Source organism: Hippopotamus amphibius, chromosome X, assembly GCF_030028045.1.
Source record: "Hippopotamus amphibius kiboko isolate mHipAmp2 chromosome X, mHipAmp2.hap2, whole genome shotgun sequence".
In the NCBI taxonomy this organism is placed as follows: Eukaryota; Metazoa; Chordata; class Mammalia; order Artiodactyla; family Hippopotamidae; genus Hippopotamus; species Hippopotamus amphibius.
The window spans coordinates 62,830,812-63,984,244 of NC_080203.1; the positions used below are offsets into that span (position 1 = coordinate 62,830,812).

Genomic DNA, 1,153,433 nt, shown 5'->3' on the forward strand with positions numbered 1-1,153,433 from the left:
CCATCACCCTGATACCAAAACCAGGGAAGGATGTCACAAAAAAAGAAAATTACATGTCAATAACACTGATCAATATAAATGCAAAAATCCTCAACAAAATACTAGCTAACAGACTCCAACAGCACATTAAAAAAGATCATACACCATGATCAAGTGGGGTTTACCCCTGGAATTCAAGGATACTTTAATATATGCAAATCAAACAATGTGATACATCATATTAACAAATCGAAGGATAAAAACCATATGATCATCTCAGTAGATGCAGAAAAAGCTTTTAACAAAACTCATCAGCGATTTATGATAAAAACTCTCCAGAAAATGGGCATAGAAGGAAATTACTTCAGCATAATCAAAGCCATATAGCAGCACTAATCCAATGCACTGTGAGCAAGTTACCCGCCTCTCTCTGCCTTAGCTGCCACATCTGTACAATGGGAAAGAAAATAGAGCCTATTTCAGAGGTTCTTGTGAGAACTGAATAAATTTCTACTTGCGGAGCTCTCCAAAGAGTGCCTGGTGAGGAGTAAGCTCTAAATACATCTTAGCTATTGGGTTGGCCAAAGAGTTCATTCAGTTTTTTCCATAAGATGGCTCTAGTAACACTTAGTTGTCTTTAACTTCATTCGAAACAATTTTGTTAGATTGCATTGTGACAGCTGTCATATCAGCATGCATTAAAAAAAATTATCAGGGAGAAAAAGATGGCGGCGAAGTAGAGAGACGTGGAGTGCATCCCTCTCCACAGATGCATTGGGAATGCACGGAAGGACACAGTCATTCCCACAGAGAACCAGCTGAACACCAGCAGACGGCCTCGGACACCGGAAAGGGCTGCGGAGAACCTGACATAGCCGACTGAATATTCGTCTAATCCAATACTTGGACATTAGTCTGAGGCTTGGACAGTCTTCTATAAACACCTCTATCACCAGGACAAGCAACCCCAAAAGCTTGGACAACCATGAGGAAACAAAGAAACACCATGCAGGCAAAGGAGCAGGAAAAAAACCCACAAGACCAAATAAATGAGGAGGAAATAGGAAAAATGCCTGAAAAAGAATTTAGAGTAATGATAGTAAAAATGATACAAAATCTCGATAACAAATTAGAGAAAGTACAAGAAACAGTTCATAAGAACTCAGAAAAACAAACAGCAATGGATAACAAAATAACTGAAATTAAAAATACTCTAGATGCTCTAACCAGCAGAATGACTGAGGCAGAAGAACGAATAAGTGAGTTGGAAGATAGAATGGAAGAAATAAACGCCACAGAGCAGGAAAAAGATAAAAAAATAAAAAGACTAGAAGACAGCCTCAGAGACCTCAGTGATAACCTTAAACGTACCAACATTCGAATTATAGGCATCCCAGAAGAAGAAGAAAACAAGAAAGGGTCTGTGAAAATATTTGAAGAGGTTATAGTGGAAAACTTCCCCAACATGGGAAAGGAAATAATTCACCAAGTCCAAGAAGCACAGAGAGTCCCATACAGAATAAACCCAAGGAGAAATACACCAAGACACATATTAATCAAACTAACGACAATTCAACACAAAGAAAAAATATTAAAAGCAGCAAGAGAAAAGCAACAAACAACATATAAGGGAAAACCCATCAGGATAACAGCTGACCTTTCTACAGAAACTCTGCAGGCCAGAAGGGAATGGCAGGATATCCTGAAAGTCCTGAAAGAGAGAAACCTACAGCCAAGAATACTTTACCCAGCAAGAATCTCATTCAGATTTGAGGGAGAAATCAAAAGCTTTCCAGACAAGCAAAAGTTAAGAGAATTCAGCACCACCAAACCAGCCTTACAACAAGTGCTAAAGGAACTTCTCTAAGTAGGAAACACAAGAAAAGGAAAACACCTACAAATACAAACCCAAAACAATTAAGAAAATGGTAATTGGAACACACATGTCAATAATCACTTTAAATGTAAATGGATTAAATGCTCCAACCAAAAGACACAGACTGGCTGAATGGATACAAAAACAAGACCCTTCTATATGCTGCCTACAAGAAACCCACTTCAGACCAAGGGATACATATAGACTGAAAGTGAAGGGATGGAAAAAGATATTCCATGCAAATGGAAGTCAAAAGAAAGCTGGAGTAGCAATACTCATATCAGACAAATTAGATTTGAAAGTAAAGACTATTACAAGAGACAAGGAAGGGCACTACATAATGATCAAGGGATCCATCCAAGAAGAACATATCACAATGGTAAATATCTATGCCCCCAATATAGGAGCACCTCAATACATAAGGCAAATGCTAACAGCTATAAAAGGGGACATCGACAGTAACACAATTATAGTGGGAGACTTGAACACCCCACTTACATCAATGGACAGATCATCCAAACAGAAAATAAATAAAGACACACAAGCTTTAAATGACACATTAGACCATCTCGACTTAATTGATATTTATAGGACATTCCATCCAAAAACGACAGACTACACTTTCTTCTCAAGTGCACACGGAACATTTTCCAGGATAGATCACATCTTGGGTCACAAATCAAACCTCAGCAAATTCAAGAAAATTGAAATCATATCAAGCATCTTCTCAGACCACAACGCCATGAGACTAGATATCAATTACAGGAAAAAAACTGCAAAAAATACAAACACATGGAGGCTAAACAATTCACTATTAAACAACCAAGGAATCACTACAGAAATCAAAGAGGAAATCAAAAAGTATCTAGAAACAAATGACAACGAAAACACAACAACCCAAAACCTATGGGACGCAGCAAAAGCAGTTCTAAGAGGGAAGTTTATAGCAATACAGTCCTACCTTAAGAAACAAGAAAATGATCGAATAAACAACCTAACCTTACACCTCAAACAACTAGAGAAAGAAGAACAAAGAAACCCCAAAGTGAGCAGAAGGAAAGAAATCGTAAAGATCAGAGCAGAAATAAATGAAAAAGAAAGGAAAGAAACCATAAGAAAAATAAATAAAACTAAAAGCTGGTTCTTTGAGAAGATTAACAAAATTGATAAACCATTAGCCAGACTCATCAAGAAAAAAAGGGAGAAGATGCAAATCGACAGAATTAGAAATGAAAAAGGAGAAGTCACAACAGACACCTCAGAAATACAAAACATCATGAGAGACTACTACAAGCAACTATATGCCAATCAATTGGATAACCTGGAAGAAATGGATACATTCTTAGAAAAATACAATCTTCCAAGACTGAACCAGGAAGAAATAGAAACCATGAACAGACCAATCACAAGTACAGAAATTGAGGCAGTGATTAAAAATCTCCCAACACACAAAAGCCCAGGACCAGATGGATTCACAGGCGAATTCTATCAAACATTTCGAGAAGAGTTAACACCTATCCTTCTCAAACTCTTCCAAAATATTGCAGAAGGCGGAGCACTCCCAAACTCATTCTACGAGGCTACCATCACCCTGATACCAAAACCAGGCAAAGATGTCACAAAAAAAGAAAACTACAGACCAATATCACTGATGAATATAGATGCAAAAATCCTCAACAAAATACTAGCGAACAGACTGCAACAGCACATTAAAAAAATCATACACCACGATCAAGTGGGGTTTATCCCTGGGATGCAAGGATTCTTCAATATACGCAAATCAATCAACGTGATACATCATATCAACAAATTGAAGGATAAAAACCATACGATCATTTCAATAGATGCAGAAAAAGCTTTTGACAAAGTTCAACATCCATTTATGATAAAAGCTCTCCAGAAAATGGGCATAGAAGGAAATTACCTCAACATCATAAAAGCCATATATGACAAACCAAAAGCCAACATTGTTCTCAATGGAGAAAAACTGGAAGAATTCCCTCTAAGAACAGGAACAAGACAAGGGTGTCCACTCTCACCACTGTTATTCAACATAGTTTTGGAAGTATTAGCCACAGCAATCAGAGAAGAAAAAGAAATTAAAGGAATCCAAATTGGAAAAGAAGAAGTAAAATTGTCACTCTTTGCAGATGACATGATACTATATATAGAAAACCCTAAAGACTCTACCAGAAAACTGCTAGCACTCATTGATGAGTTTAGTAAAGTAGCAGGATACAAAATTAATGCACAGAAATCTCTTGCATTCCTATACACTAACAACGGAAGAGCAGAAAGAGAAATTAAGGAAACTCTCCCATTCACCATTGCAACAAAAAGAATAAAATACCTAGGAATAAACCTGCCTAAGGAGGCAAAAGATCTGTATGCAGAAAACTTTAAGACATTGATGAAAGAAATCAAAGATGACATAAACAGATGGAGGGACATACCATGTTCCTGGATTGGAAGAATCAACATCGTGAAAATGACTGTACTACCCAAAGCAATTTACAGATTTAATGCAATCCCGATCAGATTACCAATGGCATTTTTCACAGAACTAGAGCAAGAAATCTTACGATTTGTATGGAAACGCAAAAGACCCCGAATAGCCAAAGCAATCTTGAGAAGGAAAAATGGAGTTGGTGGAATCAGGCTTCCTGACTTCAAACTATACTACAAGGCCATAGTGATCAAGACAATATGGTACTGGCACAAAAATAGAAAGGAAGATCAATGGAACAGAATAGAGAACTCACAAGTAAGCCCAAACACATATGGGCACCTTATCTTTGACAAAGGAGGCACGAGTATACAATGGAAAAAAGACAGCCTCTTCAATAAGTGGTGCTGGGAAAATTGGACAGCAACATGTAAAAGAATGAAATTAGAACACTTCCTAACACCATACACAAAAATAAACTCCAAATGGATTAAAGACCTACATATAAGGCCAGACACTATCAAACTCCTAGAGGAAAACATAGGCAGAACACTCTTTGACATACATCAAAGCAAGATCCTTTTTGACCCACCTCCTAGAATCATGGAAATAAAATCAAGAATAAACGAATGGGACCTCATGAAACTTAAAAGCTTTTGCACAGCAAAAGAAACCATAAACAAGACTAAAAGGCAACCCTCAGAATGGGAAAAAATAGTTGCCTATGAAACAACGGACAAAGGATTAACCTCCAAAATATACAAGCAGCTCATGCAGCTTCATACCAAAAAAGCAAATAACCCAATCCACAAATGGGCAGAAGACCTAAATAGACATTTCTCCAAAGAAGACATACAGATGGCCAACAAACACATGAAAAGATGCTCAACATCACTCATCATCAGAGAAATGCAAGTCAAAGCCACAATGAGGTATCACCTCACACCAATCAGAATGGCCATCATCACAAAGTCTGGAAACAACAAATGTTGGAGAGGGTGTGGAGAAAAGGGAACTCTCCTGCACTGTTGGTGGGACTGTAAGTTGGTACAGCCACTATGGAAAACAATTTGGAGGTTCCTTAAAAAACTACAAATAGAACTACCATATGATCCAGTCATCCCACTCCTGGGCATATACCCAAAGAAAACCATAATCCCAAAAGAAACTTGTACCATCATGTTTATTGCAGCACTCTTTACAATAGCCAGGACATGGAAGCAACCTAAATGCCCATCAACAAATGAATGGATACAGAAGATGTGGCATATATATACAATGGAATATTACTCAGCTATAAAAAGGGATGAGATGGAGCTATATGTAATGAGGTGGATAGAACTACAATCTGTCATACAGAGTGAAGTAAGTCAGAAAGAGAAAGACAAATATTGTATGCTAACTCACATATACGGAATCTAAAAATGGTACTGATGAACTCAGTGACAAGAACAGGGAAGCAGATACAGGGAATGGACTGGAGAACTTGAGGTATGGGAGGGGGCGGGGGGTGAAGGGGAAACTGAGAAGAAGCGGGAGAGTAGTACAGACATATATATACTACCAACTGTAAAATAGTCAGTGGGAAGTTGTTGTATAACAAAGGGAGTCCAACTCGAGGATGGAAGATGCCTTAGAGGACTGGGGCAGGGAGGGTGGGGGGGAATCGAGGGGGGGGTGTCGGGGAAGGGAGGGAATGTGGGGATATGTGTATGAAAACAGTTGATTGAACCTGGTGTACCCCCCAAAAAAATAAAATAAAATAATAATAAAAAAAAAAAAAATTAAAAAAAAAAAAAAAAAAAAAAAAAAAAAAAAAAAAAGCCATATAGCAGAAACCGAGAGCGAACTTCATTCTAAATGGTAAAAAAAAAAATGAAAATGTATCCTCTAAGAACAGGAACAAGACAAGGGTGACCACTCTTACCACTATTATTCAACATGGATTTGGAAGTGTTAGCCACAGCAATCAGAGAAGAAAATGAAATAGATGGAATCCAAATTGGAAAAGAAGTAAAATTGTCACTCTTTGCAGATGACATGATTTTATGCATTGAAAACCTTAAAAATTCTACCAGAAAACTGCTAGCACTAATCGATGCATTTGGTAAAGTGGCAGGAAACAAATTGAATGCACAGAAATCTTTTGCATTCCTATACACTAACAATGAATAATCAGAAACAGAAATTAAGGAACTCTCCCATTTACCATTGCAACAAACAGAATAAAATACCTAGGAATAAACCTGCCTAAGGAGGCAAAAGACCTGTATGCAGAGAACTACAAGACGCTGATGAAAGAAATCAAAGAACATTCAAACAGATGGAGGGACATAATGTGTTCCTGGATTGGAAGAATCAACATTGTGAAAATGACTATACTACCTAAAGCAATTTACACATTCAACACAATCCCTATCAAATTACCAATGGCATTTTTCACATAACTAGAACAAGGTATTTTATGATTTGTATGTAAATGCAAAAGACCATGAATAACCAAAGCAATGTTGAGAAGGAAACATGGAGTTGGTGGAATTAGGCTCCCTGACTTCAAACTATACTACAAGGCTACAGTGATCAAGAGAGTATGTTACTGGCACAAAAACAGAAATATAGATCAATGGAACAGAACAGAGAGCCCAGAGAGAAACCCACACACATGTGAGCACCTTATCTTTGACAAAGGAGGCAAGAAAATACAATGGAAAAAAGACAGCCTCTTCAGTAAGTGGTGCTGGGAAAATTGGACAGCTACATGTAAAAAGAATGAAATGAGAACACTTCCTAACACCATACACAAAAATAAACTCAAAATGGATTAAAGACCTAAATCTCAGGCCATAGACTATAAAACTCTTAGAAGAAAACGTAGGCAGACCACTCTATAACATAATTGAAAGCAAGATACTTTTTGACCCACTTCCTAGAATAATGGAAATAAAATAAAAAATAAACAAATGGGAGCTAATAAAACTTGAAGGCTTTTGCACATCAAAAGAAACCATAAACAACACAAGAAGATAGCCCTCAGAATGGGTGAAAATATTTGCCAACAAAGCAACTGACAAAGGATTAATCTCTAAAATATGCAAGCAGCTCATGTACCTCAACATAAAAAAGCAAATAACCCAATCCCAAAATGGGTGGAAGGCCTAAATAGACATTTCTCCAAAGAAGACATGCAGATGGCTAACAAACACATGAAAAGATGCTCAGCATCACTAATCATTAAAGAAATGCAAGTCAAAGCCACAATTAAATATCACCTCACACTGGTCAGAATGGCCATCATCAAAAAAACTAGAAACAATAAATGCTGGGGAGAGTGCGGAGGTAAGGGAACCCTCCTGCACTGCTGGCGGGAATGTAAATTGGTACAGCCGCTATGGAAAACACTATGGAGGTTCCTTAAAAAACTAAAAATAGAACTACCATATGACCCAGCTATCTCACTATTGGGTATATACCCTGAGAAAACCATAATCCAAAAAGATACGTGTACCACAATGTTCATTGCAGCACTATTAACAATAGCCAGGAAATGGAAGCAATCTAAATGCCCATCAACAGAAGAATGGATAAAGAAGATGTGGCACATATATACAATAGAATATTACTCAGCCATAAGCAGAAATAAAATAGTTATTTGTAGTGAGTTGGATGTACCTAGAGGCTGTCATACAGAGCTAAGTAAGCCAGAAAAAAATACCATATGCTGACTCATATATATGGAATCTAAAATATGGTTCAGATGAACCCAGAGACAGGGCAATAATTAAGATGTATATGTATAGAACGGACTTGAGGACATGGGGCAGGGGATGGGAGGGGAGTGAAGGGGAACCCAGGACAAAGTGAGAGATTAGCATTGACATATATACACTACCAAATGTAAAATAGATATTTTGTGGCAAGCTGCTGCATAAGACAGGGAGATCAACTCGATGATGAGTGATGACTTAGAGGGCTGTGATGGGGAGACTGGCAGGGTGTTGCAGGAAGGAGGGGATATGGATATATATGTGTAGGTGTGGCTGATTCACTTTGTTGTGCAGTGGAGACTGGCAGAGAAGTGTGGAGCAACTATATTCCAATAAAGATCTTAAAAATTATATAGGAAAAATAAATGCTGGAGAGGCTGTGGAGAAAAGGGAACCCTCTTGCATTGTTTTGGGAATGTATAGTCATACAGCCGCTATGGAAAACATAATGGAGTTTCCTTAAAAAACTAAAAATAGAACTACCATATGACCCAGCAATCCCACTACTGGGCATATACCTGGAGATAACCATAATTCAAAAAGATACACATACCACAATATTCACTGCAGAATTATTTACAATAGCCAGGACATGAAAGCAACCTAAATGTCCGTCGACAGATGAATGGATAAAGAAGATGTGGCACATATATACAATAGAATATTACTCAGCCATGAAAAGAATGAAACTGAACTATTCGTACTGAGGTGGATGGACCTAGAGTCTGTCATACAGTGGGAAGTAAGCCAGAAAGAGAAAAACAAATACTGTATGCTAACACATATATAAGGAATCTAGAAAAATGGTACTGATGAACCTAGTGGCAGGATAGGTACAGAGATGCAGACATAGAGAACGGACTTCAGGACACCGGTGGGGAGAGGAAGCTGGGAGAGTAGCTTTGACATATATACACCACCAAATGTAAAATAGATGGCTATTGGGAAGCTACTACAGAGCACAGGGTGATCATCTTGATGCTTTGTGAAGACCTAAATGGGTGGGATAGGGAGGTTGGGAGGGAGGCTCACGAGGGAGGGGGTATGGGGATATGTGTATACATGTGGCTCTTTCACTCTGTTGTAGAGCAGAAACTGACACAATAATGTGAAGCAATTATACTCCAATAAAGATTAACAAAAAAAATCATAATTGGTAAAAGATTAACATCTATAACAGCACTGCTCAATAGAAATATAATGGAAGGTATGTATGAGTTTTATAATTTTTGGTAGTGATAATAGAAGAGGAAAGGCAAACAGGTAAAATTAGTTTTAATAAATGTTAATGATATGTAACGAATATAACAAAGTGTTTATCAGAAAATATTTTATACTGCTTCAGTTTTTTAATTTAATTAAAATTAAAATAAAAAATTCAAGTTCTTAGCAAAACAACACAAAACAAAACAAAACAAAAAACCACAAAGATACATGTACCACAATGTTCATTGCAGCATTATTTACAATAACCAGGATATGGAAACAACCTAAATGTCCATTGACAGATGAATGGATAAAGATATGGCACATATATACAATGGAATATTACTCAGCAATAAAAAGGAATGAAACTGAGTCATTTGTAGTGAGGTGGATAAACCTAGAGTCTGTCATACAGAGTGAATTAAGTCAGAAAGAGAACAAATACCGTATGCTAACACATATATATGGAATCTAAAAAAATGGTTGATGAACTCAGTGGTATAGGAAGAATAAAAGCACAGAGGTAGAGATCAGACTTGAGGACATGGGGAGGCAGGGAAGGAGAAGCTGGAACAAAGTGAAAGAGTAGAATTGACATTTATATACTACCAAATGTAAAATAGAGAGCTAGTGGGAAGCAACTGCCTAACGAGGGAGATCAACTCGATGATTGCTGATGACCTAGAGGGTGGGAGCAATGCTTGGGAGGGAGTCTCAAAAGGTAAGGGATATGGGGATATATGTATAAATACAGCTGATTTGCTTTGTTATACAGCAGAAACTGGCACAACAGTGTGTTATACTCCAATGAAGATCAAAAAAGAAAAAAAGAAAAGAAAAAGAAAATATAAATTAGGCTTTAGAACATGTGGAAGTAGGACATATATGGTATATATGTGATTGCTTTTTACCTCAAACAATCATTTCCCCAATATTTTATTGTTTAAAATAATGATTTTAGTAATCAAAATAGTATAGTATTGGCATAAAAAGAGACACATATATCAATGGAACAGAATAGAAAGCACAGAAATAAATACACACTCATATGGTCAATTAATTTATAACAAAGGAAATAGGAATGTACAATGAGGAAAGGATAGGTTCTTCAATAAGTGATGTTGGTAAAACTGAATAGCCACATACAAAGTGTGATACTGGACCACTGCTTTACACCACACACAAAACTCAAATCAAAATGGATTAGACTTGATTGTAAGACTTTAAATCATAAGATTCCTAGAAGAAAACATATAATGTAAGCTCCTTGACAGTGGTTTTGGCAACGATCTTTTGGATTTAGCACCAACAGCAAAAATAAACAAATGGGACTACATCAAGCTGAAAGCCTTCTTTATAGCAAAGAAAACCATCAGAAAAATGAAAAGCAACCTATGGAATGGGAGAAAATATTTGCAAATCACATATATGATAAGGGATTAATATTCAATATACATAAAGAACACATATCTCAGAAAATAAAAAAATAAAACAAAACAAATTATTTGATTAAAAAATGGTCAGAGGAACTGAATAGACAGTTTTCCAGGGAAGATATCTTAATGGCCAACATGTACATGAAAAGATGCTCAGCATTACTAATCATCAGGGAAATGCAAATCAAAACCACAGTGACATATCATCTCATAACTGTTGAGATAGCTATTATCAAAAATATAAGAAATAAGTGTTGGAGAGGATACGATAAGAAGCAAACACATGCATTGTTGGTGGGAATGTGTAATGGTGCAGCCACTATGGAAAGCAGTATAAAGTTTCCTCAAAAAATTAAAATTAGAACTACCATACGATACAGCAATTCCACTTCTGGGTGTTTATCTGAGGGAAACAAAAGCACTATCTTCAAAAGATATCTGTATCTCCATGTTCATTGCAGCATTATTTACAATACACAAGATGTGGAAACAACCTAAGTCTTCAGCAACGAATGAGTGAAAAAAGAAAATGTGACATATGTATATAATTTAGCCATAAAAAGAAGGAAAACCTGCCATTTGGATGGGCAACTTGGATGACCTTGACAGCATTACATTAAGTGATAAAAGTCAGAGAAAAACAAATATTGTATTATCTCACTTATATGTGGAATCTAGAAAACTTGAACTGATAGATACAGAGAATATATTGGTGGTTGACACAGGTGGGATATGGCAGGTAGATGAAATGTGGGTAGGTGGTCAAAATATGAAAACTTTCAGATATAAGATAAATAATTCCTGGGGATGCAATGTACAGCATGGTGACAATAAAAATAATTGTAGTTGTTGGGAAAATTTATTTATGTACTGCACCTTCTTCCCTGTCAAAGTCTAATTGTGTGGTATTACTGTTAGGCAAACCTTGATTTCTACCTGGAATGTGTTCAATAGTTTCATTGGTGACTAGGTTGTTCCAAATGAAAAATACATTTTCCCTATCAGTTTTGTCATTTACAATGTTTACCTTCTAAAACCAACAAAAATACAATTAAACCAATAGGATATCTGATCTGTAGATAGAAGTATAAGTCCTTTAAAACTCCCAATTACCTGTCAAATCTAGCAATTTTGTCTATGGGAAAAAAATCAGCCTCATTTTGAGTTCTGTATTAGACCTAAAGGATATAGCAACCAGTGTATCTTTAGCAGCAGGATATAGAGTTATTTATTTCCCAATTCAGGCTACTGAGTGATAGAAGCAATGAGTTTCATTGGACTGTGAATGTTTTAGAGGCCCTGACTTTGAGGTTAGCCTGGACATAGAAGTATAGATTGCATGGGATGGGCAAGGGTTCTGTGGGAGTTTGTCTTCTCAGGTAGTACAACAGTCTTCATCTAAAAGTAGCAAAAGCAATGAAACCTTGGATAGTAGGAAGGGAGATGAGGGAAAGCTGGAGCTGTTTTCATGCATCATTATGCTATTTAGAATTCAAGGATTGCTTGTATTAGTAAAGGTGAAAGAATTAGGTTAACTGAGTCTTTAGCTGAAATGTCTTATTTCAAATTAAACTCATTTTATGGCTTATGATTTTATTGATGTTTGTAGAAGCTTAAATCCAAATATTAAATGCTGCCAAGAACATTTTCTTCATATTGATTGACCCACAGGATACCTCACATTTTCATAGTTAACTAGGATTTTAAGCATCTGTGAAAATTGATAGTGAGGGTGTCATCCTTAATTACAACAAACACTGCTTACAAATTAGAAATATGTAGAGGAAAATATGGAAGTGTTATTTTATGGCTTGTAACTGTCTCTTTTCCTGTACCATCAATTCAATCCATCCATTCAATCCATCCTACACTACTCTCAGATTAATCTCTCAAATGGGTTCCTATTATATGCTTATTGCTACATATTCAAGGTGCTCTATAATTAAGTCCCATCTATCAAACCTTATCTCTCACTAAGGTTGGACAAGAATTCTGTGCTTCCTTTTAGTGGATTACTCACTGTTTCATGAACAGTACATGCCATGCCAATTTTTTACCCTCTGGCTTAGCAGGTGCTGATGTCTTATCTTTACCCCCTGCCCAACCCTATTTGTTCTTTAGTGGTCTATTCAAGCTTCATAATGACTGCCCATTATTCTTGCATATAACATGTTATTTCCCCTTTAGCCTTTGTACCATGAATATTGACATTTAATTATTTAGCATTTATAGTGATTTCTAATTATTTATAATGGAAACCCTGTTGCTTTACCTCTATTGGAAGTTTCATACTACATAAAAATTATTTTCAATGTTAGACATTGAATTGCACCTAAATACTTTCTTTTAATTTTCATTCTCCCCTTTGACTAATTAAGATAGATTTTTTTGGCATGTTCATGTTGCTTTGGAGTTTCAAAAATCTTCACATTCTGCTAATCTCAGATGTCATGGCATTCCGAGAGTCAAGTTCTAAAATAATTTTAAGCATAAATTTTACCCAACGTGTTTTGAGTTTAACTTGTTTTATTTAAAAAAGTCATCCAACAGTGCAGGAGAGTTAAGTTGGTACAGCCACTATGGAAAACAATTTGGAGGTTGCTTAAAAAACTACAAATAGAAATACCATATGATCCAGTAATCCCACTACTGGGCATATACCCAAAGAAAACCATAATCCCAAAAGAAACATGTACCATCATGTTTATTGCAGCACTATTTACAATAGCCAGGACATGGAAACAACCTAAATGCCCATCAACAAACGAATGGATACAGAAGATGTGGCATATATATACAATGGAATATTACTCAGCTATAAAAAGGGATGAGATGGAACTATATATAATGAGGTGGATAGACCTAGAGTTTGTCATACAGAGTGAAGTAAGTCAGAAAGAGAAAGACAAATATTGTATGCTAACTCACATATACGGAATCTAAAAATGGTACTGATGAACTCAGTGACAAGAACAAGGACACAGGTGCAGAGAATGGACTGGAGAACTCGAGGTTTGGGAGGGGGCAGGGGGTGAAGGGGAAGCTGAGACGAAGTGAGAGAGTAGCACAGACATATATATACTACCAACTGTAAAATAGATAGCCAGTGGGAAGTTGTTGTATAACAAAGGGAGTTCAACTCAAGGATGGAAGATGCCTTAGAGGACTGGGACGGGGAGGGTGGGGGGGGAGTCAAGGGAGGGAGGGAATACGGGGATATGTGTATAAAAACAGATGATTGAACTTGGTGTACCCCCCCAAAAATAAATTAATTAAAAAAATAAAATAAAATAAAATAGTCATCCAAAGAAGAATAAATATTCCCCCCATCATAATATAATGAGCTATCATGGCAAGACATGAGAAGTTCAATAGTTGAGTTTAACTGCATTTGTGCTTATTGTAGTGCATGTTGGTCAACACAGCTCTCTGATTAAAATAAGTGAGAGAAGTTGTCGTTAGATCTCTCCCAAAGATTTTAATAAATATGCATGATATCCCAGGCAGCCTTATCATTGCTAAATCAGTACCTTTGCCTTTCTGGAATTTCTGCCTCCTGTATTTCTAATGTATTAGGGCTTAAAACAGGGTCCCAAGTCTGCATTCCCAGTTCTACTATTATCTAGTTTAAAACTAGAAACTTTAGAGAAGTATTGTAATATACTTAGATAATGTATTAAAAGGGGAAATCTTACATGACTAGCAGAGTATGAGAAAGGGGATTTTTGTTTAAACCTTTAAAGAGCCGAGATTCAGAATTATCATCAACATTTAGGCATTTTATATTTGAAATGACTACCACCCTACCCAGTGATAGTCAACTACTTTTATACTTGACTATCTTTTTGTATCTCATAAAGTAGCTTCTTATAGACTTGAAGGGAGAGTTGAATCAGGTGAAAATTTTTAAATGTCCAAATTTTATTTTCATAATTCACTGACAAAGAAAAGAAGACATATTTTATGTGTATATACTGCATGTGTGCACACACACAGATGAATGTAAAGAGGAATGAAACTATGCTGATTCATTTTCCAATGCCTGTAATATCTGATGGATTTCTATGATTTTAAATAAGGAGTGACTAGTTATGTGTGTAATTGTGGCTGGTTTTCCTTCACCAAGTTCAAATTGAAGTCACAAAATTTTGATTCAATATCAGTTTTAACCTTTCTGATATCGAGACCTGTCTAACAAATAGTAGCTCTGTGGCATTATAGTTGTTCAAATAGTAGTCAGGCAATTGATGGCTTTGAGATGTCAGGCAATTGATGGCTTTGACATTTAAAGACCCTCCCATTCATTTCCTAATCTAAAGTTCTAAGCTCTTTTTTTCTTTTTTTTTTTTTTCTGGCCACACCCCACCGCATGTGGGATCTTAGTTCCAGGACCAGGGATGGAACCTGCGCCCCTTGCATTGGAAGCATGGAGTCTTAACCACTGGACCACCAGGGAAGTCCCTATAAGTTATTTCCACAGTACTATCCACAGAGACACTTTTCCCTGAGTAAGAAAGCACAATGTTGGTGTTTGTTGGTGGAGGGGACCTTCATGACCAAATCCTTTGGGGTTCATTTATACATGTATTAGTTGGGAAGAGTGAAAACAGTTGGATCCCCCAAAAGGTTAGGTGCTTTTAAGGGTATGGGAAGAAAGTCATTCTTATACTAGGATTGTATTTATACATGAAAATACTGTAAGTGTGTGGAGGTGAGAACAGTTGTGTTCCCCCACCATTACTCCACAAGCAGTGAACTTGAGGTCAGAGTCCCTTAAGTTTGTATGAGACTCATCCAGCTCCTCTAGTCTCAGGATGAATGTAATCTGTATGTTTTCCAAAGAGAGTGCAAGGGGAATGATGTTACACTGATCCTCCCAACCCAACCCTAGAAGAAGGTATATACCTGAGAAAGAATTGACATACAGTGAAACCACTACCCTGCAAGAAAGGAATTCCTATCCTATACCCAGCTTCTCTTATTAAGCTTCTTATGTTGTTGGAGGAGGAAGGAAGTGGTGAGGAGGAGACTGTGGAAGGGTGGTGAAGGGTTTGCTTTGGAATGGAAAGTAATCCTACCCCAGGGAACATGGTGGTGCAGTGTGGGTTTCACTCCTGGTTATTCCCTGGCTCTGTCTCTCCAGTTGGGCCAATTAAGTGGGCTCCAAATAACCAAGAGATTCTTATACTTGCTCCACTTCTCAATAAGTCCCAGTTATCTAAGCAACCCAGAGTCAAATCATCCCCATCAATGTTAAGCCAGTGTGGATAACTTCTAGCAGATGAGGCTAAACCACAGACAGTATTGAGCACCTGGACCCCTGAGAGTTGGGCAGATAGTGGCACAGACTTCCTCTGGTCATTGCATTAAGCTTTAAATAATGTGACTCTGAATATCATACAATTAACTATTTGGTACCCAGCTTATTGTGCTGTGGTGGGGACAGGGCATACTACCACAGCTCACCTTTTTAACCAACAAAAACCCTTAGGAATCTTTCTCCTCTAGAGCAGAGGAAGAACTTTAGCCTTTTCAGGACTCTTAAAGGTGAGGTGATGGTGAGAGGAAATATTTGTGGAAGAAAGCAATCTGGTTCCCAAAGTCAAGACCTATAGTCTTTGGCTGGCCAGCTAGAAGCATTGTGGGATACAACACACCTTTTATAAGAAAGGGTGAGGAGTGGAAGTGGCACTGTACAGGAAAAACTGCGGGTTCCTTGCTGAACTAGAATTTGAGCGAGCTCCAGGATAATAGTGGAAATGAACCAAGGAGAAGGTGGATAAACTGTAGGGCAGGGCTATGTTTTTGGCTTATCATTAGGCTCTTTTTTCATTTGCTTTTCTTTTTCATTAGCCTATAATGAACTATTTGGAGGTACTGGGAGACCTGAATTTTCTTTGGGTCTGAGTAGATATATCCCCTTCATATTTTTGTTCTCCACTGAAAATGGGAAAAACTCTTTTGAAATAATAGATATTCATAAAATATTTTCCAGTTCGATTCACATTTTTCCTGCTTCCCAGTACAACCCTTCCTTCTGGAAACAGATTTACTAAGCACACACAGCCAGGAAAAGGCATTGTGGTGTGTGATTCAATAAGAACAATCGGAGACAAGAATATTGGCCGGTATAAACAGGTGAAATACAATCAGATATATGTTGATATTTGTTTAGAAATAACCTAACCAGAGGAAGATTTGCAAACATCTTATTAGCTCCTATATTTTGATTTGCGCTATGACTCTACTTCAATAATTGCAGTTGGCAATTTGAAAATAAATACTCAGTGCAATTGACAAAGTCAAAATGTTTTTTATTTTACTGAAGTTTAGCAAGTACATTTTTAACAAAGAAGGTGTACTTTAACTTAATATATGGTAGAACAGAGAAACCATACATATGTTTCTAGTCTCTAACACACTACTGCATTTTTTTTTCCTTAAAAGACAAAAAGTGAAGCTGAAGTGAGCATAGAAAAGCATCAAGTATGGTCAAATTACTTTAGCCATTAGGATTTAGCTCATATTCTTAAACTGGTCAATCTAATGCAAAAACAAAGTTTACATCATTGCTTTTAAAATTTATACACATTCTTTTTTTAAATGTAATATAGATTGAATAACTGCTTCAGTAAACAAAGCTTTGCTGATAAACACAACTGAATTAACTCCATGTTGAACAGTTTCAGAGATAAACTGGAATCACAAGCATCTTCATTTATGTAAAGCCAGCGAGGACCTTTCAGGACGAATAAAACTGTTGTGCCATTGCTAAACAGTAATAGTTACCTCCTTAAAAAAAAAGAAAACAAGTTAGTTTTTCTGAGGAATAATTTTAATACGTGCTTTAAAATACTAAACTTCTATCTTTAGGAACTTAAATGATCTGATGTTACAGGCTTGATTTAATATTGGTAAAATTTTAAATTTCTTAGCATTTCTATACATTAATGTGTCAGTTTTCAAACTTCAAGTTGCATGCTACAAGCTTCTGTTCTTCTTTCCACAGCACTGAAGACATCAGACTGAGAAGACTCTTCATAAACTATGATGTCTATAGTTATCTACATTACTTTTCCTTTTGTACAGAATGCTATGCTTGAGATCCATATTGTTTACAGAAATAAGGAAAAAGGGATGTCTGGTTATGATCTAAGGTGATAACAGCTTTGATGAAACATTTTGTTTCCTCTGCCCAGGTTAACTGCTACCGTGTATATTGCATGAAGGGAGACAAGTTCTGATTATCATTTTAACCATAGTGTTTAGTCAAACTGATATCTATTTAAATATTGGTAATGAAAAGAATCCATACCATCCCAGAGTTAGAAAATATTTGATGATGTGGGTAAAAGCTATAGTTGGAAATAATTTTCAAAAACAATTCCTCCTCTTTTTGTCTAAACTTCCTCTTTTCCATAGCCATGGCTTATAGCCTCAGTCTCTATCAAGCTACCTCATAAAAATTGGCTTTTGGTAACAAAAGAAGAACAAGGAAAGAAAGTGTGGATGATCAGTACAAATCCAACATGCAGGCTTAAGAAACACTTAAAGTCTATGTTTGTATCATCTTCACATATAAAGGAGAATACATTATCATTGTTAGAGTGATATGCCTCATCTAAAATATTAATTCAGTCTAGTAAAAGCTTAGAATTATCAGGAGGAAATTGTACCCTTTAATGTATAAAATCTTTAAAATATTTTTTTATTTCTCTGTCAGAGGTATTGCGGCTAGTCAGTGGAGTTTTCTGGATAATACCTCAGAATCAAAAACAAAGACATGGTAAGGTAATAGAAGAATAAAAGAATGTGGTTCTATGTTAGACCACCTGAAGGGTCAGATTTCATTAGAGGGCCACTAGCCTTTTTGCCTAAGAGCCCATGGAATTCACCTGAACTTTTCCAGGGAAGAAGAAAACAAAGCTTGAATTTTCGGAAACTGTTTAGTAGTCTGTTATCGCAGAGAATTGGTCAGACTCCTTTATGGTGTCTGAGAATATTTATTCTGATAAAATTCACCAGATAGTTACTAATTTTCCAGTCTACCTCATCCTCTGTATACACAGCCTCAATGTAAAAGGAAAGCTCTTCAACATCAAACGGCAGATACTCATTTTACCAAAATTGAAATTTAGGCAATATAGTTAAAACTTAAATCATGCAATACAAATTGTGAACATTACAAATTTGAAAGCAATGGTAAAACAAAATAAAATCCTGTAAGAAAATAAAAGGTACAAAAACACAGTAACAAATGGGAAAAAGCAATCACCATCTGTCCTTTAGGAAAACGCAGTCTCTGAAAAATCTCCCTCCTTTATTATATTTAATTTTTGTCTTTATTAAAAAAGACAAACATATTTGCCCACACCCTTCATTAAATGTGCCAGTTTATAAAGCCTATCAGGAACTGTTTCCACAGCAGTTCAAAAATCCAAAGGAAAACTAGGCCAACAGAAGACAGTATTAATATGAATCAATGTTTCTACTTAGAATACAATAAATTGAGATTTCACAGTAATAAAACTTGTTTTTAATCCTAATTTAGGGGATAGTAGCAAAATAGATTCTTGTGTAGCATGCTGTACAATGTTGACACAGATTCTGTTACTCTTTTACATATGCCAATACTGTGATCATATGGAAGGAGCCAATATTGACGTGCTAACTGACACTGATGCTTGGAGCAATCTCAAATTTTGCCACACTTCAATTTCAAAATGCATTTCAGCTATAATATGAGTGATTTATCATTTAGTAGCAGCTGTCAAAGTAAACTCCTAGATAAAACAAAAACATCTGGAACCATAAACAGAGGAGAGCAGTAGCTGAATTTTAATCCAAACCCGGCAGGCTCACTTCATTAGGAACAGGAAGCAGCTAATTAGTAATTGAATGTTTCATGTTTTTAAGAGGGTTTGTACTTAAGCTCCAAACAGAGATGATCTAATATGCATTCTGGATGTAAACAAGATTAAAGATCAGGAAGAGCAATGAACAAAGCCTCTCCAGAGGAATGTTAGTGAGCTTGGGAACTTACAAGGAGTGACACACACTGACATTTCAGGAGAGCTGGCAGGGTTTATTGCTTTAAGATTTTTCAGATAAGTAAAAGGAGGAATTCAATACACGCAAATGTGACCATTTTAAAAATAAGAGAGAAGGCCCACAAAGTCCCTCGCTTAGCACAGCACTGCCTGACATGGACATCCCCTGGCACAGGAGGCTGATGTATCCTCCTCCATACAGGAGATGAAACTCTGCTGATCAGTTAAGTTATCTTTAAAGGGTCACACCTGGTTTTTCCAAACTCAAGTAAGTGTGAGACTTGCCTTCTGTGATATATATTTAAACCTTATGAAAAAGAAAAAGCTAAAATCAGGCATCATAAAGAAGGCAGGTATGTGGGAAAAGGCCAGAAGAAAATGCATGAAGATTCCTTACAGTTCAACTAAAGTCAATTAAACATATCTATTTGTAACAAGATATTAGTTTATTTTTAAGTAAATTAATTTGAAAATGCTGTTCAATTTCCCCTATAGTTCAATATACGCTGTTTGTGAAATGAGATATTTTTGGATGTTATTTTTAAAATCACACCTCTTCATTATTCAATTCAGATATTTAATGCTAATAAAGTTCTAAAAATTTTACTTGCCTCAGTCCTTCTCCACGACTTGTTTCTAATTTGGCACTATTTCACTGAATTAGGTTAAAGAAACATACCTACTCTACACAAATAGATCTTCTACAGTATGTAATAGAGAGCATCAGAAGCCTTAGAAAAAAATTCCTTCAGAGCACAGAATGCCTGGAATGTCACACTGATATGAATTAATGTGATATTTTAAAATGTGTAGGGAAGGTGGCCATTAAAATCTCAGTTGGACTTTAGCATAGCATGAGTGATAATTCTGTCACATCAGAATTTAGTTCTAGGGCAGATGTAAAAATAGCAGATTAGTTTTTGCTTGGTGTAAAAAGGGCACTTTAGGAGGAGAATTAATTTTTTTGATCACTAGACTACCATTTAGCACATTGGAATACTACTCTATTAGATTCTTAGGAGGCATGAAAATAATGATGATAAGTATTTGCCACCAACCTTTGGCCAGGTCTCCATCGAGTACACAGTTAAAAATATTTGAGGCCATTTCCTGGACAATTCAAGCCAAATGACCTATTTGGTTCTAATCACTGGGACATCTTTGGCATCTGGCCATGTCTAGACCAAAGGGTGAGCAGTGGAAAATATCCATGATGTGACTGACCCATCATATATGCCTTTCTCCTTCCTTATGTCTATAGATTTTTCAGTCTGTTTGCTTGTTGATAGCTTGATGAAGAGGAAACTGTATTGGAGATGGAAGGAGAGTAGAAAAAAATAAAAGAGATATTTTTAGTTGCTTAGGTATGTGTTTTTATAATTGCCTTCTTTACAGTTAAGGAATATGCTAGTAGGAAGGTATTAAATGACTTGCTCCACCATCAACAAATCAAAGGAAGAACTAGGTGTGGTAAAATCTACAAACTAGAGCTCTTTATATTCCCTTAGAGAACTCCACAGGCAACGTGTTTCTTTCAGAAAGGTAATCTCCAAAGCAATGCTAACAAATTTTGATCATTTGCACAAATGAATTACCTCCTCACATTAATTCCTGTTAAATCTCGGCTCAGCCAAATATACAGCTATGTCATAGTAATCATAGCTTAAAGAGGGTGTGTCTGCATTTTAACTTTTGTCACAACATTTAGAAATAGCATTTCTTTATGTCTTAAAAATTCTTCCACCTACTTACCCCACTAGGATGCTCTGTACTTTAATGTGATAATGTTTATGAAGCATGGAAGAAAGGGATTATAGAAGTGTAAAGTATCATGTTCAGTCATCATTATGATTATCCCCTAAACACTTGTGAAGCCCATTCTCTAACACATTTTTTCCTGTACGTGCAGGATTCTAATTATCAGTAATGAACAAACAGTAATTGATGGTTCCATATTTTAAGAATTTGAGTATGAATTTTAAAGAATTACAACACTAGAGAAGCAGGTAACTGCTACAGCACCCTATTCGTGCCTATGATCAGTTGGAGTTCCGGCATCAGTGTTCAGGCTGCACAGAAAAGACAATAAAACCTGGTCAAAATTTCATTCCAACAAAGAAAATCCAAAATCTACTCAATGAACTTCACTAAAAACCACAAACTGGCTTTAAAGTATTTTGCTGTGCTATATATGTTCAAGATCTGTGTGCAATAAATGTATTATTTTATTACACATATCCCTTAATCATATATTCATTGATGTGAGCCTCGTTCTATTAAAAACAAAATTATACAAAGGTGAGCAAAACTGTAGATTTATAGTAGTTTAAAGCTTAATCAAATTCTCTGGGTCTGATTTGACAATATAAAAATGGTGTAAATGATATTCCTTAACTCTAAAATATGCTTATGAGCTTCTTGTGCATGTTCTACTGCTTTACAACCTGCAGTGAAATGCATGACTAGCTTAATAAGCAGGGCATTTAAAAAGTTTTTTTTCCCTTCACAGTCTAAAACATGAGTAAAGTTCCACACCATTTTCTCTGAATCAAAATCTTTGTTAATAATTGCAATTTCCTTTCAGGATGAGATTTCCTTCCCTGACAGGACAGTTATTTAAAAGTAACTTCTCACTATTTATTTTTAAAAAAACTACCAAGAAACATGTCTATAGAGTTTTTGAAGGCTTAAATTTAAGTTTAGAAAAAAAATATTTTTTCTACCCAGGGCTCATATTTCCTTCCAAGTGTTGCCTCACCACTTATTCACTTATATAAACAAAGGGATTTCCTTAAGAACTACTAGGCCTCATCACAGGCATACTTTGAGCTATCAAACCTTTCTTTTGGTGGGTAGTTAACTTATTCTTGAACAAATGCCAATATTTTATAAATGATTTCTCCTGCTAAGTATTAAGTTGTATCTTTTATGTTTTCTTGAAGTTGCTTAATTAGTGATGTTTCTATTTTTTTTCTTTTTTTAAGAACTTTTATTGATACAATTAACATATAATAAGCTGCATATATTTAAAGTGTACAATTTGATATTTTTTTATTAGTAATGTATATATAATTTTCAAATGGGCATTATATTATCTGGCATGCAATAAGATCACATCTAAAAGATCATGTTTTCCTAACCTGAATAAGAGAGAGAAAAAAATGTGCTGGCTAATGCTCCACTTTAGTCTTAGGTTCAATCCAAATTAAATGTGCAATTATTCGTATGAACTCTATTTCAATTGTGAAACATGTTCAGAATGTGACATTCTCAAATCAAATAAGTAACAGTAGTGAGGTTAGTTAGGTGTCCTTTTAGATATTAGTACATTTATATAAATACAGTGCTTCTAATTTGAGAGTAGGTAAATAGTCTACCATGGCAAGATGGGGCAGATAAAAAAAGAGTATAGCATTTGATTCCTCTTTCTCTAGAGAAAAGCATTGTTTTAGAGTCATTTTTCAGAAGGGTCCAGTGCCTAATTTTATGATGTAGCACTTTTTCAAAAAAATAAAGAGGTTTAATGAAAATAATAACCACTTCACCTTATTAGCCCTAAAAAATTTCTGACATACTTTAATCAAAACAAAGACCAGTACAAGTGGTCTTTTCATTGCAAATGGTGTCATAATGGAGTATCAACCTCTCTCATTTGAATTTAACTCTGTTTTTGTTAATTAATTCTTTAATATACACTTTTTTCCTTTATTTAATCTCTAGTTCTTATAAGAAACACCCTCAAAAAGGATATGGATACCCTCCTATTCTCATATGGGGATAAAATATAAAAAATATATTTACCATAACTATATACTGAAAAATATATGTTTTAGAGATGGCTTTATATATCAATTATATGCTAAATATTTCACCCCTATTAAAATCTACATATACAAACACAAATGCTAACTTCACATGTATTTTATAGGGTATAGTAATAATAATATCTTGTAGTAGCACTTGTCAAAGAGTATGGATCTAACTTACTGATGAGGAGGATTAGGCAAATATTATTACTATTTTACTAAAATCAAGAGAGAGAGAAGTTGAATGACTTCTCAGAGTTAGTAACTGAGTTAGCCAGTTAGTAAGTGAGAAACCCTGACTACTAGACCAGTCTTCTTCCCACCACTTTATCGTGCCTACTACAGATCAGTTATAAAATGGCTATAAAGGTGCATGTTTTCAATACACAGACCTACAAATTCTGAGATACACTAAGAACTCTAGAAGTATTTGAACTTTACTTTCCAGCAGGGAAGAGAAAGAAAGAAGAGAAAGGAGAATAAATAAAAACTAGTATTCATGGAATGCTGTCTATGCCAGGAGCCATACTAAGCCATTCTAAGCACTTATGTCATATGTGGAATGCCATATTCTTTCACTACTTCATGTTGTAGATGATGCCATGGTAAAAAGAGGTAAGCTGCTTACATTTCTATGCCATTGCTGTAAAAAAGTCTATGGTTGTATCACCCACCTTCCATAAGTATATAAGTTACAAAATGTTTCATAAAGGTCAAATTTACTTGAGATTTTTATAGGATGCTTATTGGAAACATTTTAATGCAATATTTGTTTCTATTTTTTTAATTAATGAGTTGTACAAGTTCTTTATATGGTATGAACACAAATTTTTCATTGGCTGTATGTAATAAATTTTTTTCTCCCAGTCTTTGACTTGTCTTTTGATTTTCTTGACATATTTTGATGAACAGATTTTAAAATCTTTCATGAAATCCAATTAACAATTTTTCATGGTTAGTGCATTTTATGTCCGTTCTAAAAAAACTTTGCCTAACCCAAGTTTGTAAAGATATTCTCCTAAGTTTTCTTCTAGAAGCTTTATAGTTTTAGCTTTTTGGTTTGTTTGTTTTTAGGCTGGTTTTAGCTTTTGTGTGTGTGTGCAGCCACACCACGCAGCATGTGAGATCTTAGTGTCCCGATGACCAGAGATCAAACCAGCGGCCCCTGCAGTTGAAGCACTGAGTTTTAACCGCTGGACCGCCAGGGAAGTCCCTAATATAATATTTAAAAGTACAACTATGTTTCTCTTTTTATAACTTTTAACTACTCCTTTTGTATGCTGACATGTTAGAAAAACACTATAATTCCTCAATTCAAAGTAATCATAAAACGGAATCAAAATATGGAGAAAAATGAAAATGGGAGTAATGGGAAAACATTAAATGTTTATTTGAACAACGTTAAAACTGACCACATCCAATATTTCCCATAGAAGGTTGAAATGCAGTTACTAGGAGATGGTAAGATCTGAGTTGCAAGTTTTGCCTCACTCATTTTAAGTAGTTACTCACCAATGCTGAGATCAACATGACATTCATTTGTATTGTTTTAAAGAAAATAAGAGCACTTAAATTATGGGAGAACTGGGAAATAGAGAAGAAATGCTTATAAAAATGATGCTTTCTTAAAAGCTAATAGAAGAATTGGTGAAAGTGTTGTCCAAATAACCATTTGTATTACTGAGGTAAAGTAGATTCCAACTTAAGTATGTGGATTATTACTAGTGTTAATTTTGGAACATTAAACAAGTAAATCATAAACTTTGTGATTAACAGATTAAGGAACATCAAGGAGGTCTGGATAAAATTCTAAACAATGTTTTTCTTTAAATTCACTGTAATTTCCAAAATTGAATGTTACATGGCCATCAAAAATAAGAAAAATATTGTAAAGAGAGTGACAAATAAAACTTTATGCTAATGGCCTACAGAAAGGAATCCTAGCCTAAAATTAGATAACTGAAAATCTATTAAGGTCTAGTTCTGATAGGGTGATGTGAGTTTAGCCACAAATAGACAATTTCTTTCTATTACTACTTCACCTTCTCTACATAGTTTTAAATCGAAAAGAGAGATTGTGTAATTTTTGTATTACTCCAATCTCTGCAAAGTTTTAAGGCAGAACTGATTATTAAATTATAGTTGACTTTAGTGTATTTTGGTTAACTACAAACTAGAGAAGCCTTTCCCCACCCCAGCCCTGCTGCACTGTTTTGCATGGGAGAATATTAAAGCCTAGCTAAATATCCTAGCTAGCTTACTAACTATGAGAGATTTTTTTACAGATTTGGATTGATAGTGATATTATCCATCAATATGGATTGACAGCAAAAACATGGGTGAAGGAGTTAAGATTCCTGTGTTTTAGAACCCACCACCAATAGCAAGCAAATTAACTTTTCTTGGGTTATTTTCCTGCTTATAAAATGAGGGTTAATTATAGTTTTCTTAAATATCACACAGGAATAATCCTGCTAGAGGATGTGTATATTAAGAATGGCACAAAGACAAGTTTCTCTTTCTGATGGAATATGTTAGCAATGATAGAGCTAGCAATAAGCCTGGACTTGCAACATTTTGTGCAATGGAACAGGAAAACTTAGCCAAATCTAAAAAAAAAAAAATCAAAGCCTTCAAAGGGAAGGGAGACTGGGGGGGAACTGGGAAGGGAGACATCTTGAATGGATTTATTATTTAGGTGTCTGGCTCCAGCCAGGCCTGAATCTATCCTTTGAAGTGTCAGTTAAGTCATCCAATAAGGTACCATTTAAAAATAAGCCCCCCAAAAAAGAAAAAAGAAAAAAATGACACAAAGTTCACCATGTTATACAAATACTAGGTATTGTCTTTCTTTTTTTCACTGTTCCCATTTTAGAATAACAATTACTCATTCCAAGAGTGATAAGCATCTTGGCATAGAACCACCACACATTTATATGTCAGCAATATAATAATTCTGTTTTTAAAGTGATGTGACAACAGTGGCATATGATTACAGCCTTCTATAAAAGTGCTGTCTGTTTTCTTAATTAAAACAGAAATGTGAAAGCGAAAAATAAAACATATGGGCTTCCCTGGTGGCACAGTGGTTAAGAATCTGCCTGCTTACGCAGGGGACACAGGTTTGATCCCTGGGACGGGAAGATCCCACATGCTGTGGAGAAATTAAGCCTGTGAGCCACAAATACTGAGCCCACGCACCACAACTACTGAAGCCTGAGCCCCTAGAGCCCACCCTCCACAATAAGAGAAGCCACTGCAAAGAGAAACCCACCCACCTCAATGAAGAGTAGCCCCCACTCACCACAACTAGAGAAAGCCCATGCACAGCAACAAAGACCCAACACAGCCAAAAATGAATGAATGAATGAATAAATAAACCTTTAAAAAATAAAGAAATAAAGCTTAAACCTTTAATCCAAGAAAGACTTTCCTTGTGCATGTTCTTCAGGTGTATCTGGGTTGGTAAGTGGGATAGGGTGACTCTTAAGCTTAAAAAATTGTACTGCACACTGTTTAAAATAGCCAGGACATGGAAGCAACCTAAATGCCCATTAACAGATGAATGGATAAAGAAGATGTGGCACATATATACAATGGAATATTACTCAGCCATAAAAAAGAATTAAATTGAGTTATTGGTAGTGAGGTGGATGGATCTAGAGACTGTCATACAGAGCGAAGTAAGCCAGAATGAGAAAAACAAATACCATATGCTGACTCATATATATAAAATCTAAAAAAAAAAATGGTTCTGATGAACCCAATGACAGGGCAAGAATAAAGATGCAGATGTAGAGAACAGACTTGAGGACATGGGGTGGGGGGGTGAAAGGGAAGCTGGGACAAAGTGAGAGAGTAGCATTGACATATATACACTATCAAATGTAAAATAGATAGCTAGTGGGAAGTTGCCACATAACATAGGGAAATCAACTTGATGATGGGTGATGACTTAGAGGGCTGGGATAGGGAGGGTGGGAGGGAGTCACAGGAGGGAGGGCATATGGGGATATATGTATAAATATAGCTGATTCACTTTGGTCTACAGAAAAAAAGCTGGCACAACAGTATAAAGCAATTATCTTCCAATAAAGAGCTTAAAAAATAATTGTACTGCATATGTAAAGAAGATAGGACATAAAGTGACTAGTTAAACAGTTATACAAGTTGAGTTAAACAACCCTTCTTAGATTATAGTCAGAAAGACCTGTTAAATAATGAATTAGCCCTGTAGACTATAAAATGCTTAGTAGCAGAACAACCTATTGATATTTTGTCTTGCAAGTCTATCTTGCTATCCCTACAACTACAATTTCATCTATTATGTGAGTGAGATATAGCTGGAATTGTAAGTCTTAGATCTGTAGATGAGATTTTATGTTATCATCATAATTAGCATGACAGCCTTTTAGTCACTGCAAATATTCTTTTAACAATGCAGTAGTAAGTGGTGCAAGCCACTCCATGAAAACCAGGCCCTAAAGTATCAAGTAATATTTGTCATATCCTCCTAAGAAAGAAATAGAAGCATAATATGTGCTATAATCTGACAGCTATTTCACAGCAAAGAGGTATGATATGGGCTGGAAAGTGCATTCAGTTAAAATAAAGATCCTGTGGAGGATGAAGAAAATGAGAGGCAGATAGTTCCTGGGAAGGCCATCTTATGAATCTTACAGGGAAAAAAAATGTTGCTGCTTTAGAGAATGATGCTAGGATTTTTTTTTTTGTGGAGTGTGTGCTAGCCATTTCCCACTCTATGATGGCAGTTTTAATAAAGTTTCTCTGGGTGGTAAAAGTCTCCCGCTCTTAAAGGAAATATTTATGAGGAAAAAGGACCCACTTTCCACAATCCCTCTAATCTCTGACATGCTATGTATTTCTGCTTTATAAGAGAACATTTCTACTTAACAATGGGAATATTAGAGTGCCAATGTATATCTTCCAACACAGGACAAGACATCAAAGGCAAGGGAAATTAATGGTTATGATAGTAAGGCAGGGAATAATCTATAAAACCCCTAGAGAAAGATGTAGACCATACTCTGGTGGGAGTTAGTAGAAAAGCTTATAGGGAAATTCTATCTGGTCTCCTTTTACTTTTTCTTGTCATATCACATATGTGGCAAGAAATCACAAGTGATTTCTCTTTTCTAGTCCCCTTACTTGCTCCTACCATCACTTTCCTTGCTATTTTATCAAATTCTGCAATGACAATCTTAGCTCAAGGGTAATTGTTGTCAATAAGTATTGGTAAGGCATCTTAAGCTCTTTGGAAAAATGTTGTTTTAGGTTACCAAGAGAGCAGCAAAGGGAAAATAATGAGGTGTCAAAGGTCAAGGAAGGATAGACACTGTTCAAATTGATTTTGAAAGAATGGATAAGAATATAAATATTCATATACTTTCATGATATAAATATATTTAAAATTCTATATTATAAATACATGTATATTAAATTCCATTGTAAAATGTGTTCTTTTTACCATAGAGATGTTAAAATCGTGTCTGCTGCTTTTAGAGTCAAATAACACTTTAGTCACTTTGCTTTTAATTCTTCAGTGATATCTTCACCAAATGCTGCTTAGATGAGATCATGGATTTTACAATTAGAATGGTAAGTTTATACTCTTTGAATAAGCTCTGATATTTTTTCTGAGCAAAAATGGTTCAGAGAGAAAGAAAAGGTTTAGTAAGTTTATCTTTTATATCAAATTTTGGTTTACTTTTGACATGTAGGTTGGATTTATTATCTGCTTCTGGTGTATTAGTATCAAAAAGAAGGGAAAATTATTTGATTCTACCATATTTATGGAAAAATATCAGATGAAAAATAAATTCCAGTGTTAAACTTTTTTGTGTCATTGTCAAACATGTAGGCATAAAAGCAAATGTAAAAATTATTCAAAGAGTTTGCCATTCCTTTGCAAAAGCAGTTCCTAGTTTTTTTTGTTTTGTTTTGTTTTTTCCCCAAACAAATGCAGTGGCAGAAATGGGAGCAATGTGTCACTGTGCCCTTGTACTTTATGATGTTATCTCCTCTGAACTTTTTTTTTTTCAAAAATTATTTTATTTTGTTACTGGAAAGTCAGTTCATGAAGGCTGTTTTCTAAAAGTTAGGAGCTTCATATTCTGGATTTGTTTTATCTATTATTATTAAGATGATGATGTCAATTTCCAAAAATTTAAGAAACATGCACTGTACCAGTAGCCCCTAACAATGAAATACAGTCATACAAAAGTTAACTAAGGTATAAACATGCAAAAGGAGAGGTCTCCCTGCGATCATAAAATGATGTTATTTTCTGTTCAGCAGTTCATGTTACTGCTGTTCATGCTAATTAATTAAAGGAGCTGTTGCTGTAATGTGCAAACAGGGAATCTGAGAAACTGAGAGGGCTTTTAGGTCTCCAAGTGAAGTTAAGTCAATCTGGGCATGGGCAATCAAATGTAATGAAATCACTTGTCAGTGCTAAGCTTGCAAAAACTGTGAAGTTTGACTAGGGAGTAAAAGGATTATAATTAGATTTCCAATAGGATAATAACTAAATGGCAGAACGCAGTAAAGAGAAAATATTACTTTGTTAGCTAATGGTACTGCTGTTCAGTTTTAGTTTTTATCAGCGCACTTGTAGTTGTGCTAATTTCATTTGCTTTTATCAGCAAAAATGCACTACGCAAATGGTACTTGAATGTCATTTGCAAAAATCATTGATCTGGAGGTACACTTAATGACACCTGGTATGTTTATTTTATGGGAAATGGAGATTGGTTGATAAGATGGTTGATGTGCTGTCTTGCGCGCCCCCAACTGAATTATGAGAATCTGTATGGGAAGATATTAGTGTATATCCTTCACCTCCAGCGATAGTGGGCACTGCTATCAGAGTGGGTGTGCATTCATTTTTTGATCACCTTAAAATATACAGGAGGAGTTGCTATCATAGACTACTAAAATATAAGGGATACAGAAATCCTTTCATCAGAAGGTGGTCTATTCATGATACCTTGTCTATCGAACAACATTCAAAGCGTAAAAGACATAAAATAACTAAGCTGAAGAGATTTAGAATACATGTAAGAATCCTAGTACATGGGCAGTTTGTGGAAATTATCATAAAACTACATATGACTTTATTTTTAGTTTTTAATTTTTTTAAATTATTTATTTATTTGGCCATGCCATGTGGCATGTGGGATCTTTGTTCCCTGAGCAGGGATTGAACTCATGCCCCTTGCATTGGAGGTGTGGAGTCTTAACCACTAGACCAAGGAAGGCTCCTATATATGATTTTATTACTTCTAATGATGGCCAAGCAACATTCTTCTAAGTCCTCTTAAGGAAATGTCACAATGAGAATAACTGAATTTCAAAGAGAATGAAGATTTCTATCCAGCAGAGCTATTGACAATAGTAAAAGACTTCACTGATGCTGGAATTGTTTGTTGTGATGGAGATGAATTGTGGAAATGGTATTGGATTGGCATGCATGAACTGACCCCCACAAACAATGCTAGGAAATAATCTTCCAAGTTAAAAAATGGGTAATTGAGGGAAGTGAAAAAGATGAAAATGGTATCAAAACATGTCACAAAAGAAAAGAACAATAACACACAAGAACAAAATTACTAGGCAGAATGGAAAAATAGCGGTTAAGCTTGCATTTAATGTTTTCCAAGTACCATACATTTTCTCAAGTTCAAAGGTACATATAAAAGTAATCTTTCAATTCTGAACATCTTAAACAAAAAAGTAATATTATTGGGATTTTTTGGTAATTATTTGAATTGACTGATTTGATGAACTATATTTAAGATTAATTCTGATAATATTTTCAGGCACCTGTTCCCTGGCTAATAAAATAAATCAGTTTTTGCTTATAAAATAATTTATTTTAGAAATTAAATTGTGATTCTACTCTCATGAATACAAGGCATTTACTCTAGGTTTTCATAAATTGATGATAGGAACTTTATCATTTACTGTGCTTAAATGCTGTGCTGAGTGGTGAGAATGCATACCTTTTCATTTTTACCACATTTATTAAGGATACTATTTAGCATAGGGTAAAAGGCAGACATTCAATAAGAATTATTAACCCACCATATTTTACTATATATTGAAAATATTAATCCCAAATGCTAGACAATTTTATTTGTAGTTTGAAAATACATATAAATGTTAATCCCCTTGCTTTAAAATATGTTCCATCTGAAACCTTTTAGAGGTAGATCTAATACTCTCATGTTTAGCCAGCAAAAACTAGGAGAGCTTATTAAAAGTATGCTCACTGAAAACAAATATTAAATGTGTCCCCTCCTAATCACAAGTTATATGCAAAAGCCATTCTCTGCAAACTTCATTAAAACAAACAACTGAGCCAAATAGTGAATCTACATTTTCCTTATATCACCTAATTGACCTCCCACAAATAAGTAATTTGCTGTTTGTTGCATGGAAATGAAGTGACTTTAGGACAGTTCAAAATTTTATATTTATCTCAAAGTTAGGAAAGATATTACTACTGTGAACTAGAAGAATTTTACATATATATATATTAGACAAACAGCAATGAATTAGTATAGGATTAAAGGATAATAAAGGATAATTAAAGGATAATAAAGATACCACCCACTGATGGTTTACCTCCTATAGTTCCAAAGCTGACCTTACATCCTACTCAAAGAAGGGCCCAATCAAGCTCAATGCTCCTTAAAGACTAGGTCTATATTTGTGTATCACAGATTCAGAAGGGATAAAATGCTTCAGACTTGTTCTACCCTACTTTGGATCTGTGGTGGCAACCTTAACTAGTGGTAGGCCAGAACTAGTGAGGCTTTATTTATAAATTTCACTGTGGTGAAATGATTAGATAGAAACTGAGTCCCATCCAAACTGGCTTTGCTCAATCTCCCAATTCATCCCACCCGCCCTTTCTCCCCTTGGTAACCATAAATGTATTCTCTACCTCTGTGTCTCTATTCCTGCTTTGTAAATTGGAATTGACATATATACACTATTGATAATATGCATAAAATAGATAACTAATGAGAACCTACTTTATAGCACAGGGAACTCTACTCAGTGCTCTGTGCTGACCTAAATGGGAAGGAAATCCAAAAGAGGGGATATATGTATACATATAGCTGATTCACTTTGCTGTACAGTATAAGCTAACACAATATTGTAAAGCAACTATACTCCAATAAAAAAAAATACTATGAAAATACCTACTGTACAGCACAGGGAACACTACTGAATACTCTGTAATGACCTATATGGGAAAAGAATATAAAAAAGGGTGGATATATGTATATGTATAACTGATTCACTTTGCTGTATACCTGAAACTAACACAACATTGTAAATCAACTATATTCCAATAAAAATTAATTTAGAAAACAATTGGGGCATTTGCAGGTCTGGGTAGTTATGGACAATGTTGCTATAAACATTCATATATAGGATTTTGTGTGAACATAAGTTTTCAATTCTCTTGAGTAAATAAGTAACTAGGAACAGGATTGCTGCATCGTTTAAGTGTATATTTAATTTTGTAAGAAACTGCAAAGCTGTTTTCCAGAGCAGCCACATAATGTTGTATTCCCACCAACAATGTATGATAGTTTCTTGTTTCATATCCTTGTCAGCACTTATTGTCAATTTTTTATTTCCTTGTATTCCTAGTATTAGCCATACTAATAAGTATGTAATGGTATCTTATTGTGATTTTAATTTGCATTTCCCTAATGGCTAATGATGTTGACCATCTATTCCTGGGCTTACTTGTTATCTGTATATCTTCTCTGAGAAAGTATCCTTTCAAATTCTTTGCCCATTTTTTAAATTGGGCTTTGGCTTATTGTTGAATTTTGAGAGTTCTTTATAATTCTGTATACAAGTCCTTTGTCAGGAGATTTTAAAGTATTGTCCAGCAGTCTACAATTTGTATCTTAATTCTCTTAACAGTGTCTTTTGCAGAAAAATTATTTTGAAGTTTTGATGAAGTCCAATTTATAATTTTTTTATGGATTGTACTTTTGGTATTATAACTGAAAACAATTTGCCTAACTCAAGGTCACGGAGATTTCCTTCTGTTTTCTTCTAAATGTTTTACAGTTTGGAGGGTTTTGAGGTTGAGGTAGAGGTTTTTGGTGTTTTTGTTTTATTTTGTTTTGTTTTGTTTTTGCATTTGTATGTACAATTTCTTCCCTACCATTTGCTAAAAAGAGCCTCCTTTATCCATTAAATTGACTTTGTACTTTTGTCAGAAACAAACAAACAAACAAAGTGGCTTTGTTCACACAGACACAGCTTTTCATCAGGTAAGCAAAAGAGGGATAAGAAACAGCAAAAGCAAAAGCTTTATTGACTGAGCTAAACATGTATGCTTTCACACCTAGTAAAGTTAATGCATTAGTTAGGTCTATCCAGCTGCAGCAGAATCAGGCATTACCAGAAGATCCATGATCTCTGACACTGCTGGTTTTGCAAAGATGATGTGCAAAACTATAAGAGTGAGGATTTCTAAATTTTCTGAAGCTGCCACACAAAATGGTGACCCACAGATGAACCCACATGGATCTTTCAGTCACGTCCAGTTCTGTTGCTTTCATGTAGATCCAGTCATTACACTGTGGAAAGGCAGCAATTAAACATCTAGTAGGCAAACTTTCTATGGTTATCTTCCTTTTTGAAAGTTAGGAAATTGTTTTCTCATGGAGACGCCTTTTCTTTTTTATTAGAGTGGGGCATGAATGTGAAAATAAATGTAATCTGCATACAGAGGGCTAGAAAACTACATTAGAAAGACACTGAAAAACTCCAATGGTAAAATTCAATTTTTATTTTTAGTTGTGTTTGCACTCCAATGAGACTCTATATTGATTTCTTTTGCCTATTTTCTTACCAGTAAATACTTCTTAAAATATTTTAAAGGATCTAAACAGTTATGGGAATCCTGCAAATTATGTATTACAAGTCCTGCTCTTATTTTCATCACAGTTTCTAAAAGTATCTATAATTAGCATCAGAACTTAAATATTGATAAAAAATGTTGCCTACTTTGCAAATATTAGCAGGTTATGATTTTTTTACCTGTGTATTTTACAAACAGTAGTGAGATTTAAAAAGCATATTATTGTACACTTCTGAAAGGTAAATTATACTCACATTTTGCATTTTTAGAATATGCCTAACATATAAATGTACATTTTAACAGATAAACATATGAGAAATTTGCTCACATTATATATGTAAAATTATTAGTCCCTAAATACATAGTCTCAATAAATACTGCAGACTTTTTCCTCTATCATGAAGTAAGAAAAGTTAAACTTATTTATTTATTTTACTTATATGAAAAGTATCAACATAGCAGCTTATCCCCTTCCCACCCCCAGGGGTCACATATTAAGTAGTTATAGAAAGAAATACTCTGTTTACTGTACCTTGCATAGCAGTACTATCATGAGGAGTTCCATTGCTTTCTATTTCAATATCTGGAATCCCACTATCTGAAAGAAGTGACATTCAACATGAAGGTACAATTCTGTTTTCTCCTGATTCCATTTAAAGTGAAAACTTTCAGTCAGTGCTTTGGTCCAATAGATAACATGAGACTTTGGGTGGCATTTTGTTTTTGTTTTTTTGTATGTCTATATGTTTTTAATGATAAGAAGGAGGATTATAAACCATAGCTAAATTCTACATTTGGGCATATATTTCCAGATATATAGTAAATATTTATTTATTTTATTCTCTAGAGATTAATCTCAGGAAAATAATCTGTCCATAAAAACCCCTTCAGACTATCAGGTAACATGCCCTGACTGTGGAATAAGAAAAAAGTGAATATAATTGCACAGTAGAAATGCCCCATTTTTATGGTATATTTTCCATTTGTAAAATGTAATAGATGATGAGAATATCTCTATGCTAAACGTGTGTGAACACCAAAACACAGGCTATGATTTGCGGTCTTTATTTAGTACTGGCCCTAGGGGCCAAGAGATACATGGTTTCAAAAAAAGTTATGAAAAAGAAACAAAGAGTTGGATTTTTTATTTTCAATTTTAAATATGAAATGTGATTATCTAAAAGTTACATGAAACACAGCTTAATATGGCCATCTCTCTCTCTCTCTCTCTCTCTCTCTCTATATATATATATATATATATATATATACACATTTGCTCAGACACCCTTGGGTAACGTGATAACAAACACCCATGTATCCAATGCCATCAAAGATGTGAGAAAGAAATAATTTGAATACAAGTTACCCATCATGCTGTAGAAACAGCTGCTTTTCCTTCATAACAGAGAACACTGGGAGCTACAGTGGAATTTACATATGGGTGGATTTCAAAAACTTAAAAAAAAAAGTCAAACCTCTTCAGAATTACATGTTTAGAGCCTCAAATAATGAGTGCACAGAATGTTTTTCCCATTGCTGGCTCTCACTGTCTAAGATGTTCCACAGTATGAGATACTGATGTAATATTATTTACCTTCTCTCTTCTGTGTCTCAGTGAGGCATGTCTGTCATGAGCTAATAATCTCACTCTGTAATTCTATCTATTGTGAGGACAGTGATCCAAGACAGTTACAGTAAAAAGGGAACTGAACTTTTGGAAAGGTAAAAATACAATTGAACACTTGTACAAAAATTTCTATTCATTCTTATTATAGCACACTTGAAGCAACCCCATTTTAGTTCATGTGTGTGTCACATTAGGTATGGAGTATGTGTACATGTGTGTATAAAATTCTTAGGTTCATCCCTGTTATGCACACATATCAGTTAAATATACCAGCTGTTAATGTACTATGAAACAAGAACTTGAATATCCTATGAAATGAAATTATGTTGTGGGGTTTCATAATTTAAAGCAGAATCAGAAAAGTTTGGAATTAAGAGATCTCATGACAGAAGCACCTCTTCTTACAGGAGCTCCAGGAATTTACTTAGAAACTTCTTTTCCAACAAGGCACTCTTTAAGCCCTCATCACTGATGCAATCTGCATTAAAGAAACCAGCATTCTAAAGTTCATTAAAATAAAGTACACCAAACATCAGCATATTTTAACATGAATGGACCTAAAACACTTACAGTTTAAGTGCATGGAAATTATTAATATCACTTCTTCTGCAAAAGTCAGCAGGATTTCCTGTTATTCCTAAACTATTTATATCTCCCAGAATAGGGATTATTTTGACAGATTTAATTAATGAACTAAAGCACTTGGCTTCAAATTGATTTTTTAATTACTGTATTCCTGGACTAAGTCTCTCCCTCCCCCTTCCTCTCCCCTCCTCCTCCCTCTCCCTCTCTCTGCTTTGTGTACCTTGAGTGTGAAGGTCCACTTCAGACATTACCTTTCAACATCCTCATTCCACTGTCACTAGTAGTGGCTTGCTTAAGTGCTTGTTCCACTTGCTCCCTGCGCTTTGATTCAAATTCCAAAGCTTCTTGTAGTTTTCTCTTTGCTTTTTTCTCCTTCTTCAGGCGCTTTTGCATGGTAGCTAAAATGTGGAAAGGGAAATACTTTGCAAAGCTTGCTCACTGAAATCAGGTTGTCAATTTTGATGAATTATAAACCATAGATATGGATTCAGAGAGAGATATAAATGTATGAGTCAACATATGATTAGCTTTTTTTTAAATTCCAATTATCATTAGACCCAACCAAAGAGTATTCATACAACCAAATTATTTTTGCTTTCACATCTCCAGTAAGTATGCTCTATAATACACATGCATTTGTATAGTGATGATGGTAGCAGTAGAAAATTGTCTTCTACTTTGACTACATGAATTTATTGACAGCATGAAATATTTTATAAATCTTTTAAGAAAATATTCTTATTATTCATCAGGTTATTCCTATACATATTTCAAAATACAAAAAGAAATCTGAAAATATTTATTGAGTTTCAAAACATGGTATATCTTTTAAAACTTACAATGTCATGGGTCTGTTTCTCTGAGATGTTACCAGCTTTAAGGGCAAATATCTATCTCTTTAAATATATGCACATATCATCAGACTCTGTCTCTCTCCATACATTTATATTTGAATCTATCTATACATTTTAAAGGGAGTAAATTTCAGCAATGATTATATTAAGCAATCTGTAAAAGCACAACAGCATTTCTTTCACAAACAGAAAAAGCAATGAAGAGTTAAAAACTATTATAACTCAACTCTCAAGGCCTTATGGCTTAATTAGAAACTTTGCCCTAATGTATGATTGCTACTATACTCTGAAACCTTGAAATCTGTGATAATTTCTCAAATAGAATTACTGGGCTCCAGCAATATATTGGTTCATAGCAGGGTTCTAAGCAGACCAATCTTCATATTCTTCCTAAATCAGTTTTAAAAAATTAAGATATTGATTCTCTGGCAATAGGAAAATATTCAAGGAACATTAAGTTAAATTATAAATTATATGACATTTTAAAAATCTTAAAAATTATTCATATACAATTAAAATATTTTGATTGCACTAAACTGAATATGATGCTAATTTGAGCTTCAATTATATCTATCTCACAGTTCAATGTCTTCATATAAATGACCTTCAGCAACTTGAAGAGAGACAGTTATCTAAATTTATGTTCATTTAAGACAAAAATTCAGAGGACTAACGTAATAACAAGATGGAAATCTTGGAATAAAGACAGTGAGAATGTATGGTTTCTGTTATTTTTGACAAAAGACTATTAAATAAGGTTGAGCATAAAAAGATTTTATTATTCTAATTATGCTTAATTATCATCATTCAAATAAAGCATTTAGTAAATTGTTTAAATGAAAAACATAGATTTAGGGACTTCCCTGGTGGCACAGTGGTTAAGAATCCGCCCCAATGCAGGGGACATGGGTTCAAGCCCCGGTCTGGGAAGATCCCACATGCTGCAGAGCAACTAAACCTGCATGCCACAACTACTGAGGCCACGTGCTGCAACTACTGAAGGCCATGTGCCTACAGTTGTTCTCCACAAGCTAAGCCACTGCACTGAGAAGCCCATGCATCACAACAAAGAGTAGCCCCCACTCGCCACAACTAGAGAAAGCCTGCATGCAGCAATGAAGACCCAATGCAGCCAAAAAAACAAAAACACATAGATTTATTCAAATTAATGTATAACTTCATGTCCTTGATAAGACAAAATTTTGCTTCTAGTAAAATTATTTATTCAAAAATGTTCCATATGTTGATTCCCTTGAAATTTATGATTTCCTATATTATGAACAATGCCACAGCATATTACATTTAAAATTATATAAAAATAATTTTAATTTATTTAGGACCTACCATGTACTGAACATTTTTCTGGGACTATATCTCATTTAAACCTTACAACAACTCAGCAAGGAAGATATCATTATCTCCATTTTATAGATGGGGAAACTGAGTCCTTGAGAGGTCAAGAAATTTATTCAAAATCCCAGAACTAGTAGTTCTCATAGCCTGAGGGCCAAAGATCACATAGGTAGCTGTTTCAAAGCCTGGGGACCATATAATTGGTCAAGGCCCAAGACAGATGACCTTCAAGCTCTCTTGTAGCTCTATCATTCCTTGATTCTAAGTGTCTAATCTGCAAAGAATATTATTACATATGTTTAATTCAAGTAACACATTCTTGCTAACAACAAAATGGTGGTTAGATAGAATATTTGTGTGAAAGATTGTTTTCTTTTAAAAAGAAGGCATGCATCAGGATTCTTACTATATATAAATGTTTTATATATATAGTTTACTATATATATAGTTTTACATATGTTCTTTATATATGTATATATGTTGCTACTATTTTTTTTATAAACTTGGGAAGACATTACTTTTTAACCATAATACCAATTTTCTCCCTTTTTTTCAATGATATGACTTTAGATAAAGAGTTCACCCTTTGTCATAAAAAGTAGGATTACTGGGTATAAGATATTTAGGCAACTAGAAAGGAAATTAAATAATCATCCAGTCAACTATTGCAATAGATGATGATGTTGGGAATCATAGAGATGAAGCAGATAGTTTCTTTAAATCAATGAGGATACCAGAGTAGTTTATTTTCATTATGTTAGTTATAAGATGTAAAATGTTAAAAACAGTGCTTAGCACATAGGAGACAGTTGATAAGCATTAGCTAATAGTAGTCTCAGCAGTGATGGTAGTAGTAGTAGCGACAGTAATGATAGCCATAGTAATGATGATAGAATATTAGTTTATTAAATACAAATGCTTCATAGTAAATCTGATAATACATACAATATTACTTCTACCATGTCTAGGAATTTTCAAAAGACAATAGATATGATATCCATTATAAAGACAGACCTGAATAGTCTACAAAGAAGTTAGTAAACAGAAATCATTATGAGTAGATCCCTAAAAGAAGCCAATTTTACTATATGTAGTAGATTTTCATAAGTCAATTTGTGAATGTCATTATATTTAACATATTTTGTACTTTAGGATAAATAATCTCCCTATTAAAGAAATGTGTTTTTATAACTTCTAATCATAATAATATATATTGCAAATATCAGAAATAAACTAATTTCTCCAAACTTTAAAAAGACAATTTAGTCTTTGTTTAGTAGTATTTAAAGACTTTGGCGAGATAAGAAGAGATTTAACTCTTTTTAAATGCAAAGACTGAATTTCCATTTTGAACTGAACTAATAATTCCTAGGCCCTAAGGAAAATATACAGTAAAATTTCAATTTCTTGATGCAAATTTCAGAAATTAATATGCTATTTTGGAGTAGTATAAAGTTAGTGGATGTCATTCAACTAGAGAGGCATTATCTGGGTTGTGAATTTTCTCTCCCTTTTTTGGCTCTCCTTCCCACTCTTTAACTCTTTTACTTAACTTTTGCTTTGTGATCATTCTATAGAGGAGTAAGCAAAGAAGGGAAAGAAGGTGAAAGGCACAATAATCACTTTTGCTGCTGCTTTGTATTTTATGATAAATATTAGGAATAGGTGGAAATTATTTGTTAAAGTTTTGAATTTTCTCTGGTTTTGGTATGAAGTAGTCTCATCATCCATGTCTGTAGATTATCAAATGCCTACCCATTATTGGAAAGTTATTTCTATTTCTGAACAATATTTCTCCATTCTCTCCATTCGTCTCCATCCCTACTTATGCTACCCTATTTCAGTCCTCATCACCACTGCCTAGATGAGGGCAATCTCCTTTTACATAGTTTCCTTGTTTGTAGTCATACTCCAAGTACCCTCTAATCTATTCCCAACACCAGAGTGGTCTATCTGATTGAAATCAGGCCAGATCATTCCCCTGCTTATCTTTTAATACTTCTTAAAACCTACAGGACAAAGTCTAAGCTAACCTTTTACATGATTAAAAATGGCCTTTAAAATTTAGCCTCTATTTTCTTTCTGCATCATCTCCCAAAATTCACTTCATAAAACTCAAAGCCATAGTAATAATAAACTGTATAGTTGCCCATGTTTAAGGCTTCTTGCCTCCACACCTATACTCATTGGTCTAGAATAACCAAATCATTCAGGTCATGCCTTTCTTGGCTTACTGATTCTTCAAGACTCAGGTTCAAGTGTCGGCATCAGAAAGCCTTCCTCAACCATCAACTCCCCAAACCACCAAGCTGAACTAACTACCCCCTGGCTATATAATCATATATAGTGTACATCATTGCTCTTGCTACTTTGTCTTAAAATTAGCTGGTTGGTTGTGCTAGTTCTCTGAAATGTAAATCTTTCAAGGACGGAGACTGAGTTTTATTTACCTTCTAACCCCAGAATCTAACATTCTTCTTGGCAGAGTAAGCATTTCATACATAAGTAACTATTAGAATATATATATACATATATATATACATATACACACACATATATATATGAGTATTTTATGAAACTGTTAGAGAACTAAGAATATTCATGTTTCCAAATCTGAAGCGTAGACCTCATTCATTATATTTAATTAAAGAGAAATAGTGTAAACGTATTACCTTGTGGACTGCACACAGTATTTGATTCTTAGCTTGTCATTTGTTTTTCATCTATTCCAGGCTATCCCTGAGAATATTTCTATTACTGTTGAAAATATCTCCAGCACAATATTAAGTTATTCACTTATATTGAACTTGTTAAACTTACTTCTGCTTTGAAGCTCAACTGCGAGTTGTCTTTCAAGGTTTTCTCTAATTTCTCTCTCTCTATAGAGCTCCATTCGCAGTTCCTTTTTTTCTTGTTGAATCTGCTTCTCTTGGATGCGGGCATTATCCAAAGCCACTTTCAGTAGACCCTGTCAAAGTACAGCAAAGGACATGCAGTTCATCTTATCTGTTTTAATTTCTCAAATATGAAATGATTTCTGTAGGTGCTAATGTCTTGTATTACATTTATTTTGTTTATAGAAATATTGTTGACCTGAATGTTGGTCAACAGAGTCTCCACAGAGGACAGACTATCAGCAAAAATGAATGGTCCAGGGAATCCAGGAGGCAATGTTTGCCCAGGAGTCAGTTGGATCTTGTCCAAGGGTGACTTCATCATTGGAATTTGAATGGGTACTTCTTCTGTAAAAAACAAAATTAATATCAGAAGGTTCATAAACTAACATCTCAAAATTTTCACTATGTTTCCTTCACCTCTAATGTCATCTATAAAGATTTTGTTTCTCAAGCTAAATGAATGAAAACTCATAATTGGAAGTCATACCTATTTCCCAGCTGCCTCTAATTCCTCAAACAAAAATATTTCAGTAAATAATCAGTGAAAATGAACCAACATTTACTGCTAATTGACATAAAATTTGGAGAGACAAATTTAAGACATACTTATTAATATCTATATATTAAATAATCAAACCACTTCCTAATAAAGCATAAATTGCTTTTTATTTTTTCTTTATATCTATCTATCTAATCCATCTCCATATTTTAACACCATTATTGAAGCATAATTTACATATAAAATTCATCTATTTTAATTGTATACATAAATGATTTTTAGTAAATTCACAGAATTGTACAACCATTACCAAAAATCTATTTTAGAATACCTCAGTGGCCCCCCAAATATCCCTGATGCCCATTTGCAATTAATCTCCTTTCCCACTCCCAGCTCCTGCAACCACTAATGTACTTTCTGTCTTTACAGGATTGCCTTTTCTGGATATTTACTTAAATAGAATCATATTGTAAGTGGTCTTTTGTGTCTGTCTTCTTTCACTTAGCACAATGTTTTTGAGGTTCATCCATGTTGTGGCACGTATCAGTGTTGTTTTTCCTTTTTATTGCTGAAAGTTTTCTATTGCATGTATATATGACTTACTGTTTAATCACTCACTAGTTTGGCATCTGGATTGTTTCAAGTGTTACCATTTTTAAAAAAATTATTGGAATATAATTGCTTTACACTCTTGTACCAGTTTTTGAGGTACACCAAAGTCAATCAGCTGTCTTTATACACATATCCCCATATTCCCTCCTTCCCTCGAAGCCCCCCCACCCTCCCTGTCCCAGGCCTCTAAGGCATCATCCATTATCTAGTTGATCTCCCTTTGTTATACAACAACTTCCCACTGGCTATCTATTTTACAGTTGGTAGTATATATATGTCTATGCTACTCTCTCACTTCGTCCCAGCTTCCCCTTCACCCCCTGCCTCCCCCAACCTCGTGTCCTCCAGTCCATTCTCTGCATCTGCATCCTTATTCTTGTCTTCTCATTGGGTTCATCAGTATCATTTTTTTTTTTTTTAGATTCCATATATATGAGTTAACATACAATATTTGTCTTTCTCTTTCTGGCTTACTTCACTCTGTATGACAGACTCTAGGTCTATCCACCTCATTACATATAGCTCCATCTCATTCATTTTTATAGCTGAGTAATATTCCATTGTATATATATGCCACATCTTTATCCATTCATGTTTTGATGGGCATTTAGGTTGCTTACATGTCCTGGCTATTGTAAATAGTGCTGCAATAAACATTAAGGCACATGTTTCTTTTGGGATTATGGTTTTCTCTGGGTATATGCCCAGTAGTGGGATTACTGGATCTTATGGTAGTTCTATTTTTAGTTTTTTAAGGAATCTCCAAACTGTTTTCCATAGTGGCTGTACCAACTTACAGTCCCACCAACAGTGCAGGAGAGTTCCCTTTTCTCCACACCCTCTCCAACATTTGTTGTTTCTAGATTTTTTGATGATGGCCATTCTGGCCGGTATGGGGTGATACCTCATTGTGGCTTTGACTTGCATTTCTCTGATGATTAGTGATGTTGAGCATCTTTTCATGTGTTTGCTGGCCATCTGTATGTCTTCTTTGGAGAAATGTCTATTTAAGTCTTCCACCCATTTGTGGATTGGGTTATTTGCTTTTTTGGTATTAAGCTGCATGAGCTGCTTGTATATTCTGGAGATTAATCCTTTGTCCTTTGTTTCGTTGGCAACTATTTTTTTCCCATTCTGAGGGTTGCCTTCTTGTCTTGTTTAAGGTCTCCTTCGCTGTGCAAAAACTTCTAAGTTTCATGAGGTCCCATTTGTTTATTCTTGATTTTATTTCCATGATTCTAGGAGGCGGGTCAAAAAGGATCTTGCTTTGATGTATGTCATAGAGTGGTCTGCCTATGTTTTCCTCTAGGAGTTTTATAGTGTCTGGCCTTACATTTAGGTCTTTAACCCATTTGGAGTTTATTTTTGTGTATGGTGTAAGGAAGTGTTCTAATTTCATTCTTTTACATGTAGCTGTCCAATTTTCCCAGCATCACTTATTGAAGAGGCTGTCTTTTTTCCATTGTATATTCGTGCCTCCTTTGTCAAAGATAAGGTGCCCATATGTGCTTGGGCTTACCTCTGAGTTCTCTATTCTGTTCCATTACCTTTTATTTTGAAGAGTATTTCTTATGAAAAAAAAATCACCTATCATGTAAAACTACCAAGTGTATATTTTCTCCCCTTATATTTTTATATAAACTTATCCCACACACTCATTACTTTAATGAGATTCCCTCTTAGCTTCTTAGGAAGATACACCAATAGAATTTTGTCTAATAAGATATTTCAGATTTGTTTTGCACAGATACATCTAATTACAAAAGGAATCTCCTCTTACTTGGAGAAACTATCTACTTGGCTATCTACCTGAATTATGGTTGAAAATCTTTTATGTGAGATGTATGAATTAGATAGCAAAGTTTCCTCTGCAATTAGGAATTGAGGCTTTTGACATATGTAAAAATAAACTGCTTCAGAGGTAATCTTGGAATGTAGCCAAACAAACCCTGGCATTCTTAAATGGCTTCAATAACAATGCACAATGAGTTGAATTGCAGCATCTCAAACAAAATACTCTATTCACTATTAACTAAGCACAAGCAAAATTTGAAAATATGCATCTCTCTGGTCATAAAAATGTTCAGTGACCCCACATATTTTGAGACTCAGTCAAGAAAAAAACTAGGCTTGAATCTAGACCTAACCAATTCTCACATGGTTCGAAAACAAAAATCTAGCTATTGGTTCTGGCCCTTGTAGGGATAGGAATATGGATTTGTCATACAGTTAGATTTCATTTTTCAATTGCAAGCAGGCTATATATTTAGTGTTCAGAGCCTTGAACCCCATTGATTTCACAGTCATACGGTTTGCTGTGGGATTTCTTGTCTGGGAAGCTGTGGCATACAATTGCGGGAGTTTCTGTGGGATTACTTAATGGGATAGCACTATCTCTGAATAAAATACTCTTGATATAGATAACCTTTAAAATTTCTAATTTTCTAAAGTGTATAGGGATAAAAATTCTAACGATTATTTTAGAGAATCAACAGTTTCATATTATTCGAATCCAAAATGTTATACAGTATTTATCAGTCTTAAAGAATTCAATAGTATGTATAAAATAGCCTGTTAATTTTCTTTTAGCACCGGAAACTATAATGAACGTATTCATAGGAACTGTTTTTTTAGTAAAACTTAAAAATAATATTTTGATCATAAATGCCTGATGCATGTGTTTTATACAACTCGCTTGTAAAATTAACCCTAACCTCTTACAGAACGTTTTCCTTCCTTCCTTCCTTGTCAGAGTTTTGGAAGAGGTAAAGTATTCCAGAGGGAGCACAAGTTCTGTGATCTATTGCAACTACAAGATTTGAGCATTGGAAAATATCTCATTAAAAATCTAAATTCTAAAATATGTCAGGCAGCAGCTCTAATGTCTCTAAGGTATATTTCTCAACAGCTAACGAAGCAATATTATGCTTGATTTGTGTTGCTTAAGTCTGTATTTAGTTAGTATTTTGTCTTCTGCACATGACTGCATTAAGTGGATAGAAAGAATGACTTCATAATGATCTATCAATATTAATAATCATTGGGGCGGTTCAACATCTTTACACTGATGTTTATAAATCTTAAAGGTGAATTGATGTAGCCTGGAAGATCTATTTTTACAAAATGAACCACTACAAAGTTAGAACATTGACTTCCTGCTGATTCCAAGATAATATAACGTTCCTCCTGAATAAATATTTTGTATCAGGGGAGACTTCTTAAAATTACGGATGCTTTGTCATGTATCACTCTACACACACATGTAACCTCAGTGGTAAGAATCTGAGGGGTATTCTACAAACAAAATACCTGAAAAGGAAATAAATACATTACACATATGCATAAAACAAAATTAGAACTACATTAAAATCACCAGAAGTCTTCTATTTGGAGATGAATGAAATGCCATTAAACTGGCTGAAAGGAAAATTACTATTGACTATGAAGACAGGTTGTATGGTCTATGGTTTGTAGTGTTGCTGTACAGTAGATTGAAGTTTCAAAATAGTATTACTCTTCTTTAAAGAGATAGACACAGCTGAATTAGGTGCTGCTTGCTGCAGTGAGGATCAAATGCAAAAAGAATCATATTTCATCAGACCTAGTCAACACCAGGAAAATAAATAGAAATATAAGAGGTATGCAGGCAATGATTCATTTTGATAATCTAGCCCAGGAGAGACACATAGAGACAGCACACAGATCTAAGCTTCTACCAAAAGACAAATAGGACACAGAGGGTAGGGATTGGGATGACAGTGTAGCAGAGGTCACATCGATTTTCAGCAGCAGTTTTCACACAGATGAGATAACCCTGGACTCTATTTGGCCCATTGTTCATATCCTACCTGTCCGACAAGCAATAAATTTCCTAGTCCTAGAAAAGAGCAGTAAAGAAGAAGGATTCTACTTATGACTTCTTATGATTAAGTTTCTATGCAAGCAATACATGCTTTTCCAGAGCAAGGTCACATTGCATGTTAAGGTCCGTAATAGCCAAAAACTAGTCCAAGTGTATTATGTTTTGGTGTACATGAGTGGAAACTGTCAAACCATTCATCATTTTGTTTTTCTGATTTAAATCACATACTACAAAAATGAATGATAAATGCATTAGAAATCTATTTCAATCTTCTAATAGGTCTTCACATTTGAATGGCACCTACATTTTCCTCAGAGTTTGAATAGGTGCACTATTATTTAGGAATTTATTAGGTAGGATTGGGAAATCCTAATTGGCAATGAAATTAAATATGGGCAAGTACTAGAAATATAGATTTTCAGTGAAATAAGAGCATTTCTTTGTAATCTAGGGAGAAAGGATTTTGATTGAGTATTTTGATTTAAAATGCTAGTGTTCAAATGTATATATTAAAACCTTTATCAATACATATGATGCAGTGGTATAAACTAAAAGATAAAGATAGGACAACTGCTATCTAGCTGAGGATATGAGCAACCCCTTATTTATTGAGGCAAATTGGAGACTGCTTTTATTGAACACATTCATTAAACCTGCCATACTTTGTAACAGCACTTGAAAATCTAACAAGCTCTTAATTTTAAGTTTTTACTTAGGGCCCAGATCAATAGATGTAAAAGTAGACAAGAAGTTTGTAGAAAAAAAGATAAACATATGGTAAATGCTCAGTATGAAAAAGTCCTCCTAAAAATTAAAGTCAAGGATGCTGGAGACTTTCTATATGACTCTAGTGCTTGTTTTCCCATCTTTTCATGGGGTTAAGTGTTTCCTCTTTCCTCTGGGCTTTGAGGATTGTGATATAGGAATAGAAATTGAACACAGTTGACTCACTCAGCAGTGGAAAGATGCAGCCACCTACCAGGTCATCAGTTTTCATTCTTTAACAAATAAATTATATTTCATCATTTGAATTGAGAGCTTTCCCCTAAATAGAGCTGGCCCAGGGGACTCTCTTTTGTTGGTGTCATTAGTATTACAGTGGGAGCAAGCAAGACACCTGCTTCCCTGCTGCAAAATGAGAAACAATAACAGCAACAAAATGACCAACTGCTGCGAAATGATCTGACCTGCATGAACATGAGGAAGTGTTCATGGTCTGAGCTGAACAATGATTCAAGTGTTGCCATCATCAAATTTGGGAAAGAAACACTTGATTCCCAAACTGTTACATTTCTTTAGGAAAACAAAAAAATAAACTAAATAATGCTGATAAATGAAAACAGAAAGCTAGTAGCAAAGGAGTGAAGGGTCACCAGCTTGAGAAAGTGAGACAGAAAACTTTTAAAACCAATTATGGGGGGCTTCCTTGGTGGCATAGTGGTTGGGAATCCACCTGCCAATGCAGGAGACATGGGTTGGAGCCCAGGTCCAAGAAGATCCCACATGCAGTGGAGTAACAAGGCCCGTGCACCACAACTACTGATGAGCCCATATGCCACAACTACTGAAGCCTTCACGCCTAGAGCCTATGCTCTGCAACAAGAGAAGCCACTGCAATGAGGAACACTCATATCACAATGAGGAGTAGCCTCTGCTCGCCACAACTAGAGAAAGCCCGTGGGCAGCAACAAAGAGCCAATGCAGCCAAAAATAAATAAATAAATAAGTAAATAAATAAATAATAAAATAAATCTTAAAAATAATTAATAAAACCAATTATGGCTCTGTTTTGCTCTTGATCCTTAGATTAGTAATTTGACAAAGCAGACTCCTTTATAAACTATGAATTAGAAATAATCTTTCAGATAAAATAGTATGCTGATAACAAATATTATATCTAGTGAAAGGTTCGGAGGAAGTATGATACTCAGTCCCTGTCATTAAGAAGCTGACACATTATTTTGGAAAAAAGTCAATAAGTTACAGAAGTGTACAGTTATGTGTGGAATCATGTGGTATAGATAGTTAAGTGCCTCTAGGAGTTCAAAGAAGGAGAGATCACTGTGGTCTGGAGTAAGCACTCAAATTAATCTACTGACTCTCTAGTTGAAAAGTATTCCCAGTGTCCTTAGAATAAAATCCCATGGAACTTCCCTAGGATATTAGGTGTGCCAGCAAGAAAAGTTTCCTTGTCCAAATTAGTGTTGAAAAAACTGGATTAAACAGTGTTAAACAGTTTTCCTTAAAGCAGTGGTCACCAGATGCCCAGTGAAATTTGAATTTCAAATAAACAGCAAATAATTTTTTTAGTATAAGTATGCCAAAACATTCTATGGGACATCTTTATGCTAAGAAATGATTTGTTTATCTGAAATTAAATTTCACTGGGCATACTGTTTTCTTTATTTGCTGAATCTATTAAAGCAGAACATCTCAGAGCCTTTAAAATGCTACTTCTAAACATTAACATATATTACATGTTAAATTAGATAGCTGAGAGCATAGTGGCAAAGAGTAAAAGGTGCTGGAGCCTGATTGCCTATGTTTCCAACCCTGCTCTATGATTTGCTAGCCCTTGGAAAAGTTCCTTAATCTTTTTGTGCCTCAATTTACTCATCTGTAAAGTTAGGATAATAATAATATCTATCTTATAGGGTTGTTATAAATATTAATAAGCTAACATTTGTAAAGTTACTCAAAGTAAATGCAATGTAGAGGTTTGTTAAATAAATTGTTAATTGAAAATTCCCAGGAGTGCAAGAGAATACAGAAACTTATTTGACCAACTAAGCACCCACTAACACCTCATGAAGACATGATGGAAAGATCTTCTTCTAGGTTATAATTGGATGAGCCTGGTTTCACTTTAAATTAGACCAATGTTACTTTCTCAGTTATCAAAGGTCTGAGGAGACTTCCTAAGTCAAGGCCAGTGGTTCTCAACTGGGGGCAATTTTGCTGCCCAGAGGATATTTGGCAGTGGCTGGAGACATTTTTGACTGTCAAAACTGAGGAGGTAGGGGTGTGTGCTACTGACATCTAATGGTAGAGGCCAGGGATACCCCACCCTCTGCCTCTATCCCCATCAAAGAATTATCTGGCCCAGATGTCAATACTGGTTGAGAACCGCTGTTTCAAAATTATAGGGGAAAATGAATGAACAGTTAACTAGATCTCCCTTTCTGTACTAAACTTCTTCTAGAGAGTTTAATATGCTTAATAAGACAATAAGGTCAAATCAATGATTTAGAACTAACAGTACTTTACAAGGTATGTTTTAGAGTTCTTATGCATTTAATTTTAGGTTCTTGACTTCAGTTCTTTGATCAAATGCCACCTTATTAGTGAAACTTATACCAAACATCCTATTTAACAATGCAGCCTGCACCCCTGTTTCCATACCCTTAACATTCTTTTTATTCCCATAAAATTTATCACCATTTAATATACAATATAACTTATTTTTTTTTACAATATAACTTATTTATTCAATATTTTTGTTACATGTTTCATTTTACTGCAATATACTCTCCATGAGAGTGGGGACCTTTTCCTGTTTTTTTATTTTTCCCATTGCTGTCTCCTCAGCATTTAGAATAGTAACTATCTGGTCTACAACAATTGTAATGATTTTGGATACTGATAATCTCAAAGTGTGCGGTAAGATTTCTGAGATATTGATTCCATTTTTTCTATCTATTCAAAAAGGTAAGATTACATATACACAAATATAGAATTTTAAGTTTTTTTACAAGTATGTAGTGAGAAGAAGGAAGAAAGAGGGGATCGAGGTAAAACATTCCTTGTCAACTCTCAGCCTTTCCAATAAAATAAATTATTACTATAGTCTACAGATATTGTGATAAACTAAAATTTTTAAAAATACTTGATATAGTTATCAAAGTATGCTTACTGCATATTTATTGAACCTGCCTGCATATCATAGTCCTTTGAGGACTGTAAACAGTAAAAGTATAAATCTTTCTGACCCATACACATACCTTCCTATCATCTTTGAGGTGATGTATTATTGCATCAAAGATAAAGCAAACTTGACTGATTATTTTAAAGTACATCTGTATTTTCTAGAACTTAGAAATAGAAAAAGGCTAAGGACTTGGAATAGAAAGAAATTTCATAAAGAGACTAGAACTTGATATAAAAACTGCAAGATAGAAGTCCAATGGGACAGAGTAACTGCTTGTGCTAAACCTGACCTGTACTAACACAGGGAGATCAACTGGATGCTTCATGTGATAACCTAGAAGGGTGGAGTGGGGAGGGTTGGAGGGAGGCTCGGGAGGGAGGCTCAAGAGGGAGGCTCAAGAGGGGGAGGATATGGGAATATATGTATAAATGTGGCTGATTCGCTTTGTTGTACAGCAGAAACTGGCACAACAGTGTAGAGCTATTATACTCCAATAAATATTGAAAAAATTTTTTTTAAAATAAGTTAAATTAATTAAGAAAAAAAAACTGCAGGACAAACAACAATATCTAATATAAACAATCAAACAGCACCAGAAGCATGTACAAGTCCCTCCTCCAGAAAAGAAGCTTGGCTACCTCTGTGAAAAAGGCTGCAGAGGGGAAAACACTAAATGAGGGGGAAGTTAATATGTAAGAGTTTGCATTACAAATTGGCAACAGGGGGCAGGCGTGGGCATAGAGGTAAAGTGGGAAGCTGATGTTTTAAAGAGAGGTGTTTAGGAAAAATGCAGGAGAGGGCACACATTTCCATTAATCAGCTGACCATTCCAGGTTAAAATGTTTTGTTGCCCTGGTTTATCTGTAAAATTGCCTCAGGGTTCTAATATAACCACTCTTTTACCCTTACTAGGGCTTCAGTCATCTAGCTGACTACAGAGGCTGTAAAGCAGATTTTTCATTTTGCTTCCCTGTAGAGGAATGTGCAGTCCTTTCCATCAACCAGGCAAGAAAACTCTCTTCTTAATCAGGAAGAGAAATTTACTGCTCCCACCTGGCAGTTCAGTTGCAAACTTTAAAATCACTGCCTTTTTTTTTTTTTTTTGGACTTAGTTAACATATCTGAGTAGAGTGGATCAGTGGAAGGTAAAAGGGAACAAGTTATTAATCCAGTACTTTTAACATCAGCGGTTCTTAAACTTTATATGGATCAGAATATCCTGAAGGTCTTTAAAAAATTGTTCCCAACTCCCAAGTTTTCTGATTCAGTAGCTCTAGGGTAGAGCCAGGCAACTGGAATTCCTAAGTGCCCAGTTGATATTTCATGTTCCTGGTGTGGGGACCACAATTTGAGTAACCACTGAGCTATATAAAAGTAAATTTTGCTACATTTAAGGATAATTAACATTGCTTTCTATTACAGTACCTTGTTTTAAAATAGTTGTCTTTGCCATTTTAAGAAACTTCAAAATGATAACTAATTTTAAGTATGTGTTTTCACAGCTCCAAGAAATACATAAAATTAGAGACATTAACTAGCCTGTTCTACAGACCTAGAGATTCTGAAAACCACTTTACATTGCACTGAAAAAAAAGTATAATGGAACCTATTTGTAACACAGAATCAGGAAACAAAACAGTGAAAAAAAAAAAAGTGAGTCTATACCGGTAAAAGCAAAATACTTTTCCGAGAATGAATTTATCATAAGCAACTGTTCAGTAAGAAAAACATCAGTTCTATGGATTAATCCTTGGATACTATTTCCCTGTGTCCATGTAAAAGGGAAAGTGGGTATTTTGGTAGGATTAACATTAAAAATTAAAGATGATTTAAAATCAGAATAACACTGTCATGGAGAACTTGGCAAAAACAGTCTATATAACAGTTTATAATTTGTCACCTCCTCTAAACTCTGTAATGAGGAATATGTAGATAATTATACAGGTTTGACATTTATATTGAATGTTCACTAATAACTCTGCAATTTTACCTGCTTATAGTCTGTGAATATTTATATTTTTGATGTTACCACAGTACCAATGATATAAAATTGAGAGCATTCTTTTATTCATTATGTCTTGCTTCTCTTTTCTCTTCTCACTGTCTCTGTCTCTGTCTCTCTCAGACACACAAACATGCTTGCACACATACTGGTGTGAATATATACTGATTTTTCTGTTTAAGCTAAGAAATAAAAAATTGAGGTACTGAGGCACCATATTTTTATAATAGAAAAAATTAAGGGCTTTTCTAATAGTTGTCTTGAAATCATAATCACAACACCTGCAAACCTAGCTAGTTCAAAATGATGCCAATCATTTAATTACTTTACAAACTCAATTTTCTTTAAAATAAATGTTAATTATTAGAGAAAAGCACTGCAATTTCAGTTTTCCTTTTCTGTTTAATGTCAGCATTAAGACCATCAAAACTGTTGCTTCTCCTTTGGAAATCTCTGAAGTTTTATCAAAGAAGCAGGTATCTATTAATAATGCTTAATTCAACAACCTTCACCAAATGCACAACCCTATTTTTAGATACTGTCTATTGCCATGAGAGCTTATACCATCTGGTGAGCAAGTTTTTTTTTGGTAAAATGATAATACTAATATAATAATTCATAAGATATAGTCAAGGGACCAGGGAGGGGTAAACATCATCACTAGAACAAATTAGCGTGCCATTTTCTTTCGTGTTTTAACATCGCCTCTTCCTCATCTACATTTCTAGTTAGGTTGTGGGGCTTGTTTCAATTTTACTCTCTTCTATTTCAAAATTCACATCTAACTTAGTGACTTTTATCAGAAACACTTACTGAGTACTCAGTTTTTCCAGGTAGGGTGGCGTAAATTAAAATGAGTTAGACTTGTAAATTGAAGAGTGTGATAGTGATTTCCTCTAATAATTATATTAGAAACCTCAATCAATTGGAAAGTTTTCACAAATGTATCATTCACAGTAACTTCAATAGTTATCCAAAGGTTAATCACCAGATACCCCCACTTTCTTATTTTAGCTAATTTTTCCCCAAAAAAGTATGATTCCTCTGTTCTACTTAGAGTGCAATGAACATGACTGAATCTTTGTGTCTTGGAATGTTACATCTCTAAACTTCAATGTCCCTATTTGTATAATAGGAAGAACTGCCTCAGAGTGTTTGTGGGAGGTCTTAATGATAAAACGAACATGGAAGCACCTAGCACTGTACTTAGCATATAGCAGGCCCTTAGTAAAAATTGACTAAATCTGAAACTATGCTAGCCTTCTAGATATGAAATGTTTAAGAAAAATGATTGAACTGAATGTACTCTGAGTCCAAGACTTGCCTATGAAATTTCTTTTTTTTTAATTTCTTATGGTAAATTGATTGAAGAGTTTAGTTAATGTAGCAATGTTAATTAAGGTTTTGTAGCATTGTATTTTGTTTTCCTAATAACCATACAAAAAGCAAACTTGCAATGTTGTTACTAAAATCTCTCAGATTAGTTCGGAGGTAGTTGGAAGACTTCAGGCTCACATTATTTGAGTCACATTTTTTCCCTTAAATTTGATTGAAGCTACATTTTTAGCTTCAACCATGGAGAATGACAAGTTTAAAATAAGTGAGCTTTCTACAAAAAACAAAACAAAACAAAACAAAACAAAACAAAACAAAACAAAACAAAATGAAAAAAACCAAAAACCAAAAAGCAGGAAAAAATCTATCTTAAATTTTCCTGGCAAATTCAGCCTTTTTTTTTTTAACATTAAAATTCCTTCACCCACTATTTGTTACAAATATTTATGGATCATTACGGAATGGCAGATGTTGAAGCAGAGACATGGCAGATATTTTTCATGTTTGCTAATAACCCTGGTACTTAAGGATTTTTTTCAACTTCTATCATAAGAGCTTTAGTTTGAACAAAGAATCCAAAATGTTTACTGAATATAATATTTAGAATTAGTATAAGATTATGTCTGTGCTGAAACTGCGTCTATGCAGACAAAACAGAGTTTGATGTTTTCAATAGCCTGCATATATATATATGTATATATATATACATAAAATATATATTCAAAGTGTGAAACATAAAGAGAAAAGTTGTTTGAGTGATCTAAATTACCATAATACTACACAAACTGTTCAGAACTGCCCAGGTAATTTCTCAGCTCTCAAATTCCAGTGACAGTTTAGGTTCCTCTGTTTTTCTCCTTTTTCTTTCCTTATCTGATCCCAACCTTACACATACTCATAATCAATGATATTTCTTTTGGGGAAAAATTATATTTTTAAGATTTACTTTGCACAAAGCCCAACAAATATTAACAGTTAATATTAAATGCAGTTCTGTAGCATTTTCTATTTCTATGAATGTTTAAATATTATGAACTCAGCCAGAAGAATCATGTAGTGAGAATAAATGGAAATATAAAAAGAAATTAAGAACTAATATCTAATATCTTTCATTATTAATATCTTATAATCAGACTTGGATATATCACCCAAGCTTTGTGTACTAGAGTCCAATTCTATGAAATTGTTTTATCTTTATGATTCTTTTATTTGGATAAAGTGCTTTAAAGAGAAACATTATAGGGACTTCCCTGGTGGTGTAGTGGTTAAGAATCCACCTGCCAATGCAGGGGACACGGGTTTGATCCCTGGTTCAGGAAGATCCCACATGCCGCAGAGCAACTAAGCCCATGTGCCACAACTACTGAGCCTGTGCCTTGAGCAAATGCTCCACAAGAGAAGCCACTGCACTGAGAAGCCCACACACTGCAACAAAGAGTAGCCCCCACTCTCCACAACTAGAGAAAGCCGACACACAGCAACAAAGATCCAATGCAGCCTAAATAAATAAATAAATAGCAACATTATAACATTCAATTCCAAGGAAAGTATATTCAATTTAGTACCATATATTTTTAGCCATTTCTGCATTTGACCTATACCTGTCTTCATATTTGCTTTGGATGACTTTAAGGAACATGGCTCCATCTCCTGAGCCATGTTATCCAGTTCCCTCTGAGATTGTCATTTTCCTAGTCTGAACTTATCCCTAGGGTAAATCACATTGCTCATTGCCTCTGTGTCCACTCTCACCTCCCAGCCATTATTCAGGTTCCCACTTGGCATTTTTCTAGTGTGACAATACCATATTTTCATACAATGTTGAAATTACTTTCTACTCTTAGTTACTGACAATGGAGCCCATCCTACCTTCAGTTAAAACACCCATATTAACAGATAGTGAAATATGCTATAGTTAGCCTATGATTCTCAAGCAAAATCTGTATTACAGTTTCTTGGGAGAATGTGCTAATAGCCCAAGTAACCATCTAATCTAACTTAGTACTGTCTCTGAGAAAAATCTGAGGTTTTAAGAAAAACTTTCAGAGGGTAAAGGCAACACAATATACTATTCAAGTTTGGACATTAATGTATATTTATCACTTACAATGTCCCATGAGATATTTTCTTAACTGGATACTTATAATATGTGTTACCTATTGCTAGAAAGTGGGCTCTATGGTTAGCAAAACTCTATTAACACAACCTCATAGCTTTTTAAATTTTGTCAGCCCTTCCAACCATTTAAAGTATATAAAGGCTGCATTTTCAGGTCCCAGATAATATTTATTATTTATTTTCCAATGAAATAAAACATCTTATAAAGGACAATTCTACTATTATGTCTTTCCCTGCTTAGACTTCTTAAATAGGAGTGTGAGTCAAAAATTATCCGCACTCTGGCTGTAGAATTTATTTTAATTAACTTTTAGAAAAGACAAATACATCATTTTTTTTTGACATAATCTCCTTGCTTTTCAGTACACTTTGTCCGTCTGTCAACAAGTTTTCATATTCCCTCATTAAAAAATGTTTTAGTCTGATCTGCAAGCCACGAATGCACTGCTGTCTTCACATCTTCATCAGAATTGAATCTTCGTCCTCGTAGGGCTGCTTTCAGGGGACCAAACAGGTGAAAGTCTGATGAGCTGAAGCCTAAACTTCGGATTAAACACAGAAGACTGCTATCCAAGGGCGTTGTGATCTTGCACACTTCTGCCCACTCTGTCAACATTCTGCAAAAACTTTGCTTTGAGGTGTTAAAGCATCCTCCCTATAGTCCTGATCTTGTTCCACCAGACTGTCATCTGTTTGGTCCCCCTGAAAGCAGACCTACAAGGATGAAGATTCACTTCTGATGAAGTGAAGACAGCAGTGCATTCGTGGCTTGCAGCTCAGCCTAAAACATTTTTTTAATGAGGGAATATGAAAGCTTGTTGACAGACAGACAAAGTGTATTGAAAAGCAAGCAGATTATGTCAAAAAATGATGTATTTGTCTTTTCTGAAAATTAATTAAAATAAATTCTACAGCCAGAGTGTGGATAATTTTTGACTTACCCTCATATCATACCCCATGCCATCCACTGAAGCCAAAATGTATAGACACACAGTAGTACTATTTCCACAGATGTAAAATACCTCTAATAAAATAGAGATATAAAACAGGAACAAATTACTCAGGTCCACTATAATAAAAGACTGACCTTAAAACTATATTACACTAATGATACTGGTATTCCCATTGGTATGTTGTATACACCCTTTCAAAGCTGTATACACTGTTCAAATGACATGGTCTTTTTGTAATACTGTTTGTGTCCAAGAAGATACAACACTTATAGAAATGTATCTAGGGAGCTATAAAACTGGTAGAAAACATATTTCTCCAAGATATTTTAGTACTCTGAAAAATTCTATCACAGGGAAAAATGTTTTGCTGTAAATATCTTAAACGTCTTATAAAGGCAATGGCTTCCCGCAGCACTTGTTTAAATAATTTTAAGAGCTAGAATAGAGTAGCTCTTCTTATATAGCACAGCACAAACTCTTTTTAATTTCCTTGATTGTTCATAGGCCATGTCCATTAATTTAGAAAGATTTTAAGTGAAATGCAATCTATAGGCTAGTATGATAATGAATAATCTGCCAATTTGCAATATTACAACATTTACCAAAACAAAGCCACAAAATGCATTTTCCTTCAGCATAGCTTCTACTCTTCCTGCACAAGGTATTGTTTGATGATTATAATTTAGCAAGGAAAAATGACATTTTACATACTCAATGTGCTGTATATTTATGTAAGTTTGAAATGAGTCAAGGTAGGGAAAAATGACCTATTCATTCCTCATGGTAGTAGAGTTTAATTTAGAAGAAAAGACAGTCAAATCCTAAATTCAGGATTTTTGGAATTGAATTTTGGAATATATGTTTTTGTTTTTATTCTTTTTCAATTTTTTAGAAAATCTTATAAATTATTTAAAAATTAAGTTCTTTACTGTTATATGTTGCCTCTGTTCAGGCCTCATAAATTTCATTTCTGTATTTGTCAACAGGAAGTGTATGTGTGTGTGCATATGTATGTGGGTATTCTCCCCTACCATTCAAGATAAGTAAAAGGAGGGGGAGGAGATCAAAAATGGCGCAGTAAGAGGATGTCTTCCCCCAATGAACACATCACAAATACATCTACAAGTGGAACACTTCTCACTGAAAACTAACTTGAAACTGAGAGAAAGACTCCTATACAAGCAAGGCTGAAAGAAAGATACACACATAATAAGGTAGGAAGGGAAGAGAAGTGATCAGGTTGGAACCTGTGCCCCAGGGAGGGGATTCAGAGGGAAAGGGAGATTACACAAGTGGATATCCTCCCTGCGGAGTAAGCAGTTCCAGCCACATATTGGGCATCCCAGTCCTGGGGTCTGACACAAGAAAGACGAGCCCCCTTGGTTGGTCGGAGGGCCAGTCTAGGTGGTACTAACAGGAGGGCTGTGGAAAGCTTGAACTCTGCCTTTTAGGGGCACATACACACACATGCTTGCTCCCAAAGCAGGGCAGAGAGGGCAGACTAAAACTGCACAGGTGGCTGACTGGTTTCCTGTGACCACACCAGCATAATCCCTAGCCCAAGCCAAGAGAAAGCTCTAGCCCTGCTTACTTCATGCTACAGCTCCACAGTGGAGCAACGGGTGCCTGACCAAAGCTCAGCTGTGAGACCCAGAAGTGGTTAAGACCCACATTAGTGTCTGAGCAGGGTGAGAGCAGCCATTATTGGCACTTACAGAGGGAGTACATCAGAAGCAGCCCTAACATCTGTTTGTGTCTGAACTTCCACAGCCTGATCCCTGACACATGCTGAGAGCCCACACAGACCCTACCTGCCCTGCAGTGCAGTTTCACACCAGAGCAGAGGCAGCAGAGGCCAAGGGGAGAGGTTGGTTGTGAAAGACAAAGGAGGTTCAGACCCAAAAAGGCATCTAGTGTGGCGGGGCAGCCATTCCTCATGCTTACACAGGCAGTGCATCAGAAATAGCCCTGACCTCTGTCTGCAGCTTGACTGCTATAGGCCAAGCACCATGAGATGCCAAGAACCCCTATGAACCTCTCTTGCTTCAGCACTGCTCCTCTCAGGAGCAAGCGTGCCAGGGCTGGGAAAGGAGAGAGTACACACTTGAGAGGATAAGAGTCAGCTCAGACCTGAACCTCAGGGCTTCTGATCTAGCAACTTGAAACCTGACCCTGCATCTTATAGGGCAGTGACAATCACTTAGTAGAGGCAAAACCCTAGCTCACACCTGGCTCTGGCCCTAGTGACTCCATCTCCAACTTCACCTTCTACCAAGGTAATAGCTTCCAGGACGCCCTGGGGAAAGACATGATTTATGTTCATGTCATATCTAGCCCTCCCAACAAAATCACTGGGCACAAGCAGAGAGTATAAGAACACCCTTTCAAGACCTCATCAGGTATCTGTTTTATTTAATTTCATAGAGACAGAGAAAGTTAAGCAAAATGAGATGATAGAGGAATAGGTTTCAACTGAAAGAGCAAGAAATAACCCTGTAAACAAATAATGGAACAGAAATAAATAATTTACTATGTAAATAATCCAAGGCACTAGTAATAAGAACGCTAACTGAATAAGGGAAAAGAATAAGTGAACACAGTAGGAATTTTAATAAGGAACTAGAAAATACAAAAAAAAAGTCAGAATTGAAAAATACAATAACTAAAATGAAAAACACACTAGAAGGGATTAATAGCAGACTAGGTGATAGACAAGAACACATAAGTGATCTGGAAGACAGAATAATGGAAATCATCCAAATGGAACAGAAAAAAGGAAAAAAAGTTAAAGTGAGAACAGTATAAGAAATCTTGGAATAACATCAAGCATATCAACATTCTGCTTTCCCAGAAGGAGAAGAAGAGAGAGAAAGGCATTGAAAATATATTTGATAAAATTATGGCTGAAAATTTCCCATACCTGAAGAAGGAAAGAGATATCCAGCTACAGGAAGCATAGGAATTCCCAAACAAGATGAACGCAAACAGACCCATGTCACAATTAAATAGCAAAAATGGAAAAGAGAGAATTCTAAAAGCAGAAAGAGAAACAGAAGCTGTCATATGCAAAGTAATTCCCACAAGACCTTCAGCTGATTTTCCTGCAGAAACTTTGCAGGCCAGAAGCAAGTGGCATGATATATTTAAAGTGCTAAAAGGGAAAACCCTGCAACCTAGAATACTCTACTCAGAAAGATTTTCATTTAGGATAGAAGGAGAGATAAAGAAATTATCAGACAAGCAAAAACTAAAAGAGATCATCAATGCTAAACCTACCATAAAAGAAATGTTAAAGGGTCTTCCCTAAAGAAAAAAAGAAAAGGCTATAACAGAAAGTAAAAATCCATAAGAAAGTACAATCCCACTATAAAAAGGCAAATATATGGTAAAGGCTGAGGATCAACCATTTAAATAAACTAATGTGAAAATTAAAAGACAAAATATTGTAAAATTAACTATGACTACAATAATCAGTAAAAGGATAAACATCATGTAAAACATGACATCAAAACACAAAATGTGGGGGAGAAGGATAAAAAACATTGATCTTTTCGAGTGTGTTTGAACTTAAAGGATTATCTGTTTAAAACAAGTAAATACAGTTATAGATCAACATATATGAACCCCATGGTACTCACAAACATATACACAAAAGCTAGAGGAACACAAGGATACCACTAAAGAAAAGCATCAAAACACAAGGGAAGAAACAAATAGAAAAGAACAGAAAACTAGAAAAACAATGGGAAAACAAGTAATAAAATGGCAATAAGTACATACCTATCAATAATTACTTTAAATATCAACAGAATAAATCAAAAGATATAGTATGGCTGATTGGATAAATGAGAGACCGATCTCTATGCTGCTTAAAAGAGACTCACTTCAGAGCTAAAGACACACACATTGAAAGTGATGAGATGAAAAAAGATATTTCGTGCAAGCAGAAAAGACAAGAAAGTGGGGATAATGATACTCAGAAAAAAAACTTTAAAACAAAGTCTATAATAAAAGACAATGAATATTATATAATGATAAAGGGATCAATACAAGAAGAGGATATTATACCCATTAATATATATGCACCCAATACAGGACCACCTAGATATACAAGGCAAATACTAATAGACATAGAGGGAAAAATTGACAATAAAACAACAATAGTAGGGGATTTTAACACTTAACCTACATCAATGGACAGATCATCCAGACAGAAAATCAGTAAGGCAACAGTCTTAAAAGATACAACAGACCAGTTGGACTTAATGTATATCTACAGGACATTACATACAAAAACAGCAGAATACACATTCTTTTCAAGTGCACAAGGAACATTCTCCAGGGTAGACTACATGCTAGGCCATGAAACAAGTCTCAACAAATTTAAGAATTAGAAACTATATCAAGCATTTTTCTGACCACAACAGCCTAAAACTAGAAATCAATTACAGAAAGAAAAACGGGAGAATCACAAACACACGGTGACTAAAGAACATGCTACTTAAAAATACACTGGTTCAATTAAGAAATCAAAGAGGAAATCAGAAAATACTTCAAGAATGAAATGGAAATGAATACACAACTTTTAAAAATCTATGGGATGCATCAAAAGCAGTTCTAAGAGGGAAGATTATAGCAATACAGACTTCCTTAAGAAACAAGAAAAGTCTCAAATTAACAACCTAACCTATCATCTAAAGGAATTAGAAAAATAACAAAGTCCAAAGTCAGCAGAAGGAATGAAATAGTAAAAATTGGAAAGGAAATAAATAAAATAATAAAGACAGGAGAGGAAATAAATAAAAGAAAATAAATAAAAGAATAGATAAAAAATAATAGAAAAGATCAATGAAGCCAAGAGCTTGTGTGTTTTTTTAAGATAAACAAAATTGATAAACTTTTAGCCAAGCTCTTCAAGAGAAAACAGAGAAAGGACCCAAGCAATCAAAATAAGAAATGAAAGAAAAGTAAAAACTGATAACACAGAGATATCAAAAAATCATAACAAAATACTGTGAACACTTATACATGTATATGCCAAGAAATTGGACAACACATAAGAGATGGAAAAATTTCTAGAACATAAAACCTAAAAAGACTGAATCAGGAAGAAAAGGACAATTTGAACAGACCTATCACTAGTAGAGAAATTGAATTTATTAGATAAAAAAAAACAAACCAATAACCTCCTAGCAAACAAAAATCCAGGGACAGATGGCTTCATTGGGGAATTCTACCAAGTATATAAAGAAAATGTAATACCTATACTTCTCAAACTACTCTAAAATATTGAAGAGAATGGAGCACATCTAAATTCAATCTATGAGGCAACCATTACCCTTATACCAAAACCAGACAAAGACACTATGGAAAAAGAACATTACATTCTGAAATATTTGGTGAATATAGATGCAAAAATCCTTAACAAAATATTAGCAAACTAAATCCAACAATATATAAAAAGGGTCATAAACCATGATCAAATGGGATTTATTCCAGGGATGCAAGAGTGATTCAATACTTGAAAATCTATCAATGTAATATACTGCATTAACAAAATGTGGTATAAAAATTACATGATCACCTCAAAAGATGCAGAAAAAGCATTCAACAAAATTCAGCATCCATTCATGATAAAAATTCTCATCAAGGTTTGTATAGAGGGAATATAGCTAAACATAATAAAGCCCACTTATCACAAATCCACAGTTAACATCATACTCAGCTGTGAAAATTTGACATCCTTTCCTCTAAAATCAAGAACAAGTCAGAGAAGGCACTCTCTCCACTTCTATTTAACACAGTATTGGATATCCTAGACACAACAGTCAGACAAGGAAAATAAATAAAGGCATCCAAATTGGTAAGAAGAAGGATGAAAACTGGGACTATGTAAAACTGGAGGGAAGTAGTAAAAGAGTCACTATTTGCAGATGATATGATACTACATAAAGAAAATTCTAAAGTATCCACAAAGAAAGTGCTGAAACTAATAAATGTTAGTAAAGTTTCAGAATACAAGATTAACATCTGTTGCTTTTCTATACGCTAATAAAATGCTACCAGAAAGAGAAAGCAAGAATACAATACCATTTAAAATTGCACCAAAAAAATAAAATACCTAGGAATAAACTTCACCAATGTGATGAAAGACCTATACTCTGAAAACTATAAAACAATGATAAAGGAATTTGATAATGATACAAAGAAATGGAAAGATAGCCCATGAACTTGGATTACAAGTATTAATACTGTTAAAATGTACATGCTACTCAAAGCAATCTACAGATTTAATGCAATTCCTATCAAAATAATCATGAACTTTTTCACAGAAGTGAACAAATAATCCTAAAATTTATATGGCACAACAAAAAGCACTGAATATCAAAAGAAATCTTAAGGAAAAAAGAAGAAAGCTGGAGGTATTAGGGTCCCTGAATTCAGACAATTCTACAAAGCTACAGTAATTAAAACAGCCTGGTACTGGCAGAAAAACAGACACACAGATCAATGGAAGAGAACTGAGAGCTCAGACATAAACCCACACACTTACTGTCAATTAATCAATGACAAAGTATACAAGAATGTACAATAAAGAAAAGGATGTCTCTTCAATAAGTAGTGCTTGGAAAACTGGATAGCTACATGCAAAAGAATGAGAATAGAAAATTTCCTCATTCCATATACAAAAATAAACTCAAAATGGATTAGACACCTAAGGGTAAGACCTAAAACACTAAAGTTCCTAGAAGGCAGTACAGGCAGAACACTCTCTGACATAAATCATAGAAATATTTTTTTTGGATTTGTCTCCTAAGACAAACGAAATAAATGCATTTAAGTTCAAACACATTCTAAAAGAGCAATATTTTTTATTCCCCTTCCCACATTCTGTGTTTTTGATGTCATATTTTACATCTTCATATTTATACCTTCACTGTTTACAATATAGTTGTGTTTATAATTTTGTGTTTATTAATCTACATACTGGGCTATTTAAGTGGGTGATCTTCAATCCTTACTTTATATTTGTCTTTTCTAGTGGGATGTTCCTTTACTATAGATTCTTACCTCATTTCCCTTTAGAGACAACCCTTCAATATTTCTTTTAGGGTAGGTTTAGTATTGAACTCTTAGCTTTTGCTTGTCTGGGAAGTTCTTTATCTCCCCTTTCATTTTTTTCTAATTGAAGTATAGTTGATTTACAATATTGTGTTAGTTTAAGCTGTATAGCAAAGTGATTCAGTTATACATATATATATGTATATATCTATATATACTTTTTAAAAATTATTTTCCATTATAGGTTATTACAAGATATTGAATATAGTTCCCTGTGCTATACAGTAAATCCTTGTTGTTTATCTTCCTTCTATCTTAAATGATAATTTTTCTGGACAGACCATCCTAGGTTGCAGGAGTTTCGCAGTCAGCACTCTGAATATGTCATGCCACTCCCTTCTGGCCTGCAAAGTTCCTGTAAAGGAAATCAGCTGATAGACTTATGTAGATTCTTTTGTAAATAACTCCATTTTTCTCTTGCTGCCTTTAGAATTCTCTACCTTTAACTTCTGCCATTTAATTATGATATGTCTTGTTGTGAGTCTGTTTGAGTTCATCTTGGATGGGTCCCTCAGCTTTTGTACCTGGATATTGTTTCATTCTTCAGGCTTGAGAATTTTTTAGCCACAATTTCATCAAATACATTTTCTACCCTTGTCTCTTTCCTTTCTCATTCTGGGACCTATAATTTGAATGTTGGTATGAATAATGTTATCTTAGACTGTTTTCACTTTTTAAATTAGTTTTTCTATTTACTGTTTTAATTGGTTGATTTTCATTACTCTATATTCTAGATCACATATGCATTCTTCTGTATCACTTATCTGCTATTCAATCTTTCTAGTGTGTTTTTTATTTTACTATTGAATTCTTCATTCATAACTGGATTTTTTAAATATTTCCTCGTTCCTTGTTTAAATGATGAGCATTTAGATCCATTATTTTCTCTAATTCAGTTAACATTTATATTACCAATATTTTGAATTATTTATCTGGTAAATTGTTTATTTCTTTTTCATTATTTATTTTTTAGGTGTTTTCTATTGATCTTACAATTGAGAGTAGTTCCTCTGGCTTTCTTGTTTAACTTTCTCTGCCTCTGTGAATTTGGGTGAAATAATTATCTATTGCAGTCTTGAATGGGTGTTCTTTTGTGCTAGCATCCCTATGCAGACTATGTGTGCCCAGCAATTATGATGGGAGGGCTGGATTTGATGTGGACTCCAGTCACATATTTCCTCAGGATGTGATGGCAGTTATCACCCTGATAAAGGGTGGGGCTGGAGACAGAGCAGCTAGATCCAGAGATCCAGCAATTCCACTCCTGGGCATACATCCAAGGAAAATGAAAACACTAATTTGAAGATACATTCACTCCAATCTTCATAGCAGAATTTTCTACAAAGCCAAGATATGGAAGCAACCTAAGTGTTCATCAGCAGATGAGTGGATAAAGAAGATGTGGTATATATACACAATGGAATATTACTCAGCCCTAAACAAAAGAATGAAATTTTGCCCTTTGCAACAATGTGGATGGACCTAGTGGGTGTTATGCTTACTGAAATACGTCAGACAGAGAAAATCAAATGATCTATGATAACACATATGTGGAATCTAAAAAATAATACAAATGAATGTATATAGCAAAACAGAGATGCACAGATATAGTAAACAAACCAGTGGTTATCAGTGGAGGGAGGGAAGGGGGAGGGGTACATTAGGGGCATGGGATTAAGAGATACAAACTACTCTGTATAAAATAAGTCAGCAGAACCTGGAGACAACATGGCAGAGTAGAAGGACGTGAGCTCACCCCTTCTTATGGAAATACCAAGATCACAAATAACTGCCAAACAACCACTGAGAAAAAATATGCTGGAACCTACCAAAAAAAGATACCCTACATTCAAAGACAAAGAAGAAGCCACAATGAGATGGTAGGAGGGACACAATCATGATAAAATCAAATCCCACATGTGCCTGGTGGGTGAACCACAAACTGGAAAACAATTATACCACGGAAGTTCTCCAACAGGAGTGAAAGTTCTGAGCCCCACATAAGTCTCCCAGCTTGGGAGTCTGGCAACAAGAGGAGGAGCCCCCAGAGAATTTGGCTGTGAAGGCCAGTGGGGTTTATCACAGGAATTCCAAAGGACTGGGGGAAATGGAAACTCCACTCTTGGAGGAAACACACAAGGTCTTGTGAGCACCAGGATCCTGGGAAAAAAAGCAGTGACCTCATAAAAGTCTAGGCCTGACTTATCTGCTAGTATTGGAGGGTCTCCTGTGGATGTGGGAGGGGGGCAACTGTGGCTCACGTTGGGGATAAGGACACTAGCAGCAGCACTTCTGGTGAGGATTCATTGACATGTGTCCTCTTGGAGGCTGCCATTTTCTCACCAAGACCTGGCCCCAACCAAAACCCTGTAGGCTACAGTGCTGGGATGCCTTAGTTCAAACAACCAATAGGGTACGAACAGAGCCCCAAACATCAACAGACAGGCTGTTTAAAGTCGACCTGATTAAACAGCTGCCTAATAAACACATCCCTTGATGTGGCCCTGCCCATCAGATAGACAAGACCCAGCTCCATCCACCAGTGAGCAGGGTCCAGTCCCTCCCATCATGAAGCCTGCACAAGTCTCTGAGACAGCCTCATCCACCAGGAGGCAGAGAGCAGAAGCAAGAGCTACAACCATGCAGCCTAACCAGAATCATAGAAAGTTAGACAAGATGAAATGGCAGAGGAATAAATCCAAGATGAAGGAACAAGATGAAACCCCAGAAGAACAACTAAATGAAGTGGAGATGTGCAATTTACCTGGAAAAGAATTCAGAGTAATGATAGTAAAGATGATCCAAGATTTCAGAAAAAGAATGGTGGCACAGAGGGAGAAGACACAAGAAATGTTTAACAAAGACCTAGAAGAACTAAAGAACAAACAGACATGAACAATACAATAACTGAAATGAAAAATACGTTAGACGGAAAGGGACTTCCAAGGTGGTGCAGTGGCTAAGAATCCACCTGCCAATGCAGGGGACATGGGTTCAAGCCATTTTCCTGGAAGATCCCACATGTTGCAGAGCAACTAAGCCTGTGCACCAAAACTATTGAGCCTGTGCTCTAGAGCCCATGAGTCACAACTATTGAGCTCGTGTGCCACAACTACTGAAGCCCACATGCCTACAGCCCGTGCTCTGCAACAAAAGAAGCCACTGCAATGAGGAGCCTGCCCACCACAATGACGAGTAGCCCCTGCTTGTAGCAACTAGATAAAGCCTGTGCACAGCAATGAAGACCCAATACAGCCAATAAAAAAATAAAATTTAATTAATTAATTAAAATACATTAGAAAGAGTCAATAGTAGAATAACTGAGGCAGAAGAAAGAATAAGTCAGCTGGGAGACAAAATGGTGGAAATCACTGCCATGGAACAGAATAAAGAAAAAAGAATGAAAAGAAATGAGGACAGTCTAAGAGACTTCTGGGACAACAGTAATCAAACCAACATTTGCATTATAGTTGTACCAGGAGGAAAAGAGAAAGATGAAAAACCTGAGAAAGTATTTGAAGAGATAATAGTTGAAAATTTCACTAACATGGGAAAGGAAACAGTGACCCAAGTCCAGGACATGGAGAGAGTGCCAGGCAAGATAAAACCAAGGAAGAATATGCCAAGACACATAGTAATGAAATTGACAAAAATTAAAGATAAAGAAAAAATATTGAAAGCAACAAGGGAATAACAACAAATAATGTAAAAAAGAACTCTAATAATGTCATCAGCTGATTTCTCAGCAGAAACTCTGCAAGCCAGAAGGAAGTGGCACAATATATTTAAAAGGATGAAAGGGAAACAGCTACAACCTATCCAGCAAGGCTCTCATTCAAATTCCACAGAGAAATGAAAAGCTTCACAGACAAGCGAATCTCTTCTAAGAGAATTCACACCACCAGAACAGCTTTGCAACAAATTCTAAAGGAACTTCTCTAGGCAGAAAAGAAAAAGCCACAATTAAAAACAAGAAAATTATAAATGTAAAAGCTCACCAGTAAAGGCAAACATACAGTAAAGGTAGGAATTCACCTGTACACAAATATGATATCAAAACTAGCATTGGAGGGGGAAAAAGATGGCGGCGAAGTAGAGGGATGTGGAATGCATCCCTCTCCACAGATGCATTGGGAATGCACCGAAGGACGCAATAATTCCCACAGAGAACCAGCTGAACACCAGGAGACGGCCTCGGACACCAGAAAGGACCACAAGGAACCCGACATAACCAGTAGGGAGGCATCTATGAGGGTTCAAAGAGGGTGAAGCGGCAGAGCTGTGGCAGACGGGAGGGAGTGAGAAACATACAGAGGGTCCGCAGCGCAACTTAGCGTTCCCGGACCGACACGTCGATCCACAGCTAAACAGAGGGTTCGGGAGCGGGAGCGTGGGAACCGGAGAGCTGGTTCAGGGTGAGAAACATTGTTGCCAGTAAGGTGACGGACCGAGCGGACAGGAGGGAGGAGGTCAGCGGCGAGCAGTGCCTGCCCATGAGAGCTGCCCAGCCATGATGGCGGCTGGAGGCTGCAGGCTCATGGGTGGAGGGGAGGAGCCGTGGGCATAGCCTCTCTCTCTCTTTTGGCGCCTCTGCAACAGGCAGTGGAGAGATGCCCTGTGGGCCACCTAAGGCGCTCAGGGATAACAAGGACCCTCAGGCACTAGGGCGGGGCTAGATTAAAACCCCTTGGAATGCCAGCAGCAGGTAGGCTGCTGAGAAAACAACAACAACAACAACAACAACAACAAAACCCCGAGAGAGGCCCAACTCTAAGACTTTCTGTTTACGCCTGAGCCACCGGCTTCCCTCTGCAACAGGCACCTCCAAGCCCGACTGAAACAACAGTGTGCCACTGCTCACTCACTCCCAGGAGAAGGAGCCACTATTGTACTCTCTCCCTCCCCACACACCGATGCTTACAGACGAACAAAAAAGGAAGCTCTGCTGGTCACAGAATAATGCAAAAAAACCCAAGGCGAGGAGAAGGACACTTACAGCTGAGACTCTAAGGAAAAAGAAATATTAGTATCAATTCCTATTGAACTGGTCCATTCTGGGATCAGTTCTGGATTTTTTTTTATCTTTTTCTCTCTCTTTTTTTTTTTCTTTATTAAATACGATCTTAGCCCTAAGGGATCTACAAGTTTTATAACATAATTTTTTAATGATTTTTTTATTCTTTTTTTTTTGTCTTTTTATATAATTCTATATCTAGCTAAGTTTTTGGTAGTATGGACAATATATCTCTTATACTTTCCTTTCATCCCTATCTTTTATACATTTCTATTCCTTTCTTTTTATTCGCATATTTCTAATCATACTACACTATTCTGTTCCCCTTTCTTCCAGCCATTTTAAGCTTATTTTATCTTAACATACTTATAAGCAACACTATCGATCTGCTCAGACTCCTTGCTCTATTCTCCAGATGATGCACCACCTTGGTATTTAATACTAGGTTTTTGTATTTATCTTAGATCTTAGTACAACTGTCTAATTTCATTCTGAGAATCTCCATTCTGTCTGGTGGTACTCTAGCTTTTTTCTATATTTGATCCTAGCTTACAAAATCTCCCTGGATGAATGTTTGTATGTGTAAGGTGTTATTTATTTGTTTGCTTTTGCTTTTGTCTCTGATTTGTTCTGTTTCAGTTGTCAATTTCTCTTGGGTTTCTCTTTGAATATCTGATAGTACACTGGGGTTCTGTCAGGTCTTTCTAGAGCCTTATGTCCTAATGGATTCAGTAATTGTGTGTCTTATACATGTATGTGTTTCCTAGACTTAATATCTGTTTAATCCAATACTTGGACATTAGTCTGAAGCTTGGACAGTCTTCTATAAACATCTCTATCGCCAGGACAAGCAACCCCAAAAGTTTGGACAACCATGAGGAAACAAAGAAACAATATGCAGGCAAAGGAGCAGGAAAAAACCCCACAAGACCAAATAAATGAGGAGGAAATAGGAAAAATGCCTGAAAAAGAATGTAGAGTAATGATAGTAAAAATGATACAAAATCTCAATAACAAAATAGAGAAAGTACAAGAAACAGTTCATAAGAACTCAGAAAAACAAACAGCCATGGATAACAAAATAACTGAAATTAAAAATACTCTAGATGCTATAACCAGCAGAATGACTGAGGCAGAAGAACGAATAAGTGAGCTGGAAGATAGAATGGGGGAAATAAATGCCACAGAGCAGGAAAAAGAAAAAAGAATAAAAAGAATAGAAGACAGTCTCAGAGACGTCAGTGATAACATTAAGCGTACCAACATTCGAATTATAGGCATCCCAGAAGAAGAAAACAAGAAAGGGTCTGAGAAAATATTTGAAGAGGTTATAGTGGAAAACTTCCCCAACATGGGAAAGGAAATAATTCACCAAGTCCAAGAAGCACAGAGAGTCCCATACAGAATAAACCCAAGGAGAAATACACCAAGTCACATATTAATCAAACTAATGACAATTAAACACAAAGAAAAAATATTAAAAACAGCAAGAGAAAAGCGACAAGCAACATATAAGGGAAAACCCATAAGGATAACAGGTGACCTTTCTACAGAAACTCTGCAGGCCAGAAGGGAATGGCAGGATATACTGAAAGTCCTGAAAGAGAGAAACCTACAGCCAAGAATACTCTACCCAGCAAGAATCTCATTCAGATTTGAGGGAGAAATCAAAAGCTTTCCAGACAAGCAAAAGTTAAGAGAATTCAGCACCACCAAACCAGCCTTACAACAAGTGCTAAAGGAACTTCTCTAAGTAGGAAACACAAGAAAAGGAAAACACCTACAAATACAAACCCAAAACAATTAAGAAAATGGCAATTGGAACACACATGTCAATAATCACTTTAAATGTAAATGGATGAAATGCTCCAACCAAAAGACACAGCCTGGCTGAATGGATACAAAAACAAGACCCTTCTATATGCTGCCTACAAGAAACCCACTTCAGACCAAGGGATACATATAGAATGAAAGGAAAGGGATGGAAAAAGGTATTCCATGCAAATGGAAGTCCAAAGAAAGCTGGAGTAGCAATACTCATATCAGACAAATTAGACTGGAAAGTAAAGACTATTAAAAGAGACAAGGAAGGACACTCCATAATGATCAAGGGATCCATTCAAGAAGAACATATCACAATGGTAAATATCTATGCCCCCAATATAGGAGCACCTCAATACATAAGGCAAATTCTAACAGCCATAAAAGGGGACATTGACAGTAACACAATAATAGTGGGTGACTTGAACACCCCACTTACATCAATGGACAGATCATTCAAACGGAAAATAAATAAAGACACACAAGCTTTAAATGACACATTAGACCATCTCGACTTAATTGATATTTATAGGACATTCCATCCAAAAACGACAGAATACACCTTCTTCTCAAGTGCACACGGAACATTTTCCAGGATAGATCACATCTCGGGTCACATATCAAACCTGAACAAATTCAAGAAAATTGAAATCATATCAAGCATCTTCTCAGACCACAACGCCGTGAGACTAGATATCAATTACAGGAAAAAAAACGGCAAAAAATACAAACACATGGAGGCTAAATAATTCACTCTTAAACAACCAAGAAATCACTACAGAAATCAAAGAGGAAATCAAAAAATATCTAGAAACAAACGACAATGAAAACACAACAACCCAAAATCTATGGGACGCAGCAAAAGCAGTTCTAAGAGGGAAGATTATAGCAATACAGACCTACCTTAAGAAACAAGAAAATTATCGAATAAACAACCTAACCATACACCTAAAACAATTAGAAACAGAAGAACAAAGAAACCCCAAAGTGAGCAGAAGGAAAGAAATTATAAAGATCAGAGCAGAAATAAATGAAAAAGAAAGGAAGGAAACCATAGCAAAAATAAATAAAACTAAAAGCTGGTTCTTTGAGAAGATAAACAAAATTGATAAACCATTAGCCAGACTCATCAAGAAAAAAAGGGAGAAGATCCAAATCAACAGAATTAGAAATGAAAAAGGAGAAGTCACAACGGACACCTCAGAAATACAAAACATCATGAGAGACTACTACAAGCAACTATATGCCAATCAATTGGATAACCTGGAAGAAATGGATAAATTCTTAGAAAAATACAATCTTCCAAGACTGAACCAGGAAGAAATAGAAACCATGAACAGACCAATCACAAGTACGGAAATTGAGGCAGTGATTAAAAATCTCCCAACACACAAAAGCCCAGGACCAGATGGGTTCACGGGCGAATTCTATCAAACATTTTGAGAAGAGTTAACACCTATCCTTCTCAAACTCTTCCAAAATATTGCAGAAGGCAGAACACTCCCAAACTCATTCTACGAGGCTACCATCACCCTGATACCAAAACCAGGCAAAGATGTCACAAAAAAAGAAAACTACAGACCAATATCACTGATGAATATAGATGCAAAAATCCTCAACAAACTACTAGCTAACAAACTCCAACAGCACATTAAAAAAATCATACACCATGATCAAGTGGGGTTTATCCCTGGGATGCAAGGATTCTTCAATATACGCAAATCAATCAACATGATACATCACATCAACAAAATGAAGGATAAAAACCATATGATCATCTCAATAGATGCAGAAAATACTTTTGACAAAGTTCAACATCCATTTATGATAAAAGCTCTCCAGAAAATGGGCATAGAAGGAAATTACCTCAACATAATAAAAGCCATATATGAAAAACCAAAAGCCAACATCATTCTCAATGGGGAAAAACTGGAAGAATTCCCTCTAAGAACAGGAACAAGACAAGGGTGTCCACTCTCACCACTATTATTCAACATAGTTTTGGAAGTTTTAGCCACAGCAATCAGAGAAGAAAAAGAAATAAAAGGAATCCAAATTGGAAAAGAAGAAGTAAAATTGTCACTCTTTGCAGATGACATGATATTATATATAGAAAACCCTAAAGACTCTACCAGAAAACTGCTAGCACTAATAAATGAGTTTAGTAAAGTAGCAGGATACAAAATGAATGCCCAGAAATCTCTTGCATTCCTATACACTAACAACAGAAGAGCAGAAAGAGAAATTATGGAAACTCTCCCATTCACCATTGCAACAAAAAGAATAAAATACCTAGGAATAAACCTGCCTAAGGAGGCAAAAGATCTGTATGCAGAAAACTTTAAGACATTGATGAAAGAAATCAAAGACGACACAAACAGATGGAGGGACATACCATGTTCCTAGATTGGAAGAATCAACATCGTGAAAATGATTGTACTACCCAAAGCAATTTACAGATTCAATGCAATCCCGATCAAATTACCAATGGCATTTTTCACAGAACTAGAGCAAGAAATCTTACAATTTGTATGGAAATGCAAAAGACCCCGAATAGCCAAAGCAATCTTGAGAAGGAAAAATGGAGTTGGTGGAATCAGGCTTCCTGACTTCAAGCTATACTACAAGGCCATAGTGATCAAGACAGTATGGTACTGGTACAAAAACAGAAAGGAAGATCAATGGAATAGAATAGAGAACTCAGAAGTAAGCCCAAACACATATGGGCACCTTATCTTTGACAAAGGAGGCACGAATATACAATGGAAAAAAGACAGCCTCTTCAATAAGTGGTGCTGGGGAAATTGGACAGCAACGTGTAAAAGAATGAAATTAGAACACTTCCTAACACCATACACAAAAATAAACTCCAAATGGATTAATGACCTACATGTAAGGCCAGACACTATAAAACTCCTAGAGGAAAACATAGGCAGAGCACTCTATGACATTCATCAAAGCAAGATCCTTTTTGACCCACCTCCTAGAATCATGGAAATAAAATCAAGAAGAAACAAATGGGACTTCATGAAACTTAAAAGCTTTTGCACTGCGAAAGAAACCATAAACAAGACTAAAAGGCAACCCTCAGAATGGGAAAAAATAATTGCCTACGAAATAATGGACAAAGGATTATCCTCTAAAACATACAAGCAGCTCATGCAGCTTAATACCAAAAAAGCAAATAACCCAATCCACAAATGGACGGGAGACCTAAATAGACATTTTTCCAAAGAAGACATACAGATGGCCAACAAACACATGAAAAGATGCTCAACATCACTCATCATCAGGGAAATGCAAGTCAAAACCACAATGAGGTATCACCCCACACCGGCCAGAATGGCCATCATCAAAAAATCTAGAAACAACAAATGTTGGAGAGGGTGTGGAGAAAAGGGAACTCTCCTGCACTGTTGGTGGGAATGTAAGTTGGTAGAGCCAGTATGGAAAACAATTTGGAGGTTCCTTAAAAAACTACAAATAGAACTACCATATGATCCAGTAATCCCACTCCTGGGCATATACCCAAAGAAAACCATAATCCCAAAAGAAACTTGTACCATAATGTTTATTGCAGCACTATTTACAATAGCCAGGACATGGAAGCAACCTAAATGCCCATCAACAAATGAATGGATAAAGAAGATGTGGCATATATATACAATGGAATATTACTCAGCTATAAAAAGGGATGAGATGGAGCTATATGTAATGAGGTGGATAGAACTACAGTCTGTCATACAGAGTGAAGTAATTCAGAAAGAGAAGGACAAATATTGTATGGTAACTCACATATACGGAATCTAAAAATGGTACTGATGAACTCAGTGACAAGATCAAGGACGCAGATGCAGAGAATGGACTGGAGAACTCGAGATTTGGTAGGGTGCGGGGGGTGAAGGGGAAGCTGAGACGAAGCGAGAGAGTATCACAGACATATACATACTACCAACTGTAAAATAGATAGTCAGTGGGAAGTTGTTGTATAACAAAGGAAGTCCAACTCGAGGATCGAAGATGCCTTAGAGGATTGGGGCGGGGTGGTTGGGGGGACTCAGGGTGGGGGAGTTAAGGAAGGGAGGAAATACGGGGTTATGCGTATAAAAACAGATGATTGAACTTGGTGTACCCCCCAAATAATAATAAATAAATAAACAAATAAACAAATAAATAAATAAATAAATTAGCATTTTTGAGAATAGGAGAGCACAAATGCAAACTTGAAAATGCATTTGAATAACCACATGCACGTCAGCTAGAAATCCAATGTGCTATCCATTCTTCCACAGAGCCAACTTGAAAATGCGTTGGAATTTAAAATGTCAGCAACTTAAATCAGCTTTGTTTATATATGGACTGCTATATCAAATCCTCATGGTAACTGCAAACTGAAAATCTAAAATAGATATACACACAAAGCAGAAAAAGGAATCCAAACAGACCCTGATGTTAGTCATCAAAGCACAAGAGAAGAGAGCAAAAGTGGAAGGAAAAAAAAAAAACACCTACAAAAACAAATCCAAAACAACAGAATGGCAATAACAACATACATATCAATAATTACCTTAATAGCAAATGAATTAAATGCTCCAATCAAAAGACACAGACTGGCTGAATGGATATAAAAGAAGACCTGTATATATGCTATCTAAGGGACACCCACTTCAGATCTAGGGACACATACATAATGAAAGTGAGGGGTTTAAAAAAAGATATTTCATGCAAATGGAAATCATAAGAAAGCTGGAGTAGCAATACTCAAATGAGACAAAATAGACTTTAAAGTAAAGACTGTTACAATAGACAAAAAAGGACACTACATAATGATTGAGGGATCAATCCAAGAAGAAGATATAACAATTGTAAATATACATGCTCTCCACATAGAAGCACCTCAATGTATATGGCAAATACTAACAGCCTTAAAGGAGAAATCAACAGTAACAAAATAATAGTGGGGGACTTTAACACCCTAGTTTCATCAATGATCATCCAGAAAGAAGATCAATAAGGAAACACAGGCCTTAAATGACACATTAGACCAGATAGACTTTATTGATATTTATAGAGCGTTCCAACCAAAAGCAGAAAAATACACATTCTTCTCAAACGCATATGGAACATTCTCCAGGAAAGATCACATGCTGGGCCACAAAGCAAGTTTCAGTAAATTTAAGAAAATGGAAATCCTATCCAGCATCTTTTTCAACCACAATGCTGTGAGATTAAAAATCAATTACAAGATAAAAACTAAAAAACACAAACAAGTGAAGGCTACAAAAATATGCTACTAAATTACCAATGGCTCACTGAAGAAATCAAAGAGGAAATCAAAAAAATCTAGAGAAAAATGAAAAGAATATCATGACAATCCCAAACCTATGGGATGCAGAAAAAGCAGATCTAAAAAGGAAGTTTATAGCAACACAATCTTAACTCAGGAAACAAGAAAAATTGCAAACAAACAATTTAACCTTACACCTAAAGCAACTAGAGAAAGAAGAACAAACAAAACACAAATAAGGTAGAAGGTGAGAAATCATATAGATCAGAGCAGAAATAAATGAAATAGATACAAAGAAAATAATTAAAAAGATCAATGAAATTAAAAGCAGTTTCTTTGAAAAGTTAAACAAAATTCATGAGCCTTTAGACAGACACATCAAGAAAAAAAGAAGCCTCAAATAAATTAAATAAGAAAGGAAAAAGGAGAAGTTACAATGGAAACCACAGAAATACACAGGATCATGAGAGACTACAACAAATAACAATATGCCAATAAAATGGACAACTTAGAAGAAATGGACATATTCTTAGAAAGGTACAATCTTCCAAGACAGATCCAGGAAGAAATAGAAAATATGAACTGGCCAATCACAAGTAATAAAATTGAAACAGTGATTAAAAATCTTCCAAAAAGAAATCCGCAGTGGAGAATGCCTACCACAGAAAGCTGGGTGGCCATGGCAATGGCTCAATACTGCTGAGTCACAAGCAGTGGGGAGGAGCCGCGGGTGTAGCCTTTCTCTTGGCACCTGTGAGGGAAAAAGAAAGGACCCCTCTGGGCCTGGCTAATGCAGTCAGGGATAACAAAGACCCCTGAGGGGGGCTGGCCTATAGTGCCTGCAGCCAAGAGCCAAAAGTCTGCAGAGTGGCCCAGGTCTGGAGACATTCTGTTTACACCTGAGCCACTGAAGTCCCTCTGCAACAGGCATCACCACGGCTGGCTGAGCCACTGTGACCCAGGCAGGGTGCCCAGGCAGAGTCATAGTGGGGGGAGGAGTCGAGGTTGTAGTCACTTTTTCAGCCTGAGACACTGTTGTCCCTCTGCAACAGGCACTGCGTGAGCCACCCGAGCCGCTGCGACCCAGGCAGGGTGCCACTGCTCACTCACTCCCAGGGTAAGGAGCCACTACTGTACCTTCTCTCTCCTCACACACTGGAGCTTACAGACGAAAAATAAATGAAGCTCTGCTGGTCAGAGACTAACACAAAAAGCCACAGGTAGGTAGAAGGACACTTACAGCTGAGATTCCAAGGAAACAGAAATATTATTATTAATTCTATTGATTTCTATTGATCTGATCCATTCTTGGGTCAGTTCTAGCTTTTTTTTAAATTAATTATGATCTTAGTCTAAGGGATCTACACATTTTATAACATTTTTTAATTCTATTTTTTATTCTATTTTTATTTTTAGCCTTTTTATATATTTCTATTTCTAGCTAAGTTTTTTGTAGTGCTGACTGTATCTCTGCTACATTCTTTTTATTTCTATCTTTTACACGTTTCTATTTTTTTCTTTTTCTTTTCATATTTCCAGTCACACTATACTCTTCTGTTGCCCTGTCTTCTATCCTTTTTTAGTTTCTTTTATCATAATACACTTATAATCAATATTATCACTTGGCTCTGTTTCTTTGCTTTATTCTCCAGATGACACACTGCTTTGGTTTTCATTATTAGGTTTGGTCTTTACCCTAGTTCTGATTATAATTGTCTGATTTTGTTTTAGGAATCTTCAGTCTGTCTGATTGTACTCCTGTTCTTTATTATATTTGATCCTAGCTTTCAAAATTTCCCTGGATATGTGTTTGTGTGGGTGTGTTTTTTTTTTTTAAATTAATTACAAACTTAGTCCTAAGGGATCAACATGTATTATAACATTTTTTACTCTTTTCTTCTATTTTTTCTTCTATTTTTATATTTAGACTTTTTACATATTTCTATTTCTAGCTAAGTTTTTGTAGTGCTAACTTTATCTCTCCTACCTTCTTTCCTTCTCTATCTTTTATACATTTCTATTGTTTTCTCTCTTTTCTTTTTCTTTTCATATTTTCAGTCACACTGCACTCTTCTGTTGCCCTGTCCTCTATCCATTTTTATTTTATTTTATCATAATATACTTATAAGCAATATTATCGGTCTGCTATGTTTCCTTGCTTTATTCTCCGGATGACACACTGCTTTGGTTTTTATTATTAGGTTTTGTCTTTATCTTATTTATAAGTATAAGTATCTGATTTCATTCTGAGAATCTTCAGTCTGTCTGGTGGTACTCTTGCTCTTTATTATATTTGATCCTAGCTTTCAAAATCTCCCTGGATTGGTGTCTCTGTGTGTGGTGTTTGTTTGTTTGTTTGTTTGTTTTGGTTTGGTTTGGTTTTGAATTTCTGTTGGTTTTCTCTTTGATTGCCTGAATGCATACTGGGGTTCTTCTGTCAGGTCTTTCTAGTGCCTTATTTTCTATGGGATACTGTATTTCTCTGTCTTACACATGTATGTGTTTCCTTGATTTAGTATTTGTTTGACTCAACACTCTGCCATTAGTCTGGGGCTTGGGCAGTCTTCTTTAAACCCCTTTATTGTTGGGACAAGCAACCTCTGAAGTCTGGATTACTCCATCAGAAGTCAAGTAGGAGGCTCTGGTGAGGGAGCACTGAATCCAGGATGCTAGACTACTAGGGAGTCCTCAGACACAGGGAAGATTAACTTCAGAGAACTCTCACAGAGCTCTGTATTAGAGTCTAAGACATGGCTTCATCTGACTGTCTGCAACTGCCAGTGCTGGATACTCCACACCAAACTACAAATAAGACAGAAAGACAAACGCACCCATCAGCACACAGACTACCAAAAGCCATATTAACCTCACAGATACCCTAAAACACACCAACTGACATGGGCCTCCTCATCAGAGAAAAAAGACACAGAGCCACACACTGGAAAGCAAACACCAGACAGCCCCACCAGGAAGCCTACTCAAGACACTGGACAAACCCCATCCCAGGAAGCAGAGGGCAGAAACAAGAGGAATTACTACTAGGCAGCATAGGGGAAGCAGACAGCAAATCCTATAAAGTAGACAAAATGAGAAAACAAAGAAACACCACACAGGCAAAGGAGCAGGAAAAAACCCCACAAGACCAAATAAATAAAGAGGAAATAGGAAAATTGCCAGAAAAAGAATTCAGAGTAATGAATAATAAAGATGATCCAAAATCTCAACAACAAAATAGAGAAAATACAAGAAACAGTTTATAAGGACTCAGAAGAACTAAGAGCAAACAAACTGTAATGCACACACACAAAAAAGATATTAAAAATACTATAGATGTTATAAACAGCAGAATAACTGAGGCAGAAGAACGAATGAGTGAGTTGGAAGATAGAATAGGGGAAATAACAGCAACAGAGTAGAAAAGAGAAGAAAGAATAAAAAGAATGGAAGACAGTCTCAGAAACCTTGGTGACATTAAGTGTACCAAGTTTCAAATCATAGGAAACCCAGAAGAAAAAGAAAAAAAAGAAAGGGTCTGAGAAAACATCTCAAGAGATTATAGTGGAAAACTTCCCCAACATGGGAAAGGAAATAATTAATGAACTCCAAGAAGCTAAGAGAGTTCCATACAGAATAAACCCAAGGAGAAATACACCAAGGCACATATTAATCAAACTAATGACAATTAAACACAAACAAAAACTATTAAAAGCAGCAAGAGAAAGGCAACAAATAACTTATAAGGGAAAACCAATAAAGATAACAGCTGACCTTTCTATAGAAACTCTGCAGGCCAGAAGGGAATGGCAGGATATACTAAAAGTCCTGAAAGAGAAAAACCTACAGCCAAGAATACTCTACCCAGCAAGAATCTCATTCAGATTTGAGGGAGAAATCAAAAGCTTGACACACAAGCAAAAGATAAGAGAATTCAGCACCACCAAGCCAGCCTTACAACAAGTGCTAAAGGAACTTTGCTAAGTAGGAAACACAAGAGAAGGAAAAAACCTGCATAAATAAACCCAAAACCATTAAGAAAATGGTTATAGGAACACACATGTCAATAATCACCTTAAATGTAAATGGATGAAATGCTCCAACCAAAAGACACAGACTGGCTGAATGGATACAAAAACAAGACCCTTTTATATGCTGCCTACAAGAAACCCACTTCAGAACCAAGGGACACATATAGACTGAAAGGAAAGGGATGGAAAAAGATATTCCATGCAAATGGAAGTCCAAAGAAAGCTGGAGTAGCAATACTCATATCAGACAAATTAGACTTGAAAGTAAAGACAATTAAAAGAGACAAGGAAGGATACTACATAATGATCAAGGGATTAGTCTGAGAGGAACATATAACAATTGTAAATATGCACACAAAGTGGGAGCACCTCAATACATAAGGCAAATTCTAACAGCCATAAAAGGGGACATCGACAGTAACACAACAATAGTATAACACCCCACTTACATCAATGGACAGATCATCCAAACAGAAAATAAATAAGGACACACAAGCCTTAAATGACACATTAGACCATCTCAACTTAATGGATATTTACAGGACCTTCCATCCAAAAACTACAGAATACACTTTCTTCTGGAGTGTACATGGGACATTTTCCAGGGTAGATCACATCTTGGGTCACAAATCAAACCTGAGCAAATTCAAGAAAATTGAAATCATATCAGTCAACTTCTCTGACCACAAGGCCATGAGACTAGATATCAATTACAGAAAAAAAATGAAAAAAGACAAGTACATGTAGGATAAATGATACACTATTAGGCAATCAAGAAATCACTAAAGAAATCAAAGAGGAAATAAAAAAAATCTAGAAACTAATAATGAAAACACAATAACCCAAAACCTATGGGATGCAGCAAAAGCAGCTGTAAGAGGGAAGTTTATAGCAATACAGTCCTACCTCAAGAAACGAGGAAAATATCGAATAAACAATCTCATCTTACACCTAAAATAATTAGAGAAGAACAACAACAACAAAAAAAAAGCCAAAGTGAGCAGAAGGATAGAAATCATAAAGATCAGATCAGAAATAAATGAAAAAGAAATGAAGGAAACAATAGCAAAGATAAATGAAACTAAAAGCCGGTTCTTTGAGAAGATAAACAAAATTGATAAACTATTAGCCAGCCTCATCAGGAAAAAAAGGGAGAAGATGCAAATCAACAGAATCAGAAATGAAAAAGAAGTAACAAGTGACACCGCAGAAATACAAAAGATCATGAGCAACTACTACAAGCAACTATATGCCAAAAAATTGGATTACCTGGAAGAAATGGATAAATTCTTAGAAAAGTACAATCTTCCAAGACTGAACCAGGAAGAAATAGAAACCATGAACAGACCAATCACAAGTATGAAAATTGAGGCAGTGATTAACAATCTCCCAACAAACAAAAGCCCAGGGCCAGAGGGCTTCACAGGCGAATTCTATCAAACATTTAGAGAAGAGCTAACACCTATCCTTTGCAAACTCTTCCAAAATATAGCAGAAGGAGGAACACTCCCAAACTCATTCTACGAGGCCACCATCACCCTGATACCAAAACCAGGCAAAGATTTCACAAGAAAAGAAAATTACAGGCCAATATCACTAATGTGTATAGATGCAAAAGTCCTCAACAAAATACTAGCTAACAGAATCCAACAGCACATTAAAAAGATCACAGACCATGATCAAGTGGGGTTGATCCCTGATATGCAAGGATTTTTCAATATACGCAAATCAATCAATGTGATACATCATACCCAAAAACTGAAGGATAATAACCATATGATAATCTCATTAGATGCAGAAAAAGCTTTTGACAAAATTCAACATCCATTTATGATAAAAACTCTCCAGAAAATGGATATAGAAGGAAATTACATCAACATATTAAAAGCCATATATGAGAAACTGAAAGGGAACATCATTCTAAATGGTGAAAAACTGAAAGCATTCCCTCTAAGAACAGGAACAACAGAAGTGTGCCCACCCTCACCATTATTATTCAACATAGTTTTGGAAGTTTTAGCCACAGCAGTCAGAGAAGAAAATGAAATAAAAGCAATCCAAATTGGAAAAGAAGAAGTAAAATTGTCACTCTTTGTAGATGACATGATATTATACATAGAATACCCTAAAGATTCTAGCAGAAAAATGCTAGCACTAATCAATGAATTTAGTAAAATAGCAGGATAAAAAATGAATGTGCAGAAATCTCTTGCATTCCTGTACACTAACAATGAAAAAGCAGAAAGGAAAATTATGGAAACCCTCTCTTTTACCATTGCTACAAAAAGAATAAAATACCTAGGAATAAACCTACTTAGGGAGGCAAAAACCTGTACTCAGAAAAGTATAACATACTGATGAAAGAAATAAAAGATGACACAAACAGATGGAGGGACATACCATGTTCTTGGATTGGAAGAATCAATATTGTGAAAATGACTATACTACCCAAAGCAATTTAGAGATTCAATGCAATCCCTATCAAATTAGCAATGCATTTTCACAGAATTAGAACAAAAAATTTTACAATTTTTATGGAAATGCAAAAGACCCGAAATAGCCAAAGCAATCTTAAGAAGGAAAAATGGAGCTGGAGAATCAGGTTCCCTGAGTTCAGACTATACTACAAAGCTACTGTCATCAAGACAGTATGATACTGGCACAGAAACAGAAATGTAGATCAATGGAACAGGATAGAAAGCCCAGAGATAAATCCATGCACCTATGGTCACATAATCTATGACAAACATATACCATGTTCTTGGATGGAAAGATTAAATATTGTCAAAATGACTACACTACCCAGGGCAATGTACAGATTCTAATTGTGGTACAGGTAAAGAAATGAAATTAGAACATTGTTCAACATCACACACAAAAATTAGCTCAAAATGGCTTAAGGACTTAAATGTAGGAGTGGATATTATAAAACTATTAAAGGAAGACATAGGCAGAACACTCTTTGACAGAAATCACAGCAATATATTTTTTTTATCCATCTTCTGCAACAATGGAAATAAAAACAATAATAAACAAATGGGACCTATCTAAATTCAAAAGCTTTTGCACATCAAAGGTAATCATAAACACAAGAAAAAGACAGCACAAAGAATGGGAGAAAATATTTGGAAACGATGCAACCAGAAATGGATTAATTTCCAAAATTTACAAACAGCTCATGTGGCTCAATATCAAAAAAACAAACAGATCAAAAAATAGGCAGGAGATCTAAATAGAAATTTCTAAAAAGAAGATTTACCTATGGCCAATATGCACATGAAAAGATGCTCAGCATCACTAATTATTACAGAACTGCAAATCAAAAATGTAATGAGATATCACCTCACATCAGTCAGAATGACCATCATCAAAAAGTCTACAAATAATAAATGCTAGAGAGGTTGTAGAGAAAAGGGATCCCCTACACACTCTTGGTAGGAATGAAAATTGGTATAGCCACTATCAAAAACATTATGGAGGTTCCTTAAGAAACTAAAAGTAGAGCTACCATATGATCCAGTAATCCCACTCCTGATCATATATTTGGAGAAAAAATAGTTCAAAAGGATACATGCACCCCAATGTTCATTGCAATGCTGTTTGCAATAACCAAGACAAGAAAGAAACCTAAATTTCCATCGACAGATGAATGGATAAAGAAGATATGGAACATATATTCAATGGAATATTACTCAGCCATTAAAAGAATGAAATAATGCCATTTGCAGCAACATGGATGGACCTGGAGATTATTTCACTAAGTGAAATAAGTCAGACAGAGAAAGACAAATATCATATAATATCACTTATATGTGGAATCTTAAAAAAAATGATACAAATGAACTTATTTACAGAACAGGAACAGACTCACAGACTTAGTGAATGAGCTTATGGTTACCAGAGGAAATGTTGGTGGGGGAGGGATATATTGGGAGTTTGGGATTGATATGTTCACATTGCTATATTTAAAACAGGTAACCAACAAGGACCCACTATATACCACAGGGAACTCTGCTCAATAGTCTTTAATAACCTCAATGGGAAAAGAATTTGAAAAAGAATAGATACACGTATATGTAAAACTGAATCACTCTGCTGTTCACCTGAAATTAACACAGCATTGTTAATCAACTATACTATAATATAAAATAAAAATTTTTTAAATTAATAAATAAATAAAATAAAACAAATGTATGTAAAACTTTTTTTAAAAATAAAGGAGAAAGTAGAGGACCCAGGGGAGCACAGAAGACAGAGAAACCCTTCATATTTTAATGGAAGAAAATGAAGTAGCATAGTCTTGGGATAGAGGGAAGATGGCCCAGTAGGTCAAAGGCCAACCTCAAGTTCCGTGGGCCAACCCAGGTTATTTGAAATGATGCCAGTCTTCAGAGCAGTATGTCAGTCCTCTGAAGGAGGAACTGAACCTCAACAAAAAAGTAGGTGCCAGTCATACCAATTTGACCTGTAAACCTTTGTGAAATGAGGGCAGAATCAGACAGATTAGGAAAATAACAGATTATTTAAAAATTGGTTTTATTAAGCATTTACCATCTTCATTATTAAAATTACTGACAAATTATACACAGTCTTCTTCGATTTGTGAGTAAATTATGATACAAACTAGTGAAACCATTAAAATTATGATACATTGATTGATTTTGAACAATATACATAAGCCTCTGGACTCATTTGGTGAGGCCAGCCTAAGTTTGATATTTAAATCAGGCAATGGCACCATGAGAAAGAAAAATTATAAAGTCAAGTCAATTTTGAATATAAATGTGAAAATTCTAATTAAATACTGGCAAATAAAAAAACACATAATGACTAAGTTGGGTTGATCTCAAGATTTCAGTGATGGCTTAACATTAACAGAAAGTCATATAGTCATCTCACTCAGTTCTGGAAGGACAACAAATAAAATTCAACACGCATTCATGACCAAAACTCTTAGTAAACTAGGAATAGAAGGGAATATCTATATCCTAGCAAAGATTACCAAAAATCTACAACAAACATCATGCATATTGGGGAAATATTACAAGCATTTCTTTTAGAGTCAGGAACAAAACAAGGGTGCCTGCTTTTACTACATCTATTCTATGTTTATTGAAAGTCCAATCCAGCACAATAAGAAATTAAAGATATAAGGACTGAAAAGAAAGAAAGATGCTGTAACAATAAGATTGTTTTCACAGAAAATTCAAGAAACTCTTCAAGACAAACTGTGGAATATTAGAGGAGAATTTGTCAATATTGCTGGATAAAATATTGATGTAATAAAATTGGATTCAAATACACAATTAGAAATTAGAACATGAAATGAAACACAACAGCAACAAAAGTTACAAGTTTTCTATTAATAAATCTAACAAAAGATGGGTAACTCCTTTATCAATAATTACATAAAACTGTAGAAAAATATAAAATAAAACCTACATAAATGGAGAGCTACATTACTTTAATAAATATTATCAAAAATAAAAGATAGGTAATAAGGATATATTGTACAGCACATTAGGAAATATAGCCATTGTTTTGTAATAAGTTTAAATGGAATATAATCTATAAAAATGTCAAATCACAGAAAAGATAAAGTAAAAGGGCTCTTTCCACATCTTTGTTTTGTCCCAAAGAGTTTATTTTCTTTTACGCATTTCAGTAATCACTTTTTTATTAATTAGCTTCTTTCCTCAAAATTTACTAGTGGTTCCCAATTGTTTTTCCAAAATAATATATTATCATGAAATGTAAAACCTTCACCAACTACTTCTTATCCAACTGTCTTTTTTTTTTTATCAATTTTATGTCTGCCAAAACATTGAAATCTCTTAAACATGTCATAAGTATTAATTGTTCTTTCCTCACTCTTAAAGTTGTCCACACCATTGAAGAAAGAAAAAGCATAGTTCCATTTTTAGTTTTATTTGAAAGAGAAAGAATTAATAAGTATCTAATCTGTGTTTTTAGCAATGACTTTTAGCCCCAATCATGTGCTTTCCAATTCCTACTGGACACTTTCACTGGAATATTTAATTATTACATGAAAATATTAAGAAAGCAAACCTATCACTTTATTAAGGCCAATTAGCATCTAACCACGGGCCTTAACCAAATATGACTTCATATCATGATTCTTATTTTGTCATTTTCATTCTGTCATTTTTACCGTCTCAAACCAAGGCTTGAATCCTAATTGTTTTGACTCTCTCTTTTACCTCTCTCATATCTAATCTTTCTAAACAGGTCCTCTTAGTACTATTAAAATATCTCCTGTTCCAACCACTTCGCACTTGGATAGTTTAAACAGTTTCCTTAAATGGAGTCCATAGTTTTGGTCTTTCCCTACCCTATTCCATTTTGGACACTATCACCATATTAAATTCCCCCAAATCAATTTAATTCCCTGTAAACAAACCAATAGGCCCTCGAGAATTTCACTTTACCTCACCTTTTGTGCTTCATCCACAAATATTTCCCTACAAAATTCTAAGCTGCAATCAAAATGTTTGTCTCCCTGTTATGTACTACTCACAAAGCTTTCTAATTTCTGTAATTTTTCTTCAACACACGACTTACCCCATCCACTCCATATTTCTAAATGTCATCTATCTCTAAGATCTTAAATTAATGTTCTCCATTAAAGCTTTTCCTGACTATCTTAGCCCACAATAGCCTTCCAGTTCTCAGAGATAATTTTCTGAAACACACATATAGAAACTTGTGCTATCTACTAATATATATCTCCCATAAAGCTATTCATAGCTTTCATCTGTAATTAAATATTCATGTTATTACCTTAAATCACTATTCAGACATTAAGTTACTTGAGCAGAAGGACTATTGCCTACTTAGTTTTCTCTTTTTCCTCTGCAGAGGCTACTATTTTGCCATACACACAATTGACATTCACTGCATATTCACAGTTTTATTTCTAAATTACATAGGACTTGAAACAATAAGAACATTTTAAAAAGAACACATATCAAGACTTAGAACACAGAAGCAATAAAGGTAAATAGATCTCTAGACTCTGAAGCCTTAGAAACCTCCTATGATCCCAATTTAAGGAAAGAACACTCAATAGGACAGCACTTATTTTGTGGTTGGAGTGGGATTGTTAGAAATCGTAGACATGTCTAGCAGTGAGAAAATCACTAAAGAGAATAGGATTTTCAGGTACTGATTCACTACTGAACAAATTCCAATTTCCTAAATCCAAAATGAATAAGTTTTTAGAAGTTGAAAAGAAAATGTATGATTTTCACAGCATTACGTGAGAACATTTCTTTAACCAATATTCTATGCTTGGTGGGAACTAGATTCTGGTTCTCTGACAGTGATTACATAAGTGTTTTTTATCCTTAATAACAACATATGATTTATAATCTAAACTAGAGTTTTCCTCAATTCAACTTTTAATATTTTCAAAAAAGTGAATTTTAAGTTTGTAGATTTTAAGTTCTTATGTACTTGTTCTTTATTATGTGGAACAAAATATAATTTAATCTTGCATATGACATTTTCTAAGGAGACTAACCATAGTGGTATACAATTTGAGCTGTTTCTACACATGGAACTATTTTAATCCTTTTTGCTGAACCAAGTTGGTATAAAACATTTAGTAAATTGAGATAAAAAGAAACCATATTAATTATCCTACAGAGTTGACATGTTTCCAGATTGAATTGATTGCTCAATTCAATTTTAATAACCAGACTCTGTGTGAGCATATGCATATGTGATTGAGTCAAGTGCATATAAAACTTGAAGTCATCTTCATTTTTACCAGGAAATATAGTACACGTATGAAATATTTTTTTCTATGCAAAAAAGAAAACTTTCTGTAGCACTGATGCATTACTCTAAATTGAATTACAACTGGGAAATTCAATTGCTGTTTTCCTTTGGTTGATTCCAACCCTCCACTTTTGTCAAATTGTATGTCAGTTGGGAAATAGGTGACATCTATTTCTAGTACCTTTAGAAAAAGGTAGCTTTATAAATCGCTTTGGCATTGTATTTCATATGCAGAAATGAAAGTTAATTCTATGCTGCAGTATCTCCATGTACAAACAAGACATTTACACATAAATACATAGTATTTAACTGCCTTTTGTCTCTTATCTCCCTACAGTGTTGCAAATATAGCAGTATCTTAAACCTTATTTAAATTAATTTAGAAGAACCAGGATAGATAAGTGTGGCATTCTGTTATTTAGGGTTTAATACATATGACTGTTTTTTACACCTTTTGAATAAACACAGTATTTTAACTTTGTAATTGAAGATAATTAAAAGGCAGAGATATGTTTTCCAAATTTTATGTAGCATTTGAAATAGGCTTCATCTATTGGTTTTGCAATTAAAAGAATTATTGACACCAGAGATAACCTTTTGGGTTTTAATGATTTTCAAGAGGTTGTTACAACCTAAAAGTTAGGGGAAATGTACCTCTGTTAGCCATGTAAACAAAACACAATCCAAATAGTTGATTACCCCTTTAAAATCTAACCTACTATTAAATACCTGAAGCTAGAAAGCCATGCAAAAATATCCATCAGAGTCAAGGGTGATTTTCTCCTTACATGGGGATGATAAAATTACCTCTTGAGAGTCACTGTCATTTTCCATTATTGAAACCACAGAGAAGACTCTTAAATCTAACCATTTGCAATAACAATAACAACTTTGCTTTTCTTTCATGAATCATTAATCATGGTTACACACAGTTTTACATGCATGGTAAAAATTATCTAGAGTTATGTAGGTTGAGAATAAAGATTTGGCCTAGGGGAAAAAACTTAAATATAAATCCTCAAATGTGGATACATGAAATTTTTTCAAAAATACATATTGAAATTCTCACAAGTTGGAAAGCTAGCCCCACATGAAAGAACAAATCAGTAAGGGAAAAGTATAATTAGATGAACCTTTGGAGTAGAAACAGCCTATGTTGAAAAGTGAATACCTCCAACATATTATTAGAACCTGGTTCAACTTTAACTAAGTATGTGTTTTATCAAGATGCCAAAAAAAAGGAGAAACTTAACAGTGAATCTCTAGTGACTTAAAGGTGCCTTCTGTGTAATGTAAATACAAATGTTTTCTTTTACTGTCTGATTGTGTCTGAGCTATTATTCTCCTCACCTCTGTAATTCGAGCATTGGGAAGAGAAGAATCTTCAATAAGTAACAGTAAGGGAAAGGGGAAATCCTCATTGCTTGAAGTGTGGGCATTATCAATTAAAATAAAAAAACATCATAGAGAAAATGAAAATTGGAAAGTGGAATAATTATAAATTTTGTGTATCACTGTAGTTAAAAAATTTTGACAAGGCATACAGCATGTAAAACCAAGTTGAATTTCATCGAGTGGGGTCTCAAATATATTCCATCATAGCTATGTGCTTGAGAACAAAAATAGGATTTGTTATGTGTCACATTCTAGCCATGTATCTATGTTTTTGTAAAATAAACTCTAATTCCTTGTCTAGCCTTGACACAGTAAAATGAATCTTTTAATTTTCACTCAAAGGTGTCAAAACACAAAATAATTTGTTTTCCATTTAAGCCTCTAGAGAGTTTCTTTGTTGGCACTAGATTTTGTTGGCATCATTTGAAGATTTATTTTGAGCCCGTCATTAAAGGCAATGCTGATGAAAGAAAATTATTTATTGAGGAAAATATTGTTTACTTCATTAGTCTTAAATTTGTTTACAGCTCCTGTTCATTACATGAAAAAAGTTTCCCAACCCAATAATCACAATGCTGTGTTGCAACTGGCACAAGAAATACTAACAGAAAAATATTACTTCAAGTATTTATAAGTGGTTTGTAAACAATTAACCAGGACTACTGTGAACATTTGAGATGTTTTTTTTTTCTTTTTCTTTTATCACAAAATCAGTAGGAATTTTCATCAGACTAATTTGGGCATGCTCTTTCCATCTACATCCTCATCCATCACTTAGAGCAATTAGTTTGGCTTCCTCCTTATCATGATGATAACCATGACACCAGCATTGACTGCTCATGACTTGGTCCCTGCAGATTGCAGATGTATCAGCTGTGATATAATCATTACCAAGCACTCACAACCCTAATGGGCAGAAGCTTGCTCTTTAGGTCCATTTGTGCATGTGCATTTCTACTCTTCTACTTACTGTTCCTGGAACCTCTGATTCTGCTCTCTGTGCTCCAAAGGAAAGTGGGCCAAGATACATATTGTGAGGAAAGAGAGCCAAGATGCATAATGTGTTTATTTCAATTCTGTCACCCCACTTCCAAGTGGTTTTTTACCTGCCTTTCTTCCTTTCTGCTGCCTCTCTCCAACTCTTCTCCAAAGTCTGTGACCAATGTATATGTGATGGAGTGGTGTTAGGGAGTAGTTAATGGTCTGTATTTGGGATTAAGGAAAGAAGGAGGGAAGTTCCAATTTCTTTTCTCCCTGGTTCCTCCTGTATATTCCTAAAAAGATTTGCTTCTTATGATGTAACTGTCAAATTCTGAGATAGAAATAACTGAATCTTGTACCTAGCCATCTTTGGGACCTAGTTATCTTAGTTTATCTTTTTCTTGAAACTTATGAGAAGATCCTTTAAATTGTAATTTGGAGAAGCATATATGGCATATACGTAACATATATAGAGAAATGCTTTTGGAATTCTCAAGTTTTCAAACTCTAGCTCTCTGCAATTTTACCTCTTGTCTCCTTGCCTTCAAATTATGAATTGTGCTTCTAAAATTTTCTCATCTTAAAAAGAAACTTTTCTTGACCATACCCTCAACTATCACACCATTTTTCTTCTTACCTTTTGTAGCAAAAATCATTGAAAGATTTGTTTGCCATTTCTGATTTTCTTGTGAACTTACTTCAATTAAGAATTTGCACCCACCTGTCCACAGACCCTACTCTTATAAATGTGGTGAATTATTTACATGGTCATATGCAAAGATCAATTATTAGCCCTAATCTTACTTACTTTACTGTGCCTTTTGAATTTCCTTCAAAAGTTCCTCTTCACCTCCAAGACCTATTTTGGATGCCTGAGGGCTCAGTCCTTATACCTCTACTCTTTTCTCTTTAATCACTCCTTTTGTTGATCTCATTCAATATCATGGCATTAAACACCATCTACGAGCTATTATTCTCAATTTTACATCTCCGGCCTGTATCTTTCTCTTAAATTTTAGACTGTATTACTCAACATTTTCATTGGTTGTCTAATAAGTAATTTAAAATTTGCATGACCAAAACAAAGCTCCTTATTGCCTCTATTTAAATGTTCCTTCTAGAGACATTCCATGTCAAGTAATAGCAATGCCATTCTTCCAGATGCTCAGGATAAACAACTTTGGCCTCAAAATTGATTCTCTTTTTTCTCTCACACAATATAACAACTCTTCCAATAAACACTTTGGTCTCTATTTCAAAACATATCCAGAATCAGACCACTTCTGACCACTTCCATTGCTACCCGCTGCCCAAGACTTTATAGTCTCACATCACATCACTGCAGTTTCATTCTGACTATTCTTGCTGCTTCAGCCCTTCTTAACCAGTATTCAGAGTGATCCTTAAAAACATAAGTAAAGTTGTATCTTTTCTCTGTTCAGAACACTCCAATGCCTTCCAATCTCAGAGGAAAAGCTAAAATCCTTAAAAGAGCCTAAAAGGTCTTTTGTGATCTGTCTCCCTTTACCTCTCTGCTTGTATCTCCTACTACACTCCCACTTATTCACTCTGCTTCAGCCATACTCCATCAACAGAACCCTTAGATTTTCTGTTCTCTCTGGCTAGAATGATCTTCCTTCAGACATCAGTATCAGTATGGCTAGCTCCCTCACCTGCTCTTTATTCAAATGTTATCTTTTGTGAGATCTTTTATAGCCACCTTATTTAAAATGGAATGACTTTCACCTCTGCCAACAGAGTCCATCCCTCTTTTCTAGTTAATTCTTTCCATAGCACTTATCACCATGTAACATTCAATAGATAGATGATAGTTATATAAACATGGATATGCATATATACATATAGTGTTATATATATATATATATACTTACCATATTACCTATCTCCTCCAACTAAATATAATTTCCTTAGGAGTACATATTTGTGGCTCCTTTATTTAATTCTGTATATGTAGCACCTAGAATACTGACTAGCACATAGTAGGCATTCAATAATTGTTAGTTAATTTAATGAAAGAAAAATGAAAACACTATTATGGCTCTTCAGTTTGGGCATCATGAATGTTATTCATTTTTATACAATATTATTCATTTAATAATTCACATATTAGGAGGTAATTTTCTAAAGTCCTAAACCAGTAGTTAGGTCTTTCATCATTACTGAGCATTGCATGCCTTTGACTTGTTTCCTTAGCTAAGCTATAAATTTGTTTGCAGTAAACACTATTGCTTTCACTTTTTTGCATTATATTTTTAATGTCTTTGTATAGCATGCTTAATGACTATTTGATGATGTATATAAGTTAAAGGTGACTCAAAGTGACAAGTTTGCCTGATTTTTACTTCTCTTTTAAAAAGCTTTAATTAAAGATGAAATTTCTATATGTTACCTGAGGCATCCTTATAGATATTGTCTATTTATATTCATATTAAACATAGGCTGTATTGTCATTAGGGTTGCAGAGTAGAGTTTGGCCACTCAAAGGAATGTGGAAAAGGCTGATAGCAGAAAGTGAGTTTGACAAGCTATTTATTCCAGAAATGAAGGCTGATTTTTTTTCTAAGTAAACCATTTAAATGTCATTTTTATTCAGAGAGAGACAAAAAATATCACTGGGGATTGTAAAAACTATCTAAAAGACAAACAAATACTGTGAATATGTATGCACTTTTTAAGCAAATATATAACATATTTTTCTTGTATTTCATCAAAACACCGATATTTAAGGAAATAAGATGTATTCTGAAATAGAAAACAGAAACAAGAGAGTCCTTTAATGTCAGGAAGAGTGTCTTTCAGTAAATTTTCAAAACTTAGTAATGCTTCCTCCCAGCCACCAGTGAGAACCCTCTCTTCTAGGACTCTATTAATCTGCAGGGACAGGTATGAAGGTGTACACAAGAGCTCTAGTCCAAATTATTCTCTTTCAAAACAGGATAAACTCTAAGAAAATATACCTGTCCAAGGTAAACCAGAGATTTCCCATTTATCCACCATTCTCAGTTATCTTAAAGTATGTGCGGTTTTGGTGTTTTCGTGAAAGTAGTGCATGATCTCCATTAGATCCTGTCCCATGCCTAGGCCAGACAGTCTAGACAGAAACATGCTATAGTCATTATGTATGCAGGTTCTGGAGTCATATGGTCTGGATTCAAATTAAGTTTCCATGACTTACTGAGTGACCTTGAGAAAATTTCTTCCACCTAAGCCTCAGTTTTATCATCTGTGGAATAGGGATCAAAATAGTACCTAACATATAAGGTCAATTTGAAGTTTAAATGCATTAATACTTGTAAAGGCCCTAGAGCCATGCCTGGCCTGAAGTAAGATCTTATTAGGTTTTGACTGCTATTAATGTTATTTCAAAAATATTTTGAATGGGATAATGTGTAACAAGAATAAAGTCTAAATGTGAATTCAACATTTCCTTGGTATCAAGCAGCACTGTGCTTTAGACGTTTTCTTCTGCCACTAGTTTTCTACTGTCCTGCTCTGTTAATAACAATATGGACTGAACATATTATCATCCTCTGTGCATTTATTCATGTCATCTGGAACACTTCATATCTTCAATCTACTTAATCAAAACATACTCTTCATTACATAGTTAAATCGAGTCCCACCCCCTCCATAAAGCCTTTCATGACTACCTGCACTCACAGCATCAATTGCCTATACTAGTCAATAGCAAAGTGATCCTTTCCTGCTTTGTTGCATTCCCTTTTCTGATGCCTTTGTTGTTCTTAAATATACTTTTAAGGTCTTTATAGGGAGAGGTCTTTATTAAATCTCTTTACATTCCTATAGCACCTAGAACATTGCTTTGCGGACATTATACATTCAAAATGATTATTTGTTGATTATGTTTTACTCTATTCTATTTTGTGCAAGGTAATAATAAGATTGATTTCTCTAAATTTCATATACAAAAAGAAACCTGTCTCGTGAGTTTATACTCATCACACACACACAAATGCATTGTCACTTGTGTGCATATAAGCATGCACGCACACAATTATAAACAGGGCCATGAATAGTCACTTTTCTCAATGAACTGCCATGAAATAGAACTCAGCTAATGCCTCCCACTTACCATTTCCACGGAAATCACAGTTTGCAGGTTGTTAGTGGGAAAGTACTATGTAAAGAACTCGAGCCACTGTGTTCAGAAACGCCATTGATTGTCTTTATTACTTGTATAATTAACCCTCCAAAATATAATAACAAGTAATATGCTCATTGCCCTTGGCAGCACCATTAAATTGGGCAGTGAACTACTTCAAATAGCTGTGAGTGTTAAACATTAGTTCAGCCTTAAGTAGGTTGATTTTAACAGCCAAATGTGCACTGCAGTCTATCTGAACATTAAAAGCACCTTTCAAACTTAATTTTACAGAAGTGTTAATGATCAGAACAAACTATTGAAGGCAGAAAAGTAATTATTTCAACAGATGAAAGAAAACAGTAAATGAAGCCTCATGTTTTGAAAGGGTGGCAGTAACTTATACCTTTTTAAGGAAATGTCCTAAGCTCAAAATACCATGGAGATATTTAAACTGCTGTTTACGTAGGAACTTTTTTCATTTGCAAATACAATTCTGGGGGAAAAAAATTAACAGCTTTTGTAAACTTGAGTGAAACACCAAAGGAATATTTGTTTTCAAAGCAGAACTTAATTAGGTTTTAAATGCCTAATTTAGAAAATTTCTACTATTTTCTACAATGGTGAGAAATAGGAATAAATTACAAAGAGATAAAATGGGCATAATAAGAAAAAGAAAAGAAAACAGTGAGATGTAAGTCTAATGAGTTCCATTGCCTCTTTCCAATGCCACCAATGGATGATTCTGAGAATGTACTGAAATATTAAACAAAGAGCATAAATGTTGAAAAATATCACGGACTTTGAATTGTTCTCCTTATTGCTATGTTGATATTTACAAATGGATATTTCAAGTTGTAAATTTAAATTTTTAAATGTCAAAATAATCAAATCATGATATTGAAAAATACTTTGAAAAAATGAATGATTATCTGCTAATGAAATGTACTGGGCTAAAATCAGATTTGTGGTAAACCAAGCCTAAAGCATATGTGTTATATATAAGCAAAATAATTTCAGCACTTCATTCTATCAGAAATTTTTCCTTCAGGAACAATGTAATTTTGTTGCTCTAAAACCAATACCTAAATTTTACTCTGAAAATTCCACCCAGAAAATGCAAGGAATAAAAACTAAGCTAATTATCTAGGTATTATTGAAACCTAGGCATTCATATTTCTAGCCAAGATTTATGATTCCTTATTAAACACTAGGAGAAACTCTTTCAGGTCCAAGTTAAAATAAAAACTAGCATCCTTTTCAGAGCATTAAATGGGTTGAAGTGGTTTAAAAAGCAAAAAATATGCTGAGCTGCTTACCTACGTAAATTGCTCCTCTGTATTAGAAAGAATCATTACCGCAGTTAGAAATACTTTGAGGTTGGATTTGCAAAGGAAATTTTAGTTTTCTCAGTTAGATTTTAAGCTCTTGGCAAGTAGGAGTTAGACTTGTGTAGTTCTTGTACTTCCGCAAAACACCTGATAGAGTTCTAAATGTGTGTGGGCTTATAATTTCCTTAAAACAACAATAATACAAATATAACTGTCATATAGGAGGGAAAATATGTCCTTAGGAATTCTATAAATGTCTTTTACTGATGATGATGTGACTCCATTAAGGCAATGGAACCCTGGATTTCACTTCACATTGTGTGTTAGGGAAGCCATTTCAGAACACTAATTCTTTGCAATGGGAGTAGAAGTATAGGGTATATTTCTGGCAATTAAAATGGGAATAATAACTCTGACAGTGTCTTTTTCCTTTATTTCACTCACCCTATTCAAATACGGTGCTCTATCACCACTACTGTCAGATGAAGGAAAAAACAAAATACCCACGCTTTATTTTTATAATGATTTCATAATCTCTATTTCCTCACAATTTTTCCAGCTATATATAAAGAAGATGAGTGGGCACTTTGCACTCTACTTGCAAAGCATGAATAATTCTGTAAGGTTAAAATTATGACCAACAAAAAGCACTATAGTAACAGTAATAGTTATACAAGTGCCAAGTACTATGTTAAGCTTTATACTCATTGTCTTTATACTCATTATCTCACTTAATCCTAATAACAACAGCATAAGATTTGTACTATGAATAATAGCACCCCATTATCTAGCTGTGGAAACAGGCTTTGAGAGGTTAAAGATGCTCGCCCAAATCATACAGCAAAGCTCAGAAGTGAACTCAGTTCTGTCTGACTCCAAATTCTGAAATCTTAACAACTATCTCTTGACTACACAGCATAATGCCTGGCTTGTGATACACTGTACTAGTGTATTGACGTTTCACAAACCCGAAAAGTCATATTCTGAAAAAGAGTACATGTTAGGATGATAAGGCTTTGAGTTTTGAGTTTTCCTTACAGCAAAGATTCTCAGTCATGTTTGCTAATACAGACATGCCTAAACTATGTGTTTCAGTAGGCAAGTAAGATTCAAGAAGCCAAGATATAAAATCTATCAGGTTTAGCTCTATCTAGCAACATACACATTTATTTAAAAACAATGTAAAATGAAGTCTTCCACAAAAGAAGCAGTGTCATGAGAAAACTTGGGTTTCAAGTTTTGTAAACGTTGCATTTTCAATATTATGGTGTCAGTCTTCATTCACTCTTGACAATTATGTCAATCAAATAACAATCTAGTTTTATAAAACTTTAAACAAAGATCAAAGCAATGATACTGCTGAGTTAACATTATCTTCCCACTTAAACACTTTCATACTATAGCATCAATATTAATGTCAAGCTATTCTTTCAAAGCAAACAAAATGGTACAAACTTTAGTATCTCTCTTGCACATGGAAACCATAATTTCTAGATCTACTTCAAATATTTGTGAAACAGTGGCTTGAATCTATATTTTTAAGGAATTGTAGTTTAGAAAGTCTTAGTGTTATCTTTAAATATTTTGTATATTTTGTTTAGCAGTAAAGAGATAATGCAGTTAAATATGGAATATCATAATTTTCTTTCTCACTTTAGATTAATCACAAATGAAAAGCATCAAAAGCAATTAATAAGCAAATAAGAAAACCAAAGCAGTACAAATGCAACCTTAGCAGCCTCATCATCAAGTTGACTTGTAAGTAACTAGCATTTGGTGCATACCATTGGAAGTATGATACTGCATTAGGCACCAACATGTCAACTGAAAATAACATTGTATTCCACAAGGAATGCTTTATATCTTAGTTGCTCTTATAATTAGGGCCCCATAACATTCCAGAACTAAAATAATATTAAATTGATTCTTTGGCTATGATTACTATATCTAAGACATGTTATTTTCCCCTGAAAAATAAGCTATTTGACCACATTTGAGAGTTTGACTTCATCACCTGACCAGCTAGTGATAGAAACTGTCAGGAGAGATAACTCTCCAGCTATCTCTGAGTAAAGGAATTGATGGACTTAAAAATGTATCATTTATCCTTGGGTACCATTTGGTGATGAGATTTGGTCAAGGGAAAGGCAGAATTTTTTTTATGTTTGCAGTTAACTGGGGAAAATGAGCTAATCTGATGTGGGGAAACCAGAGGATATTCAAGTGAATTGCTTACAACTACCTCAAGTCTAAAGCAGCCAAGAGTTCTTCATGATTCTTCAAAAGATGTTTCTGAAGCCAGGAGGCTAACATTTGAGAATCTTCGACAATGTGAATTTATGATTCTTCTTTTTCAAAATTGATTTTTACTGGAGTATAGATGCTTTACAATGTTGTGTTAGCTTTTACTGCACAGAAAAATGAATCAGCCATACATATACATATATCCCCTCTCTTTTGGATTTCCCTCCAATTTAGGTCACCACAGTGCATTAAGTAGAGTTCCCTGTGCTATACACTATGCTCTCATCAGTTGTCTATTTTATACATAGTATCAATAGTATATATGTGTCAATCCCAATCTCCCAATTCCTCACACTCCACCCCTCTCCCCCTTGGTATCCATACATTTGTTCTCTACATCTGTGTCTCTATTTCTGCTTTGCAAATAAGGTCATCTATACCATTTTTCTAGATTCCACATATATGCATTAATATATGATATTTGTTTTTCTATTTCTGACTTCATTCTGTATGATACTCTCTAGGTCCACCCACGTCTCTACAAATGACCTAATTTGGTTTCTTTTTGTGGCCGAGCAATATTCCATTGTACATATATACCACATCTTCTTTATCCATTCATCTGTCGATGGGCCCATTTTTTGATTGGGTATGTTTGTTTTTGATATTGAGCAGCTCATGCAGCTCAATATCAAAAAAAAAAAAAGCAACAAACAAACAAAAAAAACAACCAATCAAGAAATGGGTGGAAGATCTAAATAGGCATTTCCCCAAAGAAGACATACAAATGGCCAACAAACACATGAAAAGATGCTCAACATCACTAATCATCAGAGAAATGCAAATCAAAACTACACTGAGGTATCACCTCACACTGGTCAGAATGGCCATCATCAAAAAATCTACAAACAATAAATGCTAGAGAGGGTGTAGAGAAAAGGGAACCCTCTTGCACTGTTCGTGGGAATGTAAATTGATACAGCCACTATGGAAAACAGTATGGAGGTTCCTTAAAAAACTAAGAATAGAACTACCATATGACCTAACAACCGCACTACTGGGCATATGCCCACAGAAAACCATAATTCAAAAAGATACATGCACCCCAATGTTCATAGCAGCACTATTTACTATAGCCAGGACATGAAAGAAACCTAAATGTCTATCAACAGAAGAATGGATAAACATGATTCTTCTTTGGATGCCACAGTTTTCTTAAAGCCAAGAATTACTGACCACAACAATTTTGCTGTGGAAATATAGTCATTCACATGAATATTGGGCATATTGGTGCTTTAATAAAACAATGAGTGAGTGGCTCATATACAGTCACTGATGGGTATGTGTTTGTGTGTGTACATGTGCTTTAAAATTAATGGTGACTTCACTGAGCATTTCCCATATAAAATGAGGGCAGAGTAAAGGGTCATTGTAAATTACAGTATTCTACCACTGGTACACCAGAGGACTCTCACAGAGCTTCTGGTATCATTTTGGGTGTCAAAATCAATAACAGCATCCTGTCATTAAAATAATAAATGTGACCCTTAAGGTGAAATAACTTTACCTCAACTTACTGTGATACTGCCAAGTATATGAGAATGTCTATGTCTTTGATTCCTATATGACTATACAACTATATGCTTACATGATTGTAGATATAGGCTCCTAAAATTGTAAAAAATCATAAAGTCATATTATAACACCCCAAGTCACATCAAATGAGTAGTAATACACATATTTTGGCATTTTTCTAAAAATTAGTTGTAATATATGCAAGATATTTTTAAGATATATAGATTTATCATTTAAGTTCATTTCATCATAAGTCTACTGAACCCTCTTCAAGATCAATTATTTTCAAATAATTGCAAGCAAACTCTTTCTAGATTCTACTGAAGTTTTCTTCCACATAGAAAGAGACAATTAGAAAACACAACTGACTGTTTTCAGTGTTTTACCTAGAATGAATTTGAAAAACTTGCAGCCTTAAAAAGGAAATGTAAATGTATTTACTTTCAGAAGCAGACACTACTAATGATGAAGCTCTGCCAAATGCACAATCTTTCTCTTTATTTTTTATATTGAAAATTTACTGGTCTTCAAAAAAATCCATTAATCACTTTAGAAATATCAAATGTGATGAGAGAATCCATGTTTAAGTTTGGCTTAAAGCTGTGAATGATTTGTGCCTTAGAAATACTATTCCATATACTACCATGCAGGGAAAATATTTGTTGTGATATATTATAGCAATAATAGAGCCAATTCTTAATTATCCATACAAAGGGAAGATGCCAAAGAAAGGAAAATCTAATACAGGGGATAATTCAAAGCAGCAAATTCATTTGATTGTGAAATACGTTATATAATTATAAGATAATTTTCTTTTCTAATCGCTTTGCTTAAACTATAGCATGTTCTCAAATTTCAATTTTCTGAGCAAAAGCAGACTTAATTTTCCCCTATTCTAATCCGTCCTGCAAATGACCAATAGATTTACCTTTCAAAAATGGCATTTTGATCACAATACTCTAAGACCTGTAAAATCAAATAGTAACACTTTACCCTGAAACTCCTGATGCTCTATAGCTGGATCCCACTGACCCTTCCTGCCATTTCATCTAGAAGTCGCTAATGGATGAACCCTTTTTAACAAGAAAAAACAGCAGGCTCAGTGTCAGAAGATATTTTATGAAGGTGGTCAGTCAATGTGTTATAGGGCAAAGAACATGCCCACCTGTGTTCACATTTTGGTGTAATGCTTACTAGCTGTTTCAAAGTGGCCAAACTGCCTACTCTTTCTGTTCCCCAATTGTCTCACCATGTACTTTGAGCAGATCCCATATATTAAGCATTGTGTGTATATTTGTTGATTGCTTAATTTGTTAAATGTAGACAAATATAGCTTAGGCCACCTGAGTTAACCTGAGATATAAATTTGCCAAAGAGAATTCACAGAGTGGCAAATAATAGAAAGGGTCAAATTAAGAGTTGGCATCAGTTATAATTCAGTTAATAGTAACTAGAGGAGAAATCGCTAAGAGCCTGTACTCTAATTATTTATGCACATAGATTCTGAGAGTACCCATTCACCCACATTTCTGGCAGGTGCCCTTCTTCCTTGATGCTTTCTAGAGAAAAATGCAAATATCATTTGAATACTTAAGGCACATTTCTTTCTTTGTGATATTTTGTTTAAACTAGGGAGGAAGGAGAGAAATATATGTTTAAATAATGTTACAATTAAAATACAAATTAGGAGCATCATAGAAGATAAATAATGCTTCAGGTGTTCTAGCCAATGAATTTAATCCCATTCAAATCTTAGGCAACCCAAAAGTAGATAAAGCACAGGGATTTGGTGGTATTAATTATCTTACAATAGTGAAATTCTATGGTCAATTAAATCTTTACTGTTAAATTAATTATTAAAGACAAATGTTCACTGCAGTGATTCACTGGATATAGATCATGTCTACACAAGATTAAACAACTGGTTTTTGGGATACTGGTGATCTGTTTCAGGAAAAGTTGTTTTTGTTACTTTACAGAATGGGAAAGGAGAGAGTTTAAATGTATCACTACAATAAATCAAACCATATTGATTAGCTGCAAGTGAGAGATCGGTCTGTCCATCAGCTATCAATTTGTTTCAACTGTAGGTATTAAGGATATAAGCAAGACTTGGTTGAGTACTACTGGGAGGAAGAACAAATCCGTGGACTCAAGCTGATTATCAGGATTTCAGTTAGGTAAAGGTGGAATATGAGGCTTTTCCAAATTTCATCAATAACATGAACAAAATAGCAATTTATAAAGTATACAGGTAGAAATGCGTGGTGCACATTCAGCAAACAATTGTTTAATCTAATTTGGTGCAGAAGGAGACAATAAAGCTAGAGATAAAATTTGAAGATGTGGTAAATGCAGTGGTGTATTGGAACTGGTTCACGCTAGTTTTCCAGAGGTGACTATTAGCATTTCTTTTCATGTCTGCATTCAGTGCCATCATGTTGTTAGCTTGAAACTGGCCACAGCAGAATTTACACCACAGAATTTGGTAAAGGCTCCAAATAAGCACTGTTTGTTATTTATTTATTGAGAACCAGCTGACAAATCCTTTTTAGGACACTACTGTGTTTAAGAATTTGAATGCCAGGGTCAGGAAAATATTTATCTTAGGAAACAAGTGTGAGGCATTGGATAATTTTAGCAGATGAGTGATATAATTTGTGAGTCACTTCCCTAGAGCTGGAAGTTAAAGCCACAGACATGGACAGGATTTTTAAGAGAGAAAGTATTTAGAGAAAGAAGAGTTTTGAGGAAAGAATGTTATAGAACATCTAAACTTGGAGGAGGGAAAGAAGCTGACCAATGAAATACAGAAAAAAAAGGAGCCAGAAAGGAAAGAATATAAGGATAAAGCCATGTCATAGAAGAAAGAAGTCAGTTTCAAGAATGAAGTGCTGCTGGTAAAAGATATTAGCTTCCAAATTTCAGATTTATAAAAGGCCCTGAAGGGGAAAATAAGCAAAATGATATGCTTTGGGTCATGTACACTACTAGGTTTCTGTACATTTAGGACATAGCACATAGTTCTACAATTATTTTACATATTGAGAAACAAAAGATCAAGTGTAAAATGGGTTTCCTAGAATGTGATTAAGGTCTATAATAATCTCATTTTAAATACCAATTCATATATAAAAGAAAAGGAAGAAGAGAGTAAGAAATTAATGATTCAGAGCCACCATGCTAAACATCATACATCAAAAGCAGTGCTGCTGCGGTTTTACCTTAGCATAATTTTTACTATCACATGCTCTACAACTGACAAAAAGTCCTCACCCAACCTTTTTAAAGACCTATAATTGGTATCTAATGTGTGTATAGTGCAAAGTACTTTCATAAACATCATTTCATATCAACTTTCTAACAACACAGTGAAGTATTACTCCTGTTTCACCAGTGAGGTAACCAAGGTTGAGAAATATTAAGTGATGTATCCAATGTCACACTTTAGACAAATGAAGAGTGTGGGACGAGAACCCAGGTCTTCTGATTCGAAGTCCAGAATTATGTTTCCTACAGTATGCCGTTTCACATCTTCCCCTTGTCTTAGTACTTATCAAATTGCAGAACCAAACTCCTTAATCGAATTAACACCTAAACTTAATGATTTGGTACACGGTCTTGGGTATGAAACCTAGTTCTTCTTGCGTGTTACTTTGGGCAAGAAACTTTACTTCTCTGGGCCTCAGTTTTCTCATATGTAAATGAGAAATTTAATGTGAAGATTTAATGGGACAATCCATGCAAAGCACTTGTAACAACACATGGCACATAAGTTCTTAATAAATGCTAGATACATTAGTGTCCCCCCTTATCTATGGGTGATACATTTTAAGACCCCCCAGCAGATTCCTGAAACCACAGATAGTACCAAACCCCATATATTTTTTTTCCTATACATACATACCTATGATGAACCTTAACTTATAAATTAGGCACAGTAATAGATTAACAACAATAAATAATAATAAAATAGAATTATTATAATAATATACTGTAATAAAAGTTATGTGAATATGGTCTTTCTTTCTCAAAATATCTTATTGTACTATACTCACACTTCTTGTGATGATGTGAGATGATAAAATGCATATGTAATAAGATGAAATGAGGTGAATGACATAGGCATTGTGTATTAGGCTACTAATGACCTTCTTATGAGAGGTCAGGGGGATCATCTGCTTCAGCTGATCTTGGATCATCCAGCCATAATTATGTAGATGGTTGGAATTAGGAACAGAAGATGTTGATGGTTGGGGATCCCAGATGGGATGGCATAAGATTTCATCATGACACTCAGAATGGTGTGCAATTTAAAATTTATGAATTGTTTGTTTCTGGGATTTTCCATTTAATATTTTCAGACTGTGGTTGACTTGGGTAACTGAAACCATGGAAAATAAAACAGCAGATAAAGGGGAATTACTGTACTTACGTTACTGCATTGTGGAAAGCAAAAGCTACTAGCTGATATTCAACAGTTAAATGTGTTTCAATGTGGGGCTGAGATCTTTCTGGATTGATGGCCCTCTGATAAATAAGTGCTTGAATTTATTAAACTGTTCCATGTAAGGTGGAACTGTAAGTTTAATGGATAAATCAGTGATGTCTGCTCATCATATTATATATTGCCTTTAACTAAATGTAAATAGCCCCTTCCTATAAAGTACCATCATCTAAAAAGTAGTATTTACAAGTTTTTGAAACAGCTATAACAGAGGTCACGACAGTCCAAATTACATTCAGAAACAACAATAACAAGGAATAAAGTTTCAAACAAAATAAGGAGTTTTTTGGTGAACATCAATAATTTAGAATGCTTTAAAATCTGTTTCACAGATGTAAGCAGAGTTTTTTTTTTATATACACATAACACATTTTCAATAAATTGAATATAACCATTATAAGAAACAAAAAAAGATAGTCTTTTAAAATTATTTTTAGCAAAGCTGTTTCCATAGCAAACATTATTATTTATCAGTTTTGAAATCAGACCAAATGCTAGCAGTGGAAATGCACAAATCTTGGCACACAGTATAAAGAATGGCAATCTCTTCCCTTTTCAAAAGCAGTTTTGCATCAAATTTACACATTTATTAAGCTCTTATCTCAAAGCTCAAGCACTGTTAACATATTTTTCCAAAATCATTTTACGCTATTTCTGATAATTTCCTCATAGTTGATTTTCTAAAACAAACAAACAGGAAACATTAATTGCTTCAAGATACTGTTACCTGTTATCTCTTACTTATACATATAACAACTAAAAAAATGAACTCAAGAGATTGAAAAAAACAATAGCTACTTCACTTTTTTCATTTTCTCTTCCTTTATTTTGTCATTACCCTCACATTGTGGTATCTTTTGTGTTTTCCAGTCTAATGTTAGGGCATGGTTATTCATTTTTACCGTATCTTCAGAACTAAGAATCTTTTTTTCTCTCTTTGTGATAGGCAGAATAATGACCTTACTCCAAAGATGCCCAGATCCTAATTCTTAAGACCTGTGAATATGTTACCTTACAAGGCACAAGGGACTTTGTAGATGTGATAAAGCTTAAGAACATGAGATCAGGAGATTATTTTGGGTTATTAGGATGGGCCTAGTGTAATTGTATGAGTCATTAAACAGGAAGGGAGAAAAGTGGGTCAGAGAGATACAAAGTGAGAAGATCTAAACCCACCATTGTTGGCTTTGAAGATGGAGGAAGCGGGATGTGAACTAAGGAATGTAGATGGCCTCCAGAGACTGGGAACAGCCTTCAAGTGATAGCCAGTGAGAACACAGGGACCTTAGTCCTACAACCACAAGGAACTGAATTCTGCCAACAATCTAAAGGACTAGGATATAGATTCTTCCCTAGAGCCTCCAGAAAAGAAAATCCACTGCCAACACCTTAATTTTAGTCTAGTAAGACCCATACCAAACTTCCCTGACCTACTGAAATATAAGATAATAAATTTGTATTGTTTTAAGCCACTAAGTTTGATGTAATATGTTATGGTAGCAATGGAAAACTAATACTCTTCATAATAAATTATTTTATACAGAAGTTTCTACAGATTTTAATTTTTCTTGAATAGATGAATAAAGATAAATAAAACTTGGACTTTATAAGGATCATCTCTCTGTTATCTGTGACTATAAAAAAATGCAGCCATTCTAATTTAAGTGCTTCACTGAGAAAAATAAAACAGAAAATTATCTGAGTTAGATCAATTAAAATATATAAAGCAACAGATATTTCAAATCAAGTAGGAATATGTTGGGGAAGCTACTAGAGTAGTCTTGTTCAGGCCTCAGAAATAGAAGCAGGGCTCCCACCAACCTGTGACCTTGCCTGAACTGCGCACGTGCTTACACACCTAACAACTGCTGCTAGCAAGGCAAGCAGCACTTATGATAAGAAAGGGAGTGGGTCTTGGAATTTCTTGAACCCTAGGGACCTGGCCAGTGCCCCGGGGTCTGGAGAATCTTGTGACTCACATGGTGAAACCAACAATATTGTTAATGTAAATCCAGAACTATATTTTTGCATGCAAACTGATGCTATCAGTTTGCCACCTGGAATTATAAGCAGAAGCCCCCAGAACTCCAATCTGAAGTCTCACCTGTGGAGTGGATGCACCTCCCAGGACCCTTCCCAATTGGGACCCCAGAATGCTCTTCCAGGGACTTCCCAGCGCTGCTTGGATCTGGATGTAGGTATTTCCCCAATGCGGTGATGTATGAACCTTTCTCTGTCTTTACTATTCTTTCTTAGCTAATTATTCTCTTAATTAGTATACTGTGGTCTTTGTTAATTTAATAAATTCTCTCTAAATTCTTGTTCGAGTGTAGAGTGGTTATTTTGCCAGTGACTCCTACGAACCTTGGAACCGAAAGTAAGGCTTTCGGCAAAACAGAATCTAATCCATAGGCCTAAATGTAAAGAATTTCCTTCTTTTCTGAAATTCAAATTCATATTACATATCTGCAAAGAGAATCTTAAATGAGTATTTTGAAACAGAAACAGCTACACTAGCAAGACACTGGGGATATTTAATTGTGCTGATATAAGGCACGTGAAAGATGGAAAGGAGACCTTAATAGATATGAATCTGTTTCTATTGGTTTCTTTAGGGCTCAAAAATTTGATTTTAGTTGTTTATTTTACTAATAATTATGGAAAAATCCTAATAATAATTATGGAAAAATTCTATTTTTGACACCTCATTTTTAAAACAAACAGTAAACAAGACTACATATAAATAATTCTGAATTGACAATGTAAAAAATAGTCTCATAGTCATCAATACAACTGATTTTCAGACCAACACTGAGAGGCCACATATAATTCCATCTTGCAGATAAAGAAAATAAGGCTTAGAAAGATTAATCTGTCTAATTTGTTATTGATTAATTACTTAACTAATTCATTTATATTATCAAAGATCAATTATGTGCTAGATATATTAGCTAGTATGTTGGAAAACTGTGACAATGGACTTAGAGCTTTTAATTCCAAATATGCTTCACACTCTACTAGTTTGCTTGTGATAATATTTTTTAAGTGGGAGGTTGACATCCTAAAAAAGACTGTGCCTTCCTTACTCTGAATTAGCAACATGCAGACAGATCTCTACTCTTTCTACTCATTATAGAGAATAAAAAATACTCAATTTTCACAATTTTCTGGGAGCTGGCTTCCTAATTCCAGGGATTAGCAAAGCACCTTACCAATGGAAGACCCTCAAAGAAAATATATGAAAGGGTGGGAAATAAACTCACCTTTCTCTCATTTCCACATCCACTGAGTAATACAAGATTTATGAGAATTTTTTTTAAAAAAACGCTATTTGAGAAAAACTGCTTGTAGATTATAATTTAGAAATGCAAGGTATTTTAGTTCATATTTTTCCACTGATCTAAGTAATGGCTTTCAGGTTACAGTTGTTTGAGGGAGTTTTTGCAGTGGGTTCATAAGGTGACAAAATCACTTCTCCCTTTTGATCCATTTGCAGTGAGCTGATGGTTTGAATCCATGATAGTTTGAATGTTTTGTTTGTTCAGCTATTTTTACCTTTAACAAGTATTTTTTAAAAACCTTTAACAATAATTTTTAAAATTTCCCTTCCATCTGAATTCCTTTTAATTTGTGATACCTGGGGCATTATGACAAGTATGTCAAAAGATTAACAGCAACTTGCATTTATCTTTAAATATATAGTCCCTTTCTTTCGCTTGGAAGGCAGGATATTAGATATATGGATATAGATATACACAAAATGATATCAAGCTTAATACAGATTTATAATATGTATCTATCAAAATGCATCTATATAAACATTCTTTTCTCATAACTTCCTATATCTTCAAATAGAGTAGCTTAATGAAGCCCATGTTTAACTTGTTCATCTCTGTATTAACTTTTATTAAACTATCAATTGCTTTCCATGAGAAGAAATGCACTCTGTCAAACAGGAAATTGGTGCTAAAATCCTGTATGGACTAAAACATCAAGAGAAGTAAACAAATTAGATAGTGGTTTCAAAGTAGCATGCTGGGTACAAATTTGATCAAAGGAGTATGTTAGAGATTAAATAGTTGAAATACTAATTGGCACTTTAGCTTTTCTCTTCAGTGGCTCTCAATTGCTACATCTTTTTTCAGAACAGTAAAGCTTAGCTTTTCATATACTTTTTCATTTTGTCTCCCTCTCTGTGTTGTCTATTTTGTAAAGATTTCAACACATAAATCCAAGAGGACAGATGTTTAATATGTATTCTGTATTCACAGCAGTGAACCATTAGCCATGTCAAGGTTAGTAAATTCAACAAGATAAAAGTCCTAAATGTAGAGGATAATTAATGCACTGATGTAAAAACATTGTATTCTCACTTAATATAGCCTAATCCAGCTAAGCCATTAAGAAAGTATGGGATTTCTTTTCTACCCAGGATTTGGGTTATACAAACATTTACTGGACACAATTTCATTAGCTAGATGATTTGACATAAGAATTTTTCACAATGGCTTCTAACCCTCAAGTGAGAAAAAAAATGTTTCTCCATTTTTTTTTATAAAAAAAATCACTCTTGAAATCTGTTACCCTCACGCCATTATCCACTCTCTCCTTCCCATGACTGCTTAACTCTATGAAAGGGAGCTTACACATGCTGTTTCCAATTGCAGACAACATAGTTATTTAATTACATTAATTCTGGTTCCAGAGACAAGTCCTGGAAAATTTCTTAGCCATTTTCTCTTTGAATATTTCCTTTCTTCTGTGTTCTCTATTTCCATCTGGTGAGAATCCACCTAAATAGGTGCTAGAATTTCATGCCTAACCCTCATTTCTCTTAAACTCTCATATTTTCCATCTCCTTATCTATCTAGATAATTTCTTCAAATATGTCACCCAGTCCACTATATCTCTCTTTAGTTTTGTCAATCTGTTGTTCAACCTATTCATCTAGCTTTTAATTTTAAATATTATATTTATTTCTAACAATTCTATTTTGTACTTAAAATATGTTGGGCAGTTTCTTGCTTATTAAATTAATCTCATTTTTAATTTCTTTAGGCAGTTCATATAAAGTATAAAATGACTATCTGAGTTCCTTAGGGGTCTAAATCTATGGGGTTTTTTGTTTGTTTGTTTCTGTGATCTCTCTTATGGTGGCTGATTCATTGGATGTTTAAAGAGTTTTTTCTTTTTCTGGTGAGATCATATTTGGTTAAATTCAATTGTGAGAATCCCAAGGACCTAAAATGGAGATGCTTTACTTTAGTGAAAAAAACTGTATTGGTTTATGCTAGGAGCCAAGAAGTGCTACTGACACAAGGATCCTAGCTTAATGCAGGAGTCTCAAGTTCACCATCCTCACCTTGCTTTTAGCTCAAAGCTTTGTCTCTTGATCTCACCATATGAATATTTATCTCTATGGCAACCAAGCTTTCTTATTAATTTATTACTTACTGTGTACAGCTGCCTTCTTGAACTCTTGGTTTTCAATTCTGTGCATACATTCTTTTCTTATTAACTTTCTTCATTTTTCCCTCCCCTTCCTCCATCCTCCTCTTTCACTTCCTGTCTGTCTCCTCTTTCTTTTTTTGGTTCACTGGGATTCACCTCTTGTGAATTCAACAATGCCTTAAAATATACGTTCCTTTAATGAGGATCTAATTGTAGCAGGAGAGTCTTTCAGTGTATCTAATTTGACGTATTGTTGAAAGCAGAATTCTCAACATATGTTTACAATGAATGAATAAATGTGTCACTGTGTGTTTGAGCTCACTGTACATTAAAACACACATGCAAAATATTATTTTAGAAGACAATTACCAGAACGCTGGAGAAACAGTTTTAAATACTCTAAAATAAACACTATTAAATATATATATTAGAAATAGTCATGTAAATGTATAGCCTCTTATGCAAAACTCACAGAAAACAATCTCTATTTAAAGACTATATCACTTAATTTATTTCAATAGAATTACAGCCTTATTTGTGAGCTGCTTGAGGACAAGAACAAGATCCTGTCATCATTACATTCCAAACATCTGAAATAATGTGGGGCACAGTAAACACTATTTACAAAAATAATTGAAATCATATTAAGGACCCAAATTATGACTTTGAGAAAATTGTACATGTGTAAACTCTTTTTGTTATTCTATCACTGTCACACCAAATGCTAATTAGATTTTTATAGCATTCCCTACTATACTACTTTAACAAGATCAGTTCTGATCTATTGTAATCATGGAAATCAGCAAGACTTCTCTGTTTATGGAAATCTACACAGTAAATAAATAAGTTTAACTATACTTTCATTCATAATATATATATTTTTAACTTATTTATTACTTTTGGGGGGTACACCAAGTTCAATCATCTGTTTTTATACACATATCCCCATATTTCCTCCCTCCCTCAGGTCCCCCCCACCCTCCCCATCCCAGTCCTCTAAGGCATCTTCCATCCTCGAGTTGGACTCCCTTTGTTATACAACAACTTCCCACTGGCTATCTATTTTACAGTTGGTACTATATACATGTCTGTGCTACTCTCTCGCTTCATCTCAGCTTCCCCTTCACCCCCCGCTCCCCCAAACCTCGAGTTCTCCAGTCCATTCTCTGTATCTGCTTCCTTGTTCTTGTCACTGAGTTCATCAGAACCATTTTTAGATTCCGTATAAGTGAGTTAGCATACAATATTTGTCTTTCTCTTTCTGACTTACTTCACTCTGTATGACAGACTCTAGGTCTATCCACCTCATTACATATAGCTCCATCTCATCCCTTTTTATAGCTGAGTAATATTCCATTGTATATATATGCCACATCTTCTTTATCCATTCATTTGTTGATGGGCATTTCAGTTGCTTCCATGTCCTGGCTATTGTAAATAGTGCTGCAATAAACATGATGGTACATGTTTCTTTTGGGATTACGGTTTTCTTTGGGTATATGCCCAGAAGTGGGATTACTGGATCATATGGTAGTTCTATTTGTAGTTTTTTAAGGAACCTCCAAATTGTTTTCCATAGTGGCTGTATCAACTTACATTCCCACCAACAGTGGAGGAGAGTTTATACTTTCATTCATAATATTTTAAATACTTTTTTTAGTCTTACCTGGGGATTTGTATAACACAGTTATCCAAACAAGTACATCCAGAATAAATAATTTAAAATCTTGACAAAATTATTTATTATTAGAAGATTAAAACTAAAAATTTAAGGTTTGAGTCTTAAAAATACAAATGATCATTCTCTGCTTATACTAATTAATATGTGATGCTAGTATCTCAACAAATAAATTCTAAAGGACCAGAATAACTACATTAGAATAAATAGAAATACATTGCTATGACTTTGATTTGTCACTGGAATTATAAATAAATTGCTTTATATCAGAATATATCACTTTCCCAAATACCAATAACAGATTGTATCCTTGCATAACAAATATTGCTAGATTGATGGATAACTATAGAATCTTGGAAAAAGAAAAGAGATTAAGTGTACTTTAAAAGTGCTGTTTTATAATAGAGAAGAATCAAGTAAACCAATCTATTTTTTATATTCACATTCAAATGACTATATATTCAATTAACTTAAAGCTGAATATAGCCTGTGTAATCTAATAACACTACTCTAAAAATATCACAGAAAGTTTATTAGTCCAGAGCTTTATTCATATGACTATGAGACTATTAATGTAGAACTAGTAATAACAAATAAGTTTATCTTATTTCAGTTATCACATTTTAATTCAATACAATCTCAAATACTGCTTTTAGAATTTAGCTCCATTTAAAAGGCGACTATGTGCACAAACACACACACACACATGCCACACACACACACACCACGGCTCATTCATTATTTAAGAAAGGCTCTTGGTTAAAAATAACAGAAATACATTCTGGTTATATCCAGTTTGTTTTATGTATTATTACTGGCTTTTAAGCTGATGGTCTAAATAAGGAAATTGAGAACTATAACAAATCTCTAGATCAGGTGCAAATAATTTTTAAAAAGTGAAATCCAGTCATAATGATCAAAACAGGTCAGACAGTGTTAAAAGTGTTGTAGTTTATCTTGACAGATTTTGATAAGAAGGAGAAAAAAAAAGAACCAGAAGGGAGTTTCTAAAAGATATAAACTACTAGCTTGATCTGTCTGGTTTGAGATTTGTCAAATTATTCCCAGAACTGCTCTTATAGCAACCACATCCTATAATCAGCATCAGACTTTGTTCTAACATTATTTTCAGGCATGGGAAATAGAAATTGAGATAAATCTAGCTTAAGTTATTTCAAAACTCTTTGTCATTTTAATCTGGAATGTTAAATTATCATTATTAATTAACAGGCCTTATTTGTCATGATCTTACAAAATGGAAAAAAGAATGGCTGATCTTTAATCTGGAGATATATTTATAACAGAAATATATATATATATATATATATATATATACACATACCAGCAAAAACATCATTGAGGACAGATATAAAATCATACCTTGAACTACTTACCTTTAAAAATAGCATGAAAAAAGTCTGGCTCACAGATTATGACTGATCCAAACTAGTAATACGCTGAACAATGTGCAGGTGTTACAAAATAATATTGCCTTCTAAAATCTTTGAATTTAATGTATATCAGTTTCTCAGCTCATTGTTTGTGCTTTGTTCACCTCGTCTGGATGTTTTCAGTTTAATTGTTAGAAAACTTCTGGAGAATTAATCCCCATATCACATTTGCCTATTGCTGTTTCAGGTACTGTACACCTGTTTTATCTATACTTTCATCACTATAAAAAATTAGTTCTTTTGTCAAAGGAGTACCTCAAATTGTACTTTTGAAATTCAGTAACACATAAAAATAATTATACATCACAACCAAGAAGACTTTATCCAAGGAACAAAAGTTCAGTTCAACATAAAAAAAAGAAAAAAAACACAGTGAAAATATCTCTTTTTGCGATGACATGATGTGACATGTAGGAAAGCCCAAAAACTCCACAAAAAGCCTATTAGAACTAATAAACAAATTCATTAAAGTTGCAGGATTCAGAATCAACATACCAAAATCAGTTGTGTTTTTATACACTAGTAAAGAACAATCAGAAAGAGAAATTAAGAAAACAATCCAAAGTACAACTGCATCAAAAAGAATAAAATTCTTAGGAATAAATTTAACCAAGGAGGTGAAAGACATGTACACTGAAAACTACAAAATACTGAAGAAAGAAGTTAAAGACACAAATAAATGGAAAAAATCTCATGTTCAGTAATCAGAAGACTTGATATTGATAAAGTGTCCATACTACGCAAAGTGATCTAGAAATTCCATGCAATTCCTATCAAAAATCTAACAGTATTTTTATAGAAATAGGAAAAAACAATTCTAAAATCATACAGAAACACAAATGATCCCACACAGCAAAAACAATATTAAGAAAGAAGAACAAAGATAGAGGCATCACACTTCCTGACTTAAAATTAACCCTAACCCCAACCCTAACACTAACCCCATCCCAAAGCTGTAGTAATCAGTAGTATGGTACTAGCATAAAAATAAAATGGTACTAGACATATAGGCCAATGGAACTACACATATATGGTAAACTGATCTTTGACAAAGGTGTCAGGAATATACAATGGGCAATGAATAGTCTCTTCAACAAAAATGATGCTGGGAAAACTGGATATCTACATGAAAATTAAATCCTTATCTTACCCCATACACAAAAAATCAACTCAAAATGGATTAAAGACCTGAGATTGTAAACCTCCTAAATGAAAACATAGGGGGAACTCTTCATGACATTGGTCTAGGCAACATTTACTTGGATATGCCACCAAAAGCACAATCAACAAAAGCAAAAAAGATAAGTAGTTATGTATCAAACTAAAAAGCTTCTATAGAGCAAAGGAAAAATCAACATAGTAAAAAGGCAACCTACAGAAGTGAAGAAAATATTTGCAAACTATATATGTGGTTAAGGTGTTAACATACAGAATATAGAAGGAATTCCTACAACTCCATTAAAAAAAAGAGAGAGAGAAACAAATAACCAGATTTTTTAAAATTGCAAAAGTACTTACACATTTCCCAAAAGGAGACGTACTAATGGCCAAGAAATATACGAAAATATTGTCATCACTAATCATCAGGGAAATTCAAATCAAAACCAAAATGAGATATAACTTTAAACCTGTTAAGATAGTTATTTTCAAAAGATAACGAATGCTTGTGAGGATATGGAGAAATTGAAACATATATGCTCTTGAGTGGGAATGTAAAATGCTGCAGCTACTATGAAAAATAGCATGGAGGGTCCTAAAAAATTAAAAAAAAAAAAAAAACTACCATGCGATGGATTCTGGGTACATATCCAGAAGAATTAAAATCAGGAACTTGAAGAGATATCTGCACTCCCAAATTCATTGTAGCATTATTCACAACAGCCAAGGTATTGAAACAACATAAACCCCCATCAACGGATGAATGGATAAAGAAAATGTGGTATGTACACATAATGGATGATTATTCAGTGCTAAATAAGAAAACCCTGTCACATGCAGCAACATGGATGAAACTGGAGGACATCATGCTAAGTGAAGTAAGTCAGTCACAGAAAGATTTCACAATATGAGGTATCTAAAATAGTTAAGCTTATAGAAACACAGAGGAGAATGGTAGTTTGTCAGGAGCTAGAAGGAGGGGAGTAGGAAGTTGCTGTTCAATGGGCACAACGTTTCAGTTATGCAAGATGAATAAGTTCCAAATATATGCTGTACAACATTGTCCCTACAATAAAATTAATGTATTGTACACTTAAAATTTTGTTAAGTGGATAGATCTCAAGTTAAATGTTCTTACCACAATAAAACAATAATAATTATTATCATAAATGAATTTTTCTTTAAAAATTAAAAAAATCAATGCAATGCATTTCATTAATAGAGTAAAGAACAAAAGCCACATGATCATCTCAATTGAAGCAGAAAAAATATGACAATATCTAATACATTTTCATGGTAGAAACATGCAATGAACTAGACGTAGAAAGAAATATCCCCAATCTGATAAAAGGCATATGAAAAACTCATTGACAACATTATACTTAATGATGAAAGACTTAACATCTTCCCCCTACAACTGGAAAAAAAGACAAGGATTTTTCCCACTCTTACCACTTCTATTCAACATTGTACTGGACGTTCTATCCAAGGGAATTAGGTAAGAAAAGGAAAAGGCATATAGATTTGAAAGATGAAATAAAACTATATTTTCAGATGACATGATTTTATATATAGAAAACCTTAAAGAATATATAGAAAAACTATACCCCTAATAGTCAAGTTCAACAAGGTTGATGAATACAAATTAAATATAGCAAAATAAAATGTATTTCTACACAGTAGCACTGAACAATTCAAAATTGAAATTAAGAAAACAATTTCATTTACAATTGAATGTAAAGCATTAAAAATAAAATATGAATGAATTTAGCAAAAGAAGTTCAAAATTATGCCGTGGAGCAACTAAGCCTGTCCACAACTACTGGTCCTGTGCTCTGGAGCCTGCGAGCCACAACTACTGTGCCTGTGTGCCACAACTACTGAAGCCCACGCACCTTAAGCCCATGCTCCATAACAAGAGAAGCCACTACAATGAGAAGCCTGTACAGCACAGCGAAGAATAGCCCCCACTTGCCACAACTAGAGGAAGCCCATGCACAGCAATTAAGACCCAAAATAAATAAATAGAATAAATAAATTAAAAAAAAACTTCCTTAAAAAAATCAAGACAAACAAAAAACTCTGCTCTGAAAACTATAAAACATTATTGAAGAAATTAAACAGAACCTAAACTAAATGGAAACACATCCCACATTTATGGATAAAAATATTTAATAGTGTTATGATGGCAATACACCCCAAGTTGATCCACACATTCAGCATACTTCCTATAGAAATTCCTGTTGGCTTTTTTTTTTTTAGCTCTTTATTGGAATATAATTGCTCTACACTCTTGTACCAGATTTTCAGGTACACCAAAGTGAATCAGCTGTATTTATACATATATCTCCATATCCCCTCCCTCGCATGACTCTCTCCCACCCTCCCTGTCCTGGCCCTCTAAGGCATTACCCATCATCGAATTGATCTCCCTTTGTTATACAGCAACTTTCCACTAGCTATCTATTTAGAAATTGTTCATGAAGTTCTTATGAAAATATAAGGAACCCATGATTTTCAAAATAATCTTGAAAAAATAAAAAACAAAATGGGAGGACTCATATTCCTAAATTTCAAAACTTACTATAAGGTTACAGTAATCAAGATGTAATACAGGCATAATGATAGACATATTGATCATGAAATAGAATTGAGAGTCCAGAAATAAATCTTACACCTAAAGAAATTAGAGAAAGAAGAGCAAACAAAACCCAAAGTTAGTAGAAGGAGAGAAATCATAAAGATCAGAGCAGAAATAAATGAAATAGAAACAAAGAAAACAATAGCAAAAATTAATAAAACGAAAAGCTGGTTCTTTGAGAAGATAAATAAAATTGATAAACCTCTAGCAAGACACCTCAAGAAAAAGAGGGAGAGGACTCAAATCAGTAAAATTAGAAATGACACAGGTGAAGTAACAACGGACACAGCAGAAATAAAAAGCACCATAAGAGACTACTACAAGCAACTATATGCCAATAAAATGGACAACCTGGATGAAAGGACACATTCTTAGAGAGGTATAAACATCCAAGACTGAATCAGGAGGAAACAGAAAATATGAACAGACCAATCACAAGCAATGAAATTGAAACTGTGATGAAAAATCTTCCAACAAACAAAAGTCCAGGACCAGATGGATTCACAGGTGAATTCTTTTAAACATTTAGAGAAGAGCTAACACCCATTCTTCTCAAACTCTTCCAAAAAAATGTAGAGGAAGGAACACTCCCAAACTCATTTTATGAGGCCACCATCACCCTGAAACCAAAAGCAGACAAAGATACTACAAAATAAGAAAATTACAGGCCAATATCACTAATGAAGTTAGATGCAAAAATCCTCAACAAAACACTAGCAAATGGGATCCTACAACACATTAAAAGGATCATGCACCATGATCAAGTGGTGTTTTTCCCTGCAATGCAAGGATTCTTCAATATACCCAAATCAATCAACGTGACACACCATATTAACAAACTGAAGGAAAAAAACACATGATCATCTCAATTGATGCAGAAAAAGCTTTTGACAAAATTCAACACCCATTTATGATAAAAATGTTTCAGAAGGTGGGCATAGAGAGAACCTACCTCAACATAATAAAGGCCATGTACGACAAACCCACAGCAAACATCATTCTCACTGGTGAAAAACGGAAAGCATTCCACCTAAGATCAGGAACAAGACTAGGATGTTCACCCTCGCCACTCCTATTCAACATAGTTTTGGAAGTCCTTGCCACAGAAGTCAGAGAATAAAAAGAAATTAAAGGAATCCAAATTGGAAAAGAAGAAGCAAAACTGTCAGCGTTCACAGATCACATGATACCATACATAAAAAATCCTAAAGATGCCACCAGAAAACTGCTTGAGCTAATGAGTGAATTCGGTAAAGTTGCAGGATACAAAATTAAGCCACAGAAATCTCTTGCATTTCTACACACTGACAATGAAAGATCAGAATGAGAAATTAAGTAAACAATCCCCATCACCAGTGCAACGAAAAGAATAAAATATCTAGGAATAAACCTAACTAAGGAGGTAAAAAACCTGTACTCAGAAAACTATAAGACACTAATGAAAGAAATCAAAGATGACCGAAACAGATGGAGAGATATACCATGTTCTTGGATTGGAAGAATCAACATTGTGAAAATGAGTATACTACTGAAAGCAATTTACAGATTCAATGCAATTCCTATCAAATTACCAATAGCATCTTTCACAGAACTAGAACAAGAAATTTTACGATTTGTATGGAAATGCAAAAGACCCCATATAGCTAAAGCAATCTTGAGAAGGAAAGACGGAGTTGGTGGAATCAGGCTTCCTGACTTCAAACTATACTACAAAGCTACAGTGATCAAGACAGTATGGCACTGGCACACACACACACACACACACACACACAAAAAAATATATATATAGATAGATATATAGATAGATAGATCAATGGAACAGGATAGAAAGTGCAGAGATAAATTATGGTTAACTAATCTATGACAGAGGAGCCAAGGATATACAAGGGAGAAAAGGCAACCTCTTCAATAAGTGGTGCTGGGAGAACTGGACAGCTACATGTAAAGGAATGAAATTAGAACACTCCCTAACACTATACACAAAAATAAACTCAAAATGGGTTAAAGACCTAAATGTAAGGCCAGACACTATAAAACTCCTAGAGGAAAACATAGGAAGAACACTCTTTGTCATAAATAACAGCAAGATCTTTTTTGATCCACCCCCTAGAGTACTGGAAATAAAAACAAAAATAAACAAGTGGTACCTAATGAAACTTCAAAACTTCTGCACATCAAAGGAAAGTATAAGCAAGATGAAAAGGCAACCCTCAGAATAGGAGAAACTATTTGCAAACGAATCACCAGACAAAGGATTAATCTCCAAAATATATAAACAGTTCATCCAGCTCAATATCAAAAAAAGAAAAAAACAACAGTCCAATCAAAAAAATGGGTAGATGACCTAAATAGGCATTTCTCCAAAGAAGACATACGGATGACCAAGAGGCACATGAAAAAATGCTCAACATCACTAAGTATTAGGGAAGTGCAAATCAAAACTACAATGAGGTATCACCTCACACTGGTGAGAGTGGGCATCATCAGAAAATCTACAAACAGTAAATGCTGGAGAGGGTGTGGAGAAAAGGGAACTCTCTTGCACTGCTGGTGGGAATGTAAATTGATAGAGCCACTATGGAGAACAGTATTGAGGTTCCTTCAAAAACTAAAAGTAGAACTACCATATGACCCAGCAATCCCACTCCTGCGCATATACCCAGAGAACACCATAATTCAAAAAGACACATGCACTCCAATGTTCACTGCAGCACTATTTACAATAGCCAGGACACGGAAGCAACTTAAATGTCCATCAACAGATGAATGGATAAAAAAGATGTGGTACGTATATACAATGGAATATTACTCAGTTTTAAAAGGAATGAACCTGGGACATTTGTAGAGACATGGATGGACCTAGAGACTGTCATACAGAGTGAAGTGAGTCAGAAAGAGAAAAGAAAATATCGTATATTAACACATATATGTGGAATATAGAAAAATGGTACAAATCAACCAGTTTGCAAGGCGGAAATAGAGACACAGATGTAGAGAACAAACATATGGACAGCATGTGGGGAAAGCGGAGAGGGTTTGGGAGGAATGAATTGGGAGATTGGGATTGCCATATATATATTACTAATAAGAAAAAAATAACAAATTGTATACTTTAAATATATGCAGTTTATTGAATGTCAACTGTATCTCAATAAAAGTTCTTAAAAATACACAGTGAGAAAATTTCAATAGAAAAAAAAACTCAATGGACAGCCTCAACAGATAGAATGTAGAAGGCAGAGGAAAAAAATCTGCAAACTTAAAAATACAAAAATAGAAATTTCTTAATCTGAGCAAGAGGGAGAAAATACACTTTGGAAAAAAAAAAGAGAGAGAAACAGCTATAGAGGTATGTGGAATTATGGCAGAAGATCCAACATTTGTGTCACTGGAGTCCCAGAAAGAGAGGAGAATGAAGGCAGGACTAAAAACTCAAAGAAATAAGATCATAAAACTTCCCAAATTTGTCAAAAGAGATGCTCTTACAGATTCAAGAAGATGAACAAATCCCAAACAGGATATAAACAGGATATATCCAGAGAAATCTTCACCAAGATATATCACAGACAAACTTTTAAAACCAAAGGCAAAGAAAAAAATCTCAAAAGTAGTCAGACATTACATATCAGAGGAAAAGTAGTTCAAACAGCAGTGGATTTCTCATTGCAAAGCATGGCAGCCAGAAGGAAATAGGACAACATTTTTTAAGTGTTGAATAAATAATCATCAACCTAGAATTATGTATGTGGTGAAAATATCCTTCAGGAATGAAGGGGAAATGAAATTCTCAGATGAAGGAAAACTAAGAGAATTTGTTGCCAGCCAACTTATTTTAAAAGAATGGCTAAAGAAAATTATCTAAACAGAAAGGAAGTAAGAGAAAGAAAATTTGAACATCAAGAAGAAATAAGAACAACAGAAAGAGCAAAATATAAGTAAATACTTAGGAAACACTTTGAACTGAATGAAAATAAAAATACAACATATCAAAATTAGTAGAACTTGGCTAAACTAGTACTGAGAGGAATTTTATAACATTAAATGCTTATATTAGAAAAGATAAAAGCAATAAAATAAAGTATCTAAGCTCCCACTTTAAGAAACTAGGAAAAGGAAAAGCAAAGTATAAACAAACCAATCAGAAAAAGGTACTAATAAAGGTAAGAGCAGAAATAAATGAAATTGTAAGCAAAGGAACAACACAGAAAATCAAAGAAACAAAAGCTGATATTTTGAAAAAATCAATACAATTTGAAAACCTGAAGGTGGAATGACAAATGCAAAACAGAAGACACAAATTACCATTACCAGTTTTCCACAGATTTCAAAAGGATAAAAAGGAATACTACAAGCAATACTATGCACATAAATTCAATAAGTTAGATTAAATGGATCAACTCTTTAAAAACAGACTACCAAAACTTGCCTAATAGAGAAAAAAAGTCTGAGTATCTTAATAGCTGTTAAGGAAATTGAATCCAGACTTTTTAAATATCCCAAAAATGAAATTTTTGCACTCAAATGGTTTCATTGAATAATTCTAACCAAGCATTTTAAAAAGAATTGACATTGATTCTATATAATTTCTTCCAAGAAATAGAAGAAAACATTCCCAACTCATTTTAAGAGACAAGTGTTACTCTGACACTAAATGCAAAGCCATTGTCAAAAACAGACTGCAGGCCAATCCCTCCTGAATACAGATGCAAAATTTCAAACAAAATGTTAGCTAACTAATTTCAACAATGTATAAAAACAATTATGCACCATAAGCAAGTGTGATTTATTCCACTTGCAAGGCTGGTTTAACATTCAAAAATCAATCAATGTATTTCACCATATTAACAAGCTAAAAATTAAAAAAAACATACTATCCTATAAGCATATGCAGAAAATAAACGCATTTGACAAAATATAACACCTATTCATGAAACAAACTCAGCCAGTTAACAACAGAACTAAATGACCTCAACTAGATAAAGAGTATCTACAAGGAAATCTACAGACAATATCATACATAATTTTGAAAAACTGAATATTTTCCTGCTAAAATCAGAAAGAAGTGAAGGATGTCCACATTCTTCACTATTATTCAATGTAGTCCTAAAAGTCCCAGCCAAGAGAATAAGGCAAGAAAAAGAAATAAAATCCCCATAAATCAAAAAGGCAGAATTAAGTTGTTTTTATTTACAGATGCAATGGCCTGAATGCATATATAAAATTCTAAGGATTAAAACCAACCAGAAAACTTGCAGAGCTAATAAGTGAGGTTAAGTAAGATGGCAGAAACTAACTGCTGAACAATCATCGACAGAAAGACACTGGAACTCACCAAAAAAGAAACCCTATATCCAGAGACAAAGGAGAAGCCCCAATGAGACAGTAGGAGGGGTGCAATCACTTTAAAATCAAATCCCATAAATGCTGGGTGGGTGACTCACAAACTGGAGAACGGTTATACCGCAGAAGTCCACCCACTAAAGTGAGGGTTCTGAGCCCCATGTCAGGCTTCCCAACCTGGGAGTCTAGGAAAGGGAGGAGGAATCCCCAGAGAATCAGACTTTGAAGGCCAGTGGCATTTGATTGCAGGACCTCCACAGGACTGGGGGAAACAGAGACTCCACTCTTGGAGGGCACACAAAAAATAGTGTGCTCACCAGGACCCAAGGGGAAGGAGCAGTGACCTCATAGGAGGCAGAACCAGACCTACCTGCTGGTGTTGGAGGGTTGCCTGCAGAGGTGGGGGGGCAGCTGTGGCTCACCATGGGGACAGGGACACTGGTGGCAGGAGTTCTGGGGAGTGCTCATTGACCTGAGCCCTCCCAGAGTCCACCATTAGCCCTAACAAAGAGCCTGTAAGCTCCAGTGCTGGGTAGCCTCAGGCCAAACAACCAAGAGGATGGGAACACAGCCCCACCATTGGAAGACAAGCAGATTAAAGGTTTACTGAGCTCAGCCCACCAAACTGGATTAAAGTCTTACTTAGCTCTGCCCACCCAGCCCTACCCAGCATCAGTCCCTCCCATCAGGAAGCACGCAGGAGCCTCCTAAGGAGATAGGCACCTTTCCAGAAAAATAATTCAGAATAATGATGGTGAAGATGATCCAGGACTTTGAAAAAAGATTGGATGCAATGATCAAAAACTTTACCAAAGACCTAGAAGAATTAAAGAGCAAACAAACAGAGATATGCAACACAATAACTGAAATGAAAATACACTAGAAGGAACCAATAAGCAGATTAACTGAGGCAGAAGGGTGAATAAGTGACCTGGAAGACAGAATGGTGATAATCACTGATGTGGAAAAGAATCAAGAAAAAAGAATGAAAAGAACTGAAGACAGCCTAAGAGACCTCTGGGACAATGTTAAATGCACCAACATTCGCATTCTGGGGGTCCCAGAAGGAGAAGAGAGAGAGAAAGGACCCGAGAAAATATTGGAAGAGATTATAGCTGAAAACTTCCCTAACATGGGAAAGGAAATAGACACCCAAGTCCAGGAAGCACTGAGAGTCCCAAGCAGGATAAACCCAAGGAGAAACACACCAAGACATATAGTAGTCAAACTGACAAAAATTAAAGACAGAGAAAAGTTATTAAAAGCAACAAGGGAAAAACGACAAATAACATACAAGGGAACTCCCGTCAGGTTAACAGCTGATTTCTCAGCAGAAAATCTGCAAGCCAGAAAGGAGTGGTGTGATATATTTAAAGTGATAAAAGGGAAAAAACTACAACCAAGAATACGCTACCCAGCAAGGATTTCATTAAGATTCATCGGGGAAATCAAAAGCTTTACAGACAAGCAACAGCTAAGAGAATTCAGCACCACCAAACCAGCCCTACAACAAATGCTAAAGGAATTTCTCTAAGTGGGAAACATAAGAGAAGAAAAGGAACTCCAAAAACAAAATCAAAACAGTTAAGAAAATGGTAATAGGAACATACATATCGATAATTACCTTGAATGTAAATGGACTAAATGTCAAAAAGAAAAATACAAGAGAAAAGAAAAAAAGAAACAAAAAAAAAAAAGAAAAAAAAGTAAGATGGCAGGATGCCAAGACCAACATATCAAAATCAAAAGGATTTCTATATACTAAGAAAGCCATAGTGTGAAAACTGAATTTGAGAATACAAAGCATTTATAGTTATTCAAACCATTTATAATTGTACAAACTATGAAATATTTAGGTATAAATTTAATAAATCTTGTACAGAACTTGTATGGCAAAAGCTAAATTTGCTAATGAAAGAAAGAAAACCTAAAGAAATAGAAAGACATATTGTACTCATGTATTGGAAGACACAAAATTGTAAAGATGTCATTTGCCCCAAATTAATCTGTAGTTTTAATGTAATTCCTATCAAAACCACAGCAAGGATTTTTATAGACATATGCTATCTTTTATAAAATATATAGAAAAGTCATAGTCTCTAGAATAGCCATGAAAATCTTGAAAAAGAAAGGAATAAAGCAGGAGTAATTCTGTCAGATATTAAAACTTACTATGGGGCTTCAATAATCAAGACTGTGGTACTGGTAGAAGGATAGATATATAGACAAATAAACCTGAATAAAAAATATTCCTGAATAAGTACAGATTACTGATTTTGGACAGAAGTACAAAAGCAATTCTTTGGAGGAAGAATAGCCTTTTCAACAAATGGTGATGGAGCAGAAAAAAAAATAACCTTGACTTGAGATCACGATCATAAACAAAAAAGGTTAAACTATAAAACATAGAGAAGAAAACACAGGAAAAAATATTTAGGACCTAAGGCTAGGTGAAGAGATTTTAGACTTGACAGGAAAAGCACCATAAAAGAATAAATTACACATTGAACTTCATCAAAATTAAAAACTTTTGCTCTGCATATGACCCTTTTAACAAGTTATATAAATAAGCTATAGAGTGGGGAAAATATTTGCAAACTACATATTTGACAAAGGGCTTGTATGTAGAATATATAGAGAATTCTCAAAATTCAACAAAATAAAAACAAACTAATTGGGAAATGGGGAAAAGACATGAAGAGAGACATTTCATCAAATGTGATATACAACCAAGAGGTTCAATATCACTAGCCATTAAAGAAATGAAAATTAAAACTGCAATGAGATATCACTACATGCACCTACGAGAAGAGCTAACAAAAAAAAAGACAACACAAAATGCTGGTGAAGATGTGGAGAACCCGGACCACTCATACATTGTTGGTGTGAATATAAAAATAATCCAGTCACTCTGGGAGATAGTTTGACAGTTTGTTATAAAACTATACATAACGTACCACAAGAGTCAGCTCTTAAGGATTTGTCCCAGAAAAATGAAAAGTTATAGCTACATAAATACCTGTACATAAATATTCCTAGAAGCTTTATTAATAATAGACAAAATACTGGAAACAATGAGATGTCATACAATGGATAAATGGTTACACAAACTCTGGTACATGCATACCATGCAATACTACTCAGTAATAAAAAAGAAGGAAAAACTATTGATACATGCAACAAGCTGAACGAATATCAAGGGAATTTTCTAAGTGAAAAAAAAATGTCAATCTCAAAAAGTCACAAATTGTATGATTCCATTTTTAGAACATTCTTAGGATGATGGAATTATAAAGATGGAAAGCAGTGGTTTTCAGGGGTTAGGGATCATGGAGTGGGGAGGGAGACAATAAAAGAATAGCAGGAGAGATACCCCTGTGGTGATAGAATAGTCCTATGTCTTGATTGTGGTGGTTGTTATACAAAACTACATGTGATAAAATTCCATAAAAGCAGACATACACCACCAATGAATTCATGTAAAACTGATGAAATTTGAAGTCTGTGGACATACCAATGTAAAACTTCTGATTTTCATATCGGGTTACAGTTATATAAGATTTTGCCATTGGGAGAAACTGGTTGAAAGGTACGCAAGATCTTTACTTATTTTTTTTTGCAACTTAATTTGAGTTTATAATTGTTTCTAAATAAAAAGTTTTAAGAATGAAGGTAACTCAAAGACAATTTCCAGTTATATTCCTTCTTTCTCTCATTTCTATTTGGAATCACTGAAGAGCATAAAATGCACAAAATCATATCTTTCACTTTCATTTATGTATTTTAAGGTCATCATAAAGTTTATTTCTAATGATGTTTATATTTTAGTTGATCCAATACATTAGTCTCTTTTATTCAAAAAATTTAATATTCACCAGATATAGTTTCCATTTTAACCAGAGTCATAATCATTTCCAAACACCTTCCAAAAAAGATTTAGTGTAGTATCTGAGATTGTCTCAGGAATAGATTAAGAGAGAAAAGCGTCTGACTGAATAGAAAATATTTACAATTACTATAGTGTCAATATATAGCCCAAGCCCTCCTCCAAACTGAAATTAGCCTATTTGTATAAAGATAAATGATAGTACCTTTATTCTAGATGAGATTTATATTTAGATTCTTATGATCAAAGGATGATAAAACTATTAGCTTTTCATCTATAGCCTGTGGGCTGATTTAAAATGCAATGTTTCAGTGGACTCAAATCTTGGGCTAGATGATAAATTTATTGTTTCAATGTTTATACAGCATTCTAAATTTGATCATCAGTACTTTTTGTACATATAAAGTTTTCAGTAGATACATTCAATACAAAATGCAAAATATCAAAAGGCCCTATTCCTGACAGCAGTTTAGGAGACTAGCGGCTGCCAAGGGAAGAGGGTCTTGCATTGGGCCTTTGCTTCCACATGGGTAAAATAGAGTGGATAGTCCCAAAGGCTCTATTCTAAAGAATCCCAGAACTGATTGCTAAAACCTAGGTAACACAATGTCATAACATGCTATTGATTTGGTCAGTTTTGTTTGATTAAGTCTGTGGACAAATAAAATCAAAAGCTTTATTTGATTGACCAGTCAGTTTAATCAAAATACTTGAGTCAAAACTAAAATAGCAATTTTAGTAAGTCATGTTGGACAGAGTCTAAATGGGAGTCACTGCCAGGAAAGCCCAGATCATATAGACTTTGAAATATCTGCCTATGAAAATTCAAGGCAAAATACAAATTATCATTTGAGATATGTATCACACTAACTGTCATCCAATTTTACAAGGTAGAGTAAGAGGTGGGCTACATGAAGCATACTCTAATGGCGTGTCTTCATTTTCTGAAAATTTCCACATAACAGTAAAGCTGGCATTTTATAATTTCCAGAGCTATAAATCATTTTAAAAATCATGATATTACTCAAAACAGATGTGAAAACATATGTTTACCACAGTTGTATAAACTGCCTACTTGTCAAACTTAATAAATGTTGAGACTTCTACTGTAACTGCATTCCCTTTTAAGAATTAAAATCTATTTAAGGAAAATATATTTTATCTTTTTTCTTCAGATCTTTATTGGAGTAAAATTGCTTTACAATGTTGTGCCAGTTTCTGCTATACAACAAAGTGAATCAGATGTATTTATACATATATCCCCGTATCCTCTCCCTCTTGAGCCTCCCATCCCTCTAGGTCATCACCCATCATTGAGCTGATCTCCCTGTGTTCTGCAGCAGCTGCCCACTAGCTATCTATTTCACATTTGGTAGTGTATATATGTCAGTGCTACTCTCTCACTTCATCCCAGCTTCCCCTCTACCCGCTACCCCTGTGTCCTCAAGTCTGTTCTCTATATCTGCATCTTTATTCTTGCCCTGCCACTGGGTTCATCAGTACCATTTTTTTAGATTCCATATATATGCATCAGCACAAATGTAACTGGTAAAACTGGACAGAGAAAATCTCATTTAAAAGAAAATTTTCCACTATATTCAGAGAAGTATGGTTTAATATGCCACTCCTGTCTATTAATGTCCTCATCAGGCTGTGTGACCAACCTATTTGAAATGAGTATAACTGTGTCATTCCACAGCAAGAGATTCAGAAATGCCAATGCATACCACTGTGTATTTTATGAAAATCAGTTACTGTACATCTGTACTAGCACTCCAGCTGATTTTTCATAAGACACAGCAGTGTGTACGTGAGCACTGCAGCACATAGGCCAGTCCTAAATGCCATTTTGACTTATGGGGTTTGCAGTTCTGAAGGAATCATATGTATCATGTACAGCTTGAGATTTTCCTAGAAAAGCTGCTTTACTACCAACCTGTCCTTCAAATAGTCATGACTTGCTGGGAAAGAGGTTTCTGGAAAAAAACTCTTGCTGAGTTGTGAATGAAGTTTCATTTTTAACTACAATTTCATTACCTGTGTAAGAGTTTGGGTAGTTTAATATACTGAACCTGTCTTCTTCCATTCTGACGACTTTTCTGAAATCAAGCATTTACATTTGGGGGCCGCAGAGGGTATAGTCTTTCAGTGTTTGGATAAGAAAAGACAAAACATGTGGCAAGGAAACCAACCATGGATCAATGAAATTAAAATTATACACTATTCCAAATTCTAACTAAAATGCTCGTTTAGGTAATTAGAAAGCAAGTTCAGTCTAAAGAAGAAAAAAAAAAGTTCTCCATTAACTCTTCAGCTCATGGAGTTTTTTTCCTGCATATTATGAGCATCTTTAGTAAAGAAAGAAAAATGCACCCTATAGTGAAGAACAATCAGACCATCTGATGATCTGATAAATTACATGTTAGCTTACGTCCTTTAGCTTAGAGTTACTAACTCATGGTGACAGTCATAATGCATAGCCTATAACATACGCTGATATATTTTCCTTTACTCTTACATTTACAGCCTTTTTAAAAAAGTTGTACTCTATTTTCATACCAAGGAAGCATGACTTTGAAATTCTTACTCTCCCTACCTTCTTTAAACAGATATCCTAAGAAAAAATTGGATACTGTGCAGAAATGATACATTTGTCAGTTAATTACAAGCCAGACTGACATTATATCTATCAACATTATAGGTAAATAACTGATTGGAGTAGCTTGCTGAACTTTCATTTGAAATGTCCAAATTAGCATATACTTTTAAAATCACTTTTGAGTGTTGAAGGGAACATCTCTCCTCTATGACAGCAATTCAAGTTTTTCAAACATAACCATCAAATGGTGATTAATTTAAATATAGACAACAAAGTGCATACATAATAAAAAGAGAATCAGATGTCTCTGATCAGGCATAGTAAAAGGGCTTAGGGTAAAGTTTCTAACCAGAGGCACAGAGAAACTTTGCGCTAGTATTTATAACATCAAATAAACAAACTTTAGGTAAATACTTTTTACTACTAAAAGAATGTATCCAAAGCCAGTATGGATCTCTTCTGACTTAGGGAAATGTGGATGCAATATACAGCAATGGGATGTTAATTGAGTTAGTATCTGATCTTTATATGTACATCAAATAAACAAAATAAATTTACCTTTATTTTCCCTTTGAAATTTTTTGATTGTTGGTCCATTATCCTGATCAACAAGTTCCTCTCTATTGTTGGGCATCATAACTATAAATAAGAGATATAACTGAATAATTGTCTTGCAAAACACCCAAAAGAAAAGCAGAAAAGCATTACATAAATAGCTATTTTACTCCAATAACAACTAACATGAATTTTATACATTTCTATTTCTGAATAAGTGAAAAGATTTTTGTTGGTCTGATGATCATACAATTTAAAAATCAATAAGCTATTTAATTATATGAATTTTGAAGTATAATGAATACATACTACATATATAATTTCCAACATATTTTCTTTAAACCATTTAAAATATTTCCTCTTTTAAAATGCATGTTCAAATTAGCTATTTACCTCCATAATTATTTCCCAAAATGCTTCTGAAAAAAATTTTGCACTTAATCTCACGAGTTTAAATAATTATGAATTTAATTTACTTTAGAGTTTTTGCAAATATATAGCAAAATTAATAGATAAAATATAATTTTCTGGTAATTGTAAGTGCTTCTTCATAAAACATTTATATTGAAAGAGGAAAATCATGTTAATTTCAGTTGATCATTTAATTCTCTTTATATTTTATTAAAACATAATATAGCACTGTCAATAAAACACTATATAGCACTTTAAACCAAAAATCATCAAACCTTTTTATTCATTTAGAGACAATCTCATTATCACACTTGGACAATTGTAGAATGTGCATAGAGAGTATAATTACTGGAAGTGGAATTAGAAATGTTTTATGTTGTCAAGATTCTTTTTTAGAATATTATATTGCTTTGGATATATTTTATCTCTAAGTATAAGACATCTCTTACAATATGTCTATCACAGAATACACGTATTTCCCTATGTGTTCTGCTTTTAGCTAGCCCTCAATAAATAATTCTCTCTCCTTTTCCTTTCTACCCCTCTCCCTCATCAATACAAATATTATCCTAATAGAAGAATGTATGTTTCTTGATTCCTTTATGGTCATCTGGCTATATCCACAGGTCTTGCTCAGACTCCCTTGAATCAGTTGCACACAATATTGTAACAAGCAGGTTAGTCTGTATCCACAGAACAGAGTAAAGCTAGAAAACCTCTGTCACCTCTTCAGGAATTAAATTTACTCCCTTATGCCCATTAGCCACAGGTTCTGATTCAGTGGTTCTTAACTCTGGCTGCACATTAGAATGTCCTGAGGAAATACTGAAAAGCAAAACAGAACCCTGCTGCTAGGCTCTATTCCAGACCAGGTAAATGAGAACCTGATCGTGTGGCCTCAGCATCCAGATTTGTAAATGCTCCATTGGTGATTATAGTGGGGAGCCAGATTTGAGACCCACTTAGCTCACAATGAAGCTAAATAGCTATGAAGAATATATAATATTGACAAGCTAAGTGAGACTTGGATGAATTTCCACAAGAGAGAGATCATCTTTATCCTTCCCCAGCACAAATCCAGAACCCCACACATTCGCTAATCCTTCAAATTCCTTTCCTCCCCCATAAAAACATTATTTTGGAGAGGCATGAAGTAATTACTCTTATGAAATGTAAAAATTTAGCGTTTACATTAAAAATGTCCCTATAGTAAGACTAAAAGAAGAGAAGATATTATTTTCCCTAAAGGAAATGGATACTTAGGAAACGGGATTGTGCGGATACAAAAGATTCACAAGGATTTTACCTAGCTCACTTGGTTCAGGTTCATACTTCTTACATACTAAATGAGAATTTGTTATAGCTGAATGCACTGGGTAATGTCTGTATACCTGAGTAGTATCAGATGGTAGGAGATAAGCAATCAAGGTAAAGCCATGCAGAGAAAAATAGTGCTTATCCCTCGCATTTCCTTAGCGCTTTAAATTTCTGAAGTGTTTTTTCCAAATATTATTTCATTTGACCTCACAAAACTCCAGTGCAATAGGCAGAGCAGTAATTATATCCATATGTTAGGTAAAGATGCTCATGGTGGTTAAGTGACATACCCAAGATCTCATAGCTAGTTAGTGCCAGACTGGCTAGATTCAAGTCTCCAGTATGCCAGAGCACTGACAATAACATTATAGTATTTCTGGAATAGTGTCTGTGGTGTAAGACTTCTGAAACAATAAAAAGGAACTTAAGAAATATCATGTTAAAAGTTGTGATCTAAATTGCTGAGATTATTGCAAATCATATTTTGATTCACTTTTTAATCACTCTTACAAGATCAACTGTCCAAAGGATATTTTACCTTCCATTATTCAAAAGGTGCTGTGCATAGCAAGTGGTTTGTATCACACAAGCTGCTAAATACCAGCATATTGAATTAACATATACTCTATAAAACTCCCATCAAATTGTTCCCATGAGATCCAGTGATACAGTAAATGAAGGCCCTTCCAGAGAAGAAACTTCTAACACCTTTTTTTTGTTGTTCATGTTATTGCTTCAGATATAAAAAAAATCACTACTTTTCAAAAAGCATCAGTTTCCCCCACTTTTTGTCTCCCCTCTCTACTGCCTAATGAAAAATTTCCTGAAAGATTATCTTTCAATTCCTTGCTTCAGGTGAAATACTCACCCATTCTCTCTGAATGGTGATCCATTTGAGAGGGAGAGCTGGACACGCTGCTGCTGGGGTGGGAGGAGGTCTGGCTCCCAGGGCGATGACTCTCTTCCAGAGAGGGAGCAGGAGAAGGACTCTCTGGGACTCGTTCCTTACGCAAAAAGAAACACAAAAGGAAATGTCATCTTGCACCAAGTTTTTCACATTTGTGGAATGAAATGTGTTGAAATGTTGTGTTGAAATGTTGACCTCTCATCCTGAAAGTGCGTACATCCACAATACCTGCTCTGAAACACATATCTTTAGACAAAACCATATATTTTGTTCTTGGGAAATTAGAGGGATATTTTGAGGGTTAAATAAGAGAAGAAGGTGAAAAGGCTCAGTGCTATGCCAGATACATGGTAGAGCTCAAGAAAGGTTAGTTTCCATTTCTTTTCCTATGAAATTCACCAAGGATTATGAAGTGAAGCAATTACTGTTAGTGAAGGTTTGTTATTATAAGCTTCTACGTTGATATAATTTTCAGGCCATAACCTGGAGGGTGAGCCTACTGTCTAAGAAGATCTTCCACAGGTAAATACCTAGAACCCTGGAATAAAACTCACAAATAGTGGCACCTAGTACATGTTGTGTCTTTGTACTGACAAAAAATTATGGCAATAATATACTTGTAATCGTTCAAACCTTAGGAATTCATGCTGAATTTTGCCAACAAAATGGTTTGATACTTACAAGATACGATGGGTTTTTGAAACTAACACTAAGCCCTATCAATATCAGTTCATTAGTATTGTTTAGATTTTTATAGTTTTAAATTATGAATGTGAATAAAAATAAAATATTGTTTACATATCTCAACAGTAACTGTTACAGGTTCTCAGAACTTTTGTGATAATGAATACCATTAAAAAAACTCTGAAGTTATTCACTGTGTTTATGCATCACAAACTGATGAAAAAATTTGACAAGGATTTAGTTAATTTGATCAATTAAAAAAACACATTGCAGTATTTATCCATATATGCAATAAATGTGACTTGAGTGATAGGTATGCCGGGACAGAGAATGTTGTTCTATAAAATATTTAATTCATCCATAATACATTTCTTAAATTAAATGTTCTGTCTAATTATGTGTAATTACAACATCAGTATTCTAATTATCATAACATTAAAAATTAGTTTGCCAAATATGTGCTTATACATTTTCATATTGATTTTGCATGGGACGCCCAAAACTGATAAATTACTTAAAGAGAAACTGTTCATGTAATGTAAAATTAATATTATGAGAGTTAAAGGCTATTATTTCATTAGTAGAAGTTAACATTTTGCAATGTCTATCATTGAGGGAGATAGAATAATGCCCCCCCCCTCCGCCCTGCACTCCACCAAAGATGTTGAGTCCATGTGCTAAGAGCTACAGTCTGTGAATATGTTATCTTACATGGCAAAATGGACTTTTCAGATATGACTGAGAACCTTGAGACAGAGCTACTGCACTGGATTATCCTGGGGGCAGAAAGGAAAGTCAGAGGAAGATATGATTATGGAAGACTGGTCAGAGAGATAAGCTGGAAAAGGCAAGGAAACTGATTCTTTCTGGGGAGCTTACAGAAAGAACTGCAGTCCTGCCAGCACCTTGATTTTAGTTCAGTGATACCCATATCAGAGATCTGACCTACAGAACTGTAAGATAATAAATTTGCATTGTTTTAAGCTACTAAATTTGTCATAATTTGTTACAGAAGCAATAAATAACTAATACAGTCATCAATGTAGTATGTTCATTTTTAAATGGTGTTTTATAAATATTATTTAGCATTTAGTTAACATTTGATAATTTTAATAAAATGAATACTAGTCTCTGAATATATTAGCTGCAGTATTATATAGTTATTAAATACCAATAACTGTTAATATATACTATACCATAAAGGCTCTATAACTTTTGTCATGCCTCAAAGACAATATTTTAAGACAGAGAAATATACATTTCATTTATACTTAGTATACAGTTAAATATACAGTTGCAATACTATGTACACAGGGCCAGATCAAAAGATATATATAAGTAAAGCAGAAGAAGAGAATCATTTTTTCCAAATAATTATATTTGGAAAAAAAGAAGACATACGGATGGCCAAGAGGCACATGAAAAAATGCTCAACATCACTAATTATTAGAGAAATGCAAATCAAAACTACAATGAGGTATCACTTCACACTGGTGAGAGTGGGCATCATCAGAAAATCTACAAACAGTAAATGCTGGAGAGGGTGTGGAGAAAAGGGAACACTCTTGCACTGTTGGTGGGAATGTAAACTGATAGAGCCACTATGGAGAACAGTATGGAGGTTCCTTGCAAAACTAAAAATAGAGTTACCATATGACCCAGCAATCCCACTCCTGCGCATATACCCAGAGAACACCATAATTCAAAAAGACACATGCACTCCAATGTTCACTGCAGCACTATTTACAATAGCCAGGACATGGAAGCAATCTAAATGTCCATCAGCAGATGAATGGATAAAAAAGATGTGGTACATATATACAATGGAATATTACTCAGCTGTAAAAAGGAATGAACCTGGGACATTTGTAGAGACATGGATGGACCTAGAGACTGTCATACAGAGTGAAGTGAGTCAGAAAGAGAAAAGCAAATATCATATATTAACACATATATGTGGAATATAGAAAAATGGTACAAATCAACCAGTTTGCAAGGCAGAAATAGAGACCCAGATGTAGAGAACAAATATATGGACATCAAGTGTGGAAAGTGGGGAGGGTTGTGGGGGAATGAAATGGGAGATTGGGTTTGCCATATATACATTACTAATAAGAAAAAAATAACCAATTGTACACTCTAAATATATACAGTTTATTGTATGTTAAAAAAAAGACATATATAAGTGAAGCAGAAGAAGAGATTCATTTTTTTCCAAATAATTATATTTGTATTTTGGAGGGATGGTATGGGGATGAATAGCAAATTATATAAAGCCTTTATACCACATCCTTTTATTTTCTGAATAGACTAGTAGTTCACCAGTTATGAAATTCAACCTAAAATGTAGTGATTAAAACTATAATCCCTAAATAGCATGTGTATACACACAGACAAATGTGCACACACACACAATGGAAGGAATTTCATATATGAAGTTAAAATTATGTTTTTGCTTTCCACTGCTGTGTAGTCTCAATGACTATGCTAATATATGTGCATAAAGTATAGAACATTCAGTTTTTGAATTCTAACATAGGTGAAAAATATGTAATTTAATGAACTATGTTTATCTCTAATGGACCTGTAAGTGAATAGATAGGGACAAAGTACAGCAGTTACTGAGAAAAAATAGAACTGAACAAACAAAATCACTGTGTAGTGGCAAACAGGAATCATACACAGCAATATATGCTGTCATAATAAAAATGGAAAATTTGGGGGTGATTCATAAAGTTGATAGTTTGGAAAAGCAAGAGAATTCTAAGTGAAAGTAATACTTGATCTTGCCCACTCTGTTTAAAAAATGAAAGCTCATTCTGAATTTTTTAAAAAATTGGAAGAACAGCTACACAAATAGAAAATGCTATAAGTAATTAGAAAAAATACCATGCTATAAAGAGGAATCCTCCAAAATGTTTAAAATGTGCATATGACCAAATCACATGAACTCAAATAATTTATTTTTAGACTCCTTCTTTGACATTTTTAATAGCACATTGGGTGGAAAAATAAACTGACTTTGAAAACATGATTTAGAGCTATAGTAACATTTTGCATAAAGTCATATAAAGCCTTAAGATTTTGTAGCCTGCACTTTTCAAAGTCAATCAAGGTTCAATTCATTGTTATTGTTTCCTAAAGCATCACAGACGCCAGACTTTTTTCACCCTGTAAGCAACATTAGATGAAACCAGTGCCTTGTACTGATTAAGAATTAGGTGGGTTTAAAAAAAAATCTCTGTGGAACTGGGAATATTTAATTTCTCCTAAAATAATGGATAGTTCTATAAACAATTTCTACTTTGCAAGTAAACAGATCCATTTTTCAGCCTTGTAATCAGTATGCATCTTTTTAGCTACTTAACTGCAATGTGCTTTGGTTCATTAGGTGACTACTGTTGTGTCTCAGCCTAGTTAAATTTTCACAGCAAGTTAATCTGTTTTATTACAAATGAGAACACAAGTGATAATGTCTTCACCATTTGCCAAATACAGGGTTAACAGTATTTGCAACAAATCAATAAGGGCATTTAGAAAGGAAAATTGCAAATCTAAAGCCCCAATCATTTTACTCATTGATGACAATTTTATTTGGCATTTATGACTTTTACAACCCTGTTACTCTTCATGTATTTCATTCGTGCCCTATCAAAAACAGCTGTAGCTCTTCTGAAACACTGCAGTTTTCTCCAGATTCAAAATAGCAGAGGAGGGAGATTTCCAAACCTGATACATACTTACCCAATCAAATCTCCACTTTCCCCTGCGATTAGTAAAATTATCTGCAATAATAACTCAAATTCTAGCATATACTTATATAGTTCAAGGCTTATGCCTAAGAAGAAAGAGACACTATAGAAAAAGTTTTTAATTAGTACATATTATTCCCTTTTCTATCATGTTGTTTCTGTTTTGGGGGGTACATATGGTTAAAGGAGATGCTCATCATATAAAGTCCTTTGAGAGTATATTTAAACTTTAATAAAGAGCAGGGTCAAAGCTGAGAAAAATCAATTTTATGCAAGGTTTAATAGTCAATTTGGTATAGAATTTAGTTTATTTGCACGAAGGTATCAACTCTGCCCATTTTCATGGAGATCCTTTATTTCATCTCAATGTATTTCTTTACATCTTTGGAAATATGGTAATATGTAGAACTTAGGTACTAATATGTTCATATTAAACATTTGTTTATATGTATGTATTCATGTGTGTAGTTGTCTTTTAAGAACACCTATCTCAATGTTAAATTGTACCTTGGATGTTTTATTATATTGATTCTTCTCAAGCATTCAGTGGGGTTATGTAATATGCAATTTGTCTTTTTATTTTTATTTAATTGGAATTCAACTCTCACTGTAATTACTCTTCCAAATGTTAATCTATTAATGAGTTCCTAAAGGCTTTAATGACATTTCGCTGCTGAAGAGTGGCTTTTGAAAATTTATCTGAATGCTAGATATTTTATTCATGCATTTGTCTTGATATTTCATATTTAATTGATGCATTCCTTCTGTACTGTCACCAGAGTTCTGCAGATACAGAACAGATTGTAATTTGACAGACTTAAATAATAAAACCAGGAACAAGAAAATAAGAAGTTTGTTCATTGTTGTTGCTAACTTGGCTTACCACTAGTCCTGAGGAAGAATTTGATGCTCAAATTTGTTATCTTTGAATACTATTGGATACATGACACTTTATGAATTTTATGAATCAGTTTAAGAATTAGTATGTGTTCCACAATCATCAATTTACAATTGTATTTAAGTTAACACAGATGCATATGGCAGAGTTTTCATGAATTTAGAAAAACCAGGCAGATAGGGGGTACAACTGGAACATGGAACCACGAGAGAGTTCAAAGTCATAAGTATGCTCTATCTGTGACCTATGTGATGGTTGGACAAAGGACCCTCTCACCTCTTCAGTGTGATCAGCTTGTTCTGGAAGAGGCTGACACCTTAAGGGAATCAGCCATAATATCTGCTCATAGCATGTAAATGCCCTCAAGTGGGAGAATGGATAGTTCAGTAGGAATACGTATGGCTTGCAAATTACATTGTAGGCTTGGACCTCTGCCACCCAGCCAAATAGACACACACACACACACACACACACCCCTTCCCTCAATTCTCACTCAATGCATCTTCATCTCATGTTCTGAAAGACAGTAGTAGCTTTGTCTTTCCACAGAGCATTTAGAATAAGACTCAACTAGTGACTTTTTCAGTAAATTTGAATTATCACAAAAAACCCTCTCTGTGTTGACTAATTTTAATACCAGATGTTCACATGCTAATGCCATTGCCTTGTGACCATTTCCAATCAATTCATTAATTGCCAGCTGGTCAGCCAAACAAAAAAACACAGCTAATCAGATGGTACTGGTAAACAGCCAAATAACAGCTTCCTACTTAAATTTCTCAAATTTGTTATCAGAGAAAACTACGGCACACTGATATGACAAAGTTTCCCACAAATACAGAAAGACTGTATTATAAAATATTTAAATGTAGGAAAATATGTTTTAATATCAGTCAGGTTTTTCACCTATCCTGCTCTCAGAATTTTGCCACATTGAGTAATATAATCAAAAGATGAAAAACCTTGAAAGCCTAATGATCTTAATGCAATTTCCAATTTATGCTATAGCTATATTAGTAATTATCTACAAATGCTAATAGCTGAGCCAACGGTAAAGGGATCTAGCCAGACCTAAAGACTATGTGTCTGTCATAACAATATCCCTAAACTAGTTCCTGCCCAAAAACCAGAAACAAACAACAACAACAAAGCCAAAACAAATGAACGACAAAAAAAAAATTTGTTCACAACTTACAATGTCTTTTCCAGTTTTGGAACTAACGTCTGTATCACTAATGATCATTTATATTGAAAACACTCCCCAAAGTTTAATATCCAATGAATCATTAGTTTTCATTCATTCATGCAACAAACATTTATTGAGTGTCTAATGTATCCATTGAGGATGAAAGAAAGGCCTGTGGGTGCCTTCATAGGGTGTGTAGATGCTCACAGATCAGACTAAAGACTAAGGAATCCACACATAAACATTCAAAGATAATTTAAAATAAAATACAAATCAGATCAATTTTGATATTAGAATGTGTACCTTTCTTCAGTCCCCACCAGATCCCTAACCTTTCTTTTGTGGTGTTGAGATCAAAGAGGTCATTACATGAGAACGGATGCTCTCTACAGGGAGGGTCCAATACCTGTATATGGATCTAATGGTGGGGAACCCTTGGTCCTGGTACTGATAAGAAGTTGCACAGACAAATGTATATAGGGAAAGCTACTCCTTTCTCGGGTTAGCTCTCTGCCATGATTTTGGTTTCTACTTATTACTATTTCTACATGGATTCTTGAGTATAAAACATAATAAAAGAAATCACTGGCTAATATGTGTGTGTGTGTGTGTGTGTGTGTGTGTGTGTGTGTGTGTATGTGTGTATGTATACTGAGTGTTGACTAGATGCCAGACAGTGCCTAAGTGGGTTAACAAGTTTGTCTCATTTAAGTCTCACGTTAACACTATGAGGTAGGTACAATTATTATCCCCATTTCATTGGGAAATAAGGAAAACTGAGATACGGTCGGGTTAATTAATTTCCTAAAGTCACATAAAAAGAAATGGTGAAACCAGAATTCAAATACAGGCAAACAATCTGACTTCAGAGCTTGTGCTCTTACCCATCATGCCATACTGCCTCCAATGGAATCCTCTTCTTAATGCATCTTACTTAGCTGACAAACTATGACGGCTCTAGCCAGAAACAGTATATAATTCTATAAATTATTTTGGGGATGGGGCATTGCATTTTGTGTTTTCAATAAAGCAATGTAACATGATCCTTTGCACATATTACACCTTTGCTAAATCAGTGAATTCTATGTTCCTGCTCTCTGCTTTCTAATAGAAAATGATGACAATAATAATGGGGTAAGCCAATATTCAGCAATAACTACCCTTTCTGGACAAATTCAAGGCTAGCTGCAATACACTTGCTGATTTTCCAATCTGTATTATCCTTTTTTCCCAAAGATTACTAGTGATTCTGAACTTTTCAACCATGCTATCTAATGCTTTAGAACAGTGCTGTCCAATAAAATTTTCTGCAATGATACAAATGTTCTCTACCTGTACTAATATAGTAGTCAAGTAACATATGACTATTAATAAGTTGAAATGTGATTAGCTGCACTGAGGAACTGAAGTTTTCATTTTATTTAATTTAAATTGAAATAGCCACATGTGGCCAGTGGCTACTATATTGAATAGTGTTGCTATAGTAGGTATGTGCTATGCATCTGACTAAGATTCTTTGTTAATTGTTTACCACCATGGAGATGAGGAAATTTAGTAAACCATAAGCAAATATATAGTTTCTTAACATTCTAAGCTTTTAAAGTCACATCACCTCTCAGAGCTCTGAAAAGCTATGGTTTTCTCTCCTACCTGTGAAAAGGAAATTAAAAAGACAAAGCCAGATCTAGTGTCCCTTGTGTTAGCTTTCACTGTTTAAGGGCATTTTGCAGGAGTCAACACCTTTAATCACCAAACTTTTTTCACACTGGGGTAGAAATATTTACATGCTGGTAGAAGAAAAAGGCACAGATGCAATTATGCTCTTTCCAATTTGACTTTATTCTTTGTTAAGGTGGTATAATTTCAGTTGGCAAAGAAACTAATTACTCGTTCATTTTATAGAGATTTCTCAAACTTTGAGCTACATGTTATGTTTTTCTGAAGAAACAGAAAATAATAGGTAAACTGCTTTGAAAAGATTTTGTTTCGCTTAATGGATATGGGAGAATATTGGCATAGAGAGTTTGATTTGATAAACATTTAACATTTCATGTAATGCTTTTAAAGGAGAGCGTTGTCTTACTCAAACTAGAGCTAATTGTTAACTACACAGTAATTCTGTGAGACAGGTGTTAAGCTGTTGTTAACATGAAATCAGCCATGGTGGGAATATTTACACCACAGAAATTGGCAAGGACTTCCCTGATGGTGCAGTGGTTAAGAATCCACCTGCCAATGCAGGGGACACAGGTTCAATACCTGGTCCAGGAAGATTCCACATGCTGCAGAGCACCTAAGCCCGTGCGGCACAACTACTAAGCCTGTGCTCTAGAGCTCGTGAGCCACAACTATTGAGAACACGTGACACAACTACTGAAGCCCATGTGCCTAGAGCCTGTGCTCCACAACAGGAGAAGTCACCACACTGAGAAGCCCATGCACTGCAATGAAGAGTAGACCTGCTCGCTGCAACTAGAGAAAGCCCACATGCAACAACAAAGACACCATACAGCCAATAAATAAATAAATTAATTAATTATAAAAAAGAAACACATCTTTAAACAAGACATATAAGCTTAAAAGTAAAAAGGTAAAAAAAAAGAAATTGGCAAATGTTAAAAATCAGAGGTTTTATTTTGTTTTTGTTTTTGGAGAACTAGTTTACAGGCACATCACCAGATGTTTGACCAAATATAAACTCTAAAACACTGAACTTTTAAGTCTATTATAGTAATCTGAAGGTTTTTTATTTCATTTTAATGTTCAACATTATTGGACTAGGCATTAATAAGAATATGAAAAAGTACACTGTGTTGCATTCATTTGAGTCTATGAGCATTCAAACAAACACAAGTACACTGTCACATTATTAAAACAACATATTATGTAAATATGCAATCACAGTTGGATGCATTCCACACTGGTCCTTTTAAAGAACCTGAAAAATTAAACACAAACATGGCACACTGACAATCATCTACTAGTAAACTTTCAAGCACAGAGAATGTAGGAAAACTTAAATCATACATAGTTACCATTTTTGTTATGACTCAGGAATCCTGGTCTTATAGAATATAAAACAAAATCAGCAGAAGCATGTTTTCAAAATAGTACATACTACTTCATTTTATCTATTTAAATTTTTAATCAAGAATTCTGGGGACTTCCTAGGTGGCACAGTGTTTAAGAATCCACCTGCCAGGGATCTGAAGATGGCAGCAAAGTAGAAGGACATGGAATGCATCCGTCTCCACAGATGCATCAGGAGTACATCAAAAGATGCAATAATCCCTACAGAAAACCAACTGAATACCAGGAGAAGACCTCGGACCCCAGAAAGGCCTGCAAAGATCCCAACATAACCAGGTAGGACAGAGGGGGGAAAAAAAAGGAGAAAGAGGAGGAGAAGAAAAGAAAGGGACGTGTCCTAAACCCTGGGCGGGGGGGGGGGGGGTTTAAAACAGAGGAGAGATTGTTGAATTTGGGGAAACCTCCCTTATCTGATGGGGAAACCCCCTCTCCAATGGGGAATTTAATTGGGTCAGAAGGGAGGCATTTGGGACTGTCCAAAGAGGGTGAAGCAGCGGATCTGTGGCAGATGAGAAAGGGTGAGAAACACACAGAGGGTCCATACCATGGCTCTGTGTGTCCCAGACTGAGACGTGGGTTCGCAACTGTACAGGGGGTCTGGAAGCTGGAACGTGAGAACCGGAGAACTGATTCAGGGTGAGAAACACTGTTGGCTGTGGGGAGATGGACTGAGGGGACAGGAGGGAAGAAAATTGCAGTGGAAAATGCCTACTGCAGGAAGCTGGGCGGCCATGGTGGTGGTGTGCTACTGCTGATTCACAAGCAGAGGGGAGCTGCAACGGTGGTAGCCTCTCTCTTGGTGCCTGCAATGAAAAAGGGAGGCCCCCCTCTGGGCCTGGCTGCTGCAGTAGACAAGGGACAGAAAAAGGACCCTGATGGGGCTGGCCTGCTGTGCCTGCAGCCGAAAGCCAGAAGTCTACAGAGTGGCCCAGCACTGGAGGCAATCTGCTTACACCTGAGCCCGCCAGCTTCCCTCAGTGATAGGCACTGCTACCAATGTCAGGGCTTCCACAACCCAGGCAGTGTGCTACTGCTCACTCACAACCAGGGGAAGGAGCCACTATTGTTCCTTTTCTCTCCCCACACACCAGCGCCTACAGATGAACAATAGAGGAAACACTGCTGGTCACAAAGTGATACAAAAAACCGCTGATGGCGTCCCATCAGGCGCTCTCCACCGGGCACCAGTAAAGAACCACACTAAGGCCAGATTTCCTACATCCGTGTCGCTGGCATCCCTGAGCATTTGGTGTCACCCCTGGGGCTCCTGCGATCCAAGCAGGTCACTACTGTTGAGTAACACGCAGGGAGAACGGAGAGGAGCCACTATCAAAGCCTCTCTCTCCCCACACACCTGCATCTGCAGATGAACAATAAAGGAAACCCTCACAGAGGCAGACCCAAAGAGCTCCAAGGCAGCCTCAGGACCAGACTTTGACAGTTAGACTACATGCAGAAATAAGGACAAAACAAAAGCTGAACACCAGGGGCAAGGGAACTAAGGAAGAGGTTCTAAAATCTTTCCATCAGATATACACACTGCAGACTAAATCCCCGTGATCAGCTAGGTAGACCCTATGTCTTTGGAATATCTGAGTCAACAATGAATGTTCCCACAAATGAAAAAGGTCTAACGCTGGCAGCTGTGTACTGTGGGAGCAGCACACACAAGAACTGGGCCAGATCAGAGCCTAAGTGGACCCAATTTGACCCACAGCAGGTCCAGAGTCCAACCCAAAAGCAGAAGAGGAACTCTTGGGGAGGTGAAGGTGGCTTGAGGCCCAAGCCAGGTACAAGGACACTTACAGTTGAGTCCTCAAGGGAACAGAATTATTATTATTAATTCTATTGATTTGATCCATTCTGTGGTCAGTTCTAGCTTTTTTTTTTTTTTTTTTAATAATTACAGTCTTAGTCCTAAGGGATCTTCACATTATATAACATGTTTTTAATTCTATTTTTTACTTCCATTTTGATTTTTACTCTCTTTATTTCTATTTCTAGCTAGCTTTTCTGTAGTTATGAGTTTATCTCCCCTATCTTCTTTTACTCTTTATCTTTTATACCTTTCTATTTTTTTTTCTTTTTTTTTTATATTTCCAGTCATACTACACTCTTCCATTAGTCTGTGTTCTATCCCATTTTAGTTTATTTCATCTTATTATACTTTTAATCAATATTATTGTTCTGCTCTGTTTCCTTGCGTTATTCCTCAGATGACACAACACTTTGGTTTTTGTTATTAGGTTTTCTCTTTATCTTAGTTTTAATTATAATTGTTTGATTTCATTTTGGGGATCTTCTGTTTGTCTCATTGCTCTCTTGCTCTTTGTTATATTTGATCCTTGTTTTCACAATTTCCCTGGTTTTGTGTTTTTTGTCTTTTTGATTTTGTTTTTTTTTTTTTCTCTTTTTTTTGGTTTGGAATTTTTGTCAGTTTTCTCTTTGATTATCTGACTGCATTCTGGGATTCTTCTGTCAGGTTATTCCAGTGCTCTATGTTCTCTAGAGTTCAGTTTTTGTGTTTCTTATGTGTGTATGTGTTTTCTTAATTTAGTATTTGTTTGACTAAACCTTTTGTAATTAGGCTGGCACTTAGATAGTCTTTTTTAACCCCCTTTATTGCTGGGACAAGTGACCTCTGGAGTCTGGATTCCTCAACCAGAAGTCAAGTTGGAGGCTCTGGGGGAGGGGGGGGAGCACTGAATCTAGGACGCTAGACCACTAGAGAGTCCTCAGCCACAGGGAATATTAACTGCAGAGAATTCTCATGGAGGCCTCTATCAGAATCTAAGACCCTGATTCACCCAATTGCCTGCAACTGCCAGTGCTGGATACCTCACACCAAACTACAAACAAGACAGGAACACAAACCCACCCATCAACACACAGACTACATAAGGCCATACTAATCTCACGGATATCCTAAAACACACCACCTGACACAGCCCTGTTCATAAGAGGGAAAAGGCTCAGATCCACACACCAGAAAGTAGGCACCAGACCCTCCCACCAGGAAGCTTACTCAAGACACTGGACTAACCCCACCAGAGGCAGAGAGCAGAAACAAGAGGAATTACTACTAGGCAGCATAGGGAAAGGAAACAGCAAATACTAAAATTAGACAAAATGAAAAAACAAAGAAACATCTTTCAGGCAAAGGAGCAAGATAAAAACCCACAAGATCAAATAAATGAAGAAACTGGCAAATTGCCTGAAGAAGAATCCAGAGTAAGGATAGTAAAAATGATCCAAAATCTTGAAAACAAAATAGAGAAAACACAAGAAACATTTAATAAGGACCTAGAAGAACTAAAGAGCAAACAAACAGCAATGAACAACACAATAACTGAAATTAAAAATACTCCAGATAGTATAAACAGCAGAATAACTGAGGCAGAAGAATGAGAAAGTGAGTTGGAAGATAGAATGGGGGAAATAACTGCCACAGAGCAGGAAAAAGAAAAAAGAATTAAAAGAATGGAAGACAGCCTCAGAGACCTTGGTGACAACATTAAGCACACAAACATTCAAATCACAGTCATCCCAGAAGAAGAAGAAACAAAGAAAGGGTCTGAGAAAATATTTGAGGAGATAATAGTGGAAAATGTCCCCAACATGGGAAAGGAAATAATTAATCAACTCCAAGAAGTGCAGAAAGTCCCATACAGAAGAAACCCAAGGAGAAACACACCAAGGCACATATAAATCAAATTAATGAAAATTAAACACAAAGAAAAAGTATTAAAAGCAGCAAGAGAAAAGCCACAAATAACATATAAGGGAAAATCCATAAGGATAGCAGCTGATCTTTCTGTAAAAACTCCGCAGGCCAGAAGGGAGTGGCAGGATATATTTAAAGTCTTGAAAGAGAAAAACCTACAGCCAAGAATAATCTACCCAACAAGAATCTCATTCAGATGGAATGGAGTAAACAAAAGCTATACAGACAAGCAAAAGTTAAGAGAATTCAGCACCACCAAACCATCCTTAAAACAATTTCTAAAGGAACTTCTCTACGCAGAAGACACAAGAGAAGGAAAAGGCCGACAAAAAAAAAACAAAACAAAACAAAACAATTAAGAAAATGATAATAGGATCATACATATCAGTAATTACCTCAAATGTAAATGGATTAAATGCTCCAACCAAAAGACACAGACAGGCTGAATGGATACAAAAACAAGACCCTTATATATGCTGTCTACAAGCAACCAATTTCAGACATAGGGACACATACAGACTGAAAGTAAAGGGATATAAAAAGATATTCCATGCAAATGGAAGTCAAAAGAAAGCTGAAGAAGCAATACTTATATCAGACAAATTAGACTTTAAGGATATTACAAGAGACAAAGAAGGACACTACATAATGATCAAAGTATCAATCCAAGAAGAAGATACAACAATTGTCAATATCTGTGCACCCAACATAGGAGCACCCCAATACATAAGGAAAATGCTGACAGCCATAAAAGGCAAAATCAACAGGAACACAATAATAGTGGGAGACTTTAACACCCCACTGACACCAATGGGCAGATCATCCAAACTGAAAATAAATAAGGAAACACAAGCTCTAAATGAGACATTAGACCACCTCAACTTAAAAGATATTTATAGGAAATTCTATCCAAAAACTACAGAATACACTTCCTTCTCAAGTGCATATGGAATATTCTCCAGCATAGATCACATCTTGGGTCACAAATCAAACCTCAGTAAATTCTAGAAAAGTGAAATCATATCAAGAATCTTCTCGGACCACACAGCCATGAGACTAGATATCAATTACAGGAAAAAAAATGTAAAAAATACAAACACGTGAAAGCTAAGCAATACGTTATTAAACAACCAAGAATCACTGAAGAAATCAAAGAAGAAATCAAAAAACACCTAGAAAGAAATGACAATAAAATTACAAAAACCCAAAACCAATGCGATGCAGCAAAGGCAGTTCTAAGAGGGAATTTTATAGAAATACAGTCCTACCTCAAGAAATAAGAAAAATCTCGAATAAACAACCTAACCTTACACCTAAAACAATTAGAGAAAGAAGAAACAAAAAAACCACAGAGTGAGTAGAAGCATAGAAATCATAAAGATCAGAACAGGAATAAATGAAAAAGAAATGAAAGAAACAATAGCTAAGATCAATAAAATTAAAAGATGGTTCCTTTAGAAGATAAAATTGATAAACCACTAGCCAGACTTATCAAAAAAAAAAAAAAAAGGGAGAAGACGCAAATCAACAGAATTAGAAATCAAAAGGGAGAAGCAACAACTGACACTTTAGAAATACAAAAGATCATGAGAGACTACTTCAAGCAACAATATGCAAATAAATTGGATAACCTGGAAGAAATGAATAAATTCTTAGAAAAGGACAGTCTTCCAAGACTGAATCAGGAAGAAATAGAAAATATGAATAGACCAATCATAAGCACTGAAATTGAGACTGTGATTAAAAATATCCCAACAAACAAAAGCCCAGGTCCACATGCATTCACAGGTGAATTTTTGCAAACATTTAGAGAAGAGCTAACACCTATCCTTCTCAAACTCTTCCAAAATAGAGCAGAAGGCGGAACACTCCCAAACTCATTCTACGAGGCCACCATTACCCTGATACCAAAACTAGGCAAAGATGTCACACAAAAAAGAAAATTACACGCCAATATCAATGATGAATATAGATGCAAAAATCCTCAACAAAATACTCACAAACAGAAGCCAACAGCACATTAAAAAGATCATACACCATGATCACATATGGTTTATCCCTGGAATGCAAGGATTCTTCAATATACACAAATCAAACAATGTGAAACATCATATTAATAAAATTTAAGGATAAAAAACACATGATCATCTCAATAGATGCAGGAAAAGCTTTTGACAAAATTCAACATCCATTTATGATAAAAAAAAAATCTCTCCAGAAAATGGGCATAGAAGGAAATTACCTCAACATGATAAAAGCCATATATGACAAAGCAACAGCCAACATCATTCTCAACGGTGAAAAATTGAAAGCATAGCCCTGAAGAACAACAAGACAAGGGTGCCCACTCTCACTATTATTATTCAACATAGATTTAGAAGTTTTAGCCACAACAATCAGAGAAGAATATGAAATAAAAGGAATGTAAATTGGAAAAGTAGAAGTAAAATTGTCACTCTTTGCAGATGACATGTTTTTATACATAGAAAATCCTAAAGATTCTACCAGAAACCTGCTAGCACAAATTGATAAATTTACTAAAGTAGCAGGATACGAAATTAATGCTGAGAAATCTCTCGCATTCCTATACACTAACAATGAAAGAGCAGAAAGAGAAATCCAGAAAACACTCTCATTTACCATTGCAACAAAAAGAATAAAATACTTAGGAATAAACCTTGCTGAGGAGGCAAAAGTCCTGTATGCAGAAAACTTTAAGACACTGATGAAAGAAATCAAAGACGACACAAACAGATGGAGGGACATACCATGCTCTTGGATTGGAAGAATCAACATTGTGAAAATGACATCCTACCCAAAGCAATTTACAGATTCAATGCAATGCCTATTAAATTACCAATGGCATTTTTCACAGAGGTAGAACAAGAAATTTTACAATTTGTATGGAAACACAAAAGACCCTGAATAGCCAAAGCAACCTTGAGAAGGAAAGATGAAACTGGAGGAATCAGACTTCCTGACTTCAAACTCTCCTACAAGGCTACAGTGATCAAGACAGTATGGTACTGGCACAAAAACAGAAATAGAGATCAATGGAACACAATAGAGAGCCCAGAGATAAACCCACACACATATGGGCACCTTAACTTTGACAACAGAGCCAAGAATATACAATGGAAAAAAGACAGCTTCTTTAATAAGTGATGCTGGGAAAATTGGACAGCTACATGTAAAAGAATGCAATTAGAATATTTCATAAAACCATACACAAAAATAAACTCAACATGGATTAAACACCTAAATGTAAGGCCAGACACTATAAAACTCTTAGAGGAAAACAGGCAGAAAACTACATGACATGAACCAAAGCAAGATCCTTTTTGACCCACCTACTAAAATAATGGAACTAAAATCAAGAATAAATAAATGGGACCTAATGAAACTTAAAAGCATTTGCACAGTAAAAGAAACCTTAAACAAGACAAGAAGGCAACCCTCAGAATGGGAGAAAATACTTGCCAATGAAGCAATGGACAAAGGATTAATCTGCAAAATATACAAGCAGCTCATGAAGCTTAATACCAAAAAAGCAAATAACCCAATCCACAAATGGGCAGAAGACCTAAATAGACATTTCTCCAAAGAAGACATGCGGATGGCTAATAAACACATGAAAAGAGGCTCAACATCACTAATCATTAGAGAAATGCAAGTCAAAGCCACAATGAGGTATCATCTCACACCAGTCAGAATGGCCATCATCAAAAAATCTAGAAACAATAAATGCTGGAGAGGGTGCAGAGGAAAGGGAACCCTCCTGCACTGTTGGTGGGAATGTAAGTCGGTACAGCCACTATGGAAAACCATTTGGAGGTTCCTTAGAAAGCTAAAAATGGAACTACTATATGACCTAACAATTCCACTACTGGGCATACACCAAGAGAAAACCATAATCCAAAAAGAAACATGTACCATAATGTTCATTGCAGCACTATTTACAATAGCCAGGACATGGAAGCAACCTAAATGCCCATCAACAGATGAATGGATAAAGAAGATATGGCACATATATACAATGGACTGTTACTCAGCCATAAAAGGAATGAAATTGAGTTAATTGTAGTGAGGTGGATGGACCTAGAGACTGTCATACAGAGTGAGAGTAAGCCAGAAAGAGAAAAACAAATAGTGTATGTTAACTCGTATATATGGAATCTAAAAAAATGGTGCTAATGAATCCAGTGACAGGGCAAGAATAAAGATGCAGATGTAGAGAACAGACTTGAGGACAAGGGGTGGGGGGGGCAAAGTGGAAGCTGGGACAAAGTGAGAGAGTAACATTGACATATATACACTTCCAAATATAAAACAGAGAGTGGGAAATTGCTGCATAACATAGAGAGATAAACTCTATGATAGGTGATGACTTAGAGAGCTGGGATAGGGCAGGTGGGAGGGAGTTGTGGGAGGATGGAGATGTGGGGATATATGTATAAATACAGCTGATTCACTTTGGTGTGCCTCAAAAACTGCCACAACAGTGTAAAGCAATTATATTCCAATAAAGAGCTTAAAAAAAAAAAAAGAATCCACCTGCCAATGCAGGGGACAAGGGTTCGATCCCTGATCCAGGAAGATCCCACATGCCATGGAGCAACTAAGCGCATGAACCACAGCTATTGAGCCTGCACTCTAGAGCCCGTGAGACATACCTGTTGAGCCCATGTGCCACAACTACTGAAGCCCATGCTCCTAGAGGCCTTGCTTCACAACAAGCCAAGCCACTACAATGAGGAGCCCACGCACCACAATGAAGAGTAGCCCCCACTCGCTGCAACTAGAGAAAGCCCATGTGCAGCAATGAAGACCCAATGCAGCCAATTAATTAATTAATTAATTAAAAAGCAAAGAATTCTGTTTATTGTTTGTCTCTCCCTATTAAGTTATAAGCCTTAAAATCCACCTCATGCATAAGAGGGACTCAATCAATGGAGAACAGAAAATATGGATGGTTTTAAACCATATATCAGGGGCTTCTTCTGATTCAATTAGCTAACAATATGCTTGCTAACAAATGCCAAGTCGGCTAACCTGAATTAAGATGAAGAGTTAACATGACTTATAGATTAGCCTAACCAGTTTTTTGATGTAGTTTCAATAAGAAAAAATGGAAACATAGAAACAAAATGTAAAGAATGTGAGAGATCTATTTTGCAGAAAGAAATAGTGAAGCACAGGAACATTAAAATATTTCCTCCTAGGCACTTTGCTCAGAGATGCTAAGTGTGGACTTGCCTGGTGGTACAGTGGTTAAGAATCTGCCTGGCAATGCAGGGGACACAGGTTTGAACCCTGCTCCAGATAGCTCCCACATGTCACGGAGCAACTAACCCCGTGTGCCACAACTATTGAACCTGTGCTTTAGAGCCCATAAGCTACAATTATTGAGCCCATGAGCTGCAACTACTGAAGCCCATGTGCCTAGAGCCTGTGCCCTGCAACAAGAGAAGCCATGGCAGTGAGAAGCCTGCACACCGCAATGAAGAGCAGTCCCCAATCACCACAACAAAAGAAAGCCCACACACAGCAAAAAAAGGACCCAACACAGCCATTATTAAAAAAAAAAAAAAGAATCCACCTGCCAATGCAGGGGACATGGATTTGATCCCTGGTCTGAGAAGATCCCACATACTGCAGAGCAAATAAGCCCATGTGCCACAACTACTGAGACTGTGTTCTAGAGCCTGTGAGCCACAACTACTGAGAACCCACGCCACATCTACTGAAGCCCACATGCCTAGAGCCCATGCTCCTCAACAAGAGAAGCCCACACAGCACAACAAGGAGTATCCCCCACTCACCACAACTAGAGAAGGGCCGTGTGCAGCAACAAAGTCTCAATGCAGCTAATAAAAATAAATAAATAAATAAATGAATAATAAATAAATAAGTGCTTTCAACACCCATTTATAATTAAAACTCTCCATTATTTACAATAGCCAGACATAGAAGCAACCTAAATGTCCATAAACAGATGAATGGATAAAGAAGATGTGGCACATATATACAATAGAACATTACTCAGCCATAAAAAGGAACAAAATTGAGCTATTTGTAGTGATGTAGATGGACTTAGAGTCTGTCATACAGAGTGCAGTAAATCAGAAAGAGAAAAACAAATACCGTATACTAATTCACATATATGGAATCTAAAAAAATGGTACTGATGAACCTGGTGGCAGGGCATGAATAGGGAATGGACTTGAGGACATGGTGGGGTGGAGGGGAAGCTGGAACATAGTGAGAGAGTAACAATGACATATACACACTACCAAATGTAAAATAGACAGCTAGTGGGAAGCTGCTACAGATCACAGGGAGATCAGCTTGACTCTTTATGAAGACCTAAAGAGTGGGATATGGAGGGTGGGAGGGAGGCTGACAAGGGAGGGGATATGGGGATATATGTATACGTATAGCTGATTCACTTTGTTATACAGCAGAAACTAACACAATACTGTAAAGCAGTTATACTCCAATAAAGAAAAAAACAAAACAAAACAACTCTCCACAAAGTGGGCACAGAAGAAACATACCTCAACATGATAAAGTCTATATATGACAAACCTACAGCTAAAGTCATACTCAACAGTGAAAAGCTGAAAGCATTTCCTCTAAGATCAGGAACAACATAAGGATGTCCACTCTCACCACTTTTATTTAACATAGTTTTAGAAGTCCTAGCTACAGCAATCAGAGAAGAAAAAGAAATAAAAGGAATCCAAATTAGAAAAGAAGAAGCAAAACTGTCACTGTTTGCAGATGACATGATACTATGCATAGAAAATATTATAAATGTTACCAAAAAACTACTAGAGCTCATCAATGAATTTGGTAAAGTAGCAGGATACAAAACTAATACACAGAACTCTGTTGCATTTCTACACATTAACAACAAAAGATCAGAAAGAGAAATTAAAGGAACAGTCCCATTTACCACCATATCAACAAGAATAAAATAACTAGGAATAAACCTACCTAAGGAGACAAAAGACCTGTACTCGGAAAACTAAGATGTTGATGAAAGAAACTGAAGACAACACAAACAGGTGGAAAGTATACCATGTTCTTGGATTGGAAGAATGGATAGTATGAAAATGACTATACTACTCAAAGCAATCTACAGATTCAATGCAATCCCTATCAAAATACCAATGACATTTTTCACAGAACTAGAACAAAAAATCTTAAAATTTGTATGGAGACACTAAAGGCCCAAAATAGCTGAAGCCATCTTGAGAAAGAAAACCAGAGCTGGGGAAATCAGGCTCCTTGTCTTCAGACTATACTACAAAGCTACAGTCATCAAAACAGTATGGTACTGGCATAGAAACAGAAATATAGATAAATGGAACAGGATAGAAAGCCAAGAAATGAACCCACTCACTTATGGCCAATTAATCTATGACAAAGAAGGCAAGACTATGCAATGGGGGAAAAACAGTCTCTTCAATAAAGAGTGCTGGGAAAACTGGACAGCTAGATGTAAAAAAATGAAATTGTAACACTCTTTAACACAGCACACAAAAATAAACTCAAAATCGATTAAAGACCTAAATGTAAGACTGTAAAACTCTTTGGGGAAAATATAGGCAGAACACTCTCTGACATAAATTGCAGCAATATATTTTTTGGTCCATCCCCCAGAGTAATGGAAATAAAAACAAAAATAAACAAAAGGACCTAATTAAACTCAAATGCTTTTGCACAGCAAAGGGCACCATCAGCAAAACAAAAAGACAACCACAGAATGAGAGAAAATATTTGCAAATAATGCGACTGACACAGGATTAGTCTCCAAAATTTACAAACAGCACATGTGGCTCAATACCATAAAAACAAACAACCAAATCAAAAAATGTGCAGAAGACTTAGACATTTCTCCAAAGAATACATACAGATGTCCAAAAGGCACATGAAAAGATGTTCAACATTGCTAATTATTAGAGAAATGCAAATCAAAACTACAGTAAGATATCACCTCACACCAGTCAGAATGGCTATCATCAAAAAATCTACAAACAATGAATGCTGGAGAGGGTGTGGAGAAGAGGGAAATCTCCTGCACTGTTGGTGGGAATGTAAATTGGTACAGCCACTATGGAGAATAGTATGGAGGTTTTTTAAAAAACTAAAATAGAACTACCATATGATTCACTTTTGGGCATATATCTGGAAAAAAACTTGGTTCAAAAGTATACATGCATGCCAATGTTCATTGCAGCACTGTTCACAATAGCCAAGACATGGAAGCAACCTACATGTCCAACCACAGATGAATGGATAAAGAAGATGTGGTGTGTGTGTGTGTGTGTGTGTATATATATATATATATATATATATATATATATATATATATGAATGATGGAATACTACTCAGCCATACAAAATAATGAAGTAATGCCATTTGCAGCAACATGCATGTACCTGGAGATTATCATACTAAATGATGTAAGTCAGACAGAGAAAGACAAATATCATATGATATCACTTATATGCAGAATCTTAAAAAAAATGATACAAATGAACTTATACAGAAACAGAAACAGACTCAATCTTAGAGAATGAACTTATGGTTACCAGGGGGCAGGGTGGGGGGGGATGGGACAGACTGGGAGTTTGGAACACACATGTACATACTGCTATACTTAAAACAGATAACCAACTACCTATGGTATAGTACAGGGAACTTTGCTCAATATTCTGCAATAACCTAAATGGGAAAAGATTTTGTAAAAGAATAAAACAAAATAAAACCCTTTAACAATAAAAATGTCAAAATATGTGAAATAAAAATTAGAAATGCTAAGTTCTGACAATTAAATACAGTTTATACAGCAAGTCATTCGCTAACTTGATAGTCTCTATTTCTCATATATTCAAGGCACATACTGCAAGTCCAGCTTCCAAAGGAAATTGTGACCACAGTTTAATAAGCATCAGTGACAATGCACAGGCATCAGCTTAACACAAACTATGCTAAAGGAGAGTAGCAGGTGTTTAGAAGGATTCTGAAAACTTGTTTTAATATTACAGCATTTTTTTAGTTCAGGGATTTTAAAACTGATATGAAAATGGGAAAAGTTTTGCTTGAAATTTTAAAAAATCATAGGGAAGCAATAAGAATAATTTAAACATCAATAAGTTTGGTAACTCTTTTTGTAAATATTGATAAATTTTAATACAACTAAACACACATTTTGGACTTTTTTGTAATGTGTTATAATCTCTTACTATGTATATCAAGTTTCTGATATATATATTTTTTTCTGCAGATGTTTTAAGTCACTTGAAAGTAGGGATATAATGGAAACACTAGCCAACTTTTAACTATAGAGATGCTATCCTAGATGATTCTATAATTACATTAGATTGTCTATGCTATGGACTGAATGTCTGTCTCCCCAAAATTCATGTGTTGAAACTCTAATCCTAAATGTGGTGGTATTTGGAGATGGGGCTTCTGCGAGGTACTAGGTCATGAGGGGGGAAATTTCATGTTGGGATTAGTACCCTTATAAGAAGAGACACAGAAGAGCTAGCTTCCTATCTTTCTTTTCACCAGGTGAGGACACAGAAGACTGTCTGCAAACCAGAAAGAGAACTCTTGCCAGGAACATACTTGCCAGGCATTTTGATCTTAGATTTCCCAGCCTCTAGAACTGTGAGAAATTTCCTGTAAGCCATCCAGTCTATGGTATTTTGTTACAGCAGACCACCAGAGCTCAGACAATATAATACACAGCAAGAAGGGTTTTGTGATGCAAGCCACTGTGCCTTTCCTTAATTCATAGTGGATTTGTCAGAAAAAAAATCAAATTCTATAATTGTCATTTATTTCTAAATATTAAATGTTAAATTTTTCTGATCGTTCATATTTTGGAAGACAGTTTACCTCTAAATGGTAAAAATCATGTAAAAAATCAATGCAAATATTTTGTGGGTAATTACAATAAGTAATACAAATTTAAATATCTATTTTTTAATGACAATATGCTAGGATAAAAATAAAAAATCAATGCAAATATTTTGTGGGTAATTACAATAAGTAATACAAATTTAAATATCTATTTTTTTAATGACAATATGCTAGGATAAAAATAATCTGTAAATGTAAATAGAGAAAATACATCTTTGTTTGAATAGTCCCCATATCCCACAAGTAGTATTATATGATAAACTCTCAATTCACAGGTTTCCCCACTGCATGTGATATTCAATAGATTGAACTTTGAAAGTATGCTTCACCAAGAAGCACATTGAAAACAAATTTCTGTTGAAATATAGATCAACAGAGGTGTGAAATTTCTGTCCATATAATTGGGTACCATAGAGCTAGTATCATATTGATTATTGTTCTTGAAAGAAGGGGTGAGGTTTTAACATATGAACACCTAATTTGTCAATTAAGTAAAAGATTTTTGTTATGGTAGTTTCTGTAAATTATTATTTTAAAACTAATAATGTTACTATTATACAGTAGCACCTTTGTGAAAATAAACAAGCAAAACTTGGCAACTATATTAAAAGCTTCTATGAATTCACTGAAACATCTCTTTGTAAAATTTTTTTTCTTTATTTCCTTCTCATCCTTTGATGGAAATCTACTTCAATAGATTTGTAGAGAAATTTTATCAAAAGGAATTCAAAATAAATATTTTGTTTTCAACTAACTTTAGTCAAAATAACTATATGAAAAGAGATGCAATTTTCTTCAGTGTGAAATGGTTTCTGCATATTTGGCAGAACTTAAATAACCATGTGATCTAATGTCAACTTTTACAAAACAGCATCCAATTGTGTTTGTGAAGGTTCTGACTTTTTCTTGAAAACAGGTTGCATAGAAAGAGAGAAATCAGCAATAAACAAAAATATAGCTATACTGCTTTTATACATTAACAATATTTGGATTATTAAAGGAGAAGATAATTATCCTTTCCATTTCAATCATTATCTCCACCAATAACCAAATACTAGTCATGAACCCTACCCCCAAGTGCCTCTTTGATCCAAATTCATCACAAAGTTATCCAAAGCCCCAAACATTCAACCAAAATGTAGCGGATTCTGTCTGAGTAATGGTCATTAAGAAACTAAACAAAGGTACTTTTGAAAGGCCATAAACATGACTCTATTGAGAGTATTTTTTCATCATTTCAAAGTAAGTGTGACAATTCCATTACTCTAAATCATGTTTTGTTTCAAAATAGAGTTTTCCTGTTTTGTGTGGGGTCACATTTACTTAGTAGCCATCCAGTTTCAAAATCATAGGAAACTTATTCCATCTTTTAAATAATGTTCCTGAGTGTTTTTTTCTCTCAAAGACAACTCTGATTCCTGGTTTACAAATTCCTGGTTTATCAAATATTCAAACAGAGCTCTGATTAGCTGATATAGACTAATTCACTAAGGACCACAATATTTACAGGAAGAACACTGCTACTTGGCCATGGAAATATATACAGAGCATAATAAAATTGTATCAGTTTTTCTTTTCCTTTTCTACAAAGGTTATGTTTTAAATTTTCTTCATTGTTTTAGAAGTCTCCCAAACTGGAAGCTGATTTAAAATGGAACAAAAATGTCTAGAATCTCACATCTCTTCTGCCTTCACTTCTTTCACTCCCATGTGCATCTATTACAATCATATCAATATTGCAATCTCAAATCTATCAACTGTAATGTCATTTGTGATTCCTGCTCCCTCTTTCTCCAATCTAGGTTTGATCTCTCCCCCCTCTAAATTCATGTAATACTTGGTGATGCTCTATGCTATCCATCACAGTCTGTGTTGTTATGCAAGTTAAATGGGTACTTGTTGTTTGTCTCAATTTAGGTTGTGAGTCCTGGAAGTCAGGAACTATGTTCTATTTATTTCCCATATTGCCCTATGCCATGTACGTATATCAGGAGTATAATATTTGTTGAATAAGTGGAGGAACAAAGCAACAAATCAAGAGTTGCCCTAATTATACTCTTTTGAGCCTATATACCCTTATATTATCTCCTCAAGAAAAGGAAAAATATATTAAAAAGCTTAGTTCATGTGACACTTGGAGGGCAGAGAGACCATGTGCCAAACTAATAGGAAACATAAGGAGGATTATAAAATATTATTTGTGTTACATTACCCAATGGTCCTGAAATTTTGAAAAAATTTATTCTAGAATATGATGATAATGCTGTAAGTTATTGTAAATATTTGTTTAATGTTTCACAGTTTTAAACTATATTTTACTCACATTATCTCCAATCAATGAAATAAGTGAGATAGATTATTACTATGACCTTTATTTTACAGTTGAGGAAACAAGTTCAGGATGGTTAATTGTCATATCCAAGGTCATTCACTTATTAAGTGGCAGAATCAGAATTGAAACTCAGGTCTTTCTGACTATAAGTCTTGTATGGTATATACTATTCCACAACCGCCTCACAAACACCAAAAAGATGCAGTGTTTACTTTGTTTCACCCCAGCAATGGGAATGGATTTTGCACATTCTTCTACTCTGTCATTAGCTGGGCACGCCTCCCACAGACTGTGCTCATGAATGCAAGACGGGAAGCTAGAATTAAAGGTCATATCTGTGGTCACTGAATGAAAACAAACAACAACATAACAAAAAAACAAAAACAAAAAACACCTTACCAGGCCTAGTCAGAAATCAAACTCACCAATTCTTTACGCTAAGCAACTGAGTCAATGAGCTGTGTGTTTATACTGAAGGTCTAGTGGTATTGCTATTATTTTATCAAAATTTACATGTAATTAACACCTTTGTTCTCTTCTAAATCATGATTCTTACCTTTATAACTGAGGCCCCAGCTCTGGAGAGTGGACTGTGAATCTGGGCTGCAGCAGCCATGTTGGCAATAGTATTGAGATGGTTCATCTGATTCATTGCCATGGCAACTGATGCAGGAGGTAAGCTGACTGGAAGTAGGGGATGAGGCATCATCATAAATGGCAGATCCAGTCCTAAAAGAGACAGTGCATGTTAAATTTTTACATTAGTTACATTATTTGGACAAAGGGAAATCACATGAAAATTGATGTTATGAAATACTAAAAATAAATCTAAATTCACTCATTGAATTTTTTAAATGAAGTTTTATTGTATCCTAATATCTTTGAACAATTAATAGTACCTATGGGATTTAACAGTGTTTTATAAATTAAAAATATTCCTGTATCCACAGACTTTTATTTAACAATATTCCTTGTTCTTGCTCTTACTCTCAAAATATTTATAAGGTTCAAACATTTTTACTCATAAATACAAACAAAGATCTTTAAGCTGATCATTTTGTTTAACAAAAAGAAGTAACTTTATTTTTAAACATTATAATGTATTGATGTGTTGATAGTTTCTAGCTTAACTCTTTCTTTAGGAGACATAATAGTAGTGCTGGTACGATAAGACGTAGATTCTCTCTGTTTCAGAATTATTGAAGAAAATAACACTTGGAATATGTCCTACTCTTTTAGTTACAAATCTCTAAAATGAATTCTTATAGCTCTAGTTTCAAACCTTTGTCCATAAGGAATAACTCCCCTATCAAAATATCAACCTGTTTTCCAGTTTAATAACAAATACCAACATCTTCGAGTAGCATCAAGAATTCTTTGTTTTCTTATGCAATGTGAAGTATTTTTCACATATTTTGAATTCCTTAAAGAATATCTTTCAAGCACTATCCACATTACACTTGTGGTAGCCACAGATATGTCATCACGAAAATGGTAACAAATTAAAATAGTTGTCTACTTATCCCTTGTAAGGTTGGGATTTGTGAGGAAACACCTTTGAGCAGAGGCTAGGGAAAGTTAGCCTAATATTATGGATGTTAACATGACTGCAATAAGTAAACCATAGCACTTTATAATGTATTTTAAACTATTGTCTTAACAGTAATCTTGCCTTCTTTTGGACATGTGCCCAGAAACTAGCAATCTTTAATAGATGTTCTAAAACATGCTTGCCTATGATTTTCCTCAATTATTACAGACTATTAAAATTCTACTATGGGCAATGTTTATGTTCGTCTTACACACAATTAACAACTCAATAACATCCCTTTTTCCTCTTTGCCATCCCCTCTTTTTTCTTGCTTCCCATATCACAACAGCAAGTGTACAACAATGAATCTATAGGAAATATATTCAGAGGCCCCTTAAATCTCACTCCTCAAAACAACAGTAACAGTAATACAAACACTCAAAACACATATTTTTAGGACAAAAAGGGGGCTAGAGAAAGAAACATTGTGAATTGATTTGAGGTCCATCTCCTGGGTTCAACAATAATGGCTGAATTAAAGTCATTAACAAAAAAATTTCAAAGGCAGCACAATAAAACCTCACATTCATTTGGTTTCCAAGTCATGTTTTCCTCTGTAATATCTTGCATTCTACAGTCAGGCATCAATTCCACCATGCCTAGATGGTAACCTGTCTTCCAGTTTGGTTTTCTTATACTGTTTTTTTTTTTTTTTTTTTTTTTTTTTTTTTTTTGCGCACATGGGCTTAGTGGCATGTGGGATCTTCCTGGAGCAGGGATCGAACCCATGTCCTCTGCATTGGCAGGCGGACTCCCAACCACTGCGCCACCTAGGAAGCCCTCTTATACTGTTTAATTGACCTTTCCACTCAAATTTTAAGACTTTCAGCAGCTACTCGCTGTCTCCAGAATAAAATATAAGCTCTTTGGTTTTATGTGAAATTACCTTTCTAGCTTTGATTTCTCACTATATTCCTCTATGTATGCTCTACTCTAGCCCCTCTGGATTAGTTGTAGCTCTCTACAATTTTAACTCAACTTAGCCTTCACTTTTGTTGATGCCTCTCTCTGGAATCTACCACTCTAACCCATTTATTTAGGTATGGTAAAAGTCCTTCTTTTTTTTTAAATGAGTGGACTATTTTTAGAGCCGTTTTAGGTATACAGAAAAAAAATGAGCAGAAATTACAGAGAATTTCCATATACTTCCTCTCCACCAGCAGTTTCCTCTGTAATTAACATCATGGATTAGTGAGGTACACTTGCTATAATGGATGAATAAATATTGATATATTATTATAACTACTGTGCATAATGTTCAATACGGTTCATTCTTTGTGTTTCAAATTCTAAGGCTTTTCACAAATGCACAGTATCATGTATCTACCATTACAGTATCAAACAGAATAGTTTAACTGCCTTAAAAATCCCCTCTGCTCCATCTATTCACCCCTCCTCTTACACTTGGCTTTTAATATCTCTACAGATTTGCCTTTCCTTGAATGCCATATGAGTGGAATCATACAGTATTTAGTTTTTTCAGACTGGCTTTGTTTCACTTAGCAATATGTGCTAGTCTTTTCTAGGCATCATAGCTCATTTGTTTTTATTGCTAACTATTGTTCCATGGCATGGATGTAACACAGTTTGCTTACTCATTCAGCTATTGAAGGCCACCGTGGTTGCTTCCAACTTTTAGCAATTATGAATAAAGTTGATATAAAAATTGGTATGTAGATATTTGTGTGGACATACATTTTCAATTCATTTGGATAACAAGGAAGACTATGTTTAGCTTTGTGAGAAATGGCCAAATGCTTTCCAATATGTGCCATATTGCATTCCCACCAGCAATAAATGAGAGTTCCTGTTGCTCCACATCCACACCAGCAATTAATTTTGATGGAGTTTTGGATCATAGCCATTCCAATAGGTGTGCAGGGGTATTTCATTTTGTTTTAATCTGAAATTCTCTAATGGCATATGATGTTGAGTATATTTTCATATGATTATTTGTCATCTGTATATCTTATTTGGTGAGGTGTTTGTTCAGGTCTTTGACTCATTTTTAATTGGGTTATTTCTTTTGTTTAAGTTGAAGTATAATTGACATATTAGTTTCAGATGTACACTTAGCGATTCAATATTTTTATAGATTACATGCCAAAGTTATTATAAAATATTGACTCTGTTCCCTGTGCTGTTCATTACATCCTTAAGACTTATTTATTTTATAACTTGTAGTTTGTGCCTCTAAATCCCTTTCACCTATTTTATCCTTCCCCCCACACCTGCCCCTTGTGGTAACCACAAGTTTGTTCTCTGAATCTGTGAGTCTGTATCTGTTCTGTAATATTTGTTAATTTGATTTGTTTTTAGATTGCACATATAAGTGAAAACATACAGTATTTGTCTTTCTCTGTCTGACATTTCTCTAAGCATAATACCCTCGAGGTCCATCCACATTGTTGCAAATGGCAAGATTTCATTCTTTATTATTGCTGAGTAATATTCCACCCCTTCTTTAACCATTCATCTGTTGTAGGCACTTAGGTGGCTTCCATTATCTTGGCTACTATAAATAATGCTGCTATGAACAGTTAGGTGCATATTTTTTTTCAAATTAGTACTTTTGTTTTCTTCAGATAAATACCCAAGAGTGGAATTGCTGTATGGTATGGTAGTTCTATTTTCAATTTTTTGAGGAATGTCCATATCATCTTCCATAGTGTCTGCACCAATTTACATTCCACCAACAGTACATGAGGGTTCCTTTTCTTCAAATCTTTGCCAATATTTATTTCTTATCTTTTTGATAATATTCATGCTCACAGGCATGAGGTGATATCTCATTTTAGTTTTGGTTTGCATTTCCCTAATGATCAGTGATGTTGAGCATCTTTTCATGTGACTGTTGGCCACCTGCATATCTTCTTTGGAAAAATGTCTACTCAGGTCCACTGCCCATTTTTTAATCAGGTGATTTTCTGATGTTGAGTTGTAAGAGTCCTTTGTATGTTTTAGATATTAACACCTTATCAGATACATCTTTTGCAAATATCTTTGCCCTTTCAGTAGGCAGCCTTTTCTTTTATTAATAATTTCCTTCACTGTGCAAAAGCTTTCTAGTTTTAGGTAGTCACGATTGATTATTTTTGCTTTTGTTTCCCTTGCCTGAGGACACATATCCAAAAAATATTGCTAAGATTGATGTCAAAGAATTTACCACCTATGTTTTGTTTTAAGAGTTTTATGTTTCAGGTTTTTCATTCAAGTCTTTAACCTGTTTTGGGTTTATTTTTGTGTATTGTGTAAGAAAATCATCCAGTTTGATTCTTTCACATATAGCTGTCCAGTTTCCCAACACCATTTACTGACAAGGCTGTCTTTGCCCCATTGTAAACTTTGCATTCTTTGCCAGAGCTTTATTGACCATGTAAGTCTGGGATCATTTCTGGTTTCCCTATACTCTTTCATTGATCTATGTGTTTGTTCTTGTACCATACTGTTTGGATTACTGTAGCTTTGAAGTACAGCTTGAAATCAGGGAGAGAGACACCTCTAGCTTTGTTTTTTTTTGTTTGTTTGTTTTTTTTTTTCTCAAGATTGTTTTGGGGTCTTTTGTGTCTCCATACAAATTTTAGAATTATTTGTTCTAGTTCTGTGAAAAATGTCATGGGTATTTTGACAGATTCTGAATTTAATCTGTAGGTTGCCTTGGGTAGTATGGTCATTTTAACAATATTAATTCTTCCAATCCATGAGCATAGTGTTTCTTTCAATTGATTGTGTCATCTTCAATTTCCTTCATCAATGTCTTACAGTTTTCTAAGTACAAATCTTTTAATTTCTTGGTTTGGTTTATTCTTAGGTATTTCATTCTTTTTCATGCAATTGCAAATGAAATTATTTTCTTAACTTCTCTTTTTGATAGTTCATTGTTAGTATATATAAATGCAACAGATTTCTGTATATTAATTTTGTATTCTACAACTTTACTGATTTTACCTTTTAGTTCTAATAGTTTTTGGTGGTATCTTTAGAGTTACTATATATATAGGATCACATCATTTACAAACAGTGACAGTTTTTTCTTCCCTTCCAATTTGGGTTTCTTTTTTATTTCTTCTTATCTGAGCGCTATGGATAGAACAATCTTGAATAAAAGTGGCAATTCTTGTCTTGTTCCTGACCTTAGATGAAGTGTTTTGAGCTTTTCACCCCTGAGTAGTATGTTGGATGTAGGTCTGTAATATATGGCCTTTATTATATTTAGATATCATCCTTCTATATCAACATTATTAAGAGTTTTTAATCATAGATTTATGTTGGATTTTGTCAAAAGCTTTTTCTGCATCTATTGAGATGATTTTTATCTTTTGTTTTGTTAAAATAGTGTACTATGTTGAGTGAGTTGCAGATATTGAACCATCCTTGCATCCCTGGAACAAATTCCACTTGATCATGGTATATGATCTTTTTTTAAATAATTAATTAATTTATTTATTTTATTGGCTGTGTTGGGTCTTTTTTGCTGTGCATGGGCTTTCTTTAGCTGTGGTGAGTGGGGGCTACTCTTCATTGTGGTGTGCGGGGCACCTCATTGCTGTGGCTTCTCTTGTTGCAGGGCACAGGCTCTAGGCACATGGATTTCAGTAGTTGCGGCACATGGGCTCAATAGTTGTGGCTCATGGGCTCTAAAGCACAGGCTCAATAGTTATGGTGCATGCACTTAGTTGCTTGCGGCATGTGGGATCTTCCTGGAGCAGGGCTTGAACCCATATCCCCTGCATTGGCAGGCGGATTCTTAACCACTGCGCCACCTAGGAAGCCCTGGTATATGATCTTTTTAATGTATTGATGATTCAATTTGCTAATATTTTGTTGAGAATTTTTGCATCTATGTTCATCAGTGATAATGGCCTCTAATGTTATTTTTTGCAGTGTCTTTGTCTGGTTGTGGTAGAAGTGTGATGTTGGCTTCATGGAATGAGTTTGGAAGCATTCCTTACTCTTCAATATTTTTGAATAGTTTAAGATAGGCATTAACTCTTCTTTAAATGTTTGGTAGGATTCACCTGTGAAGCCACCCAGTACTAGATTTTTATTTGTTGGTAGTTTTTTCTATTATTGATTCAATTTCCTTACTGGTCTGGTCATATTTTCTATTACTTTCAGATTCAATCCTGGGAAATTGTACATTTCTAGGAATATTTTCCATTTCTTTTAGGTTGTCCCTTTTATTGGCATATAATTGTTTGAGGTAATCTCTTAGGATCCTTTGTATTTCTGTGGTATTGGCTTAAGTTCTCATTTTTCATTGTTGATTTTATTTAATTGGGTCCTCTCTCTTTTTTTCTTCATGGGTCTGCCTAAAGGTTTATCAATGTTGTTTATCTTTTCATAGAACCAACTCTTAGTTTCCTTGATCTTTACTATTTTTTGTCTCTATATGATTTATTTCTGCTCTTATCTTTATTATTTCTTTCTTTCTACTAACTTTGGGTTTTGTTTGTTTGTTTTTTCTAGTTCCTTTATGTGTAAGGTTACGATTTTCTTCTTTCCAGGAATGGGCTTATAGCACTATAAACATCCTTCTTAGGAATTGTTTTTGTTGTTTCCCATAGATTTTGAATCATTGTGTTTTCATTTCCATTTGTCTCCAGGTATTTTTAATATCCTCTTGATTTCTTAGTGACCCATTGATTGTTCAGTAGCATATTGTGTAGCCTCCACATGTTTGTGTTTTTGCAGTTCATTTTCTTATGGCTGATTTCTAGTCTCCTAGTGTTGTGGTCGGAAAAGATGCTTGATATGATTTCAACCTTCCTAAATTTATCGAGACTTGTTTCTGGCCCAGCATGTGATCTATCTGGGAAAATGTTCCATGTGCACTTGAAAAGAATGTGTATTCTGCTGCGTTTGGATGGCATGTTCTATGTATGTATCTACCAATTTCATCTGATCTAATGTGTCACTTAACGACGTTTCCTTATTGATTTTGTCTAAGTGATAGATTCACTGATGTAAATGGGGTGCAAAAGTCACCTACTATTATTGTGTTACTGTCAATTTCTCCCTTTATGTTTGATAGTATTTGCTTTATGTATTTGGGTCCTCTTATGTTGGGTTCATATATATTTACAATTGTTATATCTACTTGGATTGATCCTTTCATTTTATGTAATATCCTTCTTTCTCTGTTACAGTCTTTGTTTTAAAGTTTGTGTTGTCTAATATAAGTATTGCTACCCCAGCTTTCTTCATTTCCATTTGCATGAAGTACCTTTCCCCATCCTCTCAGTTTCAGTCTGTGTGTGACTTTAGATCTGAGGTGAGTCTCTTGTAGACAGCATATATATGGGTCTTATTTTTTTTTTAATTTTTTTTGGGGGTACACCAGGTTCAATCATCTGTTTTTATACACATATCCCCGTATTCCCTCCCTTCCTTGACTCCCCCCCCTCAAGTCCCCCCCACCCTCCCTGCCCCAGTCCTCTAAGGCATCTTCCATCTGCCAGTTGGACTCCCTTTGTTATACAACAACTTCCCACTGACTATTTTACAGTTGGTAGTATATATATGTCTGTGCTACTCTCTCGCTTCATCCCAGTTTCCTCTTCACCCCCCGCCCCCCCCCCATACCTCGAGTTCTCCAGTCCATTCTCTGTATCTGCATCCTTATTCTTGTCACTGAGTTCATCAGTACCATTTTTAGATTCCATATATGTGAGTTAGCATACAATATTTGTCCTTCTCTTTCTGACTTACTTCACTCTGTATGACAGATTGTAGTTCTATCCACCTCATGACATATAGCTCCATCTCATCCCTTTTTATAACTGAGTAATATTCCATTGTATATATATGCCACATCTTCTTTATCCATTCATTTGTTGATGGGCATTTAGGTTGCTTCCATGTCCTGGCTATTGTAAATAGTGCTGCAATAAACATGATGGTACAAGTTTCTTTTGGGATTATGGTTTTCTTTGGGTATATGCCCAGGAGTGGGATTACTGGATCATATGGTAGTTCTATTTGTAGTTTTTTAAGGAACCTCCAAATTGTTTTCCATAGTGGCTGTACCAACTTACAGTCCCACCAACAGTGCAGGAGAGTTCCCTTTTCTCCACACCCTCTCCAACATTTGTGGTTTCCAGACTTTGTGATGATGGCCATTCTGATCGGTGTGAGGTGATACCTCATTGTGGCTTTCACCTGCATTTCTCTGATGATGAGTGATGTTGAGCATCTTTTCATGTGTGTGTTGGCCATCGGGATGTCTTCTTTGGAGAAATGTCTATTTAGGTCTTCTGCCCATTTGTGGATTGGGTTATTTGCTTTCTTGGTATGAAGCTTCATGAGCTGCTTGTATATTTTGGAGGTTAATCCTTTGTCCGTTGTTTCATAGGCAATTATTTTTTCCCATTCTGAGGGTTGCCTTTTAGTCTTGTTTATGGTTTCTTTCGCTGTGCAAAAGCTTTTAAGTTTCATGAGGTCCCATTCGTTTATTCTTGATTTTATTTCTCTGATTCTAGTAGGTGGGTCAAAAAGGATGTTGCTTTGTTGAATGTCATAGAGTGTTCTGCCTATGTTTTCCTCTAGGAGTTTTATAGTGTCTGGCCTTACATGTAGGTCTTTTATCCATTTGGAGTTTATTTTTGTGTATGGTGTTAGGAAGTGTTCTCATTTCATTCTTTTACATGTTGCTGTCCAATTTTCCCAGCACCACTTATTGAAGAGGCTGTCTTTTTTCCATTGTATACTCGTGCCTCCTTTGTCAAAGATAAGGTACCCATATGTGTCTGGGCTTACTTCTGAGTTCTCTATTCTATTCCATTGATCGTCTTTTCTATATTTGTGCCAGTACCATACTGTCTTGATCACTATGGCCTTGTAGTATAGTTTGAAGTCAGGAAGCCTGATTCCACCAACTCCATTTTTCCTTCTCAAGATTGCTTTGGCTATTCGGGGTCTTTTGCATTTCCATACAAATCGTAAGATTTCTTGCTCTAGTTCTGTGAAAAATGCCATTGGTAATTTGATCGGGATGGCATTGAATCTGTAAATTGCTTTGGGTAGTACAGTCATTTTCACGATGTTGATTCTTCCAATCCAGGAACATGGTATGTCCCTCCATCTGTTTGTGTCGTTTTTGATTTCTTTCATCAATGTCTTAAAGTTTTCTGCATACAGATCTTTTGCCTCCTTAGGCAGGTTTATTCCTAGGTATTCTATTCTTTTCGTTGCAATGGTGAATGGGAGAGTTTCCTTAATTTCTCTTTCTGCTCTTCCGTTGTTAGTGTATAGGAATGCAAGAGATTTCTGTGCATTAATTTTGTATCCTGCTACTTTACTAAACTCATCAATTAGTGCTAGCAGTTTTCTGGTAGAGTCTTTAGGGTTTTCTATATATAATACCATGTCATCTGCAAAGAGTGACAATTTGACTTCTTCTTTTCCAATTTGGATTCCTTTTATTTCTTTTTCTTCTCTGATTGCTGTGGCTAAAACTTCCAAAAATATGTTGAATAATAGTGGTGAGAGTGGGCACCCTTGTCTTGTTCCTGTTCTTAGAGGGAATTCTTCCAGTTTTTCCCCATTGAGAACGATGTTGGCTTTTGGTTTTTCATATATGGCTTTTATTATGTTGAGGTAATTTCCTTCTATGCCCATTTTCTGGAGAGCTTTTATCATAAATGGATGTTGAACTTTGTCAAAAGCTTTTTCTGCATCTATTGAGATGATCATATGGTTTTTATCCTTCAAGTTGTTGATATGATGTATCACGTTGATTGATTTGCGTATATTGAAGAATCCTTGCATCCCAGGGATAAACCCCACTTGATCATGGTGTATGATTTTTTTAATGTGCTGTTGGAGTCTGTTAGCTAGTATTTTGTTGAGGATTTTTGCATCTATATTCATCAGTGATATTGGTCTGTAGTTTTCTTTTTTTGTGACATCTTTGCCTGGTTTTGGTATCAGGGTGATGGTGGCCTCATAGAATGAGTTTGGGAGTGTTCCGCATTCTGCAATATTTTGGAAGAGTTTGAGAAGGATAGGTGTTAACTCTTCTCGAAATGTTTGATAGAATTCTCCCGTGAATCCATCTCGTCCTGGGCTTTTGTGTGTTGGGAGATTTTTAATCACTGCCTCAATTTCCGTACTTGTGATTGGTCTGTTCATGGTTTCTATTTCTTCCTGGTTCAGTCTTGGAAGATTGTATTTTTCTAAGAATGTATCCATTTCTTCCAGGTTATCCAATTGATTTGCATATAGTTGCTTGTAGTAGTCTCTCATGATGTTTTGTATTTCTGAGGTGTCCGTTGTTACTTCTCCTTTTTCATTTCTAATTCTGTTGATGTGCATCTTCTCCCTTTTTTTCTTGATGAGTCTGGCTAATGGTTTATCAATTTTGTTAATCTTCTCAAAGAACCAGCTTTTAGTTTTATTTATTTTTCTTATGATTTCTTTCCTTTCTTTTTCATTTATTTCTGCTCTGATCTTTATGATTTCTTTCCTTCTGCTCACTTTGGGGTTTCTTTGTTCTTCTTTCTCTAGTTGTTTTAAGTGTAAGGTTCGGTTGTTTATTTGATCATTTTCTTGTTTCTTAAGGTAGGACTGTATTGCTATAAACTTCCCTCTTAGTACTGCTTTTGCTGCATCCCATAGGTTTTGGGTTGTTGTGTTTTCGTTGTCATTTGTTTCTAGATATTTTTTGATTTCCTCTTTGATTTCTGTAGTGATTCCTTGGCTGTTTAAGAGTGAATTGTTTAGCCTCCATGTGTTTGTATTTTTTGCAGTTTTCTTCCTGTAATTGATATCTAGTCTCATGGCGTTGTGGTCTGAGAAGATGCTTGATATGATTTCAATTTTCTTGAATTTGCTGAGGTTTGATTTGTGACCCAAGATGTGATCTATCCTGGAAAATATTCCATGTGCACTTGAGAAGAAAGTGTATTCTGTCGTTTTTGGATGGAATGTCCTATAAATATCAATTAAGTCAAGATGGTCTAATGTGTCATTTAAAGCTTGTGTGTCTTTATTTATTTTATGTTTGGATGATCTGTCCATTGATGTAAGTGAAGTGTTCAAGTCTCCCACTATTATTGTGTTACTGTCGATGTCCCCTTTTATGGCTGTTAGCATTTGCCTTATGTATTGAGGGGCTCCTATATTGGGGGCATAGATGTTTACCATTGTGATATGTTCTTCTTGAATGGATCCCTTGATCATTATGGAGTATCCTTCCTTGTCTCTTTTATTCGTCTTTACTTTCAAGTCTAATTTGTCTGATATGAGTATTGCTACTCCAGCTTTCTTTGGACTTCCATTTGCATGGAATATCTTTTTCCATCCCTTTCCTTTCAGTCTATATGTATCCCTTGGTCTGAAGTGGGTTTCTTGTAGGCAGCATATAGAAGGGTCTTGTTTTTGTATCCATTCAGCCAGGCTGTGTCTTTTGGTTGGAGCATTTCATCCATTTACATTTAAAGTGATTATTGACATGTGTGTTCCAATTACCATTTTCTTAATTGTTTTGGGTTTGTATTTGTAGGTGTTTTCCTTTTCTTGTGTTTCCTACTTAGAGAAGTTCCTTTAGCACTTGTTGTAAGGCTGGTTTGGTGGTGCTGAATTCTCTTCACTTTTGCTTGTCTGGAAAGCTTTTGATTTCTCCCTCAAATCTGAATGAGATTCTTGCTGGGTAGAGTATTCTTGGCTGTAGGTTTCTCTCTTTCATGACTTTCAGTATATCCTGCCATTCCCTTCTGGCCTGCAGAGTTTCTGTAGAAAGGTCAGCTGTTATCCTTATGGGTTTTCCCTTATATGTTATTTGTTGCTTTTCTCTTGCTGCTTTTAATAATTTTTCTTTGTGTTTAATTGTTGTTAGTTTGATTAATAAGTGCCTTGGTGTATTTCTCCTATGGGTCTTATTTTTAATCCATATAACCATACCTATTTCTCTTGATTGGAATATTTAGTCCATTTACATTTAAAGTAATTATTGATAGATATGTACTCATTGTCATTTTGTTTTCTGATTGTTTTTGAAGTTCTCTTTTGTTCCTTTCTTATCTTTTGCTCTCTTCCCTTGTGATTTGATGACTATCTTTAATGTTATGTTTGAATACTTTCTCCTTTTTTGTGTGTATCTATTATAGGTTTTTGGTTTGTGTTTACCATGTGGTTCATATAATAAGTTGATGATCTCTTAAGTTCAAACAGACTCTAACAACCCTCCATTTTATTCCCCATCCCTCACATGTAATGTTTTTGATGTCAGATTTTACATTGTTTTATTTTGTGTATCCCTTAACTACTTATTGTGGGTAGAGATGATTTTACTACTTTTATCTTTTAACCTTCCCACAAAATTTTAAATGGTTGATCTACTACCTTTTCTGTATGTTTTCATTTGCCAATGAAACATTTCTTTCATAATTTTTATATTTCTAGCTGCGAACTTTTCCACTTAAAGAAGTCCTTTCAACATTTCTTGTAAAGCAGTTTTAGTGGTGCTGAACTCTTTAGTTTTTTCTTGTCTGTAAAACTTTCTCTCCTTCAAATATGAATGACAGCCTTGCCACATTGTTTATTCTTGGTTGTAGGTTTTTGCTGTTCATCATTTTCATCATGTTGGTCTCTCTTGCCTGCAAAGTTTCTGTTGGTAAGTGTCTGATCATCTTATGGGAGTTCCCTTCAAAGTAACTATTTGCATTTATATTACTGTTTTTAAGATTTCCTCTTTATTTTTTGTCATTTTAATTATAATTTGTCTTGGTGTGGATCTGTTTGGTTTCATCTTTTTTGGGACTGTTTGTGCTTCCCGGACCTGGACATCCATTTCCTTTCCCAGGGCAGGGAAATTTTCAGCTATAATTTCTTCAAATAAGCTCTCTGCCTAGTCTTTTCCTTCTGCCCCACCCCCAGCATGTTAATGTTAGGATGCTTGATGTTGTCCCAGATGTCTCCTAAACTGTTCTCATTTTTTACAATTCTTTTCTTTTTTTCTGTTCAGCTTGAGGGATTTCCACTACTCTGTTTTTGATTTTGCCAATACATTCCTCTGTATCATCTATTATTTATCCCTTCTAGTGAATTTCTTATATTTAGGTTGTTCTATTCTTCACTTCTGTTTAGTTCTTCTTTATATTTTCTAACTATTTTTAAGCTTCTCACTGTGTTCATCCAGTCTTCTCCTGACTTCATTGAGCATCTTTATGATCATTAAATTGAACTATTTATTGGGTAGATTGCTTATCTCCACTTTGCTAAGTTCTTCTGTGGTTTTGTCTTGTTCCTTTGTTTGGAACACATTCCTCTGTCTCCTTGCTTTGCCTAATTGTGTATGTATATTTCTATGTGTGAAGTAGGTTGCTTACATTTCCAGATTTTGGAAAATTGGCCTTGCATAGGAGACCATGGGGCACAGCAGCACAAACCTTCTGGTCAGCATAACTATATGCTCTAGGAGTGCCTTCTGTGTGGACTGTATGAGCCCTTCTGTTGTGATGGGTTCAACAACTATGGGCACACTGGTAAGTGGGGTTATTCCTCAGCCCATTTGGCTGCCAGGTCTTTCCTCATGCAATGGCTTCAGGCCCACTGATGGGTAGGGCTGTGTATTGTCTGGGCTGGCTGCACTGCTCAGGCAGTCCCATGGTTTGTGCCACTGATGTGGGGGTGGTTGTCAGCATGACTGGCTGCCAGTTTCTTATTTACTTTGACTATCTCCATTTTCTTTTTTTGGCTGTTGTTGCTTTTGTTTGTTTGTTTTTTACTTGATACATGGTTATATAAGAAGTATGTTGTTTAAATGCCAGCAAAATCATCAATGTCCCAGGTCACTAATATTCATCGGGCAGTCTATGTCTTTAATTTGTGTGTTTAAACTAATCATATTTAAAGTGATTATGATAGTTGGATAGTAGCTATCATATTTATTAGTGTTTTCTACTCATCTTTGTTTTTTTTCCTTTTTTTTAAATCATGTCTTCCACTATTTTGTTGCTTTCTTTCTTGTTAACTTACCATTTTATATGATTCATTTTTCTCTCCTCTTTTATCATGTTAATTGTACCTTTTTTTTAATTTAAGTGCTTTCCATGGAGTTTGTAATATGCATTTTACAACTTATTTAACTGCTTTCAAATAACACTAAACCACTTCATGGGTAATGAAAGTACCTTACAGCAGAGAATATCCAATTCCTCCCTGCTGTCCTTTATAACACCACTGTCATTTATATAACTTATCCATAAAGTGTAATCACCCAATATATCATTATTATTATTTAGAACAGTTTATTTGTTAGATTAAGAATATATATATAATTTACCTTAATTTATTCCTAACTATTCCTAACCTATTTCTATTCTCTAACTTTCTTTTTGTAGCTCCAAGTTTCTGACTGTACCATTTTCCTTCTCTCTAAAGACTTTCTTTTAACACTTTTTACAGGGTGGATTTGGTGGTATGGTAACAAATTCCTTTAACTTTTGTTTCTCTGAAGAAGTCTTTATTTCCTCACTTTTAAAGAAATATTTCACTGGATACAAAATTCTAGGTTGGTGGGGTTTTTCTTTCATCACCAAATATTTCTTCTTTTTTTTGTTCCTGTATGCATAAGGATATTTTTTTCCCTCTTTCTTCCTTCAAGATTTTTTCTTTTTTATTTTCCATTTTGACTATAATATGCATAGCTGTAGATTTCCTAATACTTATCTTTCTTAGTGTTTATTGAGCTTTCTGGATCTGTAGTTTGGAGTCTCTCATTAATTTGGGAAAGTTTTCAGTCATTGTTACTTCAAATATTTCTTCTGTTCCTTTCCCTCAAACTTATCCTTCTAGTATCTCCATTACATGTGTGCTACACCTTTGGTAATTGCCACACAGTTCTTGGATATTCTGTTCTTTTTTTCCCCCATTCATTTTTGCTTTGCTTTTTCAGTTTGGAAAGTTTCTATTGACATATCTCCAAGCTTCCTAATCCTTGCCTTGACTCTGGCCAGTCTACTGATAAGCCTATCTAAGGCATTTTTCATTTTGTTGGAGTGCTTTTCATTTTCAGTATTTGCTTTTGATGCATATATTTTCCTTTTCTCTGCTTAAAATTTCCATGAATACTTTTGTTTTCACTTTTCCCATTTTCTTAGTATATTAATGATAGTTATTTAAAATTCCCAGTCTGATAATTCTAAAATATCTGCTATATCTAATTCCAGTTCTGTCACTTGCTTTATCTCTTCATACTGTGTTTTTTGCCTTTTTTCACGACTTGCAATTTTTTTTGTTTAAAGCTAGAAATTGTGTATTGGGTAAAGGGAAATGATGTAAACAGACCTTTAGTGGAAAGTTTTATGTTATTGGCAAGGAGTTAGACTGTTTACTGTTTGCTATAGCTGTCCTATTATCAACTGTATTTTCCTATCTCCTCTGTTGTCTTTGATTCTTTCCTAGAGGCTTTCTGAGGCTTTCTGTCTTTCAGTTGTAACTCCTTGTTATTATGCAGAACCCTGTTGTGGTGGTAGTAAAATGTGTAGGGAGAAGAAGTGGTGTAGAATCCTATGATTATATCTCAGTCTCCTAGTAAGACTGTCCCTGGTTGGTTACTTTTGCAAGTGCTTTTCAGCTTTTTTTCCCTCTTAGATGAGACAGTAAGGCTAGAGTGGACTAGAGTAATTCTCTTTCCCCACATGAAAAATTAAAGGGGCTAGAGTTTGATATCTCTATTCCCTCTCATCAATGTCTACAGAGTACTGGAGTTTAGTGTATCCCTTCCCTTAGGTCAGGCTGTGGTAAAACCAAGTAGTTTAAGCTCTGATAAAATAGTTTCCTTTGAGGGTGGGCCTCTGGTAAGGAGAACAGAACATTCTGGACATATTTTGAAATGATTATTTTTCCTCTCCCTCTTCTAGAAGAATAAGGACAACTTTCTCAAGTCTTCATCCTGAGAACCTCATGGGGCTTCTGGAAGTAAAACTCATGAAACTGTGGGGACCCCTAAGAGTGTGCCCCCAGAAGTTTTTGTCTCTCAAGCTAGATCCACACTGAATCTTCAGAAATAACTCAGTCACCCTTTAAATGTTTCTATCAGGCTCCAGCTCTGGCTTCTGCTCCCTATACGCTGTGATTCTTTGTATCTGCCAATCTATCCAGTTTGGGGGATAGCTGTGCCCTGTGTACTCAATCTCTGATAGATTTAAAAGAGTTGTTGATTTTCAGATCGTTTCACCTTTTTCTTGTTGTGAGGACAAGAATGACAACTCATAAGATTTTTACGTGTCAGATCAGAAACCAGAAGTCCTCTAGGTTCCCCTTCTTTATGACATAAGCCTACTTTAATGAGTTGTTTTTTACTTCTCATAACATAATATTTACAACTTTTCTGACATTCATTTATTTGCCTTTGCTTAACATTACATTTTTTGTGAAACATTTCACCCTTTCAACTATAATTTCCTTAAAGGCTGACACCATATCTTATTTTATATGCTTAATAACTGATGAATTTCATTAAGATGTAGGGCACTGTTAAAATATCTCAGAAATTCCTCTGTTGTCTTAATCCTAGTGAGGGAATGAAAGTCTCAGAGAAAGGAATAATGGAACTCTTCTCCCAGGTTTCCTGTCTGTAAGAAAAGTAAGATTTTAGCTAAGTAATGTATATAAGGCCTGCTTTCCTACAGAAAGATTTCTGAGTCTTTGAAGTTCCTAAAAGCATTATCTAAAACTGAATTTGTATAATTCACCTGTATTTGATTACTACTGAGTAATAAGTACTTACTATATGCAAGTCACTGATAATAGTTTTTCCTTTATTATTTTTAGCCCTCACAATAACCTTAATGATTGGGTATGTTTTATTCCTACTTTGTAGTTGTGGAAACTGAGACTTGGAAAAATTGTCTAACTTCTCCAAAGCCATACAGTGATACAGAATTCAAAAGATGTGGAATTCAAACCCAAGTTTATGTGACTATAGCCAGAATTCTTAACTACTCTATTACATAGCCTCCTAAGAACCTCTACTCTGCTACACAGCCACTCAATTTATCTCTACTCTAAAAACCTCACACTTTCAAATGCATCCCTCTTTATCCACCCTCCTAACTTCAAATTGTTAAATCTTATCAAAGATAAATAAACTATCCCTGGTATCACAAGTTATCCAGTGGGTCTTGGGTGGTATTTTTCTCACACATCAAGTTTCAAGAGGGCAGTATACGTACTATTGCTCAGCAGGTGGTTCTGCTGCAGAGGGTTGAGGGTAGGAGCACCCCCAAGGCCTGGTTGGCCAGCCCGGGCTGCATGAGCAACTCCATGTTGGGGTCCAGGGGCAGCAAGAGGAGACTGCATCTTATCCTTATCCCAGGAAGATTCACTTCCACCTGAAAAACATTCATATAAACAGATTGCAATTTAACAACTTCCTATGAGAAGGATTTTTAAACCCCCTTTTTAGGGTTGTAATTATTAATATTACTCCATAGAAAATTCTTATTAAACATAAGTAACTCATTTTTATAATGGTTTCAAAAGCTTTCAATAGCCCTGGATTTAACGTGACTCTGGGAAGACTAAACAACTGCCACTAATAATATAGGCTCACAACTTACAGGTAGTCTAAACAAATCTGGAAGCACAATGAATAACTTTTGAAAACATTTATATGGTCAAGGCCATTAACTGGAACTACTGCCTCTCTTCCAACCCTCTAACATACATGTGCTATATCTTAATGAAGAACTGTTGCTATTCACTCAGAAAGAACACATTTATGATGACATGCAAAAACATATGGTAAGAAACACAATGATCAGTTATTTTGTTTTCAGATCCAGCACTCAAAAAGCTAATCTCTTCATACACAGCAGGTTTTTATACAAAATAAGCTGGATAAAACATAAAAGCACAGCTCTCAATTTGAAATTGTGTTTCACTTTGAATATCCATGCTAGAGAGTGAAGTAAAGTATGCAGAATTGCAGACTACTATATTATCATAATAACCTACAGTGGCATAGCTATTTCATTTGGCACTTGGCATATTGTGGGGCAGAACCATTGCTTAAGAGCATATAGGAGGAATGGAAAGATGGCAGTGGAGTAGAAGGACATGGAGTGTGTCTCTCTCTATGGATGCATCAGGAATACATCAATAGATGCAATAATTCTCACAGAAAACTAACAACACTAGCAGAAGACCTTAGATACCGGAAATGACTATTAAGATCCCTGCACAACCAGGTAGGACAAAAAAAGGGGGGGGAGAAGGAGAGGAAACAAAACAGGACCTGCACCGTGGGGCAGGGAAGCTGAAGCAGAGGAGAGATTCCTGAATTGGGGGAAACACCCCTTATTGAATGGAGACACCTCCTTTACGACAAGGAATTTGATTGGGAAAGAAGGGAGGCATTTGGGGCTGTCCAAAGAGGATGAAGTGGCCAATCTGTGGCAGAAAGGAAAGAGTGAGAAACACACAGACAGTCCATACTTGCATGACCTGGACTGAAATGTGTGTTAACAGGAGTGCAGGGGGTCTGGGAGCTGGAGCATGGGGACTGGAGAACAGGCCCAGAGTGAGAACCACTATTGGCTACAGGGAGATGGACTGAGGGGATGGGAGGGAGGAAATCCACAGCAGGGAATGCCTAGAGGGGAAGATTGGCCTGCCATGGAAGCAGGATGCTACTTCTGAGTCACATGCAGGGGCAGGAGCCACTATTGTACCCTCTCTCTTGGGGCCCATGATAAACAATAAAGAAAGCCTCTTCTAGGCCTGGCTGTTGAGCATCAGGTGACAAGTAATAGAAAAAGCCCCCTCAAGGGCTGGTGCTAGTGTGCCTGCTGCTGAGGGCCAAAATAAGACTGGCCAGGGTGGGCTATCACTAGGGCCATTCATCTTACACCTATGCCCACCAGCTTCCCTGTGAAATTGACACCACCACTGCCACAACTGGAGCTTCTGCAATCCAAGCAGGGTGCCACTGCTGACTCACATGCGGGGGCAGGAGCCACAATTGTACCCTCTGTCTCTCCACACACTGGCATCTGTGGATAAACAATAAAGGAAGCCCTCACTGAGGCAGACCCAAGAGCTCCAAGGCAAAAGGCAGCCTCAGGACCAGACTCTTATGGTTGGATCACACACAGAGGTGGGGACAAAACCAAAGCTGAACACCAGGGACAGGGGGACTAAGGAAGAGGACCAAAAATATTTTCATCAGCTGTACAAGCTACAGATTAAATCCCTGTGGTCACTAGGTACACCCTGTGTCTTTGGAATATCTGAGTAGACAATGAATGTTCCCACAAATAAAAAAGTTCTAGCTCTGGCAGCTGTGGACTTTGGGAGTAAGAACATGCAGGAATTTGGCCAGATCAGAGCCTAAGTGGACCCCACAGGGCCCACAGCAGATCCAGTGTCCAACCCAGAGGCAGAGGAGGAACTCTTGGGTAGGTAGAGGTAGCTTGTGGCTGAAGGCACATAAGGAATAAGGACACTTACAGCTGAGACCACAAGGAAACAGAATTATTATTATTAATTCTATTGTTTTCATTCATTCTTTTGCTGGTTCCAGCTTTTTTAAAAATTACTATTTTACACTTATGGGATATTCATGTTTTATAATATATTTTATTCTATTTTTTACTTTTATTTTTATTTTTATTATTTTCTATATTTCTATTTCTAGTTGGCTTTTCTGTTGTGCTGAGTTCTTTTCCCCTATCTGTTTTCTTATTTCTCTTTAATACATTTTTATTTTATTGTTTTTCTTTTTCTTTTTATATTTCCATTTAAACATTGCTTTTCTGTTGTTCTGGGTTTTATCCCATTTTATTTTCTTTTATTATTTTATTTTATTTATTTTATTTTATCTTATTTTAGTTTTAATCATTATTATCAGTATGTTCTGTTTCCTTGCTTTATCCTTGAGTTAACAAACTGCTTCGGTTTTTGTTTTCAGGTTTTATTTTATCTTAGTTCTAAATCTAATTGTTAGATTTTGTTTTGGGGAATTTCAGTCTATCTGGTTGTTCTTGTGCTCTTTGTAATATTTTGTCATTGTTCCAATTTGGTCCTTGTTATATTTGGTCCTTGTTTTCACCGTCTGGGGTTTTGTTTGTCATTTTTTTATTCTTTTCTTTTCTTTCTTTCTTTTTTCCTTTTCTTTTCTCTTCCTTTTTAAATTTTTAAAATATATTTCCATTTCTACATTGCTCTTTTGTTCTGCCTACTTTCCCCTTTATCACGCCCTTTTTTATCATTCTTGTCAGTTTATTTTGTTTCTTTGCATCAGTCTTTAGCTGGCACTCTGCTCTGGTTTTGTTTTCTTGGTTTTGAGGTTTTGTTGGTTTTCTCTTTAATTGTCTGATTGCATTCTAGGGTTCTTTTGTCTGGTTGTTTTAGTATTTTATATTTTATTGGGTTCTGTTTTTGTTTCTCTTGTGTGTGTATGTTTCCTTGTTTCAGTATTTGTTTGTTTGATTTAACTTTTCACCGTAACTCTGGGGCTTGGTTAGTCTTTTTTTTAATCCCCTTTATTGCTGGGACAAGCAACCTGCAGGGTCTTGATTCCTCAACCAGAAGTTGGGCCTGAGGCTCTGGGGTGGGAGCACCAAGTCCAGGATGTTGGACCACTAGAGAATCCCAAGCAACAGGAAATATTAATCTCAGAGAGCTCTCATGGAGGCCTCTTTCAAAGTCTAAGACACAGCTCCGCCCAACTTCCTGCAACTGCCAGTGCAGGATACCTCACATCAAACTACAAACAAGACAGGAACACAAACCTACCCATCAGCACACAGACTACATAAAATCATACTAAGCCCACAGATACCCCAAAACACACCACCTGACATGGCCATGCTCATCAGAGGCAACATACTCAGATCCACCCACCAGAATGCAGGCACCAGTCTGTCCCATCAGGAAGCCTACTCAAGACACTGGACCAACCCCACCACAGGGGGGCAGAGAATAGAAGCAAAAGGAAATATGACTAGGCAGCCTAGGGAAAAGAGACCTCAAATACTGTAAATTAGACAAAATTATAAAACAGAGAAATATCTTTCCAGCAAACGAGCAAGATAAAAACCCACAAGACCAAATAAATGAAGAAGAAATAGGCAAATTGCCTGAAAAAGAAATCAGACTAATGATAATAAAGATGATCCAAAATCTCGAAAAAAAAAATAGAAAAAAACACAAGAAACATTTAACGAGGACCTAGAAGAACTAAACTCCAAACAGAAACAAATGACACAATAACTGAAATTATAAATACTCTGGATGGAATGAACAGCAGAATAACTAAGGCAGAAGAATGAGTAAGACAGCTGGAAGATAGAATGGTGGAAATAACTGCCACAGAACAGAATAAAGAAAAAAGAATAAAAAGAATGGAAGACAGTCTCAGAGACATTGGGGACAACATTAAGTGCACCAACATTTGAAGCATAGGCGTGCAGAGGAAGAAGAAAAAAAAAAAAGAAAGGCTCTGAGAAAATATCTGAAGAGATTATAATTGAAAACTTCTCTAACATGGGAAAGGAAATAATCAAGTCCAAGGAGCACAGAGTTCCATACAGAATATACCCAAGGAGAAACAGACTGAGACACACATTAATCAAACTACCAAAAATTAAACAGAAAGAAAAAAATTTTTAAAGCAGCAAAAGAACAAGAATAAATAACATATAAAGAAACCCACATAAGATTAACAGCTAATCTTTCTGCAGAAACTTTGCAGGCCAGAAGGGAGTGGCAGGATATACTACAAGTGATGGAAGGGAAAAACCTATAGCCAACAATACTCTACCCAGTAAGATTCACATTCAGATTCAATGGAGAAATCAAAAGCTTTACAGCAAAGCTCAGAGAATTCAGCACCACCAAACCAGCTTTACAATAATTGCTAAAGGACTTCTTTACATAGAAAACACAAGAGAAGGAAAAGACCTACAAAAACAAACCTAAAACAATTAAGAAAATAGTAATAGGAACATACATATCAATAATTACCTTAAATATAATTGGATTAAATGCTCCAACCCAAAGTCACAGACTGCCTGAATGGATACAAAAACAAGACCCTTATATATACTGTCTACAAAAATCCCACTTCAGACCTAGGGACACATACAGACTGAAAGTGGGGATGGAAAAAGATATTCCATGCAAATGGAAGTCAAAAGAAAGCTGCAGTAGCAACACTCACATCAGACAAATTAGACTTTAAAGACGATTAAAAGAGACAAGGAAGGACACTACATAATGATCAAGGGCTTAATCCAAGAAGAAGATATAACATTTGTAAATATCTATGCACCCAACATAGGAGCACCTCAATACATAAGGCAAATGCTAACAGCCATAAAAGGGGACATTGACAGTAACACAATAATAGTAGGAGACTTTAACACCCCACTTACACCAATGGACAGATCATCCAAACACAAAGTATACAAGGAAACACAAGCATTAAATGACACATTATACCACCTCAACTTAGTGGATATTTATAGGACATTCCATCCAAAACCTGCAGAATACACTTTCTTCTCAAGTGCACACAGAAAATTCTCCAGGATAGATCACATCTTGGGTCACAAATTAAGCCTCAGTAAATTTAAGAAAGTTGAAATCATATCAAGCAACTTTTCCGACCACAAGGCCATGAGACTAGATAAGTAACAGGGAAAAAACTGTAAAAAACACAAACACATGGAGGCTAAACAGTATGCCATTGAACAACCAAAAGATCACTGAGGAAATCAAAGAGGAAATAAAAAAAATACCTAGAAACAAATGACAATGAAAACACAAAGGCCCAAAACCTATGGGATGTAGCAAAAGCAGTTCTAAGAGGGAAGTTCATAGCAATACAATCCTACCTCAAGAAACAAGAAAAATTTTAAATAAACAACCTAACCTGACATGTAAAGCAACCTGAGAAAGAAGAAAAAAAAAAAAACACACAAAGTAAGCAGAAGGAAAGAAACCATAAAGATCAGATCAAAAATAAATGAAAAAGAAATGAAGGAAACGATAGCAAAGAAAATAAAACTAAAAGCTGGTTCTTTGAGGAAATAAACAAAACTGATAAACCATTATGCAAATTCATAATGAAAAGAACAGACACAAATCAACAGAATTAGAAAGGAAAAAGGAGAAGTAACAACTGACACCGCAGAAATACAAAACGTCATGAGAGACTACTACAATCGACTATATACCAATAAATTGGATAACCTGGAAGAAATGGATAAATTCTCATAAAAGTACAACCTTCCAAGGCTGAACCAGGAAGAAAGAGAAAAGATGAAGAGACCAATCACAAACACTGAAATTGAGACTGTGATTAAAAATCTTCCAAAATACAAAAGTCCATGACCAGATAGCTTCACAGACAAATTCTTTCAAACATTTAGAGAAGAGCTAACACCTATCCTTCTCAAACACTTCCAAAATATAGCAGAGGGAGGAAAACTGCCAAATTCATTCCACGAGGCCACCATCACCATGATACCAAAACCAAAGATATCACAAAAAAGAGAAAATTACAGGCCAATATCACTGATGAATATAGAGGCAAAAATTCTCAGCAAAATAATAGCAAACAGAATCCAATAGCATATTTAAAAAATCATACAGCATGATCAAGTGGGGTTTATCCCTGGAAAGTAAGGATTCTTCAATATACACAAATCAATCAATGTCATATACCATGTTAACAAATTGAAGGATAAAAAATATGATAATCTCAATAGTTGCAGAAAAAGCTTTTGACAAAATTCAACATCCATTTATGATAAAAACTCTCCACAAAGTACACATAGAAGGAAATTACCTCAACATAATTAAAGCTATACACAGCAATCCAACAGCCAATATAATTCTTAATGGTGAAAAGCTGAAAGCATTCCCTCTAAGAACAGAAACAAGACAAGGGTGCCCATTCTCACCACTATTGTTCAACATAGTTTTGGAAGTTTTAGCCACAGAAAGCAGAAAAGAAAAATAAATAGAAGGAATCCCAATTGGAAAAGAAGTAAAACTGTCAGTATTTGTAGATGACATGATACTATACATAGAAAACCCTAAATATGCTATCAGAAAACTGCTAGCACTAATCGATGAATTTTGTAAAGTAACAGGATACAAAATTAATGCTCAGAAATCTCTTGCATTCCTACACACTACAATGAAAAACCAGAAACCATAATTAAGGAAACACTCCTATTTATCATTGCAACAAAAAGAATAAAATGCCTAGGAATAAACTTACCTGAGGAGGCAGAAGACCTGTATGCAGAATACTATAAGACACTGATGAAAGAAATCAAAGATGATACAAATAGATGGAGACATATACCATGTTCTCGGATTGGAAGAATCAACATTCTGAAAATGACTATACTACCCAAAACAATCTACACAGTCAATGCAATCCCTATCAAATGACCAATGGCATTTTTCACAGAACTAGAACAAGAAACTTTGCAATTTGTATGGCAACGCAGAAGACCCTGAATAGCCAAAGCAATCTTGTGAAGGAAAGACAATGGCTGGAGGAATCAGGCTCCCTGATTTCAAAGTATACTACAAGGCTACAGTGATCAAGACAGTATGGTACTGGCACTAAAACAGAAATAGAGATGAATGGAACAAGATAGAGAGCCCAGAAATAAGCCCATGCACATATGGTCACCTTATCTTTGACAAAGGAGGCAAGAATATACAATGGAATAAACATTATGGTACAAGTTTCTTTTGGGATTATGGTTTTCTTTGGGAATATGCCCAGTAGTGGGATTACTGGATCATATGGTAGTTCTATTTGTAGTTTTTTAAGGAACCTCCAAATTGTTTTCCATAGTGGCTGTACCAACTTACAGTCCCACCAACAGTGCAGGAGAGTTCCTTTTTCTCCACACCCTCTCCAAGAGGTGGATAGAACTACAATCTGTCATACAGAGTGAAGTAAGTCAGAAAGAGAAGGACAAATATTGTATGCTAACTCACATATATGGACCCTAAAAATGGTACTGATGAACTCAGTGACAAGAACAAGGACGCAGATACAGAGAATGGACTGGAGAACTCGAGGTATGGGAGGGGGCGGGCGGTGAAGGGGAAACTGAGACGAAGCGAGAGAGTAGCACAGACATATATATACTACCAACTGTAAAATAGATAGTCAGTGGGAAGTTGTTGTATAACAAAGGGAGTCCAACTCGAGGATGGAAGATGCCTTAGAGGACTGGGGCGGGGAGGGTGGGGGGGACTCGAGGGGGGGGAGTCAAGGAAGGGAGGGAATATGGGGATATGTGTATAAAAACAGATGATTGAACTTGGTGTACCCCCCAAAAAATAAAAAAATAAAAAAATAAAAAAGAATATACAATGGAGAAAAGAAAGCTGCTTCAATAAGTGGTGCTGGGAAAATTGCACAGCTACATGTAAAAGAATGAAATTAGAACATTCCCTAAGACCATACACAAAAATAAACTCAAAATGGATTAAAGAGCTAAATGTAAGGCCAGATGCTAAAAACTCTTAGAGGAAAACTTAGGCAGAACACTCTATGACATAAATCAAAGCAATATCCTTTTGTCCCACCTCCTAGAATAATGGAAATAAAATCAAAAATAAACAAATGGGACCTAATGAAACTTAAAAGCTTTTGCATAGCAAGAGAAACTGTAAACAAGAGAAGAAGAAAACCCTCAGAATGGGAGAAAATATTTAGCAACAAAGCACCTGGCAAAGAATTAATCTCCAAAATATACAACAGCTCATGCAGCAGTTGTCAAAAAAACAAACAACCCAATCAAAAAATGGATGGAAGACCTAAATAGACATTTCTCCAAAGAAGACATACAGATGGCTAATAAACACATGAAAAGATGCTCAGCATCACTAATCATTAGAGAAATGCAAGTCAAAGCCACAATGAGGTATCACCTCACACCAGTCAGAACTGCCATCATCAAAAAATCTAGAAACAATAAATGTTGGAGAGTGTGTGGAGAAAAGGGAACCCTCCTGCACTGTTGGTGGGAATGTAAAATGGTACAGCCACTACAGAAAACAGTATGGAGTTTCCTTAAAAAACTAAAAATAGAACTACCATATGACCCAACAATCCCACTACGGGGCATTTACCCTGAGAAAACCATCATTCAAAAAATACATGTACCACAATGTTCATTGCATCACTATTTACAATAGCCAGGACATGGAAGCAACCTAAACCCCCATCAACAGATGAAAGGATAAAGAAGATGTAGCACATATATACAATGAATTATTACTCTGCCATAAAAAGAATGAAGTTTAGTTATTTGTAGTGAGGTGGATGGTCCTAGAGTGTGTCATACAGAATGAAGTTAGCTAGAAAGAGAAAAACAAATACCATATGGTAATGCATATATAATGGAATCTAAAATAATGGTACATATGAACCTAGTGACAGGGCAAGCATAAAGATGCAGATGTAGAGAACAAACATGTGGACATGGGGTAGGATGTGGGGAAGCTGGGACGAAGTGAAAGAGTAGCACTGACATACATAGGCTACCAAATGTAAAATAGATAGCTAGTGGGAAGCTGCTGCATAACACAGGGAGATCAACTCGGTGATGTGTGATGAACTAGAGGGATGGGATAAGGAGTGTGGGAGGGAGGCTTAAGAATGAGCGGTTATGAGGATATATGTATAAATATAGTTGATTCATTTTGTTGTACAGCAGAAACTGGCACAACATTGTAAATCAATTATACTTCAATAAAGTTCTGGGGAAAAAAAGCATAGAGGAAACAACCGCAAAATTATTTCCATGGCATCCTTTTAAGAATACTTTAAACAGAGCGGTAGGGGTTGAATTCCAGTCACTGCAGTAGCAGACAGTCTGGTCCTAGAAAACAAAATGGTTGTGTGGCAACCCCATCTATTCACTTGATGTGTTTCATTAATTCAGAAATCAGTGGTTCTGCTCCTATTCCCATGCTGGGATTGTGACATTAGCGATCTCCACCTGGCTGACTCTAACCCATCTGTTGCCCCAAACCACTGACCCTGTTTTGTGGAGAGATTTAGGCCTGGGAATCTTGGGTACTCTGTAAAATATGTGCACTTACTGAGTTAAGAAAAAAGTAGAAAGAAACCAAGGTGGTCATATTCTTAACATTCACCATTTTAATATTTTTTCACTTCTTTGAGTTCCCGCCCAGGCTTTGTTAATATGGATACTCATTTGTATATTATAAACATCTCTGCCATGTTGCTTCAGGTATCAAATTTACAAAGTGTAATGGCTACATAGTAGTCTCTTGAGTTAATTTACTATAATTTATTAAATACTGGACTTTGTTTCAAATGTGTCAGTATATAAATTTTAATAACAGCATTAATTTGAATATTTCCTTAGACTCAATCAATTCCCAGGAGTGGGATTTCTGGGTCAAAGAGGTTTTTTTATTATAAAATAAAATGATTACTTAGTTTATACTTTTGCTTTCAAGTACCGCATTTGCAAAATCAGCTTTTAGAGTTTTAAACTTTTTAGGGAAATATTTTCAAGGCAAAATGGTGTTCTCCCTGAAGATTTAAAATGTATTTAAGCAAACTGCTGGAATCTCTGAGAGGTTTTTTGTTTGTTTGTTTGCTTTTGTTTTATTTTGTATTTTTTTAACGTTTTTACCCATTCATCTACTCTTATCCCAGTTCTGGGCACAAATCCCCTCTGCAGGACTCTTTCAAGTCCTCTTGTGGCCAGAGTCAATTTCTAATCCCAAAGTGGGAGTCTTGGACAATCTCCAACTAGACAAGTTCCAGACAAGGAAACAACAGATTCTCCATCAGCATATATAAAGTCTGAGGGGTACCTGGCCATGCTTATAAAGACAAAGCTTTTCCAATCAAAAGAGGAAGAAATAAGTAGCTAATTGTTCGGTTTCTGCTTTAAGTCATTCAATTGACATGCATGGAAGCTTAAAAGGTAGGAAATTTCATTGATTTTGATAGGTTGGCTTAATGGACCAGAAATCATTCCCTTGATCATGTTGAAGTTTTGTGCATTTATTGAAAATATGCAACACCCTTATGATTACAACAATTGTTCTCTCTTTTCTTCCAGATGTTTGCTGTTGTATAGTCACTGCCTAAGAGCAGGGAAGTATTTTCTGGTTGGTGCGTTGACATAATTTAGCATACACAAATTTGAAATTCCAATTAAAATCAATATGACATTGTTATGCTGTAATGAACAGGAATGGCAGAAGGGGACAGGGGAGTATCTTAATAAATGATGAAAGTAACCACATTGCAACACTGAGAATTCTTTATAGTAACATCGGGCCAATAAACATGATTAATACCAGAAAATGCAAAATTTTGAAAGATCAATTGCTGAGCAAAAACGAAACCACTTCATCATTTTTAGCATTATGTCCAGGATATGAATTATTTCACCATTACAGAACTGTAATTTGTAAAACGATGAGCAACACATTGACAAAGAAAGATACATTTGGAAGATACTAAATTATACCATTGATATTAACATGGTATTGCACCATCATAGCAGGAACAGCGTACAGCAACACTAGGGCTGAGAATATGTCAATATTTATTTTATAAATTAAAAGTCATTTAATCAATTTTCAATAACAAATGGTACATTAGGTATTAGTCTGAAGTTTTATATATTACATATTCCAAATAACTTGAATATAAATGATTTTTAAACTGCATTAAAGGATTCCAGATGTTTTTGTGTCTGCTTTGGTGAGAGCTTTAGGTGAACTTTTCCCAAGCGTTCTCATCTTTTTAACTACTGTGCTAAATGATACAAGGAGGCTGGTTATCAGCTGTGCCCATCTTCACCAAGTATAATAAATGAAATTATCCTGCACTCTCAAGGCAACTACATATGAAGTGAGTGACAGAGGAGTATGGTACATCCTTTATATTTGCATAAGAAACTATGGACACATTTCTGTCTTTTGACCTAAAATACTTACCACTTTACAGCCTAAAGAAATTGACTTATGACTCAGTATGGAGGCTTTGGTAGCCCCAAACTTTACATTTCCCTATGCCCTGATGCCAATCTGCATTAACATCCACTACACTTAAAGCTAACAAATTGTTTTTACCAACCGAATCTAGAGTCAACCTTTTTCTACCACTATGTGAAGGGCTTGGGTACTCACCTTCATTTTTCTATCTATCCTCTATACCTATCTATCTATCTATCTATCTATCTATCTATATCTATCTATCTATCATCTCTATATGTATTAGTTTGCTAGGGGTGCCACAACAAAATACCATATACCATAGACAGTGTTTGTGTCCTCCAAAATTCATATGTTAAATCCATATTCCCAATGTTATGGTATTTGAAGATGGGGCCTTTGGGGGTGATGAGGTAAGGGACAAGTGTCTTTATAAAAGAGACTCCAAAGAAAGAACTCCTGAGCCCCTTTATACCATGTGAAGACACGGAAAGAATATGGTTGTCTGTGAACCTGGAAGTGGGTCCTCACCAGATACTAAATCAACCATCATCTTGATCTTGGTCTTCCAGCTTCTAGAACTGTGAAAAATAAATTCCTGTTGTTTACAAGCCATCCACTCTATGGCATTTCTGTTATAGCCAACCAAATGGACTAAGATATCATAGAGTGGGTAGATTAAACAACAAAATTAATTTTCTCACAGTTATGGAGGCTAGAAGTCCAAGATCAAGGTGTTAGCAGATTTGCTTTCTCCTGAGGCCTCTCTTCTTGGGTTGCAGATAGCTACCTTCTCCCTGTGTCCTTTCATGGTCTTTCTTCTATGTACATGCATCCTTGATGTCTCTTTGTGTGTTCAAATGTCACCTTCTTATAAGGAAACCAGTCATATTGGATTAGAAGCTACTCTAAGGGCTTCATTTTAACTTAATCACCCCTTAAAGATTCTATGTCCAAATATGGTCACATTCTGAGGTACTGGGGGGGCCTTCAACCTATGAATTTTGGGGGCACACAATTCTGCCCATAACCCTAGATCATGTACCCTTTATTGAATCAGATAATACTAGGTTTATGAGGGAATCCTTCTAGTAAAGAGAAGAAAAACTGGATAGCATTTCAACAAGGCATGTCTAAGAAACCAAATAGGCAGTAGGTTAGGGCAAACAGAGAAGGCTCATCAAAGCCTTCATCTTTACTTCAAGGAACTTCATATTAAGTATAAACCTAACCCAACACAGTCCTATGTAGAGAAAGAAAATATACAAAACACAGCATATCCTCAAGAATTGAATAAATGATTTCAGCTTTTCCATATCATCTACTTATCACTATTTTAGCTCAATGATTAGAAAAACTAAAACTATGAAATAAGCAGTATAGGGACTGTTAGTTACTACATTAATACTATAGTTAACAAATTAATATGATCCCAATCTTTTCAATGAGAAAGACAGAACTACATTTTTATGAGCCTCCACCTAGTAGAAACATATTCTTAATTAGAATCAGTGTAAGAATAATTAAGTAATGAACTATAAGGAAATATAAATTTGACAAAGCATTTGACAAATTTTTGTTGCCTTAATTAAAAACTCTTAACTTGCATTTTTTTTCTTTAAAACCCATTGCAAAATGTTAGGATTCCCAGAGGATTGTTTATTTTTGCTGCTTTATCTTTGTGGGAAAAGTAGCCAGAAGGAAGAGACTTATGAATCATGGGCACTTTGCAATAGACACATAGAATTTCAGAGATGGATAGGATCTTTATATACATTTACTTAAAAATAATAATTTTGAAAAGCAGGAACATGAGTAGGACCCAAGGCAGTGTTTTAATTCACCAAAATTTTGCCTAAGTAGTATTCTCCCAACCCCCATTCTTCTGACACATCTAATAACAGAATGCTTACTGTGGTCAGGTTCATGAAAAGTAATGGAAAATAGCATATGTTTCAAACAAATTATCATAGGCCTACAAGCCAAAACACTCAATTTATTTCAAATGGGTATAAAAGAAATCCAACAGTAAGGCTCTAAATACCAATACCAAACATACTTAACCTTAACACTCTCATTTTACCACACTACTGGTCTTCACTTTCTTAATGTGTTTTACTTTTAAGAATGAGGGAAAGGAGCTAATAAAACATTGACAGAAATCACAGTGAAGGGTATCAGGATAATTTAGTAATCAGTGATCATCATCCACCTTTAGGGGTGAGTAATCCTTTATAAATGTATAAACTACTACTTCTGTGGGTTTGAGTTTTTAAGAATGCTAGGTTTAAGTGAGTCACCTACAAGAATTTCATATTAAAAAAAGGATCTCTGTCTTCTGACTAAAGTGAATGTGTCTTTTGAAGTTTAAGAAGAATAATATAGTAGGAGTTGCTAATATAAATTGGAAAGCAAAAATGTAAAAGCTACTTATTATGAGAAAATATAAATTAATTATGAAATTTAACAGTATGGTCTTGGATATGAAAAAAATGTAAACATTTATAACAAGCTATCCTTTCTTTCAGCCTTTTGTAGATACAAAACATGTAATTCAGATTATTTGAAATATGGGCCTAAATTGATCATGTTTCCGGTAATCTTATATACATAAGGCACAAAGCAAGCAGCCAAATAAGAAGCAAAATCTATGTAGCATATGGCCTAAGTCAAGCTTGTTTTCTCATTCATGAATATTTTGTTTAGCTGGAGTCCTAGCTGAATGCGCATTGCCTGATGAATCTAAATAGCATGTAGCCTTTAGTAGTTCAAAAAAAGTCATAATTAATCCAGTAAATTGGGAATGATCTAAAAAATATGGAGCTTTCCCTGAGGAGTAAGGGGTTTTTACCCAACATCAGCACCACAAATATTGAGATTTACACTGAAGAGATGAGCCCCCAAAATGTCTTGCTTTGAAAACCAACAAAGTTTACATGTAGGAACAAAAGAGCTGTAGGGAACTGAGATTCTACTTTTAAAGCACTCAGTCAGACTCACTCACCCCAGGACCCAGCACAAAAGCAGCAGTTTGAATAGTGCCTACACTATATATGAAGGAGATTCATTTGCTAATCTTAAAGCAACTGGTGAAAGGGTATGGGTCGGGTGGGACTCTCTCCAGGGACATAGGCACTAGAAGGTGACATTTTTGCACTCTATGTCTACCTGGCTAGCACTGACACTAGTGGGCACCATTTTTGTACTGTTCTTCTACCATGGTAGCAAAAACTGGAATGCACAGTCACAGAACTCTTCCACTGTCCCACTAAAGCCAGGGGGCATGCCCTGCCCCTGTGCTCTCCGACTTGCTAATTAAAATCTGTGGGTGTACCCCAGCCCTGCACTCTCCCTCTGCCTTGGTAAAGCCAACAGGTACACAGAAGCCACACAGGGGACTCCCCTTGTTTCCCTGGCTCTTTTGGCCAGGGGAACTTGTGTTGCTGAGCTACACATGACTGAAACAATTGGAGAGACAGTTCTTGGTGGGCTACCATCTACAGGACACTTCACAGCAGACTGACACACATCCCCAGTTTTCCTGTGAAAAAGACCTATTTACTTGTCCTTGAGTTTCAGCCTGAAACTGAAGGCTTCAGGTTTGACACATTTCTAGGGGCTATGGAGGGGTTCTCAGGAAACATAGGCTAGGGAATGCCATCTTTTCATTTTTCCTTGGCCTCATTATAGCTTGGTAGCTCCCAGAAAGGAGCTTATACACTCATGTGGAGCCCCAGTTTTTGAAATTGTCACCCAGGAGACATCTGCAGATAACCTAGTCAGGAGGCAAGTAGCATTTAAAACTGGGTTCCACAGGACTGTACATATTTGCATATTTTAAAAGCTGCAGCCTAAGAATCTGACTTCCACTCAGTCTGATACTAGATGCTGACTGACATTCCTCCCTTTGGAATACTGGCAGATACTGGCACACATTCAATAACAGACCTATTAAGAATAAATCAAGCTGCTTAGACAATCACAAAATTTCAGTAAATAACCAAGACCTAAAGCAAAGTTGAACATTAAGGTTCATATCCTACACAAGGTCACTCCTTCAACACTGAGAGAGGTAGCTATTTCACCTAATATATAGAAACAAACACAGAGAGTCAAGCAAAATGAGGGAACAGAGGAATATGCTACAAATAAAAGAAAAAGATAAAACATCAGGAAAAAAACTTAATGAAACAGCAATAATTTACCTGATAAAGAATTCAAAGTAATGATCATAAAGATGCTCACCAAACTCAGGAGATGAATGGGGGAACACAGTGAGAACTTCAACAAAGAGACAGTAAATATAAGAAAGCACAAAACAGAAGTCACAGAGCTAAAGAACACAATAAACTGAAAAACACAGTAGAGTGGTTCCACAGCAGATTAGATGAAGTAGAAGAAATAATCATTGATCTGGAAGACAGGGCAGTGGAACTCACCTAAACAGAACAGCAAAAAGAAAATTTGACAATTTTAGCTAGGCTCACTATTTAATAAAGAGTGAGAACTCAAATAAAATCAGAAATTAAAGAAAATTTCCAATTGACACCAAAGAAATCTGAAGCACCATAAGAGACTACTATGAACAATGATATGCCAACAAATTGGACAAGCTAAATAAATTAATAAATTCCTAGAAACATACAATCATCTAAGACTGAATCATGAAAAAGTAGAAAATCTGAATAGACTGATTACTAGTAGGGAAGTTGAATCAGTAACCAAAAATCTTTCAACAAACAAAAGTCCAGGACCACATGAATTCTACTAAATGTCCAGAGATTTAATACCTTTCTCAGACTCTTCTAAAATACTGGAGGAGGAAATGCTTCCAATTCATTTTACAAGGCCAATATTACCCTGATACCAAAACCAGACAAGGACAACACACACACACACACACACACACACACACACACACAGAGCTACAAGCCAATATTGATGATAAGCATAGATGCAAAAATCCTCAACAAAATATTAACAAACCTAATTCAAGAATACATTAAAAGATCATACAACACAAGCAAGTGGGTTTTTTCACAGAGATGCAAGTGTGGTTCAATATCCACAAATCAGTCAATGTGATATACTACATTAACAAATGGAAGAATAAAAATCATATGATCATCTCAATAGATGCAGAAAAAGCATGTGACAAAATTCAACACCATTTTATGATTAAAAACTCTTAACCAAGTGGGTATAGTGGGAATGTACTTCAACATAATAAAGGCCATATGTGTCCAGCCCACAGCTAACATCATACTCAATGTTGAAAAGCTGAGAGCTTTTTCCCTAAGATCACAAGACACTTCTATTAGACATAGTAGTAGAAGTCTTAGCCAAAGCAATTAAGCAAGAGAAAGCAATAAAAGATATCCAAATTAGAAAGAACAAAGTGAAATTATCAATGGGTGCAGATGACATGGTTGTATATATAGAAAATCCTAAAGACTGTACAGAAAAACTGTTGGAATTAATAAAAGAATCCAGTAAAGTTGCAGAATACAAAATCAGTATACAAAAATTGATTTTTTTCCATTTCTATAAACTAACAATTAACTATGAGAAAGAGAAAATAAGAAAACAACTCCATTTACGAGTGCATGGAAAAGAAAAATATACTTAGAAGTAAATTTGACCAAGGAGGTGAAAGACCTATATGCTGAAAACTATGATGCACTGATGAAAGAAATTGAAGGAGACAAAAATAAATGGAAAGATATTCCATGCTCATGGATTGGAAGATTTCACACTGTTAAAATATCCATATTGGGGCTTCCCTGGTGACACAGTGGTTAAGAATCCACCTGCCAATGCAGGGGACACAGGTTCGAGCCCTGGTCCAGGAAGATCCTACATACACAATGGGGAAAGGACAGTCTCTTCAATAAATAGTGCTGGGAAAACTAGATGGCCACATTCAAAAGAGTTAAACTAGACTACTATCTTACAGCTTACACAAAAATTAACTCAAGATGGATTAAAGACATGAATGTGAGACCTGAAACAATAAAATTCCTAGGAGGAAACATGGGCAGTAACACTTTGACATTTGTCTTGGAGATGATTTTTTGTCTCTGACTCCAAAAGCAAAGGCAACAAAAGCAAAAATAAACAAATGGGACTTTATCAAACTAAAAAGCTTCTGCACAGAAAACAAAACATCAAAAAATAAAAATAAAAAAGCAACTTACTGAATGGGAAAAAATTGCAAATCATATATCTAATTGTTTAATATCCAAAATATACAAAGAATACATAAAACTCAAATCTCAAAGAATCAAAAAACTGGTTTAAAAAATGGCCAGAGGACCTGAATAGACTGTTTTCCAAAGAAGATATACAGATGGTGAATAGGAACATGAAAAGATGCTTGACTTCACTATTTATCAGGGAAATGAAAATCACAACCACAACGTGCTATCACCTCACACCTGTCAGAAAATCTGTTCTCAAAAAGACATCAGATAACAAGTGTTGGCAAGGATGTGGAGAAAAAGCAACTGTTGTGCACTGTTGGTAGGAAGGTAAATTGGTGCAGCCAGTATGGATAAGAGTATGGAGGTTCCTCAAAAAATTAAAAATAGAACTACCATATGATTCAGCAATTCCACTTCTGGATATTTATCTGAAGAAAACAAAAACATGAATTTGAAAAGATATATGCACTCTTTTGTTCACTGCAGCATTATTTACAATAGTCAAGATATGTAAACAACCTTAGTGTCCATTGATAGATTAATGGATAAAGAAGACTGATATACATATACAATGGAATATTAGCCAGAAAAAAGAATGAAATCTTGCCATCCTTGACAACATGGATGGATCTAGAGGGTATTATGTCACACAGAAAGAGATAGATACCATAATAATTTCACTTATGTATGGAATTAAAAAAACAAAACAAAAACAACAAAACAAAATAAAGCAAAAGTCATATATACAGAGAACAGATTGGTGGTTGCCAGAGAGGATGGGGGTTGGGGGGCAGGCAAAATGGGTAAAGGGGTTCAAGAGATGCAAACTTCCACTAATAGAATAAATATGTCACGGGGATATAATGTACAGCATGATGAGTATAGTTAATAATATTTTATTGCATATTTGAAAGTTGCTAAGACAGTAAAAGTTCTCATCACAAAGAAATTTTTTAACTTTGAATGGTGATGGATGGTAATTAAACTTATTGTGCTGATCATTTTGCAGTGTATACAAATTAAAAATCGTTATGCTTTACACCTGAAACGAATATAATGTTACACATCAATTATTCCTCAATTTTTAAAAAGTACCAATATATGAATGGAAAGCTAAGAGTATGTGTGCAGATGTGCTATAATCTACATATTGTTATTATGCTTTTATTTGGTTTTCATATATGCATTCACAAAAGTGAACATTTAGCAATTTTCTAGATTGGTCCAGATTGGTAATGTAAAATATGTACTGTCTCTGGAATTTCAACTGATATTTATAGAAAATAGATAACAAGTATCCATTCAAAAATGTTGAAGAGGCCTCTAAACCAGTCTGTCTTCTATGTGATTTGAAATGTTGCCTATAGAAAGTCCTAGCCACATCCTAGGGCTAGGAGTTTCAAGTTTCCTCAGAGGTAAAAATGGCAGTTCATTGATGGGTCTCTAGGGCTGCACTCTCCAATACAGTAGCCACTCTTCACACGTGGCTATTTGAATTTGAATTTTAATAAATTAAAATGTAATAAAACTAAATTTTCAACTCTTCAGTTGCACTAGTCACATTTCAAGTGTTCAAAAGCTACATATGGCTAGTGACTACCATATTGGGAGGTGCAGATATTGATCATTTCCTTCACTGTAGAAAGTTATATTATATAGTGCTATTCTAGAGTATAAGGAGTCAGCAGTTTGTGTAAAACAACTCAATACACAGAGGTATCTACAGCATCTTCAGTTCACCATATCCAATACTAAATTGACCCTTATTCAATGAAAAAGATCTTGTCCCTTTACTCTATATCTGGTAGTTGCATAACTTAATTGTTTTAACTAGAATGTTTTGAGTTCCAAATACATGTCAGGTGCCTGCTAAAGTGGCCAAGTCTCTGGAATTGCCCTTGCATTTATTTCCTTTCCATTCCCACTGCCACCACCTTCACTTGGACCCTCATTACTCTCTCACTTATCTCAGGAGTCTCTTAATTGACTTCCTTATATGAAGATCCTCTTGGATCTTCTTCTCCAAATGACCCTTGTCACTGCTGCCAAAATAAGCTGTCAAAAATCAAAATAAAGAAGGTGGAATTTCAGAATGGATTATTAGAAAAGTAGGAGGAAAACTGAGCAGAGCAGTATCCAGAAAGCAAGAAAGGAATATCTTGGTTCCGTGACCAGCAAGTTTATAAAATGAACACTAGTATAAACAGCCAATATGGACAGGCATGCTCTATAACTGTTCTATCAATGTATCAGCATCACTCTAATTAGTAAAATAAAACAGCTTTACATTTTTATCATTATTATCATCTTTCTAAAGGATATAAAGTCAAGTCCAAAAGTTTATATCTGGATTTAATGGCAAACTATTGCTTGAAAGTATACTTAATAATTAAAAATTAAGTATTCACCTCAGGCTTACCCAAATAAATTGCATCTGACTCATAAATATTTCTAAGAATTAGGTTGACATATATCACTAAGTAAATGTAAAACTCAAGCAAAGTCCCGGTACATTTGTTTCTAAATTAAAGTGCTACAAGATGTACATATTCCCTGTGTGCCACTTTAGAGCACAGTGGCTAAAACCTGAACATCACATTATTAAGTTTCAAAGATTAGTTCAGATATACTGGGAATTAAATCACATGTAATGAAAGCACAGTGCTCGCCTATACAACCTGCTGAGTATGATGACAGGGTCAGAGAAACTCTTGCAAACTGTTAGTCTGTATAACTTGAAAAAGACTCTGGTTAAAAGGAATTTTGCTGAAGACAGGAAGAAAATGGGGTTTTATCTGCTATTATTTTGTAATTCCAAATGATAAACTTATCTTAATTATTGATACTCTCTTGTGCACTCCACAGATTTTTTAATTGTCCTTGTACTCATCCTGGTATAACCTTGTATTTCCTGGAGCCAAATTTAAAAAATCTTTAGATTTCATATAAACTGTGTGCTATGGCTAGTACAGAACATTTTTGTATGTGATGTGACAGTTTTTTGAAATTTGGATCCATTTCTTGCTAGCATAAGTAGTACAAGTCAAAAGATTCTCAAAAACTAATAAAATTTCAAGCCAATGACAGTACTTTCTTATCTGAACCTGAGTTTTCTCTGTCACCCTTAACAGCATGTGGTCTGTCTAAATGACAGCCATATTATCAACTCACTCTGCAAGAAATAATCATCTAATACCAATATCTATCTTTTCCCTTTTTCTATCATACTTCTGAAATACTGAATATCTACTGCTGAGAATAAACGCTAAGAATTTATTTTAAATATATGGCTCTTAGAATTCATAAGTTGTGACATAATATTTGTGAAATATATTTTAAATCGGAGGTCCCTAAAGTGAGGTATGCATACCCTAGGAAATACAAACGATGAAGATAAAGCAAAATATCCAACTTTTATTTTCTATTTTAACTAAAAAGGAAGTACAACATTATGTTTCACTAATATTTAAGATATAAATTATCACCTATGCCCTCACCAGTCAAGTACTAGAGGTATCTCAAAGGAAAAGTGGGAGTTTGAAGCAGAGCAAGTGGTTGACGATTTGCAACTCCAGTCTTACACTCACTCTTACCTCATTGTGATGTGATCTACATATTCCCAGTTGAGTGGATTAATTAGCTACCTTATTTATTTTTAACTAAACTATCTCTTACTTAATGGACAACACAAGCACAGATTGAAGATAATGGAAGCACAGGAGAAAAACAATAAAATCGCAGAGCTGGTACTTCTCCTTTTGGTAGGAACTCTTTGTAACCTTCATTAAGAGTAAAACATTGTCAGTGTCATCAGATAGGACATATTAGTTGTATTGTTCTTATTGCTATTAATAAATTTTTTGTTTTTGTATCATTGATAAATAAAATGCATTGGTTGAAATCTTGTTTTTTAATCTTAGTCTAAACTTTTAATTTCTACCTTGTGTACATTCGTAAGTACATGTATAAAGCTTATAATTCAACCTATGTATACTAAAAGAGCATGCTCATTATTTATCTGATGAGGTACATGAACAAAAGATTTCAGAAAACTGGAACTTGAAAAAAATTAAAAAGGAAGCACAAACTTAAATTTCTTTTCACAATCTATCAGAAATCCTCTCAAAATATGCATTCAATATGTTCAATTTTTACAACTCTCATTTTTCATTTTCTTACACACTAGAACTATGATCTACAAACCTGCCATTTACGTAATTTAAGTACTGCTTCTATTACACTGTTAATTTAACCAAATAAGCCATACTTTTGAAGCTAATGAGTTAGACCTAAAAGTGAAAGACAAGACTGGCCACATGGAATGAGGCAGAAGAATTCACCTTTTTTGATTTTTAGCCCCGCCCAATGGTGATATACATAGTTATCATATGTATATGTATGGGTAATATGTATGATACATGCATATTAATACTATCCCTAGAAATAATACTACTTTCCTGCAGAGTAATCCTTACAAGTATCAAAAATTATTTGGGGGAACCATAAAGTGTTCTCTAGATAATAGAATTAATTTTGCCCAGGAAACTGAAATGAAGCCATAATGATCTTTTGGAGCAAGTGAGGAGAGTCAATTATTACTCATACAAAACTTTTCCTGTTGGTATTTTTATGCCTTGGAGTGGTGAGGTTAGAGTGATCTTTCTTGACCGGCAGTTGCCAACTGGCGGAGGTCTAAGGAAAATAGTGGCAGATAGAGACAGATGCAAAATAGAGAAGGAAGGACTGTATCCTCCTAAAATTAGAAAAGCATAGTAGAAAGAGCATCAGACAGAACTATGGCTGAATCCTGGCTCCTCTAATTAATAGCTATGGGTTTTGATATCTAATATAGAGATAATAATATCTACCCACCTTATGGTTGTTGTAAGGATTAAATGAGATAGAACATGTAAAACAGCACACTATCTGGACATAATAAGCATGAAATAAGTGTAAGCAATTATCATTTAAATTATTTTAGAATATAAAAGACAAAGTAAAATGTTTTTAGTTATTCACATCAAGTTGTCTATAAGGTAAATGTCTTTTTAACAATACTACCAACATGATGAAGAGTACCAGTGACCCCAAAGATTAAATAAATAATCCACAAAGGTAAAATTTCATTATTTTTGCAGGTAGCACATTTATTTGCATGGCCATATGTATTTTAACATATTGTCCTTAAAACGATTTGTATAATCAGGTATGTTAAAGCACTGAAAATCAAAATCTCCAGATATGACTTTACTGGGCTACTTCCAAAACATATCAAGTGGTTCAGTGGTTGTAATTACCACCAAGCCTTGCCAAGGAATTGAAATTTGCCCATTAATTCAGCAATTCCCAATCTGTCCATCAGTCAGTCATACTTAAAAAATATGTCTGTCACCATGTAGGTAAAGGAACCTATTGATAATTATACAATAAAATACCTTTGAATATTTAAATGCATACTCCAAACTTTTTCTTAAAAAACATCCCATTAGCAAAATCAAACTTTATCTCAGAAGCACATACAAAAAGAGATACTGAAAATCGTGGGCATTTTAGAAAGTTATTCACAAAACAACTTAGTGTGTTGAGGTTGACTGAGATCTAAACAACTACATATATTCTCTGCTCTTGGGAAAGCAGACTGTTTGTTTGTTTTCTCTCTCTCTGTACAGAGGAGACTGAGTTTGGCTGGCAGACAATGGGTATTAATCTTAGGATTTCCTGAAGGAAGAACCATAAGAAAGAGCAACATATTTAATAAGCACTAAAGATGAAATCAGCACTAAAATGAGAAGAATGTTGGTAGAAAAATGGATTATAACCTTTTAAATTTTTTTCATGTCACTCTAAAATGAATGCAAAATATAATAGATAAGAGAGGAAAGAAGCAGACAAATGATGTAAAAGCACAAGATCCAGAGGAAAGGAGAATTTCACATGGAAAAAAATCACCATTTCACTTTACTAAAGACAAAATCTACACTAGAGAAATAAGATAACACTTTTAGGGCTTTTAGCTAAAGACCAAAATTCACAGAAAGCTATAAAACTGGGCAAAATAGAATAAATTGAAATACAATGCAGAGCCAAGTATAACAGTACAAAGGGAAAACATATTTTGTTAAGTAGAGGCATTAGAGTGAATACACAAAAATCTATTTTAGATGGAAAAAAGAGATGATAGAAGAACACAGCTTTTTAAAAGGGAAAAGGAAAAGAAAGGAGAAGGAAATAGAGTAGGAAAAGGGAAATGAATAATTATAGAATCAAAGTAACCATAACAATACATAACAATTATGGATTGGACAGGAACTATTTACTAGGTCTGGGTTCTTAATGACTATGGATATATGGAATAAATCTTTCACTTTTATTATAAGGGGATTGTGAGTTACTGCTGATGGTATCAAAAAAGTTCATAAATAGACTTTATAACTATGTTAGAAATTAAAACTACAATTAATAGTTATGAGCCACTACTTAGAAAAAATTTCAATATATATCTAACATCTGTGGGAGTCACATTTATTGAACACTTACTATGTGCCACAAACTATTCATCTAGTCCTCAGGACAATCCTATAGAGTAGTACTATAATTAGTCACATTTTATAGAAAAAACTTGGGCTCAAAAAGATTTAGTAATTTTCCCAACCTTACGTAGCCAGTGAGGAATTGAACCAAAATGTGCTCCAGAATGCACACACTAAAGTACTATCATCAACTGTTGTTTATACAAGGCATATTGATATAAATACTTTTAACTGAAGCTTTGTTTGTGCATGTACACCCTTTTTCAACTCCGAGAAACAAAATGAGGTACTTGGCGAAGAGAACTGAGAAAGTGGGAGTTTTAATCACAGGCTTACTCATATGTGGAATCTAATTTAAAAATGAAATAAATGAACTTATTTACAAAACAGAAACAGACTCACAGATTTCGAAAACAAACTTATGGTTACCAAAAAGAAAACTTGGGCGAGGGAGGAATAAATTGGGAGTTTGGGATTAACATATACCCACTACTATATATAAAATAGATAACAAACAAGGACCTACTGTATAGCATAGGGAACTCTAGTTGATATTCCATAATAACCTATATGGGAAAAGAATCTGAAAAATAATGAATATATATAATATATATATATATATAACTGAATCACTATGCTGTACACCTGAAACTAACACAACACTGTAAATCAACTATACACCAATAAAATTTTTCCAAAATAAAAACGACAGGCTTACTAGACTAGGCCGAGATCTGTAGTGAGTCATGAAGTGGGAAGGCCTTTAAAGAAAACCTCTCAGTTCCAGGTAGGCAGGAAAGCTACTTTTGTATTCAGGTCCCTCTTTTAAAAGCAAGTCTTAAAAAGTATAAATCATATGGGCTAACTCTGGGTAGTGTTTTCTCTGTCTGCAAAGCATCAAGAGGAAAAAGGCCAACTTGATGCCTGAAGAGAAAAAAGAGTGGAAAAATAATGGCATTTCTTGGAAGTCAATCCCTGAAAAGAGGACAGAACATATAAAGGCCTAAGGCCAGAACTGGAAAAAAAAAATTCAAGTGGAAAAGGCAGTATTACTGCATCCTATATGATTGTCAACACTTGTTTAATTTTCAGAAAAAGATGCTAAGAGCCATGGGTTTAAAGTGATGAAAATATACCTAATTCAAAATACAATAAAAATGCTATAAGTAGGAAGAACTTTCTAGATAGTTTTTTTTAACTTCAATTCCCAACCTTTATTTAACCAGCAGGAATTATTTTTCAAGTAATGCACTAGACAGATATTAGAAATAAGACTCTCTGTTTTCCAGATGGAAAAAAAGAGAACACATTGTTTTAGTAGTTGCATTCTTTTGATATTATATGCTAACCAAATCATAAAGAAACAAATTCAAAAAAATCATATCAACCATGACAGAATGAAGTCAGACATACATATGGATTTATGTTTGAAATGTATTGTCTCAACTCCCTGTGAACTGAGTCCTAGATAAAGACATGTCCTGTTTTAAAACCAAGGGAAACAAGTCATTATAGATTAAATAAGTAAAATAAATTTACTGGCTATAAAGCCACTAAATTTTCTTAAAGAAAATAATGAGTGTAGTTAAGATATGCACTACATTTTCAAGTGATCAAGGAGAAGCACTACTGATTTGCTCTCCAAATGGCCATTCACTGTACCATGGGCAAGATAGTAAAAAAAAAAAGTATCTGATAGTTTATTCTGATTCCAGATTGTTCCTTTGAATACATTTTTCAAAGAAGGAAATAAAATACTGCATAAAATATTTAATATGTTTAGTTTAACTGTAATTGTTTACTACGCATACACATATGCACGTGTAACAGGCAGATGTTTCAAAAATACGACTATATATTTTACACTAATGGCTGGATGATTCTTAGTTAACTTCAATAAGTTAGTTACTTAGAAGCAGTACAATAATTTGAAAAGTTTTAGAATCTTTTAGTTATGTTTCAATGTTCATTTTCAAAATTCATCAAGATTTGGAGGAGTGAAATTGATCTCAAAATAAAAATAATACAATTTAGTATGTTTGGAATTTTTCAATTAAAAATTGAGTATTTTACCATCATTAAATTCTTTGACTTGATTTCATATACATATGGCATGCTCAGGAAAGACAGAGTAGAATTTAAACAAATGGCTCTATTTTGGCTAAATATGTATTTTAACTCTTGTGAATTACTAATGGACCACATATTCTTTCACATACAAGCCCTGATTCAGTTGCATAATGTAATTTAATATGAGATTCTCTATTTATTGTTCACAGGCTACTAAATCCCAATACATAACCACTATTAAGCCCAGACTCATCCCTGTAAGGAAGAATGGTTAAATATGCACCAGCACACTGCACAGGTTCAGCTTATTAGGGCTGGTAATGCAGCAAAGGTAGCAAAGACTTATAGTCAAAAAATATATGGTGCTTTTGGCCAATTTACAGACTTTTGTTTCCAAGGCTGACTATCTGGTGTGATGAATACATTTGCAAAAAAACAGTACATCACCTATGCCTGGCACTGAAAGCAAAGTCTGTATGTTAAATTTTAAAACTAACTTTTTGAAGTTTTATAAAATAATAGTAGCTTCAAACTTATTGACATTATAAAACTATAGGCATCTTAAAAGTTTGAATTTGTCTACAGTTTTTTGCATCAAGTTTTCAACAGCAGTAATATATGTTTTTCCCAGGTTATAGGACAGAAAATAGCACAGATAGGACCTCAGTGGGATAAGCTTTTGATAGATCTGGGTGAGGGGAGGCAATTCAGCCTTGCATATTCACACAAATTTCCTTAACTTTCCCAACTTAACATTGCACAATACAAAGTAGCATTGGAAAATGGGTTTCAAATTAAGGATCCACAAGAGAAAGTTTTTTAAAAAGGTTAGAAATTATTATTTCTCAAGCTTGATGGGAAATGACTCAATTCATATCTGTTTACTTCATGGAATCTAGATAGTTCAGACACATTTTATAAAGTAGTCTTGCAAAATTTAAATTATTGTAGAAACTCAGATGAGAAGGAAAATTTCTGGGGTGTAACTTGCATAGGACTGTGTAAGAGATAGAGGATGATGTAAGATTGCTTCCCAGGAGTAGCCTAAGAAGAGAAAAGGACATGGAGATACGGAACCTGAGATGCCAAGGGAGCAGGCAGCTCCACATATTTGTCCTTATTCACTCTTCTCTGTCACGGACCAAAGGAACCTAATTTGCAGTCATTCAGATGAATTCAGCATCTAGTATGCAGGTGACAAAGATGAAAGAGATCCTTACTACTTAAGCAGGACAGAAAAGTTCAAAGATAAATTCACTAGCTCTTGTACATGTCTTTGACTTGATAATAAAATACATTAAGGTGGTCCATTTTACTATTTTACATTTTATTTTAAAGGTTGCTCTTATTTATTTCTAGTACACCTATGTAATAATGTCTATAGATTATATGCACCTGAAAGTTAAATTTATAAAATGTACTTGCTATGTAATTACCACTGCAAATCAACAGATTTCTTGATCAAGTGAAGTTATTTAGATTTCTGCTACTGATATTTTGTAAATAATATGAAAAACAAATTCTTATTCTGTCTCATTTTTATCAAGTAAAAAATTTAAATGTTTCCAAACATTGTTTTCTCACTAATATGTTTTCTTTTTGATGTTACGTTTGTTTTCCAATTTTGAAGCATATTTTCAGTTTGGCAACAGACACAATAGATATTTCACATTCTGTTATTTGATTGGAAAGAAAAATAAGTAATATTTTGTCTTTGAATACAGAGTGTGTGTACCTTGCTTCAAATGAAAATAAGCCACTTATTATCATAAAATATCATGGCCTGAAAAGATTTCATGGCTATAGTGCTCAGTGGGAATATAAGTTCTAAAAATGTATTAATCTTCTGAAATGTGAACACCTGCACCTTTGTTTTTCTCCTTAAAATATGGGTTACATTTTTACCTTGTACCACCGTGATTATCTTTTAAAAAATATCAACAGCTTGCCTCTTCATACCAATGCCCAGTTACAAATTCCAAATGTTTTGTCACATTTCTTCTGAGCAATGCCATCTGCAAGAGGTGGCATTTCGTGGCTGTTTACCCTGACTCCCTCCAAGAATTCATCTGCCACTAACTAATGCTGCCTGAATAGGGGGGATTAAGACTCTGATGCAACAGAGACTATTGATAATATGGTGTAATTGGGAAAAAATGAAGATAAATGAGGTTGAGGATGGAGAGGCAATTAGTTGAGCCGCTTGTACAGCTGTGTTCTCGGCCTAGCTCCCCTGGCCTTTTCTTCAGTGAGGTATGTGCAAATTAACCATAATGACAAATACATACTCCCCAAAGCTCTCAGACTTTGTAAAACTTGAGAATTTACTTTCCACTTCGGATAACTGAGTTGGTTGTTTGGTAAAGTTGTTTTAAATGGTCTCCTAATGTCCTTATCACACAGGACTACTGCACCTGCTATACTTCAGGAATAATGCCCCCCATACACACTCTGCATGTTTTGCTTTAAGTTGATGTCAAGCTATTATTTACAACCTGAGTACACTGAAGACCCAAAACCTATTTTACCTTAATTGTGGTCCATTGTTTAGGACAGATTGGCAATGTTTTCATTTTTACATGATTAGACGCCAAGGGAACTCTTTAGTCAATGAAAAGAAGCTTCTCTTTTAATTTTAGGAAAATAGTCTGCAAATAGCATTCTTTTTGATAGTTTTCAATTAAATGGCAGGGCTAGCTTTTCAAAGAAGCTCTAAGGGATCTTTAGAGATTGGCAAAACCAATAGTTTCAAGGATAAAATTTACATATTCATATTGAAATTTATTGTCATTATTATGCTTCCTAAACGAAAATGGCAACTCAGTAAAAATTCATCCATTAATATATTTAGGAACTAATTAACCTAATTATAAGATCCCTTTTACTAACCTCAGAAATAGTTATGCAGGGTATTTAGTTAAGGATACTATCATAGGAACTAAATATTTTGAGGTCCAGTGTTTCTATTGGTAGCTTTTCCTCTATTTTGTCTTTGAAATTATTCTTTTTATTCTTGTGTTAAATGAGAATAATATCACTGTTTCCCTCTCTGTTGTTACTCCTTGTGAGAAAACAACAAATCTACACTAATAAATTTAGAATTTGTAACTGTACTAATGAAGTGTGGAGTGATGGATGTCTTTCCCCTTTCTATGAAAAGAAATGTATGAAGATATACTCTTTTTTTTTTTGCAGTTACAAAGTTTAATTTTAATTGTCTGATAACAAGTGTGCCTTTTATTAATGATTTAAAAAAAATATTAAGCTATAGAATTCTGTTATTTACAAAAGGATATGGAAATCTTATTTATCATCTTTCCCTGGTACAAATTAGAAATTAAAAATAGTTTAAATATACTCAAACTGAGTTGCTACAGCCAAGTACCTATAAAGTGAAAATTTTGTGTATGAATTTAGGAATTACCTTTAAAAAATGGGGATGGAACTTATTTGCCTGTCTTTAAAGTTTCCTGTTTGCTTCTGATCAGGTATGCAATAATTCTGGCCCAAAAGTATGCTTTATAAACGATAAGTGGTCACATTTCTGTGGAAAACCATCTTGCTTTGTCAGTGTTCTTACATAGGAGGCAAGTAATTTTCCAGTTATAGCTACATAGTCTCATAATTAAGGATTCAGAGTCAGTATACATCATCCAAAGATTTTTTTCCTTTCTTTGTATCCCTGGATAATTTTCAACAAATTTACTCCTGACTTTTCAATTCATAAGGAATAAAACTGAGGCAAGTTCTGTATATGCGTGTGTATCTTAGTATTTTTATTTTGATATTTGTTAAATAGTTTGTATTTTATGTTAATGGGCTGTCTGAACTTATCCACACAGTAACCGTTCTATAGGTGAAACTGACTAACTATTAAAATTGTATACAAGGAAATTTGGGGTGTTGCAGTACTTCGTTGCAAATAACTTGCCATCTGGTGTTGGGTCAGAAAATGCTATTCCATTAGTGCTGAGAAAACAGGCAAACATGAAGCAATTCCTGAGAGTATCTACCAGTCATCTTGCAACGTGCTTTCCTCTCTTCAGTCTGAAGACCCAGATTCTACTTATCCCACAGACTGCAGGTTCTGGCATATCTGAACATTGCCAAGCCCTATGACATTCTTTAGAGCTTGAGGATTCTGGACCAGGTAGTTCAGACAGGACACGGAAGACCTGTTTGATGGGCTCTGCAACTAAACAGCCAACTACTTTCTTTTCATCAGAAATAAAGAGAAAAGTTTTGGTTTTGTTTGGATATCTGGAAACAACTTGCTGGAAGCCTAATTCATTATCTACAAGTTCTTGGACATCTTCAACCTTTCTGATAGCATAACTCGGATCACGTGACAGGACTAACAATTTTCCCATCCCAAAATTCTGCTACGACATGTTCTTTTTTCCAGCCTGCATATTTGATTCCTTCCAGAAATCTGTGGTGATGCTGAACATGCTGCAGTTCATCCTCAGCGTTGGAAGCAGTGTAGATCATGCCACAGGACTTACACATGGTGGCTCCAAAATGTTTCTGACCTGCGTCAATGATGAGCTGGTCTTTTGTCTCTTTATTTGTATCTCTGGCATTAGTACTTTTCTGTTTCAAGAAGTTAGTAGATGTGACGGATCCCACAGGAGACTGTTCTTCAACTAGAGATCTTTTAGTATTGACTGAAGACACAGTGAAGATGGGATAGACATGGGACTCAGGAGAAACTCCCTTGTTCTCACTGAAAGACTCCTCTGAAGGAAAACTCTTTTCATTGGTTTTACATTCCCTTGAAGAAATGATTCTATCTGATGCAATCTTTATTAATTTCTCTTCATTTTTACTTCTTTCACTGAGCAGCTCAACATTCAGTTCTTTTTCTACTAACAAACACTTTGGCACTTGCCTTGTCTCAAAACTTCTTTCATTGACAGTCTCTACATCAGGTTCTTCAATAACTTCTGATTTATCCTTTCGGGTGCATCCCAGTAATGGCTTATCTTCCAGGGACAATTTTCTCAGAGAGGGTTTTTTCATACTAACAAAAAAAGCTGCTCCTCCTTGGAGGGTAACTTGTGGTTTGACTTTTTGGCTTAGAACTCGAGGAGCATTCAGATTATTTTCAGCTGAGTAACAATTATTCTCTTTCTCCACAACTGGCTTATAGGCCACTCAATTTTGCTTGGAATTTTTAGAATTCTTTGACACAGGCTTGATGCACTTTTATCCTGGTTGACATTTAGCAGTTAAACTCTTCTGTGGTTTTTGTTCATTTTCTTGGAGCAGACTGGTTTCCCCTGCATTTTTTCTGTCACACTGGGATACGATTTATCTTCATTATTAGTTTTTAGACAAATGGATCTACTCTCTTTTATCAGTTTTATCTCCAGTGGATTGAGGTACCACTTATCTTTGTTGTAAAAGGAAACAGTAGACACAGCAGATTTAAATGGTGAACCTTGATTTGCAGATGTCAATCTATTTTTAGACATTTTGAGTGGACTTGAAATGAAATGGCCTTGAGAGCAATGACTCTTTTCTTCATTTTTATCACTGTTTTGCAAAATGTGCTTTTTATTAGGTGATGGAAATATATTTTCCATAAAGTCTGAAATTAATTTCTTTGATGGAATTTCTGATAATAGGTTATCACAGTTCAAAGAATGCTGCTTCCTTTTCCTTGGAGTTAAAGTTGACATCTTCTTAATTGAACTCCTGCCCCTCAGACCTGCGACCTCCCCACAACCAAGTCAGTCTAAAGATATACTCTTTTCCAATGTTTTATTTATTTTACTTACATAAGAAACTAACCTAAAATTATTAATTTAAAACAAACATAGTAATTACAAATGCTTATTAACTGAGAACAACATGTCCAGTAGGATCTCTTTATGATTATATCCTTATTTCTTGAATATCGCCAAATTAACCTTTTATTAATTTTTATCTGAATTTTCCAATATGGTAACCATAAGCCAAATGTTGCTATCTAACTTATTCAAATAAAATAATTAGTAATTCAACGCCTCAATCACACTAACTACATTTCAAGTGCTATGGAGTCACATGTGGTTAGTGTGGACAATATGTAAAAACATTTCCATCATCACAAAAATTTCTATTGTCAGTTCTGGCCTATATTTCAGATTTACTACTTCTTTATTAATACAAATTGGTGAGATTGAACTTTAGGCAAAACTATGAATTTCAGAAAAGATAAATCAAATACTGTCTTCAATTTACAAAAGGATTCAGAATTCCTTTAATTTCCTCAGTAGGAGGACAAGAAGCTCCAATTTAAATAGACTCAGTTGATAAACAATTAGAAACACCTTATGATATGTTTACAAAGCACCATTATCTTTTTAAGACTGGAAAACTTTAGCAAGACTATTTAACTAAATCAGTGCCATCTTACCCACGATGCCCCTTAAATGAATCCAGTATCCAACATATGGAATGTGACAATGACAAGGCATCAGAAAGAAGTCTTAAGTTATCAATTCTATAAGAAGATGGCTGTGATATCAAGAATAATGTGCTATGATTTCTAGGAATAGTTTTGGAAATTAATACCTTGCTTCACTGTTCTGAGAATATACACACATTCTTGAACTTATCACATCAATTCACTAGTTCACCACACTATTTTAATGTGTGCAGCAATATAATTATAAAGAAAATCAGAGTACATTAATATTTTCATCAGAAATTATTTTTATTGAGATATTTTATACGAATTTACTGAACATTTTAAAGTCGACTACTTTCCAATGGGACTGATGCTGTGTTTATAATATAGAGACATACACAATATATGCAACTTTAATTTGTAAGCAGTTTTTCTGTAAATATGTCCTTATATAATTCTTATATTTTTAATTTACAGATATTCCTAATTTGAGAACTATAATACCTAGTTTTATTGTTAAATATTTCAATATCAATTATTGTGATTTCAGTTATCATTGCATGGATAGTAGATTCATAGAATATTAGTATTTTTCCAACCTCCAAATGATGATAATATTCTCACTTAAAAACTAGACATCCTCATTCTACCTTCTATGGATTTCAGTTTTCCTTTATATAAAACAATGGAGTTGAGCTGGATGATCTCAAAGAAGCATTCCAGCTCTGGCATTCTATGATTCTGTAAGTTGTTCCTATAAATAAATATTTCCGTTAAAATAAGCAGTATAACAAAGCAATGAGAAGCTAAACACAAAATATTGGAAAGTGCTTACTGTTGGTGGGAGGTTTAAGGATGTGAAAAGAGATGGGCACATAAATAAATGCAAGTTTTGGATGTTTTAGTTGTTCAGTTGCTTGGTGAGTTCATTGATATTTACATTATTATACTTTATAATTTACATATATGTTACATATTTGTTTCCTGTATTTCAAGTGTTTTTTTAAAAATAATAAAGGGAAAAATACACACAGTGGCCTCTGGCTACTTCATTTGGTTCTAAGACTCAAATTACTTAACATTAGGATGTGCTACATGGACTTTAGAGCAAGACTTCTTTTAACCAAATACTGATGAGAGAGAAGTAGATGTGTCCACATTTGACAGAGTGAACAAAACTAGCTTAAAATACCTGTCATTTTCTTATGAAATAGAAATACTAGAAATACTGTATTTTTTTATCAATTATCAGATAAGACAAGCCAAAATGCAGAAGAGTAACTGATTTTTAATTTGTGAAATGTCATTCCTAAGCCAGAGAAGATAAACACTGAAAACCCAGAAGATTTCTATCCATGAAAATGTTACTTAACCTTAATAAGTACAACATCTTAATAAGTGGGTTCTGATTTATATCAACCATGATTCTATTCTGCATTTTGGGCGATTCACCTGTAAAAGATCAAAACCAACTGTATGCATACACCAATAAAAATCAATTCAAGATAAAACAAGCTTGACATGGGGGCCACAGCCCTCTTTGCTGGTGGAACACATGAACATTTATGGTTTCTAAATTTACAATTACATATTTCCTCAGCCCTGTGGCTATAAAGTCCAATGAATTGTGACTTCCAAAATTGTCAAATATGAGATTGCACCTGGGTAGAGGCAAGTCGTTTCTCTTTTGAGAGTCTGTGAATATGACTTCTAAATAAGAGTAATAAAGGATGTCCTCTGAATGCTCATGTAAAAATGAACCAGTGATGAATTTTGGCTCTGAGAGAGCAAAGAGCAGAGGGTTGCAATAAGTCTTCACAGTTCTGGGGAATTACATAGGGAACAAAATTATCCAAATAGTCTTCGATCACAGTTTTGGTGTAAAGCTTAATGAGCTAAAACTAGTCAAGTTGCTATTACTAAACTAATGCCTTTAAAATTTAGTTAATAAATTAATGCTAGTACAACGCATGGATTTTAACAATCTAATGTGGAATATAGCTGATCCTAATTTAATTTGAAGGTATTACATATATACATTTAGGATCACTGATGACTGTAGTGTTAGAAAACAATGGTTTTTTGGGGTTTTTTTGCTTTATTTTGTCCATTTTCTACTCATATAGTAGATATGACATACAGGGTTTTTTGACACCGTGCAAATGAAATTAAATTGTTATGCCACCAAAACAAAGGAAACAATTCAATCAAGTGAATACACATTAAGAATTTGGATTGTGAGGCCGTTACTATTGTCTTTAGTATATCTTATTGAAAATACCCTATCCCCATTGATTTGTCACCAGTAATTCTATCTGCACCAAATAGCTAGGTAGCACTAACACCTCAGAAAAGACAACTGAGTCACAATAAGGGGTAAATTAAAATATGCTGGCTAGATTGGTAACTACAGCATTGTCCATACCCTATTCCTTCATGTTAAACATAAGAAGAGAAATAACAAATTTTAATTTGTACTTACGGTAACAGTATATTTCAGCTAGAAGGAACTTTTAAAATAATCATTGTTTTTAATCATTACTTGTTTATTTTTTTTCTTCAGATCTTCATTGGAGTATAATTGCTTTACAATGTTGTGCCAGTTTCCATTGTACAACAAAGTGAATCAGCTGTATTTATACATATAACCCCATATCCCCCTCCCTTGAGCCTCCCTTGCACCCTCCCTATTCCACCCCTCTAGGTCATCACCAAGCATCAAGTTGATCTCCTTGCACTATGCAGCAGCTTCCTACTAGCTATCTATTTTACATTTGGTAGTATATATATGTCAATGCTACTCTCTCACTTCATCCCAGCTTCCCCTTCATTGTCCCTGTGCCCTCAAATCCATTCTCTACATCTGCCTCTTTATTCTCACCCTGCCACTGGGTTCATCAGTACCGTTTTTTTAGATTCCATATATATGCATGAGCATACGGTATTTGTTTTTCTGTTTCTGACTTACTTCACTCTGTATGACAGACTCTAGGTCCATCCACCTCACTGCAAATAACTTGATTTCATTCCTTTTTATGGCTGAGTAATAGTCCATTGTCTATATGTATCATATCTTCTTTATCCATTCATCTGTTGATGGGCATTTAGGTTGCTTCCATGTCCAAGTTATTCTAAATAGTCCTGCAATGAACAATGTGATGCATGTATCTTTTTGAATTATGGTTTTCTTAGGGTATATTCCCAGGAGTGGGATTACTGGATCATATGGTAGTTCTATTGTTAGTTTTTTAAGGAACCTCCATACTGTTCTCCATAGTGGCTGTATCAATGTACATTCCTACAAACAGTGCAGGAAAGTTCCCTTTTCTCCACACCTTCTCCAACATTAATTGTTTCTAGATTTTTTGATGATGGCCATTCTGACCCATGTGAGGTGATACCCCATTGTGGTTTTGATTTGCATTTCTCTAATGACTAGTGATATTGAGCATCATTTCGTGTGTTTGTTGGCCATCTGTATGTTTTCTTTGGAGAAATGTCTATTTAGGTCTTCCACCTATTTTTGGATTGGGTTTTTTTTTGATATTGAGCTGCACCACCAAACTAGCCTTACAACCATTGCTAAATAAACTTCTCTAGGCAGGAAACACAAGAGAAGGAAAAGACCTACAAAAACAAACCCAAAACAATTAAGGAAATGGTAATAGCATACATGTCAATAATTACCTTAAATGTAAATGGATTAAATACTCCAACCAAAAGACACAGACTGGCTGAATGGATACAAAAACAAGACCCATATGTATGCTGTCCACAAGAGACCCACTTCAGATCTAGGGAAACATACAGACTGAAAGGGAGGGGATGGAAAAAGATATTCCGTGCAAATGAAAATCAAAAGAAAGCTGGCATAGCAGTACTCATATCAGATAAAATAGATTTAAAATAAAAATGGGCAGGTGGAACATATCCACCTGAGATGTGACTATGCCATTGTACTCTGGAAAAGAGTTTGAAAGGTACCAAAGATGGTATTTGAAAGCTGGTGGCTTCAGGGCTCAGCTGTAACACCACTGTAAATTACACCGTGATGAACATTCATGTCCATAAAACTTTATATTCTAAAATATACATCTATATATATATATGTACAAAAGTGGATCTGCACTAGGATGCAGGGTCAGGATAGGGATTGAGCTTAGGTTGGGAACTAGAGTAGACTTCACAGGGCATATGAAGGTGGTACCTCTCCTTTAGCAGAAAAATGATCTCCATTCTTAAAATAAGTAAATAATTACTCCTCACATATGTTTGACAATTAGAATCTATAAAGTATATTTCACATCCATAATTCCCTTTCATTTTCACAACATGAACTCATGACACAATGGATATAAAATGGCTTTGGAATAAAAAGTTTTGTATAACCTATATAACTACAAAGCATTATTGCAGTTATACAGAAAAGTTTGCTATCCACTTTTCCTCCCACATATATTTCCCAGAATTACCTTAAAAATTAAGAAAAAGATAGTCATGAGGACTAATTCATTCAAATGAACTATCTGTATACACTCTACAAGTTTATGAAATAGTCATCACACATACTGGGAGTTTGCAATAAAAATACTTAGCATTTGCAAAGTACTTTTAGCTTTTGAAAGCACTTTCAAAGCCATTATTTCATTTTATCTTCACAACAGTTCTACCAGCATCTCTAGGGAACAGATTCTTATTTTCCTTAACATCAATGTCACAGAGTAGGCAATCAATCAATGTTTATTAAATGAGTACATGAATGAAAGGAAAGAAGAATAGACAGATTGTGTGAAAATAAATAAAAGAAAACTCATTTAAAATGGAATCAGGAAGCCCTGAAGGGGGAGCTTTCAGGCACCACCACTCAGACCCCACCAGGAGGAAAGAAGTTCTCCTTGCCCAGCAACAGCACAGACAATTAGAAGCCATCACCACCCTCATAAATAGCCACTCCCAACTTACTCTTTTCCTTTATAAAAGCAAGTCCTCTTCCTCTGTTCTTTGGACTTGTCTATGGTTCACTATAGTTTGTCCAAAACTGCAATCCTCTGCTATTCCTGAATAAAGTCATTTTGCTGGTAAAGAACTGGCTCTTTTGTTTTTAAGGTCAACAGTTATGTGGATGTGTAAATGAATAAAAAAAAGCAGTTTGTTATTAATTTTTATGGTATTTCTTGGCAATGTATCTATAATCTGTCTCTCCAAGTCTATATATTTCATGATGTCTTAGATGGTTAAGTATACAACCTTGTGCCTTATTCTTCTTTAGTATTACAGTTTGAGGGCTATTTCCTTTCTGACTTATATTGCATTCCTATCTTTAGGAATATCCTAATTCAGTATACTTTGTATAACTGAGTTCAACTCAGACATGAAATTCTCTGAGTGCTTCCATAAAGGGGTGAAAAATGTAGATATGCCTACACTTGCTTTTATTTTCTTTTTCTTTGCTTATTTTACTGACCATTCTAATCCAGTATGCCTGGACTTTATTTTATTTGAGCCTCTTTTATGTTCAAGATCATGCCTTTTCACAGATTTCCAATGACTCCATTTCAACCATCACTTGAATTTTGCTTTTGGGATAACTAGGCTCCACTGTTTTGGTTGTTCCAATTCTGCCTAGCTTTATATCTATCGGCCAACACCCACCACCGCCCTCTTTCATTTACTCTGACACATGCTATCAAAACTATCAGCAACAGATCAAAATATATTAAAATCTAGTGCTGTCAGTGGTTTGAATTTTTTCCAGATTCTCTCTGATCATCTTTTTATGTTACCTTCCATGCCTAATACCTAAATTTTCCTGTACTAATGCTCCCATCACTAAGACAAGCTTATCTTTCAAATTGGAAGTGATTCAAAATACTCCATTGATAACTACTCGATGGCTGACTTTGTTTGCAGTAGTAAATCACAGCAACAAATTAAACATTTTCCTTTGAAGTTCCCAAGTTGAAACTTATTACATAATTGTTCATTATAACTATCTTACCTTTAGGTACACTTTTCTGTAGGCTGTTTAGAAAGCACAACAATGTTAGTCATAAAATTTCCACTTACGTATTTATTTTGGACTTTGTGTGGAAATACAATTTTTTGTTTTTATTGACAAAAGTATCTTTGTCAATAATGAAGACAGAGATAGAATGGCAATACAGTGTAATAATCCATAGGACTCCAGTGTAATGTATAGAATGAGATGCATACTACATAATCAGCATTTGGTAAACATTTATTGAGTACCTAATATGTGCTAGAAGCATCTGTTAAAGTTGATATAATTGATCTATCCTTTATCCATTTATCATACCAACTTTATATTAAGATATTATTCTATGCAAATAAACATAAACATGAAAATTACACAATTACCATATTGCTGCATAAGTGTAAAGAGTTCTCTAGTATTTCATAATAAAGCAGCTAGAATCCCTACAGTTAATTTGTACTTTTGAACTCAAGCGGGTCATTTTATTAGCCCTTGTAGCTAACTGATTACATATACAAATAACAAAGAAATTGATTTTTTAAATTAGAAAAAGAAAATCTAATGAAAACCTCCAATACAGATATGTTGGTGTTTGCAATAAACTGCAACAGGAGAGGTAAAGTGCACATGACTTGTTTTTAATCTTAAAAAACAAGGATTTCATAATTGTTACTTTGTCATTTATATGATCTTTGATTCCTTTTGCAGGGAAAGGGTAGGGAATCCATTAGTGGGCCCATTTTCATGAAAAAAAAAAAAACGCTAGTTATCATAACAAATAAAATATTCTGTTCACCACCAGCGAATTGAAATCCACTCTGTTGCTTTGAAATGTGAGCAGAGTTATGAATCCACAGTTTGGGGATATTTTCATTCTAATTACATTGTATTCTTATCCATTATGAAGTCACCAAAATCTAGTAACCTGTGTATTGATGGAACCAAATGTGTTCTCAATTTAATTTCTTCACAGTGAGTTATTTTGCCATGGAAGAATGTTGGCCTTGGAATTAAAAGTAATGTATTTGACCATATACTATCTGTCTGAACTTAGCCAACTCTTTGAGCCTTTTGTGGCTTTGGTTTCTTCAACTACCAAAAGGGGATAATCATAATACCTGCTGTGCTTACTTTATAGGAGTTTTGTGATAACCAAAGGAAATAAACAGATGTGAAAATTGATTTGTAAAATATATTGCTAAACAAATTTGAGACTCTGAGGAAATGATCCACAATATTTTTTCACTTTTGCCAAGTCTTATATCTACTAAGAAGAGTCCAACACATGAATTTGAAAGCAAAGGAATGCAGCAACACCTCAACTGATGAACATATACTATGAAGTACATGCTAATCAACATCTCCACGAAAGTGTCTAAGCATTCTTACTATTATAAATGGCAATAACACGTGTTTGAAGAGAAGATGAAACATATCCATAACACAACTAATTTCTTTGTAAGTATTTCTGTGGTTCCTGTAGTTCATTAGCATTAAATGTAAAAACATCTAATATCTACAAACATTACTAAATCTTCAGTGACCAGAACGATTTGTGATGGTAGCATTTACTGACAATGAAGAACATGATGTACAGAACAGCTGTTGCTTTCAATCTGCCCACTCTTCAAATTCTTTGTTTAAATGTAAAATTTGTTCTTTAAAAGATGATATTAACTATTTTGTATAATCACCCTAACATATAATACATGCTTCAATAATATGATCTCTGTCACTTAACTAAACTTCTCTATCTAGTCTTTGCAAAAACATTCAAAGATCATTATCAGGAACAAAACAACAAATCTAAAACTCTTGTTTCCTAAAATTAAAAACAAGGTATGTGCCCTCTCCCTCCCTCACTGCAATATATTGAAAATAACACTAAAATATTTGCATTGGAAGTTCTTAGTAGATCTTATCTTCCTCTTTTTTTAAAATCAATTTCTTTGTTCCTTGCACATATCTCCTGTCAATAAAATGAAAAATGATATAGATTTAGGAGAATAGTGGTCTCAGTGTAGCATCTCTCATATTATTATTCCAGTATCATCTGTTACAAAGTAAGACCAATTCCCACATCTAATTACAAACAGGATTTCAGAGTCATTAAACAAAATACATTTCCATTAGTGTTGCTGTAAGAAGATAGGGGGAGAAATGAAGATTAGTTCATGCTGCACCTCTGTTTTTTAAGTTTTGAAGATTTAGACCTCTGTACTCAGAGACCATAAATTTGTAGAAGATCAGCAAGGTGACAGACATGTAAAATGCTTCATTCTCAATAGTTTAACTGTGCTACTTGCATTTCTATCATTAGTTTTTTGTTGCATTGCATTTAGTTCTTGTAATAAATATACGAAGAAACTGAAAGATTCCTTCCTTATTACTTGGCAGGTGCCCGGAGGTATTTCCTTGTGCTCTACAAAGACATATTACTTCCACTCCAAAGTAAATTTGGTACAACAAAGCTTACATGTGAAAATAGATTACTTGCAAGCAGGTAATTTTGATTCAATGAGACAAAATTATTTTTTCTGCTATTAAAACACAGTGCCAGTTCTTAGAATGCAAGGAAGGTTACAGACTAGATAAATCAAGTAAAGTAGATCATGCAATATGCCTAAATGGCTGAAATACAAACCAAAAGGTATATATTTTCTTTCAATGAGTGCCTGCAGTTCCCATTAACGTTATACATCCAGGGAAGACTATACCCTGAAGCACTGCTGAATAACTGAAATACATAATCTATTGCACTTTATTTAGTTACAATGTTTCTCACAGAAAGTCTGTTCAGGTAGTTCAAAGAGAGCTTTAAAGTGCTGTTATTCATAGTATGTTAAGCCATACAGCTCACAGAAATCAGAAGTGTTCTAAACTGAAGGAGGTAAATATAATTGACTTGGTCCTACAAGCAGAGGGGATAGAAGGCTTCTCACTTGAGTTCTAACTCTTTCAAGAACAATGACAAACCCAGTTCTTCTTCCAGCATATGTTACACTAATACTTTTACCCTTTTATTGTGAGGACAGAGGGATTTGGGCCAGGGCCACTTTCTTTATCATGTACAGTTGAGAAGCATTACATAGCAAGTCAGTGTTATCTAATATGTATGAAGAAGATATACTCTTGTTACACTAAAATTCTAGAAAGTAACAGAAGGTTCACAATAAAACCATATCTGCATTATTAGTTTTCTAAAATCTATGTATAGGTAGTCTCTGAACCAAACAGCCACACTTACCTATGTATAGAACACTTCTCTTGCCCTCTTCTGAAATTAGAGTGCCAGAAATAACCACTCACCCTGTGCACAAAGGTAGAACTACCACAGCTGGAATTGTGCTTAAATGTCATCTAGTTCCACTTCCTCTTTTTACGCATAGAAAAGCAGAGTCAGATACAGGAAGAGAAATGCTTAAGGTCTCACAGCTACTTCTTGGCAGAATTGCTTCTAGAACCCAGATCTCCTAACATTTAATAATCTGCTAGCTTCATCTGCAACTTTCCAACTTAACTTCAAATGCACCCTCTTATTTTTCCTCATTTCCAAAACATCCTGGCAGTTCTTGTTTCTTGCTTGAGGGCAGGGCTTCAGTTTGATCAGATATAATCCAGTTATCTTCAATCAACACAACTATTTCATAAAGTGCAATATGTACCAAATATAAATAACTGTAACAGATAATGATACCATTCAAAGTGGGAAATAATCAGAAATAATCAGGAAGACTTCACCTAGGAGGAACAGCTCTCTCACCTTCTTCTCTTTTCTCCTTCTTTCTTTCACACACACCTCCAGAAACATTACTGCAGGATATGAAATGCTCTTATTAATGTAGATGTCTGTTATTTCCAAAGGTAAACACAGCTCAGAAGGAGGGTAAACAAGGTTGGTGAAGAGGAAAAGGAGAAGATAGAGTTGGAAAACATCAACAAGAGACAAAGAAGCTAGATAAAGTGGTAATTTAGACCTCAGGCCATTCCACAGGTAGACTGAAAATATTAATTTAGCTCCCTGAGAATTTAACTCATTGTGATTCTGTCAGTAGAAACAGCAGGTAATGGTAATGATGACGAGTCTTCTGCAAATGAGAAGTATATGTTGATGCTTGTCCCAAAAGTGTCTTTGTAACACAAAACCCACAAGAACTTTTGAAAAGAAAGTTTAACTATCTATATGCCAAAGTATGCACATCTCTTCCTATAGAAAGCCTAAAGATCCAGAAAACAAGGAAAAACATGCATTCTATAAATTACTTGTATTCATTATTTCCAATGGTAATAACATCAAAGTTTATAATTTTCTACCAAATTAAGGTGCAGTTTTAAATTGGACCTCATTAGCAATTTAACTTCTACAGCCTATCTGGACACTTTTCCAAAATATAGATGACACAGAAAATCTTATTTTCCAACTTTATGCCATTACTCCTGTTTAGATAGTTATGTGATTTTTTCTTCATTGATTTTTTTTCTTCACTGACTATAAATTATCAGCTAATTGAAGATTTTTACTAAGTGTTGTCTGGCACAGAGACAAATTAAATACATAAGTGCACAGCAACTTACAGAGAAAAGTCTGGATGTAAAAGTAGCATAGAAAGCCAACCAGGCTCACTAGGCTGAAAATATAAAATCTTGTCTCTATTACCATTAACTTTCTCCTATTATTAAACTCTGTAACCTTAAAGAAGGCATTGGATTTGTTTGTGCCTTTCTTTTATACAATAACAGGAAGAGTACTGGCTTCTTACTTGCCTCACAGGAATAATACAAGGACATGAGGAGATCAAGAGCCATAGTTTTGCAATATAGTACTAGAGAGATGGCACCTTTATGTATTTAATAGAATTATTTTAAATGCTGATATGTATAGTATCTATATTTTCATTTTTATATTAGTAGAGGATTAAACTTTCCATGTTTATAAATGTTATGCTAGAGTGGTTAAAGCACTAAAACAAAATGTTTCCTCCTGTTTTGTTGAATGGCAAATGGTTAAAAAAATACTTTGTCCATGGGGTAAATGTGTAAAAATAATACCTACCTTAACAACCCTAAAACACTCCTGGGAAACATGCACAGCACTCATAAAGATGAAAAACAGTCTTTCTTTGGTCTTGTCATCTTCACTCTAACACTAAAATAACAGCCTAGACAGTTTGCTTTTTTAGAATAAAAGATCTACCTCTTTTGCCTTTTGAAGCACTTGAAAATTTAAAAGAGAAAAACTCAAAAATGCTGACCGCATAATAGCTGACTATTCATGGTGGGTGTAGACATGAAAGGTTACAATATGGATCTGTGCCTACGCGTTTCTTTTCAACTTGAGCAGCATCCTCCTGCTTTTGCTAACTCGGCAATCATACAGCTGACAGATTCCTGGGTTTTCTAAATAATGCATGGGCTTTTCTTTTAACATGTCAGTGCAAAAGTATCAATTCTGCCCCAGTGCCGTTGGTGATGCTCATTTGACTTGACAGCATTCCATTAAACCAATGAGTTTTTCCCCTCCTGATGGTTCCTTAAATATTCCTCTGAGTAATGTATTTGTGGTTTTTTAAAAACAGATTGTGAAGGATGTTTGCATTTATGAGAAAACTCAATGGTGGGTAGATTTGGAAAAAAGGTACAACAACAATAAAACTTTATAACAGGACACTTCTCCCCGTTCTCTGGATTCCTCAAATGTCAGCCCTCCTACCCTCTCCAAAAAAGATCCACATTCAAAACATTTGAATTTCATAAGGAAATACCATTGAAATATTTAGTATTGCTTAATATCTCTCCTGACAATACAAAAATATTTATTAAATCATGCATGTTAACTTCAGAGCCTACACACTCAGTCCTTTATGGGATCAGGTTTGGTCTCCAGTACAATGTATCAATGCTCCATTGATTATGTCCCAGAAGGATAAAGCAATCTAAAAGCCAGAAATTTTGCTAGGAAGAGCATTTATGCTCTATTTCTATAATGAGGTATATATTTTTAGCAGAAGCTGCTGTCCCATAAAATGCAAACCTTGAGCATCTGGAGAAAAAAAACTTTTGCCTCTTGGTTAAAAATTATTGAGATGCAAATAAGTCCTGGAGGTTTCTAGAGGTTGCTTCGCACATTTCTGCAAGCCATTTAAGAGAAATATTAGGATCTTATAATGATCACCTAGTGGATATATTTGTAACTATTCACAACCCAGCTAGAGAGGCTTGACAATGTGATTCATACAGAAAAAGACACGTGGTCTGGGAGTGCATTAGGTAAAGTAGACACGGACTCAAATTTGGACATGGAGAATAATCCTTGTGAAGTGACTTTCATTTTTTGGCAAGAAAGAGAAGTTAGGAATTCTCAAGTTTACAAATTTTAAAATTTAGATATACCTTTCCTTAGGAAATATTGTGGGTTCAGAAAAGAATGAGGTGAAGTGTGAAAGTGCCAGACTAAGTGTTTGGGGCCCAACCTTCAGTTCTCTTTTTTGGTTGCACACAATCTCTATCTGTTAGGCTTTGCCCAGGAAACTCTCTCCTCTCATCAGCACTAACTCTCAAACTTTCATTCACACTAAGATGTAAATAACTGATAAGTGTGAAAATTATAATACCCTAGAGACCTTTGAAATGCACTTTATACTTTGCATTAGACGGGTACTAGGAGCATTGACAATGGCACAAACACTGATGCGATTTCCCAGAGTCCATGAAATCATCTGACTTACAGATCAGGCCAGCTCTGATGAAGTGTCTTATATTACCTGATTAATTGAATCAAATTTTGCTAAAGAAAACATGCTTTATGAGAATCCATGCCTAATCAACTTCTCTGTGAGTCAGAAACCAAAACTCTCACACATAAGTGAAATAAATATTTCCTACAGTAAGTGCCTACATTAAGTTTCTACATTGAGTTTCTACCCTAAGAGCCAATGATCTTAACTGAGATTTCTGGAAAGTTTCTCCAAATATATTCTTCTTTTATTCCTGAAGATCTACTCATTTTCATTGTGTGTACTCAGATTTGTGTTTTGTTTGGTTTTTCCTTAATTTTCTAAGTTACTGCTTAATTATTTGTTAATAGAATTTAAGCAGAAATATATTGAGAGTATTTAAATAATTATCTTATGTATAAGCCTTATCCTTTTATCATTAGGTGATACATGTGCTTACATACAGATAAAAAATATGTGTGTGATTTTTGGTGTGACAATTCCCTTGAAAGGGCTCTTATTTAACTGTTTTAAGGTTTAAGATTCAGGCCTAACTCTCCATGGTAAGCTGGGAGAGAAAGAAAAAGTCCTAAGAGGACGTAATAACTCCCTTGAGGACATACCTGAATCCATAAACAATGTATCTTAAGACATTTGAAGTAGTAACAAACTTCCCAGTATATGAATTCCTCTCACCTTGTTCATGCTATTTCAGTATGAAAGTCTTGCACAACCCTCCCTGCTCCCCACCCCAACCCAGAGTCAAATAGGCATGGCTTTATCCCTAGTAGTAATACTCTTCTCACTCTTTTGACTAACCTTTTTCCCTCTGAACAATCTTACCTCCACCTGTGACCAGCAGCCAAAGGTTAGAATGCTAGTCTAAGTTTAGGAGGATTTTATAATGAAAACACTGGTTTTGATGATAATACTGCTATTATGACCCTTTGTGGTATGATTTATTTCTCTGTTGTATATTTATATACTATAAACTTTAGAAAAGTCAGAGGCCAGTCCTCTCTCCCTACATCAACCAAACTATATTTCACTTCTTAAATTCTCTTTAAAGTCACAACCTTTGCTCTTCTTAACATTCATGGGGGCACTGGAGTTCCTGCTACTCTGAAGGATCAACTTCCCTTTAAAAAGGGGAATTTTAATGTTGGAATGTCATGAAATTTACACAACAAAGACCACAGAGTGAAGAATATCCAGCAAATGTGTGATGTATTAAAATGTAATTTTTGAAACCAATCTGTGGATATACAAACCACAAATTTACTTTCAGAATGTAAGATGTTGCAGCCATTTTGGTAAACACTTTGGGTTTGCTTCAAAATGTTAAACATAAAGTTATCATTCGACCCAGCAGTTCCACTTATAGGTATATATGGAAGAGAAATGAAAACATATGTCCACCTAAAATCTTGCATGTGAACATTGATAGCAGCATTATTTACAATAGGCAAAAAGTGGAAACAACTTAAATGTTCATCAACACATGAACTGCTAAAGAAAATGTAGACTATTCATATGATGGGATATTATTCAGGCATTAAAAGGAATGAAGCACTGATAAATGCTAAAGTATGGACGAACCTTAAAAGCGTATATCAAGTTAAAGAAACCAGACCTAAGATATCACATATTGCATGATTCCATTTATATGAAATATCTAAAATGGGCAAATCCATAGAGACAATATAATGCATTAGTATATTAGTGGTTGCCAGGGGCTGGGGAGTGGGAGAAGCAGGGGTGACCCTTAATAGGTGTGGGATTTCTTTCAGGGGTGATAAAAATTTCTAGAATTAGATAATGGTGATAGTTGTGCAAATCTAAACTTATTACAACAGCTGAATTGGTAGACCTCGAAAAAGATGGAGAAGTAGGACGTGGAGATCACCTTCCTCCCCACAAATACATCAAAAATACATCAACTTGGGGAGTGGCTCCTGGAGAACACCTTCCAAATGTCAGCAGGAAACCTCAGATCACCAAAAAGGCAAGAGAATTTCCACATAATTGGGTAGTGCAAAGGAATGCAGGGAAAAAGAGAGACAAAGAATTCTAAGGAGACCAGCCCCTCTGGGAGGGACCTATGAGAGGGGGTAAGGCTCCCACACATTGTGGAGCCCACTCACTGGTGGGGAAGGACAGGGAGAGACTTGGAGCCCCCAGAAGAGAAAGCAATAGACAGGTCAGCCGAGGGTAGAGTGGAGAGATCCCTGCAAGGAGCAGCCAGGCAGCACTCCCCAGCCAGCAAAGCTAATCTGCTCACCTGCAGTGGTGGTGGGGGCTGGGCACCGAGGCTTGGGCTTCAGAGAACAGCCACCAGGGAGAGAGCTGGGACTGGCTACATGAGAACAGCCTGGGGGGCAGGTATGCCAGCAAGACAAGAGGCAGTTTGGGGAAAATTGTGGGACGGATGGAGAGGCAGGGGACTTTTGTTTCAGAGTGCTTGGGAGGAACATCCCTCTCCCCAAACTCACAGCCTGCAAAGCTGCACAACCCACGGCTCCTGGACTGAAAAAGTCCACCCACCAGGTCCTGTGCCCACGCCGGCCTGCACACTGCTCCACTCCCTTCCTCCACCATGGGCCGTGAGCAGACACGCTGCCTGCCCACCTGCTGCTGCTAAGGGTCCTGTGTGTAAGACAAGTTATTGGCCACACCCTCCTGGCAGCAGGGGAAGCCCACCAATACCAAGGGTCCTATGATCAGGACCAACTTCCCTGGGAGAATGCATAGCACGCCTCAGGCTCACACTGATGTCTGCTGCTGCAAGTACACCTGAAGAATTCAGTTAGACTGCCATGTTCCTCATTACCCCCCAACTTGAAGTTGTAAGTGAGGCCCAATCACCCACTTTTGCCCCTTCTTGCCTGTGCAGGGAACCGACTCCTGAAAGCAATCCACATGCAAAGTAGGGACCAAAACAAAAGCTGATCCCTGAGGACTGCAGGACCAAAGAAGAGAAAGAGAAATAGCCACAGGAGGAGCACATTTAATGCCCACAATAGGCTTGATATAACCTACATGTGTGGATTACCTGAATAGACGAGCGTTTCTACAATAGAAACCGTAGACATAGGGGACAACTGGGGACTGTGGGGATATACACAGGACTAATACCAGACCACAGTCTGAGCTCTCCACAGTCCTCTCCACAGCAGCTGCAGAGCCCTACCTAGAAGTATTGGAGGACTTCTTGGTATGTTTGTCTTGTTTCTGGTTTTAGGTATCTGCTGGTAAATTTTTTACTGTATATATTTGCATGTGGATTTGCTTGTAATTGTTATGAGTAACCTCTTCTTTCTTTTCTTTGCTCTCTCTTTTTCGCTTCTCTTTGGTTTCTTTTCCTCTTCTCTTTTTATAAGTGCAAGTGTACACATCTTCTTGTGTGATCTTGACTGATTAGAGTTGCTCTTACCACCAGTCTTGGGGATCTGTCGGGCCTTTCCCCTTCTTCCCTTTTTTCTTCCATTTTTTCTTTGCTCTCCTTCTACCTCCTTTTTCTCAGTGCCGTGCAGCTTCCAAGGTCTTGGTGCCCTGGCCAGGGGTAAAACCTGGACCTCTGAGACAGCAGAGAAGAGTGCAGGACACTGGACCACCAGAGAACTCCTGAACCCATGGAATATTAATCAGCAAGTCCTCCCCCAGAGTTCCCATTCTCAACACCAAGCTCCAAATCCAACCAAAGGCCAGCAAGCTTCAGTGCTTGACATCTCAAGCCAAACAGCACAGAGATAACAGGAATTTCTACTAGGCAGCATAGCGAAAGGACACAGCAAATGCTATAAATTATACAAAATGAGAAAACAAAGAAACACCTTGCAGGCAAAGGAGCAAGATAAAAACCCACAAGACCAAATAAATGAAGAAATTGGCAAATTGCCTGAAAAAGAATTCAGAGTAATGATAGTAAAGATGGTACAAAATCTCAAGAACAAAATAGAGAAAATAAAAGAAAATTTGAGAAGGACCTAGGAGAACAAAACAGTAAACAAACAGTAATGAACAACACAATAAATGAAATTAAAAATACTCTAGATGGTATAAAAGAGCAGAATAACTGAGGCAGAAGAACAAGTAAGTGAGTTAGAAGACAAAATGGTGGAAATAACTGCCACAGAGCAGGAAAAAGAAAAAAAGAATAAAAAGAATGGAAGACAGTCTCAGCGACCTCAGAGACAATATTAAGCGTACCAACATTCTAATCATCAGCATCCCAGAAGAAGAAGAAAAAAAGAAAGGGTCTGAGAAAATATTTGAGGAGATTATGGTGGTAAATTTCCCCCACATGGAAAAGGAAATAGTAAACCAAGTCGAAGAAGTGCAGAGAGTCCCATATAGAAGAAACCCAAGAAGAAACACACCGAGGCACATGTTAATCAAACTAACAAACATTAAGCACACAAAAAAAATATTAAGCAAGAGAAAAGCAACAAATAACATATAAGGGAAAATGCATAAGGATAACAGCTGATCTCTCTGCAGAAACTCTGCAGGCCAGAAGGGAGTGGCAGGAGATAATTAAAGTCTCAAAAGAGAAAAACCTACAGCCAAGAACACTCTACCCAGCAAGAATCTCGTTCAGATTCAATGGAGCAATCAAAAGCTTTACACACAAGCAAAAGTTATGAGAATTCAGCAGCACCAAACCAGCCTTACAACAGCTGCTAAAGGAACTCCTTGAGGCACTAAACACAAGAAGAAGAAAAGAATTACAGAAACACAGCCAAAACAGTTAAGAAAATGGTAATAGGAAAACACATCAATAATTACCTTAAATGTAAATGGATTAAATGCTCCAACCAAAAGACACAGACTGGCTGAATGGATACAAAAACAAGACCTTTACATAAGCTGTCTATAAGAAACGGACTTCAGACCGAGGAACATATACAGACTGAAAGTAAGGGGATGGAAAAAGATATTCCATGCAAATGGAAGGCAAAAGAAAGCTGGAGTAGCAACATTCATATCAGATAAATTAGACTTTAAAGTAAAGACAATCACAAGAGACAAGGAAGGACACAACATAATAATCAAGGTATCAACCCAAGAAGAAGATATAACAATTGTTAATATCTATGCACCCAAAGTGGGAGCACCTCAGTACATAAGGCAAATGCTAACAGCCATAAAAGGGGAAATCGACAGTAACACAATAATAGTAGGAGACTTTAAAATCCCAATTACACCAATGGACAGATCATCCAAACACAAAATAAATAAGTAAACACAAGCTCTAATTGAGACATCAGACCATTTTGACTTTAGATTTATAGGACATTCTATCGAAAAACTACAGAATACACTTTCTTCTCAAGTGCACACAGAACATTCTCCAGGATAGACCTAATCTTGAGTCACAAATCAAGCCTCAGTAAATTCAAGAAAATTGAAATCATATCAAGCATCTTCTCTGACCACAACTCCATGATACTAGGTATCAATTACAGGAAAACAATTGTAAAAAATAAAAAAATATGGAGGATAAACAATATGCTATTAAACAACCAAGAAGTCACTGAAGAAATCAAAGAGGAAATCAAAAAATTCCTAGAAACAAATGACAATGAAAACACAATGAACCAAAACCTATGGGAAGCAGCAAAAGCAGTTCTAAGAGGGAAGTTTACAGCAATACAATCCTACATCAAGAAGCAAGAAAAATGTTGAATACTCAACCGAACCTTACACCTAAAAAATGAGAGAAAGAACAGAAAAACACCAAAGTGAGCAGAAGGAAAGAAATCATAAAGATCAGATCAGAAATAAATAAAAAAGAAATGAAAGAAACAATAGCAAAATTAATAAAACTAAAAGCTGGTTCTTTGAGAAGATAAACAAAATTGATAAACCATTACCCAGACTCATCAGGAAAAAAGGGAGAAGACGCAAATCAACAGAATTAGAAATGAAAAGGAGAAGTAACAACTGACACCGCAGAAATACAAAAGACCGTGAAAGACTACTACAAGCAACTATATGCCAATAAATTGGATACTCTGGAAGAAATGCATACATTCTTAGAAATATACAATCTTCCAAGACTGAACCAGGAAGAAATAGAAAATATGAACAGATCAATCACAAGCACTGAAGGTGAGACTGTGATTAAAAATCTCCCAACAAACAAAAGCCCAGGGCCAGATGACTTCACAGGCAAATGCTATCAAAGATTTAGAGAAGAGCTAATGCCTATCCTTCTCAAACTCTTCCAAAATACAGCAGAAGGAGGAACACTCCCAAACTCATTCCACAAGGCCACAATCACCCTGACAGCAAAACCAGAAAAAGATGTCACAGAAAAAGAAAATTACAGGCCAATATCACTGATGAATATAGATGCAAAAATCCTCAACCAAATACTAGCCAACAGAATCCAACAGCACATTAAAAAGATCATACACCATGATCAAGTGGGGTTTATCCCTGGAAGGCAATATGAAACATCATATTAACAAATTGAAGGAAAAAACCATGTGATCCTCCCAATAGATGCAGAAAAATCCCCTGACAAAGTTCAACATCCACTGATGATAAAAACTCTCTAGAAAGCAGACAAAGAAGGAAGTTACCGAAACATAATAAAAGCCACATATGACAAACCAAGAGCCAGCATCATTCTCAATGGTGAAAAACTGAAAGCATTCCCTCTAAGGACAGGAATGAGACAAGGGTGCCCACTCTCACCACTATTATTTAACATAGTTTTGGAAGTTTTTGCCACAGCTATCAGAGAAGAAAATGAAATAAAAGGAATCAAAGTTGGAAAAGAAGTAAAATTTTTGCTGTTTGCAGATGACATGATATTATACATAGAACACCCTAAAGAAGCTGCCAGAAAACTGTTAGCACTAATGGATGAATTTAGTAATGTAGCAGGATACAAAATTAATGCTCAGAAATCTCTTGCATTCCAATACGCTAACAACAAAAGAGCAGAAAGAGAAATTAAGGAAACACTCCCATTTACCATTGCAATAAAAAGAATAAAATACCTAGGAATAAACCTGCCTAAGGAGGCAAAAGACCTGTAAGCAGAAAACTATAAGACACTGATGAAAGAAATCAAAGACGATACAAACAGATGGAGGGACATGCCATGTTCTTGGATTGGAAGAATCAACATTGTGAAAATAACTATACTACCCAAAGCAATTTACTGATTCAACGCAATCACTGTCAAATTACCAATGGCATTTTGCACAGAACTAAAGGAAGAAATTTTACAATTTGTATGGAAACACAAAAGACCACGAATACCCAAAGCAATCTTGAGAAGGAAAGACGGAACTGGAGGAACCAGGCTCCCTGACTTCAAACTATACTACAAGGCTACAGGAATCAAGACAGTCGGGTACTGGCACAAAAACAGAGATATAGATCAATGGATCACAATAGAGAGCCCAGAGATAAACCCATGCACTTATGGGCACCTTATCTTTGATAAAGGAGGCAAGAATATACAATGGAAAAAGAGACAGCCTTTTCAACAAGTGGTGTTGGGAGAAATGGACAGCAACATGTAAAAATGAAATTAGAACACTTCCTAACACCCTACACAAAAATAAACTCAAAATGGATTAAAGACCTAAATGTAAGGATGGACACTCTAAAACTCTTGGAGGAAAATATAGGCAGAACACTCTATGACATAAAACAAACAAAGATTGTTTTTGACCCTCCACCTGGAATAATGGAAATAAAATTTTTAAAAAATGGGACCTAATGAAACTTGAAACCTTTTACACAGCAAAAGAAACCATAAACATGACAAGAAGACACCCCTCAGAATGGGAGAAAATACTTACCAACAAAGCAACTGACGAAGGATTAATCTCCAAAATATACAACCTGCTCATGCAGCTTATTACCAAAATAAACAAATAACACAATCCACAAATTGGCGGAAGACCCAAATAGATATTTCTCCAAAGAAGACACGCAGATGACTAAGAAACACATGAAAAGATGCTCAACATCACTAATCATTAGAGAAATGCAAGTCAAAGCCACAATGACGTATCACCTCACACCAGTCAGAACTGCCATCATCAAAAACTCTAGAAACAATAAATGCTGGAGAGGGTGTGGAGAAAAGGGAACTCTCCTGCACTGTTGGTGGGACTGTAATTTGGTACAGCCACTATGGAAAACAATTTGGAGGTTCCTTAAAAAACTAAAAATAGAACTACCATATGACCCAGCAATCCCACTACTGGGTATATACCCTGAGAAAACCATAATCCAAAAAGAAACATGTACCATAATGTTCACTGAAGCACTATTTACAATAGCCAGGACATGGAAGCAACCTAAATGCCCATCAACAGATGAATGGATCAAGAAGATGTGGCACATATATATAATGGAATATTACTCAGCCATAAAAAGGAATGACTGATGGCCAACAAACACATGAAAAGATGCCCAACATCACTCATCATCAGAGAAATGCAAGTCAAAGCCACAATGAGGTATCACCTCACACCCATCAGAATGGCCATCATCACAAAGTCTGGAAACAACAAATGTTGGAGAGGGTGTGGAGAAAAGGGAACTCTCCTGCACTGTTGGTGGGACTGTAATTTGGTACAGCCACTATGGAAAACAATTTGGAGGTTCCTTAAAAAACTACAAATAGAACTACCATATGATCCAGTAATCCCACTCCGGGGCATATACCCAAAGAAAACCATAATCCCAAAAGAAACTTGTACCATAATGTTTATTACAGCACTGTTTCCAATAGCCAGGACATGGAAGCAACCGAAATGCCCATCAACAAATGAATGGATAAAGAAGATGTGGCATATATATACAATGGAATATTACTCAGCTATAAAAAGGGATGAGATGGAGCTATGTGTCATGAGGTGGATAGAACTACAATCTGTCATACAGAGTGAAGTAAGTCAGAAAGAGAAGGACAAATATTGTATGCTAACTCACATATACGGAATCTAAAAATGGTACTGATGAACTCAGTGACAAGAGCAAGGACGCAGATACAGAGAATGGACTGGAGAACTCGAGGTATGGGAGGGGGCGGGGGGTGAAGGGGAAACTGAGACGAAGCGAGAGAGTAGCACAGACATGTATATACTACCAACTGTAAAATAGATAGTCAGTGGGAAGTTGTTGCATAACAAAGGGAGTCCAACTCGAGGATGGAAGATGCCTTAGAGGACTGGGGCGGGGAGGGTGGGGGGGACTCGAGTGGGGGGAGTCAAGGAAGGGAGGGAATACGGGGATATGTGTATAAAAACAGATGACTGAACTTGGTGTACCCCCCCAAAAAAAAAACTGGAAAAAAAAAAAAGGAATCACTATAATTTATTTGTAGTGAGGTGGATGGACCTAGAGACTGTCATACAGAGCTAAGTAAGCCAGAAAGACAAAAACAAATACCATATGCTAACTCATATATATGGAATCTAAAATAATGGTACTAATGAACTCAGAGACGGGGCAAGAATAAAGATGCAGATGTAGAGAACGGACTTGAGGGTACAGGGTGGGGCAGGGCAAAGGGGAAGCTGGGACAAAGTGAGACAGTAGCATCGACATATATACACTACCAAATGTAAAATAGATAGCTAGCGGGAAGCTGCTGCATAACACCGGAAGATCAACTCAATTATGGGTGATGACTTAGATAGCCAGGATAGGGATGGTGGGAGAGAGTCATGGGAAGAAGAGGATATGGGGATATATGTATAAATACAGCTGATTCACATTGGTGTATCTCAAAAATGGGCACAACTGTGGAAAGCAATTATATTCCAATAAAGAGCTTTAAAAAATAAAAAAAAATTAAAACAACTCTATTGTACACTTTAAAAGGATGAATTTTGTGGCTTATGAATTATACTCTAATAAAACTCATTAAAATCACTTTGTGACAACATGGATGGATCTTCATTGCATTATACTAAGTGAAATAAGTCAGACAGAGGAAAGCAATTACTCTGTGATCTCACTTATATATGGAAGAACAGCAGAAAAGCTCATAGATACAGAGAACAGATTGGTAGTTGCCAAAGGCAGGGTGGGGGAATGGGCAAATTGCGTGAAGGGAATTATTACATCCACATGATTTTTGTTATAAAAAAATAACTAAAATCATGGGGATGTAATGTACAGCATCGTGACTATAGTTAATACTATACTGAATATTGGAAAGTTGCCAAAGAGTATTTAAAGTTCTCACCACAAAAAAAATTTTGTACCTATGTATGGTGACAGATGTTAACTAGATTTATGATGGTGATCATTTTACAATATATACAAATATCAAATCATTATGTTTTACACCTGAAAGTAATATAACGTTATATGTCAATTATATCTCAATTTAGCAAAGGTTAAATAATTCTGTTTTCTAGTTTCAAAGTGCAGAAAAGAGTGTTTGTGCTTGATAGGCTAACATTAATTTGAGTCACAAAATGACAGAAGTTTTCTGAACAATTGCTTTCAAAATTGTTCCTTTATGGTAAAAGCTGCTTTTACAAGAAAAAAAATTCACTTTGGATGCTAGAAAACTTTAAAACTTTCCAAAAGAGACACAAGTATTTACTGAACTTAGATTCAATGCATGCATTTAGGTTCATTGCATACACTGGTCGTATTCATACTGCAGAACTGATGATAACCAAGTACTACAGAACTATAAAGGATAGAGATTAGGAAAAAAAAATAGTGATTATTTCCAAGTCCCTTACACTAATGTGTTCACTAAATGTGAATATTCATTAAATGTGGGAGAATATTTAACATGCCCAGTTCTATGTAAAGCTTTATATTAAGCTGTCATTTATAAAAGAAATAGGAACAATAATGACAGGGTATAATAACTATTATTTTAATTTTTTAGTTACACATATACTCTTAAGAGGTAGATATATGCTGTAAATCAGCTTTTGAAATCTGGCACAGTAATAAGCAAATAACTATAGAATTTTTTGTCAAGTTCCAATTAATTCACAAATGACCGTATTTAAAATGATAAAATGTAGAAACACTCAGCTATTGTAAACTCTATTTATGAACATAATCTCTCAAGTAACATATGAAACAAATTATTTACAATAACTTCTCCAAGGGTTTTAGAGAAAAGAATTAAAATTCTATTTTGGGGGGTCCAGTTTAAGAACTATCACTTACAGTTTCCTTTTCTGTTATTTTTCACCTGTTTGCATTTAATCTGTAAAGAAAACATGTGTGTTCTAGATGATACTGAAAATCAGTTTGCAAATACCTTGAAGAGAAAAGTATTCTGGCAATACCCAGCATAGCTTCCTAAAGATCAAGTCTTGTCAGAGGAATCTAATCTCGTTCTGTAACAGAATGACAGCTTGAGAGATAGAGGGGAAGCAATAGATATAATTTATTTTGACTTTATCAAGGTTTTTGAGACCAGTCTAAACAATTGGCTCATCAATAAACTGTGAAAATCCAAGCAGGTCATGCACCTACAGAGAGTTCTCAGGGAGCAGGACAGGGACACTCTAAGAGTGGTCACCTGTAGATCAATGTCAGTCCAGGCTTATGATACAAAATATCTCCCAGATTTCCCAAGGGCAGGCAAATATTTGTATTAGTGCCCTGAACATGGACATAGACATAATTTTGATCAGGTGACACTAGCCCAAAACTTCTGAAGGTGAGTTCAGAATCTGAAGTGACATCGCTAAATGAAGATTCAGTAAGAAATGAATGATATGGAATGGTAGAGCACTGGATTCAGGAGAGCAACTGTTAAGTAAAAACAATACAAACAGATTATGGGGACAAGCAGATGATGTTTGAGAATCATAGAAATGAAGATTAGAATTCAAAGGCAATAACAATTATTTAAACTCCTTCTTTGTATCTAAGGCACAAAGAGAGGGAGGGACTCGTTCAAAATCACAGGACAAGACTGTACCAGAGCTAGGTATTTAGTATTAATGCACAAAAAACACAGAAATGCTTAAGGAGTATATAACATGTAGGAACCAAGACAGTAGACCCAACACTTGTTAGATGCTTCCTCAAAAGTAGATTTCTGCCCTTTGTTCTAATGATATTCTATTTGGGAGCAGAAGAAAAGTGGAGGAGTAAGAAAAAAACCGAATGATTATAGGTTGGCAAATAAGATCTATAAGGAAATATATCACATCATTTCAAATTGTTCACTGTAAAGAAGATGAAATGGTTAGGCTTAACTTGGAGGTATATTTATAAAAAACTGCCTTAGTAACACTGACAAAACAAGTTCTTAATCCACTACCTCAGTTATTAAGAGTAAGACAGGATAATTCTCAGTCATGAGAGCTGCCTATTCCTGGAATAAGTTTTTAGAGGGGTCTTTAAAAATACAATGAGTTTTCCTTGTTTACATCCTTTTTGAGGGGCCGCAGCCATGGAAGAAAGATGGATAGAATGCTAAAAGTTTACAATTCTATGAGAAAAGCCATCTAAAAACAGTTCTTAGTGTCAGGATCTAATGAAAACAAGCATACCTCACTTGATTATCTAGAAACATCTTGTTCCATATCCAATGAGGTGTTAAGATAACATAAAGAAAGAAGGTAACCTTGGGATTTTCGAATTCTACTTTGCAAGTTAATCAACCACATATACTTTGATTCTTTCCACTATAAACTATATTTTCTGAAAGGTAAAATACTTAACATATGCTCAGAAGCTAAACCAACACAAAAGTTAGAACAAACAGGGACTCAGAGGACAAAGATTTACATGACTATCTTCTTGAATTCTCTGGAGGAATTCACTGTGCACAGTTCTTCCTGAAATAAGCAATGCAGTTTAAAAATACTCCATTTATTTCTACAAGTAAATGGGCAACCCTTGAAATCTTTGTTATAATAAAAAAAAGGACCTGCTGCTGTATAACTATATTTCTGATTTGACAGTTACAATTATAATCATTCAGGCATCTATTTCCCACAAACTCTTCACAGCCATAACCTTTAGTGATTAATTATAAAGCTCCAGGAGCAATAGTATACAGACTAATTTCCTAAAACAATAAAAGACAGAATTTCTCATTTGGAGCTAAATGAAACACGAACAGGTTGTTATTCATGCTGAAATCTTGATGCAGAGTCATGGTGCAGCCATTATAGAAGCTATTAAACAAAACCTCGAATCAAAGAAACTATAGGTCTTCAAAGGAGAAAATGCTGTTCTTGCCTAAGGATCCTCTAACTTCTATGTTTGCTTTTCCTTTTAAAGTCTAATGTTATGAACTATATTTTCATCTTTTCTTGCCTCTACTTTTACAGAATCATCCAAGAATATCAATTTTAACCAAACAGAAGGTGATATAAGAATTCACAGAAGGAAAATTCCTATTTTTTCACATTCAAACATCTCAGCTAAATGCAGGCTTCCTGTCCTGCTTACTCCAGGATATGTCAATAGATTTGGAAATTACCTTGGGTCATGGAGCATGTGCTCTGTGACTACCTTTGTTGATTTTCTGAAGAACAAAGTAGGCAATGGTTGATCCCATACCCTGAAAAAATGTTACATTCTGCATGTTTTCCTGTTATGTATGGAAAAACTGATGTTTCAGTCCTTATTTTGATAAAATCTATCACAAACATATAAAAGTTAAATGACAAGAGTCAAGCATGTAATGGGTGTTGGAGTAAGAAGTTATGAGAAATGTGCCGAGAAACTAAAATATAATTATTTTTAAATGATGAAATTGTAAACATATAAACACCAATACAAAATCTTTAATTGAATATTTGATATATTTTACAGTTTTAGCTTCTGGGGATTTAGCAACTATTAACAATGATGAAACTGAATAGCAATCCTACCACAATATAATACTTAAGATAGAGCATGTTCCTTCTGAAATGAAAAAAATCCTCCTCCTTTTTTGAGTTTTCTGGTTATATCGATCATTGTGAAAATGGCTTATAGGAGCTAAACATCTTCCTCTAAGGTAAAATGCTCACATGGCCACAGGTAAATGGGATTAAGAGAGATTACTCATTTTTATGTACAGTTTTGCCTTATAAAAACAAGTGTTGCACATTAGGGATCTGAGAGCTGAGATATGTCATTGAGATATATATTTTTTAAATGGTAGAAAATTCTAAATCATTTTTCATCATTTGGAATATTTGTGGGTTTAGCATATTTTAAGGCTTAATTAATTGGACTGAGTTTCAGAACTATAAACATTTCTTTCCTATACCACATTTAATTTAGGTGAAAGAAGATAATATCAAGAAAGAAAACCTATCAGAGATATAGTCAAAATACTAATGCCCACAGTAGATCTAGTAGTCAGGTCAAGTCTGACTTTAGGGCTGACTATGTAAACAGAATTTTGGTCAGTCTAAATTAGGAACAGTCTCCTTTATCAGCTGCATCACTGTCTCCAGGCTTCTTGATTGATTAAGACTCAATATAAAGGAAAGAAATTTCATTATATTCCTTAGACTATACTGGAAAATCAGTTCAAATGTTATAGCAGAAAGACCACTGCCAGCTCTTTCATTACCTATCTGTATGACCACAAATAAGCCAGTTTCTCATCCTACAAGCATCACCTTTAGTATGAGGGGATTGTACTTTATTTCAAGTTACTTAGATCTCTAAAATTTAATTTTAGAAATACTTGCCAGTAAGAATGTAAACCACAGGTGCTTTATAGTTAACCTAAGAATGCAATTAATCAAAATGTTCTAGTTATCAAACATAATATTTCATCAAGCAAATAGTCAACTCTTACCCAACTCCTAGAGACAAGCTGAGGGCTCTGAGAACTGCCATTTGAAAATGACTGCCCTGGGGAATCACTCGTACAGTCTCCTTAAGACATAATTTAAGGTTATCCATCTTCTTCATTTTCACTTTGACATCCTTCAAAGACTAGTTCAAATGTCACATCTTAAGCTTGAATTCCTTCCTGATTCTCTCATTCAGAAGAATTTTCCTCTTTCTCTATATTCTCACAGTACTTTGTTCCTCTCATTGCTTTTATCACATTTCTTCTGAGAGTATGGTCATTTATACATTGATTTATTGTAATGTTTCTTCTCCTAGATCATAAGCACTTGAAAGCCAGTAATTTTTGCTTTTTTTACTCTCAGTGTCAATGCATTGCTTTATTTATTTGTTAGAATATTGTACATTGTGTATGAAAACTGCATTTAGTTAAATAACCCATTCAAGAATTACTATAATTCCTTATGGAGTGGCAACTAATGGTTACTAGGTACACAGCTTATTTCATGCACATACTGGACATTTAGGGATGTCTATCATTTGCTAGTTACTTCAACCATACCACTGGAATTCATAATCACATTAGATCATAATTTAATGCTCAGACTCTGGGTCACCATATAAATCATATAAACCATTCAATATGTTTTTCCTCATATGATACCTAAATTTGATTGAATATTATTACTGCATTGACTGATTTTCCTCTGCCTGATTGGATCTAGTACCTATCTTGTAAATAGAGCCTTTGTGATTCTCCAAATAGCTTTCCTTTGGTTTGAATATATGATTTCCCACTAATGTTTGAACCATAGCATTCAGAAAGACCATATCCATTAACAGTAATCAGACTTAAATGTTGTTAACTGATATCTTCCTTGTCACTATCTACCTGTTTCTTTGCTTTCTTGGAAGACACTAAAATAAATCAAAGGTTATAACCATGGAAATTTTTTAAAAAGAGAAATCAAGCCCAGTCTTTGATCTCACATAAGTTAAAGAATATGTTTAAAACCTGTAATAGGATACCCAAAGGGCCTCAAAGATATACTAGTACACAGATTATCATTTTCATATCTAACATTCTTGATATGAATTTCCGTTTGTAAATGATCACTTTGAAACTGTAGCTTATTATTTTCCAGTGAACACAGATTTCTTTTATCCAAACTTTTTTCCATTTAATGAACTATGATTTACAAATAAAAATTGTATATATTTAAGATATACACTTGATGATTTGATATACACATACAATGGGAAATAATCACTATAATCAAGTAAATTAAAAAATCCATCACCTTGTACAGTTAGATTTTATTTATTTTTTCTTTTTTTTGTGATAACTGAGAAAATTTAAGTATACAATTTAGAATTGTTAACTGTAGTCACATAGGTGTACATTAGATCTCCAAATTTTTTTCATCTTGCAAAACTGAAAGTTTGTACACCTTGAGCAAGATCTCCCCATTTCCACTCCCTTCAAACCCTGGTAACCACCACTCTACTCTCTTCTTCTATGAGTTAGACTACTTTAGAAACCAACATATGAATGAGTTCATGCAGTATTTGTCTTTCTACATCTGGCTTCTTACACTTATATCTTACAGGTTCATCCATGTTTTAGCAAATGGAGGGATTTAGGGTTTTTCTTAAAGGCTGAATAATATTGCATTTTATAAAGATAAAAATTCTTTATTCATCTTTGGAAAGGCATTTTAATTGTTTTCATATCTTGGTTATTGCAAATAATGCTGCAATGAATATGGGAGTGCAGATATCATTTTGAGATCCTGATCCCATTGCCTTTAAAAATATATCCAGAAATGGGATTTCTAGATGATAAACTAGTTCTATATTTAATATTTTGAAAAACCTCCATACTATTTTCTATGTTTGTGCCAATTTACATTCCCTTCAGCAGTGTACAGGGTTCTCTTCTTTCCACATTTTTGCCAATACAAATTATTTTTTTGTCTTTGTTAGTAGTAATTCTAACAGGTGAGAGGTAATATTTCATGGTTTTGATTTGCATTTCCATAATGATTACTGAAATAGAGTACAATGTTTAATACCTGTTGGTCATTTGTATTTCTTCATTAGAGAAGTAGCCATACAGATCCACTGACCATTTTTAACTAGATTATTGGGAGAGGGGGGCAGTTATGGCTATTGAATTGTTTGAGTTCCTTATATATTTTGGATTTCAGCCCCCTCAACAGATATATAGTTTGAAAATACTTTCTTCTACTTCATAGACTAGCTTTTCACTCTGTTGTTTGCTTCCTTTGCTATGTAGAAGATTTTAGGTTTATGAAATCCCACTTGTCTATTTTTGCTTTTATTGCTTATGTTCTTGGTGTCATACTCAAAAAAATCATTGCCCAGATAAACATCAAGAAGCTCTTTTTCCTATGTTTTCTTCTAGTAGTTTAACTTTTAAAGGTCTTACATTTCAGCATTTATCCATCTGAAGTTGATTTTTGTATATGGTGCAAGATAAGGATTCACTTTTTTTTTTAATATTTATTTATTGGCTGTGTTGGGTCTTCATTGCTGTGCATGGGCTTTTCTCTAGTTGTGGTGAGCAGAGGCTACTCTTCCTTGTGGTGTGCAGACTATTGTGGTGGCTTCTCTTGTTGCAGAACATGGGCTCTAGGCACACAGACTTCAGTAGTTGTGGCACAGGGGCTCAATAGTTGTGGCCTGCAGGCTCTAAAGCAAAAGCTCAGTAGCTGTGGCACATGGGCTTAGTTGCTCTGTGGCATGTGGGATCTTCCAGGACCAGGGATTGAACCCATGTCCCCTGCATTGGCAGGCAGATTCTTAACCACTGCACCACCAGGGAAGCCCAGGATTCAGTTTTATTCATTTCATGTGGATGTCTTCTCCCAACACCACTTATTAAAGACATTATTCTTTCCCCATTATGTGCTCTTGGCATCTGTTTCAAAGATCAGTTGACTATAAATGCATGGATTTATTTCTGGGCTTTCCATTCTATTTTTTGGTATATGTGTGTGTTTTATGCCATTACCATACTGTTTTGATAATTATAACTTTGCAGTATATTTTGAAATCAGGCAGTGTGGTGCCTCCAGATTTCTTCTTCTTTCTGAAGAATGCTTTGGCTATTCAGGGTATTTTGTGGTCCCATAAAAATTTTAGGATTGTTTGTTCTATTTCTATGAAAAATGACATTGGAATTTTGATAAGGATTGCAATCAAGTTTGTTGATCACATTGATTAGTATGGACATTTAAACACTACTAATTCTTCTAATCCATGAACGTGAGGTATTTTCCCACCTACCTGTGTCTTTAACTTCCTACACTATTTTGTAATTTTCAGTGTACAAGTCTTTTACCCTATTCAATAAGTTTATTCCTAATTATTTATTTATTTTTTTGGCTCTGCCTCAAGGCCTAAGGGACCAGGGATCAAACCCATGCCGCCTGCAGTGGAAAGCTCAGAGTCTTAACCACTGGACTTCCAGGGAAGTCCCTATTTTTTTGGTTGCTTTGTAAATACGATTGTTTAATTTATTTTTGGATATTTTATTGTGTGTGTATAGAAACACAACTAATTTTTGTATATCAATTTTTCCTTTTTATATTGAAGTATAGTTGATTTACAATCTTATATTGGTTTCAGACATAAAGCATAATGATTCAATATTTTTATATATTATATCCCACTGAAAGTAATTATAAAATACTGAACCATATTCCCTGTGCTGTACATTACACCATTGTATCTTATCTATTTTATATATAGTAGTTTGTATCTCTAAATCCCATACCCCTATCTTGCCCCTCTCCCCTTCCCATTCCCCACTTGTACGCACTAGTTTGTTCCCTATATCTGTGTTTCCTTTTTTAAAAAAATTATTTATTTACTTATTTATTAACTTTATTGGCTGTGTTGGGTCTTTTTTTTTTTTTTTGCTGTGCGTGGGCTTTTCTTTTTTAGTTGCGATGAGTGGGGGCTACTCTTCATTGTGGTGCGTGGGCTCCTCATTGCCATGGCATCTCTTGTTGTGGAGCATGGGCTCTAGGCACATAGGCTTCAATAGTTGCAGCACATGGGCACAATAGTTGTGGCCCACAGGCTCTAAAGCGCAGGCTCAATAGTTGTGGCACACGGGCTTAGCTGCTCCGTGGCATGTGGGATCTTCCTGGAGCAGAGATCAATCCTGTGTCCCCTGCATTGGCAGGCGGATTCTTAACCACTGCACCACCTAGGAAGCCCTGTGAGTTTCCTTTTTTGTTATATTCACTAGCTTTCTGTATTTTTTAGATTCCACATGTAAGTGATGTCATATAGTATTTGTCTTTCTCTGACATTTCACTAAGCATAATATTTTCTAGGTCCAAGCATGTTGTTGCATATGACAGAATTTCATTCTTTTTATATAAAGGCTGAGTAATATTCCTTATATATACTTTCCACATCTTCTTTATCCATTCATCTGTTGATGGACACTTAGATTGCTTCCATATATTGGTTATTGTAAATGATGCTGCTATGAACATTGGGGTGCATGTATCTTTTTGAATGACTGCTTTTATCTTCAGATATATACCCAGGAGTGGAATTGCTGGATCATATTGTAGTTTTATCTTTAGTTTACTCACAATTTACATTGCCAACAACAGCATTCAAGGGTCCCATTTTCTCTGCATCCCCACCAACAATTGTTACTTGTGATCTTTTTCATGATAGCCATTCTAAAAAGATGTGAGGTAATATCTCACTGTAGTTTTGATTTGCATTTCTCTGACAATTAGTGATGCTGAGCATCTTTTAATGTGCTTGATGGCCATCTGCATGTCTTCTTTGGAAAAATATCCATTCATGTCTTCTGCCCAGTTTTTGATTGGGTTGGTTGTTGTTGTTGTTGACTTATATGAGCTGTTTATAAATACTGAATATTAATCCCTAATTGACCATAATATTTGCAAATATTTTCTCCCATTCAGTAGGTTCTCTTTTCATTTTACCAATGGTTTCCTTTGCAGTGCAAAAGTTTTTAAGTTTGATTAGGTCACATTTGTTTATTTTTGCTTTTATTTCTTTTGCCTTAGGAAACAAATTCAAAGTAACATTGTTATAATTTATATCAAAGAGTGTTTTGACTATGTTCTTTTCTAGGAGTTCTATGGTTTCAGGTCTTACATGTAAGTCTTTAATCAATTGGGGTTTATTTTTGTATATAGTATGAGGAAATGTTCTAATTTCACACTTACATGTAGCTGTCCAGTTTTCTCAGCACCATTTACTAAAGAGATATTCTTTTCTCCATTGTATATTCTTGCCTCCTCTGTCCTAGATTAATTGGCCATAAGTGTGCAGGTTTATTTCTGAGCTCTCTATTCTATCCCATTGATCTATGTGTCTGCTTTTTGTGCCAGAACCATGCTGTTTGGATTACTGTAGCTGTGTAGTGTTGTCTGAAGTCAGAGAACATGATACCTCCAGCTTTGTTTTTTTCAAGATTGACTTGGCAACTGGAGTCTTTTGTGGTTCCATATAAATTTTAAGATTATTTGTTTTAGTTCTGTGAAAAACGTCATGGGTATTTTGATAGGGATTGCATTAAAACTGTAGATTGCTTATATAGTATGGGCATTTTAACAATATTAATTCCACTAATCCAAGAGAAAGAGATATCTTTCCATTTCTTTGTAGCATTTTCAAATATTTCTTCATCAATGTTCAATAGTTTTCACTTCTTTGATCAAGTATATTCCTGGGTATTTAATTGTTTTTTGATGCAATTTTAAACCAGATTGTTTTATTGCTTTCTCTTCCTGTTAGTTCATTATTGGTGCATAGAAAAGCAAGAATTTTCTGTATATTAATTATGTATTCTGCAACTTTAATGAATTCAGTTATTAGTTCTACTAGTTTTTTGTCATAGGCTTTAGAGTATTCTGTGTAAGGTATCATGTCATCTGCAAAGAGTGACAGTTTTACATCTATCCTTCTAATTTGGATGCCTTTTATTTCTTTTTCTTGCCTGATTGCTGTGGCTAGGAATCATACTACTATGTTAAGATAGTGGTCATCCTTCTATTTCTCCTGATTTTAGAGGGAAAACTTTCAGCTTTTCACAATTAGAAAGGATGTTAGCTATGAGTTTTCCATTGTTGGCCTTTAATATGTTGAGATATGTCCCCTCTATACAAAGTTTATTGAGAGTTTTAATCATGAATGGTAGTTGAATATTGTCACATGCTTTTCTGCACTTAGTGAGATGATCATCCGACTTTTAGCCTTAGTTTTGTTAATGTGGAGTATTCCATTGATTGATTTGTGGATGTTGTACCATGCCTTCATCCCTGGAATAAATCCCATTTGATCACGGTGTATGATCCTTTTAATTCATGGTGGAATTCAGTTTACTAGTATATTGTTAAAGGTTTTTGCATCTACATTTGTCTGAAATATTGGTCTGTAATTGTTTCTCTCTCTCTGTAGTGTCTTTTTTTTTCTGGCTTAGTATCAGGGTAATGGTGGTCTCATAGAATGAATTTGGGAGTGTCCCCTTCTCTTCAATTTGGTGGAATAGTTTGAGGATAGGTATTAACCCTTCTTTATATGCTCTATAGAATCTCCCTGTGAATCTGTCCAGTCTTGGACTTTTGTTTGTCAGAAGATTTTTGACTATGGATTCAATTTCAATATTAGTAACTGTCTGTTTATATTTTCAATTTCTTCCTGATTCAGGCTTGGAAGTATGTATGATTCTAGGAATTTCTTGTTTCTTCTAGGTTGTCCAGTTTACTGACATGTAATTTCTCACAGTATTGCCTTCTGATTGTCTGTAGCTCTGTACTATTTCTTCTCCTTCATTTCCTATTTTGTTTATTAGTGTTCTCAATTTTTTTTCTTAGTGAGTCTAAATGCTTATCAATTTTATCATTTCAAAAAACTTCCTCTTTTCTTTTGTTTTCTTGGTCTCATTTATTTGCTCTGTGATTTTTATTATTTCCTTCCTCTGTTGATTTTGGACTTTGTTTTTCTTTTTCTAATTCCTTTAGGTGGTAGGTTAGCTTGGCTTTTTGAGATTTTTGTTTCTTTATGTAGGCCTATATTGCTATAAACTTCCCGCTTAGAACTGCTTCTGCTACACCCCATAGATTTTGGAAATGTATGCTTTCATTTTCATTTGTCTCAAGGTATATTCTGATTTCCTCTTTGATTTCTTCATTGGTACATTGGTGTTTTAGTAGCATGTTGTTTAGACTTCACTTGTTTGTGTTTCTCCAATTTTTCTCCCTCTAATTGACTTATATTTCATACTGTTGTTTTCAGAAAAGATGCTTGATATAGTTTCTATCCTCTTACATTTGTTGAGACTTGTTTTGTGACCTAGCATGTGATCTCTTCTGGAGAATGTTTCATGTGCTCTTTAAAAGAATATGTATACTGCTGGTTTTGGACTGAATGTCCTGAAGAAATCTATTGAGTCCAAATAGTTAAATGTTTCCTTTAAGGTCACTGTTGACTTACTGATTTTCTGTTTGAATGATCTGTCCATTGATACCAGTCGGGTGTTAAAATTCCCAACTATTATTGTATTATTGCCAATTTCTCCCTTTATTTCTGTTAGTATTTCCTTTGAATATTGGTGCTCCTATATTAGGTGCATATATGTTTATGAATGTTATATCCTCTTCTTGTATTGATACATGTATCATCACCAATGCAATTCTTTGTCTTTTCTTATAGGCTATGTTTTAAAGTGTACTTTGTCTGATATGTGTATTGCTACCCCCACTTTCTTTTCATTTCCATTTGCATGGAATACCTTTTTCCACCCCTTCGCTTTCAGTCCGTACATGTCTTTACCTCTGAAGTGTGTCTCTTTTAGGCAGCATATAGATGGATCTTGTTTTTTTATCCAGTCAACCACCCTATGTTTTTTGATTGAAGTAATTAGTCCACTGACATATAAAGTCACTATTGATAGGCATGTAGTTATTGCCATTTTTTTTTAACTTGTTTTCATTTTTGTAGTTCTCTGTTCTGTTCTTCTTCTTTTAATCTCTTCCTTTGTGGTTTGGTAATTTTCTTTAGTGTGATGCCTGTGTTCCTTTCTCTCTAGTTTTTGTGTATCTGTTGTAGGGTTTTGATTTGTGGTTACCACAGAGTTTATATACATTGACCTCTAACTGTATTTACTTGTTTAATCTGATATTTCTGTTCAAACACATTCTAAAAGAGCTATATTTTTTACTCCTCCTTTCACTTTTTGTGTTTTTGATCTCATATTTTACATATTCATACCTATCCCTTAACTGTTTATTGTAATTATAATCGATTTCACAATTTTTGCCTTTTAAACTTTGCACTAGCTTATCTAAATTGATTCACAGCCTTCACTATACATTTGCCTTAACCTGTGGGATTTTTCCTTTCCTATAATTTCTTATTTCATCTTGCAGCCTTTACTTTTTCTCTTAAAGAAGACCCTTTAACACTTCTTGTAAGGTTGCTTTAGTATTGATTAGCTCTTTTAGTTTCTGGTTGTTGGATAAGTTCCCTATGTTTCCTTAAGGTATGAATGATAACTTTCATGGATAGAGTGTCCTAGGTTGAAAGCTTTTCCTTTTCAGCAACTTAACTATATCATGCCACTCCCTTTCGGCTTGCAAAGTTTCTGCTGAAAAATCAGTTTATAGCCTTATAGCAGTTCCCTTGTATGTGACTGTTTTTCTCTTGCTGCATTTAATATTCTCTCTTTAACTTCTACCATTTTAATTTTGATATGTCTTAGTGTGAGTCTCTTTGGGGTCATCTTCTTTGAGAACTCTGTGCTTCCTATAGCTGGATATCTGTTTTCTTCTTCAGATGTGGGAAATTTTCAGCCATAATTTAATCAAATATACTTCCAACCCCTTTCTCTCTCTCTTTTCCTTCTGGAACCTCTATAATGTGAATATTAGAACTCTTGATATTGTCCCAAATGTCCCTTAAATTATCCTTATATTTTAAAATTTGTTTTTTTGGCTTTTCGTTTTGCTCTTCTTATTGGCTGATTTCTATTATTCTATCTTCCAGATCACTTGTGTCTTCTTCTGTACTACCTAATCTGCTATTAATTCCTTCTAGTGTATTTTTTATTTCAGTTATTGTATTCTTCAGCTCTGATTGGTTATTTTTTATATTTTCTAATTTGTTAAAATTCTCACTGTGTTCATCTATTCTTTTCTCATGTTCAGTTAGTATTCTTATTACTATTGCTTTGAACTATTTATCAGGTAAATTATCTCTGTTTTATTGGAGTTTTTCAATTTTTTTTCTTTTTCTTTCATTTGAAACATATTCCTATGTCTTATTTTGTTTAACTTTCTGTGTCTCTATGAAATTATGTGAAACAGTTCCCTATCCTGATCTTGAAGGAATGTCCTTGTGTGGTAGCACCCCTATGCAGCCTGTGTGTGCCCTGTGGCTTTGGTCAGAGAGTTGGATCTGAAGTGAGCACAAGCCATGTCTTTCCCTTGGATGTCCAGCCACCATCGTGGTTGGTAGGACTGGATTTAGAGAGGTTAGAGCCAGAGCAAAGTGCAAGCCAGGGCTTCTCCTAGGCTCAGTGGCCATTACCACCTTAAGGGCTGGGGCTAGGGCAGGGCTCAAGGGGCTTGTAGCATGAACCCCAAGGATTTTTTTTTTCCTCCAGGTTTTGATGTTAGTCTCTTTCTAAACTGGGGTCATGACTGGGACCTGAGGGCTTGGCACTGCACTTCTGTGGTGGCTTAACTTTTCCCCACCATGTGCACCTTAGTTAGAGACTGGGTTGGAACCAGAGGTTTTGGTGCCACACTACTGAGATGGTTTCACTCCACTGGAAATGGCAGTCTCCATCCTGGAGCCAATTTTATTCCCCACAAAAGGGGTAAGGACACAGGTGCTAGCAATGGCTGCCTCCATCCTTGTCAGAGACAGGGCCAGGGTCCAAGCCAGCTTGATGCCCTCAAAGTGTGCACTCTCTCATTGGCAATGGCAAGAGAGACTGAAGCAAGAGCGTGGTGCAGGCTGGGGGCATACGGGGGTTATCCTGGCAAGCTAACCAGAGCCCCAAGCACTTTTCAATCTGTTGTCATCACACTGTGACCAGGAGTAAGCAAGTCTGTGCATAGGCTCTTCAAGGACAGAGACTTGGTTTCTTACAGCTCTCCAGTAAGCCTCACTGGTTTTCAAACAAGCTAAGGGAGCTCATCTTCCCTGTGTCAGACCCCATGGCTCAGGTGCCTAATATGTGGCTCATACCCCTCACTCCCCAGAGAGGATCCCAAAGACCATGATATCCTTCTTCTCTTCTGGGTTCCCAGCCAGGGAGGTGGAACTGAACCAGATCACTTCTTCTCCCTTCCTACCAGACTCTGCATGAATCTTTCTTTATAGCCTTATTAGTAGAAAAGCCATTCTAACAGTCTCCAGGTCATATTCAGAAAGAGCCGTTACACAAGTAGTTGTATTTTGGATGTGCTTGGGAGGGGAATTGATCTCAGTGTCCTCCTACTCTGCCATCTTAACATACTGTATATTGATTTTGTATACTGAAATTTTACGGAATTCATTTTTTAGTTCTAATAGTTTTTCTGTCATTGTTGAGTTTTCTACATATATGATAATGTCATTTGCAAACAGAAATAACTTTACTTCTTCTTTTCAGATTTGGATGCATTTTATTCTTTTTCCTAACCTAATTGCTCTGGCTAGGACTTCCAGTACTATGTTGAGCATAAATGTTCAGAGTGGGCAACCTCGTTTTGTACCAGAGCATAGAGGGAAAGTTTTATGTTTTTCTCCATTGATTATGATGTTAGCTGTGGGATTTTCATATATAGTCTTTATGTTGTGAGTTTTCTTTTACACTTTTTTTGTTGAGTTTTAATCATAAATGAATGTTGAGCTTTGTCGAATGTTTTTTCTGTGTCTATTAAGATAATTAATCATGTAGTTTTATTCTTTAATTTTTTTATCACATTGATTATTTGCATATGTTAAACCAACATTGCATCACAGGGATAAATCCCTCTTGGTCATGGTGTGTAATCCTTCCAATGTGCTGTTAAAATTGGTTTGCCGGTATTTTACTGAGAATTTATGCATCTATACTCATCAGGAATGTTGGCCTTTATTTTCTTTGTAACATCTTTACATGGAACTTTTATCAGTGTAATGCTGGGCTTGTAAAATGAGTTTGGGAGTATATCCCCCTGTTCAATTTTTGGAAGCGTGTGAAAAAAGACTGGCATTAGTTCTTTAAATGTTGGTAAAATTCACCAGAGAAATAATCTGGAGCTGGGTTGCTATTGTTTTTTGTTGTTGTTGCTGTTGTTGTTTTTTTGGGAGGTTTTTGATTACTGATTCAAATTCCTAACTAGTAATTGATTTATGCATGCTTTCTATTTCCTCTTGATTGAGTTTTGGTAGCTTGTATATTTTAGGAATTTTTCAATTTCCTCTAGGTTATCCAGTTTGGTGGTGTATAATTGTGCTTATGAGTCCTGTGTGATCCTTTATATTTCTGAGGTACCATTGAAATGCCAGCTCTTTTATTACTGATTTTATTTACCTAAGTCTTCTCTCTTTCGTCTTTAGTCTAATTAAGGTTTTGTTGATTTTATCTTTTCAAAAAAAACATTAGTTGTATTGATTTTTTTCTATTGCTTTTTAATTCTCCACTTGATTTATTATTTATTTGGTACTTTTAATTTTTTTATTTATTTATTTTTTCCTTACTTCTGCTAACTTTTTGGCTTGGTTTGTTCTTTTCTAGTTCCTTGAGGGGTAAAATTAGATTCTTTGTTTATTTTTTTTAATTAATTAATTTATTTATTTATTTATTTATTTAATTGGCTGTGTTGGGTCTTCGTTGCTGTACATGGGCTTTCTCTAGTTGCGGTGAGCGGGGGCTACTCTTTGTTGTGGTGCGTGGGCTTCTCATTGCCATGGCCTCTCATTGCAGAGCATGGGCTCTAGGCATGTGGGCTTCAGTAGTTGCAGCACATGGGCTCAATAGTTGTGGCTCATGGGCTCTAGAGCACAGGCACAATAGTTGTGGCGCATGGGTTTAGTTGCTCCGTGGCATGTGGTATCTTCCTGGGGCAGGGCTTGAACCTGTGTCCTCTGCATTGGCCGGTAGATTCTTACCCACTGCACCACCTAGGAAGTCCTTAGATTCTTTATTTGATAGTTTTCTTCCTTTTAATGTATTTTTTAAAATGTAACCTTCCTTCTTAGTACTACTTTTGCTGCATCTGATAGTTTTGTTATGTTTTATTTTCATTTTTATTTGTCCCCAGATATTTTTTAAACTTTCTTTTGATTTCCTCTTTGATTCAATGGTATTGTTTATTTTCCACATATTTATAAATTCTCCCATTTTCTTGCTGTTACTGATTTCTAGTTTCATTCCATTGTGGACAGAAAAGATACGTGGTATAATTTTTTTTTGTATTTTTTTATTTTTTGGGGGGTACACCAAGTACAATCATCTGTTTTTATACACATATCCCCATATTCCCTCCCTTCCTTGACTCCCTCCCCCCTTGAGTTCCCCCCACCCTCCCCAACCCAGTCCTCTAAGGCATCTTCCATCCTCGAGTTGGACTCCCTTTGTTATACAACAACTTCCCACTGACTATCTATTTTACAGTTGGTAGTATATATATGTCTGTGCTACTCTCTCGCTTCGTCTCAGCTTCCCCTTCACCCCCCGCCCCCTCCCAAACCTCGAGTTCTCCAGTCCCTTCTCTGTATCTGCGTCCTTGTTCTTGTCACTGAGATCATCAGTACCATTTTGAGATTCCGTATATGTGAGTTAGCATACAATATTTGTCCTTCTCTTTCTGACTTACTTCACTCTGTATGACAGATTGTAGTTCTATCCACCTCATGACATATAGCTCCATCTCATCCCTTTTTATAGCTGAGTAATATTCCATTGTATATATATATGCCACATCTTCTGTATTCATTCATTTGTTGATGGGCATTTCGGTTGCTTTCATATCCTGGCTATTGTAAATAGTGCTGCAATAAACATTATGGTACACGTTTCTTTTGGGATTATGGTTTTCTTTGGGTATATGCCCAGTAGTGGGATTACTGGATCTTATGGTAGTTCTATTTGTAGTTTTTTAAGGAACCTCCAAATTGTTTTCCATAGTGGCTGTACCAAATTACAGTCCCACCAACAGTGCAGGAGAGTTCCCTTTTCTCCACACCCTCTCCAATATTTGTTGTTTCCAGATTTTGTGATGATGGCCATTCTGATCGGTGTGAGGTGATACCTCATTGTGGCTTTGACTTGCATTTCTCTGATGATGAGTGATGTTGAGCATCTTTTCATGTGTTTGTTGGCCATCTGGATGTCTTCTTTGGAGAAATGTCTATTTAGGTCTTCTGCCCATTTGTGGATTGGGTTATTTGCTTTTTTGGTATTAAGCTGCATGAGCTGCTTGTATATTTTGGAGGTTAATCCTTCGTCAGTTGCTTTGTTGGTAAGTATTTTCTCCCATTCTGAGGGTTGCCTTTTAGTCTTGTTTATGGTTTCTTTCGCTGTGCAAAAGCTTTTAAGTTTCATGAGGTCCCATTTGTTTATTCTTGATTTTATTTCCATGATTCTAGGAGGTGGGTCAAAAAGAATCTTGCTTTGATGGATGTCATAGAGTGTTCTGCCTATGTTTTCCTCTAGGAGTTTTATAGTGTCTAGCCTTACATGTAGGTCTTTAATCCATTTGGAGTTTATTTTTGTGTATGGTGTTAGGAAATGTTCTAATTTCATTCTTTTACATGTTGCTGTCCAATTTTCCCAGCACCACTTATTGAAGAGGCTGTCTTTTTTCCATTGTATACTCGTGCCTCCTTTGTCAAAGATAAGGTGCCCATATGTGTTTGGGCTTACTTCTGAGTTCTCTATTCTATTCCGATACTTGGTATAATTTTCATCTTTGGAAATTTGTCAAGACTTGGTTTGTGACCTAACATGGGATCTTTCCAGGAAAATGTTCTATGTGTGCTTGAAAAGAATGTGTATTCTTTTGCTGTTAGATAGAAAGTTTTTTAAGTTTCTGTTATGTCCATTTCATTTATAGTGTTGTTCAAGTGAGATTTTTCTTTGTTGCTTTTCTGTCTGGATGGCCTATCCATTAATGTAAGTGAGATATTGAATTCTCCTACTATTTTTATATTTCTGTCAATTTCTGCTCCAGATCTGTCAATATTTGCTTTATACATTTAAGTGTTCTTTTATTGGGAACACATATATTTATAAATGTTATATCTTCCTACAGAATTGACCCTTTTATAATTATATAATGACCTTCTTGATTTATTTTGATAGTGAGTTATCTTTGATTCTTTTCTCTTTATCTTTTGTGTACCTATTACAGGTTTTTACTTTCAGTTTAACACAAGGCTTACCTAAAATATGTACTTAAAACCTTTAAGTTAATAACAACCTAACTTCCATTGCACATAAAAACTTTACACTTTTACTCTCCCACACACAATTTGTCTTACTGTAGTCAGTTTGCTTCACTTTATATTGTGTAGTGATTAACAAATTTTTATCTTTTAATGTTTATATTAGGGTTAAAAGTAATTTGTGCATCATGAATACAGTGTTACATTCATCTGTACTTGTCCATATACTTACATTTACCAGTGAGATTTATGCATTCATATTATTTGACACTGTTCTGCAGTGTGTTTTCAATTTTAAGAACTCATTTAAGCATTTATTTCAAGAAGGTTCAAATGATGAATTCCCTCAGTTTTTGTTTGACTAGGAAATACTTCATCTCCCCTTCATTTCTGAAAGAATTTTCCAGATAAACTATTCTTGGTTGATAGTTGATTTATTTTTTTATTATTGTTTTAATTTTTTTCTTTGAGTACAATTGATTTACAATGTTGTTGTGTTTCACATGTACAGCAAAGTGAATCAGGTACTTCTTTCAGTACTTTCAGTGTATCATCCCATTCTCTCCAGGCCTACAAAGTTTCTGCTGAGAAATCTGTCTTCAGCTTTATGATGGGTTCTTTATATATAACATATGACTTTTCCCTTGCTGCTTTCAAAATTCTGTATCCTTGACTTTTGACAATTTGATTAAAATGTGTCCAGTGTAATCTTCTCTGGATTTATCCTGTTTGGAAATTTTTGAGCTTCATTACCGTGGATTTTAATTTCCTTCCCTACTTTTGGGAAATTTTCAGCAATTATTTCCTTAAAAAAAGCTTTCTTTCCCTTTCTCTTTTCTCTTTCTGGGACTCCCACAATGCATATGCTGGTTCTTTTGCTAGTACCTCATAAATCCTGTAAGTGTTCTTTCCCTTATTTAATATTTTCCCAGTTTCTCCTCTGACTGAAATATTTCAAATGACCTATTTCTAATTTCAGAGATTCTTCCTTCTGACTTACTGAGTCTGTTATTGAAGCTCTCTATTGTATTTTTCATTATTGTCATTGTATTCTTCAGATCCAGAATTTCTGCTTGGTTTTTATAAGCTCTTTATCCGAATATAATTGCTTTACACTGTTGTGCCAGTTTTTGAGGTACACCAAAGTGAATCAGCTGTATTTATACATATAGCCCCATATCCTCCACAACTGCAACTCCCTCTCACCCTCCCTATCCCAGCCCTCTAAGTCATCACCCATCATCAAGTTGATCTCTCTATGTCATGCAGCAACTTCCCACTAGGTATTTATTTTACACTTGGTAGTATATATATGTCAATGCTTCTTTCTCACTTCAACCCAGCTTCCCTTTGCCCCCACACCCACCCAGTGTCCTCAAGTTCATTCTCTAGATCTGCATCTTTGTTCTTGCCCTGTCACTGGCTTCATCAGTACCATTTTTATAGATTCCATATATATGAGTAAATATATGGTATTTGTTTTTGTCTTTCTGGCTTACTTCACTCTGTATGACAAACTCTAGGTCCATCCACCTCATTACAAATAACTCAATTTCATTCTTCTTTATGGCTGAGTAATATTCCATTGTATATATGTGCCACATCTTCTTGATCCATTCATCTGTTGATGGGCATTTAGGTTGATTCCATGTCCTAACTATTGTAAATAGTGCTGCAATGAATATTGTGGTACATGTTTCTTTTTGGATTATGGTTTTCTCTGGATATATGCCCAGCAGTGGGATTGCTGGGTCATATGGCAGTTCTATTTTTAGTTTTTTAAGGAACCTCCATACTGTTTTCCATAGTGACTATACCAATTTACCTTCCCCCCAACAGTGCAGGAGGGTTCCCTTTTCTCTGCACACTCTCCAGCATTTAATGATCCTAGATTTTTTGATCATGGCTATTCTGACCACTGTGAGGTGATACCTCATTGTGGCTTTAACTTGCATTTCTCTAACAATTAGTGATGTTGAGCATCTTTTCATGTGTTTGTTGGCCATCTGAATGTCTTCTTTGGAGAAATGTCTATTTAGGTCTTCCACCCATTGTTGGATTGTGTTATAAGCTTTTTTGGTATTAAGCTGTATGAGCTGCTTGTATATTTTGGAGATTATCCTCTGTCAGTTGCTTCATTGGCAAGTATATTCTCCCATTCTGAGGGATGTCTTTTTGTCTTGTTTATGGTATCTTTTGCTGTGCAAAAGCTTTTAAGTTTCATTAGGTTCTATTTGTTTATTTTTCATTTTATTTCCATTATTCTAGGAGGTGGGTCAAAAAGGATCTTGCTTTGATGTATGTCATAGAGTGTTCTGCCTATATTTTCCTCTAAGAGTTTTATAGTGTCTGGCCATCCACTTAGGTCTTTAATCCATTTGGAGTTTATTTTTGTGTATGGTGTTAGGAAATGTTCTAATTTCATTCTTTTACATGTAGCTGTCCAACTTTCCCAGCACCACATATTGAAAAGGCTGTCTTTTCTCCATTGTATATTCTTGCCTACTTTGTCAAAGATAAGGTGCCCATATGTGTGTGGGTTTATCTCTGGGCTCACAATTGTGTTCCATTGATCTATATTTCTGTTTTTGTGCCAGTACCATATTGTCTTGATCCCTGTAGACTTGTAATATAGTTTGAAGTCAGGGAACCTGATTCCACCAACTCCGCCTTTCCGTCTCAAGATTGCTTTGGCTGTTTGGGGTCTTTTGCATTTACATACAAATCGTAAAATGTCTTCCTCTACTTCTGTGAAAAATGCCATTGAAAATTTGATAGGGATTGCATTGAATATGTAAATTGCTTTGGGTAGGATATTCATTTTCACAACGTTGATTCTTCCATTCCAAGAACATGATATGTTCCTCCAACTGCTTGTATCATCTTTGATTTCTTTCATCAGTGCATTACTTTTCTGCATACAGGTTTAGGCAGGTTTATTCCTAGGTATTTTATTCTTTTTTTGCAATGGTAAATGAGAGAGTTTCCTTAATTTCTCTTTCTGCTCTTTTTTTTTTTTTTTTTAAGTGAATAGGAATGCAAGAGATTTCTGTGCATTAATTTTATATCCTGCTACCTTACTAAATTCATCCATTAGTGCTACCAGTTTTCTGGTAGCTTCTTTAGGGCATTCTATGTACAATATCATGTCATCTGCAAAGAGCAGCAATTTTGCTTCTTCTTTTCCAATTTTGATTCTTTTTATTTCATTTTCTTCTCTGATCGCTGTGGCTAAAACTTCCAAAACTATGTTGAATGATAGTGGTGAAAGTGGGCACCCTTTTCTTGTTCCTGTCCTTAGAAGGAATCCTTTCAGTTTTTCACCATTGAGAATGATGTTGGCTCTTGGTTTGTCATATATGGCTTTTATTAAGTTGAGGTAACTTCCTTCTATGCCCACTTTCTGGAGAGTTTTTATCATAAATGGATGTTGAACTTTGTCAAAAGAGTTTTCTGCATCTATTGAGATGATTATATGGTTTTTATCCTTCAGCTTGTTAATATGATGTATCACGTTGATTGATTTGCGTATATTGAAAAATCCTTACATTCCAGGGATAAACTCCACTTGATCATGGTGTATGATCTTTTTAATGTGCTGTTGGAGTCTGTTGGCTAGTATTTGGTTGAGGATTTTTGCATCTATATTCATCAGTGATATTGGCCTGTAATTTTCTTTTTTTGTGACATCTTTTTCTGGTTTTGGTAACAGGGTGATGGTGGCCTCGTAGAATGAGTGTGGGAGTATTCCTCCTTCTGTGATATTTTGGAAGACTTTGAGAAGGATAGGTGGTAGCTCTTCTCTAAATGTTTGATAGAATTCACCTGTGAAGCCCTCTGGCCCTGGGCTTTTGTTTTTGGGGAGATTTTTAATCACAATCTCAATTTCAGTGCTTGTAAATTGGTCTGTTCATATTTTCTATTTCTTCCTGGTTCAGTCTTGGAAGATTGAACCCTTCTAAGAATTTATCCATTTCTTCCAGGTTACCCAATTCATTGGCATATAGTTGCTTGTAGTAGTCGCTCATGATATTTTGTATTTCTGTGGTGTCAGTTGTTACTTTTCCTCTTTCATTTCTAATTCTGTTGATTTGTGTCTTCTTTTTTTTCCTGATGAGTGTGGCTAATGGTTTATCAATTTTGTTTATCTTCTCAAAGAACCAGTTTTAGTCTTATTGATCTTTGCTATCGTTTCATTTCTTTTTCATGTATTTCTGATCTGATCTTTATGATTTCTTTCTCACTGCTCACTTTGGGGTTTCCTTGTTCTTCTTTCCCTAATTGTTTTAGGTGTAAGGTTAAGTTGTTTATTCAAGATTTTTCTTGTTTCTTGACTTAGGATTGTATTGCTATAAACTTCTCTCTTAGAAGTGCTTTTGCTGTGTCCAATAGGTTTTGGGTTGTAATGTTTTCATTTTCATTTGTTTCTAGGTATTTTTTTATTTCCTCTTTGATTTCTTCAGTGACTTCTTGGTTGTTTAATAACATACACTTTAGCTTCCATGTGTTTGTATTTTTTACAGTTTTTTTTCCTGTAATTGATATCTGATCTCATGGCATTTTGGTCTGAGAAGATGCTTCATATGATTTCAATTTTCTTGAATTTACCAAGGCATGATTTGTGACCCAAGATGTGATCTATGCTGGAGAATGTTCCATGTGCACTTGAGAAGAAAATGTATTCCGTAGATTTTGGATGGAATGTCCTATAAATATCAATTAAGTTGAGGTTGTCTAATATGTAGTTTAAACCTTGTGTGTCCTTATTTTTTTTCTGTTTGGATGATCTGTCCATTGATGTAAGTGGGGTGTTAAAATCTCCTACTATTAGTGTGTTACTGTCGATTTTCCCTTTTATGGCTGTTAGCATTTGCCTTATGTATTGAGGTGCTCCCATGTTGGGTGCATAGATATTTACAATTGTTGTATCTTCTTCTTGGATGGATCACTTGATCATTATGCAGTGTCCTTCCTTATCTCTTATAATAGTCTTTACTTTAAGGTCTCATTTGTCTGATATGAGTGTTGCTTCTCCAGCTTTCTTTTGCCTTCCATTTGCATGGAATTTCTTTTTCCATCCCCTTACTTTCAGTCCGTATGTGTCCCTAGGTCTGAAGTGAGATTCTTGTAGACAGCATACGTAAGGGTCTTTTTTTGTTTCCATTCAGCCAGTCTGTGTTTTTTGGTTGGAACATTTAATCTATTTACATTTAAGGTAGTTATTGACATGTATGTTCCTATTACCATTTTCTTAATTGTTTTGGGTTTGTTTTTGTTGCTCTTTTTCTTCTCTAGTCTCTTCTGCCTAGAGAATTTCCTTAAGCAATTGTTGTAAGGCTGGTTTTGTGGTGCTGAATTCTCTTAAATTTTGCTTCCTTGCAAAGTTTTGATTGCTCCATTGAATCTTAATGAGATTCTTGCTGGGTATTCTTGGGTGCATGTTTTTCTCTTTCAAGATTTTCAGTATATCCTGCCACTCCCTTCTGGCCTGCAGAATTTCTGCAGAAAATCAGCTGTTATCCTTATGGGTTTTCCCTTACATGTTATGTGTTGTTTTTCTCTTGCTGCTTTTAATGTCTTTTCTTTGTATTTAATTGTCATTAGTTTGATTAATATGCACCTCGGTGTACATATTAATGTCTCCTTGGGTTTATTCTATATGGGACTCTTTGCATTTCTTTGGCTTAATTTACTATTTCCTTTCCCATGCTGAGGAAGTTTTCCACTACAATCTCCTCACATATTTTCTCAGACCCTTTCTTTGTCTTTTCTTCTTCTGGAACCCATATAATTCAAATGTTGGTACATTTAATGTTGTCCCATAAATCTCTGAGGCTGTCCTCAATGCTTTTCATTCCTTTTTCTTCATTCTGCTCTGTGTGAGTTATTTCCACAATTCTATCTTCCAGGTAATTATCTGGTCTTCTGTCTCAGTTATTCTGCTCTGCATTCCTTCTAGAGTATTTTTAATTCAGTTATTGTGTTGTTCATCACTGTTTGTTTGCTCTTAGGTCTTCCAGCTCTTTTTTCAACATTTCTTTCAGTTGCTCCATCTGTGCCTCAATACACTTTCTGAAATCTTTTATCATCTTTACTATCATTATTCTGAATTCTTTTCATGTAGACTGGCTATCTCATTCTTCATTTGCCAGGTTTTGTGGAGTTTTACCTTGTTCCTTCACCAGCCGCATCTCTCTCTGTTTTCTCATTTTGTTCAACTTACTGTGTTTAGGGTCTTCTTTCCTTAGGCTGCAAAGTTGTAGTTCTTTTAACTCTCGTGTCTGTCCCCAGTGGGGAGTATGGTCCCGTGGGTTGTGTAGGCTTCTTGGTGGGGGGGACTGGTTCCTGTGTTCTTGTGTGTGGAGCTGGATCTTATCCTTCTGTTGTGCAGGGCCACGTCTGTTGTGTTTGGGTGTGTCTGTGGGCTTAGTATGATTGTAGGCTGTCTGTCTGCTAATGGGCAGGGTTATGTTCCTCTCTTGCTAGTTGTTTGGCTTGAGGTATCCAGCACTGGAGCTTGCTGGCCTTTGGCTGGATTTGGATCTTAGTGTTGAGAATGAAACCTCTGGTAGAGCACTTGCTTATTAATATTCCATGGGGTCTGGAGTCCTCTGGTGGTCCAACATCCTGGACTCAGCTCTGCTGCCTCAGAGGTCCAGGTCTGACCCCCGGCTGGGGCACCAAGCCCCTTGAAGCTGCACAGAATTGAGCAAAATGAGGTAGAAAGAGAGAAAAAAAAAAAAGGAAGAAAGGGAAAGGACAGACTAATCCCCAAGACAAGTGGGAAAAGCAACTCTAAACAGTCAAAATCACACAAGGAAATGTGTACACTTGCACAGAAAGTCCTCCCTTACTTCTAGGTAAGTCTCTGGGCCTGATGTGTGGAGGACTGTGGAGAGCTCAGATTGTAATCTGGTATTAGTCCTGCATGTATTTGCCCCCACGGACCACAGTTGCCCTCTAAGTCTACAGCTTCTATTGTAGAAACGCTCACCTATTCAGGTGATCCACAGATGCAGTCTATCAAGCCTACTGTGGGTATTAAATCTGCTCCACCTGCAGCTGTTTCGCTTTCTCTTCTTTGGTCCTATAGTCCTCAGGTATCAGTTTTGGTTTTGGTCCCTTCTTTGCATGTGGGCTCCTCTCAGGAGTTGGTTCCCTGCCCAGGCAAGAGGGAGTGAAACAGGGTGATTGGGGCTCACTTGCAAATTCTGGTGGGAGGAAGGCAGGGGTATGGCAGTCTAATTGAATTTTGCAGAATTTCTTGCAGCAGCAGATGTGAGCCTGAGGTGTGCCATGAGCTCCCCCAGAGAAGCTGGTCCTGAATGCAGGATCCTCAGTGCTGGCGGGCTGCACCTGCCACTGGGAGGATGTGGCCAATGGCCTGCCCTACATGCAGGGCCCTTGGCAGCGATGGCAACAGTGGCGGGCACAGTGGTGGTGACAGTCTCTGTGTTTTGATTTAGCAGCCGCGGGCCATGGGTGGTGGTAGCACAGGTGCCGCTCTGCAGCCTATGAGTTCATGGAGCTGCAAGCTCCTCTTGAGCACCCCAAAACAAAGGTCTCCTGCCTCTCAGTCAGGCCCAGGCTCTCCCCCAAACTCCCTCCCAGCTAGCTATGGTGCACCTTCCCCCCAGGCTGTTTTCTCACAGCCAGACGCAGTTCTCTCCCTCATGTCTGTTCTCCGAAGCCTAACCCTTGGTTTCCAGCCCCCACCGCCGCTAAAGGTGAGCAGACCAGAGATGGCTGGGGAGTGCTGCCTGAATCTTCAGTGTGGGAATCTTTCCCCTCTGCCTCACACCTGTTGTTGCTCTCTCCTCTGGGGGCTCCAAAGCTCCCCTTATCCATCACCGCCATTGATGAGGCTTCCCAGTGTGTAGAAGCTTTCCCCCCTTCACAGCTCCCTCCCAGAGGGGCACATCTCTTCGGGATTCCTTTATCTCTTTTTTATGCTTTTTCTTTTGTGTTACCCAGTTATGTGGGAATTTTCTTGCCTTTCTGGAGGTCTGAAGTCCCGTGCCAGCATTCGGAAGGTGTCCACTAGGAGCTTTTACACAAGTAGATGTTTTCTTGATGTATTTGTGGGGAGGAATGTGATCTCCATGTCTTACTCCTCCACCATTTTTTTCCCCTAATCCAAACTTCTTGTTTTGTTCATGTATTGTTTTCCTGATTTCAATGAGTTAATTGTCTTATATTGTAGTTCACTGAGCTTCTTGAAAACAATTATTTGGATTCCTTGTCAGGCAATTCATAGATCTCCATTTTTCTGGAGCCAGTTACTGGAAAATAGTTGTGTTCCTTTGGTGGTGGTATGTTTTCTTTATTTTTCATGTTCCATGTAGTCTTGCATTGCTGTCTGCACATTTGGGACAGCAACTACCTCTTTCAGACTTTATGGACTCTCACTTCAGTGGGGAAAAACCTTCACCTGCAAGTGGGTGCAAGAACTTCAGCTGGATGGGGCATGGCAGTTCTGGCTTTTTGGGGTTACAGTGGCAGCTCCACATCTGGGGACATGAAAGCCACAGTAGTGTTCACTTCATGCAGCTCCATCAGCTGAGATGACCATTGGCAAAGACTGAGGATTTCTGGCAAGTAAGGCTGTGGATGTCCTTGGTGGCAAAGGTTTCTGAGGTCCACCTGCTCTCCTTCTCCCCCACAGGGGGAAGTTATGGATGAGGGGATGTCTCTTGGTAACAGGATCTTGTGTGCAGGTGCACACATGACAATAGTGTTCATTTATGGGCTTTGAAAAACCTCAGGGATCTCTTCATTTACCTATGTGTTATTATTATTATCATCACTATTATTCTTTATCTGCTTACCTTCATTACATCACAATAAGGATAAATTGCATTCTCTGCACAGTCAAGCACAGTGACTACTCTAATTCCATTTCTATAATATCAAGTATAACATACATAGATGGAAACCTAATACTTTCTTTTTTCACAATTGTGGATACCTGGAGTTAAGCCAGATTATAGTTAACCAGGAAAATTAACTATTTACTAAGTTAGAAATTAGGTAACTAGTATATCTCTCAAAATGTTTTATGTTGTCTTGTTACAAAGAAACAACATAGAAGTTTTATAGAAACTTTCTCAGAAACTGTTGTACCTGAGAAAAAATTGTCGGAAATTATTCCTTGAGATTCTACTAATTTTTATTGGTACAAAAAATTATTTTTATTTACAAGCGGCTTCCTGTAAAATGTTGGTCACCTCTAAGACACTGAAAAATTTTAAAGCCAGTATCAGTTAAGAGAGGCATTAGGACTAGGAAATTGATCATAAGTTTTATCACTGTATCCTGATCATAAAAACATCTTTATTCCAGAGGTTAAATAAAATAAAATTCCTGTTACAAAACAACATTGAAGTAGAGGAAGAATGTGAAAAGAGTAAACACTTTGGACTCAAGCATATATGGGATTGAAACTTAGCTCTGCCACTTACTAGCTTTGTGATTATGGGCAAAGCTGAAACACTCTGTGCCTCTGCTTCTAAATCTGCAAAAATGGGAATACTGAAAATTCCCTTTAATCCAAAAATTTGGTAAGAAATAAATGAGTTAACATGAGAGATAGAAGATGAATAAGTTCTGGGGATCTAATGTACAACATCGTGGTTAGCATCCATTGGATACTTGAAAGTTGCTAAGAGACTCAATCTTGAAATTTATCACTACAGAAAAGAAATGATAATTATGACATAATAGAGGTGTTACATACCACTATTGTGATAATCATATTGTAATATATAAGTGTATCAAATCAACACTTTGTACACCTCAAACTTACACAATGCAAAACTGAGCATGTTTCCATTTATTCCCCACTGTGAGCACTGGTTGAAGATCAATTCTCACTCTATAATTCACCATGAACACTTCAATTTTAAATGAGTTTATCATACTGATTTGATTCAATAATTTCTCTAATTCCTCTTTCCTTTTCCCTCCAAAATAAAGTCCCACCATGCTTGAATTCTAGAAGCCTAAAAGAAGAGAGAAAAGGCTGCTACCTATTTGCCTATCACATTATATTGAATTTAACTGCAAAAGCAGATTGGAAGACTGTGGCTCCTAAGACCATCCTTGGTTGCCCCTTATTATTCCCCACTAAAATTACACTTTATTTATTTGTTTGTTTATTTATCTACCTATTTATTTATCCATTCACTTATATTGATAGTTATAGTCCCACCTACTTCCAAAAGAGGTCTCAGGGGTGATCTTATGATCAAAGTCAAGGTACAGTTATCATAGGGTAAAGTAGAAAAACCAATTACTAAGAAGGGAGGGGATATTCCACTTCACAGGCATCTTTCTCTTGTTTCCCTTTTTTCCATCTTTTTTTATTTGCTTTCTTCTTGTTCTACCTCTTTTCTTTAGCCCCTGACAATAATGCCTCTAGTCTCCCAGCACCCTCACTTATCTAAGGAGGTGGTATTCCAGCTTGAACGCAAAGGTGGATTCTCAGAACTGCATTTCAGTGGTAAATTATTTAGATAAAAATGATGTAAGGAGCCTGAGGTGAAACTGAAGGAGGCAACTTTTAGTAAGCAAAAGGTGCAATAGCTAGCCCTATAAAAATTAGAATTTAACCCCACCAAAACAAAACAATGGAGATAACTCAATGTTTCCTGAAATGGGATTCTGACCCATGATAGTCTTCTAATTTCAATGTACAAATTAAAGGTAGGGTTAAGCCTCCCTTTGTACTAACTGCTTATAATTAAAGTATACATATTATTATTTCTTCTCCCCTGAGCCTGCCTCTCTCCCATCCCAGAATAAATCAATGAGAGTCACCTGCCTTGGATTCGTGAAGAGACTCACCTGTATTAGAATTAAGATCATCAGGGTCTGATTCAGTCCCATTTTGGCTTCCATTTCCCTGAAGAGTGTTCATAGCCATAAGCTTCATCTTCTGTAGCTTCATCGCCTCAGCCATTGCTGCAGCTGTTATACCTAAAACCAGAACCATTCCTTTTAAAACAGGGACCATTTCTTAATGTAAATGAAAACTGCATGCATTTCTTTAACAGGCCTATGCTACATAGCACAAGCCAAAAGTAAACCCAAGCATTGCATAAGTTTGAGGTGTACAAAGTGTTGATTTGATACACTTATATATTACAATATGATTATCACAACAGTGGTACGTAACACCTCTATTATGTCATAATTATCATTTCTTTAATTGGGGTATAGTTGCTTTACAATGTTGTGCTAGCTTCTGCTGCACAGCGAAGTGAACCAGCCATATGTATACACATATCCCCTCCTTTTTGGATTTCCTTCCCATTTAGGTCACAACAGAGCACTGAGTAGACTTCTCTGTGCTATACAGCAGGTCCTCACTGGTTATCTATTTTATACATAGTAGTGTATATATGTCAACCCCAACCTCCCAATTCATCCCACCACTTTTACCGCCTGGTGTCCACAGGTTTGTTCTCTACATCTATGTCTCTAATTCTGCTTTGCAAATAAGTTCATCTGTACCATTTTTCTAGCTTCCACATATGTGTTAACATACGATATTTGTTTTTCTCTTTCTGGCTCACTTCACTCTGTATGACAGTCTCTAGGTCCATCCATGTCTCTGCAAATGACCCAATTTCATTCCTTTTTATGGCTAATATTCCATTGTATATATGTTCCATGTCTTCTTTATCCATTCATCTCTCAATGGACATTTAGGTTGCTTCCATGTTCTGGCTATTGTAAATAGTGATGCAGTGAACATTGGGGTACATGTTTTTTGAATTATGGTTTTCTCAGGGCATATGCCCAGTAGTGGGATTGCTGGGTCATATGTTAGTTTTATTTTTAGTTTATTAGGGAACTTCCACACTCTTGCAACAACCAATACATGCCTTCTTTTCTTTGATTTGCAGTTGCAGGGGAGAATGGGTTTCACTGAATTGTAAAATACTCTTTTAAATCTGCCAGATTTTTTTTTCTTTTTGGCCCATGGCACCAGTGCACCAGTAGATGGTTAGGGATTTTGATACTATCTAAAAATGATTTCGTTGAATTCACTAGACGTTTTGGAGAGCATTGGTGGACTATGGATTGATCTATTTTTAGTATCTATTTCCTGATATATTTCTATGGCTTTGCCTGACATAGACTTCCTAGGAGGAAGAATTTCAAACTTAAGCATTCATATTTTATCTTTGGGTTTTTTATTCCTACCTCTTTGTACCAGTATATAGAGTTTAAAAATTGCCTTATATTAAAGAAAAGAATGTAATTGTACTATAGGGGCTGGCACACATTCAGAGGTGGCCTGCCATGTTTTAATTTATTTGGTCCCTCAGTATATAAGAAGGAGGCCAGTAAAAGGGTATAAATACTATTTTAAGTGTTCTCTCCCCTTAACTCTTCTTTCTAGTGTAACTCTAACAAGGAAGATAGGCCATTCTTTAGCAGACGTGCCAACAAGGATATTCACTAGAAAATGGTTCCTTCTAGCATTTCAGAGTGCTTCCTTCGACAATGTTATTTTAGATGGATTTATGCATGGTGACTTCTGTTTAAAACAACTGTCCAGAGCTCTTAAACACACACCAGAGCACATTAGCAAGAGTTTTGAAATTTCTCAAACAATTTTCATATCACACTCTTTGTTTTCTCTGTGTTTTGAATTAGGAATTGGACCCATGTTTAATGCTTTTTTTTTCAAATTTTAAAAGTGTCCATTGTAAGATGAAGTTTTTACAGAATTTGAAAATTATTTTGTTAAAGGATATTATTCATCGAGAGATGAATGGATAAAGAAGACATGGAACATATATACAATGGAATATTAGCCATAAAAAGGAATGAAATTGGGTCATTTGCAGAGACATGGATGGACCTAGAGACTGTCATACAGAGTGAAGTGAGCCAGAAAGAGAAAAACAAATATCGTATGTTAACACATATGTGGAAGCTAGAAAAATGGTACAGATGAACTTATTTGCAAAGCAGAATTAGAGACATAGATGTAGAGAACAAACCTGTGGACACCAGGCGGTAAAAGTGGTGGGATGAATTGGGAGGTTGGGGTTGACATATATACACTACTATGTATAAAATAGATAACCAGTGAGGACCTGCTGTATAGCACAGAGAAGTCTACTCAGTGCTCTGTTGTGACCTAAATGGGAAGGAAATCCAAAAAGGAGGGGATATGTGTATACATATGGCTGGTTCACTTCGCTGTGCAGCAGAAGCTAGCACAACATTGTAAAGCAACTATAACCCAATTAAATATATATATGTGTGTGTGTGTATATATATATATATATATATAACCACTCCTATTAGAAAAATCTGATTCTACGGAACAGGGTGAATCCTTATCAAAGGTGTAAGGGAAAGTAAATATGGCCTAGAACATCTAACTGTCTATGTTTGGTGGAATCACTGAGGTTCTATTTTGCCACTCTGCAATTTTTACAATACATGGAAAGCACAAAATGAAGCAAACTTTTCACCACATTAGCTTGGCTAAGAATCATGGCCAAGAAAGGATCTGAAAGAAAATTGCTTTAATCTCTGAAATGATGGTATACAGTTGTGCATTTTCTAGATAGTCCCAGAGATTTTCTTGCCATATTTAGCATTACTGAATTCCAACCACTCAAACTGGCCTGTCCAAAATCCAAGGCAGAAAATATGATGGCAATGATTTTTGAAAAGGGATCCTGTCTAGGACTGCTAGGGCTGAGGGCCTCAAAACTAAAAATGTATCAAGAAAAGTTTCCAAAATTTATATCAGCTCCCCTGACTAGCAATTCAGAACTGGATCTTTTTTTTAAAAAATAAATTTATTTATTTATTGGCTGTGTTGGGTCTTCCTTCCTGTGCACAGGCTTTCTCTAATTGCGGTGAGTGGGGGGGGGGGTCTACTCCTCCTTGTGGTGGGGGGCTACTCTTCATTTTGGTGTGCAGGCTCCTCATTGTGGTCGCTTCTCTTGTTGCAGAGCACAAGCTCTAAGCGCACAGGCTTCAGTAGTTTCGGCACACAGGCTCAATAGTTGTGGCTCACGGGCTCTAGAGTGCAGGCTCAGTAGTTGTGGCACACAGGCTTAGTTTCTCCATGGCTTGTGGGATCTTCCCGGAGCAGGGATCAAACCCGTGTCCCCTGCATTGGCAGGCAGATTCTTAACCATTGCACCACCTAGGAAGTCCCTGAACTGGATCTTGATTATAATAATTATTGAATTACTGGTTGTTTCATTATTGGTAGTATAAGTAGTGGATTTTTGTGAACAATATATGGATTCTCACTCTGTGAAAAATAAAAGCTGACAAAATACAGACAAGAAATTCTAGGTAAAATGTGTGTTTAATACAAAGACACGAAGAATTAACGAGCAAGAGTCCCCTCATAATTTTAATTCATAAGAAAGATAAGTTCCAATATCTATGCATTCTTTCAAATAAATGCTATCTGTATAATAACATCGAAGAAAAAAAATCAGTGAACAAATTCAGAAAGTAATATTAAGGTGGTAAAGAATCATAGTATAATAGCACTACAAAAATATTTAGGAGCCATCTAGTTCAATCTCTTCATTTTGAAGCTGAGGAAACAATCTCACAGAATGTCATAAAAAGTTATTTAGGGGAAAATATGAAGCAAAACTCAAGTTTCCTGATGGGATCTAGATGTATTTGTTTAAGTACTGAAGTATTTCAAACATGAAGTAATGAAAATCTCTAAAGGGATGTGATCCTCTTGTCACATACAGTCTTTTATTATTGCTTATATTTTTAAATCTCCTTATATTTGATTTGAAGTTTAGAGGCCTAGCCTCTACCTCATGTTTTGTATTGCCTCATGGTCCATATTGCATTGACTTTAAACATGAAAACTTAAATCCTATTTGTTCAGTCTTCAGTACAGCATCTGAATATCTGTCTTCCGGGAAAACCACAATCAAACACATGGAAAGCAGTGGAAAAGATGTTATGGTTTATGTGATATTTCATTAGAAACTTATCCTTTTATTCGACTGTTCAGTTAAATTCTTAACCTCAGGATGTGGCTATGATGGATTTAAAGCAGCAAATTAGCTCCTGGCACTAACTTTCAGAATGCAGCCTTGGAATAGCACATAAAAGAAGCAAGCTGATTTAGGAGCTGCTGAGTTAAAATTTTACTTGGGGACCAGAATTCCAGCTCATGTTAGACAAGTAGAAAATGGTAATTTTAATGAGAATGAAACATGCCTTTAAAAATGAAAGTGCTAAAATTACAGGTAAATATCTACATAAACATCTAGAAGCATAAAAGTTGTCTTTTTCAGTGACTGGATTTGAAAATGGTAACTTTTACATTATGTTCAAATTACATATATTTAACTGATTGAAAATGATTTGGTAAGGCAGAGACTCAGTGTTACTTGGAAAATATTCACCTTCTGCATTTTCTAATACTTGCACATTTACTTCTGTAACCTTAGAACCTTTCATTCTTGTTCACCTATGTTTATAATTGGCTCATGTCTAGTCCCTAAAATTATTGACCAAGTCATAATGTACACCCTTTATGATCATTTCCATCCACTTCCTAATCTAAAATTCAACATAACAGTATGAAAGTGTCCAACATATCATAATTCCATGTGCATGCACATGTGCACACGTTTGTGTGTGTGTGATTATTATTGTTTGTAAGTATACAAGCTCCAACTTCAGACTTAGAGTGGTGAAAAAAGTTCTTAAAAGGCACACCTTCTCTTCAACAAAGGAGGCAACAATATACAAACATTTTTTGACGTTATCTTCAATAAGTAGTGCTGGGAAAACTGGACAGCTACTTGTAAAAGAATGAATTTAGAACATTTCCTAACACCATACACAAAAAATAAACTCAAGATGGATTTAAAGAATCAAATGTAAAGCCTGACACTATAAAATTCTTAGAGGAAAATATAGAACACTCTGTGACATAACTGACAGCAAGATCTTTCTTGGCCCACCTCCTAGAGTAAAAGAAATAAAAACAAAAATAAATAAATGGGACCTAATGAAACTTAAAAGCTTTTGCACAGCAAAGGAAACCATAAATATGATGGAAAAACAACCCTCAGAGTGGGAGAAAATATTTGCCAATGAAGCAAGTGACAAAGGATTAATCTCTAAAATATATAAGCAGCTCATGCAGCTCAACATCAAAAAAAGCAAACAACCTCATCCAAAAACAGGAGGAAGACCTAAACAGACATTTCTCCAAAGAAGACATACAGATGGCCAACAAACACATGAAAAGATGCTCAATCAACATCACTAATCATTAGAGAATTGCAAATCAAAACCACAATGAGGTATCACCTCACACCATTCAGAGTGGCCATCATAAATAAATCTAGGAACAATAAATGCTGAAGAGGGTGTGGAGAAAAGGGAACCCTCTTGCACTGTTGGTGGGAATGTAAGTTGGTACAGCCACTATGGAAAACAGTTTGGAGGTTCCTCAAAAAACTAAAAATGGACTATCCTATGACTCAGCAATCCCACTACTGGGCATATACCCAGAGAAAACCATAATCCAAAAATAAAACATGTACCATAATGTTCACTGCAGCATTATTTACAATAGCAAGGACATGGAAGCAACCTAAATGCCCATCAACAGATGAATGGATAAAGAAGATGTGGCACATATATACAATGGAATATTACTCAGCCATAAAACGGAAGGAAATGGAGCTATATGTAATGAGGTGGATAGACCTAGAGACTGTCACACAGAGTGAAGTAAGCCAGAAAGACAAAAACAAATACCATATGCTAACACATATGTATGAAATCTAAAAAAAAAAAATGGTACTGATGAACCCAGTGGCAGAGGAAGAATAAAGACACAGATGTAGAGAATGGACTTGAGGACACGGGAAGGGGGGATGGGGTGGGAAAGGGAAGCTGGGACGAAGTGAGAGAGTAGCATTCACACATATACACCACCAAATGTAAAATAGCTAGCTAGTGGGAAGCTGCGGCATAACACAAGGAGATCAACTCGATGATTGATGATGACTAGAGGGGTGAGATAGGGAGGGTGGAGGGAGTCATGGGAGGGAGGGGATATGGGGCTATATGTATAAATACAGTTGATTCACTTTGTTGTACAGCAGAAACTGGCACAGCAGTGTAAAGCAATTATACTCCAATAAAGAGCTTAAAAGACAAGTTTAAGCTGATCACAAAATTCAAAAAAAAAAAAGTCACAAGAACTTTAATGAATATCTAAACCAACACCTCCATTTTAGAAATGAAAAATTGAATCCTAGAGAGGAAAGTGAGGGAATTAATACAACACAGACAGTAAGGCTAGGATGAGAACTCATGTCTCCTGACATGTACCCTGAATGCTTTGTCCACTAAATCCCACCTTCTTAATCTTGATTTTAATTTCTTTAAAACTCTCTAAAATGGGTCTGAAGAGATGCATTATAAATCACTGACCAGGACAAGGGAGAAAGCATATCATATAACTTCTCAGTGCTTCAGATTACTAAATACACAAAATGAAGGAATTGGACTAAATGGTCTTTACAGTCCTTTAAGAAGCAATAATTCTGATTAGATTTACTTTGTATTGTATAGTTTTCTCATACGTCTGGTTTTGTATTGATAGTATCTCTGCATGCTCTAAAGAAAAATTTTTCTTGCACTCCTTTCTCACTAGTAAACAACATTAGGCTTATAACTTTATGTGATCTATAGTCCTCAAACTAGAAGTGCTGTGGGAAAAAAAATCCATGGTTTGTAGTAAAATTTACAAGGGGAAAATGTGAATTTAGATTTTCAACAATAATTGAACAAACATTAAGGCAATTTTATAGTTTCCTAATTGGCTATACTGTGTTCATCTCTTCATATTAGTTTGAAATCTTTTGTGTCAAAACTGTAAATAAGTAAATTAACTAAAAGAGAACTATGAGTAATCAAATCTTGAGGTTTACAGTTAATTAAATGAAATGGTGGGTCAGTTCACTGCAACATGGTTTTATATTTAAATAAATATTTCATTAATAATATCCCTCCAAAAATGAAAAGCAGTTTAGATCTCCCACATTATTTCACTCTACCAGTCAAGTACTGTGTGTTGGCTTGTTATTTGCATTCAAAGCTACTTTGGGTCAAGTATGATGCACTAAAACATGAATAATGAAACATCTGGTGGTATGAAATGTTAATGCATTATACTACATTTGAATCTAATGGAAACAGTTTTGAACTTCCCTATAAATCAACCGGGTAAATGTAAGTCTTTTCAGAGGTAGTATTCTGGTTCATTTTCAGGAGATGCTTATGCCCTGAACTCTGTTATTTGGAAAAACACTTGGACTCTAATAAAAGATTTAGAATGCAACTAAGGGGAAAGCCATACAGATGTAAGAATAGAAGAATGAAAGAATAGAGAAGCCACATGTAAGTAGTTAAAGACTACCCAAATGAAGAGCAAATATCACAGTGATACTTAGGAATCACTATTCAGGGATAGATACAAAATTAAAAACTATTCAGTTCAGCTCTATGGCTATGAGGGAAAGGTTGCCAAAACACAGGTATGGGAAGTTCTCAAAATAATAGGCAGCTGTATTTGGCTAGTCATTAGCAAAGCCATCAAACGATGTGGGTACTAGAAATCTGCTATATTGACATGAGTAGTTTGCACACTTTGTTGAACCACAGATAGATATGAAGAGAACACACACTCAATCTTTGCTAAAGTTCAATTTGTCCTACAAAAACAACAGATTGGAGAATGTACAATAAGGCAGTGAACCTGCCATTCAGAATAGAGCCAGAGACAGGAAAGTGACAATCAGTAAGTAAGTGCTGAGAGGGCAAGCAGCACAGCATAGTAGAGAGTGCAGCCAAACCAGGAAACCAGGAGAAGGCTGGCTGCTGCTCTGAGCAAACTGCTGTCCTATAGCCTGAAGTGCCTAACAAAATTCCAGGTTGCCAAGCAACTGCTTATTTTCCTGTAGACCCTTCCGAAAATGAATAAAAGGCATTTTTAAATGCCTTTGAAAGTCTAATAATATCTTCAAATGCTCCAATTACATCTAATGTTAAAAGATTAAAAGCAAGAAAGAAACACCATATTGAACCTACACCAACATCTTCCAAATTACTTTCCATTTGCCTGCTTGTTCTATAAAATGTTGAAAGAGAGTTGTTCTTAAAAAGGGGGGGTGGTGAGGAAAGTAAGGCAGTTCTACAACCAACTGAGACAACACTAGATTGAAAATAACAAACTTTATATAGCACTTATCATATGCCACACACTTATAAGTTCTTTACATATTTATTCATTTAATATTCACAAAAAACTTCAAAGGGAAGTACCATGACTATTTCCATTTTTCAGATAAGGAAACTGAATCACAGAAACTGAAAAACATGTGTAATGTCACATAATTAATAAACCTTGAAGCTGAGGTTTAAACTCAGGTACATTGGATCCAGGATTCTTTAATGCAGGCATTTTCAAAGCTTGTAATATGCTAATATTTACTGTGATTTTCCACAACATTACACTACATTTTCTAAAGTTTTTGAATAATGGAACTCATTTTCATGGAATACCTATTCAATAACATTGATATATATCAGGAATTTTCACAGTTTACATAAAATTAACTTCTATCTCACTGAGTAATCATCAGTTATACTTGTTTTGGGTGATATCTTTTTAAATTAGAAATGTTCCAGGTTTTTAAACATAATCACTGATGGTTACTAACTATGTTGTTGGTATCCCTCAATAGACCATTTCTTATTTATAAAAATTTGAGCTATGAAAATTCTTCTAATAGTATGTACAACTTCTTGTAGGTTATACACATCTCTAGGTACCTTATTTGAGCATTTTTATACAATATTATAGACATGTCAAGATAATTTCTAAGGCCTTGCAGACATGATCTCCCATTGGTCTGATTTTCAAACCAGCAATGGCACATCCAACAAATGCCATTGTAAGTCTAGGAGAGAGTGTGCATTAGATATAGATTAAAGGTGACAAAATACCTTAAATTAGGGCAAGAGTAGCTGTTCCCATAACTAGTTAGCCCAGGAAGGCAGAAACCTAGGAACAGTTGCAGCAGCCTCCTTCCAAAGCCCTTCCATCCTCAAGTGCAGGCTTTCTTCAAATAGATCATCCCACCAAATAAGAAACCTACCTACTAGTCTATGAAATATGGCCTCTCAGATACCTATCAACTTAAATAAGCCAGAGAAATAATTAAAAGCTGATAGAGTTCAACTCGAGGATGGAAGATGCCTTAGAGGACTGGGACGGGGAGGGTGGGGGGGGTCTCAAGGGAGGGTGGGGGGGGGAGTCGAGGGAGGGAGGGAATACGGGGATATGTGTATAAAAACAGATGATTGAACTTGGTGTACCCCCAAAAAATTAATAAATAAATAAATTTTAAAAAAAGCTAATAGTTCACATACCAAAATGAGTTTGAATACTGTTTCAGTAGTCAACTTATTTTATTTTTTTCTACTTAGTCTCAAAGATATTCTTGACATTTTAAAAAAATGTATTTGAGTATTAGCTTCAGTAGCTCAAATGCCAAAATTAGAACAAAACAGAGAAAATTATCATGGGCCCTGCACAAGGTTAAAATGCAAATTTGTGAAGTGTTTCATATTTTTGGTGATAGTTACACAACAATGTGAATGCATTGTACTAAATGCCACTGAATGGTATTGTTAAAGTTGTAAATTTTATACTATGTATATTTTATCAGAGCAAAAGAAAACATATCTGGTCAAGTTAGTGATCCCTTATAAATAAAAAACTGATAACAAGAATATAAAAGAAGAAAAAGATTATTAACTTCTGGCATACTACCAGATTTGTGTCTATTTTTCTCCCATAGTTGCTCAAAGAAAGTATTTAAGTTTCAGTTCAAGCATGTTAACCAAAATTAATTTCTATTTTGAAATGTGTTTGATTCTAATAGTGGTACCAACAAGAATACATATTATACAATAAAACATATAGCATCTGAAGTATAACTAATTTATATAAACAGACAGCCACAGAAAAGAGTCACATTCTTAAAAGAAAGCTGAAAAACAATAGTGATCCATTAGCTCAATTTGATTTTGATTTACAAATCAAGAATAGCAGTAATCAATCAAAGTGAAGCCTACATTTAGATGATTTGGTGTTACTCTGCAGCAGGTATCACCAATTAATAGAAATGGGAGAGATTAGCATTTACAGAATTAATCAGAGAGAAAGAAAAACAAACCTAGCCAAGTTCAAATTTATAACAAAAATCAAGTTTGACTTCAGCTAGATTCCAGATTGGAAAGGAAATTCAATTTACTAAATGTATTTTTGAAATATGCATTTTAGGTAATCAGAAGATGTTTAGAAAGATATACTTTAAGACTTCTCACTGAGGATATTGATATAAAGAAACTGATCAGTGATTTTTGTGGAATTTCATTTTCTCTACATGGTTTGTTCTGCTCACTGCAACTATAAGACTTGTATTCCTGCTGTTTTTTTGGAAAGCCAGTTTTGCCTGTGTGGAAACCAGCAACACATTTCAAAATTAGATAAATAAAATATATTCTGTTTAGAAGGCAAATTCAGGAAGAAAACTTCCTACCCATTTTCCTTTAGAAATAGAATAAATGGGAACTTAGCCTCAAATTAAAAATCTATTTTGGTCTAAAATTAAGTTGCAGTGCTAACTTCTCTGTAGCAGCTAATGAAAATTTAAATGTATTTTGTGTTCATTAAAAGTTATTAAACTGCCACCACAAGAATATTAAACACTGGTAACAACCCATCTTCCAGAAAGGTAATTGGCTTCCTGCAGATCACTGCCACTCATGGCTTGTAAGCAGTGGGTTTTCCCTTGTATATGCTATAAGTGCCAGAGAATCAACTGTGCAATAAATTCTCCACTCTTCTAGATAGTAGTTCTCACACACTGCCATGGTCTGTTGCCCAGAGAGCTACTACAATGATTCTTTGTTATTTGTATTCAACATTATGACATTTGGATCCTAAATATTTATATACTACTTAAATAAAAACCAAAAAAAAATAAAAAAATAAAACCAGCAAAACATCTAGAAACATTGATTGGTTATAAAAACAAAAACAAAAACCTGCATTTTAAGATAATCTGCATATTTATGATAATCAAGGTGTAACATATAACATCAGGAAAAGACTTAAGAAAATCACAAGGAGAGTGCTCTTCTGGCTTAAATTATGACGTAAAAAATATTGCATGAGGAATCAGAATGTCAGTATATTAAAACTGGATTTATCTATAAGAGCTAGTTATATGCCTATCTGAGCCACCTTACCCTCTCTCAAAATCAATATTCCTGTCTTAAAAATGAGGTTCATGTAAGCAGCCATGATCTACTTCAGTAGGTAAATGGATAAATAACATGTAGTACATCCAGGTAATGGAATATTATTTAGCACTAAAAACAAATGAGTTAGCAAGTCATGAAAAGACATGGAGGAACCTTAAATGCATATTACTAAGTGAAAGAAGCCAGTCTTAGAAGATGATACAGTATGATTGCAATTATATGACATTCTGAAAAAGGCAAATTACTGAAACAGTAAAAAGATCAGTGGTTGCCAGGGATGCAACAGGGGTAGGGAGTGGGGTCCTGGGACAAATAGGCAGAGCACAGCATTTTTAGGGCAGTGAAAATACTGCATAATATCATAATAATGCATATATGTCATTATACATTTGCCCAAACCCACAGAATGTACACCACCAAGAATGAACTCTAAGATAAACTATAGACTTTGGATTATAATGCTGTGTCAATGTAGGTGTATTTATTTATACTTAGTAAAAAATGTACCATTCTGTTGAGCGATATTGATAATAGGGGAGGCTATGCATTTGTGAATGTAGGTGGTATATAGGAACTCTCTATTCCTTCCTCTCAATTTTGTTGTAAATCTAAAACGGCTCTAAAAATAGTCTTTAAAAATATGAGGTTCAATCCCATGTTAACTTTCAATGAGTCGAGACAGTTGAAGATGGCAGAGTAGAAAGATGTGTGCTCACTCCCTCTGGCAAGAGCAGCGAAATTACAAATAACTGCTAAACAATCATAGGCAGAAAGACACTAGAACTCACCAAAAAAGACACCTGACATCCAGAGACAAGGGAGAAGCGGCAATGAAATGGTAGGAGGGGCACAATTGTGATAAAATCAAATCCCATAACCACAGGGTGGGCGACTCACAAACTGGAAAATCATTATACCGCAGAAGTACTCCCACTAACGTGATGGCTCTGAGCCCCATGTTAGGCATTCCAACCTGGGGGTCCAGCAAAGGGAGGAAGAATCCCCAGAGAATCAGACTTTGAAAGCAAGCAGGATTTGATTCCAGGACCTCCATAGGACTGGGGGAAACAGAGACTCTACTCTTGGAGGGCACACAAAAAGTACTGTGTGCAACAGGACCCAGGGGGCAGGAGCAGTGATGCCATAGGAGACTGAACCAGAACTACCTGCTAGTGTTGGAGGGGTGCCTGCAGAGATGGGGGGAAGCTGTGGCTCACTGTGGGGACAGCGATACTGGCAACAGGGGTTCTGGGAAGAGCTCATTGGTGTAAGCCCTTCTAGAATCCTCCATTAGCCCCACCAAAGAGCCTGTAAGCTCCAGTGTGGAGTCCCCTCAGGCCAAACAACCAACAGGGTGGGAAAGCAGCCCCACTCATTGGCAGACAAGGGATTAAAGTTTTACTGAGTTCTGACCACCAAAGGGGATTAAAGTTTTACTGAGCTCCACCCATCCAGTCCTACCTACTACCAGTCCCTCCCATCGGGAAGTAAGCACAAGGCTCTTAGATAGCTTACTCCACAAGAGGGCAGACAGCAGTATCAAGCAGTATCAGCAGTATTTCATTCTTTGGAACTGGAAATCACAGCCACAGATAGAAAAAATGAAAGAGCACAGGATATTGTACCAGATGAAGGGACAAGATAAAACCCCAGAAAAACAATTAAATGGCGATAGGCAACCATCCAGGAAAAGAATTCAGAATAATGATAGTGAAGATGATCCAGGACTTTGAAAAAAGACTGGATGCAAAAATCAAAAAATGCAAGAAAATTTTAACATATACCTAGAAGAATTAAAGAACAGAGATAAGCAATACAATAACTGAAATGAAAAATACACTAGAAGGAACCAATAGCAGATTAACTGAGGCAGAGTGGTGAATACGTGAGCTGGAAGACAAAATGGTGAAAATCACTGATGTAGAAAAGAATAAATAAAAAGAGTGAAAAGAACTGAAGACAGCCTAAGAGATCTCCGGGACAACGTTAAACGCCACAACATTCGCATAATAGGGGTCCCAGAAGGAGAAGAGAGACAGAAAGAACCTGAGAAAATATTGGAAGAGAATATAGTCAAAAACTTCACTAACATGGGAAAGAAATACCCACCCAAATCCAGGAAGCTCAGAGAGTTCCAGGCAGGATAAACCCAAGGAGTAACACACTAAGACATAGAGTAGTCAAAGTGACAAAATTTAAAGACAAAGAAAAATTATTAAGCAACAAGGGAAAAATGCCAAATAACATACAAGGGAACTCCCATAAGGTTAACAGCTGATTTCACAGCAGAAACTCTGGAAGCCAGAAGGGAGTGGCATGATATATTTAAAGTGATGAAAGGGAAGAACCTACAACCAAGAATATTGTACTCATTCAGATTCAAGGGAGAAATCAAAAGCTTTACAGACAAGAAACAACTAACAGAATTCAGCACCACCAAGCCAGCCCTACAACAAATGCTAAAGGAACATCTCTAAGTGAGAAACACAACAGAAGAAAAGGACCTACAAAAAGAAAAGCAGAACAATTAAGAAAATGGTAATAGGAACATACATATTGATAATTACCTTGAATGTAAATGGACTAAATGCTCCAACCAAAAGACACAAACTGGCTGATTGGATACAAAAACAAGACCCACATATATGCTGTCTACAAGAGACCCACTGCAGACCTAGGAACACATGCAAACCGAAAGTGAGGAGATGGAAAAACATATTCCATGCAAATGGGAATCAAAAGAAAGCTAGAGTAGTGATACTCATATCAGATGCAATAGATTTAAAATAAAAAATGTTGCAAGAGACAAGAAAGGACACTACATTATGATCAAGGGATCAACCAAAGAAGAGGAGATAACTATTTTAAATATATATGCACCCAATATAGGAGCACTACAATCCATAAGGCAAATGCTAACAACTATGAAAGAGGAAATCGACAGTAACACAATCACAGTGGGGGACTTTAACACCCCACTTACACCAATGGACAGATCATCCAGACAGAAAATTAATAAGGAAACACAAGCTTTAAATGACACAATAAACCAGCTAGATTTAATAGATATCTACAGGACATTACATCCAAAAACTGTAGGTTACATCTTCTCAAGTGCACATGGAACACTGTCCAGGATAGATCACGTTTTGGGTCACAAATCAAGTCTTGGTAAATTCAAGAAAATTGAAATCGTGCCAAGCATCTTTTCTGACCACAATGCTATGAGATTAGAAATCAATTTCAGGAAAAAAACTGTAAAAAAAAACAAACACATGGGGGCTAAAAGATACACTACTAAATAACCAAGAGATCACTGAAGAAATCAAAGAGGAAATCAAAAAATACCCAGAGACAAATGACAACAAAAACACAATGGTCCAAAACCTATGGGATGCAGCAAAAGCAGTTCTAAGAGGGAGGTTTATAGCAATACAATCCTAGCTCAAGAAACAAGAAAAATCCCAAATAAACAATCTAACCTTATACCTAAATAAACTACAGAAATAAGAGCAAATAAAACCCAAAGTTAGCAGAAGGAGAGACATCATAAAGATCAGAGCAGAAATAAATGAAATAGAAACAAAGAAAACAATAGCAAAAATCAATAAAATGAAAAGCTGGTTCTTTGAGAAGATAAATAAAATTGATAAACCTCTAGCAAGACTCATCCAGAAAAAGAGGGAGATGACTCAAATCAATAAAATTAGAAATGACACAGAAGAAGAAGCAAAGGACACAGCAGAAATAAAAAGCACCATCAGAGACTACTACAAGCAACTATATGCCAATAAAATGGACAACCTGGATGAAAAGGACAAATTCTTAGAAAGGTATAACCTTCCAAGACTGAATCAGGAAGAAACAGAAAATATGAACAGACCAATCACAAGTAATGAAATTGAAACTGTGATTAAAAATCTTCCAACAAACAAAAGTCCAGGACCAGATGGCTTCACAGGTGAATTCTTCCAAACATTTAGAGAAGAGCTAACACCCATCCTTCTCAAACTTTTCCAAAAAATTGCAGAGGAAGGAACACTCCCAAACTCATTTTATGAGGCCACCATCACCCTGATACCAAAACCAGACAAAGATACTACAAAAAGAAGAAAATTACAGACCAATATCACTGATGAAGTTAGATGCAAAAATCCTCAACAAAATTCTAGCAAACAAAATCCAACAGCACAGTAGAAATGATCACACACCATGATCAAGGGGGGTTTAATCCCTGGAATACAAGGATTCTTCATTATATGCAAATCAATCAATGTGATACACCATATTAACAAACTGAAGGATAAAAACCACATGATCATCTCAATAGATGCAGGAAAAGCTTTTGAAAAAATTCAACACCCATTTATGATAAAAACTCTCCAGAAGGTGGGCATAGAGGGAACCTACCTCAACATAATAAAAGCCATATATCACAAACCCACAGCAAACATCATTCTCAGTGGGCAAAAACTGAAAGCATTCCCTCTAAGATCAGGAACAAGACTAGGATATCCTCTCTCGCCACTACTATTCAACATACTTTTGGAAGTCCTTGCCACAGCAATCAGAGAAGAAAAAGAAATAAAAGGAATCCAAATTGGAAAAGAAGAACTAAAACTGTCACTGTTTGCAGATGACAAGGTACTATACATAGAAAATCCTGAAGATGCCACCAGTAAACTACTTGAGCTAATCAATGAATTTGGAAAAAGTTGCAGGATACAAAATTAATCCACAGAAATCTCTTGCATTCCTATACACTAGCAGTGAAAGATCAGAAAGTGCAATTAAGGAAACAATCCCATTCACCACTGCAACTAAAAGAAAAAATACCTAGGAATAAACGTGACTAAGTGGGTAGAAGACCTGTACTAAGAAAACTATAATACACTAATGAAAGAAATCAAAGACAACACAAACAGATGGAGAGGTATACCATGTCCTTGGATTGGAAGAATCAACATTGTGAAAATGACTATACTGCCCAAAGCAATCTACAGATTCAATGCAATCCCTATAAAATTACGAATGGCATTTTGTACAGAACTAGAACAAAATATCCTAAAATATGTATCGAGACACAAAAGACCCTGAAGAGCCAAAGCAATCTTGAGAGAAAAAAAAATGGAGTTGGAGGAAACAGACTCACTGACTTCAGACTATACTACAAAGCTACTGTAATCAAGGCAATATGGTACTGGCACAAACACAGAAATACAGATGAATGGAACAGGATAGAAAGCCCAGAGATAAACTATGGTCAACCAATCTATGGCAAAGGAGGCAGGGACAAACAATGGAGAAAAGACAAGTCTCTTCAATAAGTGGTGCTCAGAAAACTGGACAGTTACACGTAAAAGAATGAAATTAGAACACTCCCTAACACCATACACATAAATGAACTCAAAATGGATTAAAGACCTAAATGTAAGGCTAGACACTATAAAACTCCTAGAGGAAAACATAGGAAGAACACTCTATGGTATAAATCACAGCAAGATCTTTTTTGACCCACCTCCTAGAGTAATGGAAATAAAAACAAAAATAAACAAGTGAGACCTAATGAAACTTAAAAGCTAATGCACAGCAAAGGAAACTATAAGCAAGATGAGAAGACAACCCTCAGAATGGGAGAAAATATTTGCAAATGAATCAACAGACAAAGGATTAATCCCCAAAATATATGAAGAGTTCAGGCAGCTCAATATCAAAAAAACAAACAATCCAATCAAAAAATGGGCAAAAGAGTTAAATAGGCATTTCTCCAAAGAAGACATATGGATGCCCAACAGCCACGTGAAAAGCTGCTCAACATCACTAATTATTAGAGAAATGTAAATCAGAACTACCATGAGGTATCACCTCACACCGGTTAGAATAGGCATCATCAGAAACGCTACAAACAGTAAATGCTGGAGAGGGTGTGGAGAAAAGAGAACCCTCTTGCACTGTTCGTGGGAATGTAAATTGATACAGCCACTTTGGAAAACAGTATGGAGGTTCCTTGTAAAACTAAAAATAGAGTTACCATATCACCCATCAATTCCACTACTGGGCATATACCCAGAGAGCACCATAATTCAAAAAGATACATGCACCCCAATGTTCATTGCAGCACTGTTTACAATAGCCAGGACATGGAAGCAACCTAAATGTCCATCAACAAATGAATGGATAAAGAAGATGTGGCACATGTATACAATGGAATATTACTCAGCCATAAAAAGGAACAAAATTGGGACATTTGTAGAGACATGGATGGACCTAAAGGCTGTCCTACAGAGTGAAGTGAGTCAGAATGATACAAAGAAACATCGTATATGAACACATATATGCGGAACATGGAAAAATGGTACAAATCAACCAGTTTGCAAGGCAGAAATAGAGACACAGATGTAGAGAACAAACATACGGACACCAAGTGGGGAAACCAAGGGAGTTGGAGGGGAGGGGTTGGGGTGGGATGAATTGGGAGATTGGGATTGCGATATATACATTACTAATAAGAAAAATATATCAAATTGTACACTATGAATATATGCATTTTATTGTATATCAATTGTATCTCAATAAAAGTCTTTTTTAAATTAAAAAGTAAATCAATGGAACAGTATAGAGGATCCAAAAAAAAAAAAACTTTCAATGAGTCTACATGGAAGAATTACTTCCAAGATAACCATTTATTGACTTATATATTAATTTTATGTGTTAATCATGTCTACTGTATCTAGGCTATGTTCTCTTTACTTGAAGAAACTATGTATTATTATTTTTTTGTATTATTCTTAACTTTTTTGCATTCCTTGGTGCTTGACATAGCAGTGGGGTACTTGGTGGTGCCCAGTGTATGACTACAGATAACCAAATGGGTATTGTGAAGGGACACGGCTAGGAGGAAGAAAAAGTTCTACTTTATTTGCCCAACACTAATAACTGTGCATGATTCTCTAGTAGTGGGACTATTTTGCATTCTCTCCACAACCACGCTCTGCCTGACCTTCCTGCCAAGACATGACAACAAAGATGAGAATTAGGGATAGAGATGGTTCACTCAAACACTGAACCTACCAATAGTTCTGCGTTCGTTTTACTCCTTCACTGTCTGATGGTGCCATTCTTTATTATCAGCTTATGCTTATGTTTGCTGAAGCAGTATATGTCAAGCATCTGTTTTATAGAAAGCAAAGCAATGCGCTATATTAAACATAATTATGTGAAATTTTCTGCAATATAATTAGTCTTATTCACAATTTAAGGAGCCCATGAAGTTAACCATAGGTGTATTGATGTAAATGTATGAATAAATTTATGGTCACATCTCAGAGGCTTCTGTTTGTATAATATTTAAATAAATGTGAATGCTAATTCTTTTAAATCTGAAACTTTAAGGAGAGATATAGACAAAGGGAGAAAGTCTAAATTAGGCCCACTATAATAATAATAATATTCAATTGTATGTATGTGTTCCTACGTTTTGAAATATGTATATATTTATAACTATGTCTCTATTAGCTATCAGAATGTATAATTACTTGAAGCTACCTGAAACAACCAACAGCAACATGAACATTTGTTATATGAGTTACAAGGGAGGCTAAATCAGTACCATGAGAACCTGGCTCTTATTCTTGAATCTTCAAAGGACACAAGGTATCTGGCAAGATTATTTTTCAAAGCTTAAGTTACATTCCGTCATAAAATGCAGTTTGATAACGCAAGACTTTTGCCACTTTTTAAATATACCAGTCCATTATATTTTTAATAACTAAGTATAATAAAAATATTTTTGAATTCTTATTTCCATATTAAAACTACACTCTCTAAATTTCTAGGACCACAAAAAACCTGGTTCTCAGAGTGTTGACACAGCCAAGGATTCTTCTACATCACATGAAGTTTTACTTTAAATAGAGCCGCCTTTCTTCTGAGAACCGTATCACTGCTCAGCTGGGCAGGGTTTAGGGAATTATGAGGTATTGCCATCCAACAAAAATAATCCAATGGGCATGATTTTCCCCTAAAATTTCTATTGAGAATATTATCCTCAGTTAAAACACTAAGATGACACCTTTGAACTACAAGCATCCAGTATTTCATCATAGGCCAGTAGAATAGATAGTTACAAAGGAGAATGGAGAATTCTGACTCCTATCCATCCTAAACAAAAGCATCATTAACTGATTACACGAGTTAGTGCTTGGGTGACAGAAAAATAATTCAAAATTAAATAATTAGTCCAGATATTTAATTCTTTAATAGAGGCGATACACACACACACACACACACACACACACAAGCATGCACACACAATAAAAATGATTCTCCATGAAGCTGGGGGCTAATGAATGATTTATAAGGTGGCACATTCTTTCTGGTTTCCTGAATTCTGTCACAGTCCTATTAACAATAAATTCAGAAAGAGATACAAACCATTTTTTTCTACTTCAGTCAGAATTCCAAACATTTTGGTAATAATACGTCTGACCTCAAAACTGCTATAGCTAGAGATAAACACACACAGCTGGGAGATAGATGAGGACAGAGCGGTCCAGCAAAATGTTATGAACACTACACCATCTTCACGATGACATGAGGAACTCCATTTTTTGTGGCTTGTGAATGTCCATGGCTTTTGTTCCTGTGAGTAAGATACTATGTCCAGGACCAATAAATAAGAACAGAAACATCATTGCAGATTCCAGTTCTCCAAACTATGTTCTATTTATTCCCTTTCATTTCAATTTATTTATTCATTTTACTTTGTTATCCTCCTAGGTCTTTGATATTGTCGGAAGACTGTGTTTCCATTAAGACTGTAGTAATTTGTACAGATTGTCATAAATCATGGCTTTCTCTAGTTAAAGGTATCATTTCAACGTGATCTATACCACAATTCTTCTTGTTGTTGATCCTTACTAGTAATGAAGCCCCTTCAACTCTGTCAAATTAAACTTCTTTTTAACAAGTTATTACTCCCTACATTTTAGTAAGGACCAGAGCCTTTGTTTAGTTATATGTGCTGTTTTGTTTTTAACAATTGCCATGTTGACACATTAAAAACAAAGTTTCCTCTGGCCGGTTGCAATTGAATTGAGAGCATAGAAACGTCAAAAAATTCCACATGAAATAATCAGATTTTATGGATAAGTACATTTTACTTTTTAGTTTGAATTCCTGCTACCAGTAATTTCAAACACAGCAGCCTTTGGGTGAAGAGGAAGCTATGAGAAAGTGAGAGAGTAGTATTGACATATATACACTACCAAAAGTAAAATAGATAGCTAGTGGGAAGATGCTGCATAACACAGGGAGATCAACTTGATAATTAGTGATGACCTAGAGGGTTGGGATAGGGAGGGTGGGAGGGAGGCTCTAGAGGGAGGGGATGTGGGGATATGTGTATAAATAGAGCTGATTAACTTTGTGATACAGCAGAAACTGGCACAACAGTGTAAAGCAAGTATACTCCAATAAAGATCTGAAAAAAAACAAAAACAAACAAAAAAACAGCATTATTACCATCTCATACATTATGAATCTGAAAGGGGTATCTTGATTCTGTAGAATGAACTAAGAATTTCACAATCACTTTTTATAGGTCTACATTCCTTCTCAGCTAGACTACTTAGAGAACTTCCTAAGTAATCTCCCAGCCTCTAATTCTTCCCCCTTTCAGTACATCCCATACTCTCGTATTTCTCGGTAATGTTTTCTTAAATAGGATTGTTTTCACATTCCTCACCCAGATAAAAAGTATTTAGTGGTCCACTACTGCCTTTAGAATAAAGTCCAAAATTCAATCTGGTATTTACAACCTCCCAGAATCTGTTTCTGCCCATCTCTACAGGTAAAGCTCCACTTTTTTCCATCATATACCACATAGTCTAACCAGACTGTTGCCCATACAAACTCAGTACTAGCTGATCTTTACACCTTTGTAGATTGTCTCTTTTGTCTGAAATGATTTTATTCCTCTTGACAACTGCAGCCTAAACAGCCTTTAAGGTACAACTTAAATACGATCAACTCCAAAAAGCTTTAATTCCTACAATTGGAAATAATTCTCTTTTTGAACATTCCCACAGTACTTTACATAGACAATTTATATGAACAAATTTATCACTTTCTGCCTTATAATGATTATGTCTATAAGTAGGCCTCACTTCCCCACCTAAAATGAAGGTTGTGAAGGCTGCTGTATGGCACTATGTCTTACTCAGTTTTGTACTCATAGCAGGATATAGAATATTGCCTTGCAGTAGGCAATACTTCATAAATGTATGTCTAATGAATTTACCATTCTATATAAAAAGGTTTAGAAAAGGTATTATAAAGATCTTCAATACTCAGAATGTAGTCATACATATGGGTAAACAGTACTCACACACACATACATATGCTGACATCAAACACCACTTCTTTCTGTTTATTTCAACCAATCACCATGTGTTGTCATGTCTTTTTTGTCTTTTATATATTGTGAAAATTTCCTTATAGTTTACTTAATATATTAAGAAATAATGAAAAATATATAATCTTTCCTAGTGGTTTTAAGATATTTTTAAAACAAAGTTTTTACTTAAAAAAATCTATGGAGAAAAAGTGTTTTCCCCTGATTAGTCATGGAGTAGCTATGACTTGTGAGGAGAAAAGTACATTACAAATGAGCAGCTACCTGTTATCAAATTACAAGGCATTTTCATCAAAGAGCCTAAAAAGGCCACAGACTGACCAGTTAACATGTTTCCACTGACCTGGGGGGATATTTTTCCAGTTAATAGCTTCTGAAGAATGCTTCCTTTTGATTCTTGTCTCTGACACAAAAATGATTGTCCCATTTAACCAGTCTTCTATCACATATATCAGAGAATCCTATTTACTCACACACTACTGAAACATTAAAACACAATAGAGTGATTGTCTCTAGAAGAAAAATTTAAAGATTGACATTTTTTACCCCAAAAGGGGGTTGAGATCAAAAGCTAACTTTAATAGATGTTTGACTAAGGTCATACTCCCAGGAAATGGAACACTGAAGATGAAAGAAAAGAAATAAATTTGGCTTTTGATCTCAGCCAAATCCATTTGGCATTGTTTAGCTTTTATATAATACTTCAGTTTTAGGTGATATCATGACTGAAATGAATTGGCTTTCTTCTTGAGGCTTTAATAGCTCTGTATTACTTTGCCGCTTAGGAAAGTTTAGTAAAACAGATTCCTACTTTGTTAGCTGGTATTACAATAATAGTTGCAAACACGTTTTTTTCATCTGTAAGTGCCATATAATATGATATCCACGATCTATTTTCAAAAAATGTAAAAGGGAGCTCAAAACCCAAACTTTTCCTATGAAATGCTCTTCAAAGAAAAGCATCAATCAAACCACCACAAATCTGTAAATAACAAAGTGTCTTCTTAATTTTAAGTACACTTTGTACATTTTCCATGAACTAGAAGAGTTTTACTGTTACTTTGTAGCTCATCATTGGACCATGCTAAGGTAAAAGAAGGAAAAAAAGCTATTATTGAACACCCACTACTATATGTCAAGCACAACTTAGGAACATTATATACATTATCTTATTTAATCTTCAAAATAACTCTATAAAAGTGCAAGGATCATTATGCCAATAATACAAATGAGGAAAGTGAGAGTAGAAGAAACTGATTAGCTTTGTAAGATCATATAGTGAATAAGTAATAAGGCAGAGCTTTGAACGAAGCTTTATCTAACTCCAAAGTTCTATCATTTCCATGCTGCTCTTTAATTATTAAAATGCTAGAACAAAAAAAGAGTTATTTTTCTTAGTTCTGTGAATCAAGTGATTCTTAAAACTACACCAATAATTTGATAGACTTATATGTACAATATGGGCCATTATTTGAGATGTGGGGAAGAGTTATATTTATTTTATCAAGCACTTGTCTGGATAATTCACTTCTTCCCAAATTAACTTTTGTCAAAACTTATAGATTATCACCCTGAAAGTTTAGGATATTGTGTTTTATTTCTTGAATTATCCTAATAATTGTCTCAATGTGCCACTTCTCTTAGCACATGCAAGCTGTCTATAAGTATTTATATTTTGTAATGCCTCAAAAAAAAATTAAGAGATTTCTAGGTGACAGCTTCCATCATCTACCAAAAGACTCTACCGGGTGGATTTTTTAAAGAAAAGTATCACCACAAAGATCAGTGACTCTAGTGAGAAGTTTGAGTTTCTAAATTAATATTGAATAGATCAGCAAATGATTTTAGAAGGGAAAACAAAAGTCAAAGGAAACATCATATACAACAACTTCTTTTTAACGGGTCTTGAACTTTTCAACTTTATTAAAAGACAGATCCACAGTTCCTATGTCACACAAGCCTCTAAAAAGGTGGATGTCAGTCAAAAAGGCTGAAAACTGACAGCTGTACTGAAAACTGACAGCTACCCAGAACTGGAGGTCCCTACAAATATACTTGTCTTTGAAAAACATGGGGTAGATTAGGATATCCTCTTTCTCTCCTTTCTTTTATTTTCTTTGCTTGTCAAAAGATTATTCAGTGTCATTTCTTCCTCTGCTACACTCCTCCCACTCCTCAGTACTCTATCCTAGCACCTTCACAGTCCGTCTCAATCACAAACAGAAGGCACAGTGGAGAAAATAGCAAAAGAACTTTCTAACTGTTCTCTGAAACAAATCAAAATATAAACATCCTGAGGATAGAAAGCTCAGATTAAAATACTTTTGAGACTTAGATTTTACAATATGTTTGGCATTCTAGTTTCAAAAGAAAAACAAACCAATATATCAGGGGATCATTGAGGAATTTTTCCATTCTTCAAGGTAAAAAGCTCTAGTAGGGGGAAGCATGTAAAAGACAGAAAGCATATCATTAACATTTAGTGGCTATCTTCTCTGATACCTTTTTTTATGAGAATGATGGGGAGGAAGCTATAGAAGGCTGCTATCCATGTTGCCCATGGAAAAGGAAGAAATATTCTCTGTATTTCAAGACAATTAGCCAACTCTAATCCTGAAAATAACAGGGAACCAAGCACAAATGACAGTCTCAGAAGTTACTTGATTGATGAGAAGAGGCCATTCAATTTCATGTCCTTTGTCTATGTGCAACTTTAAAGGTAACTAGATTTTCCATTCTAAAAGTTATGACCATAAACAAACAGTTAACAGTTGACCTGGAGTGATTTTAACTTTAGTGCCAAAGGGTGGAGGTGGGGGAAGGGGAAATGAAATATTTCAATCGCTGAAGATCTAAATAAAGCAAAATTCAACCACTTTAATTCTCTAGATACTTGATTAAACGTTTGAAAAGTCATCCTTCAAACAATCGTGGTTATGTTTCCCTTATCAGAGTCAAAATTTGCAACCTAAAGCAGTCAGTGAATAAAAAAAATACATTTTACTTTTGTTGCAATTTTTCTCAATAAAAAAAACTAGTCATTAAAAAGCTCAGTAGCTATATATATCAAAGAATGAAATAAGTTCTAGTTTAAAATATTTCTTAATGTTAAAATTATGATAAAATTTGTGACTAGTAGAAGCCTTTTTATCTTTTTGACTGACATTTAATTGGAATATTTTATATTTCAGCTGCTAGAGCCTTAACAAATAGAACACTATTTCTCCTCACATCTACCTTCCAACTTCATTGCAATTTCTTTGTTTATAATGAGCTGGTATTGGAAGTATTTAATGCATACCTTCATTAGCAGAACTCTAAGCATTTTCAGTTTTTAAATGTGATTAAACCATTAGAATGATTGTAATGCAACATTTCATGGTACAATGACTAAGGCAAAATATTGTATTATCAGCCCAAGCACTACTGATACTGTATCTTTCTGTTCATTCAGCAATTCACTTGCATAGTTCCTGTGGTAAAAAAGATAAGTGGGTGTTATGCAGCATCTCAAATCCTGAGAACCATGGTTTATTTAACAGCAATGTCAGTCAGGATCTATGGCTTGTAGAAATCTCAAGAATTTATTATTAATGCCACAGAGAGCATAGAATGATTTTCAAAATAGTTTCTTCCTTTTAGGTAGATAATCTTGAGTTAAATAGGTTGATGTATTTCAAAGGTACTTAGGATACTATGTTAAATCCATTTTTTCCACATCTCTCTTGTCAATGTTGACTTCAGTAAAAAGAAATTCAGAATATTTGCCTGGGGATGCTTTTCTGGTTTTCAAGAATATTTGATTAACACATAGAAAATAAAATAAGACATAGCTCGATTGCCCAAGTCTAAACCATAGATATTCAACTACAACAGACAATGCTTTTTCAAAGTAAAATTTTTACATAGAATTATTTTATGCTTGTATGTGGTAGGGGTTCCTAAAAGATCTATTCAAACAGGTATTTGACTATTTCATCTTCTCTTCCTTTTTCTTCAAAAATATTTTAGAAATCCTGGCTATATTTGATGATCAAGTTTCTTTCCCAGCATTAACAAATAATGTTCCAGTTGGAGGAAATTCATTTTAGACTATCAAGTGTATTTTCATAGAAAAGTATAAATCAGTATGGATAGCTGGACTGTATGGGAGAGAACACATGACAAAGTATGAGATTTAAAAAGCTACAACTGAACCTAAGTCATCATGAGAGACAATTCTGTGTACATTAAAAAATGAGTAAATAGATGCTGTAAGTAAAAAACATGGCAGGCAAGCCAATTCTACTGTGAAATTCCATGTAGTTTATATAAATGAGCAAGTATATATTCTTCTTCATTCCCAAAAGTGCCAAAGCATTCAATTTTAAAAGATGTATTTATTTCCAAATAACTGAAGTATAGTTGAGAGTTAGATGAAACACAAGGCAGTTAGTTATAAGAAATCTAAAGTATAAAAAGATAAAACTACTTATGAAATCTCTGAACAAGAATATTGCCTTTTAACTTTGTATACTATCATCTACCTATGTATTTGTCTATTTAAAAGATCAATATTAATAATAGCTTACATCTATATATAGATTCATAGTTTACATAAAGCATATTCACATATATAATATTATTTAATCATCAGAAAATTTCTACAAAGTAGTCCAATTTAAGCTTAGCACATTTCAACAGGTATATATATTATGCACTGTATAAGACATATGTATCCATTTTATATCTTTACAATATCAAATATCATAGAGAAAAATATTCAAAAGAAAACGTAGAAAAGTTTTTGTAAAACAGTGATGCTTTCTTTCATTTTTCTTTTTTATTCATGATTAACAAAATATAGTAGCACATTTTGCACTGAACCACTGAACACCAAAATAATACTCATTGAGCTCATAAACTGTGTCTGGAAATATGATAGTTTTTTAAACATACACTGTCTCACTTCATTCTCCCAACAATTTCAAAGGAATTAAAAGTTGTCACATTTTGCAGACAGGGAAAGTGAAAGGAAGACAAGTTAAAATCTTGGACCATTCATATAACTAAATGATGCAGGAATCAGAATTCAATGCAAAAATTTTCATTATGATCTAATGTTTTAATACACAAAGTTATTTCAGGATGCACTGTTCAATACTGGACTTTTTAAGTCAAAAAATCCTTATTCTGTGTTGAGAAATAATGATTTTTATCATACTTATATTTGAGATTGTAAAAAGGGAACTTTTTCTAACAACATTTGGCTACTTTATATGTGCTTAACATGTAACATATGTGAGTTGACACAAATGTTACCAATATTTGTAGAAAATAAACTATTACCAATTTTTGTAGAAAATTCTTATGCTAAAACTTTAGGCAATTATATGGCTGCTGTGCCTCTATAAGGTCAATGTAGCATAGAAGAAAGGTTACAGACTATGGAGGTAAAGAGATTTACACACAAATACTGCTTTAGTTATTCTGTGGATGTAGGATCTTGTGCAAATTCTCAGTGTTCCCATTTATAAAATGAAGAAAATGATACTTTACAATTTGCGTGGTTGTTGTGAGGATTAAGGTGGATTATGAAAATAAAACATCTGCATACACTGGACAATTAATAAATATATATAAATGTATATACAGATTATAATTATTAGTAGTAGTAGTCTTTGAAATATGAAGTCTAGTTTCCACCACCAGAACATGGTGATCTGGAGATATGTAAATTCAGTTTCAAATCTAAGCTCTAACATTTTGCTTTGGTCAAGTCACTTTACCTGTCAGAACTCCAGTTTCTTCATGTGTAAACAAGAGCAACAATATCCATTCAGTGTTGTGAGTAATAAAATGAAGAGAGGATAGTTTGCCTTATAAAAGATTTGCATTTGCTAATTTTGTCCCAGAAAGAGATGAAGTATCACTTCAAAGGAGAAAAGAAATAAAAAGTTTAGTCAGTTGCTTTAAGAAACTCAAATCTATACTCAAATAGCAATAGCTCCAGGTGAAGAAACTCTCCTTCTCTGGTTTGCCTTAACGTCTTCTTCAGAAAGGACTAAAAGGAAAGGGTGACATCAGGCACTGATACAGCACTTCAGAAGCTTTCAAGGTGATCTAACCCTGTATGGACCTATTCATTGTGTTCCTCTTCCAAAGAAAGTTTTCCATGGAAAAAAATATAGAATTTTAATAGACATATTCAGGAAACTTTGCTAACCCTTGCCAAATGTTGGGTGAGAACTACATAAAAGTAATCTTGTAAACGTTCTTTTTCTGTTTTTAGATTTGAACATCCTAAACTGCTTCCTGAGATTAACCTCCTAGGTGCAATTTGCCTTAAATGAAGATGTGAATTAACCCACTTTGTTAATGAACAATGCTGACTGAGCTGTGTTCCCTCAAAAATTTGGGGGCAGCTGGATTTTTAGAAATTTCCTTTAACCACAATATGTTTCCACAACCCATTCTAAGCACTTTGCTATGACATAAATAGCAGTGGTCTGCTATCCACTGTCAAATTCAAAAGAATTAGAATGCCATTCAACTAAAAAATATGATGCGAAAGTAGCAGAAAGGATACTGAACACAGAATCAAGAGAATAATGTTAAACTCTGAGCTTCAATTTCCTCACCTATGGAACAGAGAATATCTTCCCTGCAGATTTATTATGAGGTATCAATGAGATAAGAGATATGACAAATACATTAAAGTATTATAGCCAAGATAGGTGTTTTTCTCAAGAATTTTCTGAATAGTCCTAATATCATATTTTTATTATTTTTTCTATTCTTTGAACATTTTAAGAATCGTTTTTCAAAAGTCTGAATAGAGTATTACAAATAAATTCTGTTTTGCAATAATAAGATTGCTAATTGTTAGAGGTAGAGTTCAAGATTCTTCAAACACTATCAAGTTCCAGCTAAGTTAATGAATCTTAACATGATTATTGTTCAATACTGATGAATATACACCTACCCATCTAAATCATATACCCATTTGGTCAAGGAGCCAGGAAAAAACAATAATCAATATCTTTTTCAACAGATCAAGTTTCTCACTTGAAAAAATAGATTTCTTTAAGAAAATTATATTACGATACTGTAGTTTGTCTTTGAGTAAAATGCTGAACTGTGTAATACAGTAGCTCATCTTTAATAATTGTATGGGTCTACAGTAATGTTTGTCAGAAGGGTCAACTTTAGTTTATACTGTAAAGTATATTCTGCACTTTTCCTTTATGAGTATATGTAAGGATTATGTAGAAATAGGCTGAATAATGTCTTATGAATTAGATCTTAGGTATGAAAATAGAAGGATCTGGCCCATCTACTGGAACAGACCATGTGACTGATTTATGCTATGGGTCCTGAATTATTGATACATATGCTTATGTATTATATTTTATAAGAGATATCAAAGGATCACACCATCTGGTAAGAAGGCATCAATCATAGTATCTTATTATCAGTAAATACTAGCATCCAGATAACAATAATTAAACCATTTTTCTTTTAATTATGAAGTTCTGCCAAGGTAGGCAAAACTAAATACTGGAGATAATTTATTTCATCTTCCCAAATCCAAGAGAGCATACTCTACTAGGAAGTTATTGCCCATGGATTATACCAAATAAGATAATATTTTATTCTGAAGTGAAGACATTACTAATATGTTTTATCAAAAGTAACATAATAATTTGAAAGGGAATTATATGTTTTATATATGTATGTATACACACACACACATATATACTGAAATAGAAAGGTGGCAGAAGCAGTAGACCAGTAGCCAGCACACAATAGATAAGAGATTCACAGATGGAGAAGAAAGAGAAAGGTGAGAAAGGAACACTTGCACTGACAAGAGGTGGGAAGTGGGAAAGACTCTTCCATCTAAGGGACAGAACATTTATTTAATCACAAATAAATTACAGGGTATTTAAAACTGAAAACTACTCAAAAGGACAAAGCTTATAATTTAGCTGATAAATGAACACAAAATATTTGTATTAAGAATTAAACAGCTTGCAAATTGGAAAGATTTATGTAACAAAATATATTCTACTACTTACTCATGTTAATATGAATTCAAATCCCAATACATAAACTAGATGTTTAGCTAGGAAAACAACATTGAAAAAAAATTAAGATCAGATATAAAGATAAATTTCCTGATGGTAAATATTGTGAACTTTAAAAAATGATTTGAAGTCCTAGAAAATTGAGTAAAATAATATCTATCTTTTAAAACTAGCTGATGTAGGGAGACGGTTCAAGATGACGGAGTAGAAGGATGTGTGCTAACTCCCTCTTGCAAGAGTACCAGAATTACAACTAACAGCTGATCAATCATCGACAGAAAGACACTAGAACTCATTAAAAAAAAGGCACCCCACATCCAGAGACAAAGTAGAAGCTTCAATGAGATGGTAGGAGGGGCACAATCGCGATAAAATCAAATGCCATAACTGCTGGGTGGACGACTCACAAACTGCAAAACAGTTATACGACAGAAGTCCACCCACTAAAGTGAGGGTTCTGAGCCCCACATCAGGCTTCCCAACCCATGGGTCCAGCAACGGGAGGAGGAATCCCCAGAGAAGCAGATTTTAAAGGTCAGCAGTGTTTGAATCCAGGACCTCCACAGGACTGGGGAAATAGAGACTCCACTCTTGGAGAGCACACAAAAATTAGTGTGTGCACGAGGACCCAGAGGGAAGCAGCAAAGACCACATAGGAGACTGAAGCAGAACTACCTGCTGGTGTTGGAGGGTTGCCTGCAGAGGTGGGGGGCAGCTGTGGCTCACCACAGGGAAAGGGACACTGGCAGCAGGGGTTTAGGGAAGGGCTTATTGGCATGAACTCTCCCAGAGTCTACATTAGCCCCACCAAGGAGCCTGTAAGCTCCAGTGCTGGGTTGCCTCAGGCCAAACAACCAACAAGATGGGAACACAACCCCATCCATTGGCAGACAAGCAGATTAAAGTTTTACTGAGCTCCGCCCACCAAAGTGGATTAAAGGGAAGAAAATAGACCTACAAAAACAAAAACATAACAATTAAGAAAATGGTAATAGGAACATACATACTGATAATTACCTTGAATGTAAATGGACTAAATGCTCCAACCAAAAGACACAAACTGGCTGATTGGATACAAAAACAAGACCCACATATATGCTGTCTACAAGAGACCCACTGCAGACCTAGGAACACATGCAAACTGAAAGTGAGGAGATGGAAAAACATATTCCATGCAAATGGGAATCAAAAGAAAGCTAGAGTAGTGATACTCATATCAGATGCAATAGATTTAAAATAAAAAATGTTGCAAGAGACAAGAAAGGACACTACATTATGATCAAGGGATCAACCAAAGAAGAGGAGATAACTATTTTAAATATATATGCACCCAATATAGGAGCACTACAATCCATAAGGCAAATGCTAACAACTATGAAAGAGGAAATCGACAGTAACACAATCACAGTGGGGGACTTTAACACCCCACTTACACCAATGGACAGATCATCCAGACAGAAAATTAATAAGGAAACACAAGCTTTAAATGACACAATAAACCAGCTAGATTTAATAGATATCTACAGGACATTACATCCAAAAACTGTAGGTTACATCTTCTCAAGTGCACATGGAACACTGTCCAGGATAGATCACGTTTTGGGTCACAAATCAAGTCTTGGTAAATTCAAGAAAATTGAAATCGTGCCAAGCATCTTTTCTGACCACAATGCTATGAGATTAGAAATCAATTTCAGGAAAAAAACTGTAAAAAAAAACAAACACATGGGGGCTAAAAGATACACTACTAAATAACCAAGAGATCACTGAAGAAATCAAAGAGGAAATCAAAAAATACCCAGAGACAAATGACAACAAAAACACAATGGTCCAAAACCTATGGGATGCAGCAAAAGCAGTTCTAAGAGGGAGGTTTATAGCAATACAATCCTAGCTCAAGAAACAAGAAAAATCCCAAATAAACAATCTAACCTTATACCTAAATAAACTACAGAAATAAGAGCAAATAAAACCCAAAGTTAGCAGAAGGAGAGACATCATAAAGATCAGAGCAGAAATAAATGAAATAGAAACAAAGAAAACAATAGCAAAAATCAATAAAATGAAAAGCTGGTTCTTTGAGAAGATAAATAAAATTGATAAACCTCTAGCAAGACTCATCCAGAAAAAGAGGGAGATGACTCAAATCAATAAAATTAGAAATGACACAGAAGAAGAAGCAAAGGACACAGCAGAAATAAAAAGCACCATCAGAGACTACTACAAGCAACTATATGCCAATAAAATGGACAACCTGGATGAAAAGGACAAATTCTTAGAAAGGTATAACCTTCCAAGACTGAATCAGGAAGAAACAGAAAATATGAACAGACCAATCACAAGTAATGAAATTGAAACTGTGATTAAAAATCTTCCAACAAACAAAAGTCCAGGACCAGATGGCTTCACAGGTGAATTCTTCCAAACATTTAGAGAAGAGCTAACACCCATCCTTCTCAAACTTTTCCAAAAAATTGCAGAGGAAGGAACACTCCCAAACTCATTTTATGAGGCCACCATCACCCTGATACCAAAACCAGACAAAGATACTACAAAAAGAAGAAAATTACAGACCAATATCACTGATGAAGTTAGATGCAAAAATCCTCAACAAAATTCTAGCAAACAAAATCCAACAGCACAGTAGAAATGATCACACACCATGATCAAGGGGGGTTTAATCCCTGGAATACAAGGATTCTTCATTATATGCAAATCAATCAATGTGATACACCATATTAACAAACTGAAGGATAAAAACCACATGATCATCTCAATAGATGCAGGAAAAGCTTTTGAAAAAATTCAACACCCATTTATGATAAAAACTCTCCAGAAGGTGGGCATAGAGGGAACCTACCTCAACATAATAAAAGCCATATATCACAAACCCACAGCAAACATCATTCTCAGTGGGCAAAAACTGAAAGCATTCCCTCTAAGATCAGGAACAAGACTAGGATACCCTCTCTCGCCACTACTATTCAACATACTTTTGGAAGTCCTTGCCACAGCAATCAGAGAAGAAAAAGAAATAAAAGGAATCCAAATTGGAAAAGAAGAACTAAAACTGTCACTGTTTGCAGATGACAAGGTACTATACATAGAAAATCCTGAAGATGCCACCAGTAAACTACTTGAGCTAATCAATGAATTTGGAAAAAGTTGCAGGATACAAAATTAATCCACAGAAATCTCTTGCATTCCTATACACTAGCAGTGAAAGATCAGAAAGTGCAATTAAGGAAACAATCCCATTCACCACTGCAACTAAAAGAAAAAATACCTAGGAATAAACGTGACTAAGTGGGTAGAAGACCTGTACTAAGAAAACTATAATACACTAATGAAAGAAATCAAAGACAACACAAACAGATGGAGATGTATACCATGTCCTTGGATTGGAAGAATCAACATTGTGAAAATGACTATACTGCCCAAAGCAACCCACAGATCAATACAATCCCTATCAAATTACCAATGGCAATTTTCACAAAACTAGAACAAATAAATCTTAAAATTTGTGTGGAGATACAAAAGACCCCTAATAGCCAAAGCAATCTTGAGGGAAAAAAATGGAGCTGGAGGAATCAGACTCCTTGACTTCAGGATATATGGTACTGGCATAAAAACAGAAATATAGAGCAATGGAATAGCATAGAAAGCCCAGAGATAAATTATGGTCAACTAATCTATGACAAAGGAGGCAAGGATATACAATGGAGAACAGGGAGCCTCTTCAATAAGTGGTTCTGGGAAACCTGGACAGCTACATGGAAAAGAATGAAATTAGAACACTCCCTAACATCATAAATTTAAAAAAAACTCAAAATGAATTAAAGATCTAAATGTAAGGCTGTACTATAAAAGGCTACACTATAAAACTCCTAGAGGAAAACATAGGAAGAACACTCTATGACATAAATCACAGCATGATCTTTTTTGACCCACCTCCTAGAGTAATGGAAATAAAAACAAAAATAAATAATTGGGATGTAATGAACCTTAAAAGCTTTTTCACAGCAAAAGAAACTACAAGTAAGATGAGAAGACAACCCTCAGAATGGGAGAAAATATTTGCAAATGAATCTACAGCAAAAGGATTAATCTCCAAAATATATAAACTGTTCATGCACCTCAATATCAAAAAACAAACAACCCAATCAAGAAATGGGCAGAAGACCTAAATAGGCATTTCTCTAAAGAAGACATACGGATGGCCAAGGGGCACATGAAAAGCTGCTCAACATCACGAATTATTAGATAAATGCAAATCAAAACTACAATGAGGTATCACCTCACACTGGTTAGAATGGGCATCATCAGAAAATCTACAAACAGTAAATGCTGGAGAGGGTGTGGAGAAAAGGGAACTCTCTTGCACTCTTGGTGGGAATGTAAATTGATACAGCCACTATGGAAAATAGTATGGAGTTTCCTTGAAAAACTAAAAATAGAGTTACCATATGACCCAGTAATCCCACTACTGGGCATATACCCAGCGAGTACCATGATTCAAAAAGACACATGCACACCAATGTTCATTGCAGCACTATTTACAATAGCCAGGACATGGAAGCAACCTAAATGTCCACCAACAGATGAATGGATAAAGAAGAAGTGGTACATATACACAATGGAATATTACTCAGCTGTAAAAAGGAACAAAATTTGGAAATTTGTAGAGACATGGATGGACCTAGAGACTGTCATACAGGGTGAAGTGAGTCAGTAAGAGAAAAACAAATATTGTATATAAACACATATATGTGGAATATAGAAAAATGGTACAAATCAACTGGTTTGCAAGGCAAAAATAGAGACTCAGATGTAGAGAACAATCATAAGGACACCAAGTGGGGAGCATGGGGGTGTTGGAGGGGAATGAATTGGGAGATTGGGATTGTCATATATACATTACTAATAAGAAAAGAAATATCAAATTGTATACTTCAAATATATGCAGTTTATTGTATATCAATTGTATCTCAATAAAAGCTCTTAAAGGAAAAAAATAGTATATGTGTATATATGTAGAAGTATATGTATGTTTTATGGATGTGTCTGATTTTTGGATATATACATAAATAAAGAAAAATCTTAAATATGATTTAAAAAAAACTAGCTGAGGTAACGTAAGCTCTGACATGGCTAGTAGAGAGTCTGGTAATACCACAGGGTCTCAACACTTTCTTTGCTGCCCTGTATTCTTCCTTAAGAGAAATTTCTTAAGTTGGACTATTTAAATATTATGTTAATTCTTTTGGATGCCTATGATCATTTAATTGTAGATTATTCACAGAAAGAGTCAAAGAACTTCTGAGAAGATTCCAGTAGATAATATTTACTGGGAAAATTTGGCCTTTTCCTATGAGGAAGAAATCTGTCATGTGATCACTAATCCAATAATTAGGACTTGGTACAGTAAACCACTAACATTTTCCCAGCAATAACAGATGGAATACTATAGAAGAAAAGCATTTGTCTGACAGTCAGTACGCATGAACATTACTCCTGGCTTTGCCACAGATTCCCTCTGTAAATTTGGGCAAGTCACAATTCCATGCATGTGCTTTGGTGTGCTGATCTGAAATATCAGAGGGTTGAATTAAAAGACTTCCAAGTTTATCTTCCAGTTCCAACACTTACCATGGAAACCAAGCTCTGTTATCACAAGTAGGTGACAAGCAAATTCTCTCAACTTCCAATTTTTTCCACACAAAAAGACAAAGCTTCTAATGCATCCTAGTTTGAAGGGAAAAACCAGAAGTAAGAATGAACCACAAGGGATTATAGCTGTATTTCTGGAGCTGACATGGATGGACTTGGCCATTAAAACCTTTAAAAGTACCTTGGTGGAAAATGGGAGTTATTGTGTGTTTTTTTAAAAGACGAATTAAAAATTAATATGGGATTTTATGTCAATTTAGTTTCCTTACTGCCATGGAAAAAAATTACAATGTAATTTAATATTCTTATTTATCTCAGCCACAAAGTTTCAGAAGTGAAATAATCTCTCAAAGACATATTTATTCTGTTCAATCTCACTTCCTGGGAATCAGGTAGATATATGGGGTAAGCAACTAACAATGTTATCAGATAGTATCACTGTCACATTTCATTAAACTTAAATACCCATATGCAACATTTCCTACTAGTTATTTTGGAAAACAGCTCAAAACTACCTACTCTTCCTTTCCTTGATGGCCTACTTTTGTCTTCCTTAATTGATTCAAGGACTCAAGCTGACATTTCTTGGAAAGAATAATATGTTAAAAATAAAAAGACTGGCAAAAACCAGCTCTTCACATAAGTTTGTGGTTTTAAAAGGCATTAACAATTTGGTTTCCACTATCAATGAACCCCATAAGACCACCAAATAACTAATGAACGGAACCAGTTTGAGAAGACAACAAACAGTTTTCACCAGCTCCTGAAGGAAAGAGTTCCTACAAAGGTTGTTAACTATTTGCTGAGGATCAGGGAAATGACTTAGTGGCCATCTACAGAGCAGCAGAATCACTGAGACCATGTGTAACATAGGTCAGAATTCAAGTATCCATGCAAATTCTATACACAGGGTTTAAATTTATGTCAATTTTGAACACAATTTGTATAAAATAACGTCTCCATAAACGTTATTTTTGTCAGTGCTCATATTACTACCTAATTGTCAAGGTAACAAAATACTTATAATGAATGTTTTTATTATCAGAAATGATTTATTATCAGAAACACTAACAGCTTTCAATATAAAGTACAAACTTCTCTGATTTTCAATGCTCTTCATCATTTCTTCCCATCAGACCTCTACAATTCTTAACCCACTGTCTAACTTCTTTAATAGACCAGGGTCATTCTTATATCTAAACTTCTGTTTTTTGTTTGTTGAACTATATAAATCTTACCCATAATTTAGTACCTGCTTCAGTCCCATCCACGAAGTTGTTCCCACAACTTTATCCTACCTACTTTTATGAACACCCAAAGAACATATTAACTAAAATAGCCCCAATTTTTGTCCTCGGCTAAGATTCAGGGAGAAAGACCTTGTATTATAAACCTTACTTTTCCACTATCTCCTTATTTCTCTTTGATTGGGTCTATGAATTTCTTTACGCCTCAGTTACCTCATCTGTTAGAAGAAGATTTTAGACCAGGTTCCAGGGTTAGCAATATATACGTCTTACTTTATTAAATAATGTATGTCACTGCTTAACTTTTCCATAATTTATATATATATATATATATATAAATAAGCATTCCTTTAATTATTTTCTGACCTTCAATATCCTACAAATATGTAATAACTACTTGATGAAAGAAATGAATATAACTAAAGTGCATTTTATATTGCTCATGTAAAAGAAATTTGAACAGACAGCACCTTAAAACAACACAAATTTATTATCTTGGTTTCTGTAGGTCAGAAATCTGACACAAGACTTACTGGACTAGAATAAGAATGTCAGAAGGTCTGGATTCCTTATTCAAGGTTCTAGGAAGAAATTCACTTTCAAGATCATTTAGGTTATTATCTGAATCAAATTTTTCCAGCTATAGGACTGAGTTCCCCATACTTTTGCCTGGCTATCAGTCAGTGGTTGCCCTTAGCTCCCAATGGCCTCTGTTCAGTCCCCACACGTGGCCTCCTATATCTCAAAACCAGCAACAGAGCTTCAATTCCTTCTCATCCTATATCTCTGCCTTCTCCTTCTATGTTATCTCTTTCACCTTCTTCTTTCTCTACATCCCTCTGACACTTCTGCCTTTATCATATGCTTTTAAGGACTCATGTGACTGCATTGAGCTCAACAAGATAATCCAGAATAATCTCCTTATTTTAAGGTCAGCTGATTAGTAACTTTCAAATACTTTCACAGCAAAACCTATATTGTTTGAAGAACCAGGAGACAGGAATCTTGGTGTAAAAGCTTAGGTGCAAAATTTCAAGAAATTAGCATATCAATTCCAGCAATACAAAATTAAAAAAAAGGATAATATATCATGACCAACCAGAGTGTATACAGGAAATGTAAGGTTGGATCAATTTTCCAAAGTCAATAAATGTAATTCACCATTTCAACAGATTAAAAACACAACAAAAACATATGATCATCTCAAAAGACATAGAAAAAGCATTTGTAAAAATTCAGCAGCTATTTGCTTTAAAAGAAAAAAGTCTTCAGTAAGTCAGAAATTTTAAAAATATACTAGCACCTAAAACCCAGATCTTGGTTTCTAAATACCATTCTCTAATAAGAGAAACCAGGGCTCTTGGAGAAATAGTTACATCTAGGACTGTAGCAGGAAATATACATGATTCCAGAGCATCTTGTAGCACCAAAAAGTAATAAAGTGCTTAGAAAAAAAATTACAAATTAAAAACCCAATCTTGAGGACATAGGCACAAATAAATGTTTCCAATGGCCAAAGCTATAAAAATTTGAGTAATGAAAGAAATAAAGCAGTAATGGATATATAACCCAAAATAAAATATTTAGTCATGACTCCATACTGATATAAATGATTACATAAACCATTAAATGAAGGAGAATAGACAAGTCTTCCATGTATATAAAGCCCAAATAATTTATGTAGTTAAAAGTAGTGGAGTTTAATTCCCCCCTCTTTAAGTATGACTGTGTATAGTTACTCCCTTACAGAGAATACAGTGTAGAAAGAGGGAATGAGAGAGTAACTTTACAGTGGAGAAACACAACAAATACTATACCTCATTCAGGTGATCAAGGTTAGCATCAACAGTGGTGTGATGTGATGAAAATGACACTTTACCTCTGTTGTTTTTGTTCTGAAAACCCACAACCTCAGTCAAATCATAAGATAAACATCAAACAAATACCAGGTGAGAGGTATTCTACAAAATATCTAACCACTACTCTTCAAAACTGTCAAGGTTATCAAAAACAAAGTCTAAAAAACTGTCACAGCAAAGAGGGCCTAAGGAGATGAGGTGACTAATGTAATGTGGGATTCTTGGAGGGATTATGGAACAGAAAAAGAACATTAAGTGAAACCTCAGAATATCTGAATAAAGTATGTACTTTAGTTAATAATAATGTATCAATATTGGTTCATTAATTGCAACAAATGTGCCATACTAATGTAAGATATTAAGGGGTAGCTGAGTGAGTGCATTAGTTTCCTAGGGCTGCCACAACAAAATACCACAGACCTGGTGGCTTAAATAACAGACATTTATTTTCTGGATGCTACAAGTCCAGGATTAAGATGTCAACAGGTTTGCTTTCTTCTGAAGTCTCTCTCCTGCCTTCTTGCTATGTCCTCAAATGGTCATTCAGTTGTGTGTACATATCCCTGGTGGCTCTTTGTTCAAATTTCCTGTTTTTATAAGGACATCAATCAGATGTTCTCAATTGGATGAGGTTCCACCCTAACAACCTCATTTTAACATAATAAATTCTTTATTAGCCCTATCTCCAAATACAGTCACATTTTAAAGTACTAATCAAATACAATTAATGTCCTTATAAAAAGGAGAAATTTGAACACAGAAACATAGACAGAGGGAAGACGTCAAGTGACAGAGAAGATGACCATTTACAAGCCAAGGAGAAAGGCATAGAACAGATTTTTTCCCTCACAGCCCTCAAAAAGAACAATCTCTGCCTACAACTTGATTTTTACTTCCAGCCTCCAGGGCTCTGAGACAATAAATTTCTGTTGTTTAAGCTACCTAGTCTGTAGTATTTTGTTATGGTAACCATAACAAATTAACACAGATTTTGGTACCAGGAAGTGGCACTCTGTTGTAATAAACATAAAAATGTGGAATCAGGTAATGAGTAGAGGCTGGGAGAATTTTTAGGTGCATGCTATAAAAAACCTAGATTTCCTTGAAGGAACTGTTGGTAGAAATAATGGATGTTAAAGGCAATTCTGGTGAGAGTTCAGAAAGAAAAGAGAACTGTAGAGAAAAGCTTCTGTCATCTTAGAGAATACATGTACTGTCATTAACAAAATGTTGCTAGAAATATAAATGTTAAGTGTGCTTCTGGTGAGATCTCAGATGAAAATGAGGAAGAAATGGGAAGAAAGGTGATCTTTGTTATAAAGTAGCATAGAAATTGTCTGAATTGTACTCTGCTGGCTGGAAAGTAGAACATGTAAGGAATTAACTTGGGTATTTAGCTGAGATTTCAAAACAGTATTGAAGGAGCAACCTAATTTCTGCTTGCAACTTACAGTAAAATGAGAGTGGAGGGGGGAGTTATTAAGAAAAAAGAAAAATTCTCAGCCTATCCAGATAATGTACTCCATAAACATGGCCGAGAGTGAGACTAGGAAACTAAGGAGTTATAGGCCTGTGACTCGTGGATCCAATTAACCATCTTAGCAGAAGCAAGAAATAGATATTTGGTTATTTGGAAAATATATGTGGAGGACCCTCTTGCTCAATGGCTTGGACTCCCATGAATTGCACAAGGGTCTAACAAAATTTTTGAGAATGTTATACCAGGATAAACATTGCCAGCCTGAATTAAAGTAAACAGAGATGGGACAAAATAAAGGAAGAATGACTTTAAGGACACAGTCAGAGGTGCAGAGCTTGGTGGGGCTATCATTGCCACTCCATGCCAAGAAGGTGTAGACTGGGTGGGACTGCTGTCCAGAGACAAGGGGTGGGATCACCAGCTGGTGGGCACAGAGGACAGAGCATAGAGCCAAAAAGAATTATTCTCAAGCCTTAAAATCTAATTGAATTTCCCCTGTTAGTTTTCTGACTTGTTTGGTACCTTCTGAGCCCTTTCTTCTTTGTGATACCTCCCGTCTGGAATGTCTATCCCATGTCTGTTTCACCATTGTATTTTGGAAGCAGATAATTTGTTGTCTTATTTCACAAGGTCAAAGTTGGAGAGACATTTTTCCTCAGGATAAATCAGTCCCAGAGTTTCACCCACAGCCAAATTAGATGAGGTTTAGATGAGATACTGGAATTAGAGGTGATGCTGAAATGGAATAAGACTTTTGGGGATGTTGAAATGGAGGTGAATGTGATTTTCATGTGAGAAACAAGAATACAGTGGAAGGGTCAGAAGGCAGAATGTAATGTGTTGAATTGTGTTCCCCCACCAAAATTCATATGTTGAAGTCCTAACCTCCAGTACTTTAAAATATGGCCTTGTTTGAAGGTGGAGTCTTTATAGAGGTGATTAAGTTTAAATGAGGTCAGTTACGGGAATTTCCTGGCAGTTCAGTAGTTAGGAATCCACACTTTCACTGCCAAGGGCACAGGTTCAATCCCTGGTCAGGGAACTAAGATCCCACAAGCCAAGGCAGCACAACCCTAAAAAAAAAGAAAAAAAAATGAAATGTGCTAACCCAATATGACTGATATTCCTATAAAAGGAGGAAATTTGAACACAGGGACATGCATAGAGGTAAGATGATGTGAAGGAACGTATAGAGAAGGCCATCTATAAGCCAAGAAGGCAGGTATAGAATAGATCATTCCCTCACAGCCTTCAAAAAGAACAAACTGTGCCGACACTTGGATTTTAGACTACCAACCTCTAGAACTGTGAAAAGATTAATTTCTGTTATTTAAGCCAACCAGTTTGTGGTAATTTGTTATAACAGCCCTAACAAACTAACATAATAAACCTATAGTAAAACCCCAAATTATAAAATATTTCAGAATAACACATAGGAGAAAAACTTGTGACCTTGGTTTATGCAAATATTTCTTAGATAAAATTAAAAAACATAAATCTGAAAAAATTATAGATTATGGGATCAAGATGGTGAAGTAAGAGGATATGGAGCTTACTTCCCCTCACAAATACATCAAAAATACATCTCCATGTGGAGGAATTCTCACTGGAAACTGACAGGAAGACTCCTGTGTGACCAACACTGTAAGAAAGATACACACTTAACTGGGTAGAATGGGAGGAAAAATGATTGGGTATGGACCAGCGCCCCTGGAAGGGGACTCAGAGGAAAAAGAAGATTATATGAGTGGACATCTGCCCTGGAGAGTTAGTAGTTGAAGTCACAGATTGCATACCCCAGTTCTATCCTATGTAAGGGAATAAAGCCCCTTTGGCAGTTTGGAGGAATGCTGGAACTATAGAAGGGCTACAGTGAGCCTGGACTCTACTCCTGAGGAGCACAAGCATGCAGGCTTTCCCCCAGGGCAAGATGGAGAGAGATTTGCTCTAGTGGTTACCAGATTTCCTGCAAACACCTCGCCATGCACCCCAGCCTGAGCTAAGTGAACACTCTGGCCCCACTCCATGACACAGCACAGCTCTGAATCTGGGGCAGCCATGACCAGTCAAAAGATTCAACCATGGACACAGAAGAGATGCAGTCACAAGGTGAAGCCTGGGTAGGGAGGCAGTGGTCATTGCTGGTGCTTACTCAAGCAATGCTTCAGAAACAGCCTAGATCTCTGATGGTAGCTGCACCATCACAGCCATCCCCCAGATACAAGCCAAAAGGCCATGTGGGCCCATCCTGACTTGTGGAGCAATTCTAAGGCAGGGCAGTGGCAGCAGAGGCTGGAAGCAGTGATTGGCTGCAAGGAACAAAGGAGACTTGCACCCTAGGCTTCGTCTAAGTGCAGCAAGGAAAACAATTGTGGGCACCTCCATAAACAGTGTATTGGATGTCAGTCAATGGCCAACATGAGCCAAAAGCTCACACGCGTCTCACTTGCTTCAGCACTCCTCTTTTCCAGGGCAAGGGTCTCAGTACAAAGAGAGGGAAAAACACACACTTAAATGTACAGAACCAGCTCAGGCCTGAAACTCAGGGTTTCTGCTCCAGCAATGGGGGAGCAGACCTCACCCCTGATAGGGCAGTGATGGCCAGTGACCAGAGGCAAAGTGCCACCTAAAAATTGGCACCAGCTCTAGCCACTCCTTTTCCAGCTCCACCCACTACCAAGGGGAGAGCTTCCAGCACACACTGAGGAAAGATGTGACTTGAGGCCACATCAAATCCAACTCTTTCACTAAAGGCATTGGGCACACACACTCTGTTTAGGGACACTCCCACATAAGGTTACTCCTTCAAGGCAGCAATAGGTAACTGTTTCATGCAAAATCATAGAGGGAGAGAAAGTTAACCAAAATGAAAAGGCACAGGAACTACTCTCAATTGAAAGAGCAATTGAGAAAAAGAAAAACATTTTAAAAAATAAATAATGAAACAGAAATAAAAAGTTGGACTTTTGTATTTATCTTTTAAATTTTATTTTTATTTTATTTTTATTATTTATTTATTTACATATTTATTATTTGGGGCTGCATTGGGTCTTTGTTGCTGCATGCAGGCTTTCTCTAGTGGTGGTGAGCAGGGGCTGCTCTTCATTGCGGTGCACAGGCTTCTCAGTGTGGTGGCTTCTCTTGTTGTGGAGCATGGGCTCTAGGTGCACAAGCTTCAGTAGTTGCAGTGCATGGGCTCAAGAGTTGTGGCTCAAGGGCTCTAGGGTACAGGCTCAGTAGATGTGGTGCACGGGCCTAGTTGTTCTGTGGCATGTGGGATCTTCCCCAACCAGGACTCAAAACCATGTTCCCTGCACTGAGGGATGAATTCCCAACCACTGTGCCACCAGGGAAGTCCTTTATTTATCTTTTGAGATAAGAACCATTTCTTCTCTGATAACTAGCTCATTTTTATCATTTATCAAAAACTAAAGGGTCGGGAATGCAAGTGTGATGGATTGAAAACTTCACTTTTTAAGGAAAAATAAAATTCATTTTCACAAATTTACAAGTGTTGCTAGTGCAGGATGTATTCTACTGTGCAATTAGACTGGGAATCAGCATTACTTCAGGAATGAGCATTACTTCAGAAATATGGTTCTGTGTATTTTCTTAATTCAAGCAACAATCTGTTTCAACCAAGTGATTCTAATTTGGAAATTAGAAGTCAACATAAACTATGTTGTGCACAAACCCCAAGGTGTCTCCTTTCATTCTAGCCCATTTTTGCAACAGGGAGGAAGAGTTTCTCTCTAAAGGACCACTAAAGAGAGGAGGGGAGTCAGTGAGACTTGGTGCTCTAGAAGCAGTGTTGAGCACACACAGCGATGGTTACAGCAGGTCCATAGGGTGGTAATACAAGAGGTAGGCTGTGCACTCAGCAGTGGGCTTCACCACCTGGTACTGGTTAATCACCTTGACCATTCAGTCATCTGATGCACGGTCAGCCTTTCAGACTGATCTGGAAGACATCCATGGTGTAGTGGCCACCAGTGGTGCTGCTGCCGTGGTGGTAGACCACTGCAAATAGCCTATAAGCTCTGTTTTAAAATGCTTATTTTTAACCCCTGGATAAAGCTATTATTTTCCAAGTCCACAGACTATTCAATTATTTTTGATAAGCTTCTGACATCTACCAATTTTCTCATAAACAAACCATTTCAGGTGCAACAAGAGAACAGGAGGGAGTTTTTCCAGAGTAATTCTTTAACTGATCTCAATCTCTTGTTTGGTTTTTATGGTATAACCCTGGACAGATTCTCTTGCCACCAGGCTTTCCAGTGCATCCTGGATGGTGAGTATCTTGTTGGACTGGATATCTAGCTGCAACATGAAGAATGGCTGCAGATTGGCAGACTCAAACTCTGCTGGTAAACCTGATGACCTGATGTGTCCACAAAAAATGCCAGCAATTAGGATATGAACAAAATCTGCCTGGTGAGTGACCGAAATGTTATTTCAGGGGCCCACTTGCTCCCATTCGTCCTCACTTTCTTTGCCTGGTTCTTCGTGCTCGCCTTCATTCACTGAGTGCCTTTGGCTCCATTGGAAATGGTAAGTTTTTCATTATTTGGTGAGAAAAGTTTCTTTAGGTTCAGCATTTCCTCGTAAAGTCCATTTAGCAGCCTAAGTACTCCTCAGCATCTTCTTGTTGAACTTTTTCAGACAGACTCAACTTGATAACTGTCTGGAGTCTATAAATACACGTGGGTTCAAAGGAAGTTCCAGGGCGGATATTCCTGATTTTACCCCCAAGAACTTGTCTGAGTTTTGGAGGTACAGGCATATTAGTAAACTCATTCATTAGCTGCACAAAGCTATGTATCATGGGTGTGGGCATACAAGGCCTTTGCATTTTTGAATGCAGATGAATAAACTTCATCGGAGGGCAAACAACAAATACCTGCAGTGTAGCATTAATGTAGCACCAGTTTCCTTTATCAATCAGCCCATGGGGTTGCAATGACACTGGTTTATGAATCAGGGTTATGTTCTCCAGTAACTCTGCAAACTTTATTGTTACCGGATCCTTTGAAATTGGAACCAGACCTTCCTTGACTTAAGCCTGCTTTTCAGAGACCTGGGGAGAAGCAGCAGGAGGGGAATACTTAGTTTTCATGGAAACCACAGGCAAGGAAGGGGAGGGTGAGGAGAGGGGAGAGAGGTAGTAGAAAGAGAGCTTAGAATCCTGAAAAAGACTAGCTCAGGACTTCACAGGCTGACTGGTGGGAGTGGTGCCTGCCACAGAGGCCTGGGCCTCTGCAGGAGGGGAGGAGGCACTCTTGGTTTTGGCAGGGTCTGTGTCCAAGCTTGCACAGTATACAACTCCATCCTGTTGACAGCGGTACCCTCACCCAAGGATTCAAGTATTTGTCCTTTATCAACTCCAAGGTTATCAGCAGTATCAGTCCCAACCTAAGGCTGAGCAACAGCTGTCCTCAACAGGGTGTCCCTGCCAGCCTCTGCAGGCAAGCAGGATTGTTCAAAGTCAGCCCTGCAGCAGCCCTCAGGCTGCTCTGCAGTCCTGGTCCCACTGACGAGGGCTCTGGAAAAGAACCACTAGGCACAGCATCACTGGTGAAGTCTGTGGTATCCTGGGGCTGCCACAAGTCCTGGTGTCCCCAACAGGGGCACATCACCTACCAGCTCTGCATCCTCTGCACCTACACTGTTCCGGACTGCTGGATTGGCATGTCCATTGGCCAGGGCTTCTGTGGAAGTACTACCCTCTACCCTCGTTGCCATCTCTCAAGTAGCTGTAATACTCAGGTGGACTTTCTTTTTCTTTTTACACTCCCTTTGTCCAAGACCACCCAAAATGCCATCGTGTCTAAAACTTCCACCTTCACATTAGAGCTGCCATCCAGAGCAAGGGCAGAGCCTGGATCCTGACAGTCAGTGGAGCTATAGTTCACTTCTTTATCTATGTCATCAGGGTTCTTTTTGGAAGTTGTGCAACTGAGGATGAATTCAGGGGCCTAAGGATTCAATGTGCTGGAAATACTGTAGTTGAGATTTCTTGGCAAAGTGTCATTGGGTTCAATTACTTCATTAACACCAAATTCAATTATCTGATACTCTTCTCCATTGGGTAGTTCTTTGGCAGCTTGTGCACCACACAGAACTGTTCCACTGCATAGAAGAAGTTCAACTGAAAAACGAGGAGTCACAAAGAACTGGTTGACTTCATCAGGGCTAAAATCTCCAAAAATATACTGCAGGTTGCAGAGGGCCATAGTGGCCCATTTCATTGAGCCTTGGTGCTCGACCGACTCCTCAAGCTGCTTCTCTTCTAAATCAACTTTGATTTGTATGTATTCTTACTAATTTTCCTTAGGTGTCATTACCAAAATTGTCATAGAATAAAAGAAACACATGCAATAAGAGGATATGGAATAAATGAAGAGGATGGAAAAACATTAAAGCAAGACAAGTGGAAACCAAGGATGTTCATAACAAGGACCTCCCTGGTGGTCCAGTGGTTAAGAATCCGCCTTTGAATGCAGTTGATGTGGGTTTGATCCCTGGTCAGGGAACTAAGCCCACATGCCACAACTGTGTGCCTCAACTACAGAGCCCACATGCCGCAACTATAGAGCCCGCATGCTGCAACTACTGAGCCTGCATGCTCCGGAGCCCAGGCACCACAATTAGAGAGGAGTTCATGCACTGCAACAAAGAGCTCGCATGTGGCAACAAAAGATACTGTGTGACGCAACTAAGACCTGACACAGCCAAAAACATAAATAAATAAAATATTAAAAAAAAACGATGTTCACAACAATAAGACAGTAGAGTTCTATAATTTTATAGACACAAAAGAACACAAGGCACATTTTACTTGACCCATTCATTTTGAAATAAGCACCAAATCTCTAGATGTTAACATTTCCCTTTTTCCAATGTGTCCTCTATGTTAAATACTTGTTCAAAAGACAAAAATATAATTCTGTTCTTGAGATTGAAAAACAACAATAACAAAACAACAGCAGCAGAAGCAGCACACTCTCCCAAGGAAATAAGCTCTTTTCCATTTGAAAGAGCTTAATATTATGATCCTCAATAATGAAAGGAATCTGCATTGTATATTGCAATAAATATAACAAATCTAAAATGAAGATCTTCAACTAGAAATCATGGGAACTGGACAATTTAATGTCTGCTCTTATTTTTTTTAATCAGGATTTTTATTTTAATTGAAAAAGGAAGTCTGTATGCCTGGGTTTCTATTGGCCTCAATCATAATTTCCAGCTGCATTTATTCGTAGATGACTACATATTGTCCCCTATTCCTATTATTTTCTTTTTTGGCCAATTTGAACAGAAGGAAAAGATGTCTGCTATCCTTTGACATACTATTCATTACAGTGAAAAGTAAATAAGAATTATTTCATCTTCAGAGTATTTCTCTATGACATTAAAATCTAAACAATATTAAACCTAATAAAGACCTGTAATAGAAGATATGCAGTAATAACACATTTTTGCTTTACTTTAATGCAGTAATAATGGTGTCAAGTTAAATAAAAATATTCACTAAAATAAACATATGAGTTACAAACTCAAGAGTTTGCAAACATTACTAGAAGCAAATGAAATAAATTTCAAGATCTCAAATTGTGAAGGAAAGGCTGTGAGTTTAATTGTACTTCATAGTAGTATGAATTTCCTCTTTTCCAATTTCCTCTTTCCCTTAGGACTACAAGGGGAAATCAGTAAATTAATGAGTGATACTAACCAAAGTTCATCAAAGCTCAGGCCCTTTGTTACATGTACAGCAAGGGCTACTAAAATCACACACCATAATTTACCTGTGTGATTAGTGGTACAGAAATGGTATTCCTTGGCATACAGGGACAGGCCAAATTGCATGCTGTAACAAAGTTGATGGTGCTTCTGGGTAAAAGAGGTAAACACATACCACCCTTTCTCTCACACACAACACAATGATACCTAGACAGAATGCACGATGCAGCTCTTTGAGAATTCTGAAAAGTATATCAGCAGGAGGACAGAGTAAGAACATCAGAATGCAAAGTACTAGTGATCTGGTAGTAGATTTGCACAATTTCCCTTCCAGCATTTTCTAGCTTGAATTCAACAGAGCCTGAAACATATAAATGAGCAATGGTACAGACAGAGAAGGCAATAGAAGTCCTTTACTTCTGGCTTAAAGAGCAGGAAAGGTAACTCCTACCACTCAGAGACTGTGGAAATCCTTTATTTTTTGCCTTTTTTTGTTTGTTTCTTTGTTTTCCTTTCTCTGATCCCTCATGTCCTAGATCTCAATCTGTAGTGTGGAAACGAGTACAAGAATTTCCCCTTCTGATCAGAGGAGATCTGGTACCAAGAAGGTGGGGCCAAACCCATTGATATTTTTATCTCTGACTCCCCACCACTTGGAAATGAACACAGGCACAGGAATGGAAGTGCACAATACAGTGGAGTAACTAAGTCTCAAATATCTGTCCAAAGGCCTGAAAAGAGGAGACCCAGAGAACTGGAAATCACAGAAGAAAACAGGAAGAGGGAAACACTTAAGACACTGAGCCTATAAAATAGTTTATGAAATCCTGGTATTAATTCTGAACTGTGTATGCATGGGGATCTGATCTTAATCTGCATACAAAAGACTCTGAGAAATAAACTAAATGAAACCACTACCAAGCACCAGAATGTCCTACATAATGCACACAAAGGATACATTTGAAAATCACTGCAAAGACTTTTAACAACAATTACACTGAAAGCACAACACACACAGTGTGGATGAGAAGTTGTGACTTAAACATAAAAAGGTCATTTCCTTGATAAACAAAATATCAACACTCTACATAGGCAAAATTCTGTGTAGGCTTTAAATAAGTCCTAAAATCTAATATAACATTCAAAATATACACAATACAATTCAAAGTTACTAGATACAAAAAGAACCAGGAAAGACTGAGCTTGCATTGGAAGAAATAATCAATAAAAGATGACTTCTAGAACAGTTATGTTAGGAGCTCTGCAGAATTGCTCCCAGGGGGAAACATAATTGGTAAGAATTATTTGAAATCAAAAATTTTAAGTATATAGAAATAGTCTCTATTAAATACAGCAAAAGAAACATTTACCCCCCCCCCAAAATATACTAAATCCCAATAAGAACATCAAGAGTTAGTGACACTTGAGCCAAGAAATTCTCTCTCCCTCCCCTTTGCTTCAATTCAGCAAGACAGGAGCTCTACTCTGAACAGTTGTGACCAAAAACACAGGGTCATCTCTTCCCCCAGGTCCCAGTTAACAGCTACAATATATCTGAGGATGAACAAGATATTTCTCATTCTCCCCAGTTCCATGTTGCAAAAGCTCTGTTACATTCTGAGTGTTCCAGAGCTCTCTTCTTCCACCTAGCCACAACTCACAAGGCAGAAGCTCTAACCGGTACAGGAGGACAAAAAGAGTAAGGCCCAGATCACTTTTGTCCAAGATCATTCAAAGGATGAAGGTTCCATCTTGGGAAAGGCAAGCCAAGAAGAGCAGGAGTTAACTGACATGTGAAGCAGAGGTGTCATTCAGAGAGAAGTGAGCCACCTCCCTGTCCCCAAATTCAGAACAATTGTGCAGTTTTTTACTGGAGAGACAGAGGTAGGCCATAATAATAGAAAACTAAGAAGCTCTTCCCAAGGGAACTGGCTTTATTTGGAAGAGTTTGGAAAGTTCACACTTAATGGTGCTGTTGAATATAATGGATATTTTTGACATGCAATAAACACGAGGCTAATAACTCCATGAGAACAACCAGCTAAACCACAGGTCAGATAGTTGACCAGAGAAAACCAGGGAAAGAGACAATTAAGAAGATCTCTCCTGGGGTGAGAACAAACCTCAAAGAACAGCCTATAAAAACAACACTTGCAAAGGGGCCAGAATATAATTGGATCAGACTATACGTAGTATTTATACCCCCAATGCATTGTCAAAAATAAGAGAAAAATCAGCTGGTTATGACTCAGGGCTAAGGGCTGGGTGTGATATCAACAGAGGCAAAGAGCTTGACAGAGCTATCAGAGAAAGTGGCAAAGAGAACCATGCTAAAACCTTGTCATCCCATAATGACTGTACTTATGCCAAAGGCTTTGAAGAGGGACAAAGCAGACATTTAAAAAATGTTACTAGTGATAAAGAGGGACATTTTATAATAATAATGGTCAATACATCACAAAGATATAATGATTATAAGTATATGTGCACCTACAAACAGAGCTCCAAAATGCATAATGCAGAGCCTGAAATAATAAATGTAAAAATAGATAATTCAAATCATATTTGGAGACTTAAGTAATCCACTTACAATGACAGATAGAACAACTAGGCAGAAGGTCAACAATGAAATACAAGGTTTGAACAATACCACAAAGCAGGTAGACCTAAATGACATCTATAGAATACTCTACCCAAAACCAGCAAAAAACATTCTCCTCAAGTACATAGAACATTCTCCAGGATAGACCATATGCTAGGCAATAAAACAAACATCAGCAAATTTAAAAGAATTGAAAACATGCAAGGTATATTCTCTGACCACAGTAGAATTAAATTAGAAATTAATAAAATGAAGAAGTTTGGGGAATTCACAAATAAGATGTAACTATAAAAACATGCTCCTAAATTACCAATGGTTGAAAGACAAGATCACAAGGGAAATTAGAAAGTAGTTTGAGATAAATGAAATGAAAAACTTATTGAATGTAGCTAAAAAAGTGCTTAAAGGGACATCTGTAGATGTAAATGACTTTATTAAATATGAAGGTGGAAATACATCCCACGTTCATGAATTAGAAGACTTAATATTGTTAAGATGGCAATACTCTCCAAAGTAATCTATAGATTCAATGCAACCCCCTAAAATATGCCAACAGCTCTTTTTATTTCTTTAGAAATGGAAAATACAATCCCAAAATTCATATGGAATTGAAAGGGCTCCGAATAGAAAAAACAATCTTGAAAAACAATAACAAAATTGAAAAACTCAAACTTCCCAATTTCAAACCTTACTACAACATTGTACTAATCATGACAGTGCAATACTTCCTTAAGGATAAATATCTAGATCAATGGAATAGAATCTGGAAATAACCCAAACATGTATGAGCACAAGGGTGAGGAGACCTTCAATGGGGAAAGAATAGTCTGTTCAACAAATGATGCTAGGACAACAAGAGCTAATTCTAAAACTTCTGGAAGAAATTATTAAGGTAAACCTCGATGAACTTTATTTGGTAATGGTTTCATAGATATGACACTGAAAGCACAAGGAACAAAAGGAAAAACTAGATAAACTGGAATTTATGAAATTAAACATTTTTGTGCATCAAACACTACCAAAATAGTGAAAAGACAACACACTGAACCGGAGAAAATATTTACAAATCATATATCTGATATGATTCTAGTATCCAGAATATGTAAAGAATTCTTACAACCAAAAAACAGACAAACAATTAAATAATGGGCAAAGGAGCTGAATAGACATTTCTCCAAATAAGATATACTAACAGCCAAAAAGGACATGAAAAGATGCTCAATGTCATTAGTCATTAATGAAATCCAACTCAAAATGACAAAGACATACCACTTCACACCCATGAGGATGACCATATGGAAAAAATATAAGTAAGTGTTGGCGAGGATGTGCAGAAATTCGAACGCATACACATTGCTGGTAGGATTGTAAGATGGTGAAATCACTGTGGAAAACAGTTTGGTGGTTCCTGGAAAAGGTAAACATAGAATTACCATATGAGCAAGGAATTCCACTCTTAGGTCTATACCATAATTGAAAACAGGTCTTAAAGCAAAAACTTGTATACTAATGTTAATAGCAGTACTACTTGCAATAGTCAAAAGATGGAAATAAGCCAAATGCACATCGACTGATAAATGGATGAACAAACTGTGGTGTATCTATAAAATGGAATATTATTCAGACATAGAAAATAATGAATATTGATACATACTACACCACAGCTGAATCTTGAAAACATCATGCTAGTGAAAGAAGCCAGATGCAAACAGCCACTTATTGTATGATTCTTTTCACATAAAATACCCAGAACAGGGGGCCAGGAAGATGGCAGAGGAGTAAGATGTGGAGATCACCTTCCTCCCCACAAATACATCAAAACTACATCTTCATGTGGAAAAGTTCCTACAAAACACCTTCTGAACACTGGCAGGGGACTTCAGACCTCCAAAAAGGCAAGAAAATCCCCACCTAAAAGGGGAAAAAAGATACACAGGAATCCCAAGGAGACGTTCCCCTCTGGGAGGGAGCTGTGAAGGGGGAAAACCTTCCACACACTAGGAAGCCCCCTCACTGGTGGGGACAGACGGGGGGCGCTTCAGAGCCCGCAGAGGAGAGAGCAACAATAGATGTGCAGAGGACAGAGCAGAAAGATTCCCGTGGAGGGTCCAAGAAGCACTCCCCCACCTGAGAGGCTAGTCTGCTCACCCAAAGCTACAGGTAGGGGCTGGTCACCAAGGCTTGGGCTTTGGAGAACAGACACCAGGGAGAGAACTGGGGCTGGCTGCATGAAGATGGCCTGGGGGGCAAGTGCATCACAGCTAGCTCGAAGGGAGTCTGGGGAAAGCTTGGGCCTGATGGAGAGACAAAAGACCTTTGTTTCAGGATGCTCCAGAGGAGCTTGCTGCTCCATGAACTCACAGGCTGCAGAATAGCACCTGTGTGAGCACCACTACAACCCACAGCTGCTAAATCAAAACACAGAGCCTGCCGCCATGGCCACCACGGGTCCTGTGTGTAAAGCAGATCATTGGCCACACACACCAGGCAGCAGGTGCAGACCTCCAATGCCAAAGGTGCTTCATTCAGAACCAACTTCCCTGGGAGAATGCAAGGCACACCTCAGGTTCACACCAACCTCTGCTGCTGCAAGCACTCCTGCAAATTTCAATTAGACTGCCCTATCCCTCCCTCCCCCAACCTGAATTTGCAAGTGAGCCCCAATCACCCTCTTTTGCCTCCTCTTGTCTGGGTGGGGAACAGACTCCTGAGAGCAGCCCACATGCAAAGAAGGGAACAAAACCAAAACTGATCCCTGGAGACTTCTGGAGGAAAGAAGAGAAAGGGAAACAGTCATAGGAGGAGCAGATTTAATACTCACAACAGGCTTGATAGACCCTGCATCAGTGGATCACCTGAATAGACGAGTGTTTCTGCAATGGAGGCTTAGGGGCAACTCTAAACAGTGGGGTCAAATATACGCAGAACTAATACCAGATCACAGTCTGAGCTCTCCACAGTCCTCCCCACAGCAGGTGCAGAGACCTACTTAGAAGTATTGGAGGACTTCCTGGTATGTTTGACTTGTTCCTGGTTTTATGTGTTTGTTAGTTCAATGTTTACTGTATGTATTTGTATATGGTTTGTTTATTGATTTGCTTACTCCCTTCTTTGTTTTCTCTCTTTCTCTTTTCTTTGTGTTCTCTTCTTCTTCCCTTTTCTTATCGTTTTGCAAGTGCAAGTGTGTACATCTCCTTGTGTAATTTTGACGGCTTAGTGTTGCTTTTACCACATGTCTTTGGGATTTGACTGTCCTTTCCCTATCTTCCTTTTTTTCTTTTTTGCTTTATTCCTTCCCTCTACTTCTACATCTTTTTCTCCATGCTGTGCAGCTTCCAGGGTCTTGGTGCCCCAGCCGGGGGATGGACCTGGACCTCTGAGGCAGTAGAGCTGAGTCCAGGATGCTGGACCACCAGAGAAATCCCAACCCTTTGGAATGATAATCAGCAAGTGCTCTCCCAGAGGTCTCATTCTCAACGCTAAGATCCAACTCCAACCAAAGGCCAGCAATCTCCACAGCTGGATACCGCAAGCCAAACAACTAGCAGGATAGGAACATAACCCCAGTAATTAGAAGATAGACTGCGTACAGTCATACTAAGCTCACAGACACACCCAAACACACCAACAGATGTGGCCTTGCACATCAGAAGGATAAGATCCAGCTCCACAAATAAGAACACAGGCACCAGTCTCCCCCACAAAGAAGCCTACACAACCCATGGGACTGACCTCCCTACTAGGGACAGACAACAGAGTTAAGAAGAACTATAACCCTGCAGCCTGAGGAAAGAAGACCCCAAACACAGTAACTTAAACAAAATGAGAAAACAGAGAAAAATGCAGCAGATGAAAGAACAAGGTAAAAACCCAGAAGAAGACAAGATAGGCAGTCTACCTGAAAAACAATTCAGAATAAAGATAGGAAATATGATCCAAGATTTCAGAAATAGTATAGAGGCACAGATGGAGCAAATGAAAGAAATGTTTAACAAGGAGCTAGAAGAACTGAAGAGCAAACAAACAGTGATGAACAACACAATAAGTTAACTTAAAATATTCTAGAATGAATGCAGAGCAGAATAACAGACAGAAGACCAGAAAAGTTACCTGGAAGATAGAATGGTGGAAATAACTGACACAGAACAGAATAAAAAAAAAAAAGAATGAAAAGAATTGAGGACAGTCTCAGAGACCTTGGGGACAACATTAAATGTACCAACATTTGGATTATAGGGTTCCCAAAAGAAGAAGAGTAAAAGAAAGGGTCTGAGAAAATATTTCAAGAGATTATACTGGAAAAGTTCACTAATATGGGAAAACAAATAGTCAATCAAGTCCAGGAAGCACAGAGAGTACCATATTGGATAAACCCAAGGAGAAACACACTGAGGCACATAATAATCAAACTATGAAAAATTAAATACAAAGAAAAATATTAAAAGTAGTAAGGGAAAAGCAACAAATAACATACAAAGGAACCCCCATAAGACTAACGGTTGATCATTCAGCAGAAACTCCATAGGCCAGAAGGGCATGGCAGGATATATTGAAAGTGAGGAAAGGGGAAAACCTGCAACCAAGGTTACTCTACCCCGCAAGGATTTCATTCAGATTTGAAGGAGAAATCAAAAGCTTTATGGACAAGCAAAATCTAAGAGGATTCAGCACCACCAGACCAGCTATACAACAAATGCTAAAGGAACTTCTCTAGGCAGGAAACACAAGACAATAAAAAGACTTACAAAACCAAACCCAAAACAATTCAGAAAATGGTAATAGGAACTTTGTATATCGATAATTACCTTAAATGTGAATGGATTAAATGCTCCAACCAAGAGACACAGACTGGCTAAATGGATACAAAAGAAGAACCTTATATGCTGTCTTCAAAAGACACACTTCAGACCTAGGGACCCATACAGACTGAGAGTGAGGGGATGGAAAAAGATATTCCATGCAAATGGAAATCAAAAGAAAGCTGGGGTAGCAATACTCATATCAGACAAAATAGACTTTAAAATAAAGACTATTATAAGAGACAAGGAAGGACACTACATAATGATAAAGAGCTTAATTCAAGAAGAAGATATAACAATTGTAAATATCTATGCACCCAATGTAAGAGCACCCCGATACATAAAGCAAATGCTAACAGCCATAAAAGGGGAAATTGATAGTAAAACAAGACTTTCACACCCCACTGACACCAACGGGCAGATCACCCAAACGTAAATTGAATAAAGAAACACAAGCTCTAAATGAGACATTAGACCATATGGATTTAATTGATATTTATAGGAATTTCCATCCAAAAACAACAGAATACACTTGCTTCTCAAGTGCACAGGGAACATTCTCCACGATAGATCACATCTTGGGTCACAAATCAAGCCTAAATAAATTAAGAAAATTCAAATAGTATCCAGTATCGTGACTGACCACAACACTATTAGAGAAGATATCAATTACAGGGGAAAAAAAAACTGTAAAAAATACAAACACTTGGAGGCTAAAAACCACCCCACTAAATAACCAAGAGATCACTGAAGAAATAAAAGAGGAAATTAAAAGAACCTAGAAACAAATGACAATGAAAATACAACGACTCAAAACCTATAGGATGCAGCAAAAGCAGTTCTAAGAGAGAAGTTCATTGCAACACAATCCTACCTCAAGATACAAGAGAAATCTCAAATAAACAACATAAAACTACATCTAAAGCAAATAGAAAAGCAAAAAAATCCAAAAGTTAGCAGAAGGAAAGAAATTATAAATATCAGATCAGAAATAAATGAAAAAGAAATTGAGGATATAATATCAAAGATCAATAAAACTAAAAGCTGGTTCTTTGAGAAGACAAACAAAATTGATAAACCATTAGCCAGACTCATCAGGCAAAAAGGAGGACGCCTCAAATCAACAGAATCAGAAGTGGAAAATGAGAAATAACAACGGACACTGCAGAAATACAAAGGATCATGAGAAACTACTACAAACAACTGTAAGCCAATGAGATGGACAACCTGGGAGAAATGGGCAAATTCTTATGAAAGTACAAACTTCCAAGACTGAACCAGGAAGAAATAGAAAATATGAACAGACCAATCACAAGCACTGAAATTGAAACTGTGATTAAAAACCTACCAACAAACAAAAGCCCAGGGCCAGGTGGCTTCACAGGTGAAGTCTACCAAACATTTAGAGAAGAGCCAACACCTATCCTTCTCAAACTCTTCCAAAATATAGCAGAGGGAGGAATACAGCCAAACTTATTCTGTGAGGCCACCATCAGCCTCATACCAAAACCAGACAAACATGTCACAAAAAAAGAAAATTACAGGCCAATATCACTGATGAACATAGATCCAAAAATTCTCAACAAAATACTAGCAAACAGACTCCAACAGCACATTAAAAGGATCATACACCATGATCAACTGTGGTTTATCCCTGGAGTGCAAGGATTCTTCAATATACACAAATCAATAAATGTGATACACCATATTAAAAAATTGAAGAACAAAAACCATATGATAATCTCAATAGATGCAGAAAAAGCTTTTGAGAAAATTCAAAACCCATTTATGATAAAAAAACTCTCCAGAAAGTGTGCATAGAGGGAACCAACCTCAGCATAATAAAGGTCATATATGACAAACCAACAGCCAACGTAATCCTCAATGGTGAAAAATTGAAAGCATTTCCCCTAAGATAAGGAACAAGACAAGGGTACCCACTATCACCACTATTATTCAACATAGTTTTGTAATTATTAGCCAGAACAATCAGGGAAGATAAAGAAATAAAAGGAATCCAAATTGGAAAAGAAGAAGTAAAAATATCACTGTTTGCAGATGACATGATACTATATATAGAAAACCCTAATGATGCCACCAGAAAATTCTTAAGAGTCACTCACAGAATTTGGTAAAGTTGCAAGATACAAAATTAATGCACAGAAACCTCTTGCATTCCTATACACCCATAATGAAAAATCAGAAACGGAAATTAAGGAAACACTCCCATTTACCATTGCAACAAAAAGAATAAAATACCTAGGAATAAGCCAGCTTAAGGAGGCAAAAGACCTATATATAGAAAAATATAAGACACTGATGAAAAAATCAAAGATGACACAAACAGATGGAGAGATATACCACGTTCTCAGATTGGAAGAATCAACATTGTGAAAATGATTATACTACCCAAAGAAATCTACAGACTCAGTGCAATTCCTATCAAATTACCAATCCATTTTTCACACAACTAGAAGAAAATATTCTACAATTTACATGGAAATGCAAAAAAACCCCAAATAGCCAAAGCAAACTTGTGAAGAAAAAACGGAGCTGGAGAAATGAGGCTCCCTGACTTCAGACTATACTACAAAGGTAATCAAGACACTATGGTACTGGCACAAAAACAGAAATATACATCAATGGAACAGGATAGAAAGTCCAGAGATAAACCCATGTACATATGGTCACCTTATCTTCGACAAAGGAGGCAAGAATATACAATGGAGAAAAGACATTCTCTTCAATAAGTGGTGCTGGTAAAACTGGACAGCTACTTGTAAAAGAATGAATTTAAAACACTGCCTAACACCATACACAAAAATAAATTCAAAATGCATCAAAGCCCTAAATGCAAGGCCTGATGCTAGAAAAGTCTTAGACGAAAACATAGACAGAATACTGTATGACATAAATGACAGCACAATCTTTCTTGACTCACCTCCTAGAGTAAAGGAAGTAAAACCAAAAATAAAAAAATGGGACATAATGAAATTTAAAAGCTTTTGCACAGCAAAGGAAACCACAAATATGACAAAAAGACAACCCTTGGAGTGGGAGAAAATACTTGCCAATGAAGCAACTGATAAAAGATAAATTTCCAAAATATTTAAGCAGCTCATGCAGCTCAATATCAAAAAAACAAACAAACAAACAACTCAATCCAAAAATGGGTGGAAGACCTAAACAGGCATTTCTACAAAGAAGACGTGAAAAGAAGCTCAGCATCACTAATCATTAGAGAAATGCAAATCAAAGCCACAATGAGGTATCACCTCACACCAGTCAGAATGGCCATCATCAAAACATATAGGAACATTAAATGCTGGAGAGGCTCTGGAGAAAAGGGAACCCTCCTGCACAGTTGGTTTCATGTAAATCAATACAGCCTCTATGGAAAACAGTATGGAGGTTCCTTAAAAAACTAGAAATAGAACTACCTTATGACCCAGCAATTCCACTACTAGGCATATACCCAGAGAAAACCACAATTCAAAAAGATACATGTACCACAATATTCATTGCAGCATTATTTGAAAGAGCCAAGATGTGGAAGCAACCTAAATGGCCCATCGACAAATGAATGGATAAAGAAGATGTGGCACATATATGCTATGGAATATTACACAGCAATAAAAAGGAATGAAACTGAGTTATTTGTAATGAAGTGGATGGAACTAGAGTCTGTCATACAGAGTGAAGTAAGTCAGAAAGAGTATAACAAATACCGTATGCTAACACATATATGGAATCTAAAAAAAACTGTATTGATGAACTCAGTGTTAGAGAAAGCATAAAAACACAGAGGTAGAGAACAGACTTGAGGACATGGGGAGGTGGGGAAGGAGAAGCTGGAACAAAGTGAAAGAGTACTATTGACATTTATATACTACCATATGTAAAATAGATAGCTAGTGGGAAACAGCTGCCTAACACAGGAAGATCAACTCGATGATTGCCGATGACCTAGAGCAGTGGGATAGGGAGGGTGGGAGGGATGCTCGGGAAGGAGGCTCAAGAGGGAGGAGACATGGGGATATGTATAAATACAGATGATTTGCTTTGTTGTACAGAGTTAACTGGCACAACAGTGTAAAGATATTATACTCCAATAAAGATCAGAAAAAAAAATAATGTTCACCACCATCACCAAAAAAAAAATACATATATATATATATATATATATATATATATGCAGAACAGGCAAATCCACAGGGAAAGAAAGCAGCATAGGGGTTGTGAGGGGCTGGGAGAGGCAGTATGAAAAGTGACTGAATGTGTGTGATGAAAAAATTCGGGAGCAATACAGTGATTGTACAATGCCGTGGCCATACTTAATGTTCCTGAATTGTACACTTTACAATGGTTAAAATGGTAATTTTTTCCCTTTTAAAAAATATTTTCATTTCCTTGTATCCCCCAAAAGCTTCAACTAAAATGTTCATTTTGTTAACCCAGTGTAGACCCAGCCCTACATCCACAAATTCACCAAATTAGAAAAGAATGGCTAGATTCCATGTTTCAGCATAAATACTGCAGTGGTATAAACCCAAGATTTTAGTAGACTTTTTCTCACCTTCATATGCTAATTTTCTAGCTCTATGTTCATGTTATTATGGTAAGCGTGCTGTTTATTGTAATCTTAACTTGTACTTAGCAGTAGGTATATATAAAGTATAAATTCAAATATAAATAGAAAAGTTAAATCTTTGTGGTAGAGAATAAAAGTGAATATGGACAGTTCCTCCTTCTACACTTTATGTTTTGTGTATTTTTCCACAAAAAAAAAGATCACAAAACAACAATCTAACTTCTATTTTATGAAACCAGAAGTAAAAAATAGAAAATTAAACTCAAAGAGAGTAGAAGAAAGAAAATGTTAAAATTTATAGGGAAAATAAATGAAATAGAGAATAGAAAAAAATAAATAAAATCAAGGAAACCAAAATTTGTTTCTTTGAAAGACCAACAAAATTGACAAACTGTTAGATAGACAGACAAAAAAGGAGAGAATATTCAATTGACAAATCATAAATAAAAAAGGAGACATTACTAAAGATCTTACAAAAATAAAAACGATTATAAGCCTAGCTGGAATGGACAAAATCCTATAAACAGAAACAGACTATCAAAATTTACTCAAGAAGAATTAGAAGATGTGAATAGATCTATCACAAGAAAAAAGATGAAATAAACTGCCCACAAACAAAAGCCCTAAACCCGATAGCTTCCATGGAAAATTCTACCAAGTTTTTAAAAAGGAATGAACACAAACCTTAACAAACCCTTTACAAAAATAGAAGAGGCAAGAAGAATTCCCAGCTCTTCATCTGAGGAAAATTTTATCCTGATTTAAATAAACTGAATGCCAAAATCAAAATTTCACAAGAAAAGAAAATTATAAAACAATTTGTCTTATGAATCTAGATGCAAAAATCCTCAATGAAATACTAGCAAACCGAATTCAGCAACATATAAAAAGCAGGATACACCACAGTCAATTGAGATTTATCTGAGGAATGCAAGAATGGCTTAACATAAAAAATCAATTAACATAATATACTATATCGATAAAGAGCCAAAACCACATTATCATGTCAACAGAAACAAGAAAAAAAAAAAGAAAGAAAGAAAAAACACAACACTCTTTCTTAGCAGAAAAGACTCCACAGCTGGGAAAAAAGGTAAGTTATCCTGATAAAGGGTATATACAAAATGTCACAGAACATCATAGTTCATGCTTTGCCCCTAAGATCATAAAAAATAATAGGTTGCCTGCTATTGCCACCTTTGTTCAAAAATGTACTGGAGGTTTGAGCTACAGGAATTTGTCACGTAAATAAAATAAAAAGCAATGAGATTGGAAAGGAAGGCATAAAACTATCTCTACTTCTGTATGACATGACATTGTATACAGAAAATCTTAAAGAATTCAATTTTAAGATTATTGAATTAATAAAGTAGACCAATAAGGTTGTAGACTGCAAAATCAATATATAAAATAATTGTATTTCTAAAAACACCTAAAAAGAACACAGTGAAATTGAAATGACTATTCATTTACAATAATATCAAAAGAAACAATATTTAGGAATAAATTTAGCAAAAGGAGTGAAAAATTAATACTCTTAAAACTAAAACACAACTCAATAATTGAGACAAATAGCGCAATTAAAAAATGGGCAAAGGATCTGAATCAACCCTTCTCTAGTGAATTATATACAAATGGCCAATAAACACATGAAAACATGGTTAATATCAGTATCCATCAGGGAACTGCAAGTTAAAACCACAATAAAATCCATTTTGAGTTTATTTTGTGTATGGTGTTAGGAAGTGTTCTAATTTCATTCTTTTACATGTTGCTATCCAATTATCCCAGCACCACTTATTGAAGAGGCTGTCTTTTTCCCATTGTATATTCATGCCTCCTTTCTCAAAGATAAGGTGCCCATATGTGTTTGGGCTTACTTCTGAGTTCTCTATTCTATTCCACTGATCTTCCTTTCTATTTTTGTGCCAGTACCATACTGTCTTGATCACTATGGCCTTGTAGTATAGTTTGAAGTCAGGAAGCCTGATTCCGCCAACTCCATTTTTCCTTCTCAAGATTGCTTTGGCTATTCGGGGTCTTTTGCATTTCCATACAAATCATAAGATTTCTTGCTCTAGTTCTGTGAAAAATGCCATTGGTAATTTGATTGGAATTGCATTGAATCTGTAAATTGCTTTGGGTAGTACAGACATTTTCACGATGTTGATTCTTCCAATCCAGGAACATGGTATGTCCCTCCATCTGTTTGTGTTGTCTTTGATTTCTTTCATAGATGTCTTAAGGTTTTCTGCATACAGATCTTTGGCCTCCTTAGGGAGGTTTATTCCTAGGTATTTTATTCTTTTGGTTGCCATGGTGAATGGGAGAGTTTCCTTAATTTCTCTGCTGCTCTTCCATTGTTAGTGTATAGGAATGCAAGAGATTTCTGGGCATTAATTTTGTATCCTGCTACTTTACTAAACTCATCAATTAGTGCTAGCAGTTTTCTGGTATAGTCTTTAGGGTTTTCTATATATAATATCATGTCATCTGCAAAGAGTGACAATTTTACTTCTTCTTTTCCAATTTGGATTCCTTTTATTTCTTTTTCTTCTCTGATTGCTGTGGCTAAGACTTCCAAAACTATGTTGAACAATAATGGTGAGAGTGGACACCCTTGTCTTGTTCCTGTTCTTAGAGGGAATGCTTTCATTTTTTCCCCATTGAGAACGATGTTGGCTTTTGGTTTCTCATATATGGCTTTTATTATGTTGAGGTAATTTCCTTCTATGACCATTTTCTGGAGAGCTTTTATCATAAATGGATGTTGAACTTTGTCAAAAGCTTTTTCTGCATCTATTGAGATGATCATATGGTTTTTATCCTTCAATTTGTTGATATGATGTATCACATTGATTGATTTGCGTATATTGAAGAATCCTTGCATCCCAGGGATAAACCCCACTTGATCATGGTGTATGATTTTTTTAATGTGCTGTTGGAGTCTGTTAGCTAGTAGTTTGTTGAGGATTTTTGCATCTATATTCATCAGTGATATTGGTCTGTAGTTTTCTTTTTTGGTGACATCTTTGCCTGGTTTTGGTATCAGGGTGATGGTGGCCTCGTAGAATGAGTTTGGGAGTGTTCTGCCTTCTGCGATATTTTGGAAGAGTTTGCGAAGGATAGGTGTTAGCTCTTCTCTAAATGTTTGATAGAATTTGCCTGTGAACACATCTGGTCCTGGGCTTTTGTGTATTGGGAGATTTTTAATCACTGCCTCAATTTCCATACTTGTCATTGGTCTGTTCATGTGGATTAAAGACCTACATGTAAGGCCAGGCACTATAAAACTCCTAGAGGAAAACATAGGCAGAACACTCTATGACATACATCAAAGCAACATCCTTTTTGACCCACCTCCTAGAATCATGGAAATAAAATCAAGAGTAAACAAATGGGATCTCATGAAATTTAAAAGCTTTTGCACAGCGAAACAAACCATAAACAAGACTAGAAGGCAGCCCTCAGAATGGGAAAAAATAGTTGCCTATGAAACAACGGACACAGGATTAACCTCCAAAATACACAAGCAGCTCATGCAGCTTAATACCAGAAAAGCAAATAACCCAATCCACAAATGGGCAGAAGACCTAAATAGACATTTCTCCAAAGAAGACATACAGATGGCCAACACACACAGGAAAAGATGCTCAACATCACTGATCATCAGAGAAATGCAAGTCAAAGCCACAATGAGGTATCACCTCACACCAATCAGAATGGCCATCATCACAAAATCTGGAAACAACAAATGTTGGAGAGGGTGTGGAGAAAAGGGAACTCTCCTGCACTGTTGTTGGGACTGTAAGTTGGTACAGCCACTATGGAAAACAATTTGGAGGTTCCTTAAAAAACTAAAAATAGAACTCCCACTACTGGGCATATACCCAAAGAAAACCATAATCCGAAAAGAAAAATGTACCATAATGTTTATTGCAGCACTATTTACAATAGCCAGGACATGGAAGCAACCAAAATGCCCATCAAGAAACGAATGGATAAAGAAGATGTGGCATATATATACAATGGAATATTACTCAGCTATAAAAAGGGATGAGATGGACCTATATATAATGAGGTGGATAGACCTAGAGTCTGTCATACAGAATGAAGCAAGTCAGAAAGAGAAAGACAAATATTGCATGCTAACTCACATATACAGAATCTAAAAATGGTACTGATGAACTCAGTGACAAGAACAAGGATGCAGGTGCAGAGAATGGACTGGAGAACTCGAGGTTTGGGGGGCACAGGGGGTGAAGGGGAAGCTGAGATGAAGTGACAGAATAGCACAGACTTATATATACTACCAACTGTAAAATAGATAGCCAGTGGGAAGTTGTTGTATAACAAAGGGTGTCCAACTCGAGGATGGAAGATGCCTTAGAGGACTGGGACAGGGAGGGTGGGGGGGACTTGAGGGAGGGTGTGGGGGAGTCAAGGGAGGGAGGGAATACGGGGATATGTGTATAAAAACAGATGATTGAACTTGGTGTACCCCCCTAAAATAATAAAAAAAAGAAAACAAATAAACAAACAAACAAAAAAAAACCCACAATAAAAGATGTTAGATATACAGACTCACAGCTTACTAAAACAGAAGCCTAGGAAAAGAATTTTACCATTAGAGCCAATACCAAGGTAGAAAACTTAAACTGTAATTGACAAATTGCCAAAGGCTCAAAGTAGACAAGCTTGAGAGTTAAAGATGCCAGAGAGGTCCAATGGTAGGGAGACCCCCACACTTTCAGGGATTTTACCTCCAGGAGACCTACCAAGTCCTCATAGTGAAGACCAGAGAAAAATCCGCTAGTACTTTTGGCAGGCAGAGGGGGAATGTAGCCATTTTTAAATATATGCAGAGAATTCTGTTCTAATAAAAAATGCCCTCGGGGAGATTATATTACTGGAGCCCAACTGACTAGAGTTTTACCAGAAACCAACTGATCTGGAGAAAGGAAATACGTAAATTCAGATATCCCTGAAAAGACTCCATGTCTAGACGATATTTTAGAAGTAGTCCCTAGGGAAACCCAAGGTCCACAGGGAGGCAAAACAGACACAATTTTAGCTCCTTACATCTACACCAATAGCAAACATTAAATACAGTCTAACAACCAGCCAGACAATAATAAAACCTCACACTAAAAGGCCTATTTATTTAAATTCCTTTATCCAGTACATCTTGTCCAGCTTGCAACAAAATATCACAAGGCATACTAAAAGACAAAGCAAAACAAAGTAAAAATACAGTTTAAAGAGACAAAGCAAACATCACAATCAGATTCAGATATGGCAGAGATTTAAGAATTAGACTGAGAATTTAAAAAACTATGATTCATATGCTAAGGATACTAACAGACAAAGTAGATAACAATTCAAGAAAAGGTGAAAGATGTAGGCAAAGAGTTGGGAACTCAAGAATTATGCAAAATGAAACACTAGAAATCTTTTAAAAACTGTAACAAAATGATGAATGCCTTTGATATGATCATCTATAGACTGGAGATGAACAAAGAAAGAATCGGTGAGCATGAAGAAAGGTCAGTATGAACTTTGCAAACTTAAAATCAAAGAGAAGAAAAGAATGAAGATGATGGAACAAAATATCAGAGAACTGTGGGAAAAGTACAAAAGTTGTAATATATGTTTCATGGAAATATCAGAAAGAGAAGAAAGAAAGAGAGAGAAGATATATTTGAAGTAATAATGAAATTATTATTGTAGACATCAAATTATACATGCAGGAACTCAGAAATCAAGAAGCACTATATACACTGACCCTTGAAGAACAAGCATTTGAACTGCACAGGTACTATATGTGGACATTTTTTTCAATAAATACTGCAGTACTACATGATCTGTTGTTGGTTGAATCCACAGATGTAGAACCAGGAATATAGAAAGCTGACAATAAAGTTTCAAGCAGATTTTCAACTGGGTGAGGAGGCCATACCCATAACCCCCACATTGTTCAAGGGTCAACTGTATGTATAGCTATAAGTAGGCATTTCTTATTCAAACTAGAGAAAATCAAAAACAAAGAGAAAATTATAAATGAAAGAAGAAGGGGGATAAAACCATACTTATAGAGGAACAAGGACAAGATTTATATTGTTTTTTCTTTCTTCAAAAACCAGCAAGCAAGAAGAGAGTGAAGTGAAATTTTTAAACTGTTGAAAGAAATTAAGAAAAAAAAACACCAATCAATAATTCTTTACTCCATGGCATTATCCTTCAAAAGTAAAGGAGAAATAAAGATTTGTTGGACAAACAAAAATTGAGGGATTTTTTACTAGTAGACTAGCCATGTAAAAATGTTAAAAGAAGTTCTTCAGGAAGAAGAAGAATGATATAGGTTAAAAATCTGGATCTATATAAAGAAAGGAGGAGTATTAGACAAGGAATAAATGAAGGTAAAATGAAATATTTCATTTTCTTCATTTTTTATTGCTTCAGCAGTTAACAGTAAGAGCAAAATAATAATAGCAATGATGCACTTGACAACATAACATAAGGATAAGCAAAAATGAATGATGGCAATATTGTAAGGGAAAGAAGAGAGGAATTGGGAATACTCTGTTATAAGGTAATTGCACTAGCTGAAAAATTTTGGACGTAGTATTATTTGAAAATAGACTTGGATTAGTCATAAATGTATATTGCAAGCTCTGGGGCAACCACAAAAATAGCAAAATAAGAATATAATTAGAATGCTAAAAAAGAAGATAAAATGGATTCATGCACAATGCTCAGTTAAAACCAGAGAGGCAGAAAAAGAGTGGGAATCAAAAGCAGAAACAAAAAACAAGGACAATGAATAGAAAAAAAGCTACAAATATGATAGATATTAATCCAACTGCATCAATAATCACTTTAAATGTCAATGGCCGAAATATTCCAATTAAAAGGCAGACACTATCAGAGTGTATTAAAAACACCTAATTATATGTTATTTATAAGAAATCAACTTTAAATACAAAGGGATAGATTTAAAATAAAGGGATGGGGAATAGAAGTGGATGAGGAGGAGAAAAGTTGGCGGCAAAGTAGAGAGACATGGAGTGCATCCCCCTCCACAGATGCATTGGGAATGCACAGAAGGATGCAGTAATTCCCACAGAGAACCAGCTGAACACCAGCAGACGGCCTCAGACACCAGAAAGGACCGTGGGGAGCCCGATATAGCCGGTAGGGAGGCATCTACGAAGGCTCAAAGAGGGTGAAGCGGCGGAGCTGTGGCAGACGGGAGGGAGTGAGAAACATACGGAGGGTCCGCAGCGCAGCTCACCGTTCCCAGACCGAGACATGGATCCGCGGCTGAACGGAGAGTCCAGGAGCGGGAGCGTGGGAACCGGAGAGCAGGTTCAGGGTGAGAAACATTGTTGCCGGTAGGGTGATGGACCGAAAGGACAGGAGGGAGGAGGTCCGTGGTGAGGAGTGCCCGTCCCTGAGAGCTGCCCAGCCATGATGGCGGCTGGAGGCTGCAGGTTCACGGGCATGGGGGAGGAGCTGCGCACGTAGCCTCTCTCTCTCTTTCGGGGCCTCTGCAACAGGCAGTGGAGAGATGCCCATGGGCCGCCTAAGGTACTCAGGGATAACAAGCACCCTCAGGCACTCGGGTGGGGCTAGATTAAAAAACTGAGAGGAAGCGAGAGAGTAGCACAGACATATGTATACTACCAACTATAAAATAGTCAGTGGGAAGTTGTTGTATAACAAAGGGAGTCCAACTCGAGGATGGAAGATGCCTTAGAGGACTGGGGCGGGGAGGGTGCGGGGGACTCGAGGGGGGGGTCAAGGAAGGGAGGGAATAAGGGGATATGTGTATAAAAACAGATGATTGAACCTGGTGTACCCCCCAAAAAATAATTAAAAAAAAAACCCCTTGGAACCCGGCAGCAGGGAGGTGGCCGAGAGAAAAAAAAAAAAAAAAAAAACAACAACAACAGCAACAACAACAAAAAAACCCAAGAGAGGCCCAACTCTAAGACTTTCTGTTAACGCCTGAGGCACCGGTGTCCCTCTGCAACAGGCACCTCCAAGCCTGACTGAAACAACAGTGCACCACTGCTCACTCACTCCCAGGAGAAGCAGCCACTATTGTACCCTCTCCCCTCCCACACACACACGCTTACAGATGAACAATAAAGGAACCTCTGCTGGTCACAGAATAACGCAAAAAAAACCCAAGGCAAGGAGAAGGACACTTACAGCTGAGACGCTAAGGAAACAGAAATAGCAGTATCAATACCTATTGAACTGGTCCATTCTGGGATCAGTTCTGGATTTTTTTTTCTTTTTCTTTTTCTCTCTCTCTTTTTTTTTTTTTTTCTTTATTAAACACGATCTTAGCCCTAAGGGATCTACAAGTTTTATAACATAATTTTTTAATGATATTTTTTATTCTTTTTTTTTCTTTTTTGCCTTTTTATATACTTCTATATCTAGCTCAGTTTTTGGTAGTATGGACAATATATCTCCAATACTTTCCTTTCATCCCTATCTTTTATACATTTCTATTCCTTTCTTTTTATTTGCATATTTCCAACCATATTATGCTCTTCTGTTCCCCTTTCTTCCAGCCATTTTAAGTTTATTTTATCGTAACATACTTATAAGCAATACTATGAATCTGCTCAGACTCTTTGCTCTATTCTCCAGATGACGCACTGCCTTGGTATTTAATATTAGGCTTTTGTCTTTATCTTAGTTCTTAGTACAGTTGTCTAATTACATTCTGAGAATCTCCATTCTCTCTGGTGGTACTCTGGCTCTTTTCTATATTTGATCCTAGCTTATAAAATCTCCCTGGATTAATGTTTGTATGTGTAAGGTATTATTTGTTTGTTTGTATGCTTTTGCTTTTGTCTCTGATTTGCTCTGTTTCAGTTGTCCATTTCTGTTGGGTTTCTCTTTGAATATCTGATAGCACACTGGGGTTCTGTCAGGTCTTTCTACACCCTTATGTTCTAACGGATTCAGTAATTGTGTGTCTTATACATGTATGTCTTTCCTAGACTTAATATTCATTTAATCCAATACTTGGACATTAGTCTAAGGCTTGGACAGTCTTCTATAAACATCTCTATCGCCAGGACAAGCAACCCCAAAAGTTTGGACAACCATGAGGAAACCAAGAAACACCATGCAGGCAAAGGAGCAGGAAAAAAACCCACAAGACCAAATAAATGAGGAGGAAATAGGAAAAATGCCTGAAAAAGAATTCAGAGTAATGATAGTAAAAATGATACAAAATCTCGATAACAAAATAGAGAAAATACAAGAAACAGTTCATAAGAACTCAGAAAAACAAACAGCAATGGATAACAAAATAACTGAAATTAAAAATACTGTAGATGCTATAACCAGCAAATGACTGAGGAGGAAGAACGAATAAGTGAGTTGGAAGATAGAATGGGGGAAATAAACACCACAGAGCAGGAAAAAGAAAAAAGAATAAAAAGAATAGAAGACAGTCTCAGAGACCTCAGTGATAACATTAAGCATACCAACATTCGAATCATAGGCATCCCAGAAGAAGAAGAAAACAAGAAAGGGTCTGAGAAAATATTTGAAGAGGTTATAGTGAAAAACTTCCCCAACATGGGAAAGGAAATAATTAACCAAGTCCAAGAAGCACAGAGAGTCCCATACAGAATAAACCCAAGGAGAAATACACCAAGGCACATATTAATCAAACTAACAACAATTAAACACAAAGAAAAATTATTAAAAGCAGCAAGAATACAAAAACAAGACCCTTCTATATGCTGCCTACAAGAAACCCACTTCAGACCAAGGGATACATATAGACTGAAAGGAAAGGGATGGAAAAAGATATTCCATGCAAATGGAAGTCCAAAGAAAGCTGGAGTAGCAATACTCATATCAGACAAATTAGACTTGAATGTAAAGACGAATAAAAGAGACAAGGAAGGACACTACATAATGATCAAGGGATCCATTCAAGAAGAACATATCACAATGGTAAATATCTATGCCCCCAATATAGGAGCACCTCAATACATAAGGCAAATGCAAACAGCTATAAAAGGGGACATCGACAGTAACACAATAATAGTGGGAGACTTGAACACTCCACTTACATCAATGGACAGATCATCCAAACAGAAAATAAATAAAGACACACAAGCTTTAAATGACACATTAGACCATCTCGACTTAGTGGATATTTATAGGACATTCCATCCAAAAACGACAGACTACACGTTCTTCTCAAGTGCACACGGAACATTTTCCAGGATAGATCACAACTTGGGTCACAAATCAAACCTCGGCAAATTCAAGAACATTGAAATCATATCAAGCATCTTCTCAGACCACAACGCCATGAGACTAGATATCAATTACAGGAAAAAAACTGCAAAAAATACAAACAGATGGAGGCTAAACAATTCACTCTTAAACAACCAAGGAATCACTAAAGAAATCAAAGAGGAAATCAAAAAATATCTAGAAACAAATGACAACGAAGACTCAACAACCCAAAACCTATGGGATGCAGCAAAAGCAGTTCTAAGAGGGAAGTTTATAGCAATACAGTCCTACCTTAAGAAACAAGAAAATGATCAAATAAACAACCTAACCTTACACCTAAAACAACTAGAGAAAGAAGAACAAAGAAACCTCAAAGTGAGCAGAAGGAAAGAAATCATAAAGATCAGAGCAGAAATAAATGAAAAAGAAAGGAAAGAAACCATAAGAAAAATAAATAAAACTAAAAGCTGGTTCTTTGAGAAGATTAACAAAATTGATAAACCATTAGCCAGACTCATCAAGAAAAATGGGAGAAGATGCACATCAACAGAATTAGAAATGAAAAAGGAGAAGTCACAACAGACACCTCAGAAATACAAAACATCATGAGAGACTACTACAAGCAACTATATGCAAATCAATTGGATAACCTGGAAGAAATGGATACATTCTTAGAAAAATACAATCTTCCAAGACTGAACCAGGAAGAAATAGAAACCATGAACAGACAAATCACAAGTACGGAAATTGAGGCAGTGATTAAAAATCTCCCAACACACAAAAGTGCAGGACCAGATGGGTTCACGGGCGAATTCTATCAAACATTTCGAGAAGAGTTAACACCTATCCTTCTCAAACTCTTCCAAAATATTGCAGAAGGCGGAACACTCCCAAACTCATTCTACGAGGCCACCATCACCCTGATACCAAAACCAGGCAAAGATGTCACAAAAAAAGAAAACTACAGACCAATATCACTGATGAATATAGATGCAAAAATCCTCAACAAAATACTAGCTAACAGACTCCAACAGCACATTAAAAAAATCATACACCATGATCAAGTGGGGTTTATCCCTGGGATGCAAGGATTCTTCAATATATGCAAATCAATCAACGTGATACATCATATAAACAAATTGAAGGATAAAAATCATACGATCATTTCAATAGATGCAGAAAAAGCTTTTGACAAAGTTCAACATCCATTTATGATAAAAGCTCTCCAGAAAATGGGCACAGAAGGAAATTACCTCAACATAATAAAAGCCATATATGAAAAACCAAAAGCCAACATCGTTCTCAATGGGGAAAAACTGGAAGAATTCCCTCTAAGAACAGGAACAAGACAAGGGTGTCCACTCTCACCACTATAATTCAACATAGTTTTGGAAGTTTTAGCCACAGCAATCAGAGAAGAAAAAGAAATAAAAGGAATCCAAATTGGAAAAGAAGAAGTCAAATTGTCACTCTTTGCAGATGACATGATATTATATATAGAAAACCTTAAAGACTCTACCAGAAAACTGCTAGCACTAATTGATGAGTTTAGTAAAGTAGCAGGATACAAAATTAATGCCCAGAAATCTCTTGCATTCCTATACACTAACAACGGAAGAGCAGAAAGAGAAATTAAGGAAACTCTCCCATTCACCATGGCAACCAAAAGAATAAAATACCTAGGAATAAACCTGCCTAAGGAGGCAAAAGATCTGTATGCAGAAAACTTTAAGACATTGATGAAAGAAATCAAAGACGACACAAACAGATGGAGGGACATATCATGTTCCTGGATTGGAAGAATCAACATCGTGAAAATGTCTGTACTACCCAAAGCAATTTACAGATTCAATGCAATCCTGATCAAATTACCAATGGCATTTTTCACAGACCTAGAGCAAGAAATCTTACGATTTGTATGGAAATGCAAAAGACCCCGAATAGCCAAAGCAATCTTGAGAAGGAAAAATGGAGTTGGCGGAATCAGGCTTCCTGACTTCAAACTATACTACAAGGCCATAGTGATCAAGACAGTATGGTACTGGCACAAAAATAGAAAGGAAGATCAGTGGAATAGAATAGAGAACTCAGAAGTAAGCCCAAACACATATGGGCACCTTATCTTTGACAAAGGAGGCACGAGTATACAATGGAAAAAAGACAGCCTCTTCAATAAGTGGTGCTGGGAAAATTGGACAGCAACATGTAAAAGAATGAAATTAGAACACTTCCTAACACCATACACAAAAATAAACTCCAAATGGATAAAAGACCTACATGTAAGGCCAGACACTATAAAACTCCTAGAGGAAAACATAGGCAGAACACTCTTTGACATCCATCAAAGCAACATCCTTTTTGACCCACCTCCTAGAATCATGGAAATAAAATCAAGAATAAACAAATGGGACCTCATGAAGCTTAAAAGCTTTTGCACAGTGAAAGAAACCATAAACAAGACTAGAAAGCAACCCTCAGAATGGGAAAAAATAATTGCCTATGAAACAACGGACAAAGGATTAACCTCCAAAATATACAAGCAGCTCATGAAGCTTAATACCAAAAAAGCAAATAACCCAATCCACAAATGGGCAGAAGACCTAAATAGACATTTCTCCAAAGACATACAGATGGCCAACAAACACATGAAAAGATGCTCAACATCACTCATCATCAGAGAAATGCAAGTCAAAGCCACAATGAGGTATCACCTCACACCAATCAGAATGGCCATCATCACAAAATCTGGAAACAACAAATGTTGGAGAGGGTGTGGAGAAAAGGGAACTCTCCTGCACTGTTGGTGGGACTGTTAGTTGGTACAGCCACTATGGAAAACAATTTGGAGGTTCCTTCAAAAACTACAAATAGAACTACCATATGATCCAGTCATCCCACTCCTGGGCATATACCCAAAGAAAACCATAATCCCAAAAGAAACTTGTACCATAATGTTTATTGCAGCACTATTTCCATTAGCCAGGACATGGAAGCAACCCAAATGCCCATCAACAAATGAATGGATACAGAAGATGTGGCATATATATACAATGGAATATTACTCAGCTATAAAAAGGGATGAGATGGAGCTATATGTCATGAGGTGGATAGAACTACAATCTGTCATGCAGAGTGAAGTATGTCAGAAAGAGAAGGACAAATATTGTATGCTAACTCACATATATGGAATCTAAAAATGGTACTGATGAACTCAGTGACAAGAACAAGGATGCAGATACAGAGAATGGACTGGAGAACTCGAGGTATGGGAGGGGGCGGCGGGTGAAGGGGAAACTGAGACGAAGCGAGAGAGTAGCACAGACATATATATAGTACCAACTGTAAAATAGATGTCAGTGGGAAGTTGTTGTATAACAAAGGGTGTCCAACTCGAGGATGGAAGATGCCTTAGAGGACTGTGGCGGGGAGGTTGGGGGGACTCGAAGGGGGGGAGTCAAGGAAGGGAGGGAATATGGGGATATGTGTATAAAAACAGATGATTGAACCTGGTGTACCCCCCCCCCAAAAAATTAAAAAAAAAAAATCTAAACATTAGCATACAACCAAGTAATCATGCTCTTGGTATTTACCCAAGTGAATAGAAAACTTATGTATGAAAAACATCTGTGTATGAATATTCATAGCAGCTCTATTCTTTATCACCAAAAATTGAAAGCAACCAAGATGTCCTTCAATAGGTTGCTGGATAAACTGTGGTACATCCATACACTGGAAGAGTACTTGGAGATAAAAAGGAATGAGTTGCCAGTCCACACAACAATATAGATGAATCTTAAATGCATATTGCTAACTGAAAGAATCTCGTCTGGAAAGGCTATATACTCTATGATTCCAATTCTGTGACATTCTTATAAAGGTAAAACAATGTAAATCTGAATTTAAAAATTTAAAAATGTGAATAAAGGATGGATTTTAATTATAATATGTCAATATTTGTTCAAAATGTGTGATAAATACACTGTAGTAATCTAAGGTGGCAGTAATAGGAAAAACTGGGTGTGAGCATAGGAAACATTTCCAACTCTGCATCTTTTCTATAAATCTGAAAATATTTTTTAAAATCTTTTATTTAAAATATCCGTAAAACATTATACCAAAAAGCACTACCATATTATTTTAAAATAGTATTTTAAAATTTTAAAAATTGAGAAACACAGCGGATTTAGTTTCTAAATAATAGAGAATTTTGCTGTAAAAAGTCTATAGAATTAATTATAAAAAGCTTATTTTCAAAAATTTTACAGACATCTACTTCATTCCTACTTCCTTCCACCTTGCCTAACTCCTTCTTTTCTACTCAACACACACACACAAACACTCAGAAACAAACACAAGTAAGCCTCAAAAATCTTTATAAAATAAAGATAATTGCAACTGCCACTCATGGTGTATTATTTCATCTAAATCAGATGTTGCATTCATTATAATACCTGACATATAGTAAAAAGTAAATATTTTTTGATATAACTAGTATAATAATTAAAGTAAATGATGTCTAGCATTTGATATGAGCCTCAAACTTGTTTTTGAAAAAGAATTTTAAAATGTTTTGAAATAAGACCTATCATGCAGATGAGGGAACAGAATGGCTAGATTAGAAATTATCAGTTGTTGTAAACATTTCCTAACCCAAAACTATTCTACATATTTTATGTTGTGTTCTATATTGTACATGAATTTAGGGACAAACCATTTATTTTAATATATGCCAATAAAAATGTATGCTGAAAAAAGGATCCCTTTGTAAATTTAGGGTAAAATATGTTAATGCATATCAGGCAAAATCAGATACTATTTTCTTATATCTAGCTTTATCATATCTCCTTTGTAATACATGTCCTTATCCCCTCAAAAATTATATCACTCTTTTCTTTAGCACAGTGCTTCGATCACAAAGGCATAAAATATATGTTGAATAAATGAACTAGTGGATGAATAAATGAATAATTATTGCCATAGTATTTATTTTGAACATTTGGTTTCAAAATGTTCACTGTGCAGCTTCATTGTGCATCTGCACATGTATATGTGCAACCAGTAGGTGGTTTTCAACACTAGTGTAGAGAGATTTTAATTGTTCCATCTATAGTTTATATAGCTCATTTTTCTGTGACCAGTACCACATATTTGCAAAATAGCTAGTTGAGGGGAGCCATGATTTATGACCATGGAACTGACTGCCCCAAACTTCTTACAACCTATACCTTATTTGTATAGTGCGAAACCTAGCTGAACTGAACAGCCATATCCTAATGTCAAAGTACACTGCAGCTTCTGTTTAATGTTGCAATTCAATCAATAATTACTTATTATGAACTTGCTTAAGTGAGCAGCCTTGTGTTTCTATTATGTCCTAATGTGTTTTTCTTTGATTACTTCAATAACTACCCACCCCCTCTTAGGCATAAGAGAGATTCAGGATTTAGTGAATTCTGCTCTGATGAAAAATTATGTTATACTGGAGTTCCTGGGAATTTAGGAAAAGCTTAAGAGCACCAAATAAAATTCACTTGCAAATGAAGTAGAGTTCTCTTCAAGGTTAAGTCTCCTGCTTAGGCCCCTTCTGTTAAATGGCATATACAATCCAACTAGAACTCTGGACTAATCACTTGCCAACTGTTATTGAAATCATATTCATTGTTTGTGTTTGTTAAGCAACATCCCCCAAATTGCAGCTGAACGTAATTAACAATTTGTTCTAATTCGCTTTAACTCAAAACCAAGCCAGATCAATTTTTTAGTCATTAAAATTTGTAAAGGGAAAATTACTCTCAAGTGCCAAATCTATTATAGAGTTTAAAGTTGGCATCAGTCTTAATAGTTTATTTTTTTAACTCACTAAAATGATGTTTATGATGGAAACAGTTCCTTACTAGCAAGTGCCCAATGTGGCACATCAGCAAATCAATGACACACATTCAGATAAAAAAGAAATTCCTTCCTTTTATTAAGCAAATATATTTGTCATCTATTTCTCATATTGATATAGCAATAACTGTAAAACATTAATCACCAAGTAATTGTTAGTACCAAAGTTTATGTCCTGTTTTTGTTTTACCATGAGTTTTTTTTAGCTTGAGATTTTATTGTTCTTCCGTTAGCTACTAACAAAGATATTTTAAATAAAGAAAGTATAATTAACTGAGTTTTCAAAAGGCTCTGGTCAGTCTCCCCTGCCTCCTTGATAATCTATCTTAATCACTACCTTACTTCCCTTGATATAGCAACATACAGGACCTCCTGGGAAATTGTGACATTTATTTTTAAATGAAAACAAGTCTAAAATTATGTTTGATAGCTTCATTAAGAGGAAATACTTCTCAGGTCCTGAAGAAGTGTAAGTAAAATGACCGGAAAAAGCAGTGTATTTGAATATCTGATCATAACCTTATCTTTTAAACTCTTACGCATTCAGGGCCTTCCACAATTAAATGAGCAAAATTTTTAAATTAAATAACTTTCCTGGCTGTATCCCACACAAAATCATTTACTTTCATAAAGTAACTATGGCATAGAAAAGTAAGCTATGATTTTCCCCCACTTTTGCAGACAACCAACAATTTGCACTAGATCATGCTCCCATGGATCTGTATTGTGTGTTCTGTCCTGTGAGGCTTTGATGTGCACATTTCATCAATACTTGATGTACTCCTCATAACAAAGAGTTTAGGTATCGGGGATCGAACCTGAAATCTTCTGACTTTCTCTACTGGAGCACTGCTTCAGGGTAAGAGAACACTAAAGTAGATTTCCCAACCTGATTGGATATACATATTTAATAAATACAGTTGACCCTTGAACAAAGTAGGGGTTAGGGGTATCCCCCAGCAGTTGAAAATCCATGCATAACTTTATAGTTGTTCCTCCCTATCTGTGGTTCCACATCAGGGATTCAACCAACCACAGATCGTGTAGTACTATAGTATTTATTGGAAAAAAACCCGCAAATAAGTGGATCTTGCAGTTCAAACCAGTGTTGTTCAAAGGTCAACTGTAATGCAAAACTTCTATATGTAAAACTACCTTCTTTTAATATTTAAAATACTTAATTTTAAAATGTGCAGTATGTGTGTGTATAGTTCTCAGTGCCTGCCCATGCATATATATAGAGAGAGATGGGCATGAAAAAAGACAGAAGGTACACAATGAAAATCTCAAAAATGACAGTATGTGTATATGTATGCTTGGACACATGCATTTTTTAATATAAGGGATATCTGTAGGTATGTCTTTCAATGTGTAATTATAAAGATCAATGGGTCAGGTAATAATGGTAATGACTCAGGTAGTCCTCACCAATTAAATGTTATCACATCAAGCAATATTGGTCCAAAATTTTTAATTGACTGTAAAAATTATGGCAAATGACAGAGATTGTTTGTGTAGCTACTAACGACGAACTGTTTTGGTACAGCTGCCTGAAAGCTGCTTTTGTTTCCCATGCTATGCAGCCCAGGACCCAGATACAGAAACCATCTTTAACTATCTTCTGTTTTTCTCCCCCTCCCTTTGTGATTACCCTTCCTTCCTTCCTTCCTTCCTTCCTTCCTTCCTTCCTTCCTTCCTTCCTTCCTTCCTTCCTTCCTTCCTTCCTCCCTCCCTCCCTCCCTCCCTCTCCATCTCTCCCTTCCTTCCTTCTTTCCTTCCTTCCTCCTTTTTTGGCTTCTTTCCTCATTCTAATTGAACATTTCTATGTGCTCGACACAAAAAATACAGAGATAAACTTCAAGGCCCCTAACTGCAGTAACCTAAGTCTAACAAGAGAAGAAGGAAAAGACGATTACCACACATATGAAGGGCTACACTTGCAGTATACACATGGTACTCGGGGGAGGACAAAGGAATAACACTTAAGACAGCTGGCAGTGGGGAAATGAAGAAGTGTGAGGGCAAAGGAAAAATCAAGTGAAATCACTAAAGTTTTCCCTGAAAAGGGAACATCCTGAAATGAGCACTAAAGAATTTATAATTGGCTATGTGAAGCTAAGGGCACAACATTCCAAACAAGAGATCAATAAATTTGTATAAAGGAAGTTTGAAGCAGTATGGCATGTTCAGGAGAATTACAGCCTGACATGTATAATTACAACCTGATATATATGAGATATATATATATATATATATATATATATATATGTATCAACTAAAGCAAAGAGCTATGATGAAGGAATGGTGGTGAAGGATGAGAATGAAGAATCATGCAGAAGTCAGACCAAGAAGAGCTTTACAATGACTGAAACTGACCTAAGAAAAAAGAGAAAATAGGAATAGCTCTAAATTAAATAAATTAAATCTGAGTTAAAACCATTCCAAAATAGCTTCACTGGTAAATCTGATTAAACATTTAAAAAGAAATAATGTAAAATGGAAACATAAATTGGTACAGCCACTATGGAGAACAGTATGGAAGTTCCTTAAAAAACTAAAAATAGAGCTACCATATGACCCTGCAAGCCCACTCCTGGGTATATACCTGGAGAAAAACATGGCCCCAAAGGATACATGCACCCCAATGTTCATTGTAGCACTGTTTACAATAGCCAAGACATGGAAGCAACCTAAATGTCCACTGACAGAGGAATTGATAAAGAAGATGTGGTGTATATATACAATGGAATATTACTCGGCCATTAAAAAGAATGAAATAATTCCATTTGCAGCAAGCTGGATGGACCTAGAGATTGTCATACTGAGTGAAGTAAGTCAGACAGAGAAAAAGAAATATTGTATGATATCACTTATATGTGAAATCTAAAAGAAATTATACAAATGAACTTATTTACAAAACAGAAACAGATTTACAGACTGAGAAAATGAACTTATGGTTATCGGGGAGGGGGAGAGGGGAGGGGTAGTTAGGGAGTCTGGGATTGACATGTACACACTGCTTTATTTAAAACAGATAACCAACAAGGACCTACTGTATAGCACAGAGAACTCTGCTCAATGTTATATGGCAACCTGGATAGGAGGGAAGTTTGGGGGAGAATGGATACCTGTGTATGCATGGCTAAGTCCCTTTGCTGTGCACCTGAAATTATCAGAACATTGTTAATCAGCCATACTCCAATATAAAATAAAAAGTTAAAAAAAAGGGCCTTACAATCTCTGAAACTCACCTAAGAAGAAAAACAGGAAGAGCTCTATATTAAATAAATTAAATCTGAATTAAAACCTTTCCAAAATCAAAATGCCTGCCTGAAATAGCTTCACTGGTGAATCTGATTAAACATTTAAAAAGAAATACTAACAATATAGTAGAGCAACTGGATCTCCCACACTGCTGGTAAGAATGCAAATTAGTTGAGCCACTTGAGCAATTTGGCAGTTTTCTTCTGAAGTTACATATGTTTACCACATGACCCAGCAATCTTACTCCTTGTTTTTCCTCAAGGGAAATGAAAACATATATCCAAAGACTTGTAGGTATAACACCATAAGATCATAGTAGCAAAAATGGTAGCAAACCAATCATCATCAACTAATGAATGGATAAACAAGTTTTGGTATGTCCATAAAAGAAAATTTAATGAATTACTGATGCAGCCAATGTCATACATAAATCTCAAAAGGACTATGCTGAGTGAATGAAGCTGAATGCAAAAGACTAAGTAGGGTATGCTTATAATGGGAAGCAAATCAGTGATTGTCTGGGGCTAAGATCAGGGGAGGGGACTGAACTGCAAAAGGGGTAGGAAATGTTTTAAATCTTTATTATGGTGATAATTAGTACACACAATTGCTAAACTCACCACATGGTATATATAAATTGGCAATATTTACTGTTTGTAAATTATACCCCAGTAAAGGGGAGTGGGGCTTCTATAGAGGTCAACTGAAATCCATTAAAGGGGCTTAAGTTGTTGCCTATGAAAACAGTGAAGGACATTTTTAGGGTATCAGCGGTTAGAACAGAGGGGAAGAAATAGATATGAGAGGGTTAAAAGAGAAAATCTATAGTATAAGTTGACTGTTCACTTGAGTAAGAAGTTAATGATGACTTCCAGATTTCTGGTTTGCCCAGGGTTATACAACTTCCTCTGAGAAAAAAAACCTCAGGGAGGAGGATAAAATATTGAAGGTGAAGACAATGAACTTGGTTTTGTTTATATTGGGTTTAAGTGGCATTTTGGAAACCTAGGTGCCCAGAAAGGGGGTGAACATATAGTCTGGAACTTAGGTGAGAGAGGTCTAAGATGGTATTCAGTCATTTCCTTTTACTTTTTTTGGAATGATGAATTTTCATTTTATTTTGGTTTGTTTTTGGTAGTGCAATTGACTGAAAACTTAAAGAGTAAGCATGATGACAGTACCTCCAATTATACTTTTGTTACAAACCATGGATGATTCCCTAATTTCAGAGCCTATTAGATCTGTACAATATTGAAGTGAGCTGCTAAGGAGTTTCCTAGGATAATTGTGGAGTTCATAAAGGATGAGAGATACCTGCCTTAGCATACTGTCATCATAAACCAAACCTAATCTACTGTGGAAAAAAATGTGCTTGGTGTAATAAATATCAACCAGGAACAAAAGAGTTTGCCTAGTCAAAGCTCTGAAGAACCAACTCATAGTACTATTTGGTAGTAATGCATCCAAAGACTGGGCTAAATGCTCTCTGTCACATTGGACTTAAAAACAAATGCATGTATTTAAAACCTTATGAGCATTAAATCTGTTCAGATATATAGGAGATTCTGTACTAAAGATATTCTGTACTAATACCACATCTGGAGAAAAGATCCAAAAGGTGAAACTGGGAGTGACCATGACTGACATAACTAACTTCTTCCCAAATCGGTTTCTCAATAACTTTGGATTTTTGATATTTCATTTATCTACTTATTTTCCTTCCCATATATCAACTTTCATTAATGACAAAACCATCATATTTGTCAAGTAGTATTCAAACAGTGTCTAGAGTATAGATCTACACAGCAGCTTTCAGTCAGGAATCTAGCATAAAGGTATCAAATATGCATGAAACATGAGTCACACACAAAATCTGACATTTCACACATTTTCATCCATATAAACTATGGAAAAGCTAGGAAGTTTTGATATTACTTTTTTAAAAACAGGTAATTCAAACATTCAGTATAACCTGCCACTCTAACGTTCCAATCCCTTGATTCATATGTAAACAAAAAATAAAGTTTCAATAACAAATGGAATTTTTAAAGACTCAACTACAAAGTCCAACCCTAAAGTTATAAAAGTAAATGTCATTATAACCTCTCCTACTTTAAACACAATGAACATTTCATACAGCTAGCCAGTTAACAATATTTATCAGGCATCTACAATATGCAAAGCACTTTATTTGCCAAGCTCTATGGGAAACATACAGAAATTTTTAAAACTGCACATAGGAATCATCAAGGATCTTATAAACAATGAAGAGAGGCAGCACACTCCACATACGTACAGATGAGGAACACACATATCCCTCTTTTCTATTGTCACTGCTGAGGTTCTAGCTCAGGCCTCATCTCCTCAAAATGGGATTATGGCAATCTGTAATTAGAGCCAAAGCTCTAGACACTCCTCCCACCTACCTCTCTGCTCAATATAATTACCTATAACTGCCAGATACATCTGCATAAAATTTCTATTCCAGCATCCTCTATTCAAAATAAATTCTTTGGCTTCCTATCAAGTTCAAACTTCACTTTGGAACAGTATACTTATTACAACCAGTCTTAATCTATCTTTCTAATCTCCCACTTCTCTCTGAAGTGCATTATTCATTCATTATTCATTCTTCAATATGCCTTGGCTTAAACCACATCTCTTTTTATTATGTCATAACTCTAAGATAGACTTGTTTGCTTTTTCCTTAATATCCTTCAAAACGTTGGAATGCAATATACCACAAAATATGCAAGCATAATGTCTGGCAGACAGTAGTCAGTCTATACATTTTTTTTCTTTTGTTTTTTTTGTTTGTTTTTTAAGCTCTTTATTGGAGTATAATTGCTTTACACTGTTGTGCCAGTTTCTGCTGTACAACAAAGTGAGTCAGCTATATTTATACATATATCCCCATATCCCCTCCCTCCCATGACTCCTTCCCACCCTCCCTATGCCACCCCTCTAAGTCCTCACCAGTCATTGAGTTGATCTCCCTGTGTTATGCAGCAGCTTCCCACTAGCTAGCTATTTCACATTTGGTAGTGTATATATGTCAATGCTACTCTCTCACTTCATCCTGGCTTCCCCTTCACCCCTCACCCTGTGTCCTCAAGTCCGTTCTCTACATTGCATCTTTATTCTTGCCCTGTCACTGGGTTCATCAGTACCATTATTTTAGATTCAATATATATGTTAGCATACAGTATTTGCTTTTCTTTTTCTGGCTTACTTCACTCTGTATAACAGACTCTAGGTTCATCCACCTCATTACAAGTAACTCAATTTCATTCCTTTTTATGGCTGAGTAATATTCCATTGTGTATATGTGCCACATCTTCTTTATCCATTCATCTGTTGATGGGCATTTAGGTTGCTTCCATGTCCTGGCTATTGTAAACAGTGCTGCAATGAACATTGTGGTACATGTTTCTTTTTGGATTATGGTTTTCTCAGGATATATCATTAGAGAAATGCAAAAGAAACCATAAACAAGACAAGAAGAAAACCCTCAGAATGGGAGAAAATATTTGCCAATGAAGCAACTGACAAAGGGTTAATCTCCAAAATATACAAGCAGCTCATGCAGCTTAATGCCAAAAAAACAAGTAAGCCAATCCAAAAATGGGTGGAAGACCTAAACAGACATTTCTTCAAAGAAGACATGCAGATGGCTAACAATCACATGAAAAGATACTCAACATCAATAATCATTAGAGAAATGCAAGTCAAAGCCACGAGGTATCACCTCACACAAGTCAGAATGGCCACCATTCAAAAATCTAGAAACAATAAATGTTGAAGAGGGTGCGGAGAAAAGGGAACCCTCCTGCACTGTTGATGGGAATGTAAATTGATACAGCCACTATGGAAAACAGTATGGAGGTTCCTTAAAAATCTAAAAATAGAACTAGCATATGACCCAGCAATCCGAGTCTACATAGTTTTGCTCAATGGAACTGAATCTGTACAAGTGTGGGAGAAGTATAATAAAGTGGAAGGAGCACTTGACTAGCATTCAGACAATCTGGGTTCTAATTCTAGTTTTGTCATTTCAGTTATCTGAGTCTTGGTTGCTTCATCTGTAAAATAAGAATAAGAATCTACTTCGACTACCTTACATTATATTGTGAGGATGAAATAAGAAATTGAATATGAAACTATTTTGAAACACATAAAGGTTTTATTATGACATTATGATGATGAAGATATTCATGTATATATAGAGAGTTGTCTATTTTTAAAATATCCCCCATTAAAGGCCACAGTAAATATGGTATGGGTATACACATAAACTCATAGCCCAGAAATAACTGTTTTCACCTACATCTACATGATGAATATGATTTAAGAAGCTCCTACACAATTGCTAACACTTTAATCTTCCAAGGCTTATTTTCTGCTTCTCAAAAGCACATACATCTAAATGGAACGACAAAAAGGTTCATTACAATATCACTGGAGTTTGTTTGACTTTTCTTTCTGATAGAGCTCCCCCCAAAATACATTATATCCCTAAGAAATGTGTTAAAAGTCTGGAACAAGGCTGCTCAAGTACATTCATGCTATGAACAAACGTTACAGCTAATACGGGGGAATAAAAAAAAAACACAACCCTCACTAACATCTAATGTTATGGGATAATAACGTACATTACTTATTTTTATAGTTGAGATTAATGTACTTTAAGAGATAAAAATGTACTTTTCAATGACTTCATTGTAGTTTGATGTCTATATTTTTACTGGTCCCATTTATCTATATATTATCTACATTAATGTATTCACTTAATAACAAATCAATTTTATAGAACCCCTAGTACCCACAGCCAACATATCATGAACATACAACATATAGCATGCAATGCTCAGTTGTTAGCTGAAAGTTATGAGTTTAACTAAAGAGTATTAATTTTAGCATTTAAAAGAATTAGACTATTTTGGCTGCAGAAGATCATCAATGGTTTTTTCACCAAAAAGGCTATTTCCAAAGAGAAAATAAGTTAGATTAAAGCTTTGAGAATATCGGTAATCATACAAACATACTTTTGTGGGATTTATCTCTTGTTGCACAGAAGGAATTGACATATTGATAATTTATTATCTTGGTTTCACTATTTAAAAATAAAGAATCTACATGCTTAGGGAAACATAGATTTTTCATTTTAGTTGGATAAAGGGGCAATTTGGAAGTTACTTGCATTTTCCATAGCTTCTCTAAGATTTGCCATTTTTGCCTACCATCTATTACACCTTTCCATAACGCATTCATTGAAAAAATATTCTTAGTACTTACTATGTGCTATGATTGGCCATATGATGAAATTTTTAAAAATGAATACAGTTTTGCCTGTGGCACCAAGATGCCCACAATCTAAATGGTTCTCAAAGTTTACTGTGCATCAGAATCACCTGAAGGGCTTATTAAAACACATTGAAAGACCCCACCCCTGGAGTTTCTGAAGCAGTAGTTCTCGGATGAAGCCTGAAAATTTGCATTTTTCACAAGCTCCCAGATGATGCAGATACTGCTGATCCAGGCACCACACTTTGTAAACTGTTAGTTTAGTGGTTGGAGGCAAACATCCTAACAGAAATTAAAGTCAATAAAATAAGTGAAATGATAGAAGAATCTAAAGTGCTGTAATAGAGTAGAAAAAAGGGGGTAATGAGACTTTGGGGAGTATCAAAATAAACTTCACAGAGGAGGTGGTAGATAAGCAAGGAAAGGGTTGATAAATCAGGAAAGAGAACTGCAGGCAGCAGAATTTATCTTCTTCATTCATCTTCCAAGTTGATAAGTAAGGTTTAAATGGTAGATTAAGGGCCAGAATGTGAAAGAATTTTTATGTCATGCTAGGGAATTTCAACTTCATCTTGTGGACAATAGGTAGCAATGAAAGTTTATACCCAAGGAGGTTACAAGATGAGATTTGTGCATGTGGCTACACAGAGGATGGGTCAGTGTTGGGGTTGGACAAAGTACATAAATTTATGCAATAGTCCAAGTAAAAAGAGATCAGAGTTGTACTAAGTCAGTGGCGTTAGGACTTGAAAGAATGGAATGAATTCATCACCTATTTTCCCTATGCTTCCCTATATGAAGCCAATAAAATGCTTTTCACATGCCACACCTGTTTCCTAGAACGAGCTGGAACAATTAAATGCAGTTTAACTCTAAACTGCAACCCCTGCTTGTGTGGCAATATACATGGTTGCTGCTGTTAGCAGATTTCATATTATGCCTTTAATTGTGGGCATTTAGCAGACAGCCTCTTATTGTTAAGATACTGCTGACTTTTATTGTCAATGTGGCCACAGGACAAAGCTAATAATTACCAGCACCAGAAGTAGCTTGTGGTTTCATATTACATTGAGGTAAATTACACTGGAATTAGAGTGGATTACTTTTATCAAATGGGGAATAAGCTGTTAATTAACTCCCCGCTGTAGCAATCTTTTTCTGAGCTTGCAACTGTTATTAGGTCTAGATTAAACTGTTGAATTAATTTCCCACTTACTCACTATTTCAAGAGTTTTTAATTTACCTGGCAGCAGTTTTAATGGGAAATTGTATTAGTGAGCATAAATTGTTTTGGGGAAGGGTAAACAGTTTGTGATAATGTTTATTAAGTCGTTTTGTTTGAGCAAAAATATAATTGCAGTTTTAATTAGTGCATGGTTGTTGGAGTATTGGGTTTGAGATTACATTATGGTTTTGTGAGAAAACAATCACTCAGGTAATCCTAGCATTTATAACTGACAGCAAATAGAAAAGCTATGTCAATATGACATTGACTTGGATTTTGTACCATAGTTCAGGAAAGAAAATGGGAAATTATCTAAGTGTTCTTCCTTCAATTATCTTAAGGTTTATTGGCTGCTCCTGAATATCACTGTTTGCTGTGACAGGTACATAAGAAGTAGACATGTAAAGAGTTAACAGAAAATTTTAAAACTAAGTGGTGCAGCTTCCTTTAAGGTAAAACAAACATGTGGATATCAGGAAATTTATTTAGATGATCAATATAATGTTTGTGCTTTGTTATTGGTTATAATGCTGGCAATACTATTTGTCTTATAACACCAACAATAATCATGCATTATGTTAGTGTGCTGTTTTACATAAGTGGACTAATGGATAAAGAACTTAGGTGGGAATTGAGAGATAATAGTGCATATTGAAAACTGAGGTCTAAAGAGAATAAAAAGATCTGTCCCAGGATATAGAGCTAGTGACTGAAATAAGACAAAACATGGGGCTGTTTGCATAACTACATATGGTCTCTCGGTCCAACATTTATTTTCCATTTCGTTCCCAAATTAAATACAGTTGGCATTCATTGTAAATAAACATCTCATTATATGTAGGATTTTATATCCCAAAGAAGTCTAAAATCTTTCTCTGACACTTTTAATATTATACCTTCAAATTAATATTATACTTGTTTTCAATGATATAATTGCCTGATTCATACACAATTGTTACTTTGTAGCCAAACTCTATAATAATCAGTAGGACTTCCAAGATGGCGATACACATTTAAATGGTCAAGGCCATAAAATTAATATTCTTTCTTTAACATTCATTTCTAATAAAAAATAATTGTGATATTTCTATATTGGTGCAGTAAGCATACATGAAATAATAAAATTTCCTTAAAATTAGGTCAGAAGCTTTGACTTCATAACACCCACCTACTATTTTGCAGAAATTTAATTGGCAGTCTCTGCTGAATACCCATGCTATGTATTATAAAATTCTATTTTATAAAAAAAGATAATTCCCCTACACAAGGCTAACAAGAAACAAGTAATTCCCTTACTCTTTTTTTTGAGAAACGCAGATCAATCTAAAACCTTGTGCAATGAAATATATTCATAAAGTCCAAATCCTCTGCATATGCTTGTCAAGTTAATATTTGGCTATTTATAATTCCTATCTCCAAATAATAAAAGAAATGTGAATACAATCATATTTTGTTATTGAATTCTTTTCACCTACTTACTTTCCAATAAGTGTTGGATTTTGAATAAGGAAATAAAAATGATAAAATTTCATTAGTGATACAGTACATTTACGACATCACCAACAAATCCTGTAGTCATTAGGAATAATAACTTACAAAAGAAGTGTCTGGAATACCATGTTCCCTTTTTTAACTGCATATTAATGCACTTTGTTCACACACAAACCACCTGGGTTACCATTCAAATTTAGGATAAATTTTAAAAAACCATTTTAATCTTCGGATTAAAATTATAAAACCATTTATTTTGATTTTTGTTTGAAACATATAATGTCATAAAGCAATGTTACTTCAATAAAAAATTTAATTAGGAAACCAAAGATTGGTGATATAAATAGATAGATAGATATATATATGTATCTCCACACCAAATTAATAAAATAGGCTTTCATGTTTTCCATTACTTTGGTGTGAATGTGTATGTACTTTATGTATATATAATTTTAAGTAATATTAAGTAGGTGGCTCAATGCTACATACTCAATGTTACTCTTTCTCTCCCCCTCCCCCCTCCCCCTCCTTCAGCCACATGAGGGTAGGAGAGAAGGCAGCTGCCTACAAGGTGGGAAGACAGCCCTCACCAAGAAAGGAATCTGCTGGCACCATGATCTTGCACCTCCCAGTCTTCAGAACTGTAAGAAATAAATATTTGTTGTTTAAGCCACCCAGTCTGTGGTATTTTTTATAGCCCAAACCGACTAAGACAATGACTGTTAATATAATTTTTAAATTAAAAAATTGCTTATTCTGACTATGCAGTAGGCAGCAATTTTCTTTTAGGCCATTAATTAGCATCCTCTCCCTTACAATTACCTGCTTCTATTGAGTGGCTTACTTGTGTGAAAAACAGCAGAGTTTTCCCTATTGTAAACTTCCATCACCCCCTTTCTCCAGTACTAGAGTTTGGCACTGTGTACCACATGAGTGATTGCAAACTCTAGCTTTCTAGGATTCTATAAGAGTTCTATTATCAAAATAAATAGGAGCTTCCTTAGCATAGAGAAATGATGCCTTTAAATTGGATGCCTTCCTTTTACTCATTTTCACTTAAGGTATTTTGGGAGCCTGTGGGTTGAAATAACTACTGCACAAATCATAGTTTCTGTATTGGCTGGGAAATTATGCTGGTCAAATTTAATTTAGACATTGTAGATGCTGGAATTAAAGTGTATATTAAGTTAGTAAACACATTGGGTTTAAAAACTGAAAATAAATGGTGCTTCACACAACATCAGCATTATTTTCCCTTGCACTGCATTAAATTTGGCAGGAATGAACATGTTAGCCACTGTCACCAGCTCTGAAAAGTTTACAATGCACTTTTTAAAATGCATACAAAACCATAAAAACATTCAATTGGAGTTTATTCAATTAATTTTAGTTTCTAATTTATAAAGTTTTTACTATTTAAGCAAAGGAAAATGAGAATTAAAATGTTTGAAGACATAATGTGCTGATACTCAGCACAATTTTATAGCCTTTTTAATACTAAAGTAATTTTAAAAATAATGGGCTCAAAATAGTAAAAAACCAAAACTAACACTTTTGCTAAATTGCACTTTTATTACATCATTTCAATTAGCATTTTTTCTTCTCAAAGATAAGAATTATGCTTTAATTTTTACCGGAGTAGATTATAGGATGATAGAAATAAGGCTTTTTCCAAATGGTGGCTGACTGCCCAACTGATAGCATACATAGCATGTATGGTTTCCAGAATGATTTGCTCTTGTAAATATTGAAAACATTAACTCCTGAGAGCATATGTGAGCTTCAAAATATATTTCTCACATATGGAAATGCGTATCTTTCTACAAAACTCATTTCCTTTACATTTAATATAGACAAACCCCAAAATTACAAATAATAAAATGTTTTCAGCATGAATGTGATTTTGGATAGCTTTGAAGTCATTAGAAGTATGCTTTGGAATTACTTAAGGTATTATGCTATAGCATGAGGAAACTGTTACATGGCAGGTGTGTAGAAGATTTATTCCGTATGTTATTAGCCATCTGGTTTACAAACAGAGGATGAATCATACGCTTTTGGTGGTAATGAAATATATTTCATAGGTCAGGAAAAAAATCATTCAGCTCATGAGTTAGTCTATGATAGCCACAAAATCAAAATATTTCCTTCATATTACAAGGAATCCATGTCTTAATTCTGTAATGTAGCATCATTCATATTAAAACATTGACAAAAGTAAAGAAAACCAAAGTATAGGAAGAACAGTACTGAATACAGTATTTTGCATCATTCAAAGCATTTTCAAACACAATTCATACATTCATTTGCACCTCATAATAACTTAAGAAATGAACAAGGCAAGCATGACCATGTACATCTTTCAGATGAGAAAAATATTCCTTGGAGAAGATAAATATGACTTACCAGAAATGACACTTAATTGGTTGTTAGCTAGGACCCAATCCAGTCTCATTCTATAGCATCATGCTGCCATAACAGAGTCAGAAGAAAAGAAATATCATGATATTCTCTAAGTAATAATAGAAGCTAGCATAACTACTTCCTCTTGTCCAGCTCTGCCCCAATTTATAATTTCTGAATAAAATAATGTGCCCTCATTTCTATCATAAAAGACATATTAATATAGGCTAATAATGCTCCTGTAAAAAAATCTGTTCAGAAGTAGAACTTTCCATTTGATATAGTATTTCATCTTGTATATGTGCATGGCAAAAATATTAATAATAAAATGTATTAACCAATTAAAATTCTGAGAGTGAAGCAGAAAATAGATTTCCAATTAAGAAGGTGTCTATACTTTGTATAATATATCATCATCATCATCATCATTATTATTATTATTTTATACAGACTGCCTCTGGGTGATACGATTACACCTTTCCACTTGATACTTATGAAAGCAATAACAAACCCAACTAAAGCATCAAAACAATTGTATTAACTTATTAGGGTTTATAAAACCTTTATGTAATAAATATATCAATCATCAAATGTTTTTAAATTAGTTTCATTAGGGAAATCAAATATTACCCCCCCCCACACACACACACACAAGAAACCTGTTTTAAGACACTTTGGCAAATAAAAAAATTTGTTCTGGTAGGCACTGAATGTGGTGCTATGACTTCAGTACTAAGATATGTGATGTTATTTTTTTCCTATTGTTATCCATAAACCATTTATATTCAGCAAATGCAGTTAAAGAGTGTTTTTTAAATGATGGCCAAGAAAGACTATTTGCCACCAGGAAGATCTAAGCAACATGGAAACAGGAATCAACAGTTCATCGCATTTCAACTTTACAATTGACTGTGTGAAATAAATCATAACCAATACATTTGCCTTCTAAACTTACCTACCTACTTACTAAACTTTTCTACCTATCTACTAAACATCTAAACTCACCTACTTATCTATCATTGCTATGTACATTTTTTCTTTCTTTGAAAAGAACTTCGTTCCCTAAATGTGTCTGTTGCTTGGATCTTGATTATATATCACACAGTGTGTCATCTAATATATATTTAGTTTTTAAAATGTACTACATAAGTAACAATAAATATTATGTTAGGAACATTTTTATTTTCTTATGGGACTTAATGCTGTCAAGCTGCTACTATACACTGAATATGGAAGCCAGGAAAGTCTATTATTCATTTTAAACTGGGGGGAGGGGGCATTAACAACCATTGGATTAGATTAGATTCCCATCATCTTTACATTCTGTGTGTAACAAATCCTGCTATAATTTTAATGAAGGCATTTTTCAACTAAATTATAGCACATTTACTTCATATGTAGCTACAGTTAAGCATACCATGTATTTGCATAGCATGAATTGTATTGTTACCTTTAAAATTTTTAAATGTTAAAAATTTCTGATTAAAGCAATTCAGACTTGCTTTGCATCTTAATCTTTCCTAAGAAGAGACCCATCTTTAGCTCCCTCATTAATTGTGCTGCCTGGGGTTTTTTGCAACAATGCCAGTGCCTAATACAGTGAATAGAAATATATCATTAAATACATTTTAACACTTCACATTATGATGATATAGAGAAAATTTGGAATACTTAAAGTACTACTTTACAGCTAGTTTAGCCATGGGAAGGGTGAGGCTCAACGGTGGGTACAACAATTTTTAGCTTTTTAAGACCCATTTTAACATTCCAGTTGTCTCCATATGAGTATCTGAAATGAGGTAGCCTGCTATGCATAATATGCCTCTTTATTTTCTTTCATTCAAGAAACTGTTACTTGAGAGGTATTGGCTATGGAAGTGCAAGGAACAATAAATAATGTTAGAATTCACTTCTACACACGTTAAACTTCAAAAGACACTAAGATCAATTTAGTCACATAAAATTAGTTTAATAAGTAAGATAACTATATCATTTATCTTTCAAATACAGGCACTTTTGAGAGTGATAAAAGACCAAAGCAGGCAGGGCATCAGACCAAGCACAGACCAAGAAAAACCCAGGAAAATCTATCACCCTAGTTTTAACACATAGATCTCCTTCTAAAATTAAATTGAAAGGGAATCAGGAAGCATGTGGAACCAGGCCTGCAAAGCTTCAAGTTTCCACAACCTAGAAAGAGCACACTCAGATCACATTTTCTACCAAGCACTTATCTAAGCCATTTCCAGAAGATAAGAAATGATAACAGATTGGATTTGAGTCATCAGGAGAAAAACAAATTTCATATATTGAGGTAAGAAGGAAATATCAACATGAAACAAGTTACTGATTCTTTGAAAAAATTAAATTGTTCTGCTACAGAAAGAATGTATTTAGAATTACCTATATAAGAGGCTTGACATCCAATATCATGCCTTCCTAATGTAACTAATAACAGGGAAAGGAAGTTTTAATATAGTTAGATACAAAGTATTGACAGAAACTCTCCTTGGTGACATTTAGCAACGCTAGTGATCCTCAAGGAACAGAGGCATCACTCTTATTACGCCTTGGTGTGAAGTTGTTTTTCAACTCAACTGATGATTTCTAATCAGTTTCCTAAGTTAGTTACTGAGTGATATTCAAGATCATGATGCACAAAGCTGTGAACATAACTCAGAATCAGCAATATTCTGTATGAGGTAAGTATGCTGTAACATTTCAATTATGCCTTTAAAATTCTAATATTTTTAAGCTGCTCCAAACTCCTGTAGCAATCAAAAATAATCTGTCATGGGACCAAAGGCTATGAACATCATGTCATAGCCACTCTGCTATTAGATTTACTGGAGGGTAAAGCATGTCATTTACGCATCAACTCACAGGAGAAAAAAGCATTCCCTATGAAGTTAATCTAATAACAGACTAGAAAGCAATGATTACTGTTTCATGTACACTAACTATTTGTAGCAATGGTTAGCCTAATTCTGCAGACTTCGCTTGTCAGAGCTTTGGGATTAACAAGTGTTCAGCTCAAAATCTATTGGGAAACATCAAGAAATGGCTTAATGAGGAGCAAATCTTTTATTTGTTGCCACTGAGAGGATGCTGAAACCATACTTCCACCTCCCCCTTCACTCCTTCACTTTTTAAAAGCTTGTTGTGAGAATCATATTTTCCATGTAAAACAAACCTCTGGGAATTAATTTTAGCAGATACGCAATAATAACTAGACCATTTTCCCACATAGTACTCAACAGTTTTCACGACAGTGATCTAAGTTTTAGTCAGTCTTTCAGTAGCAGAATCCAAACGCTTGATGAGGGTATTCACCAGTGACCTCCTTGTGGGGCATCTTCTTCTTATAACTCTGATAAAGTGAAAGCAGACAGCATTACCTACTACCTGCTTTTTACCAATAAAAATCTTTGGGTCCAGAATTTTTTTTTTTCCCTCCAGGAAGGTGAACATCATTGAGCTATCACAACCTGAGAATGGCTCAAGGACATAACAATATGGCCCCAATTTGAAGAAAAATAAAGGACTTCTTTTTTTTTTTTAGCCTTTACACTCAATGAGGGTTTTCATTGCTAAATTACACAGTGAAAAAATTAGCATTTATGCTACAGAACACTTCATTTCATCTATCTAATAGTTTAATCCCAGAAGCTTTTATTCTGCATTTAAGTTACAGAAACATATTTCTCCCACCTTGTCATAGAGGTGAGAAACCAAACATACTCATTTGAAATAAAACTTTTCCATAGATTACATTCAATTTTCTTTTACAAGATATTGCAAAATTCCAAATAATTAAAATCAAATCATTGAAAATAATCATCTCTGTATTGCCTTGTATGCTTTCAAGAGTCTTCATATGCTTCATTTAAGTTTTAAGAGATTCAAATATTTCAATATAATTTTCTTAGTATCACTAAGAAATTTACAACACTAAAGTTCGTATCTCACAAAGGTATACAATTTTGCATTCAAAGGTGACCTCCATGAGACTCCAAAGACTCCAATTTTCAATATGAAGATTATTGTAATTATTTTTATAAATCTGCATATTTATAAGCCAGGAAAATAAACCTTATTTTTGTTGATAAATAATAGTTTTCAAAGAAAGTGATGATTGAGGATTATTTACATTCTTAGTATAAATCTAGTCACTTATTAAACGTAAGTGCTGGTTGATTAATAAATATTTTTAATTAATGTATTAAAAGTTATTTATGGAAATTAAATTGAAAAGTGAATATTCAAATTAAACATATTAATATGTAAATACATTCTACCCCAATTAATTATTCTTAGGAATATACCAGTAATGTCAGATGTAGATTTAAAAAATATAAGTGGTAGACCTGACTACACTTATAGTGATTTTCTAGGTTAAAAAAGCCATCATAATCCCAAAATTGTTATGAAGAAAATAGTGTTTTGGGCTTACACCTGAAAGAATATAAAGGAGAAAAAAAGCTTTTTCTCCTGATTCATGATCTTTTTTACACATAAATATTTTTAATACATTCACTGTATCCCTAACAGAATTCAGTGAAAATTTCAAATAATTGTTAAATCAGGGCATGATGTAAGCAGTATTCATGCATTTTAAAATAAGATTTTAAATATTCCTCTTACATGTTACTACAATTATATAATACTATACTTCAAAATTGTGGATAATGCTATTAAACAAACCACCCCATCCAAAAATGGGCAGAAGAGCTAAACAGACATTTCTCCAAAGAAGACATACAGGTGGCCAACAAACACATGAAAAGATGCTCAACAGCACTAATCATTAGAGAAATGCAAATCAAAACCACAATGAGATATCACCTTACACCAGTCAGGATGGCCATCATCAAAAAAATCAAGGAACAATAAATGCTAGAGAGGCAGTGGAGAAAAGGGAACCCTCCTGCACTGTTGGTGGGACTGTAAAGTGATACAGCCACTATGGAAAATAGTATGGAGGTTCCTTAAAAAACTAAAAATAGAACTACCATATGACCCAGCAATCCCACTCCTGGGCATATACCAGGAGAAAACCATAATTCAAAAAGATACCTGTACCCCAATGTTCAATGCAGCATTATTTACAATATCCAGGACATGGAAGCAACCTAAATGTCCATCGACAGATAAATGAATAAAGAAGATGTGGCACATATATACAATGGAATATTATGCAGCCATAAAAAGGAATGAAATTGAGCTATTTGTAGTGAGGTGGATGGACCCAGAGTCTGTCATACAGAGTGAAGTAAGCCAGAAAGCGAAAATCAAATACCGTCTGCTAACTCATTTATATGGAATCCCAAAAAATGGTACTGATGAACTCAGTGGCAGGGGAAGAATAAAGACGCAGATGTAGAGAACAGACTTGAGGATACGGGGTGGGGGGAGGAGAAACTGGGACAAAGTGAGAGAGTAGCATTGACATACATACACTACCAAATGTAAAATAGATAGCTAGTGGGAAGCTGCTGCATAACACAGGGAGATCAACTCGATAACTGGTAATGCCCCAGAGGCGTGGGATAGGGAGGGTGGGAAGGAGGCTCAAGAGGGAGGGTATAGGGGGATATATGTATAAATACAGCTGACTCACTTTGTTGTACAGCAGAAACTGGCACAACAGTGTAAAGATATTATACTCCAATAAAGATTGAAAGAAAAAAAATGAACATGCCAAGACTATTTCTTAATACCTGCCTTACAGAAATGGAAAACATTTCTATCAGGGACAAAACATAAACTATGGCTTTAAACTGTGCTATCTCAAGGGGGAAATTAACATCATTATTATTATCAATACAAAAATATCGGGTTTAATTTAGATACACTGTTCTAATAGAAAAGGACTCATAACTGTATATCTCAAAATACACAAATGCCTCTTGAGATGTCAAACAAAATATGAAGAGCATGGGTTTTGGGTTCCCAGCTCTCAACCTGAAGAAATCCGTGTGTGTGACATCTGATATGTGACATCTAACATCCTACACTATAGCTCATCCACTTTTGCAAATACAATTGAATCTCATTAAACGAACTTAATGTAGGCAGAAAATTCTCAACAATTCAACTGCCATTTCCCAACAAAATGTTAAGGGACATTCTGTGGTAGGAGAACAAATCTTCAAATAGTCTACCATGTCACTAAGAAAATGCTCCCAATCTCAGAAATATATGCAATTATTGGCTATTCTTTAAAAGGTTGGTCTCAAGTTCAAGTTTTTGATTGCTACAAAATAGTACATTTTCCTATTATATGCAAGTAACAAGCAGAAGTGGACAGAAAACTGCATTATACAAAATTTTTATTACATATTTAAAGATGGTACATTTACTTTGTCCCATTCAAATGATAAATAGAAGTTGATATGCATATAAGGATTCTATTGTGCACTTTAATTTTTACACATATGCACAAATATAACAATGATTCTGTTAAGAGTTAAGTCTGATCCAGAAATTCAAACGTGGGTAAGGAACTGCATGGAGGTTTGCTTCAGAGATGGGAAGGAGGCACTGCCAAGTTTATTTAACCAAGAGTAAATTAACTCTCACTTAAGAATTTGCATTTAACCAAAAGTACGGCCCATTTTCTAAAGCTTAAGTGTCTGTACTTCTATTAAGAAAAATTTAGTAGGAGTAAAATTTCATTAAAGCTCAAATGATTTAATCTTTTCTTCCCCATTGTGTCTCATTTTAAATTCATAAGCATTGTTTGTACTTAATAACTTTATGAATCATAATAAATTTTGGATGTTTCCTAAATGGATTGTGACTCTAAAGTATTTCAGGACCAGTAGATGAGGAAGTTGCATATCGAAACCTATCTAAGCACACTGGCTGATTCACATTCACTAAATGGATTAGCTGAAATAAGCATAATAAATGACAGACAATAAAATAAAAAACAATTTCACACTAAGTGAAGGCTTGACTTATAGGAAGTGGCAGCTCTGGTGGCCCAAGGCATAGAATTAGTTTTGCCACTCGATAATTTGACTGATTCACTTGAGTGGTCAGAAGAGGACATTTTCTGCCTGATTTCAGTGTAATCAAGTCACCTGCTCAGTGATTGCTAGGGCCAAGTCAATTGCACTCCACTGAGCACTGAGTGTGTGCAGGGAGTAACAAAAACAGCTTTCTGCATATATGTGCAAAACCAGTGTGCGTTAATGACAGTGGGAATTAACTCTTCCTAATGCATTGTTGTGTTTTCCTGTCCATGTAATATGTAATGTGAAAAGGAGTATTCCTGTCCATGTAATATGTAATGTGAAAAGGAGTAAGCCACCTTACATCCTCAAGTTACCACCCATTCCAATCAGCCAGACACTACCATACAATGCTGTTTGCTTCCTTTACTAACAGATTTTAAAATACATATTTAAAATCAACCAGAAAAGGTACAAAGGAAAACATTGTGACACAATCTTTCCCTCAAAATTGAATCATGTCAATAATGTGTTTTACTGTGGGCAGCTGCGTGGTGTGTGGGGTAAATGTGGTAGTGGTGATGGTGGTGGTACTGGTGGCGGGGTGTGTGTGTGTATGCGCTACGGCACTTTAGGCTTCATTTCTTCTAAAAGCTGACTGAGGCAGCACAATCCCAACATAAAGCAATACATCAAATGACAAGGTTGAAATGATCACAGGAACATTTAAGAGAACAGCATCCATAACTTATAAATACAAACTCTGATTTATTAATGGTGACATTTGCAAAATGTATTTCCATTTATTACCAACACATAATAGACATTCCAACTGGCCAATGAAATTATAAATACTAACAAAACTCCCAGTGTTTAATTGCCATGCACTTATTAGGTGTTCAATAACATTTCATTGAACGCATATACATTTGCTTCAACAAGTTAACCTCTTTTTTTATGTAATGGAGATTCTCTCTGGCATGTCAAAAGGGCATCAGGCAAAACAATTAGATTGGGTCATTGGAGAATTTTACATTGCTTTCACTCCTCCACTAAAAACAGATGCCTCTAACCCACAGGCATGTGGCCCAAATTTCTGTATACTCTATAGGTCCAATGTCTAGATAAAAGGGCTTCAAGAGTGAGGTTGAGGTTGATAATACAAGGGCAAGGGAGGAGAGGGTCAAGTTCCACACTTCTAATATTAAGGAAAGTAAAAGAGGACACAGTTCAATTGGTTTACAATCTGCAAAAAAATAGATAAGTAGATATTGGCAAACAATAACCCAGCAGCATCTGCCCCTCCCCCCATTATCCACAGTTTGAAAAAGAGGTGTTGGAGAGGTTTCAGATGCAAGAGGATCAGCTCACCAAGCCAAACATTGAACATTGACCACCTTTGGCTGAATCCATCTGTTGGTGGAACTTTGAAAATAGTGCATTTGAAAGGCATACCCAATCTGCACGTGATTTATTCCCACATTAATTGAGCCATTCAAGGGAAAAACCTGCTAGAAAAATAATTGAAAAATAATGAATACTATTAAAGGCCATTTAAATCACTACTATTTTAGCCCGTGTTTTCTTATTCTGTGATATGATTCATCCACTTTTTTCCTTAAGAATAAAGTACACAACCTCACAAGCCATCTATATTGGTAAAATAAAAAGGTGATCTTGCCTAATATTAATAAGATAGTGTAGAAATATTCTTTCGGTATGCTAAGACATAAAATATATATCTTTCATTTCTTGAGTTTATTCTTTCCCTTCAGGGTTCACTTTTTAATCTGCTCATATTTCTCAGATACAAAAAATATCATGAAATATGATCTGTCCTTAGTAAATTTTTTTCCTAAAAAGTGTCTCATTTCTAATTTAAACTATAGGTATGAAAATAACAGTTACATTACATATTTAACTTGCTACATTAGACTAAGGGTTGGTAGAAAATTTTGATGTTTACAAAAAGGACCATAGGCTCTAAATCACTTTAAAACCTTTGCCCTTAGTTATGTTTTCAGACTGGAGGGATTATATTAAATGCTAGATTATCTGTGTTTTTGAGTGGAAGGGTGACTGAAATGCAAAGATAAATCTGATACCTTATTCTTGCTCCAGGGAATTTTGCTTTCTTTTTCTACCCTTACCTGTCTGGTGGAAAAGCAAACAAGCAGAGAAATAAACAAAAGGCAGGCAAATAAGAGGGAAGACAACATGACAGAGTGTCCTACATCTTTACATCACTATCTCTGCAGTCAAACAAACTGTTCAAAGTGAAATCATAGGATAATGATTATTCATCCCCTAACACACACATACACACACACACACACACACACACAAAAGCTCCTTTTTTCTCAAAAAAGCAAGAGTTAGGAGTACAAGCTCTCAAGTCAGGACTCCTGGGCTGAAATCTTATGGCCAACATTTATGACAGATTGTTTCCTGGGAAAATCATATCACCACCCCCCATATTAGTGGTATTATTTCTTTATCTATAATTTCATAATAACAACAGTACCTATCTCATTTGATTGTTGTGAAGATTAAGTGAGATGATGTGTGTATAGTACAGTATTGGGCAAAGTGTTCAATAACTGTTATTTATTATTTTTTCTCATAAATATAATCTTAAATAAATTTAGTATTATTGATCTCTTTGCCTGGCTTTTTAATAATAATTCTTGGACTAAAATCAGACATTTCCCTTTTTTTCTTTTACATATTAAGATATATAAACGTTAACCCAAGGAAGCCTGGGTTCTCTTTTATCAAGGACAAAGAGTTAATAGGTGACCAAGTTCAACTTCTTTTCTTGAGTTCAGCCTATTTAATCACGTATCTTTATATGCATATTTCAATTTAACAAACATATTCAGGAACTATTAAAGGCAATATACAATATTAGACACTGGTGGGGAAGCTGTATGGGAGGGAATAAAACAAACTCAGATACAAAGAGCCCATAAACTGGGGTGGGAAGAAAGCAACTGTTATTCAGTATAGATGTAAAGAAGCACTATCACAGATGCCAAAACTGTGTGGTTATCAGGTAACAATCATATATTCTCTTGCATTTTGCAAATTCAGTACAGTAGGAATGAGAACCTGATATGTCTTCAGTCAAAAATTGATCTTAAAGCAAGAAAGGAAGTCTGCTTTGCATACCAATGTGTTTATGATTTATAGGATTAACTAAACACTGTAATCATTATATTAGCACCTACATTTTTGCAATACATGGCTTTTTCACAGGTAAGCATTTGCTCATGAATATTTCAGTCCCTTGGCTTATCAGGACTAAAGAGTGAGGGATGATATTCATTATTGGATGAAAACTTTGTTTAATCCTAACACTCCTGGATGCCAACCAGGCATCCCATCAGCATTCATAAACATATGGGCCATTACTTCTCTAGCACAGTAATTTCCGTTAATTTATTGTATTTTAATGTAGTAAATACACACATATTTTTCACAGCCTGTCAGAATAGCAACAAATTATAACAATCATAACACTAAAAATTACAACATAAAGCAAATATTTATCTAATTTGGACTTTGTAATTTTGAAACTAAATGAATCAGCTCTATGCTATATAAAGCAATGAATGAATGAATGAATGAATGAATAAACAAACAAATAACTTATACCATTTTCCAACTGAGGAATAGCTACCAGTCCAGCAATTTAACTTCCAGATCAGCTGCCACAATTTGGGTATTCACCAAAAGATGTGACTCTACTGAATATGCCAGCAAAAGAGATCAAGACACATGTTATCACTCTTCATGCTTGACAAAAACTCTGCTGATTGGGCTACTTCTTATGCATACACGTGGTTACAAAAATGGATGTGAAGCTGGTAATGTTTCTCACACAGGTTAGGTGATACGTATTTTATTTCCCTCATGGTTGTAGCCTCTGTCCTCAGGGTTTTTCACATTCTACATCCTGCTTCTTAGTTTGTGATATTCCTGGAATTTTACTTCAGGTAGTAGTAGGCCCAGTATAGACTGCTGAATACTTACATGTGCCAACTACTCCTGATCTTCCTCAAATGTAGAAAAAGGAAAATTGAGAGGTATCCGGGGCCAGCTGGAAATTGGCAGGCAGTAACTACCCAGTAGTGAAAAAATGATGAAGCAAATATTGGGTTGGCCAAAAAGGTCATTCAAGTTTTTCCATAACATGTTACAGAAAACCCTAATGAACTTTTTGGCCAACCCAATACATTATCTAAAATGTCCAGACAAAAAAATCAAATAATGTTATGCTCAGACAGAGATTTTTTTTAAAGATGCATTGAGTTTATCACAGCTAAACATAACATTATTTTTTAACTTTTTTTAAGTGAGAAAAATGGGACTGCCTTATGACAATTTTACAATCATTCATGTTCTTAATAAATTACTTTTGCTGATTCTTAAACCTCCCAATTCAAGTTGTAAGTGGAAAGACCCCCTTTCAGATGGATCAACTGTAATATAGTATCTTTATGCCATGGATACATTATTTTAAGTCAGATTTCCCAAATAATAATAATGATAGTAATAGCTGACCATTATTGAATGCTTATTATGCCAGACACCACACTAAGTTTTTACATGCACAATGTCATTTAACTGTTACATAACACTTATTAGGCCAACACTATTGTTATCTTCTTTTTACAGGTGAGGAAAGTCAGGTACAGAAAAGAGAAATGGGCTCACAGTCATAGAGCTAGTTATATAACATCTTTGTGTGCCTCACATTTAAATGCACTCACTCAGTTCTCGACGTACCAGTTTTCATCTTTTTGCCAATGAGAGCACTAAATATGGACTCAGAAAAGTTATATTTCTATCCTGATTTTACTGCTATTAACTCTGCCTTCTTGAGCAAACCACATAATTTGTCTAGGCCTCAGTTTCATTTTCAGCAAAAATGTTAAGATAAATACTCCAATCTGTCTACCCTGAAGGATTTAATGTGGTAGTAGTCACCAAAAATCTTTTAAATTTCTAAGGTACTATGCATGCTTAAGAGAGTAATCAGCATCAACAACAAAATAAACAGTTTTAAGCTATTATAAAATGAAAGTGGGAAGCTGAAACACTCAAGGTCTTTATCTGGAGCTGTCTGCAAAAGGTCTCATGCCTATGGTGAACACTGATATCTTTCTTTCGGAAGGTATGTCATAACTCTCCATTTTTCACTCATTATACTTAGAAAAATGTGCCCACCACCCTTCTCCCTTCTCCCTTCTCCCTTGTCTCCCTATACATTCAAAAATTTCTATCACAAAATTATTTCTTTGGCCTAAACATTCTCAGTCTCTCTTTTATGGTGTCCTTTCTTTCATATGCCAAGAGACCTAAATAAAATTATCTCATAACTGCAAGTTTATTGAGACACTCTCTCAACTTGGAGGGTGAGCTATTTGAAGGCAGGTGTCATGTTATTTTAAACTTTGACTGCCCACTGACTAAATGCTAAATAAATGAGCTGAATGAATGAGACATTACACAGATAAAGTCACTACTTCCACCTCAAAGAATATAAAAATCTCTTTAAAAACAATGCTTTGTAAAAAGAGCTATGAATAACTTTCAAACTGTGTATTATTTGGCATATCACAACTGAGAAATTTATACATATTGGCTGTCCTTTCCATCTCTTTGCTTTAATTAAGAAAATCTGTATGTGACAGGAAAATTATAAACAAGTTCAATGTAGTCCGATAACTGGATTTCCTTTATATTAAGTTGAGGATCAGTGTAAATTTGACATGTTAAAAGTTTAAGATTAATTATTTTGTAAAAAGATGAACAATTTAAAATAACAAGTAGTTAATAAGTTGCCTGAAATAATATTAAAAGGTACAAAAATGGAGTAAGCAGAAAATGGGATGATTAAGGGAAAATTAGGAATACTGTACAATCATAAAGCCAAAAGCGTGTAAGATTTTCAAGAAGAAAGACACAGTCAAATACTGAAAATTCATAAAGGAAAATATACAATTAAAAAAGAGAAAGCATTTTAGTAAAATCATGGGGCTACACGAAATAGTTTTAGGTCATTCTTAGAGGAATCAACCATAGAAAGAAAGGGGAGTACTTCTGAGTCTGGAAAGAAGGATAAATGTAATCTAATGTATGATTTAGCCCAAGTTGAATATGATCTGGCCAGTAGGACTCGATTACAATATGTTGGGCATATACTTGTCAATGCACACATCTTTATTTTTGTTTGGTTAATATGAAAGAATGTTAATGAAAGAGAAGACACATTGTCCCTTTCAAACAATTTGTTACTTCCTTATCTATTTGTTTGTCATCTTACTATACTCAACACAGGTGAAAAAATTCAGAAATTCTTCAGTTTCCTATCCTGTTAATGGAAAGACTTCATACAACACATATTTTTTACCAGCTAGGCAAATACAAATTGCCAATTAACTTCTTCCCTCCCTTTCTATAACTTCATACAAAGGTAGCCATACTGTGGTGAAACTTCATTTGGGGTAATTTCCCTCCACCACTTTCGATTTGTACTTCCCTTCCAGATGCTGTCCTCAACTCCACTGTCCCCAATACTTCAGACAAAAGGCTGGGGCTGAGATGGGTTCAAGATGGCAGAGTAGAAGGACATGCGGTCATTCTCTCATGCGAAAGCACCAGAATCACAACTAACTGCTGAACAGTCATTGACAGGAAGACACTGGAACTCACCAAAAAAGACACCCCACATTCAGAGACAAGGTAGAAGCCAAAATGAGATGGTAGGAGGAGCACAATCACGTTAAAATCAAATCCTATAAATGCTGGGTGGGTGACTCACAAACTGGAAAACAGTTATACCACAGAAGTCCACCCACTAAAGTGACGGTTCTGAGCCCCACGTCAGGCTTCCCAACCTGGGGGTCCAGCAAAGGGAGGAAGAATCCCCAGAGAACCAGACTTTGAAAGACAGCAGGATTTGATTGCAGCACCGCCATAGGACTGGGGAAAACAGAGACTCCACACTTAGAGGGCATTAAAAAGTAGTGTATGCACCTGGAACCAAAGGGAAGAAGTGACCCCATAGGAGACTGAACCAGATCGACCTGCTGGTGTTGCAGGGTCACCTGCAGAGGCAGGGGGAGACTATGGATCAGTGCAGGGCTGCAGATGCTGCAGGCAGGGGTTCTCAGAAGTGCACATTGGTGTGAGACCTCCCCCGGGGTCTGCCATTAGCCCCAACAAAGAGCCTGTACTTTCCTGTGCTGTGTTGCCTCTGGCCAAACAACCAACAGGGTGGGAATGCAGCCCCACCCATCAGCAGAAAAGTGGGTTAAAGTTTTACTGAACTCTGCCCACCAGAGCAACACTCAGCTCTACCCACCACCAGTCCCTTCCATGAGGAAGCATGAAAAAGCCTCTTAGATAACTTCCTCCACATGAGGGCAGACAGCAATAACAGGAAGAACTATAATCCTGCAGCTGGTGGAACGAAAACCAGTCACAGAAAGACAGAGAAAATGAAAAGACAGAGGACTTTGTACCAGATGAAGGAACAAGATACAACCCCAGAAAAACAATTAAATGAAGTGGAGATAGGCAACATTCCAGAAAAAGAATTAAGAATAATAATAGTGAAGATGACCTAGGACTTCAAAAAAAGAATGGATGCAAATATCAAAAAGATGCAAGAAAAGTTTAACAAAGACCTAAAAGAATTAAAGAACAAACAGAGATAAGCAATACAATGACTGAAACAAAAAATACATGAGAAGGAACCAATAGCAGAATAACTGAGGCAGAAGAATGGAGAAGTGACTTGGAAGACAAAATGGTAAAAATCACTGCAGCGAAAGAGAAGAAAAAAAATGTAAAGAAATGAAGACAGCCTAAGAGACTTCTAGGACAGCATTAAATATGCCAACATTCACATTATAGGGGTCCCAGAAGGAGAAGAGAGAGAGAAAGGACCCAAGAAAGTATTTGAAGAGGTTATAGTTGAAAACTTCCCTAACATTGGAAAGGAAATAGCCACCCAAGTGCAGGAAGTGCAGAGAGTTCCAGGCAGGACAAACCAAAGGAGAAACGTACCAAAGACACATATAAATCAAATTTACAAAAATTAAAAACAAAGAAAAATTATTAAAAGCAACAAGGGAAAAATGACAAAAAACACACAGGGGAATTTCCATAAGGTTAACAGCTGATTTCACAGCAGAAAATCTGTAAGCCAGAAGGGAGTGACAGGATGTATTTAAAGTGATGAAAGGGAAGAACCTACAACCAAGAATACTCTACCCAGCAAGGATCTCATTCCAATTTGATGAAGAAATCAAAAGCTTTACAGACAAGCAACAGCTAAGAGAATTCAGCACCACCAAATCACCCCGACAACAAACTCTAAAGGAACTTCTCTAAGTGGGAAACATATGAGAAGAAAAGGACCTACAAAAACAAAAACAAAACAATTAAGAAAATGGTGATAGGAACATACATATTGATATGTATATATCAACATACATAATTACTTTGAATGTAAATGGACTAAATCCTCCAACCAAAAGACACAGACTGGCTTAATGGACACACACACACACACACACACACACACACACACACAAACCCATATATATGCTGTCAGCCAGAGACCCAGGTCAGACCTAGGGACACATACAGACTGAAAGTAAGGAGATGGAAAATAGATATTCCATGCAAAAGGAAAACAAAAGAAAGCTGGAGTAGCAATACTCATATCAGATAAAATAAACTTTAAAATAAAGAATGTTGCAAGAGAAAAGAAAGCACACTACATAATGATCATGGGATCAATCCAAGAAGAAGATATAACAATTAAAAATATATATGCACCCAATATAGGAGCACATTATTACATAAGGCAAATGCTAACTATAAAAGAGGAAATCAACAGTAACACAATAATAGTGGGGGACTTTAACACCCCATTTGCACCAACAGACAGACCATCCAGATAGAAAATTAATGAGGAAACGCAGCTCAAAAAGACACAATAGATCAGATAAATTTAATTTATATTTATAGGACATTCCATCTGAAAGCAGTAGATTACACTTACTTCTCAAGTGCACATGGAACATTCTCCAGGAAAGATCACATTTTGGGACACAAATCAAGCCTTGGTAAATTTAAGAACACTGAAATCTTACCAAGCATGTTTTCTGACCACAATGCAAAAAACCTTGAAGAAACACAAAAACATGGAGGCTAAACAATACACTACTAAATAACCAAGAGAACACTGAAGATATCAAAGAGGAAATCAAAAAATACCTAGAGACAAATGACAATGAAAACACAATGATCCAAAACTTGTGGGATGCAGCAAAAGCAGTTCTAAGAGGGAAGTTTACAGCAATGCAATCCCACTGCAAGAAACAAGAAAAATTCAAGTAAACAATCTAACCCTACACCTAAGTAAACTGGAGAAAGAAGAGCAAACAAAACCCATGTTAGTAGACGGAGAGAAATAATAAAGATCAGAGCAGAAATATATGCAATAGAAACAAAGAAACAATAGCAAAGATGAGTAAAACCAAAAATTGGTTCTTTGAGAAGATAAACAAAATTGATAAACCTTTAGCCAGACTCATCAAGAAAAAGGGGAGAGGACTCAAAACAATAAAATTAGAAATGAAACACAAGTTACAAGGGACACTGCAGACATACAAAGCATCATAAGAGACTACTATAAGCGACTATATGCCAATAAAATGGACGGCCTAGAAGAAATGGACAAATTCTTAAAAAGCTATAACCTTCCAAGACTGAATGAGGAAGAAATAGACAATATGAACAGACCAATCACAAGCAATGAAATTGAAACTGTGATTAAAAATCTTCCAACAACCAAAAGTCCAGTACCAGATGGATTCACAGGTGAATTCTCTCAAACATTTAGAGGAGAGCTAACACCCATCCTTCTCAAACTCTTCCAAAAAATTGCAGAGAAGGGAACACTCCCAAACTCATTCTATAAGGCCACCATCACCTTGATACCAAAATCAGACAAAGATTCTACAAATAAAAGAAAATTACAGACCAATATCACTGATTAATTTTTATGCAAAAATCCTCAACAAAACACTAGCATACAGAATCCAACAACACATTAAAAGGGTCATATACCATGATCAAGTGGGCTTTATCCCAGGGATGCAAGCATTCTTCACTATTCACAAGTCAATCAATGTGATACACCATTTTAACAAATTGAAGAATAAAAACCACATGATCATCTCAATAGATGCAGAAAATCTTTTGACAAAATTCAACACCCATTTATGATAAAAACTCTCCAGAATGTGGCCATAGAAGGAACCTACCTAACATAATAGAGGCCATATATGACAAACCCACAGCAAACATCATTCTCAATGGTGAAAAACTGAAAGCACTCCCTCTAAGATTGGGAACAAGACAAGGATGACCACCCTCGCCACTACTATTCAACATAGTTTTAGAAGTCCTTGCCACAGCAGTCAGAGAAGAAAAAGAAATAAAAGGAACCCAAATTGGAAAAGAAGAAGTAAAACTGTCACTATTTGCACATGACATGATATTATGCATAGAAATTCTTAAAGATGCCACCAAAAAATTACTTGAGATAATCAATGAATTTGGTAAGGTTGCAGGATACAAAATTAACACACAGAAATCTCTTGCATTTCTATGCAGTAACAATGAAAAATCAGAAAGAGAAATTAAGGAAACAATCCCATTCACCACTGCAACAAAAAGAATAAAATACCTAGGAATAAACCTAACCAAGGAAGTAACAGACCTGTACTCAGAAAACTATAAGACACTGATGAAAGAAATCAAAGATGACACAAACAAATCGAGAGATATACCATGTCCTTGGATTGGAAGAATCAACATTGTGAAAATGACTACACTACCCAAAGCAATCTACAGATTCAATGCAATCCCTATCAAATTACCAATGGCATTTTTTACAGAACTAGAACAAAAAATCCTAAAATATGTATGGAAACATAAAGACCCTGAATAGCCAAAGAAATCTTGAGAAAGAACTGGAGCTGGAGGAATCAGACTCCCAGACCTCAGACTATACTACAAAGCTACAGTAATCAAGCCAATATGGTACGGCACAAAAACAGAAATATAGATCAATGGAAAAGGATAGAAAGCCCAGAGGTAAATTATGGTCAACTAATCTATGACAAAGGAGGCAAGGGTATACAATGGAGAAAAGACAGCTTCTTCAGTAAGTGGTGCTGGGAAAACTGGACAGCTACATGTAAAAGAATGAAATTAGAACACTTCCTAACACTATACACAAAAATAAATTCAAAATGGATTAAAGACCTAAATGTAAGGCCAGACACTATAAAATTCTTAAAGGAAAACATAGGAAGAACCCTCTTTGACATTAATCACAGCAAGATGTTTTTTTACCAACCTCCTAGAGTAATGGAAGTAAAACAAAATAAACAAGTGGGACCGAATGAAACTTAAGTTTTTGCACGGCAAAGGAAACTATAAACAAGATGAAAAGACAACCCTCAGGATGGGAGAAAAATTTGCAAATGAATCAACAGACAAAGGATTAATCTCCAAAATATATAAACAGCCCATGATGCTCAATATGAAAAATACAAACAGCCCAGTCAAAAATTGGGCAGAAGATATAAATAGGCCTTTCTCCAAGAAGACATACAGAAGGCCAAGAGGCACGTGAAAAGCTGCTCAACATTACTAATTATTAGAGAATTGCAAATCAAAACTACAATGAGATATCACCTCAAATCGGTTAGAATGGGCATCATCAGAAAATCGACAAACAATAAATGCTGGGGAGTGTGTGGAGAAGAGGGAACCCCTTGGATTGTTGGTAGCAATATAAATTGATACCGCCACTATGGAGAACAGTAAAGAGGTTCCTTAAAAAACTAAAAATGGAATTACCATATGACCCAGCAATCCCACAATTGGGCACATACCCAGAGAAAACCATAATTCAAAAAGACACATGCACCCCAATGTTCACTGCTGCACTGTTTACAATAGCCAAGTCAAGGAAGCAACCTAAATGTCCATCGACAGATGAATGGATAAAGAAGATGTGGTACATATATACAATGGAATGTTACTCAGCCATTAAAAGGAACGAAATTGGGACATTTGTAGGGACATGGATGGTCCTAGAGACTGTCATACAGAGTGAAGTGAGTCAGAAAGAGAAAAACAAATATCTTTTATTAACGCATATATGCAGAATCTAGAAAAATGGTACAGATCAACCAGTTTGAAAGGCAGAAATAATGACCCAGATGTAGAGAACAAAAATATGGACCCCGAGGTGGGGAAACGGGGGGTGGGGGATGAATTGGGAGATTGGTATTGCCATATATACATTACTAATAAGAAAAAAAATATCAAATTATACACTTTAAATACATGCAATTTATTGTATGTCAATCATATCTCAATAAAAGTCCTTAAAAACAAAAACAAATGGATGGGGTTTCAAATTAATAAATTAAAAATAAAAAAGTAATCAGGCAACAGGGGAGCTCCTAGCAGATAAATCAATGTTCTAGATTCCTTTAACAGTCTCAAGTTGTCAGTTCATTTTTCTGGGTAGCAGAGCATGTGTAGTAATTCCTAAGGGTTCACAATGGTTGGCAGTGCCTTTTTGCAAGTAGTCAGATCAATGTAGATTGCATCATAGAAGTTCTTGCTTTGTACACATTTGATACACCAGAGATATTTGGTTTTATGTGGCATCCTTAATCCTGCCATTATGGAATATAAACATTAAAATGGCACACAATTAATGGCACCAAAGTGGTTGTAAGAGTCAAAAATATAATTGATGCTCAATAAGTATTCATTAAATACTTGTTGAAAGAGCTTGATACCCATAGTAAATTGACAGAAATGGTCACACTATTCAAGTAATTTTATTTTTATTTTAAAGAGAATAAAATCATTGTATACAATTAATATCTTGCTATGCTAATTCTGATATTCCTATGTCAAAAGAGATTCTGTTTTGACCATAATTGCCTTTGCTCACCTTCATAAGTAAAGCAGGCCAGAGGGAAGAGCATACACAAAGTCATGGATGTGTGGAAGAGCATGGGGTATCTGAAGAATAGAGAGAAGTTTAATGAGGTGATACAGTACATGGTGTCTGAGGAAAGAGTTGTGGGAGATGATGATTAAAATTTATGCTGAGGCAGGATCAGAAGGACTCTTTTTCCATGTTAAGGAACTTGAACTTTATTTTGCTGTCAATAAAAAGTCATAAAAGAGTTTCAAGTAAGGGATAAGAGAAAGTGTATTTTTGAAATATCAGAAGTGCTACAGGAGGGTTGATCTGTCGACTACAACTAGGATTAATGTTAAAGTACTGTTCTTTGGGGATTTTCAACAGGCATACAACTTTGGAAGCTATGCATTTTATGTTCAGTTAATTTTTATGTTTAATTTTTGGAAAACCACAATATATCAGTTACTGTTAGTTTTAAATTATTAAATAAAATAAAATGTAAAATAAATTTGAATATGTAACTTATTAAAGGAGTAGTCATTGCTGTTCAAATGAACAAAACTAATATTTAAGCAAACATATATTTTTAGTTGGAATTCCTCAAAAATACACAAAAGGACAAAAAGAACTTTATTTTACATACCTCTTTTAAACAACATTATTTCTTTAGAAATAAACAATGTAAGCAATGTCATGAGAAAACAGACCCTTCTTTTGTTCTGTGTCTTAACAGGACACCCAGGATGATTTGTGGGAAATTGTGATCATTTACTTCAACAATGTCATCTGTGGGGGGAAAATGGGCTTATCATGAACTTTCCTAAGATTTCTTAATCGTTCCCTATGACGCTGTTATCTGAGTAAGTTCTAACAGACCATTCACTGGACTAAAATTGAGACAAACAAACTTCTAAACCAGAAAATCAATACCTCTCCCTCCTTTTCAGCCTATAAAGTTTTCAGGTATTAACTCCTACATCCTCCTCCAATCTTCAAGATATTTATTTCATATCATGAAAATTAGTAAACAGGTCTTCAATCACTCAGTACATGTATTCAACGGACAAATATACTTAGACCATATTCTATTCTAAACTTTATCTATCTTGCAAAAAGGGTGAAATTGATTTTAACTTGCTTCATATGTAAGCCTCTCCATGCCCTTGGTCACTTTAGTTATCTTTCACAAAACACTCAACAGATATATAGGTCCTAAAATAGAATCAAATGTACAGATATCAACACAAAGTGTTTTTTAAGTAGTAGGCATAGAAGTTATGCTCAGAAAATATAAGGGTCCAATTTCATAAACCACATATCTTCACTAATATGCACACCAGAAAATGTCTGACTTCAAACTTTGGTTTTCCTTTGATAGTGTGATGGAATACCACACACTTCTCACAGTTTAAGAACAATGTTCTTTGCTATTTATTAATCCATTTAGCTAATTAGTTTAATTAAGCTTTTAATTCAATTCACATTTTCACAATGGGGTGTAATAACTTTAGAGCTTTTCCTGAAAAACTAGGCTTGGGTCTTTTAGCACTTGTGACCAAAGCATCTAAGCCCAAACTATGTGATCTGTACATAAAGCTGTTCACATAAATGAATTCAAAAAAATTATTTTTCTTCTTTAGCTTTGTGGGAAGTTGCTGTTTTTCCCCAGAAATATCTATTTCAGCTTTCAAGTGTGATCCCAATCAAAGAGCAAACTGTGTGAAATAACAAAGTCATAAAATGTATGATTTCAACTTTCAACTTGAAAATATTTGTCTATTTCTACCCAAGGATGACTCTAGGCAAACCATGAGGTAGAAAGAATTTCTTTGGGTTATCTTTCCAATCTCTCTAATATTGGCTTCTCTCCCCTGCCTTTTGTTCCTCTTCCCAATGTCAAGGTCCATGATGTTGCGCAGAAACAAACCACTTATCTCCCCAGAAGGATAGGACCTTCGCTCTGATCCTCAGTCTTCATTCCTCATTGACTATAATCCTGCACTTAGACAGAAATAGATACCCATTTATACTAAGGTCTCATGATTAAACAATATATGACTTACTTTAATTCAAGGATCAACCTTTAAACAGGACAGTATTTGGTGCAAAGACTTGAATTCAGGATTTAGGGATAGCTTGTCAAACAATGTATTTCTAAAACTGAGCACTCCAAGTGTGAGCAATGATATGAACACCTGAAACTTTTATACATTGCTGATTGGAATATCAATGGTACAACTCTGAAAAACAGTTTTAAAGCTACCTATAAACTTAAGCATACACCTACCATACAACCAAGTAATCCCAATATCATATTTATTCAAGATAAATGAAAATACATTTCCACAGAAAAATGTGTAAACTAAGGATTAAAGCAATATCATTCATAATAGCCAAAAACTTAGAAACTCAAATATCTACAAGAGGGAAATGTAGGAATAAATTGTGGTATATCCATACCATAAAATATTATTCAACAATAAAAATGACAGAACAATTAATGCAACAACTTGGAATCTGAATATAATTATGCTAAGTGAAAGAAATTAGACAAAAATAATGCATGTTTCAGGATTCCCTTCATATAAAATTTTAGAAAATATAAGCTATAGTGACAGAAAGCAGATTGGTGGCTGCCTGGGAGACAGACAGTGAAGTAGGGCTGGGGCAAGAGGAAAGTTAAGGGTATTGAATATGTTCACAGTCTTGATTGTGATGATGGTCCCCTGGGTATGAACATATGTCAAAATACCAAATTGTACATTTAGATGTACAGTTTATTCTGTGAAAGTTATGCCATCAAAAAAAGAAGCTTTTTAAAAAGAATGTATTTTTAGCAAGAAATTTTTTCAATCTTTTTCAAATAAAGCTACATAGGCAACAATCCTCAGTTGCATATGACCCTCTATCCACCAACTGATTATTGCCAATTACCTTTTTCATCCAATGTCCATCTATATGAAAAACTCCCCATCTTTTCTTATCCTGACTTCAATTTAATATTCATTGCTATCCTGTATGGTCCATTTTATTTATTTTTATTACAGTGATTTAACTTTACCTTCACATAGGTTACAAGGGGAAAAGGGTATTTTATATGGTTAAAAAGATAGTTCTTCTCTGTTGGTCTTTGGGTTACACAAGTAAAACTGTTGAAAAAGAAAATATCATTACTTTTGAGGATTCAGACAAAAGAGAGAACTGAGTCAGAGTTTAACTGGCCCTTTTTATGTTGTCATTTAAAGTCATAATTCTAACTTTTATTTCCAGTGTTCATGTAAGAAGAACATCATATGATTTTTTAACCCAGATTTATTTTACAGAAAGATTTTAAAAACTCCTCACCCGGCACATTCAGGTATACATTAAAAGGATTAAGTGAAAGCACTCAGAGACTAAAAGTATATATTAATAACATTTTTAAGTTCTATATTTGGGCACTGTCTACATTGACTCAGGCATGTGTACAAAAACACAGTAAAATTTTTTTTTGCATTTTGAGAACTCTCAGGATTTTGCCTATATGGAATATAAACAAAATGAGTTCAAAATATGATCCAGAGTTTATACATTTCAAAAAGGGGAACAAAGAAGTCACAAAACTTTTTCACCACCACCAATACCAAAGTAATCAATCCCTACCCCCAACTTTTGGTTGATAATAAAAGCAAGATATCTGGTGGTCTACAGAATTTTTTAAAGGTGGGAACCAGGTATCAGGTTACTTTCTGTTACTCATTTCCGGTCACGATATGAACGTGATGCCTATAGATGTTAAATTTTATTATCTTAACCTCTTTAATTGAAAACAATAGGAAATGTATTCAATATTTTGCTCTGTAGGGTTCCTCGAATGATTGATACTCAGTGTACATTTTAATAACTATACAAAATATTTTTGATTAACCTAACTACATGCTTTAGTAATGGGTTATTTCAATATAGCCATCCACTGCCTCCAAGAAAATAAAGTGGCGACAAAGTAGCTTATCATCTGTCAGGCATATTGTACAATGGAACATTTTACTGTGCCACTTAAATGTACTCTTTCTTCCCTGGGAAAAAACAAATCAGCATAAAGAGCAGATACTTAAAGAGTGACACATGTAGTAGGTGAAGAGCTGTGTATTTCATTTTATATACATTGCTTACGATGGGGAAGACTGGGTTGAGGGATGGGTCCTAAAGAGCCAAATGTTTCTTTCAATAATCCACTAGACTTGGCTTGTGACGATGTGATTTTTATGAGATTTCTCATTTGGGGATGGTTTCAGTATTGACCAGATGGAAAGCAGGGCAACACGCAATATATCATTTATCACAATGACAGTGTGTAGTTATCAGTGATCCTCTCAACACAGGGGGAAGCTAGAACTGTAAATGTGGAGAAGCCTTACAGCCAGACTAGTGGAGTTTGGCAACATTTCTATTTCTCATTAACTTAATCATATTAATTCATTAGCCAGATATATCAAAGTAATTCACTCAAGAATTGTCACAAGAAACAATTTATAACCATTACCTTTTTCTACAGGAAAAGTAAGTTGCAGTCATTCAAAAGATTCTTTCATACTTCTTGGAAAGAAAAATTATAGCCACATCTAACTACAATAGCTGTCTCACACTATAAATTTCTATAAAAATGACCCAAAAAGGGAAGAAAAAAATGAAAATTTTATTTTATTGAAGTTATACAATCACCAACAGTTAATCACTTGGATTAGTCCAAGAATCTCCTAATTCCAAAACATGAGACATCCTATCTCTCATCTTGAAGATTTATAGACTCAATTTTCAATGCCAAGTTTCTGCATGAAAGGTATAGTTCAGTGTATTTGTAAAATTATGGTATTAATGGTCAAGAGACCTGGGCTTTGAAATTCTGATTCCACCCCTTACTGTCTCTAAGATTTGGAGCAAGTCATTTAAATCCTTGAACATTAATTTTCTTCATCTGTTAATAAGAAATATTAATGTTAAGCTTACAGGATTGTGAGAGTATCAAATGAGAAAACATTTGAAAATGATTCCTTTAATTATTATTATATTAATTTCAGGTGTACAAAATTATAATTCAAGATCTGTATATACTAAAATGTGATCACCACAGCAAGTCTAGTTACCATCCATCACCACACAGTTGACCCACTTCACCCATTTTCCACACCCCCACCCCCTTTCCCCTCTGGAAACCATTAATCTGTTCTCTGTGCCTAAGGATTAATCTCCAAAATATACAAGCAGCTCATGCAGCTTAATACCAAAAAAACAAATAAGCCAATACAAAAATGGGCAAAAGACCTAAATAGACAGTTCTCCAAAGAAGACATGCAGATGCCTAACAAACACATGAAAAGATGCTCAACAGCACTAATCATTAGAGAAATGCAAGTCAAAGCCACAATGAGGTATCACCTCATACCAGTCAGAAAGGCCAACATCAAAAAATCTAGAAACAATAAATGTTGGAGAGGGTGTGGAGTCAAGGGAACCTTTCTGCACTGTTGGTGGGAATGTAAATTGGTACAGCCACTATGGAAAACAATTTGGAGGTTCCCTATAAAACTAAAAATAGAACTACCATATGACCCAACAATCCCACTACTGGGTATATACCCTGAGAAAACCATAATCCAAAAAGAAACATGTACCACAATATTCATTGCAGCACTATTTACAATAGCCAGGACATGGAAGCAACCTAAATGCCTATCAACAGATGAATGGATAAAGAAGAAATGGCACATATATACAATGGAATATTATGCAGCCATAAAAAGGAATGAAATTGAATTGTTTGTAATGAGGTGGATGGACCTAGAGTCTGTCATGCAGAATGAAGTGAGCCAGAAAGAGAAAGACAAATACCATATGCTAACTCACATATATGGAATCTAGAAAACTGGTACTGATGAACCCAGTGACAGGGCAAGAATAGAGATGCAGTTGTAGAGAACAGACTTGAGGGCAGGGAGTGGGGGGCAAAAGGGAAGCTGGGACGAAGTGAGAGAGTAGTATTGACATATATACACTAACAAATGTAAAACAGATAGCTAGTGGGAAACTGCTGCATAAAATGGGGAGATCAACTTGATGATGGGCGATGACTTGGAGGGATGGGATAGGGAGGGTGGGAGGGAATCACAGGAGGGAGGGGATATGGGGATATATGTATAAATACAGCTGATTCACTTTGTTGTACAGCAAAAACTGACACAACAGTGTGAAGCAATTATATTCCAATAAAGAGCTTTAAAGTGTGAAGAAAAAGAAATATGAGAATTATAAAAGGAGAAATCTCATGGGTAAAGGCAAATATATAATAAAGGTAGCAAATCAAGCATGTATAAAGCTAGTAGAAAGGTTAAAAGAGAAAACAAGTGAAATCATCTATATGCACAATAAATAGTTAAGGGATATAAAAAAGATGTAAAATATATCAAAAATTGTTAATATGGGGGGGTGGAGTAAAATTGCAAGGTTGTTAAAATGTGCTTAAACTTATGAAATCAGCAACTTAAATAGTCAGAGAGAGAGTGAGAGATTGCTGTATATATACCTCATAGTAACCAGAAACCTAAAATCTATAAGCGCACACACACACACACACACACACACCCTGAAAGAAAGAAATTCAAACACAACACTAAAGATAGTCATCAAATCACAAGGGAAGAGAGCAAAAGAAGAAGAAAGGAGCAAAAAAGAATTACAAAACAAACCAAAAACAATTAACAAAATGACTGTAAGTACATAGTTATCAATAATTACTTTAAATGTCAATGAACTAAATGCTCCAACCAAAAGATAGAATGGCTAAATGGATAGAAAAATAAGACCCATATATATGCTGCTTACAAGAGACTCACTTCAGATTTAAAGACACACACATGCTGAAAGTAATGGAATAGAAAAAGTTACTACAGCAAATAGGAATGAAAAGAAATCCAGGGTAGCAACACTCATATCCCTGAAAATAGACTTTAAAATAAAGACTGTAGCAAGAGACAAATATGGACGTTACATAATGATCAAGGCATTGATCCAAGAAGAAGGTATAACAATTGTAAGTATATATTCACCCAACAAAGGAGCACTTAAACACATGAAGCAAATATTAACAGACATAAAGGGAGAAGTTGACAATAAAACAATAATAGCAGGGGACTTTAACACCCCACTTATATCAATGGACACAGTATCCACAAAGAAAATCAATAAGGAAACACTGCCCTTAAAAGACACATTAAACCAGATGGACTTAAGAAATATATATAGACTGTTCTACCCCAAAGCAGCAGAATACACACTTGTTTTTCAAATACACAAGCAACAATTCTCCAGGATAGATCACATGCTAGGCCACAAAATATCTCATTAAATTAGAGAAAACTGAAATTATATCAAGTATCTTTTCTAACCATAACACTATAAGACTAGAAATCACCTCTGAGAAAAAAAGACAGCAAAAGACACAAACACGTGGAGGCCACACAATATGCTACTAAACAACCAAAAGATCACTGAAGAAATCAAAGAAGAAATCAAAAAACACCTGGAGACAAATGAAAATGATAACAAAACAATCTAAAAACTATGGAACACAGCAAAAGCAGATCTAAAAAGAATTGTATAGTGACACAAGCCTAACTCAGGAAACAAGAAAAATATCAAACTACCTAACCTTACACCTAAAGTAACAAGAAAAAGAAGAACAAACAAAACTCAAAGTTAAACAAAGGAAAGAAATCATAAAGATCACAGCAGAAATAAATGAAATAGAGACTAAAGAAATAGAAAAGAGCAATAAAACTAAGAGCGCAACTACAGAAAGCCCACTCGCAGCAATGCATCCAATAAATAAATAAATTTATTTTTTAAAAAAAGGAAAAGAGAGAGAGAGCTGAAATCAGTCTGTCATACAGAGTGAAGTAAGTCAGAAAGAGAAAAACAAATACAGTATGCTAACGCATATATATGGAATCTAAAAATATGGTACTGATGAGCCTACTGACTGCACTAATAAAGATGCAGACATAGAGAATGGACTTGAGGACAAGGGGGAAGGGAAGGCTGGGATGTAGTAAGAGAGTAGCATAGACATATATACACTACCAAATGTAAAATAGCTAATGGGAAGCTTCTGCATAGCACAGGGGAGATCAGCTTGGTGCTTTGTGATGACCTAGAGGGGTGGGAGGGGGAGGGTGGGAGGGAGACTCAAGAGTGAGGGGATGGGGGATATATGTATAAATACAGCTGATTCACTTTGTTCTACAGCAGAAACAAACACAACATTGTAAAGCAATTATACTGCAATAAAAATGTATTTAAAAAAAAGAAGTGAAAGAGGAAAAGACACAACTGACACCAGAGAAATACAAAGGATAATAGGAGATTACTACGGGGACTTTGCTAGTGGCACAGTTGTTAAGAATCTGCCTGCCAATGCAGGGGACATGGGTTTTTTCCCTGGTTCAGGAAGATCCCACATGCTGCAGAGCAACTAAGCCCGTGCACCACAACTACTGAGCCTGCGCTATAGGGCCCACAAGCCACAACTACTGAGCCCATGCACCACAAATACTGAAGCCTGTGCACCTAGAGCCCATGCTCCGCAATGAAGGAAGCCGCTGCAATGATAAGCCTGCTCACAGCAACTAAAGTAAGCCCACGTGCAGCAGCAAAGACCGAATGTGGCCATAAATAAATAAATAAATAAATAAATAAATAAATAAATACTTTTTTAAACATAAACTACTGAGACTGTGCTCTAGGGCCCATAAGCCACAACTCCTGAGCCCATGCACCACAAATAGTGATGCCCACACACCTAGAGCCCACGCTCCACAATGAGAGAAGCCACTGCAATGATAAGCCTGCCTGCAGAAACTAGAGTAAGCCCACGTGCAGCACCAAAGACCCAATGTAGCCAAAAATAAATAAAACAATAAACAGTTTTTTAAACATGAGAGTACTACAAACAATTCTACACAAATAAATGGACAACCTATAAGAAACGGACAAATTCCTAGAAATATACAGTCTGCCAAGACTGAACCATGAAAAAACAGAAAATACCAACAGACCAATTATCAGTAATAAAATAAAACTAACAAAATTCCAATACCAGATATCTTCATAGGTGAATTCTAACAAACATTTAAAGAGTTAACACCTATCTTTCTCAAACTATTCCAAAAGATTGCTGAGGAAGGAATGCTTCAAATCTCATTCTATGAGGCCAGCATCACATTGATACCAAAACTAGACAAAGATACCCAAAAAAAGAAAATTACAGGCCAATATCACTGATGACCATAAATGCAAAAATCCACAACAATATATTAGCCAACCAAATTAAACAATACAGTGAAAGGATTATATGCCATGATCAAGTGGGATTCATCTCAGGAATGCAAAGATGGATCAATATCTACAAATCAATCAATGAGATACCCCATATTAACAAATTGAAAAATAAAAATCATATAATCATCTCAGTAGATGCAGAAAAATTTTTGACAAAATTCAACATCCAAACAACAAGGTCCTACTGTATAGCACAAGCAACTATATACAGTACCCTGTGATAAACCATAATGGAAAAGAATATGAAAAAATATATATATGTAAATATATGTATAACTGACTCACTTTGCTGAACATTAGAAATACACAAAACATTGCAAATCAATTACACTTCAATAAAATAATTTTTTTAAAAAAACCAGCATCCATTTATGATGTGAACTCTCCACAAAGTGGGCATAGAGGCAATAAATCTTGATGTAATAAAGGCCTTATATGGCACACCCATAGCTAACATCATACTTAACAGTGAAAAGCTGAAAGTATTTCCTCTAAAATCAGGAACAGTACAAGGATGCCCACTCTCACCAATTTTATTCAACATAGTTTTTGAAGTTCTAGCCACAGCAATCACACAAGAAAAAGAAATAAAAAGAATCCAAATTGGAAAGGAAGAAATAAAGCTGTCACTGTTACTATGCAGATGGCATGATACTATATATAGAAAATCCTAAAGATACCACCAAAGAACTAGAATTCATCAATGAATTCAGTCAAGTTGCAATATACAAAATTAATATATAGAAATCATTTGCATTTCTAGACACTAACAATGAACTACCAGAAAAAAAATTAAGAAAACAATCCCATTTACAATCACCAAAAAGAATAACATATCACAGAATAAATTTAAGGAGGAAAATACCTACACAAAGAAAACTATAAGACACTGATGAAGAAAATTGAAGATGACACAAGCAGGTGAAAAGATACACCATGTTCATGGACTGGACGAATTAATACAGTTAAAATGATCATACTACCCAAGGCAACCTACAGATTCAGTGCAATCCCTATCAAAATACCAATGGCATTTTTCATAGAAGTATAATAAATAATTCTACATTTTGAGTTAGAATACAAATTCTAAAACTTGTGTGGAAGTCAAATGACCCCAAATAGCTAAACCAATATTGGGAAAAAAAGTACAAAACTGGAGATATCACATTCCTGATTTCAAACTATACTATGAAAGAAGAAAACTGGAGTAATCATGCTGCCTGACTTCAGGCTATACTGGAAAGCTACAGTAATCCAAACTGGATGGTACTGGCACAAACACAGATACATAGATCGATGGTACAGAATAGAGAGCCCAGAAATAAACCCACACACTTATGATCAACTAATCTACAACAGAGAAGGTAAGAATATACAATGGTGAAAAGACAATCTCTTCAATAAACAGTGTTGGGAAACTCAACAGTTACTTGCAAAAGAATCAAACTGGATTGTTATCATACAACATGCACACATATAAATTCAAAATGGATTGAAGACTTAAATGTAGGACCTGAAACTATAAAACTCCTAGAAGAAAACACAGGCAATAAGCTCTTTGACATCAGTTTTAATAATATATTTTTGTATATGTCTCCTCGGGCAAGGGAAACAAAAGCAAATATAAACACATGGGACTACATCGAAATAAAAAGCTTTTGTACAGTGAAGGGAACTATCAACAAAATGTAAAGACCACCTACTGAATGTGAGAACATATTTTCCAAAAGATATATCTGATAAGGGGTTAATATCCAAAATATATTAAAAAAAATCATACAGATGTATGCATTGGCCACTTTAGTTTCCTGTTCTGTGAATTAATGGACCATATTCACCACTGTTTTTTTTTAATTGTTTGCCCTTTTTCAAGTAGTTTTTTATATTAGATATAAATCTTTTATTATTTTTATACTAAATAACCTAATAGAATGTGTTGCCTGACTTTTTTATTTTTTAAAGTATCTTTACTACTCAAGGAAATGCTCTTTTCTTCTGGAGTTTATATTAGGAGATTTTTTTAAAACTGAGAATAGACCAAAAGACGCAATAATTCCCACAGAGAACCAACTGAACACCAGCAGACAGCCTCGGACACCAGAAAGGACAACAAGGAACCTGACATAGCTGGTAGGGAGGCATCTACAATGGCTAAAAGAGGGTGAAGCTGCAGAGCTGTGGCAGACGGGAGGCAGTGAGAAACACACGGTGGGTCCACACCGCAGCTCAGTGTTCCCGGACTGAGATTTTGATTCACAGTTGAACAGAGGGTCTGGGAGCGGGAGCGTGGGAACCAGAGAGCTGGTTCAGGGTGAGAAACATTGTTGCCAGTAAGGTGATGGACCGAGAGGGCAGGAGGGAAGAAGTCCACGGCGAGGAGTGCCTGCCCCTGAGAGCTGCCTGGCCATGATGGCAGCTGGATGCTGCAGGCTCACGGGCAGGGGGGAGGAGCCATGGGCATAGGCTCTCTCTCTCTCTTTCGGCCCCTGCAGTGGGCAGTGGAGAGCCACCCTGTGGGCCACCTAAGGCGCTCAGTGATAACAGGGACCCTCAGGGCCTCGGGCGGGGCTAGATTAAAATCCCTTGGAACTCTGGCAGCAGGGAGGCTGCCAAAAAAAAAAAAAAAGCCCTGGAAAGAGGCCCAACTCTGAAACTTTCTGATTACACCTGAGTCACTGGTGTTCCTCTGCAACAGGCACCTCCAACACTGACTGAAACAACAGTGCGCCACTGCTCACTCACTCCCAGGGGAAGGAGACACTATTGTACCTTCTCCCTCCCCACACACCACTGCTTACAGACCAGCTATAAAGGAAGCCCTCCTGGCCACAGAATAATGCAAAAATCCCAAGGCGAGGAGAAGGACACTTACAGCTGAGACTTTAAGGAAACAGAAATATTAGTATCAACCCTATTGAACAGGTCCATTCTAGGATCAGCTCTGGATTTTTTTCCCCTATATTAATTACCATGTTAGCCCTAAGGGATCTACAAGTTTTATAACATATATTTTTTAATTCTATTTTCTATTCTATTTTTATTTTTTTGCCTTTTTATATACTTCTATTTCTAGCTAAGTTTTTGGTAGTATGGACAATATATCTCTCATACCTTCCTTTCATCCCTGTCTTTTATACATTTCTATTCCTTTCTTTTTATCTGCATATTTCCAATCACACTATGCTCTTCTGTTCCCCTTTCTTGCAAACATTTTTAGCTTATTTTATCTTAACATACTTATAAGCAACACTATCAATCTGCTCAGACTACTTGCTCTATTCTCCAGATGACACACCACATTGGTATTTAATATTAGGTTTCTGTCTTTATCTTAGTTCTTAGTACAATTGTCTAATTTCATTCTGAGAATCTCCATTCTCTCTGGTGGTACTCTAGCTCTTTTTTATATGTAATCCTTGCTTACAAATCTCCCTGGATTAGTGTTTCCATGTGTAAGGTGTTATTTGTTTGTTTGTTTGTTTTTGCTTTTGTTTCTGATTTGTTCTGTTTTGGTTGTCAATTTCTGTTCGGTTTCTCTTTGAATATCTGATAGCATACTGGGGTTCTTCTGTCAGGTCTTTCCAGAGCCTTATGTCCTAATGAATTCAGTAATTGTGTGTCTTATACATGCATGTGTTTCCTAGACTTAGTATTTGTTTAACCCAACATTGGGACATTAGTCTGAGGTTTGGACAGTCTTCTATAAACACCTCTATCGCCAGGACAAGCAACCCCAAAAGTTTGGACAACCATGAGGAAACAAAGACACACCATGCAGGCAAAGGAGCAGGAAAAAAAACCCACAAGACTGAATAAATGAGGAGGAAATAGGAAAAATGCCTGAAAAAGAATTTAGAGTAATGATAGTAAAAATGATACAAAATCTCGATAACAAAATAGAGAAAGTACAAGAAACAGTTCATAAGAACTCAGAAAAACAAACAGCAATGGATAACAAAATAAGCAAAATTAAAAATACTCTAGATGCTATAACCAGAAGAATGACTGAGGCAGAAGAACGAATAAGTGAGTTGGAAGATAGAACGGAGAAAATAAACGCCACAGAGAAGGAAAAAGAAAAAAGAATAAAAAGAATAGAAGACAGTCTCAGAGACCTCAGTGATAACATTAAGCATACCAACATTAGAATTATAGGCATCCCAGAAGAAGAAGAAAACAAGAAAGGGTCTGAGAAAATATTTGAAGAGGTTATAGTGGAAAACTTCCCCAACATGGGAAAGGAAATAATTAACCAAGTCCAAGAAGCACAGAGAGTCCCATATGGAATAAACCCAAGGAGAAATACACCAAGGCACAAATTAATCAAACTAACAACAATTAAACACAAAGAAAAAAATTAAAAGCAGCAAGAGAAAAGCAACAAATAGCATATAAGGGAAAACCCATAAGGATAACAGCTGACCTTTCTATAGAATCTCTGCAGGCCAGAAGGGAATGGCAAGATATACTGAAAGTCCTGAAAGAGAGAAACCTACAGCCTAGAATACTCTACCCAGCAAGAATCTCATTCAGATTTGAGGGAGAAATCAAAAGCTTTCCAGACAAGCAAAAGTGAAGAGAATTCAGCACCACCAAACCAGCCTTACAACAAGTGCTAAAGGAACTTCTCTAAGTAGGAAACACAAGAAAAGGAAAACACCTACAAATACAAACCCAAAACAGTTAAGAAAATGGTAACTGAAAGTCACATCAATAATCACCTTAAATGTAAATGGATTAAATGCTCCAACCAAAAGACACAGACTGGCTGAATGGATACAAAAACAAGACCCTTCTGTATGCTGCCTACAAGAAACCCACTTCAGACCAAGGGATACATATAGACTGAAAGGAAAGGGATGGAAAAAGATATTCCATGCAAATGGAAGTCCAAAGAAAGCTGGAGTAGCAATACTCATATCAGACAAATTAGACTGGAAAGTAAAGACTATTAAAAGAGACAAGGAAGGACACTACATAATGATCAAGGGATCCATCCAAGAAGAACATATCACAATGGTAAATATTTATGCCCCCAATATAGGAGCACCTCAATACATAAGGCAAATGCTAACAGCCATAAAAGGGGATATCGACAGTAACACAATAATAATGGGAGACTTGAACACCCCACTTACATCAATGGACAGATCATCCAAACAGAAAATAAATAAAGACACACAAGCTTTAAATGACACATTAGACCATCTCAACTTAATTGATATTTATAGGACATTCCATCCAAAAATGACAGAATACACCTTCTTCTCAAGTGCACACGGAACATTTTCCAGGATAGATCACATCTTGGGTCACAAATCAAACCTCGGCAAATTCAAGAACATTGAAATCATATCGAGCATCTTCTCAGACCACAACGCCATGAGACTAGATATCAATTACAGGAAAAATACTGCAAAAAATACAAACACATGGAGGCTAAACAAGTCACTCTTAAACAACCAAGAAATCATTAAAGAAATCAAAGAGGAAATCAAAAAATATCTAGAAACAGACGACAATGAAAACACAACAAGCCAAAACCTATGGGATGCAGCAAAAGCAGTTCTAAGAGGGAAGTTTATAGCAATACAGTCCTATCTTAAGAAACAAGAAAAATACCGCATAAACAACCTAACCTTACACCTCAAACAATTAAAAAAAGAAGGACAAAGAAACCCCAAAGTGAGCAGAAGGAAAGAAATCATAGAGATCAGAGGAGAAATAAATGAAAAAGAAAGGAAGGAAGCAATAGCAAAAATAAATAAAACTAAAAGCTGGTTTTTTGAGAAGATTAACAAAATTGATAAACCATTAGCCAGACTCATCAAGAAAAAAAGATGCAAATCAACAGAATTAGAAATTAAAAAGGAGAGGTAACAATGGACACCTCAGAAGTACAAAAGATCATGAGCGACTACTACAAGCAACTATATGCCGATAAATTAGATAACCTGGAAGAAATGGATAAATACTTAGAAAAATACAATCTTCCAAGACTGAACCAGGAAGAAATAGAAACTATGAACAGACCAATCACAAGTATGGAAATTGAGGCAGTGATTAAATATCTCCCAACACACAAAAGCCCAAGGCCAGATGGATTCACAGGCGAATTCTATCAAACATTTAGAGAACAGCTAACACCTCAATTCATCCAAACTCATCCAAAATATTGCAGGAGGAGGAACACTCCCAAACTCATTCTACGAGGCCACCATCACCCTGATACCAAAACCAGGCAAAGATGTCACAAAAAAAGAAAATTACAGACCAATATCACTGATGAATATAGATGCAAAAATCCTCAACAAAATACTATGAAACAGATCCAACAGCACATTAAAAAGATCATACACCATGATCAAGTGGGGTTTATCCCTGGGATGCAAGGATTCTTCAATACATGCAAATCAATCAACGTGATACATCATATCAACAACTTGAAGGATAAAAACCATATAATCATTTCAATAGATGCAGAAAAAGCTTTTGACAAAGCTCAGTATCCACTTTTGATAAAAGCTCTCCAGAAAATGGGCATAGGAGGAAATTACCTCAACATAATAAAAGCCATATATGAGAAACCAAAAGCCAACATCGTTCTCAATGGGGAAAAACTGAAAGCATTCCCTCTAAGAACAGGAACAAGACAAGGGTGTCTACTCTCACCATTATTATTCAACATAGTTTTGGAAGCTTTAGCCACAGCAATCAGAGAAGAAAAAGAAATAAAAGGAATCCAAATTGGAAAAGAAGTAAAATTGTCACTCTTTGCAGATGACATGATATTATACATAGAAAACCCTAAAGACTATACCAGAAAACAGCTAGCACTAATTGATGAGTTTAGTTAAGTAGCAGGATACAAAATTAATGCACAGAAATCTCTTGCATTCCTATACACTAACAACAGAAGAGCAGAAAGAGAAATTAAGGAAACTCTCCCATTCACCATTGCAACAAAAAGAATAAAATACCTAGGAATAAACCTGCCTAAGGAGGCAAAAGATCTGTATGCAGAAAACTTTAAGACATTGATGAAAGAAATCAAAGACGACACAAACAGATGGAGGGACATACCATGTTCTTGGATTGGAAGAATCAACATCGTGAAAATGATTGTACTACCCAAAGCAATTTACAGATTCAATGCAATCCCGATCAAATTATCAATGGCATTTTTCACAGAACTAGAGCAAGAAATCTTACGATTTGTATGGAAATGCAAAAGACCCCGAATAGCCAAAGCCTTCTTGAGAAGGAAAAATGGAGTTGGTGGAATCAGGCTTCCTGACTTCAAACTATACTACAAGGCCATAGTGATCAAGACAGTATGGTACTGGCATAAAAATAGAAAGGAAGATCAATGGAACCGAATAGAGAACTCAGAAGTAAGCCCAAACACATATGGGCACCTTATCTTTGACAAAGGAGGCATGAATATACAATGGAAAAAAGACAGCCTCTTCAATAAGTGGTGCTGGGAAAGTTGGACAGCAACATGTAAAAGAATGAAATTAGAACACTTCCTAACACCATACACAAAAATAAACTCCAAATGGATTAAAGACCTACATGTAAGGCCAGACACTATAAAACTCCTAGAGGAACACATAGGCAGAACACTCTATGACATACATCAAAGCAACATCCTTTTTAACCCACCTCCTAGAATCATGGAAATAAAATCAAGAATAAACAAATGGGACCTCATGAAACTTAAAAGCTTTTGCACAGTGAAAGAAACCATAAACAAGATTAGAAGGCAACCCTCAGAATTGGAAAGAATAGTTGCCAATGAAGCAATAGACAAAGGATTAACCTCCAAAATATACAAGCAGCTCATGCAGCTTCATACCAAAAAAGCAAATAACCCAACCCACAAATGGGCAGAAGACCTAAATAGACATTTCTCCAAAGAAGACATACAGATGGCCAACAAACACATGAAAAGATGCTCAACATCACTAATCATCAGAGAAATGCAGGCGAAAGCCATAATGAGGTATCACCTCACACCAATCAGAATGGCCATCATCACAAAATCTGGAAACAACAAATGTTGGAGAGGGTGTGGAGAAAAAGGAACTCTCCTGCACTGTTGGTGGGAATGTAAGTTGGTACAGCCACTATGGAAAACAGTTTGGAGGTTCCTTAAAAAACTACAAATAGAACTATCATATGATCCAGTAATCCCACTACTGGGCATCTACCCAAAGAAAACCATAATCCGAAAAGAAACTTGTACCGTAATGTTTATTGCAGCACTATTTCCAATAGCCAGGACATGGAAGCAACCTAAATGCCCATCAACAAATGAATGCATAAAGAAGATGTGGCATATATATACAATGGAATATTACTCAGTTATAAAAAGGGATGAGATGGAGCTATATGTCATGAAGTGGATAGACCTAGAGTCTGTCATACAGAGTGAAGTAAGTCAGAATGAGAAAGACAAATATTGTATGCTACCTCACATATACAGAATCTAAAAATGGTACTGATGAACTCAGTGACAAGACAAGAACAAGGATGCAGATACAGAGAAGGTACTGGAGAACTCGAGGTTTGGGGGTGTGGGGGGTGAAGGGGAAGCTGAGATGAAGGGAGAGAGTAGCATGGACATCTATATACTACCAACTGTAAAATAGATAGCCAGTGGGAATTTGCTGTATAACAAAGGGAGTTCAACTCGAGGATGGATGATACCTTTGAGGACTGGGATGGGGAGTGTCAGGGGGAGTCGAGGGAGGGAGGGAATACAGGGATATGTGTATAAAAACAGATGATTGAACTTGGTGTACCCCCCAAAAATAATAAATAAATAAATAAAATTTAAAAAATAATAAATAAAAATAAAATAATAAAGCATCTTTACTTAAAAAAAATCATACAATTCAACATCAAAAGAACAAACAACCCAATTAAATCTGAGTACACATTTTTCAAAAGAAGACATACAGATTGCCAACAGGCACATGAAAAGATGCTCAACATCACTATTCATCAGGGAAACTAAAAACAAAATCACAATGAGGTATCACCTCACAGCTGTCAGGTTGGATATTATGAAAAATACAACAAATAATAAGTATTGGAAAGGATGTGGAGAATAGCGAACCCCTGTGCAATGTTGGTGGGTATGTAATTGGTGTAGCCATTATGGAAAATAGTATGAAGGTTCCTCAAAAAATAAAAATAAAACTACCACATGATCCAGCAGTTCCACTCCTGGATATTTATCCAAAAAAAACAAAACCACTAATTTGAAAAGATATACCCCTATTTCATTGCAGCCTTATTTACAATAGCCAAGATATGGAAGCAACCTAAGTTCCCATCAATAGATGAATGGATAATGAAGAAGTGGTATACATATAAAGTGGAATACTACTCAGCCATAAAAAAGAATAAAATCCCGCCATTTGCGACAACATGGATGGACCTTGAAAAGTGTTCTTTTTAAAACGTAAAATTTAGCTACAAACATACACATAGACATACATTAATGATGTGGCAGTGCTTAATAAAGCACTTTAAAGCTTATCATCATCATCACCATCACCATCATCCTATAAGGTCTGCTTAAATTCCCTCCACCTACACTGGAAATAAGCAATGGCTTTTGCTCTATGAGCCATCAATGTAATACAAAAATGATTGGCAGGAGTCTAAATATTGGGTGGAGTCATTTTTAGCTTAGGATAATTATAATATATATATAGAAAAAAAGCACTGACAGATGTTAAAATAGAAATCAGGGTTTTGGGGAAACCTAGATTTAGCTAATATAATGAATGGAGTTCCTATTATTAAACTGATGTAGTTAACCTTTTTGTTTAGTAGAGAAACCATAAGTGTATGTTAGTCTAAACTCTACTCTATATAAGAAAATATTAGTAATTCAATAAGGCCTTGAAAGAGATTTCCTACAAGGAAATGGTTATTCCTGGGCACACAAGAAATAAAGAAAATACAATGACATAAAAGCAGTTACCTTTTGTGTGACATGAAGCATGCTTTACAATATTACTCACTGAAAAAGTCAAAGATAGTTGCAGAAACAGAAATGTCTTAAGTCAACCATTAAAATGTTGTGTTCTTTCTAGATAGATCTCTTCTGTTTTACACTCCTAGAAGAAAAGCCTAGGACCACTCTGTCCTCCTTATGACCACTTCTCAGCATCCAAGCTAATTAAGAATATGAAATGCACCTTGAAAAAGGAAGAGTGCTGATTTCAATCATGGTATCTGGCTAACCGGAATTATACCATATCATAAAGCTGACATCTCACTGCAAAGACTTGGCAGGATTCTACTCATGGCTCTGCCAATTCTGAGTTGACTGTTTTAGCTACAATTTACAGGATTGGATATCCACAGGCTTAGTTTCCCAGGGACTTGGATGGCAGCTAAAACTCCTAAAAATATTTTGCCATAATAGAACTCGAAGAAAAAAATAAAAACAGCTGAAGAATCTGCTACCTTTTAAGGAATGAACACTACTGCAGGAATTTCATTTGAAGCACTTTATTACTTCCTTGTAAGCTGTCAGTTTAAATCTCTTTCAGGCCAAATTCCCCATCTGTCTGTTTGAAATGGTTCATAAGCTGAGGAAAGGGGAGTAGTCATCTTTGGGGAAAGTCAAAGATACACATGACTAATCCATCCTCTTAGTGTGATCCAGGGATATTAGCACTTGTCCAGATCTGCAGAGAAGGATGGGGATAAAAGTTCTTCTTTTTCCCTCTTAGAACCCAAAATATTTTACAGAAAATACTAGGTAACAGGATTATTATGTATTAATGACCTATCAGAGAATTAAGATACAGATTGTACAACAGAAACAGAGACAGAAACATGAGATGAGAATATCAGCAATGCAAAATACAATTAAATTTCATCATTTTGTAGAAACTCAGTAAAAGGCTGGATGGAATTGAGAAAAATCTGACTCACAAAATGAATTTTATTTTAATGTGTTGTAATGTTTTCTCATATTGTTTGGTGCAGAATAGGTGTTCAAGAAACATATGTTAAATGAAAATCATGAATTCATATATATCTTTATCTATAGATAGATATTAATCAATGATAGATACTATATCGCTTGGTCTATAGTTACATAGACATAATCTTTAAATGAATATTGTAAAACATTTTGATAATCATTTGGGAAAAAAAGGGTAATTATCAACCCATAACAGAGAACAGACCATTCTAAAAATATCATCTGAATTCTTCAAAAGTATATTTAAATAAAATTGATGACAGTTAAGTCTGTAGTGGATAGTAAGTATAATGTAAAATATGAAACTTGCTGATAACTAAATTGAGAATTGATTCTATCCCAATTATCTTTGTTAATGGAGGAGTGAAGTGGTGTGTCTAATGCAAAATAATGCATAATCCCAGAATTATTTCTATTTGACATACAGAGCATTTTTCTTCTTATGTGACTATAGGTGAGTAGGATATCCTTGGGCATGTGAAATAAATTAGTGTATTGTAAGAAGAGAAATTACTGTAGAGCTGTGCAGATTCCTCTTCCTTCCTCTGTTTAATGATTTTTCTGCTGTCTGCTGTTTAGACAGAAGTATTAATGCCTTTCCCTACTCAATCTCTTATCTATCAATATCTCTATCATCTCATTCTAGGCACAAGCAAAGGGTTATGAATTGAGGAGTCTTTTTTGTTTCCAATGATTCTCACTGTGGTAAATCGAAGTCGTAGGAGGGAAGGCCAAGGCTCTAATCCAAGGAAGGAGGCTCCATTATCTTGTAGGAGTTGAAGCATACATGACAGATAAATTAGGAGGGGATGAAAACCTCAAACTGGATCTTAACATATACTATAAGACATCATGTTGATGAGGAAAAAGTATGGGCCCTAGTCTTTAAAAGACCTGGGTTTGAAACCCAGATCTGCCAGTCAATTGTTTTGTAACTAATTAATTTAAACTCACTAAGCCATGTATTGTTTACTTGAAAAATGAATACATTACTCATAAGACTACTATAAGATTAAATGAAGTATATATAAAACACTTAGCACTCATGTCTGGTACATAACAGAAACAATATATATCACAGGTTTTTCTCAACAGATAAGGTACCAAAATTTACTCAAGAGTATGTTAGCCTCAAGGCAATTATAAAGTCCTTTTTTTCTTTCATCTACACAGGACACATCTTTCATCAGGACACAGATCTGATTATTTATATGGCACTGATTCTAGGCTCTGTCAGTGTATTTTAGAAGTCAAGAAATAGATTATCATTTATTGAGCACCAAGATAATACATGTCAGGTACTGTTGTCACCTCTATATTCATTTAAATGCACAGGGATGCTTTCTTCTTATATCAGAATTTGTTTATAAATATTTAAAGTCTAAAAAATAATTATCTAATACCCAAAGCCTGAGTCTCTTCCTAAATTATCTTTTAGCTAATGACATAATCCTCCAACTTATAACCCAGGCTAGACATGAATCATCCTAGATTTCATCCTCTCACTCTTGATTTTGATCAATTATCAAGTGTGATTAATTCTAATTATGAAGCAACTCTGAATCTCTTTCCCACTCTATTGAATTTTCCTCAATTCAGGTCATCAGAATTCTCCCTTCATTGCTACTTACCTTCAACAGCAATTGTTTTTAGAGCATTTACTCAGTTGCTTATCAGTGGTTCCTTTTACCTACAGCAGATTTTTTTTATTTAAACAAAATCCTATACGAAATAGAACATGTAAAATTCTGAGGCAGAAGTGGGGAACCTAGAAGTACTTTCCCAATTCCCTGTCAGCCAGTAAGGAAAGTCCTTGAAAGACACTTTAGAAAACCGCTGGTCTATAGGGAAAATCCTACACTGTTAAACATGGTAGCGTCACAAGCTGGCTTTTCCAACACTTTCTAGCTCTAACTGTATTGCCCATAAGTCTCCCATCTTAAATCTCTGCTGCAGTCTCTTCCACTTAATTGCTATTCCCCCTAGCATACTAGGCTCTTTCTCATCAGTGTATATCTGTCTACATTCATAGGATGATTTTCCTTTCATTCTCTATCTGCCAAATGCTCAAACTATAAGACAGCTCAAATCTCTATGAGCATTACCCAATCTAACAAACTGATTTAGTTGCTCCCATTCTGAGATATTATAGCACCTTGTATGCACTTGTATTATAGTCTCTATCATACTTTAATGAAATTGAAATTATTAGTTTACATGACCTTCTCCCTAATTCTACTGTGACAAGGACTACTACTCATATAATTTTGCATTACCTAGGACCTCATACCCAAAACGCATTAGGTGTTTTTTTAATTTTTTGTATCATTGAAGATATAAAGATCATATTGTCAATAAATACATTTCTACCACATAGTAGCTTTAATGATTTTTAAAGGTTCAGTTAGAGAAATAGCAATCTTATTTTTAAGTGTTTTATGTGCTTTTATGTTATTTTTTTTTAGAGAATCAAAAATGCTAATTTATGAGACTGGTATTTTTAGGGGAGTACTGTTTATCACAATGTTCAATGAAAAACACTGAATCACTACTTAAGACAATGACTACTTGCACTTTCTTCTTTTCTAATCATAAGGGGCTACCAGGGATAATGCATATTATTTCTACATTTTATCCTAGAGTAATAACATGGAAAATATACACAGATGCCCAGAACTTTTGAAAACAAAAGGAATATTATTGAGACATATCAATAATAAGGTATGCTACATCCCATAGGAGGCTTTGAGAAAATGCTAATTTGGCCAGTGCCCCCTCCCCATCTTTTCCCACAACACACAAAAACACACATACATACACACAATAAGGCCTTGAAAGAGATTTCCTACAAGGAAATGATCATTAATTTTTAAGTCATGTCCATTTGATTTAAGTCACTGTAGTAACAAAACTTTTTTCATGAATACTCAAAAAATTCAATAATGTAACCTCTAGTAGAGCTTGAAAAGCTCTGAAGGACAAGGCAGTTAGATCAATATTAGTTTATTTCAAATGCTGGGCAGTATGAAGAGACAAGGCTGATCATCAGATGGATTTTATTACCTGTTGGAGTGATAAGTCCTGGTGATAAGAGGCCTGGGACTGAATGGGGCAGAAGGCGAGCATTGTCTTGCAAAACTCCCAAAGAACGTTTAGGAGGCCTGCCAGGCCTTGAACTGTTGAAAAACAGACAAAGATCAGATTAAAATGTACTCTTTGGAAATACCATCACTTGCTACATTTGCCTAAAACTTGTTTAATTGCCAAGAATGATAGAATTTTATATTAAATACTATTTTCATTGATTACTGAAGGACAAATACTTTCCTTTCTACTAAACTTCCCAAAATAATTATGGTAAGCACTAAAACCATAAGAGATCAATTTCTAGTTTAGATTCTATTTACAAGCCAGCACTCTGCAATACAGCTTACCTGTTGTGAGAAACCCAAAGTTACCCCCTGGCTCTTAAAGCTACACTTGATCCCTAGTATTAATACATGCAGCTGAGATCTGAGATAGGGACTCCCAGAATTGATTGTACAGTATGAAGTATTTAAGTCCCTGCTCAGCATGCCAGAGGTGAGGGGTAAAAAGCTGATATGTAGAATAAGACCTGCTGGGAACCCACAAGAAGCAAAGAACACCTGCCCTCAGTAGGTTTTTTCCTACCTATTATTTAAACCAGGCTGTACAACCCGCAGTGCACTCTCTTGGAGTGGCTGTACTAAGGAAACTTGCCACCTTTGCAATCTAGGCTGTCTTGTCTCACAGATTGATTGGTGAGAAATATTTTCAACTGATGAGCTGACACTAAACTTAAAACATTAACCTAACCTATTCTATTTGCACATTCTTCAACCCAGTGTGAGCAGTTTGCAGTTGCAAATGTTAATCCATAAAATAATGAAATAGAAAGTCAGTATCAGGCTTCCATCTTGTACCCTAATATAGTCAGCGTACTGAATGTATCACTTGGAAGCTGTCACCACAATGAAGAGACTTATACGTCATTGAACATTGGGATCAAGTCATTCTCAAGTCATGCAATATATTTCAAATATTACTTTCTTAATGTTACCTAAAATATTGCTGTTGCTTCTTAGTAGAAATGCAGTTTACAAAGCTGAATAATAGGGATTTTGACAAAATACTGCAAAATACTATATTAAATAACCGAAGCTGCAAAAATTTATAAGGTTCAGATAGAGAACATTTCCAAAAATGACTTTTTGTTCACAAAGAAGTTTAAGTTAAACCTCACTTTATCAACTTGCAGTAACAAAGTGCTCCATCAATGTAAGACAAACCGCTTTTAAATGAAGACAATTTCTAGCAACCTTACACACTGGTACTATTACCCAGTTCATTTTTCATACACTGTGCTGGTGTTATTTTCTTTCATTGTACATCAATATTGTACATCAATCTAGCATGAAAGATTCTTTTTTCTCATTTAATGTTTCAATTTTATAAACTGAATCTCCTCTCCCTCTTTCTACTCAAGTTTGTGCTTTAATTTATTTTCTTTAATTCAGCGTTATCCTGTTTGTCCTTGTCCTGTATTATGACTTCCTAACTCTTTTAAGGAATAGTGAAAAGAAAAATAACCTATTTACTTCAAATACCATAAAGGGTCCCAAGATCACTGAACAATATTCATCAGGTTATATTCAGTCATTAGAAGAAGGCACATTGTTTTGTTGAATAATCTTCACCAAGTCTGTACTTTCTAAGTGCTTCTTTGTGTCTTTCTATTTGTCAGAATTCAAGCCTACCTAACTTTATTAAAACCTACCTGATAACTCTTTGCATTTTTCCAGCATAAAAATTTCAGTGCTGTCTATATGCTCACAATCACTTTCAGACAGGCTGTCTCCAGAAGAAAGCAGCCTGATGCTCCTTCTACTTCCCTGAGCCAGTTGTTGCCAGTATACTTTGGAAGCTGTAATGTTTGAATAGTTCTGTTCCAAATTTCTTGGTCAATCTCACGATCTGATGTAGCTCTTTTCCAATAAATTGACCCCGGCTTGGGAGGCATTCGATTACAGGCCTCTTAGTCTGACGATTCTACCTTAAAGTCCAAGATTTGAAAAATTTGGTCAAATTTCCCACCATCATATTGGGGGATTCACAACTAATGTCATAAATGGCTTGGTAGTATTTACTACAAATGCAAAAAGCCAAGAGGATTATATTCTCCACTCTAACATTATTTTCAGTTTATAATTGCACAATGTTGGTATGATTAATTGTGAGCCTCCTCAACTAAAATGTAAGGTCATGAAGGCAGCATGTATGTCTGTTTTTGTTTCACTGTCCCGGAGCAATTCCCATGGTGTCTAGCACACAGTAGGGGCTGATAAATGGTGAATTAAAATCAGTTAATGAATAATGATAGGAAACATTATTTTGCCATTGTTACAGTTTCCAAATATTCCTTAGACTGCTCTTTTTTTTTCATTTATTTCTTTTTGGCTGTGTTGTGTCTTTGTTGCTGAGCTTTCTCTAGTTGTGGCAAGCAGGGGTTACTCTTCATTGCAGTGTGCGGGCTTCTCGGTGCTGTGGGCTCTAAGCATGTGGGCTTCAGTAGTTGCAGAATGCGGGCTGAGTAGTTGTGGCACATGGGCTTAGTTGCTCCACAGCATGTGGGATCTTCCCAGACCAGGGATTGAACCCATGTCCCCTGCATTGGCTGGCAGATTCTTAACCACTGTGCCACCAGGGAAGTCCTGAGATTGCTCTATTATTGACCAAATGAATGGAAAGCCATCATTTAATCATCAGGCAATCACTTTTAAACTTTGGACTCCACAACAATTATAAGAGCTTCAAAAAATGATCCAATCCAGCTCAATTGAATCTGACTATTTACAAGGTTTAAAAGGGGTAGATTCTCCTGCCTTACCTCTGAAAGTTCCTACAAGCTTCAAGATCCATTCAAGGACTAAAGGTTCCTGGAGTTATACATATGCAATGATAGTATCACTTATTCAATCATCCAATAAATAAACATGCACTAAATGCCCATGCACTGTGTATCTCCATTGAAACTAGGTATCAGGGTTACAAAGGTTAAAAAGTAAGCTTGACAAGGGCAAGGGTTTCTGTCTGTTTGTTCACTGATATATTGTGAGAACCTAGAACACCTTCTGCCTTTGAAGAGCTTAAGGTCTAGTGAGAGAGATGTGTGTTTGACCTGTTATTTAAAATTTATTATTAACTCTTCAGTGAGTATGACTGCGCCATGCATCCTTCCAAACTTGTTTCAACTTATCAGTGAGCAAAATCATATTCAGCAGCCTTTGTTTATAGTCTTGGAAAGAAGACTTGGGTCCCTAGAGTAAATTAATTAGAATCAAGTTTTTGAAGGTCCTTTATAATCAATAGAGCTCCATACTAACATAAGATAGATTTATTCTTACTTTTAGACCAAATAGTCCTCAGTAGTAAGACATTCCTAGCATTAAAGTTCTTGCATTTCTTTTCAAAGAACACAAGCCTGACAACATGATGAAAGAGTATGGAGGACTCTGTAGAAAGTTGGGAAAGATCATTCTTGATAAATGATCTTGCCATACTTCTTATCTTTAAGAGCTTTATTAGCATCAGGCAGATATTTACATATTAATCAAGACAAATAAACATGTGGTGATTTAACTAGAAAACTTATTTGGATGACAATTTAATCAGCATAGGTTGAAAGGTCCATCATTGCAGCATCCTGTTTTCTGCTAAAATAGTGATTGCATTACTGATTTCTGTAATGCTTTATTTTACAGGGCACAAATAACGATGTAATTACTCTTTAATTGAATGATAATTGCTTGTTGGCCATTATTTGTTTTCAGTTTAATTACAAGGTTATTTGTACTCTGTAAAATAAAACAGACCCTTTCTTAAAGTTCCCACCCAAATGGCTCAGTGGATATAACCCAGGAACACCATAAACAAAAGTTTGGGTACAAGGCAAACAACCCCCCAAAATAGCAAAACTCTTATTAAATAGGTCAGCTAAATCTTTGCGAGCCTCAGCTTTATAAAATCAACATTAGGTGTAACATTTATAGGTGGTTTGGAGGGAAATTATACCAAAGAATCATGATTTTCTCTGGGTCCAGGTCATCCTATAACATAATTTATCCTGATATGTATTTTACCCTTCATTCTGTAAACTTCCCCAGAAGAAATGAAATAGTAACACAGCTTCCTGAGATTAAAGCAAAAAACAAATTGAAATATGTATCAACAGTATTTCATTTTTCTGCAGTTGAAGTGGATTGCCATCAGAGCATTACCTCAAAGTTTATAAACTTTGTAGAGTTCACAGGTCCCTAAGAAAGAAATTCAGTAGGTCTTCTGGTGTCAAAAAGACATGACACAATCTGTGAAATATCTATTCCAAATTGTAATAAAGTAGCTGATACTCTGGTCATTAACATTATGAAATTTCATTGTTGTAGTTATTTTTATCTTGTATCATCAGCCATTTGTACAGGAAGCAAAGAGTAAGCAATTGAGTAAGGTAAGTAATTTTATTTCAAAGAAAAAATCTTGTTAATAAATTAATTAGTGATGTCATGAGCCTTCGAGATATTTAATGTCAATCTTATGGTCAGCACATGATTTGTCGAGGAACCACAAGTCATGTTATCCTCTTCAATGAAAGTTTGGCTTACTACTCTTTAAAGAAACATTCATAACATTCTTGGACAAACTGAGGATACAGTGGCAGTTAAGTGTAGGATTAGTAGCAACTTGTAAAGACCGCTGCAATTGGATTCCCGAAGTGGGAGCTATTAGCCATGACCTGGGATTCACTTTTCAGAGCCATCACTGATATTTAAAATCCCTTGCAACAGTCCCTGAATGTGTCATTTTTTTCAATTACATTAGAAGCCAAGAAAACCAAGAATGGCATTAGCTTTGAAGGTGTTGTTTACCTGACTGTGAGGGTGTTTCTCTGACTTTTCAATGTGCTTTTTAATTTAAATAAGAATCCTTCTGTCAGAACAATAAGACTTTTAATTGCATCATGGATTAATAATAATCTCTTAGGTCTGACATTTATTACAACATTTCAAGGATGCCAATGGTAGTTAAACTCTACCTGACCTTTCAGTGTTTATGAAAAGAAACAAACTCTGACCTCACAGCAACCTAAATCCATCTTCTCTCAGTGTTGGCAAACTGATCACTTGTCTAACTATTACACTGGATTGTATTCTCAATCAGATCAAAGGCAGCAGCAACCAATTCAGCACCCGGGAAAAAGTCACCCATGCAAAATGGGCAATTAACATTAATCATATATGAAATTGTTCAAGCTGATAACTGGAACCTGGTCACTATGGTAACTCTCATAAAATGGTGCTTATGTTAAACTGGGCGTCAATCAGCTCTTGGTTTATGGGAACTTAAAGTGTGGCTCATCATGTCTCTAGGAGCTATCAACACAGGGAACAAAAAAACACACCAGAGGCAAGATCATTTATATTGTATTACCATATACTCCCTTTTTCAGTTTTTATAGGCATATCCAAAACTTAAGTTTGAATATATTAAAAGGATCAATACCAGCATTCCATTAGAGTTAGGGAAGTTAAGGAAATTATCTTTAACATAAGGGTGTTCAGGGGATGAGGGAAAACCTCCCTTGTTAGGGTCATGTATTAAAATATCAAGGATCACGCAGAATAATTCATGTTTAGCATTAATCTTATGATTGTAATTAATTGAATAATTTATAGTTATTTTAAATAGTGATGTTTAATTCCTTTTCTAATGCTGATTTTCTATTTTTCCTTCAATAAAAAAAGAAATCTGATGTAATAGACAATTTAAGCATTGACTACTCAATAGAAAGTATAAATGAGAAGCTATTTTATACTTCATTTACTTGACTCTGCTCCCTATTTAAATTAAATATGCTCTAGGCCTGGTGTTAACACCTTTAAACAAGTTTAATTTTTGTCATAAATTAACTGAATTCTAATAAATGTCTTAGTATAATTAACAAAGACTATATAACAGAAATGCTGGCCTATGACGAATTCCTAGCAGCCTCTTTTTGTTCTGCGTATGTAATTCCTATTAACATCAATAGAATCATTGCACCTTAGTAAATCTTAGCATAAATCAAATTAAATAAACATTTCCCCTTCTAAAGAGTATCATATCACTGTCAGACACAATGTTGTTAAAATACAGACATTCTTGAATTCAAAGAATATGTCACTGTTCAAAATTTGGATATTAAGAGAATGTAAGAAGTTAATGTTCACATTTGGATACATCCCACTGGCATCTCAAATTCAAAATATGCCTCCCCAAATCCCACTTTCCATACCTTACTTCTCTTGTTCTATCAGCAATATAGGCATGCTTTTGGTTGCCAAAACTAAAAACTTGTGGGTAATTTTGATTCTCCCTCTGCCTTTCCTTTCGTTTTCAGTCTCCACTATTTTTGTGTTGCAAATTTCCATTTCTATCCATTCCTATTTCTAACACCCTACTTCGGGCCCTCATCACTTCATGTCCAGGTTATGTTCAACAGGTGGTTTCATTACTCCAATCCATTCTACATAAACTGTGCTCTGAATTTTGGTGAAACATCCCTTTCATTATGTCATCTTTTGTTCTAGCACCCTCAATACTTCCTGACTGCAGACAAAATAAATTCTAAATGCCTTAGTCTGGCAATCTGCCCCAATATATCTTTCTTCCCTTTGCTCCAATTACTTCTTAAATGAATGTTCTACTCCAGCTGGAGGAGTAGATTCACTACCTGCTAAGCGTAGCATTTGACCCTAGAACACTTCCATTGTGAAATATCTTCAAAGTATTAGGGTTCCTGGGGACAAATTTTGTTAAGCTCTACTGCCTTGGGAAAGTTTCAGTATAACCCGCTGTAAATGCTGCTGTTTTTATGAAAGGCCACTGCCTTTTACTTTGTGTCATCATACAGGCTCTCTTTAATGATTATCACAAAGGGAACTTTGGTACAAGCATTCAGGCAGCATGTTACAACTAGCCAAAATATTATTTTTCATGTCTGGCAAATTAAGCCCCACTGGTAACTGTCAGTCTGTGCATAATTCCATGATGATCTCAAGAGTTAACATTTCATGTTTGAATGTATTCATAAACTGCAGGAGTATGGTGTTAATATCACAACTCTGAAGGAAGTTGAGTCATATTTTTAGGAAACTGATCACTATTAACCTGACTGCATTAGTCTCTATGGTTAGGAATACAGCCTGGAGGCACACATTCAATTGATAAATACAGAAGCCAGCTTCCTTGCTGATTTAAAATCTCTTAAAAATTTTGCTCTACATGGATAAATATTAGCAACCCATATTAAAATAAAACTACATCAAACAATCTTAGATATTCAGTGTGGTACAGGGAAAAGCACTAGGACTTAAACCTGAGTTCTAATCTCAGTTGTGGTCGGCAGAATTCCAAATTTCTCCTCCATCCCAAGATTTCCAGCCCTAATTGCTAAAACAGTGAATGTTAATGAGATATTGTTATATTACACGGCAAAGGGGATTTTCCAGATGTGATTAAGGTAACTAATCACATGACTCTGAGTTAATTGAAAAGGAAATTATCTAGGTGGATCCAATCTAATTATACAAACCCTTTAAAAACAGGGAGAAAATCAGAGAACACACCATTGCTGGTTTTAAAATGGAGAGCTCTGTGTGTCAAGGAATACAGGTATCGTCTACAAGCCAAGAGCAAGAGCAACCATGGACTGACAGCCAGCAAGTAAATAGGTACACATCTCACAACTGAAATGACCTAGATTCTGTCAACAGCAGTCAATGAGCTTGTGAGCAGATTCTACTGCAGAGCTTCCAGATAAGAGCCGACCCTGAACAGCACCTCAATTTCAGCCTTGTAAGACTGTGAATGCAGTCAAGCCCCCCCAGATTTCTGTCACACAGAACTGTGAGACAGTAAATGGCTGTTATTTTAAGTTGCTAAATTTGAGGCAATTGGTTGCACAACAGAAAACTAATATACCAGTTTTGCTATTATTGAGCTGTGTGACTACTTACTTGACTACTCCAAATGTGTTATCTCATTTTTTGATTATAGATATAAACTAAATAATCTATTAATCTGATCATTAGAACCATGTTACATTTCTGGTCAAAAGCAGGTAATTCATTAACTTCTAAGTATACATAATTTTCCACTTTCTCATATGTCTATTTTAGCTTATATTTTAAGTAAAGCTGCTGGATTGGTTCTATGGAAAATTACTCCAAAAAAGGGCAAAATGTGTGCATAATACCATAACATTATCCTCACTTGTGTGTAGATAATCAATATATGCGAACACCAGTTTGCAAAGCTAAAAGTGCTATATACCTTAAAAGGAAGGAAATTCTGATACATGTTGTAACATGGATGAACCTTGAGGACATTACACCAAGTGAAATACGGCAGTCACAAAAAGACAAATGTTATAAGATTCCAATTATATGAGGAACTGCTGGAAACGGAAAGCAGAAGTGTGTTTGCCAGGGGCTGGGAAGAGGGGGAAATGGGAGCTGTTGTTCAATGGACATAGAGTTTCAGTTTTGCAAGGTTAAAAACTTCTGGAGATTTGTTGCATAAAAATGTGATTATAGTTAACATTACTGAACTATACACTTAAAATGGTACAGAGGGTAAGTTATATATTTACATATATTTTACCAAAAAACTTTTAAGTAAATAAATTAATTAAATGGTTAAAGTGATACATTTTATGTTATATGTATTTTACACAATTTTTAAAGTGCTATATAAATGCAACAGTAATATTACTATGCTTGCAGTTATTGAGTTAAAATTTCCACTGAAATCATTTAGAAGGTCAAAAAAAGTCTATCCAGAGAGATATATCCTGCCATTTACATATTAGAAAAGCAGTTTTCTCATCTGAATGGTAGTACTGAAAGAATTACCAACTCTCCCAATCATCTCCTACTACATACTTAATTTATGTCCAGAGACATCCTTACTTGTAAGGCAAAATTCAAGAGCTCAACCTTTACAGTTTGATTTCACAACTCTAATTTTTTCTTAAGGTAACTGTAATACATGTAACACATGTTTATCACAGATTTCTTTCTCATTTTCCTTCCCCATTCCTTACTTTGACAGGAAAATATTTTTCAGATATTCCTCCCCTCAAAAAAACTTTGCCCCCCATCTCTTTCCTGCTCTGAAATAATAAAGAAAATTTTCATCAAAGACAGAATAGCTCATAGCAGTTGACTGGGAAATAGAGAACTAAATTCTAATTTTTCTTTGTTGCTGATTGTGGCATAATCGTGGATAAGTTGCTAAACTTTAGTAATCAGGCATGAAGATCTTCAAGGTGGCCATGGCAGTGACATGCATTTATAAGGTTCCCTGCCCTCCCTCACTTTCATTTTGAAGTCAGGTAAATTTGGGTAGATTCAAATATCACAAGTAAATCTTGACATAGTGTGGCCTAGATATAGATTAACACACTTTTCTAAACATCATTTTTCTTCCCAAATCATGGTTCCAGTGAGGCAGCACAATTCAATAGGCCAGCAAGGGACTGTGAACCCAGAAATGGAATTTATCTGTGGTTCAATTTGTGATCCTGAGAAACTCAACCTCTCTATGCTTCAGTTTGATCATCTGCTAAATGGATACCAAAATCATTTGATTCAAGGAATTATGAAGAATTGGAAACTCTCCTCTCTAAAACCCTCCACAATAAAATAATGTGCAAGAAAGGAAAAGAAACAGCTAATGTGTGTGCATCTTTGAGCAGAATTTTTTGATTTAGATTCTCACTTTATACAGTAGTGCTGTGGTACACCATACAATCACTTCGATAATGTTTTTATAGGGGTATCCCTGAAGCTGTTTTTTTTTTCTTTATTAGCTGTTCTAAGTCAAAAACACTATTACTTTCAGTATTAAATTCTCAAAATATCCTTTTACTTCATTGCCTTCAAGCAAACAAACTTAAATCCAACTGCTGGCAAAGATTATTTTCCTATTTCCTTCCAAGTTTCCCTCACCTGATGTGAATAAACTCTTCCTATAAAAGAGAACCTTTTCCGAAAAACATGGTATTTTCCCCCATACCTATAACTTATGTCTCTTCCTTAAATACAGAAAAATAAAATCAATGCAATTTGCATATTTTAATGTTCCCTCATAAGTACACTTGACTCTCACTAGAATGTTTTACCACTTTCTGAAGCAAAATGAAATTAACAGCACCAGTGGCTAATGTGGGTCTCCATTTCAGGTGAGAATTTCTTTGATAATACTGATGACAATTTGATGCTATAGCTCCTACTAGCAACAAGACAAGGCTGCAAAAAGGGCAATGTGATACAAGCCTTTAAAACTGACTTCTAACTAATGTGAGATAAACTTGAAACCAAACTTCACCAGCTTATCCATAAGTTAGCTTTACATTCAAATCCTATACAGGCCTCTAAGTGTAGGATATGCTGTTGCAGGCACATTCCTGGTGGTTAAACCCATAGCATGGTTTAAGGTTAGAAAGATGCCTGACACAGTTCAAAATGGAAAACTATTGTTTCACTGTGAGAAAATGAATATATACACAAACTATGTTTACTGTTTAACACTTGAAATGACAAAATTTATCCCAAAATATCGGGAGGGAAAAGGAGTAAGAAAAGATTAGAAACCCTTTCAAAGTGTACATGAGGAAACTATAAATGAGAAATGAGAGTATGTATTTATTCTGTGTGGTTTTGCTTTTGGTTTTTTTTTTTGTTTGTTTCATGCCATTATCTAGACCATTACTCTTATATCAATATTATTATAATTATTGTACTAGAAAATACTTTTTTTGACAGAATCTCACAATGTATGTATTCACTGTCTTTGGACTTTCTCTTTCAGGGGGTTCTTTATTTTTTTCTTTGAGAGAATGCTATTTTCTGGCACAGCAGACTAGACAATAATAAATATGCTGTTAAATAACATCCCCCTAATGGCAGGAGGATATAGATAGAAATAAACTTTTATAACCTAAAATAAGAAGTAGTTCAAAAAGAAGTGTTTCATCACTGATAATTTTTTCCAAGACAAATTCAACTAGCATACTTCTATTACATAATTGCTAACTATAATTTAAAGCGTGCTCTATGTAGTAAAAACCTGTTGATTATTTCTCCTTTTTGAGAAAAAAATAACATTTATCAAGGTCAAAACCACAGAAAATTTAAAATTCTTAAACACTTTTGACAAGTTAACCCCATCTGTGGAGTGTGCTGAGAGCAATGTAACATCTACCTCACAAAAAAGGTGGTGATGACCCTCACTCTAACCCTCCTTCTATGTTCAGAACAGCAAGGCATTTCCTTGCATTTCTTGTGTACAACGCTTTCATCCTTTCAGGCATTGTATGAATGTAAATTAAATTCATCTCAGCACCATGGTAAAGTTAGCAGCTTGTCCCACTTTGCTCGTTGTAAAAAAAAATTAGATGTAAATACAATATAGCTACTTGTCTAATTCTAAATTTCTTATTGATAGGGGCAATACCTTATTGAATATGTAGTGCTTGATTGTGCCTAACAAAATTCTTGGTACAAAGTAAACATTATCTAGGAGGGAAGGAAGGAAGGAAGGAAAGAGGGAAGGGGGGAAGGGAGGGAGGGAAAGAGAATTATTTTTCACGTTTTAACAGGATATTTTGTACTGTGCTATGGAAGCACTTTTGTGGGATTCCTTTGGAGCTTTGGAGGTAGCAATAAGAGCCACATATGTTGATTTTCTCCTGAACTCTCCCAGAGCTGGTTTAAAATACCAAAATTAACAGGTGGCAGGGTTACCAATTAGTGCAACAGAAGAGGATTACACTGAATATTTTCGCTATCTACACTTTTGAAAGAAAACTTTTTTGAAAGTTGGCAGGATATAAAAACGAAAAAGTATTTTCCGTTAGTTTCCTATTTAAATGAAAGGATTGGTTCTGCTTCAAATGCACTTGGTTAAAAAAGCCATCCACAAGTTTAGTTTGAGAACTGGGGAAGCAAGGTCACTGAGGTAACACAGTTTCTATTTAATTCTCAATTTACATTAAGCTACAGGAAAATTAAGCATTCCAAATAAACTTCAAAGTTACAGTGAGGAAGGAAGGGGTTTTGCATTTTCCTAAACCCTTGCTGAGAGGCTACTGTATCCTTTATCTTCCTGTCTTCCACAAAGTTAGTGGTTGTGTTTAACTATTAACCTTAAACTATTCATTTGCCCTTCAGATGTAACATATTATGAGATGCTTTTCAATGACTATTAGCCACTAAAGACTACAAACTCTCTGAGAGCTTCCTTTAAATGCTTGCATTTACAGGAGCATTTTGTAAACCCATCTTCACAACTGCACACATTATAATTTACACATTAACTACAACAGGGTTTCACCTTAGGCCAGTTGCCAAAAATAATCATTTTAAATCTTTTTATCCTTTTGTAAAAGGATAATTATAAATGTGAATGTAGCAGCAAAGGAAAGGTGTTAAGAAAGCATTTAGAATAACCGCATACATTTGACTACAGGAAGGCTGATGAAGAAGAGAATTAAGACAGAGAGGCAAACCAATTTTTGGTTGAGAGGTAGCGTCTCAAATGCAAGGCATGACATATTAAACTGAAGGTGTGATAGATCTGTCTAATTGTCCCAAGCACAGTCAGCCTGCCTTTTTGCTGGAAGGACAGGAAAACTCACAAACATTCTTCATTGGAATTTATTGGTAAAAAGCCAGCAATGAAATGTACATGCAAACGGTTACTTAATGCTTGTACTTTCCATGAGTTGGGGCTGTCCAACAACTTAGCAACTATATTTTCCTTGAAGATAAATAGTATGCTCATTTAATTTGCCTTTTGTTACAACCTGAATGCATATACTGCAGTCTAATCTTGGAGGTGCTTCCTCCGCACTACAGGTGTTTCCCTTTAGCTAATTAAACATTAACATTGTGCAATTGTCGGTGTTCTAAAATTGGTGGTTAATCATCTCTGACTAAGAGTACTACAAAAAGTCTAAGTTGTGATCCAGATAAATTGCAATGAATAAAACATGTTTCCGTCCTCTGAAACATTACACTGGAAGTTCATAGTTTATGTTTCAAGAATTCTACTTTAAATGGCATTGTTTTGTTACAGCTTCATTCCTTGAAGGAATGAATGGCAATATGGGATATGAATAAAGGATGTTCTTAGAGGAAGTATGTCGTATTATTTAGGACCTCACGTCAAAGGCAAAGACATGGGGATTTTGCTCAAATATTGCTACTTGTAGTGTTGGGAAATTCCTTTTCTTTTTTCTTTTTTTTTAATCAGGAAATGTCCTGATTAATGTTAAGGTTTACATCCTCCTATGAGCAAGCACCTATTACTCAAAGTAATATTTTTAATATATAGAGAAATAGTAATCCATTACCAAAGTGATGGATATTGGGTTTGAGACAGGCTGGGACCTGGGACCCTTTGCTGCAGTGCTACAATGCTTGCACCCAGACCTACTTCTCCTGGAACAACAAAATACAAAGAAACTATAAGGGACTAAAAATAACTGCATGCATGCCCAGTTGGGGCAAATTATGGACAGAAAGATACAACAGACCAAAAAACCCAACTGCCGCTTCTGAAGAGCCCAGAGCAAAAACTGGGTGTTGGGAGCAAAAGCGGGGTACTGCACATGCCCCCTGCACACAACAATACCTAAGGGGTGGGCAAACCACCTAAGCCACCCCTCAGGCCTGACCCTTGGACACACCCCTACCCTCAACCCATGTAAGGAACAAGCTCATCCTCTGACCCCTAGGGAGCAAGTGAGCAAGCAAGGGAACCTTTTACTTCTTCTTGCTCCCCTCCCACTGCAGCAGGGGCCCCAATAAAGCCTTGCCTGAAGTTCTTGTCTGGCCTCTGGTCAATTTCTATTGATTGGGAAAGGCCAAGAACTCTGGCCCCTATCAAGCTGAAAGAGAATACAGACAAAATCATGAAATTCAGAAGCTGAACGTATGTATCAGTGAGTGTGTATGTACATAAACTGAAACTCAGAACCCAAGTGAGAAAAAAAGACCCTGAATCAGATCCCCAGTCTCATTTGTGCTATGAAATCAGTGATGTGCTAGAACCAACTTTTACCAGCTTTCAAGCACCAATTATGCACATCAGCTCCTAACTTCACATTGAGGATCTCATCTTGGTAGCTGGAAACAGGCTGCGCTGAGAGTATTTACACCATGGAAATCAGCAAATACTACAAGTCAGGGCTCCACTCCCACCCTAACCCCCAGCCAGTTGTTAAACATTTACCAGCACATAAAAGTCTCAAAGGAAAGCATGGTGGTCATGTTTTCTAACTCAAATAATTCTCCATTTGACCTTGGCATTTTCCTATTTTATGTAAGTGAAGATAAAACTATCACATTTGCAATGAAAAATCATGAAGAAACACAACATAAAGTATCTGATTTTAGCAAACCTTAACTATGAGAAACATATCTATATACGAAAAGATATGGAAACCTAAACATTTAGCAGTCCTGGAAATGAGCATATTTAGAGGCATAAGAGCATTACAACAGATTTGAAACTGCCGTTATAATATCCACAATCTTGGGAGAGTCACTCCACCCCTTGGACACCATTCCTCTATATTTGTAAGCTGAAGATGTCAGCTTAAATGACTTCTTCTGTTCCCTCTATTTAATATTATAGGATCTTTGTGATAATACCAAGAAGCCTTCACTTGCCTCCATACAGGTCAATTTTTCCTGTATTTTTATGGGGGGCAATAACAGTCAGGATGGCTTATGGAGAATTCAATAGTAACTCCCACCCTTTGGAGTCTCAGGGTTTGTTTGTTTTTTTTAATTGAATCTTCCTACATTGTCAAGAATTCTTCTTTTATGTACAGTAACTATCCACAAAGGTAAATGGTTAGCATACTAAACCAAATGCATTCTGAGCAACAATGTCCTTACTTGCAGTTAAGATTAACTATTTCAAATCCAAAATTGTTTTTAAAATCTGAGTAGGATATTTCAAAAGAAATAAGCTGCCTATGTACACACTGGTAGTTAATGCACAATGTTGCTAGATTAAATTTTTGATATGATGCAAATGTTTAAAATGGTGATCATTTTTTAAAGCTCTCTAAGTATAATATATATATCAGCAAAGAAATACAAAGCAAGTAAGTTATCAGCCTTTAACCAGAAACAAATATTTATAAGTAATATATAAATCAAAATTGACTAGATTGAGAGTGACAAAGACAAGAATGAATTGATTTAATATTTCAGACTCTGAAATTATACACTTTTGAGAGAAATGCTATTCAACAGGCAGGCAAAAAAGTAAACATTCAAGTGCTAAAGAGAAAATATTGGCATATGAATAAATTGGTTTAGGCAATCTCCATATTTAGTGATAACTCATGATAATTTATGGCAAATCATAACTATAAAACAGGTATGATTCTTACCTAAATTAAAAATCAGTGGGAAGCTGATGCATAACACAGGGAGATCAACTCAATGATTGTGATGACTTCGAGGGGTGGGATGGGGGGAAGGAGTCACGGGAGGGAGGGGATATAGGGATGTATGTATAAATGCAGCTGATTCACTTTGTTGTACAGCAGAAAAAGGCATAACAGTGTGAAGCAATTATACTCCAATAAAGAGCTTAAAAAATAAAATTTTAAAAAAAGCAAGTAGATTTCATTATTTCTTTGGGTCTTCATCCTTTATGAATGCTCCCATATCATATAGAATTTGTGTTAAATAAACTTGTATGCTTTTCTCCCGTTAAAAAAAAAATCCAAAGTTAAAAAAAAAAGTCTAAGTTGACTGTTAAGTAACTGCCAGCTTCCTAGGCAGGGACAGTTCTGAGGAGTGATTCACAGTATGTATGTTCCCATGGTGCAAAGTACAGATGATGTGACATGCAGCAATTAAAAGCATCTACAAAACATTTAATGTTAATAACATGCTAATACCATGTCTATGCTAGGAACTTCACTATTGATGTTTCGGCAAATCATCTACCTGTAATACAAACTATATTTGCAATGTCATTGTTCAGCCATATGCTAAAATTATGGTCACTCACTTTTATTTGCCTGTTTAATAAGAATGGATTTTGGTATTGAAGAAATAGTTTATCATAGTTCTAGCTTTGATAAGCATTGCACTTCTTTCATTTAAACTGTACTTTTATTATGATAATAATTACAGTTAAAATATAGAAATTTACAAATCAAAATACACCTTATTTTATAATATTATGTAGCCCCATGTGGCTATTGAGCACTTGAAACATGGTGAGTGCAAATTGAGATGTTGTATAACTAAAATACACACTGGATTTTGAAATCTTGATATAAAAAATTAAAAATGCAAAATATATAATTAATATTTTTATATTATTACATGTTACAATGATATTACTTTGGATATATTGGGATCAATAAAACATACTAAAATTAACTACCTATTTCTTTTAACTTTTTAAACGTGGAAACTATAAAACTTAAAATTGCACATGGGGATCACATTTGTGGCTCACATCATATTTCTATTGGATATCACTGGACTAGAATATATATTTTCATCGGTAAATATTGGTGCATCAAATGATCTTCTTGTTTTTTAAACCTCATTTCACTGATATTAAAGACTCTGAAAAAGACAAGATGAAGCCAAGAGAGATAAAAGTATCACTTGGTGATTCAGAGGTAGAAAAGAAATATGGAGTGGTTTATTCCAGAAAAAATACAAGATTAAATATATTGATTGGAAGATGTTGAGGTTGGGAGTTAATTGCCCAGTCACAGCTTTGAAGTTACTTTACTGGTTCATTCCACTCATCTTCACTGTGACATTTCTTATATCCTAGTCAGATATGCTCATGTAACTCTCCAATTTAAAATTAATTGTTTTATTTCCCTAACTGTATTTCAAGTTCCTTGAGGATGCCTGCATCTTTATATTTACATGAAAACATTATTGATGCTAAAGAATATTGGGGTATTAGCAGTCACTCTCTATTTGTGAGTTTTAAAAGTTGACCCATAAAGGAAAATTTCTAATTTAGGATCAACTGTAAATCAAGAACAGTCCTTACAAACAAATAAATTTTTAAAATGTACCTCTTGATACCTTTCTTCAGTTGCTAAAGCCTTGTTCCATGTATGCAAAATGTCACAGCTACATCTTCCCGTAAGTTTGTTATACAATTTGCTCACTTGCAGCCATATGGATTTCACTGCCATTCAGAATTAGGCAGAGATAAGTGGTCATACTAGAGCAGGGCTAGCACCCTCTCCATTTAGGCCACACTAATGGGCTGAAAGCACCTTGTGGCCTTCTAAGTCAAAGGCATGAAACAGACCTCCAAGAATTATGACCAGAGTTTGACTTTGGGGCCTTGCTTTGGACAGATCATTTGTCAGAGAAATTAAGGTTGCTTCTGTCTTAGTCTCATTCTAAAGTCCAAGTGAAAAGATCTCTAGGAACTGATGAAACTGTCCAGCTCATACCCTTCACCTATCTATTGCATAACTATTATAAAGGCTGTTAGTTGTAGCCGTTGTGTGACAAAGAAAGACACACGTTTTAAATTCCTTTAATATCATGTAGACCAGGTTTGAGCCTATTGCCAGCTGTTCCTAGGCAACTGATTTGATACTAAGCAAGTCGTTTAACCTCTATGTGTCTCCAATTCTTAATCTGCAAATTAAAAGTATTAACACCTACCTCTCAGAGTTGTAGAAAAGATACACACATACACACACACACACACAGAAGCACATGTGAGAGACAAAGTATGCCTGCAGAGTGGTGCATGGTACATAGTCTTTAATAATTGTGCTTAATAATTTGACAGCTATTATTGGTAGTAGTGTTGTAATTAAAAATCTTAGAACTGTTAAAATGATATAGTTTAACTGGTATAACATTTTGCTTTCATTATAGTATAGTACATAATGAGCATCATATTTTGCTTTTCTCAAATTTCTTATCCATATTGTCTGAGTAAATCTCCTTAGAACTCCGTAAGCAGCCTGAAGTTTTAAACCACAAATGATAGCACAATGAAAAAAATACTACTCGTGGTTCATTTAGTGTTTATATTCACTTTTTTCCCTCTTTAGCAAACTTAAGACAGATGCAGGTATTTTTACTTGCCCAGTCCAGAAAATTGAGAAAAAGAGGAAGATTGTTTAAACTGGTTTTAGAGACAGTTGTGTTGTAGCTAAAAAACACTTGAATCCATCCATAGCTGCTTGGGTTTATAGTATGTACACATAACTGGAAACACAACTCAAGTTTCAGAATACTATGTTTGTTTTATTTGTTTCTTTGTATTTATTTACTTAAATAAAACACAAGGGCAAGAGGATTTACCATTAGAAAAGTAAAATTATGATATGGGTTGCATTTTATTTAAAAACATAGAGGATACTTAGATTTTTAAAGACATGTTGATACCGACCAGAGTTCTTGGCCTTCCCCAATCAATAGAAATTGACCCGAGGCCAGACAAGAACTTCAGGCAAGGCTTTATTGGGGCCCCTGCTGCAGTGGGAGGGGAACAAGAAGGTTCCCTTGCTTGCACACTGGCTGGGGGGGTGGGCAGCAAGCTTATTCCTTATATGGGGTAAGGGTAGGGGTGTGTCCAGGGGTCAGGCCTGAGGGGTGCCTTAGGTGGTTTGCTCACCTCTTAGGTGTTGTGTGCAGGGGGGCATGTGAAGTACCCCACTTTTTCTCCCAACACCCAGTTTTTGTTCTGGGCTCTTCAGAAGTGGCATTTGGGTTTTTTGGTCTTTTGTATCTTTCTGTCCATAATTTGCCCCAACTGGGCATGCTCGCAGTTAATTTTAGTCCCATATAGTTTCTTTGTATTTTGTTTCTCAAAGAGAGGTTTGTCCATGTGCAAGCATTGCAGCACTACAACAAAGGGTCCCAGGTCCCAGGTCCCAGCCTGTCTCAATGTATTCAATAGATATTTTACTGAAATGCAAAATGTAGATTATATGGCATTTAGTAAAACTCCCTCATCTTGGTGATTAAGAAATTGAAAGCTGAGAGAGGTGAGGTGATCAATTAAAGATCACCTAACAAGTAAGCTACAGAGTCAAAGCCAGTATATAATTCCATCGCTTCTAGCATTCTTTCAATTGCACCATACTGTCATGTTTATTTAATCTTCCTTAAACTTTGAGAGCATCCTTCTAACATTTATAAAGACAACATTTTCAAATTGTTTTTGCTGTTTTCATGGTCAAATACATTCTCAAAATATTTCCATAGGGTGATGGGTGGGAAGGAGAGAGACTCTCTTTGTGAAAATAAAGAGTGGAACCATTCTGAAAATGCTATGAAAACATTTGGCTGCCTTAACAGCCTTAAAGAAAACATTTATTTTGGCCACAGTGACTAAAACATTTGCTTCCTTTGGAAATGCTTGCTGCCAAAATAAAGGTTTGTTTCTTTTTTCATATAGAAGCAAATATTGTGTTAAATAAAATATTTTGTATTATTGTATAAATTATTTGAATGTTGACTATGGTCACTCTTAGTGACATCATTGTGCATAGAGGTTGTTTTGTAAAGAAATTAGGGATCCTTGTATTTCAAAAAAAGATTTAATATTCTGAAGTGGCAAATGTATTGCAACAAAATGCCTACATGAGTTATGAGAAATTCAGTCATCCTGTTAAGAAGTTTGTCCTGTACAATGGTTAAGTTCATTAAGTAAAACATCTGGAGTAAAAGGCATTGTATACATCAAATAGCCAGAAGACAGACTGGCTGACTAAACTTTTCACTTTTTAGGCTATAGTTGTATTTTCTTGTGGAATTATTCTATAGTCTAAGGATTTCTGTCTACTGAGTGCATAACACATATTAAGAAACTCAATTTGCTTCTACTTGGAATTTATTTCTGATATCTAGCCTGATTTTAACATATCTTATGTTACCATTTTGACTAATGGTCTTCAACTCCAGTCCTCCAAATCAAGTCACATACAACTATATTCATGAATCCATACACACATCAATTGAAAGGACCTGCTTACGTCTATAAGAGATGGGCTACAAATCTCTACCTAAAAAAAATCTGCCAGTATCAAGACTCTAATGCTTACAGCAAACCATTGCTCACTTAATTTATAGTTTCACAGGGAAAGCAGTTTTTCCCGAAGAAAATGAAAAAGGAAGACAATTTTTATCATAGAAAACAGTAACTGGTGATTCTCCATCTGAGAAACACATCAAAATTACCTATGAGGCTCTCAAAAATTACAGCTGCCTAGGCCTTACTCCAGACCTACTGAATTTCTTTTAAAGGTGAGTTTTAAACCACAGGAAATCATTATAGGACTTATCCAACACATAGCCACCTCAAACTTGGATAACTAGAAGGGACTGAAGCACCTGGGTTTGGTTTGATTCTACTAGAAATGAACAAACTTGACCTAGGTCAATCGCTAGTAACCAGCATTACATTTCTTGGCATTATTATTCATATATAGTCAGACTATCTGACATCCTATTTCTGTTTCTGAGAGCCATCTCCTGTATTATTTTCAGATTATGAGACCAATGATGGCGCATTGCTCTAAGATCCACAACTGCCCCCAGCACAGGGATCAGTAATGGAAGTTTACCCTTTCTGGCTCGCTATTGCATTCTACAAAATTAGCCTGGGCTTGGTTTGTTTTTAGAACGAGATACGATATTTTAAGGAGATGTCTGTACTTGTTATTTTTTTCTACTTAGGAAAAAGGAATACAAAACAATTTGTCTTCATTTTACAATGTACGTAATGTGAGTGTTCTGAAAATTAGAACAAATGGAGAGGAAATAAATTGCAAAATTAATAGGAGAGTACATGGATGCACTCTGCAACTATGTCCAAATTGTAGCAGGCAAAAAGAGTTTAAGGTTCCTTCTAAAGTATACGGTGACTTCCTAACTTTGATTACATAGCTTTTCCTTAAGTAAACATTAATGACAGAGAAAATATTCTTGTTGTCCAAAGAGGCTATTTTCTAGTAATTTTCTAGTCCATTTGTTTTAAGGCCTCATGCAAACTATACTAAGTAAACACTGTAAATAATTACAAAGAATACATTTAAAGAGACATTCTAATTTCATCAGCAGAAGAATTTTCTTCTATCAATAAGACAATATTTTTCCAATCTTATAGCACACAAAAGAGAATTTAACATCTAGGAATGTAATACACAAGGATACATTATTTCGGAAAAAATCAGTCAGAAATGTGATGGTGAAAGTAGTCTAGCCTAAAATGTAATTTATGAAGTGAGGTCATCTATAATCTTTATCATTCATATTGCCCAATATTGTTATTTGCTCATCATGATTCAGAGAGCATTCTTTCATAAATATGTATCTAGAGTCATATTAAACTTAAAAATGAGAACTTTGGAGTTTCTTAATGCAGCTACTCTGGGAAGGATTAAAATCTGTGTCATCAATCAATGATTCATGAGCATCTACTAGGGGCAAGGTCCAATGTCAGGTGATCTGAATGAGGGACAATAGAAAGTATAAGATGTGAATTTTGCCCTCAAGTACTTTGCAAATGTAGCATATGAATTCATGAAGGGATATCTAACAATATAGGGAAATATAACATTAGATCTAAATACAGGTCATTCTGTTCTGCACAGATTCAAAGCAAGATCTCAGTATCAAAATGGATGGGTGAAGTATCCTGCTAGATTTCTAGCTATACTCACTGGCCTTCTGGATATATGCTTGCATCATCAGGATGTAAGATAAGCAGGACATAGTTCATTAGTATACCTCCTCTGCAGTTTTGTGTAATAATACCATGTAATTTTTAGTGAGTACTTACTATGCATCAGGAATTCTTCTAAGTTCTTTATGTATGTCAAATCATTTAATACTCTTAACAACATAACAAAGTGTATACAATTATTGTCCTGCTCATTTTAAAGATCAAGAAACCGGCTCAAAGGATGTAAATGACTTTCCCAAGTCATACAGCTATTATGTTGGGAAACTGAGGCTAGAGCCCAGGCAATCTGAATCTTGGTCCTGCACACTGACTCGCCATACTATGCTAATCAAGAGTCAAAGAATCTAAAGAATCCTAAAAAGTTAAAGCTATAAGGAACCTTAGGGGACAGTGCAAATTCTTTCTCATACACATAAGGAAACTAAAGCTCAAAGAGGTGAAATGGCTTGCCTATCTATGATTACACAGTTAGTTAGAAAGAAACCATGATTGCAACCCATGTTTACTGATTTCTAGCCCATGGCTCTTTCCATAACAATCATTATAATCCCTTTAAGCATTTCTTCTTTGCTTCATTTTTCCATTCTGGACTATTAAAAATGATGCATGTCTATAATTATCTGAGTTGAATTTGACTGAATACAAGCAAAAGTAAACAGAAACACTGAGATATAAAGTGTCATATATAAAGTAAGAAAGAGAGATAGGTAGAGATATAGATAAGATAGATATATAGATATAACATACATAATAACTACCAAAACTCTGCTAGTAGATATTATTATCCTCAATTTACAGATTAGGAATCTGAGGCTCACAAAGATTAGATAACCAGCCTAATGTCACACAGCTAGTAAGTAAATTCAAAATCAGGTCTGTTTGAATTTAAACTCCTATGTCATTTGTACTCAGTAGTGGTTGCAATATAAAAATATTTTACAACTTTTACTCCATGGAGAAAAAACTCTGTGCTTTTCTTTTATAACAAGGATCATAATTTATTTTTCTAATTTGCATGTAGTTGATAAGAATGGCTTTAAGAGGTCATTTATAATTAGACATTTTATTGTTTTTAAAAATTAATTTTTACTAAAATGTATGTTATGATATGGCAGAGAAAACTTTAAACTCTCATTGAGTATTTTCTTTTTTTTTTTGCTGTGCGTGGGTTTTCTTTAGTTACGGTGAGTGGGGGCTACTCTTCGTTGTGGTGCACGGGCTTCTCATTGCCGTGGCTTCTCTTGCTGTGGAGCACAGGCTCTAGGCTTGTGGGCTTCAGTAGTTGCAGCACATGGGCTCAGTAGTTGTGGCGCACAGTCTTAGTTGCTCCGTGGCATGTGGGATCTTCCTGGAGCAGGGATCAAACCTGTGTCCCTGCATTGGCAGGCGGATTCTTAACCACTGTGCCACCTAGGAAGCCCGAGTATTTTCCATATAGAACTGTCATTTATAAAAAGGGTGAGCTTGAGAAATGAATGCAGGTAAACAGCTTTACATGCATGCTCTATGAAAGAGTTCTATTCTCTAGAAATTGAAATATCAAATTGAATAGATATTTAGTGAGACCCTAGCTAGTGCAAAGTGCTCTGCAAGATCTCCTCACCACATTAGGCCCACATGGCCAGTTTTGTGTGAGGCTTACAAATTTCATCATTGAGCCCACCACAGTTCCTGGCATAGTACCTTACACACAAATGCAGGTTGAGTTAGATTACAGAAAAAGTATACCCAATTCACAAAATCAAACAGGAAAGAGTATATAATAGGCTATTTCAAAGAGGTGAAATGACTACAGTCAGGGAAATTACATTTAAAGTAAGCCTAATTACAATGACCCCATAGTGGAGTAAAGTTTGTCTTCTTTGAGACCTGGAAAAACCTAAGTGTTTGTTTATGTTTAGCCAATTTCCATATTCTGACTGAAAATGCCCCAAACAGATGCATCCTGATTTCAGTCCTTTTTATTTCCTTTAAAAAATAAGAGTATGTGTTAAAATTAGGCATCTATAATTCTGGTCCCTGCAGAGGAGAAATTTGAGAATTTAGTCACACACTGCTCCTAGACAAGCTCGTCACTGTTCGTTCCCCAGATCTCAGTTAAGCAAGAGCTTTAATTCCATTGCATAACCCATTATTATGAGGTTTGTTACTTTTGTTGGATGATTAAAAGGAAGGAAAAGTACTGACAAATGAACACCTACTATGTGCTGAGCATTATGCTAAGGCTCACATCTACTTAATTTAATTATCTGAATAATTCCATAAGATGGGTACTTTTATCCATATTTTAAGATGAGAAGCTAACCCTCAGAAAGGCTAACTTGCTGAAGGCCAGCCAACAGGTCCAAACTGTAGCTCTCATCTGTCTGACTCTAAATCCACTATATCATATGCATGTATCTCTCAACCTAGCATAAGACAAATGACTCTTTCTTAATTTCTGATAAACAGAAAAGCACCTCCTCAGAGTGGAAGAAACAAACTCAACCATAATGGAACAGAACAATCAGGGGCCTGAAGCGGGGAGTTGTGCCTGGTCATCTCATCTCACTTGAGGCTTGAAACAGCTTGCATCTCCATGGTTTACCAAATGTGGATAAATGCAAAACAGATAAAGAGACCCAGTACTTCACACTAGGAGTAATTTTGAACTTACATGACAGAAACCAAATAAGTGGACTATAGGTTCCACACCTGTAAACCTGGTACAAACAAAAGAAATAAGGAAATGATTAAACAACAAAGACTATAACAGAGGAAAACTAAGAAAAAGTGGAGCTGGTTCAGAAGAAGGAGTCAGTGAAGATTTTATGGAGGAAAGGAGCCTTTAGCCAGATTTCAAGTTTGGATGGGACCTGGACAAGAAGATGATGCATGGTAGACCCAACCCCGACTATATCATGGAGATAAGAATGAAGCTGTCTTGGGACCAGAGAGGAGACAGGCCTTTAAGGCAAAAATGAGAGTATGATGGGAACAGTGAAAAAAATAATAACAATAAGTTGCATAGGGCTTACCAAGCACCAGGCACATTTCTAAGTGATTTATATTGTCACCTCATTCTGGCAGAAATTTTGAAACTTAGGCACAGTTAAATGATCTGCCCAAAGTCACACAACAGGTAGTGTCAGAGTTGGGATTTTGAACCTATGAAACATGATTCCAGAGTTTGTACAATTAACCACTACGATGATACATTAGAGGAAAAGCATATTCAAGCAAAGACATATAGGTACCATTTCCCTAGTCAAAAATTAAGCTTTTCAATGTAAATTAATAGAAAGCAAATATGTAGGAAAAATAGGTAAAAACTAGGCATAGCCCATAACTGGTCAAGTTTTATAAAATTTATTACTTATGGGCAATGTGATTCACTATAAACTATAAGTTGAAATATATGTTACTTTAATTAATTTTTATTGGAGTATAGTTGTTTTACAATGTTGTGTCAGTTTCTACTGTATAGCAAAATGAATCAGCTATACATATGCATATATCCCCTCATTTTTGGATTTCCTTCCCATTTAAGTCATCACAGTGCATTAAGTAGAGTTCCCTGTGCTACAGTTTAAAAGAATTAACAGCATTGAAAGTACAATTTAAGTGGATCTATTAAATTTATATCCTTTTCATAATCTGATCACATAAAAAGATTGTGGAAAATTTCAAAGATTTTTAATTAGCCTTTTTTATCTTAATCTGCATATTGCACAAAGTTTGAAATACTATTATCAAACAGAGGTTAAAACTATACACACACAGAGCTACATCTATACACACTACCTGCTTAAGAGCAAAGGTGGATAGTCAGATCTGTCTCCATTGACTCTTTATCTTAGGTATTTTTAAGATAATAACATGTAGGAAGTCATGTACCGTATTATTATCCCAACAATCTATACTAAGAAATGTCATCCACAATTACCATTGTTCAATTTGTCATACTAAAATATATGGTAGTATCTGAAATATGTTTAAGAATTACATAAAGTTTAAGACAATTTTCAACCCACATATATTTTTCTATATCTATCTCTCATATACGACAAACTGCAACCATTGTAATATAATGGCAGTGTTCTTATAATTAAAGACAAATGCCTTTCTTCTTTAAACACCTTGATTTTTCTATTAAACAAGACCACTTAGTTGAAAATGTGAATAATGTGTATAAAATTTTGATTTAAAACTTCCCCTACCTCTTTCTAAAGACAGCAGCCAAAAAACTGAGTAAGTCAGGGTGCCTTTGAAGATATTTAATTAAAATCTAATCCCACATTCTTAAAGGCTCACATAAATTAAGCTGTCATTCAGGAGATTTATGCATTCACATTTGCATATTACATACAATTCATCAATTACTCATGTTTGAAAGCAATGCTTTTCCCAGGGTGCTGAACTGCCAACAGTGCCAAGAGGCACTTGAAATCCACAAAACCATACCTACTGGTACCTTGGAGGAAGCCACTTCCATATGGTCCTTCGTTTGCACATCCACAGAGCTTCAAGCACACTTAGAAAACTATGACTATCGTTTGATGGATTCTATTCAACTAAATTTGACAGAGAGAAGAACATTTTACTTAATCTTGGTGCAATTGTATACTGGTGGCAATTCAACAATCCTTCTTCTACTCATGGCAAGTTTTAAGATTGCAGTAAAGATACAGAATCATGACTGATGATTCACTTTGGTGTACCTCAAAAACTGGCACAAGAGTGTAAAGCAATTATATTCCAATAAAGAGATGAAAAAAAAAAAAAGAATCATTGCTGAGCTTCTGCATCACCAGCCAAAACAGTTAAGCTAAAAATATTCTCTTCAAGTTGATAGAAGGCAACCATTTGTGTAGCGTGGCATATCTGAGTAAGGTAAAAAAAAAAGAAACAAATATATACCTGTGTGTGTGCATACATACATAACACACAGATACACAAACACACAGAGAGACATGAAGGTGAAAATATCAAAGTATGCAGTGGCTCATTCAGAACACTTGGAAAGCTTTAGATGTGGCAAAAATAAAATGTCCATAACTTTTCCAGACTGCATTTTTTCCTAAACATTATTGTTGGGATAAAATGGTAACTCTTTAATAGCACAATGTCTACAAGCAAATAGATACAAAGACACATTTTCCACATGAGCTATAAGCTGTTACAAGATACCTTTAACCTTTTATACATACTGAGAAAAGAGGTCACTCCAACAGTCCCAAAGGTAAAATGGTACACTTATAAGCCACCACATATAACAAAAAGACAGAACCCAAATGACATAATGAAGTAAGCTCCACAACTGCCACAATATTTTACATGAGTCTATTCCTTAAAAGTTAGTATAATTGTTTTAGAATTCCAAACAACTGCTTGCTTTAAAAAGTGAGGCCTGAACCAGGGACAATTCTCCTTTTCTATGTAATGCCTTCCCCTTTTTCTAAAATTTGTCACCAATTCCTTTATCATTTAGACATCCAGAAAACTCCCAAAACTTAGAGCAGCTGGTAAATGTAAAGGATCTTCTCTCCCCTTTATTTTATATAAGTTATAAACCTGTGTATTTGCATGCATGCATACTGCAGCTAATGTTCAACAAATGACTCATAAAAATTCAACTCTGTAAAGATGTTTTGAGTGCTCACTATGCACAAGGTACTGTGTTAGATATTGTGGGGAGTATAAAGATGCATTATACATGGTCAGAGCTCAAAATCTAATAAGAAAAATATACATGTACACTAATGACTAAAATGCTGACATAAACAATGCAATTTGAGCACAAAAAGAGAGAAATATTCATCCTGAGGGGACCAAAGTAGGTGGCATTTGATCTGGTCCTTAAAGATGAGTATGATAAATGTTAAGATTGTTTCATAAATGTACATGCCTGGTAGAGAGGCCATGCTAATCTTTCTCTATCATTCCAATTTTAGTATATGTTTTGCTAGAAAAAAACACATAATCAAAACTAGCTTCAGAATCTGGCTAGTATTCAAAGCACCGAAAGAACAATAAGAATAGATGAGATAAACATTGTATCTACTAGTTATATACTATTTCCCATGGTACATGCAGCTGGTTTAGTATAAACTGTGGTTTTACATATATCAAACATTGACCATTAGCCAGTCTTAAAGTCAGTTGCCATTGGGTATTTTGTTGCTGAACATTCGCTGGAATAGAGAGATAACAGTGGGTTTCTTCTACCAGAAAACAATATCTGCCTTTTTTTTCCTATCATCCTCGTCAATTTTTGAAATCATGATTTCCCCCTAACAAGGAATAGTAATAAGTGTGTATTACTTTTGTCATATAAATTTCATGTAAAACATTCCTATAAGAGGCAGTATGTTTACTATCTGGAATGGGAGTAAATAGTACTGTAGAATAGAAGATTGTATGTGTGTGTGTGTGTGTGTGTGTGTGTGTGTGTGTGTAATGTCACTCCCTCTAGCTATAATTTAACCGTGAGGAAAAGTATTTGTTTGGCTCTGAATAAAAAAAATTTTTTATGCATTATCAGGTTCAGTTAACAATGTTAGCAAAACAATTGATATGCAGTGTGTCTAATGCTCTAGCATTCAGTGTTAGCTTTTCCAAGCCTTCTTCAAATCCTCCACCTCTAAACCCTGTAAAACCTACATGGGTTTTAATTATGATCAAGAAGCTTGGACTTCCCTGGTTAAGAATCTGCCTGCCAATGCAAGGGACACAGGTTTGATCCCTAGGCAGGGAAGATCCCATATGCCGCAGAGCAACTAAGCCCGTGCACCACAACTATTGAGCGCATGCTCTAGAGCCCGTGAGTCACAACTATTGAGCCCACGTGCCACAACTACTGAAGCCCATGCACCTAGAGCCCGTGCTCCACAACAAGAGAAGCCACCGCACTGAGAAGCCCTCTTGCCACAACCAGAAAAAAGCCTGCATGCAGCAACAAAGACTCAACGCAGCCAAAAAATAAATTTATAAAAAATAAAGCTAACTGTCAGAAAAAATCTATATAGACAGATTTTTAGAATAATTATTCATTATAACAATTCAACTAATTAAATAATGTATTAATATGTTATTTTAAATAATTCAGTGTAGTGGGGACATGCACAACATAAGGTGATTATATCTAGACAGTCAGTGATCATTTACCATTATAATGTTTTTGCCTTTAAAGGACAGAAACAGGTCTTTACTTAAATCATAACTGCTATTTACAGCTGAAAGTTGTCTTATTACACTCTCTCTCCCTAAATGAAGAATAATGTATCATACCTGCCATCTGTCTCTCTTCAAGAAATATTTCTCCCTTCTTTCAGGAAAAAAAAAAAATCTTACACACTATACCCCTCACTACTTTATTTCTTCAGATGCATACAGCCCTAATACTGAATAATCCCTTATTGAATGATTAGAAAACAGTTCTTCTCTTCCTATGCTTACTGTGGTAAATTCCTAACTTCATAAAGGGAGGAAAATGCTTCATATGTGAAAAAGCAGAACAGAATTCAAACCAAAGGGAATTCAAGTTCTGTTAAGAAACAAAACTGCCATAAATCCAAATAACAAGGCTAACATTTTACCAGATACAGAACAATCCACCCAAAGTTACTCATTATTCTAAACATTAATTAAAACTAACTTGTGAATTAAAAGCTATTGTAAGCCAGAAATAAAGAGGAAAAAAATTCTCAAACAATCACTATAAATAAAATATTAAAGTGGCAAAACTCACAAGGTTTTCAGTGTTCTAAGTTTATTTTTAAATGTATTTTACGGATAGGTATAGTACAAAAATATTTTATGCTAAGACTGTGTAAACTGAATGAGAAATCTGCTCAGTTTAGAGGCTACTTTGACATACTGGTTTTGTTCTAGTTCAATAGTTACAGAAAATCTATAAATTCAATTCCAGTTCTGTGTCATTGGATCAAAAGAGTTTAGCTCATCTTGTGATTTAGTAAAAATAATAATGATAATAATTTGGAGGGTTGGATTCTACCAATTAGTAAGGCTTACTGCATTTTTAGATCATCATTTAGTTTAGTTCAAAACCTTATCTTAGATAATAGCAAAGAGCTAGACTAATGACTAAATTATAGCACTGTGCAAAAGTATATATTGTCTTTTGACATATCATGTGCATTTTAAGTTAAGCATAATATCTTTCCACATTGTATTAATTTTCATTTACTTCCTCTTTTCATTTTATATCTAACAAAACTGTCCTAAAATTAACTTATGCAACAAATATGCTTCATGATAGTTGTCTTCAAGAATCTGATGATGTTACTATATGGCATATGGCTGGCTGTGCAACTTCTGTGTTGGAAAAGGCATCACCTAACAAGAAAGATAAATCTCCTGTCCACTGCAAAACTCTATTATATGTTGTTTAGGCAAGAAAATCATTGAAAATGACAAGAGGTATGTCGATCAAAATATACATATTAAAAATCCTTATATACATAGATTCATAACCCATACTCTGCTAAAAGAACCACAACAAGCAGAGTATTTTCTAAATTATAACTTTAAGGAAGGTCATAATTCTTGCCCCAGGCACACCTAAATGTGAAACCTTCTTACTACTTTTTTTGCAATAGTCTCACCATAAGCACCCATCAATTTTGCTGTCCAGAATGTTGTTTCAATCAAAATAAGATTAACAGGGCCACAGCAGAATATCAATAAAATCTCTAACTTATTGAGAGCATCTGTCAGGATAGAAAGAGATAGAGTTTAGGTAGGAAACAGACACTTAAATTCCCATTCTCAAAGTTGGAGAATAAGGCAATTACAATTTCAATTCATTCAATTTGATATAGCAAATGCTTATTGAATTATTAATATTTACCACTGATTAGCACTCATTATAGATATAGTAGAATTTGGAAACTTTACACACAAATACAGGTGCATGCATAAAATATGTATATACATGTTTCTATACATTTCCACATCACCAGAGCCTAGTAGAATGCATGGCACATGATAAACACTTAATAAATGTTTATTGAATAGCTTAATGATTCGATCCACTTTAATTTTCCACAGGTAGCTCCCTAAAAATGTATTGTTACATCGCTTCTACCAACATTATCTTTGTAAGGCTTATTGCAGACTGGCGGTTAAAATGGAGGACATTAAATAGTCCTCCAGTCTTCTTCCAACCACTGGTCCTTATGGCTTTATCCTTACCCTCCCTTCCTAAGCCACACAGGCTAAGTAAAGAGTTAAGACTTTAATTTCCAACATATTAGACCATATCACATTAGAACTGTCTTTTGGGTTTTGTTGGATTTTGAATATGTCTCTAACATGCTGACAAGATACACTCCCTAAACTTATTTGGTGGGTGCATTAATTTCTAGGAGTAACAAGCCTGGAATCAGCATATATAGTATTATTTTACAGATGCCATACCCAGAAATGAGATGAGTTTATATCTTTAGCAAAAAGCTCAGAAAAGAATTGTGAATATGCCCACTAGCTTTCAACTGACATCAAAATAGAGTCTCTGTCACCTTAAAAGGAGTTAGAATTAAGTAAGCAAGTGAAGACATGCTCAGTTAAAAATGGAATAAGGACAAATGATAGGTGGCAAACCAATAAATATTAACAAGAAAATAATAAGATGAATAAAGTGGGCAATAGCTTACGAAGTTACAAATATAGCCAAATGAAGAGGAAAGTTCCAAAAATGATATCCAAGTATTTAGAACATTACTGTAGTCAGCAACACTCTAACACCAAAATGTAAACATGTGACTTTATATATTTCATGGTGTTCTGTTTATATTCTGTTTTATTATCCAAGCACAAATGAACTTGACTTATAACCATTGACACTTACTATATATTTCTAGGTTGAAAATACTATCCAAATAAGAGTGCATTAACCAAGGCTTGTTCTGGTAATTCTTTCACATCTTCCATTCTTAAGCAGAATTGGAACTTTCTAATCACTTCTGGTTGCTGATAACAAGAAACAGTAAGATATTACTTAGGAAAAAGAATTTAGCATCATTTCTTCTGGCACCATGATTTCACCCTTGGAACATGTTCTAAATTTACAAGGTTAGGTATTTGAAGCCGGTTACCCCAACATGTAAAAAGTAACATATGACAACAACTGCGGGAGCTTGAGGAAGCCTCACCAACCATATTCTGTCTATCACTGTAAAGTACCAACTCCACTTCTACCATTCAACAACTTATCCATGTAGCTTACTACTTTCATCTGCAATGTTAGATTTGCATTTACATTGTGCAGCCATGGGTAACCATATGGCACAGTCTTTAACCCCTCCAGCTTCCTTGCCCCAAACTGGCAAAATAAAAGGAGTTTCTCAAGGTCTTTATGGTTACCTTCAAAGGTCATAGTACAGGGATTCAGTAACATATAGGCAAAACAAATACATCATCCCATTTTTGTATTTACTATACAGAGAGCCCCAGCTGCAAAACTCTTCAGGTCATTCATTCTGAAAAAGCACTGAAAATGAATATATTAAAGCAATCATCCTATGTATTGAGATTAAAAGTAGGTAATACTTTCTGAAGTAACAAATCCCCTAAACCACCTTTTTAAAGCTTGTAAGAATCAAGTCATGGCACAGAAGACTTAAGACATCAATGTGATAGCCCACAATATTATGTACACATCTCTTCCAGGTTGTCAAAATTATGGCCAATTTCATTGGATCTGGCGCCCTTTACTTCAAAGAACCTACAGATATCTGTCATCATCTATGGTATCCGGATGTATATTCTGTGAGTCAAGAATGTCACAAATTCAAAGCAATAGTCTTGGGTGCTCCATGCATTTAAGCATGATCTGATGGACACAACAGGCTCCTTTCAAAACGGAGCTGCTGGGAACATGCAAGTAAGTATCCCTGATGGTATCAAAACAGAGGGTTTGCAAAGGAGGCAAATACAATTCACCTCTTTTTTGGACATGGGCATCCATGCAAATCTCTGTCCATACCTCTTTTTTGAAAGGATAGAAGAGTTCCAAATATACCAGAAATTCTCATTTGTGCATTTTGATTTACTTGAAATTATGACAGTATCAAATATTTTGCTATTTGTCTCAGTCTCTGAATTTAAAGCTGTACTATATTTCAAGTTTTATATTTTCACTAAAGTAAAGAATCAAATACTGTCATGGAAGATCACTGAGAAAAACTATCCATACTTTTTTCTGACAGAGGAAAGCAGCAATGTAAATTTATAAAAATTGTATAGTTTTGAATTATGACTTGTAGAAATTTAGGAGTCAAGAAAAAGCATAATACTGAGTTCAGCCCTGTTTTTTTCTTAAAAATATATATTTCTTTTCTTATTGAAACTTTGACTTTCAGTCATTCTTATTCATTGTAAGCCTTCCTATTCTTAGCAGCTAAAAGTTGTTCACCCTTCTAAGACCTTGCTACCTGCTATTTTCTACCTTTCTCTATACCTGTCTTAAGGCATTTACACTTCTTATCTTTTATTTAAGTAATCAATACAGAAATACATGAATTATTTTTCTTACTAGATTCATCAAGGGGCAAGTAGGAAAAATGTGTGCCTCCATATACTCCTATAATGTCCAGTACAGTTCTTTGAATATTATATACATGAAAACAAACTCATACACATGTAATAGGCTTAAAGCTAGTTAACATGTTTTTCAAAGTGTAATAATTAACAGAATTGTTCAGGTAATGGAATATTATAGTTAGTATTATGTCATAGAGTTTTGCTGAATCTGTTCAAAATGACTAAATTATGCTTAAAGTCATATACTTTAATATCTTTAGAAATATGTTAGAACAATTTCTTACTTTTGTAAATACAAGTTCATAAATAAAATGGGATCTTTTTCAGATGACCAGAGAGCTTGCTACAGCTTAGGGTCATCACTCTGAACAAAACTAACCATTGTGACATATTAGAAATTCAGAGAGCAAATAAAATTGAAATGAAATGTGTACTGATCCCAAGACACTTCTTGAATTACCTTATCTTGCCATATTCTCCTCAAAGTTAAGTACAACTCCCCAGAGAAATTTGTTTAATTGAGGGTTTAAAGCAGTTGTTTTTCATTTAATCATGGTTCTGCTGTAACATTACCAAGTATTTCCTACCAGCTCTACAGAATGAGCAAGACATCCACATGCCATTTAAAAATATATACTACACAAGTATATATGTATATATACTTATAAATGTGTAAATACATATATATGCAAAACCATATAATATAAATACACATATATACAAAATCACTCAAAAGCATTATGATAGGAAACAGCTTATAATGATGAATAGGCATTCTGCAATTCTTCATTGTATTGTGGACTTATGAATTTATTTGCAAAAAGGAGCAAAGAATGTATTAATTAGGTGAACAATACATGTACAATCCCCCTCCTGCAAAAATGCTCTCATTTCAATGGGAAAATCTCACGATGCCAACTGATTTTTAATTTCAGTTTTGTATTCTCTATTATTCATTTCCCATTCATCATTTACAATAATTTCACTCTATTCATTCTGCTTTTGCGTCAATATAATGCAAAATTATAACAACCAAAACATCACTCCCAAGGAAGGAATTTATTCTAAGGATAATATTTGTTTATGCAAAAATACATCTAAGAGAAATATAAAGAAACTATTCAAGTCAGAATGAGCTACTGAGGTACTCTTACATATTTATAGTTTAATCTGTTATTTTCCTTCTTTTATTCTCTATCTTATTACATTTGTTTTTATATCATAAATGTTTTCAATTAAATGGAAAATCAACAATGCTTTTTTTTCTACATGTATAGATGGGAACTCTTCAATGACATTTCTATGTGGATAGCCTCCCATAATTTGTTTGTAAAGGTTTTTGGTCAAGGTCCTGCTAATACTTTCCAAAATAATTATCTTTTTTGCTAAGAAGTTCTGAGTCTATATTATTTTTCCATACGTGATAGAGAAAACTTATCCAATGAATAAGAGACCAAAGCTTTGAAAGGGTAAGTGTCAAAAGCAAATTAGACCTCTGATGACATGAACTCCAAGGAAAATCAAATAACAATACTTCTTCTTTGAATTTGTAATTGCATACCAGAAAGTAAAGAATAAGATAAACATTTTTCTGTTTGTTTTTCACTTTCACAGAAACTCCATCCTTATATGCTTTTAGATGGCCACATTTTGCTGACATTTACAAACATTTCATGTTGATCTTACATGGGTCACATCAATCATCTATACAGTTTCAATGACACTTTGTTAAATAAACTGTCATGAAAGATTTATAGAGAATTTGATAAAAGTAAAGAAGATGTAGTTTAGCTTTTAAAGATTCATTACCCCTTTTCTGAGGGGTAATATCACTTTGAAAATATCACTAAGCTTTTCTAGCAGTAAGTAAAGAAAGAAAAAAAATCCCTTTCTCCCAAATAAAATCTCTTTTATTTTTATAACATTCTTCTTCTTGCAAACATTGGAGGTGGGAGTGGGAAAGAGAACCATCCCAATTCAATGCTCCCTAGATTTAATGCTTATGCATTGATCCCATTTTAAGAAACATTACATGTAAGTTAACAGCATTCAAATTTTATCCACTAAAGAAATATTAAATAAATATGAGTCTTTAATCCATTCATGCAAACAGGTGCTTCCATCAAACACCTGAATACTTGTATTCTGAATTGGATGGTATATGATGGCAAAAATGACACAAATTATTCCTCACGCATTATTGAGGCATTGAAGTGTAAAAGGCTACACTGGAATTCCCTAGGTTCTTTAGCATGAATAATTACAATATGAGACCACTTAATTTAATTGTAAGCTAGAAGCTAGCTGCCTTAGACACCTGGCTAGTTTTGTTGTTTGCTTTTCCATGAAATTAAAAATGAGTATTACTTTGACTTGGACTTGTAAAGTAAGTCTAAGTCTAGAGGCTGAGGCTCTAGCAGGCAAGCAATAATGAAGCCATGTTACAATTATATTTGCAATTATATATCTCATTGCAGTGGGAGAGTAGGCAATAAAGATTTTGTTAACATCATGCATCTCATTTTTTTTTCATTTTACATGTGAATTTGTTGAAAAGTACTAATTTAGATTATAACTCCAAATTGCAGCACTGTTCTAGACTCCCTTGTAAGTTTCCTTGCCTAATGATCTATTGACACTTTCTGAGATATTTCCTTTGCTATCAATCCTCAGGAAAAATTTAAAATCATTCGGATCACTGTTTTGTTGCCTGTAAAACAAGCATACACTGATAATGAATAATTTATAATCTAAAAATTTCTGAAATTTTATATGCTTATATTTAAGATAGTAAACTATACATGCTAGAGACCAAGAATATAAATGCTTAGTACAGTATTTTGCATAGTTAAATGCATGCTATTTATTCAGTATTAAGGTGTGTACTGGTTATGTTTCTAAAGATGAGATTTGACCTCTTGGGTAATCACATATGTGTTTTAGAAATAAGCTCTACTATAATAGAATTCAATTCTATAATTGATTAGAGTACACTAAGCATTCCAGAGAAAGCTTACATTTTAAACATAGCATTCATAATTCGTTTACACATAGCAGTTTGAAATTTAGTAATCTTATCATAATAAAATAATATTGTATATAGAGATATGTAAAAACCTTTTTCTATTTCAAAGGCTACATTTCTCCTCATACCATTTACTAAATTATTACACATTTTAGTATCAAAATATCTTTTTCTCAAGTTTCTTTCTTTAAGAAACCACTATGATTCTTAACACGTTTTACTCATGTGACAGTAGGCTGAGGTTTTGAGCTTTTGATTCTCTTTTATTTTTAAGTAACCAGCTCTTCATGTGTTATGTAAACAAGGGCGAAGTTTCTGAGTTGTTAAGATTGAAGCAGAAGCAAGCTTGATTTTCAAATTAAGTTTTGACTAGTAATTCAATTGTAGAAATACATTTTGAGAATCACTGGACAATTTTATAGCAGTTAAAGGGTAAGTAATAAGGACATTATTAATATAATATAAAGGCAGCTTCTTATTATAGTCCTGTATATAAAAAGACATTCACTCTCCTGTTTATGGCATTTTTATTTTTTCAAAAAAATTTTTGAGTAAAGGAACTTAACTTTGGGAATAGAAATAGCTAAATGCTCTACTTAATAACACCAGCTCTGTACACTTACTATCATGTCAGAGCTGTTTTCATTACAAAACTATTGCAATTCTAATCATTAGATGTGGTAAACTGAAATTCAGGAGACTCTTATTCCAAGCAAAACTAAACATTATCTAAGAAAGCAGAGACTACAAAGAATGAACCAGGACATTTTAGTTATCTTTAATACTTACAAGATAAGTTTGCAAAGTTAAAAGTCAATGAAATGTATTTGCATCCTACGTTAGTCTGTCACACAAGCTTAGAGATCAGTAAAACATTTTTGAATCCTTATGAATACAAACGAGCAGACATATAAAGCCTACAGCATGGTGTCAGGTACACACTGAGTGCTCAAGGTTGTTTTTAAATAACTGAAAGGACTCTCTCAGAAAGCATTTTAAAGAAACAGTTAAAATTCTTGCAAAAGTATAAGCTTTTCATAATTGTTTTGAGAAGCATCCAGATGCCTTCTAATGGTCTTTAAGAGTCTATACAGCTTCTATAAATATCTCTTCCAATCTACAACTTAAGCTTCTTATGGATATAAGTTTTACAGCATAAAATGTGTTATAAAACAACTGAAGAACAAAATAGCATGTTATTTTCATGCTTGAGGTAAAAAAATATTTATCTTTGGTATGTTTACACAATTTGAAACCAATTATTTGGGATTAAAACCATCCCTCATTTCTTTTATTTTAAAATAATTTAAGCCCTTATATAATAAATAATGTATCTGTATAGTAAATTTTGCCTCACATGCTTAACCCCTTTATCTTCAAAGAAATCTTTATAATTGTTTCCAATTATACTATGTCTGGCTCTTTCTGTTACAAATTCTTTGGTACAGACTTGAACATGAAACCAACTTCTACAACTCATCATCATAAATATCTTTTATTTACACAAACTAAATATTCATTGAGAACCAAAACACTGTATTATTTCATGACCACATCATCACTATCAGAAGTCCTAAGACAACCTACTATTAGTTCCCCCTCAGGAATAAAACTGTATTCTTTAGGTTGCATCAAAAAACAGGCCAAAACCAAGACAAGTGTATTCTGTTGCTATATTTCTTCAGTCCATTATCTCCTTCATTAATCACATTCTATCAGCCCCTGACACTGGGTGAGCAGCTTTATTTACAGATTGTGTGTTACCTTTCACATTACTAACAGGGTTTTAATCTAGTCCTGTTTAAAGACTTACAGTTCCTATCATGAATGTCAAATTGAAGAATCCTTTTTGACTTGGAGCTTTTTTCAATATTTAGCTTTTTAATGAAAACTTTATTATGTAAAATATGACACAAAAAAGCATAAAGTATAAGATATCTCTAAAAGTAAAATGAGATTGGATAGTTCAATTATAAGTTTAGAATCTGAGACAGTAAAAAGAGCAACATATAAGAAAAAGGGTCTAAAGCCAAAATTTCTCTCTCATGTAATTTGTCAATCAAATTTACCAGAACAATTTGGAATTGACTAAAATATAATTACTAAATGAAATGAGGTGTTTTATTTAAATTTGATGACTGTGTAGTTTCATATTGGTAAGTATTGTTGGGGACAATCCACTTTGGGGATCTGCCATCCTCCAAACAAACACCACTGAGTTATAAAACTTTCACCCTTCTCTCACCAGACTAAGCCTTAGAGTGCTAGCTTTAGAATCTTTGTACTTTCTGCTCTCTTTGCCTGAAATATTCTTACCCAATAGTTAGGTTGCTTGCCCACTCATTTTAATCAGGCTCAAATGCTACCTTATCAGAAAGCCTTCCCTAATCACCTAATTGAAAGCATATCCCAAAGACTTTTTCATTTTTCTCTGCCTTATTTTTCCTCAGAGTGCTTATCTCATAGACTTTTAATTTATTTGTTTACTTGTTTTTCATTTCTCTCCCTCAACTATAATGTAAATATAATTTTCTTTTGTTCATTATTACATTTCTGTGCCTAGAACAAAACCTAACATATGTGATCAATAGATATTTTTAACTAATAAATAAGTAAACTTGAATTTAGTAGATTTTCTTTAGGTACATGCTACACTTAAATTTACACAATAGTATAAGTTAAATTGATTGTGAGATTCTTACATGTGGGTGACCTTGCCCCTGAATGTCTAGGTGCTTTCAATCAGTCATAACTAAAAACAGTTAATCCTTTAACAGGCCATGCCTCACGAATCTTTCTCTAAGTCTGGCTGAGATAACAGGCCATGGAGTACTCTGGTCCCTACCATTTCTGTTACTTACAGAACTGCTATTTGTCCTCCTGACCCAGAATTCCTTGAGTACCACAGGCTGCTGAGATGACATCTTATTCCCTCCTCCTTTTTCCATAAGGTTAACGCTGCATTCTGAATAAATTATTGAAACTCTCGAGCTCTCATCCTCATATTCAATTCCATAGGTATAGGGAGGCAGAAGACAATGGTATTATAACTACATTTGACTACACATCATATTATACTCAAACTGAAGAAAACCAAAGATTAAGGAAAACATCTTGATATGTCAGATTGGGGGGAAAAAGTGCCTATAGTACAGCAAAGATAAGAGTTACATCTGACTTCTGCTCAGAAGCCATGCAAGCAAGCAGAGCGTGAAGTGAAATATTTGAAGTGTTGAAAGAAAAAAAACCCATCAGTATAGAATTCTGTATTCCCTGAAATTATCCTTCAAAAGTAAAGGAGAAATAGACTTTCTCAGACAAACAAAAACTGAGGGGATTTGCTGCCAGTAGACCTGGCTTGCAAAAAAAGTTAAAGTAGGTTATTCAGAAAGAAAGAAAATTATGTAGGTCAAAAACTCAGTATACATATAGAAAGGATAAGTAGAAAAAGAATAAATGAAAGTAATATAAAACCTTAACATTTATTATTCTTAATTTATCTAATAGGTAACAGTTTGTTTAAAATAATAACAATGTATTCAATGACTATAGCTTATATATAAGTGAAATGAATGACAGTAATAATACAAGGCACAGGAGGAAGGAATTAGGAATATTTTGCTATTATAAGGTAGTTGCCCTACCTAGGAAGTAGTACAATGTTATTTGAACGTAAAGTTGGGTTTGTTTAAAATGTATATTCCATTAAACTAGAACAACTGCTAAAAGATGTAAAAGAAATAAAGTATAATTTATTTGCAAAAAAGGAGAGAAAATTAAATGATATAAAATGCTGAATGTAAACCAGAGAAGGTAGAAGAAGGATGAAAGATAAAAACAGGAACAAATAACAAGGACAACAAACAGAAAACAGTTACAGATATGGCAGATATTAATCCAACTATATCAATAATTACTTTAAATGTCAATGGTCTAAAATATATCAAGTAAAAGAGATTGTCACAGTGAATCAAAGAACAAGACCCAACTATATGTTGTCTACAAGAAATGCACTTTAAATATAAAGATATATGTAGATTAAAAGTAAAAAGATAGAGAAAGATATACCATGCAAACACTAATCAAAAGAGAGGTGAAGTCACTGTATTAATCTCAGGCAGAAGAGATTCCAGAGCAAAGAAAATTACTAGTGATAAAGAGGGCCATTACAAGATGATAAAAGGGACAACTGTCCAAGAATACATAACAATCCTTAATGTGTATGCACCTAACCCTAACGACAGAGTATCAAAATATGTTTGGCAAAAACTGATAGAACTTCAAAAAGAAATAAATGAATACATTATTATAGTCATAGACCTTAACACCCTTTTATGAGAAATAGACAGATCCTGCAGGCAGAAAATCAGTAAGTACATAGTTCAACTCAGCAGAACCATCAATCAACTGGATATAATGAACATCTATAGAATATTTCATCCAACGACAGCAGAATATACATTCTTCTGAAGCTCACATGGAAGATTCACCAACATAGAACGCATCTGGAGCCATAATATATCAGCTCTCAGGCCATAATGGATTTAAAGTAGAAGTCAATAATAGAAAGACAGCTGGAAAATTCCAAATTACTTAGGGATTAAACAATAATCCAAATAAGGTGTGTTAAAGAAGAACTCTCCAGAGAAATATAAAAATACTTTAAACTAAATGGAAATGAAAATACAACTTAACAAAATTTGGGAGACACAGTAACTGCATTGTTCAGAGGGAAATTTAGAGCACTGAAAGCATGTACTTTTAAAAAGTAAAGATCTAAAAGCAAAGTTTCCACTTTATGGAACTAGAAAAAAGCAAATTAAAGCTAATGTAAGCAGAACATAAAAATAATAAGTTGAAAAAAAAGAAATTGAAGGAGATTTAATCAATAGAGAAAATCAACAAAATCAAAACTTGGTTAGTTGAAAAGTTCAGTAAAATCAATAAGCTTCTGACCAGGTGAACTAAGGGAAAAGAGAGAAGACACAAATTAACTAATATGAGAAATGAAAGAGGGGACATCACAACAGATGTCACAGACATTAAAAGTTTAATAAAAGGATAATAAAGGAATATTATGAACAACTCTATGCCTACAAATTTGATAACTTGTATGAAATAGACCAATTCATTAAAATACACAATCTGCAAATGTCTAACAAAAAGAAATAGATAATCTGAGTAAACCTACATCTATTAAAGAAAATGATCAAAAATTAAACTTGAAAAATAGAAAGCACCAGGCTGATATGGGTTCACTTTCTTTAAAGAAGAAATTATATAAATATTCCAGTATTTCTTTCAGAGGATAGAAGCAGGGGAAATAACTCCATAATTCACTCCAGGACACCAGCGTTACCCTAACATCACAACCAGGCAAAAACATTACAAAAAAAAAAAAAAAAGACTAAATCTCATAATCATAGATGCAAATATCCTCAACAGAATATTAGCATATCAAATCCAACAATGTATAAAAATAATTTTACACCAAGACCAACTGGGATTTATTCCAGTTATGCAAGGTTGGTTCAACTTTCAAAAATAAATTAATATGAAGTGGAGAAGGTGATCAAGATCACAGAGGAAGAGGACATGGAGATCATCTCCCCCCACAAACACTACAAAAATACATCTACTTGTGGAACAATTCTCTTGGAAAACTACCTGGAAACCAACAGAAGGACTCATGTACAACCAAGGTTTTAAGAAAGATATACACGTAATCGGGTAAGACTGGAAGAAAAGAGATAAGGTCAGGACCTATACCCCAGGAGAGAACTCAAAGAAAATGGAGATTGCACAGGTGGACACTCTGGAGAGTGAGTGGGTTGAGCCAAAGACTAGGCATCCCAGTCCTGGGGTCCTACATGTGAGAGACAAGCCCCTTTGGGTGATTGGAGAAATACTGGGACAGAGAAAAAGGCTGGAGAAGCACAGACTCCACTCATGAGGAGGGCACAGGTGCTGAGTTGCCCCCAGGCAGGGCAGAGAGAGGTCTGCCACAGCGGCTGCTGCCTCAGCTCACTCCCAGCCTGAGCTGAGTGAACACCTCAGCCCTGCTCACTCCATGCCACAAACAAAATGAAAAGAAAATGAAAGTTATCTATGAGATCTTTGGGATAACATTAAACATGCCAATATTCGCATTATAGGTGTCCCAGAAGGAGAAAAGAGAGGGAAGGGTAATGAAATGTATTTGAAGAAAATGTGGATGAAAACCTCTCAAACCTGAAGAAGGAAAAATATCCAGATACAGGAAGCACAGAGGGTCCCAAACAAGATGAACCAAAACAGACCCACAGGAAGATATATATTAATTGAAATGAAGTTAAAAATAAAGAGAGCATTCTAGAGGCAGCAAGAGAAAAACAAAGAGTCATGTCAAGGGAATCCCGATAAGGTTATCAGCTGATTTCTCTGCAGAAACTTTGCAGGTCAGATATAGTCCAAGTGCTAAAAAGGAAAAACCTGAAAACCAGGATATTCTACCCAGCAGAATTATCATTTAGAATAAAAGGAAAGAAAAAGAAATTTTCAGACAAGCAAAATTTAAAAGAACTCAGCAATACTAACCTACCCCAAAAGAAATGTTTAAGTGTCTTCTTTAAATGGAAAAAAAAAGTAAGAATCTGTATGAAAGAGTAAATCCCATTAGGAAAGGCAGATATGCAGTAAGGATTCAAGATTACTTAAATAAGCCATTATGTGGATTAAAAGACATAAACTATTGGAAAAGGCAGTGATAATTATAATAAACACTGAAGGGATAAGCATGAAAATGTAAAATATGACACCAAAACCACAAAATGTGGGAGAGAGGGAAAAAAACGTATATCTTTTAGAATGTGCTTGAACTTAAGTGACTATCAGTTTAACTCAAGCAGATATAATTATGAGTCAATATATGAAGGCCATGGTAACCACAAATCAAAAACCTACAATAGATACACAAAATTCAAAATGAAAGAAATCCAAGCATACTAGTAAGGAAAATCATCAAACCACAATGGGCAAAACAAAAAGAAAAAGAAATGGACACGGAAAGACTACAAAAACAAGTGGAATACAAGTCATAAAATGGCAATAAGTACATATCAATCAATAAGTAACTGCCAATGGACTAAATGCTCCAATCAAAAGATACAGGGTGGCTGATCGGATTTTTTAAAAAAGGCTCTTCAATATGCAGCCTGCAAGAGACTCACTTCAAGGCTAAAGAAACAGACTGAAAATGAGGAGATAGAAAAAAATATTTCATGCAAACAGAAATGACAAGAAAGTGGATATAACAATACTCATATCAGAAAAAATAGACTTCAAAATAAAGGCTATAACAAAAGACAAAGAAGGGCATATGTAACTATAAAAGGATCAATACAAGAAAAAATATTATGCTCATTAAAATGTACACACCCAATACAGGAGCACCTAAACATATAAAGCAAAAAACAACAGACAGAAAGGGAGAAATTAATAATAATACAAAAATAATAAAGGACTTTAACACCCCACTGACATCAATGGACAGATCATTGAGACAGAAAATCAATAAGGCAACAGTAGTCTTAAATGACACAATAGATCAGTTGGACTTAATAGATATTTACAGGATACTACACCCAAAACCAGCAGAATACACATTCTTTTCAAACACATATTCAGTGTTCTCCAGGATAAGCCACAAAACAAGCCTCAGACTGAAGAATGTCTTACTGAATGAATCATAAGAGAATGTTATAAACAGTTACATGCCAGCAAATTGGACAATGTAGAAGAAATGGACAAATTTCTAGAAACATATAGCCAGCCAAAACTGAATCAAGAAAAAACAGACAATTTGAACAGACCAATCACTAGAAGTGAAATTGAATTTTTAATTAAAAAACAAAACAAAACAAAAAACTCAGAGCAAACAAAAGTTCATGACTGGACAGCTTCACAGGGGAATTCTACCAAACACATAAAGAAGAACTAATATCTATTCTTCTCAGACTATTCCAAAAAACTGAAGAGGAGGGAACACTTTGAAATTAATTCTGTGAGGCCACCATTATCCTAATACCAAAACCAGACAAAGACACTACAAAAAAAGGAAATTACAAGCCAACATCTTTGATGAATATAGAGGCAAAAATCCACAAAAATGCTGAAAGCTTTTCCACTAAATTCAGGAGCAAGCAAAAGGGTGAGTACTCTTGTCACTTCTATTTAACATAGCATTGGAAATCCTAGCCACAGCAATCACATAAGAAAAAGGAATAAAAGGTATCCTAATTGCAAGGGAAGAAGTAAAACTGTCACCATTTGCAGATGACAACATAATTTATATAGAGAACCTTGAAGTCTCCACCCCAAAACTATGTGAATTAATAAATGAATTAAGGTTGCAGGATTCAAGATTAATATACAGAAATCCACTGCACTTCTATGCACCAATAATGAAATATCAGAAAAAGAATAGAAGAAAGAAAAAAAACCTGTTTAAAATCACATCAAAAAGAATAAGGTGGGGCTTCCTAGGTGACGCAGTGGATAAGAATCCATCTGCCAATGCAGGGGACAGGGGTTCGATCACTGCTCCAGGAAGGTCCCACATGCCATGGAGCAACTAAGCCAGTGCACCACAACTATTGAGCCTGTGTTTTAGAGCCCGTGAGCCACAACTATTGAGCCCATGTGCTGCAACTACTGAAGCCCGTGCACCTAGAGCCTGTGCTCCACAACAAGAGAAGCCACGGCAATGAGGAACCCGCACACCACAACGAAGAGTAGTCCCCACTCACCACAACTAAAAAGAAAGCCCGCACACAGCAAAAAAGACCCAACACAGTCAATAAAATAAATAAGTAAATAAATTTAAAAAAGAAAGAAAGAATAAGGTAACTAGGAATAAACTTAACCAAGGAGGTGAAAGACCTATACTCTGAAAACTAGAAAATAATGATGAAGGAAATTGAAGACAATACAAAGAAATGGAAAGCTATCTGGTGCTCTTGTATTGGAAAAATTAATATTGTTAAAATGGCCATATTACTGAAATAAATCTACAGATTTAATGCAATCCCTGTCAAAACACCCATGACATTTTCCACAGAGCTAGAACATATAAGGCTAAAATTCATATGGAACTACAAAAGACCCTGAGTTTCCAAAGGAATTTGAGAAAAAAGAACAAAGATGCAGGTATAACCCTTTCAGACTTCAGAGTATACTACAAAGCTAGAATAATCAAAACAGCATGGTACTGGCACAAAAACAGACACAGACCAATGGAATGGAATATAGAGTCCAGAAATATATCCACACATTTATGTTCAATTAATCTACAACAAAGGAGGCAAGAATATACAATGGAGGAAAAAACAATCTCTTCAAGAAGTGTTGCTTGGAAAAACTGGACAGTCACATGGAAAACAATGTAAAACTGGACTGTCACATATAAAACAATTAGAACATTCCCTCACACCATGTACAAAAACAAACACGAAATTGTTTAAAGACCTAAATTGAAAAGTGGAAGTCACAGAACTCCTAGAAGAGAACACAGGTTGAACACTCTTTGACATAAATTATAGCAATAGTTTTTGAATCAATTTCCTAAAGCAAAGGAAATAAAAGCAGAAATAAATAAATGGGACCTAATCAAATTTAAAAGCTTTTGAAAGGTAAAGGAAACTATTGACAAAAAGAAAACACAATCTACTGAATGGGAGAAAACATCACAAATGATGTGACTGACAAAGGGTTAATATCCAAACTATACAAACATCTCATACAACTCAACAGCAAAAAAAAAAAAAACAATCTAATCAAAAAATGGGGGACTTCCCTGGTAACACACTGGTTAAGAATCCGCCTGCCAATGTAGGAGACATGGGTTTGAGCCCTGGTTAGGGAAGATCCCACATGCCATGGAGCAACTAAGCCTGTGTGCCACAACTACTGAACCTGCGCTATAGAACACATGAACCACAACTACTGAGAAAGTGTGCCACAGCTACTGAAGCCTGCATGCCTAGAGCCCATGCTCCACAACAAGAGAAGCCACTGCAATGAGAAGCCTATGCACTGCAACAAAGACTAGACCCCGCTCGCTGCAACTAGAAAAAGCCTGTGAGCAGCAATGAAGACCCAACGCAGCCAAAATTAAATAATTTTTTTTAAAAAAATTGGCAGAAGACCTGAATTGACATTTTTCCAAAGAACACATACAGATGGTTAAAAGGCATAGCTCAACATCGCTAATTATTAAAGAAACGCAAATCAAGACAACAGTGAGATATCACATCACACCAGTCAGATGGCTACCATCAAAAAGTCTGCAAATAATTAATGTTGTCAAGGATGTGGAGAAAAGGGAACCCTTGTACACTGTTGGGGTAAATGTAAATTGGTGCAGCCAGTATGCAAAACAGTATGGAAGTCCATCAAAAAATGAAAAAATAGAGCTGCCATGTGATCCAGCAATTCCACTTCTGTGTATGGATCCAAAGAAAATGAAAACACTAATTTGAAAAGATAAATGCACCCCAATGTTCACAGCAGCACAACCTAAAATAACCAAGACATGTAAGCAACCCAAGTACCCACCAACAAATGACTGCACTAAGATGTGGTACATATATATATATATATAATGGAATATCACTCAGCCATAAAAAAAGAATAAAATAATGCCATTTGCTGCCACATGGATGGAACCAGAGTTTATCATACTAAGTGAAGTAAATCAGACAGAGAAATACAAATATCATATGATATCACTTATATGTGAAATCCAAAAATAATACAAATGAATGTATATACAAAACAGAATAGACTCACAGATACAGAAAACAAACTTGTAGTTACCAAAGGGGAGAAGGAGTGAGGAGAGACAAGATAGGGGTATGGGATAAATCAATAAGCAACAGGAGTATATTATATAGCACATGGCATTATAGCCATTACCTTATAAAAACTTCTAATGGAGCATAATCTCTAAATATACTGAATCACTATACTGTACACCTGAAACTGATATAATATTGTAAATCAACTATACTTCAGTTAAAAACATAAATAAAAGAAAATTAATTTACATACTCCATTGTATCACAGGCTAAAGAAAAAACTACATCTGTTCTATTCTTATCTCTGTTTTCCCTATTAAAAAAAACCCTCAGGGTGAGAAAAATGCACCTGGTCACAGTTCCACTTTGCCACAGGTATTTAGTCTTGAAAAAGATGAAAACAAAAGAGTTGACTGATTTTTGATGCTACTGAACAGTTCTGTTACATTCTTCAATTAAAATAGTAGTTGCTAAGAATAAAGATAGAGAGGTAGAAAACAGACTTGAGGATATGGGCTGGGGTGGGGGGTTGAAGGGGAAGCCGGGACAAAGTGAGAGAATAGCATCAACATATATACACTACCAAATGTAAAATAGATAGCTGGTGGGAAGCTGCGGCATAACACAGGGAGATCAACTCAATGACGGGTGATGACTTAGAGGGCTGGGATAGGGAAGAAGGGAAGGAGCCATGGGAGGGATGGGATATGGGGATATATGTATAAATATAGCTGATTCACTTTGTTGTTCAACAAAAACCGGCACAACAGTGTAAAGCAATTATATTCCAATAAAGTCCTTAAAAAAATAGCAGTTGCTAAAATTTCTTATGAGCATAACTTTTGAATTATTAATTGTACATCAAAAGAGATTCCAGTATTGCACAGCTCAGTGTGAAGTCTATAATTCAAAAGACTGCTCATATTTCAGAATACACTGTAAACTAATAAAGTTTGATTAATTAATGAACTATACATCTCCACCAGGACAATTACAGAAGATATGCATATAGAGGTATTCTGCAATCTGCTTTCTAGTATATGAGATACAGTTAAAATCAGGCAATCCTCTTAAAATTATCATAGAATAAAGATATTCATAAACATAAAATGTCACAAATTGAGTGGAAACAGATTTAACTTCCTTGGATCACTAATACCTTGTTAAAGAGTCATTATCCACTTAATGCTGTTTTGTACATTCAGAGTGTGTCATTTATTTGCACAAAGAATAGAACTGCTTTAAGAATGAACATACAATCTTCTCCTGCTATTTCTAGCTAGTTTTCTGGAAGTAGCCTATCCAAATTGCCATTCTACTACTGTAAACTCATTTGTGTAAACTGATAGAGGGTCCTAGACTTTTAAAAACAATACATTCAGGGGAAAAACATGGCTGCGCAATAGAAGGACATGGAGTGCATCTCTCTCCACAGATGCATCAGGAAAACATCAAAAGATGCAATAATTCCTATAGAACACCACTAGCAGAAGACCTTGTACACAAGAAAGGACTGCAAAGATCCTGACATAACTAGGGAAAATGACCTTTGGAGTCTCTATTCCTTGAACAGAAGTCAAGTTGGAGGCCCTGGGGAGGGAGCAGCAAATTGAGGATGCTAGACCACTACAAAGTCCACAGCCACAAGGAAGATTAACTTCAGTGAATTCCCATGGAATCTTCTATCAGAGTCTAAGAACTGGCTTCACCTGACAGCCTGCAACTGCCAGTGCTGGATACCTCCCACCAAACTACAAACAAGAAAGGAACACAAACCCACCCATCAGCACACAGACTACCTAAAGCCATATTAAGCTCACAGATACCCTAAAACAAACCACCTGATATGGCCCTGCTCATCAGAGGGAAAAGACTCAGCTCCACACACCAGAAAGCAGGCACCAAACCCTTCCATCAGGAAGCCTACTCAAGACACTGGACCAACCCCACCACAGGAGGCAGAGAACAGAAAGAAGAGGAATGACTACTAGGCAGCATAGAGAAAGGAGACAGCAAATACTATAAATTAGACAAAATGAGAAAAGAAACAAACACCTTGCAGGCAAAGGAGCAAGATAAAAACCAAGAAGACCAAACAGATGAAGAGGAAATAGGCAAATTGCATGAAAAAGAATTTAGAGTAATGATAGTGAAGATGATCCAAAATCTGAAAAAAAAAGTAAAAGAAACATTTAATAAGGACTTAGAAGAACTAAAGAGCATGCAAACAGTAATGAACAACACAAAAAGAGCAAAAAATAATACATAAGGGAAATCCCATAAGGATAACAACTGATCTTTCTGCAGAAACTCTGCAGGCCAGGAGAGGCAGCATATACTGAAAGTCTTGAAAGAGAAAAACCTACAGCTAAGAATACTCTACCCAGCAAGAATCTCATTCAGATTCGACAGAGAATCAAAAGCTTTACAGACAAGCAACAGCTAAGAGAATTCAGCACCACCAATCCAGCCTTACAACAACTGCTAAAGGAATTGCTCTAGGCAAGAAACACAAGAGATGGAAAAGACCTACAAAAACAAACTCAAAACAATTAAGAAAATGATAATAGGGACATACATGTCAATAATCACCTTAAATGTAAATGGATTAAATGCTCCAACCAACAGACAGAGACTGGCTGAATGGATAGAAAAACAAGACCCTTATATATGCTGTCTACAAGAAACCCACTTCAGACATAGGGACACATACAGATGGAAAGTAAGGGGAAGGAAAAAGATATTCCATGCAAATGGAAGTCAAAAGAAAGCTGCAGTAGCAATACTCATATCAGACAAATTAGACTTTATACTAAACACTATTACAAGAGACAAGGAAGGACACTACATGATGATCAAGGGATCAATCCAAGAAGAAGATATAACAATTGTAAATATCTATGCACCCAAAATAGGTGCACCTGAATACATAAGGCAAATGCTAACAGCCATAAAAGGGGAAATCGACAGTAACACACTAATAGTAGGAGACTTTAACACCCCACTTACATCAATGGGCAGATCATCCAAACAGAAAACAAGGAAAAACAGGTTTTAAGTAACATATTAGACCACCTTGACTTAATTCATGCTTATAAGATATTCCATCCAAAAACTACACAATACAGTTCCTTCTTAAGTGTATATAGAACATTCTCCAGGACAGATCACATCTTGGGTCACAACTCAAGCCATGGTGAGCTCAAAAAAACTGAAACTGCATCAGGCATCTTCTCTGACTACAATGCCATGAGACTAGATATCAATTACATGGAAAAGAATGTAAAAAATACAAACACATGGAGGCTTAACAATACTTACTAAACAGTCAAGAAATCACAGAAGGAAACAAAGAGGAGATCAAACAATACTTAGAAACAAATGACAATGAAAACACAATAACCCAAAACCTATGAGATTCAGCAAAAGCAGCTCTAAGAGGGTAGTTTATAGCAATACAATCCTACAGCAAGAAACAAGAAAAATCTCAAATAAATAACCTAACCTTATACCTAAAACAATTAGAGAAAGAACAAAAAATCCCCAAAGTGACAAGAAGGAAAAAAATCATAAAGATCATATCAGAAATACACGAAAAAGAAACGAAGGAAAGAATAACAAATACCAATAACACTAAAAGCTGGTTCTTTGAGAAGATAAACAAAATTGATAAACCATTAGCCAGAATCATCAAGTAAAAGAAGAGGGAAGACTGAAATCAACAGAATTAGAAATGAAAAAGGAGAAGTAACGACTGACACCACAGAAATACAAAAGATCATGAGGGACTACTACAAGCATATATATGCCAATAAGTTGGATAACCTGGAAGAAATGGATAAATTCTTAGAAAAGTACAACCTTCCAAGACTGAAAGAGGAAGTAATAGAAAATATGAACAGAACAATCACAAGCACTGAAATTGAGACTGTGATTAACAATTTCCCAACAAACAAAAGCCCAGGGCCAGATGGCTTCACAGGTGAATTCTATCAAACATTTAGAGAAGAGCTAACACCTATCCATCTCAAACTCTTCCAAAATAGAGCAGAAGGAAGAACACACCCACACTCACTGTACGAGGCTACCATCACCCTGATACCAAAACCAGGCAAAGATGTCACAAAAAAAGAAAATTGCAGGCCAATATCACTGATGAATATAGATGCAAAACTCCTCAACAAAATATTAGCTAACAGAATCCAACAGCACATTAAAAAGATCACATACCATGATCAAGTGGGGTTTATCCCTGGAATGCAAGGATTCTTCAATATACGCATATCAATCAATGTGATACATCATATTAAACACTTTAATGATAAAAATCATATGATCATTTCAACAGACACAGAAAAAGGTTTTGACAAAATTCAACACCCATTTTTGATGAAAACTCTCCAGAAAGTGTGCATAGAAGGAAATAACCTCAACATAATAAAAGCCATATATGACACACCAAGAGCCAACCTCATTCCAAATGGTTATAAACTGAAAGCATTTCCTCTAAGGACAGGAACAAGACAAAGGTGCCCACTCTCACCATTATTATTCAGCATAGTTTTGGAAGTTTTAGCCACAGCAATCAGAGAAGAAAACAAAATAAAAGGAATCCAAATTGGAAAAGAAGTAAAATTGTCACTCTTTGCAGATGCCATGATATTATACATAGAAAACCCTAAAGATTCTGCCAGAAAACTGCTAGCACTAATCGATGAATTTAGTAAAGTAGCAGGACACAAATTTAATGCACAGAAATCTCTTGCTTTCCTATACACTAAGAACAAAAGAACAGAAAGACAAATTAAGGAAACACTCCCATTTACCACTGCAGGAAAAGAATAAAATACCTGGGAATAAACCTGCCTAAGGAGGCAAAAGACCTGTATGCATAAAGCTAGAAGTCACTGATGAAAGAAATCAAAGACAATACAAACAGATGGAGGTCCATACCATGTTCTTGGATTGGAAGAATCAACATTGTGAAAATGACTATACTACCCAAAGCAATTTACAGATTCAATTCAATCCCTATCAAATTACCAATGGCATTTTTCACAGAACTAGAACAAGAAATCTTATGATTTGTATGGAAACTCAAAAGACCCCAAACAGCCAAAGCAATCTTGAGAAGGAAAGACGGAGTTGGTGGAATCAGGCTCCCTGACTTCAAAGTATACTACAAGGCTACAGTGAACAAGACAGTATGGTACTGGCACTAAAACAGAAATGTAGATCAAGGGAACAGAATAGAGAGCCCAGAACAAAGCCCACGCATGTATGGGCACCTAATCGTTGACAAAGGAGGCAAGAATATACAATGGAAAAAAGGCAGCCTCTTCAATAAGTGGTGCTGGGAAAATTGGACAGCTACATGTAAAATAATGAAATTAGAACACTTCCTAACACCATACACAAAAATAAACTCACAATGGATTAAAGACCTAAATGTAAGGCCAGACACTATAAAACTCCTAGAGGAAAACATAGGCAGAACACTTTGTGACATAAATCATAGCAAGATCCTTTTTGACCCACCTCCTAGAATAATGGAAAGAAAATAAAAAATAAACAAATGGGACCTAATGAAACAAAAGCTTTTGCATAGCAAAAGAAACCATAGACAAGACCAGAAGACAACCCTCAGAATGGGAGAAAATATTTGCCAACAAAGCAAGTGACAAAGGATTAATCTGCAAAAGACACAAGCAGCTCATGCAGCTTAATACCAAAAAAGCAAATAAACCAATCCAAAAATGGACAGAAGACTTAAACAGACATTTCTGCAAAGAAGACATGCAGATGGCCAACAAATACATGAAAAGATGCTCAACATTGCTAATCATTAGAGAAATGCAAGTCAAAGCCACAATGAGGTATCATCTCACAGAGGTCAAAGTGGCCATCCTCAAAAAACCTAGAAATATTAAATGCTGGAGAGGGTGTGGAGAAAAGCGAACCCTCCTGCACTGTTGGTGGGAATGTAAATTGGTAGACCCACTATGAAAAACAGTATGGAGTTTGCTTAAAAAACTAAAAGTAGAACTACCATGTGACCCAGCAATCCCACGCCTGGGCATATACCCTGAGAAAACTATAATCCAAACAGAAACATGTACCGTAATGTTCATTGCAGCACTATTTACAACAGCCAGGACATGGAAGCAATCTAAATGCCCATCAACAGATGAATGGATAAAGAAGATGTGGCACATATATACAATGGAATATTACTCAGCCATAAAAAGGAATGAAATTGAATTATTTGTGGTGAGGTGGCTGGACCTAGACTCTGTTATACAGAGTGAAGTAAGCCAGTAAAAGAAAAGCAAATACTGTATGCCTACTCATATATATGGAATCTAAGAAAATGGTACTGATAAATCCAGTGATAGGGCAAGAATTAAGATGCAAGTGTAGGTAATGGACTTGAGGACACAGGGTGGGGGGCAAAGGGGAAGCTGGGACAAAGTGAGACTGTAGCATCGACATATATACACTACCAAACGTAAAATAGATAGCTAGTGGGAACATGCTACATAACACAGGGAGATCAACTTGATGATGTGTGATGACTTAGAAGGCTAGGATAGGGAAGGTGGGAAGGAGTTGCAGGAGGGAGGGGATATGGGGATATATGTATAAATACAGCTGATTCACTTTGTTGTACAGCAAAAACTGGCACAACAGTGTAAAGCAATTATATTCTAATTAAGATCTTAAAAAATTAAAAAAAAATACATTCAACTTTCCATCTAAATCTGCTATTGTATTTTTCTTTTAGAATTAATCCAAAATAGTCCCTATTTGGGCATGCCAAATCAAAAAAGAAAAACAGTTGAGAAATATTTTCTGAAGTCACACCATATATTTTTGATAACTTAATATTAAATACATCATAATATTTGTTAGCTCCCTTTGCTCTGGTTCAAGTTAAATTTGTTTTCATATTTTAAGTTTCTGCTAATGTACAAACACAATTAAAAGTTTCAAATTGATATAAGCTTGGAAATACACAGGTTTTCAATATAAGCTGTTGACAATTTCTGTAACAACCTTATATTTAATCAAAAATGGTACTGAAGAACTCAGTGACGGGGCAAGAATAATGATGCAGATGTAGTGAACAGACTTGAGGATACTGGGGGGGGGGAGGGGAAGCCAGGATGAAGTGAGAGAATGGCATTGACATATATACACTACCAAATGTAAAATAGATAGCTAGTGGGAAGTTGCTGCACGAGAAAGGGAGATCAACTGGATAATGGGTGATGACCTAGAGGGCTGGGATAGGGAAGGTGGGAAAGAGTCTGGGGATGTAGGGGATATGGGGATATATAAAAAATACAGTTTTTTCACTTGATTGTACAGCAAAAACTGGCACAACAGTGTAAGGCAATTATATTCCAATTAAGAGCTTTAAGAAAATGTGAAAACCCTGATGCTAAAAGACTTTGAGAGATGTGGAAAGCAATCACCACAACAGAGGCTAGATTCAAGAAGTTAAATGTTTTTCAAAGATGTATACCAATCATCAGCTTATAAGTCACAACTGATTTATCCAAATGACATTCCTTTAATTTAGCCCTCACTGAGAAATGATATTTTTTCATTAAATTCCATTTTAGGAGATTGCAAGAAAATAAAAACGTGGTGAGGGGAAGAGATTTCCATGGATACACATGATGTAGGTAGCTCAGGAATTTCTGCAACTATACTTTAATCTTATCAAATTGCAAAGTGAGTTTGTATAATAAAATATGCTCCTTTACTTTTACTTGAATCACAGTTATATTAGTATATCATGATGGATAAATGAACCATCAAGATAAATGAAATTTTAATTCTGGGAAAGGTTGAAAAAATATTATACAGTAGCCAATCAGGATGTCATAAGTTAAGAAATTAGCTTAAGTTTTGGAAAGGCACCATTTTTAAAGTAGGTATAAAATTGCATGTACATGAGGAGGAAAAAAGGTGTAAAGTTGCTTTCATATACATGAAGGCACTAAAAGCTAACAAATCAAATTCTGCATGTTAAAAGGCAGATATTTTTTTCTCTCATATAGGTGTCTCTCATAAAATATTGACCAAAACACCAAATGAGTTAAGAATTATACCATGCATAGCACAGTTCCAATGAATTATAATGCTTTCCTTTGTGTCATGTCACTTGATGCTGCAGATTACCTTCCATGAGCACTGCATCATTCACAGGCCTGTTCTCACTTTGACCCAAGAATATATGAGAGATTTTTCTGCATTGCTTGGATCTTCTTTGTTAAATACAATAAACTCCTGATATTTTTCTTCATTTCTTGTTCTTCTTAGTGTAGTAAATACCTGAGAATCTTCCACCAAGGAAAAAGAAAATGGGTTAACTTCCTAGCCTAATTTTACAGAACAGCTTAATTATCGAGCTACATAATTCAAAAATAGACATAAAAATTGAAATTAAACCATGCATTTGTTACCACAATTGCAGCCTAAATGGCACCTTCAACCAAACCATCTATCATAGCTACCAATAACTTTAAAATGGAGTTTCATCTCCCTTTATATTCTCTACCCATGCTCTAGTGAAAGTTTTAAATGCCTGGCACACAATCCGGTATACAAAAGGTGAATGAAAAAAAGGAATAAGAAAAGGAATATTATAAACAGCCCCTAAATTATTCAGAATTACCTGTTCTTTTTCTTACCAGTGAACATTATTTTAGTTGCATATACCTAAGACTTATCCTGGGAAATCTGAAACACCCAGTAAATTTATCAAAGAAGTCATAATAATATTGTATTTGAGATTTATATGTTTAACCATGTGGACCTAATCAGACAAGCTTTTTCTAGATAACACAGGAAATAACAACCTATAATCTCATGGATGAGGGCTGAATTAATTCCTTCCCCCAATTTTATGTATCTATTTAACAAACACTTATATATACTCTTCCAGTGTACCAGGCATTGTCCTAAAGACATTACAAATAAAGACTCATTTAATTCTTAAAACAGCCTTATTATCATCATCATCATCATCTCTGTTTTAGAGATTTGGAAACTGAAAAAGACAGTTTAAGCAACTTGGACAGGATCCAGCACATAACTAGCAAATGCTGAATATAAGGTGAGAGTCTCCACAGTCTGGCTCCAGAGTCCATGTGTTCAACCACCACAATATGCTTCTTCTAAGTAAGATTTCACTGATTGCCTCCAATTCTCTGATAAGAGAATTGTATCTTGTAGTATTAATAGTTTTGCTTTCATAATGTTATTCAAAATCCACAAGCATAAGATTAGGACCAAGATGGTGGAGTAGGAGGATGTGTGCTCACTCCCTCTTGCAAGAACCCTGGAATTACAACTAACTGCTAAACAATCATCAACAGAAAGACACTGGAACTCACCAAAAAAAGGCACCCCACATCCAGAGACACAGGAGAAGCCACAATGAGACAGTAAGAGGAGCGCAATCATGTTAAAATCAAATCCCATAAATCCTCGGTGGGTGACTCACAAACTGGAAGACAGTTATACCACAGAAGTCCACCCACTAAAGTGACGGTTCTGAGCCCCACATCAGACCCCCAACCCGGGGGTCCAGCAACAGGAGAAGGAATCCCCAGAGAATCAGACTTTGAAAGCCAGCAGGATTTGATTACAGGACCTCCACAGGAGGGGGAAACAGAGACTCCACTCTTGGAGGGCACACAAAAAAGTATGCTCACCAGGACCCAGGGGGAAGGAGCAGTGACCACACAGGAGACTGAACCAGAGCTAGCTGCTGGTGTTGCAGCATTGCCTGCAGAGTTGGGGGTCAGTTGTGGCTCACCAAGGAGAGAGGGGCACTGGCAGCAGAGTTTCTGGGAAGTGCTCATTGGCATCAGCCCTCCCAGAGTCCGCCATTTGCACCACCAAATAGCCTGTGGGTTCCAGTGCTAGGTGGCCTCAGGCCAAACAACCACCAGGGTGGGAACAGAGCCCTACCCACTGGCAGACAAGCAGATTAAAGTTTTACTGAGCTCCACTCACCAAATCAGATTAAAGTCTTACTGAGCTCCGCCCACCCAGCCCTACCCACCATCAGACCCTCCCATCAGGAAACACCCATAAGCCTCCCAGAGAGCTTCCTCCACAAGAGGGCAGACAGCAGTATCAAGCAGTATCAGCAGTATTTCATCCTGTGCAACTGAAAACCACAGCCACAGAAAGATAGAGAAAATGAAAAAGCAGAGGACTTTGTACCAGATGAAGGGACAGGATAAAACCCCAGAAAAACAACTAAATGAAGAGGAGATAGGCACCCTTCCAGAAAAAGAATTCAGAATAATGATGGTGCAGATGATCCAGGACTTTGAAAAAAGACTGGATGCAAAGATCAAAAAGTTGCAAGAAAAGTTTACCAAAGGCCTAGAAGAATTAAAGAACAAACAAACAGAGATATGCAACACAGTAACTGAAATGAAAAATACACTAGAAGGAGCTAATAGCAGATTAAGTGAGGCAGAAGGGCGAATAAGTGACCTGGAAGACAGAATGGTGATAATCACTGATGCAGAAAAGAATAAAGAAAAAAGAATGAAAAGAACTGAAGACAGCCTCTGGGACAATGTTAAACGCACCAACATTTGCATTATAGGGGTCGCAGAAGGAGAAGAAAGAGAGAAAGGACCTGAGAAAATATTGGAAGAGATTATAGTTGAAAACTTCCCTAACACGGGAAAGGAAATAGCCACCCAAGTGCAGGAAGTGGAGAGAGTCCCAAGCAGGATAAACCCAAGGAGAAGCACGCCAAGACATATAGTAGTCAAATTGACAAAAATTAAAGACAGAGAAAAGTTATTAAAAGCAACAAGGGAAAAATGACAAATAACATACAAGGGAACTCCCATAAGTTTAACAGCTGATTTCTCAGCAGAAACTCTGCAAGCCAGAAGGGAGTGGCATGATATATTTAAAGTGATGAAAGGGAAGAAACTACAACCAAGAATACTCTACCCAGCAAGGATCTCATTCAGATTCGACAGAGAAATCAAAAGCTTTACAGACAAGCAACAGCTAAGAGAATTCAGCACCACCAAACCAGCCCTACAACACATGCTAAAGGAACTTCTCTAAGCAGGAAACATAAGAGAAGAAAAGGACCTACAAAAACAAAAACAAAACAATTAAGGAAATGGTAATAGGAACATACATATCGATAATTACCTAGAATGTAAATGGACTAAAGGCAGCAACCAAAAGACACGGACTGGCTGAATGGATACAAAAACAAGACCCATATATATGCTGTCTCCAAGAGACCCACTTCAGACCTAGGGACACATACAGACTGAAAGGGAGGGGATGGAAAAAGATATTCCATGCAAATGGAAATCAAAAGAGAGCTGGAGTAGCAATACTCATATCAGATAAAATAGACTTTAAAATAAAAAATGTTACAAGACACAAGAAAGGATGTTACATAAAGATCAAGGGATCAATCGAAGAAAAGGAGATAATTATAAATATATATGCACCCAATATAGGAGCACCTCAATACATAAGGCAAATGCTAGCAACAATGAAAGAGGAAATTGCCAGTAACACAATCATAGTGGGGGACTTTAACACCCCAATTACACCAATGGACAGATCATCCACATAGAAAATTAATAAGGAAACACAAGCTTTAAATGACACAATAAATCAGCTTGATTTAATAGATATCTATAGGACATTACATCCCAAAACAGCAGATTACACTTACTTCTCCAGTGCACATGGAACATTCTCCAGGATAGATCACATTTTGGGTCATAAATCAAGCCTTGGTAAATTCAAGAAAATTGAAGTCGTATCAAGCATCTTTTCCGACCAGAACACTATGAGATTAGAAATCAATTTCAGGAAAAAAAACTGTAAAAAACACAAACACATGGAGGCTAAACAATATGCTACTAAGTAACCAACAGATCCCTGAAGAAATCAAAGAGGAAATCAAAAAATACCTAAAGACAAATGACATTTAAAACACACCGATCCAAATCCTATGGGATGCAGCAAAGTCAGTTCTAAGAGGGAATTTTATAGCAATACAATCCTACCTCAAGAAACGAGAAAAATCCCAAATAAACAATCTATGCTTACACCTAAAGAAACTAGAGAAAGAAGAACAAAGAAATCCCAAAGTTAGTAGACAAACTGGGACATTTGTAGAGACATGGATGGACCTAGAGACTGTCATACAGAGTGAAGTGAGTCAGAAAGAGAAAAACAAATATCGTATATTAACACATATATGTGGACTATAGGAAAATGATACAAATCAACCGGTTTGCAAGGCAGAAATAGAGACACAGATGTAGAGAACAAACATATAGACACCAAGTGGGGAAGGCAGGGAGGGTTGGGGGGGAATGAATTGGGAGATTGTGATACCAAATTGTACACTCTAAATATATGCTGTTTTATTGTCTGTTAACTCTATCTCAATAAAAGTTCTTAAAAAAAGAAAAGAAAAAAGAAAATGCAGACACTGGAAAAAAAAATCCACAAGCACAACTTTTAATTAGGGTACAATGCTCATCTAGCCATGCAAGAGCAAAATTTGGTGAATCTAAAACTACTACTCCAGATGGAAGTAATCTCATAGATTAGGTTCTTCAGACATATTTATAGTAATAAATCCACAGAGTGGAGAAAAAGAGACCTGTCATACCAAATTCCATTCTATAAATGAGATGTATCATTTTGAGTCTCCAATTTACACTGTTACGTATAAGTTGTACCCAACAACTATAATGTCTGCTAAACAAGATATTTGCCTGGATTGTTCTAAGTGAAATAAACCAGGGAAAGAAAAATACTACATGATCTCACTTATGTGGAATCTAAAAACATCAAACTCATAGAAGCAAAGAGTGGAACGGTGGTTGCCAGCAGCAGAGGTATTGGAGAAATGGAGAAATGTTGGTCAAAGGGATGCAAACATTTAGTTATAAGATAAATAATTTCCAGGGGTATAATGTACAGCATAGTGATTATAGTTAGCAATATGGTATTATAATTTGAAAAATGCAATGAGAGTAAAAGCTTCAGTGTTCTCACCATAACAACAAGAATATGGTAATTATGTGAGGTGAAGGGTGTATTAACTAACCTTATTGTGGTGAACATTTCCCAATTCATATGAGTATCATTTCATTACATTGTATACCTTAAACTTACATTACGTGTCAATTATATCTCAGTAAAGCTTGAAAATATATATATTTGCCTGGGACATTTGAAACACTTGACTATTCTTCCAAGCTTCAAATGAATGGTATTTCTTCTTGCTCTGGTATTTCTAATTCTTCTTATCTTTCTCAATGTGCATTACAGGCTATAAAGGGAACTACATAACAGTTTTTACTAATGGCAGAAACCCTCTTTTGTCAGAGAGAATTACTGTCACTCAGTACCAGGGGAAACAGAACCCTGAGCTCATTTGGTTGTGTTTATTTAATATTATACTCAATCTGTTTAAAACTGTAGCAGTACAAAATGTCATGGTAAGATGTAAATACTTGCTGAATTCTTTTTTTGTACTTACAAACAAACCAAATGGAAAACAAATACCCAGTTTGTTTCCTGTCACTCAAACTTTTCCAAGATTTCGATAGTCTAAGTTATTTAACATTTCAGCTGACTTGGGATTTTGTGTACTTCTCTGACGAAGCATGTGTCAGTGGCAGCCAACAGTGTAACCTAGGCATGCTTGTCAATACAAATAAAACTAGCAGACAGATTTTTTTAAAATGAGTTTTCTCTGGACCTTAAAACTTCCTTTTTATTACAGACCTGACAATCCAGAAAGAAAAAATAATTTTTTCACTAAGACGAGAAAAACTCAAACTAAGTATAGAGAAGTCTTTGTTAATCCAAACCATTGTCCAAATATCATCTTAGAAAATTTATCACAAATAGAATGAGCAATGGTCCTTTACAAGCTCAACTTTTATGAGTTGTTTAAGGAAGAATGTAAAGTCAGGTGGATGACTAGTGCAAAATTCAAAACAGTCATTGTCTGCTTATGGTAAAATTATATACTAGTCTTGAGTAAATAATCAGAACTCTAAATTATAAGAGACTGTACAAATGACCACTGATATTATTCTCATTACACTGTTATTATGCTGTTTTATTATTATTGTTATGATTCTGTGGTGACATAATGGTGTCATAACAGGGCAGCTAAGTCACTCTGTGTATGATATTCAGATTCATGCATTTAAATGATTGTATCATTTCTATCACTACACTACTTGCACCAATCATCACATTCACACTCACTGTCTGATCTTTCATGTTCTCAGTTGAATACACATCTTCAAAAGTTCATATTATTCTTCCCTATAATCACTGACTATGTATTATGAAAAATTTTGTGGTAATTAAATCCATTTGAACATTACTTTCTAAATGAAACACCAGGTGTTTCATTTTTCTTTTTTGCCTATTTTCTTCAACTTGCTTTATTACTTTTTATAAATTTATTTATTTTATTTTTGGCTATGTTGGGTCTTTATGGCTCGGTACGAGCTTTCTCTAGTTGTGGTGAGTGGCGGTTACTCTTTGTTGTGGTGCACGAGCTTCTCATTGCAGTGGCTTCTCTTCTAGAGCACGGGCTCTAGGTGTGCAGGCTTCAGTATTTGTGGCACATGGGCTCAGAGCAGACTCTGTAGTTGTAGCGCATGGGCTTAGTTGCTCCGTAGCATGTGGGATCTTCCCCCACCAGGGCTTGAACCCGTGTCCCCTGCATTGGCAGGTGGATTCTTAAGCACTGCACCAGCAGGGAAGCCCCTCTTCAATTTGCTTTAAAAAATTATTCTGAGCATTACATAACCCATTACTTCATCCTTAAACAATTCAATAAAACCAATTTAGCTAAATAATAATGACCACAGTTTTCATGAGAACACAAAATTTATATAAGGGTGGCTACACACTTTTAACTTATAAGAACCATCATGAGAGGAATATAATTTTGCTTTCCACAGCTTCTGTTCTCTCCTTGGGGGAACTATGAACCCATAAAAATCACTGTTTATGATTGGATACCTGGATTATTCACTCTCAAGCTCAAAAAAGCAGAGGAAATTTATTCAATGAATAGACAAATTTAGACAACTTCAAGGCAGCAAACAATAGAGTTCAGTCACTCATAACAGAGTTAATGCTTATGCAGAAGGGGACATGCACAGAGGCTGGGACATTCAATATGACCACAAGCTAAGGCTTCTAGGTAGCAAAACTCAGGTCATATTTTATGACTTCAACATCACATAAGTGACTCTTAGCATGTCTCATCACTATTTGTTGGAACAGATGGATAGCTTTTGAGTTACATTACTATAGTATTAAAAATTAGAACTTAATCCTCCGAAACAACTGTAGGTTACATTTGAAATCAGTATTTATTTCAATACCCCAAGTGTTTTACTTTTCCCAAGTCAAAATAAAATTTTGCTTACTTGAATCTTAGTGGGCCCAATTTATATAAAGTGTGGAGGAACATGCAATGGGAAAAAGAAAAAATAATAGGGCCAAGTGAAAGTAAATTCACAGAGAAAGATTCTCCACTCTATACAGATTTGTCAGCATTTCAATTTTTGTGTTCATCATATAAGAATATAAATGTCTCCTCTGCATTTTCCCAAGTCCACAAAATTTCAAATTTTATAAAGGAAAATTCAGAAAATCTAAACTGGTCTTTATATATTCAACAACCTGTATATGCAATGCACCATAGCAGGTGCTAAGCATACAATAAAAAGCAAGATAGATCTGGCCCTGAATTAATGGAGTCTGTAGCTACATACTTGGCTCTTAAGTCTCTAACCTATCTTTCATTTGTATAAAAGATATTTTTTTAACCACTCAATATTACCTTAACATTATAAAATACATTAAAAATAACAAGTTTAGGGATCAGTTCCCATAGTATTGATACATGAATTTCTAGACAAGTTCAGGTTATGAAAGACTTTGATATCTTTTCCCCGAAAAAGTGAATAAGGATTTAGGAATACAAATTAAAGAATATACTATATATTTTTGTCTGGAATGAAAATGCTATATCAACTAAATTAGATGCCAAAAAAAGGTTTTAAAATAGCTAACAAGGACAGTGTTAACATAGCCTTTCACTCTAGGCCACTCATTTGACTGTTTTCCAGTTCTAATAAATAGACATTTTTAGTTGGCTGCAGAAATTGTATTTGCAGAATTAAAATAGCCCATGAACTCATAATATCATCAAGGGTAATTAGTTATTCATCTCAAGCAGGCCAAAAATCAAATAGCAATTAACAGTGGTAGCATTTGTAAAAATAAAGAACAAGCAAAACAGCACTTTAACAACTGAATTCTGTAACATTGTGAAAATATGCATTATAAATTATAAATTTAATAATCTCTATTTATGTTCATTCTTTTGTTTGAATTTTGTACTGACATTTCTTGAAGAATATATGTATGATATCAGTTTCAGCAGCTATTTTTTTCTTTTTTACCTTTAAGAACTTTATATTCATAGAATAGAAAATATACACTAAAAGGACAAAATTGAATCCAACCAAGTTAGGAAAATGTGGAAGCAGATCAGTGAATGAAATAATGTTTCAAATACAATCCTCAGACACTTGAAAGGAGTCAGTCATTATCATAAATATTTTTAAATTATTTATTTATTTATTTATTAAAGCTCTATTGGAATGTAAATGCTTTACACTTTTTTTAAAGCTCTTTATAAAGAATATAATTGCTTTACACTCTTGTGCCAGTTTTGAGGTACACCAAAGTGAATCGGCTGTATTTATACATATATGCCCATATCCCCTCCCTCCCATGGCTCCCTCCCACACTCCCTATCTCAGCCCTCTAAGACATCACCCATCATCGAGTTGATCTCCCTTTGTTATACAGCAACTTCACATTAGCTATTTTATATTTGGTAGTGTATATATGTCAATGCTACTCTCTTACTTCCTCTCAGCTTCCCCATTGCCCCCGACCCCGTGTTCTCAGTCCATTCTCTGCATTTGCATCTTTATTCTTGCTCTGTCACTGGGTTCATCAGTACCATTTTTTTAGATTCCATATATGTGAGTTAGCATACAGTATTTTCTTTTATCTTTCTGGCTTACGTCACTCTGTATGACAGTCTCTAGGTCTATCCACCTCAGTACAAATAACTCAATTTCATGCATTTTTATGGCTGAGTAATATTCCATTGTGTATATATGTGCTACATCTTCTTTATCCACTCATCTGTTGATGGGCATTTAGTTTGCTTCCATGTCCTCGCTATTGTAAATACTGCTGCAATGAATATCATCGTACATGTTTCTGTTTGGATTATGGTTTTCTCTGGGTATATGCCCAGGAGTGGGATTGAAGGATAATATGGTATCTCCATTTTTAGTTTTTTAAGGAACTTCCAAACTGTTTGCCATAGTGACTCTTCCAATTTACATACCCAATGACAGTGCAGGAGGGTTCCCTTTTCTCCACACCCTTTCCAGCAATTAATAATGCTAGATTTTTTGAAGATGGCCATTCTGACTGTTGTGAGGTGATACCTCATTGTGGCTTTGACTTGCATTTCTCTAATGATTAATGATGTTGAGCATCTTTTCATGTGTTTGTTGGCCATCTGCATGTCTTCTTTGCAGAAATATCTGTTTAAGTCTTCTGTCCATTTTTGGATTGGTTTATTTGCTTTTTTGGTATTAAGCTGCATGAGCTGCTTGTGTCTTTTGCAGATTAATCCTTTGTCATTTGCTTTGTTGGCAAATATTTTCTCCCATTCTGAGGGTTGTCTTCTGGTCTTGTTTATGGTTTCTTTCCTGTGCAAAACCCTTTGTTTCATTAGGTCCCATTTGTTTATTTTTTATTTTCTTTCCATTATTCTAGGAGGTGGGTCAAAAAGGATCATGCTTTGATTTATGTCATAGAGTGTTCTGCCTATGTTTTCTTCTAACAGTTTCATAGTGTCTGCCCGTACATTTAGGTCTTTAATCCACTGTGAGTTTATTTTTGTGTATGGTATTAGGAAGTGTTCTAATTTCATTCTTTTCCATGTAGCTGCCCAATTTTTCCAGCACCACTTATTGAAGAGGCTGCCTTTTTTCCATTGTATATTCTTGCCTCCTTTGTCAACGATTAGGTGCCCATACATGTGTGGGCTTTGTTCTGGGCTCTCTATTCTGTTCCCTTGATCTACATTTCTGTTTTAGTGCCAGTACCATACTGTCTTGTTCACTGTAGCCTTGTAGTATACTTTGAAGTCAGGGAGCCTGATTCCACCAACTCCGTCTTTCCTTCTCAAGATTGCTTTGGCTGTTTGGGGTCTTTTGAGTTTCCATACAAATCATAAGATTTCTTGTTCTAGTTCTGTGAAAAATGCCATTGGTAATTTGATAGGGATTGAATTGAATCTGTAAATTGCTTTGGGTAGTATAGTCATTTTCACAATGTTGATTCTTCCAATCCAAGAACATGGTATGGACCTCCATCTGTTTGTATTGTCTTTGATTTCTTTCATCAGTGACTTCTAGCTTTATGCATACAGGTCTTTTGCCTCCTTAGGCAGGTTTATTCCCAGGTATTTTATTCTTTTCCTGCAGTGGTAAATGGGAGTGTTTCCTTAATTTGTCTTTCTGTTCTTTTGTTCTTAGTGTATAGGAAAGCAAGAGATTTCTGTGCATTAAATTTGTGTCCTGCTACTTTACTAAATTCATCGATTAGTGCTAGCAGTTTTCTGGCAGAATCTTTAGGATTTTCCATGTATAATATCATGTCATCTGCAAAGAGTGACAATTTTACTTCTTTTCCAATTTGGATTCCTTTTATTTTGTTTTCTTCTCTGATTGCTGTGGCTAAAACTTCCAAAACTATGCTGAATAATAATGGTGAGAGTGGGCACCTTTGTCTTGTTCCTGTTCTTAGAGGGAATGCTTTCAGTTTATAACCATTTGGAATGAGGTTGGCTCTTGGTGTGTCATATATGGTTTATATTATGTTGAGGAATTTCCTTCTATGCACACTTTCTGGAGAGTTTTCATCAAAAATGGGTGTTGAATTTTGTCAAAACCTTTTTCTGCATCTATTGAGATGATCATAAGGTTTTTATCCTTCAATTTGTGAATATGATGTATCACATTGATTGATATGTGTATATTGAAGAATCCTTGCATTCCAGGGATAAACCCCACTTGATCATGGTATGTGATCTTTTTAATGTGCTGTTGGATTCTGTTAGCTAATATTTTGTTGAGGAGTTTTGCATCTATATTCATCAGTGATATTGGCCTGCAATTTTCTTTTTTTGTGACATCTTTGCCTGGTTTTGGTATCAGGGTGATGGTAGCCTCGTACAGTGAGGGTGGGTGTGTTCTTCCTTCTGCTCTATTTTGGAAGAGTTTGAGATGGATAGGTGTTAGCTCTTCTCTAAATGTTTGATAGAATTCACCTGTGAAGCCATCTGGCCCTGGGCTTTTGTTTGTTGGGAAATTGTTAATCACAGTCTCAATTTCAGTGCTTGTGATTGTTCTGTTCATATTTTCTATTACTTCCTCTTTCAGTCTTGGAAGGTTGTACTTTTCTAAGAATTTATCCATTTCTTCCAGGTTATCCAACTTATTGGCATATATATGCTTGTAGTAGTCCCTCATGATCTTTTGTATTTCTGTGGTGTCAGTCGTTACTTCTCCTTTTTCATTTCTAATTCTGTTGATTTCAGTCTTCCCTCTTCTTTTACTTGATGATTCTGGCTAATGGTTTATCAATTTTGTTTATCTTCTCAAAGAACCAGCTTTTAGTGTTATTGGTATTTGTTATTCTTTCCTTCGTTTCTTTTTCGTGTATTTCTGATATGATCTTTATGATTTTTTTCCTTCTTGTCACTTTGGGGATTTTTTGTTCTTTCTCTAATTGTTTTAGGTATAAGGTTAGGTTATTTATTTGAGATTTTTCTTGTTTCTTGCTGTAGGATTGTATTGCTATAAACTACCCTCTTAGAGCTGCTTTTGCTGAATCTCATAGGTTTTGGGTTGTTGTGTTTTCATTGTCATTTGTCTCTAGGTGTTTTTTGATTTCCTCTTTGATTTCTTCACCGATTTCTTCGTTGATTAATAATGTATTGTTTAGCCTCCATGTGTTTGCTTTTTTTTTTTTTACAGTTTTTTCATATAATTGATATCTAGTCTCATGGCATTGTAGTCAGAGAAGATGCCTGATGCAGTTTCAATTTTCTTGAATTTATCAAGGCTTGATTTGTGACCCAAGATGTGATCTATCCTGGAGAATGTTCCATATGCACTTGAGTAGAAAGCGTATTCTGTATTTTTTGGAATGAATGTCCTATAAATATCGATGAAGTTGAGATTGTCTAGTGTGTCAATTAAAGCCTGTGTTTCCTTTTTTATTTTCTGTTTGGATGATCTGTCTATTGGTGTAAGTGGGTTGTTAAAATCTCCTACTATCATTGGTTGCTGTCGATTTCCCCTTTTATGGCTGTTAGCATTTGCCTTATGTATTCAGGTGCACCTATTTTGGGTGCACAGATATTTACAATTGTTATATCTTCTTCTTGGATTGATCCCTTGATCATCATGTAGTGTCCTTCCTTGTCTCTTGTACTACTTGTTACTTTAAAGTCTAATTTGTCTGATATGAGTATTGCTACTGCAGCTTTCTTTTGACTTCCATTTGCATGGAATATCTTTTTCCTTCCCCTTACTTTCCGTCTGTATGTGTCCCTATGTCTGAAGTGGGTTTCTTGTAGACAGCATATATAAGGGTCTTGTTTTTCTATCCATTCAGCCAGTCTCTGTCTGTTGGTTGGAGCATTTAATCCATTTACATTTAAGGTGATTATTGACATGTATGTTCCTATTAGCATTTTCTTAATTGTTTTGGGTTTGTTTTTGTAGGTCTTTTCCATCTCTTGTGTTTCCTGCCTAGAGCAATTCCTTTAGCAGTTGTAAGGCTGGATTGGTGGTGCTGAATTCTCTTAAGTTTGCTTGTCTGTAAAGCTTTTGATTCTCTGTCGAATCTGAATGAGATTCTTGCTGGGTAGAGTATTCTTGGCTGTAGGTTTCTCTCTTTCAAGATTTTCAGTATAACCTGCCTCTCCCTTCTGGCCTGCAGAGTTTCTGCAGAAAGATCAGTTGTTATCCTTATGGGTATTCCCTTATATGTTATTTGTTGCTTTTCTCTTGCTGCTTTTAATAGTTTTTGTTTGTGTTTAATTTTCATTAGTTTGATTAATATGTGCCTAGGTGTATTTCTCCTTGGGTTTATTCTGTATGGGACTCTCTCTGCTTCTTGGACTTGATGAATCATTTCCTTTCCCATATTGGGGAGGTTTTCCACTGTAACCTCTTCAAATATTTTCTCAGACCCTTTCTTTTTTTCTTCTTCCTCTGGGATGCTTATGATTCGAAAGTTGGTGTGCTTAATGTTGTCACCAAGGTCTCTGAGACTGTCTGCCATTCTTTTCATTCTTTTTTCTTTTTCCTGCTCTGTGGCAGTTATTTCCGCCATTCTATCTTCCTACTCACTCGCTCTTCTGCCTCAGTTATTCTGCTGTTTAGACCATCTAGAGTATTTGTAATTTCAGTTATTTTGTTGTTCATTACTGTTTGTTTGCTCTTTAGTTCTTCCAGATCCTTATTAAATGTTTCTTGTGTTTTCGCTATTTTGTTTCTGAGACTTTGGATCATATTTATTATCATTACTCTGAATCCTTTTTCAGGCAATTTGCCTATTTCCTCTTCATCTGTTTGGTCTTGTGGGGTTTTATCTTGCTCCTTTGCCTGCAAGGTGTTTGTTTCTTTTCTCATTTTGTCTAATTTATAGTATTTGCTGTCTCCTTTCTCTATGCTGCCTAGTAGTCATTCCTCTTCTTTCTGTTCTCTGCCTCCTGTGGTGGGGTTCGTCCAGTGTCTTGAGTAGGCTTTCTGGTGGGAGGGTCTGGTCCCTGCTTCCTGGTGTGTGGAGCTGAGTTTTTTCCCTCTGATGAGCAGGGCCATGTCAGCTGGTTTGTTTTGGGGTATCTGTGAGCTTAATATGGCTTTAGGTAATCTGTGCTGATGGGCGAGTTTGTATTCTTGTCTTGTTTGCAGTTTGGTGTGAGGTATCCAGCATTGGCAGTTGCAGGCTGTCAGGTGAAGCCAGGTCTTAGACTCTGATAGAGGGCTCCATGGTAATTCTCTGCAGTTAATCTTCCCTGTGGTTGAGGACTCTCTAGTGGTCTAGTGTCCTGGATTTGCTGCTCCCTCCCCAGAGCCTCCAACTTGACCTCTTGGAGGCTTGTCTTGAGCAGCCATGAGATAAGTAAACCTCCACACGTGCCAGCCCCAATCTCCAAAGTTTATAGAGAGGCTTTAACAGGGTTCAGTCACATATAGCCATCCAAATGGTCCCAACTACTGTTGCGTCCTCCATAAATCTTTAAAATAATAGAGGCAAGGGACCTAAGAATTCATTTAGCCAGAGTTGCTCACACTTTTTGACCATGAACTTTTCCCCTTTGTGCTTCATCTAGTTTCACTTGCTCGTAGTAGCTATTTTTTAATCTTAAATTTTCTGCTTTCATTTGGGATTTTAGACAATATATCCACATTATATTTAAGCTACCATCTTATTAATTTCTAAACTGTATAATATGGAATCTAATGGTCCTATTTCTTCTCTCTTGCTTAATTTTTTTTGTATATTCTGATTTTAACAATCTCACTGTATTTTGTATAAATTTCATCACAGTTTTGAAATAAATATTCTTCTAACTTTTAAATAATGTAAAAACTTCTGTTTAGGTGCACTGGGATTTGAAGAACCCTCCAAATCCTTTTTATCACTCAACTTGAAAAGATTTCAAGGTCAGTTTCTGAAATTAAAGAAATTCTTATACGATATCAACCTTTTGCTTTGTAAAATAAACCTCCAACCATTGTCTTCTGGAAGTAGGACAAGGAAACAAATCCAAACATATATGTAAATTTTTCCCTTATATGATCAACTAGGTCATTTGATTCAGATTTCTCTAGCCTTGGTTGTTTTTATTTCCACTCTTTGAATCAAGTTAGTAAATATTGAGTGCTATTTGCTTCTTACAGATTATATATTTAACATTTTTCATTTATATTTGAAAGATTTACCATTGTTTCTTTACAACCATGGCTAGACGAACACTTCTTTTTATAAACAAAGTTTTCTTAGGGATCTAGAATCAGCTTCAGTTTCAGCAAAGAAGAACCTAAAGTTTAGAGAATTTCCAAATATCAAGCCACCCATACTCTAAACCTGTGGAAATATTTCCAAGAGACTGCAGAACAACTGACATTCCTAACATCTGTAGTCCCAGAGAGGACTTATTTTTTCTGCAGACAATCCATCTTATACTGAAACCAGATTTATTTCATAGAATTAAATCGCTGATAAGAAAATGTAGCAAAAATCTTTCCCTGGAATGGCAGAACTAATCTTCAACAATTTTCTATTGACCAGAATCTCAAATCCTAAATTTATAAAAGATTTTGCCCAATTTCCACTGTTATTTCTGGAAAAAATTATAATTTTTTTTGATCTCTCCCTCAAACATAAGACAATACTTTGTGAACCTATTAAGAGGCATGATCCATGTTCAATATACAACCAGCCCGTGACTTCATTCTACAGCACAGCGTGTTTTTAAAGATAAAGGGCAGACTCATTAAGGTAATACTAATTGTTCTTGTAAGTTATTAAATGTAACAAAGAGCTCCTATCATCTGGATTGAATTCTTTTGAATGATATAAGTGAAATCATCAGACAAAAGAAATAACAAATGAAAACTTACAAAAAGGAATGTACGCTAAGTATTTTAATGCTGCTCCTGCATTTTGGCTGATAGGCACTCTCTAAATGAAATCTATTTTAAAAAAGCAAATATATCGGCTCTTCTAGAGGGTCTAAATTGGATTTAATTTATTCTCATTAAATGTTTTTCTAGTTTCTTATTTGCATGTTTATGCTTATTTTTCATTTGTTTTTATCCTATTTTGTAAATAAAGGCAAATGGAAATATTCAAAATGCGTAAATACCTTGAGGAAATCCTGTATCTTGTCTCTTTGGGGTTAGACTGAAGAATGAGACTTAGAATGCTAGTTCTACAAGCCAGAATCGTGGTAAGCATAATGTATTGAAATATTTTAGTCATAATGACAAGAAATTATCCTCTCCCTGTGTGAAAGAGAAAGCTGGAGGCAGACAAGAAAATAAAGGCACAATTTATTTTAATTCTACAAATAAGCATCTAGAACAGGGGGGAAATTTGTAAAACTATAAATTTAGCAAAGTTTTTCAGAGTTAAGAACACATCACATTACAAAGTTATCTAATGAATCTGTTACAAAAAGCTTTTCTTTAGTAATTATAGCTTAAAAATAAACTGATGATGATTAAAAAAAATAGTTTGTAGAGAAACACCCTGGATGCCACAGCCAAATCAACCCTCAGAACTGGTAAAATTCATTCTTAAGCAAAGAGAGAAAGCAAGTCAGACTTTAAGGAAATAACTATAGCTACCAAAGGAGAAAGAGGGCGCACATGGAGTAGGGGGAGAAACCTGCTAGGTGCATATGCACGCATGCACACACACACACACGCCACGTATACACACACGTAAGTAATGTCACCCCCACCAACACATGGAAACTTAAGCAGTACCATCAACTTTAATACTCTGATAAGTACGCTTTTGACTAGCTAACTTTATACACACACCAAGTCCAAATAGGGCTAAAATATTTGCTATTTTAAAATCACAACATCATTACAAAATTTGTCCAATATATCCATCTCCTAAGCATGCAGTTTCAGTATTACAAGCATTCCTTTGTACCAATTTATTTTTTGATCCTACACCTGCTGATCCCAACTAGTATAATTTCCAACTTGTTCTTTCATCCTTTAGCACAACTAAGCATAGTTATTTGCTGCTGTCAGGAAAGCTGTCATCCTAGCCCATTATCTGGGTCATACCATACCTTAAACCTTACCTAACCCTAGCTTATCACCTTACTTAATCTGTGCTTCATAGTTCTTCACCAGGACTCTTTACACTAAGTAAAGCTGATCTTTTAACCTTATACTCCTAAATGTAACTTAGATTGAGTATGGCAAATTCCTTTCCTCTCCTTAAAGGGTTCCACCCAAACGGCATAAGAAAAGCTCCTGCTAGGATTGCAAAGATTGTCAAACCTTTTCATTGCTGTTCCTACTTATAACCCTTAAATATCCTTCCCCTTTTTGAAACTTTCTAGAATGATCAAAGAAGGGGAGATCATCTTCCTCTATCCAGATACAATCAACATATGGAACTCTTAAAATTAACTGTACCTCTTTCTACTTACAAAAAGAATTTATCTACTGCCTTCACACCAAAAATACATTTAGCCCTCCCATGTATATACTGTATACATTTTAACTATTTGCATATTTCCTCAATGTTTTCATCCTGCCATCTATCCTTTAGGTGTTGATGTACATCAGATTTGCTTTCAATTTTACAACCCTTCAGGAAGACATCACTATATCTAGATCATCTGTACAGTTTCTACCTAGCATGAACTGATGCTAAATATGTGCTTACTGGATGGTATTTAATATGATAAAAATGATGAATCTGATCATTATGCTTTTTTTTCCATTATACACCATTCTTAAGAGTATGAAGTTATTTCTGAAGGTTGCATGAACTCTTTGAGGACAGTAGGGCAGTATAATAAATAACAACTCAAGTGTAATAATGGTGGGCTGATGATTTGCAATTTAGCATTTGACTCATTATGAATACAGACTGGTTAGTTAGTTAGAACACTGGGTTTGGCCAAAGCAAAGGTTTTGATCCCTATGTGGACCAACAATTACTGACCGTTTCCTAAGTCAGCTTTTAGCAAAGGCATACCATTGAAAACGGGGGTGGCCTAGGTGAGATAGCATAGACTGAGTTAAAATAAAACAAAATAATTTTCTTAAAAAACATCAAAAGCAAGACTCAAAAGGGTGATTTTCATGTATGAGGGAAAATTACAGGGTAACCTTCCCCCTAAACATCACAAAAGATTCCAAGTACGGCAATGCTATTCTCACTGTCAACTTCCTCCAGAAGAGGAAGGAAAACTATAGCCAAAGAAGGCAGATAATGGAATCATAATATAAAACAAACCAAGGACAAATTAGTCTTTTAAAACTATTCTGTCAGTTGATTCAGGGAAAAGACAGAGATCAAACAGAAACTTGAATCTGCAACTTTTTTACCGGTATTTATTTGACTCATTTCACCATGTGTACTATAAATGTTAGTTCTTTTCTGTTCTGCACCAACTTAAGAAAAAGTCTCTTAATTGTAAGGATGTCATATCCTTAAATACCGACAAACAATGAACTATATTTACACAGTGAGAGTTTTTTGCTCCAATTTTCATTGCAGTTCCTACATGAACATTATTGGCATAAGTTTAAATTTTTCAGCTTTATTCTGGCCTGTTGCTTCAACCCTCCCCAGGGGGCTTCCCTCATTTCCCATTAAACTATGAAGCTATTTACATAGCTGTAATGTCAATGGTATAAGAATTTAAGTATTATAAATGTTATCCTATATGAGTAAGCAGGTCTTGTTTCCAGTAGAACCAGCTGGGATAAACAAAGTATTTCCATTTCCTCCATATGTCTAAGAATTTGTCCCCCTCTAGCTAAAAACTAAGTAGCATTGCAAAAATTGAATTATTTTTATAATAGAAGTTGATTTGACAAAGGAAGGTGATACCAATACATTCATACTATAAAAGGTTTTTTAATTAATTTAGAAATTAGTTATATGAATCAATAGTCTGTGAAAAAATTTCCATTAACTAAGCCTCTTTTCAAAATAATAAATTTCTGGGTTGAGAATTTGGATTTATCTTTAAAGAGATTAACAAGGCAAAGAAAATTCTTTTACCAGGTCTTCACTCAAAAACCTTTAACCTGTTTCTCTTTCTAGCCAAATAGAATTGTTCTGCATTTCTCAGACACACCCTATGCTTTCTAATCACTTCACTCTTGCTTGTGCAATTCCTTCCATTGGAATATCCTTAATTCTAATCTACACCCATTCAAATCAATTACCCTTCAAAGCACCGTTCAAATACTATGTTTTAAATCTTCCCTCAGCCATTAATAATTCTGGCCTCCTTAATCTGTCACTCTAAAGTGACTCTTTACTTAGCACCACCTAACTCTTTAGCACATGAGATAATGTGCTAAACCACTTACTAAATTATGAAGCATTATACAATTGTGAACTATTGTAAGCACTCTAAAAACACTTGCTGGGTACATGTATGAAAGCATCTGCTCATATTGATGAAATATTTCCTTAATCTTCAAACTCTGGAAGGATGTGCCATAAAGCTTACATTCATAATTTACAATTTACTTATACTGAAAATCAGAGTGCAAGTGTACATTATAAAGTATTGTGTGCTTTGGTGCAAGATAAATGGAGAGAAAAGGAAAAGTCTAGAGAAGAAACATACATTTTATGGTTGTATAAGTGGCTGAAAATTAGCTTCCACCATCAGTTCCTAAAAACTCCTACATAATATATAACTACTTATATTTTTTTTCTTTGTATGTTTCATTATGTAAAAAGTCATTACAAAATTTAAGGGCAGCATACAATATACTAAGCTTCCTTAAAACTATTCAAAGCGTTCTCGGTTAAAAAATAAAATACAATCAAAATTACTGAAATCTAGGAGACAGAATTCATAAATTCAAAACCTTTATTAATTTGTCTTAATGAAGCAAATAACTTTAAATGTTTATAATTTCTTGTGTTCTTTCAATTTTACATTAATGTAAATGAGGGATATTATTATTATTAACTTCTGACATTAAGCAATACAGTTTAGGTGCATGTGAATATGATTAAGGGTTAGACAGAGGGTAAATTTTCTGTAATGCAATTATAGAATAAAAATAAGCTGCTGGAAAAATGTGACAGGTTCTGTTTTTTGTTCATGTAAATGTGTTCTATTACAAAAAGAAAAATGCTTGGGCACAAATACATGTACAGTATTTGGGATTTTATTAGATAAGGCATAAACTCCATGGAATATTTTAAGGAAGCCCTCTCTAAAGATGTTAATTTATAATTCTTTAAGGAAAAGAAAGTGTGTATATCTGCGTCTGTCACAAAAATTTATTAACAGTTTGCCTCCTCATTTATGCATCACAAGACAATAAAGTCATCAGTGATGTTTATTTCTGGTCAAAAAAAATATCTTATTCAGAGACCGAGAGCATAATAAAATATAGACACACAGAAAGTGCAGTTGCTTATTTAACTGGCATATGGCACTTGCACCATGCATTTACTGGCACGGCTTACTATCACTGAGGTAAATATGATTGACTAGATGCCCTGCTTTATTCCTTAATTTTTTTTGTTCTCTATCAGAAACTGAAGCCAATAGGAAAACTGTACAACTAGGAACGTTCATTGCAGGTGAGACTGTCATTTGTTGAGCACTGATAAGTGTTAGATCTCAATCTCCACACAATGTCCCTTTGTGATAATATTTTCATTTTGCAGCTGAGAACACTGAGCTCACAGAATGTGAGAAATATGCACCAATTCACATTAGCTAGAAGAAATAGTACATGGATTTGAATCAAGTTTTCTCTGATGTCAAAACCTATGCCTTTTGTATTAGTCCATGCTACCTCCTTGAAGGTGGGTATCACCTGTATGATGTTATGGTTGCCTTGTCTCAGTCCAAGAATCAGGAGCTCACTTACAAAAGCAACTACTTAGTGGTCTTCCGTTCCACAAAATTTTCTGAGACCCACCTCCAACAGCTACACTTTCACGAAATCCCATTCAACATTGCACAAGCTAAACGTGAGAAAGTTGACTTTTAAACCATTAAGTATATCTAGAGTTCGGCATTCCCACCTTCCTGATGAACAGATATTTCTGCATCTTTTTGCTACTATTATACCAAGAAATGCAATTTAAAGGAACCCAAGTCTCTGTTAAGTAACATAAAACTCATTTATAATAAATAAGTACACACATACACACCTCAGACAGTCTTCCTTTTATATTTAAAAATGTCACATATAAACTGCAACAAGAAACACTATATATACTCCAATAAAGGCAATGAAAATAGTAAAACCAGAGGATAAGTGACTTGAATCCACTCAGTATGAGTCAGTTGTCTGTGCTGTACTCTTCCCACCCCACCCAGTCAATCTCTTCAGAACTTAAACCGACCATTTATTTCATCAAATAAGTACAATGTCACATTTACCTTCATACTCTGTGGAATCTCATTTCAGGGACAAAAAATGAGATTTCTGTGTATACAATGTTGTTAAATTCCTAAATCTATGTCCTTCAATATTCCATATTTTGCTTGACTTTTCTCTATTTCCCAGTTACGACTCTCATTTTGATCCACCAGCTTCTCAATAAGGACCAGCAAACATTGTTTGACTGCAAATCAGGAATATAAACAGAAAGGGGTTGAGAATCTTTAAAAGAGGAACAAAACTAATGAGCCCATTTTCTTTCTTCCCCTCAGAAACCTGATGGTTTATAGAGCCAGTGATATCTTCTTATATATACAAGATATTTTGGTAGAGTTTCTCAGCATATCAGTTGGATAACTCTCTCAGACATCCACTGACTAACAATTTCCTCCTTGTTAGAGAAAATATTGTAATTTCCCTCTTGCTGGAAATTCTGGACTTGAGCCAAGGTACAGTGGGAGCCACACATTTTCTCCAGACGAAATTTTGTGTTGAGTACAAATCACTCTAGTAACTTTTTATATTTTATAAATCTGAGGGAAATTGACATTTATTTTTCATAAATTTGAGGGAAATTGCCTTAAAAGTATTTTCATATGATGCAGAAAACTGAATGTCAGTACCAAGAATGGAAGAGAAAAGAGAGAGTGAATGAGGAAAAACTTTTAAGATAAAACCTCACCAAAATTACATCTCAATAAAAGTTCTTTAAAAAATCTGAACCAAACCAAACTCAAAAGCAAGATAACCTCTTGGACTAAAATAAAAAAATTCATGATAGCCTGTTGTCTAAAATTGAGATGTTAGAGAAATAGAATAAAAACATAGAGGTAAATCATAATTTCCTTTTTCTTACCACAAAAAAAATCAAAGAAAAAGATAATTTAGAATTAAGCAAAATGAGAACAAATGTTACTAATTTTCTAACAACAGGGCTGTGTTATCCAGTGATTGATACACACCACAGAGAGCAATGAGAAAACTACATGACCTTGAGTAAGCAATTCTAACCATGTTCTCCATAAATGGCCCTTGAGTAGGAAGAAGGAAGAAAGAAAGTAAGGAAAGAAAGAAAGAAAGAGAAAGAAAGAGAAGGAAAGAAAGAGAAAGAAGAAAGGAAGGAAGGAAGGAAGGAAGGAAGGAAGGAAGGAAGGAAGGAAGAAAGAAAGAAAGAAAGAAAGAAAGAAAGAAAGAAAGAAGAAAGAAAGAAAGAAAGAAAGAAAGAAAGAAAGAAAGAAAGAAAGAAAGAAAGAAAGAAAGAAAGAAGAAAAGAAAGCAAGCAGGCAGGCAGAGGGGAGGAGTGGGGGAGGGAGGGGAGGAGTGGGGGAGGGAGGGGAGGGGGAGGGAGGGGAGGAAGGAAAAAAGATTGATTTTCTTTCCTAGCTATGATAATCTCAATCTGCTTTAAATCTCATTTTTTCCCATCAACGCTGGTCTATTTAATAAGACACATGTCCTCAGCACATATTGGCAATAAATCTCAACAAGAAGAATATCATCTTCTTGTAGACCAACACTGGATACACTTGCCAAAGCCATATAGCTCATGAAACCATTCTCATGTCCTAAGTACAGTTTTGACAATAAACTGTATGATTAATGTGGATGGACAGATCCAGCAAGTGTGGGAGAAAGACGACTGGACTGTCAATGAAAGATTCCCAGAAGCAGGACACAACAAGGACATTGTGGAGGTAAGATAGGGAAGATGTGCTTCAATGAAAATATGGTAAATTAGGATATTCCTTGGGAAAGGAAAAGAAAAAAATAAGCACAATCAGGATCGGCATTCCATCTCCAAACATGTTTGATTTGGGATTTGAGGCAAAAAATTTCAAATTGACATTAGGAATTAATCTAATATCATGTGAATGATATCAGGTTAATGGCAGAAAACACATTGAGCAAAAAATTTTAAAAACTGAACTGTTGAAAAAGTGTCACTAGAAGACTGCTCTTCAAATTCCCAGACACAATAGGATGAAACAAATTTAGTTTCCTATGTTTATGCAGAGGCTTGTGTAATTCCCACTGTATCCACAGAGTAGAAGCCTATTAGAAAAGCAAGCAGTCAGTTCCAACTAGGAACAGCTGTTATTTTCCAATTAAAATTCACAAGACCAAAATATTAATTTATTACAAAACAATGTTTAATTTAGGCAGCCAGAGCAACATTTTCTAGCAAAGCATTATTCTTAAAAGAAAGCTGTCATGATTATTTGGCACAAGTAAGTCAATATGACAAAACAATTTATTGTTTGCTGTTGATATATAAACAACTTCATCTCATATTGAGAGATAGCTATTTAATATGAATCCAAGTTTAAAGGATTGTTCCTTAGTAAAAACTGAACATCATTGACAGCTTCCCAAATATTTCACTCAGTAAAGTATTGCTATTTTAGATAGTGGAAAGATTATCTTTTGCTATCAAAGAAGCAAGTTAATAAAGTGACAATAACGAAGTGATGTATCTGTCAAAGTTTATAGATAAGGATGTCAAGCTATAGGTTATCACCCTACAGCATTGACATTGTTCATATATCATAGCTCCCCAACACACTCTGTCAGCATTGTTTATTTTCAGTCAGAGGTGAAATAATGACCATGTACTAAGAATGCCTTTGGGGAACTGCTTTGTCTTATGTACTATTCACCTATTTACTTCAGAGCAAGTTTTCAGTTGCTTTTGTTTATTTTTTTGTTTGGACAGAAGGCATTTATCAATTTGAAACAAGCTTTAGGTCAGCTATGTGAAAAATATATTTTACTCCCTTTTTTATATTTGCTATATTATTCTTTGTATATCAGAATGAAGTGCCACTCTGCCCAGTTACTGCTCCAAGTGCTTCAGTAATCAATTGTCACTTAATTATGAATAGTTGTTTTTTAACACTTGCCTCACACACTGTATCTATGACGGACAATAGGCTATGTAATGGTCTGTAAAAATAACTAAAAATTATTCGACCTTGTATGAGTAACTTAACACACCATCAGCAAAGAAGAGTGACAGTTAGTTCTTGCTATTCAATAGATAACTAGCCAAATATTCCTCTCCCTTACTAATCTCAAAAATTAAACTACTCCCCTGGATTATCCTGGATGGAAAAAAGAGTTCGGCTCCTGAAGAACCTGGGGTAAAGACTTAACATACATGTATTTAATTTAATGTCACCTTCTACCCTAGTTCAACCACTATTTTAGTCAATTCATATTTATTTGATTATTAATTTACTTATTTTCTTCATTCAGTGAGCATTTATTAATGTGCACATTATTGCATCTAGATTATAGAAGCAAGTTTCTTGACATCTGTCTTGCAGAAGTTTACAGTGAAGTTAGGGGAACAAAACATACATGGTGCACGTGACTAAAAGCAATTCAAGAGCTGTCTTGTGTCTAGGTGCTAACAGGAATAGCTAGAAAGTACATATCTCAGGAGAGCTCCTCCCAGATATTTTTTTTCTACTCCACTTCAGTTCAACTCCTTCTTCTCAAATCCCAAGATCCTCACACAAATGCAGCTGGTTTACCTGTGAGGTGAGTATTAAAATTTCTAATTGAAGCAATCCTAGTAAAATGACCTAATATGCTATTTTTTGGTGTAAAAGACAACATTTATATATGAACAGTACTTTTAGAAAAGCAGTACTGTTATCTACTTTATCTGTGTTTGAGGTTCTTTTCCTAACTTTAAGGTAGAGAGAGGAATCCTGTCATGTGGTCTCATAGCACTTGAATCATACAACTAACATACAATTTAACACACTTACAAAAAAATGTTCCCCACACCTCCCATTCTCTTCCAGTTACCTGAACCCAACATTCACAATACATTGAGCTACTTGACAGTAGGAAGCAGATTACATTCATCTTTGTATCCCTTCTATCCAACACAATCTCTAGCATATAGTAGATGCTTATTAAATATTTGTCACAGATTGTCAAATCTGGTCATAGTGTATTCAAATGTTATTATAGGCCAGACTTTACAGTCTGTAAAGGATACAATTGAGAATCCATCACTATTTAATTGTATATAATCCCAATAGTATCATTTTCTTTTGAACTAGTAGCATCATGACATTGAATAGCACTCTAGTTATGCAGTGTGGTGAAAGGGTTATTGCACTTTCAGTCAAATGACATGTGTATAAGTTCCAAATTTGCCAGTTACTAATTACAGAACCCATAGTGTTTATTTCCCTAACTGAAAAAAAGAAGAAAAACAATTACTATTGCCTTCTTCAAATGAATGGCCTGAGAAACAAATGGGTTGGGAGTAGGAGAAAGCTTTGTAAAATAGAAAACACAAGTCAAAGAAGAAGTATGATTTTCAATTTCTCAAATAACTCTTCTGAAGAGCTGTTTCAATCTGCTACAAAATCTTCATCCACCCTTGAGATTGAATATTCTGCCTATCCTTTTCATGTGTAATACTCATGCTCTTAAACCTCTGGGCCTCAAAGCCCTAGAAAAAAATTGCCTCAACTGATTTATCCAAACTCGTCTCCCATAAATTGTAGCAATATTTTCTTAGGTCAGTCTCCCAAGGCACTAGAAATAAAAGCAAAAATAAATAAATGGAACTTAATCAAACATAAGTTTTTACACAGCAAAGGATACCACAAACAGAGCAAGCTGAAAAGAACCTTATGGACTGGAAGAAAATATTTGCAAACGATGTGACCAAAAAGGGTTTAATTTCCAAAATATACAAATAGCTCACGGAGCTCAATAACAAAAAATGAAATAACCCAATCAAAAAATTGGGTGATCTAAGTAGACGGTTCTCCAAAGAAGACATACAGATGGCCAATAGGCACATGAAAAGATGCTCAACATCACTAATTATCAGAGAAATGCAAATCAAAACTACAATGAGGTATCACCTCAGACCCATCAGAACGACCATTGCCAAAACACATACAAACAATAAATGCTGGAGAGGGTGTAGAGAAAGGGGAACGCTCCCACATAGTTGGTGGAAATGTAAATTGGTGCAGCCAATATGGAAAACAGTATGGAAGTTCCTTAACTAAAAACAGAGTTTCCATATTATCCAGCAATCCCACTCCTGGACATAAATCTGCAGAAAACTCTAATTTGAAAAGATATATGCACCCCAATGTTCATAGCAGCAGTATTTACAATAGCAAAGATAAGGAAGCAACTAAATGCCCATCAACAGATGAATGGATAAAGAAGGTGTGGCAAATATATACAATGGAATATTACTCAGCCATAAAAAGGAATGAAATAATGTCATTTGCAGCAACATGGATGAATCAAGAGATTATCATACTAAGTGAAGTAAGTCAGAAAAAGAAAGACAAACACAATATGCTATCACCTAAATGTTGAATCTAAAATATGAAACAAACTAATTTACAAAACAGAAACAGACACATATAGAAAACAAATTTATGGTTATCAAATGGGAAAAGGATAGGGAGGGATAAATTAGGAGTTTGGGGTTAGCAGATACAAACTACTATATATAAAATAGATAAATAAAAAGTTCTACTGTATAGCACAGGGAGTTGTACACAATGTCTTATAATAAACCATAATGGAAAAGAATATGAAAAAGAATATATATACATATATATGTATATATATATATATATAACTGAATCACTTTGCTATACACCAGAAATTAACACAACATTGTGAATCAACTATACATCAATAATTTTTTTTTTTAATCTTGTCTCCCTTCCTTCTCTGTATCGTTGAGTATGGTATACCTCCACTTACAAGCTCTTCCCCATCCATTAGCAATTGAATACAACTCAACATTCAATCAAAGTTCAATGCCATTCCTACATCCATGGAGTCACAAAGTATTCTAGGCCACAGTGATCTCTCCCTTTTCAAAACTTTTGTTGGTACTAATCGTATCAGGTTTGTAATCACAGACAATGGATTGAAATTTAAAGAGAAAAGCCATCCTTTGCAGATGGAGTACTGAAGGATAGGTACTTTACATGCATCATATATTCCCACAACAAAGCAATATCATAGAAAATACTATCCTTTTCCATAAATAAGAAAATTGAGGATCAACAAGATTATAAAACTAGGAAACAGTCACAAAGCAAGTGACAGAGCTGGGGATATAAATCCAGGTTTATCATGCTCATTCAATTTTGCTATGTTGTTTTCCCAACTAGATTTCCAAACTTCCAAGCTCTGTTTCCTACACCTAGCAGAGTACTATCAGTTCTCAACACTGTTGATAAATGAATAGATAAATGCACTGTTTTAGTTGATTATCACAATATCATATTAACTAAAACTTTTCAGACTATATCATGTTAGTTCAAGTTTCTGTGTTCAAGTAGCTTTACTCTACATGACCAAAGAAGAAGAATTAATCCGGTCTGACACATTTTAAAGTTTGTGTTTCATGAGTTGATTCACATGCATTTCCCCCCTCTACATTTTCCTTTCAGGTCTGTAAAATTCTCCAGATAGAAAGTTTTCATTTTTTAAAAATCTAGAGTAAGTATTGGATTGGCCAAAAAGTTCCCTTGGTTTTTAAATAAAAGACACATTTTTCATTTTCACCAAGAACTTTACTGAACAACGTATTCACCATTCTGTTCCACTACCTTCTGCCACTTTTCAGGCAATGTCATAATTCCAAAACTTTTTATCTTTTTGAATAAAGAACTGTTTCAGGTGCTTTTTACAGTCTACCAGGAAATTGAAATTTTTTCTATTAAGAGAATTTTGTAAAGACGAAAATAAATGGAAATTCAAAGGTGCAACATCTGGTGAATATAGCGGATGAATCAGAACTTCCCAGCCAAGCTGTAACAGTCTTTGCCTAGTCACCAAAGAAACATGTGGTCTTGCGTTATCCTGATGGAAGATTATGCGTTTTCTGTTGACTAACTCCGGATACTTTTCATCGAGTGCTGCTTTCAGTTGGTCTAATTGGGAGCAGTACTTGTTGGAATTAATCGTTTGGTTTTCCAGAAGGACTTCATAATAGAGGACTCCCTTCCAATCCCACCGTATACACAATATCACTTTCTTTGGATGAAGACTGGTCTTTGGTGTGGCTGGTGGTTCATTTCACTTGCCCCATGATCTCTTCCGTTCCACATTATTGTACAGTATCCACTTTTCATTGCCCAGCACAATTTGTTTCAAAAACAGAACGTTTTCATTACGTTTCAGTAGAGAATCGCATGTAGAAATATGGTCAAGAAGGTTTTTCTCACTTAACTTATGTGGAACCCAAACATCAAAGCGATTTACATAACCAAGCTGGTGCAAATGATTTTCAGTGTTTGATTTGGATATTTTTAGTATGTCAGCTATCTCCTGTGTGAGATAATACCGATTGTTCTCAATGAATGTCTCGATTTGATCGCTGTCAACTTCAATTGGTCTACTCGACCATGGAGCATCAACCAGGGACAAATCTCCAGCGTGAAACTTTGCAAACCACTTTTGACACATGTGATCAGTCACAGTACCTTCTCCATACACTGTACAAATCTTTTTCTGCGTTTCAGTTGTGTTTTTACCTTTCTTGAAATGATAACGCATAATATGCCGAAAATGTTGCTTTTTCTTCCATCTTCAATATTAAAATGGCTACACAAAAATGCACCAATTTTGATGTCTTTTTTAAAATGCACACTGATATGACAGCTGTCACATACAATCTAACAAAATTGTTTCAAATGAAGTTAAAGATAACTAAGTGCTACTAGAGCCATCTTACAGAAAAAACCAAATGAACCTTTTGACCAACCCAATAATTATAATTTAAAAAAAAAACTTGGATCTAAAACTATTTTTTAGAACATTAACCAGATATACATGCTGTTCTCCGCAGAAACTTTGAAAATAGGGATGTAGATCTGTTTTTGATATAAGAACATAAGTGAAAATCTGTAATATATTTTTCCTAGCATTGGACTCAAAGTCTATTACAGGGATTAGTCATTCTCTCATATATTCTGGACACATTTTAACATTTCTGAACATAAATTATGTCTATGCCTTAAATGAGGTCAACATAAACTAAAACCATGCCAGTTTCATTATCAACACCCCAACAGACTTTTTTTTTTTTTTTTTACTCCTTACAGCACTTTATTTTTTTTATTATTTTTTTGGGGGGGTACACCAGGTTCAATCATCTGTTTTTATACACATATCCCTGTAGTCCCTCCCTTCCTTGACTCCCCCCCTCTCGAGTCCCCCCCACCCTCCCCGCCCCAGTCCTCTAAGGCATCTTCCATCCTCGAGTTGGACTCCCCTTGTTATACAACAACTTCCCACTGACTATTTTACAGTTGGTAGTATATATATGTCTGTGCTACTCTCTCGCTTCGCCTAACAGACTTCTTAATTAAAGTTGCAATAGTGTCAATACCATATTTTAGTGTTATTTTTAGTAATGAGTCCTATGAGCATCTTTCTTTCCTATTATTTTCCCTTTCTATAAAAACTCAATGTTCTTTAGATAAAGCATTTTCCTATTTAAGAAGTAATAAACCTTACATATAACACATCTTATTACTTGTTTCAGACTCATATTGCCATGAGTAACAGAAAACATGTTTACATTTATTTTTAATCGCTTGAATAACTCATAGCAAAAGTACACTTTTTTTTTTATCAACCTTGAATTGTTCTATCCTCAAAGGTTGTTAAAATAGTGTTGAGTATAAAATGTTTCAGTATTTTCATTATGTCATTTAGTGTACTGGGTGAAAGAATTGCTTTCTTGGCTTTCTCTGTTTGTTTGCATGCCTTAATTCTGTCATAAGAGAATTATATTTTCTCTTTTTTTGCAATCTATATTACCAATACTTTTTTTTGGGGGGGGGTACACCAGGTTCAATCATCTGTTTTTATACACATATCCCCGTATTCCCTCCCTTCCTTGACTCCCCCCCCCCGAGTCCCCCCCACCCTCCCCACCCCAGTCCTCTAAGGCATCTTCCATCTTCGAGTTGGACTCCCTTTGTTATACAACTTCCCACTGACTATTTTACAGTTGGTAGTATATATATGTCTGTGCTACTCTCTCGCTTTGTCTCAGTTTCCCCTTCACCCCCCGCCCCCTCCCATACCTCGAAATACTACCAATACTTTTTTTAAAGCAAACTTGTTCTCTGAAGAATAAACCAAGGATATTATGATTCATCATTTTCTTTTTTTTTTCTTTTCTTTTTTTTTTTTTTTTTTGTCACCCTGCATGGCTTGTGGGATCTTAGTTACCTGACCAGGGATCGAACCCGGACCAGCAATGGAAGCACAGAGTCCTAACTACTAGACCACCAGGGAATTCCCTGATGCGTTATTTTAAAAGGTGACTATTTGTGAAGTTTTGTTTCCTATACAAAGAACTTCCTGAACATTGACCTTGCCCTTGTCCCCAGGAGCTTACAAATACAGTGAGGTAAGTATATGTATAACATCGAGACCTGTGCATTCCCACACTCTTTTTAAATCTTACTTATAGGACTTGCAGTGTAGTTGAGTATATAGGACCTACATAGACCACAGTTAAAGACATTATTACATGGTTAAAATATATGAGCCTACTCAAGTGTTGGCTGCTTACTCTCCCACAGCCCTCAACTACTGGGCCTGAGGTGAAGTAGGTGTTCTTTGCTCCTCATTATTGCTTCCAGATCATTTTCACTCTTTCCATAAAACATTCAGCTTTGAACCTCATGTTATCAAAGTATTCATTAAATAGTCCTCTTTTTAGACTCATCTACTGATTTACAGATCATTCTTTCTAATCTCTTAAAGATTTTAGATACCTGGATCATTCTCTGAGTGTATATATTCCTGTTATAATCCTTGGTTAAAAATATCCTAGTAGACAAGATCTTTCCACAGAAAATTTCTATTAAAACTTAAATAACAGCATGTCACTCCTCTTTTCAAAACCCTCCAATAGCTTCTCACTTCCTTAAAAGTAACAGCAAGACTCTACATGTTATGGTCCCTTGTCACCTCTTTCATCTATTCTCTTATAACTGGTTCCCTCATTCACTCTGCTCCAGCCACACTGCCCTTCTTGCTGTTCTTTGAAGAAATCAGTCAAAGCTCCTGGCTGAGGACATTTGCGCTTACTGTTCCTTGTGCTCGGAGGGTTCTTCCCCTAGATATCCACATGGCTGGTTCCCATACATCCTTCAGGTCTTTCCTCAAAAGTCACCTCAGTAAGGACTTTCCCGGTCGCCTTATCCAAAATTTCAATTCACCTCTTCCTCAAATTTCAAATCCCCCTTTCCATCTTTATTTTCCTCTTTAGTACTTATTACTATATAATATAATATAATATAATATAATATAATATAATATAATATCACATTTTACTAGTTTATCTTGTTTGTTGTCTGTTTCCACCCACTAGAACGTAAGTTCCTTGTGTGCAGGGATTTTTTTTCCTTTCTACTTTGTTCATGACTGTATGTCAAGTACCTAGAACAATACCTATAGTACATATAGGTACTCAATAAATATTTTTAATAAACTGAAATATATAATCAATAATGAGTGATGCACAACAAAGGATGTAAGACAATTTCAGAGAAGGGGGAATATACTTTTTGTACGTGGAGAAAGTGACATAATCTAAGCCTTAAAGAATGGGAGAGGCAGAGAATAAAAGTAATTACAATAGAAGGCAATTTTCCCTTTATAATTCAAGAAGTTGAATTTAACTATGCTTAAATATCACTCAAGTTGTTAAATAAAAGGCTGAATAATAGGATGTTTTCTGGTCTATAATGTGTTTATACATTTTTGAAATCACATCTATTTTTATTTAGCCCTTGTCTCCTACCTATTCTGAGGAAGTCAACCAAATATTGATAGATATTTATGGAATACTGCCTTATTAGTTTACCTCTTTCAGTTATCTTTTTACCAGCTAAATGTCACTGCTTGTTGATGCAAGTTCATGAATGGTGCAATAAATACTGATATTTTTACATGCTATTTTTCCCTATTTATGTAACATCCAAGTAACTCTACCCTTTCTCTTGTGTGAAGCAACTATCAACTTCTGAAAAATATTCATTTGCCTAGTAGCTAATCACATCAAGGAAACTATCCCAAATGTCAAAAATAACTTGATTAATGATGTACACCTTAAATAAGGCTACTGAATATTTAGAAAGGTTCTGTTTTTATAAGATTAGAGTGACATTGCTTGAAAGGAAATACTATACATATTAAAAAATTACATCTTCCAAATGGGGCTTCACCTAGTCCTTTGATGTTATGTGTTAGAGTTGGTCATTATAAATCAGAGCATGCTCATGTAACCTTTCAGTTAAGACTCATTTATTGTATTGTCCTGCTTACACATATAAACCAAAGGCAAAATATATCCCTAAGATGTGCACTTGAAGTCCCAATTGAATTCTATGGCAGCTGCACTCACATCTATAGTAAAAGAAGGTTGGTCCAATTAGGAATCATGCCCACGTATAATAAATAAATTAAAAATATAAAACACTTCCCTAAGCACAGAGAAGTTTATTGAATTACTGAATCAAAGTAAACTCTGTGCAAAAGACATGAAAGAACATCTCACACTGAAGTTCTTAAGTTATATAATGTAACTACAAAACTTTCCAGACATCCCTGGGCTGTAATTTCTGAACTTAGTTCTGAGCACTTACCAACATGATATTTTATATCTTAAATCTCAAGGGAAACCACGAGGGATGTGCATTCTTGGAAATTCATGGATGTTCGTTATTTCATTTTTAAAAAAGTCCATCTTTTATGCGATCTTTTAATACATCTGTTTCTTCAAAGGTTTGTCATTAAAAGCAAAAATATGCTTTCATAATTTATAAACAAAAGACCTTTCACTATTACATAATAACTTAAAAATATCTAATTTTTAAAAAAATACTAATTAGGTATGCTTTCCAATAATAATGAAACTTGACTAGCATCAATTAAATACATCTAAATTATTCAAATTGCTTAGTACTGATTCAGTTTAAAATGGTGTTCTGTATTATTTCATAAAACATAATTGATGCTTTTTGAAAACATTACGAGCATTAATACTGAATATAAATGAGAACACATTAATTCTAAGTCAACTATCAAACCCCAATGATTCCCCAAATATAATAATAACAATGACAACTAATTATCATAAACTAACACTTATTTAGCACTTTCTATATGTCAAGAAAAGATAAGTCACAGTCCTACCCTCAAGGAACTTACAATGTAAATACATGTGCAAATATAGGACTGGACAGTATGTGAGAAGTTAAAAAAAGTTGCTAAACTAAAATACTATAGGAGTTTAGAGGACGAAAGCAATCACCTTTCCTTTGAATCATCATAAAAGGCTTCATGGAAAAGTTAGTAGATGTACCAGAGGAAGTTTAATTTCAAAAGGCAAAGACCAAAGAAGGGAAGGACACTCACAGCAAAATAATAATAATAATAATAACATTTATTAAGTGTTAACTATATGTCTAGTACTGTGATAAGTGCTTTTTTTCATGTTAAACTGTTTTATAACATCTTAAATAACAACACAGTTGAATATAAGATCTATCTGTATTAACTCCTGTAATCCTTACAACCACCCAATTAGATACGTACTCATATATTCCCCATTTTATAGATAAAGAAACTGGGGTTAAATGATCACAGCGCTAGTAAGTACATTCAGACTGAAATATTTTTCCTGTTGCTTATAGACATCACTAAGTCATTACCCAACTCCTCAAAATTAAGCTTCCTTCTGAACTCCCTCATTTATGTCCCCATTCCCTCAGTCTACCTAGTTTGTAGAAATCATCTTTGACTCTTTTGTCACAATCCACATCAAATCATTTACCAATCTGAGGAAATTCTCCCTTTGCAGTCTCTCTGAAATTTACTTCTCCCTCTTCATCCCCACAGCCATTATAGATGGTCACCCAGGTCTTTACTGTCTTTGTTTAGCTCAGTATCCAAACCCCTAGCAATTGAAGTTATTTCTTTAACAGCATTTATTGTGTCTCAAACAACATGCTGAGCAATGGGGATACAAAGGTGAATACAACATGCTTCCTGCACTCAGAGTTTATTAAATAGGCATATACAGAAGAGCAAATAGGTTTTAGGAGGATGAAGAGCCGAAGTAATGGGAAGAAGGGGAACAGACGTGTGTTCCAGGTAGAGAGAAGAGCATTTATGAAAATCTGAAAGTGAGAGAGAAACTGGAATATCCAAGGGCACCAAAGCAGTTGAATTGATAGTAAGGGAGAAAGCTTGAGATGAGATTAAGAAGGTGGCAGGAGTTACATATAAGGTAGCATTTCTCATTTCTCCAGCTCAGCATGATTGATATCTTAAGCTGGATAATTCTTTGGTATTTCTGGAGCATCCCTGTGCACTACAGAATTTTAGCAGCATTCCTGGCTTCTCTCCCACTAGATGCCAGTAGCACCATCACTACCCTGTGTGACAACCAAAATTGTCTCCAAACATAGCCAAATACCTAGTGGGAGCAAAATCACCTCCAGTTGAGAACCACTGATATAAAGGCCTTGAAAGTCATGTTAAGATATTTGGACTTTATTCCTAAGATCAAGGGGAGTAGTGGTGTGCAGCAGTGTGGAGGATGGACTAATTTTCAAGATCAGTCAAGAATGGAGGTAGAGAAGCAAATAAGGTGACTATTCAATATCAAAGTGTTGTTCTTACTATTCCCCAGTGTTTATTTACTCCTTCAGTGTAAGTTGGACAGAGTTCTACAATGTTCTTATCATATGGCATGATTATGTTTATCTCTGTGTCTTTGTTCATTTGGGCTCTCAAAACCTACAGTAGTACTTTTCTGACAATTCAAATCTCCCAAATTCATTTAAGGTCTGAGTTGGAATATTCTTACCTCCTAACATTATTCTCTATGAAGCCATTTCAGACTTTTTCCATTATCACAAATAGCTTTACTTCTTATGCCTGTGATCTATATGTAATACAGCATTACACTTTCTTAATTTAGTACTTTGGGTTTATTTTTGGGTTGATTCATGCTTATAGTTAGTATCTTGGTCAAGTAAGTTATAAACTCCTAGAAAATAGACACAATGTGTTCTACATCTTATATGTATTCCAGATCACTGAGTAAAATCTTGGGCCGATACCAAGTGTCATTTTAAATTAAAAATCATGTTCTCTTGTGTGATTTCTCCACCATCTAGAAGATCTGCAATCAAAATTAACTTATTTTCTTATATAAACTGAGGCAAATCATTATGACATTGAATGGTAAACTCCATTTTCTTAACTATTAATTGGGAGCAAAATTACTAACTCTGAGAATAGTCAGAATTAATTAAGGATTTTATATCCCTTCCACAGCCTTGTAGGAAATGTATAAATAAAAGGTATTAATGAATAGGTACCAGAGATCCTACTTTATATAACTGGGTTATCTGATCCTCTGAATAAAATGAGTACTATGGATTTTTATCCTTAGAAAGGTTTAAATTAGATAAGAAGTGTTTAGAAAATTCCTTACATCCATATTTTTAAAGCCTCATGTATAAAAGCTAGATTAACTGTGATATGTGTGCTTATGTTATATTTCTGTCATTTAAAGTCAGTTTCAGTATTTTACATTCAATATCTCTGATTGTTGATGTTTCATCAACTCCTTATAAATCATAGACTGAATCCACTGAAAGGATCTCAAAATGATTATCTGATCCAGCCCTTTGTTTCAATCAAATAGGTGGCGGAAAAATCCAGGAAATTTTCTAGAGGTCCAAATATTGAATAATTTTATTTTTGATAAATTGACAATAAAACCAAGATAGAAGGTTCATTATATTTCCAATATTTTAAATCATTTACAGTAGAAAAACTGATAGATCCCCTCTAACTGATGTTAACATGTCTTTCCTCAGCCTACCAAACACATTAAAGTCAACCTAGAATATGCAATTATACACTTATTCCATATTTAGAAAGACCTCAACATTAAAATCAAATTAAAAAATCATCTTTCTTCTGAATTCAAAGCAAGTTCAATGCACACTGCACCCCCTTTCTCCTTCTCCTACCTCCCTATATAAGGATATTATCAGATACCATAACTTTAAACAACCTAACAGCTTGCACTCAAACTTGAGTGGCATTACAGATTTTCTTTGAAAGGTTAAATGACAGAAACAAATCTGTCCATTTTCAGCTACTGAACGTGCTTACTAATTTAACAGTTTTTTTTTTACTACAGACATTGCCAGCTTTCACTTTGTCAGATGATTTGAAAATCTCTACCATGCTTCCACCCTGCATTAAATAAGATCTAATGGATTAAGATAGGAGTAGACTTTCCTGTATGTCATGTTGGAAACTTTTCACAGGCACCAGCAAGCCCCTGATATAAAAGTAACCTAGGGGTGCCTATGATGAAAGACTGTTGCCATGGTGTCATCTCATAAATCATCAATTATTGTCTGTTATTAAAAATGTGACAACCACATACTGTCATAAAGGGATTTGCATTTTCATCTAGTTTTAAGGTTTTTTTCCAGACATCATTTGCTTTGTAAAAGAAATGTCATGACAACCATAAAACACTTAAGCTTGTTATGAAGTGTTCAAGCATTCATTCGGACTTTTGTCAGTTTGGCATTTTGGCATCCCAACCTCTTTTGCATTATTGAGTGGTTTATCTTTATAGTTCATAAATGTATTTTTAAACATTGGTATATAGTATAATAGGCTAAACCCAATGGAAGGAATGGAACTCTTTTGGTTGCTATGACAACCTAAACCAATCAATTTCCTGTCACTGTTTAAAAAGAGGCACTCTCCTGTGGCCGTAAATACTAATTACAAACTCAAGCCGTTTGCTAACATATTCAGTTTACAGATTAAAACAGTTCATGTCTAATTTATCATTTAACATGTCCTCCCATATTTGTAGCATGGTACAGAACAAATAATAACTTTACGTGTTTACAAAATTTTCAACTTAAGTTCACTAATTATTTTTGCAGTTCCTGGAATTTAGCTGTGCCACCAAAAAAATCAAAAAACTCAGTGAATTTTCAAAGTGCAAGGAAAGATTCCGAAATGTAATTTCTGGATTAAGGTTTAAATGTTCACTTAAAACTCCTTCCTGTAAATGCTTATTTTAAAAAAGATGGTTATATTTGCAAAAGTTTCAAGAGCACACATGACAGAATGTCTTGTCCCATAATCTATTCAATTAAATAAAGAACTAATAAATTTGGTTAAAATCTGCAATGAATAATTTAGTGAAGGTACCAGTTGATACTCTGAATGGGAAATCTATCTTTTGAAAGAAAGCAATAGATTCAGGGAAAAAATAATAAATCCATCAGGCATTGCAGTCATAGTATTGTTTAATCTAATATTAAGCCCTCCCTTCTCCACCCACACACATATTTTACACAAGCTTTAAATTAAAGTGTATACTTCATCTTTTGATGGGGAAGGGGGTGTGGGGGGTATTTCTAACTATTTCAGAATGTAGATAAGAACAATGCTACAAATTGTTAAACTATTTTTGGAGAATTTCCATGTTTGACCAACACTTGTGAAAAGGATAGGATACCATTATCCCAGATACAGGGTTTTTTTTTTTTTTTTAACGGAAGCTTTTTTATTTCCCAGCATTCAAGAATTACATGATGAGCAAAGCTTTGCTAGTATGTATCATTATGATTTAAATATTAAGAAGGGAAAGACCCCTGCATTGATCTTGCCTATTGTCTCAGTAACTCACCAACAAACCTAGAACTTGGTTAAACTACTTTTACAATTTACCAAGCTAAATATGTTCCTCCTAGACTTCAAAGAATCACCTAGCATTTCTAGGAAGGCTGACAATTTTTCAAAATCAAATATAATCAACATGCTCCAGTTGATTCCCTGAAAAGAGAAGCTGGAACCAAAAATGTTCTGAAAATACCTACAGAATATGCTGTTTTGTGGGGGATTAGGCAAAACAGATGATGTGAGGTCCCTGTTCCTGGGACACTACTGTTCTTACCAAAATATATTGCTTAACAGGGCCTGCCCTGCCACCCCCATCACAGTTCCACCCAATAACTCCTGTTAATCAACACAGATTACACATCCAAGGAAAGTAAAAATCCTTTAGTGTGTCTCCTGTGGTTGCACAAGAAGGAGTGACAAAGCACTACCAATTGCTTCTCAACCCAGCAGCTGCAGCCTCAACACTCTAGGGCTCAGAGGGCCTACTGACAGCCTGTGCTCCTCTTCTAGCACCAGCTCAGTGACTCTGCAGCAGTCATTTTACATTACCCCAGTGTCGAGGTGAAAGTTCCAGTGCCCTTATTACCAAAGGAAATCTGGTCAGCTTGAAGCAATGAAAACTAATCTGAATGTAGCCAGTCACTGGCTGGCAGCACATGCTCAGTAAAGCAAAGGCTGCAATCAAAAGTCGTTTCTTTTTTTTCCATACATATAGCCACTTCAACTGTGCCTGCATTCTATTATTTTTTTTATATAGAATCCTAATTTCAGAAACAACTTATAAAATGTCATAAACTGCTATCCAGTGCTAGGAAAGAAATAGAAAATAATGTGACAGTAATATTCAATTTGTCAATAAATATTTATTGGATATTGAAGACTAAATGTCAGGAAAATATGCTGGATACTGGAGATAACAGTGGTCAGCAAAACAAAGGCACAGTCCCCACCTTCACAGTGCTTATTAAATTTCCAAAGCATTTTAGCTTTTTCAAAAAATTCTTGCATATTTTGCTCAGTTTTGCTCTTCACAACAATCTTGTGAGAGACATACATAGGTCCATCTGATCAATAAGAAAACAAAGTCTTAGAGATGTTAAGTGATTTGCTTTCATCAGAGAGCTAGTTGTTAGCAGTGAGGGATTAAACACAACATTTCTGACTACAAACTGAGGGCTCTTACCACTACAGCAGTATTTTCCAAGACTGTATTTCATGGAATACTAGTTCTCTAAACAAAAAGGTTCTTTTAATCAAAAAAGACTGAGAAATCATGAATATTACATCTTATAGATTCATAGAGCAAATAAACAAGTTATAAACTCTGGTAACCAAACTTGTTTACTTTTATTTAACCCCATATTTCCCAAACTTATTCGACCCCAAACCCTGTCTGAGGAAAAAAAATGAATCCACAATGACTCAGGAACTGATGATAAATTTAGTATATTGGAAGCAGGGTCGGGGGATGTTTTGCAGAAAGGACATGTATGTTGGAGAGTTGCACAGTACATTTCTAAATCTATGCATGACCATGAATGTGTGTGACTATAGAAGACTATGATATCTAGAAGGTATGGTATCACTAGATACTGTGAAAGAAATAAGGAGATATACATAGTGAGACAATGAAGACTTATGTGCATTATCAGGATGATGGAAAATTTTAGGGTACCAACAAGAAAATGGAAGTGAGAGAGTTCCCCTGACCTGCTTTCTTAGCCACCTCCAATACTTGCTCAGGACTGAGATCAACTCTTACCTAACCAAACTTTCCCTTAATGAATGATTCTAGTACTAGAGCAGTAAAATATAAAAAATGAGTCTGGAGCATCTTGTAGTGCTAGAAAGTAAAGAAGTGCTCAAAAAAATCTACAATGATAGGGGCATGTAGAAGATACATGGTGGTCAACTGAAAGAGTGCCCAGTGTCCAAAGCTGGAAAAATTTAAGCAATAAAATAAATAGTGTAGTATTGGCTTATAACCCAAAATGTAAATTAAATACCTATGAAACCATAGTGAAAAAAATGAATGAATAAATATTAAGAGACAAATCTCCCTTGCAGAAGAATTCCAAAAAATTTCTGCAAATACTTTGCCCTTAAGAATGTGAAGCATAACTAACTCCCTACTCTAACTGTGGGCTGCACATAGTGACTTCCTTCCAAAAACTTCCAAAGAGTACAGTATAGACAGGGAAAAGGAAAAAAAAGTAACTTTACAGTGCAGAAACCTAACAAACGCTACAGGAACTAGGTGATCAAGTCAACCTCAACAATGATAAGTCATAATGATAGTATGTACCTTTGATATGATATGTTGAAAATGGCACATTACCTCTGTGGTCTTCCTTCCTAAAACCTAATTTAACAATGAGAAAAACACCAGACAAGCTTCCATTGAGGGACATTCTACAAATACCTGACCTGTACTCCTCAAAACTGTTAAGGTCATCCAAAACAAGTAAAGTCTGAGAAACTGTCGTAAGCCAAAAGGAATCTAAGGAGACATAATGACTAAATATAAGGTGGTATCCTATATCCTGGAATAGAAAAAGAACATTATGGAAAAATTAAAGAAGTCTGAATAAACTATAAACTTTAACAATAGTGTGTCAATATTGGTTCATTAATTATGACAACTGATTCATTAATTGCAAGATATTAACAAGAATAAGGAAACTGGGTACAGGGTTCATGGGAAGTCTCTGTACTACCTTCGCAATTTTTCTGTAAATCTAAAACTGTTCTAAACCAAAAACTTCATTAAAAGAAAAATACCATTGCTTCTAACTGTTTTGGGGCCAAGCCCAGCTTTACTAAAAACTGCTTTATCTCTACATGAATAGGAGTCTAACTTAGTCCTAGAAATCACAAGCAGTGCTTTTTGAAGAGGGAGAGCTAAACAAACACAAATTAAGGAAAGCACAATTTGTTTGTAATGCAACCAAAAAGGAAAATATGTATATACAATTTTTTTAATGGGCTGCCTCAAACAGATGTCCCAAATTCCTTCATATAATGTTCCGAATAGAGTGGGTGCTTTATTGCCAAAAGTAAACCATGATTAAAAAATAAAAACTACTAACTTCTCTATACTTAATATGGTAGATAAATCAATATGTGATTTAATGGGTATTTGTAAAACTCTTACAGCATAAAGAATATAAAATAGCTATTTTTGTTATTTAGGCTAATTTCAGTTTAAAGCAGCACAAGCATACAGCTCTGTTGACCAGCTGTATTGTAGAAATATACTAATTGGCTAGAATTAGCCATTTTAAATGAAAATATCCAACTCGTTTGATTTTCATCAAATAAAAATCAAAGAATAATTCTGTTTATATATTTAAATAAAAATATTGCCTATGGGGAGAATATTTGGTAATGATAAATCACTTTAAAATGCTTTAAACTCTTCTAATAGCAACAAATCAAAGCATGGCTGCTATTATTAACAGGCTTCAATATTTTGTATGTTTTAACATCTTTTATATATTTTTAAAAACATCTAGAACACTATATATCAGATGATCTATTACTTGGTATCATGAATAATGAGATATCACTTACATGAATCTATTGAATGAGCTACATATAATTTTTACATCTTAGTTTTCTAATGGAAAATTAATTTTTTACATTTTATGGCTGAATCATTTTGTACTTGCCCCCTTCTGAACATTATAATTAGGTAAAAAACAAAAATTCCCAATAATAATCCAAAGTAACAGCAGATCTTTGAAGTCCTAATATGCTGGGAGGAGGCGAACCCTTTGAGTAAGTGAATTCTTTGTATTGAAGACTCGGTGTTATCAAAAATAGAAAGCAGAACATGTCTTTAAGGCACTTCATATGTATCTGCAGGACTGTTGAGCACGTTGCCATGGAACATAATTCCTTCAAGGACTACAAACCAAAGAACAGCCATTTTGGCATAATAGTCCCATTTCTGAACGTTATTTTGTAGCATTCATCAAGATGTATTACAAACCCTACCAATTTAGGGACAATGCACTGCCTTTTCAAATGCATTCATACTGGGTCTTAGAATCAACTCCATTTTAGCAACTAATTAGTTACACTGACAAACTTTTAAGAATAGGGCTATACAATTTTAGAAAATGTCACCACTCTCTTTGTAAATTAATGATATGTTCCCCATTGCCCAATAATAGGTCGTTATCAAACTTTCCTCTTTATCCTGTCTCAGTCATTTAGTTAAATCTACCCTGCACCCTCCAGAGAAATTCATGGTCTGTCACCCTACTCACTGGTGTCTAGATTTATGGATATTTTAGCAGTCCCTTCATTTTCACATCACTAGGCAACTCTTCTAAGTTTAAAAGAAAGGACAGACTTCACCTGAACATTCAAACAAGTATCCTACTTACAAAAGTCTGTTTTCCTCCTATAATTCCACTTTCCTTTCCTTTATATTAAGGAGACACACAGCCTGAAACCTAATGTATTGCAGCTTCACATTACTAAATGTAACATGCAGAACATTACATTATTATGCTACACATAGCAAAGAAATTTTAGTATTCACAGGATTATGGTAATGAAGTCTTCCTTCACTTGGATGATGTGACACTTGCTTGACTATAATGTCACTCCACTTAAAGTCTGTGTAAACAACATTATCTTAGTCACTCTGCATTACATTTCCAACTGTGAGCAAATACAAGGTCAGAGTGGACAAGAATGTAGGTAATCCCAAGGAAACACCATGTAAATGACTTGCTCAATGTTCAAACTGGGTTTTAAATAATAGCAAAAAGGAATCTTTTAATATTGATATAGTATTATTATATAAGTGCCATCCATGGCAAAATACCTGAGTATTCTTGGAGACAGTGGTAAAGACAAAAGTGTCCGTGGTTTTGATGTTTTGTGGATAAAAGATAAATGCTGTTTGCCAAGAGTTTATTCAAGCTAACCAAAGTGTCTGCACTCAGTAAGGAGTAGTACATAGAACAACAGCAAACGATTTTGTAAACAAGGATCCATTAACAACTCAACTGCAAATAATAAATTTTAGAAATGCAGATGAAAATGCAAAACAGCAATGCTTATAGTTCCTCCTTTCCTGCTTTTTTAATAAATACTCAGAACCATGAGTTTTATTTTCTTAATGTAGAGTAGTAATTTCCCAACTTTGTGATTATATCCAAGAATTGCTCTCTTGAAAATGCTCTGACCTACAAAAACTAGCTGAAAGGCTTTGGAATATCTTGCATTTTGAGTGATTTATTTAGTGTTTATTGAAAAAGTTAGATAACATGATTAAATCTCCACACAGGATAAGTAAGATCAGGGCAAGAATAGTCTAGATTAACTTGGCACAAGTTCCTCCTCACTGAACTAGTGGAAGTAAGACAATAAGCAAAATAGTGGTGTTTAGAGTATGTTTAAACTGTAAAGCAAGGTGCCAATTAGCAAAAATAGCAATGAAAGTTCTTAAATATGGGCACCACAGTCAGTTCACAAATACTCCGAAGTGGGTAAAACACTCAAAGGCAACTTATGTGGGATTCTCTAGGCTTAGTGTCACATTCGGACAATGAGGGATACACATGCAAACTATATTAGTCTGGAGATCATCTGAAGAAAGTGTGTGAACCACAATTTTGTTGTAATATCTGATGCTGAAACTCTGTAGGAGGTCAATTCACTTCCTAGGAATGCCATAGTCAAACATTTTTTTCCCAGGACTATTCATAAAAAAAAAAAAGGCCCCTAAAAATGTCTTCATCACCAGAGATTAACTGATTTAGGTTCTGTTTGCCAGAGTCGCTACCTTCCATAAGTGGAAACTTCACTAAAAACATAACTATGTTCAATATCCTCACAGACAGAGTTTCCTTTTTAAAAGTCATTGAAAATAATAGGTATTCTGTGCTTGAGATAGGATATAAGTGTATGTGAATGTGTGAGTGATTGTGAGCGGGTTTGTGTGGTATATTTGCAGTTCTGGGAGTTTAAATAAATCTGTTTCAACTCTCTCCCTTTTATACTTTAATCTCTTACAATATTAGATAGTTAGGTTTCTGAGTGTTTTTCCGGTACACATAGAATCTAAGAAATGCTGAAAGCTCTTTTTTAAGCCTCAGGTTAAAGATCCAGATGTTTCTAGTGAATAGTCTCTCCAAACACAAAATTCAATTACTTACCCACCTCTTATCCAAAAAGAAATACAGAATATACAGAATAGTCAACCTGAGTCCTCCCTCTATATTAAGTAGCTATGTGCAGCACCATAAAAGCACTATTAGAATAAAATCTTAAGTGAGCTGAAAATACTGAATATTCTCTTCTCTGAATCTGAAATGTGCATAAAAAGAGCTTGAAAAGAAACATAAAGCCACAGCAAATAGTTGAATTTTCATTGTATTTTCAGCATTTGCAACGTGATGCTTCAGAGTGTGGAACATTAAAGATTAATTCAAGATGGTGTGTTGCCACTGTCTAGTCCTTATAATGCTGAGCTCCTGCTCCCATCTTCTATCCCACCCCCACCCCTAACTGTCCTTGAATTAAGAGAAACACAAAGATAAACAGCATAAACTCATGATCTTAACTAAGTGAGAGGGTGTTACAACAGTTTCACAAATTGATAAAATTCAATTTTGTCTTTATGTTTTATGCACAATAAGTAAATTACAGCTTCAAGGAAAGGGGGTGATATGTATCGTAGATCAAAGGTTATAGTATGTCTCTAAGAGATTGCTTAGTCCAACATTCTGATTTTACAGATGCAGCAACTGAGGTCCCAAGCCATGGAGTGATTTGCAGGTTTGTTTTAAAGCCATGAACTTCTGACTCACTTTCCAGAGCTCTTCCTGCTATACCGCACTATCTCATCAAATGAGGCTTTATGGGAAAGTGCTTTGTAACCTGGAAAATACTTTACCAATTTTACATAGTATTCTTATGCTTATCTGAATGGCATGTTTTTAAATAAAAAATCATGACACAAGTATATAGTATCAATAAACATTGTCATGTGCACTAAGTAATCAGAATCAATGTTTCATCTGTGGTGTATAATCATGAAAGAGAATCAATGAAAAAGAATTATTTTTTCTTCAATAAAATTTTTGTTAAAAATACCTACTACATTTGCAAGAATCTTGGGAAATGGGAGCTCTCATATAATCCTAGTGGGAGGGTAAATCAGAACAGCTTTAGAGAGCAATTTGGCAGTAACTATTAAGTTGAAGATGTGCATAGCCCACAACTCAGCAATTTCACTTCTGGCTTATACACCAGAGAAATTTTCCCACATGGGCACAAGAAAACACCATGCCCGTTAAAACAAAAATTTAGAAACAATCTAAATGTCCACCAAAACAGTAAAAAAATAATCAAATTGTGGTATACTCATAGAACCAAAGAGTATAGTGGACAATTTTTAAACAATGAACTATATCTACATGTATCATTGTAGATGAATCTCAAAAACATAATGTGAAAACAACAATTACAAAAGGATAGTATAATTCCAAACCATTTAGGTACATTTTAGAAACACAAAAGTCAATGCTGCATATTATTTATGTATAAATACAAACAAAATTTTAAAACATAGCAATGATACACACCAATTTTAAAATAGTGGTTACTTCTAATGAAGGGTGAAGTACAATAGAAAGAAGATTAGTGTTAGTCATGTCACTAATGCTTTCCAGATACATCTATAACTGTAATTTTTTCAATTGAGATCTGAATCAAATGTAGCAAAATATAGACCTGATTATTGGTCCATAGGTATCTCTCATTATCTCCTGCTCTTTCTATATGAACTATTTTATAATTAACATTGCTAACTTAACATACTATCAAAGTGATGTTACCAAAATTGATTTCATAATAGAAATGTCATTTTCAATAAGTCAGAAAAAGTGTGATATATGTATATATATATATATATATATATAATGACATTAGGTGTTTTGGTAATTAGTCTGATTCCAGCTGTCAGGTTATAAAATATATTGACCCAAAATATATGAGCTTTGAAATCAAACAGTCCTGATTCAAATGTTGGCTCTGGTATTTGTAAGCTGTTATGGCCTCAGATAAATCACTCAACCTTCTCTGTACCTCAGTGTCATCATCTGTAAAACAAGGATCACAATAATAGCACCTGCCTTACAGGGCTGTTATGATGATTAAATGAACTAATACATGGAAAATCATCAGGGACATCATTTGAAAAATGTTAGATATTATAAAAAGTACTAGTTCATCAAAATTTATCCTGAATAACCTTACTTATATGGTTAATGGTCAAATGCACCAAAAAAGTTACTTATTTCTTAGATACTCTATCTTCGAGGACTAACCAATGAACTAATAATCTCCACTTGTTGGAGTTTTTAGGGAACGGTTTTAATTACTTAGTACATTTAACATAGTTCATCCCTATCATACAACAGATTACTTGAGGTCAAAACTATCTGATGATCTAGAAAGGACAGCACTGTCCACCCAAGTTTTATTTAAGTAAAACATCAGCTATTTTGCACATTGTCATATGTGTTGACCAGTTGTCCAACAGTTTATCATCTTTCATATATGTTTGTGTTAAATCTGCAAGTAGAATAATACATCAACAAATGAGGGATGGGGTTTCTTAATTAATCTAGAATTTGAGATTGTGCATTCTTTTCTTTCTCTTTCTTTTTTACTTTTTCTTTAAGTCCTCTGATAAGTTTCTCATCAAAATTGACAATGTTAACATCCTAACAGGATTTGTGGTACAGATCATAGGGGTCATTAAAGCAGGCTTAACAGTGGAGTATTTTTCTTTTTTTTTTTTTTTTTTTTTTTTGGTTTTCTTTTTTTCCTAGAGAGATTGGAATTTAATTGTTTCCTTTTTAGACAAATATTCTTTTGGATTGCCAGTGATGAAAGGGGCATACAGATGTCAAAAGCATTGTAGCACAGTGGGATTATGTGCTAAGGTCCAGGGCAGGACAGACAAACAAGCAAAGTCTCAGATCAGTCAAACAGTTACCTCAATAAAATCTCAAATGACCAGCTTTTGTTTTATTTTCTCTTTGTCAATGCCTATCAAAAGTTCAAATGAAGTTTTGTTGTGTTAACTACTTATATTTCTTTTATTTCTTATTTTAACCATTTGTAAAAACAAAGGAATTTCACTAAATAAAATTGGGAATTTGTTTAAAGGCAAGCCAATTTAAAACAAAACAACACATGCTATATACATGGCTTTCTTCCTATTAAAGCACCATAAATTGGGCTTCAAATAGTAGCCTTAAGTTTGTTATATGACAGAGCCTATACTTAAATATTCTCTTTTGGACATAGAAGAAATTATCTTTCATACTACATTGCATTAATAAGTATGAAAATGAAAAATTCATAATTTTATCTTAGTTTTCAAACCACATTAAGGGAAAACTATCTTGGCTATTTCCATGTAGTAAGAAAAACATCATAAAGTGCATAACCACCATTTTGAGTATCAGGAGAATTACATAGAAGCACTCCATTTATATTTATTTATTTTACTTGACTTTTCCATCATCAAGATCTTTGGGTATATTTATAACATACTGTAATTCTCTAAATTGCAGAACCTAGAGGACTTGCAATTTAAAGCAGAGGTCGCAAACTGATAGCCCATGGGCTAGATCCAGACCACAAGCGGATTTTGCTTTGCCTTCATAGTGCTGGTTTGTTTTGTTTGTTTGCTTGCTTGTTTGTTTTGCTTTTTATTGAGTTAGTTACCAACATTTAAGAATTGGAGAATTTCATATAAAAATCTGGATTCCCAGCTTCTCTTAAAAAGTCAGACCTTAACAACAGTAGGCCTGCATTTCCACCTGGTAGCAATCAGTTGAGCTGAGTAATAGCTGCCACCTTTGGAAAGAAGATATGCTCTCTAAGTCACATAGTCCCCACCACTCCCTGTTGCTTATGGCCTTTCATTTACGCTACAACCCTTGCCTCAGTAGGCATTAGAGTTTGCGACTCTCTTGTTTCTCTGTAGTTGATGTGAGTGCCAGTACATATACTTTCAAAAACATTTCACAGATTTTCTCAGATTAAGTTAATATAAAATCTCATTACATATATATACACACACGTAATGTGTGTTCTGATTATCTAGAAATAAATCTATACAGCTATAAACTACTGTTATGCTTAATTAAAAGGAAAAAGTTGACATTAATTTGCATAGCATTTTACTAAAAAAAGTCAATTTCAATGCCTGAACTCAACTGCATTCGTATAAAATTAAAACACTTTCAATATTCGAAACCTAATCTCAAAACTCATCCACTTAAACTTTTTCAGTTAAAATTACTCATTAATGAAATCTAGTGGGTTCTAGTCTCCCCCAGCATTGAAATCACAGTTTAAAAATAGGTTTAGCACTTAAGGAGGCACATCCACTACGTCAGGTCACTTGGGTATTATTTAGTGTGCATGATATTTAAGAGTAATATTTAGTACAGAAAATGCCCCAGATATTAGAAACACCACCATGATGATTTTCATTTTCTATGTTGAAAACCCTGGATAAATCACATGGTGTTGTCTCCATCTCTCCAACAACCCTATGACATTTTTCTTGGAGAAAAATACAGATAAAACATGCATCATGAGCAGCTGTGGAGGAAGCGGGGAAAGTCACCAAAGGGTGATTTAACCTGAGAAGGGTATGTAGAAGAGAAAAGCGGGCACTATCGGCAGTCAATATCAAAATGTACTTTAGAATCATGGGTTGCTCTCCTTCTCCCTTGCATCTCTGAGTTAACTGCCCATTCTTTGTTCCCATTACAACCTAAAAGGTATGAAGCCTGGAGCAGTATGGTATCTCTGGTTGAATTTAACTGAAATTGTCACAGATATTTTAGGAAGTTTCAAGCATAAGTCTCAGAGTTCCAAATATTTTAAAAACATATTTTTAGAGGAAAAATAATTTCAAGTATTTTAAAACTAGCAGCATGCCTACAATATATATCTGTGCTTAATGCTTAGAAAGATTCCAGAAGATTAGAAGGCCTGGTTTTTGTTTTTTTTATTTTTTGCCATTATTGCTATAGCACACTTAATAGCCTGTTCTGCCCTGCAAAAGTGAATGTACCTTCCTAAGCATTTCAGAACCATGGGGCAGGTGAATTACTTTCCCATTATTTTACATAGGTGTCATGATTTTTATGTCAGTGACCCTCACTCAACCCCCATCAACTTTGCAGGCTTTCTCTGCTTCTGCTTGTAGCTGGAAGTCATGCAGTCCTGGGATCCATTCCCAGTTAATATATACTAACGATCACTAACTGACATTAGTGAAACCATGAAGACCCCAACTGACTAGAACCCTCAAATGGATATACAGGTTCTAATTAGCTATTTGGATTTCATTTTTCTTATTACTACTAAGGATTCAGCAAGATGCAATATTTGCTGCTGAAAATTTTAAATGGCTCTACTTTCCTACCTTAGTATGTATAGTACAGGGAACAAAATTATTGAAGTTGGGCTGAATCTGTACAGGCTCCAGGACATTCCCAGGAAGTTGATTTTTAAAAAATAAATACATAAATACCTGTTAACAGCTTGTTTTCTTGTCATTTGCCTCTTCCTTCTAAAAGGAGAGTATAGCAAAAAATAAATAAATAAAACTGGTTAATTGAGAGGTCTGGTTAGTTAGCTTCCAATTAATCAAGGCTTTATATTTCACAAAAAAAAATCTTCTTAAATTCTGCAGAACTTTTAGATAGGTTACACACAATGAAACACCAGCAGGGAAGAGCACAAGGAAGGTAGGAAAGCCTGAATTGCTATTAGACAGTGTTTTAAATATATGAATAATGTTATTACATTTCTGGTCTAATACCCATTGAGTAAAGAATAATGTGAAATGTCATGTGGTTTAGGGCTTTTCTATATATGAAGGCAAGGAAATATGATTATAAATTTCTATTGAAGAAAATGGCCTCGGGTCGTAACAATTCCAAAAAGAGATTCAGCAATATTGTGGTCTTTTCCCTTTCTCTCAAGAGCCTTCCTTCCCATCCTGTTGGGTATTCCAATACTTTTTAGGGAACAAAAATCCCTTCTAGCTTTCTTTCTCATTTTTACTTGGTCAACAGGATGATGAAAGTAAGCCAATATCAATGTTATGCCTTAATTTCCTAAACAGGGAGCCATTAATCACACAGCTCAATATATACTTATTTCTGAAGGAATACTGAACTATCTTACATCTTCCCCGAAAGGGTTACACACACACACACACACACTCAGATGCACACACATACACACATACACAGTCATACACACATTCGCACAAAATAAGTTAAACACATACAAAAGAGATCAATTAAAAAACACCTAATTATCTTAGTTGATAAAACAACCATTCTTTCCAGTAGTATAGTATTTCCCAGTGTTCCTAAATCCTTTAATAAAGAACAATGAAATTTAAAATGACGATTAAAAAAAAACTATAAGCAGTGTAATTTGGCTATTTTGAGCCTTATTGTACTTCTCAATAGTACAGAAATAGGAACCTCCCTCTAACGCCCACTACAAATATATATGGTTAGTTCATCACCCCTTCATAATCTCTTCTTCTAATAGCATTTTTGTTAAAAGACTCCTTTCAGGTCTTTTGTTTGTTTGCTTCTGAAAGGCAACTGCTTCCCTGCTTAAAGTTCTATGGAAAGATTTTTAAATAAATCACAGCTGCAAACATGTACCTGGGGTTGCTGGGGAAAGGATGTGGCAGTGAAGGAAGGTGAGCATTTTTTCACCTACTCTTGTGTTCTGTCACTTGATTGTCAGAACTATTTGATTTTGCTTTATAGTTCACTCACCCAACCTGTTTTGAAATTACATTTTCTTAAGGTAGAATATACTCATACATACCGAGTCAATGATAATGCATACTTCCTTAATTCAAGGGGCTTTATATTGGAGGATTTTTTTCCCCTTTTATCCGAGATCCTCTTTTTCTAACTATAAAACTTTCTGAACTCAACAGAACTTTTTTGACTGTCATCATATGTACATAATTATACTAAGTTAAAAAATAATTTAAATCTTCTATAGCCCCTAGCTTCATAGATTATTTAAGCGTAGATTCTGAAATTACCAAATCCTGAAACATTCTTGTTAGAATTATCCAATAAATATATAAACATCCGTGAGTTAACTGTCCTTTTGTTAAGGATTTTAGAATTTCTTAGAAAGTTAGGAGTCCTTTACTTTTGAAAAGTTCTCATTTGTTTTGTCAAATATGAGAATGTATTTTACAATACTGCCTAACACTAGCTAGAATTCTATGAACTTAGGGACCACAAGTTAAATACATATACTTTATTTTTGACAGTGAAAATAAAATGTGACTTCTGTATTTCTGAATTTGTTCAGAAACAGTATCATTTAATTAGAGTAGTAGCCATATATTTTAAATTCCAGGGACTTCCATAGTGGTCCAGTGGTAAAGAATCTGTCTTCCAATGCAGGGGATGCAGGTTCAATCCCTTGTCACAGAACTAAGATCCCACCTGCCACAGGGCAACTAAACCCAAGTGCCACAACTATTAAGCTCATGGGCCTCAACTAGAGAGCCTGCGTGCCACAACTAGACAGAGAAAACCTGCATGCCACAACTAGAGAGAAGCCGGCGCACCACAATGAAGAGCCCTCACACCACAACCAAAGATCCTGCATGCTGCAACTAAGACCAGACACAGACAAAAAATAAATACATACATACATACATACATACATATCAAAATATTTTAGAAAAATTAAAATTAAAATTCCAAAAGCTCAACAAAACATTTCATATGCTTTGATATATGTAAAATGATTGTACACCTTAAAAATACACAAATTTTATTTGTCAGTTACTTCAATAAAGCTGGAAAAATAAGTTTCTTATGCTTTTAAATGGGTGTCAGCTGTTAACCTGGCATATACGGCCATATATTGGGAACTACTAAATTAGGCTTTAGCTGTTCCTCATACAGACAAGATCTTTTAGTCATGTAATGTGTTTTCCTGGCCCAATACAATAAACAAAATGTTGATTTGGGAACAAATGTAATAAATAAACAGGACATATAAAAGTCAAGCAATACCCTGCCCCTACCCCCAACTTCATCTGTAGGGGATAAATGACCAGTAAATACGTGTTGGTAAAATTTTTTTGGTTTCTCTCTGGAGACATGATTAAATCATGTTAACTGTTCCATTTCCACTGTTGCAGCTTTTAGGGAGTTTCCCTCACTCTTAACTAATAACTTTATTCATTTTATATGTCAACTTTTGTTCCACAACAGCTTTTATAAACCTGTTTAATCTCTTTAGAGATCCTGGAAATTCTTTGACAAGAATGCATGTCAAAAGAAAAAGCAACTGAAAGTATCTTTCATTATGAAAGTATAAAAATGAAGGCCTGGTTATTTTTGGCTTATTTAAGTTTCCAGAGGGCATCCAAACAACCTCTTGATCACTTAAGTCTCTAAAGGCGTGATCTTCCAATTGAAGAACCTGAACAATAAAACTATTTTCTTCCTTTCTGAAGTTTATTTTTCCTAGAACTATCTGAGAATAAAAAAACTTTGGTCATATTAAATACATTTCTTGTGAAATACTTTGGTGCATGAGTTCGACTCCTTAAAAAAATCACTGTGATTTAAAGTCTGAGTCTAAAGGAAAAAAAGGGAAAATTAATATGGGATGAGTTGATAGTAAAGATAAATAAGCTTACAAAATTTTTAAACTTTTGTTTGTAAGAAGAGGGTTTCAACACACACATATTGTAAATATCAGTCACACAAATGAACTCTAATCATTGGATAACCTATCTGAAATTATTTTTATTTTTTCTATTTTTTAGCTCTTAATTGGAATATAATTGCTTTACACTGCTGTGCCAGTTTCTGCTGTACAACAAAGTGAATCAGCTGCATCCATACATCCACTCCCTCCTGTGACTCCTTCCCACCCTCCCCATCCCAGCCCTATAAGTCATCACCCATCATTGAGTTGATCTTCCTGTGTTATGCAGCAGCTTACCACTAGCTATCTATTTTACATTTGGTAGTGTATATATGTCGATGCTACTGTCTCACTTTGTCCCAGCTTCCCCTTTGCCCCCCACCCCGTGTCCTCAAGTCCGTTCTCTACATCTGCATCTTTATTCTTGCCCTGTCACTGGGTTCATCACTAATATTTTTTTTTTTAGATTCCATATATATGCATTAGCATACGGTATTTGTTTTTCTCTTTCTGGCTTATTTCACTCTGTATGACAGAGTCTAGGTCCGTCCACCTCACTACAAATAACTCAGTTTCATTCCTTTTTATAGCTGAGTAATATTCCTTTGTATATATGTGCCACAACTTCTTTATCCATTCATCTGTTGATGGGCATTTAGGTTGCTTCCATGTCTTGGCTGTTGTAAATAGTGCTGCAATGAACATTGTGGTACATGTTTCTTTTTGGATTATGGTTTTCTCAGGGTATATGCCCAGGAGTGGGATTCCTGGGTCATATGCTAGTTCCATTTTTAGTTTTTTGAGGAACCTCCAAACTGTTTTCCATAGTGGGTGTACCAATTTACATTCCCACCAATAGTGCAGGAGGGTTCCCTTTTCTCCACACCCTCTCCAACATTTATTGTTTCTAGATTTTTTGATGATGGCCATTCTGACTGGTGTGAGGTGATACCTCATTGTGGCTTTGACTTGCATTTCTCTAATGATTAGTGATGTTGAGCATAGTTTCATGTGTTTGTTAGCCATCTGCATCTCTTCTCTGGAGAAATGCCTATTTAGGTCTTCCACTCATTTTTAGATGGGGTTATTTGCTTTTTTGATATTGAGTTGCATGAGCTGCTTGTATATTTTGGAGATGAATCTTTTGCCAGTTGCTTCGTTGGCAAGTATTTTCTCCCATTCTGAGGGTTGCCTTCTTGTCTTGCTTATGATTGCTTTTGCTGTGCAAAAGCTTTGCAGTTTCATTAGGTCCCATTTGTTTATTTTTGATTTTATTGCCATTATTCTAGGAGGTAGGTCAAAAAGGATCTTACTTTGATTTATGCTATAGAGTGTTCTGCCTATGTTTTCCTCTAAGAGTTTTTTACTGTCTGGCCTTACATTTAGACTTTAATCCATTTTGAGTTTATTTTTGTGTATGGTGTTAGGAAGTGTTCTAATTTCATACTTTTACATGTAGCTGTCCAATTTTCCCAGCACCACTTATAGAGGAGGCTGTCTTTTTTCCATTGTATATTCTTGCCTCCTTTGTCAAACAAAAGTTGCCCATATGTGCATGGGTTTCTCTCTGGGTTCTCTATTGTGTTCCATTGATCTCTATTTCTGTTTTGGTGCCAGGACCATACTGTCTTGATCACTGTAGCCTTGTAGTATACTTTGAAGTCAGGAAGCCTGATTCCACCAACTCCGACTTTCCTTCTCAAGACTGTTTTAGCTATTTGGTGTCTTTTGTGTTTCCATACAAACTAAAATTTCTTGTTCTAGTTCTGTGAAAAATGCCATTAGTAATTTGATAGGGATTGCATTGAATCTGTAAATTGCTATGGGTAGTATAGTCATTTTCACAATGTTGATTCTTCCAGTGCAGGAACATGATAAGTCCCTCCATCTGTTTGTGTTGTCTTTGATTTCTTTCATCAGCGTCTTATAGTTTTCTGCATACAGATCTTTTGCCTCTTTAGGCAGGTTTATTCCTAGGTTTTTTGTGGGGTTTTTTTTTTTGCATTTTTTAAACACATAAACTGATAATGGCTCCTTCCGTTCTGCTCACGTAGCACTTTGTGCTTCCCTGTGTTATAGCACTCAGTCATGTGCATGTCTCTCTTACTAGTCTGTGATATTTTGAGAGCAACAAAACCTAACTACTTAACACCCCCTTGATAACAAATTCACCTCTAACATTCTAAAACATGATTAAAGTCTTTATGAAACATGTTTGATAAAAACTATTTGAGGTGATAGTATTTATTTCAAATGTAAATGTCAATATCAAGCTCATTTTTTGAGGTCTTATATCAAATCTTTGATGCAATGAAATATTGTTTTTTAATGGAAATTTAAAATTAATCTTTATTTCTTTATTATGTTGATTATTACCCAGATTTTGATGTATACTACTAGTCTTTATGAACATAGTTTGAATTTTTTACATTATCTGATTTTAATACTTTCCATCTTGTTGCAATGCCACGAATTATGAATTACAGAAAATTTCCTCCAACTTAAATTTCCTTCCCTATTATTGTTGTAGTCCTTCCACACCTTCCAAAGTTAGTTTTCTATTGCCTCAAAAGTGTTCTATAGGGACTTCCCCATTGGTCCAGCAGTAAAGAATCTGCCTTGCAATGCAGGAGATGTGGGTTTGATCCCTGGTTGGGGAAGTAAGATCCCACATGCTGCCTGGCAGCTAAACCTGCGTGCCACAACTACTGAGCTCACGTGCCTTAACTAGAGAGCCTGTATGCTGCAAACTACAGAGCCCATGCACTCAGGAACCCACACACCACAACTACAGAGCCCATGCACCCTGGAGCCTGCACACCACAACTAGAGAAGAGAAAACCTGCATGCCACAACTACAGAGAAGCCCACGTGCCACAATGGAAGATCCTGCATCCTGCAACTAAGACCCGACACAGCCAATAAATAAATAAGTATTCTGTATCATCTCACTCAGCGTTTTTAATATGTTTGCCTTTATCACTTGATCACAATAAAATAATTATTTCTCCTTGTTGAAATCAATATTCTCACACTGTATTATATTTTAGGTGTCAATTTTAGCATTTTAGCAAAATCAAACAGGCCCACCAATAAGTCTTCACACAAAACTTCCAATATATGGGTATCATCTAGGCAGCTTATTCAAATATAAATCTCTTAGCTAAATTCACATCAAGGGTTATGGTTAGCACTAAGTGAATACCTATGAAGGCTGTTAGCTATTTCACTACCTAATATTTTCTTTTGGCTATTCTCTTTAAGTGACTAAGTGGGGTTTATCTCTCCTTTTCAGAAGTTGTCTGTATTATTCCTTTGGTATATTTACCCATTTCACTTTATAAATTACTAGAGGTTACTCCCATAACTGTCTTCTCAAATAATGCATAATCATCTTCTTTATTCATACATAGCTATGTGTATACTCCATCTGTTAGAGGATATGCCCCCTTAAGTCTAAAACTTCACCAGCCATGCTTTTTTTTTTTTTCCTAAATGTTTATCAGCAATACTGTCACAGGGCTTTGGAGAAAACTTCCTATCACTTTGTCTCTCTCTCGATTCAAACAAAATTTTAAAAGAATGATAAAGAAGAACAATGAAAGAATGAATGAATGAATGAAATGAATTCTATTCTTCTGTTAGTTACATGGCTATGAATCATTACTAATAGAAATGATTCAATACTCCCTAGCGTGTGTCATGGGTCCCTTCCACCCATCACATCATGCTTCTCCTAGTGTCTTTATAGTCACCCCCTTGTTCAGGACTCCTTAATATTGCATTCCTTCTCTTCCACACTGTAGAATGTGTAGCAGTATCCACACTAAAAATCAAGAGATTTCAGACTGCTTCCTCATCTCTCCAGGGCAACTAGGTCTTCCCTTTTTTCCTTCTACCCATTGTAGTACTCCTACATGAGATCTTTAGTCTTTTACTCCATTTACTTGAAAGGCCCTTGGTCTCATAGTGATCACATTTTGAAGAAAGTCTTTGTATCTGTGAATGCTTCCCCCTAAAAATCATGTCAAGTGGCAATAAAAGACCATCCAGTTATTTCAGAAGGTGTACTCCTGGTAGGAAACAATACATTTTTTTGCCATGCTCACAGAGAGCATGTCCTTCTCACCTCACACTCACCATTTTCCCATTAAAAATCTACAGCAAACAAAAATTTTAAAAATCAATAGCAATGTCACAATATAAGCAGACAGGCCTTAAATTCTTCACATACAAATTACAGAGCATTTAGGAATGGGATAAAAACTCAAAGGTGTTCAAAGCCTTGACTTTCTTTTAAAAGCGTCATTTTCTTTAAAGGTTTTTAGTAGGAAAGAAACTAATGTCCTATTTTAATAATCCCTGAGTGCTAAAATCAAAACATAAAATAAAAATCATGTGCAACACAAGGATAAATGTTTTTTAATTGTAGGAGAAAAAATTCATTTGTCAATAACAATAGCATGCTAATCAAATAGCTTTTTATATCCTTTAAATAGTATTGTGGTTCAAACATTTCATCTGTTGAGCATAGTAGGTGTGTAGAATGTAAACCTACATATAAACATGTATGTGTTCCATCCATAGAAATGAAATCTTAATATAGACCACAGGATTTTTCTGAACTATTTTTCAGGGGAAAAGATAATTTTATAATTAACTGACATTAAAATTCCAATTTTAGTCTCTTGCTAAAAGGGAAAAATAAGACTAGTGAAAGCAATCATGTATATTTTCAATTAAGTAGAAGCAAGCTATCTTCATAGAAAACTTCTCAAAATCAGTTATAATATAGCTTTGACAACTGCTCAAATGTTAGGATTAAGTTGTGGTTAGGCAAGGCCCAATGTCACAACATAGGGAAATTTACCTCACCACCTTGTCACATGACAATACTAACAGGATCTTTTACATGATCAAAATGTTTTAATGCTAACCGTATCATATTTTAATGAAAACTTTTAAAGGATAAGCAGTTGTAAAAAGGACAATTATGAGACAGAAAATTTTCTTCAGAATCTATTTGAAACACCAAGAACACCTTAAAAAAGGAAAAATGATGCTCAAAGTCAATTACTTCTTCTCTAATTACTACCTTTTCAAAAAAAAACAAAAACAAAAACCTTAAGAAAATCTGATTCCAAATAGAGCAGTTAAATTTGACCTTGAAACCCTAGATTATTTGTTATACTTTAAAGTATAATCTAAATATATGTCTTATTAGAAAAATTCTATTAAGGAAATATTATGTTATTAAATAAGCATAAATTCCAAACAATCTGAATTTCCTGACAAATAGTTATTTTCTAGAACCAGTTTTCCTTTGGGTTGAAAATTGATCAGTGTCATATATTAGATTCTGGCCTTATTTTCCTATATTTGAACTAGCCACAAGTGCCAGAAAACTCAGAATTTAAGCACCAAATCTCATGCCATCTAACAAGGATTTTTGCTAAATACTGATAAACTGCTCCTAACTAAGCTAATACTATGATTTCTGGAATACAAGTATTATCACAATTAAATGTAAGCCTAACTAGATTATAGTACTGAAAAACATCTACTTAGCAACTGGCAAATCTACACTACTTTAGAGTCACTGTCTTTTCAAAGTTTAGTAAATTGGTAACATGTTGGAATTATAAGCACTTCTGTTTGCACAGGCTCTAGAAAAGGGAGAGATTAAGTATCTTAGAAAACATGAGAGTGTATATTTTCCTTTCACCTAAAACAATTATTAGAATGAAGTGGGGGAATGTCAAGGAATTAAGACTTTTCTTTCCTTTGCAAATGAATTCCCCCAAGTTATCCATATGTTTTAATGGTATATCTCTTATGAATATTTTTTTTCAAAACAACCAAGCTTTCTAAACTATTTTATTTAGTATAGCATCTTAAATTTGTTTGAATTTATTTTACAGATGTTGGTTAAATTCATCACCTTTACACTTTAGACTTTAGGTAATTTTTTGAAGTTTATTTTTTGACTATCTGCATTTTTCTGTCAATTCTGTGTGTGTGTATAAGTATACATATATACACACTTATGTATAATTTAATAACTTCCATTATTAAAATAAATGCCATAAAGATGCTCTCTTTCTTTGAATTTATACCTCAGAGTATAACTGAAATCATGGACTTTAAATTTTACATTCATCTTTGCCCTGGCCCATAATGACTATGTAAACTCTCAACACCCTATTATTTGAATATTTAAGTTTCTAGCATTGTTCTAAAGTATATAGCATTGCTCTAAAGACTAACACTCATTAAACACACAATAAATATTTGCTCAGTGAAAAGCAAGAATAATCCAAGGATTTTTCTGACATAATCTTGGTATGTTTTACTATAGATATAATTAGAGATTTACTAATATGGATCAAATCATTGTTTACTCTTTCATAATTATTACAATTGTAACCATTAAGGTAATATCTGGTAAGTTAATTTCCTTATTTCTGAATTTTTAAATGAGTGGTGGTCTCTACTATTTTTTAAATGCTTCAAAAGAAATCCTTTTGAATGTCGTATTTAACTCAATACTTAAAAGGAGAAAAACATAATTTATTCTGTGTTCTTTTCAACTTCATTTTCATGTCAAAATATTCTTCATTCTGTCATGATACAAGTTGAACACTATGTTTAGAATATTTTATAAAAATGAGCACTTTATTAAGTTTATCTTTTTGTAATAGTGCAAATATGTTTTATCTACTGAATAAAAAATTATAAAGTCTTAGTACACCAATTAAGTTCATTGTATCTTGACACCTTGCAAATAAGGCCATTCCTTAATTATGAAACAATTTTATTTTGTAGAGAGGAAAATTTAACAAAATGAATAATAATCTTACTATGATTATACACACTGAAACACCATTACATCTCTTAAAAGGGAGATCTTGTCATAAAATATGAAGAAAGCCACAGGAGTTCTCTTGAAACACTAGAATCGAATAATGAAATAAAAATTATTCAACAGAAAAAAATCATATATATATAAACTGAAAAACTTATCATTATTTCAATAACCATCATCCTTAGATATCCACCACACTTTTTAAAACTGTAATATTAAGTAATGTTCACAATTTGCCTCTGGTGACTTTAAACACTTCAATTAAAAATGGCAAAAAGATAGGCAGTAGGTCTACACACAAAATAATAAAATTATGTACAATATTACAAATTATATATTGTTGCTGAAAAATGCTTAAAACTCAGGTACACTTTAAAGGGTTTTTCAAATTTTAGCAAATTACCAGATGGGGCAGAAAAAAAGACAAGCTGTTCTTTCATTTCCAAAAGATTATTTCAGGTTTTATATGTGTTTTGACTTAATAATGTTGTTAATAATGGATTTTTCAGAATCATAAAAGTGTATACCATAACTCAAAATATGCTCATCAATAAAAAATGCACATTCTGGATCATCATTCAAAGATAAATATTAAGGTACCACTAAAATATTATTTAACTTGTAAGTTTTGTCTCAATGCCATTGGGGTAAAAGTGTTTTTTGAATAAGTTATTTATTGGTCATATATCTGTGTTCAAATTTTTTGTTTTGGAAATCATTTAGCATCGGCTTGTTAAAGTTTTTCATTACCAAAAAGATAAAAAGAGATTCAATCTCTTCTTAGGAAAGGATGGGAGGGAGATGCACTCAAATCAAAAAGGAATGTACACTAGCTGCAAGCCTTTGGAAGAATGACAATCACATAAAAAACACTGCTGAATTATTAAACAATAGGGTGAAATATGCATTTGTTGATACTATAAAATGTAAAGGTGTGCTGTTTCCTTAAACCTTTATAGGGTCCTCAAAAATGAAAAATGTGTTGATCTTATTTTCTTGGGGAAAAAATAGAAAAAGGTATTAGTAAGAAATGTCCATTCTAATCTATGCGCTTGAATGTGTTGTGTGTTTCACTCTATCTTCCATCTACCACTCCTCGGTGTTTTATATAAAGATGCCAACAGAAAGGAAGCTTGAAGTAGAGGGGGAAAGATCCTTGAGAAAGAGATCATTCTGCAGGGTGGTAGTGATCATGATATTGAAATATCTGATTCTACATTACTATCCTACAAATGCTTATAATGCCTAAAGGAATGGAAGACATATAGATATGTAACACATTGAATACCATTATACGGATGCTATATGAACAATGAATATTTAGTTAGAAGAAAACAATCTTAGAGAAACCACAAATCTAAAATGAACAGATGAATCAAGTGTGCAGGAGGAATCATTCTAGTCAGCTGAAATCAGAATTTAACACTTATTTACCTTACTTTTAGCTTTCTACGTGACCATACAAGTTTATAATTCCTTTCCCTGCCCTAACAATATTAGTAAATCTTGTGTTCTAGGATAATACAAGATGTTACAAATTATGGAGGGTGGATATTTTTAATGTATAATATTAAAATGTAGCTCAGCTCACAGGTGACATTTCCATATGAAACGTATTGCAATATATTTCATCTTAATTCTTCATTTGGCCTTAAATTTTATTTTTTGAGTTGATAATAGCATTTACGTTCAGCAACAGAACCAATGTAAATTAATCTTAATTGTAACAAAATTATCTGTGAGAACCTAAAGATATCCTTTTTAGTTAAACACACACAAGGCAAAACGTAATGGTCCTATGTATTCCTTTCTTTTGTGGCACATACTTGACCAACATATAACATCCATTAACATGTCTCACTTCCCCACTGGCTATTCAACCTGGCTCTGTGACACTAGCTCATCATTTTCAAATCTGATCTGAAAGTTTTAAAAATGGAAACTTCAATGATATTCTGCAGGCCTAGCTTCTTATACAAAGAGCTGAGGTTTCCCCCATTAATCAGATTGTTACTAGGATATGTCAACTATAGACTGGTTAAAACTGGCCTTCTATAGAAAGTGCATAAAATTTCTGTCTTAACAGCACGTTCATAGCATCCTTTCATCAGTCATTCACAAAACGGAGACTATATTTTTTTTCTTTTTTCAATCAAGAATAATCAAAGATGAGCTGAGAGGAAGGAAGCTCCTAAGAGGGGCTTTTTCCCTACTCATTTTTGCTACCATGCTACTGGGTATTCCTTCTGGCTGAGATTCTCATGATGCGTCTATTCCAGTGTTTGCAGGAAGCCAAACAATAAGAGGTTAAAAAGAAGAGGATTATCAGTTAGCAGCAGGGTCACAGGGGCCTTACCACAACTCCATAATTACTACCCAGATCTGGAGAGAGAGAGAGAGAGAGAGAGAGAGAGTGTGTGTGTGTGTGTGTGTGTGTGTGAGAGAGAGAGAGAGAGAGAGAAGGCTCAGGGGGATAATCTGGAAAACATACTTTTGTCTCAACTAAATCTACTCTGACTAGTACTCTAAACAAGTTTATTTAACCAGTGGAGAAAGTAATTGGAAGAAACACACAAATTCAGAGAGCCCTAGCCAGTAATGCAGATCTTCTAAAGTGAATTATTTCTATCTCTTACAATTTGGCTAAAAGATATAATTATTTCTTTAACATTATTATCATTATTACTGTTGTTATATTAATTTTGGGTGTACAGCATTATATTCAACATCTGCAAACACCACAGAGTGATCACAACAAGTCTAGTTACCATCCATTAACATAGAGTTGACCCCCTTCACCCACCCCCAAACTCCCTTCCCCTCTGGTAACCACTAATATGTTCTCTGTATTGATGTGTTTTCTTTTTTTGTTTGTTTTAATATTCCACAAATGAGTGAAATCGTATGTTGTCTTTCTTCATTTGACTTTTTCACTTAGCAAAATACCCTCAAGGTCCATCCATGTTGTCACAAATGACATGATTTCACTTTATGGTTGAGTAGTATTCCATTATATGGTTGTTTCCATATCTTGTCTATTGTAAATAATGCTGCCATGAATATTGGGGTCCATGTATCTTTTCAAAGTAGTGTTTTCATGTTCTCCAGATAAATATCCAGAAGTGGAATAGCTGTGTCACTTGGTACTTCTGATCTTAATTTTTTGGGGTATCTCTATACTGTTTTCCATAATGGCTGCAACAACTTGCAGTCCCAGCAACAGTGCACAAATGTTCCCTTTTCTCCACGTCTCCATCATTTGTCATTCCTTGTCTTTTTGATAATAGCCATTCTAACAGGTGTGAGGTGACATCTCATTGCGATTCTGATTTGCATTTTACTAATAGTGATGCCGAATATCTTTTCATATGCCTGTTCATATTCATATCATCTGTGTGTCTTCTTTGGAAAAGTGTCTATTGAGATAGTCCTTGCCCATTTTTTTAATTGGGTTGTTTCTTTGTTGCTGAGTTGTATGAGTTCTTTATAGGCTTTCAATATTAACCCCTTGGATGTATGATTTGCAAATATATTCTCCTATTCAGTAGACTGCATTTTCATTTTGATGATACTTTCCTTGGCTGTACAGAAGCTTTTTAGTTTGATGTAGTCCCATTTGTTTATTTTTGCTTTTGTTTACCTTGCCTTTGAAGTCAAATGCACAAAAATATCTTTAAGACTGAAGTCAATGTAGTTACCACTTATATTTTCTTCTAAGAACTTTACAGTTTCAGGTCTTATATTCAAGTCTTTAATCCATTTTGAGTTTAATTTTTGTGTGTGCTGTAAAAGGGTAGCTGTCCAGTTTTCCCAACACTGTTTAAGAGACTGTCCTTCCTCCATTATATGTTCTTTGCTCTTGTGTCATATATTAATTGTCCATATATGTGTGGGTTTATTTCTGGGCTCCCCATTGTGTTCCATTAATTTATCTATCATTTTTTGTGCCAGTGCCATGCTGTTTTCATTACTGTAGCTTTGTAATATAGTTTGAAATCAGGGAGTGTGATATATCCATCTTTGTTCTTCTTTCTCGAGATTGTTTTAGCTATTCAAGGTCTTCTGTGGTTCCAAAAAAATATGAGGATTATTTGTTCTAGTTCTGTGAGATATGCTGTTGACGTTTTGATAGAGATTGCATTATATCTGTAGATTGCTTTGTAGTATGGACATTTTAACAATATTAATTCTTCCAATCAATGAGCACAGAGTTTCTTTCCATTTTTTGTCTATTCTCTAATTCCTTCCATTAGTGTCATATAGTTTTCAGCATACAGGTCTTTCACTTCTTTGGTTAAACTTTTTCCTAAGTATTTTATTCTTTTTTGATGCAACTGCAAATGGGATTTTTTTTCTTAATTTCTCTGAGATTTTGTTATAAGTGTCTAGAAATGCCACAGGCTTCTGGGTATTGATTTTCTATTCTGAAAACTTACAAAATTCATTCATTAGTTCTACCAGGCTTTTGGTGGAGTCTTTAGTGTTTTCTATATATAGTATCATGTCATCTATAAGTAATGACAGTTTTACTTCTTGTTTTCTGATTTAAATGCTTTTTATTTATTTTTCTTGCTTAACTGCCATAGTTAGGACTTCTAATACTATGCTGAATAAAAGTGGCAAGGGTGGGTATCTTTGTCTTGCTGATCTTAGAGGAAAACCTTTTAGCTTTTTGCCATTGAGTATGATGTTAGCTGTGGGCTTGTCAGATAAGGCCTTTATTATTTTGAGGCATGTTGCCTCTATGACCACTTTGTGAAGAGTTCTTATCATAAATGGATATTGAATTTTGTCAAAAGCTTTTTCTGCATCTATTGAGATGATCATAAGATTTTTGTCCTTCATTTTGTTAATCACACTGATTGATTTGCAGATGTTGAACCATACTTGCATCCCTGGACTAAGTACCACTTCATCGTGGTGTATGATAATTTTAACGTATTTCTGGATTTGGTTTGTTAGTATCTTGCTGAGGGTTTTTGCATCTATGTTCATCAAGGATATTGGCCTGTAATTTTCTTTTTTGGTGATCTCCTCATCTGCTTTTGATATCAGGGTAATACTTCATAAAATGTGTTTGGAAGGTTTCTCTCCCCTTTAGTTTTTTGTAAGAGTTTGAGAAGGATAGGTATTAAATCTTCTTTGAATGTTTTGTAGAATTCACCAGTGAAGCTATTTGGTCTCTGGCTTTTGTTTGCTGGGAGCTTTTGACTACTGTTTTAATCTCATTATTAGTAATCAGTCTATTCAGATTTTATATTTCTTCATGAACAGTCAAAAGACTGTGTGTTTCCATAAATTTATTTCTTCTAGGTTGTCCACTTTGTTGGTAGAATTATTTCTATATAGAAATATTGGTGCTAAGCAAATATTAGACTACAATTGAGTTTATTCAAATTATAATCTGAAACAAGATTCTGCAGGGGAAAAACAGAAGCGTGAGGTGGGAGGGGAGGTGACAGGAAGGATGAGGAAAGATAAAATATGGTGTGAGGAGAAGGAGAGCAATCCATAAATCTAGCATCTTCACTGCCTGTAATTTCTGCCCCCCTAACACACACACACACAAACACAGACACCCCTTGTCTGCCCAGCAAACTCTGAATCATCCTTAAAAACTCCACTCATTTATCACCTTCTCTGTCTCTACAGGACTGACCTAAGCCCTTTGTTTTGGAATAAAGGGGAGAAGATTTCTATCAATACTTTTGCCTGATGGATATTCAGGTAAAGAAAAAACAAAGAAATACAAAAAAGAGGATTTTTATTGGCATCCTTTAATCCGTTTACTCCATTTTATCAAGTGTACATAGGTGTAGCAATTCAGTTTCTTCCTTTGGATTGAAAGTGGATGTAAGAATGAGTTTGAAAACACGGAGGTAATACCCAAGCATTCCTTATTAAGGCTACATGTTTGGAAAAGCCATGAAAAAGCTTAGTAAAAATGGTACTACTCTGTTCTAATTTATTTAAATATATGAAGAATGTCACATCATAGAATTTCACTCTAAGGATACAATACTTTTTTTGACCTGACCCTATAAGTTGTACTGGTTTCTATAAGGGGAACACTTACCTATATGTTTCCTTATAGAGAGCTCAGGTTGCTTCCATTGTCTAAAGCATGTGTGCCAGGCATTTTAAAGCCCCAAAAAGGCGGAAGTATTTTTGTGCCTATTTCCTAAAACTAAAACACAGAACCAAGTGCCAAACAATTAGTAATCCTGTTTGTACATAATAAAAACAATAAATGCAGTGCTTTAATAAATATTCATTAAATATAATATAGACAAGTTAAAATAACTAAGAATACACAGAGAAAGTCAACTCAGAGGGCCACTGTTCAGCTTAGCTTCCACAGTTCATTAGATCTTGGTTATGTTTCCAAAAGTGATTATGCTGCGTAAAAGAACTATGATGAGAAGATTCATGGAAAAACAAAGATAATTGTAAAAATTCAGCTTCCCATTCAAATTTAATACCTTAATCTGAATGAGATCAATTTGATGTGTAAGAATATTTAAGCAGTTATCTTGGAAAAGTCAATTTGCTCTTTTAAATTTTAAATATTAACAGGGGCCAGAGTCCAGAGCTGACTAGAATAGAGCTGTGTTTATAATGACAAAAATATTAAAGATGGGAATGCTTTTTTAAACAAAGTCCAAATTTTCAGGTTCACTGAAGCTAATATAAGTTATGCTCACCTTATTAAGAAAGCATTTCCTTTATTCCATCTTGAAGAAAACTGTTTTGTTAGATTTCACAAAAAGAAAATGTCACCTTCACCTCAAAAGTCTAAAATATACTACAATTTCCCTCCTATCAAATTTAGCAAATGTGAATTTTAGAGTAATGGTATAGGGCTGAGCAAATTATTCTGCAAAAAATAATTAAATGCACTGAGAATAGTATAGGGGTGGCATTAAAAACTGATATACATTTTTCACCCTATAGGACTGGTATATACTGGAAACAAAACATTTTATAAACAAGGTTTTCTCAAAACAGAAAACATTTTAAGCAATGCAAAAATCAATGGAATGTTTAGGCCTAGTCAGAGCCTTAAAGAAGAGTTCAAACTGAGGTTGTATGCATCTTCACATTTGAATTAAACTCTGGTGATGCCCTTCATAATAATGGTTTGATGTCTTTTGCTTATCACCCAATAAATGCGCTTCCAATACTAAAGGTTAAAACCTACACATCCTGAGTCAATAACACAAAGTATAGATATCTATCATGTTAACTAAAGAAAACTAAGAAACAGCATCACTCATAAGCCTAATGGCAAAGCATGTCAATTTTAGCAACATTCAAGATGATAAGGGTCTGAGTAGATTTGTTCCCAGATTCTGTCTGTACACGAGATAGCCTTCAACTAAGAAAAAGACAGATGGTGAAACGCTGACTTATAAACAGTACTTCCACATTAGAATCCATGAGCTTGATTGTCTGTAGAAAAATATCTGCATTCATTACAATGGGTGGTCTTATGAGTACATCTGCCTGAAGTGCTTTCCTGAATATATGTTTAAAAACTATCTGTGTATTCATAAAAATGAGATTTTAACAGGCTTAAGTATCAATCCCTAATACTTGGAAGCAAAAGGTGAGGGGAAAATAAGGTCTTAAACAGAAAGCTTAAGTTATAAATATTAAGGAAATTTTCCCCTTAACATAAACTGTTTGGCAGGGCAGGGGTTGGGGGGGGGGTGGCAGGAGGGGAATCATGCAGTAGTACTGTCCCAAAGCATTTGATTTGATACTGATTCATGGAATGAAACCTGTCTGTGTATTTCAGTCCAAAATGTTGATATCTCAGCTGCAACAGCAACATTCACGTTTCTTTGAAAGATGATGGTGAGTCTTTAATTATTAAAGGAATCGTATTTAACAGATGGTCAAAGAAAAGTACTTTTAAAAAGTTGCCCAGAGGGTTATATAAACGAACAAGCTAAAACAGCTGGCAGCTGGTGCATGAAATCAATAATGAGAAAATGAGTTCTACTGTATCTTTGTTTTCATTGTCTAGTTGAAGACAGAGAAGACAAGAGAAAAGAGCGAGAGGGAATCAACTTGTGAACTTCACAAAGGCGCTGAATGGATTATGTGTATCTAATTAGAAAAAGAGAAACCTCCTGGAGGGAGGCTGTAAAACTAAAGACATGGTGTGTGTGTGTGCTCTTGTGTGTATGTGTGTGCAAGTGTACCCATGTGCTGAGGAGACAGGAATACAGAGATGAAATTGTCCTTTCTGACTATTTCAGCTACAGTGGGTGATTCATTGCTTATTTTATGGCCTCGAAAAATCCAAATTGCACTTAACCAGAGGAAAATACTTCAAGAGACAGAATAAGCAATACTAACAGAATAATGATGATTTGAATATTGCTGGTTTTCCCTCACTTATTCTTTTCGGCAATTTCACTCGTTAGAACTTCTTAAATTAAAAAATTCCCACTGAGCATCATAGAATCCTTCTGAGACTGACTATTAACTACTCCTACCAGAAGAATCACTATCCAAGATTTTCTATTATTCTTTTCACACTGATAATTCTTCATTATTTAAGGGAAATTGCAAATGCAGCTGTGTGACTGAAATTACAAGCAAGTTCTCCCTGAAAACGTTATGTCTAAAGAGCACTTAGGACATGAATTTAAAATATGAAATAAAAGTATATTCATTTTTAAAACTGCAAATTATACTGAAAAACTACTGAAATAATTATTTGTTGAGGCCTAAAGTGTATCCTGAATTTTAAAATGAAAATCTATGTTCCCAGTGATTGTATGCAGTCAAATTTCTCCCATAATGCCTCAGGGCATAAAACTAACACCAAAAAGGAAAATTCAATAGGGAATCTAAATTTTAATTCACCTTTACCAAGGAAATGTGTTATTTGAATGGAGGAAAGGGAGAAATACTGTAAAAACTTTACAACTGATGTTTCAGTTATATAGACAGAAAATAAGAAACAGATTTGTAGTATAGAGATAGCACACCCTGTTCCAGCTCAAGTCAGCTGTTTTATTTTATTGGTTTATCTTAAGATGAAAGTGGTACATAATCCTCCAACCCATGCTGAACTGTTTCATTTCATAGGATTTTATCTTCAGAAGCCAATGATGTAAGCTCTTACATCATTTTTATGACATGTAATGGATAGTTTTCTATGAACACCAAGATGCTCAGCTTTTCCTGAAATATGGAAATGACATTTCCTGTGGGTATCAGGGGTAGGGCAATGCAATTAACATTAGATTATTTGGTTTTCACCAAGGAATGTTTGCCAAAGCAAATAAAACTCTGGTCTTCAGTCTGCATAGAAAGAGAGATGGGAACAGGATGAATTTATGCCCTGACTAGAGGTTAGGCAGATTATTGTGCACTGTGTACCAGTACTCGAGTAAAAGTGGTTTACATCACAGCAATTTTGACATATATTACATTAAAAGACATAGGAATGTCTTCTTTGATGTTCCTAGTACTTGAGTTTCGAGGTCATCATGATCTGGCTAACACTTTCTTTTAGAAAAATACAAAGTTTTTTCAACAGCTCAATTTACCTTCCATTATCCACATAGATTTTACATAAATAAAGCATAACTATCATTTTTAATTATTTTTCTGTTATCCAGGAATACTTTTTTCAATCATGCAATATGTGAAATGTAGATTGCCACCACTGAGGATTATTTTTCCTGTTCATTTATTTAGGAATCTTGAAGTAACCTTCTGAAATATTGTTTACAGCAAAATTGTAAACGAAAATGAACTAGAATAATAAAGATAAGGCTGCCTCATTTCGTAAAGGAAATGTCTGCATCCTTGAGTAAACAGGAGACTTGCATAAATCCAGCTTTGCCTTGTCTGGCAGCTGGTGTAACTTGAGGCCGCATGGTCCATTATATTTTCTAAGAAACTTGATTAATTTATTGAATAAAACTTGAATAATACTTTTACCTCTAGAAAGTGACAATGTTGATTCAAATAATTTTTATTCTTCTTTCTGTTACTTTCATGACTGTTTTCTCTTTCTTTTCCTCCCTTCATTTCTTCACTCCTTGCTTCTCCCTTCCTCTATCTTTTCTTTCCATTTTTTCTTTCCTCTTCCTTCATTTTTTTTTTCTGCAATGAATTTAAAAATACAATCTAATCCTTGTCAGGAAATCTATCTATAATTGAAAAGAGCTTGCATTCTTACTTTTCATCATTTCATGTGTGAAATAGTAAACTCACGAGGCTATTAAAATGTGGTTTATTGGCTATGGAAAAGAAGATGTGACACAACCTCAACACTTCCCATTTCCTGAGCCCATAAGGATAAAGAAACCACAGCTGAACTATCAACTTCATCAGGATAAGGAGGTTGATCCCCAGCAACCCTGATTGGTTAATTACAGTTAAATTTAGCTCTGAGTTGCCTCTTTCACAGAAAGAGGAGAGAAACTTTATAGGAATATAGAAAATGGCTTGAAAAGTTTAACAGTTTAAAATGAAAGGAAAAGTAGTATCATTGTAATACTGCTCATCCAAATAAGTCTCTGGAATTCTTGGTCATAATTACATTAGAGTATCCAAAGCATATCATCAGTAACATAAAATCCAGAAGACAAATAAAACTGCAAGTAATTTAAATGCAATAATCAATGAAGGTGGTTGAGTTTAACTAGGATTTATGGATCCAGAAATGAAAGCCTATGAAAGCAAGCTAACCAGAGAAGAAGCTAGTCAGATATGTGTGTGCTCTCTAGGAGCAATGAGACAAGGGGAAAGACATCTGTCAGAAAGCCCTAAATTTCAGGTACGAACCTTCGGACTTGTCACCACAGATACTTGAGCATAGAAACAATATGGAAGAAATGAAGTGTAGGCAAAAGTATCTTTCAATAGGATTAGAAAGGAAAAATGACTGTGGACAGAAGCAAGTATGACTAGAAGATGGTAAAAAAAAAAAGTTCCAGATGTGAAGTGATAACAACCTAAGTCAGTATGAAAAAATAAGAAAATGAAATTAAAAGATAATATTTTTCTAAAATACAATGCAGAAAAAAAAAGTTAGTAGGTCTTGTTGATATACTGCCTGAGACCAAACACAAAAGGTAAAGATATGGTTTCAAGCCTACAGAGCTAGAAAATTAATGATGTAGAGGAAATGGGCAAGGGACCAAAGAGGACCTCAAGTTTCAACATGATGTATATTTCTATATATATTCACACTCCCAGTTACTTTTTGATTGGGCCTATATCATTAAACCCTCGGTATTTGTGGCTTTTCTAGAATTCTAGAATTTTGAAAAGAGTAACCTAAGCTTCCACTATCTGTCCAGTATATAATAGATTGTAGAATATTTTAAGTTATATCTTCCAAGGGCATCAATATAATGAACACTATTTCACAAATAATTTCGCTCGCTACTTTTTGTGATGTACTTTCAATCTCCCGCTAAATCCTTAAAGACCTTACCCTTATTCTTTAATTCTTTAAGTACAAACTCTAGGGCTTCCCTGGTGGCACAGTGGTTAAGAATCCGCCTGCCAATGCAGGGGACATGGGTTCGAGCCCTGGTCTGGGAAGATCCCACATGCCGCGGAGCAACAAAGCCCAGGTGCCACAACTACTGAGCCCGTGCTCCAGAGCCCGCGAGCCACAATTGTTGAGCTCACGTGTCACAACTACTGAAGCCAGTGCACCTAGAGCCTGTGTTCTGCAACAAGAGAAGCCACAGAACTGAGAAGCCCACGTACTGCAACGAAGAGTAGCCCCGGCTCACCACAACTAGAGAAAGCCCGCACAGCAACGTAGACCCAACACAGCCAATAAATAAATAAATAAATAAATAAATTTATAAAACAAACTCTAATGCCTAAAATGCCAAGGATGTTATTATCACTTTAGTTGTTATTCTTGACCTTTACTACTTGGGCTACATTCTCTCTTTTCCTCTAGACAATAGGTGACTGCAGCAGAATTCTGCCTTTTAAAAAAATGGATACTTCTTCCATTGGATATGATTAGAAGCCCCTATGGTTGTAATTTACTAGGCTCTACATCACCCTACAGTTTTGGGCACAGATGATGCAAACTGGAATTGAGGCTATAAACATACTCAGATCAGCAACTGACAGGATTAAGTCTCTAATTTCCTGGTCAAGAATTGTTGTTAGAAACCTACTATCTGGGGACTTCCCTGGTGACTCAGTAGTTAAAAATGCACCTGTCAATGCAAGGGACACAGGTTCAAGCCCTGGTCTGGGAAGATCCCACAGGCCATGGAACAACTAAGCCTGTGGGCCACAACTACTGAGCCTGCGCTCTAGAGCTCATGCTCTGCAACAGGAGAAGCCACTGCACTGAGAAGCCCATGCACCGCAACAAAGAATAGCTACTGCTTGCCACAACTGGAGAAAGCCCGTGCACAGCAACGAAGACCCAATGCAGCCAATAAATTAATATTTTTTTAAAAAAAGAAAGAAACTTACTGCCTGAAGTACCAAAAAAGATGTCAAATAGTCCCTCCCTCCAACTGCTTTCGGTTAGTTACAAATAGCTCTCCTACAGAAGCAGACCCTTTTTCCATTCAGTAATGTATACTTGATTGATATTTATCTTCTTGGATAAAGAATAAGCCAGTACCCAAATCCCACAGTAGTCTAAGGCATCCTAGGAAAATGACTCAAGCTGAAAACAGCTGCCAGGTAAAAGGTAAAAAACAATATTTTTACTTATTTTTATTAACTGTGCAGGTGATAAAGTGATGAAAATATTTCAAATCTTTTTTAAAAAGATTTCAAAAAGGTTGAAAATTATTTAAAGATAATTTACAAAGTTTATTAATGCACTTTGTGTAGCCAACAATTCTTGACATCTTTTTCTGTGAAAACATTTTAATGGTTGCAGTATCAGGGTATTTCATTTCCTATTTTTTAGAGTTTCATTTAACCTCATGAAGGAAGGAAACACAGTACACATAGTGAATCTGCATCACATTAGCATTTTTTATAGAACCTTTCAGAAAGAAGTTTTTAAAAGTATTGCAGACCTTCAGACTATTTCCTTCCCTTTTCCTGATTTCTTGGCAAGTTTACACCAAACCTAAGAGGCACTGTGGTGCAGAAATAAAGAGCATGGAATTTGAAGCCAGGATTAGGAACTTCATTCAAAAAAATTCCACCACTTATTAGCTGTGTGACTTTGAACAAGTAATTCAACCTTCAGTTCGTCAGTTTGCTCATCTGTAAAATAGGAATAATGACAGCATTTATTTCATAGGGTCTTTGCCTATGTTCAATGAGTTCAAAATATATTAAGGTGTTTGTGTTAATGCCTGACAAATAGTAAGGGATATAAATGTCTACTATAATTAAGATTTAGAGCCCAGGTACTGTATTTGATGATTATTTTCACCCAGGCAGCCAATGATCAATGTTAAAGAATAAAGACCCAGTCTGATTTGTATAATACTTCATTTTAAGGTGAAAAACATACCATTAAAAATCACATGGCTATATATGAAAAAATATATATTATTCTGGTAAACCAAGTATCATTACCAAAAGAGTAAAGGGAATTTATTTTATTTGCTATATGGGGATAGAAAGTCTATAAAATCTACTGTACTAACTAAATTAAACTTCAAAACATAGAAATCTGGACTGGTGAGTTCCCTTGCTTGATTTCTTGTGAAACAATGTTATAAGGAATAAGTTCTTGTTCCACCAGGTTTTGCAGTCACTCTTTGATAGTACCAGATTTAAAGATATTTCCCATTTCATATTATGCCAGCTAATGAAATTCATATTTATAGCCATTTCAATTTAATGTTAAAAAATTATCAAAGACTAACATTTTGATCAAGATAAACCTTATAGAATTGTACATCTCATTATTTTTTCCCAAATATCTACCACTCTTTGATCAGTATCAAGAAAAACCTGATACATAAAGGAGTGTCAGGCTCCTTTGATTTAAGTCAATGAGGGCACTTTTTGCCTGTTTAGACTTGTCCACTAGTTACTAATTCTCATTGTTAGCGTTCAAACTCTCTTTACCACCCCCTTGCTTCCAGTTCAGACTAAATGACCACACTTGCTACTGTTAAGAGTGTGACAAGGTCAGCAAAGGTCATTCTTTCCTATAGACTCACTGGAGAATTCACACAAGGATGGAAGTAAGCCTCTACTGCATTTTCCCTCCAACAAAATGCAGGCTTTAGGTGACACAGCCTTTTGAAATTATCCAGCAAGCTCATCTTTTTTTTAAATGTGTGTGATTTTTAAATATGTAATTACTCCATCTTTTAAGTTTGCTTTCATTTGAAGATTCAGGAAATGAGATTAAATGGTCATTGCTAAACATAAAAACTTCAAAAATTGGAAACCAGAATATAAAAGTCTGAAAATATAAGAAGTCTACATCTGGAGGCATTAAATCATAAAGTGGTTTAGCTTTGGATTTTGAATATTCTAAATCACAAGATACTTTCCATATCTTTTCTTTTCTTTGCAGAAGAGTCAATATAATGTCAATTTATAAAGTACTAGTCAGAGCAACAAATCAATGAGAAATTAATAAGGATAAATTACTTAATGCTTGTTTAAAATGGTAGCATTAAGCAAAATATAACACATGCACAAACATACACATGCTTTTCTTACTCTCAATGTATTTTTCCTATAATATAACCTTATAAATTTGATGGATAAAACAAATAGATTATAGTATGTCGTACTGATGAAATTCTTTAGTCTGCCATTATGGAATTTTAGTCTTCTAATTTTAACCAAATGCAAAAGATAGAGAAATATTCAGAATTTAAATCTACCTTTTAGGGACCTTCCTGGTGGCGCAGTGGTTAAGAATCTGCCTGCCAATGCAGGGGACACAGGTTCAATCCCTGGTCTGGGACGATCCCACATGCCTCAGAGCAACTAAGCCTGTGCGGCATAACTACTGAGCCTGCACTCTAGAACCCACAAGCCACAGCTATTGAGCCCGTGTGCCACAACTACTGAAGCCCATGCACCTAGAAGCCATGCTCTGCAACAAGAGAAGCCACCACAATAAGAAGCCTGCACACTGCAATGAAGAGCAGCCCCCTCTCGCCGCAACTAGAGAAAGTCCACATACAGCAACAAAGACCCAATGCAGCCAATAAATAAATAAACTTATTAAAAAATAAAATAAAATAATAAATCTATCTTTTAAAAATTGTTCAGCTCAGCATAATTGTTACTATCATAGCTAATCCTCTGATAACAACAGTACGGCATTTTCTCAGTTCCCTGTATTTTAGACATGTTAGTGCTGTGTCTATCATAACATTTCTTTAAAGAACTCAAAATTATCTTAATATATTATCTCAATACACATATACAAAAATAGTAGCTGAAGGACTTCCCAGGTGGGGTAGTGGTTAAGAATCTGCCTGCCAATGCAGGGGACATGGGTTCGATCCCTGGTCTGGGAAGATTCCACATGCCAAGGAGCAACTAAGCCTGTGGGCCACAACTACTGAGCCTGCACCCTAGAGCCCAGGAGCCACAACTAATGATGAGCACATGCTCTGCAACTACTGAAGCCCGTGCGCCTAGAGTCCGTACTCCGCAGCGAGAGAAGCCACTGCAATGAGAAGCCCATGCACCACAACGAAGAGTAGCCCCTGCTCTCTGCAACTACAGAAAGCCCGTGTGCACCAAAGAAGACCCAACACAGCCAATAAATAAAAATTACTTAATTTAAAAAATAGTAGCTGAAGACATACTATAATCATTAATTTACAGATTGACTAACTCTCATTAAGAAGTTGAGTTCAACAGTAAAAGTGGAAGTGCAGTCAAAATTTTCCTCATTTTAATCGTTAGGGATTAAAATACTTATTGAAATCCACTGCTTAGTACTAGATCTGATCATACACAAATACAACTTATAGCTAGCAATGTGAGGCCATACCAACAATATGATCCTTAGATACAATTCAGTATGGTGGAAAATGGTATTTATTAACTGGACAGTACTGATCTTGAAGAATCAAGATGTTTTCAAAATAAAATCATTTCATTTATCACAAAAACAATGGTAAGAAATAAGTAGCACAGAGCACTAAGACATATATACCAATATGTCATAAAAAATTTACCCACCACTTGCATAGTTTTCTAGATAGTAACTCAGTGACTATAGAGCCATATGTTTAAAACACTTTATCACATTTTACAATGAAACTTTAATTACCATACTTTTCAGGCAAATGTAAGTTTTCATTTATGTTTAATTTTCAGGTTAACTGAGCATTATACAGAAAACTCCCAGTTGGTGAAAATTTTTTCAAACAGAGTCTTATAAGCTCAGAATGGGAATGTATTTCAATCCTTCATTTTTTTCCTCAGGAAAAAACTCTGCACATGTATGATCACTAACATAAGCACCTGCAGGTTTGAGAAGGGTTAGATCCTGGAATTGTGTCATGCCTCTACTTCTCTTCCTCCACACAACACCCATCACACCCACTGCACGTTGAAAGATTTGACACCTATATTAGTATATTTTAATATTAATCTATGATATTTTTAATTGTGAGAGAAAGTAGACATTTGATAGTAAAAAAAATCACATACAACCAAGTGCTGATAGTTTCCATAATAATTCCCTGATGTGCACATTTTCCTGCCAATTTACCTTTTTTGTAAAAGTAGAGGGCAGATAAAATCCCTTGTATGATAGCAATGTCAACCTGGAGGACAGGCACTATTCACTCACGATTAGACTGCAGACAGACTTGCTTCCGTTTTTTTTTCTTCAGGGATTTACATTGTAATTTAGAGTATTTAGTATTCTAAAGCTAGAGGTAATATCAAGGTTCTAGAAGAGGGGTCTTGTCTGGAATGTTATGCAAGTGGCCTTGCTGTTATTTTAAAGCCCTGTTGTCATCAAGCAGTAAAATTGACCACATTTGGTTAGTTTTTATTGATGAAGCCTACATTTACTGACACCAACAGCTTCACCTCTCGTAACTGTCCCAACAGTAGTAACTCGATAAACCTTTCATCCAATCATGTATGAAGCAAAAACTGTTCACTGTGACATGTGCAAACACCATGGTCAACTGACAAGCATTGGAAGTAGCTTTCCATGTTCAATTGCAAAGCTGCTTTTATTTTTTACAGTACAACCAGTTTGAATCATAATTCTGTGGTGAAAAATACACTCACCCATTCTCAGAGTAATGGTGAAATCATTGTTTTGTATGTAAAAATTCATGTATATGTACACAAAGTTCAAATGATCTCTGTACATTTTATTTTTTTTATTATTTTTTGGGGGTACACCAAGTTCAATTATCTGTTTTTATACACATATCCCCGTATTCCCTCCCTTCCTTGACTCCCCCCCTTCGAGTCCCCCCCAACCCTCCCCGCTCCAGTCCTCTAAGGCATCTTCCATCCTCGAGTTGGACTCCCTTTGTTATACAACAACTTCCCACTGACTATCTATTTTACAGTTGGTAGTATATATATGTCTGTGCTACTCTCTCACTTCGTCTCAGCTTCCCCTTCACCCCCCACCCCCTCCCATACCTCGAGTTCTCCAGTCCATTCTCTGTATCTGCATCCTTGTTCTTGTCACTGAGTTCATCAGTACCAGTTTTAGATTCCGTACATGTGAGTTAGCATACAATATTTGTCCTTCTCTTTCTGACTCACTTCACTCTGTATGACAGATTGTAGTTCTATCCACCTCATTACATATAGCTCCATCTCATCCCTTTTTATAGCTGAGTAATATTCCATTGTGTATATATGCCACATCTTCTTTATCCATTCATTTGTTGATGGGCATTTAGGTTGCTTCCATGTGCTGGCTATTGTAAATAGTGCTGCAATAAACATGATGGTACAAGTTTCTTTTGGGATTATGGTTTTCTTTGGGTATATGCCCAGGAGTGGGATTACTGGATCATATGGTAGTTCTATTTGTAGTTTTTGAAGGAACCTCCAAATTGTTTTCCATAGTGGCTGTACCAACTTACAGTCCCACCAACAATGCAGGAGAGTTCCCTTTTCTCCACACCCTCTCCAACATTTGTTGTTTCTAGATTTTGTGATGATGGCCATTCTGATGGGTGTGAGGTGATACCTCATTGTGGCTTTGACTTGCATTTCTCTGATGATTAGTGATGTTGAGCACCTTTTCCTGTGTGTGTTGGCCATCTGTATGTCTTCTTTGGAGAAATGTCTATTTAGGTCTTCTGCCCATTTGTGGATTGGGTTATTTGCTTTTTTGGTATTAAGCTTCATGACCTGCTTGTTGATCTCTGTACATTTTAAATCATGTTCTACATAGATGTTCAAGTCATGAAGTAGGGACTAAATCCACATGGCCAAGGTCTAAGCAATCTAAATGATTCATCTCAAGTCACTAAATTAATACTTCTGCCTCAAGGGAGTGATGCTTTCCATGTCTATATTTCTTAAGGTCCCATATATTTATTGTCAAAAGTATTGTAACAAGTCTGCTTACTTCACAAAAAACATGTAAACATATCTTCCATCGAGTCCCTCCCATCAGCAAGCACACGTGAGCCTCCTAGATAGCTTCCTCCACAAGAAGGAAGACAGCATATCAAGCAGTATCAGCAGTATTTCATCCTGTGCAACTGAAAACCACAGCCACAGAAAGATAGAGAAAATGAAAAAGCAGAGGACTTTGTACCAGATGAAGGGACAAGCTAAAACCCCAGAAAAACAACTAAATGAAGAGGAGATAGGCACCCTTCCAGAAAAAGAATTCAGAATAATGATGGTGAAGATGATCCAGGACTTTGAAAAAAGACTGGATGCAAAGATCAAAAAGCTGCAAGAAAAGTTTACCAAAGGCCTAGAAGAATTAAAGAACAAACAGAGATATGCAACACAATAATGGGAATGAAAAATACACTAGAAAGAACTAATAGCAGATTAACTGAGGCAGAAGGATGAATACATGACCTGGAAGACAGAATGGTGATAATCACTGATGCAGAAAAAAATAAAGAAAAAAGAATGAAAAGAACTGAAGACAGCTTAAGAGACCTCTGGGACAATGTTAAACGCACCAAAATTCACATTATAGGGGTCCCAGAAGGAGAAGAGAGAGAGAAAGGACCCAAGAAAATATTGGGAGAGATTATAGTTGAAAACTTCCCTAACATGGGAAAGGAAATAGCTACCCAAGTGCAGGAAGTGCAGAGTCCCAGGAAGGATAAACCCAAGGAGAAACATGCCAAGACATACAGTAGTCAAAGTGACAAAAATTAAAGACAGAGAAAAGTTATTAAAAGCAACAAGGGAAAAACGACAAATAACATACAAGGGAATTCCCATAAGTTTAACAGCTGATTTCTCAGCAGAAACTCTGCAAAGAAGGAAGTGGCATGATATATTTAAAGTGATGAAAGGGAAGCACCTGCAACCAAGAATACTCTACCCACCAAGGATCTCATTCAGATTCGACGGAGAAATCAAAAGCTTTACAGACAAGCAACAGCTAAGAGAATTCAGCACCACCAAAGCAACGCTACAACAAATGCCAAAGGAACTTCTCTAAGCGGGAAACGTAAGAGAAGAAAAGGACCTACAAAAACAAAAACGAAACAATTAAGAAAATGGTAATAGGAACATGCATATTGATAATTACCTTGACTGTAAATGGACTAAAGGCACCAACCAAAAGACATGGACTGGCTGAATGGATACAAAAACAAGACCCATATATATGTTGTCTCCAAGAGACCCACTTCAGACCTAGGGACACATACAGACTGAAAGGGAGGGGATGGAAAAAGATATTCCATGCAAATGGAAATCAAAAGAGAGCTGGAGTAGCAATACTCATATCAGATAAAATAGACTTTAAAATAAAAAATGTTACAAGAGACAAGAAAGGACATTACATAATGATCGAGGGATCAATCCAAGAAGAGGAGATAACAGTTATAAATATATATGCATCCAATATAGGAGCACCTCAATACATAAGGCAAATGCTAACAACTATGAAAGAGGAAATGCAAGGCAGAAATAGAGACACAGATGTAGAGAACAAACATATGCACACCAAGTGAAGAAAGCAGGGAGGGTTGGGGGGGAATGAATTGGGAGATTGGGATACCAAATTGTACACTCTAAATATATGCTGTTTATTGTCTGTTAACTGTATCTCAATAAAAGTTCTTTAAAAAAAGAAATATATTTTCCATCAACTGCCATCCAAGGAAGATCCAAATTAAATACCTTGATTATCTAAAATTCTATTAGCTGGAATAATTAACATCACTTATTTAATTATATACTATCATTAGGAGAAAATATTTTTACATTATTAACAAGTGATATTTAAAAATTATTAGTTTTATAAAGCATCACTGACTTACCAGCATATTGCAAGACAGTAAAAACCAAACTTCTATCTATCCACACTGCTGCACAAAATGGTGAGCAGAATGATGATTCTGAGGTCCTAAGAGTTTGGGTTTTTTTTTAAGATTCTTTTTTAAATTAATTAATTTTTAATTTATTGGCTGTTTTGGGTCTTCATTGCTGCATGCAGGCTTTCTCTAGTTGTGGCGAGCACAGGCTACTCTTCATTGCAGTGCACGGGCTTCTCATTGCTGTGGCTTCTCTTGTTGTGGAGCACAGGCTCTAGGTGCATGGGCTTCAGTAGTTGCAGCACACGGGCTCAGTAGTTGCAGCTCATGGGCTCTAGAGCTCAGACTCAGTAGTTGTGGCACATGGGCTTAGTTGCTCTGCAGCATGTAGGGTCTTCCCGGCCCAGGGATTGAACCCATGTCCCCTGCATTGGCAGGCAGATTCTTAACCACTGCGCCATCAGGGAAGCGCTGGTGATTAATCCTAAGAGTTTAATCACCCAAATAAAGTTATATTTATGTTCACTGTACTATGCTACATAAGGGAGGCAATAAAGTGGCCAATATTATTTAAAATTTTTTCAACAAGGGTTAGCAACAAAATATTTGATTAACTTCAATTAGCTGGAATCTCCTTACCTGATCTGTCCTATTAATCAAGATTTTTTATATAAATAAGTCCACACTCCACAAAAGAATTCTTATTTGGAACAAGATTTTGATGATGTAAAATCAGTTGTACACTCTGCTAAGCCAATTCCTGTGAGGGAAATAGCTATCTAGTTATATCAAATTTGTTCTTTCCTAAAACAAGGATGAATAACAAGTCTCCCACCTGAAGCAAATATTGTGCTTAATACAATGGCACGTGCCTGCTCAGGAAAGTTCCATTTTTCTTGCTCTTATCTGAGTCATCAATGACCACAATTCTAGTTGTTCTCTCACCAAGCATGTATATTTCTCTATTTTCCAAGAAAAATCACTTCCAATGAGTTTTCAAACGCTAGCCCAAAATAAAAGCATTTCCAGAGAGTTTCTGAACACCAGAATCCCACACCAACTACAATCCTATAAATATCTTCTAAACACTCAGAACAATGTCAACAGTGGTTTGCTATAAATGAGTCCTAGATAATTCTAATGGAGATCCAAATCCCACTGGCTGTTTATAGGCTAAAATGAAATGAAAGTCCCTTAACATGATCTAAAATAATGTTATACTTTTCTATTGTCCTTGAAGACAGCCTCCTCTTCCATTGTTTTTCTATAAACAGAATGCTCACACAGACTTACACAGCCCCCTTCTCAACCACAACCAAAATGCAGAGCTGACTAATACTCATATACAGCAAGGTCAGAATTTTTTAAGTAAGAAAAAAATTTCTTTGATTAATGCTGAGAGCTGTACCATGTTTAGACAGGGTCATGACCCCAGGCATCCATTTAATCAAATTTCTCTGCTGCCTGTCCCAGTGGAGCCATTGCAACAAGAAACTCTCTCAATGAAAAAGGGGGAGGGGGAGAAGGAGGGAAAAGCATACTTCACATTTCACATTGTTTACACGCTGTTAAGTAATTATTTCACTTGTCCACCCCCACTAGCTATCAACAGACAAGTCACCTCCTTGGAGACTCTGAAAAGCGTGTTCAGTTGTATATAGCTCACTTTGTTTTGTTTTTTCCCTTTATAGTGAAGCTAACTGCTTAAAGACATCTTTGTGGATACTAAAGTATACTTTGTCCATGCTAATGATCTAACTAATTACAAGGGTATTTATCATATAGATATTATCAGTTTCTCTTTATGAATACCACTGTTTCTCAACTACTGTAGAGTAATAATTTCTGAATAATTTCTCCACCCCCATCACATCACTTCAGTACTTCAAGATGAACACCCTTCCCCACCCACACATACACAATAAAACTGTTTTTCCAAGGAATTGTCATTGTTGGAGTGGCCAAAGAAGTTATTGTTTTTCAGGAGTTTTCAGTAACACTCTGATCTTTAACACAGCTCTTCTCCAGGGCCAAGAGAAGAAATGAGGCAGGCAGATAATAGAGAATTACAGTTTACCTTTACTTAATAGCTCTATCAGTCAGAGTATTGGAGATGGATAAAATGGTAATCTATCCACCCAACCCTTCCAAATTACTGTCTGAAAAAGCAAGAAAGGAAGTGGGGGCAAGAAAAAAATCTTTACATCTAATTGAAGTTCAAGAATTAAAGGCAAATGACTTGAAAGCTAAGTATAAGCAGAATCCTCCCAAATGCAAATGGAAACAGTCTACAAAACAGACTATTTTTAGAGACTGAAGAGAAAGCTGAAAAGTAGGAGTCTTGGGCCTCAAAATCAGAGGCAATCTTTCTTTCCGAATTTATATTTTTTCTGCAACTTCTGCTGAACTAAACATTTCACACCATTAGGTTCATATTGGCAGATAAAGAGAAAAAATTCAAAGATTTTTCTGATTAAAAAACAAAGCTGCAAGGAAATTAATAAATTTCTTATAATTCTTACCTGGAAATTCAATTTTAAGTGAGCACTTTTCCTTATTTCAACTCCAATATTCACTTTCTGGTTAATGGTCACCTATGAAAGTGAAATTCTTCAAGTGAATGATTCGCCCAATGAGATGCTCCTAATACCTTATTAGATTATTGATAATAATCTCACAACTACAGTACATGCTTCTCTCCCAAGAAGCTTAATACACAGGATATAACTAGACCAGGATTTCTACCCTTTCATTGTCCATTATCAAAGGAAAAGTGTACCCTTCTTCATCCATAGAGAGATGAAAACCACAAAGTTAACATAATGGGTGTGAATGAAATTGTTTTTGTGTTTTTATATGTAGCTATAGTAAACATTTCCAACGAGGAAGGGAAAAAAAAAGAAGAAAACCAGCTGAGAAATAAAGTTACCAAGGAGGAAGAAAAAAAAACACGTATTGTAAGAATGGGGAAAAGCAGTAAATTATAAGGAAGATTGGGAAATATACAAATGCAAAAAGGAAAGTAAAAAAATACTGAAATAAAAATTTAATGTGGTTTGAAAACAAAGATTTTTTTCTATTTATCCCTTAAAGTCCTGAAGATCAATGAAATAATAAAGGAAAACTGAGGAGAGTAAGCTTGATGTGCCAGAAAGTACGCTGGGCTGAGTCTCAATAACTAGGTTCCAATGGCTATTACTAAACATCTGAGTTACCAAAGGCAAGCCATTTCTTTTCTTTTTTTTTTAGATTTTTTTTCTTCATCTATAAAATGAGATATCAAACTAAATGATCTCTACTGTCCCTTCTGTTTCTTAATCGGTGAAAATTCTAAGCTAACTGAAACCACTAAAAAGCTTTAATATTTGCATTAGTGATTTTTTCCTATCTTTTCTCTGATATTCATGATAGCTTCATTTTGTAACGGGAACAGAGGACAAATAATCTATTCTTGACTTCACTACTATTTGATATTGGCATTTAGTAAAGAATACTGATTCACCAGGAATTATCAATCATTGGAAAACAAAGGAATTTCAATCTAACATCTATTTTTCTCTCAAAGCCTAGGGTATAAGACTGGTTTGAGAATGATACATGTTTCTTGGTAAAAAGGAAAGCCAGAGGTGGGGAAAACATAAGAATCTGCAAGTGATTAGAAAGAGGGTATGTATATTTAACATTTCCTTTCCTTTCAAGTTTCACCATCCATTTGAAAATGCCCAATATTTCATAGTGACAACTAAAGGAATATTGAGCAGATGTCCTGAGTGAAGGGAAAGTACAAATATTTCCAGGTCTCTTACCTAGGTTGTATCTAATGGCAGAGAGCCCTTATTTAAAAAAAAAAAAAACTGTTATTTTATCCCTCAAAGTGTTTACTTACTCAAGTTCAAACACGTATTTCATTTTCAACCACTTACACAGATTTGAGTGACTATGACGGTGCCTGGCACACAGCCAACTCTTGAAAAATATAAGATATATTGAAGACTGGATGGATGGATGGGTATATGGATAGATGGACAAACTGATCATTATTTCCTTCACTTGGCTTCTTCACTACTCACAAAAGATAGGGCCATTAAAATTGTTCTTAACACATCCAACCTGAAATTTACCTCTTTATTATCTAGAAAGTGAAGATCCCTAAAGAAAGAAAATTTAAACATGTAAATAAGGGCCAAAGATTGCACAACTCCAGGGTGTGCCATTCACATTGTATTTTGTGTAAATGGTAACCACTGGAGAAATTTAAGGAAGCAGCCTGACAAGCTGGGAAATTTAAATTCTTCAGAAATAGTCGTTCATATACAAGCATTCAGTACAAGTTTTACATGCATTATTTAATGAAGCTTTCCAACTCTGTCCAGCAGATATTAAAACACAAATTAAAAGTGAAAAAACTGAGGCTCAGTAAAACTAAGTAATTTACCCAAAATCACAGCTAGTGAGTGTCCAAGCAAGGATTAGACCCACATCTATCTACTCCAAAGCTTCCACTTTTCCACTATACTGTAATAGTCTCTCTATAAGGAAAAAAGTCTGTTCATCTTGTTTTAATTAAAGACTGTAGCTAAATACAACAACATTCTGTTTCTTTAAACCCCCATCAGTTCAAAATAATGACACTTCTTCTAAAGTGGGAAATGTTGTGTGGAAGATTTTACTTTGCTCCCAGTTACAAAGAACAAAATAGTAATGAGTAGTAATGGCTTCATTAAAATGGTACCAAGCTGATTGTATAATATCCTTACAATACCAATGGCAACAATGAAAATTAAATTAAATTTAAAAAAATAAACAGTTATGAAAAGATGATTTCATTAAAAATAGATTCAAAGTTGTTCATTTGACTAAAACTTAATTCAATACTCAATAAATGTTGAGTCCCCAATATTAAATCACAATTCAGTAAGAGCATTTGCAAGAACAATCAGATACTACATTACAGGTACATTTTGAGTCATCCAACTTGATTTAAAAACATGGCACTCAAATAAGCTAGTTAATACATCCTTCTCTCTCTCTCTCTCTCTCTCTTTCCACTTCACTCATTTCACTCATTCCTCTTGAACTTTTGGTGGAAGCTGTGAACTACTCAATTAAGTAGGAGCTCTCTGGCAAGTGCCTAGAGTGCAGATAGTTAGCGTATATTGACATGAAAGCCATATGCTTTAGATACCAGATATTCACATAGCAATAAAGACATTATATGACCCTTAAACATACCACCAATCTTCTACCACAATTCTTAAGTCAATATTGGATCACATTAAAAAATAATACACAAACATCAAGTTTCACACCTTAAATATATGCAATTCATATTTTTAAATTATACCTCAATAAAGCTTAAAAAAATAAAACAGAAAGAACATAGATATAAAATAATGGCTAAAAGACTCACATATTAAATCATTTAATTCTAACAATAAACCTAGGGGCCAGGTCTCTTATTACCACCAGTTTACAAATGAGGAAACTGAGATTTGAAAACATTAAATTCCCAAATATCACTGGTAGTAATGGTAGAGACTTCATTCAAATCTAGACAATGTTTTCTCCAGGGCCCATACTTACAGCTGTTCTGCTGTTTATAATTAAGGTATAAGGAAGGAAGTGTCAAGGGAGCACAACTTCCCCAGTGCCATTCTTTGTGTAGTTTCATCTACTTAAAATATGCTTCATTCCAAAGTATCTGCTTATTTGATAGGTGAAGGCTTCTGTATAATGCCATATTAAACTATAAATCAATGCTCTTAAACATTATAACTATCTCTTTTTTAAAGAAGCAAAAATACCACTTACATTTTAGCTTATTTAGAACTAGAACATCTACAAGCTTTTTAAATAGATGAAATTCATGGAAGATTCATCTATAAGTCAGATTCTTAAAGAAAAATGTATACAGTATATTAACATAATCATATACATGTGCCTATAGTTGTAGATAGATTGCTCTCTTTAAATGAATGAATAAGATGTGGATGGGATTTACAGAAGCATAAAATCTCAGGGTAGAAAAGAATATTAAAAGTCAGTGTATATGTATATTAAATCATCACATTATACACTTTAAAAATCACATTGTACAACTTAAATATATACAATTTTTGTCAATCATACTTCAATAAAGCTGAGGGGAAGTCATCCAGTCTATCCTACTGCCTAATTGGTACCTGAGTCCTCTCTTAATAAGCACCCCATCATATTGCCCTCCAAACCTCTGCCTGAAAATTTTCACTGACAGTGAATGCACCATATGCTTAAGTCAGCCTATTCCATCTTTGGACAGCTTGGACTAATAAGTTCTACTTCACATTTGAACCAAAATCTCTTTTCCTTTTAATTCACCCTCTATAGCCAACATAACAAATGTTAAGCATTGAAGCAGAAGTTCAGTTGCCAAGGCATTGATGACAAAAAATTTAGTCTGCTTTTGAAGTTCTCGTAATCCCAGATTAGAGACCCCTGAACTTGTCAATTTTGCAGGTGAGGAAACTTAGGACCACTGAATAATCTTGTGCAAGATCATAGGACTACCTAGTGTCAGTAAAAATAAAATTAGGATCCAGGTTTCTTGATTCTTACTCCAGACTTCTATATAGTATATTATAATATCCTTAGTGGCTTACGAACATGGACTCTGGAGACAGACTGCCTGAGTTTGACCCACCTTTCCAACATGCTAGTTGTATAACCTGAGGCAAGCTACATACCATCTCTGTGCCTCAGTTTCTTCACCTGCAAAATGTCAACAATAGCAGTACCCCCTCATACAATTTTGGGTGGATTATGTGTGTTTACATATGTGATGTTCTTAAAATAGTGCCAGAACATAGTAAACTTTATTCAGTAAATATTGGTCATTATTATTGTCATTAGTATTTTTTTAGCTCTTTATTGGAATATAATTGCTTTACATTTTTTTACCAGCTTTTGAGGTACACCAAAGTGAATCAGCTGTATTTATACATTATACCCCCATATCCCCTCCCTCCCATGACTCCCTCCCACCCTCCCTCTAAGGTGTCACTAGTTCTGGCCCTCTAAGGTGTCACTAGTATTTTGATTCTAGAGCATTCTTTCTCGCCATTGAGGAAAGAAAAACAATATAAGCTTCTTTGTTTATATACAGCTATTGTGCACTACTTTCAAATTTCTCTTAAAGAAATTAGATCTTTAACAGTTTATTAATCTTCTAGCCTGGGCAATGACTTGGGTAAACTTTCTGACTTTGGACACCGAAGAGGAAATCTTTTCTCCTGGCATACCCAGGAGTGTTTAAGCACACTCAAGAGAAGATATAAAGAAAAAACTGCACGAAAATATTTTTAAAAGGAACAACTCACCATTGTAAAAGGTCCCTGCCAATCCCAGGAGAAAGTTTGCAAAAGCATACAATTAATTCTCTGCAATTCAGGTCAATGGAAATAGCAGCCATCTAAACCCTTTTTCACAGGCTTTCCATGTGAATAAATGTCAACCACCAAGTGCAAACTCATGGCTAGATCACTCCATACATAAATCTATTATTAATCTACTCAGAGAAATTCATCATTTCTTAAATTAACTGGAAGATTTCACAGCAGAAAGAAATCAGATACTAAAGAGATCTATTTTCTAGAGCTATGCAAAGTTAGGAAATAAAAGATTTTGTCTACAACTATTTAGATTAATCTAAATACTAAAATTGTATCTCCGGCTATTTAGAAGTAATTAATGACATTATCATTCATTTTAACATTAAAAGTGGATCTACTTTATAAAACATTTGTGCAAAATGTTTGGAAAATACAATGTGTCCTTTCAGAGAGTAAGGAGAATTACAGAATAAAAGAAAAGAGAAAAATGTAAAGCCAGGTCCTTCTCCCTTCATTTATCTGAATGCATGAGGTAGAAAACATTTAAGCCAAAAAAAAGCTTAAGAAGCCAGAAAATAAAGCTTGGTGATGTAATAAGGATGTTAACTACATATTAACACTGGGTCAGGTAGTAATTACTAATTCTTCTTATTTATTTTAAGGCTTTGTAAAATAGCAGAGAAGAGAGAGATAGAAAGAAAATTAGTGGGATCAAAAATATGAATACACTAACCTCCCATAAGTATGGACATGGCTTTTGAAAATTTTCAGAGATTTTTCTTTGTCTATGCCATATTGGGAACAATTAACATAGTGCAGATATACTTATAAGATAAATATTCCGACCATGTAACAAAAATGCAGTTGACAACTTATATATTATGCAATTATGACTGTCATTTTATTACTGTTATTAATTTATTAGTATAATTGCAATTTTTTTCAATGTCATAATGTGATAATAAAGGACTTGTCATTACTAAGTTAACCTCCGAACATCTCTGACCTCAGGGGAGGTAGTTGCACGCTTTCAGTCCAAAATGAGCTGTCAGTTACCACAACGACATTTTGATGACTGCATTATCTTGTAATTAAATGTCTCAACAAACTTCTGCTTTTGATTGACAAGTAGTTAAGACTATCATTGACCACAGGGCAGTTTCTTTATATTTCGAGAATAATTTTCTATATATTTCAAGAATAATTTTTTATCACTGAAACAGTAAGACAAGGTTTTAAAATTAAATGTTTTCAATAATATATTTATTAATCTATATTTGGCTCTGGTAAAAACAAAGAAAATTATGCTGTTATGTTCATCTGTTGCCCAATCCATTGTATTACAGTGAAAACTTTAAGATATTTCTATAATGTTCTTTGTTAACATTATAGAACATATAGAATAAGCTCATTACACTTCTCTCCCATGTCCAGTTTTTCTATGAATGAAATAACTGAAAGCCACAGGTAATGGATGCTTGTATATATTTTATGATCGTTATTCTTCTTACCATTCTTGAGTCCAATGTGTTAGTTCAATATTCTAAGGGCAAGACAGATCACATATAACACAGTCATTGTATTCTTTCTCCTTTTTCCTGCTACTTTCCTTTAATATACGGACCACTAAAGAAATCCATCTCATATTACATTGCTCACAATACTGACATTAACGTTTGTACTGTTTCAGATTGAGAGAAAATTTTTCTTAGCTGAGGGTAAATATTTGTTCCATTTTAATAATTTTTAAATTGTAGGAAACTGAATGAGCAGGAAAGCCAGCAAAATAGAATTTTCATGTACCACCCCCTAAGATTACTATAAATTGTAAAATCAGATATTCAAGTATAAAGTCACTGAGAAGTTAAATTAAGATAAGCCTCTTGGATTTATTTTTTTTATTATACTAGTTTTAAAATGTTTTATTTTAAAGACTGGTATATTTATAAAGGAAACATTTAAAAAACAAAGATCTTTCATGGTTAAAATAAAAGTAACATAACCTGAGAAATTCTACCAGTAAAGTGAAATCCCATTAAAACCCAACATTATCAGCACTGAATTAGAGACACCCTTTTCTCAATCACCGTGGTGCAATTTTCTTTCACAAAGAAGTAAAGTGCAGTAGTTCCTTCAAGTTTCTTCACTAAGTGCTTTATCTTGGATGACTGTATACTAAAAAAATTCAGAATGAGAATCTCTAAAATAGGTTTTATTTTGTTACTTTTAGCAACCTGCAGACTTTATGGAAAGGCCACTTGCTTGCAAACACATATACCCTTCTCAAAATGCTGACAGATGGAAGAGGCCAAATGGGGAGAAATGCTACAAATGGCCCTGATTTTAAGCTGAGCTCTATGTGGATGCACATTACTTGGAAACATTTGCTTCTTCATTTTGATGAGCAATGACATCTTTTTAAAGTTATGGAATAACCTGATTTCTCAGAATATGAAACAGATTTGGGGTAGGTATTCACCTTTTTCCATTACTATAGGTGAAACCTAGCCTAAAGCAACCATTACAACTTCCGGTAGTCCTGACTATTCCTTAGGTAATCATATCTCAGCATATAAATTTTTGTAAGTTACAAAAATAAATTTTATGGCAAAATAATATTCAGCAAAGAAGCACCTACTTTGTGCTGAGCACTTTCACAGTCACTGAATAAATATAATCATTATATTCATACGTCACTGGAAATAAAAAAGCAGAAGTAGAATGAAAATCCTCATTTAGGGTAGGGGAGTGAGGTAAAGAGAGGTGAACAACTGCATGTAACATAGGAGTCATGATAAAACTGCTTATTTATTGCGGAAAGGTTGATCCAGAGTAACAATTATAAAATGCAACTGGCATTACCTAGTCTCCTTCAAAAAGAAAGATACTGTATATTCATGAAAAATGGTTGTGTAGCTTACAAAAGTAAAGTTTGAGGCTACTAAAATATGTGGGTGCAAAGTGGAAAATTGTTTTAAAAGAAACAAAGATGTTGACAGAGTAAAGAGGAACTTTTCCAAACTCAACATATCTCAGAATCTAAAGTTACAAATTAAGAAATAATGCAACTTGAAAATGGACTGAACTAAGAGAATACACTGACGATTACATTTCCTCTTGGCCAATGAAGAGGGTGGAGTGTCCTTATCTTTCAACAGCACAGTTACAGTCACAAAAAAATTTAAAATAAATTGTGTTTTTTCTCAAAATATTATGAAAATTAAGTAGATCTAGTTATATATTAAAGGTGCAGAAAGACAAAAACAAATATGAACTGGCCAAGCACCTCACAGCTAAAATAGCTTCTGCCATCATTTTACAAGTTGCACTTGAACTTTGAAACATTTTCTATGAAAATAATTCAGAAGCACTGGAACAACTGATCTAATTCAGCTTTTCCAAAATTGGAGAAAATCTTCTTTTCAATAGCATTTTGAACAGTGAATTAAAGACTTGTAGATGACTGTTACACGTGCAAAGGACTTAGCTTGTGGTTCTGTTGAGATAACAATACTCCATGTGGTTATACTGTCTTTCAGCTGAAAAATGCATAAAATGCATTCATAGTTTATTTTATTATAAAACTTCCTAAAGATGTTAACAAAACCACTTGGTCATTTGTATAAGAGGCCCCTGTAAGATAGCATCAGAGCAAACAAGAGAACTGAGAGTGTTTCTCTCAAGCCTCTCTTTTAAGTACAATATCCATATTAGTCAGCAGAAAAAATAGGGTTCAAAGGGGAAGCAAATAAAACATACCACATTTTGTTAGATTGTAAATCAGTCTCAAACAAAAATTCTAAGAAGAAGGAAACAGAAACTGGAAGTAAGCCAAAAAGGTCAAAACACTAGTAGAAATTATGGAATTATATCACTTCTGATGGCAGCCATTGTATGAGTCACTTACATCCAATGATACTGCAACACCCTACCACATTCAAACTTCTTTAGGTCTCAGAAGGAAAATCCATAGACACAACATGCTCAGAAACTATATTATATTCTTGTTAAAAATGAATACATATTATATGGAAATTGATTCATTTATACAAATGTGACTTCAGTACTAGGCAGACAACAATGAGTTTCATTATTGGCCAGTCCTGAGTCACCTGTGGAACTCTCTTGTAAAGTTTTACATCTCATTCTTAAGGTACTTATACATCCCAATTTGTCTGAAACACTCCTTCCTGGTTTATGTCCATTGAATGGATGTAATTATTAATGGTGCTCCCAGTTTTGCCCTCAAAAATTTTCCAGTAAGGAAGACAAATTATACGGCTTCTCTAATAATATCCCATTAACCATATATAAATAGGCAAAATTATCTACTAGAGGAAATATCTTTACTTTCTCTTTTATCCAGCTATTATTCTTCTGACAGCAGTATGAGTAGATCATGAAACATTTTCTGAGCCAATATAATATGGTGTGACCACTGAGTATTATCATTCACAATTCAGCTACCCCTAATTCCACACACTTAGCTCCTGATTCACTTGTGGTAGAGTAATTTAACTGTCTCATACATTCTGACTGACTTCCAATAAATTCTCCTTTTGTCATTACTCTTGTCAGAAAGAGATTTCATTCAGAAGGCTTCTGAAATGTTCTACGTAAAATGAAATCATATGATCACAGGACCACTTATTCCTAGTACAACTAACCTCCTATAATGGGGTTGCTGTATGCTTTAGTGTTCAGTCAGCTGCTCACAGACCAATACAACTGACAAATTAATTTTTTACACCAAAAAGCAGAAAGGTGCTTGCTATCACTGGGAAGAGATACAGGTTGTATCAAATCATACTGAGAGCCAGATGTGACCATGGACTGTAAACTTGGTCTCATTTGCCCCTTGGTCTTTGGAAAGAATGTTTCTAAGAAAGCTGAAGCTCTTTTATTTTCTTTAACCCTATGATATCTGAAAATTGAGCTACTTGTCACCCTATTATAAGGTTACCACGTTGACAACTTATATTGGTAGAACTGGAGAGTTTTCAATGCCTTAACTACTCAGATTATGATATGTTTCTGTACACAATTGTATATGTTTCTGTATATGACTCTGAAGCCAGAAAAAGTATGATTGTGAATGCGTGTATTATGGAATGTGTGTACATATGTGCTGCATCCCTGTTTCTGAGTTCACTGTCTTCCAACAAGATACTGCCAGTGACATCTATTATTTTATCTTCTGTGTTCAGTCTCTACCTATCCCCCACAACCTGAATTCTCAAGAATAATCCTGTATGATAAAATTACTAAACCCTGTAAAATGTAATAACACAAATATATGTGTAATCAATTTCACCAGATCCCTTTATAATCAACATGATAAATATTTGTAAATCTCAAAATCTCCATTTGAACTCAGGAGGGTTCCATTTTTATCCAGCTTATAGACAAATAAAAAGAAAGCACAATAACAAGGAGGGTCTAATAATAAAAAGTTTCATGATAAAAAAGTGAGATTATTCTTCTGATATAAATTTATGGAAGACACTGCCATTGATTCTTAGATTTTACAGGTAAATTTGAACATATGCTCTACTAATAGTAAAGATTAAATTTTACATATAATCGAGGTGATAAATTTGTCACAAATTATATCAATGTCATATTTCACATATGACTTTCACAAATAATTTTTGTTTAAAAAAGTTATCTTGGAATTAGCTCAAGATGGTAGAATAGAAGGACTTGCGCTTACCCCTTCATATGAGGACCGTGGAATCACAACTAACTGCTGAACACCCATTGACAAAAAGATTCTGGAACCTACCAAAAATGATACCCTACATCCAAAGACAAAGGAGAAGGCACAACGAGATGGTAGGAGTGGCACAATCGCAATAAAATCAAATCTCATACCCACCAGGTGGGCAACCCACAAACTGGAAAACAATTATACCACAGAAGTTATCCCACTGGGGTGAAATTTCTGAGCCCCACATCAGGCTTCCTAGCCTGGGGGTCTGGCAATGGGAGGAGGAGTCCCCAGAGAACCTGGCTTTGAAGGCCAGTGGAATTTTATTGCAGGACTTCCACAGGACTGGGGAAAAGAGAAACTCTACTCTTGGAGGGCACACACAAAGTCTTGTGTGCACCAGAAGCCGGGGAAAAAAGCAGTGACCCCATAAGAGACTGGGCCAGACCAATCTGCTAGTATTGGAGGGTTTCCTGCTGAGGCAGGAGGCAGCTGTGGCTCACGGCAGGAATAATGACACTGACAGCAGAAGTTCAGGGAAGTACTCATTGGTATAAGCCCTCCCAGAGGCCACCACTAGCCCCACCAAAGAACCGCTAGGCTCCAGTGCTTGGTTGCATCAGGCCAAACAACTAACAGGTAGGGAACACAGCCCCACCCTTCAGCAGACAATCAGATTAAAGTTTTATTGAGCACAGCACTGCCCACCAGAGGGATAAGAACCAGTTCTACCCAGCACCAGTCCCTCCCATCAGGAAGCTTGCACAAGCCTCTCAGATAGCCTCATCCACCAGAGGGAAGATAGAAGAAGGAAGAAGAACTATAATCCTGCAGCCTGCATAATGAAAACAACAATCACAGAAAGTTAGACAAAATGAAAAAGCAGAGGATTATGTCCTAGATGAAAGAACAAGATAAAACCCTAGAAAAACAATTAAGTGAAGTGGAGATAGGCAACCTTCAGTAAAAAGAATTCAGAATAATAATAGTGAAGATGATCCAGGATCTCAGAAAAAGAATGGAGGCAAAAATCAAGAAGATGCAAGATGTGTTTAACAAAAACCTAAAAGAACTAAAGAACAAACAGATGAAGAATACAATAACTTGAATGAAAAATACACTAGAAGGAATCAATGGCAGAATAACTGAGGCAGAAGAATGGATAAGTGACCTGGAAGACAGAAGAGTGGAAATCACTGCCATGAAACAGAATAAAGAAAAAAGAATAAAAAGAAATGAAGACAGTCTAAGATACTTCTGGGACATTAAACACACCAGCATTTGCATTTTATGGGTCTCAGAAGGAGAAGAGAGAGAGAAAGGACCTGAGAAAATATTTGAAGAGATAATAGCTGAAAGCTTCACAACATGAGAAAGGAAACAGTCACCCAAGTCCAGGAAAGGCAGAGAGTCCCAGGCAGGATAAACCCAAGGAGGAGCATGCCAAGACACACAGTAATCAAATCAATAAAAATTAAAGACAAAGAAAAAATATTAAAAGCAACAAGGGAAAAACGACAAATAACATTCAAGGGAACTCCCATAACATTATCAGCTGATTTCTCAGCAGAAACTCTTCAGGCCAGAAAGGAGGGATATGATACATTTAAAGTGATGAAAGGGATAATACTCTACCCAGAACACTCTACACAGCAAGGCTCTCATTCAGACTTGACAGAGAAATCAAAAGCTTTACAGACAAGTAAAAGCTAAGAGAATTCAGCACCACCAGGCAAACTTTGCAACAAATGCTAAAGGAACTCCTCCAGGTGGGAAAGAGACCAGCAACTTAAAACAACTTTGTACATATAAAGACTGCTATATCAAAACCTCATGCAGGCAGGAAACCCAAAAACTACAATGGAAACACACACAAAAAAGAAAAAGCAACCAAAACACAACACTAAAGATGCTCACAAACCACAAGAGAACAAAAGAGGAAGGGAAGAAAAACAACCTACAAAAACAAACCCAAAATAATTAAGAAAACGGTAATAGGAACATAGATATAAATAATTACCGTAACTGTAAATCAATTAAATGCACCAACCAAAAGACACAGACTGGCTGAATGGATACAAAAACAAGACCTGTATATATGCTGTCTACAAGAGACCCACTTCAGACCTAGGGACACATATGGACTAAAAGTGAGGGGACAGAAGAAGGTATTCCATGCAAATGGAAATCAAAAGAAACCAGGAGGAGCAACACTTATATCATACAAAATAGACTGTAAAATAAAGATTGTTATAAGAGACAAAGAAGGACACTACATAATTATCAGAGGATCAATCCAAGAAGGAGATATAACAACTGTAAATATATATGCACCAAACACAGAAGTACCTTAATATATAAAGCAAATACTGACAGCCATAAAGGGAGAAATCAACAGTAACACAATAATAGTGGGGAACTTTAATACCCCATTTTCCTCAATGGACAGGTCATTGAGACAGAAAATTAGCAAGGAAACACAGCCCTTAAATGACATATTAGACAGATGGACTTAATTGATGTTAATTGAGCATTCCATCCAAAAGCAGCAGAATACACATTCTTTTCCAGTGCACAGGGAACATTCTCCACCATTGACCACATGCTGGGCCACAAACTGAGCCTCAGTAAATTTAAGAAAATTGAAATTATATCAAGCATCTTTTTTTCTTTCATAATTGAGATTTTATTGGTTGTTTTGAGGATCAGTACACAGACATTTCAATTTTTACAAAATTCTTAACATATGTACCAAAAATCTAAAAAATCATTTAGTTGTGATTCTTTTCTGAACAGTTATTCCAGTGAATTTCCAGCTTAAAATTTGGAGGCAAATTTTCCTTAACAGGATATCAAGTACCAATATCTTCAAATATTGATATGCTGTTACATCTGAAGTCCCACTAATTCACAATTTAATATCATATACACTACATACTAAATTGTCAATCATTCACAGCACATTAACAAAGTTACCAGAAAAATTAGTCAGACTACCATGACCAAAGATGTTACAGAGTGCACAAAATCTGACCAGGAGAGCCAAGACCAAGGAGTGAGTGGTTTGCTTTAGGAAATAATTCTACCAAAAAAACATGGGGAGAAAAGGAATTTAAAGTATTCAAGACATTAAATGCACAACTGACTCCAAATTGCCATTTAGTATGTTTTGTATTATAGGATATAAAAGCTACCCCCATCTATGAAATGTTAAGATGACACCCAAGACAATCAAAGCCTCCCATATTCAATATCCCTCTATTTTCTGGTTGTACCAAAAAATAAACAACCAGCATATGATTTCACCTCTTAAGAAAAAGCATCTACACTTAAAAATGGGATGAGGTGGGATTCCCTTCTTTTCAAAAATGTTTCTAGAGCTACTAAAAAACTGGCATTTACAAAATAGTTGATAAAAATATTCCTCTGGATTGTACAAGAACGGAGACAGGGACCACTGATAGGACCGGGTGTGTGATATGAATCAGACTTGGCTTCTTTCTCTCCTGCTTCATCAGGGGCTGGGCTTTCCTCATTTTTAGTTTCTCCATTTTCTGCAGCTAAGTCTTCTTTAGTATCTTGGTTAGCCACTTAGGCCTGTTTTCCCTTTGCTCCCCTTTTCCTTTTGTTTGCACTTCTTTGTCTGAAGATTTATCCTTTCCTGCCACCTTTTTTGGCTTCATTTCCACTTTTGCGGGAGGTAGTTTAGCTGACAACCTCACCAATCTCCTCTTGGGCTCCTCCTTCACCATCCCCTCGGTGGAGCTGACCTTCCTCTTGGGCATCGTGGAGGCGGGGTGGGCACATACCGGGTGCCTGCAGGCCACAGTGTGGTGAGAGTCTTTGCAAAGCTGAGCTGCCTGGCCGCTGACACTCCTCCCCCTGCCCGAGCTGCTAGGACCTACAGCAGGGGCAGTGGCAGAACCCTCAAGCATCTTTTCTGACCACAATGCTATGAGATTAAAAATAAACTACAATAAAAAATCTGTAAAAAACACAAACACGTGGAGGCTAAACAATATGATACTAAACAATCAATGAATCAGTGAAGAAATCAAAGAGGAAATCAAAATATACCTGGAGACAAATGAATATGAAAGCACAATGATCCAAAACCTATGGGATGCAGTAAAAGCAGTTCTAAGAGGAAAGTTCATAGCAATACTCAGGAAACAAGTAAAATCTCAAATAAACAACCTAATCTTACACCTACAGCAACAAACAAAACCTAAAGTTGGTAGAAGGAAAGAAATCATAAAGATCAGAGCAGAAATAAATGAAATGGAGACAAAACAACAGCAAAGATCAATGAAACTAAAGATTGGTTCTTTGAAAAATTAAATAAAATTGATAAACCTTTAGCCAGACTCATCAAAAAAAAAAAGGGGGGGGTGGGGAGAACTCAAATCAAGAAAATTAGAAATGAAAAATGAGAAGTTACAACTGACACCACAGAAATACAAAAGATCATAAGAGACTATACAAGCAACTGTATGCCAATAAAAAGGGCAACCTGGAAGAAATGGACAAATTCTCAGAAAAGTACAATCTCCCAAGACTGGACCAGGAAGAAATAGAAAATATGAACAAACCAATCACAAGTACTGAAATTGAAACTGTGATTTAAAAACTCACAACAAAAAAAAAGTACAGAACCAGAGGGCTTCACAGGCAAGTTCTTAACACCAATGTTCTCAAACTGTTCCATAAAATTGCAGAGGAAGGAAAACTCCCAAACTCATTCTACAAGGCCACCATCACCTTGATACCAAAACTGGACAAAGATACCACAAAAATGAAAACCATAGGCCAATATCACTGATGGACATAGATGCAAAAATCCTCAACAAAATACTAGCAATCAGAATCCAACATATATTAAAAGGATCGTACACTGTGATCAAGTGGGATTTATCCCAGGGATACAAGGATTTTTCAGTATCTGCAAATCAATCACTGTGATACAGCACATAAATAAATTGAAGAATAAAATCATATAATCATCTCAATAGGTGCAGAAAAAGCTTTTTAAAAATTCAGTACCTATTTATGATAAAAACTCTCCAGAAAGTGGACATAGAGGGAATCTACCTCAACATAATAATGGCCATAGATGGCAAACCTACAGCTAACATTATATCCAATGGTGAAAAGCTGAAAGCTCTCACACTATCATGCCTCATAGTTTTGGAAGTCCTAGCTATGGCAATCAGAGAAGAAAAAGAAATAAATGGAATTCAAATTGGAAAAGAAGTTAAACTGTCACTGTTTGCAGATATGACACTATACATAGAAAATCCTAGAGATGCTACCAGAAAACTACTTGAGCTAATCAATGAATTTGGTAAAGTTGCAGGTTACAAAATTTATACACAGAAATCTGTTTCACTTCTATAACAATAAAAAATCAGAAAGAGAAATTTAAGAAGCAATCCCATTTACCAGCACATCAAGAAGAATAAAATACCTAGTAATAAATCTACCTAAGGAGACAAAAGACCTGTACTTGGAAAACTATAATATGCTGATGAAAGAAACCAAAAACAACACAAACAGATGGAGAGATATACCATGTTCTTGGATTGGAAGAATCAATATTGTTGAAATGACTATACTACCCAAGGCAATCTACAGATTCAATGCAATCCCTACCAAATTGCCAATGGCATTTTTCACAAAACTAGAACAAAGAAATCTTAAAATTTGTATGGAGACACAAAAGACCCAAATAACCAAAGCAATCTTGAGAAAGAAAAACAGAGCTGGAGGAATCAGGCTCCCTGACTTCAGACTGTACTACAAAGCTACAGCCATCAAAACAGCATGGTACTGGTGTGACAGTACCATATGGAACAGGATGGAAAGACCAGAAATAAACCCAGGCACTTATGGTCAATTAATCTATGACAAAAGAGGCAAGAAAATACCATGGTGGAAAGACAGTCTCTTCAACAAATGGTGCTGGTAAAACTGGACAGGTGTATGTAAAAGAAATGAAATTAAAACATTTTTTAACACCATACACAAAAAAAAGCTCAAAATGTATTAAAGACCTAAATGTGAGACCGGACACAATAAAATTCTTAGAGAAAAGCATAGGCAGAACACTCTCTGACATAAATCACAGTGATATCTTTTTTGATCTGTCTCCCAGAGTAATGGAAATGAAAACAAAAATAAACAAATGGGACCAAATTAAACTCAAAAGCTTCTGCACAGCAAAGGAAACTACAAACAAAATGAAAAGACAACCCTCAGAATGGGCGAAAATATTTTCAAATGATGTGACCTACAAGGGATTAGTCTCCAAAATTTACAAACAGTTCATGCAGCTTAATATCAACAAGACAAACAGCTCAATCAAAAAATGGGCATAAGACCTAAATAGACATTTCTCCAAAGAAGACATACAGATGGCCAAGAGGCACATGGAAAGATGTTTGACGTCCCTAATTATTAGAGAAATGCAAATACAAACTTCGATGAGATATCACCTCACACCAGTCAAAATAGCTATCATCAAAAAGCTACAAACAGTAAATGGTGGAGAGGGTGCAGAGAGAAGAGAACCCTCCTACACTCTTGGTGGTAATGTAAATTGGTACAGCCACTATGGAGAACAGTATGGAGGGTCCTTTAAAAACTAAAAATAGAGCTACCATATGATCCTGCAATCCCACTCCTGGGCATATATCCAGATAAAAACATGGTCTGAAAGGACACATACACCTCTCTGTTCATTGCAGCACTGTTTACAATAGCCAAGACATGGAAACAACCTAAATGTCCATCAACATATGAATGGATAAAGAAGCTGTGGTACATATATACCATGGAATATTACTCAGCTATTAAAATGAATGACATAATGCCATTTGCAGCAACATGGATGGACCTAGAGATTGTCATACTAAGTGAAGTAAGTTAGAGAGAAATATTGTATGATACTGCTTATATGTGGAATCTAAAAAGAAATGATACAAATGAACTTATTTACAAAACAGAAACAGACTCACAGACATAGAGAACAAACTTATGGTTACCAGAGGGGAAGGGTGGGGGGAAGGGATAGTTAGGGAGTTTGGGATTGACATGTACACACTGCTATATTTAAAATGGATAACCAACAAGGACCTAAGGTATAGCACAGGGAACTCTGCTCAGTATCATGTAACAACCTAAAAGTGAAAAGAATTTGAAAAAGAATAGATACATGTGTATGTATAACTAAATCACTTTGCTGTACACCTGAAACTATCACGACATTGTTAATCAACTATACGCCAATATAAAATAAAAAGTTGAGGTTATATTATTATTCCATCCAAGATTTTAATTAAATGATTCTAAATTAGTATCAAACTATAATTAAAATTAAATTAAACATGAAATCATTTTTTAAAGGACAATATCAAAATGGTGTTGTGGTATCAACTTTCTGTAATAGAAAGTTTACTTAACTACAAAGAAAGTTAAATTACACAATAAAGTTTGTGGTTTAAACCCTTTGTGGTATACTACTTCATTATATGTAAACCAGGAGGAAAAAAACTCACCAGCTGCAATGCATTCTTTTTTATTCTGCCTGTTTAGTTCTTTCAACCCTGACCTGCAGGGGTCACATTCTCTAAAACATGCCAGTAGAAAAGTGCAAAATCGGGTCTCATTTAGTTTTACTATGTCCTATTGTGCTGCCTTCAACATGCTGTGCTACATGATTACGTCAAGCCTCAAAACATTTTGTATTCATTAAAGATGATTTTTATACTATCCCCTTTTGTGATGCCCTTTATTGTTTTTATTAATTAATATTTCCCCAACACTCCCAGTCTTTTAAATACTGTATGCCGTCAGTATCTACATAATTTAAAATGTTAACATGATTTAGAGTTTAAAGTGTCAGCTCATTCTAAATCAATCCTAAGACAATGTTACAACTCATGTTTGTAAAAGAAATGGTGCCACTAAATCTTTTTTGGCCAGTATATTCAGCCTGAGTGGTCAGTTTTACAATCATTTCCATAAAGCTTTGGAATTGGGCCTGAACTGAAATTGTTTCCCATCTTGTCCAAAATTAAATCAGTCAAAAGATACAATACATCGGGCTGTTTCCCAATGCAATGTAGGTTTCCTCCATTTAGAAAAGTGCAGTGATTCATCAGTAATTTAACCTATAGACATTTGAAGGTTAGAGAGTACCTCTAAGGGGCTGTTGACCTTCAGCAACTGAAAGAACTGGAACTCCAGCCTCAGTCAATATATATTTATCTTTCTGTTGGGACTATTACAACTGTGCAAGTAATGCTGACCTTGAAACTTCTAGTGCAGGATGCACATGAATAATGTTCCCTAAAGGAAAAATATAAAAATACCAAAATAGAATACCTAGATCTAAAATGCACATTCTGTAAAGATCAAAAGAAAGTATTCTAAACATTAAAATCAACTGTTAAAGCAATAAGCATATTACTTTTATGACCTACTGGGTTTCTCTTAAATATGAATCTGGGTGTAATCCTATTAAACCAGAATCATAAAATTTGGAAATGCTAAATATTTCTGATTTTCCCAAAGGTTACTGATATCAAGAGCTTGGCTTGTTTTCAGGCAAACTAATCATATTTTATTTCCCACAATACCATAATACTATAGATCTCTCAAAAATCATATCCTGTATTGACTAACTTTATATCAAAAACATGCTCTTGTTTTTAATCTGAAGAAAAACTAAATGGTGATATGCTAAAACTCTTTTTAATAATTTTCTCTGTTATCTGATGAAATATTTGTTTTAAAGGTGACTTTTCCCCCTTATTAGCCACAGTCTGCATTCTCAGTAGGGACCAACAGAAATATGTGTATTCTTTCAGGACACTGACTAAAGCATCACTTAATATATAACAGTTTAAGTGTGGTAAATGGAGGCCAAAAAGAGTAAACTATAATTGACTGAGTAAATTAGAACTGAGTTGTAACTAACAACCAGTAAGTAATAGAAATCCTAGGAGAGTTGGCTGGGCACGCTATTCAAATAAAATAGGAGATTTCAGAAAGAAAAAAAAAAAGGAAATGCTCATTCTTTTATAAACAAATAGGAAATTAATGTATAGGGCTAATTGAAAGTAAAAGTGAAGTAATAAGACCTTTTGAAATATAAACATAGCTATATATTATTGGTAAGAACATATGATTTTTACTTCTACAATTCTGTTTTCCTAAAATACATATACAGATAACTGAGGCAGTATTAAAAGGTCTTTGAATGGTAACAGAGACATGAATGCATAGTTTTTTTTTAAACCTCTCTATTATCAAATAATTGGTTTGTCTGTTGATTGGCATGGGGTCATTTTCATATCCCCTCTTTGGATGTCATCTTTGTTACAGAGGAAGACAACCACTTGGAGGAGGGGAAAGCTCTTTTGTGGTTCTGTCAGCATTAAAAATCTTTAGTCCTCTCCCCCTCCAAAAATGATTGCAACAGATACACAAAACCAAGACAACCACAGACTTGCTGATATATTGATAAAAGCTACATTATCCCATTGAGATTCTGGCAATATTTACATTAGGGAAAGATTTTGTTTATTCAAACAAGATTTTCAACTAATCTTATGATATGGAATTATCAAGTTAATCTTTGCAGGGATTTTTCTCTGATGTACACCACCCCACCTGAGTTGATTGCTGAACTGATCCATACAATTCAACTTGAAGCAATCAAAACCTAGTTGCTCTTCAATGGTACTGGTTTATGACATTTTCACTCTGCATCAGAAATAACTAGAGATCTCTCCAACCCTTTAATTAGGTGTCCAATCTATCCCAATCCAAATTATCTTAGTAATGCTCACACAATGCTGTTTTCTTCATTTTTCTTAGGTTGTTGTTTTATCGCCATACTCTAGCTACTTTCAGAGAGTGATCTCTAAAATAAATTTAACTTATAATTTATTCTTAAGTTCTCTTTTAATCCAAGTTAAATTTTATCATCTTTTAATTTTTCCACATTTTACTCAAAATGCCCTCTTCCATTAAAATAATATATTAAACATCATAGGTATTATTTTAAGAAGGATAATTGAAAACACACCACGCCTTTTTATAAAACTATTTTAACAAGGGCATGATAAAATTTGAGGTAGACTATCTTAGCTCGTACATTAAAATCCATTGGTTCTGGGGAATATAATGGAAAGTGTAAAAATACCTTTATTCAAATAAAACTATATTTTAGAATGAACTTTTCTTACTGCTTATAACATTGTCAAATTCAATTGCACCCCCATACCTATATTCTTTACTATTCTCTGCCTAACCAACTCGCATCTCTCGCAGCTCAGCTTCTATACAATTCCCATCTTTAATAACAATTCCATTGAACAAACATATATTGAGGTTCTGTTATGAGCAAAATACCGTGATCAGCACTAGAGACAAACAAAATATTAGAAACACTGTGTTACAATATTCTACACACAGAAAAGGGAAAAATCAAACCTAACTGTGGGGACTCAAGTAAAGCATAGTATTTGAATTAGCTTTAAGATATTACAAGTAGACATTTGAGCAGGGGGTGGGGCAGGAAAAATTGAGGAGCTGAAAAGCATTAACAAAAAAGAACCGCATTAACATAGCTAGTCGAACAAGCTAATTTTTGAAGGGTCTTGATGAAACTATCTCTCTTCTGATCTCCTAGAGCACTTGTTCTCCATAGCATACAATTTTGCACTTCCTGCTATAGGGCTGTTGTGTACTTTAACTTTTTTGTGTATCTTGACTCCTACAGGAGACTATAAGCTGTATGAGTGCCCAAACATCTTATATTTCTTATAAATGTGTCCTACAATATCTATTATGAGTGGACACATAGTAGACAACTAAAAAATAATTGGTTTATTCATTTATTGATTCAAATTGAAGGTTTTTATAGACATTTGTCTAAATATTAATTTGATTTATTTTGATGCTTTTTTTTAAAAAAGAGATATCTCCCTCTTTGGGGGACCTATAAGCACCCAAAAAGGATATCTGTCTTCAGTCACATGTTAAAAGTGAAACAGATGAAATCTGCACAATGTCAAATCAAATGGAAAATTATACTTCAAATGCTGAGTCTACCCCGTCTTCCTATTATCCAAATATAATAATGCATTTGGCAAGAGTGATAATCAATGAGTTAGAGAAAAATTATTAAAATATGTGCAAGTGTAAAGAGTGAAAAGATTTTTATGTTCTTATGGTTTTGAAGCATCAGAATCAATGACTACTGAGGAATTAACCTTATAAGTTTATAGAATAATCTGACCTGAAACTAATCCAACCTCTAACTAATCATGTTTTGTAATCCAAATGACTTTTAGAGGTGCTGGCAAATTACATGTGATTCATAACTCTTTTATATAGAGTGAGCTATTCACAAATGTGTATATGGAGAAATTTAGTTAATAATCATTGTCTCGTTTTCCCTCCAACTTGCCTCCATTATCATAGGTCCCCTGCTATAGTCTCAAAAAGAAATCTATGTGCTGTTTCTTTTCTGTATTTAGTATCAGTGTAGAAACAATGGCTTTACTATTCAAAGTCATATTTTGTACTAAAGTCTAAGGAACAAAGTATTAGATTAAGAATCAGCAGATTTGGTTCCAATATCAGCCTTCAAAGCTCTACAAGTCATTAAACTTTGTTTTGACCAAAATACACCCATTTGAAAACATGAATTTCTACAATCTGCATGCATCCCCACCCCTAATCCAACTTTACCCAACTGAAGAATTTTCTGAATATAAATTAGAAAATAGATGTGAGAGTTCATTAATTTTTTAAGAAAAAATATAATTAAAAGACGAATTTCATCTTAGGTTGCTTTCCACTTATAAGAGTGGAGAATTGATACCTATTCAATTTTCTGAAAGCCTTACACTTAGAAACAATCATCCCATTAGCTTAAAAATTCAAACCTAATAGATAATAATAGTATGTATATAAAAACCAAACAGCAAAGCCTTAAAAGTCTGACAGTAATTTTTAACACAAAATGATAAATCTCAAAGAACCCCATTAGAGAGCAATGATTAAGTTCTACAATTTCAGCCCATTCTACTGTACCAGTTAAGCAGGTTGATGCCTAACATTTCATTTCTACATAAATTTTGTCCCATTGTAATATACTTTTAGGTTTAGTCCTGCCTTTGGTAAAAGAAGACATCAGGTTCTATGGATTGAGGATATTAAAAAAGATAATGCATCCAGTGAATTGTTGAGCTCTTTATATGGGGCAGAAAATTTTCTCCCAGCCCTTACAGGAGACCAGCATATTCTCTGAATTGTGAGATTTGATTATCTGCATTATCAGAGCTTACATTTTTTTAAATAGGTAGACTACTGTCTGAGTCACTAAAATACATGGTGGTGGACTGTCCCTTTATGTGGTAGGTAGGGTTTGGCTGCTAAAGGCTCAAACCAAATATGATGATAAGCCAAAGGACTTTCACCAACATTTACGTTTCTCCAAAGACAGCAGTAATAGAGAGCACAACACAAATCTCTAAGACAGCCTAACCACACCTTCAACTTCTCTCCTGGATAAAGCCTATGTATTAATTTTGAGGAATCATCATTGTTTTGTTTTGTAAACTTGTTCTAAAAAATTATCTCTACTATTACTGTATATTTGGCTCGGGTAGCTATGAGTAACAAGGTAACTTTGCACCTAGTAATAACAGTCACTAAGGGGTATTTCTTATCACTAGTATATTATTAGGTCCTCAATTAAGCTTGACTTTTTACTTGCCATATGAGATGGGTCAAATTGCTTAGTTTCTTTGTACCTCAGCTGAAAAACAGGGATAATAATAGTACCTAGCTCAAAGGTTGTTGTATTACATGAGTCAATACAGATAAATCACTTAGAAGAATTCCCAGCACATGGTAAGAATGCACTGTGTTAGCTCCTATTCACTATAATTACTTTTAATTTGTACACTAGCTTTTCTGAAGGAACTTAAGAAATTTGAGATTGTTATATTTCCATTACCAGAATAAAGCAATAAAATCTGTTATTACACTTTCACACATGATAAAATGAACTTAACCCAGCTCTTTTCACCCACAGAGCTGAAATCACTAATTTCCTTGAAAGAAAAAAAAAATTCCTTATGTTTCTAGTCATCTTTTTTCCCTGCCAATTGTTCTCCTCTACTACTGTTCCCCCCAATACATTTCTGCTGAAAAATCAGCTGATAATCTTATGAGAATTCCCTTGTATGTGATATGTCACTTTTCCCTTGTTGCTTTTAATATTTTTTCTTTGTCTTTAATTTTTGTCAATTTGATTGCTATGTGTCTTGGCGTGTTTCCGCCTTCAGCTTATCCTGCCTGGGACTCTTCAGTGCTTCCTGGACTTGGATGACTGTTTCCTTTCTCATGTTAGGGAAGCTTTCAGCTATTATCTCTTCAAATATTTTCTCAGGTCCTTTCTCTCTCTCTTCTCCTTCTGACTGACCTCAGATTTTTTGGTGTCAGAATTTAACTTGGCAGGCTGTGGTCTGTGACATTCATGTAATAAGCACTTGTTTTACCTATATTAGCCATGAAGACAATGTATGGTGAAATTTTAGGTCAATAATGAATCGAAATATAACATTTAGTGCCAAAAAATGGGGGAAGATGCTTAACATACTAAGCCAGGAATAGTTTTAAAACATTGACAATAAATATGAACAATCTCTATTTGGCACACTACTGTAATAATTTTCTCACAGTGCTAACAGTATAAGAATTGCAGAACATAATGGCTGAAAGTGATCTTAAAATCATCGATTCTGACCACATTTCACAAATGAGGTAACTGAGGCCTAAAATGACTAAATGAATACACTAAAGACACACAGGGAGAACTGATGTGAAAAACATACGAATTCATCTTTGAGAAGCCATTCAGTCATTAGTCTCCACTTCAGGTACTGATTTTCAAGAAACTAAAGATAATATTTTAAACAAATCAGTAACTTGAAATTTTCAGATTTCCAATTTCCCCATGTCAAACAGTCAGGACAGTCTTCAGATGCTTATTTATATTTAAATAAATAGACTCTTACCTTCACAGACCTTCATATGAACACACACATCAACAGTATAGGGAGTTCTAATGAATAAAGTTATGTTCACTTATCTCAATTTGTTTTCTAGAACTTAGTGGAATATTCCCTAAAATATAGATAGTGAATATTCAGTATATGTATACAGAAGGTTTCATCCACAGTAATGAGTGATACATTCCTTTCAAAATTTATAAATCGAAAGCAAGGCTAATCATTTGTGTAAACCTATGATCATTCACCAATATAAAAATAATCAAACACTTAAGTTGAATTGATTTAAATTTGGCTTTAAACATTTAGAAAATATAATTTAGAAAGTAGTCTAAGCTGCATCATGATTATTTCAAACTACTATCTAAATTATTTTTTTTATCCAAAGAAGATACTGAATACCAAAGACAAAAATGTTAGTTCAATATTCCATATTACATTTTGTAGAGATCATATTAGTAACTGATAGTTATATGGCACCGATTGAGGGTCTGGAAATTGTTTCATGCACTTTTACATGGATAATATATTCTCTATAACTCCATGATGTAGGAACCACATAACATGTTGAAAAAACTGAGAAACAGAGAAGTTAAGTAACATGCCCAAGCTCACATTGCAAGTTAGCAGCAAAGCCAGCACTCAAATCCAGGCAGTCTATTCCAGAATCTACTCTTTTAACTATTAAGCTATGGTGCCTCCAGATCATGCTGCAAATTTACATGAAATACACTGCATAAACCACTTCATGAAGCCATATAATATAGTAAAATTATATACTTTAATATTATTGTCATTACCTTTCTCTCTCTTTCAGAATTTCAGTGTTGTAGTGGCCTTCAAAATTATCTAACTCTAATCTCTTCCTATGCATGAGGAAACTAAGGTTCAGGGAGGTTCTGGAACTTGTTTAAAATCATTTCATTAACTATAGTTGAGTTGACCCTAGCACCCATCCTTGTTTCCTACAGAGTGAAGATAGATTGGATATGAAAGTAAAATCTAGTAGATTGATTCTGGAACAGTGCTTCTCAGTATGATCCCCAGACCAGTGGCATCAGTATCACCTGGGAACTTGTTAGAAATACAAATTCGTGGTCCCATGGGCCACCTACCAAATCAGAAAGAAGGGGTGGGCTTAGCAATCTGTGTTTTAACAAGACCTCCAGGGGTTTATGATCCATGACAGTTTGAAAACCATTGGCCTAGAGCCTGCTTTTCCTCTAAACTCAAGTCATAGCTTTGGACAACTTCATTTTGTTAGCTGAAACCCCATCAGTTTTACAGACAGAATAAGAAACTATCCTTTTCATATACTCCCACCCACACAAATTTTATTTTTACATATATAGACATACATTATACTATTTACATTATACACATAGATAACATGATCACATGTATAAATATAATTCTAATATTATCTACATAATATACATAAATAGGTATGATCGTGTTATTTATGTGTACTGTGTAGACAGTTCTGCCATACCCCACACATATTTCCATTCCAATCTACACGCTCACCTACCTTTAAAAGAAAATCTCCCCTCTACCAAAGTTTCCCTTAAGATAGTAAAATGCCTCCTCTTTCTCTCTGATCTCAGCATCTGTGGACCTCACTGTAGCTGGCACCACTTCTTTCATAAGATGCAAAGTTACCAGACTACCAACGACTCTAAGAAGTGTGCTAACTAAAGAAATAGAGATGCACAATTAATGTTTTGTTTATTCTCTGATTTTATACTGTGTACAAATGTGCTGATTCAACATTCAAAATACTGGTTTAAAGACAGGGCATGTCCATCAAATTACCTTCATTCAGCTAGTATTTCTTCAAAAAATGAGGCAGTAATGTTATTGGAATTCTGTTTCAAGGCTGAATTTCTTAAAAACTCTGATTACTAAAGACAAAAATTATATAATGTTTTCTATTTTTGATAATCTTCACGTCTTGTCTTCATTCTAGGCAACTTGGTCAGCAACTGAAAGGGGGGAAAAGTGGTAATAAGTCTTTTAAAATAAAGTGACACTAGTCTTTTAGAAAGCTAATACAATAGGCACTATTGGAGGTAAATATAAATGATCCCTTAAGAAGAGCCCTACCCTCTGGGAAGACTGAGAGAGTCTGTTTTACCACTCATCCTTCCCACAGTAGTGTTGCCTATGTGAGTTCATTTATAAAAGGAACTGCTTCTAGTGAAACATGGAAGTACAAGGAATTGTTAACACTCGCTCCCCATAATATGCACTGATCTCTGTACATTTCAATGTTGAGCTTATCAGGTCAAAATTTTTAAGATGGCTTTCAACCTAATGGCCATGGAGATTATCCACCCCTTCTCCACTCCTCATGTGCCTTTATGACTACAGATGCTAGTTATAGCCCTCTTGTTATCTTATCCCCAGGTTTGTACTTCAGCAAAAATCATGATAAAGGGTATTTCCCACAGAGAGCTGAGAACTTGGGAATTCTTTTTCTCCAGCCCGAAAGAAACCTTTACAGTGAGGCACAAATCTGTATAGCACAGTGCCATGAACTATAAAACAGGAGGCTAAAGTTCTGGTCCCAGTTTCAGACAAGTCACTGATCATTGAGTTAAAGGAAATAATCTATCAAGTATCTCTCATATCACAAATAAGGCAACAGAAGCTTAGAGAGGTTAGCTTATTCCAGTCACATGACCAATGTGCAGCGGAACTCACATCTAATGTCCAGCCCCCCAATCTTTTTATTAACATTAATGCCTCTCTTTCAAAAATACTATTTCTAATATTCCCATTTTTTATAAAAATAGAAACCTAGGGAAAGATTTTTACATTGTTACCTGCAGCAACTCATTGTTGGTTAAATTGCAAGAGAACAGTTTTGTAACATCTTCAGTTTTTAAAAGCTCTTGAGTTTGAACTAATTTAACCTGGATTGGAAAGAACTACTGGAGATAACAAGCCTTTAATACAGAGGACTTAATCTTGCAGTCTCTCAGATAAAATGCTGAATATCTTTGTCCTATCTAACAAAAATGAAGTTTGCAAATAAAGTGGAAGGTAAGCCAATTTAACCCACTTGAGAAAACAAGCTACTTAAGCACAGTCCCACAACAAATGTATATAAATATCTATTCATTAGAGCAGTCATTAGAATAGCTGACACAAAAGAGCAATTTAAGTTACTGAATGCATATAAAAAAATGTAGTTTTTGTTTCACCATTCTATGATGGGTTTTATTTTTGACTTTTTAGCATTGAAAAAGTATTGTAATAAATGAGCTTATATTCAGCGTCCATGCAAAATACTGTCATTTCAAATTTAATTTTTTAAACATATTTGACATTATACCAATACTTTTAGAGAACAATTTGTAATAAGACTTACTAATTTCTTTTTTTTTTTTTTTTTTTTTTTTTTTTTGGCCATGCTGAGCAGCTTGCGGGATCTTAGTTCCCCAACCAGGGATTGAACCGGGGCCATGGCAGTGAAAGTGCTAAGTCCTAACCACTGGACCACCAGGGAATTTCCAAGACTTACTAATTTTAAGCAGCTAACATTAAAATATTCAAGCTATTTTTTTCCTCAACAGAAATATAACTAACTTCTTGGTATTGTGTCTGTAAGGAGACTCATATCCAAAATTTCTTTGGAAAGATCAAATTTTTCATCAATGTCACAAAAGAATATGGTGAATCGAGCAGCAGTGTTTATATCTGTAATCTCATGTTGTGACAGATTTACATATGAATGCTTATTTCTGCTTGAAGTACATAATTTATTTCCCCCCCAGTTTTATTGAGGTATAATCGGTATACAAAAACTGCATATAATTAATGTATACAATTTGGTTTGGACATATGTATATACTCATGTTACCATTACCACAATCAAGGTAACAAACATATTCATCACCTCCAAAAGTTTGTGTCCCATTGTGGTTATTTTTTAATAATTGCAACTTTTAAGAATATCCTATAACTCAAACTTTTCATTAATTCAGAATGTCTTCTCTCAGATGCAAGTTAGTGCATCTGATTTTATCTTGTTTTTTCTACAAATTTGCTAGCTTTACTCAAATCTATGTGCATCTATCTAGCTGAATTCAGTTTTCAAGTTGCTTGCAATATCTAAATCGCATAAATAGTTTAAGCATATATTATACAAAAACTGCATTCAAAAAATTGTTTTGTTTCCATGTGACTGATTGCAAGAGAGAAGCTTCTTTAGCTGTTTAAAATATTATTCAACAACTTATGAATTCTTTATACAATTATTCTACGCTTGGCATGTAACAACCAATTGCCTCTCGAATTTTATATCCAAAAATCTGGAAGACGAAGTTTGAGGGCAATAAGGGAAGAGAATAAAGCTTCCTTTATCCTAACCAAAAGAGCTGTACCTAGTTGTTTTCCACATGCCTTGAAAGATCCCAGCCTGAGTTTCTACCTGATGTAAGCACATTTGATTTGTACTTAGTGAGTAGTCATGAGTAGTAAGCTCTTAAATTCACACAGAGAATGAACTGCAAAGACAATGGCATCCTATTGGCAGCCTGGAAGGAAACTAAACATTCTCATTCAATGACATTTCCAAAGTCACGACACCATTTTTAGTAGCTTGAATAATCACAAAAAAGGTTTCTCTTTTACTCAACTTAATTCTGACCTTTTGTCTTAAAAAAGAGAAACCTTAATATTTATTTAATAAAATGTGAGGAAAACATATCAAGTCCCTATGAATGATTTTCATGGTGTTAGTCTACTTGGTGGCTACAGTCTGAATACACAGACATGCTGCATTTAATCCAGTCTTCCCAAGAAGAAAATAATTAAGACAGAACACTGCTGCAATGCATATTCTTCTAACATCATTCTTTAAAGCTATTTTAGATAAGTGAGATAAAGCCTATCTTAAAAGCATTGGCTACTTAGGTGTTAAACATAAGCAGGAAATTCACTTTTCTAAATTGCCCCATTTGTTATATTTAATCCTCTTTCTGTAATCAGGAGCACTGAAGTTCACATTCATAGCTGCTTTTCTTTGACGCGGTTCTTTTATTACTGTCTCTTTTCCTTACATAATGTCCCACAGCAGCTGGCCTATTATTATGATGCTCTTTCTCCTGTCTTTCTCTTTAGTGGTTTTCGCTAACACAAATAATTAAAATGTACTTACCTTCGCTGCTTTGGCTGCAACTAAGGGTGCTTTGGGTGCATATCTCTGGCAGTGGGGTAATGGAGGGGAGTATTAATGTGGAGGGGAGCTGAGGTTGTTTGTTTCGTTTTATTTTATTTCTAAACAACAACATATTGATGTCTCAGATAATCAATCATTCCAATTTGTTCATCCCTACAAGCAATGGTTTTAATCTTCATTTACGACTTGCAAAGTTCGTTTTGTTAGGAGCATTGATAAAATACTCAATTACCATTTTTTTTACACTGTAGTTCAACTGCTGTGCTGATAAAAGGCTCCAGCTCAGAAGATAAACTGCAAATAATTCCTGAAAAACAAATGTCAAAGGCGGTATACAATGAATGGGATTTTTTGAGCAGATTATTCCCTCACCAAAGTGACAGGGTGGTTCAATATTTATTTTGTTGAGGGTGTCATTTAAATGTTGTTTGACACCTGCTCCCTATAGTCAGCTACTCATCACATTACAATTTCTAGGGATTTAAAAGTGAGATTTAACCCTATGTCTATTAAGGAAAAAAGAAACTCATCTATAAACCAAGATCAGACTACACTGCTGATAGTATGCAAACTATTTAAATAAATGGAAATGCAATTGATTCAGTTTTGTGGGGTTATATGTGAGAAGAATATTTAAGCCTTGGCACCCTTTCCTGCCCTTAGCATTCAAGTGTTTATTTTTGAGATCATATTTGAAATCTCACCAAGAATACCTGCCTGTTCATTCAATAAATTGCCTTTTTCTAGGCAATCTACTGTTAAAAATGACCACGTCACTCACCCTACTTCAATTTTCCTCCACATGCATGCTCTAGGCGGCATCGCGCACTGGCTGAGAAGACAGCTCACAGTGTAAAAGGTTATAATAAACCAAGTTTTCTTAATGGGAAGAGGCTTATTTTATTCTCCTCCATTTGCTCAAGTTGAAAAGTTCCTATTAAGTGCTCAGCAAATGGGAATAGTTATTTCCAGTATGGGCCCCAGAATGCAATATACTCTATTAAGAATTTTCCTCCCAGGAATTCTTCTCCACCCTCCACTTCCAGTCAATCACTTTTGACAATTTTAAATACAGCACTTTTTGCTGTAAATTTTATGTAGTCAGAAGACATTTTCAGATGAAATCAAGTCTTAATCCCTGCCTCACTCTTTGGAAAGTGGCATGGCAATAGAATACAGGAGTGAAGAAAGGAGATAAGAATGATTAGGGGAAGAGGAACCACGGAACTGGCTTGTGAAATTTTCTGTTTGCTTTACCCCAGTTGTTTTGATACCATGGGTTTATTTTCCACTACATCCCCTTGTATTAAGTCATTACATTACCCTAGGGACTGAACACATGTCACAGATTTGTATATTATCTCTATTGGAAACAGGTTTTCATCTCTTTTGAGTGAAATCATAAAAAACCACTGCATTCAAGAAAAGCACTGAGACACTACTGAGTGGAAAAGTATGAAAATTTACTTACTAGTCGTTTAACACTTTGGCCCTTAGAACTTTTCTGAAGTATATGGGAACTCCAAACTTGAGAAACAATTGGAATTGAACCAATAAAAGGCAATGCAGACAACTAAGTAAATCAGCTAAAATTACTGGAATCATCATAGACACTATTAGACTGAGCAACATTAAGTAAGAATGGAATCAATGTTGCCAAGAGTGAAGATTGAGCACCTGGGTTAGATCCTCCATTTTTACTTCCTGGGATATTTCAGGTAACTCTGCAAACACATAAACTCCTTCCCTTACTAGGAAACAGCATGATGTGAAATAAAAAGTAAGTCTTTGGAGCCCCCATTTGAATTCTAATCCTCATAAATTGGTCATTGGGCAAGCCACTTAATCTCTTAGAGGTTCAGATTTTTCATCTGCAAAACATAAGTAATAATACTTATTGAGGGGGTATTTGAGGATTAAATAAGCTCTTTTGAGTATGCAAAAGGACCTGGCATTTAAAAAAAAGATTAAATAAAAACATACTGCATACATTTATTTTATTAAATTAAATAAATGGTGCCTGGTTTTTGTTATTACTTCATGCCACTAGAATTTCACTTCAAAAATTCCAATTCTTGCTCTAAATGTTTACCCTAGTGGCTTGAAAAAGTACGTGCTTAATACAAAGATGTCCAAAGTAGTTTACCTATTGGGAGAACCTAGCTCAGTGACCTGTGAAAGCATTCCATAGTCCTTGCTGAGCATTAATGGGTTTTACATCTGTACCTTCACATAGGAGAGGATCTTTGAGAATATCAGGTTTGTAGGGCATGATCTCCTTCTTGAGAACAAAACAAGGGCAATCTCTCAACATTAAATTAAGGATTCTCCACAACAGTCCGGTTCCCATTTAAAAGGGACAAAATGAGGTCAGTTTGAAGACCACAAACTCTTCCAGGGGTATTACCATGACTATTAACTTCTGTCTGATTTAAACTGCTTTATCATAAGGTTTGATATTGCAAAAAGAGGTATATATACAGAAATTACCTATCTTAGATCTTTTTTTTTGAAATATGTTGAAAACTTTAAGTAGATCAATTTAAAGCTGACCCATGTTCACTACAAACTTGTTTTTTTTATTACATGACAACCTATTTCAATCCTTCAGATATATCAGTATTTCAAATACAAATAAGCAGAAAGAAAATCTCTTATTTACTGTAATCTATATTTTAGCATTGTATCAATATGACCCAGAATATCAAATAAAGGTACATGAATGGATAAGAAGAGAATTCTAAAAATATGGGGTACTTGTCATGAGGAAACAAGGTTAATTAACAGAAGCCAGTTAAAAAGAATTGTTTAAAACTTCTCAAAGTTTAACTTCTTTTATCCAGACTTAAAAATATATCATCTTCAACTTCAAGTCACTGCAATTTACCAAATGTTGCAGTGCTTACTAGTTGCAAGGCACTGTGCTAGCTGTTTAACTTCCCTCCTCCCCCACTCTTAGTGTTGTCAGACACGGTCCTTTTAAAAATTCATTATTGCTTTTCACTTGCCTCTCAGAGAGTATTAAAGATAATGAATCGTGTTTCCAAACATTTCTTATTTTCCTCTCAACTTCCTGTAGTTCAATACAGACATCATTACTTCTCTGCTAGTATAGTGATTCTGTTCGTCATGCCTGAAACAACTACAGCACAGAGATTAAATACAATCTATATCCACATAAATCATTGAATAAATGAATCATGAAATTAATATGTAAATTGTGTGTTTAACCTCTATTTATATAGCACTGTCTGTCACCATGCTGTAAATTTAAAACTAATTGCAAATTCACAACTCTGAAAAAAAGAACACCATGGTAAAAGCTTGACATATTTATTAACTAAATGTTGAACTACATTGAATAAGTAATTAACAGTCATGCCAGAACAGGGAGAGAACAATTATATTTAAGCACAGATGTCACGTGCATGAAATGGCTAAAACTATTTTAGGTTAAATTTTGATATTAGTCAAAGAATACTGCTATTTAATTTTTGACAGACAAATCTGTTCCCATTTTTTCATGATTCCATTAAGCATTTCATTTTTAAATGTTCATGTCACCATTACCCACAGAAATAAAAGTTCCCTTTAGTCTCCTTAAAGAAAAGAAAGATCCCCAAAATATTAGATGACAATAAACCCATTAAAAAATTAGCCAAAATCTCCTCCACTCAGTACACTAAAAGCATTGTATATTTGATGTATGGATAAACAACCTAAAATAAACAATTTGTACATATATATTAATGATGTACTGAATAACACTATTTAAATGTTTAATGAGTCTTGCCAGGACGAACAAGGGTTTGCTCTGAAAAATTATTTTGTTCTATAAATAACAAGTTACTCAAAGAATACAACTCTGAAGTTAAGCATGGCACATAAATATGTGCCCAGGAAAATGTATTAGACTAAGTATTCTTGTCCCTCCATGCATTTTTATCATTGATTTTAAGAACTCATTCTCACTACTGGCGGCTATACTTCTAACCTGATTTTCTCTTAAGAAGATACATTTTAAAAAAACACACATGCATAAACTATAGGATATGGTATTTAAAATATTTCTAATACATAATCTTGATTGTAATGAAAAATAATCACTTATTTCAACTGGTATTGCACACACACATTAGAGGCAAAATCTGATTAACCCCTGATTTTCTTATCTAAGCAAATCAAACTCACTGGTTACATTTACAAAGGGCAAAAGAGAACAAATTTTAAATTCAGCTAAAGAGGACTCCCTAGGTGGCTCAGTGGTTAAGAATCCGCCTGCCAATGCAGGGGACATGGGTTCGATCCCTGCTCCAGGAAGATCCCGCACATCACAACTATTAAACCTGCGCTCTAGGGCCCGTGAGCCACAACAATTGAGCCCACGTCCTGCAACTACTGAAGCCCACGTGCCTAGAGCCCTTGCTCCACAACAGAAGCCTCCGCAATGAGGAGCCTGTGCACCACAATGAAGAGTAGCCCCCGCTCACCGCAACTAGAGAAAGCCCATGCACAGCAATGAACACCGAACGCAGCCAATAAGTAAAAAAAAAATTTTTTTTAATTTGGCTAAAGAAAACTGTTTCTTATAGTTTTACACTTCAATAAACATGTGTTTTAAATTTCTTCATGTCTGGACCATTTAGAATGTGATCAAATACTCTCAAAAAAATGTAATGTGCAAAGCCAAGCTTAAAAAGTATGAACAACTTTCTGATTTAACAGAACTGTTCAAAAATGAGGCAATCAATACTCATAATTTCTACGTTGACACCTTATCTTGGGAAATTTTTTTTGTTCAATATGCAAGAAATGTCATAGGTACTCTACAACCCTCATGGATCATTTGTACTGAGCTATCCACATTCTCCTGCCTGACTGTCCTCATTACCACTGGCATGCATTTTTTTTTGCTTTTAAAAAAATACATGTTTTTATTTTGAAATAACTTTAGCTTTGCAGAAGAGTAAAGACAGTACAGAGAGTTCCCATATACCTTTTCCCTAGCTTCCCCTACTGTTAACATCTTCCATGACCATAATATATTTATGAAAACTAAGAAATTAACATTGTTACAATAGTATTAAACTATAGACTTTATTTGGATTCTTAACACAGTGGACTGGAATTAGCAGTACACTGCACATCTGTGAGATGGAATTTCTCTGCATTTAAGGCTGCCTGGCCCCTACCAGATCTGGACCCATATCTGTGGCATTTCTAAACCAAACTAAATAGAGCAAATTCCTCCATCCCAGGAATCCTGAACAAGGAGTGGGGAGGGAGAGAGGACCTTATCTAATCACATCAAACAGAGGCACAAAAGAAACCCACGATATTTTTATAAAGATAGCGTTCATTAGAATGAGTTAGATTGTAATAATTAGACATTTTTCCCTTTGCTTCTTATTTACTAAAAGCAAGAGATGGTCCAAAATACCTCAGTCCTTTTTAAGTATGATCTGTCCACTAGATCCCATGATAGAAAAAATTCAAAGGACAAAAGAAAGAAGGTTACTTCTTGGAGGAAATAGCTAGACACCTCAAAAGTGAGTTAAATGCAATAAGACATGTTAAGAGTTTAGCACAGTGCCTAGAACATAACTAAAACTCAATAAATGTTGGATATAATGACAAGAGTGATGATGATGATGATGACAGTATCTCCATTACTAGAATGTTAAAGATGACATATAAAGAGTCATTACATCATCAGTAAATAGCATGTTTCTCAAGATTATGAAAAACATTGCAAAATTATTAATGATATAAAGTTAAACGGGAAAAAAAGAATGGAGAAATGTGTATACCTTATAATCACAATTTTGTTTAAATAAATAGGTAGATGTATGCATAGATGAAAAGAGAGAAGATCATGCAATACCTCTGGATGGTGGAAATATAGGAGGTTCATATTTGCATTTACATAGATCCCCAAATGTTTTCTAATGTATTTCACTTTTATAATCAGACTATATATATATATATAGACTATATATATATATATAGTCTGAGATGATCTAATCTCTAAACACAAATAAAAATCCTTATATCTTATTTTAGCAGTTCTCAGAGTTTTTTGGTCTTAGGATCACTTTCCAGCTTATTAATTCATTTAAAATAATAATAAAACCAGTATATATTAACAAAAATAACAGGTTTTATGAAAAATTAACTATTTTACAAAACCACAAAAAAACATTTTTTAACATTTTGTGAGAAGAATGGCTTTGTTTTACATTTCTTGTAAATCTGGAAGACAGCCGGATTTTCTATCTACTTCTATGCTCTACCTGATGCACTATGTTGTTTTGGTTGAAACACAGGGAGAAAAATCTAGCCTTACACACCTGTGTAGTTAGAAAAGAAGGGGACCTTGTGGACCTCCTGGAAGTATCTTGGGGGCTCCCAGGTAAACCTTAAACCATATTTTGAGAACTGCATCCTTAATTCAGCATGTTATTTTCTAAGAATTTTTTTTCTATACTTTTAATATAATTCTCATCTTGGAGATCTGTGGTGTTGCTCTCTTCAGGAGGAAATTATGATCTATTATTTTGCTCGAATAGAGTAGGCTAGAGAACAACATGCTGCTCTTCAAGGAGTTATAATTTGGCATTTCACTGCTGACAAATATGATGATTAATTTGTATGTAGATCAGTTAGGATCTCCTCATGCTCTTCCTGTTTCTCTAAAAGAGGTACCCAAGTCTGCATCACAGGCTTTCTTTCTGCTTGTTTGTTTTCTCTTTTATTTTTTTTTAAGGAAAATCCCTATGTGAATCTAGCTTTCCCAGTGACAAATTGTATAAACCAAACAAGATTGTCCTGGATGGAAAGAAAAATGACTTGCTGCTCATTTCTAGCCCTGCTAATAATCCTCTCTGGGGTTTTAGGCAGGTCATTTAAAACCAACTTGTGGCTAAAATGATGATGATAAAGTTACCACCCTCCTCATATTACAAATTTAGTCTAGACACTTTGCTAGAAATTTTTGTTCTGTAAATTAGGTGTGTTTCCTTTCATTTTGCTTATTTAAAATGCCATCAGTTTTGGTAACTTAAGTGAAATATATATATATTTATATATACACATATATAAATACATATACATATCTTAGATGATATTATCATATTGATGACAGTAATATGAATTTCTTAAATAATAAGAAAAAAAAGGTTTTTGTTTCCACTTACCCATTTCTAGGAAAAGGCAAATGTTAGCTGCATAAGTTAATAAACTATTGGAGGGACCTCCTTGGTGGTGCAGTGGTTAAGAATCTGCCTGCCAATGCAGGGGACACAAGTTCAAGCACTGGTCCGGGAAGATCCCACTTGCCATGGAGCAACTAAGCCCGTGTACCACAACTACTAAAGCCCACACACCTACAGCCCATGCTCCACGACAAGAGAAGCCACCACACTGAGAAGCCCGCACACCACAACGAAGAGTAGTCCCCACTCGCCACACCTAGAGAAAGCCCATGTGCAGCAATGAAGACCCAACTCACCCAATAAATAAAATAAATTAATAAAAAAAACAAAGAGAAACCTCTTTAAAAATTAAACTATTGGAAAGAGACTAACATTTTCAATTATTTATTATGCACAAACACTATACTAGGTTCTTCTTATATGTCATCCTATAAATTTTCCCAGTAACTTATGAGATCAGCATTATTATTCCCAATTTACTGATGAGGAGACCTAAACGCAAGGTAGGTAATAAATAGCTTGCTTAAACTCGCAGGTTACTTATGTAGAATTGCAGTTACCCAGAAATCAAGACCTGGGCTCTGTATATTTTACTACATACTGTACCTTCTTCTAACTTAATATTATCCCAGCCCAATATGTCTTTCATGCTAAATCAAAAGTGTGAATTCTTTAAAATTTTTCTGTTTCTGACTTTTATAAATTAAGAACTAAGGCACATCAAGACAAGTAAAGCACTGTTATCATCATCTACCTATGCCGCATGCTAGGATGAGAAGGAACTGGTACAAGGGGGCATTTTCTTCACCTCATGCTGGAAGTTGGCACTACACTATCTTTCTGTCCCTCCTGGAGATTTATGTTAAAGAGATAAAACTTTCTCCCACTTTTTTGTTTTCATCTGTTTCCTGTCTCTGTCCGACATTTCATTCTGGAAAGGAGAAAGAGCTGCTCATCTCAGTGGCAGGAGAGAACAATCTTCGATTTATAACATGCTAGGAACCCATCACTGTGATAGAGCAATCTTTCCCCCAGACATCTCTCCATTACTGAAGCTGATGCCTCCCTGCCCTGATGCCACTTTGGTACCGATCTGTCAGTTCCAACAGCAGGGCTAATGGCACCACCTGTCCCTATGTGCATTTTTCATCTTTATCTCAGAAAAACTTCTTTTGTGAGTTCTTCTTTAAGCAAACTGAAAATGTATTTTCACAATTTTTGTTTTACAAACCTCCTTCTTCACATATATATTTGAATGACAGACCACATACTTAGCAGTGTATCTTAAATTGTACTTGTTTTCCTTCCTCCCTTTTTTAATGAATGCTTTAGTTCTTGTGAAATACAACAAAAAGTAAGTAGAAAAGCTTCATTTGCAGAGAACGAAATAGTGAATCAAGAAATGATTTAATTACCATTGGGAAGTCACTGGAAAAGATGCAAGGATTCTTTGTTAAAAGCCTCCTTGCTAGAGCTGAATTTTATTCTTAGCTATCATTTTTGAATTTGGCATATGATATAAATTAGTTACTGAAATAAGGTTTTTAATTGCTTTGCAAATAAAATATTTAAGAGCAAACATCAAAGAAGGGGAGAGAGCATCATATGAGAATCTCAAGTTTCTAAAAAGGTAATGAATAAAAGAAAGAAAAGATAAATAAATGCTCATTCATGTTTAGGCAGTCAGCAACAATTCTGAAGAATATATTTGCCTTACTCTGAAATAGACAGAATATTAAAGTTAAGGTGTTATACATATCTGTTTGTATGATCATCATCTATAATACATGCTCAAATTCATTTAAACATGTTAGAAAGTATTTTCCAATTGTCAGAAACTCCAATTTCCCCATGTTCTGAAATGTATATACTATATTCAAAGTAAAATATATTCCAGTTAAAGTTGATCACCTAACAAAAGTTTTAATGTCCCCCTTATACCCAGGGATTGTTCTTGCAGCTGATTCTTTTCAACTTAGTATTCCCTGGTTTATAATATTCATAGGCAGCATCTGAAAATCCAATCAATCATACAAAATATTTGTTAGGATTTAATATATTTCTCTGTAAATATGGGAAGCATACTGACAAGAGTGTGAAAGTACGGATAACAATGATCTGCAAATACCTGTCACCTCCTTACTGGAATCACCTCCCCAATACAGTAAACATGAAGAATCCAATCCAGTTTCTGGATGACTTGTATCGTATTTATGGATTTAGCCTTTCTTTACCTTTCCATCCATCCCAGAGCCTCCTGGCTTTCAAAATCCATCAGTTCTTAAACTAAAAACGAATGCAAATAGAGGATAAAGAAAAAAAAAATTGTTGATGGGTAGCAAGCACATTCTTCTGAGTTACATGTTTATACTAAGTTCCCTTAGAATTCTTAAACTGAAGCCATAAAAATCTATTATTTACCTCTCATGTCATTATTGGTTTAGAACTCTATTTTCCAGAGCTATTTAAGATGTTAAATTTGAATCTCACTACTCTTGTTTGACGGTTTGTTTTGTTTTTTAGAAATTCTTGGACTTGCATATCAACATCCAAAAAAGCAAAACATATTGATCATTTGAGCAACAAAAATTTAATAGAAGGGAATTTAGGAGTAGTCATATAAGAGGTGATAAAGTTGTCAGTGAATGAGAGATTTCAAACAGGCTAAAATACGTTTTCATTTAGTGAAACAGACAAAATTTGCTGCTTTTACATCTTTAATATTTTTATGAGACTGTGAAGACAGACCATCTCCAAGACTTATTTAAAGTATATATCTATTTTGAATAAACAACTATGCCTTACATAAATTCTTTTAATGATATATTTTTAACACTCAGAGCAAGTGTGCATACATTGTATAATTGGAAAGGTAATGCAAGCAAGCATTTGAACTCCTACAGGGAAAGTACTTTGTTGAAACTAACTGGAAACCTCACATTGCAGCTCCAGTAAGTTAATCACCTGATTTAAAGGTAGGCTGCCCTTTATTTTATCTTAGAGGTAAACTGACATCACGCAGTGAGGCTTTTAAAATGACACTGTTATGATCAATGCTGTAGCCTCGGGTGTTAATGCTTCATTTACCTTTAAAAGCAAATGTAATAACCCAGAAAGATCGATATTATAAGCTCTTTATTTGGTGTTAAATTACTGTGGATTCACTGAATTATTATATTGCAGAGGTTTTTCAGTGACATTAACTTAACCAAATAAATGTTATTCAGAATGGTATATCTAATTTTTCTACTCCTGGAACTTAGTGGTTACCTATAAAGGCAGTTTATAACAAGAATGTATGAAACTCAGATAACATTTTCAGAATTTATAATAACCTAAAATGAAGAAAATGAGAAAAGATGTAAAAAGATGAAATAGTACAGTCATAAAATATGTAGTTATTTATAATTGTTTTTATAACTCCAATTAATTGTATTATCCATATAACAATATGAACCTATTTCCCTAAAACAAAGCAATACTCCGAACTAGAAATATCCAAGTGATAGGCAAGTTTTTGATATTCCTCCTAAACTAGTATCAAAATAATAGACAATCAGTTCTCAAAAATACCCAGCCATTACACATACATGATCCTACTGATGACATTTTAATTAGCTTTTCTTTGGTAATCTTGAATTTTCACATTTACTTTAATTCTTTTGCCATGGATGAGAAGAACTGGTGGTGGAGAATTCATAGTGAGTTTTTTGTTCAGTGTTTCTTCAATGTAAGACAGTTACAGTATGTTTGATTATTGGTTTTAGCACATTATATCCTATACTATTTTTATAGTAATATTAATTTTGCTCTTATAGTCTTGCCTTAAATCCTTTATCAGACTGTCTCTTACTAATAGTGCAAAACTTTATTAAATAAAATTGTATAATATACATAACACAAGGTGCAAATGTATTTTTCTTTTTTATGTTCCATTATTTTACCAGTTACATATGTAGTGTGTACTCAACAGAAATAAAGTTTTCTTCTCTTCCTGTACTACATTTTAGTGCCAATCTCTACAACCTAGATTCGTAAAATCCTAATAACAGTGTACTATGTTTACAGAGTGCTTTAAATTTGCAAATCTTTATAATGTTTATGATGGATATATAAAATGGTAATAGTAAATATTTCTCCTTTTACAGATGAAGAAGCTAAGATCAAGAGAAGTTGTGACTTCTATAATGTTACACAGATAGCAATTAAGACTAGAAATTTTCTGCCAGCTATTCCAGTCTTCCTTCTGCTACTACCTCAACCTCAATCTAGTCAAATAACTGTCCTTGTTCCATCCATATGTTAGCTATAACTATATCTTTCCAAGATATTTATTCAGTATTAGAAGTAGTATTAGTAGTATTAGGATAATCAACTGACTCAGAGATTGATTATACAATAGAAAGGCTTCTATCCTCTTTTTAAATTCAGTGTAGACATGCAATAAACTCAGACTGATGTAACCAATGCTCTTGAGTGGCTTTGCAGTGTGACCTCTCTTAGGACCTAATAGCAGATTAAACCCTGACCTACAAATATTGCTCTGTGAATACAGACCACTCACTGAATTTCCCAAATAGTCAGATATTGACATACGGTAAAGTAAAAATGAAATTTTTCTAACCTATCAACACAAAAATTTTAATAAATATTAAAATACTAAATATAATGCTACAAAAATACTGCCAATTGCCTAATATTAGGGTGATGGGGTGGAAATGTAAATAATCTGGTGGTTTCAGACAGAAAAATCTAATGGATTCCATGACTCTGAAACCAATGCCACCTCAAAGTTAATTTGACCTGATTGAATATTATTGATATATTATAAATTAGCCTTCATAAACAATGATAAGGTATCTTTCAAACATCTCCTCTTTCTATGTTACAATTACAGATTTATTCTGATAAATTGAAAAAGATAATCAGAGGCTGTGGAGAACACATCTTTCTTGGAAGAAACCCTGAGAGATGACAACACCAAAGAAAATATTCTCTGCCTCTGTATAAATCCACTTCCTCTGAGTAGTGGGCAACCTATCATATGAAGATAATCTGTTTAAAGCAGATGAAAAATAATCTCTCTTAAAGAGGTAATGATCAGAAAATGATGATAGACAGAGTAATTATATCTTCACTGACATCTGGTCTTAAAAACCGTTTGGGAAAAAATGAAGAGCAAGAAATAAAATAATAATATTCTGATACAGCAGCCACAGTGATTAATGTATTCTCTTATTACATCCAATTGAGAAATATATGTAGTCTAAAGAACTTAAGTTTGAGAACCTCCAATTTTGACATTTCCTAAAATTTTTATAGACTTTCAAAATGCATAGACCACGTGCTGATCACCAAAAAAACATCAAAACTCTGGTATGGTGAGTATATGTTTTGAAATTCCAAACTGGGTTTAATCAGGTTAATCTTTCAAGACTTAAATATTTCATTTCCAGGACTCCACTAGCTTACAGGGCTACTTTCAAATGACAATTTAAACAGAATTAGTTTGGAAGTTACTTGCTTTAGTTGTAATTGGTGGGATGAAAAGACTGAAATAAAGTGAGTGACATTGAGCTTCTTTGTGCAGAAATGATGACACTGAGTAGAACACTGATTCTTCCCAGCCAGGGGACTCTGATGTCAATATCAGACTATCTCTTACACATCTTCACTGAATAAAATTTTCTATATTTAAAAATTCCTATGCAGACACATATTTTTCCCTTCTAATACTTTTAACAGACTTCATATACAGACACAAGAATGCTTAAAACAAAAATGATGGATTATACCAAGTGTTAATAATAAAGTGGAGAAACCGGAACTCTCATACTCTGCTTGATGATGGGAGTATAAAACTACTTGGAAGAATCTATAAAACCTAAAATAAGAGTATCTTATACTACATTATTATATATATACATATTCCTCATATGAGGAATGAGGGCATATGTCCACCAAAAGACATGAAGAAAAACACATGAATGAGCATAGAAACACTATTCATAATAGCTCCCCAAAATGGAAACAACCCAAAAGTCCCTCAACATTAGAATGACAAAATAAATTGTGATATATTCATATAGTGGAATATTACGCAGCAATAAAAAAGAACTATCACTACACATAAAAAGATGCATGTAGGGACTTCCCTGATGGCACAGTGGTTAAGAATCTGCCTGCCAATGCAGGGGACACAGGTTCAATCCCTGATCCAGAAATATCCAACATGCCACAGAGCAACTAAGCCCGTGTGCCACAATACTGAACCTACATACCACAACTACTGAAACCCATGTTCCCTAGAGGCCACATGCCACAACTACTAAGCCCATGTGCTGCAAGAACTGAAGCCCATGTGCCTAGAGCCCATGATGCACAACAAGAGAAGCCACTGCAAAGGGAAGCACACACACCACAATGAAGAGTAGGCCCTGCGTACCACAACTAGAGAAAGCCCACTCACAGCAACGAAGACCTAACGCAGCCAAAAATAAATAAATAAATAATAAATAAACCTTTAAAAAAAAACATGAATGTATTTCACAGACAAAAATGAATAAAAGAAGCCAGATACAAAAGGCTACATACATCACGATTCTATTTAGAGGAAGCTCAATAATAGGCAAACAGAAATGCAGATGGCCAACAGGCACAGGAAAAGATGCTCAACATCACTAATCATCAGAGAAATGCAAATCAAAACTACAATGAGATATCACCTCACATCTGTCACAATGGCCATTATGAAAAAGTCTACAAATAATAAATGCTGCAGAGGATGCGGAGAATATTGAACCATCGTCCACTGTTGCTGGGAATGGAAATTGGTGCAGTGACTGGGGAAAACAGTGGAGGTTTCTCCACTGTTTCTCAAAAAACTAAAAATAGAACTACCATATGACACACCAGTTTTGCTCCTGGGTATATCTGGAAACAAAAACACTAATTTAAGAAGGTGCATGCATCCCAGTGTTCATACCAGTATTATTTACAATAGCCAAGATATGGAAACAACCCAAGTGCCCATCAACAAATGAATGGATAAAGAACTTGTGGTATATATATATATATATATATATATATATATATATATATATGAATATTACTCAGCCGTAAAAAAGAATGGAGTTTTCCAATTTGCAACAACATGGATGGACTTGCAGGGCATTATGCTAAATGAAATGTCAGACAGTGAAAGATAAATACTGCATCATATCATTTATATGTGGAATCTAAAAAGTACAACGAATTACTGAATAATAACAAAAAAGAAGCAGAGTTAAAGATATAGTGAACAAACTAGTGGTTACCAGTGGGGAGAGGGAAAGAAGGAGGGGCAGAGAGAGAGGACTCAAATCAATAAAATTAGAAATGAAAAAGGAGAAGTTACAATGGACGCCACAGAAATAAAAAGCACCATCAGAGACTACTACAAGCAACCATATGCCAATAAAATGGACAACCTGGATGAAATGGACAGATTCTTAGAAAGGTATAAACTTCCAAGGCTGAAACAGGAAGAAATAGAAAATATCAATGGACCAATCATAAGTAATGAAATTGAAACTGTGATTAAAAATCTTCCAAAAAACAAATATCCGAGACCCGATGGATTCACAGGTGAATTTTATCAAACATTTAGAGAAGAGCTAACACCCATCCTTCTCAAGCTCTTCCAAAAATTTGCAGAGGAAGGAACACTCCCAAACCCATTTTATGAGGCCACCATCACCCTGATACCAAAACCAGACAAAGATACTACAAAAAAAAGTTACACACAGATATCACTGATGAATTTAGATGCAAAAATCCTTAACGAAATCCTAGCAAACAAAATCCAATAACACATAAGAAGGATCATATACCATGATCAAGTGGGGTTTATCCCTGGAATGCAAGGATTCTTCAATATACGCAAATCAGTCAATGTGATACACCATATTAACAAACTGAAGGATAAAAACCACATGATCATCTCAATAGATGCAGAAAAAGCTTTTGACAAAATTCAACACCCATTTATGATAAAAACTCTCCAGAAAGTGGGCATAGAGGGAAGCAACCTCAACATAGTAAAGGTCATATATGATAAACCCACAGCAAACATCATTCTCAATGGTGAAAAACTGAAAGCATTCCCTCTAAGATCAGGAACAAGACAAGGATGTCCACTATCACCACTGCTATTCAACATAGTTTTGGAAGTCCTTGCCACAGCAATCAGAGAAGAAAAAGAAATAAAAGGAATCCAAATTGGAAAAGAAGAAGTAAAACTGTCACTGTTTGTAAATGACATGATACTATACATAGAAAATCCTAAAGATGCCACCAGAAAACTACTTGAGCTAATCCATGAATTTGGTAAAGTTGCAGGATACAAATTTAACACACAGAAATCTCTTGCATTTCTATACACTAACAATGAAAGATCAGAAAGAGAAATTAAAGAAACAATCCCATTCACCATTGCAACAGAAAGATACCTAGGAATAAACCTAACTAAGGAGGTAAAAGGTCTGTACTCAGAAAACTATAACACTAATGAAAGAAATCAAAGATGACAGAAACAGATGGCGAGATACACCATGTTCTTGAATTGGAAGAATCAACATTGTGAAAATGACTACACTACCCAAAGCAATTTACAGATTCAATGCAATCCTGATCAAATTACCAATGGCATTTTTAACAGAACTAGAACAAGAAACTTTACCATTTGTATGGAAATTCCAAACACTCCGAATACCCATAGAAATCTTGAGAAGGAAAAATGGAGTTGGTAGAATCAGACTCTCTGACTTCAAACTATACCACAAGGCTACAGTGATCAAGATATTATGGTGCTGGCACAAAAATAGAAATATAGCTCAATGGAACAGGATAGAAAGCCCAGAGATAAACTATGGTCAACTAATCTATGACAAAGGAGGCAAGGATATACAATGGAGAAAAGACAGCCTCTTCAATGAGTGGAGCTGGGAATACTGGACAGCTCCATGTAAAAGAATGAAATTAGAACATTTCCTAACACCATACACAAAAATAAACTCAAAAAGGATTAATGACCTAAATATACGGCCAGACACTATAAAACTCCAAGAGGAAAACACAGGAAGAACACACTTTGACATAATTCACCACAAGATCTTTTTTTGTTCCACCCCATAGAGTAATGGAAATAAAAACAAAAATAAATAAGTGGGACCTAATGAAACTTAAAAGCTTCTGCACTACAAAGGAAACTACAAGCTAGACGAAAAGACAACCCTCAGAATGGGAGAAAATATTTGCAAACGAATCAACAGACAAAGGATTAATCTCCAATATAAAAACAGTTCATCCAGCTCAATATCAAAAGAACAAACAACCCAATCCAAAAGTGGGCAGAAGACCTAAATAGGCATTTCTCCAAAGAAGACATACAGATGGCCAAGAGGCACATGAAAAGCTGCTCAACATCACTAATTATTCGAGAAATGCAAATCGAAACCAAAATGAGGTATCATCTTACACTGGTTAGGATGAACATCATCAGAAACTCTACAAACAGTAAATGCTGGAGAGGGTGTGGAGAAAAGGGAATGCTCTTGCACTGTTGGTGGGAATGTAAACTGATACAGCCACTTGGAGAACAGTATGGAGGTTCCTTGAAAAACTAAAAATAGAGTTACCATATGACCCAGCAATCCCATTACTGGGCATATACCCAGAGAAAACCATAATTCAAAAAGACACAAGCACTCCAATGTTCATTGCAGCACTATTTACAATAGCCATGACATGGAAGCCACCTAAATGTCCATCAAAAGATGAATGGATAAAGAAGATGTGGTACATATACACAATGGAATATTACTCAGCTGTAAAAAATGAATGAAACTGGGACATCTGTAGAGACATGGATAGACTTAGAGACTGTCATATAGAGTGAAGTGAGTCAGAAAGAGAAAAACAAATATCGTATATCAACACATATATGCGGAATATAGAAAAATGGTACAAAGCAACCGGTTTGCAAGGCAGAAACAGAGACACAGATGTAGAGAACAAACATATGGACACCAAGTGGAGAAAGCGGGGGATTTTGTGGGCAACGAATTGGGAGATTGGAATTGCCATATATACATTACTAATAAGAAAAAAAATACCAAATTGTACACTCTAAATATATGCAGTTTATTGTATGTTAACTGTATCTCAATAAAAGTTCTTAAAAAAAAGTTAAAAAAAAGAAGTAGGGGCAATATAGGGGTAGGGAATGAAGAAAGACAAACTATTAGGTATAAAATAAGCTACAAGGATATATTATAATACACAGGGAATATAGCCAATATTCTATAATAACTATAAAGGAAGTATTACCTATAAAAAATAATAGGCAAACAAATATATGATGATAAATGTAAGAATACAGCTTAACCTTTGGCAGGGTGATAGAATTTGAAAAGGGCAAAAAAAGGGGGGGGCTTTTGGGGTGTTGCTGATGCTCTAATTCAGGGTGCTGGCTTCACAAACACAGCTGTGTTCCACTTGTGAAAATTAATCAAGCTGTATACTTATGATTTGTGCACGCCTCTGTAGGTATATTTCATTAAAGTGGAAAGAAAAGAAAATTAACAACCTAAAGTAAACAACTTAAATTAGTTACCTCAAAGTACACAGCAGTAACCATGACTGCTGTATCTCATCACTCTTAGCTATAATAATACTACCTTAACTATGACATAAACTGTGATGAATAAGATTTGGTATTGTGACCTTACTGTTTTCTCTATTAGCAGAGAAGTGGCTCACTGGCAACAAAAATTCAAATCCTAAAGATTCCTCTTTGTTTTCCTTTGATTTTTAGTACTTCTCACTTTCTAGCAGTTACCCCATTAATCCTCATAAGTATACACACACTAAAGCCATCCTGTTGTGGATGAATTATTTTATCATGATTTATCTTTGTTTAGTTTAAATAACAATGTTAATATTTTTTAAATGAAAACTCTCTTTTATTGAATTTTAAAATAAAATTCAGTTATCCCACGAATCAACTGAACTCAAGACAAAACTTTAAAAAATCTTATATTTTGATTAATTTCATGTTCTTGCATTATATACTGACAGGGACACACACTCATTATGCCATGCAAACTATTATTCTATCTGAACTGCTCTTTTATATAAATACAGATACAATCAGAGAAAAGCAATGGGCAATTTTATTAAAGTAAACACTATCCAAATGCTGAGTTTTCATTAAGTAAATACAGTACTGTTGTAGTAGCTTAATAAATGGGTGACTTTTGCTGGAATATTATATTTTTACCAACATATACATCATTTTCAAAGTTTAAGAATAGGTTTCATAACTATAAAAAGCTGCTAGTTTGGCATTTGGTTTTGTTGTTGTTGTTGTTTTGTTTTGCTTTTTTGCTATGAAGGACTTACTTCCTTGCAAGAATGTATCATGTGTGTCTAGTGCTACCAGATAGCCCATGAAAATATTTTAAGGTTTTTAAAGGAGGAAATAAAGCTATACTTAAAAGTTGGTCAGCATAGCAAAATATTAAATCAAGGCTAATGACCCCTCCTTTATTTTTAACCCAACCTGGATTGTCAGAAATACACTATGAATGCTTCCTATATCATCAGGAAAAACTTGATGATGTTTAGGAAGGGGAACCTACCAAAAGGCATCTAAAGATCATCACACAAAAATGAGGCCAATGAGGTAAAAAGAGTGATTGCGGATAAATCATTAGAATTAAGAAATATTTATTACTATGAATATGACACTGCAAAATGTGTCAAGTAAAACTATAACAGAACCTCACTTAGCCAAAAATATCCACGAATGAATTATTTTCATTTTGGAAATTCTGATTACCTCAGGATAAAGGAGAAAACTGCTTTTGTTTCAAAACTTGAACAACATTGATCAAAAATGATTAAAGATCTCACAAGATCACACGATCACAATTCTGCATGTCAATGACCACGTCAAATGTAGAAAAAAGAGAGGACAAAATATGTACTGCCAAAGGTTACTCCATCAAAGTCACCTGTTCTAGATTTTCAACAATAATATGATGCATATTTTTCCCTTTTTAAATAAGCTTCCTTTTTTTACAAACATTTTACATGCATTTATTTCTTCTAATGTTCACAGAAAACACTATGAAGTATGTATCATTATTTTTTTGAAAGTGTACAATTTGATATTTTTTTCTTATTAGTAATGTATATACGGCAATCCCAATCTCCCAATTCATCCTACCTCAACCCCCGACCCCCGCTTTCCCACCTTGGTGTCCATAAGCTTGTTCTCTACATCTGTGTCTCTATTTCTGCCTTACAAACTGGTTGATCTGTACTATTTTTCTATATTCCACATATATGCATTAACATACGATATTTGTTTTCCTCTTTCTGACTTACTTCACTCTGTATGACAGTCTCTAAGGCTATCCATGTCTCTACAAATGTCCCAATTTCGTTCAATTTTACAGCTGAGTAATATTCCATTGTATATATTTACCACATCTTCTTTATGCATTCAACTGTTGATGGACATTTCGGTGGCTCCCATGTCCTGGCTATTGTAAAGAGTGCTGCAATGAACATTGGGGTGCATGTGTCTTTTTGAATTATGGTGTTCTCTGGGTATATGCCGAGGAGTGGGATTGCTGGGTCATGTGGTAATTCTATTTTTAGTTTTGCAGGGAACCTCCATACTGTTCTGCATAGTGGCTGTATCAATTTTCATTCCCACCAACAGTGCAGGAGGGTTCCCTTTTCTCCACACCCTCCCCAGCATTTACCATTTCTAGATTTTTTGATGATGGCCATTCTGACCGGTGTAAGGTAATACCTCAATTTGGTTTTGATTTTCATTTCTCTGATGATTAGTGATGTTGAGCATCTTTTCATGTGTTTGCTGGCCATTTGTATATCTTCTTTGGAGAAATGTTTATTAGGTCTTCTGCCCACTTTTGGATTGCATTGTTTGTTTTTTTGATATTGAGCTTCATGAACTGTTTATGTATTTTGGAGATTAATCCTTTGTCCATTAACTCATTTGCAAATATTTTCTCCCATTCTGAGGCTTGGTTTTCAACTTGTTTATACTTTCCTTTGCTGAGCAAAATCTTTTAATTTTCATTAGGTCCCACTTATTTATTTTTGTTTTTATTTCCAATACTCAAGGAGTTGAGTCAAAAAAGATCTTGCTGTGATTTATGTCAAAGAGGGTTCTTCCTATGTTTCCCTCTAGGAGTTTTCTAGTGTCTGGCCTTACATTTAGGTCTTTAATCCATCTTGAGTTTACTTTTGTGTATGGTGCTAGGAAGTGTTCTAATTTCATTCTTTTACATGCAGCTGTCCAGATTTCCTAGCAACACTTATTGAAGAGGCTGTCTTTTCTCCATTGTATATCCTTGCCTCCTTTGTCATAGATTAGTTGATCACAGTTGATCTCTGGGCTTTCTATCCTGTTCCAATGATCTACATTTCTGTTTTTGTGCCATGCCATTTTGTCTTGTTAACTGTAGCTTTATAGTATACTCTGAAGTCAGGGAGTCTGATTCCTTCAGCTCCGTTTTTTTCCCTCAAGCTTGCTTTGGCTATTCGGGGTTTTTTGTGTTTCCATAAAAATTTTAGGATTTTTTGTTCTAGTTCTGCAAAAAATGCCATTGGTAATTTGATAGGGATTGCATTGAAGCTGTAGATTGCTTTGGGTAGTATAGATATTTTCACAATGTTGCTTCCTCCAATCCAATAACATGGTATATCTCTCCATCTGTTTGTGTCATCTTTGATTTCTTTCATTAGTGTTTTATAGTTTTCTGAGTACAGACCTTTTACTTCCTTAGTTAGGTTTATTCCTAGGTATTATATTCTTTTTGTTGCAGTGGTGAATGGGATTGTTTCCTTAATTTCTCTTCATGCTCTTTCATTATTAGTGTATAGGAATGCAAGAGATTTCTGTGTGTTAATTTTGTATCCTGCAACTTTACCAAATTCATGGATTAGCTCAAGTAGTTTTCTGGTGCCATCTTTGACAGTTTTACTTCTTTTCCAATTTGGATTCCTTTTATTTCTTTTTCTTCTCTGATTGCTGTGGCAAGGACTTCCAAAACTATGTTGAATAGTAGTGGCGAGAGTGGACATCCTTGTCTTGTTCCTGATCTTAGAGGGGATGCTTTCAGTTTTTCACCATTGAGAATGATGTTTGCTGTGGGTTTGTCATCTTTGGCCTTTATTATGCTGAGGTAGGTTCCCTCTATGCCCACTTTCTGGAGAGTTTTTGTCATAAATGAGTGTTGCATTTTGTGAGAAGCTTTTTCTACATCTACTGTGATGATCATATGGTTTTTATCCTTCAATTTGTTAATATAGTGTATCACATTGATCAGTTTGCATATATTGAAGAATCCTTGCTTCCCTGAGATAAATCCTACTTCATCATGATGTATGATCCTTTTAATGTGTTGTTGGATTCTATTTGCTAATATTTTCTTCAGGATTTTTGCCTCTAAATTTATCAGTAATATTGGTGTGTAATTTTCTTTTTTTCTAGTATCTTTGTCTGGTTTTGGTATCAGGGTGATGGTGGCCTCGTAGAATGAATTTGGGAGTGTTCCTTCCTCTGCAAATTTCTGGAAGAGTTTGAGAAGGATGGGTGTTAGCTCTTCTTTAAATGTTTGATAGAATTCACCTTTGAATCCCTCTGGTCCTGGACTTTTGTTTGTTGGAGATTGTTAATCACAGTTTCAATTTCGTTACTTGTGATTTGTCTGTTGATATTTTCTATTTCTTCCTGATTCAGCCTTGGAAAGTTATACCTTTCTAAGTATTTTTCCATTTCTTCCAGGTTGTCCATTTAATTGGCATATAGTTGCTTGTAGGAGTCTCTTATGATGCTTTTTATTTCTGCATTGTCCATTGTAACTTCTCCTTTTTCATTTCTAATTTTATTTGATTCCTCTCCTTTTTCTTGATGAGTCTAGCGAAAGGTTTATAAATTTTGTTTATCTTCTCAAAAAACCAGCTTTCAGTTTTATTGATCTTTGCTATTGTTTTCTTTTTTTCTATTCCATTTATTTCTGCTCTGATCATTATGATTTATTTCCTTCTACTAACTTTGGGTTTTGTTTGTTCTTCTTTCTCTAGTTTCTTTAAGATGTTAGGTTAGATTGTTTATTTGGGATATTTCTTGTTTCTTGAGGTAGGATTGTATTGCTATAAACTTCCCCCTTAGAACTGCTTTTGATGCAACCCATAGGTTTTGGATCATTGTGTTTTCATTATCATTTGTCCCTAGGTATTTTTTGATTTCCTCTTTGATTTCTTCAGTAATCTTTTGGTTATTTAGTAGCATATTGTTTATCCTCCATGTGTTTGTGTTTTTTACAGTTCTTTTTCCTCTAATTTTTTTCTAATATCATACTGTTGTGATCACAAATGATGCTTGATACGATTTCAATTTTCTTAAATTTACCAAGGCTTGATTTGTGATGCAAAATGTTAACTATCCTGGAGAATGTTCTCTGTGCACTTGAGAAGAAAGTGTAACCTGCTGCTTTTGGGTGGAATGCCCTATAAATATCAGTTAAATCTATCTGGTCTATTGTGTCATTTAAAGATTTTGTTTGATCTGTCCATTGGTGTAAGTGGAGTGTTAAAAGTCCCCCAGTATTATTGTGTTATTGTCAATTTCCTCTTTTATAGTTATTAGCATTTGCTTTATGTATTGAGGTATTCCTATATTGGGTGCATATGTATTTATACATGTTATATCCTCTTCTTGGATTGATCCCTTGATCATTATGTAGTGTCCTTTTTTGTCTCTTGCAACATTTTTTATTTTAAAGTCTATTTTATCTGCTCTGAGTATTGCTACTCCAGTTTTCTTTTGATTTCTGTTTGCATTGAATATCTTTTTCTACCCCCTCACTTTCAGTCTGTATGTGTCCCTAGGTCTAAACTGGATCTCTTATAGACAGCATATATATGGGTCTTGTTTATGCATCCATTCGACCAGTCTGTGTCTTTTGGATGGAGCATTAATTCATTTACATTCAAGGTAATTATCGATATGTATGTTCCTATTACCATGTTCTTAGTTGTTTTTGGTTTGTTTTGGTAGGTCCTTTTCTTCTCCTGTGTTTCTCACTTAGAGTAGTTCCTTTAGCATTTGTTGTAGGGCTGCTTTAGTGGTGCTGAATTCTCTTAGCTGTTGCTTATCTGTAAAGCTTTTGATTTCTCCATTGATTCTGAATGAGATCCTTGCTGGGCAGAGTATTCTTGGGTGTAGGTTCTTCCCTTTCATCACTTTAAATATATCATGCCACTCCCTTCTGGCTTGCAGAGTTTCTGCTGAAAGATCAGCTGCTAACCTCCCATAGGAGTTCCCTTGTATGTTATTTGTCATTTTTCCCTTGTTGCTTTTAATAACTTTTCCTTGTCTTTAATTTTTGTCAATTTGATTGCTATGTGTCTTGGCATTTTCTCCTTGGGTTTATCCTGCCTGGGACTCTTTGCACGTCCTGGACTTGGGTGGCTATTTCCTTTCCCAAGTTAGGGAAATTTTCAACTATAATCTCTCCAAATATTTTCTCAGGCCCTTTTTCTCTCTCTCTCTCTCTTTTCCTTCTGGGACCCCTATAATGTGAATGTTGGTGTGTTTAATGTTTTCCCAGAGGTCTCTTAGGCTGTCTTCAGTTCTTCTCATTCTTTTTTTCTTCATTCTTTTCTGTGTCAATGATTTTCACCATTCTGTCTTCCCAGACACTTATCCATTCTTCTGCCTCAGTTATTCTGCATTGGTTCCTTCTTGTGTATTTTTCATTTCAGTTATTGTATTCCTTCTTGTGTACTTTTCATTTCAGTTATTGTATTCTTATCTCTGTTTATTCTTTAATTTTTCTAGGCCTTTTTTAAACTTTTCTTGCATCTTTCTTTATATAAATTTGTTTATTTTATTTATTTATTGGCTGTGCTGGGTCTTCGTTGCTGCACACGGGCTTTCTCTAGTTGCTGCGAGTGGGGGCTACTCTTCATTGTGGTGCGCAGGCTCCTCATTGTAGTGGCTTCTCTTGTTGTGGAGCACGGGCCCTAGGCATGTGGGCTTCAATAGTTGTGACACATGGGCTCAGTAGTTGTGGCTCACGGGCTCTAGGGTGCAGGCTCAACAGTTGTGGCACACGGGCTTAGTTGCTCTGTGGCATGTGGAATCTTCCCAGGGCAGGGCTCAAACCCGTGTCCCTTGCATTGGCAGGCAGATTCTTTACCACTGTGCCACCTAGTAAGTCCTTCTTGCATCTCTTTGATCTTTGCATCCAGTCTTTTTTCAAAGTCCTGGATCATCTTCACTATCATTATTCTTAATTCTTTTTCTGGAAGGTTTCCTGTCTCCACTTCGTTTAGTTGTTTTTCTAAGGTTTTATCCTGTCCCTTCATCTGGTACAAAATCCTCTGCCTTTTCATTTTCTCTATTTTTCTGTGGCTGTGGTTTTCATTCCACAGGCTGCAGAAGTATAGTTCTTCTTGATACTGCCGTCTGCCCTCTGGTGGATGAGGCTTTAAATAGGCTTCCTTTTAATAGTGAATTATAGGGGAAATAATTATATGAGACATAAAATATATGTGCTTCTGTTAACAATTGTGTTTTCAACTTCATAGTTCTTTTACTTACTCCTACATTCATGTATTCATTCAGTAAGCATTTACTATGTGCCCACAAAGTATGAGACACTGTTTGCTGGTTGAGGATACAAACTCAAATAAGAGATGGTTCTTGTCCTGGAGATTATGTCCAGTGGGAAAGTCAAGTAAGTAAAAACTGCTATCAAACACCTTAATAAGTGCTTTATAAGACTATGGAGACACAGCAGAACAAGGTCGTGAGGAGAGGAGTGCTTGCTGTACTGCCGCCATTTCTTCAGCCTTCAGTTTCTGCACCTTTCGCAGCGCTATGTTGGCACAAAGCATCCAGAGGTTCACAACCTCTGTGGTCCGTAGGAGCCACTATGAGGAGGGTCCAGGGAAGAATTTACCATTTTTGGTGTAAAACAAGTGGCGGTTACTAGCTATGATGACTTTGTACCTTGGGTCTGGTTTTGCTGCACCTTTCTTTATAGTAAGACACCAACTGCTTAAAAAATAATCTGTGAAACAGATATGAAGAGGAGCATTTTAAAATGTGCAGTCTCTGAAAAAAGGAATCGAACTCTTGAATTCAGCATCCTAGATATGTTTGTAAATAAACTCATGGCATAAATCCTTAATGCCTCTTCTCTGAAATATGAAACATGATAATTGAGATGTGCTTTTTATTTGGGTAATACTGTGTTATTAGTTCCTTAATACGTAAATGATTTAGCTTATTTCTTGGTCTTAAATTCTGAATTTTATTTTTTGATTCCTGGGTCAGGAATTTGTCTATAATTCATTATAAAAGAGAAATGCAAACTTTGTCCTGTAACTTTTTTTTTAACTTAAAGGTAGAAAAAAGTTTTAGTGTTTTTTTTTACTTTAAAGGAATAAATTCATTTTTCGCCATGAGTGATAATTAGTTAATCATTAGGAAAACCAGTGGTGTTATACAGATTTAAGTTCAAGAGCTTCATTTTTTCCTCTAGACCTGTACCCTAACACTGAAATTTTTGCCTTGATAAAATGTGCTGCTGACCAATATTAGTCTTGTTTAGACTGAATGAAAGAATATTTGAAATGCAATGTAATAGCATGTGAGACAATATAAGAAATATTCCCATTTTATTCTGAGATGTCTCTGATCAGTAACTATCAGTGAATCAAAATTATGAGTATTGAAATGCTGCTTACCACTTAAAATGTAATGACTTAGTTCCTAGGGCTTTATATTAGGGCAAGGGGAAAGTAATTAGCTACTGAATATTTTAATCCCAGTTTGGTCACTAGAATACATATCTTTAGGCTCTTCAGTAACCACCTGGCAACTACTTAAATATGGATGCATTTTAGTCTAAGTGACTTCGTCCAACTATCCCATGTATTTGTATGTTGTTTTTGGATTATCCATTGATGGGTCAGATGTTATTCTGTTCTTGGAGAGTTTTTCTATATAACATTAATGATTTCTACCTTTGGGAATAGTAGAAGCAAGAGTAAGAGTTTAGGGTTCATAAAATGATTTTGAATTCTTGGTTCAAATCTTTGCTAAATTACAAATTTAGCCTTCTGGGTTTTCTTGGAGGAAATGTGAATAGAGTCTTCTTCCTATTTTGAGATTCGCTGAACTGTATAAAAACATTTTAAGTCCTGGCAAGTCCTAAATGAATGGTTTTATTTTCCTGATTTAAAATATGTCAAGAGCCAAAAGGAACCTAGTATTTTACAGTAAGGTGTAGGTAGAAAATGTCATTTATTAAATTTGTCTTTCTGAGTTGAATTAAAAAAAAAAGAATATGGACATTGTTATATCAGCAAAGAAGAGGCTCATCTAAATCTGACTGATCAGACGCACCCCAGAGAAGGTATGAACTACATGAACACATAACCTAGATGAAGATGGTATACAGAAGTAACTGCATGTCTAAAGAGGTGAAACAGCATGAAGTACATGTAGTTCAATATGGCTGCAGTAAAGGCTGGTGGCAAGAAATGGTGGAAAAGGAGACAAGACTGGAAGCTAAATCAAAGAGTTAAAACTTTATCCCAAAAGGTCAAAGTTAACAGTTATAATCATGTTGATGGTATGTATCCTTGATATATTGTGATGAAAATGGCACTTTACCTCGGTGCCCTTCCTCCCAATAACTCATAACCCAAGCTTATCATGAGAAAAACATCAGACAAATCTCATTAAGGACTTTCTAAAGATTATCTGACCAGTATTCCCCAAAACTGTCAAGGTCATCAAAAACAAGACAAGTCTGGGAAACTGTCACAAACAAGAGCCTCAGGAGACATGACAACTAAATGTAATATGGCATCCTGGATGGGATCACAGAACAGAAAAAAAAAGAACATTAAGTTAAAAACTAAGAGATCATGGATAAAGTATGGACTTTAGTTAGTAATGAGGTATAAATATTGGTTCATTATTTGTAACAAATATACGATACTAATGTACAACAGGGGAAATGAGGTACAGTTTATATGAGGTATAGGGTATATGATAACTCTCTGCACAATTTTCCAATTTTTTCTATAAATATAAAACTGTTCTAAAAATAAACTCTATTTTAAAAAGTGGGGTAGCCAAGGTAAAAATCTGGTAGAGCACTGTCTGTGTTCAGGAAATGTTGAGTACATCAGATTAATTTGTAGGCAGTGTTCATGTTGCAAAATAATAATAGCTGGAATCAGAGGAGCAAGTCTAATTTTGGTAAACCAGCTTGAAATTTCTCAAAACACATTAAATTATACTCAGTCTTTTTGACCAGATCACCACTCATTCTATACAGAAATGTCATTGTCCTCAGGCTTCAAATGATACAATTTGTACCATTTAAAAAACTCTTCCTCATCCAAAGTTTATGTCCTCTAAGTTAATCTCCCTGAAAAATACATTCCCAAGTGAGTCAAATGCAGAGAGATATTTATCTACTACCTTGAATTACAAACACCTACACTGAAAAACTGCTCACTATCCTTTTTCCTGTAAAAAATTTCCTCTACAAAGTCCTTCTCTAGCTTACCTTAAGTTCTCCCAGAGGCACAACACTCTGTCCTTTATTTCCTAGGTTTACCCTTACTACTATCTCTCACCCTAGAGCACATAGAATTTACTCTTGCCAGAACCTGGGCTTTCAAGTCCCAACCTGGAAACTTGTCTAAATGGATGGTTCAAAGTTGCATTCTTGGTACTTCCAAAAAGAGTTCAAAATTCCAACTCATTACACCAACTGGCTGGCGTAAGCAAATGAGTTGAGGCAGATTTGCCTTTAGCATCTTTCAAGATCAACATGATTTCTCCCAATTGCCCTGCCCTCTACTGGTTATCCAGGGCCAACATGCCCAGAGTTGCATACCACATCCAGGCCTACCCTGAAGAACCAAACAGCATTTCAACATAAGCATTAATGCCAAGAACTTGGGGTGTGGTGGTGGTGGGGGGCGGGGTACTTACATGACTAGTATTGAGAATTTCAGAAACCAAGCTAGTTCATAGGGGGTAAATATTTTTGGCAGAATGAGGTATTCTTTGAAGCCTGTCTCAGAGAGTATGGCTAAAATACAACAGTGATCATAAAAAAATGAAGTAATTATATATAATGGCTGGTAAGATAAAGAAAACCAAGCAAAGATGTCAAATAAACACACCAAAGGATATAAGGGGAAAGCTCTCTTTATAGAAGTAGGAAGCTAAGTCCTTGTAAACCAACATAGCACTTTTCTTATATCCAACTAATCTGTGGTATTAAAAAAATAAAGGCAAACACAGGTATCATAATGTTAAAAACATATTGAAGATAATCCTACTTCATTCATCAGTGAGATACATTTCACATGATTCAACTTGAACTTATAATATCAGTGTTGGGCACATAGTACATGCTCAATAAATGTAAATCATTATTTTAAATGTCAAATTATTTCATCTATTAAATTATTTCAGTACTACCACATATTTAAAACAATAGTGATCTCCACATTTGGAAAAATAGGCAGAATTTTTTTCTGTCAGGCTAAATGACTAACTAAATTTATCTCTATATCCAAATGACAAGTACAAAAATTGTCAGAAAAAAAGATCTTTTTATATTTTCATGACAAAATCTATATTCAGTTAACATTAAAAGTATATTTTAATGAGAAATTAGTGTAATTTCCCAATGACAAATTATATCGACACTATAATATATATTCCATTATTTGAAGTAAAAATAAGTAAATAGTTTTTCACATGCAACTTATGATGAATAAAGACATATTAGAAACAGTATGCATATACACAACTTCTTGACTTGGAATACTTGGCTTTTCTTTCCTTCTAAATCCAATTGTTAGAACACTAAAGAAAGGAAGAAAAATGAGAATCCCAAACAGACTTGTTATTTGTAAAGAAATTTGGAACTCTTTTTGCTAGCATTTTTTTTTTGGAAAAATTGCCTAAAAAAGCTGAGGCTTTAATCCCTCATCACTTCTATAACAGAAGGGTAGATCAGAGAGTACATTTTTCCCTTATCATACAACTCATCTCCTATGTTGACAAAAGAAATCCTCCTGTGAGTTTTTCTTAGACAAATGTGACCCCCAACCTGATATGACACTTCATTTTTTCAGCTGTGTAACAACACCATAAAACCAACTGCTTTTTAAGCTGCATTATACCAATTCATGAAACTTTGCATTGACAGCTGCAAGCTTTCAGACATTAAAAAGTCCAATTTTGTTCATTCCAAAATCCAAGTGACCTAGCTGATTAATTTTTTAATTGAATTATAATATATATACCTATCACTTGACTGTTTCATATATTCAAAATTATATTCATTTTTGTAGAGTTTTCAGGAAAATTTTTGAACAGTTCTGAAAGAAATATCAACTCTGACTTGGACAGTGCTTTGCCTCCTTATGTCCTTATTCAATCTGTGTATTTTTTTTAAATCAGTCATTAGTTCTTCCACTTCTAGTATGATGTTTCTCAAAGAGGGGGAAGAACTGCGCTTGCTCCTTTCTTCAACTATGAATATTTATCAGTTAAAACAATTTGGGGACTGGAGTCTTTGGCATCCTATTTTAGTACCTGCTAGCCTTAGAATTTTGCATCATAGCTCTGGATTTATAGCCCTCATTTACCCATCATGGTATTCAAAACACTGGCTTTAAATATCCGCCACATAGATATGAGTAACAAAAAGAGACAGAGTAGAGCTATTGTGCCTTCAAAGAAGAGCAATAAACCATTCTGCTTGCTCTCCTTCATGTTCTTTAATTCATTTCATTTCAACTACCCAGAACAATTTCACCAGCCATTAGCCTGGAATGAAACCTTTCAAAGGATGATTGTTGTTATCAAGATGGGTCCCAACATTCCTTCCCACTCCTTTTCATGAGTTTTGGGATAAACAGGCCACTTCGTAGCTCCAGACTTTTTTTTTTTCCAAAGAAGAAAACTTGTGAAGTAAAAGGTAGACAAATTTCAGATCCACATTCACAAACTTCAAAATAATAATCCATTGAGAAAAATTTTGTGTCACATTTTGTAAATCAAGACCACGTTTATGCAGAAAAGAAAAAAGAAATAACAGGGAAAATCTCTCTGGTAAATTCTAAAACTAGATAATTGCCAGTCTGAATCTGAAATAAAAACATCTCAAGCCACTAATTATCAGAGTCATGAAAAACAGCTAGTTAAAGAATTTTTTAAAAGAACACTAGCCTTCTCACATGGTAATAGAGGAGGGTGAATATTTTGCGGTAGTGAATTGAAACAAAATCACAATAAAATTATTTGTTGAAACTTATATCCAGGGGTGGGATGCATTGGGAGATTGGGATTGCCATATATACATTACTAATAAGAAAAAATATACATCAAGTTGTACACTTTAAGTATATGCAGTTTATTGTATGTCAATTATATCTCAATAGAGTCCTTAAAAAAAAAGCAAGCTTATATCCAGAATGATATACATGTAAGTTCACTACACTTGTGGATGCAGGTGATTAGCATATTTGGAAATACAAATTAGCTTTCCTTTTAGAGTGTTCAAAGATTTTCAAGAGAGTACATGCAAAATTCATAATTTTATTAGAGAAATATTAAGGCCAGAGCTCATTAGGAAGTGAAGAGCATCTCTGACTTTAACAGAAAATATCTCCATTCTCTGTCAGTACTGTCAGCCTTAACCAATCATTTAGAATCTCAATGAAGGCCCCTGCCACATGCAGGAATTAAACTTTCCAAGTATGGGGGGGTGGGGTGCGGAGCTGGGGGTTGTGTGAGAAAAAACAAAGTAGCTTTGTTGAGTAAAGCATATTATCTGTGATGTCAATAACAGGAGAACTCTTTAGATTTTCTTGAAGTCTATACATTTTCCTATTCTTAAATTGTATTAAATAGTTGCATATTAAATCATTATTTCAGGAGTATGATCAACAGAATGCTGAATTAGTTGAAAAGAAAATCCAGTTGTTCTTATCATTTGAGAAAACTCTTTCCTCTTACAAATGCAAATTATATATGTAATTTATTATAAATGTAAATTATTTTCTCTTATAAAGGCAAGTTTTGCCTCCCAATAAACTGTTAAGAAAATATCTAATTTTAGAAAAAGGCTTGTCATGTCATCTCACTTTTTAAGTTATTAACATTCATTTCAAATAGAAAAATAAGGATGGTTATTAACCTTATTCTGAAAGTTCTGGGTAACTTGGGTCATCTACTACTATTTGTTCAATTTAGTGTGGAAGGTGCTGGTTTATGATTAATAACTTACAGAATACACATCCATCAGTGTTCACCACTAGATAAGTGTGGAGTATGTTTCTCAGGAGATAGTTAGTGAGCACACCAGCAAATATACACATAAGAATCAGATACATTCCCATGGTACTTTTCAAGATTTCTGTTTTTTAAAACAGATGACCAAAACTTCACAAAAAAATTCACATATTCTTAAATAACTTCTTAAAGTTGAACTCATCTCTAGATAAATGTGCATACTTCAGCCCATTTTCAGTTCCTAAGTGAAAAAAAAAAACAATAAACTTAGAAACTCACACTATTTCTAAATGACAGTTTTCCATCTTACCGGAAAGGGCAACAACCAGATCAATAGCCCAAGACAAAACAGAAACCACATTCCAAGCATAGAGAACAGACTGATGGAGAAAGCTATGAAACTAGAATTTCAAAGAGAACCGTCTTTGATAAGTGATGACGTACCTTTCCATATTACTAAGACATACAAGCTACACAGCAAGACACCAAGGCCCTACTTCTCAAAAGATGGTCAGCAACTGGAAATGGAAACATCAGTCCAGCATTCAATGTGTTAAAATGCGTGCACAACAGAAGATAAATAACTACAACCCCAACAGTCAGATGAACAGCAAAAGGCTATTTCTCTTTAAAGCTCAGGTCTATCTTTCCCTTTGGCAGGGATACAAACTGTGATGTCCCTTTCTGTTAGGACCTTCCCTCAAAAACAGAAGTTGTCAGGATGATCTATGAGCTGATAGTAAGCTCCTCATTATACAAACATTTCCCAATTCTATTCTCCAGCATAAGAAAAAGGGTTTTGTTTTATCTAGCATCAAATAAATGAGGAGAGAAAAAAAAGGTGCTCTTTACTGTGCAGACACATAAAACTAATATACACTTACTTATATAATACACTTAAGTATGCAAGGTTAATTATCAGCATCAAAATTCAGAGTATCCTTGAGCTCAGGAAGGAGAATTCTTCATTGCTGGAATGCCATGCTAATGTAAGAGATTTAACAAAAAGGGTATCAGGCTAAAATTTTAAAAGGCATCAACAGAAGCCAAAATCTAGAGGTAATAAAGAAAACATCTTTTCGAGGTTTGATGTAAAAGGAAGCAAAGTTCTCTATTAAGGACATTACACCACATAAAAAATATGAAGTTCAAAAATGTGACTGGAGGAAAAAGATGGTGGCGAAGTAGAAAGACGTGGAGTGCATCTCTCTCCACAGATGCATCAGGAATACATCAAAAGATGCAATAATTCTCACAGAAAACCAACTGGACACTAGCAGAAGACCTTTTACACCAGAAAGGACTGCAAAGATCCCAATATAACTGGGTAGGATACAGGGGCAAAAAGAAAAAAAAGGAGAAATAGGAGGAGAAGAAAGGAAATGGATGGGTCCTACACCCTGGGGCAGGGGGAGCTCAAACAGAGGAGAGATGGCCGAATTTGGGGAAACACCTCTTATCCGATGAGGAAATCCCTGCTCCAATGGAGAATTTGATTGGGTCAGAAGGGAGGCATTTGAGACTGTCCAAAGAGGGTGAAGCGGCTGACCTGTGGCAGATGGGAAAGAGTGAGAAACACACAGAGGGTCCGTACCATGGCCCCGTGAGTCCCAGACTGAGATGTGGGTTCACAACTGTACAGGGGGTCCATGAGCTGGAACATGGGAACTGGAGAACTGGTTCAGGGTGAGAAAAGTTGTTGGCTGTGGGGAGATGGAAAGCAAAGCACCTTCTGGGCTTGGCTGTCCCAGTCGACAAGGGATGCAAAAAGTCCCCTGGGTGGAGGCGGGCAGAGGGGCTGGCCTCATGTGCCTGTGGCCGAGAGTCAGAAGAAGTCCACAGAGAAGGACATCTCTGGAGACATTCCTACTACACCCAAGCCCACCAGCTTCCCTCTGCAATTGGTACCGCCACTGCCACCAGGGCTCCCGTGACTCAGGCAGGGTACTACTGCTGGCTCACATGCAGAGGAAGCAGCCACTATTGTACCCTCTCTCTCTCCACACACCAGTACCTACAGATAAATAATAAAGGAAGCTCTGCTGGTTGCAGAGTAATACAAAAGCTCCCAAGGGCTGCCCCTCAGGTGCCTTGTGCTGGGCACCAGTAAAGAAACACACTAAGGTCAGATTTCCTATACCTGCAGCTGCCAGCATCCCTGCATATTCGACATCATCCCCAGGGCTCCTAAGATCCACGCAGGGCGTTACTGTTGAGTTACACGCAAGGAGAGGAGACACTATTAAAGCCACTCTCCCCACACACTTATGTCTGCAGATGAACAATAAAGGAAACCCTCCCTGATGCAGACACAAAGAGCTCCAAGGCAGCCTCAGGACCACACTCTGGTGGTTATTAGACCACATGCAGAAGTAGGGACAAAACCAAAGCCGAACACCAGGGACAGGGGGACTAAGGAAGAGGTTCTAAAATCTTTCCATCAGATATACACACTGCAGGCTAAATCCCCGTAATCAGCTAGGTAGACCCTATGTCTTTGGATATCTGAGTAGACAATGAATGTTCTCACAAATGAAAAAGGAGAAGATCTCACAGCTGTGGACTGTGGGAGCAAGCACACACAGCAACTGGGCCAGATCAAAGCCTAAGTGGACCCCATAGGACCTACATCAGGTCCAGAGTCCAACCCAGAGGCAGAAGAGGCCCTCTTGGGGAGGCAAAGGTGGCCTGAGGTTCAAGGCATGTACAAGGACATTTACAGTTGATACCCTAAGGAAATAGAGTTATTATTAATTCTATTGATCTGATCCATTCTGTGCTCAGTTGTACCTTTTTTTTTCTTTTTTTCTTTTTTTTTCATGATCTAAGTCCTAAGGGATCTTCATGTCTTTTAACATAATTTTTATTCTACTTTTTACTTTTATTTTTATTTTTATCCCTTTTATATACTTCTATTCCTAACTAGGATTTTTATAGTGCTGAGTTTTATCTCCACTATCTTCTTTTCCTCTTTATCTTTAATACATTTCTAATTTATTTTATTTTTTTCTGTTTCTTTTTATATTTCCAGTCATACTAAGCTCTTCTGTTGCTCTGTGTTCTATCCCTTCTATTTTATTTTATCTTATTATACTTTAAATCAATATTATTGGTCTGCTCTGCTTGCTTTATTCTTCAAATGACACACTGCTTTGGTTTTTGTTATTCAGTTTTGTCTTTATATTGGTTCTGATTATAATTGCTTGATTTCGTTTTGGGGATCTTCAGCCTATCTGGTTGTTCTCTTGCTCTTTGTTTTATTTGCTCCCTTTTTCTATTTGGTCCCTGTTATATTTGCTCCTCGTTTTCACATTTTCCCTGGGTTTTTTTTTGCTGTTGTTCTTGTTGCTGTCCCTTTGTTTTTGTTTTGATTTTTGGTTAGTTTTCTCTTTAATTGTCTGACTGCGTTCTGTGGTTTCTCTGTCAGGTTGTTCTACTGCTTCATGTTCTATATGGTTCTTTTTTTGTGTTTCTTGTGCATGTATGTGTTTCTTTGATTCAGTATTTGTTTGTTTGACTTAATCTATAACCATTACTCTGGGGCTTCGATAGTCTTTTTTTGTCCCCTGTATTGCCAGGACGAGCATCCTCTGGAGTCTGGATTCCTCGACCAGAAGTCAAATCAGAGGAACTGGGGAGGGAGCATTGAGTCCAGGATACTAGACACTAGAGAGTCCTCAGCCATAGGGAAAATTAACTGCAGAGAATTCTCACAGAGGACTCTATCAGAGTCTAAGACCTGGCTTTGCCCAACTGCCTGCAAATGCCAGTGCTGGATACCTCACACAAAACTACAAACAAGACAGGAACACAAACCCACCCATCAGCACACAGACTACCTAAAGCCATATTAAGCACACAGATACCCTAAAACACACCACAGCATATGGCACTGCTCATCAGAGGGAAAAGACTCAGATCCACACACCAGAAAGCAGGCACCAGAACCTCCCATCAGGAAGCCCACTCAAGACACTGGACTAACCCCACCACAGAAGGCAGAAAACAGAAACAAGAGGAATTACTACTAGGCAGCAGGGGGAAATGAGATAACAAATACAATAAATTAGACAAAATAAGAAAACAAAGAAACACCTTGCAGGCAAAGGAGCAAGATAAAAACCCACAAGACCAAATAAATGAAGAGGAAATAGGTGAATTACCTGAAAAAAGAATTCAGAGTAGTGATAGAAAAGATGATCCAAAATCTCAAAAACAAAGTAGAGAAAAAACAAGAAACATTTAATAAGGACCTAGAAGAAGTAAAGAGCAGACAAACAGTAATGAACAACACAATAAATGAAATTAAAAATACTCTAGATGGCATAAACAGCAGAGTAACTGAGGCAGAAGAACGTGTGAGTTGGAACATAGAATGGTGGAAATAACTGCCACAGAGCAGGAAAAAGAAAAAAGAATAAAAAGAATGGAAAATAGTCTCAAAAACCTCGGTGACAACATCAAGCATACCAATATTCAAATCACAGGCATCCCAGAAGAAGAAAAAAAGAAAGGGTCTGAGAAAATATTTGAAGATGTTATAGTGGAAAACTTCCCTAACATGGGAGAGGAAATAGTTAATCAAGTCCAAGAACTGCAGAGAATCCCATACAGAATAAAGCCAAGGAGAAAAACACCGAGGCACAAGTTAATCCAACTAACAAAAATTAAACACAAAGACAAAATATTAAAAGCAGCAAAAGAAAAGCAAAAATAATATAAGGGAAAACCCATAAGGATAACAGCTGATTTTTCTGCAGAAACTCTGCAGGCCAGAAGGCAGTGGCAGGATATACATAAAGTCTTGAAAGAGAAAAACCTACAACCAAGAATACTCTACCGAGCAAAAATCACATTCAGATTCAATGGAGAAACCAAAGCTTTACAGGCAAGCAAAAGTTAAGAGAATTCAACACCACCAAACCAGCCTTACAACAATTGCTAAAGGAACTGCTCTAGGCAAGAAACACAAGAGAAGGAAAAGACCTGCAAAAAGAAAATGAAAAAAATTAAGAAAATGGTAATAAGAACACACATGTCAATAATTACCTTAAATGTGAATGGATTAAATGCGCCAACCAAAAGACACACACTGGCTGAATGAATACAAAAAAAAGACCCTTCTATATGCTGTCTACAAGAAACCCACTTCAGACATAGGGACACATACAGACTGAAAGTAAGGGGAAAGAAAAAGATATTTCATGCAAATGGAAGTCAAAAGAAAACTGGAGTAGCAATACTCATATCAGACAAATTAGACTTTAAAGTAAAGACTACTACAAAGAAAAGGAAGGGCACTACACAATGATCAAGGGATCAATCCAAGAAGAACATATAACAATTGTAAATATCTATGCACGCAACAAAGGAGCACCTCAATACATTAGGCAAATGCTAACAGCTATAAAAGGGGACATCGACAGTAACACAATAATAGTAGGTGACTTTAACACCCTACTTACACCAACAGATAGATCATCCAAACAGAAAATAAATAAAGACACACAAGCTTTAAATGACACATTAGACCATCTCGACTTAAAATTGATATTTATAGGACATTCCATCCAAACACTACAGAATACACTTTCTTCTCAAGTGCACACGGAACACTCTCCAGGATAGATCACATCTTGGGTCACAAATCAAGCCTCAGTAAATTCAAGAAAATTGAAATCATATCAAGCATCTTCTCTGATCACAATGCCATGAGGCTAGATATCAATTACTGGAAAAAATCTGCAAAAAATATGAACACATGGAGGCTAAACAATAGGCTGGGAAACTACCAAGGAACAACTGAAGAAATCAAACAGGAAATCAAAAAATACCTAGAAACAAATGACAATGAAAACACAAATCCTATGGGATGCAGCAAAAGGAGTTCTAAAAGGGAAGTTTAAACCAATACAATCCTACCTCAAGAAACAAGAAAAATGTTGAACAAACACCCTAAACTTACACCTAAAACAATTAGAGAAAGAAAAGCAAAAAAATATCCCAAAGCGAACAGAAGGAAAGAAATCATAAAGATCAGATCAGAAATAAATGAAAAAGAAATGAAGGCAACAATAGCAAGGATCAATAAAACTAAAAGCTGGTTCCTTGAGAAGATAAAAAAAATTGATAAAACACTAACCAGAATCATCAGGTAAAAAAGGGAGGAGATGCAAATCAACAGAATTAGAAATGAAAAAGGAGACTTAAGAACTGACACCACAGAAATACAAATGATCATGAAAGACTACTACAAGAAACTATATCCCAATAAATTGGATAACCTGGAAGAAATGGATAAATTCTTAGAAAAGTACAATCTTCCAAGATTGAACCAGGAAGAAATAGAAATTATGAACAGATCAATCACAAGCATGGAAATTGAGACTGTGATTAAAAATATCCCAACAAAAAAAAAAAAAAAGCCAAGGACCAGATGGCTTCACAGGTGAATTCTATGAAATATTTAGAGAAGAGCTAACACCTATTCTTCTCAAACTTTTCCAAATTATAGCAGAAGGAGGAACACTCACAAACTCATTCTACGAGGACACCATCACCCTAATACCAAAACCAGAAAAAGATGTCACAAAAAAGGAAAATTACAGGCCAATATCATTGATGAACATAGATGCAAAAATTCTCAACAAAATACTAGCAAACAGCATCCAACAGCACATTAAAAAGATCATACACCATGATCAAGTGGGGTTTATCCCTGGAATGCAAGGAATCTTCAATATACACAAATCAATCAATGTGATACATCATATTAATAAACTGAAGGATTAGAAACCATGTGATAATCTCGATAGATGCAGAAAAAGCTTTTGACAAAATTCAACATCCATTTATGATAAAAACTCTCCAGAAAATGGGCATAGAAGGAAATTTCCTCAATATAATAAAAGCCATATATGACAAAGGAACAGCCAACATCATTCTAAATGGTGAAAAACTGAAAGCATTCCCTCTAAGAACAGGAACAAGACAAGGATGTCCACTCTCACCACTATTATTCAACATAGTTTTGGAAGTATTAGCCACAGCATTCAGAGAAGAAAAAGAAATAAAAGGAATTAAAATTGGAAAAGAAGAAGTAAAATTGTCACTCTTTGCAGATGACATGATATTATACATAGAAAACCCTAATGATGCTACCAGAAAAATGCTGTCACAAATCAATGAATTTAGTAAAGTAGCAGGATACAAAATTAATGCACAGAAATCTCTTGCATTCCTATACACTGACAACAAAAGAGCAGAAAGAGAAATTAAGGAAATAATCCCATATGACCTTGCAACAAACAGAATAAAATACCTAGGAATAAACCTGCCTAAGGAGGCAAAAGACCTCTATGCAGAAAACTATAAGATGCTGATGAAAGAAATCAAAGACAATATAAACAGATGGGGAGATATACCATGTTCTTGGATTGGAAGAATTAACATTGTGAAAATGACTATACTACCTAAAGCAATTTACAGATTCAATGCAATCCCTATCAAATTACCGATGGCATTTTTCACAAACTAGAACAAGAAATTTTATGATTTGTGTGGAAACGCGAAAGACCCTAAATAGCCAAAGCAATCTTGAGAAGGAAAGATGGAGCTGGCGGAATCAGGCTACCTGACTTCAAACTATACTATAAGGCCACAGTGATCAAGACAGTATGGTACTGGCAGAAAAACAGAAATATATACCAATGGAAAAGAATAGAGAGACCAGAGATAAACCCATGCACATATGGGCACCTTATCTTTGACAAAGGAGGCAACAATATACAATGGAAAAAAGCCTCTTCAATAAGTGGTGCTGGGAAAGTTGGACAGCTACATGTAAAAGAAAGAAATTAGAACACTTCTTAACACCATACACAAAAATAAACTCAAAACGGATTAAAGACCTAAATGTAAGGCCAGACACTATAAAACTCCTAGAGGAAAACATAGGCAGAACCCTCTATGAGATACATCAAAGCAAAATCCTTTTTGATCCACCTTCTAGAATAATGGCAATAAAATCAAAAATAAAACAAGTGAGACCTAATGAAACTTAAAAGCTTTTGCACAGCAAAAGAAACCATAAACCAGACAAGAAGACAACCCTCAGAATGGGAGAAAATATTTGCCAACAAAGCAAATGACAAAGGATTAATCTCCAAAATATACAAGTAGCTCATGCAGCTTAATACCAAAAAAGCAAAGAATCCAATCCAAAAATGGGCGGAAGACCTAAATAGACAGTTCTCCAAAGAAGACATGCAGATGACTAACAAATACATGAAAAGATGCTCGACACTGCTAATCATTAGAGAAATGCAAATTAATTCCACAATGATATATCACCTCACACATGGTCAGAATGGCCATCGGAAAAAAAAAAATCTAGAATCAACAAATGCTGGAGAAGGTGCGGAGAAAAGGCAACCCTCCTGCACTGTTGGTGGGAATGCAAGTTGGTACAGCCACTATGGAAAACAGTTTGGAGGTTCCTTCAAAAACTAAAAATGAAACTACCATATGACCCAGCAATCCCACTCCTGGGCATATAGCCAGAGAAAACCATAATCCAAACAGAAACATGTACCACAATGTTCACTGCAGCACTATTTACAATAGCCAGGACTTGGAAGCAACCTATAGGCCCATCAACAGATAAATGGATATAGAAGATGTGGCACATATAAACAATGGAACATGACTCAGCCATAGAAAGGAATGAAACTGAGTTATCCCTAGTGAGGTGGATTGACCTAGAGTCTGTCATACAGAGCGAAGTAAGCCAGAAAGAGAAAAACAAATACCTGTGCTAACTCATATATATGGAATCTAAAGAAACGGTACTGATAAACCCAGTGACAGGGTAAGAATAAAGATGTAGATGTTGAGAACGGACTTGAGGACACAGGGTGGGGGAATGATGAGGAAGCCTGGATGAAGTGAGAGAGTAGCATTGACATATATACACTACCAAATGTAAAACAGAAAACTAGTGGGAAGCTGCTGCATAACACAGGGAGTTCAACTCGACCATGGATGATGACTTATAGGGCTGGGATAGGGAAGGTGGGAAGGAGCCACGGGAGGGAGCGGATATGCAGATATATGTATAAAGACAGCTGCTTCACTCTGTTGTACAGCAAAAACTGGCACAATAGTGTAAAGCAATTATATTCCAATAAAGATCTTCAGTGTTTTTTTTTTTTAAAGTAATGTGATTATACTTTAGTCCCTACTATGGACAGGATAAATGGCTATAGAGCAAATGCCAGTGGCTGAATATAAATTACGTATTATTTATTAAGTTCTTACTGTTTACTAAACATTGAGTTATTAATTCATCCATGAATTATGATATAACCATTCAATAATGGTACAAACTTGTGTTCTTTTGGAATACTTCCCGTTTTGTAAGCAGGAGTTGTAGCTATTTGGTAGTACAATTTTTGAGGCTGGTTCACATTGCATCATAACACAAGTTTGTACCCTTTTTCCTAGACATTAAACTTTTCTGCCTACCCCCCACATATCCCTTTTTTATTGTACAATTTAAAGTATTTTCTTCTTTTTTTGGTTATTTTCAACTTTGGCCTAATAAAAAATTGGACTCCCTTCGCATAGGAATGTTGTAATTTCCCTTCTTCCTTTCATGTCACGTTCTCAGACTTTTCCCTCCCTTTCAATGCTCTCCTGGTTCATGGCCATTTTCCTTGATCCAACTCTCCTGGTTAAGTAGCGTGCTTTGTGTCCCACTCCCTAGTGCTGCATTCTCTTCCTTAGACTTCCTTTTAGCACCCTTGAGTAAAGTCATGAAATTAAGTCTGCCTTTCGGGACTCTTCAAATACCACTTTACTGTTAGCTTCTCCTTCTCAGTACCAGTTCCAGTATCTTTCTATTATCCCTGACTGCCTAAACCCTCCCATCCAATAACTAAACCCATTCCCCAGAACTCTCTTCAAGTAGTTGCCATACGATTGTTTTGTATCCAACTCCCAAAGGAATCTACTCAGTACCAACTGATACCTTCCTTGATCTTCTTCTTGCACTGTTGGCTCTTAGGTCATTTGTTCATGTGCTACTGTTAAGCTAGATACAGCCCATCCTGTACTTCTAGAATGGTATTCTGAATAGACCATGTGCAGATCCCTTTATGCATCACAGTTCATCATCTAGAACTGACCCAATACTCCAGCCTGTCACAATATGAAGCTATAATTTCTAGAGACCAAACTCATCTTGCTAATATTTGAGAGGATTGAGAGATTACTATTCTTATATGTTACTCCAATTAAATGCATTATTTTCATGTAAAGCAAACTATATCTTAGGAGGTTTACCTGATGTTATGGACTGAATTATTCACCCTAAAATTTGTATGTTGAAGCTCTAACCCCCAATGTGACTGTATTTGGATATAGGGCCTTTACAGAGGTAATTAAGGTTAAATGAGGTCATAAGGATGAACTTCCAATCCAATATGACTGGTGTCTATACAAAAAGAGGAAGAGACATCAGAGATTTCACTCTTAGCATTGTGCATACACAGAGGAAAAGCCATGAGATGACAGAGGGAGAAAGCAAACATCTGCAAGGGAAGAACAGAGAGGCCTCAAGAGAAACAAAACTTGCTGACACCTTAATCTTGAATGTCCAGCCTCCAGAACTGTGAGAAAATAAATTTCTGTTGTTTATGCCACCCAGTCTGTGGTATTTTTGTTATAGTAGCTTGGGTAGACAAATACATCTGATTTTATGGATCTAAGTATTGTTCCAGTTTGCTATTTATGTTAACAAATATTTGTTTAAAATGTGACTATAGGGCTTCCTAGGTGGCACAGTGGTTAAGAATCTGCCTACCAATGCATGGGACACAAGTTTGATCCCTGCACCAGGAAGATCCCACATGCTGTGGAGCAACTAAGCCAGTGCACCACAACTATTGAGCTTTAGAGCCCGTGTGCCACAACTATTGAGCCTGTTTACTGCAACTACTGAAGCCCACGCACCTAGAGCCCATGCTCTGAAACAAGAGAAGCCACGGCAATGAGGAGCTTGTGCACCACAACAAAGAGGAGCCCCTGCTCACCGCAACTAGAGAAAGCCTGCACAGCAGCAACGAAGACCCAACACAGAAAATAAATTTTTTTTTAAAATGTGAGTATAAATGCACCAACTATTTCATGGCAGGGATCATAAATTAAGTTTTCCCTCAAGGAAAAAGAACTAGAACTCACTACAGTATTATAGTCTCATTTAAATTTTTGTGTTAATGTAATATTCTGTGTTCTAACTTAGTCCACAAATTCCATTATATAAGATTTAATGTTGGGTTAAAACAGATAACCATTTTCCCTATTCATGTTTCAACTTACCAAATATTTTTATTTAAAAGTAGTTTGGGGACTTCCCTGGTGGTCCACTGGTAAAGAATCTGTCCTGCAATGCAGGGGACGCAGGTTGGATCCCTGGTGGGGCACCACAGATCCCACAAGCCAAGGGGCAACTAAGCCCACGTGCCACAACTACTGAGTCTGTGTGCCTCAACTAGAGAGCCCATGTGCCGTAAACTACAGAGCCCACGCACTCTGCAGCCCAAGCACCACAACTAGAGAAGAGAAAAACATGCATGCCACAACTAGAGAGAAGCCCATGCACTGCAGGGAAGACACCGCACACTGCAACAAAGATCCTGCATGCTGCAACGAGGATCCTGTGTGCCGCAGCTAGGACCTGACACAGCCAAAGAAAAATTTTTTTAATAAATAAACTAATTAAATAAATTAGAAGTGGTTTGGTTACAAACCCTTTTGCACTAAACAACATAATATAAGAAACGATTCCATGGAAAGTTTCTTAGGGATCATAAACCGTCTTCTCAGCAATTGTTACCAGGGAAATCTATTTCATATGAAGTGTCCCCCACCGAAAATATTGCATAAACCCAAGCATTACAATCTAAATGTATCAACTTACATTCTGAGTTTGTACAGATGTTACATTAGAAAAGTGACATTAAGTAGTTCATCATAGTGCCAGTTTTTACTAAAATATAGATTATACTTATAAAATAAATATTATATTTATTTATTTATATTTATTATATTTATATATTAAATAAATATATATTATATTTACTAAAATATAAAAATGGATCACATCTTATTTCTATCAATGTGTATTTGATGGACATTCAAACTATTTTTCCAAGTTCTTTCAGGATATCAAAGAAGAAATGAGAGCAGATCAATCCTCTGTGTATTTCTTTAAATATCCTTCTATCACATTTCTAGTAATTACAACCCAGAGATAAGAATTCAGGTTTTGTGGGAGTGGGGAAGTATTTCCTTTTAAACAGATTTTTTAAATAAAACTGAATTTTTAAGTTATATGGAATACAAATAATATAAAAATAATTGTCCTTACTCAAATTCCAGAATTTATACAATGTGCAGATCCTAATGGGAAATCACAAAAAGAGTCAAAGGGGAGAGATGGTACAAGCCCTCATGAACTTTAAAGTTTCACAAGTAAGTTGTGATCCAAAGAATTGTGCTTTATTCTTTTTTAGAATTCATGTAATTATATACTCCAGTTTTACCATCACCATCAAACTTTAACACAAAGTGTAATCAGAAAGTATTAACCATGCAATAAATGTGATAGTGCTGATAACCTTTACTTAAAAGTTAACCAAAAGAGCAGAATTTCACTCTCACTAAGAAAGTTTTCTGCTAGTGACCAATTTTAGAAAAGTCAAAAAATGGAAAATATTTTTCAACAATTGAGGAAAAATTAACAGTAATTTAACAGTTATTTTGAGGAAATCATTTAGATAATAATCATTAAAAAGACATATAAATCATTATTGTAAGATAAATATTAATAAACTTTTTTCTATAAAATCACCACAAATTAAATCTAATTTTGAAGATTGAAATTTTGAGGTGGAATAAATTCATATATTCTTCCTGGATTTTTTGATTTACACACTATCCTAGCTGTAATATATAGCATGGTATTCATGTCTTTTCCTCATATTAGCTGGACAGTCACCCAGAGCAAGAAGAGAGACAGAGACAGAAAGACAAAGAGATTGAGGAGATGTACCATTATATCCTGTATCTAAGCAAGCCTACCTGGAAGCCCAACATGTAATAGAACTACTCTAATAGTTTATAACCTTCAGACCCCATCCTGCTCCACAGCCCCAGAGGTGACTCTGCATGCTATTGGAATTCCAAGAACCACAGTTGGAAAAACACTGGATCTGTTCACCTTTGGATACGTAACCTGAGTTTTCATGACATTGTATTTGTTACCTGTATTCACTCTGTTTATAATTTCTAACCATTTTGCTTCTTTTGCTTTCTACATGATCTTTCCTTCTTCATCTACCTGATTTCTTCTACAATGTTATTAATATTAAATTATTTATTTCTTCTTCTAAACTACTGGTATTTCTTTTTAAAAAATCAGTTTTACATGTAGTAAGACTCAATATTTCTATCTTTGTGGTTTTGATATTATCTGCTATTCTCAAATCCAGGCCCATATTCTACTGCCAGATTTGATTATTGACTTAACTAATATTTTATCAGTTTTGCATGTGTGTTAGTATGTTCCCTGAAATACAAGTATACTATTCAAATACATTGTTCTTTTATTCGCTTAATACTTTTCACTATCTCAAGTTACCATTTTAAATATTTAGATGTGATAAATGACATTTTCTGTAGTTTTATTATTAATAATGAGTTTACAGCTTACATATTAATTCACTAAAGGGCATTTTTAAATTTCATGAATAGAAGTTCTGATGCATAATTGTTTTGTTATTAGATTAAGAGTAGAAGAGCAAAATGGAGCAGAGTGGTTTGCAAATAAGCCTATTGTTTTTTTCAAATAGGATGTGTATAATAGATGACATGGCATTTTAGTTACTGGGTTTATTTCATTCTTAAGTTTCCCATTCTTTATATTCCCTTTTATGCTTCTTTTATTATTGCATTATTCAAAGGTAAAATGTTGTATTTCAATACTATATTGAATAAAGAAGTCCCTGTATAGTTATTACAGCCTTGTTATTTTTCAATGCTTATAACTATTGCTATTCACTTTTGCTATCTCCCTCTCTTTTCAACTATATTAATTTTCCAAATCCCTCTTGAAAAGTCACTGGAGCAGTATTTGTTGAATTCAGCATTCAATCCAATCTCGCTATCATAAATAAAAACTACCAAACAGGTATCCAGAAAAACATTTATCTCCAAAAGTATGAATCTTCTGTTTACAATTATATTTCCTAAAGCCATGATATCTCCCTGATAATATTTGGTGGTCACAACCTGTTCATATATGTTCGATCAAATGTTGCATCAAATTTGAAATCAATGATATATTTAAAGGTGGATGCTATAATACACACAAAATCATCATATAGCTGGATTAGTTATTAATATATTTATCATTTTATAAGTATATACATATTTGCTCATTCAGGAAAGGAGGAAATAGTCATTGAATATAGTGAAAATTTTGTATTTATAGAATCTAGATCCACATAGTCATATCTGAGAACTGCTAACAAAGTTGCCAAGAGTACTGCTTTAATATTCAGATATGGCTCATTTACAATTGTCATAATAGAAACTTTTGAGTCTAACATATGTTAACCTGACTTATTTTTTGTAGAAATTTGGGTAATGATCTATCTTTACTCTTATCTAGTTACTTCAGACAGCAGAACTTCCCTCACCTGATCATTGAAGCTGTTAGAATGAAAACTCTGAAGGCCAGATAAGTTTTTATAGGCAGGAGGTAATCAATTAATGGAAAGGACTGAATACTTAGCTCAGGAGTTAAAATTTAACACTAAAGGAAATTTAAAAGTCATTAAAAAATTCACTAATGATTCTCAAGGAAAATAGCAGCATGCCATACAATTTTTAAAATCATTATTCTAGAAGCAGTATGAAGGATAAACCAGAAAAAGAAGAGACTGAAAAAGCCAGGAAGCTATGAGGGTCAGTGAAAAATTATCCGCACTCCGGTTATATCAAAACTTCTGTTGGTCGCAGTCTTATCATCACTTTCCGTTCAAGGTTACTGTCTCCCCAGTCACTGATGTGCAGGTGTGAACGTGTTACATCAGTTCATTTGTAACTGTGGGGAGAGCAAAAAAGGATGACCCACTTGTGATTTGCACAAAAGAAGAGCAGCGTGCAGTGATTCGTTTTTTGTGGTCTGAGGGTGTAGCTGGTGCCATTATTTATCAAAGACTTTGTGCGCAGCATGGAGAAAGTGTTTTGTCGCAAAGAAGTGTGTATGAATGGATAGCAAAGTTCACAGAAGGTCACACAAATGTTAGCCATCAAGAAGAAGCCAGATTCACTTCTGATGAAGAAGTGAAGACAGCAGTGCATTCATGGCTCACAGCTCAGCCTAAAACATTTTTTTAATGAGGGGATACAAAAGCTTGTTGACAGATGGACAAAGTGTATTGAAAAGTAAGGCGATTATGATGAAAAAGTATGTATTTGTCTTTTCTAAAAGTTAATTAAAATACATGCTACAGCCAGAGTGCGGATAATTTTTGACTCACCCTCTATTTCAACATTACACTTATTGTATGTTAGGGTTGGCTGGAAATGGAAATAAGGGAAGGAGAGGAAAAGGGGGGGTGGGAAATGGAATCAAAAGTCAGGAAAGTGTGAGTGAGAATCATAAGCTCGTCAAATGAAATCACAGAGGTGCTATATGCAACTATGAAAAACATATACAATTATTATATATACAATCAACATTAATATAGGAAATTATGAAGGCTGATTTAGAGATGAAAATTCTAACTTCAGTTTAGGATATGTGAAGTAGGACATAACAGAAAGCAGCCAGAATTGTAAGACAAAAAAGAGAAGCTGTTGTTTCTGGAGTTTGAGGATCATTTTTGAAGAGGTGACGAAATCACGAACTCTTCAAGGCAGTGCATATAGAGGTAGAAGAACAGAGAGCGTGAGACAGAATTTTGTTATTCATTAGGTATGGGGGTAGAGTGGGACCAGTAAATGATGAAGAGTGATCAAAGAGGCCAAAGAAAACCAGAAAATTATATTGGCACAGAAGGCACAGAAGAAAGAATTCCAATCTTTTCAAAGGCTGCAGAAAAAAACAAGTAAAATGAGACTTAGAAAAAGATTGTTTTCCAGTTTTTCACTAATATGTAGATTTTATGATGTTATAATCAAAGATAAATCATACTAAAGGACTGACATCACTGACTAAGAAAAATGAAATATATGATTAGAATATAATTCCAAAAACGGTGACTCAAAAATGTTATGAGCAGGAGCAGTATTAGTGGGAAATATTTATATCTAAATAACTAGTTTAGATACATAAATTCTGATGTGTTTATTAAATATCACATTGTAGACACAATTCATAGGCAAGTGCCTACTCCACCTTTATTCCTTTGTCTATCAGTAACCTATTAATTATATTCATTCCTTTACTGGATCAACTTTTCAAAAGTATTTAATTTTGGTTTCTCAGTCTCACCACAGTAAATGGAATTGATGGCATATATTTTTTTTTTTTTTTTTGGCTGCGTTGGTTCTCTAGTTGCAGCGAGCAGGGGCTACTCTTCACTGTACAACACGGGCTTCTCATTGCAGTGGCTTCTCTTCTTGCAGAGCATGGGCTCTAGGCTCATGGGCTTCAGTAGCTGCAGTACACAGGCTCAGTAGTTGTGTCACACGGATTTAGTTGCTCCATGGCATGTGGCATCTTCCCAGGCCAGAGATCGAACCTGTGTCCCCTGCACTAGCAGGCGGATTCTTAACCACTGTGCCACGAGGGAAGTCCCTATGGCATATACTTTATTTTTTTGGAGTTCAGCTGTGGAGACTAATAGGATGCTGTCAGGAGACTGCACTGAAGAGTTTAAAGAGCATGTGTAAGTTTAATTAGGTTCCATTTGTTTATATTTGTTTTTATCTCTTTTGCCTCAGGAAATAGATCCAAAAAAAATATTGCTACAATGCATGTCAAAGAGTGTTCTGCCTATATTCTCTGCTAGGAGTTTTATGGTTTTACATCTTACATTTAGTTCTTTAATCCATTTTGAGTTTCTTTTTGTATATGGTGTATGGAAATATTCTAATCTCATTCTTTTTTCCCAGCATCACTTATTGAAGAGACTGTCTTTTCTCCATTGTATATTCTTGCCTCCTTTATCATAGATTAATTGACCATAGGGGCATGAATTTATTTCTGGATTATCTATTTTGTTCCATTGATCTGTGTGTCTGGTTTTTGTGTGGGTGTGTGTGTGCCATGCTGTTTTGATTACTGTAGCTTTGTAGTATAATCTACTCCAATTTTTAAAAAATTCAAGTCAAGCAGGTTTGATAAATCCAAAAATCAGAGTTTCAGGAATACATACATTAAGTGTACACTATAATAACACAATTTGGGGTGCTATTTAAGTCATAGATCCATTCTAAAATATTCACATTTGTCTTTAAACATAAAATTCTCCCATCCAAAATATTCAGGATATTAATTAATGAAATCCACTATAAATAAAATAGTTTTGTTAGCTGTTGGTCTAAACATGCATACAAATGCAGACATACAAACCTCAGCTTATTTATATATGTAAAGCTTTTCAACATTCTAGATTGTATAATAACTTTTGCAGAAAACATTACAATCTTCACAAAGAAATTGCAGTGACACTTTTTGTTAGCTCTTCAGAAATAAAAGCAAAATAAGAATGAAATACAATAAGATATAAAGTCTGCAACAGAAAATTAGGTGACTAGCTCTCAACTGACTTGATCCTTGACTTACTCTCAAACAAACCAGTAGCAGGTTTATACACATAAATACCATTTGATGCAAGTCAGGTCTCCTCTAGGAATCTTTGAAGTCCAGATGTTTTCCTGCTTTAGTGACTTTTTAAATAGCTTGTAAACAATTAACTGTATCTATAAACTGGATGGGGTCAATGTTTCTTGCAAACAACTGCAACAACAGAAATCACTGTGTCTGCCACACAATCACTACAGAATCACTTCTGTAAACTGCTGGTTGAAATAAAGTAAAATAGGTATGTGATGCTTTGGAACTCATAGTTTTGAATGTATACTTTAGATGAAAACCTAAAGGTTCTGTGTTTTAATTTTTTTTAATATATAGAATTTCATACTCAACTTCACTTTACCAAGATAAAAGGCATACAAATAGCACAAGTATCAAAAAATGGTCATTTGGTTAACTTGAGGCAAATTCTGTAACTTCAAGGAGGGGAGTTAATACAGTGAATACAAATGATCGCTGTGGTTTTGACCTTCCTTTCTTTAATTTTAATATTTTGCATCATTCATAAAAACAAGAAACTGCTGGCCACCAAGAGAACTAGATCAGAGCCATAAACTCCCCTCTGACTCCCAATTCAAATCATACAAATTAGTTATCATTTAATGAAGCAGCTATGCTAGGTATCCCAGGGTTCCATCCAAATCTGCCTCAATAGTTTATACAAATGACAGAGGCACACTAGTAAATCCCAACATCTATTCACAGAATTAAGGCTTACTTAAAAGGAAAAATATAAATATATACTTGAGTAAAAATCAGCAGTAATTTATAAGCAGCAAATAATCAGAAGTGCAAACTTTTTATGTGTAGAAAAAAATGTAGCTTCCACCCCCAACAATGTTCTCAAACGATTTCACTGTGTTCTCAGCACAGATAAAATACTTTTTGTTTGATTATTTCTTTTAAAAGCTCCTTTTTTGGGATTCATCAGAAAAGAAAAGCCCCAAGGTCACCTGTCAATAACAGAACAAACCCTCACTAAATCACAGTGCTTCACAAATAAATTCCTCATCAGTAATTAAAACCAGGCCTCTCTGGCCCTGTGTTATCAGCTCATCAAATTCATTGCTCATCTAAAATAACAGATCCACATCTGCAGTCATTACAGCACGCCAGATAAATCAATCCTCTCAATGATGCTTTGAGCCATCTCTGCTCCCTTTTAACCAGCCTGATATTTATTTCCCCCTGACACTCCTGACATTCTATTTACTGTAGGCAAATGGAACTCATACGGCACCTTGTAATGGCTTTACCAAATCCCATTGTGGGGCATATCTTAGAAGACTGATGGTTGCAATAAACAAGGTTTTATGGTGTAAGTGTGAGCTTCCAACTTTTTTTCCCCTAGAATTTGACTTCTGCTGTGAAGGTTTATTACACTTGATTGCAGGTGGAAGACTAGTAGCCATTTACAGCTTTGTTAACTAAAAGTCAGCAAAAAACTTTTGAGCTGATGTCAGTATTTCTTGTCTTTCTTTTAAAATTTTTCTTTTAATTTAATTCTCTGTCAAAGAATCTTGAACAGAAGTTTGCGGAGCCAAAGTCCATAGACTAACAACAATAAAGCTATGACTAATTCATTCCTTTGCTTTGGGGGATTTTTTAAAAATTAAACTATCACAAGATTAAAAGTGGTTTTTAAATAATTTACTCTTAAAAGGGTATGATCACAGAAGAATTATACACATCCTAAATGCAAATATCCATGCATTTTAATACAAAGTAGCTTTTGTATTAAAATATATATTGTATGAACATGATATATTAGCAATTCAAGGAAAATATAGATATTAATCATGTTTTTGAACAAAACGGACATTTTTAGAGAGCCCCTTTTTTTAATTTTCACAAGTGAATCAATACTGTGAAGAAAAAAATAAAACTAGATATTGTAACTGCTGTGTACTCTAGTCAGCCAGATAAATCTGAGGTGGCTCTGCACAAACCATTCTTCACTGAGCTGCACTACCTTTCTGGGCAGCAATTATGCAGGGCTCAAAGAGACTCACATTAAATTAATGTCACAATGTTAGTGGAGCTCACTCTTGGCATATATTAAATTTAATTCTTTATGCCACAATAATATTTGAAAGAAACACTGTCAATTTCTTTTCTATTCCTTTCATTTCTTCATCGGCACAAAGCTAGAGCACATAGTAGGTTGTGAATGCTGAGATCACCTTGTGAACACTGATTTACAAAGACAGAATATAGTATTTTTGTTTAATGGTAATTCTATGTTTATCACTCTATTGTTCTGGTGTAGTGATTCGACTGGTCTCAGAGGCCAAAGTTTTAATGTACTGGATTTTGAAATAACCACCTAAAGTAAGGAGTTGAGCTGCCAGGCCATGATACACAAGTGGTAGAAGGCTCACCCCTCCCCAGTGACCTTCCTGTCAACCACACCAACCAGGGAAAGAAAAATACACATTCTAAGTTGGAACTTTTAGAAAGCCTGTGTTAACTGCAATGAAATGGAAATTACGCATGAGTTTTCTTAGGACTCCAAGAAGTACAAACAATAAGGATATTCTGAGCAAGATAAATCTGCCTACAACAGAGATAGAGTAAAGCACATAGAGCCCTCTGTTTGAAAAATAAAATATCTCATTTCTGCCTTCACTTAACACTGCACACAGCAACAACCTCAAAGTAAAGTCTAATTTTGGTTGATCCTCTAAATTAAGGAAATGTAATCCAACAAACTCAGCTTCAGAGTTTGTGTTTGTGTCTATGTTGGGCTAGAATAGGATCACCAAGTTCATCATTTCCCTTTACACACACAAAGGAAAGGTGTTATTTATTCAAGGGTTGATAGGGGACCTTTCATCTCAGACATTCTTCTACAATCTTGATTGCCTCATAAGGCTAATCAAAAGAAACAAACTCCCTTGCCTTTATGAACTGCTGTCTTACCTATAGCAGGATGACAGAAACTCATAGAAACTCAGAACTAAATGGGGTCTTAAATATTAGAGATGAGAAAACTGAGATGCAAAGCAGCTAAGCTAATGTGCCCAAGGTCACACAGCTAGATAATAGCTGAATGATGGAAACTAAGAGCCAGCACCTCAAGCCTCACTCCTGTGAAATAATAGACATGATCATTAATAACTTTAACTGTCATGCTTTGTTGGCCCTGTCAGCATCCTGCTTTCTTGCATGTACCTGAAGAACAGCAAGATTCAGCTGAAGAAACTTGTGATCTAAGCGTTCTAAAAGCAGAGACAGGGAAGTACCATTTTTGAACTTCCAGCACTTCCACAGTAGGTGTTCAATAAATATTTACATGAGTGAAATGAATAATATTTCAACTTAAGTCAGAAGAAAACAAGATCCTGCCATCAAGTCCATGAGTGGGAGGAGGGAATATAGGAGAAAGAGATATGAAAAATTCTTTAGCTACATACTAGAGATAAGGAGATTTTATCTCTGTAATTTATTTATACATGCTATGCTAAGACTGTCCACAAAGATGCCAGTCAGAATAAAGTGTGCTAATAATTGTTACGGTCCTTTATATTTGAGAATCTCGAAAAGGAAAGTTAAGCTTCATAACATCCTGTATGATGTAGTTAAATATTATTATCCACATTTTACAGAAGGTAAATTCAGGAACAAAAGGTGTGAAGTTGAATGTTCACAGTCAAATAGGAAGTTTATGACAGAATTGACAATGTAATCCATGAACCCTGATCTTCAATGCTTAACACAACCAATTGTACCATTTATAATGGCTGTGTGATGATAATAAAAAGCTACATTTTTTATAATGCTTTTCCTGCTAGGAGTTTAAAGTCCTCTACAAACGCACTGTCTGCCCAATAGTTTTGTAAATACCAATCTACAGATGGATAAAGAAAAGTAACCCCTGTCCCAAAACCCCACTGAGGTGCTCTAAATTTCAAAAAAGTTATTATTTGTGATCAGGAAACGGTGTTATATTCAGACTTTGTATTAAGAACTGTAATCTTTTCTAATGATAAACTATATGAATTTTGAATAGCAAAATATCATTACCACGCTGGAAAAGCACTGTGGAGGGCAGGCTGAAATGCTTAACCTACTAGCATGAGTTCTGCTTTTCTGTTTGCATTTTTTCATTAACCCATATCAAATATAGCAAGTTACAGGGTTCCTATCAAGTAATGAAAATGAAAATTATTCAAAGCTAAAATATAATAGAATAAAATAAAGCTGATATAAGTATTATGGTATGAGAAATGCTTAGGTCCAAATTTTAACCTCAAAGCTACTTATCCAATGACATAAATACGTATTTTTCTTCTTTTTTAGGGTATGTAAAGAGATCACTATGCACACGGTGTATTACAAATGTTTTAATTCAAAGCTTCAACTCTGATACCCATTACCTGGCTCTTTACTTAGCAAAACCAAATCATATTCTTTCTCAATGTTTTTACAGATCCACAAAAATATAGTTTTATTTTAAAATACAGAAGTTTGCTGTTGGTCTAAGCTTTTCAGATTCATTATGGTCTTCTATCAGAATCATAATTGGCAACAAAATCCTAAAAATTTATTTTTAATGGCAGCATATTTTAGCATAAGCCTAGTCAAATCTGCAGCCACATCACATTTGTTAATAAAAATTTGATAGCTTTTGCATGGACTACATCCACTAACAAGATCCTGGCACTAGTGCAAAGCAATATGATGCAAAATTACACAAAGACTGATTGGATTGTAGAATCTACAGAACCAGAATACAATGGATCTGTGTTCTAGGACATATGACAATGCCACCCAATCTACTTCTCCCCTTCTTGACAATAGAAGACAGAGTGTGGCCCTGAGCATAAAATAATAGATCCAGAACTGGGAACATGTATCTGACTAATCTTTACATTTGGCTAAATCATTTTACCTTACTTCTTTGATCCTTGATCACTTCATGATTAAAACATGGTTTGTAACATTGATTTTCCCACACCAAACCACTGAATCTTTTGGTGACACCTGAAAATGTATAACAAGGTCCACTGCAGACTGTGATACTCTCCAAAGTTTGAGAATCACTGGTTTATAATGTTATCAAGTGACATTATCAGTTTTAAAATGAAATATAATAAAGATTATAAGTGGCTTACCCAATATTGCACCTAGTTTTCCCTCCTAAAATATGGGAACAAACATTCCATATTATGAAAGAGAATTAACCTTTCAGGCCACTGAAGTCCATTTAGTGTGTGGCATTGCTCTAGTTTAGAAAACTGCCTTGGTAGGTAGGTCCAAGGACAGACTCTCTGGTAGTAAACTGTGAGAAAAATAAGACACTATATTCAGTGAGGCAAACAGGGTGGTAATTCTTACTTCCATTTTACAAATGAGTAAAGAAAACAAGACTAAGTGACTTTGCCGTGACTACATGTTTATAAGTTCTGGAACCATGACTTGAACTCAGGCCTTCTGACACTTGTCTAGCTTCTGGTGTCTTTCTATTATATCATGATACCTTCCTGGTAAGTGGAAGGCATTTTTTGTATTTTTATTTTTCAGAAGACATGCAAATCAGTCTACATTTTACAAATGCAATATGTACTTTACCAATAGTGTTCACTGAGACAGGCAATGCAAGAAGGGAAAGTACTAAACAGACTCAGACACAACCATCACCTGGTGCCAAATATTCTCAGTGAAGTGCGTTCTTCAGTATGTGCCAACAGAACACTAGCTAGGCGAGGATTTGAAAAACAAGTAAACCTAGTTTCACCCTTTTGGAACATGCCTCAGTGAAAATAACTTAAGAAAAAATTGAGTGTATATACCAAGGAGTGCAAATTCATATGTTATGCTGACTGAACAGAATGAAAAACTGGATGTGGTTCATCAGTGATAGATTCCTAGCAAGAGATTGGTCAGGATTTGGCTTCAACACACACAGGACAGATTGCACTAGTCCTTCTATCATTTATTAGCAGTAGAATCCAGGCAAGGTTTTTTCCCTCCCTATAAAATGAGGGAAAAGTCTGCTCTTTATAGAGTTTTATGAAGATTCAGTGAAAGGATAAATGTAAAAGCACTTTGTAAAGCATAAAAGCTATTGATTTGGAGTAGGCAGCAGGTAAGAGCTTACAACTCCATTACAAATTTTTGAAGATAAAGAACCAGATCTTAGCTATCCTTGAAATTTCCACAATGCTTTGTTCAGATGGAACATTATACATACAAGCTGGCATTTATTCATTCATGCTTTTTTTTTCAATTACTCAACAAACATATTTACTGAATTGAGTTGTTAATTGAATAAAATAAAATCCTCTACAAAAGGAAAACATATTTATTCCCCAGGGCTATCATTCCAGTACTTTTTAAAGCATTCTAAATGATTTTTTAAGTATCCAAGGGCTAGAATATACAGTTCTGTTTTTATAAGTAAAAGCATAAATCATTTATGGATTGCCTTCCTTATTAACAAGGAGGAAGAGAAAAATTATGTTATAATATATGTCATTATATACTTACACAAGAGCCATGTTTTTTTTTATCAAGGTCATCTATAGAGGACTTTCTTTCAAGTATAGTTGGCCCTCCCTATCCCCAGGTTCATGTCTGCAGATTCAACCAACAGAGGATTGAAAATATTTGAAAAATAATCCCAGAAAATTCCAAAAAGCAAAATTTGAATTTGCCACACTCTGACAACTATCTGCATGACATTTACACTGTATTATAGCTATTTACATAGCATTTACATTGTACTAGAGATTATTTAAAGCATGTGGAGGATGTGTGTAGGGTTAGATCCAAATACTACACTATTTTATATAAGGGACTTGAGCATCCTTGGATTTGGGTATCTGTGGATATCCCCCAAGGATACTGAGGGATAACTGTACTTCTCTTTTATATAAAACCCATCCCCTACTCCGGTCTCATTTCCCAAATCCAATCTGGTTTACAAATGTACAATTTTCAAGTGCTATGTGCTAAAAAAAAAATCACCTGAGGACCTTGATAAAAAAATATTCTTGGGTCTCACTGAGAAATTGGAATCAAAAACTAGGGAGGTTCCTGACACTAAGATTTACTAGCTGTCATCCTTAGAGAAGTTATTTTACTTTTTCACCTATCAGTGTTCTCAGCTACAATACAAATGTAATAATATATTGCCTCTCAACTTCAGAAGGCTTTTTTTAAGAATTACCTAGGGTAATTAAATTTTTTGCAAATGTAGTATTTTAATTAAGAATACTATAAATCTGTCTAGCAAGTTCTTTTATTGGGTACATTGAAAAGATAAACATTAACACAGCTCTGTTCACATGATAACAATTAGCAAATTTCTGAGTATCTCTACCTATCCTTACCTATCCTCAATAACAAGGAAGCCAATCTATAAATTCTTCATGCTTTCATTTGAAAAGCAACTTTTTTGCCTTTGGGGACCTTCATAATCATTAAATAGTGAATCTAATACTCTTAAAAGTTACTGGGATGGCACCTGTGGAAACAAGAAAACAAAGTCTCATCTTTATGATAGTTATTAATATCTTCTAGTGAAGAGCCTTAATCTACCCAATTAGACAACAAATTAATGACCCCTTACTATGTGCAAGGCACTATGCATGGTTCTGAGTCACAAGACCCAAAAAGGCTCTCTCCACTTTTTTATTCAGTCCATGAATTCTGTCGAATGTTACTTAAGAGATGGCTCTCAAACAAATCCATTATCCATTGCCACTGCCACTGCCAAGTCCTCAAAATCTCTTTCTCAGAGCACTACAGCTGTCTCCTAGATAATATCCCAGGCTCTCGTCTCCTTTTCTTCACTCCATTCTTTCTTCTTAGAATATTTTTCCAAGCTTTTAAAAACTTAACCTTAACCAACTTCTGTAGGACTTCTAGTCAATTCCTCATGCATCTACACTATACCTCAATAACACCAAATTACTCAGTGTCTCTAGAATATGCAAAGTACTTCCACACATCTCTACTTTCTCCAACCTCTTCTCTTTCCAATTCTGGCTGAAAAATAAAAATCCTTCCCATGTTTTAGGAATCAGTTCTAAAGCCATCTTTAAGAAACTATCTGGGGCTTCCTAGGTGGCGCAGTGGTTAAGAATCCACCTGCCAATGCAGGGGACAGGGGTTCGAGCCCTGGTCCGGGAAGATCCCACATGCCGCAGAGCAACTAAGCTCGTGTACCACAACTACAGAGCCTATGCTTTAGAACCCGTGAGCCACAACTATTGAGCCCACGTGCTGCAACTATTGAAGCCCACGCACCTAGAGCCTGTGCTCCGCAACAAGAGAAGCCACAGCAATGGGGAGCCTGCACACCACAACAAAGAGTAGCCCCCACTCGCCGCAACTAGAGAAAGCCCACGCAGCAGCAATGAAGACCCAACACAGCTAATAAATAAATAAATTTAAAAAAATAAAGAAACTATCTGAATCTCTCAAGTCAGGATCAGTAACTTTCCCACTTTCATATTTTTCACATGCCTCTATTGCATAGCACTGTAGCATTATATTTAGTTTAATACTTGTATTCTGCTCCCACTTAATCTCATCCTGTCTCCCTCCATAAAATAAAGCATATGCTCTTCCAGCATAGGGACTGTATTTTATTAATCTTTTTGTTCCAAGTAGCTAGAACAGAGCCTAGCACATAGCCAGTACCTAGTAAATGAAAATTAGGATAAGACAATATGATGCAGTTTCTGTCTTCAAATAACTTATAATTTAGTGAAGGGAGGGATAAAACAAACATAAAATGTATATTGATGCTTTGCAAACCTACATTCAGTTTTTACTCAATTTTTCCAATCATTCATAGAAGTAAGTAAGACTGTTATTATCCCTCTTTTACAAATAAACAGGGCTGAGGAAGAATACGTGACTTGTCCTATGTCACACAGTAGGTTAGAGAAGGACAAGGGTTCCTGTTTCTCCACATCCTCATCAACATTTGTTATTTCTTGTCCTTTTGATAACAGCAGGTGTGAAGTGATATCTCACTGTGACTTTGATTTGCATTTTGCTGATTATTAGTTATGTTGAGCACCTTTTCATGTACATATTGGCCATTTGTATGTCTTCTTTAGAAAAATGTCTATTCAGGTCCTTGTGCACCATTGGTGGGAATGTAAATTGGTGCAGCCACTCTGCAAAACAGTATGGAGGCTTCTCAAAAAATTAAAAATAGACCTACCATATGATCCAGCAATCCCACTTTTCAGTATGTATTTGAAGGAAATGAAATCCATAGCTGCCAGAGATACCTGCAATCCCATTTTCACTGCAGCATTATTCACAATTGCCAAGATATGGAACCAACCTAAGTGTCCACCAACAGATGAGTGGATGAAGAAGCTGTGATTATATTGAAACTGTGATTATATTGATACAAACACACACAAACACATGCACATACACACACACACACACACACACACAGAGGAATATTATTCAGCCTTAAAAAAGAAGGTAACCATATCATTTGTGACAACAAGGGGCTGAAACTGGAGGGCATTATGCTAAGTAAAATAAATCAGACAGAGAAAGATAAATGCTATCTGGTATCACTTATACATGGAATCAAAAAAAAGTTAACTATGAAAAGTCATGGATGTTAATTAACTTGATTGTAGCAATCATTTCACAATATACACATATATCAACTCATCATGTTGTACACTTTAAATATATACAATTTTATTTGTCAGTTATTTCTCAATAAAACTGAAAAAAATGGGAGAGGGACAAACCAGAACCTCAGTCACTTGACTTAGAGTAAGTACCCTACTAGTCTGAAAAAAGTAAATCATAGCAAGCACTTGCCCAAGTTGTATGAATTTGGACTGAATTTAATAGGGATTATGGTAGAATTACTCTCTCAATATACCCAAATAAAATATACTTTAATGTAGTAAAACTAAATACTACCGAATAATATATATATTATTTATTAACTCATCATTTTTCATTTTCATTCTATAAAATTTTTCATGTTAAATATTTAACAGTTGCTCCCTTGAAGAGTAGTTTAAGAAACCACAATAACAGAGTATTTAAGGATGAAAAACAAACTGAAATAAATAAGTACATAAAATGATATTTGTCAAATATTTCTACTTGGTTATATCTTGGAGGGAGACTACATTTTAATGAGTTTGTAAGTTTCTTCATGAAGACTATGCAGTGTTTTTCCCAAGATGCACTAAATTCCCCAACATAAGATGGGTTTCACTTTAACCAAGTTCTCCATGGCTTTGATATTTTCGCAGAAAACAACTCAATGCTAATTAGTCTCCCTCAGTCAAATTAGCTGAATTGGGGCAGTCTGGTTTCTTTCTATGTCACACAGAATTCTAAACAATTCCATCAATCTCAGTTTCAAGTGATATACATAAAGGTTACTAGTGGGGCAAGAAGATCACATCACAATGATGTGAACAGAAAAGTTGACTTATGAATAATTAGCAGAATTTACAGTATATTCCCTTCAACCTACGTTCACTTTAAAAAACAAAATGATATGAAGATCTTTGAAATACTAGGCCATATACAGGTCTCTAAAGAAAACAATAGAGTTATTCACAAATGGTAGATGGAACCTGCAGTTAGTTGTCTTGTAACTCACTGCACATACCTCTTAGTAAAAAAACTCTGTAAAGGAGTTCTTAGTAGCTAGACAAAATAATTGGTAAGGATGATTACTGTTCTTTTAAGATATTCACCTTGTTTATTTTGGTGAAGTTTGGTTTACTCCTTGAAAAAAGTCAAGAATTGGGCTGAGGTCATAAGAAGTTTATATTGAAATTCTTAAAATATATCTGTCTAAAACAGCTATTCTCCCTCGCTTGTTATATTGTTACAAACCACTTTAAATATGAGATAGCTTCTAGTTACATCCATAAAAAAGTAGATTCTACCTCCTTAAGCAAGTATGTTGTAAAGGAAGGGTTAACAAAATCCATGGCTTAAATAAGGGGAAAAATAATGTAACCCAATTTTGACCTGTGATATTTGAGCCCACAGAGCAAATGCTTTCCCCTGTAGAATAATAACTCCCTTGACATTGTTGTATTTTATTGAAGTATCGGTATCAGTACAACCTCTTTATCTTTAAGAAATGCAAAAGTAGCAACTGGCAACACTATCAATAAATGCAGGAAGTTTAATTTATTTCTCACATAGGAGGGTAATAGAAAAAAGAAGGCAGGCAAATTTTTGTTGTACTGAATAAAGGAAATTTACATGGGCTTAAGTCACAATCATTTAAAAATTTTAATTATAAATCACAATATTGTCTTTCCCTTATTCAACACATCATTACTTTGTGGAAATTGATGAGCAAATAGAATTTATTTTCCAATAATGTTCCATAGAATCACTGATTTTACACACAAAAGTCAGTGAAATAGAATCATTACACTGGAATGAACATTCACCAGAGGGCACTATACTGCATAAAAAAGATTAAGCCAAATTCTTGCAAACAGTGTATAGTTTAAATGTGTAAGGATAAGGAGGTTGTGACTCTCCACACCATCCCAAAATAAATGAAAAGCAGACTTTGGTTTTTTAAAGAACTGAAAACACCAAGATCCTTTTCTAAACTTCTACAGAATCTAAGGAGTCTATATTGCATGTTTTGACTATTATATTCTTTTGTTGCTTCATGTGTGCAGATACTATTTATCCAATGGGATTCCTTGAAGGTAGGAAAAAGGAACAGATCATCCACATCTTTGGAATCCACCATCTGTGTCCTAGTACTAAATCTATTAATGAACTCTACTTGTTAAACTTATTTTAGAAGTTTACATGGAGTTAACAAAGGTAAAAACTTTTAGCAACAATCCACCAAATCTCTATTTCATATCCCATAAAGGAAGACTGGATCTTTTTCAAATACTACTCATTAATTACCATTAACCTAGCATTCACTATGTGACAGGCCTTGTGCTAGGGTACATAACACACACAAACACACACACTTACTTTATACAAAATACTGAATTTTCACTATATCATGTGATCTGAGCAGTATTTCTCACTGGTAAAGTCAAGCTGGTTGCAAACAGACTGAATAGTAAAAACCAGAAGCAGCTATTTGCATCATTTAATTATTAATAAAATATTCATTATAATGTTTTGATTAAACTCAATACTTACTGAGCACCTATTTGTAAGGCACTGTTTTGTGGAAAAATCAAAACACACAAGGCTTGTTATGATTTCAAGGCGGTAACAACCTAGAAAGCAGCAATCAGATGCACAAAGTGCTCTTTTCTTTAGCTAGGGTTTTTTGGATTCTTTTTCAGACACAATTGTTTACTCCAACACTATTCATAATAGTGAGAATATGGAGTAATATTTTTGGCCATTGTTCTATGAAACCTGACTGTGTATAAATCTGAAACTGCATTCAAGAACACTCAACAGATACTACACACGTCTGGGACACTGACAAGAGGTAAGGCAAGTTAAGCACCTAGCAATGAGTGCCATGGTGAGTATGGGCCAACACTGCCTCACCTACAAAGCACAAGTCAGGTAATCAGTAGGCATTAGAAATTACAGTAAGAATAAAGAGGAACCAAAGTTGAGTAAGAGTAATTAAAAGAGATTGTTTTAAAACATTTTCAAAAGGGTAAGAGACATGTATTAGTATAAAGGAGTAGAGCGGGCTTTCCACAAATGAATGCATCTTGAGTAAGGGAAATTGAAGCACATTAAAATGTCTGCAGAAAAGCCTCCATGATGGAGAGTAATGAGTAATGAAATTGGTCAAATATGCAGAGGATGAAAAAGAGGAGTTAGTATAGGATTTATGGTAGCATGAAAAGAATGAAATGTAGAGATCTGCATAGGAGTCCAAAGAGGAGATGGTCTCAGAAATATTGAGAAGAAAGAATCAGCAGGATCTAGTAGTTTGAATGTGAAAAACAAAGGAAGTGAGGGATTTTTTTTTTTAATTATTATGAGATTGAAAGTCTAGGGGATTAGGTGACACTATTAACAGGACAGAAAAAGTAGAAAGAGTGATCATCTGACAATAGGAAAATTATAGATTTCATTTTTATGATGTTTCATTTCCAGAAGGACATTAAAATATGAATATAAAATATTTTTATTTTAATATATTGTGTATTTTTAATTCAGCTATAATCTACATAGTAACATTTTTATTTAGAATTTTGGTACCATGACCTAAGAAAAGTCTTACCTATATTCTTTTGGTTTAGTTACTTTACTTAATGACTAATACATCCTGCCTGAAGGCCTTCAGACTAAACTGAAAAACTCAGTACTTTATATAACTCATTCTGAGGCTATTATAGAGCTACACAAGTATTGTTATTTTAAACATGCCTATCTGTGGTGTGCTTTTGCCCATTATTTGAACCTATCAATATGATGGAGTCTTAATAAGCAATCAAATAAATTACATTTGTTCACTGACATGGTTTATGAAGGTGAATGCAATGAAAGCCCCCCCAAACACCCCAAGTTATCGTTCTTCCTATTTAATATAATTGGATTTTAATTCCAGTGATAAAAGTAGCAATGTAGATGGTCTATTGCTTTCAGACATTTTTGCCAGAGCTAAATGATAACAAAGTGAAAATATCTAATGACAACTAACTTCCTATACTTTCTAAATATTTGTGTGAATATGGAGACCTACAGTATTTTGCATAGAATTTAGCCACCTTAATCCTTAATCTGTCTGCGACAAATTCCAGCATTTTATTAAAATGTTGAAGATTTTCCAAATCTTTTCAACAGCTGTCCACTGATTAAAGATTCTCAAAGTCACTTCTAGTTAATCTTTTACTAGCTTTTCTGATGATATAGCCGACAAAAAATGTTTACTGTATACCATGTACTCAGTCATGTAATAAATGTGGGAAGAAACAACTGAGATTAAGGTATGTATTAGTTTCCTACTGCTGCTATAATAAATTATCACAAACTTGGTGATTTAAAACAGCACAAATGCATTTTCTTACAGTTCTGGATGGCAGAAGTCTAAATTCAAGGTATCAGCATGCCTGGTTCCTTCAGGGGAGAATCAATTTTCCTGCCTTTTTTGATCTCTAAAGGCTACCTGCTTTCTTTGGCTCATAGTTGCTTCCTCATAGCACTCCAAAGTCTTGCTTCCATCATCACATCTCCTACTGATACTCCTACCTAAGTTTTATAAGGACCCTTTTGATTATGTCAGGTCCACTCGGAAAATTCAGGATACTTTCCTTATTTTAGAGTCCTTCACCTTAATCACATCAACAAAACCCTTTTGCCATGTTAGGTAGTATTCACAGGTTCTGGGGATTAGGATGTGGAAATCTTTGGGGAGCCATTATTCAGCCAACTACAAGGTTTATATCAAAAAGATAGAAACTAATGTTAAATTCCTTATCTGGTAAGACTGGTGTTGTAGCTACAGATAAATACTCTACAGTAGGCACCATCAAAGAATATTTCTTTACCTGTAACCAGACTGAAAGTTGAGAGTAGAGGGCAACACAACTCTTCCTAACTACTGATTTGCTCTGAGTTTTAATCATTATCCTCTCTATCATCCCTTAGTTTTGTTTTGTTTTGTTTTAATTTATTGGCTGCATTTGGTCTTCATTGCTGTGCACGGGCTTTCTCTAGTTGTGGTGAGTGGGGGCTACTCTTAGTTGCAGTGCACAGGCTTCTCAATGCTGTGGCTTCCCTTGTTGTGGAGCACAGGCTCTAGGCACACGGGCTTCAGTAGTTGTGGCACACGAGCTCAATAGTTGTGGCTCGAAGGCTCTAGAGCACAGGCTGATTAGTTGTGGCACACGGGCTTAGTTGCTCCACAGCATGTGGAATCTTCCCGGACCAGGGATCAAACCCATGTCCCCTGCACTGGCAAGCAGATTCTTAACTACTGCACCACCAAGGAAGTTCTTCCCTTAGTTCTTGATTTACAGCATTTATACAGTGGAAGAGAGAAAATAAGGACCAGAGAAAAGAAAATGGACTTAACAATTCATGCTGATTACATTCTCAGCGGAAATTGGCTAGTCTGGAATTACTATTGAGTATCCCTTTCATCTTATCAATTGTACAGATAAAAATACCTAAAATGTTCCAGACCACATAAAATTTTATAAGCTCCCTTTCTTTGGGGTTAAACAGACTATCTAACCAATAAAACAACCTTCTTCCTTACTGATACAGCATTTCCTTATTAATAGTTGCCCGAAGACAGGTCAGGAGTTATCTGCAAACCATGTTAGAAGTATATGACAATAAATCAAACTTGGAAACCCATTATTATTTATTTTATCCCATCTCCTTGGTATATATTTCCTCTCTACTCTAACACTTCTGACATTCTGTGTCCTGGAGTTTCCTTCTTTCTCATAGTGGAATCTCAGACTTAGATACATACTGGCACCCTCCTGGTCTCCAGTTGGAATGGTTTTGTTAAGTGATTTCCCAAAAACCATCTAGGTCAAACCACAAGTTACCTTATTAGTTACTACATTCAGTAGGAAGTATATATCAACTAAAATATCTTGCAGTTTCTCCCTTATATGGTAAGATTTGAAACAGGGACCATTCCTAAACCTTTTTCTATACACTCTTATAGTAGTTTATGCCATGCCAAAAATTTACGAGAAATTTTCCTCTGATAGCATAAATTATAATCTCAAGATAGTTAACACCTCTGACCATGTTTTCACAATATCCAGTCAGACATCTCACTCTGTTATAATGAATACCTCTCATTAAACTTTACTGTCATCATATGTAACCATAATACTTTATTAATTACTGTTAATAAGCTATTCCAAGATCCCTAAGTAAATTGAGTTATATGGCTATGAAAATGATATCATAGAAAACACTGTCCAATGACTAGAGGACTCAAATCAAGCACATTGCCATTTTTTTCCACCACTGCCAGTTTGGCTTTGATAGGACACAATCCTTCTGAGACTTGGTGCCTCCAATCACAAAATGAGGTAGTACTAACTGAACAAAGTGTCATGAAAATGTATGTATGAAGAAGGAAGTCCATATATGCCCTGCAATTTAGATCATCGCTGTTCTTAGGAAAATGTTAATTGACTTATTCTATACCCCTGCCTGGGGTCTGGACCCCAGTTTGTATGGATTCTCACTACTTTCCCCAATATGCTTCCTTTGCAATGTTGAATGAAATGTGGTCTCTCGTTCTCCTTGAAATTGCAGTAAATTGCAAAATTAAATCCTGTGCAGCAGAGACGTAAGAGTTTTTCCAGTTTATAACTCCCTATAAACATCCTACTTAATATTCAACAGCCCGAATTATTTTTTAGAGTATTGTTACTGCCTGTCTTCAAAACATCATTTTATCATTTAGAGGCAATAGACAAGAGAAACAGAAAAATGGTAGGTTCAGTGACTCTATTTCCCCCTGAAATTTATTTTCCATTATTTGGAATGTTTACTGATAAGTTCAATGAATAAATGACATGTCAAAATAAACAGGTATTCATTATACAGATGACAATCTCTATACCATTTATATTCAGAGCTTGATGGGAATATATCTGAAGAAAACTAGCATTTGCCAATATTACTACCCCTCAAAAATGCACTAGTATATATCAATTATCAAGATGTGTTCTATATTCCAAGCAACCAAATTCAGATCATTTCAATTTTCTGTCCTTATTTCAAATATCCTTTCCTTGAGTCTAATCCAGTTGGTGCCTCAATTTACAGATGTTTAATTAACGTATTATTTAAGTTAGTACAGAATAGAATAATCTAAAAGAGCATAGGTTTGGTGTCAGAAAATTCCTGGCTCTGCATTGACTAGGTCTTTTGTAAATTTCCTTTAGCTTCAGGTTTCTCAACTGTACAAAAGAGACTAGCAATAGCAAACTCGTATGGTGATTGTGAGGATTAAACTGGGTAATGATTGGAAAGTCCTAAGCACTGCGTCTGCCTCACAGATGATGCTCAATAAATAGAAATTATTATTATACCTTCAAACCCTATAAAAAGATTGCATAGATGTGGAAAAAGATGGCGGCGAAGTAGAGGGACAAGGAATGCATCCCTCTCCACAGACGCATTGGGAATGCACCAAAAGATGCAATAATTCCCACAGAGAACCTACTGAACACCAGCAGACGACCTCGGAAACCAGAAAGGACCGCAAGGATCCCGACATAACCGGTAGGGAGGCATCTACGACAGCTCAAAGAGGGTGAAGCCGCGGAGCTGTGGCAGACAGGAGGGAGTGAGAAACATACGGAGGGTCCGCACCGCGCAGCTCAGCGTTCCCAGACCCAGACGTCGATTCACAGCTGAACAGAGGGTCCGGGAGTGGGAGCGTGGGAACAGGAGAGCTAGTTCAGGGTGAGAAAAATTGTTGCCAGTAAAGTGACAGACCAAGAGGACAGGAGGGAAGAGATCCACGGCGAGGAGTGCCTGCCCCTGAGAGCTGCCCGGCCATGATGGCAGCTGGATGCTGCAGGCTCACGGGCCGGGGGGAGGAGCAGCGAGCATATCCTCTCTCTCTCTTTCAGTGCCTGCAACAGGCAGTGGAGAGACTCCCTGTGGGTTAATTATGGTGCTCAGGGATAACAGGGACCCTCAGGCCCTCGGGCGGGGCTACATTAAAACCCCTTGGAACACGGGCAGCAGGGAGACTGCCGAAAAGAAAAAAAAAAAAAACCCAGAGAGAGGCGCAACTCTGAGACTTTCTGTTTACACCTGAGCCAACGGCGTCCCTCTGCAACAGGCACCTCCAAGCCCGACTGAAACAACAGTGTGCCACTGCTCACGCACTCCCAGGGGAAGGAGACACTATTGTACCTTCTCCCTCCCCACACACCGATGCTTACAGATGAACAATAAAGGAAACTCTGCTGGTCACAGAATAATGCAAAAAAAGCCAAGGTGAGTAGAAGGACACTTACAGCTGAGACTCTAAGGAAACAGAAATATTAGTATCAATCCTATTGAACAGGTCCATTCTGGGATCAGTTCTGGATTTTTTTTCCTTTATTAATTACCATCTTAGTCCAAAGGGATCTACAAGTTTTATAACATAATTTTTTTTATTCTATTTTCTATTCTATTTTTATTTTTTTGCCTTTTTATATACTTCTATTTCTAGCTAAGTTTTTGGTAGTATGGACAATATATCTCTCATACCTTCCTTTCATCCCTGTCTTTTATACATTTCTATTCCTTTCTTTGTATTTGCATATTTCCAATCACACTACGCTCTTCTGTTCCCCTTTCTTCCAGCCATTTTTAGTTTATTTTATCTTAACATACTTATAAGCAACACTATTGATCTGCTCAGACTACTTGCTCTATTCTCCAGATGACGCACTGCCTTGGTATTTAATATTAGGTTTTTGTCTTTATCTTAGTTCTTAGTACAATTGTCTAATTTCATTCTGAGAATCTCCATTCTGTCTGCTGGTACTCTAGCTCTTTTTATATTTGATCTTAGCTTACAAAATCTCCCTGGATTAGTGTTTCCATGTGTAAGGTGTTGTTTGTTTGTTTTTGCTTTTGTTTCTGATTTGCTCTGTTTCAGTTGTCAATTTCTGTTGGGTTTCTCTTTGAATATCTGATAGCATACTGGGGTTCTTCTGTCAGGTCTTTCCAGAGCCTTATGTCCTAATGGATTCAGTAATTGTGTGCCTTATACATGTATGTGTTTCCTGGACTTAGTATTTGTTTAACCCAACACTCGGACATTAGTCTGAGGCTTGGGCAGTCTTCTATAAACACCTCTACCACTGGGACAAGCAACCCCAAAAGTTTGGACAACCATGAGGAAACAAAGAAACACCACACAGGCAAAGGAGCAGGAAAAAAACCCACAAGACTGAATAAATGAGGAGGAAATAGGAAAAATGCCTGAAAAAGAATTCAGAGCAATGATAGTAAAAATGATACAAAATCTTGATTACAAAATAAAGTACAAGAAACAGTTCATAAGAACTCAGAAAAACAAACAGCAATGGATGACAAAATAACCGAAATTAAAAATACTCTAGATGCTATAACCAGCAGAATGACTGAGGCAGAAGAACGAATAAGTGAGTTGGAAGATCGAATGGGGGAAATAACTGCCACAGAGCAGGAAAAAGAAAAAAGAATAAAAAGAATAGAAGACAGTCTCAGAGACCTCAGTAATAACATTAAGCATACCAACATTCGAATTATAGGCATCCCAGAAGAAGAAGAAAACAAGAAAGGGTCTGAGAAAATATTTGAAGAGGTTATAGTGGAAAACTTCCCCAACATGGGAAAGGAAATAATTAAGTCCAAGAAGCACAGAGTCCCATACAGAATAAACCCAAGGAGAAATACACCAAGGCACATATTAATCAAACTAATGACAATTAAACACAAAGAAAAAATATTAAAAGCAGCAAGAGAAAAGACACAAATAACACATAAGGGAAAACCCATAAGGATAACAGCTGACCTTTCTACAGAAACTCTGCAGGCCAGAAGGGAATGGCAGGATATACTGAAAGTCCTGAAAGAGAGAAACCTACAGCCTAGACTACTCTATCCAGCAAGAATCTCATTCAGATTTGAGGGAGAAATCAAAAGCTTTCCAGACAAGCAAAAGTGAAGAGAATTCAGCACCACCAAACCAGCCTTACAAGTGCTAAAGGAACTTCTCTAAGTAGGAAATACAAGAAAAGGAAAACACCTACAAATACAAACCCAAAACAATTAAGAAAATGGTAATTGGAACACACATGTCAATAATCACCTTAAATGTAAATGGATTAAATGCTCCAACCAAAAGACACACACTGGCTGAATGGATACAAAAACAAGACCCTTCTATATGCTGCCTACAAGAAACCCACTTCAGACCAAGGGATACATATAGACTGAAAGGAAAGGGATGGAAAAAGATATTCCATGCAAATGAAAATCAAAAGAAAGCTGGAGTAGCAATACTCATATCAGACAAATTAGACTGGAAAGTAAAGACTATTACAAGAGAAAAGGAAGGACACTCCATAATGATCAAGGGATCCATCCAAGAAGAACATATCACAATGGTAAATATCTATGCCCCCAACATAGGAGCACCTCAATACATAAGGCAAATGCTAACAGCTATAAAAGGGGACATCGACAGTAACACAACAAGAGTGGGAGACTTGAACACCCCACTTACATCAATGGACAGATCATCCAAACAGAAAATAAATAAAGACACACAAGCTTTAAATGACACATTAGACCATCTCGACTTAATTGATATTTATAGGACATTCCATCCAAAAACGACAGAATACACCTTCTTCTCAAGTGCACACGGAACATTTTCCAGGATAGATCACATCTTGGGTCACAAATCAAACCTCGGCAAATTCAAGAAAATTGAAATCATATCAAGCATCTTCTCAGACCACAACGCCATGAGACTAGATATCAATTACAGGAAAAAAACTGCAAAAAATACAAACACATGCAGGCTAAACAATTCACTATTAAACAACCAAGAAATCATTAAAGAAATCAAACAGGAAATCAAAAAATATCTAGAAACAAACGACAATGAAAACACAACAACCCAAAACCTATGGGAAACAGCAAAAGCAGTTCTAAGAGGGAAGTTTATAGCAATACTGTCCTACCTTAAGAAACAAGAAAAGTATTGAATAAACAACCTAATCTTACACCTAAAACAATTAGAAAAAGAACAAAGAAACCCCAAAGTGAGAAGAAGGAAAAAAATCATAAAGATCAGAGCAGAAATAAATGAAAAAGAAAGGAAGACAGCAATAGCAAAAATTAATAAAACTAAAAGCTGGTTCTTTGAGAAGATTAACAAAATTGATAAACCATTAGCCAGACTCATCAAGAAAAAAAGGGAGAAGATGCAAATCAACAGAATTAGAAATAAAAAAGAACTAACAACAGACACCTCAGAAGTACAAAAGATCATGCGACTACTACCAGCAACTATATGCCAATCAATTGGATAACCTGGAAGAAATGGATACGTTCTTAGAAAAATACAATCTTCCAAGACTGAACCAGGAAGAAATAGAAACTATGAACAGACCAATCACGAGTATGGAAATTGAGGCAATGATTTAAAATCTCCCAACAAACAAAAGCCCAGGACCAGATGGATACATGGGCAAATTCTATCAAAAATTTAGAGAAGAGCTAACACCTATCCTTCTCAAAGTCTTCCAAAATACTGCAGAAGGTGGAACACTCCCAAACTCATTCTACAAGGCCACCCTCATCCTGATACCAAAACCAGGCAAAGATGTCACAAAAAAAGAAAATTACAGACCAATATCACTGATGAATATAGATGCAAAAATCCTCAACAAAATACTATGAAATAGACTCCAACAGTACATTAAAAAAATCATACACCATGATCAAGTGGGGTTTATCCCTGGGATGCAAGGATTCTTCAATAAACGCAAATCAATCAACGTGATACATCATGTCAACAACTTGAAGGATAAAAACCATATGATCATCTCAATAGATGCAGAAAAAGCTTTTGACAAAGTTCAACATCCATTTATGATAAAAGCTCTCCAGAAAATGGGCATATAAGGAAATTACCTCAACATAATAAAAGCTATATATGACAAACCAAAAGCCAACATCGTTCTCAATGGCAAAAAACTGAAAGAATTCCCTCTAAGAACAGGAACAGGACAAGGGTGTCCACTCTCACCATTATTATTCAACATAGTTTTGGAAGGTTTAGCCACAACAATCACAGAAGAAAATGAAATAAAAGGAATCCAATTTCAAAAAGAAGTAAAATTGTCACTCTTTGCAGATGACATGATATTATATATAGAAAACCCTAAAGACTCTACCAGAAAACTGCTAGCACTAATTGATGAGTTTAGTAAAGTAGCAGCATACAAAATTAATGCACAGGAATCTCTTGCATTCCTATACACTAACAATGGAAGAGCAGAAAGAGAAATTAAGGAAACTCTCCCATTCACCATTGCGACAAAAAGAATAAAATACCTAGGAATAAACCTGCCTAAGGAGGCAAAAGATCTGTATGCAGAAAACTTTAAGACATTGATGAAAGAAATCAAAGACGACACAAACAGATGGAGGGACATACCATGTTCCTGGATTGGAAGAATCAACATCATGAAAATGTCTGTACTACCCAAAGCAATTTACAGATTCAATGCAATCCTGATCAATTTACCAATGGCATTTTTCACAGAACTAGAACAAGAAATCTTACGATTTGTATGGAAACGCAAAAGACCCTGAATAGCCAAAGCAATCTTGAGAAGGAAAAATGGAATTGGTGGAATCAGGCTTCCTGACTTCAAACTATACTGCAAGGCCATAGTGATCAAGACAGTATGGTACTGGCACAAAAATAGAAAGGACGATCAATGCAATAGAATAGAGAACTCAGAAATAAGCCCAAACACACATGGGCACCTTATCTTTGACAAAGGAGGCAAGAATATACAATGGAAAAAAGACAGCCTCTTCAATAAGTGGTGCTGGGAAAACTGGACAGCTACATGGAAAAGAATGAAATTAGAACACTTCCTAACACCATACACAAAAGTAAACTCCAAATGGATTAAAGACCTACATGTAAGGCCAGACACTATAAAACTCCTAGAGGAAAAATGGGCAGAACACTCTATGACATGCATCAAAGCAAGATCCTTTTGGACCCACCTCCTAGAATCATGGAAATAAAATCAAGAATAAACAAATGGGACCTCATAAAACTTAAAAGCTCTTGCACAGCAAAAGAAACCATAAACAAGACTAGAAGGCAACCCTCAGAATGGGAAAAACTAATTGCCTATGAAACAATGGACAAAGGATTAACCTCCAAAATATACAAGCAGCTCATGCAGCTTAATATCAAAAAAGGAAATAACCCAATCCACAAATGGGTGGAAGACCTAAATAGACATTTCTCCAAAGAAGACCAACAGATGGCCAACACACACATGAAAAGATGCTCAACATCACTCATCATCAGAGAAATGCAGGTCAAAGCTACAATGAGGGATCACCTCACACTGATCAGAATGGCCATCATCACAAAATCTGGAAACCACAAATGTTGGAGAGGGTGTGGAGAAAAGGGAACTCTGCTGCACTGTTGGTGGGAATGTAAGTTGGTACAGCCACAATGGAAAACAATTTGGAGGTTCCTTCAAAAACCAAAAAATACAACTACCATATGATCCAGTAATCCCACTCCTGGGCATATACCCAAAGAAAACCATAATCCCAAAAGAAACATGTACCATCATGTTTATTGCAGCACTATTTCCAATAGCCAGGACATGGAAGCAACCTAAATGCCCATCAACAAATGAATGGATAAAGAAGATGTGGCATATATATACAATGGAATATTACTCAGCTATAAAAAGGGATGAGATGGAGCTATATGTCATGAGGTGGATAGACCTAGAGTCTGTCATACAGAGTGAAGTAAGTCAGAATGAGAAAGACAAATATTGTATGCTAACTCACATATACGGAATCTAAAAATGGTACTTATGAACTCAGTGGCAAGACAAGAACAAAGATGCAGATACAGAGAATGGACTGGAGAACTCAAGGTTTTGGGGGGTGGGGGTGAAGGGGAGGCTGAGACAAAGGGAGAGAGTAGCACAAACATCTATATACTACCAACTGTAAAATAGATAGCCAGTGGGAACTTGCTGTATAACAAAGGGAGTTCAACTCGAGGATGGATGATGTCTTAGAGGACTGGGCCGGGGAGGGTGGGGGGGAGTTGAGGAAGGGAGGGAATATGGGGATACGTGTATAAAAACAGATAATTGAACTTGGTGTGCCCCCCCAAAAATAATAAATAAATAAATAAAATTAAAAAAATATAAAAAGGAAAAAAAAAAGAAAAAAAAGATTGCATACTTATTTTCTTCTAGGAACTTTAATCTACAAATTTTCATTTAATTGTAGTGCAGCAGCCATGTCTGTTTGGGTACAGATACATGGTAATGAATGCCATTTAATAAATCAGGTTTTGAAACTAATGCTATGGGGCATTAGAAAGTTATTCAAAATTTATTTAATAACCTCTATATATAGAATATGTATGAAAGGCTATATAATGTTCTACGTTGAATAAATATCACTCTGAATGGTTTAATAGAACTGTGAAAATGAGTCAACTTCAAAAGCTCCTACAAAAAATACAGAAATTAATCACTACCACAAAACTGGTATCAACCAAGGGCAAGATTCTAGAGAACCAGGTATGCCAGAAGGTTAAGTATGCACTGGGTAAGGAATCAGGCCCTTTAGCAAACTAAAAGACATGTTCTTCCTCTGCCTCAGCGTCTTAAACTAATTACCTAGAAATTACAGCCTGGGGTTATAAGCCCTGTCCCATCTCATTAAGATTCCCTACCACTACACAGTATAAAGGATTGGAGAAAATAAATAGTCACATGAATGACAGGAACACTGAGAAAAACTACTGACAGTGCTACCCTATATTCTTAGGGAATATAGAAGGTTGTCTCTTACAGGTAGGGTTCACCAGAGGCATATATTCTTGGCCATCAGAAGATTTACTAAGGTTTGACATATATCAAGTCGCCATACATATATGGTCATCTCAGGTTTTCCAAAGATCACTCACCATTCCCAAACATTGAAGAGGAGGAGAAATAAAACAGTAGCATGTTAATCTTCCATATTTCCTTTTCCTCTGAGTTCTCTTGAGGCATATTATAAGCCCAACTGCTTGTAGTTTGGAATTTTAAGAAAGTGATCTCATAATTCTGGCTATAATGTAACAGTAGATGATAAACTTCTCTGAGTGTTTTTTCAATTCTCAGAGAAGATAAGCTTCCTGTAGAGGGTACCTAATCTCCCTTTGGTGGATAGCCAGCTTGTTTTATGCATCCCCTATTCTAGGCCTTAAATGAAGAAAAAATAGTGGAGTTTTAGATTCAAAGTCTTTTCCAACTTTCTTGATGATACTTGAAAAGCACTTAATTGCTCCAAACTATGTTTTAAAATCTGTTTCTCATAACCCTAGGATTCTATAAAGGTGTTTTATGAGCCCAGGAGATATGGGTAGCACTTGATGTTGTGAGTGAGTTTCTCAATCAACTAAAGCAGATCTCCTGTTAACCTTTCATGTAAAGAATTAAATCAAAAATCATAAAAATATTTATTTTAATAAAATAATAGCAATGAGTTTGACTATCACTGCTCTATCATCGCATACAAATAACATGCTACAGAAAACTTACTATAAGCCAGGGATTATAAAATCAATTATTACTATTCCCAGATATTCAAACCATTCTCCTCTGGCTCCTTTAAAACCAAAGGAATGTCTGTTAAACTTATTTAGATTCATTGGTAAACCACAGTGGTGACTAAGGATTAACTCAATCTCAAAAAAGAATCTATTAATAGGGACATTTTCAGTTCGTTGTTTTTTTATCATATGATACGGTAATACACCACTTTACAGGGGGGTGGGGGTGAGAAATGTAATAATCATGTTATTTTCCAAAAGGAAAAGCAAGAAAAAGATTCACGGGATGGCAAAGAAGTAAGTTATTAAGGATTCACTCTTTACTTCCATAAGCTAACTTAGCCCTTCTGAATTAAGTGCAGTCCTGGAGGCAGTGGTCTCTCCACTGCAGAAATCTAGATATAAACGGCTGTCCTCTACAGGAATGCATGTCAAATCTCCAGAACAAAGTTCAAAAATGTCAACCTTGAAAAGTCCAATAGGTTAGACTCATTGGCTTCAATTGTCCAAATAAATAGCTTAAACATTTTTCCTCAATAGAAGCAGATAATCTATAGTTTGATGCCTAATTTTAACAAGCAAAGATGTTAAATAAATGCCTATATCCAGTTGGCATCAATATCATAAAGACCTGCCACATGCCAATAAACAGCAGCTGCTGGTGATCAGTAGGTCTTCTCAGTGAACTGAACCAGCACATGCAGGAGGATAAGCTCAATGAGAAATATTAACAGAATGACAGCAATGGTTTCAAAAACTTGAGAAAATTTATTTGGTACAAATCTGGTACAAAAAAACAAAAAAATGTTCTATTTAGGATATATTGCTAAGATTTTGTTCTCAAATACGTTGGGAAATGGTTTACGTTATTTAAAGAAAATACCTTGAAGTTCACTGTAATAACCAGCACAGAATTCGAATCAATAAAAGACTATATTAAAAAGACATAAACATTACGATTTCTGACTCCCACAAATATACCTATAAGAAAGAATTTTCGGAGGCTCTAAACCACCCACAGTAATTTTATTCCTATGGTCTGATTTACTATGTTTTGTTTTACATTATTATAAGCACTATGTCAACGTATAAATTTTGACATGGTTGCTAAGGGAAAATAATAATATTATTTATTATTATAGTTATTAATTGTTAACATAATAATATTTATCATTGATAAAGAGACAATCTCCATATTGTATAGAATAATTATGGCCACAGCTAACAGGACGATTGTGCTAAAATCTCTTCACAATCAATGTCTGGAAGCAAAAGCACAAAACTGAGAAGGTAAGATCTTGTAAATACGTATCTGAAATGCTGCTTGGAATTTAAACCTAAGTTCCCTAATAGGAGGACTATATTTTTTCTGGCTTTGCATGTCCTGACCTTGTTTAATTTTTCAGGGAAAGGGGAACTGCTTTAGTTAAAGTACTAATCTGAAAACCTTGTGAATGTTCATAATCAATGTACAGTCCCATTCCTTGGCCGCAGATTATCCTCCATGGATTAAAAGAGCAAGCGAACGCCTTCATTGGGCGAGATAATAAAACTCCTAGATCTCTTGAGTTTTCAAGAACGCAGGAAACTTAACACTTGCCTTACTAAGAATTTGAAGTTAACCTCAGAAAGGATGTCATCAGAGATAAGGAACTATATTTCCCGCCAAAAGATGACACAAGTCGGGCCTATGGATAGTATGTATGAGCCTTCCCAGCTCTTTCTGTACCATATATGTAGATGCATCTAGTACACATTACTGTACCTTTAGTAGTTTCATTGTCAGCTCCCATTTTCTGCTTCCTGCATTCATCCCTCCCCTGATTCAAAACCATCCCTTTAACACATCATTCCTAATTAGATGATTAGTGCTTGGAAGGGCAGGAGATAAGCCATTTGCATAATTTAATCATAAAAAGAAGTTAAAGATACAGATTTTGCTGTTCGTTTGTACAATTATCTTCTTCAGCCTGGGGGGCTGAGATATTAATGTGATTAAACAGTATTTCTGCAAACAGGCAACTGTGTGTCCTCTATTAAAGCAAGGCTGGAGGCAAATGAAAAATTAATTTTAGAAGACAATCAATTTTATTCTACATGACTGTAATAAATAACAGCCCATCTGCAGACAACTCATTAAGCCTTGGGAGGGTACATGTGTCACAAACTCTAAATGAGACACAAGGCTGAATTTTCCACCAAAATAGAACTAGTAATAAATGGCCTACCAGCTGCCATATAAGCCTGGAAAGTCAACAGACAAGAATTTCCTAGAAAATTAAATGCATACAGTGTCACTCACAGTCACCCAGTTAATTTAGTACTAGTAGCAAAAATTTCTGAAAACTCATTCATTTTATTCTGAGATTTTCTCTTTCTTGTGTTCTGAATGTGTGTATATGTGTGTGCTCACACATATCACTGATACCACTTTCACTAATAAGATCTAACATTTACTGAGCTCTTACTATGTGCTAAGCACTTTACGTACATGATCTCAATCTTCTTAACCACCCCACAAGTTATGTGACTAATAGTATCCCCATTTTTAAATGAAAAAACTGAGGCTTAGATGGTCATACATCTAGAAAGTGTTAGAATACATGTGGCTATCTGCAACACTATAATAATTGCCTAGGCTTTCACTGTTCAAGAGGAGCTGTCAATCAGAATCAGAAAAATACACCCCTTAGGTATAACAATAAATTTCCTTAAAATTTGAACATTTCCCTAAGTAAATACATTTAATTATAATAAGTCATATTTACACTGTCAAAGCAACAAACTGAAAACATTTTGAGTACTTACATCCATATACTACATTAGGCACTATAAATGATAAAACGACACAGACTGTTCTTGAAGTTGAGGAATTTGGAAGCTAGTTTAGGGAGGGAGAAAACTACACAGCTTAAAACAATTTATAAAATGAGGAGGAGGAGGCAGAGAAGGGGAAGGGGAAGGAGAAGAAAGAGAAGAAAGGCTATCTGCAGATCAAAGTTCAGAGACGCAAGAGATTATTGCAGGTGATAAAAAGAAGTCCTAATAGAGGAGGCAGATCTTTAAAGATGGTTGTTTTCAACAAGACATTGAGCATTTCTATACTGCAATTCTTCCTGGAAAGGAATCTCAACCTTAACATTTTCTGATATCAGTTTTCTTAAGCAGTTTACATCTCTTCAGTTCACTTCCATTCAGTTTTAACAAACGTGCCAATGATTCATGCTTGAATAAAACACTCACTTGAAGTTCTAATCTCATCAAATTTGAAATATTGGGCAGGATGAGTAATCACTTGTTCCTTTACTTTGCTTTTGTGGACTAGATACTAAGGTCCTAGCGCCTAAAATAGTCTTTCCACAACACTTTGCACAGCCTATTCTGATTGAGATAACCCAGCGTCTGGTGTACGCACATGCCTCTTTTCAGTGCTATGCAAAGAAAGGAAACAAGATTTTTTTTAATCAACCCAACAGAGCTAAAATCAAATTTTCACAATGGAACTGCCTTTTTTCCCTAAACAAGAGTCTTAATAGCAGATGTTACTACATCTGGCTTCCTTTGCTCTTCTCCAGCTGCAGAAATTAAAACTCACTCAGAATCAATGACAGAATCTATTAGTTTGCAAATGCTGACCAAACCCTTCTTCCCAAGCACTCTATTAACATGCCAGGTGAATGGCCGGGCATGCCCCATCAGAGAAACTTCGTTTCCTAGGTAATTAGCAAGGAATTAAGATTAAGATCACCAACTTCTTAGCTTTGCTCTGCTATGATTTCACATGAGAACCTGATTTAAAGCTTAACTATTTCTTCATCATCAAACCTCCAAGGTCACAAAAATCCCAAGAATAGTCAAAGAGAAGTGAGGAGAAGTAGTGACTACAGCAGGAGCTGTATAAGTAGATTCCATGTGAGGTTAATAATGCATGAATCAGAACAGTAGATGTTAAATACATACATATATATATATATATATATATATATATAGAGAGAGAGAGAGAGAGAGAGAGAGAGAGACTGGGTTTCTACCACTTTGAATGCATTATGGACCATCTATAAGTAAAGAACCATGACTATTTCCCAGTTCTGGACCGTGCCAAGCAGCTTTGTAGTACTCTGTTTATAAAACACCAATGTGTTGAAATGAAAGTAGGAGGAGCTTAATGTACTCTTCATGAGTATATGATGTACTAATAAGATCAACAAACACACATCCTGGGACCATTAACGCTTCTGGTATAAAGTCAGTTCATAATAAAATGAAGCACATAATCTATTGTAAAATAATGTTACAGATGAAATAAACCAAACATTATTTCAATTATTTAGAAAATGTTATTTTTCACCATGTTCTTCAAGATGGCTTAACTGAAGCACAGCACACCCATGGTAAACAAGGAATTATTAAGTAAACGGGCATTTAATGTTGCCTGGCAATCATACTAAACTTTAAGTAGTTTAACTCTCCTACTCATATAGATGGCTATTTTACATCTTCTCTTTCTCCTCAAATCTCCAAAACTTCCTTTCCAATCCTTATTCTTAACTAATGACTTGTTTTTCACTTCGCTGAGAAAATTGAAACAATGAGAAGAGGACTTCCAATGGAGTCCCAATACCACAGCAACCAGAATCTCCACAATCTGTTAATAGAAATGCACTAACCTTGCTCCTACCTAAAGTCAATGCTTCTGCTTGTGCACTAGATCCTATCTGCTCTCTCCTATTCAAAAATATCATTTCAGCAATACTTCTCTTTCCTACAACATCATTTTTTAAAAATTTCTACTGGATTATTCCCAACAGTACATGCTATAACCTCTTAATCCATTCCCCTCTACTCTCAAGCTACTCCCTCCCACCTCCAGTTGTTTGCTCTCTTTGCAGCAAATCCCTGGAAAGAGTTGTCTGTACTCTGTTTCCAATTCATTTCCTCCTAATCTCTCTTAAACACATCACTCAGACTTTTTCATTTTTATTATTCTGCCAAAACTGCTCTCATAAAGCTCACCAGTGACTTCCATTGCCATATCCAATGGCCAACATTCAGTCCTTATGGTTTCTGGCTCATAAGCAGCCTTTGATATGGTTGATCACTGCCTCTTTTTTGATACATTTTCTGTGTTTAGCTTTCAGGACACCATTCTCTCTTGATTTTCCTCCCACCTCACTGCATGTTTCTTCTCAGGCTTTTGTTGATTCCTCCCCTTTCCCTAATTTATTTCTGTTGGTGAGACCCAGGACTTAGTCTTTGAAACTCTCCTTTTTTCTATTTACAGACACTCCTGTCCAAAATTTATATTTACTGTTCAGGGATTCCTTCCAAACACAAGACATACATACATCTTTGCTGAAAAGGCTAAAACATATCTAAAAACTAACACATATAAGGCTGAACTCCTGAACTTTCTCCCTAAACCTGCTCCACCTACAGCCTTCCCCTTCGCAAATGATGGAACATTCATGCTTCCAGTTACTCAGACCAAAATCATGGCATTTTCTGTGACTCTTTTCCTTCTCTTATACGCAGTATCTAGTCCATCAGAAAGGTCTGTTGGTTTTATATCTGACCAATTCTTACTATCTCTACTTTACCGCAACGGTCTAAGCCACCACCATCTCTCTCCTTGTTCACTGCAGTAGCATCCTAACTGCTTCTACTCTTGCCCCACTTGAAGCCTGTTCTCAACCTAGCAGCCAGAGTGATCCTTCAGAAACCTAGGTCAAATCATGTGATAGCCTTGCTCAAAGCTCTGCAGTGACTCCTCATTTCATTCAGAGTAAAAGTCCTCAAAATGTCCTAAAAGGCCCTATATAACCTCCCAACATTACCATTATGATCTTGTTCCTACTACTCTTTCCCTCACTCACTTCACTCCAGCCAAACTAGCCTTCTTACTATTCCTCAAACCAACTAGGCATGCTCCTGTTTTAGAGCTTTTGGTCAAACTCTTTTCTCAGTCTGAGACACTTTCCCCAGATTTGCCTAGGCTAACTCCTCTCTGTGAACAAAGCTCACATTCTCAATGAGGCCTATAGTACCCATTTTATTTAAAACTGCAACCAACTCTAATTCCGCCCCCCTTACCCTTACCTTGCTTTACTTGCTCTATATTTTCCATAGTACTTACCACCTTCTAACACACAGTATAACTGACTTCTTTATTATGCATATTGTTTATTGTCTTCCTCTATCCATACTACCCTACCCTAGAATATAACCCCCTTTTCAAGGGCAGGGATCTTTATTTTTAATAAATATACCCCAAACACCTAGAAGAATGCCTGACACAGAATAGACACTCAACAGCTATTTGATGAATGAACAACTAGTAATCTCTTTTATGTGTTTACACTACAACAAGATTTAAAGTTCTCTGAAGTTACCCACGAATGCTAGTATTTTGGACACAGGAGACAAGTCATATTTTTTAGTAACTAGATCCCAGCTTCTTAAATTCTTTCAATATTATGCTTTGATGAGCTACTGCCATCTCCACACTTTCTTGAATTATTATTCCTTTCACTTTTCCATTCAAAATGTTAAATTTTTGTTGGTTCCCAAGATCTTTCTGTATATGCATATGGAATTGAGTCTCCACCAAGGAAGTTCAGTTACTATATTTCTGAAAACATCTTCATTAAAAGGCAGTATTTCCCATCAGGCATGTACACTGAAGACATTCTAGGGAAGCTCTTGTGTAGCGCTTCTCTTTGCTACTAGTTTTTATTTCCCACCACTAGTTTTTCCATAATTCCCTGAATATCTGGGACAACCAACCCACCCCCTAACAAAATTTGTTTGTTCAAGTCCGTCTCTCAAGACTTACCGCTTCAGAGACAGCATAGAGAGCATAATGTACCAGAGGGGGTAAAACAGAAGCTTAGATTCAAGGACTGTCTCTGCCTATACTAAATTCTATGGCCTTAAGCAATTCATTTTCCTTACCTACATTTCAATTTTCTCTCTTAAATTCACAATCAGATGATATGCTTTGTAGAGTTGCTGTGAGGATAAATGCAAACAGTGTATGATCAAGCTTCGCAGCCTGTGAACTTCTGCACAAACATAAGGTAATATTATTCCCTAGAAGCACTATAAGTTTCATGATAACTATGGATGATGCTGATTTAGCACTGAGTGAAAAAAGTCTAAGTGAGATTAAGTGATCCCCAGAAGCATCATGTTGTAAAGTGATCAGCCATCTGTTTATTAAAAATTTATAAATTTCACAAAATTATAAAAATAGACTAAAGATTAGATTAAATGAGCTAATATATATGAAAACACTATATAAACTATAAACCAGTATATACATGTAAAGTTTTTTACTATTACACCTAGCTAGTGATTTTAAACTTCCAGATATATTTTCAGGCAGAAGACATGAAGGAAATATTTAAACTTTACTGTACTTATTAAATACAAAAATGACCCAAAATGCCACTTTCTGATGTTCTTTAATTCAAATTTTAATGTTCATTAAACAATCTTGAATGCAATGGTTCAAATTACTCCCTAAAATACAAACTTAGTTACTATTGAATACAATAAAAACTTCACACACATACCCAAAGGCAAAATGTAACCCTTTTTAAAAATTCATACTCAACATGTGTTTCAAAAATGTGCTATGGCAAACTAGAATCAGGCAAAAAGACCAGTAATAGTAAGGGAACTTACAGAAGAAATATAAAAGGACACTGCATAAAATATTTTAGAAATAATATAACATTTACTAGTACAGTAAAGGAATATTATTTTAGTGACAACACATATGCAAATGTTCTATTATGGTTTTAAATGCTACCAGCTCACCGCAAATGGAATAACATTTCCATATTCTGCCTTCAGTGTTTTTATTTTTACTTATATCTAATATTTTATGCTTCCTGTTCCTGCTCATGAATCTGCTTAAACTAACTACTAAAATAAAATGAATGCAATTAAAAGAGATAATTCATTCAACAGCTCTATGGAAAGGACTTCATTAGTCCACATTATGCTGCATACCTCTCATCTATCATCTAGTTCCTAGTCCATTCAATATTTCCATGAGAAATATTTTCTCATCAAGTTTTCTTCACCCTTATTTAGCTTCATTCCTTTGTCCATGCACAAATGGAGCTAACATGACCAAATCAATGCTAATTGATGCTAACATGACCAAAATGATAGTCCTCCTGTCTTCAAAATCAAGAGCCTTCCTAATTGGACAGAAAACTTTAAATTATTGAGCTCCACTGCCCCTTCTTTGATGGGCACTTTTAAATTTTTCCCACTAATACAGAAAAAGATCTAAAAAGCAGAATTTCTTGAGTTGTATTTACATTTAAAAACTGAGAGTCCTCTTGGGGAAAAAAAAAAACAATACACAGAAGAGCAGTCATTCAATTCAGTGGGACTAAACTGCAAAGAATAAGAAAAGCTTTAGACTCTAGTAGAATGGGGATTATGTAAACATCATACAACCTCGTGAAAAAGAACATGCCCCTAAAATAGCAAAAACCTGTCAGTCTTCTAGTATGACAAGGACTAATCCCAATCAGAAAGCATCTATACCAAATGTACTTGCATCAATTAAGCTCTGGAGCAGTTGCTACCCTCTTCAGAGATCACAATGTCCAACATGTGCCCATCATCAAAATGCCACTTTTGCAGGATAAGATCAGCATCAAGACCATAACGTTCCATTTTTTAAACTGCAAGTGGAATATCAATTAATTATCCCAACCATAAAGTATAAACGCTTCACAAAAATCTGATTGAGTGCTATACTCATCAATATGTTTTAACCCCAAAGCCATGATTCCTCCTATGTCAACAAATGTTTATTTAACTTACGGAAGACGGTTATTGAGGGTTCCTAAGTACAGGAAAGCATGTTAAAGTCAACAACTGGACTCACGCAGTTTGCCAGGTTTTGATCTGCTAATAGCTATAATGAGTACTGTATCCATTAAGTGGATAAATATTTCCATAGACAACATAAGGATAAATTCAAGCAAAACATACTAATTTAGTTAAGCACTAACATGATCCAGCACACGCTGTTAGCTATGACATATAAGCTCTATGTCTGCTTATGCTTTGTTCACTTCAGATGTTTTGTACATGAAGCATTTAATATCAGATTTAATTCAACCTTAGCATGTTTCTGGGCTACCTCTACTGCCCACAAGTGAATATCTATAAAATGTAAATACAATTTAATAGTAGAATAAGCAAAATATATTTATACAGGTAAATGTACCATAAACATTTTTCTAATGTACTGCAAAGCCTAATTAATGTTATTTTAATTTTCCACAATTTTGAAGAGTATACATCATTTACTATTCCTTGCATTAATGTAGGTTACCTGAGAGTTAACCATGTAACAATAAAACTCTACCTAGGTAATCTGGAGATGGGACAAATAAGAATCTGGATAGTTCTTAAGATCACTACTCTCCCCTTGAAAAGTAGCCCTGCACAGACTAATAGCAGGAACTTATTTAATATTTGTTGACATGAAGTGACAAATGAGTTGAATTGGGAATATATAATATATACATATTATATATACACCTAAACAGAAACACACACATATACACGATACACGTGTGTGTGTGTGTTCAAACTGAATATTCTAACTGGCTTATACAAAGAGACCAAATACTGAAGAACCCAGTGACAGGGCAAGAATAAAGATGCAGATGTAAAGAAGGGACTTGAGGACACAGGGCAGGTTGGGGGGATGGCGAAGGGGAAGCCTGGACGAAGTGAGAGAATAGCATTGACATATATACACTACCAAATGTAAAACAGATAGCTAGTGGGAAGCTGCTGCATAACACAGGGAGATCAACTCAATTTTGAGTGATGACTTAGAGGGCTGGGATAGGGAAGGTGGGAAGGAGTCGCGGGAGGGAGGTGATGTGGGGATATATGTATAAATACAGCTGATCCACTTTGTTGTACAGCAAAAATTGGCACAACAGTGTAAAGCAATTATATTCCAATAAAGAGCTTAAAGAATAAAAAAATAAATAAAATAAAATGAGACCAAAGATTTGTGTCCTATGCATCAAATGCACCATGCAGTAAATTTCTTTGTATGAATGAATTTCCCTTTTGTCTTCCTCAAATAAAAACCTAGAGGGTACTCATAAACTTTTTTACAAAATACATTTAGAAGTTTAGCAGACCATAGTCTATTTTCAAGGCAGCAAGTTTAACACTAACATTAAACATTTAATTATACATGTTTGCAAGTAATCTTATTTTCCAGAGTTATTTATGTTTAAATATAATACATGTAAGGGTCAATGTATTCTGAACAAATAAAAACAAATAACTTTTTCTCATCTCTGTTTTAATTTTTGACACATAATATTGTGTAGGACTACAAGCAAAGCATATATCAAACTCTAAGCTTGAGGATCTATTTAAAACTCTAACATAAATGAAAGCAAGCCTTTTTACATGGGGAAAATAAACCACGTTCTTCTAATCCATAGTTGCACATTCTAGTACAAAAGCATATCTCTCATAGAATGAATAATTTTATGAATTTTTAAGGTCTCATATCCCTTGCAACAAATATATGTCAGAGAAAAGATACTAAAGTCAATTAACTATAGCCATTCTTAAGTTAAAATACCCGTTTTATTCCAAGCTTCTCTTGATGTGTATTTTATTTATAACATAAGCAATTCTCTACATTCATATATTTTATATATCAATAACTAGTTTTAGTTGGACCTTTCTGGTATAATTGTAAAGACTGAAAAAAACATCTAGTGTTTACTGATATAACACGAGGCCGATACGAGAAAGGAAACTTAAGGATTATTCAACAATGAATATGGCAAAAATTTGTAACCTCTAAGATTTCACAATTTAACAGATATAAAAGGGGGATATTCAGTTTACATACCCTAAGCTAAAGACAGCATGATTCTATAATGTAAGCGCCATAAGAGAGGAGACTGTTTTGTTCACTCTCTTCACCTAGAATACTGTCTGGCACCACAGAATATACTCTATACACACACACACACACACACACACACACACACTCACTCTCTCTCTCTCTCTCTATTATGACAAATCTAATCACAAGAGATCAAAATTATTGCGAACAGGTTTTTGATTTATTTATTTAAATTCTAATAAAGTGGATAGAATGAATTTTCCAAATGTTTACAGATTAAAGACAATACTGCAATAAAGATACTCACTAGGGTCTAACTTATGTCCTCCAGAGAACTATTTCAGGTGAGCTCCTCTTGAGTTTTTGTAATTAAACTTCCTAGGACTGAATTCAAGAGGGGAACCATATCATAAAGCATCCCGCCCTATTTTCTGTAGTGTTATATAGAACAAGTCCTCAGTGTCTGAAGGTTTATTATCCTTTCAGAGGGATCAAGGCTTAACATACACATATAATAACATATTATGGATGGTCACATTAAAATTTTTATATTATTTCTGTGAATCTGGTGTGCTTTAATATGACATTAAACTCAACATTCTTAAAATAGGTACTGTGTAAATAGCACTTATGTAGCCTACTATCAAAAGCCATTAAGAGATAGTATAGTCTTATATGATAATTAAATATGCATTTTTAAAAATGTTTTTACTTCAATGAAGCAGGGAGACTCACAATTGATACATAATGTAGGTAATGCACTAACAAATATAATCATAAAACAAATTTATCCAAATAGTGTTTGTGATATTATTATACTTCATAGGCAAACAAGTGAGAGAGAGACTTCTTCCAAAATAACTAAAAGCACAGAATCTAACATATTGCTGTAAGCCAAAATGGTTATAACTGTTAATCCAATACACCTTTTATACAAACCCATAAACACATGAGTGGAAAAATAGCACAGATGTTCATCTCTAATGCAATTTCCATTCAATTTCCTAAGTGCGGTCCCTGTGTGCAAACTAGCTTAACGTTATGTTTAGCTTGCAAATTCTTTTAATAAATAATGAATGCAATAAAACTAGGAGATCAATGGCAAGCTGAGAAATTTTAAAAAAGCCTTTTGTGTTTAGGCTGTTGCCCATTTCAAGCTTTAATCCGGAGACAGATCAATATTACTTGTTTTCTTTTCAACCCATCACATAAATAGCAGATAGACAAAATGTAGCCTAAATGCTGTTACCAGCTATCAGTTGCCAGCAACCTGATAAGCTCATTGGACACAATTGCAATTGAATGTTTTATACTTTAACATGCACACTACATTATACACTATCAAGCAGTCAACTTGTTTAAAAATAAAAAGGTTATATAGCAATAAAAATACTGTGGTTCATTATTTTTTAAACTTTCCTGTACTACGTATTTTTCCAGTAGTATAATTGCAAAGTTTTCACCACTATTTGCTCTAATAAACTAAATAATTATGATGGGTCAAAATAGTACATGCATATGAGTAGTTTCAACCTCAGGGGTCCTAGATGAAAGGAAATGTTACTCTTCAAAATTAATTACACCGGAAAGAACTAAGCTATTCCTTTAAATAGGGGGTGGGGGGTGGGGAATACTTCATGCAAATTTGTGTTGCAATTGGATGGGTCTTGAGATTATCCAAGAAAAAAATAAAGCATTATAGGTAAGTATTTCTCTTCCTGTTCACAAACTATAGATAGAAGGGAGGAAAACTCTCTTCTTACCAACTCATTTTTGATAAACATGCATTCACTGTTTCAAAAAAGATCAAAAGTCAACAGCCTGGTTTAGTGCTGACATCAAGGAGAATAAATCTAAATAGTTGAGAATCATTTTATGGTAGTAGGCTTGTTTTATTTATTAATTCTTGCCTATTAATAATATTAGAACATCTCCTATGGGTTTTCACTAAAAGAAAATTTCAAGTCAAACTTTCTTTAAAGATATGTTTCAATTAAACATTCTAATGTCATATAATAGATTTGGATAGCTTTATATGTATATTTGTGAAAATTCTGTGGCATGATATAAATGGTTTTATAATGGAATTAAAATTTTAGGATTAGTATCTTTTTATAATTGTATACTTTATGTAACTACCTCTTAGCTTTTTTAAAGCACAGCAATCTGTACAAAGAATTCTGATGAGAGGAATAAATGTGTGCGTGTGTCCATGACTGTATTCATTTAGTAAATGTGAACTGGGTGCCTAATATATATACAATATCAAGCTTACTAAAGTTTTACAATGAATATTACTGAAATTACAGATAACTCCTCAGAAATTATTATTATAAGTCCAAGTTTTTGTTTTATGTAAAAAATTCAGTTTTATTTTAGGGATATCAATACAGGTAGTGATAAATGTATCAGTTCACTCTTCAACTACATTATATTCAATTTGCATAAAACAGTGCATATTACATCTCATAATCACATTCTCAATATAATAATTTCACCAATTCCAATATATAAATTTATCTTTAAAGAAGGATGTGGCAAGATATCACCATGACGACATTCCCATGCTTTAAGCAACATTTGAAAAAAAGTGAACTCTTGTCCATAAGTTACTGAACTTCATTATAAACTTCTCTTTAAACTGTACTGTAGATCATAGCATGTATCCTAAGCGTCTAAGATTAGCCTAACACTAGAGATAAAAATGTCCTGAAGAATTTCAGACCTCAACAGTATCAGTTAACAATGTTTCCTGTTTTCCTATTCTAATATAGCTAACAGTAAAATTATGATAAAGAATACTGTAAAAGCCTGCAAAGAAGAACTACCTCTGAAAGCTCATTTTTAAAAATATATATTCTTCAGAAATTTGAACAGAAAAAATTGAGTATCTTTTTTAAAATTTGTATTTTCAAACATCAGAGATTGACTAAAAAGTTATAACACTGACAACATTAAACTCAAAGTACTTCACAACAACTGACAGAACTGTTTCTCTCTAAAAACCAAGGCAATGATGCCATGGATGAAATGAAATAAAGTATGATAGCAATGATATTTAATGCAGGTAGATAATAAATTTCACTAGAGTTATACAAAGTTCCTTTTGGTGTGCATATGTTTTTCTATAGTCTAAGAAATTAAATTATAAAAGTAGCATTTATTGTTACTGAATGATTTGTAATTTACAAATAATTACCCAAAATATAAATGGCTGAGATATACTAAAATGAAATAAACTTTTCCAAGATTTTCAGCACTGCAAAGTGAGAGAATGATGAATACAAAACGGACAGGCTGTCTCCTTCTTACTAAAAAGAAATATTAAATCCTGAATGAGTTCTAAATCCCTTGGTAAGAGTATATTGCAGCTGCATTAAGCCAACAAGAAGCTTATTAGTAAGGATTTTAAAACTAACACCCTTCTGTAATCAATTTGGATACAACATTATTCTATTTATAGTGACACTTTCAATGTGTCCCAATTATATATTACTTATTCTCATTTTTCCTACCATGATTAAATATTAATGTGGAAGCACTATTAAGCAGCTACACTATATTTAGGTTTTAAGATACTTATTTCCACCATTTTGGAAGAGTTAACATAGCACGAAAATTAAGAATCTTTCCCATAAAGAACCTTATGATTGGTTTGATATTTTTCTCTGATTCCTAAATAAAATAAAAAAAATTTAGTTGTTCTAGCAGAAAATGGAAAAGGGGATGCAGCCACTTTAAAAGCTTCAATCTCTTTGACATTGCTGGCAGTGTATGGGAACATTAATGCATCTGTCATGATAACAAGCTAAGAATAACATCTAGACATCAAACCGAGCAGAGAATCCATCTGAAGTGATTCATTCAGATCTGTCTCATTGATTTATTAAACACAGGGCAACATCTGCAGCCTCACAGAGCCGCTTGGTGAAATTAATGCAAGATCAATTCAAATGGAAAAAAGTGTAAAAGAGATAAATCAAAACACAATTTGCATGCAGTTCCACAATCAGGCTTATTGGGTGCAAATGCTCAATTTCCCTTCCAAAGCAAATGTGTTTAAATGTTGTTTTATCTTTTTGGAATTGTGTGATCTGAAGTGACAGTGAAGAGTTTTTCAGGTTGAGATGGTGAAAGGGAAGAAAAGGAGGAAAAAAATGCTACCAAGACCTTTTGACTATGCAACGAGAATATCATTAATACATAATTGTTTTTCTTTTGGGAAAAGGTTTGATGTCCTTTCTCTGAAAACATGATACTTTCAGTTTTTCTCAATTAGGGCAGTTTTAATGTATATTTGAGATGTATAGAGTGGATAAATCTAAATCATTTGTTTCTTGAAATGCACCGGATAAAGTGCCACTGGAGATATAGATTGCCAACTGAAATATATCATGATTAGGGTTTCTCACAATTTGCCTGTTGGAAGCACTTTTAAAACATCTAGAGATTTCACTAAGACAAAATAAGATTACTTAAGAAAGCATCAAGCAATTCAGACTTGATATTTTATACAGGTATCTGGGATTTTCTGTATGAAACCATCTAAAACATTAATGTCTGATGACCACCACTTCCTAATTATTTACTAGCATTCATGCACTATACGTTGAGATTAATATCATATATAAATATGATATTTTCCATCATACCATGCATCATTTCTTTAATAGAATATCCATTGCTTAATAATGAGTGTTTGGGCAAATACGAAATTCAGCTAAAGTATTAGATAAATACAAAAATTGCTGGTTATGCTGAAGTTTACATTTAAAGTGAATGTATATGTGGAAGTTCTGTGCACTGGCACATGACTAGATTGCTTTAATTATAATCTTGACATAATTCTCTAATAAAAGACTATGTGACTATTTTTAACAGACATGACTATCCCCTCATTATCTCATGAATTAAAATGTCTGCATTTGCTGCCCGGATTAACTTCTAAAACCTTTTTGTCATTTCTGAAAATGTAAGTCATACAAAATATAAGCCCAGGAAAGTGATGTAAGTCCTTCAAAAATTTGATTTTGCTTTACTATGAATGAAAACCTCAATTTTCAAAGTAAATTTTGTTATTCTTTGTGGATTATGAACTATATTCACCAACTGTGAATTCAAAGCCAAACTCATTGAATGCTTAAAATAATCGTATTTCTAGTATTTGAAAGCAGTAGTTTTAAATTGTTGTAAAAGTCATTATAAGTCACATAAAGTTATTCTAATGTGGAAGCCCATTTATATTCTATTTGCACAGTCAAAATAACAATAAACCACAACCAGATCATTTAAATTTTTAATTAAAGAAACAAATTTTACTAATTTGAATATATGTTGAATCATGTCTCCAAATACATTAAAATGTTTTCTTAATCATACATTCTTGTTTCTTCAAGCATCCATTTAACTATATGTAAATGACTGAATAACATTTAATCAGCTGGTCCTCAAATAAATTAAATGCTGATCATGAAATCTGACAATTTTACTTTTATATAGATAGGTAGATAAAGAGAGATAACACTGAAATGTATTGACTGATTTTTCACATTTACTGAATACCAATTTTTAATTTAATATTTTACTGCTACATTAAGCTTTGAAGAGTTTAGTAAGGAAAATTCATTGCATAAGAGTGAGATTTTTAGACATTTGCTTTCCGAATCTTCCTGCACTCTCTGATATTAAAATTCCAAGTTCTCTTGGACAAGAAATGGAAAAAATAATCACAGTGCTTTATCTGCAAAAACAAAGATCTAAAACAAGGTAACAATTTTTCCTGTTTGGTTTGGGTCTTTTTATCGTCATTTTCTTAATAACCCCCAAAATAATCTTCCTTACAATTAATTTCTAAAGCTAAAGGGCATCAAGGAAAAATACTTGTATAGCCTTTTGCTACTGCAGTGATGTAAAGCTTGACTTATTTAATAGAACAATGAATAGTCAAGAGTTTTAGTCTTTCTATTCTCTAGTAGCTGAAGCAGGTATTATTTTCCAACTTCTTTTCTGGGAAGACAACTTTGAATATTTTCATGATTAGCTAATAAAAGCAGTTAATATAAGCCATTGATTGAGTTCTTTTGTGACTTTCAGTACTGTCAAGGAAACAATCATGTATGTATTTTACTCATTCATTTTTCTTCAGTGCACATTAATAAAACTGTGCCCCGAGTCAAATCAAAGTGCCACTCAGTGGCAATACCTTAAGGTCTTTGAAAATGACCAATTTGAAAATGGTCTATTTTGTTTGTTCTGGAATAGTGTAGGTCCAAATTAAAATACCCTAAATTGGGACTTGTACTTTTCCCCAGTTATCTGACAGAGGGGGGAAATATTTATTATGCAGGAAAAGAAAATTGCCAATGACACCATTACAAATAGGCCTTCCATTCTACAATACACTATGGAAATTTATCCATCAGGAGATGAAGATGAATCTCTTTTTTCAAATAAAATAGTATGTAGATGTTTCCACTCACTGCACATAGACTTTTTCCTTGCACTTTTCCCTCTTTTAGCTTAAAGTGCTAGGAAGTCATAAGTCCTGAAAGACAATCCTCTTTAGCCAAGTCTCCCCTGGTACATCGCTCATCTTCTTTGGGCATCTCTATAAGCTCTTCTGATCCATCTTTCACTCCCTCTCATGGCATCATTCTGCTCATATCCTACATCTCTTTCCTCTTACTGGCTCTGTGTCTCATCTACCTTATACTGTCTCTCTTGGGCCTCATTTCTATTTACAGCCCTCACCTTTATTTTCACTGAATAGAAAAGCTCTAGAAATAATGTTTACTTAAATACTAATTTCACAATTTTATAAAATCATTCAGATTTGGGAATGATTTAAGGTACACATATCTGTAAATAATGTTACCTCAAGTCATAAGACATCCATTATAAACATTATCATATTTTGTAGTTTTTTAACTACATGATTATGAGGGCATTTTGCAACAAAATTTGGTAATGTTAAATAGGTTTTTTATAGAAATTGTGAGGGTTTGTTTACTAGAAATTACAATATAGGTGTTTCTAGTAGTTTTCCTCATCTTTATTTATAGATTGAATTCATAGAATATATTTCATAAGTTTTTTACAATATATTGCAACACATAACACAATTACAGAACATGCATGTAATAAATAAAATACTCAAAGAAAAAATGCAATAGAAAGCACATGCTTCATATCTCAGATATATTTCTTCTTACATTTTTAATATTTCTCTATCACCTCTATACCTGCATATACACAAAAGCAATTTAAACTCCAAAAAAAGTTGATATTGTAAATGTTGTGATAAGGAATAAATAAAACTTAACTGAATAAAAATAATAACCTAAAAACACATCATATAACAGGGTCCAAGAGAGAATAAGAGAACTTGCCTATGGATACAGAGAAATTTATCACTTTATCCTTCAGTAAGTAGCTTTAATAAAAATTAAAGTTTCTATTTACAGAGGAACGCATCGAAATCACATTAAAATACTAATGTACTTTTTTTTAATGAAAGTCATAGATTTTGCTCAAGGGTGTGTAAATTAATTATTAAAGAAGGTAGAATTTCCTGTGTGTAATAATTGTTCTTCTTTAAGAGTGGGCACTTGTAAGAGAGAGAGAAGAGGGAAGGGAGAAGGGGGAGAAGCAGGAGGAGGAGAAAAAGAAGATGAAGAGGGAGGAGAAGAGATGATAGGTTTTCAGGTCTGCAATTGTTTAAATCTAAGTCTTTTCAAATGACAACAAATAAACTAGATGGCCCTCATCTTAAGTCCCTGGTAACCCTCTGAGTTCCTGTATTAGTAGGGTGCTTTGTAGTCAAAATAAAATTTTATTTCTACTCTTAAAACCAATAATTGCTTACTATATTGAGGGAGCAGTTATCTTGTGTTTTAAGGCCATCTATCTTCCTTTAGAAAATGTGATCTAATAAACCAGGTTTTAAAGCCCCAGATATGAATCAGGTAGGAGTTCTCATATGAACAGTTTTCTGTTTAATTGCTAGAACACAGAACATTGCTCAAAGGGGAAAAAAGAAAGAAAAACAAAAGGTTCCCTTGTAAGTTCTGTAGCATTATCTGATTGTAGCAGTCAGCAACAGTTTGTCTACAAATTGCCAGTATACTTCAAGTATACATAATAATTTGTATTTTACAACAGATGTGACAACTGAGTTAGTTTTGGTTCATAAACCCAGAGATCTTATGATTTAAAGTTGCATTGTAAGAAGGTCTTCCGCTGCAGAAGTTTTCTGCAAAATGATCAACCTCAGTGCTGTTTTACAACAAAACCCTTTGCCCCCTTTATCCTGGTGATGGTGATTTGGTTTGTATGCTAATCACATCTGCAAAATGTGTACTTTCCTAACAGATATTACCAGACTGGAGATAGAATAAATACTAAGAAGACTAATTTACAGGTCTTTTTTTAAAAAATCAAATAATCTTGAATATACTTTTTTTAAACTCAGAAACATTGAATAAAATTTGCTTGTGAACATATGCAAATGGATATTTGTTCTATAATGTACTTCTAAGCTATGATATGAAGAAGGTACACTTACAACCAGAGAAGCTGGCCATCATCATTTATGGAATCCTCTCTTTGGGGGAATGGGATCCTTCCAACTGTTTGCCTGGGGGGAAGAGCTGAAAGCATCCTCTCCAGAAAACCTGCCAACTTTTACTGCAACCCCCAACCCAGTCCCAGCCCCAGCATTCATGCCCCACATTGCCCTCTGCAGATGACCCAAAGGGACGATCCCAGGAAAGTGACATCTGTCATCGTTCTTTAAAAAAAAAAAAAAAAGAAAGAAAAGAAAAAAGAAAAAAAAAAACGCTCCATCGACTTTCCTGTATCGTGTACGGGGAAGCTTTGCGCAGCAGGTATGAGCACTCGTTTTCTCTCTGTCTCTCTCTCTCTGTCTCTCTTTCAGATACACACACAGACACCCACCGTCACCACCACCACCACACTCCAACGGACTCTCACAACAAACATACAGGATGGGGAACGAATCACCCTCTGGGATGGTTTCTAAGACTTCCGACCCTCTGCATCCCCCAAGTGCTGTGTTCTGGATTGCCAGCTTAGGAGCCCAGTTTACAGCTCAGCCAGCCCTCTCCTCCAGAAAGCCCTCGGTGTCCGTGTTCAGGAGAAAAACCTATCCGACCCGTACGGCCACAAAAGAGCAGGAAAGAAAACCAAATAGAGAAATTAACAAATAACCACAAGCAGCCAGAAAGCCATGCAAGATATGGGCGAAAGATTGGAAACTTTCAGTACAGGACAGCAAACTTAAGTTTAATGCGAGATTTTCTTAAGACCCAAGCCCTGCCACTGAGCTCTGACTGGAAGGGACAGGCAATTACTGAGTCCTTCCAGTCCGCTTTCCCCACCGACTTACAGCGTGAAGAGTAGAGCAAGCTAGTTAAGACTCACTCTCTACAAAGTTGGATGAGGATGAGACATGCAGAAGAGGGCAAAGGGGGAACAGCGAGCTAAGCAACGAGTATCTCACCTGGCACTGGTGCAATCGGAGAACAAAGTTTCAAAGTCTTTCCTGGTGATGAGTTTGCAGCGATTGACCCCGGGCTGGATGGCCCCCAGCCCGCGGAGGATCCGGACCTGCTCGACAGTACACACCACCGGAGATATGTCCAGTCTCTTCAGCTTGGTGTACACCGTATGCAACCCTCCCACCAGGTGTTTGAGGAAGAGATCAAAGACTTGCGGCAGGCAGATCAGTTCCTGGCCGTCCATCAGGAACGAAGCCACCTTCACCCCATGCATGTCGACCATCCTGCACTCGTTGGTGTTGGTGTTGCCGCTGCCTCCGCTGGCACTACCGACCCCTCCTCCTCCCCCGGCGCTGCCACTGTGGTTATTGGCCATGAAACTGTTGATCATACTGGGGGTGAGACGAGGAGGCTCTCCAGGAGTCGAGTACAGGGGTTCCGCCCGAAATAAGCCCCCCGCGACGCCTGTGCCGCTGGAAGTTACAGAGATCACCGGAGGTGCGGAGACAGCCATGGTCATTCAGTCTCAAATCGTTGGTCTTCAGGCCTTCGCTTTCTTGCCCTATCTCTTCTAGGTCCCTTCCTACTCTCTCCCTCACTCTCTCGCTGTGTCTCTGGCGCGCTCTCTCGCTCCGAACTGTTTGCAATTCTACAGCAGCTAGGCTCACGCTCACCCACCACCCAGCAAACAGTGAGCGGCCCCGACTCCAGGCGGCCCGAAACCCCACCCCCACCACACCCCCTCCCGAGACTGGCAGCGCCCCCCAGCCAATGGGTCCCAACCCTTCGGCTCCCGAGCGCGCTGAATGGCTGCCGCCCGCGAGGAGGTGGAGACTCCCTGGCCGGCCTCCCGATTACCTGAGGTGGTTCAGGGCCAGCTGGTTGAATGGAGACAGAGCCCGAGAAGGGGGCGGTGTGGTGCCTCTGCTTCATGCCCAGCAGTCTGAGGAGAGAACGTCCAGTTGTTACGCCGAGCTCTCAAAGTGGCATAGGATACGAACTCCACCCCTCCGCGCCCCAAGAGTGTCGAGGTGGGAACACAAAGGGGAATTCCAGACTGTGCCTCACCCCAATCCGGTGCCACCCCGCAACCGGGTTCAATCGCGCAAAGGGAGGTGGCGGCTGCAATTCCATTTGCACATTGCTCCCAAACTTTGCCGGGGCTGAGAAATGGCTTCTTCCAGCTTCCAAGAGGAAGACTCCAGTGAGTTCAGAAGTAAACACTTAGCCTTTCTCCAGCCCACCTAGCGCGCTTGATGTAAGTTCTCGCACGTCCAGTGCACAGAGGAATCAGCGTCCAATATCGCACTCGAATCAGTCGCGGGTTGCTCATCCTCTCCCATGCACCCACAGTCAGTAGGCGCAGCGATACTGTGAACATTCCGGAAACAGGCAGAGACTTGGTTTTGGGGTGGTGGACGGACGCCTCTTTTTACAGAACTTCCGCCAGTGTCCTGAAACAGACTTGGCTTTCTGTGTCGCCGTCTCTTACTTTCAGGATTGCCTTGTCCCATCCTCGGCTAAAATTGATAAGAAAAGTTCCTTTATGAGTCAAGACAGTCATTACAGAACATGAGAGAAGAGCAAGGGTTTGTTTTCTTTAATATTGCATTTTCTTCCCTAATCTGTGGGCTTGGATGCTTCGGTGATTAGAGCTCCACGTCCTGAACTGTAGCTCAAGATTCCTTCTTCCCCACTTGTCAAGTGCCCCTAAACGCACTGTAAGAGCTCATAATAAGCAAAATGTCCAGGCAAGGTAAATTCCAGGGAAAAGGCGTGCTTTTTTCCACACGTCACATGGTGGTTAGATCACTGTAACAAAGTTGTTTGAAGACTCTTGTCGACCTTTCAGTGCTTCGACATCAAGGTATTTTCTTTCCTGTGCTCCTCTCCTCTAGAGGCTGTTATTTAGAAAGTGAAATTCATGCTTTTGTTTCCTTACAAACGTTATCAATGATACAGCTAAGACAACTTCTTTCATACTCTTACAGAATGTAAATAATTTTAGGAACTTACTGAATTTTATTAAGATCTCCTTGTACTTAGCAGTATCAAAGAGTAGGAATAAGTGGGCTTTTTTCCCCTCCCTTAATAAGACATAAATATCCTAAATTGGATTTTTCAGCCTCTCTTTTCAATGTATTTTCTCCTTTTGTCATTTCATCAACCAAGTAGTAAGAACTATCCTTCGAGTCACTTTAAAGTTTCAATTTTTAATTGTATGGAGTCAAAATGCTAAGAAGTTATGATGATAGTTGCTTTTGGAATAAGGATGTAAAGTGACTCTAATATAATAGACTGGAATGGGTGCAGCCACAAAAGGCATTGAATTGTTCTTGCTTGTTTGCTACTGTTGTGGAAAGAAAATAAGGAGCAAAAAAGGACGATTGAGAAAGATTAGCAGAGGCAGAAAAAGCTTCCACAAAAAGTAGAGGTTTTCAAAAAAGAATAGGAAAGCACTAATAGAAATGTTGGTATTTACCAGGTTCTTTTAAAGATAAATCCCAAATTGTGTTCAACAAGTGTTTTGACAGAAATGTCTATTAAGCTGTGTGCTGAAATAACTCACCTTTGATAACTGATTGTGATTGAAATTTCAAGATGATTAAGTTTGACTTTAAAAGGGAAGGATTTGGGGTGATTTTTTTTGGAAATTTCTCTAACTGCATTAAAAATCCTAAGGCCAAGCTGCTCCCTGTGTATTGCTACACTCACATTATCAAATCCTTTTTATTTACAGAGTGGTTTGGAGTTTTCAGGAAAAGGATGTTACACAGATGTTTTGATGTTTCAAGTTTAAGAAATTCTGATATATAAAAAAGAAAGGTAGAACATTCAGGCTGCAATCACTATTTGTAATATTGAAAAACAAAAGTTTTTTCAATAACAAAAACTTATTGAAAACAACTTTAGAAAAGGCTCAAACCAGATGTGTCATATATTTAATGTGATCTATCAGATATGTAGTAATATTTTAATTATTACCAGAGATTAAAGTTCAAATTCTAATAGAAATACTAGAGACTAAAATTGGTCTTGATCATTGAAGGGTTAATGTCCCTTGGAAGCTTGAAATACACAAAAGACCCTTGGCTTCATTATTTGAATTTCCTCCCATTTGGAGCCTTCTAGAAAATAAACTTGGTAATTTTCATAAGGGATACTTGCAATTTAAAGATTTAGTCATTTAGCTCTAATAGGCCAGGTGTTGTCTCCTTGGGTTTTCTTGATATTTTGATTACTCTATTTCTATTTTGCTATTTATTCTCATTATTATCTAGGCTTTGAGATTGAGACAATCAAATTCCACATGGAGAGTTTGTTTTTATCCCTTTCTGACTTTAATGTCTTCCGTAAGCCAAACATTTCTAGATAAGGCTGGGTTTCTACAAGGCCCGAGGAAGCCTTGTGTGTCAACACTCTGTAAGTTGAAACTGAAGCAATATAAAATCATAAAGGCTGCAGTAAACAGAGTACCTTTGGGAGATGACTCTCTGTGGAGAGAGGCAGCACACTAAAACTACTTAAATACTCAAGGTGTGTGCATTCCAGGCACTTTAGCAAATAAGAACAAAATTAACACAAACAGGTATCATATCTCATCAGAACAAGAAGTTCTAGATGCCACTATTCCAGTGGAATTATTTGGGGCCTAAGTGTAGCTTCTCATACACCGAAATGCTGTAATCTTCTGGGGTTTAATTAGCAATTTACATTTACTCCTAATTCATGCTCAATTTGGAGGGGGAGGGTGCTCATTTGTGACTTTAGGTGAAACATTCCACTTTGTTCCACATTGTCAGTGAAAGCAGGTACTATTTTAATTAAAAATAAATAAATATATTGGCAGTCTTATGCAGGATTACAAAATGTCCAGAACCATTCAAACGGGGTGGTTTTTAGAATGGGCATTCAAGCAAAACCCGAGGTAATGGATGGTATTATTGAAACCCTCAACCCACTGAGGTTGCAGCCTCTAATATGGCCTCTAATCAGAACCTCTCAGGAGCCCTCTGAGGTTCATTTTCAGGCAAACAATAAAAGGAAGTTGATTGGGCAAGGCAATAAATGTGAAATGAAAGCATTCATATAATCAAGAGTTTAACAGGCTAAAGCCTATAGCTATACCCCACTCAATGGAATATATGGTTTCCTTGGAAACTGGCTATAAAATAACCTTCTATAATATAAATTCTTTTTTCTCATTCAGTTCAACGTTAAATTAAAGATGAGTTCCAAGGGAGGCAAAGATGGAGAAGGGGGACCACTGGAGCGAGAAGACAACTGGCCAAAACTCAAGAAGAAACAGTTAAAAATCAGATGCTTACCCTATAATCTCAAAAAAAAATCATATGCTTAAAGGGAAAATGAATATTTACTAACCAAAATAAAGAAAACTCTCAAAGCACCTCAGAAAGTATAAGTACTTGCCAACTTTCAACATATCCTGTTCTGGGGAGGAGATGTGTCGACTTTAAATTCCATCTCTGTCTCTATATGTATTGTTCCCTTTTAAATCTTAGGTTTTTAACTGTTCAAATTCAAGCCATTCCAACCTCAGCTGGACTCCCACTGCTACTTAGTATGCTTTAATTCATTTTGTTGACTCCCTGTTAAATTTCCTGCAGCAGCAGCTACAACCCTTTACTACTCTGCAAGTCACCCTCTCCCTCCCTCTCATCAGATTTTGCCTCCCACTTCTCTATGATTTTACCACAAAGTTATTCTAAAGGACCTCCCTCAACCTCCCTTTTCCCCTAAAAAGCTTTGTCCATATTCCCTCTTATCTTCTACTTCTTCCTTCATCCCTCAGAAAATAAAATGTCTTCTCCACTCCCTTCACTGATGTTTATGACCCCTCTTACCTCCTTCAAGTCACTATCTACCAAATTTATCCCCATCACTCACTTTGGCATCTCCAATCTCTCCCTCTCTACTTGATATTTCCTCTTTAATTATTATTAAAAATGTTAAAGGCTAGGAATCCTTAAGACAGACAAAAACTTTCCTCAACCCTTAACCAGTGGTTCTCAGAGTGTGGTCTCTGGACCACCAGCATCAGCATTACCTGAGTACTTGAGAGAAATGCAAATTGTTTGGCCTGACCCAGGACCCCACTGAATGTGAAACTCTGGGAATGAGGCCCAGCAATCTGCATTGTAATGTTGCAGAAATCGGTCCATCGAGAAACCAAGCACCACACTCGGAGGGCTGGAGAACTCAGGTTTATCAAGCCAGCGGCCCCAGATGAGCTAACGCTCCAAAGTTCTGGGCCCCGAGCTCAGGGTGAGCTTTACTTTTATAGTGCACGTGTTTACAGAGCATGGACGTTTCCAAACAGAAACTTACTAGAGCAGGTGCAGAACATTCCATTTTTTAGCAAAACATCTTAAAGTTACATTTGATTATTAGGTCATCCTGTTTTTCTGTTTTTCTCAGCATATTTCACAAAAGCAAAACAAGCATGGGGTTATTTTTAGCTGAGTGTAAGTTTCTAACTTTCCTCTTCAGCATGGGTAGATGGGTTACTTGGTTTACAGAGCAGGGAAGTTTCCAAACAGAAACTTACAAAAGCAGGTGCGGAAAATACCATTTTTATCAAAACATCTTATGGTTACATTGGATTACTAGGTCATCCTGTTTTTTTGTTTTTCTCCTGGCAGCAAGCATATTTTACAAAGGCAGAACAAACGTGCAGTTATTTTTAGCTGAGTATAAGTTTCTGATTTTCCTCTTCGGTAACAAACCCCGGAGATTCCAATGCCTGCAAAAGTTTGAGACCCACTTGCCCTGGAGTTACCAAGCTTTCACACACTTTTCGAAAATCTTTGTCTCTCTTCTTCCTTACCAAACTTTCGTGCCTTAACCTTTTGCAATTTGATTTCTGCTCACCACTTGGCTGAAATTACTTTCACAGAGGTAATCATTGATCTCCTAAATCCTAAATCCAAAGTCATTTTATAAATCCTCATCCTTTGAGAATCTGTAGCTTTTTATATTACCGGCATCATTCTTGAACACCTAGCCCTTGGCTTTCATGATTTTCCAATAATCTGTTTCTCCTCTTTCTTACTCTCCTTTTCCTTTTCATGTCCTTGCTCTTGACCCTGAAATGCTAAAATTCCTAAAGTCTATACTCTTACTTGTGGCAATTTCATCAACTTTCTACAGCTTCAACAACCACCACTTTACAGATTACCCCAAATCTTATTTCCAGCTTTCTTAAATCTCTCCTGGTGAATTGGGCATTTCCACTTGGATGGCCCATGGTAAGCTCAAATGCAGCATGCCTCAAACTGATTAATTATCTTACTCCCTTCAAATCTGTTCTTTGTTTTTCACTTCTGATATTTCTTAATGCTTTCTCCATGTAGCTAGTCACCTAATATAGAAACTTGGAAGAAACCTTTGATTTCTCTGTATCCATTATACCCTCCTCCAGTTAGTCACTAAGTTTCACAACTTCCCTTTCAGCAATATCTTTTCCCATTCCTTTCCATTCTCAACGTTGCCACCTTAGTTTTGTCCATTACAACAATTACCTCCTAATCTCTCTACTTTCAGGTACTTCCTCCTCCAACCTAGCTTGTATACCAGGATATTTTTTCCAAAGTTTCACTCTCCTATTTAAATATCTTCATTATTAGCTCTCTGGCCACCAGATAAATTCCAAACTTTTAAGAGTGACATTTAACTTCTTCTTTGAGTTACCTTTCATCCTTTCTTCCAATACTCTTTACATGTTGCCTGTGCACTGGTAAATGGATATTACTTTCCACTATCCTCAAACCTCTTATACCCTCCCATCCTGGTGCTAATGCTTATGTCATTCTTTCCACATAGATTATGTTGCTGCCTACCACCTCATCTCCACCCATTCAAATACTAGCCATCCTTTAAGACCATACTCCAGTTCAACTCCACAAAGAACTCCTTCATTTTTTCTTTCCCAGCCAGAAATGGACTCTCCCTTTTCTGAACTCTCATAGCACGTTGTGCCTCTCTTAACACAGTTAAAACATGCTGTCTTTTGTATTAGGCCTTCTGTTAGAATAAGGTTAGTCAGGTTAGGGATCACACGTATCTAACCAATATGCCATTTCAAGTTCCAACCACAGTGCCTGCCTCGTTGTAGGTGCCCATACATGTTTATTAAATGAATGATATGTGATAGTCACTCACAAGCTAAGTTATATAAATGTTCGTCATTACCAATTTTGAAGCAGAATCTAAGAGGTTGGTGTGCATTAAAGATATGTTTTTTGTTAAAAGAATGATGATTTTGCTTATTAGTAGTTTTTGAATCTCTTTAGTGATGACTGACTTAGATTACTTAAGAATTATTTCTATTTTTATTTATCTAAGCATTAATTTACTCACAAGAGCTTTTCTCGAATATGATAAATTTATATTGTGTTATGTTTGCTTCTATGAACCCTGAAGAATTTGTTATACATTTGCAATGAATATATTATAAATAAAATATAACAAAAATAATTTACATATTTATATAATAAAACATTTAAATCTCTGCTTGAAACCTTATTAAATTTTTTATTCTACATGTTTTGTTTTATGTAAGGGTACCTTAACTGAGGAAGTAAGTCATTGAGATAACTATTTCTAATCATTGCTGGGAGATGTTTAAACTACACAAAGCTAACGTAAATTTACTATCATATGCAAAATAACCAGCTCTACCTTGAGAAGAAAGGGGAGACTATATCCCTCTTCCTCTTGGGTAGGAGAGTAGATACCTTTCTCTGACATGAGGCAAATATAAACATGGTGTTTTTACTCCCAGAGGCATCAGAATACTAAGCAATTATTGCCTTTTTTATTGTTATTTTTCTTCTGCAAAAGATGAGTGAAGAAAGCAAGAACTCTAAGTGTTGTGTTATTGAAAATATAGCTAAGGCCTTCCCTAGGTTTTGCTGGAACAATTCAGACAAAAATGACTGAACCATTTTTAGCTGAATTCATATAGATAAGCAGCTCTAGCTACTTTCCCACCACACCCATCTAAAAGTTGACAATTGACTCCTACTAATATATATACACACCATCTGATAATTGAGTTGTTTAAAAATGTAAAATATTCATAATAAAGTTACTCTACTGCTATTTACATACCTAAAACTTATTGAATGCTTATTTTGTGCAGGAATTGTACTAAAAACTTTCTGTATATCATCTTATTTAACTTTCAAGAAAGCAATGAAAAGTGGATTCTATTATTCTCATTTCTCAGATGAGGAGACTGAGGGTTAAAATGATTAACTTGTCCAAGGTCACACTGATATGAAGTGGCTGAGCTGTAAAGAAAATTTAGAAAAGACCCTAGAAACCCAAAACATAACCACTGCACTATGCTTACACTTTCATTTCTTTAAAAAATATTGCTCTACACTAAATTTTAAAAGAATTTTAAGTTCAGATTTTTATATATAAATTTTCATCTTTAATAAACAAGATAGGAAAAACATTTTAAGAAATAGAAGGGTTGTAGCATTAGAAAATATACCCCATCGGAATATTAGACAAAGCTTTTATCTTGGATTTTAAGCCATTCTCTATAGGGTGACACAAACCATAGATTGCAGGTTTAAGCTTTTTTGAAATGCTAATAAAACAACTTTCAGAGTTTACATTTGAATTCCCTAAGTTCTGAGGTGAGGGAAAATGGCACAAAAATGTATCTGCACACTCCAAACTATTGAGAAATGTTCAACATGTCCAAAACTTGCCTTAAATTCAACCAATGAAGAGGAATACTTTATGAAAATGAACATAAACTCAAGATATTCCACTGTAGTAGGAGTACTTGTACTTGTTGGTACTTTAGAGTTCACTGTTTTATTCACTGATTGCTGCCTAATTAGGACTCTACAATACAACCATAAGATCCCTTCAGACCAAATCTTAGTTATTCCTCTCTGAGAAAGCAGTCTAGCCTAGTGGAAGGGAGTGGAATCTGCGGCCAGACTTACTGGGTCCAAATTCTGGTTCCGCGGTTTAGTAAACTGGGTGATCTCAGGCAAATTACTTAACTTTGTTTTGCCTCAGTTCCCTGATCTGTAAAACCAAAACAATAATAATAGTACTTTCCCATAGAATGTTGTGAGATTGCAAAAGTTAATATATACAACAAATGTAAAGTGCTTAGAATAGTGCTTGTCACAGAGTACTATTCCTGTTAACTATTATAATTTATCTTTGAACATTTTTTTTTTAAGTCAGTTTCAGTATATACAAAATGTGACTCCCCAAACTGGGAAGAATTAGAAAAGGTAGGGAATGGGAGATGCCAACAGGTATTAATAGAAAAGGGAAATGAGTAGGAAACAAAGTATACATTTTTGCAGTGCAATCAGGGAAATATACAAGAATCAGAAAGAAAGCAACCCAGGCCTTAGAATTATATTCAGGCATCTGAGAAGGGGGAACTTGAGACACAGGTAAGAAGATCTGACAGCATGTTTGGTAGAAAGAAGAGTTGAAACAAACTAATTCTAAATGCAGTCATTTTAAAAAAGATTCCCCAAAAGATTTTTTTTTCACCTAGAACTTGCAGGGGTCTATGCCTCTCTGAGATCTGCAGCTTGAGAAAAACGAAACTGAATCATAACACCTGAAAAGTTGTGAGCATTTGAATGGTAATCTAGACAATGAGCAGCACTGTTACCATCTATTAATGTGCACACAACCAGCATTAAAGTGAAACAAGGTGATAAGTCTCTCCTTGAAACCTCAAGTGGGGAGAGGAGAAAGAAGGAAATCCTGAGCAGTTTCTTATGAGCACAGTACGGCAAATGACACTAATTGTGAAGTCCTCAGTATTGGTCATTTATAATGTGAAAAAAGCCCTTGTAAGCCTATCTCTTAATGTGCCAGAGTCATCGTCTCAGTTTAATGCATTTAAAATGTATTTATCAGGGGGTCTAGGTGCACTCATGGGGTCAATCCTTCTAAATCTGGATGCCTAAAGTTGCAAGTTCCTCAAATATGACCTCTATTGAGATTTTGAGGAATCTTGCCCTTACAGTTGGAGAAAGATCTATCTGCTCCACTTCTTGCCTATTTTAACCGCCTATCTGTGATTTCCAATGATGTCAGAAGAGATGATGGTAGCACTACATATATACTTTATACTTCAGGATACAGTGCACTTGTTGCTTGATTTTCATTTATGGTAAGGAATTTTAAAAATATATATTCTCCAAACACATTATATCAAAAAAGAGACCTACTTATATCCTTCATCTGGTTGTTGACTGGGCCTCATCTTGTCCATTTATCTTTCAACTACTTAGCTTTAATGGGTCCTATGCATAAAACTAAGCAAGAAGCCTTAGCTGGTGCTGTAATCCTCCATGCTGTCTGGATTCCAGAATTGTGCTGATCTCATAGTCATAACAGAATGATCAATTTTGTCTGTGAAGCTCCACTCACACAGTTTTCCTGAGTTCGCATTTCCACTATTCTCACAGACAATTTAACCCAGCCTTAAGACTGCCAGGATGCAGGCAAAGGATATAGGAGACATACTTGTCAGAGAACTTTCACCTATAATCCTGCTTCTCCTCAATCCATTTCCATTATTGCAATCATCTTCATCAAATGCATAAATCTATTTGCATAAACAAAAAGCCACACATATGCCTGGTCCCTAAAATAACTCAATTCAGTTAATTTTCAAGTTAAATGTAGCACATGGAATATTGTTTAATGTCTTAACTTGCCCAGTGCTGAAGTAGAACTGATAATATTGACAGTGGACAGGAAAGCCAAGGAGACCCTGAAGTATATACACTATATTCTTCATTAGAAATTTCTATAAATGCAAATGTTCTAAATTTCTGTGAACAGTAATTTATGTAGGTTATAAGAGATATGGAAAAACTAACAGGGAATAGGCTTCCAGAAAGAAACATGTTCAAATAATGGAAACCCGAACAGTACACCTTTACAATTGAGTTACAGCCCCAAAAACAAGTGGAGAAAAATATAAGAAAGGGAGGCTGTAATTCTCCTCTCCCCTTTGCCAACTAGAATGCTGACTTCTCCTTTGCTTACACTTAGGGTCACCCATTTTCTGTTTCAAAAAATGATTATTAAAATAATTTCCTCTCAGAACTAAAAAGAAAACTATGGCTTATGGTCTGGAATTCAGGTGATGGTACTGGGAGCAGTTTCACTATAGTTTTGGCTTTATTAATATTACTGAAATCAAACTCAATTTAATGGAAGCCTTAAAGTTGGAGAAATACTGTCTTGCATTGTAAGAAAAAAAAGCCCTCTGCTGTCTCTATGACCTACACCAAATAGAATAATTTGCTTTTAAAAATTAATCTATATATACAATATTAGGCTGAGCCAAGATACCAAGCCAAGGGACTACTCGGGGCCTATGGGAAGGTAGAAGAACAATTATTAGGGTAGCAATGCTAAGTGATGGAACTTGTTTCCACTATGAACTCACCTCTTCTAACATCCTGCTTACCTCATCCTGGTCCCCAGCCTGGCCCCAGTGAATCATCACATTTTGTTCTCACTATTCTCTTACAAGTCGAACTGTTACAGTCAATATCATCTAAGTCTGCATTTCTCTTTCATGCCTTCAAACCTTTGTGTATGTTACTACTCTGCCTACAATTATCTGGCTCAGCTTATGAAAATCTGTCTTCCAAAGTATTTGGTCTGTTTTAAAGTCTTCCCTGACTGCCACAGGCAGGGGTGACACTACTTTCTCCGAAAACCTATAGAACACATTTCCATCATAAAAATTTCTTACATTTTTTTCAAGATCAACATTTAGACAGCAAATCTTTGTTGCATTCCTACTGTACACAAGATATTCTATTATGCATTGTGCAAGGTTATGTGTTTAAGTGCTGAAAGCTGTGCAGTTCTAGGAAGTGACGAATCATTCGCTATCTTAGAGATATAAAATTGAGTGGCATATTAAAATTAATGCAGCCTTGCTCAAAAGCTCATATTTCTTAGGCATCTTTTTAAAGGAGACAAATTCAGTTTGATATTAATATCATTAAGCACATTCTTATTTCAGTTTGGATCAACTCTTATTACTCAAACTTGATTTTTTTTGTTTTTACATAAAACTAATGAATTCAAATGTCTGTATATCAACAGAAAAATGATCACTTCTGCATAATTAAGTGCATTATATTAACGTGTGCATAATGTAAAATCAATAAATAATGAATTACCACTGATTGTAATTGAATGTTTTCATAATTTTATTGTCAGCCATGATAAATAATCAGTACATTTATACTGCATTAAATTAATTAGTGTGTCATTTTTATTACATACATCAGCAGTGAAGTAATACAGTGACATCTGTTTTTAATGTTTTAAAGATGGGATATCTCTTATTAAGTAAAAGAAGGAGTTACTAGAGATGTTTTCAGTGATTGGCGTTTCTGGTGGTATCTTCACAAAGATCTAATAAAGGCATTTATACTTCGTACAATAACTACATTTTAATCCACTATCAATTATGAGTAACAATACTCAGGCATAAACCCTTTCTTTCTGTTGAAATAAATTGAGGAACTCTTCTTTTGTTACATTGCTCTATCACATTGTAAGTTTGTCACTTAGCAATGGTCGGGTATTCCTGTGCCATACTAAGATGTTGCAGAGTAAAGATACAAACATAGTGTAATCAGGCCAAAAAGGAGCAATGGAGAATTTTGTGTTGAAGTCCACTTTGTAACATTTTGTAATCAGTCCTTGCACAAAAGCCATACTCATATACTTTGTTAGCATATGAAGCAAACAATGATGAAGGAATTCTCATATAGCATTGATAAGGTCAATGAAACACTGCATTTTGTAAATGACCAAAAAATCTCTTAACTAAGGTAAGATTGCCAGATTTAGCAAGTAAAAATACAGGATGCAATATTTGGGACATACTTATACAAAAAATTGTTCATCCCTGATTTGAAATTCAAATTTAGCTGTGTTACCCATATCTTTGTTTACTAAATTGGGCAACCCTTACATAGGCGGAATCAGGGAAGGCTTCTCAGGTGAGGTGATACCTGAGCCATCGTGAAAGATCATTTGAAGTTAGCTAGGTTAAGAAAGTGGGTGGAAGAATGGGGCAAGATGTGTGAGGCAGAGGCATGAAGATAATAGTAAATATGGCTGGAGGATAGGAGTATGAGGGAATGATGATATATAGGGGTAAGCCCTTCAGATTACCTAGAAAACTCAAACTTCACAATGATTAAAAAAAATGAAAGGGACGTTACTTTATCTGAATCTTCAACCATTTTCTCCAAGTTCACAGTGAAGTCTTACAGGTGTAAACACAGCAGCAGTTGTACAAAAACTGTTGCTTAAAATACAAAGCTCTGCTCAGTCCAAAATTCTTTTTCTTCTTACAGAAACTTCAACAGGTTTCACCTTGCTCTGTGAGAGTTAATCAAACCAGTAAGGAATCTGATCACTTCCCTTCTTTGAACATGTTTCATTCCACATTCTATGTAACTGTTTCCAACTGTCAGGATGTCAGGTCACAATGTAATTTTATGGCTGGAGTAGGAAATTTGAGTGCACCAATAACTGATAGTTGATGAAAGAACAATATGCCCTTTAATGTAAACTGATGTTTGTATCCTATTTGGATACTGACTTCTGAAAAGTTTTTTTTTGTTCTAAGCATGAACTGTTGTTCATCATGCTACTCACTAAAATTTCTCACCATGAGGCCTTTACTGTGGCAAATCACACTTGTCTCTTTTGTCCTGGGAGGGATCTTCATACAAACTATAAATTCCCATTGTTATCACTATCACTAGGAGTCTCAAAAATTCATTTAAAACTCAATAAGATATGCATATTCAAATAACTTATCTAAACTCCCGACCTAAAATATAGAGCCAAATGGATGCATTTTGAGTCCAAATGTCCAAAAAAGAAAGAAACCATCAAGTGGAAATGTGACCTGCTCTTATATAAAAATGATGTCCTGCTATCATCATTAATAATGATGTAAATCATTCTCTTCTGAATATAAATACTAAATGTCTGTATAAAAGGGTAATGTATGAAAATGAAAATGTTCTGTATTTTATCATATAAAATTTTTATCTTTTTCTAATTCCTTATTTGGTTTTAATTTCATACATATGCAAAAAAAGTAATCTAAAACAGTTTCGATTCTCTTGTAAGCCATGGGCAATGTCTTCAACACAGAAACATTCACACACAGACACATACACGCCTCCATCTTCCCTTCCCCCACAAACACACACTCATTCAACCACTACCACTAAAAATCTCAATCACGGGTAACTAGTGATGTACCTTTATGTTTGGTGCAAGCAAACATTTTTTTACTGCTTTACTGCAAGCGACCCATCCTGGAGTTACCGCCATCTAGTGACAAGTAGGAGTATTTAATCCTTTTATTTTTGAAAACTAAATTGCCTAAAATTTTTAAAAGTAAAAGAAAATGGAAATAAACAAGAAAATAAAGACTCTGAAAGAACTCTTCAGTCTACAATATAGCTTCCACAGCATTGCTTGACTGTAAATGAAGGTAATTATTTTTGTTTTAAAATAAATTGGACTTCCTCCAGGTTTCTAGCATGTTAACATTTTACTTTGTGATGAAAATGTAAACTATATATATTATGTATTCCTTTGCATCTTAAATTTATGGAAATTCTATGCTGAAATAATGTTTCTTTTTTATTGACTTACCAATTGTTTTCAATAATAATAATTTGCTATTTTTATAGAACGTGCTTACATCTGTAGTTCTTATCTTGAGAAGTTTGTGTGTGCAGGTTCCTGAGATGTTGTCACAAATGATTTCCTTGCATTCATGTCTACATAAATATCGCCTTGAAGGAAAAAAGTGTTAACATTTGGTCAAAATATTTTAGAATTCTTTCAGAAATAGGGTATTAAGTAAATTGTGCTAAATATATCTGTAAAATATAGCTGTGTAAGAGTAAAAACAGTGCCCTACTATCGTTTTTCAGGTCACACACACAGTAACCTCAATCTGGAAAGTGACCTCTTGTTTAAACTAGGAAACAGAGATACTGTAGGATTTCTGTTCAAATTTCTTAGCAGTCAAATGCAGGCCTATTGACTAAAAATGTTAACTTCCAGATAATGTTCACATTTTATAAAGTAGTAGTATTTAATGTCAAATAGTGCTTATTTAAAAACCATCTGTCCTGACTTTTAAAAATGCAAAGAATTATATGTAATATTTTTAGTTAATTCACTTTTCCATAAGGAACAAGATAAAAATATTTACCATGGATACTGACCACTTCAAATGGGCAATTTAGTCACTTCAATCAGTTGAAGAACTGCTGGGGTGCTTAGGCCTGTTCTTTTTTCTCTGCCAGTAAGGAAAACTCTTAAATATGAATGGTAGGTTCTGGGTCTCTAGGTTAGCAACCACTTTTCATTTCACAGAGTCTCTGGAACAAAATCTCATTAATCTATGTCTTGTAAAAAGTTATAGAGGTCACATTAAAATGTGTGTGATATAACCGTTTCTCCATCTGGGCTAGAAAAAACAAAGTAACAGTAGATTTCTGAGGCTTAGCTCTTTCATAATTTAATGTCGAATTGAAATCAAGAAGTGTCATAGTAATATAACTGAGTCCCAATATTAGGAATGTAAGGATTAAAATCAGTTGATGCCTTAGAAATAAACATCTACTAATTAACTGGAATATTTGGTCTATGGTTGGAGTATGTTTTAACTTAGTTTGAATTAAATACATACAATGCTAATTCAATTATGTTGTTATTTGAGAATTATAAAAATTTATTTTCCTTATTTTAAAGACAATCTATTTGCATCATGTAAACTATTCAAAACAATATAAAATAAGCTTCATTCCTGGTCATGTTTCTCTGTTCTCATATTTGATTTTACCCCAGAAGTGGAATCTGTTGAAAAATAGTTAATGAGTGCCTGTAGTATATCCTGGATATTACGTAACTCTGCTTTAATGTATGCAAATAAAGAATGTGATAGGAATTATGTAATGGTTTCAACATTAGGAAAATCCAAGATCTTTTATGATTAATGTGAAAATTAATGGGACATTAAAATGATTAAATTGAATAAGCACAGATAACTCAAACATTCGAAGTACATTTTCTCAGCTTGATACCTCAAGTGGTCATTGCTTCATCTGTATTATGGGAATCTTAAATTTTAAAAAAGGGTAAAATTGCCTAGGTAAGATATTAATATAGCAAGAGGAATCATTAGAAGCAACATTTTGCTTTAGTTAATTACATAAAAAATCATTTATTTTCAGGTGTCCAGAAATCATCAGTCAGAATGTTATAGCAGAGGGGCTTCCTAGGTGGCACAGTGGTTAAGAACCCGCCTGCCAATGCAGGGGACACAGGTTCGATCCCTGCTCCAGGAAGATCCCACATGCCATGGAGCAACTAAGCCCATGCGCCACAACTATTGAGCCTGTGCTTTAGAGCCCGTGAGCCACAACTATTGAGCCCATGTGCTGCAACTACTGAAGCCCACACCCTAGAGCCCGTGCTCCGCAACAAGAGAAGCCACTGCAATGAGGAGCCTGTGCACCACAATGAAGAGTAGCCCCCACTCACTGCAACTAAAAGAAAGCCTGTGCACAGCAAAAAAAGACCCAACACAGCCAATAAAATAAATAAATAAATAAATTTATCTAAAAAAAAGAATGTTATAGCAGAAATTTAAGAACATTAAATAAATAAAATATTTATTTATTTATTTCTCCAAATATTCACTCCTGAGCTAGATATTTTGCTTCCAATTTAAAATGCATGTTTTGAATTCTTTCAGCATTTCTTATTTAAAATCAGCCTGTAGGTCAGGGGTTAGGCTACAGTAATCCATCAGAGGCAAACCTCCCATGTGTAAACTCTGGAGTAGAAGATTTTGTTGTAGTGCATGGAAAAGCAGTAAAACCCTATCTTATTGTGTCCTATGGCATCATAAGGCAAGAAAAAGACAGAGAGGTAATTCTTAAATTTAAGACAAAGACAACAAATTTAAACTCAGGCAACTCTGATTGTCTGAATAACCTGAGACAATTAAGTTCAGAGAAAATTTTGACCTGAACTTATTGACTGAGATCCTAATAGAGGAACTGTATTACGATGGTGGGAAGCTCTCAAAAATGAAAATTTCACTATATATAACTAAAAATAATCCCCAAGTACAAGAAAAGGAGAGTAAATCTAAAGATGATGTGACCTTATAGGCAGCTTTCGAATGAGCCTAGATTATAAAAGGAGGCACACAAAAGATGAAAAAATAAACACACTCAAGTATAAATATTTTTAAATGGCACATTTATATACTATTAGGATGGGATTACAACTATAAAATTAGAAGAAAAATGTAAAATCGCCAAAGGTGCCTTTTTAAAAAGTTATATTTGGAACAAGAACAAAAAAGGGCTACACTAATGTGTTTCTCAGAATTGGGATGTTTACTTAAAATGCAGATTCTTCTCCATGTACTAAATGAATCCAAATCTCCAGGAATCTGCATTTTAATTAACTCCTCAAGTGAATCTGTTTGATTTTTTCAAAGTAGAAAGTGAATATAGTTTTAAAGTCAAACAATGCTAAAAGATACTCAGTAAATAATAGCCCCCCAGCCAATCCATTCCCAAACCCTATTTTTTTAAAGATTTATTATTTTATTTATTTATTTATTTTTGGCTGCATTGGGTCTTCGCTGCTGTGAGCAGGCTTTCTCTAGCTACGGTGAACGGGGGCTACTTTTCCTTGCGGTGCATAGGCTTCTCAGTGCGGTGGCTTCTCTTGTCATGGAGCACGGGCTCTAGGCGCATGGGCTTCAGTGGTTGTGGCACATGGGCTCAATAGCTGTGGCTCATGGGCTCTAGAGTGCAGGCTCAGTAGTTGTGGCACACAGGCTTAGTTGCTCCATGGCATGGGGGATTTTCCTGGACCAGGGCTCGAAGCCGTGTCCCCTGCATTAGCAGGCGGATTCTTAACCACTGCGCCACCAGGGAAGTCCCCCAAATCCTTTAAACTTCCTCCTCAAAGAAAATAACTTTCAAATATTTTGGTTATCTCCACTGGCATTTACCTCCACATTTCTAAATAATATTCTTATATTGCTATTTCTTGACTAATCAAATTTAAATATTATCCTTTGACATCCTCTTACAGTAAATAAGGGCTTAGGATCCTTCCACTTCCACCCTTATACTTCCCCTCCCCCACACTGTCAGTGCAGTTACATCACAATTTGGGGAAAATCAGAATTCAGTGTTTACATTCATATGATCATATACATCTTATTTGGTCCTAGTTGAGCCAATAGTAAATATATTGTGATTACATTTCCTTTAACAATTTCTTGTTTCCCTGGGTATTGATAATTGCCTCAAATAAGCTTAGATTTCTATGTACTTATTACTAATTCTATCCAAACACTTCATCACTATCTCAATACTATTTTCCACATAAGCAAACACATCAGATAATTCCTCAGTTCCTATTTTCCCAGAAGACTTCCCTCCTGGAGCCCTCTTAACCTTTCTGCTCTGCTTTAGGTTAATTTCACTCAGATTGGTTGCATGTCTATTGTTCTAGGAATTCCCTTTGCCATCATCCTGTGTTGAATCCCCTGTTTCTTTAATCCTCTTGTTTCCTGATTTACTCCTTTTTTTGGTAGACCATATCCTCAGTCACCTTCTGAGTACTGCATGGAAGGTATTTTTTATGTGCTGGCGCATCTGAAAATACCTTTATAGCTACCAGTGAGCTTTGCAGTGTCTCATTTTCAACAAGAATAGGAAGCCAAATATCATTAGGTATTTAAGGAATACCCTTGCTGTAAAAAGCAAAGGCCAAAATAAACAGAGAAAACATGGAGTGAGGGAAAAAAAGAGCGCCAAGGCTGGGAACAAAATAAAACTTTAAAATATATACATAATATTCTCAGACAGGTGAGAGAAGTTGTTGCAGCTATGAAACAAGAACAAAATACTATAAAAATATCAATCAGTGCCCAAGATTTAGATCCTGGGAATTTTAGATGTGACATAAAAAGAGAATCAGCTCTACAATGTGTCTGGTTGGTTAAGATTACATTGTTGGATATAGCCTAGTGTTCTCCAGGTTTAGTGTACCTGACAAATCACCTGGAGACTGTAGGTTGAAAACGGTAGAATACACAAAGACATCTATCCGCTCTTCTCTCCTGAAACCCTACTAAAATAATATTAAGGGGATTTTTTTAAAGCCTTTGTTGTGACAGACACCAAAACAGAGAAAATAGGAGAAAATATAGACAAGGCTGGGGACAGAAGGAAACTTTACAAAAAGTATAATTACTATCCTCAAAGAGAAGGGAAAATGGAAAAAGTGCAAAGAGGTGTGGTAACTGACTTAGCATATAGCAGAAAGCATGCTCATAAAATCACTTCTTACCAAATTATTCCTGCGTAGTCATTTCAGCTTCCTCAAAAAGCTTGTTAATCTCTCTTCTCTGTTCTTTGTGTCCATTGGCAGAGCTTGTAGACCAGGAAGCTTTGATATTAGCTGACTGAGCAATATCAGAGCAATATAAAGCAAACAGATCCCCAAATGACAGTGTTTAGAGTTCTTGAAGAACAGAGATCTTAAATTTGATGAAGTCTAATTTATTAATATTTTCCTTTATGGTTAATTTTTTTTGTGTTCAGCTTCAGAAACCTTTGCCTACTCCAACTGGTAATGATGATATTTTCCCATGTTATATTCTATGTTTTATTGTTTTACCTTTCACACATTTATATTTTCAATCCTCTTCGAATTTCTTTCTTTTTATATTGTGATATAAGGGTCTTTTACATGGATATCAAAATGACTCATTTATTTAAACAAACATTCTTTCCCAAGTGCACTTAAACATTATCATAAATCATGTAACCATATATGTGTGGATTCTCTATTTCATTCCATTCCTCTATTTGTCTATATATGCACCAATATCATACTATCCTAATCAAAGTATATTGATAGGTCTTGCTATCTGGCAACTTCATTTATTAATCCTCTTTGAGGTTGCTTTCCTTGACTATTCTTGGGCTGTTGCATTTCCAATTTAATTTTGAGAAGCAACTTGTCAGTTTCTACACAAAGCTTGCTGGCATTTTCATGGGGATCCAAATATAGGTTTGCAACTAATGACATCTTTAAAATTTTGAGTCTTTCAATTCAATATGAACATGGCATATCCCTCCATAATTTTGATTTTCCTTAATTTTTCTCAATAATATTTTATAGCTTTCTGTGTAAGGTTTATGCACATATTTTGTTAGATTTGTTCTTAAATATTTGATGCTGTTATAAAAGATAGCATATTTTCTCAATTCTAACATTGAGTGATTTTTGTATATTGACCTTGCATCCAGAAAACTTTCTAAATTCACTTACTATTACTAACATATGTGTGTAGATGTTTTTGGATTTTCTCCATACATGGTGTCATGTGCAAATAATAATGCCTTATTTTTAAATTTTTAACTGTTTTACCTTTTGTTTATTTTTCTTGCTTTATTGCACTGGTTATGACTTCCTGTATAATTTTGCATATAAGTGGTAATAGCAGGTATTCTTGTCTTATTTCTACTCTCAGGAAAAAGGCTTTCAATATTTCACAAATATAATCTTTGCTGTAAGATTTTGTTTGATATACTACTTATGAGATTAAGGAAGTGTTTTTCTATTCCTGGTTAACTAAACATTTGTGGGTTTTTTAAACATAGATGGGTGTAGATTTTTTTTTTTTTTGATCTTTATTGGAGCATAATAGCTTTACACTGTTGTGCCAGTTCCTTCTGTACAACAAAGCGAATCAGCTATGTTTATACATATATCCCCATATCCCCTTCCTCTTGAGTCTCCATCACCAGCATACCTCCCACCCTCCCTATCCCATCCTTCTAGGTCATCATCAGTCATCGAGTTGATCTCCCTGTGTTAGGCAGTTGCTTCCCACTAGCTGTCTATTTTATATTTGGTAGTGTATTAATGTTGATTAATTAATTAATCAACACCACTCTTTCACTTTGTTACAGCTTCTCCTTCTCCACCTCCCCATGTCCTCAAGTATGTTCTCTACCTCTGTGTCTTAATTCTTCCTCTGCCACTGAGTTCATCAATACCATTTTTTAGATTCCTTATATATGTGTTAGTATATGGTATTTGTTCATCTCATTCTGACTTACTTCACTCTGTATGACAGACTCTAGGTCCATCCACCTCACTACAAATAACTCAATTTCATCCCTTTTTATGGCAGAGTAATATTCCATTGTATATATGTGCCACATCTTCTTTATCCATTCATGTGTCAGTGGACATTTAGATTGCTTCAGTGTCCTGGTTATTGTAAATAATGCTGCAATGAAAATTGTGGTACATATATCTTTTTGAATTAGTTTTCTCCAGGTACATGCCCAGAAATGGGATTGCTGGGTCATATGGTAGTTCTATTTTTAGTTTTTAATGAACCTCCATACTGTTTGCCATAGTGGCTGTACCAATTTACATTCCCACCAACAGTGCAGGAGGGTTCCCTTTTCTCCACATCCTCTCCAGCATTTATTGTTCCTAGATTTTTTGATGATGGCCAATCTGACTGGTGTTACGTGATACCTCATTGTAGTTTTGATTTGCATTTCTCTAATAATTAGTGATGCTGAGAATCTTTTCCTTTTCTTGTGTTTCTTGGCCATCTGTAAGTCTTATTTGGAGAAATGTCTGTTTAGGTCTTCCACCCATTTATGGATCAAGTGGTTTGTTTTTCTGATATTGACCTGCATGAGCTGCTTATATATTTTGGAGATTAATCATTTGTCAGTTGCTTGATTGGCAAATATTTTATCCCACTCCAAGTGTTGTCTTTTCATCATATTTATGGTTCCCTTTGCTGTGCGAAAGCATTTGTTTCATTAGGTCCCATTTGTTTACTTTTGTTTTTATTTCCTTTACTCTAGGAGGTGGGTCAAGAAAGATCTTGCTGTCATTTATGTCATAGAGCCATCTGCCTAGGTCTTCTTCTAAGACTATTATAGTGTCAGGCCTTACATTTAGGACTTTGACCCATTTTGAGTTTATTTTTGTGTAATGGTGTTAGGGAATGTACTAAATTCATTCTTTTACAAGTAGCTGTCCAGTTTTCCCAGCACCATTATTGAAGAGGCTGCCTTTTCTCCATTGAATACTCTTGCCTCCTTTGTCGAAGGTAAGGTGATCTTATATACGTGGGTTTATCTCTGGGCTTTCTATCCTGTTCCATTGATCTATATTTCTGTTTTTGTGCCAGTACCATGCTGTCTTGATTAATGTAGCTTTGTAGTATAGTCTGAAGTCAGGGAGCTTGATTCCTGCAGCTCTGTTTTCTCTTCTCAAGATTGCTTTGGCTACTCAGGGTCTTTTGTGTTTCCGTATAAATTGTATAATATTTTGTTTTACTTCTGTGAAAAATACCATTGGTAATTTGATAGGGATTGCATTTAATCTATAGATTGTTTTGGGTAGTATAGTCATTTTCACAATGTTGATTCTTCCAATCCAAGAACATGGTATATCTCTCCATCTGTTTGTGTCATCTTTGATTTCTTTCATCAGTGTCTTATAATTTTCTGCATGCAGGTTTTTACCTCCTTAGGTAGGTTTATTCCTAGGTATTTTATTCTTTTTGTTGCAATGGTAAATGGGAGTGTTTTCTTAATTTCTCTTTCTGATTTTTCATTGTTGGTGTATAGGAATGCAAGAGATTTCTGTGTATAAGTTTTGTATCCCGCAACTTTACCAAATTCTGTGATTAACTCTCATAGTTTTCTGGTAGCATCTTTAGGGTTTTCTATATATGGTATCATGTCTTCTGCAAACACCGACATTTTTATTTCTTCTTTTCCAATTTGGATTCCTTTAATTTCTTTATCTTCTCTGATTGCTGTGGCTAACACTTCCAAAACAATGTTGAATACTAATGGTGAGAGTGGACACTCTTGTCTTGTTCCTAATCATAGAGGAAATGCTTTCAGTTTTTCACTATTGAGGATGATGTTGGCTGTGGGTTTGGCACATATGGGCTTTATTATGTTGAGGTAGGTTCCCTCTATGCCCACCTTCTGGAGAGTTTTTATCATAAGTGGATGTTGAATTTTGTCAAAAGATTTTTCTGCATCTGTTGAGATTATCATATGGTTTTTATCCTTCAACATGTTAATATGAGGTATCACATTGATAGGTTTGCATATATTGAAGAATCCTTCCATTCCTGGGATAAACCCCACTTGATCATGGTGTGTGATCCTTTTAATGTGCTTTGGATTCTGTTAGCTAGTATTTTGTTGAGAATTTTTGGATCTATGTTCATCAGCAATATTGGCCTGTAATTTTCTTTTTTTGTGACATCTTTGTCTGGTTTTGGTATCAGCGTAATGGTAGCCTCATGAAATGAGTTTGGTAGTGTTCCTCCTTCTGCTATATTTTGGAAGAGTTTGAGAAGGACAGGTGTTAGCTCTTCCCTAAATGTTTGGTGGAATTCACCTTAAAGCCATCTGGCCCTGGGCTTTTGTTTGTTGGGAGATTTTTAATCAAATTTTCAATTTCAGTGCTTGTGATTGGTCTATTTATATTTTCTATTTCTTCCTGATTCAGTCTTGGAATTTTGTACTTTTCTAAGAATTTGTCCATTTCTTCCAGATTTTCCATTTTATTGACATACAGTTGTTTGTATTATTCTCTCATGATCCTTTGTATTTCTGCAGTGTCAGTTGTTATTTCTCCTTTTTTATTTCCGATTCTGTTGATTTGAGTCTTATCCCTTTTTTTCCTGATGCATCTGGCTAATGGATTATCAATTTTGTTTATCTTTTCAAAGAACCAGCTTTTAGTTTTATTGATCTTTGTAATTGTGTCCTTCATTTCTTTTTCATTTATTTCTGATGTGATCTTTATAATTTCTTTCCTTCTGCTAACTTTGGGATTTTTTTTTGCTCTTCTTCCTCTAACTGCCTTAGATGTAGGGTTAGGTTGTTTATTTGAGATTTTTCTTGTTTTTTGAGGTAAGATTGTATTGCAATGAACTTCCCTCTTATAACTGCTTTTGCTGCATCCCGTAGGTTTTGGGTCATCATATTTTCATTGTCATTTGTTTCTAGGTATTTTTTTATTTCTTCTTTGATTTCTTCAGTGATCTCTTCGTTATTTAATAGATTGTTGTTTAGCCTCCATGTGTTTGTATTTTTTACAGATCTTTTCCTGTAATTGATATCTAGTCTCATAATGTTGTGGTCAGAAAAGACGCTTGATACGATTTCAATTTTCATAAGTTTATTGAGGCTTGATTTGTGACCCAAAATGTGATCTATCCTGGACAATGTTGCATGTGCACTTGAGAAGAAAGTGTATTCTGTAGTTTTTGGATGGAATGTCCTAACAATATCAATTAAGTTGAGATGGTCTAATGTGTCATTGAAAGCTTGTATTTCCTTATTTATTTTCTGTTTGGATGAGCTGTCCATTGGTGAAAGTGGAGTGTTAAAGTCTCCTACTATTATCGTGTTACTGTCGATTTCCCCTTTTCTGGCTGCTAGCGTTTGCCTTATGTATTGAGGTGCTCCTATGTTGGGTGCATAGATATTTACAATTGTTATTATCTTCTTCTTGGATTGATCCCTTGATCATTGTGGAGTGTCCTTCCTTGTCATTTGTAATAGTTTTTACTTTAAGGTATAATTTGTCTGATATGAGTATTGCTACTCCAGCTTTCTTTTGACTTCCATTTGCATGGAATATCTTTTTCCATCTCCTCACTCTCAGTCTGTATGGGTCCCTAGTTCTGAAGTGTGTCTCTTGTAGACAGCATATATATGGGTCTTGCTTTTGTATTCATTCAGCCCGTCTGTGTCTTTTGGTTGGAGCATTTAATCAATTGACATTTAAGGTAATTATCGATATGTGTATTCCTATTTCCATTTTCTGAATTGTTTTGGGTTTGTTTTTGTAAGTCTTTTCTTTCTCTTGTGTTTCCTGCCTAGAGAAGTTCTTTTATCATTTGTTGTGAAGCTGCTCTGGTGGTGCTGAATTCTATTAGTTTTTGCTTGTCTGTAAAGCTTATAATTTCTTCTTCAAATCTGAATGAGATCCTTGCTGGGTAGAGTAATCTTTTTTGTAGGTTTTTTCCTTTCATCACTTTAAATATATCCTGCCATACCCTTCTGGCCTGCAGAATTTCTGCCAAAAGATCAGCTGTTAGTCTTATGGGGGTTCCCTTTTATGTTATTTGTTGCTTCTCCCTTGTTGCTTTTAATATTTTTCTTTGTATTTAATTTTTGATAGTTTCATTAATATGTGTCTCGGTATGTTTCTCCTTGGGTTTATCCTATATGCTATTCTCTGTGCTTCGTGGACTTGATTGACCATCTCTTTTCCCACGTTAGGGAAGTTTTCCACTATTACCTCTTCAAATATTTTCTCAGACACTTTCTTTTTCTCTTCTTCTTCTGGGACACCTATAATTCAAAGGGTGGTACATTTAATGTTGTCCCAGAGGTCTCTGAAACTATCCTCATTTCTTTTCATTCTTTTTCCTTTATTCTGCTCTGTGTCAGCTATTTCCACCATTCTATCATCCAGGTAACTTATCCGTTCTTCTGTCTCTGTTATTCTGCTCTGCATTCCTTCTAGAGTATTTTTAAGTTCAGTTATTGTGTTATTCATCACTGTTTGTTTGCTCTTTAGTTCTTCTAGCTCCTTGTTAAACATTTCTTTCATTTGCTCCATCTGTGCCTCAAAACTACTTCTGAAATCCTAGATTGTCTTTACTATCATTATTCTGAATTCTTTTTCAGGTAGACTGCCTATCTCGTCTTCATTTGCCCAGTCGTGTGGGGTTTTACCTTGTTCCTTCATCAGCTGCATCTTTCTGTTTTCTCATTTTGTTTAGCTTACTGTGTTTGGGGTCTTCTTTTGTCAGCCTGCAGGGTCATAGTTCTTCTTAACTCTGTTGTCTGTTCCCAGTGGGGAGCTTGGTCCAGTGGGTTGTGTAGGCTTCTTGGTGGTGGGGACTGGTGCCTGCATTCTTCTGTGTGGAGCTGGATCTTATCTTTTTGATGTGCAAGGCCATGTCTGTTCATGTGTTTGGATGTGTCTGTGAGCTTAGTCTGACTATAGGCAGTGTGTCTGCTAATGGGTGGGGCTATGTTTCTGTCTTGCTAGTTGTTTGGCTTGAGGTATCCAGCACCAGAGCTTGCTGGCCTTTGTTTGGAGTTGGATCTTAGTGTTGAGAATGAGACCTCTGGGGGAGCACTTGCTGATTAATATTCCATGGGGTCGGGAGCTCTATGGTGGTCCAAAGGCAGCTCTGCTGCCTCAGAGGTCCAGGTCTGACCCCCGGCCAGGGCACCAAGACTGTGGAAGTTGCACAGCACAGAGAAAAAGGAGGTAGAAGGAGAGAAAAAAAATGAAGAAAAAAGGAAGAAAGGGAAAGGACAGACAAATCTCCAAGACAGGTGGTAAAAGCAACACTAAGCAGTCAAAAGCACACAAGGAGATGTACACACTCGCACTTGCAAAAAGAGAAGAAAACAGAAAAAAAAAGAGAAAACAAAGAAAAGAGAAAGAGAGAAAACAAAGGGAGTGATCAAACCAATAAAGAAACCCACATACAAATATATACAGAAAAGATTAAAGTAACAAATACATAAATCCAGGAACAAGTCAAACATACCAGGAAGCCCTCCAATACTTCTAGGTAGGTCTCTGTACCTGCTGTGGGGAGGACTGTGGAGGGCTTAGACTGTGATCTGATATTAGTCCTGCATGTATTTGCCCCCACGGTCCACAGTTGTCCCCTAAATCTACAGCCTCTATTGTAGAAACACTGGTCTGTTCAGGTGATCCACAGATGCAGAGTCTATCAAGCCTATTGTGGGTATTAAATCTGCTCCTCTTGCCACTGTTTCCCTTTTTCTTCTTTGGTCCTACAGTCCTGTGGGATCAGTTTTGGTTTTGGTCCCTTCTTTGCATGTGGGCTGCTCTCAAGAGTCGCTTCCCAGCCTATGAACTCGGGACCCTTGGCATTGGCGGGCTGCACTTGCTGCCTGGAGGATGTGGCCAATGACCTGCCTTACACACAGGACACTTGGTGGCCCTGGCAGTGGCGGCAGGCTCTGTTTTCCATTTAGCAGCCACAGGTCATGATGGTGCTCACACAGGTGCTGCTCTGCAGCCTATGAGTTTGCAGAGCAGCAAGCTCCTCTCACCCACTCAGAAACAAATGTCTCCTGCCTCTCTGTCAGGCCCAGGCTTTTCCCCAGACTCCCTTCCAGCTAGCTGTGGTGCACTTGCCCCCCAGGCTGTTTTCACGCAGCCAGCATCAGTTCTCTCCCTGGTGTCTGTTCTCTGAAGCCCAAGCCTTGGCGCCCAGTGCCCAGCCCTGACCCACCACTGCAGGTAAGCAGACTAGTGTCTCTGGCTGGGGAGTGCTGCTTGAATTCTCTGTGCAGGAATCTTTCTGCTCTGCCCTCCACACACCTGTTGTTGCTCTCTCCTCTGTGGGTTCTGAAGCTCCCTCACAGCTCCCTCTGAGAGGGGCATGTCTCCTCAGGATTCCTTTGTCTCTTTTCTTCCCCTTTTTTCTTTTGTGCTACCCAGTTACGTGGCAATTTTCTTGCCTTTTTGGAGGTCTCAGGTCCCCTGCCAATATTCAGAAGGTGTTTTGTAGGAGCTTTTCCACAAGTAGATGTATTTTTGATGTATTTGTGGGGAGGAAAGTGATCTCCACATCTAACTCCTCTGCCATCTTCTTTGCTTCTCTGGGTATAGAATTTTAACTCTAATCCACCATTGAGACTGTCACAAGCTTTTTCTAATTTTTCCTTCTTTTCTCATTTCTCCTCAATTGCTTTTTATCAATGTAATTAATTTATAAGTTGAATGATTTTTTTACAAGTTTATTTTATTATTTTTTATTGAAGTAGTATTGATTTATAACATATGTTTCATGTGTACAACATTATATTTCTACTTCTGTATACCTTACAGCATGCTCACCACCTAAAATTTAGTTTCCATCTGTCACCATACCACTGATCCCCTTTTCCCCATTTTGCCCCCTCTCCAACCCCTGCCCCTTTGGTAACCACTATTTTGTTCTCTTTATCTACATGTTTGTTTTTGTTTGGTTTGTTCATTTATTACAAAAGTTAATTTTATTAGTAGTAGGAGTCGATATTCAATAAGCTTATATTAAAGTATTTGGAAAAAAATGTTAAATGTATCATAGCAAGAGACAATACTCTTAAAACTAGAGCTATTAAAATGTTGACATATTAATTGAATACTTTTTTGGATATCATTTTACCTTTGAATTCTTGGAATAAACTCAACTTGGCCATGATGATTATCTATTTTATATATCACTGCATTCAATTTTAAAATATTTTTAAAAGAATTTTTTAATTTAGGTGCATCAGAGATATTGGCCTGTAATTTTTCTTTCTTATAACATCCTTGTCAGATTTTTTTATGTCTTATTCTGATCACATAGAGAGAATTGGTAAACGTTCTCTCATTTTCTGTTCTTTGAAAGAGTTTGTGTGTCATTGGTGCTATTTCTTCCTTAAATGTTTTGAAAACTTTACTGTCATCTGTGGCTGGAGTTTTGTGTGTGTGGAGGGGGCAGTTTTTAACAGCAAATTCAATTTCTTTAATACATATCATACTATTCAAATGTCCTATTTCTTGTGTGTTTTGGTAAGCTGTGTTTTTCAAGGAAGTTTTCTATTTTATCTTCAATTGAAATTTATCATTACATTTAAAATAAACTGTTATCTTTTAATATCTATAGGCTCCTTAGTGGTATTCTTCTTTTCATCCCTGATATTGGTGATTTGTCTTATCTTTTTTGTTCCTGTCTTGAGCAGTTTTTCAAGGAATTTATCAATTTTATTAGTCTTTGCAAAGAAGTAATTTTGATCTTTAGGATTTACTCTATTGTATACCTCCTTTCTATTTAATTAAATTCTGCTTTTATCTTTATTATTTTCCATCTATTTTCATTGAGTTTAATGTGCTGTTCTTTTCTTAATTTCTTGAGATGAATACCTAGAATACTAGATCTTTCCTTCTTCCAAACTCCTGCCATTATCTCTCATTGGTGAACACAATCAGAAGTCAGCCAACATATGAATCTGGGGAAAACAACCTCACAAGGTAGCCCCCTTGTGATTCAGAGCAGAACAAAGGAAAGGCAAGGGATAAATACAATAGTCCATAAGCAAATATTTAATAGAGAGTGTGAAATTTGGAGGAAAAAGACTTGAGTAGGACAGAATAATGCTCTTTAACTTCTTAAAAGGGTGTTACATGGGAGAGGGACTGAATATGTTATGTATGAATCCAGAGGTCCATACTAGAAGTAATGGGGGAAATTATTGAAAAATAGATTGCAGCTCAATATAAGAAAAAACTTTGAACAATTAATTGAGCCACACAAAAACAGAAGTGCCAAAGTATAGGAAATCAGGTATTCTTTTTTTAATAAATATGGAATATTTATTTAGCCATTGTCATCAGTTTTATGTAACAATAGATAAGTGATAGTTAATTCTTTTTTCCCCTAGATCTTTATTGGAGTATAACTTCTTTACCCTGTTGTGCTAGTTTGTGCTGTACAACAAAATGAATCAGCTGTATTTATACATATATCCCCATATCCCCTCCCTCTGGATCCTCCTTCCCACTCTCCCTATCCCACCCCTCTAGGTCATCATCGAGTTGATCTCCCTATGTTATGCAGTTGCTTCCCACTAGTCATCTAGGAAATCAGGTATTCTTGTAAATTTTTGGTTGGAAAGCATTTGACAAAATCTGTTAGAATCTAAAGTATTCTTTCACTCAACAATTCTACTCTTAGGATTTTTTCTATATGTGTTAGTGTAAATGTGCACCAAGAAGTATGAGCAAGGATAGTTACTGAACATTGCTTGTGATAGAAAAGATTGGAAACAACCTAAATGTCTATCAACTGTGAACTGACTAAATTATGGTACATCCATACAATTATAATACAATGCAGCCATTTAAAAATGTGGCAGATCTAGATTTACCGGAGTAATGTCCAAGGTGTATTATATGAAAGAAGCAACATGCAAACCAGATTCATAGTCAGCTACCACTTACATAATATGCTATTACTTGTGTAAAAGAAAGGAACACAAATTTACACATATGTGTATATGCTTCATTTGCACAGTAAAGCTCTGGATGGATACACAGAAAACTACCAAGTGGTGGAAAAAGGAAACAAAAGAATAAGTTATCTGAATTTTCATGAACCAAATGAATTAGAAAACTTTCATATTTCTAGTTACATTTTTATAAATAAAATAAAGGAATATTAGCTGGATAATTGGGTAAATACCAATTACTGGATCAATATGAACCACCAGTAAAGTCTCTGTATTGCACCACAGAGCCCTATCTTCCAGTCTTTTCAGCATGGGTAAGAATGACTTGAATGAGAACATAGCTTACAAACTCAGCAATTTCCATTATATCAGAAAATTCATAAAAAATAACAAATGCTTCAGATTGTTGGTCAGTGTTCAGGGCTCTGCTCAACCAAAGTAACCTATTCCTTAAATAAGCATTTGGATAGAAACAGCGCAGGTAAGAGGAATTGCTATAATTGTCATCAATTTCACATTTCAAATTGAAAATTTGACTATAACTATTTTCTCTATATTTGTTAAGTGAATTTTTTGAATTCCAAGTCAAATGTTGATTGTTAATTTTCTTTAAACATTAATAATAGGCCCAAGCAGACTGCAGGAACCCTGGAGCAACAGGGTAGGACCTGGGGGAAATCAGCAGGGTGGGGATGGGGAAGCCAGATGGCACCAGTGCCCCTGAGGGGTGGCTGGATGAGGAAGGAGGTTCCCGCCTGGAGGGACCATTGCAGGCTTAGGAGATTGGGAAACCGCTACTGGGTTTCTCCCGCCCAGAAGGCCAGGAGGCCTGCTGAGCTCCCCAACTTGTGGGCCTGCTGGGCTCCCTAGTGGGGTCCTCCACACTCCAAGGCCCCCTCCGGGCTACCTGGGTCCTGGGGGTGTGGGGAGGGGAGGGAGAGAGGCAGGCAGTGGGGATGGGAAGGGATCTCTTCAGGTCAGAAGAATAGGGGAGGTGCCAGGTATTTCTTCTGGGCAGGTCCTCCACCTTCCAAGGCTCCTCCCGGCCATTGGCCCTAGAAGTACAGGAGGGAAGCGGTGGTGGGGGAAGAAGAGAGGTGGAAGGGGGGAGGGACCCTCTGGGATCAGAGGTTCGGGGGAGGAGCAGAAGGTATTTCCACTGCCCACTGGCCCGGGAAGCCTGCTGGACTCCTGGGCCTGGTCTCCAACTCTCCAGGGTCCCCTCCCAGACACGTTGATCCTGGGGACATTGGAGAATGGCAGGGGAAGAGGAAGAGAGGCAGACTGGTGGTGGAGTGTTCCAGGAGCAGAGGACCAAGGGAGGTACAGAGGACCTTTTCCCTGCCTACTTGGGCCCGGTGCTCCTGCTGGGCTCCCAAGTCTGGTCCCTTGGTCTCTCCAGATGAGTGGGTCATACAGGTGTGGGAGGGAGGGAAGAGAGGAGAAGAGGAAGAGAGGCAGACAGCGGTGGGGAGGACCTTTCAGGACTGGAGGATCAGCGGGGACGCTGCGGGAAATCTCCCTACCCATTTGGCACTGGGAGGCCTGTTGCGCCCCCAGGCCTGGTCTTTGGCCCTCCAGGGGCCCCTCTAGGTCTCACAGGTCCTAAGGGTGTAGAAGGAAAGCAGGGGAGAAGAGGAGAGGCAGGCAGGGGAGGGGGCCTTGTGGGATTGGAGAATCAACGGAGGCAGAGAAGGTATTTCCCCTGCTACTAGCTCTGGGAAGCCTGCTAGGCTCACAGACCTGGTCTTTCACACTCCAGGGCCCCCTCCAGCTGCTTGGGACCTAGGAGAGTGGGGAGCAGGGGAGAGGAAGAGAGGCAGACAGGGACCCTATGAGACTGGGAGATCTGGGGAAGTGCCGCAGGTGTTACCCTAGCCCAGTTGGCACTGGGAAGCCTGTTCGGCATCAGAGTCTGGTCTCCTGCCTTCCAATGCCCCCCTGCAGCTGTGAGGGTCCTAGGAGAATAGGAGAGAGGGGGTGAGGAAGAAGAGAACCCAAGGGGGAGGGACCTTCCGAGACTGGAGGACTAGGGGAGGTGCCTAGCATTTCTCCCACCAACTTGGGCCCAGGGAGCCCGCTGGGTACCTGGACCTGGTCCTTTGCCCCCAGGACCACAGGCATTCCTGGGCCCCTCTGCCTCATTGGGCCTAAGCCCCATTCCCCACCACCCCCAAGGCCTTTTTTAAGGGTAGGCCCTGTCCATTGCGTAACCTCCCCCCAACCCCCCACCCCCACCCATGTTTAAGCCCCACCCTCACAGCCAAGGCCTTTTCTGGCTTTTTTTTCCCTTGTTTTTTTTTTCTTTTTTTTCTTCCCACCTCCTCACTTAGGCTATTGCAGTTGTTTTACCTCCCAGTTGTTGCTCCATCTCTTTTTATAAATTTTTTCTAACACATGTGTTAGTTTCCTATTATCGTATTTTTTATCTTGCTATTGTTCTGCTGTTGTCCTACTGTAAAAAAAAATTTTTTTTCATTTTCCTGCCCCACATGGCTTGTGGGATCTTGATTCACAAGCCCTGGGTCAGGTCTGAGCTCCTGAGGTGGGAGCTCTGAGTCCAAAACATTGGACTAATAGGGAAACCTAGTTCTCAGGGAATATTCATCAGAGTGAGGTCTCCCAGAGGTTCTCAACTCAACACCAAGAGCCAGCTATACTCAACAGCCTACAAACTCCAGTACCTGAAACCTCAGTCCAAATACCCAGAGGAAGAGGAACACAATCCCACCCATCAAAAGTAGGGGGAAAATGAGATGACAAAAAATTATGACACTGATGAAGGAATAAGGTAAAAATACACAAGACCAAATAAATGAAGAAGAAAGAGGAAAATTGTCTGAAAAAGAATTCAGTGTAATGATAGTAAAGATGATCCAAAATATCGATAACAAAATAGAGAAAATACAAGAAACAGTTAATAAGGACCTAGAAGAACTAAAGAGCAAACAAAGAGTAATAGATAACAAAATAACCTAAATTAAAAATACTGTAGATGCTATAAGCAGCAGATTAACTGAGGCAGAAGAATAAGTGAGTTGGAAGATAGAATGGGGGAAATAACTGCCACAGTAGGGAAAATAAAAAAGAATAAAAAGAATGGAAGACAGTCTAAGAGACTTTGGTGACAACATTAAGTGCACCAACATTTGAATCATAGGCATCCCAGGAGAAGAAGAAAAAAAGAAAGGATCTGAGAAAATATTTCAAGAGGTTATAGTGGAAAATTTCACCAACATGGAAGAGGAAAAAATTAATCAAGTCCAAGAAGCGAAGAGAGACCCCCTACAGAATAAAACAAAGGAGAAATACACCAAGGCACATATTAATCAAACTAATGAAAATTAAACACACACAAAAAATATTAAAAACAGCAAGAGAAAAGCAACAAATAATATATAAGGGAAAACCCATAAGGATAACAGCTGATCTTTCTGCAGAAATTCTGCAGGTCAGAAGGGAGTGGCAGGATATACTGAAAGTCCTGAGAGAGAAAAACCTACAGCCAAAAATACACTACCCAGCAAGAATCTCATTCAGATTCCACGGAGAAATCAAAAGCTTTGCAGACAAGCAAAAGTTAAGAGAATTCAGCACCACCAAATCAGCCTTACAACAATTGCTAAAGGAACTGTTCTAAGCAGGAAACACAAGAGAAGGAACAGACCTACAAAAACAAACCCAAGACAATTAAGAAAATGGTAATAGGAACATACATGTCAATAATCACCTTAAATGTAAATGGATTAAATGCTCCAAACAAAAGAAACAGACTGGTTGAATGGATACGAAAACAGGATGCTTATATATACTGTCTAAAAGAAATCCACTTCAGACCAAGGGACACATATAGACTGAAAGTAAGGGGATGGAAAAAGATATTTCATGCAAATGAAAGTCAAAAGAAAGCTAGAGTAGCAATACTCATATCAGACAAATTAGACTTTAAAGACTATTACAAGAGACAAGGAAGGACACTACATCATGATCAAGGGACCAATCCAAGAAGAAGATATAACAATTGTAAATATCTATGCACCCAACCATAGCAGCACCCCAATACATAAGGCCAATGCTAACAGCCTAAAAGGGGAAATTGACAGTAACACAATAATAGTAGGAGACTTTAACACCCCACTTACATCAATGGACAGATCATCCAAAGAAAAAATAAATAAGGACACACAAGCTTTAAATGACACATTAGACCATCCTGACTTAATTGATATTGATAGGACATTCCATCCAAAAACTGCAGAAAACACTTTCTTTTCAAGTGCGCACATGACATTCTCCAGGAGAGATCACATCTTGGGTCACAAATCAAGCATTGGTAAATTCAAGTAAATTGAAATCATATCAAGCACCTTCTCTGACCACAATGCCACTAGAATAGATATCAATTACAAGAAAAAGACTAAAAAATACAAACACATGCAGGCTAAACAATACGCTGTGAAACAGCCAAGAAATGACTGAAGTAATCAAAGAGGAAATCAAAAAATACCTAGAAACAAATGACAATGAAAACACAATGACCCAAAACCAATGGGATGCAACAAAAGCAGTTCTAAGAGGGAAGTTTATAGCAATACAATTGTACCTCAAGAAAAAAGAAAAATCTCAAATAAACAACCTAACTTACACCTAAAACAGTTAGAGAAAGAAGAACAAAAAAACCCCAAAGTGAGCAGAAGGAAAGAAATCATAAAAATCAGATCAGAAATAAATGATCGAGGGGGGGGAGTCAAGGAAGGGAGGGAATACGGGGATATGTGTATAAAAACAGATGATTGAACCTGGTGTACCCCCGAAAAAAAATGAAAAAATAAAAAAAAAAAGAAATAAATGAAAAAGAAGTGAAGGAAACAATAGCAAAGATCAATAAAACTAAAAGCTGGTTCTTTCAGAAGATAAACAAAATTGATAAGCCATTAGCCAGATGCATCAGGAAAAAAAGGGAGAAGATGCAAATCAACAGAATTAGAAATGAAAAAGGAGAAGTAACAACTGGCATCGCAGAAATACAAAAGAACACGAGAGACTTCTACCAGCAACTATATGCCAATAAATTGGATAACCTGGAAGAAATGGATAAACTCTTAGAAAAATACAATCTTCCAAGACTGAACCAGGATGAAATAGAACATATGAACAGACCAATCACAAGTACGGAAACTGAGACTGTGATTAAAAATCTCCCAACAAACAAAAGCCCAGGGCCAGATGGATTCACAGGCGAATTCTATCAAACATTTAGAGAAGAGCTAACACCTATCCTTCGCAAACTCTTCCAAAATAGAGCAGAAGGAGAAACACTCCCAAACTCATTCTACGAAGCCACCCTCACCCTGATACCAAAACCAGAAAAACATGTCACAAAAAAGAACGTTACAGGCCAATATCTCTGATGAATATAGATGCAAAACTCCTCAACAAAATACTAGCTAACAGAATGCAACAGCACATTGAAAAGCTCATACACCATGATCAAGTGGGGTTTATCCCTGGGATGCAAGGATTCTTCAATATATACAAATCAATCAATGTGATACATCATATCAACAAATAGAAGGATAAAAACCATATGATCATCTCAATAGATGCAGTAAAAGCTTTTGACAAAATTCAACATCCGTTTACGATAAAAGCTCTCCAGGAAATGGGCATAGAAGGAAATTACCCCAACATAGTAAAAGCCACATATAACAAACCAACAGCCAACATCATTCTCAATGATGAAAAACTGAAAGCATTCCCTCTAAGAATAGGAACAAGACAAGGGTGTCCACTCTCACCATTATATTCAACATAGTTTTGGAAATTTTAGCTACAGCAATCAGAGAAGAAAAAGAAATAAAAGGACTCCAAATTGGAAAAGAAGAAGTAAAATTGTAACTCTTTGTAGATGACATATTATACATATAAAACCCCGAAGGTTCTGCCAGACTGCTAGCACTAACTGAAGAATTTAGTAAATTTGCAGGAAATAAAATTAATGCATAGAAATCTCTTGCATTCCTATACACTAACAATGAAAGAACAGAAAGAGAAATTCAGGAAACTCTCCCATTTACCATTGCAACAAAAGAATAAAATACCTAGGAATAAACCTGCCTAAGGAGACAAAAGACCTGTATGCAGAAAACTATAAGACACTGATGAAAGAAATAAAAAATGATACATACAGATGGAGGGGCATACCATTTTCTTGGATTTGAAAAATCAAAATGGTGAAAATTACTATCTTACCCAAAGCAATTTACAGATTTAACACAGTCCCTCTCAAATCACCAACGGCATTTTTCACAGAACTAGAACAAGAAATCTTATGATTTGTATGGAAACACAAAAGATCATGAATAGCCAAAGCAATATTGAAAATGAAAGATGGAGTTGGTGGAATTAGGCTTCCTGACATCAAACTATATTACAAGGCCACAGTGATCAAGACAGTATGGTACTGGCACAAAAACAGGAAGGTAGATCAATGGAACAGAATAGAGAACTCAGAAATAAGCCCAAACACACATGGGCACCTTATCTTTGACAAAGGAGGCAAGAATATACAATGGAAAAAAGACAGCCTCTTCAATAAGTGGTGCTGGGAAAGTTGGACAGCAACATGTAAAAGAATGAAATTAGAACACTTCCTAACACCATACACAAAAATAAACTCCAAATGGATTAAAGACCTAAATGTAAGGCCAGACACTATAAAACACTTAGTGGAAAACATTGGCAGAACACACTTTGACATACAGCAACGCAAGATCCTTTTGGACCCAGCTCCTAGAAGAATGGAAATAATATCAAGAATAAACAAATGGGACCTAATGAAACTTAAAAGCTTTTGCACAGTGAAAGAAACCATAAACAAGACAAGAAGGCAACACTCAGAATGGGAGAAAATACTTGCCAATGAACAACGGACAAAGGATTCATCTCCATGAATGTACAAGCAGCTCATGCAGCTTAATACCAAAAAAGCAAATAACCCAATCCACAAATGGGTGGAAGACCTAAATAGACATTTCTGCAAAGAAGACATGCAGATGGCAAACAAACACATGAAACGATGCTCACCATCACTAATCATTAGAGAAATGCAAGTCAAAGCCACAATGAGGTATCACCTTACACCAGTCAGAATGGCCATCAACAAAATATCCAAAACAATTAATGTTGGAGAGGGTGTGGAGAAAAGGGAACTCTCCTGAACTGTTGGTGGGAATGTAAGCTGGTACAGCCACTATGGAAAACAGTTTGGAGGTTCCTTAAAAAACTAAAAATGGAACTACCATATGACCCAGGAATCCCACTCCTGGGCATATACCCAGAGAAAACCATAATCCAAAAAGAAACATGTACCATAATGTTCATTGCAACACTATATACAATAGCCAGGACATGGAAGCAACCTAAATGCCCATCAACAGATGAATGGGTCAAGAAGATGTGGCACATATATACAATGGAATATTACTCAGCCATAAAAAGGAATGAAATGGAGCTATATGTAATGATGTGGATAGACCTAGAGACTGTCATACAGAGCTAAGTATGCCGGAAAGAGAAAAACAAATACCTCACGCTAACTCATATATATGGAATATGAAGAAATGGTACTGATGAACCCAGTGACAGGGCAAGAGTGGAGATGCAGATGTAGGGAATGGACTTGAGGACACGGGACTGGGGTGGGGGACGAAGGGGAAGCTGGGATGAAGTGAGAGAGTAGCATAGATATAGATACGCTACCAAATATAAAATACATAGCTAGTGGGAAGTTTCTGTATGACAAAGGGAGATCAACTCGATGATCGATGATGCTTTAGAGGGCCAAGACAGGGAGGGGATATGGGGATATATGTATAAGTACAGCTGGTTCACTTTGGTGTACCTCAAAAACTGGTACAAGGGTGTAAAGCAATTATATTCCAATAAAGAGCTTAAAAAAATTAATAATAAAACTTGTTACTTTTCATTCTTGCCTATAAGCATGTGAAGGTTCTTGTTTTAATTTTCATTACAAGAAATTGATAAGGGAAAACAAGGTTTAGACTAGTTAATAGATGTATAACACCTTATTAGATAACACAAGAAATGTTAAAAATAAATAGCTCAAGGACAATGATGTAAAGAGATTCAGTTCACCAGAAAAACAGATTTGCAGCTCTATAGCTTGGTATGTGAAAGCAGTCATAAAAATCTACACCTACACCCCTGTTTTGAACCTAAGAAAAATCAGATTGGGGTGAAGGAAAGCAGGCACAGCATCCTTATTTCAAGAATGATGATTCTTTGAATTGCCTCATATGTACTCATGACATGAGCAAAGTAGGACCTCACTAGTTGGCCGCCCTTTTTAGATTAAACTCTTACCAGTTGTAACTGTTTCTCAGTGCAGACTGTCAGTACAGCAGAAGCAACAGCACACTTACAAGGAAAGGCCATCTGTTCTTTCCTTATGGGAGCATCAAATTCCATTTAAGCAGAAAACACGTGGAAAAATAGATCTCTGTACAAAGCTTTATAACATAAGTTTGTTTGTCTCAAAGAACTACCTACATAGAATAGTATAGGATTATTTTATTTATATAGGGTTTTACCTGTCACTTTTCCTCCCATCAAACCCTTTGCGTGTGCATCAGAGTATAATATAAGCCTTCTTGAGTTTTAGTCATTTGCTCTATAGCCAGTAGCATGATGTTCCTAATAATGGTATGGAAAAGAACTGACCAGTGAAATGTCCATATCATGCTGTATACCTGCCATATATTTGGTTTGGCTTATTATTTGGGGGGAAAAATAAGACTGTGAAGTACATGTTATATCAAAAAAGGAATCAATCCAAAACAGAAAATTTAACAATATTTTCTCTTTAATAATGACCCCTTCTCAAGATTGCTTTCGCTATTTGAGGTCTTTTGTGTTTCCATACAAATTGTATAATTTTTTGTTCTAGTCCTGTGAAAAATGCCATTGGTAATTTGATTGGAATTGCATTGAATCTGTAGATTGTTTTAGGTAGTATATTCATTTTCACAATGTTGATACTTCCAATCCAGGAACATGGTATATCTCTCCATCTGTTTGTTTTGTCTTTGATTTCTTTCATCAATATCTTATAATTTTCTGCATACAGGTCTTTTGCCTCCTTAGGTAGGTTTATTCCTAGGTATTTTATTCTTTTTGTTGCAATGGTAAATGGGAGTGTTTCCTTAATTTCTCTTTCTGATTTTTCACTGTTGGTGTATAGGAATGCAAGAGATTTCTGTGTATTAATTTTGTATCCTGCAAATTTACCAAATTCTGTGATTAACTCTAGTAGTTTTCTAGGAAAGGATTAATCTCCAAAATTTACACAGCTCATGCAGCTCAATATCAAAAAAAAAAAAAAAAAAACCCATCCAAAAATGGGCAGATGACCAAAACAGACATTTCTCCAAGGAAGACATACAGAGGGCCAACAAACACATGAAAAGATGCTCAACATCACTAATCATTAGAGAAATGCAAATCAAAACCACAATGAGGTATCACCTCACACCAGTCAGATTGACCATCATCAAAAAATCTAGGAACAATAAATGCTGGAGAGGGTGCAGAGAAAAAGGAACCCTCCTGCCCTGTTGGTGGGAATGTAAATTGGTTCAGCCACTATGGAAAATAGTTTGGAGGTTCCTTAAAAAATTATAAATAGAACTACCATATGACCCAGTAATCCCACTCCTATGCATGTACCTGGAGAAAACCATAATTCAAAAAGATACATGTACCACAATATTCATTGCAGCATTATTTACAATAGCCAGGACATGGAAGCAACCTAAATGTCCATCAACACATGAGTGGTTAAAGAAGATGTGGCACATATATACAATGGAATATTACTCAGCCATAAAAAGGAATGAAATTATTTATAGTGAGGTGGATGGACCTAGAGTCTGTCATACAGAGTGAAGTAAGCCAGAAAGTGAAAAACAAATACCATATGCTAACGCACATATATGTAATTTTAAAAAATGGTACTGATGAACCCAGTGGCAGGACAAGAATAAAGATATAGATGTAGAGAATGGACTTGAGAACACAGGGTTTGGGGGGGCGAAGGGGAAGCTGGGACGAAGTGAGAGTAGCATTGACATATATACACTACCAAATGTAAAATAGATAGCTAGTGGGAATCTGCTGCATAACACAGGGAGATTAACTCGATGATTGGTGATGACTTAGAGGGGTCAATTAAAGTGGGTGGGAAGGATTCGCGGGAGGGAGGGGATATGGGGATATATGTATAAATACAGCTGATTCACTTTGTTGTACAGCAGAAACTGGCACAACAGTGTAAAGCGGTTATACTCCAATAAAGAGCTAAAAACAAAAAAATAAATAAAATTTTAAAAATACAAGAAAAAAAAAGACCCCTCTTTTTGTTTACTGCTTGGGAAACATGAAGACTTAACTATAGATATCATATAATATTGTTAGGAAAATTTAAGATCTAATGAAGCGCTTTGAATCTATGAGAAGTGCCAACAGTGTCAAGCCTAGAACTGTAAAGAAATCCTGTCAGTCCTTAAGTCCTACTTAAGGGTCACTGAGATGGAGATGGAGCTTATTTGGGACACCTAAGTGGCATGTTACACACTAGTACAAGTTACACTAAATTGCATTTCTTTGAACAGGGATGTTAGATCTGCAAATTAAAATTCCAGGTGAAAAAGTTCTATGTTGCCTTCTTCCAAGGAATTCACACTTTTTGCTCTCCACAGTGATTGTTGGTAAAAAATTTTAATTGCATACATTTAAAATTTTTTATGATAATGCTAATATGTAAAAGTCATTTTCCAAAATGTTTGTGAAGGGATTTTTAATTTTATAAATAGTTCAGCTATGTGTAGTTCTCTACCTGTAATTAAAAGTGATCCTTTAAATTCTACTGGAGATGCCATGTTACTAGCACTGATAAGTTTTCCATTGTTACCTGGTTCTCAAGTGAAGGGTGGGCTCCTGTTTGCTTGCTATGTTTACTCAGCTCCCGCTAATGTGAATAAGCAATCCCCAAAGATAAGAAAAAATTTATAGGTCTGGCATATGAAACACCAACTCAATAAGTTTAAAGACGTAAAATTCTTCCTGACACTACAGGAACAGAAATTATAAGAGGCTCTGGTAAACTAACAGAGGATGAAAGGATTGAAGACTGGAGAAACAATCTGTCAAACCCTGGCAAAAGTCACCACAATTTTGGTAATTTAGCTTGAAAAGTTTTGATATTATTAATGTACTGCAGTGTAATCACAATACTAAAGGACAATGAAACATGTTGTCAATTAAATTTAAAACTATGATAAATACAAAGGTGCTAAATGAATCATGTGGTGGAACACTTGTAGAATGGGAAACAACTTTGAACTCCCATTTTCTCTATTGATTTCAAGTTTTTTTTTTAATTTTGTTTACGGTATGACTATTTTTACTGCTGAAGAGAAAAATCACAGATGTAGAATTCATCAATTTACTGTATCTTTCTGATTCACATTCTTTCTTTTTCTTTCGATCTTTATTGGAGTATAGTAGCTTTACACTGTTGTGTCAATTTCTGCTGTCAAGTTTTTAAAATAAAGAAAGCTTGCAGGGTATATTTTGGATTCATTTTTTTAAACAGTAAAGTAATTGAATTTCTAAAATCATCTTTAGAGGGAAGGATTTAGCTAGATGAATAAAATCTCTGGGCAACTCTGTCTCTACTCACATGGTGAGGGATTGAGTAAGTCAACCTTTTCTTGGCCTTGAACACAGGCTGTTGTTACCAGTTCACAGAGAGGCTGAAGTAGAATATGTTCACCTAACTAGGTCTTGCTTAGCTTTGGAGCAGCTACAGTTGTAGCAATCCCCAACACCTCTAAAAGAAGAGAATTGGGGCTTCCTAGGTGGCTCAGTGGTTGAGAACCCGCCTGCCAATGCAGGGGACATGGGTTCGAGCCCTGCTCCAGGAAGATCCCACATGCTGCGGAGCAACTAAAAGAAGAGAAATGATTTTTTTTTCATTCATGCATCAACTCCTTTCTTTTTCTACTACCTCTGTATAAATTTTTCTCATGAGAAAGAGAAATGCAGAAGTTAAATATGCTCTTAAGTGCCTATAATATAGGCATTTGTATAATCTAGTTCAAAAAAGGTGGACTACATGAACTCACAAGTTTACTTCTCTTTACACTACAGGCTCTTTCTTCCCCCAAACACTCAAGTTCCCTCAGTTTCCAATTCTGTCCAAACTTCCTCAATCCTCATAACAAAAAAAAAAAACTAATGTTTACAGGTTTAAGAAAGGTACCCCTTCACCACCTCTCACAATATATTTTAAATGGAAAAACAATTGCATAGGTAAAAAATTTTAGAAAATCATAGCGAAGTCTCAATTTGCAGCTAGATTTAGCTGGGATCTCAAATTGAGAACTTAGGCTATATATTTTCTAGGAATCAGGCATATCTGGAGATTTAAGGGAAGTGGGTTTCCCATGGATCTATTACACATAAGTCCTGGGGGAAAATTCCAACTAAAAGAAGAGGAAATCAAAGCACATAAAGATAGTATGAGGGAATGGATGGGAGGGTACAATTCTGAATATATCCCCAAGGTTCTTTTCAGCATGGTCCCCTGGTTTGCCTTCTGTGGACCCATGGCTGAGGTGTCATATGTGGAGAGTGCAATAAAAGAATACAAAGGAAAAGAGATACTTCTTTAAGTCCTTAATAGTACTGAACAGTGCTTCTCTGTACCCTCCTTAGGAGGGTATCACACCAATGGACATAAAGGGTACTTTCTCTAGTGGGGTTAACTACTAAACTACAGAATGGACAAACTATTGGTGGGCTTTGGTGGGTATAGGTGCCTATGGTAGGCACTGGGGTAACCTTGTGTGTCACAGATGTACATATAAAGCACTTAGTACAGTTTCTGACACAAAATATGTGCTCAGAAAATGGTTGCTTAACAACATGGTTATTACTAGTAGCAGCACCCTTGATATGAGCTGAACTGTGCCCTCCCCAAAATTCAACCCAGAATGTGACTGTTTTTGAGAAAGAGTGTTTAAAGAAGTAATTAAGTTAAAATGATGTCATTAGGGTGGAGCATAATCCAATATGATTGTTATCCTTATGCCTTATAAGAAGAGGAAATTTGGACACAGACATATACAAAGGGAAGATATGTGAAGATACAGGAAGAAGATGGTCATTTATAAGCCAAGGAGAGAAGCCTGGAACAAATCTTTCCTCCACAGCCCTCAGAAGGAGCCAACCCTGATGACATCTTGATCTCAGACTTTAGCCTCCAGAACTATGAAAAAAATAAATTTCTGTTGTTAAACCACCCAGTCTGTAGTATTTTGTTATGAGCATCACTAATACATGGGCATTAGCAGCAACAGGAGGCATTATGCTAGCAAGTTGGAGGAAACAAAAAAAAATGGTTATAGCTGATATGACTAGTTCCTAAGCATTTATTTATTCATACACATTCATTCAGTAAATATCGCTTGGTCATTTTATGTGCCAGACATTACTCTAAGTGCTAGAAATGCAAAGCCCAACACAGCATAATCCCTACTGGTGAGGAGCTCATAGTCTTGTGTACGTGTGGTCATTTGGGAGTGAGAAAAAGAGGAGGAGAGAAAGAAGAGGAATGAGGTGATGGAAAGGGTATAGGGCATCAAATATGTAAATCAATTATTACAATTCCATAATCAATACTGTGAAAAGTGGGATAAAGTTAGGCATAAGGTTTTATGCATGTATAGATGCAGGCCATCTGACTCAAAATGTAGGTAAGGAGTTAGCTAGACAAAAATAGAGAGAAAGGGCATTGCTATTTAAGATACACCCCCCCTTCTTCTTCTTCCTGAACGCTTGCAATAGTTATAGGAGAAGTGTCAGAAAAATTTAGTTTTATTGCTCTTCTGATGATATAACTTTTATCCTCAGGCTGGAATAGCCTCAAAAATTCCTATTTTACACATGGGCAGCAAAGTTCAGTTCTGTATTCAAACTAAAAATTGAAAGCAACACACACAATTGCAAATGCTAATGAGGCCCAGTTCATGAAGTGTAATCCTTGCTTTATAATGAATATGTTGAACACTAAGAAAAAAAGACTAAAAATAAATTACAACTCATATTGCAATGATATAAAATTGTTTTTTATGGTGCTTTTGCCAACCACTATGTAAGAACTCATGTATCCTCCTCTTGATTTCAGCATCTTATTTTTATCTAGTTCACCACTACTCTAAATAGTCTTTCATAAGTTTAGTGATGAGGTCTGGTCATACAGAATAATACATATATTAATGTGTTCTAATATTTCATTTCATGTGCAAGTAACACTCATATGAATTATGGAGTCAACTAATATCTCTGTATATCAGTTTTATGTCTATAAGAAAGTTGATATTTTTTTCTCCCAGAAAAAATGGCAAAATTGATTTCAGCACAAAATAGCTATTCTAGTTTTATATTGTATTTGAACAGTGAATAATGTAGGCCTATGAGCTGAAAAGGATGATAATAGCATCCTTGAATAAATCAGAAGCTAAAGAAAGCAAATTTTAAAAAGGAAAGCATGACAGTAAAAATTAAGGTGACACGTGAAATATACTAACATTCTATTCCAAATCAGTCACTTAGGCTCACAAAGATAATGATGATAATTATGATGACATAATTATATTCAGCTAAAATATCAATTTTAATTCATCCATTTTCTTTTACAAGTAAAATAATCACATTTCTTTCTCTTCCTAAGAAGAATGTGACCATTTAAAACTAGGTCTTCTTGCCAGTCTCCTTCTAATAACCTGCCTTAGGATGAGGAATTGAATAGTCATTCTTTTGGTGTCAAAGTTTTCACTGGATGCTTTGACTTCAATGGAAAGCAGAATACTGGCAGCATGGCATGCTGGCTTTGGAACTGCTGAAGTTAGGCTTATGGTATATTTGAACATATATTTTAGATATAGACTGGCAACAGTTTTTTCCTTCCTTAAGATCCTAACCTACCATCATAATTTGTCTTTTTTGGGACAGAATCTATTCATTATGAAAGGACAGAGTATGAAAACAGCTGAAATCTTGAAAAACAGTCTATTTCAGACAAAACTCTGGCAGCTTGGAACTCTTATAGACTCTGTCAAAAAACCTAGGAACAAAACAAATGCTGGTCCAAATCTGATTATGGAGACCAGACTTAGTATCTGAAACAGAAAACAATGCAAATAAGAACTATCAAAAAATGCTAAATTATGTGAGAGGGAAAAAAAAGGCTAAGTTATGAGAGAACACCTCCACTACCAACTCAGGTGATGTGAGGTAGACTTTGGGATATCTAAAGAAATGAAAACAAAATTCAAATCATAAAAAATGAAATGTTTATTGAGCGAAAATTTTGTGTTGTCTTAAAGAATGAACTTTTAAAGGGTACGCCTTCAAACCATGAAATAAAAATCTTGTTTTCATAGCTAAATTGGAAATATTGAGAGAGAGTCCAGAATGGTGAGCTTTGTCTTGCTGTTTGCTGTGGAAAGCATACACACAAATGCTTGGCATGAAAGAAACTCTTGTTTCTGTCAAATACATTCTGTTCAGGAAGAGTGCATCCGTGTGAAAATATGACCCCTATCATGCTGCCAAGTTTAGCAAAATCTAAGGTGAGCCGTCAAGGAAGTGCTAAAAGTAGCTTTAACTTACACACCCAGTTTTTAAAGACTTTCAAAACAATCTCAAGGAGAATACTTACAACACACTCTTTTGGTAATTCCCCCCTCTTTCTGACTTCCTTTGTCTCAATTTAGACACTACATAAATATATTTTCCCTGAAAGAACTGGAAACATGCTACTTAACCTGTAACTTACGCTTTTCAACATTCTGGTTTGCATGTCCTGGGTACTAAAGTTTTATATCTGTTTATATCCCTGGGAGTTTAAAATAAGTGCCTTCTTCAACAAATCTGAGTCTGTAAGAACTCATTTCATATGATGACTTTATGGTCTTTTGTTTATGGCTTCCTTTTAAAGAGTCTAAGTTAAGACATTGCATATGAGAGACATCAGTGCTTTAGCTTTATGAACCACCTTAAGTTCTCTTAATTTTGTGATGAAATGTATGGTAACATTCTAAAAGGCGTTTAATCAGTTTAAAAGCTTTGGGGATTATTAAGGATTTTTTTTTGGTCGTGTATAATTTTATTTTTCAGGGTTGTAGGAGGGTTATATTTTCTTTTAATTTCCCTAATTTTCCCATTTCTTGAAAAGCACAAACAATATGGGCTTCCCTGGTAGCACAGTGGTTAAGAATCCACGTGCCAATACAGGGGACACGGGCTCGATCCTTGCTCCGGGAAGATCCCATATACCGCAGAGCAGCTAAGCCTGTGCGCCACAATTACTGAACCTGTGCTCTAGAGCCCACGAGTCACAACTAATGAGCCCATGTTCCACAACTACTGAAGCCCATGTGCCTAGAGCCCGTGCTCCACAATAAGAGAAGCCACCACAATGAGAAGCCCATGCACCGCAATGAAGAGTAGTCTCACTCTCCACAACTAGAGAAAGCCTGCGCGCAGCAGTGAAGACACAACACAGCCAATAAAAATAAATTAATTTTTTTAAAAAAGTTAAAAAAAATTAATGTTCAAAAAACTTAAAAAAAAAAAAGCACAGACAATGCAAGCTTCAAATTGGAGTTCAGCTATACAGTGACACACAGTTTTCAGTACACCAGAAAAACTGTATGTAGTTTGGGTAAATGTGAGTTGACTACTGTAAGTAGGTTCAACATTTGTGATCAAAGTTTTAGTGTACCTGCTTTGATGGGTTGGAGAATGTATATAGCAGCAGTCACAGACTCACGTGTTTACAGGTGCTTGGCAGGGAATATAAATGAACAAATCTCTCTGGCATAAGAATAATTATCTTAAAATAGGAAGCAGTCATGGTCTTCCATTTTCCTACTTTTGATGACATACAGCTACAGCTTTTTTTGTTTGTTTTCCTTTGAATTACTTTCAGAAAAACAATAATGCAAGCGAAACAAGAAATAGCAATCAACAATTGGATTCAAATGTGTCAATGTACAATATTTGGCCATGTGTTAAGTCATTAATTTGTGACTTTTGGTTTAGAGCATAATATAAAAATTGTTAGGCTATCCAGACATTGTGATGTCAAACACACAGCACCATCTGTGAAGTACTCTTGCCAAGAAGTTGATCTCTCTAGAATTAACTCTCATTTACACAAACATAAAGGACAGAAGAACAAGTAAAATGACACCTCAAGAAGGGAGAGAGACAAATGTAGAATGTGGAATATTCCATAGGAACAACTGATGTGATTTCTCCAACAAGCCAGTGGCAGGGAAAATGAAGGTGGAGAGAAGACACTGGTTTAGGTTCAAAGAGACCAAACAGGCATATCAATCAAATGCAATTTGTGGATCTTATTTGAATCCTAAATCAAACATGCATTTTTAAACACTCAGGAACATTTGTTTATGGACTAGATATTAGGTAATATCAAAAAAATATTGTTAATTTTTAGGCATGATAATGGCATTGTGGTTGTGTAAGAGAGTATCTGCAAGTTTTACAGAGGCATACAAAAGTACATAGAGGCAAAATAATGCCCTCTAGGATTTGCCTTAAATACTTAAGAAAGATGAGAAAAAGCAAAAACGAGATAGATGAAATAGGTGAGGCAAATCTTAATAGTGACCAAGTCTGGTGATAGGTATGTAGAGATCCATTGCACTGTTTTTTCTTTTTGTTTTTGTTTGAAATTTTTTATTAAAAAACTATAGCTACATAGAGTTCCACTTCCAGGGATGATAGATTGGGACCCTATCTGACAACTTTCCACCCGCACCCCACTGCATAAAATAACTATAAAACCTGGGCGTAAAACAAAAAGCAAATACCTGAACACACTGGAGAGTGGAAAGAAGTGTCTGTTGGGTTGGTAGGGCAAGTTCACTTGTGGGAAGGGAGACAAACTCCTATCTCTGCAGTTTTTAGCCTGAGGCTAACTGCAGTCCATACCTGGCTGGGGTTCATGTAGAAAAACAACAACTATAACAAAACACAACCTGTCTCTGGCCTGTGAATTAAGAACATTGAATACAGGAAACTGGGAAAGCTGATGAGAATGGAGGAATCCTACAAGGGAAAGAACCAGAGAGTGGATCCCCAAACTCTGTCCATTCACATTTCTGACTGACCTCTGAATCGGGCATGCCTGGAACAGACTGAAAGCATCTCAGCTAAAGACAATATAACTCTAGACCAGAGATTGCAAGCTTACCACTCACAGGTAATTCCTGAACATAGACATATCTAAATCCAATCTGAACTGAGTTTGAAGTTTGAAGTTCAGCCCAGCCCCACCTACAAAAAACAAGTCACCTGCTAAAACAAAGGAGACAAAACTCAACTGGGAAAAATAAGGGAATCCAAAATCTCCACAATTTAACATCCAAAATACCCAGGATATAGTAGAAAGTTGTGAGGCATATAAAGAACCAAGAAAATAGAGCATATCAGAAAGAGAAAAAAAATCAACTGGATCTGACCCCAAGATGAATCAGGTGTTAAAATTAATATACAGATCTTAAAACTGGATCCTAGAGAGAGAGAAAAGATGGCGGCGAAGTAGAGAGATGTGGAGTGCATCCCTCTCCACAGATGCATTGGGAATGCACAGAAGGACACAGTAATTCCCACAGAGAACCAGCTGAACACCAGCAGACGGCCTCAGACACCAGAAAGGGCTGCGGGGAGCCCGACATAGCCGGGTCACAAATCAAACCTCAGCAAATTCAAGAAAATTGAAATCATATCAAGCATCTTCTCAGACCACAACGCCATGAGACTAGATATCAATTACAGGAAAAAAACTGCAAAAAATACAAACACATGGAGGCTAAACAATTCACTCCTAAACAACCAAGGAATCACTACAGAAATCAAAGAGGAAATCAAAAAATATCTAGAAACAAATGACAACGAAAACACAACAACCCAAAACCTATGGGATGCAGCAAAAGCAGTTCTAAGAGGGAAGTTTATAGCAATACAGTCCTACCTTAAGAAACAAGAAAATGATCGAATAAACAACCTAACCTTACACCTAAAACAACTAGAGAAAGAAGAACAAAGAAACCCCAAAGTGAGCAGAAGGAAAGAAATCATAAAGATCAGAGCAGAAATAAATGAAAAAGAAAGGAAAGAAACCATAAGAAAAATAAATGAAACTAAAAGCTGGTTCTTTGAGAAGATTAACAAAATTGATAAACCATTAAACAGACTCATCAAGAAAAAAAGGGAGAAGATGCAAATCAACAGAATTAGAAATGAAAAAGGAGAAGTCACAACGGACACCTCAGAAATACAAAACATCATGAGAGACTACTACAAGCAACTATATGCCAATCAATTGGATAACCTGGAAGAAATGGATACATTCTTAGAAAAATACAATCTTCCAAGACTGACCCAGGAAGAAATAGAAACCATGAACAGACCAATCACAAGTACGGAAATTGAGGCAGTGATTAAACATCTCCCAACACACAAAAGCCCAGGACCAGATGGATTCACAGGCGAATTCTATCAAACATTTCAAGAAGAGTTAACACCTATCCTTCTCAAACTCTTCCAAAATATTGCAGAAGGCGGAGCACTCCCAAACTCATTCTACGAGGCTACCACCACCCTGATACCAAAACCAGGCAAAGATGTCACAAAAAAAGAAAACTACAGACCAATATCACTGATGAATATAGATGCAAAAATCCTCAACAAAATACTAGCTAACAGACTCCAACAGCACATTAAAAAAATCATACACCATGATCAAGTGGGGTTTATCCCTGGGATGCAAGGATTCTTCAATATACGCAAATCAATCAACGTGATACATCATGTCAACAAATTGAAGGATAAAAACCATATGATCATTTCAATAGATGCAGAAAAAGCTTTTGACAAAGTTCAACATCCATTTATGATAAAAGCTCTCCAGAAAATGGGCATAGAAGGAAATTACCTCAACATAATAAAAGCCATATATGACAAACCAAAAGCCAACATTGTTCTCAATGGAGAAAAACTGGAAGAATTCCCTCTAAGAACAGGAACAAGACAAGGGTGTCCACTCTCACCACTGTTATTCAACATAGTTTTGGAAGTGTTAGCCACAGCAATCAGAGAAGAAAAAGAAATCAAAGGAATCCAAATTGGAAAAGAAGAAGTCAAATTGTCACTCTTTGCCGATGACATGATATTATATATAGAAAACCCTAAAGACTCTACCAGAAAACTGCTAGCACTAATTGATGAGTTTAGTAAAGTAGCAGCATACAAAATTAATGCACAGAAATCTCTTGCATTCCTATACACTAACAACAGAAGAGCAGAAAGAGAAATTAAGGAAACTCTCCCATTCACCATTGCAACAAAAAGAATAAAATACCTAGGAATAAACCTGCCTAAGGAGGCAAAAGATCTGTATGCAGAAAACTTTAAGACACTGATGAAAGAAATCAAAGACAACACAAACACATGGAGGGACATACCATGTTCCTGGATTGGAAGAATCAACATCGTGAAAATGACTGTACTACCCAAAGCAACTTACAGATTCAATGCAATCCCGATCAAATTACCAATGGCATTTTTCACAGAACTAGAGCAAGAAATCTTACGATTTGTATGGAAACGCAAAAGACCCCGAATAGCCAAAGCAATCTTGAGAAGGAAAAATGGAGTTGGTGGAATCAGGCTTCCTGACTTCAAACTATACTACAAGGCCATAGTGATCAAGACAGTATGGTACTGGCACAAAAATAGAAAGGACGATCAATGGAATAGAATAGAGAACTCAGAAGTAAGCCCAAACACACATGGGCACCTTATCTTTGACAAAGGAGGCACGAGTATACAATGGAAAAAAGACAGCCTCTTCAATAAGTGGTGCTGGGAAAATTGGACAGCAACATGTAAAAGAATGAAATTAGAACACTTCCTAACACCATACACAAAAATAAACTCCAAATGGATTAAAGACCTACATGTAAGGCCAGACACTATCAAACTCCTAGAGGAAAACATAGGCAGAACACTCTTTGACATACATCAAAGCAACATCCTTTTTGACCCACCTCCTAGTATCATGGAAATAAAATCAAGAATAAAAGAATGGGACCTCATGAAACTTAAAAGCTTTTGCACAGCAAAAGAAACCATAAACAAGACTAAAAGGCAACCCTCAGAATGGGAAAAAATAATTGCCTATGAAACAATGGACAAAGGATTAACCTCCAAAATATACAAGCAGCTCGTGCAGCTTAATACCAAAAAAGTAAATAACCCAATCCACAAATGGGCAGAAGACCTAAATAGACATTTCTCCAAAGAAGACATACAGATGGCCAACAAACACATGAAAAGATGCTCAACATCACTCATCATCAGAGAAATGCAAGTCAAAGCCACAATGAGGTATCACCTCACACCAATCAGAATGGCCATCATCACAAAGTCTGGAAACCACAAATGTTGGAGAGGGTGTGGAGAAAAGGGAACTCTGCTGCACTGTTGGTGGGACTGTAAGTTGGTACAGCCACTATGGAAAACAATTTGGAGGTTCCTTAAAAAACTACAAATAGAACTACCATATGATCCAGTAATCCCACTCCTGGGCATATACCCAAAGAAAACCATAATCCCAAAAGAAACTTGTACCATAATGTTTATTGCAGCACTCTTTACAATAGCCAGGACATGGCAGCAACCGAAATGCCCATCAACAAATGAATGGATACAGAAGATGTGGCATATATATACAATGGAATATTACTCAGCTATAAAAAGGGATGAGATGGAGCTATATGTAATGAGGTGGATAGAACTACAATCTGTCATACAGAGTGAAGTAAGTCAGAAAGAGAAGGACAAATATTGTATGCTAACCCACATATACGGAATCTCAAACTGGTACTGATGAACTCAGTGACAAGAACAAGGAAGCAGATACAGAGAATGGACTGGAGAACTCGAGGTATGGGAGGGAGCGGGGGGTGAAGGGGAAACTGAGAAGAAGCGAGAGAGTAGCACAGACATATATATACTACCAACTGTAAAATAGTCAGTGGGAAGTTGTTGTATAACAAAGGGAGTCCAACTCGAGGATGGAAGATGCCTTAGAGGACTGGGGCAGGGAGGGTGGGGGGGACTCAAGGGGGGGCGTTAAGGAAGGGAGGGAATACGGGGATATGTGTATAAAAACAGTTGATTGAACCTGGTGTACCCCCCCAGAAAAAAATTAATATACAACAATTTTAAAGTGGCTATAATAACCATCCTCAATGAAGTAAACAAAATTTGGTTTGAATAAATAAAAATTTCATCAGGGAAAGAGAAACAAGAGAAGTAAATGGAAATCTTTGAATTGAAAAAATACACTTTCTGAAATTAAAAGTTCAGATTAGACTTATCAGCCAAATGGAAATTACAGAAGAATGAGTAAGTGAACTTGAAGATTGATTAAAATTATCTAATGTGAAGTACAGAGAGCACAAAGATTGAAAAATAATAGGCCAAGAGTCAGGGAACCATTAGGTGATATCAAGTGATTTGACATGTTTGAAAATGCAATACCAGAAGATGAGGAGAAACAGAATGAGGTAGAAAAAACTTTTGAAGAAATAATAGCTCGACATTTCCCAAATTTGATGAAAGTCAGAAATTTGAAGATTGAAGATATTCAATGAACATGATACAAAATAAACAAGAAGATGCTCATACCAAGCAACATCACAGGCGAGCTATTGAAAGCCAAAGATAAAGAGCCAATTTGGAAAGCAGCAAGAGTAAGACAATATTGGTGGTGATGGTGGTAGCGGGAAACAGTAGTTCAATTAACACCTGATATCATCAGAAAGGAATAAGGCTAGAAAATAATGGACAAAAAAATTAATGCTGAAATAAAGAAAATTGTTAATCTATTACTTTATATCCAACAAAGATATTCCTCAAAAATGAAGTGGAAATACAGACATTTTCAGAAAAAGAAAGCTAATTCCATCACTATTGTATATGCATGAAAAGACATGCTAAAGGAAGTTCTTCAGGTTGAAGGGAAGTAATACCAGGTGGAAACTCAGACCATTAGAAAAGAATAAAGAACACTGAAATGGCAAATATCTGGGTAAATGCAAAAATGACTTTGATTTTGCCCTTTTGTTCTTAATTGCTTTATAAATCACATAACTGTTTAATGAAAAAATAACATTGTCTTGTGGTCATTAGAATGTATATAGATATAGTACATATAACAACTATAGCAGAAAGGACACTATTAAGTATAAATGGACTATAGAATTTAAGGATTAATAAAATCACAAAGAAATAAAATGCAAAGAATTATAGCTAAACATTCATAATAAATGGTAATGTAGTTCTAAAAAATTCAAATAATTCAATAAAAGGCAAGAAAGGAGGGAAAAAGAAATGAAAGACAGAGGGTGCAAGTTGAAAACAAAAGCATTACTAAAATCAGACACATGTCAATAACTGCATTAAAAATTACTGAGCTAAATATGCCTAGTAAAAGGTAGAAATTGTCAAAATGGATAAAAAGATAAAAATAAAACCCAACTCTATGTTATCTAAAACAGATATACTTTCAATTAAAAGACATAGGTTGAAAGTAAATGGATGCATAAAGATATACTTTACAAACATTAAACTCAAAACATATTGGCTTAAAAGAACAAACATCTATTTCCCAGTTTCTGTGGGTTAAGAATACTTTCTGTGGGGCACTCACAAGGCTGCAGTCAAGGCTTGGTTGGGGCTGCAACCATCTCAAAGCTTCCCTGGGGGAGGATGTACGTTTAGATTCATTCACCTGACTGCTGACAGGCCTTAGAAGATCTACTTTAAACTTCACTCGTGGCTGCTGGCGGGAGTTATGTCCTCACTGGCTTTGCCACTTCTTCATATGCTGCACTGTGAACAAATTATTTTCTTTGCCTGTATTTTTGACTTTCCAAGTTCCTAAAAGAAAACATGCCCTTTCTTTATAACACTTCTCCCCTGTTCTACCCTCCAGGGTTAACTTGATGTTTCTATAGTATCCAACAACTTTATAGCTGAGTCAATATATTCAATGTTATGGCCTCAGGAAAGGCACACTGGCATGGGCAAAACCATCTAAATAGAACACCAGTGTGGAATGAAAGATTGTAAACTGCACCTAGCTAACCATTCTACAGTCAGTTCATGAAGTTTAGAATTTGGATAGTGACATCTTAACTATCGTAGGAAATATTTCTAAGTATACCAAAGGAGTGAATCCCCTTGTCTCTGTATAATTGTGCTATGGAAGGGAGCTAAGGTCACCTAGCAATAGAAAAGAGGAGAGTGAATTCTCATCCAGCTGTATTCATTGGAAGATGCAAGATGGCAATACAGGAACTACCTGAGTCTCAGTTGCTCAGGGAAAATAAAAATCTCTAGAGCAAATTCTCACATACCAGTAATGGATTCTCTATAGCAGAGTTTCTCAACCTGTGACTATTGACAGCTGGAGCCAGAAAATTCTCTGTTGGGAGAGGAGGGGCAGAGACTGTCCTGTGCATTTTAGGAAGTTTAACATCATCCATGGCTTCTATCCACTAGACTCCAGTAGGTGCCCCAACCTTGTTGCCAACCCTTGCATTTGCAAGAACAAAAAGTATTTATAAACATTGCCAAGTGTTCCCTGAGGGGCAAAAGCACCTCCTATTGAGGACCACTTCCCTAGACGGTACTTTTCAAGCTGAGAGGCTTACTGGGTACTGAAATCAGTTTAATGGGTACTGACCACCATTTTTTAAATGAAATCGAATTCAATACAAAATATCAGAGCACTTAGACTCTAGTACACATAATACATCTTGTGTGTACTGAGTTGCTATTTAAAATCTATTTTTTTCTTCAACCTCAATTTCTCTCTGCAAAAACACAAGCAAATATGCTTACATGCCTAAGTAATATGATAGGCATGAGTTGTTTCTTTCTAATATTCAGAAAAAAGTAGTATGCTTTGTTTGAAAACTCTAAAGGAATTGTAGAAATTCTTAAACATTAGATGAGGCATCAAAACCCAGATTGACTTTGACTAGTTTTCTCTTATTATTCATATCAGAATTAAAGGATTCCTCCAGACTCTAATTATGCTTTCTTGCTCCTCTCCGACTGGTCCCTTCTCTTTCTTATGATACTTCTTAATTCTTCTATATATGTAGTTTCAATAGAAACTTCCTGTGAAAGTTTGAAAGCCACTGTGCCCAGAGCACAGCTGACAGCCCTCAACCAGAATAGCTGCTCTGAGGTCATAGATTTTATTTTAGCTAACCTACAATAATAGTCTATGATACTGGTATGAACCTTCATCCATATTTGACCCATCCACTGCACCCACTCAGAAATATGCTCATGCCTTCCTGTCTTTATCCCTTTTCTCCTGCAATTTTTCCTGAACTAATATATTTGCCAATACTGCCTGTCGTTCAAGGTCTCTCCACATACTCTAAGATCCAATACCTGAAATTCCAGTACAAAATAATCCCTCCATTCTATGAACACCCATTATACCTTTGTCCATACTGTAGACACCCTCTTAAATGATGTAACTGGGAATGATACTTTGGAGGCTACTATTAAAAACTTAGTGAAAGAGGAGTCAAGATAGTGGAATAGGAGGACTCGGAATTTGTCTCTCCTCACAAGTGCATTAAGAATACATCTACTAATGGAACAGTTCTCACAGAGTACCTCCTGAACATTAATGGAAGACTTTGGACACCCAAAAGGGTAAGAAAAATCCCCTCATATCCAGGTAGGATGAAAGAAAGAAAAAAAGATAAGAGGAATCAAAAAGGGGACCAGCAACCCTGGTGGGAAGCTGAAGATGAAGAGAGGCCCCTGCACTCAGAAAAACCCCTCATGGTGGGGAAATCAGCTGGGGCAGAAAGGGACCTTCAGGAGATCAAAGGAGAATGCAATGGAATCCTATGTAAGGCAGGACAAAGAAAGACCATGCATGCATGGTCTGTGCCACTGCCCTGTGCACCCCAGCCTGAGTTGTGTGTCTCCTGTTGCTAAGGGGAGCTGGACCCAGGGAAGGGATAGCTGTTGGCTGTGAAGAGACAGCCTGAAGGGATAAGAGTAAGGAGCTCCACAACTGGGAAAATCTGCAGAAAAAGCCTGGGATACCATAGAAGCAAGTCATCACTGCTGAGTGGCATGCAAAGGGTGGAGTCACCATACAACCCCTTTCCCCACCGGCCAGATTCTTCAGCCTCTGTGGGCACTTGGGGGGACCCTATCTGAGCAGGCTCACCTGCCCCTCAAGCCAAGGCCTCCTCTGCCCATGTAGGCTCTGGGGTCCTGACTGCCACCCATCCCAAAGCCTCCTTGGGAATCAGCCCTGGGTGCCCCTGCCTGAAATAGGAATCTGCCAATGATGATGGGGGGCTGAGTGCTAAAGCATGTGGTTAAGAGAGCAGATCTGGGGAGAAGATCACTGTTGGCTGTGTGGATACAACAGAGGGGATGGGAGTGAGGGGATGCATGGCTGGGAATACCCCTAGAGGACACGTGGTCTGCCTGGAAGGCGAGGCACCATTATTGAGAGGTGCATGGGGAGCAGGGCCACTACAGTCCCCACACATCAGCTCCTGCCTCTGCGGGCACTGGGAGGGACTCCCACCAGAGCAAGTATGCCACAGTCTGTTGCAACTGCCTGCCAGTCCCACCACAGGCAACTTTCACACACCCTAGTTGTGGTCACCATACCCCTCCATGGCCTAAGTGGGTAAGTGTGCCCAATTGGCCTCTGCTTTTGCTCCCTCTCACCTGGGCGGGGAACAGATGTCTGAGGGTGGTGCACATGCAGAGATAGAGCCAAAACCAAAGCTGAGCACCCACAGCAGTTTAACTAAGGAAAAGGAAAGGAAATCCCTCCATGCAGCTGCACAAGCCACAGATTAAATCCTTGAGACCGGCTTGGTAAATCCTGCATCTGTGGAATATCTGAATAGACAACTGTTCCCACAACTGAGACCAGTCTAGCTTTAGCAGCAGTGGACTTTGGGGTCAAGGACACTCAGGAGTTGGGTGAGATAGAGTCTGAGCTGGCCCCACAGTGCTCACAGCAGATCCAGAGACCTACCTAGAGGTACTGAAGGGCCTCCTGGGGAGGCAGGGGTTGGCTGTGGCTCACTGTAGGAGCAAGGACACTGACAGAGGAGGCTCCAAGAAAATATTCTTATTACTATTATTCTTTCCTTGTTTGTTCATTTTGTTCAGCTGTTGATGTTGATTTTAATATTTATTATTTTTTTTATTTTTTATCATCTGTGTTTTTTAATATATCTTTTATATTTTTCTATTTTTACTTTTTTGTTGCATTCTGTTCCTTCTTGTTTTTGTTCATTGTTTTTTAGTTTTTAGATTTTTAATTTTTAAATTTTTTTCATTGTTTTTGTGTTATGTTTTCTCTGCCTTTTTTTAATTTGCTTTCTGTTTTTATTTTTCAAGTTTTGCTTTTTTAAATTTAGTCCTTACTGATTGTTCTCGTTTTTGAGTTCTTTTTTTGTTTGTTCTTGTGTTTTTTTTCTTTTCTGTCTGCTTCTTTGTTTCTGTTAGCTTGGTTTTCTTGTTATCATTTCATTCCCCCCCCCTTTTATTTACCTCTTTATTGGAATATAATTGCATTACACTCTTGTACCAGTTTTTGAGGTACACCAAAGTCAATCAGCTGTCTTTATACACATATCCCCATATTCCCTCCCTCCTGTGACTCCCCCCCACCCTCCCCATCACGGCCCTCTAAGGCATCATCGATCCTCGAGTTGAACTCCCTTTGTTATACAGCAACTTCCCACAGGCTATTTTACAGTTGGTAGTATATATATATGTCTATGCTACTCTCTCACTTCCTCTCAGCTTCCCCTTCACCCCCTGCCCCACCAACCTCGTGTCCTCCAGTCCATTTTCTGCATCTGCATCCTCATTCATGTCTTATCACTGGGTTCATTAGTACCACTTTTTTTTAAGATACCGTATATATGAGTTAGCATACAATATTTGTTTTTCTCTTTCTGGCTTACTTCACTCTGTATGACAGACTCTAGGTCTATCCACATCATTACATATAGCTCCATTTCATTCCTTTTTATAGCTGAGTAATATTCCATTGTATATATATGCCACATCTTCTTTATCGATTGATTTGTTGATGGGCATTTAGGTTGCTTCCATGTCTTGGCTATTGTAAATAGTGCTGCAATGAAGATTATGGTACATGTTTCTTTTTGGATTATGGTTTTCTCTGGGTATATGCTGAGGAGTGGGATTACTGGCTCATATGGTAATTCTATTTTTAGTTTTTTAAGGAACCTCCAAACTGTTTTCCATAGTGGCTGTACCAACTTACATTCCCACCAACAGTGCAGGAGAGTTCCCTTTTCTCCACACCCTCTCCAACATTTGTTGTTTCCAGATTGTGAGGTGATACCTCATTGTGGCTTTGACTTGCATTTCTCTGATGATTAGTGATGTTGAGCATCTTTTCATGTGTTTGTTGGCCTTCTGTTTGTCTTCTTTGCAAAAATGTCTGTTTAGGTCTTCCACCCATTTGTGGATTGGGTTATTTGCTTTTTTGGTATTAAGCTGCATGAGCTGCTTGTATATTTTGGAGGTTAATCCTTTGTCTGTTGCTTCATTGGCAAGTATTTTCTCCCATTCTGAGGGTTGTCTTCTTGTCTTGTTTATGGTTTCTTTTGCTGTGCAAATGCTTTTAAGTTTCATGAGGTCCCACTTGTTGATTCTTGATTTTATTTCCATGATTCTAGGAGCTGGGTCCAAAAGGATCTTGCTTTGATGTATGTCATAGAGTGTTCTGCCTATGTTTTCCTCTAAGAGTTTGATAGTGTCTGGCCTTACATGTAGGTCTTTAATCCATTTGGAGTTGATTTTTGTGTATGGTGTTAGGAAGTGTTCTAATTTCATTCTTTTACATGTAGCTGTCCAACTTTCCCAGCACCACTTATTGAAGAGGCTGTCTTTTTTCCATTGTATATTCGTGCCTCCTTTGCCAAAGATAAGGTGCCCATATGTGTTTGGGCTTACTTCTGAGTTCTCTATTCTATTCCATTGATCTTCCTTTCTATTTTTGTACCAGTACCATACTGTCTTGATCACTATGGCCTTGTAGTATAGTTTGAAGTCAGGAAGCCTGATTCCACCAACTCCATTTTTCCTTCTCAAGATTGCTTTGGCTATTCGGGGTCTTTTGCGTTTCCATACAAATCGTAAGATTTCTTGTTCTAGTTCTGTGAAAAATGCCATTGGTAATTTGATCGGGATTGCATTGAATCTGTAAGTTGCTTTGGGTAGTACAGTCATTTTCACGATGTTGATTCTTCCAATCCAGGAACATGGTATGTCCCTCCATGTGTTTGTGTTGTCTTTGATTTCTTTCATCAGTGTCTTAAAGTTTTCTGCATACAGATCTTTTGCCTCCTTAGACAGGTTTATTCCTAGGTATTTTATTCTCTTTGTTGCAATGGTGAGTGGGAGTTTCCTTAATTTCTCTTTCTGCTCTTCTGTTGTTAGTGTATAGGAATGCAAGAGATTTCTGTGCATTAATTTTGTATCCTGTTACTTTACTAAATTCATCAATTAGTGCTAGCAGTTTTCTGGTAGAGTCTTTAGGGTTTTCTATATATAATATCATGTCATCTGCAAAGAGTGACAATTTTACTTCTTTTTGAATTTGGATTCCTTTTATTTCTTTTTCTTCTGTGATTGTTGTGTCTAAACCTTCCAAAACTATGTTGAATAATAATGGTGAGAGTGGACACCCCTGTCTTATTCCTGTTCTTAGAGGGAATTCTTTCAGTCATTTGTTTTCAATTTGGTATATCTGTTTGTTTTCATCCTTTGTGTGTGTGTCTATTTGTGTGTGTTGTATTCTTGCTGTTTTTGCTATTTGTCTTGGGTTTTGTTTGTCTGTTTGTATTCTTTTCCTTTTTTTCCTTTCTTTTCTTTCTCTCTCTCTCTCTCTTTTTTTTTTTTTTTTTTGGTGGACTGCATTTCTTGTGGGCTATTGATTCCCTGAGCAGGGGTCAGGCCTGGGCCTCTGGGGTAGGAGCACCAAACCCAGGATGCTGGACCACCAGAGAATTCCCAGGCTCAGTGAATAATAATCAGTGTGCACTGTTCCAGAGGCATCTAACTCAACACCAAGACCCAGCTCCACCCAACTGCCTGCAGGCTCCAGTGCTGCACACCTAATAGCAAACAACCAGCAAGATAGGAACACAGCCCCACTTATCAGCAGACAGACTGCCTAAAATTGCACTAAGCACACAGACACCCCAAAACATACCAACTGACACTGTCCTGCCCATCAGAGGGAAAAGACTGAGCTCCACCCACCAGAGTGCCGGCACCAGTCCCTCCCACCAAGAAGCCTACACAAGCCCCTGGACCAACCTCACACTCCAGGAGCAGACAAGAGAAGCAAGAGGAATTACAACCCTGTAGCCTATGGTTAGGACACCATAAACACAGTAAGTTGGGCAAAATGAGAAGACAGAGATATGTTGCAGATGAAGGAGCAAGGTAGAAACACAAGACAAAATAAAGGAAGAGAAAATAGGCAATCTACCTGGAAAAGAGTAGTGATAGTAAAGATGATCCAAGATCTTGGAAATAGAATGGAGGCACAGATTGAGAAGATACAAGAAATGTTTAACAAGGACCTAGAAGTGCTAAAGAAAAAAATATCAGCAGTGAATAACACAACAAAAGAAATGGGAAATAAAATAGAAGGAATCAATAGGAGAATAACTGAGGCAGAAAATGGATAAGTGAGCTGGTAGATAGAAAGGTGGAAATAACTGTCATGGAGAAGAATAAAGAAAAAAGAATGAAAAGAAATGAGGACAGTCACAGAGACATCTAGGACAACATTAAATGCATCAACAAACAAATTACAGGGGTCCCTAAAGAAGAAAAGAAAGAGAAAGGGTCTGAGAAAATATTTGAAGAGATTATAGTCAAGAACTTTTCTGACATGGGAAAAGAAATAGTCAGTGAAGTCCAGGAAGTGCAGAGAGATCCATACAGGACACACCCAAGGAGAACTACACAAAGACACATGAATCACACCAAAAAAAATTAAATACAAGAAAAAATATTAAAAGCAGTAAGGGAAAAGCAGCAAATGACATACAAGGGAATCCCCATAAGGTTATCAGCTGATTTTTCAACAGAAACTCTGCAAGCCAGAAGGAAGTGGCAGGGCATGTTGAAAGTGATGAAAGGGGAAAACCTACAACCAAGATTACTCTACCCAAAAGGGATCTCATTGAGATTCAAAAGAGAAATCAAAAGCTTCACAGAAGAAAAAGTTAAGAGAATTCCACACCATGAGACCAGCTTTACAACAAATGCTAAAGGAATGGCTCTAGGCAGGAAACACAAGAGACGGAAAAGACCTACATAAACAGACACAAAACAATTAAGAAAATGGTAATAGGAACATACATATTGATAATTACCTTAAATTTAAGTGGATTAAATGCTCCAACCAAAAGACACAGGTGGGCTGAATGGATACAAAAACAATACCCACATATACACTGTCTACAAGAGACCCACTTCGGACCTAGGGACACATACAGACTGAGAGTGTAGGGACAGAAAAAGATGTTCCATGCAAATGGAAATCAAAAGAAAGCTGGGGTAGCAATACTCGTATCAGAAAAAATAGACTTTAAAACAAAGACTATTACAAGAGACAAGGAAGGACACTATATAATGATCAAGGGATCAATCCAAGAAGAAGATATAACAATTGTAAATATTTATGCACCCAACATAGGAGCACCTCATTACATAAGGCAAATGCTAACAGCCATAAAAGGGGAAATCAACAGTAACACAACAATAGTAGGAGACTTTAACACTCCACTTACACCAATAGATAGATCAGCCAGACAGGCAATTAATGAGGAAACACAGGCCTTAAATGACATATTAGACCAGATAGACTTAATTGATATTTATAGGATATTCCGTTCAAAAGCATCAGAATACATCTTCTTATAACTGCACATGGAACACTATCCAGGATAGATCACATCTTGGATCAGTAATCAAGCCTCAGTAAATTTAACAAAAATTGAAATTGTATCAAGCATCTTCTCCGACCACAATGCCACGAGACTAGATACCAATTACAAGAGAAAAACTAAAAAATACAAACACATGGAGGGGAAACAATACACTGCAAAACAGCCAAGAAATGATGGAAGAAATCAAAGAGGAAATCAAAAACTGCCTAGAAACAAATGACAATTAAAAGACAATGACCCAAAACCAATGGGATGCAGCAAAAGCTGTTCTAAGAGAGAAGTTTATAGCAATATAATCATACCTCAAGAAACAAGAAAAATCTCAAATAACCTAACCTTGAACCTAAAGCAACTGGAGAAAGAGCAACAACAATGGAAAACCCAAACTTAATAGAAGGAAAGAAATCATAAAGATCAGAACAGAAATAAATGACATAGAGACAAAAAATAATAGCGAAGGTGGGCATAGAGGTAACTTACCTCAACATATTTAAGGCCATATACGACAAACCCACAGCAAACATCATTCTCAATGGTGACAAACTGAGCGCATTCTCTCTAAGATCAGGAACAGGACAAGGATGTCCACTCTTGCCACTACTATTCAACATAGGTTTGGAAGTCCTTGCCACTGAAATCAGAGAAGAAAAAGAAGTAAAAGGAATCCAAATTGGAAAAGAAGATGCAAAACTGTCACTGTTTGCAGATGACATGATACTATACATAGAAAATCCTAAAGATGCCACCAGAAAACTACTTGAGCTAATCCATGAATTTGGTAAATTTGCAGGATACAAAATTAACACACAGAAATCTCTTGCATTCCTATACACTAACAATGAAAGATCAGAAAGAGAAATTAAGAAAACAATCCCATTCACCATTCCAATAAAAAGAATAAAATACTTAAGAATAAATCTGACTAAGGAGGTAAAAGACTTGTACTCAGAAAACTATAAGACACTAATGAAAGAAATCAAAGATGACACAAACAAATGGAGGGACATACCATGTTGTTGGATTGGAAGAATCAACATCGTGAAAATGACTATGCTACCCAAAGCAATTTACAGATTGAATGCAATCCTGATCAAATTACCAATGGCATTTTTAACAGAACTAGAACAAGAAATTTTATGATTTGTATGGAAATGCAAAAGACCAGGAATATCCAAAGCAATCTTGAGAAGGAAAGACAGAGTTGGTGGAATCAGGCTTCCTGACTTCAAACTATAGCACAAGGCTACAGTGATCAAGACAGTATGGTACTGGCACAAACACAGAAATATACATCAATGGAACAGAATAGAAAGCCCAGAGATAAACTATGGGCAACTAATCTATGACAAAGGAGGCAAGGATATACAATGGAGAAAAGGCAGCCTCTTCAATAAGTGGTGCTGGGAAAACTGGACAGTTCCATGTAAAAGAATGAGATAAGAACACTCCCTAACACCAAACACAAGGATAAACTCAAAATGGATTAAAGACCTAAATGTAAGGCCAGACACTTTAAAACACTTAGAGGAAAACGTTGGCAGGACACTCTTTGACATAAGTTACAGCAAGATCTTTTTTGATGCATCTTCTAGACTAATGAAAATAGAAACAAAAATAAACATGTGGGACCTAATGAAACAAAAGCTTTTGCACAGGAGAGGAAATGATAAACAAGATGAATATAAAACCCTCAGAATGGTAGAAAATATTTGCAAACAAAGCAACTGACAAAACATTAGTCTCCAAAATATACAAATAGCACATACAGCTCAATATAAAAAAACTAACAACTCAGTCAACAAACTTGCGGAAGACCTAAATAGACATTTCTCCAATGAAGACATACCGATGGCCAGCAAACACATGAAAAGATGCTCAACATCACTAGTTATTTGAGAAATGCAAATCAAACATACAATGAGGTATCACCTCACACAGGTCATAATGGCCGTCATAAAAAAATCTACAAACAACAAATGCTGGAGAAGGTGTGGAGAAAAGGGAACCCTCTTACACTTCTGTTTGGAATGTAAATTGATACAGCCACTATGGATTACAGTTTGGAGGTTCCTTAAAATCTAAAAATAGAACTACCATATGATCCAGCAATCCCACTATTGGACACACACGCAGAGAAAACCACAGTTCAAAGAGACCCATGCACCCTAATGTTCATTGCAGCACTATTTACAATAAATAGCCAGGACATGGAAGCAACCTAAATGTCCATCAACAGAGAAAAGGATAAAGAAATTGTGGCACATATATACAATGGAATATTACTCAGCCATAAAAAGGAATGAAACTGAGTTATTTGCAGTGAGGTGGATGTACCTAGAGACTGTCTAACAGAGTGAAATGTCAGAAAGAGAAAAGTATCATATATTAATGCATATATGTGACATCTAGAAAAATGGTATGGATGATCTTATTTGCAAAGCAGAAATAGAGAGACACAGACATAGAGAACAAACGTGTGGATACCAAGGGGGAAGAAGGGGGAGGGGATGAATTGGGAGGTTGGGATTGACATATATACACTATTGATACTATGTATAAAATAGGTAACTAATGAGAACCTACAGTATAGGACAAGGAACTCTACTCAGTGATCTGTGATGACCTAAATGGGAAGGAAATCCAGAAAAGAGGGGATATATGCATATGTATAGCTGATTCACTTTGCTGTACAGCAGAAACTAACACAGCAGGGAAAAGCAACTACACTCCAATAAAAAAAATTAGTGAGAGATATGACATATCTAAAACATTTTGTTGAAACATAAATAATATAAATGTACATATATTTGACAATATTTTGACATAGAGGCCAAGGCTTTTCTTTGAGAACATGTATGCTGACTCAAGTTCTATACAGTCAGTTACTATTTCAATTTATTTCTTTAAAATATAGAAAAACCTTAAAGACCTTTGTAAATAAGTCTAAGTGCAGAATTCTTCAAATTTTGATTTTTCCTGATCTGTGGCAGTTTCCCCTGAATTCAACTTTTTTAAAGCAACTAAAATTTATTCAGTCCTTCTAAAGTATTTGACTTAGTTTTCATAAACTTACTCTTGCTAAGTATACAACCAGGAGAGCAGCAGTATGTAAGTACAGCAAAGCATTCTAGCTGTGAGCATTCAGTGGGCCATCAATCAGTACATGAGGGGAATGAATGCCATGAGAAGGACAAGTATTTGTAAGTGATTACCATGTTCATCTTCACTGGACTATCTCACTAATGCCTTAAAGGAGAAGTATGACTAGAGAAGGAGCAGGGTAAAGTCACCGCTCACCCTTAAGATCTGCCTCCCAAAGTAGCACCTTATCAACACCTTTAAAGGTAGTAATAACTGTACATTGACCTAAAAATTGCTTAGACCATCTGTTGTGAAGTAACTTTTTTTCTTCTTCTTTTTTCTTTTCTTTTTTTCTCTTTTTTCCTTTTTTTCTCTTTTTTTGTGAAGTAACTTTAAGAAATTTGCAATTGATTACAGACTGATATCTTGTAAAATACAATGATTACTAGAAAAATAAAAAAACATAAAATGCAAGCCCCAGTTTTTAATTATTATATTCAACATACATAAAATTACTGTCAATTCCTATAAACTTTCCTTAACTTTTCCTCTGAATTTCTGTACTTACCCCAGACCGGTGAAAATTTGGGGTTAGGTACTGGTCAAAGGACTTCACTTTGAGTAGCCTCAGAATATAATGACAAGACTGTAGAGGAAGTAATGTTAATTATGCGATTGAAAATTTACTAGTGAGGCCGTGAGATGAGAGTAAAAAGATATTATTTTTTCATGTCCTCACTCACCCACCAACCAAAAACTGCAGGCTCTTGCCCATTCCAACACCCTTGCTGGAACCTGGCAAGTTCCAGCAGGAAAGGGAGTGGAGATAGAGGGGCACCTTCGGTATAGCTTGGAAGCAACATTGATGTTCGTGTCAGGTCTTTCTTAAATTCCCACTTCTAACCTCTTCTACATTACCTGCTAGAGAAATTGCCCTACTATACCTAACATACATAAAATAATTACTTCTTTAAAATTTTTCACTCTATATAATAGAAACCAGGAGAATTGACAAAACTAAGACATGCTAAAAAAAGAATAAAAACTTTTCTTCCTGAAATTAATATGCATTTACCCCTTTGGCAAAAACGTAAATATATGTGTATATTTAACTCTTTACTGGAGTATAATTGCTTTACACTGCTGTGCCAGTTTCTGCTGTACAACAAAGTGAATCAGCTGTACTTATACATATATCCCCATATGCCCTTGCTCCTGCAACTCCTCCACCCTCCCTATCCCACCCCTCTTAGTTATCACCAGTCGAGATAATCTCCCTGTGTTATGCAGCAGCTTCCCACTAGCTATAATTACTTCCCCTTTGACCCCCACCCCATGTCCTCAAGTCCATTCTCTACACCTGTATCTTTATTATTGCCCTGTCACCAGGTTCATCAATACCATTTTTTTAGATTACATATATATGAGTTAGCATACGGTATTTGTTTTTCTCTTTCTGGCTTACTTCGCTCTGTATGACAGTCTCTAGGTCTACCCACCTCATTACAAATAACTCAATTTCATTCCTTTTTATGGCTGAGTAATATTCCATTGTATATATTTGCCACATCTTCTTTATGCATTCATCTGTTGATGGGCATTTAGGTTGCTTCCATGTCCTGGCTATTGTAAATAGTGCTGCAATGAACATTATGGTACATGTTTCTTTTTGGATTCTGGTATTCTCTGGCTATATGCCCAGTAGTGGGATTGCTGGGTCATATGGTAGTTCTATTTTTAGTTTTTTAAGGAACCTCCAAATTGTTTTCCACAGTGGCTGTACCAATTTACATCCCCATCAACAGTGCAGGAGGGATCACTTTTCTCTGCACCTTCTCCAGCATTTATTTTTTCTAGATTATTTTTAAGCTCTTTATTGGAGTATAATTGCTTTACACTTTTGTCCCAGTTTTTGCTGTGCAACAAAGTGAATCAGAGGTATTTATACATATATCCCCATATCCCATCCATCCTGTGACTCCTTCCCACCCTCCCTATCCCACACCTCTAAATCATCACCAATCATCGAGTTGATGGCCATTCTGACCGGTGTGAGGTGATACCTTATTGTGGCTTTGACTTGCATTTGTCTAATGATTAGTGATGTTGAGCATGTTTTCATGTGTTTGTTAGCCATCTGCATGTCTTCTTTGGAGAAATGTCTAATTGGGTCTTCTTCCCAATTTTGTATTCTGTTGTTTGCTTTTTTGATACTGAGCTGCATGAGCTGCTTGTATATTTTGGAGATCAATCCTTCATCACTTGCTTCATTGGCAAGTATTTTCTCCCAAACTGAGGGTTGTCTTCTTGCCTTCTTTATGGTTTCTTTCGACGTGCAAAAGCTTTTAACTTTCATTAGGTCCCATTTGTTTATTTTTGTTTTTATTTCCAGTATTCTAAGAGGTGGGTCAAAAAGGATCTTGCTTTGATTTATGTCATAGAGTGTTCTGCCTATGTTTTCCTCTAGGAGTTTTATACTGCCTGCCCTTACATTTAGGTGTTTAATCCATTTTCAGTTTATTTTTGTGTATGGTGTTAGGAAACATTCTAATTTCATTCTTTACATGTAGCTGACCAATTTTCCCAACTCCACTTATTGAAGAGGCTATCTTTTCCCCATTGTATATTATTTTAAGGATTTTTATTGAGATATAGTTAACATACAAAAAACTGCATATATTTAGAGTGTACAATTTGGTTTTTTTTTTCGTATTAGTAATGTATATATGGAAATCCCAACCTCCATTGTATATTGTTGCCTCCTTTGTCAAAGATAAGGTGCCCATATGTGTATGGGTTTATCTCTGGGCTATCTATTCTTTTCCATTGATCTATATTTCTGTTTTTCTGCCAGTACTATAATGTCTTGATCACTGTAGCCTTGTAGTATAGTTTCAAATCAGGAAGCCTGATTCCTCCAGCACCATCTTTCCTTCTCAAGATTGGTTTGGTTGCTCTGGGTCTATTGCGTTTCAATACAAATCGTAACATTTCTTCTTCTAGTTCTGTGAAAAATGCCGTTGGTAATTCGATAGGGATTTCATTGAATCTGTAAACTGCTTTGGGTAGTACAGTCATCTTCACAATATTGATTCTCGAATCCAAGAACATGGTATGTCCCTCCACCTGTCTGTATCGTCTTTGATTTCTTTCATCAGTGTCTTATAGTTTTGTCCATACAGGTGTTTCACCTCCTTAGGCAGGTTTATTCCTAGGTATGTTACTCTTTTTGTGCCAGTGGTAAATGGGAGTATTTCCTTAATTTCTTTCTGCTCTTTCGTTATTAATGTATAGGAATGCAAGAGATTTCTGTGCATTACTTTTTTATCTTGCTACTTTAATAAATTAATCGATTAGTGTCAGCAGTTTTCTGGTAGCATCTTTAGGGTTTTCTATGTATAATATCATGTCATCTGCAAAGAGTGACAATTTTACTTCTTTTTCAATGTGGATTCCTCTTATTCCTTTTTCTTCTCTGATTGCTGTGGCTAAAATTTCCAAAACCATGTTGAATAATAGTGGTGAGAGTGGACACCTTTGTCTTGTTCCTGTTCTTAGAGGGAATGCTTTCAGTTTTTCCCCATTTAGAACGATGTTGACTTTTGGTTTGTCATATATGGCTTTTATTAAGTTCAGGTAATTTCCTTCTATACCCATTTTCTGGAGAGGTTTTATCATAAATGGATGTTGAATTTTGTCAAAAGCTTTTACTGCATCTATTGAGATTATCACATGGTTTTTATCCTTCTATTTGTTGATATGGTGTATCACATTGATTGATTTGCATATGTTGAAGAATCCTTGCATCCCAGGGATAAACCCCACTTGATCATGGTGTATGAGCTTTTCAATGTGCTGTTGGATTCTGTTAGCTAGTATTTTGTTGAGGAGTTTTGCATCTATATTCATCAGAGATATTGGCCTGTAATGTTCTTTTTTGTGACATGTTTTTCTGGTTTTGGTATCAGGGTGAGGGTGGCTTCGTAGAATGAGTTTGGGAGTGTTTCTCCTTCTGCTCTATTTTGGAAGAGTTTGCGAAGGATAGGTGCTAGCTCTTCTCTAAATGTTTGATAGAATTCGCCTGTGAATCCATCTGGCCTTGGGCTTTTGTTTGTTGGGAGATTTTTAATCACAGTCTCAGTTTCCGTACTTGTGATTGGTCTGTTCATATCTTCTATTTCTTCCTGGTTCAGTCTTGGAAGATTGGACTTTGCTAAGAATTTTTCCATTTCTTCCAGGTTATCCAATTTATTGGCATATAGTTGCTGGTAGAAGTCTCTCGTGTTCTTTTGTATTTCTGCGATGCCAGTTGTTACTTCTCCTTTTTCATTTCTAATTCTGTTGATTTGCATCTTCTCCCTTTTTTCCCTGATGCATCTGGCTAATGGTTTATCAATTTTGTTTATCTTCTGAAAGAACCAGCTTTTAGTTTTATTGATCTTTGCTATTGTTTCCTTCACTTCTTTTTCATTTATTTCTGATCTGATCTTTATGATTTCTTTCCTTCTGCTCACTTTGGGGTTTTTTTGTTCTTCTTTCTCTAACTGTTTTAGGTGTAAGTTAGGTTGTTTATTTGAGATTTTTCTTTTTTCTTGAGGTACAATTGTATTGCTATAAACTTCCCTCTTAGAACTGCTTTTGCTGCATCCCATTGGTTTTGGGTCATTGTGTTTTCATTGTCATTTGTTTCTAGGTATTTTTTGATTTCCTCTTTGATTACTTCAGTCATTTCTTGGCTGTTTCACAGCATATTGTTTAGCCTGCATGTGTTTGTATTTTTTAGTCTTTTTCTTGTAATTGATATCTATTCTAGTGGCATTGTGGTCAGAGAAGGTGCTTGATATGATTTCAATTTACTTGAATTTACCAATGCTTGTTTTGTAACCCAAGATGTGATCTCTCCTGGAGAATGTCATGTGTGCACTTGAAAAGTGTTTTCTGCAGTTTTTGGATGGAATGTCCTATCAATATCAATTAAGTCAGGATGGTTTAATGTGTCTTTTGAAGCTTGTGTTTTCTTATTTCTTTTCTGTTTGGATGAGCTGTCCATTGATGTAAGTGGGGTGTTAAAGTCTCCTACTATTATTGTGTTACTGTCGATTTCCCCTTTTAGGGCTGTTAGCATTTGCCTTATGTAATGAGATGCTCTTCTGTTGGGTGCATAGATATTTACAATTGTTATATCTTCTTCTTGGATTGGTCCCTTGATCATGATGTAGTGTCCTTCCTTGTCTTTTGTAATAGTCTTTACTTTAAAGTCTAATTTGTCTGATATGAATATTGCTACTCCAGCTTTCTTTTGACTTTCATTTGTATGGAATATCTTTTTTCATCCCCTTACTTTCCCTCAGTATGTGTCCCTAGGTCTGAAGTAGGTTTCTTTTAGACAGCATATATACAGGTCTTGTTTTTGTATCCATTCATCCCATCTGTTTCTTTTGGTTGGAGCATTTAATCCATTTACATTTAAGGTAATTATTGACATGCATGTTCCTATTACCATTTCCTTAATTGTTGTGGGTTTGTTTTTGTAGGTGTTTTCCTTCTCTTGTGTTTCCTGCCTAGATAAGTTCCTTTAGCAATTATTGTAAGGCTAGTTTGGTGGTGCTGAATTCTCTTAACTTTTGGTTGTCTGCAAAGCTTTTGATTTCTCCATTGAATTTGAATGAGATTCTTGCTGGGTAGAATATTCTTGCCTGTAGGTTTTTCTCTTTCAAGTCTTTCAGTATATCTTGCCACTCCCTTCTGGCCTGCAGAGAGTCTGATGAAAGATCAGCTGTCATCCTGATGGGTTTTCCCTTATATATTATTTGTTGCTTTTCTCTTGCTGCTTTTAATATTTTTTCTTTGTGTTTAATTTTCATTAATTGGATTAATATGTGCCTTGGTGTGTTTCTCCTTGGGTTTATTCTCTATGGGACTCTCTGTACTTCTTTGACTTTGATTATTTCCTTTCCCATGTTGGGGAAATTTTCAAGTATAATCTCTTTAAATGTTTTCTCAAACACTTTCTTTTTTTCTTTCTCTTCTGGGACACCTATGATTTGAATGTTGGTGCATTTAATGATGACCCGAGGGCTCTGAGACTGTCTCCCATTCTTTTCATTCTTTTTTCTTTTTCTTGTTCTGTGGCAGTTATTTCCACCATTCTATCTTCCAGCTCACTTATTCTTCTGCCTCCTTTATTCTGCTGGTTATACCATCTACTGTATTTTTAATTTCAGTTATTGTGTTGTTTATTACTGCTTGTTTGCTCTTTAGTTCTTCTAGGTCCTTATTAAATGTTTCTTGTATTTTCTCTATTTTGTTTTTGAGATTTTGGATCATCTTTACTATCATTACTCTGAATTGTTTTTTCAGGTAATTAGCCTATGTCCTCTTCATTTATTTGGCCTTGTGGGTTTTTATCTTGCTCCTTTGCCTGCAAGGTGTTTCTTTTTTTTCTCATCTTGTCTAATTTGTAGTGTTTGCTCTCTCCTTTCCCTATGCTGTCTAGTAGTAATTCCTCTTGTTTCTGCTCTCTGCCCCCTGTGGTGAGTTTGGTCCAGTGTCTTGAGTAGGCTTCCTGGTGGGATGGTCTGGTGCCAGCTTTCTGGTGTTTGGATCTGAGGCTTTTCCCTCTGATGAGCAGGGCCATGTCAGGTTGTGTGTTTTAGAGTATCTGTGAGCTTAATATGACTTTAGGTAGCCTGTGTGCTGATGGGTGGTTTTGTGTTCCTGTCTTGTTTGCAGTTTGGTGTGAGGTATCCAGCACTGGTAGTTGCAGACAGTCAGGTGCAGCCAGGTCTTAGACTCTGATAGAGGACTCCGTGAGAGTTCTCTGCAGTTAATATTCCCTGTGGCTGAGGACTCTCTAGTGGTCTAGTGTCCTGGACTTGGTGCTCTTTCCCCAGAGCCTCAGACTTGACTTCTGGTTGAGGAATCCAGACTCCACAGGTCACTTTTCCCTGCAATAAAGGGGATTATAAAAGACTATCCAAACCCCAGACTAATGGTAAAAGGTTAAGTCAAGCAAATAATGCCTCATGGAAACACATACACGCACAAGAAAAACAAGAACAGAACCCAATAGAACATAAAGTATGAGAACAACCTAACAGAAGAACCAGAGAAAATAATCAGACAACTAAAGAGAAAATGAATAAAATTCAAAAGCAGGAAAAAAAAATCATAACCTAAACAGAGTGCCAACTAATGAAATGAAACAAACCGACAGGCACGGTGTAAAAAGAAAACAAAAGCAATAAATAACAACAACCCCCCCCCCAAAAAAAAGAACCAGAGTAATTTTGAAAACGAGGACCAAATATAACAGGGATCAAATGGAAACAAGGACCAAATATAACAAAGAGCAAGAGAACAATCAGATAGACTGAAAAGCCCCAATATGAAATCAAACAATTAGAATTAGAACTAAGATAAATACAAAACCTAATAATAAAAACCAAAGCAGTGTGTCATCTGGAGAAGAAAGCAAGGAAAGAGAGTAAACCAATAATATTGGTTAAAAATATAATAAGATAAAATGAAATAAAATAAAACAGATAAAACAGAGCAACAGAAGAGCATCGTATAACTGGAAATTTAAAAAGAAAAGGAAAAAAATAAAATAGAAATGTATTAAGGATAAAGAAGAAAAAAGATAAGGGAGATAAACTCAACACTACAGAGAAGCTAGCTTCAAATAGAAATATATAAAAAGGATAAAAATAAAAGTAGAAAATAGAAAAAAAATGTTATAAAAGGTGAAGATCCCTTAGGAATAAGATTGTAATTTAAAAAAAAAAAGAAAAAGAAACAAACAAAACCAAAACTGACAACAGAATGGATGAAATCACTCAGTGATGGGTGATGCCTTTGAGGGCCAGGACAGGGAGGGCAGGAGGGAGTCACATGAGGGAGGGGATATGGGGATATATGTATAAATACAGCTGATTCACTTTGGTGTACCTCAAAAACTGGTACAAGGGTGTAAAGCAATTATATTCCAATAAAGAGCTTAAAAAAAGAATGGATAAAATCAACAGGATTAATAATATTTCTGTTTCCTTGGGGTCTCAGCTATGTGTCCTTGTACACGCCTTGAGCCTCAGGCCACCTTTGCCTCCCCAAGAGGCCCTCCTCTGCCTCTGAGTTGGCCTCTCTGGACCTGCTGTGGGTCCTTTGGGGTCCATTTAGGCTCTGATGTGGCCTAATTGCTGTGTGTGCTTGCTCCCATAAATCTACTGCTGCCAGAGCTAGACCTTTTTCATTTGTGGGAACATTTAGTGTCTACTCAGATATTCCAAAGACATAGAGTCTACCTAGCTGATTACAGGGATTTAGGCTGCAGCTTGTATATCTGATGGAAAGATTTTAGAACCTCTTCCTTAGTCCCCCTGTCCCTGGTTTTCAGCTTTGGTTTTGCCCCTGCTTCTGCGTGTAGTCCAACCACTGGAGTCTGGTCCTTGGGCTGCCTTGGAGCTCTTTGGGTCTGCCTCAGTGAGGGTTTCCTTTATTGCTCATATGCAGATGCAGGTGTGGGGGGGCTTTAATAGTGGCTCCTCTCCCTGCGTGTGACTCAACAGTAGCGTCCTGCATGGATCGTGGGAGCGCTGGGGGTGACAGTGAATGCACAGGGATGCCAGAGGCCATGGATATAGGAAATCTGGCCTTAGTGTGGTTCTTTACTGGTGCCAGGTGTAAGGTACCTGAGAGCCAGCCCTCAGGAGCTTTTTATATTACTCTGTGACCGGCAGAGCTTCCTTTACTGTTCGCCTATAGGCGCCGGTGTGTGGGGAGAGAGAGGGTACACCTGCCTGGATTGCAGGAGCACTGGTGACAGGGGCAGTGGTGGTGGCAGTGGAGGTGAAGGTGCCTATTGTGCAGGGAAGCTGGCAGGCTTGGGTGTAAGACGAACATCTCCAGAGATGGCCTTCTCTGCTGACTTCTTCTGGGTCTTGGCAGCAGGCACACCAGACTAGCCCCCAAGGGGGCTTTTTCTCTCCCTTGTCTACTGGTCCTTAACAGCCAGGCCCAGAGGGGGCCTCCCTTTGTTTGTTACAGATGCCTAAAGAGAGGTTACAACAGTGGCTCCTCCCCCCTGCTTGTGACTCAGCAGTAGCGCCCTGCTACCATGGCAGCCCAGTTTTCTGCAGTAGGCGTTCCCTGCTGCAGATTTCTTCTCTCCTGTCCCCTCAGTCCAACTCCCCACAGCCAACACTGGTTCTCACCATGGGCCAGTGCTCCAGTTCCCACATTCCAGCTCCCAGACCCCCTGTACTGCTGTGAACCCACGTCTCAGTCTGGGACACACAGGGCCGTGGTATGGACCCTCTGTGTGTTTCTCACTCTTTCCCATCTGCCACAGATCAGCTGCTTCACCCTCTTTGGACAGTTCCAAATGCCTCTCTTCTGGTGCAATCAAATTCCCCGTTGGAGAGGGGCTTTCCCCATCAGATAAGAGGGGTTTCCCGGAATTCGGTAATCTCTCCTCTGTTTCAGCTCTCCCCACCCCAGGGTGTAGGACCCATCCCTTTTTCTTTTTCCTCCTCTTTCTCCTTTTTTTTTTTCCCATCCTACACAGTTATGCTGGGATCTTTGTAGTCCTTTCTTGTGTCCAAAGTCTTCTGCTAGTGTTCAGCTGGTTTTCTGTGGGAATTATTGCATCTTTTGATGTATTCCTAATGCATCTGTGGAGAGAGAGGCACTTCACATCCTTCTACTTCACTGTCATCTTTCCTTCCTGAAAAATGTAAATATTTTAAGCATCTATAAGCCTCTTTCCTTCAACTGTCTTCTCCCAGATGGCACAAGTTTTTCTTTTTAAAAATGATACACAGAAAGTAAGGACAATGAACTCTATCTCCAGAAATGAGGGGACATTTAACTAAGAAGCATGACGTACCCACGATGTTTCTCAATTTGAACACATTTGGTATTAGAGAGAGCCAGATAGACAGTAATTACATCTACACTTTCAATAAGTATATTGGATATGTAGTAAATGTCAAAAGATATAAACAATTTTCACAATTACAATATTCCACTGGGCTTCAGGGTTTGTAAATATAATGATTAGGAACTTTATTATTCTGAGTTTTAAAAAGTTTATATTCTTTGTTGCTAATGTACTTTCAGCAGTTATTGAACAAAGAATTATTTAAGCTAAATCATTCATATTACAATTATTTCTTTTCTCTAGAATTGTGTAAGCTCCAAGAAGGCAAGGAATTTGTTTTTCTGGTTCACTGCTGTATCCCCAGCATCTGTCATCATTCTTGACACATGGCAAATGTTCAATAAATGCTCGTTGAGTGAATAATACGTTGCAATTTTAATGGGATAGCTATAATTGTATTTGTAACATAAGTTCTTAAAAGCAGCATCTGTGGGTTCTAAGGTCTATACAGTATCTAACCTTACCAGATATCAGCAATCAATATCACTTGTAGGCAGTGATGTGCTGGTAAATATGTGTGGTGTGAATCTCCCACCAGCACCAATTTCAAGCCACCAAGCTGACGTTCCTGAACTTGGAGCTAGGAGATGTTGGCAGCTCCAGAGTACCACTGCCCGGGAGATGTCAGTCCCCACTTACTCTGCCCTATCAAGATTTAGATATTGAAACATTCAAACTGTAGATTTAATATCATTTCCTCCTAAAATAATTCTTGACCAAGCCTGGCATTTTACCAGGAGCTCTAATTCCATCAGAAGATGAGAGTCTGTAATTAGTCTTTTTGCCATAATCCAATAGTTCTCTAAGTGAAGTCCTAAGAGCAGCAGCATCATTATTACATGGGAACTTGCTACAAAATCCCCGGGCAAATTGTCAGTCCTCACCTCAGACCTATCTATCCAATCAGGAATTTGGGGAATGAGTGGAGGAAGTGGAGGAATCTGTGTTTTAGGCGCTCCAGGTGATTTTGATACTCAAGTTGGAGAACCCCTGCCCTAATTCAATATTCAGTAGGCCTGAGACAAGTTCCACAGGCACCTGCATTTTCAACCAGCTGCAGTCTTTCCCTCCTACATCCACATATAATTTCAGTCACTTTGACTTAGTTTCTGCCCCTTTCAATGAATCTTAATCCACTTCTTTGAAGGGACTACTAGTGTCTTGGTCTAAACCATAAATAGAACCCTTGAAAATTAGACACAGATGCCAGCTGAGATGGAACCATTTACCCATACCTAGGACAGTAATGTTAGTCTTCCTAGCCCAATTGCAGCTCTTTCTCCAGTACCTTTCCAGTAGCTTTCATCCTAGACTCCACAGATCTTGGCTCTATGCTCAAATATCTAAAAAATTTACATGACAAATATGACAGCATTTTTTTTCTGTTGTCTACTTTTTCTCAAAAACCATATAAAAAGATGATTTAAGGTATGATTTTAGTTTTGAGAGCCTCTAACACAAAATATGTTTAAAATTTGTACCCTAAGGCTGCTCTAGAGAGATTAAGATACTGGGTTGGCCAAAAAGTTCTTTTGGGGTTTCCATAACATCTTATTGAAAAGCCCAAACAAACTTTTTGGCCAATGCAATATAATGACGCCATATCCCCAGTGATAACTATCTTAGTTGTCATATCATTTAAGCATTAACTCCTCGGACTTCTTCCCAGGAAAGGCACTTCCCAGGGGCTTTTTCCTCTATCCTGTCCAGGTTTACCACAGAAATATAGAATGTATGCTAACAGGATGTATGAATATAAAGCACTAAGAAAAATAGAAAATAAAGGTTATATTCTTTTAAAGCTTTTTTTGATGTGAACCATTTTTTAAAGTCTTTATTGAATTTGTTACAATATTGCTTCTATTTTTTATGTTTTGGGTTTTTGGCCGCAAGGCATGTGGGATCTTAGCTCCCTGACCAGGGATCAAATCTGCAGCCCCTGCATTAGAAGGTGAAGTCTTAACCACTAGAACACCAGGGAAGTCCCAGGTTATACTTTAAATTGCCAGAAACTACAAAAAATAATGTAAATTAGTAAAGGCCTTGAATTCTGAGATGTGAAAGAAATTAACAGGGCCTTAAATAAATTGAATTATTTGTAAGTTTTGTCAGTAAAATTAGAAAATGTAGCCCAATATATTTTCTTACTCTTAAGATGCTGTAGTAGATGTCTATCACTTTTGCTCCTGAGGAATCATTCACAACTTGGTTTGTGACAAAATATACCATAATTTTCCTTAGAGAAACTATCTTCTATTCAGTTTATGTGCTTAGGGTGGAACTGAGTCCATCCCAAGCTCTAGGGCAAGCCACCTATGTCACTTGATCCTTGTCATTGAGAACTTCATATTTCCACAATGATTGGTTCAGAGATGGGCACATGGCCCAGCTGGAGTTAGCGAGACTTTTACTGGGTTGATTGAAGTTATTTTCCCTATTGGAAATGTATTGAGAGGATCAAGCTGCTGCAACCATCTTACCACTAGAAAAGGAGAGCCTAGAGACACTGGAGGGCCACGACAGTCTGAAAAAGGAGTGACATACAACAGAAGGTAAAGCTGAAAAATGGAGTGAAGTGGAGTTCTAGTGACATTTTTTGGGCCATACTCCTTGAGATTAAGTTATACAAGTCAATAAATTCTTTAAACTTGAGGTAGTCTGAGTTTGATTTTTCTGTCTGATAGAAACGTATCATCATGAAGTCCGTGAGGAGTAGTAAGTTGTGAACTTACATCTACCCCATTCACCATAATGTTCTGAAGGAAGAGTGCAGAAAACTTCAAGGGCACTCAATAAATTATGTAGAACAATGTAAGAGGCCTCCACAGAACAAGCTGAACAAATAAGCTGACAGATTTAGGAGTCGAAAGAAACTGGGGGCAGCTGAAACAACTCTTCTGAGGAAAATTGTGGGGGAACAAGTGGACATCCTGTTTTTTTTCTTGAAGACTTCAGAAGGAATCAAATGATTAAGTCCTGTTGGTAAATAAACAATGTTTCTGTGGATTTTTAAAACCTTACATGAGAAGTTTATATTTACTCTTTTGATGTTTTATACCTCAAATTTTCAAAAATAATAAATCAGAAAATGAATAAAATATACATTTCTTCATGGTGTATTTGTTTCATTCAGTCAAATAGTAGATATCTTAACATGTTATTTAGTGTGTGTGTGCATATGCACATGCATATGTGTGAAATGAATTAACTTTGAGAAAGGATCACAAACTCAAATATCTACGCAGATAAGGCAGGTAATATGAACGAAGGAAGTGGGCTATTTGAGACAAAAGATCTGTGGGGACTGTGGTGAGTTGGAAAACAAATATGCTACTCAATTCAGTTGTCCTATGGGAATATGGGTCCAGTGTTGCCACATCCCTTGAATTTTCAAGAAAGCCTCAAAATCTGTATTTTTACATGAAATGCTCCAATTTTTAAATATTGGCAACTATTCTCTTATTGTCAACACTGTGCATGCCAAACAAATTCCAGCATTCATTTATGTAACAAATATTTGCTGAGCTCCTATTATATTCCAGACCTTATTCTAATCACCAAGGATAAAAACAGAAAACAAAAAAGACAACATATCTGCTCTCATGGAGCTTACTGTCTGAGAATAACAGGGTAGGCAACACAATTTACAGTAATGCTTCTCATGTCCTTGTTCACAAAAGTTGGCAAAAACAGGGTTTCAGTGGAACACATATGGAAGTGTATACACATTTCCACATATCATTTTTTCTTCCTTTCCTCTAGTAAGTAAATATCAATTAAAGTTATGTCTCAATATTGTTATGTTGTTGTGTAACAGAAATGATTATTATATTTTTTCAAATTTTCCACTGCTTTTTAGGGAGTGTGAATAATGGTAAATTTAAGGACCTTTATTTGTTGAGCTCTTGTGGGTGTCTATGTGAACTATTGTGAGCTAATATTTTGAGATCCTTCACCTCCACTGCCTCTATTCCTTGTATACATTATCCTTTCCCACTAATTGGGCAACAGAGATAGCTTTCATTATGCCCTGCCCTTGCTTACAGGATGAACCTATCTTAAAACAAAGATGTCAACTGAGTTTCTGATTGGATTTTGAAACTCATAACAGACACGATAATTTAAAAGCCAAAGTATTTTGATTATAAGACCCAAGTATAGTTGATAAAGAAAAATGTTCCTGGCATTCTAAAATTTATATATGGAGCCAAAGTTGAGAACACAGAGTTTATATCATCAGCCATTAAGTGAGGCTTTTGTTATGTTTTTGTTTTTTGAAGTATGAAAAGCAGACCACCAGAGACCACTGCCTAACTTCTCAAGGTGTAGTGTACTAAACACTAAAAGTCTGCTAGGGATGTACCTTGGCAGTAGATTAGCAATGGTGGTGGGAGGTATTTAGGATGATAGCCCTCAGGGCAGCCTGCATATATCATGCATACTTCAACATGGTGCCTGTAAAGCAACTATGTGCTCCAGAGCTCCAAGAGATCAAGACAGTGCTGATAGAACCAGTTTTGAAGATAAAAGGAGGAAGAGGAAGTGATAGATTCAAATCCTGCACTGACCATATTTAAAAATAGAGGTGACTGAGTTACATTGAATTGGAAGGTTTAAGTTTTCTGCCATTTGTGAAAATGAGATTCATGAGCTAATTTGAATTGCAGTAAAATAGAAGTTCTGAAACTTCATATCTGACTTTTGGCACAGTGCAATTTATATCTGCTGCATGAGTTTGGAAGAGCTGAGGCAAACTTCAAAAGTGCTGCTGAAGAAAGGAGCAAGATTTAAAGGTCCAGGGGAAAGATCTTGGATCAAAGAAGATTCAAATCAAAAAGACTGGACAGTAAGGAGAAAGACTGCAAGTAAAAAGGAAGGAGGGAATGGAAGAATCACTGCCCCCCTCCCTGCTCATTAGGCATGCATGCGTGCACACACACACACACATTGATGCAACTAGAGAAACAGAAGGATTTTTGTCATTAAATTCTATGCAAGGTGCAGTGTGATCCTACTGTGTTCCTACAAATGTTCAGAAAAACTCAAAACAAAAAAGTAAACAAAGACAAACAACAATGATATGCTCAATATGATGGAGATTCTTGTGAAAGCCAGTGAAGGAGTCAAGTTTTGTGTCAAGGTTTGTGGGAGGCCAAATTATAGTCACGTTGTGCAAGTGGGGTGTGTAGCCAGTAAATGAGCTTGAAAAGTTAGTTATGTATGAGAGAGTTCAATATAGGAATTATGTCTCAAATATCTATGTACCTCTCTGAACCTCAGCTATTTAATCTGTAAAATGAAGATGAAGATATCTACCTTGTAAAGTTGCCCAAAGGATTAGAGATAAAATATTTAAAATACTGTATCTAACATAGTGTCTGGCACAGCAACCCCATAAGAAATGATGGCAAATGCAATATTATTATTATACCTCATTGCATTTAGTTTCTTGTGTTTTGCTTTTTTGTTTTCATTTTTGTTTTGTCACGCCATGTGATATGCAGGATCTTAGTTCCCCAACCAGGGATTGAACCTGGGTCCCCTGCAGTGGAATCATGGAGCCTTAACCACTGGACCGCCTGGGAAGTCCCACATTGCATTTAGTTTTAAAATTCAATATACATTGTTCAAAATTACACATTATTCTGCCGTTTAAAACTCTACCTATAGCCCACGTCATAAAGGAACTTGTTTCAAACTATATTTGTCAATATCCTAATCAGCATAAATGTTTAATGGACAATATAGCAATTAATATAGTGATTACATCAAGGGAAGAAACTGTCTATATCACCTAACAATTGTAAAGATATACAGAATATATATTTTATTACTTAAAATAATCTTTAGGTGAAGAAATAAGTTCTCACAGGTTTATTTAGCTACAGCAGGACAGACCTCTTCCTAGTTCTCCAAACATATCTTGACTTTAATGCTTTAACCTCATTGAAGACTTCTACCAGCCCACAGAGCAGAAGGAAGAGCTCCTTCCTTTGCATGTCCATGACATTTTGCTTTTTCCTTTATAATGGCGCTTATCATCTAATGTCTGGTATTACAAGCCATTTTTTGTCTCTTTTCTCAAAGAAGGATATGTCTACTTCTTATTCATCTTTTATACTCTGCTGACATGTTGTACCTAGTAGGTCTACTCAATATATTTTCTAATTTTAACAATTTTTGATTATTTCTCATTTATATACTTAAATAATGTAAATATATATTAAATAAACTGATGTCAAGATTTTAAAATAACCTTTTTTATCCTAAATATGAGGATGTTAGTTTGCAGGTCTGCTATTAGTTCCAAACAATTAGGTAAATGCAAATAAAAACCATAATGAGATACTATTTCACATTTACTAGGATGGCTAGCATTAAAAAGTCAGATGATAAGAAGTGTTAGTGAAGATATGGAGAAATCAGAACCCTGATATAATGCAGGTGGAAATGTAAAATGGTGCAGTCACTTTGGAAAACAGTCTTGATAGTTTCTTGAGTCATTAAACATGGAGTTATCACATGACAACAACTCCACTCCTAGGTATATACCTAAAAGAAATGAAAACAAATGTCCATTCAAAAACATGTACACATTTATGGTAGCATTACTCATAATAGCCAAAAGGTAGAAACAACCCAAATGTCCATCAACCGATGAGTGAAGAAACAAACTGTGGTATATCTGTACAATGGAGTGCTATTCAGCCATAGAAATGAATGAAGTACTGATACATGCTATGACAAGAGTGAACCTTGAAAACATTATGCTAAGTGAAAGAAGCCAGATACAAAAGACCACAAATTGTATGATTTCATTCACATGAAATGTCCAGAACATAAAAATTTATAGAGCTATAAAGTAGATTAGTGGTTGCCTGGGGAGTGGAGGGGGGTGTCAAAAGGGAAAAGGGGTGATAGTTAAAGAATATGGAGTTTCTTTTTGGGGTGATGAAAATGTTCTAAAATTGTGTTGATGCACAACTCTGTGAATAAACCAAAAACCGACTGAATTGCATACTTTAAATGAATGAATTCTATGGTATATGAACTATTTCTCAATAAAGCTGTTAAAACAAACTCTGCTTTATCCTAAACCCTGATAGCACTAGTTTGAAAGCCCACTATTAGTCCCAGACAACTGCTTTTTGTAACAATGCAAATGAAACAACATAGTAAACTGATACATAAATAACATTTAAACACACAGCCCTGGTCACTTCAATGGTTTATTATTCAACTTTACTCGTTGTTCCCTAAATTTTATTCTCTTACTGGTTTTTTTCCACTTTACTATATGGGTTACTTGTCATCTCAGAAATCAATGTCATTAGAATTTCTATTGGTCAATACTGTTATTGGCACTTTCTTAATAAAGGAAGGAAACATAAACCAGGACCCCTGCTTATAGATGTGCAGGCTGTGTGCTACACTACTCCAGAGGATGCCATTTATATAGAACATAATGTCAATGGTGCCTCCTAGAACTGGGCAATGTGGAAGCCTCAATACAATCTTCTTCAGTTTCCTTATCATTCTCCAATCACCTAGGGTCAAGTTTGACTTCTCACTTCTCACATCCACTTCACATCATGTTGACTGGTGTGTCATTTCTACTGATAAGTCTCCCAAATTCATTCTCATTCCATTTTCACTGCCACTGCCCTAATTTCATTACTCATTTTCCTTTTGTCAATTGTTTCAAAAGCCTCCTAACTGATCTTTCTATCTCCTGTTTTCTACTATATCTTTCATACCACAAGCAGAACTTTCTTCTAAAGTTATAATTATACCTTTGTTTGTACCAAAAGCTCTCAGTGCTTCCAGGTATCTATAAAGTCCATAATTCTTAGCCTGTCATTCAAAGTCCCACACGATCTCACTTTAACCTACTTTTAAAATCTCTTTTTTTAAACAATTCTTCCCCATGTTCCATACTACAACCACAGAAGTCTATTCTCTTCCTCAAACTTCATGCACTTTACTGCCTCCATATCTCAAATCATGTTGTCTCTCTTGTTTATAATACCTTTTTCATTCATTTCCATCTTTTAAAATTCTATTCTTTCCTTAAGGCCTACCTAATGCTACCATCTCCTGTATGCCTCCTCCCATCCTTCTTGGCAGAATGAATAGATGTTTATGCTGCAGGCTCATACCATTTTATTCATGCTTTTCTTATTATACTCATCTTATGGCTGGTATTATATAAAATATCTGTGCATGTGTCCATCCTTTCCAGCATGATCCCTCATCTCTCTTATTCACCTTTGAATATAATAGGTGTTTTAAAAATGTTCAGTGAATGAAAGGAAAAAGAAATGTGCCACATGGGATTAAGAAAAGACAAAATGAGAGGCAGATGTAAAGAAAGAACTATATAAAAACACAATAAAATAAAAAGATATTGAAGAAGAAGCTGAAGGCCTACTATAGGTTGGATCCTTTAAACAAGAAGTCAGAAAAGCTATGAGCTTGTATCATAGGGAATATATAATTGAGACTGATGATTCATATTAAAATATCTTTTGTAGAAGCTGTTTGACGGTTTCTTAGAATAAAAAAGCTCACAACAGAAAATATAATAAAGGAGTAAGTGCATGTATGAAATTGAGGATAAATAAGAAAGAATGACTTTGATAGCATTTATAAACTGAAGTATTTCTTTTTTTCCCCTTTTACTTATAGCACATCCAAAGTTAGGATCATTTTATATCCATGTTTGCACATCTTCTCACAACTGTGTGATTGTGGTCACAAATATTTCCCACATTATCCATACCTCAATTGCCATGACACTATTTCTCATTCTAAGACTAGGTCTTAATGGAGCCAGGCAGTTTGCAAAGGAAAAGCAAAAACAAACTTAAAATTTTAGTTTCAAATATTGATGCCCTCTTTTGGCAATCTTAAACTAATATTTATTAGATTATGTGCAAAATTTTGTCAACATTACATTTTGGCAAGTCAAATCATGCCACTTCTATGAAATTTGCACAGGTTTGTCATTTTATTAAAATAAAAGTGTACCTCTAGGATAATAAAGATATTAATTACTATTTCATTTCACTAACACTTTTTTTCACAAAAGTGTATATATTGATAATTTAAACATTTCAGAGTTCTATTAGGAGAAATAATACATGGCATGTAGTACACTTAATCTCTCTCAACTTCATCATCATTTAACATCTATGGCAAAGGTCAAAACAACTTTTCAGTAGGCCTAAATGCCTAGAAACAGACAGCCATAAATACATGGAGCAAAGCATCCATGTAAGTGCAGGAAATGTACCTTGGGGGCAGGATTTCCAGCTGAAAAAATCTGATGGATTGTAAATCCTAACCTCATGTCACTCTTAGATAAGGGCATCTGTGCCAACGATGCAAACTCTGGTATAACTTTTTGTAAGAGGAAAAACATACAAATCATTCATTTTCAGGCATTTAAAAAAAGACACCTCTGAGCCAACTTGAAACATATGAAACTTCTCAAAGTAGAATGAAAATAAATGCTTTAGTTTATATTTCCATTAACTGTTCTCAAAATATATAAACAAAAGATATTTCAATTGAATATTCATTAACTTTATTTAAGAACCGTTATGCTCTATGTATTGTGATAAGTGCTGGAGGGAACTCAAAGATGATTAAAAAAACATATAAGTTGTGTTCTCTAGGTATTTTTAATCTGATTGGTGGGATAGGAAAAGTCAGAACTAACTATAACTTAAGACTAAAATCAATAAATGCCCTCAAAAGAGGTCTAAAACAGAATTGGTTTTGCATTAGACATAATTTTTTATCCAATATCATTTGGGGTACTACCCCTGTACCAAATACAGTTCTGATGGCCCTGTTAATTATTGTGTCACTTTGCCCCCACCTCAGTCCCCTTCCCTCAGGGTGATCATGTGACACAAAGTGGTCAACCTGACAAGCCTGTCCAGTGCAACAGTGATTGGTCTATGTATGGGCACATGACCAAACTATGGTGTCCTAAATATTTTCCCTTCCTCACTACAGAGCTATCGGGTTGGCCAAAAGTTTATTTGGGTTTTTCATACCATCTTACAGAAAAACCCAAACAAACTTTTTGGCCAACCCAATATTATCTACACTTTTCTATTCTACTCTGAGCCCTGGGAGGCTGACCTTTATGAAATACATTGATGGACTTCTTTGTCCTTTGTTTTCTTGTTGGGTTCAGTCAATGAGGAGCCTCGAGAGATTAAAATAAGGGAGGAAAATGAGGCCAGCCAGGAAGCCAGGCTATTTATTCCTGTGGTTCTTTCTTTGCAAGCTTGCTGTGAGTCGGCTAACTATCTCTACTGAAGTCACAGCACATGCCAGGTGGCCTTCTCCATAAAGCTACCCTCTCTGGACTCAGGTAACTATTCCCACCCCTTACCTCTTCTGGTCCAGAGAAGATAACAGCTCTCCTTAGTTGTAATTGCTGCAGAATTCTTTGCAGGTTTCCCCAAACTCTGAGAACAAGATACGCAGATTGACTGTGCCCTCAATTCCTGCTGGGACCCTGATAGACAGGAACAGTCAGAGTCTTCCTTTATATATGGAGAGAGAGAGACAGAGACAGACACAGAGAGAGAGACAGAGAGACAGAGAGAGAACGAGCTCATGACATTGTTTGAGCCTCAGGATCCAGTCATGGTTAAATCATCTCTATGCCTTGGCTATCCCACTTATGTGAACCAATATATTCCCTTTTTGCTTGAGCTAGTGTGAGTTGGGATTCTGTCACTGCAACTAAAATAGTCCTGAATAATACAGGGCTTAAAAGTAAGAAGCTGTATCACCCAGTTTGGGGGATCAGTAAAGCTTGCATGAAGCAGATGGCAGCTGACAGGGATTCTGAAGGAAATGTGACTTTCATAGCAAAGACAGGAAAAACAAATGCTTTTCAGTGAGAGAAAACAATTTGAATGAACACATAGAGGCATAAAAATGTTCAGGGAATAAATTGACCAGTTTTTCTGGACCATACAGTACAGGTAGTGGAGATGTAGTGGTAGATAAAGCTGGGAAGGTTGACTAAAATATGTGGGATGAAGTAGGGGCATAGATTTCTTGGTTGTAGCAGTGGCAGTTCTCTCCATGGGACAGCATGATTGAAATGTCATCTTCAGGTGGATTATAGTGCTTTATTTCTTTTACTAGCTACCTATTGGTGAATAGGAAATCACCCTAGAAATTAGTATCTTAAAACAAGAGTTATTATTTCACATTTTCTGTGAATCAAGGATTCAGCAGCAGCTTAGCTGAGTAGTTCTGTTTTGAGATCTCTCATGAGGTTGCAGTCAAGATGGCAGTGAGGCTGCAGGCATCTGAAGGCTTAACTGGGAGTGGAAGATCCACTTCCAAGAAGGCTCACTCACTCACATGGCTGCTGGCAGGAGGCCTTGGTTCCTTGCTGCCTGTGGATAGAAGTTATTGCCACATTGACCTCTCCGTAGAGTTGTTTGAGTGTCCTCATGAATTGACAGCTAGATTTTCCCAGAGCAAGTGATCCTAGACAGAGTAAGGTGGAAACTGCAATGTCTTAAATAACCTGTCCTCTGAAGTCGCATGCCATCATTTCCACAAAATACTATTTGTAAACAGGTCGGCCAATTTTACGTAGGAAAGAACTGCATAAGGGCATGACTACTAGGATGTGGGACCCATTGGGGCCATTTTGGAGGCTGGCTACTACAGTTTCAACTTTTATATCTTGATGAAAACCTATAATTTGTATACTGCTGTAGGGCAATTAGGACTGCAACTGAGGTTTCACCATTAACACAGCTGACTTCATATATTTGGATAGTTCTATAACATTTCTCACAGACTGCTTGATATCATGCTTATATTGGGACCATTGTATGGAGGGTTTTGAATGCTAGGCTGAATTGGCATCAGTTGTTTTATACTCAATCATTTCATGATGACATGTTAATAAGTTGTTAATATATCACTTAGAACTCCAAACTTAATATTAAAAATTATAGAAATCTTATTCATATTTTGAAGGCATAGCCCCCAATGTGGTAGTGTGTTGGTATGTGGCTTTTGGGAGGTAATTAGGGTTGGATGAGGTTATGGGGGGGGTCCACTAATCTTGATGGGATGAGTGCCCTTATAAAGAGAGCTCACTCTCCCTTCCTGCATAAGCACAGAGGAAAGGCCAGTGAGAAGGTAGCTGTCTACAAACCAGAGAGCTCTCACAAGGACCTGAATTGGCCAGCACTTTGATCCTGGACTTCCCAGCTTCCGGAACAGTGAAAAAATAAATTTCTGTTGTTTAAGCAAAAAAAAAAAAAAAAAAAAAAAAAAAAAAAAAAAAATATATATATATATATATATATATATATATATATATATATATACAAACCAGCATTGCAGTGGTAGAGTTTCCTAACAGTGAAGAAATGGGCAAAAAAGAGTGAAATACAATTCTCCAGAAGTATTAAAAATGTAATAGCTTCTTCCAGCCACCTGCAATAATTGGGCTATGAACTGGGCTGAAGGCAAAGGATAGGCAGATTATCTCTTAAGATCTGTTCTCATCCTATGATTTCTTGATCACCATTTAAATTTGAATTGTGATAATATTTGAATGGATAATAAAAACCTCTTTCAGCTGTAATTTTTGGGTAGAGAAATAGTTTGCAGAGAACCATCTGTAATTGTCTCTTATTTTGTAGGGCCCTTATGCTAATTTGTCCTTGGCTACATGGGTGTTTTAAAATCTTTTAATCAAAACTCTTTTGGTAGCAATACTCACCCAGGATACCTGAAGAAAAGGGTGTGTTAGCATAAGGATACACTGGAGTTTGCCAGAACTGAAGGATAAAAAACGAAACACAGTTAATCATCATGGGACAGACACCACAACTCTTTCCTCACAAGGGCAGGAACTTGCTCTTGTTCTCGTGGCAACTATACTTCTCTTTGCAGTTCTCTTCTACTCTTCTTTCTCTTTACCAGTTGACTTCCTCTGGTATTTATCTTGATTATGGCCATATACAAGATGGATGCCTTACACAATGGCTGCTCCAGCCCACTTTACATCAAGACAAATCTCAATACTTCTTTCAGCTTCTTTTATACTGTATCTTCTATTTATATCATTTATTTAGAATTTCCTGAACAGGGAATCTGGTTGGCCCAGGTTATCTTTTTAAAACAGGCCTCAAGTCTAGGCGTAAATCTTGGCAAGCCATGGATTCTCTTGCGTCAGCTTTATTCTTTTTCCTCGAATGGTTAGAGGCTTGAAGTCATGTGGTATTTAAAACATGATGGCTGTCTTTTGGCAGGGATGTAGGAGGGGTAGCTTCCAGGAGAAAGTACAGTAGCAATGGTAGACATTGGTACTATAGAAATACAGAAACAATTCCTGCTTTCTAGTAGGTATTTCATATATTTCTCTCAAAACTCCTCTTCTATACCTATAGAGAATATAAAGTATGGTTCAAATGACCTCATCATATTCAAACTTGTCACAAAGTTAGTTCAAACATGAAATGAATCTTTCTATTCTTAATGTTTGAGTCGTACATAGATTTAATAAAACATTATCCTTGAGGATCAGAGAAAGCAAAAAGCTGTGAATCTTAGGTTATTCAACCATTTCCTGATAAAGACTAATTTAAAATGCTTTTGCATTGAGATAAAACATAAATGTATTATAGTAAAACAGATTGTACTAATAAGACAAATAATAGAGACTACTGGCACAAACTACAGAATATTATACAATTTTACTATGAATATTTATGTTATAAATTTTGATGTGAGGTTTTGTCAGCAAATTTTGGGGAAAATGACTCACCTTTTGAGATTAATTATCTATTTAAATAAGAATTTTTTTCTTATCAAAAATGAAAAATCAAATACAATTAAATGGGAAACCATCTCTTATTGCAATTTCCATGTGTTTGTCTAAACTTTTTACTTTGTGCAACCATACAGAAAATTTGCTACATTCAAACTTTGGGGATAATAAAACAGAAGAAAACAAATTATTTTATTGAATTACAGAAGGCAAGTGAATAGTGTTTATACTTAATCTTTTCAATGTGTGTGCTTGAATATGTTTAGACAATTCTAATTAACTGGATGTTAGTTCGATAAAATATAGGGAAACTTTGCAATGAGGCCACTGAATACTCAGTTTAATTATGTTGGTATGCACTTCTATTTGCTTCTAATGCCAAGGATCCATTGGTAAAATGAATGCCCATTTTGTGGTCTGTTATGCAGAAAATGTTTAATCCTGTGTTTGATTTACTCTGTTAAATCTTCCTTATTGAATGTGCTTATTCATCCATGCAGAATTGGGTATGCTGCTTTCTGTTACTATGACATTACAATTAAACAGCTAAAAGAAGAACAGCAAGACTTTCTGTAAAGGTTCATGAAATTCCCACAAAATTATTCATATTTTATTATTTTGTTTTGCAAGGACTATGAAAAAATGCAAACACATTCTGAACATTTTTGTATCGAAGAAATTGACAAATACAATAGTTACTACAAATAATTATTTTATTACTAAAACTAGCACTTAAAAATATATTTCTGATATAATGGAAATGATTCCCGTGATTACATTTATTATTTTTTAAAGATGGAAATGAACATGAACTCAAAGAACCTGAATTTTATACAACAGAAAATGGATGTAATAATACTTGTACTTATTTGAAATGGAAAAGTATGTTGACTTCATCTGGGTATACTGTAAAACTCAGAGAGTTTGTATGCTCACAAAAGTAATACTTTGTGTAATTTTAGATTATTCTCCAGTAGACTGGACTTTCTCCACTTTTAGCTATGTTTTATTGTCCAGAGCACGTGCACTTGTGAATTTTTATTACCACCACCACAACAGGCTTAGACAGAAAAATTTTAATTCAAAGCAAGCTCTAACACTAGTTCTTCATTTTTAAAAGCTTTCCTTTGTAAGTCTGGAACTTGTAGTAAGATGTTAATAATCTACTTCCTGAACTGTTATTGCCCGGTTTTTTTTTTGGGGGGGGGGATGTTAAGAGCTACACATTCATACAGACATAGCTATATTCTAAGAAGCTCTCTTAAAGAACTGAGAGTATTGATGGTTTACATGACACTCTTGCTTTAGTTTATATAGTAGAAGATCAGCGTCTGGTTAGTTTGGTTTTCTACAATATAGTAAGAATGAGATTCTATTGTAGTGGATTCAATTTGTGTGTGTGTGTGTATAAAATTATGTGACTGCTGGATCATAAACTGTACTAATATCTTTGAAATCTGGGAAGAGTATGTAATAGTTCCAGTTCATCTGGCCCATTACCATTCCTAGAAATTGTTTTGCGTGTCCAACTGATGACGGGGCAAAAACATTATCTATGAAAACATAAGAAATGCCATTCTGGATCAGAGCATTTGCAGCCCAGTGTTTTCTAAAGTGTGTTCTGTGGCTGAAAAGTTATTATGAAATCCTCATAGTTAACATGTATATTTATTATAAAAGATTTGAAGAGTCCTCAAGAAACTATTTAACTTTAATTGCTCCCTAAATGTATTTGATCATGAAACCCCTATTAATATCCCGAAGAATTACTCCCCCCGCCCCCACAGGAACACACTTTGGGAAAGAGATTAACCATGGTACTGAAAGGGATTTCATAGGGCAGTATTATAGCTCTCCACCCCTTCAGCATTTAAGATATATTTACTAAGTACCTATTTAATTACAAGCATTCTTCTAGATGCTTGGGATAGTTCAGTGAACAAACTTCCCTACCCAAGAATTTATGATTCTTGAATTTATATAAGCCTTTCTTAAATATGTATATATGTTCAGTTCCCAAGCCATCTTGGAGGGAACACATTTTATATACTTTTGCATAAAAGATTGTCTATGCTATGCTACTACATGTCAAAATAAGTATTAACATAAAAAGTCATTTTTTGATCACATGAATTTGAAACTCAAGGGTCAGAAGAATATTTAAATGATCAATATGGTGTTATAGTATAGCAAATAAGAATTTAAAAGTTCACCAGTCTGTAGGATAAAATCCAAATGAGAAAATGCTAAATCCCCAGTACAGTATATATATTTAACATGTTGACAGATATTGCCAAATCACCATTCAAAAAAATTATATCAATTTCCACTTCCATTAGCGATGTATCAGTGTGGCCACTTTCCCATATATTTACCAATACCATGTTATCAAATATTTTCATTTTTGCAAGTCGGATTGGTGAAAGTTATCTCCCACATGCTCACAATGACTACTACTACTGTTGTGGCTACTACTACTAACAACAACATTTATTGAGTGCTTACTACCAGTCAAATATAGTTTTAAGCACTTAATTTATTTACCCCTCATAACCACCTTGGAGGGTTAGTAATATTATTGTCGCCATTTTACAGATGAGGAAACTGAGGTTCAGAGAGAATATATAATTTACCTGAGACTGTTCAGTTGGATGGAATAGGGACTCAAACCTGAACTCAGAACCGTTATCCTATACTGTCTCTTTAAGAAAAGGCTGTTTATTGCAGCATCATTTATAGTACCAAACAACTAGAAAAAAACTAAATATCCATCAATAAAGGAATATTAAATGAATCATGGCATATCCATATAATGAAATTATAGGATGCCATTAAAAATGAGGCATCCTTATATGTACTGAGAATACAGGATCTCCCAAATATATATTAAATGAAAAAATAAAGGTTAAAGTAAGGAATAATGTTTACAGCATGCCGTTGTGTGTGTCAAGAAAGAAATAAATGGATTACTGCTACACACACACACACACACACAATATTTAGCAGGATTCACAAGAAACTGATAACAGTGTTTATTTCTGGGGAAGACAATAGGGGGGCCAGGAGGGTATGGATACTTATTACTATGTCTCTGTATGACATTCTGTGCTGATTTAACTTTTTATTAACCACGTGTGTATTAGCTCTTCAATTATAAACACAAAACCTGCTGATGAAACATTTTACTGGGCAAACAACTCATTTTATTCCCATTTAAAATAGTACTCTTATGTTGTTTCCTGAAGAATTCCTATACCATATTATTCATCTATTCACTAAGTAGATTAAAATTTATTTATTTATTTTTGGCAAATAAAAATTCCATATATTAAAGGTATACAACATGACGTTTTGATATATGTATACAGTGTGAAATGATTACCATAATCAAACTAATTAACATATTCATCACCTCCCATAGTTACCTTTTTTTTGTGTGTGTGGTGAGAACACTTGAGATCTACCCATACAATCACAGTAAAATTCATGTATACAATACATTATTATTGACTCTAGCCACCACACTATACATTAGGTTTCCAGAACTTATTCATCTTATAACTGAAATTTTGTACCCTTTGATCAATATCTCCTCCTTTTTCCTACCCTCAGCCTCTGGTAACCACCATTCTACTCTCTGGTACTATGAGGTTGACAAAATTTTTTTTTACGATTCGACTTATAAGTGAGATCATGCGATATTTGTCTTTCTGTGTCTGGCTTATTTCACTTAACATAATGTTCTCCAGGTTCATTCATGTGATTTCCTTCTTTTTTAAGGTTAAATAATATTTATATCTAATATACATATATATGCTACATTTTCTTCATTCATTCATTCATGAACACTTAAGTTGTTTCCATATCTTGGCTACTGTGAATAATGTTGCAATGAATATGGATATCTCTTCAAGATAGTGCTTTTATTTGCTTCGGACATATACTCATAAGTGTAATATTTTTGAATGCCTATTATTTGCCACACACTGAATGATGTACTGGGAATATAATAATGAATAATATAGGCACGGTCCTTGACTTTGTGGAACTTATCTTCTAGGAGGATGGCAGATATGAAACACATAATTGCATACGGAATTCTATATTTCCCTTCATGAAAAGTTCAACAGAGGAGGAGTATAGGGTGAGATCCTAAGCTAGACCGAGGCACTTGCCAGATTATGTATTGTTTCAAATGAACCGCAAAATGAGGATTAAGCTAGAAGAAAGGTGGAAGAAGGATCAAAGTTCACCTCAGGTACATGCAAGAGCATGTGGGAAGGCCCTGAAGTAAGAAGGAGCATGGGATATCAGAGGAAAGGAAGGAGACTCAATATGGCTGGAGCTTAGAGAGAGGGAAAGGTGAGAGGTACAAGATGAGACTGTTGCGTTCAACAGGGCATTTTACAACGCGTTTAAAATCTTGGAGTGGATTTTAAGAGCAATTGGAAATCATGAAAATTTTAGGTAAAGGAGAACATGATCAGATTTGAATTTTTTTAAGTCTACTGGAAGTGTGCAGAGTGGACTGGAGAGAAGCAAGCATGAATGAGATGGCCAGCTGGGATCTATTGTAGTAGTCTAGGAAAAAGATTATGGGGGCAGTCCAGATTTAGAGGTGGACAACCTATCTTTGAGATAAATCTGGCAAGAATTGCTGGTGAATTGGTTTAAGGGTGAAAGAGAGTAATATATCAAGGATGATCCTTAAGTTTTTGACTTGAGTAACTGATTAGAAGGTGGTACCATTTCTAAGCTGGGGAACACTGGACAAAGAGGTTTGGGAGTGGGGTTGAAATATTCAGGAATTCACTAATGGACATGTTCAGAAGAGATACTGAGTAAAGGGTTGGATATATGGGATTTCGAGCTCAAAGGAAAGACGTGGGAGAGAGACCAGTAAATTACTGGCTTGTAAAAATATGATACATCAGGTCCCATAGTTAAATAAGCTTCTGAATACAAGGTAAATGTTCAGGGAATTGTAGTTTTTCAATTCAGGAAAACATTAAGTAAAAAATTAATGTCACAGTGATTTAACAGGGGGTAGTCAATTTGTAGGTATCCATCAACTCATTGTACTGTGATTTATCCAAATAAAATATTTCAGTTCTCAAAAATAAATGTCTTTAGAAAAATAGAATAGAGAGCAATTAAGCTGCTTTGCTTTATGCCATTTTATTGATGTTGTCAACTCCTACATTCATTTTTGCCTTGCAAAAAATTAACAAAAATGCATTAGGAAGAAAAGATATTTTGAGTGTTTTCCCCATGCAGATGCTTTAAATTTTTCTAATATAATAATCTTTTCCATGCCTAGAGAGAGTGCGATAATGTTAAAGAAAGGGCAGCTAAATATAGGCTGGCACTTTCATCTTTCTGAGGGTTGTGCTCTCTAGCCTCAGGGGGGAAAAAGGATTTCAAATTTGGGGGAAAACAGTGGAAAATTAGCACTACAGAATAATTGCTTATTTTGTTTTACTTCAGTAGATGTAAACTTCATGAAGACAGGTTTTTGTCTGTTTTGTTCATTGCTGTAGTCCCAGCATCTAAGTCAGTGCCTTGCACATAGCAGGTAATTAATGAATATTTAAGGAAAATTAAATGAGTTCATGAGTTGTATCTTCACAGTGTGATTATATTTGTTAGAAAATTTCTGAATACATACAAAGTTAGATATGGTCATATTGAAAAGGATACACACACACACACACACACACACACCTACACATATATCTCCAAAGTAAGACAGAAATACTTTTATCATGTTTTTAACCACTCACCTATGGTTTCTCACTGTTAGAGGAGATTTTGGAAAGCTTTCTGCTTTGAGAAATCTATTAATTTTCATTTCCACTGCTGGTATTAAGAGTCTCATAGATCTGACAGATAAGATCTATTTCAATTCTGATAATACTCAAAACTTTCTATTTGTATCAAGGCAAATGACAGAGTCATTTACTGAACAATACATTTCACTTTTCTGAGGAATCTCTATTACACAAAATATTCATCAGAGGACCCTATCGCAAGAGAACTGTTCAATACAAGAGATTCCATAAACAATATTAGTACGTGTACAATATTGCTAATGATTATGGCAAAACTCAACAAAATGCAGCCAAAAACCACAGTAAAATACATTTTTAAAGAATTTTCATGGAACTTAATGAGGTAACAAACGTGTATTGAGCATTTTCAAAATATAAGACACGTGCTAGTGATGGGCAGATATAAAGGCAAAGACCCAGTCCCTGTCTCTATAGTACTTACCATCTATTAGGGGAATCAGAGCCAAGCTCAGTTCAGCAAACACTTACTGAATTCCTACTATACACCAGGATTATGTTAGATGTAGGGGGTAACAAGATAAGTAAGGCACAATCCCTTTCATATAGGGGGTTATAATTTAGGATATTGTACATGTGTATATATCTGGGTGTGTATTTTGGGGGACATGTGTCCAGTATAGGAACCAACATAAATGCAAATACTTTGCAGTGCAATATGAGAGATTATGACAGAGTGGTAACAAAACGTAGGGAAATTTAACTCAACATAGGGAGGAATGTAAGGAGGAGGTGGTGGAAATAACTCTGAGTCTTGGGGATAAATGTTAGCTAGAGAATGGGAAGATCATTCCATGCTGAAGGAGCAACAGTGTGACTGGGGAACCACAAACAGCTCTGAGGTCAGTCAGGTGGTGTAAGGGAAGGTCCACTATCGCACTCTCTTTGAATTAACTTGAAACTCTGGTAAAATAACTACACAATGAATTTCTGGGATCAAAAAAGTACCCTCCCTCACTCCTATGCACCCTCTCCCTCTTTTTTGCTTTGGTGTTGTGAAACACCAAAGCATTTTAAGTATGTGGTGTGAGGATGCGGGTGGGAGGAGGCCGACCCTGAAAATATTTATGAGAGTTATATTACTTGCTTGGCACATGCAATCTAAACCCCCTCATCAAATAAAATCACTTTAATATAAAGGCCACTTTACCTTGATCATTTCTGTGGTACCTTATTGGGAAAATATTGTATGAACTCCTTGTATACGTATGTAAAACCAGATTCAGAATCAATAAACGCCTATCGAGCAACTACTATGCTTTCACATCTTCTTTCCCTCCCGTAAAGCAAGACTAACTTTGCATATGTATATAGCCAAGGTGGCTGTTTGGATTAACTAAAACAAATACAGATGCAGTGACGGTTCCATTCTGGCGAAGCTAGGACGAGATTTTTCGTGGGTTTTCATTGCGGAGACAGAGACAAAAAAAGATAAGGGATAGAGTTTGAAGGTCTTCGTGTGAAGAATTATGCCTCGGGGGTCAAAACGAAAGTACAGACACGCTGGGAGAAACAGACAGTTTCCAGGCTACAATGAAAATTTCCTTCGTTCACAAAGCAATACCCTTTCAATTTCACTCCACCCTCCGTGTCTCCTAACAATTCTTGCTTCATCATTGGGGTTCCCAGGTCTTCCCACATTCTTCCTAGCCATCAGAGTAAAAATCTACAACTCTTTTCTACCCCAAACCTCAAGGCTCAACGCGCCACTGCACTCAACCTGGAAAGTGAATCGAGCTTTTAACATTCGCTTCAAACATTTCAAATTCAATGCTGGAGCCGCTTACCTGGCCCGCCCACCCAAGAACTACAATACCCAGAATGTACTGTTTTCCCTTCCGCCTTCTACGGGGGCCATGCCTAACTTGATCTCATTTCCACTGGCAATAGTCACATGACACGTTTCCTGTCAAGATGGCGGATAATCTCCCTTCGGAGTTTGATGTGGTCGTAATAGGGACGGGTATGTGTGTCTCTGGTACTCCCTGGACAAAGTGTAGGAAGTCTCTCCCGTTCCTACCTTCTCTGTCAGTGGCGAAGGTCGGCGAGAAATATTGGGGCCGAGCATGGGAGGGAGGACGGAAAGGAAGTGAGGTAGTCTGGAGTCAGCGCGGGACTTGGCAGCTCCAGGGAGGGGCTTGGACCCGCGATGCTTAGCGCCATTTGAGTAAGGGTCGATCTGGTCGATGCCGATTGCCGAGGTTGGTTGCTGAGTGTGATTCCTGTAATTTCCTTAAAGGGAGGTGGGTTTGCACTGTCATGAGAACGGAGGGTGGGGAGTCTATCGATGGAGACACCTTTGGCATGACATGATTTCCTCTTTGATTTCAAGGTGATATTCCCCATCATTTTGTCTCGCCATTTTATGGGAATTTTTCATATATTTATATAATACTAAGGTGCAGTGCAGCTCGGATACAGTTTGTTACTCAGTTGTTGCCCGTGTACGTTTTAATTTACTAAGGCGAGGGAATGGATTCTTTTCTATTGTGTTGAGAAGCCTAGGGGGTTGTCATTTGTTGAGGTAGCCATTATTCCTGCTTTATGGTGCTGAAGGAAATTTTGCTTTCTACCACCCACCTCTTTACCCACAGCTAAATGAGCTAAGAGCAGGCGTCTGTGAGTCCAGTTCAGGTGTGTGATCTTATCTTCCCTTTGTTTTCCCATCGTTTATTCTTCATGTTTTGGGTGGTGCCAGAACTCCTGAAATTTCTAGTTGACAAATTACACGTACAACACGTGGCAGAAGACATTTGGCAGCAGTTGGTATTTTGTTTTTCTTGACAGTGTAAAGGGTGAATTTTAATTGGGGTGAAATAGTTTGTTGGGTGGGGTATTCTCCTTTCTACAGAACGTGGTAGGCTGGAGAACCTCGGTGGATGAGACCCTGTCCGTTGTGTTGATGAATTCAGTTCATTGTCTTCTTAAACAGTAGAATAGAAGCAGCCATGTTTCTAGGTCGGGGAGTAAAAATAACTACCTATTTTTGAATGCTTATTGTTTGCTAATCGATGTGCTAAGCACTTTAGCAAACCGTATATAATCCTCACAACAACTTTGTTACGTAGGTATTCTCCATACTATACAGAGGAGGAAAAGGGCTTAGAAAGGTTGCAGTTTGCTCAAGATCACACAGTTGGTAAATTTCCAAAGGTCCATTCCATACCAGAAGGAGAATCAATGGTTCTGACCTTCAGTTAACCCATGTTAAAAGAAATAATTGGGAAAACTTGGTTCTAGACTTTGCTTGGCCATTAACTAGCTGTGCGAATTTTTAGGGCTAGGAACTTAATCTCTCTGAGCCTCAGTTTCCTTGGTTTTGAATCTAGACAGGGTAAACTAGATAACCTTTCAAGTGTTGTCTAACCAAAAATTATCTTGTTCTAGCTGTACCTGGGTAATTGTTCTCAAAACAGCAAGGACATGTTTATTCTCAACCTGAAAACTGCATGGCTACAGATAACCTTGCTGTAGCTGCTATGCACAGATGTTGGCTGAGAGCTGGAAGGAGTCAGTAGACTTTATTCTCTCCGGCCTATCCTAAACTTAGAACAATATCCATAGAATAGTTGTTATACTATACTTGGGTCCTGTGTTACTGCCTTTTTTGATTGTTGTTACTTTGGAACTTAGGGTGTTTTAAAAATTACTTTGAATCATGAAGATATTTTTTCTTATCTTGATCCAAATTTTAATTGATTAGTGCTAATTTTTTTGATGAGTGCTAATTCTTATTATTAAGTGCTGTTAATTCTTACGTAAGAAATATTTTGCCTTCTAGTTCAGTTCATAATATGGACCACATCCATCTGTTATGATAGAGGTAGGAAGATTCTGTGAGTGATCCAGAAAATTACTTTGGGGGCATCTGGTGTATTTGGAAAAAGATTCATTTTAGACTTATTTCCATGAGAGTAATGTTGTTTCTCAAAGTATGGGAAGAACTTGAGTTAGAAGTTTTTCATATCACTTAGTGAACACTGTTTTACTTTTCAGGCACATTGTTTAAATTTATGATATGAAGCTTTGTTTTTAGGTACGTCAAAGTGGAAAAACTGGATAAAAGTTATTTCCCAAATAAATGAATCCAATAATTCCAATCATTACTAAATAAGAGTGATTTTTAATGTGTTTGGAATATTTCTCTTCCAAAATAGTTTGCTGAAAGTGGCCTTTAAGATGTGTTTGCCTTACTAAATGTACTAGCTTGAGTAAATCATAGAAAAAGCAGTTTCAAAGATTCAGTTTTAATAACAAAAGCGGAGTTAATCATGCATGTGTCAGAACCAAGAAGAAATAGGTTATGAGATGCAGTTTTTCTTTTAGCAGATTTAGTTTGTTAAAATGTCATCAAGAGACAATTGCTTTATCAAGTAAAATAATCTGTGGATAATATTTTAAATCCTTTGACCTTGATTAATTTGTATTTCTTTTCATTCTTCATAACACAGCATTTTCCTTAAGATCATGTTTTGAAGAGATTATGGGAAAATAAAATTTTGTATGTATTTTCTTAGTTAAGCCCATTTCCTCCTGATTACAAAGTACAAGAAATATCTCTCAAACACCCAAAGGTAGAGGAATAAGATAAAGTACTTGAACCATGGAAAATATAGAAGAAAATGGAATAAGGGGAGAGGGTCAAATGGAGTCTCAAGGGAGAGGACAAAAATGGATATAGTGACTCCAATATAAAATAAAATTTTTTTAAAAATGAGAAAAATCATGACAGTTATTAAAAAAAATGGATATAGTGGTAAGTGTCTAGAAAATGGCCTTCAGGTTGGGTGCACGGTTGTCATTTTTAAGACATTTTGCCATTTAAAAAGACATTTTGAGTGATAATTTTGTGGGTTACAGAGAAGTATCATTGGTTGCAGGTTAAAAATAGTCCCAGTAGCATAATACTTCGCTGGAGGTGACTTATCTGGCGACCTGTGTAATCTGTAACCTGCAGCAGAGCTATCCACTCAACAGAAGGGCAAGATGGAAGTTACAAGAGTTGTGGGATGATATCAGCATGCTTCTTACATAGGGGAATCCCTCATTCTCTCACTTAGAGCATATTCATTCTTATTTTAGAAAATTCTAGCATGCTCAGAGCATATTAGAAGCATCTTATTAGAAGATACAGGAAACATTAACTTCTGCAAAAGCTGTGTGTGGGAGGTGTCATTAGACATAAGTGACAGTTCATATCCTCATGGGAAAGGGGAGAGACAAACACCTAACATGCAAACCTACATCAGACAGCACAACAACCTGGCACCATTTAGTGTAATGACAGACTACACATTTTTTAGAATATTCAACCTACATTTACTGAGAACCTAGCCCCTGCCCTTGTGACGTTTACTATGTTGCCTATTCTGAAGAACTGTTTGGGATTCCTAACAGTCACATGCTCAGAGCTGTTCTAAGCCAATATGGGCATTTCATTGCATCCTTTGTGCTTTCTGAAGACCACATAGAGTTTCCTGCTGCATCCCTTTCCTTTCTAAAGTACACCACACATATTATATTTTGGAATTCTTCCCCTAAATGGGCTGTGGAGTAGGCTAGCTTAACATTTTTCTTGCAGAGGATAAACACATAGATCCTTTTGATTTAAGAGTTTTATTGCTAAAGATTATGGGGAAAGAAATGAGATGAAAATAACAAACATGGGGGAAATTACAAGGGGTATTGCTCCTAAATCTTGACTACCTTGCTAGATCATGCTTATCATAGTCCAGAATTGATGTGGCAGTGTGGCATAATGGGAATCATTTAACCTTCCTACTGGGTGACTTCAGGCAAATTGCATAACATCTTGGGACATCAGTTTGTTCATCCTCAAAGTGAGAGACTTGAATTAGGTGACCTCTAAGGTAGGCATCTACCAGCTCTAAGATTTACCATTGTGTGTGCATAATTATGAGCCTGGGTCCTTGAGGAAAGACTAAATTGTGTATAGTCCTCTTAAGAAGTTAAGTCAGTGTTTGATATACTAAAGAAATTTTTCTATCATAGTGGCTAATAAAAAACCATTTTCTTGGAAATGATAAGCTGCTTTCATAAAGGTCATGTAGGTAGCACAGCCTCAGTTCTTGATGTTAGTCGAGCATTGTGGCTTTAAGGTAGTTAGCCTTGGCTGGCAGCTCATTGACTATAATGCTTATGATAGTGGTAGAGCAACTTCACTTCTCTAAACATTGGGGGATAGTAATATTGTAGGAGGTATCATGGAAACTGATTTTCACTAAATATCTGTTTATGCCAGACTCTCTGCCAAGTGATTTCTCATATATGTATCTTATTTAATCCTCTCCCAGAATGCTTGTGTGTGGTTCTCACATCAGAGGATGTCCGTATTTTCTCTGCCTATATTTCCAAAAATCCATGAACCTGTGGTCTAGAGCAGAGTTTTTTTTTAAGAACTTTTATTGAGATACAGTCAACATACAATAAACTGCATATACTTAGAGTGTACAATTTGGTATTTTTTTCTTATTAGTAATGTATATATGGCAATCCCAGTCTCCCAATTCATTCCAGAATTGTTTTTTTTTTAATTGCAAGATGCCACCTACTTATGGGTCATGAAATCAATTCCAGCATTAAAAATAAAGCAGAGGTAGAATAGAATATGTATTAGAATATATTACATGTAGTAAGGATGAGTATAGCTTTATGAAACATATTTCATGTGTTTATCAGTGTGTGAAGCATACACACATACACATATTCATATATATTTGGGGGGTGGCTGGGGCAAAAAGTTTTAAAGTTTAGAGAATATTGATTAACTGAATAACAGTGAGTAGGAATGAAAGTAGTAGTATTTCAAAAGTCCTTTAGTTTTACAAATGCTATTCCATCCATATATCTTATTTACCTTGATTTGTATGTATCTCATTTGAGAGCATAGTGTAGTGATTGACAATGTGGCTCTGAAATCGGACAGTGTTTGAATCAGCTATGCCTCTTTTGCCACCTCATACATGTTCCTTAATGTCTAAGGTTCAATTTTCTCATCTCTAAAAGAGAATAAACCTCACACAGCTGTGTTGAAGATTCAGTGGAATAATTCTGTAAAATGCTTAATAAGTGCTCAGAAAACGTAGTTGATTTCTGTAGCCCATAACGCCATATGAGGTGCTTTTATCACCACTTACTGTCATGTGAATACTTCCCAGGAAAGGCTCATGGTTTCCATGGAGAGCAGTGGAAAGATTCAGGGGTCTGAGTCATCTTCCTCCTCTTCCCATTGGCTGTTTGGTGGGAAAGACCTTTATGTGTCTATTACCACTATTTCTATCAGACTTCTTAACTGATATTTTTCTTTCCTTTTTTTTTCTTTTACTCTGTTTTGTTCACGGAGCTTGCATTTTTGTCATTTGTTTTGCCTGAAGGTTTTGAACAGATTTATTTTGCTTGAGGCATAATGTGAAACTCTTCCTTGTCAGTGTAAGAATGCCGAAGGAGCTAAAGAAAGCCTACAGATTTTACTGTTCTGAAAAATGCTTTGCAATTCTTCCGGCATTTATTAATGGAAAAGTATGTCTTTTCTGCTCTCAATACCTAGAAAAGTAAAGGGAGTTGTATAACTTTGGAGAAGACTCTCTGGGAGAGGCTTACCCTTCCCTGTAAATCGTAAGTTTGAGCCAGTCCCTCAGAGAGAGCCACATCTGTTACCAGAGTTCTCTCTGCAGCATCATTTTCATCTCCCATGCCTCATGTCATTTTCTCATTTTCTCCAGTATTCTCATGGTGTTTTGGAGAACTCAGGCTACAGCAATTAATATCAAACACAAATTCTCATGTTTAACATAAAATCCCAATGCACAGAAACAATTATAATTCCATGTAATTGACCTGTTACTCATGCTAAGTCATTTGCTATTCAGTTTCAGTGTAGTCTTTCAACTGAAACGTTAGGCTGTGCCTGCTATGTATGTAAATGGTTTAAAAAGTAAAATAGCCTAAAAATCACCATCAGTTCCCGGTTTATATTAATAGGTATATTACAAAACTACATATATATACATATGTATCAATATATACACACATATATATTATGTATATGTGCTAGAGAGATTGGAAACGTTTTGAGGATATTTAGTTGTGACCAACAAAATAGGAATGCTTTGAAAGATTGATTTATTGTCTTTTTTGCTTTTCTAATAATCTTATTAAAGGGCAGTGTAAAAAGAGATAATTTATCACAGATATTGATTTTTCCAAGCATGATTATGAGAGCTATCATGTTATCATAATGGTACTATTTAAGAAATAGTTTGAAAATAGACAGGTGACGAGACCAGGGGCAGCTTTGCCAAGGTGGTGCTTCGCATGAGTGTTTGATCTCACATGGGATTTTACCAAGAGTTTAAGTGGGTAATGTCATACTGCTTGACTGATTTGGTTTATATCACATTTACAAAAGTACCAACATCTACTTTTTCTCCTGAGTAGTGTCCATACCTGTGTTTTTTGTCCAGCCCAGTGTTCATGTTGAGTTACAATGGCTTTTGGTTAATGACAGTTTTAGTCATTTTGTATTGCTTTGGACTGTTTTTGATCATGTATCTGTGATCTGAATCTGTACATTTGTTAAATTGCTTTTCTATATAAGCATTTAAAATAATTATCATGGAAAAGTGTGCACAAGCTAAAGTGTAGAGAAGTAAGGTTTTACATACAGATATCAGGCATGTTAGGAAGATGCCAAGTTGTGTTCTAATCCTTAGTTTTCTATGTTACTTTGGCATGAGCTATCAAACATGAGATAACAGAGAATTAAATTTAGTATGTACAACACACTGTTAAACAAATATATGAAATTATTTTTAGCATTTATTATATGCTGAATACAATGCTAAGCCCTTAAAATGCATTATCTCATCTGATTCTCACAGTAACCTTGTCTGTGTTAGATGCTTATTGTTATCTCCATTTTACAAATGTGGAACCTAAGGCTTAGTTAAGTTTGACCGAGGTCAAACTATTAAGAATGGAGTTGCTCTGGCTAGGTATGAGATTGAGCTGGTTGGATTCTTCCATGTGAAAAAATACCTTGTACTCTCAAGATTAGATTATTGTGTTCTAGTTTAGCAGTTGACAGTTGCTTCATTTTGGGTAGTTACCATTGTTGACATTAAAATCCTGATGCCAACAAAGCCTTGTTGTGTTAACTCATTAACAGCATCATGACATTTGTTGTCAGCTTGGAAACCTTTTGATGAAGGTGAACTGAATAACTTGGTTGTGTTTATCCCTTAAAACTGAATAAGCCACTAAAGTAATGGCAAGAAATGGGATCAGAGAATATAGTCACATTTCAAGCGATAATCTGTTTCCCTAGGAATTATTCATTGATTACAAGATAATGTAATTTCCCACAGAAACTCATTGTTCTATTTATGAAGCTTTTCTTTCTTTATTATTTTTAACAATGATTTTATTTCTGTCGGAAATTACATATCTTGTAATCAATGAATAATAGGTTATTTGTGTATGTGTGAGGGTTTGCCATTTTGTCTTTAAAAATTTTTTTTTTAGTTTTATGTACTTGCAAATTAAATTTTCAAGATCAAGTATGAGACTCATTGTTCTGTTTATGAAGCTTTTCTTTTTCTTTTTTTAATTTTTTTTATAATTTATTTTTTAGTTTTTGGCTGTGTGGGGTCTTAATTGTGGTATGCGGGATCTTTCATTGTAGCGCGCAGGCTCTTTGTTGAGGTGCGTGGGCGTCTCTCTAGTTGTGGCGTGCAGGTTTTCTCTTCTCTAGTTGTGGCACACAGGTTCCAGAGCGCATGAGCTCTGTAGTTTGTGGCACACAGCCTCTCTAGTTGATGTGTGCGGGCTTAGTTGCCCCGCAGCATATGGGATCTTAGTTCCCTGACCAGGGATCTAACACACATCCCCTGCATTGGAAGGCGGGTTCTTTACCACTGGACCACCAGGGAAGTCCCGAAGCTTTTCTTTTTTTAATTGACTCTTCCTTTGGTTCCTACAGTTGTCAACAGTTGTCAGCACTTACAATGGATGCATCTTAATTGACAGAGTGGATGTGATATCTTTTACCTCCAAGGGCCCTATTATTAACAAATAGCAACCAACACGTTTATGTATATACTTCCGGACCTTTTCTTACTTTGTGTGGATAAATGTGTGTATGCTATTCTATTTTTCACTTCACATTATGTTCTGAGCATCGTTCCATGTTATTCAAATCTTTTTCCTCATTGTCTTTTTAAAAAACTTTTCATTTGGAGATAATTCTAGACTCATACCTACGGTTGTAAGAAATAATATAGGAAGACCCTGTTCCTATATGTTCACCCAGCTTCCCCCAGTGGTAACATCTTGCATAACTACATGTAGCATAACCAGGTAATTGACCTTACCCAGTGACCTTATTCAGGTGTCACCAGTTTTACATGTACTTGTGTGTGTTTAGTTCTGTGCAGTTTTATCACATATGAAGATTGGTGTCACATCCAGATACAAAACAGTTTCTTCATACTCTCTAATGATACCTTTTTATTGCCATGGACACCTCCCTCCTTCCTACATCCCTAAGCCCTGGCAACCCCTAATCTGTTCTTCATCTTTATGATTATATCATTTCCAAATGCTTATTTAATGTCATCTTAAGTAGATGCTTAGTAAATATTATTTTCTATAGATATCCTGTCATTTATTTAAATAAGCAACTTTTGTTCGACATTTAAGTTTTTCAGTTTTTCACTTTCGTAAACTAAGGCTGTGATGAACACGGTGTGCCTAAATCTTTTGTACATATTTAATTATTTCCTTAGGATAAATACCTAGAACTGTAACTGTTAAATTGAATTTTAGAGAGTGGTTACATAAAGCTTTTGATGTGTATTGATGAATTGCATTAAGGAAAGTTTGCCAGTCTAATCTCACCAGAGGAGTATGAGAATGCTTATTGTCCCATAGTGTTTCAACATTGTCTATAAATGTCGTCTTTTTTTTTTAAATAAATAAATTTATTTATTTATTTATTTATTTATTGGCTGCATGGGGTCTTCATCTCTAGTTGCGGCGAGCGGGGGCTACTCTTGGTTGTGGTGCACAGGCTTCTCATTGTGGTGGCTTCTCTTGTTGTGGAGCACAGGCTCCAGTAGTTGTGGCACGTGGGCTCAATAGTTGTGGCTCATGGGCTCTAGAGTGCAGGCTCATTAGTTGTGGCGCATGGGCTTAGTTGCTCTGAGACATGTGGGATCTTCCTGAAGCAGGGATCTAACCCATGTCCCCTGCATTGGCAGGTGGATTCTTAACCACTGTGCCACCAGGGAAGTCCCTCAATGCCTTATTCTTAATTACTGTCAACATCATAGCCAAGAAAATGATATTTCCTTGTTTGAATTTACATTTTCAAGTCATAAGTGAGGTTGACTATTTAATAGGTATATTAGTCAATTATGTTTCTTTTGTAAATTGCTTTTACCCATGTTTTTATTGTGCCATTTTTTTCTTTTCGACATGTAATAATTCTTTATATACCAAAGACTTTAATTCTTTGTCATGTATTTTGTAAATTTGCCTTGTATTTTTATGGTGATTTCTCCCGTGTGAAACTTTATAATTTTTATGTAGTGAAATCTATCAAATGTTTTCTTATTTTATGGTTACTGCCTTTGGAAATATGCATAGAAAGCCTTCCCCTCCAGAATTAAGTAAATACTGACTCTTAGTTTTAAAATATTTTATTTTTACATTTAAATTTTAATTCACCTGAAATTACTTTGTTGTAGATTATGAGTGTTTTTTCCTCCTAAATCATTAGCTGGTTATTCTAACACCATTGATCTATTCTTACTCCACTGAATTGAAATACTTCTTTTTTTTTTAATTATATGATCAGTTTTTGGACTTTCTGCCAGTAACCTGAGTGTCTCTTTGATTGTAGTCAGAACTATAAAGTGGGAATAGACTGGGTCATCTGATGTGTAGAGAAATGATAACTTTCCCTCTTTGAAATCTCAAGATAACAAAAGGAAATATTTGAATATATAAAAATTATAGCATCTACTCTGAAAAATAGCAAACTAAAAGAAAAAGGAAAAGAGAGTAGGAGTATTTGCAACTCACAACAAGGACTAATTTCATACAAATAAAGCCTTCAAATTTATATGAAAAATATCAAGATCTCTACAGGTAAATGGGCAGGGAATGTAAACAGACAAGAGAAGTTACAAATAGTCAACAAACTGCTGGGAAAATATTTTTTTTTCTGATTAATAGTCAAATACAAAATAACCTAATAATTAAAAACATTAAATTAAAAGAGTAATAACTGTTGAAGTTGTATTCAGTTGAAATGCTGATGATATTGTAAATTGGCACAAGACTTTGGCAAAGTAATATATGTTCATTCCCTTAGACTCAGTAACTCCAGATCTGAGAATTTGTTGTGAGAAAATCATTCAATAGAGGTAAAAAGCTACAAGGGTGACAACATCTATTTTAAAGCTGCTTATCATAGTAAAATTTGGAAATAACATAAATGTTGTATATTGAAGAGCGCTGATGTTTCAAAGGACTCTGGTGGACTGATAGAGTAGGCAGTTTTTTTTTTAAGAACTTTTATTGAGATACAGTTAACATACAATAAACTGCATATATTTAGAGTGTACAATGTGGTATCCCAATCTCCCAGTTCATTCCCCTGCAGCCCTCCCCGCTTTCCCCACTTGGTGTCCATAAGTTTGTTCTCTACATCTGTGTCTCTATTTCTGAGTAGGCAGTTTTACAGTGTGGCCCAGGATATTTTTTGTTACAAAATATCATACATACAAATGAAATACATGTGTGTATGCATATATATATTTTCTTTCTTTCAATGAACAACAAAAAGTGAGTGGCATGTATGTATGACCCAACTAAAGAAAAAGAACATTACCAGTACCTTAGGAGCTCTCTGGGTGCACCATCATCCATCTTCCCTTCCTTTCTCACAGCTGTAACCGTTATGGTAAACTGCTTTAATTGTTCTCTTGCTTTTTTAAAGTGTTTTTTTTTTTTTTTATCATATGTGTCTATCACCAAACCATATGTTGTTAGTTTTTCCTGTTTTTGACCCTTGTCTAATTTTCAGAATTCTACTCTGTGTATTCTTTCTGTGACTTGTTTTCCTTGATCAGTGTTATGCTTGTGAGATTCATCTGTACAGATGTATATAGCTGTAATTCCTTCGCACATCACACACACTCACACACACTCACACACTGCTATTATATAGTATTCTAGGTTTGCAAATCTTCAAACTTCAGTAGGTAATGCATATTCACCAAAATAATTGTGTTTATTTGCCCTTTGGTTTTCAGCTTTTCAAGCACTTGCCTCACTCAGGAAATGTATAATGTCATAAACACATTCACGACAAAATAAAATCATTAAGTACATGTTGTTCTGCAACTTTTTCAGTCAATAGTTCTCAGCTTTCTTTCCATTCCAGTACTGTTTTATCTAGCACACAGATCATATTTAACTTTCCACGTTTTCCTGCCCCAAAATACCTTTACAGCTGATGTGTACAAACTTGTGTCCAGTTCATTGTTATGCATTGCCTCTGGTTGTTATATCCTGTAAGTTTGTTTTATTCTAGCTTTTTTTTTTTAAGTGACGACTGAGCTGTCATAGAGAGACTAGGCCGGTGATCCTTACCTTTTAGATTTGGCTGCTTTCTTCCTTGTAGTATTATTTACCTTGTTCCTCTAGACTGTCTTTTGCCTGTAAACTGAAACTTATATCTAAAGGCTTGGTGGATTCAAGGTTAACATTTTTGGCTAGAACATCTTTGGTGATTTGGATCATACCAGGAGACAAAATATCTGGTTGATCCACTATGAGTGTTGCTAAGATTGACCCAGGATTAGGATGATGACAATATGATGCCTCCATTGTATGGATGTATTTTTCCCCGTGTATTGAAAATAATCTGTATATTGGCGCTATGCAAACATTCAGTTTGATACCAACTGTTCACAACATTGTTTTAACATCAATAGATAGTCCTTATATGAATAAGTATTTTCATTAGGACTTGCAAAATGATGTTTTTTTTCTAGGTCTTTGATTCCTTCTACATTTAATAGCTGCCACTGAATGCCAATTTCTTGATTTACAAAAGGGAACATACCTTTCTAGCATTATTGTTATCTATCAATTAGAGTACCCATTTCCAAGATTCAAGTCATTTGGGAAATTGAATTAATTGTAAGGTTGCTTGATGGGGATGGACAAAGAGATTTAGATGTCCTGAAGCAGTATAGTACTTAAGAGCACAGACTCTGGAACCAGACGACAGATTTCAATATTAACTTTGCTATTTACTGGGTGTATGACTTCGGGTAAAGTGCTTAACCCCTGTTTTCAGCTTCCCCATCCTCTACTGCCTTATGTGTACCTGTGGACAAAGAATAGAAAGTAAAGGAACAATGAAAAAAAAAATTTGTTAGGCATTAGCTTATGGGTGATTAAAATATTTTCTTTAGCATTGTATCATATTTACAATGTAAGAGAGGAAATGAAAAAGAAAAGTAACTGTCATGCTGCTTTTTAAGTATTTTTCATATGCATTTTAAAGTGCAAAATCACTGACAAGTGATTCATAAGCCTTTTACATTGATTTTGGTTTATCCCTCCTATTACAGCACTTAAGAAATTCTTAATGCAATAAAATTATAATTTGCATTAGATAAAATTTTACCCATTATTTTAATAAACTAAGTGTAATCACTGTTCAGCTTTTAAATAAGCAGGATACAATAATTATCCTCAATGTTTTCTCAATGATAATGTAGCCAGTTTTTCTTAAATGCATAATGAGACTACATTTAAAGCTTAATTTGAAGTATTTTACTTTAAGAAATGTTATATAGTAACAAACTCATAGGCTCTTTCAAATTTAGTTTTAATGCTCATAAGGTTTTTTTCCCTATACTTTTTAAAAAATGGATTTCATGATAGGATTTCATATAAGGAAGGAAGGTTATTTGTTGTATGATTTTGTAACATTCTTGGAATGAGCACAGTCTCTCTCATCATCTGTTTTAGTCTCATAGCTTTATAAGTAATACAATAAAGGTCATTTTTCTTCTGTGGCACGTAAGTAAAATATGTTCTGAGCAAAGAAACTTTATTTTCCTCATCACAAGTTAAATATTGTTATTAAATTTGCAGAGAGATCAGCTGCGATATCTTTTGTTGTGAAAAGATCATTTTGGTCACTTAAATTGATACAACAGAAATATTAGTATTAAGAAAATTAAGTAAAAATTAATTGTAGTGGAATCTGCTTATTTTATTTCCTAGCGTGGAATAGGTCTTTGGCAAATATTTACATTACTTAATAAAACTTTCATTAAGAGATTTGAGTTGATATAGTTTTCTCAGTTTAGATAAAAAACAAAATACTAAATGTCTGCTTTCCAAGGGATTATTTTATTTGGTAGGCCCAGCCTTTCATTAGCTCTGTAAGTTTGGTATTAAATTGCATTTTTAAAACTTTTTATTGTGGCCAGTTTCAAACATAAAAAAAACAGAATAAAATAAGTCCCCATGTACCAATCTCACAGTTTCAACAGTTACCAATTTATGGCTTCTTTTTTCTGTACCTTCCACCTTCTCATTTCATGATCCAATCTGGATTATTTTAATGCAAATCCCATATATGGTTCTGTCTAAATACTTAAATATATATCTAAAGGACAAGGACTCTACTTTTTAAACATAACTGCAGTACCTTTATGCCCTTGTTTGCATTTTCATTTCTTCCTAAGGCATTTATCCATTGTATTTCTTTGCTCTAGTACTCCTTTTATGTTTATTTTTTATTTCTGAAGTTTTTTTTCTTTCACTTCTTCTTGAGTCATTTCACTCTTTTTTCAAATATTCCTATTATCTAATCACCACACTTTTTTTTAAGTTTTCCTAATTCTGATTTATGTTGTTCTTTCAGAGAGTCTATTATTTTCTTAATTTCTTTTAGCTTATAGTACCATAGTTAGGTTTTAGTTTTCATCTAATTTGCAAGCATGTCTTTCTGAGATGCTTTCATTGTCTGTTGGGATGTTATTTCCCTTTTGTCTCTCTCTCTCTCTCTCTATATATATATATACATACACACACACACATATATTACTGTAGATTGAATAGGATTCAACCAAGATCCTTTTGTGTTATTCATTTTTTTGGGAAACTTTTATTTTTAGTTAATTAGTTAATTCCTTTTTTTTGAGCTGCGTTGGGTCTTCATTGCTGTGCTGAGCCTTTCTCTAGTTGTGGTGAGCAGGGGCTACTCTTTGTTGTGGGCTTCTCATTGCGGTGGCTTTTCTTGTTGCGGAGCACAGGCTCTAGGTGCTTGGGCTTCAGTAGTTGCAGCACGCAGGCTCAGTAGTTGTGGCGCACGGGCTTAGTTGCTCCATGGCACGTGCGATCTTCCTGGACCAGGGATGGAACCTGTGTCCCCTGCATTGGCAGGCGGATTTTTAACCACTGCGCCACCAGGGAAGTCCCTGTTGCTCATTTTTAAGTGAAAAAAGTTTTCCTTGTGTTTTTAATAGGGAGTGTGGATCAGGATAGCTTTTCTAACTTCACTGCTCTAAATCTCTCCTGTATTTTCACTAATTAATCAAAAAAATAGCCTGAGATCTAAGATCTGATAGCTGTGTCACCCTTCCCCAGTTTTGTATGGACTTTCTCTACCCTTTGCACCTATTTTCCCTGTTCTGCTGAATTCAGATTAGATTCCCAATAGTTACTCCTCCTTGCAGGGATTTATCTAGAAGGACAGTTTCTCATTTTCCTAAGTTTGTAGGGCCCAACTCCATGCCCACTCCCTCACCATTCTAGCACTCCCAGGGGTTCCTTTGCCCTCATCTACAGGTTGGAAGCTGTGAAGTCCCCTCTCACTTTCTGCTGCTATTCTCAGAAAGACCTTGCAAGCTTCCAGTGAGTGCCTGATAACAATTTTGGGGCTCTCTGGCTCTCAGCGCTGTCACAGATATTTTTGTCTTCCCTTCATTTCCTCTTGCACAGTTTATGATACCAGGTGGGACTTATAGCTATTGAAGGTTTGTAATGACCCACTTGTATTTTGGAGCTCATCACAGTATTTTGTCATCTAGCTTTGTTCTAGGTGTTGTCCCTGGGTGTTTGGTTTTGGTATCCTGGTTGCACTGTTTCTATGGGGGTCATGGGGAGGTTCAGCAACTTTGCTGCTAATTCCATCTTTCTAGAATCCTGTTTTTATTTTTAAGTTTAAATCATTTGCACAAGAGCAGAGTCCAAGTTGTTGATCTATCACTAACATTCACCTTTGAGAACTTACAACACACCTTATGGGTCACTTATTTCAAGCTCTTCATTTTATCTCTAAGGATATTTATAAGGAAGCTGAATTCCAGAGAGGTTAAGTGACTTTTCAGCTATTTAGTATAAACCTGAAAACAAGAATCCAGTTTTCCTAATATTGAAACAGTGTTCTTATTAGACATTTCTGAAAGTTCACACTATATTGAATTTTAAAAATTAACATAATTTTTGTGAGTTAATATTTTAATGGATAGTATATTTATCTAAAGTTCTAAAAATTACGTAGCTGTTAATATCAGTATTTTCTCCTGTGAGGAAGAAATCCATGGATATTAAATTACTACATTTATTAATATGTTTGGTATTTTGTGTGGGTCAAAGTGAATTACAATAATTGTCAATTTAAAAACTATTTTTATTTATACTTCTTGGAATTTCCTTAAACTACTTTACTGGCAGTTTTTTTCTTTTTGAGGTAACCACTAAAAAGTAAATTTACGATATAAACCTTTTAATTTATAATTTAATATGAATGAACAAAACTACTTGAACCTGGGTTAATTTAATTTCTGTCTGATTTTGTGATGTCACTGTTTTTGAGTGGCTGTGACATGAGTTAAGTGGGTCATTTTACCTTTGTATTGCTCATTCTAGTCAGTTCTGTATCTAATGTTGTTTCTGCTTTGTTTATGATGGTACAGAAGGTCTGTACATAGGGTTGTTTAAATTGTAAAGGATGTGGCTCTCTAAAAGCTTCTTGTACTCACAAATTTTTTCTTGCCAGTAATTCTGCTTTATTCCTAAAAAAAAGAAGTTATTCTTTATAAAAACCAGTCACAGTAAATTTTCTAGTGCTATGTAATTTTCTTTCCATTCTGGTCCTCACTAGTTATAAATAACACATGAAATGACTTTCAAGGTAGAAAGCAGGAATCCATTTTGAAATGTTCTATAAAATAAAGAGTGATTTATGGTTTCATATGATTTGGGCTGAAAGCACTCAGGCTTTGCCAGGTCATCAAAATCCTGTCAGGGGAATCTATTATTTATAGTTCGATATGCTGGGAGTGGTGTAAGTACTTTATTTTATGTTTATCTTATGTAAGTATAGTGTTAGGAAAAATCAATTCCAGATACTAATACAGTTTTAAGAATAGATCATAGAGAGCTAACCTAAATATTATTGTTGTAAGTGATGAGGTTCAACATTAAGGATTTGGATTAAAAGGGGATTTTGAAAAATGAATAAATAATGATTTCATTCCTATAAAATATTTTAGATACGATTTGTGAAAATGCTAATTTCATACCTTTTTGGCCCTGATTTTAGCTTAGCTTCGTTTGATAGTGAAACATCTTTATTTTATCTAGACAGGTTTTGGAAAACTATACAAAGATGGGACCATTCATGTTTGTTATATGATCATATAACATTCCATAAGCTTCTAATATATTTTTTCTAGTTGCCAAGTTTATAACAGAACCTCAGCTGAGAAGGATGTGATGTAACAAACCTCAGTTTCCCCTGTTACAAGCTGTTAGGAAATGCTAATGTAATACCTAATATTTACCTGTTTTTGATAAAAATGACTTGCCAGTAAAAGTTGTTAATCTTGCATCGGTTTATACATTTTTCCTATAATCCTTTGGCAGAGTTCTTTGAAACAGCCTCACTAATGGATATAATGATCATATTTAATGATGTGAAATGTTTAAATGATATTGTTTGATGAACTTATATATAGCATACATCTAGAAAAGCCCTATAGTGTATGTATAGAAAAGGCTATTGGACTTCTTTTTTAAGAAACTATTTTACGTTGTTAGATTTTTCTGGATGACTTAAGTAAATAGTAAACAAATGATAGTTTTTTTTTCCTTCAAATAACTTAAGTATAGCTTTAGATAACTTCAGATTTGTTATTGAAGGGGTAGGAAGAAAAGGGAGGAGAACCAATTTTTATTGAATGTCAGTGACATGCTAAGAGACACTGTGTAAAGTGTTTCATATCATTTTTAACCTATCCCTCCCTGTACCCCTATGAGATAAATATTATTAGCCCCATATTACAGTTGAAAACATTGTACTTGTATATTTGTACTCAGGTTTTTTACACTGTGTTTCCAGTGTGATGCTGTGTGATTTGACCCTGATCTAAGGTTATTTGTTTCTAACTCATGTCTGGCTTTCCCCTGTGAGAGAGACTGTATAATTCATTGTAAGCCTATATATGTTCCATATAAATGCCTCACAAGGATGTCGTGTGAATTTGAGTACTGATTCAGAAGTTAAGTAGTTTACTTTTTATGGTGCCAATTGTTAAAAAAAGGCTTTATTTTGAAATTAGTCAAGGGTTTAAAAGCTATTAAAATTGAGCTTATAAATATTAATCTAAACAAAACAAGTAGTTAGTTGTTTTACTTATTTTGCTAAATTATAAATAAGGCCAAAGAGTTTGATTATGTTAACTTTTCCTAAACAAGAATTAAAAAAAAAAAGTGAAACCTAAAGCTCCAGTTTTATGCAAGTTCATCTCTCATGCTGTGACTAGAATTATTTTTCTGAAACACCAATTAGATCTTGTTCTTATGGCTAAAATCTTAGACTCCCTGTTGCTTACAGGTTCAAGTTCAGACTCCACAGTTTGGCACCAACCACACTTTTGGGCATCACTTTTTGGTACTTTCTTCCTTCACCCTTTGCCAAGAATATTCCCTTCCACTTTCCCTTTTTCTACTTTTTTCTTCTTCTACACTTTTCAGTTGCGTTATTACAGATCTGAAAGACTCAACTGGTTAGCGTCCCCTGCTCTTTGGAGCTTTCCATGGCTCCCCTCTACAGAGGGAATGCTTCTTTCCTTTGTGTTCCTCTAACAGTTTTAATTACATTTCTTATTTTAATCCCTTTAAATTCTTATTCTTTAGACTGAGCTCTTTTAGGCTAGGCATTGCCTTTATCTTTTTTTTTTTTCTCACTACCTGTTCTGTCCCTTTCTCTCCCTCTCTTGCCTTTCCCCATTATCTTATCTCTTTCTTCTTTTCTTCCCTTAAGCAAATATTTATGGAGAATCTGCTATGTGACTCCTCTGTTCAAGGCACTGGGTGTTTATTGAATGGGTGGGAAGAAATATGAAATCCTGGCCCGGAAGACATTATTAACTGTATTATTAGTCTGTTGTTCTAATCATGAAGATATATTCTCTTCATCAAATATTTGTTGGAAACTTAACACAAGCACTGTTTTACTGGGGATTCAGTGGTGAATAAAATATACACAGTCCCTGCCCTTGTGAAGCTGAGATTCCAGTAGGAAAGTGAGATGTGGCCACAAAGAGGCAGGAAACCCAATCTCGTAAAGTCAAATTGTCCAAACTTCTATGTGTCTGTGGCTTCTTTGTCTACAAAACTGTGTAGCATTATGTAACATTAAAGTGTTATTAAAAATACAGCACTTCAAAGGATCTAGAATAGCCAAGACAATATTTAAAAAGAATGAAGTTGGAGGACTTATTCTACCTGATTTTAGGACTTATACCATAAAATGTACAATAATCAAGACACTGTGCTAGTGACATAAGGATAACCATATGGATTAATGCAACATAGTTGAGAGTCCAGAAACAGATCCACACTGACATGGTCAACTGAGTTTTGATAAAGTTACCAAGGTAGGAAATAGTCTTCAATAAATCATGCTGGAATAATTGGATATCAACATTAAGAAAGGTACCTAAACCTTTTCCTTACAACATACACAAAATTTAAGTAAAAACAGATCATTGGCCTAAATCTAACAGCGAACACCATAAATCTTCTAGGAGAATTTAGGAGAAAATCTTTGTGACCTTGAATCAAGTGAAAGTTTCTTACATAGAGTACATAAAGCATGAATCATAAAAGAACAATGACTAAGTTGGACTTCATCAAGATTAAGACATTAGCTTATCAAAAACATAAGAAATGAAAAGGTAAGCCGTTGATAAAGAGAAAATACCTGTAAGGCATATATTTGAAAAAGGACTTGTATCCAGACAACATAAAATTCTCTTACAGCTCAATGATAAGAAAACAGTCCAATAAGAAAAATACTTGAGTAGATACTGCACAAAGGAAAATATATGGATGGTCAAAAAGCACGTGAAAAGATTCTCAGCGTCATTGGTGATCAGAAAAATGCAACTTAAAACCACAGTGAGATGCCACTACACCCACACTAGAATTGCTAAGTTTTAAAAGACTGAGAAATAACAAGAGTTGGTGACAATATGGAGCAACTGGAAATCTCATACACTGCTGGTGGGAATGCAAAACTATACAGCCATTTAAAAAAATGAAGTTTCTTAAAATGTTAAAATACACTTACCATATGACCCAGCAATTCCACTCTTAAGTATTTACTTGGGAGAAATGAAAACATGTGTCCACTGAAAGACTTATACATGAATGTCCATATTATCATTATTTCATGATAGTCCCAAACTAGAAACAATCCAAATGCCCATCAACTGATGTACAGATAAAAAGAAATTGATGATATACAGTGGATTAACAACAACTAAAAAGAACAGAGTGCTGATACAACAACATGGATGAATCTCAAAAGTATCATACTAAGTAAAAAAATCCAGAAGAAAACATATATATACTTTTCTGTATGATTCCATTTACATGAAATTCTAGAAAAGGCATAACTATAGCGACAACAAGCACATCAGTGGTTTCCTGGGGCATGGGGTAGGGATGAGGATTAATTACAAAGGGGCTTGAGGAAAACTTGGTGATGATGAAAGTGTTCTAAAACATGATTGTGATGATAGTTGCATGACTACATTTACTAAAAGTTATTGACAGTTAAAAAAAATGCATGAAGATAATAGGCCTTTGCCATTTAACATAGGAATAGCCTATCAATTTCATGAACTTGGGATGTCTGGATGGAAGTGTTAGGGGAAAACACAAATGATAGTCATTTTGGTTTTATGTAATTTGGACTTAAATCTTGTTCAGTACTGAAATCTGTCCTTGCCTTTGCTTTGTCAGCAGAGACATGACTTCTGATAGTGTTGATCGCAACCTTGGAAATAACCACATGACTGTTTGCCTAACCAGAGTAACAGCTAATTTGAGCCAAATAGAGGAGAGTAATTTTATTATTGTTTGCCATTGAAGTTGGCATCTGGTAAAAATGGGTGTATGTTTAGAGGTGTATGTTTAGGTGAAAATGTAGTGCTTCTAAAATATGTTTCTGAAGAAAATAAAAGTAGATATTCTTTATACAGCAAGTATCCTCTGCTAACAACTGAACAGTCCTGGGAGGTAGATCGTGGTATTCCAGTTGATGAATGAAGAAACAAAGACTAAGAGAAGTCAAGTGACTTGCCTGAGGTCTCATAGCTAGTTAAGCAGCAAAGCTAAGATTCAAACTTAGCTCTGACTGGGACCATGCCGATGTCATTATGTTGCTATCCTGCCCTTACATCCTAATTCTCAGACTCATGTCCAAGTTGAAGAGAGTTGAATTTACCATGGTAATGTGAATTTGTGATGCCAAATTACTGAATTGCTTGATCTTTGGCAAGTTACTTAACATTTCTCATCCCATTTTTTTCACATGGATAATAGTGCCTGCCTCCCAGGGTTATAATGAGGAATAAATGAGATGATGTATATGAAAATACATTGTGAATCATGAAGCCCTGTCCTGATGTTTGGTGGTGTATTATTAATGCTGTCATTGTTACAGACTTAAACATACTAATTCTACTTCCTGAATATTTCTTTGCTATTGTCCTTTTTAACTAAGCCACTTAGCAGCTTTTAAAGTACCATAGTGACTGCATTTCATTAATAAGGAAAGTTATTTTTTAGATATAAAAAGTTCAGATAGTCTTAAAAGACATTAGACAATACAGTTTTAAGCGTTTGAAGAACTAAGTATGCTTAACTATTTAGAATTTTCCTTTCTTCCTCCTATTTCCTTCTACACCACAAACTTACTTTTTTTCCTTTGTATTATATCCAAAGTTAAGGTTGCAGCTTTATGATGGCTTATTTCCAGTAAGTGATATTTAATGGCTGTATCCAGTACATTTGGTCAGAACTTTTTTGAACCAAACATTTTGTACCCAGAAAGTGTTCACCACTTGAAAACTCTAGTTCTTCCATGAGTGCAGCTGGAGCTTTTGTTTAAACATTTATTTATTTAGGTTGCGTTAGGTCTTCATTGTTGTACCTGGGCTTTCTCTTCGTTGCAGTGCTCGGGCTTCTCATTGCAGTGGCTTCTGTTGTGGAGCACGGGCTGTAGGTGTGTGGGCTTCAGTAGTTGCAGCACATGGGCTCAATAGTTGTGTCTCACGGGCTCTAGACTGAAGGCTCAGTAGTTGTGGCACACGGACTTAGTTGCTTCATGGCATGTGGGATCTTCCTGAAGCAGGGATCGAACCTGTGTCCCCTGCATTGGCAGGTGGATTCTTAACCACTGCGCCACCTAGGAAGTCCCTAAATGGCCTCTTCTTAAATTAGTTAACCTATTGCTTAAATTGAAAAATGTATGCCATTCCCCCTAAGAAGTACTGTGGCTTGGAGTTAGATATGGATTAAAATTTCAACTCTAGAATTTACTTTTTAAGCATTGGGCAGCAAGTTAACCAATTTGCACCCCAGTTTCTTCTTCATCTCTAAAATGTGTATGCTGATCTTTCTCCCTCAGTGCATTTGGGAGAATTAGATGAGCTAGTGTGTGAACATAGTTTCTAAATAACAAACTGCTGTGTGAATGATGTTTGGACAGTTGCTCATTTATGGTAATTGGCAGATAAAAAGAAGTTAAGTACTTGATTTTTAAAAATCTTCCACATGATAAAATTTTCAGTATTAGTAGTATATGTTTAAGAAACATCATTCAACAGTATAATAATACAAACTGTATAATTTTGAATACAAGAATGAACCTCTTTTGTTAAACTCTTCTATACAGCGATGGCATGAATTGAACATTTTTGTGTTTCTTATATATGTGTGTGTGTGTATATATAGATTTCTACATTCTAAATGATAAAGATGTATGTTTTTATAGGTTTGCCTGAATCCATCATTGCAGCTGCATGTTCAAGAAGCGGCCAGAGGGTTCTACATGTTGATTCGTAAGTTTATCAGTGGTAGCATTTGATACTTCCTAAATATCTCTATACAAAATTAAAATTTAAATATACACACGTGTATACATATGTATGTCCTGTATAAACTTTTTAAGTTAGGAAAATAATTGGAATTGTTTAATTTTCACCAAAAAATGTGAAATATATAATGTACAGGTTTTACTGTTATACTCTGTGAAATAATGATCTGTTTCCTTTGAGGATAAACCAAATGTACCATAATTTTATTTTTCACATTAGTGATTTTGTTTTTTTAAATGATAAATAATTCTCCAAGAGGCTTGGAAACCTCATACCTGCCCTTTTAATTACATACATGTGTGGGTGTGTAAAACCTATATATGCTGTTGTATTCTAGGCTTTGCATTTGTTGAAAAAAAATCAGCTAATAGAGTATGTGGTTTTCTTAAAATTCACCAAAATTTAAACTTTTAGAAAAATCTTAACTAAGAATATCTAGAATTTTGTTTTCCCCCTTTTCCCTTAAATGTGATGATAAAAAAGGAAGTTAATGGAAAATTCAAGTTTAAGATAAAGCATAAATCTTTCTCTTCCTGCTTCCTCCTGAAACAAACCCTTAACTTGCTGCCTATTTAGTGCTTTTGACCGTTGTACTTTGGCTCTTTAATTGTTCATTAAATAGGAGTAGAAAGGAAACAAGAAATAATGACTTTATATTTTCTGTTTGATAGTAACTGCAGGTTTTTCAGAATGCCAGAATACTAAGAGTAACTAGATTGTTATAGTTCACAGTGCCTTCTCATAAATTATCCCATTGTAAGTATGTAGGAATCCAAAAGTGGTATTAGTTCATTTACCCTTTCTAAATTTATTTTCAAAGCATATTAACTCCTCAGTTATTGAATGAAATTTCTAAATTAAATTAGTATCTGTTCTCAAGTCCTGCCCTTGGAATTCTCTTTCACTATTATATGTGTAACTGCTGTGTTAATGTCTTATTTCAGTCTTTTTTACAAATGGATTCACATGCCGAAAAATCTGCTGCCTTGAAAGCTGAGGTACTGGGCCAGTGTGCTTTAAAAAGGCTTAATAAGAATATAAATTTAAATTTATTTCTGATAGTATTAATTAACCTAAAATTGGAAGTAAAATCTTAAATTTCCCAAAGTTATTTGTTGTGCTCGCACTGTAAGTTACTTCCCATGTCAGTTTCTTTACGCATGTTATGTAATTTAATTCCTATTACAGCCCAGTGAGGAGGGTGGTGTTATCCCAGTTTAGCAGATGGGGGATGTGAGGCATAGAGAGGTCAAGTAATTTTTCTAACTTTACCCACTAGTGCTTTTCTAACTTTAAATTCAAATTTATTTTGTGTTTTCTTATTCTAAAACGTGAGATTTTTCCAGAATGAAGAATATTTTATAAATCGCATAGGGTTTACTGATGTTACAAAATAAATTTTGATTAGGAATATAAGAAGCTAAACCTAATTTCAATAAACAATGAATCGATTAGAAAGACTTGATAATGTTAAGAACTTTTATACCTTAATAAATAGTATTTCAAAGTGACAGAACTTTTTTTTTCTATTTTAGATCCTCAGGCTTGGTGGCTTTTGAGAGTTTAGATACACCTAGGTATTCATTTATAGGATGTTTTCCTGCTCTAAGCTCGGTTTAAATATTTTCTCATTTGTATGCATTTTAGCATTTATGGTTCTTCATAGTTAGAGTCAATCTTCCCTAGCCCTTTCATTTCTGCTTTACATCTGCAATAGTACCGTATACCTCTGTTCCGTGGACATACCTTCCCATGCTTTTTTTTTTTTTAAGAACTTTTAAATTGTGGTAAAAAAAAAACCACCACATAACATAAAATTTGCCATCTTGACTATTTCTAAGTATATACAGTTCAGTAGTGTTAAGTATATTCATATTGTTGTGTAGCAGATCTCCAGAACTCTTTTAATATTAGAAACCTGAACTCAATGCCCATTAAGCAATAACTCCCCATTCCTCTTCCTGCCAGCCTCTGGAAAGTACCATTCTACTTTCTGTCTCCATGATTTTTACTTCTTGAGATACCTCATATAATTGGAATCATACATTATTTGTCTTTTTTGTGACTGGTTTATTTCACTCAGTATAATGTCCTCAAGGCTCATCCATTTTGTATCATGTGTCAGAATTTCCTTCCTTTTTAAGACCAAATAATATTCCATTGTATGTATATACTATATTCATTCATCTGTTGATAAACATTTGTCTCGCTTCTACCTCTTGACTGTAGTGAGTAATGCTGCTATGAACATGGATGTGCAAATATATCTTCAAGATCCTGCTTTAATTTTTTTTGGATATTATACCCAGAATTGGGATTGTTAGATCATATAGTAATTCTGTTTTTAAGTTTTTGAGGAACTACCATACTATTTTTCATAGCAATGGTACGTTTTGCATTTCAATCAACTTCCCATGCTTTGGCTCCAATTAGGAAGTTGTGTATGGGCTTTTAAGCCAGAATGCCTGGGTTTAAGTCCTGGTTTCTTCACTTACTAGGTATGTAACCTTTGACAAGTTGTTTAATCTTTCTGTAACTCAGTTTCTTGATGTAAACTGCATAATAATAGCAATTAATTTATAAGATTGTTTATTGGATTAAATAAAATCATCACTGTAATGGATTTATAACAGTGCCTGCAACATAGTAAGCCCTTAGTAAATGTTAACTTCTATTGCTCTAACAATACTGCTGCTGCTGTTGCTATCAGATACAAAGGGCAAAGCCAGATAAAGGAGTGACCTACAGTGCCTGGGAGGTTAGTGGAAAGTGTCATAGAGATGACCTTTGAGCTGAGTCTTGAAAGATAAATAAGAGCTTAATGAGGAGTTCAAGCATTCCAGAAAGAGGGGCAGATTGAAAGGGCATGACATGCTAGGTGAATGGTGAGTATTTTAGTTTAACTGAAAAGTTGGCTAAATGAGTTGGATTAATGAGAGTTGAAACTAATAGACTGATGCCATATTGTGAATGCCTATATGCTGAGTTAGGAAGTGTTGATTTTTATCCTAATAATTAGCTTTAACATTTTTATGTCTTTCCGTCAAACTCATATTCAGTCCTTCAGCATATCCTGTCAGCTCTACTTCCAAAACATAACCCAAATCTAACCAGTTTTTCTCCATTTCCATTTGTCATTTATCATTGAACTACTACAAAAACCTTCTAATTGGTCTGTTTTCACTACTGCCCCCAGTATTTGGCCTCCTTTCTGATTGCGTCACAGATACCTCTTTCCCTTCCTCTCTATACTCTGCTATAGCTGTGTTTATACACTCTTTTTTACTTCTTAATATTTTGTGCCTTTTCTCTGTTTCTTTTTTATTACTCTATCTTGGCAGAGATTTGTCTATATTATTAGTCTTTTCAAAGAACCAGGTTTTGCTTTGTTGTATCCTTCTGTGGTATCTTTGTTTTCTATGTAATTAATAACTATGTTTATCTTTATTGTTTCCTTCCTTCTACTTTCTTTGACTTGAAACCACTCTTGTTCTAACTTTTTTTTTAAAATTTATTTATTTTTTATTTATTTATTGGCTGCGTTGGGTCTTCGTTGCTGCACATGGGCTTTCTCTAGTTGCTGCAAGCAGGGGCTACTCTTCATTGTGGTGCACCGGCTCCTCATTGTAGTGGCTTCTCTTGTTGTGGAGCACAGGCCCTAGGCGTGTGGGCTTCAATAGTTGCGGCACATGAGCTCAGCAGTTGTGGCTCATGGGCTCTAGAGCACAGGCTTAATAGTTGTGGCGCACGGGCTTAGTTGCTCCGTGGCATGTTGAATCTTCCCAGGGCAGGGCTCGAACCCGTGTCCCCTGCATTGGCAGGCGGATTCTTTACCACTGCGCCACCTAGGAAGTCCTTGTTCTAACTTCTTGAACTGAATTCTTAGTTCCTTATATTTAAACCTTCCTTTTTGTTTAATATAATTGTTTATGATTCTAGTTCCCTCTTAGGATCATACTAGCTGTCTTTCATAAGTTTTAAGTCTTACAGCCATTATGATCTCTTTTTTGTTTCATTAGTTATTTAGAAGTATGGTTTTAGATTTCTAGATACATTTTTGTTTCAGTATCTTACTGAATTTATAATTTTGAACACTCGTGACAAAACATGCAAGTGAGAAAGTAAAAAGTTGTAGTGTGCCTCTTCATTCTTCCTGCCTGCGACCCACCCTCCCCTTCTACCCCCAGTCTCACCTCCTGGAAGCAGTTACTGTTACCTTTTATATGTCCTACATTATGCTCTCCAGGAAAAGAAAATGCAGAAAAATATGTAAATTTTTATCATGTTTATATTTGATTCAGTATAGAAAAAGTTACAAGACACTGAGCAGTTCCAACACCAAGCATTCCTCATGTTGCCTTTTTATATCCATACCCATCCCGCTCTTAGGCCTCCCCCTGTTTGTTTGTTTGGCTGCAGTTGGGTCTTTGTTGCTGCCCACAGGCTTCTTCTAGTTGTGGCGAGCAGGCGCTATTCTTCATTGCAGTGCACAAACTTCTCACTGCAGTGGCTTCTCTTATTGTGGAGCACGGGCTCTAGGTGCACGGGCTTCAGTAGTTGTGGCATGCGGGCTCAGTAGTTGTAGCTTGCAGGCTCTAGAGCACAGGCTCAGTAGTCGTGCTGCATGGGCTTAGTTGCTCTGTGGCATGTGGGATCTTCCCAGAACAGGTATCAAACCCGTGTTCCCTGCATTGGCAGGTGGATTCTTAACCATTGTGCCACCAGGGAAGTTCTGCCTCCCCTGTTTCTAACCCCAGCAACCACTAATTTGATTTTTTAGCTCTATAATTTTGACATTTTGGGGATGAAACTGTACAGTGTGCACCTTTTTGGCTTTGGCTTGGAATTCCCTTGGAAATTCATCAAGGTTGTTGCATGTATCAATAGTTTATTCCTTTTTATTACTGAGTAGTATTCTATATTATGTATGTGTCATAGTTTGTTAACCATTTACCTATTGAAGGGCATTTGGGCTGATTCTACCTTTTGGTTCTTACAAATAAAATTTCTGTGTTAACATTCATCTATAGGTTTTTGTGTGTGTGAACTTAATTTTTTATTTTTCTGGGATAAATGCTCAGCACTGCAATTGCTGGGTCACATGGCAATAGCATGTTTAGTTTTTTAAGAAATGCAAACTATTTTCCAGAGTGCGTATACCTTTTTACATTCCCACTATCAATGTACAAGGATCCAGTTTCTCTGTATCTTTGCCAGCATTTGGTGTTGTGAACTCTTTTTTTTTTGGTGGGGAGGGTGCAGTTCTGATTGGTATGCAGTGATCTCATCGTGGTTTTAATTCACGCTCCCTAATGTCTGATGATGTTGGACGTGTTTCATGTGCTTATATGCTATCTGTATATCCTCTTTAATAAAATGTCTTCACGTCTTTAGACTATTTTATAATTGGATTGTTTTTCCTGTTGAGTATTGAGAGTTCTTCATACATTCTAACCAAATACAATTTTAACTTTATCTTTTTTGAGGTAATTGATTTCTAGTTTAATTACATTATTGTGAGGTAATTAGCTCTGCATGGTATCAATTATTTAGTATTTTTGAGAATTGCTTTATGGTTTGTCACTATATGACTCCATGGGGCTTAAAAATAAAACTTTTGCAATTCTTAGATATGGAGGTCCATCTCTTCATTAGATCAAACTTGTTGATTTTGTTGATTCAGAATTTCCGTTATCTGATTGATCTATTGATTGTGGAGGTGTTTATTGAAAATCTCCTTTACAGATTGTGGTCTTCTTATTTTCTTTATAATTCTAGTTTTGCTTTATGTATTCTTTTTTTACTTATTTTTTAAGCTCTTTATTGGAATATAATTGCTTTACACTGTTGTGTCAGTTTTTGCTGAACAACACAGTGAATCAGCTGTATTTATACATATATCCCCATAACCCCTCCTGCCCGTGATTCCCTCCCACCGTCCCAGTCCCAGCCCTTGAAATCATCACCCATCATTGAGCTGATCTCCCTGTGTTATGGAGCAGCTTCCCACTAGCTATCTGTTTTACATTTGGTAGTATATATATGTAAATGATAATCTCTCACTTCGTCCCAGCTTCCCCTTTGCCTCCCCCACCCCTGTGTCCTCAGGTCCATTCTCTACATCTATATCTTTATTCTTGCCCTGTCACTGGGTTCATCAGTGCCATTTTTTTAGATTCCATATATATGAGTTAGCATATGGTATTTGTTTCCCTCTTTCGGGCTTACTTCGCTCTGTATGACAGACTCTAGGTCCATCCACCTCACTACATATAACTCAATTTCATTCCTTTTTATGGCTGAGTAATATTCCATTGTTTATATGTGCCACATCTTCTTTATCCATTCATCGGTTGATGGGCATTTAGGTTGCTTCCATGTCCTGGCTATTGTAAATAGTGCTGCAAAGAACATTGTGGTACATATTACTTTTCGGATTATAATTTTCTCAGGGTATATGCTCAGTGGTGGGATTGCTGTGTTGTGTGGTAGTTCTATTTTTATTTTTTTAAGGAACCTCCATACTGTTTTCCATAGTGGATGTACCAATTTACATTTCCACCAACAGTGCAGGAGAGTTCCCTTTCCTCCGCACCCTCTCCAGCATGTATTGTTTTTAGATTTTTTGATGATGGCCATTCTGATCGGTGTGAGGTGATACCTCATTATGGTTTTGACTTGCATTTCTCTAATGGTTAGTGATGTTGAGCATCTTTTCATGTGTTGGTTAGCCATCTGTATGTCTTCTTTGGAGAAATGTCTATTTAGGTCTTCTACCCATTTTTGGATTGGGTTATTTGCTTTTTTGGTATTAAGCTGCATGAGGTGCTTGTATATTTTGGAGATAAATCCTTTGTCAGTTGCTTCCTTGGTAAATATTTTCTCCCATTCTGAAGGCTGTCTTCTTGTCTTGTTTATGCTTTCTTTTGCTGTGCAAAAGCTTTTAACTTTCATTAGGTCCCATTTGTTTGTTTTTGATTTTATTTACATTATCTTAGGCCATGGGTCAAAAAGTTTTATGTCATAGAGTGTTCTGCCTATGTTTTCCTCTAAGAGTTTTATAGTGTCTGGCCTTACATTTAGCTCTTTAATCCATTTTGAGTTTACTTTTGTTTATGGTGTTAGGAAGTGTTCTAATTTCATTCTTTTACATGTAGCTGTCCAATTTTCCCAGCACCACTTATTGAAGAGGCTTTTTTCCATTGTATATTTTTGCCTCCTTTGTCAAAGATAAGGTGCCTATACATGGTGAGTTTATCTCTGGGCTCTCTATTCAGTTCCACTGATGTATATTTCTGTTTTTGTGCCAGTCCCATACTGTCTTGATCACTGTAGCCTTGTAGTATAGTTTGAAGTCAGGGAGCCTAATTCCACCAACTCCATCTTTCCTTCTCAAGATTGCTTTGGCTATTTGGGGTCTTTGTGTTTCCATACAAAATGTAAAATTTCTTCTTCTAGTTCTGTGAAAAATATCATTCGTAATTTGATAGGGATTGCGTCGAATCTGTAAATTGCTTTGGTAGTATAGCCATTTTCACAATGTTGATTCTTCCAGTTGAAGAACATTGTATGTACTTCCATCTGTTTGTATCGTCTCTGTATAAGACAGTGATGAAAGAAATCAAAAGACCTGTAGTTTTCTACATACAGGTCTTTTGCCTCTTTGGGCAGGTTTATTCCTAGGTATTTTATTCTTTTTGTTGCAGTGATAAATGGGAGTTTTTCCTTAATTTCTTTTTCTGCTTTTTCACTGTAAATATGTAGGAATGAAAGAGATTTCTGTACATTAATTTTGTATGCTGCTACATTACTAAATTCATTGATTAAGGCTAGCAGTTTTCTGGTAGCATCTTTAGGGTTTTCTATGTATAATATGTCATCTACAAAGAGTGACAATTTTACTTCTTTTCCAATTTGGATTCCTTTTATTTCATTTTCTACTCTGATTGCTATGGCTAAAATTTCCAAATCTATGTTGAATAATAGTGTTGAGAGTGGGCACCCTTGTCTTGTTCCTGGTCTTAGAGGGAATGCTTTCAGTTTTTCACTATTTAGAATGATGCTGCCTGTTGGTCTGTCATATATGGCTTTTATTATATTGAGGTAATTTCCTTCTATCATCATTTTTTGAAGGGTTTTTATCGTAAATCGATGTTTAATTTTGTCAGAAGCTTTTCTTGTATTTATTGAGATAATCGTATGGTTTTTATCCTTCAGTTTGTTAATATGATGTATCATATTGATTGATTTGAGTATACTGAAGAATCCTTGTATTCCAGGGATAAACCCCACTTAATCATGGTGTCTGATCTTTTTAATGTCCTGTTGGATTCTGTTTGTATTTTGTTGAGGATTTTTGCATCTATATTCATCAGTGATATTGGCCTGTAATTTTCTTTTTTTGTGACATCTTTGTCTGGTTTTGGTATCAGGGTGATTGGTGGCCTCATAGCATGAGTTTGGGAGTGTTCCTCCTTCTGCTTTATTTTGGAAGAGTTTGAGAAGGATAGGTGTTAGCTTTTCTCTAAATGTTTGATAGTATTCACCTGTGAAGCCATCTGGCCCTGGGCTTTTGTTTGTTGGGAGATTTTGAATCAGTCTCAATTTCAGTGCTTGTGATTGATCTGTTCATAGTTTCTATTTCTTCCTGGTTCAGTCTTGGAAGTTTGTACTTTTCTAAGAATTAATCCATTTCTTCCAGGTTATCCAATTTATTGGCATATAGTTGCTTGTAGTAATCTCTCAGGATCTTTTGTATTTCTTCGGTGTCAGTTGTTACTTCCCCTTTTTCACTTCTAATTCTGTTGATTTGTGTCTTCTCCCTTTTTTTCCTGATGAGTCTGGCTAATGGTTTATCAGTTTTATTTATGTTCTCAAAGAATCAGCTTTTAGTGTCATTGATTTTTTCTATTCTTTCCTTCCTTTCTTTTTCATTTATTTCTGATCTGATCTTTATGATTTCCTTCCTTGTGCTCACTATGGGGTTTTTTTGTTCTTCTTTCTCTAATTGTTTTAGGTGTAAAGTTAGGTTGTTTTGAGATTTTCCTTTTTTCTTGAGGTACGATTGTATTGCTATAAACTTCCCTCTTAGAACTGTTTTTGCTGCATCCCATTGGTTTTGGGTCATTGTGTTCTCATTGTCATTTATTTCCAGATGTTGTTTGATTTCCTCTTTGATTTCTTCAGTCATTCCTTGGTTGTTTCACAGTGTATTGTTTAGCCTCCATGTGTTTGTATTTTTTAGTTTTTTTCCTGTAATTGATATTTAATCTTGTGGCATTGTGTTCATTGCAGATGTTTGATACAATTTCACTTTTCTTAAATTTACCAAGGCTTGATTTGTGACCCAAGCTGTGATCTATCCAGTAGAATGTTCTGTGTGCACTTGAGAGGAAAGTGTGTTCCGCAGTTTTTGGATGGAATGTCCTATAAATATCAATTAAGTCGAGATGGTGTAATGTGTTTTTTTGTTTTGTTTTTTGTTTTTTGTTTTATTTTTTTTGTGGCGCACGGGCTTAGTTGCTCTGTGGCATGTGGGGTCTTCCTGGAGCAGGGATCGAACCTGTGTCCCCTGCATTGGCAGGTGGATTCTTAACCACTGTGCCACCTAGGAAGCCCGGTGTAATGTGTTTTTTAAAGCTTGTGTGTCCTTATTTATTCTCTGTTCGGTTGATCTGTCCATTGGTGTAAGTGGGGTTTTAAAGTCTCCTACTAGTATTGTGTTGCTGTCGATTTCCCCTTTTATGGCTGTTAGCATTTGCCTGTGTATTGAGTTGCTCCTGCGTTGGGTGCATAGATATTTACAATTGTTTTAACTTTTTCTTGGATTGATCCCTTGATCATTATGGACTGTCCTTCCTTGTCTCTTTTTTTTTTTTTTTTTTAATTTTTTTTTTTTGGGAGTACACCAGGTTCAATCATCTGTTTTTATACACATATCCTCGTATTCCCTCCCTTCCTTGACTCCCCCCCCGTCCTCGAGTCCCCCCCACCCTCCCCGTCCCAGTCCTCTAAGGCATCTTCCATCCTCGAGTTGGACTCCCTTTGTTATACAACAACTTCCCACTGACTATTTTACAGTTGGTAGTATATATATGTCTGGTTTTGGTATGTGCTACTCTCTCGCTTCGTCTCAGTTTCCCCTTCACCCCCCACCCCCTCCCATACCTCGAGTTCTCCAGTCCATTCTCTGTATCTGCATCCTTGTTCTTGTCACTGAGTTCATCAGTACCATTTTTAGATTCCGTATATGTGAGTTAGCATACAATATTTGTCCTTCTCTTTCTGACTTACTTCACTCTGTATGACAGATTGTAGTTCTATCCACCTCATTACATATAGCTCCATCTCATCCCTTTTTATAGCTGAGTAATATTCCATTGTATATATATGCCTCATCTTCTTTATCCATTCATTTGTTGATGGGCATTTCGGTTGCTTCCATGTCCTGGCTATTGGAAATAGTGCTGCAATAAACATTATGGTACAAGTTTCTTTTGGGATTATGGTTTTCTTTGGGTATATGCCCAGGAGTGGGATTACTGGATCATAGGGTAGTTCTATTTGTAGTTTTTTAAGGAACCTCCAAATTGTTTTCCATAGTGTACCAACTTACAGTCCCACCAACAGTGCAGAAGACTTCCCTTTTCTCCACACCCTCTCCAACATTTGTGGTTTCCAGATTTTGTGATGATGGCCATTCTGATTGGTGTGAGGTGATCCCTCATTGTGGCTTTGACTTGCATTTCTCTGATGATGAGTGATGTGGAGCATCTTTTCATGTGTGTGTTGGCCATCTGTATGTCTTCTTTGGAGAAATGTCTATTTAGGTCTTCTGCCCATTTGTGCATTGGGTTATTTGCTTTTTTGGTATTAAGCTTCATGAGCTGCTTGTATATTTTGGAGGTTAATCCTTTGTGGGTTGTTTCATAGGCAATTATTTTTTCCCATTCTGAGGCTTGCCTTTTAGTCTTGTTTATGGTTTCTTTCGCTGTGCAAAAGCTTTTAGGTTTCATGAGGTCCCATTTGTTGATTCTTGATTTTATTTCCATGATTCTAGGAGGTGGGTCAGAAAGGATCTTGCTTGATGTATGTCATAGAGTGTTCTGCCTATGTTTTCCTCTAGGAGTTTTACAGTGTCTGGCCTTACATGTAGGTCTTTAATCCATTTGGAGTTTATTTTTGTGTATGGTGTTAGGAAGTGTTCTAATTTCATTCTTTTACATGTTGCTGTCCAGTTTTCCCAGCACCACTTATTGAAGAGGCTGTCTTTTTTCCATTGTATATTCGTGCCTCCTTTGTCAAAGATAAGGTGCCCATATGTGTTTGGGCTTACTTCTGAGTTCTCTATTCTATTCCATTGATCGTCCTTTCTATTTTTGTGCCAGTACCATACTGTCTTGATCACTATGGCCTTGTAGTATAGTTTGAAGTCAGGAAGCCTGATTCCACCAACTCCATTTTTCCTTCTCAAGATTGCTTTGGCTTTTCGGGGTCTGTTGTGTTTCCATACAAATCATAAGATTTCTTGCTCTAGTTCTGTGAAAAATGCCATTGGTAATTTGATTGGGATTGCATTGAATCTGTAAATTGCTTTGGGTAGTACAGACATTTTCATGATGTTGATTCTTCCAATCCAGGAACATGGTATGTCCCTCCATGTGTTTGTGTCGTCTTTGATTTCTTTCATCAGTCTCTTAAAGTTTTCTGCATACAGATCTTTTGCCTCCTTAGACAGGTTTATTCCTAGGTATTCTATTCTTTTGGTTGCAATGGTGAATGGGAGAGTTTCCTTAATTTCTCTTTCTGCTCTTCCATTGTTAGTGTATAGGAATGCAAGAGATTTCTGTGCATTAATTTTGTATCCTGCTACTTTACTAAACTCATCAATCAGTGCTAGCAGTTTTCTGGTAGAGTCTTTAGGGTTTTCTATATATAATATCATGTCATCTGCAAAGGGTGACAATTTTACTTCTTCTTTTCCGATTTGTATTCCTTTTATTTCTTTTTCTTCTTTGATTGCTGTGGCTAAAACTTCCAAAACCATGTTGAATAATAGTGGTGAGAGTGGACACCCTTGTCTTGTTCCTGTTCTTAGAGGGAATTCTTCCAGTTGTTCCCCATTGAGAATGATGTTGGCTTTTGGTTTTTCATATATGGCTTTTATTATGTTGAGGTAATTTCCTTCTATGCCCATTTTCTGGAGAGCTTTTATCATAAATGGATGTTGAACTTTGTCAAAAGCTTTTTCTGCATCTGTTGAAATGATCATATGGTTTTTATCCTTCAATTTGTTGATATGATGTATCACGTTGATTGATTTGCATATATTGAAGAATCCCTGCATCCCAGGGATAAACCCCACTTGATCATGGTGTATGATTTTTTTAATGTGCTGTTGCAGTCTGTTAGCTAGTATTTTGTTGAGGATTTTTGCATCTCTATTCATCAGTGATATTGGTCTGTAGTTTTCTTTTTTTGTGACATCTTTGCCTGGTTTTGGTATCAGGGTGATGGTAGCCTCATAGAATGAGTTTGGGAGTGTTCCGCCTTCTGCAGTATTTTGGAAGAATTTGAGAAGGATAGGTGTTAACTCTTCTCGAAATGTTTGATAGAATTCGCCCGTGAACCCATCTGGCCCTGGGCTTTTGTGTGTTGGGAGATTTTTAATCACTGCCTCAATTTCCGTACTTGTGGTTGGTCTATTCATAGTTTCTATTTCTTCCTGGTTCAGTCTTGGAAGATTCTATTTTTCTAAGAATGTATCCATTTCTTCCAGGTTATCCAATTGATTGGCATATAGTTGCTTGTAGTAGTCTCTCATGATGTTTTGTATTTCTGAGGTGCCTGTTGTTACTTCTCCTTTTTCATTTGTAATTCTGTTGATTTGCATCTTCTCCCTTTTTTTCTTGATGAGTCTGGCTAATGGTTTATCAATTTTGTTAATCTTCTCAAAGAACCAGCTTTTAGTTTTATTTTTCTTATGGTTTCTTTCCTTTCTTTTTCATTTATTTCTGCTCTGATCTTTATGATTTCTTTCCTTCTGCTCACTTTGGGGTTTCTTTGTTCTTCTTTCTCTAGTTGTTTTAGGTGTAAGGTTAGGTTGTTTATTTGATCATTTTCTTGTTTCTTAAGGTAGGACTGTATTGCTATAAACTTCCCTCTTAGAACTGCTTTTGCTGCGTCCCATAGGTTTTGGGTTGTTGTGTTTTCATTGTCATTTGTTTCTGGATATGTTTTGATTTCCTCTTTGATTTCTTTAGTGATTCCTTGGTTGTTTAGGAGTGAATTGTTTAGCCTCCATGTGTTTGTATTTTTTGCAGTTTTTTTTCCAGTAATTGATATCTAGTCTCATGGCGTTGTGGTCTGAGAGGATGCTTGATATGATTTCAATTTTCTTGAATTTGCTGAGGTTTGATTTGTGACCCAAGATGTGATCTATCCTGGAAATTGTTCCGTGTGCAGTTGAGAAGAAAGTGTAGTCTGTCGTTTTTGGATGGAATGTCCTATAAATATCAATTAAGTCGAGATGGTCTAATGTGTCATTTAAAGCTTGTGTGTCTTTATTTATTTTCTGTTTGGATGATCTGTCCATTGATGTAAGTGGGGTGTTCAAGTCTCCCACTATAATTGTGTTACTGTCGATGTCCCCTTTTATAGCTGTTAGCATTTGCCTTATGTATTGAGGTGCTCCTATATTGGGGGCATAGATATTTACCATTGTGATATGTTCTTCTTGGATGGATCCCTTGATCATTATGTAGTGTCCTTCCTTGTCTCTTTTAATAGTCTTTACTTTCAAGTCTAATTTGTCTGATATGAGTATTGCTACTCCAGCTTTCTTTGGACTTGCATTTACATGGAATATCTTTTTCCATCCCTTTCCTTTCAGTCTATATGTATCCCTTGGTCTGAAGTGGGTTTCTTGTAGGCAGCATATAGAAGGGTCTTGTTTTTGTATCCATTCAGCCAGTGTGTGTCTTTTGGTTGGAGCATTTAATCCATTTACATTTAAAGTGATTATTGACATGTGTGTTCCAATTACCCTTTTCTTAATTGTTTTGGGTTTGTATTTGTAGGTGTTTTCCTTTTCTTGTGTTTCCTACTTAGAGACGTTCCTTTAGCACTTGTTATAAGGCTGGTTTGGTGGTGCTGAATTCTCTTAACTTTTGCTTGTCTGGAAAGCTTTTGATTTCTCTCTCAAATCTGAATGAGATTCTTGCTGGGTAGAGTATTCTTGGCTGTAGGTTTCTCTCTTTCAGGACTTTCAGTATATCCTGCCATTCCCTTCTGGCCTGCAGAGTTTCTGTAGAAAGGTCAGCTGTTATCCTTATGGGTTTTCCCTTATATGTTGTCTGTTGCTTTTCTCTTGCTGCTTTTAATATTTTTTCTTTGTGTTTAATTGTCGTTAGTTTGATTAATATGTGCCTTGGTGTATTTCTCCTTGGGTTTATTCTATATGGGACTCTCTGTGCTTCTTGGACTTGGTGAATTATTTCCTTTCCCATGTTGGGGAAGTTTTCCACTAGAACCTCTTCAAATATTTTCTCAGACCCTTTCTTTTGTTCTTCTTCTTCTGGGATGCCTATAATTCAAATGTTGGTATACTTAATGTTATCACTGAGGTCTCTGAGACTGTCTTCTAATCTTTTTATTCTTTTTTCTTTTTCTTGCTCTGTGGCAGTTATTTCCCCCATTCTATCTTCCAACTCACTTATTCGTTCTTCTGCCTCAGTCATTCTGCTGGTTATAGCATCTAGAGTATTTTTAATTTCAGTTATTTTGTTATCCATGGCTGCTTGTTTTTCTGAGTTCTTATGAACTGTTTCTTGTACTTTCTCTATTTTGTTATTGAGATTTTGTATCATTTTTACTATCATTACTCTGAATTCTTTTTCAGGCATTTTTCCTATTTCCTCCTCATTTATTTGGTCTTGTGGGTTTTTTTCCTGCTCCTTTGCCTGCATGGTGTTTGTTTGTTTCCTCATGGTTGTCCAAACTTTTGGGGTTGCTTGTCCTGGCGATAGAGGTGTTTATAGAAGACTGTCCAAGCCTCAGACTAATGTCCAAGTATTGGATTAAATGAATGTTAAGTCAAGGAAACACATACATGTATAAGACACACAATTACTGATCTGTTAGGACGTAAGGCTCTAGAAAGACCTGACAGAACCCCAGTGTGCTATCAGATATTCAAAGAGAAACCCAACAGAAATTGACAACTGAAACAGAACAAATCAGAGACAAAAGCAAAAGTAAACAAACAAACAAATAACACCTTACACATACAAACATTAATCCAGGGAGATTTTGTAAGCTAGGATCAAATATAGAAAGGAGCCAGAGTACCACCAGAGAGAATGGAGATTCTCAGAATGTAATTAGACAACGGTACTAAGAACTAAGATAAAGACAAAAGCCTAATATTAAATACCAAGGCAGTGCATCATCTGGAGAATAGAGCAGGGAGTCTGAGCAGACCGATAGTGTTGCTTATAAGTATGTTAAGATAAAATAAACTAAAAATGGCTGGAAGAAAGGGGAACAGAAGAGCGTAATGTGGTTGGAAATATGCAAATAAAAAGAAAAGAATAGAGATGTATAAAAGATAGGGATGAAAGGAAAGTATGAGAGATATATTGTCCATACTACCAAAAACTTAGCTAGAAATAGAAGTATATAAAAAGGCAAAAAAAAAAAAGGGATAAAAAATATCATTAAAAAATTATGTTATAAAACTTGTAGATCCCTTAGGGCTAAGATCATATTTAATAAAGAAAAAAGATATTTGTAGAGATATGGTTGGACCTAGAGACTGTCACACAGAGTGAAGTGAGTCAGAAAGAGAAAAGCAAATATCATATATTAACACATATATGAGGAATATAGAAAAATGTTAGAAATCAAGCAGTTTGCAAAGCAGAGATAGAGACACAGGTGTAGAGAATATACATACAGAAACCAAATGGAGAAAGCAGGGAGGGTTGGAGGGGAATGAATTGGGATATTGGGATTGCCATATATACATTACTAATAAGAAAAAAACACCAAACTGTACACTTTAAATATATGCAGTCTATTGTATGTTAACTTTATCTCAATAAAAGCTCTTGAAAAACAACAACAACAACAACAAAAAAACAAAAAACAAAAAAAAAGGGAGAGAAAAAGAAAAAAAAAATCCAGAACTGATCCCAGAATGGACCAGTTCAATAGGTATTGATACTACTATTTCTGTTTCCTTAGCATCTCAGCTGTAAGTGTCCTTCTCCTTGTCTTGGGTTTTTTTGCATTATTCTGTGACCAGCAGAAGTTCCTTTATTGTTCGTCTGTAAGCGTCGGTGTGTGGGGAGGGAGAGGGTACAATAGTGGCTTCTTCCCCTGGGAGTGAGTGAGCAGTGGCGCACTGTTGTTTCAGTCGGGCTTGGAGGTGCCTGTTGCAGAGGGACGCCAGTGGCTCAGGAGTAAACAGAAAGTCTTAGAGTTGGGCCTCTATCGGGTTTTTTCTTTTTTGTTGCTGTTGTTGTTTTTTTTTTCTCTCGGCAGCCTCCCTGCTGCTGGCGTTGCAAGGGGTTTTCATCTAGCCCCGCCCGAGCGACTGAGGGTGCTTGTTATCCCTGAGCGCCTTAGGTGGCCCACGGGCGTCTCTCCACTGCCTGTTGCAGAGGCGCCAAAAGAGAGAGAGAGGCTACTGATCGGCTCCTCCCCCCCACCCCTGAGCCTGCAGCCTCCAGCCGCCATGGCCGGGCAGCTCTCAGGGACGGGCACTCCTCTCCGCGGACCTCCTCCCTCCTGTTCTCTCGGTCCATCACCCTACCGGCAACAATGTTTCTCACCCTGAACCAGCTCTCCGGTTCCCCCGCTCCCGCTCCCGGACCCTCCGTTCAGCCGTGGATCGATGTCTCAGTCTGGGAACGCTGAGCTGCGCTGCGGACCCTCCGTATGTTTCTCACTCCCTCCCGTCTGCCGCAGCTCCGCCGCTTCACCCTCTTTGAGCCTTCGTAGATGCCTCCCTACTGGCTATGTTGGGCTCCCCGCAGTCCTTTCTGGTGTCTGAGGCCGTCTGCTGGTGTTCAGCTGGTTCTCTCTGGGAATTATTGCGTCCTTCGGTGCATTCCCAATGCATCTGTGTAGAGGGATGCACTCCACGTCTCTCTACTTCGCCTCCATCTTTTCTCTGCCTTGTCTCTTGTATTAGTCTTTACTTTAAAATATAATTTGTCTGATATGAATATTGCTATTCCAGCTTTCTTTTGACTTCCATTGGCATGGAATATCTTTTTTCCTCCCTCTACTTTCCCTCTGTATGTGTCCCTAGGTCTGAAGTGGGTTTCTTGTAGACGGCATATATAATTATTGACATGTATGTTGCTGTTACCATCGTCTTAATTGTTTTGGGTTTGTTTTTGTAGGTCTTTTCCTTCTCTTCTTTCTCTTGCTTAGAAAAGTTCCTTAAGCAATTGTTGTAAGGCTGTTTTGGTGATGCTGAATTCTCTTAAATTTGTTTTGTCTGTAAAGCTTTTGATTTTTCAGTCAATCCTCAGTGAGATTCTTTTTGGGTAGAGCGTTCTTGGTGTTAGGTTTTTCTCTTTCAAGACTTTCAGTATATCCTGCCATTCCCTTCTGGCCTGTAGAGTTTGTTCAGAAAGATCAGCTGTCATGCTTATGGGTTTTCCCTTATGTGTTATTTGTTGCTTTTCTCTTGCTGCTTTTAATAGTTATTCTTTGTGTTTAATTTTTGTTAGTTTGATTAGTATGTGCCTCGGTGTGTTTCTCCTTGGGTTTATTCTGTTTGAGACTCTCTGCACTTCTTGAAGTTGATTTACTATTTCCTTTCCCATGTTGGGGAAGTTTTCCACTATAACCTCTTCAAATATTTTCTCAGACCCTTTCTTTTTTTCTTGTTCTGGGATACTGTGAGTTGAATGTTGTTGTGCTTAATGTTGTCCCCGAGGTCCCTGAGACTATCTTCCATTGTTTTTATTTTTTTTTTCTTTTTCCTGCTCTCTTGACAATTACTTCCACCATTCTCTCTTCCAGCTCAGTTACTTGTTCTTCTGCCTCAGTTATTCTGCTGGTTATACCATCTAGAGTATTTTTAATTTCAATTATTGTGTTGTTCATTACTGCTCGTCTCCTCTTTATTTCTTTGAGTCCGTAGTATTTGTTTCTTGTATTTTTTCTGTTTTGTTCTTGAGATTTTGGATCATCTTTACTATCATTACTCTGAATTCTTTTTTCAGGTAATTAGCCTATTTCCTCTTCAGCTGTTTGGTCTTGTGGGTTTTTATCTTGCTCCTTTGCCTGCAAGGTGTTTCTTTGTTTTCTCATTTTGTTTGATATATAGTATTTGCTGTCTCATTTCCCTATGCTGCCTAGTTGTAATTTCTCTTGTTTCTGTTCTCTGCCTCCTGTGGTGGGGTTGGTCCAGTGTCTTGAGTAGGCTTCCTGATGGGAGGGTCTGGTGCCTGCTTTCTGGTGTGTGGATCTGAGTCTTTTCCCTCTGATGAGCAGGGCCGTGTTAGGTGTTATGTTTTAGAGTATCTGTGAGCTTAATATGGCTTTAGGTAGTCTGTGTGCTGATGGGTGGTTTTGTGTTCCTGTCTTGTTTGCAGTTTGGTGTGAGGTATCCAGCACTGGCAGTTGCAGGCAGTTGGATGAAGCCAGGTTTTAGACTGTGATAGAGGACTCCGTGAGAATTCTCTACAGTTAATCTTCCCTGTGGCTGAGGACTCTCTAATGTCTAGTGTCTTGGACTAAGTGCTCCCTCCCCAGAGCCTCTGACTTGACTTCTGGTCGAGGAATCCAGGCTCCAGAGGTCACTCTTCCTGGCAATAAAGGGGATTAAAAAAGACGATCCAAGCCCCAGACTAAAGGTTAAAGATTAAAGTCAAAGAAACTAATGCTCAGTCGAGGAAATACGTCCACACAGGAGAAACACAAAAACAGAACCCAACAGAATGTAAAGCACTAGAACCACCTGATAGAAAAATCCCTGAATTCAGACAATTAAAGAGAAAACCAACAAAAATTCAAAACAAAACAAAACAAAAAACTGAGGGAAATTGTGAAAACGAGGACCAAATTTAATAGGGACCATATAGAAACAGGGAGGAAATATAACAAAGAGCAAGAGAACAACCAGATAGATTAAAGACCCCCAAAATGAAATCAACAATTAAAATTAGAACTAAGATAAAGGCAAAACCTATTAACAAAAACCAAAGCAGTGTTTCATATGAAGAGGAAAGCAAGGAAGCAGAGTAGACTTATAATATTGATTAAAAGTATAATAAGATTAAATAAAATGGGATAGAACACAGAGCAACAGAAGAGTGTAGTATGAGTGGAAATATAAAAAGAAAAAAAGAGTAGAAATGTATTAAAGATAAAGAAAAAAAAAGATAGGGGAGATAAACTCAGCACTACAAAAAAGCTAGCTAGAAATAGAAATATATAAAAAGGCTAAAAATAAAAATAAAAGCAAAAAATAGAGTAAAATATGTTATAAAATGTGACAATCCCTTATGACTATGATCGTAATTAAAGAAAAAAATAGTTAGAACTGAGCACAGAATTTTGTTTCCTTGTGATCTCAGCTCTAAGTGTCCTTGTACACGCCTTGAGCCTCAAGCCACCTTTACCTCCCCAAGAGGCCCTCTTCTTCCTGTGGATTGTACTCTGGACCTGCTGTAGGTCCTGTGGTGTCCATGTAGGCTCTCATCTGGCCTAATTTTTGTGTGTGCTTGCTCCTACAGTCCACAGCTGCCAGAGCTAGACCTTTTCCATTTGTGGGAACTTTCATTGTCTACTGAGATATTGCAAAGACATAGGGTCTACCTAGCTGATTACAGGGATTTTGTCTGCAGCATGTATATCTGATGGAAAGATTTTAGAACCTCTTTAGTCCCCCTGTCCCTGGTGTTCACCTTTGGTTTTGTCCCTGCCTCTGTGTGGTCTAACCGCCAGAGTCTGGTCCCGAGGCTGAGTTAGAGCTCTTTGTTTCTGCCTCAGTGAGGGTTTCCTTTATTATTCATCTGCAGATGCAGGTGTGTGAGGAGAGAGAGGCTTTGATAGTGGCTCTTCTCCCTGTGTGTGACTCAACATTAGCGCCCTGCTTGGATCGCGGGAGCCCTGGGGATGACGCCGAATGCACAGGGATGCCGATGGCCGGGGGTGTAGGTAATCTGGCCTTAGTGTGGTTCTTTACTGGTGCCTGGCAGAAGACGCCTGATGGGCAGCCTTCGGCAGCTTTTTGTATCACTCTGCGACCAGCAGAGCTTCCTTTATTGTTCATGTATAGGTGCTGGTATGTGGGGAGAGAGGGGGTACAATAGTGTCTCCTTCCCCTGCATGTGAGTCAGCAGTAGCACTCTGCCTGGATCGTGGGAGCGCTGGTGCCAGCAGTGGTGCCTATTGCACAGGGAAGCCAGCAGGCTTGGATGTAAGTGGAGTGTCTCCAGAGCTGGCCCACTCTGCGGACTTCTTCTGGTTCTTGGCAGCAGGCACATCGGGCCAGCCCCTACTAGGGGGCTTTTTCTATCCCTGTCGACTGTGACAGTGAGCAGCCAGGCCCTGAAGGTGCCTCCCTTTGTTTGTTGCAGGCACTCAGCAGTGGTTCCCTGCTTGGCTTGCAAGAGCCCTGGCCAATTACAGAGGGAAGCCAGTGGGCTTGGGTATAAGCACATTGTCTCCAGAGATGTCCTTCTCTGCGGACTTCTTCTGGCTCACAGCAGCAGGCATCTAGGCCAGCCCCCACAGCGGGTTTTTTCTATCACCTGTCGACTGTGACAGCCAGGCCCAGAGGGGACCTCCCTTTGTTCATCACAGACCCCGAAAGAGAGGCTACAGCAGTGGCTCCTCCCCACTGCTTGTGAGTCAGCAGTAGGGCACCACCAGCATGGCCGCCCAGCTTTCCGCAGTAGTCATTATCTGCTGTGGATTTCTTCCCTCCTGTCCCCTCAGTCCATCTTCCCACAGCCAACAATGTTTCTCATCCTGAACCAGTTCTCCAGTTCCCACATTCCAGTTCCCAGGCCCCCTATACAGCCATGAACCCCAGTCTCAGTCCTGGACATGCAGAGCCATGGTACGGACCCTCTGTGTGTTTCTCAGTCTTTCCCGTCTGCCACAGGTCGGCTGCTTCACCCTCTTTGGACAGTCCCAAATGCCTTGCTTCTGACCCAGTCAAATTCTCCATTGGAGCAGGGGTTTCCCTGTCAGATAAGGGGGGTTTCCCCGAATTCAGCAGTCTCTTCTCTATTTCAGCTCCCCTCACCCTAGGGTGTAGGACCCGTCGCTTTCCTTTCTTCTCTGCCTCTTTCTCTTTTTTTTTTCCTTGTTTCCCTCTGTCCTACCCAGTTATGTCAGGATCTTTGCAGTCCTTTCTGGTGTCCAAAGTCTTCTGCTAGTGTTCAGCCAGTTTTATGTGGGATTTATTGCATGTTTTGATGTATTCCTGATGTATCCATGGAGAGAGATGCACTCCACATACTTTTACTTTGCTGCCATCTTTTTCCCCCTGCTTTATGTATTCTTGAGTGTATATTCATAAGGGCATATAGATTTAGAAATAATGATATGCTTATATAGTTTTTTCCCTGATAATGCTTTTTGCCTTAAAGTCTGTTTCTTATAATATTGCATAATGACATCAGGTTTCCATGTTTCCCCCCAATATATCTTCTCTGCCCTTTTATGTTCAATTTTTCTATGTTTTTATGTTCTATGTATGCCTCTTACAAATAGCATATAAGTAGATTCTACTGTATTAATTCAATTTGGCAATGTCTTTTAACTGAATTTAGTTTGTTTACATTTATTGTGATTTACTAATATTTGGATGTATTTCTACCATCTTATTTGATGCTTTCTCTTTACCATTTCTTTGTTTTCTTTTCTCAGCTTTCTGTCTTTTATTGAATAGGGATATGTTTATACTCTTTTTCCCTTCTCATAACTGGGTTGGAATATAGGTGAAATTTCTATTCCTTTAGTCTATAATAACCTTAAACTTTTGACATATATATTCAAATTAAACTTTCAAGATCATCAAAATATTTACCCTTTCCAGGGAATACAATCACCACCCATCTCATGTTTATTGTTATGTAGTATTTTGGTAGTATTTTGATCTTATGCTCCTTTTGGTTCTTACTTTATTTTTTTATAGGCAGTACTTGTTTGGATATGCCCATGTGTTTACCAGTCTCTTTTTGCTTACTCTTCATTTTGGAGACAATATTCTGCTTCCTGAAGTTCTTTTAACCTGAATCTGTTAGTAGTAAGCTCTGTCTTTGTCTGTTAATCCCTTTATTTCACTCTCAAACTCAAATTATAGTTTAGTTGTTTCTGTAATTACACATTGAGGGTGATTTTTCTCTCAGCACTTTGTCCTCTAGCTACTTTTGTTGAGAAATCTCATTCTTTAATAGATGAATTCTGTTTTTTTCGGATAGTTTTAATAGTCTTCTGTTTGTCTTTATAGTTATATAGTCTTCCTCTTATCTTTTGAGGTATGGGTTTTTTTTTCTGTTTCTCCTGTTCAGAAATTATTTTGTTTCTTTTTTTTTTTTTCCTTTTTTTTTGGCACACGGGCTTAGTTGCTCCGTGGCATGTGGGATCTTCCTGGAGCTGGGATCGAACCCGTGACATCTGCATTGGCAGGCGGATTCTTAACCACTGCGCCACCTAGGAAGCCCCTATTTTGTTTCTTGAAATCAGATAATTTATGCCTTTTGTTGGTGGGAAAACCCTCAAGTGTTTCTTCAAACATTATCTCCCTTTTGTCCTTTCTTTTGGAAATTCTCTTATATATTGCACCTTCTCATTCTGTTCTTTATTCCTTTTAATGTGTCTTTCATATTTTTCATCTTTTTACCTTTTCATACTGCGTTTTGAGTAGTTTCCTCAGCTTTATCTTCTTGTTCTGGGGTTACCAGCTATGGCGCTGAGGTCAGCCACCTGTTTTGTTAAATAAAGTCATATTGGAACACAGCCATGCTTATTACATACTTACAGATATGCATGTTTACATATTGACTATGGCTGCTTTCACACAACAGTTAAGTAGCTGCAACAAAAACTGTTGCATCTGCAAAGCCTGAAAATTTACTATCTTAAGTAGCTACAATAAAAACTGTGTCATCTGCAAAGCCTGAAAATTTACTATCTGGCCCTTTATAGAAAATGTTTGCAGACCTCCAGTTCATTAATTCTGTCTTTGGATGTGGTTAATTTTCTATTTTATCATTTTCTTCAATGACTTTCATTTCTGGAAGTCCTGTTGGGTTAGTTTTCAAAGCCACCATGTTCTTTCCTTGTGTTGCAATTAATTTTTTTAAAACCTGTGAAGTATTTTATGTGAATTTCTTTGAGGTTTAATAGTGCTGTTTGTCATTTTCTCTCCCATCTTCAGGGTCAGTTCTTTTTCTTCTTTTCTTTCCCTAAAATGTTTACTTTCCAGTTTTTCTTTAGTGGGGCTTTATCTGTGGGAATGCTGTGTGACCTAGTTGTGGGGGTATGTTTGTACTAAGTGGTTTTGCATTTTCTTTTGCCTGGTCACCTAGTGCTATTACTGACCATATTAGTTTCCTATTGCTGATGTAACAAGTTACCACAATTGTAGTAGCTTAACACAACACAAATTTATTCCTTTATAGTTCTACAGGTCAAAAATATGAAATGCATCTTATGGGTCTGAAATCAAGTTATAGGCAGGCAGTGCTACATTCCTTTTGGAGGATTCAGGGGAACATCTGTTTCCTTTCTTTTTCAGCATCTAGAGGCCACCTGCATTCCTTGGCTCATGGCCCCTTCTTCCATCTTCAAGAGCCTCACTTCAGCCTCTGTCATGCCGTCTTGTTTTTCTGCCTTTGACCTTCTTGTCTCACTCATAAGGAACCTTGTGTTTACATTGGGGCCTTCCTGGGTAGTGTAAGATATTCCTCCCATCTCAGGATACTTTATTTATGCATGTGAGCAAAGTCCCTTTTGCCATGTAAGATACCTTATTCACAGCTTCTGGGAATTAGGACATGGACATATTTGGGGAACCTTTATCTACTACACTGGCTCAAAACAATTTGTATGTTAATTTCTAGGCTTGAGGGTTCTTGGTTTATGTCAGTAGTATGTATTAGAACACCATAATCACCTGTGGTTCAACTTTGCAGTTGTAAATTCTCAGAGAAATTTCCCCTTCCACTCATATCCTGCTTCAGCAGTATCCCATCATGTACTCTCTCTAGGTATACAGTATTCTTTCACATCTTTATGCCTTTTTTCATACTGGTCCCTATTCTATGTGGATTGGGTACTCTTCCTTTAGGACATAGCTAGAATACCACTTTCTAGTGGTGTCTTCCTTGATAATCCAAACAGTATTAAGTTTTCTATTTGCCTGTACTTTCAAGTATTCTGTACATTCTTGTCATGTTTTTCAAACAGTGTTATTGTTGTTTATAGATCTGTTGACCCTATTAGATTCATAGAGATTAGGGATCATGTCTTAGTCATCTTTATATCCCCAGTGCCTTAGAGGTCTGGAATATAGCAGTCCCTAAATAAATATTTGATAAAGATTATATATGCCAAGCCACTGTTCTAGTGATGGGAATTTAGAATTGCCTCATACATGCTCAGTGCAGCATTGGTCCTGTAACCGAAAGTGGGGTCCACCTATTCACCACTCAAAAGCCAATAAAGAGGCAAGGTTGATTGAAAGGAAAGTTTGTTTTATTTTGGATGCTGGCCACCAGGGCGGGGGGCAGGGGGGCGCAGATGCCTGTCCAAAGGCTGATTCCCTACTGCTGAGAATCAGTGGGCAAGAGCTTTCATAGGTGGAGGGAGGGGGCTACATGCAGAAACAGCACAGTCAGCTCTGACAGTCATCTTGAAATTGGTCATCAGTGGTCTGACAAGTATCATCTTGATTGTTTTAGGTACAGTTAATCTTCAGTTCCAGGGTTGGTTTGTTGCCATTTCTTTGAGGCCATTTTTCGGAATTGTGGCAGCTTACGTCATGGCTACAGCCTGGTCATCATGTAGTTAACTTCTTCCACCTGGTGGGGGTTTCAGTATCTATAAGACAGCTCACAGGACATGGCTCAGAATATTATCTGTAGCCCTTAAAGAGGAACTAAAGGTCCTTGACTATGCTTAATGAGTAAACTATTATTATTTGGTCTCTTTTGACTGTTTTCCTTTGTTTCTGCGTTTTCTCATTTTTCTGATTAAACTTATTCTTTGGGTAAAGTTTTTCCACAGACAAAAGGCAGGCTGAGGACATGGTAGGGGCAAGGACCGTAGGGTCCTGCTCTGTTTCAGTCCTTGCTGATCTACAGATGGTAGATTCCTGATAGCTTGGAAGGGAGTTATCTGTTAATGAGAAAGTTGAGATTTGCCAATAGTCAAACAAGCAGATGACTGCGGCAAAACTCAGATCTTGTCCCTATTCCAACATTCTTTGAAACATGCCACACTGTCTTTGTGGTTGATGTACCTGTATATATTTATTAAAAAACCAATTAGTTGAGTTATTCTAACTAATTCTAATTTGTAGACAGTAGAAAATCATTACCTTGTATTTTTGCTTCTCAATTAAGTTCTGCTGTTGAATAGATTAGAATCATGCTTCTCAAACTGTAGTGGTATTCTGGTGCTTAGGGTGGTGGTGGCATATGAACAGTGGAGCATCTGCCTGGTGTATAAATTTTATAAACATTATAATGCATTAAAATGTTAAGATTTTTTGAACAAATTTTAGATTCGTGGTGCAGTTGCAAAATTAGTACAGAGTGTTTCTGTATGTACTTTATTCAGCTTCCCCTGATGCTAACACTTATGTAGCCATGGTTACTGTTATCAAAACTTAGAAATTAATATTGGTGGAATACTAACCACTAAACTGTAGACCTAATTTGAATTTCACTGAATTTTTTTTCAGTAATGTTATTTTTCTGTTTCAGGATCTGGTCCAGGATCCCACTTTGCATTTAGTTGTTAGTAGTCTCAAATTATCTCCCCCAGGGTACACTAATGTTTGCTTAATGGTGATTTTTCTGTTTTCCTCTTCCTGTCTTCATTTAGTTATTGCAATTCTTCTGTGAATAAGAGCTGTCTCTTCTTCCTCATTTATTTATTAAACTATATATATCACTGTGGCTTCATGGATATTTGTTTTATTCTATGGGTTATAATTTCATACTACCATTGTTTATTTTGTTGCTCAAATTGTTCTAGCCTTGGTCATTGTGAGTTCCTTCCAGTTGGTTCCTGTGTCCTTGTGAAATATCCAGTCCTTGTTTGAGCACTTCCTTACTTTCTGACACTGCAAGATGCTCCAGGCTCATCTTGTGTTTTCCCTGCTCTAGCCCTAAAATCAGTCACTTTTCCATGACTCCTCTCTCTGTGTGTTTGAGAATAGGATTTAGAAACCAAGCTCTGAGTACTATGTGTCGTTCCTACTGGGCTTCCCTTTTCTCCACTTCCTCTCCAACATTTGTTATTTGTGTTCTTTTTGATGATAGTCATTCTGACAGGTATGAGGTAATATCTCATTGTGGTTTTGATTTGCATTTCCCTGATGATTAGTGATGTTGAGCATCTTATCATGTGTTACAGAATGTTCTATTTCATTCTTTTACATGTAGCTGTCCAGCTTTCCCAGCACCAGTTATTTGAAGAGAATGTCTTTTCTCCATTGTATATTCTTACTTCCTTTGTTGTAGATTAATTGACTATAAGTACATGGGTTTATTTCTGGGCTCTCTATTCTGTTCCATTGATCTATGTGTCTGTTTTTGTGCCAGTATCAGACTTTTGATTACTGTAGCTTTGTGTTATAGTCAGAAGTCATGGGGCATGATTCCTTTAGATCTGATCTTACTCAAGATTGTTTTGGTTATTCAGGGTCTTTTGTGTTTCCACACAAATTTTAAAATTATTTGTTCTAGTTCTGTGGAAAATGTCATTGGTATTTTGATACAGATTGCATTGGATCTTTAGATTTCCTTAGGTAGTATGGTCATTTTAACAATTTTAATTCTTCCAATCCAAGAACACAGTATATCTTTCCATCTGTTTGTATCCTCTTTAATTTCTTTCATCAGTGTCTTATAGTGTTTTGAGTACAGGTCTTTTACTTCCTTAGGTAAGTTTATTTCTAGGTAATTTATTCTTTGTGATGCAATGGTAAATGGGATTGTTTTTTCAATTTCTCTTTCTGATAGTTCATTGTTAGTGTATAGAAATACAACAGATTTCTATTTATTAATTTTGTATTCCACAACTTTATCAAATTCATTGATGAGCTCTCGTAGTTTCCTGGTGGCGTCTTTAGGATTTTCTATGTATAGTATCATGTCATCTGCAAACAGTGACAGTTTTACTACTTTTCCAATTTGGATTCCTTTTATTTCTTTTTCTTCTATGATTACTGTGGCTAGGCCTTCCAATACTATGTTGAATAAAATTGGTGAGAGTAGGCATCCTTGTCTTGTTCCTGATCTTAGAGGAAATGCTTTCAGTGTTTCACCACTGAGTATGGAGTTTAGCTGTGAGTTCGTTATATATTGCCTTTATTATGTGGAGGTATGGTCCCTGTATGCCCACTTTTTGGAGAGTTTTTATCATACATGGATGTTGAATTTTGTCAAAAGTTTTTTTCTACATCTATTGAGATGATCATATGGTTTTTATTCTTCAGTTTGTTTCACATTGATTGATTTGTGGATACTGAAGAATCCTTGCATCCCTGGGAAGATGTACTTTTTCTTGTTTGTTTTTTACTTAAACAACATTTTAACTTGGCAAAAATCTGATTTTCCAATTAATTGTAATGGACTATATATTATTTTTTTTCATACAAACACACTGTAGTTTATTTAGCCAGTTCTCTACAGCTGTATTTGAGGCTATTTCCAGGTTCCTGTTATGAACAAAATGACATGCGTATACATATGGCTTTTATTTATAAATATCTAATATTTTTGGAAAAAAGGTATTATCCCAACTTTTTACCACATTTGTATGTTTGTAGAATCACCTTATGATATTTTTCTTTTTCTATAATTTAAGAATTCACAAAGTCAGTGACTTTAATGAACTTGTGTAACTCCTGTGCCTCAATAAACTTAAGTGTTATGGTAAGGAATTAGGTGAAATTCTCTCTTTTTTTGCAGGAAGATTTATGTAGCTAGCCAGCAGAATACTGACCTGAACTGATTATTTCATCCTGATGAACCGTTGAGTGGTATTGTTTTTCTAATCTTGGTTAAAGTCTTCTTTACATTAAAACATTAAATATTAACTGAGACAAATGCTGTAGGAATAAGAGCAGGCAAAAATGTACTTTGAGTTTTTTATGTGTATGGATTGCATTCATGATTTTGTGAAGACCAACTTAGTACTTTAACCTCCTTCCACTGTTTACATTCATATACCATTTAAGTGATGATAGTTGATGGTTTTGAAATGACCCATTATAAAATCATAAGTATAAACTCTACTGATTTATAAACACTGTCCAAGCATTATCACTATCAAAGCAGCTAATCTCATTTAAAATAGTCATTTCATTGCTGTGTTGTCATAAATATTTCACAGGCAGATTTTAAATTAAAGTTAACTTCTGCTAAATTGTAATTGAAGGAGCTCTATTTTTGTGTGCCAGTTATCTGTCTAAATAAATGTAAAATCTGTGGTTCTTTTTAGAGAACTACATTTACTGTAGATATTAATGAGCTGTTGACATGTGAAATTTCAAGAATAGATGTGATTTAGAAAAGCAATTTGCAATTCAAAATGTAGAGATTGTCATTTAATTTAATCTTGAAGTTGCTAGAAGGAGGTGCAAAAAGACCAAAAGTTTATACTTGAACAGAATCTACTTCTACCAGTAATTGTTCATCTGCACAGCCTCAATCAGCCTTTTCTCCTAATCATACATGTTATTGTTTAGTTTCCTACAAGTTACTTTCTACTGTAACTGCTTCAGATAAAGAGAAAATAAACTAAATAAATTGAAAATGATGTTACCTCACTGAATTAGTTCAAATTCATGATATCTTAGGGTCCTTTTAAAAAATGAGTATTCAGTGTTTGAGATCTTTACCTCTGATTCTATTAAGTATTTAGTGGATTTATGTCAACCCAAATGAATGTCACAGATACAGCTGTTGATGTTTTAGTCTTATGTGATAAGATGTTTTAGTCTTATGAGATGTTTTAGTCTCATATTATTATTCTTAAAAGCTGAAAACATTGTTATACTTTAATAGTTTGGCCAAAGAAGGACATTAATCTAAATAGTATTATCTTGTGGGGTTAGGAACTGATGTTACCATTACATGTCTGTCAGTTTCTGGGCTAGATTTCTCTTTGGTCTGACAAATGAATTTTGTTTTCCTATGTAGAAACTGTCTAGTTAAGAATTACTTAGGAATTGTGATAAAGAGAAGTAAACAATTATTTTATCTCTGGTTTGCTTGTTTTTGTTTGTTTGAAAAGACTTTTTGCCTTTAATCATAACAATATACATATGCTTGTCATAAAAATTCAAGGAGTGTATGTGTCTGTATATTACATGCACATGTATATGAAAATATACGTCTTTCTGCCCACATACCACTCCCAAGAGACCATTGTTGGTGTGGTATATTCTATCTAGTGGAATTAAAGATAGTTTTATGAGAATGAATGAATGCATGAGTGAAAGGATAAAATGAATTGAATTGATGAGGTGAAAATATGCTGTAATAGTGTCTCATCATCATGTCTATCTCTTAGCACATTGTTTTCACATTTAAGGATATTATTTAGTAATATTATGTTATGGTGCTAATAGTGGAAAAACAAGTAAAAAATTTTTGATAGATACATAGTTAATCAAAACTAAATGAGATCATATAGGATTGTATTAGGAAAATTCATCCCAGTAAGTTTCTTCAGAGCTATAAAGCTATGGCTGACCATGATTTCAAAGGACACTTTCTGGGTTCACTGTTTCTCCACCATTAACTTGACGTTACTTTGACATCCCCTTTTCTTCTATATCATTTTTCATCTTTATGTTTTGGCACTGAGGTGGGAGACACTAAAATTTGTCAAGAATTGTCACTTCTCAAGAAATATATACATTATAATTAGAAGCCAGTTGTGGGTATTGCTAGTCCCCAAGTATTGAGAGGTGAACAACAAAACAGGTCATGACTCCTGCCCTCATGATAACCTTGGATCCTAGTAGAGGGAAATAGGCATTAAACATGCTTAAATTTTATAAATTGTGCTTATGAAGGAAAAAAGGGTAGTGCTATAAGAGAGTAATGGGGGCATTATTTGTATTTGGTGATAGGAGGGTGGCTTGAATGGGAGTGGTTACAATAACTTCTTACCATGGATATGGGACTATGAAGATCTTTGAGAACTAGCATCATTTTGCTTTTATAGAAAGTTAAATTGATTTCTTATTGGAGGCATTTTTGTGTGTGTGGCTTAATAAAACTCTGCCTCATTGAGTTACCTCAGAAGTTGCATCTGCAGTTGTGTGTCAGCTCAATTTTATGATATTTTTCTGCCCTGGAAATTAACTCTACATGTGTGAAATTGAGTGAAAAATTTAGGTCTGATGCCTTACTTCTGCAGTGAAAGAACAAACGTAATCTCTTCAGATGTTCAATGATTATTGGCTCCCAAAAAAAGAAACCAATATTGATTCAACAGCTTAATCCTATTGTGAAGTTTACTTTTAGTGGTTTTAGTTTGTGAAAATTCAGGTCCGTTTATGTTTTCTTTAATGCAAAAATAAAACAACATGGCTCTTTCTCTTACACTGGAATACTTGCACATATGTGAATAAGGTAGCTCAAAGACAAGTATTTGAAAGGTTTTAGATTTCAGATTACCATAAAGGGATAGGGAAATAAAAGAAAAGGTAACCTCACTTACAACAAAATTTTTATTTTTACCTTGAGTTATCTAGATGAAAGAAAGAAAACCACTCTCTCTCATAAGGATGAGAAAAATGTATCAAAGAAGCAGGTGTTAACCTAGCTTTCCCCTTTCTGCATTCCCCCATGTTAAAGACATTTCATGAGGTCTGTGACACTAATTTATGAGTGAAAGTGGTTTTCAGTTGCTTAACGTAATCTAGTATTCAGGATGGTGTATGCTGTTACAAACAACATGATATAATAATAATAGCTACCTTTTAGTGAATATTTGCCTGGTGCTGTGTTAGGTACTTTACAAATATTAAGCTATTTAATTCTTATTATATTTTTCTAAAAGAAGTATAAATTCTCTCCTTTTGCAGATGAGGAAACAGACTCAGAGAATTGAAATAACTTGTCCAGTGTCACATGTCTATTAAGGTGAAGAACCAGCATTTAAAGCCAGATCCATTTAACTGCAAAGCCTGTGCTCTTTCCCTAAGATAAGCTGTAGGGTTGGAAGACAAACAAATCCTGGGTTTGATGGTCAGGAGACTCAATTCAGGCTGTTATTCTGTCACTGATTAGTTATGTGACTTACGTTGTTTTCTTCAACTGTAAAATTGGCCTAGTGTACAACCTACATTGAAGAGTCCCTGTGAGGGGCCAGTGGGATACATGTAAAAAGTTGAGGTGTGATCAGCAAGGTCTGACAATCATATGTAGCAAGTTCACTAAAAGGCTTTTACTTTGGAATCATTGGGAATATGTTCAGCCTTTATTTTGGAGGGCAGTGTGGGAAAAAAAAATCCTTGGAAGCAATTTGTGAAGTTTTATGATTTTGAAACAGAAATGTCCTTTTATCTATAGGTCACTGAAATCTGTATGACAGGAGCTTCATTTGCAAATGACAGTTCTTGCATAAGGTGGATTTATTTCTTGTAGAGCTCAAACAGAGGCTAGATTGATTGAGACAGCTCTTTGTAGAAATCATGATATATCAGCATCTCTCTAGATAATATTACTAACTTTGACTTATTTTATTCAGTTGGTTTGAATGAGGATGGCTTTTACACAAACCAGAAAACTACAGGCAGAGATAATTGAATGTACATATGCATTTTTTCACTACATCTCCCTCCCCCCCTCCTCTGAGCAATTTCTTTATCATTCACCCTCCTTGGAAAAGGAGGGTTTTGTGTGGGTTTTATTTTTACTTTGAAATGGCAACTATTCTTACCAACTTTTGGGGCTTTGAAGACTATCAATCAGCTTGACAGCTGGAAGCAGAGTGATTGACAGCAATAAAGCTTAAAGCTTTTTCCTATCACTCTAATTTCCCTTTTTTTCGCCATTAATGAAGCTGGATTTGATTTGCTTTTCCATGGCAAAGCAAGGGTTAAATTTTAGGAGCTGTGACTACTCTGAAGTAGAGAACAGGGCAAAAGGGAGAGGGAGTCAGCAATCCTCAGTCCTTTGATCTGTCAGTTCTGTGGTTCTCTCAGCAGCATCCTCATTCTTGTCTCCTTTCTCAGGGTCGTCAGCAAACCTAGCTATGCCTGGCTGGCACTGGACTATGGTAATTGCCAATGAAAAGGGCATTGGAGACTCCTGTGGGCGTGTTCTCCTGTGTCCACACTTGACATAGAGGAGGGGGGGAGGAATGATAACTTACTATGTGCTAGGCACTGCTTTAAATACTGTCATTCCTATTCTTAGGATAAAGAAACTGAGGCTTTGAAGAGTAACTGTAAGGTTATTGGCTGAGGTCACACAGCTAGTAAGAGGCACAGCTGGGGTTTGAACCCAGGTCCATCTGATCCTGAAGCCTTGATTAATAGCAGTGCATCTAATCCTTCTAGTTAACAATTATGACCATGCATTAAGGGTTCCGAGCTGACCAAACAGCTGTTGTTGCCCTTAAGTTTCTCCTGGTCTAGTCAGAGGAAACACTCATACAGACTAATTACAAGACAATATGACAGATAAAAATTGTATAATGATTCATTCATTAGTAGTGCATAGGCTAGGCTACCATGAAGCAATCTTATTGGTTATACTGGGCTACAGTAAAGCAATCATATTGCTGCCTCTTTATCAATGCATGAATTGTTATACCTGTAAATAAATGTGAATTTCTTTTTTCACATAAAAAAAGACAGTATGACAGAGCTCTTACAGAAGTATGTGCAGAGCTCTAGAAGCAGAGATCAGTTTCGGTTATATATTGGAGAGCTGAAGGTTTCACAGAGAAAATGATATTGGATTTAGGTAGTTCAGACGGGTTTGACTAGTTCTACCATTAGTTTTGTGATGGAATAGCATTGGGTATAGGATATAGCATTCATAAAAGCAGAGAGACATGCAGGCACTTGACTCACTCAGTGCTGACTGTGTGGTTGTGGCTGATACATTGGATGCATAGCAGAGAAGAGTGATGTCCAGAGATAAAGCTGGATAGTAAGCTGGAAGTCAGTTTTGAAGGTTTTTAGAGCAATGCTAAGGATTTTGGACTCTAGAGGCATTAGTAAGCCATTGAATAACTTTATGCCAGGGAATGACATAATGTGGTCTGCCAAGACCTGATCACAATGGCAGTAATGTGGAGGTTGGGTTGGAAAGGAAGAAACTAGAGGCAGGGAAACCTCTGAGAGGCTAATGAAAAAAATGGGATAAGAGAGGGCCTGAAATAAGGCAGCAGTGCTAAGAATTCAAAGATAGAAGGAAGGGGTTTGAGAAATTAATTAGAATTGACAAATGAGGAAGGGATGATGAGCGAGTTCAAGATTTTCTAGCATGGGCAGCTGTAAGAATGGTGTTGGCTTTTATTGAAATGGGGAAACCAAGAGGAAAACCAAATTTGGGGTGGAAGACAGATAATAAATTTGCCTTTTGGACGTGTAGAGATTAAAATTAATCTGGGATATTTAGTGGAGGGAGATGTCCAATAAGCTAATGACTCATGATATGTACGAGGGTGAGTCAAAAATTATCCGCACTCTGGCTGTAGACTTTAATTAACTTTTAGAAAAGACAAATACATCATTTTTGACATGATCTCCTTGCTTTTCAATACACTTTGTCTATCTGTCAACAAGTTTTTGTATGGCCTCATTAAAAATGTTTTAGGCTGAGCTGCGAACCATGAATGTACTGCTGTCTTCACTTCTTCATTAGAAGTGAATCTTCATCCTCATAGGGCTGCTTTCTTGGGACCAAACAGGTGAAAGTCTGATGGAGCAAGATCAGGACTATACGGAAGATGGTTTTAACACCTCAAAATGAAGTAATCCATGACAGACTTAGGTTTTGAAAAGTTTGTGCAAGATGGGTACTGAAACAACTCACGGAAGAGCATAAACAGAAGCATTTGAATATTTGCAAACAAAATGTGGACTGATACTCTAAGGAAGCTGAAAGTTTCTTAACAAGAATCATTACTGGTGACAAGACATGGATTCATCACTATGAGCCTGAGAGTAAATGGCAGAGTATGGAATGGAAACATCCGCAATCGCCAACCAAGGAAAAGTTCAAAAGTCAGCCATCACTAGCTATCTGTTTTACCTTTGGTAGTGTATAAATACAGCTGACTAACTTTGTTTTACAGCAAAAACTGGCACAACAGTGTAAAGCAATTATATTCCAATAAAGATCTTTAAAAAAAAAAAAGTCAACCATCAGCTGGAAATTGATGCTTACAGTTTTCTGGGATTCTCAAGGGCCAGTATTGGAACATTATCAGGAAAAACGTTCCACAGTCAATAGTGCTGGTTACAGTAAGATGCTTATTGAAGAGCTGAAGCCTAAACTTTGGATTAAACGCAGAGGACTGCTATCCAAGGGCGTTGTGATCTTGCATGACAAGCACGTCCTCACACTTGTGCCCACACTGTTGACACTCTGCAGAAACTTCGTTTTGAGGTGTTAAAGCATCCTCCCTATAGTCCTGATCTTGCTCATCAGACTTTCACCTGTTTGGTCCCCTGAAAGCAGTCCTATGAGAACGAAGATTCACTTCTGATGAAGAAGTGAAGATAGCAGTGCATTCATGGCTCACAGCTCAGCCTAAAACATTTTTTAATGAGGGAATACGAAAACTTGTTGACAGATGGACAAAGTGTATTGAAAAGCAAGGAGGTTATGTCGAAAAATGATGTATTTGTTTTTTCTAAAAGTTAATTGAAATAAATTCTACAGCCAGAGTGTGGATAATTTTTGACTCACCCTCGTATTTTCATTTCAGAAATATCAATAGCTATGAGTCTGGAGCTCTCCCCAGAGGGCCCAGATTGGAGATAGCAATTTGTGAGTCATTGGTAGAGAAGTGATAATTGAGTCAGTAGGAATAGATGAGATCACAGAGGAAGGCAAGAAGTGAGGACAACCTTTGTACATTACCCACTCATCTACCTGGCTTGGTTGTCTAAAAATGGATTTGAATGGGTGGATTAGTGTGAAATGACTAATAACTCTAAACATAGGAAAGTCTCTTCTCCAGCCCTAATGACTGGGAACAGAGCCTGCCATTTCATTCTGGCAGACTAATCTGATTACCAAAGCAGCTTTGTAGGACTCTAAAAACCAAGTAAGGGCTTGGTTTTCCTCTCTAACATTAGAATTGCATCTGCATACTCTAATTCCTTGATCTTAGAATGAGGGTATGGTGAAAGGAGCTCGATTTTCTTGTTTATCACATATGTGGAGCTTTTAGTAAATGAGGATTTGTGTAGGAGGTAAATCTGTTATATTTTCTAACCTGTTCTGTTATTTGTCAACCAGGAAGATAGAAACATATCATGGTTCTTTGTAATACTCCAGCCAAATTTAAATAGAATGGAGCCTCTTTCAGTGTGCATGGTGTATAGCTGGCAAATTGATACAAGTAGACATGCCACACTATTATTTTCTTATTCCTGTCATATACAGGAAGATATTTGTGCACATTAGATACGAGATATGTAATAAAATTGATTATATTTTAGGTCCTAGAAATGAATAGTCCCTCCAGGTTTGGCATTAGAGTAGATGTAGTCATAAAGTTATTATTACATTGTCATTATCCAGATGAGTTGAGGAAGCGAAACAAAAATTAGACTTCATCCCATCTAATGTCTGTAAATATCAACAGATCCCAAATGCCTTTAGTTATAGTAAGTCAGATTCCAAGATTTGTATTACGTGCTTATGTTTATAATTTTAAATATTCCAATCTTGTAGATTATAGTAGACGGTGTTATAGAGTGGAAAGAGCATGGGCTTGGAGACCTGATATGCCCCGGGCTTAATTAAGTGCAGCTTTGCTATTTGCTAGCTGAGTGAGTTAAAACAAGATACTTAACTTCATGGTTGGTTTTTTTTCTTTCTAATTTTGAAATGGGGATAATTATAGCATTGATCTCTGAGGATTCGTGTGAAGATTAAATGAGACAGTGAATGGAAAATGACAAGCTCAACATATATATAGTATCCTATTTTTCTTCTTCCCCTTAACATGAATTAAACCAGCATTTCTCAGAATAGGTTCTGCTGAACCAAATGCTGTTTCAAAAAAAATGCTCATTGGTTAACTGAATTTATTCCTTCTTAGAACAGATATTAACATATTTAATGGTTTTGAGAAGCTCTGCCACAAATAAACCATTTTCTTGTGGTTTTACTCTTTTAAACCTAGCATTTTCCAAATTTATTTTGTCATTTTAGCTTTTTTTCTTGGAATGCCTGTTAACAGCCCATATTATTGATGGGATACAGTTTGGAAAGGTGAATTTAGTAATTGGGTCCAGGTGTTATTTGATATCTAAGCATTTGGCTTCATTGAACCACAGCTACCATTATAATATCCTATGGTCTAAGTGTTGCTAGCCAGCTTAGAAGTTTGGAATTGTTTATGTTGCAGTGGACAGGATTAGGGTTTGGAAAGCTAAGTTTCAGTGGCAGTCCTGCCACTTGTAGCTGTGTGGCCCTGAACTGACTTAATCTCTACATAGACTGTTCTCAGTGTCTTCATCTGTAAAATAACACCCTCTCTGCCTCACAAGATTGCTGGAAGAATCCATGAGAAAACAGTTGTGAAAACAATTTCAAAAATGAAAGATGCTGTCAGTGGAAGATGGTATTACTACTCTCCTAGGAAAAGGAATTTAGGAGCAGTGAATATAGAATAGAGGCTTCTAGAGTTTGAGCAGTGCTGCTTCTCTTTTCTGTTGAGCAGGTTTGGACCCCATCTACTACCTGCCTGAAAACATTTTCATCTCCTCGATTTCTTAATAATTAAAATGATCCCTAGATGAATGTGCCTGAATGTCAGTAGCTCTTTTTGTCAGTGTTCTTGTACTTGTTTGCAGAAGCCATTTCCCAATACAGGATGTAGTTTAGCATCATGTAACTACGGCTGTTGCTAACTATTCATTACTGACTTGTAATTATAATGCACAATAGAAAAGAAAATTGTTAAGATTTAATTAATAGGCTCTAATTAATAGGTTTAATCCTCAGCCTTCTCTTACAGTTCAGCTTTCTTTATGTCTACTTGTAATGTATTTCTTTTCTGTTAGCAGACATTAAGCAAAGTGATGTTACTTTCACATTAAACACTATGTAAATGATGAGAAATCTCTTGTTACTCTTTTAATACTTTTTTCTGTTGTTTTATTTGTTGGTGTTAGTGGAGACAGTTGTGTAACTCATTTCCTTTCTGTGTCTGGAAAAACTTAAGTGGTACTTTGAATAAGCTTTATGAAACTTTTCTACAATTGTAAAGTCAACATTTCACACTATGCAGAGCTGTACCTCAGTATTGTGAGAATTGGGCTTTTCTGTCTTTGAAAATAAAAACGTCCATTTGTGATTTTTACTATTCTAGCTGAGAATTATAGGTCACTTTTCCATGATGAAACTTGAGAGGGCTTTAGATAATAGTTTTATGTTTGCTGTTTAAATACGGTGAATACTCACTATTTTCAGAAAGAGAGTCTAGTTTTAAGGAAGTATTTTTCATCATATAAAATAGTGTTCCTGGCAATAGAGATAGACGTCATCCTTCATCATAAACTACTTTCTCCTTTACTTAATGTACAGAGACAGTTGTGATACAAAATTGGCAGAAAACGGTCCATTCCCCTTTTTTCTCAGTGAGGAAGTTCTTACTTTGTTCTTAAAATAAATTGTATCTGTGGGTTTTAAAAACAAAACCAATAACCTAGCCTTGTTATTTATTACAGAAACAGTTTTAAAGACTGTAGAAATAGTATTTTATAAATTGAATTTGAATGTCAGAATTCTGAAGCTGTATCTTTAAAGATAAAATTTAAGAATATATTTGGTGGGCTTTAATTATTACTATTTCTATTGCAGTAATGTTCTAGAGAACATATTACAATGTTGTGTTGATTTTTTATTTTTCTTTTTGTCATATGATTTTGATACCTAAAGTCTTTGGCTTTGTCTAGAACCATGCAAATACCAAAATGAATTTAGTCAAAATCTGCTTTGGTTCTATAGTGAGTTTATTAATAATTATGTTACCCGCTTTTGTCATAAAGACCACAGTAATGAAAACGATGTTTCACCTTTTACATACATAATTGGACGAGATCACCAGATGCTGATGTTAATAGCACATCAACAGGAAAAGTTGAAAATAGGAGCTGCATGGAAAAATACTAGAACCAATTAGCTCTGTCAAAAACCATATGAACAAGTATAGGGGAAAAAAATAGATTTTGACCATGAACTGACCTCAGGTCATATAATAATGGAAAGAAACAGCAAGATGGCCCTTCTTAGGATTTTTTTTAGACTTTTAATAATAGCAAAAAATATCTTGCTAATTGGCACATCATGGTCAGTGTTTGAAAATTCGTTAGATTACTTTTGTTTTTCTAAGATTTTAAGATAATTTTCAGACATACAGAAAAGCTGAAAAAATATCACTGTGAATAGCTGTGTATCTGCTACCTAGATTCTACCAGTAATGTTTTGCTGTAGTTCCTTTATTATTATAATTATCCATCTATTCGTTTTTCTATCCATCCATCATTCCATCTTATTATTTATGCATTTCATACTAAGTTGTACATGTCCAGTACCTTCAGTCTGAAACACTTCAGCGTACATATCATTAACTAGTTATTTGTGGTTCTTTTTTTGGAGATAAAATTGCAGTAAAATACACAGATCTTAAATGTACCATTTAGTAAGTTTTCGCAAATGCATATACTTGTGTAACTAAGAACCTTATCAAGATGAAGAACATTGCCATTGCTCCACAAAGTTCCCTCACGCCCCTTCAAAGTCAGTTCTTGCCCTTACTCCCAACCTCGAAGGCAACCACTCTTAGGATGTTTTTCACTGTAGATCAATTAACTTAGCTTGTTCTGGAACTTCATATAAATGGAATCATGCACAATGCACTCTTTTTGGGCAAAGCTTCTTTCACTTAGCATAACTTTTTTTGAAATTTATTTATGTTGTTACATGTATCAGTAGTTTATTCCTTTTCTTTGGTGAATAGTATCCATTATATGGATATACCACACAGCTTATTTATCTAGTCTGCTATTGATGGATATTTGAATTGTTACCAGTTTGGAGCTATTAACAAATAAAGATGCTATGAAAAAACTTGTACAGCTCTTTTGTGAACATATGCTTTCCCTGTGTGTAAATACCTGGGAATGGAATTACTGGGTCATAGGGTAGGTATATGTTTAGTTTTCTAAGAAACTGCCAGATAGTTTTCCAAAGTTTTCATACTATTTTTTACTCCCACCAAAATGTGTGAGCCTTCTGGCCATCCACACCAACACCTGGTCTTGTAAGTCTTTTTAATTTTGACTGTTCTGGTTATGTGTAGTCATATCTCATTATGCTCATTTTTAGTGCTTATTTTAATGTGTACTTACCCAGTGACTAATGATGTTGAGCACCTTTTCATGTGCTCCTTAAGCACATCTATCTTCCTTTGTGAAATGTCTGTTCAAATCCTTGGCCCACTTTAAAATTTGAGTATGTCTTATTTTTAAGTTGAGGGAGTTGTTTATATATCCTGGATACCAGTCCTTTGTCAGATATATTTTGTGACTATTTCTTCTACTTTTTGCCAAGCCCATTTGTTTTTTAAAATGATGTATTTTGCAGAGAAGGTTTTCATTTTGATGAATTCTAATTTATTGCTTTCTGTGTCCTGTTTAAGAAACCTTTGTCTACCCTGATTGTCAGGTTTCTGATATATATATTTATTACTTATAAATTGATGTAGCCATTAAAAATTTTACTTGGATCTTGAAGCTTTCACCCAGTAGTGAGAGCTTCTCACTTAGGACCTTATGGTGGCTTAAAAGAAATGTAAATAACTCAAAAAACAATATAAAGACAGTGGTTTTTGTCACTGCTTCAGGGTTGTTTTATTTTTTTCAACACTCAGGATATTTTATAGTTTTGTTGAGTGTTATATTTAGAGGATGGGAAGAGATGGCAGAAGTGTATTATTCTCAGGCAAGGGAGAGAAGAGTATAAATTTGGTATGGGAAAACTCTAACATCCCTCTTTTTTCCCTCCTTCTCTATACTGCCTATTGCCTACCTTCTCCTTCCACTGTTGTCTCTGATCCAAAGAATCATAGTTTCTAGGCTTCCTTGATTCCAACACCTAGAATTGTTAGTATAGCTAAAATTCTGTCAAAGTTTTAAAACTCTCTAGAGATCTGGACAGTGGATGAATTTGCATTATCCCCAAGAGAACTATCAGATTATAAGTGAAGTAGTGATCTATACTAATAAACGTACTTTCACAGGTGTTCGGTTTAGCCATTTTCTCTCACTGTTAAAGCAAGCAGTGATTTTTGGTAAAATATTTGAGCCTAAAAGCTGATTGTTCTTAAGACCAGTCAAGAGTTTGATTGAGGAGACATCTGTCAGAATTTTGAGAGGATATCCAGTAGCATTATGGATGGGTAATTTCAGATATCATATTAAAGGTTTTAGTTTTTGTTTAAAAACGACCTTTTATAAGTTTTTGTTTCAGTAGAGAAAGATACAGAGAAGCAAAAATGAAAACAAAACCAAGAATCTCTCAGAACTAGAGTGGATATTGTAGGTGGGTTTGAGTGTACTTTGGGGCTCATCATACAAAGAATCAGTATTATGTGATGAGTTTTGCAAGGATTGGGAAGCCCAATATGTAGTGCTGAGAGTTCTGGTTGCCAAAAGTCTGCTACTTACAGAAGTTAATCAGAAGTCCAGTGTCTACAAGGTTTATGTGATCCTAGCTAGGAGATCTCTGGGTTCTCTAAGACGGAATGATCTTCACAGGAGTGTGGAGTGAAGAATAGTTCTCCAGTTTTCAGTGGAAATGCTGTTTTTGTTATACTTACCACAGAAGTCATGATATGAATAACTGTGTCCTAGGATCTACTTTTATTTTTGGCCCTGAAGGCTTAGAATGGCACGGGGCCTTCCTGTAGATCTAGAGTAGCCAATCATATACGTATGTATGCAAAATTTATTTATTTATTTAGGCATGTGAGGTGGGTTTGGTGGTGGTGCTAGCAATGGATATTTACTGCTTGTAGAAAACTTAGCAGTTTTTTCCAGTGGCTTTATTTGGGATCTACCAAGATGTTCTTCCCAGTCATATCTGTTAACTCAGGAGTGAGATTTGTTCATGTTACCTGTTCAGTGACCATATCATGCTGTTAACAATCACATGATCAGTGGCACTTGATCAGTGCTGGAAGCTCTAAGGAGGCCAAAGAAGTTTTTTAACTCCTTATACAATGAAAAGTTACCTTTTGAGATCTGAAAGGCCCACTTCTATTTATTTTGTTCTACTGTCTCCTCTAATCTCAGCATCCCAATTATGTGTGCTTTTGAACTCTGAGGTAGCATGTTGAAAATGAAATGGGGTGAAGATCCGTGACTTGATTTTTTTATACCCTTTTCTTTACTCTTGTTTTTTATTGTTACAGAAGAAGCTACTATGGAGGAAACTGGGCCAGTTTTAGCTTTTCAGGACTGTTGTCCTGGCTAAAGGAACACCAGGTAAAGTTCTTATCTGATTTTTTAATCTACTAGGTTGTATTTTGTGTCACATAATAACCCTGCATTGAAGATGACACTGTTTCATCTGTAATATGGGATTGATAACTTATTTTTATTTACTTATTTAACAAAAATGGTGCAGTCACCTTTTCAGCTAATATTTTCCAGTGCCTCTAAAATACAGATATTATTTTTTAAGTATAAATAGATATGTTGGCCCAAGAATAGATCGTATATGTTTGATACCATTTTCTAATTGCTCTGTACACCCAAATATCAGGCAAGATTTTTTTTCTCCCAGTCTTTCAGAAAAAATATTTCATTCCTTAGAAAATCTCACATATTATCAGTTGTTCTTTCAGTTAGTATGTTTTGGGAAAAAACCCAAGTATTTGGGGAAGATACATTAATTTGAAATGATCTCAGTCATTGGTGGTTTTGCATACTTATAGAAGTCACCTGATAGAATCACACCTGACAATAGAAACAAAAAGCAAGGAAAGAAACATAATATAAATTTAGTAATTTTTTTTCCCTAAGAATAGGATTTTACTACTACAACTGTTGGATATCATTGTAAAGAAGTTTTTTAGAGATCATTTACAGCATGTGTTTAACATGGGGAGTTGGTTATGGTATGGAGTTTACCAATTCTTATGAGACATTAAAAAAACTGTCTTAATTTTATATAAATGGTACATGTGGCTTGAAATGGAATTGCTACTGAGAGCATCATACATAGAAACTGCTGTATCTCAGAAATGTTTAGACATTTGGGGAAAGGAGGATGATAGACTCTAGAAAATTGTATTCAGTTACTAAGAATAATATCGCTCTGACTTATTAAGCACTTACCATGTACCAAATACCAAACTAAGCATTTTACTTTTCTTGATTGATTTAATGGTATATATGACTCAAAAAGTGCCTGTAGTGATGACAAAGACAATGTTGAAGGTACACTGAAGATTCAGTTTGAATCTTATTATTGTATGAAATTAGAGAATGGAGAAACAAGCTGTATTTGTAAAGTAGCATTTGATGTAATCAAACTGTATTTAAATCAAGACAGTAAATGTTATAAGTAGATTCACTTAACTTGTTTTTATCAGTATGCCTCATATTTTATGTTGATCAGAAACCCTTTTTTTGAACCTTATCCTTGGGGAAGTGTTTATGAGGATCACCTTATATTGAGGCATATTCAGTACTTCCATGCGAAAATTTAGTCTAGATTCTCAGAACAACAACAACAAAAATACCCTAATTGTCTGAATGGAAAATTTTTGGTGAGTGAAGGGATTTTTAAAAAATAAATTTTGGTAATAGGTTAGATTTATTAAAACAAAATATTTTTGTAGATGTTTCTTTTATTTTAATGTTTCTTTTACTCCAGCATCTTGACTCTGTCACCATATCCTTTTTCCCTTCATTCTCTGTCCCTGGTCCATATTTCTTTTTTCAGGCTGGTAACCCTGTGTCTTTATGTTCAAAGTTCCTGTACTTCACCTTCTGTTTATGTTGGGATGTTTAATGCTGTCTAATAATTACACTTGATAATAAGATCTGTCTGCCACTAATTTCTACAGCTTCAAATGTTAAATTCAGGACAGTGGAGCCTTTTAAAAATAATTATTGCCCTATTTTATGCAATCTGTAACTTTAGAAATTTTCTGAGGTGAATTTACTTAAAGGCTATTATAGTTATATTTCACTACTAGTTTGTTGAGTATATATAATACACTAAGAAATTTTTTTCTCTGAGAGATGTGTATCAAGTAGATTAAAATTTTAAACAGATTAAAAATTGATCCCTGACTTTTAGAAAAGATATATCTTGACGTCTTCAAAAATCCCGTTTTCAAATATTGTATCATATAATTTCTCCATAAAATATAATTAGGAATTATTGAAAAATTTAAAGGGCCACTTTCAGTCCTTAGTGAGAGTTTATATACTTTGTTATACATTCTTATTTTTGTTGTTTTTCTACATGTAAAATATTCAGGTTGATTATTATAAAATCTTTAGTTATATTGGGCTAAGTACTTTTCAAAAATACTTTTACATATAATCAAAATTTAATGCAGCTAGTGACCAGCCTTCAAAAATCTGAAAGTAAGTAGAATGAAGTAATTTGGGGCCTGCTGTTTTGACAACAAAATGTAAAAACTTTATTATTAATAACTAATATGTAAATCAACTAATACACTTGAGTCTTAAAAGATGGGAGGTTTGTTGTCCTAGTTCTTAAGCAATGTCAGCAGTCATGTCCAAATGACTGCATCAAAATGTCACGTATCCTGATAGAAATCTGTAAACCAAAATTAGCTTTTGATAGATTTTTCCACACTTGTTTTCCTCTGCTTCCTTTGAAGTTGACACACTATGTTGGAGTTGCTTCAGTGACTCTGAAGTGATATCCTTTGAGTTTTGATGGGATGAGGGGAAAAGCGTGAATTTAGAAAGTATAAATTTTCTCAGGAAAATACAGTTTCAGATTACGCAGTTTAATTGCAATTTCTCATCTATATTTTATTTAGGAAAACAGTGATATTGTGAATGAATGCCCAACATGGCAAGAGAAGATCCTTGAAAATGAAGAAGCTATTGCTCTTAGCAGGAAGGACAAAACCATTCAACATGTGGAAGTGTTTTGTTATGCGAGGTATGAAAAATATTTATTTGCAGTAAACTGTGTTAATGACTTCTTATTCACATGTCTTCAGAAGAAGCCAACATTAAGAATTCATATGGCATTGGTTGCTACAAGTCTACTTGATATGCTGGTTTGCATTTTTAAAAATGTAACATTCAGTTTTGTTATATTTGTTCATTTATATTATTTTTTAGGTTCCACATATAAGTGATATCATATGGTATTGTCTTTATCTGACTTATTTCATTTGCCATAATACCCTCTAGGTTCATCAGTGTTGTCGCAATTAAACTTCAAAACGAAACTCATAAAAAAAGAGATCAGATTTGTGGTTACCAGAGACTGGCGAGGGTTGGGGGGGTGGCATGGCGGCAGGGTGCAGGGAGGATTGGATGAAGGCAGTCAAAAGGTACAAACTTCCAGTTATAAGATAAATAAGTACTAGGGATATAATGTACAACATGATTACTATAATTAATGCTGCTGTGTGTTATATATGAAAGTTAAGAGAGTAAATCCGTAGAGTGCTCATTACAAGAAAAAATATTTTATTTTTTTTCTTTAATTTTGTATCTGTATGAGATGAATGTTCACTAAACTTATTGTGATAATCACTTCATGATGTATTAATCAGATCACTTCATGATTATGCTCTAGGCCTTAAACTTATACAGTGCTATATGTCAATTATGTCACAATAAAACTGGAAGAAAAAAATAAAATGTAACTTTGTTTTCTCTGTTTAGATAATATCTTCCATTAATGACTTATAATTTACTGAGCTCTTTTATTTTTAACTATTTTCTTTGTAATTTTTTTTGGGCCGCATGTGGTATTTTAGTTCCCCAACCAGGGATCAGACCTGTGCCCCCTGCAGTGGAAGTGTGGAGTCTTAACCACTGGACTTCCAGGGAAGTCCCCTAAGCTCTTTTAAACACATTATCTTATTTGATCTTTATAAGGGTCCTGTGCTAGGATAGAGCAAATATTATTAATTAGATTTTTTACAGAGTCCTCAGTGGAGCTCAGAGACTTTAATTTGCTGAAGGTCACATGACTTGATAAATGTCAAGGCCATTACCTAAGGTAGTTAGTACGGAAGTCCAAGATTAATACCCACCGTTTTTTTAATTCTAGTTCAGTGTTCTTCTAACTCTTAGAGAATATTCAGTGTAGCAAAATGTAAAATTATAATTTTGAATTAAAAAAAATCAAGTTGACTGGCCATGACATTTGGGGGCACATTTTTGTAAATCAGGAGAGAGCAGAGAGGAAAGTAATGTTTCCAGTGTCTCCTTCTGAGTGAAAGAATTCATTGATTTAAAACAATTGGAATAGTTTATTTTCTCACATGATATGGTTGATGGGCTGAAAGGTAATAATCATACAGTTCAGTGCAACTGTTGAAGTAGCTATGGAGTCGAGGGATTTAGAACATTAGACGCTGAAGCTCTTTAATAGTAATTAAACTTAAAATCCAAGGTACTAGAGATTTTTTAGGACGTGTACTGTCATCATGCATATCCTTGTTGTGGCACAGTGGTAAGTGTGACCTGAGCCCATAAAAAGTTGGGGAATATGTGGTTGATTTTTTTTAATTTTTTTAAGAAACTTTTATTGACATTTAATTGAAATACAATAAAGTGCATATATTTAAAGTGTAAAATTTGATATTTTTCTTCTTATTAATAAGGTATATATGGCAGTACCAATCTCCCAATTCATTCTAATCCAACACCCCCTCCACGCTTTCCCTCCTTAGTGTCCATATGTTTGTCCTCTACATCTGTGTCTCTATTTCTGCCTTGCAAACCGGTTGATCTGTACCATTTTTCTAGATTCTGCATATATATGTTAATATACAATATTTGACTTTCTCTTTCTGACTTACTTCACTCTGTATTACAATCTCTAGCTTCATCCATGTCTCTACAAATGTCTGAATTTTGTTAACTTTTATGGCTGAATAATATTCCATTGTATATATGTACCACACTTCTTTATACATTCATCTCTTGATGGACATTTAGGTTGCTTCCATGACCTGGCTATTGTAAATCGTGTTGCAGTGGACATTGGGGTGCATGTGTCTTTTTGAATTATGGTTTTCTCTGGGTATATGCCCACTACTGGGATTGCTGGGTCATATGGTAATTCTATTTTTATTTTTTTAAGGAACCTCCATCCTGTTCTCCATAGTGGCTGTATCAATTTACATTCCCACCAACAGTGCAAGAGGGTTCCTTGTTCTCCACATCCTCTCCAACACTTATTGTTTGTAGATTTTCTGATGATGTCCATTCTAACCAGTGTGAGGTGATACCTGATTGTAGTTTTGATTTGCATTTCTCGAATAATTAGTGATGTTGAGCATCTTTTCATGTGCTTCTCGACCTTCTGTATGTCTTCTTTGGAGAAATGCCTAATTAGGTCCTCTGCCCATCTTTTGATTGAGTTGTTTGGTTTCTTTTGATATTGAGCTGCATGAACTGTTTATGTATTTTGTAGATTAATCCTTTGTTGACTCGTTTGCAAATATTTTCTCCCATTCTGAGGGTTGTCTTTTCGTCTTATTTATAGTTTCCTTTACTGTGCAAAAGCTCTTAAGTTTTGTTAGTTCCCATTTATTTATTATTGTTTTTATTTCCATTACTCTGCGAGGTGGGTCAAAAAACATTTTGCTGTGATTTATGTTAAAGAGTGTTCTCCCTATGTTTTCTTCTAAGAGTATCATAGTGTCTGGCCTTACATTCAGCTGTTTAATCCATTTTGAGTTTATTTTTGTGTATGGTGTTAGGGAGTGTTCTGATTTCATTCTTTTACATTAGCTGTCCAGATTTCCTAGCTCCATGTATTGCAGAGGCTTTCTTTTCTCCATTGTATATCCTTGCCTCCTTTGTCAAAGATTAGTTGACCATAGTTTATCTCTGGGCTTACTGTCCTGTTCCATTGACCTATATTTCTGTTTTTGTGCCAGCACCATATTGTCTTGATTACTGTAGCTTTGTAATATTGTCTGAAGTCAGGGAATCTGATTCCTCCAGCTCCTGTTTTTCCCTTAAGATTGCTTTGGCTATTCAGGGTCTTTTGTGTCTCCATACAAATTTTAGGATTTTTTGTTCTAGTTCTGTGAAAAATGCCATTGGTAATTTGATAGGGATTGCACTGAATCTGTAGATTGCTTTGGGTACTATAGACATTTTCACAATGTTGATTCTTCCAATCGAAGAACATGATATATCTCTCCATCTGTTTGTGTAATCTTTGATTTCTTTCAGCAGTGCCTTATAGTTTTCTGAGTACAGGTCTTTTACCTCCTTAGATGGATTTATTCCTAGATATTTTATTCTTTTTGTTGGAATGGTGAATGGGAGTGTTTCCTTAATTTCTCTTTCTGATCTTTCATTGTTAGTGTATAGGAATGCAAGAGATTTCTGTGTGTTAATTTTGTATCCTGCAGCTTTACCAAATTCATTGATTAGCTCAAGTAGTTTTCTGGTGGCATCTTCAGGATTTTCTATGTATAGTATCATGTCATCTGCGAACAGTGACAGTTTTACTTCTTCTTTTCCAATTTGGATTCCATTTATTTCTTTTTCTTCTCTGATTGCTGTGGCAAGGACTTCCAAAACTATGTTGAATAGTAGTGGGGAGAGTGGACATCGTTGTCTCATTCCTGATTTTAGAGGTAATGCTTTCAGTTTTCACCATTGAGAATGATGTTTGCTGTGGGTTTGTCATGTATGGCCTTTATTATATTGAGGTAGGTTCCCTCTGTGCCCACTTTCTGGAGGGTTTTTATCATAAATGAGTGTTGCATTTTGTCAAAAGCTGCATCTATTGAAATGATCATGTGGTTTTTACTCTTCAATTTGTTAATATGGGGTATCACATTGATTGATTTGCATATACTGAAGAATCCTTGCATCCTTGGGTTAAATCCTACTTGATCATGGTGTATGATCCTTTTAATGTGTTGTTGGATTCTGTTTGCTAGTTATTTTGTTGAGGATTTTTACATATAACTTCATCAGTGATATTGGTCTGTAATTTTCTTTGTTTGTAGAATCTTTGTCTGATTTTGGTATCAGGGTGATGGTGGCCTCAGAATGAGTTTGGAATTGTTCCCTCCTCTGCCATTTTTTTAGAAGAATTTGAAAAGGATGGGTGTTAGCTCTTCTCTAAATGTTTGATAGGATTCACCTGTGAAGCCATCTGGTTCTGGACTTTTGTTTGTTGGAAGATTTTTAATCACAGTTTCAATTTCATTACTTGTAATTTGTCTGTTCAGATTTTCTATTTCTTCCTGATTCACTCTTGGAAGGTCATACCTTTCTAAGAATTTGTCCATTTCTTCCAAGTTGCCTGTTTTATTGGCATATAGGTGCTTATAGTAGTCTCTTATAATGCTTTTTATTTCTGCGGTGTCTGTTGTAACTTCTGTTTCATTTCTAATTTTATTGATTTGAGTCCTCTCCCTCTTATTTTTGATGAGTCTGGCTAAAGGTTTATCAATTTTTTTATCTTCTCAACCAGCTTTCAGTTTTATTAATCTTTGCTATTGGTTCCTTTTTTCTATTTCAGTTATTTCTGCTCTGAACTTTAGGAGTTCTTTCCTTCTACTATCTTTGGGTTTTGTTTATTTTTCTTTCTCTAGTTTCTTCCGGTCTAAGTTTAGATTGTTTATTTGGGATTTTTCTTGTTTCTTAAGGTAGGAGTGTGTTGCTATGAACTTCCCTCTTAGAACTGCTTTTGTTGCATCCCATGGATTTTGGATTGTTGTGTTTTTGTTTTCATTTGTCCCTACGTATTTTCTGATTTTCTGTTTGATTTCTTCAGTGATCCCTTGGTTATGTAGTAGCATATTGTTTAGCCTCATGTGTCTGTGTTTTTTTACTTTTTTTTCCCTATAATTGATTTCTAATCTCATAGCATTGTGGTCAGAAAAGATGCTTGATACAATTTCAAGTTTCTTAAATTTACCAAGACTTGATTTGTGACCCAAGATGTGATCTCTTCTGGAGAATGTTCTATATGCACTTGAGAAAGAAGTGTAATCTGCTGTTTTTGGACAGAATGTTCTATAAATATCAATTAAATCTAGCTGGTCTGTTGTGTCATTTAAAGCTTGTGTTTCCTGATTAATTTTCTGTCTGGATGATCTGTCCATTGGTGTAAGTGGGGTGTTAAAGTCCCCCACTATTACTGTGTTACTATCGATTTCCTTTTTTATAGTTGTGAGCATTTGCCTTATGTATTGAGGTGCCCCTATATTGGGTGCATATATATTTATAATTGTTGTATCTTCTTCTTGGATTGATCCCTTGATCATTATGTAGTGTCCTTTCTTGTCTCTTGCAACATTCTTTATTTTAAAGTCTGTTTTATCTGATATGAGTATTGCTACTCCAGCTTTCTTTTGATTTCCATTTACATGGAATATCTTTTTCCATCCCCTCACTTTCAGTCTGTATGTGTCCCTAGGTCTGAAGTGGGTCTCTCATAGACAGCATATATATGGGTTTTGTTTTTGTATCCATTCAGCCAGCCTGTGTCTTTTGGTTGGAGCATTGAATCTACTTACATTCAAGATAGTTATCAATATGTATGTTCCTATTACCATTTTCTTAATTGTTTTGTTTTTGTTTTTATAGGTCCTTTTCTTCTCTTGTGTTTCCCACTTCGAGAAATTCCTTTACATTTGTTGTAGAGCTGGTTTGGTGGCACTGAATTCTCTTAGCTTTTGTTTGTGTATAAAGCTTTTGATTTCTCCATTGAATGTGAATGAGATCCTTGCTGGTTAGAGTATTCTTGGTTGTAGGTTCATCCCTTTCATCACTTTAAATATATCCTGCCACTCCCTTCTGGCTTGCAGAGTTTCTGCTGAGAAACTAGCTGTTAACCTTATGGGAGTTTCCTTGTATATTGTTTGTCGTTTTTCCCTTGTTGATTTTAATAATTTTTCTTTGTCTTTAATTTTTGTGAATTTGATTACTATGTGTCCTTGTGTGTTTCTCCTTGGGTTTATTCTTCCTGGGACCCTCTGTGCCTCCTGGACTTGGGCGGCTGTTTCCTTTCCATTGTTAGGGAAGTTTTTGACTATAATCTCTCAAATATAATCTCTCAAATATTTTCTCGGATCCTTTCTCTCTGCTCTGTCTGGGACAACCATAATGCGAATGTTGTTGTGTTTAACGTTTTCCCAGAGGTCTCTTAGGCAGTCTTCATTTCTTTTCGTTCATTTTCCTTTATTCTGTTCTGTGGTAGTGATTTCCACCATTTTGTCTTCTAGGTCACTTTTTCATTCTTCTACCTCAGTTATTCTGCTATTGGTTTCTTCTAGTGTGTTTTTCATTTCAGTTATTGTATTGCTTATCTTGGTTTGTTTGTTCTTTAATTCTGCTAGGTCTTTGTTAAACTTTTCTTGCATCCTTTTGATCTATGCATCCAGTGTTTTTTCAATGTCCTGGATCATCTTCACTATCATTATTCTGAATTCCTTTTCTGGAAGGTTGCCTGTCTCCCCTGCATTTGGTTGTTTTTATGGGGTTTTATCTTGTTCCTTCCTCTGGAACAAAGTCCTCTGCCTTTTCATTTTCACTATCTTTCTGTGGTTGTGGTTTTTGTTCCGCATGCTACAGGATTATAGTTCTTCTTGCTACTCCTTTCTGCCCTCTGGTGGATGAGGCTATCTAAGAGGCTTGTGCATGCTTCCTGATCAGAGGGACTGGTAGTGGGTAGAGTTAGGTTTTGCTCTGGTGGGCAGAGCTCAGTAAAACTTTAACCTGCTTGTCTTCTGATGGGTGGGATTAAGTTCCTTCCCTGTTGGTTGCTTGGCCTGAGGCGACCTAGCACTGCAGCTTACAGGCTCTGTGGCGAGGCTAATGGCAGACTCCGGAAGGGTTCATGTCAGTGAGCACTTCCATGTCCCCATGGTGAGCCACAGCCACCTCCTGCCTCTGCAGGCGACCCTCCAACACCAACATGTAGGTCTGGTTTACTCTCCTATCAGGTCACTGGTCCCTACCCCTGGATCCTAGCACACACACCTGCTTTTTGTGTACCCTCCAAGAGTGGAGTCAGTTTCTCCCAGTCCTGTGGAAGTCCTGCAATCAAATCCCACTGGCCTTCAAAGTCTGATTCTCTGGGGATTCCTCCTCCTGTTGCCAGACCCCCAGGTTGGGAAGCCTGATGTGGGGCTCAGAACCCTCACTCCAGTGGGTGCACTTCTGTGGTATTACTGTTCTCCAGTTTGTGGGTCACCCAGCCAGCAGTTATAGGAATTGATATTATTGCAGTTGCACCCCTGCTACCATCTCATTGTGGCTTCTCTTTTGTCTCTTGATGTGGGGTGTCTTTTTTTGTGAGTTCCACTGTCTTCCTGTCAATGATTGTTCAGCAGTTATTTGTTATTCTGATGCTCTTGCAGGAGAGAGTGAGGGCATGTCCTTCTACTCTGCCATCTTGAACCAATCTCCTGTGGTTGATTTCTTAACCTGTGTTCATATCAGTCAGGTAACTAGCATTTTCTGCCATTAATACAGTTAATTTTCTATGATTTTCTGGAAAAGGACAGTCTTTGAAATGTCAGGTACAGATTGTAATTTGCATAATGCTAAAAGGCATTCAGTATGGAAAGATATAACTCTGTGATACTGTTTAGAGCCAATGTAGACAGATTTAGAATGAAAGGTGATCTCAGCTGAACGTCATACACTTTAATGAAACCAAGAATAAATATTTGGTAACTTTCCTGTGTGTCCATGAATACTACTTTACTGGAATATAGTGACAGTCACACTCAGGCCCTTTGAGAGATACTTTTGGTATTTCAAGGCCTCTCATTTCTCTGCTCTTCTTGACAATTAGTGTTTATGGTTTCTAATGACTGAAATGACACATTTTGAATTCAGATGATATCTCATTTTCGATTTCTGATCTCTTCAATTTCATTTTTAGGACTTCTCAAACTGATAAAAGATTAGTGGTAGAAGGTTTGTTTTAAATCAAGGAAGTAGGACTCTGCTATATATTTCTTTCTTTGCCCATTACAACATGGGACAGGAGGTGAACTGGGATAATGTTCTATATGTCTTCATTTACTTGGAAAGGGTAGCTTGTTATTAATACCATAGTAAGCAGGATGAGCCCTGAAAGTATCCAGTAGAGGAATGTACAGAAAATCACTTGTCAATAGTAAGTGCTATAAACATGAGTAAACAGGAATAACAGTACCTTTGTTATCCCCAGCCAGACTTTGACACCCTTAACCTTTTGGATTATGACCAAAAACTTGGCATTCTGTGAAAATGGCTAGGGCCAAAATACCCGTCACAAATATTTACTTTATATGAAAGTTCATCACCCAGGACCCACTGACTTTAATCAGAAACCTTGTTGCATACATATTTCTGACAACTCTAATTTCTGGTTTTTCTACTATAGTAGTTTAAAGCAGCAAATAGGAAAGGGGTATCTGTTGGAGGCAAGCTCACTGAGAACCACACTGAGACCAAAATATGTCCCCTCTCTGAGCCTCTGTTTTACTATTGGCAAAGCATGAATGGTTTGGACTAGGTCATCTCCAAAGTCCCTATGGGCTCCAGCATAGTGCTGTTTTATGTGTTAGTTGATAGATTAACAGAGGAAAAGTAGACAGAGTCAGCATGCTGAAAGCAGACTTTCGGCCGTTTTGTGTAGGGGCAAATGGCTTCGAATCAGGATGCCTCAAGGACATCACCGTATTGTAGCACAGTATAACAGTTGATCCTAATTCTATCCCGATGTGTTCAGGTAAAAGTTAAAATGTGTTCTCTCTACTCCACTTGAAAAGGTGGGGGGGATTTGAAATACATTTTAGACAGATGAGTATTAAAACTGACTAGAAAAAAACTTTTATCATTGTAACAGATTAGTTTTGGTTCTCTAGAAAATTCCCTCATTTCCTCCCTGAGTAAGGATATCCCTAAGTAGATCCTCAACATTATGTTTTTTTTTTTCAAAGCTCTTTACTGGAATATAATCGCTTTACACTGTTGTGCCAGTTTTTGAGGTACACCAAAGTGAATCAGCTATATTTATACATATTTCCCCATATCCCCCCGCTCCTGTGATTGCCTCCCACCATCCCTATCCAAGGAGGCCCTCTAAGTCATCACCCATCATCGAGTTTATCTCCCTATGTTATGCAGCAACTTCCCACTAGCTATCTATTTTACATTTGGTAGTGGTATATATGTCAATGCTACTCTCTCACTTCATCCCAGCTTCCCCTTTGCCCCCCACCCCGACCCCACATCCTCAAGTCTGTTCTCTGCGTCTGCTTCTTTATTCTTGCCCTGTCACTGGATTCATCAATACCATTTTTTTACATTCCATATATATGAGTTAGCATATGGTATTTGTTTTTCTCTTTATGGCTTACTTTGCTCTGTATCACAGACTCTACGTCTATTAACCTCACTACAAATAACTCAATTTCTTTCTTTTTTATCGCTGAGTAATATTTCATTGTATATATGTGCCACATCTTCTTGATCCATTCATCTGTTCATAGGCATATAGGTTGCTTCCATGCCCTGGCTATTGTAAATAGTGCTGCAGTAAACATTATGGTACATGTTTCTTTTGGGATTATGGTTTTCTTTGGGTATATGCCCAGTAGTGGGATTACTGGATCATATGGAAGTTCCATTTTTAGTTTTTTAAGGAACCTCCAAACTGTTATCCATAGTGGCTGTACCAACTTGCATTCCCACCAACAGTGCAGGAGGGTTCCCTTTTCTCCAAACCCTCTCCAGCGCTTATTGTTTCTAGATTATTTGATGATGGACATTCTGACTGGTGTGAGGTGATACCTCATTGTGCTTTTGACGTGCATTTCTCTGATGATTAGTGATGTTGAGCATCTTCTCATGTTTTTGTTAGCCATCTGCATGTCTTCTTTGGAGAAATATCTATTTAGGTCTTCGGCCCATTTGTAGATTGGGTTATTTATTTTTTTGGTATTAAACTGCATGAGCTGCTTGTATATTTTGGAGATTAATTTTTTGTCAGTTGTTTCATTGGCAAATATTTTCTCCCATTCTGAGGGTTGTCTTCTTCTCTTGCTTTTGGTTTCTTTTGCTGTGCAAAAGCTTTTAACTTTCTTTCAGTCCCATTTGTTTGTTTTTTATTTTATTTCCCTTATCCTACGGCATGGATCAAAAAGGTTTATGCCATAGAGTGTTCTGCCTATGTTTTCCTCTAGGAGTTTTATAGTGTCTGGCCTTCCACTCAGCTCTTTAATCCATTTTGAGTTTACTTTTCTGTATGGTGTTAGGAAGTGTTCTAATTTCATTCTTTTACATGTAGCTGTCCCATTTTCCCAGCACTACTTATTGAAGAGGCTGTGTTTTTTCCATTGTATATTCTTGCCTCCTTTGTCAAAGATAAGGTGCTCACATGTGTGTGGGTTTTTCTCTGGGCTCTCTATTCTGTTCCATTGATCTATATTTCTGCTTTTGTGCCCGTACCATACTGTCTTGATCACTGTAGCCTTGTAGTATAGCTTGAAGTCAGGGAGCCTGATTCCTCCACTTCCATCTTTCCTTCTCAAGATTGCTTTGTCTATTCAGGGTCATTTGTGTTTCCATACAAATTGTAAAATTTCTTGCTTTAGTAGTGTGAAAAATGCCATTGGTAAGTTGAGAGGGATTGCATTGAATCTGTAAATTGCTTTGGGTACTATAGTCATTAGTACAATGTTGATTCTTCCAATCCAAGAAAATGGTATGTCCCTTCATCTGTTTGTTTCGTCTTTGATTTCTTTCATCAGTGTCTTATACTTTTCTGCGTACAGGGCCTTTGCCTCTTTAGGCAGGTTTATTCCTAGGTATTTTATGACTTTTGTTGCAATGGTAAATGTGAGTGTTTCCTTAATTTCTCTTTCTGCTCTTTCATTGTTAGTGTATAGGAATACAAGAGATTTCTGTGCATTAATTTTGTATCCTGCTACTTAGTAAACTCATTGATTAGTGCTAGCAGCTTTCTGGTAAGATCTTTAGGGTTTTCTATGTACAATATAGTATCATCTGCATAGAGAGACAATTTTACTTCTTCTTTTACAGTTTGGGTTCCCTTTATTTCATTTTCTTCTCTAATTGCTGTGGCTAGCACTTCCAAAGCTGTGTTGAATAATAGTGATGAGGGTGGGCACCCTTGTCTTGTTCCTGTCCTTAGAGGGAGTGCTTTCAGATTTTTGCTATTCAGAATGATGTTGGCTGTTGGTTTGTCATATATGGCTTTCATTATGTTGAGGTAACTTCCTTCTGTGCCCTCTTTCTGGAGGTTTTTTATCATAAATGGATGTTGAATTTTGTCAAAAGCTTTTTCTGCATCTATTGAGGTGATCATGTGGTTTTTATCCTTCAATTTGTCAATATGATTTATCATATCGATTGATTTGCGTATATTGACGAATCCTTACATTCCAGGGATAAACCCCACTTGATCATGGTGTCTGATCTTTTTAGTGGGCTGTTGGATTCTGTTTGTGAGTATTTTGTTGAGGATTTTTGCATCTATATTCATCAGTGATATTGGCCTGTAATGTTCTTTTTTTGTGACATCTTTGCCTGGTTTTGGTATCAGGGTGATGGTGGCCTCGTAGAATGAGCCTGGGATTGTTCCTCCTTGTGCTGTATTTTGGAAGAGTTTGAGAAGGATAGGTGTTAGCTTTTCTCTAAATGTTTGATAGTATTCGCCTGTGAAGCCATCTGGCCCTGGGCTTTTGTTTGTTAGGAGATTTTTAATCACAGTCTCAATTTCAGTGCTTGTGATTGGTCTGTTCATATTTTCTATTTCTTCCTGGTTCAGTCTTGGAAGATTGTACTTTTCTAAGAATTAATCCATTTCTTCCAGGTTATCCAATTTATTGGCATATGGTTGCTTGTAGTAGTCTCGTGATCTTTTGTATTGTTGCAGCGTCAATTGTTACTTCTCTTTCATTTCTAATTCTGTTGATTTGTGTCTTCTCCCTTTTGTTCCTGATGAGTTTGGCTAATGGTTTATCAATCTTCTTTATCTTCTGAAAGAATCAGCTTTTAGTTTTATCAATCTTTTCTATTTTTTCCTTCATTTCTTTTTCATGTATTTCTCATTTGATTTTTATTATTTCTTTTCTTTTGCTCACTTTGGGTTTTTTTTTGTTCTTCTCAGTCTAATTGTTTTAGGTGTAAAGTTAGGTTGTTTATTCAAGGTTTTTCTTGTTTCTTGAGGTAGGATTGTGTTGCTATAAACTTCCCTCTTAGAACTGCTTTTGCTGCATCCCATAGGTTTTGGGTCGTTGTGTTTTCATTGTCATTTATTTCTAGGTATTTTTTGATTTCCTTTTTGATTTCTACAGTGATTTCTTGGTTGTTTAATACTGCATTGTTTAGCTTGCACGTGTTTGTATTTTTTACAGGTTTTTTCCCTGTAATTGATATCTAGTCTCATGGCATTGTGTTCAGAGCAGATGGGTGATACGTTTTCAACTTTCTTGAATTTACCAATGCTTGATTTGTGAACCAAGATGTGATCTGTCCTGGAGAACGTTCCATGTGCACTTGAGAATAAAGTGTATTCTGTAGTTTTTGGATGGAAAGTCGTATAGATATCAATTAAGTCAAGAATGTGTAATGTGTTATTTGAAGCTTGTGTTTCCTTATTTATTTTCTGTTTGGGTGATCTGTCCATTGGTGTAAGTAGGGTGTTAAATCCTCCTACTATTATTGTGTTACTGTTTATTTCCCCTTTTATGGCTGTTAGCATTTGCCTTATATATTGAGGTGCTCCTATGTTCGGTGCATAGATATTTACAATTGTTATATCTTCTCCTTGGATTGATCCCTTGATCATTATGTAGTGTCCTACCTTGTCTCTTGTAGTATTTGTTACTTTAAAGTCTAATTTTTCCGATATGGGTATTGCTACTCCAGCTTTCTTTTGACTTCCAGTTGCGTGGAATATCTTTTTCCATCCCCTTACTTTAAGTTTGTATGTATCTCTTGATCTGAAGTGGGTTTCTTGTAGACAGCATATATAGTGTCTTGTTTTTTTTTTTTTTTTGTTTGTTTGTTTGTTTTTTGTTTTGTGGCTCACAGGCTTAGTTGCTCCGTGGCATGTGGAATCTTCCCAGGGCAGGGCTCGAACCCATGTCCCCTGCATTGGCAGGCGGATTCTTTACCACTGCGCCACCTAGGAAGTCCTAGTGTCTTGTTTTTGTATCCATCAGCCCATTTGTATCTTTGATTGGAGCATTTAATCCATTTACCTTTAGGGTAATTATTGACATGTATGATCCGATTACCATTTTCTTAATTGTTTTGAGTTTGTTTTTGTAGACCTTTTCCTTCTCTTGTGTTTCTTGCCTGGAAAAGTTCCTTTAAGAATTGTTGTCAGGCTGATTTGGTGGTGCTGAATTCTCTTAACTTTCGCTTGTCTGGAAAGCTTTTGATTTCTCCATCAAATCTGAATGAGATTCTTGGTGGGTTGAGTATTCTTGGCTGTAGGTTTTTCTCTTTCAAGGCTTTAATTATCTCCTTCCACTCCCTTCTGGCCTGCAGAGTTTCTGCAGAAAGATCAGCTGTTACCCTTATGGGTTTTCCCTTATATATTATTTGTTGCTTTTCTCTTGCTGCTTTTAATAACTTTTCTTTGTTTAATTTTCGTTAGTTTGATTAGTATGTGCCTTGGTATGTTTATCCTGTATGGGACTCTCTATGCGTCTTGTACTTCATTTTCTCTTTCCTTTCCCATATTTGGGAAGTTTTCCACTCAGATTTCCTCAAGTATTTTCTCAGACCCTTTCTTTTTCTCTTCTTTTCCTGGGGACTCTATAATTCGAATGTTGGTACGTTTAATGTGGTCCCAGAGGTGTCTGAGAGTGTCCTCTATTCTTTTCATTCTTTTTTCTTTATTCTGCTCCGTGTGAGTTATTTCTGCCATTCTATCTTCCAGATAATTTATGCGTTCTTCTTCTGTCTCTGTTACTCTGCTCTGCATTCCTTCTAGAGTATTTTTAAGTTCTGTTATTGTATAGTTCATCAGTGTTTGTTTGTTTTTTAGTTCTTCCAGCTCCTTGTTAAACATTTCTTTCATTTGCTCCATCTGTGCCTCAATACTATTTCTGAAATCTTGGATCATCTTTACTATCATTATTCTGAATCTTTTTCAGGTAGACTGCCTATGTCTTCTTTATTTGCATGGTCTTGTGGGGTTTTACCTTATTCCTTCATCAACCGCATCTTTCTTTGTTTTCTCATTTTGTTTAACTTACTGTGTTGGGGTCTTCTTTTCTTAGACTGCAGTGTCAAATTTTTTTTTAACTCTGTCGTCTGCCCCCAGTGGGGAGGTTGGTTCAGTGGGTTGTATAGGCTTCTCGGTGGGGGGACTGGTGCCTGTGTTCTTGTGTGTGGAGCTGGATCTTATCCTTCTGATGTGCAGGGCCACGTCTCTTGGTGTGTTTGTGTCTGTGGGCTTGTATGACTCTAGACTCTTTGTATGCTAATGCATGGGGTTATGTTCCTGTCTTGCTAGTTGTTTGCCTTGAGGTATCCAGCACTGGAGCTTGCTGGCCTTTGGCTGGATTTGGATCTTAGTGTTGAGAATGAGACCTCTGTTAGGGCACTTGCTTATTAATATTCCATGAGGTCGGGTGTTCTCTGTTGTTCCAGCATCCTGGACTGAACTCTGCTGCCTTAGAAGTCCAGGTTTGACCCCGGGCCGGGATATAAAACCCCTTGAAGCTGCATAGCACAGAGAAAAAGGAGGTAGAAAGGGAGAATGGAAAATAAGAAAAGATATAAGAAGAAAAGGAAAGGACAGAGTAATCCCTAAGACCGGTGGTAAAAGCAACTCTAAATAGTCAAAATTACACAAGGAGATTTGCACACTTACACAGCAAATCCTCCAGTACTTCTATATAGGTCTCTGTACCTGCCCTGGGGAGACTGTGGAGAGCTCACATTGTAATCTGGTGTTAGTCCTGTATGTATTTGCCCCCACTGTCCACAGTTTTCCCCAAAGTCTACAGCCTGTATTGTAGAAACACTTGTCTATTCAGGTGATTCACAGATGCAGAGTCTATCAAGACTATTGTGGGTATTTATTTCTGCTCCTCTTGTGGCTATTTCCCTTTCTCTTCTTTTGTCCTACAGTCCTTGGGGATCAATTTTGGTTTTGGTCCATTCTTTGCATGTGGGCTGCTCTCAAGAGTCAGTTTCCTGCCCAGGCAAGAGGGGGCGAAAGAAGGTGATTGAGGCTCACTTGTAAATTCAGGTCGGGGAGAAGGGGGGGTATGGCAATATGATTGAAATTTGTGGGAGAGCTTGCAACAGCAGTACTCGGTGTGAGCCTGAGGTGTGCTGTGCACTCTTCCAGGGAAGCTGCTCCCAAACGCAGGACCCCCAGCACTTGCAGGCTGAACCCGCCGCTGGGAGGACGCAGCCAATGGCATGCCCTACACACAGGACCATTGTCAGAGATGGTGGCAGGTGCAGCAGTGGGTGCGGCGGTTGCAACAGTTTGTGTGTTTTGATTTAGCAGCCACAGGTCACAAATGGTGCTCACACAGGCACTGCTCTGCAGCCTGTGAGTTCATGGAACAGCAATCTCCTCTCAGGCACCCCTAAATAAAAGTTTCCTTCGTCTCCATCAGGCCCAGGCTTTCCCCCAAATTCCCTCCCAACTAGTTGTGGCGCACATTCCCCCCTAGGCTGTTTTCTTATAGCCAGCCCCAGTTCTCTCCCTGGTATCTGTTCTCCAAAGCCCAAGCCTTGGAGCCCAGCCCCCACCCACCCCTGTGGGCTAGCAGACCAGCCTCTCTTGCTGGGGAGTGCTGCTTGCATCCTCTATGCAGGAATCTTTCCACTCTGCCATCAGCCTACTTGTTGTTGCTCTCTCCTGTAGGGGCTCTGAAGCTCCCCCTGTCTGTCCCTGCCAGCGACGGGGCTTCCCAGTGTGTGGAAGCTTTCCCCACTTCACAGCTCCCTCCCAGAGGGACACATCTCCTCAGGATTTCTTTATCTCTTTTTTTTTCCCTTTTTTCTTTTGCACTGCACAATTTTGTGGGAATTTTCATGCCTTTCTGGAGGTTCGAGGTCCTGTGCCAGTATTTGGAAGGTGTCCCCTAGGAGCTTTTCCACAAGTAGATGTATTCTTTTTTTTTTTTTTTAAGCTCTTTATTGGAATATATTTGCTTTACACTCTTGTACCAGTTTTTGAGGTACAGCAAAGTGAATCAGCTGTATTTATACATATATCCCCATATCCCCTCCCTCCTGTGACTCCCTCCCCCCCTCCCTGTCCTGGCCCTCTAAGGCATCACCCATCATCAAGTTGATCTCCTTATGTTATATGCAACTGAAATAGATTATTCTTGATGTATTTGTGGGGAAGAAGGTGATTTCCACATACTACTCCTCCACCATCTTTTTTCAGTCTCCTACAATTGGTTTTTATGCATTCACTTTGTATCCTGAAATCTTGCTGAACATGCTTATTCTCGGAATTTTTTATGTAGATTCCTTGGGATTTTTGCATAGACAGTCATGTTTTCTGCAAAGAGAAACCATTTTATATCTTCCTTTCCGTTGGCTTTTTTTTTTTTAGCCTGTTTTCTATTGAGAGTCATGTGTTTTCTGTCCATAGCCACATACCACAAGTTAATTGTATTTTCTACTTATCCTTAAGCTCATTTAATGAGCATTTTTTTTATAAAGGAAGTTATTATTACTTCCTGAGCACTTTGTATTTATACGCTAATGGTGGCCAGTCATTTAGGTTCTCTCATTTGCTAATCATCTTGATCTTGTACACTCCTCTCTCAATGTATGCAAGTCAAATCCACAATCTGACCAAATGACAAATTGCCAAAAGTCTTACACTTTAATGGTCATTCATGCCAAGAGTTTTTTTTATTTAGTTGCATCAGGCATATAGACAGAAGTCAAACCTCAATCCTTGGTACATTACGTATATAGAATATTGTTTTAAATATTGATATTTTGGTAAATTTCCAAATTATCATGTGAAAATAGCTTTATAGTGATATGAATGCTGAAATGTTATGACTTGTCTTCCCATTTTAGACCAGATGAGTTAGTTTATAGAGTCGACGTTTATCAGGCCAGAAGGTATGGTTTGATTCTCACATATGTTGCTTGATATTTCATCAAGGAAGAATAGTGTCTATCGCTTGGTCAGAAACAATATTATAGCCATAACCAGTAGCCTTTTGATTTTTAATCTTTGATAGCAAAGAGGACAGGGCAAGGATACAAGTAGATCTCTGCAAACCCATCACCACTGCTTGGAAAATAGCTCAAAGTACATGGCAAGTCAGTAACACCATATTCTACTGTAAACATATAGGATAGCACATTATTTTTTTTTGTCATTGTTGACGTTACTTGTTTTCAAAAATAATTCTGAAGTGTTCAATCTAAAGGTTTTAGTGGTCTTTTGAACATTAAAGTTCGTGATTATGGGTTATTGCATAGTTAGGCTAAATATTAAAATAGGAGTTGTAGGGATTAGCCTCTTGTCATAGCTTAAGTCCAGTTATCACAAATTCTGTAAAGATTTATCCAGATTGTTTTGTTTTATCAGTGCTTTGTCACCTTGAATGCTACTTGTAATAAGTGAAATAGTCTCTAGCTTGAGCCAGAAATACTTTTGCTATACATAGATTATTTTTGTTTGAAACAAATTTTGTGATTATACAGTTGACTTATGGAAGGGAAGAGTAAAAGGACTATAGCATATATTGGATATTATTTTTGTGGCAACTGCTATATTTGGTTCCTTACATATTTTCTTTCATTCAATTTCATTTAATCTGTGCCACGACCAGTGAGAGCCAGAGATTGGAGAGCCAGAATTTGAGCCTACATCTGTCTAACTCAAAAGTTTGTGCTGTTTCCATTGTATCAAGTTGTATTTCAGGCATCAGATAAATACATGTATACCCATCAAGGGAGCCATTCTGCCAAGTGAATAAAGTAATTCCTTTGTGAAGACTAGCACCTAAAGAAGTACATTAACTTCTTTAATTTACTAGAATATTATTTAGTATTGTAAAGTAGTGTTATCTATATTGGGGAAATAACGTGCCTAACTCTTAATGTTTGGAATATATGGGATGAATCCACTATCTTTTATTTGCTATTACTGTAGTTTATATGCAGCAGGATGTTTTTGTAGTTTTAGGCAAGGGAGTAAAAGCAGCTACTATTTCTGATTTTAAATATTCAACAGGCAATGAAAAGGCACAATACATTGATTCACAATTAATTCACAGAAATCCAAACAGTTCTTAGGTAAAATATGGTTGACTATTAATTGCATAATATAGTTTCTTTAGTGAGAAGAGATTTTTATTTGCCTAAAGTATTGAGAAGAACTTTTACCTTTTCTGCCCTTTTTCTTGTTTTGTATAATACTGAACATTCTTTCCCCCATTCTGGTGTGATAATGTTAAAGCAGAATGAAAACTTGCTTCTTAGATTACAAATGAACCAAGTCTTTCGTGGATTGATACTGAAATAAAGACCTTGTAATAGCCATTTAAAATTCTACTTATTTATTTTAGATTCTAAAACTTTAATTTAAAAATCTTATAATTAACATGAGCCTCTTAAGCAAAAACATAATAATACCAATAAGAATAAAGAAACACAAAATTTAAAAAAAAGCGAAAAATTATAAGTTTTATAATTTAGAGGAAGTTATACTTTCCCCTGTGTACAAGTAAGTTTGTTTTAGGCTGTATGTGACACAGTGCCCAACTAAAAGTGGTTTAATCGAGTAGATGGATGGGTAGGTGGGAGCGTGGGCAGATGGTTGGGTTGGTTGGTCACCGCAGAATGTGCTAATTGAGAATCTTAATCACATCAGAGTTGGGGTAGGTACCCAGCACTTCTCCTAAGCTTCCTGTGCAGAGTTAAAAGATAGCTGCCACAATTCCAAATAGGTTTGCACACAAAAATCTCTAAACATGAAATGAAGGTGGAGCGGTTTTTTTCTAACACATGTATGCTTTTTGTTGTTGTTGTTGTTACTATTATCCTAGGGAGTCTTTACCAAAGCCCCCATGAGATTCTCCCTTGTCTCATTGACTAAAACTAGATAACCTGTCCACTCTTAATCACAAACAAAGGGGTGTAAAATTAACATAATTTTGATCAGTCATGATCCATCCCCTACTTCTGGGTGCCTTCTGCCTGCTATCGGAACAAAATTGCAGCTCTTGTGTCAGAGAGGAAGATGATAATGGTTATTAAGTAGGCAACCAACAGTACCTGTTGTACACCACCTTATGATATTTTGTTCTTGGAGAACTGTGACAAAAGGTTGATATTTCAGCTGTAGTCTGTACATGTTAACATTTTAAGTTGGTAACAAATAAGGAAATATATCTACCAATATATTATATTGCAGCAATTCAAAATTGATTACAGTTTTTTTTTTATACTGTTGTACTTTGGAACAACAACTTTTGGATAGTCTGAGTTTTGTAACTCTTATGAGTAACCACTAAACATTTATTTGCAGGAATAAACAGCTGGGTAGCAGTGTAACATGTACTGTGCAAATCAAAAGTGAATGGCCTTAGAACAAAGTGCGTACATCAAAGTAAAAGAATTCAGTTTCTGCAACAAGCTATACTGTGGAGAAAAAGGTGCCAATGACTGAAAAATAAATAGTGAACACCTCTGCTGAATGAATAAAGCAGCTGGTTGGCAGTTTTTCGCTTGACTTATCTAAAAGGGTGATTGTTAAAAGGCATTAATAAGACATTCACTTTGAGGCGTTCCCTTGTTACTACAATTAATTGGTAAGCAATACTAGATAATATTAGATTTATACCCCTAAATTCTCAGAGTAATATGTAGGGTGTGGCAAATGGTAAAAAATGTATTCAACTAAGCAATTATTCAGCAGTTGCAATTAGGTAAAATTATCTCAAAAATATTGTTATACTGTATTGCAAATGTCCTTTGAAGTTCAGATAAGCAATGTAAATGACGTTAGATTTCATTTGTTAATTTATTTTCATATTGAAAATTTTTGTAAGACTGATACAGATTTCTCCCATTTGTATGTTAAAATCATAGTAGTGTTTTAGAACTCAGATTCCTTTGTGAGCTTATAATTCAGCCACATTCATTTACAACTGGCAAATGTCTTTTTGTACTTCTCAAATTCTTTAAAATTAATAAAATTGAGTTATTCTGAAGTGTTGTTCAAAAGGTTGAATTATTCTTTTAAAAAATTTTTTGGGGGGAAAATGCTGTAAGACTAGATATCAAGTACAGGAAAAATAACTGTAAAAAATACAAACACATGGAGGCTAAACAATATGTTATTGAACAACCAAGAAATCACTGAAGAAATCAAAGAGGAAATCAAAAAATGCCTAGAAACAAATGACAATGAAAGCACAAAGACCCAAAACCTATGGGATGCTGCAAAAGCAGTTCTAAGAGGGAAGTTTATAGCAATACAGTCCTACCTCAAGAAACAATAAAAATATCAAATAAACAACCTAACCTTACACCGAAAACAATTAGAGAAAGAAGAACAAAAAAAACCCCAAAGTGAGGAGAAGGAAAGAAATCTTATAGGTCAGATCAGAAATAAATGAAAAAGAAATGAAGGAAACAATAGCAAAGATCAATAAAACTAAAAGCTGGTTCTTTGAGAAGATACACAAAATTGATAAACCATCAGGAAAAAAAGGGAGAAGGTGCAAATCAACAGAATTAGAAATGAAAGAGGAGAAGTAACAACTGACACCGCACAAATACAAAAGATCATGAGAGACTACTACCAGCAGCTATATGCCAATAAATTGGATAACCTGGAAGAAATGGAAAAATTCTTGGAAAAATACAATCCTCCAAGACTGAACCAGGAAGAAACAGAAAATATGAATAGACCAATCACGAGTATGGAAATTGAGACTGTGATTCAAATTCTCCCAACAAAAAAAAGCCTGGGGCCAGATGGCTTCACAGGCGAATTCTATCAAACATTTAGAGAAGAGCTAACACCTATGCTTCTCAAACTCTTCCAAAATATAGCAGAAGGAGGAACACTCCCAAACCCATTCTACAAGGCCACAATCACCCTGATACCAGAACCAGACAAAGATGTCACAAAAAAAGAAAATCACAGGCGAATATCACTGATGAATATAGATGCAAAATTCCTCAACAAAATACTCGCAAACAGAATCCAATAGCACATTAAAAAGCTCATACAGCATGATCAAGTGGGGTTTATCCCTGGGATGCAAGAATTCTTCAGTATATGCAAATCAAAAGTCATACATCATATTAACAAATTGAAGGATAAAGACCCCATGATCATCTCAGTAGATGCAGAAAAAGCTTTTGACAAAATCCAACATCCATTTATGATAAAAAAACCTCCAGAAAGTGGGCATAGAAGGAAATTACCTCAACATAATAAAAGCCATATATGACAGACCAACAGCCAACATCATTCTAAATAGTGTAAAACTGGAAGCATTCCCTCTAAGGACAGGAACAAGACAAGGGTGCCCACTCTCACCACTGTCATTCAATATAGTTTTGGAAGTGCTAGCCACAGCAATCAAAGAAGAAAATGAAATAAAAGGAATCCAGGTTGTAAAAGAAGAAGTAAACTTGTTGCTCTTTGCAGATGACATGTTATTATTATACATCGAAAACGCTAAAGACACTACCAGAAAACCCCTAGCACTAATTGATGAGTTTAGTAAAGTAGCACGATAAAAAATTAATGCACAGAAATCTCTTGCATTCCTATACACTTACAACGAAAAAGCAGAAAGAGAAAGTAAGGAAACAATCCCATTTATCATTGCAACAAAAAGAATAAAATACCTAGGAATAAACCTGCCTAAGAAAGCAAAAACCCTGTATGCAGAAAAGTATAAAACACTGATGAAAGAAATCAAAGATGATACAAACAGATGGCGGGACATACCATATTCTTGCATTGGAAGAATCAGCATTGTGAAAATGAGTCTACTACCCAAAGCAATCTACAGATTCAATGCAATCCCTATCAATTTACCAATGGCATTTTTCACAGAACTAGAGCAGGAAATTTTATGACTTCTATGGAAATGCAAAGGACCCCGAATAGACAAAGGAATGTTGAGAGGGAAAGGCAGAGCTGGAGGAATCAGGCTCCTTGACTTCAAGCTATACTACAAGGCTACAGTGATCAAGACAGTATGGTACTGGCACAAAAACAAATATAGATCAGTGGAACAGAATAGAGAACCCAGAGATATACCCACACACATATGGGCCCCTTTTCTTTGACAAAGGAGGCAAGAATATACAATGGAAAAAAGACAGCCTCTTCAATAAGTGGTGCTGGGAAAATTGGATAGCTGCATATAAAAGAATGAAATTAGAACACTTCCTAACACCATACAGAAAAGTAAACTCAAAATGGATTAAAGAGCTAAATGTCAGGCCAGACACTCTAAAACTCCTAGAGGAAAACATAGGCAGAGCACTCTATGGCATAAACCTTTTTGACCCATCACCTAGGATAATGGAAGTAAAATCAGAAATAAACAAATGGGACCTTGTGAAACTTAAAAGCTTTTTCATAGCAAAAGAAACCAAAAACAAGAGAAGAAGACAACCCTCAGAATGGGAGAAAATATTTGCCAATGAAGCAACTGACAAAGGATTAATCTTCAAAATATGTAAGCAGCTCATGCAGCTTAATACCACAAAAGTAAATAAGCCAATCCAAAGATGGGCAGAAGAACTAAATGGACATTTCTCCAAAGAAGACATGCAGATGGCTAACCAACACATGAAAAGATCCTCAGCATCACTAATCATTAGAAATGCAAGTCAAAGCCACAATGAGGTATCACTTCACACCAGTCAGAATGACCATCATCAAAAAATCTAGAAACAACAAATGTTGGAGAGGGTGCAGATTAAAGGGAACCTTCCTGCATTTTTGGTGGGAATGTAAATTGGTACAGCCACTATGTAAAACAGTATGGAGGTTCCTTAAAAAACTAAAAATAGAACTACCATATGACCCAGCAATCCCACTACTGGGCATATACCCAGAGAAAACCATAAGCTACAAAGAAACATGTACCATTGCAGCACTATTTGCAGTAGCCAGGACATGGATGCAACCTAAATGCCCATCAACAGATGAATGGATATAGAAGATGCAGAACATATATGCAATGGAATAGTACTCAGCCGTGAAAAGGAATGAAATTGAGATATTTGTAGTGAGGTGGATGGACCTAGAGTCTGTCATACAGAGGGAAGTAAGCCATAAAGTGAAAAACAAATACTTTATGCTAACTCATATATATGGAATCTAAAAAAATGGTACTGATGAACTCAGTGACAGGGCAGGAATTAAGATACAGATGTAGAGAACGTACTTGAGGACACTTGGAGGGGGGGCAGTGGGGAAGCTGGGATGAAGTGAGAGAGTAGCATTGACATATATACGCTATCACATTAAGCAGATGTCTAGTGGGAAGCTGCTGTGTAACACAGGGAAATCAAGTTGATGATAGGTTCTGACTTAGAGGGCAGGGATAAGGAGGGTGGGAGGGAATTATGGGAAGGAGGGGATTTGGGCATATATGTATAAATACAGCTGATTCACTTTGTTGTACAGCAAAAACTGGCACAATAGTGAAAACAATTATTTCCAAAATAGGATAGGATAGGAATTTTGGGGGGAGGCACTTCCCTGGTGGTCCAGTGATTAAGACTTAGTTTTCCAATGCAGGAGGTGTGGGCTTCATCTCTGGTTGGGGAGCTAAGATACCACATGCCTGGTGGCCAAAAATGGAAACATAATACAGAAGCAGTATTGTAACAAATTCAATAAAGAGTTTAAAAATGGTCTAAATAAAAAAGAAAATCTTAAAAAAAAATTTTTTTTACCACAGTGTAAAGTTGTAAATTTGAGGAAAGATATGTCCTTTTTGATGAACAGAATTTTGCTTGCTGAGGATTTAAGTGGAGTTTGGGGAGTTTTCTGGTGTCTTTATAACTTCTAATTAGGTATTAAATTCACTGTTGTCAGAACTCCAAAAATATTGTAGTAGTTGTCAATGGAAAGTAAGGACCCTATTGTGTTTCTATTGTATATGTTTCTATTGTATATGTTTAATAGCTTATACATGTAGAACAAATTCACAAAGAAGAACTGGTTTCCTTAAATTTATACCTTTAATTATTTGGGCTTATATTTTCCAGATTGTCCAATACTGGTTAATGCATTTCATTCTCTCTAGAAAGCTCCCTTTCTCAGAATATAATAGAGAGCCACTGACTAGATTAGTTGCTGTGCTCAGTTTCCATGGTGGCAACATCATGGTCTGTAATAAAAAAAAGTTGCCATGTTCTGTCTTAAATGGAAAGTATAATTAATTATCCTGCCCTTTCTTAGTTTAATCTTTGGGTGTGAAACGTTTTGCTGAAAGTTGTCACCTTTGATCCCTCATGGAACACACTTTGGTTTACTGGTTTTCAAAATAATGAAAGTGGATACAAAGCATGAACAATTGTGTAGAAAATATACAAATCACAGTAAATATTATCACTCGTCATTTTTAATGTTGCTTAATGGCAGTGGTGCTCTTATGTGGTTATGTGGCCAAAGAGCTTTTAACATGTGATTAAAAACCTAAGGACACATGTTTTGAGTTGCCTATTGACCTGTGGGAAATTTAACTGTATCTTATATGTAATTAATATCTTATGTTTTGTTAACCTTTTAGAGTTTATGAAAAATACTCTGCATATATGTTAACTCATTTATCTTACAATAGCCTCATGAAAGTTAAGGCAGATGAATGACTTCCCATTTTATAGATGGGGAATCGGAGAAGGGACTTGCGTAATATCTGCTAAGTAATACATCCAGGACTAGAACTCTACACTACAGTTTCCTAGATCTGAAAATTGTCTTGACATTAGTGATGTCATCCTTTTTTCATTATATTTAATTAAAATTACTAGATTATAACAGTAAGCAGCATTGGATTTTATTTCTTGACATTTAAAATGTTATTCTTTCCTTCTGCCCTTTCCTATTGTAGTGTTTGTTGTGTTAATTTTAATGAGGCATTTTTTGTTCACTGCCCCCAGACTTTTGAATTTAAAATTTATTGTTTTTTTCCTGGCCTAGTTTTTTGTTTTGTATAATACAAATGTTTGTCTCATATTTAAATATACATATTTTTAAATATGTATTCTTAAATTTTTATATAAATATATATTTATACCTACATCTTTTGCATGTATAAACCATTTATTCATCACATGTGTATTAAATACCGTGTCTATAGAGCAGTGCAGTAGGTGTTGTGAGGGGCACACAAGAAAAGATGTTAGGATCTTTCCTCAAGGAAATTAAAGTCTAGTTGAAGATAAAGTATATATGGGACCACCAAAGGACTATTAAAAAGGAACTGATAAATAAATGCAAGGTAAATTGCATGTATGTACTATGGGGCATGGAGTAACAGAATGATGAATGTGGTTGGGTTAAGGAAGACTTCTTGAAAGTGAAATTTAAACTTTTTCTTAAAATGTATCAATTGCTGAAGTACGTGTTTATGTTTGGGGGTGGGGGAATTGTGATATTATGGGAAGTGGGAAGAATAGCCCCGAAGAAACAGTTAACATGGGCCAAATCATGGAGATTTGAGTTGATAAATTAGGAGTTAGAGATGCCATGTCGGAAAGTAAGAGTGATGAGACAAAGAAGATAAAAAAGGTGATTTCGTTTAGAGACTGGAAGAGGAAGCTTTTGTGGAGTTGGGTTGAGATTTTTTTTTTTATTTTTTTATTTTTTTGGGGGTACACCAGGTTTAATCAACTGTTTTTATACACATATCCCCGTATTCCCTCCCTTCCTTGACGCCCCCCCTTCGAGTCCCCCCCACCCTAGGGTTGAGATTTGATATGAGAAAGAACTGCTTTTAGTTCTTGAGTAATCAAATAGCAGATCTTTACTTCCCGCAGCCTGTCATGTATCAAGGCATTTTTAGTGTTGAGCAGTAGGGCAACTCAATAAAAATGTTGATTCTGTGGAGGATAAACATCATGGAGAGATACGTGATGCGGGCACACTGAATGGGAGCCTGTTGTGTCAGTAAAGGCAATAATGGGCTGAGAATGTTAACTCTAGTAGTAACTTTGGAAGTGGAGCTTCCAGTAAAGTAATAGACACTAATACTAAAACAAAATACAGCAGGAAAGAATTCAGAAAGATCCTGTTAGATACCACATTGTGATAAGCCAACTTATACTTTCATGGCAATTTTTTTTCTAGCTCTGTCACACCACAGTAATAATAATAATCTTTGATGATTACCACTCTTGAGCATTTACTGTGTGCCAGGCACTGTGCCAGGTTCTTTGCATGTGATATATCATTTAATCTTCAAAACAACCTTGTGAGGTAGGTGCTATTACCCCTATATTATAGATGGATAATTTAGGTCAGAGGGGATAAACAACTTGTCTACATTCAGAGAGTTATCTAGTCATAGGGTCAGGGTTTGAACCTCGATCTGTTTATTCTGAAGAATGTACTTGTAAGCACTGTGTTGATTTGTTTCTAAAATGCAATTCCCCTGTTAGCCTTAAATTCTCAAGAATATACATGTGGTTAACAAATACATGCTACTATGTATAAAATGGATAATCAACAAGAATCTACTGTATAGCACAGGGAGCTCTACTCAGTGTTCTTTAATAACTTATGTGGGAAAAGAATCTGAAAAAGAATGAATATATGTATATGTATAACTGAACCACTTTGCTGTACACCTGAAACTAACACAATATTGTAAATCAAGTATATCCCAATATAAAATAAAAATTAAGTTTAAAAAATCTGCTTTTCATCAAAAAAAATCACACACACACACACACACACACACACACGTGAAATGACTGCTAAACCCTGAAATCTTTATGTATATTTTTCAAATCTTAAGTATGTTTCATATTGTATCAAAACCTTAACAGATCAGTGTCTAATGTGTGTCTCACATAAAGCAAAACATCTATGGAATTTGATGAGATACAGGTAAAGAAATAAAAATTGCTATTGAAAGTTAAAATAATATGAAAATGTAACCAAGTATAATTATCAAAAGCCTAGTGTGGATTATTATTATAATTTCTCATTAGTCAGGATTCGCATGAAGATGTTGAAGAAGCTGGTGCACTGCAGAAAAATCATGCTTCTGTGACATCTACGAACTCCATAGAAGCTGCAGATTCTGCCTGCCTGCCTACAGAAGATGAGTCATTAAGCACTGCAAGCTGTGAAATACCCACAAAACAAACTCCAAGCAGTGATCCAGAGATTGCCCTAGAAGTAAGTGACGTTGAAGCGACAGGAGAGAAAGAAAACCATTGTGATGATAAAATTTGTGTGCCCTCAACCTCAGAAAAGGAAACAAGTGAAAATGTGCCTAAGGCAGAAGACACTGCAGAGCAACCAAAGAAAAATAGAGTTACTTACTCGCAAATAATTAAAGAAGGCAGGAGATTTAATATTGATTTGGTGTCAAAGGTAAGTACCAGTTTTACCAATCTTTTCATAGAACAATACTAAATTTTAATTGATTGAAAATAACATCTGGGTCCATAAACCCAATTTTCATAATTTTATTCTCTGAAATGTAGAACATTTATAAAGAGATGATATCCAAAGTTTATAGTTCCATTAAAATATTCTTTAAACATAGGTTAAAAACACATTAAGAATGCTCAGTACTATATCACAAGGGTACTTCTATATTGGAGCACGTATTCCACCCTAATATTTTCCTACTGCATGGACACTGTGAATTCTATCAAGAAAAAATGTCTAATGAACCTAATTACAGATTCATGTTATTTGTCAGTCTATTAAATGAACTTTTTTTAGCCCTTATTTATATAGTAACCATTTAAACATCTGTATGATGATGAACATTTTGAATAAACCAATGCATTTTTGAAAATTATTAGTTCAAGGTGTGAGAGCTTTGGAGGATAATTTAATAGTGGGGGGGGGGGGAGGAAGGTTGGAAAGAATGCTATTGTCTTCAGTTATTTTTCTGTCCTTACCTCTAATGTTAGGTCAGTATGACTTCAGTAGAGGTCCCTTAGTCTTAGGAGGGTATAATGTTGTACTGGGTTAATAGAAAGCAAGGCTTATTTAGTGCAAAAGAGTAGAAAACCAGTGAGATAAAAGGTAATGGCCTTAAAGGGTTACAACATAGGGCTGGGTGAAAGTAGTAAGAAACAGAGACCGAATACCATAAGTTGAGGGCAAACAATGAGAAATTGAAAAGAAGTGGGAGAGGAAGTGAATAACATCAGACTTGCCTCAAAACTAGGCTTTTCTATTTAATGTGCTCTCTTGAAGTTCCATGTTATAAAGAGAGGGACTAATGCTTCTCACATTTTGCTGATCCAATCACACATCTTCATACTGCTGATCTCTTTGAACCTGATCCCTGAAAATATGAATAGTTTTTTACTACTCATAGGTTCTTTCTGACATAGCTCTCTGTGCCTGATTCTGCTTTGGTCTGAGTTGGCTGCTGCCTTGGTCCTACCTCATATTTCTGTACTATATATTTCACCTACTTTGATCCTACCTGTCTTGTCTACCTACTTTGATCCTGCTGTGCTTTGAAGTCTAGCATTAGTTCCATGTTACCTTGGCTATTAATTTCTGGGTGAAAGTTTAATCATAACTTGCTAATAGTCTTCCTGTTCTCATGAGCAGGAAAGAATTTAAAAAGACAAAACACTGAAGTAGTCAATTAACAAATGAGTTTTGTTCTGAAATTTTCATTTTGAATTAGTTATTTGGAATTTGGAATGCCTAACTTAAAGAAACGATGATGTAAACGGTGGTTAAGAATCAAGACTACTTCATAAAAGTCTCTAACCCTTATGTTAGCTGAAATATAGTATAAATCTTGCAAAGGAAAGTGGTAGAAGAAGTGCTGTTTGAGTTTTTGGAATTAGTGTAGGAAATGATTCACTTATATAAGAAAGTGCATGCTTGTTTTGGTGCAGGGGGAGATAGTTTAATTAGATGCTGAGACATTTGAGGAGACTCTGAAGGAGATTTCTGGGTATTTTCACAAGTTTGAACAGTTAATAATAGCGGTTCTCTTAGGGTAAATTAAAAATAAACATGTCTAGAGGAGTCAAGGCAGTTGTACTTTGTTCTGCATAGTTTTCATGGGTTCACATATTTTTAAAATGACCAATAATGATTTACTGTACTCATCCTATAAAAGCTGGGATAGCTAAAGAATGTATAACCATAGCAATACAAGAGGTTTATTATCAGTTTTTAAAAGTTAGTTATTTAATGAACATTTATTGATTACCTACTGTGTGGAAAGCAGTATATTCCATGATATTGAGTCAGTCAGTTACTCCTGGGAAATTCCATCTGTTCTAATAATTGCAGTTATTACATCTGAGTTTAGGGTGTTTGACAAATATCTGTCTGAAGCCCTACCTCTTTCCTAAAATCTCCAAACTATTTGACGTTTCTACATGCATTTCATCTCGGAGTCATCATGATAAAACTGACAAGTATTGTGGTGCTTTACAGTTTACAGAACTCATCTGTGTATACAGCCTTTTAAAAATTAATCTTATAGCTCAGGGTAGATTAGTTAAATAAAGTACTTTATAGTACTATACTGCTTAGACTAATAGAGAAGATGATCAAAGATGAAGTTCTTACAAATAAAACTCATTTCTAAGAAAGTCCATACCCTTAATAATTATGGAACCAGCATGCCAAGTGAAGCAAAAGTTGTTAATTATTAAATCTAGTTGCCATTATTATAACCAAACTGAAGTATTTTTTAGCCTCTCACCACTGTGAAATTGCTATGGTAGGTCACTTATAGAATGATGGAAAAAAAGCTTAGGTTTAAATATGGTACATATTCATTATTTCTAAGCTTCAGACAAAAGTTTATATAGTTTTTATTAAAATGTGTTTTCATTCTTCAGTGATACCTTAAGTGCTTTATTTTTAAAGCTGGCATTAAATCTTAAGGTTTATTAGAAATCTTATTAAGTTAAAATACATTCTGTGTTTGATATATTAATATTTGTGAAATTATTATGACTATTGAGGGATCATTGAATCTCCAGATTTTGTGTTTTTAAACAAGTAAGGTATTTGAAGTAACTTTTTATTATAATTACAGAATTAAGACCTGGCAGTGTATTCTTAAAAGCATGAGCTATGTCAGTTTGTGTAGTATATTAGGCTGAAGGTAGTGAAGTAACATGCCGTAGTTAGGATAATTGATTTCAAAAAAAGCAATGTCAATTTTGTTCTGCACAATGTTAGACTAATATAATAGTTTATAAAGATTTACCTAACTGATATTGATTTACAGAAAAGTCTGTACTGAACCTCTTGCATACTCAGATTAATGGTTTTGATTTTTTCAGTTCCCTTTTTTTTGTAGTAAAGCTTTTTTTTTTCCTTTTCTCCCCCCCTTATTACAGATGTAATATTTACATATTTAACATTTATCGAGTTGTAGCCACTTAAAGGTATCTCATTATAGGAAATAGCCAAATCTGTTGCATGTAACCATTTGTTTAAATTTAAAACATGCTAGATACTACTATTGAAATTGTTTTTGTCTCGCTGAAATTGGTTATGAGATATATTGAAAGATTAAATGGGTCTCACATGCATGCTAGCAATAACCATCATCCTTACTTCTTGATAAAGACATATCATATGAATCTAGACTGCTAGGATTACAGAGACCTTATAATTTGACTCTTTGGGTGGACATGCATAGCCAGTCTTTTTCGTTTTTAGTTTATGAGGAGGTCCAGCAGGCTGGTTTCTTCTTAAGCACCTGACCTTATATAGAGCTGTAGTCCCTTATCCAAAACCCTTGGGGCCTGGTGTGTTGTTATTTGGATTTAAAAAAATTATTTTAGAAAGTAATACAGTATATATGCTGGCTGATATTTTATATATGATGTAACATTCTTAGCAGGGTCTGAAGAGGCACTCTATAATTAAACATATTAATATTTTTGCAGTCAGATGTATGAATAGTCACATTAACTGGGACAAACGGATGGAAGAGCCTTGTAATCAGTTTGGGCCAGTTATGAAAAGAGTTTGGGTTCCAGAATTTTGGGGATTTTGAATTTCAGATAATAAATTGTGAACCTATAATAAATTGTGTTATGTATTATAATATTAATAGGTATAATGCTTTTTACAAATAACTTAAAATATAACAAAATTATGTATCTTTATTCAGTGTTTATCAATTTTTCCACTATTTCACCTTTTATTTCATTCTCTAAAATATTTTCTTTGTACAGCTGTTGTATTCTCGAGGATTGCTAATTGATCTTCTAATCAAATCTAGTGTTAGTCGATATGCAGAGTTCAAAAATATTACCAGGATTCTTGCGTTTCGAGAAGGAAGAGTGGAACAGGTACTATGCTGAGCAAGTATTGTAACTGGGTATGACTTTAAGGTACTATGTTTTGTTTAGGAAGGGTAAGCAAATAAGATTATTTTCCTGGTAAAGCAGCAAATTCCAATCCTGCATTGTGATTAACAAATGTAAATAGTAAGAGAGTACCAGTTAAAATGTCTAATGTTAATTTTCTCATGATTTATTCTGCATCTTGATGTTGGTGTTGAGAAAGTGTTAATTTCAGACAGCATTGCTAGATTTGAGCTGTCATTTGTTCCCAGTTAGGGGTAACATGCTCGTGGCCTTTTAATGGCGTAAAGAGCAACTTGGCAGGATTAAGTAAGAGAGCTCACAAGTTAATTAGCTCTGAAGTCAACAGAGATGCCATTAGAACTGATGGAAAGTAACATGAAAGAGCCTGGCTAGAAAGGAAATAATAATCTTGTTATACTTAAAGGGAAAAAAATGTCATTTAGAATATTTGTATTACTAGGAAGCAGTTTCTTAACTTTTAAAATCATGTTTTTCAGGTTCCTTGCTCCAGGGCAGATGTCTTTAATAGCAAACAACTTACTATGGTAGAAAAGCGAATGCTAATGAAGTTTCTCACATTTTGTATGGAGTTTGAGGAGCATCCTGATGAATATAAAGGTATTGTTTTTCATTAAATTTGTGTTCTCACATTATTTGAGATTTCTTATTATTTTAATATGCTTGCTCTGATTTAGTGAGCCACTTGCTATGCTTTTAAAGTATTTTTATTCTTCACTGTCCAATAGGTTAGTCTTTAGCAATATGTAGCTATTTAAATTTAAATTAATTAAAATAAATAAAATTTAAAATTTAGTTCCTCGGTCACACTTGCTACACTTCAAGTGCTCAGTAGCCACATGTGGCTAGTGACTACTATGTCTACAGTGCAGCTATAGAACATTTTCATCATGGCATCAGTGCTGTGCTGGGTGTTAATTTTTATTCTTAGTAACTAAACACTGCTGTCAACTGGTTCTTCATACATGATACTCCCTTTTCATTATCCATTAATTTTTTAACCATTTTTAAAATTGAAGTATAGTTAATTTACAATGTTATGTTAGTTTCAAGAGTACAGCAAAGTGATTCAGTTATATATATATATAAAACTGAATATATACATAATGTGTGTGTATACATACATATGTGTGTGTATATATACATAATATGTGTGTGTATATATATTCTTTTTCAGATTCTTTTCCATTATAGTTTATTGCAACATGTTGAATATAGTTCCCTGTGCTGTACAGTAGGTCCTTGTTGTTTATTTTATATATAGTGGTGTGTATATGTTACTCTCCCCCATTCCCATCCATTAATTTTTTTATCAGTCACTTAAAAATCTGTATATTTTTTCATTTTTCCAGGATCATTTTTGCTTGGAATGTTGAATTATCCATTTTGATTGATTAAAAAGAAGCTAGATGGTATGGGGGGGAAACCCCTGGATTAGGAGAGGACATGGAGGGTTTCCAGTCTTGGCTTTGACCCATTTCACTGTGTGATCTGGGACCAGTTACTTCAAAGTTTGTTGAAAGTTGAATACACCACTTTAGTATCAGAGCTTTACACTTAAAGTGCATTGAGCTGGAAAAGTTATTCAAAATAGGAATATTCACTTTATAAAGTTACAATGAGAAATACAGTTTTTTTAAATTATATAGAATATTAAAAATCTAGCACTTGTTCTTAAAGCTTCAAGTCCATCAAATACTGCCAGATTGTTCTCCACAGTAGTATAAACTTATATTCTCTCAGTAAATTTTTATAATTTTTGTTTATATGAATTATTTTTATAAAGTTTTTGTCTACCACTAACAGTCCAATTACATTTTTTCTGTTCTTGGTTTAAAGGAATAGTATTTAGGGGATCCTTATGTTTTGAGGTTTGATTATAAGGCGGTAAGATTGATTCCACTAGTCATACAGAAATTAGTTTCATTACTTTTTAAGTCATAGTTCACCTAAGTTTTAGGAAGAAATAGCAATTCAAAAAAATCAAATATCACTCTATCATTGTTTTCACCAAAAAATTGCCATTTGTCATATTTAATATTTCAAAGTATAATTATTGGCATTATTCTGCAGTTTTAATGATAAGAAAGTAAGATTATTGCTAACCGTGGAAACCTGTTGTGATGGTTAATAAATTATTTAATACTTTTCTAATTTTTTAAATTCATAATATACTAAACAAAGAATCATCATTTAAAGCTTAAAAATTGTGTCATCAATCCAGTTAGGACAGTGAGATTGTTTCTAGTCTTTTTTTGCCCCCTATAATCAATGGTCTCTGTCTAAAATGTAATAATATTACCACCTGTGTCCTTTGCCAAGTATTTTAAACAGACTTGATCTCATTTTTGTGCAGTAGTTTTAAGTGGAAGTTTGGTTCTGATTTTAATTGATAAATTTTCATCTTTCTTTTCATAGCCTATGAGGAAATTACATTTTCTGAATATTTAAAAACTCAAAAATTGACCCCCAACCTCCAATATTTTGTCCTGCATTCAATTGCAATGACCTCAGAGACAGCCAGCAGTACCATAGATGGTCTCAGAGCTACCAAAAACTTTCTTCACTGTCTTGGGCGGTATGGCAACACTCCATTTTTGTTTCCTTTATATGGCCAAGGAGAACTCCCTCAGTGTTTCTGCAGGTAAGACAGGTGTTGGTTTTCTTATCTCTTCTTAAGATGATACTTGAATAACAGATGAAGAATAAAAAGACAGAAATGAGATTTAGTCAAGATTTAGTATATGCAAACATATACTTTGTTGTTCTACTCTTTTATAATCTGTTTGCCTGCCTACCTACTTACGTAAATGATATAATCAGTCTGGCCTGTTTTTGAACTTTATAAAATAGAATCATACTGTAAATTCCATTTTCCACTCAATATTATGTTTCAAAGCATCATCCTTGTTGTGTGTAGTTACAGTTAACTTATTTTCATTGCTACATAGTATTCCATTTTGAGTATACTACAATTTATTATTCCATTTTTCTGTTGATGGGCACAGGGATTTTCCAGTTTTTTGTTGTTATTAACATCCTTGTGTATGTTTCAGAATATACAAGTTCAAGATTTTCTCTAGTATACATATCTAGGAGTGGAATTTGTAAGTCATGGGATATATGAAGGTTCATACAAAGTAGTGCCCAATTGTTTCTTGAGAGAGCTGTACAAACTTACCTCCCCCAGTGGTATATAAGTATTCTCATAGCTCTACATCTTTGCCAACATGGTGTTATCATCAGACTTTTTCATTTTTGTCAGTCTAATTCACATAAAGCATCATCACATTGTGTTTTTATTTTTCATTTCCTGGGTTACTAATGAGGTTGTGACTCTTCTCATGATTATTAGCTATTCATGTTTTCTCTTTTAGTAAATGCTTGTTCATGTCTTTTGCCCATTTGTCTGTTGGGTTCCTGTCTTTTGTTGATTTGTAGATGTTTTTATATATTCTGAATACTAATCTTTTCTCATGTATGTATGTATCTTGCCTGTATGTATGTATACATCTCTGTATGTATCTTGCCTTGTGGTATTTATGATACATGGAGGTCATTAAGGTTAATGTAGTCAAATCTTTTCGTTTTTACTTCATACTTTTGGGGGTAGTAGAGCATAGTAGTTAAGAACCTGGGCTATGGAAACAGACTGCCTAGACTTAAATCCTGGCTCCTCTGTTTATTAGCCATGTAACCTTGGACAAGTTTCACAATCTCTTTATAATGATTTGAAAGGATCAACTTTTGGGTTTTTTGATTCCCTGTGTCCTAGTTCAATAATTCCTGGTCTTTATTATCTCCTTTATTTTGCTTTCTTTGGGTTTTGTTCCACTCATCCCTCCCCTCCCCTGCCCTTGCCAATTCTTAGGCTGAAACCTAATGAGTTAAATATTCATCTTTTTAATTTTCTAATATAAGTATTAATATGGTTAAGTTCTAAATATTGTTTTGACTCTTACACAGCTATTGTATATTATTTTCATTATCTTTTAGTCCTGTCTTAATTTCCACTGTGATTTCTTCATTGACCCATGAGTTATTATGTGTTTTAAAATAGCTAATCTGGTTGATTCTTCTGCTCTTACCATCTAATTTAATTCTATTGTGTCTAGAAATTATGTATTTATGGTACTAATTCTTTGAACTTTATTTTATGACTTAGTTATGTCATCAGTTTTTGTAATTTTTGCAGGTGTGCTCAAGAAGAATGTGTTTATCTAGTTGTTGGGTATAGGGTTCTCTAATTATTGGTCTTGAAGTCTGATAAGTCAGGCTTCAAGGCATAATTTTCAAATTTTATTTTATATAAAATAGAAATAAAAATTTTATTTTTACTGAAGTGTTTTTTCCTTGATCTATTAATAATACAGTGACATGTTTTGAAATCTTGCATTATGTTTTTTGATTTGTTGGTTTCTCCCTATAATTCTATCAGTTTTTACCTTATATTTATTTTGAGGGAATTTATTGAGATCATATAAATGTATAATTGTTTAATCTTCCTGATGACTTTAATATTTTGCATAGTCTGCTGACTTTCTCCATCCCTAGTAATACATTTTTTTCCTAAAATCTACTTTGTCTGATGTCAAATAGCTACTCCAACTTTTCAATATTTGCCTGTTATATCTTTCTCCATCCCTTTATTTTTCAACTATATTTGGAGCTCTAAATAGCACATTATTATATATTTTTAATTCCATCTGACAGTCTCTTTTAACAAGCAGTATAAGTGCAGTTAACAGGAGTCCGTTCCTTCCTTCTGAAGTATGGAATTTTAATACTTCGTCTAGTTTATGCTCTGGGCAGTTAATGCTTCTTTATAAGTGATATATCTTTTCTCTCAGGCGGTTTTAAGATATTTTGTCTTTGGTGTTCTGCGTTTTCACTACAGTGAATTTAGTATTGGTTCCTTTATTTATCTAGCTTGTTATAGGTCAGACCATATGAAGTTAACAATATTAAAACATTTTGACCTACAATTCTATATGGTTCAGACAACTACATTGTATTTCCTCTATCTGTGAATTGTCATATATTATTTTAGAAAATTATCAGTAAGTATCTTGCAAATGTTGTTATTGTCCATTGTCTCTATTTTCACCTTTTTGGAACCACAAGTAGATATGTTTTAGAACTTAGCATTCTCTCTTCCATATTTTTTAATCTCTCTTTCATATTTTCTATTTCCTTGTCCTTTCTGCTACATTCTGGGTACCTTACAAAGGTCTGTTTTCCAGTTTATTAATTCTCTTCACCTGTAACTAATCTACAATTTAACACTTTTCTTTTATTCAAGTATATTTATCTTTCATTTTTTAAGAACTTTTATTGAGATACAGTTAACATACAATAAACTGCATATATTTAGAGTGCAATATTTGGTATCCCAATCTCCCAATTCATTCCCCTGCAACCCTCCCCACTTTCCCCACTTGGATTCCATATGTTTGTTCTCTACATCTGTGTCTCTATTTCTGCCTTGCAAACTGGTTGATTTGTACTGTTTTTCTATATTTCGCATATATGTGTTAATATACGATATCTGTCTTTCTCATTCTGACTCACATCACTCTGTATGACAGTCTCTAGGTCCAAACATGTCTCTATAAATGTTCCAGTTTCATTGCTTTTTACAGTTGAGTAATATTCCATTCTATATATGTACCACATCTTCTTTATCCATTCATCTGTTGATGGACATTTAAGTTGCTTCCATGTCCTGGCTATTGTAAATGGTGCTGCAGTGAACATTGGAGTGCATGTGTCTTTCGGAATTATGGTGTTCTCTGGGTATATGCCCAGCATTGGGATTGCTAGTCCTATTTTTATTTTTTCAAGGAACCTCCATACTGTTCTCCATAGTGGCTGTATCAATTTACATTCCGACCAACAGTGCAAGAAGGTTCCCTTTTCTCCACACCCTCTCCAGCATTTAATGTTTGTAGATTTTTCTGATGCCTATTCTAACCGGTGTGAGGTGATACTTCATTGTATTTTTGATTTACATTTCTCGAATAATTAGTGATGTTGAGCAGCTTTTCATGTGCCTCTTGGCCATTCGTATGTCTTCTTTGGAAAAATGCGTATTTACGTCTTCTGCCCATTCTTTGATTGGGTTGTTTGTTTTTTTGATATTGAACTGGATGAACTGTTGATATATTTTGGAGATGAATCCTTTGTCTGTTGATTCGTTTGCAAATATTTTCTCCCATTCTGAGGGTTTTCTTTTCATCTTGCTTATAGATTCCTTTGCTGTGCAGAAGCTTTGAAGTTTCATTAGGGCTCACGTATTTATTTTTCTTTTTATTTCCATTACTTTAGGGGGTGGATCAAAAAAGATCTTGCTGTTATTTATGTTGAAGAGTGTTTTTCCTATGTTTTCCTTTAGGAGTTTTATAGTGTCTGGCCTTACATGTAGGTCTTTAATCCATTTTGAGTTTATTTTTGTGTATGGTGTTTGATAGTGGTCTAATTTCATTCTTTAACATGTAGCTGACCAATTTTCCCAGCACCACTTATTGAAGAGGCTGCCTTTTCTCCATTGTATATCCTTGCCTCCTTTGTCATAGATTAGTTGCCCATAGTTTATCTCTGGGCTTTCTATCCTGTTCCATTGATCTATATTTCTGTTTTTGTGCCAGTACCATATTGTCTTGATCACTGTAGCCTTGCAGTATAGCCTGAAGTCAGGAAGCCTGATTCCACCAACTCCGTCTTTCCTCCTCAAGATTGATTTGAATATTTGGGGTCTTTTGTGTTTCCATACAAATCGTAAAATTTATTGTTCTAGTTCTGTGAAAAATGCCATTGGTAATTTGATCGGGATTGCATTGAATCTGTAGATTGCTTTGGGTAGTATAGTCATTTTCAAAATGTTGATTCTTCCAATCCAGGAGCAAGGTTTCTCGCCCCATCTGTTTGTGTCATCTTTGATTTCTTTCATTAGTGTCTTATAGTTATCTGAGTTCAGGTCTTTTACCTCCTTGGTTAGATTTATTCCTAGGTGTTTTATTCTTTTTGTTGCAATGGTGAATGGGATTGTTTCCTTAATTTCTCTTTCTGATCTTTCATTGTTAGTGTATAGAAATGCAAGGGATTTCTTTGTGTTACTTTTGTATCCCGCAACTTTACCAAATTCATGGATTAGCTCAAGTAGTTTTCTGGTGGCATCTTTAGGATTTTCTATGTATAGTATCATGTCATCTGCAAACAGTGACAGTTTTACTTCTTCTTTTCCAATTTGGATTCCTTTTATTTCTTTTTCTTCTGTGATGGCTGTGGCAAGGACTTCCAAAACTATGTTGAATAGTAGTGGCGAGAGTGGACATCCTTGTCTTGTGCTTGATCTTAGAGGGAATGCTTGTAGTTTTTCACCGTTGAGAATAATGTTTGCTGTGGGATTGTCATATATGGCCTTTATTATGTTGAGGTAGGTTTCCTCTGTGCCCACATTCTGGAAAGTTTTTATCATAAATGGGTGTTGAATTTTGCAAAAGCTTTTTCTGCATCTATTGAGATGATCATGTGGTTTTTATCCTTCAATTTGTTAGTATGGTATATCACATTGATTGATTTGCATATATTGAAGAATCCTTGCATTCCAGGGATAAATCCCACTTGATCATGGTATATGATCCTTTTAATGTGTTGTTGGATTCTGTTTGCTAGTATTTTGTTGAGGACTTTTGCATCTAAATTAATCAGTGATATTAGTCTGTGATTTTCTTTTCTTGTAGTATCTTTGTCTGGTTTTGGTACCAGGGTGATGGTGGCCTCATAGAATGAGTTTGGGAGTATTCCTTCCTCTGCAATTTTTTGGAAGAGTTTGAGAAGGCTGGGTGTTAGTTCTTCTCTAAATGTTTGATAAAATTCACCTGTGAATCTATCTGGTCCTGGACTTTTGTTGGTTGGGAGATTTATAATCACAGTTTGAATTTCATTACTTGGGATTGGTCTGTTCATATTTTCTGTTTCTGCCTGATTCACTCTTGGAAGGTCATACCTTTCTAAGAAACTGTCCATTTTATCCTTTTGTCCATTTTATTGGCATATACTTGCTTGTAGTAGTCTCTTATGGTGCTTTTTATTTCTTTGGTGTCTGCTGTATCTTCTCCTTTGTCATTTCTAATTTTATTGATTTGCGTCCTCGCCCTCTTTTTTCTGATGAGACTTGCTACGGGTTTATCAATTTTATCTTCTCAAAGAACCAGATTTTCGTTTTATTGATTTTTGCTATTGTTTTCTTTGTTTCTATTTCATTTATTTCTGCTATGATCTTTATGATTTCTCTCCTTCTGCTAACTTTGGGTTTTGTTTGCTCTTCTTTCTCTAGTTTCTTTAGGTGTAAGGTTAGATTGTTTATTTGGGATTTTTCTTGTTTCTTGAGGTAGGACTGTATTGCTATACAGTTTGCTCTTAGAACTAACTTTGCTGCATCCCATAAGTTTTGGGTCATTGTGTTTTCATTGTCATTTGTCTCTAGGTATTTTTTAATTTCCTCTTTGATTTCTTCAGTGATCTGTTGGTTATTTAGTAGCGTATTGTTTAGCCTCCATGTGTTTGTGTTTTTTACAGTTCTTTCCCTGTAATTGATTTCTAATCTCATAACATTGTGGTCAGAAAAAATGATTCATACAATTTCAATTTTCTTGAATTTACCAATGATTGATTTATGACCCAAAATGTGATCTATCCTGGAGAATGTTCCATGTGCTCTTGAGAAGAATGTGTTATCTGCTATTTTTGGATATAATGTCCTATAGATATCTATTAAATCAAGCTCAGTTATTGTGCCCTTTAAAGCTTGTATTTCCTTATTAATTTTCTGTGTGGTTGATCTGTCCATTGGTGTACGTGGAGTGTGTTAAAAGTCCCCCACTATTATTGTGTTACTGTCTATTTCCTCTTTCATAGTTGTTAGCATTTGCCTTATGCATTGAGGTGCTCCTATATTGGGTGCATATATATTTATACTTGTTATTTCTTCTTCTTCCATTGATCCCTTGATCTTTATGTAGTGTCCTTTCTTGTCTCTTGTAACATTTTTTATTTTAAAGTCTATTTCATCTGATAGGATTATTGCTGCTCCAGCTTTCTTTTGATTTCCATTTGCATGGAATATCTTTTTCCATGCCCTCACTTTCAGCCTGTATGTGTCCCTAGGTCTGAAATGGGTCTCTTGGAGAGAGCATGTATATGGGTTTTGTTTTTGTATCCATTCAGCCAGTCTGTGTCTTTTGGTTGGTGCTTTTAGTCCATTTACATTCAAGGTAATTATCGATATGTATGTACCTATTACCATTTTCTTAATTGTTTTGTTTTTGTAGGTCCTTTTCTTCTCTTATGTTTGCCACTTAGAGAAGTTCCTTTAGCATGTGTTGTAGGGCATGTTTGGTGGTGCTGAATTCTCTTAGCTCTTGATTGTCTGTAAAGCTTTTGATTTCTCTGTCAAATCTGAATGAGATCCTTGCTGGGTGGAGTATTCTTGGCTTCCTCCAGAAGAGGGCAGACAGCATTATCAAGCAGTACCAGCAGTATTTCGTCTTCTGCAAATGAAAACCACAGCCACAGAAAGATAGAGAAAATGAAAAAGCAGAGGACTTTGCATCAGGTGAAAGGACAGGATAATACCCCAGAAAAACAACTGAATGAAGAGGAGATAGGCATCCTTACAGAAAAAGTATTCATAATAATGATGATAAAGATGATCTAGAACTTTGAAAAGAGACTGGATGCAAAGATCAAAAAGTTTACCAAAGACCTAGAAGAATTAAAGAACAAACAAACAGAGATATGCAACACAATAACTGAAATGAAAAAATACACTAGAAGGAACTAATAGTGGGTAAAGTGAGGTAGAAGGGTGAATAAGTGACCTGGAAGACAGAATGGTGATCATCACTGATGCAGAAAAGAATAAAGAAAAAAGAATGAAAAGATCTGAAGGCAGCCTAGGAGACCTCTGGGACAATGTTAAACGCACTAACATTCACATTATACGGGTCCCAGAAGGAGAAGAGAGAGAGAGAAAGGACCCGAGAAAATACTGAAAGAGATTATAGTTGAAAACTTCCCTAACATGGGAAAGGAAACAGCTACCCAAGTCCGGGAAGCACAGAGAGTCCCAGGCAGGATAAACCCAAGGAGAAACATGCCAAGACATATAGTAGTCTAATTGACAAAAGTGAAGGACAGAGGAAAGTTATTAAAAGCAACAAGGGAAAAATGACAAATAACATACAAGGGAACTCCCATAAGGGTAACAGCTGATCTCTCAGCAGAAACTCTGCAAGCCAGAAGGGAGTGGCATGATATATTTAAAGTGATGAAAGCAGAGAAGCTACAACCAAGAATACTCTACCCAGCAAGGATCTCAGTCAGATTTGACGGAGAATTCCAAATCTTTACAGACAAGCAATAGCTAAGAGAATTCAGCACCACCAAACATGCCCTACAACACATGCTATAGGAACTTCTCTAAGTGGCAAACATAAGAGAAGAAAAGGACTTACAAAAACAAAAACAAAACAATTAAGAAAATGGTAAGAGGAACATACATATCGATAAATTACCTTGAATGTAAATGGACTAAAGGCACCAACCAAAAGACACAGACTGGCTGAATGGATACAAAAACAAGACCCATATATATGCTGTCTCCAAGAGACCCATTTCAGACCTAGGGACACATACAGGCTGAAAGTGAGGGCATGGAAAAAGATATTCCATGCAAATGGAAATCAAAAGAAAGCTGGAGCAGCAATAATCCTATCAGATGAAATAGACTTTAAAATAAAAAATGTTACAAGAGACAACAAAAGACACTACATAAAGATCAAGGGATCAATCCAAGAAGAAGAGAAAACAATTATGAATATATATGCACCCAATATAGGAGCATCTCAATATATAAGGCAAATGCTAGCAACAATGAAAGAGGAAATCGCCAGTAACACAATCATAGTGGGGGACTTTAACACCCCAATTACACCAATGGACAGATCATCCACATAGAAAATTAATCAGGAAACACAAGCTTTAAAGGACACAATAAACCAGCTAGACTTAATAGATATCTATAAGACATTACATCCAACAACAGCAGATTACACTTTCTTCTCAAGAGCACATGGAACATTCTCCAGGATAGATCACATTTTCAGTCACAAGTCAAGCTTTGGTTAATTTAAGAAAACTGAAATTGTATCAAGCATGTTTTCTGACCATAACACTATGAGATTAGAAATCAATTGCAGAAAAAAACTGTAAAAAACACAAACACATGGAAGCTAAACCATATGCTACTAAATAACCAAGAGATCAATGAAGAAACCAGATGAAATCAAAAAGTACCTGGAGACAAATGACAATGAAAAAATAACAATCTAAAACTTATGGGATGCAGCAAAAGCAGTTCTAAGAGTGAAGTTTATAGCAATACCTCAAGAAAGAGGAAAAATCTCAAATAAACAACCTAACCTTGCACCTAAAGAAACTAGAAAAAGAAGCACAAACAAAACCCAAAATCAGTATAAGGAGAGAAATCATAAAGATCAGAGAAGAAATAAATGAAATAGAAACAAAGAAAACAGTAGCAAAAATCAATAAAACTGAAAGCTGGTTCTTGCAGATGATAAACAAAATTGATAAACCTTTAGCAACACTTATCACAAAAATAACGGAGAGGACTCAAATCAATAAAATTAGAAATGAAACAGGAAGTTACAACAGACACCGCAGAAATAAAAAGCACCATAAGAGACTACTACTACTAAATGGACAAAAGGATGAAATGGACATATTCTTAGAAAGGTATGACCTTCCAAGAATGAATCAGGGAGAAATGGAAAATGTGAACACACCATTCCAAAGTAGTGAAATTCAAACTGTGATTAAAAATCTCCCAACAAACAAAAGTCCAGGACCAGATGGATTCACAGGTGAATTATATCAAACATTTAGAGAAGAACTAACACCCAGCCTTCTCAAACTCTTCCAAAAAATTGCAGAGGAAGGAATACTCCCAAACTCATTCTATGAGGCCACCATCACCCTGATACCAAAACCAGACAAAGATACTACAAGAAAAGAAAATCACAGACTAATATCACTGATTAATTTAGATGCAAAAGTCCTCAACAAAATACTAGCAAACAGAATCCAACAACACATTAAAAGGATCATATACCATGATCAAGTGGGATTTATCCCTGGAATGCAAGGATTCTTCAATATATGCAAATCAATCAATGTGATATACCATACTAACAAATTGAAGGATAAAAACCACATGATCATCTCAATAGATGCAGAAAAAGCTTTTGCAAAATTCAACACCCATTTATGATAAAAAAAACTCTTCAGAAAATGGGCATAGAGGGGACCTTCGTCAACATAATGAAGGGCATATATGACAAACCCACAGCAATCATCATTCTCAGTGGTGAAAAGTGAAAGCATTCCCTCTAAGATCAGGAACAAGACATGGTTGTCCAATCTCCCCATTACTATTCAACATAGTTTTGGAAGTCCTTGCTGCAGCAATCAGAGAAGAAAAGGAAATAAAAGGAATTCAAATGGCAAAGAAGTAAAACTGTCACTGTTCGCAGATGACATGATACTATACATAGAAAATCCTAAAGATGCCACCAGAAAACTACTTGAGCTAATCCATGAATTTGGTAAAGTTGCGGGATACAAAAGTAACACACAAGAAATCGTTTACATTTCTATACACTAACAGTGAAAGATCAGCAAGAGAAATTTAGGAAACAATTTCATTCACTATTGCAACAAAAAGAATAAAACACCTAGGAATAAACCTAACCAAGGAGGTAAAAGATCTGTACTCAGAAAAGAATCAGACGCTAATGAAAGAAATCAAAGATGACACAAACAGATGGAGAGAGAAACCTTGCTCCTGGATTGGAAGAATCAAGATTATGAAAATGACTATACTACCCAAAGCAATCTACAGATTCAATGCAAATCCTTATCAAATTACCAATTACATTTTTTGCAGAGCTAGAACAGAAAATCCTAAAATTTTATGTAGACACGAAAGACCCCGAATAGCCAAAGTAATCTTGAGGGAAAAAAAATGGAGCTGGATGAATCAAACTCCCTGACTTCAGATTATATTATAAAACTACAGTAATCAAGACAATATTGTGCTGGTACAAAAACAGAAATATAGGTTAGTGGAACAGGATAGAAAGCCCAGAGATAAACTATGGGCAACTAATCTATGATAAAGGAGACAGGGATTTACAGCGGAAAAACGAGAGCCTCTTCAATAAGTGGTGCTGGGAAAACTGGACAGCTACATGTAAAAGAATGAAATTAGACCACTATCTAACGCCATACACAAAAATAAACTCAAAATGGATTAAAGACCTACATGTAAGGCCAGACACTATAAAACTCCTAGAAGAAAACATGGGAAGAACTCTCTTTGACATAAATCACAGCAAGCACTTTTTTTGACCCACCTCCTGGAGTAACAGAAATAAAAACAAAAATAAATAAGTGGGACCTAATGAAACTTCAAAGCTTCTGCACCGCAAAGGAAACTATAAACAAGAAGAAAAGACAACCCTTAGAATGGAAGAAAATATTTACTAACGAATCAATAGACAAAGGATTAATCTCTAAAAAATATAATCAGTCCATGCATCTCACTAACAAAAAAACCAAACAACCCAATCAAAAAATGGGCAGAAGACCTAAATAGACATTTCTCCAAAGAAGACATACGGATGGTGAAGAGGCACATGAAAAGCTGCTCAACATCACTAATTATTAGAGAAATGTGAGTCAAAAGTATAATGAGGTATCACCTCATACCAGTTAGAATGGGCATCATCAGAAAATCTACAGACAGTAAATGCTGGAGAGGGTGTGTAGAATAGGGAACTCTCTTGCACTGTTGGTGGGAATGTAAATTGATACAGCCACTATGGAGAACAGTATGGAGGTTCCTTGAGAAACTAAAAATAGAGTTACCATGTGACCCAGCAATCCCACTGCTGGGCATATATCCAGAGAACACCATAATTCAAGAAGGCACATGCACTCCAGTGTTCATTGCAGCACTGTTTACAATTGCCAGGACATGGAAGCAACCTAACTGTCCATCAACAGATGAATGGATAAAGAAGATGTGGCACAGATATACAATGGAATATTAGCTGTAAAATGTAATGAAATTCGGACATTTGTAGAGACATGGATGAACCTCGAGTGTGTCATACGCAGTGAAGTGAGTCAGAGAAAAACAAATATCGTATATTAACACATATGTGGAATATAGATAAATGGTACAAATCAACCGGTTTGCAAGGCAGAAATGGAGACACAGATGTAAAGAACAAACATATGGACACCAAGTGGGGAAAGCGGGGCGGGGGGGAGGGGTGGCTGGGGGGGGGGATGGGTTGGAAGATTGTGATATATACATTACTAATAAGAAAAAAATATCAAATTGTACACTTTAAATATATGCAGTTTATTGTATGTCAATTGTATCTCAATAAAAGTTCTTAAAGAAAACAAAGAAACTAATAGGGGAGTTCTGTGCGTTTCTTAATCATTCTTTTCTTCTTCCTATGGCATTGCATGATTCAAAAGGAGCCACACTACTTTCTCTCATGTTCCCACTTACCACTTACCCCTACAGAACTTTAGGGTAAGTAATAGGGACAGAATGAATAGATCACTGAGGAGTGAGCAGAAGCTCACTGGCTTCCTTACCAGCACTTTATAAAACTGGAATATTTAACCTCATTCTTATTGTTTCTCAGAATCCCTATATCTGCTTTCCTAATTTATACATTCGTAAATATATATTTATTATTTGTTTTTTTGTTGTTTTTAAGGGAAAAGACATTTAAAAGTTTCATTTGTTTTTCCTGTACTGATAAAAAGTTTGAATGACATCCTTATATGTTTAATTCTAAACAAAGAAAACATTTTTTCCCACAGATGATTGTAACCTTCTTAAGGCTGTGGTTTTATCGGCCTTCTGTGTCTTTTTATCCTCTGCAGAGCCTATCTCAGAACTTTGTTTGTGGTTCATATTTAGTATTTGTTATAAAAATTATATCTCACTCTCCAATTTGAAGTGAATTCAGATTTCAGGGAGTGATATAATTAAGTGTATATGTATTTGTGTAGGTAGATAGATATTAAAGACAACAACAAAAGACTCTTATGTTTGAAGGAGTGTATTAAACTTTTGGGTGGTTCTTTTGTATTTAAGGCAACTCTGAGTTCTTTCTACATATTATATATATGAATTTGTGTGTTTATAAATTACAATAAAATGCATTTACTTGGCCTTGGGATATTAACTTTTAATTTTATATTTGATTCCCTGCATAATGCTTTATAATTTCATATAAATATTGTTCTGTTTATATCCTAAAATACTAACAGTACCACCATCTATACATCATAGCCTACACTTTTTATCATCAGGTTATCAGAATTAGGTGTCACCTGTTCTATGATTTCTAACTACCATTCTGTATTCTGTTTTAATATAACCCTCTTAAGCGTTTCTCACAGCCAGTTACAGTGTGTTCTCATCAAGGCTACTGTTATAAATGGCATGCATGCATATTTATGTGAAGGATTCAAAGACTTTTGTAAGTCATATCCTTGTATTCTAAATGAAATTTGTATAAACATTATAACATTTTAACTACCAGAGATAACTTTCATGAGTGAGCACCCTTTGAAGTTTTTATCATTTTAAATAGGTAGATTTTTTTTTCAGCAAAGAAAATGAAGCTTATTTATTGTACTACATACTACCCATTAATATGTCAAGATACATAAATTGGACCATTACTGGAAGAAAAGTCATTGAAACCTATATATTTTTCTAGTGTAGCAAGCCATAGAATTTCCCCTACTGTGTAATAGTTGGTTAATATTTTTTTTTGGCACACTGGGCAGGATATGTATGCAGTATATAGGTTTTTAAACTCTCACACTGTATCTTCCAAACAGAAGTGCTTTTTAAGCCCTAACTGACTAATTTATTTCTGTTATCTGTGTGGTTGGTAACATGGTAGCCTTAGAACTACTTTCTAGTTCAGAATAGGTTTCATATACTGTGTCATGTTTTCATAACCTGTGAAATGGAGCACTACTTGTGGGAACAAACTCTACTTTTTTTTTTATAAATAGACCTAGACTGCCTGAAGATTGTTAACTTGTTTTTTGTAAAGAGAGTATTTAACTGATGGTTTACTACATAATTCAGCCTTCCATTCTTCAGATTTCAGCCTAGATTTTATTTCCTTTTTTTCCTTTAACATAGTGGGATTGTTAAAACATAAAGAATGAGAATGTTTTACTTTTAACATGTAATATAAAGTGTGTGTGTGTGTGTATATGTATGTATAAAATCACCACTGAATACTTTGTACCAGGTATTCTCACTCAGATGTCATTTTCCTCAGTATTGTATGTGGAAAATTGAATAGATGTGCAATCTGCCTCAGGAAATTGTGGAACACACATTGATTAACTTATAGCTTTATAAAAAGGAGGATGAAAGAACACCAAAAGTCCAAAACATATAAGTAACTTGCTCAGGATTATAGGAATAGCATGGAATGACAGGAAAGAGGATCTCCCATTTGATACATTGTCAGTAATGGCAGAAAGAATGATGCCCCACATGGGCCACATTGATGCTACTATGACTTGGTCATAACCATGGAATTTGTTTTTTAATATAAAATATAAGGTATTTTATATCATTTTGTTTTTTTTCCTCTGCTTTAAAAAAAGTGACTTCTTTAGTCCAAAGTCCAAGATCAAAACATATACTTTACTGAATGTTGTATTGTTCCATTTGGAGAATTCATAGTACAAAATATTTCTCAGACCAAAATATTTCTCCTGCTTATTTTATTCTGTAATAACCAAGTTTTTTATTCAGAGAATTTTCAGAAATCTAAGAGATATTTATTAACTTGGATCAACATATTTGAAAACCAAGAGAAACCTTAAAATTGACCAAAGATAATACTGATGGAAAATTTTATGAGTTTATGGCTTCAACTGCATATGAAGTCATAAAAAGCAAAATTGAGATGGCTTTTTAGTGTCTGCCCCCAGTGTTCCTACCCCTCCACCCCAACAAGTGTGGGCTAAATTATGGATCTAGATTCTTTAACGGTACATTTTTCCCTCCTCAGCAGAATTCTCCTTAATCTCTCTTCTTGCAAAAATCTCCCTACTATTCTGCTAGTGATATATAACTAGAAAAAATTAGAGTTGGAAGAATGCTGTTATATTGTTTTGACTGGTTGTCTAATTTTACAAATGAGGAAGTTTAAGATAAAAAGAGGCTGAGGCTAGAAAGCAGATTTCCAGATTTCCATTCTTCACAACCCGCTTCTTATACAGTGTTTCTTTAAACAATGTTTTCTGGAAAAACTTAAGAGGAGATAGTTAATAAAAATATTTTGGGGAGGATTTTTAAATATTTGTGGTTTAACAGCTTGTAATTTGATATGATTTCTTTTCGCACTGTCAATGCATAGTCATTCCCCTCCCCCCCCCCCCCCCCCCAAAAAAAAAAGGCAGGAGAGAATAAGGGCCATTCTTACGGTGTTCTAGAAACATGTCCCGATTCTTTGCCCAATAGGAAATACCAGTTTAGATTAATAAAGAAATTATTTCAACTTCCCAAATTTACCTAATTGATAAAAGGAAAAACAGACCATGAGCAGATTGATCTCCCTCCCACCCCTATAACTTATATGTATGCATTTGATAAACAGTAATGCAGATGAGCCCAGTAGCACTTATGCTTTATACGTTTTGGGGACTAGTTACTGTTGATCTGTTTTATGCTCCAAATCCCATTGGTTTCCTCCCACAGTGTCATAAGTAGAACTCCACGATACACCTAGGTGCAGAATCTGTCCCTATGTCTAAAGGTGCAGAATCTGTCCCTATGTCTAAATTGGTAGATTTGACCAGTCCAAATGTGTATGTGTGTGTTTATGTAAAGCTTGATTATTGAATCAAGCCTTAAATATTTGCAATTAAATGTTAAAAATTGCCAGAGTGAATTAAAAAGGAACAGAGTAATTAAATATTGAGTGAGTAAATCATATGGTTAAGTAAGAAATATTTTCATAGTGGATCACTACAGATTATTGTTTTGCAACATTGCAGGCGAATAGAACTGCACTGAAATATGCCAAAGGTTCTCAATCTAGGGTCCATAGGTCCTTGGAATTTATATGTAACAGGTTATATATATATATATCTTTTTAAAAATGTTCGTAGTTTCATCGGATTTTCACAGGCATCCATGACCTAATAACAAGGGTTGAGAACCATTGCTAGGAATTTTCTATAAAAGAAAGCATTATTTTTTTACTCAGATAATCATTCCTTAAGAGCTTATAAAAAGAAGAGGTTTTAAAGAGTGAATAACAAAGGTGCTTCTGGGCTGTAAAGACTGGGGAGAGGTGGGAAAACTTGGAAAATATTGCTATTGGAACTGTAATTTGCAAACACCTCTTTGGATAGATGCAAGCAGGTATGTGTGCTCTAGTAGTGTGGAAGAGGAGAAGTAAGTTTAGTGCTGTGAATTAAAGTGTACATTTTAGAGCCAGACCAATGGAGTCAAATCATGGTTTCACCATTCACTAGCTGTGTATCATTGGACAAGTTATTTAACCTCTCTGTGCTCTGGTTTAATTTTTCCCATGGGGATAATAATAGTACTATCTACTTCATAGGTTGTGAGGTTTAAAATGAATTAGTATCTAGAAAGTGCTGAAACAGTGCTTGCCTTAGTAAGTACTCATAAATATTGTGTTATTATTCTTCCTATGATTATGATGATTATTGCTGTTGTTGCTGCTGTTGTAGAATGCCACCAGGGCAAGTATGAGACCAAGTTAGGGACTGAGCCAGATTTGTGTTCTAATTCAGTGGGTCAACAAACTTTTTCCGTAAAGGGTCAGAATAGTAAATAGTTTAGGCTTTGCAAGCCACATCGTTTTGGTCAAAACTATTTGCAGTCTTAGACAATATGTAAAAGAATGAACATGGATGTGCTGCAAAAAAACTTTGTTTAAAAAATCGGTGGTAGGTTTTCCAACCCTAGTGTAGTCAACTGGATAGACTTGTACCTACAAAACATAATAATAATTTTTTTAAAACCCTTATATTAGAAGATTATACAAAATTGTCTCACTGCATTGCTGGGTATATATTAATCATTCATTAAGTATTTGATGGATAAATGAGTGAATAGTTGGTATTTATGAGTTGCTGCAAAAATTATGTGTTAAAAGACCCATAGAGCAGTATTTCTCACGTTTTCACTTACCTCAGAGTTTAACAGATTACTGCATCCCATACCCAGAGTTTCTGACTTGTAGATCTGAAGTGGGGCCTGAAAATTTGCACTCTAATAAGTTTCCAGATGTTGTTGATGCTGCTTGTTTAAGGAACACTGCTGATGAGGAAGCAACCAGGGGAATTGCTCTCTGGGCCCACTTCTAATCAACAAGAAGGAAAGGATTTAGTTAAAGTGACAGAAAACTTGTGAAGAAGCATCTGTGTCATTTGTTGTAAGTTTGATTATTTTCATTTCTTCCCATTTAATTCAACAGCTGTTTTCTAAGCATCTGTTTTCTGCTTAGTACTCTCCTAGGTGTAGTGGATGTATATGAAAAAGAATATGACATAGACAGACTGATAGCAGTGTCAATAGTGTTTACTGTAGTTGAGGAAATAAAATAAATTGCACACTCATGGACCAAGTAAAGAGTAAGAAAATATATTTCATCAGGTTCCAGAAGGTGCAGTGTAGGAATGAATGCCATCAGTACTCAGAAATGATTTGAAGGAGCCTAAACAGAAATGATGTGAAATTAATTTAATCAAGGCACACAGATGACACTTAGGAAGTTATAGGAATCTCAGACTGCTCTGTTAACCCATCCGTTTCTAGAAAAGAGCAAGAAGATTGGGCTCTACTCTGTGCCAGGAACCGTCAGTGGTCTGACCCCACCTTGTCATTGAACATGGTCCATTTCTGTGAGATACATAATTGTTCTAGAGGCTCTTGGTTTAGGCCAGAGTTTCTCAATCGAAGTATTGTTGACAGTTTTGGTAGGATAATTCTTTGCTGTGATGTGGGAAGAGCTGTCCTGTGCATTTTAGGATGTTTAGCAGCATATTTGGCCTCTTTGGTAGATGTCACTACCTTCATCTACCTACTTGTGACAGACAAAAATATCTCCAGACATTGCTAAATGTCCCCCAGGGGCAGAATAATCCCTGTTTGAGAAATACTGGTTTAGTCCAACTCAGTATATATTTGATTTGGTGTAGTCTACTCTAGCTAAGCATTGACAGGCAGGGAAAATAAAATGTTCTTTCAGGTCTTCTTATAATCTTATCACTCAATTTTCGGCTCCATAATCTGGAACTATGTAAAAATTCTTTAAGGGACAAAACAGTTTAAAATCTTTTGGCACTTGACTCAATGGAATAATTTATGTAGGTCATTTAGGAAAGTATACTTGTCAGGAGATGTTAAATAGCCATTAAAAAGCAAATTCTTGGGTAACGTGTAATCTTAGTAGTTAAAAAAAAATGAAAATACTGAAAAAAAAAATAAATCACACACGCACTTGTATAAAAAAAGGCAAGCCCTATTTCCCACCCTCGAATTCCACCCCTAGTGTTAACCATTGTTAGATTAGTTGCATATCTTCCCATCGTTCCCATGCTTATACAGATACCTATGTATGAACATGTACATATATGCATACTTAAAATGTAATGGGCTGAATAGTTCTCTGGTATATGGACCTATCTGCCGTAATTTATTTAATCATTTTCCTATTGTTGGTGTCATCATGCTTAATAAAATTATGTCTTTATTATATAAGAAATATAAGGACTTACCTGATGGTCCAGTGGGTAAGATGCCATGCTCCCAATGCAGGGGGCCCGAGTTCCATCCCTGGTCGGAGAACTAGATCCTGCATGCATGCTGCAACTAAGTAGTCGGCATGCTGCGACTAAGACCTAGTGCAACCTAAATAAATAAATAAATAAACATTTTTTTAAAAGAAATATAATTCATGTACAGAAATTTTGGAAAACAGGAACAGAAGTATTACTATTTATTATTATAATTAACTTAAATCCCATCACCTGTTAACAATAACCACACTAAATATTTTGGTATATATCCCCTTTTTTCAGTACACACATTTAAAGAATACATGTAATTACAGTCCTCTTAATGTTTTTTTAATTTAGCCATCTTCATTTATAGCATAAGCCAACTTACAGCCATCATCTTAAAAACACCTATCTCAGCTTAAAATAGACAACAGTGGAAGGCCTGTATAATAATAGGAGTTCTTCGAATTCAGGGGTCCTTAACCTGGCATCCAGTGCCTGAAGCAAATCACCTGGGTTTCAGGAATTTGGGGGTAAATACCCTGAAATCACATGCCAAATTCTGTGTGTAATGTGCACAGCTGCATTTTTTAGGAGGTTCCTAGTTTTTATCAGTGTCTCAAGGAGTGTATCACCTCTCAAAAAGGTTAGGAACCACTGAAATGTACTATTTCAATTGAGAACGGTCCTTATTGAATTAGTATAGCATTATAGAGTAGATTAACCAAAAGCTTGTCTCCCAATAGTTTGAGGACTGTTGTTTGAATAGAATTTTTATAAGCTGTAAAATCCTAGAGGGTAAAATAAACACAGTGACATACCTCAGTTTCTGAATCTTTTGTATATGATTTTCAAGACAGTTTTCCCTCTTGTTAATAGTTGATATTGGCATGGAAATGATACAAAAAGTATAGAGGGTAAGCACGATGATGTTTGTATGATCACTTGTTTGTTTTTCTCTTGAGGAGAGAGCATTGTGTGGGATAAACTGCAGGGTGGTGAGATAATCCATCATTTTGAAACCTGTTCTCTGGTGATGGATGGATAGATTGGTAAAGCAACTCAATAATCTTCGTTTTTTTTCCAGGTTATTCACAGATCAGTGAGCATTGTCGTTAATAAAACAATGGAATGCTTTTGTGTCCTTGCCTGCATTATTCCTCACGTTTTGACAGGAAAAGTCTTTTAATTTGGGAATAACCTCTTATTAAAACTTACATTACACTTAAGTGTGTGATGCTGAAGCATTTGTTGACTCTCATGCATATATTAGAATTATATTGGCTACAAAATTATACAGTTTAAGTTTCTACTTTAGTAATAGCCCCCTTCAATGCTAACTAATTCAGGTAATAGATTATCCTCATAGGTAGGTACAAAAACTCACCCAATCATTTTCTCCTCAGGTAACTATTCCAGGTCTATGTGTACTATTCCAGGTCTTAAAATAATTCTAATAACTTGTGTTAGAGTGAAAGGTGGCAGACTATGTATAGGGCAAGAGTGATATTTGAATTAAGTCCAGTGATATTTGAATTAAGTCCATGTTTAAAGCTGAAATTTTAGTTTGATTAAATTGAAAGGTAACACTATGTGATTGCATAGACTAACTTTTTTAAGGATCATTCAAAATAATTCTTAACCCATCTCTTTGGAACTAATATATTATTATGCAGCTGTAATAGAAATAATATGTGAATTGTGTTTATTTTCAAGCCAATTCAAAGAACAAACAAAAAACAACCCTTAGGTCAGCCAGATTACAAAGATCTAAGGCTTTATTTGCCAGCTATGTTTGATAGCTGGGTTTCCCGACGTTCTCTACTCTTCCCTTGTTTAATTTGGTTTTGTTCCAGATTGAGCTAATTAATGTGATTGTCTACAGTTGTAACAAAGCTGTTCCTTCCCAGTTATTTTTCAGTTTATATTCTACTTTGGTAAGGAGTGCTCAAAAACTGAATCTTTTTATAAAATACCTTGTCATATTTCCATGAAAGTTAGAAAGTTTTCCATGTGTTATAAAAATATCAGTCTTAGAATTGGGTTATGATTCTCAGTCTGTCATGTTATTATTTGCATGAACTTGAACATATTTAAATTCTGAGCCTCAATTGTTTTACCTGTATCATGGGTAATTAAATCTAATCCTACCTCCTGACCTGGGCTGTTGTGAGACTTAAATGTGATGATATTAGGGAAAGTATGTTGAAAATTGTCCAACACCAATGTAGGGTATTATAACAAAAATTGAATGACTTCACAGTTTTGGTATTTAGAATGAATGTTTTTGTAATTACTGAAACATTAATTTATGCATTATAGACCAGTGGTCCCCAACCTTTATCAGAGACCAATTTCGTGGAAGACAATTTTTCCATGGACTGGGGGACGGGGTGGGGGTAGGGGATGGTTTTGCGATGATTCAAGTGCATTACATTTATTGTGCACTTTATTTCTCTTATTATCACATTGTAATATATAATGAAATAATTATACAACTCACCATAATGCAGAATCAGTGGGAGCCCTGAGCTTGCTTTCCTGCAACTAGATGGTCCCATCTGGGGGTGATGGGAGACGGTGACGCCTGAAGTGTGTCGCTTATGTCCAGTCTACTCCATGATCTCATTTTGGTTGCTGTCACTGCAGAAAACCCAGCTTCACAAAGACAGGATGTTGGAAATAGAAGCAGGCTTTTCAGTGCTTTTGTGGCAATCTCAGGATATACTGCCTTGACTTTAATCCAGAAAGTATGGAGATTTGAAGTTGTCTCAGACATATTTTTAAGGCCACCATCATTTGCGATCTCAAGCAGTTGATCCTCTTCTAGCACGGAGAAAGCTGATTCGCCTGGCTTATTCACAAATGGGTCGCGGATCCATTCTTTCCCAGTTCGCGGGTGTTTTGTGGTTGGGAAGTAATACGCAAACTCTTGAAAGCTGAAATAGGTGATCATGCACCAGCTGGGAGAAAGAAGGCCCTAGCTCAGTCTGTTTCAAAATCTCTGCTAATGTTTGAAACATGTCAAAAATCCCAATGTTCACTTGTTGCCCCCATAATTCTGGTTTGGCTTTGAATGCAGCCACTTTATCTGCTGACTTGAACACAGTTGTCGTTCTTCTCTGAAGTGACAGATTGAGTTCATTGAGCAGATTAGATATGTCACACAAGTAAGCAAGTTTTGTGACCCATCCTGTGTCACTGAAATGTGCTGCCAGTGGTGACTGTTTTTCTAAAAGAAATCTCTGGAGCAGCTCTCATAACTCAGAAACTCTGGCCAGTGATCTGCCTTTACAAAGCCATCTCACTTCTGTGTATAAGAGAAGACTTGTGTGCTCTGCATCCATCTCCTCATAGAGCTGCGCCAACAGACGTGAGTTAAGGGCATGTACTTTAATGTGGTTGATAATTTTAATCACATCCTGCAAAATGTTAAGTTCAGGTGACATTTTTCAGCTAGCCAGCATTTCTCTATGGATGTATGTAGACTCACATTCAGAAGCCACCTCTTTGACCCGAGTAGTGAAACCAGAAAGCCGTCCAGTTATGGCAGCTGCTCCATCCGTGCATGTACTGACACAAAATGACCAATTCAGTTTTCTTGATGTGTAATCACTCAAAAACTTGAATAGTTCTGCAGCTGTGGCATTGGTTGGCAACAAAAGTGCACATAACATATCCTCATGCTCATCTTCCTGAAAAATATATCGCACAAAAACAAGCATTGTTGCCTTGTTGTCAACATCGGTAGACTTGTCAACCTGGATTACATGCCATGGTGGCTCATTAATCCTCTCTAACAGTTGTACCTCAATATCCTTTGCTATTTCATCAGTTCATTTAGTTATGGTGCTAGCCGAAAGAGGAACATGTGCCACCTTTTGAACTGCAGCCTCTCCTAAAAATTCACAACAAATGTCCCTCCAAGCAGGCAGGATCAACTCTTTGCCAAATATTAAAGGGCTTCTTAGCTTTAGCAATGCGGTTAGCCACTCAGAATGATGCTCTCAGTGCAGACACATTTGATGAAGTGGTGACCTTCAATAATTGCTTCTGTTCCTCATGTTCACATTTTTTCCTTTTGAAAAAGTCCAAAAGCTTGTCTTTTAATGCAGGGTGCTTGGTCACCATGTGACAAAGCAGGTTTGAAGGTTTCATGGCTTCGTTGGATAGTTGGTCGCTATATATTATACAGAGTGGGCTTGGAGAATGTGAATCACCTGTTGCAATGAATGCTTAATTTAAGTAGGACTCTTGGTATTTTATTTTAAATGCAGCTTTCTTTTTGTTGGCACTCTTAGAGTCTTCTGCTGTCTCATCATTGGGTTTTTCCTGCTTCTCAAAGAAGCTCTCCAGCAGCATTTGTTTTTTACTCATTTTGGCTAGAGTTAGCATGTGGGCTTATCAAAACTGTGACTGAGACAAGTGCAGTATGGGAAAGAGGTGTGGACAGAAGTGGTAAATAAAATAATGGTCAGGCCACGCTCGGGCTAAGTGTCAGGTTCTGACTTAAAGCCTGCCACCAGATGCAGCTGTATAATTGAAGTACATCAACTCACTTGCCACTATAAAGCATGCCACCAGATGCAGCTTGTCACTTGCCACTCATTGATAGGGTTTTGATATGAGTCTGCAAGCAATTGATTTATTATGGTCTCTGTGCAGTCAAACCTCTCTCTGGTGATAATCTATATTTGCAGCTGCTCCCCAGCGCTAGCTACATAGCCTCAGCTCCACCTCAGATCATCAGGCATTAGATTCTCATAAGGAGCACTCAACCTAGATCCCTCACATGTGCAGTTCACAGCAGGGTTCACGCTCCTGTGAATCTAATGCCACTGCTGATCTGACAGGAGGCAGAGCTCAGGCAGTAATGCCAGTGATGGGGAGCAGCTGTAAATACAGATGAAGCTTCGCTCACTCACCTGCTGCTCACATCCTGCTACTGGTTCCTAACAGGCCACAGACCAGTATTGGTCTGTGGCCCAGGGTTGGGGACCCCGTTACAGACCATTCAGTTTAAACAAACTAGATGTGGTATTTAGAATTCATTATGTAATTAAATTACCTAATAATTTGTGTCTGTTGATATATTTGCTGTATAAAATTGTCATCTCCATGATATACATAGAAGACCCTCAAGACTCTACCAGAAAACTGCTAGCACTAATCGATGAATTTAGTAAAGTAGCAGGATACAAAATTAATGCACAGAAATCTCTTGCATTCCTATACACTAAAAACAAAAAAGCAGAAAGAGAAATTAAGGAAACTCTCCCATTTACCATTGCAACAAAAAGAATAAAGTACCTAGGAATAAACCTGCCTAAGGAAGCAAAAGATCTGTATGCAGAAAACTATAAGACACTGATGAAAGAAATCAAAGACGATACAAACAGATGGAGAGACATACCATGTTCTTGCATTGGAAGAATGAACATGGTGAAAATGACTATACTACCCAAAGCAATTTACAGATTCAATGCAATCCCTATCAAATTACCAACGGCATTTTTCACAGAACTAGAACAAGAAATCTTATTTGCATTTGTATGGAAATGCAAAAGACCCCGAATAGCCAAAGCAATCTTGAGAAAGAAAAATGGAGTTGGTGGAATGAGGCTTCCTGACTTCAAACTATACTACAAGGCCACAGTGATCAAGACAGTATGGTATTGGCACAAACATAGAAAGGAAGATCAATGGAACAGAATGGAGAACCCAGAGGTAAACCCAAGCACATATGGGCACTTTATATGGGCAAAAATATACAATGGAAAAAAGACAGCCTCTTCAATAAGTGGTGCTGAGAAAATTGGACAGCTACATAGAAAATAATGAAATTAGAACACTTGCTAACACCACATATAAAAATAAACTCAAAATGGATTAAAGAGCTAAATGTAAGGCCAGACACTATAAAACTCCTAGAGGAAAACATAGGCAGAACACTCTATGACATCCATCAAAACAAGATCCTTTTTGACCCACCTTCTAGAATTATGGAAACAAAATCAAGAATAAGCAAATGGGACCTAATGAGACTTAAAAGCTTTTGCACAGGGAAAGAAACCATAAACAAGATGAGAAGACAGCCCTCAGAATGGGAGAAAATACTTGCCAACGAAGCAACGGAGAAAGGATTCATCTCCAAAATGTACAAGCAGCTCATGCAGCTTAATACCAAAAAAGCAAATAACCCAATCCACAAATGGGCAGAAGACCTAAATAGACATTTCTCCAAAGAAGACATACAGATGGCCAGCAAACACATGAAAAGATGCTCAACATCACTAATCATTAGAGAAATGCAAGTCAAAGCCACAGTGAGGTATCACCTCACACCAGTCAGAATGGCCATCATCAAAAAAGTCTAGAAACATATGTTGGAGAGGGTGTGGAGAAAAGGGAACTCTCCTGCACTGTTGGTGGGAATGTAATTTGGTACAGCCACTATGGAAAACCATTTGGAGGTTCCTTAAAAAACTAAAAATAGAACTACCATATGACCCAGGAATCCCCCTCCTGGGCATATACCCAGAGAAAACCATAATCCAAAAAGAAACATGTACCATAATGTTCATTGCAGCACTGTTTACAATAGCCAAGACATAGAAGCAACCAAAATGGCCATCAACAGATGAATGGGTCAAGAAGATGTGGCACATATATACAATGGAATATTACTCAGCCATAAAAAGGGATGAGATTGAGCTATATGTAGTGAGGTGGCTAGACCTAGAGTCTGTCATAGAGAGTGAAGTAAGCCAGAAAGAGAAAAACAAATGCTGTATGCTAACTCATATATATGGTATCTAAAAAAAAAAAAAGGTACTGATGAACCCAGTGACGGCAAGAATAAGGATGCAGCTGCAGAGAATGGACTGGAGGACACGGGGTTGGGGGGGGCAGGGGGCGAAGGGGAAGCTGGGATGAAGTGAGAGAGTAGCATAGACTTATATACACTACCAATTTTAAAATAGATAGCTAGTGGCAAGTTGCTGTATAACAAGGGGAGATCAAGTCGATGATGGGTGGTGCCTTAGAGCGCCAGGACAGGGAGGGTGGGAGGGTATATGGGGATATGTATATAAATACACCTGATTGACTTTCGTGTACCTCAAAAGCTGGTACAAGAGTATAAAACAATTATATTCCAATAAAGAGCTTAAAAATAAAATGAAGTCATCTCTATGTCTCCTATAATTCCTAGCACATAAATGGGTATGCCATAATTTTTCTTTTTCACTATTGAATTTGGTATTTTTTCTTATACATAATTAACTGCTTATAACTTTGGCTTCCACATAATAGGTGCTTAATAAATTAAGTAGTTTGAAAATGGTATTATAAATTACCATGGAAGGAAATTAAATACTGCAGGACAGAAAATGTTTTATCTTTCAGGTACTAGAGAAGTAATTTGTAAAAGAGAACTCTGAAATAATTAATATAGCTTTAAACTGTTCCTTCTCATTTCTCTATCTGTTCATGCCTCATCTTCTCTCCTCTCCCCAAATTAGGCAATAGGGTCTCACTTGCCTGATATATTGAAATAGAAGTTTTGCCAAAAAAACACCCCACTTTCACATGGCAGAACTTCCCCAATTTTAATCTCACCAATTTGACATTCATAACAATTTGAATGTTTTTAATTTATACTCTGTATGTAAATAGAGTTTGCTAAACAAATGAGTAGCATAAATAGGAAGGTGTATTTAGCCTACTTAAGAAACCAAACTAGTTTCAACTAATTATTTTAGTTACTCCTACAATTTTTAATTCACGTGCATTGAATATCATAAACCTGTAATTTTTAACTTACATTTAGACTGGTATCCCTCCATTATTTCATACAAATGCACATGTAGTTGAAAATAGCCATAGTTTTCAAACGTTTTGCTTTCCCAACTGGAGTTTTTAAAAGAAAAATGGAATCACAGTGTGGCTGTTTTTCTTAAGTAAATCTCTTTTGACTATATTAGAATTTGAAAATACTCATTTTTGAATCCGTAGTCTTTAATTGTGATCTCATATGCATAGACCCATATTCTTCAGGTGCATTTAAAAATAGAAGGATTTAACTCTAAAATAACCTCTTTTGAATAATACACATTTATTGAATGAACAATTAACTTTGATCCTAATTTTATGTTTTAACATATCATATTCCTAGCGGTAGCATAGTGTAGCAGTTGAAAAAGAGACTTTGAAGCCAGACATTATGAGTTTGAATCCTGGCTCTGCCACTTAACTACTGGTTAACCACTCTGTGTTTTCAGTTTCCTCCTTTATAAAAATGGAATAACAATATAGGGCTGTTATGAGGATTAAGGAAATTAATATTTGCAAAGCTCTTAGAACAGCACTTGGCACGTAATAAGCACTACACGAGCCTTTGTTATATAAAATAAAATAATTTCCAAGCTTCGTTAAGTTGTGCAGATGTGAATCCAGGTTCTTAGGTATGGTGGAATGGTTCCAAATGCTTAAAGAATTGAGAGCCAAATTTCTGACTGAACTGTTTTCACTTTCCATTATGTCTTCAAAAATCAACACTTAACTGTCATACTGTTGTGGCCCTAGGTTACAGGTGGATGTGCCAAGATCAGAGCTACTGCAGTATGAAATTTAGTGTAGCACCTCCTCCCCTGCCTAGAATTGGCTTTCTTCCTTGTCCCTTTCTTGTGAGGTTAGACCTGACTTTTCCCTGCATTATGGTAGTGTGTGTTATGATGTACTTCTTTCACAAACAAATCAGTTGAAAACAAACATTAGTTTTCTTCGTACATAAAGTAGAAATAAAAACCACTATTGAATGTCTGTTTAGGACATGAATGTTTTAATGCTTAAAATGGACTCTTTTAACACCAGCAGATTAAGGCAGTGTCTGTATACTGTGTGAAGCAGAAGCATTTAGTCATCTGCTTTCAAATTTTAACTTAAATATTCTGGCCATAATGACACTGTATTACTTATCTCCAATACACTTTTGTTTTATAATAATTAGAGATCTAATTTTATTAAAACTTACATGAGAAAAGAGATATTGCTTTATTCCTGAATACTTGCTGGGGTAGAAAAGAATTTTCCTTGGAATGTAAACTTTGGAGCTGGTATTTTTAAGGCCCCCCAAAACACTGATGGTCTTGATGTTCAGTCAGTTGAGCAGGCTGAATGTTTCTGCTGTTAACCATTCTTTATGGAGATGATCTTAGTCATAGAAATATGCTAATAAAATTTGCCTGATCGTTGCATTCAGAAAGGTTTTTAAGGTACCATTATATATGAGATATAGTTAGTGAGATTAAGAAAACGAGTTTGTCAACCTTTGCAGATTAAACTTGAGCTTCTGTGCATTTTGTTCCTCATGGAAGATGTCATACCGTGGGTAAAATCTCCCCATAAGTAGGAATGTTTTCTCTAGGGATACAAAGGTAAGTATGCAGACCTATGTGAGTTTAATTCCTTAATGTCAGTTTGGAGCATGTGTAGTTAATATGTCAAAATGGTATGAGAAAAACACCTTACTTGTCTGTGGGAAATAAAAGCAAGGTAGCAAAAAGAAGGACGCCGAAGACAGCAAAGCACAAAAGCGTAATGAAAGGTACTTGGGCAGCTTTGAGGTTCTATGTGTTGTAGGATGCCTTCTTGTTTTGCTAAGAATAGGATATTTAGACAACCAGTAGTTCTCAACCCCCATGTATTTCTTTGTCAGCATACATGATGCATCCATCCATTTGCATGTTTGATCCATTCCCAGGGATATACCCAGAATTTTTAGAGGCTTTGGCATAGATAAGAGAGACTATAGTCTCTGCATAGGTCTCACTGTAACACCACCTTTTCTTTTCCTCCCACAAACTTAAAGCACACTCTTTTTCTTGCAGAACACCAACGTTGGGAACCATTATGTTATTAAACTAAGCATAAAATTCATATGAGATCTGGAATTCACCTATGAGTGATGACTTTTATCACTTTTATTAAATAGAAGGTAACTTATTTACAGCCAATATGTATGTTTCCTTTCCTTTTAGGAAAAAAGGAAAACAATTTTAGAGGTCTTAAGAAGAAAAAAATAGTACATAAGGTATATGAACTATAGCTCTCTGTGGTTTAGATTTTTATGTATTTTTAGCTCCATAAAGCCAATTGAAAAGGTGTATTTTCAGCAGTGCATATATTCAGTAAGCCTAGGATTCTATTTACTCTTTTGCTATTTTCTTTCCTAACTAGCTGCTGTATACTTTCTGGTTATACCTTGTAGCAAGTTGACTTTTATTTTTTTCCTAAAAGGAAATAATTTTTTTCTCTTTCTGCTTATCAGAATATCCATGCTTATGAGAAGAAATTTAGACAGTACAGAAGCTATGAACAATGTAAAAATTAAATTGATGAGATAATTTTTTAAATCAAAATTACTTTGAATCATTCTGGTTTTAAAATGGCCTTCAATAAGTGGTGCTGGGAAAAGTGGACAGACACTTGTAAAAGAATGAATTTAGAACATTCCCTAACACCATACACAAAAATAAACTCAAAATGGATCAAAGACCTAAATGTAAGGCCTGACACTATAAAACTCTTAGAGGAAAACATAGGCAGAACACTCTGTGACATAAATGACAGCAAGATCTTTTTTTGACCCACCTCCTAGAGTAATGGAAATAAAAACAAAAATAAAAAAATGGGACCTAATGAAACAAAAGTTTTTGCACAGCAAAGGAAACCATAAATGTGATGAAAAGACAACCCTCAGAGTGGGAGAAAATATTTGCCAGTGAAGCAACTGACAAAGATTGATCTCCAAAATATATAAGCAGCTCATGCAGCTCAATATCAAAAAAACAAACAACCCCATCCAAAAATGGGTAGAAGACCTAAACAGACATTTCTCCAAAGAAGACATACAGATGGCCAACAAACACATGAAAAGATGCTCAACATCACTACTCATTAGAGAAATGCAAGTCAAAACCACAGTGAGGTAATCACCTCACTCCAGTCAGATCGGCCATCATCAAAAAATCTAGGAGCAATAAATGCTGGAGAGGCTGTAGAGAAAATGGTACCTTCCTGCACTGCTGGTGGGACTGTAAAGTGTTACAGCCACTATGGAAAACAGTTTGGAGGTTCCTCAAAAAACTAAAAATAGAACTACCATATGACCCAGCAATGCCACTACTGGGCATATACCCGGAGAAAACCATAATTCAAAAAGATACATGTACCACAGTGTTCATTGCAGCATTATTTACGATAGCCAGGACATGGAAGCAACCTAAATGCCCACTGACAGATGAATGGATAAAGAAGATGTGGCACATATATACAATGGAATATTACTCACCCATAAAAAGGAATGAAATTGAGTTATTTGTAGTGAGGTGGATGGACCTAGAGTCTGTCGTACTGAGTGAAGTAAGAAAGAGAAAAACAAATACCGTATGCTAACATATATACGGGATCTAAAAAAAATGGTACTGATGAACTCAGTGGCAGAGGAAGAATAAAGACTCAGATGTAGAGAACAGACTTGAGGACACGTGGAGGGGGGGAAGGAGAAGCTGGGACAAAGTGAAAGAGTAGTATTGACATTTATATACTACCAAATGTAAAATAGATAGCTAGTGGGAAGCTGCTGAATAACACAGGGAGATCAACTCAATGATTGGTGATGACCTAGAGGGGTGGAAGAGGGAGAGTGGGAGGGAGGCTCAAGAGGGAGGGGATATGGGGCTATATATATAAATACAGCTGATTTGCTTTGTTTTACAGTGGAAACTGGCACAACAGTGTAAAGCTGTTATACTCCAATAAAGATCAAAAGATCAATCAATCAATCAATAAACCAATGCAATCATTTAGTGACTAGGGTAGCACCAAGTGAAAGAGAAATAAAAACCGCTTTGAGATGTTTAAAAAAAATGGCCTTCATAAGGTTTATCCTCTTTACTTTGACCGTCCTGCTATTTACTTAGTATCCCAGTCTTAATTAATACATAGTGTCACAACTACTCTAATGCTTGAAAACATTGCTCAATGTGTAAGTATCATTGGATAAACAAATTTGCTGTTCTTGTGTAAGTCTGAGAATGCTAAATGCTAAAGCTTTTTTTTTTCCCTACCGTGGCTTCTAATGTTTTTTGCCTTTTTAAATATTTACATTATTTATCGACAAAGGAAAAAACTGATCCTTCTGTAAATAACTTGATAAAAACTTGAATTTCCTATTAGAGTTACAAGAGGTACATTTGAGTCCATATATTGGGGAAATTAAGTTATGGGAAAGGATTATACATGCCCTCTTTTTTTTTTTTTTAAGTATTTTCACAAGCTTCCAGTGAGGACTGGGGAGAAGAGAGTATATTTCAGAGGTCAAATTATCAAAGTTGAAGCGTTTTTTCCCAGAATGTAGGAATAGTATAGAAAACAGTTTTTATATGTTTAGGTACTACTTTTTTACAAGAGTAAGGAGTACTAGTTATGATTATTAAACTAGAAACTAAAAATTTCCCCGAAATCAGCATTTTGTATATTAGAAAGTTTTAAAAATAAGCCTGTAAAATACAAAAGGTTTCTGAGACCTTGGAGACTTAAACTAGTTCTGATCTCATTTTTCTTCTCCTTTCCAGTGAATAAGTCCTCTTTGAAACAGATATCTTCCCTGGCCAAAGACTGAGCCACTAAGCTGTCTTGCAAATGTGTGCTCTTGATCACAGGAGGAACCTAGTAAGAGTGTTCATGATGTTTGTTACCACCAATACATCGGCAATTTTTGTGCATTCTTTGGTAGCCATATGTGTTTTGTCTAAACACCCATACACTCTCACACACATTCACTAACTCACTCACTGGGTCACAGTTACTGAGTGCTGAACAGAGAGACAATAGATAAAATTTAATAGAATTATATGTGCTGTGCAGAAAATACAGGGTGATATGGAAGGAAGTGACTATTGGTCGGGGTAGGGAGGTGCCCCATTAGATGCTGTGATGGTCAGGGAAGGCCACTCGGGGTGGCATTTGAGTGTAGTGACACCAAAGATGGTAGTGTTTAACTTTTCGATGATTTGAGGAAAGAGTCTAGGCAGCGGGAACTGTGTCAAAGGTCTAAAGTGGGGTCTTTTGAGTTATAGAAAGGTTATTATGACCGGAACATCGTGAGCAAGATAATCAGGAGTGGAGTTTGTGACAGTACCCCAATTGATGCCATTGGTGAGCATACAAATCACTGCTATCTGCTCTTTGTAGCATCTCTGCGTGCCAATAATTTCTTATATGCAAACCTTCTGTCTTTTGAAATATGATTTCTTATTTGCGGGTTACTTTTTTACTTATGTGGAAAAATATGCATCGTTTAGTTTTCTTTATTGGTTTGATGTAGTTGTATGATTCAGCAGCTTTGATGATAAGACCTCAACTGAAGGTCTAGAGAACTTTAGAAAAAATAATAAAATGAAGTATTAAATCCAGGACACAGAATGTTTTGTGTGTAAAAATAGATTAAATAAGAATAATATATTACTGTGAGCCCTTGCCATTTTTCCTCTGATCTCCCTCCAAAGCTGTCAGGGCCTTGTGCCCAGTATTTATCTTAAAAGGCAAAGAAGGTCTTTTGCCACCATCAGGAAAAACTCTGGTTAAGGCAAAGACCTCCTGTTCATTTTTAAAGTATATATTGAATAGATTCCCACATGCATAATTTTAGAAATGAAACCACTGCCTTACATTTTACGTTTTTGAATTTGAAGAATATTTTCAAAGATTCTTTATGTTTTCAAATTCTAAAACGTTAAGTTCAGATTTTATTCTTCTTATTTCAAAATTAGTGCAAGTGAATGAGTATAAAATAGTCCTTCCATTTTGAAAGTAAAGAAATTAGATGAAGAGATACTTTCTGTTTTGTTGAATTTGTCTTGGAAACATTATATCCAGACAGTACACTTCTCTTATAGCAATAGATGCAGTAACCCTGAAGCTTATTTTCTTTCTTGTTAAATTAGTTTTTAATTAGAGAAAACAACTAGTTGGAGGCAGTTACTTTCTGTGAAATTTAATGAAGATTTATTTTGGAAGTGACCTTCACCTTAATAGCTGAAGCGGTAATCAGCAGAATTAATAGAATAATTAAATTATATACAAACTCATAAATCATCATGAATAGTGCTGTCAGAAGTTCAGCTATTAATGGGTCCTATTGTTTTGAAGCTGTGTTAAAAAAATTACAATCGCTGATTCCTACCTTGATAGGCACTGAAATTGCTTCTTTAAAGGCTATGTAGAATAGGGGCTACCAGCCAAAACTTTTCACAACTGTTAATTTATCTGTAATGCAATTTGATGTCACCAGGGCACAGTTGAAAGTGAGTACAGTGTTGGTATGCTCTCTTTCAGTAAAATCTGAATCATTTTTGGAAGCAGTACTCAATTAATTAGACTTCTATGACTTTAAATGTCTGTTGTTTGGGGTTAATGGCATCAAAGAGTTAGGTTATACTCCAAATATATACAATTATCTGAAGAATACATTGGATAGATATTATGTTGCTTTTATGAACTTTGAGCATTTTATAAACAAGTAATTGAAGTGGCAATTTAATATTTGAAACAAAAAATTATATCTCTTTAGACTCAGTGCGTCTTATTTCTCAGGAACTTATTTGCTTGGATTTGCATGTTCCTTTTAACTTACAGTGGGGCAAGTGGGAAATTTCTTGTTGCTGAGCTTTGTATATTTTATAATCGCATGTATGTGAATGGTAGATATCCACCACTCATAGCTGATGGTACTTTAACCACAGCTTTGTGCAGTCAAGCATTACATCTGTCAGAGCTTATTAAAATAAATTTATTTTTGAAAAAAATCCAAGACTTTGTGAAGTTAGAAAACAAGTTGTCATTTTTTTAATTAATGTGTAGTGTAATTATTTTGTATCTTCGAAAGTGACATTTTCTCTTTTCCCTCTAACTTTGACAGAAGGAAGACATGTTCACGAGTGAGGAAAATTGTCTATTCTCAGTCATTAGGCAGACCCAGATATTAATTTCACGAGTGACCATTGCTTATTTTTCAAATTTGTATTTTCATTGTTGTAATTTAAATGTCTGAAAAGTATGAAGAATATGTCTGAATTAAATAGTAAATAACCGAAGTATAAAATGTGTTAGCATTCTAAGTAAGAGGAATTCAAAATAAGGTTTAACTTTTGATTTATCACTGACTCTCATCTCATAGGTAGGTTTTTTTTAATCAAAAGAAGGAAGCAGAAATAAATCTAAATTCACAGGCTTTCCCAAGATGCCTACATTACTTGTTACACTGAATTTGAAATGGAAGCACCCTACTTGTTTCCAGAAAAATAAGTTGTGGTCACCTCAGGAAATCAAATACCTTTCCCTTTTTCAATATCTTCTATAGCTAATAAAATGAATGGACACTGTCAGAATTCTACCAATTCTATTAACATTTGCATTTTGCTGTGTCTTTAACTGATTTCTTTTTCTTTTAGAAGATCCGTATTTAAAATTGTAATGAACAACGTCCTGAATAATAGGCATTTAACATAGAACATTCATGGCAAAGTAAATAAAAATCTCAAAAGAAAACTTAGTGAACAACTGAGGTGTAGAGATTACAATGACAAATGTCTCCAGGGACCAGTCAGGTCATAGAAAGAAAGTGAAGTGGGGAAGGAGATGGTGGGAGTGGTAGAGACCACAGTGAACTGTTGAGCACAGGATGCATCTAAAGGGAGCAGCCTCTATAGGACCGTGAATCTCAACTGCAGACCCATTGTTGTCAGATTTTCTCTTACTCAGAGAAGCCAGAGATCCAGATTGTTTTTGCTAAGGGAATTTTTTTTAACTGTGAGGTCATACAAAACTTATCTACAGGCAGATTTATCCCATGGACTTCCAGTTGGCACCTCTTTGCTATAAATAAATGACAATTTTTATTTGTACATTTCAGAGGATGATACTTTTCACCAAATTGAGATTTTTGAAAACTTATTATAGCTATTCTAAAATGCTTCTTCATTGCATCAAACTCATAGTTAGCAACTGTAGTAGGTAGTGTATTTATACCACACGCATACCATTTCCAAAGTCTAGACTTGGATTTTGAGTTACTATATAAATGGAGCACCCCTTAAGGAAACCACAAGCATTCCAGTGGTATTTTTCTTGTTACAAGTTGACAGCCTAGAAGTTCTGGGGTTAACCTTTGACTCTGTCCTAATTACTGTATTATTTCTTCTCAATTTCTTAGAGTTATGCTTTCATCAGTTTCCACTCTTCTGCTATGATCCAGGACTTATCACTTAACTGGATTCCTGCTGTAACCCTTAGCAGCCCTCCTGCTCCCAGTATCTGCCACCTTCACTGAGCTGACATGTCACTTCCAGTGGCATTCTGTTGTCTGCCACATCAGATCCAAACACTTCTACCTACCTTTTAACCCCACTCAGTAATCATTTGATCATTTAACTCCTTCTTGTCATTCCCAATTTGTACATCCATTCAGCTACTCAGATATGTACATTCTCACCTTTCTGCATTTCCTTATATTTTCTCACCTTTTAGAATCTGCCCCCACTCCCAACAGCCTACCCTGTTCCTCTTCAAGGCTTGATTCAGGCCCAGCCAGCAGATCTTCTTCCACTACCTCTGGCTACAAGAAGCTGTGTGCTTTTTGACAAGTCGTTTAACTTCTCTGATTTTCTGTAACAGGGAATTGGTCTAACTGTTGTAAAGGTTTTCTCTGTTTCTGACATTCTGTAATTCCGTTTCCTCCAACATGTTGACCTCTTTCTTCTCTGAACTCCCTTTTAGAATGCTTTTAGTCTCTACCATATAGTATAATCTTTGGTTTTTCTCTAGTTATTACACTTAATAATGTCATTTGTCTCTCATGCTTAACAGAGGGCTAAGTCCATGACTTATACTTTTGCATCTATTACAGATTAGTGCCGGGCAGGTGACTGGTTGGTTAATTTGAGCACTTTCAGTCTGATACACAGCCTGAGGTGAATCATGACTGACAGCTCTACCTTCAGGTCCCAGGCCAGTACCATTAACCTTTGAACTGAGAAGGTTTGCAGGCCTTTTCTAGGATTTGTCTAACAGAAGTGACTATCCTTTGTTTTATTTTACTATATGAATTGCTCTGTGCCAACAAAGGAAAAAAGTGAAAGGATCTGGGATCACAGAGGCCTGGGTCACTTTTGTGTGTGAACCATCTCAGTTTAAAATGTGACAGGCTTGAGCAGGGATTCAGTTTGGGAGGGACAGTTGAAGGAAATCAGTTGCTTTGGTATATATAGAGGGTGCATAGTTTAAAGAAGGAGCCCAAGGAACCACAGAGGAATAAGGCTAACCATTCGATCTGAGAGTCAGTTTTGTAATAAATAGCTAAAGGATGAAGTTATTGAACATAAAACCCACAGGAGGAAAGAACATGGTTTTTGTGAAGTAATTATACCTCAGCATCTAACAGGGTTCTTTGAGAGTGGTAAATAAGGTGTGAACAAGGGAGAACCAGTGAACATTTAGATTTTCAAAAAGCCTTTGATAAGATTTTATACCAAAGACTGCTTTAAAATATGTCCTCTCACCGTGGGGCTGGGGATAATGTTTAGTCATGCATAGAGATCTAGTTTAAACACAGGAAGGAAGAAACAAATAGGTGGTTTAAATGAGCTCTTACTTGAATGGAGAGATTTTTGTAGTAGGCTCTCCTAAGAATCAATGTTTAGGTTTTTTGTTTGTTTGTTTTTAACATTTTAGTAAATGATTGGAGAGTCAGCACAGTAACTCTCCCAGTTGCTTCCCAATTTATAGCTGACACTGAGAGCTTGTAGATAGTAAAATGCTAAGCTGGAAAGTATTAGCTGAAGGACTGTTTCACGAGGCAATGCAAGAAGGCAGGAAAAAAACATGAAAGACTATATCTCTAAGAAGATGGCTCTGCACTTACTTTTCAACTCATGAAAGGGATCCAGGAGTCATGTAGGGATCTCTGAAGATATTTGCTTTGGGTATTCTTGTGCCTACATTTAGAAAGACCTACATAATACTGGACATAATCATAAAGGGCATTAGAAATAAAAGAGTATATTATTGTCCTAATTCAAAATTGATGCTTTTTAACCTGTGTTTTTTGTACAATTTGAGTTTTGAAGACTAGGTAGCAAAATGTATTAAGGATTTGAATAAGGATTATTCAGATAAGAGATGAGTATATCATATACAGAATGTCAAAGCAGAGAAAGTCTGAGAAAGGAGATTAATGAAAAGAAATCTCATGGAAAGCGTTAGTTGATTTACTGTAGACTTGTTTGCTACATCCCAAAAGTTTGAACAAAAGTCTTTGTTTTGAATTTGAAAGATCTGTTTTTAAATGAATTTGCCCCAGCAGACACATGGCAAATAAGAAACATAAGGCTGTTAGCCTGAGTGTTCAGACTGAAAAATTCAGTTTTATCAAGAGCTTGGTTTATAATATGTTTAAAGAGTAGTCAGGAAACACCAGTGCTTTCTCATCAAAAGCTCTGTGGATATCCTTGTGATAGCCTATATTGAAGAATCATTGAGTTGGCGTGGTGATTCTGGCCCTTTTACAAACCAGGGAGCCATTTTACACAAGAACTGTAGATACAGAGCCTAGGCTGTGACTCAAGCATATAAATTGACCCCCAATATTTTTGGAAGACTTTATTTTTTAAAGATTGAATGATGACTTATACTCTATAATTTATGCTAATTTATTCTGGGCCCCTGGTGCAGTTATTAAATACAGATCTGTTTCTGTCATCCAATACATAGTTTTGTTGTGACTTTTCCTATAGAAGGTTAAATTTAAGGACAGCTGGAAAAGCTGGAAAAAAAAAGAATATATCATCTACACAATGTCACCAAGAACAGGGGAAGCTAGATATATGGCTAAGATCTATAAAATAGGGGCAGTTTCTGGGAGTGAGTTTTCTGAAGGCTATGTATTGCTTTTTGACAGCTTTTTCTAAGTTAAGCGTGATGATAATGCCTTCTCAGAGTGACAGCAGTGCCTAAAGGGCAGTCCATCTGCCCACAACCTTTTCAGTGAGTATGCAATTTGCATCACAAGACCCACTGGACTGAGATACCTGTACCATATAATTTCTTGAACTATCAGCAGTGCTGTTTACTTCCAGGCCCATGGTAACTCCTTAAAAGCACAGAAACTAATCTGTTTATTGTGCCCTCCTATGTAGATATTAGTATTAAGTATTAATTTTGATGAATGGTCAGGAGTTAGTGGTCATTGAGTTGGTAACAATTAGCTGAGTCTAATAACCACACCCCAGGTGCAGGAAGAGGGTTTCTGCAGAAGTCTTTCAAAGCGCTGCTTGTACAGGAAGACTGTATCAGACTTGAGCAGTTGCATTTCATTGCTAAACATTTCAGAGGGCAGACTGCTCTCATGAATATTTGCGTTACCTTAAACTTGTCTTCTGGAAGACATCTTCCTGCTACATCTAGTCCATCAGCAATTCTTGTCAGCTTTATATCTCAAATATGTCTCCAGTCTCTCCACTTCATCTCCTTTGCCATGACCCTGCTTCAGGCTGCCATCATCTCTCGCAGGTCTTCTGCAGACATAATTGGCCTCCCCTTTTCTACTCTTGCCCTCTTGACAGTTCTCCAGACAGCAGCCAGGCTCATTTAAAAAAAAAATACAAGTCTGATTATGTCACTGTCCTGCTCAAAACCTTCTGGTGGCTTCTCATTGTACTTAGAATAACATTTAAAGTCTTCGCTCTGGCCTTTGAGTTCCTGCATGGTCAAGTCCCTGGCTATCTCTGTGACCCCATTTCATATGATATTTCTCCCTAGTCACTAAGTTCCAGCCCCAATGCATCTCTTTCTCTTCCTCAAATACTCCAAGCTACTCTGCACTTCCAAGTTTTCAAATTTCCTGTTTCTTCTCCTTAGGACATTCTTCCTCGAGACCTTCACATGGTTGATATCTTCTGGTCACGTAGGTCTCAGCTCAAATATCAATTCCTCAAAGAGGCTCTCCCTGATTATCCTGTCTAGTGTTCAGACCTGTGCATCACCCTCACGTTACCCTGTTTTATTGCTTCGGAACACATATCACTATCTACTAGTACTTTATTTCTTGTTTGTGTTTCTTGTGCACTAAATAAGTTATATGTCAGCAAGGACAGCATTTGTCTTGTTGACTTTTGTATCCCTAATATCCAGAACTACAGCCGATGCATAGTAGGCCTAGTTTCATAAATATTTGGGAATGAAGAAGCAAATCTCAGTGCTTATCAGCATCAGCAGTTCTCTTACAACTGTCATAGTTTCCTCTGGGGAAGGTAGTTGACTTTACCAGGTACCTAAGTTGCTTAAATTGTATGAGAAGAAACTACAGGCCTTGAACACCTGGAGGGAGATTCTCATAGTCAGTAATGGCAATTTAGCCTATAAACCCCACATGGGTGGTACAGTCTTTAATCATTGTCCCCTTTGCTATAGACAGTGATAGCTAGCGAAAGCTACAGTTTATTAAATGTTTATGATGTATCAGTCACAAAATAAGCACTTCACACGCATTAGCTCATTTAATCCATGCAGTAACCCTATGTGATAGGTTTTATTATTATCTCCATTTTATAGTTTTGAGAACTGAAGCCTGGTCACACAGGTGGTAAGTGGGAGAATCCAGATAGGTACCTAGGCAGTCTGATTCCAGAAATAGACCATCCATGTGGATTTTACAGCCACTTCTAAGAGTTGATCTCTTGATCTCTGTGCAATTTGTACATCATGACTGAGATTTTACACTTGACTTTTAGTGACCTTTTAGTTTTGGTGATCACTGCTTGCCAAACAAGTTCCTTTGGGTTCCACCACCATGACCAATATCAGGTACGGTGTGACTTTTTGATCAAACTGGATCACTGTGAATGGGACCATGTTGTAATAATGGAGCACTCATTTGAGGTGTTTTTGTTTTTCTTTCTTTTTTGATGGTCTTGCTGCATAGTCTAAAACTTCATAGTAATGAATCCCAAGAACTTATAGCAAGGGATGAGGCCTGCCTTGGGATTGTTATGAGCATAACTGTTTCCTGAGGCTGCAGGAATCATTCCCTATTGTGTAGCTCTTGCTCTCAAGAAAGCATTCTGGGCCAATAGGAAGTCTATGCTGAGTTGAATAACACTAGCTTCAGTTGTTGATGGGATATTGAGTGGAGGGGGAGATGGTGCTGTGACCAATTTTGTATTCTCAGGAGACAGACTAACTACAGCAAAAATGCATCATTCATTTCTGACACCCACTATACAATCACTCTCCTTCTCCATACTTCCTGCTGGAAGAAAGTAGGAAAAAAGGAAAAGGATGGTAGTGTAAGTAAACACTCTGCTAAGTAATATAAATATGTAACTAGTAAACATGATGTAGTAGTGTAAATATGTAAGTATGTAACCCATAAACATACTATATTCTATATAATATGTATTAAAAGTGTGTGTGTCAATAGTACTAAGACATTTGGGACCCCCTGTGTGTATGTGTGTATTTAAATATTTAAAAGTAAACACATATACCTACGTGTAAGCCTCCTCACACAGGTTTTTCAGACCAGCAGGCACTGCGTAAACATGAAAGAGAACCCAATGTGTTTTTAAATGTAGTGCTTTGATAATGTATATATCTGAATACAGTTACAAAGAAGTAACAAAAGTTGAACTTTGTATAGATAGATGCAATCACTGAAGTTTTTCTGTCTCTAATGAAATTTAGACTTGGCTAATTACTATTGAATGGAATTTCTGCTGTATCAGTACAGGTTAAGCTGAAGTGTCACCAAAGCACAGTGATGATAATCAGTGGTCCCTCAGAACTCTCTTGTAAGGGACCTTTTTTGTTTGGTTTGTTTTTAATGGCATTTGATAAAGTGTTTCAAATGTATTTCTGTAGTGACTTTTTTTCTTGGTAGTATTAGCTACTGTATTTAGTATGTTTGTAGATTAAAAAAAAAATAAGTCCCATAAAATGTATACTTGCTTGCCTCTAGGCCCCATAGTACACTCTAGAAGGTAGATGTACAGAACTGTCTTGCCAGGCATTATGTTAGGCCCCAGGATGGCTGATATGAACTGGGAAATCTGGGACCTGACTGGTATCACAGTCATCCATGTTCACCATCTTTGACAGCTTAATTGTCCATCAAAAGGCATGTTAACCCTTGGATCGCTAGGCTGCCATTTAATGCACTGGAAGAATACATGTGTCTTGTAGAACCTTATTACCTCCCAAAGAATTAATGGTAAAGTGTTTTCCTTCTACTAACAGCACTTTCTCTATTTAAAAATTTCTAGCTTACCAATATATACTTTATAAATCACTTTTTAAAATGTGAATTGCAAAGTATTCATAATTTGTAACGTACTCTAAAGATGAGTACTCCTATGGTTATTCTTACTCTGAGCTTATGTTCTAACTAAAATGAAGTTACACATAATCCATTTAACATGTGCAGATAGAGAATAAACATGTACTTTTTGGGAGACAATGTAGAAATTGAGGAGTTATTTTACTTTTTATAATAATCTTTACAACTTGTCAGGAATTAGAACAACTCTAAGAGTAACTTCGACTATCTGACTCCATGTTGCTTTCCGTCATGACACCAAAAAAAGAGGGCACTGACAGTGAAGCCTTTTGTATGATGGTTAACAGAGAAGCCACTGGCACCAGATCACCTGAGTTTTTATTCAGCAGTACCATTTACTAAATGACCTTAAGCAAGTCACTTGACCTCTCTTTCCCTCAGTTTCCAAATCTGTAAAACTCTGCCTCATGGATTTGTAGGATTCAGTGCATTAATACATATAAAGCTTCTGGCTTGCAGTAAGCACTCAATGCTAGCCATGGTGATTATTTGTATTGTTGTTGTTATTACTGACTGTGTGCTCCAAAGACCACTGTGTAGCTTCTCATATAATTCCACTTCCTCACTTCTCATATAATTCCCTACTTCTCATGTAAATGAGTTTTGAATGCAGCTCTCAAGAACTGCTTGCTGTTGTGCTTCTTAGCCACTCATAAAAGAGTTCCTCAGTGGCTGATTGTCACCAAGTAGCTCTCCCCTAACCACAAACATTTCTTAAAAAGACTAAGTGTGAGAATGCTTGATAAGAATATCGCACAGAGGAGTTTTCATCAATCCCCTCATTTTGCCTGGCACTTTTTACAAAACATTGGTTTTTGTCACCTGGGCACTAGGTACATTGATGGAAATACAGAGGTGAGAGAGAACAAATGCTACCACTGTGAGCAACACATATCTTGCCTCACAGGCAAACCTGGTATGGGGAAAAAAGCCATTGAGAAGCAGTATGAAAAACACATACACATACAACTGTATGCTTTTGCAGTTACAGACACTTATAGCAGATATCAAGTTATTATTTCCAAGAGCACAAAATACTTCCTATGTTCTCATTTAAAATTAAAAGGAATTTTGTTGGATTATCATGACAGTGTCTCATTATTGGACTTCTTCCTCTGTAATATTCACCATTATCCTCACAAACCAGTTCTTTTTTTTTTTTTTTTACACTGCAGGCACATATTTTAATTATAGTCGCTGTTCCAAGAATTTTTTTTCTTTTTCTTTTTTAAGAACTTTTATTGAGATACAGTTAACATACAATAAACAGCATACATTTAGAGTGTACAATTTGGTATCCCAATCCCCCAATTCATCCCCCCCAACCCTCCCTGCTTTGCCCACTTGGGTCCATGTGTTTGTTCTCTACATCTGTGTCTCTATTTCTGCCTTGCATTTCCTCTTTCATAGTTGTTAGCATTTGCCTTGTGTATTGAGATGCTCCTATATTGGGTGCATATATATTTATAATTGCTATCTCTTCTTGGATTGATCCCTTGATCTTTATGTAATGTCCTTTCTTGTCTCTTGTAACATTTTTTATTTTAAAATCTATTTTATCTGATGTGACTATTGCTACTCCAGCTTTCTTTTTTTTTTATATACATTTATTTATTTATTTATTTTATTGGCTGTGTTGGGTCTTTTTGCTGTGTGCGGGCTTTCTTTTAGTTGCGGTCAGTGGGGGCTACTCTTCGTTGTGGTGCACGGGCTCCTCATTGCTGTGGCTTCTCTTGTTGCGGAGCACGGGCTCTAGGTGCGTGGGCTTCAGTAGTTGCAGCACATGGGCTCAATAGTTGTGGCTCACGGGCTCTAAAGCACAGGCTCAATAGTTGTGACGCACAGGCTTTGTCGCTCCACGGCATGTGGGATCTTCCTGGAGCAGGGCTCGAACTCGTGTCCCCTGCATTGGCAGGCAGATTCTTAACCACTGCGCCACCTGGAAGCCCTCCCGCTTTCTTTTGATTTTCATTTGCATGGAATATCTTTTTCCATCCCCTCACTTTCCATCTGTATGTGTCCCTAGGTCTGAAGTGAGTCTCTTGTAGACAGCATATATATGGGTCTTGATTTTGTATCCATTCAGCCAAGTCCGTGTCTTTTGGTTGGTGCATTTAGTCCATTTACATTCAAGGTAATTATTGACATGCATGTTCCTATTACCATTTTCTTAACTGTTTTGTTTTTGTTTTTGTAGGTCCTTTTCTTATGTTTCCCCGCTTAGAGAAGTTCCTTTAGCATTTGTTGTAGGGCTGCTTTGGTGGTGCTGAATTCTCTTAGCTGTTGCTTGTCTGTAAAGCTTTTGATTTCTCTGTCAAATCTGAATGAGATCCTTGCTGGGTAGAGTATTCTTGGTTATAGGTTCTTCCCTTTCATCACTTCAAATATATCATGCCACTCCCTTCTGTCTTGTAGAGTTTCTGTTGAGAAATCAGCTGTTACCCTTCTGGGAGTTCCCTTGTATGTTATTTGTCGTTTTTCCCTTGTTGCTTTTAATAACATTTCTCTGTCTTTAATTTTTGTTAGTTTGACTACTATATGTCTTGGCGTGTTTCTCCTTGGGTTTATGCTGCCTGGGACTCTCTGTGCTTCCTGCACTTGGGTAGCTATTTCCTTTCCCATGTTAGGGAAGTTTTCAACTATGATCTCTTCCAATATTTACTCGGGTCCTTTCTCTCTCTCTTCTCCTTCTGGGACCCCTATAATGCGAATGTTGGTGTGTTTAACATTGTCCCAGAGGTCTCTTAGGCTGTCTTCCATTCTTTTCATTCTTTTTTCCTTATTCTTTTCTGCATCAGTGATGATCACCATTCTGTCTTCCAGGTCACTTATTCATCTTTCTGCCTCAGTTAACCTGCTGTTGGTTCCTTCTAGTGTATTTTTCATTTCAGTTATTGTGTTGCATATCTCTGTTTGTTTGTTCTTTAATTCTTCTAGGTCTTTGGTAAACTTTTTGATCTTTGCATCCAGACTTTTTTCAAAGTCCTGGATCATCTTCACCATCATTATCCTGGACTCTTTTTCTGAAAGGGTACCTATCTCCTCTTCATTTAGTTGTTTTTCTGGGGTTTTATCCTGTCCCTTCATCTGGTACAAAGTCCTCTGCTTTTTCATTTTCTCTATCTTTCTGTGGCTGTGGCTTTCAGTTCCACAAGACGAAATACTGCAGATACTGCTTGATACTGCTGTCTGCCCTCTTGTGGAGGAAGCTATCTAGGAGGCTCATGCACGCTTCCTGATGGGCCAGACTCCACAAACCAGTTCTTAACATTCTTTACATTCTTATGTTCCTTCTATATAGTATATTTCCACTGTTAATAAATCATGTTTTTGAAAACCAGGTAATTTTTGATGGCTTACTAAAATAAATAGTTATAGATGCCTCTATTGCATTTTATATTTAAATGTATTTTTCAGAGGTCTCATTTACCATAAAAACTTCATAGAAATTAATTTTCAAACAAAGAGATACTTGATAGTATTATATACTAAAGTAGCAATGTGTTTCAAAAACAAGTGCAATATATAGTGAGAGGAGATCTCTGTAGAAAATTGCATTTCATTTTAGTTAAGTGGATTTCTCATGCTTTTGATAAACTTGTAATAATCTATGACAATGTTTTATGATTTCTTTACCTTATACAATCTCTAATTCTGAACTTGATCCCCTTGCTTTTCTGGGAATCTGAGAAGATACTTAAATTTTTTTTTCCCAAAAGGGGGAATTGGTGTGTGTGTGTGTGAGAGAGAGAGAGAGAGAGAGAGAGAGAGAGAGAACATGGACCCATCTGACTAAAATGAAAAACTTCACAGGTCAGTTGGTAGCAGCTCATCTGTAGCTACTTAGGAGGAAGTTGGAAACACTGGTGCTACTATTCACATGACAAAAAGATATCCTCAGGCAAATGAGAATGCTAATTGTGTGGTTCACACTTTTAACTTGCTTGTCCATTTTAGCGTCTTAACCTAATTCAGTCTGTTTATTTTTAGTGGGCCAGTAATATTTCATGTGCATATGATCTCCTTCAATATCAACAGGAAATTGATGGTGAAACTTGGATTGTTTGTCTCAGTCACATGAATTTCACTGTATCAGTATTCCCCTACCAATAACAGGAAGCAGAATACCACTTGAGAAATGTAGCTAAACAGTCCAACAGAAAGATGACTTCTTCTAACTCTCTTTAGAATCTGAGTGCAATGTCTCAAATAGTACCAGGTGTACCAATGCAATTAGTAAATACTGTTTCATAATTTGATATGTGACTGGTGAACAAGATTAGCAAGGAGAAGAGATTATCTTGTAGTTAATTGTCTTGGGTACAATTTGCAGTCTAAAAAGGATTTCTGAACACATGAAATTTTGCTTGCTTCCTCTAGTGTGTCATTTCTTGTATTATTCTAATTTTTTCAATGAGAAAAAACCCCTGATTTTCTCATTGTTCTAAACCATAAGGAATTATTACCTAACCTAATTAGCTTGGTCATAGCCACTAAAATGATTGAATTTAGAAATACAATAAGAATATTATGCCATATTTAGAGAGAGCCACTTATCTCTATCATGCATTATGTTTTTCATTATAATCTGGTTATGAAATATTTTAAGAATATTTCAGAAAGTACAGAGAGTAATATAAAGACCACCCATGTAACCGCTCACAGTTTTGCTGACTCTTAACATTTTGCCGTATTTTCTCTCAATATATTTTTTAAAGAAACTGAGTAATTGAAACCTTCAGTAATTGAAACCTTTCACTCTTTCCCTTCCCAGAGAGAACTGCTATCCTGAATTTCATGTTCATAATTCCCTTAAATGTTTGTGTACATATATATGTATCCATAAATAATTTTGTGTGTGTATATATAGTACTATATATATATATATATTTAGTATTATTTTGATTATAAATTTTTGAAACTTTTTATAAATGGTATCACTCTGGGATATATTCTTCCCCAACTTGCTATTATCACTCAATTTTTTATGTTTTTCCCATTTATCCATGGTGATAGATGGGGCTGTAGTTCATTCATTTAAATTGCTTATAGTATTCCATAGTACAATGTGAGAGATTAAGCCAGCTGTACAGTTAGAGGGTGTAGTGCTAACAAGATCATCCACACTTCTGACACCAAACTGCAAGTTTAGGGGATTCCCAAAACCACCCTCAGTTTTGGTAGTTCACTAGAAGGACTCCTATGACTCACTAAAAGCTGTTAACTCACAGTTATGCTTTATTACCGGGAATGGGTATAGACTGAGATCAGTCAAGGGAAGAAGTGTGTAGGATAGAATACAGGGGAATTCTGAATGTGGAGCTTTCAGTTCTCCTCTCCCCGTGAAGTCAGGGCGGTGTTATTCTCCTGGTATTGAGGTATAGCAGTACGCACAGAGGATGGCTAACCAGGGAAGCTCAGCTGAGCTTCAGTGTCCAGTTTTCATTGGAGCTCCATCTCTCAGGTGTGACTGATTGCCCATGGGGCTGATCTCAGTCTCCAGCCCCACCAGAGGTTAGCTGATACCACAGTTCCCAAAGTCTCCACACTAAATCACACTTTGGTCTTTCTGGCACGACTAGTCCTCACCCTAAGACTCTCTGGTGTGGCCACCCTAAGTCATATTGTTAGACTGTCTGGTGACCCAAGGCCCACAGACAAAGAAGGACACTTCTTTCAGGCTTGGCAGTCCACGGGCTTAGAGATCAGCTCCCAGAAGCCAAGAACAAAGGCCAAACGTGTTTGTGGGCCAGGTTAAATTCTTTATTACACATATGAATATACTACATTTTCTTTTGTTCTTTCTCCTCTTGGTGGATACTTGGGTTGCATGTGATGTGTATCAAATAGTACCTGTATTATTTATGTAATTAATTAATGCTTTATGTAATACTGTGTGCCAGCACAGTGTAGCTTCTTTACAAATGTTAACTCATTTAATTCCCCGAAGAATATTTTTTAAATTAATTAATTAATTAATTTTATTGGCTGTGTTGGGTCTTTCTTGCTGTGTGTGGGCTTTCTTTTTTTTTGTTGTTGTTGCGGTGAGTGGGGGCTACTCTTCGTTGTGGTGTGTGGGCTCCTCATTGCTATGGCTTTTCTTGTTGTGAAGCACGGGCCCTAGGCGCATGGGCTTCAGTAGTTGCAGCACATGGGCTCAATAGTTGTGGCTCACGGGCTCTAAAGCACAGGCTCAGTAGTTGTGACGCACGGGCTTAGTTGCTCCGTGGCATCTTCCTGGAGCAGGGATCGAACCCGTGTCCCCTTCATTGACAGGTGGATTCTCAACCACTGCGCCACCTAGGAAGCCCCCAGAAGAATCTTATATGAGAGAAATACTATTATTCTCATTCTACAGATGAAGAAAATAGGATACAAAGAGGCTAAATAACTTGTTCAAGGTCAAGAAATAGCTGGGGTATAAACTCAGGCAGTCAGAATCCTTCCTCATAACCACTATGTTTTCCTGTCTAAAAGAATATAAATATATATGTGTACAGCAACATAGTTTTGTACGCATCTTCTTTTCTATACATGTCTTAGACTCTTTGTGAGATTTATGCCTAATAGTAGAATTGCTGCACTGTACGCATATGCATCTTCAACTTTATTAGACATGGCCAAATTATTATCCCAACTGATATTTTAAAATAATTTGTAAGATATATTTGCACCTATCTGTCCTAGTCTGTGGCTTTTCACTTTCTTTTGTTGTCCAGATGTTTATAATTTTAAAATACTTCATTTTTTTCCAATATTTTCTCTATGATTTTGCTTTTTATATCTTAAGAAGTATTCCTTTCCCCTGAGCTCAAATATATATCGTCCTCTATTCTAGAAGCTTTGCCTTTTATATTTATACCTTTCATCTACCTCGGATTAATTCTAAATATGGTATAAAACAGTTGTCTCGAAACTACTGTTCACTGGTCTATTTTTTCCCCACTGGTCTGTAATGCCATCTCTGTCATAATCATATTCATATACTTATGGGTCTTTATATTAATTTGCTGTTGCTACTATAACAAATCACCACAAACTTATTAGCTTAAAACCACACAAGTGTGTTATCTTACAGTCCTGGAGGTCAGAAGTCTAAAATGGGTAGGCAGGGCTATCTTCCTTCATGGGGCTCTAGGAGAGAATCTATTTCTTGTCTTTTCCAGTTTATAAAGGCCCACTACATTCCTTGGCTTGTGATCCCTTCTAGCAGTGGCATCACTCTGACCTCTGCTTCCATCCTCAAATCTTCACTGACATTGACACTTTCTGCTTCCTTTTTTAAAGTACCTTTCTGATGACATTGCACTCACTTGGATAATCTAGGATAATCCCTCCAGCTCAAAATCCTTAATTTAATCACATCTTTAGAGTCCCTCTTGCTGTTGTAAGAGAACATATCCACAGGTTCCAGGGATTAGGATGTGAACATCTGTGATGGGGGCATTATTCATCCTACCACAGTCTGTTTCCTGGACTTTCCATCATTCTTATGGTTTTACTTTATCCCTTTTAAGCATACTCATTTTATAATCTCTGAAAGCTCTGCTATCTGAATAAAGATTTGGGGGAATCTAATCCTGCTGTTTGTTGTGTCTGTTAATTCTCACTCAGGATAAGGTATGTTTCTTCATCTGTTGTATAATTTTAGATTATAAACTCATCATAAGATTACTCTGTCTGTGACAATCTCACGTGGCCTGGATTGAGGTCATATTGTTCCAGAAAGTTTTAGCAGTTGCTTCCACCAAGTTTCCAGGGAGGTACTACTGGCTCAGAGCCACTTTAATGATGTTTTATTGGGTAAGCGTTTCTTGGATCATGTAGTAGAGTAATTTCAAGTTTCCATCCTGTGTAAGAGCAGACCACTGGTTATAAATACAGAGGTATATACATCTTCCTCCACACAGGGCTTTAGATAAAACAATTTCTTATGTTTTCTGTCTCTTGTAGTCAGCGAATTTTCCCCCTCGATCACCTTTTCGCTGAAGTATAGTTCTTTAAGCATCCACGTGTTTTTAGAGAATAGCTCATTCTCTACTCCCTGCCTTGTTTGGATCCTAAGGCCTCTCCTTTCCCTATGTGGGCATTAAAACCCCAGCCCTCAGATTCATGAGTTAGGCAAACCCCTTAGAGCTTCTGCAGCATTAACTTTGTGCTTACTGCTCTGGCTTTAAGTTCCCAGTTTAGTTTTTGCTTACTTTTATGGTAAGCAAAATCTCCAAAGCTTTCCCTGATTGTTTCTTCCTTAACATTTCTTTGTGGTCACTTCTGTTGCGGGGCCAGGGGGGGTGGGGTCTCATCTGTCACCTCCTGAGGCTATTTGTAGCCTCTGTATCGTAGGTAGTCAGTAGCTGGTTTGGTGGTGGGGTTAGCTGAGCTTTGCCTAGGGACACTTTTGGCTTGGTTGCAATTCTCGGCTTCCACGTTGTATTATTAGCACTAGTACCTCTGGTGCATTAAAATATTACTGATCTTACCTCTGAGAGATTCTTAATACCATGACAGAAAAGATAATAATTATCAAAATCTCTTTTCTCTAAGGCCAATTAAATTTTAATATTTAAAAGAATATTATGTTGCCTTAATTTTCAACTCAAGAATTCTAATCCTCATTTTCCTATTCTCTTCCTAGGATGTGTGCAGTGTTTGGTGGAATCTATTGTCTTCGCCATTCAGTACAGTGCCTTGTTGTGGACAAAGAATCTGGAAAGTAAGGATGATATAAGTTACCTCCCTATATTTACATCCCAAGCACAAGTGAAAAATGCTAAAGTCGATTTTTGAAAAATGATTCTTCAAAGATCCTCCTTGGTATTAATAGCATATCAACCTTGATTAAAAGTAATTTGTGTTTAGATCCTCCAGAACAAGGAAAGTGAATTCAGAATATAGAAACTAAATTAATTTCCCTGCAATATGACTATAGTTCCTGATCATCCAACCTTGGAAGACAAATCATTTCAGCTGCCAGGGATGGGTGATGAGTGATGTTAGTTTTCCTTGTGGCCTTACCTCCTCTAATTGATTTTCATCAGATGACAACAAAGCCCTCTGTTATTGCATTTTTAAAAATGGAGCTCACCTAAAGACTCATCAGATTAATCTTTGCTGATAATGCATGTCACTCCAAGAGAAAAGACTTTAATGAGTTTTTAGGTAGATTGTTGTCATAAACTATGCTGCCCTGTTATCTGAGGATAAATTCTTTTACAACCATATCAGGCCTGCAGGCTGGTTTTGGATTGAAATAAGGATGTACCTGCTTTTAAAGAAAGCAGAGCATGATCTATTTATCTGTGTATTTTTATATTTCAATTATATTTTTCTAGGATTTATTATTTAGTTAATAGCATGTGCTCTTGTCTAAGCTACACTAAGTAGTGTTCTTTGATATCTGGGTTTTACATTGAAACTTAAATGGGTCAACTGAATCAAGTTTTAGGAGCTATTTAAATTGCTGTGTATTTTTCTTTTTTGTTATATATTCTTAAGCATATACTGATGTATATCTCTTGTGTAACTGTTTTTAGGGGTGTATAAAGAAATAGTATTGTTCAGGTCATAGAATACCTTAATATCTTGAACTGGAAGCTTAAAAATATAAATTTTAAGCTGTTTTTTCATTTTACAATAATTCTCCATAGTCTAAGTGCCATAAAATGTCTGTTAACTTCCTATAAGCCAGTTTTAGTGCACTAATATTTCAAACTATGGTGGAGAACAAATTCAACTAGAATATGTAATATTTAGACAGTGAATTTGCTTTAGAAAAGTAATTCTCTACTATAAAATAAAATAGACACATGGTTTAAAGGCTTATAATTTACTTTTAGCAATTTAACAAAAAGGTGCTACGTAAATGAAACATGATAATCTACAGTGAAAAAATCCACCCTGAAGGCCAAAGATACTCATATATTGATGCGTGAAGGGCTCTGTGGAAATTCATGAAGGAATAGTTGTCTTTATGACTCTTAGAGTTGTTTTTCCTCATGCATTCATTTTGAAGCATGAGTATGTACCCATGATGGAAAGCCAGATAATGAACTGCTTGTTTGGTGCTTATTTACTTAGATTCTTTTACCTTTTGAGGGCCTCATTCCAGTCCCACACGTTACTCTTAGTGACATGAAAAATTTGCATGGCTCATGTTTTTTGTTTTTGTTTTTTAAAAAATGACATGTTAGTACAGTAAAAACATCTGTTGCACTAAAGGCTACGTTTACATTAACTTTGACTTACTTTTTATTATAAACTTTGAACAGAGGAACTCTTCTTTGTGGTCTGCTCCAGATTTCAGTTGCAACAGATAGCTGAGGGCTAAGGGTCTAAAGACCAAAGTTTGGTAGTTTTCAAATTTTAATGTGCCTGTGAATCACTAGGTAAACTTGTGAAAAAAAAATACACATTTCTGTGCCTTACGCTGGGAGAGTGAAATTAGATAATGTGCTTAGAGTAGAGCCAAGGAATTTGCAGTTTTAAGGAACACCGCCAAATGAATATTAGGTAGGTGTGCCTTAGATGATACTGAGAAACACTGATCTGTAAGGTAAAGGTCAGGGTTTAGCCAGTGGTGCTATGTTCCATGATGAACTGGGGACTCTAGGTTTAATTCATTTCTTTTATATCTTTGTAGAAGGACCTCAAACATAACAATTATTCTCTAGTGACTCTTAAGGCATGCAATGGTCAAGTAACCCTGGAGTGAAAGAAGACCTGGAACTCTGTCACTGCCATGAATGACAGTGGAGAAGTCACTTTTCTCTGGGCCAGTTCCTTTATCTGTAAGATGAGTTAGATGGACTCTGCAGTAGTTTTCAAGTCTCCTCCCAGATATGACATGCTTCAGTTGAGTTACTGAAAGTACTTAGTTTTTACTTAACACTTAGAAATAAATTATCTTACAATGTTTTATATGCCCAAAAATAGTCCATTCTCACATATTTGGTAATCTTCAGTCCCAGTGAGAAATTGGAAAAAATGTTTAAACAGCTTGTATGTGTCTACTTTAATGAATGTAAATGAAATAAGCAAAATGTCTACTTAAACATTATTAAATAATGTTTATTATTATTTTAATAGAACCTCAGTTTTCTAATTAATATCTTTTTCTTGTCCATTTTGGAGTGTTTAAGATGCAACCATTTTGTATTCTGCGTATGATTCTCATACTGGAAAGCTTATTCCGAGCCATAACTATTTATTCCCTTAATAGTGGGACAGTTAAAAATTTGACCTGCATTTATTATTTTTTTTAATTTTTATTTTTTATTTTTGGGGGGTACACCAGGTTCAATCATCTGTTTTTATACACATATCCCCGTATTCCCTCCCTTCCTTGACTCCCCCCCCTCGAGTCCCCCCCACCCTCCCTGCCCCAGTCCTCTAAGGCATCTTCCATCCTCGAGTTGGACTCCCTTTGTTATACAACAACTTCCCACTGACTGTTTTACAGTTGGTAGTATATATATGTCTGTGCTACTCTCTCGCTTCAACTCAGTTTCCCCTTCACCCCCCGCCCCCTCCCATACCTCGAGTTCTCCAGTCCATTCTCTGTATCTGCATCCTTATTCTTGTCACTGAGTTCATCAGTACCATTTTTAGATTCCGTATATGTGAGTTAGCATACAATATTTGTCCTTCTCTTTCTGACTTACTTCACTCTGTATGACAGATTGTAGTTCTATCCACCTCATTACATATAGCTCCATCTCATCCCTTTTTATAGCTGAGTAATATTCCATTGTATATATATGCCACATCTTCTGTATCCATTCATTTGTTGATGGGCATTTAGGTTGCTTCCATGTCCTGGCTATTGTAAAGAGTGCTGCAATAAACATGATGGTACAAGTTTCTTTTGGGATTATGGTTTTCTTTGGGTATATGCCCAGGAGTGGGATTACTGGATCATGTGGTAGTTCTATTTGTAGTTTTTTAAGGAACCTCCAAATTGTTTTCCATAGTGGCTGTACCAACTTACAGTCCCACCAACAGTGCATGACCTGCATTTATAATGTGCACGATATCTACAGTATTCTCACTATACTGAATTGTGTAAGTGATCTTTAAAGTTTTTCTTGAGACAACCAGTACTTCAAAATTATAAATTCATATCTTCACTAATAATTACGAAATTTTTCTTCTTTAAAAAATCCATTCTCTCAAGTCAGAGAGTTTATAAACATCTAAAGCTAGCATTGACTGAAGTTGACTCAGGCTAATGTATCTTTCCCAAATACTACTTTGTCATTCAAAATCAAATAATTGAGAGACCTACCAGTAATAGGAGATGTTTTGTTAGGACTTCAATGTAAAGTGAGGGATAATTTCTTGAGAGAAAAACCTTGAGCTTATATTTGGGTATATCCAGATACATTTCTTTTTAAGCAATCCTGGCTGACTCAAATAATTGTTTATTCTAAGTGTAATTGGCATATTAATCAAGGAATCTGCAGACGTTTGCTTTTGTCTCCTTATGGTTTTAGATTGCCTTTTTCCCCCTATTTTCCTATATGGAACACTTCCCATCTGCTTTCCTCTTTGGTGTAGTTAAGAGCTACCCATGCTTCAGGTCTAAGATCTAAGTTTATTTCCTGATCCCACAGACTAGCTCAGAACCCTCTGCCAGCCCCCCAACTCAGGTCCCCTTGTATGACTGTAAATTCCCCATAAGAAAAGGCAGGATTTCACTGCTATATCTCCAGAACCAGGACAGGTTCCTATCACACAGTATACTCAATAGCTTTGTGTTGAATGAATGAAGATTAAAAACTGATGATAGCCTTTTTTGTGCTTTTCTCTTTACCTCTCATTGAGGAAAGCTGATAGAAGCATAAATGATCATAGCATTGAGTTTAGTGTGGTGATTACACATCAAAGTATGATACCAACGTTGAGAGGAGAAGTATGGACTATGTAACTAAATACTTATTTTCAGCTAGATCTTATTTTTCATTTTTGTTTAATTTGCTCTCCTGAGATCCACATTGACTGTGCTCTCTTGGCTATATTATCCATTGACTCTGCTTTATTAATTTTCAGAGGACATAGGTATCAGTAGTTCTTTTCTATACCCTCTAATTAAATTCTAATACTGAACCCTGCTGTTGACTGTTTCTGGAAACACTGAATGCTCTTGTTGAACAGCTTTCTTTTCCTTTGCAGCAGTGCTGACCATGTAAAACTCCTGTAAATTAGATTTGGCAATTTAGCAATGTAGTATTTGATATTAGGGTAGGGTATGGGTGACCTTGGACCAGACATGTCTGTAAGCAGTAGTCTGAATCTAATTACTTCAGTTAGTGTTCTTGTGAACTTCAGCTATCTCAGCTTACTAGATTTCCTGCTATTACTGTTTCTTGCAGATATCTTTTTTTTCTGATGTCAGGAATAACTCTACCTTTCTACTTGGAAGTTAGTAATGAATAGTATATTAGACCAAGTGTGAGGTGATAACTCTACCTTTCTACTTGAAAGTTAGTAATGGATAGTATGTTAGATCAAGTGTGAGGTGACTGATTCTTAATACCATTTGTCATTGTAGGAAAATCACTGAATTTCTGATTTTAGTGTGTCCCATTTGCAGAATGGTAGTGGTAATATTCTAGGTATTTAACCTACACCAGCCCACATGCTAGTTGCTATGGGGATAAAGAGATGAATAAAACATGACTCTTGCCCTTGTGTACAAAGATTACAGGCTCTAAAGTCAGGTAGGCCTGAATTTGTAGCCTGGCTTCCCCACTTACTAGTTGAGTGAACTTTAACAAGTCCTGTGATTGCAAGTGATTTGGAAGAAGCACTGTGATGGAAAGAGATTCTTTACCTGCTAAGTCAGAGATTCTGTATCTTTGTTTCTGTCTCTACACTAGTCACGTACATGGAATACTTCCATCATCCATCCATCTATTCAGTCATCCATGCAAAGTTGTTATCTGTGTGCCAGGCACTGGAGATACAGCACAGAACAAGACAATCATGGTCTTTGTTCTCATGGAGCTTAGAGTCTAGTGGGAGACATTAAAGGACAAATAAATTAGTGAGATAATTAACACATTGAGATCTGTTCAATATGCAGATCTGGCTCTGTCCCTCCCTACGTAAAAAGTTTCAGTGACTTTATATCACTTCAGAATGAAGTCTAAGGCCCTTTTACGTGACACGAGACTCGGGTCTGGCCTTTGCCTGCCTCTCTCAGTTTATCTCTCTTCTCTCCCTGCTGCCATTTTATTGTCAGTAACACTAAACTGCTTGTGGTTTCCTCCGTGTACTTCTCATACTTGCCTCTGTACCTGTGCAGATGCTGCCCTTCTACTGAAATGTTCCTCTTATTTGCTTGCTCTAACTGGTTTTAACTGCTTTCAAAGCAGCTAATGTATCACTTCCTCCAAAGAGCATTCCCTGATACTCTGCCTCTCCCCCCAAGCTTTCACTTCTTAAACCAGTGCTTGGCACATGGTTATTATGCCACATGCTTATGTCAAACAAATGTGCTACCAATGTGCTAGCAGTCCAGTGTCTTATTAGACTTAACAAGAGTCTAGGGCAGTGTCAGTGAAGATGGAGAGAAGAGGCTAGTTTCAAGAAGTTTTTATAAGGCGAAATCAAATTGAGTAGTAGATTAGATGTGGGAAGAGAGATTTTGAGCTAGGGAAACTCTATAACTGCTGGTCATGCCATTAACTGAGACTGGGATTCCAAGGCGGGAAGCAGGTAAGGAGCCATGATGAACTCAGGTTTGGGGCAAGCTAGGTTTAAAAGGGGTTTGGATTCTATCCAGAAAACAATGGATAATAGTTAAAAATATGGATACAGAGCTTGGGATTGACTACAACAGAGAACCATGGGTTTGGAGTTATAATCGTGTTTTAGACTATTGGAATAGAGTTTACCCAAGAAAAATGAGTAATAAGCATTTTGGAATGGTTTCAATGAAGAGGTGGTATTTGAACTAATTAATATGTTTGAGAAAGCATGGAAGGGCATAATGAGTAGGGGGAATTATTTTGTTTCCTTCAGTTACTGGGAATCTTCTAATTGCCTTAATGTATTTTCCTTTTCATGATTTCATATGTGATTTATGTATTCCTTATCATTAAAAGTAGCTGGGATATTAATTCTGAAGATTATAGAGAGGATACCTGTTTTAATGTTATTTTCATCTTCTGGGCCAAATTCCAGATAAAGTTTTCATACTGCTGGTTATTTTCTTCCTTGTCATCATCTTGCTATTTAAGCCATCATGTCATTGAACCAAGAACTGAATAACGGTTGTGATTTGTTGATTTAGAAAGCTCAGCTCTAGAAATGCTCTATCTGGCTTCAGTGATTCTTATGATCAGCTTGGTCATTGTGTCCCTGTAACTGGGAACTCCTATCATGTTCCTCCTCAATTTACTATTTATGAGGTTTGGCAAGGCCCTCAACTAAATGCAGAATGCTGTTAATCTTTAATGGCTTCCTCAGGTTTATGTGGGAGGGGTGGACAGGGGTATTTTAATATCTCTGGCAGCACTGTTTCATTTTGTTGTTTTCCATTACTTGAATGTCATAATTTTTTATATTAATCTTTATAATACAAAGTCTAAGTCTAGGTACCAAATCAATATTCCTTTCCTCACTGTTCTCCCAATTAGGCCTAATATATGACAGTAAGTAAGTATCTGAGGGGGAAACAAATCTTATCACTTAATTGTATCTTGGTTTGAACAGCTTTGCTCAGGCCTAGAGCCTTAGTACTTTAGCATGAGGCTGTCAGGTAAGTTGTGTTGTTATCATCTACCAGACTAACTAGGCATATGTGACCATCACCTCAGTTTCTACAGAAATCAATATTTTTTCCCGTAGCAATAGCTCTTGACTTTTCTCCACCTAGCACAGTGTAAAGATACAACAGTAGCTGTGGCACACTCCATGGTGATTCTTCCCTGGGATTTGGGAGCTTATCAGAATCTCCAGGGGTACTTATAATTTGAGCAAGTCCCCCAGGTGTGATTCTGATTTGCTTCCTTCTCCTCCTCTTCCTCTTCCTCTAAGAATCACAGTTTCATCCAGAAGCTTCAGCATAAATAGGCACGTTTATTGACATATTGTGCTTGCATAGTTGAGCTGCCCAATCTCCACGCGCCCATCCTTCCCTTTTGAGTGGTCCCTATTAGTTCTAATACCATAATTTCTGAAACCAATGTCTGCCTGTCACCAAAGGTGTAACTACCACCAAAGCAGCCCCATGAGTGTTTGGAAGCCTGCAAGCAAGGAGGTCTCCACAAGCTTGAGGGCCAGTTTTAATTGTGTGGTCTATTTAAATGGGAGCCCTTTGCAAAGACTTAGACTGGAGTCCAAGATTAGTACTGACATTACTCTTTCTCCCAATTTGATTTCAAAATTTTATGGTGAAAAATTTCAACTCTACACCAATGTTGAAAGAATTTCAGGGTGATCACCTGTATATCCACCACTTAGCTTCTACAATTAACGTTTTAATATGCTTGCTTAATCATATGTCTACCCAAATATTCATCCCTCTGTTCATCTATTCGCCTTTCTTAAGCATTTCACAGTAAATTCCAGATATCAGTACAGTTCCTCCTAAACACTTTAGTATGCATATCATGAACTAGAGTTTAATATTTGTTTACAGCTTTCTCTTCTGATGTAAAATTTACATATGGCAAAGTGCCCAAATCTTTTTTTTTAAAATATTTATTTATTTAGGCTGCACAGGTCATAGTTGTGGCATGCAGGCTTTTTAGTTGTGGCATGCAGGATCTTTAGTTGTGGCATGCATGTGGGATCTAGTTCCCTGACCAGGAATCAAACCTGGGTCGGCTGCATTGGAAGTGAGGAGTCTTAGCCAATGGACCACCAGGGAAGTCCCTAAAATGCCCAAATCTTAAGTGCTCATTACCTGAGTGTTGACAAATGATCTGTATAACCCAAATCGCTATCAAGACACAGAAGATTTCAACACTTTCTTTTTTTCTGCCTGGATTATTCCCTCTTAACTTTCTGTAGTCTGAGTTAAAGGTAAGAAAAAGGCTTGTCAGTGCTTCCAGGACAAATAGGGATCAATGCTTCATGATGGATCAGCAGATTTCTCTTTTCCCTCGCCACAGTACCTTGTGTTTTAAATTGTACATGAATGTTTTAAACAAGAGACCTGAGGGAATTTCCTGGTTGTCCAGTGGTTAGGGCTCAGTACTTTAACTGCTGGGGCCCAGGTTTGATCCCTGGTCAGGGAATTAAGATCCCACAAGCTGCATGGTGCAGCCCCCCCAATTTTTTTTAATTTAAAAAAATAAAAAAATAAAACAGGAGACTGAGTAACTTGCCTTTCAGTTTTTAAATACTTGGAATATAGGTATAAATACCTTATGTCTATTTAGTTAAGTATATCTTATAAAGCGAGAGCTCTAGTTTAATGAAATGTGAGGAGATATGCATAGAAACATAAGTGGGGAAGAGAAAGGAAGTGGAGGTGAGATGGGGAAAAATCACATAAGTATTAATGTAATATAACATATGCATTAATATGTAGATAACTGGTTAAAAATATGTATATCTAACATCACGAGATATCATAGTCTGTCCTGACGACAGTGGCATGACATTTATTCAAGAATATCAGCATATCATAATCTGCCTTTAGGAAATACACATTAAATTCCTCTCACTATTGGTCTTGGGTATTTGTCATTTTACTGTTAATGCCTTTAATGCCTGGTAAATAGCTCTTATTTGGCTTATTTTTAGAGTGATGCAGCATATTTTAACTTATACCAGTATATTTATAATATGGCATAAGTTTGAAATTATTTGTTTGCATTTTATGAGGCATAACCCATAAGTATATTTCTTTTTTATATGTATAAATTTATTTATTTATTTATTTATTGGCTGCATTGAGTCTTTGTTGCTGCACATGGGCTTTCTCTAGTTGAGGTGAGCGGGGGCCACTCCACATTGTGGTGCCCAGGCTCTTTGGTGGCTTCTCTTGTTGCAGAGCACAGGCTCCAGGCGCGTGCACTTCAGTAGTTGCAGCACACGGGCTCAATAGTTGTGGCTCATGGGCTCCAGAGCGCGGGCTCAATAGTTGTGGCACACGGGCTTAGTTGCTCTGCGGCATGTCGGAATCTTCCTGGAGCAAGGATCGAACCCATGTCCCCTGCATTGGCAGGCAGATTCTTAACCACTGTGCCACCTACGAAGTCCCCTATAAGTGTATTTCTAATAAAATAATTCTAGTCCCAAAAGGAAAGCTATGGCAAAAGTAAATTGTGATATTTCCATAATAAAAAGATATAGAAAACATGCAGGCATTTGCATATAGTTCCTGAAATATTGCATACTGGCTTTGTCAGTGCTGGTAAGTCCATTTCAAGGATGTTGCCCTTAGTCCATTAGTTTGGATAATGAGCCCTATAAAGTACATTTATAACTTGTGGCGCTGCAAGGAGATAGATTCTAATTTTCATCCTTTTATCTAGACACATTGAAAGAAGGTCAATGGAGGATACTATGTGATTCATTTTCCCAACACATATCAGATGACAGAGACCTGATAATGTCCATGTATAAGTGTTTTCCTTATTTGGAAACAGCATTTGAAAGAAATCTTTCTATGATCATCCTTTGGAGTAAAGTGGAAATAGATATTAAAAGAAACTCTATCCCTTTTTTTTTCTTTTTTTATTTTATTTATTTATTTATTTTTTTGGTTTAAAACATTATCACACGTGACAAAATAACTATTCTTGAACAAAAGAGAAAGGGATACTTAACAAAAATAAAAAACTTTTAATGGCTTTTATAGGCTGTGAATGATATAACAAGAGATTTAATCAGCTTTTCCTCCTCCTCTTCTTAGATCTGTTAAGAAAAAAAAAAGAGCCTGTTTTCTAAACAAAGAAAAATCTTCTGTTTCTAAACATTAGAAAAGTTTATACCATAATACTCATCCTAGCTTTACTCTTATTATTAATAGCATTCAAAATGAATATTTTATTTCCAGTCTATACTTATTTTATAGTTTAAAAGACTTCAAAATAGCAACAAGAATATATATCCTGTAGTTCAGTGAAGTTTTACGTCAAAAATGTGAAATTTTACAATCTTGTCTTTTAAGAAATCAGTTTTAGATTCAAGATTGGTAGCTAATTATGTTCATTTTCTCAACTATATAATCATTAATGAGAACTTTTTTGCTGTGCTTATCTTCTTCGTAGATGTAAAGCAATCATAGATCAGTTTGGTCAGAGAATAATCTCTAAGCATTTCCTTGTGGAAGACAGTTACTTTTCTGAGAACACATGCTCACATGTGCAATACAGGTAAGGCACCCCTCCAGCCATTCTGCAAGGGAAGGTGAAACTTAGGGAAATTCATCTGTGTGATTACATTGACACTTCTGTATGACTCTTCTTCAAGTAAGGTGCAAATGTGTATCAAACCAAAGATATATTCAGTGTGTTACCACAGTTCTCAAGGTCTGGTTTAGGGGGAGTCTAGCCTAATGTTGACTCCTTTGCCTTAGCTGGAGTCTGTCTCTAGGTCACACATCCTCCTTTCATGAGCCAAGAAAAGATTAAAGCAGAACTTATGACTTGGTTTGGGGAGGTGACACTTTTATCATGACTTAAATCTTTGAAGCATGCCTTATGGTGGTTGTATAGCTATGTAAATGAAATATATCCATGAAATCTGAGTCACTTATTAACTATTTTCTGCATTACAGGCAGATCTCCAGGGCAGTCTTGATTACAGACAGATCTGTGCTAAAAACAGATTCAGATCAACAGGTAATTCCAGTCCTGTACTTTTTAATAACATTACTAACTTAATCTACATGGTAATATGTGTAAACTAATATTGGTGAATTAAAATATATTAAGCAATAAGTACTAACACACTTAATGCATTTTAAAAATACATAATGGCAATTATGTAATAATCTTGGTTTCTTAAAGATTTCCTTTCAGTGGAACAAATAACTGCATCTTATGTAACAGATTTATTCTAGGAATATTGAAATCATCCTAGGTTTTTTACAACTGTTTCTATGAAGTTGAAAATATATTATTATGAGAAGAAAAGCATTTAGAAGCATTTAAAAATTTTGGAGGAGAAGGCTTTATGGTAACCAGTCCTACAGCAGTGGTGGTAAGCTCACCATTAGCGGCCCAGTGTGAATGATTTTCAGCACACATTTTCAATTCTGACATTTCCTCATCACCATGGTTCATTTCGGTACCCCCTTCCTCCCCATAACTCCTGATTTGATAGGAATGTCTTTATACCTTTGTTTTTTCCTCAGTCTGAACATTTAAATACCCCCTTCTCCTTCTGACCATAGTTTGCAAGACTGATAAAATCAGCTTACTCAGTAAGTGTGGCTGTCAGACCTATCCTATATGCTACTGCTAAAAATAGGTTCCGAAATTTCCTTAAGTTGGAAGCTTTCTATTATGTAAAACAAATATGTTAGTTTTACATGAGAGCAGATTCTTTCATTTAATCATTCAGCAGACAATGAGTGCTTTTGACATGCCAGTCAGTGTGCTGGGTTCTGAGGAGATAGTGCTGACCACAGTAGCATCTGTGCCCTCACAGCTTGCAGTCTTGGAGGATACAGATACAGACAGGTGTAAATAACAATGACAGTTCAGCATGACAAGTGTGAGCAAGAAGTGATAAAATCATAGCACTCATCACACTGTCCTGTAATTGCCAGTTTACTTGTCTGTGTCTCCCAGTAAACCATAAGCTTTGTGAATAGGTCGAAGAGTGGCAGAGGCAGAAAAGTGAAGAGAGCAAACAGAGACATTTCTGAAGAAGGTAAGCTAGGAAGAGTAGGAGAGAGGAAGTGATTCCTGCAGAGGGATGTGGAAGCAAAGAGGACATTTCTTTAAAGTATTAGAGTATATTTCAACTGATGGGGATGGGGCCAGGAGAGAGGGAGAGGTTGAAGATTCCCAGGAGAAAAGGAGGATAATTGATGCAGCAACGTCCAGATAAAGGCTGGGGAGGATGGGATTCAGAGAACAGTTAAAAAAACATTGCCCTTGGATGGGGTGTGAGATACTTTGAAATAAGAGGGTGAATGCAGGACCATTTGTAGGTTTGGAAGTTCCCATCTGATGGGTTCTATTTACTTTTTAAATCACAAGGTGAGGTTATCTCCTGAGAATGGGGGTATGAGTGTAGGGATGGGTCAAGTCTCATGGGAAGGTGTAAAATAATCACTGTGGAGAGTGACCTGTCTCATGGTCAGATGGCTGGGCAGTGTTGAGGGGTCCAGTTCAGTCTGGAGGTCATGGGTTTACAGTGGCATTAATCTGCTCCAATCCTTTCAGCTCTTTCATTCTCTTACCTTCACCCAGCCTGTTCATAGACCTGTTAAAAGAGACCTACAATTCCTTGTTCCCTCTGTTTCCTCCCGGCTTACCAGCTCCTTTCTGCCCTCTTCTTTTTCCGTGTCCTAGACGACACAGTGGATCTCCTGAACTGCTCTTCCTCCAACACCTTCAATTCCTGCATAGCCATGTTCTTCCTCTGCACCCACAGAGGAGAGTCCCATCCCTGGATGAAGCTGGGATCTATACCTGGATCACTGAGGGCTGATTGGGAAAATTATACAACCAGACAGACTGGCACCACCACAGTGTTGGGGCCACCAACCTCATCCAGCAGGACCCTCAGTACCGACCACCAGTTAGCTCTTCACTAGCCTCAGACAGCTCCCTCTCCCCTCAGAGCCTAGTCCAAGTTTTCATTATTTTACCCACCCTTAGCCCTCTCACTTCTCCCGCATCACTTTACTGAAAAAAGTAAGGACACCTACTAAGCACAGTGGCCTCTCCCCACTATTAGCATCTTCCCCTCAACCTATACACATGTATTAGCATTTTCTGTTCCAAAAATTAAAATAAAAAACAGAAAAATGCTCTCGAGTCCGCCCCCATCTATAGCTAGTATCCAATCTTTCCCCTGCTTTTACCAACATTTTTCAGATGGTATCTCTACTTGCTGCCTCTAGCTCCTTACCTCTCAGTCATTTCTAGACCAACCTGGCTTCTGCCCTCACATTCCTACCATAGTTTCTCTTGGTAAGTTTATTAATAAATTCATACTAGTCAGGGCCACAGGACATTATTTCGGTTTTGTTTACTAGGTCTTTTCTGGTATATTTGATAGTATTGATTATTCCCTTTCTCTTGAAACTTTCTACTCCTTTGACTCCCATGACACTGTGTTCTCCTGCTTCTCATAATTCTCTGGCTCTTCCCTCTCTGCTTCCTCTGTGGGCTCTATCATCCTCTTAAATATCAGGCCTCCTCAGGGTTCTCAGTTCAGCCCACCATACCTCTTACCCTGTGCACACTTGCTGCTTGAGTCCATGTGCTCTAATGATTCCAACTCTGCATAAAAGTTGGTGACAGCTTTCCTCTTCTATATCTCCCAGGACTTTTGGCCCACATGCCAAATTTCCTACTGGACATCTATCCCAAGGAGCCCTCAAACTAAACATACTCAGAGCTGAACTCACCATCTTCCCTCTCCAAACTACTCATCCATTGCCTCCTACTTCCACGAAAGCGTTGACATTCTTCCAACAACAGCTTCTTCCTCCCATCTCTGACATCTCATGAGCCTCCAGGTCTTTGTCACTGTACTTCTTAGAAGTTGCTCCAATCTGTTTTTCCTCTTGATCCTTATTCTCACTGCTCCAGTTTCAGAACTCATCACTACTTCCTTCTAACTGGTCACCCTGCCTTCTCATCTTGTCTCCTTTAAATTTATCCTCCACACAACCATCAGAGGGATCAATCTAAAATGTACATCTATAAAAAATAAAAAATAAAAAAAAAATGTACATCTGGTCTGCCTTTTTTTGTTTCCTATATGAGTTTTTTCCTGTTTTTAAATTTTTGAAGCATAAATAAAATCATGAGACTTAGAGGAAAGAGTAGGTGTTGGTCTAGATAAATTTTATGGAAGTGGTATTAAAGGGTTGAAGGAATTATCTTTTGATGGCTTTTATAATCTCTCTGAGATTTAAGACAGTTAACCTCAGAGTTGAGACAGAAGGCACTGTGGTAGGGGGTCACTGATTGTATCTCAATTTTTTAAAAAATTATAGATGATAGTTGTAGGAAACAAAAAAAGTACTTACATGTTGGTACAGTATTTAATATACCTTTGCAGTTATACATGTTTTTAGTCATAATCATTTGATAATTATTACACAAAATTAGATCTATGTTTTAATCGCTCCTCTCTCTTTAATGCTAAAGTACAACATTTTTTATCATTTCAGTAAAAGGAGTTAAGAGGAATATGGAGAACACAATTTTTGAGACATTTTAAACCCCCAAATGTATACACAGGTAATGATAGTAAGATAGTCAAGATTATCAAAATAATTTCTATTTTCAGAACTTGTAGGCATTTCCTCTGTAGGCTATCAATAGGCTATCAGTAGGCTATCAATTTCAAGTCAGAAATCTAAGCATAATGCTCACAGGTAAAAGCACAATGGGGCTTTACTTTTTGGCAATATTTCCTGTATAAAATGATATAGTTTCCTCAGATTGAAGATTAAATTGAGAATTAATATTGAAGCTTTTGGTTCTATAGAGAAACATTGACCTGATGATTATTTAAATTCTTTTAAGTATAAAGCCATATAGCATATGAGTGGTGCCTAGAACTACATACTGCATATTAATGGAGTCCTTAGATTAATTTGAAGATATTCATTTTGAAACATTTTGGTATATGTTTAGCTGTACTTTGGTATATTTTGACGTATACTTTGCTTATTTCAATATCTTTGTGATTCATAACATTTTAAATTTGTAGTGCTCTATAACTGCTATTTTTAGCCATTATGAATAATCAAAATTAACTTAATGTGCTGCGATTTCAAACAATGAAGTGCATACAATTCAGAAGTTATTAATCATATCCTTTGAAAATATTTAGTAAGTGAAGGATTTAATAAAAGTTAAAGATATTTGAAATATTTATTGTCTATGAATTTTAGGACTGCAATATATAACATAAAATAAATATATCAGTAATGTGGAAGCTGGACATTAGGACACATGTGCATGCTTTATGTTTCAAATTCTGTTCTAAAATTCAATCCTACCAGCTAAATTTTTTTCGAACATCAATGAGTGTTTGAAAAAAGACACTCAGTTTAGAAGTTAATTACACTCTAATGATAGAAGAATGAAAGTGAAGTCTAACAGTGATGTCTGATATTTTGTTTCTGCTTTTTAGATTTCCATTTTGACAGTGCCAGCAGAGGAACCAGGAGCTTTTGCTGTTCGAGTCATTGAGTTATGTTCCTCAACAATGACATGCATGAAAGGCACATGTAAGCACAGTAGAGTCTGGTAGTTTGTCTTTTGTGTTTGTTTAAGAAGTAAAGGGGGACAGCTGTTGTCAGGGTTGTGTTAATAGTTTTGCCATATATATATATTTTTTTTTAATTCACAGTATTTTTTCACACAGTGTATGTTCGTACAGTAAGTCATTTCATACCTTCCCCTTGCCTCTAAACATTTCTGTGGATAAATCTTCACAGGCACCATTGTTAAGCTTGCCAGTGAAAGGATTTCTGTGACTTTCCAGATTTTTCTTTAGTTTTTCTTAAGTTTATTGCAGACGTACTTTCACAGAATTTATTTTCTTTACTGCTGGTTTTCCTCTTTACTTTTCCTTAGAATTCTTAATCTAATTATTGAATTTAACCATGTATTACTTTTGTATGGGACTAAAGTTAGGGACTAATTAATCTATCTGTTCTTTTATCTGTATGTATCAAAATGTCTGTCTCAGCACTGTCATATGTCATACCTCCTACAACATATTTCTTAAAGATGTTTCAGTAAGTTGAAATCTGCAAGTATACATTAACCATCACTATGCCTAGACCCAAACTGTGTATTTGTAGGGATTATAAAGGAACAGAGGCTGACATTCCTGATTTGAAGTATTCATAATCTTACTGCACATCTAATGGAACAAGATAATATTAACTGTGTGCAGTATGCTCTGGTAGGCATTTCAGGATAGGTAAAGATGAATACAACATAGGCCCTGAACTTGGGAGACTCACAATCTAGTAGGACAAATAAGACAAACACAGAAGTAGCTGTAAGAAGCAGACTATTAAAATACCACAAGAAAAATAAAATAATAAAATAAAGTAAAATAAAATAAAATACCACAAAAGAGGTACCAACAAACTAGACACTAAATAGTCATTGGAGGAAAACATGACAATATCATTAGCTAGGATTTTTTAAAAATTCTGTAAACATATTAAGTTTTGCTGAAACTGTACATGAATTATGAGAAGCAGAAGACTAATCTGGTTTGGCCTAGTCAAGGAACACTTGACTATGTTTACAAGCCCTACAAGTAGTAGGGCTGTTACTTACTAAAAGATGACAGAAATGTGGTCAAAGAGAAGTGGGAGCTTGATGCCAGCAGGGAGAGGGAAGAAAACTTATCCAATATTGCTATATTCCAAAATTTCCATTTGAAAAAGTAGCTCAGAGGAGGTTTTTTTCCTTTTATAGTGATATAGGTAAATCTTTACCAAGATAGCTGTCTGTACTATTTTCCCCCTATTACTTTAGTGAATTTTTTTTGTATGCCTTTTTATCTGTGTTAGCATCTTAAGTATAAAATAAAACTGCACTCATTTTTGGTTTTCTGAATTGCATTTATTTTATGTTTGTGATTATTTTTGTAAATTTTTTATAGATTATTTTCCTATGTGAAATATTTTGTATTCCCAGTCTAATAATACATATTGACTGTTGACAACTTGGAAGATGTAAAAAGAAAAGTAAAATTACTATAATCTTTCTACCTAGAAGTGATAAATGCTTGATTATAGTTGTCTTTTTTATGTATGTGTATGCATACATATTTTCATAAAAATACCATTTTATATACTGTTTTATAATCTGCTTTTTGAAAAGACAATAATACAACAAAATTCTTTTTGCATGTCTATGGTATAATTTTCAATGACTGTGGATATGCCATTTTTATTTAATCCTATGATGTTGAGGTTGTTTTGAAAAATTTTACTTAATAGTCCTGTAAAAAACAGTCATCTTTATAAGTAAATATTTGTGAGCATCCATTATTTTTTGTAAGATTTTTTTTGAGTAGAATTATTGGGTCAAAGTGTATGGATTTTTAAAAAATTTTGGAATAATTATAAATTCATAGGGATTTGCAAAGATAGTGCAGAAAGGTCCCGTGTATTTTTCATCCAGTTTCTTCCAATAGTTACATTTTACCAAATTATAGTGCAGTATATCAAAACCAGGAATTTGACACTAGTACAATGTGTGTATGCAGTTTTATCACGTGTAGATGCTTGTGACCAGTACCACAAGGATCCCTGTTGTTGCCCTTTTATAGCCAAAGCTAAATCCCTCCCTCCCCACACCTGTTACCTAATCCCTATCAACCACTAATCTGTTTTCCATCTCAATTTTCCATTTTGAGAATGTCATAAAAGAAATCATACAGTATGTACTCTTTTGAGATTGACTTTTTTCACTCAGTGTAATTTCGTTAAGGTTCATCCAGCTTGTTGCATGTATCAATAGTTCATTCCTGTTTATTGCAGAGTAGTATTCCATGGTAAGCTATACTTTCTTCTGGCCTCCATGGTTTCTCATGAGAAATCTGCTGTTGTTTGAATTGTTTTTCCCCTGTAGTTAATGTTTGTTTGTTCTTCTCTCAAGGCTGCTTTCAAGATTTTTTTCTTAGTCTTTAATTTTTAGAAGTTTGATTATGATGTGTGTTGGCATGGATTTCTTTGGATTTATTCTATTAATATTTGGAATTTGTGCAGCTTCTTGAATCTGCAGGTTTATATCTTTTGTCAAATTTGGAAAATTTTCATCCTTTACTTCTTTGAGTACTTTTCAGCCAGCCCTCTTTCTCCTCCTTCTTCTGGGAGGAGACATATTTATTAGATCTTTCACTATAGTTCCAGATGTCTCTGAGGCTCTGTTTGTTTTTTTATTCAAAAATATTTATTATACCTATTGACAGCAGTGTACCCTGCTAGACGCAATGGATTATATGAAGGAATATAGCCAAAGTGGTAACAATACCAAGATAGTATTGATACAAAGAGTACAAAGATAGTACAAAGAGCAAGAAGAGCCCAAACTACATGTATTTCTGTTCATGTTCATATAGTCTTTTTTCTCCCTTTTGTTCATACTGTGTCATTTCTATGGTTCTACTTTTAAGTTCACTGATTCTTTCCTCTGTGCGTTCCATTTTGCTGTTGGACCAATCCATTATGCTTTAAAATTTTAATTATTGCATTTTTTATTTTAAAATTTTGCATTTGGCTCTTCTTTAAATCTTCTACTTGTTACTTGTGGAATGCATCAGGATTTTCAGAACTCTAGTCAAGAAGTAGATATCAGGAGACTGCTAACCCAAGACTGATTAGAACAAGAACTCATTACTAAGATGGAATGAAATGATGAGGGATGGTTGTGATTTTTATTTTTTAGAATACTGTTGATGTTTTAATATTCTTTTTTTCTGCATTTAAGGAGCCCTTCTCTTTTTTTCTTTAGCTATCTGTAAATTATAATGATTGTGTATATTATGCTTTTGTAAACAGAAATGAACAATTTATCTTTTCTCAAAAAAAATCTTCTACTTGTTTGCTAAGGCCTTCTCTTTTTTGGCTGAGACAGTCTGTTGTTTCTTTTGTTTCCAGCATGTTTATAATTGGTCATTGATGCATTTTTATGATGGCTGTGTTAAATCTTCAGACAACTACAGTAGCTGTGTCGTGTTGGCATCTGCTGTTTGTCTTTTCTCATTCAAGTTGAGGTTTTCCTGGTTATTGGTATAATGAGTAATTTTGGATTGATACCAGGAAATTTTGTTATATAATAGGACTTAGACCTTACTCTTAGGCTTCCTCTGACACTGCTCTGGTGGGGAAAGGGAGTGTTCCCTTATTTCTGCCAGGTGGTAGTGAAAGTCCTGGTTCCCTACTTGGCCTCTGATGGCACCCAGAGGTTGGAGAACTTCCTTATTACTGCTGAGTGATTGTGGTGCTGTCTCTCCACTAGGCCTCCACTGATTCCAACCTGGCCAGGAGGAGCAGCAGTGCCTCAATACTGCTCCCCACATGGCCTCAGTGACACCATGGGGAGGTGGTGTGGCCTTATTACTCAGGCAGTGGTGAGAGACCCTACTCTCCATTTGGCCTCCTCTGAGACCACCCCTATGGGGCTGGGGAGCAGTCCTCACTACTGCTGGGTAGGGGTGAAAATCCAGGATCCCATCACAGTCTCTGCTGATATGGTAGAGGTTGGGGACTGTTTCTCCTGGTGCAGATGAAAGTCCTGGATCCCTACTTGGCCTTCTTTGACACCACCCTCATTATAGCCTGGTCCAGAGTGGAAGTCTACATTCCCCATTCGGCCTTTAATGGTGAGTGTAGAGGTAGGGCCTTGGTTTTTTCTATGGTGTTTGACTGGGGTAGAACAATTATTGTCTAAAAGTTTTCTCTCTTGCTAGGTTGCTCCTTTCCTGGTCTTTTGACTAGAGAGAGCAGGTGTTTGTCAGGACTTTGTTTGTCTGAGTCCATTGATGTTTCTGGGTTGCCAGTTTTTCTGGTAGCCAGTCTGGGATATACGAGGCAAAAAGAAAACCTAGGGAACTCTGCCATTTTGTTCCTTTGGTCTCAAGGTGGTCTGCTTTCTTCTCCCTACTTCAGGGTTTTTTTATATTTGTTTTATATATTATGTCTAAGATTTTTACCTGTACTTAGCAAGAGCAATAGCGAAAAGTTACCTTTACTCCATCTTTCTGGAAATGGAAGTCCTGAACTTTCTGAAAGTTTCTGGAGTTTTTAGGCCTTTTGATATATAATGTGAAATTGCCCTTCTCCCAAAGTTGTATCAACTTGCATATCCAAAGGTAGTTTATAAGCCAACATGTCTTTCTCCAAACAAACAAGAGCACTGAGCACTGGGTATTATCAAATCTCCATTGCCAGTTTGAAAGTAGAAAATGATATTTTGTGTAAATGTGTATTTAATAATACATGAAGTTGACCATCCTTTCATAGTGTTTATTGGGTATTTTCTGTGAATCCTTTATTCATTTGTCTATTGTATTGATTATTGCTTTCTTATCAACTTATAAGTGCAATATAAACATTAAGGGTAAATAAATAAATAATAAAAAATATTCATGAAAAGATGCTTAACATCACTAATTATTAGAGAAATGCAAATCAACACTATAATGAGGTATCACCTCACACCAGTTAGAATGGCCATCATCAAAAAATCTACAAACAATAAATGCTGGAGAGGGTGTGGAGAAAAGGGAACCTTCCTATACTGTTGGTGGGAATGGAAATTGGTACAGCCACTATGGAGAACAGGATGGAGATTCCTTAAAAAACTAAAAACAGAGCTACCATATGACCCAGCAATTCCACTCCTGGGCATATGCATGGAGAAAACTATAATTTGAGAGGATACATGTACTCCAGTGTTCGTTGCAGCACTGTTTACAATAGCCAGGACATGGAAGCAACCTAAATGTCCATTGATGGAGGAATGGATAAAGAAGATGTGGTACATATATATATACAATGGAATATTACTCGGCCATAAAAAAGAATGAAATAATGCCATTTTCAGTGACATGGATGGACCTAGAGATTGTCATACTGAGTAAAGTAAGTCAAACAAATATTATATGATATTGCTTATATGTGGAATCTAAAACAAATGGTACAAATGAACCTATTTACAAAACAGAAGTTGAGTTACAGACATAAAGCACAAACTTGTGGTTACTGGGGGGAAAGGAGGGGGAGGGATAAATTGGGAGATTGGGATTGATATATACACACTACTATATATAAAATATATAACTAATAAGAACCTACTGAACACCACAGGGAACTCTATTCAGTATTCTGTAATGACCTATATGGGAATAGAATCTAAAAAAGAGTGTATATATGTATATGTATAACTGACTCACTTGGCTGTACAACAGAAACTAACACAACATTGTAAATAAAGTATACTCCAATAAGAAAATTAATTAAGTAAAAAACTAAATAAAAAAATAAAACATAAACCTGATCATTTCACCATAAAAATAATAAAAACCATTAAGGGTATGTGTTGCAAATATGTTTGGTCTTACATGTTGCAAATATGTTTCTTGGTTCACTAAGCATTTTTTAAAACATAAGTAGAGGGCATTACCCTAGGTCTTGGGAGTAAGACAGAACGTGATAAATAATTCATAATCTCAGGAAGCTTTAAATTTACTGGGGAAGAGAAAAGCAACAGCAAATAAATAAAAATGAAAACAAAAACATAGTAAGCAAAGCAAGGTAACATAAACTAAGGATACAAGCAATGAGTGTTAAAGGGAGGAGAGGCCATTGTGGTCTTAAATGATCTAGGAATTCTTCAAGAAAAATATGTAACATGATCCTGGCCTTAAAAATGGTATATAAGAAACTTTGTGGTTTCATATTAATTATAATGATAATATAAAGTTTGCTTATATAAATTTTCTGTTAGTAAAATTCTTGAAATAATTTTGTATTGTGAGGGATGAACATATTTGTGTGTGTTTGTATATACATATGCAGACACATATATGTGTGTTTGTAGGTACATCATGGTACTTATAAGAAACAAATTCCAAAGAGTATATGTCAAAATAGTCATAACAATGGTTATCCCTATATGGTGGGAAGACAGGTAACTAACTTTTAGGTTTTTTTCTTTGTTTACCTTGATTTTCTGATTTCTCTACAGTGTGAATTAAAAACAGATATAACTAGTTATGCCACAAGGATAAAGGGTCATATTACAGACAGGTATAATAATATGACCAAAATTTGACATACTATACCAAATGTTTGTTATAATTTTGATTATGTACAATTGATCCACAGTATGGGGTGTTTATTTCCAGGCTGCTACAATATAAAAGTGTTTCAAGTAGTCATTAAATTTGACCATTTTTCTTTAGGCTTCATTACTATCAAACTTTCCTACTTTGATAAATATTTACTGAAATTTTAAACCACTTTTCCAGATTGTCTCACAACATACTAATCAGTGACCCATCTTAAGTTAACCCTTTCCCATGTGGCTCCTTCCTTCTTTGTCATTTGCATCCTGTTCCTGCTTAATTCATTTATTTATGTGTGTGTATACTCTTCTGTCCCCAAACCTCTTCTTCAGGTCAGCTGATTCAGGAAAGTCTTCCTAATGATTGAGAAGGACAAAGCATGTATCTTTGTGTTCTGTAGTCACATACAGCATGAAGTGGTGCTGTGACCTTGACATTTTTTTTAAAAAAAAGCAATATCATAATTATTTTAAGCATCCCCAGGACATTTCCTTAAATTTTGATATTGTTAAATTTCCAGTATTTTCTTTGGGGGAAACACTAAAGTGCATTTCACATGTGTGTATTTGTCTTAGTAGTTTCTCATATAATAGAGTTATATTTATTCATGGAATCACTATGGAAGTCTAAGAACTTCCCTCATATTATTAAATACTCCAGAGTTATATGGTAAGAAATGGTGGTAGGACATCTCTGCACTTTCCAAATATAGGAGATCTCCACCTTTGGATGAAGTGTATTCTTTGACAGTATCTATTAAAGCAGTTTGTGCTGAGGCAAATTTTGTATACTCACCCCTGCATTTCACACAGAGACTGTCAGTAAGCTTCTTAAGTGTTGGCCTTGCGGACCAATTAAATGCCTCTTCATCCTTCAAATCCTTGTTCACATATTGTCACCTTTCCCTGCCTTATCCATGCACTTAGGCTTTTGCTCCTTTATTTAGATAAAACTTGAACTTCTTTCTAAGTTAACATTTATTACAATTTAATAATAATGATAATATTTATTAAGTACTTAATATATGCAGGTGCTGTTCTAAGTACTTTACGTGGATTAACTTTATCCCTCACAACAATTCTATGAGGTAGGTGCCATTGTCTTTTCTATTATTCAGATGAGGAAACTGAGGCACAGAAAAGGTAAATGATTCACCCAAGGTCACAGGTTTAGTAAGAGGGTGAAGCAGAATTTGAACCCAGACAGTCTGACTCTATAGCTTACACTTCTAACCACCATGCTATACTACTTCTCAGAGCAGTTGTAGCATAATTAACTTTATATTTCTTATCAGATATGAGGAACAGAACCATGGCTTGTCATTTCTATTCCTAGAACTTAAGTATGTACATTATGCTTAGTGCTGTTGAGTAAAAACAAACAAAAAAACTACCTGCAAAGTTTTATTTCTAAAGTGACATTTTCTAACTTTAAAGCTAAAAAACTAAAATTTCTTAGAAAGAAACTTTTTACCCACTAGCAAATGAAAAACAAAGGATTTTAAAACAGTCTTAATATGTCATGAAATTGAAATGAAAAATTATTTTAATAATTTATTTATTTTTAGTTTATGTACCCAATGTTGTGGGAATCAATATCCAGCTTGACTTTATAGGAAATTTAAGGAGAATACTGGTATAGTGGAGAGAATATTGGCCCAAGAATGTACAGAATTACTTCCAATTAGTTATTTGACCTTGAACAAATTTCTTAATTTCTTGTGTCTTGATTTATTAGAAGTTGGGGGTGGGGGTTAGCCTAAAGAATTTAGAAAGATCCCATACAAATCAAACACCCTCAATGGTCCAGATTTTGCATGTGTGTGCAAAAAGCCACCTGTCCTTTATACGTTTTTAATAATGTATGCGACAGTATTTTAAGCAAAATGGCTAAGATCCTTTTTTTTTAAGCTGTCTCCAGCTGTCTCACTTTTTTTTCTGTGATTAAATTATCTTGTAGATCTTTACTATAACTTAATCAATTTATAAATATAAAACCAACAGTATAGACAAATGGACAGGTTTTGGTTTTTCAGTCTCAATAGTAAGGCTTATACCAGGAAGGTTGACTGAAAGAGATAAGTTTGAATTTTTTTCCAGAGAAAAAAAATTCATGTTCATTTTTAAATCTTGTATGCTTTCTTCCTATAATAACATGCACTATTTTAAAAGTCCTAGTTAAAAGTTTTAATAGAGTTAATACTTTGTATGGTGTATTAACAAGATTTAAAATATACACTGAGATGGAAGCTGACATCTTCATCATTCGCTTGCTTTTATTTCTTAAAGTTTGGCTTTTTTTCCTCTTCCTTTTCTTATGTTTTGGGTCTGTTCACAGACTTTCAGGAGTAATTTGTAACTTGGATATTAAAGTCTTTAAAAGTGTATTTTCTGTTGCTGCCCTAATTGAGAGTCATTCATGTCACAACTAGTTACAAGTTGTTCCACTCTTTGTAGTTTGTCTTCTAAAACAGAACTAGTCTGATAGTATAACAGAAGACTTTAAACCACCCTTTCCTTTTCTCTTGATTTTTTTGTTTCAAGTCAGGAAAAAGAAAAAAAGACTATGCCATGTGTTTATTTTATGTATCCAAACCTGTTCCCAGCTCATTTTATTTTCCTCTTTTGAAGCTCCCTGGTTATAGACAAATTTCGTAGCTTATAGTGTTACATAGTCATTCTCTTCTCTACTTTTACTTCTAAATCTCTTTTAAGAGTTTTGTCTTTTTTCCTGAACCATTTGAATAAAGTATATTCTAAACCCAATAGAGCAGGTTTTTAATATTTACATAATTGTTTCTTCACAGAAAATTTTCATTATTTCCCAGGTCCAGCACCAAAAAGTACTGAATATTTATGGTGTCAGAAGCCACCTTTTGAGGGAGGAGTACTGTGAAATTTGACATTCCTCATACTTGAAAAAAAAAAGTATCTTCAGAAGAATTTATCACAATTAGGATTCTTGAGAGAAGACTTTTTACTATTCTGTCTGAATGTTCTTGTTTTTATATAGCTGTTAGCTATGTTGTGGATTTCTCATATTTATACTAATTACAGTATTGAGCTGTTAATGATCATCCATGTGCTCATCATTTTGTAGAAATCAAAAATAAAATATAATAGTATTAGAATAAATTCTAAACGTGTAAATTTGATATTTTTTATTCATTATGTGGGTGTTATTGTGGCTTATTTTCCCTTAAAACTGTTACTTTAAGTAGAGAAATGCATCTAGACTTTGGTCCCATTTTATAAATGATAGGCACATAATAATCAGTATTGCCAGCTGAGTGGAACCAAAAGCCTTCACTTGTTCTAAAAATTGAGGCTGTAATGATGAAATCATAATCTAAACTCATCGTTCTTCCTGTTGGAAGAATCATTTGAAGACAAATGTTGGCAACCACTGTAACTAATGCAGTTATACCTGAGTAAATCAAACATAATCAAAATATATACCATTGAGGCTTTGTGACTTGTATTCATTCCTCAAAGTTAATAAAATGAAATTTATAGAAAGTAAATGATGTGAAGTTTGGTGATTTATAGTTCAGTTGTTTAACAGTGAAATGCATTTTAAAGATACATTATTCATGAGCAAATCAGCTTGTTTGTAAGATATACTTTTGACAAAATTATAACTTCTAGAGAAAAAAATAAGAATTGTTTAGTAAAACTTTGTCTTTTTTAATTGAAGTATAGTTGATTTACAGTGTTTCAGTTGTTCAGCAAAGGGATTCATATATTCAATATTGTTTTTCAAATTATTTTCCATTATAGGTTATTACAAGATATTGAATATAGTTCCCTGTGCTATACAGTAGGTCCTTGTTAAGTGTTTTTTACTTTAAATACTGGATTTTATTGAAATCTAACTCTAGTGTAGTCCAGTCTTCATTAGCCATAGCAATCTATATGTAAAGATTCATTTTCCTTTTATTGATATTATTGATTTCAAAGGTGTTTTTCTCCACTGAAATAAATATGAGAACACAAAGGGATTTAAATTTGTCACAGGTACTCTGTTCTTAGTTAATGAAGATTTTATGTTATTCTTTCTGAGCACATACTAAATACTCATTGACTAATTCTGGTACTCCGTTTATCTTTACCTCTGTTAAATATCTGTTGCTCAAACTTGCTCATTCTTGAATCATCACCAGCTTTTACTTTCTTCCCATTGAGAACAGGGTAGAAATTTGTGACCTTTTACAGTATAATTCAGTGTTGACCAATACTCTGGTACTTCAGTATTATTCACTTGTTGTGTTGGATTCAGTGAAGTAGACGTGAAATTCATTTTTTAGTCTTTGTTGAAGACAATCTTATATATTAATGTTTTAGGCATTGTATAATAAGCTAGAATATATAATTCCCTCAATATTTTCAATTTGTAAACAATTTAAATTTTTCCTTTTACAAATCTCACTTTTTAGACTTTTTAACTCTTCATGTAATGCAGTGTCAATACTGCACCACACCGTAGTCTTAGTTGTGTGGCCAAGAATGTGCTTACAACATTAAAATACTTTAAATTCACTTCTGCCTTTTAGTCTTCTTAATTTAAGAAAATGTTGTGGCTTATATTTGGCTTGATTTAGAATTTCTAAAACCATAAGTGTGCAATTGAAGTTTACCTTCATATAATTTGGGGTTGGTGTATGCGAAAGGTACTTACAAGGCAACTAATTAGTTCAGTTAACAGGAAAGATGCATTTTAATGATACAGTATTGTATGGTAGTTGAGAACAGTCTGGGTTCAAATCCCAGCTCTTGTACATACTAGTTTGATTGACCTTGGGCAAATTACTTAATCTCTCTGTGCTCAGCTTTGTTATCTATGAAATAGGGATGATGATAGTACCTACTTCAGGGTTGTTATCAGGATCAAATTAATGTGAACAGTGTATGGCACTTACAAGTGCTCAATACATATTGGTTTTTACTGAAAAAATGATCACCAGAGTTAGAGATCTTTAAGAAGCATAGAGGTGTGTTCCAAAACATGATTGAATACTTGAATACTCTTGGACACGTGTCTTGGTGAGCTGAGCCAGTGATTCTCCCGCATTTATTTCAGAATAATTTCCTGCTCCAAAAGCTGACTTCTGATCTGTGTACAGACCATAATTTGCCTAGCAGAGATGGCTTCTAAGGAAACTGGAAATACCGTTTGTTCAAAATGAAAATATTTTAGGTGATTTGTTAAATGTTTTTATTACAATGGAATTGAGGTTAGCTACAAAAAGTTTGAGAGCCAAATAGAACTATCCATTTAGCTTGTAAAAACTGGTCAATAATATATCATTTATTTAGCACCCCCTAAGGTGCTGTAGTCTCCTCAAATGCATTCTTCAGATAGCTGACTGTATCCTTTCAGCACTGAAATTTATTAGGATTAAAGTTTTTAATTACCTTCCTAGCATGTTTCACACGTTTCCTTTGCCATGTTTATACTGAATATATGAAATATAATTTAACCTTTTTCTTATTTTTTCCCAGATCTTTATTGGAATATAATTGCTTTACACTGTTGTACCAGTTTCCACTGTACAACAAAGTGAATCAGATGTATTTATACATATATCCCCATATCCCATCCCTTTTGAGCCTCCCTCCCACCCTCCCTATCCCACCCCTCTAGGTCATCACCCATCATTGAGTTGATCTCCCTGTGTTATGTAGCAGCTTCCCACTATCCATCTCTTTTACAATTGGTAGTGTATATATGTCAGTGCTACTCTCTCACTTTGTCTGAGCTTCCCCTTCTTCCCCTCCCCGTGTCCTCAAGTCCATTCTCTACATCAGCATCTTGATTATTCCCCTGCTATTTGGTTCATCAGTAACATTTTTTTAGATTCCATATATATGTGTTAGCACATGGTGTTTGTTTTTCTCTTTCTGACTTACTTCACTCTGTATGACAGACTCTAGGTCAATCCACCTCATTACAAATGACGCAGTTTCATTCCTTTTTATGGCTGAGTAATATACCATTGTATATATGTGCCACATCTTCTCTATCCATTCATCTGTTGATGGGCATTTAGGTTGCTTCCATGTCCTGGCTATTGTAAATAATGCTGCAGTGAACATTGTGGTACATGTGTTTTTTTTGAATTATGGTTTTCTCAGGGAATATGCCAAGTAGTGGGATTACTGGGTCATATGGTAATTCTATTTTTAGTTTTTTAAAGAATCTCCATACTGTTTTCCATAGCGGCAGTATATTCCACCAACAGTGCAGGAGGTTTCCTTTTTCTCCACAGCCTCTCCAGCATTTATTGTTTCTATATGTTTTGATGATGGCCATTCTGACTGGTATGAGGTGATACCTCATTGTGTTTTTGGTTTGCATTTCTCTAATGATTGGTGATGTTGAGCATCTTTTCATGTGTTTGTTGGCCATCTGCATGTCTTCTTTGGAGAAATGTCTATTTAGGTCTTCTGCCCATTTCTGGATGGGGTTGTTTGTTTTTTTGAAATTGAGCTGCATGAGCTGCGTGTGTAATTTGGAGATTAATCCTTTGTCAGTTACTTCATTTGCAAGTATTTTCTCCCCTTCTGAGCGTTGTCTTTTTGTCTTATTTGTGGTTTCCTTTGCTGTGCAAAAAATTTTAACTTTCATTACGTCCCATTTATTTTTGTTTTTATTTCCATTACTCTAGGAGGTAGGTCAAAAAGGATCTTGTTGTCATTTATGTCAAAGAGTGTTCTGCCTATGTTTTCCTCTAAGTGTCTTAATGCTGTCTGGCCTTACATTTAGCTCTTTAATCCATTTTGAGTTTATTTTTGTTATGGTGTTAGGGAGTGTTCTAATTTCATTTTTTTACATGTAGCTGTCCAGTTTTCTCAGCACCATGTTTTGAAGAGGCTGTCTTTTTTCCATTATATATTCTTGCCTCCTTTGTCAAAGATAAGGTGCCCATATGTGTGTGGGTTTATCTCCGGGCTTTGTATCCTGTTCCATTGATCTATATTTCTGTTTTTGTGCCAGTACCATATTGTCTTGATTACTGTAGCTTTGTAGTATACTCTGAAGTCAGGGAGCCTGATTCCTCCAGCCCTATCTTTTCTTCTCGAGATTGCTTTGGCTATTCAGGGGTTTTTGTGTTTCCATAAATTGTATAATTTTTTGTTCTAGTTCTGTGAAAAATGCCATTGGTAATTTGATAGAGATTGCACTCAATCTATAGATTGTTTTGGATAGTATTGTCATTTTCACAACGTTGATTCTTCCAATCCAAGAACATGGTATATCTCTCCATCTGTTTGTGTTGTCTTTCATTTCTTTCATCAGTGTCTTATAATTTTCTGCATAGGCTTATTCCTAGGTATTTTGTTCTTACTGTTGCAATAATGAATGGGAGTGCTTCCTTAATTTCTCTTTCTGATCTTTCATTGTGATTGTGTAGGAATGCAAGAGATTTCTGTGCATTAATTTTGTATCCTGAAAGTTTACCAAACTCATTGATTAGCTCTAGTAGTTTTCTGGTAGTATCGTTAGGGTTTTCTATATATAGTATCATGTCATCTGCAAACAGTGACAGTGTTACTTCTTTTCCAATTTGAATTCCTTTTATTTCTTTTTCTTCTCTGATTGCCGTGCCTAAAACTTCCAAAACTATGTTGAATACTAGTGGTGAGAGTGGGCACCCTTGTCTTGTTCCTGATCTTAGAGGAAATGCTTTCAGTTTTTCACCATTGAGGATGATGTTGGCTGTGTGTTTGTCATATATGACCTTTATTATGTTGAGGTAAATTCCTTCTATGCCCACTTTCTTTTATCATTAATTTGTGTTGAATTTTGTCAAAAGCTTTTTCTGCATTTATTGAGATTATTATATGGTTTTTATCCTGCAGTTTGTTAATATGGTGTATCACACTGGTTGATTTGCATATATTGAAGAATCCTTGCATTTGTGGGATAAACCCCACTTGATCATGGTGTATAATCCTTTTAACGTGCTGCTGAATTCTGTTTGCTAGTATTTTGTTGAGGATTTTTGCATCTATGTTCATCAGTGATATGGGCCTGTGATTTTCTTTTTTTGTGTGTCATCTTTATCTGGTTTTGGTATCAAGGTGATGACGGCCTCACAGAATAAGTTTGGGAGTGTTTCTCCCTCTGATATATCTTGGAAAAGTTTGAGAAGGGTCAGTGTTAACATTCTTGAAATGTTTGATAGAATTTTCCTGAGAAGCCATCTGGCCCTGGGCTTTTGTTTGTTGAAGATTTTTAATCAAAGTTTCAATTTCAGTGTTTGTGATTGATCTGTTCATATTTTCTATTTCTTCCTGGTTCAGTCTTGGAAGGTTGTACTTTCCTAAGAATTTGTCCATTTTTCCCAGGTTGTCCATTTTATTGGCATATAGTTGCTTGTAGTAGTCTCTCATGATCCTTTGTATTTCTGCAGTGTCAGTTGTTACTTCTTTTTCATTTCTCATTCTGTTGATTTGAGCCTTCTCCCTTTCTTTCCTTATGACTCTGTCTAATGATTTATCGATTTTATCTTGTCAAAGAACCAGCTTTTAGTTTGTTTGATCTTTGCTTTTGTTTCCTTCATTTCTTTTTCATTTATTTCTGCTCTGATCTTTATGATTTCTTTCCTTCTGCTAACTTTGGGATTTTTTTTTGTTCTTTTTTCTCTAATTGCTTTACATATAAGGTTAGGTTGTTTATTTGAGATTTTTCTTGTTTGTTGAGGAAGGATTTTATTGCTGTGAACTTCCCTCTTAGAACTGCTTTTGCTGCATCCCATAGGTTTTGGGTTGTTGTGTTTTCATTGTCATTTGTTTTTAGGTATTTTTTGATTTCCTCTTTGATCTTCAGTGATATCCTGGTTATTTAGTAGTGTGTTGTGTAGCCTCCATGTGTTTGTATTTTTTACAGTTTCTTTTTCTTGTAATTGATATCCAGTCTCTTAGTGTTGTGGTCAGAAAAGATGCTTGTTATGATTTCTGTTTTCTTAAATTTGTTGACGCTTGATTCGTGACCCAAGATGTGATCTATCCTTGAGAATGTTCCGTGTGCACTTGAAAAGAAAGTGTATTCTCTTGTTTTGGATGGGTTGTCCTATATATATCAATTAAGTCTATCTGGTCTAATTTGTCATTTAGAGCTTGTGTTTATTTAATTTCTATTTGGATGATCTGTCCATTGATGTAAGTGAGGTGTTAAAATTCCCTACGATTATTGTGTTACTGTCGATTTCCCCTTTTATGACTGTTAGATTTGCCTTACGTATTGAGGTGCTCCTATGTTGGGTGCATACATATTTACAGTTGTTATATCTTCTTTTTGGATTGAGCCCTTTATTATTATGTCATGTCCTTCCCTGTCTCTTGTAATAGTCTTTGTTTTAAAGTCTGTTTTGTCTGATATGAATATTGCTACCCCAGCTTTCTTTTGACTTCCATTTGCATGGAATATCTTTTTCCATCCCCTTGCTTTCAGTCTGTATGTGTCCCTAGTTCTGAAGTGTGTCTCTTGTAGACAGCATATATAAGGGTCTTTTTTTTGTATCCATTCGGCCAGTCTGTGTCTTGGTTGGAGCATTTAGTCTATTCACATTTAAGGTACTTATTGATATCTGTGTTCCTATTACCATTTTCTTAATAGTTTTCCTTCTCTTGTTTCCTGCCTAGAGAAATTCCTTTAGCATTTGTTGTAAAGCTGGTTTGGTGGTACTGAATTCTCTTAGTTTTTGCTTGTGTGTACAACTTTTGATTTCTCCTTCAAATCTGAATGAGATCCTTGCTGCATAAGCTTGGTTATAGGTTTTTCCCTTTCATCACTTTACATATATCCTGCCACTCCCTTCTGGCTTGTAGAGTTTCTGCTGAAAGATCAGCTGTTAATCCTATGGGGATTCCCTTGTGTGATTTTTGTTGCTTTTCTCTTGCTGCTTTTAATATTTTTTCTTTGTATTTAATTTTTGATAGTTTGATTAATATGTGTCTTGGTGTGTTTCTCCTTGGCTTTATCCTATATGGGACTCTCTGGGCTTCCTGAACTTGATTGACTATTTCTTTTCCCACGTTAGGGAAGTTTTCAGCTATAATCTCTTTAAATGTTTTCTCAGACCGTTTCTTTTTCTTTTCTTCTTTCGAGACCCGTATAATTCAAATGTTGGTGCGTTTAATGTTGTCCCAGAGGTCCCTGAGACTGTCCTCAATTCTTTTCATTCTTTTATCTTTATTCTGCTCTGCAGCAGTTATTTCCACCATTCTATCTTCCAGGTCACTTATCCATTCTTCTGTCTCAGGTATTCTGCTATTGATTCCTTCTAGAGTATTTTTCATTTCAGTTATTGTGTTGTTCACCACTGTGCGTTTGCTCTTTAGTTCTTCTAGCTCCTTGTTAAACATTTCTTGTATTTTCTCCATCTGTGCCTCCATACTATTTCTGAGATCTTGTATCATCTTTACTATCATTATTCTGAATTCTTCGTAAGTTAGACTGCTTATCTCTTCTTCATTTGGTCTTGTGGGTTTTTACCTTATTCCTTCATCTGCTGCATCTTTCTCTGTCTTATCATTTTGTTTAATTTACTGTGTTTGGGGTCTTCTTTCATCAGATTGTAGGGTCATAGTTCTTAATTCTGTTGTCTGTCCCCAGTGGGGAGGTTTGTCCAGTGGGTTGTGTAGGCTTCTTGGTGGTGGGGACTGGTGCCTGTGTTCTTGTGTGTGGAGCTGGATCTTCTCCTTCTGATGTGCTGGGCCACATCTGGTGGTGTGTTTTGGGGTGTCTGTGAGCTTAGTATGACTATAGGCAGTCTGTCTGCTAATGGGTGGGGTTATGTTCCTGTCCTGCTAGTTGTCTGACATGAGGTATCCAGCACTGCAGCTTGCTGGCTGTTGGGTGGAACTGGATGTTAGTGTTCAGAATGAGACCTCTGGGAGAGCACTCGCTGATTAATATTCAGTGGGAGCAGGAGTTCTCTGGTAGTCCAACGTCCTGGACTCAGCTCTGCTGCCTCAGATGTCCAGATCCAACCCCTTGCCGGGGCACCAAGACCCAGCAAGCTGCATAGCATGGAGGAAAAGGAAGAGGAAGAAGAAAAAATAAAGGAACAGACAAAACCCCAAGACAGGTTGTAAAAGCAAAACTAAACAGGCAAAATCACACAGAGATGTACACCGACACACTCACAAAAGCAGAAGAAAAAGAGGGAAAAAGAAGGGAGAGGACAAAGAAGAGAGCAATGAAACCAATAAACAAACCCATATACGAAAATATATACTAAAGACTAAACTAACAATACATAGAACCCCCGGTATAAGTCAGAAGTGGAAAGCAAACCAGGAAGTCCTCCAATACTTCTAGATAGGTCTCTGCACCTGCTGTGGGCACTGTGTTATCAACTCAGACTCTGATTTGGCCTTAACTCCTGTGTACTTGCCCTCAAAGTCCACAGTTGCCCCCAAAGTCCACAGCCTTAATTGTAGGAACACTCGTCTATTAAGGTAATCCACAGACGCAGAGTCTACCAAGCCGATTGTGGGTATTTAATCTGCTCTTCCTGCATCTGTTTCCCTTTCTCTTCTTTGCTCCCACAGTCGCCAGGGATCAGTTTCAGTTTTGCCCCCGTCTCTGTGTGTGTGCCACTCTCAGGAGTTGGTTCCCCGCCCAGGCAAGGGTGGGGGGGGCAAAAGTGGCTGATTAGGGCTCACTTGCTCATTCAGGCCTGGGGGTGGGGAGGGATATGGCAGTCCAGTTGAATGTGCAGGCAGTGCCTGCAGCAGCAGAGGTCAGTGTGAGCCTGGGGTGTGCCATGTGTTCTCCCAAGGAAGTTGGTCCTGGAATGCAGGACCCTTGGTTGCCTGCACTGGATGCCAGGAGGGTGTGGACAGTGACCTGCCTTGAACACACAAGATCCTTGGTGGCTGTGGCGGCAGGCTCTTTGTTCTGATATAGCAGCTGCGACTCACAGTGGTGCTCACACAGGTGCTGCCCTGCAGCCTGTGAGCACGTGGAGCAGGAAGCTCCTATGGCCTGCTGCCTCTTGAGCACCCCGAAACAAAGGTCCGCTTCTCCATTAGTCCCAGGCTTTTCCACAGACTCCCTCTCAGCTAGCTGTGATACACTAGCTCCCCTAGGTTGTCCTCAGTCCTCTCCCTATGGACTGAGCGCCAAAGCCAAGCCTCCGTGCCCAGCCCCCACCTGCCCCAACTGGCAAGCAGACAAGTGTCTCAGGCTGCGAAGTGTTGGTTGTCACTGATCCTCTGTCTGAGGATCCCTCCGCTCCGCCCTCCATGCACCTGTTGCTGCTCTCTCCTCTGGGAGCTCTGAAGCTTCCCCCGTCCCTGCCAGTGAGGGGGCTTCCTAGTGTGTTGAAGCTTTTTCCCCTTCACAGCTCCTTCCCAAAGGGGCATGTCTCCTTCATGTTCCTTTGTCTCATTTTTTCCCTTTTTTCTTTTGCTCTATCCAGTTATGTGGGGATTTTCTTGCCTTTTTGGAAGTCTGAGGCCCCCTGCCAGCATTTGGTAGGTGTTCTGTAGGAGCTGTTCCACTTGTAGATGTATTCTTGATGTTATTTGTGGGGAGGAAGGTGATCTCCATATCTTGCTCCTCCGCCATCTTCCGGTCATCTCCTTTTTTTCTTTTTTCTTTTGTTTTGTTTTCTGGTCCCCAACTGTTTTGCTTTGTTTTGTTTTCTTTTGTTTTAAATTTTTATTGGAGTATAGTTGATTTACAATGTTGTGTTAATTTCAGGTGTAAGACAAAGTGAATCAATTATACATATATCCATTCTTTTTTAGATTATTTTCACATATGGGCCATTATAGACTATTGAGTAGAGTTCTCTGTAGGTCCTTGTTAGTTATCTATTTTATATATAGTTAACCTTTTTCTTATAATTTAGGGATATTGTGAACATTATTTATTATATTTCATTATCATCCAGCGATGCCCTTAAGGCCTACTGAGGTGTTTAGGTGTATTTGTTCCTATGCTAAATGACCCCGTACTGTCATGCTTTTATCATTTCTTGCATCTACATTTTATATGTCTTCCTCCAGCTCTTTGCATGCAGCTGTCAGGCTGTTCTTTCTGGCAGCTCTTTCCACTGACTGCACTTCCCCCTTATTTGCTACTTGGAATCTGCAGAGGACCAGAAAACAAGATAGCCAAGCTTGTTGAAATTGATGTGATATTAACATAACCAAGTTCTGAGCAAGTAGTCATGTTTATCTATGGGTATTGTAACATCTACGTTGGGTGCTGAAGCTTTTCCTGGGGGGAGGTGACCACACTTCCTGGTTCTTGATTGTGGATAAAATACTTCTGAATAAACGAAATATTACTGTAATTGCAATATAAACAGAGGTCAGTATTGTTTAAGTATATTTGATACACTGATAGCAAATCATTGTTATCCAGTAATGTAGGGCTTTTCTAAGCAACCCTAGGTTAGCCTAGTTATTTTATCTTTTTAAAGTAGTAATGTTACATGTTTTTAATCTTTAAATCAATTTAACTTCCCCTCCTTTCAGGTAATTTGATTCAAGTTTTAAGGTTTTTAAATATTTGAAATTTATTATGTTTTCCAAAGGTGAACAAGGCATATTTTTCACACACATGTGTATCTTTCAGAACATACCTTACATCTTTATTTTCTACTCATCCTTTTTTATATCCTAAATGAATCTAATATGGGATTTATTTTCTTTTAAAATAATTTGTAAATGAGCAAAACATCATCTCTGTAGCCCTACCATTTGATGTTCAGTTTCACACTCTTTACAGTACTTTTTTGTATTCTAAGCAGCTTGAAATCTCTTTTTTTTGGTACATAGCTCATCATTAACAGCTGTTTTATTCTGAGATTTGATGTTACAGGATGTTATTTATCTATGATATGATTATATATTTATGAATATATAATGTGAATATACATATACACATGTATATGTATATACACATATATATATATATATATATAAATGGATGATCAATAATTTTATGTAGGTACTGGTTTATGTAATCTTTTCTGCTTTTATGACCCTTTAAAGAAAATGTTATATACCTTTCATGAAAATGAGTTTAGATAATGATTTAAAACAATCATTGGTGCCTTTTTTCTTTTCTCTTTTGTTAGTATTGTCATGAGGCACGGATTTGATCTTGCAAATAAACCGATTTTTCATAGTGATCTTAAGTTGACATTCAAGGGTTTGGTTTTCGTTTTGTTTTGTTTCCATTAAATTCTGTTGAGAAAGTGCAAACTGACTCCTGAGTTACTCTGAAGTTTTTCATGGTTGGATTCAAAAACCAAATTGTGTGCCACATGTCATCAAACTCAGTTCCTCACTTGGTATCATAAAGAAAATGTGTATCTGACCTTTTCTGTCTTATTGACACAGTCATATATTCTTACTTGGACTATATTACATAAATGACATTTGGCCTTTATGCCTATATGAAAGACAAGTTATGAGCCACATCAATCCCTATGTACATAAATTATTTAGTCCTAGTTAAGCTGCACAACAAAATGCACCTGTTGCCTAGCCCATACATAAAGTTTCTTTAAATGCATTTGGAAGAATTATGCCTACTTGTATAGAGTGAATGACTGCTGTGTGTGTTAATCTCAGAAGCTTGAGGAATAGAGTTCCTAATTTTTTCAGCAAGCATTCATTGAAGTTTTATATTTGCATTTGTAAATGTCATCAGTTTTTGGTTTAAAATCTGTCATCATTGAAAGAATCATGGCTGATGAGTATGAAGTTAGATTCATAAAACTTTAGAACTAGAGGAAGTCTTATAGATGGAACTAATTCCACCCCTGCCATTTAATCATGAGAATGCTGAGGCCAGAGAGATAAACTGACTTGGACAAGTGAATACAAAGAGCAGAAGTAATACTAGACCTGCATAACCATCCTCTTCTTTGTCACCCTGCTATGCACATTAGACTTGTCATTTTTGTCACTTTTTAATGTGTACATTATTGTGCAAATTCTGAGTAGAAATCCCACTTCTCATGTGTTTTAAAACAACACTTTGTAATAAGGCAGTAACATGTGGGAAATGGGTATTCCAAACCCAGCTTTAGAGAACCGAAAGTGTGTTATTGCTAGTTTTGTGTTGAGTGATGTCTGATTTCTGAGTTTCAGATGCTCTTGTTTCAGTGGCACTGATTGTGACTGGCACTCTATTCAGCAAAGTTTTTCAATTATTACCCTTATGCTACCCTCTATGAGTTAAAGCTTATTTTGCAGTTTCTTTTTTTTTTTTTAATTGAAGTAGAGTTGGTTTACAGTGTTGTGTTTCTGGTGTGCAGCAAAATGATTCAGCTGTATATGTATATGTGTGTGTATGCATGTATATGTATATACATATACATATATACATATGCGTTCTTTCTCAGATTCTTTCCCATTATAGGTTATTACAAAATATTGACTATATTGAATATATCTATAACACAGTTCCCTATGATATAGAGTAGGTCCTTGTTGATTATTATATATATAGTAGTGTGTATCTGTTAATTCCAAGCTCCTAATTAATCCCTCCACCCACCTTTCCTCTTTGGTAACTGTAAGTTTGTTTTCCATGTCTGTGAGTCTGTTTCTGTTTTGTAAATAAGTTCACGTATGTCATTTTGTAGATTCCACATGTAAGTGATATCATATGGTATTTGTCTTTCTCTTTCTGGCTTACTTCACTTAGTATGATCATCTCTAGGTCCATCCATGTTGCTGAAATGGCATTATTTCATTCTTTTTCCTTGCTGAGTAATATTCCATTGTGTATGTATACCACATCTTTATCCATTCATCCGTTGTTGGAAACTTAGGTTGCTTCCATGTCTTGACTATTATAAATAGTCCTGCTGTAAACACTGGGGTGCATGTATCTTTACGAATTATAGTTCTGTCTGGATATATGCCCAGTAGTGGGATTGCTGAATCATATGGTAATTCTATTTTAGCTTTTTAAGGATCCTCCATACTGTTCTCCATGGTGGTTGTACCAGTTTATATTCCCACCAGCAGTGTAGGAGGGTTCCCTTTTCTCCACACCCTCTCCAGCATTTATTGTTTATAGACTTTTTGATGATGGCCATTCTGACTGGTGTGAGTTGATACCTTTTTGTAGGTTTGATTTGCATTTCTCTAATGTTTTTTAGGAGTATAGTGGGTTTACAGTGTTGTGTTACATTCTCCTGTACAGCAAAGTGAATCAGTTATACATATACATATATGCACTCCTTTTTAGATTCTTTTCCCATATAGCTCATTACAGAATATTGAGTAGAGTTCCTTGTGCTATAGAGTAGGTCCTTACTAGTTATCTATTTTATATATAGTAGTCTGTATATGTCAATTCCAATTTATCTCTCCCACCCATTCGCCCCTGGTAACCATAGATTGTTCTCTGCATCTGTGATTCTATTTCTCTTTCATAAATAAGTTCATTTGTGCTATTTTTTTTGGATTCCACATATAAGGGATATCATATGATATTTGTCTTTCTCTGTGTGATTTCCTTCGCTCAGGATGACAATTTCTAGGTCCATCCATGTTAGTGCAAATGGCATTATTTCATTCTTGTTTATAGCTGAGTAATATTCCATTGTATGTATGTACCACATCTTTTTTTAAGAACTTTTATTGAGATACAATTGACATACAATAAACTGCATATATTTAAAGTGTAAAATTTGATATTTTTTTCTTATTAGTAACGTGTATATGGCAATCCCAATCTCCCAATTCATCCCACCTCAACCCTCCCCCCGTCCCCCCGCTTTCCCCACTTGGTGTCCATATATTTGTTGTCTACATCTGTGCCTCTATTTCTGCCTTGCAAACCAGTTGATTTGTACCATTTTTCTATATTCCACATGTATGTGTTAATATACAATATTTGTTTTTCTCTTTCTGACTTACTTCACTCTGTATGAGAGTCTCTAGGTCCGTCCATGTCTCTACAAATGTCCCAATTTTGTCCTTTTTATGACTGAGTAATATTCCATTGTATATATGTACCACTTCTTTATCCACTCATCTGTCAGTGGACATTTAGGTTGCTTCCATGTCCTGGCTATTGTAAATAGTGCTGCAATGAACGTTGGGATGCGTGCATCTTTTTGAATTATGGTTTTCTCTGGGAAAATGCCCAGGAATGGGATTGCTGGATCATATGGTAGCTCTAGTTTCAGTTTTGTAAAGAACCTCAGTACTGTTCTTCATAGTGCCTATACCAGATTGCATTCCCACCAACAGTGTAAAAGGGTTCCCTTTTCTCCACACCCTCTCTCGCATTTATTGTTTGTAGATTTTTTGATGATGGCCATTCTGACCAGTGTGAGGTGATACCTCATTGTAGGTTTGATTTGTATTTCTCTAATAATTAACGATGTTGAGTGTCTTTTCATGTGTCTGTTGACCATCTGTATGTCTTCTTTGGAGAAATGTCTGTTTAGGTCCTCCACCCATTTTTTGATTTGGTTGTTTGTTTTTCTGTTATTGAGCTGCATGAGCTGTTTATATATTTTGGAGATCAATCTCTTGTTGGTCACTTCATTGAAAAATATTTTCTTCCATTCTGTAGGTTGCTTTTCGTTCTGTTTATGGTTTCCTTTGCTGTGCAAAAGCTTTTAAATTTCATTAGGTGCCATTTGTTTATTTTTGTTTTTATTTTCATTATTCTAAGAGGTAGATCCAAAAAGTTATTGCTGTGATTTATATCAAAGAGTGTTCTGCCTGTGTTTTCCTCTAAGACTTTTATATTATCCGGCCTTACAATTAGGTATGTAATCAACCTTGAGTTTATTTTTGTGTATAATGTTAGAGAATGTTCTAATTTCATTCTTTTACATGTAGCTGTCCTGTTTTCCCAGCACCACTTATTGAAGAGACTGTCTTTTCTCCATTGTATATTCTTGCCTACTTTGTCATAGATTAATTGACCATAGATGCATGGATTTCTTTCTGGACATTGTATCCTCTTCCATTGATCTATATTTCTTTTTTTGTGCCAGTACCACACTGTTTTGATGATTGTAGCTTGGTAGTATAGTCTGATGTCAGGGAGCCTGCTTCTTCCAGCACCATTTTTCTTTCTCAGGATTGCTTTGGTTATTTGGGGTCTTTTGTGTTAACATGCAAATTTTAAAATTTTGTGTTCTATTTCTGTGAAAAATGCCACTGGTAATTTGATAGGGATTGCAGTGATTCTGTAGATTGCTTTGGGTAGTATAGTCATTTCCACAATATTGATTCTTCCAATCCAAGAACATGGTCTATCTTTCTGTCTGTGTCATCTTTTGTTTCTTTCATCAGTATTGTGTAGTTTTCTGAGTACAGGTCTTTTGCCTCCTTAGGTAGATTTATTCCTAGATATTTTATTCTTTCTGATGTGATGGTAAATGGGATTGTTTCCTTAATTTCTCTTTCTGATCTTTCATTGTTGGTGTACAGAAAGAGATTTCTGTGTATTAATTTTGTATCCTGCTACTTTACCAAATTCTTTGATGAGCTCTCATAGTTTTCTGGTGGCATCTTTAGGATTTTCTATGTATAGTATCATGTCAACTACAAATAGTGACAGTTTTACTTCTTTTCCAATTTGGATTCCTTTTATTTCTTTTTCTTCTCTGACTGCTGTGGCCAGGACATCCAAAACTATGTTGAGTAAAAGTGGGGAGAGTGGACATCCTTGTCTTATTCCTGATCTTAGAGGAACTGCTTTCAGCTTTTCACCATTGAGTATGATGTTAGTTGTGGGTTTGTCATACATGGCCCTTATTATATTGAGGTAGGTTCCCTCTGTGCCTATTTTCTGGAGAGTTTTTATCATAAATGAGTTTTGAATTTTGTCAAAAGCTTTTTCTGTATCTATTGAGATGATAATATGATTTTTTTCTTCAGTTTGTTGATGTGGTGTATCACATTAATTGATTTGCATATATTGAAGAATCCTTGCATACCTGGGATAAATCACATTTGATCATGGTGTATGATCCTTTTAATGTATTGTTGGATTCAGTTTGCTAGTGTTTTGTTGAGGATTCTTGCATCTGTGTTTATCATTGATATTGGTCTGTGATTTTCTTTTTTTGTGGTGTCTTTTCTGGTTTTGGTATCAGAGTGATGGTGGCCTCATAGAATGAGCTTGGGAGTGTTCCTTGCTCTGCAGTTTTTTGGAAGAGTTTGAGAAGAATAGGTGTTAACTCTTCTGTAAATGTTTGATAGAATTTACAAATTGTATCAGTGAAGGATTAGTGAAGCCATCTGATTCTGTACTTTTGTTGGAAGTTTTTAAGCCACAGTTTCAGTTTCAGTACTTGTGATTGGTCTGCTCATATTTCTATTTCTTCCTGGTTCAGTCTTGGAAGATTGTACCTTTCTAAGAATTTGTACGTTTCTTTTAGGTTGTCCATTTTATTGGCATATAGTTGCTTGTAGTAGTCTCTTATGATGCTTTTTATTTCTGTGGTGTCCATTATAACTTCTCCTGTTTCATTTCTAATTTTATTCGAGTCCTCTCTGTCTTTTTTCTTGATGAGTCTGGCTAAAGGTTTATCAATTTTGTTTATCTTCTCAAAAAAACAGCTTTTAGTTTCATTGATCTTTTCTGTTGTTTCCTTTGTTTCTTTTTCATTTATTCCTGCTCTCATGTTTATGATTTGTTTCCTTCTACTAAATTTGGGTTTTTCTTGTTCTTCTTTCTCTAATTGCTTTAGGTGTAAGGTTATACTGTTATTTGAGATTTGTATTGTTTTTTGAGGTAGGATTGTATTGCTATAAACTTCCCTCTTAGAACTGCTTTTTCTGTATCCCATAGGTTTGGGGTCATCATGTTTTTATTGTCCTTTGTTTCTAGGTATTTTTTTTTTATTTCCTCTTTGATTTCTTTGATGATCTATTGGTTGTTTAGTAACATATTGTTTAGTCTCCATGTGTTTGTGTTTTTTACAGTTTTTTTTTTCCTTCAATTTATTTCTAATCTGATCATGTTGTGGTCAGAAAAGATGCTTGATATGATTTCAGTTTTTTTTTTAATTTACTGAGGCTTGATTTGTGGCTCAGTGTGTGATCTGTCCTGGAGAATGTTCCATGTGTACTTGAGAAGCAAATGTTTTCTGCTGCTTTCAGATGGAATGTCCTATAAATATCAACTAAGTCCATCTGTTCTAGTGTGTCATTTAATACCTGTGTTTCCTTATTGATTTTCTGTCTGAATGATCTGTCCTTTGGTTTAAGTGGATTGTTAAAGTCCCCCACTATTACTGTGTTACTGTCAATTTTCCCTTTTATGGCTGTTAGCATTTGGCTTATATACTGAGGCGCTCCTGCATTTCTCTATTAATTAGTGATGTTGAGAATTTTTTTGTGTGCCTGTTGGCCATATGTATGTCTTCTTTGGAGAAATGTCTGTTTAGGTCTGCCCATTTTTTGATTGGGTTGTTTGTTTTTTTAATAGTGAGCTGTGTATTTTTGTATATTTTGGAAATTAAGCCCTTATTGGTCACATCATTTGCAAATATTTTCTCCCATTCTGTAGGTTGTCTCTTTGTTTTGTTTATGATTTCCTTTGCTGTGCAAAATCTTGTAAGTTTGATTAGGATATTTTGCCGTTTCTTTAATGCCAATACAAAGCTAACTATATTGTGAAGAGAGGAATTGTGATAGAGAACAGACTTTGTCATCTTTTAGTACATTAAGCCTTAAGCAGTTGCTAAATTAAGTAAAAGGAGCATGGTTTATAAAAGGTAGAGTCAGGGTTTAAACCATTTTTTGAGTCAGTTATAATCTCACATGATGCCAGTGGGTAATGTTTCCGGTGCTATTGCATCTTCCACAACCTTAGGTATAGTTTTTAATTGGTACTAATGAATGTAATACATTTAGGAAAGCATTTGCCCCATCTGATATAATTTGTGGTCATTTTAGCATTTACTGCATAAGTTAACTTTGTGGAGAGAAGTTTAAGGTCACAGACTAGAAAGGAGCATTTTACACAGAGTTAAAATTTTGTAGAAATATGACAACATGCTCTATAGGTATGGTTTTGAGATTACCTTAACACCTTAAGGTACTGAAATCTTTTTGTTCGTGTACCCCTCAAACACATAATTGACATATACAATTTTTCATCATAAGATTCAAATACTTACCAAGAATGTAGTTTCTAACATTATAAATGTTGGTATATAATGGTAAAACTGTAACATTACCCCTTTAAATGTATTCAATGAAATTTAAGTATCACAGATATTTGATACCCACCATCACCCACTTTGAATAATGAATGGAAATAGATTTTTTTAATTTCCTTAGACAATAAGCATCTCAGTATTAAAAAAATGTCTTCTGGATTCAGTAATTAATCCAATTATTATTTGTGCAAAATTAATCAAACTATCATAAATATATTACAGTTTTGATAAAGGATTATTAAACAGAAAATAAATTTCTTGAAATGCATTGCTTAATAAAATGGTAGGAGGTGAGGTTGAACATCTAATCAGTGACTCCCTTAGAGTTATTTTACCTTGTGAAATGTCCTCTTGTATCTTTATACACATCCCAGTTTGAAGGTTGCTGCCTTAAGTGACTGGCTGCACCTTCTGCAAGAGATTATTACAGTTACACAGCATCATTTAGTGACTAAGAGCAGGCCCTCTAGAGGCAGACCTCGTGGGCTTAAATTCCAGCTATGAGTCCCAGCTCTTCTTACTAATTGCATGACTTTGGAAAATCTGCTTAACTCCACTGTTCCTCTGTTTTCTCATCTGTAAAATGAAGATAACAGTTGGCTGTATATTCCTGACATGGTTAGGATCATGTCTGACACATGCAAGTTTGCTGTACAATAAATTCTAGATAATCTTTTAAATTCTTTTGAGAATTTTATAGATATATCTTAAAGTGTCTGTTCAGCATTTCTCAGGCAGATTTAAATAATTTGAGGATTATCCACTTATACCTTCCTTACTTCTACCCTAGCCAGTCAGATAATTTTCCACACTTCATATAAGAAACTAGTAAAATTCTTCCTATGCATGTGTATGCATACATATATTTGTATACACACGTATGTCTTAAGACTGTGAGTACTTAATGTCTGCTCATGGGAGGGAAGTGAATTGTTTTTAGCCGAAAATATTTGTTAAACACCTGCTGAAAAGTGCAAGTTGTATTTGACAAAGAAGAGGAAAACTGACTCTAAAACTTGCCCTTGCTAAAGATTTATGAGATGTATGAAGATTAATAAATCACTTTTGAAAGTAATTTGAATTAAAAACATAATAGTCACCCTCTGATTTGAAAAGAAGCAATAAATTCAGAGTAACCTATTGAAGGAAGTGACATAGATAACAGGAAAAGCAGGTAATAAGAAGCATGAAGGAAAAATAATTGTTCATACTTTGGATTTGTAAATCAATTAATGTAGCATCTAAGGAGAATCAAGGTACAGACATTAGAATTCAAGTTATGGATGTCTTTAATTTTTTCCTTCTAAGAATTGTAATAAAACTTACTAAGTACAAGATGATAATCTGACTTTATTACTAGAAATTTTTGCTTGCATTCCATGAACTGAACTCTGTTACATTGTTAGGAAACATAAGGATATAGTTACTCTGGTGTATTTCTTTTAAATACCCTGATTTACAGAACTAGTAGTTTACCATTAAGATATTTTTCAAAGTTTACTGTTTTATTTATATTCATGTTCATCTGCTTTTCCCCCGGTACACATTAATTGAATAGAAAAGAACTGGAAAATTGAGAACTTTGACAGGAACGTTGGTATTTTGTGAGACTGTGGGATATGAGAGACAGGACAATTTCTCTCATGTTACTCAGAGATTTCTGCCTGTGTAATTATACACTCTGTTTAATTCAGCATTTATCTAGGGACTTTAAATTCCTTCCCCACCAAAGTTATATGGCATTTAAAAATTTTAAGTTCATTAGGAGTAATTTTGTTGTGAAGGTTATTATACCTTTTGAAATAATTAGTACCATATATCCTTCAATTTTCCAGAACCAATGGGAATCATTGTTATATTCACAAAAAACATTGCTTAAATAAGGTAGATATTTATTAGTCCATACATAAGAAGGGAACTTTCTTAGAATATCACTTTCTTTGGTGCATCTGGAAAATAATACTACATGATTTTATTTTAGCTCACATGGTTATTGAGTCCCTTTATGCTTAGATATATATTTAGAGTAGTTGAATGTGGAATGAATTTTAATAAGGTGAATTCAATTCTCATGTTGTGCTTCCATGATAAATTCTGAACCATCTTCCTGGGGTTTAAAAAAGTCTACTACCCTAAAATAAACTTTTAGAAAAGAAGTATATGTACTTCTCTACTGGTGTTTTAGGAGTAGGAATGTCTCAGTTCTTATACTTTTCTCTAATATGTATACTTTCTGCCATTATTCTGTTCTACTCTAAGCCCTTTCCAAAACCACAAGAATTATTACTATTTAGGGATCCCCTTAGTTCTTCCTTTCAGTATGTAGAACCTTTTGTCTTTCCTTTACCCTTTGTATGTAGGTCTTTAGGAATTCTAAGTGCCTTAGGCTACAGTATTTCACTTCTGTGAAGGACTTTTTTTGTACATGATATTCTCTAACCCAGACATTCTCTGAGGTCTGGACCCCATGAATCTGTAAATGCAAAACAAAGTGATTTGGAAATCCTGAAAATATTACAGACTGTTTTGACTTGTGCCAAATTATGGACTTTTAAGTATATGTATGATTCAAACTAAGCTAACAGTGTTCTCCCAGAAGCTTTCTTAGAGAACCCTATAATGAATAGATGATTTGTTTTTAACTTACCGGCAAAGTTTGTATAAATGTGTTTTTCTGTGTGAAGAATATGAAATGTGTTCTCTATGTAAATAAATAGTCCACTTTTAGTCTTTTTATACAATATTTTGCTTAGCAATCCTTTATTCACCCTCGTTGGGAATGTTATAAGGATAGCTTAAGCTCTTTCTATGAATAAATGGTTTCCTAAGCTTTTTTACTCTGCTGATTTTACAAAACCATCAACTGGTACTTCCTCTTGAGTTTTAATGTTCTCCCTCTTAGTCATTAGTTAACATATATTTTCGCTATTTAGTTACACATAAATATTGTTATGGTTTTTACATGTCCCCCATCACTATTACAAACTTCTTGAAGGCAGGAGCCATGACTTGCTTGGCTCTATTCCCCATGGCACCAGCTTAGTGCCTTGAACATGAGTACACAGTGAAATTTGTAATAAGCAGGAACTCAAAATATTTTTTTTTTTAAAACAGATTTGGTTCATTTGACTTGTACATCTTCTAAAACAGCAAGAGAAGATTTAGAACCAGTTGTGCAGAAACTATTTACTCCATATACCGAAATGGAGATAGGTAAGAACAATAATCAGTGATTCATGATGGAAAGGTAACGTGACCACCTTACTCCTCTTAGAGATCTCATGAAGGTTTCTGCAACTTGAACTGAAATGTGATATATTCAGCACCAATGCTTATATGTTTTACTAGGATGATTGAGCACATTCTCTTCCGAAAAATGGGGAAATATTTATAATGATAAAGGAAAAAGATACATCTCACACACAACGTATATAAAGTGCAAAAATATACATTTATATGTATACATACTCACATGAATAGGAAAAAAGACTGTCAGGAAATCTCTCAATTTTGGTGGGATTATGAATAATGGTTTACTTTTTCCTTTTAATTTTCTTTACTTTATAGATGCTGTATGCAGAGCATATATTCCTTTATCAGAAAAAGTTATCTTCATTTATGAAAAAAAAAACCTTGGTTCAACTGAAAGTTAAACTCTTAATTGGCAAATTTAGGAATCCTTCCTAACCGATAATCGTCTTTTAATGCATAACATGCTAGTGATGTGATAAATATTTAGCTTTCAAAATATATATGCCACTTTGCTACTTACTCATGGTGGAAAAATGCTCTTCAACCACGAATTTTTAAACTTTTCTCCCCACATCATAGGGTAGCTCCTGTATCTGTGAATGGAGCAAATTGTAGTAAATTCTGTGTGTAAGTGATCAAAACATAACTTAATGGATTTTATTCATTTATATGAAGAGATGGTGATTTTCATTATAGGATTTGCATATCCACTTGAATCCTGGACAGTTTCCTCATTGATTCATACATCTTCATTTGCTTTGGATCTTATGTTTGTTCAGGCAACCATTTATTTACTCCTACCTATTGTATTTCCTTTTAGTTCGTCTCTTGTGTGTCTTGTTTATTTTCTTTGCAAAGATAGTACATAAAGAGGCATTTACATTTACATAGGAAAACAAACTGCTCCATTCTCAGGAGCTAATATCGATATAATTAATTTCTTTTTGAGATGCCTGAATCAAATCCTGCAATATGAAAGTTTACTTCACTTTAGTTTGGAATTTAATTTGTTTCATATTTACTTTTTTATTGGAAAATCTCATGTAAATGTTTGTATTATTGTTAAAAATTTGATTGCAGAGTTATGGTACACAATAATATTCCTAAATGTAATATGGCATCATAGTTTTATCTTTGGCTTTGGTTACCTTGATTATAAAAACTCTGAATTCCATCTTTATTTCTGAATTTTTTCATAATTTTTTGTTGTAATTTCATTGTGTTGGTGGTCCCAAATAATACACTTCATTACTCTTCACTTTTTAAATGCGTTTAATTTTCTGTTTTAAAAATCAAGTTGGGGAAATTACATGTTCATTACTTAGCACCCTCTAGTTATTTTACATTTTTAAACATTAATCTTAATGGTTAGTGTGATCCCATTTTGAAATGAGGTATTGTTTGGAACCTGACTGACATTCTTTAGTAAGAACTGTGTGCTCAGAGGGGTCCTCAGGTGCACTGAGGCACTGAAAAGCTAGTTTTCACTGACACATAGGCCTTTTTATCATCAGGATGAGGTAGTGGTCATATTTTAATTAAAATGTCAGAACAAATACTGTTGGAGTTATTGAAAATGAATCACCAGATAAAGTGAGCACTGGGCCATGGCAGGTCAAAGAGGCAAAGTCACCTGGAGAAGAGAACTCAATTCATTTTCCTGCCTAAATGAGGAAGCAGGAAGTTTATGAGCAATATGAACTTTTAATACATTAAAGCACATTCTTCTCTGTAGCAAGAGCCCCTATTTTCACATACTGATGGCTTTTACTATTATGTTTTAATTATTTGACAATATGAAACCTTATACTTTAAAGCTTTATAAATATTTTGTTTTAAAATGTGTGCCAGAGGAATAACATTACTTAAGCTTATTTTCTTTTTATTCGAGTTCTGTGTTCTGTGTAGTGCTGTGCTTCATGAGCTTTTGTTAAAGTCAGCGTAGTCACTTTGCAATGAAGTTTATTTATTGTATTAAAAGATAATGTTTTCTTCTCAAACACAGTACTTCTTTGCCTTTGTTTCTGAGAAATCCAATAGCCTTATGAAGATATTCCTTCTATTCCCTCTCTTTCTTACTTGTTCATGTTTAAGGTATCAACTGGAGCCCTTGACATATGCTCTGTCTTAAGATGCAGTTGTGCTAATACTTCCAAGAGCCCTAATTCCCAGACTCCTTTAAGAACATCAAAGATCTCTAAACTCTTCTCTACTTCACAGTCCAAGGAAATTTCAGATATTTTATGCTTAATAAACCTGATTCTGCAGGTGAGAAAATGAGGTGATTGCTCACCATTCATATGTGCACTAATTCTTCCAGATTCCATAATATCCTTCAAAGCACTGGTAGAACTTTCCTAAGTGATTTCTTATTTTACCAAGGAAATTAAGATTTTTCCATATAGATTGAAGTAAGAACTTCATTAGTACAATATCTTCAAATGTCTTTAATGTAATATCATCACTGCACCATCTTGTTTCTCTTTTTCCCTCCATTGGGCACAGCATGTGGAGTTATCTCATTCCATCTCATTCAGTTCCTATTTCAAAAAAGCAGCACTGCCTAAAAACAGGAATACCCCTTATAGGTGTTATTTTGAAAAAGGTGTCTGGTGAGGGTGTTAAGTAGTTACTGGGCTGAGAAGTAAAATGTCTTATCTTAATTCCTTTCTGTATTTGTTGTGTCCAGTCTAGGTCGCAGCTGTGGCAGTCTCCTACTTTGTTGGTCTCTTGCTACTGTGCTATGTTGATAAAATAGTTCACTCTCTCCCTAAACATGGCATCCAGCTATAGACTGTTTGTTGCTTTTATTTGGTGTGCCATTATTGATTTTCTTTGGCCTATTTTATTCTGCACTTGTCCCAGTTTAATTTGCCCAAGATTTTATTCTAAATTATCTATTACTTGTTTAGTCCTTTGCATGATCTAATTGAATGAAATGAGCTATTACAGAAAACCAGTTCTATTTCTGGCCAAGTGATGTATTCCTAGCCAAACCTCGACAGCTTTAATATTTTTTGACAATTGTGCATTGCACAATTGCATGTTATTTTTCCAGCTATCTCTCTGCCTTCCAGCTGGCCTCAAAGAAAGATGAAGCAATTATGTTTCTTTGAGGGTTTTAAGGTCAAAGCCCTATAACTCCCTTGTATCTAGAGCATTTATCTTCAGCCTATGTCAACTTTTCATCTTGCTTTTGGTTTCTTTTCAAAGCTTCAACCTCTATGAAATTTCTTTCCTATAATCAATTGAATTATTCATTTTCCCCAACTTGTATTGAGTAAAAGCCTTCCTCTGAGCTGGAACTTTCATAAAATGTAAGATAAGCTCTTTTAGTATATGCTTAGAAATGGAATGAGCAATATTAAAGGACTACTAGACCTTAGCCCATTTTTCTACAGTGCTCCTATTACAAGTGATAGGCAGTATGTTTAATTTTCTTCATGTAAGTTTTGGTGAAACTAAACTCAACAGTAAATTTACTAAGAGCCATATGGTTTTAGCTGTGAAATGTGAGTCTCTTATATTCCTTTATTTTGTCACTAAGTAGGTTTTGCCACCTATTGTGTGCTTTTCATGAAGTTAGTGATACCTTAGACTCATAGATTTTAGCATTAGAAAGGGGCATCTTAAAGGATCACTTCATCCAGAGTTTCTTTATCCTATCACATTAAAAATTATGGATTATTCAGGATGAACTAGAAAAAGAACATATTTGGTATTCTTGTAGTGGAGATATTTTAAATTAAGTGTGATAGAAACCTTTTTGTCCTGAACTGGGGAATGGGACATTCCTTTTAACTGAATACTGCAATTAGCTAACTTTTCTACACTGATTATAAATTTAACAATAAGAGTTAATTAATTAGATAATTTTACCTTTAGAATTTTCTTTATGATTCACAAGGTGCCTCATGGTCTTGGGCAATTGTCATATACATCCATTATTATTGTACAGAATTTGAATTTTTCTTCAGATTCAGGCTAAGAAAACACTGTAATCAATAAATATATTAACAGCAATATTTTGTGGTTTCAACCAAAGAAAATGTAATTATAACATTTCTAAAGAAGAGAGGCATAGAAATAATTATTAAGATAGAAGGAATAGGCTTTGGGTATTGAGATTATTAAGGCTGGATCTTTTAATAAGCACATCATACTTTGATTATACCTGAAAACAGAATTAAAATTGTTTCAGAAATTATCCATTGAGCATCTGTTGGGTGCTACGCCCTGTATTAGGGAACATGAAAAAGCAAGAGAATAAGGACTGAGTCTACTTCATCCTTGTATCCCCAGCTCCTAGCCTGATACCTAACACCCATAAATAGATGCTTGCTGTAAATGAGAGAATATATACTGAAAACAACTTACAGTCTCATAACCATAGTTTTGTTGGTTGGTTGGCATTACTTTTGTAATCTGGTAGGACAGAGTGTTAGTTAGGATATCCAGGTTTTAATCCTGTATGTACTATTTTTTAATAATAGCTTTATTGAGAGTCACATACCATACAATTCACCCATTTAAAGAGTAAAATCCATTGTTTTTTTTCCATTGTTTTTTAATGCATTGTTCAAACATCACCACAGTCAGTTTTAGAATATTTCCATAACTCCAGAAAGGAACCCCATACCCAGTAGCCGTTAACCTGCACTTACCCTCAATTCCCCTGCAGCCCTAGGTAACCGTAATCTACTTCCTGTCTTTTTTTGAGGGGGGCGGGCAGGCACACCATGCAGCTTGTGGGATCTTAGTTCCCCAACCAAGGACTGAACCTGGGCCTTGGCAGTGAAAGCACTGAGTCCTAACCACTGGATGGCCGGGGAATTCCCCTACTTCCTGTCTTTATAGATTTCTCTTTTCTGGTCATCTCATAATCCTGTATATAGTATTGAATTACTATAATTTTTTAAGTTGGTTTGTCCATGTGAAACAAGAAAATCAATTTATGTTAACTTCTCACTTCAGTGGCATAATTTAAAGATGAATGTGATCATAAGCACTTTGATACTTGGTGATGAGAAATAAGAGAAATCCAAGGGAACATGATTAGAGTTGAATCTAAGTAACTTACTAATAATCAAAATAATTTTAAAAATCTAACTTGTCTCAGGTTGAAAAACCATCATTGTTTAAAATATCATACCACATGTGTTAGAGTCTGTGGATACAGATTTACTATTGTTTACATACAAACCTCTGATTTACTACAATATATAGTCATAGCTTTGTTAGTAATTGGCTACATGTTGTAGTAATTGAGAGGCATGTTGTGCTTTAGATGTAAATAAAATTTATGTCTACATTTAGAAAATGAAGAAGATGAAAAGCCAAGAGTTCTGTGGGCTCTTTACTTCAATATGAGAGATTCTTCAGATGTCAGCAGGAACTCTTACAATGATTTACCATCCAACGTTTATGTCTGCTCTGGCCCAGACTGTGCTTTAGGAAATGATAATGCAGTCAAACAGGTAAGGCTGTTGGTGTTTCTTGGTTTTATGTTAAGAAGCTGGTATGGTAGGGAAAGTGAATTGTTTTTTCCTCTAGAAAGTGGGAAAAGAGACTAAAACAACATTTCTCTCATTTAATACCATCTCTGCAATTTGCTCCTAAACTTTTTCTCTGTGAGCAACAAAGCCATTTTAAATATACTTTAAATATAGTATCAAATGTTTTTACATTCTTGAATATAATGATGAACTACAAGAGATTGTTTATGAGTTCCATTATGGGAATAAGGATAGATGTTAGAAATACATATTCAGAAAAATGAATTTATACTGCAAATATTCTAAAGAAATATTGCTTCTAATTTAACTGGTGGCCTATCAGTGTGTTTTGAAATACACAAACATTTTTCCTCTGTAAACCTCAGTCATTTCAAAAGGAGTGTAACTAGTAAGGCATACAAAATGTATTTTTAAAATGGCATATTTTTAAGGCATGTTCTCTTTTTTAAATTATATTATTATTATTTTGGGGTGCATTGGGTCTTTGTTGCTGTGCACAGGCTTTCCCTAGTTGTGGCGAGCAGAGGCTACTCTTCTTTCTGGTGCATGGGCTTCTCATTGTGGTGGCTTCTCTTGTTGTGGAGCACAGACTCTAGGAGCTCAGGCTTCACTAGTTGTGGCACGTGGGCTCAGTAGTTGTGGCCTGCCAGCTCTAGAGCACAGGCTCAGTAGTTGTGGCACATGGGCTTAGTTGCTCCACGGCATGTGGGATCTTCCCAGATGAGGGCTCGAACCCATGTCCCCTGCATTGGCAGGCAGATTCTTAACCAGTACACCATCAGGGAAGTCCCTTAAGGCACATTCTTATCATAGAATAGAATATATAGTTTTTCACAATTAACATGATTCCTTTAATTTTTTTTTATAAATTTATTTATTTCATTTTTGGTTGTGTTGGGTCTTTGTTGCTGCGCACGGGCTTTCTCTAGTTGTGACAAGCGAGGGCTACTCTGTCACGGTGCATAGGCTTCTCATTGCAGTGGCTTCTCTTCTAGAGCATGGGCTCTAGGCACGTTGGCTTCAGTAGTTGTGGCACGTGGGCTCAGTAGTTGTGGCTCGCGGGCTCTAGAGTGCAGGCTCAGTAGTTGTGGCATACGGGCTTAGTTGGTTTGCGGCATGTGGGATCTTCCTGGATGACAGAGTGAACCTGTGTCCCCTGCATTGGTAGGCATATTCTTAACCACTGTGCCACCAGGGAAGCCCTCCTTTAATGTTTTGACACAAGCTCGTGTCCCAAAGCTACTATAATAGCTGCTGAGGAGTATGTTAAATCAAGGTGGAATTTTGTGACAACACCCCTGGGCAGGGCTATGAAGAGGTACAGGGCAGGTGACACAAGATGCCAAAAGTGAATTATGATTCTACTAAGCTGAAAATTCATATGCACATACGAATACACTTTTTTGCACTTGACAAGAAGAGAAGAGCAGAAAATACTATTTTTTTGAGGCTTAAGTCTAAACTTTTCACCAATATAGTTGGTGCATCTCTCTGTTGAATCAATAAATGGATAATTTAACAGTTCTAAGAGCACAGATGGAAGTTTCATTCCCACTAGTGGCAGGGATCTTATAGGAGCAAATGGCCTCTTTGAGCCTTTAATCTAATTTTTAGGTGTAGCAGCAAGGCCATGACCTATACATTTACAGTTTTTTGCCAGATTCTTTGTTTCTCATTTTCGAAGTCTAATTGGTGATCCAGAATAATCATATTTAGTCACTGATAACAAACAAAAACAGGAAGTCATCTCATCCATCATTTATTCTGTTAGTTTATTAGGAACTCACGATAGTTCAGTATCTACATTTATGGCTTAAAATGGCCAAGTCATTTTTGCTTTGATGTTCCCATTTTTTTTCCAAGCAGAAATTACCAGCAAGTTATCAGCCAGGTAACTTTATTCCTGAGTGAACTTTAATGTTTTTTTTTAACCAAAATGGAAGGCCTTAAATAAGGACTTAGTATAGAAGTGCTAATGTGATCTAAACTGCAAGCTAAAAGATTGTAATTAAAGGATAATTTTATCATGAGATAATTTGCTTCCCACGAAGATAAACTTGAGTACAGTGTTATAACAAAAGAAAACAGTAATAATGCTAGCTTGGGTGCTAATTATTATATGCTGTTAATTATAATTAGGTTTATATTTGTTATATAGCTTTTAACCTCACATCAGTTTTGGGAGAGATGTTATAATGCCTACTTTATAGGGCATCAATAATAACATTTAAAAATAGCCAGTTTATTCAGATAAACTGTGTTCTAATTCCAGTGTATCATGCTGTGTTCATCCCAAACACTAATTGATGAGTTCTGTTTTCCAAATTGCCTATAAAAGCCCTCAGAACATCACCTAAGCTTTGCCTGTGTAGGAAACATAAGCACCTGCAGATTTCTTTTTTCTTTTTTGTTTTTTTTTTTAACAAGTAAAATGCTTCATTTTACTAGTTGGCATGTTTACATCTGCTCTTTTTATTTGTAAATGTATAGGCATTGAGTAAGAGACCTGTCTCCCTTGTGTTCATATGAAGCTATTTATGATTCGAAAACATATTAAAAATATAAAGTAATCTCTGTTTAATACTCACAAGTTAAAGTTGTGTGCAGGAGCATACCAAAACATTCCCTATTATGTGATTCTTTCTGTGACTTGCTAGTTTTTTTAGTTTATGTTACTTCAGGTTTTTTCTGAACCAGGCATAGATATTTCTTAATACAGGAAGTGTTTCAGTTACCCACAGATACTGATGAATGGACTGGTCTATAGTCCCTACTGATCTATACTCCCAAGACAGTAATAGCTCACTCCTTCAAGAGTTCCCATTGCCTAGGAGCTGCCACTGCCTTGGGAACAAGAATAGTTGAATAGTACTGTACTCTGTATTATACTTAAGGTATGAAATGGGTTAAATTGGCTGATGTGGACTGGACTGGCAGTCTAACCACCATTTAGAATGTTGTTTGTGTGGACAGATCAGCAACTTGCTTATGACTTTTGGTATGTAATTTGTAAGTTGAAGACCAGCTTTATAGGTCGTAGGAACTGTCACATTGCTCACATACTACAGTAGCATTCACTTTCTCAAGCCATTGAGGGAGAGGGCAATTTTAGGTGTCATATTTTCTGAAGCTTCCATTCACTGAGCATTTTCTATATGCCAGGCGTTGTCCTAATCATCTCATATATATTATCTTATTTGGTTCTCACAACAACCCTATGAGGTAAGTATCTGTGGCATCCCCATCTTACAGATGAGGAAACTAAGGCCCAAAGGGGCTAAATAAATTGCCTAGAGATCACATAGCTGGTAAATTTTTTATCTAAGATTTAACCTCAAGTCTGTTGTACCCCAGTGCTTATACACTCATCTAGTGTACTATGCTGCTTTCATCTTGTTAATGCAGGTACATTCTAAATACATTAAACTGCTAGATTGACAAAATATTTATTTGTTTTGTGTAGATGTATGTTAAAGAAACATAGGAATATCTAAATAACTCAACTTGTCCTCTATGTACTTCCCAATATAAGGAAACAAAGTCGCAATGTAATTAGCCCTTTTTAATTATTTTAACCACATGAAAGTCTTTACCCTTTAAGCTAACTTCTGGCTTTAAAAGAGCAAGGAAGATTAAAAGTTGACAATTAAGTACTCTGAACCAACCTCTTTGTGACAACTCTCAGAACTGGGGCTTAGTTGGCAAATGAAATGAAGGTCACCCAGAAGCATTAGATAGACCTTCCAGAAAGTGGCAGTTGACCCTAAAAGGTTCCAGCAGTTGGAAACAGGAGAGACTTGGGAAAGGCTGGAGTCTGGCTGTAGGAAATTGGCATCAGAGAGGGCCAATGGCAGATGGGCTGAAGGTGGGATTGCCACAAGCAGGTAGTACAAATAAGGGCAGCGTGGCAGCCTGCAATTGGTTGGCAGTCTTAGAACACACATTGTTCATGACAGGGATATACAGAAACAGATTGAGTGAGATCCAGCCACAGGGACTGGAGAGAGAGAGATTCTACTCCATGCCTGGCACTAAGGATTCAGAGTTAACTAAAACCCAGTCATCCCTGGTTGAATCACTGTCTGGTAAAGGAGAAAAAGATGTAAACAAATGACATTGCAGTGAGGTATACGCAATAAGAGAATGATATCGAAAGTATAAAAGTAATATAGAGGAGCCATGAGTTCTATCTAGGAGTCAGAGAACCTTACAGAGAAGAATATAAAAGATGAATAGTAATTCTTCATCCAAATAGAAGGCAATCAAATTGAAACATTCCAAGTGTTATACCATTTGCACCAGCCCAGGATGTAAACATCATGGTATGTTTAAGAAAGTACCAATAAACAGGTAATAGTGTAGCAAAAAGTCTGAGAGGCAGAGATGGGATGAAGAAAATGATGAGACCAGAGAAGATAGGCCTGGAGGGAGTTTGCCATAAGTATCTTGGATTTTTATCCTGTTAGAAGAGCTTTAAGCCAGAAAGTGGCATAAACAGAATTTCACTTTGCATTGACCCCTCTGAGGGCAGCATAAAGATGGATTACACAGGGCAACTCTAGAAGCAAAGTGACCAGTCCAGTTCTGAGATGTTGCAGTTGTCCGAGGAGAAGATGATGCATGTCTGGGCTATGTCTCTAGGGAAGGAACAGGTGGAGTCAAGAACTAAGAGAGAAAATTGATAGGATTTAGTGAGTGATTGCATGCAGAGAGTAAAGGGGAAGGAGAACTTCTACAGGCAAGCAAGGTAGAGATAAAAGGCAGAATGACCATTAGAGGGACTGAAGTGTGAGGCAGAGGCTCTGTCTGACCTCAGTCCTCCTGCTTCTAGGGACTAAATGTCTCCAGCAAAGATGTATATGGTAAGATCCCAGGAATCTCAAATATTTAATTTCAAAATATCCATAATAAAATGGCATGTCTAAAAATACATGCTTGAACTATACTTAAGAGGGAAAGAAGCAGTTTTTCTCTCCCTGTCCCTTCTTTCAACTCCACATTAAAGTTCAAAAGTTTCTGCTTAACTACCCTTTCACCCTGTCCCAAAGATACTAGTTTTATTCACCTGATGTAGGAGTCTACCAACTAGAGATGGCCAGGTGGCAAATAATTTTGATTTTGCAGCCCATATAATGTATTTTGCAACTACTGGACTGCACCGTTGGAAGTACAAAAGCAACCATAGACCATAGATAAATGAATGAGAGTGACTGTGTTCCAATAAAACTTTATTTATGAAAACAGGCAGCAGACTGGATCTGGCATGTGCGCCATAATTGTCAACTCCTGGCCTAATGGATGACCTTGTATGTATGTTGGGAAGAAGAATTGAAGTGGTATAGACAGACATTGTAACCTTTAAAACAAAACAAGCATGTATCTTAAAACCCTTTAATGACTTTCTTTTACCAGTAGGAAGCTCCCCAGCCTGGCAGGGACACTTATCTAATAAAGAACTGTTTTCATCTAAATAAAAGTAGGAATGTGTTTAGAATAGAATAACAATGCTACTTGCCACATTTACTTTCTTGTATGTGTGTGTGTGTATTTGTTGTTGTTAATTAAGATCACATTTACTTTATTATTGTCTCACCCTGCCAGACTAAGCTCAGCTTAAATCTCAACATTTTAATTTATATTATTATTAACAACAGTGATTACAGTTACCACATAGAGAGGCTTACTCTCTGCCTTTCTATAGACAAGGAGAGCAAGGAGCAGAAGCTGAGTAAGCATTCCCCAGATCACATCGCTGCTAAGTGGCAAAGCCAGCATTTGGGCATGGTTACTTATTCAGAGTCAATGCATTGTCTTGGACACTGTGCTATACTCCTCAGAGCACAGGGGGAAGAAAATAAGAAAAGCAAATAGTTGAGCAAACAATGAAGAGTTTTCTTGATTTGAACAACTTGTTAAAATTGGTATATGTTAAATTAGACTGTACAAATAGCACAAATAGGCTCTGTTAGGAAATTACATGAAAAATATTCAGAGAAATTGTATTTCTGTTAACATCTACAGTGAATGACCTTAAAATCTCCACTATCTGAGCACTTCATAAAGAGTCTTAGCAAGTACTGATATACTTGAAGGGTGGACCTGAATGAATGTATGGAATTAGAGGGAGGAAAGTCATGGAGTTCTGAAAGCAGATTTTAGAAGGTCATGTGTGCTGTGTAAAGTTCTATAACTTAAAGAAAATTTTAAGGGTGATACTTCATTTTTTTTAATAGTTCCAGAAAGGCGCATTTTAAGTTAATGTTCAAAAACTATTGTGCCCTTTCTTCCCTGGCCAGGCTGAAGCACTTTTCCAACAAATCTGCCCCAACGAAGACTTCTGTCCACCCCCACCAAATCCTGAAGACATTATCCTTGATGGGGATAGTTTACAACCAGAGGCTTCAGTATCCAGTGCTGTACCAGTGGCCCACTCAGAGACTCCCAGGGAAAGCGCAAATCTGAGAAACCCAGAGGAGCCCTCTGAGTAACAAGTATACACCAAACTGGATACCACACTTTGGAAAATCCTCCTTGCCTCAGAGTCTTCTTGATGGAAGAACTGTTTGAAAAATGTTACAAAGCAACAGTCAGTTGACATGCAGAATTACCAAAAGAAACAGGTGATAGAAATCCAAAGGGGGATTTTCCTTAAAGAGGACATTCCAAGACCACATTACACTTGTAAAGCACATTGACTTGCCTGCTTTAAGATACCAAACCTGTGGAATTAGCAGATAAAAATTATAAATGAGTTGATTCCCAGAAATATAGCTATGTTTATAAAAGTGATCCAATGTATTCTTAATAATTCTATGGTATTAGGACAGTTTTTGCTTGCCACTTTGAATCTTTGTTTGAAAGCCATATCTTCAGAATCAGCTTACATATTTCCTTTGATTATTTGAGTTATATTTTCTTTATGGGTATGACCATCATGGCACAACTGATAAAAGCCTGCATAAATATAGTTGAGAAAAACTAAAGTGTCATAATCCAGGCAGGAGCCTATGTTTGAAATAGAGGTTTGTTTTGTTTTCTATCTTGAGTATTGAAAGTGCTAATATTAAAACAGACATTTTTATCAGCAAGTCATGAATACATTATTCACTTTTTTAAAATGTTAATAGTGATATTTGTATGTGAATCCTGAACACACTAGGAAGGCTCAGTAGGAAAGATTTGAATAGGCTCATTGATATTTGGAAATTCTATCTAGTCAAGTATCTCGAGCACTAGCCTAATTGTCTACAGACTTCATTTAGTCCTAGCTATGCTACTGATGATATTAGGCAAATTATTTAACTTCTGGGCCTCAGTTTCTCCGTATGTCTGCTGTATGATAATGATTTTGACGATAAAATGCAGTGCCATCCTTAGAATGGTTTTTATGAAATAAAAGTTTCAGAATTTTCTCATTGATTTGGGGGTGAATATCAAAGATCTCATGAAGCAAATGATTGTTTGCTGCCACCTCCCCTGACACAATAGTTCATAGTGTTTTATTACATAAAGCTTTTAAAATAAAAATGTTTCCTAAATTAGTATTTTATAGTCTAATAGAAAAGTAAACATAGTAACGTGTGGAATTGTGGTTTTGAATCTTAATAAGGAAAACAGTCTATAAACTCTTCATGTTCCTTTTCTGGTAGGTAAACCTGAAACCACCAAGGACTCTAAATGGAATATGACAATTGGTAAACCCTAATGTGCACTTCACATAAAAATATAAGGGCTTGGGGATATGTGTATAAAAACAGATGATTGAACTTGGTGTACCCCCAAAAAAATAAAAGTAAAAAAATATATATATAAGGGCTGTACATAGGCAGCAAATCTAGTTACAGTGAGAGTGTCTATATTAAAATCTTTCCAAATGCCAAGCTTTAATGGTTTACCTTTTTTGAGCAATAGTTTGGACTTAATTTATCTCAATAAATAAATACCTTAAAAGTGTATTGTCATTTAGCCTGGCCTATAATGCTGCTCAGAGAGAGCCATGGCTACAGTAGAAAGCACATAGTTCTTACATACTTCAGCTGCGGCGAACATACTTCAGCTACAGTGAGACTCTGACCTCTCCAGATTTCAGAGAAGATCTTAAGGAAAGGCAGCTCTGTCAGGTCACAGATTCATGAGAAATGGAAAGAATCAAGGAATGTAGCTCTTGCTTCACCTTTTAACCTCCCTACAGATACAGCTGAATCCAGAGGAAAATCTTCCCATCCTCTCAGGCTACTCCTAACCCCTCTCCCCATTGCACAGCCTCTCCCCTATCTCTTTAATCCCCTATATCCCTCTCTTCCCCTTTTATAACGTTATACAAATCAGGGACAATAGAATCACATTATAACCTACTTTGTTATATGGATTCAGATCTATCTTAAATCATATTTCCTGAAACCCAACTATGGCATGCGCTAAATGCACAATATATACCTATAAGCACCAGGTATTGGCCCTGCCCCGCAGTACCAGCAATATAAAATGTTCCACTGTGTGAAAGTATTGTCTGAATACAATTGCAGTAAACTGCACCAATTAAGATATTCTACTTTGTTATACTCTTAGAGTTAAGGCCTCTTGATGTAGCATGCACACTTATGTAAACAGCCAATCAGGGTAGACCCAGACTAGAAAAATTCTGATAACTTTACTACAGCTCTCTAGAACAATGAAAGAGAGATTCTGTGGCCTCATGGCCCAGTCCATACTGTACCCTATTTCATCCATTAGCCAGCATCAGAATTTGTCTTCCAGATTATTAAATACTGTTGAAATGTTTAAAAGCTCCTGAATATGATTAGTGATGATTAAGATAATACACAACTGTTAAAAACCTTGTGTTAGAGAACTTTAGATATTTCCTGTTGCCTCAGAATGTAATAGAAATTATTATAAGAGCATTCTTTTCAGCTATCGTAATTACTGCAAATATTTGTTTTCATAGCTTTAAAGGAAAACCTTTCAGTTTTGTAAAACCGTAAGCCTAAAGTTATATGAATAAAATATGGATGCTGTATGTGATGCACAAATTTCAGTACCTAATTTTAAATTTTGAAAATTGCTATTATCAAAGAATTTTTATTCGTGTTTAAATGCTTATGTTATGCATGCTTCTTATTAACCCAAAATGATTATACCATTCAGTTTAGTGATCAATATGAAAATGAATTACAAACCCTATGTTGCTACTGTATTTTTGTCTAGTTGGTTTGCCTGCCCAGAAAAACATACATATATACATATAAAATAAACATATTTTTCTGTAGAAAAACTGAGTTATAATTTCCCCATCTCCTATGATATTTAGCTGCTCATAGAAAAACAGTCAGGTTAATGGTTAACTTCTAGAATAGTAGTTTTTGAGATTGGCAACCCTTTGTCTAAAATAATGGCCATGTTAATGATTAACCTCTGTCACAGCTATAGTTCCGGAGAAGGCAGCCCTTTGTCTAAAGTCCTAAAAACCTCAAAAATATTTCTTGAAATTTGATTGCTAAATAGCAGAGTTCCTTCAAAGCAATTTTCTTACAAACAAGTTATTTACTGCTATTGGTGTTGGATAATTTCTCTCTCAACTCTTGATTGATTTTCTTATATGCATTTCAAAAAGCATGAATATATGATTATTCATAATTTGCACACTGTAACAGTAGGTTTTCAGAGGAAATAAAGTCTGTTTTTAATGCCTTTCAGGCATGGTATCCTTTTTAAAATTAAAATTTTGTATATATGCCAAGAAATTAAAGATTGTCTTGGAACTGATTTATTTGTTGATATCAGTCTATTATTTAAACTCTTAGTTAATTGTCCAGCTGTGTACTTGGTTTTATTTCTAGGCATCTGCCAGCTGTGTCAGGTTTGTGAAAAAGGCAATCAGATGATACATGGGTAAGATTACTTAGCAAACTATTCTAGATGCCAGCATCAGATCTCATTCTGTTTGAAATCAGTGTTCTGAGGCATGGGATATGGCTTTACAATACATTACCTGCAAACTGTTTTCACATCTCACTTAGTGTATGAGAATCTGAAATGTTTTTCTTATTTACTTGGTGAATGAGAACCTGAAATGTTTTTCTTTGTGGTGGTTGAGTCCCCAACAGCTTACTTGCAACAGATAAGAAACTTCTGATGTTCTTTTCATGCAGAAATCATTCATTAAACTATGATTTTTTTTCTTGAATCAAATAATGAAAGCAGAGTGTCATTTCCTGTCCATTCCAAATAGTTTCTAAAGCTTTCTAGGAAGGACATATTCAAAAGATAGTATCAGTATTTCAAAACTGGCAGTTTATCTGTGAGATTATTAATAAGTCAAGTTTAAGAAAGATAAAGTTAATTGAATTTTTAAACAAGTAGTTGTGTTATCCTTCAAGCACTTTGGAGCTCATAGAGTATTCATGCTTTGTCTTTAAACAAGTGCTTTGATATGTTTGAATTCTCTTCTGTAATGATGGCTTTTAAAAAACACAAGAGGTTTAACACTTAACACCCAGGTCACACTTTGAAGGCCACTTTTCTTTCTATTAACGTAGTTTAGCTGTGAGGCTGCAATGAGATGCCCTTCCCATACAACTTGCCACCTCTGCTCTTTCTGGTGATGATGACTCTTAGGACCATTTGACAGGTAATCATTAGAACTTGAATCCAAGTAGACTGGAGGGTCTTTTTGCTTATCACTATGGGGGGAATTATGCTGGTAACACTTGTTAATGTTAGTAGGATTTGCATGTGTAAATCTTCTCCCTGTCAATGAGACATTGACCTCTAAAAGAAATGTTCCTTAGAGATGGACACTTTCTACTCTAGAAGCATTAGTGAATTAGTTATCCTATTTAAATTTTTGATGTGGAAAAAAATCACAAGACTATATCAATTCAGCAGAGGATTTGTAGAGCTTGAGAAGATGAAATACTAGCTCTTAGTTTTCTGTTCACATTCTAATATATATTAGATACTATTACTCTTCTTTATCTTACCAACATAGCATTTTTCTCTTATTTTCACTTATTTTTATTATTTTGTAATTGAAGTATAATTGACATTCAACACTATGTTAGCTTCAGGTACACAACATATGATTAGATATTTCTATACATTACAAAATGATCACCACAATAAGTCTAGTTACCATCTGTCACCATACAAAGTTATTACAATATTGACTATATTCCCCATGCTGTACATCTCATCCCCATGAGTCATTTATTTTGTGACTGGAAATTTGTACCTCTTCATCTTCCTCACTGATTTCACTCATCCTCCCCACACTCCTCCTTTCTGGCAACCACCTGTTTTTTTCTCTGTATCGATAAGTCTATTTCTGTTATGCTTGTTCATTTGTTTTGTTCTTTAGATTCCACATATAAGTGAAATAAAACTTTTTGTATTTCCTGCCTGCCTTGTTATTTTATGTAGCATAATACCCTCTAGGTGCTATCCCTTTCAAACCACCAATAGCATTTTTCACACAAGCAGAGCAAATAATACAAAAATTTGTATGGAAACACAAAAAACCCCCAAATAGTCAAGACAATCTTGAGAAAGAAGAACAAAGCTGGAGGTATCACACGCCCCAATTTCAAACTATATTACAAAGCTACTGTAATCAAAACAGCATGGTACTGGCATAAAAACAGACACATAGATTGATGGAACAGAATAGAGAGCCCAGAAGTAAATCCATACTTATATGGTCAATTAATCTACAACAAACAAAGCAAGAATATACAAAGGGGAACAGAACCTCTGATAAATTATGTTGGGAAAACTGGACTGCTTTCTCACACCATATACAAAAATAAACTACAAATGGATTAAAGACTTAAATGTAAGGCATGAAAATGTAAAACTCTTAGAAGACAACATAGGCAATGCACCCTTTGACATAAGTTTTAGCAATCTTTCATTGGATCTATTTTCTCAGGCAAGAAAAACAAAAGCAAACAAATGAGACATCAAATGAAAAAGCTTCTGCACATCAAAGGAAATCATTAATAAAATGAAAACCTACTGAATTATTGCAAAAATATTTGCAAATAATATGACTGACAAGAGGTTAATATCCAAAATACATAAACAGGTCATAAAACTCAAGTTTCAAAAAAATAACCCAACTTAAAAATGGGCAGACGACCTGAATAGATATTTTTCCGAGGAGGATATACAAATGGCCAACAGGCACACGAAAAAAAATGCTCATTGCTAATCATCAGAGACATGCAAATCAAAGCAACGACATATCATTTCACATCAGTCAAAAATTACTATCATCAAAAAGTCTACAAATAAGGATTGTTGGTGAGAATGTGGAGAAAATCAAACTCCAGTACATTGTTAGAAGGAGTGTAAATTGGTGCAGCCACTATGGAAAACAGTATGGAGAGTCCTCCAAAAACTAAAAATAGAACTACCATGTGATCCAGCAATTCCACGGCTGGATATATCTAAAGAAAATGAAAACAATAATTCAAAAAGATGCATGCATCCCAATGTTCATAGCAGCATTACTTACAATAGCCAACCTAAGTGTCCATCAACAGATGAATGGATAAAGAAGATGTGGTATATATATACACAATGAAATATTACTCAACCATTAAAAAAAAGAATGAAATTGTGCCATTTGTAACAACATGAATGGACCTAAAGGATATTATGCTTAGCAAAATAGGTCAGACAGAGAAAGAAATGAACGTATACAATGAAAGAGAAACAGGCTTACAAATAAAGAAAACAAAATCGTGGTCACCAGTGGGGAAAGGGATGGGGGGAGGGGCAAGATAGGAATATTGTGTTAGAAGACACAAACTACTATGTAACAATACAAAATAGATAGGCAACAAGGATATGTTGTGTGGCACAGGGAAATATAGCCGTTATTTTGTAATGACTTTAAATGGAGTATAATCTGTAAAAATACTCAACATGTAGTAAACCTGAAACTAACATAGTATTGTAAATCAACTATACTTCAATTTTTTTAAAAGGCTACTCATGAGTGGAGATCATGCCAGTTGTTTTTATCCAAATAGAGCTACTGATGGAAATGACAGATAACAGGAGTAGTGCCTACTATGTACTAGGCACTATTTTTTTTTTGGTGGGGGATTTAGTAACTTTTTTATACATCTTTATTAGAGTATAACTGCTTTACAATGTTGTGTTTGTTTCTGCTGTATAACAGTGAATCATATATATATATATATATATGTGTATATATGTATGTATATATATATATATATATATATTCCCAGATCCACTCCCTCTAGAGCCTCCCTCCCACCATCCCTATCCCACTCCTTTAGGTCATCATAAAGCACTGAGATGATGTCCCTGTGCTATGCAGCAGCTTCCCACTAGCTATCATTTTACATTTGATAGTATATATATGTCAGTGCTACTCTCTCACTATGGCCTAGCCTCCCCTTCTCCCCTGTGTCCTCAGGTCCATTCTCTATGTCTGCATTTTTATTCCTGCCACTAGGTTCATCAGTACCATTTTTCTAGATTCCATATATATATGTGTTAGCATATGGTATTTGTTTTTCTCTTTCTGACTTACTTCACTCTGTATGACAGATCCATCCATTGCACTACAAATAACTCAAATTTCATTCCTTTCTATGGCTGAGTAATATTCCATTGTATATATGTGCCACATCTTTATCCATTCATCTGTCAATGGACATTCAGATTGCTTCCATGTCCTGACTATTGTAAACAGTGCTGCAATGAACATTGTGGTACACGTGTCTTTTTTTTTTTTATCTTTATTGGAGTATAATTGCTTTACAGTACTATGTCAGTTTCTGCTGTACAACAAAATGAATCAGCCACATGTATGCGTATATCCCCATATCCCCTCCCTCTTGAGCCTCCCTCCCAACCTCCCTATCCCACCCCTTTAGGTCTTCACAAAGCATCAAAGCTGATCTCCCTGTGCTCTGTAGTAGCTTCCCACGAGCCATGTATTTTACATTTGATAGTGTGTATATGTCAATGCAACTCTCTCACTACATCCCAGCTTCCCCTCCCCCTGGTGTCCTCAAGTCTATTCTCTACGTCTCCATCTCTATTTCTACCCTGCCTTCATCAGTACCATTTTTCTAGATTGTATATATATATATATACACATACATATATATATATATATGTTAGCATACAGTATTTGTTTTTCTCTTTCTGATTTACTTCACTCTGTGTGACAGACTCTGGATCCATCCACCTTACTACAAATAGCTCAATTTCATTCCTTTTTATTGCTAATATTCCATTATATATATGTGCCACATCTTCTTTATCTATTCATCTGTTGATGGACACTTAGGTTGCTTCCACGTCCTGACTATTGTAAAGAATCCTGCAATGAACATTGTGGTACATGTATCTTTTTGAATTATGGTTTTCTCCGAGTATATGCCAAGTAGTGGGATTGCTGGGTCATATGGTAGTTCTATTTTCAGTTTTTTAAGGAATCTTTATACTGTTTTCCATAGTGGCTGTATCAACTTACATTCCTACCAACAGTGCAGGAGGGTTCCCTTTTCTCCACAGCCTCTCCAGCATTTATTGTTTCGAGATTTTTTGATGATGGCCATTCTGACAGGTATGAGGTGATACCTCATTGTGGCTTTGACTTGCATTTCTCTAATGATTGGTGATGTTGAGCATCTTTTCATGTGTTTGTTGGCAATCTGCATGTCTTCTTTGGAGAAACGTCTGTTTAGGTCTTCTGCCCATTTTTGGATTGGGTTCTATTAACATTTTTAACCTGAAGACAACCTGTGGGTACCATTATCATTCTCCATTTTACAGAAGAGAAACTTGATGAGGAAACTAAAGCACAAAGATAAAACAACTTGCCCAAGGTTGTACAGTTAGAAAAGCTTGGATTGTTCCTCCTAATTCAGTATGCACTAAAACATGTTTGTGATTTACTGGTAGTAAGATTATATTCTTTCTCATTGTAATGAGCTGTATCTGCCTGCTCTACTAGCGGTAGAGTTTAACATAAAAAAAAAAAAAAACAGATAAAAGCCCAGATCTTGTCATTTCTCTCCTTAAAATCCTTTCCATATTAAATATAGTCTGACCTCTTCAGCATAGCATATGAAACCACACCCTCAGAAAACCAAAATGTTCCTCTTTGGCTTCATCTATCATTCTACCTCCCTCCCCACCTCACACTCCATTTTTCAGACATTTTGAATTTCTCGGTATCTTCAAAGTCTCCGGCCCCTTGCATATGCCATTTCTTTTTCTGGAATTTCCTGGCCTCTCTCTGCTACAACCACACCCCTTTTCCCCTGACCATTCTTTTCTGCCTTTTAAACCCAGCTCTAATGTTACTTCAACTGCTAACACTTTGGCAACTCCACGTGGCAAAGTTACTTTTTCATCTGTGCCCCACCCGCAAGAACTGTTCATAACCCCTTATATCATAGGAATCCAAGTTTTCTGATTTTGCTTCTATCTCGTAGTTAGTGAGCTACTTGAGCGCAGTTGCCCTCCTATTCATCCTTTCATCTGTAGCACCTAATAACACCTGGCTCATGGCCATGCATCTCCTGCATAACTCTGCTCCTCTGGCCACAGTGCTTTCTATCTGGGGTGGCGACATGCTCCTGACCCTCTTTGGAATTGGGACTCATAAAGGATTTGACTTTCTAAGTGGCTGACCCATAACACAAAATCTCCTTAGCTATGGGCAGCTATATTTTCTACCATGTGACTAGGAAAGCAATGATAGTTTGCAAAGAAAGAAGCAGTGATGAGACATAGAACTGCCAGATGAAACTAAAATTGGTTTCTGAGAGCTTTCTAATTCCAGGATCAGGTCCTTCCTGAGGCACAGTATTGTTCCTGCTCTTGGTTTATTTGAAACATTCCTGTCTCATAATCAGATTTCCTTTAATGTTCAAGAAATGCATGTTGGAATACCTAAAATTTATCATTAGTGGGCCAGGAAGATGGCAGAGGAGTAAGACATGGAGATAACTTTCCTCCCCACAAATACATCAAAAATACATTTACTTGTGGAAAAGCTCCTACAGAACACCTTCCTAACACTTGAAGGGGATCTCAGAACTCCAAAAAGGCAAGAAAATCCCCATGTGACTGGTTAGTGCAAAAGAAAAAGGGAAAAAAAGAGACAAAGGAATCCCAAGGAGACGTGCCCCTCTGGGAGGGAGCTGTGAAGGGGGCAAAGCTTTCACACACTAGGAAGCCCCCTCACTGGCAGGGACAGACACAGGGAGCTTCGGAGACCCTGGAGGAGAGAACAACAAGAGGTGTGCGGAGGGCAGAGCAGAAAGATTCCCACATGGAAGATCCAAACAGCACTCCCCAGCAGAGAAGCTAGTTGGCCCACACAAAGCGGCAGGTCGGGGCTGGGCACCCAGACTTGAGCTTCGGAGAACAGACACCAGGGAGAGAACTGTGGCTGGCTGCATACAAACAGCCTGGGAGGGCAAGTGCACCACAGTTAGCTGGGAGGGAGTTTGGGGAAAAGCCCAGGACTGATGGAGAGGCAGGAGACCTTTGTTTCGGGGTGCTCCAGAGGAGCTTGCTGCTCCGTGAACTCACAGGCTGCAGAGCAGCGCCTCCGCAAGCACCACCTGCTACCCGCAGCTGCTAAATCTAAACACAAAGCCTGCCGTGGCAGCTACCATGGGTCCTGTGTGTAAGGCAGCTCATTGGCCAAACCCTCCTGGCAGCAGGTGCAGCCCACCAATGCGTTCAGAACCAAATTCCTTGGGAGAATGCATGGCACACCTCAGGCTCACACTGACCTCTGCTGCTGCAAGCACTCCCACAAGTTTCAATTAGACTGCCATATCCCTCCCTCCACCCAGCCTGAATTTGCAAGTGAGCCCAATCACCTTCTTTCGCCCCCTCTTGCCTGGGCTGGGAAGCAACTCCTGAGAGCAGCCCACATGCAAAGAAGGGACCAAAACCAAAACTGATCCCCAAGAACTGTAGGACCAAAGAAGAGAAAGGGAAACAGTGGCAAGAGGAGCAGATTTAATACCCACAATAGGCTTGATAGACTCTGCATCTGTGGATCACCTGAATACAAAAGTGTTTCTACAATAGAGGCTGTAGATTTAGGGGACAACTGTGGACCGTGGGGGCAAATACATGCAGGACTAATACCAGATCACAGTCTGAGCCCTCCACAGTCCTCCCCACAGCAGGTGCAGAGACCTACCTAGAAGTATCGGAGGACTTCCTGGTATGTTTGACTTGTTCCTGGATTTATGTATTTGTTACTTTAGTCTTTTCTGTATATATTTGTATGTGGGTTTGTTTATTGGTTTGATTACTCCCTTTGTTTTTTCTCTCTCTCTCTCTCTCTCTCTCTCATTGTGTTCTCTTTTTTTTCTCTTTTTTTCTCTTTTTTTCCTCTTTTTGCAATTGTGAGTGTGTACATCTCCTTGTGTGCTTTTGACTGCTTAGTGTTGCTTTTACCACCTGTCTTGGAGATTTGTCTGTCCTTTCTTTTTTTTCTTTTCTCTCCTTCTACCTCCTTTTTCTCCATGCTGTGCAGCTTCAAGGGTCTTGGTACCCCTGCCAGGGGTCGGACCTGGACCTCTGAGGCAGCAGAGCTGAGTCCAGGACTTTGGACCACCATAGAGCTCCCGACCCCATGGAATATTAATCAGCAAGTGCTCTCCCAGAGGTCTCATTCTCAACACTAAGATCCAACTCCAAACAAAGGCCAGCAAGCTCCAGTGCTGGATACCTCAAACCAAACAATTAGCAAGAGAGGAACATAGCCCCACCCATTAGCAGACAGACTGCCTATAGTCAGACTAAGCTCACAGACACGTCCAAACACATGAACAGACATGGCCTTGCACATCAGAAAGATAAGATCCAGTTCCACACAAAAGAACACAGGCACCAGTCCCCACCACCAAGAAGCCTACACAACCCACTGGACCAACATCCCCACTGGGGACAGACAACAGAGTTAAGAAGAACTACGACCCTGCAGCCTGATGAAAGAAGACCCCAAACACTGTAGGTTAAGCAAAATGAGAAAACAGAGAAAGATACAGCTGATGAAGGAACAAGGTAAAACCTACCAGACCAGGCAAATGAAGACAAGATAGGCAGTCTACCTGAAAAAGAATTCAGAATAATGACAGTAAAGATGATCCAAGATTTCAGAAATAGTATTGAGACACAGATGGAGCAAATGAAAGAAATGTTTAATAAGGAGCTAGAACTAAAGAACAAACAGTAATGAGCAACACAATAACTAAACTTAAAAATACTCTAGAAAGAATGCAAAGCAGGATAACTGAGAGAGAAGAATGGATAAGTTACCTGGAAGATAGAATGATGGAAATAATGGACACAGAGCAGAATAAAGAAAAAAAAAAGAAAAGAAAAGAATGGAGGACAGTGTCAGAGTCCTCTGGGACAACATTAAAGGTACCAACGTTTGAATTATAGGGGTCAAAGAAAAAGAAGAGAAAAACAAAGGGTCTGAGAAAACATTTGAAGAGATTATATTGGAAAACTTCCCTAACATGGGAAAAGAGATAGTTAATCAAGCCCAGGAAGCACAGAGAGTATCATATATGATAAACTCAAGGAGAAACACACTGACACACATATTAATCAAACTATGAAAAATTAAATGCAAAGAAAAGATATTAAAAGAAGCAAGGGAAAAGCAACAAATAACATATAAGGGAAAACCCATAAGACAGCTAATCTTTCAGCAGAAACTCTGCAGGCCAGAAGGGAGTGGCAGCATATATTTAAAGTGATGAAAGGGAAAAACCTGCAACCAAGATTACTCTACCCAGAAAGGATCTCATTCAGATTTGAAGAAGAAACTAAAAGCTTTACAGACAAGCAAAAACTAATAGAATTCAGCACCACCAGACCAGCGTTACAACAAATGCTAAAGGAACTTCTCTAGGCAGGAAACACAAGAGAAGGAAAAGACAAAAAACAAACCCAAAACAATTAAGAAAATGGTAATAGGAACATACATTTCGATAATTACCTTAAATGTGAATGGCTTAAATGCTCCAACTAAGAGACACAGACTGGCTGAATAGATACAAAAATAAGACCAATTTATATGCTGTCTACAAGAGACACACTTCAGAACTAGGGAAACATACAGACTGAGAGTGAATGGTTGGAAAAAGGTATTCCATGCAAATGGAAATCAAAAGGAAGCTGGTGTAGCAATACTCATATCAGACAAAATAGACATTAAAATAAAGACTATTACAAGAGACAAGAAAGAACACTACATAATGAAAAAGGGCTTAAACCATGAAGAAGATATAACAATTGTAAATATGCATGCATCCAACATAGGAGCACCCCAATACATAAAGCAAATGCTAACAGCCATAAAGTGGGAAATTGATAGTAATACAATAATAGTTGGGGACATTAACACCCCACATACACCAATGGACAGATCATCCAAACAGAAATTTAAAAAAGAAACACAAGCTCTAAATGAGACACTAGACCAGATGGATTTAATTGATATTTATAGGATTTTCCATCCAAAAACAACAGAATACACTTTCTTCTCAAGTGTACATGGAACATTATCCAGGATAGGTCACATCTTGGCTCACAAATCAAGCCTCAATAAATTTAAGAAAATGGAAATCATATCAAATATCTTCTCTGACCACAATGCTATGAGACTAGATATCAATTACAGGAAAAAAACTGTAAAAAATACAAACACATGGAGGCTAAACAACACTCTAGTAAATAACCAAGAGATCATTGAAGAAATCAAAGAGGAAATAAAACAAACAACAATGGAAATATGATGACCCAAAAATAGGGGATGCAGCAAAAGCAGTTCTAAGAGGTAACTTCATTGAAATACAATCCTACCTCAAGAAACAAGAAAAATCTCAAATAAACAGCCTAAACCTACATCTAAAGCAATTAGAGAAAGAAGAGCAAAAAATCCCAAAGTCAGCAGAAGGAAAGAAATTATAAAGATCAGATAAGAAATAAACAAATAAGAAATCAAGGACACAACAGCTAAGATCAATAATGCTAAAAACTGGTTCCTTGAGAAGATAAACAAAATTGATAAGCCATTAGCCACACACATCAGGAAAAAAGAGAAGACACAAATCAACAGAATCAGAAATGAAAAATGAGAAATAACGACTGACACTGCAGTAATACAAAGGATCATGAGAGACTACTACAAACAACTATATGCCAATAAAATGGGCAACCTGGAAGAAATGGAAAAATTCTTAGAAAAGTACAAACTTCCAAGACTGAACCAGGAAGAAATAGAAAATATGAACAGACCAATCACAAGCACTGAAATTGAAACTGTGATTAAAAATCTTCCAACCAAAAAAGCCCAGGGCCAGATGGCCTTACAGGCAAATTCTATCACATTTAGAGAAGAGCTAACACCTATCCTTCTCAAACTCTTCCAAAATATAGCAGAGAGAGAAACACTGCCAAACTCATCCTATGAGGCCACCATCACCCTGATACCAAAACCAGGCAAAGATGTCACAAAAAAGAAAATTACAGGCCAATATCACTGATGAACCAAAAATCTCAAGAAAATACTAGCAAACAGAATCCATCAGCACGTTAAAAGGATCACACACCATAATCATGTGGAGTTTATCCCAGGAATGCAAGGATTCTTCAATATATGCAAATCAATCAATGTGATACACCATATTAATAAACTGCAGGATAAAAACCATATAATAATCTCAATAGATGCAGAAAAAGCTTTTGACAAAATTCAACACCAATTTATGATAAAAACTCTCCAGAAAGAAAGCATAGAGGGAACCTACTTCAACCTAATAAAGGCCATATATGACAAATCCACAGTCAACATCATCCTCAATGGTGAAAAACTGAAAGCATTTCCTCTAAGATCAGGAAGAAGACAAGGGTGTCCACTCTCACCAGTATTATTTAACATAGTTTTGGAAGTGTTAGCCACAGCAATCAGAGAACATAAAGAAATAAATGGAATCCAAATTGAAAAAGAAGTACAAATGTCACTGTTTACAGATGACATGATACTGTATATAGAAAACCCTAAAGATGCTACCAGAAAACTGAGTTAATCACAGAATTTGATAAAGTTTCAGGATACAAAATTAATGCACAGAACTCTCTTGCATTCCTATACACCAACAATGAAAAATCAGAAAGAGAAATTAAGAAAACACTCCCATTTACCATTGCAACAAAATGAATAAAATATCTAGGAATAAACATACCTTGGGAGGCAAAATATCTTTATGCAGAAAATTATAAGACACTGATGAAAGAAATGAAAGATGACACAAATGGATGGAGAGATATACCATGTTCTTAGATTGGAAGAATCAATGTTGTGAAAATGACTATGCTATCCAAAACAATCTATAGATTGAGTGCAATCTCTATCAAATTCTATCAAATTACCAATGGCATTTTTCACAGAACTAGAACACAAAAAATATACAATTTATATGGAAACACAAAATCCCCCAAATAGCCAAAGCAATCTTGAGAAGAAAAAACAGAACTAGAGGAATCAGACTCCCTGACTTCAGAGTATACTACAAAGCTACAGTAATCAAGACAGTATGGTACTGGCTCAAAAATAGGAATATAGATCAATGGAACAGAATAGAAGGCCCAGAGATAAACCCCTGTACATAAGGTCATCTTATCTTTGACAAAGATGGCAAGAATATACAATGTAGAAAAGACAGCCTCTTCAGTAAGTCATGCTGGGAAAACTGGACAGCTACTTGTAAAAGGAGGAATTTATAACATTAACACTATGCACAAAAATAAACTCAAAATGGATCAAAGACCTAAATGTAAGGCCTGACACTATAAAACTCATAGAGGAAAACATAGGCAGAACACTCTGTGACATAAATGACAGCAAGATCTTTCTTGACCCACCTCCTAGAGTAATGGAAATAAAAATAAGAATAAACAAATGGGACGTAATGAAACTTAAAAGCTTTTGTGCAGCAAAGGAAACCATAAATATGACAAAAAGACAACCCTCAGAATGGGAGAAAATATTTGCCAATGGAGCAACTGACAAAAGGTTAATCTCCAAAATATATAAGCAGCTCATGCAGTTCAATATCAAAAAAAAGAAACAACCCCATCCAGAAATGGGCAGAAGACCTAAACAGACATTTCTCCAAGGAAGACATACAGATGGCCAACAAACACATGAAATGATGCTCAACATCACTAATCATTAGAGAAATGCAAATCAAAACCATAATGAGGTATCACCTCACACCAGTCAAACTGGCCATCATCAAAAAATCTCGAAACAATAAATGCTGGAGAGGCTGTGGAGAAAAGGGAACCCTCCTGCACTGTTTGTGGGAATGTAAATTGATACAGACACTATGGAAAACAGTATGGAGATTCCTTAAAAAACTAAACATAGAACTACCATGTGATCCAGCAATCCCACTACTTGGCACATACTCTGAGAAAACCATAATTCAAAAAGAAGCATGTATCACAATGTTCATTGCAGCATTATTTACAATAGCCAGGACATGGAAGCAATCTAAGTGTCCATCGATAGGTGAATGGATAAAGATGTGGCACATATATACAATGGAATATTACTCCACCATAAAAAGGAATGAAATTGAGTTATTTGTAATGAAGTGGATGGACTTAGAGTCTGTCATTCAGAGTGAAGTAAGTTTGAAGGAGAACAAATACCATATGCTAACACATATATATGGAATCTAAAAAAAATGGTATTGATGAACTCAGTGGTAGAGGAAGAATAAAGATGCAGAGGTAGAGAACAGACTTGAGAACATAGGTAGGTGGGGAAGGAGAAGCTAGAACAAAGTTAAAGAGTAGTATTGACATTTATATACTACCAAATGTAAAATAGATAGCTAGTGGGAAGCAACTGGCTAACACAGGGAGATCAACTTGATGATTGCTGATGACCTAGAGGGGTGGGATAGGGAGGGTGGGAGGGATGCTCAGGAGGGAGGCTCAAGAGGGAGGGGATATGGGGATATATGTATAAATACATCTGATTCACTTTGTTGTACCGCAGAAACTGGCACAACAGTGTAAAGCTATTATACTCCAATAAAGATCAAAAAAAAGAAAAAAATGCATGTTGAATTCTGGTACTTGCAAACACGACATTTTAAATTAAAATTTTTTCATTTTACATAAACACGTCTGGAAATTTTCATTATTAGAACCTTCCAATCCACCTCTATCTGTGTAAATATGTGTGTAGTTTTGTGAATGCATTTGTGTACTGTGCGAATTTGGATTTTTACTGATTAGGAAATGTCATAAAATATTAAGGTCCACAGTTCTACACAAAAGGGAAAATAAATCAAAGAAAAAAGCAAATATTATCTACACTTGAGAAGACCTTTGGCAGAGAACCATCTTGGTGACTTCTAAGTACTATCAATTTATTCTGAGAAAAACTGTAGGAGAGGTGATACCCATCTAACAAGTATATGCTGTGAAAAGCAACTGTTGTTACAATCAAAGTCAACTATTGGTAGGGTACCTAAACTTAGTGCCTTTGGTACACATGATGTGAAATTGTCCTTTTTGATTTGGATTTGTCTTAGAAATATGTTTTCAAAGTAATACTCTGGAATAAGACTCAAGTTCAAATATGGCCTAAGGTTTTGCCGAAATTCACCTTTACTTGGTATGGAAGCTATTTGCATAATATGTAAACATTTAAGTTTTACAGATAGGTAAATTTACAAAGCATTAGATATAAACTAAGTTCTAAACCCTCAGGAGCTTAAAATTTTTAAGTCAGAAATGGATAATGTACCAGAAAGTGGTTTCCTTTGGTTGAGCAATAGCAACAAAAAGATTTGTGCAGAACTTAAAACTGCTCTCTATTAATCTTCATTATAACTGGAAAAAATTGCCTAAAGGAAAATGCCATTCCTTTTCTTTTCTTTTCTTTCTTTTTTTTGTTGTTGTTGTTTTAAATTTTATTTATTTTTTTGTTATTTTTGGGGGGGTACACCAAGTTCAATCATCTGTTTTTATACACATATCCCCGTATTCCCTCCTTCCCTTGACTCCCCCCCCACCCTCCCTCGAGTCCCCCCCACCCTCCCCATCCCAGTCCTCTAAGACATCTTCCATCCTCGAGTTGAACTCCCTTGTTATACTTAAAACTGCTCTCTATTAATCTTCATTATAATTGGAAAAAATTGCCTAAAGGAAAATGCCATTCCTTTTCTAAATCTTGATTTGAATGTTGTAGGGACAGATAAGCTGAATCTTGAACATCATTTGTCTTTCAGATCTGAAAATAATTTTTGACTGCTAGATTTGAGATGCTAATCCATATTCAGACACATCCTGTTTTAAGGGGGCACTCTATAAGAAGATCTAGATTTGTAAAGCACAACATTTTGGAGGGTGACTGTGCCCATTACAAAGTTCTTTGCTTTACCAAAGGATTCAGGCTGCTTTTAAGTAGGAGTTCCTAGGAGTTCCCTGATGGTATGTAATAGTGCAGCATAAGCTATTAACTTCTAGGCAGAGAGAAGTAGGTGTGGTAGGTAGAACCACTGCCAAATGAAGATCAAATTGAAAATAAGGAATTCTAAAATGATTGTGGAAGTATAGGAGAAGATATGGATTGACAGAAGTGCAGTTTGTGGACAACTTTGCAGGAATACATGTGAGGCATAAAGTGTGTTGACTTAAAGTGAAGATTATTGGGGGACTACAGTTCCTTCCTAATAGTAGAACCCATCTATCAGATTGCTCTCAATAAGTCCATGTGAAATTGCCATTCAAAAATACCCCTTACACTTGATTCATATTTTTCATTAATACTACATGGCCACAGTCTTCTTGACCAAAAGATTTTATGATGGATAGTTTTTTCCTCTTTTTCTTAGATGTGTAAGAGTTAAGTTGTAAAACCATGGCATTTGCAATGTGGTCCAGGCCTTATAAATAAGCAAATGTTGATCTTCTTCAGTAAAACCTGGGAAGTCTGCCTGTGTAAGCCTACTTCACAGTGGAAAATGGAAAATGGAATAATATCCTCTGGAAATGTGGAATATCATGTGTTCAATGTGTACTTAGAATTGTGGGGGCTAAATAGAGCTGGGAGTGGGAACTTAAAGCTATGGCTTATACCATAGGATCCTAAGTAGCCTCTCCTAATAGGGTATTGGGGTGGCCTCTGCTGCCCCCACCACATCCCTTCCTTTGTCTCCTTCACTCTCTGGGTGATCAGTAATATGTAGGTATAAAAGCAGGAACACCTTGGCAGTATCAATGAAAAAAAATTTTTGGCTGCCATATTAGTAAACAAAGGATGTTGCAGCCATCAAGCCATCACATTACAGCTGCCCCTAGAGTGAGCCCAGAGGGAACTCAAGATAGAAACAGGATGCCTGCCATCAAGCAGTCAACTGCTGCATCCACCACACCCCCCACAACAGTGCACCCTGAGGAGACTCACGATGAGAAAGCACAGGATACTGGTCCCAAATAGATGAGGTGCATATCAAAGGAATGATTTTAATGAGTTGTGGATTTTGCATCTTCCCATATACACAAAAGCACTAAATTCCCTAACTTGAGATATCTGGTTTTCTTTAATTAACAGCAATCTTTTTTAAAAATTTTTAATTTTATTGAAGAATAGTTGATTTACAATGTGTTAGTTTCAGGTATACAGGAAAGTGATTCAGTTATGCATATACATATATTCATTCTTTTTTAGATTCTTCTCTCATAGAGGTTATCACAGAATATTGAGTAGAGTTTCCTGTGCTATACATTAGGTCCTTGTTGAGTATATGTCTTATATGTATATATATCTTTTATATAGTAGTGTGTATGTTCATCCCAAGTTCCTGATTTATTCCTCCCCCCAGGTTTCCCCTTTGGTAACGGTAAGTTTGTTTTTGATATCTGTAAGTCTATTTCTGTTTTGTAAATAAGTTCATTTGTATCATTTTTTAAGATTTAGATTCCACATATGAGTAATATCATATGATATTTGTCTTTCTCTGTCTAACCTACTTCACTTGTATGGTAATCTCTAGGTCCATCCATGTTGCTGCAAATGGCATTATTTCATTCTTTTTTATGACTGAGTAATATTTCATTGTATATATGTACCAAATCTTCTTTATCCATTTCTCTGTCGTTGGATATTTAGGTTGCTTCCATGTCTTGGCTATTTTAAATAGTGCTGCAATAAACACTGGGGTGCATGTCTCCTTTCAGATTATGGTTTTCTCTGGATATATGCACAGTAGTGGGATTGCTGGATCCTATGGTAGCTCTAATTTTAGTTTTTTAAGGAACCTCCATAGCAGTTGTACCAATTTCCATTCCCACCAACAGTGTAGGAGGAGTCTCTTTTCTCTACACTCTCTTTAGCATTATTTATTGTTTGTAGACTTTTTGATGATGGCCATTCTGACCAGTGCGAGGTGATACCTCATTGTAGTTTTGATTTGCATTTGTCTGATGTGATGGTGAGCATTTTTTCCTGTGCTTTTTGGCCATCTGTATCTCTTCTTCGAAGAAATGTCTATTTAGATCCCCTGCACATTTTTGATTGTTTTTTTTTGTTTTGTTTTGTTTTTTGTGGTTTTCTTTTTTTTTTGTTATTGAGTTTCATGAGCTGTTTGTGTTTTTTGGAGAGTAATCCCTTGTTGGTTGCTTTTTTTGCAAATATTTTCTCCTATTCTGTGGGTTGTCTTTTCATTTTGTTGATGGTTTCTTTGCTGTACAAAAGCTTTTAAGTTTAATTAGGTCCATTTATTTATTTTTCTTTTTATTTTCATTACTCTAGGAGGTGGGTCCAAAAACATATTGCTGCGATTTATATCGAGTGTTCTGTCTATGTTTTCCTCTATGAATTTTATAGTATCTGGCCTTACATTTAGGTTTTTGATCCATTTTGAGTTTACTTTTGTGTATGGTGTTAGAGAATGTTCAGATCTCATTGGTTTTTTAATATTTATTTATTTGGTTGTGCTGGGTCTTAGTTGTGGCTCACTGGCTCCTTAGTTGCAGCACACAAGCTCCTTAGTTGTGGCAGGTAGGATCCTTGGTTGCAGCACACAGTCTCCTTAGTTGTGGCATGCATGTAGGATCTAGTTCCCTGACCAGGGATCAAACCTGGGCCCCCTGCATTGGGAGCACAGAGTCTTAACCATTTCACCACCAAGGAAGTCCCTAATCTCATTGTTTTACATGTAGCTTTCCTGTTTTCCCAGTACCACTATTGAATCAATTGTCTTTTCTCCATTGTATATTCTTTCCTCCTTTGTTGCAGATTAATTGACCATAGGTGTGTGGGTTTATTTCTGGGCTTTCTATCCTGTTCCATTGGTCTATACTTCTGTTTTTGTGCCAGTACCACACTGTTTTGATTACTGTAGCTTTGTAGTCTGAAGTCAAGGAGTCTGATTCCTCCAGCTCTGTTTTTCTTTCTTAGGATTGCTTTGGCTATTTGGGATCTTTTGTGTTTCCATACAAATTTTAAAATTTTCTTCTAGTTCTGTGAAAAGTGCCATTGGTAATTTGATAGGGATTGCATTGAATCTGTAGATTGCCTTGGGTAGTATAGTCATTTTCACAATATTGATTCTTCCAATCCAAGAACATGGTATATCTTTCTATCTAATTAACAGTAATCTTTTAATGTTCTGACTAGCTGGTCTTTATTGCAAAAACCCCTATATATCCTGGCTCTTCCCTTACCTCTTCAGAGCAGTCTCTCAAAGCTATCTGAAAATGTTGTGTCCCGGGCTTAAGTCCTCAGTTTTGTCTGCTGAATAAAACATAATTCTCAACTTTTAAGTTGTGCACTCTTTTCCAGCAATGGCAGGATATAGCAGAGCAAGATGGTGAGCCATCCAGTCCACTTACACCAGCATTTCAAATCTATTTCCGTATTATACCCCTAAGGGAAAATATACTCTCATTAAATATGAATATGGAAATAAAACTCCACAAGAAATAGTTGCAAAACATTTATTAAGAAAAAAGACTTTTTTAGCACTTTTATTGAGATACAATTGAAATACAATAAACTGCATATATTTAAAGTGTACAATTTGATGTTTCTTTTCTTATTTAATGTATATATGGCAATCCCAATCTCCCAATTCAGCCCACCCCAACCCCACCTGCTTTCCCCACTTGGTGTCCATATGTTTGTTCTCTACATCTGTGTCTCTATTTCTTCCTTGCAAACCAGTTGATTTGTACCATTTTTCTATATTCCACATATGTGTTAATATACAATATTTGTTTTTCTCTTTCTGATTCACTTCACTCTGTATGATAGTCTCTAGGTCTATTCATGTCTCTACAAATGTCCCAATTTTGTTTCTTTTTATGGCTGAGTAATGTTCCATTGTATGTATGTGCCACATCTTCTTTATCCATTCATCTGTGGATGGACATTTAGGTTGCTTCCATGTCCTGGCTATTGTAAGTAGTGCTGCAATGAACATTGGCGTGCATGTGTCTTTTTGAATTATGGTGTTCTCTGGGTATATGCCCAGTAGTGGGATTGCTGGGTCATAAGGTAACTCTATTTTTAGCTTTTCAAGGGACCTCCATACTGTTCTCCATAGTGGCTGTATCAATTTACATTCCCACCAACGGTGCATAAAAAAAGATTTCTGAACATCTCCAATGTACAAAGCCAAAGACTTGGTATGAAGCTTGACCATATAGTTGAAAGAAGAAACAATGGCTAAAATGAATGAGCTGGAGGAAATCTTAAGACATCATTTACTCCTAGTCCAATCTCCTCATTTTGTAACTGAGGCCAAGAAAGAGGAAGAAACTTGTCCAAAAGCCTTAAAGCTAGAAACACAGGACGATTTAGTATTTAAGAATGGGGTTTGGAATAAGAGAGACTTGGATTTTTTTGTAATGTTTTAATGGTTATTTTCATTATTGTTAGCATGAATCCATTAGAGTACATAGAGACTTGGATTTGAATCCTGGTTCCTCCACTTATTAACTCTAACACTTGGCAAACTATTCCTTCCTCTGTAGTTATCCATTTTCTTGTTTGTTCAATGTGAATGTTGATAGTATCTACTGCATAGGATTTTTGAAAGAATGAATATGAGAAAATCCATGTGAAGCATTCAGCAAAGTTCCTGGCACATAGAAAAGCCCTCAACAAGAGGCAGCTTTGCTGTTGCATGATTAAGGACAGAGCCAGGATTAGGACTCAGGTTTCCTAATTGCCAGTCATTGTTCTCTTCACCATTACTGCAACAGCAGATGTGTTAGAGAATTTTTAGTAAACCTGGACAGATGTTTCCTAGCTGTACCCCATTAATCAGATCACAGTCCCTGTCATTACTGGGTATTAGTGGGTTTTGATATTTTAACCTACAAGATGAAAAGTGACATCTATAATTCCATTAAAAGAGACAAACCTAAATATTCAGTTTCAATCCCAAGAAAAACAGCACAATGTACTTTCCAATTTCAATTTTATCAAGTAAACTGTTTCCGAATACCTAAAATTTAGTCATTTAATCACAGGAAATTCAGGAGGCATGTGAAATTCAAGGTTGGGAAAGCATTTGTTATGGATTCCACCACTAGCTTTATTTACAGGCTTTTTGCCCATATTATAATAGTGATTGGTGCATCACAGGCTGAAATGGAAACTTTGTGGAAATACTGTAAATCTCTCCGGCAATTGGAACTTAGAACTTGACGGGGAAGATCCAAACAGATGTAGTGGCTGTCTGCATAGGAGGTCTGATCAAAGGGAACTGGCATAGAAAACACTACTTGTGCCATAACTTGAACAGACAATAAATATTCGACTAACAATCCTATTTGTGGTAAGGGAATCTACTTGGATGCATATCAGGAATGTGGCATATATTTAAATAAAGTTTTGTAGCAAGTGTCATTGATTTGTTTTTCTGTTCATGTTGCAGTCCAAACCAAAAGTACATTTTGCAGGTATTTTCTATAAAAACCTCAACCTGTGCATATAAATTTCTTTGAAAAATATCTCAATTCAATCACAGTGATGGGCTGTGATTGAACCGAGATATTCTTTCCCTCCTTCTTCTTCAAATATCAAAATACAGGTCTGTATGAGCAATGCTGATGTTACATACACAAAAGTTAATGCTTCAGCAGTAAAAATATCTTAAAAGAACATTAAAAGAATCTAGATGTATATATAAGCAAGGGATCTGGGAAAGTGCCTGAAGTGTAGTAAGCCCTATAAATGTTTTATAAATAAATAAGTAGGTAATTAATGTCATGGGACAAAAAATCCACAATATGTGATTAAACAAAAAAAGCAAGTTACAGCTGTATACCTGAAACTAACACAACATTGTAAATCAACTATACTTCAATTTAAAATTTTTTTAATTAAGAAAAGCAAGTTACAGAAATAGCATGTATAGCATGATCCCATTTTGTGTGAAAAAGAGGGAAGTCTCCATGCATATGTGTATATATGCGAATTCTAGAAGAGTGCACACAAAATGGTGACATTATTTTTGAATTGTGTGATTATATGAATAATCTTTTCCCTTTATACTTTTTTGGATTTTCTACACTTTTTGACATTTTCATTCATGAGCACTTCTAATATCACTCCTCACCAGATGTGAAACTGCTGTTTTCTGTGTTCTTTCAGATATTTTTCTATGCACGCACACATGTACACACAGACACACTGAGTATAGGGTACAAAATCCTTTTTAAAAAATTTTAAACATTAATTGGCTCATATCACAGTTCTGTAACTGGCTTTTTACAAAACAATATATCTTAGGCATCATAAAATACCTATACATAAAAATCTGCTTCCCCCTTTTTAATAGCTGCATAGTGTTCCATGGTATGAAATTCATTTAACCAGTCACTATTAATGAACATTTAGGTGTTTCCAGTTTCATTGCTATAGCAAGCAATAATTCAATGAACATTTCATACACATATCTCTGTTCACATGTATATTTCTGATGAGAAACATGGCATTCTTAGAGATTGAATTCCTGGGTTAAAGAATATGTACATTTAAAATTTTGATAGAAATTGCCAAATGGTACTCCAAAAAGACTTTATCAATTTGCACTCTCATTCATACTGGATGTTATTATTCTTTTACTGTCTGCCAATGTGACGGGCCAAAACATGGCATCATATTGTTATACTTTGCATTTCCCTGATTACTTATGCATCTGAGCACATGTTTATTGGTGATTTTGAATGACTTCCTCTGTGATTTACCAATCCATGCCCTTGCCACTATTATGATTTGTTAACAGTTCTTTTTATATTCTGCATACTAATTATTTGTTATATATGTTGTGAATATTTTTCCCCAATTCTGGATTTTAATATTGTTTATGGGGTAATTTGTTACATAGAAGAATTTAAATTTTGATATAATCAAATCACTCAATATTTTCCTTTATGGCTTCTGCTCTTTGCATCTTGTTTAGAAAAGTCTTCCCCAAATTGATATTATGAAAATAAGTCCTATAGGTTTTTCAAATACTGTTATGGTATTGTTTAAACTTTAGCTCTTTAATCCACTTAAAATTTAGTTGAGGTAATTATGTGAAATAATAATCTACTATAACTTTTCATATATGAATATCCAGTTGCCCTAACACCATTTATTGACTAGTTCATCCCTTTCATACTAATTTGAACTACTATCATTATCAAGTATTAGATTCTATTCTGGATTCTATTCAGTTTCATTGATTTTTTTGTTTATTCCTATGATACCACGTTATTTTAATTCCTGTAACTTTTGTAACATATTTTGATACCTATTAAAGTCAGCTTCTCCCCCTCACTTTTTTCTTCAAAATTGTCTTGGCTATTCTAGGCCCTTTGGTTTTTCATAAACATTTAGGAATCAACTGGTAAAGTTCCATACACAAGCACACACATAAATATTTGTTGTAATTTTTGATTGGAATTGCATCCAATCCTACCCCACCTCCCATCCATGAACATGGTATATCACACCATTTATTTAGTTTTTCCATAAGGAAAAGCATAAGCTTTTCAATAGTCTTATGCTTGTTGGCAGAGACTAATAATGATCACCAAATATCCATGTTCAGCTCTACATTTCCCATCCTCCCTTGAAGATAGGTTAGGGTAATTGGGCAATTAAGAGCTAGTTGGCCTCCTCCAATCCTTTCCCCCTTTTCCATCACTAATAGGCCACATGTTACAGATGGCATTGCCACAAGTTGGAAGATTCCAGGAATACCATGTCATCTCTTGAGAGAAAGCTGTGCCAGAGGGCCATCTGACTCAGAAAAACTGTAATTAAGTTATAAGAACTAAATAAGTTATAAGAAATAGTTCTGTGTTGTGTTACAGCATGGAGATTTCAGGGATTATGTGTCACCACAGCATAGCCTAGTGTTACCTTGACTGATTCAAAGGTCTTGCCCACCTTTTATTTATTCCAAGGTGTCTTACAGTGTTTTTGTGTATTTTCTGTATGTTTGTATGTAACATAATGATTGGACTAATAATGATATACATCATGAAATGATAACCACAGTAAGTTTAGTGAACATCCATCATCTCATATAGATACAAAATAAAAGAAAAAGATGTTTTTCCTTGTGATGAGAACTCTTGATTTATTTTCTTAACTTTCATATATAATATACAGCAGTGTTAATTATATTTATGATGTTGTGCATTACCTCCCTAGTATTTATTTATTTTATAACTGGAAGTTTGTACATTTTCACTACCTGTATCCAATCCCCTCCCCCCCACTCCTCTTCCTTTGGTAACTACAAATCTGATCTCATTTTCTATGAGTTTGTTTTAGAAGTATAATTGATCTACAACACTATGTTAGTTCCTGGCGCACAACATAATGATTCATTATTTCTATATATTCCAAAATGATCACCACAACAACTCTAGTTAACAAAGATAATACATTATTATTGACTATATTCCCCATACTGTACATTTCATACTCGTGACTCATTTATTATGTAATTGAGAGTTTGTACCTCTTTATCTCCCTCACCTATTCGTCTCCTCCCCTCACCCCCATTTCCCTCTGGCAACCATTGCCAAGACCAGCTCGCTGACTCGAGGTGAGTGACGGGTGCCGCAAGCTTGAAGAAGACACAGACACAGACTGAAGAGAAAGATGGGACCGGGGGACTCAAGACCTCTAGGATCAAGAGCCCTGCTGACTCATCCCAGGTTGCTTTTATTGAGTTCATGGGCTAACATTCTCAGGTTACACTCATAAACAATCAAAGGCCTCACATGACTGGGGCAATGATCCTTGTTTGCCTCCTGGGTCCGAGCTGAGCAGGTGTGGATTTGAGCTGGGTGTGGAGAGCAAAACAGCCCTGGGGGCAGGAGACCTCTCTCAGATATTGGGGGTCTGTGCCCCACCCGTGTTGGCCCCTCTGCGACTGTGCCTGTCTTAGGTTGTTCCTCCCTTGAGGAATCTTACCCGTCTCTGGCTAACCAGTCATCCTCCAGGGCCAAACACGGTGATATAAGGAAGGCTCTATGTGCCACCCCTGTTGGCCCCTCTGCGGCTGTGCCTGTCTTAGGTTGTTCCTCCTCTGAGGAATCTTACCCGTCTTTGGCTAACCAGCCATCCTTCAGGACCAAACAGGGTGATGTTAGTCTCCACACCCCGCACCCTCAGCTCCTCCACTGCTCAAGCAGGACATTCTGAATCCCATCGCTCGGCCCACATACTTCAACATTTTCAAGGTTTCAAAAAGGTTCCCGAATGTCTTCCCACAAACCATCTGTTTCTTCCCTGTATCTACGACATTTTTGTTTTGTTTGTTCATGTGTTTTATTTATTAGATTCCATATATAAGTGAAATCATATGGTATTTGTCTTTCTTTGTCTGAATTATTTCACTCAGCATAATACCTTGTAGGTCTGTCCATGTTGTTGCAAGTGGCAAGATTTTATTCTTTTTATAGCTCAATAATATTACACACACACACACACACACACACACACACACACACCCCACATCTTCTTTATCCATTCACCTATCCATAGACGCATAAGTTGATTCCCTATCTTGGCTATTATATAAATAATGCTGCAGTGAACATAGGGTTGCATATATCTGTTAAAATTAGTGTTTTCATTGTCTTCAGATAAATAGCCAGAAGTGGAATTGCTGGATTGTATGGTAGTTCTATATTTAATTTTTTGAAGAGCGTGCATACTGGTTCCTTTAGTAGCTACACCATTTACATTCCCACCAAAAGTGCATGAGTGTTCCCTTTTCTCCACATCCTCACCAACAATTGTTATTTATGGGCTTATTTTTTTTAAATTTTTTCTTGAGGTATATTTAATTTACAATATTATGGTAGTTTCAGTTGTACAGCATAGTGATTCAGTATATTTTGCACATACTCTATTTTGGCTTATTTCAAGATAATGGCTCTAACTCCCTGTGCTATACAGTATATCCTTGTTGCTTATCTATTTTCTTTTCTTTTTTAGTCTTAGCTACTTAGCTGAGTTTTTAATGTATTTTTAATTTTTTCATGTTTATTGGAGTATAATTGCTTTACAGTACTGTGTTAATTTTTGCTGTACACCAAAGTGAATCAGCTATATGTATACACATATCCCCATATCCCCTCCCTCTTGAGCCTCCCTCCCACACTCCCTATCCCATCCCTTTAGGTCTTCACAAAGCATCGAGCTGATCTCCCTGTGTTCTGTAGCAGCTTCCCACTAGCTATCTATTTTACATTTGGTAGTGTATATATATCAATGCTGCTCTCTTACCATGGCCCAGCATCCCATTCCCCACTGTGTCCTCAAGTCTATTCTCTATGTCTGCATCTCTATTCCTGCCCTGCCATTAGTTTCATCAGTATCATTTTTCTAGATTCCATATATATGCGTTAGCACATGGTATTTGTTTTTGTTTGTTTGCTTTGTTTCTTTTTCATGCCAATAGAAAACAAAATTTTTGACAACTTTTATTGAGATACAATTGACATACAATAAACTGCATATATTTAAAGTGTACAATTTGATATTTCTTTTCTTATTAGTAATGTATATATGGCAATCCCAATCTCCCAATTCAGCCCACCCCAACCCCTCCTGCTTTCCCCACTTGGTATCCATATGTTTGATCTCTACATCTGTGTGTGCCTCTATTTCTGCCTTGCAAACCAGATGATTTGTACCATTTTTTTATATTCTGCATATGTGTTAATATACGATATTTGTATTTCTCTTTCTGACTCACTTCACTCTGTATGACAGTCTCTAGGTCCATCCATGTCTCTACAAATGTCCCAATTTAGTTCCTTTTTATGGCTGAGTAATATTCCATTGTGTATATGTGCCACATCTTCTTTATCCATTCATCTGTGGATGGACATTTAGGTTGCTTCCTTGTCCTGGCTATTGTAAATAGTGCTGCAATGAACATTGCGGTGCATGTGTCTTTTTGAATTTTGGTTTTCTCTGGGTAAATGCCCACTACTGGGATTGCTGGGTCATGTGGTAATTCTATCTTTAGTTTTTCAAGGAACCTCCATACTGTTCTCCTTAGTGGCTGTATCAATTTACATTCCCATCAACAGTGCAAGAGGGTTCCCTTTTCTACACACCCTCTCCAACATTTACTATTTGTAGATTTTCTGATGATGCGCATTCTAACTGGTGTGAGGTGAGCATCATCAGAAAATCTAGGGCTCAATCATATACTTTGCTTTCTTTCTCCTTTGTTATACATTGCATACCTCATTGTAGTTTTGCTTTGTGTTCCTCAAATAATTAGTGATGTTGAGCAGCTTTTCATGTGCCTCTTGGCCATCCATATGTCTTCTTTGGAAAAAATGCCTATTTAGGTCTTCTGCCCATTTTTTGATTGGGTTGTTTGTTTTCTGATATTGAGCTGCATGAACTGTTTATATACGATGGAGATTAATCCTTTGTCTGTTGATTCATTTGCAAGTGTTTTCTCCCATGCTGAGGGTTGTCTTTTTGTCTTGCTTAGAGTTTCCTTTGCTGTGCAGAAGCTTTGAAGTTTCATTAGGTCCCACTTATTTATTTTTGTTTTTATTTCCATTACTCTAGAAGGTGGGTCAAAAAAGAGCTTGCTGTGACTTATGTCAAAGTGTGTTCTTCTTATGTTTTCCTCAAATAGTTTTATAGTGTCTGGCCTTACATTTAGGTCTTTAATCCGTTTTGAGTTAATTCTTGTGTATGGGGTTAGGGAGTATTCTGATTTCATTCTTTTCCATATAGCTGTCCAGTTTTCCCAGTGCCACTTATTGAAGAGGCTGTCTTTTCTCCATTGTATATCCTTGCCTCCTTTGTCATAGGTTAGTTGACCATAGTTTATTTCTGGGCTTTCTGTCCTGTTCCATTGATCTATATTTCTGTGTTTGTGCCAGTACCATATTGTCTTGGTTACAGTAGCTTTGTAGTATAGTCTGAAATCAGGGAGTCTGATTCCTCCAGCTCCATATTTTCCCTCAAGATTGCTTTGATTATCCAGGGTCTTTTGTGACTCCATACAAATTTTAGGATTTTTTGTTCTAGTTCTGTAAAAAGTGTCATTGGTAATTTGATTGGGATTGCATTGAATCTGTAAATTGCTTTGGGTAGTATAGTCATTTTCACAGTGTCAACTCTTCCAGTCCAAGAACATGGTATATCTCTCCATCTGTTTGTGTCATCTGTGATTTCTTTCATTATTGTCTTATAGTTTTCTGAGTACAGGTCATTTACCTCTTTGTTTAGGTTTATTCCTAGGTATTTTATTCTTTTTGTTGCAATGGTGAATGGGATTGTTTCCTTAATTTCTCTTTCTGATCTTTCATTGTTAGTGTATAGAAATGCAAGAGATTTCTGTGTGGTAATTTTGTATCCTGCAGCTTTACCAGATGCATTGATTAGCTCAAATAGTTTTCTAGTGGCATCTTTAGGATTTTCTAAGTATAGTATCATGTCATCTGCAAACAATGACAATTTTACTTCTTTTCCAATTTGGAATCCATTTATTTCTTTTTCTTCTCTGATTGCTGTGGCAAGGACTTCCCAAACTTTGTTGAATAGTAGTGGGGAGAGTGGACATCCTTGTCTTGTTCCTGATCTTAGATGGAATGCTTTCAGATTTTCACCATTGAGAATGATGTTTGCTGTGGGTTTGTTGTATATGGCCTTTATCATATTGAGGTTGCTTCCCTCTATGCCCACTTTCTGGAGAGTTTTTATCATAAATGGGTGTTGAATTTTGTCAAAAGTTTTTTCTGCATCTATTGAGATGATCATGTGGTTTTTTCCCTTCAGATTGTTAATACAGTGTATCACATTGATTGCTTTGCATATACTGAAGAATCCTTGCATTCCAGGGATAAACCCCATTTGAGCATGGTGTGTGATTCTTTTAATGTGTTGTTGGGTTCTGTTTGCTAGCATTTTGTTCAGGATTTTTGTATCTAAATTCATCAGTGATATTGGTCTCTAATATTTTTTTGTAGTATCTTGTCTGGTTTTGATATCAGGGTGATGGTGGCCTCATAGAATGAGTTTGGGAGTGTCCCTTCCTTGGAAATTTTTTGGAAGAGTTTGAGAAGGATGGGTGTTAGCTCTTCTCTAAATCTTTGACAGAATTCACTTGTGAAGCCATCTGTTCCTAGACTTCTGGTTTTTGGAAGATTTTTAATCACAGTTTCAATTTCATTGCTTGTGATTGGTCTGTTCATATTTTATATTTCTTCCTGATTCAGTCTTGGAAGCTTATAGCTTCCTAAGAATCTGTCCATTTCTTTGAGGTTTCATTTTAATGGTATATAGTTGCTTGTAGTAGTCTCTTATGGTGCTTTTTATTTCTGTGGTGTCCATTGTAACTTCTCTTATTTCATTTCTAAGTTTGTTGATTTGAGCCCTCTCTCTCTTTTTCTTGATGAATCTTCCTAAAGGTTTATCAATTTTGATTATCTTCTCAAAGAACCAGATTTTAGTTTTATTGATTTTTACTATTGTTTTCTTTGTTTCTATTTTGTTTATTTCTGCTCTGATCTTTATGCTTTCTCTCCTTGTACTAACTTTGGGTTTTGTTTGCCTTCTTTCTCTAGTTTCTTTACATGTAATGTTAGGTTGTTTATTTGGGATTTTTCTTGTTTTTTGAGGTAGGGTTGTATTGCTATAAACTTCGCTCTTAGAACTGCTTTTGCTGCATTCCAATAAGTTTAGGATTGTTGTGTTTTCGTTTTCATTTGTCTCTAGGTATTTCTTGATTTCCTCTTTGATTTCTTCACTGATCTCTTGGTTATTTAGTAGTGTATTGTTTAACCTCCATGTGTTTGCGTTTTTACAGTTTTTTCCCCTGTAATTGATTTCTAGTCTCATAGTGCTGTGGTTGGAAAAGATGCTTGATACGATTTCAATTTTCTTAAATTAACCAAGGATTGATTTGTGACCCAAAATGTGATCTATCCCGGAGAATGTTCCTTGTGCACTTGAGAAGAAAGTATAACTTGCTGCTTTTGGATGTAATGTCCTATATACATCTATTAAATGTAGCTGGTTTATTGTGTCATTTAAAGCTTGTATTTCCTCATCAATTTTCTGTCTGGATGATCTGTCCATTGTTGTCAGTGGGATGTTAAAGGCCCCCACTATTATTGTGTTACTGTTGATTTCCTCATTTATACTTGTTAGCATTTGCCTTATGTACTGAGGTGCTCCTATATTGGGTGCATATATATTTATAATTGTTATATCTTCTTCTTGCATTGATCCCTTGATCTTTATGTAGCATCCTTTCTTGTCCCTTGCAACAGTGTTTATTTTAAAGTCTATTTTATCTGATATGAGTATTGATACTCTGGCTTTCTTTTGATTTCCATTTGCATAGAATATCTTTTCCCTTCCCCTCACTTTCAGTCTGTATGTGTCCCTAGGTCTGAAATGGGTCTCTTGTAGACAGCATGTATATGGGTCTTGTTTTGTATCCATTCAACCAGTCTGTGTCTTTTGGTTGGTGCATTTAGTCCATTTACATTCAGGGTAATTATTGATATGCACGTTCCTATTACCATTTTCTTAATTGTTTGGGGTTTGTTTCTGTAGGTCCTTTTCTTCTCTTGTGTTTCCCACTTAGATAAGTTCCTTTAGAATTTGTTGTAAGGCTGGTTTGGTGTTGATGAATTCTCTTAGCTGTTGCTTGTCTGTAAAGCTTTTGATTTCTCTGTCAAATCTGAATGAAATCCTCCTGGGTAGAGTATTCTTGGTTGTAGTTTCTTCCCTTTCATCACTTGAAATATATCGTGCCACTTCCTTCTGGCTTGAAGAGTTTCTGCTGAGAAATCAGCTGTTACCCTTATGGACGTTCCCTCGTATGTTATTTGTCATTTTTCCCTTGTTGCTTTTAATACTTTGCCTTTATTTTTTGTCAATTTGATTGCTATGTGTCTTGGTGTTTTCTCCTTGGGTTTATCCTGCCTGGGACTCTGTGCTTCCTGGACTTGGGTGACTATTTCCTTTCCCATGTTAGGGAAGTTTTCGACTATAATCTCTTCCAATATTTTCTCAGGTCCTTTCTGTCTCTCTTCTCCTTCTGGGACCCCTATAATGCAAATGTTGCATTTAACGTTCTCCCAGAGGTCTCTTAAGCTGTCTTCATTTCTTTTCATTCTTTTTTCTTTAGTCTTTTCCGCATCAGTAATTTTCACCATTCTGTCTTCCAGGTCACTTAGTCATTCTTCTGCCTCAGTTATTCTGCTATTGTTCCTTTCTAGTGTATTTTTCATTTCAGTTATTGTGTTGCATATCTCTGTTTGTTTGTTCTTTAATTCTTCTAGGTCTTTGTTAAAGTTTTCTTGCATCTTTTTGATTTTTTTATCCGGTCTTTTTTCAAAGTCCTGGAACATCTTCACTATCATTATTCTGAATTTTTTTTTCTGGAAGGTTTCCTATCTCCACTTCATTTAGTTGTTTTTCTGTGGTTTTTTCTTGTTCCTTCATCTGGTACAAAGTCCTCTGCCTTTTCATTTTCTCCACCTTTCTGTGGTTGTGGTTTTCAGTTCCACAGGAGGAGATACTGCTGATACTGCTTGATACTGCTGTCTGCTCTCTTGTGGAAGAAGCTATCTAAGAGGCTTACGCATGCTTCCTGATGGGAGTGACTGGTCATGCATAGGGGTGGATGTTGCTTTACTGGCTGATGCTCAGTAAAACTTTAATCTGCTTGTCTGCCAAGGGGTGTGGCTGCATTCCCACCCTGTTGTTTGTTTGGCCTGAGGCAACCCATCACTGGAGCTTACAGGATCTTTGGTGGGGCTAATGGTGGACTCAAAGATGGCTCACGCCCATGTGTACTTCCCAGAACCCCTGCTGCTGGTGTCCCTGTTCTCCTGGTGAGCCACAGATGCCCCCCACCTCTGCAGGCAACCCTCCAACACCAGCAAGTAGGTCTGGTTCAGTCTCCTACGAGGTCACTGCTCGTTCCCCCTGGCTCCTGGTATGCACACTAATATTTGTTTGCCCTCCAAACATGGAGTCTCTGTTTCCTCCAGTCCTGTGGAAGTCCTGCAGTCAAATCCCGCTGGCCTTCAAAGTCTGATTCTCTAGGGATTCCTCCTCCTATTGCCAGACCCTCAGGTTGGGAAGCCTGATGTGGGGCTCAGAACCCTCACTCCAGTGGGTGGACTTCTGTGGTATAACTTTTCTCCAATTTTTAGTCACCCACCCAGTGGTTATTGGATTCAATTTTATCATGATTGCGACCCTCCTACCATCTCATTGAAGCTTCTCCTTTGTCTCTGGATGTGGAGTGTCTTTTTTGGTTAATTCCAGCGTCTTTCTGTTGATGATTGTTCAGCAGTTAGTTGTAATTCCAGTGGTCCTGCAAGAGGGAGTGAGTGCACGTCCTTCTACTCTGCCATCTTGAACCATCTCCTAGGTAATCTTATCACCCTCTTGGAGATCAGCACAAAATGGGTATCAGCTGCATTCTTTATCCCTCTGATTTTTCCAGAAGCTTACCTTCAAGGAGAAATCTCTGGGCTCTTGCAGGAACTCATTGGTGACCATCAGGTAAATCTGAGACCAGACGACTTTTAACTTCAACTTGTGATTCTTATTTCCCTTGTAGGACTCTACATGGTTAAAGGCACTGTAGGAGGAATATTTTAGCAGCTACCATGTCTTGGGTCCTGTGGATTACCTTTTCCTTCAGTGGCATCACCTCTCAGCAGATCCTGAGGAGACTGGGCTCCTATTGGAGAGAACTGGACCCAACAATGTCCCAAAGCTGAAGCCCCACCAGGTCCTGAGGACTCAGCCCTCTGTTGTCCTGAAGCCTAGGCTGTCAGCATGGACTCAGGCCTGCATGTACCAGAAGCCAAAGCCCCAGCATGTCCTGAGGAGATGGGCCTCCTGTCAGCTGTCATGGTATTTGTTTTTCTGTTTCTTATTTAATTCACTGTATGATAGACTCTAGGTCCATCCACCTCACTACAAATAACTCTATTTCATTCCTTTTTATGGCTGAATGAAAATTGTGCCACATCTTCTTTATCCCTTCATCTGTTAATGGATATTTAGGTTGCTTCCTTGTCCTGCCTATTGTAAATAGTGCTGCAATAAACATTGTGATACATGGATCTTTTTGAATTATGGTTTTCTCCGAGTATATGCCCAGGAGTGGGATTACTGGGTCATATGATAGTTCTATTTTTACTTTTTAATAAACCTCCATACTGTTCTCCATAGTGGCTGTATCAATTTACATTCCCAACAACAGTGCAGGTGGGTTGCCTTTTCTACACAACATCTCCAGCATTTATTGCTTGCAGATTTTTTGATGATGGCCATTCTGACTGGTGTGAGGTGATACCTCATTGTGGTTTTGATTTGCATTTCTCTAATGATTAGTGATGTTGAGCATCTTTCCATGTGTTTGTTGGCAATCTGTATGTCTTCTTTGGAGAAATGTCTATTTAGATCTTCTGCCCATTTTGGATTGGATTGTTTGTTTGTTTTTGATATTGAACTGCATGAGCTACTTGTGTATTTTGGAGATTAATCTTTTGTCCCTTATTTTCTTGGCAAATATTTTCTCCCTTTCTGAGGGTTGTCTTTTTGTCTTGTTTATGGTTTCCTTTGCTGTGCAAAAGCCTTTAAGTTTCATTACGTCCCATTTGCTTATTTTTGTTTTTATTTCCATTATTCTGGGAGGTGGGTCAGAAGGGAACTTGCTATGGTTTATGTCATAGAGTGTTTGGCCTATGTTTTCCCCTAAGTGTTTTATAGCGTCTGGTCTTACATTTAGGTCTTTAATCCTTTTCGAGTTTATTTTTGTATATTGTGGTAGGTAGTGTTCTAATTTCATTCTTTTACATGTAGCTGTCCAGTTTCCCCAGCACCACTTCTTGAAGAGGCTCTCTTTTCTCCAGTGTATATTCTTTCCTCCTTTGACCATATGTGCATGGGCTTATCTCTGGGCTTTCTATCCTGTACTATTCATCTATATTTCTGTTTTTGTGCCAGTACCATACTGTCTTGATTACTGTAGTTTTGTAGTATAGCCTGAAGTCGTGGAGCCTGATTCCTCCAGCTCAGTTTTTCTTTCTTAAGATTGTTTTGGATATTCGGGATCTTTTGTGTTTCCATACAAATTGTAAATGTCTTTGTTCTAATTCTGTGAAGAATGCCATTGGTAATTTGATAGGGATTACATTCAATCTGTAGATTACTTTGGGTAGTATAGTCATTTTCACAATATTGATTCTTCCAATCCAAGAACATGGTATGTCTCTCCATATATTCATGTCATCTTTGATTTCTTTCATCAGTGTTTTATAGTTTTCTGAGTACAAGTCTTTTGTACCCTCAGGTTGGTTTATGCATAAGCATTTTATTCTTTTTGTTGTAGTGGTAAATGGGAGTGTTTCCTTAATTTCTCTTTCTGATTTTTCATTTTTAGTGTACAGGAATGCAAGAGATTTCTGTGCATTAGTTTTGTATCCTGCAAATTTTCCAAACTCCTTGATGAGCTCTCATAGTTTTTCGATGGCATCTTTAGGATTATCTATGTATAGTATCATATAATCGGCAAACAGTGACAGTTTTACTTCTTCTTTTCCAATTCGTATTCCTTTTATTTCTTTTTCTTCTCTGATTGCTGTGGCTACCAAAACTATGCTGAATGAGAGTGGTGAGAGTGGACATCCTTGTCTTGTTCATGACCTTAGTGGAAATGCTTTCAGTGTTTCACCATTGAGAATAATGTTTTCTGTGGATTTGTCATATGTGGCGTTTATTATGTTGAGGTAGGTTCCCTCTATGCCCATTTTCTGGAGAGTTTTTATCATAAAACGGTGTTTAATTTTGTCAAAAGCTTTTTCTGCATCTATTGAGTTGATCATGTGGTTTTTATTCCTTAATTTGTTAATATGGTGAATCACATAGATTAATTATGTATATTGAAGAATCCTTGCATTCCTGGGATAAATCCCACTTGATCATAGTGTATGATCCTTTTAATGTGCTGTTGGATTCTGTTTGCTAGTATTTTGTTGAGGATTTTTGCTTCTATCTTTATCAGTGATATTGGCCTATAATTTTCTTTTTCTGTGACATCTTTGTCTGGTTTTGGTATCGGGGTGATGTTGGCCTCATAGAATGAATTTGGGAATGTTCCTTCCTCAGAAATTTTTTGGAAGAGTTTGAGAGGGATAGGTGTTAGCTCTTCTCTAAATGTTTGATAGAATTCACCTGTGAAGCCATCTGGACTTGGGCTTTTGTTTGTTGGAAGGTTTTTTATTACAGTTTCAATTTCATTACTTGTGATAGGACTGTTTATACTTTCTAATTCTTCCTGATTCAGTCTTGGAAAATTGCACCTTTCCAAGAATTTGCCCATTTCTTCAAGGTTGTCCATTTCATTGGAATATAGTTGTTTTTAGTAGTCTTTTATAATCCTTTGGATTTCTGCTGTGTCAGTTGTGACTTCTCCTTTTTCATTTCTAATTTTATTGATTTTTGTCCTCTCCCTTACTATTTTATATATAGTAGTTTGTATCTGTTATTCCCATACACCTAATTTGTCCCTATCCTCTTCCCTCTCCTCTTTGTTAACCACAAGTTTGTTTTCTATATTTGTGTGTCTGTTTCTGGTTTACATATACCTTCATTTGTGTTATTTTTTAGATTCACATATAAGTGATATCATACAGTATTTGTCTTTCTGCATCAGACTTATTTAACTAAGCATAAAATTCTCTAGGTCCATCCAGTTTGCTGGAAATGACATTATTTTATTCTTTTTTATGGCTGAGTAATATTCCATGAGTATATATACCACATCTTCTTAATTCAATCATCTGTTGATGGTCACTTGGATTCCTTTCATGTCTTGGCTATTGTAAATAGTGCTGCTATGAATATAGGGGTGCATATATCTTTTCAAATTAGTGTTTTGGTTTTTTCCAGATATATACTCAAGAGTGGAATTGCTGGATAGTATGGTAGTTCTATTTTTAGCTTTTGAGAGACCTCCATACTGTTTTCCATAGTGGCTACACCAATTTACATTCCCACCAACAGTGTACAAGCATTCCATTTTCCCCACATGCTCACCAACAATTGTTATTTATGGTCTTTTTGATAATAATCATTCTGACAAGCGTGTGGTGATTTCTCATTGTGGTTTTGATTTTTCATTTCCCTGTTGAATAGTTATGAGCATCTTTTCACGTGTCTGTCGGCTATCTTTATGTATTCTTTGGAAAAATATCTACTCAGATACTCTACCCATGTTTTAATTGCATTATTTGTTTTTTTGATGTTGAGTTTTAAGTGTTCCTTGTGTATTTTGGATATTAACCCTTTATTGGATATATCATTTTCAAATATCTTCTCCCATTCAGTAATCTGCCTTTTTATTTTGTTGACAGTTTCCTTCACTGTGCAAAACTTTTTCATTTGATGCAGTCATATTTGTTTATTTTTGCTTTTGTTTCCATTGTCTGAAGAGGCATATCCAGAAAAAATATTTGTAAGACTGATGTCAAAGTGTATTGCCTGTTTTCTTTTAGAAGTTTTATCACTTCAGGTCTCATATTTGTCTTAATCAATTTTGTGTTCATTTTTTATAAATAAACAGTTTGATTCTTTTACATGTAGCTGTCCAGTGTTCCCAATGCCATTTATTGAAGAGGCTGTGTTTTTCCCATTGTATATTCTTACCTCCTTTGTTGAAGATTAATTAACCACATAAGAATGGGTTTATATATGGGCTCTCTATTTGATTCCATTGATCTAGGTATCCATTTGTCTGTTTTTGTGCCAATACCATACTGTTTTGATTACTGTAGCTTTGTAGTATAGTCTGAAGTCTGTGACCATGATAGTCCCAGTTTTGTTCTTTTTTCTCAAGGTTTCTTTGGCTATTTGAGGTCTTTTTTGTTTCATACAAATTTTAAAATTATTTGTTCTTGTCCTGTAAAAAATGCCCTTGGTATTTTGATAGGGAATACATTGAATCTGTATATTTCCTTGGGTAGTATGGTCATTTTAACAATATTAATTCTGTCAAGCCATGAGCACTGTATATCTTTTTATTTGTTGGTGTAGTCTTCAATTTCTTTCACCATCATCTTATAGTTTTCCAAGTACAGGGCTTTTACATCCTTGGTTAGATTTATTCCTAGGTATTTTATTCTTTTTGATACAATTGTAATTGGAATTTTTTTCTTAATTTCTCTTCCTGATAGTTCATTGATACTGTATAGAAATGCAACAAATTTCTGTATATTAATTTTGTATTCTGCAACTTTACCAAATTTATTAATACTAACATCTTTGTGGTGGCATCTTTAAGATTTTCTATGCATAGTACCATGTCATCTGCAAACAGTAACAGTATTATTACTTCCTTTCCAATTTGGATCTTTAAAATTTCTTTTTCTTACCTAATTCCTGTGGCTGGTACTTCCAATACTGTGTTGAAGAAAAGTGGCGAGTGGGTATCCTTGTCTTGTTCCTGATCTTAGAAGAAATGCTTTCAGTTTTTCACCAGAGTATGATGTCAACCATCTGCTTGTCACATTTGGCCTTTATTACATTGAGGTATGTTCCCTTTATACCCACTTTGTTGGGAGATTTTATCATAAATGGATATTGAATTTTGTTAAAGGTTTTTCTTCATCTATTGAGATTATAATATGGTTTTTATTCTTCACTTTGTTAATGTGGAGTATCACATTAATTGATTTGCAGATATTGACCATATTTGCATCTCTGGGATAAATCCCACTTGATCATGGAATATGATCTTTTTAATGTACTGTTGGATTTGGTTTCCTAATATTTTGCTGAGGATTTTTGCATCTATGTTCATCAGTGATATTGGCCTGTAATTTTGTTATCTTTGTCTGGTTTTGGTATAAAATTGATGCTATCCCCGGAAAATTAGTTCAGAAGTGTTCCTTCCTATTCAATTTTTTGGAATATTTTGACAAGAATGGGTATTAATTCTTTAAGTGTTTGACAGAATTCATCTGAGAAGCCATCTGGTCTTGGACTTTTGTTTGTTAGGATATCTTATAGTGTTTTAAAATGTTTATTTTATAAAAATTTGCTGCTGATGTATAGGGACAAAATTAATTTTATATGTTGATATTGTATCTAACAACCTTTCTAAACTCTCTTGTTAATAGTTTATCCAGAGATTCTTTTTTTATTTTGATGTAGATAAATAATCTGTGACTAATGACAGTATCATCTTCCTTTTCAATCTTATAACATTTTTTTTTCATTTGTATCAGTCTTCAATGTTAAAGAAACACCAAAGTTTCTGCCATAAGGCACATTGGCCCTCTCTTATGCCTCCAGAAGCTAAAGTCTTTACCTCAAATTCTCCATGGGGATCAAAATATCATTTAACACTGAAATTTTCCTACTCTGGCAAAGTCAATTTGTGACTGACCACATTTTGCAAAAATTAAGCACTTTCTCTTCCAATAAAATACAATTATACAAGGGAATACATCCAGGTCCCCCTCCCTACTCCAATCAATTTGCTAGAGTTAGAAAATGCAGACTCTAGCAGTGAAATATTTCATTCTTCCAATAGAGAATATGCTTCCATTTTCTAGCTAGGAAGATATTTGGGTAAAGCTAACACAAGGGTTTACTATTACCTTGGCCTAACTTCTAAGAATTCAGTGATTTGTGGTTGATAAATCTCTGTAATTATTTTTTTCAAGGGATAAAATTAATGTAATGAATGAGTCTTGCCTTTTTCAATAGCTCTGACTTTAGTCCAATGGCCATAACAGTTTTGACAGAAAATCTGTACATGGTTCCCATTGTTTTCTCCAACACTGTATCCTCCCCATTATATGTTGGCTGAAGAATGATACTGTGGTTTAGGTCTACTTTACCAGGGAGACACACTTGAGTACAAAGAGACCAAGCATTTTATGGGAACACTAAAATAGTGATTCTGGCCTTGGTTCAGATGCTCGTGAACCTGAGTAGGCTGCTTCCAACTGAAGCACTGGGTATCTATGATAACTTAGCAGCCATTTAGGCCAGTGGTTTTATCTGGCTAACTTGAGTTTGGGTTTATCACCAGAAAGTAAAAAATGCTAGATACAGACAGAAAAAAAGGGACCTGTGGAGGAGACATTTCAACATGGTACAATTGTTGAGGTTTTCTACTTTTCTCTAATTTTTTTGTGATTAATCCTCTATTTTATACATATTAGTATATATATGCCAATTGCAATCACCCAATTCATCACCCCCCTAGGTGTCCATATGTTTGTTCTCTATACGTGTCTCTATTTCTGCCTTGCAAACTGGTTCATCTGTGCCATTTTTCTAGATTCCACATATATGCATTAATATATGATATTTCTCTTTCTCTTTCTGACTTTCTTTACTCTGTATGACAGTCTCTAGGTCCAACCTAGAGACTCTGCAAATGACCCAATTTCGTTGCTTTTTATAGCTGAGTAATATTCCATTGTATATATGTACCACATTTTCTTTATACATTCATGTGTCAATGGGCATTTAGGTTGATTGCATGACCTGGCTATCGTAAGTAGTGCTGCAATGAACATTGGGGTACAACTGTATTTTTGAATTATGGTTTTCTCTGGGTATATGCACAGTAGTGGGATTGTTGGGTCATATGGTAGTTCTATTTTTAGTATTTTAAGGAACCTTCATACTGCTCTCCATAGTGGCTGTAACAGTTTATATTCCCACCAACAGTGCACTTGAGTTCCATTTTCTCTGCACCCTCTCCAGCATTTATTGTTTCTAGATTTTCTGACCAAGCCCATTCTAGGCAGTGTGAGGTGATACCTCATTGTAGTTTTGATTTGTGTTTCTCTAATAATTAGTGATGTTGAGCACTTTTTCATGTGCCTCTTGGCCATCTGTATGTCTTCTTAGGAGACATGTCTTTAGGTCTCCTGCCCATTTTTTGATTGGGTTGTTTGTTTTCTTGATATTGAGCTGCGTGAGCTGTTTATATGTTTTGGAGATTAATCCTTTGTCAGTTGCTTCATTTGCAAATATTTTCTCCCATTCTGAGGTTGTCTTTTTGTCTTGTTTATAGTTTCCTTTGCTGTGCAAAAGTTTTAAGTTTCATTCAGTCCCATTTGTTTATTTTTGTTTTTATTTCCATTACTCTAGGGGGTGGATCAAAAAAGATCTTGCTGTGATTTATGTCCAAGAGTGTTCTTATATTTTCCTCTAAGAGTTTTATAGTGCCCAGTCTTACATTTAGGTCTTTAATGCATTTTGAGGCTATTTTTGTTTATGGTGATAGAGAGTATTCTAATTTCATTCGTTCATGTCTGGCTGTCCAGTTTTCCCAGCACCACTTACTGAAGAGACTTTTGTCCATTGTATACCCTTGCCTCCTTTGTCTTAGTTGACCATAAGTGTGTGGGTTTATCTCTGGGCTTTCTATCCTGTTCCATTGATCTATATTTCTGTTTTTGAGCCAGTACCATATTGGCTTGATTACTGTAGCTTTATAATACAGTCTGAAGTCACAGAGTCTGATTCCTCCAGCTCCACTTTTTTTTCTCCTCAAGGTTGCTTTGGTGATATGGGGTCTTTTGTGTCTTCATACAAATTTTGAGATTTTTTTGTTCAAGTTCTGTAAAAGAATGCTATTGGTAATTTGATAGGGATTGCACTAAATCTGTAGATTGCTTTAGGTAGTATAGTTATTTTCACAATATTGATCCTTCCAATCCAAGAACATGTTATATGTTTCTATCTGTTTGTGTCAACTTTGATTTCATTCATCACTGTTTTATAGTTTTCTGTGTACAGGTCTTTTGCCTCCTTAGGTAGATTTATTCCTAGGTATTTTATTATTTTTGTTGCAATGGTGAATGGGATTGGTTCCTTAATTTCTTTCCTTTTTCATATATTTTATTTATTTATTAATTTATTATTTATTTATTGGCTGCATTGAGTTTTTGTTGCTGCATATGGGCTTTCTCTAGTTGCAGCGAGCAGGAGCTATTCTTCAATGGGGTGTGTTGACTCACAGTAGCTTCTCTTGTTGTGAAGCAAAGGCTCTAGAGGCACAGGCTTCAGTAGTTGCAGCACATGGGCTCAGTAGTTGTGGCTCATGGCCTCTAAAGCACAGGCTAAATAGTTGTGGCGCATGGGCTTAGCTGCTCCATGGCATGTGGTATCTTCCTGTGGCAGGGATCAAAACTGTGTCCCCTGTATTGACAGGCAGATTCTTAAACACTGCACCACCTAGGAAGTCTGTTTCCTTAATTTCTCTTTCTGATCTTTTGTTGTTAGTGTATAGGAATGCAAGAGATTTCTGTGCATTAATTTTGTATCCTGCAACTTTAACAAATTCATTGATTAACTCTAGTAGTTGTCTGGTGGCATCTTTAGGATTATCTATGTATAGTATCATGTCATCTGTAAACAGTGACAGTTTTACATCTTTTACAATTCATATTCATTTTATTTCTTTTTCTTCTCTGATTGCTGTGGCAAGGACTTCCAAAACTTTGTTGAATAGTAGTGGTGAGAGTGGACATCCTTGTCTTGTTCCTGATCTTAGTGGGAATTCTTTCAGTTTTTCACCATTGAGAATGCTGTTTGCTGTGGGTTTGTTGTATATGGCCTTTTTTATGATGAGGTAGGTTCCCTCTATGCCCATTTTCTGGAGAGTTTTTTGTCATAAATGGGTGTTGAATTCTGTCAAAAGCTTTTTCTGAATCTATTGAGGTGATGATATGGTTTTTATTCTTCAATTTGTTAATATGGTGTATCACATTGATTGATTTGCATATGTTGGAGAATCCTTGCATCCCTGGGATAAATCCTACTTCATCAGAGTGTATGATCCTTTAAATGTGTTGTTGGATTCAGTTTGCTAGTATTTTGTTAAGGATTTTTGCATCTATTCATCAGTGATATTGGTCTGTAATTTTCTTTTTTTATAGAATCTTTGTCTAGTTTTGGTATCACGGTAATGGTGGCCTCATAGAATGAGTTTGGGATTGTTCCTTCCTTGGAAATTTTTTGGAATAGTTTGAGAAGGATAGCTCTTCTCTAAATGTTTGATAGAATTCACCTGTGAAGCCATCTGGTCCTGGACTTTTGTTTTCTTCTCAAAGAACCACCTTTCAGTTTTATTGATCTTTGCTATTGTTTTCTTTGTTTCCATTTCACTTATTTCTGCTCTGATCTTTATGATTTCTTTCCTTCTGCTTTGGGTTTTGTTTGTTCTTCTCTCTCTAGTTCCTCTAGGTGTAAAATTATATTGTTTATTTGAAGTTTTACTTGTTTCTTGAGGTAGGACTCTATTGCTATAAACTTCCCTCTTAGAACTGCTTTTGCTGGATGACATAGGTTTTGGATCATGTTTTCATTGTCATTTGTCTCTAGATATTTTTTTATTTCACTTTGATTTCTTCAGTGATCTCTTGGTTATTTAATAGAGTATTGTTTACCTTCCATGTGTTTTTGTTTTTTAAGGTTTTTTTTCCTGTAATTTATTTCTAATCTCATAGCATTGAGGTCAGAAAAGATGCTTGATATGATTTCAATTTTCTTAAATTTACTGGGGCTTGATTTGTGACCCAAGATGTGATCTATCCTGGAGAATATTCCATGTGCACTTGAGAAGAAAGTACAATCTACTGTTTTTGAGTGGAATGTCCTTTAAATATCAATTAAATCTATTTGTTCTATTCTGTCATTTAAATCTTTGTTTCCTTATTAATTTTCTGTCTGGATGATATGTCCACTGGTGTAAGTGAGGTGTTAAAGTTCCCCACTATCATTGTTTTACTGTTGATTGCCTCTTTTATAGCTGTTAGCATTTGCCTTATGTATTGAGGTGTTCCTATATTGGGTGCATATATATTTAAAATTGTTATATCTTCTTCTTGGATTGATCCCTTGATCATTATGTAGTGTTATTCCTTGTCTTTTGTGATATTCTTTATTTTAAAGTTGATTGTATCTGATACGAGTTTTGCTACTCCAACTTTCTTTTGATTTCCATTTGCATGGAACATCTTTTCCCATCCCCTCACTTTCAGTCTGTATATGTCACTAGCTCTGAAGTGGGTCTTTTGTAGACAGCATATATATGGGTCTTTTTTTGGTAACCATTCAGTCAGTCTGTGTCTTTTGGTTGGAGCATTTAATACACTCACATTTAAGGTAATTATTGATATGTATGTTCCTATTACCATTTTTTTTAATTGTTTGAATTTTGTTTTTGTAGGTCCTTTTCTTCTGTTGTGTTTCCCACTTAGAGAAGTTCCTTTAGCATTTGTTGTAGATCTGGTTTGGTGGTGCTGAATTCTCTTAGCTTATGCTTGTCTGTAAAGCTTTTGATTTCTCTGTCGAATATGAATGAGATATTGCTGGGTACAGTCTTGTTGGTTGTAGTTTCTGCCCTTTCATCACTTTAAATATATTGTGGCACTCCCTTCTGGTTTGCAGAGTTTTTGCTGAGAAATCAGCTGTTACCTTTATGGGAGTTCCCTTGTATGTTATTTGTTGTTTTTCTCTTGTTGCTTTTAATAATTTTTCTTTGCTTTAATTTTTGTCAGTTTGATTACTGTGTGTCTCGGTGTTTTTCTCCTTGGGTTTATCCTGCCTGGGACTCTCTGTGCTTCCTGGACTTGGGTGGCTATTTCCTTGCCCATGTTAGGTAAGTTTTCAAGTATAATCTCTTTAAATATTTTCTTGGGTCCTTTCTCTCTTCTCCTTCTGGGACCCCTGTAGTGTGAATTTTGGTGCCTTTAATGTTTTCCCAGAGGTTTCTTAGGCTGTCTTCATTTCTTTTCATTCTTTTTTCTTTATTCTTTTCCACAGCAGTGATTTCCAGCATTCTGTCTTCCAGGTCACTTATCCATTCTTCTGCCTCAGTTATTCTGCTACTGATTCCTTCTAGTGTATTTTTCATCTCAGTTATTGTATTATTCATTTCTGTTTGTTTGTTCTTTAATTCTTCTAGATCTTTGTTAAACATTTCTTACATGTTTTTGATCTTTACCTCCATTCTTTTTCTGAGGTCCTGAATCATCTTTACTATCATTATTCTGAATTCTTTTTCTGGAATGTTGCCTGTTTCCACTTCATTTAGTTGTTTTTCTGAGTTCTTATCTTGTCTCTTCATCTGGTACATCATCCTCTTCCTTTTCATTTTGTGTATCTTCCTGTGATTGAGGTTTTCATTCTGCAGGCTACAGGATTGTAGTTTCTCTGGCTTCTGCTGTGTGCCCTCTGTTTGATGAGGCTATCTAAGAGGCTTGTGCACACTTTATAATGGGAGGGACTGGTGGTTGGTAGGTCTGAATGTTGTTGTGGTGGGCAGAGCTCAGTAAAACTTTAATCTGCTTCTCTGCAGGTGGGTGGGGCTAAGTTCCCTCCCTGCTGGTTGTTTGGCCTTTGGCAACCCTGCACTATAGCCTACAGGCTCTTTTGTTTCACTAATGGTGGAATGCAGGAGGCCTCATGCCAATGAGTACTTCCCAGAACTTCTGCTTCCAGTGTCCTTATGCCCACAGTGAGCCACAGCCACCCTCCACGTTTGCAGGTGACCCTCCAACCCTAGCAGTTAGGTCTGGTTCAGTCTCCTGTAGGGTTGCTGCTCCTTCCCCCTGGGTCCTGGTACACACAGTAGTTTGTGTGTGCCTTCCAATAGTGGAGTCTCTTTTCCCCCCAGGCCTGTGAAAGTCCTGCAGTCAAATCCTGTTGGCCTTCAAATTCTGATTCCCTGGGGATTCCTCCTCCCATTGCCAGACCCCTAGGTTGGGAAGACGGATGTGGGGCTCTAAACCTTCATTCCAGTGGGTGGACTTCTGTGATATAATGGTTCTTCAGTTTGTGAGTCACTCACACAATGGTTATGGGATTTTATTTTATCATGATTGTGCCCCTCCTACCATCTCATTGTGGCTTCTCCTTTTTCTTTGATTGTGGGGTATCTTTTTTGATGAGTTTCAGTATCTTTCTGTCAATGATTGTTCAGCAGTTAGTTGTGATTCTGGTGGTCTCGCAAGAGGGAGGGAGCTCACGTCCTTCTACTCCACCATCTTGAACCAATCCTCAATCTTATAATTTGTATTTCTTTTTTTTTGTAATTTGCATTTCCTTGATTATTAACAAAGTTGAGCACCTTCTTATATGACTTTTTTAAAAACTCTTTATTGAAATATATTTGCTTTACACTCTTGTACCAGTTTTTGAGGTACACCAAAGTGAATCAGCTGTATTTATACATATATCCCCGTATCCTCTCCTTCCCATGACTCCTCCCACCCTCCCTGTCCTGGCCCTCTAAAGCATCACCCATCATCAAATTGATCTCCCTTTGTTTTACAGCAACTTCCCACTAGCTATCTATTTTACGTTTGGTAGTGTATATATGTCAATGCTACTCTCACTTCATCCCAGCTTCCCCTTCTCCCCCTCCCAACCCCATGTCTTCATGTCTATTCTCTACATCTGCATCTTTATTCTTGCCCTGTCACTGGGTTCATCAGTACCATTTCTTCAGATTCCCTATATATGGTTATCATACGGTATTTGCTTTTCTCTTTCTGGCTTACTTCACTCTGTATGACAGTCTCTAGGTCTATCCACCTCATTACATATAGTTCAATCTCATTCCTTTTTATGGCTGAGTAATATTCCATTGTATATATGTGCCACATCTTCTTTATCCATTCATCTGTTGATGGGCATTTAGGTTGCTTCCATGTCCAGGCTGTTGTAAAGAGTGCTGCAATGAACATTACAGTACATGTTTCTTTTTGGATTATGGTTTTCTCTGGGTATATGCCCAGTAGTCGGATTACTGGGTCATATGGTAGTTCTATTTTTAGTTTTGTAAGTAACCTGCAAACTGTTTTCCATAGTGGCTGTACCAGCTTACATTCCCACCAACAGTTTATATGACTTTTATTTCTTTTTCTTGTCTTACTGCACTGCTTAACACCTCCAATATAATGCTGAACAGAAGTGGTAATAGCATATATACTTCTATTTTTTCTAGCTGTAAGAAAGGAGTGTTTAAAATGTTTCACCATTAGGTTTAATGTTTATTTTAGGTTCTTGTAGACAGTCTTTATTAGGTTAAGGAATTTGACTTCTATTCCTAGTTTTCTAAGAGCTTTTTATTATGAATGGGTATAGAATTTTGACAAAAGCCTTTTTGGTGTATATTGATAGTATATTCTAGGCTAGGCCCTGATCATATTTTAACTGCTATAATCTGTCGATGTTGTAAACAATATTAATAATAAAAATTTTTAATGTTAAACCATTCTTATATTTTCCTATTGACACAGATGCTCACAGCTCTGGGTTCATTGAAAGTCCACATGTGTTGCCAATATCTAGTACAGCTACTGGCACAACATAAGCTTTCAGTAAGTATTGGCTAATTAAATTTTTGGCTAATTAAATTAATGATGATAACCATAATGTTTTACTGATATTACTTATTGTCTTTTTAAAATACCCCCTACCAATTCCTGTCACCAAATTCTTGTGATTCTATTTCTTAAATTTGTCTTTAATATGTGTCCTCTTTTAGATCCCACTGTCACTGCTCTTGTTTAAAACAGCATCACCTCTCACCTGGATGCACTGAACTATTCTAAGTGAACTGGTCTGCTTGCCTCCACTTTCAGTTCCCTACAAATCTTTTAACACAGTGCTACCAGGACAACCTTTCCAAAATGCAAATATAATCACATCATTCCTCTGCTTGAAATATTTTAATGTCTTTCTAATCTCTACCCCTACCCTTCTGCAGTCTGTGCTCCAATCATTCAAAACTATTTGCAGTTCATTGAAGGTGGCATGCTCTCTTGTGTGTGCATTTGCACATGCCACTGCTACTTTATTTTTTATTTATTTATTTATTTGCTGAGTTGGGTCTTCATTGTTGTGCATGGACTTTCTCTAGTTGTGGTGAGTGGGGGCTACTCTTCATTGTGGTGTGTGGGTTTCTCATTGCAGTGTCTTCTCTTGTTGTGGAGCATGGGCTCCAGGTGTGTGGGCTTTAGTAGTTGCAGCATGTGGGCTCAATAGTTGTGGCTCATGGGCCCTAAAGGGCAGGCTCTGTATTTGTGACACATGGGCTTAGTTGCTCTGCAGAATGTGGGATGTTCCCTGACCAGGGCTCAAACACATGTCCCCTGCATTGGCAGGCAGATTCTTAACAACTGTGCCACCAAGGAAGTCCCACTCCTACTTTGTTGAATGCCTTTCTTTGCCTGGATATCTCCTACATTAAGACATTTCTTAGATATTACCTCTCCCCAGAGTCTTCCCTATCACCCTCAGTCCAGGTTAAGTGCCAGATTAAATTATATTCTCTATACCTCTATGACATTGCCTACCATTGTCATTGCAGAGAGGTCTGTCTGCCCAATAGACTGATGAACTCTTTGAGAGCAGAGACTGTGTCTTTGTCATCTCAGTGTTTCTGAATTATATTTTCTTAAGTCTTTGGTTTTGTGTGTTTTAAAATAATATATCTGCTCTTCTCAGCAAAACTTCAGTTCTAGGTTATCTCTGAATGTTACATCCTACAACAATTCTTCTGTGGCAATACAAAATCAGTTAAAAATTACCACTATCTGAAACAAGTTACTCAGAATCAGAGTATGTGTCCTTTCTTGGAATGAGGTAGAGAAAATGTCTACAAACTGAAAGAACAAACCCAAATTAGCATCTCAATAAATGATCCTGTGAGAGAGTAAAAGATGCTACTTTTAGGATAATACACTGCTACTACTAGAAAAAGCCTTGAGAGTTTCTCAGTTTTGTCTTCTTTCTTTGCCTAAAGCATGTCAAAATTCTCCATCGTTTTCTCTAAAGTGCAAAACACACTTTGTATTAATTTAAATAAATTGTACATTAGGAATTCAGTTCAAAATGATTAAGTGATTATAACAAAATAAAGAAAATTTTGCTAAATTAAAATAATAGGAGGAGAAATAAATTTTAGGCTATATAGGGATTGGTTATAGAAACATCTAACATAACTGTTTTTTATCAGAAAATCATAGAATTTTAGAGCTAAAAAGATCTACTTTTAAAATAAGGAACTGTTTCAGCATTGGTACAGTGGCAAAAATAAATAGTGTGTATACATTTGTAATTTGTAAATATACAGGGTTCTAACTCCCACTTATTTTGCTAGCAAGGAAATGTCTAGTTATTCTGCTTCCTGAAGCTGCCCTATAGTTTAGATTGGTAGGTTTTCAGGAGAAGATAGCTTTTAAAATTGATCATCAGCAAAAGTACTTCCAAATTCCAATTGGAGCTTTCAGCATGGACCCAAGTTGAAATGGTCAATGAGCTGAGGGCATTATTTAACAAATGCTGCTCCCATTCTACTTGAACATGCTGAGAGATAGCTATGGTATGCCTGCTGAAATGGAGGTTTTGATTTCCAGACAATCTCAATATGATAGCAGGAGAAAGGTCATAGAAAATGTCTAACAAATAAATGAGGTCAATAGGCAAAACGGAATGAGCAAAGCAATCTTCTCTTTAGAATGAAAAATGTGTGTTTTTAAAGCCAAGTTTAACTTTTATTAATTGTATTTTATAATACTAAGACTAATAATTAGCTATTACCTAACACTTACATAGCACATACACTTTAACAGGCATTTTTTAGGTGCTTCATATATGTTAATTCAAGTCAATGAAGTAGACACTATTATTATCCCCATTTTTACAGATGAGGAAACTGAGACATAGACAGATTAAATAACTTGCCCAATATCTACACAACTTAGTGACAAAGCCACGATTTGAACTCAGGCAGTCTAGGTCCAAGCCAGGACAATTAAAATATGTGTGGATCTGGTAATTTGGATTTGGGGAGGGGGTGTAATTTGGATTTCATAAAAGCAACAGATAAATCTAAATGCAGAGTACCCACACTCCCTGCCCCCTTTCCTCTACCACCCTGGTATTGTCTCTTTCATTTGGTGGTAGTTCAGGGGGTTAAACTAAAAAGAGAGAACAGAAGTCAAATGCTTGATTTTGATGCAAATCTCTTTCACTTATTTCAATGCAACATACTGGACAATTTTAGTAGCTCAATTTCTGTAGAACTTTTTATCCAACAACTTTAGATTAGAAATGCCATGATAGCCATCTATAACTTCACTGTGACAGAGCTGTCTTATTTGACCTTCATTAAGAGAAAGTAACATATTTCATATTTAGAATCTTCCAGTCTAATAATGTAGGCTGCTGAGAAAGACGTTTATGAGTACAGTTGTCACTAGCATAGTGTAGTGCCGAGTACACCATCAAATAAATGAATGCCCAGCCTAATATTTGAACAAAATTAAATGAGTCCCATCTTAAGTGGGCCATCTTGCCCATGAAAACTGGGCCCTAACAAGAAAACTGGATCAATCAGGCCCAGGTTGCTTGCTAAGGAAGCTGGATTATATCCAGCAATTGAGAGACAGATCACATCCCTCTTCACCTAATGCAAGAGATATGGCCCTGTTTAATTCTTAAAAGACACTGGAAAGTGAGCAAAAGAATGAAATTTGAGCTGAGTGGCACTACTTAAGCTTAATTGGTGGTGTCAAAACAAGCATTTGAAAATCGTATTTTCCAAAGGCACTAAACTTTAATCGTACACAATGTGGTAATAGAATGTGACCAGTGGTACCAGTATATCCTTGAAAATGTATAATCTCACTATGCAACTCAAACTATTTCTTCTGCCTGATTTAATTATACAGCATAGTTGACAACACTCAGTGCAAACAGTCCATTCTAATGCCTCTGAAGAGAATACCTGAGTCCAGGTACCTAAATGCTGCCAGAACAGTGATAAATGGCTAAATCACCCTCTTCTGACATGAATAGCAGCACTGATTCAACAGTGTGAAGTGCTGTTTAGCAGAGGAAACAGTGAGTGTTAATGATATGCTGTAAATATGTGCTGGAAAAAAATACTGAGAACAGGTGCAAACAATTTTCTGTGTGGAAAATCAAATATAGCTGTAATGATATGTGATAGAACAGCAGATGTTTCCCAGAACAAGTACCACTTCCATCACTAATGCTTTCCTTATTTTTTAAGCTACTTTCATTGACCCACAGAAACATTGTTTTGTTTGGGATTTAGTAAAAACGGAGGTAATTAAAGTGTAATACCAAAAGACATTTTGTTGAAATATGTTTTACTTCTGTACATGATTTGCTAGCAGAGGGAAAACTGCTTTATTCTTTAATTAGGTTCAAATGCTAATGTCATTTTATTCTTGCCTGATAAAGCTTTGAGCTTTCCTGCTTATGACTGAGTGATGAAGAAAGTTATATTATTCTTATACAACAGTTATAACTATGAAATACATATTCTAGTTTTTTAAAAAAAATTCACTTTATATTTGAAATGAACTGACATTCTTGTGAGAATGAATGCCATTGAGTCTCATATATTTTTCTGTTATTAAGAACATGCAAAAGACTTAAGCTCGCAGACATAAATGTCCTTATTTATAGACCTTTGTACCTAAAAGAAGGGAGGGAGAACTAAGGGAAATGTAGGAAGGCATGTGGATATATAAATGTATAACTGCAAAGGGATAGGATTGTTGGGTAAGGGACCATGATACTGTAATTAACAAGTTACCATCAAGAGAGGCTTTTATGGATGGATGGGGAAGACTTTGCAGGTTACTGGGACTAGAGAGGAGTCATGCCCTTTTTAAGAAGAAATAATACAGGAAGAAAGAAATTGCAGCTTGGCTGCTTTTCCTCCTCCAAAGTTAGGGTACTGTGAGCAAGATAGTGTCAAGTAATCTAAGGACCTCAGAATATAGATGAAGATGCACCAGAATTCAGAAAGATATCCTCGAGTTTTGAAACAGATAGGAAAAACAAAAACAACTAAAACATTTTAAAAAGTGAGAAAAGTCAGAGCACTAACAACAGCATAGGGTTGTGGGGAAGCTGAAACAAGTGTGTTCCTAACTTTTTAGTTATTACAGATGAAATAATGAGCATTCAAAAGAGTAGAGTTTGGGCTAAACTGGGGAATTAAAATCTTTCATATATCATCTATGGACATAATTTGTTAGTACTTATTTTTTATAAAAATTATATCTTGATAAATCTATTAAGATCTGAGAAAACAGAGATTCAGTATGTCTTTTTTAATATGTAAGCTATTCCCAGAACTGCTGACTAAGGGGGAATGGGTATGTATGCATGTCTGTGTGTGACCTGAAGCAGGGGACTGATGGTGTAAGTGGAGAAATACTACTCAAAGGCAAGGTTTGTTTGACAATTTCGGTTTCAAGTGAAGGATAACTGAACTCAAACTAGTTTAAACAAGAGAGACATCTATTGTTTCGTACAAACAGAAAGTCCAGAGCTTCAGGCAGATTTGGTTTCAGACACTCAAAGGATGGTTCTCACTTTCACTCTTTGACTCTGGTTTCCTCTCTGTGTATGTTATCTTTTGGAAAATCTTCTCCCATGGTAGCAACAAGTATAGGTTTCCATCATCTTTATATCTCTTAATTGCAGAGAGAGAATTTTTTACTCAAGTTCCAGCAAAAGTTCTAGAAATTTCCTTCAGTGACTGGCTAAGATCACTTGCCCATTCCTGAATTAAACATTTTGACCAAAGGGATGGAATACTATTGGAAATGCCCATCGTCTTACCACTCCTGCATCAGTCAGAGGAGTCAACCCAACAAAAAAGGAATAAAAAAGGAGGAATGGGGTAGGAGAAAGTCATGTTGAGCAGACAAAACTGTAGCTAACAGAATACACTACCAGCAATATGCTCAAACTGATGATGTGATAAGGGCACATATGATAAGATATTAGTGTAACAAAAACCAAAGGAAAATACTTAAATCTCAGTTACCTGGATGTAAAAGTATAGGCGGAATACATGCCCATTTTTTTTTTCAGATAAGAGCCTTTGTTCTTAATTAGTATTTCTCCAGTACAGTCCTTGAACCAATTTCAGCAGAATTATTTGGGAATCTTGTTAAAAATATATTTTCCTGGGTTCTACCCTAAACCTGCTGAATCAGAATCTACAAATAAATTCCTGTTGGCCAGGAATCTACATTTTTTAGCAGGTGCCCTGGGTGATTCTTATGCACACTAAAGCTCCAGAACCATGGCTCTATTTTATTAAGACACTGAATGGTAATACTGGGAGAAGTTATTGTGTTTGGGCTTGTAATTAGGGATGTAAACCTAATCAAGCTCATTGTTGGTGCTCAACAAATATTAGATGCATTGAATAACTGTATCTTACTAGCTCAGACTAATTAGGTAGAAGCCATAAGAACTAATGAAAATTCAAAACCACAGGTTATTTTAAAAAAAGAAACATGGGGACTTCTGGCTATGATGTAGTGATGAAAACAACAAAAATGCTCTGTCGCAAAACAACTGTAAAACTCAACAATATTGTTCAAAAAAACTAATCTCCATTTCAGAGCTCTGGCATTTAAGCAGAAGCAAGTAAAAACATCAAGAAACATTTGTTCATGAAAAACTGAATTTCAGATATGAATAATGAGAGTCTATGGTGTTCTTTTCTGGGACTGCTCCCAACCTACCTCCATATCAGTAGGTGAGGTTGTTCTACTGCAGTGGAGCTGGCAGTGAAAAATCAATGGCTTCACTGGTAGAAGGGGCTAACTTAGTTTGGAATAGACGATGAGAAACCTATGTCCAATTCCACTTATATCAGGTATGTAGAGTAGTCACATTCATAGAAACAGAAACTAGAATGGTAGTTGCCAGGGGCTGGCAGGGAAGGAGGTATAGGTAGTTATTGTTTAATGGGTGTAATTTCAGTTTTGTAAGATGAAAAGAGTTCTGTATTTGGTTGCACAACAATGTGAAGGTACATAACACCAATGAACTGAGCACTTAAAAATGGATAAGATGATAAATTTTGTTATATATATTTCACAATTAAAAATAAACAAATAATATAGAATGATAAAATTTTTTAATCTGCTAATACCATCTATCAGGAGAAAAATAATGTTAAGCATTTTGTTGTATACTTCCAGAAATTTTTCTGTGCATATGTATATGACTAGTCAAACACATGTTCATTTCATTTAAACTTTAAAAAAAATTGGGTGTTCAATGTAGTGTTTTATATATTTATATATATATATATATATATATATATTTGCAGTTCACATATCACAGACAGCTTTCCATGCAAACAAATCTACATCCTCATTTTTAGCAAAGGCATAGTTCTATGTAATTGATTGAAATAATTCCCTGTCGATAATGGGATAACATTTATTTTTACTGGCATATGTTGTGACAAATACTTCTGTGTAGATCATTTTTGTAAACTCAAGATACAATCTTGAAGTGGAATTATTGAATAAAAAGGTATGAATCAATTATAAAAATAAAACATGGACTTGAAAGAAAAAAAAAAAACAACCTATGTCCAATGGTATTGTTGGAAAAAGTAGCAAATTCGGTGGAAAATGAGCAAGGAAAGCCAGGATGAAGCCCTGGTTGGAGTCAATAGCAGACCAACCAAAAAAAAAAAAAAAAAAAAAGATGAGATTTAACAGGGAAATTCTGGTTATGAGAGAAGCATAGAGGAACTATCCTTAGCTGTCCAGGAGGCTGAGTGAATGCACAAGGAAACCTGAGAGGTCCTGTTGGAAATTAATAGCTGGGGAGTAATTGGAAATGGCCTGAATTTGTACATACACTTAAAACCACATGCAAATCTATCAGCAGTGGGTGGATGGCTTACTGACTCAGTTGTTTGAGCACAACTTTTAACCAATTGTTAACTGACCATTAAAATATGAAAACACAGAGATGACTCTTAGGAAGCCAAACTCAAGCAGAGCCATTAGACACCAGAAAGCAGGGGGAGACAGATTTCACAAATGAAGCCCAGGAAGGCTATAAATAAATGAAACAAACAAAATGAGCAACACCTTCAGGGGAAAAACAAGAATCCAGAGCTCCTACAATATATTATATAAAATGTCCAGTTTTCAAAAATAAAATGACAAGACATGAAACAGGAAAGAGTGACCCAAACTCAGGAAAAAAGTCAGTAGGAACTGCCTGAGTGGCCACAGGTGTTGGACTTAGCAGACAAGGACTTCAAAACAGCCGATAAACATGTTCAAAGAATTAAAGGAAGCATTCTTTATGAATTAAGGGAAAATATGAAGATAATGATACTGCCTGGCAATCCAGTGGTTAGGACTCCACACTTCCACTGCAAGGGGCAGGGGTTTGATCCCTGGTCAGGGAACTAAGATCCTACAAGCTGTGTGTCATGGCCAATTAATTAATTAATTTAATTAAAATGTAACTTGTTACAGTGAATGGCCACCTGTTAAAAAGGTTTTTTTAAAAGAGCAATCTCGATTTAAAAAAGAAACTGTAGACAGAACCAAATAAAAACTGTACAGTTGAAATTACAAGAACTGCTATGAAAAATTTACTCTATTTATTCAACATCATATTTGAAATGGCTGATAAAAGTCATGCAGTCTAAAAAACAGAGAGAAAAAGGATTGAAGAAAAATGAACAGAACCTTAGTAACCTGTGTGACAACTTCAAGCATGTAAGGATTCTTACATGTTAACAGTAATTAGAGACGAAGAAGAGAGTAGAAAAAATATTTGAAGAAATAATACTCAAAAGCCTTCAAAGTTTGGTGAAAAACATTAATTGGTGGGTCAATGAAGCTCAATCCCAAGTAGGATAAACATAAAAGGATCCACATGTAGCCACATCATAGTCAAACTTTTGAGAGACAAAAACTGAAAAGTCTTGAAAGGAACAAGAGATTAATGACTCCTCATATACAGAGGAACTATATTAATTTACCCTATGGTTAGCCTTATACTTAATGATGAAAGACTGAGTGCTTCCCTCTTAAGATCAGGAACAAGGCAAGGATGTATGTTGTCACCACTTCTGCTCAGTATATTTACTGGATGTTCTAGCTGGAGCAATAAATGAAGTAACAGGCATCTAAATTTGAAAAGAAGTGAAACTAACTCTATTTGTAGGTGGCATGATCTTATATGTAATCTACAAAAACATTTGAACTAATAAGTGTATACAGAATGATCATAGGATACAAGATACAAAATTCAATTGTGTTTCTATACATGAGCAATGAACATTCTGAAAATGAAATTAAAAAATACAATTCTATTCATTATAACATCAAAAAGAATAAAACAGAAATAACTAACAAGAGGTATATGAATTATATGCATTGAAAACTACAAAATATTGCAAAGAAAACTTAAAGATGTGAATTCTGCACATTGATCTATATATTCAACACAATTCCTATCAAAATCCCAGCAGACTGTTTTTCTTAAGAAATTGATGACCTGATCCAAAAATTTATATGGGAACACAAAGTACTCAGACCCAGAATAGCCAAGCAATTTTGGAAAGAAAAGTTGGAGGGCTTAAGCTACCCAAGTTCAACTTACTATAAACCTACTGTAATGAAGACAGTGTGGCACTGGCTTAAAAATAAACATATAGATTCATGGAACAAAATAGAGTCCAGAAATAAACCCTTAACTTCATGGTCAATTGATTTTTTTCAACGGTTGAAAGTCAATGAAATGAGGAAAAGATAATTTTTTCAGCAAATGATTCTGGATATCCACATCCAAAAAAAAATTTTAAACTTCTACCTTTACCTCAAACCATACACAAAAATTAACTTTAAGTGAATCACAGACCTAAATGTATTGTAGGTAAAAAACTTATTAAAAATTTGAAGAAAGTATTGGGACAAATTTTAATGCTATATATATTGTGCTGGCCAAATAGTTCAACCTTTGAAAAAACATCAATTGACCATGAATTCAATTTGGCCAACCCAATATTATATGTCAATAAGGCTGTTAGAAAAAAAATGCCATTTTATGATTGTTTTGGTTTCTATGACTACATAGCAAATTATTCCAAAACTTAATTTGTGCAGCTTATTATACTTGTGGATTCTATGTATCAGAGCATAAAGCATACAGAGGAGATGGTTTGTTTCTGATCCACAGTTCCTAGAACCTCAGCTGAAATACTATAAGTCTGGAGGTTGGAATCATTGCAAGGCTTGCATACTCTCATATCTGATGCTTTAATTCTCACTATCAGTTAATACCTTAACTAGGACTGTCAGCTTGAATATGCACATGTGGTCTCTGCTTTGGTATGGGACTCCTTACAACATGGTGTGTTTGTCTGATGTTTTTCTCATGGTTATACTGGGTTGATGGTTTGGGGGAGGATGATCACAGAGGTGAAGTGCCATTCGCATCACATCATATCAAAGGTATATGCTAATCTAGAACTTTATTACTGATGATGTTAACCTTGATAATCTGGCCAAGGTAGTGTTTTCCAGATTTCTAGACTGTAAAGTTACTTTCCCACCTCTCCCTTTTTATTTTTTTCTTTTTGTTTTTTTGTTTGTTGGTTGGTTTTTTGTTTTTATTCTTTAAAAGGAGTTTTATTGAGATGTAAACTGATATACAATAAACTGCATATATTTAAAGTGTAAAATTTGATATATTTTTTCTTATTAGTCACCTATTTTATACATATTAGTGTATATATGTCAATCCCAAACTCCCAACTCATTCCCCCCACACCTGCTTTCTTCCCTTGGTGTCCATACGTTTGTTCTCTACATCTGGGTCTCTATTTCTGCCTTGCAAACAGGTTCATCTGTACGATTTTTCTAAATTATACATATATGCATTAATATACGATATTTGTTTTTCTCTTTCTGACTTACTTCACTCTGTATGACACACTTTAGGTCCATCCACATCTCTACAAATGACCCAATTTCATTCCTTTTTATGGCTGAGTAATATTCCATTGTGTGTGTATACAACATCTTCTTTTATCCATTCATCTGTTGATGGACATTTAGGTTGCTTTGATGACCTGGCTATTGTAAACAGTGCTGCAATGAACATTGGGGTACATGTGTCTTTTTGAATAATAGTTTTCTCTGGGTATATGCCCAGTAGTGGAATTGCTGGGTCATATGGTAGTTCTATTTTTAGTTTTTTAAGGAACCTTCATGCTGCTCTCCATAGTGGCTGTATCAATTTACATTCCCACCAACAGTGCAAGAGAGTTCCCTTTTCTTGACACCCTTTCCAGCATTTATTGTCTCTAGATTTTCTGATCATGCCCATTCTAACTGGTGTGAGGTGATACCTCATTGTGGTTTTGATTTGCATTTCTCTAAATAATTAGTGATGAGCATATTTTCACATGCCTCTTGGCCATCTCTATGTCTTCTTTGGAGAAAGACATATTTAGATCTTCTGCCAATTTTTTGATTGTTTTTTTTTTTTATTTTGAGCTGCATGAGCTATTTATATATTTTGGAGATTAATACTTTGTCAGTTACTTCATTTGAAAATATTTTCTCCCACTCTGTGGTTGCCTTTTCATCTTGTTTATAATTTCCTTTGCTGTGCAAAAGTTTTAAGTTTCATTCAGTCCCATTTGTTTATTTTTGTTTTTATTTCCATTATTCTAGGAGGTGGATCAAAAAAGATCTTGCTGTGATTTATGTCCAAGAGTGTTCTTCCTATGTTTTCCTGTAAGTGTTTTATAGTGTCCAGTCTTACATTTAGGTCTTTAATCCATTTTGAGTCTATTTTTGTTTATGGTGTTAGGGAATATTCTAATTTTGTTCTTTCATATCTGGCTGTCCAGTTTTCCCACCACCACTTAACAAAGAGACTCCTTTATCCATTGTTTATCCTTGCCTCCTTTATCATAGATTAGTTGACCATAGGTGTGTGGGTTTATCTCTGGGCTCTCTATCCTGTTCCATTGATCTATATTTTTGTTTTTGAGCCAGTACCATATTGGCTTGATTACTGTAGCATTGTAGTATAGTCTGAAGTCACAGAATCCGATTCCTTCAGCTCCATTTTATTTTTTTGTTTTGGTTTGTTTTTTCTCCTAAAGTTTGCTAGGCTATTTGGGGTCTTATGTGTTTCCATACAAATTTTAAGATTTTTTTGTTCTAGTTTTGTAAAAAATGCTATTGGTAATTTGATAGGGATTGCACTGAATCTGTAGATTGCTTTAGGTAGTACAGTCATTTTTAAAATATTGATTCTTCCAATCCAAGAACATGGTATATCTTTCTGTTTGTGTCATCTTTGATTGCTTTCATCAGTGTTTTATAGTTTTCTGAGTACAGGTCTTTGCCTCCTTAGGTAGGTTTATTCTTAGGTATTTTATTCTTTTTGTTGCAATGGTGCATGGGATTGTTTCCTTAATTTCTCTTTCTGATCTTTTGTTGTTAGTGTATAGGAATGCAAGAGATTTCTGTGCATTAATTTTGTATCCTGCAACTTTAACAAATTCATTGATTAGCTTTATTAGTTGTCTGGTGGCATCTTTAGGATTTTCTATGTATAGTATCATGTCATCTGTAAACAATGACAGTTTTACTTATTTTCCATATCAGATTCCTTTAATTTATTTTTCTTCTCTGATTGCTCTGACTAGGACTTCCAAAACTATGTTGAATAATAGTAGAGAGAGTGGACATCCTTGTCTTGTTCCTGATCTTAGATGGAATGCCTTCAGGTTTTCACCATTGAGAATACTGTTTGCTGTGGGTTTGTTGTATATGGCCTTTTTTATGATGAGGTAGGTTCCCTCTATGCCCATTTTCTGGAGAGTTTTTGTCATAAATGAGTGTTGAATTCTGCCAAAAGCTTTTTCTAAATCTATTGAGGTGATGATATGGTTTTTTTCTTCAATTTGTTAATATGGTGTATCACATTGATTGATTTGCATATGTTGAAGAATCCTGCATCCCTGGGATAAATCCTACTTCATCATGGTGTATGATCCTTTAAATGTGTCATTGCATTCTGTTTGCTAGTATTTTGATTTTTGCATCTATTCATCAGTGATATTGGTCTGTAATTTTCTTATTTTACAGAATCTTTGTCTAGTTTTGGTATCACGGTAATGGTGGCCTCATAGAATGAGTTTGGGATTGTTCCTTCCTTGGAAATTTTTTAGAATAGTTTGAGAAGGATAGCTCTTCTCTAAATGTTTGATAGAATTCACCTGTGAAGCCATCTGGTCCTAGACTTTTGTTTGTTGGAAGATTTTTAATCACAGTTTCAATTTCATTACTTGTGATTGGTCTGTTCAAATTTTCTATTTCTTCCTGGTTCAGTCTTGGAAGGCTGTACTTTTCTAAGAATTTGTCCATTTCTTCCAGGTTGTCCATTTTATTGGCATATAGCTGCTTCTAGTAGTCTCTTATGAAGCTCTGTATTTCTGTGGTGTCCATTATAACTTCTCCTTTTTCATGTCTAATTTTGTTGATTTGAGTCCACTCCCTCTTTTTCTTGAGGAGTCTGGCTAAAGATTTATTAATTTTGTTTATCTTCTCAAAGAACCACCTTTCAGTTTTATTGATCTTTGCTATTGTTTTGTTTCCATTTCACTTATTTCTGCTCTGATCTTTATGATTTCTTTCCTTCTACTAGCTTTGGGTTTTGTTTGTTCTTCTCTCTCTAGTTCCTCTAGGTGTAAAATTATATTGTTTATTTGAGGTTTTTCTTGTTTCTTGAGGTAGGACTCTATTGCTATAAACTTCCCTCTTAGAACTGCTTTTGCTGGATGCCATAGGTTTTGGATTGTCATGTTTTCATTGTCATTTGTCTCTAGGTATTCTTTGACTTCTTCTTGGACTTCTTCAGTGATCTCTTGGTTATTTATTACAGCATTGTTTACCCTCCATGTGTTTGTGTTTTTTACATTTTTTCCCCTCTAATTTATTTCTGATCTCATAGCATTGTGGGTGGAAAAGATGCTTGCTACTATTTCAGTTTTCTTTTTTTAAAAAAAAAAAACTGGATTTTTTAAATATAAATTTATTTATTTTATTTATTGGCTGCCTTGGGTCTTTGTTGCTGCATGCTGGCTTTCTCTAATTGCTGCGAGCGGGGGCTACTCTTCATTGTGGTGTGTGGGCTCCTCATTGTACTGGCTTTTCTTGTTGTGGAGCATGGTCTCTAGGCATGTGGGCTTCAATAGTTGCTGCACATGGACTCAATAGTTGTGGCACATGGGCTTTGTTGCTCTGCAGCATGTGGAATCTTCCCAGAGCAGGGCTCGAACCCGTGTCCCCTGGATCGGCAGGCAGATTCTTAACCACTTGCCACCTAGGAAGTCCCTATTTCAGTTTTCTTAAATTTACCAAGCCTTGATTTGTGACCCAAGATTTGTTCTATCCTGGAGAATATTCCATGTGCACTTGCGAAGAAAGTACAATCTGCTGTTTTGGGATGGAATGTCCTATAAATATCAATTAAATTGGTCTGGTCTATTTTGTCATTTAAATCTTGTGTCTCCTTATTAATTTTCTGTTTGGATGATATGTCCACTGGTGTAAGTGAGGCATTAAAGTCCCCCACTATCATTGTGTTACTGTTGATTCCCTCTTTTATAGCTGTTAGCATTTGCCTTATATATTGAGGTGCTCTTGTATTGGGTGCATATATATTTATAATTGTTATATCTTCTTCTTTCATTGATCGCTTGATCATTATGTAGTGCCCTTCCTTATCTCTTGTAATATTCTTTATTTAAAAGTCTATTTTAGGGACTTCCTAGGTGGTCCAGTGGTTAAGAATCCTCCTGCCAATGCAGGGAACACAGGTTCTGGCCCTGCCCCAGGAAGATACCACATGCCACGGAGCAACTAAGCCCATGTGCCACAACTATTGAGCCTACGTGCCACAACTACTGAAGCCCGCATGCCTAGGGCCCATGCTTTGCAACAAGAGAAGCCACCAGAATGAGGAGCCCATGAACACCACAACTAGAGAAAGCCCATGTGGAGCAATGAAGACCCAATGCAGCCAATAAATAAATAAAGTCTATTTTAGCTGATATGGGTGTTGCTACTCCAGCTTTCTTTTGATTTCCATTTTCATGGAATATCTTTTTCCATCCCCTCACTTTCATTTTCTATGTGTCCCTGGGTCTGAAGTGGGTCTCTTGTAAACAACATATGTATGGGTCTTGTTTTTGTATCCATTCAGCCAGTCTGTGTCTTTTGATTGGAACATTTAATACATTCACATTTAAGGTAATTATTGATATGTATGTTCCTATTATCATTTTCATAATTGTTTGGGGTTTGTTTTTGTAGGTCCTTTCTTGTGTTTCCCACTTAGAGAAGTTCCTTTAGCATTTGTTGTAGATCTGGTTTGGTGGTGCTGAATTCTCTTAGCTTTTGCTTGTCTGTAAAGCTTTTAATTTCTCTGTGAAATATGAATGAGATCCTTGCTGGGTAGATTATTCTTGGTTATAAGTTCTTCATTTTCATCACTTTAAACATCATGACACTCACTTCTGGCTTGCAGATTTTCTGCTGAGAAATCAACTGTTAACTTTATGGGAATTCCGTTGTATGTTATTTGTCATTTTTTTCTTATTGCTTTTATTAATTTTTCTTTGTTTTTAATTTTTGTCAATTTGATTATTATGTGTCTCAGCATATTTCTCCTTGGGTTTATCTTGCCTGGGACTCTCTGCACTTCCTGGATGTGGGTGGCTATTTCCTTTCCCCATGTTAGGTAAGATTTTTAGTATAATCTTTTCAACTATTTTCTTGGGTCCTTTCTCTGTCTTTTCCTTCTGGGACCCCTATAATGTGAATGTTGGTGCATTTAATGTTTTCCCAGAGGTCTCTTAGACTGTCTTCATTTCTTTTCATTCTTTTTTCTTTATTCTGTTCCACAGCAGTGATTTCCAGCATTCTGTCTTCCAGGTCACTTATCCGTTCTTCTGCCTTGGTTATTCTGCTATTGATTCCTTCTAGTGTATTTTTCATTTTCAGTTATTATATTGTTCATCTCTGTTTGTTCTTTAATTCTTCTAGATCTTTGTTAAACATTTCTTGCATCTTTTCAATCTTTGACTCCATTCTTTTTCAAAGGTCCTGCATCATCTTCACTATCCTGATTCTGCATTCTTTTTCTGTAATGTTTCATGTCTCCACTTCACTTAGTTGTTTTTCTGGGGTTTTATCCTGTCCCTTCATCTGGTACATAGTCCTCTCCCTTTTCATTTTGTGTATCTTTCTGTGATTGAGGTTTTCGTTCTATAGGCTGCAGGATTGTAGTTCTTCTTCCTTCTGCTGTCTGCTCTCTGGTGGATGAGGGTATCTAAGAGCATCTCTTTCTTTTTAATACTCTACAGTTTTTTAATTTTAATTTTTATTTTCTTGTAGTATAATTGCTTTACATAGGTGCATTAATTTCTGCTATACAAAAAAGTGAAACAGCTATATGTATCTTTGTATCCACTCCCTCTTGAGCCTCCCCCAACCCCATCCTACCCCTCTAGGTTATCACAGAGTATCTAGCTGAGCTCTCTGTGCTATACAGCAGCTTCCCACTAGCAATTTCTTTTACACATCATAGTGTATATATGTCGATGCTGCTCTCTCAATTTGTCCCACCATCCCCTTCCACCTCTGTGTCCACAAGTCCTTTCTCTACATCTGTATCACTCTTCCTGCCCTACAGATAGGTTCACCAGTAACATTATTCTAGATTCCATATATATGTGTTAATATACGAATTTTATTTTCTCTTTCTGACTTACTTCACTCTATATGACAGACTCTGTTCATACATATCACTACAAATGACCCAATTTTATTCCTTTTTATCACTGAGTAATATTCCATTGTATATATGTACCTCATCTTCTTTATTCACTCATCTGTTGATGGGCATCTAGTTTGCTTCCATGTCCTGGCTATTTTAAATAGTGCTGCAGTGAACATTGGGGTGCATGTATTTTTTTAAATTGTTTTATTGTGGTTAAAAATGCTTCACATAAAATGTAGACCATAACCATTTTTAAGCTTCATGTATCTTTTTGAACTATGGTTTTCTCTGGGTATATGCCCAGTAGTGGGATTGCTGCATCATATGGTATTCCTATTTTTAGTTTTTTAGGGAACCTCTGTACTCTTCTCCATAGTGGTTGTATCAATTTACCTTCCCGCTAACAATGCAAGAAGGTACCCTTTTTTCCACACCCTCTCTTGCATTTATTGTTTGTAGATTTTTTGATGATGGCCATTCTGACTGGCATGAGGTGATAACTCATTTTGGTTTTGATTTGTATTTCTCAAATAATTAGTGACGTTGAGCATCTTTTCATGTATCTGTATGTCTTCTTTGTAAAAATGTCTATTTATGTCTTCCACCAATTTTTTGATTGGGCGGTTGTTTTCTTGATATTGAACTGCATGAGCTGTTTGTATATTTTTGAGATTAATCCCTTGTCAGTTGCTTTGTTTGAAAATATTTTATCCTATTCTGAGGGTTTTCTTTTCATTACGTTTACAGTTTCCTTTGCTGTGCAATAGCTTTTAAGTTTCATTAGGTACCAATTGTTTATTTTTGCTTTTATTTCTATTATTCTGGGAGGCGAGTCAAAAAGGATCTTGCTATGGTTTATGTCATAGAGTGTTCTGCCTAAGTTTTCCTCTAAGAGTTTTGTAATGTCTGATCTTATATTTAGGTCTTTAATCCATTTTGAGTTTATTTTTGTGTATGGTGTTAGGAGGTGTTCTAATTTCATTCTTTTCCATGTAGCTGTCCCGTTTTCCCAACACCACTTATTGAAGAGGCTGTCTTTTCTCCATTGTATATTGTTGCCTCCTTTGTCAAAGATAAGGTGACCATATGTGCATGGGTTTATCTCTGGGCTTTCTATCCTGTAGCATTGATCTATATTTCTGTCTTTGTGCCAGTACAATATTGTCTTGATTACTGTGGCTTTGTAGTATAGTCTGAAGTCAGGGAGCCTGATTCCTCCAGCTCCATTTTGCCTTCTCAAGATTGCTTTGGCTGTTCTGTGTCTTTTGTGTTTCCACACAAATTGTAAAATATTTTCTTAATTCTGTGAAATATGTCATTCATAATTTAATAGGGATTGCATTGAATTTGTAAATTGCTTTGGGCACTATAGCCATTTTCACAATAATGACTCTTCCAATCCAAGAACATGGTATATCTCTCCATCTGTTTGTGTCATCTTTGATTTCTTTAACAGCATCTTATAATTTGCTGCATACATGTCTTTTGCCTCCTTTTGTAGGTTCATGCCTCAGTATTTTATTCCTTTTGATGCAATGGTAAATGGCATTGTTTCCTTAATTTCTCTTTCTGATCTTCTGTTTTTAGTGTAGAAAAATGCAAGCAATTTCTGTGTATTAATTTTGTAACCTGCAACTTTACCAAATTCATCAATTAGCTCTAGTAGTTCTCTGGTAGCATCCTTAGGATATTCTATGTATAGTATTGTCTCATCTGCAAACAGTGAAAGTTTTACTTCTTCTTTTCCAAGTTGGATTCCTTTTATTGCTTTTTGTCTGATTGCTGTGGCTAGGACTTCCAAAACTATGTTGAATAATATTGATGAGAGTGAGCACCTTTGTCTTGTTCCTGATCTTAGAGGGAATGCTTTCAGTTTTTCACCATTTTGTATAATATTTTCTGTGGGTTTGTCTTAAATGCCCTTTAATATGTTGAGGTAGTTTCCCTCTATGCCCACTTTCTGGAGTGTTTTTGTCAGAAATGGGTGTTGAATTTTGTCAAAAACTTTTTCTGCATCTTTTGAGATGATCATGTGGTTTTTATTCTTCAGTTTGTTAATGTTGTGTATTACATTGATTGATTTGCATATATTGAACAATCCTTGCATCCCTGAGATAAAACCCACTTGACCATGGCGTATGATCCTTTTAATGTGTTGTTGGCTTCTGTTTGCTAGTATTTTGCTGAGGATTTTTGTATGTATGTTCATCAGTGATACTGGCCTGTAATCTTATTTTTGTAACATTTTTGTTTGGTTTTGGTATCAGGTTGATGGTGGCCTTGTCAAATGAGTTTGAAAGTGTTCCTCCCTCTTCAATTTTTGGAAGAATTTGAGAGGGATAGGTGTTAGCTCTTCTCTAAATGTTTGCTGGAATTTACCTGTGAAGCCACCTGGTCCTGGACTTTTGTTTGTTGGAAGATTTTTAAACACAGTTTCAATTTCAGTGCTTTTAATTGGTCTGTTCATGTTTTCTATTTCTTCCTGGTTCAGTTTTGGAAGATTGTACTTTTCTAAGAATTTGTCCATTTCTTGCAGGTTGTCCATTTTATTGGCATATAGTTGCTTGTAGCAGTCTCTTAAGATCCTTTGTATTTCTGTGATGTCAGTTGTAACTTCTACTTTTTCATTTCTAATCTTATTGATTTGAGTCCTCTCCCTTTTTTTTCATAGTGATTCTGGCTGAAAGCTCATCAGTTTTCTTTATCTTCTCAAAGAACCAGCTTTTAGTTTTATTGATTGTTTTCTTTGTTCTTGTTTTATTTATTTCTGTTCTAATCTTTATGATTTCTTTCCTTCTATTAACTTTGTGTTTTTCTTGTTCTTCTTCCTCTAATTAATTTAGGTGCAAGTTTAAGTTTTTTATTTGAGCTTGTTCTTTTTTTTTAATAGATTTATTTATTTATTTATTTATTGTATTGGCTGTATTGGGTCTTTTTTTTTTTTTTTTTGCTCTGTTGCAACTTTCTTGTGGTGAGTGGGGGCTACTCTTCATTATGTTGTGTGGGCTCCTCATTGCTGTGGCTTCTCTTGTTGCAGAGCACGGGCTCTAGGTGCGTAGGCTTCAGTAGTTGCAGCACATGGGCTCAATAGTTGTGGCTCAAGGGCTCTAAAGTGCAGGCTCAATAGTTGTGGTGCATGGGCTTAGTTGCTCCGCAGCATGTGGGATCCTCCTGGGGCAGGGATCGAACCCATGTCCCCTGCACTGGCAGGTGGATTCTTAACCACTGTGCCACCTAGGAAGCCCTGTTCTTGTTTCTTGAGGTAGGATTGTATTGCTATAAACTTCCATCTTAGAACTTCTTTTTTTGCATCCCCTAGGTTTTGGGTCATTTTGTTTTCATTGTCATTTGTTTCTAGGTATTTTTTGATTTCTTTTTTTATTTCTACAATGATATCTTGGTAATTTAGTAGTGTATTGTTTAGCCTCCATGTGTTTGTGTTTTTTACAGTTTTTTCCCTGTAATTATATCTAATCTCATAGCATTATATTCAGAAAAGATGCTTGAGATGATTTCAATTTTCTTAAGTTTACCTAGGCTTGATTTGTGACCCAAGATGTGATCTATCCTGCATAATGCTCTGTGTGCACTTGAGAAGAAAGTTTATTCTTCTGCTTTTGGATGGAATGTCCTGAAGATATCAATTAAGTCCATCAGAACGAATGTGTCATTTAAGGCTTGTGTTTCCTTACTAATTTTCTGTCTGGATGATCTGTCCATTGGTATAGGTGGGGTGTTAAATTCTCCAACATTTATTGTGTTACTGTCCATGTCCCCTTTTATGGCTGTTAGCATTTCCCTTATGTATTGAGGTGCTCCTATGTTGGGTGCATAAATATTTACAATTTCTATGTCTTCTTCTTGGATTGATCCTTTAATCATTATGTAATGTCCTTCCTTGTCTCTTGTAATAGTCTTTATTTTAAGTCCATTTTGTGTGTTGTTTGTATTGATACTCCACATTTCTTTTGATTTCCACTTGCATGGAATATCTTTTTGCTTCCCTTCACTTTCACTCTCTATGTGTCCCTAGATTTGAAGTGAGTCTCTTATACACAGCATATATATGGGTTTAGTTTTTGTATACATTCAGCCAGTCTGTGTCTTTTGGTTGGAGCATTTAATCCGTTCACATTTAAGATAATTATCAATATATATACTCCTATTACCACTTTCTTAATTGTTTGGGGTTTGTTTTTGTAGGTATTTTCCTTGTCTTTTTTTTTCCTGCCTAGAGAAGTTCCTTTAGCATTTATTGTAGAGCTGGTTTGGTGGTGCTGAATTCTCTTAACTTTTGCCTGTCTGTAAAGCTTTCAATTTCTCCGTCAGATCTGAATGAGATCCTTGCTATTTAGAGTAATCTTCGTTTTAGGTTTTTCCCTTTCATCACTTTAAATATATCCTGCCAATCCCTACTGTCCTACATATTTTCTGCTGAAAAATCAGCTGTTAACCTTATGGCAGTTCCCTTGTATGTTGTTTCTTTTCCCTTGCTGCTTTTAATATTTTTTCTTTGTGTTTAATTTTTGTTAGTTTGATTAATATTTGTCTCAGCATGTTTCTCCTTGTTTTTATCCTATGTGGGGCTCTCTACCCTTCCTGGACTTGATTGACTAGTTCCTTTTCCATGTTAGGTAAGTTTTCAACTGTAATCTCTTCAGATATTTTCTAAGATGCTTTCTCTTTCTCTTCTCTTTCTGGGACCTGTATAATTGGAATATTGATGTGCTTAATGTTGTCCCAGAGGCCTCTGAGACTGTCTTCATTTCTTTTCATTATCTTTTTAAATTCTGCTCCACTGCAGTTATTTCCACCATTCTATCTTCTGCCTCATTTATTCTGCTATTGATTCTTTCTAGTGTATTTTTCATTTCATTTATTGTGTTCTTCATCACTGATTTTTGTTCTTTAGTTCTTCTAGGTCCTTGTTAAATATTTCTTGTATCTTCTCAATCCATGCCTCCATTCTATTTCTGAGATTTTAGATCATCTTTACTATCATTACTCTGCATTTTTTTCAGGTAGATTGCCTACTTCCTCTTCATTGATTTGCTTTTTTGGGTTTTTACCTTGCTCCTTCATCTGCAGCATATTTCTCCATCATTTCATTTTGTCTAACTTACTGTGTTTGAGGTCTCCTTTCTCCAGGTTGCTTTTGGTCTCTGCCCTCAGTGGGTGAGGTTGGTCCAGTGTCTTGTGTAAGCTTCATGGTGGGAGGGATTGGTGCCTGAGTTCTGGTGGGTAGAGCTGAGTCTTTCTCTCTGATGGCCAGGACCATGTCAGGTGTTGTGTTTTGGGGTATCTGTGAGCTTAGTATGACTTTAGGCAGCCTATCTGCTGATGGGTGGTTTTGTGTTCTTGTCTTGCTTGTTGTTTGCTGTGAGGCATCTATTGTTGGGGCCTGCAGGCAGTTGGGTGGAGCTGAGTCTTGGATTCAGATGGAGGCCTCCATGAGAGCTCTTGCTGATTAGTATCTCCTGGGGCTGGGAATTATCTGATGGTCTAGCTTCCTGGACTTTGTCCTCCCACCCCAGAAGCTTAGGTCTGATTTCTGGTTGGGGAGCCAAGACCCTACAAGCCCCTCCTTTTGGAAATAAAAGGGATTAAAGGAAAAAAAAGCAAAACCCCAGACAAATGGTAAAAGCAAAATCACACAAGAAGAAAAAGAAAGAAACACACACACATGCAGGAAACAAAAACAGAATCAAATAAAGAAAAAATCAAGAGAACAACCAGACAAACAAAAGAACCCAAAAATGAAATCAAATGATTAAAAACAAAGCTAACTAAAACAAAAAACAAAACCAAAGCAGAGTGCCAATTGAAGAATAAAGCAAACAAAACAGACAAAAATGATTTTAAGAAAAGGAAAAAGCCAGAATATCAGAGGAACAAAGTAAGAATAGAAATATTAAAAAGATGAAAAAAACACAGAATAGAAAAGCAAAGTAAAAATAGAAAAAAATAGATAGAAAATATGTTAAAATAAATCCCAAAAAGACTAAATAAAAATAAAAATTAAAGAATAATAGTAAAAAAAAAGCAACAACAGCAAAGAAAAAGCAAAGAAAAAACAGAACCAACTACAGAACCAATCAAAATATAATAAAATTAGCAGTAATAATAGTGTTCTCCTGGGATCTCAGCTGTCAGTGTCCTTGTTCCTGCCATGAGACACAGCCCACTTCTTCCTTCCTCAGGAGCCCCTCCAATGTCTCTAGGCTGGTCTCTGGATCTGCTGTGGGCCCTGTGGGACAGCTCAGACTATGATCTGGCCCAACTCCTGCATGTGCTTGCCCCCAAAGTCCACAGCTGCCATAGCTAGATTGTTTTCATTTGTGGGAACACTCATTGTCCATTCAGATATTCCATAGGTTCAGGGTCTACCCAGCTGATCGTGGGGATTTAATCTGCAGCTTGTGCAGCTGATGGAAAGATTTTTGATCCTCTTCATTAGTTGCCCCACCCCTGAGGCTCAGCTGTGGTTTTAGCCCCATTCCTGCATGTGGGCCGCCCACAGGGGCCTGCTCCCAAGGCTGCCCTGGAGCACTTGGGTGTGCCCTGGTGAGGACAGGACATGAAGGTAGCTTTGCTTCTTGGATTGTGGAAGCTCTGGTGTCACCAGGTGTGCGAGGAAGCCAGTGGTCCTGGGCATAAGAAAGATGGCCCTATTGGGAGCCTTTTCTAGCACCCAGTGACAAGAGCACAAAGGCCAGCCATGGCTGGGCTTCTTTTATTGCCCAGCAGCAGGTGCCAGCATGTGGGGAGAGAGAGGCTACAATGGTGGCTCCATGCCCTGTGTGTGACTCAGCAATAGTGCCCTCCTTCCATGGCAGTCCAGTTTTCTTCCATGGGCATTCCCTGTTATGGATTTCCTCCCTCTGTCCCTTCAGGCCATCTCCCCACAGCCAACAGCAGTCCTTGCTCCGGGTTTGCAGTCTAATCCCCATACTCCAGCTCCCAGTCCTTATATACACCAGAGGACACATTTCCCTGCTTGGGGCACATGGAGTTGAGGCACAGACCATTTGTGTAGTTTTCAGTCTGTCCCATCTGCCACAGATTGGTCACTTCACCCTCCTCCAACAGCCTCAAATGCTTCCCTTCTGTTGCAACTGATTTCCCCCTCTGTGAGGAGGCTTCCCTGGATGTGGGAATCTCTCCCCTGCTTCATTTCCCTTCTCCCCTGGGGTGCAGGTCCTGTCCTGCTTCCTCTCCTCCTCCTTCTCCCTTCTTTCTTTCATTCTTCCCAGTTATGCCAGGATCTTTATAGTCCTTTCTGGTGTCCAAGGTCTTCTGCTGGTGTTTAGCTGGTGTTCTGTGAGAATTGTTGCACCTATAGATGTATTCCTGATGCATCCATGGAGAGAGATGAGCTCCATGTCCTCCTACTCTGCCATCATCTTGAAACTCTTACTCTACTTTTTGGAAGCAAGTCACTAATGACAACCTCCTTAAGGAATGAAGAGTTATGCTTCATCTCCTTGAAGGCAGTATATAAGTCACTTAGAATTTTTATACAAAAGAGATTTGTTTATTCCTCACTTATTTACTTATTCAATCATTTATTTATATCAGTATGGAGTCATAGATATTTATTTTGTAGTTTGGGTTATAATCCAATAATACTTTCTTTTATTGTTCATAGTTTTCCAGCTTTGGCCATTGGGAGCTCTTTCAGTTGGCCCCATTGTCTCTTTGATATACCTCCCATCATTATCAGTGTGTGTGTGTGTGTATGTTGAGCATTTCCTTACTTTATGGCATTAGAAAAATGCTCCAGGCTCATCTTGTGTATTCCCTACTCCAGCCCAAGAATCAGTCATTTTTTCAAAGAGTTCTTGTTTTTTGTTATCAAATAATGATATTAGGTATCAATTTCTGGGCACTAAGTGTGTTCATTGGGGTGTCATTGCTTCTAGGCACTGTCAGCTATCAGAGCAAGGAAATATATGTGTATATACTAGCCCAGTTATATATACATATCTATAAATATGTCTATATCCATATGTATCTATTAAGCAAAGCATGAGTTCATACTGAGATATCCAACTCTAATCCAATAACAAATGAATCACTGTAGGCTTCTACCCTTGCTTGCTTTTAAACCCCTTTTCAACAGTGAGAAACTTAGCTCTCACTATTCATCATTCATTTACTTATTTGTTCAATCACAGTATGCATCTACAGCAGTTTCAGAATTATCTGTTTGCCTTTTTTTAAACATACTGTATTATTCCATTTATATGAAATTCTGGGAAAGGCAAAGCTATAGAAACAGAAATCAAATCAGTGGTTACTAGGGATTGGGGTAGGTTCAGGACTTAGACTGCAGGCTGGCACAAGGGAATTTTTTAGAACAATAGTAAAAAAAGTGAATTCTAGCCAGTTATTACTAATTCTGGAATACAGTAACCTGTGTTGTTCAAGCACTTGTTATTTATCATTTGAAAACACATTATGGTTTTTCTAACTACATGTTCTATATTTACAGGCAGGCTTCCTTCCTGTTTGTTTTTTTTTATAGCATACTTCCATTTTCCATTTTCAGTTCAGCAGTGGAACTATATCCACAGATTCCAAGGTACAGTGAAATAAATTCACTTAGGAATCAGCATTTTATTATTATTATTATTTTTGCCCATGCCATGCAGCATGCAGGATCTTAGTTCCCTGACCAGGGATCAAACCTGTGCCCCCTGCAGTGGAAGAATGCAGTCCTAACCATTGGACCACCAGGGAATTCCTGGAATCAGCATTTTAATATTTTAACTTTTGTACCACATAGCATCAAGGCCAAAGATCAAAGATTGCTTAAGAGAAAAGAAGAAACATAATTTAAAAAATAATTCCTTTTCTCTTTTTAATTTTTTAATTTTTTTACTGTGGTAAAAATATATACAATATATACCATTTTAAGCATTTTTAGTGTACAATTCAGTGGCATTAAGTACATTCACAATAGTATACAACCATCAATACTATCCATTTCCAGAGCTTTTTCATCATCCCTTATTGAAACTCTGTATCCATTAAACAATAAGTCCTCATTTCCTTTCCCTCATCCTCTGATAACGTCTGTTCTACTTTCTGTCTCTATGAATTTGCCCATTCTATATAACTCCTGTAAGTGGAATCATAAAATAATTGTCTTTTTTGTGTCTGGCTTGTTTCACTTAGCATAATGTTTTCAAGGTTCACCCATATTGCACCATATGTTAGAACATCCTTCCATTTTAAGGCTGAATAATATTTCATTATATATATATATATATATATATATATATATATATATATATATAAAATCTGGAGACGCCTCTCACATTTTATTTATCCATTCATCTGTTGATGGACATTTTATTGTTTCAGCCTTTTGTCTATTGTGAACAATGCTGCTAGGAACATGGGTTTACATGTGTCTGAGACTCTGCTTTCAATTCTTTATACCTAGAAGTGGATATAATAATTCTGTCTACCATTTTTGGAGGCCACCAAACTTTATCACAGTGGCTGTACAATTTTACATTTTCAACAGCAGCACACAAGGGCTCTAATTCCCCACATCTTCATCAACACTGGTTATTTTCCTTTTTTCTTAAATAATACCTATCCAAATTGGTATCATCTTCATCCAATCAGGCTACTATAACCAAATACCATAGGCATGACATCAGCAAGATGGCTGGGCAAGATGTCCCTTGCAAGTATCCCCACCTCAACAAAATTTGACATCCATGCATGAACAAAAGTGCCTTTGAGGGAGCTGGGGTATCTAGTACTATACACAAGGAGCCTGGAAGGATTCTTGCTTACACATGAACTAGGTAATAGGTATGCAGACCTTGGTGCCAGCTAGGACTTTAAAGTGGTCCATGAACCAGCTCCAGTCCCTCTTAGCCATGATCTAGGAGCCTCTGGAGAACACTGATTTAGACAATAACCCACAGATGAGAGAGCCTTTGTGGAAATCTGAGTCCAGTGAAGAAGTTCTAGCACACCAAAGGAGTAAAAAAAAAAAAAAAATCCAAGATTTGATACATTGACACACTAGAGAGGGTAAAAGGAATATTTTGACTTTACCTGCATCACCTCTTCCCCAAAGGTACAGCTCAGTGAAATAGAGCCCTTCTTGGCTCGTAATTTCTCCCACAGTGTAAAGTGAGAGCATGGGAATGAGCACCTGGCTACTCCAGCTATGTGGGATGTTGCCAAAGAGGCCCATTTCTCTCTTGCCCTTCCAGAGTACTGAATCATGAGCTGCAAGACTTGGGGGCAGTGAAAAGCTGGGAGAACAGAAGCCAGGGCTCTGAATGAAACATACCAAAGGAACACAGATCCTACTAACCATATTACAGACTCCATTGGGAGGCTCCCAAGAGCCACTGGGGACACATCACCTGAAAATCCCCCAAACTGGTCTATAGGTAATCCCAAGACCCTGTGAGCCTCATCCCCACACACCCTGCAACCCATGGCCAGACCCCTGTGTGCATTTATTTAATTAATTTATTTATTTATTTATTTTATTGGCTGTGTTGGGTCTTTTTTGCTGTGCATGGGCTTTCTTTTTAGTTGCAGTGAGTGAGGGCTACTCTTCGTTGTGGTGTGCGGGCTCCTCATTGCCGTGGCTTCTCTTGTTGTGAAGCATGGGCCCTAGGCACATGGGCTTCAGTAGTTGCAGCACATGGGCTCAATAGTTGTGGCTCATGGGCTCTAAAGCACAGGCTCAATGGTTGTGGCACACAGGCTTAGTTGCTCCACGGCATGTGGGATCTTCCAGGAGTAGGGATCAAACCCGTGTCCCCTGCATTGGCAGGTGGATTCTCAACCACTGTGCCACCTAGGAAGCCCCCCGTGTGCATTCTTGATGGAAATAAGAGTGAGCTTTATAGATGGCAAATATTACATATGCAGAGAGAAGGACTGAATCTGGAGGACAGAGAGAGATCACAAACTTGAGTATTTAACATCAACCTTTGGAGAGCAAAAGAGAGGCTTTCAGTGCTAGGCCTGGCTTTGCAAGATCAAGAGAAGGCACACAAGCCTAAGAATTCTGCCACAAGAGGGAGCAAAGAATGTGGAGCAGGCCTATCCATAGAAGGTCTGAGAAAGCCTGAGAATCCCTAACAGGGCTGATTAAAGGTATTTCTCTCTTGCAGTCAGTCAGTAAAGACTGGAGGAGGTGACTGCTACTTCACATGAGAAGACAGCAAGGTAAGAGTTCAAATAACATGAAAAGTCAAGAAAATGTGACACCACCAAAGAAACACAATAAATTTCCAGTAACTAACTCCAAAGACACGAAGTATTTAAAAATAACTATAGCTACAGTAATTAGTTAATGGATACAACATACAAAAAGTATAGATTGTATCATCAAAAACATAAAAGGGGGAGTGAAAGGGTAGAGTTTTTGTATGCTATTGAAATTTGAAGGGAATCAAAGAACACCATTATGAAAAACAAATTCACAAAAGAAGGCAGCAGGAGAGTTAGAAGAGAATAAGGTAACAGCAGAAAAGTCAGAAAACAATTAATAAAGTGACATTAGTAACATCCCACCTGTCAATAATTACTGTAAATGTAAATGGATTCAACCTTCCAATTAAAATGCATAGAGTGGCTGAGTAGTTAGAAAAACCAGACCCAACTATATGCTGCCTATAAGAGACTTGCTTCAGCTTTAAGGATACACATAGGCTCAAAGTAAAGTGATAGAAGTATATATACCATGCAGTGGAAACCAAAAGAAAGAAAGGGTAACAATACTTATATAAGACACAATAGACTTTACCTCAAAAGCTGTAATTAGTGACAAAGATGGTCCTTACATAATGATTAAAGCATCAACTCATCAAGAGAATAGAATAATCATAAGTATATATACACTCAAAATAACAGCACCTAAATGTATTAAGGAAATACTAAGAAATATAAAGGGAGAAATAGACAAAAAGACAATAATAGTAGGGCACTTCAATGCCTCATTTTCAACAATGGATAGATCATTGAGACAGAAAATCAATTAAGAAAAACTGGAGTTGAGCTATACTTAGACCAAATGGACTTAACAGACATACACAGAACTTTCCATCCATCAGCATCCGAATACACATTCTTCTCAAGTACACATAGAACATTCTCCAAGATATATCACATATTAGGTCACAAAACAAATCTTAACAAATTTAGGAAGGTTGAAATCATACCAAATGCCTTTCTGACCATAATGGCATGAAACTAGAAATCAATCATAGGAGAAAAACTGGAAAATTCACAAATATATGAAAAATTAAACAACACAATCTCTTTTTTTTAGCTCTTTATTGGAGTATAATTGCTTTACACAGTTGTGCCAGGTTTTGCTGTACAATAAAGTGAATCAGCTATATTTATACATATATCTCCATATCTGCTCCTTCCCATGACTCCTTTCCACCCTCCATATCCCAGCCCGCTGTCATCATCATCATCAACTTCATCTCCCTGTGTTATGCAGCAGCTTCCCACTAGCTATTTTACATTTGGTAGTGTGTATATGTCAATGCTACTCTCTCACTTCATCTCAGCCTCCCTTTGCCCCCCCAACCCATGTCCTCAAGTCTGTTCTCTACATCTGTGTCTTTATTCTTGCCCTGTCTCTGGGTTCATCAGTACCATTTTTTTTTAGATTCCATATATATGAGTTAGCATACAGTATTTGTTTTTCTCTTTCTGGCTTACTTCACTCTGTATGACAGACTATAGGTCCATCCACCTCACTACAAACAACTCAATTTTGTTCCTTTTCATGGCTGAGTAATATTCCATTGTATATGTGTGCAACATCTTCTTTATCCATTCATCTGTTGATGGGCATTTAGGTTGCTTCCATGTCCTGGCTATTGTAAAGAGTGCTGCAATGAACACTGTGGTACATGTTTCTTTTTGGATTATGGTTTTCTCAGGGTATATGCCCAGTAGTGTGATTGCTGGGTCATATGGAGTTCTATTTGTAGTTTTTTAAGGAACCCCCAAACTGTTTTCCATAGTGGCTGTACCAATTTACATTCCCACCAACAGTGCAGGGGGGTTCCCTTTTCTCTGCACCCTCTCCAGCATGTATTGTTTTTAGATTTTTTGATGATGGCCATTCTGACTGGTGTGAGGTGATACCTCATTGTGGCTTTGACTTGCATTTCTCTAATGAGTAGTGATGTTGAGCATCTTTTCATGTGTTTGTTAGCCATCTGCATGTCTTCTTTGGAGGTAGATATTCTGCCCATTTTTGGATTAGGTTATTTGCTTTTTTGATATTGAGCTTCATGAGCTGTTTGTATATTTTGGAGATTAATCCTTTGTCAGTTGCTTCATTGGCAAATATTTTCTCTCGTTCTGAGGGTTGTCTTGTCTGATTTATGGTTTCCTTTGCTGTGTAAAAGCTGTTAAGTTTCATTAGGTCCCATTTGTTTACTTTTTATTTTATTTCCATTATTCTAGGTGGTGGGTCAAAAAGAAACAACACAATCTTGAACAATGGGCCAAAGGAGAAATCAAAAGGGAAATTGAAAAACATCTTGAAACAAATGAAAATGGAAACACAACATACCAAAACTTATGGGATACAGCAAAAACAGTTCTCAGAGGGAAGTTTATAGCAAGAAATGCCTACATTAAGAAAAAAAGAAAGCTCTGAAATAAACAACCTAACTCTACCACTCAAGGAACTGGAAAAAGCACAAATAAAACCCAAAGTTATCAGAACAAAGGAAATAAAAAATATCAAAGCATAAATAACTGAAACATAGGCCAGAAAATCTGTAGAGAAGATCAGTGAAACTAAGAGCTGTTTTTTTTAAAGGTAAACAAAATTGTGCAGGGGAAGATGAGACGAAGTGAGAGAGTAGCACAGACATATATATACTACCAACTGTAAAATAGATAGCCAGTGGGAAGTTGTTGTATAACAAAGGGAGTTCAACTCGAGGATGGAAGATGCCTTAGAGGACTGGGATAGGGAGGATGGGGGGAACTCGAGGGAGGGTGGGGGGGACTCGAGGGAGGGAGGGAATACGGGGTTATGTGTATAAAAACAGATGATTGAACTTGGTGTACCCCCAAAAAAATAATAAATAAATAAATAAAATTAAAAAAAATAAGGGTAAACAAAATTGTAAAAACCTTTTAGCTAGACTAAGGGAAAAAAGAAAACAATCAAATAAATAAAATCAGAGATGAATGAGGAGACATTACACCAGATAGCACAGAAATAAAAAGGCTTATGAGACTAATATGAACAATTACATGCCAATAAATTGGATAACTTAGAAAAAATGTATAAATTCTAGAAACATATAACCTACGAAACTGAATCATAAAGAAATAGCAAATCTGAACATACCAATAATGAGCAAGGAATTTGAATCAATAATTCAACTTTACTTTGTAAAAGTAAAGCCCAAGACCAGATGGTTTCACTGGTAAATTCTACCAAACATTTAAATAGTAATTAGTGCAAATTCTTCTTAAACTCTTCCAAAATATTGATGAGACAGCACTCCCAAATTCATTTTTAAGGCTAGCATTACCATGATACCAGAGCCAGATAAGGACACTACGCCCTTGATGAATATAGATGCAAAAATTCTCAACCAAATATTAGCAAACCAATCAAATCACATTAAAGTGATTATACACAATGGTTATTGAGATTTACTCCTGGGATGGAAGGATGCTTCAACACATGCAAATCAATAAATGTTATACATTAATATAATGAAAGAGTAAAAGTATATGATCATCTCAGTAGGTGCAGAAAAAGAATTTAACAAAATACAACATTCTTTCATGATAAAAACTCTTGATAAAGTGGGTATAGAGAGAATGTACCTTAAAAGTATAAAGGCTATATATGACAAGCCCATAGCTAACATCATACTCCACAGTGATATGCTAAAATGTTTTCTTCTAAGATTGGGAATAAACCAAGGGTGCCCATTCTAACCACTCCTATCCAACATAGTACTGGAAGTCCTAGTCAAAGAAATTAAGCACAAAAAAGAAAAGAGACATCAAAGTTGGAAAGTAAGAGGTAAAATTGCTCTGTTTTAAGATGAATATATAAAAAGCCTCCACTAAAAAAACTGTTAGAACTAATCAACAAATTCAAACTGCTGAATTCAAAATTAACATACAGAAATCAGTTGTGTTTCTATACATGAACAACAAAATGTCTGAAAAAGGAATTTTAAAAATCCCATTTATAATAGCATCAAAACCAATAAAATACTTAGGAATAAATTTAACCAAGAAAGTGAAAGATATGTACAGTGAAAACTATAATATTTTGATGAGATAAATTGAAGACAGAAATAAATAGAAAATTATCCTGTGTTCATGGGTCAGAACAGTTAATATTATTAAAATATCTATACTACCCAAAGCCATCTGTAGATTCAATGTAATGCATATCAAAATTACAAAGGCATTTTTCACAGAAATAGGAAAATCCTTAAATATGTATGGAATCATAAATGACCCCAAATAATTAAAACAATCCATCCTGAAGAAGAACAAAGCTGGAGGCATCACATCTAATTGCAAACCATATTAGAAAGCTATAGCAATCAAAACATTATGAAGGTGTCATAAAAACTGACACAAAGACCAATGGAACAGAATTGGGTGCCCAGAAATAAATCCTCACATATACAATCATCTAACATTGGCAACAGAGCCAAGAATACTCAATGGGGAAAAGATAGTCTCTTCAAAAATGGTGTTGAGAAAACTAGATAGTCACATGTAAAAGAATGAAATTGAACTTCCATTTTATATCACTCATAAAAGTGAACTCAAAATGGAATAAAGACTTAAACATGAGACCTGAAACCATAAAATTCCTAGAAGAAAATGCAGACCCTTTGGAATTCATCTTGTCAATGATTTTTTGGCTCTTCACCAAAAGCACAAGCAACAAAAGTAAAAATAGACAGGTGGGACTACATCAAACTAAAAGCTTCTTCCCAGCACACGAAATAATCAAAAAATGAAAAGGCAAACTATTGAATGGGAGAAAATATTTTCAAACCATCTGTCTGATGAGTGCTTAATATTTAAAATATGAAGGAAACTCATACAACTCAATAGCAAAGACACAATCTGATTTAAAAATGAGCAGAGGACCTGAATAGTCATTTTCCAAAGAAGACACCTAAATGGCCAACAAGTATGTGAAAATGTGCTCAACATCACTAATCATTAGGGAAATGCAAATATGTGATATTGCTTATATGTGGAATCTAAAAAAAAATGGTACAAATGGACTTATTTACAAAACAGAAATAGAGTCACAGGTGTAGAAAGCAAACTTATGGTTACCAAGGGAGAAAGCAGGGGTGGGAGGGATAAATTGGGAAATTGGGATTGACATATATACACTACTGTATATAAAAGAGATAACTAGTAAGAATCTACTGTATAGCACCGAGAACCCTACTCAATAGTGTGTAAAGACCTCTATGAGCATAGAATCTAAAAAACAGTGAATATATGTATATGTATAACTGATTCACTTTTCTGTACAGCAGAAACTAACACAACATTGTAAATCAACTATATTCCAATAAAAAGTAATTTAAGAAAAACACAATGAGGTATCACTTCACACCTGTCAGAATGGCTATCATCAAAAAGAGATAACAAATGTTAGCCTGGGTGTGGAGAAAAAAGAATTCTTGTGCACTTTTGAGGGGAATGTAAATTGGTGCAGTCCCTATGGGAAACGGTATGGACATTCCTCAAAAAATTAAATGGGGAGATGTTATTCAAAGGGTACAAACTTGCAGTTATAAGAATTAAGTTTTGTGGATGTACAGCATGGTGACTATAGTTAAGGAAATTGTATCATATGCTTGAAAAGTTGCTAAGAGAGTAGACCTTAAATATTCTTACCACAAAAAGTAAAATGGTAATTATATGAGGTGATGAAAGTGTTAACTAACCCTACTGTGGTAATCATTTCACAAAATATGCTTGTATTACATCATCCCATTGTACACCTTAAACTTAAACAATGTTATATGTCAAATATGTCTCAATAAAGCTGGGAAAAATAAAGTACTATAAATTGTGTGGCTTATAACAACAGAAATTTATTTCTCATAGTTATGTGGGTTGAAAAGTCCTAGATCAAGGTGCCCACACATTCAGTATCTGGTGAGAGCCCACTTCCTGGTTCATAGATGGCTGTCTTTTCATTGTAACCTCACTTGGTGGAAAGGTGAGAGAACTCTTTTAAAACAGTGGTCCCCAACCTTTTTGGCCAGGGACCGGTTTTGTGGAAGACAATTTTTCCATGGATTGCAGCGGAGGGTGGAATGGCTCAGGGGGTAATGCCATCGGGGGGTGGAATGGCTCAGGGGGTAATGCCAGCGATGGTTCAGGTGATAATGTGAGTGATGGGGAGCGATTGGGAGTGGCAGATGAAGCTGTGCAGCCCGGTTCCTAACAGGCTGCAGATCAGTACCAGTCAATGGCCTAGGGGTTGGGGACACCTGTTTTAGAAGAGAGGCAGTCCTCTTTTATAAGGGCACTAATCCCATTTATGAGGGTTCCATTTCATGACATAATCACCTCCCAAAGGACCCACCTCCAAATACCATCACATTGGCAGTTAAGGTTTCAACATATGAATTTGGGGGATGTGACATAAACAGCCTGTCTTTTGCAGGTTTGAAGTATTATCTCTCTGTAGTTTTGAGTTGCATTTCTTCATGTGCTTATTGGCCCTTTGTGTATCTTCTTTGTAGATACATCTATTCAAGCTTTTCGTCCATTTTTAAATTCAATTGTTTGTTGTTGTTGAAGTGTAAGAGTTTTGTTTTTATATTCTGGATATTAATCCCTTATCAGGTATATGATTTGCAAACATTTTCTTCCATTTTGTGGTTTAATTTTGATGAAGTCAAATTTACTTTTTTCTTTCTGCCCATGCTTTTGGTATCATAGTCAAGAAACTAATTGCCAAATCCAATGCCATGAATATTTCCCCCTATATATTCTTCTAAAAGTTTTCCAGTTTTAGCTTTGAAATTTAAGCCCTTTCCCCTTTTAAAATGAATAAAAGCATAATCTTTAAGAATTTCTCAATTTCATTACACTTATTTCTCTATTGGTTTTCTTATTTGTCTATTTCTATATTTACCAAAATTTCTATTTATTAATATTTTGTCTGTTCCCATGAGTAATTTAAAGTGACTATATTACTACTCTTTTTATTTCCTAGCACTTACCAAATACTATTATAACTATCCTATAAGTGCTTATCCCCCTAGTTCCTGGGGAAATATCTTTGTAGAATATTGCTTTTACAGGCATATTCTGTTTCTCCCTCTCATCACTCCTGAGAATGCTCAAAATATGTCAGGTCTTGCCAGAAGCACCCTTTTACTAGTATGTTTACCACAAGTTTATCAGAAATATATAGAATTATTTTAAAATATATGTAATAAACATTGTCACTAAACAGCATATCAAGGCTGAAATTTTGTATGGCAGTTTTTGAAGGTTATTCACTTCTCTTGAAATAGCTAAGATGAAGTGTCATTTCTGCCTCTGCCTCTAAGAACATTTTAGTATTTTTAATCAGTAACACAAGCACAGAGATAACCAAATAGTATAGGAAAGGCTGTATTGAAAATTAAGAGCTTCCAAATAGACTCCTCCCATTTCTGCTCTTGTTCCCCAGATGCCAACACTTTTAACCATTTTTGTTTTTAGTTCTTTAGAATTTACCTCCATAGATTTAAATTATATGCTTTTACCTCTACATTGTGTTTTGTTTTGTTGACTTTCTCTTATTCTAGATGGGGCTATAAGCTCACTTGTACCCTCCCAACATCTCCCTTCCATCTAACTTCCAAATACAATTATATTAATATTGTTAATTTGAATTGAGATAAAAAGCCTTTGTTCCAATGAAGACTTTAAAGGAGTTATGGAGTCTTGCATGTGTGAGAAAAGGAAAGTGGGAATGATCCTTTTCTGGTCTGACAAAAAAATCTTATAAATACTTATACCTTTTATGAATATAGAGATCATAATTAAAAGGCTTTTACTATGGCAAAAAGTTATCAAGAAAGACATTGACTAATTCCAAGGAAAGTTTATTGTTAGCAGCTTCCTATTTGTTTTGAGCCTAGTCAGGTTCTGCTAATATTCCTTTAATTAAATTCCCCAAATTTTCTTGGTGGACTTGTATTTTGCAGGACATAGTAGTCATGTGTCTATATTCCACATAACAGTCCCCTCCCATTTTAAGAGTCTCATGTTGCCAAAGAATAGGATATAAGTGAAATTGACTCTACCATGTAGTGTCCTACAACCCACCAGGCTATTTTATAATAATGTGTTGATTAAGCACAGGGGACCATGGAGTCAGAGAGATCTGGCTTAGAATCCTAGATCCACCACATACTTGCAAGTTATGTAATTGACCTGTGGCCTCAGTTTCTTCAACTGGAAAATGGGAATAAGTGCCTATTACATAGCATTGTGGTGTTACACAAAAGAAAGGGACAATTTATTATTATTGCATGATAATGTGTGGAAATGGTTATGGTGCATAATTTACATCCAGCTTGCCATTGCCACTCCAACAGAGTTATAATGTGCTTCCACTTATTGTATCAGCAAAACAAAATGAGTTACTCAAACATCAAAATACATTTAACTCAAAGCCAACTGTAATCTTTACAGTAGTGAGATACAGTAAAGTTACCAACAAACCAGGACTGGTTCTCTTAAACAGAGGTCACAAAATCTATAGGGGCCAGGCTGATGACCTAAATGAATAAAGGGGGTCTGGTTTGGACTACAGAAAATCAGAGAGCACAGACTCTCTCTAAATTATCATCTATTCAATGACTGCCACTTGTGGCAATTTTTTTTAAATTTATTTTTGTCTGTATTGGGTCTGTTGCTGTGCACGGGCTTTGCCTAGTTATGGCAAGTGGGGGCTTCTCTTTGTTGTGGTATGTGGGCTTCTCATTGCGGTGGCTTCTCTTGTTGCAGAGCACAGGCTCTGGGTGCGTGGGCTTCAGCAGTTGCAGCTCAGTAGTTGTAGCTCATGGGCTCTAGAGCACAGGCTCAGTAGTTGTGGCACAAGGGCTTGCTTCCTCTGTGGCATGTGGGACCTTCCTGGACCAGGGATTGAACCCATGTCCCCTGTATTGGCAGGCAGATTCTTAACCACTGTGCCACCAGGGAAGTCCCAGCAATATGGCTTTTTCCATGCAGTGAGGGAGGCAACAGTTGGTAAACCCTCTGAATTTGCAAGAGTAGTTAGATATCTAAACTTTAATACAATATCTCCTGTCTAACTATTGGCAACTAATTCAATTTTAAAAAACCAAAACACTGTCTGGGCCAAACACAACCCATCTCTGGGCTGGAGGTAGGTTATGGGCCTCCAGGTTGCCACCTGTATAGAACAACTCCTTGCATATCAGAATACAATTATCTTTAATACACAGAGTTCATGAAAACATAGATCTTAAGTCAATTGACTAGGTCTCAAAATCAGTTTCCCATTTCAGCTAAAAATGTGATATATTTTATTTCCCATCTATGTCAAAACTGCTTCCTACCTGAGTGCAGCATGTTGGTGTGTAGATTTTTCCCAAAGCAGTTTGGTTGGATTTTATCAGATATATTTTGAAGAAGAAATTTTAAGTACCTCTCTTTCTGGGTTCTCCCACAAACTAGTGATAATCCTATAATGTGATGATATTTAATCCTAAAATGTAATGGAAAGTTCAATGTAACAAGCTGCTTATTGGTGAGGGTGGAAGGGTAGGAGGTAGATTTGGGGAAGAAACAATGCAATTATATTTTTTGTTGTGAACAGCTTTTCTATTAGGAAAAGTCTGAAATGTCTACTTTTCTATGAATTTTTCAAGTCAGTTTGAGTTTTGCAGCTAATGTAAATAGTATTCTAGTACGCATTTTGTATGTTATTTTTAGAAATATTACTTTGAATATCTTTTATATTTTTGGATAAGTAATAATTTGCATTCCTGAAAAATAGACATTTCTTCTTGTCAATACAAAATGATTCAGAATGCGATAAATCTGAATATTATCCAAACAAAGAACTTGGAAATTCAGTCATCCATACTTACAGTGATTTATATCCATGCTTGATACATCACTGCCTGGATGTCATATTCTCTTTTGTGTAATTTATTATGTTGCTCTCATCGTCTTTTCTTTAATGGAGAACGGATCTGTTTGTCCCACTGATTCTTTTTTTTTCAATTTACTTTTTATTTTATATTGGAGTATAGTTGTTTTACAATGTTGTGTTAGTTTCAGGTGTACAGCAAAGTGACATATACATATATTCATCCTTTTTCACACTCTTTTCCCATATAGGTTATTGCAGAATATTGAGTAGAGTTCCCTGTGCTATACAGTAGGTCCTTGTTGAGTATCTATTTTGTATATAGCAGGGTTTATATGTTAATCCCAAACCACTAATTTCTACCCCCTCCACCTTTCCCCTTTGGTAAAATAAGTATGTTTTCAAAGTCTATGAGTCTCTTTCTGTTTTGTAAATAAGTTCATCTGTATTATTTTTTTAGATTCCACATATAAGCAATATCATATAGTATTTGTCTTTGTCTGACTTACTTCACTTAGTATGCTAATTTCTAGGTCCATCCATGTTGCTGAAAATGGCACTATTTCATTCTTTTTATGGCTGAGTAATATTCCATTGTATATATGTACCACATCTTCTTTATCCATTTCTCTGTTGTTGGATATTTACATTGCTTCCATGTCTTGGCTATTGTAAATAGTGCTGTAATAAACACAGGTGCACCCTCTCCAGCATTTATTGTTTGTAGACTTTTTGATGATGTCCACTCTAACCTTATGAGGTGACACTGCATTGTAATTTTGATTTGCATTTCTCTAATAATTAGCAATGTTGACCATCTTTTCATGTGCCTCTTGGCCATCTGTATGTCTTCTTTGGAGAAATGTCTATTTAGATCTTCTGTCCATTTTTTGATTTTTTTTTGTTTGTTTGTTTGTTATTGAGCTTCATGAGCTGTTTGTATATTTTGGAGATTAATCCCTTGTCAGTTGTTTCATTTGCAAATATCTTCTCCCATTCTTTGAGTTATCTTTTCATCTTGTTTATGGTTTACTTTGCTGTGCAGAAGCTTTTAAGTTTAACTAGGTACCATTTATTTATTTTTGTTTTTATTTTCATTACTCTAGGAGGTGGATCCAAAATGATATTGCTGTGATTTATATGAAAGAGTGTTCTACCTATGTTTTCCTCCAAGAGTTTTACAGTATCTGGCCTTACATTTAGGTCTTTAATCCATTTTGAGTTTATTTTTGTGTATAGTGTTAGAGAATGTTCCAATTTCATTCTTTTATGTGTAGCTGTCCTGTTTTCCCAGCACCACTTATTGAAGAGACTATCTTTTCTCCATTGTATATTCTTGCCTCCTTTGTCATAGATTAATTGACCATCAGTGTGTGGATTTCTTTCTGGACATTGTACTTGTTCCATTGATCTACATTTCTGTTTTTGTGCCAGTACCATACTGTTTTGATGATTGTAGCTTTGTAGTATAGTCTGAAGTCAGGGAGCCTGCTTCCTCCCACACCACTTTTCTCTCTCAGGATTGCCTTGGCTATTTGAGATCTTTTGTGTTTCCATACAAATTTAAAATTTTTTCATTCTAGTTCTGTGAAAAATGCCATTGGTAATTTGATAGGGATTTCGTTGAGTCTTTAGATTGCCTTGGGTAGTATATTCATTTGCACAATATTGATTCTTCCAATCCAAGAACATGGTATATCTTTCCACCTCTTTGTGTCATCTTCAATTTCTTTCATCAGCATATTATAGTTTTTGGAGTACAGATCTTTTGCTTCCTTAGGTAGATTTTTTCCTATGTTTTTTATTCTTTTTGATGTGATGGTAGATGGGATTGTTTCCTTACTTTCTTTTTCTGATCTTTCATTGTTAGTATATATATGTAAGTGATTTCTGTGTGTTAATTTTATATCCTGCAACTTTACTGAATTCATTGATGAGCTCTAGTAGTTTTGTGGTAGCACCTTTAGGATTTCCTGTGTATAGTATCATGTCATCTGCAAACAGTGACTGTTTTACTTCCTGTTTTCCAATTTGGATTCCTTTTATTTCTTTTTCTCCTCTGATTTCTGTGGCTAGGATTTCCAAAACTATGTTGAGTAGAAGTGACAAGACTGGGCATCCTCATCTTGTCCCTGATCTTAGAGGAAATGCTTTCAGGTTTTCACCATTGAATATGATATTAGCTGTGGGTTTATTATATATGGCCTTTATCATGTTCAAGTAGGTTCCCTCTATGCCCACTATCTGGAGAGTTTTTATTATAAATGGGTGTTGAATTTTATCAAAAGCTTTTTCTGCATCTATTGACATAATCATATGGATTTTATTCTTCAGTTTGTTGATGTGGTGTATCGCATTGATTAATTTGTGTATGTTAAAGAATCCTTGCATCCTTGGGATAAATCCCACTTCATTATGATGTATGATCTTCTTAATGTACTGCTGGATTCAGTTTGCTAGTATTTTGTTGAGGATTCTTACATACGTGTATCATTGATATTGGCCTATGATTTTCTTTCTTTCTTTTCTTTTCTTTTTTTTTTTGTGTGTGTGTGGTATCTTTGTCTGGTTTGGGTATCAGAATGATGGTGACCTCATAGGATGAGTTTGGGAGTGTTCCTTCCTCTGCAATTTTTTGGAATAGTTTCAGAAAGATAGGTGTTAACTCCTCTAAATATTTAATAGAATTCACCTTGAAGCCATCTGGTCCTGAACTTTTGTTTGTTGAAAGTTTTTAGATCACAGTTTCAATTTCAGTACTTGTGATTGGTCTGTTCATGTTTTCTATTTTTTTCTGGTTCAGTCTTGGAAGATTGTACCTTTCTAAGAATTTGTCTGTTTCTTCTACGTTGTCCATTTTATTGCCATATATTTGTTTGTAGTAATCTCTTATGATCCTTTGTATTTCTGTGGTGTCAGTTATAACTTCTCCTTTTTCATTTCTGAGGCATCACAGCAGTGGAGCCTGTAGGCCATTCAATGGAGCCAGGTCTTTGTGCCAAAATGGCGACCTCTAGGAGAGCTCATGCCAATAAATATTCCCTGGGGTCTCTGCCACCAGTGTCCTTGTCCTCAGAGTGAGCCACATCTGATCACTGCTTCCTCCAGAGACTCTCCAAGACCTTCATGTAGGTCTGGCCCAGGCTCCTATGAAGCCACTGCTTTGAGTCCCAGTGCACATGAAACCTAGTGCGCACTCTCCAAGGGTGGAGTCTCTGTTTCTACCAGTCTGTGGAGCTCTTGCACTCAAGCCCCACTGGAGCTCTGAATCTCCTCTTTCCAATGCCACACCCTCAGGTAGGGGGAGCCTGACATGGGGCTCAGGATTTTCACTCATATGGGAGAACCTCTTGCAATATATTTATTTTCCAGTTTGGGGGTTGCCCACCCAGCAGGTATGGGATTTGATTATATCATGAAAGTGTCCTTCCTACCATCTCATTGTGGCTTTTTCTTTGTTTTTGGATGAGAATATCTTTTTTGGTAGGTTCCATTCTTTTTTGTTGATGGTTGTTCAGCAGTTAGTTGTGATTTGATGCTTCCATGAGAGGAGGTGAGATCAAGTCCTTCTACTCTACCATCTTGTCTCCTCTCCCCACTGATTCGTCACAGGTGCATTACTTGCTTTATTGAGTTTAAAATCACTATATTGTAAAGGTGTGTTCATCTTTATCCTAAAATACATTTAATATATTTTAAAATTATATTTTCTTTTAAAATAAATAATTATTAATACTTATTAGCATCTAATTATAGATTTTGTGAGCAACTTGTCACAGGGTAAACTGGGAGAAGGAGAGAGGTAGCCATAACTCAAAATAAATACCACCTAGAGTTTTGCAATTTCACTTATTCTACATGAGAGATAACTGAAATGATAGTAAATTTTATCACAATCCTCCTTTTCATATTCTTAATTGTGTGACTATTGATCTTATTTTAATGATCCAAACTGTGTCTTTGTCATTTGTAAGCAAGCCCAGTGTTCTTTGAAAGCACGCAAGAGCATCTTAAGCCCAGACTTTCCACTTTATAACACAGTCATTTCAGAAAGTTCCCTTCAATGCATGTGACATGATCTTAACTAGAGTTTGCCATTGAACTTCAACCCACAATATCTGAAAGTGTACCATGTCTATTACCTTGATAGATTTTTTCAAGATCTACAAGTAATTCGTTTTTCTGAGCTCTCTTCACCACCAGTTTTAGATGTTCAAGGCTAATAACCTAGCAAGATATGAGCATCAAATTCTTGCTCTTATCCCTTTGTAATTTCTCACTTTATGATATTGATTCTGCAAGCTAAACTTGTAACTTTTCTTTCAGGGTTCCCTTTTCAATAGAGGTACTTTTTTGTTGTTCATCGACCACTTCTTTGTCTTCTTAGAAATTGTGTATCTTGAATATTTAGAAAAAGGAGTTTTTTACCACCTCATTTATTTTCCTACTGCTGGACAGTGCTGCCATTTTGATATTTGTAATGAGATTTTTAAGCAATGGACAGTTTTCATTCTAGTATTGCTTTGGGATTATGTGACATACAAACAACAAATACACATCCACCTTAATGAAGCAAGGATGTGACTGTGGAAATTTACATCTTTGTTTGTTCCAAATAAATAAGCCAATATAAAGGTTGCTCTCCCATTCCTAACCAACCAACAGCTGCTCCAGCAGTAGTTGGCATGGATTGGCATCTTTGCTGACATTTTTAGAGGCATAGCCAAAGGGTAAATGAACCTACAATTTCGCCTAGACTATTTCCATGACAGGTGTGCCTACAAAATAAATTCATGATCCATTTTAAAGGATTTGTGTAGGAAACACAACACAGCTGCTGAGACCTGTTCGTCCTGCAAAAAGTTTCTTCTCTTTCCAAGGTAGTTAATTTGATCATTTTCTTGAGGTTCATGATCTACATTGCATGAACAATAGGTTCTTTCTGAGAAAGATTAAAATAAAATTCAATTAAAAGACTAGTGTTGCTACTACAAAATAGAAAAGCTCTTTCTCTGCAGTAAGGTGCATTACCATGCTATACCATGCTTGTACCAAGCATATTAATGGAGCAATTCATGTACAAAGATAGCTTTAAAACATGAGGCCCTCCTTTGAAAGGAATATCATTTTTAAAGTATAAGCAGGAAGGATTTTTCAACAATGAGTCTTTTTCTCAGAGTAATGTTGCATACAGACTGAAGATTGCCTCTTTTATTGAATTATATAATGAAAAATCAATCAGTTTAATGGTTGACAAACTTTGACATTCAAATAAAAATGTTGCTAGTATTTTCATAAAGACCTGTAGGCAAAACAAGATTCCATGACTTTAATTTATGCAACAGTAAATGTCTGCCAAAACATTGTACAAATGACTGTATAATGAGGCAATAATAACTGAGGGAATCAAAGTAAAGAAAACAGAAGCTGAACTTCCCCACTTTTGCAAATAACAAAAATGCATTCACAAAATTGAGCAAGGTTTTTTTTTTTTTTTTTTTTTTTTTTTTAAGTCCCTTTGTACTCTCATTATACCAGTAGGTTTTGTTAGGGGAGAAAGGTTTCTAAATCATTTGCTATGTTGCCTTGACATTCCTGCCCCTTTCTACCTCTTCCCCCAAAAAAGAAAATTTAAGGCTTCTTCATTTTTTTAGTCTTGTATCTTAGATGAATTCATATGTGATCTTTATAAACCAAGCTTCAATGCAGCAAAAGACAACATAAATAGCCTAATTAATAATGTTAATTTTCTGAGATAAAGTCAGTTGCTTTGATACAGTATGAGTAATCTCAGTATATGATTTATGGGTAGTCTGAATGAGATCTTTCCTATTTTACCCAAGTGCTATATGGGGGTTAAGAATGTTTACAAAGGAGAGACTATAGAGATGGCAGTGAATGTAAGTAAGTTAGGTGAGTAGGGATGAATAGACATGGGGGGTGTTTGGTAATGAAAGAATGATAAGGTACAAAGACCAGAGGAGTTGATGAGTTTGAAGAATTAGTGATATAAAGGTACTTGAGTAATTGAGTTGGAAAGAGAGAAATAAATGGGTTAGAGTAGGATGCTTGAATTCAAGATTTTGGAAGCAATGCAATAATTTGTGATGAGTAGAGTATAACCATGGGAATGAATGGATGAAGTGGAATAGAGGAATAAATCTTCAAAGCTGAGAATACACTGATATTGAAAGGCAAGGGTTTTGTATCATTTACCTAAATGGATGTTGTAATCATAAGTATTACTAACAGTATTCATGATAAAGAGAGGGTAAGACAATGATCAGGTGCTAAAGATTGAAATGGATGAGGCAAAGTGAACAGCATTTTAGTAGTTAACAATAACAAGAAAGTGTAGCAAGTGGCATGGCTTTTGGCATAAAATTCAGAGGAATTGGGATATGAAGGAATAGAGGGGAGAAATGGTTCTGAAGTAGCAACATGGAGCAAAGACGATGTCTATTTCACTTCCACTCTCTAGGTTATATAGGATGTGAAACTGAAAACTTTCACCACTTGAGAGAACTGTAGTGAAAGTAGTATCCTCATTGGACATGTAGGTTTCAGTTAGAGAAAGACAGGAAAAGGAATTTTTAAAAAGGAGATTAAAAATATTTTGGAAGGAGCAAAGTCAGCAAAATAGCAGATTTGGAAGCTCTAGGCCATTGTTCTCTCATGGAAACAAAAAAAATGAGAGACTAGCTAAAATAAACTTATACGAGCCTTGGAAAACAGTCAAAGAGCTGTAGCAACCAAGTGAACATCCACTAAAGAAAAAGCCGCACTCGAAATGGTAGGAAAATTTGTGGCATTTTTGCACATACCACCCCAAGCATGGCACAGTCTTGGTCTGGAGGAGGAAACATCTCAGTTCCAAATTCCATTTCTTGTCTGAAGGGAGCGTATCACACCTTACACACAAACTTCTAACCAGTCCTGTGGCTGCATGAAAGATGGTCTCTATTTCATCTTACTTGGATCTCAAGCAGGAGAAGCAGCAGGCACTGTTGGGATAGATACAGGGGGACTACAGACACACAGACAACTGGGGTAATTGATTATGGGTAGAGACATACAATGGAACATCTAAAGCCCTGAGGAGAAGCTTGGGTGGACTCTTTGAGAGATTAAGACATTGAAAAGAAGCCATGTACGTGTGGGAAGTAAAAAAGCCACACACAAGCCCAGGCTAGATGCACAGTCAGAAAAGAACTGAGAAGAACTTAAGCTTTAACCTCAAGCTCATTGCAAGGCTTAAAACACACCCAGCTAATTAGTGAAGTATTGCCTTGGCACAGAACCTGGTTGTAAAGAATGGGAGATGTGACTTTTTTCAAATGTTCAATTTTCAACCACCACAACAAAAATCACTAGGTATGCAAGGAAACAGGAAAACATGGCCCATACAAAAAAAGAAAATAAAACATCAGAAACCATCCCTGAAGAAGCAATAGACAGACATTAAAAATCTGTTTTAAGTATGCTCAGAAAGCTAAAGGAAAACATGGAGAAAAATAAATGAAATCAGGAAAGTGATATATGAACAAAATTAGAACATCAAAGAGACAGTAATTATAAAAAGGAATCAAACAGAAATTCTGAAACTAAAACTACAATAACTGAGTTGAAAATTTTACTTAAAGGGGTTCAACACCACACTTGAGGAGACAAAAGAAAAAATTCAGTAAAGTTGAAGATAACCCATTTGAAAATTGAGAGTCTGAAGAACAGAAGAAAAAAAAAAAAAGAATGAAGAAAGTGAACTGAGCCTAAGGGACTAATGGAATAACATTAAGCAGACAAACATATGCATTATGATTTCAGAAGGAGAAGAGAAAGAAATGGGAAGAGAGATCACATGAAGAAATAATGGCTGCAAACTTCCAAAATTTTATGAAAGATATGAATATAAAAATCAAAAAAATTCAACAACAAAAAAATCAATAAAGTAGTATAGGATTTGAACACCATAAACCAATTGGACCTAATAGAGATATATAGAATACTTTTCTTCAAAAACATCAACAAAATTGACAAACCTTTAGTTAGATTAATTAAGAAAAAATGAGAGAAATAAATTACTAAAATCAGAAATGAAAATGGGATATAACTCTCAATTTTACCAAAATAAAAAGGATTACAAGAGGGTACTAAAATAATTGTACACTAATGAATTGAATAGCCTATATGAAATGGACAAAATCCTAGAAACACACAACTTACCAAAACTGAAAAATGATGAGCAAAAAATCTGAATAGATAGTAAGGAGATTAAAATCAGCAAACTTCCCATCTAAGGAAAGCCATGGACCAGATGGCTTCAGAAGTGAGCTCTACCAAAAATTTAAAGAATTAACAGCAATAGTTCTCAAAATCTTCCAAAATATTGAAGAAGAGGAAACTTCCCAACTCATTCTATGAGGCCAGTATTACCCTGATACAAAAGCCAGACCAGGACAGTACAAGAAAAGAAAGCTATAGAACAATATCCCTTATGAATATTAATGTAAAAATCCTCAAAAATACTAACAAATCAAATTATGCAGCATATGTATATGATTATACATGATTAGCAAGTGGGATTTATTCCCACAATGCTAGCATGACTCATCATATGAAAAGCAATGTAATATAACACCTTAACAGAATGAAGGGGGAAAAAAACAAGATTATCTCAACTGATGCAAAAAAGCACTTGATGAAATTCAACATCCTTTCATGATAAAAACATTCAACAAACTAGGAATGGAATAATATAACTTCCTCAATGTAATAAAGGTTATATATAAAAGACTCACAACTAACATCATAGTTGTGGTAAAAGACTTAAAGCTTTTCCCCCATGATCATGAACAAGAAAAGAAAGCATGTTTCTACCACTTCTATTCAACGTAGTATTGGAAGTTCTAGACAGAGCAATTAGGCAAGATTTAAAAAAGAGCATATTAATTGGAAAGGTAGAAGTAGAATGTTATCCATTCACAGATGATATGAGCTTATAAGTAGCAAACTCTAGAGATTACACACACAAACACACACACAAAACTATCAGAGGTAATAAATGAATTCAGCAAAGTTTCAGGATACAAAATCAGCAAACAAAAATTACCTGCATTTCTATGAGCTAACAATGAATAATCCAAAAATGAAATTAGAAAATAATTCCATTTACAATAGCAATAAAAGATTGTAATACTTAGGAATAATATTTAACAAGAGAATGTATGATGGTTAATTTTATGTGTCAACTTGGCGGTTGTTTTTTGGATGAGATTAATGTTAAAATTGGTAAACTTTGAGTAAGCAGATTGCCATTCATAACGTGGGTGGGCCCCATTCAATCACTTGAGTGTCTGAATATAAAAAAAACAACCTCCTTAAGCATGAGAAAATTCTTCCTTAGACTGCCTTCAGACTTCTGCATCAGTGGCTCTCTTTCACATGTTGGCCTTGGGATTGAAACTACAATATTGGTTCTCCTGGATTTCCAGTTTTCCAACCCATATTACAGATTTTGGACTCTCCAGCCTCCATAATTGCATGAGCCAATTTCTTGTATTAAATCTATCATCTATCATCTATCTATCTATCTATCTATCTATCTATCTATCTATCTATATCTATCTATATCTATCTATCATCATCTATCAATCATGTATCTACATCCAAATGGTTTTCTTTCTCTGGAAAATTCTGATTAATATAAGGCAAAGGGCTTGTGTATTGAAGACTATAAAATGAAAATAAGCAAGACACAAATAAGTGAAAAGAAATCTTGCATTCATGGTTTGGAAGACTTAGTATTGTTAAGATGACAGTGCTACCCAAAGCAATCCAGAGATTCAATGCAATCCCTATCAAAATCCCAACAGTGTTTTTTTTTTCCAGAAATAGGAAAATACATCCTAAAATTCATGTGAAATTTCAATGGATGCTTGCCTTTGAAGCCAAAACAATCTTGGAAAAGAAGAACAAAGTTGGAAGATTCACACTTCCTAATTTCAGAACTTATTACAAAATTACATTAATCAAAATACTATGGTACTAGCAATATGACAGACAGATGAAAGAAATAGAATAAAGATCAAAAACTAAACCTTTGCATATATATTTAAATAATTTTCAACAAGGGTGTCAATATCATTCAATAAAGCAAAGAATAATGTTTTCAGCAAAAAGTTCTGGGAAAGTTGATATCTGAATGCAAAAGAATGAGTTTGGATACTTACCTTATAGCATATATAAAAATTAACTGAAAATTGATGGAATACCTAAATGTTATTGCTATAAAACTCAGAAGAAAGCATAGAGGAAAATCTTCATGACATTGGATTTGGCAATGGTTTCCTGAATATATAAAAAACACAGGTAACGAAAGAAAAATTAAATTGACTTCATGAAAATTAAAAACTTTGTGCATCAAAGGACACTATCAAGGGAGTGAAAAGGCAAGCCACAGAAGTGGAGAAAATATTTACAAATCATATATCTGATAAGGGATCAATATCCAAAATATATAAATAATGTCTACAACTCAACAACAAAAAATCAAATAACCTATCTAAAAATGGATACATGTATATGTATGGCTGAGTCGCTTTGCTGTGCACTTGAAACTATCGCAACATTGTTAATTGACTATTCTCCAAAATAAAATACAAAATTATAAATAAATAAATAAATAAATAAATAAATAAATAAATAAAAATGGATAGAGGAACTTCCCTGGTGGTGCAGTGGTTAAGAATCCATCTGCCACATTTTTCACAGAACTAGAACAAGAAATCTTACGATTTGTATGGAAATGCAAAAATCCACGAATAGCCAAAGCAATCTTGAGAAGGAAAGACAGAGTTGGTGGAATTGGAATTAGGCTTCCTGACTTCAAACTATACCACAAGGCCACAGTGATCAAGACAGTATGGTACTGGCAGAAAAATAGAAAGGAAGATCAAAGGAACAGAATAGAGAATGCAGAGGTAAACCTAAGCACATATGGGCACCTTATCTTTGACAAAGGAGGCAAGAATATACAGTGGAAAAAAGACAGCCTCTTCAATAAGTGCTGCTGGGAAAATTGGACAGCAACATGTAAAAAAATGAAATGAGAACACTTCCTAACACCATACACAAAAATAAACTCAAAGTAGATTAAAGACCTAAATGTAAGGCCAGACAGTATAAAACTCTTAGAGGAAAACATAGGCAGAACACTCTATGACATACATCAAAGCAAGATCATTTTTAATCCACCTCCTAGAATAAGGGAAATAAAACCAAGAAAAAACAAATGGGACCTCATGAAACTTAAAAGCTTTTGCACAGCGAAAGAAACTATAAACAAGACAAGAAGGCAACCCTCAGAATGGGAGAAAATACTTGCCAATGAAGCAACGGACAGAGGATTCATCTCTGAAATAGACAAGCAGCTCATGCAGCTTAATACTAAAAAAGCAAATAACCCAATCCACAAATGGGCAGAAGACCTAAATAGACATTTCTCCAAAGAAGACGTACAGATGGCCAACAAACACATGAAAAGATGCTCAACATCACTAATCATTAGAGAAACGTAAGTCAGAGCCACAATGAGGCATCACCTCACACCAGTCAGAATGGCCATCATCAAAAAATCTAGAACCAATAAATGTTGGAGAGGGTGTGGAGGAAAGGGAACTCTCCTGCACTGTTGGTGGGAATGTAAGTTGGTACAGCCACTATGGAAAACAGTTTGGAGGTTCCTTAAAAAACTAAAAATACAACTCCCATATGATCCAGTAATCCCACTACTGGGCATATACCCAGAGAAAACCATAATCCAAAAAGAAACATGTACCATAATGTTCACTCTAGCACTATTTCCAATAGCCAGGACATGGAAGCAACCGAAATGCCCATCCATAGATGAGTGGATAAAGAAGATGTGGCACATATATATAATGGAATATTACTCAGCCATAACAAGGAATGAAATGGAGCTATATGTAATGAGGTGGATAGACCTAGAGTCTGTCATACAGAGTGAAGCAAGCCAGAAAGAGAAAAACAAATACTGTATGCTAACTCATATATACAGAATCTAAAAAAAAAATGGTACTGATGAACCCAGTAACAGGGCAAGAATAAGGATTCAGATGCAGAGAATGGACTGGAAGACACGGGGTTGGAGGGGGTAAAGGGGAAGCTGGGATGAAGTGAGAGAGTAGCATAGACATATTTACACTACCAACTGTAAAATAGATAGCTAGTGGAAAGTTTCTGTGTAACAAAGGGAGATCAATTTGATGATGGGTGATGCCTTAGAGGGCCAGGACAGAGGGGGTGTGAGGGAGTCGTGGGAGGGAGGGGATATGGGGATATATGTATAAATATAGCTGATTGACTTTGGTGTACCTCATAAGCTGGTACAAGATTGTAAAGAAATTATATTTTAATAAAGAGCTTAAAAAAAGAGTATCAACATGTTACAGCTTCAATAAATATTTTTATACATTAAAAAAAAAAAAAAAGAATCCACCTGCCAATGCAGGGGACATGGGTTCCAGCCCTGGTCCGGGAAGATCCCACATGCTGCGGAGCAACTAAGCTTGTGTGCCACAACTATTGAGCCTGTGCTCTAGAGCCCGTGAGCCACAGCTACTGAAGCCAGTGCCTAGAGCCTGTGCTCCACAACAAGAGAAGCCACCTCAATAAGAAGGCTGCTCACTGCAACGAATAGTAGCCCCTGCTCTCTGCAACTACAAAAAGCCCAAGTGCAGCAACAAAGACTGAATGCAGCCAATAAATAAAAAATAGCTAAGTAAATTTATTTTAAAAATAGATAGAATACTTTTATATACATTTTTCTAAAGAAGATATACAAATAGCCAATAGGCACATGAAAAGATGTTCAATATCACTAATCATTAGGGAAATACAAATCAAAACCATATTGAGATATCACCTCACACCCATTAAGATGACTGCTACAAAAACCAAAACTAGAAAATAATAAATGTTTTTTTAAGGATGTGGAGAAGTTGGAACACTGCATATTGCTAGGGAAATGTAAAATGGTACAGCCATTGTGGAAAACAGTACAGGGTTTCCTAAGAAAAGTTAAATTTAGGATTAGCATATGATCCAGCAATTCCACTTCTAGGTATATAGTCAAAAAATTTGAAAACAAAAAAGGGAAGACATTTACATACCATTGCTCATAGCAGCATTAGTCACAATAGCCGAAATGTATGTCACAGATGAATGGATAAACGAAGTGTGGTATATACATAAAATGGAAGGAAATTATGGTAGCTGTTACAACAAGGATAAATTTTGAAAATATTATAGGTAAAATAAGCTAAACATTAAAGGTCAAGTATTATATGTGTCCAGTCATATGGGGTGTTTAGAACAATCAAATTCACAGAGACACAATGTGGATTACAGGTTACCAGGGGCTAGGGAAGGACTAAAGGGGACTTACTGTTTAATGGATACAGAATTTTAGTTAGGAAGATGAAAAAGTTATGGAGATGGATAGTGGTAATTGTTATACAACAATATGCATGTACTTAGTGCCACTGAATTATACCATTAAAATTATTAAAATAGTAACTTTTATGTTACATATATTTCACCATAATAAAAAGCAAGAAGTAAAATTTTGAGGGCAAAAATATTTTTATTTTAAAAATTTAAATGGTACCTTGTGAGTTGCCAGAAGACACAGTGAATGGATTCAGTGTGGGAAGTGGTGCGAGACTGGTACAAACTAGGAGATGTAGAAAGCAGGATGGAGGCAAGGGGTAAATGGTTGAGAGATGACCTAGGAACCTAGCCCTCCTATGGTGACTGAAGTAAAGAAAGATGCAGGCAGCTCTAAGTAGTGAGGTGACCTGGGGGAGGGGTGATGTCCCTGCAAAGGCCTTAGGATGTCTGCTTTTTACTGAATCATGATGGTCCAATAATGGCAATGTAGAAAAAAATGTTACCATCATGGAATTCTGCTTCTAACAAAACAAGATTTGGATCACGCTTCTGCTACTTACCATTGGTGTAGTACCTCGGGTAAACTTTTGAAACTCAGTTTTCTCAACTATAAATTAACAATGATAAGACCTACATGAAAAAAATTGTATGGGTCCAAAAACAATTATGTAGCTGAAGTGCTTAATACATTGTCAGCATTAGATAAAATTATAATTTTGCTTTGACTGTTTTTGTAATTATTATTTCATTCATCAACATTATCATCATTATCATACTTCTCTTTTACAGAAGAAATACAACACAATAGTGTAGAATACCTGCAAATCTTGAAGGGAAAGGGAAGGGCATAGAAAAAAGGTTGCTAGAGGTTAAATTAAATCCACTTCCCCATTTTGATTTGAGCTGGCTTAGTTCATGTAATTGATGGAGAAATCATGTTCAAGAGGAGGTTTAGAGATATTAATGGAAGAAATATGAAAGTTGGTTTGTGGCTCCATACAATTGAAGATTCTATTGTGTCAAAATAATTTTAAAAAGTGTTTTTATTAATAGAAATTGTAATGCATCTGAGTAGTCTAAATTTTTTCTTGTATCATAAGAACTGAATTTTCACTATTTAAATGTATAAATTTCAAGAAAACAGAAAGACAAAAATAAGAATGACACATGATCCTAAAACCCAGAGATAACCACTATATTAGGATTATGTAGGATTACATTATTAATTTTAAGGTATACAGTACTCCATTTTATGAAGGTACCATAATTCATTTAACCTTCTTATTGTTGTACATTTAGTATATTTTCATTTTTTCATTATCAAAGACAACTCTGTGCTGAACATGCTCTTAAGTAAATCTTTCTATCCATCCTCTCATTGCCTTTATATAAATTGTTAAAGACTCCTGAATCAAAAGCTATGTAGTATGTTAAGGTGTATACATATGTAAGAATGAAAAGAGGAGTGACACTGTGGTGCTTGGGGTCAGACAGGCCTGAGTTGGAATTCTAGCACCTAAGTTTATCAGCTGTGTGACCTTGAAGAAGTTTCTCAACTCACTGTGCCCCGTTGCCTCAACTATAACAACGGGAATAAATAACTGCCTGCCACATAGGTTGGTGTGAGAAAATACATATGAAGTACTCAGCACAGTGCAGGCATATAGAAGGTCCTTGTTGAAATATACATTAAATATTTTAAATGTATGTATTTTTAGGTATAAACTACCATACATACTACAATGCAAGTGGTCTTAGAAGTATCAGTGAGGCCCCTTCACAATTGTAAGTTACACTAATAAGGGCAACACTCAATGAATGAGCTCAGTTACATACAAATATCACAAAAGAAAGAGTGTCTTTCGGGCCAAAAGGTAGAAATGCATACTAGATTGCAGCCTAATCAATGGTATTAACTAGCCTAAAGATTTTGATGACAGAAGGGTGGTAGTCAATTTTGAAATAGCGTTATTGGGAAAGATTATTATAGTGCCACAATCCAGGAGAAAAAGTCCTGGCAAACTGACATCAACATTTGCTCAGCAGATTGACCCCTCCTGTGAAGATGGGGGCATTACTCTCCCAACTGGATGACAGTAGCCATGAAAACCATCCAGCTCACTCACCAGGTTTATTTAATCATCTTCTGATTATAATCTGATTATCATCCCATATAAACTTTCCAATAGAGAAGAGTATGCACTGACTGAATCTGATTATTCCAGCCCATGAAACAGTTATATTTTAAAAGTAAATTCTTAAATTGGTATTCTGTTTTGTATCTCAGATTCGCGGTGTTTTTGTGAATTTGGAGAATATGAGCTATTCCCCAAGATCCCAGTTATCTTTGAGGCAGAATCACTACTGAGTTTCTGGCCTTGCAAACCTGGACTGAGTAAAATCATCAAGTTACGTATCAATACAGACATCCTTTTTCCACCCTTTTACCCAAAACAATTCCTAAATCTTGGCAGGCTGAGGCAGAGTGAGAGGAAATATGGCTTGGGTTATTATCACCTATCTATGCTCTATCCACTGAGATGTATATTATTTTCTCTCATCCTTGGTTGTCAATCCTCACTAGTCATGCTGCTCTTTCCCTTGCTTCTTATGACAATGTCTTTTTAGGTCTGGCTTTCCCTCAGGTAACTTCTGCAGCTCTATGGAATGTTCCAGAATTTGCTTTCTGCTTCTGCATCATGGTAGGGTGCAGGCCAGGCTTGAGACTCTCTTACAGGCCTCTCTGATGAAATACATCACAGGCCATTTCCATTCTACTGCTTCTGTACCATGTTAGGTGCAGGACAGCACTACCAGTCCATTATCTCATCTGTGCCAAGATTGGCTAGGTAGTTAGTTCTGCTCTATGCCTCCCATGTCATGCCTGAGGGAATTCTCCTTTGGAAAATGGCATGGGGCTTAAATAACCCAAACCTATGTGGACATCTTATTATCCCTATTCCTTGGGACTTGGGCCAGGATTCAGGACACAGGGCTTCTTCTCAGAGACCTATCAGTTTCTAACTCCCTTCTTCCCCTCTCTGAGTCTCCTCTTCTACCAGTCAAGGGTAGAACTTAACTCCTTTAACTCCTTTACTCCTCTAAAATAGGACAAAATGGCTCTAACTTATCATTCAGTCTTCTGAATGTATTGTGTATGATATAAAACCCTATGCTCTGAGTTCTAGGCTTATAAAACCTCAGATCTTTTAATCTCAAACTATTTGTATCTGCCCTGAGTTTCAAAAGTCTGTATTAAAACATAAAGGCCAATGGTTGGAAGAAAAAGAAGCCAGTGGTTGCCTTTTTTCACTCTGGTTTTGTTGTAATATCACTCTCTTGTTAGGTCTATAATTCCAGAATTTTTCCAAAGATCCTGGTATCCTGGACAATGGCATTGGGTAGCATCTGACAGGCTGGGTATAGCACAACTAAGAATAGAGGAAAATACTCTCTGTTGACCTCAAACATTGCCCCAGATCACTGAAAGCATTCCTATTTTTCATACAATACATGATGACCTTTGTATGACACCCTGATAATTCATTCACCTTGCACCATACTTTTTGTCCTCCTTGTATTTTATTCTGACCTCTCATTGACTGCACACTCTCTAAGTGCCTTATTGCAATAAAGATGGATAAATACCAGCCTCTCCATATGAACCATGTGGACTTATTTGAAAGTTCTAGCACAGGAGAACAGCTATTTTGATACCTTTGGTAGTTATCCTCTCTGGAAAAATCATGCTCTTTGACTGAAGGCAACTTTGGGAGCATATAGGGCTGAGGGAGATGGGTTTGCCAAATTGATCCTACTGATCAATGGGATGACAAATGTGACAAAAAGCTTATCCTTCTATTCAAGTACAATGTCACTAATGGAAAAAAATAGCTGAGATACAGACCTACTTACAGAGAGTCAATAATATCTTCAGAGTCCACCCTGGTATATATTTTTTTCAGCTTTATTGAGGTATAAATGGCAAATAAATTTGTAGTATATTTAAAGTATACAGTGTGATGATATATGTATAAATCATGAAAGGATTCCCACCATCAAGTTAATTAACACTTTCATCATCTCACATAGTTATTATGGCTATTGTAAATAATGACACAAGGAACATAAGGGTGCACATACCTTTGGAGTTAGTGTTTTCATTTTCTTTGCATAAATACCCAGAAGTGGAATTGCTGGATCATGTTGTAATTCTATTCTTAATTTTTTGAGGAATCTACATACTGTTTTCCATAATGGCTGCACCAATATACGGTTTCCCCAACAGTGCACTATGGTTCCCTTTTCTCCACATCCTCTCCAAAATTTGTTATTTATTATCTTTTTGAGAATAGCCATTCTAACAGTTGTGAAGTGATCTCATTATGATTTTGATTTGCATTTCCCTGATAAATAGTGAAGTTGAGCATCTTTTCTTGTGTCTGTTGGCCATCTGTATGTCTTCTTTGGAAAAATAATGTGTATTCAGGTTCTCTGCCCATTTTTAAATTGAGTCGTTCATTCCTTTGATGTTGAGTTGTATGAGTTCTTTGTGTTCTTTGGATATTAACCACTTATTGGACATAAAATTTGCAAATATCTTCTCCCATAGGGTAGGTTATCTTTTCATTTTGTGGATGGTTTCCGTTGCTGTGCAGAAGCTTTTTAGTTTGATGTGGTTCCTCTTGCTTATTTTTACTTTTGTTTCCCTTGCTTGAAGAGAGTGAAGGAAGATACTGCCGAGACCAATGTCAAAGAGAATACTGCCTATGTTTTCTTCTAGGAGTTTTATGGTTTCAGGTCTTACATTCAAGTACTTATCCATTTTGAGTTGATTTTTGTGTATGGTATGAGATAGTGCTCTAGTTTCAGCCATTTTGAATGTGGCTGTCCAGTTGTCCCAACATCATTTGTTTAAGAGACTGTCCTTTCTCCATTGTATGTTCATTGCTCTTTTGTCATAAATTAATTGTTCACATATGTGTGGGTTTATTTCTGGGCTCTGTATTCTGTTCCACTGATCTGTGTGTTTGTTTTTCTGCCAATACCATGCTTTTTTGATTACTATAACTTTGTAATATAATTTGAAATCAGGGAGTGTGATACCTTCAGCTCTGTTCTTTTACTCAGAATTGCTTTAGCTATTCAGGGTCTTTTGTGGTTCCATATAAATTTTAGGATCCTCTGTTCTATTTCTCTGAAAAATGTCACTGGGATTTTGATAGGGATTGACTGCATTGAATCTGTAGATTCCTTTAGGTAATATGGACATTTTAACAATCTTAATTCTTCCAATCCATGAGCACAGAATATCTTTCCATTTCTTTGTGTCTTCTTCAATTTCTCTCATCAATGTCATAGAGTTTTCAGAGTACAAGTCTTTCACCTCCTTGGTTAAATTTATTTCTACATTTTACTTTTTGTTGCAGTTGTAAATGGGATTGTTTTCTTAATTTCTCTTTTTTACTTGTTTGTTTTTAGTGTATAGAAGTGCAATATATTTTTGTATATTGATTTTGTACCCTGAAGCTGTACTGTATTTTTAAATTTTTCTAATAGTTTTTTGGTGGAGTCTTTAAAGTTTTTTCTATATCAAATCATATCATCTGCAAATAGTTACAGTTTTACTTCTTTCTTTCCAATTTGGATTTCTTTTATTTCTTTTTCTTGCCTAATTGCACTGGCTAAGACTTCCAATCCTATGTTGAATAAGAGTGGTAAGAGTTGTCATCCTTGTTTTATTCCTGATCTTAAAGGCATAGCTTTCAGTTTTTCACCATTTTGTATGTTAGCTGTGGGTTTGGCATATATGGCCTTTATTATGTTGAGGTATGTTCCTTCTATATTCCTTTTGTTGAGAGTTTTTATCATAAATGAGTATTGGATCTTTTAAAATGTTTTTTTGCATCTATTGAGATTATCATATGATTTTTATCTTTCATTTTGTTAGTGTGGTGTATCACATTGATTGATTTGTGAATATTGAATCATCCTTTCATCCCTGGAATAAATCCCACTTGATCATGTTGTATAATCCTTTTAATGTATTTTTGTTTTTAGTTTGCTAAAATTTTGTTGAGGATTTTTGCATCTATGTTCATTGGAGATATTTTCCTAAAGTAATTTTCTTTTTTGTGTTTTGTCCTTGTTAAGTTTTGTTTTCAGGGTAATGTTAGCCTTGTAAAATGAGTTAGGAAGCATTCTTCATTTTCAATTTTTTGGAAGAGTTTGAGAAGAATAGATGTTAAATCTTCTTTGAATGTTTGGTAGAATTCACCTCAAAGCCATCTGGTTCTGGACTTTGGTTTTGGAGAAATTTTTTTATTACTGTTCAATCTCTTCGCTAGCGCCTGTTCTATTCAGATTTTCTCTTTGTAATTCAGTCTTCCAAGGTTGTATGATACTTAACTTTTCCAGTTTTTCTAGGTTGTCCAATTTGTTGGCGTATAGTTGTTCATAATATTCTCTTATAATCCTTTGTATTTCTGTGGTATCCATTGTCATTTTTCCTCCTTTGTTTCTAATTTTATTTAGGAACACCTCTCTTTTCTTTGTGAGTCTAGCTAAAAGTTTGTCAATTTTGTTTATCCATTCAAAGAACTAATTTTTACTTTCATTGATCTTTTCTGTTGCTGTTGGGGAAGTTAGTAATGTAGTCTTGTTCAGGCTTCAGAGGTGGCATTAGGCCTCTCTCTGATGGAACAATGATGCTAAAGCTGGCAGCATGCCAAATTGCTGAGCTACACAAGGGCCAGCAAGGGTGGTGCAGGTACACATTGTAAAGCACTAGATAAAATAGAGAGTAAGTCATGGGACTTCTTGCATCTTGAGGGCCTGGCCAGCCCCCAGGAATAAAGAACATCCCAAGACTCATGAGTTAAGACCAAAGCATTTATGACAACAACCAGAGCTACAAACTTGCACATAGGCTGATTGTTATCAGCCTGCAGCCTGGTGCTAAAAGCTGGGCTCCTTTGAGTGGCAAACTAAAGTCTCACTGTGGGGTGGACACACCACCAGGGACCTTCCCAATTGGGACCCCAGATTGCTCTTCAAGGGACTCCCCAGTGCTGCTTGGATCTGGATGTAAGTGCTTCCCCAATTCAGTGATGTAAAAACCTCTGTCCTCACTATTCTTTCTTAGTTAGTTATACTATTCTTTTCTTAATTAGTATACTGTAATCTTTATTAATTCAATACACTCTCACTAAATTCCTGTTTAACTGAGTGTAGAGTGGTTATTTTGCCAGCAAATCTTACTAAGCTTGAAACTGAAAGTAAGGCTTTTAGGTCTCTATTTCATTTACTTCTGCTCTGATCTTTATTATAATTTCCTTCCTTCTACTGACTTTGTATCTCATTTGTTCTTCTTTTATGTTCCTTTAAGTGTAAGGCTAGGTTGTTTATTTGAGATTTTCCTTGTTTCTGGAGGTAGACCTGTATTGCAAATACTTCCCTCTTAGTATCACTTTTGCTGCAACCCATAGATTTTGGTATGTCATACTTCATTTTTATGTCTTCAGGTATTTTTTAATTTCACTTTTGATTTCTCCATTGACCTAATAATTGTTCAGTAGTGTGTTGTTTAGTTTCCACATATTTGTGATTTTTTTCTAGCTTTCTTCTTGTAGTTAATTTCTAGTTTCATACTATTGTGATCAGAAGAGGTAGTTGATATAATTTCAATCTTCTTAAATTTGAGACTTGTTTTGTGTCCCAACAGATGGTCTATCCATGAGAATATTCCATGTGCATTTGAGAAGAATGTGCATGCTGCTGAATTTGGATGGAATGTTTTGTATAAACCTATCAAAGTCCATCTGGTCTAATGTTACATTGAAAGCCTCTGTTTCCTTTTTTTTAAAAATTTATTTGTTTAATTGGCTGTGTTGGGTCTTTTTTGCTGTGTGCAGGCTTTCTTTAGTTGTGGTGAGTGGGGGCTACTCTTCGTTGTGGTGCGTGGGGCTCCTCATTGCCATGGCTTCTCTTGTTGCAGGGCACAGGCTCCAGGTGCATGGGCTTCAGTAGTTGCAGCACATGGGCTCAATAGTGGTGGCGCATGGGCTTAGTTGCTCATGGCATATGCGATCTTCCTGGAGCAGGGCTCAAACCCGTGTCTCCGGCATTGGCAGGTGGATTCTTAACCACTGCGCCACCTAGGAAGCCCAAGCCTCTGTTTCCTTGTTGGCTTTCCATCTAGGTGATCTATGATTGGATGTAATTGGGGTGTTAAAGTCCCCTACTATTATTGTGTTGCTTTCAATTTCCTTCTTTAAGTCTGTTATTAATTACTTTATATATTTTGGTGCTCCTATGTTAGGTTCATATATATTAATAAGTGTTATGTCTCCTTGATGAATTGTCTCCTTTATCATTATATAATGTCCATCTTTATCTCTTGTTACTTTTTCTGGATTGAAATCTATTTTGTCAGATATGAGTATGGTTATACTCACTTTATTTTGGCTGCCATTTTCTTGGAGTATCATTTTCCATTGCTTCACTTTGAGCCAGTGTTTGTCTTTAGGGCTGAGATGAATTTCCTGAAGGTAGCATGTAGTTGGGTCTTATTTTTTTAATCCATCCAGCCACTCTGTGTCTTTTAATTGGTGAATTCAATCTATTTACATTTAGGGTGATAAATGAGGACTTAGTACTGCCATTTTATCTTTTGCTTTCTGGTTGCTCTATATCTTCATTATTCCTTTTTCCTTGTGTTTCTGTCTGCCATTTTAGTTTGGTGGTTTTCTATGATGTTTTTCTCAGTTTCCTCTTTTTACATGTTTATTGTCTCTGCTTTAGATTTATGTTTTGTGGTTCCCATGAGGTTTATATAAAATGTCTCATAAATAAAATAGTCCTTTTCCTGCTGATAGGAAAAGGAGTTATCTTCATTTCCTACATGAGTTCTGTTCTTTCTTCTTTGGTTTTGAGTTCCTTTCCAAATTGAAGTACCTGTAGTTATTTTCACTGTTTTTTTTCTCTTTAACCTTTATGCTATAATTGTTTAACAACATATTCTGATATAGAATTGCAATTTTATGATTCTTTCTGTCTATTTATAACCTTACTCAAAGTTTTGTGTACTTTTTTGCCTTTTTGATTCAGGTAAAAGAACTGTCAATGTTTATTGTAAGGTAGGTCTTTGATGAATTTCCTCAGCTTTTGTTTGCCTGTAAAAGCCTTTATTTGTCCTTCATATCTGAATGATAACTTTGTGGATAGAGTTTCTCCTGAGAAGCCTGTTAATAGCCTAATAGGGGTTCGTTTGTAGGTTACCATCCTTTTTCTCCCTGGCTGTCTTTAAAATTCTTTCTTTGTCATTGACTTTTGAGAGTTTTAATATGTGTCTTGCAGAAGGTCTTTTTGCATTGAGGTAATTAGGTTTTCCTTAGCTTCATGGCCTTGTATATTCAGTTTCTTCCCCAGGTTTGGGAAGTTCTCATCTATTATTTATTTTTTTAAAAAATATTTATTGGAGTATAGTTGCTTTACATTGTTGTGTTAGTTTCTACTGTACAGCAAAGTGAATCAACTATACATATACATATGTCCCCTCTTTTTTTGATTTCCTTCCCATTTAGGTTACCACAGAGCACTGAGTAGAATTCCCTGTGCAATACAGTAGGTTCTCATTATCTATTTTATACATAGTATCAATAGTGTATACATGTCAATCCCAATCTCCCAATTCCTCCCGCCCCCATCCCCACTTGGTATCCATACATTTTTTCTCGACATCTGTGTCTCTATTTCTGCTTTGCAAAATGAGATCATCTATGCCATTTTTCTAGATTCCACATATATGCATTAATATATGATATTTGTTTTTCTCTAACTTACTTCATTCTGTATAACAGTCTCTAGGTCCATCCATGTCTTTACAAATGACCCAATTCCGTTCCTTTTTATGGCTAATATTCCATTGTATATATGTACCAAATATTCTTTATCCATTCCTCTGTTGATGGACATTTAGGTTGTTTCCATGTTCTGGCTATTGTAAATAGTTCAGTTATCATTTCTTTAAATAAGCTCTCTGCTCCTTTCTCCCTCTCTTCTTCTAGGATACTAATTACTCTAATGTTGCCCTTCCTAAAAGTCAGATAGCTCTCATAGAATTTCCTCATTTTTTAATATCTTATTCCTCTTATCTCTTCTACTATCATTTCTAGATTTCTTTGAGCTCACTTATTCTCTCTTCCATATGGTCTGCTCTATTTCTAATGCTTTCTAATGAGTTCTTCATCTCACTTATTGAGATCTTCAGCACCAGAATTTGTTAGGTTCTTCTTTAGAGTTTCAATCTCTTTGGTAAAATATTTCTTCTGCTCGTTATTTTTATTCCTGAGTTCATTGAACTGCCTTTCTGAATTTTCTTGTAGTTCATTCAGTTTCTTCATAAGAGCTATTTTGAATTCTCTATCATTTAAATTGCAATATTCTGTGACTTTAAGTTTGGTTTCTGGAGAATTGTCATTTTCCTTTTGTGATACCAGGCTACCATGGTTCTTCATGAAACTTGATGAGTTGTTCGTCTGCCAGTGCATTTGAAGTAGCAAACACCTTTCTTTTCTTCTTTAGGTAAAGCTTTTTTTTTTTTTTTAAATTTCATTCTAACAATTCAACAGATTAGTAATTAGAGATCTTTCTTTTGTTTTCCAGTAGGTGGCACTACAGCACAGGTTTTGGTTTCTCGTACTTGAGCAACCTCTGGTTGTATTTGAGAATGGGCACTTTCCACCCTCCACCACCTCTGTTAGATGTGTTGCCTTGTGCCCTTGCTGTCATTGCTTGTGACTAGAGTTGGTGCCTTTCTGTTGTTGGTGTTGCTGACATCACTGCTTGGGGCATCAGAATGGTGGGACCACATCTGGGGTCTCCTGGCTCTGCTGCTGCAAGAGTGGGTTGGGGGGAGCCAGGTCACAGTGTCTCTGTCATGACCAGTGTTGTCAGGTTCGTAGGTGCCACTACTGCAGACAGTGGTGGGGGTAGTGCTGGCTGGAGTTATGAGTGCCTCTGTGGCTGAAAAAGAATTGCAGACCCTGCTGCTGTTGTCTGATTCCCTGTGGTCACAGGCTTTGCTTTAGCCAGGAATCCAGAGTCATGTACACTACCTTCCCTGATGCTACAGGGTTATCTGGGGCTGTGGGCTTGGCCACCATGGCCAAGGGTCCAGGATTGCTGGCACCACCTCCTCTGTTCCCCCAGTTCTGCCTCCTCTCTGTATTGTAGTCCACCCATCTTTAGATGTACAGATGAATGGAATTCTTCAGTGCCCTGGTGTGTTTGGCTGAGGCATCTTGTTGAGTTGTGATCTTTTACTAGATGTAGATTGAAGGAGAGAGACAAAGGGAGATTCTCATGCCACTATGATGCTGATGTCACTCTGAAGCTTGCCTGATTTATTCTTGATATGCCCCTGTTGTTGAGGATGTGCCAAGATCTGTCAGTGTTCCAAGAGAAGGAATCTCATTTAGCACTTAGTTTCATGCTGATTGAATGCCAGACTCTCAGGCATTAGCTTTTAAAGTACACAGATATATATAGTCCTGTGGGGCCTCAATTGTATCCCTGTTGGCCACCAGACCAGGAGATCTGGAGGTGTCCCCTGGGTGATAGTTGCAAAAACCTGGGGCTCCTGAGTGTAAAAGCCCTTTTAAAAACTGGGGAGTCTTGTTGAGCTTTAGTGAAGCCAAGGGGATGTGCAAAGATGGTGTCTCCCTGCTTGCCCCCTTAGCCTCTAGATGTATGGGAAAGCTAAAGCTCCAGGCTAAGTAAATAGGCTTTTTTTTCACAAGAAGATTGGGGTTGTATTTCAGTCTGCTATCTGTGCAGTACCCGGGGTTGGGGGGGTGGGGTGGGTTGGCCTGCCAAGAACTGACTTTCTTTTTTTACAGTCCCGTGGAGCTCTGGAATGCTAGCCCCCTGGCCACCAGTACCAGACAATCAAGGGGTGTCTTCTGTGTGGATTGTATACCCCCACTGTCTTTAGGTAGGCTGGAAAATGTAGGAGTGGGGCTTGTTTTCTTGTTTCAGCAAGGCAATGGGAAAATGACTTGACTGTGTGTGCCTCTGGGCTTCAGCAGTGCAGCCTGAAGAGAGTGACTTGTCTGTGCCCATGCAAAAACTTTAGGTCTGAAGTGGGAGGCTGCTGAGACTGCTTGTGCTCAACAACCACAGTCAAGGGGAAGAGGAGTGTTGAGTTGCCTTTAGGCTGGGAGAGGGATAAGACTGCTTACACTTGCCAGCCCCCACCTGGGCCTGGGTGGGTGCTGAACTCACTGGAACTCTTCAGCCTCAGCACAGCGATGGGATGGTGCCACAATTGCTCACCTCCAGCAAGTTCAGCCACCTGTTCCAGCAGGTTATGTGGGGAGCACAACAATGGCATCTGTCAATGCCTCCATTTCTGGGGAGCATTTCCACCATTCACCACCCCTCCAGCTGATGCCTTTAGAGTCACAAATGACTCTCCTCTGCATAAAGTCTCTTCACATAAAGCATTTTCCAAACTGCTATTATTTCACGGGGTCTTGTGGTGAGTGAGACCATATGTGAGTCCTTTAAGAAGGGAATATTAATTTCCTATAGCACCTTGGGACCCTTGGATGTCAGCCCTGCTGGTTTTCTAAGCCAGACTTTTGTGGAACTCCTCTCTGGTGTAGAGAGGGCTGGGGTGCCTGATGTATGGCACCAATGTATTTGCTCCTCCTGAAGAAGCGCCCATCTAGTGTAATCCCTCCCTATTGTGTGCTGCCACACTGGTGGTGGGGTTTTGGTCAAGAACATTTCTCTGCCTCTCCTACTCGTCCTTTTATCTTTTGTTGTGGAGCAGGTACTCAGCTAGTTCCCATGTTCTTTTCAGAAGAAATTTGTCCATATATAGCTGTTTATTTGTTGTGTCCATGGGAGAAGGTAAGTTCAGGCTCTTCCTATGTCACCATCCTGAACCACCCTGTCAATTTAAAAAAAATTTGCTACTTATAATGGTTGATTGTTTAAATAAAGATAGTTTTTTTTATGAAAAAGCATGGCAATAACCAACAAATATCTCTTAATCCAATGCATTTAGAGCTTATTGTGCTTTATCGTTTTGGCTTTGTTTGAAAATCCAACTTTCATTTCTAAAATTAACAAGAAATGTATGAACACCATTCTCACAAAAGTGGTTAACATTTACATAAGCTGACACTGTATATTTTTATATTGTACACATATTTCATCCAATGCATTCAGACAAGGTTGGTTTTAATGAATCTAGAAATTATTGAACTGTAAAATATTTGATGCATAAATGTTATGCAAAAAATTATTGAACTGTTAAAATAAGCTGCAGAATATTTAACCATTAGAATGAACTGCAAAATTCCACCAATTGTTTCTTCTTTGAGTTTATTTGATTATATTGAATTTATCTCATTATATTGTTACTTTCATAGGTATATGCTAATAAAATACCCCAAAGAAAACAGAGAAGTTACTTGAGGACAAAGAATAACAGAGTACTTCAGAGGAATGAAGATGTGAATGTCACTGCCCTTTTTATTGTGAAGAGTTAGTAAATCATAGGTCTATTAAAAGTTGAGCCAAAGCTGAAACAATTTGAGCAGTAAAATAAATAAAATGTTGTTGGATTATAACCCAAAGTATAAAATAATATGAGTTCATTCTGATATAAATAAGTGATTGAGTTAACAAATGAGAGAGGAGAGAAAAATCCCCCATGCAGAAGAATTCAAATAATTTATTTAGATAATCTGCCCTCAAGGAGGGTGAGCATAACTCCCCACTCTTTGAATGAGGACTGCACATAGTAACTTCCTTCTAAACAGCACATTATGGAAAGGAGAGAAAAAGAGTTAACTTTACAGTAGAGAAACCTAAGAAACACTACCTCAGCCAAGTGATCAAGGTCAGAATCAACAGTGATAAGTCATGTTGAATGTGTGAACTGTTGATCCGATGTAACGAAAATGACACATTATCTGTGTGGTCTTTTTCTCCTAAACTGATAGCCACAGTTTAAACATGAGAAAAATATTTGATAAATCCCAGTAGAGGGACATTCTATGAGATACCTTACTCCTTAGAACTGTTAAAGTAATCAAAAACAAGGAAATTCTGAAAAACTGTCATAGCCAAGCTGAATCAAAGACATAGCAACTAAATATAATGTGATACCAGGATGGGACCCTGGAAAAGAAAATGGTTACTAGGCAAAAATTGTGAGATATGAATAAAATATGAACTTCAGTTAATAATAATGTATCAATATTGGTTCTTTAATTGTAATATATCATACAATGTCAACTGTTAGTAATAGGGGAACTGAGTCTGGGATATATGGGAACTGTATGTACTATCTTCATAAATAATTTTGTAAATCTAAAACTTCTAGAAATTAAAGTTTATTTTTTAAAAACTGGCTTGTGTTTCTAGATCAGGGCATACCTTTGCATATACATTTTTTGTTATAACTTTTTCTTTTCTTAAGAGCTTTATTGAGATATAATACCTATGCCATGAAATTTACCCATGTAAAGTGCTCAATTCAATGACTTTTAGTGTATCTACAATGTTGTGTAACTAACCATAACCACAACCAATTTTACAATTTTCATCACCCTCCAAAAACCCTCAGCCATCAGCAGTCACTGCCCCTCCCTTCCACAAGTCCTTGACAGCCATTACAATCTCTTATAGATTTGTCTATTCTAGATATTTAATGAATGGTGTCATATAATATCTGACCTCTGTGACTGGTTATTTTAATTTAGCATGATGTTTTCATCATTTGCTCATGTTGTGGAATGTATCAGTGCTTCATTTGTTTTTATGGCTGAAAAATATTCCTTTATATGGACATACCAAATTTTGTTTACCCATTCATTAGTTGATGGGCATTTAAGTTGTTTTCACTTTTTGCCTATTATGGAAAAAACTTCAATGAACATTCACATGCAAGTCTGTGTGTGGATTTGTGTTTTTATTTCCCCTGGATATACACCTAAGAGTGGGATTTCTTGGTCATATGTAAACTCTATCTTTAATATTTTGAGTGGAACTTTCCTGGTGGTGCAGTCATTAAGAATCCTCCTGCCACTGCAGGGGACAAGGTTTCAATCCCTGGTCCAGGAAGATCCTACATGCCATGTAGCAATTAAGCCCATGCACCACAACTACTGCACCTGCACTCTAGAGCCTGCAAGACACAACTATTGAGCCCACGTGCCACAGCTACTGAAACCCATGTGCCTAGAGCCCATGCTCCACAACAAGAGAAACCACTGCAATGAGAAGCCTGCGCACCGCAACAAAGAGTAGCCCCCCGCTCGCCACAGCTAGAGAAGCATGAATGCAGCAGTGAAGACCCAATGTAGCCAATAAAAATAAATTTATACTAAAAAAATATTTTGAGGAACTGCTAAACTGTTTTCCAAAGCAGCTGCACCATTTTACATTCCCATCAGCATTGTATGAGGATTGTAGTTTCTTCTCATCCTGACACATATTATTGTCTGTCTTCTAGTTGATGTAAAGTGGTATCTCATTGTGACGTTTATTTCCCTAGTGACTAACGATGTTGAGCATATTTTCATTTGCATATTGGTTTTCCCTGTATCTTTGGAGAAATGTCTTTTTAGACCTTTGCAGATTTTTAAATTGGGTTATCTTTTTTTTTTTTTTTGAGCTCTTTATTGGAATATAATTGCTTTACATTCTTGTACCAGCTTATGAGGTACACCAAAGTCAATCAGCTGTATTTATACATATATCCCCACATCCCCTCCCTCCCACAAGTCCCCCCACCCTCCCCATCCCGGCCCTCTAAGGCATCACCCATCATCAAGTTAATCTCCCTTTGTTATACAGCAACTTCCCACTAGCTATCTATTTTACAGTTGGTAGTATATATATGTCTATGCTACTCTCTCACTTCATCCCAGCTTCCCCTTCGCCTCCCTCCCCCGCAACCCCGTGTCCTCCAGTCCATTCTCTGCATCTGCATCCTTATTTTTGTCCTGTCACTGGGTTCATCAGTACCTTTTTTGGGGGGGTTATCTTTTTATTATTGGGTTGTAAGAATTTTTTATATATTCCAGACACAAGTCCCATATCAGATATATTATTTACAAATATGTTCTCCCATTCTATGAGTTGTTTTTGTGTTCTTAGTATCATTTGCACTATGAAAATTTATAATTTTATGAAGTCTAATTCATCCATTTTTTTCTTTTTTAACTTGTGCTTTTTGTGTCCTATGTAAGAAACATTTGCTTGAGCTTCCTAGGTGGCACAGTAGTTAAGAATCCGCCTGCCAGTGCAGGGGGCACAGGTTCGATCCCTACTCCAGGAAGATGCCATATGTCTCGGAGCAACTAAGCCTCTGTGCCACAACTATTGAGCCCGTGTGCCACAACTACTGAAGCCCACACACCTAGAGCCCATGCTTTGCAACAAAAGAAGCCACGGCAAAATTAGGTGCCCGCACACCACAATGAAGAGTAGCCCCCACTAGCTACTACTAGAGAAAGCCTGCATGCAGCAATGAAGACCCAACACAGCCAATAAATAAATTAATTAATAAAAAAAGAAATGTTTGCTTAACCCGAGGTCATGAAGATGTACATGTTCTCTTCTAATGGTGTTTTAGTTTTAACTCATATTTAGTTTTATAATCTATTTTGAGTTATTTTGTTTGCCTATGGAGTGACATAGGGCTCCAAATTCAGTATTTTGTGCATGGATATCCACTTTTCCTAGCACCATTCTTTGAAAAGTACAAGAATGAGTCAAAAATTATCTGCACTGTCTTATCAGTGCTTTCTATTCAAGGCTACTGTCTCCCCAGTCACTGCTGTGCAGGTGTGAACGTGTTACATTAGTTCATTTGTAACTACAGTGTTAGCAAAAATGGATGGTCCACTTGTGATTTGCACAAAAGAAGAGCAGCGTGCAGTGATTCATTTTTTGTGGTCTGAGGGTGTACCTGATGCCGTTATTTATTGAAGACTTTGTGTGCAGTATGGAGAAAGTGTTTTCTTGCGAAGAAGCGTGTATGAATGGATAGAGAAATTCAAGGAAGGTTGCACAAGTGTAAGCCATCAAGAAGGAGTCAGATGCCCATCCACGTCCACAGCTGATGACAACATTGAGCATACACGTGAAATGATTCTGTTGAATAGACAAGTGACAGTGGATTATGTGGCAAATCATTTGCAAATCAGCCATGGGCCTGCCTATGACATAATCTACAGCAGACTTAGGTTTTGAAAAGTTTGTGCTGAAGCCTAAACTTTGGATTAAATTCAGCGGACTGCTATCCAAGGGCATTGTGATCTTGCATGACAATGCACGTGTGCACACTTCTGCCCACACTGTTGACACTCTGTGAAAACTTCATTTTGAAGTGTTAAAGCATCCTCCCTATAATCCTGATCTTGCTCCATTGAACTTTCACCTGTTTGGTCCCCTGAAAGCAGCCCTACAAGGATGAAGATTCACTTCCGATGCAAAAATGAAGACAGTGGTGCATTCATGGCTTGCAACTCAGCCTAAAAGATTTTTTAATGAGGGAATTTGAAAGCTTGTTGACAGATGGACACAGTGTGTTGAAAAGCAAGGAGATTATGTTGAAAAATGATGTATTTGTCTTTTCTAAAAGTTAATTAAAATAAATTCTACAGCCAGAGTGCGGATAATTTTAGACTCACCCTCGTATATTATTTCCCTAATGTATGGTCTTTACACCTTTGTTGAAAGTCAATTGACAATCAATATGTGGGTTTATTTCTGGACTCTCGGTTATATTCCATTGTTCTATATGTATATCCTTATTCCAATACCACACTTTCTTGATTACTGTTTCTTTGTATTAAGTTATGAAATCAGGAAGCATGAGTCTTCCAACTTTGTTCTTTTACAAGATTCACTTGCCTATTCTAGCATATTCTTGAGTATCCATATAAATTTTTTTTAATTTTTTTTAATTTTATTTATTTTATTTATTTATTTTATTTTATTTTATTTTTTTTTGGCACACGGGCTTAGTTGCTCCGCGGCATGTGGGATCTTCCTGGAGCTGGGATCGAACCCGTGACCTCTGCACTGGCAGGCAGATTCCCAACCACTGCACCACCCAGGAAGCCCAGAGTATCCATATAAATTTTAAGACCAGCTTGTCAACTTCTACAAATATGCCAGCACTGAATCTGTCAATGAATTTGGAGAGTATGATCATCATTAAGTCTACTGACACATGAACATGGGATGTCTTCAATTTATTTAGATCTTTAATTTTTTGACAATATTTTCTAGTTTTCATTGTACAAATTGTGTAATTCTTTTGCTAAATGTATTCCTAAGTATCTTATTCTTTTTGATGTTATTGTGTGTTTCCTCAGTTTCATTTTCAGACTGTTCGTTGAGAGTATATGAAAATACAATTTATTTTTGTATATTGATCTTGTATCCTGCAAACTTTCTGAACTCATGTATTAGTTCTTAGTAATATTATTATAATAGTATATTGTAGATTTTTCAATGGATTACTTAGGATTATCTGTGTACAAGAAAATATAATCTGTGAAAAGAGATGGTTTTATTTCTTCCTTCACAATCTGTATTTCTTTTTCTTGCCTAGTACAATGTGGAATAGAAGTGACGAGAGTGGACATTCTTCTCGAATTGCTGGTATATTCCGTTTTAAACCACTTTATTTCTGTAAGGTCCATAGTGGTGTCCTCCCTTTCATTCCTAATATTAGTCATTTGATTCTTCTCTTTATTTCCTAGTCCACCTAGTTAATGGCTCATCAATAATTGTGATCTCTTAAAAAAAACCAAGTTTTGCATTTGTTGATTTTTATCTATAGTTTTTCTAATTCCTATTTCTCTTATTTCCACTCTAATCTTTATATTTTCCTTTTTTATGCTTGCTTTGGATTTAATTCTTTTTTAATATAAATTTATTTATTTATTTATTCATTTTTTGGCTTCATTGGGTCTTTGTTGCTGTCCGCGGGCTTTCTCTAGTTGCAACGAGCGGGGGCTACTCTTTGTTGTGGTGCATGGGCTTCTCATTATGGTGGCTTCTCTTGTTGTAGAGCACTGGCTTTAGGTGCATGGGCTCCAGTGGTTGTGGCACATGGGCTCAATAGTTGTGGCTCTTGGGCTCTAGGCTCAGTAGTTGTGACGCATGGGCTTAGTTGTTCCACATCATGTGGAATCTTCCTGGAGCAGGGATCGAACCCATGTCCCCTGCATTGGCAGGTGGATTCTTAACCACTGTGCCACCAGGGAAGTCCTAAATCTTTTTATAGCTTATTAAGGTGGAAGATTATTTGAGATATTTCTTCTTCTTTCATTTAGGCAATTGCAACCATATATTTTCCTCTAAGCTCTCCTTTAGCTGTATCACATAGGTTTAGTATATTGTATTTTGTTTTCATTAATGCTAAAGTATTTTCTAATTTACCTTATGATTTCTTCCATCACCAATTTATTATTTAGGGGTGTGTTAGTTAATTTTCACTCATTTGTCAGTTCCTCAAATTTCTCTCTGCTATTGATTTCTAATTTATTTGTAGTCAGAGAACATACTTTTTGAGTTCAATACTTTTAAATGTTATTAGGGCTCATTTTATGGCCCAGAATATGGCCTATCCTGGAGACTGTTCCATGTGTACTTCAGCAAATTATTCTGCTGTTGTTGGGTGGAGTGTTCTATAAATATGTTAGGTCAAGTTTGTTAGTAGTGTTGCTTAAGTCTTCTATACCCTTGTAGATTTGCTTAGCTTTTGTATCCATTATTGAAAATAGGTGTGATGAGTTGAATAGTGTTCTTCCAAAACTTATATCCATCCAAAACCTGTGAATGTGACCTTATTTGGAAATAACATCTTTGTAAATATAATCAAGTTAAGATGAAATCATACTGGATTAGGGTGGGTTCTAAATCCAATATGACTGATGTCCTTATAAGAAGACAGACATTTGGACACGGAGACACAGACACACAGAGGAGATCATGTGAAGATGGAGGCAGGATTGGACTGATGCATCTACAAGCCAAAAAATGTCAAGGATTTCTTGCAACCACCAGAAGTGAGGAGAGAGGCAAGGAACAGATTCTCTCTCAAAGCCTCCAGAAGGAACCAAACCTGAATCTCCATATCCCCTCCATCTTGATTTCTAACTTCTAGTCTCTTAAACTGTGAGAGAATAAATTTTCACTGTTCTAAGACACCAAGTTTGTGGTATTTTGTTACAGCAGCTCTGGGAAACTAATACAATAGGTACTGAATTCCCAAGTATTATTTCTGATTTATCCATTTCTCTCTTCAATTCTGTCAATTTTTGTTTCATGCATTTTAGAGCTCTCTTATTACGTGCATATATTTATGATTGTTAAATCATTTTAAAGGTCTCTCTTTGTCTCTAGTAACAGCTATTGCTTTAATGTCTATTTGGTTTGATATTATTGTAGCCACACCAGCTCTCCATGGTTGCTGTTTTCATGATATATATATACTTTTCTATCTTTTTGCTTTCAATCTACTTATGTCATTTATTTATTTATTTATTTAGGCTGTGTTGGGTCTTTGTTACTGTGGTGCAGGCTTTCTCTAGTTGTGGTGAGCAGGAGCTACTCTTCATTGTGTTGCACAGGCTTCTCATTGCAGTGGCTTCTCTTGTTGTGGAGCATCAGCTCTAGGTGCGCAAGCTTCAGTAGCTGTGGCAAGCAGGCTCAGTAGTTGTGGTTCACAGGCTCTAGAGCACAGGTCAGTATTTGTGGTGCACAGGCTTAGTTGCTCTGTGGCATGTGGCATCTCCCTGGGCCAGAGTTAAACCTGTCTCACCTTTATTGGCTTAACCACTGAGCAATCAGGGAAGTCCCTATTATGTCTTTGAATATACAGTGTGTTTTCTGTAGACAACATATAGAAGGATCTTGGTTTTTTTCTTAATCCATTTGACAATCAATGCCTTTTATTTGGGACTGTTTAATCCATTCACATTTAAGTTTATTATTGATATGGTTAGATTCATTTCTACCATTTTGCTTTTTGTTTTCTATATGTCTTGTGTCTTTGCAATTTAAATATGTCCTAATCTTCCTGGCCTTCATTGCTTCTTTTGAGGAGTCAGCTGTTAATTTTATTGGAGTTCCCTTGTATGAAATGAGTCATTTTCCTCTTGCTGCTTTCAAGATTTTTACTTTGTTTTTAAAAAATTTCACAACTGGGTCTCTGGTTGAAGATCTTGAATTTATCCTACTTCAGTTCATAGAAGTTTTATGGTATGTAGATTAATATTTTCATCAATTGAGGAAGTTTTTCACCATTATTTCTTTAAAAACAAATATGTACTTAATGGTGTCCCACATATCTCTGAGTCTCTGTTCATTTTTCATTCTTTTTACTCTCTGTTCTTCATATTTTATAATCTCTATTGATCTATCTTCAAGGCCACTGATTTTTTTAAACTCTTTATTGGAATATAATTGCTTTACACTGTTGTGCCAGTTTTTGCTGTACAACACAGTAAATCAGCTGTATTTGTACATATATCTCCATATCCCCCCCTCTCATGACTCCCTTGCAACTTCCCTATCCCACCCCTCTAAGTCCTCACCCATCCTGGAGTTGATCTCCCTGTTTTATGCAGCAGCTTCCCACTAGCTCTCTATTTTACATTTGGTAGTGTATACATGACAATGTTATTCTCTCACTCTGTCCCAGCTTCCCTTTCACCCCCCACCCCATGTCCTCAAGTTCATTCTCTACATCTGCATCTTTATTCTTGCCCTGTCACTGGGTTCACCAGTACCATTTTCTTAGATTCCATATATATGAGTAAGCATAAAATATTTGTTTTTCTCTTTCTGGCTTACTTAGCTCTGTATGACAGACTATAGGTCCATTCACCTCACTACAAATATCTCAATTTCATTCCCTTTTATGGCTGAGCAATATTCCACTGTATATATGTGCCACATCTTCTTGATCCATTCATCTGTTCATGGGCATTTAGGTTGCTTCCATGTCCTGGCTATTGTAAATAGTGCTGCAATGAACACTGTGATACATATTTCATTTGGGATTATGGTTTTCTCAGGGTATATGCCCAGGAGAGGGATTGCTGGGTCATATGGTAGGTCTAATTTTTAGTTTTTAAAGGAACCTCCAAACTGTTTTCCATAGTGGCTGTACCAATTTACATTCCCACCAACAGTGCAGGAGGGTTCCCTTTTCTCCCCACCTTCTCCAGCATTTATTTATTTTTTTATAAATTTATTTATTTATTTATTTATTTATTTATTTATTTATTTATTTAATTGGTTGTGTTGGGTCTTCTTTGCAGTGCGTGGGCTTTCTTTTTTTTTAGTTGTGGTAAGTGGGGGCTACTTTTCATTGTGGTGCGCGGACCCCTCACTGCCATGGCCTCTCTTGTTGCAGAGCATGGGCTGCAGGCACATGGGCTTCAGCAGTTGTGGCACATGGGCTCAATAGTTGTGGCTCACAGGATCTAAAGCACAGGCTCAATAGTTGTAGCGCACGGGCTTAGTTGCTCTGCAGCATGTGGGATCCTCCTGGAGCAGGGATTGAATCTTCATCCCCTGCATTGGCAGGCAGACTCTCAACCACTGCGCCACCTAGGAAGCCCCTCTCCAGCATTTATTGTTTGTAAATTTTTTGATGATGGCCATTCTGACCTGTGTGAGGTGATACCTCATGGTGGCTCTGACTTGCATTTCTCTAACTATTACTGATGTTGAGCACATTCTCATGCTTTTGTTTGGCATCTGCATGTCTTCTTTGCAGAAATGTCTATTTAGGTCTTCTGCCTAGTTGTGGATTGGGTTATTTGATTTTTGCTATTAAGCTGTATGAGCTGCTTGTATATTTTGGAGATGAATCCTTTGTCTGTTGTTTCATTGTTAAATATTTTCTCCCATTCTGAGGGTTGTCTTCTTGTCTTGTTTATGGTTTCTTTTGCTGTGCAAAAGCTTTTCAGTTTCATTAGGTCCCATTTGTTTATTCTTGATTTTATTTCCCTTATTCTAGGAGGTGTGTCAAAAAGGATCTTGCTTTGATGGATGTCATAGAGTGTTCTGCCTATGTTTTCCTCTAAGAGTTTTATAGTGTCTGGCCTTATATTTAGCTCTTTAATCCACTTTGAGTTTATTTTTGTGTATGGTGTTAGGAAGTGTTCTCATTTCATTCTTTTACATGTAGCTTTCCAATTTTCCCAGCACTACTTATTGAAGAGGCTCTCTTTTTTCAACTGCATATTCTTGCCTCCTCCGTCAAAGATAAGGTGCCCTTATGTGTGTGGGTTTCTCTCTGTGCTCTCTATTCTGTTCCATTGATCTATATTCTGTTTTAGTGGCAGTACCATACTGTCTTGATCACTGTAGCCCTGTAGTATAGTTTGAAGTCAGGGAGCCAGATTCCTCCAGCTCCATCTTTCCTTCTCAAGATTGCTTTGGCTATTCGTGGTCTTTTGCATTTCCATACAAATCATAAAATTTCTTGTTCTACGTCTGTGAAAAATGCCATTGGTAATTTGATAGGGATTGCATTGAATCTGTAAATTGCTTTGGTAATATAGTCATTTTCACATTGTTGATTCTTCGATCCAAGAACATGGTATGTCCCTCCATCTGTTTCTATCGTCTTTGATTTCTTTCATCAGTGTCTTATAGTTTTCTGCATACAGTTCTTTTGCTTCCTTAGGCAAGTTTATTCCTAGGTATTTTATTCTTTTTGTTGCAATGATAAATGGGAGTGTTTCATTCATTTCTCTTCCTGTTCTTTCATTGTTAATGTCTAGGAATGCAAGATATTTCTGTGCATTAAATTCTTATCCTGCTACTTTACTAAATTCTTCAATTAGTGCTAGCAGTTTTCTGGTAGAGTCTTTAGGGTTTTCTGTGTATAATATCATGTCATCTGCAAAGAGTGACAATTTTACTTCTTTTCCAATTTGGATTCCTTTTATTTTGTTTTGTTTGTTTGTTTTTTTGATTGTTATGGCTAACACTTCCAAAACTATATTGAATGATAGTGGTGAGAGTGGGCACCCTTGTCTTGTTCCTGTTCTTGAGGGAATTCATTCAGTTTTTCACCATTTATTTGATGTTTGCTTTTGGTTTGTCATATATGGCTTTTATTATGTTGAGGTAACTTCATTCTATGCCCAAGTTCTGGAGAGTTTTTATCATAAATATGTGTTGAATTTTGTCAAAAGCATTTTCTGCATCTATTGAGATTATCATATGGTTTTATCCTTCAATTTGTTGGTATGATATATCACATTGATTGATTTGTGTATTATTGAAGAATCCTTGCATTCCAGGGATAAACCCCACTTGATCATGGTGTATGATCTTCTTAATGTGCCGTTGGATTCTGTTTGAGAGTATTTTGTTTATGATTTTTGAATCTATATTCATCAGCGATATTGGCCTGTAATTTTCTTTTTTGTGTGACATCTTTGTCTGGTTTTGGTATCAGGGTGATGGTGGCCTCGTAGAATGAGTTTGGGAGTGTTCCTCCTTCTGCTCTATTTTGGAAGAGTTTGAGAAGGATAGGTATTAGCTCTTCATTAAATGTTTCATAGTATTCGCCCGTGAAGCCATCTGGCCCTGGGCTTTTGTTTGTTGGGAGATTTTTAATCACAGCGTCAATTTCCGTACTTGTGATTGGTCTGTTCATATTTTCTATTTCTTCCTGGTTCAGTCTTGGAAGATTGTACCTTTCTAAGAATTTATCCATTTCTTGAGTCAGAAAGACAAAAGCAAATATTATATGTTAACACATATATGCGGAATATATAAAAATGGTACAAATTAACCAGTTTGCAAGGCAGAAATAGAGACACAGATGTAGAGAACAAATATACGGACACCATGTGGGGAAAGCGGTGGGGGGGGGGGTTAGTGTGGTATGAATTGGGCGATTGGGATTGCCATACATACATTACTAATGAGAAAAAAATATTAAATTTTACGCTTCAAATATATGCAGTTTATTGTATGTCAATTATATTTCAATAAAAATTCTTAAAAAAGAATTTATCAGTTTCTTCCAGGTTATCCAATTTATTGGCATATAATTGCTTGTAGTAGTCTTTCACGATCATTTGTATTTCTGCAGTGTCAGTTGTTACTTCTCCTTTTTCATTTCTAATTCTGTTGATTTGTGTCTTCTCCCTTTATTTCCTGATAAGTCTGGCTAATGGTTTATCAATTTTACCATCTCAAAGAACCAGCTTTTAGTTTTATTGATCTTTACTATTGTTTCCTTCATTTCTTTTTCATTTATTTCTTGTCTGATCTTTATGATTTCTTTCCTTCTGCTCACTTTGGGGTTTTTTTTTTCTTCTTTCTCTAATTGTTTTTGGTGTAAAGTTAGGTTGTTGATTTGATATTTTTCTTGTTTCTTGAGGTAGGATTGTATTGCCATAATCTTCCCTCTTAGAATTGCTTTTGCTGCATCCCATAGGTTTTGGGTTGTTGTGTTTTCATTGTCATTTGTTTCTAGGTATTTTTTTATTTCCTTTTTTGATTTCTTTAGTGATTTCTTGGTTGTTTAATAGCATATTGTTTAGCCTGCATGTGCTTGTATTTTTTACTGTTTTTCTTCTGTAATTGATATCTAGTCTCATGGAATTGTGGTTGGAGAAAATGCTTGCTATGATTTCAATTTTCTTGAATTTACCAAGGCTTGATTTGTGACCCAAGATATGATCTATCCTAGAGAATATTCCATGTGCACTTGAGAAGAAAGTGTATTCTGTAGTTTTTGGATGGAATGTCCTATAAATATCAATGAGGTTGAGTTGGTCTAATGTGTCATTTAAAGCTTGTGTTTCCTTATTTATTTTCTGTTTGGATGATCTGTTCATTGGTGTAAGTAGGGTGTTAAAGTCTCCTACTATTATTGTGGTGCTGTCGATTTCCCCTTTTATGGCTGTTAGCATTTGCCTTATGTATTGAGGTGCTCCTAAGTTGGGTGCATAGATATTTACAGTTGTTCTCTCTTCTTCTTAGCTTGATCCCTTGATCATTATGCAGTGGCCTTGTCTCTTGTAATAGTCTTTACTTTAAAGTCTCATTTATCTGATATGAGTATTGCTACTCCAGCTTTCCTTTGATTTCCATTTGCATGGAGTATCTTTTTCCATCCCCTTATTTTCAGTCTGTATGTGTCCCTAGGTCTGAAGTGGGTTTCTTGTAGACAGCATATACAAGGGTCTTTTTTTTGTACCCATTCTGCCAGTCTGTGTCTTTTAGTTGGAGCATTTAACCCACTTACATTTAAGGTAATTATTGACATGTATGTTCCTATTACCATTTTCTTAATTGTTTTGGGTTTGTTTTTGTAGCTCTTTTCCTCCCCTTGTGTTTTTGCTGCCTAGAGAAGTTCCTTTAGGAATTGTTGTAAGGTTGATTTGGTGATGCTGAATTCTCTTAACTTTTGCTTGCCTGTAAAGCTTTCTATTTCTTCATCAAATCTGAATGAAATTCTTGCTGTGTAGAGTATTTTTTGGCTGTAGGTTTTTCTCTTTCAAGACTTTCTGTATATCCTGCCACTGCCTTGTGGCTTCCAGAGTTTCTGCTGAAAGATCAGCTGTTATCCTTATGGGTTTTCCCTTATATGTTATTTGTTGTTTTTCTCTTGCTGCTTTTAATATTTTTTCTTTGTGTTTAATTTTTGTTATTTTGATTAATATGTGCCTCGGTGTGTTTCTCCTCAGGTTTATTCTGTATGGGACTGTCTGTGCTTCTTGCAGTTGATTAACTATTTCCTTTCCCATGTTGGGGAAATTTTCCAGTATTATCTCCTCAAATATTTTCTCAGACCCTTTGTTTTTCTGTTCTTCTTCTGGGGCCCCTATAATACGAATGTTGGTTCATTTAATGTTGTCCCAGATGTCTCTGAGACTGCATTCAATTCTTATTCTTTTTCCTTTTTTCTGCTCCATGTCCATTATTTTGACCATTACATCTTCCAGGTAACTTATCTGTTCTTCTGTCTCAGTTATTCTGCTTTGCATTCCTTCTAAAGTATTTTTAAGTTCAGTTATTGTGTTGCTCATCACTGTTTGTTTGTTCTTTAGTTCTTCTAGTGCCTTATTAAACATTTATTTCATTTGCTTCACCTGTGCCTCAAAACTATTTCTGAAATCTTGGCTCATCTTTACTGTCATTATTCTGAATTCTTTTTCAGGTAGACTGCCTATCTCATCTTCATTTGCCTGATCTTGTGGGGGTTTACCTTGTTCCTTCATCAGCGCATCTTTCTCTGTTTTCTCATTTTGTTTAACTTACAGTGTTTTGGGTCTTCTTTTCTTAGGCTGCAGGGTCATAGTTCTTTTTAACTCTGTTGTCTGTCTCCAGTGGGCAGTTTAGTCCAGTGGGTTGTATAGGCTTCTTGGTGTGTGTGGGGGGAACTGTTGCCTGTGTTCTTTTGTGTGAAGCAGGATCTTATCCTTCTGATGTTCTGGGCCACATCTGTTGGTGTGTTTGGGTGTGTCTGTGGGCTTAATATGATTGTAGGCTGTCTGCTAATGGGTGGGGTTATGTTCCTGTCTTGTTAGTTGTTTGGCTTGAGGTATGCAGCACTGGAACTTGCTGGCCCTTAGTTGGATTTGGCCCTTAGTGTTGAGAGTGAGCCCTCTGGGAGAGCACTTGCTGGTTAATATTCCATGTGGTCAGGTGTTTTCTGGTGGTCCAAAGTCCTAGACTCAGCTCTGCTGCCTCAGAGGTCCAGGTGTGATCCCTGGCTGGGGCACCAAGCTCTTGAAGCTGCACAGCATGGAGAAAAAGGAGATAGAAAGAGAGAAAATAAAAAAAGGAAAAAAAGGAAGAAAGGGAAAGGACAGACAAATCCCCAAGGCAGGTTGTAAAAGCAACTCCAGCAGCCCAAATCACACAGGGAGATGTGCACACTTGCACTTGCAAAAAGAAAAGAAAAGAGAAGGAGAAGAGAAAACAAAGAAAAGAGAAAGACAGAAAACAAAGAAGGGAATAATCAAACCCATTTACAAACCCACTTACTAATGTATACAGTAAAGTAGAAGGAGAGAAAAGAAAAAAAAGAAAGGACAGACAAATCTCCAAGACAGGTGGTAAAAGCAACACTAAACAGTCAAAAGCACACAAGGAGATGTACACAATCGCACTTGCAAAAAGAGGAAAAAAAGAGAAAAAAAAGAGAAAACAATGAGAGAGAGAGAAAAAATAAAGGGAGTAATCAAACCAATAAACAAACCCACATACAAATATATACAGAAAAGATTAAAGTAACAAATACATAAATCCAGGAACAAGTCAAACATACCAGGAAGTCCTCCGATACTTCTAGGTAGGTCTCTGCACCTGCTGTGGGGAGGACTGTGGAGGGCTCAGACTGTGATCTGGTATTAGTCCTGCATGTATTTGCCCCCACGGTCCAAGTTGTCCCCTAAATCTACAGCCTCTATTGTAGAAACACTTTTGTATTCAGGTGATCCACAGATGCAGAGTCTATCAAGCCTATTGTGGGTATTAAATCTGTTCCTCTTGCCACTGTTTCCCTTTCTCTTCTTTGGTCCTACAGTTCCTGGGGATCAGTTTTGGTTTTGGTCCCTTCTTTGCATGTGGGCTGCTCTCAGGAGTTGCTTCCCAGCCCAGGCAAGAGGGGGCGAAAGAAGGTGATTGGGGCTCACTTGCAAATTCAGGTTGGGTGGAGGGAGGGATATGGCAGTCTAATTGAAACTTGTGGGAGTGCTTGCAGCAGCAGAGGTCAGTGTGAGCCTGAGTTGTGCTGTGTGCTCTCCCAGGGAAGCTGGTCCCAAATGCAGGACCCCCTGTGCTGGTGGGCTGCACCTGCTGCCAGGAGGATGCGGCCAATGACCTGCCCTACACACAGGACCTTTGGCAGCGATGGCGGCAGGTGTGGCAGCAGCCGTGTTGGTGGTGGCAGTCTCTGTGTTTTGATTTAGCAGCCGCGGGTCATGGGTGGTGGTCACACAGGTGCCACTCTGAAGCCTGTGAGTTTGCGGAGCAGCAGTCTCCTCTTGAGCACCCTGAAACAAAGGTCTCCTGCCTCTCCATCAGGCCCAGGCTTTCCCCCAAACTCCCTCCCAGCTAGCTGTGGTGCACTTTCCCCCCAGGCAGTTTTCTTGCAGCCAGCCGCAGTTATCTACCTGGTGTCTGTTCTCCAAAGCCCAAGCCTCAGCACCCAGCCCCCACCCACCGCTGAAGGTGAGCAGACCAGCATCTCTGGCTGGGGAGTGCTGCCTGAATGCTCAGTACAGGAATCTTTCTACGCTGCCCTCCACACACCGGTTGTTGCCCTCTCCTTTGGGGGCTCTGACGATCCCCCTGTCCGTCCCTGCCAGCATGGGGGCTTCCCAGTGTTTGGAAGCTTCCCCCCATTCACAGCTTCTTCCCTGAGGTGCACATCTCCTCGGGATTCCTTTTCCTCTTTTTTTTTTTTTGTGCTACCCAGTTATGTGAGAATTTTCTTGCCTTTCTGGAGGTCCAAGGTCCCATGCCAGCATTTGGAAGGTGTCCCCTAGGAGCTTTTCCACTAGTAGATGTATTCTTGATCTATTTGTGGGGAGGAAGGTGATCACCACGTCTTACTCCTCTGCCATCTTTTATTGGTCCTGATTCTTTCTTTTGCCTGCTCAAATCTACTGTCAAGGTCCTCTAGTGAATTTTTTATTTTGATCACTTTGTGTTTCAATTTCAAATTTCCATTTCATTCTTTTTATAATTTTAAAATGATATTCTCTGTTTGATATTCTCCATCATTGTCATCATACTTTCCTTTAATTATTTAAGTAGGGCTTCCTTTCCTTTTTTTTTTTTTTTACTGTTTTTAATTTTTATTGAAATATACTTGATTTACAATGTTGTGTTAGCTTCAGGTATACAGCAAAATGAAAAAGAATATATATATTCCTTTTTAGCTTCTTTTCCATTACAGGTTATTACAAGATATTGAGTAGAGTTCCCCGTGTTGTTCAGTAGATCCTTGTTGGTTATCTATTTTATATATAGTAGTGTGTATCTGTTAATCCCAAACTCCTAATTTATCCCTCCCCATAAATTTGTTTTCTATGTCTATAAATATATTTCTGTTTTGTAAAGAAGTTCATTTATATCATTTTTTAAGATTCCACATATAAGCAGTATCATATGATATTTGTCTTTGTCTGACTTACTTCACTTAGCATGATAATCTCTAGGTCCATCCATGTTGCTGCAAATATCATTACTTCATTCTTTTCTATGATGAGTAGTATTCCGTTGTTTGTATATACCACACTTTCTTTATCTATTCATATGTCAATGAACATTAAGGTTTCTTTTGTATCTTTCCTATTGTGAATAGTGTTGCTATGAACATTGGGGTGCATATATATTTTCCAATTATGGTTTTCTCCAGATATATGCCCAGGAATGGTATCAGTGGATCACATGATAATTCTATTTTTAATTTTTAAAGAAAGCTCCATACTGTTCTCCATAGTGGCTGCACCAATTTCCATTCCCACCAGCAGTGTAGGTTGGGTCCCTTTTCTCCAAACTCTCCTCAGCATTTATTATTTTATAGACATCCTGATGATGGCCATTTTGGCTGGGGTGAGGTGGTACCTCATCATAGCTTTGACCTGCATTTCTCTAATAATTAACAATGTTTAGCATCTTTTCATATGCCTGTTGGCCATGTGTATGTCTTCTTTGGAGAAATGCCTATTTAAATCTTACGGTCACTTTTCAGTTGGATTTTTTTTTTTTTGATATTGAACTGTATGAGCTGTGTGTATATTTTGGAAAGTAATCCCTTGTCAAGTTACATCATTTGCAAATATTTTCTCCCATTCTGTAGATTGTTTTTTTATTTTGTTTATGGTTTCCTTTGTTGTGCAATAGCTTTTAGGTTTAATTATGTCCCATTTGCTTGTTTTTGTTTTTATTTTCATGACTCTAGGAGATGGATCCAAAGAAATATTGCTGCAGTTTATGTCAAAGAGTATTCTGCCTATGTTTTCCTCTAGGAATTTTTTTATTTCTGGTCTTACCTTTAGGTCTTTAATCCATTTTGGGTTTAATTTTGGATACAGTGTTAGAGAATGTTCTAATTTCATTCTTTTATATGTAGCTGTCCACTTTTCCCAGCACCACTTGTTGAAGAGACTGTCTTTTCTTCATTGTATATTCTTGCCTCCTTTGTTGTAGAATAATTGACATAAGTATGTGGCTTCATTTCTGGGCTCTCTATTCTGTTCCCTTGATCTATATGTCTGTTTTTGTGCCAGTACCATACTGTTTTTTTTTTCTTTTTTTTCTTCTTTTTTATTTTTTTGGGGGGTACACCAGGTTCAATCATCTGTTTTTATACACATATCCCCATATTCCCTCCCTTCCTTGACTCCCCGCCTCGAGTCCCCCCCACCCTCCCTGTCCCAGTCCTCTAAGGCATCTTCCATCCTCGAGTTGGGCTCCCTTTGTTATACAACAACTTCCCACTGACTATTTTACAGTTGGTAGTATATATATGTCTGTGCTACTCTCTCGCTTCGTCTCAGTTTCCCCTTCACCCCCCGCCCCCTCCCATACCTCGAGTTCTCCAGTCCATTCTCTGTATCTGCATCCTTATTCTTGTCACTGAGTTCATCAGTACCATTTTTAGATTCCGTATATGTGAGTTAGCATACAATATTTGTCCTTCTCTTTCTGACTTACTTCACTCTGTATGACAGACTGTAGTTCTATCCACCTCATTACATATAGCTCCATCTCATCCCTTTTTATAGCTGAGTAATATTCCATTGCATATATATGCCACATCTTCTGTATCCATTCATTTGTTGATGGGCATTTAGGTTGCTTCCATGTCCTGGCTATTGTAAATAGTGCTGCAATAAACATTATGGTACAAGTTTCTTTTGGGATTATGGTTTTCTTTGGGTATATGCCCAGGAGTGCGATTACTGGATCATATGGAAGTTCTATTTGTAGTTTTTTAAGGAACCACCAAATTGTTTTCCATAGTGGCTGTACCAACTTACAGTCCCACCAACAGGGCAGGAGAGTTCCCTTTTCTCCACACCCTCTCCAACATTTGTGGTTTCCAGACTTTGTGATGATGGCCATTCTGATTGGTGTGAAGTGATACCTCATTGTGGCTTTGACTTGCATTTCTCTGATGATGAGTGATGTTGAGCATCTTTTCATGTGTTTGTTGGCCATCTGTATGTTTTCTTTGGAGAAGTGTCTATTTAGGTCTTCTGCCCATTTGTGGATTGGGTTATTTGCTTTTTTGGTATTAAGCTTCATGAGCTGCTTGTATATTTTGGAGGTTAATCCTTTGTCCATTGTTTCATAGGCAATTATTTTTTCCCATTCTGAGGTCACGCTACCATTCTTGAAGTCCCATCTCTGCATACACTTTTCAAAAGTAGAACATTATTGAAAAACTTAAGCGGCTAAAATAGGTCATTACCAGAGGAGTTAAAGATAAGCTACATTATTCTTGGGTATATGAAAAGTGAATGTAATCTGAGTTAAAGGGAAAAGATATGTCTGTTTGACTTATTTTCCCACCTCAAGTTTTGAACAGAAGTGCATGTTATACATTCAATAAATAATGTTAACAGAATGCTTCTAAACTCTCCAACCGTCAGGATGTTGCTATCTCTTTTAACAAACATCTGACTCTTAGATGCAAGAATTCTTCATCTTTTATCAACTTCTATCTACAGGTTCCAAATATTTATCTCTTTTAAAAGTTAGAATTGTATATATGTAAGGTGTACAGTATAATGATTTGATATACATAGTGAAATAATTACTACAGTGAAGCTAGCTAATAGGGGTACAGAGATAGGGAAATGGAGAGATGGTGGTCAAAGGTAACAAAAGTTACAGTTATGTAGGATGAATAAATCTAGATATCTAATATACAGCATCATGATTATACTGTATTGAATAAGGGAAATTTGCTAAGAGAGTAGATTTCAGATGCTCTCACCACATAAATCTGCCTTAATAGTTGCTTATCACGTTGCTTCAGGTGGCTGCTTCAGGTTTATTTATTGATAATCACTTCTCCACTTAGATGCTGCTCAAGCTGATTTTTTTCACCTCATATGTAGACCCTCCCTTAGTTTCCAACAAATACAAGGCTTTAGTGTTAACTAAAGGTTACTAGAAACTTGGAGGTAACAGAAGCATAATACTATCTAGAAAAAGAAAACATAAAATTGGATATCAAATATCAATAAACACTTTCACAGAAGGCCCCCATTTGGCCATCTTTTTTTTAGCCCTTTGTCAGTTGTCATGTGCCCTTTCACTAACAAGAGTTCCTTTTGACCAGTCCTCTCTCCTAGGTCTCCAAGCCCAAATTTTCCTAACTACAGAAAAGAATGGAGACATCTTTATAGTCTAAGATCTATCTCACCTCCTTCCACAGCATGATTGAAAGTGGTAATATACACTTTCTTCAATGGACCTGCCCTCTTGATCCAACAAATCTATAAAAAGAGTCAATTCTTAAATAATACTGTGTGCTAGATGCCGACAGGCTAGATCTGAATGTGCAACACCAAACAACCCAGTGCCTTTTTCTTGAACATCAGATGAAGAAAATATCAGATCTTTCACACTCCTTATGCCAGGAGGTCTGGTATTTCTATTTCTTATTAGCAAACAAATGGAAAAAAGATATCCCACTTCCTAATGAAAAAAATAACTCAAATATGCAGTCCTAAATAAATATATATTTAGAAAAGAAAATATAAACTCTCCAAGGAGAACGGTCCCCTAAAAGTAAAACCAATTTATAACACTAAATAGAATAGCCATCTGAGTGTCTGGATTGGGTTTCATTTCATAGTCCAGGGTTTCCTCAAGAAAAATGAGAAGGCATTTGCCTTACATTTGTCTGACTAAAAATGTTCAAGAAATGAATCTCCCTCCCAGAAGAAAGGATAATTCCAATTTCCTCAAGAAAGTTCCAATGTTCCCCCAAATGCAGAAAACATTTTCATTCACCCAAATTGGATACAACTCAACTAAGTGTTGATCAACCAACAAATAGTTAAAGAAGATGTGATATATATAATGGAATGATACTCAGCCATAAAAAATTCTGAAATTCTGCCATTTGTAGTAATGTGGATGGACCTAGAGATTATGATTCTTAGTGACATGTCAGATATAGACAAATACTGTATGATATCACTTATATGTGGAATTTAAAAAGTAATACAAATGAATGTATATGCAAAATAGAAACAGACACATGGATACAGAAAACAAACTTGTGGTTACCAAAAGGGAGAGGAAAGGGGGAGGGACAAATTAGGGGTATAGGACTAACAGATAAAGCTACTATGTATAAAATAGATAAACAACAGGGATATACTGTATAGCACAGGGCATTAGAGCCATAATTTTGTAATAAGTTATAATGGGTTATTTTATGCAAAAAATACTGAATCACTATGCTGTACACCTGAAACTAACATAATATTGTAAATCAACTAGACTTCAATAAAAGGAAACAAAATAAACCAAAAAACTTAAGAAACATAAATGAGATGAATGACTTCCTTTTTTCCAGTGGGAAGAAGGAACTTTAATTGGAGGAAGGAATTAAAGAGGAGGAAGTCATTCAGGTGATCTGAGTCTTGCCAGTTCTTTATTTCTGGTCAACTTTGGATACTTTAATAAAAAAAAAAAAAACAGAAATTGGGTACACTCTAGAGATTTATAAACAAAAACAATGTTTGTCTCATTACTACCCTTTAATTTTGTTACAAAGTCTCCTTAAATCACCTTGCCCTGCTTTCTGACTTTCTAAATAGTTTTGTGCTTTTAGGCAAGGGGACGAATTAGCCTTACTATAAGTATTTAATTAACACTGATAAATATGTGTACTTTGTTCACATATTTCTCTACCTGCATTTTTACTTCATATCATTAATTTGGGAATTAAAAGAAGAAAAAGCTATTCTCAATATTATTTTGTCTTCACCTAATTTCTCCTACCTTGTAAGAGTCCCTAGCATAGTGCTTTTCAAATAGAAACCAATTAATAGAATTTATATTTGCTGTTGAAACAGCAACCAAGACTTTCAAAAGATAGTTCAGGCCAGAAGTTCCAGTGCTATTAAATAGGAGTGGTGAGAGTGGGCACCCTTGTTGTGTTCCTGATCTTAGAGGAAAAGCTTTCTATTTTTGACCAATGAGTATGATGTTATCTGTGCATTTGTTATACACGGGCTTTATTGTATTCAGGTAGGTTCCTTCTACATTCAATTTGTTGAGAGTTTTTATCATGAAAGGATATTGTATTTTGTTAAATGCTTTTCCCCCATCTATTGAGGTAATCATATTTTTAGTTGTTTCATTCTACTAGCATTATATAACACATTTATCGATTTGCATATGTTGAATCATTCTTGCATCCCAGAAATAAATTCCACTTGACCATACCCTATGATCCCTTTATTGTCCTGTTCAATTCAGCTTGCTAATATTATGCTGAGGGTTTTTGCATCTACATTCATCAGGGATATGGCCTGTAGTTTTCTTTTCTCATAGTGTCCTTATCTGGCTTTGGTATCAAGGTAATATTTGCTTTGTAAAATGAGTTTGGGAGTAATCCCTCCTCTTTTATTTTGTGGAAGGGTTTGAGAAATATTGACGTTAAAGAATTCTTCTTTATATATTTGTTAGAATTCACCAGTGAAACCAACTTGTCCTAGGCTTTTCTGTATTGGGAGTTTTGATAATGGATTCAATCTCCTTACTTGTTATTGATCTGTTCAGATTTTCTATTTCTTCATGGTTTACTCTTTGTAGGTTGTATGTTTCCAGGTATTTGTACATTTCTTCTAAGTTATCCAATTTGTTGGTGTATAGTTGTTCATAGAAGTCTCTTATAATCCTTTACATTTCTGAAGTATCAGTTGTAATGTCTCCTCCTTCATTCTGATTTTATTTACTTGTCTTCTCTGTTTCTTAATTAGCCTAGCTAAACGTTTGTCAATTTTATTTATGTTTTCAATGATCAACTTTTAGTTTCATCTGTCTTTTCTATTGCTTTCTGGTCTCTATTTCATTTTGTTCTGCTCTAATAATTATTTACTTTCTACTGATAACTTTGAGTTTAATTTGTGTTTTTTTCTTGAGGTGTAAAGTTTAAGTTGTTTATTTGAGATCTTTTTCTTTAATGTAGGCATTCATCGCTATTAACATCACTCTTAGAACTGCATTTGCTGCATTCCGTAAGTTTTAATATGTTGTATAATTTTCATTTGTTTCAATATATTTTTATTTGCTTTTTGACTTCTTTGACCCACTGGTTGTTCAGGAGTGTGCAGTTAAATTTCCACATATTTGTGAATTTACTATCTTTCCTCCTATTATTGATTTCTAGTTTCCTACCATTGTGGTTAGAAAAGATATTTGATATAATTTAAATCTTCTTCACTTTTTTAAGATGTTTTGTAACCTAACATATGATCTGTCCTGGATAATGCTGTGTGTGCATTGAGGTGAATGTGTATTCTGCTGCTGTTGGATCAAGTATTCTGTGTATGTCTGTTAGATCCATTTGGTAAAGTATAGTTCCAGTCCAATGTTTCCTAACTGATTTTCTGTTTGGATGATCTATTCATTGTTGAAAGTGGATAGTGATGTCCCCTCTTATCTTTGTATTGTTATCTATTTTTCCCTTCACATCTCTTAGTATATGCTTAATATATTTAGCTGCTCTACTGTTCATGGTACATATATTTACAATTATCAAACCCTCTTGATGAATTGACCTCTTTATCATTATCATTATATAATGATCTTCTTTGTCTCTTGTTACCATTTTTGGCTTAAAGTTTATTTTGTCTGGTATAATTATAGCTACTCCTGCTCTCTTTCAGTTTCTATTTGCATGAAATATCTTTTCCATCTCTTCACTTTGAGCTTTTATGTGTCCTTAATGCTGAAGTCTCTTGTGTTCAGCATGCAGTTGGGTCCTGTTTTTTTTTTTTTTTAATCTATTTAGTCACTCTGTGCCTTTTTATTGGAGAAGTTAATCTATCTCATTTAGAGTAATTATTGATAGGAAAGGAGTTACTAATGCTATCTTATTGTTTTCTGGCTGTTTTGTTGTTTCCTAGTCCTTTCTTCCTCTCTTGCTGGCTTCCTCTGTTAATGATGATTTTCCACAGTGGTATGCTTTAATTTGCTTCTCTTCATCTTTTGGGTATCTACTGTAGATTTTTGCTCTTTGTTTACCATGTGGCTTACATAAAGCATCTTATAGGGATAACAGGCTATTTTACATGGATTACAATTTTACTTCTATCACATATAAAATCTTTACCATTTTACTTATTCTCCTTTCTATGTTTTTGATATCTCAATATACATTTTTGTATATTGTATATTCACTAACAAATTATTGTGGCTATAGTTAATTTTTAATACTTCATTTCTTTAACCTTTATATTAGTGTTAAGTGGTTAACATACCACTATATTCCAGCATTAATGTATTCTGGATTTGTCTATATACTTACTTTTACCAGTGTTATATATTTTAATATGTTTTCATGTTATTAAACAGAAAAATTTTGTTTCAACTTGAATAATTCCTTTCAACTTTTTTTCAAAGTAAGTCAAGTGAGGTGAACTCCCTCAGCTTTTCTTTGTCTGGGAAAGTCTTTATCTTGCCTTCATCTCTGATGGACAACTTTTCTCAGTATAGTATTCTTGGCTGATACATTTTTTTTCTTTCAGCACTTTCAATATATCATCCCACTTTCTCCTGGCCCACAAGTTTTCCACTGAGAAATCTGCTCATAGCCTCATCAGGGTTCCCTTGTATGTGATTCATCTTTTTTCTTTTTCTGCTTTTAAAATTCTCTCTTCATCTTTGATTTTAAGTAATTTTAATAGAATTTGTCTTAGATAAGATAATTTTGGATTAAAAGTTTGGCGTGACCTTTTATCTTCATGAACCTGAATGTCCAAATCACTCCCCAAATCTGGAAAGCTCTCAGACATTATTTCTTTAAATAAACTTTCTGCCTCATTCACCCTCTCTCTCTCTTCTCCTTCTGGGACTCAATTAATTTGAAGATTGTTTCTTTTTATGGTATCCCATAATTCACATAGGCTTTCTTTACTCTTTTTCATCCTTTTCTCTTTGTTCTCTTCTGGGTAATTTCAAAGGTCCTGTCTTCTACTTCACAGATTCTTTCTTCAATTTGACCCATTCCCAATGTTGATGCTTGCTATTGTACTTTTTATATCATTCATTGTATTCTTTATGTCCAGAATTTCAGTGTTTTAATAATTTATATCTTTCTGAAACCTCTTTTTTCTTCATGTATATTTCTTCTGATTTTGTTGAATTGCCTTTCTCTATTTCTTGTAGCTCACTGAGCTTTCTTAGAACAGTAATTTTAAATTTTTCATTGAATAAATCATAAATCTCTATATATTTGGATTTGGTTAATAGAAAATTATTGTGTTCTTTTGGTGGTATCATGTTTACTCGATTTTTTATTTTCCTTGAGTTCTTGCCCTGCTGTCTTTGCATTTGAAGCAGCAGTCACCTCCTCCAGTCTTTACTGATTACTCAAGAGAGAAATACCTTTTGTCTGCTCTGCTAGGGATTCTCAGGCTTTCTTAGACCTTTTCTATGGATACTTCTGCTCCACACATTTTACTCCCTCTTGCTAGTATTCTTAAGCTTGTATGCCTCCTTTCAATCCTGCAAAACCAGCGCAAGTGCTGACAGCCTCCTTTTTGCTCTACTGAGGATGGTACTAAATGCTCAAGTTTGTGGTCTCCCCTAGGCTCACAGATTTGGGCTGGATTTCTGCATGTACTCACTGTCCATCTACAAAAGCTCACTCTCACTACTGTAGGACCATGCACAGGGAGTTTGCCATGATTGTAAAATGTGTGGGTGAGACACATGTAGCTCTGGTGGTGTCAATGGGTCAGTTGGCAGAATCCACAAGTGAGGCATCCCCAGTCACTCATGGGAAGCCTCCTCTCAATGGAGTCAATGATGTGTTTAGTAGGAATCAGTGTCCCTTTCAAATGTTGCATTCTGAACCCTGACTGCTCTTCTCCCAACCACTCAAAACCCCCAGTCATGCAGTGCATGGCTTAGTATTTTGGATGGGGCATGAGAGAAATGGACTTCTTTGACAGGACTCCACACAGCTAGAGAAGCCAGGCACTCACTCACATGCTCTCACATTTTCCTGCAGGAGAAATCATAGGCTGAGAATGGCTTTCCTGGCACTGAGCTGTATTGCCTTGGGGGAGGGGTGATATAAATAGTTAAACTGTTCCTCTTACCCTCTTTAATGCACACTATCTCCAATTTTTTTGGACCCATGGTGTGTTTTAAGTTTTCTGTGTGATTCCTGGACTGCCACAAAAACTCTCTCATCCATGTGTGATTGTCTAAATCAGTGTTCTCTCAAACATACATCTGTTCTCCTATCTTTATTGCTGCATTATTCATAGTAGCCAGCATATGGAAATCTAATTGTCCATCAGTGGATGGATGAACAAAGATTTATATATAAATACATACATATAATGGAACATTGTTCAGCCTTAAAAAAGAAAAAAATCCTGACATTTGTGACAGCATAGATGAACCTGAGGGACACTATGCTTAATGAAATAAGCCAGATACAGAAAGACAAACATTGAAAATCTCTTATATGTGGAATCTAAAATAGTTCAACTCATAGAAGCAGAAAATGGAATGGTGGTTGCCAGGGGCTGGGAGGTGGATGAAATGGGGAAATGTTGGTCAAGAGGTTCAAAGTTTCAGTTATGCAAGATAAATAAATTCTAGAGATCCAGCATACAACATTGTGACAGTTAACAGTACTGTTTTGTATACTTGAAATTTTCCAAGAGGGCAGATCTCAAGTGTTTTCAACACACACACACACAATAGTAAATAGTAACCATATAAGGTGATGGATGTGTTAATTAGCTTGACTATGGTGGTTATTTCACAATGTGTGTGTATATATGTATATATATATAAAATCATCAAGTTGTACGCATTAAATATATACAATTAAAACTTTCAATTATACTTCAGTAAAGCTGGTGGGAAAATTGAAACAAAAAGCACAGGCTCTGAAATCAAATGGTCTGCTTGAACCTTGTTTCACCACGTACTGGCTGTGTGACCTTAGGCAAGTCACTCAATTTCTCTATGTCCATGATAAAATGGAGACAATAATGGTATCTATTTCATACAGTGGTTATGAGAAGTTAATGAGAAAATACATAGCACAGTGTTTTGTTACGTGGTAAAAAAAAAAAAAAAAACTCGATTGACTTTATTAGCTATTCTACATATTAATGAAGGTTAGTAACCAGAGGTTCAAGCACAGAGGTTCAAGCATTTTCTTCTCCCACCTTTACATTCAACTTAGAGATCAAAATCAATGTAAAGAGAGAGAAAATTCATCAAAGGAATGGAATAAAGTTCACATTACCCACATTTCACTAATTGCATTTCCATTAAGTTGTTTTCCAGACCACCTTACCCTAGTTTGTGCATAAACTATGTATTACACAATAAATAGGTCAATATCATTGTATCTTTCCCTTTCCTTTGAAGGCAGGTTGCTTTCTCAGCAGCAAAATAGAAACTGCTTCTTATACTTCAGTACTATGTCAGCAGCAAAATTGAAAGTATTTTTTGTCACCTGCACTGCTGTCGGCAGAAAAAAAAACCAGAAAGTGAGGAACGTAATTTCAGCACTAACACAAGTATCAGAATGATTTACCTGTCTTTTCTGCTTCACTTTCATCTCAGCTCTCAGAGCTTCATTCATCAATATTTTATTTACACATGCATATCTCATTTTTACACTGTTTCTATCCCCACTGCCAGATGGCTGTGTTGTTTGCATAGTGTTCGTCAAGGAGAATGAGAAAGATACACAGCTACATAATATTGGCATCTGAGTGGGACTCAGATAATCACATTTTCTAGTGTGAATCTCCCATGGATAATGGGTCAGACTGAAGCAAATATTTGTTCCCCTTGGAAGAAATACTGGGCAGTGACTAAACAAATGAGCAACTTGATTCAAAAACTTGAGGACCAGATTTCAAGCTATTCTATTAAAAATTTTAAAACTTTCAATTTCCTACTCATATGAAGTTTTTTCAAGTGCTCTATATTGTCTACTTTAAATGACCAAAGGCATGAAGTTGCTGCCACTTCTAACAAGAGTCTAATAGATCTCCTGACTGGGGCCTTATTCCTAATATCCATTCTAAATGTGTCTGATAAGAGAAAAAGAAATGGTAAGTTTGAATGAGTGTAGCTATTTCCTTTTTAGTCATAATGAATTTGCTTTAAAAATGTTATATTAGAAAGACTGGAAGCTGGATAACAGCCGTTAACAGCTGCAAACAGGCAGGCCTAGGTTAGAATCTCAGCTCTGCCACTTACCAATTGTGAAACCTTGGGCAAGTACCTTAACTTCCCTAAGCCTCATTTTGCTCAACTGTAAGTGGGAACAACAACAACAGTAACAAACATGTCACCTATTTTGAAGACATTCATCGTGAATATTAAACAAGAAAATAGAAGTCGTTACCAGTATAGTGCCTAGCATAAACACTAAATAAATGGTAGTTATTTTTTTGTGGCAGGATCAAATTCTGATATAACTAAGGTTTTTCTTTCCTGCATTTTTCTACTTTCATAAGACCCTCCACCTACTGAATTGTTGGTTTTCAAAGCATCTGGAGACATTTCTCCCATAAAAGAATGAGAACAGAAAGGAACCCCAGGAGAAAAATGTCATCTCTGTTTCTAAATAGATTTTTTTAACTCTTAGAAGAGATAATAGCTTTGAAAGTCAAGGCACTTTTGAATTGCGAAAGCTAAACTTTCTGAGAAGGAAGAGGTATATATTTTGTTTGTTTTGGTCTCAAAAGCTTGGTTTTGAATCAAAAACCTAAGGGCTTTTGCAGTCTAAAAGACTGCTGTAAAGTTTATTCTAAAGTATGTGTTTAGGACTTCCCTGGTGGTGCAGTTGTTAAAAATCCGCCTGCCAATGCAGGGGACATGGGTTCAATCCCTGGTCCAGGAAGATCCCACATGCCGAGGAGCAACTAAGCCTGTGAGCCACTAGAGCCTGCGAGCTACAACTACTGAAGCCAGCAAGCCTAGAGCCCGTACTCCACAGCAAGAGAAGCTACCGCAGTGAGAAGCCCTCACACCACAATGAAGAGTAGCTCCCATTTGCCGCAACTAGAGAAAGCCCGCACGCAGCAATAAAGACCCAATGCAGCCAATAAGTAAATACATTTATTTAAAAAATAATAAAGTATGTGTTTATACAATAATATACTAAAGTGTACAGCTACGATTCTCACAGTGTGGTCTTTGGGCCAGCCATATCAACATCACCTGGGGGCTTGTTAAAAGAACAAAACCTTGGGCCCCAACCCAGACCTACTGAATCAGAAACTCTGTGGTGAGGCCCAGCACTGTGTTTTAAGAAGCCCCCCAAGTGATTCCTATGTACGCTCAAGCTGGAGATACACTAGCATGTAGTATTAACATAGATTAAGAGAGCCTACATGATGAAGTTAAAACTAGCTTTCTCACCCAAAATGAACCAAAGCCAACTGGCAAGGAGCAAAGAGAGAATTGGGCTGCTGTAATAAAATACCACAGACTCTGTGGCTTAAACAATAAAAATTCATTTTCTCACAGTTTTAGAAACTGGAAAGTCTAAAATCAAGGTTCCAGCAAGGTTTGGTTTCTAGTGAAGACTCTCTTCCTGTTTGTAAACAGCTGTACTCTTCTCACATTGTCTTTCCTCTAATTGCAAGGGAGGGGAGAAAGTGAGCTCTCTGCTATCTCTTCTTACAGGGCCACTATTTCTATTGGATCAGGGCCCTAGTATCATGCTTTCATTTAACCTTAATTGTCTCCATAAAATCCCTATCTCCAATGAAATCACATTGAGTGCTGGGGCTTCAACAAATGAATTGGGATGGGGACACAAACATGCAGTCTATAACAGGAGATTAACAAATTAATGATTAACAAGTTAATCATTGATCTCGAACAATAGGTTATCTGCCATATGTTCTCCTTCTGTGTTGAAACTGAGCCGGGGGTATTGGTGGAGGTAGTGGAGTAAAAAGAAAACCAGAATACATTTAGGGGAGCAGAGTACTCAGATCAGAGAAGACCTGTGTCTTCACAAAATGTAACCCAGGGGGACTGCAGGTCTAGTGTGGCTTCAGATCATTAGAGTAATGGTGATTGTGAAGTAGCTTCATAGATGGGCCTAAGGACTATCAAATGACAAAAGTAAAACAATTTAGTAACGAGTATGATATCCTTCATTCAAGGGGAAACAATCTATGGATTGGAGGAGTACAGTGTCTCACAAACAGTGGAGCACTGTTCCTGATGGACTGGGGGCAAGAGCGAGTTTTATAGAACAAGAGGAGAGGCAACTTGGAAATAGAACATCATTGGCTAGGGGGTTGGGGATTTCCTTATAAGGCTAGCAGGTCCTAATTTCTAGAGTAAGCTAGCTAAAGCTGAATTGGAGGATTGTGATTGGTATATGTTCCATGACAAGTGTTTCCCATAGTGCAGGTTGACTAGGATTTATATTTGTGATGTGGGCCAGGCCTCTGGGGCAGCCTCCATTTTGCAGGTCTCAATATAAAAATCCACTTTAGCAGGACAAACTCCTTTTTCTTCCAGCAAGCAGAGAGAGAGAGAGAGAGAGAGATTGAGAGTTCATATGTCCTTTCCATCCAACACGTATACACAAGGGATACATGAGGCCCAAGAAGAGGCCATTGAACCTGAAGGGGCCTCACAGTTGGGAAGAGAAGGGTGCAGAGTGAAAAGGCTTGCCAGCAACAGAAACTAAAGACAACTAGCCCCTTAAACTCATCAGTGGAAGCCAGCATTGCAGAGAAATCCACAGAGAACCAGACACTCTCCCCCACATGATATGTAAGTTCTACCATGCCTGAACTTAATATGTCAAGGAAAAGTGGAAAAGGAGGAGGAACAGAATCCTTAACTGACCACACTCAAATTGAAAGAGCTTGGTAAAGACTACAACTATTTATTTAGCTAATATGAAGAAGGAGAGCTCAGAGTCATAAAAAATGAGTTGCAGCAAACAAAAGAGGGTATACTTTTTACACATACACACCTGAATTTATGGCTGAAACTCATCAACTGGTGGATTATTAATATTACTACTAATAGTACTAGCAGCAGCAAGAGTAGTCCCCTCAACATAAAGGTGAAAAGTACTGGGCTTCACATGCAACTGAAATAGATGCCACATGAATATACAGTGGCACATCGTTGCTAATTTTTATCAAGAGAATAACACAATTTGAATGTGCAGTTACAAAAGTTTTCTATTAGTTTTGCTTCCACCTAGGACATTATCAGCAATTTCAGTTTTACGCTTCATTTCTTTGGTTGTCAGGCACTACTAGATGTGTATACCTGACCTTACAAACACATTTATGATTTGTTATTCATATTTGTGTATGTATGTACACATATACATACATATATAAGCAATTTATGTAAGTTAATAAAAAAGTCATATAGTGCAACGATCTCTAAACAACGTCTTGTCACTAATAAGAATCAGTTTGAGTTTTCCAACAATATTATAAAATCCATCCACATTCTTTAGTTTTGTCTGGTCTCCTTCCAAGGCCTTCTAAAACTCACATATACGGAATCTAAAAATGGTACTGATGAACTCAGTGACAAGAATAAGGATGCAGATACAGAGAATGGACTGGAGAACTCGAGGTATGGGAGGGGGCGGGGGGTGAAGGGGAAACTGAGACGAAGCGAGAGAGTAGCACAGACATATATATACTACCAACTGTAAAATAGTCAGTGGGAAGTTGTTGTATAACAAAGGGAGTCCAATTCGAGGATGGAAGATGCCTTAGAGGACTGAGGCAGGGAGGGTGGGGGGGACTCGAGGGGGGGGAGTCAAGGAAGGGAGGGAATACGGGGATATGTGTATAAAAACAGATGATTGAACCTGGTGTACCCCCCAAAAAAATAAAAAAAATAAAATAAAATAAAACTTACCAAGTCTTTGCAGCTTTGGATGTGAAGTCATCTTGGACTTAACCTTACGCCACAGTTCCAAGCCACTAGAGACTTGATTGGCTTCTACCCATTTATAACTTATTGGCAAACCAACTGATAGGGATTGAGTAGGATAATCAAATAGTCAGCTTAGAAACTCCATTAAGGGATTGTATATAGAGAGGAAACTTTAGGGGACTTTGGGAGACCACAGTAAGATTAATGATCTCTCAAGAAAATCCTGAAACAATGCAGGCTTGCTTGACTCATAAAGCAGAACAAGTCGCTTAGCATCAGAGCCAGATGGGCTTGCTTAACAAAATCAAACTAACTTGGTTACCAACAAAATCATGCAACAGAAGCACGAGACGTGCCCCAAAAGAATAAAACAATGGTGGCATGAGACCTATCCCCTGCCTAGTGAACTCAGTAAGCTAATGACCCCAAAACATGCTCTTTGCACAATGCCCTAAAAACAATAAAACAAGAGTGGAGAATAAGTCCTACAACCTGCCTAGTGGTATCATCAAGTTAATGGCCCTCAGCACATGCTCTGTGCACACAAACAAAAACACAATCATTTATGGAAACGACATCTACTCAAGAAAGACAAAGAAGGTCTTCTCCCCCTCCCCATCTTCCTTTTATTATAAAAATGTAACCCACTGAGCACTTGGGGCAATGCATTTCTTGCCTGCCTGCTTGTAAGCCTTACAAGTGTCCTATTAATAAATCACTTCTTATCTATCACTTTGCCTCTTGCTGAATACTTTCTGCACTGAGACATAAAGGACCAGGCTCCTCGGAGCCCCCTTAAACCACACCTATCCATTTTACAACCATCAAGATGGAAGGGGAAGTTTTATTTGCATACTGGATTTTCATATTAGGAACCAATTCTTAAAAATTTTTGTTTGGGAATTAATTCATACTTAAAGACAAGCAAAGAATAAAACAAAGAACACCTGGACACTCTTTACTCAGATGTATCTGTTGTTAATATTTTACCATTTTGCTTTGTACTTGTGTTCTCTCTCAATAGAGGGGGAGGAGAGAGAGAGAGAAAGAGAGAATAGATAGATATTGACGTACATGTAGATAATTTCATATTTTTGAAACTATTCAAGGGTAGGTTATATTCATCATGGTCCTAAAAATACTTTAAACTATCTTTCTCATTCCAATTTTGTCAATTGACCCAAAAGTATCCTTTATAGCATTACTCTCCTCCAACTGAGGATCTAGTCTGACATGTGGTATCACATACAGTTGTCATATCATGTTAGACTTCTTTAATCTGGAAATAGTTCCACAGCCTTTCTTTGACCTTTGCTCATTGAGTTAAAGTGTTGCCTGATTTCCCCCTGGTATAATTACTGTTTTATTTTTTTCTCCTTTGCAACTAGTAAGCAGTCTGTGAGGAGTCACTTTAAGACCATGCAAATATCTTACTTCTCATCATAATTTCTCTCAAGATCCAGCCTCCATTGATGATTCTTGCATAATCCAAACTTTACTGATTGATGTAAAATGATTTTTCAACTCCACTACCCCCTCTTACATTTACTATCTAACCCCGAGAATTCTAGTTTAAGAAAGAGACCTTATCCCATTTTAATTTATATATTTATCTATTATTATCAGTGTGGACTCATGGATTTTTACTTTTATCAATGGTTTACTTAATTATTTTGGTGCTCATATTGTCTCAGATTTGGCCAATGGAAACCTTTTCAAGCATCCTTGTGACATACTCCCAATAAAACAAAAATATTATTATTATATTTTTGGTATAACAAGATGTTCCAGGTTTATCTTGTATCTACTCTATCCTAGCCCTGGAATTAGGCATTTAAATATCTCTGAAAATATCTCTGAAAAACAGTTTTTTGTTGCTGCAGTTGTTGTGTTACATATTTCGAGAAAGTTAAGGTCTCAGGATTTAGTGATTATATTGTCAATCTGTTTTTTTTCCCCATCTTTTCACATTTTAACCACATTCCAATAAGAATGAGTAGCTCCCATTGAGTGGGAAGAGATATTAACTTGGACATTCCCCACTAAGAACTCTTCTTACTACATTACATAGACCTGAATTAACACCATCTCTAATTTGTGGGTACAAGGTTGTGTGTGTCAAAAGAGACAGAGTATCTATTTCATTTTTAAGTGTGAGTACCTGTAGAGTTTTGAGTATGCATGCCTACTGAATATATTTAAGCATATATATTCACCAACATATAATGCAAGAATACAGAAGCTAAATTAAGCTATTTCCTGTTTCCTCCAAATTGTGTGGGATGAGTTTTATTTAAATGCTTTAGGAGGAAAGACAAAACAAAAGCAAGTGAGAGAGTGTAATTTTCAATGTTTAAAAGTCTTTTTTGTGCCTCTTGGCCATACACTACCAAATGTAAAATAGATAGCTAATAGGAAGCTGCTGCATAGCACAGGGAGATCAGCTTGGTGCTTTGTGACACACTAGAGGGGTAGGATAGAGAGGGTGGGAGGGAGGCTCAAGAGGGAGGGGATATGAGGATATATGTATAAATATAGCTGATTCACTTTGTTGTACAACAGAAATTAACAAGATACTGTAAAGCAATTATATTCCAATAAAGATGTATAAAAAATAAATAAATAATCTTTTTTGGTGCAATCTTACATAAAGAGAGAAATGAAAACCTGGATGTTTTGTGGTATTGGCTGGGGCTCGAGGTGTGTTGTCCACCACCATACTGAAAGAGAAAGACTTGTTACAAACCAAAGCTCTAGACAAGTAAAGATTCTATATGAAACAATTTAGTTATAGCAAACTCTTTTTCCTGAAGCAATCTAATAGGAGGTGAGGATGGCTGCATATCACTTATGGGAAGGCAGAACAACTGTGATTTGGTTGATGAAGTGCCCTAACCATAGCATTTCTGGCTCCAAGAATAGTCCATGCTAACAATAACTATCTTTTCTGAAGCTATGAGAAGCTGAGAAAATGAATATGAGCTCTTTGCAGCACAGAGATGAGGAAGATCCATTTCCAGGGAATCATTTTTCTCTGTCTTGGAAGAGAATAGCCAGACTATTCAGGAAGCAATGAAAAAAGGGGAGGTTTGAAAGTAGTATGCACACTGACGTGTGCTCTGGCTGCAGCCAGCCCTCTCTAAACTTGGGGAGGAGTGCAGTGTCATTCACAGGAAATTAAAGTTTCAAAGGATGAATTTAGCTATGTTATAGAGAATGTGCTTCAATCAAAAGACTATTGTCATCTGGCTGAGAATATTTTCATTATTAATTTCCACCCCCCACCTTTTATTTTTGGTTCAGGACTTCTTGTGTAAAACAATGCAAGATGAAATTCATAGGAAAAAAAACATGCAATATTTGATAGTGTTATTTCTCCTGGTCCCAGCAACTGCCTTTGACCTATGAGAGACAGCAGTATCTCTCAAAACAACTTCAAACTTAAGAAGTTATACCTTATGCAAACCGAACCTAAGACATAACTTCAGCATTAGCTAGATCGCATCGTGGCATTGCACCTACTACAGAGCCCCTAAATAACTATGGAAATGTAGTAGCTGGTTTTCTGCAGTTCTGCATGAGAAATATGTTTGATGTTAATTTCCAGAATAAATCTTTTTTGTTCAGGACAGCAAATCTTCACCCTCATCATTTTCTTCCTCGGAGCAGTAATTAAGCAAATGTGTCCTATCTAGGATCTGCTTTAAGAATTGGCATAGTAGAAAGCAAGTCCCTTATGGTAGAATTTATGGATACCTACTATGTGAACTGACATTTCATAACCACAGACTGCTCTTTCGGGCCCTATACAGCATTTCCAACTACCTGCTGAGCATCTCCATTTGGATGTTCCTCAGATACATCACATTCAGTAAGTCCAAAAATGAACTCATTATCTTTCTGACCTCCTGGGCTTGTAAGCTTCAACATCTCTGTGTCATCTTTGACCCTTCTTTAAACCCCAAACTCAGTCAGTACACACTTTATGGGGATTCATTTACAGTGTCTTTAGCACTCAACTCATGTTTCCAGTCTTCATTGTCATCAAATTGGCTCAGGCATTACCACTTCAGTCTCCCACAAGTTTCAAAGGATGTGAATAAATGCCACTCACACATGTAGATTTCATACCCACCCACTCGTGCCCTAGGAGGAAGGCTCTTGAGCTGATACTCCCTCTCTTTATCCCCCGCCAAACTCACAGAGGTTAAAATATTATAAAAGTCCCCATATAAATATAGATCATGCTCCCTACACTACATGGTGACATTAGGAGGATATTGCCTCTGGAAAGAAAGGCTAGCAGACTGTCTCCCACGAGTTTCAAAGGATGGTCTTCTTGGTGTATCAGAACAGAATTATTTTTCCTCCATTCATTTAACTATTTCCCATCTCATCTGCAAGTAAGGAATTAGTCTATTAAAATTATACAAAAAAATTAAGTTTGAGACATAATCAATATTAGAGAAAGATTGTTTTGCATTAAGGATAGTCAACTCTGAAGAATCAGAGATGAGTCCAATCCCTGAGAGGACTGTAAGGAGCCCTTATTACCACACAGGCAGTCTGATTCTGTCAATTATATTTGGGTGCCTGGCATCCACTGCTGGATTCTGGGCAGTCCCCACACAAGAATTGTGTGTCAGGATGAATAATACATAGCCACCTATAGATAGGAAATAAAGTTATTACTCACATAGTAAACAGCAAAAAGATCCCCCAAAGAGAAGGGCTCAGGTTCAATGTGAAGTGAAACAAGTGTAAGGAGGGGAGTTGATGTCTTTGGGTTTTTATTGTGGTTAGGGGTGGGACTGGGGTGGAGGAGCCAGGTTTCTATCAGTGCCAAGAGCCAGAGGGCATGTGGGCATACTTATCAGATTGCCCAGTTGTGGGGCAAAAGGGAAAGGTAGGGATAGGGACTTGAATGATGTCATTGGTCAATTAGCTCCTGGGGGTCCTGGGGCCAGTGCTGGCCCATTTGTGGGTGGAGCTGTGTCCTGGTGTGGCTAGCTGTATGGTTGGGAGGTCTGGAGTTAGAGTCAGGCTGCTGATGGTGCAGCCCACTGGTGGTTGGGCTCGATCCCAGGGCTAGTGCCAGCCCACTGGTAGGTGGAACCATGTCCTGGGGTCTCTGATTGTGGGGCCTAGAGTTTCCAGAACTGGTGTAGGCCTGCTGGCAGGCAGTGCCAGGGTCCAGAGGCTCTTGGGACTATTGCCAGCCCACTGGTGGGTGGAGCTGTGTCACTGGGTCTCTGGCTGCAGGGCCTTGGGGGTCCCTGTGTTGGTGTCAGCCTACAAGTGCAAGTGGGCAGGGTTGGGGCACAGGTGGTTCCAGAGCTGATGCCTGCCCCTTGGTGAGTGAGGCCAGGTATTGGGGTTATTACCTGCTCATTGGTGAGTGGGGCCAAGTCCTGGGCCCTCTGATGGGTTGGGCCTCGGTTCTAGGGTAGCAGGGGGCTCAGGGGTTAAAAAGGAGATGGCCTGCTCACGGGTGGGGCCATGTCCCCACCCAGCTAGCAGCCTGGCCTGGGGTGTCCCACAACTGGTTCTGATTGGTTGGTTGGTGGGGCAAAGTCCCAGCACTAATAGGCTTGAGGGAGAATTCCAAAATTGTGCTTACCAGCCCTAGTGTCCTTGTGGTAGGATGAGCTCCCAAATGGCTGCTGCCAGTGTCTATATCTCCAAGGTGAGTTTCAATTGCTTCCTGTCTCTTCAGGAGGCTCTCCAAGATCAGCAAATGGGTCTGATCCAGGATCCTTTCAAATTACTGTTTCTGCCCTAGATCTCAGAGTGTGTGAGATTTTGTGTGCTCTTTAAGAGTGGAGTCTCTTTCCCACCCACCATCTGACTGTCCCAAAAGTAAGCCCCACTGGCCTTCAATGCCGAATGCTCTGGAGATTTGTCTTCCCAGTGCAGGACCCCCAGGCTGGGGGATTAGAGGTGGGGCTCAGACACCTCACTCTTTGGGAGAACCTCAGCAATTGCAACTGTGGGTCACCTACCCAGGGGTATTGGTCTTGACTATACTGTTTCCACCTCTCCTACCTGTCTCATTGTGGTTCCTTCTTTATCTTTAGCTGTAGAAGATCTTTTCTGCTAAACTTTAGGTCACTGTCATGGAGAGTTGCTCTGTAAATAGTTGCAATTTTGGCATGCTTGTGGGAGGAGGTGAGTTCAGGGTCTTCCTACTCTACCATCTTGATCACTTTCCCAAGAGCCAATGTTTTAGTTTGAGTCTGAAGGCAGCAAAAAATTGCTGTCCTAGATTAAAGGGAGTCAGGCAGGAGGAGTTCCCTCTTTCTCAGCCTTTTTGTTCTATTCAAGTCTTCAACTGATTGGATGAGTTCCACCCATATTAGGGGGGTCAAGCTACTCTACTCAGTCTAACAGTTCAAATGTTAATTTCATCCACAAATACCCTCACACATATACCCAAAATAATGTTTGACAAAATATCTGGGCACCCCATGGCCCAGTAAAGTTGACACATAAAATTAACCCTCATACTACTAAAAGCAATCTATAGACTCAACGCAATCCCTATCAAAATCCCAATGTCATTTTCTGTAGAAATAGAAAAAAATTCTGCAATTCATATGGAATCTCAAGGGACTCCAGAAAGCCAAAACAATCTTGAAGAATTTTGAGGACTAACAATTCTTGATTTCAAAACTCACTACAAAGCTACAGTAATCAAAACAGTGTTGTACTGGCATAAAGTCAGGCATATACATAAATGAAACGGATAAATAGCCCAGAAATTAACCCTCATATATATGGTAAAATGGCCTTTCACAAGGGTGCCAATATACAATGGGGCCCCCACAAATGGTGTTGGGTAAGCTGGATATCTACATCCAAAAGAAAGAAGTTGAACACTTGCCTTACATCACATGCAAAAATTAACTCAAAATGGCTTAAAGACCTAAATGTAGGACCTTAAAGTATAAAACTCCTACAAGAAAACATAGGAGAAAAACTTTATGACATTGGATTTGGAAATGATTTCTTGGATATGACACCAAAAGCAAAGGCAACAGCAACAGCAAAAAATAGACAAATGAAACTACATCAAACTTAAAAGCTGCTTATCAAAGGAAACAGAATGAAAAGGCAAATTATGAAATGGGAGAAAATATTTGAAAATCATATATCTGGTAAGAGGTTAATAGCTAGAATATATAAAGAATTCATGTGACTCAACAACAACAAAAAAAGCCCCATTAAAATATGGGATATATTTGAAGTTTTTTAAGGAACCTCCAAATTGTTTTCCTTAGTGGCTGTACCAACTTACAGTCCCACCAACAGTGCAGGAGAGTTCCCTTTTCTCCACACCCTCTCCAACATTTGTGGTTTCCAGACTTTGTGATGATGGCCATTCTGATCGGTGTGAGGTGATACCTCATTGTGGCTTTGACTTGCATTTCTCTGATGATGAGTGATGTTGAGCATCTTTTCATGTGTTTGTTGGCCATCTGTATGTCTTCTTTGGAGAAATGTCTATTTAGGTCTTCTGCCTGTTTGTGGATTGGGTTATTTGCTTTTTTGGTATTAAGCTTCATAAGCTGCTTGTATATTTTGGAGGTTAATCCTTTGTCCGTTGTTTCATAGGCAATTATTTTTTCCCATTCTGAGGGTTGCCTTCTAGTCTTGTTTATGGTTTCTTTTGCTGTGCAAAAGCTTTTAAGTTTCATGAGGTCCCATTTGTTTATTCTTGATTTTATTTCCATGATTCTAGGAGGTGGGTCAAAAAGGATCTTGCTTTGATGGATGTCATAGAGTGTTCTGCCTATGTTTTCCTCTAGGAGTTTTATAGTGTCTGGCCTTACATGTAGGTCTTTGATCCATTTGGAGTTTATTTTTGTGTATGGTGTTAGGAAGTGTTCTAATTCATATGATCCAGTAATCCCACTACTGGGCATATACCCAAAGAAAACCATAATCCCAAAAGAAACTTGTACCATAATGTTTATTGCAGCACTATTTCCAATAGCCAGGACATGGAAGCAACCTAAATGCCCATCAACAAATGAATGGATACAGAAGATGTGGCATATATATGCAATGGAATATTACTCAGCTATAAAAAGGGATAAGATGGAGCTATATGTAATGAGGTGGATAGAACTACAATCTGTCATACAGAGTGAAGTAAGTCAGAAAGAGAAGGACAAATATTGTATGCTAACTCACATATATGGAATCTAGAAATGGTACTGATGAACTCAGTGACAAGAACAAGGACGCGGACAGAGAATGGACTGGAGAACTCGAGGTATGGGAGGGGGCGGGGGGTGAAGGGGAAACTGAGACGAAGCGAGAGAGTAGCACAGACATATATATACTACCAACTGTAAAATAGTCAGTGGGAAGTTGTTGTATAACAAAGGGAGCCCAACTCGAGGATGGAAGATGCCTTAGAGGACTGGGGCAGGGAGGGTGGGGGGGACTCGAGGGGGGGGAGTCAAGGAAGGGAGGGAATATGGGGATATGTGTATAAAAACAGATGACTGAACCTGGTGTACCCCCCCAAAAAAAAATGGGATATAAAGAAGATATACAAATGGCCAAAAACAAGCATATGAAAATATGTTCAACATCACTAATCATTAGAGATTTACAAATCAAAACCACAATGAGCTGTTACCTTATTAGGATAGCCACTATCAAAGACAAACAGAAAATAAGTGTTGGCAAGAATGAGGAGAAATTGGAACACTCATGCACTGTTAATGGGAATATAAAATGGTGCATCAACTATGAAAACAGTATAAACATTCCTCAAAAAATTAAAACTAGAATTACCATGTGATCCAGCAATCCCATGTATGGGTATTTACCCAAAAGAATTGAAAGCAGGCTCTCCAAGAGATATTTGCACACCCATGTTCATTGCAGCATTATTCACAGTAGCCAAGAGGTAGAAGCAACCCAAATGTCTATTGCCAGATGAATGTATAAAGAAATGTATTATATATACCAATGGAATATTATTGAGACTTACAAAAGAAGGAAATCTTGTCACATATACAAGATGGATAAATCTGGAGAGCATTATGCTATGTGAAATAATCTAGTCACAAAAAGACAAATACTATATGATTCCACTTACATGGAATAATTAGTCAAATTCATAGACATTGAAAGTAAACAGAAGGCCCCTGGTGATTTCTAAGGTCTGGGAGAGGAGGAAAAGGGGAGTTGTTTTTTAATGTGTATAGAGTTTCAGTTTTGTAAGATGAAAAAATCTGAACACTTGTTTTAAAACTATATACTTAACGCTACTGAAGTGTACAGTTAAAAACGGTTAAGATGGTAAATTTCATGTTCCATTTTACCAAAATTTAAATAAAAATTTTGAAGGAACTTATACTCACTATGGAGGTTCAGGGGGTCTTGACACTCCCAAAGGAGCCCAGACCTAATTGGCAGGTTGTACAAGTTATGTTAGGAAGGGGGTGGCCTTTGGGGTAGAAAGGGATGATAAAACTTCAATCCTGGTGGAATTCTAATTTTATTTTTTGTTATTCATGGGTAATATAGAATTAATGGGTTATCCAAAATAAAGCTCAAGCACCTTTGAAATTTATTATTAGAGGATCATGTTTAATGGTATTCACCTTTGCTTTCAATCTAGCCTCATTTTTAATGAGATGGGACAAGATTGAAACTGTGGAAATTTTATTGGGTCCTTTATTAAAGAGCCTAGCATTTTGTATTTTGTCAGAAGGTAGGTTGAAATGTGAATCATTTTTCACTGTGTACTAGGAAGAGACAATAAATTTTATAATGCTGTTTTTATAGGTGACTAACCCATTAGCACAGCTCAGGAGTCAACAAAAGATGTGGATAAGGCCATGGTTACCCAAAGCATCTCCTGATACTAAAACAATAGCTTGTAGTTCAGCTGATTGAGCTGACCCTTGGGTCCATACTTGGTCAGGGATGTCCCCATGAAGGGATAGAAAACGGCTGTCTCCAGTGGGCTCTATCACTTCTGATAGTGACTGTACTATATTTAAATTTACAAACTCCTTTTCTTGTTTCCCCAACATGTCCCACCCCTGCAAATGGCTGACGGCTCCAGGAGAAGGGTGACCTCCTCTAACATCACAGTCTTGGTAAAGGCATTGAAGACAATAATAAATCATTTTCTCCTATAAATAAAAATGCCAGATGGTCCAGATCTGGCTTTATCCTAAATATGTCATTTTAATTTTAGGCAGGAGGCTTCTGTGGCTGTGCCAAGCTGATGGGGGCACTGCCTCCATGACTTAAGGCATGATGGGCAACTGCAACCAAAGTGTTACTGGTTTAGGAACAATGAGCTTCAATGGCCAATAAGGCCTAATATGCAGCTAGCAATTGTTATTTTATTAAAGTATATCCAGGAGCTGATATACTTGGCTGTGTCAAGTAGTCCAGAGGTTCTGGGAAACATGAGTAAGTGTGGCTAAGCCTTTATCTAAAAAGGAGTGGCCTGATAACATTAAAGGAAGTATTTATTGCATAGCACAGCCTGTAGGTCTTTCTGATGAGGCAGGGCCCATTTATAATGAGCAGACACACAAGTAATGAAATTTGTAAATGGGAGTATGTCACCTCAAAAATCCGTTTAAGCCCAAGAAATGTTATTAGAAAGCTCTTTAATAAGTATTTGTATGTTTACATAGAATGTTATTAATAAAATGTCATACCTGGATTCTGGGAGGCAACTGGATATGATTGAGGGCTTGTATGCATCATCTGTGTGATGGCTGGAACTTTCAGATATCCTGGAGAGCCCAGTAAGGGTGTACTGTGTTACTTCGAAGAGGAACGGAAATTGCGGCATGAAGCTGTTGAAAGAGGCACTGAATAGAACATGTTAGCTAAATCTATCATAACTATTTTTCAACAGCTTACCAAATAGAATTTGCATTTTCAATAATGTTCAGAATTGGAATTTTATAGGTGGCACTCTGTTAGGAAATATTACAAATCATAATCAGGCTCCATTCATCTTTACTTTGTCTTAATATAGGTCAAATGGGACTTGCCAAAGGAAAAATAATTGGAATAATTATACCTTCCTTCAAGAAGTCATGTCTCTAATTTGGTAACTCTTATTATAGTTGAAATTGTTGAGTCCTATGGCAAATATATAGTGTATCATTTAGTGAGATTGACAATTAGGGCTGAAGATTGAATTGCAGATAATTTATTATATCTGGTCTTGACTATAGACATAAAATTGATTATGCTTCCTTTCATTTATTATCGAATCTTATAATAAACTTTGAATTTTAGTCTAAGGACTTTGATTTGGCAGAACAAATTTTGTGTCATTATTACAATTATTTGTTTCTTTACTTTTAGTAATTTCTTCTTTTCCTTTTGCAATTTAGGATATTTGGGGGGTAATTTAATTTAACTTAAATGTTTTCTTCTCTGAGGAATCCCAGTGTCTATCAGAATATTGCAACAGAATTGAGGACAGCTACTGAAACATAAGTACATTTGACCTTGTAGGGCTCTAATGAACCATCTGCCATTGGAGGCATGGAGTCCTAAATGTCATATAGTAACTCTTCCTCATAAAAGTAACCACCTTGGGAATTCCTAGCCCCTTTATAGGCAGTGTTCTGAAAATGCAGAGGTCAATGCCTGGCCAGATAGAGTCATGTGGCTCTATTCTCCCAATGAATGGGCCTGGCATGTCCTAAAGTGTGGTCACAGGTCAGGTTCCTCAACTTCTATTCCATTTTATGCTCCTTCAATCCTATCTAGTGTCAGGCTCCTCAGCCCTCTTTCCTCACTTGTAATATCAGGCTTAGACGTACTAAATTCGAGGCAAATGCTTGGTAGAAACCAGCAGACCAAAGCTGCAGTCCTTAAGGTGCTAAAATAGCATTACACTTCCTTCAGTCCTAAATGAATCAGGGGCATGCTAAGTTCTTCTCAGAATTTGGAATATTCCTCTCTCCACAGTTTGAATTGCATGTTATTGCCTAAGCACTGAGGTAGCACTGCTTAAGGCTTAAATCTCAAAAAACTTCTTTCACCTTGATGGTGAGTGGAGCTCACCATCAAGGTGAAAGAAGCTCCACTCTCTCTAGGGCTTAAATATAGTACATGAATCCAGGCTGGAGAACAAATGTCAGGCATTCCTCTCCATGTTCTTCTCCTCTTCCATACACTCAGCAAGTCCTTCAAGCAGACCTCCTTTACCTAGGCTCTTTCCACGTGCAAAAAGATAATCAGTGCATCAGTGAGCCCAGACTATCATTTAAGCTCAGTCAGGGCCCCTAACAACAGTCAAGAGTAATTCATTTTGTGTTGCTGATGATGTGCCATATGAGTGACAAAAATAAATAGTACTATTTCTGTTGGTACAGTTTAGTTACCCAATTATGATAGCACAAACCAAATCAAAACAAAAAATTCTATGAGCATATGATCAGTGCAAGAACTGGACATTGTTTGGATTTGATTAGGTGAATTTTTTCTTGGTCTTGTTGGTCCTAAAATCTATTAGTGATACTCATTTACCAGGTTTGATTAATTTCCACTCATTCTATAGTCTATGTATATGTGTGGGTATAAATAAATTATATAAAAACATACATATTTACACAGATTTTAAAATGTTTTTTTCTTTGCTTGAAATATGAGTGCTTTCCAAATATAAGCGAAGCTTTGTTTTTATAGTTATGAGATGATGTTTATTTATCTTCTGTTTCTTATTTCTCATCTAAAAATAAATTTTGTAGCCAATTTTTTTAAAGCAGACCTCTACAAAAATATTATCATTAGCTAGAGACTGGCATTTAGAGTCTCAAGGGACTGCCAATGGACTAGATTGCTTTTGCTTCTACAATTACTGCTTAACCTCACCCAGCTGAACATCCCCACCATTTGCTGGTGAGATGTAAAGCCCTGTAGGTAATTGCCAACATTACTATCTAACCAGCACTACTGAGTAATGTTTTTGGAGACTCCAAGGACCATTATCAATACCAGAGGAGATTGACGCGTCTTCATTAACTGATACAATTCCCTTGGCTCAGATCTCCTTGCTCTAATTAACTGCTGGAAACATCTGCAATTCAGAAGTGCTAAATAAATAACCCATTGTTTACTATGAACACTAACAAGTGGATAAATGGGGTGCTTAATATTTTCTGAAATGAGGCATTATTGTAGACATAAAATTTCCAGAAATATTGAAATAAAAAATATAAATGTTTTTCAGGAGAGTGGGAGAATCATAGGAACATATACATAAAATTGAATGTTTTATAGCATTCTTTGTAAATGAAGTCACTCTGTTAGTACAGAAACCTAGAAATATTGTATGCATTACTTACTTTGTCAGTAAAAGTGTTGTGTTTGATTTATTTAAGGATTTGAAGACACAGGAAAATATATCAGGATATTTGTGGAAAAGATTTCTGCTAACTTTTCTGTTTGCAATTTCAATGCTCTTGGTTTTGGGGGCAGTGAAGAAAGGGGGTGATACTTTTCATCACAAATATTTTTAGTTGCCTTGAACTATTCATTTTGATTTTTGAGTTGGAGTGAATTGGATTTAGGAAGAAATAGTCAATGTAATAAAGTGCTTAGGTGTGTGAAGAAGGAGAAAAAAATGTTGGTTGAGTACCTACTATGTGTCAGCAGTTTCCTAAATACTTATCTCACTTAGTTATTTGCATAACCATGCAATATAGATGTTATTTTCAATTTTCAGATGAGGAAATAGCCTCAATTTATATCCCTGCCAACAGTATATAAGGGTTCCTTTTCTCCACATCCTCTCAAATACTTGTTATTTGTAGACTATTTTTTTCTTCAGATCTTTAAGGAGTATAATTGCTTTACAATGTTGTGTTAGTTTCTGCTGTACAACAAAGTGAATCAGCTGTATTTATACATATATCCCCATACCCCTCCCTCTTGAGTCTCCCTCCCACCCTCCCTATCCTGCCCCTGTAGGTCACCACCAAACATCAAGTTGATCTCCCTATACTATGCAGCAGCTTCCCACTAGCCATCCATTTTACATTTGGGAGTGTATATACATCAATGGTACTCTCTCACTTTGTCCCAGTTTCCCCTTCCTCACTTGTGTCCTCAGGTCCATTATCTAAGTCTGCATCTTCATTCTTGCCCTGCCATTAGGTTCATCAGTACCGTTTTTCTAGATTCCATATATATGTGTTAGCATATGGTTTTATTTTTCTCTTTCTGACTTACTTCATTCTGTATGACAGACTCTAGGTCCATCCACCTCACTACAAATAATTCAACTTTGCTCCTTTTTATGGCTGTTTGATGATAGCAATTCTGATAGGAGTGAGGTGATATTTCATTGTTATTTTGATTTACATTTCTGTAGTAATTAGTGATGTTGAGCATCTTTTCATGTGCCTGTTAGCCATCTATATGACTTCTTTGGAAAAATGTCTATTCAGGTCTTCTGCCTATTTTTTGATTAGATTGTTTCTTTTTTTTTGATATTGAGTTGTATGTGCTGTTTGTATATTTTGGATATTAACCCCTTGTCAGTCACATCATTTGCAAATATTTTCTCCCATTCCATAGGTTGACTTTTTGTTTTATCAATGGTTTTCTTTGCTGTGAAAATCTTGAAAGTTTAATTAGGTCCCATTTGTTTGTTTGTTTGTCTTTTTGTTGTTGTTTTTATTTCTTTTGGCTGAGGAGACTGATCCCCAGAGATATTGCTATGATTTGGAAAATAGTTCTGCCCATGTTCTCTTCTAGGAGTTTTATGGCTCCTTTCTTATATTTAGGTCTTTAAACCATTTTGAGTTTATTTTTGCATATGGTATGATGAAATGTTCTAATCTCATTCTTCTACATGTGGCTGTCCAGTTTTCCTAGCACTACTTGTTGAAGAGACAGTCTTTTCTCCATTGTCTATTCTTGCATCCTTTGTTTATAGATTGAGTATAGTTTGTGGGTTTTTTTCTAGGCTTTTGATTCTGCTCCATTTTTCTATGTGTCTGTTTCTTTGCCAGTACCATACTGTTTTGATTAATGTAGCTTTGCAGTATAGTCTGAAGTCAGGCAGCATGATAACTCCAGTTTTCTTCATTTTTTTTTCCAAGATTGCTTTTGCAATTCAAGATCTTCTGTGGTTCTACATAAATTTTAGGATTATTTGTTCTAATTCTGTGCAAAATCTCATGGGTGCCCCCTTTGCCTAGCAAAGCAATAAAGCTATCCTTTTCTGCTTCTAAAAACAAAACAAAACAAAACAAAACAAAATCTCATGGGTGAGAGGATGAAAAAAATATTTCATACAAACTGAAACAAAAATAAGGCAGGGGTAGTAATACTCATATCACACAAAATAGACTTTAAAACAAAGACTATAGCAAAAGACAAAGAAGGACCTAAAATAATGATAAGGGGTCAATACAAGAAGGGGATATTAATTCAATAACATATATGTACCCAATGCAGGAGCACCTAAATATATAAAGCAAATACTAACAAACATAAAAGGAGAAATTGACACTAATAGTAGGAGACTTTCACACCCCACTGACATCAATGAAGAGATCATCCAGACAGAAAAGTCAGTAAGGCAACAGCAGCCTTAAGTGATAAAATAGACCCACTGGACTTAATAAATATCTATGGGACATTACATGTAAAAGCAGCAGAATACACCTTCTTTTCAAGAGCACATGAAACATTCTTCAGGTAGATCATATACTAGGTCATAAAACAAGCATCAACAAACTTAAGAGGATATAAATTTATGTGTTTTTTGCATCAAACAGGAACTCTCAGTCCGGACTGAAGCAGATAGTATATGGAAATGACCTGGAAGATAGAAGGATTGTGTTTTACCAAAGCTTCCTACATCAACTGTCACATGCTATTGCCTGGCTTTTTTGCTTATAATGAGATGTCTAACCCCAAACAGGCCCAGCTGCCGATGAAAGCCAAACCCCAATAATGATTCTAAAAGTTCTCCTCCATACTCACTGGCCTTACCCCCAAAATAGGCTGCATACAAAAAATTTATAATCAAATTAGTATCAGAGCTTTCAGTAGCAATACTGAAAGCTAGAAGACAATAGAGCAATAACTATAATAACAATAATCTGAGTGAAAATATTTTTCAACTTGGAATTTTATAAATGGACTCAATCAAATGTGAGGGTATTTTAAAAGGATATTTTCAGACATTCAAGGATTCAAAAAACTCTCATTGTGTCTTCTCTAGGAACCCACTAGAGGATCTATTCCACCAAAAAAAAAAAAAAAAAAAGAACAAACCAAGAGATTTTTCCTTCTATGCAGGATGTAATAGGTCATAGTAGACCAGTGCCAAGAGAAAACTAAGGCAACAGCCCAAGAAAAAAAGATAAAATTTCAAACCATACTTTTAAACATAGTAGAGAGCATACATTTGTAAACTAACCATTCATGGCTTTTGCCTTTATGAGCTTATAATTTGGAATGCTTTTTTCCCCATATTCCTGAATAACAGCTGTTGAGTCATTTTCTCTGGATCCCCACCCACTGAAACATCAAGATTAGCCCATCCTTTTTATCCTGTCTCCTTTGAATTCTGAGATGTAACAACACCATAGGTTTAAGTGAAGAAATGAGCACAGTATGTGAGTTTAGTAAAAAGTGGGACTTTTTGATATGAGCCATAGCTATTTAAATAAAACTTTTTCAGAACCTAGTATAATTACAATCATAGAATTCTATGTTAACATATTGACGAAAGCTGGAATGTGCCATGAAAGAGTGAACATGGTAACCTTTTAGAGTGATTGGATTCTGGGTAAATAATTTATTTTGATAAAATATTATTTGCATAGTAATAAGACAGGGAGGAAGAATGTGAGCAGCAAGGATAAGAAATTCTAGAGAGGGAAGAGCTCTTCCTAAGAGAGTTGATCACCAGCCACTTCTGGGTGTGGGATGAGGATTGAGTTTGGCCAAGGCAAAAGGGGCTTTATTGCACAAAGATAAACTAGAAGATCTTATAGTGGTTGTGCAATATTGGCATGTGAATTGGAAACTGAAAGCTTCTTTTCCCCTCAGGAATTTGCTAAGTTCCCTGAAAATTTGGTGTGTTTGGAGGATGGGCCTGAAGCTTCTAAAAGGGCAGAGTCCTATTTGGGAGTTGTTTACTACAAGCACATAGCCAATCTTCCCTTCAAGATATCTGACAGATTTTGAAGTTGTATGATACAAGAGACTAAACAGCTAAACTCAAAACCTCCAATGGGCAAAAGAGAATGTCTGTCAGTTTTTTGGGCTGAGGAGACAGACTTGGCACACTTTCAAGCAAAAAGCAAGGGCAATTCCATTTTAACTCCAGATGGATGGTTAAACTTCCTGCCCTCCTTGTTTGTCCTGAGGTTGCAGAGCATGACAGCCACAGCCATCAGTTTAGCATGAGCCCTGGCCTGTTTTCACATTGGGTTCTCCTTCCTCCTCTGCTTGATCTCAATTACTAAATATGCCCAAAGGCCACCTCTAGGAGTTGAGGCATAGGGATTTGTGAGCCTAATTGTAACTTTTGTGGTCAAATGCTCTAGCACTGAGCTATACCCCCTCTTAATTGTAGCTTTTGGAGTTTGCACCTAAGTGCAAGAATGTGGAACAATGGTTGATGCAATGTTGTCCCAGCAGGGATTGACCCTCAGGAGTAGATGGATCAACATTAGTAAATTTTCTAAAAGCCTCCACAGAAACAAACAAAAAAAAAAAAAAAAAAAAAAAAAACAAGGGCAACGCCTAAGGAATAGGAATAAACCAGAGATAAACTTAATCCTACTAAAACTATAGCACAAACCCAACTTATATCAATCTCTTATTTTATTTATGTAATTAGCTTCTTATCCTATCTTCCAGAGAAAGAGAGAATCACCTCTGATGACTGCTATCATCATTTTATACACAATGTTTGACATATAATAAAACATTACTAGACAGAGGCAGGATTATTTGACTTATAATCATGGGGAAAAATAAACAATAACATTATCACAGATCATCTGAATGTTGGAGTTAGCTAACAAGGACTCTAAAATATTTACAATTAACAGACAAGAAAATTAGATTAAAAGATGGACAAAATGGATGAAAATGTGGAAAAATTCATCCAAGAATTGGAATCCATTAAAAAATCACAATGTTCTAAAGAAGACATACAAATGGCCAACTGGTACACAACCACAATGAGATATCACCTCACACCTGTTAGAATGGCTAGTATCAAAAAGACAAGAGATGACAAATGCTGGTGAGGATGTGCAGAAAAGGGAATATTTGTGCACTGCTGGTGAGAATGTAAATTGTTGCAACCACTATGGAAAACAGTATAGAGCTTTCTCAAAAAACTAAAAATAGACCTACCATATGATCCAGCAATTCCGCTTCTGGGTATCTCCAAAGAAAATAAAAATACTAAAAAAGATATATGCAATCCCATGTTCATTGTGGCATTATTTATAATAGCAAGACATCTTGTATCCATTGATGGATGCGTTGATAAAGAAAATGTAATATATATGCATATATACATATATATATCATTCACATATATATGAATGATTCAGCCATAAAAAAAGAAGGCAATCTTGCCATTTGCAACAACATGGAGGGGCCTTGAGGACATTATGCTAAATGAAATAAGTCAGAGAGAAAGGGCAAATACTATATGATCTCATTTATATGTCTGATGTGAAAAAACAAAACAACAACAACAACAAAACAAGCTCATGAATACAGAAAACAGAGAACAAATTGGTGGTTGCTGGAGGCAGGGGTGGAGAGTGGGTAAAATGCATGAAGGAAGTAAAATGTAAAAACTTTCAGCTATAAAATATTTATATGGATGTAATGTACAGCATGGTGACTATGGTAAATAACACTGTATTGTATATTTGAAAGTTACTAAGAGAGTAGATCTTAAAAGTTCTAATACAAAGAAAAAATTTTGTAATTTTGTATGCCAATGTGTGTTAATGAGACTTACTGTGGTGGTCATTTTGCAATATACACAAATATTAAAATATTATGTTGTATGCCTGAAGCTAATATAGTCTGTTAATTATATCTCAATAATACAAAACAAAACAAAAATGCTGGTTACATGACACTTTTTAAAAAATCAAATTGACATTCTAGAACTGAAAAATACAAACAAACCTGAAATTAAGAATTCATTGGACTGGATTAACAGCAGTCAGAACACAATAGAAAATGTGATTAGTATACTCTAAAGACAAGCTAATAAAAAATACCCAAAATGAAACACAGGTAAACAATGGAAAGAAAAGATAAGAGTGAAAGAGGAAAGTGAGACTCAAGAATTCTGATATACAAGAAGGAGAGGATAAAAGAATAGGTAACAGAAAGAATATTTCAAGATATTATTGCCAAGAATCTTTCCAAAACTCATGAAACACATTATCTAACAGCTTCTAGAAACTCAGAAAACCCCAAAGAAAAACATTACCTAGGCACAATATAGTTAAACAATTAAAAAGTAGCAAAAAGAAAAATCTTAAAAGTAGGTAGAGGAAAAATGATTCATTCCCATCAAAGGAACAACAATAAAATTAATAGCTGATTGAAGAAAGGTGCTAATCAGGAGAATTCAAAATGGCAGCACAGGAAGATCCTGAACTCACCTTCTCCCATGGACACACACACACAAATCTACAGCTACAGGTGGAATAATGCCCTCTGAAAGGAACCTGAAAACAGAATGAACAGAGTCTCCACCACAAGGTGGAGCATCCAGATGTGTAGGAGAAACAGAGATAAGGTCACACCAAGGAAAAACCACACTCCAGCTGTGGCAATCTACAATTGGAAAGAATCACAAAGTGTATGCTTATTTCCCTGAGAACTGAGGGATTTGTGTTCTACATTAGGCACCCCAAACCTTAGACCTCACACAGGAGAGATGAGCCCCTAAAACACCTGGTTTTGAAAGCCAATGGGGAAAACTATAGAACTACAGGGAACAGAAAACCACTCTTAAAGGGCTTGTGCACAAACTCAACCCAAATTCAGCACAAAACACCAGATTAAAAGGTGCATGGACCATAGGTGAAGGGGACCCACTTACTAATCTTAAAGTGTCTGCCAGAGGTAGAAACCATTTGGGATGCTCCCTGGGGACATAGACACTGGCAGGAGTCATTTTTGTGATCTCAGACAACCTTGCTAATACCTGTACTGGTACGTGCCATTTTGAAAATCATCATCTAAACTGTGACTTGGCTGGGCCTCACAGTTGGTCAGGTAAAAACCCTGCCAAACAGTACCCAGCAGCAATGACGTCCAAGCCCCACAGGCATTTTGGGGGCCAGCCCCACCCACCAGAGCTCAGCAGCTGCAACAGCCAGAGCCCACAGCCACAAACCAGCACCCAACAGGCATCATGTCCAGGCTGTGCAGCTGTTCTGGGGGCCAGTCCCAAGCAAGAGTGTGCCACAGTCTCATGCAGCACCAGCCACAGCCCCATCACAACAGAAGGGTACATGCAGTCCACACAGGGGGACATGGCTTGAGTGCCTGGCTTTGGTGGCCAGGTGAGATTGTGCTTCTGAGCCCCATAGGGCATCTCTTATGTAAGGCCATCCCTTTAAGACTGCAAGAGATAGCTGATTTACCTAATACATGGAAACAGAGAATTAAGCAAAATGAGGACACAAAAGAATATTTTCCAAATGAAAGTACAAGACAAAACCTCAGAAAAAGAACAAAACAAAGTGAAGATAAGCAATTTGCCTGATAAAGAGTTTAAAGTAATGGTCACAAAAATGCTCACCAAACCCAGGAGAGATAGAAAATAAAAGAAAATATGAAGCAAAAATTATAACTAATTGAAAAATACACTAGAGGGGTTCAATAGCAGATTGGATAAGGTAGAAGAAATTAAGAAGATTGAAATCGTACCAAACATTTTTTCCAACAACAAAAGTATGAAGCTACAAATTAATCACAAGAATGAAATGTCAAAAACACAAAAACATGGAGATAAAACAACATGGTATTGAATAATCACTGGGTCATCTAATAAGTCAAAAGAGGAGGAAGGATCAAAATAGCAGAGTAAGAAGATGAGGAGTTTACCTTCCCCCATGAACACATCAAAAATACATCTACATGTGGAATAATTCTCACTGAAAACTAACTGGAAACTGGCAGAAAGACTCCTACACAACCAAGGTTGTAAGAAAGATACACTTGTAATCATATAGGAAGGGAGGAAAAGTAATCAGATCAGGACCTTCACCCCTAGGAAAAGACTCAGATTAAAAGTGAGATTACATGGGCACACACCTGCCTTGGGAGTGAGCAGTTCAAGTCAAATACTGGGCACCCCAATCCTGGGGCCCTACATGGTGGAGAAAAGCCCCCTTGGCTGGTTGGATGTCTGCTAGGACAAATAGAAGGGCTGTAGGAAGCCTGGACTCCACTGTGAGGATCACACATGCTAGCTAGCTCCCGAGGCAGGGCAGAGAGGCATCTGCTTTAGAGGCTGCTGGGTTCCTGTGACAGCCTTGCCGTGTGCTCCAGGCCAAGATGAGCAAATGCTTTGGTTGCAAAATAAACCCACACACTATGCTCAATCTATAAGCAAAAGATGCAAGAATATACAATGGAGCAAAGACAGTCTCTTCAGCAAATGGTGTTGGGAGGGTAGGACAGCAGCATATAAATCAATGAAGTTAGAACACACCCTCACACCATACACAAAAATAAGCTCAAAATGGCTTAAAGACTTAAATATAAGACATGACACCATAAAGCTCCTAGAAGAGAACATAGGCAAAACATTCTCTGACATAAATCATACCAATGTTTTCTTAGGTCAGTCTCCCAAGGCAATAGAAATAAAAGCAAAAATAAACAAGTATGACCTAATCAAACTTACAAGTTTTTGTACAGCAAAGGAAACCATAAACAAAACAAAAAGACAACCTACAGAATGGAAGAAAATATTTGCAAATGATGCGACCAACAAGGGCTTAATTTCCAAAACATACAAACAGCTCATACAACTCAATAACAAAAAAACAAACAACCCAGTCAAAAAATGGGCAGAAGACGTGAACAGACATTTCTTCAAAGAAGACATACAGATGAGCAACAGGCACATGAAAAGTTTTTAAACATTGCTAATTTTTAGAGAAATGCAAATCGAAACTGCAATAAGGTACTGCCTCACACCAGTCAGAATGGCCATCATTAAAAAGTCTACAAATAATAAATGCTGAAGAGGGAGAAAACGGAACCCTCCTACACTGTTGGTGGGAATGGAAATTGATGCAGCCACTATGGAAAACAGAATGGAGGTTCCTCAAAAACTAAAAATAGAGTTGCCATATGATCCAGCAATCCCACTCCTGAGCATATATCCAGACAAAACTGTAATTCAAGAAGATACATGCACGCTTATGTTCATAGCAACACTATTCACAATAGCCAAGACATGGAAGCAACCTAAGTGTCCATTGACAGATGAATGGACAAAGATGTGGCACATATATACAATGGAATACTACTCAGTCATAAAAACAAATGAAATAATGCCATCTGCAGCAACATGGATGGACCTAGAGATGATCATACAAAGTGAAGTAAGTCAGAAAAAGAAAGACAAATATCACATGATATCACTTATATGTGGAATCTAAATACAGCACAAATGAACTTATCTACAAAACAGAAACACACACACATAGGGAACAGATTTGTGGTTGCAAAAGGGGGAGTGTGTGTATGTGGGATGAATTGTGAATTTGGGATTAGCAGATGTAAACTATTACATATAGAATAGATAAAACAACAAGTTCCTGCTGAATAGCACAGGGAACTATATTCAATATCCTGTGATAAACCATAATGGAAAAGAATATGAAAAAATGTGTGTATATATATATGTATAACTGAATCACTTTGCTGTAGAGCAGAAATTAACACAACACTATAAATCAACTATACTTGAATAAAATAAAATTTTAAAAAATGCTCTGGTCCCACTCACTCCATGCCACAGTGTGGCACTGGATCTGAAGTGGCCATGACTGGAGAAAAGACAACTGTGGGATGCAGTGGCAACCCGGTCCCAGGGCAGAAACCTAGGTGTGGTGGCCATGGCCATTATTGGCACTTACTCAAGCAGCACCTCATAAGCAGCCCAGAAATCTGACAGTAGCTACTCCACCACAGCTCACCTCTTAATACACTCAGAGAGACCACATGTGGGTCCCACCTGCCCTGTGGATTTGTTCCACAACAGGGCAGGAATGGTGGAGCCTGGAATGAATGATCAGCTGTGAGAGACAACAGGCCTTGCCCCGGAGGCAGTGTGGAGAGAGGTCTGCACTAGAGACTGCCAGTTTTCCCATCACCATGTAGCCATGCCCCAGCCTGAGCTGAGCAAACACTCTGGCCCCTCTCATTCCATGTTACAGCATGGCACTAGATCTGGGACAGCCACAACTGCGGATAAGACTCAAACATGGGATGCAATGGTGACCCAGTCCCAGAGTGGAGCCCAGGTGGGGCAGCAAGGCCATTGTTGGCTATTACTCAAGCAGCACTGAGAAGCAGCTCAGATCTCTGATAGTGACCACTCCACCACAGCTCACTCCTAATATATGGTGAGAGTCCATGCAGGCCCCACCAGCCCTGCATAGTGATACTACAACAAGGTGGAGGGCAGCAGAGGCTAGGGGCAGTGATCAGCTGTGAGGGACAAACAGGACTTGCATATGAGGCTGCATCAGAATGGAGCCATAAGCTCATGCACAAGCAGCATGTTGGAACTGTGCACACAGGCTACACTTTCTTCAGCACTTCTGTCCTCTAGGGCAAGGGTCCCAATGTGAGGAGAGGAAAAACTACACTTAAAAGGAAAAGAGTCAGCTCAGACCCAAACTTCAGGGCTTCTGCTCCAGCAACTTGGGATTACACCTTGCCCCAAACAAAGCAGTAAGGGCCACTGGGCAGAGAGGAAGACCTGCCTCACATCCGACACCACCTCTATCCACTCTATCTCCAGTCATACCCTCTACTAAGGTGATAGCTGACAGCACACCTTGAGGAAAGAAGTGACTGGCACCGACATCAAAACCAGCCCTCCCACCAAAGGCACTGGACACAGTCTACATAGGGGTGCTGCCACGTAAGAACACCCATTCAAAGACCATAATAGGTAACTGTTTCACATACTTATTAGAGAAATGAAAATCAAAATGAGATAACATGAGATAACGACAATGAGATAAACAACCTTACTCCTGTCAGAATGACTATCAACAAAATGTCTACATATAACAATGTTGGAGAGGATGTGGAGAAATGAAACCTTTGTGCACCATTGTTGGGAATGTAAATTGGTGCAGCCACTATGGAAAACAATATGGAGGGTCCTCAGAAAACTAAAAATAGAACTACCATATGATCCAGCAAATCTACTCCTAGGTATATATCTGGAAAGAAATGAAAACATTAATTTGAAAAGATACATGCAAAACAGAAACAGACTCAGACATAGGAAACAAACTAATGCTTACCAACAGGGAGAGTAAGGAAGGGAGGATAAGTTAGGAATATGGAATTAGCAGATACAAACTACTACATTTAAATAAGCAACAAGGATTTACTATATAGCATAAGGAATTAGATTCAATATCTTATAATAACCTATAGTGGAATATAACCTGAAAAAAATAACTGAATCACTTTGCTGTACACCTGAAACTGATACAATATTGTAAATCAACTATACTTTCATAAATAAAATATACATACACCCTAATGTTCATAGCAGCACTATTTACAATAGCCAAAATATGGAAGAATTCCAAGTGTTCATCAAGAGAAGAATGGATGAGGATGTGATGTGTGTGTGTGTGTGTGTGTGTGTGTGTGTGTGTGTGTATGTATGTATGATGTTACTTAGCCATAAAAAAAGAATGAAATTCTGCCATTTGCTGCAACTTAGTTGGACCTAGGGTATATTATTCTTAGTGAAATAAGTCAATTTGTCTGTGTTCTTTTGAAAAATATCTATACAGATCCTCTGCCCATTTTTAAATCAGATTGTTTTTGCCTATTGAGTTATGTGTTCTTTATATATTTTGGGTACTAACCTCTTATCACACATACAATTTATAAATATCTTCTCCCATTCATTAGGTTGCCTTTTCATTTTATTGATGGCTTTCTTCACTGTGCAGAAGTTTTTTAGTTTAATGCAGTCCCATTTGTTTATTTTGGCTTTTCTTTCCCTTGCCTTTGAAGTCAGATCCACAAAAACATTGCTAAGACCAATGTCAATGAGGTTATTGCCTAAATTTCCTTCTAGGAATTTATAGTTTCAGGTCCTCCATTCAAGCTTTTATTCCATTTTGAGTTAATTTTTGTGTGTGGTGTATGTTAGTAGTCTATTTTTTTCTTTAGCATGTGGATGTCCAGTTTTCCAGCACCTTTATTAAAGAGACTCACCTTTCTCTGTTGTAAGTTCTCTGCTACATTGTTGTAGGTCAATTGTCCATATATACGAGGGTAGGTCAAAAATTATGTACACTCCAGTTATCTTAAAACTTCTGTCGGCTGCACTGTCTCATCAGCACTTTCCATTCAAGGCTATCGTCTCCCCAGTCACTGCTGTGCAGGTGTGAACGTGTTACATCGGTTCATTTGCAACTGAGGTGCAAGCAAAAATAGATGCCCCACTTGTGATTTGCACAAAAGAAGAGCAGCATGCAGTGATTCATTTTTTGTGGTCTGAGGGTATACCTGGTGCTGTTATTGAAGACTTTGTGTGCAGTATGGAGAAAGTGTTTTATCGCAAGGAAGTGTGTATGAATGGATAGAGAATTTCAAGGAAGGTTGCACAAGTGTTACCATCAAGAAGGAGCCGGATTCACTTCTGATGAAGAAGTGAAGACAGCAGTGTATTTGTGGCTCGCAGCACAGCCTAAAACATTTTTTAATGAGGGATTATGAAAGCTTGTTGACAGATGGACAAAGTGTATTGAAAAGCAAGGAGATTATGTCAAAAAATAATGTATTTGTCTTTTCTAAAAGTTAATTAAAATAAATTGTACAGCCAGAGTGCAGATAATTTTTGACTTACCCTCATACATAGATTTATTTCTGGGCTCTTAATTCACTTCTATTGATGTATGTATATTTTTAGACCAAATCAGGCACGTTCAGGGTGGTATGGACATAGACAATGTACGTACATTTTTAAATGCCAGTACTATACTGTCCTGATTACTATAGCTTTGTGATATAGCTTGAAATCAGGGAGAATGATGCATCCAGCTTTGTTCTTCTTCCTCAACATGGTTTTGGGTATTCTGGGTCTTTTGTGGTTCTATAGATTGTAGTATTGTTTATTCTATTTCTGTGAAAAGTGCCATTGGAATCTTGATAGGTATTGTGTTGAATCTGCAGACTGCTTTGAGTAGTAAGGATGTATTAATAATATTAATCCTTCCAAACTATAAACACAGAATATCTTTCCATTTATTTGCATTTTCTTCAATTTCTTTCATCAGTGTCTTATAGTTTTCTGTGTGCAGGTCTTTCACCTCTTTGGTTGAATTTATTCTTATGTATTTTATTCTTTTTGATGCAATTGTATGTGAGATTTTCTTAATTTCTCTTTCTGATACTTTCTTATTAGTGTATAGAAATGCCACAAATTTCTGTATATTGATTTTATATCATGTTACATTCCTTAATTCACTTATTAATTCTAATAGTTTTTTGGTGGAGCCTTTAGGGTTTTCTATATGTAGGTACATGTCATCTGTGAATAGTGACAGTTTTACTTCTTCCTTTCCAATCTGGATGCCTTTTTTTCTTGTCTAATTGCTCTGGCTGGGACTTCCAATTCTATATTGAATAAAAGTGGTGAGAGTGGGCATCCTTGTTTTCTTAATGTTAGAGTTAAAGCTTTCAGCTTTTCATCATTGAGTATTGTTTTAGCTGTGGGCTTGTCATATATGGCCTTTATTATTTTGAGATATGTTCCCTCTATACACTTTGTTGAAAGTTTTTACATAAGTGCATGCTGAATTTTATCAGATGCTTTTTTCTGCATCTATTGAGATGATCATATGATTTTTAATCCTTCATTTTGCTCATGTGATATATCCCACTTATCGATTTGTGAATGTTGAACCATCCTTTTGTTGAATTCGGTTACTAACAACCAAATTTTTTTTTGTGTTTTTTTGCATCTATGTTCATTGGGGATATTGGCCTGTAATTTCATTTTTTAGTGGTGGTGGTGTCTGGTTTTGGTATCAGAGTAATGCTGGACTTGTATAATGAGTTTGGAAGTGTTTCCTTCTCTGGTTTTTCATTCATTTGTTTGTTTTTGGAAGATTTTGAGAAGGACTGGTGATTGGTATTAATCTGTGAATATTTGGTAGAATTCACCAGTGAAGCTGTCTGGTCTTAGACTTTTGTTTGTTGGGAAGTTTTTGATTACTAACTCAATCTGTTACTAGTAATCAACCTGTTCAGATTTTCTATTTTTTCATAATTTGATCTTTAAAGGTTGTATGCTAATATGAATTTATTCAGTTCTTCCAGGTTGTCCAATTTGTTGGCATACAATTGCAGTTGTTCACTTATGATCCTTTGGATTAATTTGGTATCACTTGTAACTTATCTTTTATTTCTGATTTTATTTGAGTCCTCACTCTATTTTACTTCATGAATCCAGCAAAATGGTTCTTAATTTTGTTTATCTTTACAAAAAACCAGGTCTTGGTTTTATTATCTTTTCTATGGACTTTCTAGTCTCTATTTTATTTATTTATGCTGTGATATTTATTTTCTTCCCTCTACTAATTTCGCGTTTTGTTTGTTCTTCTTTTTCTAATTCCTTGAGTTGTAAAGTTATATTGTTTATTTTATATTTTTCTTGTTTCTTGAGGTAGGCATTTAATACTATGAACTTCCCCTTATAACTACTTTTGCTGCATCCCATAAATTTTTTGTCATATTTCCATTTTTATTTGCCTCTAGTATTTTGAAATTCTCTTTTGATTTTTTCATTGACCTATTGGTTGCGCCATGTTGTTTAATCTCCACATATTTATGTATTTTCCAGTTTTCCTCAAGTAATTTATTTCTAGTTTCATACCACTGTGATCAGAAATGATGCTTGATATGATTTCAGTCTACTCAAATTTGTTAAGACTTGTTTTGTGTCCTAACATATATCTAGAGAAGGTTCCATGTGCACTTGAGAAGAATGTGTATTCTATTGCTTTTGGATGGACTGTTTTCTGTAATTGTTAAATTCATTTGATCTAACACGGTATTTAAAACCAATATTTCAGGAGGGGGGGAAGGTGGCGGTGAAGTAGAAGGACATGGAACCCATCTCTCTCCACAGATGCATTGGGAATACATCAAAACATGCAATAATTCCCACAGAAAACCAGCTGAACATTAGCAGAAGACCTTGGACACCAGAAAGGACTGCAAAGATACCAACATAACTGGGTAGGACAGAGGGGGAAAAAAAGAAAAAAGAAAAGGAGAAAGAGGATGAGAAGAAAGGAAAGGGACAAGTCCTACACCCTAGGGTGGAGGGAGCTGAAACAGGATAGATTGCCAAATTCAGGGAAATCCCTCCTTATCTGATAGGGAAACCCCCTCTCCAATGGGGAATTTGATTGTGTCAGAGGGGAGGCATTTGGGACTGTCCAAAGAGGGTGAAGTGGCTGATCTGTGGCAGATGGGAAAGAGTGAGAATTACACAGAGGGTCCATTCCACTGCTCTGCATGTCCTGAACTGAGATGGGGGTTCACAGCTGTACAGGGGGTCTGGGATCTGGAACATGAGAACCAGAGAACTGGTTCAGGGTGGGAAACATTGCTGTCTGTGGGGAGACAGACTGAGGAGACAGGAGGGAAGAAATCCACAGCGGGGAATGCCTACCACAGAAAACTGGGCAGCCATGGTGGTGGTGCACTACTGCTGACCCACAAGCAGTGGAGAGGAGCCACTGTTGTAGCCTCTCTTTCAGTGCCTGCAATGAACAAATGGAGGCCCCCTCTGGGCCTGGCTGTTGCAGTCAACAAGGAATAGAAAAAACCCCCTGAGGGGTCTGGCCTGGTTAGCCTGCTGCCAAGAGCCAGAAGAAGTCAGCAGAAAAGGACACTTCTGGAGACAGTCCACTTCTACCCGTGCCCACTAGCTACCCACTGCATTTGGTGCCGCCACCACCAGCACTCCTGTGAGCCATGCAGGGTGCTACTGCAGACTCACACGCAGGATGGAGAAGCCACTGTTGTAGCCTCTCTTTTGGTGCCTGCAATGAACAAAAGGAGGCCCCCTCTGGGCCTGGCTGTTACAATCAACAAGGGATAGGAAAAGCTCCCTGTGGGGGGCTAGCCTGGTGTGCCTGCTGCCGAGAGCCAGAAGAAGTCCACAGAGTGACCCAGTTCTAGAGACATTCTGCTTACACCCAAGCCCACTGGCTTCCCTATGCAATAGGCACTGCCATTGCTGCCAGGGCTCCCATGACCCAGGTGGGGTGCTACTGCTGACTCACATGCAGGGGAAGGAGACACTATTATACCCCCTCTCTCCCCACTAACTGGTGCCTACAGATGAACATAAAGGAAGATCTGTTGGTAGCAGAGTAATACAAAAAGCCCCTAAGGGCTGCCCCTCAGGTGCATTGCACTGGACACCAGTAAAGAGCCACACTAAGGCCAGATTACCTATGCCTGCAGCCACTGGCATCCCTGCACATTTGACATCACACCTGGAACTCCTGTGATCCAAGCAGGGTCTTACTGTTGAGTCACAAATGGGGAGAAGAGTCACTATATAAGCCTCTCTCTCCCCACACACCTGCATCTGCAGATGAACAATAAAGGAAACCCTCACTGAGGCAGACCCAAAGAGCTCCAAGGCAGCCTCAGAACCAGACTCTGGTGGTTAGACCACACATAGAAGCAGGGACAAAACCAAAGCTGAACACCAGGGACAGGGGGACTAAGGAAGAGGTTCTAAAATCTTTCCATCAAATATACATGCTGCAGACTAAATCCCCACAATCAGCTAGGTAGACCCTATGTCTTTGGAATATCTGAGTACACAATGAATGGTCCCACAAATGAAAAAGTTCTAACTCTGGCAGCAGTGGACTGTGGAGCAAGCACACACAGGAATTGGGCCAGATCAGAGCCTCAGTGGATCCCATAGGGTCCACAGCAGGTCCAGAGTCCAACCCAGAGGCAGAAGAGGGCCTCTTGGGGAGGTGAAGGTGGCCTGAGGCTCAAGGTGTGTACAAGGACACTTACAGTTGAGACCCCAAGGAAACAGAATTAATTCTATTGATATGACCCATTCTGTGGTCAGCTCTATGTTTTCTTTTTAATTATGATCTTAGTCCTAAGTTATCTTCAAGTATTATAACATATTTTTTATACCTTTTTTTACTTTAAATTTTATTTTTAGCCTTTTTATATATTTCTATTTCTAGCTAGCTTTTTTGTAGTGCTGAGTTTATCACCACTATCTCCTTTTCTTCTTTCTTTAATACATTTCTATTTTATTTCATTCTTCCTTTTTCTTTTTATATTTCTAGTCATACTAGGCTCTTCTATTACTCTGTGTTCTATCCCTTTCTTAAAAATTTTATAATTTTAATCAATATTATTGGTCTGCTCTGTTTCCTTGCTTTCTTCTTAAGATGACATACTGTTTTGGTTTTTGTTATTAGGTTTTGTCTTTATCTTAGTTCTAGTTACAATTGTTTGGTTTTATTCTGGGGATCTTAAGTCTATCTGGTTGTTTTCTTGCTCTTTGTTATATTTGCTCTCTGTTTCTATTTGATTCCTGTTATATTTGGTCCTTGTTTTCACAATTTTCCCTGTTTTTTGGGTTTTCTTTCTTTTTTTTTTTTTTTGGTTTTGAATTTTTGTTGGTTTTCTCTTTAATTGTGTGATTGCATTCTGGTATTCTGTCAGATTGCTCTAGTGCTTTATGTTCTATCAGGTTCTGTTTTTGTGTTGACCGTGCACGTATGTGTTTCCTTGATTCAGCACTTGTTTGACTTAACCTTTACCACTACTCTGGAGCTTGGATAGTCTTTTTTAATCCCTTTTATTGCTGGGATGAGCGAGTTTGGAGTCTAGATTCCTAGACCAGAAGTCAAGTCGGTGGCTCTGGGGAGGGAGCACTGAGTCCAGGATGCTAGACCACTAGAGGATCCTCAGACACACGGAAAATTAACAGCAGATAATTCTCATGGAGGCCTCTATCAGAGTCTAAGACACGACTTCACCCAGCTACCTGCAACTGCCAGTGTTGGATACCTCACACCAAACTACAAACAAGACAGGAACACAAAACTACTGATCAGCACACAGACTACCTAAAGACATATTAGGTTCACAGATACCCTAAAACACACCACCTGATACAGCCCTGCTCACCAGAGGGAAAAGACTCGATCCACACACCAGAAAGCAGGCACCAGACCCTCCCATCAAGAAGCTTACTCAAGACACTGGATCAACCCTACCACAGAGGACAAAGGACAGAAACAAGAAGAATTATCACTAGGCAGCATAAGGAAAGGAGAAAGCAAATACTATAAATTAGACAAAAAGAGAAAACAAAGAAACTCCTTGCAGGTAAAGGAGCAAGATAAAAATCCACAAGACCAAATAAATGAAGAGGAAATAGGAAAAATGCCTGAAAAAGAATTCAGAGTAATGATAGTAAAGATGATGCAATCTTGAAAATAAAATAAAGAAAACACAAGAAACATTTATTAAGGACTAGAAGAACTAAAGAGCAAACAAAAAGTAATGAACAGCACAATACCTGAAATTAAAAATACTCTAGATGGTATTAAGAGCAGAATAACTGAGGCAGAAGAAGGAATAAGTGAGTTGGAAGACAGAATGGGGGAAATAACTGCCATAGGGCAGGAAAGAGAGAAAAGAATAAGAAGAATGGAAGACAGTCTCAGAGACCTCGGTGACAACATAAAGCACATCAACATACAAATCATAGGCATCCCAGAATAAGGGGAAAAAAGAGGGTCTGAGAAAATGTTTAAAGAGATAACAATGGAAAACTTCCTCAACATGGGAAAGGAAACCGTTACTCAACTGCAAGAAGCAGAGAGAGTCCGAAACAGAAATACACTGAGGCACATATTAATCAAACAAATCAAAATTAGACACACACAAAAAATATTAAAAACATCAAGAGAAAATCAACAAATGACATATAAAGGAAAACTCATAAAATAAGACCTGATCTTTCTGCAGAAACACAGCAGGCCAGAAGGGAGTGGCAAGATATACTGACAGTCCTGAAAGAGAAAAACAAAGAACCAAGAATACTCTACCCAGCAGGAATCTCATTCAGATTCAACAGAGAAATCAAAAGCTTTACAGACAAGCAAAAGAAGAGAATTCAGCACCACCAAACCAGCCTCACAACAATTGCTAAAGGAACTTTTCTAAGTAGGAAACACAACAGAAGGAAAAGACCTACAAAAACAAACTCAAAACAATTAAGAAAATGGTAATCAGAACACACATGTCAATAATCACCATAAATGTAAAAGGATTAAATTCTCCAACCAAAAGACACAGATTGGCTGAGTGGATACAAAAACAAGACCCTTATATATGCTGTCTACAAGAAACCCACTTCAGACCTAGGGACACGTATAGACTGAAAGTAAGGGGATGGAAAAAGATACTCCATGCAAATGGAAGCCAAAGGAAAGCCAGAGTAGCAATACTCATATCAGACAAACGAGACTTTAAAGTAAAGACTATTACAAGAGACAAGGAAGGACACCACATAATGATCAATGGATCAATCCAAGAAGAACGTATAACAATTGTAAATATCTATGCACCCAACACTGGAGCACCTCAATACATAAGGTAAATGCTAACAGCCATAAAAAGGGGAAATCAACAGTACCACAATAATAGTAGGAGACTTTAACACCCCACTTACATCAATGGACAGATCATCCAAACAGAAAATAAATAAGGCAATGCAAGCTTTAAATGACACATTAGACCATCTCGACTTCATTGATATTTATAGGACATTCCATCCAAAACCTACAGAATACTCTTTCTTTTCAAGTGCACACGGAACATTTTCCAGGGTAGATCACATCTTGGGTCACAAATCAACCCTCGGTAAATTCAAGAAAATTGAAATCATATCGAGCATCTTCTCTGACCACAATGCCATGAGACTAGATATGAATTACCTGAAAAAAACTGTAAAAAATACAAACACATGGAGGCTAAACAATATGCTATTAAACAACTGAAGAAATCAAAGAGGAAATAAAAAACATCTAGAAACAAATGACAATGAAAACACAACAACCCAAAACCTATGGGACACAGCAAAAGCAGTTCTAAGAGGGACATCTATAGCAATACTGTCCTACCTCAAGAAACAAGAAAAATATTGAATAAACAACCTAACCGTGCACCTAAAACAACTAGAGAAAGAAGAACCAAAAAAAAAAAAAAAAAAAAACCAAAGTGAGCAGAAGGAAAGAAATCATAAAGATCAGATCAGAAATAAATGGACAAGAAATGATGGAAACAATAGCAAAGATCAATGAAACTAAAAGCTGGTTCTTTGAGAAGATAAACAAAATTGGTAAAGCGTTAGCAAGACTTATCAAGAAAAAAAGGGAGAAGACGCAAATCAACAGAATTAGAAATAAAGAAGGAGAAGTAACAACTGGCACTGCAGAAATACAAACGATCATAAGAGACTACTACAAGAAACTATATGCCAATAAATTGGATAACCTGGAAGAAATGGATAAATTCTTAGAAAAATACAATCTTCCAAGACTGAACCAGGAAGAAATAGAACATATGAACAGACCAATCACAAGTACGGAAATTGAGACTGTGATTAAAAATCTCCCAACAAACAGAAGCCCAGGGCCAGATGGCTTCACAGCGAATTCTATGAAACATTTAGAGAAGAGCTAACACCTATCCTTCTCAAACTCTTCCAAAATAGAGCAGAAGGAGGAACACTCCCAAACTCATTCTACGAGGCCACCATCACCCTGATACCAAAACCAGGCAATGTTGTCACAAAAAAAGAACATTACAGGCCAATATCACTGATGAATATAGTTGCAGAAATCCTCAACAAAATACTAGCTAACACAATGCAACAGCACATTAAAAAAAACCATACACCATGATCAAGTGGGGTGTATCCCTGGGATGCAAGGATTCTTCAATATATGCAAATCAATCAATGTGATACATCATATTGACATATTGAAGGATAAAAACCATATGATCATCTCAATAGATGAGGAAAAATCTTTTGACAAAATTCAACACAAATTAATGATAAAAGAAAGTGGGCATAGGGGGAACTTACCTCAACATAATAAAAGCCGTATATGACAAACCAACAGCCAACATCATTCTAAATGGTGAAAAACTGAAAGCATTCCCTCTAAGAACAGGAACAAGACAAGAGTGCCCACTCTCACCACTATTATTCAACATGGTTTTGGAAGTTTTAGCCACAGCAATCAGAGAAGAAAATGAAATCAAAGGAATCCAAATTGGAAAAGAACTAAAATTGTCACTCTTTGCAGATGACATATCATACACAGAAAACCCTAAAGACTCTACCAGAAAACTGCTAGCACTCATCGATGAATTTAGTAAAGTAGCAGGATACAAATTTAATGTGCAGAAATCATATGCATTCCTGTACACTAACAAAGAAAAAGCAGAAAGAGAAATTAAGGGAACTCTCCCATTTACCATTGCAACAAAAACAATAAAATATCTAGGAATAAACCTGCCTAAGGAGGCAAAAGACCTGTATGCAGAAAACTATAAGACACTGATGAAAGAAATCAAAGACGATACAAACAGATGGCGAGACATTCTATGTTCTTTGATTGGAAGAACCAACATTGTGAAAATGAGTATCCTACCCAACCAATTTACAGATTAAATGCATTCCCTATCAAATCACTAACGGCATTTTTCACAGAACTAGAACAAGAAATCTTACGATTTGTATGGGAACCCAAAAGACCCCAAAAAGCCAAAGCAATCCTGGGAAGGAAAGATGGAGTTGGTGGAATTAGGCTTCCTAACTTCAAACTATACTACAGGGCCACAGTGATCAAGACAGCATGGTACTGGCACAAAAATAGGAAGATCAATGGAACAGTATAGAGAACACATTCACACCTTATCTTTGACAAAGGAGGCAAGAATATACAATGGAAAAAGACAGCCTCTTCAATAAGTGGTGCTGGGAAAATTGGACAGCAACATGTAAAAGAATGAAATTAGAACACTTCCTAACACCATACACAAAAATAAACTCAAAATGGATTAAAGACCTACATGTAAAGCCAGACACTATAAAACTCTTAGAGGAAAACATAGGCAGAACACTCTATGACATCCACCAGAGCAAGATCCTTTTTTCCCACCTCCTCGTATATTGGAAAGAAAATAAAAAATAAGCAAATGGGACCTAATGAAACAGAAGCTTTTGCACAGTGAAAGAAACCATAAACAAGACAAGAAGACAACCATCAGAATGGGAGAAAATACTTGCCAATGAAGCAACGGACAAAGGATTCATCTCCAAAATATATAAGCAGCTCATGAAGCTTAATACCAAAAAAGCAAATAACCCAATCCACAAATGGGCAGAAGTGCTAAATAGACATTTCTCCAAAGGAGACATGCAGATGGCTAACAAACACATGAAAAGATGCTCAACATCACTAATCATTAGAGAAATGCAAGTCAAAGCCACAATGAGGTTCACCTCGTACCAGTCAGAATGGCCATCATCAAAAAATCTAGAAACAACAAATGTTGGAGAGGGTGTGGAGAAAGGGAACCCTCCTGCACTGTTGGTGGGAATGTAAGTTGGTACAGCCACTGTGAAAAACAGTTTGGAGGTTCCTTAAAAAACTAAAAATACAACTACCATATGACCCAGCAATCCCTCTCCTGGGCATATACCCATAGAAAGCCATAATCCAAAAAGAAACATGTACCACAATGTTCATTGCAGCACTGTTTACGATAGCCAGGACATGGAAGCAACCTAAATGCCCATCAACAGATGAATGGATAAAGAAGATGTGGCATATATATACAAGGGAATTTTACTCAGCCATGAAAAGGAATGAAATTGAGTTATTTGTGGTGAGGTGGATGGACCTAGAGTCTGTCATACAGAGCCAAGTAAGCCAGAAAGAGAATAACAAATACAGTCTGCTAACACATATATATCGAATCCAAAAAAATGGTACTGATGAATGCAGAGACAGAGCAAGAATAAAGATGCAGTTATAGGGAACAGAGTTGTGGACACAGGGTTGGGGGCGAAGTTAAGCTGAGACAAAGTGAGAGAGTACCATTGACATATATACACTACCAAATGTGAAATAATTAGATAGTGGGAAGCTGCTGCATAACACAGGGAGATCAACTCAATGATGGGTGATGATTTAGAGAGGTGGGATAGGGAGGGTGAGAGGGAGTCATGGGAGGGTGGGGATATGGGGATATGTGTATAAACACAGCTGATTCACTTTGTTATACAGCAAGAAATGGTGCAACAGTGTAAAGCAATTTTATTCCAATAAAGAACTAAAAAAATAAATAAAGCCAATATTTCCTTACTGATTTTCTGTCTGCATGATCTAAACGTTGAAGGAAGTGGGGTATTAAGTCTCTTATTGTTACTATATTGATGTCATCTATAGCTCTCTTTATGTCTGTTAATATTTGCTTTATTATATTTAGGTTATCCTATGTTGCATGCATTGATATTTACAAATGTTATATCGTCTTATTGGTTTAACCCCTTTATCATTCTGTAATGACCTTCTCTGCCTTTTATTACATTCTTTGTTTTGAAGTCAATTTTGTCTGATATAACTATCACTACCTCACATTTCTCTTGATTTACATTTTGAGAGCATATAATTTTCCCTCCCTTAACTTTCAATCTGTATGTGTTGTTATGTCTGAAGTGTCTTTTGTAAGCAGCACATAGATGGGTCTTGTTTTGTTCATCCATTCAACCTCTGTACACCTTTAGGTTGGTGAATTTATTCGATTTACACTTAAAGTAATTATGGATAGGTGTGTACTTATTGCCGTTTTGTTCATTGTTTTCTGGCTGTTTTGTAATTTCTCTGTCCCTTTCTTCTCCTCTTGTCTCTCTGTGGTTTGATGACTTTCTTTAGTGGTATGCTTAGATTCATTTCTCCTTACTTTTTTTTTATATCTACTATAGGTTTTTGCTTTGTGATTACCATGATGCTAACATATAACAAATTATATTTATAAGTTGGACTTTTAATAGGAAATTGATGAGCTAATCCTAAAATTTATATGGAGCTGCAAAGTATTTACAATTGCCAAGAAATCTTGAAGAAGAACATGTTTTTTATAAAACTATAAAAATTAAGATAATATGATATTGGAGCAATGATAAACCAATTATACAGAAAAAAAGAATCGAAAAATAGATCTACACATACGTAGTGTCCTATTTATGACAAATCTCTACTTCAATTCAACAGAGTAAAGGATGGCCTTTTCAATAAATGTTGAGGAATCACTTGCATACCCATAGGGAAAAAGTGAACCTTGACACCCTACCTCACACCAGAAACAATAATTAATTAAAAATGGATCATAGATCTAACTGTGAAAACTAAAAAAAAATAAACAAATCTTTTAGATGAAATCCTAAGGAAATATTTTCATGCTCATGAGTCAGGCAAAAACTTATTAAACTTGAAAAAAAATTGATCATAAAAGAAATTAGATTTCATTAAAATTAAGAACTTCTGTTAATTAAAAGACACTCTTATGAGACTGAAGAGGCAACCAAAGAGTGGAGGAAAACACTCACAATACATAAAATCTTATAAAGAATTCAAAATCAGAACATATAAATATTCATAGAAATCAATAATAAAAAAACATTAATTAAAAGTGGGTAAAAGAGACAATTCACAAATTTCTAAATGACCAACACACACACACAAAGTGCATCTAAAAACTGATGAAATTTGAGTAAGATTTCTAGTTAACCATACTGTATCAATGTCAATTTCCTGTCCACAAAATACTTTCAGAAGACTGTTCTTAGCAGTTTTATCTATAATGCCCCAGCCTGGAATCAGCCTAAAGGTATATCAACAGGAGGATAGATAAATAAATATTGTATAGTCATACAATGGAATACTACCTAAGAATAAAAAGGATGATGGACTTCCAGGGTGGCACTGTGGTTGGGAGTCTGCCTGTCGATGCAGGGGATACATGACACGGGTTCAGTCCCTGCCCCGGGAGGATCCCACATGCCACCAAGCAACTGGGCCTGTGAGCCACAATTATTGAGCCTGAGCTCTAGAGTCCGTGAGCCACAGCTGTTGAGCCCATGTGCCACAGCTGCTGAGGCCCACGCATCTAGAGCCTGTGCTCCACAGGGGAAGCCACTACAGTGGGGAGCCTGTGCACCATGGTGGGGAGTGGCCCCTGCTCACTGCAGCTGGAGGGGGCCCATGTACAGCAGTGGGGAACCAATGCAGCCCATAAATAAATAAGTTTATTTTAAAAAAAAGAATAAAAAGGATGACTAATGGCATGGATGACTCTCAAAAACATGTTGAGCAAAAGAAGCCAGACATAAAAGAATACTATATGACTCCATTTATATAGAGTTCTAGAACAGGCAAAAATAAATCTATAGTGATAGAAATCACAATAATAGTTGTCTCTGGCATGGAGGCAATTTACTTCAAAGGGATGTATAGGAACTTTCTGGGGTGATCAAAATATACTATACATTGATTTAAATGGTATGTAAATATGTGTGTATAGATGTCAACACTCATCAACTGTACATCTAAGATATATGCATTTTATGGTAAAATAAATTATGCCTCACTTTTAGAAAAAGAAAAACATCAAGAAAGAGGATGACATGAGGCCCAGGAAACAGGGGATCTAACATAACCAAAAAGCAAAAGAATTTCTAGCATAATGCCCAAAAGAAGTCTCAGGCTGATACCTGAGCAGGGAACCCAGAGAGCAGCCAGTCCAGATTGAGCAGGAGGACAGTGACTCCTAGAAGAGAGGTTTACCAGGAAGACAGGAAGTGGTATATTGCCTAATAATGTATTTGAACACTTGGAAAATGATATTAATGTGTAACAAACCTGAGAGAATATGAAGAAATAATTAACAATATATACAGGGATGAAAAACAAGTAAAAATATTGGGCAATTACTCTCTCTAGGGGGGCATTATAAAAGACAGGAAACATAATCATAGTACCTTACCCCTGTCCACAGATAATGCTTCTATAGTCAAAACAATGTAAACATGGGCTATTGGGTTTTTTTTTTTAATTTTAAGGAAATATTTTTGGTATCAAGTAAGTTTTTGTTAATTTTTTAAGCTCTTTTTTGGAATATAATTGCTTTACACACTTGTACCCACTTTTGAGGTACACCAAAGCGAATCAGCTGTATTTATATACATACTCCCATATCCCCTCCCTCACACGACTCCCTCCCACGATACTTGTCCTGGCTCTCTAAGGCATCACCCATCATCGAGTTGATCTCCCTTTGTTATACAGCAACTTCCTACTAGCTATCTATTTTACAGTTGGTAGTGTATATATGTTTATGCTACTCTCTCACTTCATCCCAGCTTCCTCTTAGCCACCAGCCCCCTCAACCCCCTGTCTTCCAGTCCATTCTCTGCATCTGTGTCCTTATTCTTGTCTTGTCACTGGGTTCAACAGTACCATTTCCTTACTTATTTATTTTTAGATTCCGTATATATAAGTTAGCATACAATTTTGTTTTTCGCTTTCTGGCTTACTTGGCTCTGTATGACAGACTCTAGGTCCATCCACCTCACCACAAATAACTCAATTTCATTCCTTTTCATGGCTGAGTAAAATTCCCTTGTATATATATGCCACATCTTCTTTATCCATTCATCTGTTGATGGGCATTTAGGTTGCTTCCATGTCCTGGCTATCGTAAACAGTGCTGCAATGAACATTGTGGTACATGTTTCTTTTTGGATTATGGCTTTCTATGGGTATATGCCCAGGAGAGGGATTGCTGGGTCATATGGTAGTTGTATTTTTAGTTTTTTAAGGAACCTCCAAACTGTTTTTCACAGTGGCTGTACCAACTTACATTCCCACCAACAGTGCAGGAGGGTTCCCTTTCTCCACACCCTCTCCAACATTTGTTGTTTCTAGATTTTTTGATGATGGCCATTCTGACTGGTACGAGGTGAACCTCATTGTGGCTTTGACTTGCATTTCTCTAATGATTAGTGATGTTGAGCATCTTTTCATGTGTTTGTTAGCCATCTGCATGTCTCCTTTGGAGAAATGTCTATTTAGCACTTCTGCCCATTTGTGGATTGGGTTATTTGCTTTTTTGGTATTAAGCTTCATGAGCTGCTTATATATTTTGGAGATGAATCCTTTGTCCGTTGCTTCATTGGCAAGTATTTTCTCCCATTCTGATGGTTGTCTTCTTGTCTTGTTTATGGTTTCTTTCACTGTGCAAAAGCTTCTGTTTCATTAGGTCCCATTTGCTTATTTTTTATTTTCTTTCCAATATACGAGGAGGTGGGAAAAAAGGATCTTGCTCTGGTGGATGTCATAGAGTGTTCTGCCTATGTTTTCCTCTAAGAGTTTTATAGTGTCTGGCTTTACATGTAGGTCTTTAATCCATTTTGAGTTTATTTTTGTGTATGGTGTTAGGAAGTGTTCTAATTTCATTCTTTTACATGTTGCTGTCCAATTTTCCCAGCACCACTTATTGAAGAGGCTGTCTTTTTCCATTGTATATTCTTGCCTCCTTTGTCAAAGATAAGGTGTGAATGTGTTCTCTATACTGTTCCATTGATCTTCCTATTTTTGTGCCAGTACCATGCTGTCTTGATCACTGTGGCCCTGTAGTATAGTTTGAAGTTAGGAAGCCTAATTCCACCAACTCCATCTTTCCTTCCCAGGATTGCTTTGGCTTTTTGGGGTCTTTTGGGTTCCCATACAAATCGTAAGATTTCTTGTTCTAGTTCTGTGAAAAATGCCGTTAGTGATTTGATAGGGAATGCATTTAATCTGTAAATTGGTTGGGTAGGATACTCATTTTCACAATGTTGGTTCTTCCAATCAAAGAACATAGAATGTCTCGCCATCTGTTTGTATCGTCTTTGATTTCTTTCATCAGTGTCTTATAGTTTTCTGCATACAGGTCTTTTGCCTCCTTAGGCAGGTTTATTCCTAGATATTTTATTGTTTTTGTTGCAATGGTAAATGGGAGAGTTCCCTTAATTTCTCTTTCTGCTTTTTCTTTGTTAGTGTACAGGAATGCATATGATTTCTGCACATTAAATTTGTATCCTGCTACTTTACTAAATTCATCGATGAGTGCTAGCAGTTTTCTGGTAGAGTCTTTAGGGTTTTCTGTGTATGATATGTCATCTGCAAAGAGTGACAATTTTAGTTCTTTTCCAATTTGGATTCCTTTGATTTCATTTTCTTCTCTGATTGCTGTGGCTAAAACTTCCAAAACCATGTTGAATAATAGTGGTGAGAGTGGGCACTCTTGTCTTGTTCCTGTTCTTAGAGGGAATGCTTTCAGTTTTTCACCATTTAGAATGATGTTGGCTGTTGGTTTGTCATATACGGCTTTTATTATGTTGAGGTAAGTTCCCCCTATGCCCACTTTCTTTTATCATTAATTTGTGTTGAATTTTGTCAAAAGATTTTTCCTCATCTATTGAGATGATCATATGGTTTTTATCCTTCAATATGTCAATATGATGTATCACATTGATTGATTTGCATATATTGAAGAATCCTTGCATCCCAGGGATACACCCCACTTGATCATGGTGTATGGTTTTTTTTAATGTGCTGTTGCATTGTGTTAGCTAGTATTTTGTTGAGGATTTCTGCAACTATATTCATCAGTGATATTGGCCTGTAATGTTCTTTTTTTGTGACAACATTGCCTGGTTTTGGTATCAGGGTGATGGTGGCCTCGTAGAATGAGTTTGGGAGTGTTCCTCCTTCTGCTCTATTTTGGAAGAGTTTGAGAAGGATAGGTGTTAGCTCTTCTCTAAATGTTTCATAGAATTCGCTGTGAAGCCATCTGGCCCTGGGCTTCTGTTTGTTGGGAGATTTTTAATCACAGTCTCAATTTCCGTACTTGTGATTGGTCTGTTCATATGTTCTATTTCTTCCTGGTTCAGTCTTGGAAGATTGTATTTTTCTAAGAATTTATCCATTTCTTCCAGGTTATCCAATTTATTGGCATATAGTTTCTTGTAGTAGTCTCTTATGATCGTTTGTATTTCTGCAGTGCCAGTTGTTACTTCTCCTTCTTTATTTCTAATTCTGTTGATTTGCGTCTTCTCCCTTTTTTTCTTGATAAGTCTTGCTAACGCTTTACCAATTTTGTTTATCTTCTCAAAGAACCAGCTTTTAGTTTCATTGATCTTTGCTATTGTTTCCATCATTTCTTGTCCATTTATTTCTGATCTGATCTTTATGATTTCTTTCCTTCTGCTCACTTTGGTTTTTTTTTTTTTTTTTTTTTTGGTTCTTCTTTCTCTAGTTGTTTTAGGTGCACGGTTAGGTTGTTTATTCAATATTTTTCTTGTTTCTTGAGGTAGGACAGTATTGCTATAGATGTCCCTCTTAGAACTGCTTTTGCTGTGTCCCATAGGTTTTGGGTTGTTGTGTTTTCATTGTCATTTGTTTCTAGATGTTTTTTATTTCCTCTTTGATTTCTTCAGTTGTTTAATAGCATATTGTTTAGCCTCCATGTGTTTGTATTTTTTACAGTTTTTTTCAGGTAATTCATATCTAGTCTCATGGCATTGTGGTCAGAGAAGATGCTCGATATGATTTCAATTTTCTTGAATTTACCGAGGGTTGATTTGTGACCCAAGATGTGATCTACCCTGGAAAATGTTCCGTGTGCACTTGAAAAGAAAGAGTATTCTGTAGGTTTTGGATGGAATGTCCTATAAATATCAATGAAGTCGAGATGGTCTAATGTGTCATTTAAAGCTTGCATTGCCTTATTTATTTTCTGTTTGGATGATCTGTCCATTGATGTAAGTGGGGTGTTAAAGTCTCCTACTATTATTGTGGTACTGTTGATTTCCCCTTTTTATGGCTGTTAGCATTTACCTTATGTATTGAGGTGCTCCAGTGTTGGGTGCATAGATATTTACAATTGTTATACGTTCTTCTTGGATTGATCCATTGATCATTATGTGGTGTCCTTCCTTGTCTCTTGTAATAGTCTTTACTTTAAAGTCTCGTTTGTCTGATATGAGTATTGCTACTCTGGCTTTCCTTTGGCTTCCATTTGCATGGAGTATCTTTTTCCATCCCCTTACTTTCAGTCTATACGTGTCCCTAGGTCTGAAGTGGGTTTCTTGTAGACAGCATATATAAGGGTCTTGTTTTTGTATCCACTCAGCCAATCTGTGTCTTTTGGTTGGAGAATTTAATCCTTTTACATTTATGGTGATTATTGACATGTGTGTTCTGATTACCATTTTCTTAATTGTTTTGAGTTTGTTTTTGTAGGTCTTTTCCTTCTGTTGTGTTTCCTACTTAGAAAAGTTCCTTTAGCAATTGTTGTGAGGCTGGTTTGGTGGTGCTGAATTCTCTTCTTTTGCTTGTCTGTAAAGCTTTTGATTTCTCTGTTGAATCTGAATGAGATTCCTGCTGGGTAGAGTATTCTTGGTTCTTTGTTTTTCTCTTTCAGGACTGTCAGTATATCTTGCCACTCCCTTCTGGCCTGCTGTGTTTCTGCAGAAAGATCAGGTCTTATTTTATGAGTTTTCCTTTATATGTCATTTGTTGATTTTCTCTTGATGCTTTTAATATTTTTTGTGTGTGTCTAATTTTGATTAGTTTGTTTAATATGTGCCTTGGTGTATTTCTTCTTGGGTTTATTCTGTGTGGAACTCTCTGTGCTTCTTGGACTTGGTTAATTATTTCCTTTCCCATATTGGGGAAGTTTTCCACTATAACCTCTTCAAATATTTTCTCAGACCCTTTCTTTGCTTCTTCTTCTTCTGGGATGCCTATGATTTGTATGTTGATGTGCTTTATGTTGTCACTGAGGTCTCTGAGACTGTCTTCCATTCTTCTTATTCTTTTCTCTCTTTCCTGCTCTGTGGCAGTTATCTCCCCCATTCTATCTTCCAACTCACTTATTCCTTCTTCTGCCTCAGTTATTCTGCTGTTTATACCATCTACAGTATTTGTAATTTCAATTATTTTGTTTTCCATTACAGTTTGTTTGCTTTTTAGTTCTTCTGAGTCCTTATTAACTGTTTCTCATATTTTCTCTATTTTGTTTTTGAGATTTTGGATCATCTTTACTATCATTACTCTGAATTCTTTTTCAGGCAATTTTCCTATTTCCTCTTCATTTATTTGGTGTTTTGGATTTTTTTCCTGCTCCTTTGCCTGCATGGTGTTTCTTTGTTTTCTCATTTTGTCTAATTTTAGGATTTGCTCTCTAAGTTCCCTATGCTGCCTAGCGGTAATTCCTGTTGTTTCTGCCCTCTGTGCCCTGTGGTGGGATTTGTTGAGTGTCTTCAGTA

The 1,153,433-nt window shown here is 35.8% G+C and overlaps 2 protein-coding genes, 1 non-coding gene and 5 pseudogenes across 7 annotated transcripts; 3 read left to right on the plus strand and 5 right to left on the minus strand.

Annotated features, from left to right (window-relative positions):
* Positions 1-25,431: 25,431 nt before the first annotated feature.
* DACH2 (dachshund family transcription factor 2) lies at positions 25,432-657,729 on the minus strand. The gene is made up of 13 exons (XM_057717620.1): positions 657,212-657,729; positions 499,124-499,162; positions 394,202-394,314; positions 260,874-261,005; positions 175,107-175,265; positions 157,894-158,066; positions 131,693-131,828; positions 129,100-129,180; positions 41,997-42,145; positions 41,724-41,871; positions 36,948-37,094; positions 35,003-35,082; positions 25,432-25,473 (listed from the first exon to the last, which is right to left on the minus strand). The coding sequence occupies exons 1-13, from the start codon at positions 657,727-657,729 to the stop codon at positions 25,432-25,434; spliced, it is 1,917 nt and encodes a 638-aa protein (XP_057573603.1).
* On the minus strand, positions 205,573-207,440 carry LOC130841756 (N-acetyltransferase ESCO2-like; annotated as a pseudogene).
* LOC130842739 (U6 spliceosomal RNA) lies at positions 270,608-270,710 on the plus strand. The gene has a single exon (XR_009050537.1). It is a non-coding gene; the product is annotated as a U6 spliceosomal RNA (small nuclear RNA).
* On the minus strand, positions 304,979-307,398 carry LOC130841755 (ubiquitin carboxyl-terminal hydrolase 10-like; annotated as a pseudogene).
* Positions 421,837-421,937, minus strand: LOC130842748 (U6 spliceosomal RNA; annotated as a pseudogene).
* On the minus strand, positions 539,003-546,446 carry LOC130842186 (non-histone chromosomal protein HMG-14-like; annotated as a pseudogene).
* Positions 587,124-587,626, plus strand: LOC130842664 (cytochrome c oxidase subunit 7C, mitochondrial-like; annotated as a pseudogene).
* A 96,586-nt stretch (positions 657,730-754,315) lies between the features above and the next one.
* CHM (CHM Rab escort protein) lies at positions 754,316-998,757 on the plus strand. Of its 5 annotated transcripts, none has more exons than XM_057718481.1 (15): positions 754,316-754,379; positions 776,823-776,889; positions 818,824-818,896; positions 821,440-821,564; positions 848,804-849,191; positions 853,007-853,123; positions 853,639-853,759; positions 855,578-855,803; positions 905,215-905,292; positions 915,809-915,913; positions 916,318-916,381; positions 920,871-920,967; positions 951,853-951,951; positions 957,307-957,467; positions 998,708-998,757. In XM_057718481.1, the coding sequence occupies exons 1-15, from the start codon at positions 754,331-754,333 to the stop codon at positions 998,732-998,734; spliced, it is 1,797 nt and encodes a 598-aa protein (XP_057574464.1). In that variant the 5' UTR covers positions 754,316-754,330; the 3' UTR covers positions 998,735-998,757. The 5 variants fall into 5 exon arrangements, with proteins under 5 accessions (XP_057574464.1, XP_057574461.1, XP_057574463.1 ...); XM_057718478.1 differs by lacking the exon at positions 998,708-998,757 and adding an exon at positions 963,803-967,530; XM_057718480.1 differs by lacking the exon at positions 998,708-998,757 and adding an exon at positions 965,156-967,530.
* Positions 998,758-1,153,433: the final 154,676 nt, after the last annotated feature.

Coding starts and splice junctions, on each gene's coding strand:
- DACH2 (XM_057717620.1), bottom strand. CDS start 657,729: ATGACCATGGCTGTCTCCGCACCTCCGGTGATCTCTGTAACTTCCAGC. Junction 42,146..129,099: donor ATTTCAAAGGGAAAATAAAG/GTAAATTTATTT, acceptor TGTTTTTTACAG/AAGAAGTACCCATTCAAATT. Junction 41,872..41,996: donor CTCTGTTGACCAACATTCAG/GTCAACAATATT, acceptor GTACTTTGACAG/GGTCTACTGAAAGTGGCTTT.
- CHM (XM_057718478.1), top strand. CDS start 754,331: ATGGCGGATAATCTCCCTTCGGAGTTTGATGTGGTCGTAATAGGGACG. Junction 916,382..920,870: donor AAACAGATTCAGATCAACAG/GTAATTCCAGTC, acceptor TCTGCTTTTTAG/ATTTCCATTTTGACAGTGCC. Junction 957,468..963,802: donor ATGATAATGCAGTCAAACAG/GTAAGGCTGTTG, acceptor TTCCCTGGCCAG/GCTGAAGCACTTTTCCAACA.